The sequence below is a fragment of the Hemitrygon akajei genome, chromosome 10 (assembly GCF_048418815.1).
Source record: "Hemitrygon akajei chromosome 10, sHemAka1.3, whole genome shotgun sequence".
Classification (NCBI taxonomy): domain Eukaryota; kingdom Metazoa; phylum Chordata; class Chondrichthyes; order Myliobatiformes; family Dasyatidae; genus Hemitrygon; species Hemitrygon akajei.
In genome coordinates this window covers 139822118-140662815 of record NC_133133.1, presented here as the reverse complement: position 1 = coordinate 140662815, position 840698 = coordinate 139822118, and the positions used below count along the sequence as shown (strand labels likewise).

At 40.5% G+C, this 840698-nt stretch overlaps 3 protein-coding genes and 1 long non-coding RNA gene across 16 annotated transcripts; 2 read left to right on the top strand and 2 right to left on the bottom strand.

Moving 5' to 3' along the window:
• Positions 1-34259: 34259 nt before the first annotated feature.
• fezf1 (FEZ family zinc finger 1) lies at positions 34260-37410 on the bottom strand. The gene is made up of 4 exons (XM_073057697.1): positions 36508-37410; positions 36260-36394; positions 35337-35469; positions 34260-34965 (listed from the first exon to the last, which is right to left on the bottom strand). Exons 1-4 carry the CDS (start codon positions 37408-37410, stop codon positions 34700-34702), a joined length of 1437 nt encoding a protein of 478 aa, XP_072913798.1. The 3' UTR covers positions 34260-34699.
• Positions 37411-69710: 32300 nt separating this feature from the next.
• On the top strand, positions 69711-78608 carry LOC140734731 (uncharacterized). The gene is made up of 3 exons (XR_012100595.1): positions 69711-69793; positions 75139-75184; positions 77400-78608. It is a non-coding gene; the product is annotated as an uncharacterized lncRNA (long non-coding RNA).
• A 4175-nt stretch (positions 78609-82783) lies between these two features.
• Positions 82784-752732, bottom strand: cadps2 (Ca++-dependent secretion activator 2). 13 transcript variants are annotated; one of them, XM_073059121.1, is made up of 31 exons: positions 752111-752731; positions 593887-594000; positions 536814-537146; positions 474856-474936; positions 472509-472745; positions 466566-466687; positions 417275-417386; positions 393370-393509; positions 314443-314509; positions 313066-313174; positions 311577-311789; positions 290770-290906; positions 257934-258121; positions 244215-244316; positions 235946-236009; positions 231785-231908; positions 231405-231425; positions 225245-225349; positions 218938-219041; positions 212480-212636; positions 184803-184944; positions 182007-182126; positions 169281-169436; positions 158154-158301; positions 154746-154766; positions 150754-150828; positions 144518-144601; positions 142935-142967; positions 120574-120681; positions 85713-85817; positions 82784-83891 (listed from the first exon to the last, which is right to left on the bottom strand). In XM_073059121.1, exons 1-31 carry the CDS (start codon positions 752477-752479, stop codon positions 83712-83714), a joined length of 4071 nt encoding a protein of 1356 aa, XP_072915222.1. In that variant the 5' UTR covers positions 752480-752731; the 3' UTR covers positions 82784-83711. The 13 variants fall into 13 exon arrangements, with proteins under 13 accessions (XP_072915222.1, XP_072915224.1, XP_072915223.1 ...); XM_073059123.1 differs by having other exon boundaries at positions 150754-150825; XM_073059122.1 differs by having other exon boundaries at positions 231405-231422.
• LOC140734030 (uncharacterized) lies at positions 751256-831833 on the top strand. Its single transcript, XM_073057609.1, has 5 exons — positions 751256-751305; positions 752276-752537; positions 772818-772880; positions 784477-784568; positions 831605-831833. The coding sequence occupies exons 1-5, from the start codon at positions 751256-751258 to the stop codon at positions 831768-831770; spliced, it is 633 nt and encodes a 210-aa protein (XP_072913710.1). The 3' UTR covers positions 831771-831833.
• The last annotated feature ends 8865 nt before the right edge of the window (positions 831834-840698 follow it).

Below are 840698 nucleotides of genomic sequence, written 5' to 3'. Positions count from 1 at the left end.
AATATGTCATCTATAGAGGAAAGCTCCTACTGCTAGGACCCATCTCTCCACCAGTCAAGGGAAGCCTCAGCTACTGTCACTGTGAAAAGCCGAGGAAGCTGAGGTGCAGAGTAATAGAGAGATGTGGTGCAGAAGCAAGTCTTTCAGCCCACCCATCTTTACACTAATCCTACCCCAACCCAGTTTTCTCCATTTATTTCCATCAACTCTGCCATATTCTATGACTCACTTACACAACTTTTTATTGGCCAGTTAACACACCAACCCACATATTTTGGGATGCAGGAGGAAGCCCATTTTGCCACAGAGAATGTGCCAACTGCATGCAGGCTCTTTTGGAGGTGGGATTGAACTAGGGACATTGGAGATGTGAAGCAGCAGCTCTACTAGCTGAGCCACAGAGTTGTCATATTGTGGTCTACCTGAAACGACCGGTCTGCAATCAGGGAAAACTCAACAGGCGAAGATTGCATGTGATCTGCTCTGGTCGTGAGGTTTTTGATTCACTGCAACACCGTTGGTGACTGTTAAACAGACATAGAGCAACACGTGCTTTGTTTAACAACTTGTTGGAAAGTTGGCATTCCTACATTTACAACTCCCCTAAGAATATTACCCTCAGTGACATGCTTAGGTCTCAGAATGCAGAGGAACAGATACTTTTTAAATTCAAATATGAAGTGTGACACCAGGAAGTCAAACAAACAAACTAACCTAGTTAATAGCCAGAAAATACTGGGGCATATTGTTCCTCAGAAAGCAGATAGGAATGTAGATAAATGGGAAAGATCTAGTTCCCCTCAGGAGTCAAAAACCAGGGCAAATTGAAAGTAAATGGCAGAGCGTTGAGAAAAAATAATACTTTTTCAGCCAGATTGTGGTAGCAATATGAAATACACCGTCTGGATGAGTGATATTGGGAGAAGCCATCATCACATATTTTTTACTGTGCTCAGAACTTAAAAAAGTCTAACCACCCAGACTTATTACTGGAAGGAGAAATTGGGTTGGATTTTGTTTACCCCAAACAGTACAGATACAAAGGGCCAAATGACAACCTTTTACATTATGTGTTTTCTACAATTCAGTTGTGCCTGACTAGGTGCACTATCCCACGTCCTGCGTACCAGGATCAGATGCAGATGGCCGATCTGCAACCTGGAGTCAGGCAGTGAGAGTTCAAATGTAAGAAGTTCTCAGGTAATGTAGTCGAAGACCCAACCCAGACAAAAGGTAAAGCTGCAGATGGAGCTTTAAGTTATCAAGTATTTAAATATCTTCAAAATGCATCTGGCACTGAGACATCCAAAAATATTAAAACTGATATATGATTAAGAAATTGAAATGAATGTGTTTTCCTAACCAATGTCTGATGTAAACTGATATGGAATGGGAAAAGCAATTAGCCCACCAGCCTCTTAATGAGTCTCCAAAGTACACATTTTACAGATAGTATCTGAAGTTGTAGAAATTTCCTTTGCTTGTTCAGTAGAAATTAGCCCCAGTGTATTGCAGTCACATGGAAGAATGTCAAGGAAGGGAAGTGAGGACATGTATTTAACTCAATGACTTCTCTTGCATCACAGACAGCAAGGCTAAAACAGATACTGCGGTAACTTCAAAAGACAATTGGACACAAACTCAAAGGAAAAATCTACTGAACTAGATCACTGTACAGAAAAGATACATTTCCAGGTCAACAGGAAAAGAGCAGAGACATAGCTAAGTAGTTCGCTTTGAACACTGACATAGATCCATAAGACCGTGAGACATCGAGCAGAATTATGCTACTCAGCCCAACAAGTCTGCTCCACTATTTCATCATGGTTGAGATATTTCCTCCTTAACCCTATTCTCCTGCCTTCTCTCCGTAACCATTCAGGCCCTGACTTATCAAAAATCTATCAACCTCTGCCTTATATGCACCCGGTGACCTTGCTTCCACAGCTGCCTGTGGCAATAAATTCCGCAGATTCACCACCCTCTGCTTAAAGAAATTCTTCCTTGAAAAAGGATCTAGTGCTTTCCTGACTTATATGACGAATAAACTTGTCCTGGACTTCCAGCCAGTTACAGGTATTGAGTATAACCGACATTTCGACGACAAACTATGCCACCTTCTTCAGGGATGATGCCTGGGCAAGTCTAGTCCAGTGGTACGGGGGTATAAATGGCGGTTGTACCCGCTGGAAGCCAGAGAAGAGTTTAAATACCTCCTTAACTGTGTTCTAAAAGGACATCCCACTGTTTTGAGGAGGTTCCTCTGGTCCTAGATTGTCCCACCAGAGGAAACATCCTTTTCACATCCATTCTATCTAGGTCTTTCAACATTCGATAGGTTTCAAAGAGATTCCCCCCCCCCCCCCCCATTCTTCTAACTTCCCATGATTACAGGGCTAGACCTTTCAATAGATGCTTATATGACAACCCTTTCATTCCCGGAATCATTCTCATGAACTTCCTCTAAATCCCCTCTAATGTCAGCACATCCATTCTTAAATGAGGGACCCAAAACTGCTCATAATACTCCAAGTGAGGTCCCTCCAGTGACTTATACAGCCTCAGCATTACATCCTTGCTTCTATATTCTACTCCATTTGAAATGAATGCTAATGTTGCATTCGTCTTCCTTACCACCAATTCAGCCTGCAAATTAACCTATGGGGAATCATGCATGAGGGCTCCCAATCCCTTTGCACCCTGGATTTTTGAACTTTATTTTTGTTTAGAAAATAGCTTATGATTTCATTCGTTCAACCAAAGTGCATGACCATACACTTCCCCACAATGTGTTTCATCTGCCGCCTCTTTGCCCATTCTCCTAATCTGTCTACATCCATCTGCAGCCTCTCTGATTCCTCAATACTACACTGCCCCTCCACCTATCTTTGCATCATTTGCAAAGCCATCATCCAAATCATTGACATACAAAGTAAAAAGAAACAGACCCCTGTCGAACACCACTAGTCACTGGCAGCCAATCTGAAAAGAGAAACTTTATTCCCACTCTTTGCCTCCGTCCAGTCAGCCAATGCTGTAACCATTATAGCAATACCCTGGGCTCTTATCTTATTAAGCAGCCTTGTGTGCAGCACCTTGACAAAAATTTTCTGAAAATCCAAGTACACAAGATCCACCAATTCTCCTTTATCTATCCTGCTTGTTATTTCTTTAACGAATTCCAACAGATTGGTGAGGCAACATTTTTCCTTAAGGAAACCATGCTGACCTTGGCCTATTTTATCATGTACCTCCAACCACATCCTTAACAATTGATCTCAACATCTTCTCAACTACTGAGGTCAGGCTAACTGGTCTCTAATTTCTTTTATTCTGCATCCCTCCCTTCTTGCAGAGTGGAGTGACATTTGCAATTTTCCAGTTCTCCAGAACCATGCCAGAATCTATTGATTCTTAAAAGACCATTACTAATATCTTCACCATCTCTTCAGCTACCTTTTTTAGAACCCTGAGGTATAGTCCAACAGGTCCAGGTAACTATCTTCAGACCTTACAGTTTACCAAGCACCGCATCTCTAGTAATAACAACTGCACTCACCTCTGCCCCCTTGGCACTCTCAAACTTCCAGCTAGTGTTTTCCTGAGTGAAGACTGATGCAAAATACTTATTTAGTTTGTCTGCCATTTTCTTGTCCCCTGTTACTATCTCTCCAATATCTACTCTCTTCTCTCTTTTACTCTTTATATATCTGAAAGAAACTTTTGATATTATTTTTACTAATATTGGCTAGCTTACCTTCATATTTCATCTTTTGCCCCTTCTGTTATTTTTTAGTTGCCTTCTGACAGTTTTTTAAAAATTCTCAATCCTCTAATTTTCCACTAATTTTTGCTCTATTATATACCGTCTCTTTTGCTTTTATGTTGGCTTTGACTTCCTGTGTCAGCCACGGGTGTGTCATCCTGTCTATGGATAGTATTCAACCCAATGGGCTGAATACCTTCCTTTCTGACTTATGGTAAATTAACAAATCATAATTTGATTTATTAAATGATATCTCAGCCGTGTGATGATTTCTTTTTCTGAAGCACTGCAAACTGTGCACTGACATTTCACAAACAAGTTTTCACTTTAATTTCCAGCTAGTCACTTTCATTCTTGGGAAATTTCTTATTGCCCTCTCAGCTGGCAAAAATAAATTACATGTTATTATCCACCTTTTTAATGCTTAAGCAAATGAAGCTTCAAATAATATTTCTACAGATCTCTGTTTTATGGAAAATATTGCAATCTGTTACTTTATTATTAATGCTATTCTTTTGGGGATTTGCTTAACAATATCACTTGATTGATTAAGACAGTAAAGGATTATGAAATGGTCGTCATGGAGCCAGACAATGGTAAAGCTCAAAATATTTTGATCTGTTACAAACTTGGTTGAATGATTTAATCTTTGATGTTAGTTGACGAGGCATAATGGATTTGGACAGTTGCTATGTGCGACTGTGAAACATGAAACACCCAGAAATTGTTTACTATAAACAATTGATCTGATTGGATATTTGTTTACATTTATTTGCCACGTTTTTAATAGTTGCTGTGGGGTAGAATTCGCAGTGCACCTCTGTATCATGCAAATATGATAAAATCATTTTCTACAGTAAAACTCCAGCACCCTCAAGACTTTAATGGAGTTGGATGATCTGATTTTCCAGACTATTGAATATTATTTATCAATATCCCAACAAAGCTTCAATGCACAATTTTGATGATACACAGAAGGTATGATAATTTTCCCAGTGAAGCAACTGATTTTAAAAGGATCATGGGAATCAGTATCCTGGCAAGTTTAAAGAGATGATTAGAAACAGGGATGTCCCATAGGTTTAAAACAGGGGTTCTCAACCTGGGCTCCGCAGACACCTCGGCTAATGGTAGGGGTCCATGGCATAAAAATGGTTGGGTGTCCTTGGATTAAAAGCAGCATTGGGTGGAGAGCCCTAATAAGTAGAAAAGCAATGTGGGATATGAGATCCTAGTGAGTTTAAAGCAATGGTTCCCACCTTCTTTTATGCCATGGACCAATATGATCAAGCAAGGGGTCCATGGCCCACAGTTGGGAACCCTTGGTTTAAAGGGAGCATGGTAAATGAGACTAAATGTCAAACCATCAGAATAGCCAAACAATGAGATAGTGAGGAGTTCTGTTGTTCAAGATTCAAGCTCCCAAAATAGGTGATTATCATTCAATGACCAATATGCTAACCTAAGCTATGGAGGAATGACTCCAGAAGGAAGACACCCTAGTAAACAGTGAACTTAAAACTAAAACTTAAAACTGAAATTAAATAATTGCTCAAAAAGCCTCTGGAGACCCTTGCTTGCCGCCTGTGACACTATTTCTTACTCATGAAGCATTTCCTAATGCAGCAATTGATGGTGACTGAGATATAAAACACTTTGTTTTTAAAGGATTTGATCAGCACTGGAGTAAACAAATCAAGTAGAAAAACAAGTAACTGAAAATGTTAAAAATCTAAAATAAAACATAAAATGCTCAGGTCTTAAGGGAACATCCAAAGAGAGAGGAGAAGTGAATGTTTTAGATTACTGTAAGAGGTTAACTCCATCTGCATATTTCCAAATTTGCTTCAGCTATCCCTGCAAATTTTTAATCAGTCAAAATCTAGATTTGTGAATTTATCTAGATTGTGGTTTCTAGGCTTCCATGGGCAGGCTGCTAGGAGTAAATTCAAGGATAGTTACACTGAAGCTAGGATTACTTTTACTGGAGAATGGAACACAACTCAGAGAAACCAGTGACTGAGAGAGGACAAATATAAACTTTTGCTTATTTGTTTTCGTATCCCTTTCATATGATTTGACATTAGACAAGTATTTTTTTAAGAGCAAAAGCAACCTTATCTCCAGCTCCTTGGTTAACATGAAAGTACAGGTGAAGAACAGATGCCCGATCCTTAAAATAATAAAACAGATTTTCTCAAAAAGGTATTTTGTTTCAAAATTCAGGATTATTATGTCATTCAGTGGGTGTTTTCTTCATTACCTTTGGTACTACGTTTTACTGCCCATTTATTCGTTGTTGCGCTTAGTTCCTTCCCAGGCTATCTTTAATGAGAAGTTGTACACTGCAATTATTTAAAAGGTACTGTTTAGTATAGTACTGTGAAAATGCGCTGATGTTTAATTATTGTGATAATTCAGAATTCTGTTAGCAAATATAAGATTGGCAGCCAATTTCAAAGTGAATTATCCAGAGGGTTGGAGTACAGTGTGACAAAAGCAGGGTGGAAAAGATTGTCCTTTAGGATTTGTATTTGTGACCAGCCTAAAGAGCAAAGGATGAGGATCAATCTCTGACAGATGCTTATGGTTATTAAGTGATCATAATCCAGTAAATACACAAAGCAAAACCTTGCTGTGGAACAGCATTTGAAACAGAAGTCATTTGAAAGACAATCTTGCAACAAATTGTAATTGTACTTCAGAGGAAAGTTATTGAAAATAATACTGACGTGAAGCTATTGGAAGTGACCAAAAGCCTTGCTAGAGGGAATTATTAAGGAGTGAGGGAAAGCTGGAAGCCAAAGGGTCTGAGGGAAGGGAAACAAAGAAAGCAAGGACCAAACAGCTGATGAAGCAATGTGTAAGATAATTATCCAAAATTCTATAGTTAACAACAATGAAAGCCAAATGAATAAATCTTCAAATGTAATCCAGTTGTAAAGTTTCATTTAATTTTCTGATTAGAAATCCCAAATATCTTTAAAATATGTCATATTAATTTTGATCATCTTAGATAGTGCATGCAGGGCCAAAATCCTTGTGATTGCATGCACATCTTTAAAAAAACTAATTACAACCAATAGTCCCATTTCCATCATTAGCATATTAGTAATCACAATTTATGCAGTAAAGCGGAAATGATTTCACTGAATTATTGAGAAAAAGAGAACGTAATATTAAAGAGTATTTTAAAAAGTAATGTGAAAGGCTAGAGAAGAAATTGCAGGAGCCCTGGCTGAAATACTTGCATAATTTTTAACCACAAGTGAGGTGCCAGTAGACTGAGAGTAAACAAATATTGTGTTTTTATTTAAGAAGGGCAGAAAAAAATAAACAACCTGGGAACTTCCAATCAGCAAGTTTAAAATCTGTGGTATGTAAGCTGCTGGAAGGGTTCTGAGGGAAAGGATATACATGCATCTGGAAAGACAGGGGTTTATTTGAGGCAGCCAGCATGGCTTTGTGCATGGGAGATCAGTTCTTACAAATCTGAGTTGTTTTTAATGAGGTGACCAAGAAAGTTGATGAGGGTAGAATGGTAGAAGTGGTTTATATGCACATAAAGCCTTTGATACGGTTCTGCATGGAGGCTGCTCTGGAAGATTAGATTGCCTGGACTCTGGGGACAGCTGCCTAATTGGATACACAATTGGCTTGATGGTAGAAAGTAGATGATGGTGGAAAATTTTGTTTTCTTGGACTGGAAACCTGTGACTAGTGGTGGGAAACATTCCCTCTTTTTTTTTACAGTTTTTTAGGTGATCCCAAACATTGTAGGTTTTTCATCCATTTCTGAGGAATGGACTGCTTTAAAACTGGGGTACAGTTGCATATCAGCTCAGCTACCTCAGGGGAAATCACAGAATGAGGACTTGGTCTAATGCAAGATCATCAAAAACGATTGATGACTAGGTAATGTGTAGACTTCACAAACTTGCCACCCTTAGCTACGTTGAAGTAAACAGTCTGAGAATCTCTCTCTCTCTCTCTACACACACACACACACACACACACACACACACACACTCTCTCTCTCTCTCTCTCTCTCTCTCTCTCTCTCTCTCTCTCTCACACTCCTAACTTCTTTGTCTTCGCCAAATGACTCAAATTTTTTAGGAGGATTATTTCACTCTTACCAGATCCATTTTATCTCAGAGATGTTATTCACAGGTGCAAGTGTTTTTCAACTCTCCTTCCTATTTCCTCCTCCAAACTCACCTCCACTCTCAATTGTGATCATTAGTTTGCAGAAATCCAATCATGTGATTGGATTGAATACTATGTAAGACTGGGTATGCCAACTCACCGAGTTCAAGTTTTTTCTTACAAAGAAGATCATCTGATTTTGATTATCAGTGGGGCATTTTTGTATGAAGTCAACCAATAAACAAAGATAAGAGGATTCTTTTGGTGCCTAATCATGCTGAATATTTAAGAGCGTTCATATGAGCCAAATATGGCTGGATTATTGCAGCATCTAAAGACTGTAATCACTGCGTGATCATTAGGCTAGCAATGATTTTCAGTATCAGCATTAGCTGACAGTGTGCTACTTTGTGTTTTGAATGTGTGAAGGTGTGTTGATGTACTGAAAAAAAATCTGAATGTTACAACAAACTACACACTAAATATCACATCCATTCTCAGCTGTCAGCTAGTTCTGTACACTATATGCTGGAGAATGACAAGGAGAAAGAGCCCAAGTCGATTGAAGACTTAATTATGTGTTGCTGTGGAATAAAACTTCAAATGTTGGTTTTCCTGACAATCAGAAATGTGTACATTATGCAGCAATCACTTTGGCAAAAGCAGCACATTTCAAAAAAGATCAGTCAAATTCTCCTTTGTGCCCTAGCCAATATTTTATCCCCCAAACAAAATCATTAGAATAGATGATTTGATTGTTATTGTACTATGCACAGCATGTTCTTGCAAGCAGAGCAAATAACATATTTCCTACATCAAAACAGATTTACTTCAAAAGTACCTTATTGGCATTAGTTAAAGTGCTTTGGGACTCCCCAAGGTACTGAAAGATGAATAAAAGTTCATTTTGAAATTCATTTTAAATGCACCATAACATTAAATAAGACCATAAGACATATGAGTAGAATTGGGCCATTCGGCCCTTTGAATCTGCTCCACTATTCCATCATGGGTGACTTATTATTCATCACAACCCCATTATCCTGTCTTCTCCTTTGATGCCCTGACTAATCAAGAACATACCAACTTCCGCCTTAAATATACTCAACGACTTGGCCTCCACCGTCGGTGGCAATGAATTCCACAGATTCACTAACCTTTGACTAAATAAATTCCAACTCATCACTGGGTGTCCCTCTATTCTGAGGCTGTGTCCTCTGGTCCTGGACTCACCCACTATAGGAAACAAACTGCCTCATTCTTCTAAACACCAGTAAGTACGGGCACAGAGCCATCAAAGTTAATCCTTTCATACCCAGAATCGTTCCATGGATCCTCTCCAATGCCAGCACATCTTTTCTTACTGCCTAAAACTGCTCACAATACTCCAAGTACGTTCTGACCAATGTCTTAAAAAGCCTCAGCATTACATCCTTGCTCTCTCTTCTAATGCTCTTGAAATGAATGCTGATAATGCACTTCCCCTCCTTACTACCAACTCAACCTGCAAATTAACCCTTAGAAAATCCCGCACAGGACTCTCAAGTCCCTTTGAGCCTCAAATTTTAGAATTTTCTCCCTGTTTAGAAAACAGTCTATGCCTTTATTCCTTCCATCTAAATGCATAACCATACACTTGCTTACTTTTCTCTGCCACTTTTGCCCATTTTTCCAATGTATCTTAGTCCTCTGCAGACACCCTGCTTCATCAACACCATCCACCTCTCCTTCTACCTTCGTATTGTCTGCAAACTCTGCCACAAATCCATCATCCAAATCACTGACATAAAACAAGAAGCAGTCCCAACACCGACCCCTGCAGAACACCTCTATTCACCAGCAGCCAACTAGAAAAGGCCTCCTTTATTCCCACTCTTTGTCTCCTGCCAGTCAGCCAATCTTCTATCTATGCTAGTACCTTTCCTTTAATACCATGGGCTCTTATCTTGTTTAGCAGACTCATCTGTGGCACCTTGTAAAGGCCTTCTGAAAATCCAAGTAAACAACATCCACTGACTCTCCTTTGTCTATCCTGCCTATTACATCCTCAAAATATTCCAACAGATTTGTCAGGCAAGATTTCTCCATTAAGGAAACCATACGAACTTTGGCCTATTTCGTCATGTGCCTCCAAGTACCCTGGAACGTAATCCTTAATAATAGACTCCAACATGTTCCCAACCACAGAAGTCAGGCTAACTGGCCTATAATTTCCTTTTGTCTGCCTTCCCCACTTCTTAAAGAGTGGAGTGACATTTGAAATTTTCCAGTCCAGAATCTAGTGATTTTTAACAGAACATTATTAATGCCCCCACAATCGCTTCAGCTACCTGCAGCGTAGTCCATCTGGTCCAGAGGACTGATCTACCTTCAGAACTTTCAACTTCCCAAGCACCTTCTCCTCAGTAATAGCAACTACATTCATTTCTGACCCTTGAAATACTCAAATATATGGAATACTACTCGTGTCTTCCATAGTGTAGACTGACACAAAATACTTATTAAGTTAGTCTGCCATTTCTGAATGCCCCAATACTACCACTCCAGTCTCATTTTCCAGCGGTCTGATAATCACTTCTAAAGTTTCACACGGCATTTTTTTTTCTGTCGGCCATGGGTGATTCAATGCACATGTAAACACATATGCAGACAATCTTGCACCAGTAATTCTTCAGCAACATTTAATGCATGCATAAGGAATTTAATTGGAAAATGAATTGTGATATCGCACCTACCATGAATCACTATTGAGCCCTTCATGAATATCCGGTGCTAATACACAGTGTGTAACAACAGGAGGAGAAGGCTCCAATGGTGTGGGCTAAATATGCCAAAGGACACCTTGAAAGTGAATGTGAGACCTACTTTGCCATTATTTCAAGTGGTCTTACCTGCAGAGATCCCAGCCTGTGCATTTATCTCTTGCTGTGAGACTCTTTCTTCCTTCTTCATTAACCATGACAGTTCAGCATCACCACCAGTGCCTTCATTTCCCTCATGATATTCTGATTATTTACCCCAAACTAAAAGGCATAGCCTCAAAATTGAGGGGTTACCTTTTAGAACAGAAGTAGGGAGAAATCTTCTTAGCCAGAGAGTAGTGAGTCTGTGGAATGCTCTGCCACCAACTGTGATGGAGGCCGCGTCTGTGGGTATACTTAAGGTGGAAGTTGATCGGTCAGGGCATCAAAGGATATGGCGAGAAGGCAGGTGTATGGGGTTGAGTGGGATTTGGGATCAGCCATGATGGAATGGCAGAGCAGACTCGATGGACTATATGGCCTAATTTTGCTCCAATTCAATAATTTTGCTTCTTCCCCTCTGCCATCCGTTTCCTAAATAGACATTGAAGCATTGGACACTACCTCACTTTTTTAAAATATATACAGTATTTCTGTTTTTGCACACTTTAAAATCTATTCAATATACATAATTGATTTACTTGTTTATTTATTTTTTTTTACTCTCTGCTAGATTATGTATTGCATTGAACTGCTGCTACTAAGTTAACGAATTTCACGTCACAGGCCGGTGATAATAAACCTGATTCTGACTCTGATTCTGATGTTTCATGATTAAATGGTCTACTGCAAAGAAAGGTATCCTTGCTCAGAATCAGAATCAGGTTTAATATCACTGGCATATGTTGTGAAATTTGTTGTTTTCTGTTGTGAAATTTATAAAAAAACTATAAATTACAATAAGTATGTTTATATATAAAAAAAGAAAATTGAATTAAGTCATGAAAAAGAGAGGAAATATATTGATGTAGTGTTCATGCGTCCATTGTCCATTCAGAAATCTGATGGCAGAGGGGAAAAAACTGTTCCTAAAACATCGAGTGTATGTCTCCTGGCTCCTGTGCCTCCTCCTCGATGACAGCAATGAGAAGGGGGCAGGCCCTTGGTGATGGGTTCCATAATGATGAATGCCGCCTTTTTGAGGCATCACCTGTTGAAGGTATCTTCATTACTGAGGAGGGCTAGTGCCCATGGTGGAGCTGGCTGAGTTTGCATCTTACTGCAGCTTTTTCTGATCCTGTGTATTGGCTCCTCCATACGAGACAGTGATGCAACCAGTTAGTATGGTCTTCCCGCTACACCTGTAGAAATTTGCAAGTGTTCTTGGTGACAGACCAATTCTCCTCAAACTCCTCATGAAGATGTTGACACCCAGGAATTTGAAACTGCTCATCCTTTCCACTTCTGATCCCTCGATGAGGACTGGTGTGTGTTCCCCCAACTTCCCTTTCCTGAAGTCCACAATCAATCTCTTGGTCTTACTGACATTGAGTGCAGCTCCACTCAACCAGCTAATCTATCTTGTTCCTGTACACCTCCTTATCACCAGCTGAAATGCTGCTAACAATAGCTGTGGTGTGGACAAATTTATAGATGGCATTTATGCTGTGCCTAGCCACATAATTGTGGGTGTAGAGAGAGTAGAGCAATGGGCTAAGCACCAATCCCTGATGTGTGCCGGTGTTGACTGTCAGCGAGGAGGAGATGTTATTTCCAATCAGTACAGACTCTGCTCTCCTAGTCAGGAAGTCAAGGAAATAGTTGCAGGGGGAGTTACAGAGGCCCAGGATTTGGAGCATGTTGGTTAGAACCAAGGGTATGATTGTGTCAAATGCCTGAGCAGTAGCCAATAAACAGCAGGTTGACATAGGTATTGCTATTGTCCAGGTGATCCAAGGCTGAGTGGAGAGTCAGTGAGATCGCATCTACATTCCACAGAACTGACTGGTGGATCTATGATTTTTTTCACTCATTCGTGATGGTGAGAGGTCTTTTGAGTGGACTAGCCATAGAAGACATATTCTATTGTAAAGGGTGTCTTGAGAATAGGGCAAATTATGATACTTTCTGTCCTGTCATATACCATTCATTTTAAATGTCTTTTGAAACACTAAACAGATATGAATCTTGAATTGCATTGTATGCTATTAATGACATGATAATGTAAGGATTGGCATGTTAATATTCAAAGGGCAGAGATTCAAATTAATGGATTAAAAATGTCAAAACTAAGTAGAGCATATAAAGGATTTAAATTCACTGGGTCTTGAAGGGTACATTAAACAAATATTATACCAATATATGTAGAAACAGATATCCTTAAAGAGCTTATTAACGGGGAACTTTGTACCTGCCAAAAGAATTCTGATACCCATCCCAGGAGGTGAGATTTTTGTTCTGTTAGTGGTTATGATCTGGAATGCACTACATCAGCACCAGAAGCAAATTCAAATGCCTCCTCCAAAAGCAGATCAGATATACACTCACTGGCCACTTTATTAGGTACAGGAGCAGATCCTGGTGTGATCTTCTGCTGTTGTACGCATCCACTTCAAGGTTTGACACACTGTATGTTCAGAGATGCTCTTTTGGACACCAATATTGTAACACATGGTTGTTTAAGTTACTGTCATCTTCCTGTCAGCTTAAACCAGTCTGACCATTTTCATCTGATCTCTCTCATTAACAAGGCATTTTTGTCTACAAAACTGCCACTCACTGGATTTCTTTTGTTTTTTGCCCTACCCTCTGTAAAATCTAGAGACTGTTATGTGTGAAATTTCCAGAAGATCAGCAGCTTCTGAGATATGCCAGCTACCTTTTCTGGCATCAACATCATTCCACAGTCAAAGTCACTTAGGTCACATTTCTTCCCCATTCTGATGTTTGGTCTAAACAACAATCAAACCTCTTGAACATATCCGCAGGTTTTTATGCATTGAGTTGCTGCTACATGATTGGCTGATTAGATATTTGTGTTAATGAGCAGGTATACCTAATAAAGTGGCCTCTGACTGTAGATGTAAAGCAGAATGCATTGCAAGACAATGAGGAAAGTTTCGTGGCTTTTTTCAAAGAGCCAACACCAGCACAATGGGTTGAATGGTCTCATGTAAGATGCAATAAATAAATCTAATTTATTGGACCTTACAGCGAGGCTGTCAGAGTGGACTGCAACAGCAAAATGAAACATAGGACCTTAAGCCCCCACCCTGCCGCACTATCCTCCTGGTTAAATTAGAGTCTCTGGAAAATAATATTAAAACCTCAGAACAAGATTGCAGCACCTGAGGGACATCAAGGACTGCTGTGTAGTCTGCTTCACAGAAACATGGCTCACCCCCAACATTCTAGCTCAAGGAACCTTCCACTGCTTGAATTGGGTAGCAGTGTCAGGCAAAGGCAGAGGTGGTGGCATTTGCTTCATGATTAATTCATTACGATACACAGATGTGGCGGTCCTGTCTCAGTCCTGGTTCCCAAAGCTGAAACGTCTGCCAGTAAAGTGTCATCCATTTTATCTGTTGAGGAGTTTTCCACCATCATGCTGGTTGCAGTGGATGTTGCCCAGCTATGCACCCCGTACAGGCAGGCACTGGGGGAGCTGAGCATTGTGATCAGCAGTCATGAGACAGCACACCCCGATGCCTCCCCAATTATTGTGAGGGCTTCAACCAGGCCAGCTTGAAGATGTTTCTAACAAACTACCGCCAGCATGTCACCTGTGGAACTCGAGGAGCTAACACGCTTGATCATTGTTATACCACCATCAAAGTGCTCTGTTACACTGCACTTTGGCAAGTCCAATTGCTTGTCTACACTTCTGCTCCCAGTGTATAGGTGCAGACTGAAACTCACAGCACCAATGGAAAGGACCGCAATGGGATGGTTATGAGAGGTAAAAGAGCACTTACAGGACTGCTTTGAATCAGTGGACTGGGCCATATTCAGGTACTCATCTTTGGATCCATATGAATATGCCACAGCCATCAATACGACTTCATCAAGACCTGTGTGGATGAGTGTGTACCTTCAGCAACATACTGAATGTACCCAAACCCGAACCATGGATGAATCAGGAGATTCACATTCTGCTAAGGGCTAGATCTGTGCCATTTAAGGCCAGTGGCTCAGAGCCCTACAAGATGACTATGTATGATCTACAGAAGGCCATCATGAGAGCAGAAAAGAAATTCCATGTGAAGTTAGAGATAAAATCGGATGCATGTCCTGTATCTAATAAAGTGGCCACTGAGTGTAAGTTCGTGGCCTTCTGCTGCTGTGCTCCATCTGCTAAGTTTTGTAACTTCAAAACTAATTCAAAGGAAAACAAGAGAGCCGAGAGATCGAGTCTTAGTTTTTTCTTTTCTTTAAGCCAGGCATGCACATATCATGTAGTAACACCACAACATAGGCAATTCGTGTATCTTTACAAATAACCTGTAGTGAATTATTTAAACAAAGAATGCTTAATCAGCAACATACCTACAATATTACTCAATATCACTGAAATATTAAAGACACAACACTCCTCCCCGCTTAGCTATAAGCTCTAATTCAATGGACAATGCATCATAACTATATACACATTATACTATATTATACAACTGCTATATGCAGACATCCACAGCATAGTAAATTTTAAATTGTCCTATTCAGGCTTAGAGATTAAATCACTGTGGTGGATTTCTTACTCTTGTGGGACAAAGTCTTTCCTAACAAGGGGGATCACTCTGCTTGGCAGCTGAGACGTGGCTGTGAAACAATATCAGGTTCTGGGTCCTCCTCCATTGTGGTTGTAGGAGTTGGTTCAGAGACTGCAGGAAGTGGTTGTGACAATTCTGGACACCTTTCTTCTCCTTCCCTTTTCTTCTTTTAGTTTATGCATCTTGATCTTGGGAAGATGCATTTAGTTCACTGGAGTATACTGTTATGCCTGCAGCCCCCTCCTTTGTGAGAATCGCAAGATCACTATTGGGTTGGGTCAGGGGACCCAGGAAATGAGAGAGAGACGTGCAGAATGCCTCATTCCCCGGCGATGTAAAGCTACGGGACATGGCCATTGTCTCTTGGAGACACATTTGTGGATTGAGATGCTATGCTACGTGGACGCCCTCAGGCAAAGTGGGCTGGGTGAGAAAGAGATTGCATCACCCCAACCTGATTGACATCTACAACCCTGCGAGTCAGGATAAAAGAGGGGCTGTAGGAACGGCCCCTCAGACGCACCAGAAGAAACGCTAGTGATCCCATAAGAGCGGGAAGCCATTTGAAGGAGGCCACGTGCGTTCAGTTCCGTTGCTTGGGACTGGTGGCTGGAACCACGGAAAACGGCTTTTAGCTAGCAACGGGGAAATCAACTCCCCCGACTCAAAGGACTGGCATCATAAAAGACCTGGGCAAGTTTAAAACCGTCTCTCTTAAACCCAAAATGCTGCAGCTTGAATGAACTACAGTGACTTTTATATTTCCATCGGACAATACATTATCCCCTAGACAACGATAGAGCTGTTTCTTATTGATTATTATTATACCCGCGCTTTTAGAGTTAGTATTCACGAGGTATATTATCTGTATGTTTGCATTAATCTTATTTTTGTGCCCCTTTATCAATAAATACTTTTAAAAATAGTACCATCAGACTTCAACGGACCTCTCTATCTTTGCTGGTAAGTGACCCAGTTATGGGGTACGTAACAATACTTTTATTAACCTTCTATTGCTCCCTTTATGATCTGAGCTTTCCACTGGGTTTCTTCATCAACAACATCATCAGATGAATCCTCCAATTTCATATCTCCATTGACTCCTTTATTTTTGGTCTTTGAATCATCCAATGTACTCTGCAAATTTGGTACTTGTTTTTCATTGGATATTTCATTTGCCTTAAAATATTGCTGAATTAACTCAGTCTACACAGGCCAGTTATCTGCTGAGCAATCAAACACGTTTATCTTTCCTCTGTAGCCAGCCATTTCTGCTCTTTTTTTATTTATGATTATCACCCAGTACTCACTTTTTATGTACCTGTGAATTCTTCCATTTTATTTCCTTGTTTTAAAAACCCAGTTGTGTTTCCCTTTTGAAGAACACATGCTGCACTCCTTTTTTGTGAAAATTCAAATGTCTTGCTGCACTTCCACAGGTAGGTAGTCATCTCAGATTTGTTTTCAAAAACACCTCTTTGCCACTGTTATGCTTTGTAGCTCCAAAACAGTAAAGTGATTCAAAAGAAAACAAGACAGCTGAGAGATGCCAGTCTTTACTTTAAGCGAGATGTGCATGCATCACGTGGTAGTGTGATGACACATGCACTTCTTGTATTGTTAGGTATAACCTGTAATGAATTATTTAAACAAAGTCTGCTTAATCAACAACATATTTACAAGATTTCTTAAATATTACTAAAATATTGAATACACAATGCAATCTACTTCAACGTTCAGTAAATTGTGCATTTGAAGATGCTCTCCTGCACACTATTGTTGTAATGAGTCATTACTGCCTTCCTGTGAGGTTGAACCAGTCTGGCCATTCTCCTCTGACTTCTCTCATTGTCAAGACATTTTTACCCATAGAACTACAACTCACTGAATGTTTTATTGTTTTTCACACCATTCATTGTTATCTCTAGAGACTGTTGTGCATGAAAGTCACAGGAGCTGAGCAGTTTCTGCGATATTCAAACCACCATGTGAGGCACCAATAATCATTCCATGGTCAAAGTCACTTAGATCACATTTCTTCCCAATTCTGATGTTTGGTCTAACCAACAACTGAACCTCTTGACCATATCTGCATGCTTTTATGCATTGTGTTGCTGTTACATGTTTGGCTGATTAGATATTTGCATTAATGAGGTGTACAAGTGTAACTGATAAAGTGGTCTCTGATTTTATGAGGCAAAACCTAATAGCATAATTGGCAGTGATGCTTCACTCCCCAAAGAGCTCAACACCTTTTATGCACACTTTGAAAGGGAGTATAACAATAGACCAACGTGAGTCCCCACAGCATCTGGCAACCCTGCAATCACTGTCTCAGAGCTAATGTCAGAACATCTTTCAAGTGGATGAACCCTCACAAGGCATCGGACCCCAATTGTGTACTGGGCAGGGTACTGAAAACCTGTATTAACCTTTTAGCTGGAGTGCTCAAGGACATCTCCAACCTCTCATTGCTGCAGTCAGAGGTTCCCACCTACTTTAAAAGGGCATCAATCATATTGGTTTTCAAGAAGAGCAGCGTGAGCTGCCTTAATGTCTATAGTCTGGTAGCACTCATATCTATTGTAATGAAGTGCTTTGAGAGATGGCGATGGCAGATTAACTTCTGCCTGAGCAAGAACTTAGACCCACAACAATCTGCACACCAGGTCTACAGTAGGTGCAGTCTCACTGAGTCTCCTTTGGGCACTGCACCACTTATGTCAGACTGCTGTTTATTGATTACAGCACAGTGTTCAACACTAACATCACCTCAGATCTAATCAACAAGCTTCATATCCTGGGCCTCTGTACCTCCCCCTGCATCCTGATTCTTAACTTTCTCACTGGGAATCCATATTCAGTATAGATTGGTGTTAACACCATCTCGTTGGCAAACAACACGGGCATACCTCAAGGATGTGGGCTTAGCCCACTGCTCTGCTCCCTGTATACTCATGACTTTGTTGGCTAGGCACAGCTCAAACACCATATATCAATTCACTGATGACACCACCATAGCTGGCAGAATCTCAAATGGTGAGGAGGAGACACAGAGGAGCAAAGCAGAGTGGCAACAAATATTTGCACTCAAAGTCAGCAAGACGCAGGAATTTGATTGTGGACTTTAGGAAGGGAGATCAAAAGAATGCACATCAGTCCTCACTGACAAGTCTGTGGTGGTAAGGGTGAGAACTTTCAACTTCCTGGGCATCAACATCTCATAAGATCTATCCTGAGCCCATCGTAGGTCAAGATGGTGCCTGCATACAACAGTCCTTCAGTCAACATCTGCTGTATAAACCATAAAAACAATTATTTGACTTCTTTTACATCTGTTTTTCATCTTGAGAGTGTTTTTGGAACTGCTGGAGCCTACAATTTCCAGTTTGGAGATTGACTGTGTGATTCAGTACTTTGCTGTCTCTGAGAAGACTCTGGGAAGCAGCAAGTGCGAACCTCAAAGCAAAGAAACTACAAGACAGAGTGCAAATCAATGTTAGACTCCATTTTGCCAACCAAAACTTCCATTATTCACTGATTAAAGTGACGAGGAAGATTGAAACATCGAGGCAATTGTGAAGGGTGAGCACCAATTGGGTTCTGGTCGCTGGTGGGATCATTCTGCTGCCTGTGTGGCCTACCGCAGTGCCTAAGTCTCTCTCTTTTAACACCGCTGATGAATGTTACCGAGGTTTCTGTGCACGGATTTTGGACTACAGGCTATGGTCTTTTCTTTAGTCTTACGATTTTTATATTATGTGTTTTCGCTGTTCTTTCTCATTGTCTTTTTGTTCAGGGGAGGGGTGTTGGTGGTCAGTGTTCTTGTTGCATTTCTGTCAGTTTGTTTTTTGTGGGGTGAGGGGGGATTTTGGGGCTGATGTTCTTGTTGTGTTTTGTGAGGGGGAGGAGGGTTCACGGGATTGATGAGCATGTTGGTGGGTTTGCTGATTTTCTTTGACCTGACTTCCATGGTTTTTCTTTGTTTCGTGGTTATCTGGAGAAGAAGAATCCGAGTTGTATACTGCATACGTACTTCGGTAAAAGATGAATCTCTGAGCATTCATAACGAAGGTTAACCGGCAGCTATACTTCATTAGGATGATCCTTTGTTCTCAGTATTTGAAGGTGACACGCGGACTGCCTTCAAGAGAGTGAATCCAAGGAAAGCATCCAGTCCGGACGGAGTACCTGGCCAAGTACTGAAAACCTGTGCTGACCAACTGGCTGGTGTGTTCATGGATATGTACAATCTCTTGCTCTAGCAGTCTGATACACACCTGCTTCAATCACACCAGTGCCCTAGGAGAGCATGGTAAATTGCCTCAACTACAGTCGCACAGTGCCACTTACATCCACAGTGATGACATGTTTTGAGAGGCTGGTGAAGCATATCAGCTCCTTTCTAAGTGGTGACTTGGATCCTCTCCATTTTGCCTATCAAAGCAACAGGCCTTTAGCGGATGCCATCCCATTGGCTCCTCACACAACCCTGGAACATCTGGATGCTCTTTATTGATTGCAGACCAGCATTTAACACCACCATCTCACCAAAACTAATCAGTAAACTCCAAGACCCAGGCCTCAATACCCCCTTGTGCAATTGAATCCTGGATTTCCCCGCTTGTAGACCCCAGTCAGTTTGGATTGGCAAAAACATTGCCTTCACAATCTCCATAAGCACAGGAGCACCACAGGGATGTGTACTTAGCCCCCTGTTCTATTCGCTTTACACCTATGACCGTGTGGCTAAGTACAACTCCAATACCATACACAAGTTTGCTAATTACACCACTGTTGTGGGCTGTATCAAAGTGGTGATGAATCAATGTACAGGAGGGAAATTGAAAATTTGGCTGAGTGGTATAATAACAACAACCTCTCACTCAATGTCAATAAAACCAAGGAACAGATTGTACACATCAGGAGTAGGAAACCAGAGGTCCGTGAACCAGTACTCATCAGAGGATCAGAGGTGAGAGGGTCAATAACTTTAAATTCTTTGGTGTCACTATCTCTGAGGACCTGTCCTAAACTCATCATATAAATGTAATTGCAAAGAAAGCATGACAGTGCCTTTACTTCCTCAGGAGTCTGCAGAGATTCGGCATGTCATCGAAAACCTTGGCAAAGTTCTATAGATGTGTGGTGGAAAGTGTGCTGACTGGCTGCATTACAGCCCAGTATGGGAACAACAATGCCTTTGAGTGGAAAATCCTACAAAAGGCAGTGGATTTGGCCCAGTACATCATGGGTAAAGCCCTCCCAAACATTGAGCACATCTACATGAAATTTTACCATACAAAAGCAGCATCCATCATCAAAGATCCTCACCACCCAGGCTATGCTCTTTTCACACTGCTGCCATCAGGTAGAAGGTACAGTTGTTTCAGGATTTGCACCACCAGGTTCAAGAACAGGTACTACCTTCATCCATCAAGCTGTTGAACAAAAGGGGACACATCAGACTTCCAATATAACTCGGAGTCCTGCCATGTGCAGAAGTTCGCTGATGACACGGCCATAGTGGGGTGTGTCAGGAATGGACAGGAGGAGGAGTATAGGAAACTGATACAGGACTTTGTGATATGGTGCAACTCAAACTACCTGCGTCTCAATATCACCAAGACCAAGGAGATGGTGGTGGACTTTAGGAGATCTAGGCCTCATACGGAGCCAGTGATCATTAATGGAGAATGTGTGGAGCAGGTTAAGACCTACAAGTATCTTGGAGTACAGTTAGACGAGAAGCTAGACTGGACTGCCAACACAGATGCCTTGTGCAGGAAGGCACAGAGTCGACTGTACTTCCTAAGAAGGTTGGCGTCATTCAATGTCTGTAGTGAGATGCTGAAGATGTTCTATAGGTCAGTTGTGGAGAGCGCCCTCTTCTTTGTGGTGGCGTGTTGGGGAGGAAGCATTAAGAAGAGGGACGCCTCACGTCTTAATAAGCTGGTAAGGAAGGCGGGCTCTGTCGTGGGCAAAGTACTGGAGAGTTTAACATTGGTAGCTGAGCGAAGGGCGCTGAGTAGGCTACGGTCAATTATGGATAACTCTGAACATCCTCTACATAGCACCATCCAGAGACAGAGAAGCAGTTTCAGCGACAGGTTACTATCGATACAATGCTCCTCAGACAGGATGAAGAGGTCAATACTCCCCAATGCCATTAGGCTTTACAATTCTACCGCCAGGACTTAAGAACTTTTTTTTAAAAGCTATTATTAATGCTTTTTGAGATAGTGATTTAGATGCATATCATATTTTTTACTGAGTTAAGTATTGTATGTAATTAGTTTTGCTACAACAAGTGTATGGGACATTGGAAAAAAAGTTGAATTTCCCCATGGGGATGAATAAAGTATCTATCTATCTATCTATCTATCTATCTATCTATCTATCTATCTATCTATCTATCTATCTATCTATCTATCTATCTATCTATCTATCTATCTACTACACTCACTTTATTTCTAGAGTTTCCAGAACTGATGATCTCACTTTAAGACTCTTTATCTTGTTATTTCATACTCGTTATCTATTGTTATTTATTTATATTTGCATTTGCACAGTTTGTTGTTCATTGATCCTGTTTACAGTTACTGTTCTACAGAGTTGCTGAGTATACCCGCAGATGCACCGTGGAGAGTATTCTGACCAATTGAACCACAGTCAGTACTCACCAATGTACAGGATTATAAGACGCTTCAGCAATGTTCCCTCTAAGGTGAATGTGTATGCATGCACACACATCTTTTGCTATTAGTGCACAAAGGAACTTAAACTGCGCACAAAATGTTGCAACCTCTAACTCATTGGCATCTTAAGTGTATCTCACAATCATACACAATCACATTTCATTTTCTGTTTTCTGATCCGGACGTTGTTGACAATTTGGAGTTTGCGATGAATTGTCTGCAGATTTTCAAACTGGCTTATTTATACTGTTTTCATTGAAGAAATTATTCAGTGCGCACATGTTGTTGTCACTGAGCGGAAAAACGCACAGCATAAGATTTTTGGACACTTAGTCATTGCAAATTAGAAGGAACATTGGGCTTCAGAGGGTTTTAGATTCAGCCAGCTACATCACAGGTACAGGCCTCCCCTCTATCAAGGATATCTCCAACAGTCAGTGCCTCAAGAAGGCAGCACTCATCATTAAAGATCTTCACCATCTGGGATATGCCCACTTCTCAGCACCACCATCAGGGAGGAGACTGAGGAACCTGAAGACCCACACTTAACGTTTTTGGAATAGATTTTTTCCCCTATGACATTAGATTTCTGGAAGGCCCATCATTCCATGAAGACTATTACACCATTTTTCTTTTGTTTCATTTTATTTCTAGTGCAACTTATATGAATTTGCTATGTCTGCACTGCACTGCTGCCACAAAACGACAAATTTCATGACTTATGTCAATGACAATAAACCTGACTCACATTCTCTTGACCCTTTTCTCACTTGATTCAGTATTATATACTCTACTACACTAACTTCCACGCTTATTTTCTATTTATGTCGGGAGCATCAATCTAATGAGTTTTATTGTCCATTGACAATTACACACATGCATACTGGTGTGAACTACTTGTCCAAATTGAACTGATGATCTTAAAGCATTATACAGTTGCCATTTGTGACCCACATACAAGTCTTAAGATGTTTCTTCCCTGCAAGATAATACATTAGGATTAGATAACCACATACCTTGTATTCAATCTGTTCTCCATGACAACTTCAATACCCAATATGGAAGAGGAAACTAAAATGAAGTAATCTTTTTTTAATCACAACCAGATATCTTCTGCTACACAATATGTCTCCAAATTAAAAACAAAATTAATGGACTCCACATTGAAGATCCCGCTTAATCCTTATCTAATCTGTAAACTAACAACAAACTGAAATGAAAAAGCACATCTCAGAAAAATGAATTAGTCTGATTGCTATATAATAAAAAAATCAGTAAGTAAGTCTTTTTGAATCCAGTAATAAACAATATGGCTACAATTAATGACAAGTTCCCCATTTTGCAACAATAACTGGGATTTCCCACATCTCAGCCCTTTTCATACATGGGCTGCGGGCTTCCCTGGTGAATTACCTTCAAGAGTGATGGTGAGTTGCCACTTTGTAGTGGCACTTTGCAGTTTATGTGGGTGAAAGTGCTCGTACAGAGCTGATTAGAGGAGAATTCCACAATTTTAGCCTATTCAAAACAGAGGTGGTCATATTTTCCTAACTCAGAAGAATAAATGACTTAGAAGAAATTTTTGGGGGCATGGAGTTTCCATCTGCCTACTGCCTTTACACTTTAGAGGTCATAGGTTTAAGATGCATTGAAAAAGCTTTGGTGAGAGACAGCAATGTGTTGCAACCACAAAATGAGCTTGTTGCAGATATCCAAATTGAATAAATATCAGAAAGAATTTATAAAAATTGCATTGGCAGTAGCCAAAAAAGCTATTGCAGTTACTTGGAAATCGGATACATATTTAAGTATAGATTGTTGGAAGAAAGAAATTTATGGCTGTATTCCACTTGAAAAAATTGCTTATAATTTAAGAGAAAAATATGAAACATTTTTGAAAATTTGGCGCCCTTATTTACAAAAGACAGGATTAAATATATAGGCGCTCTGAAGATGAAATAATTGGTTACTTGGGGAAAGAAATAAATATATATACTAAAGTTATTACGAACTCCGTGGAGCATGTGGGGATCTTCTAATATCCAGGCATTCCTTTTTTTTTCTTTCTTTCTTTCTTTTTTCTTTCAATAGGGATGTTATGGGGAAGGGGTTAAGGGGAGGGGGGATGGGTAACACATATTTTCTTTTTCACACACTTTTATTCTGTAACTATTTGAAAACACAATAAAAAAAAGTTTTTTAAAAAAAATTATACTGGAATGTAACATTGCGGATATGTCATAAATAAATATAGTTCTATTTTAAAAAAAAGAATGTGTTTCAACTAGGGAATGAAATGTAGGTCAAATGAGAACTTGCAGCCGCACGGTAAATCCAACCCCCACCATCCCGTCGGTGTCCCAAATGCTTTGTGTATAAGGGCTGTCCATAAGCTGAACCTTAAGGTCATCTTAGAATAGTTGGGCTTGAACCCATGCCAGCAAATGGAGAGCATCTACTCTGTTTCCTGATTTGTGCTATGGAAAAGCTCAGGCAAGTTAGGAGCAGAGTCTGTGATCAAAAGGTACCTAGCTTCTGAGCTCATCCTAAGCGTATTCCAATCCATTTTGCTCATATCCGAAATCCTCCAAGTTCCAAAAATCACCCTTTGCTGGCTGAACTAATGCTAGCTCCTAAGCAAGCAACATCAATTTTTTTTTTAATTCTCATCTTCAGACACCTTCATGGTTTCACCTTCCCTGTACTTGTAATGTCCTCTAGCCTTATAATCTTCCCATTTCCTGATCCTCTTATAGCTTAAATTTAACTGTTCTATTGTTATTGATCACGTACATAGCAGCTAAGGTTTTGAACTCTGGAATTTCACTCACTAACCCTTGCTGATTCTTTTTCCCCTATTACTTTGCATGTATATATACCTGTATAATAACTCCATTGGGCAGAAACTAATATATTCTCAGGCATAGCTGGAGCTATTTCTGGCAAGGCTTTCGATGCTTTTAAACTCCCTGGGATAGACTGTGGTTAAAAGATTGCACATTTTACTTTGGCACAGTGGCTCAGCTATTGCAGCTACCATCTCACAGTTCCAGTGACCCAGGTTCAATCCTGACCACTGAATCTTGCATGTTCTCTATGATCTTCTGGGATTTCATCAGTATCCTCCTATATGTCAAAGATAAGCAAAGTGGGAGGTTAATGGACCAATGTAAGTTGCGCCTAGTGTGTAGTTGAGTAGAATGGGACAGAGTTGATGAGAGTATGGGGAAAATAAAATGGAACGAGTAAATGAGTGCTTGATGGTTGGCGTGGACTCAGTAAAAAGGCAATGTCTCTGATCCTGGCCATTCTATAAAATTTTGGTGTAACGCAGTTCGGTTGGTGTGACTGACTCAGTGTACCTCAAGAACATTCAGTCTTGAGTTGCTCAGTTCTATTTGAATCTCAGTTCTATGGCACGCAAATCATGAAATGATGCCCTCTGTATGAAAATGGGATCTTTTCCCAATCTTGTTTAATCTTAAAGAAAGGGTGCTTATCCCATTGTAATAATAAATTATAAATTCTTCCAGTGGAACCCTTCATCAAAGGGTTCATGCTCATAATAGTATCTAACAGGTCAGCCTCTAATATGCAAGAAAAATTTCTTAAATATTTTTGTAAGAAATGTCTAACTTGAAGGTATTGTAAGAAGTGTGAATATGAAAGAGAGTATTTATCAACTAATTGTTCAAAAGACATCAGTCTATCTTCTTTAAATAGATCCAAAAAAGAATTTATACCTTTATTTTTCCAAAATAAAAAATTGGATCACTCAAAGAAGGCTTAAAAAAATAGTTTCGATAAATTAAACTACAAAGTTTAAATTTTTTAAGATTAAAAAAATTACAGAACTGGAGCCAAATTTGTAAAGATTACTTAATCACGGGGTATAAATTTAAATTAGCAACTTTAGCTAATTGTATAGGTAGAGCATCTCCCGATAACAAGGTTAAATAAAACTGTTTCACAGCTTTTAATTCCAAATCTACCCAAACTGGCCGCTCGTTCTTATCAACCCAGTATAACCAAAAGGACATATATCGCACATTAACAGTCCAGTAATACATTCTTAAATCAGGCAAAGCAAGACCTCTGTCCTTTTTCAATTTTTGTAAGTGACATTTACCAATTCCTGGTCTTTTAACATTCCAAATAAAAGATGAGATAATAGAATCAATTCAATCAAAAAACTTCCTAGTCAAAAAAAAGGGATATTCTGAAATAAGTATGAAAATTTGGTAAAATCATCATTTTGACTATATGGATGTGGCCAGCAAGTGAAAACATAAGTGGGTTCCATCTGCAAAATAAATACTTCATAGAATCTACCAAGGGAACAAAATTAGTTTTATAAAGATCCTTACATTTTTTAGTGATTATAATGCCTAGATATCTAAAGGAATCCATAACTTTGAAAGGAGTATTATCATATATAGAAACAGATACATTTAAAGGAAACAGTTCACTTCTATTAAAATTAATTTTATGTCCTGAAAAATCTCCAAATTCATTAAATAATTTTAGCAGGGCAGGGATAGATTCCTCAGGATTAGATACATAAACCAGTAAATCATTAGCATAAAGAGAAATCTTATGAATAGTCTCATTAAACAAGATTGGGAAAAGGAACTTAATTTGACTTTTATAACGGAGGGCTGGATGCGGATCTTGAAGTTGGTTAACTCTTCCTCGATTTGTGCTAGCCATTCATTGATTCAATTTTAAATCGTACATTGTTACTGTTTGACGAAGGAGAGATTGTCTAAAATCTTTCCTAATGTTGGTAGTTATTGTGATAGATGTAAAACTGAGACAACTCCACTGACACACGTGCTTTGGTCTTGTTCTATACTGGAACAGTTTTGGAAGTCCGTTTTTTCTACAATTTCTAAAGCACTTAGAATTATTTTACAACCTAACAAGTTACCTGTGCTCTTTGGAATAATACCTCAAAATATCCCTGATATTTCTTTGTCTGACCAACATGTTATTGCGTTTGTTACATTGCTAGCTAGGAAGGCCATTTTATTGAAGTGGAAGGATATGTTGGCTCCCACTCTGTCACAATGGTTCTCTCAAGTGATGTTATGTTTTTGTTTGGAGAAAATTAGAAGTTGAATCTTTGAACCTATGTTTGATTTTGAGAAAAGATGGGGTTCATTTGCTCATTACCACCAATTGAGTAAGTTGATAGATTTCCTCCACCATCTAATTGTAAATTTTGGTATAATTTTATTTTGCTGGTGGTTTGCTGTTTATCTTTAGAAGCTTTTTGTATGACACACGGCTCTGGGGTTGGACACCTAATGGGTTCTTTTTTTTCTCACTTTTTTCTTGCTTTAGTAGGTTATTTTTCTTTTCTTCTCTCTTTTTTTGTGTCACCATATTTTTCAATCCTTAATATTATTATTTTTTCTCTTTTGAGACATTGTAAGTGTTACTTACTTCAATGTACTCTTGTTATTTTGGATAATAATAATAATAAAAAGATTTGAAAAGAAAGAAAATGGGACCTTGATTCCACAGGATCTATGGAACAGATGTCTCTACCACTTTTACAGCAGGTAGATGATGAAAATGAAACAAGTTACCTTTTCCCTAGTGCTGGTTCTCATTGGCTCCCACAAATCTAAGCTGGCTGCTGTTGCCTTCAGGATTTAATTAACTTGGTCAGCAGTACTGTTAAGTCCTCAACTTTTCAGTGTTTCTTCAAAGTAGTGGCCAACATGAAGACAAGAAACCCTACCCTATGTTTGCCTTGCCTTGCGCCCTTAACTCCTGGTGGAGTTGTTGGGGCATCATCATGACAAGCTTTGCACCAGTCTGTTCCATCTGTCGTGGTTGTGTGCCAGAGCCTGGGTCACTGCAAATGTTTTCCCTGTCCATTCTTTAATGCTGTCCGTCCATCTTTTCCTCTGTCTGCCTCTCCTTCTTTTCCCCTCCACACTTCCTTGTAGAACGGTCTTTGCAAGGCCACTGGATCTTGTTATGTGGCCGTACCATCTCAGCTTTCTTTTCTTCACCGTTGTGAGAAGGGCCTTATGGGGGCCAATGTGGTGCTGGATGGTCTTGGTGACCTCCTCGTTTGTGATGTGGTCCAAGTATGAGATGCCCAAGGTGTTGCAATAGCATCTCATTTCCAATGCCTGTATCTTCCTCTGTAGCTCTGCTGTGAGGGTCCATGTCTCGCATGCGTACAGAAAGATGGAGAATACCAATGCACGCAGGAGTTTGATCTTGTACTATACGGTGATGTTGCTGACACTCCGTATTGTCTTGAGTTTGGATAGTGCAGCCATTGTCTGTGCAGTTCTTGCCAGGACTTCTGGTCTTGATCCTTCATCACTGATGATTGCCCCCAGGTATTTGAACTGCTGCACTGACTCAAGTTTCTGACCACGAACTGAGATGTCTGTTGTGATGGCACTGTTGGCATTTGCCATGAGCTTGGTTTTCTCGAGACTTATTTCCAGTCCAAACTTTGTGGAGGCTCTATCAAGATGGCTGACCAGTTTGGCCAGTTTCTCCTCTTTTCCTGCAAGTCCATCAATGTCATCAGCAAACCTTAGGTTTGTGATGTTCTTCCCTCCGATGCTGACTGTACCCACATGAACTTCAAGGGCATCACCCATGATCCATTTCAGGAAGACGTTGAAGAGAGTGGGGGAGAGGAGGCAGCCCTGATGGACTCCTACAGGGGTATGGAACCACTCTCCGATGGTGCCCTGAGCAAGTACTGCACTGGTTGCCTTGGCGTAAAGCTGATGGATTGTATGAATCAGCTTCTGCCCCATGTTGAAATTCTTCCTGTGGCCCATAAGACATCATGCCAGACTCTGTCAAACACCTTCTTGAAGTCTATGAAGACGTGGTAGAACACTCTCTGGTGCTGAAGGTGTTTCTCACAGAGGGTGCGGAGGGTGAAAATCTGCTCAGTGGTGCTTCTGCCCGTACGGAAACCTGCTTGTCCCTCGGCAATGACGTCTTCTGCCTGAGGTCTCAGTCTGTTCAATACAACTCTGAGCATTACCTTGCTTACATGCCTGATCAAACTGATGGTACGGTAATTCTGGCAAGGTTGCAGATTGTCTTTCTTGGAAAGCACAATGATCAGTGACTGAGTCCAAGGGGTCAGCCAGATCTTATTGCAGATGGTGGTAATCATCTCTATCATGTTCTCTCCTCCATGCTTCAGCAGTTCAGCAGGGATGTTGTCAACTCCTGTTGACTTCCCGCACTTCGGTGATTGTATTGCAGCTTCAACTTCTTCACGCGTGATTGGATAGACATCCTCATTGGAAGATTCCTGTACGTTCGGCACACTTGAATCCCCATTGCTCTGGTAGTTGTACAGTTCTGAACAGTACTCTGTCCACCTTTCCATTATTTCCATTTCTTCTGTGAGACTTTTGCCATTTTTGTCTTGGACGGTGTTCACTTTGCCTTGTTTTTCTTTGGTAAGACCTTTCACCAGTTGGAATGCCTTCTTTGTGTTGTTCTTGGAGAGGCTGTCTTCAATGTCCGCACATTGTTTGGCTATCCATCTTTGCTTTGCTTCCTTCATTTCCCTCCTGATTTCCTTGTTGATGTTCCTGTATTCTGTTCTTCCCTCTGCTGTGTTTTTATCTTTCTTTAATTTCCTTCTTGTGTCACACATATCCAGTATCTTGTTTTATTAGTAACATGGAGTTCCATGTTTGATTAGTAACATGGAACTCAAGTTAATACTGAATATGCTCAATAACTTGATTGTACCTAGATCTCTGCTTGCTCTGTCCTGACAGATAAATGGGTCATGTCCAGCCATGAGAATAGGGCAGGACAGGGCATTGGCTGAAAGCCATGATTCTCTGAGCATCACCTTCTCAGGTGTTTGCTTACTTGGTTGTTGAAACCTTTCACTCAGTATTGGCACATGCATACTGTGAAATGGTGCTTGATACAACTGAGCAGCTTGCTGGGTCCTTTAAGATGGCTGTTAAGAATCAATGCCGTTGTTGAGAGTTTAGGTTGGAACAGAAAAGGCAGGGGAGAAAAAAAATCATCCCTTAAAAGGACATAAGTATTTGATGTCAATACGTAAGCTTCACAGCCATCATTACTGATACGTGGAATGGCCAGGGCTGTCTGCCCTTCTGTGCCCATATTTCTCCCCTCTCCTCCCGTTTCCCTTGCCCTGTAAGTAATCGTAAGTGGTACTTGCCGCATCCCTGTGCTACACTACAGTCACCGGGAATGAAGGCTGTCTCGGAGCTGGGAGAGAAAATGTTTCCAGAGCAGAGTCAAGGCTAAAATCTTCATTTCCCTGGGCAGTGGCAAGTTAAAGAGACGAGCGTGTCCGGGAGGAATGTTACGGGCAAAATCTTCCTTTCACTAGCCCACCGACATTCCTAAATTCTCTGCTCAAATCCAAGTAAAAAGTGACGTCATTTGGAATAAGGATTGTTATCACTGTTTCTTTTAGTTTCAGCTGAGGATTAATCGCCGATTAACGCGGAGAAGAGAAAAACTGCGACTTTGGTGAATCACTAATCCACACTGGGTGCTCAATGGCGCGCCCTGCACCAACACTTACCCCACAACGGATGTGGGAAGGGAGCTCGCAGGAATACATTGAACCGTAGCAACATAATTGAAAAAGTAGCCTAACTTCTACGTTGCCTGCTGAATCCTTCCCCGACAGTTCCAACATACTGTGGTTTAGCCCAGAACAGAGGAGGAGATCCCCGGCTCGCCCGCCCTTTGAGAGCACCATCTCCTGCAGTTCCATCCAGCTTCCGCTGGAGTGCGCTGTCGGGGCGATCCCCGCCGACACGCTAGAGCCGCAGAAAAGTTTAGTAAGACCTAGTTCAAGAGTGGGAATTTATAAAAAGGCTGAAGAATTCATAGCACAATTTAGCAGAGGAGGGGAAAATAAACTGTCATGATCTTATTGAAAGGCACATCGGATAAGAAGAGTCGAATGATCTCAACCTGTTACTTAAGATCTTATCTTCTGACAAGTTATAGATTGATTGAAAATTAACTAAATAGAAATGTTCCAGTTCCCCGAATAATCTTATAATCCAATGTAAATATATTTTTCACCTTCCCACATTCTACTATTGTCCACTCACGTTGGCTCCTGCCAACGTTGCGTGCAGCGTTATTGTGCAGACACTCCAACAGGTTACAGTCTAAACAAAATGCAGGTGAAATATAATTGCCCTGTCATTCTAGGATACTGAGTAATTGTTTCCCCACCCTCTCCCCGTCTCCCTGAATAGCTCTGGTTGTGTTTCCTGGAAACCTCTTCGCTTTCCTCTAGCATAGGTTTTAATTATTGCTGCGTTTGCCAAGCTCTCGCCTGGTTGGCATCTGATGGTATGGTAGAGAGTGTATCTTCTTTTCATCGGGCAATAGATCTTGCAAGAGTCGGTTACAGGAATAACCAGCAGGACGCTTACTCATTTCCAAAGAGGTGGATAAAAGTTCTTTTTCCCCGCATGTCATGACAACATACAATTAAAATACAATATTATTGACAACTGGGTTTTATATCTTCTTATACGGTGTGTCGGGAACAGAGCGTATGCGCAGTTCTGGCATTAAAGCGAGTTCAGTCTGATTTTAGTTCATATTACTTGACCCCAGTGCATTTCCTCAATTGAAACTGCGAAATGTTGTTTGGAACATAAAGCACCATGAAATACCTACAGTGCTGTGGCGAAGAGGGGCCTATACATCAAATCAGACACTTTCAATGGTGGTTAATTTAATAAATTGTAGCCCCTGTTGTATATATTAATCCGTGATTTTTTTTTCGCGTGCGCTTAAGAAAGAATGAAATTATTCCGTAAAGACCTGTAGAAAGTAAATAACGGGACGGATATTTCATGTTTTCCAGCTCAATAATACCACAATGAGACCTACATTCCGTGGGAAAGGTGTCCGAATTAAAGATCATTTAGCCGCAATACAATAAAGATGCATAAAGCAACCATTACTGGAACCGAAAGTTTGGCGGGAATTTCGGCGGAGAAGTTGCTGAGTGTTTTCCAACAAACTAGAAGTTATACCTCCCCCCCCCCTCACCCCCGCCACAAGGACCGACTTGCACGAAAGCCACGTTTTTTTTCTCTTCATGGATTGCAAACTGTTAACTCGAGAGGCCTTGTAAACAGAGGGCTGGCCTCCGAAGCGTTAATCTTTAGAAACCACCTTTATTCAAGTTCAGTGAACGACGACGCATTGAGCTACTCTGCGAGGAGAGCTCCATGTTAATCAGCCTCTCCTCCTCTGGAGAAAGTGGACTGTGTGACTAGCATGAATTTCATTGGATTTGGAAATGATCATTTGCTGCTGTGATAGCTCGTTGCCAGCTCTAGGCGATAATTAGCCAACAAGTACCATTTTCACCGCTGACGGCGGAATCACAGGAAGGACCCGCATATTGAAAGGAAAATAAGTAGTCACCACCCTCCTATGGACACTGTCCTTCTCATTTAGGTGGGCAGCAGTAATGCACAATTAACATCCACCAGATGAACCATTTCTCCCTGTTTTTACTCCGTAATTCATTGCTATCTTATTCATTCAGTACATTTGACACTTCCAGTTTGAAGTCGTGGACCGTTAGTTAATATTTACGCAAATTGAGCTGTCTGAGGTTAATATACATGAGACAAAGGCAGTCAGTATCGTTCGTTATTGTGAATTTTAACAAATGACATCTTTTTTTCAACAATTATGCTTAAGTACCTACGGGGCTTTCTTTTCTCGTCTAAGCAAATGTATAATTTTTACATTTCTTATAAATTATTTAAAAGTATAATTCGTTTTAATCGAGAGGTTGATTTGTGAGAATCCCTGTTTAGAAGTATAACCACCCTGTAAAGAACTTTGTACCTGCTGTCAGTTACTTGAAGTCATTGACGTAACAGCGTTCCGAACAAGAAGCCTAAAGCTTCACACCAATAGAAAGAGGCCGTTCAGCCCGCGGAGTCTGTTCCAGCTCTGGGAGTGCTATCTAATCGATCCCATGTCTCGTTTCGTTCTTCGCAAATTTAAAAATCCACCGAGCCTCTCCAGTACAATACTGTATTAGGATCGTGTAGCTTTCTGTTTAGGCCGCTGGGCATATAGAGATTTAATAGCAAACGGTGGCTTTATTAAAATTGTCAATAATAAACTCTAGGTTTGCGTCAAACCAATGAAGAAAGCTGATACCTTGACCTTAAGTGTATCTCCGTTCCACATCGAGGAACCAGTCATTTCAATTGTGTTGGTCTGTCCTTATTGATATTACAGATCACATTTTATTTACGCAAACTCTTCCGGAAAAAAGATGTGGGGACAAAATAACTTCACTTCTCTCGCCAAAAATTAAAATATATTTGAAGAATGCTCGTTAGATGTTAAGTTGTTTTCTTACTGTTTAAAACTGCCTTTTAGAATATACAACTTTTCTCCCCTCAGCACTCCATATTTGTTGGTGTTTATGCCTTCAAATGAATCGTCTCTAACCCAATTTATTCACTATTTATTTTAACTAACGTAACACAACTGAAGAGGGAAAAGGACAGTTCGTCGCATTATTTTGAAAAAAATCGAGAGTTTTATATAATGTTGGTCACGCCGTTCCACAGACAATATTTGTATATTTTTTTCTAAAGTTTCACTCTCCCACCTTTCCATTCCACTCGCAGCACCGAATCTCTACCCCGCTGTTAAAACGTGCGCTTCTACTCACGTCTTGTCAGCAGCACAAAGCAAGTTGTTTAAATTTGCTATTACCACAACCACATGAAAAAAGCTGGAGGAATTTTTCTCCCTTAAATTGCAATATATAGTGTCCAGCGTAACTAGCACTTAAAGCATATAGCATAACGATATTGAGAGGTGTCAGTCATAGAGGTTTAAACAGGCCCTTCGGCCCACCGAGTCGACTTCGTCCCACAGGCACATATGTACATTAACCCTACCCTAACCAATTTTATTCCCATTACGCCAGTTTGAACATAATTACATTTGTGTAACAGAGAAGCAAGTTATATCAAGTAAATCTCTAAATTATTTCACTCATAAATCACTTTCTCCAAACAAGCAGAAACTCACAGTAACTAAAGAATTACGAGAATTTATTTGATCACCATAAGATACATCGGAGTCCCGTCGCAATGATTTCTCTTCCTGGTATGTATGGACCATTTTGTAGCGTAAGAACGAAGGGAGCCGGTTACTTTTACATGGAGACAGCGAGCGAGCGATCAATTTAACAACCCAGACCCAATTTCTCCGTTTATGGCTATTGAGCGCGAATCTAATGAGCGATTAGATGAAAGTGGGGAAAAAATCCAAACGGACAAAATCCATGCAGCAGCAAACGAATAGAATCCAAATAAATACATTAAACGTTTTTACATCTCTCCGAAGTTGAGATGAATTTACTTTTTGTCCCGAACTTTTCAGATAAAACTCAACAATCTCCGTACATGAGTCTATATTCATTTCTGTATATAATATAATTCTGCATGCAAATTTTTTTTTTAAAAAGGAGTTACGGGATTTATATACGTCTGTGCATATCTGTAAGCCTTATTTCCTAGGCTGTTCATCCAATGGAAAGTCTGCGGTGGACGAACGAGATCCTGGGCCGTTGTCGTGTAACTTCCTGACGTGTTTTTTCAGATCAAAGTTCCGGCAGAACCCCTTGCCACAGGTGGAGCAGGTGAAGGGTTTCTTGTCGTTGTGGGTGTGCATATGGAAGGTGAGGTTGTAGATCTGGTGAAAGGCCTTGTTGCAAATGCTGCACTTGAACTGTTTCTCCCCGCTGTGAGTCAGCTTGTGGTTCTTGTAGTTACCTGCAAGATTGGGATTTAATACTGAACAAAATCCAAAGTAAGATTCTTTAACAAAACTTACTACTACTTTTAGCTGCATGAAACTGAATAACTGTTGTTAAATATATCTGTGGCTGTTTTGAAACTCACAATCTCTGGAAAAAAATGCAATGAAATGAATCTTCATATAAAATTCACGTGATTTACATGTAAGACTGGGTATACAAGTTTGTTTTAATTTATCGTGTATAAAATTCAGCATATATGCATTACATTAGTAAGTCCAATGTTGGGCTAACTAACGGAATACATGCAGTATCTATGCTGCGCTCAAGTGCCTCTTGTTCATTTATGGCGCGGATGTTTTGATATTCTCCCACCAGTGTTATTACCTTTTTGGTGAAATCCCTTCCCACAGAACTCGCAAACAAAGGGTTTGTAGCCGGCGTGGATTCTGGTGTGAGTATTGAGTGTGGAACTTCTGTTGAACGCTTTGCCGCACTGGTTGCACTTGTGAGGTTTTTCCTGCCAAGTGATGCAAACGTAACATCAGTAAATATGTTCAGGGTTTAGCTGCAGAGAACAGTAGTTCGGTTCGACACTTTGAGCGCCCGAACGATAAAAATCACTGCTCACATCTGCCCTCAAACAAATCCCGCGCATGTTGATATTTTCCAGCAGACCAACAAAACGGACTATAAAAACAATGTAGGGCATCGTCATTGAAGTTACATTGGTGTAAAATGCCCCGCCGGGTACTCCAGACATGTTAGGTGCATGGTTTCTGCTAGTTTCGCACGTTACCGAGTAAATGTCGAGACGTGTCCCGCATCGCTTCACGCCACTGACGCTGCTTTGAATGCTAGCGGCAGGCGGTCAGAGGTTACAGAGCGGGAGTAAGAAAGGGCGTTCTTGGACCGAAAGGTCGAAGATGGGTGCCTGTTTCAATTCTGCCGAAACTCAGATCATTTAATGTTTACTTTGCAGCTGTTTCATATTTTAACCACTGTAAAACTAGCTGAAATCCAGAGTTCTCCAGCAATATTATAATCAACTGATGGCCATCTCACATTATACAATGTGGACTAAATCACGTCAGTTTCATATCGTGGGCTCCTCTTGATTCGGCTTTGCCGGATCACTCCAAATGGTTAAAGTGTCCTGTAACGTTATCAAACCTGATTACAGGCTACGCGACTAAAGAACTTAGCTAAAGGACCGTGCATCTGTACAGAACCGCTCCCACATTTTAAGGCCGGCACGTGAACTGGTGAGTTTACAAAGGCGTTCAAACGGAGTAAGGGGGCCAACGTACCTGGGTGTGAATGATCTTGTGTCGGCACAGGGTGCTGGCTTGACGGAAGCCTTTGCCACAGACTTTGCAAACGAATGGTCTGGCTCCCGTATGAACCGGCATGTGACGGGTTAAGTTATAATGTGCGTTAAAAACCTTTAAAAACACAAAAGGTGCCGGGCAACAGAATTAGATTCGCTGAAATTGGTCGCTTTTGACGGCATGCGATTAAACAGGAGACGGAGAGCGGAAGAGAGCGAGCCACTTACCTTTCCACACACTTCGCAGGTGAAAACTTTGGGTCTGCTGTTTGGGGAGCTGCTGTTAAGTTTGGACGAATTCTTCAGGGCCAGTTTTTCCGACAGAAAGTGCGCGTTCTCCTTCACGCAGTGCTGGAGTTGGGAGGAAGTGAGGTCTTTGAAAGCCGTCGGATACCTCTCCATCGAGGACAGCCCCAGTTTGTTCTTATCGCCGAGCACGCCGAGGGGGGAGCCCAGCAGATAGGAAGCCATTGGGTGCACGTTGAAGATGGTGGCGGCGGCTGGAGGAGGGCATGGCCCGTCGCCGCAGTTCAGGTAACACAGAGCTCCCATTGCATGAAAGGACGATTGGTTGACCACGCGCGGCCGAATGAGTCTGTACTGCTCCAGCGGCGGCGAGAGGCTAGCCCCGTCCGCTTTGGACGACAAGCTGCAGTTGACCAAGTCGTGTCTGCAGTCGTAGGAAGTCTCCAGGTGGCTTTTGCGGTGCTCGGCGCCGGGCAGGCCACCCTTCGAGCTGTTTTCATAAGCCAAGGACAAAAGTGGGATCATGCAAGGTACCGAAGAATTCAGGTGGAACACGTGCTTTGGTTCGCCCTTGGCCACCGCTCCTTGCAGTAGGTTCGGGTAGGGGGCACACTTTGGTTCTGGAGTTCTGGCCATAATTCGCTCGATGGAGAAAGCCAGGGGTTTAGACGTGCTGATCATACCGTCTCCGGTATGTAGGCTCTCTCTGCCAGTAGAAGTTGCTCCCAGTATCTTATCAGCACGATAACGATGGGAGTAAATGTTGTCCATATTTGTTTGTATTACTAAGGATCTACTTGCTCTTTTTATGCTGTGTATGATTTCGTGGACGCCCCTTTTTCTCTTTGTGACAGATTTGGACGGGAATACAGACACGACCAGCATGCAGCAAGTTGGTGGCAGAGCCGGTGACCATTCCTACCGGTCTTTGACCATTAAAATGTGTTGTGCCAACAACCCTCCAAAGATCTTGCTCATGATCCCTTCTGGAGATGAGGAGATAAAAGTCAATAATTCACTGGTAGTAATCGGCAATGAAGTTTTTATTTGTGTTTGGTTAGTGGGCTGGCGTTCCGTTTTGATCGTCACTGGAAATCCGACTCTCGCCCGCCTACTTAAGAGATGAAGGAACACCTTATTCGCTATCTCTTTTTTCTGCTCAGCGGTTCCCGTCAAATCAGGAGAGTGCCGCAAGCTGCTGGGTGTCTGACTGACATCAGCGAAGATCATTGGAACAAGGTGGCGAACCAGTCACAGGAACAGCTCTGAGCGAAAGGGCGGCACAACTCTTAGCACGGAGCTTTCAAAGCCCGCCAGCAGTTAATGCAATCGCCTCCCCGAGAGGCTAAGTGATTTAAATCCTGGCAGTTCCTACAGGGGGAAAATATATCGGTCAATAATTCAGTTTCAGTGAGGAATTCGGAAAATTCAGTAAGGCGCTGGAAAAGGGCTAGTAGCATCATGAAGGATTCCGCAACCCTGATCATGGACTGTCCCACCGCTTCGCCCACCCCGCCACCCCCATCAGAGACGAGGCTACGTAGCACCCACGCCAGGATCACCAGACTAAAAAACAATTACTTTCCCCCAAGCAGTAAGGCTGATTAACACCTCCACCCACTAACTGCACCACTACTTTATTATTTCCCGTCAGAAATCTTATTAACACCCTAGCGTCAATTTATGGATATAAGATCAATATATAAACTTATATATACTTATATTTTATTGTATTTTTGATTATTATTGTTGAGTTATCTGTGCTGTATTGTATCCGGTGTAACAATCATTTCGTTCTCCTTACACTTGTGTACAGAAAATGATATTAAACAATCTTGAATCATCTCTCGGTTTAGAGACGCCTCAGTTGAATAAACACTTGTTCATAAAAGCCCGCAACAGACTGCATTCACCATATTTCGCACTTTTTAAAAAAAAACAGAAACCGTTGTCAGACATAAAATATACTTAAGTTTTGATATGTTACCGGTATGGAGATCTAGTTTTTACAATTTTAAATAAATTTAGAAATGACCTAGACATATTTACAAATTGTCACTTGCTGACAAGAGCGACTACACTCCAAGAATTCCGCACACTTGCCTTATTCCGTGGTCATAAAGGCACAATCCAATTGCAAGCTAAAAAAAAGTCGATATGGTGGGAAAATTCCGATGAGGCAAAGTTGGGATACTTTGGGATACCCAGATAGACTGAGAAATGAAATATTTTGATCAGAGTGTCTGGATTCCCTTTTTGTTCAAAGGTGTTCTGTGTTCTAGGCTAGGAGTTTCAGTCCATTGTCTGTTCAGTAATGTGGTATTCGTTAGCGATGCGCGAATTCATTATCGGAAACATCAATTTAAACAGTGCTACAACAGACCGTTAGCAAATCATTGTGCGCTCCACTGATGAGGTTATACACTTTTTTCAAGTGCTTTTATGTAAATAATGTGTTTTTAATTGGAGGAGTGATATAATCTATTTTATCGTTTGCTAACAATTCCAATATAGTGTTATAAATAGACGTCCATTTATGCAAATTCTCTTTCAGTTCAGAGGAGAAAAGGAATTGAATCCGAATGGAGGTAAAAGAAAACTGGCGGCTGTAAAACTGAAGCCAGAACACAACATGCAGGCACACCTGTCACACGCGAGAAAAGATAGATGAAGATACTAGGAGAGATTCTGTGGCTGAGTATGGCGTGTGATCCTCGAGCAGACTCACTGCAGTGTTGGTGAACGCGACGCGCTAAACTTCAGTATGATATTTCCCGCGGTCGATAATTTCAACAGTTAGTCACTTAAACGTCCAACTTCTCGCGGAACACGCTGTATTCCAGCGGAGCTATAAACAAGTCTCGAACTACAACCCCTATCCCCAGGCTAATCAATTGTTTATGTATTTCTCTTCATCTTTGTTTATTCTTCGATGCAAGCGAGGAACACCGTTCAAGATTCTGCAATCTACCAAACGCAACAAAGACAGCAATGAAAGGCGATGTTGGTATAGAATTGTGCTAATATACAAGGATGGAGTCGGCGGTGGTCGGTGTCAAAGTTGAGGCTGGAGTCAGTGTTAGACGTTACTTATTTAAGCAGAACTTAAAAGGAACTTTTAGATTGTACTCTGAAACCGAAAACTTAACCTAAAATGGGAATGCGTGAGATAAGCAATCAGAAGAAGTCTTTTCCCAATTCCTCACTGTCAATTGCATACTATGTAAACCCGGAACATGTTCTTTATTTGTAGTTAGAAAGCTAAAGCATTGCCAACTATAGCCTGCGTCCCAGTGTAATATGTACACCCAAACCAGTCCTGGTTTTGTTGCATTGCTGACATTTATTTGCACAACATTTAAAATCAATGGATATCATATCTAGTTTACATTTTGCTTTAAATATAGATAAATGTACGTATTAGGCCACTCTGTTCAAGGGCGCTGCTCCGCCACGTGATAAGATCATGGCTGTCTGCTGTCCAAATTCCGCGTTCCCAACTACAAATGCTGCTTTCTCTTTTTGTTTCAGAACACGGTACTCTAGCTGTGGTCTTAACAATACTCTGCACGACTGAAGCATAAGCACCCGACTTTTGGGTTCAATTCTGCTAGCAATAAATAACTTTTCTGGTGAAGGGTCTCGGCCTGAAGTTTTTTTATTTCCATAGATGCTGCCTGATCTGCAGAATTTCTGGAGCATTTTGTGTGTGTTTCTCTGGATCTCCAACATCTGCAAAATCTCTTGTGTGAGTAAATAAATCCCTGTTTGCTTTCTAACTACTGTACAGTACCTGCATACTAGCTTTCTCCAAATTATTCAAGAGAAACCAAGAGCTCCTGGAATCTCTCGTCATTTTGATATTTTACAATTTTTCCCCGCTAAAGCGGGCAACTGCACATTTCCCTACATCACTCAGCTCTTTGCTCAATCATTTATTCTATATCTTATTACAGGATCTGTGTATTTCCTTACTTTTCAACGTATATCTCTTAAGTAAATCATACTTCCTCCGTTTCTTGCTTATATAAATTCCAAAAAGTTGAGGTCACAGATCTATCCTTATGGCATGTCAGCCGCTACATCTTGCCAACCAGAAAACACCCTTTCAATGTTTCCTGTCTGTTTACTTGTTATCCAGCCATTCCTTGAGTCATACCAATATATTTCTTCTCCACAATGATGTGCGTGTGAGGAATGGAGAAAGAATGAATAGGCGCCCGACATCATTTTAAATGTTAAGGGATTCTTCTATGAATACTCTATTTTTTTTATCTTTAGATAATCAGTCTACTAATGGAGAGTAAGGGAGATTCGGGAGAGTATGACGTTCACTCATATAGGTCACTCTTTTGAGAGTTAAATTCCCTTTATGGTATAATGGCAGACAATTGGAAGATCATAAAACAAAACTGCTGGAAGAACTCCGCTAGGTAAGCAGCATCTGTGGAAGGAAATAAATGGTCAGCCTTTCGGGTCGTGACCCGAATCAGGTCACGAGACCTGAAGTTTACTCCAGCAATTTATTTTGTTTTTGCTCCAAATTTCAGCTTTTGCTGTCCCTTGTGTCTCCAGTTGCAAGGTCAAGATGGACGTTGCCTGGGCAACGAACATCGGTGTAATTCGTTTGCGAAGTCTCCCGCCGTGCACGTTATGGGACGCAGCTCGCTGATCCTGGCAGCGTTTTCAAATTCTGATATGTTTCTACACTGTGTACTTTCCTGTGGGTCGGACAGGAGGATGAGAAATCTCAGCTCCGATCATATCCGTGGGGAAAATGTAAGACCATTTTTTGAAGCCTTGTACCGCACGAACCTCACAAACATTGGTATAACCACTTTCTAGTCGAAAATATCATTCTGGAAATTCCTTGGACTCGCTGAAGATTTCAAATTTTTTTTAAAAAAAGAACATGCTGTAAATTTTTAAAAGATTAAAAACAGAACAGGCAGGTTTCGAAGAACTTTCTTCTGTGTTCTTCCCGTGTGTTCGACCTGGTCTGCAGAGTATTTCCAGTGCTTTCTGTTCTTTTTTTCTACTTTGTATTTCCACCAGCAGAATTCTTGTTTTGCTTCTGCCGAAAAAATCATTAACTTTCCTTTGATCATTCAAAAGTAATGACAGCGTCCCAACTCCACAGGATGGGCCATGTGTGGACGCAGTTCGCCCACCTGTCTGCCCTGTTGAAATATAAATTCTGAAGTTTGAATGCGAAAATCTCTCCGAATCAGTTAAAAAAGTCTTAGTCTTATCAGACTCACCACATCCTTTACCACAGTAAAGGCGCATCAAAATAGTTGATTGGCAGCAAAGCATTTTGGCGTTACCAAAAATCATGAACAAATGCGACATTTTCATTTTCTGAGATCAGAAAACTGACGCGAAAATATTTTGCTATTTTTAGAATTTCCGTAGAGGGTAAACGAATGCATTCAATACATAACACAAAATTGTGCTGTGGATCAACATTGAGACCTCCGAAGTTGTTCTTTGCTTAATGTGAAACACAAATCTCTGATGCAAAGAATTTTAGCAAATGCTGACAGAGGAAAAATTTCAGCGGGTATCTCTCAGACGTTCGCTTAATTTACTTTTGCAGGTCTGTTTGATGGAATAGGATCTGCTGATAGAATAATTGTAGATACATCGTCATAATGCACGGGGACGGCTCTTCGACCCAGCACCCAGTCAATTGCACTAATCTCATTTTATTTCCGCGCATTTTCCCGTCAACTTTCACCTACACACCATGAACATTTAGATTGGCTAATCTGAGAGGAATGCAGCGTACTTGGTGGATTGGGGGTGGTGGGGGGGGGGGGGGGGAGAACGCACGCGACCACTGGGAGAACATGAAAACTCCAGGCAGAGTCCTGTATAATTGCAGACTATTTAAACCTATTATGGTAATTTACCGCTTTTTCATTCAAATAAATGTAAGTGTAATTTTGTTAGATTATAATCAGAACAAATATGCACTTGTACGAAAATTCTCAGTGTGATGTGGGAAAATTGGTAAAATACCAATGTAACACGTCCAGATGGAAATCGCACACAGGTTAACACATGTAATTCAAATTCGACACCCTCCCCGACTGACAAATAGAAGCAAGAGCAGCAGTAAAATAACGATATGGTTCTATGTTCCAATTCGAACCCAGCAAAGGTATTGTTTAGATGGCCTGATCTGGGAGGTGAGTCTGGGATTGACAGGAACAGTGAGTATTATTTACACTTGTGATAGTGTGGATTTTCCAGAAGTTGAAGCTGAAGTCAATTGAACATGGATAAATTAAAAAAAAATACTATTTTTTTTAAACGAGGCACGTTGAACTTTGTACCTCTGAATCTAAGTTTTCACATTGCTTGCCCAACATCCAGGAGTGGATGTGTAGAAATTTTCTCCAATCGGGAAGGCCAAAGTCATTGCTCTTGGCCCCTGCCATTGGCTGCCTCCCTTGTAACTGTCTGAGGCTGAACCCGATTGTTAGATCTTTGAATCAAACTATCTGCCTGTCATAACATTACCAAGGAAGAGATATTACAACATCACTGGACTCAGCTCAACCACTGTCCATTTGCCGTCAAACATCTCTGATTAAACCATACACTTCTTTCCTATCTACATAACCTCTACACCCCTCCAGATTTTGTCTCATTTCCAAATATAATCTGTCCTCTATTGATACTTGTGCCTTAAGATAGCAAATTCCTTCCAAGACAATTTTCTTGAACACGAGAACCTCATGTTTGTGTGATTTATTTTAGGAATAGGACCGAGTATTGACTATGTCACGCCGTAAACCTAATCTCCCGTTCAGCGTTATCACGGCGGATCGTTTGACCACAACGCTTTCTCCTTTGTCTGCTATAATCCCAATACGTATCAACCTCAGCCTTGACCGTATTGAATGACTCAACCTCCTCAACGCTCTGGGCCAAGGAATCAGAATGATTCACAACGCTGGGAGGGAAGAAATTCATCTTCAACTCTGTCTTAAATGGATGGCCCCTTATTCTGAAACAATTCCCCCAAATTCTAAGTTTCAGCATGAGAAGAAATATTATTTCAATATTTATATAATTAATTCCTCTCTGATGCTTATTTTCAGTTAGATGTAAACTTTCATTTTTCCTGGCTTCAACAACTGCAGACATAACCAGTTCAACCTCTCCTCATAAGATACCCCCTGTTTTCATAAATTTACCTAGAAAACATTCCCTGAGCACCTAGGACCAAAACGTTATGCCTTACTCCAGGTGTGCTCTCACCAATTCATCAGAATCTGCATATCTGGAATGAAAGCAAATGGTCCGCTACCCAAGGGACTGCTTAAAATAAGCGTTGAGTGAGCGTGGCGATAGGACCGCGCGGAATTCCCGATGATCAAGCCGGCGAGTTGCAGCTCCACAGATCGAGGGGCGGGATATTTGTTCTGGTTTAGTGTATGCTGACAGCTCTCATTGAAAGGATCCTTCGGGTCTGCTAGCCGGGATTCCCGAGAAACCGCAGTCCCGTGCAGATCTAGTAAGGTTCCGGTCAGAGAGCGCAAGGGAGTCCGGGTAAGTAGCAACACATCTTCCTTCTCCTAACCTAATAGGAGCTTTAACAGAGAAGATCATCAGCAGTAACTTTGAGTCGAAGGGTCATGTTAACATTTCTATCTGTTCTTGTCAATTAAATCTGGTAGAAGATTATGTCCTACTTGTTTGTCAGGGGTATGGGATTGAGAGTGTGGAGCAGAGATAAATCCGCACTGTTGAGCCCTGTATGTTGTCCAGTTATGTCGGTCGTTGGCCACCAGACCGCATCTGGAAATCCAATGGTCGATAAGACGCACAACAATTGTTGTACTTGTACTGCTTCATCACTTTTATTTTAATTCATAATTGCGTCTTAAACAACACATTAATATATAATTAGATTCCCTCTTCCTCCCTCCCTTTCTCACTCAACTGGCCAACATCCACCTCCGGGCTGAGAATTCGGGACGGATCTCCCATCAATTCGGTCTCACATCTATATCCTCCAGCATAATCAGGGTTAAACTAGACAGAATAGACCAAAGCGAGGAAATCCAGAGATGCGCCGACTTATATTTTAAAACAATAACCTCTTATTTTCAGAATTTACAGGTTTGCATATTAGCCTTTCTGCATTTTCCCAGTTCAAAGCCTCTACTTCCTAGGTAAATTCGACACTGATCGAGCTTCAAACGGACTATTCCAGCGTATCTTTACGTAAAGATAGGTACAGATGTACAGCCAACCATTGCTCATCCCGCGTCATAAAATGTCCGTTAAAAACAAGCATAATTCGAAGTACACTGAGTAAATATTTATTTGTAAATTAAACATCCTAATGTACAATTTATATAATCGCTGCATTAAACACTAAAGGAAACGGAACTGCGAATAGACATGGCCTAGTTCTGAAACACGGGGTACGGATACCTTGAAATTCCTTTCTCTATGGCATCACACTGATACTAACAGCCAACCAACTATGGTTTTAAATATTTGTACGGATTAACGTTTTAAGAAAAAATATTCAAGGCTTTGAGTCACCGTGGTCAAGTTAACAGGAGTACTTTGTGGATGGTCGGTCCCAGCACTGGTGGTGCTGTGGTGCGGGAAAGACAGTCGCAGAGTGAACAGATGGGCTTCGCTTTATTGTATTTTAATTGCAGTCATTGTGACTGGGGAGGGTGTGAAACTCCATCTTCGGTTAATGTGCGCAATGTCAGTTTGCTTTAAACAACTGAAAAATGAAAGTGGGAGGAGCACGTTTCACAATACTCTAATAGAGCTACGCAGTTAACACGAGATCCTTAAACGGCTGCAAACTAAATGCATACTTCCTATTCGATTCAGCCTTTTAAAAATAACGCAAATCCAAACGTGCAGTAGCGAATTAAATTAAATCAAATTACCGACCTCGTCATGATTGCGCATTACAACTGCATCAGAGCAAACCAAAATTACATCGAAAATCACCAGATGCAGTTAAAAACGGAGAAAACGCCAATCGATTAAGATGAAATATATTTGAATGAAATTTGTTCCCCATCGATTAAAATGAAATATATTTGAATGAAGTTGTTTTTCCCATTCACACCTCATTGCCTGATGAGATATCTGTGACCCAGTGTTGCAGAAGGTGCAATCTGTGGGCGTTGAGACTCCCATCTGTCCGGTTTGAGTTTCCGATCCGGGCATTGCCTTAATCCTGCTGCCAAGGATACAATATCCATATTTGTATAGCTCAATCCCAGAGAGGAATCTGGTTCCAGAGCAGATTTATGATACTCACCTCCTGGAAGTGTGTGAGCAATACTGGGCTTCCGTGTGCTGGGAGCGAGCTTGATTGAGCACCTACCCATCTCTTTCATTCGCAGTCACGCAGAACATTTTCGGAGACAGCGTTAACATTTTAATCTCCAAGTAGTCACTTTTTTTTCTAGATCGGCGACAATTGCAAGCAACTGTGGTTGTCCTTTTAAAGGAAGAATCCTTTTTGAATATTTATTTGCATCACGATGACCGAATGGAAGTGAATGCCAACAACGAGAGTTCACATCAAGTATAGACCGTGTCATGTTATTGGCCAGGATCAAAGTTTCATGAAAATATTAACTTTAATCACTAATGCAAAGAGTGTATTTGGAACAGCAGAAATTTAGTTGTTTCCAAAGAGATCTAATTTAGATTTTTACTGTCGGATGTCATTTACTGCAGAGTCTGGAAGTGGCCAGGTGACGAAATACACCATGTGTTATATTAACAATGTATTGAAACATTCAGTATCTTGTAAATATTAACTTCAGACTCGTTAGCGGGTTAACCCTGGTCAGATTTCCCCTCAGAACTGGTCTTTTCCATGATATTGTACGCTGGTAAATATCATTCAAATTTCTGTTTAGAATGGACCTTTGGCTCTGACGTCCATCAAAAGGATAATTTCCCTTCTGTCCACCCCGATCAGTCCAATAAGAGTCACTTTCTTAAGCTTTCAAATATGAGCAAAACGATTTCCCACCCCTTTCGGGAGTTCACTATATATCTAACGTCTATAAAAGAAAACATAAGGAAGTAATACACACAAAGTGCTGGAGAAACTAAGCAGGCCAGGCAGCATCTACTGAAAAAAGTAAACAGTCGACGTTTCGGGCCAAGACCTTTCATCGGAAACCATAAGGAAATATGACTTAAGCTCATTTATATCGAAATACGTGCTTCGAACTACGCAAAAAACATGAAATTGGAGCATGTTAATTGCAAACACGTTCTACCTGTCACCGGCGCTGATCTCGATGCACCTGTCCTCCAAACACAGAGCATCTATTCTTCCCAAAGTGGCCGTAGGAATGGTGTTAATCACATTGTTCATCGACGTACTTGGTCTTTAATTAAATGTGTTATCTATTACACCAGAAAATTCACACACAGCACCACATCAATAAAACCGAGAAGTTCATTTACGTTACATATTGTACCTAGCCACTTGAAATCTTTTATTTATTCTTACATATATTAGGTTAAAACTTTAAATATGTATAAATAATCCCAATGTGAGCAGTTCTATCAGGACACCGATTCTATTGTATTTGATAAATAGCTTCAGAGATGTCTCCCGTCTAGAACAGAGTTTATAGTTTCTGAATCTCCTAAACCTACATTATACTCTTCCTTAAACTTTCACGAGGAACGCTGGCAAATATAAACTGGTTCAAACAAGTTGAAGAACTTCAAAACAATGATACTCAATTGCCAAAGTCAATCCAATTACTGTCAAGTGAAAGCATTTTTAATGAACGTCCCCGTGGCACAGCACTATCATTTAGAGTCCGTCAGTCCGGATTTTAAAAAAACAATTGCATGCTTTTATAAATTTTGGTGACAGTTCTACAATTGAAGCGTCTTGGATTCACGTTTCATTGTTCATTTCGCGTTTCCACGTTGATCGGTATAGAAGGAAAACCTCGGAAAATACAATCCTATTCTAATGTCGCTCTTCAGCTCTGTAAAGTCACTAAAGCTAAAATGACATTTTTTATGCGCAGCCTGGAAACTCATCCCATTTTAAAGTATTTAACCTAAATGACGATAATGTCTACCCAAACAGATCATCTGGTTGGATGATAATGGGGTGATAAATTCTCTTTGCGTGTATTCATTTAAATTAACATGAATGAATATTCTTTGCAAAATGCCAGGTCTCTGCGAGCCTTCAGGAGTGTGAAGGAGATGCAGCTGGCATTCACTTGATTAAGCCCTGCGCTGAGCACTCGTAGCCTTCTCGGCAGGGGCAGTATGCCCATTAGTGCTTCGTTTTGCACAATTCCTAGCACTGAGAGAAATGAATCGCAAGTCCCAGTCACAGGTCCAAACTTCGAGGTTTTAACAAAGGGCTAAATTAGCCAGTCAGCCACCAGCAGTATCCTGAAGCTCTGCAGACCTGCTGACTCAGGTATTGAATTACCAACTCTATCAAGAGAACTGATGCGATTCCATTATTCCATTGGGCGGAGTGTCCTTTGGAAAATAATTCAACTCTTAAATGACTTTGAGGCAAAGGAGGACAGCCCCTAGTTGGTCATTAGACCAACTTCAAATCCAGAAGTGAACCCCTAAAATGTTAACATTTTTTAAAAATGAAAATTCTGTACCTTTTGCCAGCATCGAAAGCTCTTATTTAAATACGACGAAAGAAGAGCATTGCTTTGTTACGGATAAAACTTTTATTTTAGTTGTTTGAAAAGAAACTAATGAAATAAACTTGAACAGAAGCAAGATATTTTTACTCAGAGTGGTGGTGTGTAGAGGTGGTGGTAGAGGCAGATACATTCACTACATTTAAGAAATTCTCAGAGAGGCACATGGATGATAGGAAAATGGAGGGCTATGTAACATAGCAACAAAGAGGAAACATGTAGGAGGAAAGGGTTATATAGATTGTAGAGGAGGTTAAAAGGCCACCACAACATCATGGGCTGAAGGACCTCTACTGTGCTGTAATTTTATGTTCTAAATTTCATATTGAGATAGAAAAGCAGAAACAAATGACCAAAGCCACAATGGCCAAGTTAACCCTTACATCCATTGAACTAACTTACATTCAAGGGGCTTCTTAAATAACTTTACATTGCTAATAAGTAATCTCCAATTGTTTCAAATAATAACTTAAAAAGCTGTTAAATTCATGACTGGCCATCTCTTTAACCTATGTGAACAAAGATCAACCAACTACTATCTGCTGTATCGGTTCCATTACCTAAGAAAGTCTTCTACTAACAATTTAACACATGAAGTTGCAGGTGGACAAAGGAAATAATTAAAGATGGCATATTAAATTTAGGGGATATTTTTGGTAGCTACACATTGTTAATTGTTTTTTGCTACTTCTTTAATAGTAGTGTTTTCAGGTTTTGATGACACTTTATACCATTGTATTTGAGAGTCCCTTTGTTTCATTTTTGTGAGAGTACCTGAAGATAGGATAAAGCCGTATCACTTTCACTTCTGGGTCTCTTGATCAATGGGGTTAGCAAATAGAGATAGGGTATATTTAAACCTCATCATAAGACCTTAAGGTATAGGATCAGAATTAGGCTATTTAGCCCACCAAGTCTTCTCCACCATTTTGTCATGACTGAGCCTCTCAGCCCCAATCTCCTAAGGCTCATATTTTACTTGCATGCACAATAATACACATTTCAATTTTATATTAGTATTAATTCTTATTTTTGTGCTGGCTGGAATTCTGCTGCATTGGTTATGAAACTGATGTGGGACAATTTTCTGCAAACACTGTCATTTCACTTGCTGACATGCAATGGGATTTGTACAATAGGTTCTGGAAAGTAAAATGAACATCACCTGACAAAAATATTGTATTGATGTTGAATGCTTGGCAGGAAAGGTAAACCAGCTCTTCCACATTATAACCAGCTCTTCCACATACTTCAATTGATGTCATCTCCAAAGACAAAGGACAAGAAAAATTATTTAAAGATTAAAGATTATCTTAATTTGTCACATGTACCTTAAAACATACAGTGAAATGCATCACAGTGTCAATGGCCAACATAGTCTGAGAATTATGCTGGGAGGAGCCTACAGGTTTTGCCATGTTCTGGTACCAAAATAGTATACCCACGATTTACTAACCCTAAAATCAAATCTTTGGAATGTTGACATCCGAAGAGAACCTAACATAGTGCCCTGTAGACTAATAAAGTTATGGTAATTTTCCAACCCATTATTGTGAACTGAGTTAACAGGCATAACTGGCATCACTCAATGGGGAGTATAAGAGACTGTAGATGCTGGAAACTGAAGCAAAAATTACAAACTGCTGGAGGATCTCAGTGGGTCAGGAAGTACTTGTGGAGCCAAAGGCATAGCTGACATTTCAGGTCCTGATGCAGGATCTAAATCCAAAATGTTGATTATCCCTTTATCTCCAAAGATGCTGCCTGACACATTGAATCTGCCAGCAGTTTGCTTTCTTAATCTCTCTGTGGGTATTTTTATGTCAAATGCATTAAAACAAGGAAAGTTAGAAACAGAACTGCTCATAGGTGCAATTAAATCATGTATATAGTATAATCTGCTCAGGAAAAACTAAATCAGAAATACAATTATAGATTTGGAGATTAACAAAATAACAAAAGGAATAGACAGGAAAGTATTTTTACTCATAGGTTTGTAAAAGATTTGGTGGAGCAGAATTAATAGACCTCTTAACACATGGAAATATAGTCATTAAAATAAATATATATATTAATGAGGTGTGGGGCAAGGACAGCAATATGAGACACAATGGGCCACTTTTTAAGAGACTCTTGGGCAAACACATTGAGCCAGGTGGTAGCATTTTATAATTCTAAACAAGTAGCTCCAGGATAAATATGAAAATGTTACAGTGGGATTTTGCTTGTTTTGTTCCTCTGAGAGGGCTAACTTCAATAGTCATGGTTATGATAACATGGATGATGGTGAAAAGTTCAAAGTAAATTTATTGTCAAAGTGCATATATGTCACCATATACAGCCTTGAGATTCATTTCTTTCAGGGATACTCCTTAAATCCAAGAAAAAATAATGATCCAGTGAAAGGCCCCACCCAACAGAGCAGTCAAACAACCAATGTGCAAAAGACAATGAACTGTGCAAATACGAAAAGTAATAATAACAATAAATAAAGAAGCAATAGATATCAGGAACATGGGGTGAAGAGTCAGCATGACATCTAAAACTTTGAAAAACTTCTATTGATTTGGGGTGGAGAGTATATTGACTGGTTGCATCTCAGCCTGTTATGAAAATACCAATGCCCTTGAACAGAAAATCATACAAAAAGTAATGGCTACAGCCCAGTCCATCATAGGTAAAGCCCTCTCCACCGCTGAGCACATCTATGCAGAGTAATATTGCAGGAAAGCAGCATCTGTCATCTGTTACGGAGTTAGGCAGGGGTTTTTATAACCAATAACACGTTTATTGAACACTGAAAAACAAACCCCCCAAAAGTAAACAAATGACTAACGTAACCGGAAATTCACTGCTGTGTGGCAGCTTAAACAGTTCTTAAAGCGATGTTGCTTAAACAGTTCTTCAAAGCAGTATTGCAAAAGTTCAAAATGCTCACAGTCCATTTAAGGGAGAGACTTTTCAAAATGATTTAAATTCTCTTTCACATCGTGTTGCTTCAGTTCCCAAATCGAACTTTTCCCATGAAGAATTTTACGAAGATGATATGTACGGCTTAAAGGCATTGACCTTTCCTTTACAACACTGTTCCCAATCCTTTCTGCTATTCACAGGGATTAACACGAGAACAGTCAACGAATTCCTTCCGAATGAGGATCAAACAAGATCGAACCTGTTTCACCGTTGAAATCGAATTCCCTCGATCTTTTAACTCCCGAACTCCGATCTTCACTCTCCACTGATTCTCAACTAGCAGTGTTATAAAGAAACTGCTGGCAATGACCTTTTAAACTTTAGGCATTAGATAAAACTTCATCTTTCAACTAAACTGCGTCATAACATTAAATCACGCAGTGGCATGAAGTCAACATGGCAAATCCAGCCACGAACTGCCCCTCCTCACAGGGAGGGGTCCTCCTTTTATACCCTGTAAAAAAAACCTGTCAGATGACCTCTACTGGCGGGAAAATGACATCACTCCACCATCACAAGACCATTACCTCAAGTCCAGTACAGCTTCAACCCCAGTCATGTGACAAGGGTACCACTGTCACGTGTCATGGGTACGTAACACCTCCCTCCAAAAAAAAAATTGGGTCTGACAAGAACAAAAATTTTAACAATTATTTACAAAAAAAACAAATGTATAAATATTATAACATACATAATATACAATATCATCATATAACATCTTACAACTCACAATACAGTAGGAGTGTTACAATTGTTAAAAAAACCACTCCATAAAAAAAATTACATTGTACATTCAACATCGAGATAGACAATCAGCAACCACATTATCTTTACCTTTAATATGAGTTATCACAATATTGTACTCTTGTAACATCAAACTCCAATTTAATAATCTTCTGTTTTTGTTTTTCATCTTACTCAGAAAAACTAACGGATTATGATCAGTGTAAACAATAAGTGGTTTTGGAGTTGTACCAACATATACCTCAAAATATTCTAAAGCTAAAACAAGAGGTAACAATTCCTTCTCTATTGTTGAATAGTTTCTTTGATGTTTATTAAATTTCTTAGAAATGTAAGCTACTGGATGATCAACCTCATCACCCTCATTCCTTTGCATTAATACTGCTCCTGCAGCCTCATCACTAGCATCTACAGCTAATGAAAAAGGTTTTTCAAAGTCAGGTGCCTTAAGCACAGGTTGTTGACATATCATTGTTTTCAATTTTTCAAATGCTTCTTGACAAGGCACTATCCACACAAACTTCACATTCTTCTTCAAGAGGTTAGTTAATGGAAGGACAACATTAGCAAAATTCTTACAAAGTTTTCGATAATATCCTACCATTCCCAAGAATCTTCTGAGAGTTTTTTTCCCTGTTGGAGTGGGAATCTCTAAAATTGCCCGAACTTTTGCCTGAACAGGAGCTACCTTACCTTGACCCATAACATAACCAAGGTAAGTCACAGTGGCATGTCCAAATTCACTCTTAGCTAAATTAATAGTTAAGTTAGCTTTTGAAAGCCTTTCAAACAATTTCTCCACCGCAATAATGTGTGCTTCCCAAGTATCATTTCCTGTCACTAAATCATCAATATAAGCATCAGTATCTTTCAATCCCTGAATCACAGAGTTAATCATCCTCTGGAAAGTACCTGGGGCATTCTTCATCCCAAATGGAAGAACATTATATTCATATAGCCCAGATGGAGTTACAAATGCAGAAATCTCTCTACCTCTGTCCGTTAATGGAACACACCAATACCCTTTCAATAAATCAATCTTTGTAAGGAACTTTGTTTTTCCAACTTTATCTACACAATCATCTACTCTAGGAACTGGATATGCATCTGTTTTCGTTACAGCATTCACCTTCCTATAATCCGTACAAAACCTAATACTACCATCTGGTTTTGGCACCATAACACAGGGTGAACTCCAATTCGAGTTAGGTCTAATAATATTATTCTCTAACATATATTCAATTTCTTTCTCAGCAAGTTCACATTTTTCTATGTTCATCCTATATGGGTGTTGTTTAATAGGTTTGGCATCTCCAACATCTACATCATGTGAAGCTATAGTAGTCCTTCTTGGAACATCTGGAAACAAATCCTTATATTTAAAAATTAATTCCTTCATCTGCTGTTTCTGCTCTAGCTGTAAATGTGCTAATTTCTCGACAATATTTTCCAGAATGGTTGAATTTGGTAACCTGACAGAAACAATGTTGGATTTAGAATGAAATTCAGATGAATCATCTATCATGTTCCTCATTAAATCAAACTCATTCTCACTAACCACAACAGTCACAGTATCAGATTGTTTCCCAAAATATGGTTTAATCATATTTATATGGCAAAGTTGTGTTGACCTTCTACAATCTGGAGTTTTTATCACGTAATCCACATCATTGATTTTAGACACAATTTCATAAGGACCATGAAATCTAGCTTGTAATGGATTTGTTTGCACTGGGAAAAGAACCAACACCTTATCTCCAGGCTTAAACATCCTCATCTTAGCTTCTTTATCATACCAAGTTTTCATTTTCCCCTGAGCCAATTTTAAATTTTCCTTGGCTAAGCTACAAGCTTTATGTAACCTGTCCTTAAATTTCAAAACATAATCCAACAAATTAGTGTGTATTTCCTTACTAATCCACTGTTCTTTTAATAAAGCTAAAGGTCCTCCAACTCTATGCCCAAATAGAAGTTCAAATGAACTGAAACCTAAAGATTCTTGTACTGATTCCCTTACTGCAAATAAAAGTAAATTTATACCCTCATCCCAATCACTTTCATTTTCCACACAATATGTCCTAATCGTATTCTTGAGGGTAGAATGAAACCTCTCCAAGGCACCTTGCGATTCTGGATGGTATGCAGATGAAGTGATTTGCATAGCTCCCAATTTATAAACTATCTGTTGAAACAATCCAGACATAAAATTACTGCCTTGATCAGTTTGTATTTCCCTAGGTAATCCAAAATAAGTAAAGAATTTTATAAGGGCCTTTGTCACAGTTTTAGCTTTTATATTCCTAAGTGGTACTGCCTCTGGAAACCTAGACAAAGTACACATGATAGTCAACAAGTACTGATAACCAGTTTTTGTCTTTGGTAATGGACCAACATAATCTGTAATAACTTTAGAAAACAGTTCACCAAATGCTGGAATAGGTTGTAATGGAGCCACTGGTGTAACTTGATTTGGTTTACCCACAATTTGACAAGTATGGCACGCTTTACAAAATATCGCCACATCTTTTCTTAAACCAGGCCAGTAAAAATGTTTTAAAATCTTGTCCACAGTTTTCCTTACCCCTTGATGTCCACCGAAAGGCACACTATGAGCTAAAGTCAAAATCTCATTTCGATAAACTTTAGGGACAACTACCTGGTAAACAATATTCCATTCCTCACTTGCAGGAATTGTAGGTGATCTCCACTTCCTCATCAGCACTCCTTTTTCCAAGTAATATCCTACTGGCACCTTCTCAATTTCACTATCTAGTAGAGCTTGTTCCCTTAATTTTATAATCTCAGGGTCCCTATTCTGCTCTGCTATCATCTCCTTCCGAGACAGAGATAAATCTTCATAGTCAGACTTACTCCCAGAATCTTGTTCAAACAACGAAGGTAAGAAAGTCTCTGACACATCCTCAAAACTCGAATCCTGAGTTGAACAGTCATGAGTAACAACCTCATTCTGCGCATCAATCTTTTTAGCCATAGCTCTAGTCACAACACAGGAAGAATCTGTGTTAGAATTCATCTCTGGTTCCTCTGACTCCATTGTCAAATGCACTTCAGGAAAAACTTGTCCACCTGCCAAGTCATTACCTAACAATAAAGAAATATCCTTCACAGGTAAGCTATGCTGTAATCCTACTTTAACAAATCCTGTAACTATTCTTGACTTTAAATTTACATTATGTAAATGTACAGGCATAAAATCACCCCCAACACCTCTTATATAATTTACCTCATCAGTATCAGACTCTTCATTAAACTTCAATACACTGTCCAACATCAGTGATTGAGAAGCTCCAGTATCCCTAAGGATTTTTATTGGCACCAGAGTAGATCCTTCTTTCAAGGATACAAACCCTTCAGTTATAAAATGATCATATCTCTTTTTAACTTGGTCAGACTCTAACAAAACCTCTTTTGTGTTTATCAAACCCTGTAATTTTACAGGTGCTTCAGTGTGTTGCACACAAGCATCTGGAACTGCTTCCTTCTCTTTCTTTTTCAATCTGAAACAGTTAGGTATTACATGGCCAGGTTTCTTACAATAGTTACAAATAAGACCAAACTGTCTTTCCTTCACAGGTTTTCCTTCCTCCTTACCTTTCTCATTAACTTCTGATTTAATTTCTGATTTACCTTGAGTCTCCGTGTTATTTTCCTCTTAAAAATTCTACCCAGAGGAAATTTATTCTTATGGATTAAAACATACTCATCAGCTAATCTAGCACAGTCCTGCAACTTATCAGTACCCCTCTCATTTAAGTAGGCCTTTACTTCACAGGATGCTTCTTTTAAATTCCTCCATTAAAATCAGCTCTTTCAATGTATCATGGTCCTCATTTACATTTTTAGAAGAAACCCATCTCTCAAAACACACAGCTTTATCATTGGCAAATTCCACATAAGTTTTTTCCACAGACTTCTTCAAACTTCTGAATCTTTCTCTATATGCTTCTGGGACTAATTCGTATGCTTTTAAAATATGCATTTTCACAATATCATAATCAAGTGCTTGCGCAGCAGTTAAAGCTGTATAAACTTGTTGTGCTTTGCCTTTAATTACACTCTGTAACAACACTGACCATTTATCTTTCAGCCACTCTGAAATCTGAGCAATCATTTCAAAATGGTGGAAATATCTTTCCGCTTCTGTTTCACTAAATGGAGGGACCAATTTAATTTCTTGACTAGCAACAAACGGTTTTCTAGAACCAGAAGATTGATTCCCAGACCTTAATTCCATCATTGCATATTCAAAATCCCTTTGTTTCTGATCAGCTTCTAACCTACAATGCTCCAACTTCATTTGTTCGATTTCCAACTGCATCTCCAGATTACTTATTGGAAACGACTCTAAAATCGATTCATCAAAATCACCCGAATCCACATAGTGTGACGCAATTTTTCTCTGTATTACAGCCTTTGATGTAGTCTTCAAAATACCTTTAAGTTGCAATCTACTAGCTATCTCAGACACCTCAGTTTTTTTCGCCTTTGCTATCAACTCCGTGCCTGGCGAAGCCAGAAACTCATCAATATTCATTTTTGCCGAATACCACTCATAAGCCAATCAAACAAAAGAAACGAGTATTCCCCTTTTCCAAAACACCGATTCAAAATTTAACAAGCATTTAAACTCAAACGATCCAATCCCGGATGAGCCCCCATATTTATGTTACGGATTCAAGCAACAATAAATATATGAGTTAGGCAGGGGTTTTTATAACCAATAACACGTTTATTAAACACTTAAATACAACCCCCCCCCCAAAAGTAAACAAATCACTAACGTAACCGGAAATTCACTGCTGTGCGGCAGCTTAAACAGTTCTTAAAGCGATGTTGCTTAAACAGTTCTTCAAAGCAGTATTGCAAAAGTTCAAAATGCTCACAGTCCATTTAAGGGAGAGACTTTTCAAAATGATTTAAATTCTCTTTCACATCGTGTTGCTTCAGTTCCCAAATCGAACTTTTCCCATGAAGAATTTTACGAAGATGATATGTACGGCTTAAAGGCATTGACCTTTCCTTTACAACACTGTTCCCAATCCTTTCTGCTATTCACAGGGATTAACACGAGAACAGTCAACGAATTCCTTCTGAATGAGGATCAAACAAGGTCGAACCTGTTTCACCGTCGAAATCGAATTCCCTCGATCTTTTAACTCCCGAACTCCGATCTTCACTCTCCACTGATTCTCAACTAGCAGTGTTATAAAGAAACTGCTGGCAATAACCTTTTAAACTTTAGGCATTAGATAAAACTTCATCTTTCAACTAAACTGCGTCATAACATTAAATCACGCAGTGGCATGAAGTCAACATGGCAAATCCAGCCACGAACTGCCCCTCCTCACAGGGAGGGGTCCTCCTTTTATACCCTGTAAAAAAAACCTGTCACATGACCTCTACTGGAGGGAAAATGACATCACTCCACCATCACAAGACCATTACCTCAAGTCCAGTACAGCTTCAACCCCAGTCACGTGTCACGGGTACGTAACACATCAAAGACCTGCACCACCCAGGTCAAGCTCTCTTCTCATTGCTGCCATCAGGAAGGTGGTACAGGAGCCTCAGGACTCACACCACCAGTTTCTGGAATAGTTATTATCCCTCAACCATCAGGCTCTTGAACCAGGGGCAATAACTCCACTGAACTCCACTTGCCCCATCACTGAACTGTTCCCACAACCTGTGGATTCACCTTCAAGGACTCTTTATCTCATGTTCTTAATATTTATTGCTTACTTATTCACTTATTATTACTTTATTTCTTTCTTTTTGTACTTGGACGATCTGTTCTCTTTTGCACACAGGTTATCTACCCTGTCATTGATTCTATTATGGTAATTGGATTTACTGAATACGCTCACAAGAAAATAAATCTTAGTGTTGTATATGGTGATATACACTTTGATAATAATGTTTACCTGGAACTTTGAAAATGGGTCATTAGGTTGTGGGTACAATTTAGTGATGGGACAAAGGAACTTGAGTGATGCTATTCCCACTGGTTTAAGAGCCTGATGGTTGAGGGGTAATAACTATTCCTGAACCAGGTGAAGGAGGCTTCTGTACCTTCTTCCTGATGGCAGCAGTGAGAAGAGAGCATGGCCTGGATGGTAGGGGTCCTTGTGACAACGCTCCATGCACAGTAGATTAATTTACTGGTGGTGAGGCCTTTTCCCATGATGGACTGGGCCATATTCACTACTTTTTATAGGATTTTGCGTACAAAGGCATTGGTATTTCCATACCAGGCTGTGACGCAACCAGTCAATATACTCTCCACCACACATCTATAGAGCTTCTCAAAGCTTGCAATGTCATGCCAAATCTTTAAAAACTTTTCAGGAAGTAGAGGTGCTGCTTTCTTTGTAATTGCAGTTACATGCTGGGCCCAGGACAGATCCCCGGAAATGATAACAGTAAGGTACATGTCCTTTGATTAATAGCTTTATTGCAATGAATTGTTGCTAGTGAAGTTTTGATGCCTTGAAAGTAGGTAGTTCAGTGCATGTCATTTAGGTAATAATGGTATAAATTTAGTCATTTTCCTGAGTAGAATATGCCAGTGAATATTTATAGATGTGGTCACCAGTCTCAAAAGTGGACCAAGCAGATGTCAAACATTCATCCAATGATGTCATTATTTAAGAATGATCATTTCTTTACACAAGAGAATCTTTTTGTTTTTGCCAGTATTGAAGGGATAGTGTGTTGATATTAGAGAAGCTACATGGGCAGCTGCAGAACTCATTGCAAACTGCACAAACAACATCTAAAGTCTACAAAGTGCTTAAACTGACAGGCAGAGTTTTCTCCAGCATTTCGCTACCAAGATGGCTCTCTCAGTCATGGCACAGCTGGCAATACCCGTTACTGGAAGCAATGTTATGGCCATGACTGGCCACAGAGTGTGGATCAGGGATTATCGACAGGAGGGAATGATACGCTCAGCTCTGAAGAGTCAGCTCCTGATCAGCATTTGAAGCTGTCACAACCTGAGCCTCTCTGAGGAACAGTGAATTTGCCAGTCCACATTTCTTAAATAATCATAACTGAAATAACTTCCACCAGTTTGCAGGAAGTCCTTTAGGCATCCATTCATGGCTAGACTGCTGCCTTCATGGAGGTCACTTTCACAGTGATTATGATCTTCTTTATCATAGAAGTCAAACTTATTTCCAAGCTATGTATATATCACCATATGTTACCTTGAGATTCATTTTTTGCTGGCATTTACAGGAAAATAAAAGAAATATAATTGAATCTATGAGCACCAAGACTGTAAATCAAGACTGACAAACAACCAATATGCAATAGAAGACAAATTGTATAACTGTGTGACTCAAAAACGTTTATAAATTTGCTGATGATGCAATTATTTTTGGCAGAATTTCAGATGGTGTGAGGAGGCATAGAGGAGTGAGGCTGATCAGCGGGTTGAATGGTGTCACAACAACAACAACTCTGCACTCAGTGACAGTAAGACCATGGAAATGATTCTGGGTATTGGTTTTGCATGCTATTCAGGACATTTTTCTTCATTTCTGGAGCTCTCACTATCAGCCACTTGCCCATTGATGGGAAATATTTTCTTTGCTAAGTTCAATTAAATAATTGCTTTAAAAACTCTTATGAACTATTTACAGTTGAGCTACTCCCATACCTTTGCTTTGGGGAGATATAAATGTCCTTACTAGTGAATAGTCAATGATATAAATAATTTTTACTATCTCAAATAACACCGCTCTTACCAAGCAAAAATATGACTGTATTTTAATACTCAAGTTCTCACATGACCCCACAAAAGCCAAATGAAAGAAAGCAGCGAACAAACATTATAATAATTGGTGCAGAATAAAATCACACAAATTTCAATCTGGTAATTTATAGGTAATTTATAACAGTGGCCTTGTTAAGTATTAGACAGACAGCAAACTTCCTTGATTAAAGTATTGAGGTCTTTTACATCTCTCTTAGGGAGGAGTCTAGACCTTCATCTAAAGGCACTGCTCCAACAGATCTTAGCCAGAGGGTTGAAGGCTGAGATCTCAGGGTCACTCCTTCCGTCTATCCGAGTGTCTCGCTACTCAGCAGAACAGATAGAGAGCCTTTCACTCCCTCTTCTTCTCTTCCTCCTTTTTTACCCCTTCCATCTTCTCTTGCCCTCTGCTTACATTAGCACCCTCCCTATCCTCCCTCTGTCCCTCACTTTTTCTTCCTTATCACTCCTCAGCCTTCTTCCACCACTCGCCCCTCTCTCTTCTTTTGTGTCTCACTCTCCTCTGTGGATGCATAACATGCAAGTTGACCTCCATTCTTTCCTTAACTTATTCCCTTCCCTTCCACCCACCCATGTTCTCTCTCGCTTCCCTACCCATTCACTCTCCCCAAGAATTCTTGTTGCTCATGGTATCTCAAGGCAGTTAAGTTATTTAGAGGCATCATTGAATTTTTTGTAAAATTTGCTGAAGGTAAATTGAGCCTCTAATTCTGCCTTCATAGTTTATTCACAGACTACTGTAGAACCCTTTTGGAGCAACAGTCATGGAGCTGTAAAGTCAGGTAGCACAGAAACAGGTCTTTTGGCCTACCACGTCCATGCTGACCAACAGGTATCATTTACCAGCTATGTTCTGTAGTCTTCTTTGCCTCAACAAATCAAAGTGCTCATTTAAGAATCTCTTAAGTATTGTGACTGTGCCTGTCTCCACCACACCCTCAGAGAGCGTGCTCCAGATAACAATCACATCTGAGTAAAAGTTTCGAAGATCCCTTAATATTTTACCCCTACAGCTTTATCCTGGTTCACCATGAAGGTAAGCTAGACAATAAAATAAAAGAGGATACCAAAAGTTGTTTTTCCAATATATAACTAAATGAGAGGCAAGAGTGGATATTGGATGCTGGAAAATAGCACTGGAGAGGCAGCAATGGGGACAAAGGAATGATGGATGAACTTCTGCACCAGTCTTCCCTGTTGACACCAGTGGTATGCCAGAAATTTGAGAGTGTTAAGGGGCAGAAGTGAATGTAGTTGCTATTACAAGAGAATGTGCTTTGGGAAGCTGAAAGGTCTGAAGGTAGAAAAGTCACCTGGACCAGATTGACTACACCCTAGGGTTTTGAAAGAGGTAGCTGAAGGGATTGGAGGCATTAGTAGTGATCTTTCAAGAATCATTAGATTCTGGAAGAGCTCCAGAGGACTAGAACATTGCAATTGCCACTCCACTCTTTAAGAAGGGAGTGAGGTGAAAGAAAGGACATTATAGGCCAATAAGCCTGTTTCCAGTGCTGAGAAGATGTTGGAGTCCATTATTAAGGATGAGATTTCAGGGTACTTGGAGGCACATGATATAACAGGCTAAAGTCAGCATGGTTTCTTGAAGAGGAAACCTTTCCAACCAAATCTATTGGGAATTCTTTGAGGGAATAACGGCAGGATAGATAAAGAAGTGATGGTGAAATGCCTTTGACAAGGTGCTACATATGAGGCTGCTAAACAAGAGTCCATTGTATTACAGGAAAGATTATCTACCATAAGCAGAAGACTGGCTGACTGGCAGGAGATAAGTGTGGGAAGATAGGGTGCCCTTTCTGATGGGCTGCCAGTGGTTTACTGCAGGGTTCAGTTTTGGGGCCAGTTCTTTTCACACTGTATGTTAATGATTTGGATGATGTAATTGATGGCTTTGTGGCCAAATTTGTGGACAATACAAAGATAGGTGGAGAGGCCGGTAGTTTTGAGGAAACATGGAGTCTGCAGTAGGAGAGACAGATTAGGAGAAGAGGCAGATGAAATATAGTGTAGGGAAGTGTATGATCACCAACTTCTGTAAAAGGAATAAGGGTGTAGAATGTTTTCTAAACAGGGAGAAAATTCAGAAATCAGAGGTGCAAAGGGTCTTGGGATTCCTCTTGCAGGATACCCTAAAGGTTAACTTGAAGGTTGAGTTGGTGGTAAAGAAGGCACATGTGCTGTTAGCATTCATTTCAAGAGGACTAGAATATAACAGCAAAAATGTAATGCTAAGGCTTTATAAGGCATTGGCAGACACACTTAGAGTATTGTAAGCAGTTTTGAGGCCCCCTTATCTATGAAAGGATGTTCTAGCATTAGAGGAAGCCAGAAGTGATACATGAGAATAATTCCAGGAATGAAAGGGTTAACATGAGGAGTGTTTGATCGCTCTCGAGCTGCACTTGTTGGAGTTCAGTAGAATGACGCACGATATCTTTGATACTGATCGAATATTGAAAGGCCTAGATAGAGTGCATCTGGAGAGGATGTTTCCTACGGGGAGGGAGTCTAGGACCAGATGGTACAGCCTCATAACAGAACAGGGGCTCCTTTCTCATGCCATGGACCAATGCCATTAAGCAGGGTCCATGGTCCCCAGTCTCAGAACCCATAGAATAGAAGGATATGCCTTTAGAACAGAGATGAGGAAGAATTTGTTAACTAGAAGGTAGTGAATCTGTGGAATTCATTGTCTCAGATGGCTATGGAGGCCAAGATATTAAGTATATTTAAAGTGGAGGTTGATTAGTAAGACCATCAATGGTTATGGTGAGAAGGCAAGAGAATCCATTTGAGGGAGATAATAAATCAGCCATAATGGAATGACAGAGCATGGAATGGCCCAATTCTGCTCCTAAATCTTATGGTTTATCCTTTAGTAATAATTTCAACTTAAGGTGTTCTCAAACTCATTGTGTTCATATTTTTCAGATTTTGAGCAGTGTTTGAAATAGACAATTAATTAGGATATTTATAAATAAAACACCATGTTTATGCATTGTAGATTAGATGGCAGAGGTGTTTCTTGTTCTGAATTACATAGACAGAAGGATGTAACTTATGAACAAGAAGATTCTTTGAGACATTTTAAATGTTCCTGAAAAATACTGACTCATTTTAATGATTACTACTACTACTTGATTCTTACAAATCTGTATGCAAATCAAATGTTTATGTCTAAGGGCGGAGATGTCCTATGTGTTTGGATGTAAACCGGGCGTACTTGTTTTGCCTGTTGAATACCTGCATACTCCTATTCAATTATAGCTTTTAAGCATCATAAGTATACTGAATCATTTTACACTACAATTATGTTGGGACCAGCATTGAATCAACCCCTAACTCTTGTAAGAGGTGTTTACTGGAAAATGTCTCTACTAGGACAAAATGAAATCCATCATTTTCCATGCATATAGAAAAAGGGCTATAGAACATTGCTTCTGTGAAATGTGTATTCACATAAAATAACAGCACAATTAAAAAGGACAATGTACAGTGATTTTTATCAATTGCTGGATATTCTATAGAACTGGTACAATTAAAAATACATATTTGCTTTTATGGCATCAATGACAACAGGCATTCATTGCCCATTCTTGATTACTCCAGAGCACTGTTGGTAGACCAAACTATGCCTTTTGATGTCACCGTAGAGAGAGAGAAAGAATCCCTGACTTTGTGAGACTACTTCCAATGCTTAGATTTACTTCCTTTGAAAATGTTAGCAATTTATTTACAACGTCTATAATAAGTATTCACCCCGCCCCTGGAAGTTTTCATGCTTTCATGTTTCATTGTTTTACAACGTTGATTCACAGTGGATTTAATTTGGCTTTTTTGGCACTGATCAACAGAAAAGACTCTTTTGCATCAAAGTGAAACAAATTTCTACAATTTGGTCTAAACTTATTACAATTATTGAACACAAAATAATTGGTTGCATAATTACTCACCACCTTCAAGTCAGTATTTAGTAGATGCACCTTTGGCAGCAATTAAGGCCTTGAGTCAGTGTGGATAGGACTCTATCAACTTTGCACATTTGGACACTACAATTTTTCCCCAATCTTCTTTATAAAACTTATCAAACACTGTCAGATTGCAAGGTGATTGTGAGTGAACAGCCAATTTCAACTCCAGCCACAAATTCTCAATTGGATTGAGGTCTGGACTCTGACTTGGCCACTCCAGGACATTAACTTTGTTGTTTTTAAGCCATTGCTCTGTAACTTTGGCTTTGTGCTTGGGCCCATTGTCTTAGTGGAAAACAAATCTTCAGGGAAGCATCCCCACAACACGATGCAGCCACCACCATGCTTCACGGTAGGGATGGTGTGTTTTTGATGATTTGCCGTGTCTGGCTTACGCCAAACATAGCATTTAGTCCAAAAAGCTCAATTTTCATTTCATCAGACCATAGAACCTTCTTCCAGCTGACTCTTGCTGGCCTTCCTCACTGGTCCCCTTCTTGCACAGTCACTCAGTTTTTGAGCACAGCCTGCTGTAGGCAAATTTACAGCTGTGCCATATTCCTTCCAGTTCATGATGATTCACTTAACTGTACTCCAAGGGATATTCAGTGACTTGGAAATGTTCTTGTATCCATCTCCTGACTTGTGCTTTTCAATAACCTTTTCGTGGAGTTTCTTGGAGTGTTCTTTTGTCTTCATGGTGAAGTTTTTGCCAGGGTGCTGACTCACCAGCAGTTAGACCTTCCAGATACAGGTGCATTTTTGCTACAATCATTTGAAACTCCTTGACTACACATGGTGACCTCAATTTAACTAATTATGTGACTTCTAATTATGTGCACCAGTGATGATTTATGTGTCATATTAAAGGGGGTGAATACTTATGCAACCGATTATTGTGTGCTTTATATTGGTAATTAACAGATATTTATAAAGATGTTTTCACTTTGACATGAAAAAGTCTTTTCTGTTGATCAGCGTCAAAAAAGCCAAATTAATTCCACTGTGATTCAATGTTGTAAAACAATAAAACATGAAAACTTCCGGGGTGGGGAGGGGGGGGGATGAATACTTTTTATAGGCACTGTATGTTTAAACACTTTATGGCCTTTTATATCACTTGCATCAATTTTTTAATTCAATAATTTGTGAAACCAATTAAAACATTTCAAAATTCTCTGATAGGATTTGAACATGCAGTCCTTGGACTTTTATCCTTTTCACTTTCCCAACCACTGCTAAAATTTATAAATGTGTTAGTCTCTGAACCAAATCCCATCCACAGCAAAGTGCTAAAGCTTTGCTTCCAATAACTGCTAGTAACAATGCGACAACAATAGAAATTTTTATTCTTGACATCCTATTGCTCAAAGTTCTTATTTTTGCAGCTTTATTGAATCATTTTGTATTCTACACCTTTGTTTGCAGTATGAGCAAGAGTTACCTTCTATTTATCCTCACTAAATTCTCAGTTAGGGCAACATGTGCAAAATTTAGCAGGAATAGCTTGACAATGCATTTAAACTGATTTGCACTCAACCCAGCTGGTTTATTTCACTGTGTTCCTAACATGAGACCTTGGGAGTAACCTAGATATCATCTTGTGATTCTACTATTTAACTGTTTCCAGACCTATTGATGCCCTAACAGTGATAAAATTATTCATTCCTATATAATTGGTTGGCATTGGCCAATTCATATTGTTCCCTATCCAACCTCTTGCACACTTCTCAATAATGCCTTTCCCTTAGCAACAAGAAAACATCATTATCATGTGCCATGTCATATGACATGGGCGATCATGGTCTCATAACTATGATGGTTCTTGGCAAATTTTCTGCAGATGTGTTTTGCCATTGCCTTCTTCTGGGCAGTGTCTTTACAAGACGGGTGATCCAGCCATTATCAATACTCTTCAAAGATTTTCTTCCTGGTGTCACCGATTGCATAATTAGGACTTTTGATATGCACCAGCTGCTCACAAGACCATAAGATATAGGAGTAGAATTAGACCATTTGGCCCATCGAGTCTGCTCCGCCATTTCATCATGGCTGATCCAATTTTCCTCTCATCCCCAATTTCCAGCCTGCTACCCATATCCCTTAGACCATCCACCACCTGCTCCCACGCGACCATGACTGGGGGCTAAGCGGGTGCAAGGGTGATCTGCAGACTACCAGAGGGAAGGAGTGACTTACACCTCCTTTGGTAGAGACACCTCTCCACCCTGCCATCCAATAAGAAAGCACCACACAAAATGTGGAACAGATGATAGTTCCAGCATCTGTGACTGTTCTCCTGTCAAATTAAATCTTTAATATTGCTGTATTGCTCGCGTTTGATGACTGCCTCTGTACACCATTGGTCTCACAAGATGTAGATTTGCCCTAGGCTGCCCCCATTTCATGGTGTCATCAACCTCTCTCCAAACCGTGAAGCTGAAAACAGGCCAGAGAGTGTTTTGCAACATTAGTACAGTGCAGGTCATAACATTTTCTAGGAGATAAACACAAGAAATTCTGCAGATGCTAGAAATCCAAAGTAATACACACAAAATGCTTGAAGATCTCAGCAGGTCAGGCAGCAACCATGGAAATGAATATTTAGTTGATGGTTTGGGCCAAGTCCCTTCTTCAGGACTGAGAATGAAGGGGGAAAGTGCCAGAATAAAAATGTGGTGGGAGGGGAAAGAGGCTAGTTAGGTGAAGCTAGGTCAAGGAAATGTCAAGGGCTGGATAAGAAGGAATCTGATAGGAAAGGAGAGTGGACCACAGGAGAAAGGAAGGAGGGGACCCAGGGGAAAGCGAGAAGCAGGTGAGAAGAGGTAAGAGGTCAGAGTGTGGAATAGAGGTGGGGGGTGGTGGAAATTTGTTGACTGGAAGGAGAAATCGAGATTCATGCTATCAGGTTGGAGGGTACCCAGACTGAAAATAAGATGCTGCTCCTCCACCCTAAGAGTAGTCTCTTTTCGGCCTTGGACCAACATGTAGGAAAGGGAACGGAAACAGGAATGGAAATGTTTGGCCAGGTAGTCCCGCTTGTGTCATATGGTGCAGAGATGCTCGATGAAGCGGTCCCCCAATTTATGATGGGTCTCACCAATGTAGAATAGGTTGTGTTGGGAGCACCAGACGCATTAGACGACCCCAGCAGATCCACAGGTAAGGCATTGCCTCACCTGTGAGGACTGTTTGGTGCCTGAATGGAGGTGAGGGAGGAGATGTATGGGCAGACGTAGCACTTTGGACAATTACAGCGATAAGTGTTGGGAGGGACGAATGGACAAGGGAATCGCGGAGGGAGTGATCCCTGCGGAAAGCAGAGGGGCGGGGGGGGAGGGGTGGGAGGAAAAGATATGCCTAGTGGTACGATCCCTTTGGAGATCAGAAGTTGTGGAGGATCATGTGTTCGATGTGGAGGCAGTACCACCTCAGGACCATCAGGCTGAAAAGCAGTTACTTCCCCCAAGCCACTAACTCACCCCACACACTCCACCAACATTGCTTTTCATTTCCTATCAGAGTCACCTTATGTACAGATACTCCTTTGCCTAGCGTTACCTCATCTACAGACAATCTATGTATATAAGCTAATCTTATGTATTTATATTTACTGTGTTTCTTAGGCTTATTGTGTTTTTATTGTGCTGCATCGAAGCGAGAATAACAGTCGTTTCTTTCTCCTTTACACGTATTTACTGATGAATGACAAACAATGGTGAATCTTGAATAAGTTACAAAATAAATAACAATAAAGATTAATAATGAGGTGGTGTTCCCAGTTCATGGTCTGTTCAGAAACTTGATGGTGGAGGAGAAGAAAGTCTTTTGAGGTCTTTCTCCTAAGATTAATTGGTGTTTGGATGACAATTTCATACATTAATTTTCCTAGTTTACTCTCTTTATTATAGGAAAAGTATCCCATGGCACCTTATGGGTGTTATTAAACAATTGTCTACTTATGCAGAACAGTTCAGAGAGTGAGGATTGGCTTTAAGAAGGAGCTGCTGTATTGACTATGAATGAAAAATGGAATTACACCTAAAATGCAACATATTTTATGTTGATTTCATAATGACGGTAAGATACAGGAGCAAAATTAGGACATTTGGCCCATTGAGTCTGCTCCACCATTTCATCATGGCTGATCCAATTTTCCTCTCAGCCCCAATCTCCTGCCTTCTCCCTGTATCCCTTCATGCCCTAACCAATCAAGAAGCTATCAACCTTGCCTTAAGTATAAATAAAGACTTGAGTTCCACAGCTGCCTGTGGCAAAGAATTCCACAGATTAATCACTCTTTGGCTAAAGAGACTCCTCCTCATCTCTGTTCTAAAAGGATACCACTATGTGTTCTCTGGCCTTAGACTCTCTCACCAAAGGAAACATCCTCTCCACATCCACTCTATCAAAGCTCCTCTCCATTCAATCAGGTCACCCCTCATTCGTCTGAATTCTAGTGAATAGCAGCCCAGAGCCATCAAACACACCATATGACAAGCCGCTCAATCCCAGAATCATTTCTGTGTACCTCCTTTGAACCCGCTCCAGTTTCAGCACATCCTTTCTAAGATAAGGAGCTCAAACCTGCTCACAATACTCAAAGTGAGGTCTCACCAGTGCTTTATCAAGTCTCAACATTACATCCTTGCTTTTATATTCTAGTTCTCTTGAAATGAATGCTAACATTGCATTTGCCTTCCACCCCACAGACTCAACCTGCAAATTAATCTTTAGGGAATCTTGCACAAGGACTCCAAAATCCCTTTGTATCTTAGTTTTTTTGTATTTTCTTTCCCTTTAGAAAATAGTCAACCTTTTCATTTCTTCAACCAAAGAGCATGACCATACACTTCCCAACACTGTATTCCATCTGCCATTTCTTTGCCTATTCTCCTAACCTGTCCAAGTCCTGCTGTCACCTCTCTACTTCCTCAAAGGTACCTGCTCCTCCACCTACGTATCTTCATATCATCTGCAAACTTTGTAACAGAGACATCAACTCCATAATCCAAATCATTGACATATAACACAAAAAAACTTGGTCCTAACACAGACCCCCTGTAGAACACCACTCATCACTGGCCGCCAGCCTGAAAAGGTTCCTTTCATTCCCACTCTTTGCCTCCTGCAAGATTACCTTTATTCAACTCTGGATGAAAGAAAAGGCTGGTGCGTTAAAGCTGCTGGATTGATTGAAGCAGAGTATCTGTGAAACTAAAGTGACTTGGTCACATGACATACGTTCTTCTCTAAGCATTTTACTACTGTTAAGGAATACAGTCTTGTTCATACAGAGACAGAGATTAATGGTTACCACGAAGCTCCAAAAAGAAAAACCTTATTAATGGCCACACTCAAGCTCACAGTAAATAAAATACTAATGTTGATTATGTGAATGAATGTCAGAAACAAGGGAATTTTAAATTTTCCATTATGTCAAAATTCATTGAGTTAATAGACATTATTATTCACTTGTATTTACAAGGCTGAATGTCACAATTGCTTCTCACCTCCTGATATTCCTTTGCCCCAGAAGTCCATTCTGCATTGAAGGTGAGAATTGCTTGTCCTTGGTGAGACCACTAAGTTCCATATTCCGCCCTTAACAGTGAAGAGCACCTTTTGTGAGGTTATTATGAAAGTGTGGTGAGTTCTAAATTCTTCAAGCAGCAGATTAACTGCTCTATTTCCCTTTTCAAATTTCCATTGAAAAGAGATTTTTCACAAATATGGATCTTTGCATCCGGTGCCTCACCCAGATTTGATATGACCAACACTCATGAAATGGTAATGAAATGCAGGCCCGATGTTTGGTTTGAGCATTGTCATTTTACCAATGGTATAACAGCTAAAGAAATCAGCTCAGCTGGTTAGTTTTACTGATTGTTAAAAGACTGTTATTTTGCAGTGACCACTGACAAGATCTCCAATTTTTACTAGTTTGCTCATGTATTTGCAGTTGCAGCTCTTGGCTACAGAGGAGAATGGTGCATTCCTACAGTATGGAAAGCTACTACATTTTAATTTTCCTGAAGACCCAGGTAATGATAGTTCCATTAAAAAAATAGAATAGTACAGTTGTATGCTTGATGTACACTCAGTGTCTACTTTATTAAATACCTTCTGCACCTTATAATGTGGCCACTAAGTGTACATTCATGGTCTTTGGATGCTGTAGCCCACCCATTTTAAGTTTCAATACGTTGCACATGCTGAGATACTTTTCTGCACACCACTGTTGTAACATGTGGTTGTTTGAGTTACTATCACCTTCCTATCAGCTTGAACCAGACTGACCTCTCCACTCACCACTCACTGCCACTGGATGTTTTTTTGTTGTTCTTTGCACCATTCTTTATAAACTCTAGAGATGGTTGTGTTTGAAAATCCCAGTAGATCAGCAGTTTCTGAAATACTCAACCCATGCTGCCTGGCACCTAGACTACATTTCTTCCCCAATCTGAAACAACAACTGAACCTCTCAACCATGTGTGGATGCTCTTATACAATGAGATGCTTCCATATGACCAAGTGAATAGATATTTACATTAATAAATTATGTACAGGTGTCACATTGTAAGACTCTGAATAAATGTGGCTGGTTAGCATTAGGACTCAAAAGTTGGTCCATTTTATAATTTTTAAAAATATTTGTGGTATGTTCCAATTCTGTATTTAGAAGCCAAATTAAAAAGAAACAGAGCAGTATCTGCAATAACATAAACTTTTGCTTATGTTTGACTTTTTTATGAACTTGGGTGCATATTTGAAAGTTAGGAAGGAACTATTAATGTGACTTTACTTTAGGCATTTGGTGAGGATGTTACTTATTACATTTATTTCCATTTTCCACCTCAGTTAGAGTCCACTTTGAAGTCCAAGCAAGTGAATTAAATGGTATGATACAACCAGTCAGAAAATCTTAGCTTGCATTTGAACAAGATGACACCTCAGCAATGAATAGCTTTTGTGGATGTACCAATGACAACCTTTTCTTCTGCAGCTGTAGCTTGATGAGTGTAAGTGCACAGAGATGATCAAATTATATTAAAATAATGTTAGTGGAACTATGAGAAGTTTACTTGTGGAACCAGAGTGGATGGAGTTTGAATATGGAGTTAACCTCGTTATCCCAAGACTACTGACCATTTATGGGCATCTCAGAAAGTATTTTAACATCTTACCTGTGGCTGGGTTGATTTACTTTCTCTAACTGTAAACTTCAATGGACTGAATTCATAAGGTATTGACTTTAGGTCCAGGGACTAGTTGAGCTAAACTTTAGAAATAGGATGGACTCTTGTGGCAAAATTGTTATTGAGCTTTTGGAATCTAAGGTTAAGAGTAACTGCTGCAATCTATGGAAGTAACCACAGTCCATAGGCAGATAAACCCCACAAACATAAAATGCCGGTGTTAAATTCAGTAGTGTTAATCTAGATGGGATATTAAAGTGAATTTAATCTGATTGCTAGGCTAATTCAACAATTTTTCCAGCCCAGATGAGGTTGAATTATAAATGAAGTATTCCATGGCTTAATTTAGTTGAATAGCATGATGAACTGGAACTGATGGTTCTTTTTTTGCACACTGATGAGTGTGTAAGTATATTCAGAATGTATTTGATCTGGAAAATTAAAAAATTCTAGGAACAGTATTAGACAAATATTGGAGTGTAACGTTCAGTGAACAAATTCAGTGGGCTGAACCGTATTGCAAATCATGAGCTGACAGTCGGTTCAACTTAAGTTTAAATTTGGTGCTGGAAAACTAATTGGAATCAATTTTAAGAAACAGTGTAAAATCTTTAAGTACAAAGCCACAAAATCTTTAAGGACAAACAAAAGTGCTTAGGGAAGATCATTTGGACCAACTTAATTGAGCTTTTTGATGTAGTAACAAGTACGGTTGATCAGGACAATGTTTAATGTGCATAGATTTTAGTAAGGTTTGCACAACTGATTAGTCACAATGTGAAAGCTCCTGCAAACCTGAGGAAGATGGCAAATTGGATTAAAAACTGGCCCAATGCAGATAACAAATAATAATGGTTGATAAATAAGAGAACATCTACAGATGCTGGAAATCTGAGCAACACACACAAAATGCTGGAGGAGCTCAGCAGGCCAGGCAGCATCTATGGAAAAAAGTACAGTCAATGTTTTGTGCCAAAACCCTTCAGCAGGACTGGAGAAAAAAACTAGGGAATAGGATAGGTATTTTTCTATCTGGCATGCTGTTACTGGTTGGATTCCATTGGGCACAGTGCTCAGTCGCTTTCTTTTGCCTTAGACATAAATGCAGGAAATATCTCCTCCAAAACCTCCATTCGCGCAGATGCAACACCATGACATGTGCTTAGCCCGCTGCTCTACTCAATTTATACTTATGACCGTGAGGCTAAGCACAGCTCCAATGCTATTTTTAAGTTTGCTGATGACACCACTGTTGTTGGCCAAACCAAAGGTGGTGAGGAATCTGCAGATAGGAGGAAGATTGAAAATCAGGCTGAGTGGTGCCACAACAGCAACTTCTCACTCAATGTCAGCAAGCTGATTATTGACTTCCAGAGGTCCATGAGCCAGTCTTCATCAGGGGATCAGAGGTAGAGAGGGTCACTACTTTAAATTCCTTGATGTCATCATTTCAGAGGATCTGTCCTGGGTCCAGCATGTAAGTGCAATTATGAAGAAAGCACATCTACTTCCTCAGAAGTTTGCAAAGCTTTGGCGTGATGTCTAAAACTTTGACAAACTTCCACAGATGTGTGGTGGACAGTATAATAAGTGGTTGCATCATGGCCTGGTATAGAAACACCAATACCCTTGAATGGAAAATTCTACAAAAAGTAGTGGATATGGCCAAGTCCATCATGTGTAAAGCTCTCCCCACCAGTGAGCACATTTACACAGAGTGCTGTCACAGGAAAACCACATCCATCATCAAAGACCCTACCACCCAGGCCATGCCCTCCTCTCACTGCTGACATCAGGAAAGTGGATCAGAAGCCTCAGGGCCCACTCCACAAGGAGTTCAAGAACAGTTATTAACCCTCATTTATCAGGCTCTTGAACCAGTAGGGATAACTTTACTAAACCCATCACTGAACTATTCCCATAACCTATGGATGCAAGGTCCATTCAAGATCTCTTCATCTCGTGTTCCAGATGTTTATTACTTATTTACTGTTATTATTTTGTTTTTGCACAGCTTGCTGTCTTTTGCACTTTGGTTGTTTACCCATCCCATTGGGTGAGGTCTTTGATTGATTCTATTATGGTTCTTGGATTTACTGAGTATGCCCGCAAGAGAACAAATCTCAGGGTTGTATATGGTTTCATACATGTACTTTGGTAATAAATTTACTTTCAACTTCTTACGATAAAGTCTGCATTAAATTGGTACCTGTTTTACAATGAGGAAAGAGATTTTATACTGCAAGAAATTAAGATGATCTGGTCAGCTGAGAAAATAGGATTCAAACCAAAGAAATATGATGTGATGAATCTGGGGTGTGGAACAAGGCAAGGGTATTTATACTCCCACCACCACAGAGCTGCTTTGGACATACGAGGAGTGATTGATAAGTTTATGGCCTAAGGTAGAAGGAGTCAATTTTAGAAAACCTAGCACATTCATTTTTCAACATAATCCCCTCCTACATTTGCACACTTAGTCCAACGGTTGTGGAGCATACGGATCTTGTACCTCCAGAAAGTGTCCACAGCGTAGGTGATTGATAAGTTTGTGGCCTAAAGTAGAAGATGAGTTACTAACTTCAAACCTTCTGCATAATCACTCAAAGTTGATCTGCATGTGCATGTAACGAGAGCTGTATAACTCATCTCCTTCTATCTTAGGCCACAAACTTGTCAGTCACCCATGCTGTGGACACTTTCTGGAGGTCCAAGATCCACATGCTCCACGACCGCTGGACTAAATGTAGGAGGGGATTATGTTGAAAAATAAATGTGCTAGGTTTTCTAAAATTGACTCCTTCTACCTTAGGCCATAAACTTATCAATCACCCCTCGCATATTGTTTACTGTTAGTTATCAGCCTTTATATGGGCTTTGTAACATCCTTCTGGTCATTTAGTGCTAATGATGTTATGTAATACTCCAGTGTTTTTTTGCAATTAGCCTTGGGAAACAGGTGACTTTTGTTAGCTACAATTTCATCTTTTCACTAAACTCAGCTTTGTGATTCTCTTAACCTGCGGGTCAGCAAACCACTTTCGTTATTTATTTAAGAAACACTTGTAGAACATCCATTTGGATGGATATTTCTCATGATGAGAAAAGGCTGTTAAGGCTTGAAACCATTCAATCTTTGCTGTTTGCTTGCAAGCCAGTCTTCGCATTTCCTTGTAATGCTAATTACAATTAGAAAGGGCAATAATTAAAGAAATAAATAGATAAATAAATAAATTAATAATCCTGCTTGTAAAAAGCTTATAGCTGTGCTATATAGCACATTTACACAAAAAATCCAAACCAAAGGTAGTTGGGAAGTCAGACGAGCTTGATTATTGTTGCATAAAGCACACATAGATTTGGATGGCCTGTGTAGCTTCCCTTCATACAAAACCCTATCTATAAATCTGGAAGCAAAAAAATGGGAAGACCTTGGAACCTATACTCACAGATTGCCAAAAGAAAGCAGCAGGACAAGTCAATCTGGTGATTAGAAGTACATATAGGTTTATTTATTTTTACCTTGTGTAGGGATGCAAAATGGTAAAAGGCCCTTTGGTCCCAATAGACCCCTGCTGGCCAATTACACCCCTTGACCAGTTAACCTACTGACTCGTTGTCTTTGGAACGTCGGAGGAAACCGAAACACCTGGAGGAAACCCACGTAGTCAAGAGAACGTACAAATTCCTTACAGACAGAAGCCAGAATTGAACCCAAGTCGGTGGCTCTATAAGCATTATGCTAACCGCTATGCTTCTGTTAGTAGGGGCTATGATTTCAGAAAGGAGGTCACACTGCAACAGAATACGGCTCTAGTTTGAGTCCACTGCACACTTCTGGTCACCACCTCTCAGGAACAGTGTGGTTTCACTGGAGAAACTGCGGGGGTGGGGGGATTTCTATTCAAAAGACTAGAATATTTTAGTTGAGGAAAGGTTGGTAGGCAGGAGTTGTTTGCTTTGGAGCACGCCAGGGGCATCTGAGTAAGGTTTATTACATTATGTGGACCTAGATAAGTTATGTTGGAAACACTCATTTCTCAGCAAAGGGGACGAAAAGTAATTGGTAGAAGGATGAGAACGAAGGTGAAAATCACACAAAGCATAGCAAGGATCTGGAACTCGCTGTCTGAAGGAGTACCAAAAGTAGAAACGCTCATCGCATTTTATTTCTTTTCTGTGTATTTTAGGAGACCTGGCCTACAAGGTTGCGGACATAGCGCTGAGGATCGAATGGTGAGCCTTTTGGAAAAGCGTAATAGCCGCCTTTCGTGCGGTACATGTTCTGATTCCACAGCCATACTGTGCCTCTGAAGAAACCATCCATATTCCCAGTCTGTCTCTTCCCTCATAGACCTGAATTTTATAACTTCTGGTATATATCAAATTCACCTACGAAGACTGAATTTTCCCTCACGATCCTTCCAGGTGGCACATAATAAATCTTTTTAACAAATCGAAATAAGAAAAGTAACACCTGGGGGTATCTGCAGGAAATTATGTGTACCATAAAGGAGTTACAAAACAAACTCTTTAATATTGGAGTCCAGTCCGAGTAGGGGAGTCCAGCTCTTGTCTAGGTGTAATCAGGCACACTAGAGATTCACGAAGCCATACAGCACACAAAGGCCCCTCAGCTCAAAGAGTCACATGTGCACATTTTCTTGTCCTGTCACTCCCCACCCCCATATTTCACCCCTCAGTCACCAATGACCAACGTGTACCTCCTGGACTCGGGGAGAGTGTGCAAACTCCAGCATAGGAGCACCAGAAGTCAGGACCGAACTCGGAACTCCGGCGACACGTGGCCCCAATTATCGACTGCTAATTTATCATACAATGTCATCGCCCAAAACGAAATGAGCGCACTAGCAAAGCAAAGACCGCAAAATGAACCACACTAGTTCAGGTTCGCGTAATATTTCCTAATCTCTCCTTTTGCGTAATGGGACTGAATGTTCTACGTTATACGGCTGCCGAATGAAAATAAATCCCCATTCCATTTCAGACTTAATAATCAACTTCCATACTGCTGGTTCAATTTGTTACATTTTTACATATTGTGTGTTACTCCTGAATAAACCACAATACACAGTGAGACTGCGGTGTGTGTGAAGAGACTACTGATTTGATGAAAGGAACGCTGGTATGTGGTTGATAAATTGGAGCGGTAATTCAGTCATCGCTCTACACTTTGAATCAAATTGCCTGTGCAGATCGATAATTAAATACACAATTAAAATGTGAGTATCCATGTTTCGTAGCATAATTTCAAGGTTAAGCTTCGAGAAGAGTCTTGTTAACATGAAATGGTAGCTATAATAACGATCATGAATCGGTAAAAGGAGTGGGTGAGGAAAAGAGGTAGCAACGTCAAAATTCCAGCCCATTAGTTATAACTGAACACATGTTCTGAGTCGATTGTGTTAGCTTGCCGCAGAATTGCATTTACGAGTATTTATCATTGAATACCATCACCATCTATTTGCGCCTGGGAAAATGGATACATCTTCGGCATTGGGCAACCCCCGCCTTCCCTTGCATCCAGTATTTACTGGTGATCTACCTCATTAATCACATTAAAAACTCCAAAGTTTAGCAGATTAGTGTGTGATGGAATAAATGTCGCTTGTAGTCCACATCTCGCCCTAGGGCAGTGTTTTCTCGGCTCATTGGCCCAGGTAACGTTTGGTGACTTCAGTCCTTGTCATTCTGATTGTGCTGGGGTGTGTTGGAATCTTCAGCACCGACCAATTTATAAAAATCAAAACTGACTCCAAAATTACAATTTGCAGGTTTGATTTGATTACTTAAGATTAAATAACGCGTCAGTGTTTTCCTCGCCATTTCCCCTTTCAGACTCCACATCGAGACACAAAACTATTTTCTTGATGCCCGATTCACCCCCTTTATTCAGTGTGATGTTACGCACACATCTGAAAACAGATGGCCGCTAAATTGAAGAAATCTGGGAATTCCACGCTGAAAAATAGATATATTTCCAACGTGATCCACCAATATCTTCATTAAAATTGGAATAGTGTGTGTTACATTGCAAACAGAGATTTTAAAACAAGACCAGGCAGCAATACTGGACCTCTTTGTCAGTTCAATTCTTTTTATACATAGCTGTACTGATCTCTAAACCTTTCACACGCGTTCCACGTCGCTGACAGCCTATCGCTTAACACCTGGCAACTTTAACAGGACTAGAAACGCTTTATTAACAAAACGAACAATCCTTAATTAAAAGCCCGTTACCATGTTTCAGCTGCAAACACAGCTTATGTGTAATTGTTTCTGTCGCGTTTTCGCAAATGTTGCATCACTGTTTTCATTTGAATTTCGTTTGTTTTGAGGGTGCAATGCATATTTAATTTAAGAAATAACTATTTTCCCTTGGTGCGTTCGAATTTCATTTGGATCTGTTAAACGTTGTTTTTTTTTAAAGGATGGGGCAAAACTGCACATATTGGTCTCCAGCATATAGCGACCTATATCTCCAATCAACTCAGAGGAACATTTTGCTCTCGTCTGAAATTGAGCTACAGAATACACAATTGAATAATGTTCACAAAAGGTTCTGCAGATGTTGGAAATCTAGAACAAAACGCACAAAATGAAATGAATGAACAGTCGACGTTTCGGAAGGGTCTTGGCCCGAAACGTTGACTGTATTTATTTTTACAGGGTGCCGCCTGGCCTGCTGAGTTTTTCCAGGATTTTGTAGGTGTTGCATCGAATTACACCGTTGTGATAAATATAATTTTGAAAAATAAACAACATCCCCTGTATTAATTCACGCCCTATATCTCTTGCTATGTACTGATGTCTTTTGGTGGAATTGAATAATGTTGGAAAGTGGAAACAATTATACATGAAAGGGTACCAATTGATATCACTTATTTTGCATTTAAAATGTTATTCCGTTTTATCCCGACTGAAGCGTCACACAGCTGTGAAAGAAAAAACTCCAACAAAGGTCTTCTGATGTCCACTTTGGAGATGCAGGGTAGTTTTGTTTGAATGTCCAATTAACGGGTGAAATAATCATTTGGGAAAGGAACAAAAATGCCTAAAATTGGTTGACTTAAGTATTGCAAATAATCTCCACCTCAAGCACGGTGCGCAAGAAAAGACAGAGTTGAATTAGCGGTGCCAAATAAATAAAAACGGTGAATTCAATCTGAAGTAAAATAAGCTTAAACGACCCTCGAGATGAGCGGCGAGCACAAAAGTAGCGAGAAAAACGGGAGAACAATTCAATTCACTAAAAAAAAATCAATATGTTTGAAAAGTTTTTAGCACTCGTTGGCTAACTAGATGCCTGATAATTTTCTAATGGGTTCATCACCGTTGATTGCGGTCATCTTAAACAACCACAGAAGGGGAAGTGGGTAGACAGGAGAGGAGCACAGTGGGACCGTGTGGTTGGAGGAGCCACGGCTACTTGTTTCTTACATTATTTGCATACTGTGCTCCTCGGCTGGCGCAGATTTTTCTTCAGTTCCTCTGTTGCTCAGCTAAACTAAGACCGCATTAAATCAATGACAGCGAATTTTCTCTAGGAACGGTTTTATTTGCATTTTCGTCAGCAGTGAACATAAAATATATCACCCCTTATAAATTCGACAACTGCACATCAAATACACAGACAGAGCTGAATTCTCTTAACATCCGCGGTGTACGGGCTGAAGAGAAAATACTGAAAATATCAGCTTGACCTGCATTTCCAGCATTCCCTATTTTCATTCTACAATTCCTTTGTGTTTGATAAAGTTAAATGACCTTAGTTTTAGTGAGATATACACGAGCCTGAAAGGATTGGTTTGCTGTGTGGGCGGATATACTGACAATCACTTATATTAATGGCATATGTCAAGACATCACGTTCTCAAATTAGCGAATTAATTATGGAAAATAAGAGAGGATTGCAAATTAAGGAGGGTAATAATGAAATAATAACAAAGAATTGTATTAAATGTGATCTTCTCATAATATTAAAATATTTTGAGCACCTTTTTCCATATACGTTTTGTCTTCGTCGATTTCAACAACGCCTCTAAAACTTCTCAAGCCTTTCCCTTCAAATGTAACGTTTCAGGAATTCATTTACGAGTAAATTGAAAACGTATTTACCCCCAGTGAAACACCATTTCTCTGGGTAACATGCTGTGAATACAACACAATCAAACTGGTGGACCGGGATCCTCTTGCATTAAAACGCTATTATGTTTGATCTTTTAATGTAGAGCTAACACGACGTTTAACTGCTGTTTCTCCTTGTTACCAATTAAACATCTGAAGAGCTATCACATGCACTCGGCACATTATCGGTTACTTCTCTCGAAGAATATAGACTAGAAAAGTGGGCTTTGATATGAAGTCTGATAGAAGGAATTGTTGACAGTGTCTCACAGTACGAGGCCACAGCAGCAGAAAACAAATAGGGCCTGAATCACTAAAATGTTATATATTATTGACGGCGGTCGAGAAACTGCGCAATTACATCCGCATCAGAAAAGTCGCCCACATCAATAATACCTTCTATCTGACAACTTTTCTGCCCCAGTTTCTGAATCTGTGGATAGCCCATTAGCGTCCCAGAGCATTTTGAAGCTGACAATGTAGTTGAACTGGAAGCACTTCAATTACAAAGCACTGACAAAAGAATGTACTTACTGATGGTTACTGCACTCGCATCATTGTGTTATACATTACCGCAGCACCATTCCAAGTTGTACTGTGTGCGCCGTTTCAAGGCTGCATCTATACAGTTTTCTACCTCGGGACATTTATACTTAACGTGACTGAAGACCTTTTGTTTATTTTTGAGAGAGGCACCGCGTTGCAACAAATAGATTCTTGCTCTTCTTCTCTGGACATCAGCTTTCATTATTGCTGTCCACAGAAAGGCAATAACTAATTGGGTCAGAGTCGCAAAATCGTTTAATAATTGTACAAATAACACGAACTTCTAGGATAAAATTCTTTACAGTGACTTATTTTTACGGAAATAGAATCTAGCTGAGAAATTTTTGCCTTTGATTTTGACAGCGACGTTGTAATCCTCATGATCTTACTCCCCAGAATTATTCCACTATAGGACAATTTAGCTGAGATACATCGATTAATCACAGTAAAATTAATACTATTGCTAAAATATTATGAACTGGTGTGATACATTTTTTTGCGTGTTTTGTAGTTTATATCAACAAAATGACGAAACACAGGCATTTACCTGAATTTAATTTAGAACGTCATAAACCTGAGGCGAGAGCCGATTTTGGACTTAGGACATATTGGAACGAGAACTGTGCAGAAATAATGACTTATTAAAAATAATTCAATCTGCTCCCTTCTCTTAATGAGGACTGACTCTGTCCCCTACTAATTTTAACCATTTTGAGCTAATCAGTCGACGATTTGGAAATCTGTCGGCGCAATATTTCTACAATTAAGCCGCTCTCCTTTGTACAGGAGCAGTTGTGATCTTTGCAAAATTTTAACTCCGGAAACCCACATCTTTTCTTTAATTTAAACTATTTATTGTATATTTACACACACATATATACTGCATTTGTGTGATATATATATTTACACAGATCAGTCTCTTAGCTATTCCAGGGCACTCTGTGACTCTGCGTGAAACCCTCCTATAGGATTGGTACAACCACATTGTTACCGTTCTTTTTTTCTCTTTCATCACACTTAAAATTTCGCAATCTGTGAACAAAACGGAAGAACCGAGCGAAGATACACAGTCATTTACATCTCCATGTATGCGTTCTGACAGGAAGGAAGAATAGTCAGGTAATGAATCACTTTTATGACAGGTGTGTCGGGAAGGACTGCTTATCCACTAGCGTCAAATTCATCTGCTCAATTTATAGGAACTCTCACCGACCAGATTAGAACAATTTCCGATATAGTCCGAATGGCGGTAACATTAAAAAATCTGCACTGCTGCTTTTACACTATTACCAGATTCAAGGACATAGACACTTAAGAGGCAATTTCATTTAGAGATCGGATCATTAGCGGTCAAAAAATTGCAGAATTCCTACTAAAACGAGCCCTGAACGCGAAGAGTTGAGCAAGTAACAGCCAAATTTAAGGGAAACCAGACCAACAGAAAAGGGACGATGGAATCTAAAGCCAGACTAATCGGGCAGGAGGAAAAGATGTGTGAAGAGGCTTGCATGGAGTATAAATGCAGTACCTGCAGAGACCCGTTAGGTCGAATCGCCTTTCTCAGTTATTGTAAGTTCAACCACGAACATTCCATTGACCCAAATGTCAATAACAACAAATAACGATTGATGATTAAAACGGGGCGGGGACCAGAAAAACATACTTCGCATTATTCAAATTGTAAACAACAATCTTCGACGTCATGACATTTTGTCCCATTTTCAGTTAGATTCTGGTTTAATATCAAAATCGATATACTGCAGGGGCAATTCATAATTACGGCATTAAGAGTAAGCATGGTATTGACACATATGGAGAGTGTTGGTGCATTTTCATTTCCATCTGTTCTCACAATTATCAGTGCAAGTTCAACAGAATCATTCAGCAAATTGAAACGAGTTTGGAAAATGGGTAAAAACAGGATAACCACGATTGGATCGGAACTCTCATTGCAATCTATATCATAAAAACCTTAGTCGCAGTTTCCCTGCGTTCAATAAAATATGCTTATACAATTGGGTCATCAATTTAAGTTAAACAGAACAACACCCAATTAACAGTTGCTCTTGATGCAACCATTCCACCCCCCCCGTATGTTATTAAAATTACACATCATATTTCCACCAAAATTTTATCAGAGCCCATCGGGATCATACATTTCTGGTGCTATTCTGCTCACTCTTTGTGTTTAAACATCAGCCAGCGGGGTTATGTTACTTTACTCCTAAAATGGACTTATAAAACATTAGAAATAACACATTATTTCATTTTAATGGTTTCTCCACAGCGATATCCAATAGGTATTGCATCGAAATGTTAGATGATATGTGGCTTTTGATGAGCATTCTAAAGTGCAATATCGGGCGACATTCACAATGTTTTAGGCAATATATTCATTTATTTTAATGGAGAATTTACGACCCCGACCAAACGTATCCTTATACATATCATGTCCTTAAAACAAGGATATGTGCGGCATGAACTAAAACCAGAGAAAACAATGTGCGGCAGCTCCATAAGTTTATGGGGTCCGAGGTGTGTTTAAAGCTCCAATCAAACTCGCCCGGAATCTTTTGCGCATTTTCGCATGTGCTGTATTTAATGTGAGATTGTCCACACTTTATTCAGTTGGAATAACCAGTCGCGGCACAGCTGCAGCTAGGGAGGTGCCAAGCATTATTTTGTTCCGCTCGCTGGTTGCTTGATCAAACGGATTTTGCGTTCAATCGGTAAATGCGAACACGGTGTGAATTCAGGTATATGGCACCAGAACGCTCAATTAGACGACTTGGAGAAGCGAATGTCGTTCTCTTTCACCAAACAAATGCTGACTAATATTTACGCTTTGGATTAGAAACAGCATATTTAGTGGCACTCCCACCAAAAGTCATCCACACACAGAAAAAAAAGAATCCCGACCTTTTAAACGCTATCGTGCCAAATAAAAAATCGTATCACTTCATCGCGCTGTTGTAAATGATAGCTTTCTCCCTCAGCCCCAACAGACATCCAACACACACACACACACTTGTTTTTTTTGGATATTTTTACAGAATACCTTCTGTGTGTGAGAAAATAATGACACCTTTACCCCAAACCTACAAACTTGCAGCAGAAGCAAGATAGCCAAATCAATACATATTGGAAATAAAGACGGGTTTATTACAATTAAAGCCTCAATATAAACGAATATTGAAGATATATTTTTGCCACCGTTCAGTGTTTGGGAATGCCGTAAACATTCGTGACTTGCTAGCACATTGGGAAACTTTCACCCACATTCGCAATGCTGATTCAGGTTAAACACTTCACCATCCCGGGCATTTCATCACCCTCCCGCGGGCGGGTGCGCCTCTATGACAACTCAGGACTATGGCGCAGTCAGGCTAGCGGAATGGAGACGGCGGAAAGAGGCATCTCGAAACACACAGATGCTCGCAAGCATTGCTGAAACGGGAATTCTACAAGCATTATTATATTTACAAAGATGCCCAGAACATTAGGCGTGAAACACATCTCAATATGACACGGCTGTATGATTCTATCAAGCCGCTTTATCTCACCAATTAAGAACACAACAGCACAGATAACAAATAGCCCCGCAACACTTCCAAAGGACAGTGACCACAGTGTTTGATGGTAGTTTCTACGCCGAGATTGGGTACACGGTTCGTATGCCACATTATCCTGACAACTGTGCTGTGGGGATAGTTTCCAACCATTAGGGACCGCTAATACGATAGTTGTTTTATTTGCCTGGAGGAGTCAGATCCCAACTTCCTTTGCTCCCCCGTCTCAGGACCAAACAGTTCCTTATGATGGCTGAGAGAAATTCACAAGGTGCTGCTGTTGCCTGGTGCGGGAACAGAGGGACATACTCGGCAAGGTTTAGCACAGAGTCCAAACACAACTGTGCCCCTCCTTTCCTCCCCACCCATCCCCCGCTCTACGGCGATGTTCTAAAGTTGGACGACTTCATTACACCTGATTGATGTTTATCATCTCTGAAGAAATGGTACTAACAATGGCTGAAAAAATAACGAAGCCAAGTGACCGGCCGCTTTCCCTTTTACTTTACATCCTCGGTCTCTTCGTCACTATCTTTCATGGTGATGCCCTGGAGCCCTCCGCTCTCTGACACCGAGGCTGTGGCTTCTTCCACTGTCAGCCGCGTGTGGACAGTTTCATACATTTTACAGTTCAACGTCCCCTCCAGGACTCCCTGCAGTCGAAAGTCTCTGTACGATTTCTAAACCAAGGGAAGGAGATATCGTTAGAAGAAAACCTGGAGTTTTATGTTTCAGAACTGACGATTGCCGGACATGCAAACATAATGAAGACAATCGACCCTAGTTTTCGACTAAACAATTCAACGCTACACTAAGCAAATATTGTCTAGATCATTTTACACATCTTCCGAGTATCACGAGTATTTTGAAAGTGAATTCGATTTTTTGCAAAACCCAGGCAGGTTGAGAAAGAGGACACGAGAAAATCTGCAAGTGCTGGAAATCCAAGCAACACACACAAAATGCTGGAGGAACGGCAGGCCGGGCAGCATCCATGGAAAAGAGTAAACCATCGACGATTCGGGCCGAGACGCTTCATCAGGACTGGACTGTTTAGTATTTTCCATGGAAGCTGCCTGGCCTGCCGAGTTCCTCCGGCATTTAGTGCACGTTGCTAAGAGAGAAATGCACAGACGGGTATGCTTGCTTTTCGTGGTTAATTAAAATTGCCCCATGAAGACAAACGTAAAAAGATCCCAGAGCACTCTATGCAACAGGAGAGTCTTCTAGGGCATCCTGATCAATAATCACCCTCCAACCAGCATCACCCTCCAGGGCTTGTCCTGCACACATTGGCTACTCCTTTACAGAACCGCACCTTCAAGGACTCTTGGGTGTTGGTCTCTATTCTTGGGGAAGCTCAAGAAATGGAGATCACAGATAACTTTACCCTGCCCAACTGACCACTCTCCATGTGCAAAACAGCAAGGTCAGGAGGATCTTACACTACTTCTGCACACACTTGCTGTGAACTCACTGTCCCACAGAGGATCCTCAAGAGCAAGTACAAGGCCTTCTTTCACAAAGCAGCTTAAAACCAACACAGAGAAATCCATTTTCGTGTCAGGTAGTAGGCAAAGGCAATGGATTGTGTGGGAAGATATCACTTAGGGAGATACAGGCCCTTCTGCCGACTGAGTTCATGCCAACCATCAACCATACAAGTATTTCATCCCAAATTGCCAGTTCCAATGGTCTCAGTACAACGGGATGGTGCCGCTGTGAACAATTAATGAGTGCTCCTGCCCTTAACTTCTGTACAGATATCCTTAGTGCAAGACAAACATGAAATGGCATTGATCCCAAGCTGAACTCTGATAGTTCATTAATGTCATAACGATACTGACATCATGGGTTGACATGGAGTCATAGTGCTAAACAGCATGGGGACAGGCCCTTTGGCTAAAATGGTCTGTGCCAAACAATATTCCCACTTAAGCAAGTACCTTTTGCCCACATTTGGCCAACATCCCTCTACACATTTCCTATCCATATACCTGTCTAAGTGGTTTTTGAATGCGACTGCATTAACATTTCCTGGCACCTGTGGCTCAGTGGGCTTTTAGGTGATATAGCGTGGTTTGATCAAGGTGAGAGCAAAATGAGAGAAGGGAGCCATTCAGTTCCTTGTGGCTGCTCATCCATCTAAATAAGATCATGACGGATTTTTATCTTACTATCACTTTTCTGTATTGACCCTTGATTCCTTTAATATCCAAAGCATCTTCTGTATTAATCGCTGCCTTGAACTGAGCCAACACAGTATATTGGGGGAGAATTCCAAAGACTCATAATCTTCTAGCAAAGGCAACTCTTTAGTTTGAGACTGTGATCTCTGTTTCTATTCACAGAAACTAGAGGAAACATTATACCTGTATCTACCCGGAAACTTCGAAAGGGTACTAACTTTTATGCTAATTACTTGGTTTTGCTTTCACCATACTACACCATTTGACAGTGCCAAGTAGCTTAATGACAGATAAATAAGAAGCTGTTTATACCTTCACTATTTTGATGAGTGTCTTCAGCTGGTAGAGATGGAGCTGTAAATCCATTCGGTCTGTGAGCCAGACACAGATGACTTTCATTGAGGTGGTATACCATCGCTGCGGAAAGAAAGAATACATTTTTACAGCAATCAAATCAAAAACATTATGAATCAGAAAGCCTACATCCTTTTTTCTGGGAAACTAATATTACCTTGTACAAGTTAGGACCTGCTAAATACCAAATAGTTGACTCTTTACGTGCTCATATTTCCTCCTTTACAGCAGATTTGTCCACAAATCTAGAATTTGTCATCAACTCAATTAGCATACCAACTCCTACTGTAAAAGTTACATGACATTCTTATTTGATGGTAAGTCGGCTAAAATAGAAAATCACTGTATACACTTCATTAAAATAGATAAACACATCCACATTTAGACTTGACATTCCCTTTTATTTTTAAAACGCTGATTAGTTAACCCTACTCATTAAATGACCAAATCCAACATGTCCATAGGGAAGAGATACCATAATTTGTTTGGACAGGTCTGTTTGACTTCAACAGATAAACTTAGTGAAACAACTAAGACTTTCTGTTATTATGAACTCTAAATAATAAAATAATTTGTATGTACAGGTAAAATAGAACTTTAAAATTAATCTGCAATTCTGAAAAATATGTTACCACAGACTTAGAAGAAATATTCCGGTGCTTTCCAAGACAACTTCAACACACCATAACACACATATGACTTTGCTACATCTGATATAAGCAGAGTATGAATCAATTTTTCTTTAAGTCTTTCACTATATATAAAATTAGAAAACAATGTAAAGCAAAGGTAATTTGGAAATTAGGAATAACATTAAAGGCAGGTACTGCACACTAAAATGCTTTTCTTTAATACAGTTCCACCATATTCTCAGCCAAAATCTAATCACTTTTTCCAAACCATAACACACAGAGATCTCACGGGTTGTCACAGGAAGTAACAGAATATTGGTGGTGGGAATTGAACCTTGAACACAGAGTGACCTTGTACTTCCCTTGAGGCGTCATCCTCTTTGACAGATGCATCAAGTATTTAACTTAAATATTTTCTCACCTCAGTTACTTTAACCATGTAAATGGAGTCATGCTTATGGTAGCAAAATCAGTTTGTATTATTGAATTGTTATTACCAAGCATTAAGGACTGATACCCCTATTTCAAGCTTTCTGTCCATTGTTAGTAATTCCTACAAAAAAATCAAAATTGAAAATGCTAAGTTTTAAATAAATGAAATACTATTTCACAACAAAATAATAAAATCTGAAGGGTGCACTCAGATATAAACCGTGATAGATTAAATCGAATGCTGTCAATTATTAAAAACCTGTTACTGTACTGATTTCTCACTCATCATTTGTAAGGGCTTGTATCATCTACTTCATTTCTTTTGAACGACATCTCTCCTGAATCACAGAAAACAAGGAAGAGTTGCTGTGTTTGACACGGCATGACCTCGGTATTTCTTCACTCCATTTGAGCATGACTCCAGGCTGGCAAGGCATATTAGCAGCCCATTTCCTCATCAAATCTCCACTCGCTTTCAGTCCAGAAAGGTTCAACAAATCAACAGGAGTGCAGAAAACAGAACATCAGTCCAATCTAACCATTTAAGATGCATTTTCAGACCTGATATGATCAAAGGTTTTTAATGGCCCCTTAGAACTGAGGCCGGAAGGATGGCTAAGAAGGTGGTTTCAACAATATCTGCTAAAATGATGCCATTTATGCATTTTTCATATAAAGGAGAATAGGAGTGCAACATCCTCTGAGTTCATGGTACTCAGTGAGTAGGAAAATTGCATTAACAGAGTCAGAAGGACTATGAGTTAATCTTTATGTTCCTCACACCCCAAACCCATCCCTGCTCTTCCCCTTCAAGGCTGCAGCCCTTTAGTCTTGAATTCATCAGCTATTTCAATGAAAAGAGGTGTGGCGTGAATGTCTAGCTCTGATCCCCAACTGTGTTCAGTATCACTAGAGGCACCAAAAGATTTTCCCCGCTATTGTCAGTGAAGAGTGACAAAGCCAGCAGACTCTACTTGCCTAAATACAACAGCTAAGCCAAGCTGGGTCCCTTGCAGCTGTGGAGGTTTCGCTTGCAGCCTGTGAGTTACACAATAGCAGAAATGAGCTCTTTGTCTGACCCAGACTCAGCCATTCCCCAACAAAGATTACAGGGGTTGTTGTGCGCAGCACCTGAAGCAGGGATTTAGCAGCATTTTTGCTACAAGCTACACTTACCCAAGAGAAATATAACTGATCCAGCACTGAAATTAAAACTTAAGTCTTAATTTGTCTTTTAGATATATTTATGCTAGTCTTTTTTTTATTTTATAAACAATAGCGTCTATTTTAATCCGGACTATCTTTGTGTCTGCCTTTTTAAGGGCCTCTCAATACACTCTTGACAACTGCCACTCAACAACAAATTAATTACAGTGAAAGTTCATTAACACCATTATAATATATTTAAATAACTCTTGTCACAAAATGTTGTGAGTACAGAAGCCCAGCAGTCTTTTTGCTTCAAACCATTGCTATTTAATGCAGTGGCTTTGGCAAGTGTGATGGACTGGTACGGGAGAGTTAAGTGGACAGTGTGCTGGAAGTTGAGATTTTTCCTGCTGCAACTAACAGGGAAAGACTGCAAAATAAACAGACTGTGCTTGGCTGAGCTGTTGGACCTGTGTCACCTACTATGCCAGTTATGTGGCCACTTTCCCACACTTGCACACGTAACACTTCCATGCTTGCTTAGGAATTTCTAGATGAAGGATAGTGAGACAGTGGAAATATGGCCATAGGACATCAAGTTCTCTGGCACCAAACTCTTAATTGGGAAGAAAGGAGGCATACTAATGTCCCGCACCTCACCGAACACAGATCCAGTCTTTATCGTCTAAAGTGTATAGTGTGTCAGGTTATGGTGTGTCTTCGTGGCCAGTTTCTTCACAGCCTGGCTGCTCTTGGCTTTATTGAGATAAAAAAGGACACGGGAAGGACATTTCGCAGGGAGCAGTGTGGAAGGACAAGGTAAGACACGAGTACAGTTGCTGGAAGCTGGTGCAACATAAAAGGTACTCAATGGAGGAACTTGGTGGGTCAGAGGTCATCTGTGAGGAGCAATGGACAGTTGACATTTTGAGTTGAGACCCTTCATTTGGACCCTAAAAATCTGATCCAGATTTTCAAAGCTGAGATGTCAGATCTGAACCTTAAGCACCAACTGCCCATTTACTTCCACAGATGCAGCCTAACTTATTGATCCTCTCCAGCATCTTACTTGTTGGAAGGAAGCGGTGTCTGCTTAAGATGCTTATACCACCTGCAGTCTGGACATGAGTCTGGATATGGGAAGGAGAATCATCTAGGCCTTCTGTTGGTTGGGATCAACCATGGATGTTGTGTCCTAGCTGTCTGCGTCAAAGCTGATATGCAAGCCAGGGCAGTCCAATATGGAGAGCAGGTTGTTGCCCATGTAGCAGGCTACCCCTCTCCAAGCAGCTGATGAACCCAAAGGAACGGTAGAGACTGATTCAGTTTGGCACCAGTGGCATTGCAGGAGTTGCTAGTCAATGTTGAACTGCCTTAGGGACACCAGCACTGGAATTTTCCCTTGAGGTTTACTCCTGAAGCTTTCCCCATGAAGGGGTATAACCGCAAGGCAGCAGAGATTAGAGATCAGAGTTTTCCTTCTCCTGGATGAGCTGCAAACCGTGGCTGAGGAGCCTCATCTGCCAGAAATGACTAGTTTTAAGGGACCAGTACCACATCTTTGCCCCTTCCCTTGTCAGTAGAAATGGTTCCACCAGGCTGAGTAACTAAGCCACATGTGAAGACCAGGAGCTGGACTTAGTTGTCAGAGGCCATTTGAGACCCATACCATTGGGAGAATTTAATAGGTAATGGGAGCTTACTTCCACTACTCCCCGTTATGACAGCCTTAGGAAACAGAGAATCATGAATGAGGATAACAAAATAATTTCAGCCTATCAGCGTATCAATAAAGCCGATCACACAATCTGCCCTGGCGGTTAGGATAACACAGACACTTTTGACCTCCCTTACAAAACCTTCTCCTCTTCCTCCAAACAGGCAACCCAAATACCATTCACCCAACACACTATGGTTAGTTTCATCTGAGTACCACCTTCCTTTGCAAGGGTATGAGAGGTATGTGAGCACATGTAGTGCACCATGTTTTGGGCAGTGCGACTGCATCGGCAGTAATGACAGGTAACATTTGTCGCTGTGAGACGTACGACTTACTGGGACACATAAATGTTAACTCCAAGTCCAGACTGATTGGTTGTAACCAAAGAGTGATGCGTGTGTATCTGAAAATATTGGTGCAGCATTCCCCCTCCCCCACCCCCCACAAATACACTCCATTTAGAGAACAGAGAGCTATACAGACAGGGTAAGGCATGAGCTTTATTCACTTTGCACTTGTATTCTTACATGCACTTACAATACCTAAACTACATCAGTATTGTTGATGCCCACAAATTGCATGGTGAAATATTTGGCCCAGCCTGTCAGTTCTTCAATAGTGGGAAGGCCCTATACTGAGGTCCTTTCCCATAAACCTTTTGGTGGCTGTACTGAGCCTCAGTATGTCCCTAAGCATGTATTTCTGTATCTCGGAACGTTCAAAGGGTAGCATCTGCCGGCAGATATCTACATCTATGGGAAAACTCACAAATTATTTTCAGACCAAAGTATGCCCTTCATTGTGTTAATAAACTCCCAGCAATCAAAGTTTACAAAGTTCACTTCAGGATGCTTGGCTGGAAACAGCTGACAAAGCAGAGTCTTGTACTGAGCAGCTGCTAGGGGCAAAGCTTGACAAAGACCCTTCTCCATCCTTGCAAACACTCAGTCTGTAAGGAGGTGGGTGATGGATTCATCCACAGCTGAGCCCACCTCCAAGGCAGGTTGCGATGGTGCTAAGACCTCACTAGTGTGGCTGGTAGGTTCAATTAACTTGACCACAGCTATTAGCTTTCTTATCAAAAGCCTGTCACCATGCCGTCCTTGGACAATGGATTCCTTGGAGAGGGAGCACGCGGCGCGGCAGGCGCACTAGGGGATTTCCGTGAGCGGTGGTCCCCCCGCGCTATAGACTGTTTTATAGATGGTAATAACCATATAGTAATCTAAGTGTAACTACTGGTTTATAAATATTGATTGTGTTGTGTCTATGTGTTGTAAGTAAACTATTATAGTTTTGATACAAAGAAGTAGAGAAGGCTTGCATTAAGGAGTGTAGGCTAGTTTTAACTGCTGTCAGCTCCTCATATCTTCTGTTCCCTGCTAATGCCTTCAGCTAATGATCAGTATGATCAGCGCTGAATGGACCTGAAAATCGTACCGTTAGTGAGCTCCCATGCTAGTGTCTTGTTTCCATTCCTCCAAATGGGTGCAACTTAATTGCACATTGGAAACCATGCCCTATTTTTTCAGGCTTTCCCGAATTTAACCCCAAATGACAAACTGGCAGGAAGTTTCCAATAACAGGACCCACGCTGATCAGCAGATAATATTTTGTGTAGTACACAGAGCAAAACACAAATTGCTCATGCAACTGTGGTGCTAAATAGAGACTTGACAAGCAGAAAGTGACAGGAAAAACATTTGTCTTCACTCGTGGAGCTTCCTCTGAGCTCTTCACAAACAAGCAGAGATGATGCAACAGCTACTCTGATATCAGAAATCTTTCGTAATGGCTGCATTGAAAGGTGATCTAGTTCTCTCCCCTATTTCAGTGCAATAAATCCAGCTACAGCCCATGTGCTCCCTCACTATTCCATGGCTCCCTGCATAGTTTTCAATAGTGGGAACATTTCTCTTAATTAGTCACAGCTAATTAGTGTTCTGGCATAGAAAAGGAGGCAGAAATGTCAGAGGTACAAGGCTACATCTCCTTAATCCTTTGATAATAATTTAGCCTCCAGGGAGGAGCTCAAGCTGTGGTAAGTAGCGACTGACAATAAGGCGAAATTAGGTGGGCAGCAGACCATTAGAAGCAGAGAATGAGAAGTGCTACCAGCTCCTGCTGAGCACCAACAGGCAACTAACTACACTGGCAGATGAGGTGCCTGTTTAAGTCTGCCATATTAATTAGCTGAATTCTACCTTCCCTGCTACATATGGCCAGCTGCAACATGTGGACTTGTGTATTTTCTTTTTATTTGGCTCATGCCAAATAATAGCTCTGATCCAGAGAGACATTCTCAGGTTTCAAGAATTTACCTCATCGTTTAATTTGTCAGCTTGATCTAAAAACCATCTCATCAGCACAAGAAATATTTCCGATGAATGCAACAGGGATCAGAATAATTTCTGGCTGCAGAACAGATTGCTCCAATGCTCAGGAAAAGGAACTGGTGAATAAACAGTCATAAAAAAGACAGAAATAATTCAAAATGTAGCCTCCATCTAATTGAATATAGAGTTGTGTAAGGCACGTCTACAGTAATCAGTGCTGCCGAAAGGTTTCTTCTCATGGCCTGACAGGAATTATTGTATTAGAGACATTAAACTAGAAGATTTCAGCAGGAGTTCAAAAATCATTAATTCTTGCAGTAGGATTTTTTGGATCTCCTCTTATTTAGCCACCCTTTTCTGAAGCTGCTTAATTTGTACCTCTTTGTCCAAGCATTAATGCCCCTGTCTTTGGCTTAAGCTGAATTTTTACCTGCTTGCTCATGACACCTCTTCAGACAAGTTGAAACTGCTGCATTAATTCAAGTTGATGTTGTTTTACAGAAAGGTGAATTGCTGAATCGGTGACGGCAGCACAATACCAGCAGAAGACCAGTTAACCGTACCCAGCATACTGAAGAGTACAATCAAAAAACCCTGCTGTTCTATTTATTGGTGCAGCAATCTTTCTGCTTTCAGCATGTGACACTTGTCTAATTATAAGATCATTATCAAGCCAAACAAACACTTCTGCCTCCACAGTATGCACATCATCCAGTGTAATAAGCTTCATACTTTTTCACAAAACTATCTTATGCTGAGAAATGCACGTTCAAGTTACAGTTGTGGCATCCCAATCACAAAGATATCATTGTGAATGGCCTCTCAAAGTTGCCAGCATGGGATAGTCTCAACTGGCACCAAAGTGTTCTACAATTGAATGTGTCCACAAAGTTGATTCTATTACTAATATATAAAAATAGCAGCTAGTAAGAAATGATTAATCAGCTTGACTCTAATCAGTCCAAAGCTCCTTCTCAGGGAGCAGGATATCCTCTGGATTACTCTTTGCATCTCTTTCGCATCCACTAAACTATATTCCTTAAAATTTCTCTGGTACTGCTGACTGCGTCAGTGTTAATTACTGAAGGATATTGACAGTCCTCTGGCACCACATGAAATCTTGCTTGTGCAAGTCTGCACAGTGACTGTTGAAAGCATGTCAAGATTTACAGCAAATTTAATCCTGCCCATTTTGGACTTCTACACACGCTCACAGTCTAGAATAAAAAATACAAAGTAACTAACAAATCTTCAAGACACCTCCAAGCATTTCACAGCTAGGACACATTTCTCACCTTGTTCTTATGGAGGCAAATACAGTAAACAATTTTCACTTATCAATTTCACACAAATAGTAAATAGATGAATGAATGAATAACTAGTAATTTGTTTTGCTGGCGTTGGCAAAGGGACAAATATTGACTAGCACACCTAGCTTTTCTTCAAATTGTGCCCCGGGGAGCTCTTGCATTTACTTACACAAAGAGACTGGGTGTTGGTTTAACACTGTATCTGGAACATCTCACCCATCCTCTTGCAACGAAGTTGAAAATAACATGGGGAACAGCATCTTGTGGAATTTTCTTTTGGTCCCCAGCTGATCATGGCAAAAAGCCAATGGCATCTATACACATCAGTATCTATCTGCTGGGAAATGAGTCTAGCATTTTAATTGCCCATTAGCCCGGTTCATGAAAGCCAATCTCTGGCTTGAAAGCATTTAAAAATTATTTTTTTGAATATAAAATATGGGTATCATTGACAATACCAATATTTTCTGTGTCCATTCCTAAATACCCTTGACACATATCATAGGAAATTTGCAACACAGAAGGAGGGAATTCCACTCGTTATATACGTGCTGGCCAGTAAAGAGTGGCCTGTTCCCACCATCCAGCACTGGGTTCATAGCCCTGCGTGTCCTGGTTCTTCCAACACACATCATGCACTTCTTAAATATAATGTGGTTTTGAGTCTCCATTATTCTTATAGGTAATGGGTGCCACGCTCTCTGTGTGAAAGCAATTTTACTCATCTTCCCACTAATTTTCCATCAATTAATTTCTTTAAACCGATAACTACCTCCCTGCCCACTTTTGACTCCTTTCCTAATGATAATAAATCTATTCTATTTACTCTATTAGACAATAGACAGTAGGTGCAGGAGTAGGCCATTCGGCCCTTCTAGCCAGCACCGCCATTCACTGTGATCATGGCTGATCATACACAATCAGTATCCCGTTCCTGCCCTCTCCCCATATCCCTTGACCCCGCTATCTATAAGAGCTCTATCTAACTCTCTCTTGAATGCATCCAGAGACTAGGCCTCCACTGCCTTCTGGGGCAGAGCATTCCACATATCCACCACTCTCTGGGTGAAAAAGTTTTTCCGCATCTCTGTTCTAAATGGCCTACCCCTTACTCTTAAACTGTGGTCTCTAGTTCTGGACTCACCTATCAGCGGGAACATGCTTCCTGCCTCCAGTGTGTCCAATCTCTTAATAATCTTATATGTTTCAATCAGATCCCCTCTCATCCTTCTAAATTCCAGTGTATACAAGCACAGTCGCTCCAATCTTTCAACATATGACAGTCCCGCCATTCCAGGAATTAACCTTGTGAACCTACGCTGCACTCCCTCAATAGCAAGTATGTCCTTCCTCAAATTTGGAGACCAAAACTGCACACAATACTCCAGGTGGGGTCTCACCAGGGCCCTGTACAGCTGCAGAAGGACCTCTTTACTCCTATACTCAATTCCTCTTGTTATAAAGGCCAGCATGCCATTAGCTTTCTTCACTGCCTGCAGTACCTGCATGCTTGCTTTCATTGACTGATGTACAAGAACACTTAGATCTTGTTGTGCTTCCCCTTTTCCTAACTTGACTCCCTTTAGATAGTAATCTGCCTTCCTGTTCTTGCCACCAAAGTGGATAACCTCACATTTATCCATATTAAACTGCATCTGCCATACATTTGCCCACTCACCCAACCTGTCCAAGTCACCCTGCATTCTCATAACATCCTCCTGACATTTCACATTGCCACCCAGATTCGTGTCATCAGCAAATTTGCAAATGTTACTTTTAATCCCTTCATCTAAATCATTAATGTATATTGCAAACAGCTGCGGTCCCAGAACTGAACCTTGCGGTACCCCACTGGTCACAGCCTGCCATTCCGAAAGGGACCCGTTAATCACTACTCTTTGTTTCCTGTCAGCCAGCCAATTTTCAATCCATATCAGTACTCTGCCCCCAATACCATGTGCCCTAATTTTGCCCACTAATCTCCTATGTGGGACTTTATCAAAAGCTTTCTGGAAGTCCAGGTACACTACATCCACTGGCTCTCCCTTGTCCATTTTCATAGTTACATCCTCAAAAAACTCCAGAAGATTAGTCAAGCATGATTTTCCCTTCATAAATCCATGCTGACTCGGACTGATCCTTCTACTGCTATCCAAATGTGTCATAATTTCCTCTTTTATAATTGACTCCAGCATCTTTCCCACCACTGACATCAGGCTAACCGGTCTATAATTTCCTGTTTTCTCTCTCCCTCCTTTCTTGAAAAGTGGTACAACATTAGCCACCCTCCAATCAGCAGGAACTGTTCCTGAATCTATAGAACATTGGAAAATGATTACCAATGCATCCACAATTTCTAGAGCCACCTCTTTAAGTACCCTGGGATGCAGACCATCAGGTCCCGGGGACTTATCAGCCTTCAGACTCAACAGTCCATCCAACACCGTTTCTTGTCTAATATAAATTTCCTTCAGTTCATCCTTTACCCTAGTTCCTTTGGCCACTATTACATCTGGGAGATTGTTTGTGTCTTCCCTAGTGAAGACAGATCCAAAGTACCTGTTCAACTCTTCTGCCATTTCCTTGTTCCCCATAATAAATTCACCCGTTTCTGTCTTCAATGGCCCAATTTTGGTCTTAACTATTTTTTTGCTATTCACATACCTGAAGAAGCTTTTACTATCCTCCTTTATATTCTTGGCTAGTTTACCATTGTACCTCATTTTTTCTTGGCGTATTGTCTTTTTTTGTTATCTTCTATTGCTCTTTAAAAGCTTCCCAGTCCACCGGTTTCCCGTTCATCTTTGCTGTGTTATACTTCTTCTCTTTCATTTTTATACTGCCCTTTACTTCCCTCGTCAGCCATGGCCACCCCTTACTCCCCTTGGGATCTTTCTTCCTCTTTGGAATGAACCGATCCTGCACCTTCTGCATTATTCCCAGAAATACCTGCCATTTTCGTTCCACTGTCTTCCCTGCTAGGGTATTATTCCATTGAACTTTGGCCAGCTCCTCCCTCATAGCTCCATAGTTCCCTTTGTTCAACTGTAATACTGACACATCTGATTTTCCAAACCTAATTTTATATACTTCCATTAAGTCTCCACTCAGCCTCCTCTATTTCTAAAAAAGCAACTTTTTTTCACTAAATTCAAAATTTCTGAATTGCTCTTCATTTCTAAATTTCAAAATTTTCACTAAATTTTCCTCATAGCTCCCGGTTTCCAGTCCTTACACTATCTTTGAAAATCTCCATTGTGCCTTCTCTAGTGCAGCGAAGATGTTGTTGGGATGTCTCCTTAAATTTGATCCTTTCTGGAGAAGATAGTCCCACAGTGCTTTTGCTCAAGCAGTTCCAGGATTTAGTTAGAGGACCTTATAATAAAAGAGCAATCATAGAACATAAACACAACTGATTCCATATTAACTCTACATGGCCACACTTGTGGACTGCTCCCAGCACAGCCTTGGGTATGTTGATCATTAATGCAAATGAAACATTTCACTGCATGCTTTGATTTATCTGCGATAAATAAATCTGAACTCTGGAACCAATATCCTGAATTTGATGTCTGGAATTTAAACTCCAGATTAATCTCTAGACAAACAAATCATGACTGCAGCTGTAGCGCGTTAAACTTAATGAAAATAACTATGAACGCACCTTTAAAGCTGGACAAAAAGCTGGAAATTTATGCTTTTGGTTATTTTTTCAATATTACTTGCTCAATAATTCATTGCACTTTCATGTTTAATACAAAGGACTGGATGAAATTGAATGTGGTACGATTAGTAAATTTTACAAAAACACAAAAATTGACAGAGATGTGCAAAGAGAGGAAGGTTATCAAAGGATACAGTTGGATAGCGATCAGCTGGAAATTTAGAAAGAGAAATGGCAAATGGAATTTTATCTGGACAAGTGTAAGGTGGTGCAACTGGGAGGTCAAATGGAAGCAGAGAGTATACAGTAAATGGCAGGTCTCTTAGACCTTAGACCCAACATCCCTATTTATATTCATAGGGATCTTAGGGTGCAAGTTTCTCTGACCATGGCAACATAAATGGATATGGTGTAGAGAAGGCATACACATTCTTAGCTTCATGAATCAGGGCACTGAGTATAAAACTTAGAAAGTAATTTTGCAGCTGTGTAAAACTTCTATTAGGGCACATTTGGAGCGCTGCGCACAATTCTGGTTGCGACATGACAGGAAGACCATGGAAAATTTGGAAAGGGTGCAGTTGGGGTTCACCCTAGGATGTTGCCTAGATTGAAGTATATATTAGTTGTATGGAGCACCTCAAAAAATTTGGATTGTTGTCTCTAGAGAGTCAGATGCTGAGGGTGACCTGACAGAAATATGTAAAATTACAAGAGGAATAAAAAGGGTAGATAGTCTTTTTGCTGGGGGGGGGGGGGGGATGTCAAATACTAGAGTTCATAGGTTTAATGTAAGGGGGGAAAGGTTTAAAGGAAACTTGTAAGGAAAGAGTTTTTGCACACAGAGAATGGTATGCATCTGGAACTTACTGCCAGGGAGGTGGCAGAAGCAAATATAATTGTGTATGAGGTATTAGATAGATACATAAAAAGGCAAGGAATGGAAGGATATGAAGGATTCAGTTAGATTGGCATAATAGCTAGGCAGAGATGGTAGGCTGAAGGGTTTGTTCCTGTACTGTACTTTTCTATGCTCTACATGGAACATAGTTTAAAGTTCAATTGCATCACGTTGAAGTTCATTTTGGTATTCACTACTTGACGTTACTAAAGTAGTAGATTGAACATGTTTTGTAGCTTTTCAGAACACATTGGTAAGGTGGGTGTGTTCTGACATTTACCTTTGGTGGCTTCACAGGTTTGAAGTTTTAATGGACATTTATGGAGGCATTCCCTGGTAAAGTACAGATATGGAAAAGTCATTTTTATTACAGAAGGTGATACCTGAGAGAGGAAAAATAGAAATGAAAAGTGAAACCATGATTAGTGAATAAAACTGGCAATGTCCTTCAGAATCTATGGCACGATTCTCTTAACGAACTGCAATAAATCCCCCTCTTGTCTCAATTGATGGTTCAAGTGATGACATTCAGATGTTTGTAAATAATTGCCACAATTCTACCACAGCTTTGCATCATGTACAGAAAAGAGCTTTAAAAATAGACAAATCCTGGATTGTTGAACAGAGACTGTGCTGTGGCTTTCGCTAACTTTATCCAGATAGCAGGATGGTTAATCTCACATAGCAGATGCACATTTTTTCTTGGTTATGCTAGATTCCAAATAGTGTTTCTTTGACTTCTGAAATTTTAAAATAAAATGGGCAGTTCACTGGCTTTCTAGGAAGGCTGTTTTGTGAATAGGAATACACTAGCCTGGATATTTTTCACCATGTGCTTTCATGTATGAAGAAGGTCTGCATTAAGTTTCAGCACCAATACTCACATTTTTGGAGAAAAATGTCAAATCTCAGTATTGCCTGTGCATTCCCCAAAACTCATGCTAACCGCACCTCAAAAATTCCCAGCATGGCAGAAGGGAAAAATTGAAGGAATGTTTTAGTTTGGGAAGTGAGCAGAAATCATTGGTGTATGGGGAATGCTGAATCTGGTTGGATCACATTGTGAATTACTGTACTTTGCTTTCACTTGCCAAAACATCAATAAAATGCAAAGATAACTCCTGGGTTTTCTCTTCACCACAAATATTTTCCCTAAACTATATTCCTCCTTCCTGCTTTATTCCCACTTCCAAAAACAGGTGTGAGTACCTCATGGGTTTTCATCTCAAAACCTGAAATTATTAGCTATCTGCTTCCACAGATTTCCTTCCTTCTCCTTGGCCATCAGGCCAAAATGCCCCAAATGATCCCTTTTGCTCCCTTTCAGATCCCTCTATGGGATGCTGCATTGATTTGGATTTGATAGATTTGACATCTAACATTATATTTGCAAATACTTTCTCAAATTCAATAGGTCATTCAATATTAATGACTAAAACCATTATTTTCTGTCCCTGCCACAAAATCAGTTCGTGCCCATAGTTTTCACAATTCTTAAGTTAAGACATGTCACTGATAACAAAAGGCTAAATTTGATCCATCTTATGATTGACATCAATAACGGCTGGGCCCGCAGAGGTAGGCACTTTCCAGTTTCCACCTAGCTAACAAGAGTCACCTGCAACTCATTTTCAACTCATCACCTGCAGCCTATTTAAACCCAGCTCTCATCCACTGTCCTTGTTCACCTATTGAATCAGCTAGCCTCAGTCAGCTGATCTTAGCCTTCAGTTACTTGGTTGCCTTGTCGTGTTAATTATCCATTCTCTCCTGCTTTGTGGCCCTCATGGCTTGTTATTTATTAAACTGATTGCACACTGCCAAATTGCCTCCACTGCTCCACATTTGCATCAAGCCTCCTCTACATTTTCTGACAACAACTAAAACTGCTAACATTTTCTCTTTAACATTATTTTCATGTTCAGACTTGCTCTTCAATCTTCTACCACATAGACATGCCCTCAACTGAAACTTCCTGTATGTTAAAATTGTAGAGGACAGAAACAATCCCTTTGGCCCACCATGTCCATGCTGATCACTAAGTACCTATCAATACTAATCCCTTTTGTGTGCACTTAGACCATTACCTTCTATGCTTTGGCAGTTTAACTTTTGTCTCGATTCTTTTTAAACACTAGGAGTGTCTACCTCCCTTGCACCTCACTCAAGGCAGATCCTGCCTTTACATATATGCTTGTCATTTAAATTGGCTCCTAATCCAACAATATCATAATTTGAAAATCATAACCCTCATGTTTTCTCTTTGTGCCTCTTTAACCTCTGGCACATTCCCCCATTTTATATCTGTAACTCACTTATTAGGTTCTTTATGAATGCAGGAGATTAGTATTGGTTGTGCTGCTGGTGGCAAGCTGATTGACTGTGGTGGTGACTGAGGAAAGAAGTGAGGTTACTGGTAGCTCTGGCATCTGGAGTAAAGCCTCTTGCTCTTTCCGGGCCATAAACTGATAAAGTAATTACCTCATGGATTCAGCCTTGCTGCCTCCTTTCCTCCTTGGGAGATCTACCTTCCTCTGGTAAATAATTGAAATCAAATGGACTTCTGTTAACATATTTAATAGGCGGATTCTTGGCAAGTTCTTTCCTATTTCAGATATTTTCCAGAGATGCAGGAGACTACAGATGATGGAATCTGAAGGCTCAAATAGTCTGCTGGAGGAACTGAGTGGACTGAGCAGCATCCATAGGGGGGCAGGAATGGCCGATGTTTTGCATTGAACCTACCCCCATCAGTCAGTAGATTGATTATTGCCTCAGATGTTTTCGATATTTCTTTATGATACAACAGTGGTCAGTTAGCTCAAGTAATTGCTGGCTCTCACACCATCCCCATGCGATCATATTGGGTTTGCTGACTGCAAAGTTCTGAACTCAAACAAAAATCTAAAGCCTTATCCGATATAGATAGCTAAAAGTACCCTCACATAAAGGGAGGTTATACTCTACCTACTCTTCAAAGACTAGTTCACTTCCCTGTTTATCCTCTATGGCTTGTTTAGCTGCCACTAGCCATTACTTGAGTGGTGAGTCCCCTCTCTCTACCAAGGAGGAGATACTTCCAGCTACAAAGTAACTTAAACACAGTTGATTTGTTTTTAGTGGTACACATTTAAATCCAGAGAAAATTCTTAACAGATTTAAAACTTAGAGGTTTTCTATCTTATAAAAGATTTCCAAATTACAAATCATTTCTAAAGCACAAAGGATTTCAAAAAAAAACAACCAGATACAATTCCTATAAGCTAAAAAGACATACCAACAAGATGCAAGTGAACAATTTGTTCATCACAGAAACTGAAGGCAGAGGAATGGGTTGTCATCACTCCGGCTTTCTGCCATTCTTCTTGCTGTTCCTTGACCATTCCTAACAAGCTTGACTATTCTTTACACTTATACTGCTTTGCCGCCATTCGGGTGACTTCACACATGGGAATATTTTTCAGATAATGTTTTACACAAGTAGTCTAAAAGCTTCTGGAGACAGAATTCCCAGGTTCCCACAATTAATGCTGTGAAATTGAGCACAGAAACCTTCCCACTATTAACAAAACAGCTATTTGATGCACTAGGTAGTAGTATTAATCTGGTCTGCAAGCTTCCTTGAACTCAACAACTCAACCAGCATTGTCTAGTTTGAAACAGGCCAATTAACATAACCTATTGTCTTACACTGCACCTCGTGAGAAGACAACCTAGGTGTTGCAGGCCACCAGTCTAAGCTCTATAGATAATCCAGTTTGTTTGCAAAACTGACTTTTTAACTTCAGATTGATCACTGACTCTCATTTACATTAAGAACTGAAGACTGGTTCTCGTTTATGACAAGAAGCCGGATAAAGAATATTGGTTAGAAGTTTAACTTACTCAAAAGCAACTCTGTGATCTTTACAACTGTCAGCTGGTATGTTAGAAAGCTGAGCTTGGCAAAAGAGAAGGCCTTGTGGCCCTGGACAGTGAATATCTATCACCACCATTGTCCTACTAGATTTCCTTGTAATTTATTTTCCTCACATGGTGCTTTGAGATTCTACTGCTACACAATAATTGTGATTAATTTATAGTGGCCAACCTGCCAGTCCTTGGACTATAAGAGGGAAAACAGAGCATTCAGGGAAAACCTATGAGATCACAGGGAGAGCATGCAAACTCCACTCAGAGAACACTCAAAGGCAGGCCTAAACCTGGGTCTCTGGACTTGTAAGGGCACCCTTTGATCTTGGGTTGGAAAACTGCTGAGGATAACGGCATAAGCAGCACAGGATGGTTTTGTATTATGATCTGATCTTAATCCATATGATTTCAGGAGTTGAGATTCAGGCCATTGTTGCCAGCAATGTCTGCAGGATCTCTCCTGAGCTTCCATTTAATTTCTGCATTACCACCTGTTCTCTGATCTTTTTCATAAGAGATAAGACAACTTCAATGCTTGCATATACACAAGCATACAAGGGGTGATTGATAAGTTTGTGGCCTAGGGTAGCAGTCAATTTTAGAAAACCTAGCACATTTATTTTTCAACATAATCCTCTCCTACATTTACACACTTAGTCCATCGGTCATGGAGCATACAGATCTCAGATCTCCAGAAAGTGTCCATGGCACGGGTGATTGGTAAGATCGTGGCCTAAGGTAGAATGTGATGAGTTGTACAGCTCTCGTTACATGCACATGAAGTTCTACTCTTTGAGTGATTATGCAGAAAGTTTGAAGTTAATAACATCTCCATCTATCTCAGGCCACGAACTTATCAATCACCACTGATGAGTTATTAACTTCAAACTTTCTGCATAATCACTCAAAGAGTTGAACTGCATGTGCATGTAAAGAGAGCTGTATAACTCATCTCCTTCTACCTTAGGCCACAAACTTATCAATCAGGTCCAAGATCCATATGCTCCATGACTGCTGGACTAGGTGTATAAATGTAGGAGGGGACTATGTTGAAAAACAAATGTGCTAGGTTTTCTAAAATTGAATCCGTCTACCTTAGGCCATGGACTTATCAATCACCTCTCGTATAACAATAGTCTCTCTCACACAACATGCCAACCAAATGGCCATGAAATAAGCTGATGTACCAATTTGAAACACAGGGAATATGTGAAACAAAACAAAGAGCTGAATATATTATAAGGTAAGAAAACAATGTGCCAAAAGGAGGTAAAATAAAAAGACAAAAATGTGGATCACGGGCTATGTACAGAACAGGTGTGCAGGATTAAAAGATTCTCACTGGTCAAGGCTAATCAAGTGTTAATAATTATAGTGTCAATAATGGGTAATTCAGAAGAAGATGAGTGTGAACAGATGAATGCATATTATCTTGTTCAGTTCATTTTATTTATGGCTGGCTTAGATGCTGTGATTATGGCTGTTAAATGAGTACGGGTCTGGATATGAATGTCGGTCCATGGACTGAAGTGGTTTGGGAATTTTTGCATTCAATCTTAATGATTATTTAATTGTATTTTTCAGCTGGAATAGAGATTGTTCATGGCATTTAATTTCTATTGCATTTTGACAAAGGAATTAACTCCATGGACAAAGAACAACAGATAATTACTTCATCTACGAACACTTGAGAAAATTTATTCTCTACTTCAGATTGTTCTCACAATCAAGTGACTAATTAAAATAACATATTGCCTTTTTCAAAACTAGCCTTGAACACTCTGGTTGGCTCCCACACTTGAAAGAAGGATGGATGAATCTATTGCCATTCTGAAAGTCCTGCAAACTATACCGGATAAGTCCTGCTGCATTCATCATGTTTCCTGACGCCTGCAACCACACTAACTCCATGCTTCTGGTACTGGTTATCTGACATATCCTTTGCTATGGCAAGCTTACTTGTCACACTAACTGGAGAGGAAATGAGCTCTCTCCCGACCAGGTCCCTGCCAGTCACCATTTGCCTTCAAAACTAATTAGTAATAAATAATAAATACAATAAATAATTTACAAAAGAATTTAAAAAAAGTCCATAAGAGTGTTCAAGATATTCAACCTGAATTCTTCAAAACTTCAGTATTGTTGTTATCCATATAGTCTATAGCACTGTCAACTATTTTGTTGACATTTTGTGGTGTGTTTTTTGGTGCCTCTGGTAACTGTTCTCCATGTAAAAGAAAGATTGACCTTGCCATTATTCACAATTTTGTCAACCCCTGTCAGACTCACAAGCTGAAGGAGTCCTGGAGCAGATCACTTTACTGGCAATAATTATAATTATTAATTATATAATGTATGATTATCCCTAGACTTCAATGAGAGGACCATTAAGAGGAAGCTCTCTCTGCATATAATTCATTATTGTTTACTCTTTCACTTTTTTTTGCAAGAAGTTCTGAAACGTAATCAAGAAATTAAGGTAATGGAAAATTAAGAGAATGGATCTTAATCAGGTTTTTCACACACTTTCAAACTTTGTGCCCAAATAAGAGTAATCTTCCTGGGAATAATGGGATGAAAATGTGTCCTTTTGGGTCTTATAAAAAGCACACACAATTATTGAGGCCTGAGTTTTAATCAGTCCCATGTTCCTACATAATTCACTATAGTTCAAAATGAAACCAATAATCATGTTCATTACTTGCCAGCCCATCTCTCCAGCATATCACCCCCCACCCCCCCCCACCACCACCACCACAAAAGCCTTTCTTGTGGATCCTTGGCATGCTGAAGAATGAGTTTAAACATCAATGTTACAGTTTTCTCTGACAAGCATATATGCATTCTTTATTACGAACTGATTAGACTCTCACACAACAGTGAATGCAGCATTGACAGAGTGAGGGCCAAGATAATTGGTTGCTAGTGTTTTCCAGAATGGGATGTTAAAGTCAATATTGGATAGAAGTTTGAGTATAATTCATGGTAATGAAGCATTCCTTAGATATAAAACCATCATCCCGTTCCTTTGCCCAACTGCTGCAGGTAGTTCAGGTGAGGACTTATTGTGATAACCTGTAGTGGCTGGAATAAATACCCTTGACCAAATGGCGAAATAATCTTTGAAGTGACAAGAATCAAATATTAGATTTAAAGCCAATGAAAAGAAAAACGTATTGAATGGTATTTATGTTCCAATTCAACTGCATGCATAAAAGACATCACAGCATACTTCTATGATAATATTTTTGATCAACAGTTTAATTTGCTCAGTCATAGTGTCAACTGAATTTCAATCTCCTTCCAAAGTATTTTCCTATCTGGTGCTTCTGTAGCTTGGCTTTTAGAACAGCAGCATTCATGTGCCAGCCACATTCTGTCATTGTCTTCTTTACTTCATTGGCACAATTGCAGATTCACAAAACATGGATCTATGATTTAACCACTTGCCATTTAACATTGTCATTTATAGCACAGGAAGAGGCCATTGGTCTATGAAGCCTATGATGATATTTTGGCAGCTGAATTCATATCTAATCTCCCTTCTCTATCCATTACCACTGTCATGTGTTTTTAAGTTTACACTACTTATTCTTCATTTGTCAATGGTTTTTAAACTCATTCTATGCTGAAACATCCCATGCTGTTCTCTGAAATTGCCCACACAAAGTTCATTGCCAAACTCATTTGGGCACAAATTTTTCTCAAGACATCTTAATTGACCCCTGTATTAATTAAAAAATCTCCATCGTTTGTTTTGGCAAAAACCCTCTAATTCCTGTATTCCAATCCAAATCACCTTTGAACAAACAGAGAACGCATTTAGGCCTGATACTGGACCAGTACGTGTATCTGTCCTATTTGGATAACTCTGCCAGCCTTGACATTTACTCCTATACTCTAGGTTGTGGGTTTGAAACATGTCAGGGATTTTAGCAGATAATCTAGGCAGGCATTTGGAGCAGTTGTGAAAAAGTACTGCTTTGTTGAGATGGTGAAAAATAGAAAGTTAATAAGAATCCTCCTCTATTCGCTCAACATAATGTGGAAGATCCCACGGCATTCCATTTTAAAAGAGGAACTGAGAATGTCTCAACCCCACCTTTATTGTGCAATGATTTATTGTAAAAATACCTTCCAATGGCATCTTGTTGAATAGCTTTTGAAAATCTATTTAATTCATTTGCATTTCCCTTATATATGCAATGCATCATTGTTCAATGAACTAATGTATTAAAAAAATCAATCAACAAATTCACAGCAGCTGTTCATGATTATTCTTGTAGTTCTAAATGACAATCATTTTACCTTGAATTATTGGTGAGCGTAATCTCCAAACCAATGTAAACCAATAAATCTATAATTATCATTTTCTTTTCCGATCTTGAACTGAGATACCATATTGACAATTTTCCTATCCTGAAATATCCAAGTACAAGCAAGAAATTATGCTTACAGCTTCTATTACCTCTTGTCTGATTTCTTCCAATGGCTCATGCTGCATGCATCAAGGGAGTAGTTTCAGTTATAAAAAGGCATTGAGTCCTCTCACATTTGTGACTCTCCCAGAATTCGAACTGAAGTACAATCAGACGATACTCGTTGTTGCTCAGAGGGCTGAGGTATGAAGTATTGCCAGCTTCTGCTTGGCACCACTCCCAAAGGCAGAGCCAAGATCAAAAACTCAACATGGCAGCTTACGCATTAATTTTTAACTAGTTTTAATTCCGAGCTTATTGTTCGCTTTTGGGTCAATTCTGAGCTTGAAGAGCTGATGTTACCAGACAAACACATCTAATCAGATCAGTTGATAAACAAGCTCTTTTCTCAGATGATAAAAATGCTGTCTAACAAAACAAGGTGTGATTAATCTTCTAAACGGATAACACTGTTAAGTGGATAAAACAACTTTGCACGGAAGTTATGTGCTTAACGGTTTTTGACAGTTACAATTAGGAAATGCCAATTCTATTCTAGTTTTCTTGATGTGTTTAGCCCGTCTGCCTCTTGAGGATTTGGCACTTAACAAATTGCAACACAGACAAAAATAAAATGCTGGGGAGATGAAGCATATGCCTGCAAGATTCAGTAAAAATACCAAACCCAAGTTTGAACTGCTAATGTGGCTTTGGTGTCTTCTGAAGAGCCAGCTGGATGGATGCTAATTATTCTACCCCTGCAGGGCATCACCACTTCCAGAAAAATCATTGTCTTCGCACATCTTAGCAACGAGTCTGCTTGAAACAGCTGACAATATTTCCGTTACAACTGCCTAGTTCTGTCTTCAAAAAAAAAATGTTGGCACGAGACATCAGTTTCACTTTGGTTGCCCATATTCCAACAGACAGAACTGTCAACAAGACTTATTTGGTACAAAACCTTGCACACAGTATAGCTAGCAAATTGAGGTGATGACTGTGAACCGCTGTTATCAAAATATTTGCAATGGTGCACATATTTAAATAAATTGCCATAATGAAACTGGTTAAACTGGAAAGTGTGGAGAGAAGATTTCAGGATGTTGCCAGGACTAGAGGAACTGAGTTATAGGGAGACGTTGGTCAGGCTAGGGTTTTATTCCTTGGAATGTAGGTGAGTGAAGGGCAACCTTGTAGAAATGTGAACTATAGATGACAACGGTTACCAGGCATTGATTTATGAGGGGAGGGACTGAAAAGAATGCTGAGGAGCAGTTGGACTAGTTGGCCTGAAGGGCCTGTACCTGTGATGTATTGTTCCATGACTCTATGACCAAAAAGGTAAAAACTTTCATGAAAGAACCTACAAATAGAACTAATAATCTAATGGATTCAGGGCTGCACTTGGGTGGTGAGGTGGAATATGTGGAATACGTGAGGTGGAAAGCATTCCTCCCCTCTTCTAGCTTGTAGGTCATCCTTGGACAAGCAGCTGCTAATCCTGCTTAGTCATGTGAAGCCATGTCACAAGTTCAATTTGTTGGTAATTGGTTGCTTTATATTATGAGCAGGTCCTTTCTGGCTAACCTTCTCTAAAAATGGAGGCACTTTGCTCCCCTACGATATGCGTACTACTTTGCTTGGACACTGGTCACTTCCAGAGTGAAAACTATTACAATTGAGTCCTTGTTTAACTGTAGATTGCATCACATCTGATTCTTATTCTGTACTCATACACACCTGTAACTTCACAGGCAGGTATAGTCCAGCTTTCATTCAATAAGTTTTAAGTTATCATGAATGGTAACAGCAAGTTGAGAAACACTTAGAAGTGAGCCTGGGATGGATATGTTCCAGGTATTAGATGTTAAGGGACAATGGGAGTAAAACAGGTTAGCCCCTGTGCAGTTAACCAGATCAAGCTGTTTTTGATATAAGCAGCATTCACAAACTGCTGGAGAAACTCAGCACATCAGGCAACATCTATGGAGAGGAATAAACAGTTGGCATTTTGGTCTCAGTCCAAAACATTGACTACTCATTGCTCTCAATAGATGCTGCCTGACCTGCTGATTTCCTCCAGCATTTTGTGTGTGTTCTTCAAAATTTCCAGCATCTGCAGAGTCTCGTGTTTATAATTTGATGTAGGCAACATGTCATTTGTGCGTTGTCCACTGATTTATTAACTTCAGCATCAACTCAATGCTCGTTGCACTACTTAGCACTAACTACCTTCGCAGACGGATGCTGTGAGTGGTTACTGTGTTCAGTTCTGGTCACTTCATTACAGGAAAGATACTACAGAGAGAGTGCAGAGGAGATTTACAAGGATATTGCCCGGACTGGAGAGCGTGCCTTATGAGTATAGGTTGAGTGAACTTGTCCTTTTCCCCTTGGAGCAATGAAGGATGAGAGGTGACCTGATAGAAGTGTATCTGATGGTGAGAGGCATAGTTTGTGTGGATTGCCAGAGGCTTTTTCCCCAGGGCTGAAATGGTTACATGAGGGGGCATAGTTTTAAGGTGCTTGGAAGTAGGTACAAGGGGGATGACAGAGGTAAGTTTTTCACACAGAGAGTGGTGGGTGTGTGGAAGGTACTGCCAGTGAAGGTGGTAGAGGCGGATACATTAGGGTCTTTTAAGAGACTCTTAGATAGGTACAAGGAGCTTAGAAAAACAGGGGGCTATGCGATAGAATAATTTGAGGCAGTTTTAGGAGTAGGTTACATGGTTGGCACAATGTTGTAGGCTGAGGGCCTGTGACATGCAGTAGTTTTTCTATGTTTCTAATGCTTAAGGCAAGCCTGCACCATTTAAAGCCAGAATACACTTCTAGAAGGAGCAGTGCATTATGGCAATGCAAGGCTCTGGCAGGCAGCCTGGGATTAAAACTGTTTGGGTGTGAATGAAGAAGTTTTTAATGAGTTGTTTTTTTCTGGAACTCTTATTGCAGGAGGAGAGAAGACATGCTTTACACATGGATAGCCAGGAGATCTTCAGAAGACAACCATGACCATCTATGCCAGGATTCAAGTCTTAATGATCTAGATGCAGTGGATCCATGCATCATCAAGGTTAGCTAATATGTCTTCTAATGTTATGACTCCAACTGTTGCACTGTGCTCCTTGCTCAATAGCAACGTGCCTCTAACAGTCATGGGTACTCTCCATCATCACACACTTACCACTATTGCAGACATCATACTTTATTGTCTGCACATGTTGCCATTTCATTCAACCGAACCAAATGACTTTCACTAGCTCATTTTACTCTCTTTTATGAGGCAAAGCAGTGTATAATCAGAGCAAGAGCCTTATCCCTGCTGAGTTTCTCCAGCATTTTGTGTGTGTTACTAAGAATTCTTATCTCCTTGGTTACCTTCATTGGAGCAGAAGATATAGCCAGCAGCACAGGAAGTATTGCTGTCCAAAAATCTAACCATACCTTTCACATCATATACCTCCCAATCCTACAATCCTGACGAAGGGTCTCGGCCCGAAACGTCGACAGTGCTTCTCCCTATAGATGCTGCCTGGCCTGCTGCGTTCCACCAGCATTTCGTGTGTGTTGAAGTTTAACTTCATGGTTGTTTCGTTTTTTAGATAGTCAAGGATTGAAATGCAGTCACACAATGGCAAATGATCAGGAAAGCAATCTGAAGTAACACTAACACTTAAATTTACATTTACAGTCCACCAGCTCAGACCCCTGCTGTGCATTGAGATAAGTGTTTGATGGTCGGTGCAGATGCCTAGGTTCAAGGGCCTGCATCTGCCCTGTATTTCTCCATGATGTATGACAGTTTCAAGGCAGGATCTGCATGTTGTGAGACACTGTTATCATGGTCCTGTAACTAATTCAGGGATTAAGGGCTGAACATTTGGAGGGAAGTCACAAGAGAGCTTGCTGCAGAGGTTTTGAATTCTTTGGTCAGTAAATGATCATGGAGTTGATTGTGGACTTCAGGAAGGGCAAGTCATTGGAGCAGAAACCACTCATTGAGGGATCAGCAGTGGAAAGGGTGAGCAGTTTTGAGTTCCTGGTAGTCAACATCTTTGAAGATCAATCCTGGGCCCAAGATATTGATGCAGTTACAAAGAAGGCACACCAGTGACTATGCTTCATTCGGATATTGAGGATCAAGAGCATCACCATCTGGTATTGAGGGATCATTGCAGAGGATTGGAAAAAGCTGCAGAAGGTTGCAAACTCAACCAGCTCTATCATGGGCATTGACCACCCCAGCATCACGGACATCTTCAAAAGACGACAGCTCTAAAAGTTGGCATCCATTTTTAAGGAGTCCCATCATTCAGGACATGCCCTCTTCTTATTACAAAAATCAAGAAAGAGGAATAGGAACTTGAAGGCACACACTCAGTGTTTTAGGAACAGCTTCTACCCCTCCATCATCAATCTCACTGTTTTTAAAAATTCCTTTTTCTCTCTTTTTGCACTACTTACTTAATTCCAATTTCAACATATATTTCCTATTAGAATTTATAGTTTTTTATGATTATGTATTGCACTGCACTTCTGCTACAAAACAAAAAAAATCCCGACATATGCCAGTGATATTAAACCGGATTTTGATTCTGATTCTGATTGAGTACTTCAACGGGAAGACTACCACAAGAAGCTGGGAATACATACACGATGAATTGATGCACCAGACTTCATACAGAGGTTGGAATCCACCCATCCTAGCACAAATGCATTTCAGTCCTCCACTCAACCAACTTACATTGAATTTATCAGCCTAATTAAGGATCTTTTATAGAAGTTAATAAACAAATTGATTGAATGGCATGTGTAATTTCAACTGGGAGCATCTGATAGACAGCTCTGAAGCGACTTGTCAGAACTGAGAAATCAAAGTACCTGGTTAGGGCCATTAGAAAAAAATAGGGAACTACCAGGGAAGTAAAAGAAACCTTTGTGAGCAAAGATAAAATCAATTAAATTATGGGAGCAAATATTAAGTAAACAGAGTGGGAACAATGTGCAGAATAAGAAAGAAAAATACCTTTATTGGGAATTATTTACAGGTATCCCTTAAGCCATGGAATATATAAACACAAAAATCAGCAAGCATTTAGCACGTGCTAAATGGGTAATTTCATTTAAAATGGATAGGGCAGGCAAACGAACTCAAGGTGGAAGGGGTGCAAATTTCTTCAGTGTGCTTCAGGATAGTTTTCTGCATACTAGACTTGGTTATGAATGAAGAGCCAGATTTTTAAGAATAATCCATTTTTGCATAAAGATTTAATGATACTTGTATATAACGTGGAATATTTCAATGTACTGGCTGTACAAAGCATCCAGGAGATTCTAGATTTCGGTTAGGCTGACAATGAAACAGATGGTATCCTTGGTGCACCACGTAAACATACTCAGGAGCAGAACAACAAAGGTGCTCAAAAAGAATGCAATTTTTGACAGAAGTGGTTTATTTCCCTAAGGAGGGCGAATTCAACTTGCCAAAAAAAATGTTATCTATGTCTATGGAGGTATGAGACAACATATCATTACAATTAAAAATAACACAAAAAGATGGAAACCAGCTCAAATTTTGGTGACTGTGAAAAATACAAAGAACAACAAAAACAACAAACAGACAGCAAGAGCTATAAAAAGGAAATGTGACAAGAAATTTGCAAGGAATATCAAAATCAACACAAAAAATGTCGATTATAAGCAGGAAAAATTAACAATACTAAAAGTGGAAAAACAGTAAGCAAAAGTGAAAAATAAGGGGAAAGTGAATATGTTGAATAATTACTTTAACATTACAACAGAGAAAAACATTAGCATGCTAGATATCTCAAGGAAACTAATTCTGACTCAGAGAAGAGGGGTGCCAAATGGAATGTAAATAAAATAAAATTATTGTGTAGAGTAATTGCTTTAGGGAGTGACAAATTCCAGGAATTGATTTTTCCATTCTAGAGGTTGAAAGGAAGTAGATGAAACATTGCAAATGCTCTGAATATAATTTTGCAGAATTCTCTCAATTCAGAATTGTGCTTTTAGATTGGAAATTATACATGTCACTCCCCCATTTATGAAAAGTGAGAAAGGGAAATTAGTAAATTATAGACCAGTTAACCTAACATTTGTTGCTGGGAAATTACTGGAGCCTATAATTAAGGACAGAATGACTGAATACCATGAAATATTTTTGTGATCGGATAGAGCAAGCATGGCTTTTAAAAGTGTTGGAACCCTTTGATGAATCTTTTACTGAATATTTTGTAAAGGCAACTAAAGCTGTTGATAGTGGAATATTGAGGGGTTTTGTTTATATGGCCTTTCAGAAGATACATCACAAAGTGAATCATGTGTGGAAGCTGGTTGACATTAAAGCTCATGGAAATCTTGGTCAGAAAAACAGCTAAGAGTTAGAAGCCACAGAGTCAACACATGGGAGATACTCAGACTGATTAGAATACAACAGGAATGAGGGCCTTATTTCTCACTGTACTTAGATAATAGGCAGAGATTCACACATCTAGAGTTGATAGACAAGATGTGGGAGCATAGAATTATAAAGGTAATTAATAGGGTAAGCAAATGGTCAAAGTTAAGGCAAATACACCACAATAGGAAAATGTGGGGTCAGTACTTCTAAATGAAAAGAATCTAACAAAGTATTTTTGAATGGTGAAAAGCTAGAGTGATGGAGGTTCAAGAGACTCAGATGCTGATGTGCATTGATCACTAAAATGTACTAGATACATGTAGAAATTTTTACAAGGTTTAAAGGAATGGCAGATTTCATATCCAGAAAATTAAAATATAAGGAAACCTCTACAAAACTTGAGTGAGATGCTGAAGATGTTCTATAGGTCAGTTGTGGAGAGCGCCCTCTTCTTTGTGGTGGCGTGTTGGGGAGGAAGCATTAAGAAGAGGGACGCCTCACGTCTTAATAAGCTGGTAAGGAAGGCGGGCTCTGTCGTGGGCAAAGTACTGGAGAGTTTAACATCGGTAGCTGAGCGAAGGGCGCTGAGTAGGCTACGGTCAATTATGGATAACTCTGAACATCCTCTACATAGCACCATCCAGAGACAGAGAAGCAGTTTCAGCGACAGGTTACTATCGATGCAATGCTCCTCAGACAGGATGAAGAGGTCAATACTCCCCAATGCCATTAGGCTTTACAATTCTACCGCCAGGACTTAAGAACTTTTTAAAAGCTATTATTAATGCTTTTTGAGATAGTGATTTAGATGCATATCATATTTTTTTTTACTGAGTTAAGTATTGTATGTAATTAGTTTTGCTACAACAAGTGTATGGGACATTGGAAAAAAGTTGAATTTCCCCATGGGGATGAATAAAGTATCTATCTATCTATCTATCTATCTATCTATCTATCTATCTATCTATCTATCTATCTATCTATCTAGAATATAATTGGAATACAGGGAGCAGTTCATATCAGAGAACTAAATTATGCAGTGAATCTACAAACACTGTGTTGTATTCCTGGAATTGAAAGGTTAAGAGGAAAGTAGTTTGAAGGTTTTCATGGTATTAGAGGAACTAGCAGATTTGAGAGAAAGAGGCTATTTCCACTGTTTAGTGAATCTAGAATTTGAGCCAAGCCTCTCAGGAATGAAATTAGACAAAACTTATACATAAAGGAAAAAGTAGCAAAAAGTTGGAACTCTTTTCTTCAAACAAGTTGCTTGGTCAACTGTCTGTCAAATCCAAGCTAGCTGGATATTTTATGCAAGTTTATTAAGGATTCACAAAGACACTTGCAAATTTCTACAGATGTACCATGGAGATCATTTTAACTGGCTGCATCACTGACTGGTACGGCAGATGGGGGTGGTGGGGGCTACTGCACAGGATCAAAATAAGCTGCAGACAGTTGTAAACTTAGTCAGCTCCATCATGAACACTAGCCTCCGTGGTATTCAGGACATCTTCAAGGAGCGATGCTTCAAAAAGGCGGTGTCCATCATTGAGGACCCCCATTACCCAGGTCATGCCTTGTTCTCATTGTTACCATCAGGAAGGAGGTACAGAAGTGTGAAGGCACACACTCAATGACTCAGGAACAGCTTCTTCCTCTCCACCATCTGTTTTCTGAATGAACATTGAAACCATGAACACTACTTCACTACCATTTTATTTCTATTTTTGCACTACTTATTTAATTATTTAATATAATATTCTCAGTTTTCCCCCTATTTATCGTGTATTGCAATGTCAAAAAATTTCACGACCTATGCCTATGATATTAAACCTGAATCTGATTTTGATTCTGAGAATGGTACAGCAGTGGAGTAAGTGCATCCATTAGTTCAATGTATGTTGGAAAATATTCAAGGAAATAAAACAGCCAACTGTTCCTTTCAGTTTATAATAATGCAGAAATTAATGATTGACATCTCAGCTTCATTTACCAGCTAATATCTAGGACTTACAGGGGAAGTCCTAGATATACTAGGACTTACAAGGAGATAGCATTGGCTTCCTGAAGTCCCCTCTAGGCACGATAGCAGCTAATCTGCCCATGCTTTAGACCATATATGTCAAACTCAAGACCCGTGGGCCAAATCCGGCCCGCGGTGGAATTATCTTTGGCCCGTGAGATAATATCTAATTACTATTAAAGCTGGCCCCAGTAATCGAAGTGCCTATGGCGTATGATATGGCTAATGCTGAGTTTATTCAGGTGCCAGGTTTTCAGGGTTTTTAGTGTTCATTCGGCAGTCTTGCTCGGCAGTCTTCTTCATAAGAAACGGAATTTGTAAAGTGAAACACTTTGTAGTTATAGCAGAGACTGAGACACATGAGAGCAGGCTGAAAAAACGGAGGCAACGAAAGCTGCGTTCGCACGCGTCCGACTGATCAGGCCCGCATGAAGCTGCATTTTGCTCAATCCGGTCCGTGACCTAAAATGAGTTTGACACCCCTGCTTTAGACCGTCAACCTATGAGCCTAGGAACAGCAGGTTTTGCACAGATGATAAAATATCTTCCTGCACAAGGGTTGCAAGATTGTGTTGGCTTTCTGAAGCTGCAATGTGGCTGTGGTCCACCAGCCACATTGCAGCTACTTGGTGTGGTACTACATAAGAACACCACAAGTAGTGATCAGTGTCATAGCAGCAGATCCTGAGACCCCACCCTCAGATTGCATTGATGGCCTTTTGATTGGTCACTACCAACAAATAACTTCCAACTGCCTATAAATATCTCAGATAGATCATAACATTAAAAATTAGTTCCAAAAGATTTAAACAATTTAAAAACAGGATCATGAAAATAAGTAAATTTACTTTAAGAAATTTTAGTCAATTAATTCAAGGCTTTAAAATTAATCAAAAATTGCATTTTTCTACACTTAGCTGTTCAATCAAGGTCATTAATTCCACTTAATTGAACGGTCCCTATTTGGCATCACATACACACCAGACACTATTTTAGAATTCATAATTTTTGGCACCTGACGAAAACAGATATCAATTCAATGAAATAAAAACAGAAAAGAGTGGGGAATGTTTAGCAGGTTAGTCTGATTCAATGTTTTGAATCTAGGATTCCTATTCAGAACTTCTTCTTTCCATTTTCCAAGAATGTCAGTTGACCTACTGAGTATTTCCAGTCATACCTGTTTTTATTTCAAATTTCTAGCCTTTGCAGATTCTTAATTTTCATTTACTACAGAAGGAATGTTGGCCACGTGTGAAATGAAAGTACTGATGTGAAGCTAGAGGATAGATCTGGCTCCTCAGTGTAGGATGCCTACGGTTTATCCTTGTACTCAACACTCTCTGTTGCCTTTGTTGACCTTCCACCTTCATTGCCCGGTGAGATTAGATCAGAATCGGGTTTAATATCACCAGCATGTGTTGGGAAATTTATTAACTTAGTGGCAGCAGTATGGTGCAATACATGATGTAGTAAAAAAGTAAATCAGTTCCAGTAAGTATATATGTATATTAAATAGTTAAATTAAAAGTAGTGCAAAATCAGAAATAAAAAAAAAAGTGAGGTAGTGTTCATGGGTTCAAAGTCCATTTAGGAATCGGATGGCAGAGGGGAAGAAGCTGTTCCTGATTCGCTGAGTGTGTGCCTTCAGGCTTCTGTACCTCCTACCTGATAGTAACAGTGAGAAGAGGCCGTGCTCTGGGTGATGGGGCTCTTAATAATGGGCAACACCTTTCTGTTCAAGATCCAGGTAAAGGATGTTTTCCTCCTGGCAGACCTGCTATCTCCATTTCTATGCATGTGCCTAGGTTGGAGGTTGCGAGAGATAAAAAGATACAGCTTGGTACCACTAGTGCAAGGAGAAGCCCTGGGTAAAATTTATGTTATATTTTTGAAAGGTATAAAAAGGGCACCTTTTTGGTGTGAATTGGAATCTTCCCTTAGGCTGGGTCAAGACTGGTGTTAAGAGACAGAGAGAAGACTACATGAAATGCTGTCAGATATCTCAGATTCCCCCCAGCATTATATAGATCAGTTCATTGATTGGTTGAAAAAGCATTATTTTGTTTCTTTCTGTAGTTTGTTAATAATCTTTCCCTTTTTCCCCCTGTATTTTCTTCTATATATCACTCTAATAAAGCAGTTCCTGTAACTTTTAACACATGTACAGTGCCCCCTTTGTATGCAGATCCCGCTTGGTACTGAATCAGGAAAGAACACTGAATCAGGAATGAATTTTAAAATGTTTTTAATGGAGAGAGTTGGTGAGAATGTAGGAAGAATGAAAAATGGGATGAATGTAAGTGGGGGTTGCTGTATGCTCAGTGGACCGAAGTGCCTATTTCCATTTTATACAACCCATTCAGGGGTCAAAATTTAATACAGCTACTGTATTCTTATCCATCTAGTAAAATGTCTTGGTGATTTAATTTTATTCCTTCCTAAGCCAGTACATGATGCTACCTTTTAATATTTTATTTCTAAAGATAAAAAATTAAGCAGTGGATATACCCTTGGTCTTTACATCACCATTTATTTCTGCAATTCACTTTTTGACATCAGTTCTGTATAGAGATCCTAGGTATCATGAAAAGAGATTATTCTGTACAGTGGCAAACTCTCTTGTCTAATGAATTAGCACATCACAGTGGTTTATGAAAATAAAGGACGTGCTCGTTCATGTAAAAAGTGAATAACAACTAAAACGGGGTAGACTTGACGAGATGATTATGCAGAGAATTCACTTCTCAATTGTCACATCACAAAATAGTCTACAATAATATAGGTTTTTATTCTATTGAAAATGGCGATAGTAGTATGATGTTTCAGTTGGAGAGAGAAGTAATTTGGTAAAAAGCAGAGAGATCATTAACTATGTGTTTCCTCAATATGCCCTCACTCAGTTCTTTGCATTTAACATAACCCCTGAAAATTAGTTATTTTCAAGATGTACCAATGATGTCAGTGTTGTGCATGGCTTCCTAAATAAGTCACCACCACTGTGGCCATTTGTACCTTGAAATTGCTGTTGAATGGTGGGTCTCCATTTCATTTGGAAAATTAAGAATTATGCTTGCTCCAATGCCCCTTATGTGAAATAGAGTTAAGTTTAATAAATACCTGGTCATTCTTCACTTACCATTTTATTGATATTCCTATAGTGAAGTGCTATATCTTTTAGTTGGTAGCACAATTGCTGGGTGTTCCTCCATAGCACCTAACAAAGTTACTGATGGGGTGAACAAGTACCAGAAGAGCACCTACTGGACTTCTGCTGAGAATGAATGCTAAAAATATTTCCTTTATCTGTCAGTTTACTTTGAAACAAATAGATTAGAACTGAGGTGCTGGCACAAAGGATTATCTCAATTTCTGGAGTTAAGCAGGAGCACTATAATGCTCTACAGCTGAGATGACAGCCTGTTAGAAAGTTGCCATTCTTTTACGGAATTTATTTAATAGAACAAGCGATAAAAGCTGCAAAGAGGAACGGTTTAAGTGAGCTAAGATAAATTACCTTCAGTATTACTGAGACGAGAAAGGATTTGTAGAAGGTATATTCTATACTTCTCCAATGAAACAGTTTCAAAGTTAAGTATAATAATCCATCACTTTTTGTGATTTAATCATTTGAATTGTTAATCATTTGTGGACCACTTGGACCACGTAGGATAACGTCCAACTGAATCAGAAAAGCATCTTATCTCCCTATTCATACCAATTTAACCAAGATTGTAAATCTAGTCAGCTCCATCTTGGGCACCAGCCTACAAAGTACCCAGGACATCTTTAGGGAGCGGTGTCTCAGAAAGGCAGCGTCCATTATTAAGGACCTCCAGCACCCAGAGTATGACCTTTTTTCACTGTTACCATCAGATAAGAGCTACAGAAGACTGAAGGCACACACTCAGTGATTCAGGAACAGCTTCTTCCCCTCTGCCATCCGATTTCTAAATGGACATTGAAGCTTTGGACACTACCTCACTTTTTAAAAAAATATACAGCTTTTCTGTTTTTGCACATTAAAAAAAATCTATTCAATATACATAATTGATTTACTGGTTTATTTATTAATATGTTTCTCTCTCTCTGCTGGATTATGAATTGCATTGAACTGCTGCTGCTAAGTAATCAAATTTCACGTCACATGCCAGTGATAATAAACCTAATTCTGATTCTGATTCTGAAAAACAGAATAAATGAGATTTCTGATTCACTAAATCCCAGTTTACACAAGTGCAAATGACCCTCTTGGATACTTTCATGTTCCTCTTTCATATTCTTAATGGGATATAATGACACATACTAATTAAAATGTACAGATGCTGATAAAGGCAGATCTAAATGAAACATTAAATCTTGAAATGACAAATCAAAAGCAGTATCTTCAATGAAATAAACAGAAACAAGAAACCAAATCATTGACACGGTGAAAGCTAAAAAGCATCCATCAGATTTAAAAAGTCACCCACTTAACAGTTTTTGTGGCAAAATCTCAATGATGAAATGCCAATGCCATGAGGGGAAAAACACTGAAGAAAAGGCATAGGAATGAGCAACCACACAGTAAGACATTTTTTTAATTTTTTTAAAATTTTATTGAGATACTGCATGGAATTGGCCTTTCTGACCCTTCGAGCCATGCTGTCCTGATTTAATCCTAGCCTAATCACGGGACAATTTACAATGACCAACTAACTTACCAACCAGTACGTCTTTGGATGATAGGAGGAAACCGGAGCACCCGGAGGAAACCCGTGGGATCACGAGGAGAACCTACAAACTCCTTACATGCAGTGCTGGGTAATGAAACTGTGTTGCCTGTTCTGCAAAGCGTTATGCTAACCACTGCGCTACATTAGGTGATGTCCAAAGGGACTACTTCAATTTTTTTTATTGCTTATTGAAGAACTATTCAGTACATGCAAAGATAAGGCAGGCAAACTGGAATATATTGCTTAAATTGGTCAAGTACTATTTACAAATGCAGGCTTGACTACTTAAAAATAATAGCATTGGATACCTGAAAGCTACAACCAGGAAATCCTGGTGGAAAATAAGACTTCTAGGTGATTAGGAGTATCAGATCAAACACTGGCTTATCAGAAGCTACATCAATCTTTCTTAAATATAGCTAAATATAAGATAAAATGTACATCTTAAAATATAGCTAAGCAGTTTCTCCTATGATTGTTAAAAAAGGCTACTGATTAAATCCTACATGTTATTGTAATAAAGCAAACACACACATTCTATTGGGTCCCGTTATGCAGGAGATGAAATGGTGAATGCACTGGATAGCTGAAGTACTGGATGCATAGCCTTATGATAAATTGCATATGATTGTCATCAAGACTAACAAATGTCAATCAAACAAAATATTTTTGCTCTCTATTAAGAGATTCAAAAAGGCTAATTTTCTTATACCAAACTCCTGAAATGCAGATCAAATCAACCTCCTCAATTCTAAAATCCATCAGAATAATATCTCAGCATGCAACTTGATCAGATTAAAGTGAAAGAAATGAGTGGCAGGAAAATAAGGAAGTAATTTACTTAACTAGACTGAGACATATTATTTTAAAACATTGTAGCCAGGCTGGACTTGCATAGAGTCATTCTTCACCATTAACACACCAGTTTGATATCCACGTCATATAAAAATAGATTTGAATTTGCTCAGTACAATGACAATTTATGAGGAAAGCATGTTTGCTTCTGATTGAAAACCAAAATGAAAAGAAGTTAGTAAAGCTGCACAATCTTTGAACAGTATGGAAATCCATGTGAACACTTAACACATTGTCAGGCACTATGTACCCAAATACTAGCAGCCCTCTTAAGAAAATATCTCTCATTTTCCCTTTTGGTACATCTTACAAGGGAAATACTTACATCAAACAAGTTTTCTATATACATTTCCTCATTGACCTTGTCACGGAGTATGTCCTGGTTTTGTCGTACAAACGTGATGTAAGTGTCTGCCAGGTCCATTCCAGGTTGCTGGGAAGAAATATGCAAACAGAAAATCAAAATTGACACAAATGAAAATTCCCTTATTAGACTTTGTTTTGGGTATCTAATTTCCCTGTCTGCATTTTGCAAATTATCTTTGCAAGAAACACCAAACCACGGTTAATCCGTAACCACCATTTTCATAATAGACACAAATACTACAAAATGAAACCAACAATGTATAATCTGCTGCCCAAGGTAATTATTTCCCCATTGAAACCAATGAATGGTTAATGGTCGCATTGGGAAAGAACAGAATATTGATTGTCAATAGCTAGCCAGTGCTAATTCAGGTTAAGTCCTTGAAGGGACTTTTTGTTGACTCTCCATTCAGACTTGAACAGTGAGACAAGGTCATGAAGGAAATGGTGTTTTGGAATTACTGGATCCTAATTTTCCATCCAAATAACAAAAAGTTGTGATAGACATTGGAAGATATTCAGGATCTTTACTGAGGAACGACTATCCTTAATACTCATCATTAAAATTAAGTTTCTCAACTATGCTTCAAATAGATTGATTTTAAGGATGTTGCGTTTTAAAAAAAATCAATAATGTCAACTTGAGGGTCAAACTTGCAATTTGAAACAAGCTATTTCACCCATTTAGCAGGTTGAGGAAAAGGTCCAAATCTGATTGAAAATGAAAAACCAGTTCACCAGTTTCCACTCATTCATGCCTTGAAGACTCCTTGCACATCACACAAAAGAGTTTAATTGCCAAAGAAAAAAAAATTGTGGAAATGAAAAATATTTATAATTATTGGAATACTTAAAATTGCATAGATTCTGTAGACTGGAAAACAGGAAAAATAATTTTTCAAGAAAGGAGAAAGATGGAAAACAGCAAACAATAGTCTTTAATGTTATTTATTTATTTATTGAGATAAAGTGTGGCATATGCCCTTCCAGCCCTTCGAACCGTGCTGCCCAGCAACTCCTGATTTAACCCTTCCAAAGTATTATGTCTAAGTATTTGTGCAACAATGATCTCCCTACCATATACAGTATCAGTTCATGCTCTAACTTATTTGAAATTGATTCCTCGGCAGATAGCAAAGTTCAAAGGCAGTTAAGTTATTAGAGATGGAAACTATTTCAATTAGATCTCTGCATAAGGCTAAAGAAGATATTTGTGAGGGATGGATGCTCATCATTGGCAATATTAGACAACATGATTCAGCCGTGGGCACCTGCAGCTTCATTGGTCATACATCAATCTTGGGTTTAAGAACAGAAGGTAAAAATGAAAACAGTACTTAGCTATTTTATAACAATAAAATACTAAATATATATTTAGAAGCAAAAGAAACTAGATGACCAACATTTCTTTGAGGAAGAGAAATCTCAAAACAGGGTTTTCCAAATTAGGTCATTGGCAATTTTTCTTCAAATAGACATCTTGCCCTTCATTTGTTCAATCTCACCCAAACTGAATGACAGACTTGCTGTTTTTGTTTTAATAAAAGCCAACAGAATCTATTTTGTTACTGCAGCTATTTTCCTCTCTTTACTGCTCATCTACCTGTCGCAGGCTAGGAGACATATGGGAGTTTCACACCTTGAGAATAGATTTTCACATCCAGTCTGCAGTCTTGAGACAGTAACTAATTATTACAAGAACACATAACTTGGATAGATTTACTGCAGCAGCTGGTGACATTTACCAATTAGAATTGCAGTTCTTTAAAACAATTTCTTCTATATCGCAACTTGCAAAGGGTAATTATTTATAATGAATAGGGAAGAGATATATTCCTTATTAGCACACATCTTGTACAACTGTCATGTTCTCTGGTTTGTCAGAAGGTGCTGAGTACCAAGAAAGGAAGCAAACAACTTTTTCATTATTAACACCATTAAACTTCATAGCTCAGTTCATCAGACTGCACGGGTCATCTTTATATTAAAGTAAAATGAAGAGGAAACAAATTTCCTTCTCATGCTGAGTTAGCACTTATTAAAAAAAACTACAAACAACTTGAACTTTAATTTAAAATATATCACCTATTTTCTATGATTTATTGTCTGATTGTCCATAGGAGTAATCAGCACAAATGTTTTTTTTATCACAGGGAATCAACATGGTGTGAGGGCTCAGATATAATATGGGATTTCAGCCTAGGGTGAAGGTTTATGTCAGATCTGATTTTTCTGTCAACCATCAACATTTCAAAGATCTCTGAGAGGATATAATGCTCTGAGTTCATGAAAGGCTTTTCATTTAATGTTGAAGATTTCTTGGTTTTCATCCACTCCTTTTCAAAAAGGAGGGTTCTGTTGTTTCTCTTTTTTATCACTTCATTTTTCAAAGTCATTCTGCCTGAACAATATATCCAGCCAATGATGTGGTAAACAGAACCTTCAATGCCACTCTCCACTGTGTTCTGTGGTATGATCATTGTATGAACAGAGCTAACTGCCTAAAATTTGGCATCCGTAAGGCACTGTACGCCATCAGAAGCAGTGGAGCTAACTTCTGCCACAATCTGTGCTCCCAGTCATGGCATGTTCTTCACTCCAATATAAATATTAAGCTCAGACCCAATCTTAATAAGAGTAATATCGAAATGCACATCAAGAAGACTGAACTACTGAGGTTGTTAGGCACATGCTAAGTGGAAAATAACATCTAAAACAATGGCACAACCAATGGATCAAATCAAAACTCCCGTAGTCCTGTCATACATGCACCAATCTTCAGACGGTAGTTGCAATAGATCTTCATTTCCTCCTGTGGCACCGGCTATCAGAGAAGCCTTCAATCCAATAATGTTCAATTGATATGAAGAAGTAAACTGGATTCAACATAACTCTACGGCTGCAGCACTGAAGATCTATAGTTTATTAATAATGGCAACTTTCGCCAAACTCTTTTAGTACAGCTACATAAAACTGGCATCCACCCAACTTCGTGAAAATTTGTCCAAACATGCCCTGTCCACAAAAGACAGGACAAATGCAACCCAGCTAATTATCATTCCATCAGCCCACACAATGGAAGATACTGTGGGCAGTCCTTACCACCAATAACCAGCTCACTGATGCTCCGTTTGGTTTTCCCAGATCAATTATGGACATAATATCTCTGCTTCAAACAGGAATGAAAGAGCTGAATTCTAGATCTGGGGCAAGGGGGACTGTCACTGACCTCAGGGAAGTATTTAACAGTGTAACACCTAAAGGCTTGGTTACCACTGAAGTTATTGGGAATCAAAGGTAAACTCCTCCAGAGGTTTGTTACTGGATGTCATACTGCCCAAATATTCTCAGCTTGTCCCAGGACAAGCAAAAGTTACAACTAGCAATAGAAAACACCTAAACAAATTGTAATTGAAACTAAAATTAAGTAAGGCATCTCTGCACAAAAAATAGGCCCTTGCACACATAATAGAAAACAAGCTATATTGCAACTTTTATGACTGATCAATAAAATGCTTCTGAAATGAAACAAAACTATGATAAGTTCCCAGATATTTTAGCACTTGGTTTAATGATAAGTATTGACCAGTACATCAGAAATAATGCCTGGAGCAACACACACAAAACATGGAGGAACAGCATTTATGAATGTTAATCTTTCAGTCGAAGACTCTTCATCAAGACTAGAAAGGAAGGGGGGAAAGAAATTAGATAAGGTGGGGGAAGGGAAGGGAGGGAAGAGAAACATAGAAAACTTGCAGCACAATACAGGCCCTTCAGTCCATAATGTTGTGCCAAACATGTACTTGCTTTAGAAATTACCTAGGGTTACCCACAGCTCTCTATTCAGAAGTCTCTTAAAAGACCCTACTGTGTCCGCCTGCATCACCGTCGCCAGCAGCCCATTCTATGCACTCACCACTCTACGTAAAAAGCTTAACTCTGACATCCCTGAAATTACCAGAAGTTTGAGAAATCGATGCTCATGTCATTAGATTGAAGGCTATGCAGATGGAATATTTCTCCTCCAAACTGAGTTTGGTCTCATTGTGGCAGTACAGGAGACCATGGACAGACATATCAAAATGGGAATGGGAAATCAAATTGAAATGGGTAGCCACCAGGAGATCCTGCCTCTTGCAGCAGACACAGCAAAGGTGCTCGACAAAGACATCCCTCAATCATCATTGGGTGTCATCAATGTACAGCAGACTGGATACAATAGATGACCCGGGACGGTTTTGCAGGAAGTGCAATGTTACCTAGAAGGACTGTTTGGTGGCGTGGGGAGGAGGTGAAGGGGCAGGTATAGTACATCACCCTTGCAGTGATAAGTGCCAGGAGGGAGATTAGCGGGGAGGGATAGGGACAAAGGAGTCGGGGGAGGGGCAGAGGAAGAAATAACTCCTAATTCTTTTCTGAAAATGCCATATAATCTGCGAAGGCAGTCAGTGCCTTGGTTTAAACTCTCATCTGAATTGGAAGACTTCCAGCTCTGCAGCACTGACTCAGAAGGGCAAGGGCTGATCGTCTAGGTGTATGCTCTGCAGCTGGATGTGTAATTGTTCCCATTGAAGCAAGACAGATATTTATTGCGCCATGGCCAACACTTACACAAACCTCAGATCAGTGAAAAGGCACACATTTAAATCCATTTAAATATCACAATCAAGCTCTCAGGGTGCATCTTACTATTTTTGTGTCCAATTGCTGCTTATTTGAGAATTTAAGAAGTTATATTATTGGACATTTTCTATAAAGCTCATCAGCTAGTCAAGTGCTCACTGTACAGAGTGCAATACAATGTTGTTGCACATTCAGTCCTGGCGAAGTATAGTCCATTTGCTGAAAACAGTATTTCTACTGATCCTTTCCTTTGTTGAATAAAGAAATACAGATGCCCTTGATTATACTGTACACCTCAAGGCCCTCTGTTGACTACCTTAATTCACAAAGCAGCAATATTTAGTGACATATCCTCCTCATTGTGCTGCTAACATTTCTATTAAGGTCTCCCACCATGCAGATTCAGGTTTGGTACGATGAAGATCCATTAACTAGGTCTCATTTTTATAATGAAGCAAAATGTTCTATATTGTTGTTGGCAATTTTCCATTGGTCTGTTCAAGCTGCGTGGTACCACTCAAGGCTTGATCTTTGGATCTGGATAAGCCCTTCTTTGAACTTCAGTTATTGGTTAACAGGACGGGCTGCAACAGAAAGAGATGCAGCACCTTTCATTTATAGTGCTCCATCCAGTGACCCAGTCGAGTAACATTAAAGCTAATCGCCCATGTAATAGTTAAGATGGAGTGACAGGCAGCAAAATAAAATCTAAATTTAAGATGCTTGATACTAAGCAGTAGAGATGACTCCAACAGAGCTTGTTTCTGCAGGCACAGTAAATGAAACCTCCAACTTCCATCTCACACACAGTGATCTGTTCACTGCAGTGTTCAGGCAGATTCTGCTTGCACAGATTTCCAATTATTCCCTTGAATATACTTTTAATTTTCAGGAGGCCTGAGCTGTGACTGAATTCCTGTGCTGTGTTTCCTTATAATCGTGCATTGAAAAGAGACACCACGGAGACCAGGGAGCTGATTATTTATTCCTGCTTAGAAAATACAATTTATGCCTCATGTTGCATTAGTTTTTTGAAATATATCTAAATACATGCCATTTGAGAAAAAAATAATCTGCTACTCTGTTAAGTCCCTGAAAACCAATGCTTTGGCATTAAGGTGTCTATGTAAACTGGAGAAGGAAAAGTACTCTGGTGATTTGAGTCACAACTCATAGAAAAGTAAGGTGGTTGTGGTTGCTGAAGTTAGATGATTCCAGCCCCAAGGAACCAATGCAGATGTTCCTCATGGCAACGTTTTATGCCGCTTTGTCGATAATCATCCCTCCATCATAGGGTGAGAAGTGTGAAATTAACCGATAATTACAGCGTGTTCATCTCCATTTGCAGCTCACAAGATTATGCAATAATCCATATCTTCATTTAGGGGGACCTGAATCATATTCACTATTTTGTTTAGATGATCTATATAGGTGTGTATTTGCATCCTAGATATAATATTCAACTGCTGTCTAATTTATGACATATATGCCGATGCAATATCAGCTCTTTTCCGCTAAATTTCCAAAATACAAGAAAAAGACAAGTAAACATGAAAAATAAACAGAAATAAACTTGAAGGGCCAGATCTATCATCATAGAGCATAAATGCTTCAGATATTATGAGAAGGAAGAAAGAAGTATATTAAACTCACTCTGGCTGGAAGTAATTGACAAATTGACACATGGAACCTTTTCATGGCATGATGAAAGTAGGCTTTCAGTCATGTGGAGAAACTACAAAAGCTTTTCCTTAGATTTGAGAAAGGATAAAGGTTAGGGGTGTTCACTGTTATGGCCAGTTTTGTTAAGGAAACGAGAAGCTTCTTTGGCAGCATATTAAAGATGAAACCAGAAAGATGACAAACTTTTGAAGAAGGGTAACATTTTCACAGTTGGTCAACAGAAAAACTGTTATTAAGCTCTCATTCTTAGTACAGGATGTAAAGGAATATTGATTGCTTACTCTGAATGCTTGAAAAGTGATTTAGCATGCTTCAGAATGAGTTAGGCACATATATTTTATCTTTTCCTGAATATTGTCTGGATAAGGAAAGCTTTCTGCAATCAGTATTAATATTCTTGCATTAGCATCAAGCCATCCATCCCCTTGAGCAACTGTGTGATGTGGAATCCCTCACACTTGTGGAGGCAACATCATGGAATTCATGAATTGTAGATCTTGAAGAAAGGGGTCCAAACTTTTAATTCACTCTAAGACAAGCATCACACTCCACTTGGATCAAACATGAGATTTTTGTGCAATATATTATTTCAGTACTTCTCACCTACACCTGTAAATCCCGGGTATTAATTAGTAATGAACTCATTCACAGATGTAGTCACTAGGAAACGGCTCTAAATAACAAGGTGGATATACTGCCAGCATGAATGAACTTTTGTTAGTCAAAAGGGAAAAGTTTTGTTTTGTTTTATTTTTCTTAAGCAGCCTTGTTATCCAGAAAGAATGGCTTTTTACAGGTAGAAAGGCTCGTATGAATCTAATTCGGGGTGTAGACTTCAGTAGCTTTGGTGAAGGTTAATCGCTCGTTAACCTGACCAGATGAACACATGGTGCAAAAGAACAAAAAATTTCCTACTTAATTATATGCTGCAAATTCTCACACTTCCTGCTGTTAAACCTAATCCCACAGGTGCAGCTTCTGTATCTCAGGCTGTTTACTGTTAGGTGGGCTGGACTCTATAGCCTTTTCACAGCAACAGATTTAGCTTGAGAACTAACGGATTAACCTTTCATTGAAGGTCATAGTACACTGTGAGATTCTACATTGTCAACGTTTTATTTTCTAGGAAATGGGATGGAATATAAAACACACCTTCCTTATTTGATTATAATGCTCTAAACTTCACTCCTCCCCATCATAATTTGATGATTTTAACAAAGAAAAGATAATTATTTACTGTCGGTTCCTGGTTTATTGATAGCTCCGGAGATTTGCCACTCAGGTCCCCTTTAATTCTAGCCATTTAGGTGCTGAAAAAGAAGTCAGAAAATTCACTTTTACCCCTTTCAATTTAAGAGATGAGATAAGCTGGCCATCCCATGAAGAAAGGTGACACAGACCTAGAAAGCTGACAGATGAAAGAGCTCATATTAATGTTTAATGTGAAAATGAATGAAAGAGAGGTGGGGCATGCAGTTTGTCATAAGTTATTCACTCTGCTGCTGCAAACCATAGCAAAGAAATTGAAATTTAGATTGAAAATGCTTTTTTAAAAAATGAATATAGAAATTTCTAGAGGGGAATTACAAAAATTGAAAAACCTGACTTTTATTATTATGGATGGAATAAAATCCCTTGCAAATTGTTGACTTTTACACTTTCCAAGAGTCCATTCAGCATGTTGGAAAATAATGATTAGAGCACTTTATACGAGCAGAATGAAACAGGTGCCATTGTCATTTAGAATGTGGCAATATATTAAAACCAGAACATTATTGAAGCCAGGCATGAGAAGATATTGGAATTAAAGAACAGCATGAGTGAAGTGCACATTATTGTTTCTTTCTCTTGTATTTATCTGAATGAATATTAAATACAAATGATCAAGAATTACTGGTCTGCTGCTTTTGAACTATGACAATCTATGCCAGGAGGCATGGATAGTAATTTCTACGCATTCATTTACAAATCCAAATACTACATTTATTTTACTTCACCAGCAATTGATTTGTTACTAGCTCTAAGTTACTAACTTTCATATCATTAAAAGTCAGTCAAAATTACTACTTCTTCTCCAGCACTTTACTTTTTCCACATATCACCTCCCCCTATCACTTACTCCATTCACTCACTACGCCACCCCCCCCCCATCTTTTTATTCTGGCATCTCCCCCTTTCCTTTCCAGTTCTGATGAAAGGCTTGGCTTGAAATTTCAACTGTTTATTCATTTCCATAGATGCTGCCTGACCTGCTGAGTTTCTCCAGCATTTTATGTGTGTTGCTTTGAATTTCCAGCATCCGCAGAATTTCTTGTGTTCAAAATTACTAGCTCTGGTGCTACAGTTTTGAAAACTTATTTTACATGTATTATACAACATATTACACACACACACACACACACACACACACACACACACACACACACACACACACACACACACAAATTAAGATAGCATATCTTGCATGTGGACTTGAATGCAAGACAAAAAGCAAATTGTAGCATAATTTTAAAAAAATGTTGCTATTGCAGAAGATAAAGACAGTCCAAAGCACACTGTATGTGATATTACATTATGCCATTATGTTTAGTTACATCAAGGACCTTAGTCTCTACACATTATTCACCCTCTGCTGCCTGATGGCAAAGGGGATAACTTCACCTGCCCCATCACTGAACTGCTCCCATAACCTATGGGCTCACTTTCAAGGACTCCAAATCTTATGTTCTCAATATTTATTGCTTATTTATTGTTACTATTTGCTTTTTTCTCTTTTTTTTTAGTATTTGCACAGTTTGTTGGTTTTCTTTTGCACATTGGCTGTTGTCCACCCTTTTGGGTGCAGTTTTTCATTTATTCAATTGTGTTTCTTGTATTAGCAGTGATTTCCCACAAGAAAATGAATCTCAGGGTCACATATATATAGTGACATATGTACTTTGAAAAGAAATTTACTTTGAACTGTAAATATCATGTACATCTGGACTTGCTATTTCATTGTGGTTGAAAGACAAGCTCATTAAAAGTGGGTCTTCAGCTGGCTCCGTGTGTTGCATTTTCACTGACATGCAGCTAAAATGATTCCTGGAGTGTTTTAACTATGCTGCCACGTCAAGATGACAGCTCGGCCACTCATCTCCTTTTGAACACATCAGATATTGGGGTGTTCTCACTCCTCACCACATGAAAACCTTGCCCGTTCCTTGGAATGTAATCCTTTAGTTTTACAAGATGTATGTTAAAAAGTGGTTCCAGAAACCAGTGAAGGAGGCTTACAACCAGGTACATTTCCATTTTGATATAAAACTGCTCAACCAGAGGCTAAGAAAACCAATTCATCATTTGTAACATAGTTAATTGGCACCTTCTTATTTTGGCACTTTGAACTGTGGACCTGTGAGGAGGCTCTCATAGCTTCAAATTTTCGGTTGCCCTTTTGCATCAGTATCTATTTGCCTCCTGTCCAGCGGATCAAATTATCATTAAATGATACAAGAATAGAGTGTGGACTGTGGACTCTGTTAGTCCATGCTTAAGCATAGCTTTTAAATAATATGTTGTGTCAGTGCCCACCAGTAGTGACTAGTTGCATCTTCACTGGAGGACTTGGTGGAAATCAAATGTCACGTATCTGGGGTGGGGTGGGGGTTGCAGATACTCTCTTCACATGCAGTTGGGAGTAGGTAAACATAACATACAATGCCAGGAGTCAATTCCCAAAGAAGTGAATGTAATACTACAGGAGTTGCAGAAATAGTGTGTTTATCTTCAAGTGCCAGATGTCCGTAACTACATCGCTGACATCAGACACTGCTTTCTACCCCATATTTCAACTGCTCCCTCATAATGGACAGCTTCCTGTAAGACTACTGAACAGTTAAAAATGGCTGTTGCTGTCTAAACAACTCTGTAAGAGCTCTAACAACATCAACAGGTTTTAGGATTTCTGGTGCAGTCTGCATACACTGCACAGACTTGTTAAATTGCTAGCGCCGACACAGCTGAAAAGAAGGCAGAGGACAGAAAGAAAGTAATGAAAGAGGAAGGATGGATGCAATACTGACGTTTCTTTTTCAGCTTGGCGAGCTCATCTGAGTGGGAATCCAACAATCACCAATTGTCTCCTTGTGCTTGCCTTCTGATATGGATCATCATTGGTCACAACACCAGGAACAAAGTCAAGATTCTAAATTATACTCATAAATCAAACCCCATGCCTTTAGCATGCTCTGGTTACCTACACTTTCAACGTCTTTGCCTGTTCCTCTGCTCTGACGCAATGGATAAGTTGGTCAAAGTTTGTGAACTCACCTTCAAGTGTCACGTTCCAGCAATTACACCACTAAACTTCAGTAAGCAGTGTGCCACATCCCAATCACTCACTCATAAAATGAATAGCTTCTTGCAACATAAGATGTAATAACGGAGACCAGTGTATGCTTAAACATTGACTCTGAGTGACTGCAGCATTGCTGCTGGAAGGTTGCTTACCGTCAATGAGGCAAGTGTGTTCTGGATAGACATGACTCTGCCACGATTTGAAACTATTGACTGCAAATAGTAGGAATCATGTAAAAATGTAGTTTTGTAATAATGTGATGCTGTAATCACTGATAAACCTCCTTTGAAAAAAGGAATAAAGATGAAATAGCTTTTCAGTTGGTTTTGTAGGACATCCATACAACCCTAACAACAGAAGGAATTTTATCTCAGTGAAGCCTCAGGGCAGAGTTGGGGGTGGCTAGCCAACAAAGTAACAGGAAACTGGCTGTAGTGAGATTTGAGATGCTACTGTCATTGCAGAACACAGCTTTTGCCCATTGACATCCTTCTGTCTTTGACCAGCCTATCTTATGCATGGACCCATAGGTGACACAGATGAATTTTATTTATTTAGAGATACAGCATGGCAACAGGTTTTTCTGACCCAACGAGCCTGCACCCCAATTGCATCCATGTGATCAATTAATCTACTAATCTGTACATCCTTGGGATGTGGGAGGAAACTGGAACACCTGGAGGAAACACACACAGTCACAGGAAATACGTACAAAATTCCTATAGACTGCAGTGCGATGAACTCGGTTCATTGGCACTTTAATACACTCAACAAATACACTCAAAAACCTCTATAGTTGTACCATGGAGAGCATTCTGACAGGCTGCATCACTGTCTGGTATGGAGGGGCTACTGCATAGGACCGAAAGAAGCTGCAGAAGGTTGTAAATCTAGTCAGCTCCATCTTGGGCACCAGCCTACAATGTACCCAGGACATCTTTAGGGAGCGGTTTCTCAGAAGGCAGCTTCCATTATTAAGGACCCCCAGCACCCAGGGCATGTCCTTTTCTCACTGTTACCATTGAGTAGGGGGTACAGAAGCCTGAAGGCACACACTCAGCGATTCAGGAACTGCTTCTTCCCCTCTACCATCCGATTCCTAAATGGACATCGAATCTTTGGACACGACCTCACTTTGTCTTGTCTTGTCCATACTGCACAAACCTCTGCCACTGAGTTATAAATGTGCAGGAGCTTTTTGTTAATATACTGTATTTCTGTATTTGCATGTTTTTAAAAATCTCTTCAATATATGTAAATGATTTACTTGTTTATTTATTATTATTATTTTTATTTTATTTATTATTTTTCTCTCTCTGCTAGATTATGTATTGAACTGCTGCTGCTAAGTTAACAAATTTCATGTCACATGCTGGTGATAATAAACCTGATTCTGATTCTGATAATAGTGCCACCTACAGTGCCGCCCTAACTTTGATTATTGAAGTGTGACGTACGAGCTACTTGATTCAGGAACAATTAGATTTGATTAGCAAATGGTGGCCTGACTGGCAAGCTCATGAAAATATCAAAAAACATCACATTGTGCTCCCTATTAATAAAAATAGAACTTCAGATTGCCCAGCAAATTCTTCAAACATACACTTATTCATCAATCTCCTCCAGTGGACTGCCAGTCAAAGTGGCCATCTGAGTCCTCCATGGCAGAACTCGAGCAAACTTACTCTGTATGGAGTTGGCACCTACGCTAAATTTTCTTCTAGAATTCATTACGGCTGGTGTCTGGAAGGGTAAAGTACCCAGTCAGAGGACAGCACATCTAAAGAACAGCATTTCTACTGGAGCATTAGCCATGGTTATATACCTGAAGTTGTGAATGGAGTTTCAATTAATGATCTGATTGAAAACTGAGAGTTTTTAGAAAGTCTTAGACTTAGTCTTAAACACCAAGTCTTAAACTTTCATCACATAGAATGATGATGAAAGTTAGAAAGTACTCTAAAAGATGATAAGAATATGACTACTTCAGACAGATACAGTATTATGCCTTTTGGAGTGGAATGGAATCACTTTTCTAAAATATAGAGTATATACTAACCTACAGTGAAAGAAGGAAAATGGGTCTGAATTGGATGCTTCCATTTGCAAAGCTCAGATTGATAGGGAGGCGATTGTCTGAACGGCCGCTGGAGCAGCAATTTCAATCATTCTATTGTTGCCAACTAGAGTAAGAATCTTACCCATCTGATGTGCTGAAGCTTTCCTATTTATCTGTTGGCTTCTGGAATTGAAACTTATATATAGCATTTAGGAACTGTCTGCCCCATTCTACAGTGTTGAAATCCTCAGTACAAAATTTCTATAACCCGACACAAATCAGCACTAAGTTAGTAATTTTATAACAGAATTGAGTACAAGAAGTGTAAAAACTCATGCTGAGTTTGGAAACCAGGCATATTGTTCATGTAATTGGAAACCTTTAGACATTGGTCTACCTGACTCAGAGGTGCTTGATGCTGACAAGGTGTTAAGATGTTCCAAAGTAATTTTAATGAAAACAAATAAAAGGAAATGATTGGAAGCTTTAAAAAGCTTTGGTCTTTCAGTTCAACTGTGTCCAATCTCAAAATGAGGGATAAGCACAACCTGAATCAAAGCAACTGAACTAGTCAAGGATTGAAATCCAAGTTTCTTTTACGGAAAAACCGCTGGTGAAATGTAATACTCACACTTAATTATTAGGCTCCAAACACCGGTTCACACTTGTACTTCATGCATCAACAAAGAAAGCAAATGGGTAGGGAGATTGGGAGAAGAAATGTTTATAATGAAAATTTACAGACAACGGATTGGCTGATTTGTATGGAAGTTTTATTTAGATTCACTGGATATGCACCTTGGCCTTGGAGGCAATCGCAAGCACTGGCCTTCCCTGTTGCCCTATCAACAACCTATCTTAAAGGAATACAAAAAAGCTGGATGAACTCAGCAGGTCGGGCAGCATCCATTGAAAGAAGCAGTCAACATTTCGGGTCGAGACGTTGACTGCTTCTTTCAACGGATGCTGCCCGACCTGCTGAGTTCATCCAGCGTTTTTGTACGTCTTGATTTGACCACAGCATCTGCAGTGTACTTTGTGTTTACTATCTTAAAGGCAGTTCATAGTCAAGTGGTTAGTTAAGTAATGGCAGGTAATGAGAGTAATCATCAGATATTGAAAGGCAAGCTATGTTGCTTGCTCAGTTAAGGAGAATGTGGAGCAAATTGGATGAACTGCTTGAATATTAGCTTGCAAATTTGAAGTAATAATAAGTTCCAGCATCCTACACTTTCATGTCCAAAATTTATCTTCCTTGAATGATAAATGCAATAATGAACCAGATAATGAAAGGGAACTACAAGCCATTCTAGTGCTTTGCCAGTGCATTTTGGACTTCTATGTCCAGGCACTGCAGAGCCTTAGTATGCAATAGGCAGGAAGATGGTGATGCATGTACTTTGCTTTTAGCAATTGCTAAACACAGGGCAAAGATCCTCCACTGACCTATCCCTGTGGCACCACACTGACCTCCGATAACTGAAGTTCATGGCTACAACCTAGAAGACATTGCTTGGAGAAGGTAGACATTGATAAAACTCACCACCCCCTTTGATGTGCTAGTATAGCCATTGGTTAATTGATGGAAAGGGTGTTTGAGAATCAAGCCCTCACAACCGGCACAAGACTGAGAGACTACCAGGGATCAGTGACTCCTGCAGTCCTTCAAGACTTGGACTGCCCTGCAGCAGGTGTCTCATATACTGGGAGAATACCATTAAAGCTGTCTCTGCAAAATTCTCCAAATTCACAGAAAAGATGTACATTGTTTTTACAGGCTAGGCTTCCCATCGTTGAAGCCCTCATTACTCGCAATTGAGCGGGGCAGAACACAACATTAGGTGCCCAACAGTAGGTTCTCAAAATAGACATTCTATTCTGAGCTGTCATGGAAAGAGACTACCAGATTGACAAACACAAAAGTTTCAGGTGCATGTTGAAAGCCCTCTTACAGAAACGCAGCATCCCCTGACTTTGGAAATCTCTAACCCTGTGTGCTTAAAGTGGAATAGGACCCTTGGTAATCTTGAGGCTATGCATAAGTGGTTGAAGTGGAGTGTTACGAAGGATGAACAACTCTGATGGGCAGAAGGGTGCATAGTGGCCCATGCCCCCCCTTTTTTGGAGAATCACAAATCGCTACTATTTCGACGCTGCTAACAAGGAAGTAAGAGAGACAAAAGGAAATCTGCCAGGGCAGTTGTTATTGATAACAGCTCATGAAAGAGAATGAGAGAGAGACACACAGCTAAAAGGTACACAAGGTGGAACGTCTCCTACTGACAAAAGAGGAGATTCACTGCTATTGTCTTTTGGAGAAGGATTGTTTACTTGGTACTGTTCTATTCATTGAAATCCCTCAGGGGACAGCCAGAGTGAGCTGGTTTGATGGGTTAAGTCATTCAAACTTGATTGACACCTGAGACCCTGTGAGTGGGGATAAAATTGAGGTCTGGGGTGACACCCCTCAGACGCACCAGGAGAAACGCACGAGACAGTGTGGGACATCGGAGACCGAACGAAGGGTCGGTAAATTTTAACTCACAGCGTTTATAGCAAGACCGGTGGGGGCTTGTGTGTGTGTCCACCCTTGCCTGGGTGACGAGTCCACCACGGAAGAACGGTCTAGCTAAAGGACGGAGGGGTCACACTTGAATGGCCACAACAACGACACATCGACGGATCGAAATCGTAAAGGAAGGTTGGCAAAGACCATAGCTGTTACTGTTTGCGCGCTCTCTTTCTCTAGTCTCTCTCTCTCTCCAACAATTGCAACACATCGACCGACAACTACCGCAGCCTGCATGAACTGAACTGAACTTTATATTTCCATCTGACAATTCATTATCCCCTAGACAACGATAGAGCTTGTTTTATTATTGATTATTATTATACCCGCACTTTTAGGTTTAGAATTGCTAACGTGTGTTATCTGTATATTTGCATTGATATTGATTTGTATATTTTTACTAATAAACACTGTTGAAAATATTACCACCAGACTCCAGCGGACACTTCTATCTTTGCTGGTAAGACACCCGGTTACGGGGTACGTAACAGGAGCATCTCTCAAACTACCAACTCTCCCATTAACTCTCTCTCCCCACACTACTGTCCCACTGTGACAGCCACCACATGCCTCATCTGCCATTTTACTACACTGGTCTTATCAGCCACCACGGAAACCTCAAAACCAGAGTCACTAAGCCAATTTGATCCCAGGGAACTGCCTACAAATATGAAGATGTGATGCATTTTTATTCATGTGAATAGGATAATTGATCTTCAATGAAACTTATTTTAATTAAAGTTAATGTTCTTAATTAATTCTTATTCATTAAGAATATTAATATTAATTAAAAAGGGAATTTTATTTTTAATACAACTCTAATTTTTAAATGTTAAGTACTTTAAATGTTTGTCAACTGTTGCTACATTTCTCTGATCATCAAAGACATCTCTGATCACCAAAGACATTTTGTGACATTGAAGAAGGTCTCCAACAGAAAGACTTGTCCTGGGGGTAGTGCTGGTAGGGCGTCCATTTTCAATGTCTGACTGAAAATGTAAATATTCTGAAAAGGCGAGGCAAGCAAAAGGCAAATACTCGGTGATGCAAGATCTAGCTATCATGTCCTTGAAAAGCTTGCTCAAGGGTTACAGTGCCATTTCCACTACTGGTGACATCCTGATAGTTCATGTGATCGATAACATCTGAGTGAAGTGTTCTGGGAGTTTGTTTTTTTTATTAAAAGCACTCTATAAATGAATGTTGTTTTGTTAATATTTTTGTTACTTATTTCAATGCACATTATATTAGAACTAGTTTGAAAGATGGGATATCTTCAAAAAGATGGGATATAGTTTGAGGGGATATCTTCCATTTGAATATTCTGTTGCAATGAGTATGCAAGGCATTCAACACATCCATTTGGGTAAAGTATCACGGCTACTGATGGCTAGCACATGGCCAAATACTGCTACAATCTAGACCAGCAACAGCCAACCTTTTATCAAGTGGAGGGGCTTTGAATTTAACCTTGATCTACTGCTTCTCAGCAGGGGTATTCAAATTTTGAAAAGGAGCTTCATTCTTTCCTTTGTTTGATGACACTGTTATCAAAATCAATGGATCCGGCACGAATCAATGATGATCTTGTAACTAGCTGTGTATGGTTTAGTGCTACGCTAGTTACCCAACTAACTTTCATATATGTCTTCCTGTAACCCACAAATGACATGAAGATTTATAAGAAAGTAAACTGATTACTGGTAATCTCGGATTATTCCCTGTGCCACATGGAAGTGAGGCTGAACCTAGAGGAAATGGGTGAAGTATTAAATGAAGAACTTTGCATTGGTATTAACCAAGGAGAAGGAGATGGAAGGTAGTGAGATAAGGGATGGATATCCTAATATTATAGGGCATATTGGTCCTTTGAATAATATGAAGGTGGTTAGGTCCCCAAGGGCTGACGGACATAGCCCAGGTTATTGAGGGAGATAAAAGAGCAGATAGTTAGGGTTCTGACAGACATCTTTGTTTCCTCTATAGCCACAGACAAGGTCCCAGTGGACTGAAGAACAGACAACAATCTTTTGTTTAAACAGGATAATAAGGACGAGCCAGGAAATTACAGGCTGGCTAGCTTTAACGGTGGCAGGGAAATTATTGGAGAAGATTCTTAAGGATAGAATTTACTCCATCGGGATTTATTAGGGATAGTCAGCACAGCTTTGTGCAGAGAAGCTCACACCTTACAAACTTGCTTAGGTTGTTTGAGTATATGAAGAGGATGACTGCCAGTGAATGTTGTCTATGTTGACTTCAGTAAAATATTCAACACGGTCTGTCATATAGAGCTCATCTAGATTAAAAGACATGGAAGCTTGGAGGATTGGAACATGTATGATACATTTAGACAGGCATGTGAATAGGCAGGAATGAAGGGATATGGAACAAGTGTAGGCAGGTGGTTTTAGTTTATGTTGGGATCATGGTTGGCAAAGTCATTGTGCGCGGAAGGGCTTATTCCTGTGCTGTACTATTCAATGCTATATGTAAGCCATCCATCACCTATGGTCACAGCCATGGAGCACACAAAATGTACAGTGTGTGTACTGGGAAACGTTAATTGTCCCATGCCTTTTCCTTCAGTTTCTCCCATGAGGTAGAACCAGTTAAGAGGGTGGACAATGTTAGTAAATACAGAGGAAGATGCCTGTGAGAGTACCTTAGATTCCAATAATATGTAGTAGTACTTCTTAATGTTAAATGAGCAGCTCAGACCATATCTGAACTAACTGGGGGAAAGCCAATTCATTCAAAGCATTCTCCTTCTACAGGAGCAGTGGGGACTGGGGGGATTTTTGCATTTTCTGTTTTTACCTTTAACTTCCAGCCTCTGCAGTTACTTTCAGGGAAGTTTACAGATCAGCACTCAGCACTGCCACCTCCTACCTGGTTAACCTAACCCTACAAAGGAAACCTTCCAGTAATTACATTCAAATCCAGCAGCAAAGTGACTGCAACTGACAATGTCACACTTCAATGCAAAGAACCATCTGCATCAAAAAAAAGGTTAAGAAAAGAACAGCACTCAATCCAGCAGTCAGAAATGGCTCTTGAAGGAATGATTCCAGGAACACCTTTGAACACTATTTAACACTCAGTGGCCACTTTATTAGGTACACCTGTGCATCTGCTTGTTAATGCAAATATCCAATCAGCCAATCATGTGGCAGCAACTCAGTGCATAAAGCATGCGGATATGGTCAAGAGATTCAGTTGTTGTTCAGACCAAACATCAAAATGGGGAAGAAATGTGATCTAAGTGACCTTGGCCTTGGAATGATTGTTGGTGCCAGCTGAGGTGGTTTGCAACAGCTGATATCCTGGCATTTTCACCCACAACAGTCTCTGGAGAAGATGTTGCCAACCTTTTTAATATCATGGGGCCTTACTGAGCGATCACTGCACCCCAGATTGGGAACCCCCGCACTAGAGTTTACAGAGAATGGTGTGAAAAACAAAAATAAATATTCATTGAGTGGCAGTTATGTGGGTGAAAATGCCTTGTTAATGAGAGAGGTCAGAGGAGAATGGCCAGACTGATTCAAGCTGAGAGGAAGGCAGCAGTAACTCAAATGAACAAGTGTTGCAGTAGTGGTGTGCAGAACAGTATCTCTGAACGCACAACACATTGAACCTTGAAGTGGACAGGCTACTGTATCGGAAGGCCACACTGGGTTCCACTTCTGTACCTAATAAAGAGGCCACTGAGTGTAAATGCAAAGTAACACTGCAGGGCAAGTGGAACTTCTCATCTGTGTTCACCAACATTGACTGAATGATGATTTGTTTCTTTAAAATACATTCTACATATCTTGTGTGAAAATGATTATGGCTTATAGTTAACCAAGTAGGAAAATCTTACTCAAAATGTTTAACCTGGAGTTGGTGATTTACATTACGTCCGTTTCCTGAATCTAGGATCCTCATTCCTCATCTAGCCATATATGTCACATTTCCAGGATGATAGAGCTCGACAGGATGCTTTGCCAATTCATAAGTCATCATAACTTTGTTGTCTTCAGTTATATGCCTCACCAATGTTGATTTCTGAAGATGTATGTGGTATTTTGCCTTTTTTTATCCAAAAAGCATTATTTCACAATGTTTGCTTAAATCCAACAAATGTAGCACCTCTCAAACCCTGAGCAATTACATCAGAGAGTGAAGCACAGATCCTTATTGTGACGTCTGCAGTTCCATAAAATAAACCAGAAATACTTCCTTCAAGTACTACAATTCATTCTGAAGAAAATTTGTTGGTGTCATCAGTCACCTGAAGAAGAAGCCAACAATTTCAGGTATTCAGCAGAAAGCATGATTTATGTTTATCAGATTATTTTCTAGTGAGTGGATCTGATGACATACCATCACACTCCAGCAGACTGACTAGCTTTGAATTTTCGTACATTCAAAGTGTAGGGGCAGAGATCCAACTGAAATGGGCAGGACCTGTGCTGGCTGGCCAACTCATCACACCCAAGAAAGAAAAAGCATAGTTTTAGGAAGCTGCACTCAATTTTTCTATTGGCACCCATGATCTAGTGATTTTTACTTCAGTACAATCTCCATCAGCCTTCTGAGGTGTTCCAGACCAAAACCCAGGCCTGAAAATACACATATATGAACCTCACTCCCATCAATCTCCAACATAGTATTCCCAAATCCTGACAGTGTATGTACTGAGTGTCAATATTTGTTTCAACAAATGATCTAGTGGGTAATAGCTGACAGTTCAGCTGCATTCTATGATATCAGAGTTCAGCCAATATAAAAATGGAAACATCCAACCTTTATCCAGCTGTTCTGTCTAAATTACGTTCCACCAGTTACTATGTTTAAATTTCTATCCCAGGGACGTGACTGAGGATGTGAAGTTAGGGTTTGCTATAACACCATGATTAAGCCAATTGAGTGAGCTACAGTTGTACACTGATCTCAAAATGGCAATCATTGAATGAATCTGTTCAAGGTTTTGCTGTTGTAATATTTGATATAATCAAAATTTGAGCCTAACATTCAGCTTTATGATACTACTTGTGGTACCCATTTTTTGCTTAACTTCCTCTATGGTAGTATACTATATAAAGGAAACATTTGCTAGTAGAAATAGTGTTACACATCAGAAAAGCTGAATCTATTAAATACACAAACATAGATAACCCTTCATTTCTCTCAACTTTGACATCGGGCTGACATTGAACTTGCTCCTCCTTGAATTGTCAAACAAATGTATAAAGTCATTTTTAAAATTAAGTAACCCTGGTTCTCTATCTGGACCAATTAAAATATGATTTACTTCCCATTACTTCCCCAACTAATGATAAATTACTAAGCATGAAATAACAACTTAAAGTACATGATCAAACTTATTAACTAGTGTGTAAAATGTTCAGCAGCAGCAAACATTTCAGATTTCTACAAATTAATGCTAGAGTGAATATACAAAAATATTCAACTTTACCTTCTGAGTCAAGTCCCCAAACCCCTCACCCAGTCTATCTCCTTCCCCGTTATGAAAACATAATTCATTCACGGATTCATATTTTCCTGAAGACTTACTGTCTTAGAGCCTGGTCAATCCAGCAGTAACCAAGGAAGGGTTACATTCCATTTTCTTTCATATTTCTTCATCAATGAAAGCTTATTGAGCCTTTCAGAGCTCTCCAACCAATCTAATTCCCCACTTATTTCCTTGTAACCTATTCTCTGTTACACCTTCCACCTAATTTCCCTATTACCCAACCACGCCAAGAACGGTATACTGTAATCAATACCCAATCAACATGCATGCCTTTGGTATGTGGGATGAAACCAAAGCACCCAGGGAAACCCCATGAGGTCACAAGGTGAGCATGCAAACTCCACGCGGATAGCACCTGGGGTCCCGGAGCTGAAGGTAGCAGCAGTGCTACCCTCTGCATCACTGGGCTGCCCTTAATGGAAGCTAAAAGACATTTTAGATAATAAAGTGAATCAGCACAAAATGTATTTTCTTTCTCTACTTTGTTTAACATACGCTTTCAAGTCAGAGGTGTTAAGGACACAGTATTAATTTCAAGCACTCCCAAATTTCAGCTCATGTATACTTAGAAGTTTAATTTGTTGGATCCAAGCATTCTACTTCATTATATTGCATGAGATCACCTTTGGACTTTTTAAGCATACTGCTTTGCTTCACATATCAGTTTAAATCACTACTATTTTTGAATGCGTTAACCAATGCCAGGTTTGTAAGTGGTACGATGTGGGTTTGCGTTCACCAGTTCAGCCACAACTGGCTGGTTCTGGCACCTCCCAGTAGGAAAGATGTGGACTTGAGGGGGTGCAGAAGAGATTTACCATGTTGATTTCAGGGATGAGGAATTTCAGTTGTGTCGATAAACAGGAAAAGCTGGGGTACTTCTCCTTGGAACAGGGGAGTTTGTATGATAATATGATTGAGAAATTTTACATTGTGAAGTGGATCATTGGAGGAAGGGTTAGGAACAAGGGGTCATAGAATGAATGTGATTGGTTAAGAAACTGAAAGGGTCCTGAAAAAAAAACTTCTATATAGTGAGTGACTAGGGTCTGGAATGTATAAGCAGGAACACATAATGTATTCAATGGTGACATTCAGAAAAGAGCCACATAAATACCTGAAATTTAGAGCTTCGGGGGTCTCAGAGGAGAGAGTGGGGAGGAGAAGAAATTGACTTAGTTGGAATATGCCTATATGGACTCAATGGATTGAATGGTCATCTTCTGTCTCATGGTTCTGTGAGCTGGAATAAAACCACCTAAGCTAAAGTTGCATGGGGCTCCCAAAGCCAGCAGACTAAAGGCACCGAACTTGGTTGAAAATGAAACACCTGTGTCTGTGTCTAACTGTAGCTGTGATCATGTTCTCATCAAGAGAGAGGTGACAATCAAATAGATCTACTATCCGTGCTCAAATATGTTGTAATGTCTTTTGGGGATGGGAATTCACATTTAGATAACAGGTCTAATCAATAATCTTGAAAATGAAACTGAAATTGCAAGAAGAGCAATACTCACAGGTACATCAACGTACTTTGCAGCAGCTTTCACCTTAGGGTAGAAAAGAACAAAAATTGGCCTCCGGCAAAATTTTCATGTGTAGGAGTGAAAAGGTTACAGTTGCTCTGTGAAAATCAGCTGATTTCTTGAACTTGTTTCTACTAAATTGAGCTCCTGTTTGGCAACTACAAGATTACATCTGCTGCAACCTTACAGCTGATCCCAGCAGCTAGACGTTAACTCAACGGTCTTGAAATACTCTTGATTGTTGTTTAAAATTAATCATTCTACAACCAGCCAAGAAATTATTCCATCATAATGTGACAGCTCCTTTAGTATGGGTCTTGTTTGCATTACAAGTCATAGTACATAAACCAATGCAGAACACACACAGCTCCTATCAAAAGGATATATTTAATGTTGTGACCTTCCCTTGTTGGGACGTAATATGACAGTAACGTACAGGAAATGAAATTCAACTTTTTTTTTCTCCTGTTTATAAAATACCTCTAGATTGATTTTCCTATATTACTCCCTTAATCCTCCCCAAACCCCGTTGCAGCTTGCTGGAAAATGGGGTGACTCTAAGTTGGAGTGAGAATCAAATAGCAGAAGTGAATTTCCAAGGCTGGCTCTTGCAAAGGGAACTTCATTAATCACATTTCAGAAATAATGGTCGATTGGATTTCCCCCTGTTGCTTGTAGGTGCAGAACAAGGGATGACTGATAATTTGATGGAAAAAAAGCAGGTATGATCTGAAAATTGGACTGTCAGAAGAAATGCCTGTTAATCACTTCACGGGAGACGTGCAACCAGGCACTGCAAGTGCTAAATCCTTTCAAATAAAAGGCAATATCTAATATGGAAATTATGGCAAATGCAATAGAGCTACTGAGTCATGGAAACAGGCCCTTTGGTCCTCTGAGTGTATGCTAACCATCAATTAATCACTAATGCCATTTTATCTTCGACACATTCCTATCGACTTTCTACAATTTCAGCCCCACGTTCCTTATATGCGGGCAAGATGGAAGGGGTGGGTCGTGAAGAGGATCTACTGGTTGGCTTGCTCCTAGGCCTGGCCAAGATGGCCATTCTTGGGTCTAGGCGGCAGAAAGTCGGGGGCTCTGCCAGGGCCTCTCTTCCGAGGATACGTTTGTGTGCGGTTGTCCTTAGAGAGGGAGCGTGCGGTCACAATGAGTACAGTGAGGGGATTTCCGGGAGCGGAGTGCACCCCCTCCCTGGGGGATTGACTGTCTTATAGACTGCAATGATCATATTTTAATTTGAATTTATTTGATATCTTGTAAATACTGCATGTTTGTACTTTGTGTATTTGTTGTGTAAAATAAACTTTTCTAGTTTTGTAAAAAAACATGCAGTTGTGAACTCTACATGCACCCAAGATCAGGACTGAACTCAGGTCCCTGTGCTGTGAGGCAGTAACTCAGCAAGCTGTGCCACTGTGCCACGTGAAGTCATTGACCACATGGATTCATGAATCTGTGTGAAGAAATTAAACAAGTATTTTCCTTCAGGCCTGCATTCAGTTAGTTCAATTATTTACAGTGAACACACATGACTTAATCAGATTACTTACAGTGAATGACAGTATCGAAGAGAAGAAGGTTCCTTCATCATATCTCGACAACTTGGATAATACACCTTCCAGTACAAACACAAACTTGGGTGGGGGTGCAGAGGGGAGAGAAGGAAAAGTAGTTCAATGCCGGATTCTTCCAACACAAAAAATACACATAACATGCATGTATGTGCCAGCAACATTGCTGGAAATGAACCATGCAGCCAAAAGTTTATCTTTTCAGCAAATTGTAAAACATTACAATTTACATTACAAACAGAATAGGCAGTGGCATATCATCCTGCACTTTAAAACAACGTTATGTTACTCCACTGAGTAGATTTTAATGCCCCACACTGTTGTGCACTGAATTCAGCAGCTATTAGTGCTGTTTGCCATAGGCTCCACTGGCCAAGGTTCTGTCGACTCTAGATGTTGCATGTGTGAAGTTTGCACCTTCTCCCTACAACTGTCTCCGTAGCTGCTGCACTTTTCTCTCACATTCCAAGGATGCAAGATTGTTAATTTCTTTTGTGTCAGTAGTGGAGAATGAGGGGGCTGACAGGAGAGCTAGAAGAGAAATGATGGGAATGTGAAAGAGCATTGGAAATAAGTGATGGACTACTTCCAGAACAGGCAGAGACACAATGAGTCAAAGTTTCCTTCTTTCTTGGGGAAGATACATGAAAAATAGACATAGCATTGGAGTCAGGGTAATGGAGGAGAAGACGCACTATTCGTTGGCTCACTGCACTCAAGCCTCTTGCTAAATTTTCTTCTCTTCAGTTATATTGGGTTAGTACGTTGTCCTGAATTTTTTCAGCCATAATGCTTTCTGCAGGTGTCCTGCCTTGGACCGAGTGGTTGGTGACTCAACACAGTCAAAGTGATATTAACCAGAAACAAACTCCCATTGCTTGAGAATCAAACTAAAGAAACAGGAAGTGAAGGTAGATAACAGACATGTTTTTGCTGACAATTGCTTCCTCTTTTGCACTCCTGATCCTTACCTCTCAGTGTGCAAAACTGTTTCTTCAGTATCCAGTCCTGGAGGAAGTCGAGTGTCCTTCAGTCAGGTGTTGTCAAGGTATCACCTTTGGCCCCCAACCTAAAATTCTCCATATAAGCATGCAGTCTGTCTCTGTCTACATCTCTGTCTCGCTCGTCAATATTTTATGTAGATTCAGTACCGAACCGATTCAATACAAACTGTCTTTGTGACTGCCTATTACTAAACCTCTCCACTCCTATCTTTATTGCACCATTTGCCTCCTCCTTACTCCATTTGCCACTCCAATCCTTATTTGTTGTTTCCAGGCGGGATGCTACCCTCTCATCTTTTACCCTCTACAACTTCCAAGTCTTCTAAATCTCTACCTTTCATTCACCAAATCCTGCTTTTCCTTTCCTGCTTTCTGCCCTATGAACTCCAAATATTACATTTTACCCTGCATTTGGCTGACTTCCTGGTTGATGTGTGATCCATTCTCTTGGATTCTCTTCCACAATGAGCTCCTCTCTCCCCATCTTTCATATATATTTTTTAAGGTCCTCCTTAAAACTCACTACTCTGCCAGAGTTACTAACCATGATTTGGCATTCATCTTATCAGTGCTTCATTTTAGGACAGACCTCCAATTTAAGGACCCAATATAAATAGAACTTTCATGATGACTTTTGTTTTAGTGTGGTGTGGTGGAATATGAATGTGTGAATGGGAGGTGGTGTAATGTCGATTGTGGTGAGGAGGAATGGTTCTGTTTGTACAAGTACTGCTTTATTTACACATTTAAATGTCCTTTTCTTCTTGTGTCAGTCTAGGCAGGGACCAATAATAAATTACATTTTTAAAGTTAACATAATGTTGATGAAAGGTTGCACCCTCCCTGGTGCAAGGGTCAAGGATGTCTCTGAGCGGCTGCAGGACATTCTGGAATGGGAGGGTGAACAACCAGTGGTCGTGGTGCACATACGTACCAACAATATAGGTAAAAAAACGGGATGAGGTCCTACAAGGTGAATTTAGGGAGTTAGGAGATAAACTAAAAAGTGGGACCACAAAGGTAATAATCTCTGGATTACTACCAGTGCCACGTGCTAGTCAGAGTAGAAATAGGAGGATATTTCAGATGAATACGTGGCTTGAAAAATGGTGCAAGGGGGAGGGATTCAAATTTCTGGGGCATTGGAACCAGTTCTGGGGGAGGTGGGACCGGTATAAACAGGATGGTCTGCACCTGGGCTGGACTGGAACCAATGTCCTAGGGGGAGCGTTTGCTACTGCTGTTCAGGAGGCTTTAAACTAATGTGGCAGGGGGATGGGAACAAGTGCAGAGAGACAGAGGGGTGTAAAATGAAGGTAGAAGCAAAAAGTAGTAAGGTGGAAAGTAAAAGTGGCAGGCAGGCAAATCCAGGGCAAAAAGCAAAAAGGGCCACTTTTCAACATAATTGTATAAGGGCTAAGAGTATTGTAAAAACAAGCCTGAAGGCTTTGTGTGTCAATGCGAGGAGCATTCGTAACAAGGTGGATGAATTGAATGTGCAGATAGTTATTAATGAATATGATATAGTTGGGATCACAGAGACATGGCTCCAGGGTGACCAAGGACGGGAGCTCAACATCCAGGGATATTCAATATTCAGGAGGGATAGACAGGAAAGAAAAGGAGGTGGGGTAGCATTGCTGGTTAGAGAGGAGATTAACGCAATAGAAAGGAAGGACATTAGCCTGGAGGATGTGGAATCGATATGGGTAGAACTGCATAACACTAAGGGGCAGAAAACACTGGTGGGAGTTGTGTACAGGCCACCTAACAGTAGTAGTGAGGTTGGGGATAGCATTAAACAGGAAATTAGAAATGCATGCAAAAAAGGAACAGTGGTTATAATGGGTGACTTCAATCTACATATAGATTGGGTGAACCAAATTGGTAAGGGTGCTGAGGAAGAGGATTTCTTGGAATGTATGCGGGATGGTTTTCTGAACCAACATGTCGAGGAACCAACTAGAGAGCAGGCCATTCTAGATTGGGTACTGAGCAATGAGGAAGGGTTAGTTAGCAATCTTGTCGTGCGAGGCCCCTTGGGTAAGAGTGACCATAATATGGTGGAATTCTTCATTAAGATGGAGAGTGACATAGTTAATTCAGAAACAAAGGTTCTGAACTTAAAGAAAGGTAACTTTGAAGATATGAGACATGAATTAGCTAAGATAGACTGGCAAATGATATTTAAAGGGTTGACGGTGGATATGCAATGGCAAGTATTTAAAGATCGCATGGATGAACTACAACAATTGTTCATCCCAGTTTGGCAAAAGAATAAACCAGGGAAGGTAGTGCACCTGTGGCTGACAAGGGAAATTAGGGATAGTATCAAGTCCAAAGAAGAAACATATAAATTAGCAAAAACAAGTGGCACACCTGAGGACTGGGAGAAATTTAGAGACCAGCAGAGGAGGACAAAGGGCTTAATTAGGAAAAGGAAAAAAGATTATGAGAGAAAGCTGGCAGGGAACATAAAAACTGACTGTAAAAGCTTTTATAGATACGTGAAAAGAAAAAGATTGGTCAAGACAAATGTAGGTCCTTTACAGTCAGAAACAGGTGAATTGATCATAGGGAACAAAGACATGGCAGACCAATTGAATATCTACTTTGGTTCTGTCTTCACTAAGGAGGACATAAATAATCTTCCGGAAATAGTAAGGGACTGAGGGTCTAGTGAGATGGAGGAACTGAGGGAAATACATGTTAGTAGGGAAGTGGTGTTAGGTAAATTGAAGGGATTAAAGGCAGATAAATCCCCAGGACCAGATGGTCTGCATCCTAGAGTGCTTAAGGAAGTAGCCCAAGAAATAGTGGATGCATTAGTGATAATTTTTCAAAACTCCTTAGATTCTGGATTAGTTCCTGAGGATTGGAGGGTGGCTAATGTAACCCCACTTTTTAAAAAAGGAGGGAGAGAGAAACCGGGGAATTATAGACCGGTTAGTCTGACATGGGTGGTGGGGAAAATGCTAGAGTCGGTTATCAAAGATGTGATAACAGCACATTTGGAAAGAGGTGAAATCATCGGACAAAGTCAGCATGGATTTGTGAAAGGAAAATCATGTCTGACAAATCTGATAGAATTTTTTGAAGATGTAACTAGTAGAGTGGATAGGGGAGAGCCAGTGGATGTGGTATATTTAGATTTTCAAAAGGCTTTTGACAAGGTCCCACACAGGAGATTAGTGTGCAAACTTAAAGCACACGGTATTGAGGGTATGGTATTGATGTGGATAGAGAATTGGTTGGCAGACAGGAAGCAAAGAGTGGGAATAAACGGGACCTTTTCAGAATGGCAGGCAGTGACTAGTGGGGTACCGCAAGGCTCAGTGCTGGGATCCCAGTTGTTTACAATATATATTAATGATTTAGACAAGGGAATTAAATGCAGCATCTCCAAGTTTGCAGATGACACGAAGCTGGGCGGCGGTGTTAGCTATGAGGAGGATGCTAAGAGGATGCAGGGTGACTTGGATAGGTTAGGTGAGTGGGCAAATTCATGGCAGATGCAATTTAATGTGGATAAATGTGAGGTTATCCACGTTGGTTGCAAGAACAGGAAAACAGATTATTATCTGAATGGTGGCCGATTAGGAAAAGGGGAGGTGCAATGACACTTGGGTGTCATTGTACACCAGTTATTGAAGGTGGGCATGCAAGTACAGCAGGCGGTGAAAAAGGCAAATGGTTTGTTGGCATTCATAGCAAAAGGATTTGAGTACAGGAGCAGGGAGGTTCTACTGCAGTTGTACAAGGCCTTGGTGAGACCGCACCTAGAGTATTGTGTGCAGTTTTGGTCCCCTAATCTGAGGAAAGACATTCTTGCCATAGAGGGAGTACAAAGGAGGTTCACCAGATTGATTCCTGGGATGGCAGGACTTTCATATGAAGAAAGACTGGATCGACTAGGCTTATACTCACTGGAATTTAGAAGACTGAGGGGGGATCTTATTGAAATGTATAAAATTCTAAATGGATTGGACAGGCTAGATGCAGGAAGATTGTTTCCAATGTTGGGGAAGTCCAGAATGAGGGGTCACAGTTTAAGGATAAAGGGGAAGCCTTTTAGGACCGAGATGAGGAAAAACTTCTTCACACAGAGAGTGGTGAATCTGTGGAATTCTCTGCCACAGGAAACAGTTGAGGCCGGTTCATTGGCTATATTTAAGAGGAAGTTAGATATGGCCCTTGTGGCTAAAGGAATCAGGGGGTATGGAGAGAAAGCAGGTACAGGGTTTTGAGTTGGATGATCAGCCATGAACATACTGAATGGTGGTGCAGGCTCAAAGGGCCGAATGGCTTACTCCTGCACCTATTTTCTATGCTTGTATGTTTCTATGAAAGTTTTGGTCCTCTAACAATGCAAACACTAAAATGTTCATGGAAAAAGTTTGCCCAATTTATCTTCTATGAAATACAAGCACTGTGAGATAGATGGAGTAGGGATGTAGTCTTTCTGTTTCTTACTGATGTTGGTCTATATTAGAATGATCAAACTCATTCCAGGTACAAAATTCACTTGGCACCAATTTGTAATGAAACTTCTTTAAACTGAAGGGGAAACAGTAGCATAACTGTTTCATAATGTCGTTCCCACTCACAGGGCATGACACCAGCATTCTAGAGAAGGACAGCACTTGTACAATTCTGATCAACTTTGTAACAATTAAAGGGACATGATGCTGCCCACAAAATGAGAGGAGATGCTGTCATTTATTTCTTTAATTGAGCTGGAAAATTTAAATCTCAATTAGCCCTTCAGATACTAAGAAAAATATTTTTGTATTACTGTTGGCCGCCTTGAGCTCTGACTGCATTGAGAATCAGCTCTGTCTGATTAATGACAAGTAAATGATCAAAAGCAGCCTCAATTGATTGCCATTTCTGCAGTTGTTGAAAAAAAGCAGCAAATGACATTATTCTTAGAATTTCCAGTTAGCCATCCCGGGATTTTTATATTATTGGGTTCTAAATGAATTAGAAAGAAAGAAAATTTTAGTTCATTGCACAAAGGGTTAGAGGTAAAAATGTGGATACTTTAGAGGCTACAAAATTCCCCAGTGAACCACAACATGGTCACATTTTAACCCAATGCCTTGCAAATAGAGACTCTCAGCACCTTCGTCCTTTTCGGGTGGTATAGAGTGAAGAAACATTTTCTAATGCTCGAGGGGATATCGGCAAATTCCTCAATTAATCTCTTACCTTTGAAACCAGAAGTGAAATCATTTCTTTGAAGGTTTCTTCAATCAAATCATCAATCTTTGAGTGATACTGCTGCTGAAATTTGAAAAAGAGAATAATTTCGTGTAACTTGACAGAGGAAAAAGGGAACGACTGTGAAAACAATGTCTTGTAACACATCAAACACAATTAAAAACTATAATTGGGGGACTTCAAATAGAAAACCTTGAACACAATCTCCACACCCAAAGCTGATTTACATTCAGTACTAAAAAGCTTCCCATGTACACTGTCGAGTTAAGCGGCTAATAGGTCTATTATTTGAATGAATTGAGTTGTAGACCTCATTCAGGCAGAGGAATGTGAAGGATACTTTTTTGTTGGCTTCATTGCAATTAGGACAACCATGTGCATTTTCTAAAGACCCATCTAGTTGGATGAGTGAAAGGCTAGAAGAAGATTCAATTAATGCAACATTTTATGTCTGACAACTCTCATTCATAAGTCATTTAAGCTGTTCTGTGAAAAAAAAGAGACCCTGATTGTTCGCTGCAAAAGGAACCATGCATTCAGATAGCAAACAGCAGTTCACTTGCGTTCACAGAATTCTTGCTGACAATAAATTTAGCTTAAGATGAAATTTTTTTTCTCTCTGACAATAAAACAGAAACAAATTAACAGGTGATAGGCAGTCAAATAAAGCATCCCCCAACAACTATAATCTTCTTCTTTGTGAACTGTTTGGCTTCTTATTGTTATATTTAATAAATAATCTAAAAAGCCTTCATTTTTTTAAATTACTGGCAGCAACGTCATTGTCTTTGTGGCCCACAGTATATTTGTGGGCAATTTTGCTTCTAAGGGCTGACCCGTCGAAACTGAGGAACATCAGAGTATCAGCCTGTAGATGGTCTTCAGGAGAGCATATTGAAAAACTTAATCTGCCATTTTAAGTACAGAAACCCAAAACATTTAAGAGTTAACATTTAACATCAGGTCCCTTTCTACAACTTGGTCTCCTGCTCAGCAGATCTCTCTGCTTAACTGTGCATTTTCTTGTCTGTCTAATCAGAGTTTGACCATTCAAATGGTATGACTCTGTCCTCTGTAATTTTCTTCCAAAACCAGTTTGCTTTCTACCCCCCCCCCCCCCCCCGCCATTCTGCACACCCTTTTCCCCCTGGCTTCAAAAGCCTCCTGAAAACCTTTCATTTACTTTGTGCCTTTGATTTCTCCCTTGCTAATTCCTCCTTTTCAGGCTCCTGTGTCCACTTTTCTGCCTTATTGGGCACTCAGAGATATTTCTTTTACACTTGGAATATAATACAAATGCATGTTGTTGCCTTTAAATTCCAACAGCACAGACCTGTGCCCGGTGTTTTAAGCACATGTTACTATGTTATGGCCACATTTCGACTGAAACATAGCCAGTTTTCCTTTCTATAAAAGGGGCTCCCTGTTCCTCCTTCTTCCTGAAGAACATTCAAGCAATGAAAATATAGTCCTGGACCATTTCTTTTGAAGCTAACTGCAGAGAGCTCAGGATCACAAGTAAATCTTTAATTTCGGACTGGTTTCAAAATAGTGTGAAATTCTGTTTATAGGATTTTTGTAAGCAGACAAGACTTTCATCAGCATAAATTGTCTCCAAAAGCAATTTTTGTTTGGGTATTACTTCATCTGTCTATGTCTATACCTATCTGCAGTACCCCTGACATTTGCTGATTTGCTGACCAACGGGATTCAGGGATAAAATTGCTGAGAATGGCACTCTTGATACATGCACCAGCTGGTATGGTATTATAGATGGCACAGAGGTGCAGCTGGTGTAGCTGCTGCCTCACATCTCCAGGGGACTTAGCTCAACCCCTACCTTCAGTTCTGATGAAGTGGAGTTTGCACTCTCTTTCTTGTGTGCACGGGGATTCCTTTGGGTGTCCAGGTTTTCTCTCACATCCCAAAGATGTGCAGGTTGGTGGGTTAATTGACCAGTTAAATTGCTTGTTGTGCATGGGTTAGTGGTAGATTCCTGAAGAAGTTAATAGGAATGTAGGTTACAGGGTAAAATACTGAGGAATTGGACTACTCTATGAGCTGGCATAGGTCTGATGGATTGAAATGGCCATCTTCTTTGTCCTGAAGAAAGAGGGGAAAAAATGCACAGGCCAGAAAGTCTTGCCTGATAAAACTTCAGAGTGAAAGTAAGGGCATTATGATATACCTCAACTGTCATGAAAAAAGGAGTGGGAAATCAGTGCCCCAAGTACCGAACCGTACTGGAAACAAATATACATGGACACTTAATTGTAATACTTAATGCTTCAAACTTGCACCGTAATCCAAACTAATGGTTCCCTGGACCAATACATTCACATTTGCATGCAAATATGTAATGGACGACACTTAATTTCCCATTAGTCCAGATCCCAGAATCAAATGTTAACCTTTACTTTCAACAGCTTTTGACCGCAGTTAACTCAGCAAGGACAAAGCAGGAATCAACAGGTGCAGAACATGAGGGAAACACTGGGAACTTCATGGTCCTTCCCTGAGTGCAGCACATACCTCTTCTTTGTGGTGGCGTGTTGGGGAGGAAGCATTAAGAAGAAGGACGCCTCACGTCTTAATAAGCTGATAAGGAAGGCGGGCTCTGTCGTGGGCAAAGTACTGGAGAGTTTAACATCGGTAGCTGAGCGAAGGGCGCTGAGTAGGCTACGGTCAATTATGGAAAACCCTGAACATCCTCTACATAGCACCATCCAGAGACAGAGAAGCAGTTTCAGCGACAGGTTACTGTCGATGCAATGCTCCTCAGACAGGATGAAGAGGTCAATACTCCCCAATGCCATTAGGCTTTACAATTCAACTGCCAGGACCTAAGAACTTTTTTTTTTTTTTAAAGCTATTATTAATGCTTTTTGAGTTAGTGATTTAGATGCATATCATATTATTACTGAGTTAAGTATTGTATGTAATGAGTTTTTGCTACAACAAGTGTATGGGACATTGGAAAAAATGTTGAATTTCCCCATGGGGATGAATAAAGTATCTATCTATCTATCTATCTACCACAAGAATTAATACCTCTTCCCTTGTTTGTTGTAAGGTTCCCAAATGATCCAGGAAAGTGATGAGAATTTAGAAAAACTCTCAACAGTCCTCAGAGATGTAATACCAACATTGACAATATTCATGTAGGTACAGCATTGGAACATGTTGAAATAAAACTAAGATATAGTACTAAATTTTATTATAGGAAGCTTCAATTTCTACTTCATGTGATACAACTGGCTGACCCCCGATGTTGGTTGAGAAAGGAATTGATCATTAGTATTTTAACAGTGTGGGCTCTGAAACATCTGAAGTCAAAATGTAACCACACTTGCTAAACTATTTTAAAATAACATATAGTTTTAAGTTCGACCATGCCAAGTTCATTAAAACAACTATCAGAGCCAAAGGCTCAATATTCACTATGAGACCTAAAACATTTTGTAGAAAGAGTAAGGAACAGGTTAGAGCAGAATGTGAACTACTGCACAACACAGATAGACATGTTATTGTGTGTGAGGTGCAAAAATGCAACAACAATAGCTATTTTCAGAATAAGCTGCATAAAGGAAGTAATTCTTTTGTGTCATGAAATATGATAATAAAGTCTAGTTGTACAATGTTGAATTTATCTTATTACTGTCTTACAAGCTGTACATAATTGTGCACAGTTTTAATTGATTACAGAATGACAGAAACCATTGTCAAACAAAAATGAGTTCCTGGGTTTGAGCACTGGCAAAGACTTGTTATTTAGGTTTTTGTGGAAGTCAGTTTTCATGAACTATCTTGATGTGAGTCATTTCCAAACTATCTCATCAGAAAAACAAACATTTGCCTTGGCCTTTCAAAACTGGAGTTCCCACCCTTGTTTAGAGTTAACACCCAACACCTGTAATTTTTAAGGAGGAAATTTACCTAGAAAATGTCATAGAAAATGAATTATAAAAGTTGACACTTACCCATTGCTTACTACACTGGAACTGGAGATGAGAAACATAAATGAAGAAAACAAGCCAGAACACGGAGAAAATAAAAAGGACAATGGTGAAAATCAAAATAAAATTCAAGTTAAACTGTAAATCAGGTGGACACATCTTGAATTAAAATACACTATGCTTAAATGATGAACTTAAGATCGCAGAAAATGAGAACGATTTAAGAAACACATTCAGGCCCACAAAATGGGGATGTGACAAAAACCAATTATGTTTCACCTTTTGTGATGTGGAAGCAAACAATTGCTTCATTTCTCCCCAACCATGATGAAGTCCCACTCCACCAGGTTCAGGAACAAAGTTCAAAGTAGATTTATTGTTAAAGTACATACAGTATATGTTACCATATACTACCTTGAGATTTGCATTCCTGCAGGTACTTACAAGGAAAAAAGAAATACAATGGGATTTACAAAAAGCTATACTTAAACAAACAAAGACTGACAAACGAACAAAGTGCAAAAGAAGACAAACTGAGCAAATAATAATTAATACTGAGAATATAAGTTGTAAAGAGTCCTGAAGGTGAGTCTTAGGTCATTGAATCAGTTCAGAGTAGTGGTGACAGGTGAAAAGTTTAAGGGGAACTTGAGGGGAAACTTCTTCACTTAGAGGGTCACAAATGTAGAGAATGAGCTGCCAGCACAAGTGGAGCATGCGAGTTTGATTTCAACATTTAAGAGAAATTTGTATAAATACATGGATGGTGGGAGTTTGGAGGGCTATGGTTCCGACGCAGTAGGCAGTTTGAATGGTTCAGCATGGACTAGATGGGCTGAAGGGCCTGTTTCTGCATTGTACTTCTCTACGACTCTAACTCAGCAGGTCACAGCATGTCAGTAGGTAGAGAACAAGAATTAACAATTAATGTGAAGGACCCTGCAACGGATTGTTTCTCGTCCCACAGATCCAGCCCAAGCCACTCAGAAGTTTCTGCATTTTTTGCTTTTATTTTAATTTTCCAGCATCTGCTGTTCTTATTGGTTTTTAGTTATTGAGAAAATACACCTGCATATATGATATTTGGCAATGGAAAAATATTCTAAGCTGTTATGTTGAGATCATACTTGGCATATTTATTTACAGACGGAGGTGGAAATGAACCCCATCACTGGCACTCTAATAGCGTTATGCTAACCGCTACAATACCATGCCACCATTAATTGGAATTTTTTGAAGAAATGCAGTACTGTGCAAAAGTCTTAAGCACATATACATAGGCAAGATTCCTAAGACTTTTGCACAGTACAGTAGTAAATTTATTGTATTGCACTGTACTGCTGTCACAAAAAAAAACAGGATTTCATAACATATGTGAGTGATGATAAACCTGATTCTGATATGGGTCTCTATTGTGGACTGAGAGTGGAAGGAAGCAGGGAGAGGGGAATCATGGTTGGGAACAGGGGAAGGGAGTGGGAAGCTTCAGAGAGACATTCTGTAATGATCAATAAACCAATTGTTTGAAATCAACTAATCTTGTCTGGTGTATCAGAGCTGGGTGTTTCTCCACTCACATCAGCCCCCCACCCCGAACTCCTGGCACCCTTTCTCTCCCACCTGTCCCACACTCCACCCTGCCATTCCCAACATCCTTTGCTGCTGCCAGATTTACAAACTCACTCTCCACTCCATGTTGATAAATACAGTACTGTGCAGTCCATATACAGGAACCAGTGGATGCATTACATTTAGGTTTCCAGAAGATACTTGGTAACCTGCTACATCAGTGATTATTATGGAAAAGAAAAGCCCCTGTTGTGGGATGTGACATATTGGTGTGGGGAGAAGATTGGTTGGTTAACAGAGAGTAGGTATTAATAGGTTTCTTCCTGATTGCAAAACGTAATCAGTACAGGTCGATATTGGTGTCTTGACTTTTTACAATTTATATAAAAGACCTGAAGTAAAGGTCCCTAAATCTGCTGATGACAAGCATGAAACCAGGAGATCAAGTTGTAGAGAGAATATCAAGAGACAAAAGGGATATATAGGAGAATTAAATGAGTGGACAGTAGACAATGAGCACAATGTGCCAAAATGTGAAATTGTATGCTTTGGCAGAAAAAGAAAAAAAGAGATACCTAAAAGATGAGAAAATGCAGACATCTGTAATGTAGAGGGGTTCTATTACAAAATACTACTACGCATGTGTAGAAAAAATCAGAAAAGTATCAGAATAAGGTTCAATATCACCTGCATATGTCGTTAAATATGTTAACTTTATGGTAGCAGTACAATGCAATACATAATAGAGAAAAAACTGTGAATTACAGAAAGCACATAAATGTATTAAATTGTTGTACTAAATAAGTGGAGCAAAAATAGAACTAACAAAGTAGTGAGGTAGTGTACGTGAGCTCAATGTCCATTTAGAAATTAGACAGTAGAGAGGAAGAAGCTGTTGCTGAATCGCTGAGTGTGTGCCTTCAGGTTTCTATACCTCCTTCCTGATGGTAACCGTGAGAAGAGGGCATGTTCTGGGTTAATGACTGATGCCGCTTTTTTGAGGCATCGCTCCTTGAAGATGTCCTGGATACTATGGAGGCTAGTGCTCATGATGGAGCTGAATAATTTTACAGCTTTCTGCAGCTTACTCCGACCCTGTGCAGTAGCCCTCCCACCATACCAGATGGTGATGCAGCCAGTTAGAATGCTCTGCACGATACATCTGTAGAAGTTTGTTAACAGAACTTAATTGTTTATTGTGAAGGAAACAGATGACAAAAGTGAGGAGATTCTGATTCAGTTACACTGTGCACACTATTGGACTCATTTAGGAATGAGTTCAGATAAAATTTCCTGGACTAAGACCTGGAATGTGCATGCCATCTTAAGTGGAAAGGTTAAACAATTTGAACTTGTTTCTAGTCACTTTCAGAAGGCTGAAAGGTGACAACCAAAAGCTGTAAGATCTTCGGAGGTCTTTATAGGATAAATGTGGAGATATTGTTTCTTCTTCTGGGAGATTCTAGAACTAGAGGTTACTGTTGAAATAAAGGATGTGTCATTTAATCTGACGTAATTGTTTTTTTCTCTCTCTCTGGGAGAGTTGTGGGTCTTTGGAATTTCCTTCTGCAAAAGGTGGAAACAGAGTACGGCAGAGGTAGCTGAATGTTGGAAGATGATCGGGGTAGGGGAGATTGTGGAGTTGAAGTTACATTCACATCAGCTATGATCTTATTGAGAGGAGGAGTAGACAAGAAGGGCCGATTACCCAAGATGTAATTGAAATTGTTTTAAGATCATAAAATTTGTGTAACATTTGTTGAATTAAGTTCCAGTGGCAACAGACATTTGGAAAAAACTCAATGCAAACAGAGTGAAAATCATAAGTTATAACTGAGGTGGCAATGAAAATGGAAGACCTACCTCTTGTGCTCCTTCCAAAATGCAGAGTTTTGTTGATTGTTTCTTTGCATCCACAAGCACATTGAACATTGTACAGACAGGAGAAGGAACACGCAGATCTGTTGACTTGTTCAGTTTTTGTAACTTGACTTCAAATGCGATCCTTGTTCTGTTTAATGTAAAGAAAGAGCTGTTATTCAGAGTGAACAAATATTCGAAACTTAAATGACCTAGATGAAGGGATAGAAGGTATGTTTGTTAAATCTGCTGATGCTAATGATAAATTTGCTTGTGACTCCTTTTGTCTTAGTTTGGAATTAGTCGTGCCAAGGCCACAGATAATCAAGGAGCAGTGAATGGTGGAAGTAATAGATCAACCAATAAGAAATATACACTAAGTCCAATGTGGAATGAAGGAATACCATCACAATCGCTTCCATTCGACCAGCTCAGCCTCTTTTCATACAGTTGTGTAAACATTAGGGGCCACGTATCAATTCCATCCCACTGCCTGTCTAGCAAGCTTCTGCGTCTTTCACAAGTAAGACCAGGAATTGAGCTTTGCTGATGCTCGGAAGAAGTGAGCACAGGAAGAATGATTTTTCAGCTACTGTCTAAAATATTCCTCAAGCAAGTAGTGTCTACAAAAGCACAATGAGTAAAGGAATAAAATTTTTAGCTCAGATTTAAGATAGAAAATCACCCAAAACCTACTAACCCCTGCTTGCTTTCAGTGTGCTCTGATGTCTATTGTGTTGTGGTCTGGTGTGAATTTAGTTGCAGTGTGGTCTGCATTGTAGAGTGGCATGTGTTGCTTTATAGTGTGAGATGTTTTGTTACAGTGCACCGTGTTCTGCTGTATTGTGGCATGTGTAACAACACCATTGCATCTTATGCATGCATTATAGCTTGACATACATTGTGGCAACGTGCACATTCAGTTATTCAGTTGTGATACGGCATGCGTTCCCTTATGATGTGCCAAGTAGCATGGTCTTGTGTGTTTAGTGTCATGGTGCATATTTTGACAATGATATGTATTGTGTAATGTCATGGTTTGCCCTTTGCTGGTGTGGTTTGCTTGGTGGTGTCATGTGAATGGTGTTGTGGCATGGATAGTGCAAGTGTTGCTTTATAATGTTGTGTTGTGGTCTGAAATGTACATGTAGCAGTATTGTGTGTTGTATTATAGTGCAGCAGGTACCGTGGCACCAATTACAGCATTATGTGTTGAGGCATGGTCTGTTAGGGTACGAAGCGGCTAGTGTTGGGGTTTGGTACGCAGATATTGCAATGTGCTGTTTGTTGTGGCATTGTGGTGAAGAACGTGTTGTAATGTTATGACACTGTATGTGCTGTTGAGTGCTGGGTGCTATTGCAGGGTATGTGACGAGCATATGTATGTGTACTTCGCTTTATGAAAGTACTAATAAAAAGATACAAAAGGTTTGACATTTAGACCTGAAGTTTTTGTTGGGATTTTCCTTTCAGAGACAAAGATCCAATACAAGTTCAAGTTCACATTTATTGTTATCTGACTGTATAGATAACATACATACACACACAACCAAATAAAACAGTGTTCCTCCCGACCAGTACACCCACAAAACATAAATCACACTCAGCACATAAAACATGAATACATTAATAAAGCATAATTCAAAATGCATGTAGTAATAGCACAGGTAAACAGTAAATAGTACATTAAACATATTTCTGTCCTAATGATGAGAGCTCGGTGATGGCAAGTTATTCATTAGTTTCAGAGGCTGAGGGAAGAAGCTGTTACTCAGTCTGGCTGCCCTAGTCCTGATGCTTGTATACCTCTTTTCTGACGGTAGTGGGTCAAAGAAATTATGGAATGGGTGGTAGGGATCCTCAATAATGTTTTGGACCCTTCATCTAAAATGTTGCCTGTAAATGGCAGCTCATTTGGGCCCTTCATCTACAACGCTGCCAATAAATGTCAAAAGTAGTGGGGAGGGAGGCCCCAAAGATCCTCTTGCCAGTTCTTACTGTCCTCTGAAGGGTCTTGCATTCCGAAACCACAGCTTCTATACCACACAATGATGCAGACAGACAGGACACGCTCGATGGCGCTGTTAGAATGAGGGTGAGGAGCACTGCATGCCTCAATCTCCTCAGAAGTGTAGACATTGCTGTACCTTCTTGACTACCAAGGAGGTGTTGTGGATCCAGGTGAGATCACTCGTTATGTGCAGAGCAAGAAACTTTGTGCTATTCACCCTTCCGACAGCAGAGTTATTGATGAGCAACAGAGAGTAGACAACCTGTGCATTCCTGAAGTCCTCAACCACCTCTTCTGTCTTGTCCACACTGACACACAGGTTGTTATTCCCACACTATCTGACAAGCCTCTCTACCTCCTCTCTGTATGCCAACTCATCATTCCTGATTGAAAAGAACAGAACCTTGGCCTCTGTACCTCCCTCTGAAATTGGATCCTCGACTCCCTAATTGTAAGACCACAGTCTGTGCGGATTGGTGATGAGATATTCTCCTCGCTGATGATCAACACTGGTGCACCTCAGGTGTGTGTGCTTAGCCCACTGCTCTACTCTCTCTATACCAATGACTGTGTGGCTAGGCATAGCTCAAATACCGTCTATAAATTTGCTGATGATATAACCATTGTTGGTAGAATCTCAGATGGAGATGAGAGGGCATACGGGAGTGAGATATACCAACTATTGGAATGGTGTCGCAGCAACAACCTGGCACTCAACATCAGTAAGATGAAAGAGCTGATTGTGGATTTCAGGAAGGGTAAGATGAAGGAATACATACCAATCCTCATAGAGGGATCAGAAGAGGAGAGAGTGAGCAGTTTCAAGTTCCTGGGTGTCAAGATCTCTGAGGATTTAACCTGGTCCCAACATACTGATGTAGTCATAAAGAAGGCAAGACAGCAGCTATACTTTTTTAGGAGTTTGAAGCGATTTGGCATGTCAACAAATACACTCAAAAGCTTCTATAGTTGTACCGTGGAGAGCATTCTGACAGGCTGCATCACTATCTGGTATGGGGAGGCTACTGCACAGGACGGAAAGAAGCTGCAGGAAGTTGTAAATCTCATCGGCTCCATCTTGGGCACTAGCCTACAAAGTACCCAGGACATCTTTGTGTCTCAGAAAGGCAGCGTCCATTATTAAAGACCTCCAGCACCCAGGGCATGCCCTTTTCTCACTGTTACCATCAGGCAGGAGGTACAGAAGCCTGAAAGTACACACTCATCGATTCAGGAACAGCTTCTCCTCATCTGCCACCCCATCCCTAAATGGACATTGAACCCTTGGACATTACCTCACTTCTTTAATATATATTATTTTTGTTTTTTGCACGAGTTTTAATCTATTCAATATACATATACTGTAATTGATTTATTTATTTATGATTATTAGTTTTTTTTCTTCTATATTATAAATTGCATTGAACTGCTGCTGCTAAGTTAACAAATTTCACGACACATGCCAGTGATAATAAACCTGATTCTGATTCTGATTCCTTGTTGCTGATGAGGCCAATGACTGTTATATTATCAGTGAATGTAATGACACGGTTTGAGCTGGATCTGGCAGTGCAGCTGCGAGTCAGCATCATGAACAGCAGTGGGCTGAGCACACCGTCCTGGGGGACACCAGTGCTCAGCGTGATGGAGCTTAAGATGTTACTGTCATCTTGTATGAGGAAAGGTTTTTGCATACCCAGATGATGCAATGTGCAAACCCTGTGCTTGATGACATCTACATATCTCCACACAATTTCCCATTTCAATTCCCCTTAACATAGAGAGTTAACAGAGCTTGGCAGCAAGGAGACATTTACAGTAGGGATCGTGCCATTTGGAATTACTAACTGAAATTTCCACCCACCCCTCTACCATTAATACCTTCATGGTTATGAAAGGACCATCACCACAGGAAACTCAAAGCACATTCTCTGAAGGACACCAGCAGTTAATTAAGCCGTAAATGAATTTTTTAGTACACAAAATATAAGTGGGACCAGTTGGTAAAATATATTTAATTTCTGGTAATTTTGCTTTAATTATTATTTTGTTTCTCTGGTTCCTTTACAGCTGTCAGAAACCACTGCCGAGGCTCCGTGGCAACAGAGGTTTCCTCAGGCTGGTGTGCTGAACAGGAGTGTGGTTGACACCACAACATCTGTTATCATCTCAGAAGGGTTCCTTCAATTACAGCCAACTGTCTTTGATCAGGTTTGATTGGGGAAAGCTGCTGCTGAACACCTCTGATGGATATGGCTCCACTGAAGCAGATGCAGAGGCACGCTACTGATTGTCGTCAAGCACACCTTCAGGAGGTAATTCCTCTGAGCCCACCTCAGAGAGAGGAAGTGCATTAGGAAACTGCTTAGTCAGAAGGTTCCAAGAAAGAAAAGGCAAACTTTGCAGCCATAACTGTAGAGTAGGGTCAGAACCTTGCAGCCAGTTGTCTCAAAGATTCAGAACCAATCAATTTACTATCTTTCCAGGCTACAGCCATGGATGCCACCAATACTTCACGTTTGCTCTGCACGGGCCTGAGAGTGGAATTTTCCTCTTTTTTTCTAGACAGAGAGAAAGATTGTGGACTTCTTTTTGTGCGCAATGCCATTGATATCACCAACAACACAATGAAGGTGCGCATTTTTATAGTGAGATGTACCATAGGCTCCTCGCCTTTCTCTCCTTGAATGCAGAGCTTGTCTGTGCAGTGTAATTGACACTGCCTTGCGTGCAGCATAGCAGTGACTGGATGTGTCCAGCATTTGCTGTACACCATCATGCAAACAACACCAGCAAAGGACACACCATGAATAAGATTATGAACAAGAAAATCATCAATTATTTTAATTATTCAATTATGAATAAGATTAAGATCATGAATAATGACATAACCATTACAGAATAAACACCATGTCAAAAGATGTATCATGACACAAAACACAGAAGACTATTAAACTTGCCATCACTGCAGAACACATTCCATATTGCAAATGAAAACACACACAATGAAATGCTCTGAGGTATGGCATGCTGTAGCACTTGCCGCAAACTGCAATGGAACTCGGGGCATACTATAATAAAGCATCACACACCATGTGCGTACATACAGTGCCTATAAAAAGTTTTCACTCCCCCCTTTGAAATTTTCATGTTTCATTGTTTCACTATACTGAATCACAGTGGATCTAATTTGGCTTTTTTTTTGACACTGATCAACAGAAAAAGACTCTATTGTGTCAAAGCGAAAAAAGATCTCTACAAAGGGACCTAAATTAATTACAAATTTAAAACACAAAATAATTGATTGCACAAGTATTTGCCTCCTTCAAGTCAGCATTTAGTAGTTGCACTTTTTCCAGCAATTACAGCCTTGAGTCTGTGTGGATAGGTCTCTATCAGCTCTGCAAATCTAGACATTGCAATTTTTCCCCATTCTTCTTTACAAGACTGCTCAAGCTCTGTCAGATTCCATGGGGATTGTGAGTGAGCAGCCCTTTTCAAGCCCAGCCACAAATTCTTAGTTTGACTGAGGTCTGGACTCTGACTTGGCCTCTTCAGGACATTAACTTTGTTGTTTTTAAGCCACTCCTTTGTTGCTTTGGTTTTATGCTTGGGGTCATTGTCTTGCCGGAAAACAAACCTTCCAAGTTGCAGTTCTCTTGCAGACTGCATCAGGATTTCCTCCAGGATTTCCCTGTATTTTGCTGCATTCATTTTACCCTCTGCCTTCACAAGCCTTCCAGGGCCTGCTGCGGAGAAGCATCCCCACAGCATGATGCAGCCACCACCATGCTTCATGGTAGGGATGGTGTGTTTTCGATGATCTGTGGTGTTTGGTGTAGCATTTATTCTGAAGGCCAATAGGTCAATTTTAGTTTCATCAGACCACCATAGAACCCTCTTCCTGTTAACTTCAGAGTCTCCCACATGCCTTCTGGTAAACTCTAGCGGAGATTTCATATGAGTTTTTTTTAAACAATGGCTTTCTCTCTGCCACTCTCCCATAAAGCTGTGACTGGTGAAGCACCCGGGCAACAGTTGTTGTATGCACAGTCTCTCCCATCTCAGTCACTGAAGCTTGTATCTCCTCCAGAGCTGTCATAGGTCTCTTGGTGATCTCCCTCACTACTCCCCTTTCTTGCACGATCACTCAGTTTTTGAGGACAGCCTGCTCTAGGCAGATTTTCAGCTCTGTCATATTCTTTCTATTTCGTGATGATTGACTTAACTGTACTCCAAGGGATATTCAGTGACTTGGAAATGTTCTTGTATCCATCTCCTGACTTGTGCTTTTCAATAACCTTTTAGCAGAGTTGCTTGGATACTGTCTTTTGTCTTCATGGTGTAGCTTTTGCCAGGATACTGACTCACCAGCAGTTGGACCTTTCAGGTACAGGTGTATTTTTACTACAATCAATTGAAACACCTTGTCTGCACACAGGTCTCCAAAAACAGATCTCTATGTAACTGATTATGTGACTTCTAAAACCAGTTGGCTGCACCATTGATGATTTGGTGTGCCATATTAAAGGGGGTGAATACTTATGCAATAAACTATTTTGTGTTATATATTTGAAATTAATTTAGATCACTTTGTAGAAATCTGTTTTCACTTTGACACAGAAGAGTTTTTTCTGTTCATCCATGTTAAAAAAGCCAAATGAAATCTACTGTGATTCAATGATGTAAAACAATAAAACATGAAATCCTCTGGGAGGTGGGGTGAACAGTTTTTATACGTACTGTATTACACGGCAACTAAATTCACACCAGGCCAAATACAACGCACAACGTAATGTAACAGGACCTTGAAAAGATAACGAGGACTGTCAGCACCTGACTTCTACACACTAATCCTCACACAAGAGGATTCTCAGAATAACGAAAGCTATGCTGCTACCTTCAACCTCTTTGAGCAAGCACAGGTATGCCTGCAGCACATTGGAAGAAGTTTGCAGTGTACAGCATGGGCTTTAGAAATCAACTGTGCTTTGTCACTGCCCAACCTGACAATCCTCCCAGCTCACCACCTCAGCCCTTGTGCCAGTAGCCATGTTGAACAGGAGGAGGAAAATGAGGAGTGGAAAGTGAAAGAAAAGGGAGGGTGGGAGAAGGAGAGGAAGGAAAGGGGAGGAAGGGTGGGTGAGGGAGAGGGAGGGTGGGAGTCAGTTAAAGACAGAGTCAGACAGAGAGAGAGAGAGAGAGAGAGAGAGAGAGAGAGAGAGAATGAGTGTGTGTGTGTGTGTGTGTGTGTGTGTGTGTGTGTGTGTGTGTGTGTGTGTGTGTGTGTATGTGTGTAGAGGGTTAGGTTTTTCCAGTTGGTCAATCAACAAATGACTGTTCAGCCATTCCTCACTCCATCCATTATAAGGCAGTAGAATCTGGAACTACAATGCACAGGTTTAAGATGAGAGGGGAGAAATTGAAAGGAGGTACGAAGGGTAAGTTTTTTTTACATAGAGGGCCATCGTTAACTGGAATGAACTGCAGAGGATGGTAGAGATAAATGCAATTACAAAGTTTAAATAGCATTTGGGGAGATACTTAGATGGTAAAAGCATATGGGCCTAATGCAGGTAAATGGAATTTGCAAATGTACAGATTAAGAGCAAGATGTATAAAATGGGTGAAAGGTCTTGTTTCTCTGCTGCACGCACTGTTTTCTCAAAGTTGCGCAACTGCACTGTAACTTAAATGTTTCCTTGTTGCCGTGCAACTGCAATTTTCTTTTATATTACATTAGGATCATTTTGAAATTGTGTTAACATATTTGTGAAATACCCTGTAATTAATTATGTGTCAATGAATATGATCCATCAATTTTCTAAATACAGATGCATCACAACCTTTGCTTTGAAACTTTTTAGAGCTTCAACATATTTACGTTGTCAGAGTTTCAAGTTACAACATTGTTACAAATTGTAACAATAAACACAGAATGGATGTTGGTAGCTCATTGTTAATAAACCATCAGCCTGCTGAATGCCAGTGTTGTCTAAATTTTCTTTGTTGCACTGTATTTCATTATACCCTTCAACTAATAGATAAAATAAAAATTGCCCTCTTTCAATTTTCATTCTAAATATTCATCATATACACATTACAAAAACAATATTTAAAATGCTGCGCATTTTTCAGGCTGTATAAAATTTTACGCTCAGAGTAATGGTTGTACTGAACAACTGTAAAAAGCAATCAGATGGAATATTGGCCGTACTATTCCATGATTTCAAGAACAATGTGTCAAAAGACCACAACACATTTGCCACATCATAGCAGCACACATGCCATACTTGCAACTGAATATACACGAGGAGCATCGGCTGCATTCCAACCATTTTTCTCAAGGTTTACCCTGAATTTGTAATGTTTTGCAAGCAATTAATAATTTATACTTGGTCCAATGCTTTTTATAGGTTTAATTAAATAATGTCTCATTGCTTTGCACAATCTACTGCTTTGAAGAAGAAGAGGATATTGCTAAAAATAATTGCTTATGAATATTGATTTATACTTACTAGGTTATTCTCATACATATAACCAAGTATTTTTAATGATCAGTTTGGTTACTTTCCTAAAACTGTAGTAAAAATATCAGGTCTGTTTGCAACTGCATCTGCAGCTTCAACTGCACCATTTGTAATCCAGGTGTGTTGTAATCCAGGTGTGTTGTAATCAGCTGTTGAACCTCAGCTGCTGCACTGTTTGAAATCAGTTTACTCTGCAGGGGTCAAACTTGCCATTTTTCCTGATCTGAATGACCCAACGACTCAGAGCGACAGAGGGATCTGGGTGCAAGGCCATAGTTCCCTAATGATAGTAGGACAGACGGGTAAGGTGATTAAGAATGCACTCAAGATGTATAGCTATGTGATGCCCTGGTTAAGATTTCTACTACTATGCTGAGAGGCATTTTATTTTAGCAGTTTTCAATAAAAGCAGAGTGTCCTGCTGGTAAGAGTGTTTTGGCTTCGGCTAAAGAAAAGGAACCATGTTGTCAAACTTCGGAATGTTAGGTCAGCCAATTGTAACTTTCTGCCCAGTGGAAAATTCGGGAGAGCTAGACTGGATCAGATGTCTGAAGGACAGTAGTCTGGTTTCAGGTCTTCAGCCGGGAGTTGCAGAGTGGGGCATAGGGGAAGATGCTGCAGAATTGTGTTTGAATGGAGAGTCCCCATTGCAAGAAGTGCTTTGTGCAGATGAATGGCTCCAAGTAGGTATGGCCTATACTCCTAAGAGAGCCAGTTTGTTCGAGATGGTCTTTGAGGAAAGCTTGGAATGTGGAGGGTGCTTCCACGCAGACCATGCGTCCAGTGTGTGAGCAAAACAATACACCTGACTACTCCAGAAATGAGCTCCAATGTTAATGTGCACATTGGAATGGTTTAATCATAATGGGCTCTTTTATTTTTCTTTTATTTTTCTGAAACTGTTTAAGTTGAAAGTTTGGTAAATATACTTTATTTAAAATCTTATGCTGGGGTACGATCTGTCACTTCTGGGCTACTGATAATAGTGTATGGACAGTATTTACACAGCATTAATGAAAAACCTATGTTCCTTAACTGGAACATCCTAACTTTCCTGTTTGGTTGAACCCCAAATCATTCCGACCCCAGATATATATTATTTATGAAAGGTGTCTTCTCACCGCTGAGTTACGTGACTGTTAGCAGAGTTAGCAAATGAGCCAAGTTTGTACAGAAGCCCCAGTGAGAGGGTTGCCCCTATATCAGCTGAGGCACAGAATAGATGAACAGAGACGGTATGATAGTATTTTATAAAACACCATGCCAGCCCACAGCTAGGCATATATTAGTTTGTCACAATATAATCTGAAGAACATGATGCTTAGGTAGATGACGGGAACCAGGATTGGAGGAATTTCATATTGGTATAACTGGGATTGTTTTCATCAAAACAAAGAAATTGATAGATAGACTTAATTGATCTATTTAGGATTAGGACAGGGCAGGAGGAAGGGCAAATTTCTCTTGGTAGAGAGATGTAACCAAAGTAGATAGATTTAAGGTGATGGGTAGAAAGATTAGCAGAGAGTTGAGGAGAATCTTCCCTCAGATAATCCAAAACTCACAGCTTAAATTGTGGGTTGTGGTAGAATGCTATCATGTTCACAAACTACTTGGATAAGCCCTTGATAAGCCATCATTTACAGGACTGCAGGTTGAGAAATGGGAAAAAGGACACCTCGAAAAAATCCTTTATCTGATAATATGGACATGATGGACCACATGACCTCCAATCAGCGCCAAAATATTCTGTGATACAATGATCATCTCATTTAGCTGTTAGAGGAGTGTACTGATCCAGCAGAACAGAAACAAACACCTTTTATACACACATAACCAAGCCTCAGAAGCTTAAAGCTTTCATTAACTTGTCAATCTAACACAACTATTCCTTATGTACATTTATGGGAACTGCAACTGAATGGATTATATTCCAAAAAGAAAACATTTCCCTTTTGTTGTCACATATGAGGGGGGAAGAAAAATTTCCAATTGACTTTATAATTACAGCTTGGTTTGCAGGAACATGCTTCCTAGTGAAGGTGGATTTGTTTCAAGTTGCACATTCAGAATCATTTCTCTTACAATATCATTCCCTCCCATAACTGTATCAATTAGAAAGGTTATAATGTATTGCTCACTGTCTGTGCTGGGGACAGTGGGGTGGTTAGATGGTTGATTAGGAAGTGGGGAATCAGGCAATGACAACATAAGAGTTTTGGAAATTAAAGGAGGCCCATACCAGGAGGAAGATGGATATCATGTTCTCCCTGACAGCTTTGCAAGCCTTTAATTAATATTGAAGAAAGTCCTACCATTATGGTGAAGACCTACTTCAGGGTTCTTAAGAGACCTGTAGGCCAGTAGAATTTCACGCAAATGATAGCAAACAAATGCTGTGTGCTATTTGATGTCACAACATGTGCTCAGATGTTTCTGGGTGCTCGTGTCTCAGGCTGATTTCAGTGTACAGTCTTCAGCGGAGTTTTGAAATTGGTTCCAAACAGAAAAGTTTGTACCCTTGGTTGCAAAGTGTGCAGCTTTTGCATTAATCTGTGATAGAACTCCTGTTTGGCCAGTCACACCTACCTTTTCACACAGGCCTCAATCATGTCACTTGCCATGAGTTTGAGTCTTTGGTCCAGATGTTGGGAGAATTCGGGCTCTGGCCAGTGTAGATCATAGACGAACATCTGTAGAGCATCCAGCTTCCAGAAGAGATCTTCCGATGTGGAAGAACCATTCCTAAAGCAAAAGAGCATTGTGGCATATGAAACGCTTTGTTCTGTAGACAATGCCCTCAAAACAGCATAGCCACAAGCACACAACAGGAAAGTAAAACCAGATACACACATAAATATTCAATACAGTTACTAGCAGTCTCATGAACAGGTTTATTGTCTGGGTCTTTGTTATTGTCATTGTGCTGGTGATATGGGATGGAATACAAGAACAGGAGAAAATCAGAGTAGGAATAGGCCTCTTGACCTCTCCAGTCTGCCCTACATACAAAATAATCTTGGCTGATCTGCCTCAGGCCCCACCTGCTTTTCTGTGCCAGTTCCCCATTGGCATCAATTCCCTGATCTCTCAAAAATTTATTAACCTCCATTTCAAACACTCCCAGGATCACAGTCTCCACAATTCTCCAGGAGAGAACATTTCGAAGGTTTACTACATTCCACAAGAAGACAGTTTGGTGCAGCTCAGTTTTAAATGACCACTTTCTTACATCTACATTAACTCATTTCCTATTAGTGAAAACACCTCAATCTCTTCTGTCATGCTCCCGCAAGATCTTATGGGTTTCAATGACATCATCCCTTATTCTGCTAACCTTCAAAGATCAGAAATCCAATATTTCTAGCCTCTTAGGACACGACTATCCCTTTATCCCCGGAATAAGCCCAGTGTATCTCTCTTACCTCCAGTGCTACTATATCCTTTTTAAAATAAGTTTAAAAATATTCCAGATGTGGTTTGAATGCACACTGGACTATTGCAACAATACTTCCCGGTTTCTAAGCTCCAACCCTTGTAATGAAGGTGAATGTGCTGTTTCCTTTCCTGACCATTTGCTGTAGAGACCTGTGCATGATGCAGAAAAACACCCGTTTCCCACTGTAATGCTCACTTGTGATCTCCCTCCATTTAGTCGACCTATTGACTCATTTTACTAAAGTGCATGAAACTCCGTCAGACAAGATTTGTCCATTCACCTATCCATAAACTGTTAAAGAATCGTGAAGCCCTCATCACAGCATGAGTTATCAATGTTATAGGAAGAATTATTTTCTGACACATTATTTATTACCTGTGGTTATCTGGTGAATGGAAGGCTGAATCTTGAGGACAAGGAGAGTTTTATAATGAGCAATTGTTATTTAAATTCTGAATGAAAATTTTCTGGAATGTTCATCTGTTTGATGATTCATCATGTCATTATCATATAATGATAGCAACACAATTTTGTAAGTGTAGTCTAGTATTTGGTAACAGTCTACAGAAATGATTAATCTAAAACTGACCTATCAAATTTTATTTTATGAATTCTTAGAAACATAAATACATAAAAACAAAAAACGAGGAAATCTGCAGATGCTGGAAATTCAAGCAACACACACAAAATGCTGGTGGAACGCAGCAGGCCAGGCAGCATCTATAGGGAGAAGCGCTGTCGACGTTATGGGTCTCGGCCCGAAACGTCAACAGTGCTTCTCCCTATAGATGCTGCCTGGCCTGATGCGTTCCACCAGCATTTTGTGTGTGTTACATAAAAACGAAAGCTACTTTAGTAAGGTGGTTGTAAAAATTCCTTCAATGGCGTTCTGAATATTAAATAAATGAATGGACAAAATTTGTTTAAGTTAGACAGAATCAATGGATGCTATAATTAATTATCCTGTTCGCGATTGGGAGGAAGTATTTGGCTAAGATTCACATTCAGTATGATCATTTTAAGGTTGCTGCCAAAGGCAATTATGGATGTCAGATGAAGACTGAATCAAGGCCAGTTATAAAAATGCACAATGAAACATTTCTCAATCTCACTGTTTAGATTTACACAGTTTGTACAAGAACTTTGTTGAAGTTAAATCCCATGAAGCATATTCAAACAGTGAACAGAATTGATCCTTTTAAGGTGAATGAAGGCAAGTTTAGGGACATGTCAAAGGAAAGTTTGTTTTTCCTCAGTATGTGGTGGGGCCTGCAATACACTGCCAGTGGTGGTGTTGGAGGCTGATAAAATAGGGGCATTTAAGAGACTTTTTGATTGACATTTGGATGTATGAAAAATGGAGGGTTTTGGGCTATATAGTAAGGAGAAAAGGTTAGACTGATCATGGAGTAGATTTATGCAGGTTGGCACAATATTTTGGGCCAAAGGGTCTAAGCTGTCTTGACTTTGTAGAGAAGGTAAATAATCTTTAACCTGTTTTGCAGAAATAATGATTATTCTCAATTCTGGATTCAAACTCTAAATCAGGGTTTGGAAACATTAGTTTCTCTGCAAATAACAACTCAAGGTTCAGAATATATTTTGAATGACCATTTATCTTCACAGATCCAACCATTCACCCTCAAGAATACGTGCACAGCAGCCTGATGGTTACCAAGTGAAATGGTTAATCCTAATGTCATATTCTGCCCTTCTTCCACTGCCTTGACTTCACCAGTTCTCAATAACGATGATCAACAAAACCATCGTTTGTCATTGTAACCCATCAGGACCAATTACTGATGATATTCAAAATCAGGAGGTAAAAAACCAAATCTGGCAAAAATGTTTAGCATCAGGTAATATACTTGTGCATTGTGCAAGGTAAAATAAAAGAAGTGACGGAGAGAAAGCTTAAGGGATGTTGAGAAGCAGGTGTTAAGGGATTAAAGGATTAAGTCAATGGTCAGGGTTATTCAAACACTCGCTTAATCATGGACACATCTACAGGGCAATTTACATCTTGGTTAAGAAAGGTGCCTTCCTTTGAATTATGATTAAAGGGTTGGTGGTTTGATATGTGAAATGCAGTGATCCCTCAACAATATCCTGATAACATGGTATTGGTTTATTTCTCTCAGCCAAAGTCACAAGTGGTCAGAGATAGTGCACACATAACTGGCCTACATCTGCTACTTATTTCGACATCCATGTCTCTGCATATAATGTGGAAAATAATCAAAGTGATTACCAGGCAATAATTTAATCAAATGGCTCAAACATTACAAGAGCAAAATTCTCAAGGCTTGCAAATCAAAACATAACACAGAAATTACTCCACGGATTTGAAATCATTGCTGTCTATTGCAATGATGCAATAATATTAATGCAGTGCAGCTAAAGGGTTATTTTGATTTTGGGTTGGTTCTTGGCCAGGCAATGGTTGTTAGTTCCAGTTATTTATTTATTATTTAGAGATACAGCATGGAACAGACCCTTTTGGCCCAATGAGCCACACTGCCCAGCAACCCACTGATTTTACCATAGACTAATCACAGGACAATTTACAATGACCAATTAACATACTAACCGATATGTCTTTGGACTGTGGGAAGAAACCGGAGTACCCGGAGGAAACCCATGGGAAGGTTGTACAAACTTCTTACAGAGGATGCCAGAATTGAACTCTGAACTCCGACACCATAAGCTGTAGTAGCATTGCATTAACTGCGAGGCTACCGTGGCGTGGCTGTTATATATTCTTGTCATATTCAACAGTGTACACATCATCATTTAGTAAATCTGCCACTAATTCACTTGCTGGGTGGGATTCTACATACCGTAAACATACATCTGAACTTACTTGGACTTTAGAAGGATGAGGGTGAATCTTATTGAAACCTTTTGTATGTTGAAAGGCCTAGACAGAGTAGATGTGGAAAGGATGTTTCCCATGGTGGGGGAATCTAGGACAAGAGGGCACAGCCTCAGGATAGAGGGATGTCTACTTAAAACACAGATGCAGAGAAATTTCTTCAGCCAGAAGGTGGAGAATTTGTGGAATTTGTTACCACAGGCAGCTGTGGAGGCCAGCTCGTTGGGTGTATTTAAAGCAGAGCTTGACAGGCTCTTGACCGGACATGGCATCAAAGGCTATGGGGAGAAGGCCAGGGGATAGAACTAAGAAGGGGGAAAAAGGATCAACCACGATTGAATGGCGTTGCAGACTCAATGGGCCAAGTGAACTAAATCTGCTCTTATGGTCTTTACCTTGGCTGAAATGCTGGAGATAAGAAGGACATCATTTGATATTTTATATTTGTGCACCAAAAAAGTGTTTCATTCCAGTTAAGCATTTGAAGAAAATCATATCTTAGAAATATACAAAAATAATTTGTTTAGAGAAGTAGGCACCTCCACAACAGACCCTATGGATCAGATTCTCACTGGATCAATCAGTGAAAACCACTTGGGAAAAGAACACGAAGCCAGAATGCTGCGCCATCTGAAGTTGTTATCAAAGGCAAAATACACCATCAGGAAAACAGAGATAGCAAGAACAGTTCATGAAAATGCCATCTAACTCCTATAGAGCTGATTGTTCTGTACTTAAGACTTGCTCAGAAAGTGAAAGGACTTCTGCCCTGATGGAAGACTGCACTGTTCCTGAGTGACTGTGTGTTTTGCTGTAGGCTGATATTTTTTAAGTGCCTTAAATTTTCACTGGTGAAAGAGTCATGTCCAAGGGATATAGCTATAGATAAGGAGCTGATTATTTAGGAATGAGGAGCAGAGAAATTTCTTCTCTCAGAGGGTAGTTGCTGTCTGGAATTCTCTGCCTTGGAAGGCAGGGGAGGATACGTTATTCAATGATCTCAAGTGGAGATAGATAAATACTTCAAGGATTGAGGAATTGTGGGTATTGCTGAGAAGGGACAGAAGAGGAAGGTGAGTTGAAGCCAGTTTTGATCAGTTACAATCACATTGAATGGTGGGGAAGGCTTGAGTGGTCTGGTGGCCTATTCCTGCTCATATTTTTATTAATGTTTGTCATATTTATATTAGCCAAATGGTGCCTGGATGATTAAAATCAGATTTACATGCACCTGCTTCACTCCTGGTCCATTCACTCCACATATCCCATTTCAGTGATGCTAAAGTGCAGTCAAGACTCCCTGCTCTCCACTAAGCTGGATTGTTGTTCATCCCCTTCAACAAAACTCCCAACTGTTATTCTCTGACAATGGCAATGAAAAAGACTTCAATGCAAATGTACACAACCTTTTGATATTCCTTGTCATAACTGCTTCACGAAAATTAAAAATAAGGCAATTTCTATTTCACTTGAGTCTTATGTGTTAGGGTAAATTCACTTTAAAAGGTAGATAGAATTATTTACTTTGTTGGGAGAGTCCAGAATAGGGGAGCTTCACCTTAAAATCGGAGCAAGGCCATTAATGTTACCGTTAGGAACACTGCTGCAGAGTTAAGTGGAAACGAGGAACCCTTCCTAAAAATCTGCTGCAGATAGGACACCTGAAAAGTTCAGTTAAGTCTGAAAGACAATTATTGTTCTATTATCAAATGTTCTTCATTAATCAATGAGCAAATCTGACACAAAAGATCTGTTGAGAAAATACAAAGAATTTTGTAACTTATTGTAAAGGGTGAGTAGTGGTGAGAAAGTGGTGTCTATTGTTGGGGAGAAAGTATTTTTAATTATCTTGAAGGGAAGTACATATGTCCTATATTTACAAACAAATTATTTTTGTAATTTTCCTAATACATTTTTCTTCAAGTGAATGGTATGAGACGCTTCATAGCCTGCAAATGTATCCAAAGTGGACATACAGTATGAAGATAGAGACCAGCTGTGGTCAAAAGGAAGAAAAGGGGCTGAGTGGTTAACTTCTGTCCCTATTTTTAAATGGCTTGCACACTGTGTTAGCACAAACTTCAATCCGTACAAATTGTCGCCTTGCAAATGAAACTGATTGACTTCAAATGAAGCAGCTATCCCTAACATGGTGTAGGAGTGATTAATTATTAATACCAAATATACTAGAAATATGGAGGAAATAAAAACCAAAATTGCTGGAGGACCACAGCAAGTCAGGCAGCATATATGGAGGGAAATGGACAATCAGTGTTTTGGGTTGATATCTTTCATCTGGACAGGGAACATGGATTGTCTAGTAAGTTTAACAACCTAAAGTCTTCACTGCGACTATCATCAGAATTAGGTTTATCCAAATATGGGAAGATCATCCCTGGTCTGCTTATTTCTTTCTTCCACCCTCTGCAGATATGTTATTGACATGGTGATAATTTTGTTGTTTGTTCGTCACAGAAAAGGGATTTGGATAGACAGTAAAATCATCCTACCATAATACAGAAATTGGTGAGCTTTCTGCAACCCTACAGCAGAGTCAAAATAAAATCACTTCAACTTGATTTTGATATTCTTTTGCTTGTAAATGACCCCAGGCAATGTTTTCATATAACCACTTGATGCACTCATATCAAGTTCCCATTTCCATTATTTTAATAGAAGCATTTATTTTCAATGCATATGTCCAAATAATAGACCAAGGAATTTGATACCACTACATTAAATGCTCAGACGATTATGTTGTTCATGGTGATTTCCAGATCATATTGTTTAAATCTGCAAGGTGGAGCAAGGCTGATGGAACCACCTTCACCCTAGATGATGAACTTTGGTTGATTGGGGTGCATCAGAATCTAATATAGTGTAACTCTTCTTCATATCAGGTGAATGGTCTTATATTGATCATTACAATCATTATTTTGAAATTACGGGCTACTTCATGGACATTTCTCTTCAAAATTACAACTACGGTGTTGATAAACATTGATGCTAATCATTTCCTAATGATGATCAGCTCACATTAAAGGGTGTTTTGTCAATGAACTTTTGCTTACAAATTCACTGATCCCAACACAACTGAGAAACAGATCAGCAACACTGGCAAGTTATGATTGTGCAGGTACTGTTTTACATTCTAAAAATGTAAAATTTTAAATGTAGCCCTCTGTAACATTTTAAAAGGTTTGAGTCAATTTACCTACACATGGGAAATGGCTACAGGCAAAGAACACACATGGGTTCTATTCTGGAACAGGGATTTGTGAACTAATTAGAGCATTAAGTTTTTACCCTCATATTTAATTAGCTCTTTGTCCCTCATGTCAGCATTCAGTCTTTGTGTTGACAAACATATTAAGAGTTTGCCCAACTTTAGTAGGCTTATACACCAATGTTCATTGTGAAAACAATGGAAACCTAAATCTCCTAAAATGCACTGAAACCTATTCAGAAGGGGATCAGCAAAATACAAATGCTAACCACACAGATCCAGATTTGCGTAAGGAAATATGAAGCAATCAATTTCCTTGCAAAGACAGCGTGCAAAGAAGACAAAAGACACATACCAAACATATGCACACACATTCAGAGTCATGTTCTTCATGGTGAAAGAAGGATACTTGATAGTCCTACCTGGCAGACACTACAGATATCGTGTGACAGCAGGTGATTGGCAGCCTCGACTATATAGATACCAAGTGAACTTTGGTAAGTTAACCCTGTCACTCAATATAACATTTGGATCTAATCATTTCAACATCTTGATTTGTGAATTAATTAAGAATTGCCCCTTTAATGTTTCCAGCCTCTGTGGTACATTGGTTTTGAATCTCTTTAATGTTGTTAGGTTTAGAGTCTGGTCTACAGAACTCAAGCCAGCAAACCAGTGAACAGGCCGTCAAGTTGTTTCAAACTATTGCATTATGCATGCTGCTGGCTGTGAGAGATAGCATCTTCTAATTGCAAGCCATCCACAGTTTTGATTAGTTATCAACTGTACAGGAAGTGTTTGCAACAACTAAATTCCTCCTTGCAATTATATCAAACATCTGTACAGAAAGGCATCGAGCCAAAATAATGATTCTTCCAGCTCACAGATTACCTACTTTATAAATACCGTGAAATTACTGATCTTTTCATTCCACCCTGTTCTCTTCACCTCAACAAAAATTCTTCACCACTCTAATGCAATATTTTCAGAGCAAATTTTGAGCATCAGCCAAATGAGTTGAAAACTTTTGGCTCAATTTTATTCAATTAAAAATAAAATGTGAACAAAAAAAACAGAATTTGTTTTCAAAACTGTTGGAAAGGTATAGTGAGAAGTAATTTGTTAGGCTGGTTGGGGCTTGTGTTTCAACTGGAAGCAACATGCAAAGTCAGCACTGCATATGTAGATCAGTCCAAAGAGGGCACACTCCTCATTTTCAGTCTTTTATGCATCAATATGTACAACTTCATAATGTACTTTTTCTTGCAGACTGTCTCAATATAGATACAGTACATGTGGTTGGCACTATTAATTGGCCATTAGCAAAACTATCATGTTTCTCTGCATCAGATATGCAGTGTGTAAAACAGTAACATCACTTATCAAATGCAATTCCCTGTGCAGTTCATCTATCTAGATACATTTTCTGTGTTCTCTTTCCATTTGTAGTCTTTAATGTCTTATTCACTTTCTCCTTTAAATATATTCTTTGCATACTCCTGGTTCACATTCTTCATCGGTCATCTTTAAATTTTCACTGTTTGTGGTTTTTGTTCGAATTACGTTCCTAATTTGATTGTCTCAAGTGACCTCTCCTGTGCTCTGAAGAGCAACCTTGGGTGATATCCAGGTAATTGGTAGCAGGCACAGGGTCAGATAGGAGCTCCTGCCACCACACTTCGGCCACTAGTTGCAAGATGTACTGTACCCTTATGACTACGGAATACAGCAGGATAAACTGGAATTAGAGGGAATACAATGACATAGATTGGGAATTAGATATCATACAGAAAGCAAAGAGTAGAAAGCACGGATTGTGCTCGGCTTGGCAGGTTGTGAAAAGCAGGGTACTGCAGGTGGGATGTATTGCTTTTTCAGAAGTCATTTGATATGCTCCCGCACACAAGGTTGGTCAACAAGGTTAGAGCACAAGGAATTTTACTGCCATGGAATGTGAACTGAAAGTCAGACCAAAAGGGAAGAGTGTGGATAAATAGAATGTTCTCAGGTTTGCAGAGGGGTTGGTGCTTGGGCCTCAGCTTTTCACAATCTAGATCAATGATCTGGCTGAGATGACAGATTATTATATTTCCAGGTTTTCTGCGTTCATTACAGTGGATTGTGAGTATATAAAGAGGCTTCTAGGAAATATGCATAAGCTGATTAACTGGGCAAGAACATCGTAGATGAACATGATTTGGATTGAGTCCTTATCCACATTGGTGTACATAAAAGAAGAGCTAAGTATTAATGAAATGGTAAGACATTGGATGGCGCTGATGTTCAGAAGGACCTAGGTGTGCTTGTGCCCAAGTGGTTGAGAGCCAACATACAGATATAGCAAGCAGGAAGGACAGTAAATGCCGGTTAACTGTCGGCTAACTATTACTTGGATTGCACTACCTGTATGTATAATCTATATTTTCATTTATATTTATCATCATTATTGTTATGAGCAGAGAGTAAATTCCAGAAGTAAATTCCTTGTATGTGCATAGGTACTTGGCGATTAAAGTCTGATTCTGATTCTGATAGGAACTCTTATTGCAATTGTATAGTGACTTGTTGAGATGACACCTGGTACATTTCATTCAGTTTTGGCCACCTACTTAAGAGCTTGCCATTGAAAGAGTGCTGCAAACATTCACTAGACTGATTTCAAGGATGGTGAGTCTGCCATATGAGGTGAGGTCTCATTAAATACTACACATAAAACGCTTAAAGGGCTTGGAAGCTAGATTGAAGATGTTTCCTCTGGCTGAGGAATCAAGTACATAGGACATGGTCTCACAATATGGGGGCAGGCTGGTTTGGACTGAGTGAAGAGTAGTTTCTTTACTTGGAAGGTTGTGGATCTTTGGTGTTTTCAAGTCCGGTGGGCTGTGAGTGCTCATTGTGTTCATGCATAACTTAGATTGATACATTTTTGCAAATTAAGGGAATCAAGGAAAGTGGGATAGTGCAGGAAAATTATGCTTAGATAGAAGATCAGATATGATCTTAATGAACAGCAGAGAAGGATCAAAGATGTAAAGCTAATGATTCATATGTTGTTTTGTACAATTTTGCTAAAAAATTCAAATAAGTTTATGAACCAGTAAAATTAACTAATGAGTTATGCTGATGACTGTTGCAGAGTTGGAAAACAGAAGGGAAATAAGACATATAGTGCTCTAACTGTTGATTTAAACTGGTCTTGGATTGAGGTCCCTGAATATTGATCTAAAACAATGCTTTGCTGCTAATCACCCATCTCCCTTGATTTGGGCTTGATATCTAAGAAAGAGTGTGCTGGCATTGAAGAGTGTCAGGGGAGCTTTATGAGAATAATCCCAAGATTGAAAGGGTTAATGTATCAGCAGTGTTTGGTGGCTCTAGTCCTGTACTTACTGGAATTTAGAAGAATGAGGATGGATCTTATTGAAATCTACCAAATATTGAAAGACACAGAGTGGACCTGGACAGGATAGTTCCAATAGTAGGTGAGGGCACAACCTCAGGATAGAAGGATATCTCTTTAGAACAGAGATGAGAAGCAATTTCTTTAGCCAGAGGGTGGTGAATCTGTTGAAATCATTGCCACAGATGGCTGTGGAGGCCAAGCCATTGGGTATATTTGGAGCAGAGCTTGACAGGTTCTTGATTAGTAAGAGTGTCACAGGTTATAGGAGTGAGGGAGGGAATGGCAGGCAAATAGGTTTGAGAGGAAAAATAAATCAGCCATGATTGAATGGCAGATCAGACTCAAAGAGCCAAATGGCCTAATTCTTTTTCAATGTCCCTGCCTTTTACCTGAACCTCATTGTTGCTTCACATAGCTTACTCAACTGGAACAGGAAAAAGCATGCTTTCATCTGCTCTGAAATTACTGTGTATCAAAGTAAGGTCAGTCATTTGTTCTTTTTTCTACTCGGCTACTTTTAAAACCAACAAAACTAATCACAATCGGAATATCCACTAGATTAAAGACATTCTAAATATAAAAAAAAACACTTGCTGCTAGCTTTTCAACTGTGAAGTCAGTGGCTACCAGAATCAACTCAAGAAGGTGGGTGAGGGAATAGGAAAATTGACCTGTGTGGATCCTGTAGTTTCCTCATTTCCAAAGGCATTCAGAGACTTTGATGGATCAACATTTTATCTGCTTATAAAGTACAGTGGATTCCAGTTAATTGGGCTGTCAGTTAATTGGGGCAGCCACTTATTTGAGACAAATCTTAGAGAACAAATAACAAATTGAGAAAATAGCTGGATTCCGTTCATTTATTTGGGACACTGTGGCACATAATTGGGACAAGAGACTGTAGGCGAACACTTTCTAGCTCATGTCACACATTGTGTGGCCATTAGACACTGCACTATGCATAGAGTGAAGTTTTTAAATAGCATCTGTTGTGTGTGTTTGTATTCAAAAAGCAGTGATTTTTGTCGCTGATAGTTACGAGTAGTTAAGTAGTAAGACAATTCAAAACTCACTGTTTTGCTCACTGTGGTTTCAAGAATTCAGGCTTGGAGATTCCAGGATTGGCTGGGAGTGAAAATGAAACAATTTCTCTGCTTCAACAAGTTAGCAACTACAGAGAATTTGAAGTAATCGACAATCATCATGAATTTTCCAAGGACAATGAAGATTTGGAGGATGTAGTTGTTGAAAGCCTTTGAAGGCAATCCATTATCTGCACCAGGTGTCTGCACTGATTTTGTTCATTTACAGTCAATCAAATGCACACGACAGTGTACACAGGATTAATTCCTCCACTGATAACTATTAGGATCTAATATACAGTTTTGTGGTTCTGGGGGAGTTTTGGTAGTGTTCTAATTTGTTCTGTATTTCATTTAAATACATAGATAAATGGTAGTTTATCTTTTTTTATATCTTTTTAATTATTTCCTTAAAACTTCGGCTAATTGGGGCAATCGCTTAATTGGGCCAAAATGTGTTGGTTCCATTATGTGGCAAATGATCGGAATCCACTGTAAATACATTTTGTAGGGCAAGGAGTTTCCCCTTGTATTCTGCAAAAGATTATAGCTTGCTGTCACCCTCTTGCACATCACTGCCCCCCAACTCCTGTATCTGTTTCCCCATAGCAGGTCTTAAATGTTGACAGGATCTTTATCCCAACAGACCAATAAGCTGCTTCTATGTCCCTGTTTGGCAGCTGCAACTTACTGACAAAATGAGCTCTGATGCTGAGAGAGCTTTGAGCTTCACGTACATCATCACAAACCAATTTTTTTTTGTCAATTTCAGAATAAGAAAAAAAGAATCCCCTTATTGGTAACACACTCTGAAAAAGATCAATATTTTATCATGGCTTATTACTTTTTGCTAAACTAAGTGTCACTGATGAAAAAAAATGGAGCATTTGAATCTAGTTTAAACCGCTCTAAGGCGTCATTTTGCGATGACACATAGGGTAGATATGTCAAGTAAATACCTGCATAGTGGAAATCAGTTTTGTCCTTCAATGTGTACTTTCCACATTAATATCAATAACTGGATAATGAAGCATTGCAATTCAGTAATAAAATGGAGAACAGTTTCATTTCCTTTGCTTCTATTCCCAGTAGCATTTACATGCACAGAATCTTCAATAAACAATAAGTAATCCTCCATTTACATGCAATGCACAGGAGCTGGAGTACTATCTAAAACATAATAGCTTGCTTCATGCCTGCAACCAACCATGCACACGAGACACAACAGCAAGAGTACACAAAATGCAAAGTTCACAAGCAAGAAGCTACCCAATTCTACAGAATACACACGTGGAATCATATAAAGAAGCCATCCAAGATGAGGGAGAGAAACTAGGCATTTGCGGAAGATTAAGAGGCAGACTTGGGACTTTTGGTAGGCTCACGCTAACAAGGTTATTGGTGAGGTTCCTGTGGGAGAAAGGACAACATCAGAGAAATCATATTGTAAGAATTAAGTAAAAATAACGTTCATTTAATGCTATTAAATGGATGTTCCCTGGCTCAAGAAACCAGCTAGCTGCTTCTTTGTGATAAAGTGACTCACAATAATTAATTTTTTTTGAATTTATATGGTGGTTAGAATATTTGGAAAAGAAAAGTCAATTATCAGAAGACATCACCATATAAGAGAGGGGAAAGCTCTTATCATAACGTTTAAGTTACTATATTACCTCCTAGTTAAGACTAATGGTGTAGTATAAATTATGAAATTGCATACTAGAGCTGACAATTAGCAATCTGAAAACTGCAAAATTGCTAGCCACGCTAATGATCACAATGATCTACAAGATTGTTTAAAGTCCAATGAGTTTACTAATGTCCCTAGGAGAGGAACGCTAATAGTCTATCTTATAAATGAGGTAACAAAATAATTATGAACTTGGTGGGTTTTGATCCCTTTTAGTAAAAACGTACACTTGCATTGAGGGATTGCAGTGAAGATTTAGCAGACTAGCTCCCAGAATGGTAGGTTTACTATTTGAGAAGAGATTAAGTAGAATGGGCTGGTATTGTCTGGTGTTTAGAAAGATAAGCGATGATGTTACTAAAACTCATTAAGCTCACTAAAATTCTCAAAGAGTCTGACAGGCTGGATGCAGGGAAGATGCATCCCTGGCTAGAACCAAGGAGATAGTTTTGAAATAAGGTGGAAGCCACGTAGAATGGAAATGGAAAGAAATGCCTGCACACAAGTGTGTGTGTGTGTGTGTGTGCGTGCGTGCGTGCGTGTGTGAGACTCCACCTTGACCTCTGAAATGTCTTAGCTTGTTTCAAAAACAGCAATATTAAAACACATAGAGGGAAAGTAGGCCAAGGCAAAATAGGGATAATCTCACCTGTGACATCCTCAACCCACAAAAGGATACTTAAAGTTGATTTTAAAAAAATAAGGCTGACAAGTGTTAATATAAGGTAGTCTATAAACAAATTAATTCAGAGTACATGCTGATGATCCCTTTTGTTTAATACATATTTTTAAATTAATTGACTGGATGGGGAAGTTACATTTAAGGCCAGCATTTATTGCCTGTTCCTAAATTTTAACTGAGGAGTCAACCATATTGCTGACTTTGGAGTCATGTACAGGCCAGACCAGGTGAGAGTGGCAAACTGCTTTCACAGAAGGACTTTGGTAATCAGACTGGATTTTAGAAAAATCTGTACATTTCATGGACACTGATTTAATTGTTATATGTTTCAGATTTATTTTGATTATTAGAATTTAAACATTTCAGCTACCATGTTATGTGCTATATGGGCCTGGTACATGGATGGTAACTCTATTTTTGACAAAGATTTAATTCTTTTCTCTCTGAGCTGTGCCCTGGAGTGTTTGGCATCAATTCGAAGACACAAGCAATGTTTAAATGCCATCCCAAAATTAGCATTTTAGTCAACACAGTATATTTTCAGTGATTAAATTATCAATTAAGATTGGAAACTTGCAAACTAGAGCTGACTTGAACTCAGAATTTTAGCAAGTGGCAAGAATTTTACCAATTGAGGCAAATTCTCACTGGATATAAAATACTTACATTTCACCCTTTGGTAATTGGTTATGCCAAACATAATTGGAAAAATCAACTCAATGGATTCAATGAGGTTTTGCTGTTGAATCTGCTTGTTGTAAGTTTCATATTAAATGTCATCCTCTGTTTCTTCCACATAGGTATCAATTTACTTTAAATGAATGTGGTAAGTACGACACATTGTACTTTCAAAGCAACATAGTTCTAATGTATATTCAGGAAAGCACAGCAACATATAGAGGTAATATATTTGCCTGCCAGCATTTCGGTATATTACATTGACCCATGAGCTATTAATTATAATCCTGGAAAAGAAGCAGTATCTAACCCTCCACCGCCCCCGTTTATTCCTGTTATAATCTATTTGCATTTCATATAATGTACAAGAAATGAAACAGTACTATGGAAATTATGAACTTTAAACTTAAAAAGGCAGCATATTCTACAAAAAAATTCTGATAGCTACCTTTTCAATAATTTGATTTAGATTGTTAAAATGAAGTTACTAGCTGCCTCACTGTGTGAACTGCTCCACTAAACAATTTGGTTTTACAAGGGGATGTTTTACATAAATATAGGACAACATTAATCTGTGGCAATATCATTGGAGAGACAATTGGGGACCTTGATATTTTATAATTAATACATAATGAAACAATATTCAAAAATTATGAAATTACACTTAACAGTCTTTAAAATGGTACTTATAAGACTACAAGGAAATGTTAGCAATTCTATATTCTGGCTTTGTTATCTTTTCTGTCTTAATATTGAAGAACAGAATTTACAACATGAAGTGATGCATTTAAGCAATAATTGCAATTCCAATCACCTGTGTTCTTATCGTTTTTGAAAACTCATCATTGGATCATTTGGGATTCCTCTAACAAAAATCCCCACATAATGCACATATCCTACCTGCAAACTCGTAATGATGATGATTACAGACCCAGCCTTTAACCTGGCACAACATACAAACTTTTAATCTTAAATCTAGTTTTGAACCCGCATTAGAGGAAGGAAAATTGAGTAGAAACACCTCCTGGGGACTTACTTCACAGGTTGCCATGTTTCTTGTTCAAAGCTTTTATGAATGGACTGAGCAATTGCTGACTCCATCAGGTCAATGTAACGAATCACCAAAGGAATAAATAATTCTTGCAAATGCTTGTGGTATTTCCCATTGCATAAATGAGCTTTGGAAAAAAAACATTTAATTAATTACATTGCCGACTTATTAAAGATACAGACACAATTATTCATTCCAGGGTGCAATGGAAAATAAAGATTTTAAATAAACACAATTGCAGAAGCAACATATTTCTACTGGCAATCATAAGGAAAATATGGCAGCCTAATTATACTTGGAATGGAAATGTGAAAACTGCTGGAGTTGAAATATTTTTGAGACAAACAAGTGCAATTGATGCCATTATTGTGCCTATAGTTAATATAAACTGAGCTCAAAATCCAATGATTTTTTGTGAGAGTTCTGCAATGGTGCTACTTCAATAGAGCAGAAAATTCACAACAGATTACTTTTGTTACAGCCTGTTTCTAAAACGGTTGCACTAGAATTGACAGTTGATTAAGAGTTCAAGGGTTCCACATCCAAGCATTTGGAGCTTCACATATGTCTCTTCAAAAAAAAAGTATTAATTCTGTGAACTGAGAAAAGGGATGACATGGCTCTAACCTGCAGAGCTATTTGAAGGCATGAGGAAGAAAGTTATCAGAAGCAATCAACTGAAAAAATGGATAAATAATAAGGTGGGGGAGGGGAGAAGCATACCCATTCTGAGGAGTGAAAAGAGACGTTACCCTGTAGTCAAGATGAAAAATGAATATGAAAACATCTGCAACAGGAGAAAAGCAGATAAGGAGTCAGACAGATGACATAAAGAAAGTGAAGTAGGTAGAGGCAGCTGTAGAACACGGAGCAAAAATCCACTGAACTCCTACATTGCAAATTCCATATAATTCAATATAAGCTAATATGCTTGCAGCAAGCTCTGCTTTTTGCTTCACTGGTAGAGAACATGTTAGTTGGCAACTTTGTGGGGATGGTTGAGAAAGAAATTTAAGATAATCATTTAAACACCTATACAAGTGCTATCAGGAATCTTCAGACTTTTACATCATTTTATTGCTCCATATTATTTCATTCTTTAACATCAAAATTGTCATTTGGTTGCCTTTACTCTGATGTTTATTACACTGTCCCGAACATAAATACTGTATTTGTGCTGACTCTAGGCATCCAACAACCATTGCAATTTCTATTTTTCTTGCAAGAAACAGGAAACAATCTTTTCATATACTCCCCTCTTTTTGTATATATATTTTAATGCTTTGTCTTTCTTTCAAGGCTAATAGATAATTTAACTCCTTTCTTGGTTAGATTGTACATTTAGGTTCACTTACTCAATGTGCTGTTTCTACAGATTTACTTCCTCCTGCCAAGCGAGTCAAACATAATGACCCAACTCATTATTAGAAATAATTGCATATAAAAATATCCCTGCGTGGTAGCTCTACAGAACAATGTCAGTATATCGTATCCACCCTATACAATTCTTTCTATTAACTTCAGTTTTGGAGATTGAGCATATTACACTCAACTCTGTCTTTAGTTCTACTAGGCAAGTACGAATTTTCACAAAAGGGTATTTTTCATCGAATTTTTGGAGGGATATATATGAAACAATGCAAAAATTAAGGCACTTTCTTGCAATTTTGTCTATTGGGCCATAGGACTGGCAGGAGTATAGGTTGATTCACGAGAATTAAAACTGAGCTAAAACTGAAAGGACAATCTGCAGACACGTGGCTTTTACTCAATTTCAGTTTAAAATGCTGAGGAATGACCTGTTTGAGTTCTTTAGTCACAAGATTTGATAGGGAGAGATGCAATTTCCTCGATGAGACAAGGATGAGAGAAAATTAAATTAATTAAACTCAGACTAAAAATAAATGAAATTAGAAAGTGATACTTTATATAGAGGATATTGGAAATAAATGCTGTCAAAACATTAGGCATGAGGTTTGTGATTAGCGCAATTGAATCAGTTCCGAAATTCATTTAAATAATTCACACTTTGCTAAGATGTGAAATATATCAAAATAAAAATCACAAAAACTCTTAGTTCATCATATATATTAAGTTATACTCATTAGTGGCTATCTGCCTTAGATTATTAAAAATAATAAGGATTGAAAGAAGCTAGATGACTTAATTTTAAATGGATTAAAAAGAAACAAATCTTTTTCTTTAAATACAGAAACTGCATTAATAAGGCTATTTTAATAATTATACTATGATAATTTTCTTTCATTATTGCTCTGTCAATTATTTCATGCCAAACAAAGTTTTCATTAACTTAAACAAGATTCTGATTCATAAATTCTAATAAACCTCACAAACAAGTGAAGAGGCTGTGAAGGTTAGAGAAATGTGGCAATACAAAAGGTAAAATACACAGTCTTTGAATTTCCTCAGGTGTTATTTTCCATTTCTAAATGCACTGGCAGCAAAAGCACACCACTTCATTGTTATAAAAACAAGGCTGCTTCTACAAAAGCACACTGTATGTGCTTTGTGTGTTTCAGCAAGCATCACTGTCATTACTGTTGCCATTGCCACCCACTGAGACATAGTGACTGCTGCACCGCCTTCACAGTTGCTCTAACTACTTATCACATCCCTTAAGACCGGGCAAAACAAGTTCTTCTGCAGAGTAGGCACACATTATTTTCCACACAGATGTTACTTCTGCTACGTGAAGGCAAGCATGGAGTCCAACTTCTAATGTGATCTGACTGAATTAAATGCTGTGGTATCAGTCACCCCCTCTGTTTCCCTGATAGCGTATTAAGGCAGGGTGTGGAGTTGAACTTCAGGCAGTTGAAAACTAACCAGCGACTTCGTGCACAACCTTAAAGGTGCATGTGCTAATCACCTCTTTGATTCAGTGATCACTTCCACTAGTACACTTGGTTAGCAGGGGACAGGCTGTCAACTGAGTTTAAGATGGAAAGCTGCAGCCAATAACTTCCCAAATTACCAAAATCATAATAGGTTTCTTCATCCTTACAGCAGATTGTATTCTTATTCAATAACATTATTGCCTGTCCTTGAGACCAGGGCTTATTGTCATGATCAAATGTTGTCGACTTGCTGCGTGCTTAGCTGTGTATCTATATATAGTCACAACACATGTATAACCTAATTGGATATCTATCCATTAAGTATTTTTGAATGACATTTGGCAAATGATTTTATACTTCATTTCTCTGCTTGTTACAGTAACTGCAATGGGCAAGTGACCAAATATGTACCATGATATACAAGTATATCATTAGTATACAAGATATTAAGAGGAATAGATGGAGTGGACAGCCAGCGCCTCTTCCCCAGGGCACCATTGCTCAGTACAAGAGGACATGGATTTAAGGTAAGGGTTGGAAGTTCAAGGGGGATATTAGAGGAAGGTTTTTCTCTCAGAGTGGTTGGTGCACGGAATGCACTGCCTAAGTCAGTGGTGGAGGCAGATACACTAGTGAAATTTAAGAGACTACTAGACAGGTATATGGAGGAATTTAAGGTGGGGGGTTATATAGGAGGCAGGATTTAAGGGTCGACACAACATTGTGGGCTGAAGGGCCTGTACTGTGCTGTACTATTCTATGTTCTATGATAGATGAAGAACTACATACTTGTTAGACAGCGCCAAGTGTTACAACAACTGAGTAGAATTTCTATGTGAGTGATGAAGATGTGATAAATTTAGATCACCAAAGAGCAACACAATAAATTCAAAATTTTTTGTCTTCACTTACAAGTCCCTCCATTGCTTCATTGGACAATTATTCGACACCCAATTCTACAACTCTACATCCAATTCCAATCTGATGTATGCACTTGTACCCTTACCATTCAGTGCTGGACTCCAGTGCCCTACCATTCCATATCACATCATGCAAGCCCAATGTTCTACTTCAGTCCTCTACACTCATTGCTACCTTTCCACATCAGGCCTGGCAAAGGTGGTGCAAATCATTCAGAACTACTTCATTCCATGTCAGTCAGACAGACAAGACTGACATGCATTCCACTGCATCTCCTGCCTTCCCTGCAGCTTGACTCTGTGCTCTGCTCATCACTCCATTCAACGCCTTTTTTAACTTTGGAACAGACAAGGTGCAGCATGGACTATCCACTTTGGATAGAATGGCAGGGCACAGAACATATTGCTCTGGTGCATGATGGAGTTACAGTACACTCCATCCTACTATGTACCTCCTCAAATCATGCCTCTCCACTTCTGCACCCAACATAGAGCCTTTCATAGTCCAAACCCATTCCTTGAATTATTTTCCTGAATATTCCACTGAGATATCCTTCTTACAAATCTACCTTTTAGACTTGTTTCTGGCTAGCTTTCAGAACTTTTCTATTCTCATCTGGTACCTCAGTGAAGCATCATTTAGAAATGCAAGTAATTTTTTCAGGTGTTAATTTGGGCCTCATTTAAATCACATTGAATCTACAGCAAATTTAGAAATTAGTAATGCAACATCTTACTGTAGTATTGACATATACAAAGTTCCTTGTTCAATGGAGTCCATGGGTCTAAATTTTGCTCACTAGAATTCACATCTGCTAAAAATGCATCTTCTATGTGGTAAGATAGTGAAAAAATGCCCCTGTATGTAACAAATGCCAGACTTTCCCCAGAAGGCGTTTGGAAATAAACAGAGGCCTTGTGGGGAAGTATTGCAATCTGGAGTCCTGAAACCACTGTGCACAGAGGGTATATTGTTCAAAAAAGCCACGAGAGTGGCATTGGTGCTTTGTAATCAGAATATACCGACTTAATAGCACAATGAATAAATTGACATTATAGTACTATGAATGTATTGGCTAGAAGAACTATGAATGTACTGGTTTGATGAACCATGAATGCAAAGAGAGCCAGGTACTATTTTGTCATTTTTTTGAATGAATAACACTCCTCATTTGCAATCAAGCCAAAAGTTAAGTCAAATAGAAACTGTACTTGCAAGATGCCTTTTCCTTCAAGATGCCCTGTGTGCCATGTCTTTCTAGTTTCCAATGATCATTTCATGGGAGGATGGATGGTGCTTTTCTCCACCTATTGCAGAAAATGAGGTCGCTGAACTGATCTTTGTGATCATCTTAAGTACCAGGTAACCTGCCCATCTGGATGAAGTGTTGAGCAGCAGTGCTCAGGGTGAAACATCAACAGAATGTGTTTTGAGTCCCAGAGTTCATTCAGAGACCCATCCCAAACATGTATAAGGAGTTGTAAAAGACGTTGGTGAGGCCTAATTAGGAGTATTGCATGCAGTGTTGATTACCTACCTATAGGAAAGATGTAAATAAAATTGAAAGAGTACAGAGAAATTATTTCAAGGATGTTGCTGGGTCTGGAGGACCTGAGTTATAAGGAAAGATTGAATAGGTTAGGACTTTACTCCTTGGAACGTAGAATATTGAGAGGAGAGAGAGGAGGTTTGATAGAGGTATATAAAATTATGAGGGGTATAGACAGGGTAAATGCAAGCAGGCTTTTTCCACTGAGGTTGGGTGGGACTACAACCAGGGTTGAGGATGAATGGTGAGAAGCTTAAGGGGAACGTGAGGGGAAACTTCTTCATTTAGAGGGTTGCGAAAGTATGGAACAAGCTGCCAAAGGAAGTGGTGCATGTGAGTTCGATTTCAAAGCTGGAACGTAGGTACATGGAAGGGAAGGGTATGATGGTCTCTGGCCCCAGTTAAGGTCAATGGCAGTAGGTAGTTTAAATGGTTTTGGCATGGACTAAATGGGCCAAAGGCCTGTTTCTGGGCTGTGCCTTTCTATTTCTCTATGAATGTATGTTGCACTGTGAGAGCATCACATCAGTGCACCTGGAAATTCTCCAATTATAGTTACAACTATTCTCCAAGAGTAACATGATGATAACTATTTGAATATAAAGGGTGGATTTGCTTCAGAATCTCAGCAATATCATATAGATAGACCAAAATCTGTTCACATTTCCAATCATCTCTGAGAATCACAGAAAGGTGAATATCAGGAATGCAAGCTGAAGCAGCTGGTCTCGTAAGCTGCATTAGATGAGCACAACATTTTCTATCAGTCAGAATGATTTAATTTTTTGTTAAATGTCAAGATTTAACACAGATAAGTATGAGGTGGTTCATTTTGGTAGGTCAAGTATGATGGCGGAACATAGCATTAATGGTAAGACACTTGGCAGTGTGGAGGATCAGAGGGATCTTGGGGTCCGAGTCCACAGGACACTCAAAGCTGCTGCACAGGTTGACGCTGTGGTTAAGAAGGCATATGATGCACTGGCCTTCATGAATCGTGGGATTGAGTTTAAGAGCCGAGAGGTAATGTTGCAGCTATATAGGACCCTGGTCAGACCACACTTGGAGTACTGTGCTCAATTCTGGTTACCTGACTACAGGAAAGACGTGGAAACCATAGAAAGGGTGCAGAGGAGATTTACAAGGATGTTGCCTGGATTGGGGAGCACGCCTTTTGAGAATAGGTTGAGTGAACTCGGCCTTTACTTCATGGAGCAATGGAGGATGAGAGGTGATCTGATAGAGATAATGAGAGGCATTGATCGTGTGGATAGTCAGAGGCTTTTCCCCAGGGCTGAAATGGCTACCACGTGAGGGCATTAAGGTGCTTGGGAGTAGGTACAGAGGAGCAGTCGGGGTAAGATTTTACACAGAGAGTGGTGAGTGCGTGGAATGGGCTGCCGGCAGCGGTGGTGGAGGCAGATACAATAGGGTCTTTTAAGAGACTCCTGGATGTCTACATGGAGTTTAGAAAAATAGAGGATTATGGGTAAAGCCTAGGTAGTTCTAAGGTAGGGACATGTTTGGTACAGCTTTGTGGGCTGAAGGGCCTGTATTGCACTGTAGGGTTCTATGTTTCTATTTACAGAAATTACAGACATGTCCATTCTACCCCAGCCACTGTGAATTGATGGGCAGAGATCACAATGGAGCATACCTGTAATTTTTGTTACATACTTGCTGTCACCATTTTACATTTGTTAGTTAAGTTTCATTATTTTCTTCTATATTATTTATAAACATATAAAGCTATAAAACTCTTCATTTTAAAAGAACCTTGTGGAATAATGTACTTTATTGTTGCTATTTGTGCCACAGAATACAATAGCTGGTGGCATATTATTGTAATCCAGGCTTTAAAATATAAGCAAATGCTCATGAAGGAAAGACTTTGAAAGGCAGCTATAACCACAAGCAGAAAGACTAGACTATTGAGATCAAGGATAGAACAGTCAAATGCAAACAGATTAGAGAAGAAAATAATCCAAGCAAGTGATAGACTGAGCTGTTCTGTATTGTTCTTCTAAACCAGACTTTTGGAATCATATGCTTGTTTTCCTTGGGTGTAAGATTACAGGATGACGAACACGGGTTTGACAGCAATTGACAGTGCATATAAGAGACAGTGCCCAGCATTGGATTCCTGTGGTGTAAATTAAAAGGACCCAGGATAAACTTATTTTCTTGGACACAAGTGGTACTGCAGATGCTGGAAATCCAGAGCTATACACATAATGTGCCGGAGGAGCTCAGCAGGTCAGGTAGCACGTATGGGTGGGAATAAACAGTCAATGTCTTGGCCTGAAACGTTGACTGGTTATTCCCAACTAAATTTCCTAGTCTTTCTTCTGTCTCAGAATTGGAAAGTACTCCTGTTTTACTTGCTGCTTTATGTACACATCAGATGAAAAGACAGGAAAAGAAAATCTGCCAATCACTTGGACCAGCACAGGCAATGACACCGCAGTCCGCTCCCACTAACAGCTGGACATGATTACAACCAAAGTCTAGGTAAATACAAGGAAAATAACCAGGAAAACTTATTTGTTTCCCATTCCCTTCCATTCCTGAACTTTAATTGAACAATTCAGGTGATCTCAGACTTGCTCTTTATACTATGAATTTGTGCAATTTAATACTTGCAGCAATGAGTTACTCATGATCAGTGTCAAAGGTCATCAGCATTTAGCCCAGTTCTATACTTCTATGGTAACCATATGCATATCCTGATCTTGCGTGACCAGTTCAATTCAAATAACTTACTGACTTAGAGAAATTTGAACACTCAATTAACTTTCCTTATGGTCTATGTTTTCTAGAATAAAAATACCACAAGTCTCTGATCTGCTGCAGTGACAAGGAGCCTTTAAAGCTCAGAATCAACCAATGGCCTTCTGAAGTTTTCCAAGACTTTTAAATCAGCAACTGTGAGAGGATCAAACTACATGAGCATCAACGCATTCCCATGCAAGTGCAGTATTCATTTTTATTGTGAGTTAGCTTGCCCTAATAATACTTCCCAAAGCTGCAAGATATTGCTTATGTCCCAGGGTTCTGTGCCACAGTGATTTTCTCCCACTCATCAGTGTTAAGAGCAAAACCCTATTTACATATGAATCAGAAGCAACGGTCAGTTTCTGAGACCCTCGAGCCTGCTCCGTCTCTTAAGCCACTTGACAAGATCATGGCTGATCCAATATTTAGTGAATATATCCTTGTCAATGATTCTACCCCTATTCTTAACACTGGATTGGTCCAAATTAAATTACAGATTCTCGATGTGACCCTATTGCGCTTTCACGCCAAGGCATTCTGATTTAACTTTCTTTTATCTTAGTATAAACTTTTATTCTATTATGAATAGAAACATAGAAACATAGAAAATAGGTGCAGGTGTAGGCCATTCGGCCCTTCGAGCCTGCACCGCCATTCAGTACGATCATGGCTGATCATCCAACTCAGAACCCTGTACCTGCTTTCTCTCCATACGCCCTGATCCCTTTAGCCACAAGGGCCATATCTAACTTCCTCTTAAATATAGCCAATGAACTGGCCTCAGCTGTTTACTGTGGCAGAGAATTCCACAGATTCACCACTCTCTGTGTGAAGAAGTTTTTCCTCATCTTAGTCCTAAAAGGCTTCCCCTTTATCCTTAAACTGTGACCCCTCATTCTGGACTTCCCCAACATCAGAAACAATCTTCCTGCATCTAGCCTGTCCAATCCCTTTAGAATTTTATACGTTTCAATAAGATCCCCCCTCAATCTTCTAAATTCCAGTGAGTATAAGGCTAGTCGATCCAGTCTTTCTTCATATGAAAGTCCTGCCATCCCAGGAATCAATCTGGTAAACCTTCTCTGTACTCCCTCTATGGCAAGAATGTCTTTCCTCAGATTAGGGGACCAAACCTGCACACAATATTCTAGGTGTGGTCTCACCAAGGCCTTGTACAACTGCAGTAGAACCTCCCTGTTCCTGTACTCAAACCCTTTTGTTATGAATGCCAACATACCAGTTACCTTTTTCACTGCCTGCTGTACCTGCATGTCCACCTTCAATGACTGGTGTACAATGACACCCAGGTCTCGTTGCATCTCCCCTTTTCCTAATCAGCCACCGTTCAGATAATAATCTGTTTTCCTGTTCTTGCAACCAAAGTGGATCACCTCACATTTATCCTCATTAAATTGCATCTGCCATGAATTTGCCCACTCACCTAACCTATCCAAGTCACCCTGCATCCTCTTAGCATCCTCCTCACAGCTAACACCGCTGCCCAGCTTCGTGTCATCCGCAAACTTGGAGATGCTGCATTTAATTCCCTCATCAAAATCATTAATAAATATTGTAAACAACTGGGGTCCCAGCACTGAGCCTTGCGGTACCCCACTAGTCACTGCTTGCCATTCTGAAAAGGTCCCGTTTATTCCCACTCTTTGCTTCCTGTCTGCCAACCAATTCTCTATCCACATCAATATCATACCCCTAATACTGTGTGCTTTAAGTTTGCACACTAATCTCCTGTGTGGGACCTTGTGAAAAGCCTTTTGAAAATCTAAATATACCACATCCACTGGCTCTCCCCTATCCACTCTACTAGTTACATCTTCAAAAAATTCTATCAGATTTGTCAGACATGATTTTCCTTTCACAAATCCATGCTGATTTTGTCCGATGATTTCACCTCTTTCCAAATGTGCTGTTATCACATCTTTGATAACCGACTCTAGCATTTTCCCCATCACCGATGTCAGACTAACCGGTCTATAATTCCCCGGTTTCTCTCTCCCTCCTTTTTTAAAAAGTGGGGTTACATTAGCCACCCTCCAATCCTCAGGAACTAATCCAGAATCTAAGGAGTTTTGAAAAATTATCACTAATGCATCCACTATTTCTTGGGCTACTTCCTTAAGCACTCTGGGATGCAGACCATCTGGCCTTGGGGATTTATCTGCCTTTAATCCCTTCGATTTACCTAACACCACTTCCCTACTAACATGTATTTCCCTCAGTTCCACCATCTCACTAGACCCTCGGTCCCTTACTATTTCTGGAAGATTATTTATGTCCTCCTTAGTGAAGACAGAACCAAAGTAGTTATTCAATTGGTCTGCCATGTCTTTGTTCCCTATGATCAATTCACCTGTTTCTGACTGTAAAGGACCGACATTTGTCTTGACCAATCTTTTTCTTTTCACTTATCTATAATAGCTTTTACAGTCAGTTTTTATGTTCCCTGCCAGCTTTCTCTCATAATCTTTTTTCCCTTTCTTAATTAAGCCCTTTGTCCTCCTCTGCTGGTCTCTGAATTTCTCCCAGTCCTCAGGTGTGCCGCTTTTTTTTGCTAATTTATATGTTTCTTCTTTGGACTTGATACTATCCCTAATTTCCCTTGTCAGCCACGGGTGCACTACCTTCCCTGGTTTATTCTCTTGCCGAACTGGGATGAACAATTGTTGGAGTTCATCCATGCGATCTTTAAATGCTTGTCGTTGTATATCCACCGTCAACCCTTTAAGTATCATTTGCCAGTCTATCTTAGCTAATTCACGTCTCAAACCTTCAAAGTTACCCTTCTTTAAGTTCAGAATCTTTGTTTCTGAATTAACTATGTCACTCTCCATCTTAATGAAGAATTCCAGCATATTATGGTCACTCTTACTCAAGGGGCCTCACACGACAAGATTGCTAACTAACCCTTCCTCATTGCTCAGTACCCAATCTAGAATGGCCTGCTCTCTAGTTGGTTCCTCGACATGTTGGTTCAGAAAACCATCCCGCATACATTCCAAGAAATCCTCTTCCTCAGCACCCTTACCAATTTGGTTCACCCAATCTATATGTAGATTGAAGTCACCCATTATAACTACTGTTCCTTTTTTGCATGCATTTCTTATTTCCTGTTTAATGCCATCCCCAACCTCACTACTACTGTTAGGTGGCCTGTACACAACTCCCACCAGCATTTTCTGCCCCTTAGTGTTATGCAGCTCTACCCATATCGATTCCACATCCTCCAGGCTAATGTCCTTCCTTTCTATTGCGTTAATCTCCTCTCTAACCAGCAATGCTACCCCACCTCCTTTTCTTTCCTGTCTATCCCTCCTGAATATTGAATATCCCTGGATGTTGAGCTCCCGTCCTTGGTCACCCTGGAGCCATGTCTCTGTGATCCCAATTATATCATATTCATTAATAACTATCTGCACATTCAATTCATCCACCTTGTTATGAATGCTCCTCGCATTGACACACAAAGCCTTCAGGCTTATTTTTACAACACTCTTAGCCTTATACAATTATGTTGAAAAGTGGCCCTTTTTGCTTTTTGCCCTGGATTTGCCTGCCTGCCACTTTTACTTTTCACCTTACTACTTTTTGCTTCTACCCTCATTTTACACCCCTCTGTCTCTCTGCACTTGTTCCCATCCCCCTGCCACATTAGTTTAAAGCCTCCTGAACAGCAGTAGCAAACGCTCCCCCTAGGACATTGGTTCCAGTCCAGCCCAGGTGCAGACCGTCCTGTTTATACTGGTCCCACCTCCCCCAGAACTGGTTCCAATGCCCCAGAAATTTGAATCCCTCCCCCATGCACCATTTTTCAAGCCACGTATTCATCTGAAATATCCTCCTATTTCTACTCTGACTAGCACGTGGCACTGGTAGTAATCCAGAGATTATTACCTTTGTGGTCCCACTTTTTAGTTTATCTCCTAACTCCCTAAATTCACCTTGTAGGACCTCATCCCGTTTTTTTTACCTATATTGTTGGTACGTATGTGCACCACGACCACTGGCTGTTCACCCTCCCATTCCAGAATGTCCTGCAGCCGCTCAGAGACATCCTTGACCCTTGCACCAGGGAGGCAACATACCATCCTGGAGTCTCGTTTGTGGCCACAGAAACACCTATCTATTCCCCTTACAATCGAATCCCCTATCACTATAGCTCTCCCACTACTTTTCCTTCCCTCCTGTGCCGCAGAGCCACCCATGGTGCAATTAACTCGGCTGCTGCTGCCTTCCCCTGAATGTTTCCTCAACAGCTGTATCACTGATATGGATAATATTGTTGTAATACATTTTGAGGTTCATAGGCATTCAATGAGGCCCCATGCATGGGGAGTTTACCACATGGGGCTTGGAGCCTAAAAGCTCGGACGACGGATTGTTAAAAAACTGAAAACCTGAACTGAAAGAATACGTGTCATTTTGGTGTTGTAACCAGCATGAATGCTGCAGAAGAGTTAGGGTTCAGGCTCTGTTACCTACCATCTCTTTCAAAGACTTCATTGAGGGGACTGGGCATATACAAAATGTTAAAGGTGAACTTTTGATCTCTCAATCTACCTGGCTGTGGCCGTTGACCTGTGGCTACCGATACTGCACTTTCTCTGTTAACTGAAATTATACATTCTGCACTCTGTTCTTGTATCAGTTCAACATATATATAGGTATGGGAGGATATGTTTGCACAAAAGGTTTTTTCTGATTCTTAGTAAATGTGACGACAATAAACCAATTATCAGTTTGCTGAGAAACAAAGGAGAATGGAGGAGTATGCAGAAATGTGGAGGCAGCCAAAAGACAGGCACAGATTAAGAGACTGGGAAAGCTGAGTACAACAATGGGAAATAGTAAAGTGGAATGTTGATCCACAAGATATATTGGTAAATGTTGGTATCTGGAAGGATTTGGATGTTTGTATAAAGAGTTAACAGAAATTTAACATTCAAGTTCAGTAAAAGTTGGAAGAAGAAAAGGTATGGAGAGTTTTACAAGGTTGTTAAATTATATGAACAACCATGCTTTGCTGATATCTTGGAGTACTGCGTTCAGTTTTGATCTCTTTGCTTAAGAAAAGATGCACTCGCCTCAGAGGCTATGCAATAGATGTTCACATTATTTCCGGGATGAGAGTGTTGTTCTTTCAGAAAGAGGATGGCTGGAATGGGCATTTATTCTGTGGAATTAAGATGACTTCTATAAACACAATAGATTCTGGGAGTGTTTGAGAAGCTGTTAAGCTGGGTGGAAAAAAGGAGAAGTTGAGATCAAAATCTCAAAATAGGTGCTTAGGCATTTGTAAATGAGATGAAGATATATTCTGGAATCTTTGACCCAATTTTAGATGCCCAGTCACTGAGTATTTTCAGGATTACCATTTGGATGGACATTCACTTTCCAGGCCTTATAGGGTTTATTGCTAATCTCAGTTTTTGAGTACACCAGCATAACCTTTCAAAAGGGTCAGAGTTGTCTGTGACAAAGTCAAACTTCCAACCGATATTCTTTGCTCAGCTTGTTAGGAAGTAGCCTTCAGCTCTTAATGTAAATTTCAAGCAATAAACAGTCTGAAGTTGAAAGGACAGCTTTGCAAACAAACCAGACTGCCTATGAAGCATAGGCTCCTGGCGGACCGGCATGGGGACTGGCTGCTCAAGAGATATGGTGTCCATAGTGAAGTGACCATAACCATTCATGTCTGCATCAGCCAAAAGTAAGACAAGAGGGTTATCATAGAGCTAAGTTAATTGCATCATTTAAGGTCCATTTCAAGATGGTCCTACCGAAGATGTGTGACAGCTTATTGGTAAATCGTAAGGCAAGAGAATTGACTAAAAACATTACTAGTAGCATCTTTCACGAAACAAGTTGTGGTGAAATATTGCCACAGACGTGAGGAGCAGGCGGAGGTGAAGCTGATTTGGGGGATGAGTTGTGCTGGGGTATTGCAAGGCACAACACGTTCAGGCCACCAGGTTCACAGACGAAGTTTGTATCGCTTCTGGACATGGAGGGAGCTTTTTGGAGAGGAATCGATGTGGAAGAGTTTCACTGCCTATCTACCTGACCCGGGTGCAAGGTTAGATTGCTCCAAGCGGTGAGCTGATTTGGTGAGATCAAAAATGGCTTCAGGTGGGGTAGCCCAGGCATATCGGGTCCTGGAATGTGGCACTACTTGGCGCTTGGGCAATTTAAACATTGGCCCAGATAAGCTGGAAACCTGAGTATCAGGTACAGAGGCAAGGGTCGAGCTGATTGCGCTCACTCTCCCACAAATGTTCATTTCTTTCTCCACAGCAACAAGGCTGTGAACTGATTCGACTGCTGTACATTTCTGCCCCACTGGTGTGAAAACTGGGACTGAGGCCTGCCTTTGGGCCTACTCTGGCTGCTCTGGGAGTGGATCTGGGACACGGTGTGACTCAGAATGCTGTTGGCTGCTTCGATTGTTTGCACAATGTTTTTTTTTCTCTTTATTTCTCTGCACAGTGATTTTTGTTTTTTTAATTGTTTAAATGGGTTATTCGAGTTTCTTGCTTTGTTGCTGTCCATAAGCAGACAAATTTGAAGGTGTATGATTTATAAATTCTTCAATAATAAATGTGTTTTGAATTTGAATCATTGTGATAAAGATCAAGGAAGGTTCCAGATCAGACTTCTTTGGTCACTTAAAACATCAAACATGGTCACAGGTAAGATTAATCGATAATTGGGATATTTGTGTACACAGAGAGTCAGACCTCACAACATTAATTTTGGGCGGCTGGGATTTCTGTCTCCAGAAGTTTTTGACCATCAGTGTGAATTACTTTGTCTGAAAAACATCACATACAGATAGTGCTAACTAGTAGCAAGACAGTGTACATACATATTATGAAGCATTGGGAATTGTTTGGAATAACAAAGAGAATGACAGAAAGACATGATGACAGAAAGAAGAATTAGAAGATGTATAAGATGATGAGAGGCATTAATCATATGGATAGTCAGAGGTTTTCTCCCAGGGCTGAAATGGCTAACGCAAGAGGGCACAGTTTTAAGGTGCTTGGAAGCAGGTACAGCGGAGATGTCAGGAATAAGTTTTTTGACGCAGAGAGTGGTGAGTGTATGGAATGGGCTGCCAGCGATGGTGGTGGAGGCGGATACAATAGGGTCTTTTAAGAGACATGGAGCTTAGAAAAATAGAGGGTTATGGGTAACCTTAGGTAATCTCTAAAGTAAGTAAATGTTTAGGAATTGGAATCACTTCTTATCTGACATCTTCCTCTCAGTCATCTCTTCAGAATTGTTAAAGAGTATTTAAAACATGAACTTTGCTCTCTTAATGTGAAGAGAGAATGAATGTTTAGGATGGAGGACTAAGAGCCACACAAACTGCCTTTGACTACTAATAAAGGCAGGCATGCCATATGCCTTCTTTACTAACATGCAGCCATTTTCAGGGAGCAATGGACTGGGACAGGCTGACTTCTGGCAAAGGTGTACTTGGTAAGTGTGAGGCCTTCAAAAGTGAAATTTTGAAAGTACAAAGCTTGTATAGTATATACCTAAAAAAAAAGGTAAAAATAACAGATTTAGGAAACCTTGGTTTTCAAGGGACATTGAGGCCCTGATTAAGAAAAAAAGTGCATAGCTGGTATGGACAAGTAGGAAGTAACGAGGTACTCATGGAGTATAAGGACTGCAGGAGAACACTTAAGAAAGAGGGCTAAAAGAAGCCATAGCAGACAAGGTGAAAGAGAATCCCAAGGGTTTCCATGGATATACTAAGAGCAAAAGAATTGCAAAGGACAAAATTGGTCCTCTGGAAGATCAGAATGATAATCCATGTATGGAGCCAAAAGAGATGGGGTAGATCTTAAATGGATTTTTTGCATCTGTGTTTAATTCAGGAGATGGACACGGAGTCCATAGAAGTGAGGCAAAGCAGCATCTAGTTCATGGACCCTACGGATTAGAGAGGAGGAGGAGAAGGTGGTTGTTGTCTCGAGGCAAATTGTGGTGGATGAATCCCCAGGACCTGACAAAGTGTTTCCTCAGACCCTGTGGGAGGCAAGTGCAGAAATTACAGGGGCCCTAGCAGAGATATTTAAATCATCCTTAGCAAAAGATGAGGTACTGGAGGATTCGAGGATAGCTAATACTATTCTGCAGTTAAAAGGAAATTATAGGCCAGTGAGCCTGACGTTTAAGGGTTCTGGGTCTGTACTCGCTGGAATTTAGAAGGATGCGGGGGGATCTCATTGAAACCTTTCGGACATTGAAAGGCATAGACAGAGTAGATGCCTCAGGATAGAGGGGCATCCATTTAAAACAGAGATGCAGAGAAATTTATTTAGCCAGAGCATGGTGAATTTATGGAATTGGTTGCCACATACAGCTGTGCAGGCCAGGTCGTTGGGTGGATTTAAGGCAGAGATTGATAGGTTCTTGACTGGACGTGGCATCAAAGGTTATGGGGTGAAAGCCAGGAAATGGGGTTGAGGAGGAGAAAAAAAAAGGATCAGCCATGATTGAATGTCAGAGCAGACATTCTGCTAATTCTGCGAATGGCCCAATTCTGCTCCTGCGTCTTATGGTGGTGGTAAAGTTAGAAAGTTAGCAGGCATTCTAAGGAACTGGGTGTATGAGTATTTGGATACACATGGACTGATCAGGGATAGCCAGCATGGCTTTGTGTATGGTAGGTCATGTCTAACTGAACTTATAGAGTTGTTGAAGGCAAGGTAGTTGATGTTGTCTACATGGACTTTAGCAAGGCTTTTGACAAGCTCCTGCATGGGCTTTGGTCAAGAAGGTTCAGTCATTCAGCATTAAAGATGGGTAGTAACGTGTGTCATCCGAGGTTATCTGCTGAACGTGGAATTGGGCTTCTGCTTGCTGGAACCATAGGTGAGGTCGCAGCGTCCAGAAGCTTGGCAGTTTCAACAAAACTGCATGAACAGATGCGGCGTCGGTCATCTTCAGCCCAAATATCGTTTGGGCCATCGGGGTCACCAATTGTAGCGGTGTGCTACACGCAGCGCTGAAATAACGACACGGAGTTGGTGAACTGCAGTTACAAAAAGATTTTATTCAAACTTCGCGGCCTCGCTTTAAAGCCTTCCTGATCCTGCCCTCCCCGGGCGCGGATGCTGTAAGGGGCACGTATTCACAGTCCTGTCCCACGCGCGGATGCTGTAGGGGGCACGTATTCACAGTCCCACGCGGGCTTTTCCCCTTGCTGGTGAAGCAGACGTGGCACCCTTTTGGGACTGGCCTTTATGCCGGCGCGCTGGCTATTTGTGAGCCGGTTCGAGTGCGCTAGGAAGTGGGTTGCCACAAGGTGATAAATTGGATTAGACATTAGGTTTGTGGGGGGAAGTTACACGTGCTGAAAGTGAATACCTCTTAGCCTTTGCATCACATGCTCTGCTACAGAGAAAAATGATACACAGATTGACAAAGGGGCCTTGAGTCTGGTTTGGGGTGGAAAATGTGTCAGCCAGTACTTCCATGGGAGAGTGTTCACCCTCACTACTGATCATCAACCACTAGCATCCTTTTCGATCAACAGTAGGGTGTTCCACTATCAGCAACAGCAAAAATGCAGTTATCGGCTCTGTTTCTTGGAGGACATAATTACAAGATCAAAATCTAGTGGACAATTAATAATGGAAATGCTGATGGATTGTCCCATTGACCCTTGGAAAAGAAAATAACTGAAAATTTAGAAAAGAGGATGCTCCTCTTTGTTGTTTATTTAATACTACAGTAATATTTGAGTAATATTGTAAATGCATTGTTTAAGTATTCTTTTGGTGCTTACATAATTCATTTCGGGTTATATGTAAAAGTACACAGATGGCATATGTCATCTTAAGACCACAAGACCATAAGACTTAGGAGTCTTACATACATACATCCCTCAAAGTCGTTGCACAGGTTGATAGGATAGTTAAGAAGGCCTATGGGATGCTCGGCTTCATTAATAGGGGGATTGAGTTCAAGAGTAGAGAGGTCATGTTGCAGCTCTACAAATCTCTGGGGAGACCACACATAGAGTATTGTGTTCAGTTCTGGTCACCTCATTATAGGAAGGATGTGGAACCTATGGAGAGGATGCAGAGGAGATTCACCAGGATGTTGCCTGGATTGGAAAACAAGTCATATCAAGCAAGGTTAACAGAGCTGGGACTTTTCTCTTTGGAGCATAGAAGGATGAGAGGAATTGATAGAGGTCTACAAGATTATGAGAGGCATAGACAGGGTTGATAGACAGTACCTGTTTCCCAGGGCACAAATAGCAAACACCAGAGGGCATATGTACAAAATTAAGGGAGGGAAGTTTAGGGAAGACATCAGGGGTAAGTTTTTTATACAGAGGGTTGTGGGTGCCTGGAATGACTTGCCAGGGATGGTGGTGGAAGCTAAAACATTAGAGGTATTTAAGAGTCTCTTGGACAGCCACATGGATGAAAGAAAAATAGAGGGTTACGGGGTAGTGTGGGTTTAGTACTTTTTTTAAGGAATATATGGGTCGGCACAACATCAAGGGCTGAAGGGCCTGTACTGTGCTGTAGTGTTCTAGTTCTAGTGTCTAGGAGCAGTATTAGGCCACTCAGCCCTTCGAGCCTGCTCCACCATTCCGTCATAGTTGATCCTGGATCCCACCCAACACCATACACCTGCTCTTGCCATATCCTTTTGATGCCCTGACTGAGGAAACAATCCTCATGTGTGACACCTTATCAAACGCCTTCAGAAAATCCAAGTAAATGACATCTGCTGCCTCTCCTTTGTCCAGCCTGCTTGTCACTTCCTCAAAGAATTCTAACAGATTTGTCAGATAAGATTTTCCATTACAGAAACCATGTTGACTTTGACTTACTTTATCATTAGTCTCCAAGTATCTGGAAATCGCATCCTGAATAATAGACTCCAACACTTTCCCCAACCCCTGAGGGCAGGCTAACTGGTCTATAATTTCCTTTCTTTGCTTTCCTCCCTTCTTAGAGAGTGGAGTGACATTTGCAATTTTCCAATCCTCTGGAGCCATGCCAGAATCAAGCGAATCCTGAAAAATTATGGCCAATGCATCCATTATTTCTTCAGCAACCTCAGGACTCTGCAGTGTAGATCATCTGTGCCAGGTGACTTATCCACCTTAAGACCTTTGAGTTTACTTTTTCCTTTGTAATAGTAATGGCACTCACTACTGCTCCTTGACACTAATGGACCTCTGGCACAATGCTAGTGTCTTCCACAGTGAAGATAGGTGCAAATTACCCATTAAGTACATCTGCCATTTCTTTCCCCCCATCACTACCTCACCTGAATCATTTTCTACTGGTCTAATATTAACTCTCACCTTGCTTTTACTCTTTATATAACTTTATACATCATGGCACCATGTCGTAAGTATGCACCTTGTTAAATTAAAGAAATGAATATTCACATTTGGCTGGTCTCTCTGTGTTTTGCTTTTGATTAGTTTTATGTTTTTGAGTTACAAAACATAACATTTGACGTATTCTTCCTAATGCAAATCAAAAGTCTCCTTATTACGGCAAAGATGATCCAAAGGGATCCCAAAGACCCTACGCTGTTTCAGGTCTACATGGCAACCCAAAATAGCTGGAACGTCCAGCAGAAATTCCAGTCCCCCCATGAACTTGCCCATGACTGGAGTTGCCTTTTGTAGGGATTGAGAGTTGTTTCACCATTGATGCTGAGAGTTAAAGTGTTGGAGGAGTGACATGGCAGTCATCCAGGTGTGGTCAAAATAAAAGAATTGGCTCAAAGTTTTCTGGTGTCCTGGGATAGATCAGCAGATTGAGCAGCTTATTATGCACTGTTCAGGAAGCCAATATGTCCAGAAGATGCCAACTATAGTGCCTCTCCACCATGCCTTGGCAGAGGATTTGTATGGACTTCACTGGGCCATACATGGGCACATATTTCTTGGTAATGGTGGATGCATCTACAAAGTGGAGAGCAGTGTTTCCAATAGCCTCCACTTATGCCTCAAACACTGTTGTGTGTTGAGAACAGCAGATACCTGGGAAAACCACCACTTGGAAATCCCCCTCCAAGTCACTCACCATCTTGACTTGGAAACATATCGCCACTCCTTCATTGTCGCTGGATCAAAATCATGGAATTCCCTCCGTAACAGCACTGTGGGTGTACCAACACCTCATAGACTGCAGCAGTTCAAGAAGGCAGCTCATCACTGCCCTCTCAAGGGCAACCAGGGATGGGCAATAAATGCTGGCTTAGCTGGCAATGCCCACATCCCTTAAATGAATAAAAAAAAGTGTGAGCAGTTTCAGGTTCCTGGATGTCAATATCTCTGAAGATCTATTCTGGGTTAAACATACTGATGCAATTACAAAGAAGGTACGACAGTGGCTATATTTCATTAGGAGTTTGAGGAGACTTGATATGTCACCAAAGACTCTGGCAAATTTCTGCTGATGTACCGTGAAGAGCATTCCAACTGGTTGCATCACCTTCTGATATGGAGGGACCACTGCACAGGATCGGAAAAAGCTGCAGTTAGTTGTAAACTCAGCCAGTTCCCATCATGGTCACTAGCCTCCCCAACATCGATGACACCTTCAAAAAGTGATTCCTCCAGAAGGCAGCATCCATCATTAGGGACCCCTATCACCCAGGACATGTCCTCTTCTCATTGCTACCATCAAGGACAAGGTACAGGGGACTGAAGACGCACAATGTTTCAGGAACAGCTTCTTCCTCTCCCCCATCAGATTTCAGAATGGACAATGTACCTAAGAATACTTACTCATTAATTGTTTTGGTTCTTTTTTTAAAAAATATTTTATTTAAGTTTTTATATATACTTCTTGTTGAAAGTGATAGTTTTAAAATTATTATGTATTGCAATGTACTGCTGCAGTAAAACAACAAATTTCACAACACACAAGATTCTACAGATGCTGGAAATCCAGAGCATATTGCTGTAGGAATATGGAAATGAATAAACAGTCAAGGCTTCAGCCTGAGACCCTTCATTGGACATTTCACGACATATGCTGGTGATATCAAGCCTGATTCTGATGTCTCTGTTCTTCCTGCGGATGGGTTGCTTTCTCTCTCCCTGTGAATGCACTCTCCAATGTTCCATTCACTCTCCCTCTATCTTTCTCTGCTGATCATTTGTCCAGACCCACCCTCCTCCTCTTTTCTCTCCTATTCCCTTTATTCTTGCTTTCTCTCTCCCTTGCTCTCCTTTCATCTTTGTTCATTGGACAGACTGTCTGTCCTTCTTGCTCACTTCCATTTGCAGTAATCCACTGTGAAGCTGCTCTTTCCTTCAATCACCTTGAATTTTTCCTCTCTATTTGTCCTCCATGTCAATTTCTCCCTTTCCCTCTCTTGAGAACACTGTACATTGTGCTCTTCTCTTTTTCTCTATATATTTCCTTGTGGCATTGAAGTATTTTGGTAGGTCCATCACATCTATATTGGTTTACACAACAATCCCATTACTCCATAAATATTCCCTGCAACATCTCCTTCTCACATTAACCGACTCATATTCATTTTCGTTCATTCTCTCCCTCTCTCTCTCTCCTCATTCTTCCTAGACTCCATCTCTCTCTCTACAGATCACGTTGTTCTTTTATCCTTCCTTTTCCTACAGTCTTCTCATTCTCTGTACACCTTCCCCTCACCTTTGATATTTTCTATCTCTGACCCCGCTTTTTCTATTAATCCCCTCTTTCTGTTACGGTCTGTATCACCACTGTTCTTTCTACGGACTCTCTAGCTCTCTCTCTCTCTCTTTCTCTGCCAGCTGCTTCGTCATCGTCTCCCTTTTGCTCTCTATTGCTGCCACTTCTACAGTTTGTCTGTGCTCTTTCTACAGTTGCCCATGCTCATTTGTGAAGGTTCCTTGTGTTTATGCAAAGCCATCTGTTTTCTACAGGTCTGCTTATTTATTCCACCAGTGTCCTTTATCTTTCAAATGACAGTTTTACTCTTCCTATTACACACTACTTTGTTTACTTGAAGTGGCAATTAGCATATGCAGAGCATAAAATAAATGAAGCGAGTTTTTAGCTAATTAAGTGAAAAATACATCAGATGATTTTTTTTCCTCAACCTTAAATAATCCACAACCTCATTAGTGGCTGTCGAAAAGATTTAGTATTTGTGAAATGGGACTGGTTTATTTCATGGAGAAAATATAATTTGTTGACATATAATTTGCATTATTCTGAAACGTGGCTGAAGAGTAATTGTCATCATAAAATCCATATCCTGAGCAATTTTTTTACTCTTACATTACTGTCCATTTTAATTTCTTTAATATGCCGTGGAAGTCAAACGGCATGTGGAATATTTCTTAAATTTTATCAGATATGCTTTTTATATTATAGAGTTGGTACAGGTGAAGAAACATGCTTTTCAACCAATTTGATTAATGCCGTGTAACTACTGAAGCAGTCTTCAGAGCACTGAGCTGAAGAAGGAAGATTGAAAATTAATGTAATTTAAAGATACATATGGTTATCAGAGATTGTTATTAACACGATGCAAATAGCCAAGGACATCATATTATTACTCAGTAAGCCTTCATGTCAAGTAGATGGACAATTTTTCTTTATTGACTATATACTCAGAATGAGTCTGAAATAATTAGTAGGTTACTTCTTTCGCAACGTCTCCAACTGTAGTATCCATTTTGCCATGAACTTCATGGTCTTAATTTCACCACTGAAAACTCGTGCTTATAACCCACAAGAGGGAGAACAGAAGCCTAAGAGGTCTGCTCTGAATGTAGATACTTTCACTTATACACTTCTCTGATTTGGAATCTTGAGCTGAATCAACTTGAAGAAGTATTATCTTTGTCATGGTTTCAACACAAAAGTAATCCACTGAGAGTATCTCTTTGTTCATTTCATAATTAGTTTCAGATAATGAGAAATGACTTTCTCAGTCACTCAGGGTTTTATTATGACTAATTTGATTCCACTTCACTTTCCCTGGTAATTATTAACATTTGCCTTTTTATTGTCATGAGACCATGTTACATCATTCACCTATTCATATTTTAAGCATTGTACTGCAATGGAGAAGTCGTTGGTTTTCAAATGCTGCATAGGTGGGGTAAATATCTGCCCAAGTATTTTTTTCCTGGGGTTGAGAGTGACTCTACCTGCTTTTCTACTTTCTTTAAAAAGTAATTTCTTAATTACAAAATGAGTCTTTGAGAAAGAAACGTGGGAGCTGACTCCCCCAAGAATGGTCATTTCATGATTGCAGACAATGTTTTTTCACAGTTGGTACAGTAGAGTAGTTAAATGCTCTTGAATATGGGGTAAACTTTCTCCACTGCTTGCAAAAAAATCAATTCGCATTTTTTTCTTAGCCTAAATACATAGTAGATTACAGGTAATTCACACAATGATTTCTGTCATATACAAATGTTACTAGGTTGTTGTTATATGGATAAGTAAAGCACATAAGGGCTTATAATAATTTGACTATTGTACAGTTTTTGTTTGTAAGCTCCACAGAATGGAGCATATTACAAACTCGTAGTAATCCAACTTGATCTTCAGCTAACTTTTCATTTCTTGAATGAGGAAGGATGGATAAATGGAAAGGTAAAGTTACCCTGTGTAACAAAAGTACACATCCCAAGACTTCGCTATGCTCCATTGTCAAAGGGTTTCCAAATCAGTTGTAATCTTTGTATGTATATCAGTTGTAATCTGTGGTGGCCAGTGCTATCATGTTTGCTGTTGTGTGCTGGGGCAGCAGGCTGAGGGTAGCAGACACCAACAGAATCAACAAACTCATTTGTAAGGCCAGTGACGTTGTTGGGGTGGAACTGCACTCTCTGACAGTGGTGTCTGAAAAGAGGATGCTGACCAAGTTGCATGCCATTTTGGACAATGACTCCCATCCACTCCATAATGTACTGGTTAGGCACAGGAGTACATTCAGCCAGAGACTCATTCCACTGAGATGTAACACTGAGCGTCATAGGAAGTCATTCCAACCTGTGGCCATCAAACTTTACAACTCCTCCCTCGGAGTGTCAGACACCCTGAGCCAATAGGCTGGTCCTGGACTTATTTCTACTTGGCATGATTAACTTATTATTATTTAATTATTTATGGTTTTATATTGCTATATTTCTACACTATTCTTGGTTGGTGCGGCTGTAACGAAACCCAATTTCCCTCGGGATCAATAAAGTATGTCTGTCTGTCTGTAAATATCTATTTGTACCCCTGCCTTGTGAGCCTAAAGAGGAAGAAACCATACAAGTAAAATATAATTGACTCAATTTATAAAATTTATACATATAATGCCAACTCTAAAGGTAATCCAGCTGTCCCATTTCTCCATTTTTCCCCCTGTAATCTGTTTTCTTTCATACCTCTATCTTCCACCCCACCCCCACAGCTTCATCTAAATTAGAGATAATTCACAGTCATCAGTTAACCTACCAGCAGCTGGGAGGAAACAAAAGGAACCAAAGGAAGCTCATGAGGGTGAACGTGCAAATTCCACAGAGAGCACTTGAGTTAACAGAGTCCTAGAATCACAGAGAAGTACAATACGGAAACATGCCTTTCTGCTCGTCTAGCCTATGCCAAGACCACTTAAACTGCCTCCTCCCACTGACCTGCACTGGGACCACAGCTCTCCATACCCTTCTATCCAAACCTCGTTTAAATGTTGAAATCGAAGTCGTATGCACCACTTGTTCTGGCAGCTCATTCTATGCTCTCACGACCCCCTGGGTGAAGAAGTTTCACCTCATGTTCCCCTTAAACTCTTCACCTTTCACCCTTAACCCATGACCTCTAGTTGCAGTCCCTGCCAATCTCAGTGGAAAAGCCTACTGGCATTTATTCTGTCTATACCCCTCATAATTTTTGTACACCTCTATCAAGTCTCCTCTCAATCTTCTATGTTCTAAGGGATAAAGTCCTAATGTATTCAATCTTTCCTTATAACTCAGGTCATTCAGCCTTGTAAATTTTCTCTATACTTTTTCAGCCTTATTTACACCTTTCCTGTAGGCAGGTATATGGAGGAAGTTAAGGTCATGGGGGGGGGGGGGCGGTTATATGCGAGGCAGGGTTTAAGAGCCGGCACAACATTGTGGGCCGAAGGGCCTATACTGCACTGTACTATTCTATGTTCTATGTTCTAAAACTGCACACAATACTCTAAATTAGGTTTCACCAATATCTTATACAACTTCAACATAACATCCCATCCTGTTCTCAATACATTGATTTATGAAGGCCAATGTGCCAAAGGCTTTCTTTATGACCCTATCTACGTGTGACACCACTTTCAACGAACCTGTATGGACCTGTAATCTCAGATCCCTTTGTTCTACCACTCTCTTCAGTGCCCTTGTTGATCATACGAAGGGTAACACCTCACACTTGTCTGCATTCAAGTTCCATCTGCCATTTCCAGTCTTTCAGCTGATGTAGATCCTTCTGTAAGCCATGATAGCCTTCCATGCTGTCCACTAAACCCCCAGTCTTGGTGTCATCTGCAGATCTGCTGATCCATTTAACCACATTATCATCCAGATCATTGATACAGATGACAACACATCACAGCACTGGAGATCAGGACTGAATCTAGGTTACTGATGTTATACGGAAGCAACATTAGCTGTTTTACCACCTTCAGTTTAAAAAAAATTACAATTTTAATTGTCATTAGTTGCAATTGGTAAAAGAAGCTGATAGAAATAAATTCAATTTAACTGGTTGAGCTGTCCAGAATGTACAACTGGATTTTCAGAAGTGATGTTATAAAAAGGTCTTCTACATTCAGAAGATAGCAACATTTCAGCACGTATCCATTAAATCCAATTAAAATAGTTAATTTTACACCCTAGGTTAATAGATCTTTGCTGGCTGTTAAAATATATTTTAATTAAAATATATGGAGGAAAAATGTAAATATAGGAGTTAGGCAACTTAATGAGATTTGGTGCTGGTGGTGTAGTTACAGTTCTAATCTTGTAACATGGCAATTGGACAAAAACTCCACAGATCTCAACTATGACATCTTTGAAATTTAAATTTTAGGAAAATAAGTCATTAGTAATATATAAGTATTGTTGTAAATATACAAATGTTTGTACATCTGGTTCACTCATGCTATTAAATGTTTCAAGCTAAAATTCCAATTGTCTGATTTGTTGTTAATGTCACAGAGTGGGTATACAATTTATGGAATATCTTCAGTTTGACCAATTACTATGTGAATTTATAGAGAACCTTAAATGCCTGAAAGTACATCACTGAAATATAATCAGAGGAAAGATAGCAAAGACCCAAACCAGGAGGAACCAAATAATGTTTAAGTGGCAATTATTAAGAACGTTCAAGGTGGCTGAAGCTAAACAACCAACAGTGGGATGAAGAAATAGGGAGAAACATACAGGCCCAGTACTGGAAAAGAACAGAGATGTCTTTTCAGACTGAAAAAGGTTAAGGAGATATGGAGTGGAAGCCAATGAATGTCAAGTGATTAAAGAGCTATAGATGATTGGGATCTGATGCAAAGTTGGCTTTATGCCACTGAACTCTAGATAAGTTGAAGTTTATAGTTATTGGAGACATAAGGCTGATTAAAAAACATCCAAATAACCAAAATTATGATGCGATGGAAGCAGATAAGCTGGCGCTGGTTACAGAAGCAAATAAAGTGATGGTATATGAAGATCAGCAGTGGCTGGAAGTGAAAAGAAGTGCCCTTCTGGCAGAGCAGTAACGATATCAGAAGTTCAGCTGCAGAAGAATGCTGAAGCTTTAAATATCTGGCATATTTTCAACCACTGCTGGATAAAATTGGCACGAACAAGCTCCGTTGATGGCAGGATCACTATGTGGATGATTTGTATATCCTGATCTTAACATCTCCATTGATATGTTTAAATAGTAGCTTTGAAGGTTCTATCTAACATGGCATACTAACTGAACTATAAATAGGGAAAAATACAACCAACATCCAGAGTCTGCTTTCCATGCCATCCTTGCTGTTACAGCTCTATTTTCACCCTGTTGCATACATCTTACAATTGATGAAACATATCATCCTATTTGTAGTTATCATATATTTTACAAAATCCAAAAAACTCTTGTTACAAGGAAATGGATTTACAGCAAATTCTCAAAGCAAATAATTTTGCAGAATTCTCCAAAAGGGAAACCTCGCTATTTTCAAACAGAGTAGGTTTATGTTCTGTATCTGTGCAAACAACTTGAATCTTCTACTTTAGAATATGAATTCCACTGATTCTAATGGGCAGAAATATTTAAAGCCAGCTATCTGCTACTCTTTTCAGCTTAAAAATTCATTGTGGTCTTTCAAGAGGCAACATCTCCTTTTACCTTTTTTTATTTGCTAGTTCCTGCTGTTCAAAATATAATCCAAGATACTTACAGAACAGCAGAATTTTTGAGGAGAAGTTACTCCATAAAAAAATTAAATTATCAAATCAGGAACAGAGTAAAGCAAGAAGAAATCCAATAGGTACTCACGTTCGTTCCTCAGATAATTGTTGAGAAGTTGAAAAAGTGGAAAAGTGTCCCAAGAGTCTGGTGGCTGTGCCTCAAGAGTTGCATCCATGTCGACAGCAAAGAGTGACCAAAAAATCTCTGCATGCTCTGCCATTAGATCAGGCCACCATGCAAAAGCCTAGGAGACAATTACTAAACATAAGTGAAGGGCACAAAGCGAAGAGTTAGCACACAATTCTTCAATAGCATCTTACTGTGGTCTCTTGCTAGGCTGTTTCTGCAAATAACTTCATTAAATGACATGAGAGAATGCATAATTTACTTGTTTAAAATATGCCAATTGTAACTTCAAGTTCAAATTTATTGCCATGCAACCGTATACATGTATGCCACCAAATGTGGACAAGGGGCACAACATATTACATATAACACACACAACACAAAGTAATATTACCACAAAAAACTTAACATATAATAAAATATATTCCAGAAGAATAATGTTCTACATTTGCACTACCAAGTGCAGAACTGTACATTAGTTTTCAAATTCAGCAGCTTTCTCAAGCTTTATAATATTTTGAGTGGTTTCCCATCTTCATCAGATTTGCAAAATTTTATTTCCATGGAAATTGTTTACTCTAATGTTGGGGCTGATTAAAAATTAATGCATTATGCACAATGGCATGCTATCTATTTAAAATATGACCAACTAGATTGAAATTTAACCAGTCACTGACTGCATCAGCAACTAAGTTGTGTCTGGTTACTGCTCCCATAGTGTGGTCTGCGGGGCATTGCAATTCTTTGGCTCGTAAAGGGAGTTTATTCTGATTGTGTTTTACTCAGATTATTATCTGACACTTTGTGCTACATGCACTGCTCTATTTTATTGAGATACAGCATGGAATAGGCCCTTCTGGCCCTTCGAAGCATGCCGCCCAGCAATCCCCCAATTTAATTTACAGTGATTAGTTAACCTACTAAGTGGTAATTCTTTGGACTGTGGGAGGAAAATGAGGAGAATATACAAACTCCTCACAGGCAGCGGTGGGAATTGAACCCGGGTCGCCTGTGTTGTAAAGCGATGTGCTAACCGCTATGCTACCATGCTACTCATATTTTAGCAAGAAGAAGAAGTGGAGTAACTTGGCTAAGAAGCAGATGAAGACAGATGAGAATTTAAATTTGACAGAAAAAGAAACCGTTGGGAAATTTTGGTGATATTGTTCTTAGAAACGATTCTTATGCTAACTCACACTGCATGCCTTGCTGTCATGTCTCAAAGGCTATCTTTAAGCACGTGGTTATGCAGCTAATCCAAACCCTTGAACCTCAGCTTGAACTGTAGAGGGCTACACTTCCTGATATCTTTAAGTGGGCCATTGCAAGGGTTCACTGGCTTTTCTGACATGTCAATTCAAGTGAAACAACTACCAGGGAAAACTGGTTTATGTTATAGCTATTGATAAATAATGCTGTCTTATAGTATATTTCCATAGAATGATTTCACTGATCCTAATAAAAAATAAGCTCCGGAAATTAATGTAGATTTTTGCAACAGAGGCTCTTTAACACAACAACTTCAAGGCAAACATCCAGATACACGAACAACCTAGCAAAAGAAATTTAATGCTCTCAGCAGTCATTATTGTTCAAGGCATCAAAACGAACTGGGTGAATAAAAGGTGGCAGAAACATTTACTGAAAGAGAAAGAAAAAAGTGGTTTTCTTTCAACTATGGGGAGATAATCAGAGCAAGCATATCAGGTTGAGACCTCATTAGATTGACAACCTGAAATGTTCTTTCAACAGATAGTATCTACCATTGAGCATTTTTATTATTTCTTCTTTTAGCTTGCATTTCCAACATCCACAACTCACTAGTTTGGTCCTCATACATATATTCTTATATGTATTGTAGTTTGGGTCCATTCAGGAAAAAAATAGAGGATAAACACTTAAAAAATGAAAGATAAGACCATAAGTTATAGGAGCAGAATTAAGCTATTCAGGCCATTCATTATGGCTGGTTTATTATCCCCCTCAGCTCCATTTTCCTGCCTTCTTCCCATAACCCTTGATGCCTATACCAATCAAGAACCCATAAACCTCTGCTTTAAATGTACCCACTGACTTGGTATCCACAGCAGCCTGTGGTAATGAATTCCACAGATTCACACTTTCTGGCTAAATAAATTCCTCCTCAACTCTGTTTTAAGATGTCCCTGTATTCTGAGGCTGTGCCCTCTGGGTCCAAGACTCCCCCACTACATGAAACATGCCCTCCACATCCATTCTATAGGCCTTACAATATTCAGTAGGTTTCAATGAGATCACCCCTCATTCTTGTACACGCCAGTGAGTGTAGGCCCAGAGCTATCAAATGATCTTCATTCATTAACCTTTTCATTCCCAGAGTCATTCTTGTGAACATCCTCTGGATCTTCTCCAATTCCAGCACATCCTTTCTTAAATGAAGGATCCAAAACTGCTCACAATACTCCAAGTGAGGTCTGATCACCTTCTGTGACTTAATTTTTTTCACAACTTAATTTAAGCTGAAGAGTCCTATATGTATTGGAACAAATAACAAGTTTTAAGGACAACTGACCCTCACAAACTACTGTCACCCTTCCATGTATGAAGTTACTAAGGCACATAATTTTTTTTGTATTTATACCAACAGTGCACAGGAATGGCCAGCAATAACTGGATGGAAACTACTCATTTCTTCTCCCTCTGCTATTTATGGCTGCCCATGAATCCTATCTTTCATAATGTTGGTGAAACACAAAAGTAGATTATAGGGGATGTTAGAAGGAAATAAGATTAATGATTTGGAGAGAAATGGCAAATCATACTGTCAGCATATATAGCTTGTAAATAGAACTAATATTGAAGAGACTCAGTATACACTTGGACTAACTTGTGATATATTACTAAAGGTATAGGCAACATAGGGAAAGTTAATTCTTCTTAATTAGTGAAGTTATTACTTATTTTAATTCAAAAATAAGCCAGCTGATATTTCAGAGAAGGGTTGTCTATTGAACACTTGCTATTGAGTACAAAATGCCAATCAGATTTCCACTGCAGTGTCTATCACCCTGATATAGTAAACTTAAGAAATTGAAGCAGATGGCAGATTATCTTCCTGTTCAGATACTGTCCTTTTAAAATCAATTGTAAATCGATTGCATGCAACATTACAAATGTGATGAAATATCCAATGGTGGATAACACTACTGGTCACGTACCTCTCTTCCCTTTTATGAATCCGCACATGTAAAAGAGGTTGTAGAATAAAATAAATCCAAACATTTATACAAATGTTAATATCTATAATTTTAGAATCACATCATACACTCCTGCAAAACATGCATCGTTATACAACTGTGTATTAGAATATTAATTATATCAAAATCAAGCTATTAATCCAAAGCTTCAGCAGCCTTATTCAATGAGATCTTCCATGTGAAGTGCTCTGTGAAGAAACACCTCACACTGTACGTCCTAATAATGCAATTAACCTCCGTATATATTTCCTTTATTGCTGAATCAGTTCTATTCTGTTGCAGGTATAAGCCAAAGATGTGTAAGCAGACATGAAAAATAATGAATATTTCTTATTAATAGCCTTGACATTTGCTGATTTTTAAAAAAGGTTTAAATTAATTTAATTATTTGTTTGACACTTTCAAAACGCAATCATTTTTTGCAGTGATTATTGCCTAATAGAATAACTGAAAGAAAGGTGGATTCATCAATCCAAATTTTTCAGTCATGGCTGATACTTCGTGTATTAATATCTGCAGACTGCATATTTTAAATATCTTTATGTATCTATCTATATCTAGCTATCTATATATATTTTTATATATATATAAAAGAGTGCAGCCTTTATATTCTGATATAAATAAGCCACTCAGTCACATTTATTTTGCATTTATGTTTCCTTTCCCTTCAAATTTTTGTGACTCACTCTACCTGTATATATCTGAAAATTTTAAAAAAAATCACATTTAATACCAACACATCTAATTGTTTTTGGAATATTAACATTATTTTGCATCAAATAAATGGCAGTGATATCCAGATTTATGATACTGACTGAAAACAAAAAACCTGTTTGGAATGTTTTAATCACCGTTATTAATTGTCTTGACACGCAGCTTTTCCGTGAGCTCCATAGTTTCATTACACTGTCATTTGCAGAATGTCAGAATTTGTAACGAAAGCACAGCAAAAATGCCTTTACTTTAAAGTTGTCATATTTCTTTCACAATGCAAATAATTCATGATTTCTGAATTTATTTACTTCAGAATATCTGCTCTTATCTCTACAGAATTATAAAGAATAATATCCAAGACCAGAACTAAGCTTAACATAAAGTATAAGTGACATGTTATCAGATTTCTCATAAAATTTCGATTAATTTTATAAACAACAAATTGTTCTCATTGAAATGGTATTTCCTTTTGAAATGGTATACGCAAGTGTCAAGGTGAATAATCTCTACGAATGCCATCTGTTGTTAAGGGAATAAAACTGGACAGTATATCTAGAGTTTAATGAGATTTTTAATGAACATCTGAACCAATGCAAAACCAAGTGTGCTGCTCTGATTATGTAGAATCTTCTTTTGCTGAAATCACATAACAGCATAGAAATGCACAGTAGTATTGAAGTCTCCTCCAACTCCCCCACTATGCCCCTATCCCAAGTTTCATGCTGCTTACCTTCATATTGACCTTTTAAACCCACCATCATGTGACCACTCTTTAAAAACATAACCATAACTTCCTCACTGTCCATTTAGAACATCTGTATCATCTCCAAAATCATCAAAGGTGACAGCCTTTTCACTACATTGTGATTTCATCTGCCCAATATTTCCACTGCTGTTAGTAAAGCAGGCTCCTTCATAAATGGACTTTCCTCCAGTAATTTACTCAATAAAATTCACCTCTGACCAAAACACTTCATTATCTCTTCTACGATCCCCAATGCCTTAGCTTCCATTTTATAAATGCCCTCTGTAAAGTTGATTGAAACTTGTAGTAAGATCACTGATCACAAGAAAGTTAGTCTTGGCTTCTAGATGGATGGCACCACTTTCTGTTGTGGAGGTGAGAATAGTGTCAACTGAACCAGCCTGACAGCTGAGTGACATCTTGGAAAACAAATTTCCATTCAAAAAAGGTCATATATCAAGCCTTCAAAAGTATCCTGTTTTGACCGACTCAAATTTTGATAAATACTACAACTCCAGCTCCAAAATCAGTGTCCAACCTTCCTCAAAGTGACAAATTCTAACTTCAACCAAATTAACAAGCTAATTTAAAGTTAGGTAAACATGAAAACTGTTTAAAGATCCTGCAGTTATAAAGGAGTCATGAGAGGAAGGTGATCATACAGGCAGAGAGAAACTTTGATAAGAACAAAATAGCTGAATTTAACTGCAAGAATAAATAATGAATCAGCAACACACATGGAGAAGGTAAGAGCAAATACATTAGTAACTGAAAACAGCACAGAATAATTTATGCCTTTAGTTACTTCCTTTTTCAGATAGGCACGTGAATGATATACACTATCTGACAAAGTAAAATTAATAATGTGTTCTAAATTAAATGAAAGTTCTTCAAACACTATTAGGATCCAAAACAAGCACGTTTTATAGCCATTATGATGCTGCCACTAGATGCTGTCAGGAATTAGTGGATCAGAAGCGTACACATCAACTACACATCATTCAATATAAAACTAATAAAATTGGTTTTCAGGATCAATCATGAAGACAATTACTTTAAATTCAGTTGCACAATTGGACATTAGTTGGAGAAATGAATATGAAGACTTTTCAGTATGCCAAAGAGTCAGCATTCGGAATGACTTTCTGATGAAGGGTAAAACCTGAAATTACTTAAGAAATATGAGATGCCAGTGCTGGAGGCAGAGGTGCTTCCGAATTGTGATTGCTACCAATGATTCATTGATTAGTTGTTGTAGAACCAAAGACATCATGACATCTCTCCCTTCACAATGCTTGGTTCAGATTCAAGCATAATACAACAATTCAGGTGTACGTTGTGGATTGTTGTTTAATGTGATGAGGATTCCTGCATCAGCCACCTTATCAGACAGTGAAGTCCAAAACTGCTCCTGCTGAAAAATACCTCACCGACTAACCTTTCTACTGTTAAATTTAAATAGAGAAAGTAGTTGTTGAGTGTAGTGAAATGGCACATTTAATGTAGGCAAAGGTGTTGGAGTTAATTTCTTGAAGATGATCTTGGCTCCTTTGGATATATTTGTAAATTTAATAGATGTACTCACAGAAATTAATAGCATTTCTGTCATTAAAATCCTGGTTTATGATTTGATTTACCTGTGATTTCCATCGCAATTTGTAGGTACTGTCCAACAGTTTAGGAGCGCTGTACAGAATTTGCACTGAGGAAAAATCAAGCCTTACCTCTGAATGATGCTCCTCATTTTGTTGAAGAACCTCAATGCATAGCTCTGCCAGTCGAATCACATCATCCAAACGCTTGGCTGGAGTTCCTTGGCTTAATGCTTCTGTTATCATTGAATGAAAAGAAATTCAACACAACTATTTTATACGTTGCGAGAGTGAACAAATTCTTCAGTGCACAGCAGCAGCTTGTGAGCGATCTTCTGCCGGAAACCAACACGTTCAAGCTAGTGGATGGATAAATGTGCTTGGGACTGTCTCATAGATGTCTTGTTACTTTCAAGGGTCAGAAACAACAAAACACAACAACCTCCTGATGGTCCAAAGGGAAACACTATGACTGGAATCCCTGTGCTGAATGCATTTCTGTGGTGCATGCTTCCTACCCTTTTCTAGCTCATGCCTACATAGTGGACTGCTGATATCAACGTTCACTCCTGCTTCATTCCCAACTGTTAACTTAAACAGTCCCATCATCCATCTCATTGGCCATCATTTGCCTGCACAATAAAGGAGGGGAAGGCTGTACATTGTACAGGAAGCTTCTCATGTGTAAGCCACCTCCTAGATCTACAGATGCTTTCCTTGAGCTTATATCTTCTGAAGGGAGGGGAATAACTGTAGGTGATCACTGTGGATACATACGCCTGTTTTCTTTGAGGCATTGCGGCTCTGCACTGGCTCCTACCCCCTATATTTTCCCTGCAGCCAGCCAATTATATATTTTCATCCCAATCCAATTCCCTTCTGAAAGCTATGGCATTACTGTTAACGGAGGAGGAGAAATCAACATAGCTACAGACAGGAAGTAGGCTGATACCTACTTACTTGGGCTGTAAAGAGAATATGTGACACTATCCCAATATTACAGGGTGTTGGTTGTAAGCTAGGATTCACAGTAAAGCAAAGCATACCAAAATCATTCTGCAAGCTATGCTAGTGATTACAGGGATTGTTGGCAGGACATTAGTTAGTGCAGCAAGTTTTCCCATCAATGCTATCTCATCTCTCCAGTATCTATTATTTGTTTTCCATTTGGCCCATCAAGGTTATACTGGTGCTATGTAAGAGAAATCTAACCAGTTCCACCCCCACCCATCACTTGGTCCTACAAATCCTTTATTACAACTGAATGGACTTCATTGTTGCACCTAGCACTGCATTCCAAACCTTCACATACACTGCATAAACATTTCCTCTTGTGTTACCTTAGGTTTTTTGCCAATCATCTTCATCCCATATCCACTGGCTCTTGACCCTTCCACTCCTGGGAACAGTTTGTGACCCAGATTACCTCACATCTTCACCTGCTCCAATTTGTCCAGCATTTTCTGTTTGTATTTCAGATTTCATCCACATTATTTAAATACTTTGATGCCAATTGTATGCTTAGAACATGGAAACGTACAGCACAGGAATACGCTGTGTCTGTTTCAAACACAATGCTAAATTAAACTATGTTCCTTCTGCCTGTACACAGTTCATTTCCCTCATTGCTTGTACGTTCATGTGCCTTTCCAACAGTTTCTTAAACACCATTACCACATCTGCTTCTGTAAGTTCCGGTTGGTATCCCTATTTCACCGTCCCTATGTTACACAAGGCGTTCTGCTATTACACACAGTTCCATCTAATGGCTTGTCTGAGGCAACAGATTCTCAGGGCCACAGCCAAGATTGAGAAAGAGTTCCAAACCATTGACCAATAGCTTTGTGATGGCTTGGTTCCACTTCACGTGATAAGGAAGAGACATAAATAACCTCTTCCTGTACCACTACAACTAGATAATCATTCAGTGGAGGCTTCCACAAACAAAACATTGCCGCCAAAATTATGAAGTTAATAACAATATTGAGCAATCAAAACTTGTGGCAGTGGTTCATTACTCAGTGACGTTAACTACAGGCCATCTGTCGGTAATAAACAGATATCTTTATGTCAATCTGTCCAAAAATATTCAAAACTAAATCATTTAATATGGCAACAATACCTGCACCAGTATTGAGATAAAATGGCATCAAAATCACATAATAGAAAGAACAATTAGAGAAGTGGGGAGAGAGAAAGGAAACTAGATCCATTGTTCAAAAGTACATACACTGGCCTTTGAAGTTATTAAAATTAAGTGAGTTTGATATTATGTAAGGGCATCCATAAGTTGTGTACTCATGACTTATGGGTTGGCACAGTAGCATATTAGTTAGCACAATGCTTTGCAGTATAGGCGACCCAGGTTTGATTCCTGCTGCTGCCTGTAAGGAGTTTGTAAATTCTCCTTGTGGCCGCATGGCTTTCCTCTGGGTGCTCCAGTTTCCTCTCACGGTTCAAAGGTGTACCCATTGGTAAGTTAATTGGACATTGTAAGTTATCCTGTGATTAGGCTCAGATTCAATCAGGGGCATTGCTGGGCACCTTGGCTCGAAGGGCCAGAAGGGTCTATGCGCACTGTATCTCGACAAATAAATAAATAAATTCAATTAACTTGGACAAACCATATATTTTTTCACCAGTGCTTTGCTGAGAAAAGTCACTCACCACCAGTTTTGTTCACAACCTGCAATAAAGGTTCAGGAGTTGGCCAATAAACTCTTTGACCTTGTAAATTATTAGTACTGTATATAGATAATATAAGCCTCAGTTTCACTTATTGACACATCTTATAAGAACCCAATATCTGAATCTTCAACAAACAAGAAATAATCTGTAGATGCTGGAAATCTGAGCAACACACGCAAAATGCTGGAGGAACTCAGCAGGCCAGGCAGCATCTATGGAAAAGAGTACAGTCGACGTTTCAGCCCGAAATGTTGACTGTACTCTTTTCCATAGATGCTGCCTGGCCTGCTGAGTTCCTCCAGCACTTTGTGTGTGTTGCTCCATCTTCAAAGTCTGAATTGCCTGTGGGGTACAAATGTTTCCCAATTTCCCCCTAAATGCTCTAGCAATAACCCCTCCATCCCACGGCATCTCAATTTTTCATTTTGTTGCCAAGAGAAATAGATTTTTAATCAAATGTCCCAAGTTCTTTTCAAATGTTTTGATTAGGTTTATCTGCTATACACAAGGGAAATGAATTTTCAAAGAAAATGCTTTGAAAGCTTTCAATACATTGCACTGCAAATGTTTCTGACAGGTGTTAATCGAAAACGATAGGCTAAACAAATATGGTCTCATTAAAATATCCAGCTTCAGTTATATACTGATCATTAACCTTTTGACAGTGTAAGGAATCCATCTCCGTTTGTGCTGAAGACTGTAATAGAATTAGTACAATGTCCAAAAGTCTCATTTCACCATTTTGTAGTAATTAGAAAACATTTCTTAACTCTTTGGAGAATATAATTCAAACATTATGAAAAGCAAAGTATTTTTCTTCTGATTTTGGTGCCTTCCATTGACAGAGATACAATATCTGGCAGCTCCTCGATTTGGGAAAGGTGAGTTCATTAGGGTGGGCCAAAACAGGTTTTGCGAGGGTTCTCTATTGCAGAATCTGTTGCCTGTGAAGTCAGAAGAATTGAGCAACAGAAACCACTAAGGGCTTACATTAACCAACTGATTTTATCAACACTTTATCATCATGACAACCCTTGCATCACCCTCTCAGGAAAATTCTCATTCTTACCCCATCTTCTCTATACCTAAAAATTCTTTTTTCCCTGGCTGAAGCGTCTTTAACTTGAGATGTTAACTCAATTTCTCTTTCCACAGATGGGGCCCCAACTGTTGGAAGTTTCTAGTATTTTCTGTTCTTTGGTCAGAAGTATTTCCACACAGCATAATAGTAATTTTTGGCCCTTATTTCCAAGCTATCTAATTGGTGCCAGAAACACTCAACAGGCCAAGGGATGCTATGTTAACTTTTTTTAATATAAAAAAATATGAAGATTACTGGTAATTTGTGAAAGCTACTAAGACTACTTCCCTGAGAAAAATATTCTCCCTGGGAGAGAAAAACACATTCCACGTCAAACTGTTGGTGTATGCAGTGGTTCCACAAAATGTTTGAATGTACCTGCATATGCCAACATCTGGAGAGACTAAACTTTGACCTGCCAAGATTGCAACCCAGTCAGTAACTGAACATTTGTCATCTGAGCCTGTGACCTGAAGGAACTCAGGATTAACTAAATTCAAATGCACCTACAGTATGTATGCTGAGGGATTTACCTCTAGTTTGGAACCTTTACTGCCTATTTAGATATTCGAGAACTGCAATTTCTAATTCATACCATGAGGACTAATTATTAAATTTTCACATTGGTGGGGTATTCAACATTTTTTTCAGTTAATAGATACCTGGTGTAATTGTCAAGACGATTCTGTGTTAATAACATAGAATTCAAGCAATAAATTACAAATTACGAAGAGAACTGTCACTCAGTAGCATGCACCAAAAAGGAAGTTCTACAACCTACAGTTGATTATGGCAAAGCTTTTCTTTAACTATTCCCAGTGTATAACATTCTACCAAAGCAATGAAAGTTCAAGTGACAAGGCTGAATTATATTTGCAAAAGTAGCAGTGAGACATCAATTTTTATTTCCATAGTAAGGAATAGCATTCTGCTGTTCAACGTTGGAAGCATTGCACAAGGCTAGCTTTAGTGGGAGGCCCAAAACTACTCAAGTAATCACATTGACCTGAGGTTCATGGCTTAAGTTTCCTGGGTCAATGAGATTGCTAGCAATGGACTGCTTGATGCAAGTTCACAATTTTAATGCTATTATCTCTCTATTCAGCTAAATAAATTTTAAAATAACCCTACGACTACAAAAGCAATATATTACATTCAAGTATTTCTTTCTCTTCTCTATTTTAATAGCTTGCTTTTTCAAAATCTACACTTCAATGTACCTAATCTGCTTTAATGTATTTAATGTTTTATTGTTCCTGCTCTACTGTTATCAATTACTTTACACCTTAATTTGCACCTTTCAAACACTTCTCTAGTGGCAATTACTATTTATCTAAGAGAATTATGCACAATTTTTGTTAAGTAGGGTGACTAAAGTGGACTTGTGTTATAAGATTCTACTCCTGACATGTTGGACTCAATCTGGGATTCAGTATGGTTTCTTTTACAACTAGAGCTTGTTGCTAACTCATACTTAAGCCTAATGCAACAACATAATCATATTGATCTGCACATCATGGCTTATATTTCCTAATGTGAAGCACAATTTGACCAAAGCCCAGAATTTCCATGACATGGTCTCTCTATGTAGCTGAAGGCTGTTTTAAAATAAAATAAGCATGTTATTGATCATCATAGATGATAGAACAGTACAGCACAAAAACAGGCCCTTTGGCCCACAATGTTGTGCCAAACCACCTAAAAATTGAATTCAAAAACTCCAAAAACTAATGGTCAATTTAATTCCTGATGCAGACAATAAATCGCTCAGATCAGCAAAGACCTGCATTTGTAATCATTTTTATGGACTGAATTTGGCTCTTGAGATGCTGACATGAGTAAAGTGTGGAAAACTGGTTTAGCTTTCACTACAACCAAGAAAAAAAATCATCTTTTGGCTCTTAATCAGTCTGATCACTACTTAATCCAATACTCTTCATTCTGTAAGATGCTTAACAATTTTATGTCCCTATCAGAGCAAGTGTTACTTTCTAATTCAGTTTTTTTTCTTATAGTTAATAGCCTTTCTACCTCTTCATAAAGGTATTTTTAGGTCACAGACTCTCAAAACAGCTATTCCAAATCACTGAGAGCCATTAATGCTTGTAGTGCATCAACCCCACTGTTAAAGAAACACATGGAAACCATTAACACGTGTTATGAAATAAGTCTGCACCTTGGTTCTGATATTACTAACGTTATGTTCCCAAATGGTACGCTCTTATGAGAGCATAATAAATCTAACACTAACCTTCATTTTATCACCATTAGCAAAAGATTTAAAACCCAATTATATTTGTCTATTGCCAGTTTGTTAACACTAACTTTTAAAACATTTAGTCCCAAATAACTGCTCTTATGTGGGAATACTGCTATAATGGAGCCCTCTTTGGTTTGAACTTCGTCGACATCAGGGAAACAAAACTACTTCTGAAACAGCAATTAAGTTTGAAGAGACTTCTTTGGGATATTGTGTTAAATAAGTTTAAGGAAAGAGAGAGGTTAGCCTTGGCACTTGCCTTACTAAAATAAATTACTTTTCTGCTACAGAACAGATTATGAGGCAAGATGAACATATTTCCAACGTGCAGAAGCCACACAAATCAACTACACTATGCATCAATTGCAATGTCAAAGGCAGCTGGAGACAAAAGGAAATGAGTACGGTACTTGTGTTTTGTTTAGAAATGCCACTTTGCCTCAGATCGGATGCGCTCGTCTGCTTTTTGGCTGGCAGAAGCTGCCATGGAGGCCGCTTAGACCTGGGTGACTGCACTGTGATATTCAGGCATGGAAGATGGGGTTTTAATATATATAAAAAAGAACAAGGGAGAGAGAACAAACCATAACCATGTAATAGAATAATGAAGAGGCTGATGCAAAGGAAAGCAATGAGGCGGAAACACACAATATCTTAAAAGAATGTACTCTTCTGAACCGCACTAAGGCCACTGGCTTCAGGCATTCACAGCAGTTCAATTAACAGCACAGGCAATATAATGGAGTGTTGGTAAAAGGGCACTTTGAACAACTATATTAATGGAAATGTGAGTCTCAACATAGCTGTTCAATTATTGTGAATACTTCAGAAACAAGCATGGACAAAATAATAAAAAAAAGCACTTATATGTGCAAATGGATGACCGGTACAGAACAACAGGCCAGCTAGACCACATAACAAGGCCACAGCACCACTCAAAAGATGCAGCTGAAATGATAAACTGGAGAGAGTGAGACTCAAGTGGTTGATGCAAATGATCAACCTTGGAGTAAGTACAAAGATAACAATACTTTTCAGTATTTCTCAATACAGTCTAAAAGACTGCAGTGTGGGTTCAATACCGCCACTGCCTGATTGACATATTTGAGGGGGCTGTCAATGGGGGAGCGTTATATAAATCATCCAATTCACAACACAAAAAGGAGTATGCACACACCTTACTGCATTTTGCATTCCACCCTCATAGATTTTATAACATCTGTGGAATATTGATTGGGCACATCACTATTGAACAATGATGTGCTTCAGAAATTCTCCCTGACAGCCCCTGGATTACAATACTTGGACTCCATAACAAGTTAGTTTTAATTGCCATTTTAAATTAGCTGTGTTATTTTGGAATAGTCTTCGAAGAATGCTTTTTAAAGTTTACTTAAAATTTTGACCCATACTGTGACAATGGGAATAGGGGAGTAAGAGGTTTTGATCTCCAGTGTATCTAATTTCACGTAAAAAAGAACAAAGGTATATTTGCCTGGAAATGTGATTGCATAAACACTACTATTTTCATCACCGTGCAATTGAAAACAGATTTTTACATTTGAGTTATTTTGCATCATTTTGAATATTTAATATCTGATGTAACTTCCCATGCAACACTCTTTTTGGATCACTGTGTGAGGATTTGTCTTGTGGGTACTCTCGGTGAAAACAGTCTTCATACCACATTTACAAATTGGGAACCTTGCAATGATCATCTAAATCACTGGCAAAGTACTCCTCTTAAGAACTTATTTCCAGCACCATATCTAACAACCATGCCACTGAAATCTCCCCAAGCACAAATGAATTTTGATGTTTAGAAGGTGGTAAAATGTCCAGGCAATTATGTCCTTCAACTTGCAGCTGGTCATGGTTTGGAAACAAAAGTGGAAAATCAGCTCAGAGGTAAATTGCTTATTCAATATGTGATGAAGAAACAATTACACTTAAAAAGTTGTAAGTGATAAGTTCTGATGAACTGGAGCTAACATATTATATTTACACTCCTAGGGCTTTCGATGTGGTGAGTTAATAATTTGGAAATTTTGAGTCTAGATTAGAAATCAGGTCCCATCACAAGTAACACAACAGGCCACTATCAATAGCACTGGGTAAAAGCCTAGAAAATGATCAAATGCCCATTTCTTGTGGGATAGCTGAAAGCTGAAAAGCAACCTGAAAGGTGGGCAGAAATAAATATTAAAGGAGGAACAAACCTTGTTAGGTTTGGATCAAAAGGATGAAATGAAATTGAAAGTAAACAGAATAAATATACACTAGAAAATTTAGCTTCACATCCAAAGGTCAGGCAATTGGGTTTTTTACTTCTTTGTTTTGTAAGAATAAATTCAAACAGTTGTTCAATAACATTGACCTGACTTGCTTCTGACTGGTAGTCTATTGGGTTACTCATATAAAGTCCTCGGAGTTACAGAGCAGAAATTGGCATTTTGGCCCATTGATTCCATGCTGACCATCACACACACATTTACATCAATCCCATTTTGTTTTACCATCTACACATTTCCACTCCACCCCCCACCCCAAAAAATCTCTCATACTCACCTACACACTAGGGTCAATTTACAGTGTCCAATTAATCCACCAATTTGCATGTATTTGAGATCTGGGAGGAAACCAGAGCACCAGGAAGAAACTGACCAATCGCAGGGAGAAAGTGCAGAGTGCTCAGGTCAGATTGAACCCTTCACTCTGGCACAGTGAGGTAGTGACATTGTGCCACCCGAGGAACTTTAAATGGACCTTTGCACTGAATTACTAGCAGCAGCAACTGAGACAGGTTCTTTCAGTTTGGGAAGTGTGGATGATGTATTAAAATTGATTATGCATTAAAGTGTAGTTCCAGAATCTTGGTCTCATGATAGGTAGCATTGTATGTAAATTCAGTGCACTTTCAACGTTTTCAATGAAACCCAAGCCCAAAAGAGAATATATTTTCTACTATAAAATACTATCTCAGCAATGTATAACTGTAAAGCCTTTGTTTTCACTCATGGCTACAATGTCATATGAAAATTATCACCAGACTTCAAACAAGAGTCATTGTTTGATGAATCTTTATAAAATCAAATTGTAGATCAACCTAATTTTACTGTATGACTTGTGTGGCGCGTGACCAAGTGGATAAGGTGTCGGTCTAGTGATCTGAAGGTTGTAGTTCTAGCCTTAGCGGAGGCAGTGTGTTATGTCCTTGAGCAAGGCATTTAACCACGCATTGCCGTGACGACACCGGTGCCAAGTTGTATGGGTCTTAATGTCCTTCCCTTGGACAACATCGGTGGTGTGGAGAGGGGAGCCTTGCAGCATGGGCAACTGCAGGTCTTTCATACAATCTTGCCCAGGCCTCAGTCATCATCGAAAATCGACGGACAGCCAAAGAAGACTGTATGACTTAACTTTGAACAGCATGTACTTTGGGAGTCATACTTCATAATAAAGAGGCCTGAATTTAGTGCCCCCAAGAAGGATCCCTCTCTAAAGCTCCTGCCCTAGTTGGCCTAGACTTCCGTAGTGTTTTACAGCTAGAAATTCCTCAGTTCCCTGTTAACAAAGTTAAAGCACATCAGCCCTGTCACTTCAGACATTGTTTTTAATGCAGTTCAAAGTTTGGCCAGTAAAGCAATGCTAAAATAATATTAGTTTTAGTGCTTCCGTGGCAAGCCCTCTCATATCACTGACATAATGTGCATTATAGGTACATGCAAATGGCAGTATGCCATAAAGCGCATCAAGCCAGTTCTGCCACTCAGTGATCATGGCCAAACTGTCACCTAACTCCTTAAAAATGATTATACCTCATAATCCTTCGTAACTTTCATAAACAGAAACCCAACAATCTCAAGTTCAAACCTAGCAATTAATATAGTGCCAATTGTTGTTTCAAGTGAGAATTTGAATTTTTTTTAACCACCTTTGGCAAGTAGAAATGTTTTGTACCTGCCCTGGTTTCAATGTTTATGCTACAGGCTTATAATCTCCAATCTGCAATACCTACTTCTGTCAATTTACTCTATCAGCCCCAATCCAAATCTTGATAATTCATTTCAAACTATCCCTTAATCCAAATTTTCAGGAGTAATATCCAGGTTTATACTGACCTTGTGCCTTGTAATTTAACATTTTTAAATTGACTTTTTGACTTGTTGCCTTCTCTCAGTTTTCCTCTCACAACGCATTACTCTAAAATCTTTTTATTTTAACTAATGCCTGTTTCTCTGTATATTTTGTACATTGTAATAAACACAGGGAAAAAAAAGGATTTCCATGTTTTAAATCCCTTTAATTGCATTGAATTCCTCTGTGGAAAATGTTAAATGAACCTTTTTAAAATAAGCTGGATAATGAGGGAGCTGAAGGAGTGAGCAAAGTAACATTGCACAAACCTGTTAAGTAGCGAGCTATTGAAAGGAAATTAAATTTATGAGTTTAATCTCACTAATGGATCAAAGTGTGAGCTAACACTCATTAATATAGTGAAGCTCTAATAATTAACATCATTTGATAACATTTTTGGCTTTAGCCAATTAGCACACCCAAGTCATTTTCGTATACCACATTATTCAACAATTTATTTTTCATGGTAGATTCACGTTTACTATATTTAGACCCAGTGTGTTTCACCCTGTACATCTCATGAGATGTTGTTAATATGCCCAACTGTTAAATCTCAGTAGATTTTGCTCAATTATACGTCTCCTCAGAACATCCTGTTTACCAATGAATTATAAAGATATGCTTTAATTTCAACACCAACCTTCATGCTAATATTAGGAACAGTATCAATCCTTCAATAAGGGCCCAGACAGACCTGCTCCTCATTGCTATGCAACTGGAAGTTTTGGTAAACACACACCTCAACATCTATTCATCACAAAATCTGCAGTTCCTTCTCAATACTATAAGCTTCCATATATTGTGAGGAAACTTGCTCTTTTGTATGTTTTTTTCATAGCCCATCAATTCAATTTTACCTTCCAGATATGCCAGTGATACTCTGGAATCCCTGAAACAAACGTTTACAATTTTATTTGGAACTACACAAGTTTACGTCTATAACTGTCAGAGGCAGCCTGGTGCTTGCAAGCTATTTTTCCTCTCTACTACAATGCTGAGTGCAATGATGGAGAACCAATTTGCTGCAGCTCCCCAATAAACCTGCACATTTGAACTTGCACTGGGTTCAACTTGGCTCATAGAACACCCAGGAACAAGCTCTTCAGCCCTTAATGTTGTGCCGATCCAATTAAAGTAGTAATCAAATGGCCAACTAAACTAACCACCTGCCTGCACAATGTCCATATCCCTCTATTTTCCTCACACTCATGCGCCTATCAAAATATCTCTTAAATGTATCTGGAAATTGAAAGTTTTGCTATGCTGAGCAAAAAAAAAAATTAAATAAAAATGTCCCTTAGTTGGTGACTTCAATCCATTCAATGAAAAGGATATTAGTGACGGATGTGGGTAAGTTTCAAATAAATTGCTGTATTTTAATTGCATAGATATCTTAAGCAAATTTATTCAGTAATTGTAAATCATATTTTCTTAAAATATGTAAGTTACTATTTACTATTAAATAAAGAATATTAAAATAAAACACTAATCCATAAAAAGTTAATTGCAAAACCAATAAAACATTTAAAGCATTTTACCACTAATTTATTACCATTATCACTATTCCGGTCTACCGATACTGCTGATGGAGAAGAACAAATTTCGCTAGGTATAACCTTGCCCAAGTTTAATGAGTGCATTGCCAAGGGCAGGTGTCAGGGAACTGCCACAGTTTTGCAATCTGTTGCCGGTTGGCCGTGGGGCATATAGAGTTGGAGAACGGTTGGGCTAATTGCAAGTGAGGTGCTGGAAAGTTCAGAACTGCAGCATCCAGGTGAGTTTGTAGGGAGATCCCAAGTGCCGGCAGCACTACAAGAGGCAGATAATACTTTCCTGAACCACCCTGCCGTCTACTTCAGGGTACACCAAGGATCAAGTATGAAGGATCAGCTTTATTTACCATATACATTTAGTGATATCAGGAATGTGCTGCAGTGTGTTGGGTCAACATGCAACAAAAACAACAGCATTCAATAATTATAAAGAATAAAGATTTATAAAATAATTAGTTACAGGTTAAAATGGAATAAAATATGCATAATCACATAAATACCAGCATGTATTTATAATGTAAACAACAACATAAAATGTGATCTATAGTGTTTACGGTGCATTGCAGTGACAAAGGAGAGGGTAGGAAGGCTAACTAGAATAATTGATCAGATTAACTGCCTGGGGGAAAAACTTTCAAAATATCAAGATGTTTTTGCTTTAATAGCCCTGCAGCACTTTCCATAAGGGAGCTTTTGGAAAAGGCACTTTGCAAGGTGGATAATGTCCACAATGATTTATGCATCAAGGTATTAATAATAATCCTAAAGAAGTTAAAAAAAGACTTGCTGAACTATAATCTGGGAGAAACATTGGCGAGATATTGATTGATTGAATTTGTTTAAGAGGAACAATCATCTATTGACGCATGCATCCATTTACCTGGTTCCTTTCCATTAGCTGCTTGAAGTGGCAAAAAGGGAATATAAAGGAGAGAATGTAAATTAGTTTATGATTAAAAGGAGACCACAAGTTAAGACCATGCAAAAATAATTAAACAATTTATTTAGCAAGGTTTCACAAGAGACTGGAAAAGTGAAAAGCCCTGGTGAAAGGTTTTCAGCACTAGAAGGAAATGCTGTGAGGCAGATTAAAGCCATGAATAGAAAAAGACACTGCAGTTCACCAGTTGAGATTTTAATGAGACATTTGCATTTGCAGAAGGTTTGCTCAATGGGAGAAAAGATCTGTCACAAAGTGTTTATTTAATGGACCCAGTTGTCTCTCTCATCTACACAGATGGTTATATTAAAAGCACCAACCTTCTATTTTGGCATATTCCGAAAGGTGAGAGTAATTGATCAAGGCAGCTTTCTCCAGACACTTCCGCACCACTTTCTTGACGTCTTCAGGTGGCACTGGGGTGGCTATATCTTTCATTAGTACCTTTGTCAAAGGAAACAATTATTCCGATAAAAATTAATAAGTTGAACTCACAAGTTTATTGACATTATATGAGGATGATTCTGGGAATGAAGGGGTTAACGTATAAGGAGCGTTTGGCAGCTTTGGGCCTGTGCTTACTGGAATTTAGAAGAATGCATGGGGATCTCATTGAAACCTACCGAATGTTGAAAGGACTAAATAGCGTGGACATGGAGAACAGGTTTCCTGTGGTGGAGGTATCTAGAACTAGAGGGCACAGATTCAAAATTGAGGGATGACCCTTTAGAACATAGGTAAGGAGAAATTCTTTTAGCCAGAGACTGTAGTAGAGGCCAAGTCTGCGTGTATACTTAAGGTGGAAGTTGATTGTTAGCTGATTGGTCAGGGCATCAAAGGATATGGCAACAAGGCAAGTGTATGGGGTTGAGTGGGATCTGGGATCAGCCATAATGGAATGGCAGAGCAGACTCGATTGGCTGAATGGCCTAATTCTGCTCCTATGTCTTATGGTCTTATGGACATAAGGTAGATTCAGTTCTTAATGTTTTTGTTTGCAGGCTTATAGGCAAGACATCTAGTCAAACCAGCTCACCATCTGCAATATTCATTTGCTACTTTTCCAATAATAGCAACTCCCATTTGTTGACTCAAATCTTCTTTATTCCTTAAAGGCATGAAGGCTTCTTGATCCCCAGTCATGCTTTCAATCTTTTCCCTAGATTTGTATTTGTAACCAAAAATTTCCAACCTACAATTCCTATTTCTGTTTACTAAGTCTTTATTTTATTCTTTGTGAATGTTTGTGAAGTAATCATTCACAAATAATGATCACTTGTCCTTGAATCTTGCACAAATCATAAACATAAATTCTTCCCTTATATTCTTTCTCACTCATAATTTGTCCACTAGTTGCTTAAATTCAGGGATTAACCAAAAAACTGAAGGCACACATTCTCATTGAAATCTGAGAATCAAAAGTAAAGTCAGTATTCCAAATAAGCTATAAACAGGACTAAACACAGTTTTAAAATTGTTGTCATTTTATTGTATTTCAAATAGGTGTCTAATCCAAATAGCACTAATCTAACATTGGAAGACAAAAACTGAGACATTGTTGCTTAAAGAAATAGTCATCATCATGAATTACTTCCTTTCAGGGGTATTAAATCCAGGGCAGTGCATTTCATTGGTGTAGTTACTTGAGAAAAAGGCAGCTAATAAATATTAGAGATCCTGGAAATCCAGAGCAATCCACGCAAAAATGCTAGAGGAACTCAGCAGGTGAGACAGCGTCAATGGAGAGGAATAAAGAGCTGGCGTTTCAGGCTGAGACTCTTAATCAGGACTGGAAAGAAAGAGGAAAGATGCTGGACTAAGCAGGTAGGGGATGAAGGGTGAGAGAGGAGTGCTAGCTGGCAGGAGATGGTTGAAAACAGGTTAAAGGAAAGATGACTGGGTGGGGGGGGGGGATGAAGTAAGAAGCTGGGAGATGTTAGGTGGAAGAGGTAAAGGGCTGAAGAAGAAGGATTCTAATAGTAGAGGACAGTCGGCCACGGGACAAAGGAAAGAAGGAGGGCTGTCCGAAGGAGGTGATGGGCAGATAAGAAGGGGAGCCAGAATAGGGAATTGAAAAAGATAAATGTGGGAGTTGAAAGAAATTACCAGGTTAGAGAAATTGATCTTGATACCATCAGGTTGGAAGGCTACCCAGTCAGAATATGAGGTGGTACTCCTCCAACCTGAACATGGTCTCACGGTGGCAGGAGGAAGAGGCCATAGCCAGACAAGCGAGAATGGAAGTGGGAAGTGGAATTGAAACGTACAGCCACAGAGAAATCCCACCTTTTGTGGCGGAAGGAGCAAAGCTGCCCAGCAAAGCGGTGGTCTCCCAACCTACGCCGGATGTCAGTGATGCACAGAAGGCCACACTGAGAGTACTGGATACAGTAGTTGACCCAGACAGACTCACAAGTGAGCCTCATCTAGAAGAAACTAGAGGTGAGAGAGGAGGTGAATGGGCAGGTGTAGCATTGGTCCCACTTGCAGGAATAAGTGCCAGGAGGAAAATCAGAGGGTAGGGATGAGTGGACAAGTAAATACAGGAAGTGGAGAGAGGTTGGGGGGTGCTGGGAAAAATGTATTTCGTGATGGGAACCTATTATAGATGGCAGAGTGATGGATGGGATATGGATTAAAACTTTGGCTTATCTCTCTGTAGAATCCATGAAGAACAGGATTTGATGATGCAGGAAAGGTGCCCCAAGTCTCAAGCCCTCATAGTCAGTGGCAGGATCAGTTTCACAAATAGAGTGATGTGTGAATTTTACATATCAGTCCACAAAAGCCTCAACTTCTATAGGAATTTTGGCTCAACCTTTTCCCTTCCAGCAAAAGTTTCAAGGGAAGAATTTTGAAAATGTTCCTCAGGAAAATAGAACTCATGGCTCTACTTTCAGGAAGATGCAAACTGCATTTTCTGGAGTTATTTATGAAGGTAAAAATCATCACCATTTGATCCAGTTTCTGTCATGATAAGCCATTTATATTGGTGACATCATCACATGCAGGAAGCACAGATGGGATATAAAACCTATGCGCTCCTTGTCTGTTTTCCAGCTGGGTGGGTTTCCAACATGAAATAGGCACAAGCATTTCAAAACTTCATTTTATGTGCAATCAACAAAAAAAAGACAAAAAAGGGGCCAATTTCCATGTGTGTTTCTCTAACACTACCAGCTGAGTTCCACCATTTGTTAATAGTGAACACTGTACTGTTGGTCTGGGTAACCCAGGTATTTAAGTGTAAGAGGGTAAGAACTCTGAAAAATGTTAATCCAATTTATTGTGCTCAAAGATACAATCATTGTACTAAAAGAAGAGACTTTTCAGATTCAGATTCGTTTATTTATGAAATGTACATTGAAATATGTTGCGAAAAGCATTGTTTGCATTATCAACGAACACAACCGCAACTGGGTGTGGCAACACTTTCAAACATTGCCACACAAACTTAGCATGAGCTAACAAAGCAAATATTAACTGGAATAAAAGTAAATTGGGAATTTTCACATTTAGCTGAAGTACAACTTGGTCTCATTTTGCACAACCAATAGACAGATTGAAGATATTCTTTAAGGTGCTCAACTCTTAGAAAGTATCTGGTCAGCCACTAAAAAAATATCTTCCACAAATGACAACCTTGAGCATTCTGGAACACCAATTATAGTTTCACAGAGTTATACAGACAGAAAAAAAAACAGGCCATCTGGCTCGCCACGTCCACATTGATCAGTAGAAATCCATTCATATTAATCCATTCTTTCTGCACTTTGCCTGCAGACTTTGATGCTAGATGATTCAGTACTGAAGCGGGGCCTTAATCAACAAATCAAGCATCCTTTTCCCTCCACAGTTCAGCTTTATCTGCTGAGTTTTCTCAGCAGTGTCGTTTTTGCTCCAGGTTCCAGTATCTGCTATCCATTGTGCCTGCACTTCTTAAATGTTGAGAGCAACTCAGCTTCCACACTCTCTCAGGACAAGCATTCCATGTACTCTGGATGTACAAAGTCTCGCTCAGATCCCTTCTTGATCTCTTACCCTTGGTAAATTTATGTCCTCCAGGACACGTGGGTCCATGTTTTCCTCAATATTTCCTCGTACTTTACTGTTCATGCATATATCCTAGCCTCATTAGTATACCCAAAACACATCACTTCACATCTATCAGGATTAAACTCCATCTTCAATTCTCAGATGTTTTCAGAAGCACATTAATATCACACTGTAGCCTAACACTACCCTGCAGGCTGTCAACTATTCCACCAAACTTTGTGTCATCTATGAACTTACTGATCTTGCCTTCTACATCCACATCCAAATCATTCATATGTATTGCAAACAATTCTGTCCTATTGCTACCAAGCTGTTTAAACTGATCTCGGTGGTACAATTATTTTTGAACTAGTTTTTGTGGAGGTAGATATGCAATAAAAAGCATGTAAAAGAAGCCAAGAATTGATGTATTTCATTGCACTTACCCTTTCAAGCAATGAGAGAGTGGCTTTGAGTGCACCTTCTGGTCTTCCAAAAGGGAAGCAGTATCTAGAAGAGCAACAGAAGATTGTGATGAATAAAGTTAAACAGCCATAATAACAAAGGTCTGGTCAGACTTAAACATGGCTTTTAACAAAACTTCCATGTAATGGGCTACACCAGCACTGAATCACCAAAGAACAGATTGTACTTGATTAAGATAAATTACATTAAATTTATATTTGTATGTGTGCAACAGAAAAGGTTTTTTACTTTGAAAAATCAAATCAATGACAATTAAAGTCTATAAGATGTACTTTAAAGCTAGTTAAGAAATTGTTAAAATAGTTAAGGATGACATCTCAGCATCCCAGGAGACAGAATGGAAACATGGATCTAAAAATAATTCACAAATTGGAAGATTAAGTTGTATAAGATCATGCAGTTCAATGATTGATTAGAGCTATGAGATCTCTTTGAAGCTCTGCTACTGAACGTTTTTTGTGTGTATTCAAATGTTCACTCACAGCCATTAGACTATATCCTTGTTTTACTGGGAACCTTCACATATCAGATTTATTTCTAAACATGAAGTGTCGACCCTGTTTGTCTTGTAGACAAAAATCAGTAGCCCTTCCAGGAAACACTGCAGTATTGTATTCCTATTTGTGACACGTGTTCTCACTCCTGGCTCCCTGTTGCAACTATATGTCAGTATTTAATGCCTTTGGATCAATCGGCCCTTAGCGCACATAATGAATAACCAAATAACTATTGTGGTTATATGTATCAGATGAATTTACAGAGGTAATTAAAAAATATATAATATATGTACATTAGGAGCATGAACACCACATGAATTTGCTAGCAATTTCAGGTTGGTCAGATAAATTGAAAACATTTGTTAAATATAACAAAAATACAATATGCAGATAAGATGGGAATTGAATGGTGAGGATTATTTCATTTAAAGTGTATTTTCAATGAATATTTGCAGATGGATATGTTTAACATTATAGCAACCCAGTCAATTACAGTGTCTAAAAGATATAGTTTCCTGCAATGTTAAGCTTCATCATTTGCACTGAAAATATTTGCATATGTAGTCAAGAAAATTGATGCTTTTCTGACATCAATAACATGGTTTTTATTCATATTACAAACCACAACTGTTGATACATCTTCATGTGATTTATACGATTATTTCTCATATTGTAATGAAGACTTCCATTGCAAGCTGCATAGAAAGAACCTGCCTATGAAGAATGCACTTTTGTACACTTCATTTGTTGCTACTTAATTGATTGATGGAAAGATATAATAGAACAGACAAAACTCAGTGCACTAGATTTTGGCTTTATAAAAATTTTGTGCACATCCATGGGTAGAAAATAATAAAAACAAATCAGTATATATTCAAAAAAATACATACATGAACCTGCAATTTACTGTATGTCAGAATCAATTAAATATATGTCAAGAAAAATTACTCTGCCAAAACTGATATTGAAGTGTCTACTTCTATAATAAGGACTCAGTAATTCAATCAAGTATATACCAATGATTACTTGTGCTTTATTAGCAACCCTTGGAGTATGAGCCCATTAGTAAAATAACCTTAATCAACATCCTCCATCCAGCTCTGGTTAATCTTTCTTCATATATCAAGCAACAAGTTTTACTGTTGGTTCCCTTCCTCCAGTTTGGTTTTGCTTTTCAGATAGACATAATCTGTGTTTTGTTTAGACCATTATTTGCTGTCTTGGGCCCGGGGGAGATACAATGTCAGACAGAAAGCCACAAATCCCAGGGAATACCTTTCCTACGGCAAATAAAGGAGATCCCAAATGTGGATGTTCTGGAAGTTGTTCAACACCTGACGATTATGCAAACAGCACAGCTTATTTTCGGAATGAGATTAATTCTTGATCACACAAATAAAGTCAGTGTTTGATATAGTTCAGATGCTTTTCATTTCATCCACTGATTTCCCAACATTTCTTCAGTTTCTCCTGACCTCAGCATTTTATCACTTTTGCAAATTGATACTGCAAATATTAAAATAATTCGGTGTATTTCACCCATAAGCAAACTATGTCCTTTCAAGACATGCATTGGTTGTGAGGGATTTGTTGAAATAAGGAAAATTCTGACAAGATGACTGGCACTATATAAAGACTGCTATTGAATAGTGACTAACTTTAAATGTATCATAGTTCTTTCTGTGGCAGCATTTTGACCTGAAGTGTTGCCAATTCCTTTCCTTCTACATATGCTGCTTGACCTACTGTGTTTCTCCAGCAGATTGTTTGTTGCACCAGGTTCCAGTAACTACACTCTCCTGCATCTCTACCATAGAGTTTCCTCTTGGTTTTCCTTGACTCCAATACCCCACCACCTTCGCTTCATCTCCTGCCCCTTCTACCTTTTAACTTGCTTATAAAATATTAAATCTCTAACAAGTTTACATGCAAGAAACATATGTTTCCTTCTCTACATATGCTTTCCAGCACTTTCTGCTTGTACTTCAGATTTCAAACATCAGCAGTATTATACTTGATAAACTATTACAGATTTTGTTTCAGCTTCTCATTTATTTGTAAAGGGCCCCTGCATTGTAATCTTTCCTTAAAGTGACAACTTCCCTGATCATTCTCTGCTAATGTGAAGGCTAATCTGCAACTTGCAGATCACGAGTGACTATGACAAAGATTCCAAAACCTATGGATGTACATTTTGCTGGACAAAATTGAATGACTTAAACTCTAACTCTTCGAGTAGAGGTTGGGAACTTCTTCTATGACTCAAGGATTATTGGCTTAAATGACAGCTCTCACTTTGACAGATCGCTTGTGTAGTGATGCAGAATCACAGTAAATATTTAGAAGAGAACTGGGCAAGTTTGTAGAGGATGCTGCTCTCAGTGTCCCTTGGAATTTAGGTTAGCAAGTTCCATTAGAATGTACCTGTGTGTCATTTATTTTAATGTGACACACCAGCTACTACAAGGACAAGATGAGGTATTGTCCTATTGGCAAGGAAGCCCAAAACCTAGAAGGCCATGGACCAAGAAAATGGTATTGATGAGTACTTTAATAGTCAGCATGGAAAGGGTAGGCCGCAGGACCTATTTCCATGTTGTATGAATGTATTAATCTCTGATAATTGGAGGCCAGCTTTTAATACACTGACTTTACACACACTTACACATTCTGAGTACACACAGATGGACTCTGGTGACCTTATGATCATTGCTGTCTCTTGGAATGGACATTGACTGTCTTTGTGGACTGTAGGGAAATATACCAGATTTTAATTTTCCATATGTTTGGCATGGATTGACTGCATTGGCCTCATTACATTGCTGGACGTGTATTGTACAACTGCAACATTCCTGAATGAGACAGGATCAATTGTCTAATTGCATTTATTCAGTTTCTCTCTCTTGGTTTAGAACAGCCAGTTAAAAATTAATCCCTCTTCAGAATATTTTTCTAAAAACTAATGAGGCAGTGAGAGTGAATTCATTTTTTAAAAACTCTTGCTAATCTACCATGCCTCCAACGGCCACAGTTAACATTCCCAGCTGCAGACAGCCTTTCTATCCCAGAATGACCTTAGATATCCCAGTACAGAGGCTCCACTCCTAACAGCTGGCAAGGCTGGGGTTTGGGGTGATGCCTTTATTGGCTATTGAAGTTGTTGTTAATTTTGCTAATTTTTAAACATGTTTCTCATTAGGAACATTTTGAATTTCGGAAAGCTGAAAAAAATAAAAATAACTAAAATTTTAAAGATCAAAATTAACCGAATATTATAAATATTATGACAAAACAAATTTATCTTTAAAAAGTAACATACTCTCCTTTGCCTTGTTAATCTTTACTCTACAATTGGCACTGAAATCAATGGGGATTCAGACTCTACTAGAGGCAGATAATCTGAGAGGCAATTCCTTCAAAGTTCAAAGTAAATTTATTAGCAAAGTATAGACGGAACCAAATACTACCTTGAGATTATTTTTTTCTTGAAGGCATTCACAGGAACAAAGAACTATGATAAAATCAATGAAAAACTACACACAAAGACTGGCAAGCAACCAATGTGCAAAAAACAAACTGCACAAGTACAAAAAAAATCAATCAAATAAATAAAGAAATAACACTGAGAAAATGTGCTGTAGAGTCCTTCAAAGAGAATCCGTAGGTTGTGAAATCAGTTCAGTGCTGAGGTGAGTGACGTTATCTACGTTGGTTCAGGATCCTGATTGGTTGAAGTGGAATAACTTCTCCTGAAATGGGTGGTGTGGGACCTAAGGTTCTTTGGCTTAAAATTGGGGAATCCCAGCAAGACTGTTGTAGCAAAAAAAGTGACAGAGAAAACTGACTGATCTGGCCTTCAGAATTTATCTGCAATTCCTGACATCTTTGTTTCCTATTAGAATGGCGGATGATAGTCAGCAAAATCTGATCCATTAATTTAAAAGTACAAAGGGTGAGTGATGCAGATAAGTTCCATTTGTGCTTGTCTCACAGCCTGCTGCCAGGTTACTGAGGAATACAGTCAGTACAACGCAAGGCATTTAGATTGAATCTGCCAGTAGCTGGTGATTTTATTGAAATAGCAAAAATCCATTCATTTGACACAAAATGTTGAATTTAAAGAGGGCCCCAAACTGAAGCTCATTTTCTAAAGATTACTGAATTGCGATCAAATGAGCAGAAATTGAGAAGCACACAACATTCAATCCTCTCCAATTCACACTAACTCTTTTACTTGTAACGATTGCAGAGACTGTCATTATTTTAAATTGGACAGAGAGTCTAGTGTTGGCTTAATTGCCAGGGTAAGTGCTGGAAGAGAGGCTTGTCAATTTAACAGTACACTATTAAGCTTATCATTCTCCCGTGCTATGTGGCTTTGTAAAAATAGTATTTACATGAAATGACTTTGGCTGTTACTTTAATATATACACTAAAAGCCTTCGTTAAAATACTTAATGAAGTAATTTGTATGAATGTATTAAATGCTTGTACACTAATATTCTGCTCTCATCTCTAGGGTTACAAGCTAATCAGAGATGAACAAAGTGACAATAGATAGATACATACTTTTTCAGTAGAAATGTAAGGAATCAGATTAATTATCACTGACATATGTCACAGCTTTTTACAATTCTGTGCATTGGAACCTCCATACTGGGCAGTGATGCAACCAGTCAGAATATCATCATTTACTTTAATGTCAGTGAAATTTTGTTTTAAAATGCAGGTGCTGGAAAACTAAAAGAGAATCAAAAAAGCTGGAAACACTCAGCAAATCAGACCATCATACAACGGCTGAAAATGTGTTAAGATGCCACGTGAAAGCAACTTTCAATTTTTCCTGAGAAAAAGTACATTATATATTTTAGGCAGCAGTAAACACAGCACGTACAATCAGCTTGCTATATCTAAAGCTGGATGCAAGTGAACACAAGATTCAGAACAAGAGAGATGACAGACGCTGGAATCTGGAGTAAAAAGCAAACTGCAAGAGGAAGTTAGCAGGGTTAAGCAGTATCCGTGGAAACAAAGAATTACTGGCATTTCATGCCAAGACCGTACATCAGGACTGTGAGAGTAGAGGGTGGGTGGCCAATATGAAGAGATGAGAGGTGGGGTAAGTTGGTGGCTGACGTGTGATAGGTGGAATTAGGTGAGATGATAGGCAGATGGGGCCAGAGGTTGAAAAGGTAAACAAGAGGCTGCAGATGTTGGAATCTGATAAATAAGGAATGTGATAAGTGGAACCAGGTAAAGAAGGAGAGATGGGGAAATCAAAGCAGTTGGGAATAAGATAGGAGAACTAGAATGCCTAGGGTGTGGGTCATAGGTAGGTGGAACCAGGTGGGGGAAGAGAATGAAACTCAGGTGGGAGGTGGTGGATGGTGGTGAAGGCGGAGTGTGGGGGAATCGGAGGGGGCCAGAAGGAGAGAGAATGGAGCACAGGGAAATGGGGGGGAGGGTTTGTGGTGCTATCACACGTCACGAGTAAGAACATGATTGGACGGAGCTATGAGCACGTGCAGAAATGACGGAATGATCTAGAAGCGTGTCAGTGTTAAAATGTGGTTGCTGTTCACTGTAAATAAAAGTTCTAGTTTTAATTCTTCCAGAATATGATTTGTTCTTAGTAGCCCACAGTACGTGTAAAGAACAAAACATGGTGTCAGAAGTCGGTCTGGAAGTATAATTCGTTTTGCTAACATGGGAGAAGCAAAGATAATCGAAAAAAAAGAGCGTGAATTTTTTCGTTATTTGCTAACAGCTTAAAGAATGGAATTTTTTTAAACCCCATCGACACTGCAGCTGACTGGAAATGTAGCTGAAAACTGGAAAAGATTTAAACAGCGTTTTGAAATTTATTTATCAGCGACCGGGGAGCAGATAATAAAATGGAGAAAACGAAAGCTGCAATTCTACTCCACGTGATTGGGGACGATGCAGTTGAGGTACATAACCATTTTACTTTTGAGAATGGAGATAATCTGAATCTAAAAGCAATAATCGACAAATTTGATGCATTTTGTATACCGAAGCGCAATGTGATGTATGAACAGTACAATTTTTTCAAATGTCAGCAGAGATCTGGTCAAACGATTGATCAATTTGTTACGGAGATGAAAAACCGCAGTAAAGCATGCGAGTTTGAAGAGCTTACAGACTCTCACATTAAAGAGAGATATGTTTGCGGCATTCGGGATAATGGTCTGAGAGGAAGATGGTTAGAACAAGATTTGAATTTGGAAAAAGCTGTGGCACTCCGCAGAGCTTTGGAGACTGTGATGTCGCAGGCTAAAGAGCTTTTTATCAAGAACGGCAGTGTAGCCGCTGTAAAGTGCAGACATATTAGAAAAAATAGTGAAGTGACAATGAAACTGACAGAGAGGAAGATGTCATCTGAAGGAAAAAAACTTTGTGATCGCTGTGGGCGGCAGCACCGACCTAAAAAGTGTCCAGTGTATCGGAAAGGGTGCAACAACTGTGGTAAGAGTAATATTTAATTTTTCACACTGTTGCAGAAGTAGAAAAAAAAACACGTAAATGCAGTGCTTGAAAATGAGTTTTATATAGATGTGCTTTGTGAAAACAAACAAAGTAAGAATGACTGGACTATTCCATTGGAAGTGAAACAAAACATTTTTTTGTTTAAGTTGGATACTGGAGCACAAGTAAATGTTCTTGCAGAATCTGAGGTTAATGCATTAAAGCCAAGACCAAAGTTACATTGGACAAATATAAAAGTGACTGGGTATTCAGGTGCAGACATTCCAGTTAAAGGAACATGTGTGGCAAAAGTATCACACAAAGATATGGTGCACACGCTTTCGTTTGTGGTTGTGCCTAAGAATGTACAGTCAATATTGGGTTTATCTGCCTGTGAGTGACTGAATTTGGTGAAAAGAGTATTAGTCCTGGATAGTGACACATAGTCAGAATACGGTGACTTGATGAGAGAGAGAGAACAGAATTTGATTCCAACACGGCAAAAGTAAAAGAAGTCATAAAGAAAAATCCCAGACCCATCCCTTTGTTACCAGCATCTGACAAAGCATTGCCACCAAAACCAAACTTGCCGGTACAGTACAATACGGATCTGAAGCCAAAGAGTGACAAGAATCAGGATCCAATTGAAGAAGTGAAAGTACAATGAAGGAATTGAGACGTTTTATTGAAATGATGAAGTCTCAGCAAAAAAAAGGGATTACACAGTTAATGAATGAATTGAGATTTCTTTGCAAAGACCTCAAGAGCCAACTTCATTAACTGATGCATTAACTGATGCAGACCAGACGAAACATGAAATTAATAACAAAACACAAGAACTGTATGAACCACTTAGAAGGTCTACTCATGTTCATAAACCCCCAGAAAGACTGATAGAGACGTGTTAAATTATGCATTTGTTTTGATTAATGTTGCTAATTGTTTTTCTTTTTAAGGAAAGGAAGATGTGATAGCCCATGTCACGTGTAAAAACATGATTGGATGGAGCTATGAGCATGCGCAGAAATGACAGAATGATCTAGAAGCGTGGCAGTGTTAAAACGCGGTTGTTGTTTGCTGTAAATAAAAGTTCTAGTTTTAATTCTTCCAGAATATGGTTTGTTCTTAGTAACCCACGGTACGTGTAAAGAACAAAACGGGGGGGGGGGGGGGGGTATCTGAAATTGCAAAATTCAATGCTCAAACCTCAAGTAAGTCAACCGTATGCAAACAGAAAACTGGTTACCTGAAGTGAGTGATTTGATTCTCAAGAAGGTGTAATAGTCTTTCTTTAATCTCATTAAATCTTTCCTTCTCTTCAACTGTTACAGTTCCAATTCCATCAGGCCTGAAATAGAGAAGATAACACTACAGAAAATTACACAGGATTATGTAGCAGGTGTAGCACAAGCCATTTGACTCCAATTGTCTATACTACAATTTATGCTTCACTGGATCTTCCTCTCATCTAGGTCTATCAGTGTAACTCGCTGTTTCCTTTTCCATCAAAAGGTTATCAAGATATTGTCACCCGATGAAGCCCATAGAGTGAAGGGTATCTATGCAAACAGCTGTTAATCCAGGACCAGCATATAGCCCTCAGTTCTGGCTATTTATCCAAAGGGACCACTACACCAGTAATAAATCGGCGGAAGATAATTTCCCTGCACATTTACGTGACCCAAGGGCATTTTGAACGTTAGCCAAAAATATTCTTCAGTGGGCACAACATACTTTTCCTGTTGAATGTGAGCTCGTGCTGTGATAGAAAGCCAAAATGAGGGAGTCATTTCTTAATTCTAGCATCTTTAAAATGTCAATGTAAATTGAAATTTGTCGATTGTATTTAGTTTAGTCTCACACTTCACGTTGAAAAATAAAAAAAAATAAAAAAGAGGAACAAGAAAGACTGCCCTTGAGAATAACCTGGAGTTTTATCTATGAATCAGACGTGATGCTATATTTAACTTGCTGCTGCTTTAAATGCTAACAGTTATACAATCAATGGCTACAGATTGCTAATAAACTGAGGAACCTTAAAACTAACTCAAGCGGCAGCTGTTTTCCACAGCGATAAGAAAGGAAGCTGAATCCTTATCCTCTGCTAAGTGGCTGCTATACACTGGCATTGTTTGTTAAGAGGTGAAATGTTCTCATCATTGCAAAGTAAATCCCTTTTTCAGGTGCCCTCAAAAGGAAAGATACGCATGCTTCATTTAGTCATCCTCCCATCCTGAAACCTGCTGAGAAACAAGCTCAGAGTCACTTTACAAAGCTCAGAAACAACAGAGGGGCAGCCGAATAAATGCAGTTCGACAACGCTCCACTTGATTTTTTTTCCCATTTACGTGGGTTATGATTTAGGATTGGAGAGCAACCTATATTTTGAATAGACAGTAAACCTTTTAAATAAAATTGATCCAATTTATGTATTTAATCCTACAGTGTAATGTGATTTTATCAGTTTTCATGGATTAGATATTGATTAGTGGTGCTTCATTGATTAGTGGCGGAGATATGGTAAATATGGTAAATAGGTAAACATTAATGTTTACCCCACTCTTATATGACTAGTGAATGTTTCACAAGTATGCTAAAATGGACTCTTGACCTTAGAATCTACCTGTTATGACTTTATACCATTTTGCCTATCTTCGCTGAACCTTCTTTCTAGCCATAACACTTCATTCTGCATATTGTTACACCTTGTACTACTTCAATGCATTCTGTAATAAACTGATCCATATAAACAATACGCAGGACAAGCTTCTCTCTGCATCTTGATACATGTGACAATAATAAGCCAATTCCAATTCCGATGCTTTGCAAAGATTTCCATTCCAATGCTAAGGCTACTGGCCAAGTCTTGGTGACAGTATCAGTGTAGTGCAGCTTGTGGTGAAGAGAGGTGAAATGGTCTGCAAGTTCTCAGTTTCCACTTCCAGCTGTGCACGTCTGTCCTTTTAAATTTGTCTGATTGTGCTGTAGCACCTGGCACGCCTTAGGGTCACTCAGCTCACTTCCGTCTGGGGGGAGCAGCCTTCGGCCCTGCCAAACTGGATAATCAGCTTGTGTGGATGCTGTGTGATGTCCCCAACACACCAAATAACAGACAGTACACCATATGCGATTAAATGGGTTCAGTTTATAGATCTTACTAGAACTAAGTGATTAATAATGATACAATACATATGAAGGAAAAGAAAATAAAGAAAAGGTGCCAAAACTTATCAAAATCCAAACCACTTCATGCACAACTGTAGGAGCTCAATTAACGAAGTCTCCTGGCCACCATTTGATCCCCTCAGACCTCCTCGACTCGTAGCTCAGGACCACCCGAAGTGATCAACCAAGTCTGTCTTCGTCTCCACTCCTCGCCAAAAATCCTGGCCTCGGACTCCCGCTCGGGGTCCATTCTGTCGCCCAGCTTACAGCATTGCGTCCTCTCTCTCTCACCCCCTCGCTCCAACTCCCTAAAAGCCCGCCAACAACAGTTTACAGACCCAGATGAGAGAATAACATTAATCCCAATTGGTTAACAAATGATGCAATCCCCTTTATCAGCAACTCTAAACCCAAACAAGCTGCGAGAGAAAGCACTTATCATAACAAGGAAGCATTCCTACTTTTAACAAAACAAAGAAGCCATTTTGATTAGCATACGCAATAACAAAGAAACAAGAAGAAACCCCCTTACAGTGCCAACATAATAAATTAATAGCCATTAAATGTCATGTGGTGCTAAAGGACATTGGGCTGATATGGCAATGAATTAAATATTATCAGTTTCATAATAATAATTATATTATATGAAAGCTCCATTGTGATTTTCACTGGAAAAACCCTGACAGTTATTGCTCCACCAAACAACATTTGAACACTTTCCTGCTATTTTCTATAAATGCACCAGATAGGAACCACTGTGAAGCAGGAAAGTTACACAACAGTTTCAGTCTCATTGCTCAAATAAATGGACACTTCAGTGTCCAGAAAGACTTCCTTCACAAGTGCAAGGCAGTATACTTTATACTTTATATACAGCTGGAGTCACAGGTTTGTACAATCACAGCGAGGCGGCTCTTCAACCCCTTATGTCCATGCTAGCCCAAAGATCAGCTCTTTAGTTAACCCCACTTCCCAGTTGTTGGCCTATAACATCTAAGGGTATTCCCTCGTCAAATGTGTTCAAACTGAGTTCTTCTCATATATGATGATAGATCCCGTCTCTATTATCCTTTCAGGAATCGAGTTCTAGAACCCTATTCTTAATCATATCCCCTGTAAACTTTCCCCAAACTTAATTAAATTTACATATCCTGGATATAATAATCTCTTCACTAAGAGAAATAGGTACATATACTTTAGTTAAATCTTCCCTCAGTTTTCTTGTAAAGAAGTTGTTGTCAGGTCTAACTTCTCACATGGGACAACAACATCACAGTCAATCATACTTTTAGGTTACCTAATGACTTAGAAGACCACCTCCCCTTACCACCTGGTTTGTTGTTTTCCTTCACATCAGCTCATCCTGATTCTCCCATCATTCACTACTCCCAGCGAAAATTAGAATAGAAAGACAATAACTACCATCCAGCATGCATTTGGGATGTCAAAGGAAAGTGCATTCAGTGGGTAAAATATTTGTCTATTGGGAGAATCAATGGGTCAGGATGGAATCCAGGGTGTAGGAGCTGTAGGGAGGCAGCACTATCTTGCTGTACCTCTATGCGGCCTCTCTGTGTCCTTCAGCACTTTGTCCCATACAATCTGTTCACTGGGTTACATGGTCACTGAGACCACACACAGTAATTCCACACATAGCTACCTAGAGTTTGATATAGTTCTAGTAGGATCTATTTGCTTTTGCATTGATAACTAATACAGGCGAGTTTCCTGCATTCCTTAGCAACACACATAAAATGCTGGAGGAACTCAGGTAGCATCTATGGAAATGAATAAACAGTTGCCGTTTCTGGCTGAGACCTTTTTTCTGGACTGGAAAGGAAGGGGGATGGCACCAGAATAAAAATGGGTGGAGGGGAAGGAGGGTAGCTATAAGGTGATAAGTGAAGACAGGTGGGTAGGAAAGGTAAAGGGCTGGAGAGGAAGGAATCTGATAGGAGAGGAGTGTGGACATTGGAGAAAGGGAAGGAGGAGGGACTGAGGGGGTGGTGATAGCAGGTGAGAAGATGTAAGAGGCCAAGAGTGCGGAATCGAAGAAGAGGGGAGTGGGAGGGAATTTTTTTTACTGGAAGGAGGAATCGATATTCATGCTATCAGGTTGGAGGCTACCAAGACGGAATTTTAGGTATTGCTCTTCCACCCTGAGGGCAGTCTCATCATGGCACGAGATGAGACTGACATGTCTGAATGCAAAGGGGAATCGTAAATAAAAAGTTTGGCCACAAGTTCCGCTTTTGGCAGATGGCACGAGGGTACTCGATGAAGCAGTACACCACTTTATGTTGGGTCTCACCAGTGCAGAGGAGGCTGCATTTGGAGCACCAGATACAATAGACATACGCATCAGATTTGCAGGAGAAGTGTTGCCTCACCTGGAAGGACTGTTTAGGGCCCTGAATGGAGGGGAGGGAGGAGGTGTATGGGCAAGTGCAGCACTCCAGCCACTTACAGCGATAAGGACGAATGGACAAGGGAAGCACAGGAAGGAACAAACCATCTCTCCACAGAGATTGCTCCCTCTGTGATTCCCTTGTCTATTCATCCCTCCCCTCTAATCTCCCTCCCAGCACTTATCCCTGTAAGTGACCAAAGTGCTATACCTACCCATTTACCTCCTCCCTCGCCTCCATTCAGGGCCCCAAACCATTTTTACCAGGTAAGACAAATCTGCTGGGGTTGTCTATAGTGTCCGGTGCTCCCAATGTGGCCTCCTCTACATTGGTGAGACCTGTTGTAAATTGGAGGACCACTTCATCGAGCATCTCTGCTTCATCTGCCAAAAGCCGAACATCCTAGTGGCCAAACTTTTTAATTCCAATTTCAATTCTCGTTCTGACATGTAGCTCCATGGTCTCCTCTTGTGCCAAGATGAGGCCACCCTCAGGGTGGAGGAGCAATAGCTTATATTCTGTCTGAGTAGCCATATGGCATGAATATTGATTTCTCCCTCGGGTAAATATTTCCCCTCCCACTGCCCTCTTCTTCTGTTCTCCATTCAGACCTCTTACCTCTCCTCACCTGCCTATCATCCCCTGGGGCCCCTCCTCCTTCCCTTTCTCCCTTTTCTCCTATCATCCACTCTCCTCTCCTATCAGATTATTTCCTCTCCAGCCCTTTACCTATCCCACCATTTGGCTTCACCTATCACCTTCTAGCTCATCCTCTTCTTCCCCCCCTTTTTTTCTGGTGTTTCCCCTCTTCCTTTCCAGTGCTGAAAAGATGTCTTGGCCTGAAACATTGCCTGTTCATTCATTTCCACAGATGCTGTCTGACCTGCTGAGTTCTTCCAGGATTGTGTGAGTGTTGCTTTGGATTTCCAGCATCCACAGAATTTCTAGTGTTCCTGTATCCCTTTGTAACTGTACTTGTCCAGAAAATGGAACAATGCTGGATATCTGAAATGAAAACAGAAAATGATGCAACCACTTGGGCAGAATCTGCGGAAAAAGAAGCATAGTTAATACTTTCACTAATATCTGCCCTACTACTTCCAGTGATCTGTAAATACGCTCTACCCTGCTCTGCACCTTTCCATTTATTATCAGATTAGATTAGCTTGATTTGTTGTATGGACTTTGAAACATCCAGTGAAATGTGTCATTTCCATCAATGACTAACCCAGTCTAAGGATTATGCTGGAAGTAGCCCATAAGTGCCAGCAGGCTTCTGGTGTTAACATAATAAGCCCACAACTCACTCACCCAAACTGTGAATCTTTGGACTGTGAGAGGAAACCGGAGCACCCAGAGGAAACCCACATGGACAGGGGGAGAACATATAAACTCCTTACAGGTATTGGCAGGATTTGAACCCTGATCAGTGATTGCTGCCACTGTTTGTGTATTCCTTTCTTTTCTGCCCTTGCACTTCTCCAGGGGTGAATCTATTTGCCACTCTAATGATCACTTTGCCAGGAATCTTGTATCTCCCTGTACTTTTAACTTCCTTCCTCATAATCAACTTTTTTGCAAATTTTATCAACATGCAAACTTCATGAAGATGGTTCTTACACTGAAATACAAATATGTGATTACATTGCAAAACAAGCAAAGGATTTAATTCTGACTCTATCAGAATCACATCCTTCCTGTCACTGATCATTACCTCTTGCTTTCTACCATTGAGCAAAACTTTTAATTCCAATTGCCACTTCATCTTAGATCCCATGGACGTTTAATGTTCTGATCAAGTGCATGGTTAATATCTGTGTATGTCATGTCAAATGTGCTGCTGTTGCCAACTCTTCTTGTTAACGTCTCAAAAATTTCAACACATTTTTCAAACAATCTTCTCAGAGCTAAACGATGTGGCTGTCCTTAAATTAAAGATTCAACTCTCCCATTCTCAATTACCATTTCTGCTCAACCTCAGGAATGTTTCCAATAATTTGCTGGCTGCTGCTAATGATCTATTTCTTTCTCTCATTTTAAAGAATGCTATGAAATTTGCTGCCTTCCAGTTCTCTGACAGCATAGCTGTAGTCAAAAAGGATAAGAAAGTTATAATCAGAACTTGCATTATTTCTTTCCTTAAAGTCAAAATCAACCTGCAGATGCTCAAAATCTGAAATAAACACAGAAAATGCTTGAAAACATGCAGACCAGGCAACATCTGTGGGTAGAAGTAGTTTTCTTGTCTTATTTATACAGGTCTAGCTTCCGGGCAAATCCTACCACTTACGATCAACAACTCATTCCATAGACCAGAAAACTTAATGTGCTGGCAGCTACTATCATTAAGCTATTTCAACTCATCCTATCACAAACATTCCCTTTATTCTGCACATCCTTCCCCCATTTTCTTTCCTATCGAAAGCTAACTTGTATTCCTTTCTTTCCCAGTTCTGATAAAAGAAGGAAGCATTTCCTTCTTCCTTCTTTCAAAAGACTGATATCTCTTTTCAGGACAGCAATTTATTCATGGAAATTATTTTGGAGCCCTTAATATTCCTCTAACTCTACATTTGTAATTCATTTTACATTTTACTGCACATTCTTTGTTCTTAGTGGCATCAGCAATATCATCGTCTGTGTAAATGTAACATGTATTTATAATACAAAATGATGATTCCTCATCCCTCAACACCCTCCACCCTGTGTACTTCCTTGCAAACACATCAATTGTGAATGAGACACTGTTGATTTAACTCTTTCAAGAGAAAACATTTCAACATCAAACTGAATGTAGAGCTTAAAGAACAAAAGCATAGGTCATACAGTATTAGAATAAAGAGTTACTTCCATTATCTACAAAAACTTCACTGCTTTTTGATTGGCAAGAATCCATCTACCAAACCCATCAAAATAACTTTTGTAAAATTAGATTATCGGAAAATATCCTTGCAGCTGAAAATAATTGGTTTCAACTGGTCACCGTACATGATATCCATCAAAACAAAGCTTCAGAACAAAAAATAATTATGAATTCTAACTATGCATTTAATCTCTGATGTTTTGTCTTGATTTTTGGTTTTCAGCAAGTGTAGAGCAACTTGTGTTGATTTAACGCTCTACAGATGACAGTCACAACAGAATTTTCAGTATATTTGAATTTCAAAGCAAATAACCAACAGTTTGGTTCAGTGAAACACTCCAATGAAGTGAAGTGAAGTTGTCCTGTCAGAATAACAGGACAAAGTACAGAGAAGGTCATGCCAAGTCAAATGGTGGCAGTGATATAAATACTCCTTTAAGCTACAGAAGGCATTACTGATGATATAGGTTGTCACCTCATAATGGCAAAATTGTTCATGAAATGTAAAGAGCTGGTATATATTCTGATTTGATTGACCTGCCCAGTCATCTGGAATGACAAGCTTCAAGTTAAGATGCAAAAGCAGAGCAGTGATGGGTACTGTATTCAAACAGCAAGATAAATATAACTTGAATTAGCCCTGTCCCTGTGCAGATAAGTTAAGAGCATGTCATCTCCCTTCAGCTCAATGACCAACATAAGATGGTAATCCTTGATTAATGTTTACTTTGTTTTTGAACTGTCAGAAAAAAATTGGAGTCAGTGCTAAGATGCTGGAGGATACTGTCACATTCAAGCTCATTCTAGTGGGTGACAGTTCCAAGCCAGGCCTGTCAAGAGCCAGCTAAATGGATGTGAACTGACAGGTGAGAAAGGTTAGCTAGGAAGATGTTACTAATGAAATCTTTGAACCAAGTATCACTTTGTGTCACATTGAAACAGGTATCAGAAAATTATTGAAAATCTGTCACTTCAGCCATGGACTTTGATTGTCCCTCAAACAAGCTATGTCATGTCATATAACAAAACCAAGCTTTCTGCAATGGAAGCTACAAAACACACCTGTGCTGTTTTCCTTTGATTGTCCAGAAAGGACTGTGACACTTTTAACTGGCAAAACCCCCCCCAAAAAACTAAACTAAAGATCTGCATTCATGAAACTTTTCATGAAGCCAGGTAACACTAAAGTCTTCACAGCCAGTTGGTCATTTTATCCCTCTTCCATTAGGCAAACAATACAAAAGCTTGAAAGCATATACCAACAGGCTCAAGAACAAATTCTATCCCATTGTTTTCAGACTCTTGAATGGACCTCTTGCCTGGTAAGACAGACTCAGGGTCTGGGAATCTACCTTGTTATGATCGTGCACTTTATCATTTACCTGCTTTGCAATTCCTCAGAGGCTTTTATGTTTTAATCTTCATTGTTATTGTTTTACCTTCATAAAGCTCAATGCATTATGTACTGATTTGATATGTATGAACAATATGCAGGACAAGCTTTTCTCTTTATCTTGGTACACGTGACAATAATAAACCAACCCAAATACAGCCAACAAGGTACTTTGAACTGCTGACTCTGCTGCAATGCAAGTGAAGTATACATGTCTGCAAGTATCTTAATTTCATTTCGGTGTTTCTGAATGCACACTGGTGACAGGAAGCTGACTTTAGCAGAATGACCCAATCCTGCCAGGAATGCAAACATGCCTGTCACACTTTTCCATCCAATAAATTAAATGGATGCAAAAGGAAAATGAATGCTCCCTCCCTTACCCAATGTCCTTTTCCATCAGCAAAGTAGACTTGGAAGGTCTCGCTCAATTTTTTCCCCACTTTCAAGTCCTTAGAAGCATAATCCATTTTGGCTGTTAGGATTGGGAGCAGGACTGTGGGGTTGGGCATTGTAGAAGGGACAGATGGAGACTGTGATATGAAGTCTTCAAAACACTCTCTTTCAGACTTCCAGCCTCAGAGTACAATGCATTTCCCATATCCCATATCCCGTTCCACAGCATTGGGCACAGCTTTGTTCCCTCATCAGCTCCATGATCCTCAGAGTGATAAATTGAAAATCTCAGCTCTACTATACAAAATGGTCAATGGTCTTGTCAAGCAATGGCTTCACTAACCCAAGCTATAACTCTCAGTGATTTGGTTCTGGTCTCCTATGCAGCTTCTTCTCCTCTGTCCCCAGTTCATTAATGGTTGCTGCTGCTCACATTCCATAAAAAGAATTTGTCAACTCTTAGGTCATGTGCATAACTTAAAAGACCATTCTGACAATACTTTTAAAAGTTAGTTTGCTTTGGTCAATTATTCCCAATATTTCGATGAAAGATCATTGACCTGAAGTACAAACTTTATTTTTCTCTTCATACATGCTGCCTGCCTGGCATTTTAAAATTTCTGATTTCCAGCCATTCAAGTGCTTTGTCTTTAGTCATAGAATAATTTAAGACAGAAGCTGCCCTTTGCCCCAATTCATCCATGCCAAACAAGGTGCTCACTGCATTTGGCTTGTATCTCTTTAAGGCTTTTCTATCTATGTACTTATCCAAATGTCTTTTAAAAGTCATTATTGTACCTGCCTCAATTACTTTATCTGTCAGCTTGTTCTCTTTTTAGTTATCATCCCCGGGAATGAGATTGAGTCTATTCTGCAAATCTATGCCTCTCATGATCTTATACACTTCTATAAAGTAATCCCTCAGTCTCCTACCTTCCAATGAATAAAATCCTTGCCTGTTCAAACCCTCCCTGTAACTCAGCAAATTTCTCATAAACCTTCACACTTTTTCCAGCACAACGACATTTTTCCTAAAGAAGGTGATCAAAACTGACATAATATGCTATGTATGTACCCTAAGTTTACCACACTGCTTGAAGTGCTTCTCTTAAATCTTTTCAATTGCAGAAGCAGTAAGTGAAGGCAAATTGTTCATGATTTGTAAGTTGCTACAATGTAGATTTAACGTCCAGAACTGTTGCTACCTTGAAGATCCTCCTGTGCTTTGTTTATTCAATTCCATTTGGACCTTGTGTGTTTCAGGGGTTCTGTCATACAGAAAATGTTTAATTCTGATTCAAACCAATACAAACTATTCAGTCAGTTATAAGCTTTCACCAAGCACAATAGGCAAAACAGCAGTATTGTGCTAAATTTGAATGGAGGAAGATTTTTACAATAAAGAATTGTTCATTTGAGTATCTTCATCCCTTTCAGTTGTAAGGGACATTTTCTTACAAAGTACTGTAAATCAATTCACAAGAATTCCACCATCTTTCACTTCAATGTATTGATCTAAAAATTAGGAATGTCACTTTTAATTGCTGGTGTCTTCATTGAGGAATAGCATTCCACAATAAGTATTGAAACATGGTTACTACATCATTAGAAATTATAATCTAATTTTTGAACAAAAATTGCCTTTGTTAATAACCATTTCTTTTACAGAATAAGGGACATGCATATAATAAATTAAGACATTCCAATGTATCACAGCTATATCTCACAGCTACAGTTGGAATGAAGGCAAGGTTTCTCCAAGTACCATAAAAGAACATCAGGAAGATTTAGGGCAGGGGTGGCAAAATTTGGAATGTGTGCACAATCTTCCACAAAGATCTCTCATGTGCCGTGTTAATTTTGATATTGAGATTATCATTGATAAATTAATTAATAACAATAGTTATGAAGTGTTTTAAGGAAAAAAGATCAGTTTTTGTTGCTTATTTAAGTGTATTGTTTTACTGTCAATAGAAGAATAACTGAAAGAATGAAATAAATGAATTATTTCAGAAAACCTGTTCAAAAGTTATGAATATTAACTTTTTAAGATGAGTGCAAAATAACATTAGTTCAAAATAGAATTGTTATTGTACCTCATATAAAACACAACAAATAGAAATATGAAGTTATAAGCTTTGGTATATATTCATGAAAGATCAAGGAAATTAAAATAAGCACAATGTACTCTCAGTGAGACTTTTTTGCTGCACTAAAGCTGACAAATATTTTATATCCAGCATATATTTGTTTGTTTTGAGAGCTAGGTAGCACTAATTTCATCAGTAAGTCTGCTCCTATAACTAATCATTGTTCATCACTGGAAACAATGACTTACATGAATATGTCAATGAAAATACAGGTAATATTTCCACTGGAAGATTTTTCAGACAATTAAAAGCTTCAGGAATGGAATCCCAGAATTTCAGAACCTCATTATTTGGTTGTTTATGGTATGACCCAGTAACTAACTGATCTCTTTCAACAGTTTCTAGTTCAGCTCTTAAATTAACATTTCTTTTGCCTCCAAATTGGCCAGCTTTGTAAATCAAATATATTTCAAAATTATCCAAATCAATCCAATATAACATTTCCAAATTCAGTTTGGCAAAAGTTACACTGTCTGCATACTTTATGAATTTTGCACTTTATTTAAATGACGTGAACTTAGAGAATCTTAAAGAATGTTCAGTAGTTGAATCAGTGATGCTGCATAGTACACTGGCAGGCCCTGAATGTCTGCTTTTTTTCAGGAATTTCAATATCTGTCATGTGTTTCTTTATATTTGGAAAATACTTAGAAGTGCCATTTTTGGCAACATGTTGAAATATTTCCAGTTTGATGTTATCAAATGTAACATCAAGCGTTTTGCCAGATCCTTGTAATTTGATGTTCATCACTTTAATATGAGGAGAAATCTACAAAAAAAATCTACAAATCCCCACAATGTTACATAATTCTTGACAAGAATCTGATTCTGTCATCAAAAACATATGAAATCCATCCAATCACTAAACAAAGGTTTAAGGATAAAACCACTACTAAGACAATGTTTGCTTCACTCAGTAAATTCTGAAATTATCGTTATTTTTCAGAACACACCCAGAAATAAAATTAATTACTTTGGTTCCTTAAGGCCAGCTTTTGCACACAATGTCTCCTTGTGTACTATACAATGAAAACCTATCAGTTGATGTCCAACATACTTTACAAAACAACTTGACAAAACTTGCCTCTTTACCAATCATTCTGGGTGTACCATTAGTAGTCATGAAAACTATTTTTGAAAAGTTAACTTGTTAACCAGACAATTCTTTTATAGCTGCCTTCCATATTTCTACCCCATGTTGTATACAGGTAATGCTACCAAGTTAACATATTTCATCACCCCTGAAAAAAAGGAGCAATAACAGCTACCCTAGCTTATGATGTAACATCAGTGCTCTCATCAAGACAAATTGAAAGAAATTTACATAAATTAATATTTTCTATTAGTTGTTCTGGTTCCTTCAGGTTATTATAGCCGGGGGTGGTAATGGGGACGTTCCCACTATTTATTAAATGCTCCCAATAGCATGTATCTCAAATAGCCTCCATTAACTAAGTCCAGCTTCTGGTCTTCACATGTGGCTTAGTTAATAAATCCAGCAGAACATTTTTAGGGGAATTAAGGGTTATGGGGAAAAGACAGGTAGGTGGAGATGAGTCCGTGGCCAGATAAGCCATGAGCTTATTGAATGGTGGGGCAGGCTCGACCAGCCAGATGGCCTACTCCTGCTCCTATTTATTATGTTCTTATAGTCTTCCGCCTTCTGTTGTTGATCTGAACAACAACTGAACCTCTTGGTCAAGACTGCAAGCTTTTTCTTTTGTATTGAGATGCTGACACATGACTAATGCAAATACAGATACTGTGTTTGCATTAATGAGCAGATGTACAGTTGTACCCAATAAAGTGACCACTGAGTGTATGTATAGTTTCGTTTTTGACTGGTCTAATGCAATGCTATTCTAATAGCCTCTTTTTGTCCAATCATCAATTAACTATATCTTATCCAATACCTGGCTGCCCATTACCTATCCTAAGCCTACCTTTGCTAATTAGTATTGACTCTCAATATGAAAGCACTAAAATTAAATTATCCTCATGCGTCATCTTTTTAAACTCACTTGTCTCACAAGTCTTGACTTTAAGTAACTCTGCTATCTTGCCTCATCATCTGTGGTTGTTTATTATTAACCTCAGTGTTTAAATATGAGTTAGTGCTGTTACCTGCACTGATGTACTGATAGTTTCCACAAGTTACTGCTAGTGTTGCACATTCTTGCTTATTTCACAATTATTATCATACATCTTATTTCCCAGGTGGTGAAATGTGGAAGGGGTTTAATGTAGAACTAGATATTACCTTTGTGAAGAGCAGAAACTCTAGGCTAGATTGGTCAGAAAGCATATAGGTCAACAGTTCATTACATTTCATCAATTTAAATAGAGACAAAAATCAGATACTGCAAGCCAATGGTTTCCTGACCAGCACTGTTCCACCCTGAGTACATTCTACTGGAGAATTGGACTTGTAGAGCACAGAGAATAAACCACAAATCCTATCTTCCAGCCAGCAGAAGAAGCAAGAGTATTAAACACTTGCACAGTTAATGCCAAAGAGGAGCCAAGACCCTCCTGCTCATGCAATTAAAAAGCCATTTCTTTGATTGTGAGCTTTGCTTTAACAGATTACCTGTTGCCATGAACATGGGAGGCACAGAAAGCAAAGCTGTAATGCAGAAGGGTCGGATCAATCATCGTGCCTCCTTCTGCACGCTCAGTCAGCTCTCTGAGATAGCAGAGATGACGATGACACCCTCGAACTCCGTAGCGGGAACAGTATTCATCCAGCACAAACACCTGTCCGGGGCTAAACCAACCCTATGGAAAACAGAAGTCCAGGTTACAAGAATGTTGCAATTTAGCATTAATCTTGTCTGCTTCAAGATGATATTTTATCAACTTTACAGTAAGATTAAAACAATGCTATAAAGAAAAAAGATATTTAATTTTTTGAATGATTCTCCAAATTACTTGTGAATTATTCCTGGATTATTAATACACTTGAACATTTAATGCAGTAACCAATGGGAACTTTGGAACATCAACACTGGCATTGGCCTTTTAAGCCAGTTCTACTGTTTCTGCACTGTTAATTCACAGATATAATGCATCTCAGCATTACAGAGGGGGTGCATTTCTAGAAAACTATCTGTATCGTGATTCTCCATAATATAAACCAAATTGGCAAGATTTGTTGTTTCTTTCACATTTTGTATTTATCTAGTTATTTTTTTTCTCTCACACAAATTCTGTGAGAGTAAATTTTTATTCCACACCATAAATTTTTGGTAGTGGTTTTTAAGTCCCATTAAGGGAAAAATTCTATTACCCCAAATGCCAAAAATGCTGTATTTAACAAAACTGATAACAAAGAAGGAAAGGACCAAGTTTCTAGAAATGTTTCATAGACTAAATGTTGCTGATATAGTACAGATATTTCATTTTGTTGTTATATTTCACCATGTGATACGACTTGGCTGTTATGTTAGATTGATGGCATGCTGCTTCAGGATAATGTCACCCAAGTGAATTCCATCGAAGATCTATCAGCTAGATAGAACAGATCTCATCGCACTGTTTTCCAGAAGTCCTGGTGAGCTCTCCCTGGTACCCAGAGCACAACTTATATGGGAGGAATATCTGATCTCCAATATTTTTTTGCCATGGAACAATATTGCTGCCACATTAACATTGTAGACAGTGCTGTAGAGCAGGGGTTCCCAACTTTTTTTATGCCATGGACCAGTACTATTAAGCAAGTGGTTTGTGGACACCCGATTGGGAACCCCTGCTCCAGAGATTATGCAATTAGAGTACATGAGAAGTGTATCGTCCCTGCTCAGGCACACTGAGTTGTGAAGGGTGACTGCTGCAGAACCTTTGATGGATAGTGTCACACTTTACCCAGACATTTAAGATACTATCTTTGTCATGGGTACAAAAGAATCCTTGTTGTTTGAAAATGGAAAGCACGATATTTCCATTGGAAAACTTCATATATCAGCATTCCAACAGATTTGAGTTAGGTGCATGAGTTATACAAGACTGGTGATCAATATAAAAACAATTCAAATATTTACCATTCTGCGGCTCACTTAGAGACTAGAAACTTCCATTTACCTGCATTCTTCACTTTAAAAAATTGTGTATGTCTAGAGTACAAGGACAGATTCCCAACTCCCATTGTGCCAGCATTTTCTGACCTTGAATATTAAAAACGACTGCGGAGAATTCTGAACAAAAGCCATTTATTGGCTGTAAATGACCCATTAGAAAATAAAACTGTGCATAAACCTTCCGGCTTTGTTCAGGAATTCTCTCTGGTTCCACACTCTCGGAGGCGACCTGTGCAAAAGCCAACAAGGCTTCTTTAGATTCCTCCAAAAATGGGTGCCGGATCATGAAGGGAACATGAAAACTGAAGCAGGAAATTTGAAAGCAGCCCCACACAATCCATATGAGCCTGTAAATCACCGACCCCAGAGAAGAATATCAGCAGACCTATCTCCTTTACCATGTACAGTCGGCCCTCCTTATCCGCGAGGGATTGGTTCCGGGACCCCTCGCGGATACCAAAAAATGCGGATGCTCAAGTCCCTTATTCAACCTGTCTCAATGCAGTGGACCTTAGGACCCAGCAAAACCCCAGACCTTATTTAACTTGTCTCAGTGCAGTGGATATTAGGACCTGGCATCAGAGCTCTGAATCCGCAGTGTTTCTGTTCACGAAAATAACCATGATCACGATTGAAAATAAAGTGGAAATAATAAAGCGATCGGAAAGAGGTGAAACGCCATCAGTCACTGGAAAAGCGTTAGGCTACGTTGGTCAACGATCAGAACAATTTTAAAGGATAAAGTGAGAAAGGCTCTGCCCCGATGAAAGCTACAATTATTACTAAGCAAAGCAGTGGTTTAATTATTGGGTTTTGGGGTTTTGAGTCTTTGATCCTCCACATCAACCCGGCACGGTGAAGAGCCCAGTCGGGAGCGATCTGTCACTGGATCGAACTCTGGAACTTCTGTTCCCGAGCCCGGCACTGAAACATACGTTCTTAAGTGTTTTATATGCATAGAAAGGTAAAATATATACTATATACTAAGACAAATGTTTGACTAACTGATGCTAAATAATACCGGATGTACCTGTTCCGACTTCTAAGACTTCTAAGAGAACTTACGATGTTTTTCGGTCCCGATCCACGATAACCCACGCGCATCCTCCCGTGTACTTTAAATCATCTCTAGATTACTTATAATACCTAATACAATGTAAATGCTATGTAAAATAGTTGTTATACTGCATTGTTTAGGGAATAGTGACAAGGAAAAAAAGTCTGTACGTGCTCAAACAACAAGTGCTGAAAGAGCATTTCCGGGTTTTCGTGATTCGCGGTTGGTTGAATTCGCACATGCGGAATTCACGGATAAGGAGGGCCAACTGTACATACAACATTCAGAAAAGAAATCTGGATTGCATCATATGATGTCTAAAGAAATTCCAGTATTGTATTGACAATTAACTTGTAATTCAAAATAGGCTCAATGATAAAATTTGAATCCCAAACCAAAGAAAAAATCTAGAACTTTTTGTGCAGCAGTTTTTCTTATCAGTAAGCACAGCCTGGTTTAATGGGTATGGCCCATAATCCTGTCTTTTGCACCTTTCTGCATTCCTTTGTTTATAGTCTCACTTTCTCGCTCCATTCAGATCAAAGCTTCTGTTTACTTTCCTTCTCTCTTTAACAGATTATTGCATGGCATGGCCTCTACAACAGAAATATTCCCTTGATCCATTCCCACATTCTCTTTCTCTTAAAGCTGACTGACTTTCACTGTTTCCCTTTTCCAGTGCTCTTTGACCCAAAATGCCAACTCTGCTTTTCCTTCCGCAAGATGCAGCCTGATTGATAGAGTTTTCCAGCACTTCCTAATTTTATTTAGATTTTCAACAATTGATTTGATTTCCCTTTACTGGGACATCATACACCAAGCCATCTAGATAAATGCTCTGGGATAAAAAACATTAGATAAAAGGCAGAAAAAGCAAATTTTCTTGATGAAAAAAAATTTAAGTTTTGAGTATTTGCATAACGTATACGTAAAGAAAGTAATGTACATTGTGTTCTTTGTGTAAAATGTTTTCAAAGTACTCTACAGCTTCAATAATCATTTATTAATTTGAAACTGACTCTATTTTATCCAATGAATTCCAGCCTTGACAAAACAATGACTAGTTCTTTGTCTGGGAAAGGAACACAATGAAAGAAATATCACAGGCATCAGAATCTTTATACCAGGTACAAAAGAGACAAATTGGCTTTCATTGATGATGCTCATGTGGGCTAAATGCCACATTTCCAATTGGACCATTAACTGTGGCATGGTAACAATTGACATTGAGTAAAAACACAATCAACACCCATATGCGACCAATAAAACTGTAATTTCTTTCTCTAAATGCCAAGGGCAGAAGGAGAGAAGGAAAGCATATGTAAGTCCTGACGAAGGGTCTCGGCCCGAAACGTTGACTGCTCATTTCAACGGATGCTGCCCGACCTGCTGAGTTCACCCAGCTTGTTTGTATGTCACATTTTTCATCAACTTTTTCAATAGTAACGTACTGAATTAAGAACTTTCAAGACTCAAGCCTTTAACAAAAGAATGAATCATTTAACCAAACGTCGTATTGCACTAGAAAATATTTTATTCAAACATGATGCAGATGTGAAATGTTTGTTACAAAGTGGAGAACAGACAGACAGACATACTTTATTGATCCTGAGGGAAATTGGGTTTTGTTACAGTAGCACCAACCAAGAATAGTGTAGAAATATAGCAATATAAAACCATAAATAATAATAAGTTAATTATGCCAAGTGGAAATAAGTCCAGGACCAGCCTATTGGCTCAGGGTGTCTGACACTCCGAGGGAGAAGTTGTAAAGTTTGATGACCACTGGCAGGAATGACTTCCTATGTCGCTCAGTGTTGCATCTCAGTGGAATGAGTCTCTGGTTGAATGTACTCCCGTGCCTAACCAGTACATTATGGAGAGGATGGGAGACATTGTCCAAGATGGCATGCAACTTGGACAGCATCCTCTTTTCAGACACCACCGTCAGAGAGTCCAGAAGTACAAGAGGTTGTAGGTATGACCACTGGAAAGCCATCTCACTTGCAAAGTGGATGTTGTGGATTAAACTTGAATCACAGAAGGATGCTCAACAGCTGCGACAGGGCTTGAATGCAATCACATCCTATAAAGCTAAACCAAGCAACATAATGATAATAATCTTTTGCTCCCAGATGAGCTCAATGACTTTTATGCTTACATTGAGCAACAGAACGTGGTGGTGCCATTATAAATCCACATACTCCTCAACAATCATGTGATTTCAGTCTCTGAGACCAACGTGAGAGCATCACTGTGGAGGATGAATCCACAGAGACATCTGGCCCAGATGTTGTACCTGGCTAAGTACTCAAGAACTGTGCTAATCAACTGGGTGGAGTGCTTATGGACAACTTCAACCTCTTGCTTCAGCAGTCTGAGGTACCTACCTGCTTCAAGCAGGCTGCAATCATATTGGTGCCCAAGAAGAACCCGGTAACCAACGTCAATGACGATCATAGAGAAGCATTTACATCAGTGTTTTGAAGTGCTTTGAGAGGTTGGTCATAAAGAATATCAGCTCCTGCCTGAACAGTGACTTGGACCCACTCCAATTTGCCAACAGGTCAACAGAAGGTGCCATTTCATTGGCTCTTATCTCAGATCTGGAACATTAGAGCAATGAAGGTACATATGACAGGATGCTCTCCATTCAATACAGCTCAGCATTTAACACTATCGCCCCCTCAAAACTAATCACTAAGCTCCAAGACCTAGGCCTTGATACCTATGGATCCTCAATTTCCTCACTTGCAGACCATAGTCATTTTGGATTGGCAACAACATCTCCTTCACAATCTCCACCATCAGAGGCATACAACAGGGCTGTGTGTTTATCCCCACACTTATGACTGTGTGGCTAAGTGCAGCTCCAATGCTGTATTTAAGTTTGCTGATGACACCACTGTTGTTAGTCAAATCAAAGGTGGTGACAAAACAACATACGAGAAGCAGAATGAAAATCATGTTGGGTGATGCCACAACATCATCGTCTCACTCAGTGTCAGCAAAATCAAAGAGCTAATTATTGACTTCAAAAGGAAGAAGCTGGAAGTCCATGAGCCAGTCTTCATTTGGGTATTGGATGTGGAGGAGTTCATTAACTTTAAATTCCTTAGCAACACATACAAAATGCTCAGCTGGTCAGGCAGCATCCATGGAAATGAATAAGCAGTCAGTGTTTCAGGCTGAGATCCTTCTTCGGGACTGGAAAGGAAGGAGGAAGACATCAAAATAAAAGGGTGGGGAGGGGAAGGTGAAGTCAGGGGGAAGGAAATATAATAGACAGGAGAGGAAGGAATCTGATTGGAGAGGAGAGTGGACCATAGGAGAAAGTGGCACCGGGGGAGGTGACTGGCAGATGGGAAATGGTAAGAGGCCAGAGATGGGAACAATAGAAGATGGAAGGGGGAGGTATATTTTTAATTGGAAGGAAAAATCAATATTTATGTCATCAGGTTGGAGGCTACCCAGATGGAATATAAGGTGTTGCTCCTCCACCCTGAGGGTGACCTCATTGTGGTACAAGAGGAGGCTGTGGACCAACATGTCGGAACAGAAACAGGAATCGGAGTTAAAATGTTTGGCCACCAGGAAGTTCTGCTTTTGGCAGATGGAGTGGATATGCTCACAAAGCGGTCCCTCAGTTTACAATGGGTCTCACCAATGTAAAGAAAGCCAGATCGGGAGCACCAGACACAACAGATTGAACCCCTTTGAGATGGTAGAAGTTACGTATAAACTTGTGTTGGATGTGGAGGTTCATGGGGTGACAGGTAAGGATAAGGAGTACTCTATTATTGTTAAGGCTGTGGGAAGATGGGGTGAGCACGGAGGTCAGGGAAATGGAGGAGATGCGGGTGAGGACAGCATCAATGGTGGAGGAAGGGAAACACCATTCTTCAAAGAAGGAGGACATCCCTGATGTCCTGGAAAGGAAAGCTGCAGCCTGGGAAGAGATGCGATGGAGATGAAGGAACTGAGGAAAGGAAACAGCATTTTTACAGGCGATAGGGTGGGACGAGGTATTGCCAAAGTAGCTGTGGGAATTGGTAGGTTCATAAAAGATTTTAGTTGACAGTTTTTCTCCGGAGAAGCAGACAGAGAGAGATCAAGAAAGGGGAAGGAGATGATACAAATATATCAAGTGAACTTAAGGACAGGGTGATAAATAAAGACAAAGCTGATGAAATTGCCAAGCTTAGCATGGGTGCATGAAGCAGCACCAGTGCTGTGGTTAATGCAGCAGATGGAAGAGTTGAGGAAATTTACCTGGGAAGGCTTGGAGCATGGACTGTTATATGCAGCCAGTGAGAAGTCAGGCATTGCTGGGGCCCTTGCAGGTGCCTATAGCTACCCCAAGTCTAGAGAAATTGGGAGGAGCTGAAGGAAAAATTGATGAGGGTGACCACCAGTTCCAGAGAAATGCCAACAGGAACAAAATACTAAAGACTCCAGATGAAGAGGTTTACAGAATAAGATGTGTTAGAAGATTAAACAAGATATCAAGAAACTTCCAATTAAAAAGGAAGTTTCATGATGTTGTTGGGGACATTTCAAAACATCTTAGAGCCAACAAAAGTACTTTATTTAAAGTGTGGTCACCAGCATCATGTGGGAAATGCTGTCAGCAATTGGTGCACCACCTAAAGCAATGTAATACTGATTAAATTATCTACTTTTCTGCCTTAGAGGTGTGAGCTAAATATCACAGGGGAGAATTCTCCTGGTCCTCTTCAAAATTTTCCATATGATCTTTGGTGCCTGTGTGCAAGCTGCAGTGAGGCAGTTGTAGTCCACCGAGGACATCTCTGCTTACTACAGATGAGAAACATAGGGTTGACTATGGCTGGGGGTACTCAAACCTCTGAAGCCTCTGTACTGAGATTTTGCTATAAAGGTCTTGCAAAATAGCTTTTGGGGTGCTGGAGACAGGTGAGATAGGAATAAATGAAGGATGCGAAACACACCCAACAACTATGGGACAATTGTTTTTCTAATTTCAAAATATCATCTGTTTAATACCATCATATTAAACTAATATGGTGGGGGGTGAGAACCAGTATGATTGAGCTGAGTTTGAGCCAGCAGGATTATAAGTAGATGATGGATGTAATATGAATGTAAGGAAGGACAAGCCAATGAATGATTAGGTACAAATGCAGACAGTGCAAAGAATTAAATTGTACCACAGAGGCAAAATTCATAAGGGTAGAGAATGCAGGACTGCTGTATTTAAATACGTGTAGTATTCGGAATAAGGTGGATGAACTCGTGGCGCAATTTAGAGATTGTTCAGTATGACATTGTGGGATTCACTGAGTTGTGGCTGGAAGAAGGTCATAGCTGGGAGCTTAGTATCAAAGGATATACTTTGTATTGAAAGGACAGGCAGGAAGGCATAGGCAATGGTGTGGCTTTGTTGGTAAGAGATAGAATTACGTCTTTAGAAGGAGGTGACATTGGGTCAGAGAATGTCGAATTTTTCTGGGTGGAGTTAAGAAACTGCAAGGGTTATAAAAACATTATGGGGATCATATATAAGCCTCCAAATAGTAGCCAAGATGTGGGATTGAGATTGCAAAGGGTGCTAGAAAAGACGTGTAATAATAATTGTAATGGGAGACTTCAATATGCAAGGGGATTGGAAAAATCAGGCTGCTGTTGGATCACAAGAGAAGGAATTTGTTGAATACCTACAAGATGGCTTTTTAGAGCAGCTTGAGCTTCAGCCTGCCTGGGGAAAGGCATTCTGAGATTGTATGTTGCATAATAACCCAGATTTTATTAGGGAGTTTAAGGTAAAGGAAACCTTAGGAGGCAGTGATCATAATATGATTGAATTCTTACTGCAATTTGAGAGATAGAAACTCATCACATGTATCGGTATCACAATGGAATAAAAGGAATTACAGATGCATGAGAGAGGATTTTGTCCAGGTGGATTGGAGGGGGATATTGCAGGGAATGATGGCAGAGCACAGGTAGCTGAAGCTTCTGGGAATAGTTCACAAGGCGCAAGACAGTTATTTTCCACAGAGGTAGCTCTCAAATGGCAGGGGTAGGCAACTGTGGCTGACAAGGGAAGTTAAGGCCTGCAAAAAAGCCAAGGAGAGGGCATACAATGTAGCAAAAGTGAGTGGGAAGTTGGATGATTGGGAAGTTTTTAAAATCCAACAAAAGGCATCTAAAAAAGTCATAAGAAGGGAAAGATGAAATATGAGGGCAAACTAGATAATAATATAAAGCAGGATACCTGAAGGTTTTTCAGTTGCATGAAGAGTAAAAAGGAGGTGAGATTTGATATTGGACCATTGGAAAATGTTGCTGGTGAGGTAGTGATGGGGGCAAGAAATGGTTAATGAAGTTAATCAGTACTTTGCGTCAGTCTTCACTGTGGATGACACTAGCAGTGTGCCAGAGGTCTGTGAGCGTAAGTAAGAAGGAGTGTGTGCCACTGCTATTACAAAGGAAAAAGTGCTAGGCAAACTGAAAGGTCTTAAGACCAGATGGACCAGAAGGACTACATACATCTTAGAGTTCTGAAATAGGTTGCTAAAGAGAGAGCAGATGCATTGGTTATGACCTTTCAAAAATCTCTTGATTCTGGCTTGGTTCTGGAGAATTGGAAAATTACAAATGTCACTCCACTCTTTAAGAAGGGAGGAAGGCAAAAGAAAGGAAATTATAGACCAGTTAGCCTGACCTCAGTGGTTGGGAAAGTGTTGGTGTCAATTATTAAGGATGAGGTTTTGGGGTACTTGGAGGCTAATGAAAAAATGTTAAAGTCAGCATGGTTTCTGTAAGGGGAAATCTTGCCTGATAAGTCTGTTAGAGTTCTTCGAGGAAGTAATAAGCAGGGTGGATAAAGGAGAGGCAGTGGATGTCACTTACTTGGATTTTCAGAAGGTATTTGATAAGGTGCCACACATGAGGCTGCTTAACAAGATAAAATTGCATGGTATTACAGGAAAGATACTGGCAGGAGGCGGTGAGTGGGAATAAAGAGGGCCTTTTCTGGTTGGCTATCAGTGACTAGTGGTGTTCCTCAGTGGTCAGTATTGGGACTGCTGCTTTTCACATTGTTTGTCAGTGATTTAGATAATGGAATTGATGGGTTTGTGACAAAATTTGCAGATAATATGATGATGGGTGGAGGGGCAGGTATTGCCGAAGAATGGGTAAAAAAGTGGCAGATGGAATATAGTGTTGGGAAATGTATGATAATACATTTTAGTAAATGGAAGAAAAGTGCAGACCATTATCTAAATGGTGAGAAAATTCAAACATCAGAGGTGGAAAGGGACTTAGGAGTCTTTGTGCAAGATTTCCAGAAGGTCAATTTACAGGCTGAGTCTATGGTAAAGAAGGCAATTGCTATGTTGGCATTCATTTCAAGGGGAATAAAATATAAAAACAAGGAGATAATGCTGAGGCTTTATAAGACACTGGTCAGGCTGCACTTGGAGTATTGACAACAGTCCTGGGTCCCATATCTCAGAAAGCATATGTTGTCATGGAAAGAGTCCAGAGGAAATTCATGAGGATTATTCCAGGGATGAAAGGGTAACACATGAGGAGCATTTGGCAGCTTTGGGTCTGTACTCACTGGAATTTAAAAGAGTGCAGGGTGGGGTGGGGGGGGGTGGTGTTGAATCTAATTGGAACCTACTGAATGTTGAAAGGACAAGATAATGTAGATGGGGAGATGTTTCCTGTGGTGGGGGTGTCCAGAACTAGAGGACACAGCCTCAAAATTGAGGTGCAACCCTTTAGAACAGTGATAAGGAGGAATTTTTTTAGCCAGAGAGTAGTGAATCTGTAGAATGCTACAGACAGCTATGGAAGACAAGAGTGTGGGCAGATTTAAACCAAAAATAGATACTTTCCTGATTCCAGACCTAACCAATTCCCCTCTACCACCACTCTCCTCCGTCTAGCGGAATTAGTTCTTACTCTCAATAATTTCTCCTTTGGCTCCTCCCACTTCCTCCAAACCAAGGGTCCATGGGCACCCGCATGGGTCCCAATTATGCCTGCCTTTTTGTTGGCTTTGTGGAACAGTCCATGTTCCAAGTCTATACGGGTATCCGTCCCCCTCTTTTCCTTCGCTACATCAATGACTGCGTTGGCGCTGCCTCCTGCACGCATGCCGAGCTCGTTAATTTCATTCACTTTGCCTCCAACTTTCACTCTGCCCTCAAATTTCCCTGGTCCATTTCTGACACCTCCCTCCCCTTTCTTGACCTTTCCGTCTCCATCTCTGGAGACGGCTTATCTACTGATATCTACTATAAGCCTACAGACTCTCACAGCTACTTGGACTATTCCTCTTCCCACCCTATCTCTTGCAAAAAGGCTATCCCTTTCTCACAATTCTTCCATCTCCGCCGCATCTGCTCTCAGGATGAGGCTTTTCTTTCCAGGACGAAGGAGATGTCTTCCTTTTTTAAACAAAGGAGCTTTCCTTCTTTCACCATCAACTCTGCTCTCAAACGCATCTCTCCTATTTCCCACACATCTGCCCTCAGCCCATCCGCCCGCTACCCCACTTGGGATAGGGTTCCCCTTGTCCTCACCTACCACCCCACCAGCCTGCAGGTCCAACGTATGATTTGCCGTAACTTCCGCCACCTCCAATGGGATCCTACTACCAAGCACACCTTTCCCACCCCCCCCGTCTCTCTGCTTTCCGCAGGGATCACTCCCTACGTGACTCCCTTGTCTACTAGTCCCCCCCATCCCTTCCCACCGATCTCCCTCCTGGCACTTATCCTTGTAAGTGGAACAAGTGCTACCCCTGCCCTTACATTTCCTCTCTCACCACCATTCAGGGCCCCAGACAGTCCTTCCAGGTGAGACAACACTTCACCTGTGAGTCGGCTGGTGTGGTATACTGTGTCCAGTGTTCCCGGTGTGGCCTTTTATACATTGGTGAGACCCAACGCAGACTGGGAGACCGTTTTGCTGAACACCTACGCTCGGTCCGCCAGAGAAAGCAGGATCTCCCAGTGGACACACATTTTAATACCACGTCCCATTCCCATTCTGATATGTCTATCCATGGCCTCCTCTACTGTCAAGATGAAGCCACACTCAGGTTGGAGGAACAACACCTTATATACCGGCTGGGTAGCCTCCAACCTGATGGCATGAACATCGACCTCTAACTTCCGTTAATACCCTTCCTCCCCTTCTTACCCCATCCCTGACAGTATTTAGTTGTTCATTTTTTTTCTCTCTCTCTGCCCATCACTCTGCCTGTTCTCCATCTCTCTCTGGTGCTTCCCCCCCCCCTTTCTTTCTCCCAAGGCCTCCCATCCCATGATCCTTTCCCTTCTCCAGCTCTGTATCACTTTCACCAATCACCTTTCCAGCTCTTAGCTTCATCCCACCCCCTCCGGTCTTCTCCTATCATTTCGCATTTCCCCCTCCCCCCACTAATTTCAAATCTCTTAGTGTCTTTCCTTTCAGTTAGTCCTGACGAAGGGTCCAGGTCCGAAACGTCGACAGTGCTTCTCCCTATAGATGCTGCCTGGCCTGCTGTGTTCCACCAGCATTTTGTGTGTGTTGTTTGAAATTCTAGCATCTGCAGATTTCCTCGTGTTTACTTTCCTGATTGGTCAGAGCATCAAGGTTATGGCAAGAAGGCAAGTGTATGGGGTTGAGTGGGATCCGGGATCAGCCATGATGGAATGGCAGAGCAGACTCAATGAGCCGTATGGCCTCATTCTGCTCCTATGTGTCATGGTCAGCCTTAAGTTTTGATTCACATTTACATCTCTATTGTGAATGGCAATTGATCTTGCAAGTAAGGAATTCAAACATGTACAATTTGTCAAGCAGTACCAGCTGATTGGCCGATTCTGCTTTAAAAAAAAAGTTTTCCGTCCTGGCTTCAGAACAGTGTGAGTGACAGGAGCTGTTCTCCCTGTGCACAAGTAAAATAGATTATATTTGAGTTGTAAGAGCGTGTGTGTTCTGGACCCAGTTATTTTAGTTATTTTATTTTTGGCAACGGCATCTGCCTGACTGAGAAAGGAAGTTAGGCTCTAATTGGAGATATTATTTAAAGAGACTGTACCTCTAAACAAATGCACAGGTAGCCACAGGCTAAACCACATGCTCAAATATCTGCTATGCACCTTGAACCCAAAACACTGACTCAAAGATGAAAATGCTGTCTTTAAGTACATCTGAGTGTTTTATTTTCTATTTGATTGTAAAAAACATATTGTTGCTATCTGTCTACTGTTAATGGAATTTTCTAATAAACATTACTGCATTCCTTTGTATGTTAAGCTTTCGAGTGAATCACTAGATGCAACAAAATTATTCATTATCGATCTCCACAGTAAACAAATGCCTCAGGAATTACTTACATTTCCAGAACACAATAAAAAACAATTGTACAATTTTATTCTGACCATTATAAAGCAATATAAATAATTCATGTCTACTCTGGGATCAATCGGCTCTGCATCATAAATCCAGATTATGGATTTATTTTCTATTCGAAACATCACCCAGCAGATTTTGAGGGACTCTGTTGTTGGCAGTGCTTTCTGTCAGTAGCATATTAGAGCAAGGTCTTCTCTGTTCTGTAAAGTGCACATAAATGTTTCCATAGGATTATTTTAAAGATAAGCAATGGTGATTGTATTGGAGGCCTGGCTAACATTCCTCCTTAATCAGTAAATGTCATTGTCATTATGATGCTGCTGCTGTAAGATACTGTTTACTAACTGTTTACAGCAGCCCCCACATTACAATAGTGTCACACTTTGATTTTTTTCTTTCTTTCTTGCCTTATTTACTATATTGTTCCCCCTTAGTTACCTTACTTGAAGTACATACTCAGTGACACCACATTTTATATATAGCAGGATATTTCAAACTCATGAAGGGATATTCTTTCAGCCTGTCAGCCCATCATACCTACTCTTGTATTCTGTAACACAGTTCAACTCCACTCACTCCTCTATCTCCCACAACTCCTCTTGAAGTATTTATCTAATTTTTCTTCAAAGGCAAAATAATGTCCAATGAGCTAGACTCCATAGCGCTTCCCATGATTTACAACTATAAGCGAGAACAAATGCTTCCTCAAATCTGTCTTAAATGTATGATCCCTTATTCTGAAACTATCATTCCTCATTCTAGATTCATTCACTAGAGGAAACTTCTCAGCATCCGTCCTGCCATATCTAATTAGAATCTTGCATGTTTCAAAAAGATTATCTAAACACTAATGATAGAGTCCAAACTTGTCAGCCTTACTTCAAAAGTCAACTCCTTCATTGCCAAAATTACGCCCAGTGATACACCCTGTATTGTTGTTACAAGAATTTCATACTTTACCTCTATACCCCTTGCAATTAAGGCCTATTTTCCATTGCGTCCTAATGTAACTACACACAAGCGAACTTGTTTCAGAATTTTCTGCAATGCAGCGCCCTATATCCTCTTTCCATTTAACTTCTATATTCTATCTACTGAGGCTAACAAGCTCCAGTTTATATTGCATCTACCAGATCTTTGCCCAGTCATTTAGTCTATCTATATCCAACAACAGATCTTGCTTTGCTGTAGATATATTGCCAGAATATTTAACTCTAATACACATAGTTCCTTCACCCAAGGCTTTTAATGTAGACTATTACCCTAGCACAATTCATAATGATAGCCCAGTGGTAGTCAATGTGGAAATTTATTATAACTGCTTTTTTGTCAGGTAGTCAATTTTCTTTTACATTATTGCAAATTCTACAAACTTTTATGTTTTTAATTGATATGCTATCAAAGACTTTTTAAAAATGTTACTCTTTAACAAGACATCTTGAGTGGCTCAGCAACAGCCCAGGTAAGGAATTCAAATGAAATTCAATCCATGGTCACACAAAATAATCCAACTCACTCTTACTCTTTTCTCTCCATTTCCCATTTCATGTAAGTGGATAGCAAACATAGTGCGTGTGCACATGAGCTCATTTGACCTTTCAAAGGCTTCTTTTCCCCTGTTACACCTGAATGCTGAATTAAATACCTTTCTATAAGTCTTCGTACCTGAAACTGTTGTATTTTTGCCAAGACATAGAATTTTAAAATAATTTCAGTAAGATTTAATAGCACTGGTAAAGAATCCTGTTTAGCTGTTCCTAAACTTAAGTGAAATCCAATCATTCCACACAGCAAACCGCAGAATGTCTGCTATGACACAATCAGAGTTTTACAGAATAGTGTCAAAGGTAACCATAAGATACAGTGCCTTGAAAAAGTATTCATCCCCCAACGTAAATGAGTATTATAACCAGAGATTTTGATCATTTTAACTAAGAATGCTTTTCTTTGTCAGTCACATGCTCTTTTTTTCTCCACCATAGTAGAGCCCAAAACTCATGGAAAATTGTAAAGCATGAAAAACTAAAAATTCAAAAATTGATATGTCAGCAGATCAAAAGTGTTCATCCCCTTTTTCTCAGTACTTAGTTGAATCACCTCTCACAGCTATTACAGCCGGTACTCCTTTTGGATAACTAAGTCTCTATTAGCTTTGCAGGAAGTGATGGAGGGCATTCCTCCTTGCAAAATTGCTCGAGTTCTGCCAGGATGTTTGGGGAGTGGTGGTGGACAGCAGTTTTGAGGTCTTGCCGGATGTTCATTAGGTTAAGATCAGGACTCTGACTGCCCACTCAAAGACATCAATTTTCTTTATTTAAAGCAACTCCATGATTGCTCTGGCAGTGGTTATTGCTCTGCTGAGGGACGAACTTCCTCCCCAGTTTAAGCTTTCTGGCAGAAGTTGCCAGGTTTTTATCCAGGATCTCTCTGTACTTAGCAACATTCATCTTGCCATCAATTCTGACTAGATTCACAGTCCCTGCTGCTGAAAAGCATCCCCACAGCATGATGCTACCTCCACCATACTTCACAGGAGGTATGGTGCTACCTGACTGATGCACAGATTTATACCACACGTACTGCTTCGTGTTGAAGCTAAGAAGTTCCACTTTAGTCTCATCCAACGATAAGACCTTCCACAGCTTTACAGTGTCTTCTAAGAGACACTTTGAAAAGTCTTTACGTGCAAGGATATTTTTTTTATAGCCAGGGCTTTTTCCTTGCCATTCTTCTATAAATACCCTTTATGTGCAAGGCCTTAGAGACTGTGGAGCCAGGAATTTCATCCCCGGTTGCAGCCACTGACTTCTGCAGCTCAATCAGAGTGTTTTTTGGTGTCAGAGTTGCGTCTCTTACAAGTGCCATACTTCTCCGACAACTAAGTTAAAATGGGTGACCTGATCTAGGCAGTATGGCTATGGTTTCATATATTTTCCACTTTTTCATGATGCACTGAAATGAGCTCTGAGGTATGTTCAATGCCATTGAGCTGGTCTTGTACTCTTCTCCAGATTTGTGCTTTTCTATTATCATTTCCCTAAATTGTCATGAATGCTCTTTTGTCTTAATTTGGGTTTGATCTGTTGAAAATCTATCATATGTATGGATCTTACAGAGAGAGGTGGTATTTACAGTAATCCTATGAAGTCATTGAAAACAGGTGATCCTCCAATTTTCTACATCAACAATTTGGGTGAGTTGGTTAGGTAATCTATTGCTGTCGAGGAAAGTTAGTGTAGTAGTAACAAAGGTCTTCACCTGCTTCCCACCTCTTGAAATGAATGATAATATTGCATTTATCTTCCTCATCATCAACTCTATCTGCAAGTTAACCTTTAGGGTTTTCTGCACAAGGACTCCCAAGTCCCTTTGTGTTTCAGATTTTTGGACTTTCTCCCCATATAGAAAATAGTCTGCACATTTATTTCTACTACCAAAGTGCATGACCATGCATTTTTCAACATTGTATTTCATTTGCCACTCTCTTGCCCATTCTCCTAATTTGTCTAAGTCCTTCTGCAGTCTACCTGTTTCCCCAACACTACCTGCCCCTCCACCAATCTTCATATCATCCGCAAACTTGGCAACAAAACCATCTATTCCATCATCTAAGTCATTGATGTACAGCATAAAACGCATCCCAACACCCCTGTGGAACACCACTAGTCACTGGCAGACAACCAAAAAAGGATCCTTTTATTCCCACTCAATGCCTCCTACAAATCAGCCAAAGCTCTAACCACGCCAGTAGCTTTCCTGCAATGCCATGATTTCTTAACTTGCTGAGTAGCCTCATGTGTGGCACCTTGTCAAAAGCCTTCTGGAAGTCCAAATATACAACATCTACAACATCCACTTTATCTATCCTATGTGTGATCTCCTCAAAGAGTTCTAACAGGATCAGGCAAGAGCTTTCCTTAAGGAAACTTTATTCTATCTTGTCCCGTGTCACCAAGTACTCCATAACCTTATTCTTAACAACTGACTCCAACATCTTCCCAAACACTAAGGTCAGGCTAACTGCTCTAAAACTTCCTTTATACTGCCTTCTCCTTTCTTTGTATATCTGTACACTTGTAATGCTATGGTGGCACTTTAGTTTCCTTGGGATCAATAAAGTATGCATTTATCTATTTAACAGAATGGACAAATAACCAATATGCAAAAGACAACAACCTGTGCAAATTGAAAAAGAAAAAGAAATAATAATAATAAATAAACAAGCAATAATTATTGAGCACATGAGATGAAGGGTCATTGAAAGTGAGTCCATAGGTGGTGGGAACAATTTAGCAATGGGGCAATTGAAGTTGAGTGCAGTTATCCCCCATGAGTTCACGAGCCGGATAGTGAGGGGTAATAACTGTTCCTGAACTTGATAGTGTGAGTCCTGAGTCTCCTGTATCTGATGGGAGCAGGGAGAAGAAGAGAGCATGTCCTGGGTGGGGGAGGTCCCTGATGATGGGTGTTGCTTTCCTGTGACAGCAATCTGTGTAGATGTGTTCAATGGTGGGAAGGTTTTATCTGCGATACACTGGACCATGTCCACTACTCTTTGCCGAATTTTTTGTTCAAGGTGTTTCCACACCAGACTTTGATGCAACCAGTCAATATACTCTCCACTACACATCTATAGAAATTTGTCAAAGTTTTAGATGTCATGCTGAATTTTCAGAAACTCCTAAGGAAGTAAAGGTGTGGCCTTGCTTTCTTCATAATTGCATTTACATGCTGGTCTCAAGACAGGTCCTCTGAAATGATAACTCCGAGGAATTTAAAGTTGCTGATTCACTCCACTTCTGATCCCCCGATGAGGACTGGTTCATGAACCTGTGGTGTTCTCCTCCTAAATCAGCACCTTGGTTTTGCTGACATTGATTAACATGCTGTTGTTTTGACACCGCTCATCCAGAATTTCAATCTGCCTCCAATACGTTGATTTTTCACCACTTTTGACCTGGCCAATGACAGTGCTGTCATCATCAAACTTAAACATGGCACTGGAGCTGTTCTTAGTCATACGTGTAAAGTAAGTAGACTGGGGGGGGGGGGGGGAAGGGTGCTAAGCACATAGCCTTATGGTGCACCTGTGCTGATGTAGATTGTGATCAAATCTATAATGACAAAATTTAGCACTGAAGGATGTCCTTGGTCCTAGCAATTAACTTACAGCACATCAGTCTTCAGTCAAATTGGGGCCCGAAGTGAGGGATGGGCCAGTTCAGATCGCTGTTCCATCAATGGGCTCAGCACTGAACTATGTATTGGACCATGGGACTCACTTTACAGATGCCAGTTCAGAAAGCTATTTGCTTGCAGTTATTGTTTGCATAGTGGTTTTTTTTCTCTACACATTGGGTGTTCGATGGTCTTTTTTTAAAGAGTTATTTTATCTTTTTATGGGTTTTTTTTTGAGCATGTTGTGCTTTTATTCTTTGCACATTGGGTGTTCGACGGTCTTCCTCTCTTTATATATGGTTTCTTTGTTTCATGGCTGCCTGTTAGGAGACGAATCTCAAGGATGTATAAGTGCTTTCTGGCCTGTTGTGTTCCTCCAGCATTTTATGTGCGTTGTTTTGGATTTCTAGCATCTGCAGATTTTCTCATGTTTGTCATTGTCTAAGGTATACATGCTTTGATAACAAATGTACTTACAATTATCCAAGGTGCCTTAGAGAGATGGCAAATCCTGCCTGGCCCAGGACTAGCAAGCGTAGCAAAGCTAATTGTGGAACAAGCTGAAAAAGGTATTGGCCTATGTATTTCAAACAGTAGTGAAAATAACTCCACTAATCTCAAAGAAACATGCCTACAGAGCCCTAACAAATCCTGATGCATGGATTTCATTTATTTTGGCATGAGTTTACCTCAGATATCATGATGAAGTGACTACGGACATCCAGCTGCTGTGACGTCATCAAATTGGCCAAACAGATAATTACTTTCAAAAATCATCACAAACAGCAACTAAGAAGCAAAGTTGTACTTAACTTTCATAATGATTTGAAGTAAAGTTTTTAAATTCATGAGATTAAAGTAGAGGATGAAATATCATAAACAACCTTTAAAAGTTAAAGAAATTACAATCCACACAAGTTTTATTTATGATCGGAAAGAGTGTTAAACTATAATTATAGCTTTGTACATTTCGTGCAATGGAATACACTATTTTCAGAGTTTAAACAATGAAAGTAGTTCCTAAAGATCTTGTCAGCTCATTGAAAAGTATACAGAACATTGCACTCTGTGGAGAGCATCAGACCATTAAAGGAAACCACTGGATTTATTTGTAAAACTACACATTTGAATGTTCAAGATGTCATTGTCATATTTCTTCCAATGTAAAAGAGAGCACTTACAACCTTACATTTAATTCTCTTTGCAGTTTATTGAAAGATAAGCTTTTTCTGTCGCATATACATTGAAACATACAATAAAATTTGTCATGTTGCATTACATCCAGTCAACGAGGATTGTGCTGATCAGCCTACAAATGTCACCACACATCTGGCACCAACACACCATACCCACATCTCACTGAGCCTAACCCATATGTCTTTGAAATATGGGAGGAAACCAGAGCACGTGGAGAAAGCGCATGCAGTCATGAAGAGGACTTACAGGCTGTGATGGGAATTGACCCCCAAACATACAGCCAGTGCTGTAAAGCGTTGCACTAATCATTACATTACTGCGCCACACCATCTTAAGCAATCCTTTGGGATTAAAGGTAATATGCTAACTTTCTGGGTTTTTTTTTGCAGGCTGTAAAGGAAAGCAAATCTCCCAGTCCTACCATCATGCAAGGCACTGAACAAATTCTCTAAAGAAAAGGTAGCTGTTTCTCCTTACGTGTACAATGACATACCTCATGTTCACTTCTTTACCTAAACTTCTGTAACCCTTTGGATGTGCTACAAAGTGCCAAGGTATAGATTTCAACTACATATACCTTCCAATATACCACTAACCATGTAGAAAGTTCAATGGATAAGCTACGCAAAGCAAACAGCTGTACAATTCTCTAGTTGAAGTCTTGCATCAGAAACTGACGTATAACAAGTTTCAATTGTCATGTAAACCGGGAACTTTACATTATCAATTCAAGGATGACAAGTATTTAAACCCCGACAGACATTTTGGAGGTGGGGAAGAAAGTGAAAAGGGTTCTTATCCTGTTCATCCATTGCTGAGAAGATCAACTTGAGAGTACAGTGTTGGGCATGTGAATGAAGGCAGGAAATTGGAGCCTTAAATTGGAAACAGATGTTCTCAGGGAAAAGTACAGAAGAAATGTGGCAAACATTCAGGGGATATTTGTGTGGAGTTCTGCATAGGTACGTTCCAATGAGACAGGGAAGTTATGGTAGGGTACAGGAACCATAGCATACAAAGGCTGTAATAAATCTAGTCAAGGAGAAAAGAAAAGCTTACAAAAGGTTCAGAGAGCCAGGTAATGTTAGAGATCTAGAAGGTTATAAGGCTAATAGAAAGGAGCTTAAGAAGGAAATTAAGAGAGTCAGAAGGGGCCATGAGAAGGCCTTGGCGGGCATGATTAAAGAAAACCCCAAGGCATTCTACAAGTATGTGAAGAGCAAGAGGATAATACATGAAAGAACAGGACCTATTTTCAAGTGTGACAGTGGGAAAGTGTGTATGGAACTGGAGGAAGTAGCAGAGGTACTTAATGAATACTTTACTTCAGTGTTCACTATGGAAAAGGATCTTGGTGATTGTAGTGATGACTTTCAGCAGACTGAAAAGCTTCAGCATGTAGATAGTAAGAAAGAAGAAGTGCTGGAGCTTTTGGAAAGCATCAAGTTGGATAAGTCACCAGAACCGGATGAGATGTACCCCAGGCTACTGTGGGAGGCGAGGGAGGAGATTACTGAGCCTCTGGCGATGATCTTTGCATCATCAATGAGGACGGGAGAGGTTCTGGAGGATTGGAGGGTTGCGGATGTTGTTCCTTTTATTCAATAAAGGGAGTAGAGATAGCCCAGGAAATTATAGACTAGTGAGTCTTACTTCAGTAGTTGGTAAGTTGATGGAGAAGATCCTGAGAGGCAGGATTTATGAACATTTGGAGAGGTATAATATGATTAGGAATAGTCAGCATGGCTTTGTCAAGGCCAGGTTGTGCCTTACAAGCCTGACTGAATTTTTTGAGGATGTGACTAAACATATTGATGAAGGTAGAGCAGTAGATGTAGTGTATATGGATTTCAGCAAGGCATTTGATAAGGTACCCCATGCAAGGCTTATTGAGAAAGTAAGGAGGCATGGGATCCAAGGGAACATTGCTATGTGGATCCAGAACTGGCTTGCTGACAGAAGGCAAAGAGTGGTTGTAGATGGGTCATATTCTGCATGGAGGTCGGTCACCAGTGGGGTGCCTCAGGGATCTGTTCTGGGACCCTTACTCTTCGTGATTTTATAAATGACCTGGATGAGGAAGTGGAGGGATGGGTTAGTAAGTTTGCTGATGACACAAAGGTTGGAGGTGTTGTGGATAGTGTGGAGGGCTGTCAGAGGTTACAGAGGGACATTGATAGGATGCAAAACTGGGCTGAGAAGTGACAGATGGAGTTCAACCCAGATAAGTGTGAAGTGGTTCATTTTGGTAGGTCAAATTAATGGTAAGATTCTTGGCAGTGTGGAGGATCAGAGGGTCTTGGGGTCCGAGTCCATAGGACACTCAAAGCAGCTACCATTAGGAGGGAAAAGATGAAATATGAAGACAAGCTGGCAAACGATATCAAGGTGAATAGCAAAGGCTTTTCCAAGTATACAAAAATAAAGGAGAGATGAGAGTGTATACAGAACTGTTAGAAAATGAGGCCGGGGAAATAATAACAGGGGACAAGGAGATGGCAGATAAACTAAAGGACTATTTAGCATCAGTCTTCACTGTGGAAGATACTAGCAGTGTGCCAGGTGTTGAAGGGTGTGAGGGAAGAGAAGAACTATTAAAAGGGACAAGGGACAAGGTACTAAAAAAGCTGAGAGACCTTAAGGTACATAAGTCACCGAGACCAGATGAACTGAACCCTAGGGTCCTGAAAGAGGTAGCGGTAGAGATTGTGGAGGCATTAATAATGATCTATCAAGAAGCTTTGGACTCTGGCAGGGTTCTGGAGGACTGAAAAATTGCAAATGTCACTCTACTCTAAGAAAGGAGAGAAGCATGAGAAAGGAAATTATGGACCAGTTACCCTGACCTCAGTGCTGGGGAAGATGTTGGGAGTTAATTGTTAAGGATGAGGTTATGGAGGACTTGGTGACATAGGACAAGATAGGACAAAGTCAGCATGGTTTCCTTGAGGGAAAATCTTGCTTAATGAACCTGTTGGAATTTTTTGAGGAGTCTACAAGTAGGATAGATAAAGGGGATGCACTGGATGTTGTATATTTGGAATTTCAGAAGGCCTTTGACCAGCTGCCACACATGAAGCTTCTTACTAAGTTAAGAGCACATGGAGTTACAGGAAAGTTATTGGCATTGTTAGAGCAATGGCTGATTTGGTAGGAGGAAAATAGTGGGAATAAAAGGATTCTTCTCTGGTTGTCTGCCAGTGACTAGTGGTGGTTCCGCAGGCATTGATTTTGGGACCACTTCTATTTATGCTGTATATCAGTGATTTAGATGATGGAATAGATGTCTTTGTTGCCAAGTTTGCAGATGATACAAAGATTGGTAGAGGGGTAGGTGGTGTTGAGAAAACAGGAAGGCTGCGGTAGGACTTGGACAGATTAAGAGAGTGGGCAAGAAAGTGGCAAATGAAATACAAAGTTGGAAATACAATGTCACGCACTTCTGTAGTTAAAAATAAGTGTGCAGACTATTTTCTAAATGGGGAGAAAATCCAAAAATCTGAAATGCAAAGGGACTCGGAAGTCCTTATGCAGAACACCCTAAAGTTTAACTTGCAGGTTGAGTTAGTGATGAGGAAGGCAAATGCAATGTTAGCATTCATTTCAAGAGGTCTAGAATAGAAGAGCAAGAATATGATGCTGAGGCTTTATAAGGCACTGGTGAGGCATCATCTTGAGTATTGTGAATAGATTTGGGCTCCTTTTCTACGAATAGATGTGCTGTAATTGGAGAGGGTTCAGAGGAGGTTCACAAGGATGATTCCGGGAATGAAAGGGTTATCATATGAGAAACGTTTGATGGCTCTGGGCCTGTACTCACTGCATTTCAGAAGGATGAGGGGAGATCTTATTGAAACCATCCGAATGTTGAAAGGCCTAGACAGAGTAGTGGTGGAAAGGATGCTTCCCAGGGTGGGGGAAGTCTAGGACAAGAGGGCACTGCTTCAGGATAGAGGGGCACCCATTTAAAACAGAGATATGGAGAAATTTCCTTAACCAGAAGGTGGTGAATTTGTGGAGGCCAGATTGTTGGGTGCATTTAAGGTAGAGATTGATAGGTTATTGATTGGTGTGGCATCAAAGCTTACAGGGAGAATGCTGGGGGGGTGGGGCTGTGAAGGAGGAGAAAAAAGGATCAGCCATGGTTAAATGGCGGAGTAGACTCGATGGGTCAAACGGCCTAATTCTGCTCCTATGTCTTATGGTCTTATGTCTGGTTTAAGATGAAGCTGGTGAATCTCAGGGACTTCTGGCTGGTGTCTAATGAAATAAAGAAAACAACTAAATATTTTGTTAATCACTTTATTTCTGGTAAGCAATCAACATGAGCAATAGCTTGTAACTTGTCTTTGGGGACTTGGAGGCAATTTGATGTGGCAGAGCTGAGGTGTGATGAGGCAGCAGCCTGTCACTGTCACTTGAGCTTCGATTGATTTTAGCACCAGGCTGAATCCAGGCCCCAGAGCGTATCGAAGTGAGAGAACCCAAAGTCTGGATGACAAGTTCGGTGCTGGGCCGAATCAGAAAGGATAGGTACAGGTCAAATTAAGTCGGCAGGGTCCAGGCCCCAGAGTATATCGAAGTGACTGAACCGAGCTTTGGATGATGATTTAGGTACCAGGCCAGATTGAGAGGTCGGGGTATTGGGGTCCAGGGTGAAGGACAGGCCAGTTCAGCTTGCTGCTCCTGAACTAAAGGTCTGTGGATGGACTGTCTTTGTGGACTTCAGTTTAGAATGCTATTAGCCTGTGATTATTGTTTGCATGCTTTTCTTTACTTTGCACATTGTGTGTTTGACAGCCTTCCTTTTTATGAGATTTTACGGGTTTCTTTGTTTCCTAGCTGCCTGTTAGAGGAAGAATCTCACAGTTATATAATTGATACATTGATAACAAATGCAGTTTGAAGTTTGATTTTGTTCTGAATTTCTAATGGAGCATTTATTTATTTAGTGATCCAGGGCAGAGTAGGTCCTTCCGGTCCTTTGAAACACACCACCCCAGCAACCCCTGACAAACACGATTAACTCTAACCTAATAACGGGGTAATTTACCAACGATCAGTTCACCTACACAGTATGTTTTTGGACTGTGGGAGGAGACCACAGCACCCAGGGCAAACAGACGCTTTCTCCTCACAGATGGCGCCAGAATTGAACTCCAAACTTCAGAACACCCTCAGCTGTAATAGCATTGCACTAGCCAATACGCTACCACAGCACCCAAATGTTACATTTTATATGTAACTGAATAAAGTTGATTAGCAAAATAAGCTACAGTTACATCAACTCAAGCCTGACCCTGTGATTTATATGAGGTCTTCCCTGTCTTCCAAAATAATACCTAATCAAAGTTTCAACTGCCAAGAGAGCTTGCAAGCTGATCAAGCAGTAATGACTCATTGCATCAGTTTACTGGTGATCAGGAGGTGGTTGATTTTTGGGCAATTCAGTTGGTCTTTAGTGTTAATACCCTTTACCGAGACCAACCCTTTCAACTACTTTTTAACAATGAGTCAACTGGGAGAGTTATTGATGGTAGCAACTGCTCAATTTGGGAATGAATTCTTCGATTGTTCAGTGATGGATCCTGAAGCAACTCTGTGACCTCTAGACCAATAGGATCTTCACAGACACTGCGGATGTCTTCCAAGTGGGAGGGGTGCTTATTGGCTGGCTTTTCTTCGTTTTCTCCACTATTTTCTCAGCATTTTGTTTTGAGAGTAAAGGAATTTGCTTTCAGTGAGGCTTGGAAAGCACTGAAATGCCATTGCTCAATCACATCTTTTAAAAATCTGTTAAGATGCTTACAACCACTTCATACTTAATGTTCCACTCATACAGACTCAATGGTCCTTCTTGTTATTAGTTCACTGTTTGCACACCATTACTTTATGCCGTAAAGTGGTGGTGCAGTGATGCTGCAGGTAATGCAGCCATCTCAGTTTCATTCTGACCTCTAGTGCTGTTAGTGTGGAATTCGTGTGTTTTTCCTGTGACTGTGTGGGTTGTGCCTAGTTGCACTGGTGTCCGTCCATATCTCAAAGACAAATTGGTTGGTAGGTGATTACCTGCCATGGGATGGCCCAAGTGCAGGTTGCTGGTGGCAGAATCTGCTGGATGGGCAGAAGGGATATTTATGAGCTTGCACATGAGAACAGGCTGTGGGGGAATGAAAATAAAAATGAAAATACTCTAGGGTCTAGCATGAAATGAAAGGCCAAATGGCATCTCCTTGTATCACACAGAAATAGATGTACTACACTGTGGAAAGAAGCTGCAGGTTAAATATTTATCAAAACACAAAAATACAACTGCAGATGCTGTGGATCAAAGAATACGTACACAACGCTGGAAGAACTCAGCAGGTCAGGCAGCATCCGTGAGAAAAAGTAGCCAACGTTTCGGGCTGAGACCCTTCATCAGGAATGGAGGGGAAGAGAGGGCCGAAGCCCAGTAATAGAGATAGGGGAGGGGGTAGGGCCTAGAGGCACCAGGTGGAAAACCAATCAGAGGAAAGATAAAGGGGGGAGGGGGAGGGGGTAAACATGAAAGAACTGTAGAGATAAAGAAGCAGAAAGTTGAAAGGGGAGAGAGGCAGAGAGGGACCTGGGATAGGGGGAGGGGGAGGGCTGAAAATTCAGCAGCATGATTTAACAAAACTATTTTTAATAGGTTAGTTAAAAAATGTTCAACTAGTAACTAACTTTCTACTCTATTTGCTATTCCTTAGCAAAGGAAGCGGTTCATGCAGCAAGACCGAAAAAATTTTTTTAGCCAGAGGGTGGTGAATCTATGGAATTTGTTGCCACAGGCGGCAGTGGAGGCCAAGTCATTGGGTGTATTTAAGGCAGAGATTGATAGGTATCTGAGTAGTCAGGGCATCAAAGGTTATGGTGAGAAGGCGGGGAAATGGGACTAAAGGGGAGATTGGATCAGCTCATGGTGAAATGGCGGAGCAGACTCGATGAGCCGAATGGCTGACTTCTTCTCCTTTGTCTTATGGTCTAAAATATTTTGGGATAAACGTGTACCTGATGGATAGCATATCCAGTACAAAATGCTAGAGAATGCCAATCTCCAGCAAAACAAAACACCAAATTTTGATACATCGTTGGGTTATAATTGACCCCATTAACATATTGAGACCGCCACATATCGGAAACTCAAATGGATCAGTGTAATGAATGCTGTGGTTACAAGAGCAGCAAGTAAGTAATTCATATCCTGACCAACGAAAGACATTTCACTATCTATTAGGCACCATTCCTGGTACTCACAGAATGCTTTCCACTTGATTGAACAAGTGCAGCTCCAACAACATTCAAGACGTTTGACATCTTCTGAGACTAAACAACCATTAGATCGATAGCCATCCATCACCTGAAACATTCTTTCCATCCATCACCATTGTGCCTTGACAGTTATTGGTACCTTTGCAAAATGCACCCCAGTTATTTGCTGAGACTACCCTGAATATTCCTCTCATTCTCACAGCCTTTCCACCAAGAACACAATTCACCTAAAAATTCTCCTTCCATTTGCACAGCACACTCATATGGAAATCGATCCAGATCCCTTCATCATTGCTTGGGCTAAATTCTTGAACTTATTTCCCCAAAACATTAGAGTCATAGAAATGTACAGCAGAGAAACAGGCCCTTTGGCCCATCTAATCTGTGTTGAGCAATTTAAACTGCCTATTTCCATTGACCTGCACTGAGACCATTTCCCTCCATACTCCTACCATCCAGGTGCCTATCCAAACTTCTCTTGAACATTCAAATCAAGCTTGCATGCGCCACTGGTGCTGGCAGCTCATTCCACACGCTCACGACCCTCTGAGTGAAGACGTTCCCCTCATGTTCCCCTTAAACTTTTCACCTTTCACACTTAACTAGTTGTAGTCCTATTCAACCTCAGTGGAAAATGCCTGCTTGCATTTATTCTAACTATACCCCTCATCATTTTACCTCTGTCAAATCTCCTCTCAATCTTGTATATTCCAAGGGATGAAGTCCTAATCTATTCAATCTTTCCATGTAACTCAGGTCCTCCAGACCAAGAAACACTGTAAATTTTCTCTGCACTCTCTCAACTTTATTTATATCTTTCCTGTAGGTAGGTAACCAGAACTGCACACAATACTCCAAATTCGACATCAAGGATATCTTTTACAACTTCAACATAACATCGCATCTCCTGTACTTAATAATTTGATTTATGAAGGCCAATGTGCCAAAAGCTTTCTTTACGATCCTATCCACCTGTGGCGCCACTTTCAATGAATTTTGGACATGTATTCCCAGATCACTTTGTTCTAGTAAATTACTCAGTGCCTACAAAACACTGTGAAAGACCTACACTGGTTGGTCCTGCCAAAGGGCAACACCTCACACTTGTCTGCATTACACTCCATCTGCCATTTTTCAGCCCATTTTCCCAGCAGATCCAGATCTCACTGCAAGTCGGGCTAGCTTCTTCACTGTCCACAATACCTCCAATCTTTGTGTCATCTGCAAATCTGCTGATCCAGTTAACCGCATTATCATCCAGATCATTGATATAGATGACAAACAACAAAGGACCCAGCACTGATCCCTGCGGTTTTCCATTAGTCACAGGCCTCCAGTCAGAGAGGCAACCATCCACTACCACTCTAAGGCTTCCCCCACAAAGCCAATGTCTAATCCATTTTACTACCTCATCTTGAAAGCTGACCAACAGAAATTTCTTGGCCAGCCTCCCGTGCTGGACCTTGTCAAATACCTTGCTAAATTCCATGAAGACACAATCCACTGCCTTGGCTTCATCAACTTTCCTGGCAACTTACTCGAAAAACTCTATAAGATTGGTAAGACATGATCTACCATGCATGAAGACATACTGACTATTCTTAATCAGTCCACATCTATCCACATACTCATATTTCCAGTCCCTTAGAATACCTTCCAATAACTTTCCCATAACTGATATCAGACTCACCGGCCTATAATTTTCTGGTCTATTTTTAGAGCCTTTCTTAAATAATGAAACAATATTGACTATCCCCCAGTCCTTCAACACCTCACCTGTTGTTAAGGATGATTTAAATATCTCTGGTAGAGCCTGGACAATTTCTGCACGTCTCCAGCAGAGTCAAGGGAACACTTTGTCAAGCCCTGGGGATTTATCCTACCCTAATTTGCCTCAGGACAGCAAACACCTCCTCCTCTGTAATCTGTATGGAGTTCGTGAAGTTGATTTCATTTTGCCTTACTTCTATAGACTCTGTGTCTGTCTACTGAGTAAATACAGATGCAAAAAATGTATTTAAGGTCTTTCCCATCTCTTTGTCTCCACACATGGATTACCATTCTGACCTTACAGAGGACCAATTTTTCTTTGCAATCCTTTTGCCCTTAACATAGTCTGTAGAATCTTTAGGATTCTCCTTTCCCTTGTCTGCTAAGGCAACCTCATGCCTTCTTTTAGCCCTCCTGATGTCTTTCTTCTGTGTTCTCTTGCATTTCTTATACACGACAAGAACCTCGTTTGTTCCTACCTACAATGCAGCTTCTATTTTTTTCCTTAACCAGGGGCTCAATATCTCTTGAAAACCAAGGTTCCCTATACCTGTTATCTTTACCTTTTATTCTGACAGGCACATACAAGATTTGTACTCACAAAATTTCACTTTTGAAGGCCTCCCACTTACTAAGTATACCTTTGCCAGAAAATAGCTTGTCCCAATCCACACATACTATCAAAATTTGCCTTTCCCCAATTTAGAATCTCAACCCATGGACCAGACCTATCTTTTTGCATATTTACTTTGAAACTAATGGCACTGGAATCACTATAAGACCATTAGATATAGGAGCAGAATTAGGCTGTGCAGCCCATTGAGTCTGCTCTGCCATTCCATCATGGCTGATCCCGGATCCCACTCAATCCCAAACACCTGCCTTCTCGCTATATCCTTTGATGCCCTGATCAATCAGGAAACTATCACCTTCCACCTTAAATATACCCATGGACTTGGCCTCCACCACAGTCTGTGGCAGGGCATTCCAACACTAGATGTAAAGTGCTTACCTACACAAACTTCTGTTACCTGCTCTGTTTCATTCCTTAATAGCTGATCAAGTATCGCTCACTCTCTCATTAGGACTTCTATCTACTGATTAAGAAAGCTTTCCCGACATGTTTGACAAACTCTATCCCATCTAGTCCTTTTACAATATAGGAGCTCCAGTGAATATGCGTAAAGTTAATATCACTTACTATAACAGCCTCATATTTCTTGCAACGGTCTGCAATCTCTCTGCAAATTTGTTCCTCTAAATAGTCCATAAGACCAGAAGATAGAGGAGCATAATTAGGCCATTTGGCCCATTGAGTCTGCTCCACCATTTCATCCTGGCTGATCCAATTTTACTCTCTGCCCTAATCTCCTGCCTTCTCCCTGTATCCCATCATGCCCTGACCATTCAGGAATCTATCAACTTCTGCCTTAAATATACATAAAGGCTTGGCCTGTACTGCTGCCCGTGGCAAAGAATTCCACAGCTTCACCACTTTCTGGCTAAAGAAATTCCCCCTCATTTCCATTCTAAAAGGACGCCCCTCTATTCTGAGGATGTGTCCTCTGGTTTTAGACTCTCCTACCTTCGGAAATATGCTCTCCACATCCACTCTATCAAGGCCTTTTGCCATTCGATAGGTTTCAATTGGGTCAACTCTCATTCTTTTGAATTGCAGTGAATACGAGCCCAGAGCCAACAAACACTCTTCATATGACAAGCTGTTCAAACCTAGAATCATTTTGTGAACCTCCTTTGAACCCTTTCCAGTTTCAGCACATCCTTTCTAAGATAACGGCCCAAACTTGCTCGCAATACTCCAGATGAGGCCTCACCAGTACTTTATAAATCCCTTGGACTGTTGGGCAGTCTGTAATATAGCCCCGTTAATGTGGTCATAATTTTTTTATTACCTAGTTCCACCCATAACACTTCACAAGGCAAATTCTTCTGTTTGTCCTGACTGAGCACTGCTGTGACATTTTCCTTGACTAGAAATGCCACCCTCCCCCTTTAATCCCTCCTGCTCTGTCATGTCTAAAACATCAGAACTGCAGAATATTGAGCTGCCAGTCCCGCTCCTTCTGCAAACAAGACTCACTAATGGCTAAAATACCATAATTCCAGGTGTTGATCCATGCCCTGAGTTCATCGGCCTTTCCCTCGATACTTCATGCATTGAAGTGTTCACAGCTCAGGACGCTAGTTGCACTGTGTTCAACCTTTACAACAGCGGTCTCCACAACCTCTCCACTTACTGTTCTGGCACTCTGGTTCTCATCCCCCTGCAACTCTAGTTTAAACCACACACACCCCCCTCCCGCACCCCCACCCCTGGCAGCACTACCAAACCTTTCTGTTGGGGTATTAGTCCATCTCCAGTTCAGGTTCAAACCGTCTCTTCTGTATAGAACTTACTTTCACTGGAAGAGAACCCAATAATGCAAAGAATCTGAAACGCTCCCTCCTACACCAACTCCTGAGCCACATGCTAATCCGTATAATCTTCTTATTTCTTGCTTCAGTAGCATGTGCCATGGGTAGCAATCCTGAGATCACAACTCTGCAGAGCCTGTCCTTTAACTTAGCACCTAACTCCCTGAACTCACTTTGCAGAACATCATCACACTTCCTGTCTATGTCATTGGTACCTGCATGGACCACTACGTCTGGCTGTTCACCATCCCACTTAAGAATGCTGAGGACTCAATCCGAGATATCCTGGACCCTGGCGCCCAGGAGGCAATATACCATCTGGGAATCTCTTGTCATCTACAGAACCTCCTTTTTGTTCTCCTTAACTAATGAATCCCCTATCATTACAGATCGGCTCTTGTCCCCCCTTTCCTTCTGAGTCACAGAGCCAGACTCAATGCCAGAGAACTGACCACTGTGACTTTCCCCTACTAGGACATCCCCACCACCAGTAGTATGCAAACTGGTTTACCTGTTGTTGAGGGTGATGGCCACAGGGGTACTCTGCCCTGGCTGCTTAATGGCTTTCCCCTTTCTGACCGTCACCCAATTCCCTGCATACTGCACCTTGGGTGTAACTACCCTTCTATGTGTCCTATTGCCTCAGCCTCCTGAATGATCTGGAGTTCATCCAGTTCCAGCTCCAGCTCCTTAACGTGGAGTGTTAGATGCTGCAGCTGGATGCACTTCTTGCAGGTGTGGTCATCAGGGACACTAGAGGTCTCCCTGTCTTTCCACATCCAGAAAGAGGAGCACTCCACTATCCTGCCTGGCATCTCCACGGTTCCTAACTGAGCAACTGGAAAGAAAGAAAATCAAAGAATGAGGGGTAGGCCATTTAGAATGGAGTTGAGGGAAAACTTTTTCACCCAGAGAGTTGTGGATCTGTGGAATGCTCTGCCTCAGAAGGCAGTGGAGGTCAATTCTCTGGATGATTTCAAGAAAAAGTTAGAAAGAGCTCTTAAAGATAGCAGAGTTGAGGGATATGGGGAGAAGGCAAGAATGGGGCACTGATTGTGGATGATCAGCCATGATCACAGTGAATGGTGGTGCTGGCTCGAAGGGCTGAATGGCCTACTCCTGCACCTATTGTCTATTGTCAAACTGTGGGGGAGATAAAAAAAAATCTCAACCTGCAGCTCGTTTTGCCTTCTCTGACTGAAGCCTCGAAGAGCTAAAGCCCTTAAATCTAACCACTCCAATAATGGCCGCTCTGCAGGCAATATACTTACTATTAATTAATAAGTCAATTTAGAATTGCAGAGGGTGGATTTGTAATATCTCACTTTTAGAAGAGCATTGTCTTACAATTTTATCGCTTCATTGCAGATAACTTGTTTTGCATATATGTGAACGAAAAATGAAGTTACACTTTAGTGCTTAAAAGCACAATGAAGATACTATCAAAATACATAAGCACATGGAGAAGGTCACCATTAGTTTAAAAATTGTTTTCAACCGACATGCCATCACCCCTTAGAAAATATCTACCGTCCCAGGACGAGGTGCAGTGACACCTTAAAAGCAACAAGAGTTCCAGCAGTTGTCAGGATTAACAGAGTGAAACTGCCAATCTCTCACTTTCACAATGCAAACAAAATGTACATTGGATTTGCAGCAGCTACTTTTTTCTCCCTTTTGAAGTTCGAACAACTAAAGGATTACAGCAGATATAAGCAACAGGCACTCACAGACTGAACACTGGACATTAATACAGGCAAGCAAGTGTTCATAAAGCCAACACCTGCATCTTATTGGTTTCCAGTCCTCATTCAACCCCTTCTCTAACTTGTACATCCCTTTGCTGAATTCTTTTCACCATTCACTGACACAGCAGTTGCCTTCAACGATGTAATTTTCAAGTCTGAAACCTATTGGTGAGAATCCTTTATCTTACTCCTAGCAGGAGGTTTTTAAACTACAAATCTGATGAGAGGAGTCATTTTGTCCCTAACACCTTCTCTCTGCAGGTTACTCACCAGACAGGAATATGAATCGTTCAGTCGGTGCTCTAATGTTTTCCTTTGAAGCATTTCGAAGAGGGCTGAATGGTCAAATTTGCAGGGATCAGCAGCAATGAACTCATCCATTCCATGCTTCTGAGTTCGGTCCGCATCTACAACGATAATGATAAAGTTACATTCAGTATGTGACTTGCTTGTTTTATATCATTTTCAAATGTTGGCAATGGCAACATTTAAATGATTAAAACTAAACACTTTTCATCAAGAGAATCCTGATTTCAAATATTAAAGGTAGTCTTCAAAAATCTTTTGCTGGTTTCTTTTCCTCTCCCTTCCTTTGTGTTACTTCTTCTGCAATGATTTAAATTTTATTTTGATTTCAATGTTTGTACTCTGTGGTCAGGTTCCTTTAAGTTTATTGGATGAAGAACCACAGATGATTTCCATGGACAATGCTATCTGTCTGAATCAGTTGTCTCTTTACTCTAAATCTCTGCTGATATTCCTGTAAAAACTCTTTGGGAAGACGAAAGGCAGGAGAGGTTCCTTCATATTCTCAAGAAAGTCTAGGTCTGTACAAATTGGACAACTAATTCAGACTACTTAATCATCTTTGGGAAAATACATAAACACATTGTAGAAACTATGTATATAACTAACTAAACCTCAAGTACATTGATTATCGAAAGAGTAAGTACTCATGGGGTTGTCTTCATTAGGCTTTCAAAGTCTATCACATCACCTATGATCTTTATAACATGGTCAAATGGCTAGCGCACGCTACAGCAACATAATTAGGAATGCAACCTCCACACATGTGGACATAGTCTTCAAATTATTTGGAGGCATAGTTTCTGTTTCTTCCATGGGGATAATGTCAGAACATAAAGGCAACTCTGAATTGCCACTGATGAATAAAATGAACAGAAGTATTCATTACCAAAATCCATGAATTTTCTGAGTCTAAGAAGGAGAATGAGGGCTGGCATTGGCTGGCACATTACAATGAACAATATGTATTTTTAAAGTTATTTTTCTTGAAAACATCACCTCTCTAGTTTCTCTGAACTATGCAACATCTGACTTCTGGCATGATTACTATTTATGGTTGATAATTACAAAATAATAAATTGCTCATGTACATTTATTTCCAAAATAACTCATTTTAGTTTGCTATGAATCCCTTGAATTGCCTTTCATTTCTACATAACAGTTCTGACCTACAATATCCTTTCAACCTGCAGCTGCCCAGAGTCGCTGTTCCTTCACACACTTCCATTGATTTTGTGCCTTTTGAAGATGTAGTTTTGGGTGCTTTCAGCCCCCGTGGGGTTATCAAGAAAAAAAGCATCACAATAATTGCTCTGATTGGTATTACCTATTTTTCCACACTTCGAATGCGCATTAGCTGTCAACCAATTTATAAAGAAGGTAAAGCATTCCACTGCTGCTTAAAAGGAGAAGCTATTTCCAAGAATCTCATCTCTTATTGGATTTATCCTAGCATAAGGCAATTTGTCATCAACTTTGAATTGATTTCACTGCTGAGTTGACTTCTTCCTTTAATTCCAAAGTAGGTCAATTTATGTTCATTATTAAAAATGTATAATCCTTAATGTGCTGTGTTGCTTTGGTGACTTTGGATTCCTGGATAATTGCTTAATGAAAGTGCACTGAACTACTTGTCACAAAAATATTTTTCAGAGAGGGAGACAAAAGCTTATAGATAAACCCAGAAACAGCAAATTTTGTGATAAAACTCATTATTGATCTGCAGATGTGATGTTAACATATTCAGTCACTTTCAGAAATTTAGCCCCAGATCATATTGATCCATGTCAAGTCTAACATTCAGCACTGAGTGAGGATGGAAGACATGTGTAATACAATCTGAAGGATCCTCGGTGCCACATGTTTGAAAGGACTGACAAAATAATCTATCCTACTCAGCTTTGCAGCATCAAAGCAAAAGTCAAATCTATGTGACAGATCTTTCAAAGGTGGATGTAGCATGTAAAAGCTCCTGACGGCATTAACAGCAGGGCTTAATGGGATTTCAGGTATGAGGATGATTCTGTGAGAACACAAGCCGTGCTTGTTTGACTCTGTGTCTTAGACTTAGCTGATTTAAACTAATAAACAAGGACACACTTGAAGCCCAGCAAACAGCCTGAAATGGTCTGCTGCACGTTCAGTCTTTCCCTCTGACACGGAGGGCTGTCTGTTCATTGCGAAGGGTCTTTCATGAAAAGCAGGGTGATCATTTTTAAAGTACTCAATTCTGGTTATCCCAGTCCTGAAAGTATTCCTAGTTGCTCCTGCTTTTCCAGACTTTAACAACTACCTACTACAAGGAAACTTTGGCTGCAAAGATTTGATTTAAAAATACGGAAACACTGTGCAGACACAGCGAACTGCTCTTGGTCCAAGTCACTGCACCACCCCACTAATCTCTCAGTGCAGAACATCTGGGAAACACAGTGGAATTAACAGAACTTCAAGGAACACTGACCAAATCTTAATTTGGAGTTAAACTGGATAATGGCTGCATGGAAATGTTTATTATGCAACAAAATTCATTGGATCTGAAAAATTGTTTTATGATGTATTAAATTCATCAAAGAATCTTGGGCTATTGGACTACGGTACTCTGACAAGAATACTCAGCATGTGGATTGTCATCAGAAGACATTTCTTTTGTACTGATCTTTGGGGGAAAGCATCTGAATGGACCAGAAGCGAGGCAATGAAATATGGGTGGGGTTGGGGGAGAAGTACTTACCATGATGGAGACTGCCCAATTTCCACCCATTCAATTACAGGAATGGAAGATAGATGACATCCAAACAGAGGCATCTACTTGCCTCAGATAGATTTTCTTACATACTGTATACTCAAGCAATTATTAAGCAATTCTTAGCAATTATCTGTGATGAATTGTTCAAAGTTCAAATGAACAGATCAATATCCTCCATTTGTAACAAAACAATATATCAAAGGAAACTCTGCCCATAGTTTTGCAGTATTACATTACCTGCAGCTTATAATGGGGATTTGAGGTAAGAGCTGCAGTTGTGGCTAATCTGTGCAAAGGCAAAACTGAGTATTGTTAAAATCAGAAGGGGTATAAACATTTGTTCACTTTGTTCATACAGCCTACAATATTGGAATGGCCTCAAACACAAAATAGAAATAAAAAGATGAACAGATTAGAAATAATGGCCAGGAATTTTCAGGTACTTGGAATAAGTGGTGTGCAACAAGCAAGTGGTTCATTGAAGGTCATTCTAATCCTGACCCAAATCATGAAATAGTTCTAACCCAAAAGCAAAGTACTTGGAAACTGAATAAAGACAGAGAAAATGGAAAATACTTAACAAACCTGGCAGCTTCTCTGAAGAGATACATAAATAAATATGTTATAAATATATAAAATAAATATTTCTGGTTGTTAACATTTCCTCAGAACTTCTGATGAAAGATCATCAGCCTGAAACATTAACCATTTTTTTCTCTTTTTCCTGACCTGTAGAGTATTCTTGGTAATCTCAGCTTTCTTTTGTTGGCTTTTGAATTTACTCAAAGGCTTTTTCTTCACATGCTTCACCATTGTGGAACAAGTGAATAGAGACAGGTGGTTCCTGGGCCACAAGGATAAGCATGGGGCAGGGAGAAGATCAAGCGTCAGATTGGTTGGGTTCGTAACTGGGTAAAAGTATTGGGGGTGCAAGTGCTCTGCTGCGTCTGTCGGCCGCGAGCGAGCTCACAAATGCTGTGGATACAGAACTCAGAAAAGATGCCTCTCTCTGCACATTTAGGGTTGCTACCTGGCATCAGTGCATCATGCACACTTGCAACTAAAAGCAAATCAGAATCAGAAAATATACATGTAGTGCCATATGTTGGGATATCTCATGTGATTCCATTGTGCAACTCACATAACTGATGTGCTGCACATCAGAGTTACAAGACAAATGACTTTACAGTGATTATCTTGAAGGTAAGGTATGAGGGGGCCAAAAGCAGCTGGGAAGAATGAGAAATGGTGTGTGATGATGGGAGCACAATGGAAGAGGAGACGATGGTGAATTAATATCAGGAGAATAAAGCAATCTTCAGACCATCATCTTAGGAATGTGGTTCGCGCTTTCTGGACTGGTCTTCTGCATGCCTATGGTCCTTTTTGTTAGCATGAATAACCAGAATGAACTTGCAGATGGATCCTCGAGTGACCCATTGGCAGCAAACCAAATCAGCACTCAACTATACTTAGTATGCAATTCAAGAAGGGCTGGAGAAAGAAAACAAGGAACAACAAACTTGTCATCCTGATGAAAGGTCTTGGGAAACACTGTAAACTTTTATTAAGGAAGTTGTGAGGATTACTTGGGCAGAGTCATGGTGGATTTATGATAGCGAATATCACAGCAGTTTGTGTTGGGGAGCCATGTTCTTGACATATATATGGCAAGTGTAATATAGACAGGTCTGTTAATAAATCAGCCCAGGTCGATGTGGGTTGATAACAAGATGCAGAGATACTTCAGGGGAATATGAACAAGATGAGTGAATAGACAAAGACATGACAAATTTCATAGAACATGGTGAAATATGACGTCATTCACCTGGGTAGGAAAAATACAAGAGCAGATTTTTTTTAGTGGTGAATGATTAAAAAGTTTCGGTGTTCAGAAAGATTTGAGCATCCATGCACATGAATCAATGAAAGTTCACATGCAGCTGTAACAGAGAAATATAAAGAATCATAGTCATTGTCCATCGAGCTTGCTCCATCCTTAGGATGATTGTGGTGGATCTCTCTCAATGTTATCTGGACTTTTCCTGCTTCGGTTTCTTAAATTTATAATTTCTTAAGTATGCACGAGTGGGCAAGTTCATTTATCTCCATCGGCATGGATGCTGCTGCACTCCATGGGGCATGTTTGTCTGGATATTATTAAGTTATTACTTTGGGCACATGCTTTTAATTTTAATCAAGTGGATTAATGGAAGTTTTTACCTGCACATCACTGTCAGGTAAGACTCGGAACTACTCTGAGCCACTTGGAATCAGTGATAATGTAATACCTTAGCGGAAGCAGTCAGGGTCAGTTTGAGCAGGATCTCCCCCAGTCTCAAATGGAGAGTGGAAGGGCCCAGCTTAAAAGAGTTCCTGCTTGAAGTGTGAGTACGTGGCAAAAATGTTTCGAATGACATCCTCCATTTCAAATTTCCAACTGAAGAAATAAATCTACTCTAAAAGAGTTTAGGAATTCTTCTTTAGAATGATTGTCTGAAAACACCGGGGCCATTTTATATTACTTTCAGATTTACTTGATGCTGGTGCATGGTAGCCAGTTGTATACTGCTCTCTGCAGATCTACTCAGTTAAATCTAACATCCTATGGCTCCAAGCCGGAACTGTGACAGTTAATTGTACATTCTTTTATTGTTTTTTCTTGTACTACCACACGTACTGTACCTTGACACATGTGGCAATAATAAACCCAACTTATTTATGTCATGGATTCGTGACAGAAGAAATTTACATTTCTTGATGATAGATTCAATGCAACATTGAGCAGTTTTTGTAATATCAGTTGATAGTAGATGCCACCCTGTCTCATCTATTCTCAATCTTTGAACATGATTGCGATTTTCAGACACAGAGGGCAACCTGAGCAGAAGGTTGGCTGTGTAATTGTAGTTTCTCCTACTTCTTGGATTTATTTTAAAGACCGAACAAAAAGGAGGCTTGCGTATAGGTTAACTTGAACCCCATGACAGATTTTCATTCAGCTGCTCAAGATTTATCTTAACATTCCTGTAGCAATTTCTGAAAAAAATACCAAGTTCAAGCTCCTACATAACAAGTGAAATTCACAAATTTTTTAATGCTTCTCTGACATCAACTATTCCAGCATTTTACAAAAGGGTGCTGTTTAGATTTCTTAATTGATAATATTTTACAGATTTAATTCCAATTGTGGCTCTATGGAGCCTCTAATTTGTTTGCTACTTATATTAGTACGAGCAGCCCTGATGTAAAAGTTCAGCCACTGAACAAAAATGAGAGATAGCAAGCAAGCGGAGCCATGTGCAGAACTTACCCAGGAGGCACCTCAGGGCTATGCCAGTGGGAGGGTTAAGCGCAAAGCCTGGTAATTCCTATGCAAAATACATAGCTAAAGCAGCAAGTTAATACCCTATATTGTCAGCTTTACACATGCTAATCGATTTACTTTTATTCAAGTCACTTTTAACTAGTCAAAGTGCATGCTTGTAATAGTTTGACAGGACTGCACACTTGGAGATATGATGTCATTTGGAGATTTAATGAAAATTAGAGGAAAGTCAAACAGAAGAATCTTCATATTTTCACCTGTTTGATTGTTGCTAATTGAATAGGTGGTTGATAGGTGGTTTTTAAAATAGATGTAACAGTTGATCAAGTGAAAGAATGTTGGCGATGTTATTTGACTGAATCTCGACCACAACTATTAAAGATACAAAAAGAGGTCATTGGGTCCATCAGGACAGCATTAGTTTTGAAGATGCTGTCTGACAACCTTGCACCATTTTGGACACCTCTACTTTAATTTCATTTAACTGCACAATGAGGCATTTTGCAGTAATCAGGATCCAAAGAACTTTCAAGATTGTTGTAAACAGTAAGAAAGCCCCCTATTATTTCAGAGCTATTCTATTCTCATTGATCCACCTGTTTTATGTCAAACTTTCATGATTCAGAAGTTTTCAGTGTACTTCAGGCAGGATTCTATTACACAGTTATTACAAATTAAAAATGTGGAGTCTTTCTCCCAAGTCAGTTTAGATCCTCTTATCTGGTGAACTGAATTAATATAACATGAGCTGAGAATTCGATTTCAAGTTTGTCCATGAGTAAGACCAAATATTAATTTTATTTTAAAAATCAACAAACGGAATACTTGAGTAAACCTCTATTAATATTGCTGGAACCATAATATAGTTAACCTAAAATTGGCTACATCCACAAGATGATAATTGGACAATTTCCTCCAGAAATTGCATGGCAATGAAAACTGACACATAAATATTGGTGTCTTTGAGTAAAACACACTATCAGGGGGATTAAGTTGCTAACTAGTTGCTGCATGAGCGAGTTAAAAGCACAAATGTGACAAGACAGAGAGCCACAGCATGAAGACATGTAAAGGAGCATGCAGTGCTTAATAGACAGTGGTAAAGCAAGATGTTAACATAAGCCTGCAATGTTAACTCACAGAGCCCATCAGAGAGACAGAGAGAGAGCGAGAGAGAGAGAGAGAAAAACAGTTGGCAGCTCACACCTAGCACTTACCCTTGGCTCCAGCTACATGTTAGCAAAGCAAGAAGAATAAAGCATATTGAGGTGAAACAAATCAACAGTAGATTAATACAGGGCTGTGCCGATCAGACGTGACTCAACTAATTAAAAGCTTTTGGTGCCAGTTCGAAGTAATTGGCAGAACACTTTGGCAAGTCCTTGGACAGGGGTTGCCACAATGAGCAGCATGAAACAATGATGTCCAGCTGCTGATTGTGACTGGTATCACAAAAGTAATTTCATTTTATTGCTCTGAGGAAAATCTAAGATTAAACCCCACACTCTATTAATGCAATATCAAAATTGATAACAAGGCAACGATGTGGCAGAGTTGTTTGACGTGGGCTTTTGCTGAACTCATCTGGAAGTTAAGAAACCCAAGGCTCCCTGTTGAGTGGCATAGCCCCTTTGAACATTACAGACAGAAAGAGAAACACCTAAACAATTATTGAGTTAGTCAATGAGTTACTGATAATGGCTGCATGAAATACTGTGCACACACACACGCACACACACTTAAAAGTTCTTACACAGGAATATACTACAATTATAACAACAATTCAAATGACTTCAAATGCAATTTGGAATTTGAATGATTTAGTGTGACATCATTATACAGGCATTAAAAAATGATTAATACCGTAAAGACCAATAATTTAATTATTTTAAGTGAGCTTAAACTATGAAAGAGTACAATTAAATAGTTCATAAACTGATCCAGTATACAGTTCTGCAGTAATCGTGGATTAATATGAAAATTCTAATGCACAGACGTACCAGCAGTAGATATAATGTCCTGAAAAAGGAGGTGAAATGCGGATAAAATAAAAATACACAGCATTTTTACCAAGTCACAGCACTAGACATAGAGGTAAATATTTTTTCACAAAGATGTAATTTATCACATTTGACATAAGATATTCTGGTCCCATATCAGTAGAATATACTTTGAATATCTCAGGTTAATACTTACCACCCTATCATGCTATTGATTAGTCATTACCGTTCTGCCAAGGTCTCTGCTATCAGAGACCCAGGAGACAGTCTGAAGCAAATGGGTGGCTAATTTTAATGTTTAAATCAGTGCCCCACAGTGCCCCAGTCCATACTGAGACTCGACTGAACAGCACATGCTCATTGATCAATTTGTCCAAGGTCTGCAGTGGTCCAGCCAAAGGACAGCTCAAAGCAAAGACCGCACCTGTGGGGCCAGGAGGTGCATTATGCTTCCTTATACTGCGGCAGGCAGGAGTCAGTAGACAGACCTGTTTGCATCAGCATAAACCTTTGCAAGATACACAGAATATGCAAAAATTCAGGAACAGAAAGCATTGATTTCTCTAACTTCCGTTAATGCCCCTCCTCCCCTTCTTACCCCATCCCTGACATATTTAGTTGTTTGCCTGTTCTCCATCTCCCTCTGGTGCTTCCCCCCCCCCCCCCCTTTCTTTCTCCTGAGGCCTCCCGTCCCATGATCCTTTCTCTTCTCCAGCTCTGTATCACTTTCGCCAATCACCTTTCCAGCTCTTAGCTTCATCCCACCCCCTCCGGTCTTCTCCTATTATTTCGCATTTCCCCTTCCCCCCTCTACTTTCAAATCTCTTACTATCTTTCCTTTCAGTTAGCCCTGACGAAGGGTCTCGGCCCGAAATGTCGACATCGCTTCTCCCTATAGATGCTGCCTGGCCTGCTGTGTTCCACCAGCATTTTGTGTGTGTTGTTAGAAAGCAACACAACTATCTTTGATAGGTCAACAAAAGTCTTCAAACTTCTTTATGTTTTTAGGTGATATCAGATGTGGGTTAATGGAACTTTAATTTTTATTTGGCCACCATCTGTATAAAAAAAAGGCATGGTACAAGATCAGACTGCAGTACATCCAGAGATTCCTCTACATCTGCAAACACAGGCAAAGTCTCATGTGATTTCCAGCAAAATTATAAATTATTTCATGATTCTGCAAACTGCTCCCTTGAAATACTGCAAAAGTTTCCATTTCTCACAACACTACTCTTGTACAACACTCTTAGTGAATTTAGCTTATTTTAAGATGATAAAGTTCAGCTGGCTCTACTTATGAATGTTCATGTATGAATGATAATTAAACTTCAACTTGAACTCTTCCCACCACTTTCACTCACCATTTCTAGCTTTCAGACACTGAACTCAAATAAATATCATTTCCTTTGTATGTGGTTTATTTATGAAAGCTGGATTTGATATTCATCTAAGGAAAAGGCAATTTCCTCTTAATAATTGAGAAGTACATTTGCTTTTTTAAAAGGGATGTTTACACTTGCAAACAGATTTTTTGACACTGTAGCATACAATGGATAATACTATGGAATAAGTAATTGGTACTTAGTCCGGTTTACAATAGTGTTGGTGAACCACAGTGATGACTTACGGCAGCAAACAAAACTACAGACTACTTTATCAATCACACATTTTCTCGGAAATGATGACTGCAATCAATAGCTTGTAATATTCCTTTCTGAGCTGAGATTTTGAACCACTTGTACAACCTCATATGTTTGCGGTGTGACGTCTGAAAGGTGCAGGATGGTTGTGGCATGGTTTATTTAGGCCGAATCAAGCCCGTAGGGCATGAAAGTAGGGAATAAGCCAATGTTTGGCATTGCTGGAGTGGACTTGGAGGCAATTTGAAGCAGCAGAACCAAGGCCAGGTGAGCCAGCCCTGAAAGGGAGGAACGACCAACTGATTAGCCGATTTAAGCACTGGGCCAGATTGGAAAGGTTGAATTGAAGTGGCGGAGTTCAAACCCAAGAACAAAGCAGCGGGGAACAGGTCGGAGAGTGAGGAACGACCCAAAGATTGACCGATTTAGGCAATAAGGGGGATGGGCTGATGTTCCGCTCACTGCTTTGTGAGATATACCCATTTCTGCACTGACCTGAGGATAAGGCGTGCAACTGATGGACTGCTGGATCAGCTGAACTTTGTGGCTGTGGACTGTTTTGTGAACTTCATTTCTGAATATTATTTTCTTACTTTTATTGCTTGCATGATTTTGTTTTCTTTCTACACATGGGGTGTTTGACAGTCTTCTATTTTATTTGGATTCTTTCTTTTGTAGCTGCCTGTAACGAGATGAATCTCAAGGTTGTAAATAGCATATGTATTAATAAATAAATGCACTATTGACTGTGGTATATGGATTTTCCATTACAAAGCAGAAGAGCTTAAAATGGGGAAAAAATGGAACCACGCCTTTGGCAGGATTGTGAAAAACACTTAACACTGGTGCTGTGACCAAGACTAGTTACTCCAATCTTTTTTTATAAATTTGTTGTAACTATGGTTTGAGTGACCTGGGATTGTGTCATCTGACAGTGTGCAGCAGAGTGACAACAGATCGCAGCAGGTAAAAAAGCTTGAACCTTTTCCTTTTTAGAACATGAATGAAAAAGACGATGAGGCATCTTTAGGAAACAAGTTAAGACTGTATGGCAATACCATTGCACTACATAAATGGACCAAGTTTGCTTGGTTCAAAAGGTTACATGCCAGCCCATGGCTATCTACTACGTAAACTCTTTTCACATTCTGCTTCAATGGTGAATGAAGTTCTGCAAGGCTTGGTGCTGGGCCTGCAAATGTTTACGATATATCTTAATGATTTGGAAGAGTGGGCGGTGTATCACGTTCTTAAATTTGCTGATGATGCTAAGTTGAGTGGAAAAGCAAATTATGCAGAGGATTTGAAGTTGCTGCAGAGAGATATACTCGGGGCCAATCTTTTTAACATTTTTTCTATAGCTAATAAAGTGGCAACTGAGTGTATACTCGTGGTTTTCTGCTGCTCTAGCCCATGCACTTAAAGCTTGACGTGTTGTGCGTTCTGCACATCATTGTTTTACTGAGTCGTTATTTGAGTTACTGCCGCCTTCCTGTCAGCTTGAACCAGTCTGAACATTCTCGTTTGGCCTTGCTCACTAAAAAGGCATTTCTGATCACTGGATGTGTTTTTGCCTTTCCCCACATTCTCTGTAAACTCTAGAGACTGTGCTGTGTGAAGATCCCAGGAGATCAGCAGTTTCTGAGATTCTCAAACCAACAATCATTCCTTGGTCAAAGTCACTTAGATCACATTTCTTCCCCATTCTGATGTTTGGTCCACGCAACAAATGAACTTCTTGACTACGTTTGCATGCTTTTATGCGTTGAGCTGCTGCCATATGCATGACTGAATAGATATTTGCATTACTGAGCAAGTGTACCTAATAAAGTGGCCACTGAGTGTATATTTAATGAGGTAACAATTACTACTTCCCTCGGTGGAGGTTTCCAAAGATTCATTACACTTTGGGAAAAGCAGTTCTTCATCTCCCGCCTATATCTGCTCCCTTGATTCGTGATACTATGTCCCTTAGTTCTAATCCCACCTGCCAGTGGAAACAATATTCCTTCCTTTATCTTATCTATTGCTTCCATAATTTTATAGACTGCTGTATGATTTTTCTGGAGTCCACCCTATATACTGCAGGACACACAAAATGCTGGAGGAACTCAGCAGGCCAGCAGCATCTATGGAAAAGAATAGAGCCGACCCTGATGAAGAGTCATGGCCCGAGATGTCGACTGTAGTTCCAAAACACCATCTCTCCTCGTAGGCTAGCTCCCTCATCTTTAAAATCAATCTGATGAACTTCCTCCGCACCACTTCCAAAGACTATTAAGGAGACCAGATGTCACACAGTAGCCCTGATACAGCCTCACCAATACCCTGTACATTTTCAGCATATCCTATCGGCTCTTAAATTCAATCCTTCTGGAAATTCATTGCATTTGCCTTTTTAGATAGCTTGTTGCACCTGCAAACTAACCTTTTGCACTTCATGCACAAGCACTCCCCAAGCTCCCCTGCTTAACCACATGCTGTCATCTTTCACCATTTAAATAATAACCTCATCTTCTTCTATTTCCTTCCCATGCAGATGACCTCATATTTACCAAAGTCAAACTCCATCTGCCAGACCTTTGCTCACTCGCTTATCTGCATACTCAGTGGCCACTTCTTTAGGTACACCTGCTCGTTAATGGAAATATCAAATCAACAAATTACGTTGCAGCAAGTCAAAACATAAAAGCCATTGTGTGAACGGCCATTGTGTGACTGGGCCAGTGTTAGACTGGGGAGTTCAGGTTTTGGCTTACAAAAGCTTTGGCGAGGAGAGAAGGAAGCAGTAGGCAGATTTTATTGTTTAATTTTTCTTTCTTTTTTCTTTCTTATTGCACAAGTAGAGCAGCGAGGGTGCCATACAGGATAGTGGAATTCTGCTCTTGCTCCCTAACATCTACACCCAGCTGTAGCTTTCTTTCAGACCATGTTAAGGAACTAGAGCAGGAGTTGCATGAACTCCAGATCATTCAGGAGGCTGTGGGGTAGATCAACAAGCCACACAGGGAACAGGTAATTGAGGAACTGTCAGGAGGGGCAAAGGGTATAAACAGCTAGTGCATAGTATCTCTTTGGCCATTCTTCTTAACATCAGGTATACCACTTTGGATACTGTTGGGGGTGGGGGTAATGACTTAGCAGAGGCAAGTCACAGCTCTCAAGTTTCTGGCACAGAGTCTGGCTTTGCGGCTCAGAAGGGAAATGGGGAGAAGAGGTGAGCTGTTGTGATAGGGAATTCATTGGCCAGAAGAACAGACAGGAGGTTCTGTGAATGAGAACGTGATTGCTGGATGGAATGTTGCCTCTGGAGTGCCAGAATCAGGGACATCTCAGATCAAATCCATGGCGTTCTTAAGTGGGAGGGTGAGCAGCTAGAGGTCATGGTCCACGTCAGCACTAATGACATGGGTGGGAAGGGTGACGAGGTCCTGCAAAGTGAGTTCAGGGAGTTAGGTGCTAAGTAGAAGGACAGTATTGTATATTTAATAGCTCAGTAATATTTGAATACTATTTTTGATTAAGCATTCTTTGTTTAAATAATTCATTATGGGTTATATTTAAAAATACATGAGTTGTCTATGTCATAATGCTACCACGCAATATATGCACACATTGTTTAACGTAAAAACAAAACTAAGACCAATTCTACTGGGTTCCTGTCTTTTTCTTGCAATTAAATTTACATTTTAGCATTATAAAAGATATCAGACAGGACTTCTAGGGTTGTGACACCAGGATTACTATCCATGCCACGTGCTAGTGAGGGCAGAGAAAGGAAGATCATACAGTTTAACACTTGTCTGAGGAGATAATCCAGGTGGGAGGGCTTTAGATTTTTGGATCATTGAGCTCTCTTCCACGGAAGCTGGGACACGGGAAGGAATGGTTTGCACCTGAACTGGAGGGTGTGGGGAAAGATGTTGTTAAGCCTACATAGAAAGTCAGGAATCAGAAGTTTGAGCATAGTATGACTAATGTTCAGAGTTATGCATTTTTCCATTCAAGGAGTATTGTAGGAAAGGCAAATGAGCTTAGGACATGGACCAGCACGTGGAATTATGACATTGTAGCCATTAGTGAAACTTGGCTGCAGGAGGGGCAAGTTTGGCAGCTCAATATTCCAGGGTTCTTTTGTTTTATACATGATAGAGTAGGAGCGATTAAAGGGGATTAGGGTTGGGTGCATTGCTAGTAAGGGAGTTAGGGAAAATATCATGGCAGCACTCCATCAGGACACACTGGAGTGTTCATCTAGTGGGGCTTTGTGGGTAGAACGAAGGAATAGGAAAGGGATGACCACCTTAATAGGATTATGTTATAGACCATAGGAGTTAGAGGAGCATATTTGTAGGGAGATCGCAGACTGTTGCAAGAAACATTAGCTTATGATAGTACGCAATTTTAACTTTCCACATATTTACTGGGACACCAATACTGGAAAAAGGGCTGGATGGAAAAAAAGCCTGTCAAATATGTTCAGGAAAGTTTCGGCAATCAGTACACAGAGATCCCAGCAAGAAAGTGTGATACCAGATATCCTATTAGTGAATGAGGTAGGGCAGGTGACAGAAATTTTAGTAGGGGAACACTTTGTATCTGATGATCATAATGTCATTAGTTTCAAAATTATTATGAACAAGAATTTGTTTGCTCATCGGGCTGAGATTCTAAATTGGGAAAGGGCCAATTTTGATGGTATCAGGAAGGATCTGGCAAGTGTGGATTGGGGTCAGCTGTTTTATGGAAAAGGTGTACTTGGTAAGTGGGAGGCCTTAAAAAGTAAAATTTTGAGAGTAGAGTAAAGAGTGTTCCTGTCAGAATAAAAAGCTAGGGTGACAGGTTTAGGGAAGCTTGTTTTTTTGAGAGGCCCTGGTTAAGAAAAAGGAGGAGGAACATAGCAGGTACAGACAGAAGAAGCAATTGGGTATTTGAGGAGTGTGAGGAGTGCATGAAATGCAAGAAAAGGAAATTAGGAGGGTCCAAAAGAAGGCACAAGGCTGCTCTAGCAGACAAGTAGACAAAGAATTCCGAAGGTTTCCACAGATAAAATTGGTCCTCTGGAAGATCATAGCGGGAATCTGGCATGGAGCTGACAGAGACAGGGGAGATCTTAAATGGATTTTTTTTGCATCTGTATTTACTTGCAAAAGGACACAGTCTATAGAACGGAGGCTAAACAGCAGTGAGGTCAGGGTCTGTATACACATTACTGAGGAGGAAGTGTTTGCTGTCCAGTGGCACCAAATCTGTAAGTATTTGGATAGACAAGGACTGATTAAGGATAGTCATCATGGCTCTGTGCATGGTAGGTCATGTCTAACCAATCTTATCGAGTTTTTCAAGGAAGCTATTTAGAATGTAAAGGAAAGGTAGTGGATGTTTACATGGATGTTAGCAAAGCATTTGAGAAGGTTCCATCTGGAAGGTTGGTCAAGAAGGTTGACACACAAGATGAACTGGCATAGACATTGACTTTGTGGAAGAAGACAGTGAGTAGTAGTAGAGGGTTGTCTCTCTAACTGGAGGCCTGTGACTAGTGGTGTTGTGTTGGATTTGGTGCTGGGTCCACTGTTGTTTGTCAACTATATCAACAATCTGAATACCATAATTCCTACAATCCTGACTGAGAAGGTGCAGAACCTGGGCTTCTGTACCTCCCTCTGCAATTGGATCCTTGACTTCCTAACCAGAAGACCACAGTCTGTGCAGATTGGTGATGACATATCCTCCTCGCAAACGATCAACACTGGTGCACCACAGGGGTGTGTGCTTAGCCCACTGCTCTACTCTCTGTATACACATAACAGTGTGGCGAGGCATAGCTCAAATGCCATCTACAAATTTGCTGACGATACAGCCATTGCTGATAGAATCTCAGGTAGTGATGAGAGGGCGTACAGGAGTAAGATATGCCAACTAGTGGAATCGTGCAACAGCAACAACCTGGCACTCAACGTCAGTAAGACACAAAAGCTGACTGTGGGCTTCAGGAAGGGTAAGACGAAGGAGCACATACCAATAAAGGGATCAGAAGTGGAAAGAGTGAGCAGCTACAAGTTCCTTGGTGTCAAAATCTATGAGGATCTAACCTGGTCCCAACATATTGATGTAGTCATAAGAAGGCAAGGCAGCCACTATACTTTATTAGGAGTTTGAAGAGATTTGGATGTCAACAAATACACTCAAAAACTTTTATAGTTGTACCATGGAGAGCATTCTGACAGGCTGCAGCACTGGTATGGAGGGGCTACTGCACAGGACCAAAAGAAGCTGCAGAAGGTTGTAAATCTAGCCAGCCCCACCTTGGGCACTAGCCTATGAAGTACCTAGCCCATCTTTAGGGAGTGATGTCTCAGAAAGGCAGCATCCATTATTAAGGACCACCAGCACCCAGGGCATGCCCTTTTCTCACTGTTACCATCAGGTAGGAGATACAGAAGCCTGAAGGCACACACTCAGTGATTCAGGAACAGCTTCTTCCCCTCTGCCATCCCATTCCTAAATGGATATTGAAGCTTTGGACACTACCTCACTTTTTTTTAATATACAGTATTTCTGTTTTTGCACAATTTTTAACATCTATTCAATATACGTAATTGGTTTACTTGTTTATTTATTATGTTTTATTTTATTTTTTATTTTTTTCTCTCTCTGCAAGATTATGTATTGCATTGAACTGCTGCTGCTAAGTTACTAAATTTCACGTCACATGCCGATGATAATAAACCTGATTCTGATTCTGATAATGTGGTAACCTGGATGAGCAAATTTGCAGATAAAACCAAGATTGAGAGTGTATTGGAGAGAGAGAACGATGATCAAAGCTTGCAGTAGAATCTGGACCAGCTGGAATGAATGGGCTGAGAAATGGCAGATGAAATTTAATGTAGAAAAATGTGAAGTGCTGCACTTTGGGAGGACAAACTAGGGTAGGACTGTCACATGAGTGGCAGAGCACTGAGAAATGCTGTAGAACAGAGGTATCTGGGAATACAGGTCCATGATTCATTGAAAGTTGTGTCATAGGTAGAGAGAGAGTCTTAAAGAGAGCTTTTGGTCTTCATAAATCAAAACATTGAGTAAAGAGTTGGGATGTTCTATTGAAGTTGTACGAGATGTAGGTGAGGCCTAATTTGGACTACTGTGTGCATTTCTGGTCACCTACCTACAGGAAAGGTATCAATAAGATTGAAAGAGTACAGAGAAAAGGATGTTACTAGGACTTGAGTACCTGAGTTATAGGGAAATGCTGAATAGGTTAGAACTTAATTCCCTAGAGTGAAGAAGAATGAAGGGAGATTTGATAGACCTGTACAAAATGATGTGTGATACAGATGGGATAAACACAAGCAGGCTTTTCCCACTGAGGTTTGGTGAGACTGGAACTAGAGGTCATGGGTTAAGCTTGAAAGATGAAATATTTAAGGGGAACATGGGGGGGAATTGCTTTACTCAGAGGGTAGTGAGGGTATGGAACAAGATGCCGACGCAAGTGCTGGATGCAGGTTCAATTTCAATATTTAAGAAAAACTTGAATTGGTACATGGATGGAATGGGTTTAGAGGGCTATGGTCTAGGTAAAGGTCAATGGGATTAGGCAGATTAAGAGTTGGGCCAAAGGGCCCATTACTATGCTGTGTTGCTCTATGGCTTTCTGACTCAGAAAAATTATTCAGACATGGTCAAGAGTTTCAGTTGTTCAGAACAAACATCAGAATGGGAAAGAAATGTAATCTGAGTGACTTCGACCATAGAGTTATTGCTGCTGCCACACAGGATACTTGGAGTACCTCAGAAAGTGCTGATTTCCTGTGATTTTCATGCACAACGGTCTCTGGAGTTTATGGAGAATGGTGCGATAAACAAAAGCATCTGGTGAGTGGCAGTTCTGTGAATGAAAACTCCTTGTTAATGAGAGAGGTCAGTGGAGAATGGCCACCGGTTCAAGCTGGCAAGAAGACCAAGTAGCTCAATTAACTCAATTATTTATTTATTGAGATACGCTGCGGAATAAGGCCCTCTGGCCCTTTGAGCAGTGCAGCCCAGCAATTCTCCACTTAACGCTAGCCTAATCATCTAATGACCAATTAACCTACCAATTGGTAGGTGTGAGGAAACTGGAGCACCCGGTGGTAACCCTTGTGGTTACGATGAGAATATACAAACATCTTACAGACAGTCGCGGGAATTGAACCCAGGTCACAGGCACTGTAAAGTGTTGTGCTAACCACTACACTACCATGCCACAGACACAGTTAAATAGATGTTTTGCATAGTGGGGATATTAAACCTTATGGATAACGATTAACTAACAGCAGATGTGAGGAGTTGAGTCCACAGCCAGATCAGCCATGATCTCATTGAATGGTGGAGCAAACTTGATGGGTCAAGTGGCCTACTCTCTCTCCTATTTCTTACATTTGTTCTGAATGGTCACAGAACGATAAGGAACTAATACAGATTACAGAATACAACCAAAACTATGAGCACACTTGAACTTTCGGTAGGTTTTCATGTAAAATTCCAGTATACAACCTTGTTACTTCATCAATGACTAACATACAGTGTGTGTGGGGCAAATGGCAACATGTCTTTTAATTTAGTGTTTAACCCATTCATTTGACTGAAATATATGGATTGCAGAGTGTTTTCAGAGGTAAAAGTCAACATGCATGTAAATCACACATTCTTGGCATTTTTTTGTACAATCCTGTACCCATTATGTGACAAGTGGATCCAACGATACGTTAATAATCACATTTGCAACTTTATTAAAAGTAAGTAGAAAAGGAAATCTTACAGTTTTGCATATTATATCACAACACAGTGAAATTATAAAGGTGGTTTAGCTAGGTATTTGAATACAGAGGGAGAGGTTATGCATAGAAGGGACGTGCTGTAAGAATTGTGCTGCAGGGTGTTCTTTGAGAAAGACTAAACCTTCGGACCAAGGAAACACTTGGAGTGCTGTGGTGTGGTGGATATTATTGCCACTATTAGTAGTTCCCTTGGGTGTTACTGACTTGAGGAACAGGCCACTCAGATGGCTATAAAGAGGGAATTGGGCAGATTAGGACCAAGGATTCAGAGTATTGACGGACTGAAACGTCAGGATGACTGAAGTTTGGGGAGCTGGGCTTGGTAGGATTTGATGCTGGCAGGATTCTGGTGTCGAGGTGAAGATCAAAGGACTTCTTACAGAAGGAGACCACTCTGCCCAACAGTGTACGTCAGTTCTCAACGGAGAAATCCCATCAGCCCCATTCTCCTGAAGACATGTAACACGTGTTCCTTACCCTGTTTGTCAAACTGAAACAAGGTCATGATTCTCACAAGCCTATGAGACTGCTTTTTGATTCATAATCTATATTTGGAAGAATTTACAGCAGCCCATTAACTCACCAAATCATACTTTGTAGGTGGGAGGAAAGCAGAGCACCAATACATTCATGAGAAGTTTCAAACTCCACACAGAGAGCATCAACAGCCAAGACCGAACTTGACACCGTGTAGCAGAGCTAACTGGTGCATCACCCGGTCATTCACTGAGGTGTACATGGGTGAATTACTCTGAGTAACACCTGACACTCTCGGGTAACATGGAAAAATCCAGAACTAATTTTTAATTGTAACTCAAGCAAGTGAAGTCAAATTTCAATTGCCTACTCGGGACAGAATTGCAGTATTATGCAATTGAGACCAGAGGACAGCAACCAACTTCTTTCCTCCATGAAAGCCAGCAGTGTTTGTCACCAGCAGTTCTGATACCAGCAGCATTTATCCTCGAGGGAGGAAACAGACCAACTAATCTTCCCCTCCTAAGCCAGAATCAAGACAGATGAACATAGCCTGTGACGGGAAAATGCTGGTGGATGTCAAAAAACAACTCACCTTTCCTCCGGAAATTGCTACCACCAACCTTAGGACAGACTTGGGCGTCTGGTCCAAATCCTTACAGATCATCCACATCGTGGAACTCACAGTCCCATGGGAGGACATGAGCTCAAGAAACACAGGAGCGCAACAGAAGACGCTATGCAGTTCTAGCAGCTGAGGCTCAGCGACGGGGTAGAAAACCAAAGTTTGCCCTGTGGAAGGGGGATGTAGGGGACTTATAGCCACATTGCCATCAAATTGCTGAAGAGGCTAGGGATCCACAGTCATCACAGCCACATCAGCGTCGGTGGAAAGAAGCAGTCAATGGCTTTGGATCAAGTGAAAAGATCTCTCTTGGGCTCCAAGATAGCATCAAGAGAGTGGGAGGACACAATGGGGTGGTGGGGGGTGGTGGGGGGCTCTGGGACGTCAGAAGTCGTCGTCGAGCCCTCCGGAGAGGTACTGGGCTAATCAATGAAAGATTGAAGAAGGAGGGTGCCCATTTGAAAACCCCTGTGTGTCAACCCTGTACCACTCCCAACATCAACACGGTCTCATGCAAATTCTCATGACCTATTGGCACGAGGGATATTAACATTTTATCCTGTGTTTTTTGAGATTTTTCAAATTTTATTTACTGAATTACTATTCTCCTCTGAGCATCACCTCAGGAAACCTGAATTATCTACATTTGATAATCAAGTGAAGTCTACCGACATATGGTGAGGTGTAGGAAACTGATTTGCAGCAGCACCGCAAGCACGTCGATTCAGAATGCTAAACACACATAGCTTGAAATGTGCAGTGAACCATCAAACAGTACAAAAACATTGTTTCAATAACAATTGTGGCTAAAAGAGAAGACTGAGGGTAAAGTATGTTTCTCCAAAAAGGTTTCTGATCTTTTAAATCGTCATTCAAGATCTGTTCAGACCTCTTTCACTGCCTCCCCATTCAAATAGGCACAGTTGCTGCTAAACTTGCTAAAATTATATATACAATGAATAAAAAATAGATACTTTTTACATTGTCAGCACATTGCAGTAGTTGAAAAGGATAATAAGAGTCTCACTATCTGTTGCCTTCAGATGCTAAGTATTGTTTGATTGGAAAACTGTGTGAACGAAGCTGATTCAAAATTAGAATTGAAATTAAATGGTTTCTGGCATACTCACAGAACTGAGAGATAGGCACATCTGGTAACTGTGCACTTCCTCCCTTTGCATTCAGTTTCTGGACCTGTGATGGAGGGATGGGTTTGTAGGACTGGCCTGTAGCTCTATACATAGCTTGAACCCATAACACTCGGTCCTGTTCGTCATCGCTTGCAAACACAACAGTGTCACCTTCTTTCACTGCATTAAAGAATGCTCGACCGCCATTAAGGCCTGTAAGTAAAATGCAATAATGAGGCAATGCATTAATTTTGTACATACAGCGCTCGTCTAAAACGTTAACTCTTCAAATTCTTCTGGACTTGGGATTTGTTTAACTTCCATTTCCTGCATGCTTTTTAATTCAAGGCAACATAGTAATTTAAGGATAATTTGTCCAGGGCATTGCACACCTTCAGCGCATTCACTGCAAATAAGCTTTCCACTGCTTAATCTTTCATTCACAGAATGAAGCACACTCTCTCTGTTCAGTTAGAAGATTATGCAATTAACTCCCAATATGGGAATTTTTACATGAAAATCCAGGGGGATGCTTCTGTACGGTGCTGGGGAAGAACTGCACTCCCAGAGGTGCTGTCCTTCTGAGGTGGTGTCCAATCCTCACTCTTAGAGATCCAACACATCTACTCTGAAAAGGATCAGGAGGTCTTTTCTCTTCAGCCAACATCACTGTTCACAACCACTTTGCTATTTGTAGAAGCCTGTGGTGCACAAATAGGCTGCCCTGTATTCCATATCATAATACTGGGGCTATACATACAAGTTGTTCTCCATCACAATAAGTTGGCTGAAATTTCTTGAGTAGTTTTTACCTGTTTTGTCAATTTGTTAAGAATTTGATTGTGAGCAGTTTTAAGTTTATTTAAGCTTATTATAATTGTTTCAATGAACTATGATTTTTTTTTCTCGCTTAGTAGGTAAAGTGACTGATTTTATTCCCTTATTCACCCTACATTTAACACCAGGGACCTGCTAAAACTTGGCAATGTAGTCAGATAAAAAACTGATTTAACACTCAGTAGTCCAGAGAACGTTTTATTAACAGAAGGATTTAATCTCACTTTAGAAACATTTATTACTACTATGACATTTTTATACTTTTTGACAGTGCTGTCCAACTAATGGTAACTCAGCAACTGCCCACCTCCCCCTCACACTCCCCAGCTACTTTAGCAATTGAAAACAATATGTAGCTTTGATGAGAAACATCACAAAATGTACCACTTATATTTCTTTGTTGTACAGAACGCGATTGAACAGATCCAAAAACAGCAGCAGCAAACAAAACGTGTGAAGCTGCTGAAGGTAGCAAATTTGCACTTTGCCACAGAAAATGCACAGACCAACTGTGATCCACATGCCTCTTACACCAAGAAAAACACTTCAGAAAGCAGAATCTCCAGTGGATTCCACCCCCTTCTATTGCAATGAAACATTCTTATTCACAAGCACAAATTAGTCAATTGTTTTTCCCCTCTGACAGCGATACCTGGCTGTGGTTCTGTGTAGTCCACTGTGTATCCTTCCAGCTGCATTAACTCCTGGGGCTCAGACTTCTTCTCTCTGTAGCTGCACATGGCAAATGTGTATTGGCTAACCTGAAACAATAAGCAAAACAAATTTAGCCTCAAGGACACCAGCTCCCTAAAGAACAGAAAACAGCACAAAAATAATACAAGAACATTTTCTCATTTGCAGTATTATACTGAATAATTACAATGTGCATGTTTATCTCCTTTGGTTAAATGCTTTGATTGACAGAGTTTATGTGCAAAGGGATTCATTGATGCTATGGGAAAGACCTCCAACACAGTAGGTATTACATGTTCTTTCATTCACACAAAAGTTTTAGGAATTTCTGCATCCAGATCATCCTTTACACAAACAATTCCCTCTCCCTCCTGATGGCATATTGCATTCCTCTTACTTCATTGTGAGACAGTGAATTATTATTCACGGGTACCTGCGTTAATTCATGCTGATCCTCATTTCTAGCATGAAGCAGAATGGCAAGATAGATTCCAAAGGTCAAAGTAAGTTTGTTATCAAAGTACATAAATGTCATCATATAAACCCTGGGATTCATTTTCTTGCTGGCATACTCAATAAATTCATAATAGAATAATAGCCATAATAGAATCGATAGGCAAACAAGAGAAACCCTGCAGATGCTGGACATCAGAGTAATACACACAAAATGCTGGAGGAACTCAGCAGGCCAGGCAGCATCCATGGCAAAGAGTAAACAGTCGGCATTTTGGGCAAGACCCTTCATCAGGACTGGCCTGATGAAGGGTCTGAACCCAAAACACCGACTATTTATTCTTTTCCATAAATGCTGCCTAGTCCGCTGAGTTCCTCCAGCATTTTGTGTGTATTATATAGAATCAATGGGAGAAGTATAGGAAACTGACACTGAAGTAAAAGATCTCTCATGATTCAATGATGGATGAAATATGAAGTCTGACTAATACTCCTGATTCTACATGTTTACATTCTTATAAGATGCAGTACAGAGTATTTCTCCTTCAACTCATTCTTCCCCTTGGTGTGGGGTCATCAGTGAATTGAAACAAAAAGCACTGGAACAGTCAACAGGACGGGAAGAATCTGACATGCTCATGGCTGTGTTGAAATTACTTTGTTGCTCATGAATCAAATAGAATAGAAAAAAAAACACTTAATGTGTTCATCTTTTCCAAAAATTCCAAGATAACTGCAAAATCATAAGACAACTTTGGGAGAAAAGAAGCATTTAGCTGAACAGCAGCTTACCATAATCTCTTCCAGGGTTGTTAGCGATAAGCAGTAAATATCAGCTTTGCCACCAATGCCCACATCCCAAGAACTGAATAAGAAAGCTAACCTGAACGAGGACAAAATATCTCTTCTTCCACCTCTTCCAAACCTTCTGCCCAAATGCATAAAGGTATCTGCAAATTGAGAAACATGATTTACTCCATATAGACAACAACCCTTTTCGATGAGGTAAATAATAAACATTTTTTCTCCAGGTACTTGTTCATGTCAAGGAGATGGTCAGATGGAGTTTTCAGAAGATTCAAGGGATTACTCAATGACATGAGCTACAATGGTACCAGGCCTAGCAATCAATCTGGAAAAACCTGATTAATCTGAATCAGGTATTGACTGAGTGCCCTGGTCATTAGGAGGCAAAGCTAATTTGCATAGTGTTCTTACTCTGTCAAAACAATAGCAGGAAGGTCATACAATTTTCAATGAGATTGTCATTCATTTTTTTTTACTTTGATGGCTACTTTGTGCAAAACATGATTTTTTCAAAGATGGTGTTAATTTGTAAATAGCGATAGTGTTTTGCATAGAACACACAAAATAATGGGAACTAACATCTTAAGGAAAGGATGGCAGAGGAGCAAATTATGAGCCAAGAAAAACTGGGATGGAAATATCACACTATCATTACATACATTGCAAAATCTTACAAAAATAGAAAAACAGAGACAAAATAATTTTAGTCAGCCCTTCACACTTCCACTACCATTGCAGTACATGTTGTATTTCAAACCTATTACTGAAATGCTTGAAAAATACAGAGCATTAATTATTGCTCCATCTCTCATTCTGGTAGCTTCCATTGTCTTGGCTCAAGTCAACCCGCAATGGGTAAGACACTGTAAGCTGTAATTGGCAATTGACTGGTTCTTACAACGGGCTGGACAGTGCTTGTGCTCAGACTCCACACTAGTCCCATAACCACATGGCCCTTTTAGTGGTCCCGCGGGTCATATCAAGCTGCCACAGCTATCCTGCAAAGTAGCCTGATATGACGTTTCAGGTGAATCTTGATGACCTGGCTTGAACCTCTTCACTAACCTTTGACAGCCTGCTGATAAAGGCCCCTTTAACTGTTTTTAGTATGTATGATGATCAGTGATACTGCTTTAAACTTGTTTGTTAGGGAAATTAAAGAATAAAGCGTTAATATTCAATAAAATATGGAAACAATTTTTTTCCAATCCAGGTTGAATGGGGTTACGCTGCACAAGCCACCCGTGGCTCATTTAAAGATGGCGAGGCAGATACAAAATGTATCAAGTTCTCCAGATCAGTATGATTGAGCTCTGCCCTTGCGCCAAGTCAAGGGTAGTGGATGTCTCATCTCAGCCTTTTCTTGAGATTTTCACCGTAACAGAAGTTATTGCAATTCTCCCCATGTAGAATGTGAATCACTGCTATTTGGTGCTCAGTTTGGAGTTTGCAAAGACTATTTTCTTACAAGCCTCATTATGATCTCAGTATAAACATGGACAAAGAAATTGGATCCTTGGCATGGTACCCGAGTTTCATACCTTCTTGGACAAGTTTCACATCTAGGCAAACTTTTAAAATTGAGTCAACGGAAAGCACAAGGAATACTGAGAACTGATGCAACAGAAGTATTTGTGTTTGGGGGGGGGATCACTTCAGTACTAGGGCAATGAAAAAGGAGGGTATTAGGTAGTGTCCTATAACAAACCATTTTCAGTTGCCTAATATTTTCTCTCAATCACTCAGTCAGGAGTGGGATTGTTTAATCAGAACTGCAGGACATCCGGACTGTATCTCACATAATGAAGCAATCCATGTTAGGCAACAAAAGATGGAAAATATTCAACCTTGCATGACCTGGGAACACTGAGATTACCTTTACAATCAACGTCACGGAACTGGATATGGGTTGACTGCTATTTGGCAAAAACTCAAATGTCCCAGCTTTATAAAAATTACTAAAGCACACTGGAGGATGAGTATCCTGTATGAGGAATTCATATCAAGCCTTTCCCACCAGGAAAGAGTGTGATGAACTACCTTCTGTATGCTCTGGATGAGCATGGCTCCAACAGCACTCGAGAAGCTCAACATCACCTAGTAAAGGGAAAATGCCCGCTTGATTAACACCCCATCTACCACCCTACCGCCACTGTTCCCACTACTGCTGCATCATGCAAGTGATGTGTCCCACTTACAAATCATTTTGCAGCCATGTGTTGACTCTTCTTCAACTTAGCTTTGACGCCTTGGATTGTAGAAGCACAACACTGGCTTTACAGAAGTCACAAAATGTCCAGATTTGATGCATGTAAAAGGTTCAAACTGCTGATACTCCAGACCTACCAGAAACTCCAAAGTACCATCTCCACTCAGAGATGCAACCATTCAGGAATTTGCATCATGACCACCTTCTGCAGTACAATTACAGGTGAGCAGTATCCGTTAGCATTGCCAGCAATGCCCACATGCAGGGTGCGAATTAAAAATATATTGTCAAATGAACTGACTGACAAGTGTGTACATTAAGTTGCAAAACTACACTGGAAGTGGTTTGATTGGATTTCTGAATCACCTATGGAAATTGTGTATTTCTACTGAAATTTTAAGCTGAAAATTCACCTCAAGATTCACAACAATTTCATCAGAAATGACAGCCTCTTACTATTTTCCGGCTATCATTTAATCAGGATGAACATTAGGTATGAAACTGCTTGCATACAATAGGTGTTCTGGGTTCCTGTGGTTTTGCTGTAGAAGGAAGCGTAGAGAGAGAGAGAGAGAGAGAGAGAGAGAGAGAGCATTACATTAAAATTGTTTCAAGACGTTTCATGTTATGAAAACTCATAAAGATATTTCTGGTGTCTTCTCTTACATGTTTTCCCCTGTTGTCATTTAGAATTTGCATGAGTAACTACAGAAATAAGTCTATGTCTGCTTTTAAAAAATCTTCATTTAAAATATTAATTCATCAACACAAGAGTTCTGTAGATGTTGGAAATCTTGAGCAACACGCACAAAATGCTGAAAGAACACAGCAGATCAGGCAGCATCTGTGTACTGTAAAGTGTAACAGTAGAAGACTACAGGATGGCTAACATTGTGCCTTTATTTAAGAAGGGCTGTAAGGACAATCCAACAAACTACAGCTTGCTGAGGGTTAGGAATTATTTGCATCTGGGAAGGAAGAACCAATCAGGGATAGTCAGCATGACATTGTTTGTGGGAAATCATGTTTCACAAATTCGATAAAAATTTTTGAAGCAATGACAAAGAGGGCTGACGAGGGCAAGGGCAATGGACACTGCCTATGTTCACTTTAACAAGATAATTGATAAGCTCCTACATGACAGGCTGGCCCAGAAGTTTAGAATACACATAATCCAGGGTTAAGTATTAAAGTGGATACAAAATTTGCCCGACGGTTGGAGGCAGAGGGTGGCAGCGGAGGGTTGCTTTTCAGATTAGAGGTCTGTTGACTGTTGGAATTGGTGCTGGATCTGTTAACTTTCATCATACAAATTGTGGTGAACATTTGGTCCATAATGACAGACGAGGAAGCTTGCTAACCGCTTTATTGTGATAAACACAAAACAGACCGGGCACCTTGACCCGGAGAGTGAACCCAACCAGTCTCACACCGACGGGAGAGGTGACCATCACACACCCCGGCTACTGTTAGGGTGACCCACAAATACACAAGCAAATAACTGTATAACCCAAGCTAAAATGTAGCAATAAATGAACTGGAACTTCCCACCATAATCCCACAAAAGCATTTTAACATACGAACAATAAACTGTACTGGTCATTAGAAATGCAAGGGCGGGCTGTTGACCACACCCCCCCACTGAGCATCACATATTAATGATTTGGAAGAGAATGATTTGTAAATTTGCAAGTGACACCATTGTAGATAGTTTAGTGGACAATGCATAAGGTTATCTAAGGTTAAAAAAGGATCAAGATAACAGGGAAAGTGGGTAAGGGAATGGAATTTAATTCAGACAAGTGCAAAATAATGCATTTTAGGAAGTTAAAGCAGGCCAGGTGAATGACAGGGCCTTGGGAAGTGTTACTGAACAGTGAGACATTGGCATACAAATACATAGTTCCCTGACACAGGTTGACAGAGTGATGAACAAGTCATTTGATATTGTTGGGGCATTGGGTATAGGAGATGAGACAATTTCTTACATTTGTACAAATTATTAGTGAAGAGACAAATGGAATACTGCGTGCATTTCTAATGACCATGCTCTTGAACAGATGTGATTGAGTTAGAGAAGTTGCAGAAAAGAGTCACAGGAATGTTGCTTAGACTGGAGCGATTGAGGTAACAGGAGAGACTGCGAAGGCTGGCACTGCTTCTGCAGGAGAAAAGGGGGCTGAGGGGTGACCTCACAGAGCTTTACAAAGTCATGAGGGGCATAGGTAGAGTACAGCCCCTGATGACATTGTGATCTCAGTCACTGAGGCTGACTTAATAGCATCCTTCGGGAGAATCTATGGAAAGCATCTGGCCCAGTGACATACCTGGCTGAGGACTAAAGACCTGTACTAATCAAATGGCTGGAGTGTTTACAGATATCTTCAACCTCTTGTTCAGGCAATCTCAGGTACCCATCTGCTTCAAAGATGGTAACCTGCCTCAATGACCATCATCCAGTAGCACTTACATCTTCTATGATGAAGTGTTTTGAGAGGCTGGTGATGAAGCATATAACTCCTGCCCTAGGAGTAATCTGGATTCACTCCAATTTGCCCGCTGTAACAACAAGTCAATGGTGGATGCCGCTTCACTGCTCTTCACTCCGCTCTGGAAAACCTGGACAAGGAAGTTGCATATCTCTAAATGTTCTTCATTGACTACAGATCAGCATTCAACACCATCTTCCCCTCAAAACTCATCACAAAGCACCAAGACTGGGCCTCAATATTCCCTGGTGCAACTGGATCCCTGATTTCCTAATTGGTCGACACCAGTTGTTATGCATCTGTAACACTCGCGTTATACTAATTATCGTGAGGCTAAGCACAGCTCCAATGCCATATTCAAGTTTGCTGACAACACCACTGTTGAGGGACGAACCTAAGGTGGCGATGAATCGGCGTATAGGAAATATTGAAAATGTGGCAGAGTGGTGCCACAACAATAAACATCAGCAAGACCAAGAAGTTGATTATTGACTTCAGGAGAAGGAAACCGGAAGTCCAAGAGCCAGTGCTCATTGGTGGAGAGGGTCAGCAACTTTGAATTCCTTGGTGTTATTATTCCAGAGGACCTGTCCTAGCATGTAAGTGCAATTACAAAGAAAGCTTGGCAGCGCCTCTACTCCTTAGGAGTTTGTGAAGATTTGGCATGACATCTAAAACTTTGACAAACTTCTATAGATGTGTACTGGAGAGTGTATTTTCTGGCTGCATCACGGCCTGGTATGGAAACACCATTGCCCTCGAACGGAAAATCCTACGAAGTGTACTGGATACAGTGCAGTCCATCATGGCTAAAGCCTTCCCCACCACTGAGCAGATCTACACAGAGCATTGTCGCAGGAAAGCAGCATCATCTCCTGCTTATTTCACTTTACACTTATGATTGTGTGGCTAATTTGGGAGGCTGAGGGGTTGATTGACAGAACGTACAAGGAGGCTGTAACACCCAATCACAAATAAATGGATGACTGTCAGGAGGGGGAAAGGGGATAAATAGCCAGTGCATAGTACCTTTGTTGCCATTCTCCTCTACAACAGGTATAATGCTTTGGGGGGGCGGGGTTATTGACTGAGCAGAGGAAAGCCACAGCAGTCAGGTCTGTGGCATTGAGTCGGGCTCTGTGGCTCAGAAGGAAAAGGGAGGGAAGAGGTGAGCTGTGGTAATAGGGGATTCATTGGTTAGGGGAAGAGAAAGGAGGTTCTGTGGATGAGAACCAGATTCCTGGATGGTTTGTGCCTCCCAGGTGCCAGGGTCAGGGACATCTCAGACCGAGTCCACAGCATTCTTAAGTGGGAGTGTGAGCAGCCAGAGGCTATGTTCCACGTTGTTTACAATAACATGAGTAGGATGGATGACAAGGTCCTGTAAATGGAGTTCAGAAAATTAGATGCTAAGTTAAAGGACAGGAACTCCAGGGGTATGATCTTATGATTGCTACATGTGCCGCATGCTAGTGAAGCCAGAAATAGGTAGATCATACAGTTTAACATGTGGCTAAGGCAATGGTGAAGAGGGCGAGGGAGGGCTTCAGACTTTTGAATCAGGGAAGGTGGGACCTGAATAGAAGGGACAGTTAGCACTTGAACAGAAGGGGAACTAGTAACCTTGCAGTAAGTGCCAGTGCTGCACAGGGGAGTTTAAACTAGATTTTCAGGGGAATGGGAACTAGACTGGCAGAACAGATAGTGGAGTGGTTGTGGGGAAAATGTTGTTAAGCCTACACAGAAAGCTGTGAATCAAAAGGTTGAGCATGGTGGGACTAATGTTCGGAGGAGTTGTGTATATTTCAATGCAAGGAGTATTGTAGAAAAGGCAGATAGGGCCTAAGTCAGCACACAGAGTTATGACATTGTAGCCATTAGTGAAACTTGGTTTCAGGAGGGGCAGGAGTGTAAGCTCAGTGTTCCAGAGTTCCATTGTGCTAGACGCGATGGAGCAGGGGGATTAAAGGGGGAGCAGTGGCATTACTAGTGAAGGAAAATGTCACGGCAGTGCTCAGTCAGAACAGACTGGACAGTTTATCTACTGAAGCTATACGGGTTGAATTGAGGAATAAGAAAGGGCCGACTGCATTAATGGGATTGTATTGTATTAACAGTGCATGGGATTTAGAGGAGCAAATTTATGTAAAAATTGTAGACTGTTGCAAGAAACATTAGGTTAAGATAGCAGGTAATTTTAACATACCACATACTGATTGGGACTCCCATATTGTAAAAGGGCTGGATGGGATAGAGTTTGTCAGGTGTGTTCAGGAAGTTTTCCTTAATCAGTACGTAGAGCTCCAAGCTGGAGTGTGTGATGCTAGATCTCCAACTAGGGAAGTGAGACAGGGCAGGTGACAGAAGTTTGTGTAGGGGAATGCTTTACATCTAGTGATCATAATACCATTAGTTTGAAGATACTTGTAGAGGAGAGGTCTGGTCATCGGGTTGAGATGCAAAATGGAGAAAGGCCAATTATGATAGTATCAGAAAGGATCTGGATTGGTCGATTGGGACCGGCTGCTTTCTGGCAAAGGTGTACTTGGTATGTGGGCGGTCATCAATGTGAAATTTTGAGAGTACAGAGCTTGTATGTCCCTGTCAGAATAAAAGGCAAGGATAACACATTTAGGGAACTTTGGTTTACGAGAGACATTGTGGCCCTGGTTAAGAAAATAAAGGAAGTGCTGGGAGGTATAGGCAAGAAGGAGCAAATGAGGTACAGTACCTGAGGAGTATAAGAAATGCAAGAAAACACTTAATAAGGAGATCAATCGGGCTAAAAGAAGGTGTGAGTTTGCTCCAGCAGACACTAAAGGAGAATCTCAAGGGCACCTAGAATTAGAATTAGAATTTTATTTCTTACATCCATCTCACAACATGAGAGAGTAAAAATCTTTATGTTGCATCTCCGTCGCTACGTACAAGCAGTAAGAAAGGAGAAATGTGGGATATTGCCAAACATTAAAATTGTATACATAATTGTTGTGTGTACATGTATGTACAGTCAAATATGAAATCAGATCAATGTGTATTGAAAAATCTGATGGCCTGGTGAAAGAAGCTGTCCTGTCTGATGGTCTGTTGGTCCTGGCCGACATGCTGCGGTACCGCTTGCCAGACGGAAACAGTTGAAACTGTTTGTGCAACACAGACAAAATGCTGGTGGAATGCAGCAGGCCAGGCAGCATCTATAGGAAGAAGTACAGTTGACGTTTTGGGCCGAAACCCTTCGTCAGGACTAACTGAAAGAAGAGGTAGTAAAAGATTTGAATGTAGGAGGGGGAGGGGGAGATCCGAAATGATAGGAGAAGACAGGAGGGGGAGGGATGAAGCTAAGAGCTGGAAAGTTGATTGGCAAAAGGGATACACAGCCGGAGAAGGGAGAGGATCATGGGACGGGAGGCCTAGAAGGGAGAAAGGGGGAGCGGAGCATCAGAGGGAGATGGAAAGTAGGCAAGGAGTGATTGTGAGAGGGACTGAGAGAGAAAAAAGAGAGGAAAATAAAAGAGAGAGGGAAAAAAATTGGGGGGGGGAAATAATAAATAAATAGACAAATAAATAAATAAATAAATAGATAAATAAGGGATGGGGTAAGAAGGGGAGGAGGGGCATTAATGGAAGTTAGAGAAACCGATGTTCATGCCATCAGGTTGGAGGCTACCCAGACGGAATATAAGGTGTTGTTCCTCCAACCTGAGTGTGGCTTCATCTTGACAGTAGAGGAGGCCATGGATAGACATATCAGAATGGGAATGGGACGTGGAATTAAAATGTGTGGCCACTGGGAAATCCTGCTTTCTCTGGCGGACAGAGTGTAGGTGTTCAGTGAAACGGTCTCCCAGTCTGCGTTGGGTCTCACCAATATATAAAAGGCCACACCGGGAGCACTGGACGCAGTATACCACACCAGCCGACCCACAGGTGAAGTGCGCCTCACCCGGAAGGACTGTCTGGGGCCCTGAATGGTGGTGAGGGAGGAAGTGTAAGGGCAGGTGTAGCACTTGTTCTGCTTACAAGGATAAGTGCCAGGAGGGAGATTGGTGGGAAGGGATGGGGGGGGGGGGCGTCGAGTGGACAAGGGAGTCGCGTAGGGAGCAATCCCTGCAGAAAGCAGAAAGGGGGGAAGGGAAAGATGTGCTTGGTGGTGGGATCCTGTTGGAGGAGGCAGAAGGTACGGCAAATTATATGTTGGACCCAGTCTGTTGTTGGGTGGCTGAAGTCCCTGATGTCTTCCGGGTCCTTTGTACACACTTGAGGGCGGAGTTTAGGATGCTGGCACCTAATGGCGAATCCTTTGCCTACATTTTCGGGCACGGTTCTATTTCTCTCTTTAATATCTCTTTTTTTTTTCCTTTTCAGAGTTCTTTTGAAGACCCTGACCCGGAGTTACACGCTGACTTCAGTTCCTTGCGGAAATGGGACCTGCTGTCAGGGCCTCGTGACCGGCCACTTTTCGATATGCCAAGGACACGGCCTGGAAGACCAGCGCACCTTCAGGGTGCCGGATCTTCATGGCTCTGGAGGCGGGCAGATTCAAAGTCAGTGCCATGGCCCAGTGTGTCATGGGAGTACATGGAAGATTGAAAGCAGCGAGCTGGCTGCTGGCTGTGTGCCCAGAGACCCGAGTTCTTTGGGCACAGAGCTGGGAAAAAGCTAGGCAACAGACTTTTAACAGCATAAATCGGTGAGTTCTTTTTGTTATGTCTCCCCTCTCGCTGCGAAATGGAACATCTCTTTTTCCCTGATTAGGGAGAGACCAGCCTCGGTATGTTGAATTACTGGGTGAACAAGTAGTCTTTGGGGTCCTTCACGTCTGTGTCTATTTTGATGCTTTGCTGCTTGCTTGAGTGCTCGGTAGCGGGTGCAGATTGTTTTTGCTAGTGGGGGTGTTGTTGCTTTGCTGCTGCTTATGTGTGGGAGGGGGGAGCTTGGGGGGCTTTGGGGTTCTAATGTTTAACTGTCATTCATTCTTTGGGGCACTCCTCTGTTTTTTTGAACGTGAAGAAAAAGAATTTCAGGATGTATATCGTACACATTGCTCTGACATTAAATGTACCTATTGAAACCTGCTGCTGTGAATGTCCTGAATAGAGGAAAGTTCACACCCACAGATGCACTGGGCTGTCTGCACCACATCAGTGTCCTGCAATAGAGGGTAGTACAGTTCCCACACCAGCCTGTGACGCAGACAGTCAGGATGCTTCAGATATATTCAATGCAAAATTGGTCCTCTGGAAGAGCAGAGCAATCATCTATGCATGGAGCTAAAAGAGATGGGGGTGCTCTTAAATAGATTTTTTGCAGCTTGATCTGTGCCAGCTGGAAAAAATGGGCTGAGAAATGGCAGGTGGAATTTAATGCAGACAAGTGTGAGGTTTTGCACTTCGGAAGGACAAACCGGGGTAGGACTTACAGGGTGAACAGCAGGGCGTTGACAAGTTCAGTAGAACAGAGGGATCTGGGAATAAAGTGACATCACAGGCAGAGAGCGTCTTAAAGAAAGCTTTTGGTACATTCACCTTCATAAATCAAAGTATTGAATACAGAAGATGGGAGATTATGTTGAAGTTGTATAAGACAATGTTGAGGCCTGATATGGAGTATTGTGTGCAGGTCTAGTCACCTACCTACAGGTAAGATATCAATAAGATTGAAAAAGTGCAGAAAGAATTTACAAGAGTGCTGCTGGGTCTTGAGGACCTGAGTTATAAAGAAATGTTGAATAGGTTTGAACTTTATTCCCTGGAGTGTATGAGATTTGATAGAGGTATATAAAATTAAGAGGGGTGTGAATAGGAGTAATGCAAATAGGCTTTTTCCACTGAGGTTGGGTAAGACTAGAACTAGAGGTCATGGATTAGGGAGTGAAAGGTGAATGTTTAAAGGGGAATGTGATGGATGGAAAAGTTTAAAGGGCTATAGTTGGGTGCAGATTAATAGTTTGGCACAGACTAGATGGGCTGAAGGGTCTGTGCTGTGCTGTAGTGTTCTACGCCTCTATGGCTCTAAGTGCGGCTTCAATGTCATATTTAAGTTTGTTGACAACACCACTGTTTTTGGCTGAATCTAAAGTGGTGATGAATCGGCATATAGGAGGGAGACAGATCAAGTCAAATCTATTGACTTAACTACATACATTAATTAACATATATAACCATGTAATGTATATACAAATGAAGCAACATTTTTCCTAACCAGATGGCCTAAGTGTCATCACCTCTATTAGTGAGCTGTTGAGGCATCAGCTGTATAACTTAATATTAATAGCATCAATAAAATGTAGAAGACTCTGAGTGGGCTTTGCTGGATAGATGTTGAAACAATGTTCTCTCTGGTGGACATGCCTAAAACTAGGAAACTTTGCCTCAGGATAAGAAGTTAGCCAGAAGCTCGAGTTAAGGAGGAACTTCTCTCAAAGGGAATGCGAGTCTTTGGAATTGTCCATCCCACAGAAGGTTACATATGTTAAGCTCAAGGACAGGATGATGGGAACATTGTGGGGAAGTTGGTTGAGGCCACCGATTAGTTTAGCTTTAACCTTATTGAAAGGCAGAGCAGATCTGAGAGGCTTGTTTTCTAAAGGAGGTGAGATTTAAACTATTAAGGTTAGATAAGGTTAGACAGCAAAGAATGCCTCTATTTTCTTAGAAGTTTGGGCAGATTTGGCATGTCATCTAAAATTTTTACAGACTTCCATAGATGCACAATGCAGAATATGGTAACCGGCAGCAGCAAGGCCTGGTATGGAAACGCCAATGCTCAGAGGAGAAAGGAGGTGGTGGATGCAGCCTACTCCATCGCAGGCAAAGCCCTTCCTGTCACTAAGCACATTTATAAGGAGTCTGCCACAAGAAAGCATCGTTAAAGACCCCCACCGTCCAGGCAATGCTCTTTTCTTGCTACTACCATCAGACGGGAGGTACAGCAGCCTCAGGACCCACACCGCTAGGTTCAGGAACAGTTGTTGCTCTACAACCATGTGGCTCCTGAACTGCTGTGGATAACTTCACTCACCACAACTCTATACCGATTCAACAACCTACAGACTCACTTTCAAGGATTCCTTACAATTAATATTCTCAGTATTTTTTTATTTGCACAGTTAGATTTCTTTTGCACATTTATTATCAGTTTATGTATGTTTTTCATATATTCTATTTTTTTTTATTTTTCCTGTAAATGCCATCAAGGAAATGAGTCTCAAGATATTCTATAGTAACATTGTGCTCTGATAATAAATTTTCTTTAAACTTTGAGATAGTCAGTCATTTCCCCAAGTTAAGGGAGATGAAAACTTCAGTGCCAAGGGGTTAGTGTAACACTATAGCCACAGCAGAGACTGAGGGTCAATTGCACCGCTGTCTGTTGAGAGTTCGTACTTCCTCCCTGTAACTCCGGTTTCCTCCCACTTGCCAAAGACGTGTAGGTTGATAAGTCAATTGGACACATTGGGCAGTTCAGGCTCATTGGGGAGGAAAGGCTCACAGATGGCTGCATCTTTCAATAAATGAAATAAAATACAACTAGAGGGAATAGGTTTAAGGTGGGGTGTGAAAGGAATAAAGGGTTTGGAGTGGCACCTTTGTCCACACACAGTGCGGTAGATCTATGGAACAAGTTGCCAGAAGAGGTAGTAGAGGCAGGTATAACACCAATAATTTAATGATATTTGGACAGGTACACGGGTAGGAAAGTTGTAGAGGGATTTGGTCCAAACACAAGCAAATGGGATACCTTGGTTGGTATGGACAACTGGGCTGAAGAACTGTTTCCATGCTGTATAACTCTTGTGAGTCTACAGTGGTATATGTTTATAACCATCAACCACATCCTAACTGCACATATCAACCAAAGTGCCATACAGATATCATTGCATCCATCCAAGCAGTCACTATCATTTCAGGCCATCAGATGTCACACTATTCCATTTGCTATGGGATGAGATTCAGTTAGCCTCACCGTATTCCGGGCAAAGTACGTGATAATAATCACCAAATGTGGCCTCAAAAGCCCGCCATCATCTTGCAGGCATGCTGCATTGTTGACTTATGAGTCTATACAAAAGCAACCAAGACTGTCCTTCACATAACCATTCATGCAAAATCAGGCCCTTGGCTCTCTAATACTTGCAGGCATCCCATTCTTCTTACTGTCTCCTTGTATTTTTGTTGAGCCTCAGTTCCTTCTCACTTCAGCTTTATGAAAGCTTAACAAAGTTAAAAACCTGCTTTGCCCTTTTGAAAGAGAGCATGATTTATTTTCCTATAGTACTTTCTCCCAATACTTAAGCCACACAACTTTTTTTACTCCTGTAACCCTCTCACCGGGCTCGTATGCAAACTTGGCTCAATAGCTAACTATTAAACAGCCATGTGACTCTGTGGTGAGCTGGCCACCTTTCAGAAATAATATACATCTAGGGTTGGTATGATTTGGAGTTCAACCAAACAGGAACATTGTGATATTCTGATTAACAGAACCTCGATTTGAGCAAATACTGTGTAAATACTCCCCATACACACTGTCAGTTGGCAGAAATAACAGATCGTACACCACATAAAAGTTATAAAGAAAGTATATTCTTTTTCAAACAGTTGATAGGAAAAAAGAAAAGGGTCCACTACAGTTGAACTAGTCCAATGTGCACATAACCATTGGATCTCATGGGTTTTCAGGGGTGTTTCTCTTACTCAGGCGCTGGACCCACTGCGTGAAAACACCCGCCACATTTTCCAACTCCCCTCGAAGACCATCTCAAGCAAACTGGTTCTCTCTCTCAGGAGTATTGTCCTTCCTCCTTGGAATCATCATCTGCTCAAACCACTTCTTGCAACAGGACTCTCCTTCCAACAGCATTCTGCAGCATCTACCCTTTTGTCCTGCTCCACGGCTCCCACCAAAAAACCCCAAACCAGACTACTGTCCAGGAAATACTTTGCCACAGCTCTCCAGAACCTTCTTTCACATCCCACAGTCCTGATTGGCTGACTTACATTCCTAAGCTGGACAACGTGGGTCCTTATCTTAGCCGAAGCCAAAACACACTTTCCAGCGTGGCACACTGCTTTTACAGAAAACTGCTAATATATACTATCTCACAGCTTAGCAGCAGAAATTTTAACCAGGGCATTACACTCCCATTACTCTTCCCTTCACCTTTACACTCCATCTCCCAGCCACTCCCACTATCACCACCAAACAAATCCAGACATAACAATCAGAATAGAGCAAAATTATGACGCTGGAACTTAGGGGTGAATGGAGAGATCAAAGTTGCTGAGTGATGGAAGTTGGTTTACTTCTGGTTAGGATGGTGCTACCGAGACAGTGATGGGGGCGAGCGATGGCGAGGCGAATTTGGGGGAAGGGCTGAGGTGGTGTGTTGCAGAATCGATGTAGATGGAGTGAGCCATTCGGAGAGGAGAAGTTGGGGCAGAAGACATTTGATATCCGTACAACTGACCTAGGTGCGAGATTGGATCACTCTGGGCGCTGAGCAGATTTGAAGACCTTGAGAGTGGTTTCAGGCTGTTTGGAGAAAACTAGGCCCAGACAAGTCACTAGGCGGCATGGTCATAGGTCATAGGCCCCAAAAACTACATAGTAGCCGGGTCCTAGTGTGAGGTGCAATCCGCTGTTTAGACAAGTTAAATGCCGCCAGGAGTGAGCGTCGATTTCGCTTGCTCTTCATGATATTCACTCCTCTCTCCAGGGCGCCAGAGCCTTTCGCTGTTCCGTGTTTGGTCAATTTCAATGCTGGCTCAGATAGACTGAAAAGACAGGGTGTCAGGATCTGCCGATTTCACTTGTTCTCCGCGATGCTCACTCCTCTCTCTGAGGCTATAAAGTCTGCACCGGCTGCTGTACTCCATGCCCTCTAATATGATGAACTGATAAGTGAGGCTTTGGGCCTCCTTCAGGTTGTTCTGGGGTTTGGATCTGGGGACTCAATTTGGTTCAGAATGCTGTTGTTCGTTTCAATTGTTTGCATGATTTTGTGTTTTTTTCCATTTCTCTTGCGCATTGGGTGTTGGTCTTTCTATTTTGTTTTCTTTAATTGGGTTCTTTTGGGTTTCTTGCTTCATGGCTACTTGTAAGCAAACAAATCTCAAGGTTGTATAATTTATACATTATTTGATAATAAATGTACTTTGAATCTTTGATGGGAAGTTGTGAATGTAATGCTTGTATTTTTTGAACTGTTTTCTATTGGGAGAGTGTGACAAATCAGCTTTTGCTTGTCAAAATGGTTAACTGATAGAACCAGATGGAACATTGCAATGATGAGACATCACTGGTAGTAATATGCCTTTGACTAAGTCATATTGCTTCTCTTGCTTAATCTTCCCTGACAGTGTCCAGTTGCCTTCCTTTTTCTTCTTTCTGAAGGTGCAGATATTGTTGTTGTGGAATTCTGAAGATTCTGATGGTGTGTACAGAAGAGACCCTCAATATTACTCCGGCAGCTGCAACATTTCCTCAGCATGCCTGTGCCATTTCAGATGAACATTGTACTCCTGTGCCTCATTGACAAGGTTTCATGGAGCTGTAATCAACCACATTTAATGAGGCACTAAATGTTGCGTTTAGTTTCATAAAGCAATACAGCGTGGATATAGATTTTTCAGCCCAATGAATACAGTGCTCATGCAACTAATCCCAATTTCCTGCTTTTAGCCCATATCCCCTGAAGCCCCACTCCTCCACGCACCTATCTGAATGCTAAAACTCCCCCTCAAACACAGGAGATACTCATAATAGTTACCTGGGAATCATGTGTTCACCTGCTGAAAGATCTTATGCCACCTCCATATCAATGACATACATATAGTCAATGACTCTTTGGTCAAATAGGGAGATTGCCAGAGAAATTCAGCAGTGGGCTTTCTCTCTCTAACTGGTAAAGAGAAGCACCAGGTCCAGTTGTCACCAAGAATTTAGGCTGCAAAGGTCTGTCTTCAGCTAATATGAAACCCAGAGCAGCTCGAGAAACTGGCATCCAAAGATTATCCTCTACCTGTGTATACTTTCAGTTCCCCTCATCTACTCTCTCCCGTGGAAACGCAGCCCTCTGAGGAGTAGGCTGATAATAACCATCTGGCTCCCGCTCAGACTGGTGCTGATGCTGTTAATCTTGTGGTTGACGTGCCTGCAAGCAAACCCTTGTTCCTTTACTGCTGCTTCTATCAGATATCATCCAAAGCAAATTAACACAGTGCCAGTGGCACTGTGCTGATCTTACAGGTCAGAGGTCCAAAATGGAAATCAGTTTTATGATACACCCCCCGCCCCCACCCCACCTCAAAGTTATCAAAGCAACCTCTCACATTGACACAGTATCCGACCCCTTCCAACCAGTTGACTAGAAGCAACTAAGAACTCTCTGGCTATTTTACTTACTTATTTACTACAGTCAAATGTCGTATCCCTTCAATACGTTGACGTTTCTACTGAGTTCCAGACAGACCCAGAAAACTGTCGAGACTTTAACATTTAAGTCTAACAGTCTCCAAATGTTGGTGTGCAATAGTTTTTTGCTGATGCAGTTAATTTCACTAATTTTAGCCATCCATCCTATGTGCCTCCCCCAGCTTCCAATCTCTAACCAAATTCACGCTTTTATTGATATTGAGCTTCTTCTCATTGTGACTGCCACTATTCTGGATAGATATGGTCCATTTCACAGCACAGGAACCTGAAAACCCCTGCGAAATGCTTTAGGAAAATTTTTTTACCCTCCATCATCAGATTTCAAAAGCTCCATGAACACTACCTGGTTGTTACTCTTTTGCACTATTTATTCATTTTTATGGCTTGTCATGTTTTTTTAATGTTTTGCTCTGTACTGCTGCAATAAAATAACAAACTTCAATACATATGTTCGTATATGATGTGGTAGTATGGCAGCATAGGGGTTAGTGTAATGTTATTACAATGCCAGCAACCCAGGCTCAACACCTTCTGTTTATAAGGAGTTTGTACATTCTCCCCATGACTGCGTGGGCTTCCTTTGGCTGTCCCTGTGTCTTCCTACATTCAAAGACATGAGGGGTTAGTAGATTTATTGGTCACATGGGTGTAATTGGGCGGTGCGGGTTCGTTAGCTGGATGGACCTGGTACCATGCTGTATCTCTAAATAAAATAAAGTAATAAAGTGATTCTGATTCAGTCACAGTGACCGAATCTAGCACAATAAATGCTATCTCAGATACCTGGAATGGCCTATGGCGTTGTGGGATTTCACCAGAGTATAGCTGGCAATGCAAATAGGACAGAGGAGTGTAATAATTTTCTTCCTGTCGCAGAGACTTTCAATTTCATGGAAGGCAATATGAACTGAAAGATCTGCTTTTAAAAAGTAAACATTGATTAGTGAGCTGTGTAAATAAGGTAACAGCCAGATGGAGAGATACATAGAAATAAATTAAATCAGATCACCATTATTACAACATGAGTAGCCTGGGTCCGGGTAAGCAAATGTGCACTGACCATTTTTTATTTGTATCAAATAGCATTCATTGGGTTACACGTTCACTATAAGGACCAATTGCCATGTTAAATTTGCTCCTGGAATACTGTTACTCACCCAGACAGCTTCTGTATAAACTGGTCTTGACACCCTGTCAGAAAATGTGACTATTTCAATATCTAAACTGGATATATTACAAGTGTACACAGTGACAAGACAGACTGGGTGCCAAGCCTCAAGCTTACCTTGAACACAATTGTTATTAGCCCATTTGAGGGCAGATCATCTTAGTCTCTGGAAGAACTAAATGTGTCTCATACTTTTGCTAAAACTTAAATTCAATGAACCTATACTTTGAGCGTCTCTTCGCAACTACATTTTACCTCCAAGTTTCTACTTCCAGAATTTATTCAGTATGTAGAGCTCAGAAGCTGTTTCTTATACCTGCCACAAGTAAAACAGACAAAGCTCACAATTCCAACCAGTCCTTTGTTTGCCAGTAGGATTAAGATAACTGGTCTCAAGTGCCCATTTATTCCTAATGGCAGTCTGCCTAAAGCCTGCAATCTGCTTACTTTACACAGGATTAGCTAACAAAGAAATTAGCACCATCGACACAAAGCTGGGATTTAACATGGCTCACAGCTTTACAGCTCAAGGATTTTCAAATTTAGTATCAATATAGCAAGATAATCCCAGGGCTCAAATCCTTTCTCACACTCTTTCACAATTTACATGGGGTGGACAAAGTTTCCCTGACAGTGCAGAGTCTTCTAAAATTATATATACAGTGTTTTTCTTGATGTTCTAGGAAAGAGAAGCTCAGATGGAGTGACCTAGTTTACTTAGATAACTGTGCAAAAATTCGTATTCCTATACCAAATTATTTAGTTATCTCAGCAACTATTTAAAACAAAGACTTCACTTAACTATATTTTTGTTCAGTTGTTGGGTATGTTATGTTTTATAGAACTTTGCTTGTGAAGCTAATAATTGTGACTAATCCATTACAGTTGAGAAGAACATAATTTCTCATATAAAGTATATATGGAAAGTTGCATCACATGTCTGGGTTTGCTTGTGTATTGCTGTGAGCATTTCTTGCCAGTGGAGTATCAACTTTAGGGAGGGCATAGTCTTAGAAAGAACTATAACCTCAAACAGACTTTTGTAGGTTCAGACATTATGTTGAGGTTCTACTTGAAGAAATAGATATATTATCTCCATAGAGTAATCTTAAATTTAAAAAAAACTATTAAAATTTGGGATATGTGAAACCACACAAATTGAAGACAATCAGGTGAACTATTTTCTCCCCCATATTTTCTATTACATAAAGTCCATGCCTGGCTTTTCTCCCAGTAGTTGGATAGAACATTAATTCCTTTTATAACCAAATGATATCCCCAAATACTTCAAAGTAAAAAAAATGTACTCTATAATTGTACAGACAATTGTTTTTTGCCAAAATCACAATAATTTCTTTTTTGCAGTGCAGGGTAAAACACAAAATAAGGTAATAACACGCAGGTAATGAAAATTTTACACTTAATGTTAAGATATGAATTTTGGTCAGATCTTTGCTTTGATATAGTATTATGAATTTTTGACATAGCCACTAAAATATCCACTTAGCATTGACTTACTGGTTCACCCAGAATACATTGCCCCCAGTTGTCCACCTAGAGAGCTTTCATGAACGTGCCTTGGGTTTTGAATCCACATCTAACAGAATGATAACAGTACTAAATGGTGCATCAGTCACTCTGCAGTGTAGGAAAAGGATCTCACCCCAAGTCATTTACTGTTTATTCCACTCCACAGATGCTGAGATCCTCCAGCACTTTATGTGCACGATTCAAGATTTCCAGCATTGGTGGAATCTATTGTGTTTATGGTGCATCAATCATTCCCTCCAGACCACTCACTCTCCTAATCACTATCTGTTATCCTTCATTTCAAGACGTGATTGAACAGCATTTCCTGCAGGATAGGGATTATTGAACACACCGAACTTGCCACCTAATTGCAATGTCTATTTCAAAATTCTTGCCTTTGTTTTAAAAATAACCATATAAATGAACTTCTTGCTATGATTTTAGACCATAAGACATAAGAGCAGAATTAGGCCATTCAGCCCATCAAGTCTGCTCTGCCATTTGATCATGGGTGATTTATTATCCCTCTCAAACCCATTCTTCTGCCATCTCCTAGTAACTTTTGGCACCCTGACTAATCAAAAACTTTCAACCTCCGCTTGAAATATACCAATGACTTGGCCTCCACAGTTGTCCATGGCAATGAACTCCACAGGTGCACTATCCTCTGGCTAAAGAAATTGCACTTCATCTTTGTTTGAAGTGGACATCCCTCTACTCTAAGGCTATGTGCTGTGGTCCTGGACTCCCCACTACAGTATAGGAAACATCTTCACCACATCCACTCTACCAAGATTCGATAGGTTTCAATGGGATTCTCCTTCAGTCTTCTAACCTCCAGTAAGTACAGGCCAGAGCCATCAAGCACCTCTCATACATTAACCCTTTCATTCCCCGAATTGTCCTCATGAACCTCCTCTGGACCCTCTCCAATGCCAGTCAATATCTCTTCTTAGATAAAGGGCTGAAAACTGCTCACATTGCTCCAGGTATGGTCTAGCAATGCCCTACAAAGCTTCAGTATCATATATTTGCTTTTATATTCTAGCCCTCTTGAAATTAATGCTAACATTGCATTTGCCTTCTTACCATTGGCCTATCCTGCAAGTTGACCTTTAGGGGATCAAGCAAAAGGACTCCCAAGACCCTTTGCACCTGATTTTTGAATTTCCTTCCCATTTAGAAAATAGTCTATGCTTTTATTCTTTCTACCAAAGTGCATGACCATACACTTCCTTACAATGTATTCCACCTGCCACTTCTTTGCCTAGTTTCCCAATCAGCCTAATCCTTCTGCAGACTGCTTACTTCCTAAATAGTATCTGCCCCTCCACCCATCACCATATTGTTCACAAAGCCATCAATTCTGTCATACAAATCATTGACGGTGGTCCCAAACCAAACCCAGCAGCCAATCAGAAACGGTCTGTTTTTTCCCATTTTTTGGCCTCCTGTCAGTTAGCTAACCTTTTATTCATGCTTGTATCTTCCATGTAATACCACGGGCTCTTACCTTGTTAAGCAGCCTCATGTGCGGTACCTTGTCAAGGCTTTCTGAAATTCTAAGTAAACAACATATACTGACTCTCCTTTGTCTATCCTGCTTGCATTTCCTCATCTGAAAGAAACCATGCTGACATTGGTCTAATTTATCATGTGCCTCCAAGTATCCTGAAACCTCATCCTTAATAATAGACTCAAGCATCTTCCCAACCACTGAATTCAGGATAACTGGCTTCTAAATTTTTTTCCTGTCTCTCCCCCTTCTTAAAGAGTGCAGTGACATTTTCAATTTTCAATTTTCAATTCTTTGGAACAATTCTAGAATTAGAGATTCTTGAAAGATCATTACTATCGACTCCACAATCTTTTCAGCTACCTCTTTCAGAACTCTGGGGTGTAGACAATTAGATCCAGGTCCAGACCTTTCAGCTTCCCAATCACCTTCTCCTTAGTAATAGCAACTACACTCACTTCTTCTCCTGACTTTCTTGAATTTCTGGCATGTTGCTAATATCTTACACAGTGAAGGCTGATGCAATATACCAACTAAGTTCATCTGCCAATTCTTTGTCCTCCATTACTATCTCTCCAGTGTCATTTTCCAGTGGTCCGATATCTACTTTCGCCTCTCCTTTACTCCTTATAAATCTGAAAAAACTTTTGATATCCACTTTTATGTTATTATTCATTTCCTTCCATATGGCTTTCTTAGTTGCCCTCTGTTTCTTTTTAAAACTTCCTAATCCTCTAGCTTTTCACTAATTTTTGTTCTAGTATATGCCTCTTCTTTTGACTTTATGCTCTCTTTGACTTCCCTTGCCAGCCACAGTCACATCATCTTCCCTTTAAAATGCTTCTTCATCTTTGTGTTCTTTCTATCCTACACCTTCCATATTACTTCCATTGCTGTTCTACTGTCATCCTGCTAGTATACCTTTCCAATCAATTTTAGCCAGCTCCTCTCTTATGCCTTTACAATTTCCTTTACTCTCCTCTCCAACTGCAGGGTGAGGTTTATTTTATTACAGTCACTGTTTCATAAGGGTTCCTTTACCTTAAGCTCTCTAATCAAATCTGGTTCATTACCAAACACCCAATGCATAAAAGCCTTTCCCCTAGGGGGTTCAACCATAAGTTGTTCTAAAAAGTCATCATGTAGACACTCTACAGATTCTCTCCCTTGGGATCCGGCATCATCCTGATTTTCCCAAACTACCCGCATATTGAAATCCCTCATGACTATTGTAACATTGCCTTTTTGAAACTGCCTTTTCTGTTCCCATTGTGATTTGTATCCCACATTGTGGCTTTAGTTCAAAGGCCTGATATAACTCCCATCAGGGTCTTTTTACCCTTGCAGTTTCTACCCACAAGGATTCTACACCTACTGACCCTATGTCATCTTTTTCTTAGGATTTTATTTTATTTTTTTACTAACAGGGTCACCCCACCCACTTTGCCTACCTGTCTGTCCTTTTTGATACAAAGTGTATCCTTGGATGTTAAGCTCCCAACTATGATCTTCTTTCAGCCATGATTCAGTGATGCCCACAATGTCATATCTGCTAATCTCTAACTGTGCACGAGATCACCTACCTTATTCCTTATACTGTGTAAATTCAAATACAGGACCTTCTTACTACACACTGCATCTACTTGTATACCAATTACCCCATCCTCCACCTTATCATTCTTGTTCCCAAAGATCCTATTCTTATCCTCACTGGTGCTTAGCACAGGCAGCAATCCAGAGGTCCTGCTTTTCAGTTTTTTTGTACCTAATTCTCTATATTATCTCTTCAGGACCTCCCCCTTTTCCTACCTACGTCGTTGAGATCAACATGTAACTCAACGTTCAGCTGCTCACTCTCCCCCTTTAGAAAGCTGTGGACCCGATCTGAGACATCCCTGACCTTGGCAACTGGGAGGCAACAAACCACCTAGGTGTCTGTTTCCCATCCTGTCTGCTCCTCCGACTTTGGAATCTTCTATCACCGCTGCACTCTTCTTCTCCCCCTCATCCCCTTCCCTTCTGAGCCACAGAGTCAGAGACCCAGTCACTGCAGCTTCCCCCTTGTAGGTTGTTCCCTGCACCCCCCACCCCCACCACCGGTATCCAAAATGGTGTACTTATTATTGAGGGGAATGTTCACAGGGGTATTCTGCACTGGTTTCCTATTCCCTTATGCTCTCGTGACAATCACCTCCTCCTGCAAATTAGGGTGACAAGCTCCCAGAAACTCTTATCTATCACCTCCTCATTCTCCCATATGAGCTGAGGGTCATCCAGCTGCCACCTCAGTTCCTTACTCCGAGGAGCTGCTACTGATGCATTTCATGCAAACATTGTTTTCAAGGACAGTGGAGGGAGACTCTGGAGGTCTCCCAGTATTCCCACATCTCATGTGAAAAACATACCTGATGCATTCTCACTACACTGGATATGTACTAGTAGACAAAAAAAAGGAAAAAAAATAACTAGAAAGTTACTTATAACTTCCACCTGTTCTTGTCCAAGCCTCTTGAGCCAAAGCCTGACCATTACAATACTACCTAATATGGCCGCATTGCTTATACCTCGCTTCTTTTTATTGACCTTTGCCAAATGCCTAATAGTTCATTGATTGCTGCCCGCCAAAAAGTCCCAAAAGGCCCAGATGCAAGAACATACAACATAACAGCGTAGTGCAGGATTTTCATCCAATGATGTTGTGCCGAGCTTTTAACTACTCTACGATCAATCTAACCCTTCCCCTCCCATAGCTCTCCATTTTTCCTTCATCCATATGTCTATATTTAGAGTCTCTAAAAAGTCCCTAATATATCTGCCTCCACTACCACTTCAGTTCCTCTCACAGTCCAAAGAAGTACTGGTTAGTAGGGGAATTGGTCATTGCAAATTAAACTGTGATTAGGCTGTAGTTAAATTGGAGGGTTGCTGGGTGGTGTGAGTAGCTGGACCGGTAGGGCCTGTTACACGCTGTCTCTCTAAATAAATAAATAGTCCAGGCAACATCCTTGTAAATCTCCTCTATACATTCTCTAAAGCTTCCTCATCCTTTCTACAATAAGGCGACACAATACTCTAAGTATGGTCTAGCCAGAATTTTATAGAGTTGCAACATTACCTCAAGGCTCTTACACTGTGTTCCAAACCCTGACTAATAATGGTCAACTCTCCATATGCCTTTTTAAAAATCCCATCAACTTGGGTGACAATTTTGAGGGATCTATGGACGTGCATCCCAAGATCTGTCTCTTTTTCCACTCTAAGAATCTGGCCATTAACCCTGTATTGTGCCTTCAAGTTCAGCCTTCCAAGGTATATCACTTCACACTTCTCCTTATTACACTCTGTTTACCTCTTCTCAGCACAGCTCTGCATCCTATCAATATGCTGATGTAAACCAACACAACCTCCTACACCATCTAAAAACACCAACCATCTTCATGTCATCAGCAAACTTGCTAACTCACTCTTCCACTTCCTCACCCAAGTCACCTATATATAAAACAAATCACTGAGTAGAGGTCTCAGAACAGATCCCTACAGAACATCCCTGGTCACTAATCTCCAGGCAGAAAATACTCCATCTACTACCATCCTCTGCCTTCTGGGGCAAGCCAATTCCGAATCCACAATGACAAGTTTCTGTGGATCCTATGCTTCTCGACTTTCTGAATAAACCTACTGTGGAAAACCTTGACACCACTTCCTCTGCTCTGCCTTCATCAATTTGGGTTTTTTTGCACTTCCTCAAAGAATTCAATCAGGCTCTTGCCCCTGCCCCTCACAAAGCCATGCTGACATCCTAATAAGACTATGCTTCTTCAAATGCTTGTAAATCCTACCTCTAAGAATCCTCTCCAATAGTTTGCCCATCACTGACTGAAGACTCACTGGTCTATAAATCCCTGGTATCCTCATTAATTTTCTTGAATAAAAGAATAACGTTTGCCAACCTCCAATCTTCTGTTACTAATCCTGTGGCCAGTGAGAACACAAAGATCATCATAAAAGATGCAACAATCTTTTTCATCATTTCCTGTAGTAACCTGGGGCACATACTGTCCAGACTGGATCTCAGTCTGAAGCATGGACTGCTTATTTCGTTGCATAGGTGCTGCTTGACCTGCTGAGCTCCTCCAACAATTTTGTATATTGGTTCACACCATAATGGAGCAAGGCTACATTCACTAAGAGAAAATAAAAGTGTTGGAATTGCAAAATATATTTTCACATTAGCATTAAAAAAAGGCTTTTTACATTTATTTATATCTGAGCTTTTTTTACTGAGGAATGCAGAATCTAATTTGAATTACTGGCTCATTGTTTACACAACACTTCATAAACTCAAATGATGAAAGAAAGAAATGTATTGAAAAATCAATGCATGTAGAAATCAATACAGATAACTATTTCACTTTGGTCAGAGTGCCCACCCTCATAGAAAATTTCTCAGTCAAGGTCCAAAGAGCAATTAATGCAGTCTAAGAAATCTAGGACATTCTGATCGAGTTCAGTTAACAGCTGGCAAAAGTAATCATCCACTTGTGAAAATGATTTTCAGTTCATTCTCAAACACCTTTCAGTCTCTCATGATTCCATTTAGTTGATAACAATGCAGGATATCTCTGGGTATTGCAGCATTCAGTGTTCGAACCAATGGGGACTGAATGCCTGGAGGCACTTTCAGTCTCACTGCACATTCTATACTCGGTGCATGAAAGGACCCGTCCGAATACTGCATTGCTTCTATTATTTTGCTGCCGCAAAAGTAAGCATAACAGAGCTTGAAATAGACTCACAGAATAAACAAAGCCAAGTCACTGAATAATCAATGCTCAAGTAATTTCACCATGTTTAAAAATTCAAAATGCTGTTTGAAATAAGGTTGAGACAAACTTTCAGGTACAATATACTTTGTTCTGGTATCAGCCATCTGAACTGATACTCAGAGGTCAGGGTAACTAGTTATCACAATTCTACTGGGATTGAGAGGAAAAAAAAGTTTTAAAAATGTATCCCTTAGTGTTGAGCCTCCTTTGATGAACTGTTCTTCCACTGTTTCCTAGCAACCAATGACAAAATGACAGAAGGGACATAATAGGCCATTGCACACTCATGTCCTTGCTTAAATTGGATAAGCCAATTGTCATACTTTATAACAAATTTAAATACATGTATTTAATTTGCTAATACTGAAACTCTTGCTATAAATCAAGATACAGTGCTTTAGAGCCCTAAGGCTAAGGATGTTGGTTGTCTAGAGCAGCAAAATCATGCCTTTCACTTGCATTTCAACAAACCTTTCCTTTCTATGTCTCCTTCCTATATGTTCCACATTGGAGCTGTTATTGCTGAACATAAAGTAAGCAGGACAGGTCTCTTAACCAGTTAGGGGTGAAGGATGTCAAATTTAGATAGTGAAAACAGTGGTTTTGGAAGAGACGCTATGCTTGATTTATTGCAAATGAGTCAGCCTCTGTCTCTGATAAAGATTCAGACAAACAGAAGCTACCAACCTTCCAATGCGGCACAAAATAACGACAGTAGCCCAGCTACAGAGTGTACATTTCTGCTACACATCTATATTTAATCTTAAAAAACATCCAAAGTACGCACAACGTGAAAACTCCAAGAGCATTTAAATGAATGCAGAGAAAGCTTCCATTTAAATAAAGAAAAGCAATTCAATTATATATATTATGAATTAAAATATAGTATATTTATTATAAATATAAAATTATATTTTAACTGTTTAGTTTAATGATCAATTTGATTGGATCAATGTTAAGAATGATCTATTAATACTTGAAAATGCCTCCCATTCCAAAGTAAAATTGCATTTATGTAGTACCTCCAATGTGGAAAATATCCCAAAGATGTGAGAAGAAAAATGCCATTGTACATATGGAAAGGTTAGGAAGCAGGTCAACTACCCTAACCTTTCTCACTTCTGAGCCTGCAGTTTTCAGCAGTAGCTTCACCTTTTCCTAGTCCTTTAACACTTGAATGTTGAATATATTGGAAAAGCACAAAAATCTCATCTCATGTTAACAAAAGTGATGTAAGACTGAAAAATTCCACACTCACATTTGCTGATCGATACTATGATACTTTAAATCAAAGACGGGCTGAAGAGTTATCCCGTCAATGCAGTAAATTAATCTGTCATTTCCTTTTAAATCAATAAACATCAAATAACATAATCAGTAGATAGCAGCAATGTAACTATTTTCTGTTCTGTTCCAAAGATATAATTTCGTAATTTATTCTATTTGAATCAAATATTTTAAAATAATTTATTATCTTTTAATTTTACTGATAATCCAGTTTTGTGAAAACAAGGAATCTTTGGACTTTACTCTGGCCTTTCCTAATTTTTCTTGTGAAAAACTTGATTGTTTGGTTTACATGCCAAATACGCTGCCAAATCTACCATTCTAAACCAAAATAGTCTTTTGTGTATTGTTACACTGGAGGTGGATCCTCTCTAAATCCTTTGTCAACAAAGTAGTTTTATTCCATTCATTATTGGAATGTGAGAGATAAAGCACTTGTCACAATTTCATCGTTTCTATCAGAATGGAATTTAGTTTCCATCACCAACTTTTATAAACTCAAATTTGCATGAACATTTATTCTGCATTCACATCAACAGATTTGTTAATTTTGTAAAACAAACTCTCTGAACTTACTCACTGGAGTAATTGTTTAAAATATCGAAGTAGTGTCATGGAGTCTGAACACATCAGCTTAGGCAGGCTAGATTTGTAACACTGTAGGATTTTAAGAGTGAGATGCAACTTGACTGGAACTTTAAAAATCTTAAGTGGTTTTTACTGGGTAGAAGTACACTATTTCTTCTGAGGGAATCTGGAATCATTGTTACACAGGAGGGTTACCCATTTAGGACAGAGATGAGGCACATTTTTTCCTCTCTGAGGGTCATGAGTCTTCAGAGTTCACTTCCCTAAAAGGCAACTATAGCATAGTCTTTAAAATATTTCAGGCAGAGCTGGATAGAGTCTTGATAAGCAAGGGGGTAAAAAGTTTGTCATATGTCACAGAAAATATCAGTGTACCACAGTCAGAGTTGATTTCCTGAGACAAGTTCTGAGATTATTTGAGAGAACTTACTAAATCTTTTTTTTTACTCCTGGTAGCACTGCACTGTATTTGAACATGTTAATATTTTTTCTTGTTTGCTTCCACCTGCCTCTAGCCCTCGTTTTGATAAATGCAAAAAAGTTGAATTTTAATGGCGCCTTTCATAACCTCCAAACTTGAATATTTTTTCAATGCGGAAAACAGGATACCCAAATTTTAAAAATTAATGCATGACGAACTATAATGAAATAGTGTTTGATTGTTGGTGGTTTAGTGTTGAAAGCCAGCCAGGCAATGTACAGAGAGAGCTCTTCAGAGTGTAGTTGAGCCCCCATCCTTTTGATGAAGATCACTTCAAGCAAATTTTCAAATACACAGATTATGCAGAAATAATGAAAAATTAATTTGAAGGAGTAATAGTGTTGTAGCTGATTCAACAGTTGGACATAGATTCAGGAGCTTAGCAGGGAATAGGTTAGTCAGACAAGTAAGAAGTGTGTCCCTGGCTAAATAGGTACTGAGAGCTGATCCAATTCACCACTAGAGCCTGTTAAAAGACCTCATGATGTGGCCCAAGAAGTGCCAATGCAATAACATACAAAACTTTGCATTCAGTTCTTGGTATAGCGCAGATGCCAATTACTTTTGCCGCAAACATGAAAAGCCAGCAGCAATTATTAAACAATTCCTGCATTCACTGGAAAGCAAAATTCTTGTTCTGAAACCAATATTCCCTTTGGATTTGGATGCAGCAGGAAGATACTTCTACTGAAGAAACACAGGTACAGGGGAGGCTTTGTTCATGGAATGCTAACTTTCCAACTTTAAACATTAGTCCCCCTAGATCATAACAATATATAAAAAAACAGATTTTATAACTTTGTCCCAGGACATAAAGTAATTAGATTCCTTCTCTTGTGAGTTCAATTTATTCATTAATTTGGGCAAAGAAACCAGCTGCTGGATCTTGGTATAAATGATGAATGTGTCTGCTATGCACAAAAGAGCTTCCCAAAAGAGTATCAGAAACAAGATCGGGTTTATGGTGAAAAGAAGGATTTTAAAGGCTATTTGAGACACAGAACTTGGCCAAAATCTAGAACACACTGCCAAAGGAGGTGGTGGAATCAGATATAATTGATGCATTATTAGGCAATTAGACTGGTACTTAAATAGATGAAGCATAGGAGAATACGTTCCTAATGTAGGCAAATAGGATTACTGCAGATGTGTATAAAGGTCAGCATACATGTGATGGGCCAAAAGGCCTGTTTCTGTACTGCATGCTCCTATACTTTATGATTTTAGTTTAATGATAATATCCTGCTCATGATCTGCTGACAATCCACTTGCGATCTGAAGAATAAATGATAAAGAGCCATCTATTGGCCTACTTTAATTACTACAAGGAAATATCCACAGCATTGATGTGACTGAGCTAAACAGGTGGTCAGCAATGCAAAGGCTAAACTGAAAAATGAAGCTGAACTAACGATGCAAGTTACTTTCCCTGTTAACTTAGATGCTCAAGGTTCATTCTTCAGGCCTTCAATAGGCTGATTCATTTTATGGTCACTGTGGACCTTTTTCACATCCTGTTGACGTTTCATTTTTGCTTGTAAAGGTTACGGAGATAGATGAAGCTGCAAAACAACTCTGACCTGCATTGCCAAGTTCTACTTTCAGGTTTCTTCTGCAGGACTACCTGAACATTTACACACCTGAAGCAAACTGAAAGGGAGGCCCAGCAAAAATAAAATGCTATTCCACAACAGTGCCATTGAGAACACTGACAAATATTAAACTCAACACCTGAAAACAACTGTGACATTTTGATGTGTAATGAAGAATAGAAATATGAATGTTTTTGATAAGTATTATTATAATTTAGTGTTAGGTTGTATTCGGGAACATTAAAATTAACTTTGAAACATGTGACAGTGCAGAACGAAGTGCTCAAAACAATAATTCACCACAATTTCTAACCTAAACTGTTTAAATAGCAAGCAATTTGGCACAGTATATGCAGCAAGCGAAAAGGACACTAATGATTCTATTTCTATATCTAATCTAGCATTTTGTGGCAGCAGTTTGGCTGCCAGGCTGCAGCCCGTTCTCACTGATCTGCATCAATGCTCTAATGAAGCACAAAATGAGGTTATTAATCTCTCTTGTGGACCAACGCTACAGACATTTGCATCTGTCCTCATATTTTCACCATCACTTTTGTCAGTTTGCATTCTTGCAGTTTCAATACAAAGCTGCAAAGTATTTTACTATTCAGCAACCCACAACCACATTTTATTTGTTTTCTTTATGGGGTACCTTTCATGTGTAAATTGATTATGTTATTTCCTTTCCACCCGCCCACTCTGGGTAATTGTTTCTTGCATGGGTACGTGATTTGGCCAGGAAACCAGAGAGAAATAGTGGACACGATCCAGACTGTTACCAATGATACAAGCCTACACAGAGATGGTTCCTTGACCTTGGACACATCCTTCGGTGGGAAAGGCAAGAGCCTTCATAGCAACACACACAAAATGCTGCAAGAACTCAGCAGGTCAGGCAGCATCTGTGGAAATGAATAAACATTTCAGGCTGAGACCCTTCATCAGGGATGGAAAGGAAGGGGGAAATCGCCAGAATAAAATGGTGGGTGAAGGGGTAGGTGGCCAGTTGAGGGTATTAGGTGAAGCCAGGTGGGTGGGAAAGGTCAAGGGCCAGAGAAGAAAGAATGTGATAGGAGAGGAGGGTGGGCCACAGGAGAAAAGGAAGCAGGAAGGGACCCAGGGAGAAGTGATAGGCAGGTGAGAAGAGATAAAAGGCCAGAATGGGGAATAGAGGAAGAGGGGAGTGGGGGGAGATTTTATTTAATGGGAAGGAGAAATCAGTATTCAGGTTAGAGGTCACCCAGATGGAATATGAGGTGTTGCTCCTCCACCCTGAGCCTTCATATCCTGTTATGACTGAAGTAAAGGTCAATCAGTTAACAAGGATGAATACAAAAAAGGAAAACGTGGAGTGTTTAGGTTTGTCAAATTTGTAGCCTTATTTTTTTTCTGAAAGCTACTGAAAATTTATTACTTTATTGAAAAACATGAGTGGGAATAAAAAAAATACATGCATAGAGTTTTCTTCCTGAAATGCAGTAGTTTATCACCAAGGGGGTTATCTGCGTATGATCGGCAGGGATTTATGTGCACAGGGAGCTCCAGTGTCTCAATCCAGTTGTTTGGCACCTTGTTGCATGCTCACTCTTCTTCTCTTCCAGACACAGAGTGCATGACCTTGACATAGAGTAGAGAGGCTGGAATGCCAGGCATCAACCATTACTCCAGCTCCTCAGTGAAGGCCTTGCAATGTTTTAGACCTTAAGCAGTGGCACATTTCCCCCCCGCACGTATTTGTCTCTTGATGACCATAAGCAGAAAGCAAAAAAGTGGATCATGCAAAGGGAGGTTGAAACATGAGGTGCACCTGCTCATCAACACCCTTTTGGAATAAATACCCCCTATCTTATGTCTCTCCAACGTGCTCATTTATTGGGACTTTATTTCAGCTCTAGGCACCTCTTTAGCATGGTTGAGGGTGATTTGGAGAACGTATGCGAAGAAATGGAGCTCAGCAGTTCAGGCCATGGGCATTTGTGTCCACTTATGAGCATATCTTCCATGGGAATGATGGCATATTGGTTAAGGTACTGGACAAATCCACAAATAATAATCCTGTTTGGATCTCTCTATAATGCTGGAAAGTTAAACTGAAAATTTAGTCATCTCAACTTTCAGAAAATCTTGCCTCAGAAGTATTAATTCCACTGTGTGTCATTTCTACATTCGGTGTTGTATGACACACAGGAGCAACTTGGAGAACCACAGTCACAAAGCAGTTAGCATGATGCTATTACATCTCGGCATGTCTGAGTTCAGAGTTCAAAGTTCAATCCCGGCACCCATTGTAAATTGTCCTGTGTTTAGGTTGGGGGTTCTTGGGGTTTGCTGGGCCAAGTGGCTTAAAGGAAGTGGTTGGAAGGGCCTATTCTACACTGTCTCTCTAAATAAAATAATTAAATTATATATCTGTGCTGTTGGTTCACTGATGTCCTATACGAAAGGAAAACTGCTGCCCTTATCCTGTCTGGCCAATATATGACTCCTCTCTTTTCACCGTTTACGGAGACATCCTAACACACTTTTCAGCTGTATTAAAATGGATATGCTGAAACATAATGAGTATCAAACTAGACAGACAATATAGCACCTGCCAGACATTGCCTTTGAACAAGGCAGTGTTACTTTCAGCAGAGTTCACATCATAAAATTTTCCTCACAAAAATCTGGAGACTAGCTTATCAATTTGGACAGCTGTCGCAAAGACAAGACAGTGTAATCTGATTCAGCAAGACGAGCATTTTTTAAACTTGACATCTTTCCCACCAATATTAACATGCAACTGAAACAGGATTCCCTCCAACTCTGGAGAAGAGGTTCACCAGGTTGATTCCAGAGATGAAGGGGTTAACCGATGAGGACAGATTGAGTCACCAGGGACTATACTCTATGGAATTCAGAAGAATGAGAGGGGATCTTATAGAAACATACAAAATTTTGTAAGGGATAGGAAGGATAGAAGTAGGAAAGTTGTTTCCATTGGTAGGTGAGACTAGGACTAAGGGACTTTGCCTCAAGATTAAGGGGAAAAGATTTAGGACGGAGATGAGGAGAAACTGTTTTTCCCAAAGAGTGGTGAATCTGTGGAATTTTCTGCCCAGGAAAGCAGTTGAGGCTTCTTCACTAAATATATTTAAGATACAGTTAGATAGTTTTTTACATAGTGATGGAATTAAGGGTTATGGGGAAAAGGCAGGTTGATGGAGCTGAGTTTATGGAAAGATCAGCCATGATCTTATTGAATGGTGGGGCAGGCTCGATGGGCCGGATGGCCTACTCCTGCTCCTATTTCTTATGTTCTTATATATCAGTCCCACATTATGGGATGCTGAGGCTTTATGAGACACTGGTGAGGTCACTCCTTGAGTATTGTGAACAGAGCTTTGGGCTCCTCATCTAAGGAAAGATGTGCTGGCATTGGATAGAGTTCAGAGGAAGTTCACAAGGATGATTCCAGAAATGAAAGGGCTATCACATGAGAAAGGTTTGAAAGCTCTGGGCCTGTACTCACTGGAATTTGGAAGGATAAGGGGAGATCTCATTGAAACTTTTCTTATGTGAAAGGCCAAGACAGAGCAGACATGGAAAGGATGGTTCCCATGGTGGGGAAGTCCAGGACAAGAGAGCATAGCCTCAGGATAGAGGGATGTCCATTTAAAACAGAGATGCGGAGAAATTTCTTTCACCAGAGGTTGGTGAATTTGTGGAATTTGTCAGCACAGGCAGCTGTGTGGGCCAGGTCGTTGGATGTATTTAAGGCAGAGCTTGATAGGTTCTTGATTGGACACGGCATCAAAGATTATGAGGAGAAGGCCAGAGAGTGGGGCCGAAGAGGGGAAAAAACGATCAGCCATGATTGAATGGCAGAGAAGACTTGATGGGCCCAATGAGCTAATTCTGCTCCTATGTCTTATGGTCTTATGGTCTTGAGTCTCACAATGACAGTATTTCCAACCCAACAGTATTTTAGTGAAGAATGCAACTGTTGAAGGGATCAACTCACCACAACTGTCACAAGAGCTTTCAATCTCATTCGCGTGTAACACATAATGCTTTGAGGCTTTCCTCTAGTATTACCGGTTACCACCCATATACATTCATTTCTTTCGAAGCTTACACTGGAACTGAAATTTGTTGTGTATTTGTTGGCTCTTTAGGAATTTAAATGCATCATAGAAATTTTTGATTAGCCATCCTAGAACAGAGTACCTTCAAGGCAAAATTTACATTAGCAGACATACGAGAGAGGGTTGATAGAGAGTGACAGACTGAGTGAATTGCCACATTGTGGGGCTCCATCCATGAAAAGCAGAATTTTCCAGTCGCCAACCATTTTAATTCCTATTCCTCATTTCTGTTTTGACATGTTGGCCCATTGCCTCCTCTCCTGCCACAATGTCACTCTCAGGGTGAAAGAGCAATACCCTCATTTTCCATCTGGGTAGCCTTCAACCTGATGGCATAAACATTGATTTCTCCTTCTGGTAATTCTTTTTTCTTCATATTTAAAAAATTTCCTGTCCCCCTCCCCTCTTCTTCTATTCCCCACTCTGGTCTCTTACCTCTTCTCCTTACAGCCTATCACACCCTGATGTCCCTCCTTCTTCCCTTTCTCCTATGGTCCACTCTCCTCTCCTCTCAGGTTCCTTCTTCTCAAGCCCTTTACCTCTCCCACCCTTTACCTCTCCAACTGGCTTCACTGATTACCTTCTAGTTAGTCCTCCTCCCCCTCCCTCTACCTTTACTATTTTGGCACCTTCCCTCTCCCTTTCCAGTCCCGATGACGTGTCTCGGCCAGAAACATCAACAGTTTATTCATTTTCATAGATGCTGCCTGACCTGCTGAGTTCCTCCAGCATTTTGTGTATGTTGCTCTGGGTGAATTGCATTAGGTTCACTTCTGGGACCACTGCAGTTTATAATCTGTTAATAATCCCAGCCTGGGGTCCATGGCATAAAAATGTTTGGGAACACCTTGGCACAAGATTTATCAGATGAAAGATAACCACAATGTTTCTTACGCAATCTTCCACAATCTCAGGTAATTTTAATGAACAGCAATGTCTTCTAAAATAATCTAAGTACTGAACTGGAAGAGGAACAGCACAAAATCAGGCCTTTCAGCCCATGAGTCCATGCCCACCATCAATCATCCATAAACATTAATCCTACATTTATCCTGGTTTCATTGATTCTTCTCCCATTTCATTCAACCTCGCCCCAGATTGTACCATTGCTTACCACAAGTAAGGCAGATGAACTTAGGGTATGGTTCTGGGGACTTGAACATCATAGCAGTAACAAGACTGGCAGCTCAATGTTCCAGGAGACAGATGTTTCAGTATGCTACAGCTGCAGGTAAGTGGGGGTGTTTTCCTGATGAAAGAGGGCATAGCAATGGTCCTTAGAGAGGATATTCTTGGGGGATCAGCCAGTGAGGGAATATGAATAGAACTTAGAAGGACAAAAGTGATGATCATTCACTTCTGTCTTATAGTGCCACTCCCTCCCAATAGACAATGGGAATTGGAAGAGTAGATAGGTAGAGAGATTGCAGCTTGATGTAAACACACCAGGGATGTATTAGTGGGAGATTTCAACTTCCCTAATATTGAATGGGCCAACCATAGTATGAAAGAGTTGAACAGAGTGGACTTTGTGAAATGTGTCCAGGAAAGCTTTCTTGCTGTATATATAGAGGGACCTACTAGAGAGGGTGTAACACCGGGCTTCCTTCTGGTGGGTCAAATGGCAGAAGTGCTTTTTGACGAGTACTTTGAATTCAGTGACCATAATTCTACTAATTTAAAATGGTCATGGAGAAGGATATTTTCAGTTCATAGGTAAGATCCAGAACTGGGCAGAGCAAGTTTTGGAGGCATTAGATGAGGTTTTGCAGTGGTTGATTGGGCGACCTTGCAGTGAAAGGAATATCTGTCAAGCAGGAAGCCTTTAAAAGTTACACTATGTGATGCCAAGAGTTCGGGCATGTTCTGTTAAAGTGATGGGCAAGGCTGGCAGGTTGAGGGAACCCAGGCTGATGAAAAATTTTGATGATCCAATTAAGAAAGAGGAAGGCACACACTGTGCAAAAGCAACTTGGAACTTGGGAATCTCATTATAACTACAAGAAGCGTAGGAATGCACTAAAGAGAGAAGTTGGGTGGGCAAAAAAAGAGCTTATGAGAAGGATCAGCCTGCCAAGTTGAAGCAAAATCCCAGGAGATTCTACAGGTATAGGCATATCAAGAGCCCCTTAAAGGGTGGCTAGGGAGAGAACAGAGAGAGAATAGAATAAAGATCATCATGGCCATCTCCGCGTAGAACCAAGGTTTTAATGAACCAAGGTTTTCAGTTTTTCCAGTGGAGAAAACAAGGGAAGTTATGGAAATTCGGAAATGAGTGGTGATGTCTTACATCACACATGAATTAGCAGGGAGGAGGTATTAGAGGCTTTAAAGTGCATTAACGTGGGTAAATCCCCAGGTTGTGACCTGGTACAATCTCAGAAACTGCAGAAGGAAGTGTGGAGACTTTTGCAGAGAATTTTGCTTCACTTCTGGCCACAGTTGAGATTCTGGCAGGCAGGATAGATCCTCAGAGATGTTGGCACCCAGAACTTGAATCTGCTCACCCTTTCCACTTCTGATCCCTCGAGGAGGGCTGGTGTGTGTGTCCCTTCGATTTCCCTTTCCTGAAATCCACAATCAGTACCTTGGTCTGACTGACATTTAGTGGAAGGTTGTTGCTGTGACACCACTCAAACAGCTCATCTATCTCACTTCTGTACTCCTCCTTGTCACCATCTGAAATTCTGCCAACAATAGTTGTGTCATCAGCAAATTTATGGATGGTGTTTAAGTTGTGCCAAGCCACACAATCGTGGGTGTGGAGCAGTAGAGCAGTGGGCCAAGGACACACCCTTGAGGTGTGTCAGTGTTTACTGTCAGTGAAGAGGAGATGTTATTTCCACACAGACTGAGGTCTCCTGGTGAGGATGTCAAGGATCCAATTGCAGATGGAGATACCAAGGCCCAGGTTTCGGAACTTGTCTATTATAACTAAGGGTATGATTGTGTTCAACACTGAGCTCCAGTCAATGAACAGCAACCCATCATAGGTATTACTATTTTTTACCTGGTTTAAGATGGGGCTGCTGAAGGCAAGTGAGTACTTAAAACAAGGAATATAACTAAAAATTTTATTAATAACACTTTATCTGTAAAAAAAATTACGGTAATCGATCACTGCAAACAATGAAGAGGTGAGTGAAGGCAAGCCTGAGTTGAGGGTTGAAGTGTGTGGGTTGAAGGCAAAGTTGGGGCATGGTCAAGGCATGTTCGAGGCAAGGTCAAAGCATATTCAAGGCGAGCAGAGTGCAGCAATGTCAGTGTGGAGGAGTGGCAGATTTGAGGCCTGTCCACCTCAACCGAGAGCGAGGTTTGATTGATCAAAGCACTGGGCCAATTTGGAAAGGTTGGAAATGGGCTAAAATGTGGCAGTGGGATCCAGGCCCAGAGCGAGTTGATGCGACAGGGCCCGGGTTTTAGAGCAAGGAACAACCCAATGTTTGGACAAGTTAAACGCTGGGACAGATGGATTGAAAAGGCAGGCTGTCAGGACTGAAGGCAAGAGTTGGGCCAGTTCTGCTCATTGTTCCTCGATGCTTGCTCTGCACTGTACTGTGGCCTACTTAGGGCTTCGTGTCTGTGGGCTCTGCAACATATACTCCATTATGCACCAAACTGAGGCTGAGGCTGAGGCCTGCTTTGGCTGCTCTGGACTTCATATCTGAGAACTCACTTTTGTTCTAAATGCTGTTTGATTGCTTTTATAGTTTGCAAGATTTGTTTGTTTCACTCTGTACATTGGGTGCTAGTCGGTCTTCTTATTTTCTGCGGGTTCTTTTGGGTTTCTTTGTTTTGTGGCTTGCTGTAAGAAGTTGAATCTCAAGGTTGTATAATGCATACCTATTCTGACAATGAGTGTACTTTGAATTTTAAACTATTGTACAGATAACAACACCTACCAACATTTGGAGAGGCAGGGTCTGATTCAGGATAGTCAGTATGGCTTTGTGGGTAAGAAATCATATTTGGCAAATCTCCTGCAATTCTTTCTAGGAGGTAACTGTTGTAATGTGAGTATTATTAAAAGTAAGTTAATGCTAATCGGGAAGCTGTTGGTAGCAAGAGGCGGGATCTGGGTTTGGCGGGGTCTTTACTTCCGCTCATTCTACTCCCAGTATGCATTGTATATAGTTCCTCCACCCATGCCGCACGAGGTACCTGGAAGCCTCTGTATTGTAAATATCGTTTGCCGTCCCAGATAAAGATGCTCTTTTGGCCATCAAGTTGTCGAGTGGTCTTTTTGTAAAGTAGAAGTTACCACAGTAACCAAGAAGGTAGATGAAGGTAGGGTAATGGATGTGATCTATCTGGACTTTAGCAAGGCCTTTGACAAGGTTTCTCATGGCAGGCTAGTCTAGAAGGTTAGATAGAACACAATCCAGATGAGATAGCAGATTTGATTCATAGTTGGCTCAGTGGTAAGAAGCAGAGTATGATGGTCATGGGTTGTTTCTTAGACAGGAGGCCTGCTGCCAGTGCTGTGTCACAGGGGTTGACACTGGGGCCTTTGTTTACAATTTATACAAAGGATTTGTATGTGAATATATAAGACATGGTTAATAAGTTTGCAGACAATATTAAAATGGTTGAGGTGTTGCAGATAATGTAGAAGGTAATGAAAAATTACATGGGGATCTAGATCAGCTAGGTATATGGGTGCAGGATGGCAAGTGGCATTTGTCCAATTTAATGTGAGGCACTGCATTTTGGGAGATCAAATCAGGGTCAGATTTATACAACGAATGGTAGGGCCCTGACCAATGTTATGCAAAGGAGGGGGGAGGTTACTAGCAGTGCAAGTGCATAGTTTGCTGAAAGTGGCATCATGAGATGGTTGGGTAGTGAGAAAAGCATCTGGCACACTGGCCTTTATCAATTAGGGCACTGAGTGCAGGAGTTGGGAAGTTACGATGCAGCTATATCAGACATTGCTGAGGCTGCACTTGGAGTACTGTGTACAGTTTTGGTCATCTTATTATAGAGAAGCGTTTATTCACGTAGAAAGACAGCAGAAAAGGTTCACCAGGATGCTGCCTCGACTCAAGGACATGAGTTACAAAGAGAGGTTGCACAGACTCAGATTTTATTGCCTGGAATGTTGATTGAGGGTTGACCTATTAGAAGTATACAAAATCACAAAGAGCATAGACAGGGTGAAAATGCATAATCTTATCCTCGGAGAGGGGATACTAAAAACAAGAGGGCATAGATTAAATAGAAGAGGCAAGAGATTTAAAAGGGACATCGGGGGAGCTTCTTCACACAAAAGATGGTATATTTGGAATAAACTGCTAGAATTAGTGGTTGAGGCAGGCACAGTAGCAACATTTAAAAGCCATCATGGTTAGGAATAGCTTAGAAAAGTTTGGGTCAAATGCAGTAGACTTGGGACTAGCTTTTTAGGTAACGCAGACAATATAGGTGAGTTAGGTCGAAGGACGTTTTTCTATTCTGTATGACTCTCATTTACACATTGGAGGCAATTTACAGTGGTTGATTAACCTACACGTCAATGGGATATGGGGAAAATCTGGAACACAGGAGGAAAGCCATACAGTTGCAGGGAGAATGTGCTAGTTCCATGCAAACAGCACACAAGGTCAGAGTTGAACCTGGATCTCTGTCACTGTAAGGCACTGGCTCTATTCACGATGGGGTGGCCTGGTAGCGTAGTGGTTTGCACAATACTTTACAGTATCAGCGACCTGGATTTATTTCTATCCGCTCTATGTTCCCCTGTGACTGCATAGGCCTCCTCTGTGTGTCCCGGTTTGCTCCCACAGTCCAAACATGTACCAGTTGGTAGGCTAGTTGGTCATGGTAAACTGTCCCATGATTGGGCTAGGGGTATATCAGTGGTTGCTGGGCGGCACAGCTTGAAGGGTTGGGAGGGCCTATTCCGCACTGTACAGTCAGCCCTCCTTATCCGCGAGTTCCACATTCGCAAATTCAACCAACCACGAGTCGAGAAAACTCGGAAGTGCTCTTCCAGCACTTGTTGTTCAAGCATGTACAGACTTTTTTTTCTTGTCATTATTCCCTAAACAATGCAGTACAACAACTAGTTAACATAGCATTTACATTGTATAAGGTATTATAAGTAATCTAGAGATGATTTAAAGTACACGGGAGGATGTGCGTGGGTTATTGTGGATTGGGTTTGAAAAAATCGTAAGTTTTCTTACTAAGTAAGTCGGAACAGGTACATCCGGTATTATTTAGCGTCAGTTAGTCAAATGTTTGTCTTAGTATATAGTATATATTTTACCTTTCTAAGCATATAAAACACTTAAGAACGTATGTTTCAGCGCCAGGCTTGGGAACGGAAGTTCCGGAGTTTGATCCAGTGACAGACTGCTATCGAGTGCGCTCTCCATCCGTGGTGGGTTGATGTGGAGGATCAAAAACTCAAAACCCCAAAACCCAATAATTAAACCACTGCGTTGCTTAGTAATAATTGTAGCTTTTGACGGGGCCGGGCCTTTCTCATTTTATCCTTTAAAATTGTTCTGATCGTTGACCAACGTAGCCTAAAGCTTTTACAATGTCTGATGGCATTTCACCTCTATCCGATCGCTTTATTATTTCCGCTTGAATTGTGATCGTGATTATTTTCTTGAACAGAAACACTGCGGATTCAGAGCTCCGCCGCCAGGTCCTAATGTCCACCGCATGTAGACAAGTTAAATAAGGTCTGGGGTTCTGCTGGGTCCTAAGGTCCACTGCATTGAGACAGGTTGAATAAGGGACTTGAGCATCCGCGTTTTTTGGTATCTGCGAGGGGTCCTGGAACCAATCCCCCTCGGATAGGGAGGGCCAGCTGTATCTCAAAAAATAAATAAAAAATAAATCTTCAGTACGTCTTTTTTGCAATGGTGGCTGCAGTGATTTGACATCTTAAGGAATTAGGGACGGGTGCTAAATGTTGGTTTTGTTGTCAGTGTCTTTATCTGTGTATAAAATAATGATACTACCTAGTATTAAAATTTTGTTACTGTAGGTAGCAGATATATGCTGGAAATGCCAGTATTAGATTGCATTACAAAACATACTTTTCTGGATTGTGCCTACCTTCTGCCAGCCGAATCAATCATCATTAGTTGCAGTCTGACTACACCTGCCCTTAGCTGGACCTAATGTGGATGGCTGAACTCTTTGGGTCTTTCCTCCTTGGACTGGAGTGACAAATTCCTCACAATGACAAGGCCATGGGCATTACAGTGCTAAAGCTCATTACAGCAAATCACAGGGTGACCCTTTGCCAGCTGTGAAAATTATTACCACATACATGCCTCTGATGAAGACATTTACAAGCTATTAAAATTGAAATAATTAACTAAGAATGTAATAAAGTGAATTACAAGGACATAAGCATACTTATACACAGTTCCCTTTGAATCAGTTTGGTCTTGAATCTTGTGTCAGGTCTGGTAAGCATGGACATACTGTACTACTATAAGAAGCATCATGCCAGATGCAGCCCTCTGAGTCAGCCAGAATGTGCTGGCCTGTTGGATTTTACAGCACAGACACAGAAAACAAGGACTTCAGTGTCACTGCTGCGATCTGCTGGCAAAAGTCAGCATGATTCAGTAATCCATCTGTATCGGGTGCTCCTCTCACTACTTCAAAATTAGGGTTGTCTGGCATGCTGAAATATTCTACATTACCTATGCAGACGAGAGTACGATAGCAGGTTACTTCATTTTGACATATTATGACTTAGAAAGTAATTTCTTGCTGTGAGTTATTAATACAAACTGCTTTAGCACCGGAATGCAGTTTGATTTTATTGATGGCAATGTGTAGGTGCACATCAAAACTTTCTCATCATATCCCACTACCCCCAACCTGGCAACATAATGAGACAGAATGATAGCTAATTAGTATCAAGCAGTTTCCTGAGCATTTGTCAAGGTCCTGGTGTTACCTTATTTGCAATTAGCAGAAGATGAAAGAACTGTCTTTGGTTCTATTATAGTGTTGCTTTCTTTGCACAATTTGGATTAATGAGTCTCTTCAGACTATTAGTTATTTCAAACACAGGCCTGAGACTGAACCCTCATTTACAAGGTCCTTCATATTGTCTGAATTACTTTATGCAATTCATAACTCCAATCCTTGCACTTAATAACTATGTAATCAAAATTCTCAAAATCAAAACTTCTGATAAAATGATTTAAGCATAGTTGTAAGTATTGTTTAGCTGGGAATCTTTGTATAGTTCTATCTTCACTATAAAGCATAGGAGTGTTGAGAAAAAGGGCTGCTTTGTTCTCACTTTTTTCTGCAGTTTCGTTGCATTTTCCTTTCAGAGTTCTCTCTCCCCATGGATGCATATACTTGTCATAGGGTATGGTATAAAAGCTCAATAAATCGATTCCTGAAAGGAAACATTGATTGGGACAACTTGTATTTTCTGAATTTTGGAAGAACGTAAGATAATCTCTGCTAAATAAATATCATTTCTTGCAGTGGGTTTGGAGGGGGCAGTCAGTTGGTAAATGCTGCAAGGATGTTTCCTGTTGAGAGAGATCAGAAATGTTGGCCAGCATTGAAATATAAATATTCATTTAGGACTGAGAATACCTCCGTGGAATAAAAGATTGCTGATACTGCATCAGAGAGTTTGATGGATTCGGTGGCATTAATATCTCTAAGTATGGAAGGACAGGGTTGGTGCACGAGATCTGCCAGAATCATACTAAAGGGTAGAATGGGTTCAAGAAGACTCCCCTGCTCATCGATCTGATGTTTTATGAAGATTCCTTTGTGGGTTGTGGGTTAAAGTACAGAGCAAAGCACAAGAATCAGGAATTCCTTTGGTTAAGGAGGAATTTCTTTAGCTAGTGGCTGGAGAATCTGTGGAGTTCTTTGCCATGGATGGCTGTGGAGGCCAAGTCATTGGGTTTATTTAAAACTGAGGTTGATAGTTTCTTGATTAGCAAGGGTGTGAAAGATTACGGGGAGAAGGCAAGAAGATGGGGTTGAGAGGTATAATCAACCAGTCATGATGCAATAGTGGAGTAGGCCCAATGGACTGAATGGCATAATTCAGCTCCTATGTCCTATGGACAATCCTGCATGGTCGCAAGGGAGTATTACACTCATAAGGTGAGATAACATTGAAAACTTAAATTTGAGGCCTTACCTGCTTCCCCAAATGCGACATTACCTGAACAAAGGAACATCAATGTCTCATTTAGCATTCTAAACGTCTGATCATTGTGACTTTGTTGCAAACTGCAACAGTTGCTGCACATCAGCAACATTTCGCTGGCTGCCAGCAGTTTTGTAACTTCTGAAGGACGCTGTATTAATGTAAGACTCGTCTCAAAATTGAAAATGCCTTTGCAGGTACTCAATTTACCCATTTTTTTTTAGTGCATACCTATAAATGGTATGGAAAAAAAATCACACATTTCAGCCCATGATAAGAATTGGCAGCAATGGTTCCAATGTAAACAGATAAGATTTCTTTTCATTGCTGCAGTGCACCTGTGTTGGCTGAACACTGCCTCTGAGAAAAGAAGCAACTTTAACAGAAATTAAAGAAGTAAAACTGTAGAACAAACTTATGTTTCAGAATGTATTTTTTATTGAGTCAAACTGCCAAGGAAGGTAACAGGTTTGATTTCCATTCTGTCTTGAGTTAGCTGCTGAGCCATAGTTGGCACTGATGTAGGTTCACCACAGTTCGCACACATCCTGGGAAAGGGTTAATATATGAGGAGTGTATGATGGCTCTCGGCCTGTACTTGCTGCAGTTAAGAAGAATGAGGGGCAATATCATTGAAACCTATCAAACATTGAAAGGCTTAGACAGAGTAAACGTGGAGAAGATTTTGCCATTCCATCATGGCATTTGTTTTCCCCTCTCAAGCCCATTATCCTGCCTTTTTCATAATCTTTGACACCATTACTGATCAAGAACTCATCAGGTTTGCTTTAAATACAGCAATGATTTGGCCTCCACAGCCCCCTGCGGCAATTAATTCCATAGATTCATCATTCTCTAGATAAACAAATTCCTCCTCATCTTGGTTCTAAGAGGACATTCTTCTATTCTGACGCAGTACCATTGAGTGCTAAACTCTCCGCTTTTGAAAACAATGTTCCTGTCAACTCTATACAGACCTCTGCAAGATAAATCCCATCAAATTATGATCACTTATATTTTATTCAAATCACTCGTCCCTACCATTAGGAAGTGACAGGGCCACGATGAGCTGCTGTGAGATCTCTGTTGGACCTACACCAGTGCCACCTGTGGCTCAGCAGCTAACTCACAAAGAGGGGAAATTAAACCTGTTGCCTTGCTGGGTAGTTGGGCTCATTAGAAAAATATTTGAATAAATCACTTCCCACTGATTATGTGGAGTTTTGGTGTCAGTACTGAGAAAGGATACACTGTGGATTTGATTTAATTGGGGCACATCGGGACCAATACATTTCGGCCCAATTAAGCAGTTACCACAAATAGTGGAAGTTTCATGGAAATAGTTAAAAAGGCATAAAAAAAGGACAAAGTGATTCACAAATTATGTGTTTAAATAGAATAAATAGCAAATTAGAACACTACCAATACTACTATAGTATTATAAAACTGTGTATTAGTTCCTAATGGTTATCGACAGAGGAATTCATCCAGTGTACACAATGAACAAAATCAGCACAGACATCTAGCGCAGATAATTCACACAATGCTATCGACGATTACATCCTCCAATCTTCATTTTCATTATAAAATTCAAGGTGATTGTCGATACCTTCAAATTCTTCGTAGCTTCTAACTTATTGAAATTGTGAAATCATTCCATTTTCACTTCTGGCTGATTCTGGCATCTGGCCTGAATGCTTGAGCCCACAGTTAGCAAAACAGTTCAGAATTGTCTTACTGCTTACTTCTCACCAACTGTCAGTGACAAAAATTACAGCTTTTAGAAGACAAGCAATCACAACTGATGCTATTTAAAAACTGTTCGCTCTAAGCACGACTGACTCTGGTTAGAAACTGTTCAGCAACAGTTTCCTGCCCAAACTAAGCAGCATAGTGTCCCAAATAGCCAGAGGACATCCAGGCACTTTTCTGCATTAGTTAGAATTGTCCCAAATAAGTGGCTGCCCTGATTAACTGATGGCTCAATTAACTGTAATCAGCTGTATTTGACAACAAATAATTACAGTGAAGATTTACCATGAATGTTAAGTTTGCCATATGTGAAGACAGTAAGTAGATCCTGATAATATTATCTAGAGCAGTGACTCTCAATGGGAGTGGGTCCGACCTCCCAAGGAGGCGGTTATGTGGTCTAAGGGGGCTTTAGGGGAAATAGAAGTCGTCGGGGGCTGTTCCAGATTCTTGAGGGGGAGGTGGTAAGTGGCACCCTAACATGAAGCATGAACCTGACTGACTGTGCCAACTCTCTGCTGTAATCAACATCTGATAGAAGTTCCCAGCTTGTGTTAAATTTTTATTTTAATTTAGCCCTGTTAATGATGGATAAATACGTACGGAATGATCTCTGAGTCGGAAGGTGGCGAAGCCTTGAATTCTAATCCTGCTAAGAAACAGAAAATACAGAAGGTGTGTCAACACAGTGCTACCTAGCAGGAGTATGGTTTTATTCCATTTCCATCAGATCAGTGATGCCCCATGTGTCTTATTTGTAATACTGTACTGTATAATAAAACCATGAAACCCATAAAAGACACCTTGAAAAGACTACTTATGGTATTACTGTTCCAGAAGAAGAAAGAAGCATTCAAAAAGTGTTGTACACTCGAGTCATTTGCCAAGAAAGCTCAAAAGTAACCTTGATAGTGGTCTCATTGCTTCCTATGACATTTCCAAAGTAACAGCAAAGTGTGGAAATCTCATACAGTTGGTGAAAGGTTAATAATGCCAGCTGTATCAGAAGTGCTCAGCACTGTTCTCAAAATGGATCCCAGTATTTTAAAATTAATTCCTCTGAGTAATAACTCTGTAGCTTGTCACATTGATGAAATGAGTGACGACATTGTGTATCAACTATGCACAGAGCTACAAAAAAACAGAATCTGGGATACAACTGAATGAGTCAACTGTGCAAGACAACAAGGCATTGCTAATGGCATATATATAATTTATCAAAAATGGAAAAGTTTATGAAGTGATACTCTTCTGCATAAAGTTAAAAACAAATATCAAAAGAGAATCAAGCTACAACAAGCTCATAATGTATATTAAGGATAAAAATATTCTGATTAAGAATATGATCTCTTGTGTAACAGATGGTGCACCAGATATGATAGGTCATCACACTGGTTTAGCGGCATTTATGAAAAAATGAAATTCCAAGTCTGTTTGCAATCCATTATGTAATTCATTGTCAACATCTTGCAGCCAAAAACCTCAGCCAGTGACTTTTGTAAAGCGTGACTGTTGTAATATCTGCTATCAACAAAATTAAAGCTCTTCCATTAAATAGCAGGATACTTCGCCAGTTAAGCCAAGACAATGATGAAGAGTTTGAATGCTTGCTTCTTCACACTGAAGTGCGTTGACTGTCAAAAGGCTCCTGCTTAAAGCGCCTCTTTGATCTTTCTGACACTGTGGTTGAATTTTTGCTCAAAGTCAACAAGAGCTTGGGAAACAAGATTGAATTTCTGCGTGGAGCTGTGGCATACCTCGCCAATCTGTATGACAAAACAAACATTCTAAATATGAAACTGAAGGGCAAGAATTTCAATTTAATCCAGGTAAAAAATACAGTGTCCACTTTTATTGGAAAATTGGAAATATATAAGCAAAACATTGGGAGAAGAATGTTCTCACAGTTTCTCTGCATAGAAAGTACCCCTTTTCACAGAGGGTAATTTGCAAGAGTATTGCTTACACCTGACGAAGGATTTTCAGAATCGATTCAAGGATTTGAACAATCTGGAAATTCTGAACTGGGTGATTAACCCATTTCTTTGCAAGGTGGAAGAACAGAAAGAGAGCTTGCAAGAAAAAAGTATTGAAATTCAGAATGATAAAGAAGCAAAAATGCTTTTCAAAAACATTGGCTTTTGTAGTATGTGGCTACACTGTCAATGTTTCCTGGGCTTTGGACAAGAGCCAAACTGCTCTTCTTTGCATTTCCAGTTTCCTACCTTGTTGAAAGAGAGTTTAGTGCAGTGATCCACATACTGAAAAAAACCAGAAACCACTAGGACATTGTTACACATGGGGACTTAAGGCTTTTGCTGTCACAATTTGAATCAGATATTTCAACTCTTGCTAAAAACCATCAAGCTCAAGGATCACATTGATCTTGAAACCATTGTACATGCACAGGCACTGTGTAAGCTAGGTTTAAAGACAAATAAAAATTTAAAGCAGAATCGTTTTTCTCATGTTGGCATATAGTAGACATGGTTTTACACTGTGGGGCTGCCTGAAAGTATATTGTGCCTAAGAGGCATGTTGGCAAATATGAAGGTGCCTTCGGGGGCATTGACAAGTATGAAAGTGATTTGGGGGGCATTGGGTTAAAAAAGGTTGGGAAACACTGATCTAGAGTTTAGAAGAATAAGAGGAGATTTAATCAAACTTTAAAAATGTCTTAAGGTGTTAGTAACTAAAAGAGTGTTTTGTTAACAGAGGAGTCTAGTGTGGAAGGTGGGGATGGCACAATTTAAGAATAATGCACAAGTCTGAGATAATGAAACATTTCTTCACTCTGAGGGTAACAAACCCGTGAAGGAGAATCAAAATAAAACATTATCTGTGTGTTGTTGATGGACTGAGAATGTCTGGGCAGAAGTATTCTCCTTAGTTCTGTTATCTGCTATTCTACAAATGTTGTATTATAAATTTCTCTTTTTGTAATAAAATATAATTTTTACACACTTTTACAAGCATTCCATTGTTAAGAATTATTTCTAAATCATTCATAATGATCTGTTAATTCTATACGTGATGACTTCCAAATTCACCAAATTTCTTGGTGTCCACCTGACGGAGAATCTCACCTGGTCCTTCAACACCAGCTTCATAGCAAAGAAAGCCCAGCAGTGTCTCTACTTTTTGCGAAGGCTGAGGAAAGTCCATCTCCCACCCCCCATCCTCATCACATTCTACAGGGGTTGTATTGAGAGCGTCTTGAGCAACTGCATCACTGCCTGGTTCGGAAATTGTACCATCTCGGATCGCAAGACCCTACAGCGGATAGTGAGGTCAGCTGAGAAGATCATCGGGGTCTCTCTTCCCGCCATCACGGACATTTACACTACACGCTGTATCCGCAAAGGAAACAGCATTATTAAGGACCCCATGCACCCCTCATACAATCTCTTCTCCCTCCTGCCGTCTGGGAAAAGGCTCCGAAGCATTCGGGCTCTTACGACCAGACTATATAACAGTTTCTTCCCCCAAGCTATCAGACTCCTCAATACCCGAAGCCTGGACTGGCACCTTGCCCTACTGTCCTGTTTATTATTTATTGTAATGCCGGTACTGTTTTTGTGCACTTTATGCAGTCCAGTGTAGGTCTGTAGTCTAGTATAGCTTTCTCTGTGTTTTTTTTTTATTACGTAGTCCAGTCTAGTTTTTGAACTGTGTCATGTAAACCATGGTCCTGAAAAACATTGTCTCATTTTTACTAAGCACTGTACCAGCAGTTATGGTCGAAATGACAATAAAAGTTGACTTGACTCGACTTGACTTCCAAAGACTGGTGAGGAAGGCAAATACTATGTTCGCATTCATTTCAAGAGGTCTGGAATACAAGAGCAGGGATGTGATGCTGAGGCTTTATAAGGCACTGGTGAGGGCTCACCTCGAGTATTGTGAACAGCTTTGGGCCCCTCATTTTAGAAAAGATGTGCTGGCATTGGAGAGGGTCCAGAGGAGGTTCACAAAGATGATTCCAGGAATGAAAGGGTTATCATAGGAGGAACATTTGATGGCTCTGGGTCTGTACTCACTGGAATTCAGAAGGATGGGAGGGTGGGGGAGAGGAATCTCATTGAAACATTTCAAATGTTGAAAGGCCTAGACAGAGTAGATGTGGAAAGGATGTTTCCCATGGTGGGAGAGTCTAGGACAAGATGGCACAGCCTCAGGATAGGGGGGTGCCCTTTCAAAACAGATATGCAGAGAAATTTCTTTAGCCAAAGGGTGGTGAACTTGTGGAGGCCAGGTCACTGGGTGTACTTACGGCAGAGATTGATGGGTTCTTGATTGGACATGGCATCAAAGGTTACAGGGAAAAGGCTGGGATCTGGGGTTCAGGAGCAGATAGAAAAAGGATCAGCCATGATTAAGTGGCAGAGCAGTATTGATGGGCCAGATGGCCTAATTCTACTCCTATGTCTTATGGACTTAAAAAATTCGTCGTCTTTCCAAACATCCAGATCAGAGAAGATGGGCCGAACGACTTTCCCCAAAGCCTCACATAATGATACAGTATAATTTCATATTGCTCTAAAGTAAGGAAGATAATAAACTCTGCAATTCCCTGAAGAGTGGAGACACAGTACTGATGTTAAGGTTGATCTAGATCTGGGAAATGTGTGAGTGCCTGCATCTACAGGGGGAGGTGAGGCAGAATTCCATACAAGAATCCAGAGGGATGAATCTTTAATGGGGAATACAGGAAGTCCAAGTCAGATAAGAAGTGGGAACTACTTGTTTCCTACTTTCCTGAGTCACCAATTCTTGCTTTGATGGGGGAATGTAATGCCCCAGTCGGGATGTCTACCTGCTTGTATCAGTGCTAGGTCTTCTGGAAGAAATTCAGGATGACTGAAGGTCTTTCTGAGGTTTTCAACATTGCAAATGCACTAAAGCTAACTTTCTAGATCATCAAAACTGACATTAATGTCATAAACTTCTAACAACTTCTGGCTGACAGTTTAACATTGTGGTGGCTGTAAGCAGGTTCCTTAAAGCTGTCATAGCTGGCGGGAGGCGGGGGGGGGGGTGTGGTTAGTGGGGATAAGCTCCCCCTATCTAATAAATCCTCTCAATGGTGGGTGTCTCAAATAACCTCCGACAACCAAGTTCAGCTCCTGGCCTTCACGTGTGGTTTAGGTGCTAAGCTCAGCAGAGCCATTTCTACTGACAGAAGGGGCAAAGGTAGATTACTGGCGCCTTAAAGACAGTCACTTCGGGCAGATGGGGTCAACAGCCTTTGTTTGCAGCTCATCCAGAAGGAAAATTCTGATCTCAAACCTCCTCTGCCTTGCGTCTATACCCACTCACGGGAAAGGCCTCAAGAGTAAACCAGGAAAAATCTATTGCTGGAGTCCCTAAGGCAGTCCTACGTTGAGTTCAGCACTCACTGGCAAATCCTGCGATGCCGCTGGTGCTGGCCTCTGTTGGTCGGTGCTGTTCCGTTGTATTCCTCAGCTGCATGGAATAGAGGGAGCCTGCTGCATGGGCAGCAGCTTGCTCTCCATATTGTACTGCCCTGGCTTGCGTATGGACACATAAGGCGATTAGGACGCAACATCCATGGTCAACCCTGACCAATGGAGGGCCTTGGAAACTGTAAATACCAGTTAAAAATGTTTTGCCAGAGTGTAAACCATATCATTGGAAAAAGAGGCATTTGTTCTGAGAAGGCAGCAGATACACCCTAGATGGTGCTGTTGTTCCAGCATTAAACACTTAGCTGAATGTTCCTCATTAAAATCACAATGAAGGATTCAGACTTGACATGGGAATTGAAACTCTAGGCTTCTGTTTTTGTCAGTGACTATGCCAGAATCCTCTGCTTACTGCAAATCGTCTTCATTTCTCTTAACCAGATCCAGATGTCTTCAAAGAGTAATCCCCCAGGAAGGTGGCAAACATTATTAGGGACACCCCCCTCCATCACCCAGGCTATGCCCTCTTCTCATTGTAACCATCATGCAAAAGGTACACACACTCAGGGTTTCAGGAATAGCTTCTTCCCCTCTGCCATCCGATTCCTAAATCGACATTGAACCCATGAACACTACCTCACCTTTTTATATTATTTCTGTTGTTGCACTATTTTTAATTAAACTGTTTAATATACATATACTCACTGTAATTGATTTACTCATTTTTTTCTATATTATCATGTATTGCATTGTATTGCTACCACTACATTAACAAATTTCATGACATACGCCGGTGATATTAAATCTGATTCTGATTATATGTAGAAACGTAGAAAACCTACAGCACAGTACAGGCCCTTTGGCCCACAAAGTTGTGCCGATCATGTCCCCCCTACCTTAGAAATTACTAGGGTTACCCATAGCCTTCTATTTTTCTAAGCTCCATGTACCTATCCAAAAGTCACTTAAAACACCCTATCATATCCACCTCCACCACCGTTGCCAGCAACCTATTCCACGCACTCACCACTCTCTGTGTAAAAAATTTACCCCTGATATCTGCTCTGTACCTACTCCCCAGCACCTTAAACCTGTGCCCTCTTGTGGCAGCCATTTCAGCCCTGGGAAAAAGCCTCTGACTATCCATATGATCAATGCCTCTCATCATCTTATACACCTCTATCAGGTCACCTCTCATCCTCCGTCGCTCCAAGGAGAGTATTTTAATGATTGTTCAGTACTGATGTTTTCCACTTGTTTAACTTGTATTTGACAACTTTTCCATAAGTTATATCATAAATTATTCAATCCTTCTGATCCTGCCATATAAAAAATGTGACTGACATTTAGGTTATCTGTACATAGTCATCCCTAATTGTTTCTTTGATTTTTCTTCCAACAGTCTGCTATCTACAACAAAGGGAATGCCAGAGGCGTACACTACAAACTGATGGGTATTAAATACATACCTTGTTTCTCATAAAAGTTCCATTCACACCTCTCCACTGACTCTGAACCACTTCTAATTAGATTGCTTAATGTGGCATATATGTAATCTTCAATCTATCCCTCCTGAATTTTTCATTGAGTTATATTGACTAGAGAGTATCACTGGCTCAGCTTCACTTTCTATCTATGTCCTTCCTATAACAATGAAAGGGTGCCTCCAAAGGGTTAATAACTGTCCTCACATTTGTCTGACAATTATTCACCCCAATTATCAAGACCTCATAACCAAGTATTTCCTTTTTTTTGCTCTGCAGAAGGCCTATTTCTTCATGGATGTTTCTATTCCTCTTTTCATCATTCATCTTCTGATTTCTCCTCTTCCAGAACTTTCTGAAGAAATCTGAGCAGATGTAATATTTATCTGTTTTCCAGTTTCCACTCACTACCATGCAAACAATCCCAGTGCTGAATACAGCAACTGATATGAACTTCCCCCAGTTCAGACGTCGCTACAAAGGAGGATGCAGATTTCTCTCTAATGCAGAGACTATAGGAGAGTCAAGTGTCCATTTGTTAGTCATCTCTATTCTGATCAGAAGTTTGATCTTCATTTTTGATGGCCATTTCCCATTTGTCATCACACCCCATCTAACCTTTTCAACTCTGACCATTTATTTTGTTGGAAATAAGCCACAAAGTAAGTACAATATAAGCTGTAGAAGCAACCAAAGGACTTATGCAGATTACACGTGTGTAAAGCACTACAGCTCTTTTCAACTACTGCACTTTACTCCATTGCTTCACAGATGTTTATTAGGTATCATGTTCTAATGCAGAGACTTAGCAAGCCCCTAGCTGCTGTCCGTTGAACCAGGTAACCTGTTTAATTTGATAACACGCAGCAATTGTGACTGGACATTTCCTTGCTGTTCCCTTGGTCTTCTTTCAACCAATTCTTTGAAGAAATTAATTCTGTCTTTCAAATTTCATAATCTGCATTTGCTGCTTTCATTTGCATTTGCACACAGTTTATATCAGTCTGTAACATTTGCAAATCATCTCTTCTACCAGACATAAATCTGACAATTGCTTGCTAGTTTGGCACTAGTTACCCTAAATATCCTTTTTTAAAAAGGAATTTAATACATACAGTATTCTTGAAAAATTCTGTTTTTGCAACATGATCACAAAAATGTCTTTACAATATCTAATCATTAGATGGTGTCAACACTTCATTAAAATTTCCTTTCAATTTGCTTATCAAAACATTGGTGCAACTCAGATTATACCCACACTTACATCATTTTCCCTGAATTTGTTGAATGAAAAGCAATTAATAATTATTTTTCACCATGAGCGAAACACTCACTATTTACCTGACCGGCATTACAGACATTCCCGAAAGAACGGTCTTACCAGTAACTGACTTTGAAGGTGAGAGTGAGGAGAAGAGAGAGTGAAAGGGAGCACACAAGATAGTTAAAAAAGAGAGCAGCGGAGTGCCAAGCTGAGGGACAGAATGAGAATGACTGATTAAAGACAGTTAAAATTTTAAAGTCAGATCAGTTGGACCCTGGCAAATATGAATGTCAATGATACAGTTGATATAATGGATTCTAAGCTACAGGGATAGTAATTAGGTTATCTGGATACTTTGTTTCAGGAGGTAATAAGAGCATTTAGATTATAAAGCTTCCAACTACATTGGACTCTTTCCAGTTCACCTATTGCTCAAATCGGTTCACTCATGATATCATAGCTTCAGCCCTCCACTCCGTCCTGTCCCACCTAGAAAAGGGTTCCTCATATGCCACGATGTTGTTCACTGACTTCAGTTCAGCATTTAACCTGATCATCCTGCAGAGTCTGAGCACTAAACGGTCCTATTGGAACTCATTACCCCTCTCTGTAACTGAATCTTAGACTCCTAGACAGAAAGACCCCCGTCAGTCCGAGTTGGCAGTAACATCACACTGAGCACCGGTGCCCCACCGGGCTGTGTGCTTAGCCTGCTGTTGTTCACACTGCTGACTCATGACTGCACCGCCAGTTCACTGATGATACTCCTGTGTTTGACCTCATCAGCGATGATGATGAGTCGGCGTAGAGAGGCTTGTCAAATGGAGTGAGAACAACAACCCGAGTCGCAACGTGATCAAGACAACTGAGATGATAGTGGACTTCAGGAAGGCACATGCCAACCACTCTCCATTGTACATCAATGTCTCTTCTGTGGAGGGAGTACAGAGCAACCACTGAGAGCATCCTGTCTGCATGGCATCAGACCACAAGACCCTACAGAGGATAGTAAAAACCAAAGAAAGGATCACCGGTGTCTCCCTCCCCCCCTCTTTGTGACATTTACCAGGAGTGTTGTACAAGAAGGGCTTGAAGCGTTGTTGAGGATCCCTAAGGCTACGAGGCTAAAGAATACTCTGCCACCATCAAGGTTTTGTCACTTTGACAGTGAGCCGCTTACTCTACTGTTTACCTGTGCAGCACACTATAAGCACTTTGAATTATATTTCATTAGCTTATTTATGGTAATATTTTGGTTTGTGTGTGATATATACATTATATATTATACTGTTCAGTTATAGTCCCATACATGACTTTCTGTGTAGAGGTATGGGGAAACACATACAAAAGAAATACAGATTTAATTTTTCTACTCCAAATGAAAGTTATACAAATTGTAAATAAGACAAGTTATTATGAGCCAACCAATCCACTATTTACTCAACTAAATACTTTAAAATCCAGAGATTTCGTAGATTTTAAAATAATGCAAATTATGTATAAAGTAAAAAGTGGACAGCTACCACAAAGTATCCAAAGGTTGTTTAAAATGAGGGAAAGTCAATATGATTTGAGAAGAACATGTATATTTCAAAGACAAAGGATAAGAACAAATGTAAAAAATCGTTGTATTTCAGTCAGAGGGGTGAATCTATGGAACAGTTGTAGTAAGAATTTAAAAACATGCACCACTCTTAACAAGTTTAAAAACTTATTTAAAAATTATTTAATGAATAAATATAAAATACATGATTTAAAATGAATAGGAGTAATGTAAATTAATGATACTTGGAATTGGATTTTGTGTTAAAAGATTATGAATTTTTTCATTTTGGTTGCGATGATTGACGCGAAATATGTTATTGCGTAAGTAAGAGGGGTAGGCATAATAAGCTGTAGCTCCAGCCTTACACCCTTTCGGTCTGTTTTAAAGAATACCTACCTCTTTTGCTGTAATTTTGTATTATGAAATCATCATTGTAAATGATGCTTTTTGTTATGTTTGTATGGGCCGAAATAAATTAATTTCATTCATTCATTCATATATGTTTTGTGGATCCTGAGGACATTGATTTGTTTGGTTGTACATGTGTATAGTCAGATGTCAATAAACTTGTTAATAGCACTTGGATTAGAATTTATCAGTGATCGAAGCCAGAAGGACATGTATTGATATACTGTAAGAATCTCAGCCTTTGCATTTATCAAGCAGGTAGAAGGGACTTTCAGCCTGCTTGGATGAGCATGGTCTGGAGGATAAATGAAGAAGCTGTCCTTTATGCCACAATAGAAGGGGGTTATTTAGTTGTGTGATGTTAAAAGTAGTGTAGTAGATGTTGGGAATTGTATTTTCAGGAAGACAATTGTAGGCACGTGTGAATCCCAAGGTGGGCATTGCCTGTCTGCTTCCTGGGTCAAGGTCAATAGTCCCAGGGTGGAGGGGAACGTGTACTGGGAAGGGAATCTTCATATTAAAAATCATGATCAAAGTAGTATTAAGAAAGAGATTCAACCAAGAATGATGAGGAACTAGGGCCAGCATTAAGATGCTGAAAAACAGATCTCTGAAATTAAACTGAGCTACCAGAAACTTAACATCAGATCAAAGAAATTAGAGAGTCAGACATAGCAAATAAGGAGTTTCAATTCAGAGAGCACTGAACCAGCAGGGAGGAACATGAAAGCCTTTCTCCAGAGAAGGAATTCATTTGAGTTCAGCTAGGGCTAGTGGTCTGGCAAATCAGACAACCAGGACAGTAGAAGGAGCTCTATAGTAATGAGGGTGATTGGAGGAGGCAGCAGCGGGTAGCAGGGGTAAGAAAATTTAAGAGAAAATACAAGGTTATAGCAGACTGTTGCAATATGGTGATGAATGGAGACATGGACAAATAATGGAACAAACTTGAAATCAAACAAAAAAATCATAACTAATAAGTGCAAACACGAGGAAATCTGCAGATGCTGGAAATTCAAACAACGCACACAAAATGCCAGTGGAACACAGCTGGCCAGGCAGGATCTATAGGAAGAAACACTGTCGACGTTTCAAAGTCCTGACTGCCCTGATGAAGGGTTTCAGCCCGAAACGTCGACAGTGCTTCTTCCTATAGATGCTGCCTGGCCTGCTGTGTTCCACCAGCATTTTGTATAAATAATAAGTGATTTCTTTATACATCTTACAAATGACAGGACACAAATGGATTTGATAAAAAAAGTCATGAATGGAGAAGTGGCTATGAGGTGACCAAGGCTTGGAAGTGAATGAAGGATTGTGAAAGGATAGGTGTGGGGACTGGATACCAAATAAGTAATAAGGATGACAGTGAGGAAGAGCCTTGGCTGGGAAGATCAGGGTGCAGGCCATACTGGATCTGGATATGTGTGCTAAAATATGATTCATATGTAATTGCACTGTAAAAGTCTCCATGAGGAAGAATGAATGTAGTGTAGTAAAATTTTACATTTAATTTGAGGATCGGTAATACTGAACTCAAAGTTTTCGACTTCAATAAACATCATCATAAACCAGTGGCGTATCTAAGGTATGGCAGGTATGGCACGTGCCTGGGTGCGACTTGAAGGGGGGGGGGGGCGCCACTGAGCAGTTTCTATAAAAGTCAGACAAGCCATCCTCAGATAGTGAAAAAATAACTTTCTTCAGATGTATGATCTGTCTTTGATTATCGTGGGTGAGAAGCACTAGGATGGCCTTATTTCAGAGCATTATGTAAGAAGACCATGAAACATTTCTTTACGAAGAAGAATTAAAGTGGAGCTGAAGGGCGGAAGAGACGATAGTTGAAGGCGGAGGAAGCCAAGAAGACAAGCAAGTTCTTCATGCCCTTCTTTGAAAAGCAGGGAACAAGTAGTTCGACACGTTCCATGGAGTCGCCTGCCCCTGATACAAGTTTGTTAGAATACAAAGGTGGATCAAGTACAAATGTGTCACAAGCTGAGAAGGAAGTCAAGTCAAATAAATCCAAGTATAACGAGATTGTGGTGAACTACATATACTTGTCTGGACACGCCCCCTGCTGACTGCTGCTGTGGCTCCTCCCACAGACCCCGGTATAAAGGTGATGGAGGCCTGAGCCTGGCCTCATTCTCCAGGATGTAGTATAGTGGTCAACCACTGCTTGTTCTTTCTTCCAGTCAATAAAAGCCGATATCTCTCCTTCACGTCTCAAAGAGAGTTATTGATGATGCATCAGAGATTAAGAGTGAGGCTGCCACAGAGAATGTGGATGTGACAGGAGAGGAAGACTATGGTGGTGGTGGTGATGTTGAGTTTATTGTCGAGATTTTACCTGATGAGATTGAACCTGATGACACTGAACCTAGTGAACTGGATGGTGTCAAAGTGCCTCAAACTGTCATACCAGAAATGATTGAACAGCATGACATTGAACTTCTGAAGTTCGACAGGGATACTGGAAAAGCAATTCTTCCTGATGCATTGAGAACAGAAATAATAAAGCTGAGTTTGAAGTATTTCCAGAATAGTGAGGGGCCTTTCCTACCAACAAATAACCGCTCAATGAACAAAACTTAGTTCAAGAGGAAATTGGGAAATGGTCGTGGTGAGGAAGTGACTCGCTCGTGGCTGGTCTATTCCCTTTCTAAAAAGTCTGCATTTTGTATCTGTTGTCTTCTCTATTCACAGTCAGACCATCAATCCTCACTGGAACAGGAAAGTGGATTCAACCAGTGGAAAGCACCTGAAAGGATTATTGTTCTTAAAAATGCCAAGAATCATCAGGAATGCTTCACACAGTGGAAAGAAATGGAAAGAAATTTAGCTGGAAACAGAGGAGTTATTGATGCAGTATTTCAGTCACAGATTGAAAAGGAAAAGCAGAAGTGGCGTGATATCTTGATGACTCCAATGGGGAAATTTCCTTGGCTTACTAAAACTACTGGCCATCTTTGACCCTGTCATAAAAGAACATCTCACTCATTTGGAAAGTCATCCTGGATCCATGTCTTATCTTTCACCGGATGTCCAGAATGAATTCATCCACAAGATGGCATTCACTGTTTACCAGAGTTTACTGAGAAGCATTCGTAAAGCCAAGTACTATGGTCTCATGTTCAACTCCACTCCTGATCAGACACACTGTGAGAAGACGTCAGAAACAGTGAGGTATGCGGAAGTTGATTTTGAGAGGAAAACAGTCCATGTTAGAGAGTCCTTGCTTGGTTTTATCCAGATAAGCCAGAAGGATGCTGTGAGTTTGGTTGAAGACATCTTGAAACAGCTAGAGAAGGACAAAATGGAGCTACAGGATTGTCGGTCACAGTGCTATGACAACACTGCTGTGATGGCTGGACACAGAAGTGGTGTTCATCAAAGAATAAGTGAGATAAACAACCTGGCAGTGTTTGTGAATTGCGACTATCATTCACTCAACTTGGTGGGTGTACATGCAGCCAAGCAGGATACAATGATGGTCACATTTTCTGGAACCATCGAAGCTCTCTACGTGTTTTTCCCTTGTTCAACGCAGCACTGGGAAAAACTCAAAAACGCTGTGTCTGTGGTTGTTAAGTTGGAGTCCAAAACCAGGTGGAGTGCAAGGACAGAAGCAGTGAAGCCTGTCGACAAGTACCTTGAGGAGATACTTCAAGTTCTCCAGAACATGATAGACAATGAAAATGAGAACAGTGAAACAATAAGTGACACAAGCCAGCTGTATAACTGCATGTTGAGTTATGATTTTCTGATTTTGCTAGGATTTTGGAACAAAGTACTCATTCACATTGACCGTATTCAAAAGAGGCTGCAGGATCCTAGCATGAACTTCCACGATGCTGCCCTGAATTTGAAAGCCCTCCGAGATAATTTTTATGATGAAAGAGAAGTGTTGGTCAGTGAGTCGAAGAAGGAGTCGGTCTCTGTCAAGAATGGAATATTGAAGTTGAAAGACGTCAGAGATGAAAGAAACGAATGGCTGATGAGAACTCGAGAGATGCTGGGTTAACAGCTAAGGAGGAAATGGAAAGAGTCATGAAGGGAACACTCGATCATCTTCACAGAGAAATGGATGAAAGGTTTACTCGTTTGCATGACACCGACGCCAAGTTTGGGTCCCCTCTCAATGTCGAGTGACTGTGTTACGGTGCCAACAGTAACGACCTAAAGAAGGAGTGCAAGAATTTGGGCGAATTGTACAGCTCTGATGTTGATGGATAGCAGCTACATGAAGAAATTTTGGATTGCAGAATGTTGCTATCAAGGCAGGTTAACATGAAAATATCAAGACCTGAAGAGCTTCTTGACTTTATTGTTCGGTATGGAGATGAGAGCGTCTTCCCCAATCTTCGCATTGCTATTCAGATAATGCTAACCATCGCAATTTCCATCGCCAGCTGTGAGAGATCATTCAGCAAGTTAAAACTAATACTTCCATATTTGAGAGCCTCCATGGGTCAAGGCAGACTCTGTGAACTTACTCTGCTGAGTGTAAAAAGAGAAGAAACTGAAAAAGCTGACTTTGATCACATCATAGACCAATTTGCATCAGTGAAAGCAAGGAAGGTGCAGTTATAATTTTCATGTAGTGCCATAATTTGTTAATTAAAAGATTAACAAGCCTGACCTGTATTTTTGACCTGATATTATGGTAAAGTTATCTAAAAGATGGGTGTCAGATGTTTGGACAGGGGCGCAATTTCAGTGCTTGCCATAGGCGCTATTTTCCGTCGTTACGCCCCTGTCATAAACACAAGAGATTCTGCAGATGCTGGAAACCCTGAGTAATACATGTCAAATGCTGAAGGAACTCAACAATCAGACTTCATCTATGGAAAGGAATAAATAGTCAATGTTGAATTGAGGCACATCATCAGGACTGGAAAGGAATCGTCCCCAGCCATGCCTGACTTTTTGTTGACTACGTGGAACAGTCTATGTGCAACATACATGTAAATTTTTTCTGCACTCTTTCAATCTTAGAGACACCTTTCCTGTAGGTTGGTCAGCACAATACTCCAAGTTAGGCTTCATCAAAGTCTTATGCAATTTCAACATAACATCCTAACAACTGTAGTCAATACCTTGATTTATGAAGGCCAATGTGCCAAAAGCTGTCTTTATCACACTATCTACCTGTGATGCCATTTTCAATGAATTATGGATCTGTATTCCCAGATCCTCTGTTGTATTGGACTTCTCTGTGCTTTACCACTCACTGTGCAAGACCTATCCTAGTTGGTCCTCCGAAAGTGCAATACCTCACGCTTGTTTGCATTGAAATCCAGCTGCCATTTTTCAGCTTATATTACTATCTACTCCAGATCCTGCTGCAAGCTTTGATAATTCTCTTCACTATACCCCCAATCTTGGCATAAACTGCAAATTTGCTGATCCAGTTTGCCACATTATCAGCCAGATTGTTGATATAGATGAGAAACAACAACAGACCCAGCCCCACTAGTCACAGGCCTCCATTCAGATATGCTACCATCTACAACCACTCTCTGGCCTCTTCCCCAAAGCCCAATTCTAATTCAATTAACGACCTCATCTTGAATGTTAAACATATGCATCTTCTTGACCAACCTCCCATACTGGGCCTTGTGAAAAGTCTTGCTGAAGTCCATGCAGACAACATCCACAACCTTGGCTTCATCACCCTTCTTTAAAAATGGAACAACATTAGTCATCCTCCAATCCTCCAGCACCTCTCCCATGGCTAAAGATATTTTAAATATCTCTGCTAAGGCCCCTGCAATTTCTGCAGTACTCTCTCACAAGGTCCAAGGAAACACAATGTCAGGTGCTGGGGATTTATCCACCCTAATTTGCCTCAAGACAGCAAACACCTTCTCCTCTGTATTGTGTATAGGGGTCCATGACCTCACTGCTGCATTGCCTCACATCTATTGACTCTGCATCCATTTCCTGAGTAAAATCCACTTAAGATCTACCCCAACTCTTCTGGCTCTGTGCATACATTACCACTCTGATCTTCTAGAAGACCAATTTTGTCCCTTGCTATCCTTTTCCTTTCAATATTTCTGTTGAAGCCCTTCAGATTCTCCATCATCTTATCTGCTGGAGTAATCTGATGTCTTCTTTTAAACCCTTGTTATTTCCTTCTTTAATATTCTCTTGCATTTCTTATACTCAACTGCCTCATTTGTTCCTGCATGTCTATGCCTGTTATACACACCCTTCTTTTTCTTTACCAGGGCCACAACGGTTCCTGAAAACCAAAGTTCACTAAACTTTCTATCCTTGCCTTTTATTCAGACAGGCACGTACAAAATTTGTACTCTCAAAATTTCACTTTTGATGGCCTCCCACTTACCCAGTAAACATTTGCCAGAAAACAAGCTATCCAATCCACATTTGCCAGATCCTTTCTGATACCACCAAAATTGGCTTTAAATATTCTTCTGTTGTGTGCCCTCATTCCTTAATAGGAGATCTAGTATCTTACTTTCTCTAGGTGGGTCTTCTATCTACTGATTAAGAAAGCTTTCCTGAACACATTTGACAAACTCTTTCCCATTCAGCCCTTTTACAACATGGGAGATCCAGTCAATACATGGAAAGTTAAAATCACCTGCTATCAAAGCCTTATGTTTCATGCAACAGTCTGTGATCCCTCGAAAGTTTACTCCTCTAAATCTTGTGGATTGTCAGGTGGTCTATAATATAACCCATTGATGTGACCGCACCTTTCTTATTCCTCAATTCTACCCATAAAATCTTACTAAATGAACCCACCAGTCTATCCTGATTGAGCACCGTTGTGACGTTTTCTCTGAGTAGTAATTACACCCCTCTCCTTTTAATCACTCCCACACTATCACAATTAAAACAACAGAACCCGGAACACTGAGCTGCCCGCCCTGCTCCTCCTGCAAACAAGTCTCACTGATGGCTACAATTTTATAATTCCATGTGCTGATCCATGTCCTAAGCTTGTCCACTTTTTCTACAACACTCCTTGCATTGAAATTTATGCAGCTCAGAACATTAGTCCCTCCATGCTCAACATTTTGATTTCTTGACCCTGTGTGTAGCTTAACAACATCTTTCTTCACAACCGCTCCACTACCTGTTCTGGCGCTCCGGTTCCCATCCCCTGCAACTCTACTTTAAACTCTGCTCTGTAGCACTACCAAACCTTCCTGTTAGGATATTAGTCCCACTCCTGTACAGGTGCAAACAGTCCCTTCTGTACAGATCCCATCTTCCCTGGAAGAAAGACTAATGCTCCAAAAATGTGAAGCCCTCCCTTGTGCACCACTTCCTTAGCCATGCATTAAACCATGGAATCTCCCTATTTCTGGTCTCATCAGCATGTGGCATGGGTAGCAATCTTGAGATCACAAGCCTGGAGGTCCTGTCCTTTAACATAGTACCTAAGTCCCTGAACTCACTTTGCTGAACCTCGTTACACTACCTTTCTATGTTATTGGTACCTGCATGGACCACAGCCTCTGGCTGCTCACCCTCCCACTTAAGAATGCTGAGGACTTGATCCGAGATGTTCCTAGCCCTGGCACCCAGGAATCTTGTTCTTGTCCACAGAACCTCCCTTCTGTCCCCTTAACCAATGAATACTCAATCACTACAGCTCACCTCTTCTTCCACCCCACCCCCACCTTCCTTTCTGAGTGTCAGAGTCAGACTTAGTACCAGAGCCCTGACTACTGTTGCTTTCCCTTGTGAGGTCATTCTCCCCAACAGTAAACAAAGTGGTATGCCTATTTGGGAACTGCCACAGGGGTACTCTGAACTGGCTGCCTATCCCCATTCACCCTCCTGACAGTCACCCAGTTACCTATGTGTGTCCTGCACCTTGGGTGTAACTACAACCCTCTATGTTCTGTCTATCAACCCCTCAGCTTCCCGGATGCTCCTTAACACGGTCTGTTAGAAGCTGTAGCTGGATTCACTTCTTGCTTGTAGTCATCAGGGACACTAGAGGTCTCCCTAACTTCCCACATACCACAAGAGGAGCATTCCAGTATCTTGTCTGACATCCCACTGCTCTACATGTGCAAAAAGAAATAAAGAAGGAATAAAAAAAAATAAAAACGTCTTTGAACAGTGCTTAATTATGCACAATCCAATGTCTCGTTAGGACTGTAGCACGCAAAATATGCTGACTGCCCCGCTCGCTTCTTTTAAACTCTCTCTCCCTCCAAAAATCCAGTTTCTCCTCAGGACTGTGGTGTGCAAAAATGGGATAGAATTCCTCTTGTCCTACCTACCACCCGATGAGCCTCTGCATCTAAAGTTCAAATGTTCAAGGTAAAATTTATTATCAGAGCAGATACATGACACCACATACAGCCTGAGATTCTTCTTCTTGTGGGCTTACTCAGCTAATCAATAGAACAGTAACTGTAAACAGGATCAATAAACAACAAACTACAAATACAAATATAAATAAATAGCAATAAATAACATGCATGAAATAACAAGATAAAGAGCCCTCAGAGTAAGATCATCGGTTGTGGGAACACCAGATGAATGAGTGTAGCTATCCTCTTTTGTTCAAAAGCCTGATGGTTGAGGGGTAGTAACTGTTCTTGGACCTGGTGGTGTGAATCCGGAGGCACTTGTACCTTCTACCTGATGGCAGCAGGGAGAAAAAAGCATGGCCTGGGTAGTGAGGATCTTTTTAATGATGGATGCTGATTTTCTATGACAACATTTCATATAGATGTGCTGAATGGTTGGGAGGGCTTTATCTGTGATGTACTGGGCCCATTGATGTTCCTATACCAGGCCAAACTGCATCCAGTCAATGCATTTTCCACCACAAACCTACAGAAGTTTGTCAAGGTTTTTGATAACATGCCAGATCTCCACAGCCACCTACCGAAGTAAATACATTGTTGTGCTTTCTTTGCAATTACATTTATATGATGAGTCCAGGACATGTCCTCTGAGATACTGATACCTAGTAGTTAAAATTACTGACCCTCTCCACTTCTGCTTCTCCAATGAGTTTTGGCTCATGGATCTCAGTTTCCCTCTCCTGAAGTCTGCAGTCAGTTCCTTGGTTTTGCTGAGATTAAGTGAGAGGTTGTTGTTATGACACCCCTCAGCCAAATTTTCTAATTCCCTCCTGTATCCTGATTCATTACCAACTTTGGCATGGTCCATAACAGTGGTGCCATCAGCAAACATGAGGATGGTATTGGAGCTGTACTTAGCCACACAGTTATAGGTGTAAAGTGAGTAGAGCAAGGGGTAAGCACACATCCTTGTGGTGCACCTGTGCTGGTGGAGTGTGTGGACGAGATGTTTTTGCCAAGCCGAACTGACTGGGGACTGTAAATGAGGTAATCTCGGATCCAGTTGAACAAGGGCGTGTTGAAGCCCAGGTCTTGGAGTTTACTAATTAGTTTTGAGGTGATGAAGGTATGAAACGTTGAGCTGTAATCGCTAAAGACCATACTGATGTATGCATCTTTGGTGTCCAGGTGTTCAGGGTTGTGTGAAGAGCCAATGAGATAGCATCTGCTGTAGAGCTGTTGCTTCAGTGGGCAAATTGGTATTGATCCAAGTCACCACTCAGACAGGAGCTGATTTATCACAACACCAGCATTTCAAACACCTCATCACTGTGGATGTAAGTGCCACTGGGCAATAGTTATTGAGGCTGGTTACCACGTTCATCTTGGGCACTTGGATGACTGAAGCCTGCTTGAAGCACATGGGTACCACACACTACCGAAGTAAGAGGCTGAAGATAGCAGTGAACATCTAGCCCATATTTTCCGCAACTTTCACCATCTTCAATGGGATCTTACTGCCAAACACATCTTTACCTACCCCAAACTCTTCACTTACTGCGGGGTTGCTCTCTCCATGATTCCCTTGTCCATTCATCCCTCCCTACTAAACTCCAACCTGGCACCTAACCCTGCAAGTGGAAGAAGTCCTACACCTGCTCATCCTCCTCCTCCCTCACTTTCATTTAGGGCCCCAACAGTACTTCTAGGTGAGGCAACACTTCACCTGCAAATCTGTTGGGGTTGTATACAGTATCTGGTGCTCATGATATGGTCTCCTCTACATTGGTGAGACCCAATGTAATTTGGAGGACTGCTCTGGCAAGTATGTTTGCTCTTCCCATAACAAGCAGCATTTCCTGCTGGGCAACCCTTTTAATTCGTATCCCCATTTCCTTTCTGAAATGTTGGCCTCTTCTGTCACTATAAGGTCACTCTGAGGTTGGAGGAGCAAAACCTCATATTCCATCTGGGTAGCCTTTTTACCTGATGGCATGAACGTCAATTTCTCTAAATTCCTGTAATTTTTCCCCGCCCCTTCCCCCTTTTTCCACCCCCATCTTTGGCTTCCCTCTTACCTCTCCTCTTCTCCTCATCTGCCTTTCACCTCACCCTGGTGCCCCTCCTCCTTCCCTTTCTCCCATGGTCGCCTCGCCTCTTCTATCAGATTCCTTCATCTTCAGTCCTTTACATTTTCCATCTATCACTTTCCTGCTTCTCATTTCATTCCTTCTTCCTCACCCACTTGGCTTCACCTATCTCCTTCTAGCTTGTATGCCATTTTCACCCCTCCTTCTTCTTATAAATGTTAACTGTTTATTTCTTTCCATAGATGCCGTCTGACATGATAATTTCCAATAAACACCATCATGTAGTTAAGAAAGGCCAGTTCACTAAAATGGATTGAAAATTACTCGAGGGGTAGTAATGAAAAATATTTAAAAATATATTTCATAAACCACAGCAATTATGTATTCCACTGACAAGCTTAAACTCCATGGGGTGAATTGTACATCTGTGATTAGCTTAGCAAATGAACAATTGCATTAGATCAAAAGAAAATATTGTAAAGGTTTTTCTATGCTCTTCATATTTCAGAATCTGGGGATGACTGGGAAGAGCAGCATTTATTATTTGTGTCTAACTGTCCTCAAGATGGTGGTGGCAAGTTGCTGCAGCCACCCTGGTGAAGATATTCCCATAATGCTTTGGATAAGGAGTTCCAGGATTCAGACTTGGTGACCATGTAATATCCCGTTTTCCTGCATCAATTCCATATTCTTCTTTGCCATGCTCATTTAAGTATCTGTCTTAAATGTTGTTACTGGTTCTGTCTTCACTTTTTCTTCTGGCATCTCATTCCAGATACGAAATACTCTGTGAAGATTTTACCTTTCAGATCTCCTATAAACCTTATCTCTCTCACCTTAAGCCTATGCCCTCTAGTTTTAAATGCCTCTACCATTGGAAAAGTGATTAGCTATCTAACCTATCATTATCTAATCTATAATGTCGCCTAACCTCACCTAATTGTATGTACCGCCTTCTCGTTGGGTAAAAAAAAAACTCTGAGCCTATTCAATCGTTCTTGATGACACAAGCTCTCATACTTCCTCTGTGGATCTACTAGAATGAAACCAAACTGATGGCCTGCATCTGGAATTCCACAAAGGCAGCTGTTGACAGTGTTCTTTGTAGCTTTCCAAAATTCACTAGATTTTCAAGGGATCTCAGAGGACTGGAAAGCAGCAAAATTAACACCACTCTTTTAAAGAAAGTGAGAAAGCTGGGATCTACAAGCCAGTTAGCAGGTGCAACAAAATATTCCCTTCTATTGGTGCTGACTGACCTGCCGAGTTCCTTCAGTATTTTGTGTTGCTCTATATAAACTTCAATCTATTTTCAATGCTCTGTCTAACATTGTTGGTCTCTCAATGACCTAGAAAGTTTTATCATAAAAAATAATCCTTCAATTTTCATAAATTCAACACGATAATGTTAACCTTTACTGAAGAAACTACTTAATTTTGAATTATCATGGTCTATCTGAATAGATTTAAGTTTTGTTATTCATGCTGTCAATAAACCCTGCTAAGTAATTTGCACACTTAATATTTCAGTTTTTGCAAGAGCCTGAAATAAATAAATGGAAGATACTTCCCAACTTTAAAGTGCGGCTCTCATTTCAGTGACTTTATGAAAAGAATGAACTAATTTATTCAATAACTCATGTGTATGTTGATACAAAGTTAAGACAAGATATTTCACTGAATATTTTTACCATCAACTTAGTCAATACTTTTGCCATACTTAGTCAATTCCTTGGTGAGGAGTTTAGGTGAAAGGTTGAGGATTTGTCTATTATTCTTTGGTATATACATTAATTGGCCACTTTATTAGGTACACCTATACATCTGCTCATTAATACAAATATTTAATCAGCCAATGAAATGGCAGCAACTCAATGCATGAAAGGTGCTGACATTCTCAAGAGGTTCATTTGTTGTTCAGGGCAAACATTAGAATGAGAAAGACATGTGATCTAAGTGACTTTGACAATGGAACGATTGTTAGTGCCAGATGGGGTGGTTTGAGCATCTCAGAAACTGTTGATTTCCTGGGATTTTCACATACAACGATCTCTAGAGTTTACAGAGAATTGTTGAAAAACAAAAGAAAAACATTCAGTAAGTGGCAGGTCTGTGGACAAAAATGTCTTGTTCATGGGAAAGGTTGAGGAGGATGGCTAGACTGGTTCAAGCTGACAAGAAGGTGACAGTAACTCGAGTAACCACACGCTACAACAGTGGTGTGCAGAAGAACATCTCTGAATGAACAACACATGGAACATTGAAGTGGATGAGTACAGCAGCAGAAGATCATGAACATACACTCAGTGACCACTTTATTAGTTACAGGGGGTACTTAATAAAGTGGCTACTGTTATATCTTTCTCACAGTACTGATTCCAGTGTTTAAAAAAAACAGTAAGATCAACCCCATTGTAGCCCTGAGAGTTTATCTGTAACCTGATCCCATAATTGCCACTCAATCTTTGCCATTGTGAACACTAATGAAACGATTCATGACTTTAATGTTTGATGGACACAGAAACGGGAAGTGTTCTTACAGTATAGATTTGGTTTGGCTCCAGATATCTCATTAAATCCCTAGTGAGCACTCATTCTTATGAATTACAGCCTTCAAGAACAAAGTAGAGACCTTTTTGCAATCCTTAAGAGATTACATTATGATGTTTGTCATTCTGCATCATCTAGTATTTAATGTAATATGCTGCATGGCTCAAATCAGGACAATGAGGGGAAATCTCATAGAAATATTATGAATGTTAAAAGGCCTGATTAGATATGGCAAAGTTATTTTCCATGGTAGGGGAGTCTAGGACAAAAGGGCATGACTTCAGGATTGAAGGGCATCCATATAGAACAGAGATGCAAAGAAATTACTTTAGTTGAAAGGTGGTAAATCTGTGGAATTTGTTGCCATGAGCGTCTGTGGAGGCCAAGACATTGGGTGTATTTAACACAGAGATAGATAAGTTGTTGATTATCCAGGGCATCAAAGGGTATGAGGAGAAGGCAGGGGAATGGGGATGACTGAAAGAATTGGATCAGCCCATGATTGAATAGAAGAGCAGACTCAATGGGCCAAATGGTCTACTTCTGCTCCTATATCTTATGGCCTTAATCTCAAGAGCTTGTCTCTTACTTTCATTAATAGCAATCATATAAGGAAGAAAAGTGACCCAACTCACTCACTGCAATATTCCAGGGATTGTTGTCAATTTATCAATTTTTGTATAGCTACATTTTATTTAAGCTCTTGAGAGGATAGCTGAATTGTACTGAATTGGAGGTCAGCTACTAATTCCAGTGTTAAGAACACCCTGAACCATCTTTAAATGTCCACATTAATCTACTAAATATCCTAGAAGTGTTACTGATAAAATTCAAGACTGATTATTTTCAAAATTGGTATCAAAAGTTCCATCAACAATAAGCAAAGATCAATGGTTGTCAGGAAGCCATGTGGATGGGTTTGGAGAAAATGATGAATTGAACAATGATGGAGAATGTCTAACCATCACAAAACCGTGATCAAAAACTTCTTCCAAATGACCTTCCAAGTCGTAGTTCTGTTTTGGCAAAAAATCTCAACCCATGTTCTGGACTAACATATAGGTCCCATCCATAACCATCAAAGTTCCTATCTTCCAATAACAGCTCCCTTTATTAATTTCTTTTATTTAGCGATACCGCACAGAATAGGATCTTCCGGCCCAATGAGCCGCATAGCCCAGCAACCCACTGACTTAATCGTAGCTTAATCACAGGAAAATTTACATTGACCATTTAGCCTATTAATCGGTATGTCTTTGGAGTGTAGGATGAAACTGGAGCACCCAGAAGAAACCCATGCACTCACAGGAAGGAATGTGCAAACTTCTTACAGAGTACACTGCAGCTACAATAGCATTTGCACTAACTGCTACTCTATGATGATGCCCCAAGCACTTAAAAAATTCTTACACCAGCACATTTGTCAAATTTGTTGCATTTAACAAAAAGTATTGTAAGAGTCAATTTGGCAGTGATTCTGAAGGTATAATAAATTTTGACTGTTTCAATTTCTTTGTATTCAGTGTACAATTTCATAATGGCTTTTTAAGATGCAGATGGCAGCAGTGAAATCTGGCTAGCTGTTGGGCAATTGCTTGTGTGAAGATGATTGTGGCTCTGCATAGCTCAAATACCATCTATAAATTTGCTGACGATACAACCATTGTTGGTAGAATCTCAGTTGGTGAAGAGAGGGCATACAGCAGCAAGATATGCCAGCAAGTGGAGTGGTGTCGCAGCAACAACCTGGCACTCAACGTCAGTAAGTCGAAAGAGCTGATTGTAGACCTCAGGAAGGGTAAGACGAAGGAGCACATACCAATCCTCATAGAGGGGTCAGAAGTGGAGAGAGTGAGCAGCTTCAAGTTCCTGGGTGTCAAGATCTCTGAGGATCTAACCTATTCCCAACATATCAATGCAGTTATAAAGAAGGCAAGACAGTGGCTGTAATTCAATACCAATTTAAAAAGATTTGGTATGTCAATAAAAACATTCATAAAGTTCTATCGATGTACTGTGGAGAGCATTCTAACAGGCTGCATTACTGTCTGTTATGGGGGGGGGGGGGTGCAATTGCACAGGACCAGAAGAAGTGGCAGATGGTTGTAAATTTAGTCTGCTTCATCTTGGGTAGTAGCCTACAATGTACCCAGTACATCTTCAAGGAGCGGTGTCTCAGAAAGGCAGTGTCCATTATTAAGGATCTCCAACACCCAGGACATGCCTTTTTCTCACTGTTACCATCAGGTAGGTAACTTTGATAGTGGAAATTTTGGTACATTCTTAGGGCCTTATTTATATTATATTTCTCACTCTTAACAGAGTAGATGGAAAGATTGTAGAAGTGTTCTGGGAACATTGTGCATTACAGAGCTTGCATGACTTTCTACCTATTCACATTAATGGATCACAAGTGGGTCGATGCTCTGCCTCATTTTCCTCTCAACACTCCAACCAGATGATTTACACCCAAGTAAACTCAACCATGCAATAACAAGCAGTGTACTGGTGCACAATGAGTAGTGAAGTTTATAGTTCCACTTCTCAATACGCATTAGACTTGTGTCTGCGATTTCCGAGTCTGTTTGTGTCCATGGGTCCCCAGTAGATTTGCACTTAAGAATACTGAAGCTATCCCAAAAATTTCAAATATTCTCAGTTGCCTATTAACCAAATATTTCTACCTGCATAATATCCAAATGGTTTCACACCATTGTGGTTATATCAGAATCATACACATGATGACCAAATTGATCCACGCCCCGATAACCCAACAAATTTAAGTCTATGATACTTCTACTTGCTGTGCTCTCATTCCTGCATAATTTGTATCTAGGAAAGAGACAAATTAAAGTAATTCATTACAGACTGGTACAGCTTCCAACATCAACCATTTGCTGCATGTTGTCAGAGTATTCTGAAAATAGATCACAAGTGACGAAAGTCAGTGGCACTGAAAAAAATGGTGATAGTAAAATGTGATGATGCAAAATTATCAAGAGCAATGTAGGCTATCATTTAAGAGGATTTAATATGAACTAGTACGGTTTCTTCTTTCTGCAGTGCTTAATCTTTCTTTGAGTCAGATTTCCAAGTCATTTTCAGTTTAAAAATCACTCACGTCATAACAGAGTTAATGGTTGTGGGAGGAAGAAGGGAAAACACATGCTTACTTATTGTATTTGGAATATTCTCAAAGTGGTGCACACAATCACCATCATTATTTTCCTTTTCATACAAATACAGTATAATCTAAGACAACAATTTGTATTTATACACTTAACATAGCATGTGGCAGCATAGACTATCAGTAAACTAAATTGAACTCAAAGCAGGTAGGAGATATTAGCGAAGAGTGTGTGGAGAATTAAGTGATTAGGATTAGTGTACATGTGTGGTTATCATTCAGTGAGGATTCAGTGGCTTGAAAGGTCTGTTTCTGCGCTGTATCTCTCTAAATGTAAATATGTGTAGATGAACACCCAGAATTTAAATCCTTGGCAACTGAATATGTGGCTGCCATTGGTGGAAGGATTGAAATCAAAAGGCTAACCTCAGAGCACCACAGCTGTTGTGGAGAATTATAAAATGAGAAAACATGGCACAGAAGAGCATGGAAAGATGGGAGGGGTGTGGAGATGACAGGATCGTAAAACTAAGAATTCAGTTTTGAAATTAAGGCATTGACTGACTGTGAGTCAAAGTAGACCAATAGACATAACAAGGTTTTCTGAATGGGGACCATATTTTCTGAGTTTGGTTTGTGTCCATGAGTTAAATGATGGCAAGTTCCTTTTCCTGCTGTTCAATATATTTCAATGGGAGCTGGATGCTACTGATTTCCTTTAAGGCCTTGACAAAATGAAAATTAATCAAGTTGTTGAGAAGGTCACTAATTTGACCTTATTCAATGCTTCATATCTAAGGAAGTAGATTGTGGTTCTATTTCTGAACAAAATACTTCATGATTTTATTGAAATTCACATCTGGGGGAACTTCAACGAACTTCTACAGATGTGTGTTGGAGAGTATACTGACATGATTGCATCACGGCCTGGTCGGAAAGCAGCAATGCCCTTGAACAGAAAAGCCTATAAAAAGTAACAGATACAGCCCAGTCTACATTGGTAAAATCCTCCCCAACATTGAGCACATCTGCAAGGAGTGCTGTCGCAGGAAAGCAGCATCCATCATCAGGTATCTCACCACCCAGGCCATGCTCTCTTCTCACAGTAAGAGATACAGGAGCCTCAGGACCCATACCACTAGGTTCAGGAATAGTTACTACCCCTCAACCATCAGGCTCTTGAACCAGAGGGGATAACTTCATTCAACATCACTCATGCCATCACTGAATTGTTCCACAATGTATGGACTTACTTTCAAGGACTGTCGTGTTCTTGATATTTAGAGCTTATTGATTTTTTGTTACTATTTTGTTTTTTGTTTAATTTTTGTATGACACTGTTACAAACCTTTTATTTTTTTGTTTACACAATTTGTCTTCTTTTGCACATTGGTTGTTTGTCTGTCTTATTGTGTGTGATTCTTCATTGATCCTATTGTGTTACTTTGTATTTCCTGAGAATGCCCACAAGAACAAGAATCTCAGAGTAGTACATGGTAACATATATGTACTTTGATAATAAATTTACATTCAACTTTGCATAGCAACTGTAGATAGATAGATAGATAGATAGATACTTTATTCATCCCCATGGGGAAATTCAACTTTTTTTCCAATGTCCCATACACTTGTTGTAGCAAAACTAATTACACATCAAGCGACCAAGTGTGTCACCTATGTTTATAACTCTAAAAGGAAGGACATCTCCAACGACCTTCTGACGTTCCCAAAGAGCAATGTTGAGAAGTGAAGCTTTACTGCTCTTTTGCTGTCTGAGACTCTGCACCTTAGCTTCCACTAGACCCAGAGCTCTATCGAGAAGAGGACAGAAAGTGCTACTGTACGGCAAAACCCCTCTAAACTTTACTCTATGTACCTCACTAAAATATTCAATCATGAATAATCTGTCCAAGTGTTCCATTAGTAACTACATAATAATCAAGAAACTCCAACTGCAGTGTTGCACCTAATATGGCTCATAATAAGTATTATTAGAATAGATACAAAGCTGTGTTTAACTTGGTGTCTAGGAAACTCAATATTATGATATAGGAGAAATCTAGTAAAGCAAGAAACACAGGGCATTGCACAGTTCCTTAACAAAGGCTTTTAAAATTGCTGTATGCCATAGTATTTTAGAGATACAGCATCAGTTCCTTTTAGTTCATAGTCAAATAAGCACTAGGTTGTTTATATTAGTTATATTGTGACAATCTTTTGATAAACTTATCTCCCTATAATATAGCCCTGAGTATTACTACAGTTTCAAGATGCCCTTTCAACATGCAACGATTCCAATTTTGATATCAAAATTGCTCAAACTTAATTCATTTGATAAAGCATTTAAAAGCATGATCTTCCCCAGACCACAGCACAGAATAAGTTAATATTCTTGCCTGATGTACCGTCTTAAATTATTTGCTCAGTTCAAATACTGTGCTCAAAACTAAAGATATTAGAGATCGTTATCAAATATCTTTGTAATCTAATATATGTTATCACTAAATAACAAAAGAGAGAAAAAAAACACAAATAGCTTTAGAATTACAATGTGCTAGGAACATTAAGTAGCACAAGATTGACAAATTAGGAAAAATAAGTAGCACAGAACTGACAAATGAAGCCATCATGCTGATGCTTGATGCACGAATCAACGTTTTGCTCAACTCATCAGTTAATTCCATGCAGTCCTTTCTGTCTCAGTGGAAACAAGATCCGTAGCTGGACTAAAAGACTAATCAGTTTACTGACTGTGCTTCCACCGAGCATCTGGCAATATTAAGCTGTTAATCAACACACAAAAGGATAGCCTAATAGACATTTCCCACAGCACAAAAGGGGCTGCATTATTTCAATAATTATAACATAGATATCACTTATATTAATAATTAACTAAAACTAAGTTAATTTTACTATTTAGAAACATATAAAGAAATAATTTTTGTTAAACCATTTTAAAACTCAATTACAATAAGTTTAATAACTTAAAACATTTGCTCTACTCCATTCCTTCTGTCACACATATCAACATTAAACTTTGCAGTGTTGATGTTTTTGAGTGCTTTGGTTTGCACTACCGGTAGTTAATCCTCTATCAGGGGAGATCTGATACAGGTTTATAAGATTATGAGAGGCAGAGATAGATTAGACAGACAGTACCCTTTTCCCAGGATTGAAGTGTTTTACACCAGAGGGCATACATTTAAGGTGAGGGAGGGTAATTTCAAAGGAGATGCGAAGATCAAGTTTTTTTTTACTCAGAGGGGTGGGTGGCAGGAATGCACTGCCTGAGGTGGTGGTAGAGGTAGAAACATTGCTGTCTTTTAAGAGACAATTCGAATGTGAGGAAAATGGAAGGATATGGACATTGTGAACGCAGGAGAGATTAGTTTAGTCAATTTAATTAGTTCAGCACAGCATTGTGGGCCAAAGGGCCTGTTCCTTTACTATACTGTTCTATGTTATATCATGTTATCATGGTTCCTTGCAAACCAGGCATGACTTGCTGGCATTCTAGCTGCGTGGGTTCTGAGGTTAATGAGGGAAGATTTAACTCTGCTACAGACCCACCCAGGACATGAAGCATTTGAGAGGGAGAATGCTGAATAGCTAGTGTGCTCCTCCGTCCATTTAGACAAAACTTTTGCATGTCCTTTAAGTACATCAGACTCCTCAATACCCAGAGACTGGACTGACACCAACTTACTGCCCTCTACTGTGCCTATTGTCTTGTTTATTATTTATTGTAATACCTGCACTTTGTGCACTTTATGTAGTCCTGGGTAGGTCTGTAGTCTAGTGTAGTTTTTTTCTGTGTTGTTTTTACATAGTTCAGTGTAGTTTTTGTACTGTTTCATGTAGCACCATGGTCCTGAAAAACGTCTCGTTTTTAATGTGTACTGTATCAGCAGTTATGGTCGAAATGACAATAAAAAGTGACTCGACTCATTGTCATCCTGAATGATCTGCCTACACTCTGAGTGGACAAGGACCATGCTTTCCTCGAGGTCAGTGAGAACGCTGCAGTTTCACGGAGGCTTTGATGATGTGTTTAAATCCTTTTGGACTGGAGTGTCTGTTTTGTGAATCTAGTGTTGGGCAAGTGCACAATATGGTCCAACCAATGATTGACTGAGTGTAAATAGGGCTCAGCATTAGGAATGTTGGGAATGAATCTACGTCCTGAGCTTACCTGACTTTCCTATGATGCTTCTGCATTGAAATATATGCAGCTGAGGACACTAGTCACACCGTGCTCAACCTTTTGATTCCTAACTTTGTCTGAGGTCTTAACTACATCTGTTTCCACAACCCCTTCACTAACTCTTCTGTCTCTCTGGTCTCCATCTCCCTGCAACTCTTGTTTAAACCATACCATACAGCAGTAACAAATCTGCCCACTACGACATTAACTGACATTAACTGACATATCTGAACATCCTCTACATAGCACCATCCAGAGACAGAGAAGCAGTTTCAGCGACAGGTTACTATCGATGCAATGCTCCTCAGACAGGATGAAGAGGTCAATACTCCCCAATGCCATTAGGCTTTACAATTCTACCGCCAGGACTTAAGAACTTTTTAAAAGCTATTATTAATGCTTTTTGAGATAGTGATTTAGATGCATATCATATTTTTTACTGAGTTAAGTATTGTATGTAATTAGTTTTGCTATAACAAGTGTATGGGACATTGGAAAAAAAGTTGAATTTCCCCATGGGGATGAATAAAGTATCTATCTATCTATCTATCTATCATTAGTTCCCCTCCAGTTTAGGTGCAAACAGCCTCTTCCGTACAGGTCCCACCTTCCCTGGAAGAGAGTCCAATGATCCAAAAATCTGAAGTCCTTCCTCTTACAGCAACTCCTTAGCCAAGTGTTGAACTGTACAATCTTCCTGTTTCTGTCCTCATTAGCACGAGGCACAGGCAGTGATCCTGAGGTCACAGCCCTGGAGTTCCTGCCTTTCAACTTACCACTTAACTCCCTGAAATCACTTTGCAAAATCTTGTCAATCTTCCTCCCTATGTCTTGGGTACCTGCATGGACCATGAACACTGGCTGTTCACCCTCTCACTTAAGAATGCCAAGGACTGAATCCAAAATGTCCCAGATCCTGGCACCAAGGAGACAACGTACCATCTGGCAATCTCATTCACAGAGCCTCCTTTCTGTTTCACCACAGATCAGCTCTTGCCCACTTCCCTACTGAGTTGGCAGAGTCAGACTCAGTACCAGAGACCGAATGCTGTGACGTTCCTCTGTTATACCTGCTGTTGAGGGGGATGGCCACCGTGGTACTCTGCACTGGCTGCTTAAACCCTTTTCCTTTCTTAACTGTCACCCAGTTTCCTGTTTTCTGCACCTTGGGTGTAACTACCACTCACTATGTCCTACCTGTCACCCCCTCAGCCTCTCGAATGTTTCAGAGTTCATCCAGTTCCAGATCCAGTTCCTTTACGCAGATTGCTAGAAGCTGCAACTGGGTGCACTTTCTGCAGGTGTAGTCGTCAGGGTTGCTGGAGGTCTCCCTGCCTTCCCACAGCCCGCAAGAGGAGCATTTCACTATCCTGCCTTGCACCTTTACTGTTCTAACTGAGCGACTGTAAACTGTACAAGTAAAAAAAAATCTACCTATAGCTTTTATTACCTTCTCTGATTGAAGCCTTTTCTTGATGGAGCCTCGAAGAGTTGAATCCTAAAGAATCTCCAATTTAACTCTGACCACCCCAATGATGGCCGATCTGTTTGCTCTTGCCTTACTTTAATTTGTTCTTGCCAATCAATCTTGAATGCTGATTGGCTTCTGCTCAATCACAAGGTGCTGCCCTTTACTCAATCAGCGAACCTGACTGAGCTACATCTTCGCAGGCTTCCATTCTCCGATTGGGTGCTGCTCAAGGGCCCAAACTGCTGTGAGGCACTGACTTTTCTATTCAACCCGTGAACCTGACTGAGCTACACCTTCATAGGCTTACGATCAGGCAATGATCAAATTTAGAGAAATTTCCATCCTCTCCAGCAGGGGATACTGAACATGGTGTCAGAGAAGTTGGAAACAATGAAGGGTGTAAGGGAGCTGGTGAGACATATGTCAACTGTGTCCACATGAAAACTGACAGCACATTTTCTAATATTGTTGCCCAAAAGGGTCAAGAATAGATCACCTGAGGACATTATATTTAATGGGAGCAGGAGCTGTAAAATAATTAATACCATTGATACTTAAGGATAGAATCACAGAGAGAGAAGGTCAACTGAGTGTAAAATTTATCCTTGCTCTTGAGTAGTTTATTAAAATGGCTCATGAATCTTTGCCTTTGATTATAAGGCTGAAATTCAAATTCCTGCATATTCAGTGAAATCAAAATTGTGAAGGGAATATGAACCACAAACTGCAATGCGTTCCTTTTTTAGAAAATCTTCAGCTGGTAGAGCACAAACCCAGGGCTGATCAAACTAAATGATTTACACACAGGTTCTGCTGTAAATAAGAAAGCAACAGTCATATCCTTCACCCCACCCACCCCCCTGTAATGTGTCAATTGACTCATTTTATGGATTGGACAAATGACTTTTGAATTCACAACCATATACAGAAAAATAAAGGAACTGCAACACCTTCCTACAACATTTACAAGCATTAGTTCTAAACAACTAAAATATTGTTACATTAAAGATAATCTATTGATTATAATATTTGAGATTCAAAGTATATTTATTATCAAAGAGTGTATAAATTATAAAACCTTGAGATTTGTTTGCTTATAAGTAGCCACAAAGCAAGAAACCCGAAAGAACCCAATGAAAGAAAAAAGACCAACATCTGATGTGCAAGAGAAAGGTGGAAAAACACAAATTATGTAAACAATTGAAGCAACAACAACATTCCAAACAAAATTGGATCCTCAGGTCCGTACCATGGAGTAGGCCCGAAGCCTCGCTTGTCAGTTCATCATATTAGTGGTACAGAGGACAGCATTCTTCTTAGACTCAGCACCATATTCACAGATATATTTAAGACTATCTTTGAAGCTTTCATCCCACCTTTACTAATTTCAATTACCATATTCTAATCATACATCTCTGCACATTGTTGCTTATTGTTAGACACTTATGTGCTTTACATTTCTAGTGATGCCTCCTACAGTTTATATGTATTCATTAGCCCAGATAAAATCTGAACCACAATATACTACAAATTGTACCATACAGAGACTTAGAAATTACCACCTTTTAATAGTGTTAAAACAGCATTATCAGTCATCATAATTATGCCTGGGGGATGATTGGTAGGGAAGGGTGAGTGGATAAGGGAGTTGCAGAGAGACTATTTCCTGTGGAAAGTGAAGAGCGGAACAGAGGGGGCAGGTGTGCCTGGTGGCTCAATTTACAGAGAATTATGCGTTGTATGCGAAAGCTCAAAGAGCGGTAGATGACGACAAGGACTGCTATGTTGGTAATGGGGATGGGGTGGAGATAAAATGTAGAGAGATGTGCAGGAAAGGAAGGAGATATGTGTGAAGGCAGCATAGGCAGTGGTGCAGGAGAAACCCCATTTTCTGAAAAAAGGGAACATCTGACATATCCTTGAATCAAAGCCACATCATGAGAAGAGACAGAGTGGAGATGAAGTAACTGAGAAAAGAGAATAGCATCTTTGCAAGTGACAAGGTGGGAAGAGGCATAGTCAAGGTAACAGTGGGAGTCAGTACATTTGTAAAAGATATTGGTAGATAACTGGAGACAAAGAGTTCAGGGAAAGAGAAGGAAGTGCTGGAGATACACCAAGTAAATTTGAGAATGGGGTGTAAGTTGATGGTGAAATTGATAAAATTGACTAGCTCTGCCGGGCGCTGGAAGCAGCACCAAAAGTGTTTTCCAATGTAGTGGAGAAAGAGTTGTGATGTGTTACTGGTGTGGGTTTGCAACACACACTGTTCCATGGAGCCAACAAAAAGGGAGGCATAGCTAGGCCCATGCGAGGGCCCATGGCAATACCTCTGTGCTCTACAGAAAGTAGGAGGAGCTGTAAGAGATGGTGTTAAGTGGGGGGGGGGGGGTACCAGTTCTGCCAGATGGAGGAAAGGCCTGATGAAGGATCTTGGGACAAAATGTCGCCTGTTTGTTTCCCTCCACAGATGCAGCCTATGTTTCTTCACCATTTTCTCGGGCGATATAAAGTCATTAAGTGAGCAAGAGTCTTTCTTCAAATAGCAAACAAAGGAAATGCTAGTGATGTATATTTTAACTAATTTAACACAATATATCAGTGTTAAATTAATTAGAGCATGTTGGCCTTTCATTTGTTGAGTCAATACAGAGAGGTCAGGATCAAGCAGGCTCAATAGAGGATATTCCATCATTTCTAACGTTAACAGTGAGGCAGTATTTATGAAAAGAATCTTCAATGTCTCCCACTAGGTACATTGGATAATCATGTTCTGCACAACTTAAATGATTTCAAAAAAAACCCTGACTTCCTAAATCCAGTGCAACTGAATGTGATACTGTAAACTCCTGCAAATGGCAAGAACCATTTCCCTCTAATGTCCCCAGATTTCATGTGTACCAGAAACCCGCTGTCATGCTTTCCATCTGTAAAAAGTTTCATTACTACCGCAGACTTACCCACAATGCTTCATGTTAGGAGGTTTATCCATTCTTACTGCTAGCCGAATTTTCAGATCTGAATCTTGGCTATTTTTTGGAGTAACCATCTTGTGCAATTCGGGTGCCTTTGGACTATTGGAAGTCGGGTAAAGAATTACCTGAAAAACAGTGACAAGCTTCATATCAGCAGAATGATAACAGACACTCATGTCTTCAAGAAGTAAGAAGTTGAGTGCAGAACTGGAGAGTCCCCCTGCCATTCTATTCTGATCAGCCCAGCTTCTCTCAGCTGCTGTTGATAACCCCCACAGCAGATCTGACTTCAAACTACATGTTAATATTGCAGCAGCTTCCTATGATGCCCTCAGGTGTAAAAACCCGTCTCAGAAGTGAAAGGAATGTCAACTCCATGGAAGAAGATTCAAAAACATTAGCTTTATTTGTCACATGTACGTCGAATTGAAACATACAGTGAAATGTGTCATTTTGCATCAACGACTAACACGGTATGAGCATTATGTCTGCAAGTGTCACCATGTGTCCAGCACCAACACAATCACAAACTCCATACAGACAGTGGTGGCTATTGAACCCAAACTGGTGATTGCTGGCACTGTAAAGTGATTGCACTTATCACTATGCTGTCCTAGGGTCTGTGGAAGGTTATTGAAAACTGTGATAAGGCAATGTTGCTGTGTTGTTACCGAAAACCAATTGATCCATAGAAATTTGCCACTATCAAAATAAGATTTGGTGTAAAGTCAAATCAGATCAAGTTTAATTATCATTCAAACCATACATAGATACAGCTGAACGAGACAGCATTCCTCTGGGATCAAGGTGTAAAACATTCAAAATAGCAAGCAGCCATTCAAAAATGGCAAGTAACATAATTCAAAATAGCAACCAAAGAAGCATATTCACTCAAAAGGAAAACATAAATATGGTCCAAGACCCTGAGTGACAATATCCAGCAATCGATGCTATAGTCTCTTAGCAGTGTACAGATGCACACAATCCAGCCTGTCGTTTCACCCCGTCAAACATGGGAGAGGCCAGGTCCCAGCCAAGCTTGGACACCATGCTGTAAACACTTCTGTGTCTCTCACCTGGCCTGCAGCAGCAGGCAAGCCTGAGGCTTGAGGCCTATAAACGAGGCTACACAGCTCCCATGTCATCTGTCCCCCCACCAGACAAAGGTAACAGGCCTGCAGCAGCTTACATTATCACTGTCTAACAGAATCTTGCAATTGCAAGTGAAATGTCTGAGATATTTTCCCACATATACGGCACCAAATTCAATACTTCTGAGTAGCGGTCAACAACACAGCCTGCAGCCAGGTCAGCTCTTCTGAATCCAAACCGGCTCCTCCGACATACCGGCAGAATCCTCCGATTTTCCAAAGGGCTCCTCGACACCTCAGCCAACTCTCTTTCAACATCCTGGCCCTCTCTCTCTCTCTCCAAGATCCGACACCAGTCCAGCTACTCTGATCAATGAGCAGCTCACTGATGGAGTTGCACTGCGATACCTGATATTCTTGGAGTAGAATTGTCTTTGGATTGTAAAAACTAATTTTACAAAGAATAAAAGCACCTTTGGTTGGCTCCAGAGAGGAGCTGCATTTGCACACTCTGCCGTCTTACCAGAAGAGAGAGATACAGAACCAGAGGTCATGTACGTAGCCTTGGAAGGATTAAATCTGTTCTCTGGAGAAGAAACTAGTTCAGATCAACAAGATTGGAAATGAAGTAAGTACTGAATTTAGTGGAGATTACATTATCGCATAAGCATATCTGAATGATATCAAGTGATTACTTGTGTCCTAGAGAACATTATGATTGTGACCAAAGGGGTCACTATTGGCTGTCAGGTATGTGCAATCGATGAAAAGACAGAACACAAACAATGCAATTTTGTTGATTATATAAAGCTGTCTGGCAAAGTGAACTACAAAGAGATGATGTCTGCAAAGGTGGACAGATAGAGCAACAAGAAGACAACTGGTGTACAATGTGAGAAAATGGGGAGAAGAACAGGCAAGCAGTATACTTCACAATGGTAAGAAGCTTGTAAATGTTGGTATAAAGGGGATTTTCGCATGGCTAGTTCATGAGATCTGAAAGTAAATAGGTAGGAACAGCAAGCAATTAGGAAGGCAAATGGTATGTTCACCTTTACTGTAAATGCCTTGCTGTGATTTTACATAGCTTGGGTGAGACCTCATTTTAAGAAATGGATGGTCTCTTTATGAAAAGAAAGAGCTACTTAGCTTGGGTCTTAAAAAACATAGTGGCAAAGCGTGGAATGTAGAATGAAAGCAGACAATGCTGAAAATCCTCAGTAGGTCAGGTTAATTATGTGGAGAGAATTAATGCTCAGGTTGGAGACCTTCATCATAATTAGGAAAGAGAGATTTGCAGTTTGCCAAACTGTAAGGAATCAAGGGGATTAGAGACTTCTCTGGGCTGAAAATGGGATAAATTTCTAAGAATAAGGTTTCTGATTAATGAGTGAATGGGAGCTGTTTGTTTATTTATTTATTGGGTGCAGATTAGACTCTTCTAGTCCTCGAGCCACCCCACCCAGCAATTCCCCCAGTTTAAACTTAGCCTAATCATGGGACATTTTACAATGACCAATTAACCTACCAACAGGTATGTAGGTCTTTGGACTGTGGGAGGAAACCAGAGCACCCGGAAGAAACATTTGCAGTCATGGGGAGAAGGTACAAACTCATTGTCATTGGAGGGAATTGAACCCTGGTCACTAGTACCGTAAAGAGACATCTCATTTAGATTCCATTCCATTTAGATGTGGTAATCTATAGACCATATTCTGGGTGCATAAAACAAAAATTGAAAATGCTGAAAATATTCAGGTCAAGCCAGATCTGTGGGAAGAGAAAGAGTCAATAATTTGAGTTGGAGGGTCTCCTGACCTGATGAGTGTTTTCTTTTTTTTACTATAGCCAGAGTTAGACAAATTCACAAGACTGATTACTGCAATGAGGGAGTAGTCCATTAGAGAAAGTACGAGAAAGTGTTAGAATAGAAGGTGATTGCATTGAAAAATAAAAGATTAATCAAAGGTTGCAGAGAGATTATTTCCTCTGGTTAGGTCTAGGAATGAGTGATGGCAAGTTCAGTGGGAGATATGGCAATAAGGATAGTCTGAAATTGTCTTGAGTTTCTAAAGTGGCTTTTGATTAGCACTGGATAATGAATAACAAAATTATCCATTATGACTTTACATTTTCAAGCATACATAAGGACAGGTGAACTGGCTGTTAAAGTGGCTAGTCAGAGAGTGATTTAACATAGAAACAGGCCCTTTTAGTCTATTTGGTCTCTGCTGACCATTAATCACACATATTACACTAATCCCCTTTTTTATTCTCCCCACATTCCCATCATCATCCCCCTCTCCAACAGATTGTGTTCCATAACTGCACCCTAGAGGCAATTTGCAGTGGATAGTTAACCTCAAACAAGAGAAAATCTGCAGATGCTGGAAATCCAATCAACAGACACAGAATGCTGGAGGAACTCAGCAGGCAAGGCAGCATCTATGGAAAAAAGTACAGTCGGCCCGAAACATTGTCTGGCATGGCCTGCTGGGTTCCTCCAGCATTTTGTGTGTGTTGCTTGGATAATTAACCTATAGTTCACACATCTTTGAAATGTGGGAGGAAACGAGGATGGCCAGAAGAAACTCATACAGTCACACAGAGAACATGCCAACTCCACACAAACAGCATCTGAGATAAGGGTTGAAGCCAGGTCTTTGGCATTGTGAACCAGCAACTCTATTATTCTGTCATGAGAGGAGATTGCTAGATGGACAGAGAGAAAGTTTCATGGATATATTCAAATCTTTCTTGAAGAAGTGTAACATTTCTGTTGTCTTGTGGGAACCTCTGGCCCTCAGTCACTCAAATTTGAGAAGATTTGAGATGGAATTGAGAACATCGAGTTTATTCACTGGATGTTCACAAAAGCTTATGTAAGTCATAGAAACAGCAGTTCAACCTTTCAAGTAGCTCCCAACTTATCTGTTGAAGTGTCTCCTGTCCCCAAACCGACTCTTCATACAACATCAGAATCTACAGAAGTGCACTGGAAGCAAGTAACCTTCAATTCTGTGGACTGCCTAAGACCACCCATGCCAGAGCCTGCAAAAGTCTTCCAGGCAGAGGAGTGCATTAGGAAGACTGCTAGGTCTGAGTGCATATTAATATACCAAGATAGTGAAAGAGAACATTTGTTCTGTGCATCAGTGATGAGGGATTACAATTACCTGGATAGAATGTCAGAGCTGAGATCAATGGTCTTCAATATGGTTAAAAGGAAATCGTGGTGCTAAAAAACTTGTTTCACGCAGAGTGAATAATGGGGAACTGATGCTAATGGCACAAAGCTAAGGTAAACTAGAGACAAAACAGCCAAAGATGACATGAGAAGCTCTCTTACACAGTAAGTAGTTAGGACGTGGGATGTACTGTCTGATAGGACAATGGTTATTAATAGGAACCTTTGAAAGTGAAATTGGCCGAAAACACAGAGGTGAGAAAAGAATGCAACAATGTCAAGAAAAGGTAGGGGCATTGTTGGCGAGAAAGAACAACAGACTACAAATCAGTGAATTTGAATGAGTCGAAGACAGTGGAAACAGTTCTTGCTGTATGCTTGGGGATGGAGACTGCCATTTTTCAAGACACTCTGTTCTCCATTTTGTGAGCTTGAAGTGCTTGACTTGATCAATGTTTTAAAGAAGACACAATGATGCCCCAGATAATCTGCTGGACTGGAGATAATTTCCAAATAAGAAGTTATTTGTGAGATGTTCTTTGGTTGGATATAACATGCAGGTTTGTGAATCTTGGGATTGGTGCCTGCCTGGACTGATTTAAGCTGGTTGCTGATTTAGAGCAAGGAGACATAAATTATTGACTTCATGATGGGAAGAGGGGAATAAATGGATGCTATCTTGGAGCATAGCCAATAACATGGTGTAAAGGTCAGACACATGACCTGTGGGCAATGACACAGCTATGTGATATTTGAATTGGTAAAAACGGATATAAAAGTGGATACTTCATGTGCGCTGGTGGCAGTAACTTCTAAGAATAACCATCACAGATACAAGTGTGAGCGACCCTATGTGGAATATGTGGCGAGTGAATCGGGACTATGAGGAATGCCTGGCCAGTGTAGACTCCTTTGCCCAGGTAATACCTTTGCTATTCTTTGACTGTTCAGGAGAGTCAAGGATACTTAGCAGGTGTGCACACAAGGCATTTAGTATATGAATTCACATACTTGTTAGCTTAGACAATAAAGGTACTTGTCGGTAAATACAGATCTTTCTGTGCCTCACTAATCATTGTTATAAGGGGTGATTCTTATAACAGGCACAGAGTTGGGATTAATTTCATCACTCCTCAAATAAGACAGATGGACTTCAAGGGTCACCTCTGCATTATAGATAAAAATCATGACCTTAGGAATATCCAGGACAGAACTTGTGATTATGTCATCTGCGAATGGAGAAGTTCTTGAACTGTGCACCATTTTAAAAATCTTCTAAATAATCTTTACTTATAAACATTCTCAACAATCATGCAGTTAAGAAGTCCTCTAAACTCCTGAACTAATATCCAGATATACAGTATATAATTGCAAAGATTTTAAGAATACCCAGTAATTCTCTTAGAAATAGTACATTTCCAGTCAGTGGCCACTTTATTAGGTACCTTTGCTCATTAATGCTAATATATAACCAGCCAATCATGAGACAGCAACTCAATGCAAAAGGCATACGGACATGGTCAAAGGTTCAGTTGTTCAGCCCAAACATGAGAATATGGAGAATAAATGTGGCCTAAGTGATTTTCACTGTGGAATGATCCGCCAACAGAAGGGCTTTGAATATCTCAGAAACCCCTAATTTCCTGGGATTTTCACGCACAACAGTCTCTAGTTTACAGAGAATGGTGTGAAAAATAAAGAAAAGGATATCTGGTGAGTTGCAGTTCCATGGACAAAAATGCCTTGTTAATGACGGAGGTCTTAGGAGAATGGCCAGACTGGTTCAAGTTGACAGAAAAGCAACAAATAACTCAATTAGCCATGCATTACAACTGTGGTACAGAAGAAAATCTTTGAATGGGCAACATGTTGAACCTTGCAGAGGATGGGCAACAGCAGCAGAAGACCATAAACATACACTCAGTAGCCACTTTATTAGGTACCTCCTGTGCAGGAGATAGCTAATAAAATGGATACTGAGAGTATATTTGGACACTGCTCATTCCAAACGAAGTACAAATGGTGAACCTCTGTAAATTGTAGATTAAAGTTTACATTTGCAGATCAATCATTCATAAAGAAATAATGAATACTTTTACTTTGATATTCAGTGAATTAAATTAAATTCAGAATCTACCTGGCAATAAATCCCTTACACTTTGGATTTACGCAAAAGTGATCTCTTCCATTGCTGATAAGATGTAAATACAGTAAACAAGGGATTAAGGTAGCAAAAATGTATTTACTCAGTTTGTGTTTGTGCATTCAAGAATGTGTTTACTAAAGTGTTTTTATGATAGTTCAAAGAACTTCTTATGCCTGAGGATAGGGTCTCGGCCCGAAACGTTGTCTGCTCAGTTCCACAGATGCTCCCCGACCTGCTGAGTTCTTCCAGCATGTTGTACTGTTTGTTAAGTTTGTTTGATAAACTTCCTTTGCAAATCTTTGTACAGGGACTCCATTAGCCATCGTTAATGTACTGGAAGGTATACTCATTATTTAATGTAATTGTTAAAGTCAGAAAAGGTTTATCGATGTAAGCTTACCCTGAAACTACTCAAACATGCAATATGCAACACCAAATCTAAAGAACCTTATATCATTGATTTCTATAACATAAATATTCATTAAATCAGATGATCTTCTGAGGACAATGCACACATCATTTCTTCTTTGTCATCGAACTTTGCAACATACAAGAAAGGCAGTTGATACATGCCAGTGATAATAAATCTGATTCTGATATGCTATGTGGCTGAAATAAGCTCCCCAAATAAATCTCACTTCCCATTACAGTGGATCCCAGTTAATTGGGACACATCATATGTTTGGATTACCCATACCGTGACCACCTGGATACATTAGTGTCTTACTTCATCTATATCATGCCTGTAAATGTGATGAGCAAACTGCAAGGTGACAATAAACTCCATCTTCACCAATGGGTAGCAGATGTGTTCTTAATGTGAGCTCATTTATTTTCTGAAAAATGGGTGTTTGGCTGTTTACACTAACAAGACCTCTTTTGACACCTCATACTGAATTAATAGCATGGCAGGGATCAACATATTTGATAGCTGCAAAACGTATGATGGAACAAGTACGTTGAATCTCAGTAGATCTCTTCAGTCCATAGAGAACAAGACTGTAAGACCCAGCTATTAGTAGGAATGGCAATTCTACCAACAAATTTATCACAGCTTGCAATAATTACCTCAGGTGACTTATTGCATAATTATATTTCATTACCCTGATGCAAATTGAAAAAGGCAACTTCCTAAACTCATAAAATTTAAATGCACTTTTAGAGATTAAATATGCTACTCCTCTCCAAAAAAAAATATTTTCCAAAATGGCAAGCATAAGTTGATTTTTGTTCATTCTTAATCATAACATATGTTAGACTGCAGGAAGTATTATTTTTAAAGACATCCTTGACAGTTGACAAGTTGCTGGAGTTAGAAAGCATGCAAAAGAGTGAACAAATTGTTCTAAATATGCTTGGTAATTGGATAAATTGTTGAACATCCCAGAAGCAGTAAGTTATTTCAATCTATTGTATTCTGACTTCATTATGTGCAGCATACCAACTGGTTTGTTGATGCAAGGAAGGATTATGTCTGGGCAGGTATCCAGCTTTTTAAGATGTGAATAATTGTGAAAAGGCATGCTAAATAAGTTGATGAAGCAATCTACGCAAGGTAACTTTATTTCAAATATACTATATTGTTAATGTGCTGAGAATAGTGTGAGGTGAAAAACAATTTCCCATTACATTATCGTACATGGACCAGAACTTAATGAAAAATAAAGATGGAGCTAATGTTTTTTGCCCTATCTATGTAAGAAAACTGCAAATCCAGGAGCAGATGTGCAGTTAAATGTAGATATCTAACAGCATCTGTCCAAGTTCTGCTCCTCTACTGTTAGATTCACAGAGGATGGCAGCTTTTGTACAATTGACCCACAAATGATATGCAATGAATGGTATTGTGCTTTGCATGGAAGGTCAAGACTAAATTTGGAATACAGAGCTGACATTTCGGGTCAAGACTCTTCACCAGGACCATGCAGAGTTTGTGGTTGAGTGATCCATTGCTGAAAATTCTTTACAATTACGTATTTTGTTTATTTTCTCCCCCTTCTGACTTCATCCCATTAATACAATTTCAAGTTTCTTTTCATAGTCTGTTGGTAATATAATTCAGCATGGAAATTAATCACACATATTTGTATCCTTCTTTATACTTTCATATTATATTCTGAGGTTCATTTCATAATCTTTCAATTGGATTACCTGGACTGTGGGTACAGTTACTCTATTTTGCTTCTTATTATATTAGCTTACATTTTCAGCAATTTCCTTAGTAAAAGCCTAAATATTTTTGAATTGGAGCCTTTATAAACCCTTGAATACCCAATTACCCAAATGAAATTTTGCAAGGAGGACATTGCACTGTGGCAAGTGTGGAAAATGGAAATTACCCCGATTCTTTCAGAGTCCACATACTCGGAAGAGCGTAACCCGACTGTTCAACTGACCTCATTACCGCAAGGTTCTCTGACAGAGTCACGAAGAGATGAGGTTCTGCCAATTGATATGTACTGGCAGAACGTGCCCTTTAAAATTTCCAGGACTCTGAGCTCAGTTGTGCTCATTTAACTAAGGATCCCTGGGGCTGTACATCGAGAAATGTCCCACGGCCACAGAATATTAACTGCCTTTATCTCTCTGCTTTATACCACCAGCCTCTCACCTTCCATCATCATTATACGCTTTTTGGAGATTGCTCTTATTCCTTCACTTTTTGCATTCCTCCCTTGCCTTTTTGCTTTCATTTTTTCTGTTTTCTTACGAGTATCTTACCTCTCTTTACAGCAGCAGAACTTTTGGGCACCGTATGACCATAAGACACCAGATCAGAATTTATGCAATCAGCCAGAGACTGTTCCGCCATTCTATCCTGCCTGATTTATAATTCCTCTCAACCCCAATCTCCTACCTCCTTCCTGTTAGCTTTGACACCCTTACTAATCAAGAAACAATCAATCTCCGCCTTAAATATACCCAAGACTTGGCTGCCATTGCCATCTGAGGCAATGAATTCCACAGATTCACCACCCTCAAGCCAAATAAATTCCTTCTCATCTCTGTTCTAAATGGATGTCCCTCTATTCTAAGGCTGAGCCTTCTGGTCCTAAACTCCCGCACTATAGGAAACATCCTCTCCATGTCCATTTTATTTAGTATTTTCAATATTCAGTAGGTTTCAGTGAGATCCCCCTCATTCTTCTATAGGCCCAGAGCTAGCAAATGCTTCTCATAAGTTAACCATTTCATGCCCAGAATCATTCTCATGAACTGCCTCGGGACCCACTTCTTTCTTAGATGAGGAGCTCCCAAATCTCCAGACGCACTCTGACCAATGCCATATATAGACAATAGACAATAGGTGCAGAAGTAGACCATTCAGCCCTTCGAGCCTGCACCGCCATTCTGAGATCATGGCTGATCATCTACTATCAATACCCGGTTCCTGCCTTGTCCCTATATCCCTTGATTCCCCTATCCATAAGATACCTATCTAGCTCCTTCTTGAAAGCATCCAGAGAATTGGCCTCCACTGCCTTCTGAGGCAGTGCATTCCACACCCCCACAACTCTCTGGGAGAAGTTTTTCCTTAACTCTGTCCTAAATGACCTACCCCTTATTCTTAAACCATGCCCTCTGGTACTGGACTCTCCCAGCATCTGGAACATATTTCCAGCCTCTATCTTGTCCAATCCCTTAATAATCTTATATGTTACAATCAGATCCCCTCTCAATCTCCTTAATTCCAGCGTGTACAAGCCCAGTCTCTCTAACCTCTCAGCGTAAGACAGTCCTCAGCATTACAGCCTTGCTTTTATATTCTAGTCCTCTTGAAATGAATGCTAACGTTGCATTTTTCTTCCTTACCACCAACTCAACCTGCAAGTTAACCTTTCAGGAGTCCTGCACAAGGACTCCCAAGTCCCTTTGCACCACTGAATTATTTATTTATTCATTGAGATACACTGCGAAATAGGCCTCTCCGGCCCTTTGAACCACACTGATCAGAAAACCCCAATTAAGCCCTAGCCTAATCATGGGATAAGTTACAATGATGAATTAACCTAACCAGTATGCCTTTGGACTGTGTGAAGAAACAGGAGAGCCAAGAGGAACCCCACGTGGTCACAGGGAGAACACCCAAACTCCTTATAGACAGCAGTGGGAATTGAACCTGGGTCGCAGGTACTGTAAAGTGTTATGCTAATCACAATGCTACTATGCTGCCCCATTTAGAATCGGAATATGCTCCTCATTTAGAAAATTGCTTATGCCTTTATTACTTCTACCAATGTGCATGACCATACACTTCAATACACTGAATTTCATCTGCCATTTGTTTGCCCATTCTCCTAATCTGTCTAAGTCCTTCAACAGACTCCCTGCTTCCTCAACACTATGTGTCCCTTCATCTACCTTTGTACCATCTGCAAACAAAGTCATCAAATCCATCATCCAAATCATTAGCAGTTGCAGTAATATACACAAAATGCTGGAGGAACACAGCAGGCCAGGCCTCCAGAACCACTCCAGAATCTAGGGATTCTTGAAAGATCTTTACTAATGCATCTACAATCTTTTCAGCTATCTTGTTCAGAACCCTGGGATGTAGTTGATGCACCATCAATAACTCACGCTGAGACTTAGGAAGTGAGATATCGGCTTTTATTGACTGAAGAACAACACTACATCCTGGGAAAATGAGGGAGAGCAGCAGACCACAGTCGCCTTTATACAGGGGTCTGTGGGAGGAGCCACAGGAGCAGTCAGACAGGTATATCTAGTTCACCACATTCACCCCCCCTTTGTTTAAAAAAAAAAATCCCCAAGTATATTTACAGGTTAAGTCTATCAGGTGGTCGAATCGTTCGCTGCGATCTACGTAGCACCGGCTGTGATTGCACAGGAGCCGGAGGTGGTGATGGCACAGGTGCCGGAGGTGGTGTTAGCACCGGAGGCGGAGAGTGGGTTGGTTCTGTCCCAACAGGAGGTGTCAGGGATCCCTCGCGTGTGAGCGAGGTCCCTGGAATAGACGCGTACGCGATGCCCGGTACATGAGCGTCGTGAGGAGTCTGGGTGTGGCACAGTGCGTGCGGTGTCACCTCGGGTACAGGGTGCATAGTTACCGTGGAATGCTCGGGGTAGTGGTCTGCTGCTCCTGCGGGCGCCAGGTCGCGGACAGAGACCGTGTCCTCCCGCCCATCAGGCAAGACCACGTAGGCATACTGGGGATTAGCATGCAGGAGGTGAACCCTCTCGACCAGCGGGGAGTACTTATTACTCCTCGCATGTTTACGTAGCAGCACTGGCCCCGGGGACGTCAGCCAAACTGGTAGGGTGGTCCCAGTGACAGACTTCCTGGGAAAAGAGAATAGGCGTTCGTGAGGGGTGGCATTAGTGGACGTACACAACAGGGAGCGGATAGAGTGGAGTGCCTCAGGGAGGACCTCCTGCCATCGGGAGTCCGGCAACCCTTTTGACTTAAGGGCTAAAAGTGTGGCCTTCCACACTGTGGCATTCTCCCTCTCCACCTGGCCATTCCCCCGGGGATTATAACTCGTGGTGCGACTAGTAGCAATGCCCCTAGCTAGCAGGAACCGGCGCAGCTCGTCACTCATAAACGAGGACCCTCTATCACTGTGGACATAGCAGGGATATCCGAACAGAGTGAAGAGCTGGCGCAGGGCTTTTATGACCGACGTGGTAGTAGTATCGGGGCAGGGAACGGCAAAGGGGAATCGCGAGTACTCGTCAATAATACTGAGAAAATAGACATTGCGGTCGGTGGAGGGAAGGGGGCCCTTAAAGTCAACACTCAGTCGCTCAAAAGGGCGGGTGGCCTTGACAAGCTGCACAGTGTCAGGACGGTAGAAGTGCGGTTTGCACTCAGCGCAGATCTGGCAGTCCCTGGTCATCGTCCTGATGTCCTCCAGGGAGTACGGCAGGTTCCGGGCTTTAATGAAATGGTAGAATCGGGTGACCCCCGGGTGGCAAAGTTGGGCATGAAGGGCATACAGCTGGTCGAGCAGGGCACTAGCACACGTACCCCGGGATAGGGCATCAGAGGGTTCATTGAGCCTGCCAGGCCGGTACAGGATATCATAATTGTAGGTGGAGAGTTCTATTCTCCATCGCAAAATTTTATCATTTTTGATTTTGCCCCGCTGTTGGTTGCTGAACATGAACGCAACCGAGCGCTGGTCGGTCAGCAAGGTGAACCTTTTGCCGGCGAGATAGTGCCTCCAGTGCCTAATAGCTTCCACTATGGCCTGGGCTTCTTTCTCCACCGCGGAGTGCCGAAGTTCAGAGCCTTGAAGGGTACGAGAAAAAAACGCCACTGGTCTGCCTTCCTGATTGAGGGTAGCAGCCAGCGCGACGTCAGAGGCGTCACTCTCTACTTGGAAGGGAATGGTCTCGTCTACCGCATGCATCGTTGCTTTGGCAATGTCCCCTTTAATGCAGCTGAAGGCCGCGCAGGCCTCAGCAGAGAGGGGAAAAGTGGTAGACTTGACCAGGGGGCGGGCCTTGTCTGCGTAATGGGGAACCCATTGGGCGTAATAGGAAAAAAAACCCAGGCACCGCCGGAGGGCCTTGAGAGTGGTGGGAAGAGGGAGTTCTAACAGGGGGCGCATACGGTCGGGGTCAGGGCCAATGACCCCGTTCTCCACGACATACCCAAGGATAGCGAGTCGTGTGGTTCTGAACACACACTTGTCCTTGTTATAAGTGAGGTTCAAAGCATCGGCCACTTGGAAAAATCGTTGGAGGTTGGCGTCATGATCCGACCAGTCGCGACCACAGATGGTGATGTTATCTAGATAGGGAAATGTGGCCTTCAGTTTGTACTGGTCCACCATCCGGTCCATCTCCCTCTGGAAGACTGAGACTCCATTTGTGACACCAAATGGGACGCGCAGAAAGTGATAGAGCCTGCCACCCGCCTCGAAGGCGGTGTAGGGGCGGTCCTCTGGGCGGATGGGGAGCTGGTGATAAGCGGATTTCAGATCAATTGTCGAGTACACCTTGTACTGAGCTATCTGGTTGACCATATCCGCGATGCGGGGTAGGGGGTACGCGTCAAGCTGCGTGAATCTATTGATGGTCTGGCTGTAGTCCACAACCATCCTATTTTTCTGCCCAGTCCGAACAACGACCACCTGGGACCACCATGGGCTTGTGCTCGGCTCAATGATCCCCTCCCCGAGCAGCCGCTGCACCTCTGAATGAATAAAGGCCCTGTCCCCCGCACTGTACCTCCTACTTTTAGTTGCCACCGGTTTACAGTCGGGGGTCAGGTTGGTGAACAGCGATGGGGGAGGGATCTTGAGGGTGGAGAGGCTGCAAGTAGTGTCAGCAGCACAAGGTGTGGGTCGGTGTGTATGTGCGTGTGGTAACGGAGTATATGGCGAAGTCCCACCAAACTGAGGATTCCTGACAGTGAGTGGTGGGAGGGGCCCGTCATATGCCTAGTCACACTTTTGAGATGGCTCTGGAAGTCCAGCCCCAACAGCACAGGTGCGCACAGTCGAGGCATGACCAGGAACGCAAAGTTCCGATATTCTGTGCCCTGCACCACCAATGTTGCTACACAACCCACCCGGATGTCTGTGGAATGCGACCCAGAAGCCAAGGTGATCCTGTGACGTACCGGCCGTGTCACGAGTCCACAGCGTTTCACTGTGGCCAGGTCAATAAAACTCTCAGTGCTGCCCGTGTCAAACAGGCAGCTAGTCCTGTGCCCCTCCACCAGGATATCCATCATCGACCTTGCGAGCTGGTGCGGAGCGCTTTGGTCGAGGGTCACGGAAGCCAGCGTTGAACGGGACGAGTCGGGGGCGGGGCCTGGTGACGCCAGCAAAGATGGCCGCTCACATCCGGGCATGCAAGATGGCGAGTCGGGGGCGGGGCCTGGTGACGCCAGCAAAGATGGCCGCTCACATCCGGGCATGCAAGATGGCGGCTTCCAGGTCGCACACGGGTAGGTAGGGGCGGGGCCTGGTGACGCCGGCAAAGATGGTTGTCCACATCCGGTCATGCAAAATGGTGGCCCTCAGGTCTCAGACGCAGCGCTGCTCGACCCCGGGCGCGGTTTAGATTTACAGACCTTGGCGAAATGGCCCTTCTTCCCACAGCTGGAACAAGTTGCTTCGCGAGCTGGACAGCTGTTTCTGGCATGTTTCTGAAGCCCACAAAAGTAACAGTGTTTTATACTCGGCGAATTCGAGGAGTTCGTGATACCGCGACTGGCAGCGGCGTTGGCGAATTCGCTCGGAACCGGGGAATCGCGCGGCTGGACCGCTTCGGCGTACAGCTGCGCAGCCTCTAATGTATCAGCCGTCTCTACCGCGGAGCGTAAGGTAAGATCAGCTTTTTCCAGCAGCCGCTGGCGTAAATACACTGACCGGACTCCAGTCACAAAAGCGTCTCGGACCAAGAGTTCCGTATGCTGTTCCGCTGTGAGCGCTTGGCAGTCACAAGTCCGCACGAGTGCCTGTAGAGCTCGGAGAAATTCAGCAGTCGACTCCGTAGGCCGCTGTTTTCGTGTTGCCAAGCGGTGCCGTGCATAAACAGCGTTTACCGGCCGCAGGTACTGTCTTTTGAGGGCGGCAAGCGCCCCCTCGTAGCTGGAGAGGTCCCTGATGAATGAATAAACTTTTGGGGCGACCCTCGAGAGGAGAAGTCTGTGCCGAACAGCCGAGTCGGTGGCACGAACCTCCTGCAAGTACGATTGGAAGCACACAAGCCAGTGTTCAAAGGCAAGAGCTGCTTCAGGGTCTCGGGGGTCCAAATCTAGGCGTTCTGGGCGTAAAGCGGTTTCCATGTTGAAATTTCAGTCAATAAAATTGATGCACCATCAATAACTCACGCTGAGACTTAGGAAGTGAGATATCGGCTTTTATTGACTGAAGAACAACACTACATCCTGGGAAAATGAGGGAGAGCAGCAGACCACAGTCGCCTTTATACAGGGGTCTGTGGGAGGAGCCACAGGAGCAGTCAGACAGGTATATCTAGTTCACCACAGTAGTCCATCTGATTGAGGTGAGTTATTTAACTTCAGAACTTTCAGTTTCCCAAATACCTTTTCCTGAGTAATAGCAACTACACTCATTTCTGTCCCCTGATGGTCTTAAATATCTGGCATACTGCTGGTGTCTTCCACAGTGAAGACTGACAAAATACATCCACCATTTCCTTGCCCCTAAAACTGACTTGCCAGCATAGCTTTCCAGCAGTCCGATATTCACTCTCACCTCTCTTTTACTCTTTATATATCTGTAAATACTTTTGGTGTTCATTTTATATTATGGAATAGCTTACCTTCATATTTCATCTTTACTCTCCTTGTTGCTTTTTAAGTAGCCTTCTGTTGGTTTTTAAAAGCTTCCCAATCCTCTAGCTTCCCACTAATTTTTGTTACATTTTATGCCCTCCTTTTAGCTTTTAAGCAATCTTTGACTTCCCTTGTCAGCCATGGTTGTCTCATGCTCCCTTTAGAAAACTTCTTTGGGATGAATCTATCTTGTGCCTTCCAAAATTGTTCGCCTTTTTGCTGGCATCCTTGCTATTGTCCCCTTCTAACCAACTTTCGCCAGCTCCTTTCTCATAACTCTAGTTCCTTTACTCACCTGTAATTCTGATACATCTGAATTTAGCTTCTCCCTCTCAGATTGTAGGGTGAATTCTATCATATTATGATCACTGCTTCTTAAAGGTTCCTTTATCATAAGCTGCTAATCAAATCTGGTTTATTACACAACACCCAATCCAAAATTGCCCTTTCCCTAGTGGGCTCAAGCTCTTCTAAACTATTTGGCCCTGTTACCTAAAATTCATTCTCACATCACATCTTCACTCTCTTTAAAAGACACACTATGGCTAAGTGTTTGCCATGCTTTTAACCACCTCAACTAATCTGCCTTGTAGGTTGCCATTCTTTCCTCTCTATGCAGTGTATTTGATTATATCCTCCTTTGAAGATGCTTATCTTTTCTTCAATACCTTATGTTCTTCAGAATTTTTCTCTCGGATTCCTCTTATTTCATGTTCCAATTAATGCCCAATTTGAATTCATATGGTAAAATGTCAAGAAGCCTTCAGACCATAAGCCCTTAGATACAGGAGCAGATTAAGGCTCTTTGAAACACTGAGTCTGCTCTGTCATTTCATCATGGCTAATCCATTTCCCTCTCCATCCCAACCTCTTGCTTTCTCCCTGTATCCCTTCATGCTCTGACTAATCAAAAGTCTATCAACATCTGCCTTAAATATACCCAATGACTTGGACTCTACAGCTGCCTGTGGCAACAAATTCCACAGAATCACCACTCCCTAACTAAAGAAATTCCTCCTCAGTTCCATTCTAAATAGATGTCCCTGTACTCTGAGGCTCTGTCCTCTAGTCTTAGACTCCCCCACCATAGGAAACATCTCTCCACATCTACTCTATTGAGGCCTTTCAACATACGACACATTTCATTGAGATTCACCCCCCTGCCTTCTGAATTCCAATTTGATGGCCCAAGCCATTAAACACTTCTGATATGATAAGCTTTTCAATCCAGAATCATTTTCGTGAATCTGATTTGAACTGTCTCCAATGTCAGCACATCCTTTCTCAGAAAAGGGGCCCAAAACTGCTCACAATACCCCAAGTGAGGCCTTTCTAGTGCCTTATAAAGCCTCAACATTACATCCTTGTTTTTATATTCTAGTCCACATTAAATGTGTATTAACATTGCATTTGCCTTCCACACCTGATGCACCATCAATAACTCTCGGAGATGTGAGGTGATATATAGGCTTTTATTGGCAGGAACAAAGAACAAGCAGCAAGTGACCACCACACTACATCCTGGAGACTGAGGCCGGGGCTGTGTCTCCAATCGCCTTTATACCGGGGTCCATGGGAGGAGCCACGGTCAGAGGGAGGAGCCACAGGAGCAGTCAGCCGGGGGGGGGCGTGTCCAGACAGGTATATGTAGTTCACCACAACACCACTGACTCAGCTTGCAAATTAACCTTTAGGAAATCCTGCAAGAGGATTCCCAATTCCTTTTGCTTCTCAGATTTTTGAATTTCTTCTCCATTTAGACAACAGTCTATCCTTTTACTTCTATCAAAGTGCATGACCATACACTTCCCATCATGGTATTCCATCTGCCATTTCTTTCCCCATTCTCATAATCTGTCCAAGTCTTTCTGTAGCCCTTCTGCTTCCTCAACACGACTTACCCCTTCACCTATCTGTGTATCATCTAGAAACCTTAGCCAGAAAGCCATCAATTCCATCATCCAAATCAGTGACATATAACATTAAAAGAAGTGGCCCCAACACAGACCCCAGAGAAACACCACTAGTCACCGGCAGCAAACCAGAAAAGGCTCCCTTTATTCCCACTCTTTGCCTCTTGCCAACCAGCCAATTCTCTATGTTGTGTACCTTTAGTGTAATACCATGGGCTTTTAACTTGTTAAGCAGCTTCATGTGTGGCACCTTGTCAAAAACCTTCCAAAAGACTGAAGTAAACAACATTCACCAATTTTCCTTTGTCTATCCTGCTTGTTATTTCTTCAAGGAATTCCAACAAATCTGTCAGGCAAGATTTTTCTTTAAGGAAACCATGCTGACTTTGGCCTATTTTATCATGTGTTTCCAAGTACCCTAAAACCCCATCCTTAAAAATCGACTCCAACATCTTCCCAACCACTGAGGTCAGACTAACTGGCCTATAATTTCCTTTCTTCTGTCTCTCTCCCACCTTGAAGAGTGGAGTGACATTTGAAATTTTCCAGACCTCCAGAACCATGCCAGAATCCATTGATTCTTGAAAGTTTTATGCTCATGCCTCCACAATCTCTTCAGCTACCTCCTCCAAATCCTGGTGTGTAGACCTTCTGGTCAAAGTCACTTATCTACCCTCAGACCTTTCGGTACCTCAGCACCTTCTCCCTGGTAATGGCAACTTCACTCAGTTCTGGCCCTGACACTCTGGAACCTTCAGCATACTGCTCCTCTCTTCCACAGTAAAGACTGGTGCAAAATACTTGTTCAATTTGTCTGCCATTTCCTTGTCCCCAATTACTATCTCTCCAGCATCACCTTCCAACATTCTGACATCAACTCTCACTTCCCTTTTACACTTTATATATCTGAATATATTTTGATACCCTCTTTAATATAATTGACTCACTTATCTTGGTATTCTATTTCCCTTTATAACCTTTTTTAGTCGCCTTCTGTTGGTTTTTAAAAGCTTCCCAATTCTCTAACTTCCCACTAGTTTTTGCTCTCTCTTTGGCTTTTATGTCAGCTTTGAATTCTTTTGTCAGCCATGGTTGTATCATCTTGCCTTTAGAATACTTTTTTTCCTTTGGGATCCAGAGTGGCATGCAAAAGTTTGGGCACCCCTGGTCAAAATTTCTGTTACTGTGAATAGTCAAGTGAGTAGAAGATGAACAGATCTCCAAAAGTCATAAAGTTAAAGATGAAACATTCTTTTCAACATTTTAAGCAAGATTAATGTATTATTTTTGTTTTGTACAATTTTAGAGTGGAAAAAAAAGGAAAGGAGCACCAAGCAAAAGTTTGGGCACCCCAAGAGATTTGAGCTCTCAGATAACTTTTACCAAGGTCTCAGACCTTAATTAGCTTGTTAGGGCTATGGCTTGTTCACAGTCATCGTCAGGAAAGGCTAGGTGCTGCAAATTTCAAAGCTTTGTAAATACCCTGACTCCACAAACCTGTCCCAATAATCAGCAGCCATGGGCTCTTCTAAGCAGCTGTCTAGCACTCTGAAAATTAAAATAAATGATGCACACAAAGCAAAAGAAGGCTATAAGAAGATAGCAAAGCGTTTTCAAGTAGCCATTTCCTCAGTTTGTAATGTAATTAAGAAATGGCAGTTAACAGGAACAGTGGAGATCAAATTGAGGTCTGGTGGACCAAGAAAACTTTCTGAGAGAACTGCTGGTAGGATTGCTAGAAAAGCAAATCAAAACCCCCGTTTGACTGCAGAAGACCTTCAGGAAGATTTAGCAGACTCTGGAGTGGTAGTGTACTGTTCTATTGTGCAGCGACACCTGCACAAATATGACCTTCATGGAAGAGTCATCAGAAGAAAACCTTTCCTGTGTCCTCACCACAAAATTCAGCATCAGCAAAGGAACATCTAAACAAGCCTGATGCATTTTGGAAAGAAGTCCTGTGGACTGATGAAGTTAAAATAGAACATTTTGGCTGCAATGAGTAAAGGTATGTTTGGAGAAAAAAGGGTGCAGAATTTTATGAAAAGAACACCTCCCCAACTGTTAAGCATGGGGGTGGATCGATCATGCTTTGGGCTTGTGTTGCAGCCAGTGGCATGGGGACCATTTCACTGGTAGAGGGAAGAATGAATTCAATTAAATACCAGCAAATTCTGGAAGCAAACATCACACCATCTGTAAAAAAGCTGAAGATGAAAAGAGGATGGCTTCTACAACAGAATAATGATCCTAAACACACCTCAAAAATCCACAATGGACTACCTCAAGAGGCGCAAGCTGAAGGTTTTGCCATGGCCCTCACAGTCCCCTGACCTAAACATCATCGAAAATCTGTGGATAGACCTCAAAAGAGCAGTGCATGCAAGACGGCCCAAGTATCTCATAGAACTAGAAGCCTTTTGCAAGGAAGAATGGGTGAAAATCCCCCAAACAAGAATTGAAAGACTCTTAGCTGGCTACAGAAAGCGCTTACAAGCTGTGATTCTTGCCAAAGAGGGTATTACTAAGTACTGAACATGCAGGGTGCCCAAACTTTTGCTTCAGGCTCTTTTCATATTTTGTTATTTGAAACTGTAAAAGATGGAAATAAAAAAAATAATTTTGTTTAAAATATTAAAGAAATGTGTTATCTTTAACTTTATGCCTTTTGGAAATCAGGTAATCTTTTACTCGCTTAGCTATTCAAAGTAACAGAAATTTTGACCAGGGGTGCTCAAACTTTTGTATGCCATGGTATCTGTCCTGCGCCTTCTGAATTGCTCCTGTTACGCCTGAGCCCCCTCCTTTTTGAGAATTGCAAGATCACTATTAATTCAGGTCAGGAGGCCCAGGAAATGAGAGAGAGACGTTTGGAATGTTTGGCCCTTCGGTGATACAAAGCCACGGAACAGGTCATTGTCTTTTGGAGACGTAATTGTGTATTGAGTACTGTACGATTCATCGAAGCCCCCCCAGGCAATGAACCGAGTGGGGTTAGTGGAGGGATTGCATCATCTCAACCTGATTGACATCTGAGACCCTGTGAGTCAGGATAAAAGAGCGTTTGTGGGAACAGCCCCTCAGACGCACCAGAAGAAACGCTAGAACTCCTGTAACAGCGTAATAGCGAAAGCCGGTGAAAACAGCCCACGTGCGTCCTTTTCCATTTGCCTCGGAATTGGTGTGTCTTGCCACGGAAGAACGGTTTTAGCTAACAACAAAGGAAAATTCAGCCCCCACCGACTCTCGAAGGATTGACCTCATAAAAGGAATGGGCAAGTTTAACTCTCTCTCTTGACTCCAACCAAAGGCTGCAGTCTACAGCTTGAATGAACTAAAGTGACTTTTATATTTCCATCGGACAATACATTATCCCCTTGACAACGATAGAGCTATTTCTTATTGATTATTATTATACCCGCACTTTTAGATTTAGTATTGATGACATATATTATATGTATGTTTGCATTGATGTTATTTTTGTGTATTTTTATCAATAAATACCGTTAAAAATAGTATCATCAGACTTCAACGGACCTCTCTATCTTTGCTGGTAAGTGACCCAGTTACGGGGTACGTAACACTCCCAGAAACTCCAGCCATTACTGCTCTTCCACCATCCCTGCTGGTGTTCCCTTCCAATCAATTTTAACCAACTCATCTATCATGCCTCTGTCATTTTCTTTACTCCTCTGTAACACTGATACATCTGAAGTTAAGCTGCTCCCTCTCAAATTGCAGGGTGAATTCTAAGCACCTAAGGGTTCCTTTACCTTAAGCTCTCTAATCAATGGTGTGTGGCACAGGCAGCAATCCTAGTATTACTACCATGCAGCTCCTGCATTTCAGCATTCTGCCTAGTTCCTGAAAATCTCTCTTCAGGACCTCCTCACCTTTCCTAGGTCACTGGTGCCAATATGTCCCAAGTTTTCCAGCTGCTCATCCTCCCTGTTTACAATGCCATGGACCTAATCTGAGACATCCTTGATCATGGCACCTGGGAGGCAACATACCAACTGGGTGTGTCTATCGCGTCCACAGAATCTCATCTCTAATCCTCTAATGATAGCATCTCCTATCAAGAGAAAATCTGCAGATGCTGGAAATCCAAGCAGCATACACAAAATGCTGGAGGTCTTAATGATGGGTCTCGGCCCCAAACATCGACTGCACTCTTTTCCAGAGATGCTGCCTGATCTGCTGAGTTCCTTCAGCATTTTGTGTGTGTTGAGGCGGAAATAGTTAATGTGGTATGAAGGTTGAGAAGAACTGATTTTCAAAATGTTACTTCAATTCTAATGTTGGCCATTCAGGGCAAGTTATATACACCTGGGGGCAACATTATTAGGTACAGGAGTCACTTATTAAAGTGGCCACTGAGTGTATTTCTGTATGTTCATGGTCTTCAGCTGCTGTAGCCCATCCACTTCCAGGTTCAACATGTTATTGGTTCAGAGATGTTCTTATGTACACCACTATTGTAACATGTAGTGATTTGAGTTATTGTTGCCTTCCTGTCAGCTTGAACCAATCTGGCTATTTCCCTCTGATCTCTCTCAGTAACATCCGCTCTATAAATTCTAACGACTGTTGTGTGAGAAAATCCCAAGAGATCAGCAGCTTCTGAGATGGTCAAGTGACTGCATCTGGCACCAACCATTATTCCACAGACAAAGTCACTTAGATCACATTTCTCCCCCATTCTGATGTTTGGTCGAACATCAACTGAACCTCTGGGCCAAGCAACACACACAAAATGCTGCAGGAACCTAGCAGGCCAGGCAACATCTATGGAAAAGGATACAGTTGATGTTTTGGGCATGACTGGAGAAAAAAAATCTGAGAGTAGATTTAAAAGGTGGGGGTGGGGAGAGAGAAACACAAGGTGATTGATGATACCTGAAGGGGAAGGGATAAAGTAAAATGCTGGGAAATTGATTGGTGAAAGAGATACAGGACTGGAGAAGGGGGAGTCTAATAGAAGAGGACAGAAATACATGGACATATCCGAATGGGAATGGGAAATAGAATTAAAATGGGTGGCCACTGGGAGATCCCGCTTTTTCTGGTGGATAGAGTGTAAGTGTTCGGCAAAGTGGTCTTCCAATCTACGTTGTGTCTCACCGATATAGAAGAGGCCACACTGGGCAGCCACCCATTTTAATTCCACTTCCCATTCCCATTCCGATATGTTTATTCATGGCCTCCGCCACTGTCATGATGGGGCCACACTTAGGCTGGAGAAACAACACCTTATATTCCATCTGGGTAGCCCCCAACCTGATGGTTTGGAGATCAATTTCTCGAAATTCTGGTAATGCCCCCCCCTCACCATTCCCCATCCCCCTTTCCCTCTCTCACCTTATCTCCTTTCCTGCCTATCGTCTCCCTCTGGTACTCGTCCCCCCTTTTCTTTCTTCCATGATATTTTATCCTCTTGTATCAGACTCTGCATTCTCCAGCCCTGTATCTCTTTCACCAATCAACTTCCCAGCTCTTTACTTCATCCCTCCCTCTTCAGGTTTCACCTGTCACCTGGTGTTTCTCTCTCCCGTCCCTCCACATTTTAAATCTACTCCTCAGCCTTTTTACCTGGTCCTATTGAAGGGTCTCAGCCCGAAACATTGACTATACTCTTTTCTATAGATGCTGCCTGGCCTGCTGAGTTCCTCCAGCATTTTGTGTGTGTCGCTTAGATTTCCAGCATCTGCAGATTTTCTTTTACTTGTGAACCTCTTGCCCAAGTCTGCATGCTTTCATGCACTGAATTGCTGCTGCATGATTGGCTGATTTGATATTTGCATTATAGAGCAGATGTAGAGGCGTACTAGTTAAAATAGAAGCGGGGAGAAAAAGCCAGAAAATGTTAGCCAGTTAGTTACAACTACAGCTTTTGACAAGTCTCCAATGACAAACTGATTTTCCATTAAGCTGTCTCTATTCCATTGGGCATGTGATGTATTTATCAAAAGAAACTGTTGTTGGATCAGGGTTCAATTTGTCATATTTTTCAGGTCTGTCAAGAGAAATGTACATTCACACATCCCAACTTGTTGACACGGTAGTTACCACAGGATCCTCAGATGCCTTCCATTCCAGTATGAGTTCTGATTAAAAGACACGTGTAATGCCAAAGGGATTTTGTGTCCTTCATTTCATAAACAGAAATGAAGCATGCACTGTGCACTCAAGTTAATTATTGATGAAGAGAATAACCGGACCATGAAGACTCCAGGCAGGATTCAGAATCCTAAAGACAAAAGTTGGCCTTACCTTCCCCAGCTCTTTATCTTCCAAGGCAAGGACTCCCGTGCTCTCTGTGAAGAATTTAATCTTGACAACTGGGCGAGGATGAGTGGTAGTAAAATCTCCCTGTGTTCCCCATCTGAAACAGAGTGGGTGGAATGATCTCCATCATTTTGTTGGTAGAAGGTGAATGTGGGTAGAATTTTATATTATAAATTAATCACCCAGACACGAAGAATACCTCAACATATGCATCGAGAATCAAATACACAGACAATTAACTCTGCTGAGCAAAGATATCTATTAACCAATTTTTCTCATTTGGCATCCAGCAAACCCCACCCACAAGTTTGCCAGCTGTCAAAGCTGCAACTGATTTTTAATAGTTTGTAAAGGTCTCTGACATTAAGGTACATAAAAAACTGCTACAATTGAAAGAAACATCTTAATAAAATATTTTTAACATGGATTGTTATGGATTATTAAAAAAATTAAATATAAGCAAAATAATTTAAAAATCATTGCATTTGCCTTTAATCCATGGTCCTGCATTTCCAAATTAAAATCAATGACATTATTGATTATGTTCCACATGCCCCACACGATTATGCATCCTGTCAAAGACTTCCAGGAGTGTTTTTGGGATGGGATTCTCCACATGATGCTACCTGACATCCAGATGCCATTCAGTTCTTGCAACATCAGGTTCTCTTCTTCTGAACAAAATAAGTTGGTAATATGTGTAGCTGGCCTGGCCCTTTACTTCCAACCAATATTAAAGTTAATGTTTCAATATAAATAATTCAAAGTAACCGGAACTTCAGTAATAGAGTATCAATGCTGAACATCCAGCCACTAGTCTTAGTTTGTTCATCATAACTACACATTCATCTAAAAGATACTGCATTTGCTTCATTAAAGAGACTGAGATATTTCTTCAAAACTGTCCTCATATTCTCATGACAAATAAAATGAAGCTAAATTCTTCGCATCAGTTAAAGGAAATTTAAAGAGATACACAAACAGAATCAGAATCAGATATGGCATATATTGTGAAATGTGTTGTTTTGTGGCAGCAGTACATTGCAATATATAATAATAAATTACAAATTAAAATAAGCATATATTTCAAAAATAAATTAAATAAATAGTCCGAAAAGACAGAGTACTGAGATCGTGTTCATGGGGTCATTGCCCATTCAGAAATCTGATGGTTGAGAGGAAGAAGCTGTTCCTGAAACATTGAGTGGGTCTCTTCAGGCTCCTGTACCTCCTCCTTGATAGTATCAAAGACAAAATGGTGTTACTAGGAGGAAGACTTTGATTTTATTATTTGTTGCCCAAATCAGTATTATCACCCTTGCCATTTGGAGCCAATTGAGCTAAGTAACCAAGTATGCAGTGGTTCTGATATATGTCTTGAATGGAGGGGAAGAGAGGCACCCCCCACCCCATTGATGTGTGACATATGGAGTACCTGGATGTGATACCCCGATTACACTATCAGGGTATGTACCAGCACTGGCAAATGTCAAGCTGCCACTGGAGGAGCTGAGCACTGTGATCAACAGCAACAAGACAGCATTTCTTGATGCCTTTCTGAGCATAAAGACCTGCCTAAAGAGACGTCTGACAAACTACCACCAATAAGTCACCCGTGGAACCAGAGATGCCAGCACACTCAAATACTGTTACACATCTATCAAGAATGTTCACTGTGCTACCCTGTGCCTGTACATTGGCAAGTCCAATGAAATGGCAGTACTTCCACTCCTGCCACATAGGGAGAGACCAATGCAACACCAATGGTAGGGACCATGAAGGAATGCTTGGAGAACATGTTTGAATGGGTGGACTGGATCGTATTCTGGGATTAATCTTTGGACGTGAATCAATATGCCACAGCTATCAGCGACTTCAGCAAGATCCACGTGAGTGAGTATATGTACGCCTTTGAGAGTTCTCCCAAACCAGAAGCCCTGAATGAACCAAGAGATTCACAGTCTGCTGAGGACCAGATCTGTAACATTCAAGACTGCTGATCTAGAATCCTACAGGAGGTCCAGTTATGACCTCCTGAAGGTCAGCATGAGAGCTAAAAGGCAGTTCCATGTGGAATTAGAGACACTTTTGGACGCATGACAGCTGTGGTGGAGCTTGCAGGCCACTACTTCCTATAAGGTGAAAGCTAACAGCACAATTAGCAGTGATGCTTCACTTCCGAATAAGCTCCACATCTTTTATGCAAGCTTTGAAAGGGAGAGTAACACTACACCTATACGAATCCCCAGCACCCTGTGATCTTGGTCTCGGAGGCATATGTGAGAACATCTTTCAAGGCAGTGAACTCTTGCAAGGTTTCAGGCCCCTAAGGAAAATCTGGTTGGGTATAGTTGCCTCAATGTCTATTTCCCAAAATTACTCACATCTATTGTAATGGAGTGCTTTGGGAGATTGGTTATGGCTAGAATTAACTCATGCCTAAGCATGGCTGTGGGCCTGCTGCAATTCACCTACCACAAGAGATCCACAGGGACATAACCTCATGGCTCTCCACTCTGCTTTGGAGCATCTAGGCAACAGAAAAATATACATCAAGCTACTGTTTATCAATAACATCTTGACATTCAACACCGTCATCCCCTCAGTACTAATCAACATATTTCAAAATCTGAGTGTCTCTACCTTCCTTTACAGCTGGATTCCCAGTTTCCCTTTCGGAAGACCACAGATAGTGCAGATCAGTAATAAAACGTCCGCCTTGATGATAATCAGACAGGCACATCATTAGCCAACTGCTCTGCTCTCTCTACAATCACGTCTGTATGGCTCAAATGCTAACTATACATTTGCTAATGACACCGCTGTGTTTGTAATTTCTCACATGGCAGCCAGGAGACTCACAGCTCAAAGTAAATTTATTATCAGAGTACATAGATGTCACCATATACAACCCTGAGATTTATTTTCTTGTGGGCATGCTCAATAAATCCATTATAGAATAATAACGATAAAAGAATCAATGAAGGACCGCACCAACTGGGTGTAGAGACACAGAGGAGTGAGATAGATCAGCTGATTGAGTGGTGTTCCTGGGAGTCAATATCTCTGAGGATCTGTCCAGGGCCTAACATATTGATGCAATCATGATGAAGGCATGCCAGTGGCTATACTTTATTAGAAGTTTGAGATTTGGTATGTTACCAAAGACTCTTGCAGATTTCTCTCAACGTATGGTATGGAGCATTTTGACTGATTTCACTACCACCTGGTATGAAGCCACCCAGGCTCAGGGTGACAAGAGGCTGCAAGGGATGTAGCCTCAGCCAGCTTCATCACGGGCACAACCATCCCCACTATCGATGACATGTTCAAAAGGTGGTGCCTCAGAAAATCAGCATCCATCATTAAGGACCTGCAGCATCTGGACATGTCCTCGTCTCATTACTACCAACAGGGAGAAGATGCAGAGGTCTGAAGACACACGCTCAATGATTCAGGAGCAGCCTCTTCATCTCCATCAGATTTCTTAATGGTCCACAAACCCTTTGGAGTTCATCAACTGTGGGATTGAGCTCAAGAGCAGTGAGATAATGTTACAGCTATATAAGACCTTGGTCAGACCCCACTTGTTCATTTCTGGTCATCTCCCTACAGGAAGGAAGTTGATACTACAGAGAGAGTGCAGAGGAGATTTACAAGGATGTTGCCTGGTTTGGAGGGCATACCTTATGAGAATAGTTTGAATGAACTTGGCCTTTTCTCCTTGGAGCGACGGAGGAGGAGATGTGAACTAACAGAGTTGTTTAAGATGATGAGGGGAATTGATCATATAGATAACCAGAGTTTTTTTTTCCAGGGATGAAATGGCTAACACAAGAGGGCACAGTTTTACGGTGCTTGGAAATTGGTACCAAGGGGATGTCAAGGTAAGTTTTTCACACAGAGAGTGGTGGGTGTGTGGAATGCACTGCTGGCGGCAGTGGTGGAAGCGGATACAATAGGGTCCTTTAAGAGCCTCTTAGATAGGTACATGGAGCTTAGAAAAATAGAGGGCTATGCACTAGGGGAATTCTAGGCAGTTTCTCGAGTAGGTTACATGGTCGGCACAACATTGTGGGCCGAAGGGCCTGTAATACACTGTAGGTTTCTATGTTCTATGTTCCCCAAGAGTATTCCTTTTAATTTACATTTATTTGTTTTGTAATTGATAGAAATCTTATGTCTTTTAACAATACTGCTGCCACCAGCTAACAAATTTCATGTCATATAAGTATAATGAAACCTGATTCAGATTCTGACATGCATCATAAATGAATACCAACTTCAATTAAACCCATACTAACCCAAGGCAGGAAGCAAACTCATTAGTTTACAAATATATACATATATGGTGCAAAAGTGTAAAGCTGTTGTGACAGAAAGAAGCTATCTTCAAAATTTTTGCATGCCAGAGGGAGTATTTTACCAGTCTAGGAAATGCTGAGAAGATTTCTTATGACATCCAAACAACAGAATGGTGAGCTGTACCATTAAATCCACAGATGTCGTAGTTATGTTGGTAGCCCTCCCAGGTCATAGGTACCAGTTCCATTGTGTTATAATACAAACTGATGCTTTAGAAGCAATATCACTTCTCCAGATTATAATTAACATTACTGTGCGCAGACCTGTTGTAGCTACTGTATGTAAGATCCGCATTGGCTGTAAGACACATTAGGATGATATGAAGTCAAATAAGATTAATATAAATGGAATAATTTTGTTTAAGTTACAGGCCTGACACTTACACGTCAAACCAAGTCAAGAAAAAGGCACGAGGGAAATAACTACAACCTGGAAACAGAACTAAACTTGGTAAATAAAAAAAAAAATTGCTCTGCATTTCCAGCATTTGCAGCATCTCTTGTGTTTATGATACAATCAGGAGAATGTTGACAGAAGTTTTGGCCAATTCAGGTTCTTCAGTCATGAAAGAAAAGAAGCATGGAGAAAGAAGCAAAATATTAAGTATAAAAGGGTGATCTTGGCACTGTTTTATGCTTCTTTGTATCAAACAGTAATTTGTGCATAATCTGCCACAAGACAATGAATTTCATGACATATGTGATAATAAACCTGATTCTGACCTAGGAAGGAGCCACACTTTCATACAAGTGTACAGTTATTTTACTCACTAGGTCTTCTACACAGGATTCCAATGAAAAAAAGGTCTGGGATAATCAAAGTGTAAGTGGATACTATGATGAAGAGCATTAGGATTCTATGGAAGGATGAAACACTGGGTTGCCTCTGCAAAATTAATTTACTGAGAAACATTGAGTATCGTGGCAATCATAACTGGCAGCTAATCTTCCTTCCTGCTCCAGATTTTATGACATTACCCCATCTCACTCAAGAGAGAATGTGGAAAATGCATGATTATGCTCCACAAGACTGTGGAGAAAACCATGGGGACCGATCGCTGTGGAGGACCTGTGGCTACTGGTAGCCATGGAGGACCCATGGCTATCAGTAGCCATGGGTCCTCCAAAATAAACAATACCCATGGTTTTCTTCACAGTCATATGGAGAAAAGCCATGTATTTTCCACATTGTTATGGGTAACTGTGGAGGACCTATGGGTCACTGTCAGGTCAAGGCCTTGCCTTGCTACTGGTACCATGTAGCCCAGTATTACCTGTCTCAGGTCAGGTTGTCGGCGACTCAACTGGCACATGCCCTGGTGCACTTCGGTTAACCAGGGAGGAGGGTGTATAGGCACCCAGCAGGACTAAATGCAAAACCTGTCAAAGAGCGGATGAACTCCTTGTGAGTCAACGGCCACCTACTGTCTGTGTGAGGAGTGGCGTGACACACAGTCTTTCGTTTCGTGCCTTGGAAGGCAACCCAGCAAACCCTATACTTCCAGAGCCGGGAGTGCTCAGGAACTCTGCAGAGTGCCCAGACCCTGGCCTAGACAGGCAACCTCAAACCCCACGGGGAGGGTTCTGTCCGACAAGGGGACCGAGCGAATTGCACCTCTTTTGTGCTGTAAGGTAAAAACGATTATGTCAACCTTCAACACAAACACCATCTGCCTCTTGCCTCGATGCACGGAGTTGAAAGCACAGGCAAGTAGATACGAGATCTCCATCCTGGGGATCCAAGAACACCATCGTGTACACCCAGATGAAAAGATAAGGTTCACAGAGGTAGAGGGGATGCACCTCATCAGTTTGTCTGCATGGAGAGAGCTGATGACGATACCAGCACGAGGCGGAGAAGGCACTGAGGGGCGTAGTCTCAGTCAGTGACAGAATCCTTACTGCGGAATTCGACGGAAACCCGGTGACCTCTGTCATCATCTATTACTCCCCACACAACTGCAGCGAAGAGAAGGAGGTGGAGACCTTCTATAGTAAACTTCACGAAGCTGTCACTTCAATACTGGCACATAACTTCCTGGCTGTGCTCGGCGATTTTACTGCCCAGGTCGAACTGGAAGATGTTCCATACTCATACCGCGACTTTACCAACAGAAGTGGACAATACCTAGTTGATTTCATCCAGGAACACAGTCTCATTGCCGCCAACACACAATTCAAGAAGTGAGCTGGTAAACTGTGGACATCTGAAAACAGCCTCAGGAAATATCAGGAAATATCTCGACTACATCCTCGTAAGAACAAAATGGCGTAATTGTGTGATCAACACAGAAGCCTACAGCACCTCCACCTCTGTCAGTTCTGACCAGAGTAGTGTCAATGCAAGTGAGACTGAGCCTGCTGCAACCCAAAGCCACAGGTCCCAAGGAGAAGATAGACTGGAAGGCATTCTCCTCACAACCTATACTTCAAGCCCAGTACACTGTGGAAGTGAGAAATCGCTTCGGCCCACTGGAGAGGGAGGAGGAAGAGACTGCCACCGACCGCTATCAAAGGCTCATAGATGCACACAGAGTCGCAACAAAGAGTCTGCCTACTGTGAAGCGAATGAAAAAGAGCCAGATCTCGAAACATCCTGACGTCGTTGAAGCAAGAAGTGTGGTCAATGCTTGTCATGCCGAACTTAGAAGGAGTGAAACAGAAGAGCTAAGAGACAAGTTCAAGACAGCAAAGAAGAATCTCTTTGCCACCTACGACCGACTGAAGGAAGAGGAACAAACTGAGAGGATGAGAGGGGTAGAGGCTGCTAATGAAGACAAGCAGCATGGAGAAGCATGGCGCCTAGTCAACGAGATCAGCAGATGGAAGAAGTCCCCATCAGGTCAAATAAGTGGTAAAACAGCAGAGGACCGTGTCCAGACATGGTTTACTCACTTCAAGAACCTGCTGGGAAGCCCTCCAACAATCACGGAAGAAGAAGAGGACATACCCATGATAGTGATGCAAGTCGACATCGATGACGGCCCATTCACCATTGAGGAACTGAAGAAGGCCAAATATGCATTCAAACAGGGCAGGAGCGCTGGACTAGATGGGATACCACCAGATGTCCTGAAGAACTGCGATCTGGACGACATCTTGCTGGACATATGTAATACAGCACTGATGAAAGGTGACAAACCAGAACGGTGGTCACTCTCAAACATCAATCCTGCCCCCAAGTCTGGATCCCTCACGAAGACAGACTACCATGGTATCAGCTTGACCGACATCTTAGCAAAGCTATACAATCAGCTGATCTTGAACAGGATTCACACCGCCATTGACCCTGAATGGTTTTCGGCAGAAGCCCACAACAGTAATGCAAATACTTGCTCTCTGTAGAATCATCAAGAAAGTCAAGAAGAACAACCTACCAGCCATGCTTACTTTCATCGATTTTCGCAAAGCTTTTGACTCCATTCACCAAGGTAAAATGCTGAAGATCCTGAAAGCTTACGCAGTGCCAGACCGTCTACTGAGAGCAACAGAGTCCAGCTATACCGAGACCATGGCGAAAGTTGTATCACCAGACGGAGAAACAGCAGTGTTTGAGCTCCTAGCTGATGTGCTGCAAGGAGACACTCTGGCACCTTTCATCTTTATAATTGTCCTTGATTACGCTCTACGTCAAGCTACCAAAGTTCATGACAAGCTTGGTTTTACCATAAAACCAGCACGAACTGAAAGGATCAGACCAGTTATGCTCACAGATCTCAATTTTGCAGAAAACATAGTCCTGCTCTCTGACCAGATGGAGGAAGCACAGCAGCTACTGACAAAAGTGGAAATTGAGTGCAATAAAGTTGGACTTCACCTAAATGCTAAAAAGACAGAGTACATGGCATTCAACTGCGATGAAGGTACTCTCAAGACTGTAAAGAATGATACCATTAAGAAAGTCTTAGACTTCAAGTACCTCGGGTCAAGAATGATGAGTTCGAAGAAGGACATACAGATACGGAAGGCGCTGGCATGCAGGGCTATGAACGACATGAAGGAAATCTGGAGGTCGAACCTGACCAGAGGGCTCAAAAAGAGGATCTTCATAGCAGTCATAGAGTCCATTCTCACGTACGGATGCGAGACGTGGACACTCACCAAGACCATGCGAAAGTCACTAGATGGTTGCTATACACGAATGCTCCGAATGGCTCTTGACGTGAGTTGGCAACAGCACATGATGAACGTCGAGCTTTATGGCAAGAAGACTGCAACTAGTGGGGCACTGTCTACGCCACCCTGAGCTACTTGCCAGCCTAATCATCACATGGGAGCCCAAGCATGGGAGGATGATCCCTGGGCACCCTCCCAAGACTTTGGTCAACACAGTCCTAGAAGATAGCGGCGCGGCTAATGTAGATGAACTGAACACACTGATGAGGGAGAGGGAGGAGTGCAGAGTCCGTCATCGTGCCCGATGCCAACCCCTTAGGCCTGAGTCTACATAGTAGTAGTAGTACCCATGGGTATAGGACATTGTGCGAGACTCGTGGGTACAGGTATTTTAAAGGAGCTGTGGGTACTTACAGTTATTGAGAATCCTTAACTATTTTTCAGTTGGGAGACCCATAGAATGCTTCTCAGAGCTTAGCCCAGGAGTGCAAATCCCCGGCAATTCTGCACTCCAATCAACTGTGCCAACTTTGATCTAGTACAGGGACATCTTCCCAAATTCAACAAGAGAGGATGGCAGAAGGGCAAAGGCAAGTGTTGGCACTTTGGTACTTATTTTAAAATATTTGAACTGTACCCTTAAGTATGATGGCATTTTTTACCATTTAGTTTTTCTAAATGTTGATACTTATGCAATAATTTAATTAATAACTTTGAATATCTGTATGTTTTTCAAATTCTGCTTCAGCTGTTTAGTCACCAAAGTTCATTCCAGCTGCCCAAGCAAAATGGTATTTACATGCCAGAAGATGCTGTTGACTCAGAGGGCCTTGCCCTCACAAGTTGGGACCAACTTCCCAACAAAGGATCCATGTAAATAGCTTCATCTTTTCCTTTGAAGGTCTGCAGTGAACATGAGTTTTCCAGGCCAAGGTTACCGGGCAACACAACTTGCATTTTTGTCTGGTTTACAGTGGGATAGTGAATCAATGTGCACCTTCTCTCATTTAGGCTACTGACTCAATTGGCCAATTGGAGTGCCTTTCTCACTGCTTGGCTGGAATCAGACTGGGGCCCAACTAAAGAACTAATCTTGATTCTGAGCAATGCAATTATTATCAGTCTCCGAGACACTTAAAATATTGTCAATTGAGTACACAACAGACTTCCAACCACACTGGACATTTCTCTTGATTCTTTAACAGTTTTTTTATGAGGAATAAACTCTTTTCAGGCTTCTTGCTGGGCACAGGTATTGATTATAATCAACGTTTCGATGACAAACTCTGCAATCATCTTCATGGATTAAGTCTGGGGATGTCTAGTCTGGTGGTATTTATACCCCTGTAGTCCATTCCTCCTGATTGGTTAGTCCTCATCCAATCAGGTTTCCACTCTCCCACCTTGTTTACAATTGAATTCTAGTTCTTACTTAGAGCGAGACCGCCGAAATCTGTCAGGCCTTTTAAGGGCTCGTCTGACTTCCTTCACTGAAGGACTGACAGAAAAGCCAGAAAACCTATTAATGAGGAGGAACCCATTGCTACCACCTGCCTTCCCTATATTTCCTTGCTTTTTGGAAAGATCACCAAGATCCTGAAGAAATACCGGATTAATACCATCCATGGTAAGAAAGTTCAAATCACAGCTTATGCATGTCAAATATGCCAAAGAATGATGTTATGGACGAAATGGAGGTGAGGAACTCGATAAAATCACTGTCACTAGAGATAGTGATGAGAAAACTAGAGGGCCTGAAGGTAGATAAGTCCCCTGGTCCTGATGGGATGCATCCCAAGGTGCTGAGGGAATTGGCAGAGATTAAAGTAAACACGTTGGTTATGGAGGAGGTTCACCAGGTTGATTCCAGAGATGAAGGGGTTAACTTATGAGGAGAGATTGAGTCGCCTGGGACTATACTCTCTGGAGTTCAGAAGAATGAGAGGGGATCTTACAGAAACATACCAAATTTTGAAAGGGATAGGTAAGATAGAAGTAGAAAAGTTGTCCCTATTGGTAGGTGAGACTAGAACTAGGGGACAATGCCTCAAGATTCAGGGGAGAAGATTCAGGACTGGAAAACTGTTTTTCCCAGAGAGTGGTGAATTTGTGGAATTTTCTGCCCAGGGAAGAATCTGAGGCTTCTTCATTAAATATATTTAAGATACAGTTAGACAGATTTTTACATAGTAGGGGAATTATTGGTTATGAGGAAAAGGCAGGTAGATGGAGTTGAGTTTACGGACAAATCAGTCATGATCTTGTTGAATGGTGGGGCAGGCTCGATGGGCTGGATGGCCTACTCCTGCTCCTATTTCTTATGTTCTGCGTTCTTATGTAAAGTTGACCTGGGACTCAGGTTGGCTGGAGTTTACAGGATTCCCCGTATTGGCTAACGAGACACATGGTGGAAACCTTTATCAAGGAGCGCAGGAGGTGTATCTGTTTGGCTTACTCAGAGTCTTTGGTGGTAATTTGCAATGGCCATAGGTTTGACTTCAACAGCACAAAACTACTGTGCTGCGCCAATGGCTTTTGGGACCACCTGGTAAGGGAAGCAATTGAAATAAAACTGGAGGAAAATAATTTTAACAAAGACGAAGGTCTCGCTTTAAGTAAGAACTGGAATTCGTCTGTAAACAAGGTGAGAGAACGGACAACTAGTTGGATGAGAACTAACCAATCAGGAGGGACGGACCACTGGGGTAGACATGCCCAGGCATCACCCGTGAACAGAATGCAGAGTTTGTCATCAAAACATCAGTTATAATTGATACCTGTACCCAGGTGGAAGCCTGAGAAGAGTGTATTCACCAAGTATGCAGGGAAAGCACTAGATCCAGTTTCTCATCAGGTTTATAAGGAGTGTTCTTTAACTGGGGATTTATATGACTTGCAATATACAATTACAATGACATATCAAAGAGAGAGAAAGCTAAATGTAGATTATCCCAGCACCCTATTGAGAGAAGCGGATTTTGTTGGTAATGAGTGCAATTAGATCAGGATCCAATTGTAGTTCAAAGCCTGATGGGTGTTCTGATTGTACTGTGATGTCACTGCACAAGCTGGTAAATAAGTTGTTGGTACTGATAAGTTCCAGGCACGTTTAGGCTTCAAAGAGCATTGATGTAGCTTATTGTACTGATTTAGCATTTTAAGAGCCATTAAATGTGCAGGTTTTCCTGCTGCTATGAGTCACCTTGTATGTTTCCCGTATCATAACCGTCAAAAAGTAATCAATCCCAGCAAATTTTCTAAACGCTCAACCATGTTGGAGACAAAAAGCCTGAAAGACCCAAACAGTTGCTCCACCATAGAGCTCTGTTTTTAATTCTGTGATCATGCTGATAACTGCCGGAATAGGGAAACTATTCTCTTCAAGTTTGTCGAGGAACCACTGATAACAGCTGCTCATGAACCTGCTACATTGTGTGCAGCTCAAAAAAACCGAACAGACCAATGCTTTCATTTTCAAACAACACATGATGTAGGCCTTGATATACAGATGCAAACAATTCTCTGGTGGCTTAGCTTAGTGGCTATTCCTTTTCTGCATGAACAGTAGTGCACTATTCAACTGCATTTGTAACTTGCTTTTCTTAAAACCTTCTTTTCAAGTGGCCTTGGAATTCAAGGTGCAAACTTATTAATCTGCCTTCTACTTCCTCTTCTAAGTTATTTATAAAATTACAAAGAGCAGAGGCCCCAGAGCAGACCCCTGCAGATCACCACGAATCTCAATAGAAAATGCCTTGTCTCCTACCACCTTCTGCCTCCGGAGAGTGAGCCAATTCGGAATCCACATTGCAAGGTTATCCCGGATTCCATGCCTCCTGATGTTCTGAATGAGCCCACCATGGAGAAACTTTTCAAATGTCTTACTGAAATCCACAGACATCACATCTGCTCTTGTTTTGTCACTTCCTGGAAGAAGTAAATGGAGCTTGTGAGGCATGAACTGCCCTCACAAAACCATGCTGACTACTCCTAATCAGACTATGCTTCTCCAAATGCTCGTAAATACTATCTCTAAGAATCCTCTCCAATTGTACGCTCACCAGTGATGTAGGACTCACCAGTCGATAATTCCCAGGATTATCTCTATTACCTTTCTTGAACAAAATACCAAGAATCTTCTGACACTCAGCCTGTGGCCAGTAGGGATGCAAAGGTCATTGCTAAAGGCACAGCAATCTCTTCCCTTTCTTCCTGTGGAAACTGGGGTATAACCCATCTGACACCCAGGACTTAACTATCTTAATGTTTTCCAAAAGTTCCAGCACACCTTCTTTCTTGGCACGTTACACCATATTAGCCTATTCTGCAATGACCCCACATTTGTCAAGGTCCCTCCCATTGGTGAATGCTGATGCAATGCATTCAATAAGGACTTCCTTTACCTCCTCCAACTCCAGGCACATTTTCTCTTTTATTCCTGATCAGTGCTACCCTCACTCTAGCCATCCTCCTGTTCGTCACATACCTGTAGAAAACTTTGGGTGTTTTCTTAATCCTACTTGCCAAGGCCTTTGCATGTCCCCTTCTAGCTCTTCCAAGTCCCTTCTAACTCCATCAAGTCCCTTCTTAAACTCCTTCCTGACTATCTTCTCTCAAGAGCCCTGTCTGATCCTATGGCTTCCCAAATCTTAAATAGGCTTCCTTTTCCCTCTTGATTAGAGGTTCCCTTTCTCTTGTCAACCACAGTTCCTTCACTCAACCATTCCTTCCCTTCCTTAGTGGGATAATCCTATCCAGAAATCCCACACAGGTGCTCCCAAAACCTGCATGGTGCTCACCACATGTATATTGTACACTTCCCTGAGTACGTCTGTTGCCAATTTACGCTTTGAAGTTCCTGTCTAACAGCATCATAACTCACCTTTCTCGGAGGGTTCATAGAATACTCCCAATAGAGTGATAGCTCCTCTCTTGTTTCTGACTTCACCCCACACTAACTCAGTAGACAATCCATGCACGATGTCCTCACTTTTTTTCAGCTGCGGTACTATCCCTGATTAGAAATGCCAATCTCCCAAACTTTTTACTTCCTTCCCTGTCTCTTTTGAAACATCTAAACACCAGAACATCCAGCAGCCATTCTTGCAGCTGGGACAGTCAAGTTTCTATAATGGTCACAACATCATAATTCCATGTACTGTTCCATGCTCCAACTTCAGCACCTTTGATCCTGATACTTCTCACATTCACGTTGATACATTTCCACCCACTCAACTAACTGCATTTGTGCCCTGTTCACTGCCTATCCTTCCTCACAGATTCTAAGAAGCATCTTTTTGCCCCTTTCCCAGTTCTGATGATGGTTGTTGACTTGAAATATTAACTCAGCTTCTCTTCCCACAGATGCTACCTGATCTTGAGTAATTCCAGCATCTGTAGTTTTTTGATTTACACAAATGGGGGGGGGGGGGGGAAACTGGAGAACTCCTCTGTTCAGATAAGAAGGGGGACCTTGAATGTTCAGCTGCCCGTCAGTTCAATTCTCCAACCCATATTTATTCTGGTCTCTCTGCCTCTAGTCTCCAACACTGGAATAAGAAAGCAATACAGAACAGATAAAGACCTTTTGGTTCAACAAATCGCAGCCAGCTAATCCCAATTTCCTGCGTTCAGCTCAGTGAAATATCAAGATTGGCTCAAATATTAAACTTGATTAATTGAAGTTATTAAGTCAATTTTGCCTTCAAATGCAATTTTCTTTCACTCACAGATGCTCAACACAGGATTGCTGAACGGATGGTGCTCCATTAGTCAGTGAAACGTTCTCCCTGGAGCTCGTTTCCTCTCCATCTCAACAGCTAGAGCACCTGTACAAGCTTTTGACGTAACTGTGAAAATGTATGATATTGAAATATCTATTAATTGCATGGCTTCCTGTAGGCAACAGCTCTGACTGTCCATCAGAGAATACTTTGATGCCAAGAAATAACTGTGATTGGATCTGCAGATGCACATTTTGGCGGAGGTCATCAGCTATAATTAAATTAAAGGGAGGATTTTGGTTGTGTACACATCGAATTCAATGCCTTAATACACTCATTAGCTCACAGCTCTACATTGTCTAGCCCTGATACTACTGATTCTTATCTTTTAAATTATCTCAAGGCCAGTGCATTCATTTGTTTTTATGTTTTGTTAACTCCAACGGATTTGTTTTGCAATGCCAAGTAGCAATTGAAAAAAAAAGGATGGTTGGATTAAAGCCAACCGTTTCAGAAATTGAGAGCTCAAGGAAAGAAATACTTTTGGACAATAGACAGTAGGTGCAGGAGTAGGCCATTTGGCCCTTCTAGCCAGCACTGCCATTCACTGTGATCATGGCTGATCATACACAATCAGTACCCCGCTCCTGCCCTCTCCCCATATCCCTTGACCCCGCTATCTATAAGAGCTATATCTAACTCTCTCTTGAATGCATCCAGAGACTTGGCCTCCACTGCCTTCTGGGGCAGAGCATTCCACATATCCACCACTCCCTGGGTGAAAAAGTTTTTCTGCATCTCTGTTCTAAATGGCCTACCCCTTATTCTTAAACTGTGGTCTCTAGTTCTGGACTCACCCATCAGCGGGAACATGCTTCCTACCTCCAGTGTGTCCAATCCCTTAATAATCTTATATGTTTCAATCAGATCCCCTCTCATCCTTCTAAATTCCAGTGTATACAAGCCCAGTCGCTCCAATCTTTCAACATATGACAGTCCCGCCATTCCGGGAATTAACTTTGTGAACCTACGCTGCAGTCCCTCAATAGCAAGAATGTTCTTCCTCAAATTTGGAGACCAAAACTGCACACAATACTCCAGGTGGGGTCTCACCAGGGCCCTGTACAGCTGCAGAAGGACCTCTTTACTCCTATACTCAATTCCTCTTGTTATAAAAGCCAGCATGCCATTAGCTTTCTTCACTGCTTGCTGTACCTGCATGCTTGCTTTCATTGACTGATGTACAAGAACACCTAGATCTCGTTGTATTTCCCCTTTTCCTAACTTGACTCCCTTTAGATAGTAATCTGCCTTCCTGTTCTTGCCACCAAAGTGGATAACCTCACAAACTGCATCTGCCATACAATTGACCACTCACCCAACCTGTCCTATGACCTATGCAAGCCTTCTTATAGAATACAGAGAGTGAGACATAGAAATATGACTGTGTTAATCCTCCTTAATGTCATTCTAAAAAGCACTTCACAATTCTGAAAAGCACTACAAAAGTAGGAAAATTTGTGAGAACCCTGGTCACTAAAAAAACAATGTAAATTCTTATACCAAAGTGATCATCCTTTTTGCTGTTAACTCAGCATGTGTGCACCAAAGTGATTAATGCATTATTTGTCTTGCAATAATAGCTTTTGCCTGTTACATGAATGTCCAGACCATGGTCTGTGTGGTGTTGGCCAGTTTTCTAATATTGCTTGACATTAGCATCTCAGAAAAACCTGATAAGAAGGGTAAGCCCAACAATTACAGGCTAATTAGTTTAACCTTGGCAGTGAAGACAGTCTTAGAAATGACAAATGGGGACAGAATTAGCAGGAGCTTGAGCAAATGTGAATTGATTAGAGAAAGCTAGCATTGATTGGTTAAAGGAAAATCATAATTAACTCAATTTATAGTAACAGTATACTAATGAGACAAATGGTATTAATGGACTTTCTAAAGGAATTTGATGAAGGGCCACATCATACGCCTGTCATGAAAATTGAAGCCCATGAAATAAAAGAGGCAGCAGCAGCTTGGATCGAAAATTGGTTAAATGATAGGAAATGCAGTAACAACATTTCAGAAAGGAGGGGAATATGGAGTGAAATTCCTCAAAAGTATTACCGTCATGGCTTCTCTTAGGAATCACCAGTCTCAGAAGGCATAATTTCCAATTTGCAAACATAGCAAAATTTTGAAGTGTACTGACTGATGTGGAAGATAATAGTCCAAGAAAATATGAGGAGGCTGATAAAATATGCAGACAAAAGGCAGTTAAAATACAAAATGTAAAAGTTTTTCAAGCATTCTGTGTTTTTTTGATTTTGGTTTACTGTTGAGTGTACTACTTTGCTTGCAAGAATTCCAAACTCGAAGCGGTTCTTCTCCATTCTCCTGTAGGATTTCCACGGCTCATTTGCCTTGTGCATCCTGTGTGATTTTAATTTTTCTTCTTGTCTTTAACCATGTTTTCTAATCCACACCTCTTTTCTTAGCAAATATCTGCAACTTCAACTTAGTCCCATTGGAATCTGGAGGAAATTGATAGGAATGTGGGAAGACTTCAATGTTATTAGTGTAAATGGGTATTTAATGTCAGTATGAAGTCGGTGGGTGAAAGGACCCGAGACTATGCCGTAAACTACTCCTGTTGTGACTGAACCAAGTTTTATTAAGCTTCATTATAATTTTTATGTCTTTTACATTTTTTTTGTCTTGAATGTGATTTTGGAACTGTTGGAGCCTGTGATTTGCAGTTTGGTAATTGTTTGAGTGTTTCAGTGCTCTGCAGTCTCTGAGAAAATTATGGGAGTCAAAGGCAGCCTGCGCAAACCTCGTGGCGAGATGACTGTGGGACGGGTGTGGGCCAATGTTCAACTCCATTTCATTGATTAAAGCTTCCATCGTCCGCCGATTAAAGTGATGAGGGAGATTGCAACATCGAGGCGAATGTGGAAGGGGCGCTCACCTGCCTTTAGATCACTGGTGGGATCGCTCTGCTGCCGGAAAGTAAAGAGCTTGCTACTATGCCTGGAGAACGTTATCCAGGTTTTTCTGTGTTTTGGATATGGACTATTTTTTTTCAGTGATATAGTTGTTTATAGCCTGTGTTTTTCACCTGATCTTTCTCAGTTTTTTGTGTGTGCTGGGGAGGGTGTTTTGGGGGGGGGGGGGGAGCTGTGCCCATTCCATTTTTGTTCATTTTTCTTGTGTGGGGAGGGGGGGATTTGGGAGTTGATGATCATGCTGCTGTTCTTTTCTTTCTTGGGTTTGTTACTATCTGGCAAAGAAGAATTTCAGAGTTGTACACTTCAATAATAAATGAACCCTTGAACTTCCTTGCTCTTCTGATCAGTGCCACTATTTATTGTCCTGTATCTAACAAACTTGATTTTCCTATGTTCCACATCTAACAAAGCATTTTCAAGCTTCTGCTTCTCCTTCCACTGCCACATTCTGTTTATAATGCAAAATGTTGTATTTGTGTTTTTTATATTCTACAGCATCAGAGAGATCGGAAAAAACAAGTGTGTTTTAAGCTGCAGTGGAGGTTGGAGCAAAGAGAGGGAATGATTGTAATAGGGTGCAGGCCAAAATTGTCAAAACAATTTACTTAAAAACTGACTTAAGAAAGAGACAATAACTTCTTGTTTTTTGTTCTGTAGCCAACACATATTTCTGCTCCTTGATTTAAGGTCCAATTTTGCTGATCCCTCCATGGCCTCATCCATTCCTTTTCAATATCCGCTTCTGGCCCTCCAGTCAGCAAGTTGTTTTCAACTTTGCCTATAGTTTTTTCTCCATTCCTGATTGGCACTGGAATCCAATCTACAAATGTCCAAGCACTCCAACCCCCTCTAAGACACGCAAAAATAAACATTATTTTTGAACAAGTGTTTAACCAGCTGTAATGACACATAACTATAGAGGTCGGTGTCCCGGTTTGCTTGTTGGTTGTCCTGAACCATTGCACCATGCTCAAGAAGCATTGTAAATGCTTGTTGTTACTGGGCATGGCAGCACACTTAATCTAGCTGATGCTGTCAGCTGTGGATTGGAATACGTTGTCAGATGAAAGATGTTGTAGACCATAACTTCCATTAAGTAGCAGAGTTTGGCTTGTAGTTAGTTGCCAATGAAGGCCACATTCCAAAAATTTACGGTTAGAGTTGGTGAATTGTGGGCATTCTATGTTGGCACAGGAAGTGCGGCGACACTTGCAGCCTGCCTAGAACAATTCTCGCTGATTTGACACAAATGGTGCATTTCACTCTACATTTCAATATACATGTGACAAATGAAGCTAATCTAATCTAAACATACACTAGACATTTCATGTCCAGCAATTAAAAATAAAAGTTCAAAGTACATCTATTATCAAGGTATGAATACATCATACAACCTTGACATTCGTTTCTGTACAGGCAGCCATAAATCCCCAGAAGATCCCAGCAATACACCGATTGGTAGGATAACTAGACACTGTAAATTGCCTTTAATGTAAAAGCTATTATAGGTGTCCCCCCACTGGCTTACAAAGGTAGAGCGTTCCTATGAAACCTTTCTTAAACCAAAATGGCATAAAGCGAAGAACTGTTAATTTATATGGGAAAAACATTTGTAAAAGCGAAAATCCTCTGTTTTTTAAAAAAATTTAAATTCAGTTTTTAAGATAGTTACATAGAATGAATGGAATGAAAATCCTCTTTATAATGTGAAAACAGGTTACTAATGTAGGTCTTTTGTAAAAGCGAAGTGGCGTAAAGCGAGCATTCGTAAAGCCGGGGACACCTGTACTGGGAATGACAGGAGAAAAAATGGGAGTAACACACAAAATGCTGGAGGAACTCAATGGGCTAGGGAGTATTTGTGAAGGGAAATGGACGGTGCTACTTCAGGTCGAGCTCTTGATCAGAACTGCCCATTTCCCTCCATAGATGCTGCCTGACCTGCTGAGTTCCTCCTGCATTTTGTATGTTACTCCAGACTTCTAGCATCTGCAGAAACTCTTGTGTTCAGAACCAGCATAGATGGGTCAGTGCAGCCTCAGTGGGCTGGTGAGCCTGCTTCTCACACAACTTAACTTTTCTAGTGTCAGACTGACAGTCTGAATTTCATTCTAAGGGATACTTGAACAAAGGCAGGTCAAACCTGTTGAGAGGTGCTTGTGGTTGTCATTCTGTCTGCATCCAGCATTGAACAGGAGTCAGCAGCAGAGCCTGATCTTCCTGACATTCCCCAGCAATTACACTGGGAAATCCTCCTTTTCTCTGTGCAGCTCTGACAATACCAATAGATTCATAAGACAAGGACAGCTCCAATGTAGGTAAGTTACAGGCAATTTACTTCTGCTAAACTAATTAATTTGTTTACTTAATTGTTAACTATACCTATGTAATTGTTTTAAGGGCTTGCTAGTTATTTTAAGTGTTCTTGAGTATTTTAAACAAATTTGTGATGTGATTAAAAAAAATTGGACATGATTAGTTCCAATTATAATATTTTTGAATGGTCCAAAGCAGAAAGCTACGTTTTTGAGAAGATGGGAGAGTGAAGATTGGGGCGGTATTGAGAGATAGAGAAAAAAAAGAATTAGTGAGCGATACAGTAATATGGGGCATTTGTGAGAGAAGGGTGACCCTGAAGAGGGGAAAGAAAAGTAGAGAACAGAGAGACATGGGGAGACTGAGAGAAGTGGAAGATAAGAAGAAATAATTTTGAGAGGATAAACGAGTATCTTGCCCCAAGTTAGACGTTGGAGAATCCCCGATTTTCAGTCAAAGATTCCCTTTCACTGTTTTCCCTTTCCCTCTGTACATAATTCAGCACAGGAACAGGCCCTTCAGCCCACTATGGGAATGCTGACCATGATGCCAACTTAAACTGAACTCTCTGCCTGCATATGGCCTATACTCCTCTTTTTTTTAACCTGTTTACATGTTGTCTACAAACTGCCTAAACATTGCCACTTTTTCTGCATCCACCACCTCCCTGATGCGTGCATTCACTGTCAGAGTAAAAATACTTGCCTCATAAATCTCCTTTAAACTTTCTCCTCTCACCTTAAATCTATACCATTTGGTATTTGAAATCCCACTCTAGAAAAAAGACTTGACTATCTAGCACTTTCATGAAGTTTAGATACTTCTGTCAGATCACCTCTCAGACCCCTGTGCTCCAGGGAAAACAATCCAAGTTTGTCAAACCTTTCCTTATAATGAATACCTTCTTATCCAGTTATCATCCTCAACATCCTGGTGAACCTTTTTGTTACCCCTCCAAAGTCTTCACATCCTTCTGGTAGTGTGGCAAAGAGAACTACACACAGTACTACAAAGGAGGTAGAAGAGTGCAGATATTAGCATCTGCAGCCCGCACCAGTTGGCTGGTGGAACTCAGTGGGCTGAGCAGAATCTGTGGGAGGAAAGGAATTGTTGACATCAGGACTGAAGCAGGGTTTTGACCTCAAAAGCTGACAGTGCCATTCCTCTCACAAAAGCTGCTCGACCCGCTGAGTTCCTTCAGCAGACTGAATGTTGGGCAATGCTCCAAATGGGGCCCAACCAACATTTTATACAATTGAAACATGCCTTCCCTGCTTTTATACTGACCTGTGAAGGTAAGCTTGTGTTTTTAATATATGCATAAAATGCCTTGGGATTTTCATTAACCCTACTTGCCAAGGACATTTCATGGCCCCTTTTAGCTCTCCTGGTTTTTTATTTGTTTGTTCCTGCTTCTTTTCTATTCCTCAATGACCCTGTCTGATTTATGCTTTGCAACCCTTACCTACGTTTCCTACTTCTTTCTGACAATTACAAAATCTCTGCATGTCGAAGGTTCCCGAACCTTGCCATCTTTGACTTTCTTCTTCACAGGAACAAGTTAGTCCATAATGCTTACCTGCTGGTCTTTAAATGACTCTCATATGTAGAGTTGCTCACTAAGAGCCTCTCTCAATCAACCCTCCCAAGTTCCTGCTAAACACTGTTGTAATTAGTCTTCCCCCAACTGAGCACTCTCTCCTGTGAGCCATACCTCCCCTTAACTATATTTAAAGATATGGAGCTATGAAAATTGGTCCCAAAATGCTCTCCCATTGAAACTGATTATCTGGCTGGCTCATTTCTCAATTCAAGAATAGTATGGTCCCTTCCCTAGTTGGACTACTCACACACAGCTCCAAGAAATCCTCCTGGATGCACCTAACAAATTCTACCCCATCTAATCCTTTGGCCCTGAGGAAGTTCCAGTCCATACTGGAGAACTTAAAGTCACCTCCAACATCAACCCTGTTAGTTTTTGCATGTTTCCAAAATTTGCCTACATATTCGGAGCAAGAAGGCTGCGAGTGAACAGCTGATTTCCGGAGTGAAGGCGGTTTTTTACTACTTGGGGTAAAAGAGAGGCAAGACTGCGCAGACACGTGATGTCAGCCAGTAGAGCGGGAAAGCTTTAAAAAGAAGACCGCCATATCCAGTGGGCAACGTTTGGAGCAGTCAGCAGAATGAGTGGGCTTTGGCTCAACGGGCTTAGGCAGTAATGGGATGAGGTGAGGTAGGTTTAACTGTGATATTTGGGGAAAGGAGGAAGAATGTGTGTGAGGCCAGTTTTCTGTGCTCGGTGTCAGATGTGGGAGGTCCTGGAATCTCCCAGCCTCCCAGACGGCCATATCTGCACCCAGTGTGTCAAGCAGCAGCTCCTAAGGGACCGAGTTAAGGAAATGGAGTTGCAGCTCGATGATCTATGCCTGGTCAGGGAGAGTGATGAGGTGATAGAAAGGAGTTATAGGCAGGTGGTCACACCAGGGCCACGGGAGTAAAAAAGTGGGTCACAGTCAGGAGGGGGAAGGGGAAGAGTCAGGTACTAGAGAGTACCCCTGTGGCTGTATCCCTTGATAATAAGTACTCCTGTTTGAGTACTGTTGGGGTGGGGGGGTTAGCCTACCTGGGGGAAGCAACAGTGGCCATGCCTCTAGAACAGAGTCTGGCCCTGTGGCTCAGAAGGGTAGGGAAAGGAAGAGGATGGCAGCAGTGATAGGGGACTCTATAGTTAGGCAGTCAGATGGGCGATTCTGTGGACGCAGAAAAGAAACCCAGATGGTAGTTTGCCTCCCAGGTGTCAGGGTCTGGGATGTTTCAGATTGTGTCCAAGATATCCTGCAGTGGGAGGGAGATCAGCCAGAGGTCGTGGTACATATTGGTACCAATGACATAGGTAGGAAAAGGGAAGAGGTCCTGAAAAAAGACTACAAGGAGTTAGGAAGGAAGTTGAGAAGCAGGACCACAAAGGTAGTAATCTCGGGATTACTGCCTGTGCTACGTGACAGTGAGAATAGGTATATAATGAGGTGGGGGATAAATGCGTGGCTGAGGAATTGGAGCAGGGGGCAGGGATTCAGATTTCTGGATCATTGAGACCACTTTTGGGGCAGGTGTGACCTGTACAAAAAGGATGGGTTGCACTTGAATCTAAGGGGGTCCAATATCCTGGCAGGGAGGTTTGCTAAGGCTACTGCGGAGAGTTTAAACTAAAATCATTGGGGGGTGGCAACCGAACTGAAGACACTGGGGAAGAGGAGGTTGGCTCACAAATAGAGAAAGCCTGGAGACAGTGTGTGAGGGAGGATAGGCAGGTGATAGAGAAGGGATGCACTCAGACCGAAGGTTTGAGATGCGTCTATTTTAATGCAAGGAGTATTGTGAACAAAGTGGCTGAGCTTAGAGTGTGGATCAGTACTTGAAGATATGATGTGGTGGCCATTACAGAGACTTGGATGGCTCAGGGACAGGAATGGTTACTTCAAGTGCCGGGTTTTAGATGTTTCAGAAAGGACAGGGAGGGAGGCAAAGGAGGTGAGGGTGTGGCACTGTTGATCACAGATAGTGTCACGGCTGCAGAAAAGGTGGACGCCATGGAGGGATTATCTACAGAGTCTCTGTGGGTGGAGGTTAGGAACAGGAAAGGATCAATAACTTTACTAGTAACAGGGATGTTGAGGAGCAGATAGGGAAACAGATCCTGGAAAAGTGTAATAATAACAGGGTTGTCGCTTTGGGAGATTTTAATTTCCCAAATATCAATTGGCATTTCCTAGAGCAAGGAGTATAGATGGGGTGGAGTTTGTTAGGTGTGTTTAGGAAGGTTCCTTGACACAGTATGTAGATAAGCTTACAAGAGGAGAGGCTGTACTTGATTTGGTACAGTCGGCCCTCCTTATCTGCGGATTCCGCATGCGCGGATTCAACCAACTGCGGATCGGGAAAACCCAGAAGTTCTCACTCCAGACTTGTTGTTTGAGCATGTACAGACGTTTTTTTCTTGTCATTACTCCCTAAACAGTACAGTATTACAACTATTTACATAGCATTTACATTGTATTAGGTATTATAAGTAATCTAGAAATGACTTAAAAGTACAGGCAGTCCCCGGGTTATGAATGAGTTCCATTCCTTAGTCTGTCTTTAAGTTGTATTTGAAGTCGGAACAGGTACATTTGGTATTATTTAGCATCAGTCAAATGTTTTTCTTAGCATATAGTACATATTTTACCTTTCTATGCATATAAGACACATACGAAACATATGAATTTCAATAATTAAACCACTGCGTTGCTTAGTAATAATTGTAGCTTTCATCAGGACAGGGCCTTTCACATGCTCCATTAAAATTGTTCGGATCACTGACTGACTGTAGCCTAACGCTTTTCCAATGACCGATGGCGTTTCACTTCTTTCCGATCGCTTTATTACTTCCACCTTATTTTCAATCGTAATCGTGATTATTTTCGTGAACAGAAACACCGCGGATTCAGAGCTGCACCGTCTGGTCCTAATGTCCACCACACTGAACATGTTAAATAAAGTCCAGGGTTCCGCTGGGTCCTAAAGACCACCGCACTGAGACAGGTTAAATAAGGGACTTGAGCATCCGCGTTTTTTGGTATCTGTGGGGGACTCGGAACCAATCCCCTGCGGATAAGGAGGGCCAACTGTATTGGGAAATGAACCTGTTCAGGTATCAGACCACTCATTTTGGAGATAGTGATCATAATTCTATCTATAGCATTGGAGATAGGAACAGACAAGTTAGAAAAGCATTTAATTGGAGTAAGGGGAATTATGAGGCTATCATGCCGGAAATTGGAAGCTTAAGTTGGAAACAGATGTTCTTAGGGAAACGTGTGGAAGAAATGTGTCAAATGCTCAGGGGATATTTGTGTGGAGTTCTGCATAGGTACGTTCCAATGAGACAGGGAAGTTATGGTAGGGTACAGGAACCGTGGTGTACAAAGGCGGTAATAAATCTTGTCAAGAAGAAAAGAAAAGCTTACAAAAGGTTCCCGAGAGCTACGTAATGTTAGAGATCTAGAAGATTAAAAGGCTAATAGGAAGGAACTTAAGAAGGAAATTAGGAGAGCCAGAAGGGGCCATGAGAAGGCGTTAGCGGGCAGGATTAAGGAAAACCCCAAGGCCTTCTACAAGTATGTGAAGAGCAAGAGAATAAGACGTGAAAGAATAGGGCCTATCAAGTGTGACAGTGTGAAAGTGTATATGAAACCGGAGGAAATAGCAGAGGTAATTAATGAATACTTCAGTATTCACTTTGGAAAAAGATCTTGGTGATTGTAGTGCTGACTTGCAGCAGACTGAAAAGCTTGAGCATGTAGATAGTAAGAGGATGTGCTGGAGCTTTTGGAAAGCATCAAGTTGGATAAGTTACCAGGACCGGATGAGATGTACCCCAGCTACTGTGGGAGGCAAGGGAGGAGATTGCTGAGCCTCTAGTGATGCATCAGCAATGGGGACGGGAGAGGTTCTGGAGGGTTGCGGATGTTGTTCCTTTATTCAAGAAAGGGAATAGTGATAGCCCAGGAAATTATAGACCAGTGAATCTTACCTCAGTGGTTGGTAAGCTGATGGAGAAGATCCTGAGAGGCAGGATTTATGAACATTTGGAGAGGTATAATATGATTAGTAATAGTCAGCATGGCTTTGACAAGGGCAGATCGTGCTTTACAAGCTTGATTGAATTTTTTGAGGATGTGACTAAACACATTGATGAAGGAAGAGCAGTAGATGTAGAGTATATGGATTTCAGCAAGGCATTTGATAAGGTACCCCATGCAAGGCTTATTGAGAAAGTAAGGAGGCATGGGATCCAAGGGGACATTTCTTTGTGGATCCAGAACTGGATTGCCCACAGAAGGCAAAGAGTGGTTGTAGATGGATCATATTCTGCATGGAGGTCGGTTACCAGTGGAGTGCCTCAGGGATCTATTCTGGGACCTTTACTCTTTGTGATTTTTGTAAATGACCCGGATGAGGAAGTGAAGGGATGGGTTAGTAAGTTTGCTGATGATACAAAGGTTGGAAGTGTTGTGGATAGTGTGGAGGGCTGTCAGAGGTTACAGAGGGACATTGATAGGATGCAAAACTGGGCTGAGAAGTGGCAGATGGAGTTCAACCCAGATAAGTGTGAAGTGGTTCATTTTGGTAGGTCAAATATGATGGCAGAATATAGTATTAATGGTAAGACTCTTGGCATTGTGGAGAATCAGAGGGATCTTGGGATCCGAGTCCATAGGATGCTCAAAGCAGCTGCGCAGGTTGACTCTGTGATTAAGGTGGCGTATTGGTCATCATCAATCGTTGAATTGAATTTAGGAGCCGAGAGGTAATGCTGCAGCTATTACTTGGAGTAATAGCTTGGAGTATTACTTGGAGTAACTCCAAGTCAGACCCCACTTGGAGTACTGTGCTCAGTTCTGGTTGCCTCACTACAGGAAGGATGTGGAAGCCATAAAAAGGGTGCAGAGGAGATTTACAAGGATGTTGCTTGGATTGGGGAACATGCCCTATGAAAATAGGTTGAGTGAACTCGGCCTTTTCTCCTTGGAGTGACAGAGGTTGAAAGGTGACGTGATAGAGGTGTATAAGATGATGAGAGGCATTGATCATGTGGATAGTCAGAGGCTTTTTCCCAGGGCTGAAATGGTTGCCACAAGAGGACACAGGTTTAGGGTGCTGGAGAGTAGGTACGGAAGAGATATCAGGGGTAAGTTTTTCACTCAGAGAGTGGTGAGAGCGTGGAATGGGCTGCCTTGCGTGGTGGAGGCAGGTACGATAGGGTGTTTTAAGGGACTTTCGGATAGGTACATGGAGCTTAGAAAAATAGAGGGTAATAGGTAAACCTGGTAATTTCTAAGATAGGAACATGTTCAGGACAACTTTGTGGGCTGAAGAGCCTGTATTGTGCTGTAGGTTTTCTATGTTCTATCTGTACTTCTACCTCCCCCTGGCTGTTGTGAAGCTATAGTCCTCATCACAATGAGTGCACCTTTCCTATTTCTAAGCTCCATTCAAATTTCTTCACTGGATGAACTCTCCTGTCTGTCAGCTCTAGATGCAGCTATACACTTCTCCTGATCTGTATTGCATCTTTGTTACCTCCTTCATATCTCTCTCCATCACAGCTGTCATATCACTCGATCTTTCCTTCCTCCCTCCCAACACTTTCCATTATATTCTCCCTCACCCTCTTCCTCCCACCACTCTCCCTCATTGCCTGGAAGCGGGAAACTTGTTTCCTGCTCAGGCAGGTTTTGCCATCACTCCCATACCCAAGACCAACACGGGCAGTTGAAGCACAGAAGTCAGGGCAAACAGTTCTGGAAGCAGGAGTCAGGGGTCCAGTTGTAGGTATTGTAGGGAATAATGGAGGAGGGATGTCAGATGCCATTAGGTGGAAGTTTGCCTATTTTCTGGATATTCAAGAGTAATTACTTTTCCTGTCAGTATATGCGGTTAATTTTCCATTGTGTTAACCACCCACAGTAATACAGATTAATTGACTGTCCTAGCTTTAATTAATTTCAACTCTTCCTAAATGCTGTTAATGACGGAAGAGTGAGATTAAGTTTTAAAGCTTTTGAATATGTCTTGATATTTATAAATGATAGGAACATTAGACATCTTTTAATTAGAAAGCAGAAGAATTGCAATTGCCAAAACTCTGAGTAAGAAATAAAAGATGCTGCAAATGCCAATCCAATTCTGATGAAAAGGTGATCATGATGCAGTATTATCTCTGTCCCTCTCTCCAGTGCTGCTGCCTGACCTGCAAAGAATTTCTAAACTCTTCTGTTTCATTTTATGGTCTGAACAATCAGTAGCTCCTTCAACATATACTGCTGATGATGTCAGCATTTATTGTTTTTCCCTAATTCCTGAAATTCTTGAAATGAGGAGACTGATAAGAACCATTCACATTGATGGGCCTGGGGTCATATATGGACCAGATTAGTAAGGATGGCAGATTCCTATCCCTGAAAAACATCAGTGAACGAGAAAGATATTTACAATGATTTAGCTTTATTTTGAAACAGTGCAGATTGATTTAATTTTTTTTAACTTAAATTACATAGCCATGGGTGGGCATTTAAACTCATATCAATGAATCAACCCTTCTTCAGATCTTTGGTAGCAAGTTAATTAAGTTACCCAGTACTAGACCATTCCATATCTTTCTAATAAAGAAGGTTTGAACTCGTTAATCAGGAGTAAGATTTATGGTCTAACTTGAGTTTGTAAATAAGTGTGCAGAAGGAGTAATGTCCAGGAAAAGTTCAAAGTTTCCAAAGGCAGGCCAGATTAACCTGTCCTCCTGGCCATGTTGTATAACATGCTGACTTATATTTGTACTGGATTTCTTCTCCTTTGCCAACCACATCATTGGCTCAACCATCAAAGAAATGGAAAATTTACTCTCGGGTGTCTCAAACACATAAGTGTAGCATTGAGAGCACTTTTCTCTACCATCTTGATGAGCAAATATACATTTAATGTGATGAAAATAACTTCTAGTTAATTACTTTTACATTACAAGCAATTTTTTTCTTATCTAGATGACCCATTCCTTAATGTATTTACAATTGGCAGAATCAGGTGTAATAATTACAAAATCCTTCTCCCTTATATTATGCAGAAACCCACACATGATTAATTTGGATTCTGCAGTGAAGCAATGATATTAAAAGCTAATTTGCACAAGAAATTACCAAACATGTTTATTTGCAATTGAGCTGCAGACTGAAGTTGTATTCTAAATTTAGCTTGTAAAATTAAGCCATGCCTTTTTGCTTTATCATAATGACTTATCCTCTATATTAACCTCTTTATTTCTAAAGTGATTTTTTTTTTGTATATTCCTTGGGATTGACAATGATTTACCACCAATCTAGTTTTCTGAGTTCTGAGGTGACCAACAAGGTCAATGTGGGAGCCTTGGACTTTTCCACAGATGAGGCAGGTTGGGAGGTGGCTAGCTTGCAAAAAGATGCAGACCTTCTGCCCCTTTGGTAGGGCTTCTGTGTGTTCCCAATGCTTGAACTCAATACATTCCTGAATACCCCTTCACCATTTGAGTGGTTATGGCCCAGAGATTCCCCAGAATCAGTGAGGATGCACCTTTCTTCAAGAAGGTCTTGATAAACAAATACATTCTGCATGGGGGGGGGGGGGAATTAGTTTTGTCAACTTTAGCATCTTTATTTTCCAGTTAAAGATTTCTGCAATCCTGAGAAGAAATGGGCAATTCCTCACAACAACAAGAGTTTAGAAATTAGCTGCAAGATGTTAGAGCAAATCATAATTGTGGTTTAATATTGCTGGGGAAGGCTATCCACGAGGAGATAAGAAAGGAGACTGGGTGATAACCATTATCAGGATGGGGAATATTGTGGAGCTCTGACTGATTATGTAATGGAGGAGCATTTATTCAGGAGCTGGGCTGGTGATGATTGGGTATAATCCACAAATGAGCTTTGCTTGGTGTGCTGAGGGGCTTTTTGTCACAAGGTGCTACAATTTTGAGTCAGTAAAGCCTCTGCAGCATTTCCATATACCAGTTCAGTTCAGTTTCAGTTTATTGTCATTTAGAAACCACAATTGCAATGCAGTTAAAAAATGAGACAACGTTCCTCCAGGATGATATCACAAAAGCACACGACAAAACAGATTACACCAGAAAATCCACATAACGTTTGGCAGTCCCCAAATCCAGAGTCCGGAGAGGCTACTGCATATTAATATCATGCTACAATCTTAGCGCATTCCCCGGAAAGGAGCTCCAAACCCACCAGACAAAACAAGACTACCCAGCCATACGTCCCAGAGAATTAAAGCCTCCTTTAAATTTTAGTTATAAAAGAAATGAAAAAAGATAAGGAAATGCATCACTTAAGCTATCTTTCAATGCAGCAAAGGGTTAAATGTAGCATATTAAAATATGACATAGAATTGTCAGACCTTCTGAATAAGTTGTCCCTCATATTATTTTTCAATCCAGTGCATTTTTCCCTTTCGTATTTTTCACATCTGTTTTTGGAGACTTATAAAGTAAGGGGAGAAAAGCAGGGCATATTTCATAGCTCTGATATTGTTTTGTTAGGAGACTGAAATGACCCCTTTGAGCTCTTGCATCTCTGAAACCTGCAGTTTGCACAGCCAGCCACGAATGCCTCCTGAAGAGTGCAGGTTATTAGGCACCTCTTACTGGGAAGCAACCTTTAGAATAAAAGCCAACTTCAATGGTGTTACCCTATAGACTCTGTGCTCATGGGACCTTAGTAGAAAAATTATCAGTACATTCCCTGATTAGTTGTGGAAGGATGTTTTATTAATGTTGGAGCAGATTGATACTGTGGTCCTGTTTTCAGAACCACTGGCTGAAATAAATGACACTTCATTTCATTTGTTTCTGTGATGTTGTCATTTCAGAAACCAGTGAGCTATTTTGGGCCACTATTAGGTTAATCTAAAAGGAACTGCATTAATTTTTTAGCTGGGTATTTTTACTTGTAGCACTTCATGTTTCCACAGCAACTCTTGACTCTACCGGCAGCTGCCTCAATGTTTAACTTACTTCATACCGGGTAAAGCTTTATAGCTGGGGTTTGAGTTAATCCATGTCCATTGACAAATTTAATTTACAAAGTCAAACTAATCTTCTGAGAGAAGGGACACACACACTCTTATGTGAAACAAAGAGAACTAGCACAATTTATGTTACTACAATGAATATCGCGAATCACCTCTTCTCAGGCTTCCAGCCAAATACAGGTATTTAACCATTTCAATGACAAACTCTGCCATCTTCATCAGCGATGACGCCTGAACATGTCTAGTCCAGTGGTATTTATATCCCTGCCATCTGTCCCTCTTGATCAGTTAGTCCTCATCCAATCATGTTTCTGCTCTCCAACCTTGTTTACAATCGAATTCCAGTTCTTACTAAGAGTGAGACCCTCAACTCTGTTAAAATTTTTTCCTTTAGTGCATTTCAATGGCTTCCTTTACCAGGCAGTCCCACAGCCTTTGGTGCGGCACAGTATTTTTGTGATGTCAAAGTCAATCATATGGCTATTGCGAATACAAGGTTCTGCTATCACCAAATTGTCTAAAATTAGCTGGGGGCCTTTGCCCGTCTCAAGCAAGAAATAGGAGCAACTTTCTGCAGAACATCAGATACAAATGCATTACATGCCCAGTGATTCCTAGGGTTTGTTGTCACCTTTGTAAGGCATGATACAATTTGATTAATTGGTTTATTATGTCACGTGTACTGATGAACAATGAAAAACTAAAGTTTTGCGTGCCTTCCATACACATCATTTTATTATATCAGTACATCAAAGCAGTACAATGGAAAACAATAACAGAAAACAAAATAAGGTGTTACATTTATAGAGAAAGTATGGTGTAGACAGATTATAAGTTGCAATTTCTACAGGTGTACAGTGGAGAGCACTCTGACTGGCTGCATCACCTCCTAGAACGGAGGGGCCACTGCACATGATCAGAAAAAACTGTAGAAAGTTGTAAAGTCAGCCAGCTCCATCGTAGCCTCCCCAGCATACAAGGACACTTTCAAAAGTCGATGCCTAAAAAGCATCCACCATTAAGGATCCCCATCACCAAGGACATGCCCTCTTCCCATTGCTACTATTAAGGAGGTGGTACAGGAACCTGAAGATGTACACTCAACGATTCAGGAGCAGCTTCTTCTGCCCCTCTCCCACCAGATTTCTGGATGGACAGTGAACCCATGAAAACTCCTTTTGCACTACTCAATGGAATTTTTTACAGATATCTCTTACTGTAATTTAGTTTTTATTATTACGTATTGCAATGTAGTGCTGCCACAAAACAACCAATTTCATAATACATATTAAACCTGATTCTGAAGGTCATAACTGAGGCAGCAAGTAGTATGGACAGTCTATGGAGGAAGGCTAGCTTTTGTGATATGCTGAGCTGTGTCGGCAACTCTGCATTTACATCGCCTACCTAGAAATATTAGTGGAACGCAAGAACAATGCATCAAAGGATGGCAAATCAGTGGGGTGCTGCTCATTTTGATTTTCAGTCTGACCTCAATCCTGGCACAAGAGTTCCTGGCCCGATAAAGCTGAGAGCATCACAAGAAAACAGCAGGAGCAGAAGTAGCCCACCAGGCCCTCAGGCCTGTCCCATCATTCGCTTTGAACATGGCTGATTGTTATTGGCCTCAACTCCTCTTCTGTGCCAGTTCATCACAACTCTCAATTCCCCAGTCCTTTCAATAGTTTATTTACCTCCCCTTTAAATGTTTTAAATGATCTGGTCTCCGCAGCCCTTTGGAATGGAGAATTCCAGCGATCTACTAGCATCCATGAAAAGCATCTGCTGGGAAGAGGAGTTAGAGGGTCGGATGCTGCATGGAGCAGAACTCTCAATGACAAGCTTTACCAATTCATTCAAATGTGGGCAAAGGTGAAAAAAGGTATAGGACCCATACTAATCTCGAACTGAGATATCCTTGTAAGAGCTGTTTTTTTAAAATTCCCCAGATTCATTCAAAATACAGTTGAAACTTTGTACATGTAAAAGGATCTATGTGGGCTCCACTGGGAAGGACAGCGATGTAAACCAGGATAACAGCCCCTGTCCTTGAACAACAGAAGCTTTCAATTACTTTGAAATTTCATGACCAGCCCCGTTACTTGGGGAGAACTACATGATTTTATCAACGCCATTCTTTAATGTCTCACACCTTATCACTGTCTGAGCTGCAGAAGCCTCAGAGATACTTGTCACCCCAGCCTCCTGCAAATGATGTGCCTTCCCTCTAACCCTGCAATCTTAGTCCAGCAGTGCCAAACACTAAATCTCCCTGAAATGATGGCCTGTGCAATTTCAAGGTCTGCATTTGAATGGTCTCTTGTTGTGCAAACATGCCCTACGCAGGGTAGAACTCACGCAGCATTATACTGCTCTAGGTATAACATTTGTTTCTTCCTCATTAACCAAAAAATCAAGACTTATTAAATCACGAACTAACAGGCTTTATTTCCCCTCTTTCATGAATGGTAACAATCAAAGATGTTCCTTGTGAAGACATCACTATGTAGATGACTCTCATTTGCACTCTAAAATGGCCTGGTAGATGAGTCAGCTAATGCAGGCCAGTGATAGCCACATTGTCTGAATGACATTTTATAATTTCACATGCCACCTCCATCACCAAATTTACATTATTTTACATTTGTTTTAACACACACTCAGGAGGGGCAGGGTTAAGAAAAATAGCAAACCACAGACTTTCTTGTACTTGGAAGCTCTTAAACAGTCTTCGCATCATGGAAGATGTCATATCAATTTCAAATAATAATCCACAATATATGAAACTTCCTTACACAGTCATTTCTGCATAATGAATAGATCACACTAAATCCACGTGTTGTGTATCTGCAATGAAACTAACTCCTGTAGTTTAGAAAAGCTTAATATCCTCAAACAGTTTACCATACTTAGCACTTAAACTACCTTTGGCTGTTGTGTCTGACTATGCATTGCACTAGCAGCCACCTAACTAACAAAGTGGGGCAGAAAAGGTCAAAAGAACAAAGAAATTAAATGAGAAGCAAGGTGCAGTAATTACATTATGTCTTTGCAGCTGTAATAAGCCCACATTTTACATTTGATGGTGTTTAATTCCTCTCATCCATCACTCTAACGACACAACTTCCAATTCTAATCAGCAGAACAAGTGCTTATTGAAAAAAGATCTTTTAAAAGATTGTAGTTTCCATGAGATTCATGAATTTTCTTCCACTAACTACAAATAACTACAACAATTGCGCCTAATACCAACTAATTACAAGGGGGATTCTGAGGGGCAGGATCTACCTGCATTTGGAAAGGTGAGGACTGTTTATGGATAGTCAAGATGGCTTTGTGTGTGGGAAACCATGCCTCTCAAGTTGTTTAAGGTAAAAAAATACACAAATATATGCACACTTGCTCCACTTACAAGTGAGGCATTGTTAGTGAAAAAGAACTTAAATAGACCTGATGTAATGGGGAAAATTTGTAGCAGTAACTGCTATTGATAGAGGCAAAGTGTTTATGCTATGCTATGAATCAATATTATAGTTAGTTCTTAATGAAAGTAGCTGACATTTAACTCAATATTCTATTTCTTATTAAACATTAAGCACAACTGAAATACATTTGAAGCATTTAGGGAGTACTCAGTTATTGTTTAAGAATCTTATGTACTGTTTTAATGGGAAAAAGTTTATAATGTTAGAAACAATAAATATAAACCACAAATGACTCATGGGGGTCTCATCTTAACCAAAGGAAGATTGCTGTTTTGTATTGATGTCCCGCTTATAATATTATTAAGATGAATTGAGCTGATGAGGCTAATCACTCTAATTGGAAACACAACCTCCAGGCTGTGACCCTTCTTCACAACCTGAAAAGAAGGGGGAAGATGCCAGAATAAAAAGGTGGGTGGTGGGGAAAAGGAAAGAGGGATATGTAGGTGATAGGTGAAGTTAGGAGGGTGGGAAAGGTAAAGGGCTGGAGTTGAAAGTATCTGATATGAGAGGATAGTGCATCACAGGAGTAAGGGAAGGAGGAGGGGACACAGGGGGAGGTGATTGGCAGTTGAGAATTAGTATGAAGCCAGAGTGGGGAATAGAAGAAGAGGGGAGGGGAGGGGAGGGGAGGGGAAGGATTTTTTTTACTGGAAGGAGAAAACGATATTTACGCCATCAGGTTGGAGGCTTCCTAGACTGAATACAAGGTATTGCTCCTCCGCCCTGAGGGCAATCTCAGTGTGGCACAAGAGGAGTTCCTTACACTCAGCCATTGAAATTCCACTTATCCATAGACATGGATCTTTACAGGCATGCAATGAAATGCATGACAGCAGGATTTATAGATAAGTTCTTCACAGAAAGTAACATTTTTGGAAATTATGCACTGAAATTTTACCTTGAACCCAATTGCTAAATATTGTACGCGGCCCACGCAACTTGTCAATCTTGCTGCTGCTCCTCACCCCTGTACGATGTGCATAAGCACAGACGAAGTGCAGTGGCATCAAACATGGTTTTCATTTTGACATACTCAAAATTTATTTGAGCATCCATGGCCACAATCATGGGGAGCTATTCAACAAAAGTTTTTACACACCCTTTTCTGCACTAGTCAAAGTCGACCAGTCTCGACAATGTGATTCTCCTCAAAAGTTTCTTAAACAGATTGATGAGGTCAATGCTGTAAACATTATGCACATCATATTTTGAAAAGTTCAAAATAAACACACACAATATGCTCATTAACAAATACACATAAGACTAAAAGGATGTTTGAAGAGAGATTATGAACTCCAACTGCAATTAAGTTGGAGTTTAGAATCAGCTTTGTTACTATGTACAAAACCCTTGTGAGGTCACACCTGGACTACTGTTCACAGTTTTGCTCCCCTTATTTAAAGGATATTGTGGCATTAGAGATTGTCCTAAAGAGATTCATAATGCTAGGCTCTGTAATGAGGGTATTCTTCTATCATGAGTATTACATAAATTATATCTACATTCTTCAGGCATACAAGAACGTAGGATGGCATAATTTAAAGGTACAAAATTCTAAATAAGCATAATTGCACTGATGTGAAGATGTTTCCACTCACGAGAAAATCTCCAAAGAACAGGCACAGTTTCAAGGTTAAGGGGCAGTCATTTAAAATTGAGGTGTATTGAAACTTCTTTTCCCAGAGGGAGGTGAATCTCTACTCTGGAGTGGAATTTTCTAGTCTTGAGTGCTGTGGAGACAGCTCATTGGCAGTATTTAATGAAGCATTACATTTTTTTAAAGACTGGGAAACTGAAGGCTGCAACATTGATATTTGATGTCTGAAGATCAGCCATAATAGTATTGAATAGAACCAAGTAGCGTATTCCTGTTTCAGTGTTATGTTCTTATAATTTTGGCAATGTGAGTACAAAATTGGCTCAGGGACAGAAAGGAGAGATGAGGTGAATGATTGCTATACAGACTGAAGGTAAGAATACAGCAATGTCTCACAAGGCCAGTATTAGGACCCCTGCTCTCTTTGATAATCATTAATGATTTGGATATTTGGATTTGAGACTCTCTTTGGTCTCAAAAAAAAACAAAGCCTGCAAATATAATAAATATCGTGGAGGATAGCAACAGACCTTGGAAGGGCATTAAGAAACTGAAAAATTGTTCAGACACATAGCTAGTGAATTTCAATGCAGAGAGATATGAAATGATTCATTTTTGTAAGATCAGTGAGGGGAGACAATATGAACCTAGTACCTAAGGCATCAGCCAGCTTATTCATCAGTATATTCTCTAAAGAGTCAACCAGAAAGAATAATGATTTTCCTCACTTATGTCAGTCTACAAATACAAGGGGTGATTGATAAATTCATGGCCTAAGGCAGAAGGAGTCAATTTTAGAAAACCTAGCATATTTATTTTTCAACATAGTCCCCTCCTACATTTACACACTTAGTCCAGCGGTTGTGGAGCATACGGATTCCTTCTTTGTAGAAGTCGATGTCTTGGACCTTCAGAAGTGGTCGACCGCAGGGGTGATCAATAAGTTCGTAGCCTAAGGTAGAAGGAGATGAAGTATACAGCTCTTGTTGCATGCAAGTGCCGGGCAACTCTTTGAGTAATTATGCAGAAAGTTTGAAGTTAATAACTCATCTCCTTCCACCTTAGGCCACAAACTTATCAATCACCCCAGCTTTTGACCACTTCTGGAGGTCCAAGACGCCGACTTCTACAAAGAAGGGATCCGTATGCTCCACGACCGCTGGACTAAGTGTGTTAATGTCAGAGGGGACTATGTTGAAAAATAAATGTACTAGGTTTTTAAAAATTGATTCCTTCTACCTTAGGCCACAAACTTATCAATCATCCCTCGTACATATAAGTCACCACCTCCAGAAATTAAAACCAAATCTAATGTCTGATGGATTGCTGTTTAAGTTGATAAACCTAATACTAGACCTCAAATTCAATTATCCCTGCAACAAAGCTTTCAAAAATGGGCTGGCATGTTAAATACATATTAAAAGTATGTATTCAGCAACCTCCCTACTCTTACAAATATCTGAGACACATTTTTCACCCTGGCAGTGCCCTCAGGTTAGCAGACAATTATGTGTATGGAATAAGCAAATGCTTTCTTTGCTACTAAAGTGCCGAATTGCTACCTTAATAGCTAGTTAAAAGGACCATCTTTGAACAGTGGGCACTTTGTTTAACATTAATCTAAAGTCAGTGGCTCACTGATATTTCCATTTCTGTGTCTGGTGTGAAGAACACTCATTCCAAGCACAGCTTGAAAGTTGCCAGGCAGCAATACAACTCAAATGTTTCAAAATATGTATTATTTCCTTAATTTTTATTTTTGCCACTTGTGTCAAATTTAGTTTAATTTTAGCACCATAAGCTGCATAAGACACTGTCTACAAAAGGAATCAATGGGTGGATACCAGATAAGTTAGGTACCATAAAGGATGCTTTGCTGCCTACCAGGTGATAGATGTGCACATGCTAAAAGAGACTAAATGCAAAAATGTTTGGGAGACCTGATGCATTACAGGGACAGACTGTCCAAAGTGCATTGCATTCACAGGGCTTGATATAAGATATGTGTTTGTCTGGTTGGCCATAATAAAGTCAGAGTTATACAGCACAGTACACGTCTGTGCTGAAGTACTCAACTACCCTAATCCCATTTCCCAACACCTGGACCATAGCCTTTTCTACCTATGCAATTCAAATGCCCATCCAGATGCTAATTTGGTTTTGTGAGAGCATTTGCTTCCCATCTTCTCAAGCAGTCAATCCAAACTGCAACCACCCTCAGGGTGAATAAATTCTTCCTCCAATCCCCTCTAAACTTCTTACTCATCAGAATCAGGTTTATTATCACTGACTTACAGAACTTGAAATTCATTGTGTGGTATTTGCAGTTCAGCGCAAAGACATGATTTTTTAAATAAATTAATATACAAATAAATTGTTCCCATTACTTTGCACCATCACTCGAACACAACGGCCCCTATGGGGCCAACCAGAGGAGTTGTTTTTTATCAAACATATATTTACAATCGCAAGACCCTGCTGGACATTAAGAACTTAAAGCGCTGCAGATCCATCACATCAGCGAGTCGCTCATCAGTGGAGGAAGGAGCTGGACTTGGTGCAGACTGTGATGCTGCCTCTGACAGAGAGGCTTAAGAGTGGGTGTCTGAAGGAGCTGTGGAGTCTAATGCCAAGAGATAATCTTAGTCACTTTTCTTGTGATCGCAAGACCCTGTTGGACATTGTTAATATGGAATGCCGCAAGCTTGATTCACTGGTTTACTGGCGGACAGTAGGAGAGCTACGTGGTTGTAGTGAGGACCTAGAAGGGGACATCAGAGTTGTATGTCCATGCTGGAGTCGGTGCTGCCCCCAGTGTTCACTCAGCAGAAGACAAGCTGTATTGTGTTCAACTGCAGACTGTTGCAACATTCATGGATTCAGCAACTTGGATTATATTTTTTTTTGTGTAACTGTATTTTACTGCTATCTTATATGTGTTATATGTGCCTCGTGCAGTGTATGACGGTTGATATAATTGATATGACTGCATTTTGCTCCTTGATCCTGGAGTAACACTGTTTCTTTTGGCTGTATTCATGTATGGTTGAATGACAATTAAACTTGAACTTGGACAGTGAAGTACTGTTCATGGATCAGTCATATATCTGATGTTGTAGAAGAAGAAGCTGTTCCTAAAACATTGAGTGTAATCCTTCAGACTCCAGGATCTCCCTCATGACAGTAATGAGGAGAGGGCATTTACTGGATGGTAAGCGTCTTTAATAAAAGATATTGCCTTCTTCCGGTGCTGTCTCTTGAGTATGCCCTTAAACCTATGCCCTCTGGTCCTGGACAGCTTTGCCTCATAAACAAAACATTTCAGCCTTGACAAGATCTCAGTGAATCTGCACTGCATCCTCTCAGACAAGATGGTTCCTTAAAAATTGCCCAATAACAACATGTTATGCTTTCAAAGACTCTCTATGAAATCAGGCATGTCAGGATGATTGATATCCAGTGTTGTTTAATTGCCAAACATATTCCTACTGTTTCTGGTATTTGTAACTATTTTTCAAGGTTATGCATCTGGAAAGGTGTACATGCAGTATTGTGATAGGTGCTGTTATGACCCCCAGTAAAATCAAAAGCCAGGGCTGCCTCACCAACCAAATCATCTTGCAATCAGAGGACACAATTTTATTGTCCCATCAGGAGCTACCCATTAAGTGACTGGCTGAATCTGCACAAATGTTTTGATGTTTTCCTGAGGTGTCATCTGCTTCATTCTCTCAAAACTGACAAATTCCAATTTTCACTTTCATCATCAATTTTCTTATTTTTTCCCCAGACCTGCACTTGCCATGCTAATTATGTCTTAGAGATATTGGCTCGCCACTGTTTTTGCCGTAAGTAGCCAAAATCTGGACAATTATGGCAGAAGATCAATGTTTCAACATTAATTTTGCTCCAGTCTACTATCCTCCACTGGCCACTGGAAAGAAGGAGTTTTATTGACCTCCATTACAAGTGTCAGTTGAAGAGTCTACCCAGATTTCTTTTTTTGTCTGTGATTCTCATACAGCATAAAACTACTACCTACTTTTGCCTAAAGCTAAAGGCAGGGCAAGAAATAAGAATTCAGTTGAAGTCTGAGGAACATCCAGCAGAGGTAAAGTGAGTAAATATTTTTAAGACACAACAGAGTGCAACTGAAGGAATCTAGGGCAAAAAGCAAGCTGCTGGAAGATCTCAGCACATCTGTGGAAACAAAGTGTTAGTTGATGCTTCGGGTCATGATCCTGCACTGGGATTAGGATTTTAGAGGTGAGGTGGAGGAGTGAGAAAGGAGCTGGCAAGTGATAGGGGTTGAGGGGGACGGAAGGGTGGAACAGTGACAGAAACTGCATGGTTTTCTTGTGTGTAATTTTCAGTCTTAGGGCAATCTCCGTGACTTCTGAGCCCAAGTCCAAATACATCCCATCACAACCCTATGGGCTGATTTCATCAAATGCTCAGTTATAAGGGCATGGCATTGCCAATCAAATACAAAAGCAAAGCCAGATTTGTGAAAAGCCTTAATGATTTTAAATGTTCAAAAAAATCATGGAAATCCACCTCTAGCCTCTTGTTTGTCATTGACAATGAACTATTGGTGGCATGTATTCAATTGCTAAGGCCTTACACTGTGAAGTTTCCTTCACAAACCTCTCTGATGCTTTATCTCCAAGATACATGCTAAAACCTACATTTCCTAACATCTTTACAGTCCACTATCAAATTTTGTTTGACAATAATCTTGGTAAGCACCTTAAGATGCTTTACTATTTAATGGTGCTTTATAAAAGTGAATTGTTAAGTCCCCTTCTGGAGTACACTTATCCAAATCCAATTTTTCATTCATGCACCATGTGTATCTAAATCCCAGGAGGGAAGAATATTACGTAAAGTGAAACAGAATGAAAATTCAATATTGATTAATTTCTTCATCTTTCCCTGCATTGTACAGACCTGCAGACTTTCAAAGACAGAACTGATGTCACAAAATTACTGTTTGTTGAGCTTCTTCATCTTATGTCTTTAAGACTTTGAAGAAAAACTGCCTTAGTCTTTCGCCTGGGCTTCTCACTTAAATAAAACACATCACTTTTTTTTTTACACAGAAAATGAATGCAACTCAGGTTGTGTTTAAAGGAACTTCAAAACAACGAGCCTCTTCATAATGACTTCTTATCTTTCCATCAAATCTAGAGTTAATTTAAGATTTCACATCAAAAATTCTAAATGCACTCAGGTTTTCCCCTCATGATTATACTCCATTTAGTCTATGTATAGCAGTGGACAATGACATTGTAATTAAAAGAAATAAACTAATGTCAGGTGCAGAAATGAAAACAAATTTAGGTTGTGACCATATTGTGTACGACAAAGGAAAATCTCAGCCAAGTTAAAAGAAGAATTCTCTGCCTCCGTGTCTTCTGTTAGACCCCACAAACAGGAACATAGAAGTTGTCTCTAGTTACTATGATGTATTGTTAATTTGACTGTGATTTGACTGTCAAATTATTGTTAATTTGACTGCACACTAGAAACAATTTCACTATCTCTTCATCCAATAGTGCCTGTTATTGGTGCAATAAATGCATCCTGTTTTAATTCTACAACGGCACTAAGAAAATGAAGCCAGTGCACTGATTTCACAGAATTGCTTCCAAAGAGCTCAATTCTAGATTTGCTGAGATAAAAAAGGGAAAATAACAAGAACTTTAAATAATAATCAGTGTCACATTTCCTGACACAGGATCAGAATGTAGGTAAAAAATATTGGAACAGGAAAGGGTCTTTCAGTCAGCAAAACTCTTCCTACCATTCAGTAGATAAATGTTGGTTCTCAACTTCAGTCCAACTGAAACTGGAGGATGGTCGCAACATCTCTGATTGAGCTTGTCTCTTATGTTGCCAGCCATCATCGTTTGAAATTGCTACAGCAACTCTCCAACTTTCATACGTGAGTAATGCGTAGAAAGAGCAGATGCATTAGCTGGGCTCAGCTGATTCACAGTGGAATCTATAAAGAATTGCCTCATTTCATTTGTAATCATATAAGCCATTGAAGTTTCAGGCAAATTGAGACAATTTGTGACTGTCTTGCCATCATGTTAGGATTCACCTATCTGGTGGTTGGTAGAACCACATTTTGGTTTAGAAACCATTTGAAAAGAGAGTTCCTGAGAGATTACCAAGGAGGACATTAGAGCTTTCAAGGAAGTCCCATTTTTTCTTGGAGATATTTCCTGAAGGCTTAGAAACGATTGGCTCGCAAGTCTCAGGACTGGGTTGTGGGTTGGCTGAACCTGGCATCAGACACTAATGTAGTAGATGTCGAGTTGAAGCTATTACGTAAAAGCATGGTTGGGTGATACAAGGAAAACTGGACTTTACATCATTGTCTGTCAAACACATTATGAAGCATAAACAAAACTGCAAATCTGCCTGGCCTGCTGAGTTCCTCCAGCATTTTGTGAGTGTTGCTCCAAATCTTGCTGGAATCGGATTGCTTGGTACCTAGCTAATACTGGGGGGCTATAAATTTTTAAAGAATCTTCTGATTATAAAGCATATGAAGATATTGAAAGTGCACTATGAATGAATTCTATTTCTCCTTCTTTCCACATGCTCCTGAGACATAGAACATAGAATAGTACAGCACAGTACAGGCCCTTTGGCCCATAATGTTGTGCCGACCCTTAAACCCTGCTTCCCATATAACCCCCCCCATATACCTCCATATACCTTTCTAGTAGTCTCTTAAATAGAGAGTGCTCTAAATTAGGCAATGCTTTAAAGCTATCATCATGCTCTATTTATGCACGGCGTGGCTCCAAACAGTTTGTAAGCTTCACAAAGAAACAGACAAAATCACAGGGACAAAAAAAAAACAGCAGTCCCCCAGATCTACCATGTTGTGGCAAAAGAGATAGTGTTCATCTCAAGCAACACTGTCCATTAAGACACAAGAGACTGCAGATGCTGGAATCTGAAGCAACGTACAATCTGCTGGAAGAACTCAGAATGTCAAGCAGCATTGGTAGGAGGAATAAAAATGCCAAGGTTTCTGGTTGAAACCCTGCACTGGGGCTGAGAGTGGGGATGTAAGTGGCCAATATAGAAAGGGGAAGAGGTGTGCTAAGAAAGGATTTCAGGGCAATTGGTGGACTGAGGAAGGGTGTAAGGGGACAGGCCGTAAGTGTCAGGTAGGGCAGGTGAGCAGGTATGGAGCTGAAAGACTGACTGGTGTTAGACGGAGGCAAAGAAAGAGAGGGGTAGACAAAAACCAACAGGTGGAACAAAATGCGGGAGAAGATTGGAGCCAGCTACTAAGATAAGCAGGAATTCCAGTGCTGAATTCTGAAACCATTAGAAGGAAATGGAAAGTGAACGATAATTGGATAAGTGGTGGTGGGGGGATGGGAGCCTGTGCATGGAATGAATGAATGGAGGGAGGGAGGGAAGGGATCAGAGGTGGTGGAAGGGAACAAAAAGATGGCAGAATCAGCAGAACAAGAGGAGGAAGAAAGGGAGGGGTGGAAAGAGGAAGAAAGAAGAAAAAAAAAGAGTGGAGGGTTACCCAAAATTGGAATAATCAGTATTCATGTCATTGAGTTGCAGACTACCCAGGTGGTAAGTAAGATATAGTTCCTCCAGTTTGCATTTCTCCATTAAAGGACAGGGGTGGACAGGCCAGTATGAGATTGAGGAGGGGAGTTGAAATGTTTTGCAGCTGTCAGCTCAGGATGGCCGCTGTGGGCTGAGTGTAGGTGTTCTGTGAAATAGTCACCGAGTCTGCACTTGGTCTTGCTGAAATAGAAGAGGCCACATTGGGAGAAGGGAATGCAGCAGACAAGGTCGGAGGAGGTGCCTGTGAACCTTTCCCTCACCTGGACAGACAGTTGAGGTCCCCGGATGGCAGTGAGGGAAGAGGTGTAAGGACAAGTGGTATAGCTAATGCGAAAGCAGAGGAAAGCGCCAGGTAAGAGAGGGAATGGTGTGGAGGAATGAGTGAACATGGGCATCACTGACAAAGTGGTCCCTGTGGAAGGTGGAAAGGGGTGGAATGAAGATTAAATTGCTGGTGCGATCACATTGCAGCTGACAGAAATGCCAAAGGATAATATGCTGAATATGGAGAGTGAAAATGTAAGGACATGGGGATCTCTCTTACCATTCTGTCTGGGAGAAGGTGGGATCAGAGTGGAAGTACAAAGAAGATAGGAGATCGGACTGAAGCTTATAAAATGTCAGACCATATAGAGGAGCAAAGCATCACCAACAGCTGCCTCTGACTTTGGAGTCATATAACATGGAAACATGCCTTTCATCCTTTTCATGTCATGACAACCATTATGCACCCACTTACGCTACACTTGTACAATTTTATTCTCCAACATTCATACCAACACCACCAGACACTGAACTACTCACCTACACATTAGGCGCCATTTATAGTGGCATTTAACCACTGTTCCCTCTAAGTTGCATGACCACACAGTAACTGAAATGCTCCTGTGCACATGGCCTTTGTTACCATACAGCTGGAATTTTCTTTTGTATAATGTCAATGTAATTTTAAAATTATGCTAACATAATGTTGAATTTATGCTAACTGTGAAATACCCTGTAATTAATGTGTTGATGAATATAATTTATAAATTTTCTAAATAATAAACGTACCACACCTTTACTTTGAGACATTTTAGAGCTTCAACGTATTTATACTGTTAATGTTTCAAGTTATAACACTGTTACAAATTGCAACAATAAACACAGAATGGAAGTCGGTAGCTCATTGTTAATAAACCATCAGCCTGCTGAACGCCAACACTGCAATATGCATATTACAAAAAAAAATTACATTGCCATGCATTTCTCAGGCCGTGTAAAAATTTCCTGCTCAGAGCAATGGCCGGTCCGCACAGCTGTGCAAAATAACTTAGAGGAAATATTCCAGTTCACCTCCAATGTGGATGGAAACTGGAGCAGCTGGACACCCAGTGTCACAGGAAAATCATGTACTCACCTCAGCCATTCTCCCTACTCTCCTCTTCCAACAGGCTGAAAATACAAAAGCCTGAAAGTCCAAGCACCAGACTCAAGGACAGCTTCTACCCTGCTGTTACAAAACTATTAAATAATTCCCTAGTACAATAAGATTGATTCTTGACCCACAAACTACACTACATCTTCATTCTGGATTGTTATTGCTTTAATATTTTTGGCCTCAATGTACAGTGTAATGATTTGATTTGTATGAACAGTATGCAAGACAAGCTTTTCATTTTATCTTGGTAGATGTGTCCATAGTAAACCAATTCCTAAGTCCACGCACATAGCACCATAAGTCAGGAACGTGCCGGGTTGTTGGAACTGTGAGGCAGCAGTTCATCTAGCTGTATCATTGTGTGACTCCTGTGTTTAACTGCATACTTGCATATTCCAAAAGATGAATTTGTTTTCCCCCAGTGAGTACTGACAATATCACTGTAATTTTTCTTTGTAAATTCTGGGTCATCAAACTAAAATCCTTCAGGATATTATGATAAAATATTACTAAACAAAACTTTCATGAAGCAAGATTAAATCAGTCAGTCTCCAAAGAAATTGAACTAGATTTCACAAGCATCCAATGATCATGGAGAAGGTAAAGGAACTGCAGTAGAGATGGATCATTAAAGCCTTTTATAAATGAAAATAATTTCCTAAAAGTTTTTAACCCTGTTCCAAAGAGAAGTCAGTTGATCTGAAGGAGTAGAAATATTAGAATAAATTATAATTATTAACCAAGAGTTTCTGCAGCAGTCCTCTGCTTATGGCTGTAGCACTTAACACAAATCATCCATGATATGTTCTCTTTTCGCTGTTCAGGAACAGTTACTACCCCTCAACCATCAGGCTCTTGAACTAAAGGATATAACTTCACTCAACTTCTCTTGCCCCATCATTGAAATTTTCCCACAATCAATGGACTCACTTTCAAGGACTCTTCATCTTATGTTCTCAATATTTATTACATATTTATAATTATTATTATTATTATTTATTCTTTTTGTATTTGAAATTTGTTGTCTTCTGTAATTTGGCTGCATACCCTAGTTGGTCAGTCTTTCATTGATTCTATTATGGTTATTATTCTACAGATTTATTGATTATGGCCAGAAAACAGTGAATCTCAGGGTTGTATATGGTGACATATATGTACTTTGATAATAAATTTATTTTGAATTTTCAAGTCCTTAGCCTCAGACACAATAAGCATTCTGGAGTTGTGTGTCTTGTGAAGAACTGAATAACAAAAAAGGAGGGCCTTTACCCTGATAACTAATTGTTAATAAAATAACGATTAAATAAATGAATATTGATGGAGCACAGCAGACTTCCTGGTGGCCAACCATTTTAATTTCAACTCCCATTCCTGTTCTGACATGTTGGACCATGGACTTCTCTTGTGCCAAGGTGAGACCAACCTCAGGGTGGAAGAGCAACACCTTTTATTCCATTTGGGGAGCCAACCTGATTTCTTCTTACTGTTAAATTTTTTCCCCTCCTCCTCCCCTGTCCTTCTATTGCCCACCCTGGCTTCTTACCTCTACTCACCTGCCTATCACTACCTCCTGAGTCACCTCCTCCTTCCCTTTTTCCCTATGGTCCACTCTCCTCTCCTATCAAATACCTTCTTCTCCAGCCATTTATCTTTCCAACCCACCTGGCTTCACCTATCACCTTCAAGCTATCCTCCTTCCCCTCCCCCCACCTTTATATCCTGGTGTCCCCCTTCTTTCCAGTCCTAAGGAAGGGTCTTGGCCCAAAATGTCGACTGGTTATTCATTTCCATAGATGCTGCCTGACCTGCTAAGTTCCTCCAGCAAATTGAGTGTGTTGCATTGGATTTCCAGCATTTGCAGTCTTTCTCATGTTATAAATATTTATTGATGTTTTCCTTTTGCAATCGCCGGAACTGGTTTGTGCAATCAAATAAAGAATGGGGCATATATAATGCATCATTCTGAAAAGCCACTGTTATATAAATCATTGACACAAAAAAGAAAATTTACATTTAATACTGAACTTCAACATGATCCAGCTGACCTCTTTGCTCTAGTTTCTGTTTCTATTCAACACAGACATTAAAAGTGCAATACTTTGTTTAATTAGTGAGCAATGTAAACTAATTCAATGTGCATTGAGAGACCTGCATGCTCTTCCATCCAGATGATATAATTAAAAATTCTAAATTAAACAGTTTGAATGCTATGTTTAACAAAGGGTAACTGCTCTTTACAACTGCCTTGACTATGCCATCATTATACTCCAGGGCTTATTGACACTTTGCTTTCTAAGAATTTGGGGATCATTTGATACGAGAGTTCACAAATACCTCTTTCTCACACACACACACGTACATGATGGTTCAGCAAGTTTATGCAGTGAATAGTGATGTTAATTCGATTAGTCTAGACCCAGAAGAAATTTTTACTGAGGTACCTTATCTCGGTTGGTGCCACAGATATGCTGCTACCATTAGGCTAAGGGTACTTGGAATTTCCACGGCAGGGGGAGGGAGAAAAAGTGGAAAACAAGAGTAAGAGGGGATAAAAGAAAAGGGGAAGAGGGAGGTTGAGGAGAGAGTGAGGGTGGGAGTTTGGATGTGGGATGGGGGAGGCAGGGAGGGGGGGAGTCTGCGGGGAGAGTGTGCAGGGAGGGAACAAAATAGAGAAAGAGCGAGAGAGGGTGAGGGAGAAAACAAGCAAAATGCTTGTTCAATTAGCCTAATCTGAAAAGAACCACCATCAAGTTACCAGAGGACATTCATAAAATTATGCTAAGACAAAGAAGTTACAGTTTGAATACAAATAAAGGCTGAACCGAAATCTGCAAAGCAGATGGGGAAATCCAAGATAAAAATGGAACTAAAGGTAAGGACCAGTGACAGGCACCACGTGGTTTCAAGTTCCAGCCTATTTGTTGAAGGAGGAGATTTCAAGTTTAACTTGTTGTCATAGACAAGCATTCACAAAGTACAAGTGCTATTAAAGTTAGTTTTTTTGCAGCAGCATCATTTCAGTACAGAATAAAATGAGGGAAAAAATGAATTGGCATTAATATAGATTATAGATGTTTTGTACATGACAACTGCAAGAATATTACAACTTGTGGAGTAAGTCATGCCCCACTTGACTGTAAAATGTATTAATACTGATGAAACATTTATAAACATCATGTTGGGCTTTATGCAATGAGAGCTAATGGACAATGATGGTGATGTAAGAGTAGATGCAGATGCTTGTAGTCTGGAGCAACTCACAAGATGCTGGCTGAACTTGATGGTTTAGAAACATCAAAGGACAATAATGATCAATCTGCATTTCATGTTGATACCCTCCATCCGGATTGGAAAGTGGGGAGATAAAAATGTGTGCGGGATGGATGGAGCAAGAGCTGACTTGACAAAGCATTCCCTGCCGTCGGTGTTAGGCTTCACCGATGTAGAAGAGGCTGCATCGGATGCCAAAAATGACACCTGTGGATTCACATGTTAAGTACTGCCTCACCTGGAAGGGCTGTTTAAGGCCCTCAGTAGTGGTGAGAGAGGAGATGGAGGGGCAAGTGCAGCACTTAGCACAGTGCTGGAGATAAATAAGTGCCTGGAGAAGATCAGCGGTGAGGGATGAGTAGACAAAGGAGTCACAGAGAGACTTGTCTGGGGGGAGGATTCTATTGGACATGGCAGAATGATGTGTTGCATGCGGAGGCTTGTGGGGTGGGACAAGCAGGGAAGGGAGTCCCTGGGGAAAGTGGAGAGGCGAAGGGAGAGGAAGATGTACTTGACGGTAGGATCCTGTTGGAGATGGTGTAGGTTATGGAGATGAAATGTTGGATGTGGAGACCTGTGAGGTGAGACGAGCAGACAAGGAAGGCAGTCGTGGCTCCGCACCTCCCAACCAATTTGAAGTCTTCATGCACATCTGTTCCATTTCCCACAAATTGGTACTCATGTAATTCAACAATCCCCACTCTCTCCAGACAGAACAAGGGTTTCCGTTGTCCTTGCTTACCACCTCACGAGCCTCTCCATCCAACGTATCATTCTCAATAACTTCCGCAAATTCCAACAGGCTCCTGGCATCGTGCACATCTTCCCTTCTCTGCTTTCTTCAAGTATCGCTTTCTCCATGATCCCCTGCCTGCTCAGCTCGTCCCACCGATCCAACTTAAGGTACTTATCACTGCAACCACATTAAGCACCATACTCGTGTCTGCACCTCCTCCCTCACCACCTTAGAAAGGGCTGCAAATCCATCAGTTCACTCATTGCATCCGGCGCGGCCTCCTCTGTGTCAGTGAGGCCCGACTGAGATTGAGGAAAATCACTTTGTCACCCAGCACTGCTGTCCACCAAAACAGCCAGGAATTCCTGATGGCCATCCACATCCCATTCCCACACTGTCATGTCTGTCTTTGGCCTCCTCTACTGCCAAGTTGAGGCTATATACAGATTTAGAGGAAAAGCACCTCATATTCCATCTTGGTAGTCTCCAACGACAGCATGAACATCACTTTCTACAATATTCAGCAACCACCTTTCTCTGCCATGCCCTTTGCTTTTTCTTATCTTCCTGGCCCCATTACCTGTTCTCTTTCCCCTCTCCTACTCTCTCAATTTGCCAACAACCCACACGTTCCTCCCTCTGGTTCCCCATCCCACCTCCTTCGCTTTATTCCATGGTCCACTGTCCTATCAGAGTCCATCTTCTTCAGCTCTTTGTCATTTTCACCTATCAGCTTCTAGCTTCTTGTATCATTCCCATTCACCCCTTCTTCACCAGCCTGTCATCCCTCTACTCAGCTGATTCCACCTATCACATGCCAGCATTTCTTCACTCCTTCTCCCACCTTTTTTTATTGTAGCTTCTCTCCCCTTTCTTTCCAGTCCTGATGAAAGATCTGACTGCCCCTTTCCTCTCTATGGATGCAGTCTGGCCCGTTCAGCTCCTCTGGCATTGTGAGTGTTGGGTGGGTAAAAATGAGTGTGCAAGACCAAAACCGCATGACTTACTGTGGCCTTGAAGCTTCTGCCTGGTCAGTCTGAAGCTTTTCTCCACCTTCCACTTCCATAGTGCAATACACAATGCGATTCGGGGCCACTGATTTCAGCCCTTGTACTTCCATTATAACAATCTGAAAATGCAAGGAGGAAACTTCAGGCTTGGTAAGAATTTTCAAAATGCAGACACTTCCTCATTCTTTAAGACAATTTGCCTGGACATAATGGAACTGATGCTTTCACCAGTGATGTTTCCCTGTACTTGATTGGAAGAGCTGCTGAGAGTGGAGGCCAGAGGATGCTAAGAGAGGAGGTTAGAGGGTTGCTAACTCTAATTTCTCTGGACTAAACATCCCCTGGGGAACCACAGCAAGCAGGCGCAGAAACAACGAGGGAGCAGCCAGTGGGCACAGATACCAAGTTTATAGACTGATCTTCAGAGAAATATTTCAACTAAACTTTGCATTCTACCTCAGATATCCTAAACCATTTTCCTTCATTGGAAATATAATGCATGAGGATTTGTACTTAACTATGATACTCCTCAGACCAATTCAGAAGAAATTGCTGGTTGTGTTTGCAAACATATAGGTAGGAGCAACAACAGACTAAATCAGTTCTGCATCAGCTTCAGGTGAAAACTACTCTACAGAAGGAAAAGGTAAAGTTAATTACTCTGCTTCTCAATAATTTCACTCCTCGAGGCATATATTGATTCTTAATTTGTAAAAGCGACCATGGATGGAAAGCCATCCTTCCTGACACAGGGACTGATTCTACTCGAGCATCAAATATTGGTTTCTTCTGCAAAGGTATTTATTACATATACATAGATTGAAGCATTATACAGTATACAATATACAGTAAAATTATGCTAGCAACTCCACTGCAGTGCTATGTTATGATATATTATGAATTGGAACACACAATATTCCCAATCTTCAGAAATGGACCTAGGTTATTCAACAGAACGCAAGTGGACTTGGAAGGGTGATGGTCTTGCAAAACATATAGGAACAATGATGGATAGTGTGAAGGGATAAACGGGAGTAATTGCATGCAGCATGATCAAAGTGTGAATCATGAACTGCTAAAGAAAGCAAGATGACGCACGATCGAACCACTTGGGGCACAGACGCAGCAGACAGCGTAGGGTGAACCAGGATTATATAGGGACAGGGTGAAGGGCAACTAATCTGAGAATTTACAAAAAGACTTGGCCACAGGGTGATAATAAATGGACTATAAAGTCTGGAGAGGTGCAGGGTGAAGGAGTTAGCACCACAGGGAGGATGAAGTATTAACAGTCTGCGGACCCAGCAGCATGGAGCTCAAGCGGACCAGAAAGGGTGAAGGACCAGTGGTGCATGTTGGGATGGATTCAACATTCATGATTGCTTAATGTCATTTCCAGTACACAAGTGTAAAGGAGAATGAAATAATTGTTACTCTGGATCTGAGGCAGCACAAAAAGAACATAAAGAACACAATAGTAATAAAACACAATAAATATAAATACATAAGACAGCTTGTATACATGGATAGATTGTGTATCCCAAAAGTGATACTAGGCACAGGAATGTCTGTACGTAAGGTGACTGACGGGACATGATGAAGTAGTGGACGACACTAAGGGGTAAATTACCAAAGCATTCTTACAGCAATTGGCCACAGGGGGAAGAAGGACATTTTGTAGAGAGGGTGTGGACGTGGAAGTAAACAGTATTAATGTGGATAGGTAAAAGGGTGGCATGAAAAGGAGCCGGCAAACTGGAACACAAGCTGTCCTGAAAGAGTGTAGTCCCAGTGGATTATGTAGGGTGCACCAGGAATAGATGGACAGGGTGAAGGGGATCATATCAGAGAATGCATGGCATCAAAGGGCCACAAGGGGCTTGGAAGTAGAATGCAAAATATGAAGAGTTGACGAGCCGTCTCACTAGGGAAAGTGAAGCCAGATCAGGCAGAGCAAGTGAAGCAAGATAGAAAGAGCCACGTGGGAGTGGGCAGCAGGGAGAAGTGCAGGGGCAGAAGGATGGTCTGGAATGGATCTGGCAAGATATAAAACCCAATGCCTCACACTATTTTTCCAGGCTGTGGAAACGCACCCAGGTTGTTTGAGTTGGTCTATGCACAATTAGACAATCCAGTAGAAGACAGTAAATGAAAAGGTTAAAATTCAATGCGAGATGGACAGCAAACACACTGGCTACTCACCATCTGGAGATCGGGCACACAGATATGCTCCATTCTAAAGACCAGGCCACTCTTAGTGACTATGTAAACCTGTACATAGAGTCTATTGGCCCTCCAAGATATCCAAATTGTGTGACACTTTCACATGAACTTGTACAGCTCTCTGGCAGAACAAAAAAATTTAAAGGGCACCATCCTGAAATTTCTACCCTCTACCCTGTCACTGTACCTAACATCACCAACAAACTCCACGTGTCCGTAACTGCCTCTGCCAGAAATTACTTCAGCATTAGCACCTCGGGTTCTGTCAATAGTAAATTGATCTTTGAAATTTTTGTTCTGGGGCACATTTGCTCTGTCGGCTTTGCAATCAAGGATGATTTGGTCTCAAAGCTTCGAGTGAGGGAAGCTGTTGAGAAAGCAGCTACTGGTAAAAGTGTGCAAATATAGCAGTAATGACAATTATACACATATTTCTATTTCAGCTGATTGAACAAAGGCTCAAATCAGCCCAGAAATACAAACAGTTATGCTGGGTACTTTTATTTATCTATAGCTTAACAAATCTTGATTTTAATGCTGCAATTCATGGGAATACTGTTAAGTGTTAATCAGGATTTAGCAGCACTTCAGTTACTATGGTAATATCCCCCTTGCTGTTCAATCCATGTAATTACATATCTCTGCTCTTCACTCTGGCCTCAAACATTTCCTTTTCTGTCAAGGAAAGCAAATTGACAGAGCTGAGCAGCCTACTGCTCCACAGCATCATCTGTGTGATAGGCCAGCTGTCTAAAGGTATGAAAATGCAGTTCATCTATAAGAAAATCATGGACCTGATACCGTACCTAATTTTAATTTTTGAACAATTCCTTCTCATTTCTAGGTTTCAAGAAATTGTTATTCACCGCAGTTAGTTCCTTGAAGGAGCAAATATCTCAGACAAAACTTGCCCCTCTTCGTTCAGCATACTCTCCTTGCTACAATTAGCTCTTGGGCCAATGAATTGACTGAAAAGACTGAAATGGTTACATATGACAGAAAGGCAGATATTGCTGCCAACATGGCATGAGTTTTGCTGAATGGAGAGCAGGCTCATCCAGCAGTGGGCATGTTAGATACGGCATTCATTCTTATGATCTTTTGAGGAGAATAAAGTGGTGCAGCATGCCTCAAAGAAGGACTGGAACCACATATTCAGATCCTCCTGGTATTTGACTAATTATGGAAAGCAACACACACAAAATGCCGGAGGAACTCAGCCAGTCAGGTAGCATCGATGGAAATGAATAAAAAGTCAATCTTTCAGGCTGAGACCCTTCGTCAAGCAACTTGATGTCTGCCTAAAGACAAAGAGACACTTGGCAGACTGAAGAACTCCTTTTATCACCACCAATTCCATGAAGAACTGCAAAGAGGGCATGGCATTCTCTTGAGTCAATGCTATGAACAGTTCGATGTACTTTCGGTAACAATACAGGAAAAGTCTAAGTGACATTTCTAGGCCAGCCCAATTGTGTTAAAAAAAAAGTTGCCTTCAAAAGGCTTAAAGCGAATCTCCAAGTGTGATGACCTAAGCAGACTGTGTGGGGGAACCAGGAGCAGGGATGGACAGAGCAAAAAGGCGAGGAACAACTGCGAAATGTACAACAGCAGTCAGCTCCTGGTGAGGTATGGCGCTTGGAAGATGATTGCAAACTGTGAAGAGGATGTGGTCACAAGAGCAAAGAGGATTAATACAGATAGACGTAATGGGTGGCCTGGACATGATAGGCTGAAGGGATTGTTTCAATTCTGACTGATACCATGACTATATAATTTACCTTTCAGTGCAAAAACGTAATTCACACCTAACAGTCTTAAAATAAATAATCTTTGCCTGTCCAAAGGAATAGGAACGACCATGAAAACGTGATGATGAAATGATAATAAAGAGAACCCATTCTGCTGAGCTGCTCTATTACAATGGAAAATATTCTGCTCACACTTATTAATGAATTAAAACCCTGTTGTTTCAGGAAAAGCCCGGTTATGACTGAATTTCAAAATATAGTAGTTTCTGATTCCTTGCACTCTGGATTCTATAGAAGAGTGAACAGGACTAAAGGCAATAGACAATAGACAACAGACAATAGCCAATAGGTGCAGGAGTAGGCCATTCGGCCCTTCAAGCCAGCACTGCCATTCAATGTGATCATGGCTGATCATCCACAATCAGTACCCCGTTCCTGCCTTCTCTCCATATCCCTTGACTCTGCTATCTTTAAGAGCTCTATCTAACTCTTTCTTGAAAGCATCCAGAGACTTGGCCTCCACTGCCTTCTGAGGCAGAGCATTCCATAGATCCACAACTCTCTGGGTGAAAAAGTTTTTCCTGAACTCTGTTCTAAATGGCCTACCCCTTATTCTTAAACTGTGGCCTCTGGTTCTGGACTCCCCCAACTTCGGGAACATGTTTCCTGCCTCCAGCGTGTCCAATCCCTTAATAATCTTATATGTTTCAATCAGATCCCCTCTCATCCTTCTAAATTCCAGTGTATACAAGCCCAGTCGCTCCAATCTTTCAACGTATGACAGTCCCACCATCCCGGGAATTAACCTCGTGAACCTACGCTGCACTCCCTCAATAGCAAGAATGTCCTTCCTCAAATTTGGAGACCAAAACTGAACACATTACTCCAGGTGTGATCTCACCAGAGCCCTGTACAACTGCAGAAGGAACTCTTTGCTCCTATACCCAACTCCCCTTGTTATGAAGGCCAACATGCCATTAGCTTTCTTCACTGCCTGCTGTACCTGCATCAACAATGAACTTCCCCACCAATCCATGTGATGATCCACACAGATGACTTTATTGAAATTCTTCTTGGGCTTTATGAGTCACTACCCCAATAATCGTCACTGAGGAATCCCAAAATTTACGGGGTTTGACCAATTGCTATTGTTCTTGAAGAAACCTTTCCATTGGAGAAGTGCAAAGTTAATAGAGGTACCATGTCCCTCCCCCACCCCCAGAGTGATTTAGATTCTATTTGCAGCTTTTTATATGTTGCAATTACACAAAACTGAGAGTGACAGTGAGCATGTCCAGTTTTATCTACCTCATTATATGTCTTTAAGCTAATGAAGACAATGCATACTGTTACTACACAATTAACTTATGAGATAAAAGTTGAAGTCCCTTTCTTATCTTTACTGAACTTCATCCCAGCTAAATTTGGAGGTCAACGATGAAGGCCTGGATATCTTAAGCTATGTACATCTTTCTTACTGTGTTCCTCTCTCCAACAACTTACTGGAATTCTGCTTCATGAACATTGGGAAAGAGTAATCCTGCAATTAAACAGCAACTGACTTGTGTTTGTCTTTTTCTCTCCCGGTAATTTACCACAATTCAACGCATTTCCAATGGCCAGACAAAAAAACGACACTTCCATTCTTCACACTCTCAATTCCAATAGTTCAACTATCAAATTAGCACTAGAAATGTCAAATCTGTCACTCTGCACCAAAAGAAATGGACTGTGACTAATCGCTTGCTTCATTTGCACCCACTGAACCAAATCAAGATCCACGTTGGTTTCAATTCCATTCAGTCACAGCTGTCAGCAGCTCGTGGCAAAAACTCCAAAGCAAATACATTCATTCTTGTCTTTGATGCAAATGTCAACAAGATAACAAATCATTTAACAATTTGGCAGCACCTAATTAAAAATTATAACAGTATATGGATTCCCAATGGCTCCATAATTTTCTCACCTCTAACGTGAATGACAGCACGACATCCGACTTAGAGAGCTGAATTTCATTTTCGTCTCCAATATCCAGAAAGGAGGAGTTCTGGGACCGCTTCAACTTCTGCAGTTTAAACTCTGGGCCTCCCTTTGCCACTGGAAGGCTCTCTAGGTTAGCCATGAGCAGGTTGACCGAAGATTTTAGTTCTTCTATGTACATGCTTTCCATGTCCTTTTGTACGAACTTTAGGAATTTTCGTTCCTTGAAAAAGATTGAGTTGTTACGGTAAATGAACAGCTAACGTTAGAAGAGTTACCAGTTTAAAAGAAGGTTAAAGGGCTTGGCATGATTGGATATTTCTCAGAGTTAACTCAAAGTGAGCTTGGAAGTAGCTGGTTGGAATTTTGCCCTAATTTGTGACTTTAATTGATTGTCCAAAATCCAACTCCAAACAGATGCAGGCACAGAACTGGAAACGGGGCATAGAAACAGTACAAAGATAAACAAAGACCCAAGACTTGTAGCAGAACTTACGGACATTAACTTTGGAATAATCTTTGCTAACCTTCTCACATTTATCAAATCCTCCGGATCTCAAAATAAATCTTCATGACGCAGCAACCCAGGAGAAAGTTCAGGAGCATCCATAAAATATTTATTTACTTCATTTCTTTGAATGGTTTTACAAATTAATTTTTAAAAAACTATTGATGCCAGAGGTGGTGTAAAAAAACGGCCATTGACTGACCATCAAAAAACAGCTGATGAGGTCACTCAGGATCTGCTGAGTTCACCTCTGATGAGGGTATTGGTGGGCAAGTCAACCAGCCAATGCTGGAGCTTGGGCTAAAGAGACTGTTAAGGTAGTGCTCATCCACAGCTTGAGAAAGAAAAAGAAATTTGTGTTATTTCAATCCCTGACTACCTTTCCTCACATTCATCACTCAGAGACCTGCCCCTGATAGATTCCTTCTCCCTCTGGGTGACTCCAGAAATAGCATCTTTCCAGGACAACTCGAATCTCCCACCTGTTTAGACTTCTAAGCATACGCTGCAATTTTTGTTTATTTCAAACTTAAATTTTATTCATAATAAAAATACTTACAAAAGAGTAAACAGTATAAGACCTTTTACATTTCTTGTTCAATACATTCAGTAGTGTTAACTTTGGTTAAACTATAGCACCATTGCCACTCATGTGGCCCCAGAGGTTACCATTTCGATATTTGAGAGGCTCTACATGGCTCAGTCCCCTTGTGTGTGTTAGCATTAGCAGCTAGACTGTAGACCTTCCCCTCAGAGCCTTTGCACTGGTTGCACCGAGCTTCAATGCATCTCTCAGCTCATCCTCCTGCAGCCCAGAACACGCCAACTGCAGCAATCCTTTACAGCCATCTTGCTCTGCTGGAAGTTTCAGGCAGATCAAGGGATGTCCTTCACTGAGCTGAAAATCCGATGCCTGTCTCGGTGTGTTCCCCTGGGAACAGCCCGCAGATCAGAGATTGTTGTAAACAGTTTCTAACAATTTACAAACTGTGCATTGCAAGTATAAAAGAAAGCTCACTAGATTTTTCCTAACTGGCTCTGTTTCTGATTTTAGTCAACAGTGCAAAATATTTTGAAGGATACGATGGTTGTGGACTGAGGATTGTGTCCTGTGCAAGACCTTAAGTAACATTTAGAAATATCCTGTCACTTCAGTGAAAGTGCCCAAAATTACTCTACCTATTTTATCTCATATCTCAAGCACTCCAGCGAGAATGCAGGTAGAATAAGCAATTAGGAAAGCAGACAGAATTTTATTGTCTATCTGTAGATAATAGTAGGGCATCTTGTATATGATATTAGACTCCTTACTTGTGAAGGACGTAAACACACGGAGAAGTTTTACTCATTTAATACCTATAAAGTTTAGGATGCTGAATGAGGAAAGATTGGATCAGCGAGGCTTGTATCTGCCTGCATTTAGAAGAGGGATATTTTTGCAGAAATGTATAATATCCCAAGTGATCTCAACCAGGTGAGGATATTTTCTTTCGTGGGTGAATCTGAAATGTAGGGTCTGCAGTTAAAAATGAGGTGCAATTTGAGACAAAGATAAAGCATTATTTTTTCTTTATGGCATGAGTCTTTGGAAATCTCCTTAAGAGGTTGAGGAGTCTTTGAGTATTTTTAAGGTGGAGATAACACAGTATTTGATAAGTGAGAGGGTTAAGCATTATTGTGTGTAGACGGGATTGCGGAGCAATGGATCTGGCTTAAGAGGCTGAATTACCTGCTGTGTCTAATTTGTATGTTTGTGGTTATTTTAAAGTAAGCCCAATGTTTCAACAGCCCTAAATGTAAGCATAACTCGACAGAGAACACTTACCTTTGCGAGCTGCTCAGCCATTTGCAACCTCCCGTCCAGTTCTCGCCGAATCTGAGCCGCTTGTTCATCAGCATTGTCCAGCTAAAGTCAGAACACATGACAGAAATTAGTGTAGAGTAGGGCAAAACAACCTCGCTACTGGAAATTGGAGCTAAAGAGGGATAATGCTGAAAATATCCAGATGGCCGGTCATCATCTGTGGAGACTTATGTGACACAATTTTCTGTTTCACCTGTGATGCTCCTAGCATCTCTCACCAAGGTCGCACACAGTGCTTCTCAGGTGCTTAGTCCAGAATTCCTGGAAAATCTAGGATCAATGCAAGGGCTGCTAGAGGTAGTGGTTTGACAACTGAAGGTACCATTTCATGAAGTACCTTCTAAGTATTGTCAGGTAAAGATAAGATAGCTGTATATTCACAAACACATGGAAATATTTTAAATTTCACATTCTTATTCTTAAAGCACGCATATTTGAGCAAAGTAATAGCGTTGGATAGCACCAAACCAAGCCTTTCAGCCCATCGTGACGTGCTGACCACTGGACTTATTTATACTAATTCCATTTATCCATATTTGGTCCATATGGATTCTACGTTTGTACGTGCTGATGATGCGAGTGCTTGCCTTCGATGCTTAAATGTTGAGAATGCCTGCCTCTACCGCCTCCTAAAGTAGAATGCCCCAGATTCCAAGCACTTTCACCCTCAAGACACCTGAAACCCTCTTAATCCTCACGTTAAACCTATGCCCTCTTGTTTTCGACACTCTCACTCAAATTCTCATTATCTAATCCAATCTGTTTTCTATTATTTTTCTATTATTATGCATTGCACTGTACTGCTGCCACAGAGTCAGCAAATTTCATGATAATTGCCAGTGATATTAAACCTGATTCTGATTCTATTTCCATCATAATTCTGTAGTCAGGCATTTTTTTCTGTGAACACAGTTCTTCTGCATTCAATGTACAAAGCACAAGTCTGCAAAGTTCTCACTCAGAAACACAACTGCAGTAATATTTTACACATTTAAATCAAAAGCAGGAATGTTTTTTTAAGCATGCCTTTTATTCATATTCATTAATGTAACACAGAGGAAGTGATAAATACTATGCATTTTTTAAAAAATACATCATTCATTTCAAACCAAAGTGAACCAAGTGAAGATGATGATTTGACTACTGAGAAGAAACATTTAGGAAGTAATGTGTAATAAGAAATTGATTTAAAGGACACTGAGAAAAAGCATGGGCATAGATTAGAATTAAGATATCAGTTGGGAACACCAGTAGTCATGTAGAATCGATGGATGAAATCATTTCCATCTGAGCTGAAAATTTCACAATTCTGCTTTCGTTATCCCAACATAAATAAAACTGAAGCTGTGTTTAACAACATTCGTCATGAATGAAAAATCAATGAAAAGACAAATATTATTTTATATTTCACATTCTTTCACTAAAGCAATGTGGATTTTTTCTTCTTTTTCCTGATCTAACTTGGGAAAACATAGTTTTTGCATAAATACCTAACCTGCCTGAAATAAAGTTGTACTAATTACTTAGCAACTTTTATGATTCCAATGATCACAAATTTTTCAGCTAAGTGTAACCACTGTGGCAATCTGGGAAGTTTGTGGATCTTATGTCCTGACAGCAGAGTCCCACAAATAGCACAATGCTGTCCAATACTGCTGTGGGATTGCTTGAGGAATAAATTGTGGATTGCCTGCCCCTCCTCAGATCATGCTGTGGGATCTCAACTTTCCGGACAATGGTACAGACAGAGCCTAGAAATTCATTCACACAGCAAGAAAAAAATTGCCGCTGTTACATTAAAAACTACCTTAACCAAGAGTAGAGCAAATTTATTCAATTTAAGTTTAATTGTCTTTCAACCATGCATGAATACAACCAAATGAAACAGTGTTAGTCCTGGGCAATACACATCTTTTGCTACCAGTGCACAAAGGAATTTGAACTGCGCACAAAAGGTTGTCACCCTCTACCTTGTTGGCCTGTGAAGTACGTTTGACGATTGTACATTTCCTTTTCCGGTTTCTGATGTGGACAGTTTGCAATGATTTGCCTGCAGATTTTAGAACTGGCTTGTTTATACTGCTTTTATTGAAGAAATTATTGATTCACTATGCCGAATTCCAAAGGAGTAAAAGGCACGAAGCATGAAAGAACTGCTAGTTCATTTAAAGTGGAATTACTTAATGAACCAGTAGAAACAGCTACACCGAGAGCTCATGAGGTCAGGAACATGCAGCTATGAGCAATATCAATGTACTGTACCGAAACTGGTGTTACCTGCGTGTACGGTTGCGATGCAAAAGTTGCTGGAGAATTTGAAATTTGAAGTGGAGTGATATTTGGAAACTTGACTTTTTAAAAGTGTCATTTAAGCAAGTAAATCACATATAGATGGTGTGCAAAACTTGACGAGACTCATTGATGCGTATCATTTTATTTCTTTTAAACACTGAACAGCAAGCTAGATGGTAGTTTATTATCATTAGAATAGCTTCAGGTTTACCTCCACCTAAAAATTCAGTGTGCACGTTGTTTTCACTGGGCAAGAGATTGCACAGCACATGATTTTTGTGCACGTTACAAACGAGAGGGAACATTGCTTTGGGGCCAAGGTGCAAAACACAGTACCAACAATCACACACAGCACAAAGCACACATGGACATGTAAGATAGAAAGACTCAATAAAAGGGTCCAAACTCAAGCCATCCAACGTTGCAAAGATCTGGAGATGACCACAACAAAGCTTGTCTTCTGCTGAGCAAACACTGGGTTGGGTGGGGGGGAGGGGGCGCAACACCAACTCCAGCCTGGACCATCCCTGGCGGAGTGCACTGGCTCTGACGCCTCTCTCCTGGCATCTGTAAACAGGTGACACTGTGGCCTGAGGCCTAATCCTCACACATAGAAGATAGCAAGCACATCACGCATATTTCTGGGCATCTTTGTGTCATTTAGAGAATCTGACTCCTGATTTCGCAGCAGAGTTTAATTTATTCTGGGATTCTTTATCCCCTCCCACCCCCCTCCCAATAAAACTTCTTGCAACTGCTATCAACAGCAATACAACATGCAAATTTTATCTCCAATGGGATTTCAATCTTATGGCTCAAAAAAATGACTTCTTATTTATTTGATGAGCAGCTAAACTTCAGAGAATCAATTTTCCTCAAGGATGTGTTATCTTCAGGAAAACACGCAAACGGTATATCCTCATAAGAGTTGATGTTTAGCCTCAAAGGTTTAATTGCATTACACTTGGAGAAAGCAAGTCACCTATGAACTCTAATCTACATCATTGCACACTGGAAAAAGTCATGGCACCTTCAGGTCTCTTGACTTTGGGTCACTCCAGGTTCCTGGCTCACAGTCTGCTGTTCATTGCTGCTTTGGGCAGGTTATCCCAACTCCCTATTCGAGGAGAGACAACTACTTTAGCGTGTAGAAGCAGGCAGACTGGATACGGGTTTAATCGGCACTTCAGACTTGCTCAATGTGCCCATGTTCATTTGCGTTTTGACAGAGAACTCCCTGGCAACCTGTACCTCCAGATGGTCTCCATAATCTGTGTGCACAAGGAACATGCCTGCCGAAGGCACTGTTTTTCACCACCGTGTTTATGCCCGTCTAACCACCTGGATTCATTCTCCTATTACAGCTTTCATTCTTGCAGTTGCAACAGTCCCGGGTGTGGTAGAGCAGGTCTACCATAAGTAATTTCTTCCTCTCCCCCCCCCACCACCCCGTAGATCTGTAATTCTGATTATTGCTGTCTGGCAGTGCTGACGTTATGCTTATTGGATACAAAGCCCCAGGCTAATGTACAGCATGGACACTTTTGTTTGTACTTGCACTCTAAATATTCTTCCACTTTTGCACTGAATGTGCTATTGCGGCCTGCCATCCGATTTTTTAAATGCACACTTTCATAAGAGTACGTGACCCTCCCCAAAGCCACAGTGTGACACCCTGTAACTGGAAGTGCTACAACGTTGTGAGATGCCCTTTTAAGAGCTGCAGCGGGGATAACACCTATTGCAGCTGCCAGAACTTGGAACAGATCAACAGAGAAAACTGACATTGACCTGGGGTGGTGGTAACCCAACAACTTTGACCTGTCAACCTCACAATTGGAGATCTCAGTTCTGACAAGGTCTTCCCCAAACAGTGTCAAAGTGACCCATTATGGTATTTCAACATTGTTAAAGCAACTGTCAGGCAAAACTTTGGTTTAATGTCTCAGCTTAATGAATTTCAAGTACTCCTTCAATACTGCACTGGAAAGTTAGCCTCAATTATGGGAAGCATCCTGAATCATCAACTCCCGCTGACTTCCATAAGAATATCACCATCGTACCAAATAGGACAAAGTGCAGCCCCACTCTTAAACCGAAGCACGTCAGATATATATTGGCAGAATGTCCTGACTCCTACACAAGAATTTGGATTGTTAAATCTGTACAGTTCTCTGATTGGCAAATTATTATGAATTAGCTGTTTATAACATTAAGCTATATGAATATTTCTGAAGTAGAGTTGTAAATTCAAATACTAATCATTCTTAATGATAACGATCACAAAGCAAGCATAAATATATTATTCCATCAATAAGTAGGCCTGGAACTTTCTGATCTTTCCAAAGCCTGTGGATTGACGAGTTAAGAATCTATTTGTACATAATGCCTAACATCTGGCTAAGAATGGCAAAACATGGATTGACAGCATTGGTGCCTCAGATAATTAACTACATGTCTACCTAAAGTACAATTACCCTTTACTTACAGGCCCACTGAATCCACTTACACTGTGGGAATGTTTCAAGTAAACCATTACATGTAGCAAGTGATAGCCCCTGTTACAAGTAGTGGCACGTTAGCAGACAAAGGAACTCCTAAGCATTGAAAAGTGAAAGCTTTCTGTCACCCTACCCCTCAAGAACAAATGCCTGTATGAGTATTGGACATCTGGCAGCTGCTTCAACTTAAATTCACTCTGGACACGTTGGGTCGGCATACTTGACAGCAATGACAGCATAAACAAGTCTGCTCTACTGTCATCGGAAAGCAGACTCTGTCACTCCACAGGACACAAAGGTACCACATTAGTTAAAGAAAATTGCTGGAATGTGCAGCAAAGACAAACAAAGTCAAAAGAACAATATGTCCCAGTTTCTCCTAAAGGCAGTCCTGCACAAGTTGTTGGATTGTAATGCTGCTGTTTCCTTTTACTGCGTAAATTTTAGCAGTAAAAGCAGGTTTGGTGGCTGAAATGAAGTCATGGCGTTGCTCATCCTCCCTCATAAATCAAAGAAGAATGTTGCTTTCTTTTTATTGCTATTTAAACCCCTGTGTCATTTAAAAATGCAGATTCAAGTTGAATGGAAGTCTGGAGAAAGTACACAACATTGAAAGCGGTACATTTTTAGTCTTAATCACCAATTACATTGTTATTGTTTAAGAAAAACATGTTCAGCAAATGTTAGCTGGTAACAGATGTGCCATTACAATTAAAGGGACACTGAGTTACAAAACTATCAAATTTCCATAGACCAGTGTAAAACGTAATTGTGCTCCATAAAACAAATATGCAGTAACTGTCCATAATCAATTTCTAATCATCTTCTTTGGGATATACTGGAGTAATTTAAAATCCTCATTCTCATTTTCAAATTCTTCTATAGCTTCATCTACTGGCAAATGGCATACCATCCCCAACCTCTGAGGTATCTCCACCTCTGACTCAGTATCTACCAAAGTTCAACAATTTTATCACTTGGAATTATTGATGCACATATTATGGTGACATCTCGAAAGGACATTTCCTGGAATAACTGACTACAATGTTGTGTGTCATCCACCTGTAACATCTCTCTCTCGTCACAGACGCTGTCTGTTAGCACTGAAGTCACTGTCCGCTAATTACAGTAAAGATGCTGACTGCACTCTGACATAGTCATTGCACAGATCTCACTATGACAGAGGCAGCAAACCTATGTAAGCCAGTTTGCATCTTTTTACTTTGCTCTCATCAGTGGCTGACTGAAAACTCTAGCTCATTTAATACCTTAACACCATGCTTATTAACTATGTGCATACAGAATTACTGCAAACCAAACATTAACACAAGTCAAGAGAAATCATCCATACTATGTTTGAAACAATGTAACAGCTTCTCAGCTCCCAAATGTGTACATCATCAGAAGTTCTGTTCCATATGGCTTAGTAGTATCAGGGCTGAGTACTGGTAGAATCTGCCAAATGTGTATCTGTTATCATTCTCAAATGCTTTACCATATAAAAAAAGATAATTTCTTGAAAGATAACCGGGTGAGCAAGTATTCCCTGATGTACTGCCATCAAAGATTCCTTCCCTTGAACCAAGTACATTCAATAGTTCAAAGGTTCAGAGAATGCATACAATATACAACCTGAAATTCGTACTCTCTGCAGACATCCTCAAAATAGAAAAGTCCCAGAGAATGAATGACAGAAAAAACTAGGAACCTCGAAGTCCCTATCCCCTACCATGCACAACCAGCATCAACCCTCCTCCTTCCCCCACTTAACCCAGCAAAAATCATCAGCACTCCCTCCACCTAGCATACAAGCAACAGCAAAGCCCCAATGAGAGACTATGTTCTACAGTCCATCAAAAACCAACTGCTCATCCCAACAGTTCGACATCTCCACCTATGTGAAATTCTGCTAATGTTTAGTAGAGATCAGGGGCACCTCAATTTAATCTGATACATGTTGTAAAAGCCAACATTGGAACATTGCCTTGAATATTGACAGCAACCACTCATGCACAACCCAAAATAATCAGAGAAAAAAATGGAGACTAAGTTGGAAAAGGTAACTAAGTGATTGGAATGCGGGAGGGGGGGGAGAGGGGTGTTGAGAAGGGCTCTGAAGGAAAAAGGAAGAGGGGAAGTGTTTTGCATCTTGAGGTCTGTGTGTGCGTGCTGTTAGAAAGATGAAGGGCCATGTCCTGATTTTCCCTATCCTTAAGCTCACAGACAGCATGTCAGAGAGCACCTGCAGAGAGTGAAAGAGAACAAATTTAACTTTGCATCATTGACCTGAAAGATTATATACATTTCTCTCCCCACTTGCCTCTCCTACTAAGCAGTCCCAATATTTTCTGTTTCTACTTGAACTACATCATGCTTTTCAGATAGGATCACTTCTAGCTGATCCTTGTTCCCTAACTTGGACTCCCCTTGATCTGCTCATTATCAAGGTCATCATACCCTCAGATCCCTTCCCTCATCATAAAGTGTTGCCGAGGTTTGCAGTGAATTGTCCACGTGGTCCTGCCACTGCTTTATCTGCCAGTGTGTCTCAACACTTCAGTGCAATGACTGAGACAAAGATTTCAGCAAAGACGTTTACTTTCTCATGCATATTTCCTAAGGTCAGAATTGTTATCCACAAACTCCATGTAATGCAGTCCAATTTCATCTCGTCTCTGCTGTAACTTAATCCAAGTCACTTCTATTTACTTACTGATCTGTTGCAAGATATCCTTCTTTACTGGTTGACTTATTCTAGAGGCTAAAACACCAAATATCTTTTTTTAAACTATCAAATGTTATAAATTTACAGAAACTATACAGATATTGGATGCAAAGAACTGTATCTCTTGCCAGTTTACATCTAACCCCCCATCACCAACCACTTGGCTTATGCCTTAAGGGAAAAATATTTCAAAGAAGCTTTGAAATTCGACTAAAAGTTGAAATTCCAGTTAAAACTTATCGTTTATACAATTTCACTTCTCCTGAGATATTTCTTTTGAAGATTTCCACAATGCCGCAGCCAGATTCTTTTTTCACTGAACTGTTTGAGAGATCAAAGTTAATACCAGTTGTTATAAAAGTGCAGAGGGATCTGTGAATACATTTCAGAATAAACAGACAATTATTTATGTGGGTGAGGAAGCTATAAGCAAAGTTTGTTAAAATGAATAAGATATGACAGCAGATCACTTGGGCTGTTGCAAGGGAGATTTCTGGATCAACATTAGCACTGCATTTTCTGATTAGCTGTTTCCAACTAAACCTTTCCATAATTGTACTGGACGTGCTAAAAACATTGTATTAATGGCTTGTCAATCTCATTCTCTATTCCTTTTCATCACAACCAAAGGCATGGTGAGTTACTATTGCATATTTGAATAAAATATTGACATAAAATGTCATTGTTTAACTGCACTGACTGAATGAGATTTGGCTGTACCTTTGTAGTAAAGTGATGCCCAAAGCTGTAAGGGTACTTTTCATATAACAGTGCACTTAAAACTTACATAAATCTGTCCCAGAATATTCTACATTGAAAATCAACACAAGCACATCCAAAACTGGAGGGAGCTCAGGTATGCTGCTGTCAGTTGCTTTGCTAAAACTTGCAGGTTAGAGTACAAGAACAAGACCATACAAAATAGAAGTAAAAATGGGCTATTTACCCTTGTGTCTGCTCTATCATTCACTAAGGGTATGGCCAAATCTTTTGCTAAAGTGCTACTTTCCTGGACTAACTTTATATCCTTTAATTTTCCTCAATATCTGAAAGCTATTGATCACTGTCTTGAAGATATTCAGCAACAGTCTTTACAGGCCTATGGGGTAGAGAATCCTAAACAAATCACTATTCTTCAGGTGAAGTAATTCCTCTGCCTGTCTAACTTGAATGACTAAACCCTTACTTTGAGAGTTTGATTCCTGGTTCTTGGCACAACAGCTAAGGGGACTATCCCTGCATCTATTCTGTCAAGCCCTTGGGGTATTTTGCACTTTTCATTAAGATCACCTCTCTTTCTTCTAAACTCTTGACTGCACAGGGCCACTCCTCTTAACCTCTCCTCATTGGACAAAGTTCAAATCAAAGAATCCATCTGTTGAATGAACACAAGAAAATCTGCTGATGCTGGAAATCCGGGCAACACATATAAAATTCGGGAGGAACTCAGCAGGCCAGGCAGCATCTATAGAAAAGAGTAAAACGTCGGCATTTTTGGTCGAGACCCTTCATCAGCATTGTGCTATGTTGCATCTATCTGGAGAATCTCTCTTATGCTTCCTACATCTCCAGTATATTCTTCCTTATACAACAGTTATAATGCACACCATGCACCAGATGCAGTATCAGCAGAGCCTTGACTTATTGCAGTAAGGTGTCTATACTCTTGTACTTAAATGTTTTTGTGATAAAAGCAAAATAATTCTTGTTGCCTTCTGAGTTATTTGCTGTGTCCCTGTATTGATTCTCAGTAATTTGTGAAAAAGAGACTTCTGAACAATGGCACTTTTCAATCTTTCACTACTTTAAAAATACTTGGCTCTTTTATATTTTTCTACTGAAGTGAATGACCTTACACTCTTCCACATTATATTCCAACTGCCTTGTCCTTGCCCGTTCTCTAGGCCTGTTTCTGTCCTATTAAATTTCTCTGCATCCCTGTTAATCCTCACATTGTTACCTTCACATGGTGCACATTATTCTCCAATTGTCATTATTGTACATGCATTTCTTTGGGCAAAAACTTTAGTTTGGAGTTGGTATATCCATGTGACTTTTGAAATTAGATGTACAAAAGTTCAAATGTCGTAGCAAATTACCGAAGTAGTACATATATGTCACCACATACTACTGTGAGATTCACTTTCTTGGAGACGTTCACAGTAGAACAAAGAAACACAACACAATGAAAAATTACCCACAAACAATGACTGATAAACAATCAATGTGCAAAATAAGACAAACGGTGCAATACAAAAAAAATCAAACAAATAAATAAGTAGTATGAGAACATGCATTATAGTCTCCTTGAAAGTAATTTCATAGGTTGTGGAATCAGTAAATTGTTGAATGAAGTTATTCACGTTGTTTCAGGAGCATGATGGTTGAAGGGCACTAACTATTCTTGAACATAATTGTGTAAGACCTGTTCTTCTGTACATTCTTCCTGTTGGCAGTAGCAAGAAGAAAGCTTGGCCTGGATGGTGGGGGCCCTTGATGATGGATGTCGCTTTCTTGTGGTACTGCTTCTTGTAGATGTGCTCAATGGAAGGTTTTTTTCTATAATGGACTGGGCTGTATCCACTACTTTTTGTGGGCTTTTTCATTCTTGGGAATTGATGCTTGCATACTAGACTGTGACGCAACCAGTCAGGATATTCTCAACTGTGCATCTACAGAGCTTTGTCTGGGTTTGAGAAGACATGCCAAGTCTGCGTAAACCTCTGAGTAAGTAGAGGCACTGCTGTGCTTTCTTCATAATGGGTCTTACATGCTGGATCAAGGACAGGTCCTCTGAAATGATAATGATAATAATAAAGTTGCTGACCCTCTCCACCTCTGATGCCCTAGTGAGAACTGGCTCATGGACCTTTGGTTTTGCCAACATTGAGAAAGTGGTTGTTATTGTGGCACCATTCGACCAGATTTTCAATCTCTTTCCACCCCTCCACACCCTTTTCAGATTTACAAACATTCCTGTGCCTAGCGTCACTTTACGGACATATAATTAATCTATGCATACACTACTACTACTACTACTATGTCAACTCAGGCCTAGGAGGCTGGCATCGGGCAAAATGTATGTCATGCATATAAATGACATGATATATTTATATTTATTGTGTTTTTTTATTATTTTGTTCTTTATCTTGTGTTTTCTTGTGCTGTGTTGGATCTGGAGTAACGATTATTTCATACTGCTTTACGTTTGCCCTTGCGAAATGACATGAAACAACCTCGAACCCTGAATATGCTGATTCATCACCACCTTTGGTTCAGCCAAGAAAAGAGACATCATCAGCAACTTGAAATCTGTCATTGGAACTGTACTTAGCTTCACAGTCTTAAGTATAATGCAAGTAGACAGGGGACTAAGCACACAAGCTTGTGGTGCTCCTGTGTTGACAGTGATCATGGAGGAGGTGCTGTTGCCAATCCAAACTGACTTGGGGCTGCAAGTGAGGAAATCAAGTTTGCACAAGGAAGTATCGAGGCCCAGGTCTTGGAGTTTATTGACTAGTTTCACGAGGATGATAGTGTTGAATACTGTGCTATAGCCAATGAAGAGCATCCTGATGAATGCATCTTCACTGTCCAGATGTTCCAAAAGAATAGATGGTGTCTTTCCATTTTACAATTTCATCCAGCTCCTTTCTTTTCCTTTGTGCTTCTGGAATGATAATCCATTATTAGTCTACTGACCATCTTCCCACTAAAAGGGTATGTTGGATACCTTGACAAGTCTGACTAAAAAGCCACGTAATTCTTTCTGTCGGTTTTTTGTTATGAGCAGAGAGACAACATCTGCCGGAAGTAAATTCCTTGTATGTGCATAGGTACTTGGCGATTAAAGTCTGATTCTGATTCTGATTTATTATTGATGGCAAAGCAAACAACCATCACTGCTCTGAGCAAAATCTCTCTCCCAAGCTGCTGCATCTTGCCACATTTTGCACTAACTTTAAAAATATTACTGACCTTGTCCACTCTTATTCTTCATTTGGTCCCAAGTCACCCAGTATTGCTTCACTCATCCAGGAACCTGTGGCTATTTTAATAATGGTGCTTGTATGCAAAATCTTGCAGAAGTAAACAACAGTAGGTTAACAACAGATGCAAACCAGCAGGTTAATGAGCCTCAAAGATCCGCTGTGGCCTGACGATCATCGCATTCCCATTCCCTTGCAGCAATTAAGGTTTAAAAAAGATGCTCACTTCCTGGGCATTAAATGCACATCAAAGGAATTAGAATCAGGTTTATTATCACCATCTTCTATGACATGAAATTTGTTCTTTTGTGCCAGTGGTACAGTGCAAAGACACAAAATTACCATGTTCCAACATTAAGCTAACAGTGCAGCAAAGATAAATAATGAAGCAGTGTTCATGGACCATTCAGGAATCCGATGGCAGAGGGAAAGACGCTATTTATGAAATATTGAGGGTAGGTCTTCAGGCTCCTGTACCTCTTCCCTGATGGTAGAAATGAGAAGACGGCATGTCATGGGATGGAGGAGGTCCTAAGTGATGGAAGCCACCTTTTCAAGGCACTGCCACTTGTAGATGTCCTCAATGGTGAGGAGGGCTGTGCCTGTGATGGCACTGGCCAATTCTACAACCCCTCAGTCCTCTTTTGATCATGTTAATGGATTCTGATGTTTTTAATCCAAGGTTTTTTCAAAAAGCAGGAAAGAGGCACAAAACTTGCTGCTTCACAATCATTTTACTAAGCTTTAATAGAACAAAGGAAGTTGAACATCTGGCATTGATAAAGGTCTAGTAAGTGAAGAGAGGGAGAGGCAAAGTCAAAAGGAAAAGGAGATAGCGCAGCTTCATGGTCAGCCTTTTTTATACATATAGATAAGAAACATTCCTTTCAGATTTGCTGGTAAGAGTCAGCCGATGGCATATACACTATCAAATAATGCAATACCACGAGAAGCTTCCAGAGGGTTCCAGTACCATTCAAATGTAACCACTATGGGACATACTAAATGAGATAGATAGATTAGATACTTTATTGATCCCAAAGGAAATTACAGTGTCATCGCAGCATTATAAGTGCACAGATAAACAAATATACAAATATTAGAAGAGAGGCAAAAAAGAATAAAAACATAAGTTACCTCAAACAGTCTACACGGGAGGGACACCATTTCCCCGGCTATAGGTTGACTCATTAGAGTGCTTAATGGTTGTGGGTAAGAATGACCTCATGTAGTGCTCTTTGGAGCAGTGCAGTTACCTTAGTCTAATACTAAAAGTGCTTCTCTGTTCAGCCAAGGAGGCATGCAGAGGGGGAGAAACATTGTCCAGAATTGCCAGGATTTTCCATAGGGTTCTTTGTTCTACCACAACCTGAAGTGTGTCCAGTTCGACTCCTATAACAGAGGCAACCTTTCTAAACAGTTTATTGAGCCTGTTGGTATCATCCGTGTTGATGCCATTGCTGTGATATTCATACTGTGACCACTAGGAAATATACTAAATAGAAGACAATTAATTATAAAACTGCAAAAAAAAGTTAAATTGCTGGATCCAGCACTGTCCATTGGAACATCTATACAAGCGGTGATGCAACCAGTCAGAATGTTCTCCACCATACACCTGTACAAAAATGCAAGTCTTTGGTGACATACCAAATCCCCTCAAACTCCAAATAACGTAGATTCCTCATGATTGCATCAATGTGTTGGGTCCAGGATCGATCCCCTGAGATATTTACACCTAGGAACCTAAAGCTCCTTACCCTTTCCTCCACGAATGATTCAATGTGGACTGCCATGTGTTCTGCCAACTTCCCATCCTGAAATCTACAATCAGTTTTCTTGGGCTTCCCGATACTGAATGCAAGGTTGTTGCTGCAGTACCACTCAACCAGCCAATCTATCTCACTCCTCTACACCTCCTCATCACTACCTGAGATTTTCTCAATAACAGTGGTGTCATCTGCGATTTATAGATGCCATTTGAGCTGTGCTTTGCCGCACAGCCATGAGCGTAGAGAGATAGAGCAGTGAGCCAGGCATGCATCCTTGAGGTCTGCCTGTGCTGACCATCAGCGTGGAGATGTTTTCACCAATCTGTAGTAACTACTTCCATCCGTCATAGAAATTAATTGGAAAGACTTGAACTCCATTTCTCTTCTCAAATTCCATACACTTTCTGTCAGTATTACCTTTCTTCCTCAATTTCTTTTATTATGCTTTTGTTGGTTATTCTAGGGTTTAGAGATACCCTTGACAACATTCTTTGTCATTTGTGAACTATATTTAACTTCACTTACTAAACACTACAACATTGTGAAATACTTAATTATTTTTAAAGTCTGCACTTTGTACAGAATCTAGTGTCATCTGTTTGCTCAAAGATAAACCTACATATATGTGGGTGAAGGTATTAAATATTTAGTGCCATATCAATCAACCACTAGACTTAAGTGACAAACAATTTGTTTTAGAATAAGGTTGTTATTCAGGTATATGAAATGATAATTTTGGTTTCGCTCTGATACATACAGAATGCAGCTGTCATCTAAATGTCTCCCAAGTGACTAGTTCAATTTATCAATGAATTTAAAACCTGTACAAATTTTTGAAACATTCCGTACGTGGTAGGAAAACTGTCAACAATATATCAGAGATGGAGAATAGCATCTCACATATGTTTGAAATGTAGCCAAAATAAATCTAGTTTATGTTGCACTGCTTCAGTTATGAGGACAGATTCACAATTTTATCAGCATAAATCAGAATATTAATTGTTTTCAAGCACACACATCTTTGATCTATTAAAATAATAGCAAAACAGTAACATCCATACTTTACAATTTCAAGGTCTTTCATTTTCTGTGTACTTGTCTAACTCTATACTGCACAGTCCTTTCACATATACTTGTGTGATTACATAGTTGAGTGCAACCAAAGGCCACAAAAGGGATTTTTAAAGTTTTTTATTCTTTGAAGCTGACATTTTGCAGATTCATGTGACAACATGTGGTGTAAAAAGCAATTCAACCTATCACGTCTACTTCAACACATTGAACTAATAAAATTTACTCCCTGTTGATCCTCCCCTGCTCTGCAAAATTTCCCTTTCAAATAGTCATATGCACTTTCACACCCCAACAATCTTTACCCCTAGGAATACGAACCAACACCATCTGCAAGAAAATTCATCTGGTAGAGGAAACACAAAGTGAATCTGTGCCATTTATAATTCTGATATGAAAACCTGGGGTTTGTCACCGGTGTCTTTTAGAAACCTCATTAGGAAATGGAAGCATAGCAACAATCATTACTATGGTAGCATCCCCTGCATTTTGTGTCTGCATTTTCACCTGTACAGCCTCTGTGGTTTATTTTGTATTTCCATTCTCTGCCAACCTTCTCCCTTTGAGAGCAGCAGGTTAAATTTAGGGCCATAGGGCCTTCTAGATTCACATTCATATAAATTTGATGATTCTCCAGGTCAGAAATAATACTGAATTATATTAATGGACACATGCTCTGGACCTCACATCCACAATCAATAGAATTGTAATCCAATGATTTACATAGAGAATTTACAGCATAGAAACATACCGTTCAGTCCCAAAAGGTGACTGTCGGTTTTTATGTTTTATGTGGGAGGTACCTTTCTGAGAACATTGGGAGAGTAGGTTTTCTTGGTGCTTTCTGATCTCTTGGTAGAATGATAAATTCCACTGAAAAGCAGTTCATGACTAAAGTGGCAAATGTCTCTTTCAAGTGCTTGATACATTTCCATGAAGGGAATAAAACACAGTTGAATGGCTAGTTAATATCACAAGCATCATCTATGTATGGACTACATATAATTTGTGCCTTAAGTTGCCAATGAGTAAAAAGTCCATTGAAACAAACAGCTGGTGGCTTGTGTTTGAAAAGCAAAAAAAAAAGGCTTCTAAAAATCTATGTACAATAGTGTCACAAATGGTGACATTTCAACAGGTTTTTGTTAGCATCACCACGGTGTGAACATGCTGTGTGTTGGCAAGGATCACTGGAAGCGTGGCCCAATATCAAGAAGAGTCAGTGTGTTGATCTAGTCAGTTTAAATCCAAGCTTGGAAACCTTTGATTTTGTTAAAAACAGTAAATTCTAAAATGTCTTATCATTTATATTTAACCATATATTTTTCTGAATCTTTTCAACAAAGTACAGAATGCAATTCAAAAAATCTTTGCAGATGAATATTACAAGTATCAGATCATGCATTGATACTTGCTTTTCTTCATTATTTGAGAGGACACGATTGGTATATTGTACTTAAAAAGCAAACATGAGGAAATCTGCAGATGCTGGAAATTCAAGCAACACACACAAAATGCTGGTGGAACACAGCAGGCCAGGCAGCATCTATAGGAAGACAGTAAATTGTACTGATTGCTTTTCCTTCCCGAGTAATAACTGACATTTAAGTACTATATTGCAGTTCCATCTATATAATCAAACAAGGGGAAGAAAAGGAACAACAAATTTGGTCTCAAACTTTACCCTCGCCTTTAACCACAATTTGTAATTGATTAATCTGGATAGATTTTGTAAATAATTAAGTTTCTTAAAATAAAGATACTGTTTTTGGAAAAGGTGCAGGAGCATAATAGGAAAGCTCCATAAATAAAACTTGATCATAAATTTTGGCTCATATATTTCCCTTTTTCACTTCACTGACATGGGTCTTTGGACTTACTGGCCTATAAACTCAGTTTACTATTTAATTACTTAGAGCTATCTCATGGAATAAACTCCTCCGGTCAAATCACACCAACCTGAAAACAATCTGCTTAATCGCAGCCTAATCACTGTTCAATTTATAATGATCAATTAACCTACTTACAGATGGTGTCAGAAATGAACTCCAAAATACAGTGCCCCGAAGTGTAATAGTGTTGAGCCAACTGTTACACGTTAGGAATCTGATTACATCATATCCTTTTTCAGTAACGGGATGAAATCAGCTCAGTTTTATCACAAGTTAAAAATAGAGCAAATCCATGACAACACAACCACACTCTCAATTCTAGTCAACAAGCATCAGATCCTGGGTCTCTGTACCTCCCTCTGCAACTGGATCCTTGACTTCCTCAGCAGAGGCCACAGCAGTGGAAAGAGTGAGCAGTTTCAAGTTCCTGTGTGTCAACATCTCTGGAGATCGATCCTGGGCCCAGGATATTGATGCAATTACAAAGAAAGCACAATAGCAGCTATATTTCATTTAGGATTTGACGAAACTTGGTATGTTACCAAAGACTTGCACAAATCTCTACAGATGTGCTGTGGAGAACATTCAAACCTGGTTGCATCACCATCCGGTATGGAGGCGGCACTGCACCCGCTCAAGAAAACAGCTGCAGAAAGTTGTAAACTCAGCCCGCACCATTACGGGCGCTAGCCTCCCAGCATCGAGGACACCTTCAAAATGTGATGCCTCAGAAAGGTGGCATCCATCATTAAGGATCCCCCATCACCCAAGACAGGCCATCTTCTGTTTGCTACAATCAATGAGAAGATAGAGGGGTCTGAAAACACACATTCAAAGTTTCAGGGACAGCTGCATCAGATCCACCATTGGATTACTGAATGGACAATGAACTCATGAACACTAACTCACTATTTTAAAAAATCTTTTTTTTTGCTCACTTTATGCAATACGAGGGGTGATTGATAAGTTTGTGGCTGAAGGTAGAATGAGTCAATTTTAGAAAACCTAGCACATTTTTTTTTCAACATAGTTCCCTCCACGTTTACACACTTAGTCCAGCGGTCATGGAGCATATGGATCTCGGACCTCCAGAAAGTGTCCACAGCAGGGGTGATTGATATGTTCATGGTCTAAGGTAGAAGGAGATGAATTATTAACTTCAAACTTTCTGCATAATCACTCAAAGAGTTGACCTGCATGTGCATGTAACGAGAGCTGTATAACTCATCTCCTTCTACCTTAGGCCACAAACTTATCAATCACCCATTTGTGGACACTTTCTGGAGGTCCAAGATCCGTATGCTCCATGACCGCTGGACTAAGTGTGTAAATGTAGGAGGGGTCTATGTTGAAAAATAAATGTGCTAGGTTTTCTAAAATTGACTCCTTCTATCTTAGGCCACAAACTTAACAATCACCCCTCGTACTTATTTAATTTTCAATATTCTTCTCTTCTCTTCCAAGATGGCGGCGCGACGCAGCTTGCAGCGGCCACTCCGGAGCTGATTATCTGTTATTTGTGAAGTGGGGTGCCGTGCGCAATCATAATCGATTGAAAACGGACGTGGGAGCACGGAGGAATATCAGGAAATCTCCAGGAAGACCTTCTTCATTGCTACTGCTGCTGTGAGGTCCAGGACTCTGCTGGGAAGAACAGGTCCCCAGTCCTCGGGGTCACGTTGTCGATGGCTGTTGGCGGGGCTGTCTTAATACGCTCTGCAGAGGATGATGCTTGAAGAAGCTGTGCCGGAGGGGATGGTCGTCGGCTCGGAGGTTCAACAGACTCGGAGTCCGCTGCAGTCAGGTCGCTTTCGTTGTGTGCTGCATCTGCGAGGCTGAGTCGGGCGGCGCCATGGAAGTCCATAGCAGGGGTATTCCCTTCTGCCGCCGGCGTGGGATGGCGAGTCTGTCGGGACCCTGGGGACTTGTGGAAACTGTGTGGTGATTTCTTTTGAACTTATAGTCCTTTAACAACTTTGGACTATTTTACTGTGCCCATGGTCTGGTTTTTTTTATCAATTATACTATTGTTTGCACTGTTGTAACTATACGTTGTAACTATGTGGTTTTGTGCAGGTCTTGTAGCTTTAGTTTTTGGTCTTGTTTTGTCTGGTGGATTTGGAGCTCTTTTCCGGGGAACGCGCTAAGACGGTAGCAGGATATTAATCCGCAGCAGCCTCTCCGGAATCTGGACTGGGGATTGCCAAACGTTATGTGGATATTCTGGTGTAGTCTGTTTTGTCATATGCTTTTGTGATATCATTCTGGAGCAACGTTGTCTCATTTTTTAACTGCATTGCATTTGTGGTTTCTAAATGACAATAAACTGAATCCGAATCTGAATATACATTTCTTCTTGCAATTTATAATTTGTTTATTAAATGTTGAGTACCCTTTATCCAAAATGCTTGGGGCCAGAAGTGTTTTGGAGTTTCTTAGATTTTGTAATGTAATGCGATCGCCATCATTCCCAACTCTGAATGTATCTGCTATCGGCAAGCAGTCTTTGTCTACACTCGCTCATCACACATGTACTGATGCAAGCATTCAGCATGTTAGATTTTCATCAGCGACAATCTTGGTAAACTCATCAATGATTTCCTCTGCTGTTTTGTTATCAGCAGGCGGGTTATCACCACATAGCTTTAAAAATGTAGTGTTGTACCTTTTCCTAAATTTCTGCAACCAGCTTGCTGAATATTCAGTTTTCAGTTTGTCATGATCTATCCAATGATGACATCTCTTTCAATACACCAGTGATTCCCAACGAGGGGCGGTTATTTGTCCTAAGGGGGTGGTTAGGGAAAATAGAAGTTATCGAGAGTGTTCGAGATTCTTAGTGGGGGCTCATGGTAAGTGGCACCCTAACTTGTGGCATGAGACCTGACCAACCGTGTCAACAAACACACTTGCAAATTTCTACAGATATAGTATGGACATCATTCTAACTGGTCGCATTGCTGTTTGGCATGGAGGGGCCATTGCACAGGATTGGAAACAGTTGTAAAATCAGCCAGCTTCATCATGGGCACTAGCCTTCCCAGCATCGAGGACACCTTCAAAAGGCAATTCCTCAAAAGAGCAGTATCCATCACCCAGGACGTGCCCTCTTCTCATTGCCACCTTCAAAGAGGAGGCATAGGACCCTAAAGACACACAATCAACGTTTCAGGAATAGCTTCTTCCACTCCGCCATCATCCAGATTTCTGAATGGACAATGAACCCATCAATAATACCTCACTATTTGTTTCCTCTCTGTTTGCACTACATATTATTTTATTTTATTATATATATATATATATATATATATATATATATATATATATATATATATATATATATATATATGTAGTGCAATCAGAGAGGAATAAAATATTCTAATTCTATATATTCAAATTCTAATTCAAATTATATATATACAAATATAAAAATATGGATTTATATAGATCTTGCATCCATCGCACAATGTAAGGGAGTAAAAATCTTTGCGTTATGACTCCATCACAATGTACAGACATGTCAATTAATAAATCTAATGACTTGTAGAAAGAAGCTGTCCCATAGCCTATTGGTCATAGCTTTAATGATGTGGTACCTGTGGAACACCACTAGTCACAGTCCTCCAGCAAGAAAACTACTCTTTGATCACCACTCTGTCATCAATGGGAAAGCCAAGCAGCCAAGTCACTGTGAATCCCATGCATCTTAATCTTCTGGGTGAGCCTTCAGGAGGAACCTTGCCAAATACCTTACCAAAATCCACACAGACGTCAACAGCTCACCCTTCATCAATCACCTTCGTGAGCTCGTCAAAAAAATTCAATCGAGACTTATGACCTGCCCACCACAAAGCCATGCTGACTGGCCCTAATAAAGGCATGCTTTTCCAAGCACTCATAAATCCTATCCAGAATCAGAATCAGGTTTATTATCATTGACATATGTCATGAAATTTATTGTTTTGCAGCAGCAATTAAGTGCAAGAATATCAAAAAAATTCCAAAAGTAAATAAATAGTGAAATAGAAAGCCGAAGAAATTTGGCCTGTCCCCTAAAACCCTCAGTAATTTTTATAGGTGCACCGTAGAAAGCATTCTTCTAGGGTGCATCACAACCTGGTATGGAAGTTGTCCTGTCCAAGACCAGAAGAAGCTGCAGAAGATCATGAACCCAGCACATCACACAAAATAATCTTCCATCCTTGGACTCACTTTACACCACATGCTATCGGAGCAGTGTTGCCAGGATAATCAAGGACAAGACCCACCCAGCCAACACACTTTTTGTCCCTCTTCCCTCTGGGAGAAGGTTCAGGAGCATGAAGATTCGTACGGCCAGATTTGGGAACAGCTTCTTTCCAACTGTGATAAGACTGCTGAACAGATCTTGACCTGGATCTGGGCCGTACCTTCCAAATATCCGGAACTGACTTGCACTACCTTACTTTCCCTTTTCTATTTTCTAATTATGATTTATAATTTAAATCTTTATTATATTTACTTCGATTTGTACTTCAGGGAGCGCAAAACGCAGAATCAAATATCACTGTGATGATTGTACACTCTAGTATCAATTGTTTGGTGACAATAAAGTAAAGTATTAAAGTATTATTAGTGCAAAAGATGAATAATGAGGTAGTTAATGTTCATAAATTTGATGGTGGAGAAGAAGGAGCTATTCTTAAAGCTTTTTGTGTTACCAAGAATCCCCTCTGAAAGTATCCCTGCCACTGATGCAAGAGTTGTCAGTCTATGATTTCTAGTATTGTCGGTAATCCCCTTTTTGAATAAAGAAGCAACATTAACTGCTTGGGTCCCAAGAGCCGTAAGGCACCAAGCACTGATTGATACACTAGTACAATGTTTACAGCCACCTTTAAGCTAAATCTAACTGCAATAATTGCAGAGGGATCTATCTCCTTGCTACCTGCCACAGGGAACACCGTTGAAAAGATCTCCTTCAACAGTGGCAGTAGGGCTCCTCCTGGTGCTGCAGTGAAACCTGCCTATCCAGAGGTTCCATGAATATAACCTTCACGGTGACACAAACAGGAAAAACAGAGGGTTCTGCATCAACCTCAATTCCAACAAACTTCCTGCTGGAGCGGCGTTGATCTACAGGAGAAATATAACACCTTCTAGACTTTACCTTCTTACCAGCACTGATCACCCAACTTCAGTCTGTGATTTGACAGTGGTTGATCTGGGTTCATTCGAAAAGTGAACTCCACCGCATCATTGACTCTGACACTGAAGAGCATGGGATTTGTACTAAACACCGAGAAAACAAAATTCCTCTGCTGGTCTGTTGCTCTTGCTCAAAACCATCCACCCTGAGCCAACAATCTAAGATCCTGAAAACCTCAAAGATCACTGAACCAGTCAATGCAGACGTTGACAAAACTCACCTCCACTTCAATGTGCTAGCTGCAGTAAACATTGCTCAAAGCCAAGACTTCAGGCTGTGCAAAAAAACCCTCAAAACTTGATAATCAGCATTTGTTTTAGATCCTTTCCCTCTGTGTGCTTCAGAAATATGGTCCATCTACAGGAAGCACCACGAAGCACTAGAAATTTATTAGTGCTTTAAACACACCTCTCTATTATCAGGTGCTGCTGCAAAGTTAACAAATTTCATGACGTATTCTGGTGATATTAAACCCATCTCTGATTTTGATCTTCCTGGCAAGAATTTCCAGGTGAACAAAACAACCCATCGAGGATGTTCTCAATATGTTCTTGATAAAGAGTGTCACCCCAATTGCCTCACTGAAAATCCTGGCCAGTCACCTTTCAAAAAGAAGAAGGGGTGTCCTGGAAAGCCTTGAGCACCTTAGTCTCTATAGTAGACATGAGTAAGCCAAATACAAATGAGGTGTGAATGACATCCCTGTCCATCTACACGCTCATCTGGTTATACATTACATTTCCACAATCACCATAGACTCCATCAACCCCGTGGCAATGTATGGACATTCTGAAGCATCTTCAACTGCCTTCAAATCCACAGACCTGGACTGGAAACTCAGAGGATAGTGAATCTGTGGAATTCATTGCCCCAGACAGCTGTGGAGGTCAAGTTATTGGGCCTATTTAAAGAGGAGATTGATAAATTCTTGCTCAGCCAGTGCATCAAAGGTCACAGGGAGCAGGCAGGAGAATGGGATTGAGAGGAATAATGAATTAGCCATGATGGAATGATGAAGCAGACTCAATGGGCCGAATGGCGTAAATTTGCTCCTTTGACTTATGGAAGCCTATATCTCAGCACTCACAATTATGGATCCATTGAGATCAACAAAGGGCAATATTTAGATATTGAGATACAGTGTAGAATAGACCCTTCCAGTCGTGCTGCCCAGCTATCCCCTGATTTAATCCTAGCCTATTCAATTTGCAATGACCAATCAACCTAGAAAATGGTACATTTTTGGATCGTGGGAGGAAGCTGGAGCACCCAGAGAAAACCCAAGCAATCACAGGGAGAAAATACAAATGCCTTACAAGCAGTGGCAGGACTTGAACCCGGGTTGCTGGTACCACTGAGCATAGTGCTAATCACTTTGCTACTGTGCCACCCCACAGCACATACAACATCACAGCTCATAAAATGAAAGCCCCATTGTAATACAACTCTGTTACAAGAGAAAACAAAGAAAACAATGGCATAAAGCTATATTCTCTATGGAAGCGCTAATCTACATATAAAAGTTGCACTGGATTAAAATTATTCTGTTCATCCTATCTAAAAGTGATTTATACAGGCAAGATGTGATAAAACAGAATATAGAAATCATTCAGCCATTTCCTGAAGGCTGTGGCTAATAAGAAATAGGAGGAATAATTGGATTTGCAGCTTTCAGCCATGCTACCTGCAAAGAAATGCACAATTTAGAAGAAGGATTGTGTTGCCTCTCGATGTCAGATTCATTGTTTGTACTTTGCACCCACAAAACCTTAAGCCCAGGCAATAAATTACACATTTCTTAAATCAACACAGGAATCCACAGAAATCATGAACCAAGATACAGGAATCATATTTTTGAACATGTTAAACTAATGCTCAGAATTCAAAACTAACAAGGATCTTGCACAAATCAGGCAAACCCCACTGAGGAACTTATTAGACTGAGACATTGGCATCAAATCATACCTCATGGAAATCAAATCTACAAATATTAAACAAAGATATGGAAATCAAATGCATAAAACTTAAGCATTAATAACCTGCACACATCATAGTTACTTCTGTATTTTTCACTAAACTTATTTGATCTTGGACTTCTGCAGATAAATTTACATGTCATTTGCAACAAAGAGATGCCCTGCTGGATACAGTCCTTCATTTATCCTATTATGGTTCAATGAATACTCAGTAAATCCAAGAAAGAAAACAAATCTCAGTGTTGCATATGGTGAGATAGATGTACTTGGATAATAAATTTATTTTAAACTTAGAACACTAAAATATCCATTGTTAGGTAGGATAGGTTTGCTAAGATTTGCAATTCTTTTAGGAAGTGTCCCATTTCTGCATCTTCCCATTATTAGGATGGCAGTGAAAGACTTACTAAGATTGCGACTACATTTGAAAATGTGATCGATTTTATTTAAGAAGGTATACTGAGGATGTTCTTCAGCTTCTCCAGAATCTGTCTTTTTTTTTGCAAGGACATCATGGCCTGATACACAGGCTATAAGCCTCAGTAAGGCTTGGACAATACCATGCCATTCTGTGGTTAACTTGCTGTGCAATGTGTGCTTGTACACTTGAAGCACACTATCATGGTGGCTAACCTATTGGGAAGAGGGCAGGTGTGTGCAGCACACTTGGCTGCCAAGTGGATACAGGGTAGGCAGATTATGACACCAAAGAGTGAGCACCACCGACATAACAGCAGCACTGTTAAACTGGCCCATAGTAGTGTTGATAATGCCATCTGTACAATAAACACAGAGAATCAAACACTTGGCAGCAGGGAGATCTCCACCTCTTCCATTACCATCTCTGCAATAATGCTACTTAAAAATATCCTGAATTAAGTTCAATTGACTTGCTGATTTTGAGTTGCTGATTGGAGTCTTTGAGAGTAGTGTTTCAGCAGCTTACAGAGTCTGTGTTAACTTCAAACTCTCTGTAATACCAAAATGTTGGCAGGTGTGGATACACTTTGCCTATGATGGCAGGATTTGTTAAGTGAAAGAAAAGAACAGCTGAAATGAGAAGGGGAAAAAAAGAGAACAAAGAGACTTAAGAAGCAATGTCCACTTTAGGGAGAAAAACTGCATGAGTTTCCTACAATACAGCAAGGATATTTCATTGAAAGTCAATACGATCCAGTTACAACTACGCAGTTAAGTGAGGACCACTTTGTAAGAGGCTATCAACGTCACAGCTACATAATACTCTCAATAGAACCATAAAACCATTACTAAATCAGACTGCAGCATCACCCATTTTTAGTTTGAACTTATAGGGAATGTAACCTGGACTTGGAAGCTTGCATTAATTGGACAGCTTTCCAAAAACTGACCAAAAACCTGAAAGTTGAAAGACTAAGGGGAATGTGACTGACGTGTGTAAATTTACTTACCAGTCAGAGAGTCTGGTGGTAGGGGTAGAGTTTAAAACTTTGAACCTGTTATTCAAGGGGTGAAGTTAGAAAATACTTCTCCACCCAAAGAGGTAGAGGGGTAGATGAAGACTGTAGTTATGCTCACAAGAAGGCAGACAATAATTTGTCTGGTTTCTGCACCAGGAACAAATAGTGTGAATTAACTGCCAAATACAAATTCAATACCCATTTTTCAGAAGCATCCAATTTATTCCCTGGGATTGATGGGACATTTCAAAATGCAAAGACATGTTCAAACTTGGCAATGTTTGAGGGGGCCAGTTTTGTCACAGACAGTATTAATTCTCGACATCAGGGTGAACAGGTAGTCCAAGGGCCTGGTTCCTGTAGCTGCCAATCCAATTTCTGATTTAACAGTGCTTTCAGCTTCGAAGGAACTAAAATTTGTCTGTTAAGCACATTTCTCTCAAAGAATCAGATGGCTTCTAAAGATATGATGATGAACTTTGCAGCATTTGGCTAAATTTTATGTCCCTTGTTATGCTTCTGTGTGAGCTGTCCTGAGATCAATGACAAAAAAGCATATCTAGACTCACACACAGAGCCACTAGTCTAATTTTCTGCATGAGACCTACTGTAAATGAGCTTCATCCTGTGCTAGTAGGTACTGGAGAACTAAACCAACATTAGATACCCTCCAGCTTTCAATTCAGCAGCAAGTCGGAATGGGACATGCTTTGCAATACCACCTCTTTTGCATTAATGCACACCCAAGAATCTGATGCATCAATACATAATTAGAACTAAAAGACCACTGTCTGAAATAAAATCCAGGCAATACTGGCAACAAATAATTCTTCAACATGGAAAAAATTGCTCTCATCTGGCTTAAGAAAATTATGCTACATATGTAACTTAATTCTGGTAATAATTTGTTAGTAATTTCATAAAATTGCATCGAACTTTCTTCAGTGTGCCAGACTGCTTGACTTTGATGGGAATCACAAGTGCACTAATAGTATCATATAAAAAGAGGGAAGCCTCCATCCATCCCGGATTCTGAATATTATTCCCTCTAGGGGTGATCTTACACAGTCCACATTATTAGATCACAAGACTGCACATAACTTACCAGAACACACACAAAATGCTGGTGGAACACAGCAGGCCAGGCAGCATCTATAGGGAGAAGCACTGTCGACGTTTCGGGCTGAGACCCTTCGTCCCGGTCTCGGCCCAAAACGTCAACAGTGCTTCTCCTATAGATGCTGCCTGGCCTGCTGTGTTCCACCAGCATTTTGTGTGTGTTGTTGTTTGAATTTCCAGCATCTGCAGATTTCCTCGTGTTTGCTACATAACTTACCACACTACTTCTACTAAAATAAAAACAATCACTTGCTAAGATTTTTACATCAACAAAAGAATGTCTTGAACCTGTCTCCACAGAAGAACTGATTGCATTGCTTTTGACTGTAGGGTTGAAAAAATATTATTTGAAATAATAACTTGGACAAAGAGGAGAAATAGAAAAGGTAGGATAAAATGCTGGATAAAATATAGATGAGGTTCTAAAAAGAAGCAAGAGGGGAAATAGCAAAGGTTCTAAGCAGTATCATCTAATCATCTTTGGCCTCAAGCGTGGTGGGAGAGGACTGGAAGATGGCTAATCTGCTGGTATTGTTTAGAAAATGAGAAAGAGATAGATTGAGTCAATCGGAAGAAAAACATTGCTGGTAGATAAATTACTGAAACAAATTTGGAGGGAAAACGTAAATCAGCATTGAAAGCTGCAGAGGTTAGTCAAGGGCAGACAGCAAGTCATGTCTGACTAATGACTGGGTTTTTTCAGGAGATAGCAAGAAGAGATGATGGAAGTAGCATATTGCATGTGAAATTACAGCAAGACATTTGACAAAATGCCCGTGGCAAACTGATCAGGAGAGTAAAAGGCCAGGGATTAAAAGTACAGTGGCAAAATGGAAATGGATTTGTCTCAGTGGAAGAGAGCAAATGGAATGTTCCATGGGAGCTTTAGTGACAAGGGTGGGGGGGATATTCAAGCAGTGCAATTTTCTCAGAGTCCCTTGTTTATCCAGATTTTGCATGAATGATTTAGACAAGCACAAGAGCTATAATTAAGCATTTTCCCAATGACACCAAATTTGATAGTGTTGTTAATTGGGAAGATGCAAGTTCTAGGGAGCAGGAGAACATCAATGGACTGGTTGAGCTCCGCACAAGTGGCAAATGGAACTCATTCTGAAGAAACAGGAGGTAATACATTTAGGGAGAATAAATAATGCAAGAAATTATGCACGTTCTATATGCACATTGAATGGCAGAATACTAAAATACAAAATGGAACAAAGGGATCATGGACTGCATGCCCACAGATCCCAGAAGGCAGTGGAGCAGGTGGATCAATTAAATTAGGGCGATAGCTAAGGTACAAAACAAGAGTAGAGAGATTATGCTCAAGCTGTGCAAAATCTAATTAGGTTATAACCAGAATATTATGTACAGTTTTGGACACCTAGGTACAGCAAAGAAGTGATAGCACATGGATGAATCAGGCTGAAGGGCCTCTTTCAATGGGGTATAACTCTGAGTCTATGACATACAGAAGATTTATGAATAGAGGTGGAGAATCATGGTAAAACAGAAGAATGATTGGATACAAAAGAAAATGACCTGAAGAAAGGTTAATGATATGAAAGGCAGAGATCAGCAATGACCCAATAACAAGAACACAGTGTTGTAAACTCCAAGCAGTCATCGGACCACCACTACCAGCTAAGAACAATTCAAATTTTGTGAAGTATACAGAGGTAGTATCTGCTAAAAAGAGCTATTTGAAAATCTCCTTAACTGATGCTTTGCTTTTAATTCAATGCCTATGGACCCCCTTCTATGACATAATATCCACCAGAAAGTTTCCACATGGGTTCCACACCGCAGGTTCCACACGGTAGGCTTATTCAGAAAGTCAGAAGGCATGGGATCCAGGGAAGTTTGGCCAGGTGGATTCAGAATTGGCTTGCCTGCAGAAAGCAGAGGGTTGTGGTGGAGGGAGTACATTCAGATTGGAGGGTTGTGACTAGTGGTGTCCCACAAGGATCTGTTCTGGGACCTCTACTCTTCGTGATTTTTATTAATGACCTGGATGTGGGTGTAGAAGGGTGGGTTGGCAAGTTTGCAGATGACACAAAGGCTGGTAGTGTTGTGGATAGGGTAGAGGATTATCAAAGATTGCAGGAAGACATTGATAGGATGCAGAAGTGGGCTGAGAAGTGGCAGATGGAGTTCAACCAGGAAAAGTGTGAGGTGGTACTCTTTGTAAGGACAAACTCCAAGGCAAAGTACAAAGTAAATGGCAGGATACTTGGTAGTGTGGAGGAACAGAGGGATCTGGGGGTACTTGTCCACAGATCCCTGAAAGTTGCCTCACAGGTAGATAGGGTATTTAAGAAAGCTTATGGGGTGTTAGCTTTCATACATTGAGGGGAAGAGTTTAAGAGTCACGAGGTAATGATGCAACTCTATAAAACTCTGCTTAGACCACACTTGGAGTACTGTGTCTCGTTCTGGTCACCTCACTATAGGAAGGATGTGGAAGCATTGGAAAGGGTACAGAGGAGATTTACTAGAATGCTGCCTGGTTTAGAGAGTATGGATTATGATAAGAGATTAAGGGAGCTAGGGCTCTACTCTTTGGAGTGAAGGAGGATGAGAGAAGACATGATAGAGGTATACAAGATTTAAGGTAAGGGGTGGGAAGTTCAAGGGGGATATTAGAGGAAAGTTTTTTACTCAGAGAGTGGTTGGTGCGTGGAATGCACTGCCTGAGTCAGTGGTGGAGGCAGATACACTAGTGAAGTTTAAGAGACTACTAGACAGGTATATGGAGGAATTTAAGGTGGGGGGTTATATGGGAGGTAGGGTTTAAGGGTCGGCACAACATTGTGGGCCGAAGGGCCTGTACTGTGCTGTACTATTCTATGTTCTATAAAGTTAGCCCTAACCCTAAGAAGCTAAAGCTGAAAAGCAGCCAGACTTCTAGAATGGAGATCTCAGCAAAGCTACTAATCTTTGCCAGGCAATTGTATCTGGTACATATTCATGAGTTTATCTGCAACAAAGAGGAAGATGAGAACATGCCAGTGGACCTCAATGACACTATGCTCCCGACCACTCCCAAGAAGGCAGATGCCCAATTGCAACAATTAAAATCTCCGGCTAAGCCACAGGAAATGTCTTTGTAAAAATCCCCAACTGTCAGTATAATTTCCGAGGACACCATTTACAGAATGAGTGCTTTGATTATGCCCAGGGCAACAACTGAGCCCTTTCTCCCATGTGCCCAACCTGGAAACCTGAGACAAGCATTTTACTCTGAGTACTAAATCAACTGCTGATATTCCCTCCCATCCTGAAGCACCACCTGCCCCCCATATGGCAATGACTGTGCATCCCATAAAGGACTCTAATGCAAAAGAAGAAAATAATCCTCAACTCTTGCTTTTGCCTTATTAAAAGGAGCATTTTAGGAATGCATTCTTATCCTCGATGATGTTTTATTTTTACCCTCTCCATTTTGCTTTATTGCAGCTGCCCATGTTCTTTGCTTCATGTTCCATGGTGATCCAATCTGTACCAGCACATAAATTCATCACTTTGATTGCACAATCTTTTGTCTTGTTTCATTCGTGCCCAAAGACTTTTCCTCTTAAAGAATAGGCCTTCTAAACTGATTAGATTGTTGCAGATCACAGAAATGTAGAACATTACAACTCTTTGTTGGATTTCCCTGCAGTTTCTCTTTCATCCAATTTCCTTTAAGTTACTATTAAATTTGTGCCCACCTCCTGATCAGACAGTCAGTTCCAAATCTCATCCATTCTACACTCAGAAATGTTTCTCTGCCTGTCACTTTTCATTCCTTTGCCAATAAATCTGTGGTTATTGGCACTTCAGCTATCACAGCTTTTTCTTATTTATTCGACCTAAACCCTTCCTTCATGATTTGGAGCAGCCCTATCCTCTTAAGCCCTCTCCACTCCAAGTGAAGCAAACCTAGCTTCTGCAGTCTATTCCACATTCCAGTAATTTGCTTATTTTGTTAGTAACTTTCCACCCTTCATACACTCGGCGGCCACTTTATTAGTTACACCTGTACAACTGCTCGTTAACACAAATATCCAATCAGTCAGTCACGAGGCAGCAACTCAGTACACAAAAGCATGCACACAGAACAAGAGGTCCAGTTGTTGTTCAGGCCAAACATCAGAAATGGGAAGAAATGTGATCTAAGTGACTTTGACCATGGAATGATTGTTAGTGCCAGATGGGGTGGTTTGCGTATCTCAGAAACTGCTGATCTCCTGGGATTTTTATGCACAACAGTCTCTGGAGTTTACAGCGGATGGTGCGATAAACAAAAATAAATCCACTTCACCCACTTGTGGGGAAGAAATAGCAGTTCAGATGCATCCTCAAGTCTTAAGAATGTGGATGCTACAGGGACCAGTAAGGGTGTTCATATAATGACGGGGCACGTGGTTTGGGGGGTTGGGCTAACAAATTAATGTTATAAGGGGAGAACAGTCAGCAGATGGTTACCCATGAGTTGTGAGCTGGGAGGTTTGGCGTTTGACGAATGCATGAAACAATTTCAAAGGGTTTCCTCTGGCACTCCCAGACAAGAACACAAGAAAATTAGAGCAAGCAACCCTCAAGCCTTCTCTGCCATTCAATATGATCATAGCTGATCATAGCATATACTGGCCTCAATACCTCTTCTGTGCCAATTTCCCCAAGCCAGAAATTCCACCTTAAATACACCTAATGATCTGGTCTCCACAAACTTCTAATCTATGCACTCATTTTAATTTCCCATTTGAACTACCTGCAAGAAAAAGAATCTCGGGGACGTATATGGTGACATGTAAGTATGTATTGTGATAATAAATTCACTTTGAACTTTGAACTAAATACCTCAGTAGCTACCAGTCAAGCCCATTTAGGATCTTAAATGTTTGATTAGGTCACCATTATTTTAACCTCTATAGACCAAAAATGCCTTGCCTACTTGTACAACTTATAAAGTTGTATTTCTCAGCTGCTGTTCTCTCTTTTCAATTATCACACCTATATATATATATATATACATTAATTTAAGCTTAAAACGCCAGTGGTTTGAGTCTACTGGTATAGACATCCAAATGATGATAGCCATCAGCCATCTACCCAAGATCAGTAGGTTGTACTATTTTATTGATTCGGTGCTGGAATTTATTTTAGTTGTATCCTCAACATGTCTAAAGTATTGAACTTCATTTTTAGAGTGTCCATTGAGGACGGAGGGCAGGGGTTCTATAAATGATCGCCTTCAGTCTCAACGACGTAGTAGAGCCCATAACGAGAGCTCTAAACATAGTGGATACGAATGAAGGAGGTGCACATGAATCCTTGCATCACCTGGAAGGTGACCAGCAAGAGAACTGAGGAATCACTCTCATGCTTTAACTATTTAAATTTACTTCCTGTCAGAAGACAATGCAGAACTTTTTCATTCAGGTGAAAGGATTAGCAAGAAGCAATTGTTACTTGCCAATGTCTCATTTTGTAAATTATTTCACCCCTGAAGGGACTGAGTAGATAAACATAGAATGATTTCTACTTGAACAGTGTATACTGTTCCTAAAATCACATCAGTAAAATTACGGGTCAGATTTAGCTAAGAATATAATGGGAAATAAGCAACATGTGCCCCTCTTAATGCACAGATCTTGTGGTGAGGAAGTTATATCCCATGGTTTGTGAATTGCTACAAATTCCTGATGGATTTAGATCACCTGCTGTTAGATTCACAAATATGGTCTGGGCACATAACCTCACCATGATTATCTCTACGACTTAACTTTAAATTAAGCAAAATTTTTTTATAATTGACAGTACAAGTACCTTTCTAGCAATGTACCAACCACACAACTGACATTCATCAGGGCTCCTGGGATCCATACACATTTCTGTGGTATTCAGGAATGGTAACTTTTCCCACTTTGTCTGTGTGCAGGCCCATTCACAATTTTCAGGAAAAACTTCAGATAGTTCTTAAGAAACCAACCTCCCTTAGCCAAGGTGGAGTCTCATTCCTTCAGACTGTAAATTATTACAAGCGATTGCACAATTGAAAACCAATTCCTTCTTTTTCCTTTCCCTCTCTCACTCAAAACTTGCTTTCCGTTTTCTTTCTGTAATTGATTCGACCGTGAATTAACTCGAGTTATTGTACACACAGGAGATTCCGCAGGTGCTAGAAAACCAGAGCAACACACACAAAATGAAGAAATAAGATGAAAACAGCAAGCCAGTTAGCACCTATTGAGAAAAATACAGAACTATTTTAAACCAAGACCCTTAGTCAGGACTGAAGGAATCCTAATGAAGGGTCTCAGCTTGCAACATTGATTCTTTCTTCCTCTTCATATGTATTGAATGTGCTGCTCAGTCCCCCAGCAGTTTGTGGAAGTTATTGTTCACTCCACTTTAGACCCTCCACTGTTTGCACATTACTGAAGTCTCATGGTGTAAGAAATACTTTGTTCTGTTGTTCATTGTGGTCCCAAGAGCCCCAAGGACATTATTGACATCTCACACTCGTGGCAAATTTGTTAGCAAGGATTTTCAAAACCCAGATGTGCATGAACAAATCTGTTGGTGAAAGCCCGATTTGGTGGGGGGGGGGGGGGCGGTATTCCGAGTAAATTGGGAGAACTAAACACTCTCATAGGTTTATGTAGGTTTGAAACATTTGGCATGACAGAGACATGGCTATATGATGACCAAGGATGGGAAGAGAAGTATCAGGGCTGTACAGTGTTTTGGAAAGACAGGCAAAGAGGTGAAGTAGTGCTGGTTCTTAAAGAGGCTAACATAATGGTGAGGAAGGATATTAGTCTGGACTATGGACTCTGAACAGGTAAAGTTAAGAAATGCCTTTTTTCAGAAAAGGCCCATTGAGCAGAAATGACTATAATGTAGTAGAATTCTTCATTAAGGTTGAGGTTGAGACAAGAGTCTTTATTCTAAATGCAGGAAACAATGATGATGGTGTGAGGCACCCATTGACAAGATAGATTGGGGAACATTACCTTTGGGATAAATGGCATTTGAGTAGCATTCACTACAGTGCAGAAGAATGAAGAGACCTCACCACATGGTCTGGTACAGCAGCCTAGTGGTTAGCACAATCGCTTTAAAGTGCCAGCTGCAATATAAGATCGGAGTTTGATTACTGCCACTGTCTGTAAGGAGTTTGTATGTTCTCCCCATGAGATTGTGGGTGCTTCAGTTTCCACCCACATTCCCAAGACGTATGGTTCGGGTTAGTACATTGGCACTGAAAGCATGGCGAATTATTGTTGACAACCTCTACCACCCATCCCACAATCTCTTTGACCCACCACCGTCAGGAAGGAGGTACAGGAACATCAGGACTAGGACAGCCAGACTGGGTAACAGCTTCTTCCCTTAGGCTGTGAGACTAATACCCTGCCACCACCAAGGTCTCATCGCTCGGACAGTAAGCTGTTTACTGCTTATTTGTTTACCTGTGCTGCGCACTACATGCATTTTTAAATTATATTTCAATACCTTATTTATGATTACATTTTATTTGGTGTGCTGTATGTGACATACGTTTTGTGGGAGCTCATGGTCCGGAGGATCAGTTACATTCGGTTGTAAATATGCACAATCTGATGACAATAAGCTTGAACTTGAACTTGACAGTTGTGGGCTGCGCAGCACAACCTTCACTGATCTGATCTGAAGCAAAATGACACATCTCACTGTATGATTTGACGTGTGCAAAGGTCTTAGGCTCATGTAAAAAAAAATCTGTAAAGTGAAGATGCTTTCAAAATTTAAGAAATGGAAAGTTACTAAATATCAAAGAAATTACTGTAAAGAACAGTAACCTTGAAAACAGCATCAATTCTCTTAGATACACTGTCACACAGTTTTATAAGAAAATCAGCTGGTAGGTTGTTCCAAGCATCTTGAAGAACTTGCCACGGTTCCTCTGCAGACTTTGGCTACCTTGTTTGTTTCTGTCTCTCCACGTAATCCCAGACAGTCTCGATGGTATTGAGATCAGGGCTCTGTGGAGGCCCTAGCATCTGAAACTATATAAATAACCTAGGATGCCTAAGATTTTTGTACAGTATGTGTGACAAATAAAACTAATCTTATCTGTATAAATTAACATCTGATAGGACTGAACAGTTTACTTGCAGGAATGATGGGTAAGTCCAGATCCATGGGTCACAACCTAAGGAAATTGGTTAAGTCAGTTAGGACTGATGTGAGGAGAAATTTCTACATCCAAATGCTGTAGAATGCTGCTGTAACCAAGTCATTAAATGCTGTGAAGGAGTAAAGGGATTATGGGATATGGGGAGAGAGCAGGAAGAGAGTAAGAATTTGGATGATCATATTTGAAAAGCAGAGTGAATAACGTAATCCTGTGTTCTTTGTTTTCATTGAGATGTTACACACCAGCTAAATGATAACTTCATGATGAATTTGTTCGATAGATTTCACATTCTGCACAAACAGTACATGTGAAGTCCTGAATGATCAAAACCAGTGCCTTTGTAGAACTACGTTAAGGCATGTATTTTTCTATTAAATATCAGATGCTGCAAATCAGAAATAAAAATAGAAAACATGGGAAATACTTAGCAGGTCTGTCAGCACCCCTGGAGAGAGCTACAGAATGAACTTTTTAGAATGGGGTTCTGACATATTTCATTGCAAGTTCTGGTGAAATATTATCAAAAAACTTAAAACGTTACTAATGACTAATTCTGTTTCTTTTTCCTGAGATGCTGCCTGGTTTGCTGAGCAGTTTTTGTTTACAGTCCTCATTGAAAACAGGCAGATGTTTTCCCACAGAGATCATGTATCCATAAGTTTATAACTTTCGTACATTCACACTCCCGTTAAAGCCCAAGAAAAGTCATGCTCAGAACATTTTTCTAGTGCATTCTATTTGAATCGATAGTCTGGTAATCTTCTGCTCTCATCCTATTCTGCAATGTCAGGTGCTAACCAACAACTTGCTTCAGGAAACAATATCCTTTAAGAGAAATTCTTTCTCCACAGAAGGAACCAATATACTAAAGGTTACATTTTCATTTATTTTTGGAAGTTGCAATTGAGTAAGAGCTGCCTCCTCTTTCATCCACTTTTCATTGCAAACATAACCCATGCCCTTTATCCATAGAGCTGAAATCCAATTTAGTCGGTGAATTCATAAAATTATCCTGCACCCCTGAGACAAACCTAACAGATGTGTTTCACTCTTTGCACCTTCAAAATAAAAATATTTCTAATTGTACCGACTTCCCATACATTACCCCTAGTTATCTGATGCTTATGACCTCTTTTAATACCAGAAGTCCACATACACAAGGTCCAGTTATCAATATAGACACGTTTAACAACTATTAAAACATCACTGAAAGCTGACAAAAAGGAATTGGTTTTAAAGGCATTGTTCTGCAAAACTTCTAAGAGGCCACCACAGTCGACTGTGGTTCCCTGCACATAATATGGCCTAGACAACTCGACACTGCCACCAGCACTTGCATCCTCACCTTACTGTTACAATCTTAGCAGGTACAATTAACAGTCAGTGGATTGATATGAATTTCACTTCTTTTTTGTGTCAGGTTCTTCCTGCACAACCCTAATTCAAGAGATTAGACCTGAAAGAGTGATGTACTGGTGGCCTGACAATTAATTTTAAATGCTTGGATTGCTTTTCAGGATAATAGCTGAAAATATTATGATCTGTAGAACTAAAATCTATGCATCAATGACTATTGTGACATTTTATCCAGAACATTGATTCCTAATATGCCTGACATAATCTCAGTCCATGTTTATAAGGTTATTTAAATAATGCTCTTTATTTTGTGTGTGTTGCTTGGATTTTCTCTTGTCACTGCTCTTTATTTCCTGGTTTATAGTGGGTATTGATTAACCAGACTGACGACACCACATTTAGAAAAGAAATGGAAGCAGGAGTGGATCATCCATTAACAGGATAGCTAGTCATCTCAGTGCCTTTTCTTTTTACATTAACTCCATATTCCCCGATTGTCTTAATATCCTGGTCTATTGCACATAATCTTGAATACAATCAGTGACCAGGTCTCAGCAGCCTTTGTGGATAGAAAATTACAATGATTTAATACTCTGGGTGAAGCCCATAAAAATGTTCTGATGAGAGCACTATTCATTCTTCTAATTTGAGAGGAAAGATAAATTTTCTTAATTTCACCTCAAAGATTAATGGGCCATTTCAATAATCAAGCTGATAATCCTTCATTGCATTCCCTCAATCAAAAACATAGGCTTGCTTAAGTTGGGAAACTAGACCAGTATATAGCCAGCTGAAGTCTTTCCAGTGTCTAAAAGCCAGCAGTAAAAAGTACTTGGGGCATCTTTTAATACATTGTCTCCCTAATTACTTGCTGTAATTGCACATTAACTTCTATAGATAGAAGGTACGGAGGTACATGTTGGGGAGCACTTCAGATCCAGTGATCACAATGCCATTAGTTTCAATATAATTATGGAGAAGGATAGGACTGGACCCAGGGTTGAGATTTTTGATTGGAGAAAGGCTAACTTTGAGGAGATGTGAAAGGATTTAGAAGGAGTGGATTGGGACAATTTGTTTTTTGGGAAGGATGTAATAGAGAAATGGAGGTCATTTAAAGGTGAAATTTTGAGGGTACAGAATCTTTATGTTCCTGTTAGGTTGAAAGGAAAGGTTAAAAGTTTGAGAGAGCCGTGGTTTTCAAGGGATATTGGAAACTTGGTTCGGAAAAAGAGAGAGATTTACAATAAATATAGGCAGCATGGAGTAAGTGAGGTGGTCAAGGAATATAAAGAATGTAAGAAGAATCTTAAGAAAGAAATTAGAAAAGCTAAAAGAAGATATGAGGTTGCTTTGGCAAGTAAGCTGAAAATAAATCCAAAGGAGTTCTACAGTTATATTAATAGCAAAAGGATAGTGAGGGATAAAATTGGTCCCTTAAAGAATCAGAGTAGACAGTTATGTGTGGAGCCAAAAGAGATGGGGGAGATTGTGAACAATTTCTTTTCCTCAGTATTCACTAAGGAGAAGGATATTGAATTGTGTAAGGTAAGGGAAACAAGTAGGGTAGTTATGGAAACTATAATGATTAAAGAAGAGGAAATACTGGCACTTTTAAAGAATATAAAAGTGGATAATTCTCCAGATCCTGACAAGATTTTCCCTAGGACCTTGAGGGAAGTTAGTGTAGAAATAGCAGGGGCTCTGACAGAAATATTTCAAATGTCATTAGAAACAGGGATGGTGCCAGAGGATTGGCGTATTGCTCATGTGGTTCCTTTGTTTAAAAAGGGTTCTAAGAATAAACCTAGCAATTCTAGGCCAGTCAGTTTAACGTCATTGGTAAGTAAATTAATGGAAAGTATTCTTAGAGATGGTATATATAATTATCTGGATAGACAGGGTCTGATTATGAACAGTTAACATGGATTTGTGCGTGGAAGGTCATGTTTGACAAATCTTATTGAATTTTTTGAAGAGGTTACTAGGAAAGTTGACAAGGGTAAAGCAGTGGATGTTGTCTATATGGACTTCAGTAAGGCCTTTGACAAGGTTCCACATGGAAGGTTAGTTAGGAAGGTTCAATCATTAGCTATTAATATTGAAGTAGTAAAATGGATTCAACAGTGGCTGGATGGGAGATGCCAAAGAGTAGTGGTGGATAACTGTTTGTCAGGTTGGAGGCCGGTGACTATTGGTGTGCCTCAGGGATCTGTACTGGGTCCAATGTTGTTTGTCATATACATTAATGATCTGGATGATGTGGTGGTAAATTGGATTAGAAAGTATGCAGATGATACTAAGATAGGTGGCGTTGTGAATAATGAAGTAGGTTTTCAAAGCTTGCAGAGAGATTTAGGCCAGTTAGAAGAGTGGGCTGAAAGATGGCAGATGGAGTTTAATGCTGATAAGTGTGAGGTGCTACATTTTGGTAGGAATAATCAAAATAGGACATACATGGTAAATGGTAGGGCATTGAGGAATGTGGTGGAACAGAGTGATCTATGAATAATGGTGCATAGTTCCCTGAAGCTGGAATCTCATGTGGGTAGGGTGGTGAAGAAAGCTTTTGGTATGCTGGCCTTTATAAATCAGAGCATTGAGTATAGGAGTTGGGATGTAATGTTAAAATTATACAAGGCATTGGTAAGGCCCAATTTGGAGTATCGTGTACAGTTGTGGTCCCCGAATTATAGGAAAGATGTCAACAAAATAGAGAGAGTATGGAGAAGATTTACTAGAAAGTTACCTGGGTTTCAGCATCTAAGTTACAGAGAAAGGTTGAACAAGTTAGGTCTTTATTCTTCGGAAAATAGAAGGTAGAAGGGGGACTTGACAGAGGTATTTAAAATTATGAGGGGGATAGATCGAGTTGACGTGGATAGGCTTTTTCCTTTGAGAGTAGGGGAGATTCAAACAAGTGGACATGAGTTGAGAGTTAGGGGGCAAAAGTTTAAGGGTAACACAAGGGGGAATTTCTTCACTCAGAGAGTGGTAGCTGTGTGGAACGAGCTTCCAGTAGAAGTGGTAGAGGCAGGTTCGGTATTGTCATTTAAAGTAAAATTGGATAGGTATATGGACAGGAAAGGAATGGAGGGTTATGGGCTGAGTGCGGGTCAGTGGGACTAGGTGAGAGTAAGCGTTCGGCACGGACTAGAAGGGCTGAGATGGCCTGTTTCCATGCTGTAATTGTTATATGGGTATACGGTTACTACTCATTTGTTTTGTCAGGTCTCTTGTCTTAATCCATCTAATGGCCCACTGTTTCATTCTTTTTCCCTCCCTGTTTGTACTGAGAACCTTCCTTCTGCACTCACTCCTGATTCAGGGTTTTGACTGGAAATGTAGACAATTCATTCCCCCTACTCACACAGACCTTCCTTGGCTCTGCTTTACAACGTGAACATCAGCTACACATTCTCTTTCAGAGAAACCTTTTTCAAAGTTCAAAGAAAATTTATTATCAAAGTAATATGTCACCATGTACAACTCCAAGATTCATTTTCTTGTAGGCATTCACAGTAAACACAAAGAAACACTGATAGAATCAATGAAGAACTGCACACAACAGAGTTGAACAGACAACCAACACACAAAAGACAACAAATTGTGCAAATGCAAAAAAAACCACACGGAAAATAAATTAATAAATATTATCGAGAATGTGAGTTGTAGAGTCCTTGAAAGTGTATTCATAGATTGTGAAATCAATTCAGTGTTGTGGTGAGTGAAGTTACCCACTCTGAGTTCAAGAGCCTGATGGTTGTAGGGTGATGCTCCTGAACCTGGTGAGGTGGGTCCTTTACCTCCTTCCTGATGGCAACAACGCGAAGGGAGAATGGCCTGGAATGTGGGGTTCCTTGAACACGGATGCTGCTTTCCTGTGATAGTGCTCCTTGTAGATGCTTTACCTGTGATGGACCAGACTGTATCCTATCTGCAATGTGGATTCCCAAATGAACCACAAATACCGGACTGTTCCGCTCCCACTCCAGTTTTCTCTCCAGAAATGATGCAATGTCCCTGCTCCTGCACTGAACAAGGAACATAGACTTCTCTTTTCATTTTCACTCCTGCTGATTGAATGTCCCCCGCCCCTACACCACTGTGCTGCGGTCAGATTGTTTACCCTGCAGGTCAGCTTTTGTCTACATGGATAATTTTGTTCCTTTTGAACAAATTCAAGACCCAAGACCCTCCAGTATTATCTTTGGGATCTTCATCTCTCCTCAATTTTTTTCCCTGTCCCTGAGTGTTGTGTTCTATGATATTTAACCTGATGTATGTTTCCAGAGGCACTGACAAAATGTCCAGACAGCCTTACACCTTCCTGATGCATCTCAGTATTTCAAACGTTGGGCTTCAACTCATCGACTTTTCAGGGAAATCAAAATCAAAGTCAAGTTTATTATCTTATGCATAAGTATATGTACACAGAGGGGCATTGAAAAACTAATGGAATAGCGTCAGAGGCATGTAGCAGTTGACATTGTTTTTTAAGTTGTAGCCCTGGAGCATCTGACAACAAAGTGATCTGCATTAGACTATTGTTCATTAACATCTCTGCTTTCAGTACAAGCAAACTCATCTTCAAGCTTTTCCCGGGATTCAACAGTTCCCTTTGCAACAAGATCCTTGACTTCCTGGCCAACAGATCAAAATGAATAAGGATAGGCAGCAATACCTCAGCCATAATTATTTTCATCACTGGTGCACCACAAGGCTGCACCCTCAGACCCCAGCTTACACCATCCACAAGTTTGCAGTGGGCTGCATCTGAAATAACGACGCGTCAGAGAACTGGACGGAGATCCAGAGTCAGGTGCCATGATGTCATGACAACAACCTTTCCCTCAATGTTAGCAAAACACAGAAGCTGATCATTGACTTCAGGAAGGGATACTGTGCACGTGATCCTTTTTTACATCAAAGGTGCTGAGGTCGAGATGGTGAATGCTGCTGGCTCTGAGGAGTAAACATCACTGATTGCACATCCCAGTCCAACTATGAAGTCACCACATCTAAAAAAGCACAGCAATACCTCTACCTTTCAGGATGATTCACCAAGATGTACCAGGGAATGCATCGTACCCAGATGCATCATGGTTTGATTCGGCAACTGCTCTGCTCTAGTACACTAAGACAAAATCTTGATCTTGTTATGGCCTTCACTTTAATGGTTATCTGCACTTTCACTGCAATGGTAACATTTTACTCTATTATTCTGCCACCTCAATGCACTGATGTAATTAAATGATATATATGAATGGAAAGTAAAGCAAAGTTTTTCCACTGTACCTTCATACAAGTGACAATAATAAACCAATTTACACCTACTGCAAACACGAGGAAATCTGCAGATGCTGGGAATTCAAGCAACACACACAAAAAGCTGGTGGAACACAGCAGGATACAGCAGCATCTATAGGAAGAAGCAGTGCTGATGTTTCGGGCCAAGACCCTTCATCAGGACTAACTGAAATAAAAGTTCTTCCTATAGATGCTGCCTGGCCTGCTGTGTCCCACCAGTATTTTGTGTGTGTTACACCTACTGCTGATGTGATCAGAATGGCTCACTTTGGTCTCTATCAGTTCCCACTTACTACAAATGGAACACATCATGTACCCTACCACACTACATCTGAATAAATTTAATTAACGTGTAATTCCATGAACTTAATTCTTTAAATATAAAGCTGCATCTTTTCTCTTGTTACACTGAACCCTTACTCTAAGCACTCTCCCCATGTCTAATATCAGAAGGCGTGAAAAGGGATAAGTTCAAAGGAGCTATGAGGGGCAAGGTTTTTTAAAAAACAGAGAGTGGTGGGTGCCTGAAATACACAGTAGGGGTAGAGGCAGATACACTGAGGATTTTTAAGAGATGTTTAAATAGGCATGTGAATGTGAGTGAAGTGGAAGAACATGGATATCGTGTAGGCAGAAGAGATTAGCTTAGCTGGCCATTTGTTTACTAATTTAAATGGTTCAGCACAACATTGTGGGCTGAAGGGCCTGTAGCTACTATTCTACATACAATATTCCATTGACACTGCATGCTTGGGTTCAAGAGGACCTCCAGACGTAAATGGAACTCACTGTGAAGAATCAATGCTGAAGCTCCAAGACTACTAAATTTTAGCACGGAGCTTTTTTAAAGTAGTAAGGTATTAACTCAGCACTGCCCACAGCATTTGGATCAGAATCAGGTTTATTATTGTGGACTTGTATTGTGAAATCTGTTGTTTTGCAGCAGCAGTATAGTTGCAGTAGAGAAAAAAGATATTATAAATTACAAAAATAAATATAAAGAGTAAGTAGTGCAAAGAGAGAGGAAAAATAGTGAGGTAGTATTCATAGACTGCTCAGAACCCTTACGACGAGGGGGAAGAAGCTGTTCTTAAAACATTTGAGTATGTGTCTTCAGGCTCCTGTACCTCCTCCGTAATGGTAGTAATGAGAAAAGGCCATGCCCTGGGTGGTGGGAGTCCTCAATGATGAATACCACCTTTTTAAGGCATTGCCTTTTGAAGATGTCCTCAATGTTGTGGAGGCTACTGTCCATGATGGAGCTGGTGGAGTTAACTACCCTCTGTAGCTTTTTTCAATCCTGTGCAGTGGCACTGAGTGGCAGGTTGAGGTGCGTACAGATAATGCTATCATTACCGCAGCTACACTAACACATTACCCCGATCAAGGAGAATGAGTTGCACATTTTATTTCAGTCCTTAGGGGAAATAGAGATTGGTGAACCATCACAATGCATGGAAATGAGTGATGTCATTTTCAGTGCTCAAAATGTCAGCTATTTGAAGATAGTTGTGATTGTGATGACTATTAAAGATTTATACTGTTGCTTCAAATGATCCCTTCTAGGAATCATTCAACAACACCCTCATTATTCTGCCCGTAATAATGATCTTAAACATGGATTATTGAAAACCTGCTTAAATGATCTGTGAGAATCAGTAATGGCAGGCTTGAATCTAATTAGAAATTGTCATCATTATTTCACTACAACAGCATTACTTAAATTTTGATGCACAAAATGTTGATCATTCATCCTTATGATTGCTATTTGTAGTCACTCAACTAAATTTCCATCTCCCACACCGTACCAACTCACCCCCTCACTCTAAGAAATGGCATTCAGCCCAAAGCCTGTTGATAAATTTTCCCAGTGTCAAATTGCCTTGATTTTAACTCAGTTAATGATGAAAACTGAACAGCGCAAAGCTGACTGATTTGGCAAATATTAGTGTTCCTGCAACAGTTAATTCAGTGTCACAAGCAGTCACCACTGATCATTGCATTTTATACTTTCAGTTCTAATACAGAATATAGTGGCTTCATGTTTCACTCCAAATAACTGACAAGTGAACAGTAAATCCAAGATGACACATTGGTGTAGTACTGAAGGCAAAGTACATCTCCACAGCTGAAAATCACAGTGAATAATCCATGTTCTATCACCTTCTCTGTAACTGTAACAACATCCTGTTTCCTTTTTACTATCTTGATGTATTTATTTTTGGTTGTACACAAAAACTTCTTACTGTATTTCACTACCCACAGTACTAATAAACCAATTTCATTCCCAGTCCCTTTAAGACATTGAAGTTGTTGACAAGTGCAGTTGTATATTCACCACTACCTTTGAGATATTTTCACCAAGTTATTTTCTGGGCATTGACTATAGGAACTGGGAAGTTGCATAGATGTTGGTGAGGCTGCACTTGTGTACAGTTTTGGTAACCATGTTATGGGAAAGATGATCCTAAAACAGAAAGTGCACAGAAAAAAAATGACTGGGATTTCAGGGCTTGAGTTACATGGACAGTTAGCGTAGACTAGGACTTTATTCCCTGGAACATAGGTCACTGAGGGGTGATCAGAGAGAGACATACAAAATCATGAGGGGCATAAATAGGGGTCACTAAAAATAGGAGACTTAAAAGAAGAAAGGATATTGTGCAGCTTCTTCATGCAAAAGGTGGTGCAAATTTGGAATGAGCTGCCGGAAATGGTGGTTTGAGGCAGGCACATGAACAATATTGAAAACCCATCTAGATAAGTACATTGTTTAAAGGGTAACGGGCCAAACACAGGCAGATGTGACAAGTCCGCTGAACAAGTATGGTTCAACTTGAAATTTGATAAGGAGAAAGTAAAGTCTGATGTAGCAGTATTTCAGTGGATTAAAGGAAATTACAGTGGCATGAGAGAGGAGTTGGCCAAAGTAAACTGGAAGGAGATGCTGCCAGTGATGACAGCAGAGCAGCAATGGCTTGAGTTTCTGGGAAAAATGAGGAAGGAGCAGAATAGATGTATTCCAAATACAAATACTCAAATGGCAAAATAGTACAACTGTGGCTGACAAGGGAAGGTAAAAGCAAAAGAGAGGGCAACCAACTAAACAAAAATGTAGCAGGAAGATAGAGGATTGGAAAGCTTTCAAAGACCTACAGAGAACAATTAAGAATCTTAGGAGGGAAAAGACGAAATATGAAAACAAGCTAGCAAACAATATCAAGATGGACAGTAAAATCTTTTTCAAGTACGTAAAAAAATAAAGAGAGATGAGAGTGGATATAGGACCGCTAAAAAATGAAGCCGGTTAGATAATAACAGGGAACAAGGAGATGGCAGGTGAACTAAATGAGTATCTTGCATCAGTCTTCACTGTGGAAGACACTAGAAATGTGTCAGTTTTGAAGGGTGTAAGAGAAGAGAAGAGAAGAGAATGCAGTTACTATTACAAGGGAGAAGGTGCTCAAAAAGTTAAAAGACCTAAGGGAAAATCTTGCCTGACGAACCTGGTGGAATTCTTTGAGGCAATTACAAGTAGGATAGATAAAGGGGATGCAGTGGGTGTTACATATTTGGACTTTCAGAATGCCTTTGACAAGTTGCCATGCGTGACGCTGCTTACAAAGTTAAGAGCCCATGGTATTACAGAAATATTATTGGCATGGTTAGAGTGTTGGAAAATTGGAAGGAGGTAGTGAGTAGGAATAAAAGGATCCTTTTCTGGTTGGCTGCCAGTGACTAGTGGTGTTCCGCAGGGTTCAGGGTTGGGACTACTTCCGTAGGTGGCAGAAGGACTTAGACAGATTAGGAGAACGGGCAGGAAAATGGCAAATGAAATACAATGTTTAAAAATGCACGGTCATGTACTTTGATGGAAGAAATAAATGTGCGGACTATTTTCTAAACAGGGAGAAAATCCAAACATCTGAGATGCAAAGGGATTTGGTAGTCCTTGTGCAGGACACCCTAAAGGTTAACTTGCAGGTTGAGCGGTGGTGAGGGAGGCAAATGCAATGTTAGCATACATTTCAAGAGGTCTAGAATACAAGAGCAGGGATGTGAGGCCTAGCCTTTATAAGGCACTGGTGAGCCCTTACCTTAAGTATTGTGAACGGTTTTGGGCTCCTCATCTAAGAAGAAATGCGCTGACATTGGAGACGGTTCAGAGGAAGTTCACAAGGATTATTTCAGAAATGAAAGGGTTAACATATGAGGAACCATTGATGGCTCTGGGTCTGTATTCGCTGGAATTTAGAAGGGCAAGGGGGGGATCTCATTGAAACCTTTTGAGTATTGAAAGGCCTAGACAGAGTAGATTTGGAAAGGATGTTTCTCATGGTGGGGGAGTCTGGACAAGAGGGCACAGTCTCAGGATGGAGGGGCATCCATTTAAAATGAAAATGCAGAGAGATTTCTTTAGCCAGAGGTTGGTGAGTTTGTGGAATTTGTTACCACAGGCAGCTATGAAGGCCAGGGCGTTGGGTGTATTTAAGGCAGAGATTGATAGGTTCTTGATTGGAAATGGCATCAAAGGTAATAGGGAGAATACTGGGGAGTGGGGCTGAGGAGGGGATAAAAGGGTCAGCCATGATTGAATGGTGGAGCAAACTCAATGGGCCAATGTCTTATGGTCTTAAACAAATTAAAAGGTGAAAGAGTGATTTTGTCAGTACCACGGCTTCCTCCATGTTGCGCAGGTGCACGGCCACACAGCAACTGTATTTCTCCCATGCACATAGCCTTTGTTGCATGCAGCTGGAATTTTCTTTTATATAATATCTTATTAGAGTGCCGCACAGTTTTCAGGTCATGTAAAAATTTTCTGCTCAGAACAATGGTTGGTCTGCACAACTGTTAAAAAAAAGTAGAGGGAATTCTGGTCAACATTGACAATTAACGGCACAAAATTGACTTTTAAACCTTCAGAGCATGTACCCAATTATCAGCCAGCCTGGTAGCATCCATGGGAAATAGAAACAGGGTTACCAAGTCAAGTTGATGCCCTTTCATCTGAACTGTTTTGGACCTAAAATATTAACCCCGCTGCTTTCTCCATAAAAGCGACCTGCTCCGCCAAGTGTTTCCAGTATTTTGTTGGAATTTTCGATTACTAGCATTTGCAGCATTTTGCTTTTGAATTAAAGCCTAAATAAGTCAGTCTCAGTAAAATGGTTCCGTTTATATATTGAATCATCATCTTAAATGCAAGACAAATCTGACAGCAAGCCAGAGAGTTCTGTAATATTATTTAAATAGTTTAAGACAATTTAAAACCTTCTCAATTATTCTAGCAATCTCCACACTTTATGCAATTTATTTGATTGCAACATACAGCTATATGTGCTTGTTCTAGTCTGTGATATCCATTTAAAACAGCTTCAATTACACTGTCATACAAAGAAAATCATATTATTTAGAGACGTCTTTGAGACAGTGTGTCTGGATGTCCTCGGCAGGGTTTGGAAGCTTTATACTTCACTAACTCACATAACTGCAAATTCTTTGTTGTGCACCAGAGATATTCAACGTTAATTTAAAAATATGTGGAGTTCTGCATTGAATTTATCTATAACATTCTGAAAGTTACTGAAATAGGTGTTGGCAAGAAAAAAAGATGTGCATCTTACAGAGTGAGCAAGGAAGAAACAATGGCATGCTGTCAGAATTACCAGCTGATGAAATGATCAGAGTCAGGCTTGTGTCTGAACCAAATATCAGATGCGGGAGTGACCATTACCAGCTGAAATAACACACGGACAGGCACTCGGAGATGATAAGTTTTCAGAACTGATGGAGAAGATACAGGAAGGAACAGAGTTGTAGAGATACCAGACTTCTAGGCAAGGAGCCTGGTTTAAGAAGGGTTAAATAAGGATGATAGAATACTGAGATATCCAATTGAAAAAGATTGTGTTTTGCAATTGCCCTACTTTGAACATCAAGTCAATGCTAGTTGAAATTGTGTGCAAAAGTCAGTAATCTAGACCTTTGACAATGATCACTGACTATTTATACAAACAACATCTTTAATAGTTCAATGACTAAATAGTTTTAACTACATGACTTAGAACTATACTATTAATAATAATCACAAGCTAAGCCGCAGGACTTTTTGAAGTTAGTCCATTTGAGCCAATCTGGCCATGCTGTCAGTATATGTGGAATCCAGGAAAGCAGAGAGGAGAAAAGTCATGCCCCTTCAGGAAGAACTACAGGTACAGCTACCCTAAGACTGAAGTATTTGAGGTAATTAAGCAATGAACTCACACACCTTTGGGACCTGAGAGGCAAGAGGAGTAGCCATGGGAAATCAATGTAGTCGCAGGAAGAACAAGAAAGAGAGAGAGAGAGAGAGGGAGAGGGAGAGGAAGAGAGTGTGTGTGTGTGTGTGTGTGTTTGCGACAGTTCTGCAAGGTGCGCCACTTGCTACCCTTGAAGATGTTGACTGGGCTAGAAATGCAACGACTCCATTTCCTGGAACAAGAGAAAATAATCTCGGTGATGGACTCTATTCCTAGACCGCACCCAGAGGCCTCTGTTACAAGTAGCACTTGATTCTGTTAAGGCATCTACAACTATTAAATACCCTTTGATAACGGGCACTTGGGCAAACAACAAATGCCTATTATCAAAGGATACTTAACAGTTGTTAGAGGGTGATAAACAAACATTTGAAAATGTTGATGTCAGTACTCGAAGAATTAATGTGTTTGGCAGGGTGAAATTATTCATCTGAATCAATGGGTAGATACGATGACTGTAATAGGATATGCGTTAAGAGCAATCAACCAGCATGGCAATGCATGCTGGATATCTCTGTGATGGAGGAATTTCTTTAAATTATATGAGTCAGTTGTTCTCCAGAAGATTATAGCTTTCTGTCTCAGTGCAGGGAGCTGAGATACAGTGCCTCCTTCCAGAAAATATTTTTGAGAAAAGGAAGACTAGATTAACAGGTGTTGTAACTGAAAACGTGATAAAAACCATAACAAAATAAATGAACAGTGAATAGGGAGAACATAAAAAAGCTGACAGATATGATCCAATAACTGATAAACAGGCATCTCTGCACGATTAGCAAGGTTCACAGTTAAATATTTTTGGGTACTTAACATCTAAACCGATCAGGTGATATAGAGGTAGAGGTTGGGTTAGGGCACTTAATAATAAAGGATGATTTAAGGAAGTACTGAGAATTAGTTTTGGCTAAGGAGAAAGCAGATTCAGGATGAGTAGTGATAAGAGATAACGAGTGATAGAATAGTTTACGGGTCCCTTAAACAATGCTGATGTCAGGAAAATTAATCATCAAATAAGAAAAACTTTATCTTCATGTTGTCTGAATAAATCAAACAGGAAAAAGCCTTTTGGAAGATAAATTCACACAAGGCATTTGGGGCAGTATTCTGCAGAAACATGTCACAGATCCAAGTAAAGAACAGATCATTTCAGATTTTATCTTGTGTAATGTGATAAGGTTAACAAACAATCTCATGCTAAGGAATCCTCTGGGAAAAGTGAGCATAGTATGATAGAAGTTTGTATGCAGTTTAAGGGAGACCATAATGAGTCAGGATCCAAAACACTGAATTGAAATACATGTAGTTCTAAAGGAACGAAAGCTGTACTAACTAAAATACCTTGGAAAATTAGATTTGTGGATGTTATGGTGGATGAACAATGGCAAACGTTTAAAGACTGGCAAATTTTTCTTCACAAATTTCAATGGGAAATAAAAGCACTTCTGGAAAAATTATCCATTCATAGCTTATTATGGAGGATAATATAATGTTTGATTAAGCGTCTGGTAGAGCTTTAGAAAGCTGAATGACAAAAAAATGAATTTAAAGGAAAAGACAGATTACAAGAAAAAAATTAGCAGGAAATAAAAAGAAAGTCACAATAGTAAAAAGAAAGTGGATCCCAGTAAAACAAATGAAAGGGCTGACAAGACTGAGAGTAATATATTAACATGGAAAGAGAATTAGCTAAAAAATAGTTAAAATCAGAGATTAGAAATGAATGGCATATGATATCTATCACAAGAATCAGCACTGGGGTTCTAACACTTTAAGACATATTATAATGTAACTAAATCCGGTCCTGATATAAAGCTAGTTGGGGGAGTGAGCCATGAGGAAGAGGTGAAAAGTCTGTGAAGGAACACAAACAAGCTAACCAGCTGGGCAGACAGGAGGCAGATGGAGTATGATGTGGGAAATTGTGAGTCTGTACTTTGGAGAGAAGAATAGTAAAACAGTGTATTTTTAAACTGTGAGGAGCTAGCAAATGTTGCTGTGCTGGTTCATGAGATTCAGAAAGTTAATGCACAAAAGCAGCCATGACTTAGAAAGGCATGTTAGTCTTTGTGGTAGGGTGGTCGGTGTACCAAAGAAGATCTTGCTGAAATTTAAAGACCTTGTGGGATTCCATTCGGAATGCAGTATGCACCTTCAGGAAAATTTCCTTAAAATAAAGTTGGACTTGCATTAAAATCAGTCGGTTTTAGGTTCACTTCTTGAGTACTGTTTGAAGAATTTGTCCATCTGGATAGATTGAGGAAGATCAGTCTGAATGAAATTTAGGACCATAAGAGAAAATCTCATTCAGACACTAAAAGCTAATTAATGGTCAATGCCAAATAACAGTTTGCTCTAGATGAGGGTCAAAAATTAGAGGATAATTCTCTAATGGACATTTAAGACTGAGCTGAGGAACAATGTCTGCATACAGCGAATTAGAAATCCTATGGAATCCTCTTCCTTGGAAAATTGTGAATGCTCAAACAAGTTAAGAATGTGATTGGTATTTGGAAATTCTGTGAACTCTGATTTAAAGGGACCAATTGAGGCTCTGCATTAGTCATGACTACAATAAATTGCAGGAAAGTCTCCAGGAGCTACTTAGTCTTCTCCTGGGATGATCCACTTAAACCATGCTCCAATTTGTTTACTTAGGTATTAATAACCGTTCAATCAGTATTCTGCCAAACAGAGAACTATTCTCGATCTCCTAGTCAATACTTAGCTCTTGAGAAATACCTGAAAACATATCCTATAATTATGTTTTTTCTCTGCTTTCCTGTGAAACCATCCTGTAAGTAGACTGAGATGGCTGCAGAGCATCCTGCATGAGAAGGGTGAACAACAAAGAACTGTGGTCCACATTGGCACCAACTTCAGTGGCTAGAAACAAAAATGGATTAAGGTCCTGGAGTTCAGAGATACATAAGCAAAACCTCAGAAGTCTCACATGAATACTCCCATGATAACATTTCAAGTACAGTTTAAAACAAATGGAATATATGAAAATATACTTGTTGAAACGATGCAGGGGGAAAGGCTTTAGTTTTCTGGGTCCTTGGGACTATTTCTGAGGCAAATGGTATCTATCATATCAGATTAATTTCAGCTCTGCAGAAACCAGGATCAATTTCAAAGAGGCATAGGGAGGTAGAGCAAAGAAACAAACTCACCGAGTCTGTGCTGCCCATCAGCCAGCCATCTACTTCAATCACACTGATTCCCATTGAAAAAACATGTTTGCAGGGAATCTCACTGGGATGTTAGGAAGGGAGCCTAATAACATGATATGGGAATCGGAACTCCAAAGGGAATCAGGAAGGAAAGAAGCAAAGCAAGAAGGAAAAGCTGAAAAAGCAGTAAGCAAAATATATAGACAAAGGGGAGCAGCAAATGGGTCAGAAAGTGAAAAAAATATTGAATATTCAAAATTAAAGGTACTACATCTGAGGGTATGCAGCAAAAGGTAGATGGAGTACTGGCACAAGTAGAAGCAAGTAGCAATGATTTAATTGCCATGAGAGGGAAGTAGTTGCAGGAAACTGAACGTGTAAGGAATTTGACCTTTTAGTGCCTGAAGTTAGAATAAGTAAAGGGAATGTGATAGTTCTTCTAATTAGAAATGAGATTAGTACAGAGGTGAAAAGCCTTCTTGTCTCAGCAGGTCGCTTTATAGAAGTAGAACCAATTTGGGTCACCTTTAGAAAGGGCAACAAGCACTAAACATTGGTGGGGAAAAAAGTACTATGAAATAGTAACTGAAATATCGAGCATGACATAAGCAGAATATTAGAGATTCGTGTAAAAAGGTATCATGAGAGATACAATTGAGGTGGAGCTTGGACAAATTAAATTAGTGATAGTAAAGCTGACAATGAATTTGTGGAATGTTGACAGACCATCTGGGGAAAAGCTCTACTTTAGAGCTATGCAATGCAATGAAAAGGGGTTAACTAATATCCCAGCAAATTAATACTGGATTTCCAGAATCTGCAGAATCTCTTGTGGTTATAGTTAATGCTCTCTTGCAAAGCAAATTTTTAGGAAAAAGTGACTTTTACCTGACCACATCTTGAGCTTAAAAATTACGTATATATAGTAGTTCAATGTAGTTGAGATCTTAGGTTTAAACAAAAGAAATATTGAATGAATGCTTAAGGGCAGAATGGGTAGAGTTAACTGGGAACATTGAGAGGTATGACAGTATACAGGCAATGGTCAATACCAACAGAATTAATATATGAATTGCAAAAAAAAAACTTTTCAACACAGAAACCTACCAGGAAAAGTGTTTGTCTGTGAGCTATGCGAGGAATTTGGAGTAGTATTAAAGGAAAAGAAGAAGCTTATAAAGTTGTCAGAAATAGCAGGAAGCCCAAGGACTAAAAGAATTTTTGAACTCAACAGATGAGATCTTGAAAATGAATAAAGAAAGAGACAACAGACTAAGGAGGTAAATTGCTGAGAAACATGAAACACACCAAGAGTCACAGATCATATGTAAAAAAGAAAAAAGGAGCAAGGGCAAATGTTGGTGGCTTTCAGAGACAGGAGAATGTATTAATAGGTTTAAGAATTGACAGTGAAACTCATTAAATATTTTCTATCTATCATCATACTACAGAACATAAAAACAGCTAGAACTAGTAGAGAACCATGGGTTTAATGGGAATGTGGAATTAAAGGGAATTAATATTGGTAAAAACAATGCTCTACTCTAGAGAAATTTGTGAAATTGAGAGCTGATAAATCTCAAGACTCAATAATTGATATTCGATAACTTTTAAAAAGATCCCTATTGAGTTACAGAATGCATTGCTTATTATCTTTCAAAATATATTAGGCACCAAAGTGCCATTTGATTATTAATTTAATTGGCTTGGCTCAACATTGTGGGCCAAAGGGCATGTTCCTATGTTATACTGTTCTATGTTCTAAGTGGTTCTTGCAAATGTGACCCCACTATTTAAGAAAGGAGGAAGAGAGGAATCACAGAGCTACTGATTTGTTAGCCCACATCAGTGTCGGAAAAGAATTGGAATCTATGATGAAAGGTATAATTCCAGAATACCTGTAATGGAGCTGTAGGACTGAGCAGCGTTACTGTGGGTTTATAAAGGAGAAAGCCATGTTTTATTAACCAATTGCAATTCTTTGAGCAAGCTGATCAGAGAGAGTCAGTGAATGTGGTACACTTCAATTTTCAGAAGGCTTTTGAAAAAGTTCCAAGCAAGATAAGTCAATGTGGCTAGAGGACAAAGAATTGAAGATAAATTACAAGCATAATTGAAGACTGATTTAACAGACAGAAATCAAACAGTGAGAATAAACATATTTTAATAAGGAGAAGAGTGAGATGGTTCTGTGGCAGGAAAGATGAGACTTTGTAGAGCTGGTACTGTACAGATATAGATGTTACCAGTTCAAATCAACCTGATTTGATCGATTGGACTGGCGGTCACTCTTTACTGAAGGACTGAACTTGTGTGGCTGCTCTCCTCCCATGCAGTGAAAAGTCATTCCCATAGTCTGAGACTTATAAGATTATTGGACTGTACTTTATATTGTTTTCCTTCAGTTTTTCAGTGTTTTCTTTCTTGTGGTTGATTTGCGGGTGGGTGATACGTTAATTTTTTATGTGGGGGGGGTTGTGGATTTGGTGCTACTGTCGCTGTTCTTTTCTGCGAGTTGGGGGGGGGGGTGTGGGTTGGGGATTTTTATGTGTAGGGGATCTGTGATCGTTTTTGTGGCTGTGTTTTGCTCCGGGCAAGGGGGAGGGGATGTATTTTGGGATCTGCGAGTTTTGTTTCTTTTCTTATTCATGCAGATGGGGGGGGTGGGGTTCAGTTGATGTCTTTTCTTTCATCAGCACTCATGGCCTTTCTATATTTATCAAAGGTGTATTATATATGCATACTTTGACAATAAAATTAACCTTTGAACCTTTCTTTCGAACCACAAGTTGCAAGCTACGAAGAACTATAGCAAACCTATACCTAGTTACCAGCATAGCAACCATCCCATAAACTACTGAGCAGAAGTTTACCATTACACATATAAGACAAAACCACATACAGCTCATATAATCAAAGGTTAACACTGCAAAAGGCTTACCTCACTATGTATACACAGGCCACCGGGTTCGAGATAAGGGAGAAAAAGGTAGATAAGAAATAATAGGAACAATGGAAACTTTCGATCGGAGAGCAGGGGAACATTCTTCCCTGGATGACTAACTCCCCTGTTGCGCCAGCTTATTGTGAAGTTTGTTCTGAAGTTAAATCTTGGACTCTGGGCGAATTCTTTCCATCTACAACATTTTTCTCAGGTTGACAGGTTTTGATTAGTCGGGCAATGCAGGAATCGGAATTTGGGCCCTATCAATGGCTTAAAACTGAAGGAACCAAATATCATTTTCCAAGTTTTCTGATGATAGAAAACTAGGTGAAATTGGGAGTAGGGAGGAAGATGAAGAGGTTACAGGAGGATACATGCAAGCTAAGAGAGTGCATGAGAATATGGCTGATGAAACATAAAGTGGGAAATTGTGAGGTCAGTGTAAAAACCTGAGAAGCCAAGTATATTTTAAGTGGTGACAGAATTGGAAATGATGAAAAATATTGAAATGTAGATGTCTTTGTCAGCAAGTCACTGAAAACTAATCTGCATTTGCAGAAAACAATTAGAAAGGCAAATACAAAGTTAGCCTTCATAATGAGAGGATTTAGTGTAGTTGAAGAGCCCTTACCTTAATTATGTAGGGCCTTGGCAAGACAGCGCCTGGAATGTTGCATACAGTTTTGGTCTCCTCACTCAGAAAAGTGCATAGTTGCTTGCCACAGAGAGAATGCAACAAAAAATTATGAGAATGATTCAATCGATGGCAGGTTTGCCATAGAAGGAGACACTACACCTGTACTCTGTTTCTAGACTTCTCAACCAACAAAGGCATTCTCCCTGAATCCAGCCTTTTTATCCATTTCCCCACAAAGATTATAGTCTCAAAATAATGAGTCAGCCACTTAGGGCTAAGACGATAATTTCCTTCACTCAGGGAGTCGCGAACCTTTGGAATTCTATACCCCAGAGGGCTACAAAAGCTCAGTCATTGAGATCATTCCAAATGGAGTTTGATAGATTTCTGAATAATATATTGAGATAGTGCCAGAAAATTGTACTAGGGTGAAAGGTCAGCAATGAACTTCATTAGCAGAATGGGCTTGAAGGGCCAGGCGGTCTGTGGCAGCTTTTCATTCCTATTTAACATAGCATTAACGAGGATGCTGCCAGTTATTGGGCGTGAGGCAGAAAAGTTAGAGGATCAATGCACTCAAGTAATTGCTGCCTTCTCAAGGGAACAAAGAGCATTTTCACTCATCTGATGAGACCCAGCAGTAGTTATAGAGCCTAGTGTGTGTGACATTTTGTGGCCTTTGAGAAAGTCTTTTAGAAAGATAATCAGTGCCATTTTGGACAGCTATTCATTTATTAAAGATGATCAGCATCAATAGTCTCACATGGCAACATTGCTCGTTAGTAGTGATAATTAAATTGGTACCCCCGGCAACATAACTGATATCACTGCCCATTTTAACCCAAGGCAAAGCTATAATCACCAGTCTACTTCAACTGTTTCAGCATGTTTAGTCTTGGAAGTTTTGTATCTAAGAGAGATCAAACAAAATATAGTAGCAAAGGAAGGAATTGATATCTAGCATTTATAAACCACATTCAAAGCCCATGAATGTTTGAAAACACTGCACAGCTAGCAACTTACTATGAAGCACAGTCAATATGGTGATATAGAGACATGTCTGCATGGATACTCCTTCAGTGCCCCCAGATATTTTAATCCTCCTTACCACAAAGTTGTATCTAACCTCAAACAAGCTATTTGCTGATATAGAGGCAATCTGCAGAATGGGTTTTACATCTAATGTCTATGGAACAAAGGTTCTGTGCCAACCTGTCAGTACTGCTCTCTGAGAGTAAACATCCATGACAGGATCTTGGATAACACTAACCAATTCCCATTATGTCAGGAGAAATTTCTAAGTGAAGACAGATGTCAATGATGAAATTTAACAGAGTCTTCAATGTGCCAGCAGAGTTTCTGGGCATCTGAGGAAAAAAATATTTGAAGATTAAGATATCCAATTGAACACAGAGCTCCAAATATTTCTGCCTTTCTGATGCATAGTCTAGCACAACAACCACCTCCAACAATGATAAGTACCAGCAATTCTGTCTCCACAAAATCTCTAGCAGGATAAACAAACCAACCTCAGCATCCTCTCCCAGGCCAATCCAAGCTATGAAGGCCTAATTATACTCTGTAGATCAGGTCACATTGCTTGCATGCCCACCAGTTGCCTCTCAGCTCTGAACTCACAAAAAAAATCACTAAATGGACAGAGGTAATGATTCTTGAATGTCCTTTAAGCTTCCAAGAAAACAAGCAACATTCTTTTTGGCTCATGGAAATCCCTAACATGTCATGGCTCAGAATATGAGAGCCCATTTGGTAGTTCAAATCCATGTGTTGGGAGTATGAAGAAGACCAGCGTCCTGCTGCATGGAGTGCATCACACTCCCAAACTACCAGCTGTGTGCCCCATCATCCACTTCCGGTCCCACCTGGAGCCAAGTCTGAAGATCCCTGTTTGGTATCATTAACCCCAGGACATACACAGCTCAGGAAAAAGCCCTGTGGCCTATGATATCTGTGCCACAATGACGCCAAATGAAACCAACCCCATCTGCATGCACATGGTCTATATTCTTCCCACTCCCCCGAACCCGCATCCCTCAATCCCTGCTTGTTCATGTGCTTATCGAAATAACTTTTTCATATCTATTTACTACACCCCTACCCTCATTATATGCGTCTTCAGACAATGCGGATTCACAGTTATGCGTCGAACCTATTTTTAACAACTTCTCCTTATATGCATCCAAAACTCACAATTATGCGAGGCTGTTGGGACGAGAAGCACCGCTTTCCCACCAATACAAGTCACGTGCGCACGCCTCACAGTCTTACTCCCGCCAGTCTCGCATTGGTTTTGGCAGCGTCTGGATGTGCGATCTTGCGCTCTTAAACTTTTGTTGTTGTTATCTACGGTACATTGATTTTGTGCTTGAAATATTTAACTATGCCTCCTAAGCGTCCTACATGAAGTCTTGGGCCATCAGTCAAGCGGCAGAGAACTGCTTTAACACTTGAAAAAAGGTTGGAAATCATAAACAGGGCCGCATTAGGCGAAGGTAACACAGCTCTGGGACGCTACTTTGACCTGGGTGAGTCCATGATCAGAAACATAAAGAAATAAAAAGTGCAGTGATTGATTCATCACAAATGTCTTCAAAGATTGTTACCAAAGTGCGTAACGAAGCTGCCGAACGCTACCCTTTGCAGTTGCGCGCTACGAAGGCTGAGTTAGGCATCACCAAAAGAGGTGTTTAATGCAGATGAGACCAGGCTTTTTTGGAAGCGTATGTCGAAATGCACTTACATAAGTAAGGATGAAAAGACTGCGTCAGGTTTCAAGGCAGTAAAGGGTAGGTTGACTCTGCTTATGTGTTCCAATGTCATCTCCTGCTGCTGGCAGTTCTGAGAGTTCTGTGAGTCTTCCTTCACCCCTTGCTGTCCTTGATGATCCTGACGACCCACAACTGTCCACCTCATCCATGTAAAGCTGCCTGACACCACTCATCTCCCGGAGCCAATACACCCGTCACTGTTGGTGAGTACTGTACACTCTAGTACGTTAACTTTCTATGATTTATTGCATTGAATATTACCTTAGATTGATGAAATATAATATGAATGTTGCCTTATGGCACTGCTTTTGTGTCGTATTGGTATGGAAATGTGAATAAATTACAGATAAAACACATTTAGGAAGCCCTCCAGAACGCATCCCTATTTTCTCCATTTAAGTAATTATCCACATTGTGCGTTTTCCATAATATGCGTCGACTGCAAGGAACGTGTCCCCCATACATAACGAGGATAGGGTGTACTTATCTAAACAAATCATGTTTGTATATCTTCTTTAAACTTCCTCCCTTTTACTTTTGAATTATGCCCTCACTTATTTGACATCCCATCCTTGGAAAAAGACTGTGACTATCTATCCTATCCTTGCAACTCATGGTTTTAAATACTTCCATCAGATCACTCCTCACTCTGATGTTCCAGAGAAAACAATCCAAGTTCCTCTACTTCCTTATAGCTAATATCCTCTAATCCAGGGCTTCCTGACCTTTTTTATACCATGGACTAATATCATTAAGCGCGAGGTCTAGGGACCCCAGGACCCCTATGCAGCTTCTAAGTAAACCTCTTCAGAAACCTCTCTAAAGCCTCCACAACCTTCCTGTAATTTGTTCACCAGAGCTGCACACAATTCTCCAAATATGGCTTAACCAAACTTTTATACAGCTGCACCATGATGTCCCATCATCTATGCTCGATGTCCCAATCGATGAAGTCTAGTATGCTGTACACCTACTTTACCAACCCTATATGGAGTGGAGACCAGTCAAACCCAAGGGACCTCTAAAAGGAGTATGAGGGAGACATCTCAGTTGATGTATGCACGATTCCAAAATGAAACGGTGATAAAAGGAATAAATTATGATGGAACTCTTAGACATTTTTTTCCAACAGGAGCAAGGGATCTCTAAATTTATCTGAAAGTATGTGAAAGGATTCAATTTAATATTTAATTCAAAATACAGCAGTCCCAAAAGTTTAGCTCTCTCTTCAGTTTTAAGGATATATCTAGACAATGTATCCAAGTCCCTGGATCTGAATGACATCAGCAAGTTCAAGAAGGACATGCAAACTAAATAATCTAATAGGAAGCAATTCCAGCTTCCCACTTGATAGCATCAACAGGAAAAACAGACTTTCAATAAGCATAAATGGAAATGTCTCTTCAGCATCAATTAAAGAACAGAAACAAGTTAGGGCTTTGAAGAGATTATTCATTTCTGCTGTAGGCCATTTATAATCCAATGTATCATCTACATCTTCCCTTCTGTTGCTAATTCTTCCTGCAAGGACCAAACCAGGTAAACCTTATTTTTAATTCATTTGTTCCATCACTTCCTTTTAACCTTTCTTGACTCACAGGCCCCAGATGGAGAGAGAACATCCAGGACACGTCATCAATCCAATCTTTTTTATCCCAATCTCAAATTCTGATGAGGTTCTGTGGAACAGTCAAAAACCTGAAGGATTAGTGGTGTTTCTCTCTGTCTTCACAGATTACTGCTGGCACAGTCTGCTCCCTTAATCTAATTGCATTTTAGCACAGAGACTTGGGAGACTCCCAGACCTGAATTTGAGTCTCAAAGATGGGTGATTACAAACAAATGAAAATATGAAATTACAAATTTCTATCAGGAGTAGGTCAATCATTGTTTGTTTCTTAGCTTGTCATTTCTTGTCTGAGGTAATCACTGTCTGACACTGGCAGGGAACAAATATGGCAAGAATGCCCCAGAGTCTCTGCCCCCTGGGAAAAGCAGTTTCTCCTCATCTCCATCCTAATTCAGTTACCTTAAGACCAGTGGAAACAACTTTCCTGCCACAACCTCAGTCATTGTGTTCATTCAAGGCAGAGGATGATACTCTGAACAGTAAGTGAAAAAAAGGGCTTTGAGATTCATGTTGGAAAGTGGAGCTGAGGGAGAAGATCAGACAAGACTTTGATAATTGGCAGAACAAGATGACCTACTCCTGCTCTTAAGTATAACTCCAGTCCATGAAATGTTTTTGTCATGACATCTGTGGTTTCAATTTTACTAAGGGCCTTGGTATCACACTCAGTCAAATGATACTTCAATGTTTAAGGCAGTCAGCTCTCCCTACCTTCGGAAAATCTACTCTTTGCTCCATGTTTGGACCCAGGTTGTGAGGAGGGCTAGAACCAAGTGGTCCTGAAGCAGTTCAAAATGAACATTAATGAGCAAGGCATTGGTGAGTGTGCTCTTTGGAGGCACTGCTTTCCGTACTGCAGATTGCAGGAAATGACAGCACTTCAAAGAAGTGCTTTGAAGTTCCAACCTTTGAAACCAATGGATATGGAAGGTAACAAGGTGCAGAAGGCAACAATGCATACAAGAAGATTTGTAGTAAGAGATTCAATTGTTAGGGAGTAGGCAGGCTTTTTTTTCCCCATCACTACTCTGAGACTTGCTTGGCGCTGATTCCCTGACACGGGGCAAACAACACTTAGAAGACACAAAAAATTCTGTAGCGGAAAGGGAATAGCCTAGAATTTGTCAGTAATGATGACATAGACAGAGCATATATTTACATCCTGTAATCTGATAGGAAGTCAGAAAAATAGATGAAATCCAAAAATAAATTTAGATGTTTGAAATATGAAATAAAAACAGAAAATGCTGGGAAATTAAGCAGATGAAGGTTCTTAGTCCCAAAATGTTGACCATTTCTCTTCTCACAGTTGCTGAGCTTTTCCTACAATTTCTGTTTTATTCCTCGACGCTCATGCAGAGTGTACTGTTATAAAAGCAGTTCCATTACTCCAATGGTGGGTTAATTGGCTAAGCAATTCATTTTCCATTTTGGATATTAATACTGTCTTAATGGATGCTCCCCACTTAGATGCAAAATTTGCAAAATGAAAACTTAATTGAGATAAATGAACTGGGTAGCCTGCAAATGAAGAAATCGGAAAATATTTTAATCAGTCAGAAATTAAACTGGAATCAATAAATTCGTGCAGAAAGGCAAGAAAGCTGAGGTGGGTGCCACTTTACCATTAAGAGACCCTTATGTAGCTAACAATGACTTAATGCTAAATGAATTACGTTCTGAGAGTGTGAAGGAGAGAGGAGGAAACAAAAATAGATAAGTATGTGATATTCAGTCTTATTCTATCTCTCAAGAATTTAAAAGTTTTCAAAGATATGCTCCCCGGGTAATATTAAGTGTGAGAGCTCAGAAGGAAGGCATTTACCCCTTGAAATCTGTGGGCTGCTAGCTCTTCAAATAGATATTTAGGTTAAGACTATTCTCACTGCATTTTCTGTTCATAATCTTGTTGTAGTTTTTTTTAGTTCCTTGTATGTGACATCCCTGCCTCAGTAACTTTGCAGGTTCCAATGAATGATCCCCTGCAAGGACGATGAGCAGTTATCAGTTTACCAACTGTCATAATCAAACTTATGCTACCCACACCAGGGAAACTACAACAGCCCTAGTGAATTATATTTCATTGCTTCTAAACTTTACTGCTTCACCTGGGGGGGGGGGGGGGGATGAAGAATGCCCATGTGACTGTAAAACTACCTGCGATTCAGCGCTATAGTTAGCGACCCCAGTCTAGCAGACTGCAGCAGCGTCAAGGGTGGAATTAGCTTGCAATGACACGTTTAGAGATGCTCACATGATACTGAAGCAGGGCGCTTCAAATTCAACCACCAGCACCCTGTGATGAATTGCGTTAACTTCCACTGTTAGCAAAAAAGAGGTTGTAAGACAAAAGAACACTGACGTCCGAGCTCCATGACCTGACCCAAGAGGCCAGCCTGGAGTTCTGGGTCTCAGCAGCAACGTCTTTGCGAGCTTACTTTGAACTGGGGCCAAGGAAGGCAGCAAGTCGATATAGGGCTTAGGCATCTGTGAAAGGCTGGAAACAGAAACTCTGCAAGAAAGCTACCGCCCTGAACGAGCTGTGCTTTTGCTGCAGCCGCTGTCTCAAAGAATATTACCAAATGCTGGAGTCCTTCTTCTGCCAGCCTACCTACAAGATGGAAAGCAGCAACCCCCAACACACAAAGTTAAAAGAACCAAGTTGGGTTGGTCTAAACAGTGCAGCTGCTATGTCAGTACATTTGCAATATCCTTCACAAGTTACCAACATGACTACTCTCCTGATCTAGGTCTTGGCTATCCGGTCTCATCTTTACAGCTGACACAGAAGACATAAATTGCTGTGCAGTTATGTAACCCCTTTGAATATAGGATAGGAAACCCGGTTCATACCTGCCCTCTTCAGTGATCCCTCAAGCATAGCCTTGATGCCGAGCTGAGAATTTCATTAGCTTCCCTGACCTATGCTTTTCCTTCATCCAGCAGAGTGATAATAAATTACTTCACCATTGATAATATCTGATGCTTGCAAGCTCTTGCTCTGCAGACTCTTCTCTTCTCTGCAGACCCTAAGGTCAAGAATGTTCTGAGCAGTGGAAAAGACTGGCCCATGATCTTCTTTTTTTAAATGGACTTTACCATAGAGATTTTGACAGAGGTCCTCTTTGCCCAATGGCAAAGAGCTTCAAGGCTATTAGAGACCAAGCACTACAGACTTCGCATTTACATGGATGTGGGCATTCAAAAATCACAAAGACTATTTAATATATAAACCATCAGACCTCTTGATTAGATTCCAGCCCATGTCAGCTATCAGTTATTTTTTAAAAACTCCTAAACCCCTTAACTGAATTGCAGTCTGTAATTCCACCCTGGGTATCTATTATTTGACATACAAAGCCCTCCTTGTACTTACTCCCAGCTGGTGTAACCTCTCCTGCCATATGTAGTGGTTTCACACTGACCTAGGGCTCTGCAGCCAAAGATCTGACCAAGCAACACTTCAAAGTCATTTAACTGGTTATGAATCATTTGTGCTCGGTTGGGCCCTATATGCATGCATAGTTATAAATCCTTCCTTTACTTACACCTTAAAGAATTTCACAATAAACAATCTGACTGATAAATGTTAAAAACTGTGTATTTTACAATCAGTATAAAAACCTGATATATCTGCTTACCTGGCATGCATTATAAAGCAACTGGTGTTCAATTTTCTTAATCCCAAGGATCTGCTGGAACATTTCATACAATTGTTCTTTGCTAAGAATGAGCTCAGACACTGCACTTAAGGGCATCCGGGCAGGCTTACTACGCAGATCCTCTTCACCTCTGTAAATCGCATCAAACTTGGCCATCCAGGAACTGAGCACGGTTTCCTTGCTAAGCCCATCAATTTCTGGCAAACTTCGAACCCGCTTCTCAATATTCTTCTTGAAGACATCTCGAAAATCGTTTGCCGAGCACCCTCCACTGTTAACCATCCTGGACACACGATCACTTCTGAGAAAAATCTGGTGCATGAAAACAAAAGGAAAATGTCAGCAAATTGGAATCTAGTAATTTGTAGCTTTTGCAACCCAATTCAGTCTCTTCCCATTCACCATCCAATCCTCTAGCAGAGCAAGGCAAATAAAATCGTAAATACTGAAATCTGAAACATGAATAGGAGTACTAGAATAACTCAGCCAGTCACACAGCACCTGTGGAGAAAGAAATGGCAGTTATCATTTCAGGAATTCTTCCTCCCAAATGAGGAGGGAGCAGAGTGTACAGTTTTCAAAGTAGAGTTGGTGGAAGAAGTCAACTTCATAAACAGAAGACTTTACCATATTTTATGTATCAAGATCAAATTCTCTTCATGTGGCTTAAAACTAAAATAAGGTATGAACATGATATTCTATCATGTCAAATTTGGTATATTCTACAACAAAATAAGTCTTTCTCTTCATAATTCTGAACACATTACTGAAAGCTTGCCCAATCATTTAAAGATTGTGTTCATTCTTATATCAAAGTTAGCGTTCGCTCTAAGAATATATTTTGACTGCAAAATCAGTAGCATAGGAGAATGAAAGTATGTAACTTTGGACATAAAACAAAAAGCTTTAAAATACTTTAAAAAAAATCAACTTTCACCTTGATAGATTTCTTCTCTTTCGATTGATAAATGACATGTGCTTCTTATGATATATAAGCTTGCTTTTATTCTTATCCTGTAACTATTGCTGAAATGCTTGCTAACCATTTACAGGTTTCCAACATTTGAAGCTTCTTTTCCTTGTCCTGTTAAAAGACTGAGGGACCAAGGTAAGGTAAGATCAAAGGTTCTGGGATAATTTTAACAAAGAAAGCCATTGATGAAGAAGCTGAAGATGGTTGGGGCCAGGACACCGGCCTGAGGAATTATTGCACTGATATCATATATCTGGAATGGTTGTCTACAACGATGTTTCTCTCTGTGAGGTAAACCTACTTTTGAGTTTTTTCCCCTTGATGCCATTGGATTTCAGTTTTATCAGACTATCTTGACACCACATTCAGTCAAATGCAACTTTGATATCAAGAAATGTTTCCCTCAGTTCAACTCTTTAGTCCAAGGTTGTGATAACAGCTTGACAGCAAGTAATACTAGGTAGCACTTGTTGATAACTACCTTCAGTCATGTGCTCATGAGTGAGTTTGTAATTATCCAAATTGGATTTGTCTTTCTTTTTGTGAACAGGATAAAATGAACAATTTTGAACACTGCCAGGTGCCTGTGTTGGAATATGACAGCTTAGCTGCAACAGTATCAGCTGTGAAGCAAGACCTTCAGTACTACAGCTGCGATGTTGTCTGGTCCCATAGCCTCTGCTGAATTCAGTGCTCTCAGCTGTTTCTTGATACCAGGTGGAGTGAATCAATTTGGTAAAGACTGGCTCCCACCACAGCGGGGATCTCAGGAAGAAAGAGATTGATCACCTGCTTGGCACTTCGGGCTGGATCAGCGACAAGTGCTTCAGCTTTGCTTTTGCACACAACCCTTGGGCCCCACCAGTGTATGCTCCCTTTTACTGTTTACTATTATGAATTCCCGTGTTGCAGCTTTAAGACAATAGATAAAGTTTTGGTCTGCGAATTACAGGAAGGATATTAATGGGGTTGAAAGAGTGCAGAGAAGGTTTACAAGGATGTTGCCGGGACTTGAGAATCTGAGTTACAGAGAAAGGTTGAATAGGTTAGGACTTTATTCCCTGGAGCATGGAAGAATGAGGGGAGACTTGATAGAGGTATATAAAATTATGATGGGTATAGACAGAGTGAATGCAAGCAGGATTTTTCCACTGAGGTTAGGGGAGAAAAAAACCAGAGGACATGGGTAAGGGTGAAGGGGGAGAAGTTTAAAGTGAACATTGGGGGGGGGAGACTTCTTCACACAGAGAGTGGTGGGAGTGTGGAATGAGCTGCCAGATGAAGTGGTAAATGTGGGCTCACTTTTAACATTTAAGAAAAATGGACAGGTACATGGATGAGAAGTGTACGGAGGGATATGGTCCAGGTGCAGGTCAGTGGGACTAGGCAGAAAAATGGTTTGGCACAGCCAAGAAGGGCCAAAAGGCCCATTTCTGTGCTGTAATGTTCTATGGTTCTGAAGTACTACTGCTCCCAGCATGCCATTCAGTTTATTTTGGACCATGAATCCTGCTAAAGATGATGGTCCATAGCACCTCATGGATGCCCGGTTCAGCAGATCTGTTCTGAGTCCATACTGCTTAGAAATGGATGGCCCCGGTGTGAAGGCAAGACCCTGTTCCCCGGGAGATCTTTCCTACCAATCCTACTGTGAACAAATGCATCTGCTGCAGGTTCATCAAGGAGAATGGGGTCATATAGGTTCATCTCTCATTTTAGTTCGCAGCCTGGCAGCTCTGCCCATTATGAACCACTAAGTGGTGTTACCAAGCCCCTGCTGGTCATAGACCCTGAAGCTCCCCACCTACTTTCAATACTTTTCCAAAGAGTTGTCGAACATGGAGGAGCATTGGTTCACTGGTTGAGGAGAGCAGTAAATTGAGGGAGGAGAAGATTAACATATCAATGTCTGACCTGGTACCATTAGTTGTCATAGATCTGAATCAATATTGAGGGTTTCCAGAATCATGCCCTCTCATTTATATACATACTAATGTGTTAGCACATTAGGTGAGCCCATTCTGCCAAAGGGACAGAATGCATCCAGGATTGTAACAGAGGAAATTAGGAGGTTGTTTCCTTTGAATGATTCTGCCAGTACAATAACATAAGCCTGTTACTTGACCAATCTGTGATATACCATGCTTGGGGAATTGAGTATAAGAGGAAGGCTATGTAAAACTTGTGTACAATTCTGGTTTCCCGTTACAGGAAAGGTGAGCAGATTTTGAAAAGGGCGGGAGAGGTTTACCAGGATGCTTCCTGGATTAGAGAGTATGAGCCATAAGAAACTGAAGAAACTTATTTTGTTTTCTCTGGAGCCTCAGAGACTGACGGAAGACCTGATGGAAGAATATAAAATTCAGAGAGGCATAGATAAGGTTTTCAGACCCTCACTCGTATAGTAAAAATGTGAAATACTAGAGGATGTGCATTTGAGGTGAGAGGAGAAGAGTTGAAAGGAGGTGTACAAGGCAAGTTTTTCTTTACATAGAGAGTGGTAGATCCCTGGGACGAGATTCTGGGCATGATAGTGGCACAGGAAACAATAATGGTACTTGTGGCTTTTTGATAAAAGCATAAAAATGCAGAGAAAAGCTGGTTATGGATCATGTGCAGGAAGAAGAAATTTTGTTTAATTTTGCATCGTGTTTGGCACAGACACCATGAGCTAAAGAGGAATTTCTTGCGTTGTACGGTTCTATGTCCCATGACAGCTCACCCAATTTTGACCCCAGTCCCCAGCTGTTTGCAAGGAAGTCCTTGCCTTGGTTGACTGCAAGTGATCCATTCATTTGCTTCCGTTCCCCGTTTCAATGTCAGGTCATGTATTACGGAGTGGCTTGTCGTACAGTCAAACACATTGGTGACTCTGTAATTATGTATAGGCTATATTGGTTGAGAACAGCAGATTTCCTCTGCGAAGGGCACAAATTAAACAGGTTGGGTTTTACAGCATTCTGGTAGTTTTATGGTCATTACTAATGCCTAACTTCTGTTTTAAATTCCACAGATGTCATGGTGGGATTTGAGCTTGGGTCTCTGGGTAAGTAGCCTGATAAATTAGCTGCAGTGTAATGCTTCACAAATGAGTGTAGGAACATCCAATGCAGAAAGCTGGATGAAAAATATGAAAAACTGTAAGGTTCTGTAAACAGGTTTTTTAAAATATGTTTTTGTTGTACATTACCGTATATAAGTGTAATGACAGTTAAACTCCTTATTGGACAGCCAATTGGATGGTGATAATTATTTGATTCAATAGCTTAATTATAACAACCCAGACTGAGTAGTGAATTAGCATAGCCATTATATCACCATCAGACTGTTGTATGAAAAATAGTCTGCATAATAAGTTGCCTTACTTTAAAAGCAGTTCACTGTGTGACATGTTTGAATTATTTTAAATTATGGCTGTTCAAATATTATTAAAATAGTGATAGCTAACTTTTAGAAAGGGAAAGATACTTCCATGGGCATTGCATTATGAATGAAAAGTCTGAACGAGCACATACCATTCAGAATACTTCCTCAAGGCTTTCTGTATTAAATGCTGTATATATTCATCCAGTTCAATGCCTGCAGACATATTGAGTTGATAAGGGGCAAAAACATTTCTCCAGTCTGAGCTCACTTGTTATCAAAAAATTGAACATTTTCTGCCTATTAAGAGGAAAATCTATTCTCCCCAGACACTAATGTGTATTTACTGCACAGTTATTTAAGAAGTATTTTCTCCCCACCAATCTGAGTGCCAGCATTAAATTTCCTTTTCAGTGGGGTCCTGCCTGGATCATCCTTGGTCCCACTATGATATCTCAAAGGATGCCATGCCCGGCTGCTTGGCACATTGTGTTTCCATAGCAACACTTCAGTAGCAAACACAAGACAGCCAGTGAAATAGCTGTGCCTGAAGTGCAGAAGATTGCGTAGTCTGTAGGGTGGACCACACAGTAAACAGAAGAATATTCTCAAGATGAGGGCTCCCACAATAATTCTGCATTTACCACCCAATACAACAATTTCCATTCAAACGCACACCAAATTACTTTCTTAAGGGTAATTTCAGTGTGTACTGGTATATTGAAAATAAAATACACTTGTTGCCTTTCCCATTAATAAATATAACTTATCTATTTAAATTAGAGCAACTATCTGTCCTACTGTGATGCCACAGGATAAAATAATTCCAACAAGTTCAGATTTTATAACAACTACCTAACTAAGATTCAATTTGTTTTTGGAGGCAAGTTTTTTTTAAAATTAATGCTTGTAGCTTCATAATGTCTAAATAAATAAAATATCCGAATCTGGTTTAATATCACCCGTGTACGTGTAAACTTTGTGGCAGCAGTACGATGCAATATGTAATAATAGAAAAAAACTGGATTACTGCAATTATGTATATGTATTTTAAATAGTTCAGTAAAAATAAGTAGTGCCAAAACAGAAATTATTGCGGTAGTGTTCATGGGTTCAATGTCCATTTAGAAATCAGATGGTAGAGGGGGAAAAGCTATTCCTGAATCATTGAGTGTGTGTCTTCAGGCTCCTGTACCTCCTTCCTGATGGAAATAATCAGAAGAGAGCATAGTCTGGGTGGTGGGGGTCCTTAATGATGGAAGACTCTTTCTGAGGCACCGCTCCTTGAAGATGTCTTGGATACTACGGAAGCTAGTGCTCATGATTGAGCTGACTATTTTAGAATTTTCTGCAACTTACTTCAAACCTGTGCATTGCCACCCCCCCCCCCCCATACCAGACAGTGATGCAGCCTGTCAGAATGCACTCCACTGTACATCTGTAGAAATTTGAGTATTTTAGGTGACAAACCAGATCTCCTCAAACTCCTAATGAAGTATAACAACTGTCTTGCCTTCTTTATAGCTGCATCAATATGTTGTGACCCGGTTAGGTCCTCAGAGATATTAACACCCAAAAAAATTGAAATACATACGGTATTTTGAAAAAAGAATTCCATAGGACACTCAAAGCAGCTACGTAGGTTGACTCTGTGGTTAAGAAGGCATATGGTGCATTGGCCTTCATCCACGGTGGGATTGAGTTCAAGAGCTGAGAGGTAATGTTGCAGCTATATAGGACCCTGGTCAGACCCCACTTGGAGTACTGTGCTCAGTTCTGGTCACCTCACTACAGGAAGGATGTGAAAACTATAGAAAGGGTGCAGAGGAGATTTACAAGGCTGTTGCCTGTTGCCATACGAGAATAGGTTGAATGAACTTGGCCTTTTCTCCTTGGAGTGACGGAGGATGAGAGGTGACCTAATAGAGGTGTATAAGATGATGCGAGGCATTGATTGTGTGGTTAGTCAGAGGCTTTTTCCCAGGGCTGAAATGGCTAACGTGAGAGGGCACAGTTTTAAGGTACTTGGAAGTAGGTACAGAGGGGATGTCAGGGGTAAGTTCTGTTATGTAGAGAGTGGTGAGTGTGTGGAATGGGCTGCTGGCGACTATGATGAAGGTGGAAACAATAGGGTCTTTTATGAGACTCCTGGATAGGTACCTGGAGCTTAGAAAAATAGAGGGCTATAGGTAACCGTAGGTAATTTCTAAAGTACATGTTCAGCACAGCATTGTGGGCCAAAGGGCCCGTATTGTGCTGTAGTTTTCTATGTTTCTACTTGCATTACTGTGACTAATTTATATGGGTATAATTTCTATTGCAAGCTTGCTTCTAATAACTCCATTAATTCTTGTGGGTTTGTTGCCAAATGTAAACTGTGCAATTAAAGCTTGTAAACTTATGGGGATAGCTTTTTATGCATAGTTGGGGCAAGCAGCATCAATGGAGGACAATGGACAGTAAATATTTTGGGTAGATACTCTTCATCGGGATTGAAAGAGATAGTCCGTATGAAGAGATGAGGAGATGGAATAGTGCAAGAGCTGGCAAGCAGCAAGTGGATCCAGGTGTGGAGGGATGATAGGTAGGTGGAGAAGGAAAGTATGGAAATAGCAACAGGGGCTGGGAGGTGACTGGTGGATATAAAAAGAGGACTGCAGATGATGGAATCTGATAGGAAAGTAAGGTAGAGCATGGAAACAAATCAGGAAGGTGGGCAGATGGGAATAGGAGGTGGAGAAGTGTGTGGGTGATGAGCAGATAGAGTGGGTGGACAAGGAGAAAGATAAAGATGCTTGATGATGGGAGGGGAGTTTTGTAGAAACTGGGCTGGGTACAAGAGGAATTGGGTTGAGCAGAAGGAACCGAGAGGGAAAAGAGACACAGGAGCAGCAGATTACCTGAAGTAGGACAACTCAATATTTATCCCATCGGGTTGCAGAATCGCTAAAAGGAATATGACGTGCTGCTCCTCCGGTTAGCAATTAGCTTCATGCTGGCAGCACAGGAAGGCAAGAACTATTGTTGCCCAACCTGCCCACTGCCAACCACAAAACAATTTGATAACCTTATCTAGCTCTGAAAGTCAAAAATTGTATTGAGATATACTTGATGCTCGCCGATGAAAACCCACTTAAAAAAAACCATAAAGACCCTAAATGTGAGGACCGGGTAGAAACGTGATCACTGATGACTGTATTATTTATCAAAAAGAACCTTACTGAATCATTTTAACCATATTTAACCCTATTTAATTTCAATTTTAAATTTGGATGCATGTGGTAGGAGTAACAGTAATCCACCAAGCCAACAATAAGGGTTTAATTTAGAATCCATTTGCAGAGGTATCTATTCAGGGTATAGTTTTATATTTTCTCTGATATAAAATGAGGTACTTGGCCCAATTAATCAATACTGGCTCTTGGGGTATTCCCATCAGACCTACTCTTGTAATATATTGTTTCTAATCTGTCCTTCCAATATTCTATGATTCTCCTGTCAGCCACCCACTTGGGACGAGGGGGTGTAATTTATAACAGCTAGTTAAGATTTTAGCTTTGATAGAGGATGACAATCCTCAACTCAAGCACAGGTGGTGGATGAAAAACTGCTGGTTGAAAAATGGCCTGAAGACTGAGTTATGCTCTGTAGTTCTAACATGGACCAATGCTAATAAACTGAGTGCAAGAAGTCTAATTGAAGAAACACACAATTCAATTTTCTTTCAAATATGGCAGACTACATCATTCTGTTGGAGTGTAAAAATAGAATAACTAATCTTATTTTCTTTTAAACCAAGCAAATAATAAACCAGAAAATAGACATAAACTGTAATGAAGTTTGAGTGGTAAATTAGATTAAGAAAATTCCAGCAGGAATTTATTGCTCGATCAAATATGCAATACACTTGGCCTCTAATTGCTTGTTAGAAAACAGTGATTTTGCACTATATCTATTTGCAATTTTTATGAATAAACTGCATTCGGGGTCCAAAAAAAAAGTAGGCACCTGTTTTATAACTCCTTTCAACTGAAGGAAAAATATTACAGCTCCACAAAGGAAAGAACAAGCCAACGGCATGAACATACATCTCTGTCAACCAGCCAGTACTAGCGTTAGATGTTGACTAAACTCTTTGTGTTCTGTATCATTCAAATATCATCAAAAGTACAGCTTAAAAACTGTAGATGAATAGTGACAGGGAAATCATAAAACCTTGTTTTGATGAAATATCCAGCAAATGGGAAGTGTTTTCTGAAGACAAAGAGAGCTCACTAGTTTTAAGCCAAAATAGACTGCAGATGTTGGAATTGCTCCTGAAGAAGGGTCTTGACCTGAAGTGTTAACTTACACCTTTTGCCTCCACAGATGCTGCTTGACCCACTGAGTTTTTCCGGGGTTCTATCCTTCATTCCAGAGCTCATTAGTTCATTATATTTAATTCAATTTTCTCTCTAACAAGGACATCAACGCACTGGATCCATCAGCTGAAGTACTATTTGCGGCCTAACACTCCCGTAAAGTATTCCGAAAGTGATCCCTTTGATGTGAGAACTTTACAATATATTAGCCATATTTAAAGTTGCCTTGCAACTTTCCACATTGTGTGTACAATTCTAAAGACCACAGACAACAAAAGTGGTTGCTCTCAAAGGGAGGATATCAGCCTGAAACGTCAACTGTTTATTCATTGCCATAGATGCTACCTGGCCTGCTGAGTTCTTCCAGCATTTTATGTGTGTTGCTTTGGATTTCCAGCATCTGTAGAATCTCTTGTGTTTATAAAAACATAAGGTAGAGGAGCAGAATTAGGCCATTTGGCCCATTGAGTCTGCTCTGCCATTTCATCATGGCTGATTCATTTTTTTCTCTCAGCCCCAATCACCTGCCTTCTTCATATCCTTGCTAATCAGGGATCTATCAACCCCTGCCTTAAATATACCCAATGGCTTGCCTTCCACAGCTACCTGTGGCAATGAATTCTATAGAATCACCACTCTCTGGCTAAAGAAATTCCCCCTCTTCTCCATTTCAAAAGGACACCCCTGTATTCTAAGGCTGTGTCCTCTGGTCTTAGACTCCCCTACCATAGGAAACATCCTCTCCACATCCATTCTATTGAGGCCTTTCAACATTTGATATGTTTCAATGAGGGCACTCCTTATTGTTCCAAATTCCAGTGTGCAGAGGCCCAGAGGCATCAAACATCCTCATATGCCAAGCCTTTTAATCCTGGAATCATTTTTGTGAACCTTCTTTGAAACCTCTTCAATGTCAGCACATCCTTGCTAAAATAATGGGCCCAAAACTGCTCACAATACCCCAAGTGAGACCACACTGTTGCTTCATAAGGCCCCAATATTACATCCTTGCTTTTATATTCTAGCCCTCTCAAATGAATGCCAACATGGCATTTGCCTTCCTCACCACAAACTCAACCTGTAAATTAACCTTTAGGGAATCCTACACAAGGACTCCCTAGCCCCTTTACATCTCAGATTTTTGAATTTTCTCTCCATTTTGAAAATAGTCCACACTTTTATTTTTTCTCCCTAAGTTCATGACTATACACTTCCCAACACTATATTCCATCTGCCACTTTTTTGCCCATTCTCCTAATTAGTCTACATGCTTCTGTAGGCTCTCTGCTTCATCAAAACTACCTGCCCCTCCACCTATCTTTGTATTGTCTGCAAACTTAATCACAAAGCCATGGGAGTATGACAGTATTCCCATGTATGTTTCTATTTCATTCACTGTACTAACATTCAAGTCAGCACAAATGCACGTGAGCAGGCTACCAAGCAAACTTTGCAAGCTCTGGATTTCTCATTTCCCAGGAAATATTACGTTCCTGCCTACCAAATGTAATTTTCTGTTAGCATTCTGCTTTGACTCAGTAAATCCACCTGCTCCCAGCAAAAACAGGATTTAGGAACTAAGCAACCTGTCGGCTGATCACTGTAGACCTTGAAAGCTATGGAAGTAAATTACAAATGACAAAAACCACAATTGGATTTGGGGAAGGTGGAAAATAGATGTTCAACAAACAAATTTACCCCGTTACGCTCTTTTTAATTTTAATAGATGTCAGTTGGCTTTTTATGGCCCGGGAAACACTGCAGGTGAAAACAAGTAAGAATGAGTCAGCTCATAAGCTAATTAAGATTACAGCAGGAGTTATAGGCCACGAGTGTTTTCTTCAGGGAAACTCTTCTCATATACAGAGAATTAAGAATTAATAGCTTTGCAGATTCTTGCAGTATTGCCATTGCATCCAACAATCTAACCCCATACACCCTACCTGTTCCCATCTATTCCCCCTCTGAACACCAATCATCACACTGATATCGCTACTTTCCCTTCTCTGCTCCAGCTACAATTTCCTATGGCTTTCCAGACAAAGAGCAGGCTCGTCCTTCTGGCAGACAGTAAGAATGGAGAAGTAAATTATCATTTAAATGGAAAGAGGCTATTAAACTTCATGCTCAGAGAAACCTGGGTACAAGAAAGTTAACGGACAGGTAGAATAAGTAATTAATACGTGAATGGAATGCGACAACAGTATGGAATTTTGATGAGATTACACCTGCAGGAACGCATGTAGCAGTATTTGTGAAAGGATATACTTGTTCAGAGGTAATAAGGGAAGATACATAAGGTCAGTCCTGTGGAGCTGAGGAAAGATTGAGTAAGGTGGGTTGGTCTGTGCTCACTGGAGTTCAGATGAAAGGCAGAAAGGTTGTGGAAACATGGAATTCTGAGCTGACAGATGTAGTGAGCATGTCTTCCCAGGAGGAGAAATCTAAAACTAGGGGTAATATCTAGAACCAGGGTGGCACAGAAACATAATGGTCAGCACAGTGCTTTACAGTATAGGTGACCCAGGTTCAATTCCTGCTGCTGGCTGTAAGCAATTTGTATGTTCTCACATGACCACGTGGGACTCCTCCAAGTGTGCCAGCTTCCGCCGACAGTCCAAAGACATACTGGTTGGAAGTTATTGAAAATTATCCTGTGATTAGGCTAGGATTAAATCAGGGGATTGCTGGGTGGCATGGCTTGAAGGGCCAAAATGGTCTATTCTGCACTGTTTTTCAATAAATAAATTAAAATAAAATAATGTGCTGACCATTTTAAACCTGAGACCTGGAGGATGTAGAATCTTTAGAATTCTCTATGTAGGAATTGAGAATTGAATACACTCAAAGCTGGCATGAATTATTGAACTGGAAGAAAATACAGTCTTGAGACTGAGCAGGAAGATACCGAGCTCAAAGCTCTGGTCAAACGTGATGAATGATGGAAGAGCAGATAGGATACGGCATATGACCTGTGCCTCTCCCTATTTCTAACACATTAAGGTGTAATATTTGTTTTAATACAAAAAAGGCTCCCTTTGCTTTATAACTGATTCATGCATTACTTAGCTTTCTTAGTTCTCTGTGGCAATCCTTCCTGCTTCACAGCTTTACATTACCCAGTCTCCACAGCAAATGCTAAAATCAACACGCAAGGAAGCAAAATGCATTGCACTATAATGATCCACAATAATTAAGACATTCTCAAATCACTCAGATTGTTGAATGCCAAATACTTGATTTGGGAATTGCAGCAGTTTGTGAATGGTATTTCTGTATGCTTTGGCAGGAGAGAAGCTAACTGGGATCTTAAAGGTAAAGTTCTTATCTATTCTTTCAGTTTCTTTCACTTGAAATTCGTGTTACTGTAATTAGAAAGGGGATCAATACTAATTATTCATTACAGTTGTCATTACCAGCAGAATGAAGATTTCATGCCAGATACTACAACTAAATGAATGCGTCTATCATTCTGCACATGCATTAAAATCTGTTGAGAAAGTATTTCTCAGGAAGTTTGAAAATCAAGTTTCCTCTGGAATACTTAGCTGTCATATTCAGAGCAACAGACACAAACAAGGCAGCATTTCAAATGACAAAAGTCATACCATATAAAGTTGTCACTAAAAAGACTCATATGAAGGGAGAGATTATTCCCACTGTGTAGCCCAGTAGGAAGCCCTTATCCAAGCATTGATTTCAGTTATAGTTTTCCGGAAAACTGCTGGGAGTGTTATGGTCCCTTTGGCCGTACTCTGTCTGGCATAGACAGAAGTGAAGGTAATCAACTCTTCAATCATGATGATATTTTCCTAGTTGAAGAAGTAGTCAACACAAGACATATTTTCCATAAATCCAAAATGAAAAGTATAAGTGTTTGTTTGTGGTCACAATTTACAGCCCATTAATAAAATTGCTTCACCGCACTACTCTCAGTTAGCTAGCAGCCTATCACAACACATCAGCAATAATATTCCTCTTAACACTTCTCAAACAGCTAATGAGCCAATTGCTCAGTTTGTGTCAGAAAATTCATTAACAGAGCAGCAGCAGAGATAAATGAGGATAATGGCTCAACGGTTGAGAAAACCCAATGGTTGCAGCAGACCTTGCCTGCCCTCTGCATCTCAACAGTACGTTATTACTTTGTGAGACATGGAACACTTGATGGATGAACAGGTCCTGAATCAACAAGTAATTCATGATACACCAGCTTGTTAGTGTAATATAAAATTCACCCGTTGATTGAAACAGCTGTACTTTAAAAGCCATTTAACAAAAAATGTTCTTACCATGATTTAAGAACAGCAAGCTCAATAGTATGAGGTCAAGGTACAAAAGTATAACCATTTGACAATTATTGCTGCAGAAAGAGTCCAGAATAAAAAGGAGGGAGCAAGTAGAACCATAGGAATGCTTGAACAATGCTGATAAATTCATAAACACAAGAGATTCCGCAGATTCTGGAAATCCAGAGCAACACACGCAAAATGCTGAAGGAACTCAGCAGGCCAGGCAGCATCTATGGAGGACAATAAACAATCAGCATTTCATTCGGAGACCCTTCATCATGACTGGAAAGGAAACCAGCAGAAACCAGAATAACAAGTTGCGGGGAGGGGAAGGAGTACAGGCTTGCAGGTGATAGGTCAATCCAGGTGAGGGGGAAGGTGGCTGGGTGAGGGAGGGAGGATACAGTAAAATGCTGGGAGGTGATAGGTGGAACAGGTAAAGGGCTGAAGAAGGATTCTGAAGGAGAGGAGAGTGCACCACAGGAGAGAGGAGAAGGGTTAAGAGGGGATCCAGAATTTGAAATGGAAAAAGAGAGAAGGGAGAGGGTGAAGAATTTCCTGGAAGTTAGAGAATTCAATATTCTTACTGTCAGGATGCAGGCTACCCAGATGGAATAGGAGTTGTTGCTCCTCCAGTCTGAGAGTTACCCCATACATCACTCCTCTCACCTTACTATTCTGCCTTCTTCCCTCTTCCTTTCCAGTCTTGATGAAGGATCTTGGCATGAAACGTTGACTGTCACTCTATCACCTCTTATAGAGTTAAATCCAGCAACGTAAGCAAGAACAGAGGAGCCATCACAAACTCCAGCAGCCCCTTGCGATTCTGTGATTTCAGTCTCTGAGTCTGACATGCAAGCGGCCTGCAGGAGGGTGAACTCATTGAGCTCAGTCAGAGCTGGCCAGGTACTAAAGGCCTGTGTTGATCAACTGGCTGCAGTGTTCACTGACATCCTTAACCTCTTGCTTGGGCAGTCTGAGGTACCCACCTACTTCATGCTGGCTTCAATTATGCTGCTGCCTAAGAAGAATGTGGTAACCTGTCTCAATGACAAATATCCAGTGGCACTGACATTCAGAGTGATGAAGTGTTTTGAGAGTTTGGTGATGAAACATGTCAACTTCTGCCTGAAGTGACTTGCGTTCACTCCAGTTTGTCTACTGGAGCAACAGGTCCACAGTAAATGCCATTTCATTGTCTCTTCACTGAACCCTGGAACACATGGACAGCAAAGATGCATATATCAGGATGCTCTTTATCAACTACAACCATAAGTTTCATGATCTTAGCCTCAATACCTCCTTGTGCAATTGGATCCTGGATTTCCTCACTTGCAGACTTTTCAGATTAGCAACAACATCACCTCCGCAATCTCCATCAGTACAGTTGCACCACAAGGCTGTGTGCTTAACCTAATCCCCCCCCACCCCACTGCTGTAGGCCAAATCAAAGGTGGTGATGAATTAACATATAGGATGGAGATTGAAAATCTGGCTGAGTGGTGCCATAAGAACAACCTCTTACTCAATGTCAGCAAGACCAGGGAGCTGATTGTTGAATTTTGGAGGAGGATACCAGAGGTCCATGAGCCAATCCTCATCAGAAGATCAGAGGTGGAGAGGGTCAGCAACTTTAAATTCCTCGGGGTTATTATTTCAGAGGTCCTGTCATGGTCCAGCACATGTGCAATTATGAAGGAAGCACAGCAGCTCCTTTACTTCGTTAGGCATGAAGTTCCTTCGGAATGATATTTAAAACTTTGACAAACTTCTGTAGATGTGTAGTGGAGGCTAAATTGACTGGTTGCATCACAGCCTGGTACAGAAATACCAATGCCTTTGAACAGAAAATCCTGCAAAAACTAGTGGATACAACCCAGTCATTCACGGCCAAAGTCCTTCCCACCCTTGAGCACATCTACCTGGAGTATTGTCACAGGTAAGCAGCATCAATCATCAGGGACACCCAGCACCCAGGACATGTTCTCTTCTCACTGCTGCCACCAGGAAATAAGGTACAAGAGCCTTAGGAACAGTTATTACCCCTCAACCATTACCTCTCAATGATGGGGTCTTACCCCATCATTGAAATGTTCCCACAACCTATGGACTCACTTTCAAGACCACTATCTCATGCTCTTTATACTTATTGCTTATTCATTTATTATTATTACATATTTTGTTCTACTTGCACAATCTGTTGTCTTTTGCACACTAGTTGAACACCCAAGTTGGCATGATCCTTCATTGATTCTATCACAGTTATTATGCTATTATGGATTTGTTGAGTGTGCCCACAAGAAATTGAATCTTAGTATTGATTATAGAGACAGATAGGTATTTTGATAATAAATTTACTTTGGAATTTGTTTATTCTTCTCCATAGATGCTGCCTGAAATGCTGATTAATTGCTGGTGATCCAAAATAAAGATGGTGGCTAAGACTCAGTGGTTGGAAACAACATGAAGTCACAGGCATAAGGACGCCTTTCCCCCCTGTTTTACATTGATACAACTAGGTTCAAAAAGCATAATGACAATGCTACAAGCACAAACCATCAACTGCCTCTTTACCGCATCAGTTCCAATTCAAATACCGGCTTGATGCTAAGTGTCACAGACAAGCCGATTTGCAATGGCTTCTTCCTCTATTTCCTTCAACATTCTGCAGCTGTCTTTGGTTCTTGGAGGAAAGTCTGTGTTGGGAACACTACTACCCACAGCCACAAGAAAAGAACTAACGACAAGCATTGTCCTCTTAAAAGCTTCACTGAGTGCCCATTTCAGAAAGCCTCTTCCCTGATTTGAAGAAAGCTGTCAGCTATCGTCAGAGCTAATGGAACAGGCAAATAATGTTGTATGCTTAGGTGCCAATGGTCACAAAGCAGTGGGCATTCAGAATATTACACAATCTTTTCCCTGAGGTGGTAAAACTTCAGCAAACTCTCAAAACGTGGCCAAGGATGTATGGACTGACGTCGAGCTGACAGACTAACTGGAGAACACTTAGCTAAAACTCTTTACTGACAGCTGGATGGTAAAGTGGAAACAAACAGGAAACAATATGACTGGGGCAGGAAAGGGTGTTTTGTAATAGCAGAATCTGTGTAAGATACAGCTACTACTTGAAAACCTAACAGTCAGTCCACTAATTACCCCTAAAACTGGTTCACAATCTTTTGGGTAGCTAGGAAATAATAATTAGCTTGCCTCCTTAATGTTCAAAGTGATTAGGCTTTTCTTCGGGAGTGTCACTATTAGCTATATCTGGCTCATCATTGCCAGCTGCAAGATCTGGATAATGCACAGTTCACAGCACATTGTGTTGTATGGGAAATGCACACAAATATAAGTAGCTTTTACATAAGAAGATAATTTAGATCATAGATATATTTTTTATGTCAAATTCAAAAATATGTAAATAAAACCACAGTTTGTCGCAGATACTCATGGGTTATCTCACACTGAAGTAGGCTGGCTCTCCTCCTTGGCAAATCCAAGCAAGTAATGTGTAAAAGGGGATGGTGGCTGCTGAGTAGGAACTCAATGTTTAGTTCAGTTAGTGGTTGTAGCAAGACCAGCTAATGCTGTTTCATTTCAATGGTGTAATATCATGTCCAGCTTACAACATTTACAGTTGGGAGATCTCTTCAGGAGTCCAAATCTGGTCCTGATGAGACCTGATGTAAAGTCTGTAAATCTGTTATTATAATGAGGATTGCATGTTGCATGGAAGAAAACCAAGTTGTGCTGTTTTCAATTATTTGCATTTCGTATTGGATGTAATTGCTTCAAGTATCTTCAATTGTTTTTAGTTAACTTTTTAATTTTAAAGCAGTGCACAGCAACATTGATGACAAAAAAAAACACATATTTGGACTTCGCTGACTATCAAGGAATTACAAAGAGATTTTGTAGGCAAGGATTGTTCTGTCTTTCTATATTTTTTTTGCGTGTCGCACCAGACAGTCAGCCATTCTTGTCTGGCGCATGGTGTCAGGATTGGTCTCCATTCGGATTAACCAGGTCACGATATGAATGTTCCTGACTCAACCCTTTTTTTAAAATGAGGCCGAGTGGCTAGCTCGACACTCCACACGGCACAGATGGAAAGCGTGCTTGGGGGGGTGGCCCGACTTGGATTCGAACTCGGGAGCCTTCGCTCCAGAGTCTGGCGTGCTTTCTAAATTTCAGAATCAATGTCTGATGTCTTCCTGAAGCTCTGAGCTTGTTGCTTGGATCTGTGACCATCTGAGACTAGGCGATTGGCAGTCCAGATTCAGGAATCTAGGGGAAAGAGGAGCTAAGCAAGGAGAAAGTCAAAAGAAAGGAAATTATAGGCCAGTTAGCCTAGCCTCAATGGTTGGGAAAGTGTTGGAGTCTATTATTAATGATGAGGTTTCGGGGTACTTGGAGACCATTGATAAAATAAGTCTGTCAGCATGGTTTCTGCAAAGGGAAATCCTGCCTGACAAATCTGTTAGAGTTCTTCGAGGAATTAACAAGGAGGGTGGACAAAGGAGACGTAGCGGATGTCATTTACTTGGATTTTCAGAAGGCATTTCATAAAGTACCACACATGAGGCTGCTTAACAAGATAAAATCCTTTGGCATTACAGGAAAGATACTGGCAGGGATAGAGGAATGGCTGACAGGCAGGAAGCAGTGAGTAGGAATGAAAGGGGCCTTTTCTGGTTGGGTGCCAGTAACTAATGGTGCTCCTCAGGAGTCAGTATTGGGACCGCTACTTTTCACATTGTTTGTCAATAATTTAGATAATGGAATTGATGGCTTTATGGCAAAGTTTGCAGATGATATGAAGATAGGAGGAGGGGTAGGTAGTGCTAAGGAAGCAATGCGATTGCAGCAGGACTTAGACAAATTGGAAGAATGGGCAAAAAAGTGGCAGATGGAATACAGTGTTTCGAAATGAATGATAATATATTTTGATAAAAGGAACAATAGTACAGACTATTATCTAAATGGGGAGAAAATTCAAACATCAGAGGTGCAAAGGGACTTAGGAGTTCCTGTGCAAGACTCCCAGAAGATTAATTCACAGGTTGAGTCTATGGTAAAGAAGGCAAATGCAATGTTGGTATTTAATTAAAGTGGAATAGAATATAAAAGCAAGGAGATAATACTGAGGCTTTATAAGACACTAGTCAGGCTACACTTGGAGCATTGTCAACAGTTTTGAGCCCCATATCTCAGAAAGGATGTATTGTCATTGGAGAGAGTCCAGAGGAGGTTCATGAGGATGATTCCAGGAATGAAGGGATTAACATATGAGGAGCATTTGGCAGCTTTGGACCTGTACTCACTGGAAATTAGAAGAATGCTGAGGGATCTCATTGAAACCTACCGAATGTTGACAGGACTAGATAGGGTGGATGTGGAGAGGATGTTTCCCACGGTGGGGGTATCCAGAACTAAACAGCACAGACTCAAAATTGAGGGGAGACCTTTTAGAACAGAGGTAAGGTGTAATTTATATAGCCAGAGAGTAGTGAATCTGTAGAATGCCCTGCCACAGACTGCGGCGGAGGCCAAGTCCATGGGTATATTTAAAGATGAAGTTGACAGTTCCTGATTGGTCAGGGCATCAAAGGATATGGCGAGAAGGCAGGTGTGTGGGGTTGCGTGGGATCCGGGCATCAGCCATGATGGAATGGCAGAGCAAACTTGATGGGCTGAATGGCCTAATTCTGCTCCTATGTCCTATGGTCTAAGTAGCAAGCGAAAGCATTGAACATTAACTTCAACAATGAAAGAGTATTCCCAAACGCTTGCATGTATTGTTTGTCCCTGTATATAAAACTGCAATTCGATTTGGTGCTATTAATTTACATATATGGTGGGTGCAAATTCTATTCTCTGCTATTCTACTAGATGCAGTAACACAGATTAATACATACAAGCTAGAATCAATTAAATAATGTGAGCATCTGTACTATCCTCTTCAAATGCCTTCTAAAGCCACAATATTCAAGACTTCTTTTAATCCTTCAAAGGACATGTCAGTTAAATCTAAAAGTTACAAAGTTATGGAGCAGAAGTCAACCTTTTCCAGTTAATATGGGAGTAATTCCATTAGAAGTAATTACAGTTCTATGATGACAATTTAATTTAATCAGTTAGCAGAAAAGCTAACTTTGTCTTGTTTAAATCATAGTCAGTCATGATCAGAGGGAGACCAAGCAGAGATTCAGGTCCGCTAAATCCCTACTGACTGTTAACAACCTATTTCTACACTCATTTTATTCTCTTCCCAGTCCTATCAACTCTGCCCCAGATTCTGTATTCACCTACACAATCATTTACAGCAGCCAATTAATGCCAATCTACACGGGGATTTCCTAAATGATTTAGCTTTCAGCAGTTCAGACAAAAATATAAAAATGTTAATAGATCTTTCTTAGTTATTGGAACATAGGGTCACAGTATCAAGGTGTGTAGATGGACTGAACTACGGTCAGACATGAACTAACAGAATGGTGGAACAGGAAGTGGAGGTTGATAGTTGCACCTGGTAGGAATATGGAACAAGCTATTTCATCCAGAAGTGTGATGGGTAATCTACTACAGTTGCTAAACTAAGGAAAAGTAGGGCAGATATGAAGAAGATATTTCCACTTGTGAACATGACCAGAATCTAGAAACGTATACTGGATCAGAGGCCATCAAAATAGTTACATTAATATAGTGGTCGCCAACCCGTCGATCGCGATCGACTGGTCGATTTTTGAGACTTTCCCAGTAGATCCAGAAAAGAAATAAAAATTAAATACACAAATACTGTTGAGAGATTGTTTCCAGGTTGCGGGGGTTTTAGTTCCATTGTTTCTGCCCAGTGCACATGCGTGTAGCTGCCCTGCCACGTGCTGGTCCCCAACCACCGGGCCGCAAGGAAACAATACGAGTCAGCTGCACCTTTCCTCATTCCGTCTTGCCCACTGTTGAACTTGAACACACGCGAAGTCATTACCCACGTGAGGTCATTGCCCAGATCACTGGTTGGCCTCAGGTAACCGGCCACTTCGTGCGGCCGGCGAGAAGTGCCGTTGCTACCGGCCTGGAGTGCAGACAGATAGGCACCACCTCTAAATCTGTTTACCACACCGAATGTTCATGGGGAACCCAGTGTTAAAATATTTGCAGACGACCTAATTCGGGCTCAGGGTTTCGCAAGTATCAGAGCAGCTACCTCACTGTGATCTACTGAAACAAACTTTTTTTGACTGATAGATCCTACATTGGGGGCGGGCAAGTGCCCTGCTGCACTCCTCGCTCGGTCGGGTACTCGCTCTCTCCAGACTGTGACCACCGTGGCCCGGTACGGGAACAGATGCACCTGGCCAAGGCGGCGGGTGGGCTGGAGTTCGGGCCCAGAGACTGTCTAATGAGGCAATGAAGCTCTCAAAACTGCTTGATACCGAGTCCAAGCACTCCGCACTTAAATACAAACCCGCTGAGTTGCTTTCGAGCATTAAAAAAGTGAGCAAGCGGGACAGCAGTTAAGTGCTGAGAGCCACGTGAAGTAAATTGCGGAATAGACTGGACATAAGGAACCTGCTTCGAGCATCACTGCATTCCGGTCGTGTTTGACGACACCCCCCACCCACCCATGCCCCCCCCACCCCCCCGTCGGCCGGTCCGCAAGAAAGGCTAACTTTGAGGAGATGCACAGGGATTTAGAGAGAGTGGATTGGGTCAAATTGTTTTATGGGAAGGATGTAATAGAGAAATGGAGGTCATTTAAGGGTGAAATTATGAGGGTACAGAATCTTTATGTTCCTGTTCGGTTGAAAGGAAAGGTTAAAGGTTTGAAAGTGCCATGGTTTTCAAGGGATATTAGAAACTTGGTTTGGAAAAAGAGGGATGTCTACAATAGATATAGGCAGCATGGAGTAAAGGAATTGCTCGAGGAATATAAAGAATGTAAAAGGAAACTTAAGAAAGAGATTAGAAAAGCTAAAAGAAGTTACGAGTTTGGTTTGGCAAATAAGGTGGAAGTAAATCCGAAAGGCTTCTACAGTTATATTAAAAGCAAGAGGATAGCGAGGGATAAAATTGGTCCCTTAGAGAATCAGGGTGGTCAGCTATGTGTGGAGCCGAGGGAGATGGGAGAGATTTTGAACGATTTCTTCTCTTCGGTATTCACTAAGGAGAAGGATATTGAATGGTGTAAGGTGTGGGAAACAAGTAAGGAAGTTATGGAACCTATGACAATTAAAGAGGTGGAAGTACTGGCGCTTTTAAGAAATTTAAAAGTGGATAAATCTCCGGGTCCTGACAGGATATTCCCCAGGACCTTGAGGGAAGTTTGTGTAGAGATAGCAGGAGCACTGACGGAGATCTTTCAGATGCCATTAGAAACGGGGATTGTGCCGGAGGATTGGCGTATTGCTCATGTGGTTCCATTGTTTAAAAAGGGTTCTAGAAGTATGCCTGGCAATTATAGACCTGTCAGTTTGACATCAGTGGTGGGTAAATTAATGGAAAGTATTCTTAGAGATAGTATTTATAATTATCTGGATAGACAGGATCTGATTAGGAGTAGCCAGCATGGATTTGTGCGTGGAAGGTCATGTTTGACAAACCTTATTGAATTTTTTGAAGTAGTTACGAGGAATGTTGACGAAAGTAAGGCAGTGGATGTAGTCTATATGGACTTCAGCAAGGCCTTTGACAAAGTTCCACATGGAAGGTTAGTTAAGAAGGTTCAGTCGTTAGGTATTAATGCTGGAGTAATAAAATGGATTCAACAGTGGCTAGATGGGAGATGCCAGAGAGTAGTGGTGGATAATTGTTTATCAGGATGGAGGCCAGTGACTAGCGGGGTGCCTCAGGGATCTGTTTTGGGCCCAATGTTGTTTGTAATATACATAAATGATCTGGATGATGGGGTGGTAAATTGGATTAGTAAGTATGCTGATGATACTAAGGTAGGAGGTGTTGTGGATAATGAGGTGGGTTTTCAAAGCTTGCAGGGAGATTTATGCCGGTTAGAAGAATGGGCTGAACGTTGGCAGATGGAGTTTAATGCTGAGAAGTGTGAGGTTCTACATTTTGGCAGGAATAATCCAAATAGAACATACAGGGTAAATGGTAGGGCATTGAGGAATGCAGTGGAACAGAGAGATCTAGGAATAACAGTGCATAGTTCCCTGAAGGTGGAGTCTCATGTAGATAGGGTGGTGAAGAAGGCTTTTGGAACGCTGGCCTTTATAAATCAGAACATTGAGTACAGAAGTTGGGATGTAATGTTAAAATTGTACAAGGCATTGGTAAGGCCAAATTTGGAATATTGTGTACAGTTCTGGTCACTGAATTATAGGAAAGATATCAATAAATTAGAGAGAGTGCAGAGACGATTTACTAGGATGTTACCTGGGTTTCAGCACTTAAGTTACAGAGAAAGGTTGAACAAGTTAGGTCTCTATTCATTGGAGCGTAGAAGGTTGAGGGGGGATTTGATCGAGGTATTTAAAATGTTGAGAGGGATAGATAGAGTTGACGTGAATAGGCTGTTTCCATTGAGAGTAGGGGAGATTCAAACGAGAGGACATGATTTGAGAGTTAGGGGGCAAAAGTTTAAGGGAAACACGAGGGGGTATTTCTTTACTCAGAGAGTGATAGCTGTGTGGAATGAGCTTCCTGTAGAAGTAGTAGAGGCCAGTTCAGTTGTGTCATTTAAGGTAAAATTGGATAGGTATATGGACAGGAAAGGAGTGGAGGGTTATGGGCTGAGTGCGGGTAGGTGGGACTAGGTGAGATTAAGAGTTCGGCATGGACTAGGAGGGCCGGAATGGCCTGTTTCCGTGCTGTGATTGTTATATGGTTAATATTGTCAATATTAAACCGGTCCGCGGTGCAAAAAAAGAATGGTGACTCCTGGTGTTCATACATTATTTCTACTTCCAGGTTGCGGGGTTTTACTTCCAATCTTTTCTGCCCCGGTGCGCATGCGTGTAACTAATCGATTTGGAGTCAATCTTGCCTTTCACTAAGGCCGAGGTAGGGGATCTTGGGCTTCAAAATGTTGGTGACTACTACACTAATACATCCCAAGAGACTTCAGGATCAATGTACTTAATCTAGACTGGAGGGAGAAGGGAATGAAAGATTTTAGTGAAGCAAGGTGGCAGAAGAATGTTGTGTGGGATTAGCATCAGTATGGACTTGACACATGCCCAGTACCTTGTCCTGAGTTACAAACACGTTTTGTGGGTGAACCATTCCCTAAGCAACCTTCACTTCAAGATCTGCAGACTGCATCTACACCAGGAACACTACAAAGCTAACCAGCATGAAGGCACTTTCCCCTTATGTGTTTAAAATTGCTGTAAATGGAACAAATAGCTGGCAGGATGCTGGGCACCACTAAAGGTTAAGGTATTTGAACTTTGAAGCAATTTTGAAAGTGCAGAGGGATGGGAGATACGAGAGGTTAGCGGAATCATTTCAGAGGTTTGTGATGAGAAATTAAGCAATGGTAAGTGATGTGTAACTGGCCCTGCTAACATTTGCCTTGGGTGGCTATTTTTCACCAGAGGTGGTTTTAATTAATCAGCTACCCACAACTGTGATAATCAGCCTTCTGTTGCCATGGTGCTGCATAAAATGTTTAACTGTTTACTTGGATCCTACTCTTCCTTCACTTGTGTTGGTCAATTTTAGCTCCAGCAATTAATTCCCATAAATTTACTGAATTCAGTGCAAAATATTCCAAATTAATTTCAATGTATAGCTAATACGCTTAAAAGACTATTCCTTCAGTGAAAGGGCCCAATGATTTTTTAATCAAAGCATAACAATTTCCCTTCTCTAATCAACAGAGACATAAGAGCAGAGACAGGCCATTTGGCCCATTGAGTCTAGTCCATCATTCTATCATGGCTGATCTGTTTTCCCTCTGAACCTCACTCTCTTGCCTTCTGTCTGTAACCTTTAACACCCTTACTTATCAAGAACCTATCAAACTCCACTTTAAATATACCCAATGACTTACTCGGTCACCAGACTGAATAATAAATGTGAACTGCATCCATATCCAATCTTAGGAATCCAAGATGTATTCAGTTTGGATCAGGAAGTAGTACTTTTCTTTTAAAAATTATTACCTTCATGTAAAAAATGCCTGATATTTTTGATAAGTGGGAAACTTAAGGAGTTATTCCCATTATAAAACACACAATGTCAACATGATGCATTTAATTTTCTGTATATGAATATTATTGGTATTGCCTGCATTTACTGTATAGCTCAAGTTGTCCTCCTGAAGAGACAGTTAAGAATCAGACATATTGATGAATCTGAAGTTGTGCTCAGGTCTGCCCAACTAAAGGCTGCAGATGATCTTTCCAAAAGCCCATTAGTGAGCCAGATATTTTTGTTTCTATGACAATCCAGTGGTTCCATAGTTACCATTTCTGGGGCTAGCTTTTATTTTAAAAACCAGATTTATTTAACTAGTTGAATAAAAACCAGTTGATTTGCACCCAGGTATCTGGATTGACACCCAGTAGCCATGCCTGCTATGACCTTACTTTGTAATGCTAGCTTCACTTAAGTAAATGATAAATCCCGGAAATTGCTTATGTTTTAAGTAGTCCTCATTTCATTTATTCATTCCCTTCTACATTTTTGTTAAGTTCTTCCCCTTCAAGAATTTCGCTATGAAAGTAATACACATTAATAGATCTTCTTAGGTTCTGAATAGCCGGGGAAGAAAATCTCTTCAGAAGCACAAACAAAGCAATATTTATTCCTCTTCATAAACATAACTTAGGAATAATGGTGACTTTTTAAAAAAAAAATAGAACATATTATGATCTGGAAAGCACAATCTGTAAGTGTGGTGGAAGGATGAACATTATAAAAAGAGAATCACAATGAGACCAGTGAATGGCTTATTCAAACAGCCGGTGCAGACATGATGGGCAGAATGGCCCTCTCCTTTATTGATAAAATTATTTTAACACTAAAAATTGGGTGATCCAGAAATTTTGTTTATAGCCTCAAAGAGACTTCTGTATAATATAACTAAATTTTAATCACTTTCAGGGCATTGAAACTTGGCGGAATTTACCTGGAGTCTCTGGTTACTTATGCTAAGTGCTGTGACTCTGGGTACTTCCTGTGAAATTGAAGACCCAGGGTTCTTGCCTATACTTGTTTTTCTTCCTTGCAGTAAACCCCAGTGTTTGTTTTTTGTCTACTTTTCGACAGGCAGTACAATAGTCACCTCTCACGGATGACCTGCAACTGGTTGCGAGTGGTCCTCTGAGTGTTCAGTAATAAAAAGAAAAATAATTGTTTCACACATGAGGAAATCTGCAGATGCTGGAAATTCAAACAACACACACAAAATGCTGGTGGAACACAGCAGGCCAGGCAGCATCTATAGGAGAAGCGCTGTCGATGTTTCGGGCCCAGACCCTTCATCAGGACTAGCTGAAAGGAAAGATACTAAGAGATTTGAAAGTAGTGGGGGGAGGGGGAAATGCGAAATGATAGGAAAAAACCGGAGGGGGTGGGTTGAAGCTAAGAGCTGGAAAGGTGATTGGCAAAAGGGATACAGAGCTAGAGAAGGGAAAGGATCATGGGATGGGAGGCCTAGGGAGAAAGAAAGGGGGAGGGGAGCACCAGAGGGAGATGGAGAACAGGCAGAGTGATGAGCAGAGAGAAAAAAACAAACACTAAATATGTTAGGGATGGGGTAAAAAGGGGAGGAAGGGCATTAACGGAAGTTAGAGAAGTCAATGTTCATGCCATCAGGTTGGAGGCTACCCATCCGGTATATAAGGTGCTGTTCCTCCAACCTGAGTCAAGCTTCATCTTGACAGTAGAGGAGGCCATGGATAGACGTATCAGAATGGGAATGGGATGTGGAATTAAAATGTGTGGCCACTGGGAGATCCTGCTTTTTCTGGCGGACCGAGTGTAGGTGTTCAGTGAAACAGTCTCCCAGTCTGTGTCGGGTCTCACCAAAATATAAAAGGCCACACCGGGAGCACCGGACGCAGTATACCACACCAGCCGACTCACAGGTGAAGTGCGCCTCACCCGGAAGGACTGTCTGGGGCCCTGAATGGTGGTGAGGGAGGAAGTGTAAGGGCAGGTTGTAGCACTTGTTCTGCTTACAAGGGTAAGTGCCAGGAGGGAGATCGGTGGGAAGGGATGGGGGGTACAAGTGGACAAGGGAGTCGCGCAGGGAGCAATCCCTGCAGAAAGCAGAAAGGGGGGGGAGGAGGGAAAAATGTGCTTGGTAGTGGGATCCCGTTGGAGGTGGCAGAAGTTACGGAGAATTATATGTTGGACCTGGAGGCTGGTGAGGTGGTAGGTGAGGACAAGGGGAACCCTATCCCGAGTGGGGTGGCAGGCGGATGGGGTGAGGGCAGATGTGCGAGAAATGGGAGAGATGCGTTTGAGAGCAGAGTTGATGGTGGGCGAAGGGAAGCCCCTTTGTTTAACAAAGGAAGACATCTCCTTCGTCCTGGAATGAAAAGCCTCATCCTGAGAGCAGTTGTTTCAGATGTCTTTGTTTTGTACTGCATGCATTTTTATTAAAGAAGGATCCATTAAGAATAGGCTAAACTGGCTAAAATCAAGCTGCAATATGGCTTAATAAGACAATTTAGCACACAGGTCCTGGAATATTTACTTTGGAGCATGAACATGGTGACAGGTCAGGTCAAAGAACACTTTTGAGGAAGAAATTTCCTAATCAAAAGGGTGGACACATTCATTAATATTTTTTACTGGTTTGCATTCACCTCCGCACATTAACTCCCTTAAGACCAAAAGTGCAGAGGTTATTATAACTGGCTACCATCATTCTTGCAAAAGTTTAATGCTGGCAGCTGAAGGTATATTTCTCTCAATATCCATTGTACATGATTCCTGAGAAACCTTTTGCTTTTGTCCAACTTGTTATGATCCCTCTGTAAATGATAGCTGCTGTTATTGTCACCGAGCTTATGACCTGGAGGATCTGAGGATCAGCTAAATGCAAAATATGAAAATAGGTGCTTGGGAAAATTTAAAGAGAAAAAAAATCCCCGGGCTAATGGGAATCTGCAGTTATTATACTTGAGCCCTACTTTGACCAAAGAAATTTCACCACATCAAGTCCACATGGATGAGTAGCTTATATTATTTATGCCCAGAAAAGGAGCAATAAGATTATATTCAAATATAATTTGAGACAGAGACACAACAGAAACTTTAGAATGTGTGACCAAAAGCTTAATCAGTGAGAAACACTTTAAAGGACAGTCTTGAAAGAAAGAGAGAGTTGAAGAGCTAGCAACCCACACAAGACTGAAATTGGAAGAGAACAGGTGCTGTAGGCCTGGAAATCAATGGAAAGTGCAACAGCCAAATCATAGTGGGACTTCTAAACTAGGATCATGGTGGCCCTCAGCTATTAGCAGATGTTGGTCTTTCTGCAGAGAGATGGCGATGAAAAGCAATCTGCCTGGACAAAAATTTTTAATGAGCTTGTTTAGGGAGGGTGCTATAGATTGCATTAATGGGAAGTAAAATGGGGTAAGGCATAATACAATTGGTTGAACCAATATTGTTACTTTCCTAAGTAGAGGAGGACAAAATTTTCCCTTGAGGTTAGCTGCTCACTCTCTGTCCTTGTTGTAGGAGTCATTTTTCTTATGATTCTTCCTGTGTGCAGACCTGTCTTGTTTCCCTGATAAATTTCATTTTTTCCCTGCAGGGAAATTACCGCAGGGATTGTGAGACGTGTGCAACAAGTTCCCGTAGCAAATCACTGCCTGCAATTCTAACAGATGCATTCAACCATTTTAACGAGAAAATCTGCTATTGCATTACACACAGAAAAAAGGTTTCTTTCTCCCTTTCTGCCTTCATTATCATTGTATCTTTATTGTTCCCATCTCATCTTCCACAGTCTCTCTTCTGTTTTCCTACCCTCTCCTCCTCTGTGTTGTTCTACTTTGTATTCAAACCTTTCCAATTTTTCACCCCCAGTGGAAGATGTGCATTCTGTTGTGGAGTTCAAAGTCAGCAATTACCCTTTTGTTCTCGTTGTAAAGTTATCAAATTTGGATGAAAAATAGGCAGTTTTCACTTGGCTAACAAATACGCTTTCCAAAATTTGTACATACGACTACTAGGGCAGCTTTGCCCAGTACAGGTGGTTAACAAATACTTCAGTTTGGATTTTGTGTGGTATATTTTGACTGGGGCTTTTGTGCGAGGCTTGCACAGTTTCCAAAACTTTATTCTGAGTTGTCTGTGCACATGCTGAGTCCACGCACCAGGCACAAGCAGTAGTCAAACAAGAATGTAATGCACACTTTGACATCAGTTTCACAATTATGTGAAGCTTCAATAGCATTTAACTCATTCCCATGCATTTAAGTGGAAAATAATCCACTGCACCCTTGGTGTCTTGCAACGAACGAAAAGGTTTGAGGACTCCAACGACAAATCATTCACCCCAGACTATCCAACTTCCAGAGCTTCTGACCAGATTCTGATGCCACATGGTTTATCTAAATGGCTTTGGCAGTCTTAATCCCACCATTCTGCCCCTCCAAATTGGGGACATGTCATGGGAAGATGGCCATTGCCTTACACTTCTGTGGTATGAACATGACTTGCCACTTAACAGACCAAGCCCAAACATTCTCAGATCTAGTTACAAGTAATTTCTATGGCTGATTACAACATATGTAAAGAAAATAGGATGCCTATCCTCTGAAGACAACCCTGGCTAAATATAATACATGTTGCAAATCATATTTGCTCATTTTGCAACTTAATAGAATTATTTTGAGAACTTTTCAGGATCATCTGTCCAATCATCTATACAGGAACTCACAGCTTAATCAGCTAATCAAAGGTGATGCACAGTGTCTGCATTCCTCAAGACTTTCCATTCCCCATTGATGCAGTTAATTTTGTGAATGTTCTAAATCTACTTGAAGTAAAATTATTTCAGAGATGCAATAGCCAAGAAAGCTCACCACTGCCTCTACTTCCTCAGGAAGCAAAAGAAATTTGGCATGTTCACATCAAACCTTCCTAAATTTTATTGAGGCAGCATAGAAACCATTCCATCTGGATGCGCGATGGCTTGGTATGGCAATTGCTCTGCCCATGACCACAAGAAACTACAAATAGTAGCGGTCAATGAAACCAGCTTCCCCTCCATGGACTTTGTCTATACTTCTCGCTGCCTTAGTAAAGCATCCAGTTTAGTCAAAGACCACACCTATCACGGGCATTTTATGTTATCTCCATCCCATCAGGAAGAAGATACAAAAGCCTGAAAGTATGTTCCATCAAGCTGAAGGACAACTTCTATCCCACTGTTTTAATACTACTGAATGGTTCTCTAATAAGATGGACTCCACCTCTCAATCTACCTTATAAAACATAGAACATAGAATAGTACAGCACATTACAGGCCCTTCGGCCCACAATGTTGTGCCGACCCTCAAACCCTGCCTCCCATATACCCCCACCTTAAATTCCTCCATAAACCTGTCTAGTAGTCTCTTAAACTTCACTAATGTATCTGCCTCCACCACTGACACAGGCAGTGCATTCCACGCACCAACCATTCTCTGAGTGAAAAACCTTCCTCTAATATCCCCCTTGAACTTCCCACCCCTTACCTTAAAGCCGTTTCCTCTTGTACTGAGCAGTGGTGCCCCAGGGAAGGACATACCTTGATATGTCTTGCACCTTATTATCAAATTAATGCACTTCCTCTGTAACATTAACACTTTAATTTTCACTCTGTTATTGTGTTAGCTTGTACTATCTCAATGCTCTGTTGTTCTGAACTGATCTGTGTGAATGGCATGCCAAATAAGTTTTCACTATACCTAAATACGTGACAATAATAAACCAATGGAGAAATGCCTCTTTTAGCTTTTGATATACGAAGTATTCAGTTATTGGGCATTCTGTCAGCACATTAACCCCATAACACCCCATAAGGGCTGAATTTTTAGAAAAGCTATCCAATACTTTTTTGGGTACATTCTGTGAAATAGATACCCCTGCCATCTTTAAACTCCTCCAAACATCTTTTCAATCACATCTGTAGAAGCAGATTGGTGGTTGGGATGGAGAGGGCAGAAGAAGGAAAGGTGGGGCAAGTAAAACCTTCAACCTACAGAACATTCGTTGGCTGCTACATTTCTGTCTGCAAAAGTAATTGAAGTGCAACATGTAGTGAAGCGAAAATGACATGTATGTGCCCCAGCCTGCCAACACACACACACACACACTCACCACCACCACCACCCCCCCCCACCCCCGCCACCCCAGGACAGAACACCTCTTGGCCTTCAGCCTGGTAATGTTATCCCTGTCCCTGTGTCATGTGTGACCGTGGCATACCTTCCACTAAAGTATCACTAAAGGTTTGACCACACGCATGATATCTGCATTAAAGAATAACATGCAGTGTTACTTGTGAGGTTACAGTTGGGCCCACAGCAAAAATAAAACGTTTCCATGGAACATCCAAGATGTGGCACACATGAATAGAAGTTAGATTGGGATAGTTTCAGATATTCCAAAAGGTTTCAGATGATAAATGTACTTCCGGTCCAGAACAAGGCATGTTATATCAGTGTTAAAGTGCACATGCTGTCTTATACAGAATAACCAATCTACACTGAGCTTGATGCTGCTTTGCTACTAAAGAGCTCTAGAGCTCACTCATTGTGTTTACTTGCTCTGCCACCTCTCTCCACATGGTTTGGTCAGTTTACTATTCCAAGCCTCCAGCACACGGCTGTGGCATTCCTTTCATCATTACTGTGATGAGAAACTCAATCTGACAAGGAAGCAATCCTTTGTCTTCAAGCCCCAAGCAAACTGCACACCAACTTTCCAAGTGCAGAGAAACAAATTACACTCCGAATCCCTCAGAAGGAATTGTACAGGTACACTAAAACCTAAGCAGTATAATGGAAACTCCATTCCCTCTTCTGACATCAACTGGAACATTGGGTGGAACTTTGAGTGTAAGATGGTGCATTTTAAGAAGTCATTTAGGGGTAGGAAATATCCAGAAAGTGGTAGAGGACTAAGAAACGTTGTTGAGTAGTGATGCCTTGGGGTTCACGGCTATGGGTCTGTGCAAGTGGCAACACAGATTAATAGGGTAGTAAAGAATGAATATGGCATCTTTGCCTTCATAAATCAGAGCTTAGAATGTCATAATTGGGATGGTTACAAATAACCAGTTAAGTCACACTGGAGGTAGAATGTGCTGTTCTAGTTGCCACTAAGTAGGAAGGATGTAGTTGCACAGAAGAATGCAGAGGAGATTTGAATAGATACTGTATGCACAATGATGGTGCTTGTGGAACAGAGCTATGCTTTGCGGGCAGCTTGCATCGTTTCAAAATAGACTTCTTCTGAACAACTCTCTCTGCAATCTGCAACCTCTAATCTTCCTTTAAGTAACATACTTTTGAACCACTTTAATGAATTAACAATTTTAGGACCTTCTGAAGGACAGCAAACTTAAGGCATGTAGGAATGGTACCTTTAAACCGATGAAGGTACATCGCCATGACCAGAAGAGGGGGAAAAAGGGAGATCGCCAAGCCAAACTTAAATGCCAGGGTGTAAAACTTACCCCCGTCCAATATCTTGTTAGAAAATGTATAGCCACTAGAGAACAAGACTGAGGACGTAAGGGCAAGATTGTTTCATTGGAAGGAAATGAGGGATTGCTGTGCTCTGTGTTCATGGAGACATGGCTCACTCAGAGCATGCTGGATACAATGATAAGACACAAAGGCTTCTTGATACAGTGGATGGACCGGACTGCTGATTCAAAGAAGGCAAAACTTGAGGGTCTGTGTTTCATGATAAACACTTTATGGTGCTTAGAAGTAGCAGTCTTGTCACACTCTTGTTCCCCTGACCTGGAACATCTAATGATTAAGCGCTGACCATTCCACTTACCTGGAATGTTCTCCTCCTGTGATGCCGACCACAGTTTACGCACTGCCAAAGGCCGATGTTAGTCAGACACTTGAGGTACTGAGTGCAGCCTACCCTGACACCTTTGTAATCGCTGTCAATCAGGATGGTTTGAAAAAATCTCTGCTCAACATATCAATATATTACCTGCAGCACAAGGGGTCCCAAAACACTTGCCCACCTTTATACTACAATAAGGAACACCTGGCAATCCATTCCTGGCCCACATTGCAGCAAATCTGACCATCTGGCTGCCCTCCTTCTACCTGCATACAGGTAGAGGCTAAAGAACAAGAGGCCAGAGATAAAGACAACAAAGACATGGTTGTGGGAAGCAGAAGAACAGCTACTGGATTGCTTTGAGTTGCTGGACTGGGTGATGATCAATGACTCAGAAGAGCTGAACAAATATGTTGTGGATTTGATAAAAGTAGTCATAGATGAGTGTGTCCCCACAAAATCATTCAGTCTTCGCAACCAGAAGCTCTGGATGAATCAAGAGAACCACAGTCTGCTGAGTGTGGCAATCAAGTAACACACAAGATGTCCAAGTACAATCTTCAACAAGCCATCCTACATGTGAAAAGATATTCTGGAGCAAACTTCAATCACTCGATGCTCAACAGCTGTGGCAGGGTTTGAATGCCATCACCTCCTACAAAGTGAAACCAAGTGACATAGGTGACAACAAGGTTCCAGTCTCGGATGGGCTCAATGCTTTCTATGCTCAGATTGACCATCAAAACATTGAGGTACATCCGAGACCTCCCACAGCCCTCCATGACTCTGTGATTTCAGTCACTGAGGTTGACATGAGGAGGGTGAATCCACAGAAAACATAAAGCCCAGACGGGATACCTGGCTGCATACCGAAGACCTGCACTGACCAACTGGCTGGAGTGTTTACTGATATCATTAACCTCTGGCTTTGGATCTGAGGTACCCACCTGCTTCAAGCAGGCTTCAATTATACCAGCACCTACGTAGTAACCTGCTTCAATGACTATTGTCCAGTAGCATTTACAACCACTGTGATGAAGTGCTTTGAAACTTATCAACTCCTGCCTAAGGAGTGACTTGAATTTATTCTAATTTGCCTACTGTCACAACAGGTCAACATCAGATGCCATTTCATTGGCTCTCCGTTCAACACCAGACATCTGGACAGTGAAGGTGCATACATCAGAACACTCCTCATTGGCTCGGGATTCAATACTATCACCCCCTCATAACTAATCAATAAGCTCTATGACCTAGGCCTCAATACTTCCTTGTGCCTTATGGATCCATGATTTCCTCAATTGCAAATCACAGTCAGTTCAGATTGGCAATAACATCTCCTCTACAATCACCATCAGCACAGGTACACCATAAGGCTGTGTTCTTAGCCCCCTGCTCTACTCACTTTATACTTCTGAGCCCCAAAGCCATATTTAAGTCTGTCATTGGCCAAATCAAAGGCAGTGATACATCAGTATATAGGAGGAAAACAGACAATCTGGCTGAGTGGCGCCACAGCAACAAGCTCTCACTCAATGTCAGCAAGATGAAGGAGCAGATTATTGATTTCAGGAGGAGGAAACCAAAGATCCATGAGTCACTTCTCACTGAGGAATCAGAGGTGGAGAGGATAAGCAACTTTAAATTCCTCAGTGTTATCATTTCAGAGGACCTGTCCAGGGCCCAGCACGCAAGTTTAATTACAAAGAAAGTACGACAGTGCCTCAACTTCATTATGAGCTTGCAGCATGACATCTAAAACTTTGACTACCTTCTATAGATGTGTGGTGGAGAATATATTGACTGGCTACATCACAGCCTGGCATGGAAACACTAATGCCCTTGAACAAAAGATCCTACAAAGATGACTGGATATGGCCCAGTCCATTATGGGTAAAGCCCTCCCTACCACTGAGCACATTTACATGGAGCACTGTTGGAGGAAAGCAACATCCATCATTAGAGACCTTTACAATCCAGACCATGCTCTCTTCTCACTGCAGCCATTAGGAACAAGGTTTAAGGGGCCCAGGACCCACTCCTGCTGGTCAAGGTTCAAGATCGTTTAATATCATTTCTAGTACACAAGTGTAAAGTAGAAAGAAATAATTGTTACTCCAGATCAGATGCAACACAAAAAAAACACAACAAGAAACAGTAATAATTAAATGAACAAAACAAATACAAATACATGAGAGCCTATCGACATTGATTTTATGTCCATAAAGTGACACTAGGTCACGAGTGTCCTCACGAAGGGTCTCAGCCCAAATTGTCGACTGCTTACTCTTTTCCATAGTTGCTGCCTGGCCTGCTGAGTCCCTCCAGCCTTTTGTGTGTGTTGCTTGGATTTCAGCATCTGCAGATTTTCTTAGGTCTGTACATAAGGTGACTGACAGGATATGATGAATCAGTGGTGGTTAGGGATGTGGAATGGTGGGTTAGTGAGTGGAGGTTTTGATCAGGCTTACTGCTTGGAGAAAGTAACTGTTTTTGAGTTTGGTAGTCCTGGCCTGTATGTTATGTAGCCTCCTCCCTGATGGGAGTGGGGCCAAGAGTCGATGAGTGGGGTGGGTGGGATCCTTCATGAAGTTACTAACCCTTTTTTTGGCATATTTCTGTATACATATTCTTGATGACAGGTAGACAGGTGCCTCTGCTATGTAGGGCAATTTTTTGACTATCTGTTGTAGATAGTCAGTTTCCGTACCATACAGTGATGCAGCTTGTCAGAATGATCTGCACATCTGTGAGTATGGCTGTTGTAGACCTGCTCTCTTCAGCCTCCTCAGAAAATAGAGGTGTTGGTGAGCTTTCCTGATTGTGTATGAAGTGTTCTGGGACCATAAGAATTTGTACTAGATGTACACCTCCAGAAGTTTTAAATTGTGTACTCACATTCAATGACTCTTCATATCAAGTTCTTGATATTTGTTGCTTATTTATTTATTCTTATTATTTTGCTTTTTTGTTGTTTATTTGTATTTACTCAGAATGCCCAAAAGAAAATGAAGTTCAGGACTGTACATGATGATATATATGTATTTTGATAATAAATCTACCTTTAATTTTGAGATGTTGTCTCTACCATGGGTGAGTAGAGGTGAGGGGCAGATTGTTTAGGCTGAACTTGGTTTCCAACGAGCAGGGAAGGCTAATGGATGACTTGATAGAAGTATACTGTAAGATTATGAGAAGCATAGATAACATAGATGGTCAAAAATTTTTTCCAGGGTAGAGGCATTAAAAAAATGGGCATAAGTATAATCTTCCAAATTGGAGCCATAAAACAGAGAAGGGAAGCATTTATTTTTTATTTACAGAGATTGGGTGATATTTTAAACACACGTCTAGAGGAGGTTCTGAAATCAGATATAATTATGACATTTAGGAGGCATTTAGACAAGCACAAGGCATAGATGGATATGGTCCTAATATGGACAAATGGGATGAGTACAGATGGGCAAAATGATCAGTGTTTCTTTGCTATACCACTCAATAAGAAGCAAAAATTAATTGGCTAAATGAGGACAGAGTACAGAAAAAAAGACCATTCTATCATCTCTCTACACTTGCAGCAGTTGTAAGGCTCCTATCCAGCAAAAGGCCAGTTACAAAACGTAAAGACTGAACAAACATTCTAGAACGAGAAACTGTACAACACAGAAATGTCTATTTACAGCTGCTACAGAAACTGCTTGTTATGTTCTTCAGATGACATAATTACTGCAAATAAAAAAATTGTAATAGACTTCAGAAGATCTATGCTGTAGAAAGCTCTGAATTTATCTTAAGTGTTACCCACGATCATTTTACTTCAGATCAATGAAAAGCATTGTTTACTTCTGTCATGAAACAGCACCATTCCAGAAATATGCGCGGAATATTTTAATGAATGGATAATTACTTTGTGACACACTCCATCAGCTTACAACCATAAAGAGCATCACATCATTATTTCAAAATAAGTGCCTTCTGCACACAGGAGCAGCTGCTTTTTCTCAAACACTCTCTGCTTCCAAACAATCACAGATATTCAGAAAATCCAGAGTTTTAAGAAAAGTTTGTTTATAAGCACTTTACACAAACTCAACAAGTGAATCAGAATCAGATTTAGATTTATTATCGCTGACGCATGTCGTGCAATTTATTGTTTTGCAGTTTTGTTGTTTATATGTAAAATTAAATAAGTAGTACAAAGAGAGAGCAAAAAAAACGAGGTAACATTTATGGGATCATTGTTCATAAAACTGATGATAGAGGAGAAGAAATTGTTCCTTAAAATGTTGATTGTGTGTCTTCATGCACCTGTTCCTCCATTAGTGATGTGGAAAGCTATTTGCACATATCATTGAGGAATGAGTTTTAGCCAGGACACCAATTTTAAAATAGGGCATCATGTATTTTTTCCTTTTCCTTGGAGGAAAGATTAATTTAATGAGGAAGATCTGCCAATAACCAGGTTATTCCAAGATGTTGCCCAGTTGCTTCGTTCTGCTGGGCACAGCACCAGCACTGGGGCAGCTGCATACTGACAGTGAGCTTCACCAACAACCCAGTATCAACCAGCTGATAGCTCAAGTCTCAAGCTGTGACAATCACCCTCTAGACCGCCACCAGATAGAGTCCTGCTGAAGTGCAGCAGCCAATTACAATGAATGAACCGGCTGTTGAGAGAGAGGGAAGCACTGTTGCTATTTGATAGGTGCATGCAGATGGGATTAGTTAGACTGGTGTCAGGGTCAGCACAGACAAGGCCTGTTCTACATTCTATGGCAAATTCATGACATCATTTTCTTCATCTTGCCCCCGTATCAAGGAAAGTAACTGTTGGAATCCTTTACAACTGTCTCATTCCTGTAGCCAAAGAATTCCTTCCATAATTGCAATAAGGGTTCTGTCCTATGGGCGCTTATTATAGAGAATGCAGAGGAGATTTACAAGGATGTTGCCTTGATTGGAGAGCATGCCTTATGAGAATAGATTGAGTGAACTTGGCTTTTTCTCCTTGGAGGATGAGAGGCATTGATCGTGTGGATAGCCAGAGACTTGTTCCCAGAGTTGAAATGACTAACACATGCGGGCATAGTTTTAAGGTGCTTGGAATTGGGTACAAGGAGAATGTCAGAGGTAAGTTTTTCACACAAGTAGTGAAGGGTGTGTGGAAAGCACTTCAAGTGACGGTGGCAGAGACGGATAAAATAGGGCCTTTCAAGAGGCTCTTAGATAGGTACTTGGAGCCTAGAAAAATAGAGGCCATGTGGTAAGGATATTCAAGGCAGTTTCTAGAGAAGGTTACATGGTCGGCACAACATTGTGGGCTGAAGGGCCTGTAATGTGCTGTAGATTTCTACATTCTATACCACAAAGATTAGAAATAAACATACCTTAGAAAAATAATTCCACACCATCATACAGGATGGGTTATGAAGAGTGGCTCCAAAAGTTAGCTGTCTGAAGTAATTCACCTCCATTCTTCATCAACTGAAGAATGAAGTACAAATTACGATCCCCATAACAGAGCTAGTCCCAGTATAAACTGGAGTAAAACTGTATTGCTACACTGATCATGTTTATCTTTTTGTTGCACTTTCCCTCCAATAAGATTCCCACAGAACAAAGGAGAAACCATACAACCATCAGTGTCTCACTCATCAATTTGCAACATTTGCTGATATGTACACTTGGAGGCTTTGATCCATCAATATCTGCTGCTTTACCTTCTGTTACGTACCCCGTAACTAGGTCACTTACCAGCAAAGATAGAGAGGTCCGTTGAAATCTGATGGTACTATTTTTAACAGTATTTATTGATAGAAATACACAAAAATAATATCAATGCAAACACACAGATAATATACGTCGTCAATACTAAATATAAAACCGCGGGTATAATAATAATCAATAAGAAATAAGCTGTATCGTTGTCTAGGGGATAATGAATTGTCCGATGGAAATATATTGTTCGTTCAGTTCATACAGGCTGCCGCCGTTGGGGACCCTGTGTGGCAATTGTTGGAGAGAGAGAGAGACGGGTTAAAACTTGCCCATTCTGTTTATGATGTCAATCCTTCGAGAGTCGTTGAGAGTTGAGTTCCCCGTTGTTAGCTAAAAACCGTTTTTCCGTGGCAAAGGTCACCGATTCCGGGCAAATGGAAGCGGATGCACGTGGCCTTCCACCGGCTTTCGCTATTACGGGATCGCTAGCGTTTCTTCTGGTGCATCTGAGGGGCTGTTCCCACAGACCCTCTTTTTATCCTGACTCACAGGGTCTCAGGTGTCAATCAGGTTGGGGATGATGCAATCCCTCCACCAACCTCCTCCTTGGTTCATTGCCTGGGGCTTTGATGGCATCGTACAGGATGCAATACACAAGTCCGTCTCCAAGAGACAATAGCCGGTATCAATGGGTCCGCCTTTCGGAGGCCAGGACACATTCTAACCCTTTTGTGGATTCTGCATGTCTTTCTCTCATTTCCTGTGTCTCCTAAATTGACTCAATAGTGATCTTGCGATTCTCACAAAGGAGGGGGCTACCCCCGCACCCTTCGGCCCCTCAGAGCTGTGGTACATTCATAACACTTCACTTACAAGATTGTGGAACTTACACAAAGGATACATGCCCACCCTTATGAGCCACATAACCCAGTCCTGCCCAAAAACAAAGATGTCAATCAAAGCTCTTGGAATCCATAACTTCAGGAGCCATATTTCAGCTAAGACAGACTTTAATAACCAAATTCACCACTGACTCTAATGTGCCAATGCAGTCTTCAGCCAAATGAAGAGTGAAGACCAAGGTCTCACACCACCTTATTTGTAGTCTGATGGGCAGCAGTGATCCACAACCTCCTCCACATTCACAGGCACTGACAATACCTTGTAAGCATCTCAAAGAAATAGAGCAGTACTACCAACAACATCCTTCAAACGCATTGTCAGAATAGGGAAATAAACATTATCTAGTTGACCTCCCAAGCCCTGAAGGTGTGATCATGCTCAGCTAGTTCTGGTGAACAGATTATATTGTCTTCAAGATTGCCAACTGAGTCTTGAAACAAGCAATTTGCTCCAAGCTCTATCTGGACAAAGATTTCCAGTGAGACAGAGAAAGCAATTCAACAAAGTCTTCCTGAGAAAATTTAACTTTCTCTCCTGCTTGTGGGAACCCCTGGTCAACGAACACTCAAAATGCAGACAAAGAATGTGAGAGTCCCTCCAAGAAGAGCATATGGAGGTCATGTGTGTTACATTTTGTAATTCCAATACATAAATCTAATTGAAAGAAAAACAAGGGGAGACCTGGAGAATGTGTACACTTTGTTTCTTACTTTTTAAAGTGAGGCATGCACTTATGATGAGATGGTGTGATGATGTACTCTATGCCATTCATGTGCTTTTACATTTAACCCTTAATGAATTATTTAATGATTTATTAATCAAATTATGTATTTACAATATTACTCAAATATTACTGAAATATTAAATATGCACAACACTCCTCTCTGCTTAGCTATAAATTCTAACTTAATCAAGAATGCACACAGTATACCTTACAATACAACTACGACAGACATTCACAACCTAGTAAAGACAATCACAAATAAGAGAAAATCTGCAGATGCTGGAAATCCAGCCAGAAACGTTGACTGTACTCTTTTCCATAGATGCTGCCTGGCCTTCTGAGTTCCTCTAGCATTTAGTGTGTGTTGCTAAAGATTTAATCGCTGTGGAGGATTTCTTAATCTTGTGGCATAACATGTTTCCTGACAAAAGGGGGGGGGGGGGTCACTTTCCTTGGCAGTGAGAGACTAATGGCTGTGAGACAATCTCAGTTCCTGGGGCCGCCTTAGCTGTGGTTGTAGGGTTTACTCAGGGACTGCAGGAAGTGGTCCTGTCAGCTCTAGACACCTTTCTTCTGAGTGTGCTAGCATGCTGAACAGTGCATGGCACTTGATCTGCTGATCTATCCAAAGCCACCAAAGCTTTGAACCAAGGCTTTCATTATGACCACAACTTGATTACCAGCATGTCATTTCTCCAACACTTTAGCTCTCAGCTTGGAAGGTACACCAACAGAAGGCCACTACCATCAAGGGCAAGTTCACCCTGGCGCTGGTAAAAATTGTGGTACTGAGATTTCTGCTGCAGATTCCAGCCATTTTGGGTCATCATGTAGACCTGATAAAGAGCAGGGTCTTCTAGTTTCTCTTTGGATCATTTCTGCCTTAATGGGGAGACTTTTGCATTAAGGAGAAAACGTCAAGAGGAATGCTCACTTCTGTAAATTTTTTAGATATTTCCATTTCCAAGGGTAAATAGGACAATCCACCAGTATTTCCATGATTAGTTGTTCTCTTAAACTTGAGTTAAAGTCCATTGCAGCATTCATGCTTCTGCTGTTAGTGGAACGCCCTTCTGTGGATTGAGAATGAACACTAGTAGTTGAAGATCAGTTATGAGGGTAAAGCCTATCTGTCAATTTGTGTGTAATTTTTCATGTAGCAGTAAGGGGCTGTCATGCAAAGGCTATAGGGTGTTCACTTCCATCACTCATAACAAGTGGCATGATTGCACCTGTACCATAAGGCGAGGTTTCACAGGCAAGCTTCACTGGATGATGCATGAGTAGTGTCTGACATCACCAGTTCCTTTACGCTTTGGAAAGCCACCTCACATTGCTTTGTCCATTGTCATGTCTTTCTGATTTGTAGTAGTGAGTTCAAGGAGTGGTCAGTAGCCAGGTTTGGCAGGAATCTCTTATAGTAGTTGACAAATCCTTAAAAAGGACCACAACTGTGACATGTACTTTTGGCTTTGGGGCACCCACAACTGCTTGAATTGGCTCATCATACTTGTGTAAATCTTGTGCATCAATGGTGTGACCACAGTAAGTGATGCTCATTTCAAAGAATTCACACTTGTTGCATTGTGCTTGGACCCCATAATCTTCAAATCTTTTTAACACCGCCTTAAGATTTTGAATATGATTCCCACAGAAGTTATCTTTTCGGCATTACAAGTTCTTAATTTGATATCAGCAGGATTCAGTTCTTTGATCTTTGAAATGCTGTTCAAACTAATTTTGTGGAATGACTGAAACAGCCAAGCCAGCATCCAATTCCATTTTAATTAATTTGCTGCTAACGTTTGGTGTAAACTATATTGCTTGTCTCTTGGTAGGTTTCACATAAATATCAGGGCCACACAGTCTTGTGTCAATCTCATCACTATCAGAGTTTTCATCAATAGCATGCAGATTAGTGCTTTTTGAAACTGCAGCTTGACTTTATCTTGTCCTCTTCCCTGTGCTGTCCTTTTGTTTTGACTGCCTGACATGCTCTTTGTATGTATCCTACTTTGTTGCATTTTCTACAAATTTCACCTTTCACCCTGTATCGGCCTGGTGTATGTGAGCCCCTGTCACAACGGTAGCACAATTTGTTCATTTAGGCAGGCTTTTGTCTAGACGTTACCGTTTTGTTCACGCTCACTTTCATTCCTGACGGCAACTTAATTGCATCTCTGTTTGATGCTTTCGTTGATACAGAAATACCTACTGCTCTTTCAAATTTGAGTTATGCTTCAGTTAGGAGCCATTTTTGATTGTTTCCGTGTAAGTTTCCACAAACTAAATGATGTCTCAGTGCATCATTATGCCCATCACTGAATGTCTATTCTCAGACAATTTCCTTAGTTCAGCTACTTGACTCTGCAATCAACAATATAGTTACAAAGTTACTGAAATATTAAATACATAACAACGTGAAAGGAGAAGGAGTGCACAATGCCCCAAAATCCCAGATAGGATTCTTCAGAACCCACAGCAATGGAGTGGAATAATTCTCCTCAGCCATAAAAGGCTGCCCAAGAAGGATGAGTAGTTGTCCTGAGCAAGGCCCTGCATTGCACTTTGCCTCACTGGGCCACACCATTGTGCTGTGAGCTGGCCTCTTAAACAGGACACTGCCCCCCAAGTAATACTGACTGAAAACGGTATGGTCTGGGACAGGAGGTCAGTGATCTCAGATTCCTCCCACTGTGGTTCTAACACTTCTATTAGCATTACACTGAAATGTCAACATGCTTAAATCTTTGCTGTGGGATTTGAATCCATAGCCTTAGATTAAGGCAAGAGTGTTACAAATTAATCAATATATCAGACTAGCATTAAATAAAAAATAATAAACTTAGCAAGGAATCCCTTAATATCTCAACCACTTAACAGCATACAGAATTCCAGGTGATGCAGTGGGTACAGTTTTACTTTCCACAGAATGTGATGAATATCCATTTTTAAATTCATGATTCCTTTTATAGCGCTTTCATAAATTAAGTAGGCTTTATATTCTGGAGTTAATTCATAACAAAAAATAACCATAGCTAAGGGTATTCAATCTTAAACTCTAACTCTGTTTCTTTTTCCACAGATGCCACTTGCTGATTTTCCCAACATTACCCATTTATATTTCAGTCTGATTTTCTTTCATGGTCGGTATTTCTTTGAGTTAAGACACATCAAATGTGCAACACATTTAACAGGTCAGTTGTAGAACTGGTGCATGCTACTAAATTAATTTCATCAACATTTTCTTCTGTTCTTTGCTGCTCTGAGGAAAAGAGTAAACAGTGGACTTTTCATGCCAAGAGCCCTCATCAGGAGAGTGAAAGGTCTCGGCCAGAATGTCGACCGTTTACTCGTTTCATTAGATGCTGCCTGGCCTGCTGAGTTCCTCCAGCATTTTGTGTTATTTTGATTTCCAGCATCTGCAGACTTTCTCTTCTTTGTTGCTCTATGTTTCTTTAGCCTTCACTTTTACACACCTGGGCAAGTCCTCTGTTTTTTGCATTATTAGTTTTGATCTTATGTCTGATGCTCTTGTCTTAATCAGCCTCACAAGTCGAAATGTTTCCCCAGTTATTGCGGTCTTCTTAAAACCTATATACATATATTGATACTGTCACTTGGGACAAGGACGTATTTGTGTCCAGCAGTTAAACATTCCCTTGTGCAAGTGTGAGCTGAGTAATCTTTCAGATGCTGTAGAAAACAAGAAAACTTACATAAGTTGTGCCTGCAAGCCCCGTTTGCCCTCACAATCTATGCATCATAGCACACTGAAGTGAAGCTACGCTGATACATACAAATGAGCTCTATTTAGACCCCGTCGCAGAAAATTGACTGTAACACAGGCTCTATCCCCGAACAGCCTTCCTGCTTGCACCTGAATTAAGTCTCTAGACAATTGAAGATTTAACCCCAATGCTCTTCTCCTAAAGATTAATATTTCTGGTATTACATAGAACCAAGAGTGGCACAAATACAAAACGAGTACATGTAGTATTTAGCAGGTGTCCCCTTCCAATTAACTTTGGCCAGCTCCTCTCTCAAGCCTCTGCAATTCCCTTTACTCCACTGTAATACAGACATATCTTCTGCCTCTCAATCTGCAAGAGGAATTATGATCACTGCCTCAGAAAGGTTCTTTTACCTTTTAGCTCCCTAATCAAATCTGGTTCATCATACAACACCCAAACCAGAATTGCCTTTCCCCCAGTAGGCTCAATTGCTCCAGAAAGCCATCTCGTAAGCATTCTGCAAATTCCCTCTCTTGGGATCTAGCACCAACCTGATTCTCCCAATCTACCTACATATTCAAATCCCCCGTGACTATCGCAACATTGTCCTTTTGATATGCCTTTTCTATCTCCCATCGTAATTTGCATCCCACATCCTGGCTAATATTTGGAGGACTGTATATAACTCCCATTAGTGACTTTTTGCCCTTGCTGAATCTTAAGTCTACTGACAAGAATTCTACATTTTCAAATCTAATGTCACCTCTTTCTAAGGATTTGATTTCAATTTTTACAAGCAGAGTCCCCACCACCTCTGCCCTTTTGATACAATGTGCATCCCAGGATGTTAAGCTCCCACTATGATCTTCTTTTATCCATGACTCAGTGATGCCCCACAATGTTTTACCCACCAATCTCAAACTGTGCTACAGGATCACATATTTTTTAACCTTTTATATCCTTGTACCTGTCCAAGAGCTTTTTAGATATCACTAATGGACATTACCTGTCTCAACCACTTTCTCTGGCAGCTCGTTCCACATACAAATAAATATCTAGTAAGCCACACATTACCCAAGAACCATTAAGTTAAATGATGGTGTAAACTTATAACCAATGATTAAGCTTTCTAAAGGACATCAAAGTTCTGTATCTGTGAGCAATAAACCTTTCTTTAATGAAGCCTATTAATGCCAATAGATTTCCATTTTAAAATCTGGAAAAAAATTTCTAAAGAAACTAATTTTTAATGTGTTCTGTCCAACATTACACTCCTGGGGTGGATAAATCACATTTTCCCTGCTGGCTTAAGTTCACCGAGTACAGGGTATGACTTAGAACCCTAAGTTTCAATGAAATGGCTGACAGAAATAGGAAAACAATAATGCACCAGGGAATTCTCTTTTATAGAAATTACAAGAAGTATTTTTGAACTGTAGTCACTATTTTAAATAGAGGATGCATGGGAGCAAATTTAGAAACAACAACAAACAGAGAACAAATAATTTGCTTTTATGTGTTGTTTGGAGATAAATATTGTCCAGGACAGAAAATAATTCTCCAATTATTCTGAAAGACAGCTCAGATCACTGAACTCTCAATGTCTGATACAAGTGTTTTTTTTTTCTTTTTTTGTTCTTCTCAGCTATTGTCAATCTCATTAAATAATCCACCCTTGACAATGGAGGGATACCAATATATTTCCAAATCAGGGTGATGTGCAACTTGGAGGACAGCCTCTTAGTGGTGGTGCCTCATGTTCTTGCTGTTCTGGTAGGAGCAGAAGACATGGATTGGTAGATGTTGGTAGAATATCCTAGGTTAGTAGCTGCAATGGCAAGACTCCTGAAAGTTCCAATCGGCCAGGTCATGCTGGTGGCTAGTTAGTGAATCTGCTCAAAAGCCCCAGCTAAATGCAATGTACATTGCCAAAGGACTCTGGGTCTCCATTTCCAAATGCTGCAAGATGGAAGCTGGGAAAAAGGGGGAGGTCTAAAGCACAAACACCGGACCTCATGCTCTGCCCTGTTCACTGTTGAGGAACTCTATAGATCAGTAAATCGAAGACCCATCACACTTTGTACTTGAATGCCATCATTCATTTAAAAGCTGGGTTTTATTTGTTTATACAAAAGATTCTGCAGATGCTGGAAATCTTCAGCAACACAATGTGATGGAGAAACTCAGCAGGTCAGGCAGCATCTATGGAGGGAAACGAATAGTGAACAGTTGGTATTTCAGGCCCAGAGCCTTTGTGAATACATTTTTATTTATGCTCCTTTAATTGAATATATATATTCATGTTTTTAATTGTTTAATGTTTGTTTACTTTTAAATAAGCCTCTTAAACATTTTTTTTAAATCAGCTGTTTTCAAATACCTCTGATCACAAAAATAGTGAAAAGCCTTCAGACAGTACAAGCTGTCTGGTCCAACAGATTGGTCTGTGGGTGGGATCCCGTTCTCCATCATTTGATATCCAATTTAAAAGCTGCATTTTATTTGTTTACACAAAAGATTCTGTAGATGCTGGAAATCTTGAGCAACACAATATGATGGAGAAACTCAGCAGGTCAGGCAGCATCTATGGAGGGAAATGAATAGTGAACAGGCACATTCCACCTGTACCAGTAGGATCTTGGGCCTCAAATGATTTGTTAGGTCACGGAGCTGGCAGGGGTGACAATAATAAGATATAGGCCAGGATCTGCCCTATATGGGTCAATAAGCCACAAAAGGTCAAGACTCAGTCAATGCATTGCATCATTTATTCCAACCACTCTGGAAATAGAACTGTAATTTTTCCAATGTCTTGGGTTATTAATGAGAAACATTCACCAAATTTTCTGTTGTCTCCTGCCATGGCATCTATAGATATTGTTATCTGGGGTGGTTGAGATGTCCTTTTCCATAATTCTTACCATTGAGACGGATGTATGTATTGCATTGAACAGAAAGGAACATTTCACATACTTAATCACATTTCTCAGCAAGAAATCAACACTCTCAGAGGGAAGGGAAAGAAGAAACTGGTATCTATGTCATCAGCTCAGTGAGACCACTATAGTGTCATGATTCACAGCAGGAAGGCAGCACAAGGGAATTTGTCTTCTGATCTATAGCAGGATTACTTAAAACACAATTGTATTACAATGTTGCTAAAGGACACACTTAGTAAAAATTGAGTATTTATCTGCCTCTCAAAAGGGTCACATCATTCCAAAATGGCTTCTTTCAATATCTCTGTCAGTTTTTGCCTCTTACATTTCCTGTATATTTACCATGGAAACTATGTCATACTAACCCTTATACTCTGAATTTACCATCTGAATCAAACCATTCCTAACTTTCACTCCAAAAAATTTCTTGTTCACAGATGTTTGTAAAACATGACTAATCTCAAAGCAACCAAGGCTGACTTCAACAATAACTATGGACACAACCTTGAATGACAGCTGTCACAACGTACAAAAAGATGCACCAAAATCATGAGTGACCACATGTTATACACTCTGAATCCTACCTATTGGATTCCTGACAAAACCAGAAGCATCGCACAGCTGAAAAATGTAGAGGGAGTGGGAGGACAACTGTGTTTGCAGTTGATATCTTTTTCAAAGAGAAACAAGGAATCTATGAATAAAACATGCATACATGGATACATTAAATTGAGGATGAAATTCATGTTCTTTATACAAGTAGAGGGAAAATGTTTCTGAACTGTAGATGCAAACTGTTTTTGCAGCTTTTTGCTCTAGTTATTTGAACTAGCTTTTTGATCAGACGTTGCCATGTTCTTGCACTTGTAAATCACAATCCAGGTTGAAATGTGTGGGTAATCTTTGTGCACTTTATGATGATCCACATATTACCGATGAAGAGATTTAAAATGGGTATTAATACAAATTGGCTCTTGTTTCTAAACAAGAAAGATAAATAAACTGTAGTCAATTGATGTTCTTGGCAATAAAGCTCTTGAAAAGAGATTTGTACGTGAGACTGAGCAAGCCTGAAGTGTACATAATTTTCACTGCTCCAATACACACAAAATCCAACGACAGCATCCAAACAAGTCTCCCAACCACAATGTTGCACAAGGGATGTAGGAACGTTCATTGGAAGTTTTTGATATCCACTGGTCTTTGTAGGTTTTTTCATAGACTATGTATTCTTGCTGAATGTAATTTAATTCCTCCAAAATTTCTTGAAGTGTGCAAAAGGTCCTTCAACACACCAAAGCAGTAAAGAATACAAATAATATCCCAAAGAGTAAATATATTCAAAAGTATTACTGTTATGTTGCCTCAGTGAATGTTTTGTTTTATTCATCCATAGTATTTGGGTCTTAGAGGATTTCAAGCCTTGCTGGCAAAGCCTGCTTTTTCCTCGTCCATCCTTACCGCATTTAGCACAGTAGTGCTCAGCCACCTTGCTGAACTGTTAACGTGAATCAATTCCTAAATGTTCATGGCTTCCAAGACCATCTAATTTTAATGTAGTAACTGCAAGACGTTTTCCAAGTGAGAGTGGCGTTGGATTTGGGTGCAAATTTGCTTGTCGTGGTGTTCCCATGTGAGACCAGGCCTTCTCTATCTAGATCAGGGGCCCACATACCCCTTACTTACACTTCCTTAATGGTATTGGCCCATGGCACAAAAACAGGTTGGGAACCCCTGACTTAGATGGTGAATGTCATGGATTTGAGAGATGCTGTAATAGAAACATTGACTCATTACAACAAAATTTTGTTAGGAGTTTGAAGAGATTTGTTTTGCCAACTAAATCACTCAAAAACTTCTACAAATGTACCATGGAGATCATTCTGACAGGCTGCATCACTGTCTGGTATGGGGGGGGGGGGGGGATGGCTACTGCACAAGGTTGAAGTAAGTTGCATAAACTTGTAGAATTATTCAGCTCCATCACGGGTACTAGCCTCTGAAGTGTCCAAGACATCTTCAAGGTGCAGCGGCTTTGGAAGGCGGCATCCATCATTAAGGATCCCCAACACCCAGGACATGCTCTCTTCTTATTGCTACCATCGGGAAGGAGGTACAGAAGCCTGAAGTCACCAACTCAGAGACTCAGGAACTGCTTCTTCCCCTCTGCCATCTGATTTCGCAAAAAACATTGAACCCATGAACACTACCTCACTATTTTTTTTTTGCACAACTTATTTTAACTTCAGACCACAAGACATAAGAGCAGAAGTAGGCCATTCGGCCCATCGAGTCTGCTCCGCCATTCAATCATGGGCTGATCCAATTCTTCCAGTCATCTCCACTCCCCGGCCTTCTCCCCATACCCTTTAATGCCCTGGCTAATCAAGAACCTATCTATCTCTACCTATAATACACTCTGTGGCTTGGCCTCCACAGCCACACATGGCAACAAATTCCACAGATTTACCACCCTCTGACTAAAGTAATTTCTCCACATCTCCGTTCTAAATGGATGTCCTTCAATCATGAAGTCGTGCCCTCTTGACCTAGACTCCCCTACCATGGGAAATAACTTTGCCATGTGTAATGTATCCGTTCAGGCCTTTTAACATTTGGAATGTTTCTGGTAGCCATTTATGCAACCAGGTGATGATTGATTTTTTTTTATTGTTAAAGTGCACTTGGTAATGCTAAAATAGCTGCCTGTGCCTTTAAGAGAAAACAGTGATGTCATTTTGCATTGGTGGAGTAGAACGAAGAGTTGCCATCTTCTAGAAAGGATGACTTTCAAATGCTTTTCCTAGGTTTGGTGAGGAAAGGTGAACAATATTTGATAATATCCATGTAAATTCAATAATTTTTGTTTGAAAATCTAGAATATCAGTTATTTGATCTGTTTTATATGTGGATGCTTTAGATTTCCGCGAGTAAATTGATCAGCGCTAAATAGTGTGATTGGGAATTTCCATAATCAGCCTACTAGGTTAGTCTTTTTAGTAATTCTACTACAAGGCAATATATTGTAAAGGTTGATTTGTCTTTCTTTATTGTCTCATGACTGAATGTGAATGTAACTTAATCTCTGTTCACGTAGCATGGGTGAGGAAAACTGATTTCAAGGTCTAGCCTGTATGTGTTTGGAAGTTAAGCACACGTGTGTCAAATGTGAGTATATCTCCTGGTTAAGAAACATAGAAAACCTGCAGCACAATACAGCCCTTTGGCCCTCAAAGCTGTGCTGAACATGTCCCTACCTTAGAAATTACCAAGGGTTACCCATAACCCTCTATTTTTCTAAGCTCCATGTACCTGTCCAGGAATCTCTTAAAAGACGCTATCGTATCTGCCTCCACCACTGTCACCATGCACTCACCACTCTCTGCGTAAAAAAACTTACCCCTGACATCTCCTCTATACCTATATCCAAGCACCTTAAAACTATGCCCTCTCATACTAGCCATTTCAGCCCTGTAAAAATATCCACATGATCAATACCTTTCATCATCTTATACACCGCTATCAGGTCACCTCTCATCCTCTGTTGCTCCAAGGAAAAAAGGCCAAGTTCACTCAATCTATTCTCATAAAGCATGCTCCCCAATCCAGACAACATCCTTGTAAATCTCCTCTGCACCCTTTCTAAGGCTTCCACATCTTTCCTGTAGTGAGACGACCAGAATTGAGCTCAGTACTCCAAGTGGAGTCTGACCAGGGTCCTATATAGCTGCAACATTACCTCTCGGCTCCTAAACTCAATCCCATGAATAATGAAGGCCAATGCACTGTATGCCTTCTTAACCACAGAGTCAACCTGCGCAGCAGTTTGAGTGTCCTATGGACTCAGACCCCAAGATCCCTCTGATACTCCACACTGCCAAGAGTCTTACCATTAATACTATATTCTGCCATCATATTTGACCTACCAAAATGAACGACCTCACACTTATCTGACTTGATCTCCGTCTGCCACTTCTCAGCCTAGTTTTGTATCCTATCAATGTCCCGTTGTAACGTCTGACAGCCCTCCACACTATCCACAATACCCCCAACCTTTGTGTCATCTGCAAATTTACTAACCCATCCCTCCACCTCCTCATCCAGGTTATTTCTAAAAATCATGAAGAGTAGGGATCCCAGAACAGATCCCTGAGGCATATCACTGGTCACCAACCTCCTTGCAGAATATGACCCATCTACAACCACTCTTTGCCTTCTGTTGGCAAGCCATTTCTGGATCCACAAAGCAATGTCCCCTTGGATCCCATGCCTCCTTATTTTCTCAATAAGTCTTGCATGGAGCACCTTATCAAATGCCTTGCTGAAATCCATATACACTACATTTACTGCTCTTCCTTCATCAGTGTGCTTAGTCACATCCTCAAAAAATTCAATCAGGCTCGTAAGGCACGACCTACCTTTGACAAAGCCATGCTGACTATTCCTAATCATATTATGCCTCTCCAAATGTTCATAAATCCTGCCTCTCAGGATCTTCTCCATCAACTTACCAACCACTTAAGTAAGACTCACTGGTCTATAATTTCTTGGGCTCTCTACACTCCCTTTTTTGAATAATGGAACAACATCCGCAACCTCTCCCATCCTCATCAATAATGCAAAGATCATTGTGAGAGGCTCAATGATCTCCTCCCATGCCTCCCACAGTAGCCTGGGGTACATCTCGTCCGGTCCAGGTGACTTATCCAATTTGATTCTTTCCAAAAGCTCCAGCCCATCCTCTTTTCTTAATATCTACATGCTCAAGCTTTTCAGTATGCTGTAAGTCATCCCTACAATCGCCAAGATCCTTCTCTGTAGTGAATACTGAAGCAAAGTACTCGTTAAGTACCTCTGCTATCTCCTCCAGTTCCATACACACTTCTCCACTGTCACACTTGATTGGTCCTATTCTCTCATGTCTTATCCTTTTGCTCTTCATATATTTGTAGAATGCCTTGGAGTTTTCCTTAATCCTGTCTGCCAAGGCCTTCTCATGGCCACTTTGAGCTCTCTGATTTCTTTCTTAAGCTCCTTCCTGCTAGTCTTATAATCTTCTAGATCTCTATCATTACCTAGCTTTTTGAACCTGTCATAAGCTCTTTTCTTCTTGACTAGATTTACAACAGCTTTTGTACACCACGGTTCCTGTACCCTACTATACTTTCCCTGTCTCTTTGGAATGTATCTATGCAGAACTCCATGCAAATATCCCCTGAACATTTGCCACATTTCTTCTGTACATTTCCCTGAGAACATCTGTTCCCAATTTATGCTTCCAAGTTCCTGCCTGATAGCCTCATATTTCCCCTTACTCTAATTAAACTCTTTCCTAACTTCTCTGTTCCTATCTTCTCCAATGCTATGGTAAAGGAGATAGTGTGAGAGCATTACTCCTTGAGTCAACCAGAAAAGGCCCCTTTTCTTCCCACTCTTTACCTTCTGCCCATCAATAAATCTTCTGTCATTGTTAGTATCTTTCCTGTAATACCATGGGCTCTTATTTTGTTTAGCAAGTACATATGCAGCACCTTGTCAAAGGTGTTCTGAAAATCCAAGCAAACAATATCCACTGCTGTCCTTCATCTATCCTTGTCTATTAGTCAGGCATGGACACAATTAGATTCTATTGATTAACTTGGATTTATTTAATGGAATTTAAGTTACCCGACTCTTCTGGTGTGTCCAGGTTATAAGTGCAAACCATGGGAATTACTGTAAAATTCTCATAAGCTCCCATTCCCAATAAATTTTACTTTAAAAATGCAGAAAGCAAAACTGCCTGGCTGTCTGACTGCTCACTATTTTGTGAAGAATTGATCCTGAAATTCTGAACAAGACACACATGTTTTGGTCTTGTTCAATACTGGAAAAGTTTTGGAAGTCAGTTTTTTCTACAATTTCTAAAGCACTTAAAATTAATTTACAACCTAACAAATTAACTGTGCTCTTTGGAATAATTCCTTAAAATATCCACAGTATTTCTTTGTCTGACCAACATGTTATTGTGTTTGTTACATTGACAGCTAGGAGGGCCATTCTGTTGAAGTGGAAGGATATGTCGACTCCTACTCTGTCACAATGGTTTTCTCAAGTAATGTTATGTCTTAGTTTGGAGAAAATTAGAAGTTGAACCTTCGAACCTATGTTTGATTTTGAGAAAAGGTGGGGTTCATTTGCTCATTACTACCATTTGAGTTAATTGATAGATTTCCTCAACGATCTAATTGTAAATTTTGGTATAGTTTTTTTTGCTGGCGGTTTGATGTTTATCTTTAGAAGCTTTCTTGTATGACGCACGGCTCTGGGGTTGAACACCTAATGGGTTCTTTTATTTTCCTCACCTTTCTTTGCTTTAGTAGGGTTTTTTTTTTCTTTTCTTTTTGTGTCACCATATTTTTCAATCCTTAATATTTTTTCCCCCTTTGAGACATTGTAAGTGTTAACTACTTCAATGTACTCTTGTTATTTTGGATAATAATAGTAATAAAAAGATTTGAAAAGAAAGAAAGATATTTTCATTTTTACTAACTGTACAGTCAGTGGCACAATTTGAAATACAACCAGCAGTGCAAGCCATTGACAACTGATGTTTGATAAATAGTACACAATAAAAGAGCCAATCAGATCAACTGTAAAATACTTTTCCAACAAAGGAAAAGTGAAGCCATTAGTTTAATTACCTTCCCTTAGCAAGATACTTCAAGTACAAGAACAACGCAGCATGTCTGAACTCACAAAGGATCCAAGTCTAAACTGACAGACATTTCACATTACAATCCTTGGCACATCAGTTGCTTTTCCCTCTAGTGGCCATTCCTCCTGCACAAGCACTGAAACTCCAGAAGACTCCTCACAGGAGCTTCATTTGATATTTGACTGACACTATGCACTATCTGGCTATTGAAAAAGAGATTATTTCCTCTGAAGATAACAGATTCACTTCCATTTTTAATGTCCCAGCAATCTCAAGTAAACATTCCCTCTCATACTAATTATTCCATTAATCACAATCTTCACCTTCACTCACTTAAGCTCAAAGGATGCAGTCTCGGAATATGGAGGTATTCACCAGCTGACATACCTAGACTGCATAAGCACCATGAAGCCTTGTCCCTGTCTGCAAAAAGCACTGTCTACTCCAGTACTGAGTTTTGTATTCAGCCTGACTAAATTTCTCTGCTGTGACTATTTTACTCTATGCAGTTTAGGTGGAGGCTCTAGTCCATACAGCAGCTGCAGAGCACACAGCACGGTATCCTGCACATGAGCTTCTGCGCACCACACTACAGAGCCGAGGATCGGAGCGTGCTGAAGGATGGATGCAGATGCTTCTGACCAATTGTACCGCCTCGGCCTCATCACTCGATTTTATTAGTTACTGAGCCAACTGACAGAGCAGAGATTGTACCTGGAACTCAGGTATTTTTTTGCCAGCACAGGAGATGCATCCGTCACATGAAAGGGGGGGGGGGGGGGGGTCACAAATATGTATTTATAATCAAAGGTTTTGCAAGTTAGGCTGTCTATTATTGTTTAATTCAATGCATATTGAAAATATATAAACATGGTTTCATGTGTTTTTAAACAGGAGTTTCATTTTATAATTACTTTATTCTTATGCCATTTTTAATTTATTTCATCTCTGCCACCCAGGGTTCACTCACTACTCTAGACCCACAGAAAGGGTCACACAAACCATGCAGTGCACCCACAGGAGAGACTTTCGTGGTGACTGTGAGACACAGCCAGGATTTGCACAATCCAGTTCACCAAATTACATTGGGTTACTTTCAGATTGTTAATGGGCAAACTATGGCAATGGAGTTCCAAAACAGACAAATGTTAAGTCCTAAACACAAGAGATTCCACAGATTCTGGAAATCCAGAACAACAGACACAAAATCTGGGCAGAAAGGGACTAGGGCAGCCTTGTGCAGGATTCCCAAAAGGCTAATTTGCAGGTTGAGTTGGTGGTGAGGAAGGCAAATGCAATGTTAACATTCATTTCAAGAGGACTAGAATATAAAAGCAAGGCTGTAATGTTGAATCTTCATAAGGCAATGGTGAAGCCTCACTTGGAGTACTGTGAGCAATTCTGGGCCCCTTATTTAAGAAAGGATGTGCTGGCATTGGAGAAGGTTCAGAGGAGGTTCACGAAAATGATTCCCGGAGTGAAAGGGTTATTAAATGAACAACAATTGAAGGCTTTGGGCCTGTACTCAATGGAGTTCAGAAGAATGAAGGGGGATCTCATTGAAACATATCGAATGTTGATAGAGTGGATGTGGGAGGATGTTTCCTGCTGTGAGGGAGTCGAGGACCAGAGGGTACAGCTTCAGAAAGAGGAACATCCATTTAGAATGGAGATGAGGAAATTCTTTAGCCAGAGGGTGGTGAATTCTGTGGAACTCATTGCTATAGACAGCTGTGGAAGCCAGGTCATTGGTTGTATTTAAAGTGGAGGTTGATAGGTTCTGGATTAATCAGGGCATGAAGGAATATAGGGAGAAGGTAGGAGAATGGGCGGAAAATAAATCAGCCACGATGAAATGGTGAAGCAGTCTCAAAGGGCTGAATGGCCTAATTCTGCTCCTATGTCTTTATGGTCTTAAAATTCTGGAGGAACTCAGCAGGTCAGACAGCATTAGTCAACATTTCAGGGCAAGACCCTTCGTCGGGCCTGGAAAGGATGGGGAAGAAGCCCAATGTTAAGTCCTATATTTTAGCTCTAAAAATGGTAGAATAAATCACCTCCTAAATAGTGAAGTTTTTTTTAAAATTAGTGGTTGTTCACACAGATGTAAAGACCCAAATACAGCATTTATTAAACCATTACAGACAGAAACAGAAAATAATCAAATATGCTGGTTAAACATGTGGCAGAGCAAACTACATTCACTGAGCTCCATTAACTTCAATGAAACCCAATTTCAGAATAGGATTCAGTATGCATATGTTGCTGCAGTGCACTCTTAGCCAATATAAGGACCTATTTCTACCCTCTGCAGTTCTGTTTTATGCTTGATAAGTACCAGTTCTGTTAATTATATCCACCTTCATGTATTCATTAACCAGTCATTTTCTAATCCACTTTAATAAGATTCACTACCTATAATCTTGCGCTGAAATCCATCTGATGATACTTACAAATTTCCCCGAAGCAACACTAACTGACTTTAAATTGCATTTACAATTTTTGGAAGAAATCAGTCATGTAATTGTCCAAACTTTTTAAGTGTTGAGTTGCCCACATTTTCCCTTCTCTCCAGTAAAAACACTGAAGGCCCTGTCATTGTGAAAACCATTGGAGAAACCAGCCCCAAAATGTTCAACGAGGCTTGACACAGTACAGGGTATTCCAAATGCAAATCCCCTTTGAAGCAGCATCTGCCAGCAGAATTAGCTGTCAAAACACTTGATATTTCATGAATATCTCTAACATTCCCAAATATTAAAGACCTATTAATAATGCTAATTTAAAAAATAAATATTTTAAAACCTTTAAAATAGGAAGACAGAATTAAATTCATTTCATTAAATCAAAAAAGATAAATTAGCTAAGGCTCTTCCCTCTTGCAGTCATTTTCCAATCAGGTGAATTCCTTCACTTCACTGTGCTTGTACCCGATCAAATCCATAGCAGGTCCAGGTAGCAGATCCCTCAGTTTAATTCTGGGTTCCATTGAAAGCACAATCAGAAAATAAGTGTTCAGTTCTGTAGAAATTCAAATTTTGCATCCGCATACTCAAATCCCAAACTTCCATCCAATCACGGATGCAAATAGTTGCATTTCCAAGGAGGACATTCCTTGGATAATATTTCTGTGGAAGATCTGGGCCAACTTGCTATTAAAGTGAATTTACAGAAGCAAAGTAGGACTTTGCAATTAATACTGTGATTACTGTCGTTCCATTTTAATATTGTGATATTGTCATTCAATCAACAGTAAATTCACACAGTCAGGAATGAGTTTGGTCAATATTATTTCTAGGTCATAGTGGAAATGCGACACTACCTTGGGTTATGTGGTTTAGCTAGGGTAAATGGGTCATAATTTCCATCACAGATTTGTGTAAGGAAACCACAATATGAAATGTATAATTTTTTTAAAAAAGCAAACTTTTAAGAAAGTACTAAAACTTAATATTTATGTTGAAATGCACAGATGAATTGCTTGAAAATTATAACAAATCAAATATGAAATCAAAAACAATAAGGATGAATACAAAAGATTCTGCAGATGCTGAAGGAACACAGCAGGTCAGGTAGCATCTATGGAAAACAGCCAGCGCTTGACATTTTAGGCTGAGAACCTTCGTCAGGAATGGAAAGGAAGGAGAAAGATGCCAGAATAAAGTGGGGAAAGGGGAAAGAGGACAAGCTAGGTGGTAATGTAGGGCCAGATGGGTGGGGGAAGGGGGATAAAGTATAAAGCTGGGAGGTTATAATTGGAAAAAGCAAAAGGCTATAGAAGGAATCAGATAGGAGAGAAGAGAGGACCATAGGAGAAAGGAAAGCAGGAGGGGCACCAGCGGGAGGAGATATGCAGGTGAGGAGAAGAGATAATAGGCCAGCTTGGGGAAAAGAATAAGAGGAAAGGGGAAGGGTGAAAAAATTACCAGAAGGAGAAATCGATGTTCATGCCATCGGGTTGGAGGCTACCCAGACAGGATGTGAGGTGTTGCTCATCCAACTTGAGAGTGGCTTTATCGTGGCAGAAGAGGAAGTCATGGATTGACATGTCAGAACAGAAAAGAGGATAGGATTTAAAACAGTTAGTCGCTGGGAAATTCCAGATGGAATTTTGCCTTTTTACAGATGGAACAGAAGTGCTTGACAAAGCAGTCGCCCCCTTTACTTCAGGTTTCTCCAGTGTAGAGGGGACTGCAATCAGGAGCGCCGGATACAGTAGATGACCCCAACAGATTCATAGGTGAAGTGTTACCTCATCTGTAAGAACTCTTCTGAGGACCTGAATGGCTTCATGAGAGAGGAGAGAAAGTGACCAAAGAGTCAATTTGAGAGGTTTTTCCACATACCTCATAATAGCTTTGAATTGCATTCCAAAATGCTTCATCTGCAATAATCTGTGTTTCTCCATTCAGGAAAGCCTGAAATCGTTCCTTAACTGTCTGGAGCTGTTGCTTGTTCATCTGCAAAAGAGAAGTGAAAGTTCTTGATTCCATCAAGGAAAAATATTTTTGATCTGAAATAATGTCAAATTAATTATTAGGAATCTTATATATAAAATTACATTATGTAATGGAGATCTGAGTGAATGTAAAAATGACTCTCGTATGCCCAGTAACACAGAAATTTTAAAAAGTGTTGGACTTGAAATATAATCACCCAACTCGAAAGGTTCTGTGTATTTGAAAATTGGGTTAAGCTTGAATACAACATTTTTTCAAATACATGCCACAGCAGTCATCAGGGGATTTATCTCTCATTTTGTTGGTTATAAGGCCACAAGGCCATAAGATATAGGAGCAGAATTAGGCCATTTGGCCCATTTCATCGTGGCTGATCTATTTTTCCTCTCAGCCCTAATCTCCTGCCTTCTCCCCATATCCCTTCATGCCCTAAGCAATCAAGAAGCTATTGCAGTGACTTGGAAATCGGATCATATCTAAGTATAGATCGTTGGAAGAACGAAATTTATGGCTGTATTCCACTTGAAAAAATCACTTACAATTTAAGAGATAAATATGAAACATTTTTGAAAATTTGGCGCCCTTATTTACAAAAGACAGGATTAAATATATAGGTGCTCCGAAGATGAAATAATTGGTTACTTGGGGAAAGAAATAAATGCATACACTAAAGTTATTACGAACTCCGTGGAGCGTGTGGGGACCCTCCAATATCCAGGCATTCCTTTTTTTTTCTCTTTCTTTTTTTTAATAGGGATGTTAGGGGGGAGGGGTTAAGGGGAGGGGGGGCTGGGTAACATTTTTTTTCTCTCATACACATTTATTCTGTAACTATTTGAAAACAATAAAAAAAGTTAAAAAAAAAGAATCTATCACCCTTTTGCCTTAAATACATAAAGACTTGGCCTCCACAGCTGCCTGAAGCAATGAATTCCAGAGATTCGCCACTCTCTGGCTAAAGAAATTCCTCCTCATCTCCATTCTAAAAGGACGCCCCTCTATCCTGAGGACGTGTCCTCTTGTCTTAGACTTTCCCACCATAGGAAACATCCTTTTCACATCCACTCTATCAAAGCCTTTCAACATTCAATAGGTTTCAATTATATCACCCCCTCATTCTTCTGAAGGCTAGTGAATACAGGCCTAGAGCCATAAAGCACTCTTCATATGACAAGCCGTTCAATCCTGGAATCATTTTCGTGAACCTTTTTTGAACCTTCTGCAATGTCAGCACATCCTTTCTGAAATAGGGGACCTGAAACTGCTTCGCCAGTGCTTCACAAGGCCTCAAAATTCCATCATTGCTTTTATATTCTAGTCTTCTTGAAATGAATGCTAACATCAGATTTGCCTTTCTCACCACCAACTCAACCTGTAAAAAAAAACACATTAGGGAATCCTGCACAAGGACTCCCAAGTCCCTTTGTATCTCAGACTTACGGATTTTTTTCTCCATTTCAAAAGTACTCCATCCTTTTGTTTCTTCTACCAAAGTGCACGACCATCCAGTTCTTAACACTGTAATTCCCTTTACTGTAATGTAATACTGATCTACCCAACTTTAGAACTCCTCAGATTTCAGGGTGAACTCAACCATATTATGCTCACTTACCCCTAAGGGTGCTTTTATCTTAAGCTCTCATCAATTCCAGTTCATTGCAGAACACCCAATCCAGAATAGCTAATCTCATGGCTCAACCATGAGCTACTCCAAAATGCCATCTCATAGGCATTCTAGAAGATCCCCCTCTTGATATCCAGCACCCACCTGATTTTCTCCAATCTACCTGCATATTGAAATACCCCAAGACTATTGTTAGAATAGTAACAAAGGTTATGTTTTTCTTCCACGCTCAATCGCCCGAGCTTAAAACAGCAATCTGTACAGAGGTTTACACCTTCACTGATCTAAAGAACTGAATGTTCTTGGCCATTCACTGAGCAACCATGTTTTACTAATCTCTGTCACATTTGATACCCTTTGACTTAAAAGAACCAGCATTCAAGCTGCCCATCCTGAAATAGGTGACCTCAAATCATTTCAAATGCATCCTCATATTCATGAGTTAATTTCCACATGGAGGTTAGGGTCATGATTACTCTTATGTGGAGTCTGCACATTCTGCACATAGTTATATGTTCCTAGTGACTGCTTCAGTTTTCTGGAAGCCTAAAATATATGTGGGTTGGTAGATTCATTTGACACTGTACACTAACCTCAGTATGTGGAGTTGGTAATATCTGGAGGTCAAGTTGATGGGATCAGGGGGAGAATACATTTGGATTAACATAAATAGATGCTTGACAGTTGGCATAGACTCAGTGGACTGAGAGCTATTTTCCTGTTCTGTAGAACTCTATGACTCAAGGAGAGAAAACATTGCCTAATTTTCCAAAAGCCCACAACGTGGATATGGACTTTTGTCCAGACTTCAGGCTTGCAACACCAGCAAGGTGTGCCTGGCTTTAGCCCTAGAGGAGCTTCATGGTCCCCAAGCACTAAGAACAATTCCTCTGTGGGCACAATCCTTCACCGGTCTGTTCAAGAGTGCTGAGCAGCTTCTGCGAACTCTCAAGTACTGCCTGCACCAATTGTATCCACTGAGCTTCTTGCTAAGTGCAAGAGCGAGCAACACATCAAAAGGAACCATGTCAGTTTTAGCATGGCATCGCGCAAGGAAAATTAGCTATGTAATTCAGCGAATTCATAACAGCAGGTAGATCTGGTCCAAGGAGATCATGCAGTTTTATGGTGAACTACAATGCTATCTTAATTCCAAAAAAAAATCAGCATGGAACAGTAGCCACACCTTGGTCTTTCTTTCCTAAAAGTCATCCCTTCTGTTCATCACTCATGACAAGTATTTTGCAAGCACGCCATCTCAGTTACGTCTTCACATTCTTCACACTTGATCAGCTATGACTAACTACATGAACTTCCTCTCTGAATTTCCATTACATCACTATCTTGCTAATTTCAAAAGGCTCAACGTATCACCCTTTAACCCATGAACCTTAACTTTTTGACCCTGAAATTTATCTTTTTCATTAATTCCACATTGTTTACTCTCTCCAATCTTTGAAATGCTTTGAAATATCACTCTCTATTAAAAGCCCAGAAAGAACCAGGAAGATGGGGGCGGGGTGGGGGAGGGGGGGATGTGGAAGAAGGGAAAGTTGTAGCAAAGGAACAAATTTATTTCTTCACATATACATTTTGTTGGTCAACAAACAAAAGACCTACGGTCAACAATTTAGGAATTACTTCTTCCTGTTCACTCTCAGATTTCTGAACGGTACATGAATTCATGAACACCATCTCATTATTCCTGTTGATGCACTATTTGCTTTATAAGTTATAGTTATTTTTATGATTCTGCATTGTTTTATAAATAAATTTTATTAGGAACTTAACTCTGATACTAATGATTGTGTTTTCAGTATCATTGATTATGTTAAAATATCATTAGAACCAGAGTATCAGACTAACTAAAATATTTTGAAAGGCCTAAAATAGTTAGAGATAGTTAAACAAATCAGTAGGAGAATTAGAGATGCCCAAGAGATGTAGTCATAATAGAGTGACATGCATGGACATACAGTATGTGCCCCCACGTTAATACAGTCTTCCCAATCAGGAGCCCTAGCTGAATCAAAAAATCACAATCTGCTGAAGGCTAGATTGCTGGTGCTTAAGTACAAAGAGGATCACGTCTTGCATCCAGATGACAATTTCATGTGCAAAATGGCAATTCCAGACTAAACTTGAATCCCACAGGGATGCTTGACAACTGTTAAATGCTTAAATGCCATCAACTCCTCTAGCAACATAAAGGGCAATGAGGTGTCACTCTCAGATGAGCTCAATACCTTTAACAATCACTTTGACTGACAGAACATGGAGATGCCTTCACAAACTCATGCACCCCCAATGACCCTTTAATCTCAGTCTCTGAGGCCAAAGTGAGAGCATCCTTCAGGAGGGTAAATCTACAAAAAGCATCTGGTCTAGACAAAGTAACTGCCTATGTATTGAAGACCTGTGCTAATAAACTGGCTGGTGTGTTTAATGTCATCTTCAATCTCTCACTTTGGCAGTTTCAGCTACCCACCTACTTCATGCAAGTTTCAATCATACCAGTACCCAAGAAGAACATGGTAACCTACCTCAGTGATTATCATCCAGTTGCACCTACACCCACTGTGATGAAGTGCTTCAAAACGATGGTCTTAAAGAATAGTAACACCTGGCTGAAGAGTGGTTTGGATCTGCTCCAATTTGACTACCATCACAACAGATCAACAGTAAATTCCATTTCATTGCTGTTTCTGGATTTCAGTTTGGTATTCAAAACTTTGTTCCACAGACCTTGGCGAACAAAGTCCTACTCCTCAGTCTGTTATGAGGATTTAACACTCAATAACAATAATCCTTTAGGCATAGATAGAATCTGTATTTACTGACAAGTACTTCTATCGGCTCATTTCACAGGCATGTGAACTTACATAACTGAGTATCTGTGTGCACACCCACTCTGTTTCCCTGATCCTTCATGGACAGTTAAAGAAGAAAAAAAAGGTAATACCCATGAACAGTAGCCTTTGCCGGCCAGGCATTCTTTTTGAACCCAATGTACCCTTCATGTTTCTGAAATGGGGGTCATCCAATTCCGCAATGTTTGGTCACCACAGAGTTGTTGCTGCCTGTACTCCCAAAATCCTCCAGACTTATTCTTTTCCCTATCAGATCAATTTATGATGTTTCAATTTCATTGGTTCAAGGTCATCTGACTGACTAATGTCAGTTTTTCATTGGATGTGCCCCAAGGCTGCAAGCAGTATTGCTTCATGGCTCTTCCTTCAGCCTTGTGATCTAGGTAATGATTTTAGTTCTCTCCAACCCTGACTGGTTTAAACCAGACTAATCAGGATAGCCAAACACTAGGTCCAGATGACCAAATACAGGATGTCCCTTCTGCACACCTGCCATTTTACATAATAGATAGCTTCTTATCAGAGAGTGGTCTCAGGTTTAGCAGAACATTAGCAGAGATTTCTTGTGTCCCTGTTCAACTGCTCTGATTAAGTTATCTCAGAGCAAGAACAGGTTCACCAAACAGTTCACAAAATGGTGGCTGCAAGGACAGTCTCACAAAATGGCCACATCCTTTACTGCAATGACATGGCAAGAACAAAGACTTTCGTTTTGACAGTTTCCACTGCCCTTGCCTCACCCCTGATCACTGACTTATAGACGTTTTTGTCCAGCTGGTCTAAATACACTCCTGTGCAAACGGGTGTAAAGACTTCCCAAACAACAGACCTCAGATAGTGAGAATGCACCACTGCTCCTCCTTACACATCATCCTCAGAATAGGACCCTCCACTGGCTGTATTGCTCACAAATGACTGCACAGCCAAACACCTGAGCAATCACATTGTCAACTTTGACGATGATACAACAGTGGTGGGGCTCACCACCAACAATAATAAGATAGCCTACAGAGAGGAGTAGGAAGAGCTCGAGTTCTGGTGCCAGGCAAATAACCTCTTCCTCAATGTCCACAGAGCAAAGGCAATTATCAGCATCAAGAGAAATGCACCACTCACACCTGTTTAGAATGGTGGCAGAACAGTAGAAGCTGCAAAATCCTGGGAGTGCACATCTCTAACAAGCTCTCATGGTCCCAGAATGATTCCAGTAAGATGGCAATGCGCTCAGATGCAGCGGCCTTTTTTAAACATCTACTTTAATATAATCGCAGGACACTGCTGAACATCAAGGGCTGCAGATTTACCCCATCAGTTCATCGGTGGAGGAGCTGGACTTTGTACGGATTGTGGTGCTAACTTTTACAGAGAGGTGGAGTCAGTGTATGAAGGCAGTATGCAGTCTAACAGCAAGGAATTCTCTTAATTGTTTTTCTTGTGATCATAGGACCCTGTTAGACATTGACAATGTGGAAGGCAGCAAGTCCACCCGCCAATGACACACAGTTTATACAGAAAGGAGCCAGTAACACCATGAAGGATCCCACCCATTCTGCTCATTTGACTGTTTGTCCCACTCCTACCAGGGTGAAGGCCATGTACCATTCACACGAAGACCACCAGACTCAAAAGCAGTTTCTTTCCCAAGCAGCAAGGGTAATCAACACCTCCACCCATTAACCCACCCTTCGACAACCCCAAACATCATCATGTTATCACTTCCTGTCACACACCTTATATACTAATACTCCTATGCCTAACATCATTTTAGGGACAAAAAAATGTATATAGGTTATCTTATGTATTTATATTTAGTGTTTCTTCTATTAAGAATCAGGATCAGAATCAAGTTTATTATCACCAGCATGTGACATGAAATTTGTTAACTTAGCAGCAGCAGTTCAATGCAATACATAATATAGAAGAGAAAAAATAAATAAAATAAAAATCATAATAAGTAAATCAATTACAGGATACATATATTGAATAGATTTTTAAAAGTGCAAAAAACAGAAATACTGTATATTAAAAAAGTGAGCTAATGTCCAAGGGTTCAATGTCCAATTAGGAATCGGATGGCAGAGGGGAAGAAGCTGTTCCTAAATCACTGAGTGTGTGCCTTCAGGCTTCTGTACCTCCTACCTGATGGTAACAATGAGAAAAGGACATGCCCTGGGTGCTGGGGGTCCTTAATAATGGATGCTGTCTTTCTGAGACACTGCTCGCTGAAGATATCCTCGGTACTTTGCAGGCTAGTACCTGACTAGATTTACAACCATCTGCAGCTTCTTTCGGTACTATTATATAGCCCTCCCCCCACCCCCAACACAGTGATGCAGCCTGTCAGAACGCTCTCCACGGCACATCTATAGAAGTTTTTGAGTGTATTTGTTCACATGCCAAATCTCTCTTAAAACTCCTAATAAAGTATAGCTGCTGTCTTACTTTCTTTATAACTACATCGATATGTTGGGACCAGGTTAGATCCTCAGAGATCTTGACACCCAGAAACTTGAAACTGCTCACCCTCTCCACTTCTGATATCTCTATGAGGATTGGTATGTGTTCCTTCGTCTTACCCTTCCTGAAGTTCACAATCAGCTCTTTCATCTTACTGACATTGACTGCCAGGTTGTTGCTGTGACACCACTCCACTAGTTGGCATATCTCACTCCTGTATGCCCTCTCATCACCACCTGAGATCCTACCAACAATGGTTGTAACGTCAGCAAATTTATAGATGGTATTTGAGCTATGCCTAGCCATACAGTCATGGGTATAGAGAGAGTAGAGCAGTGGGCTAAGCACACACCTCTGAGGTTTTAGCAGTTTTGATCATCGGCGAGGAGGAGATGTTATCACCAATCCGCACAGATTGTGGTCTTCCGGTTAGGAAGTTGAGGATCCAATTGCAGAGGGAGGTACAGAGGACCAGGTTCTACAACTTCTCAATCAGGATTGTGGGAATGATAGTGTTAAATGCTGAGCTGTAGTCAATGAACAGCATCCTGATGTAGGTGTTTGTGTCGTCCGGGTGGTCTAAAACCGTGTGGAGAACAATTGAGATTGCATCTATCATTGACTTATTGTGACGAAAGGCAAATTGCAATGGGTAAAGGCCCTTGCTGAGGCAGGAGTTCAGACTAGTTAGTCATGACTAACCTCTTAAAGCATTTCATCGTTGTCGAGGTGAGTGCTACCAGGCCATAGTCATTAAGCAGCTCACATTATTATGATTGTGCTTTTTTATGTTTTTATATGCTGCATGGGAGCCAGAGTAACAATCATTTTATTTTCCTTTACAATTGTGCACTGTAAAATACATTGAACAATCTGGAATCTCTTCACTTAGCTTTGGAACACCTTGGCAATGAAGATGCATACATTAGGGTGTTCGTCATTGACAATACCTCAGCATTCAACACTATCATCCCCTCAAAACTCAGTGAGCTTCAAGACCTGGGCCTCAATACTACCCTGTGCAAATGAATTATCTTATTTCCTCACCTGCAGAGCCCAGTTAGTATGGATTGGCAACAATATTTCATTCTTACTCACCACCATTTATACCATCATCTGAATCGATAAATAAAAGCAGTCCCAACACTGACCCCTGTGGGAAAACAACTAGCTACTGTCAGCCAATCAGACAAGGATCCTTTTATTTCCACTCACTGCCTCCTACCAATCAGCCAATGCTCGAACCATGTTAGTAACTTTCCTGTAATACCTTGAGATCTTAACTTGGTAAGCAGCCTCATGAGGGGTACCTTGTCAAAGGCCTTCTGAAAGTCTACATATGCAACATCCACTGCATCCACTTTATCTATCCTACTTGCAATCTCCTCAAAGAATTCCAACAGGTTCATCAGGCTAGAATTTCCCTTAAGGGAAACTATGCTGACTTTATCCTATCTTGTCCTGTGTCACCAAGTACTCTATAACCTCACCCTTACCAATGGACTCCAACACCTTCCCAACCACTGACTGCTGGTCTATAATTTAATTTCTGCTGCCTTCCTCCTTTCTTAAAGATAGGAGTGACATTTGAAATTTTCTTTTGAAAGATCATTGCTAATGCCTCTACAATCTCTAATGCTACCTCTTTCAGAACCCTAAGGTACATTTCCTCTGGTCCGGGTGACTTATGTACCTTTAGGTCTTTCAGCTTTTTGAGCACCTTCTCCCTTGTAATAGTAACTATATTCATTTCTCTCCCTTCAACACCCAGCACACTGCCAGTGTCTTCCACAGTGAGGACTGATGCCAAATACTCATTTCATTCATCTGCCATCTCCTTGTCCCCCTTATTATTTCTCTGGCCTCATTTTGTAGCAGTTCTACATGCATGCTCATCACATGTTTAAGTGCCATCACAAAGACAGCATGACAGCATCTCTACTTACTTACAAATCTGTGTGGATTTGCCATGTCTCCAAAATCTTTTACAAACTTCTATAGATGCACAGTGGAGAACACTCTAATTGGTTGCATCACAGACTGCTTTGGACCCAACAATGCCCAAGAATGGAAAAGGATGTAGAAAGTGATGGATTGAGCCCAGTCCATCACCGGCAAAACCTCCCCTGCCATTAAGTACATTTACATGAAAATGTACCACAAGAAAACAGTATCTATCATTAAGGACACCCACTATCCAGGCCATGCCCTCGTCTTGCTTCTAATATCAGGAAGAGAAATAGGAGCCACAGGTCCAACAAAAGATTCAGGTACAGTTACTACATTACAACTATCAGGATCCTGAACTGATGTGGATTCTTTCAATCATCACTATTTTGAACTGATTTTACAATCTACAGACTTAATTTTGACAGCTCTTTACACCTCACATTCTAGATCTTATTTTTATTTGCACCATTTGTCTTCTTTTTGAACCTTGGTTGTTTGTCAGTCTTCCTTTATGTATGAAACACCACTACTTATGTGTTCCTCTCCAGATCATATTCCATCATAACTTGAAAAAAATACCAGTATTTCCTTATTATTGTTGATATAAATTATGATTTCCTACTCAACAGTATAATTGGAGTACCTTCACCAGAAAGACCGAAGCAGCTTTGAGTAGAGGCTCACTGGCTACCTTCCAAAGGGCAGTCAGGGATGGACAATAAATGTTAGGCTTGCCAAGAAAGTAGCAGCTGCAGAAGTGAGTGTGGAAGCAATTTTATTCACCACAAAGCCAGCTGGTTATCTAGTTCACAATTTTAACTGCAGTTCAATCTGCAATTTGGCAGCCATATCCATAGGATGACAGAAGAAAAAAATCTAGCTCTTAAATTTATTGAAGGATATGTCATAAATTTAGTGGCATTTAGCTTTTCTCATGCTTTTAGTACCTACGCAATGGAACAAGACCAGAATAAATAATGTGATAGTTCACTAGCTATGAATCTAATCTCACATATAGAACCAATGCAATTTTGTCATTTAAGAAACAGTACTCCAAAATAAATGGTGATGTCAGGAAGTTAATCTGTACCCAGCTACAAAAGGTTTCTGAATCTTGGATTAACATTTCAACTGTAAGACCCTAAGTTATAGGAGCATAATTCGGCCATTTCATCATGATTGGCCCATTTCCCTCTCAGCCCCAAACTCCCACCTTCTCCCCATATCTCTATGTGCCCTGATTATTCAACAATCTATCAAACTCTGCCTCAAATATACCCAATGGCTTGGCCTCCACAGTCACCTCTCACATTTTCGACCTCTCACTGCTATGGGTGGAAGTTCCCACTTGCTTCAAAAAGGTAACAATTATACCAGTGCTTAAGAAGAATACCGCCTTAATGACTATCACCCGGTAGCACTCACATCTACAGTGATGGAAATGCTTTGAGAGGTTGGTTATGACTAGAATGAGCTCCTGCCTCAGCAAGGACCTGGACCCATTGCAATTTGCCTATCGCCACAATAGGTCAACAGCAGATGCAATCTCAATGGCTCTCCACACGGCTTTAGATCACCGGGACAACACAAACACCTACGTCAGGATGCTGTTCATCGACTATGGCTCAGCATTTAACACCATCATTCCCACAATCCTGACTGAGAAGTTGCAAACCTGGGCCTCTGTACCTCCCTCTGCAATTGGATACTCTACCTCCTAACTGGAAGACCACAATCTGTGCAGATTGGTGATAGCATCTCCTCCTCACTGACAATCAACACTGGCGCTCCTCAGAGGTGTGTGCTTAGCCCACTGCTCTACTCTCTCTATACCCACGACTGTGTGGCTAGGCATAGCTCAAATACCATCTATAAATTTGCTGACGATACAACCATTGTTGGTAGAATCTCAGGTGGTGATGAGAGGGTGCACAGGAGTGAGATATGCCAACTAGTGGAGCGGTGCCACAGCAACAACCTGGCACTGAACATCAGTAAAATGGAAGAGCTGATTAGACAATAGACAGTAGGTGCAGGAGCAGGCCATTCAGCCCTTCTAGCCAGCACCGCCATTCACTGTGATCATGGCTGATCATACACAATCAGTACCCTGTTCCTGCCCTCTCCCCATATCCCTTGACCCCGCTATCTATAAGAGCTCTATCTAGCTCTTTCTTGAAAGCATCCAGAGACTTGGCCTCCACTGCCTTCTAGGGCAGACCATTCAACACATCCACCATTCTCTGGGTGAAAAAGTTTTTCCGCATCTCTGTTCTAAATGGCCTACCCCTTATTCCTAAACTGTGGCCTCTAGTTCTGGACTCACCCATCAGCGGGAACATGCTTCCTGCCTCCAGCGTGTCCAATCCCTTAATAATCTTATATGTTTCAATCAGATCCCCTCTCATCCTTCTAAATTCCAGTGTATACAAGCCCAGTCGCTCCAATCTTTCAACATATGACAGTCCCGCCATTCCGGGAATTAACCTTGTGAACCTACACTGCACTCCCTCAATAGCAAGAATGTCCTTCCTCAAATTTGGAGACCAAAACTGCACACAATACTCCAGGTGGAGTCTCACCAGGGCCCTGTACAGCTGCAGAAGGAAACTGTACAGAAGCTGTAGACTTCAGGAAGGGTAAGACGAAGGACCACATACCAATCCTTATAGAGGGATCAGAAGTGGAGAGAGTGAGCAGCTTCAAGTTCCTGGGTGTCAAGATCTCTGAGGATTTAACCTGGTCCCAACATATTGATGCAGTTATATAGAAGGCAAGACAGCAGCTATACTTTATTAGGGGTTTGAAGAGATTTGGTATGTCAACAAATACACTCAAAAACTTCTATAGATGTACCGTGCATCACTGTCTGGTATGGGGGGGGGGGGGCACTAGACTATAAGGACTGCACAGGACCATAAGAAACTGCAGAGGATTGTAAGTTTAGTCAGCTCCAACTTGGGTACTAGCCTACGATATACACAGGATATCTTCAAGGAGTGGTGTCTCAGAAAGGCAGCATCCATTATTAAGGACCTGCAGCACCCACAGCATGCCTTTTTCTCGCTGTTGCCATCAGGTAGAAGGTACAGAAGCCTGAAGGCACACAGACAGCGATTCAGGAACATCTTCCCCTCTGCCATCTAATTCCTAAATGGACACTACCTCACCTTTTTGAAAAAAATAAATTATTTTTGCTTTTTTGCACAATTATTAATCTATTTAATATACTGTAATTGATTTATTTATTAATTATTATTTTATTTTGTGTTTCTTTTCTTCTATATTATGTATTGCTTCGTACTGCTGCTGCTAATTTAACAAATTCCACATCACACGCCGGTAATAATAAGCCTGATTCTGATTCCGATTATGGCATCGAATTCCACAGACTCTCCACTCTCTAGCTATATGGTTTGCAAATAAAGTTAAATACAGAATTATTTGATATTGATATGTAGAACCTATTCCCATTGCTAAAATGCCAAATGAGTGAAGAAGTTTTTAATTTAAAATTATTCTCTTTGTTGAAGTTTATCAGTGACTGCATCTTAAAAAATCTTTAAATGCAACATTCACTGAAATATTGATCTTGTATTGCATTAAGTTATCTTAAGATTCAGTTATGATTAAAATCAAACTCTACTTCAAGCTACAGAAAAAGTGCATTACTGGATCAACCTCTGGGTAGGCAATGACGAACTTTTTCCTGAATCACCAGTCACACTTCATTGCCACATAAACCATGAAGAGCAGCACAAGTTCTTCATTTTGCTGATTCCATTATGTGTTAATTGAATTGAATTTCAGTTTATTGTCATTTAGAAACCACAAATGCAATGCAGTTAAAAAATGAGACAATGTTCCTCCAGAATGATATCACAAAAGCACATGACAAAACAGACTACACTGAATTAAGGTAATTAAGTCAGAAAAAAATGAAATTTTCATCTTAATATCTCTCAGGTAGTAGGATTTATTAAAGAATAAAACCTGAGACATTTTGTAGATGAATAGCTTACTTCTAAATTTTTACCCAAGAGCAATTTTTATTGTATCATAGTTGCTCATTATTCAAAGTGGTGCAGCATTTCAGTATCATTGCTAGCACTGGAGCTCCCGGAAAGTACGTCAAACTGAAAGTGGTCTGGAATGAAGCAATGGGTACTTTTCTGTTTGTAGTGGTAACAGGATGCAAACCAACACCAACAAATAAAAACACGCATTATAGTTTAAAGAAAGAAGGTTGGTCCCATCTCCATCCTCCAGACCAACAAATTAGGTATTCTGAGGAGTTTCAGATAATTTCAGAATACTAGATGTGACAATGCAGCAAGAGGGGAAACACTTAAGTGCTGCTAATGCCATAGCCCACAGGAAGCAACAGATTTGAGGTCACAAGGCTGGGCAAGGACAAGTGGCTCAAGAGTTGAAGCATCAGGAGATATCAGGGCAAGTGGGCTAAAGGACTTCACAAGTCGGGATTTCAAACTAAATAGGGAAGAGTTGAGATGCTGGTCTAGAAGTTTGCAAAATCTAATTAGTGAGAAAGGAAAGCTGTGATTCCTGACAGTGAAGTAGGAACCAGAGTGGGAGAACTATCTGGATCCTTGCTCATATTGCTCTAATGTGCATTGTATTATGATACCCTTCCCAATTCCTGGCGCAGACAAGATTTTTAAGATTTTAGACAAGAATTAATATTATCTTCAATACAAAGGCTATAAATGAGTAATAAGAATAAGAAAATTATCAAAGAATGGAAATCAAAAATCCACATCGATAAAACTTAGAATTTCACACAATGAGGCTTTGAAAAAAATGAGTGTGTGATTCAAGCTTCAAACCAGCTACAAGTAGCATGATTGAGAAACTGAAGTTTGGCTTAAACAATAAGGATAATGTTATATATGCTGGAATAAAGGATAATGTTATATATGCTGGAATAAACACCTAGCTGGGAGGATCTTAATACTTTCCCACTGATTGACAAATGATTTTTGTAAACTCTATAATTTTTAAGTTAACCATTTTTTTAAAAAGCAGAATGATACAAGTTTCCACAACTGTAAAGACAACTTTTCTTTATATTCAGTCAATTAGCTGAAAAAAGGCAAAATGTCATTGATTTTTTTTCATAATTCTGTGTATTTTATTCAGCTTTGTGTTACACTAGATGCTGCTAATCGACTAAGCAGTGACACTACACTACCCCACAGTGCACCTAATAAAGGAACAAATGTTTAGGTCAGTTGTGGGTGCCAGCCTTGTAGGTTGCTTTGTCTGTATGACGACAGAGAAAAATATGGAAGCATTTTGTAGGCTGGGTGGCATCTGTGAAAGGAGAAACAGCTATTGTTAGACAAAAGGTCCAGACTTAAAAGTGTAACCTTAGGACCCAGCGGAATCCTAGACTTTATTTAACCTGTCTTAGTGCGGTGGACCTTAGGACCCAGCAGCAGAGATCTGAATCCGCAGTGTTTCTGTTCAGGAAGATAATCACAATCACGATTGAAAATAAAGTGGAAATAATAAAGCGATCAGAAAGAGGTGAAATGCCATCGGTCATTGGAAAAGTGTTAGGCTACAGTCGGTCAACAATCGGAACAATTTTAAAGGATAAAGTGAGAAAGGCTCTGCCCCGATGAAAGCTACAATTATTACTAAGCAACTCAGTGGTTTAATTATTGGGTTTTGGGTTTTTATCCTCCACATCAACCAGGCACAATGGAGAGCATACTCGGGAGCAATCTGTCACTGGATCGAACTCGGAAAATTCCGTTCCCGAGCCTGGTGCTGAATCATACGTTCTTAAGTGTTTTATATGCATAGAAAGGTAAAATATATACTATATACGAAGACAAACGTTTGACTGACGTTAAATAATACTGGATATATCTGTTTCGACTTACTTAGTAAGAACTTCCGATTTTTTTCGATCCCGATCCACGAGAACCAACACACATCCTCCTGTATACTTTAAATCATCTCTAGATTACTTATAATACCTCAAACAATGTAAATGTTATGTAAAATATTTGTTATACTGCATTGTTTAGGGAATAATGACAAGAAAAAAAAGTCTGCACATGTTCAAACAACAAGTGCTGGAAGAGCACTTCTGGGTTTTTGCGATTTGCGCATGCAGAATTCGTGAATAAGGAGGGCCGACTGTACAACAACCAAAAAGCCACATTGGGCTTGTAGGTGGTAAAAATAGGACAGTCAGCATTGAAGTCTGTGATTGGCTGAGACAACTACAATTTTATTGGAGATTTTTCCACTATTTGCACACCACAACCCTACAATAGTCAACTGAAAATGAATTAAGAAACATTGTGTATGATGCCACAGTAGTGCTCAAGAATAGTCTTGGAAAACTTAAACATATCAAGGGAAGAATGAGAATACCACACTGAAATTTTACAAAGACCACTCAGTTCTTTATACTATCTGGGGTAAAGTAACCAGTGAAGTAAATTACATGGAGACTGAAGGAATTTCTTCCAAGGTTGAGTGAAGGCCATGGGCAATTCCAATAGGCCCAATATCCAAGAAATATGGGGTCTGTCAGGATCTGTCCTGAGTTTAAGGTCACCATCAATCTAGTACTAAAACAGATCAATATCCCTGCCAAGGATAGAGGATATTTTTGCAAACCTTTGAGAAAAACACTTTAGTAAAGTGGACTAAGCTGAGTCCTACCTACAGATGAAGATAAAAGAGTCCAAAGTGTTTCTCATCATAAACACACACAAAGGGCTTAATCACCATCATAGGCTTATATTTTTTTAGTAGCATCTCCACCTGCAGTCTGACTGAAAGCCATGGACCAGGTGCTGCAAAGCTAACCAGCCACTCTGTTACCTGGATGACATCATTTATTGTTCCCGGTTAGGATGACAAGAAATAGCTCCAAAATCTCAAAACAGTGTTAAAAAGACTAGAAGATTATTTGCTCAGAGCAAAATGCAACACATGTGAATTCTTTACACCAAGCATCACTTATTGTTGCCACACTATTGACACACAATGATTAAAAGTGTGCTGAGAAATTTCAAGGAGTGGTGGATACCCCAAGGGCAAAGGGCATGTCACAGTTGATGTCCTTTTCAGGATTTATCAATTACTATAACAGGTTTCTGCCAAACCTAGATGCCGTGCTCCACCCTTTGAACTCACTACTACAGATTGAGAAGAAATGGCAATTGTCAGGAAAGATATCATCACAGAAGAACAAGAAACCCTCCACAGTGATTAAATCTTCAGGCCTGAATGGGACAATTTAAGGTTTACTATGCTGTGGATGTCTAAATAGTAGTTGTATTATATAGTCGACTATGTATAGAGTTGAGATGCATTCTATATTGAGTTGGAGTTTAAGCGGGGAGTGGTGTTGAGTATTTAATGTTTCAGTATTAGTTGAGTGAGGTTGTAAATATATTGTTTGATTAAGCGTTTGTTTAAATAATTAATTACGAGTCATATCTAAAAGCACAGGTGATTATGTCACTACGCCACAAGTGCACACCTCACTAAAGTAAAAGCAAAGCTAAGACACACATTCACGGCTCTGTTTCCTTTCAATTTGTTTTCTGTTTTGAAGTGACAAAGCACAACACTGCTCAGTTAGCCCAGTGTTTTCACCTTTTTCTGTTTCAGTTCCAGAGTTCAGCACCTGCAGTTATATTTTTCATTTCAGTATCTGAATGCTGTATATTACATAAGCTGCTCCCATACAAGGCAAATGGAGCATTTTCCACCATACCATATTCCATCAACTTGTAGACAGTGGAAAAGGTATGATAGATTAAATGGAGTGAAATTCATTCGAAGTTGCGAGGGGATGTGTCAGTACCTCCTGTTAACTCTGTCTTTTTGTGTGTTTCCCCCGGCTGTCAGTCTGTGGTTTTGTATTGCCATGTGCTCCTGTCCCCGTTCCTGTTCTACTCTGGCCCCTGTATTACTGAGTACTCAGCCTCTCATTATTACGTGTATTGCTGCCACCCGTGTCTCATTGTGCTCCACCTATCCTCTGCCTCTCTGTTTATTGCTCAGTGTATTTCAGTCCTGTGTTTTCACCTGCTTGCTGCCAGATCGTGCCAGTGAATTTTCTTGAACCTTTCCAGCATTCGTATCTGAACTCTGTCCATCCGAATATTGACTCTGCCTGTTTCCCGCTTCTGGTTTTTGGATTTCTCTGGATGTTTTGATCTCTGCCTGAACTTTGACACCAACTTTGTTTGTGCCTTGGGATTTGTTACCCAATTAATATCACTGTGTGCACAGCACTGGGTCTGTGATTGGATCCCTGCTCCAGCACCCTGACGGGATGATTAGACGCTCACTTATTTATAAATGGCTACTGCCTGGCACACATTGCACTTGCCGCATATCAGACTATGTTATCTCAGTCATGCTTCAAGGAAGCATAAACTGCTTTTTATTTCTGGGGGGGGGTAGGGAGGTTGCAGATAAAACTAAATATTGCACAGTGAACATTCCACTTCTGCTCTGAGATGGAAGATTGGGTAACAAGGAAGCAATTGAAGATGTGTTGAAGACACAGTCCTAAGGAACTCATGGAACATTGCCCTGGGTCTAAGGTTATTGAAATCCATCAACCATAACAATGATCTTTTCGGTGAAGTATGGCTCTAACCATGGGATTTTCTTTTTGATGCTCAACTTCAGTTTTACTCGAGTTTCTGATGCCACACGTAGTTGAATCCCAGAGTGGGCATTGGTGGGCAAATTATTGGCAAGTGCTGATGAATGACAATAAGTTACAGGATAATGAATCGACTGGATTTGACTGTTTCTGAATAGTTCTGATACGTTGGTAAATTTTCCATACTATTAGTTTTTTTTGTGTGTTTGTAACTTCATTGGATCAGCATGATGACACACATGGTGGGTTCTTTAGGACGTATCTTCAGGACTTGTGTTGCATATAGTGTTCTCAGCAATGTTCTTCTTTAAACAAAGAACTGCATCATCTGGACCTGTTGAAGGGTCTTGGCCCAAAATGGCAACTATACTCTCTTCCGTAGATGCTGCTGGCCTGCTGAGTTCCTCCAGCATTTTGTGTGTGCTGCTTGGATTTCTAGCATCTGCAGATTTTCTTTTTTTATCATCTGGACCACGTGATTTCTGACGATGGCAGCCTCCAGATGAAGATGAAATGTACTATCTCTTTAGCCCTTTCACCTACAGATAGCCATGACTCTTTCTGCCGTGTTTATTTCACCCTTGACCTGAACGTCCCATTGTTAATGTTGGGAATTTTCCTGAAAGCTCCTCTTCCCATTGGTGAGGTTGAGAGCACAACAGTTATATTGGCTTTCTCCTCATCTATCACAAGCAGAGTCTTGCAAATTCCTTCTGGATTAGACCAGTTTGGTAATTAATGCTACTGTGCCATTCCCAGTAATACATAGAAATTTTGCCCAGTTGATCATTGCTGTGCTGTAGAAAGTGTGCATGCATGATCTGTGATATTGCTACAGTTCAGTGATTTTTCTAACTATTATCATTAAGTGCCATAGTGTGATTGGTGGCAGTTGCATTTATGCTATTGATTTCATCCCCAAGGACTTTCAAGGGATTTGTCTCCTATATAATATGTTCATTTAATTTGTGCATTTGGTGCTTTAGTGTACTAACAACTCAGCTGCTGTCAATGTCTTACATTATTTTAATACGGGCAGTTTGTCCACAAATTAAATATTTGTCCAATATGAGACATACATTTCTGTTAAAAATCAACTTCACCAATACACTCTGGATCTCATGTCTCAAAGCAACTCAAGTCATTAAAATGGGGCAAGCAGCCTCCAGCACTAATGCATTCTAGATTTCAAAACAACCTACAATAGCATCAACGAGTTCTGCAGAGCCAAGAACATGGAGTCACAGAACAAATCCTATCTATTAAATATGCCTCAAAGCCGTCAATGAGACCTTCAAGATTACAACTATGAAATTAGGAAGATAAAATGTGCCACAAGTATGTTTCAAGTAACTTTATCATCAGAGTGCCAGGCCCCTAGGTTCTTATTCCAGCCCACTCAAAAATCACTTAAGGTGGTCAGAAACCTGTCTGGAGCGTCTGGTGTGGTTTGAACTGGCTGTGTTAGATTACATTTGAATCAGGCTTAACTTTGTACACAAGATGAATAGACATTTGAAGCACTGGGACATTTTGCATTTGCATCAAGATTAGCAATACTCATAATGCATTCCCATTTCAGGCACCTCTATCTCAGCATCCAAGTATACAAAATACTGATGAAAAGGAGATCTATTTCAGACTTAAAAAAAAAAAAATAGTGTGTCTTCTTAACTTCACTGCAAAATCTTCCAGGAATATCAGAGAAGAGGATTGAAAATGACATTATATTATAGAAGGAACTATTCCAGATTCAGGAATGATTTTGCACTGGTCTGATGCCCATAAGGAGTACAGTTTAAACCATTTTTTGAACAACTCCCACAATTAGTGGACACAGAAGACTTCCATCCCTTCATTCCAGGTGGATATGACAACATACTATAAGACTATAAGACATAGGAGCAGAATTAGGCCATCTAGCCCATCAAGTCATCTCCGCCATTCAATCATGGCTGATCCTTTTTTCTATCTCCTCCTCAACCCCAGATCCTGGCCTTCTTCCCGTAACATAGAAATAAAGAAAACATAGAAAATAGGTGCATGAGTAGGCTATTCGGCCCTTTGATGCCATGTCCAATCAAGAACCTATCAATCTCTGCCATAAATACAACCAATGACCTGGCCTCCACAGCTGCATGTGGCAAAAAATTCCACACATCCACCACCTTTTAGCTAAAGAAATTTATCCGCATCTGTTTTGAAAGGGTGCCCCTCTATCCTGAGGCTGTGCCCACTTGTTCTAGACTCTCCCACCATGGGAAACACCCTTTCCACATCCACTCTATCTAGGCCTTTCAACATTTGAAAGGTTTCATACCGTGAATGTCAACCTTCAAACTGGTGGTCCAAGAAAAATTTAGAGATACTGTTCTTCTTTCCTAATGAGGGTTGGATGCCAGAAGACAGGGCATGATGGTAGGCAGATCTAATTTCCACTCGCCACTCCCATTTCAGGATAAACATGAGGCAATGATTTCCCAGAAAAGGAATTCCATTGCAACCTGGCACAGCGACTATGAAGTCCACACCTGCAGAGCTAGCAAATGCTTTCAAATTAGGTTAAGAATAAATGCACAGCTGAAGTCCTCAGTACAAGGGCCAACATACAATGATTACAAGTCCATGCTTGCAAACTGAGTCACTGCATTTTAGAGTGAACTGTTCTCCACTCTGATCCCTCTTGGTTCCACTACTTATAATTACCAACTATTACTGTAAGAATATACAATCACAGGCCCAGCAGGAAATAACTTCGGAGAGCATAACCATGCCTTTTCTTAATTGCCATAATTATGATCTCGATCTTCCCCTACTATAGCAAGAAGATGATTTTTACCAAGCTCTACAGTAAGTTCAGAACAGTTATGCCACACACTTTCAAAGCACCTTGATATGTATTTGCCCTTAATTAGACAAAGGCAATAGAGCAGTGGTTCCTAACATTTATTTATGCAATGGACCCCTACCATTAACTGAGAAATCCATGGACCGCAGGTTGGGAGCTCTCGCTCTGAAGGCATTGAACAGACTATGAGAGAGAGAACAATATAGATTTCCTTTACATGGCTGATATGCAGCTCACTGGGTAGAATGAATGGCACCAACTGAAGAGTACAGGCACTCAAACAGTTACAGAATCCAGATGAAAACAAAATACATAATGAAGGCCTCTGGGGCGTAAAATATGTGGATTGAAGATGGTCACTGATTCTCAATGCTAATTCTATATAACAAAATAAATCAGCAAAAGCCAATTGAAATAAGAGCTAATGACAAGGTCTGGCAGTATATTGAATTTGACTGCAGGATAGTGGATAAATGTAATATCTATGCATGTCCTTATCTATTAAACAGTTATGCTGTTTTTCTTCTTTTGGGAGATGCTGTAGGAGAACGGAGAGAAAATTAAATCAACATATGCTGTGTTCAGTTCTGAGCAAGGTTTCACAAGATGGCAAATGGAGACAAATCAGTATTAATACGTAAACATACTCTGATAGCAGCAGGTGTCAATGTAAAAGAGAATTGAATTGATAACGTGACTAATTCACGGCATGGCAACATACTGATAATCAACACAGATAATTCTGGAGAAAACATTTGGCATTATGTGCCATGTCATATGACATGGGTGATCATAGTCTTTTGACCATGATTGTTCTTGGCAATTTTTCTACAGAAGGGGCTTGCCATTGGCTTCTTCTGTGCAGTGTCTTTACAAGACAGGTGACCCCAGCCATTATCAATACTTTTCAGAGGTTGTCTGTCTGGCGTCAGTGGGTGCATAACCAGGACTTGTGATTTGCAGCAGCTGTTCATATGGCCGTCCACCATTTGCTTTCATGGCTTCACGTGATGTTGATCACGAGACTAGACAGGTACCACACCCAGCTCAAGGGTGACCTGCAAGTTAGCAGAGGGAAATAGTGCCTTACACCTCCTTTGGTAGAAATGTATTCCCACCCGGCTACCTGAAAAAAGACATTGCACCTTTGGAAGCATGCATGTAGTAAAGGACATATAATAATAAGGGGATTTGAATCCTCTTGGGCAACTGGGCAAACCAAATCAGCAGCAATAGAGTAGAGAAAGAATTCACAGAAGAGATGGTTTTCTAAATCAGCACATTGGTAACCAAAGAGATAACAAACTCTTCTAGCTAAGACCCTGTGGAGTGGGAAAAGGTTAAATAATCTGAAAACATAAAATACTGAAAACACTCAGCAGATCATGCAACCTCTGTAGACAGAGAAACAGAACATTTCAGATTGTTAACCTTGTCCGACCCTTTGTTTCAGAATGTCAGCATCTGCAGCTCTTTTTATAATTGAGGATTTTTAAAAATAATTAACTTGGTTAAGAAGTCTGAGTGGAAGAATGATCATAAATACAAAGATTGAAAGTGAATGGGTACAATATGAAACCTGGACATTCATTTAAACAACAAATTCCAAATAAGGTTATGATAGATAGGAAAACTGCCTTATAAAATGGTATAGCATAATAAAATAATTAATGGATGGTTTACAACAAAGTGGAAAAGCTATTCTGCCATGGGTAAAAGGGAAGTTGAAAATAGTATTAGATTAAAAGCCTTCCAATGTTGTTACAAACAATTAAACCAGAGGAATAATACTTTCAACTTCAGCAAAGAACCAAGAAATTAGTAAAGAAAGGGAAAGTAAGAGGATCATCTAGCAAGCACAAAACCAGACTGTAAAAGCTTCTATAGATATGCAAAAGAGGTGAAAAACAAAACAAACATTAAGAGGGTTCCTTACAGAATGAGACAGTAGGAATTATACTGGGAAATAAGCAAATGACAGTTTTGTCAGTCTTCATGAAAGGAAACAAGAAACTTTTCAGATCAGCTGAACAAAAAGCCTAAGGTGAATGAGCTGAAAGGAATTATATTTGATTTTAAAAAGTAATGGAGAAATTAATAAAGCGGAAAACTGATAAAAACTCCAAGAGCTGAGAACACGCAAAGAGATGGTTATAGAGGCTGTGGGTGTGCTGGTCATTATCATCATCGTTACCACAGACTCTAATATGATTCCCACAGGTTGGAAGAAAACAATTTTAAGGCTAATATTAAAAATAAAAAGGAGAGAAAGAAAGCAGGAACTCTAGGCAGCCTGGCCTTAGTAGTAGGGGAAAAAAATCTTAGAATCTATCATTAAAGTGACAACAGGATACGTAGTAAATAATAATTGCATTGAACAAATCTTAAATTTCTTTTGAGTTTGTAATGAACAAAAAGAGATAAAATTGAAACAAAAATATTAAGTAAAGAAAAGCTAAAAGTAAAATAGGCCTCCTGAGGACAGAAGCAGTTGATCCAGAAATTGGAAATCAGAAAATGGAGTTTTACCCAACAGGCCTTTTGTCTCAACTGTTGCAGTTAAGCAAGAAACAAAAATTTTTTTTTTTTTTTAAAAAAGGGGAAAAAATGAGTAGATACAGTATAGATAAATGTTAGAGAAGATGATGTTGGTAAAAATGTAAAAATCTCTTAGGCTGAATTATCTCACCTCAAGATATTAAAACAAGAGAACTGTGTTTGTCATGTTCTTCCAAATGTCACATGATCTAAGAATTGCTACCTTAGACTGGAAAAGTTCAAATGGCTCCGATTACTTGAGAATGTATAAAGAAACAACACTATTAGCTAATTAGTTTAATGCCGAAGATAACTAATTTTTGCTTGTAGATTCAGTTGCAGGTAAACAAAAAGGAAATGTCAACTCAAACTGAGGGATTTTTTATTAGATAATGATATTAAGGGTTATGCGGGTGGCAGGTTGGAGATACTGCTCTACCAAAGGAGGTGTAAGGCTCTCCTTCCTTCTGCTGGCCTGAAGATCACCCTTCGGCATGATGTAGCACCTAGTTAGCTCCACCACCACACCACCCTCTCCCGAACCATCAACCATGATGCCATGGGAGCAGGTGGTGGATGGTCATATGAGCAGCTGGTGCCCATTACAAGTTCTGGTAGTGCAACCACTGTCACCAAGCAGTCAATCTCTGAAGAGTATTGATAACAGCTGGGGTCACTTGTATTGTAAAGACGCTGCCCAGAAGATGACAATGGCAAACCACTTCTAAAGAAAAAAAACATTGCTAAAAAAAATCATGGTCATGGATAGAGCATGACTGCCGACATCATACAACATGGCACATGATGATGATGATTCAAAATGGAGGCTAATGGATGAAGGTAGGCTTGTCAGCTTCCAATTTCTTTTTAATTGGAAACATCAATTAACATGAAAAGTAGCAACAGAATGCTACTTGACCCTTCAAGTTTGCTTTCCCTTTCAAGATGGTCAAGGCTAACCATCCTTTTTCAATACTGTATTCCCCTCCCCCTACCTTCATCGCTGGCTTCTTCCTGCTTCCTTTCCATCCCTGATGAAGGATCTTGGCCTAATAAGTCAACTATTTATTCCTCTACATAGATGCTACCTTGCCTGCTGAGTTACTCCAGCATGTTGTGTGTGTTGCTCTTGATTTCCAGCGTCTCAGAATTGGAATCTTGTTGATTATTGCCAGCATGTGCTGTGAAATTTGTCCACTTAGCAGCAGCAGTACAATGCAATACATGATAACAGAAAGAAAAAAAAGTAAATCGATTACAATAAGAAAAAATAAATAAGTAAATCAATTACATCTGCTGAGAATCTTGCATTTAAAATAGGCTGCTCCACTGCAAAGTCTCTCTGAGGTATGCCTACCCTGAAGAGGAGAAGACAAACTTAGAGCAGAGTTCAGTGAGACCCTCTGTAGTCTGTACTGCTCTGACTCTTCAACCAGGTGCTCACCCAGACTCACCATCACAGCCAGGTGTCCTTCCTGGAAACTCATCTCAGCTGCCATCTTGTTCCACTGGCTTTCCCTCCCTCCTGCCTTCTTGTTCTGGCTTCTGCCTCTTTCTTTTCCAATCACGATGAAGGGTTTCAGTCTGAAACGTCAACTGGTTATTCCTCTTCATGGATGCTGTCTGACCTGCTGAGTTCTTCCAACGTTTTGTGTTGCACCACATTCCCATTCTGTTCCCATACCCTTACTTACCAAATATATTCAAAGACTTGGCGTCTGTAATGCTCTACACCAATGCATTACACAGCATCATCCCTCTCAGGGTGAAAAGTTGCTCATCTCACTCCTGAATTTCTTGCCCACTTGAGCTGAGACTGTAACCCCTCGTTCCCTTTCTGGATCCAGTTTCTGTATCCCTGTCAGAGGTTTTCAATAAATCCCCTCTCATTCTTCTGAATTGTAGTGAATATAGAACTCATCATTTTGATCTCTCTTCATAAACAGTCCCACCTTACAAACAAGTATATCGTTTCTTAGACAAGGAGATCAAAACTGAAATATCAGCTTCACAGAATGACAAAAATATATTTCCATTGTCCATGATCAGAATCATGTTTAATGTACTTACTCTTACAAAAGACAGAAGATTTTATTTTGAATATTGCTTTCATCAACAAATACCTCATGTACACATGGTTACTTTATGCAAGGACAGGTGATATATACTTTTTAAAGAAAAGCATTGTATTTTGTCATTGCTAATTAGCAGTTTCCCCCCACTCCTTTAATTCTGTGCAATCCATTCAATGCAAATAATGAAAACTAAAACAAAATTTCTAAAACAAAAATCAAAATACAAATTCTCTATTTACTTGTGGATAGAGTAACTGAATAGCAGAAGTTCAGAGTAGCTGACTGACCTTTGTCTCTTTATGTCCCTATATTTTCTAAGGTTTGTGGCTACAGGCACAGTACAGCAAATAATTGAGCTGGTTTTGTAACAATCACCAATGCAGACAGCAGACATCTAGCTCACTATAATCTTTTACATATCAAGGATTTGATTAAGTGCTAGAATGCAGAGCACTATGCTAGCAATATATACTGTCATTACAGTAACCTGTCCAAGGATCTGGAAAATCTCCTACACTTTTAGGCTTGATGAGAGGGCATACACACTCGAAAATGTAATGCTGATTAAAATTTTAATTGCACGGAAAAGCACTCCTGTATGCACAATGTATGATCTGACATTACCAGAAGCCACATTAAATTCACTAATGTGTAAAAGATTTATTCCCCAAAATATAATATTTATGATATTACCAAATGATTTTCTTTTAATAGATAATGGTGTCTGGTTCAGGTCAATGATAGCCCAGGTTAATAGGAACTTTTAAAACCATAAGACATAGGAGCAGAATTAGGCCATCTGGCCCATCGAGCCTGCTCCACCACTCAATCATGGCTGATCCTTTTTTTCTATCTCCTCTTCAACCCCAGTTCCCAGCCTTCTCTCTGTAACCTTTGATGCCATGTCCAGTCAAGAACCTATCAATCTCTGCCTCAAATACACCCAACAACCTGGCCTCCACAGCTGCATGTGGCAACAAATAACACAAATTCAACACTCTTTGGCTAAAGAAATTTCTCTGCATCTGTTTTGAAAGGGCACCCCTCTATCCTGAGGCTGTGTGCTCTTGTCCTAGACTCTCCCACCATGGGAAACGTCCTTTCCACATCTACTCTGTGTAGGCCTTTCAACATTCAAAAGGTTTCAATGAGATCCCCCCCCCCCCATCCTTCTGAATTCCAGTGAGTACAGACCCAGAGCCATCAAACATTCCTTGCATGATACTCCTTCCATTCCTGGAATCATCCTTGTGAACCTCTTCTAGAGCATTGGCTGATTGAACCTCCTCTCCAATGCCAGAACATATTTTCTAAGATGAGGGGCCCAAAACTGTTTACAATACTCAAGGTAAGGCCTCACCAGTGCCTTATAAAGCTTCAGCATCACATTCTTGCTCTTATATTCTAGACCTCTTGAAATGAATGCCGACAAGGCATTTGCCTTCCTCATCACCGACTGCAAGTTAACCATTAGGGTGTTCTGCATAAGGACTCCCAAGTCTCTCTGCATCTCAGATTCCTAGATTTTCTCCCCGTTTAGAAAGTAGTCTGCACGTTTATTTCTACTACCAAAGTGCATGACCATACATTTTCTAACATTATATTTCATTTGCCACTTACTTGCCCATTCTCCTAATCTGTCCAAGTCCTTTTGCAACCTACCCGTTTCCTCAACACTACCTGCCCCTCCACCAATATTCATATCATCTCTGCAAACTTGGCAACAAAGCCATCTATTCCATCATCTGAATCATTTATATACAGCGTAATAAGAAGTGGTGCCAACATGGGCCCCTGCGGAACACCACTAGTCACTGGCAGCCAACCAAAAAAGGATCTTTTTCCCCCCACTTGCTGCCTCCTATCAATCAGCCAATGCTCTAACCGTGTTAGTAACTTTCCTGTAATACCATGGGCTCTTAATCGGTAAGCAGCCTCAAGTGTGGCGCCTTGTCAAAGGTCTTCTGAAAGTCCAAATATACAACATCCACTGTTTCTCCTTTATCTATCCTACTTGCAATCTCTTCAAAGAATTCCAACAGGTTCATCAGGCAGGATTTTCCCTGAAGAAAACTATGCTGACTTTGGACCATCTTGTCCTGTACTCCATCACCTCATCCTTAAAAAATGACTCTAACTTCTAAGTACTTAGCTTTACTGTATAAAATATAATTAGTATACAATAAATAGGCATTGATGGCCTGCATGGATTTGGTGGTTCAAACCACCTGTTTTTCTGTGCTGTGTGACTCAAGAGCATTATCTTGAGAACTTATCCAGGAATCATCCTGTAACTCAATTTTAGTTAATCCCCTCATTCAACAATAACATTGACTGTGGATATAGTAGATAAACATTGGCAATATTAGCACGTTAGTCAGATTACTGGACTAGTATCCATATAGCCTGGGCAGCTGATAATGTTCAAATCCCATCACAGAATTTGGGAAACATGAATTCCAATCATTGAACAACACTCCGAATGAAAAGCCAGCAAGACTAACAAAGGCCACAAAACTATGGAATTGTCAGATCTCAATGTCTTGGATCTACCAGTCTTAAGTTCTACCAGAACTTAACTCCTGTCAAAAATCTGCGAAATAAGTTTAAAGACAAAGGGAAGAGAGGACATAAAGGGAGGACTGTGGTACCATAGACACCAGGAGAATTTGAGTGACACCAATAGTCATAGTGCTGGTTGAAATGAGCGTAGCAAAAGAGATCATTGATGTCTAATATAACAAAAAGAGGGAGAAGTAAAATAACGTATGTAAATGCAAGTCTGGACCAACAGAGGATTTAAAACTGATGAACAGTGTAGTCTGGAGGGCTCTAATAAGCTCAAAAGTCAAAAGATGATATGCTGTTCCTTAAGCTTTGCTAAAACTGTGTAGTTAAAGGCAGGTCAGGTTCAAAGTGCTCTACATTCAGAAATTATATAATGGGAATCAGCTCAATTCATAATGCAACAAGTGTATTACACACACTCTCTCTCTCTCTCTCTCTCTCTCTTTTCAAATACCATAGCAAGTACAATACAATCTCATGATCACTTTAAATAGGCAGCGTTCACTTGGAAGTGTTATGTGTTTGCATTTGCAACAGCCCAGTACTGGTGAGGGAAACATAACTTCATTATATTTTCATATCATGTGCTTCTGAGAAATAGGGATACAAGATTCCAGTATTTTTATGGCAGGAATGTCCTAAAGCAACAGGATGCGTTTAAGCATTTTTTTCCTGATAATTACTTTTTGCTGCTATTTGAAGTCACAAAACAAACTGAAAACACTTCAATGAGATACACAACAAAGATTTTGCAGCCACTTCAGTCTCAATCTTATCATTTCAGCGACAGCACTCCTAGCTGCCAAAACAAAGGTCTAAATAAGATGGAAGCACGAGAGAAAATCTTCACATTGTTCCAGAAGGCTCGCTTTCATTCGAGGATTTCATGACAACCTCAGTGCAGCGTTACTTGCATTGAAGCACAAACACAAGTATCAATTTAGATTCAGTCATCACTCCTGTGTTAAGACATTATGGAATCTTCAGCACATAATCTTGTTTCTCTCTCCAGTGCTGCATTGTTGCAATCCTTCCGAGTTTGTTAAACCTTATGCTGGAAGTGTAAAGAGCAAACACAAGGAAATCTGCAGATGCTGGACATTCAAACAACAACACACACAAAATGCTGGTGGAACACAGCAGGCCAGACAGCATCTATAAGGAGAAACACTGTCGACGTTTCGGGCCGAGACCCTTTGTCAGAAAGGGTCTTCTTCTGACGAAGGGTCTCGGCCCGAAACGTCGACAGCGCTTCTCCTTATAGATGCTGTCTGGCCTGCTGTGTTCCACCAGCATTTTGTGTGCTGCTGGAAGTGTAAAACACTGGCAAGCATTCAGCATGGATGCAGGCTGAAACCGCAGCTCTATTAGCAGTAAATATGAAGAATTAATGCGCTAAATGGTGAGCATTTTCCTCAGAGACCCCCCCCCCCCCCCATGCCCACTTTCTACCAGGTACAAAATAACACACACAACCCTTTCAATATCAGAAATTAATAGCACAAATCAATAGCCAGATAGTTTGAAATATACAATCTTTTGATAGTATTAAGAGGAATTGATAAGCAAAAACAATCACAGCAGTTTGTATACAGTCTGTGGATAGCATTTATGACACCTTCAGCTGGTCATTTCCCATCGTAACTGTGCACAAAAAGTGCTGCCATGTTACTTTCTAACTTGATCAGCATCATTTGACCCAAGTTAGCACATTCCATCGTCAACAAAACAATCAAGCCCAGCATTTTCATCTCCATTGTGCCTATCCTTCTAACCATCTGGCTCTAGATTAACCTGCAAATTCTGATTTTTTTTAAAATGCCTGCGTAGCACAGATGGGTAGTGATAAAATGTGTCAAACATTGCCAAGCAATCACAACCCAGTATAAGCCTGTTGATGCAAAAAAAAAGGGTAAATAAAAACCAGAAAATCTACTGTGAGTTTTCGCGTAATATGATTCTTTTCTCCTAAAGGGGATAAGCAAGGAATTTGATGAACAGATGCCAAATTATTGAATGATTTGCAATTGTCAGATTCTCTGCATACTGTATTTGCTGAATAACTATCAATCAGAGTAATAAAATCAGAGAAGAACAGATCAGAAACAGGCACTTCAACCCATCTAGAGAGTGGCAAACTATCATTCTGTCTACTCCCATTGATCTGCACCCATATTCAAGCCATTCATACCCATCCCATCCATCTGTCTGTGAACCTGCATCCCCTACTTCTGCTGGCAGATTGTTCCACACTCTCACTAACCTCTGAGTGAAGTTCTCCCTCTTGTTCCCTTTAAACATTTCATCATCACCCTTAACCCATGACCTATAGTTCTAGTTTCACCCAACTTCAGTGGAAAAATCCTGCTTACATTTACACTATCCATACCCCTATCATTTTGTATCTTCTTTTGCCTTTCAACTCACGAGTGAGCATAGGCCATCACCAACATCTTTCCAGATCAGCCTGTCTTGTGCATGTCTCTCCAGCTGTGACCATGTCATTCCCACTCTCCTGGCATCAGTTAACACTCCCGTCCTCCATTGTGGATTTGATCCTACCTCAATTTCGCTTGACTTGAGGATTCCATGTGAGAGCTTGTCTGGTGATACTGTTTGGGGGCTTCCTCAAACTATGTCCAATCCAGCACCACTTCCTTCTCTTAATCTCTACTTCAATTGGTGTCTGGTTGGTCCTTTGCCATAATTCTGTATTGTTCACATAGTCTGTCCACGTTAGGCCCAGAATCTGATGTAGGCATTTGTTGATGAAGGTCTGAATTTTTCTGAATACTTCTGATGTCAGTCTCCAAGTTTCAGAGCCAGATAGGAGGACAGATTTGACATTCAAGTTAAAGATTCTCATTTTGGTGCTTAACCTTAGTTCTTTTGCCGTCCAAACTAGACGTAGTATTATAAAGGCTCCTCTGGCTTTTTGGATCCTGGTCTTTACATCCTCATCAACATCTAGGGGATAAAGTCCTAACCTATTCAACTTTTCCCTACAACCCAGGTTCTCAAATCTTGGTGACATGCTTGTAAATTTTCTCTGCACTCTTTCAATCTTATTGACATCTTTCCTATAGGTAGGTGACCAAAACTGCACACAATACTCTAAATTAGGCCTCACCACCATTTTATACAAGTTCAACTCCTGTACTGTACTAAATACTTTGATTTACGAAGGCCAATGTGCAGTCATCCCACCTCTCCTGGAAGTTCCCAGACAGCGAGAGCAAGAGGGAGTATCCTGATTGGTCTCTCTTCGTGCTAAATAGACCTATCAGTTTTCTCTGTGGGCGGGCTTTAGAATTGACCTAAAAAATAATGACAGTGTCGCCCGCTGCACTGTTTGCAACAGTGACTTTTCTGTTGCTGGTGGTGGGTTAAAATGTAAAAAACATGTTGAGGTGAGTTTAACAGGGGTCATTTGTTCATTAAGTGGCCAGTGAGTGAGTGGGCCAGTGAAGGAGTGGAGATTTGAGGCTTTGACTCGAAAGGCTGCGACAAGAAGAGGCGGAGGACGAGCTTGTTCCCAGTTAGTCTTTACAATGCCTCCTGAGACGGTGATGTGCCTCTCCTGTGAGATGTGGTAGTCTTGGGGGAACTCCCCTCTCCCGCAGAGTCACATCTGCCAGAAGTGCTTGCGGCTGGGCGATCTGGAAGACCGTGTGAGGAATCTGGAGCAGCAACTGGATGACCTTCGACTCATAAGGGAGAATGAGGCAGTCATAGATGAGAGCTACAGGGAGGTAGTCACACCTAGGCTGCCGGAAGCAGGTCGTTGGGTAACAGTCTGAGAGGGGAAAGTGAGGGAGAGTAGACAGGTAGTGCAGAGCACCCCTGTAGCCATTCCCCTGAGTAATAAGTTTACTGTCCTGGATGCTGTTGGCAGGGACGACCGACCAGGTGTGAGCCACGGTGGTAGGGCCTCTGGCACTGAGTCTGACCCTGTGGTGCAGAAGGATGGGATGGAGAAGAGGAGAGCTGTCGTCATTGGAGACTCTATAGTCAGGGGAGCAGACAGGAGATTCTGTGGACGTGAGAAGGAAACCTGCATGGTTTGTTGCCTCCCGGGTGCCAGGGTCCGGGATGTCTCTGACCGGGTGCATGACATCCTGGAACGAGAGGGAAAGCAACCAGAAGTTGTGATACATGTTGGGACCAACGACGTAGGTGGGAAGAGGGATGAGGTCCTGAAGTGTGAGTTTCGGGAACTAGGCAGAAGGCTGAAGAACAGGACCTCAAGGGTGGTGTTCTCAGGATTGCTGCCAGTGCTATGTGATAGTGATGGTAAGAATTGGAGGAGATGGCAGTTGAATGCGTGGCTGAGGAGTTGGTGCAGAGGGCAGGGTTTTAGATTTTTGGACCATTGGGATCTCTTCTGGGAAAGGTGGGACCTGTACAGATTGGATGGGTTGCACCTGAAATCAAGGGGGAGCAATATCCTTGCTGGTAGGTTTGCTAGCATGGTTCGGGAGGGTTTAAACTAATTTGCAAGGAGGATGGGACCCAGAGTGATAGAGCAGTGAAAGAAGTGCAAGGAGTAAAGCCAGATCTAACATATAGAGAGGCTTTGAGGAAAGAGAAGCAGAAGAAAGGGTATAAAGGTAGTAAGGTAGAAGGGCTAAAGTGTGTGTACTTCAATGCAAGAAGCATCAGGAACAAAGGTGATGAACTGAGAGCTTGGATACATACATGGAATTATGATGTAGTGGCCATTATGGAGACTTGGCTGGCACCAGGACAGGAATGGATTCTCAATATTCCTGGATTTCAGTGCTTTAAAAGGGATAGAGAGGGGGGAAAAGGGGAGGAGGGGTGACATTACTGGTCAGGGATACTATTACAGCTGCAGAAAGGGTGGGTAATGTAGCAGGATACTCTTTTGAGTCAGTATGGGTGGAAGTCAGGAACAGGAAGGGAGCAGTTACTCTACTGGGAGTATTCTATAGGCCCCCTGGTAGCAGCAGAGATACCGAGGAGCAGATTGGGAGGCAGATTTTGGAAAGGTGCAAAAATAACAGGGTTCTTATCATGGGTGACTTTAACTTCCCTAATATCGATTGGCACTTGATTAGTTTCAAGGGTTTAAATGGGGCAGAGTTTGTTAAGTGTGTCCAGGATGGATTCCCGTCACAGTATGTTGATAGGCCAACTAGGGGGAATGCCATACTAGATCTAGTATTAGGTAACGAACTGGGTCAGGTCACAGATCTGTCAGTGGGTGAGCATCTGGGAGACAGTGATCACCGCTCCCTGACCTTTAGCATTATCATGGAAAAGGATAATCAGAGAGGACAGGAAAATTTTTAATTGGGGAAGGGCAAATTATGAGGCTATAAGGCTAGAACTTGCGGGTGTGAATTGGGATGATGTTTTTGCAGGGAAATGTACTATGGACATGTGGTCGATGTTTAGGGATATCTTGCAGGATGTTAGGGTTAAATTTGTCCCGGTGAAGAAGATAAAGAATGGTAGGGTGAAGGAACCATGGGTGACAAGTGAAGTGGAAAATCTAGTCAGGTGGAAGAAGGCAGCATACATGAGGTTTAGGAAGCAAGGATCAAATGGGTCTATTGAGGAATATAGGGTAGCAAGAAAGAAGCTTAAGAAGGGGCTGAGAAGAGCAAGAAGGGGCAATGAGAAGGCCTTGGCGAATAGGCTAAAGGAAAACCCCAAGGCATTCTTCAATTATGTGAAGAACAAAAGGATGACAGGAGCGAAGGTAGGACCGATTAGAGATAAAAGTGGGAAGATGTGCCTGGAGGCTGTGGAAGTGAGCGAGGTCCTCAATGAATACTTCTCTTCGGTATTCACCACTGAGAGGGAACTTGATGACGGTGAGGACAATATGAGTGAGGTTGATGGTCTGGAGCATGTTAATATTAAGGGAGAGGAGGTGTTGGAGTTGTTAAAATACATTAGGACAAATAAGTCCCTGGGGCCTGATGGAATATTCCCACGAGGCAAGGGAAGAGATTGCTGAACCTCTGGCTAGGATCTTCATGTCCTCATTGTCCACGGGAATGGTACTGGAGGATTGGAGGGAGGCAAATGTTGTCCCCCTGTTCAAAAAAGGTATTGGGGATGGTCCAGGTAATTATAGACCAGTGAGCCTTACGTCTGTGGTGGGAAAGCTGTTGGAAAAGATTCTTAGAGATAGGATATATTGGCATTTAGAGAATCATGGTCTGATCAGGGACAGTCAGCATGACTTTGTGAAAGGCAGATCGTGCCTAACAAGCCTGATAGAGTTCTTTGAGGAGGTGACCAGGCATATAGATGAGGGTAGTGCAGTGGATGTGATCTACATGGATTTTAGTAAGGCATTTGACAAGGTTCCACATGGTAGGCTTATTCAGAAAGTCAGAAGGCATGGGATCTAGGGAAGTTTGGCCAGGTGGATTCAGAATTGGCTTGCCTGCAGAAGGCAGAGGGTCATGGTGAGGGAGTACATTCAGATTGGAGGGTTGTGACTAGTGGTGTCCCACAAGGATCTGTTCTGGGACCTCTACTTTTTGTGATTTTTATTAACGACCTGGATGTGGGGGTAGAAGGGTGGGTTGGCAAGTTTGCAGACGACACAAAGGTTGGTGGTGTTGTAGATAGTGTAGAGGATTGTTGAAGATTGCAGACAGACATTGATAGGATGCAGAAGTGGGCTGAGAAGTGACAGATGGAGTTCAACCCAGAGAAGTGTGAGGTGGTACACTTTGGAAGGACAAACTCCAAGGCAGAGTACAAAGTAAATTGCAGGATACTTGGTAGTGTGGAGGAGCAGAGGGATCTGGGGGTACATGTCCACAGATCCCTGAAAGTTGCCTCACAGGTAGATAGGGTAGTTAAGAAAGCTTATGGGGTGTTAGCTTTCATAAGTCGAGGGATAGAATTTAAGAGACGCAATGTAATGATGCAGCTGTATAAAATTCTAGTTAGGCCACACTTAGAGTACTGTGTCCAGTTCTGGTCGCCTCAGTATAGGAAGGATGTGGAAGCATTGGAAAGGGTACAGAGGAGATTTACCGGGATGCTGCCTGGTTTAGAGAGTATGGATTATGATCAGAGATTAAGGGAGCTAGGGCTTTACTCTTTGGAGAGAAGGAGGATGAGAGGAGACATGATAGAGGTGTACAAGATATTAAGAGGAATAGACAGAGTGGACAGCCAGAGCCTCTTCCCCAGGGCACCACTGCTCAGTACAAGAGGATATGGCTTTAAGGTAAGGGGAGGGAAGTTCAAAGGGGATATTAGAGGAAGGTTTTTCACTCAGAGAGTGGTTGGTGCATGGAATGCATTGCCTGAGTCAGTGGTGGAGGCAGATACACTAGTGAAGTTTAAGAGACTACTAGACAGGTATATGGAGGAATTTAAGGTGGGGGGTTATATGGGAGGCAGGGTTTCAAAGTTGCCACAACATTGTGGGCCAAAGGGCCTGTAATGTGCTGTACTATTCTATGTTCTATTAGCAGAGCTAATGTTATTTAAACTAGCTGGCTAGCTGCTAAGGAGCTACTCGAATGAATGAATGATCTTTATCGTCATTATACATAGATACAATGAAACTCTGTTTGGCTTCCTCTCAGGTAATTAAATAAAGCGGAAGATAAAAACAAGACAGTAATAGCAAAACTCTGTTGATATCCTACGTGATGAAGCCAAACTCCCTGTAGACTTGCTTAAAGTTGTAATAGAATAAAAAAAAACTCCATGATAATATAAGTACATATTTTACTGTCACATTTTCTGCGTATACCCAACTTGGTTTACAGATTAAACAAAAATCACTAAACAAAGTATTACATACACCCTTGGAGGTCGACGGGGTGGGGGGTATATGGGGTTGCGGGGGTGCTACCTCCCTGAAATGAGTTTTTGCAGGGTGGAATGTCTGAATGTGCCAAAAGCATTCTTTATGACTATCTACCTGTGACACCACTTTCAAGGAACTATACATCTCTATCCCCAAATCCCTGTTCTACTACACTCCTCAGTGGCCCACTGCTCACTGTGCAAGTCCTACCATGTTTGTCCTCAAAGTTCCACACCTCACACTTGTTTGCATTAAATTCCATCTGCTATTTTTCAGCCTCATTTTCCTCCTGGTTTAGATCCTGCCACAAGCTTTGATAACCATACTCTGTCCACTACACCCTCAGTCTTGGTGTCGTCTGCAAATTTTTAAATCCCATTTATCACATCATTCAGATCATTGATATAGACTGCAAGAAACAATGGGCCCATCACTAATGGTTTGTTACAAAATAAAGATACTGATAGTTTAAGGATTACCTGCAGTAAGAGGTGCAGGAACCTGCAAAACTTGCAGTTGTCGAGTCTCTTTGGGACGAGACCTCTCCACTAGGAGCAGGAGGGGAAAATGTACAATAGCAGTTGTAAGAGATTCAGTCCTTAGAGGACAAGTAGAAACCCATGTCATTTTGCCAGGCAGAGGACACCGTTGAATCCGGGTGGAAGGGATGTGGATGAAATCTGCCACCATGGTTTATGCTGGTCACATTATCGAGTAGAGTAGCTAAGAGATCTTTTCAGACACTACCTGGATCTGGAAGACCAAACACTGGAAACCAATGGATGCAATCACTATCTCTGCCAACCATAAAATATGGATATGCAATTTAGGAACAGGAGTATTTGACAGAAAGACTAAAGGGAGGGGGTTATATTAATATATATTCCGGTTGTTGGGATCTGAACATCATTAGAAGGCCAGTATTTATTGCCCTTGTGAAGGCAGTAAAGAGTAATCTTGAACCACTGAAGTCTTTCTGATGAGAGGACTCAAACTGCTGTAGGGTAGGATATTCCAGGAATTCACAAACACAAAAAAATAATCTGTAGACGCTGGAAATCCAAAGCAACACACACACACTAAGTGCTGGAGGAACTCAGGAGGTCAGGTCGCATCTATAGAAATGAATAAATAGTCACTGTTTCAGGCAGAGACCCTTCTTCAGTACTAGAATGGAAGGGGGAAGATGCCTGAATAATAAGGTGGGGGAGGGAAAGGAGGATACTGGAAGGTGATAAGTGAAGCCAGGTAGGTAGGAAAAGGAAATGGCTGAAGAGGAAGGAATCTCCCACTTCCTTTTCTCCCATGGTCCACTCTCCTCTCCTATCAGACTCCTTCCTGTGATGCATTCCAAAATCAGGATCCAGTTGGGGCTGCTCCCATGCGCCATCTGGTGCTTCAACCTTCCTGCTGGAAGAGCTTTGGTCTTCAGAGGGTGCTGCTGGAGTAGTCTGGGTGAGCACCAGTGTGGAGTTTTGTGAATGGTACATACCAATGCCACTGTCTGCAGGAGACGAAGGGACTGAGTGGTTAGGGTGGCGAGTGGTTGCCAAACAAATGAGCTGCTTTTTCCTGGATGGCATCAAGTTACTTGAATATTGTTGGAACTTCACTGATCACGATAAATTGTGGAGTATTTAACCACTCTCCTGACTAGGATGGAACACCGCTCCAAACAGAAAGAAAGTTGTGTTAGAATCAGATAATCAGATGGGGTAAGATGAAGCCAGGTCAGTGGCAGTTCAGTCACATGCACCCCTGGAAGGAACTGCCACTATAAAATCTGCACGTACACAAGGCCCGAGGCATTATGTGCTACTTTACACAAGGAAACCTACGAGGACAGCCTATTTGTCTGAATTGTTTATGCATAAAGGAAATAATTGACAGTTCTGAGGTGAAAGAACAGGATGTGGAAGGCAAATTGGGACATTAGAAGTGTAAGCTGTGATTCCAGTGTATGCCTGTGGGCACAATCAGGTGACTGTCGCAGCTTCATAGCAGGGTATGGGCCACACCCTTTGTACAGCAACACACCAAGGTCACTCCATACCTGCTAAACACGTTATTCCATGCACATTTTCTGTTTCACCTCAGCCATGCACTCCACCCAACTCCTAGTGCATGCCCCAGCTTGTCTGAACCACATTCACAGCACATCAGTGGGAACAAAGGATCAGTCAGTTGACGTGAAGTTGTCCTATCCCCTGATTGGGTGCCTACACCAGATGTCTCAGCAAAATAGTTGAGGCCATTCAGGATAATCACGAGAAGATATTTCTTTCGAGGGTGAGAAATCATTGGAATTCAGTGATCAAGGGTGTTTGGGAGCTCAGGACGCAGAACACTCAAAACAAATTGATGGATTTTGCTTAGACAGCAAGGATTATGTTGGAAGGTAGAACGGGGTAAAAGTTCAGCCACCATCTTATTTAATAGCAGTAGCAGAGCAGCACAAGGGGCACAAGATGACCTACAGAGAGAAGGTGGAAGAGCTGGGGGCCTGGTGCCAGACAAATAATCCCTTCCTCAACGTCAACAAGACAAAGATGGTTATTGACTTCAGGAGAGTTCACACCTGTTTACATTGGAGAGACAGCCATGGAAATTGCGAGTAGTTCCTATCTCCTGGGAGCACACATCTCACACAAACACTCATGGCCCCAGAACACATTCTAGACAATCAAGCTCAGCAACTCCTCTCCTTCTGAGGAGGCTGAAGTGAGCTGGACTATACACATCAATACTCGCAACCTTTTACAGATGCGCAGTGGAGCGCATCCTAACACGCTGTATCACTGCACGGTATAGAAACGGCAACGCAGCGGATCGGAAGGCTCAACAAAAGGTAGCCAAGACTGCCCAACTCATCACCAGCACCAGCTTACCTGCCATCAAGGACATAGTGTATTTACAGAAAGTTGCCAGTAAAAGGCCAGCAACATCATTCAGGATACCACCCACCATGTTCATGGACTGTTTGTCCCACTCCCTTCAGGGAGGAGGTTACCTAGCATCCACCAGACTCAAAAACAGTTACTTTCCATAAGCAGCAATGCTGAGCAACACCTCCACCATGCCCACTTTATTGTTGATTGTAAGAATCTGACAGGAAATGTATTTATATTTATTGTGTTTTTATTATTGTGTTCTTTATCGGTTTTTTTGTGCTACATCAGATCCAAAGCAACAATTATTTCATTCTCCTTACCCTTGTTGAAATGTTGAAGGAAGAAGTAGTAATATTTATGACCAAACTCAGTTGACTAGGGCTCTGTGATAGAATGTTTACTCCAATGTCTTTGCTTAGTTTTCAAAATATTAAAAGCCACATAGCAATATGGGTATTATAGCTACTGAATTTCAATCCAGAGACCTGGGTACCAAAAATTACATTAAGCAATCTTGAATTTAAACAGCTGCCTTCAAGTATTGAGAGTTCCTCAGCAACTTACTGTTGCATTGCTGTGCACTCCTGCATCAAATCATGCCTCCTACAGGCAAGTGCTTCTCTGTCAATCTGTGACCTGGGAGAACTTTTCCCACCCATTTCTATCAAGTTAGCATCCATTCATTCAGCAGCAGTAGTTTCCTGCACCTAGAAGTGTGCCATGTACATTATTGACCTTTCAAAAAGGTCAAGTCATCAGGTTGCATCTGCAAGGTTTAGCAGTGGTAGCTGTGAGATCTTGCAACACAGAAATGGACAGCACTGACCTGAAGATGATACAACATGGCAGTACACAGGGAAGTTTGATACTATCCTGAGAACTCTGGAATTTAAAACTGCCACACATACAGGATGAAAAACACTGTTTAAAATGCGTAATACAAAATACTTTAGGTTTCTGGGCATCATTTAATTCATGGAGTACTGTACGTTTTTTTTTTCCATTTTGAATTACTACACAGAGTGCAATTACCAATACCTCAACCTCAACAATGAAAACTGAGTGAAAAGGGTGAACATTGAACAGTCATCTGCACACATGCCAACTAAAGGATGCAAATTATCAATGGCTAGAAGGAACAGATACAATATTGGTGGGAACCTCAACGATTTGCACGAGACCAACAGAACAATAACTGAAAATAGTTTAGTATGGAACGTGACAGAGAGTTACTCTAAGTCTACGGAAGGTCACACAGCAAGAAGTATACAGTTTTCTCACAGTATGTTTCCAATGGCTTAAACATTGAGAGAGGAGAAAGGAGCAAAGATGCAAAATTCCACACAGAGAACCTACAGACTCCTGTGAATTGCCCTCTGACGAGGTCAAGTTTAAATTGTGACTGCTGGGGGTTGCTGGGACAGGCCACTCAGCTCAAAGGGTTGGAGGGGTCTATTCCTCACTGTATCGCTAAAGAAATCAATATGCTGATATCCTCTGCTCAGATGGAAGAAGGGCTGTTCACCATCCTCAGAGTGACAATTGCTTCAGCATCTTTTCTTGACAATGCAAAACTCTCTCTCCCAAACCCAAATAGCCTCCTTAAACCCCACTTATTCAAACGCATTTTTGGTCACCTCCTCTAACTTTTCCTCACTTAACTTAGACTCGGACAATGAAGCTCCTTGGACATGTGCTGCTCTACTAAGAGATGCTGCAGAATTTGAAATAGAAGTCCAAGAGCCTTCTCTCCTGTAATTGTCCCAGTCCTTCTCTTGTCCAAGCTTCAGTAAAAACTCTAACTGAAGGATAAAAAGTAAAATTTCAAAAATAAACATCCAATGTCACATCTTCATTTAATCTCCACCCTCCTGTAAATCCAACAATATTCTTCATCCTTCACAAACATTTTCAAGTAAAATTTGCATCTGCAAAGAAACACTGCCCCTTTTGTAGTAATTAATCACTTCAGTGACGCAAATGTTTATAATTCCCGTCATATCACACATGTAATTTTATGCACAGCATGGGCTCAATTATCCCATTTGTAGCATCACCTAACACCAGCTCAACAAATTAATTGACAGTCAAATGAGCACTAATGTTTTCTGACATCTCCATGCAAATTAGTCTGGACATGTGAATGCATGCCTGCAGTATTCTAAAATCAATTCTTCAACATACTGAAAACAATGCAAGAAATCCATCCTTTCACAACAAAACATCATCTCCATTCATTATGGCAGCTTTAACTTCCTCTGTGACAAGATCTCTGAGGATCTATCCTGGTCCCAACATATCGATGTAGTTATAAAGAAGGCAAGACTGTGGTTATACTTAATTAGGAGTTTGAAGAGATTTGGCACGTCAACAAATACAGTACATTCAAAAACCTCTATAGTTGTACTGTGGAGAGCATTCTGACAGGCTGCATCACTGTCTGATATGGAGGGGCTTCTGCACAGGGCTGAAAGAAGCTGCAGAAGGTTGTAAATCTAGACATCTCCATCTTGGATACTAGCCTACAAAGTACCCAGGACATCTTTAGGGAGTGATGTTTCAGAATGGCAGCGTCCATTATTAAGGACATCCAGCACCCAGGGCATGGTCTTTTCTCACTGTTAGGAGGTACAGAAGCCTGAAGGCACACACTCAGCGATTCAGGAACAGCTCCTTCCTCTCCGCCATCCAATTCCTAAATGGACATTGAATCTTTCGAGACTACCTCACTTAAAAAAAAAGTATTTCTGTTTTTGCACTGTTTTAATAATCTATTCGAAATACATAATTGATTTACTTATTTATTATTTTTTAATCTTTTTTTTAATTATTTTTTCTCTCTGCTAGATTATGTATTGCATTGACTTGCTGCTGCTAAGTTAACAAACTTCATGTCACATGCTGGTGATAATAAGCTTGTTTCCGATTCTGATGGTGATATTGGTAAATGAACAAACCCTTAGATTAAGGGACATTACAGCAAAGCGGATGCTATTTCCAGCCACTGCATCAGCGTTGCTAGATTTGGGGCAGAGCAGGAAGGAAGCTTTAAAGTAACTTTAAGCATACCCCAGGCCCTGCCATCAGTTTTGCTTTAAACAAGAAACTTGTAGCTAAATGCAAACTATGAAATAAACTGATTTTGTAACATCTTTTCGTCTCTCAGGATGAACTCCAATGAAATCAAGCCCACAGTTTGTCAGAGGATCCAAGGTTTTCATAAAGAACACCTAGCTATTTTATTTTTGCAAGTTTGAGATATTCTATATTCTAAAAATTAAGGTTTTTGATTCTGTGGTATTCATTCCTGGGCATTTCCTGGCTCACAGTAGCATCATAGGATAGCCCAATTATTGGTTGCCCTTCAGATCTATTCATCACCAACTGGAAAATGAACAGTCTTCACTAACCAACAGAATGAGCCTTGAGCCAGGTTCAATCCCGACTTCCAGTCCTGCTTTTGTGGAGTGTGCATGCTCTGCCAAAGACCTTGTGGTTCTCCAATTTCCACCCATATCCTAAAGATATCAGTTGGTCAGTTAATTGGTACCTGAAAATTAACTCTAATGTGTAAACTAATGCCAGAATTTGGGTGCAAATGTTATAGGGGAAAACTGAGGAGGTTGGGAATGAGATTGGTGAGAACTGGCATGGATTCAATGGGCTTAATGGCCCCCATCTGGAATGTGGCATTTCCTTCACAGCCAATCTTTTTCCAAGCATGTGGTGCAGATCTTCTGTTACCCTTGTACTGACCATCTGCTGTATGTGTCCCACCTTAGTGTCAAGCATAGTCTTTAGCGGGGAGCCTTACTCCCAGAACTTCAGCACAGACTTGCTGGAATGGCAGACGATGAGACTCCAATCCTACTCCACTTGCTGACAGAGCTGTCAGTTTGGTGAAATCAGACAAGTTTAACGTCTGACGCACAAAAGCACTCACCAACACTCCAAATACGCAAGGAAGATAAAAAGCAAGTCAGCTTACGCTTAAATCTCTCTTGGGAGCCGATATTGTCCACTTATTTGAAGAGAAAGGATTGCTTCTGATGGCTTAACCCAGCACAGGTTCAGGGGCAACTTCTCCAACCTATGAACTGCAAAGACTTGGGAGATGGTGTTTTCACTGGTGAGCACCATGAAAATGCCAGCTGAGCATGGTTGGAGTGCTTTCCATTTTACTTATACAAAGAGTAACCGGCAGCTGGAAGGAACTGCCAGAAGCAGTGGAGGAGGCAGGAAGGGTAACAACATTTGACAGGTGTCTGGACAGATACTTGAATGAGCAAGTTCTAGAGAGATATTAGAATCAGTTTTATTTTCACTGACATATGCTGTGAAGTGTGCTGCTTTGTGACAGCAGTACAGTACAAGACAGGAATTATAAGTTACAAAATAAATTGTGCAAAAAAAGAGTGAAGGGGTGTTTGTGTACTGTTCAGAAACTAGATGGCGGTGGAGAAGAAGCTGTTTTAACAACGCTGCAAGCGCAACTTCATACTGCCGTACTTCCTCTCTGATGGTCGGATCAAGAAAGTATGTCCCAGGAGGTGAGGTTCCTTATTGATGGATGCCATCTTCTTTAGGCACCAATTTATGAAGATGTTCTTGTTGATGTAGACTAAACCTTGTACAATTTTCTATCAGGAGAAATCATGCTTATTATGGCTTCAGAGAAGACACCAGATTGCTTTCCATTCTCTCTTGCAATAAATGGATACTATTACTATATTCTAATTGTTGCATAAATACTTTATCCTTCAAATTCTGAGACAGGAAATTGTGTGTATTCTTTAATTCGTCACTCTGAAAACAATAAATATTTTAGTTTTCCTGTCAAACTTTACCTTAAAAGGATGATAAAATTCATGGCTTAGCTTGTTCCGAGATCAAATGAAACATGAACTCATAATTACAGCTCAATTTGTTGTACAGATCGAATATTAACTGTACGAAGTATCAGATTCACCATAGTGCACACACATTAGGATCCACAGCTGATTAAATAGTTCAAAAAAGAATATACTTTTTAGAGAGGATGTAAAGCCTAATTAAATACAGTAAAGATGGTACACAAAGATAAATTCAACTTTACACTGGATATGGCTCTGCTATACAATACAAATACATAAAGACACAGAGACATACAAGCACGTCCGCACATACACACTAGGTTCAGTTTTTAAGAAAACACAGGACAACACAATTACTGCATCAGTCTACTTTCCAATCAGAAGCAGAAGAAAGGCCTAAAGTATGATTATGCTGTGCTTGAGCACCGCGAAACTGCTAATTCTTGCAAACTGCTCCAAGAAAATAAATCATTTGGTACCGAGCCAGAAAAATATTGGAACATATGACGTGGAAACTGAGGAGAACACAATTACAGCAGACAGGAAGACAGCTTTAATGAGGGAACTCCCAGCCTCGAGACATGGAAACAGAAGGTACAGCTGCCAATAGTGGAGTGTCAACATTTGGGAATGTGCAGAGATTGGACTTGGAGCACTGAAATGCGAAAAGGAATTAGATCACGTGCAGTGGCTTCAGTTCTTACAGCCCCTCTACTATCTCTCATTCACAAAATCACCCTCAATAACAGCTCACTGAAACATAGCATCAATTGAAGGCTGCAGATAGTTCTCAGCTTCATCTCACTCCCATGTCTCCTGACTCCACCATCAGGTAAGATTATCAGACTGCTTTACCAAAGAATACCATTAGTTGAGCAATAATGTCTTTAGTATCTGCAAGATTTTACCCCTAATCCAGTCCTTGTCACAAACTCCATTCTCATCAACTCCACCCCTCACTTGTCGTAACTCTAAAGTGAACCAGACCACTCACAGCCTTGGGTCATATTTTAACCCAAGATAAATCCCAGCCTGCCTAACGACACCACCACTGAGACCATCCATACCCAATCCTGTAGATACCCCAAATCCATTCCTTTGCACATCTGCTGAAGCCGTCCTCTACGTTATCTGAGACTGACTACTTCAAGACATCTAGTTAATTTTTCTCCTCAGGGACGTCAAACTCAGTTGCCTCTATTTGATAACACCAACTTCAGACTTTGTCAGCCCTTCCTATGAAGGGAAATCAGAACTATAAAATACTATCTTTCACCTCACCTGGTCCTCACATATAATCTGCCAGCTTGCAATCCTTCCCCTCCCTCCTGCACCTTCTCATTCCGTTTTTTGCCCCGTCTTTTCAGTGCTGATGAAGGGTCTCGACCCAAAATGTCAGCAGTTTATTCCCCTCCATAGATGCTGTCTGACTTGCTGAATCCCTCTAGCATTTTTGGGTGTTGCTCAAGATGTCCAGCATCTGCAGAATCTCTTGTATTTAACAGTGGGAGTTAAGCCTCTACCTCTGTCTTTCCCCTTCTACATGGAATTCTACCTAAAAAAAAAATCTGGTTTAGTTTAGGTCACCTCTACTTCAATGGAACAACATATAATTTTGTATGACAATGCACACATACTGTAAGAAGGCTAGATAGATGCCAATTTTTTTGTTGCATAAATGCTCATGCACCTTATGCTTCCACACAAGAGTGTTCTAGGTTGGTGGCCAACAGAGATTTTCATTTTGCAAAATGAGATAAAACAATTGATCAACTGTCATTATTTTGACAGTACTCTTTCAAAAAGGAAAAGGAATGCAAGTAGCAATAAGCACGTACTCTCATGAATAACGTGACAATTATTAGGTGGCCTCTCAGTTGATTAAGCTATTATCTCACACACTTGCTGTCAATTAAACTACAAACCAACATGAAGCAATCTACATTACAAGCAATTTACATAAATTACTTTCTGCATTTATATTTTCAGGTAAAAAGAAACCATAAATAAACTCACAAGAGGTATGTTGCGTGTAAAATAAAGTTAAAATTAGGAGTGGGTGGTCACGATATGCGATGGAGTTCAATTTTGATCTGTCTCTTGTGGAAATGCAGAATGGAAAGCAAAGTGCAGCACAGCAATCACAAAGCACTTCAGCACACAGAGAGCAGTAACTGCATGGTGAGTAAATGCAGCAGCCTCTCTCACATGCAAGAGCATCTGTTTCAGTCAACTGAAGCCACGTTTCTCCCTGACTGTCAAAAAAAAAGCTTTGGCAAGTGAAAAGGAACTGTATGTGACAGAAATGTGAAACAGCAGAAAATACTGGTAACATTCGGCATCAGTGGAAAGATGAACAGTTAAACATTTCAGGCCCTTTATCAGAACCTGAAGATTTTGCATTTGCAAGTGTTTTGAGCAACTGTTTATCTGTGTCATGCCTGACCTGCAAGCAGTGTGTTCAGGAATGACTTCTAGTCATCATGATTACCAGTTTTGTAAATATCTACATGTCAGTATTTGGTGTCAGCTAATTATTGATCGTGATCTGGTCCACGGTTTCTCATACGTAGCGTTAGGAAAAGCAGGCACCCTTACCTCTGTATGCATTTTCATTATAGGGAATGTGGCCAACGTTTCAAAGAACAACACAAATAATTTAATATTTTTGTATATACAACAGCCAGTGCCAAGCAGAGGCAGCAAATATTAAGCAGACTGATGAACCAGTCACACTAACCTACTCATTCAAGAAGCTTGTTCAAGATTTGAATTGTAAAAATATTCAAGTTTCCAATCTGTCCTCATGCCTTTAACATGCCAGAGTCTCATGCAGTAGGAAAAAGGCAACAGCATAGTCTGAAAGAAAGATATCTACACTCAACAAGCATATCAAGCAAGCAGCAGTGCCATAAGGAACAGGAAGATCACAGAGGTCTTATTGAAATAATTGGTGTCAACCAGACCCATTTTAATTGGTGTTGTTCTGTCTCAACTTCAAAACATTAAACTATTTCAAAGAAAAACATGGGAGTCTGAAACTTGAGTCATTGAGAGGCATGCACGTGGTAACATACTGCTGCATGCAATTCATGCATTTATACATTAACCCATAATGAGCCATTCCAATACTGCTGTTGCTGGGAGTAATCCAGAAAGCACAATATCAGTTCATCCCAATGCAGCAGCAGCATCATTGCAAAAGGGAGAATGAGGCAATCGTGGTTGACTAGAGAAGTCAAAGAAAGCATAAAAGCAAAAGAGAGGGCATACAATATAGCACAAACTAATGGGAAGCTATAGGATTGGGCTGCTTTTAAAAACCAACACAAGGAACAGGAGCTGTAGGAGGCCATCTGGCCCATTGAGCCTGCTCCACCATTCATTAAGATCATGGCTGATCTGACCATGGACTCCACTCCACCTACCTGCCTTTTCCCCAGACCCTCAATTCCCCTACTGTGCAAAAATCGATCCCAACTTGTCTTAAATGTATTTACTGAGGACAACTAAAAGACAAGAAGACAACAAAAAAAAGTAATGGGAAAAAGGGTGAAATTTGAAGTTAAGCTTGCAAATAATGAGAGAGGTTAGCAAAAGTTTTTCTTTCTCAAATAGAAAGAGCAAAAGATGCAAGAATGGATATCTGACCACTGGAAAATGATGCTGGAGAGGTAATAATGGGGGCCAAAAAAAAAATTGGTGCACAAACCCAATAAGTGATTGTCTTTACTGTGGAAGACACAAGAATTCTGCCAGAAATTCGACAGTTTGGGGGCAGAAGAGAATGTAGTTGCTATTACTAAGGTTAAAGTGCTTGGGAAGCTGGATGGTCTGAAGGTAGGCCAGTCACATGCACCAGATGGATTACACTCCAAGGTTCTGAAAGAAGGAGCTGCAGAGATTGTGGAGGTATTACCAGTGATCTTTCAAGAATCACTAGAAAACTGCAAGGGGTCACTTCACACTTTAGGGGAGGGAAGCAGAAGAAAGGAAATAATAGGCCTGTTAGCCTGATAACAGTGATTGGCGAGGTGTTGGAATCCACTATTAAGGATGAATTTTCAGGGTACTTGGATGATTGCTAAAATAGACTGAAGACAACATGGCTTCCGAAAGAGAAATCTTGCTTGACAAATATGCTGGAGGAAATAACAGGCAGGATAGAAAAGGAGAGAGTCAGTGGATGTTGTTTATTTGAATTTTCTAAAGACCTTTGACAAGATGCCATACACGAGGCTGTTTAACAAGAGCCCATATGGTATTACAGAGGCCCCATGTGCCGCCTAGGCACCAAGGGTTCAGACGGCGATGATATGGTATTACAGGAAATATAATAGCATGGATAGAAGACTGGGTGAATGAAAAAAGGTGGAGTGGGAATAAAGGGGATCTTCTCTGTTTTTTCTGCCAGGTGTTCTGCAGGAGGCAGCATTGGGACTGCTCCTTTTCATGTCACATGTCAATGACTTGGACAACAGAATTGATAGCTTTGTGGCCAAGCTTGTGGATAGTACAAAGATAGGTGGAGCAGGTAGTGTTAAGGAAGCGGGGAGTCTGCAAAAGGACATGGACAGATTAGGAGAGTGGGTAAAGAAGTGGTAGATGATACAGTGTAGGCAAGTACTTTGGTAGAAGGAACAAAGCTGTGGGCTATTTTCTAAGTGGCAGCAAATTACAAAATCAGGTACAAAGAGACTTAGGAGCCCCTGTGTGGGATCTCATCAAGATTAGTTTGCAGGTTTTGTCAGTGGTGAGGAAGGCAAATGAAATGTTAACATTCGAGAAGACTAGAATAAGAAAGGTAGTAATATTTGAGTTTTATATGGCATTGGTCAGACCACATTTGGAGTATTGTGAGCAGTATTAGGCCCCTTATCTGAGAGAGAGTGTGTTGGCATCTGAGAGGAGGTTCACAAGAATGATACCAGAAATGAAAGGGATAACATGACAACCGATTGATAGCTCTAGGCTTGTACTAGCCGGAGTTTAGGAGAATGGGGGGGGGGGGGGGAGCAAAGAATATCATTGAAACCCATCGAACATTGAAAAGCCTAGATAGAGAGGACTTGGAGTGGATTTTCCAATAATTTGGGAGTCTAGGACAAGAGGGAACAGCTTCAGAATAGAAGGATGTCTCTCTTGGAATAGCGATGAGGAGCAAGTTCTTAGCCAGAGTGTAGTGAATTCGTGAATTCCATTATCACAGACAGCTGTGGAGGCCAGGTCATGGGGAATATTTAAAACAGAGGTTGATATGTTCTTGATTAGTAGGGGTATCAAAGGTTATGGAGAGAAGGCAAGAGAACGAGGTTTAGAGGGAAAATAAATAAGCAATGGTTGAATGGTCAAGCAGACTCAATGGGCTGAATGGCTTATTTCCATTTCTATGTCTTAAGCTCACACCTTTAATGCCACAAATAACATAGCAAGCATTGAATGAGTTAGTACAGGCAATTGCCACCAGCAAAATGGTACCTCTTTACCTTCAGTTACAAAAAGTATAAGGCAATACAACTAACTTTTTAAAACATGCTTTTTCTTTATTCTCGATCAGCAGACAATATTTTGCTCTCAGATAAAAATAATAATCAAAAAAATCTTCTCTCCTATTAGAGGAGATTCTGGCTCCATGAAATTAAAAAAAAAAATCTAATACTCATTTTTTCTTTATTGGCATCACTGCACCTCATTTCCTGTTAATATCATCTGTCCTTCACTCTAGAAGTTGCATCCTCTGTGTCTAACAGAGCCAGGCAGAGTTTTCATTCCATCTCAACAATTCTATGTTGCACATACATTACTGTTCCTTCTTCATGCCTGGATCAAAATTCTGGATGCTCCTCACCATATCGATGGCATCAATTCAAAATAATAACTCACCAGCAACTTCAGGGACAAAACAATAAGTGAACCACCACCACATCCTGTGAATGAAGAAATAAAATCTCCTCAGGCCAAATTGAACAGTGCAAGTAGAGACGAGAATCTGTTAGAGGAGCTTAGCAGGATGAGGTGATGAATTTGCAGAGCACCTGTACTTTGCCCCCAGTAGTCATGCAAAGTTCTACTTGCCTGCCATTCAGAGCCCCCTTCCTATTCCTACCCTTACCCGTCTGTCCTCAACCTTCTCCTCTACAAGGGCGAGTCCAAGACAAACTAGAAAAAACATCGCATATTCAGCCTGGGTAGTCCATAACCTAATGATAAAAATATTATTTTTCCCCAACTTACTGCAACTCTCAACTCCTTTCCTTTCTTCTTCCAATACACTTCCAGTATAATATTCCAGCATCGTATAGCCTATCCCTAAGAATATGGTATAAATATCATTTATGGTAGGATTTGAGCACTTGCAAAACCATATCCTAATTAGGGAGATCCAGCAAGTATTTGTATGGGTTAAGTCATGACCTACTGACTTGATTGAGTTTTTTGACGACGGTACAAGGGTGACTGATGAAGGTGGAGCTGCAGATTTTGTCCACATGGATTTTAGTAAGGTGCTTACCCAATGGAGGCTCATTGAGAAGATTTGTTAAGATGCAGGGGATCAGTGATGAACAGGTCATTTGCACTCAGAACTGGCTTGTCTGTAAAAGACAGAGAGTTATGGTCAAAGGGACTGATTCTAACTGGAGGTCTGTGATTAGTGGTGTTCTGCAGAGATCTGTACTGGGGCCTCTGCAGTTTGAGATGTACACAAACGACCTGGATGAAAATGTGTAGGGCAGGAGGGTATTAATAAGTCTGCAGATTGTACAAAGGTTGGTGGTGCAGTGGATAGCATAGAAGAGTGGCAAAGAATACCGAGGGATTTAGATAGATTGAAGATATGGGCAGAAAAATGGCAGATGAAGTTTAACCCAGACAAATATATAGTGTTGGCCTAGGTAGGTCAAATGTAAAGAGACAGTACACTAAAGGCAATCCCTTTTCTGTGAGGATGAGTAAAGGGATACTGGGGTCTGAGTCCATAGCTCCCTGAAAGTGGCTACACAGGTTGAGAGGGTGGTTAAGAAGATGTATGACATGCTTGAGAGGGTGCAAGTTTAAAAGAGATGTGGCAGGCAAGTTTTCTTTTAAACACAGGGGTTTGTGCCTAGAATGCACTGGCTGGGGTGGTGGTAGAGGCAACTACATTAAGGACTTTGAAAGGGATGCTTAGGTAGGTACATGAAGGACATGGACATTGTGCAGGCACAAGGGATTAGCTTACTTGGCCATTTGATTACTAATTTATTTGATGTGGCGCACTGTTGTGGGCTAAAAGGCCTGTTCCTGTGCTGTACTGCACTGTTTCAGTTCTCCACCTACCTATATTTGTTCCTGTTGCTATGCCCCCTCTCCAGTCCCCTGACTACCAATTCTTGTCTCTTTTCCCTCTACTGGTTCTATACACCAACAGATTTCATCCTCCGAATCCCCCATCTTCATCTAGCTCCCTTCATCTCCCCTGATGGTTCTATTACCATCTTCCTTACCAGATTCTACAACTAACAGCCTTAGTTTTCCTGTTGATCAGCCTCCAACAGCTTCTCCGTCTACAAACACTACTTCCCTCCATCACACTCCACCTGCTCTTTCTAAAAAAAACAGAAATATCTTTTTTGCTTCCACCTGTCACCCATGCCTCCTGAACATGGTCCAATCTGCTCTTCATCCTTCACTCCTCAGTTCACCTATGGCCTACAACCCCTACCTCACCCCTCCCTTTTCCTCTTTATAATAGGCATTTTCCCTTTCCACTCTCAATCCTGATACAGGTCTCAACCAGAATTGTCAATAACTCCTTCCCCTACCCCGCAGTTGGTTCCTCTGGCTCTGTCATTTTCAAAGAGGCACAAGTACCCAATGCTTTTCCACCATAATGATATCCATCTCAAGTTAATTAAGGGGAGACATCACACTGGTTAAACCAGCTGCTATTATGAGCACTACACAAAATGAATAGAAACAGATTTGCCTGATTGCCACAGCTCAGCCCTCTGACTAAAATGATTTGCACGTATCCAGTAGTCTGAAGAAATATTGTCAATAACATTTCCCTTGGCAAGGTAATTGGAAATGTATTATTTAACAATTTTCCAGGCTGAGGTGATAACGTAGATGATAGGATACCTATGTGACTTCTTGATGCAGAAACAGACAGTTACAGCTTTTGTAAACAAGTGTTACTCTGGAAAGAAAGAGCTACAATTAGTGGCTCCTGAATGTGTTGTATTTGGAATAGAGCAGTATAGTAGCACAGTCAGCAACACCCATTAAGATACTGCAGCTAATGAAAACACTCAGCATAACTACATTTTGATAACAGAAATTAGAAAATTCAATGAAGTGGTTCAGGGGAGTAATTGTTTCACCCAAGTCTGAGCTGCCTATGGGACACATTCAATACAGCTGGAGATTATTTTTTTCAAACTCCAATGACAAGTGCTCCTGGAACAATTCTGCAACAAAACAATTAAGACAAATACATTTCAGCTTTTGTCATTTTGAAGCTGATACACCTGGCCTTTATTCATAAATCAAATAATATGGTATGAGATGATATGCCTTCAGCTTGTTTATATTCAGCCCATTCTAAACTGATTGCAGGATATAGTGCAAGAGGAATTAGCTACTTGGCATATTATTAGTTTGGCAGCTCTAATTAAAGTGTCAAGCCAAACCCCCTAAATGAACTTCCTCATGTTCTGGAGTGTCACCTTGAATGAACTGACAGCCAAACATCTTACATCTGACACATGAAATTACACACCTCCACACACAAAATTAAATATAGCTTGTATTTTGAAATTACAGATGGAGATTATGAATTAGTTATTACTTATCCAAGAAGCTGTCAGTCTAATCAATTCAATTCCTATTAGTAAACATTTCACAGGAGGTGGCAATAGCTTGTTTAATTTCTCCAAACTATACATCAGTCCCCCATATTCAGAAGATTCTCTAAGAGTTCATGCACCAGATATTTCCCCATTAAGCAAATGTTTTTGTGTATCTAAAACCAATCATATAAAGCAACAGAAAAGATTCTCCTCATCTTTGTTAACTCCCATATCAGACCGAGTGCAAAAAAACAGATTTCTTCAGCAGTAGAATGAAAATGTTTTTGAATCAACTTTACTTGTATTGCTCCAAGAGGACCAAATTTTGTCATGGTTTAGAGGCTTGCATATTCCAACAACCCAGAGAGCTATGTTGGCTGGAGTCAGGACTTTATGCTTTGGCTTTTGGTAGGGTCACCCATGCCAAACAGGTCAAAGGGTAGAGGCCAGGCTAAGAGTGGTCCATTGGTCCTCCAGATTCAGGGGTTTAACTCAGGGCTAACGACATTGACTGGTCAAAAAAGATTGTTACGGAAACAGCAATGGAGAATCCTTCTAAATCTGTGCACTATTGTCTGGACAGACAGATGGAGGACCTCTATTGCTGCCCTAAATAATCGAGTAGCAAGTTTATTTGTGAAAAAACAAACACCATAGCTGGCAATAAGTTAATTGCACAATGATGTGCACATTCTGTTATATTTTGGTTGAAAAACATTTTGCCGTTCTAGTCTCATCTCTGTTACTCAAAGAGAGAATGTCTGATTAGTCTTCTGGACTCCCCTATTCTCTGGGAAATATTTGTACAGCTGGACCAGAACCGGACAATTGGTAATAATGGATAAAAGGAACCACTACTTGTTACAGTGGTGCAGGTTTAAGGAAATCTTGCTTAATGTTTGATATTCTCTTTCTACAAGTCACAAAATGTCACTTTAACCATCATGAATTCCTGCCAATTAAATACTATTCAATAGACTTCAGCACAGAAACAGACCTTGGGTGTACCATGCCCATGCCAATCTTTTTGGCCATTGATGCTAATTCCATTTGATCTGTTACCAAGTTTTAAACAAGATAATTCCAGGCTTCATTTTGAGAACCTAAAAGAGCAAGAAACAATTTTCTGTACAGTATTTTCATTTGAAATGTATTGCTCAAGTAAAGTTGAGAAGTCAGGATAAAAACTAAAGCACTTTCCACAGAAGCTCCTGATCAGCAATCAGACTCAGTGTTCTTGGTTTTTATTTACAATTTCCTTCACTTGTAGATTTATGACTTTTATTTGTCATTGTTCAAGTGTTGCAGAGACAAACAACTCCCAGATCCAAAAAAATAAAGTGGGATCACAAGGTTCCAACTTCACAATCAAACAACAGATCTTGAACAGTCAAATGGTATAACCTGTTCTTGTCAGAGTTCAAAAATAACCCAGGAAAAATATTTCAGAAAGCTTGAGTCATATATGGAACAGGCATCCAACAAGACCATGGAGTATTTAGTGTTGATTTAATGGAATATGAACTGAATAAACTTTTTATAAGATAACACTTTGATTGCGATATAATTAGCTTGACACATGACAAATGTAAACTGCTAGCAGCTCAAGAGGGAAAACACAGCTATAAATCTCAGCACCCATTACCCTGCCCCACCCCCCCACCAAAAACACATTAGTGCTTTTGATCATGTCCTTTCTGGATCTGTTCAGGTTAATTGGTAACCACAAGTCAGTAATAACATTATTATTGTGTCATGTTTCCAGAGAAGCAGACATGAACTAAACGGATCATCATCAAATAGGCATTGCTGCATTCCTGTTCTCATATCACGTCCAATAAATGCAGGTCAAAAATCAATAATATAAATATGCTGCTTCTATCCAATAGAAAATTAAGACATCCAAGAGTCAGGGGGAGCATCCTCCATTTTTATTAAGCTGACAAAGACTATCAAATGGGTACCAGCCTCCATAGTATCCAAAACATCAAGGAGCGGTACCTAAGGAAGGCAGCGTCCATCACTAAGGACCCCCATCATCCAAGATATGCCTTCCATTGGAAAGGAGGTACAGAAGCCTGAAGGCTCACACTTAGCAATTCAGGAACAGCTTCTTCCCCCCAGCCGTTTGAATCCTAAATGGATATTGAACCCATGAACACTGCCCAAATTGTTTACTTGTTATGTTGTACTACTTACTATAATGGATACACATACATTAATACAACTCAATTTGTTTTCTCTGTGTCTACTGTATTTATCACACACTTCATGGAACTGCTGCTGTAAAGTTAACAAATTTAACAATACTGTATATGCCGGGGATATTAAACCCGATTCTGAAATAAAGTGTTGTTTATATTTAAAAGCTGAGAAAGGTGAGGTACTGTGATCAAATTCATTTATTATCTTACAATTCCATGAAAAACCTTGTGATGTTGCCCAGCTTCAATAAACAAAATTTCAAATTAATTTCACACTCTCCATTCTGCTTATCAGCACTTAATATAAATGCAGCTAAATGACTCAGTCTTGATTCACACATTAATACTTCAATACTAGAGTCGTCCCATCTTAATTTCTTCTATATGCGCAATAGATGTGATAAGAAATATTACAAGAATCAACAGCTGGCATGTAGAAATGTGGAAGGTCAATATTCGACAGACAAATCTTTGATTCAAATCTTGAACTAGAATACAATATTAAATCTATTCAGTTAATATGCTATAGTGAAGGAGTGAAGTTTTGTAAGAAGGTCTACTCATGTGAAATGACTCCAACTGGTTCAGCCATTCTTAAGTTACAAGATATGATTGTTGGAAAAGAGCTGAGAATCTTTCTGACAGCTTGATCAACAATATTCTCAAAGATTGCATCCAAACACAAACTGGTCACAGCTACCTAGACTATACCTTTTCACACCCCGTCACTTGTACCTCTTCCCAACCTGCCACTTATAAAAATGCCATCTCCTTTTCTCAGATCCTCTGTCTCTGCCACGTCTGTCCTCAGGATGAGGATTTTTATTCCAGAACTAATGAGATGTCCTTGTTCTTCAAAGAAAGGAGCTTTCCTTCCTCCGTCGTCAATGCTGCCCTCACTTGCATCTTTTCTATTTCACACACGTCTACCCTGACCCCATCCTCCTGCCACCCCACCAGGAATAGGGTTTCTCTTGACCACACTGCCACCCCATCAGCCTCTGAATCCAGCACATAGTTCTCCTAACTTCCACCATCTCCAATTGGATCCCAATACCAAGCACATCTTTCCCTCCACATCCCCCACACTTCTCACATGGATTGCTCCCCACACAACCCCTTTGTCCACTTGTCCCTTCCCAATGAACTCCCTCCTGGTACTTATCCTTGTAAGTGGAATAAGTGTCACACCTGCCCCTACACCTCCTCCCCTCATTACCATTCAGTGCTCTTAAGCAGTCTTTCCAAGTGAGGCAATACTTCATCTGTGAGTCCGTTGGCATGGATGCTCCAGCTGCACCAATGTGCCCTTCTCTCATCTTCAATCCTCCTCTTCCTGGACACCTTCACCTTGTACAGGTCTTCTGCCTGCTCTGCATCTTTCCATCGATAACAACTGATGGGACATCTACCGTTTCAACTGTACCACTCCTCTCTCCAATTCTAACCTCACTCCAATTCTAACCTCACTCCTTCTGAACGCTCTGCTCTCCACACTAATCCTAACCGCACCCATGAAACCTACAGATAAGGGTGGGTGCTGTAGTAGTCTGGCAGACTGATCTTAATCTTGCTGAGGACCAGCACCAACTCTCAGACACCTCCTCTTACTTGCCACTCAAACAGTATTCCACTACTGAGCACCAGGCCATCATTGACCTTATTAACGCTGGGGATCTTCCAGCAATTGCCACCAACCGTATAGCTGCTTTACCCCAACACTTTCCCTTTCTACCTCCCACCCAAGATCCACAAACTCATCTGTCCAGGTAGCCCCAATTTTTCTGCTTGTTCCTGCCCCACCAAACTTATATATGCATATCCCAAGTTTCTAGAATTAAATATGGTGTCAGGGAAATTAAATTCTAAAATTATTTCCTTAATGCACCTGTTGAATGGGTCTTCAGCCTTATCACAAGAGCCAAATTCAAAGACTTCTCTTTACTATCATAGAGGGATGAGTAACCAGTGTTCACTGACAAAGGTCACGGTGCATCAGACTTCAGCCCAGATGGGCCTTCGAAATCTACTCTTAAGCTTTGCACCAAGTGGATGCATACTCTGGATTTTGTGGATTTCCTTCACGTCCACCAATAACTGTGAGCTTTTTACCCTTTCTACCTCCCACCCAAGATCCACAAACTCACCTATCCAGGTAGCCCCACTGTTTCTGCTTGTTCCTGCCCCACCAAACTTATATATACTTTATATGTTTTTGAAAATAAAACCACATGAGTTTTATGTTTAAGAAAAACTGTACCAGCCTCTTAAAGTGAACCCCAACTCAATGTTGGTGGCTGTGAATGATGTACATTTCCACCAATTACATTACCCTACAGTACCAATAAAAAGAGGTGGAATTAAATAAGAAAAAAGAAAATGTGGGACAACCATGCATTTGATTAATTTCTAGGAGCTGTTAAAAAAAGTTGAACCATATTTTGTCATGCATTTTAAGAGCTGCACTCATTTAAAATACATGTCAAAATATATAATCAAAACAAGAGAAGCCATTCAAGCCCTCAAGATATTAAATTGACTTGTGCTCAATCTATACCATAGATTCCAATTGCCTGCAGTTCAGAATCACTTCATGTTCTCTCAATTACAATAGGCTGCAATCCTGGAATTCAGGAAGTGGTCTTGAGCTGGTCTTGCACCACTGGCCAACTCCTGCCTTGTTCAGTAAACACAACTGAAAACATGCACACAACAAGACACCACAAATATCAAATTTTTAAGCTGATGAGAGTTTGTTCCTAAAACCTTCTGAAATGTGGATTATGGGATTAGGATGGAAGATGGGATGATATGTAGAGTTTTGAATACTGAGGTCTGGCTGCATGCTTTTTATTTGTGGATCAAAGTGGATTTGTGGATGAAGGGTTACGGTTAACTTCATATCATTTTGCCACCCAATACATTTTGTTCTGTGGGCTACCCGTTAGGGACCTTAGTATTTAGTATGAGCATTGTTACAGAAAACTTAAATTATGCCAAATCGTTTTGCACCATTTAAGCTTTTAAAAATCCAAAAGATCATATAGTTTGTTCACTATATCTTTGCAATTAATAAAATTTAACTGATTATCAGAATAAAGTACAGGCTAACACATACACACTCTAAAAGGTGATGGCCATTAGACTTGAGAGAGTGTTAAAGCAGCTGTCAAGGTAACAAGGTGTCTGGGGGGCATCTTGAAATTTCTCAAATGGAAAGCAGAAGGATGATAAAAATAGCCCTTTTTAATTTAACCTTTGCATGCCACGATTTTTTCTGACTGACCTGGATGACATTTGTCCAAATTTAAGTGACTCCAATTATTTTTTTTAAAACCTATTTTTGTAATAGACAAGTTCAGTTTAATAACATCTACTTCTATTGTAACTATCCAATAATTCATTAATAGTTATTGAATTGTCTTCATATGAACAAATTATGGGCAGTGAGGTAGCACAGCAGTGAGCGTGACACTTTACAGCACCAGCTTCAGCAATCAGGGTTCAAATCCCGCTTCGCTCTGTAAGGAGTTTGCACAGTCTCCCCATGACCATATCTTTCCTTTGGGTGCTCCAGTTTCCTCTCACATTCCAAAGACGTATGGGTTAGGGATGGTAAATTGTGAACATCCTACATTGGTACCGGAAGCATTGTGACACCTGCAGGCTCATCTTCTGACTCAAATGACGCATTTCACTGTATGTTTCACCTTCTGTTTGACAAATAAAGCTAACCTTTATCTTACAGATATTATATATCACTCAATGAAAAGGAAACTGACCAAACGATGCAGAGAATTGTTATAACTTTTTATACTAGATTGCCTCTGAAGCTAAAGATCTCGAGACACAGATGCAAAAAAAACAACCATCTCATCAAAAAGGCTTATAAAACCAAAGGTTTTAAATTTCTCCCATGAAGCAGATGGGGAAAGACTGATGCTCAGCAGATGAGCCTGTATCTCTGGAGAACTGGTCAAGAGGTCCCTGGGCTTCCCCACCCAAACTACTGCTTTGCAGATTGTGGCATTTCAAGTATTCAGAGGACAAGTACTTTCAAGTACTTTTAAATACCATATAACCATATAACAATCACAGCACCGAAACAGGCCATCTCGGCCCTCCTAGTCCATGCCGAACTCTTAATCTCACCTAGTCCCACCTACCCGCACTCAGCCCATAACCCTCCACTCCTTTCCTGTCCATATACCTATCCAATTTTACCTTAAATGACACAACTGAACTGGCCTCTACTACTTCTACAGGAAGCTCATTCCACACAGCTATCACTCTCTGAGTAAAGAAATACCCCCTCGTGTTTCCCTTAAACTTTTGCCCCCTAACTCTCAAATCATGTCCTCTCGTTTGAATCTCCCCTACTCTCAATGGAAACAGCCTATTCACGTCAACTCTATCTATCCCTCTCAAAATTTTAAATACCTCGATCAAATCCCCCCTCAACCTTCTACGCTCCAATGAATAGAGACCTAACTTGTTCAACCTTTCTCTGTAACTTAAGTGCTGAAACCCAGGTAACATCCCAGTAAATCATCTCTGCACTCTCACTAATTTATTGATATCTTTCCTATAATTCGGTGACCAGAACTGTACACAATATTCCAAATTTGGCCTTACCAATGCCTTGTACAATTTTAACATTACATCCCAACTTCTGTACTCAATGCTCTGATTTATAAAGGCCAGCGTTCCAAAAGCCTTCTTCACCACCCTAGCTACATGAGACTCCACCTTCAGGGAACTATGCACTGTTATTCCTAGATCTCGCTGTTCCACTGCATTCCTCAATGCCCAACCATTTACCCTGTATGTTCTATTTGGATTATTCCTGCCAAAATGTAGAACCTCACACTTCTCAGCATTAAACTCCATCTGCCAACGTTCAGCCCATTCTTCTAACCGGCATAAATCTCCCTGCAAGCTTTGAAAACCCACCTCATTATCCACAACACCTCCTACCTTAGTATCATCGGCATACTTACTAATCCAATTTACCACCCCATCATCCAGATCATTTATGTATATTACAAACAACATTGGGCCCAAAACAGATCCCTGAGGCACCCCGCTAGTCACTGGCCTCCATCCCGATAAACAATTATCCACCACTACTCTCTGGCATCTCCCATCTAGCCACTGTTGAATCCATTTTATTACTCCAGCATTAATACCTAATGACTGAACCTTCTTAACTAACCTTCCATGTGGAACTTTGTCAAAGGCCTTGCTGAAGTCCATATAGACTACATCCACTGCCTCACCCTCGCCAACATTCCTCGTAATACGAGGAGGATTTCACAAAAGAATTCTGTTTGAATAAAAATTCTTCTGTGACTTCGCTTGGCCTTAATTTTATGCCCCGTGTAAGTGTCCAGCAGGTGAAATGGGTCCTTTGCATTCACCTCATCCAGCCAGCTCGGCATTTTATACAAGTCCCGTCCTAATTTCCATGAATCAGTTTCTCTGCAATCAAACAACTGTGCAAGAACAATCTCGATATGCACACATCATTATTTCCCTTAAGCCAAGTTTGAGGATTATTCAACAAGTTGAGCATGCCAAGTGCTCAGTTTTAGCTTTGGTGAAAAATAAATTCTTTTTCAATATTTCAGTGCAAAGCTCAACAAACCTGAGTAGATTCTAGTTTATGGGATATGGTAAAATGGGCCACTGTCTGTTCTGGCTTCACTCAGCACAAAGAGAGCATAAATTTTCCTCAAACAACCTTGGGAATAAAGTCAGTCTACAAATTTCATCTTATGTACAAGGCAGGATATTGGAATACAAGTTTGTCTCTGAACTGCAGACAGCCAGTCAACAAACTAATTGAAACAGAAGTGTGCCTGGAATTCGTTTCTCACAGCGACACAGCATAACAAGAAAAATTACATTCCTGACTGTTTGTTGGAAAGCTGAATGTGTAATTAAATTCTATTTGCTAATGTAAATACAATCAAAAATTGCAGGTATCCAGCAAGCTAATTTCAGCCTAGTGTTAGGACTGGCGGTGACTCGATTTCAGCTTGCATATAACACAATCGGAAGTTTGAAAAAAGACCATTTCTTCCTCCCCGCATCACACCAGCGACAAGAAGCTAATAAAGGGGAATGATAAAGCAGGTGATATTTCTGGGTGATAGTGAGCATCAAGTAACAACAATAGTAGTAGACTGAGGCCAGGGAACAGTTGGTGCTAGGGGTCAATCTCTGGGCCAACTTAAACAAGCTTGAAACCAAGAACATGTTTCAAAAAAATATTAATTAGCTGCAACTCCTATTGCTGTTCTCCAAGTTAACTCCCAAAAGTAGTTTATTTTTCCCCCTATTTTTATCCTAATTTCCACCACCCCTTCTCCTCACCTGAAGACGTTACCTTGCTCCTTTAAAAAGCTGCCATGCTCCCCAATATCTTGTTTGAAATGTATACCACTTGGTCTTCACAGTCACCATCACTAGGGTGCTTTGACGCCATACCATAAATACCATTAGTCAGGCTGACTGGCCCTGGCTTTAAATAACTTCCAGTCAAACAATTGTGAGTGACAGGCAATGAGCAACACATTCAATGCTTCCCTCACCAGTCAAGGGCAGATAAATTAAGCTGGACAATAATGGCTGCCTTCAGATTACTGTGCACAGGCAAGTAATCAAACCTGAAGCCAGATCAGACTTGGTCTTCTGAGGGGAAATTTGGAAACTTTCCTTTTGGGTGCCAGGTACAATGTTCTCCTTTGTCCTGGAATCCACCTCTATAAATCACTGACATCTTTCCACATTTACCTCGGGGAGAACAGAATACTTCCAGGTTGCCTGACTTCCTATTGCTTCCAACTGTCTGTTTTGAGCAAGACGCCAAGTCCTTCTGCTAACCCTACCAGTTTCTCATTAGTAGTCAGGAGTTAAAATTCTCCATTTTTGTCCTTTCTGAAAACAGCAATAACAGTACAATGAAAATAACACTAATTCTTATGATGTCTTGTAAAGGTACACAATTGTCAGCTTAAACATACTTTTCTCATTTTTCTATACAATCAACTGAAGATGTACAATCACCTAAAAGAGCTTTCAAATGCTTAAATCAGATAATGCCTATTCTTTCCTGTAGATTAGCTCAATTCTTTTTCCATCAAAATTTTTTAAAAAGGATCCATAGAATTTTTCACAGCTCAAAAACAGTCCAGTATTATGTCCCATTTCTGGCGCAGCAAGAAAATCATAGCCTCCTCACGATGAAGTATTTCTCCTTCATTGCAGCTTCAAGAGTACCAGCACTTAAATTGCCAGTTGTTAATGAACAAAGAGGTTAAACATAATAAATTCAATTGGCATCAGGTACGAGCTCCACTGGAAACTGGAGCGGATTTCTTGGCAACACTCACATTGCTATATTTGCCCCTATAACAGGTGTGGGCCCTGTAAGTAACAGCAGGCATCAACGAACTGTTCTGATCCTCAAATTAATCTATGATTCAGTATTGAATAGTTTATGATCAAGACACACTATATTAATTTGATATAATTGAAATCAAAGGAACACATATGGGAAAGATTTGGATTACTATTAATCTACAGTAATAAAACAAGATGACATCAGAACTGTTCTATTAGTTCACTTTCAGCAGGCAGACCAGGCTGTGAGTATTTTTTTTCCTTAGGACAAGCCTTCTGCAGAATTGATTACGTCACAAGTTAACCATGTGTAATTTGCATTTAAAAAGGCAAAGCAATTTATGTTAAAAGGCACCAGACTTTTGATAAAACATTCCAAAAAAAATGAACAGTCCCCAACTCAGTAACTACCAAGTCAAGGTGAGGCACAAGTGCAACTTCAGAGAGATCGTCGATATAACCTGTGCTGATAAGACAGGAGGTCGAGCTACAAATACCAAGCACAAGCTATCAGCACCAACAACCACATTTTGACGTTGTCAACACTTTCTAACACGTGAGGACCTATTTTGCCCTTCCAAACAGACTGCTTGCCTTGTTTGATGACAAACCCTTTCATGCCTGATTATGAGGCAATGGACATCATTCTCCCATTCCACCAAATTCCAGTGCCAAATTCCAACTCTATCCACTAGACACAGGAAGCCTTGGCAACAGACAGCAAACTGGTGGAAATTAGTACCAGCTAGCTCACTTCATGTGAACCACCCAGTGAATGTACCAACTTAGGAAGTATACCAACAGGAATTGAAATGGACAAGAGTTGAGATGAAAAATAATGGACAGCTATAACAAGCAAGGCAAATAGATTGCATAGATGCCGGAAATATTGAACAAAACACACAAAATGTTAGAGGAACTCAGCTGATCAGGCAGCATCTATGGAGGGAAATGATTTTCCCTTCAACTGGTAACCACCAATCACCTCCTAGCTTCTCACATCAACCTCACCCCCCCACACCTACCCCATCTATAATTTGCCAATTTATACTCTTCCCCTGAACCCCATCTTCCTACTACGACTTCCTTTCCAGCGCTGATAAAGGGTCTCAGCCCAAAACATTGACATTTCCCTCCACAGATGCTGCCTAACCTACTGAGACCCTCCAGCATTTTGTGTGCTTTGCCAAGCAGATGAACACATCACCCTCTATTCCATTCAGCAGTTTCACCACCGAGTCAGAAGATGATGGGCTCAAGTCCCACTTCAGAAGCAGAGCACATGAACTAAGAGCAACGCTTTTGAGTTTATTTTGTTGGATGAAAAAAATCCTGTCTTTATTGCAATAAGGGAATGATAAAAGGAGTTCTCCCAATGCTCTGCCCAATGTTTATTACTCAACTCACATAATAAGAGAGATTACATCACAACCTCTCCCACTGATGCTGTTCTGCAAATTTATTGCTATGTTCGTTCATTATGTGCCGTGTTGAATGACTTAGATCGAGGTCTTTCCATGACCACAATTGATCTGGGAAAATTTTTCTTCAGAAGTGGTTTGCCATTGCCTTCTTCTGGACAGTGACTTTACAATACAAGTGACCCCAGCCATTATCAATACTCTTCAGAAATTATTGCCTGGCATCAGTGGTCACAGAACCAGGACTTGTGATATACACCACCTGTTCTCGTGGTTTCACATAATCCTGAATTGGGCTGGGGGTGGGGATTGGGCTACACCTTGCCCAAGGGTTCCATTGCCTCATGGCTATATGAAAATAGACCAAACTTAAAAATGAACCATTGACCATAAAACACTTTAATAATGTGCAAGGTGGCAAAAGAACTGTTTCTCATTGTGATAAAACATTCCAATCATTCAAGAGCTAGTACACTATCACTTTGCTCTAATTTTTTTTCAGATTAACATGCACAATTCAGTAAACTCTCTTACGAAACAATTGGAAGCAATGTCTACTCATCATAAATGATCAACTTAACATATTCAGAGCACACTGGTTTTGCATTAAAATATATTGGTGTCGGTAGGGTAACCAATCAATCTGCAAGAAATTACCTACACCAAAGCCTGTCCAAGAAGGTCACCGTCAACACCAAAGAACAAGACAGTTGTCGATAATCCAGAGTTCAAAAAATAAATACGCCATAGGAAAATGTGTTAAAAAGTTTTTAAATTGCATCTACAATCTGATGAGAAATAGATGAAAACAGTTTAGTTTGTCACATGCAGTGATCATCTCCTCAAATGAATAGTGCTGGAGTTTCCAAATGCAGTTCAAAAGAGCAGGAAATTGGCTTTTGCATAACCAAATTAAAGCAATAGCCTCGAAATCAGAACACATCTAAATGCTTATAGGCCCTTCACTGAAAGCACTATTTGGCACCTCACAACCAGGTGAGGTTAGTAATGAAGGACAATGCACTTCTTAAACACACAGTTATCCTGCTCAACAGCTTTATGTATCCTATGAACTTGGACCCCCAGATCCCTCTGATCCTCCACACTGCCAAGAGTCTTACCATTAATACTATATCCTGCCATCATATTTGACCTACCAAAATGAACCATCAGAGGGATCTGGGGGTCCAAGTTCATAGGATACACAAAGCTGCTGCGCAGGATAACTGTGTGTTTAAGAAGTGCATTGTCCTTCATTAACCGTGGGATTGAGTTTAGGAGCCAAGAGGTAATGTTACAGCTATATAGGACCCTGGTCAGACCCCACTTGGAGTACTGTGCTCAGTTCTGGTCACCTCACTACAGGAAGGATGTGGAAACTGTACAAAGGATGCAGAGGAGATTTACAAGGATGTTGCCTTGATTGGGGAGCATGCCTTTTGAGAATAGGTTGAGTGAACTTGGCCTTTTCTCCTTGGAGTGATGGAATATGAGAGGTGACCTGATAGAGGTGTATAAGATGATGAGAGGCATTGATCATTTGTGTGGTCCTGACAAAGGGTCTCGGCCCTAAACGTCGACATCGCTTCTCCCTATAGATGCTGCCTAGCCTGCTGTGTTCTACCAACATTTTGTGTGTGTTGTTGTTTGAATTTCCAGCATCTGCAGATTTCCTCACCTTACACTTATCTGGGTTGAACCCCATTTGCCACTTCTCAGCCCAGTTTTGTATCCTATCGATGTCACGCTGTATCCTCTGACAGCCCTCCACACTATCCACAACACCCCCAACCTTTGTGTCATCAACAAATTTACTAACCCAACCTTCCACTTCCTCATCCAGGTCATTTATAAAAATCACAAAGAGACGGGGTCCCAGAACAGATCCTTGAGCCACACCACTGATCACCAACCTCCTTGCAGAATATGACCCATCTATAACCACTCTCTGCCTTCTGTGGGCAAGCCAATTCTGTTTCCACAAAGCAATGTCCCCTTGGATCCCAAGGCTCCTTACTTTCTCAATAAGCCTTGCATGGGTACCTTATCAAATGCCTTGCTGAAATCCATATACACTACATCTACTGCTCTTCCTTCATCAGTGTGCTTAGTCACATCCTCAAAAAATTAAATCAGGCTCGTAAGGCACAACCTACCTTTGACAAACCCATGCTGACTATTCATATTATACCTCTCCAAATGTTCATAAATCCTGCCTCTGAGGATCTTCTCCATCAACTTACCAACCACTGAGGTAAGACTTACTGGTCTATAATTTCCTGGGCTCTCTATACTCCCTTTCTTGAATACTGGAACAACATCTGCAACGCTCCAATGCTCCGGAACCCCTCCCGTCCCCATTGATGGCGCAAAGATCATTGCCAGAGGCTCATCAATCTCCTCTCTCATCTCCCACAATAGCCTGGGGTACATCCTGTCCGGTCCTGGGCTATATTAACACCAGCTATATTATCACCTTTTATCAGTACTTTGACAATTGCTGCACTTGCTTAGGCAATTCCAATGCTCATCCAAATACTTAGGAGTTAGATGGAAGTGGACCAAAGCATTTGTTTCCAAGTCTACACTAACCAATAAGCACCTGTGCCATGATGATCAGAGGGATAAGAGATCATGCCCAAATTGAGACACATTTGGAGAGCATTGTAGTTTGAAGACTTGTCAGGTACATCAGCTAATTGAGAGGTCAGGAACAAGAGATTAGGGCCTCAGAACTGAGACCAGAAGGGAAAAGAACATCAGATTCAAATGCATCAATCACTGGTCATCTACTGCAAGATCTTGCAGCGTCCATCCCTACCTTGCATTCCCAACTGCAGGAGCCAGCCTTTAAACAGGGACACATCACAATGCAGCCTGACCTATTGGGTTACATTAGCATTTAATGAATGGATGTTACAATGGTGGCAGTGAATGGGACAGAGCTTCCAGAAGCCATATTTGGGTTGGTGAAAAGTAGCTCGTTTGTTTTTTATGTTAGGGGAAACTGTCAGGCCCTGTTGACCCGAGGGTTCTGGAGTATCTCAGCATAAATGTACAAGGCAATAAGCCATCGACTCTGAATTTCAACACAATTATCGTTGATTATTTACCTGAACACAATTACATAACAACCCTCAAATCCCAATTTTTTTCTTTAAATATCTACAAATCTATCAACCGCTATATTGAACATATTCCACATTTCCACCTCCAGAGATCTCTTGGAGAGTAAATTTCAAAGAGTCACCACTCTCTGCCCTGAATAACCAAGCCTTCCCTGTCCAAGATTACAAGACTCAGAGTGGGGAGCACATATGAAAATATTTCAATACGCCAATGTTCCCATAGCTTAGGAACAATTTCTACTGCAGGCAATCAGAAACTTCTCTTTAATAGGTGCAAGATGGAATCTTACAAAATACAGTGCCTTTAAAAGGTATTCACCCCCTTTGGAAGTTTTCACATTTTAGTGTTTTACAGCATTGATTCTCAGTGGATCTAATTTAACTATTTCTGACACTGATCAACAGAAAAAGACTCTTCCATGGTAAAGTGAAAACAGATCTCTACAAAGTGATCTAAATTAATTACAAATACAAGACAAAATCATTGATTCCACCTCCTCTGCTTCAAGTCAGTATTTAGTAGATGTACCTTTGGCAGCAATTACAGCCTTGAGTCTGTGTGGCTAGGTCTCCATCAGCTTCTTTACTAATCTGCTCAAACCGTCAGATTGCATGGGGGTCATGAGTGAACAGCCCTTTTCAAGTTCAGCCACAAATTCTCAGTTGGACTGAGGCCTGGACTCTGATTTAGTCACTCCAGGACATCAGCTTTGTTGTTTTTAAGCCATTCCTGTTTTGCTTTGGCTTTATGCTTGGGGTTATTGTCTTGCTGGAAAACAAACCTCCCAAGTTGCAGTTCTCTTGCAGACTGCATCAGGATTTCCTCCAGGATTTCCCTGTATTTTGCTGCATTCATTTTACCCTCTACCTTCACAAGCCTTCCAGGTCCTGTTGCAGTGAAGCATCCCCACAGCCTGATACAGCCACACTATGTTTCACAGCAGGAATAGTGTGTTTTTGGTTATGTGAGGAGTCTGGCTTACATGAAACATAGTGTTTAGTCTGATGGCCAAAAAGCTCGATTTTGATTTCATTAGACCACAGAAGTTTCTTCTAGCTGACTTCAGTCTCCCACATGCCTTTGAGCAAACTAGCTGAGAATTCATGTGCATTTCACCACCACCCCCCGCCCCATGAAGCACCCGGGCAACAGTTGTTGTATGCACAATCTCTTCCATCTCAGCCACTGAAGCTTGTAACTCCTCCAGAGATGTCATAGGTCTCGTGGTGGCCTCCCTCACTAGTCCCCTTCTTGCACAGTACTCAGATTTTGAGGATGGCCTGCTCTAGGCAGATTTACAACTGTGCCATATTCTTTATTTCTTGATGATTGACTTAACTGTACTCCAAGGGTTATTCAGTGACTTGGAAATTATCTTGTATCTATCTCCTGACTTGAGGTTTTCAATATTCTTCTTGCGGAGTTGCTTAGAGTGTTCTTTTGTTTTCATGGTGTAGTTTTTGCCAGGATACTGATGCACCGGCAGTCGGACCTTCCAAATACAGGTGTTTTTTTTACTACAATCAATTGAAATGCCTTGACAGCACACAGGTCAACAAAAATAGACAAACACGAGGAAATCTGCAGATGCTGGAAATTCAAGCAACACACACAAAATGCTGCTGGAACACAGCAGGCCAGGCAGCATCTATAGGGAGAAGCGCTGATGAAGAACACCCTTCGTCAGGAGGGTCTCGGCCCGAAACATCAACAGTGCTTCTCCCTATAGATGCTGCCTGGCCTGCTGTGTTCCACCAGCATTTTGTGTGTGTCAACAAAAACAGATCTCCTTTTAACTAATAATGTGACTTCTAAAATCATTGGTGCACCAATGATTTGGTGTGACATATTAAAGGGGGTGAATGCTTGTTCAATCAATTATTTTGTGTTTTATATTTGTAATTAATGTAGATCACTTTATTGAGATCTGTATTCACTTTGACACAAAAGAGTCTTTTTCTGTTGATCAGTGTGGAAAAAGCCCAATTAAATCCACGGTGATTGAATGATTGAAAACAATAATACATGAAAACTTCCGGGGGGGGGGGGGGTGATACTTTTTTTTTTACATATAGGCACTGTAACTACAAACCATGCAAGGCAATTAAAGCTGAATAGCAAGTCAATGGGCAAATATACATTTTTTAATTTTTATTGTCATACACCATGGACTAGGTCCTCCCAGCCCTTCGAGCCACGCTGCCCAACAATCACCCATTTTAACCCTAGCCTAATCTCAGGACAATATACAATGACCAATTAACCTACCAACCTGCTGAAGGAGTTTCGACCCAAAACGTCAACTGTTTACTCTTTACCGTAGGTGCTGCCTGGCCTGCTGAGCTCCCCCAGCATTTTGTGTGTATTACTTTGATTTCAAGCTTCTACAGATTTTCCGTCGTTTGTACCTACCAACCGATAAATCTTTGCAATGTGGGGGTGGGGGGGAAAACGGGAGCACTCGGAAGAAACACACACTGTCATGGGGAGAACGTACAAACTCCTTACAGGCAATGGCGGGAATTGAACCTGTGTCACCTGTACTGTAAAGCATTGCCCTACAGTGCCACCAAGGCTAGATATAACTACTCAGCAATTAATGAAATACTCACTTCTTGGACATGACAGTATTCAATCATGGTCGCTGGAAACTTGGCTGGATGATAATCATTTCCCCCCCCCCACCATAAATATCATTCTCAAGATAAAGTTAACACAGATTCAAGGCCTTCAGTCCACTAAGTTAACACAGACTACCTTTCTAAAAGCTGTAAAATAAAAAAAGCGTGAGACAAATACAAACTTTGCCTTAAAACCACCTCATAGAAATTGTTTTCTTAGATGTCATCAGCTGAACCTGTCTTAAACCTTTCCACTGTCCCCTCCCACAGATGGTCATTAACTACAAATTGGCCAAGTTGACAAGGAATGCCTGCAAATGTTCTCTTTGCTTCAGCCCAAAATGAAAATTCTGGGGTGAAATGGATGGGTTAAAAGGGACACGTGGTAAACCTTGTTTAATTTCTTGTTTTAGTTCCACATTTTCTGGCTCAGTTTCTTCCATCTCGACATCACACAGCAGGTAACTGAAAGACCCAGTTCAGAAATGGCCTGAAATGAATGCAAGCAATAGCAGTCAGAATGTTGAATCTAAATAAGATATCAATAGGACACCTGAGAAAAGGCACAAGAAATGAAGTCGCAGGAAAGGTAATGTATTAGATGAGTAGCAGCTGCCAGTTTTATGAGGCAATCTCAACCTAATGCCACAGCAAGCCTGAAGACACAAGTTGGCAGCCATATGAAAAAAGGCCCAACTGGGACAAGGCTCAAGATTTACACCATTCAATTGACAAGCGACTTGAAGGGGAGAAGCAGGATCACACAAGCTGAAAATGACTGGGTCATTACCTCACTTAAGAGATGCTAAGAGCCAAATCTAGAGTCCTTAAATCATATGTTTCAATGAAGTAATTTCCATTATGGAAAAAAATCAATAAATTGTGATTTAAAGTGAGAGCAGAATACAAAGCAAATGACAGTCAATAGCCTATGGCAGTGTCTGTGTCTCAGAGTCTGTGCATTCATCACATGCATACAAAATATACACAATGTGCACTTTCATTAATAAAAGCCCTATTAGCTTGAAATGTTTTACACATGGAATGCAAATTGTTTTGAAGGTAGTTTACGCCAGGGATGGAGGCAAAATAGATGATCCAGGCTGTCAAGAAGCAGAAAGAGCTGTTTGTTTGATTGGGGATTATGAAATAGTGTTGAATGCCATAAAAAAGACTGCACATCTTAACTATGCCATAGTAAATTTTTTGGAAAACAAGTATGATAATGAAACACCTTTTTCTAATAACTTTACGATGGTGACATTATAAACACTGCACAGAGATGCTCTGCTTTTATTTAAAAGTTTATAGTGCAGAAGGTGGCAATTGATCCCTCAAGGTGTAGAAACTAATCCCTCTGTTCATCGTTCTCCAGAGATTTTTTTTTTATATGACGCCACTTCAAATATTACTTATTCCACTCCCCTTTAGAATTCTGCCTCAACTACTCCTTACGGAATATCCTTCATCTTGCACTGTAATCCTCATTTGGTTTATTACGGTGACTACCAGGAGGAAATCATTCCCTGCTAGGTGTCATTGGAACGAAGCAAGATCTATTAACTTTATTTGGCGATATGGCACAGTAACAGGCCTTTCAAGACCAACAAACCTACACAGCCCAAATACAGACCAATTAGCCCACTAACCCGTACATCTTTGGAATGAGAAAGGAAACCGGTGCACCCGGAGCAAACCTGCACAGTCACAGGGAGAACGTGCAAACTCCTTACAGGTGGCAGCGGGAACTGAACCCAGGTTGCTGGCGCTAAGATAGCATTGCACTAACCACTATGTTACCATGCTGCCCCAAGGTGTAGTAGCTTGCAATACCAGTGCACATGAAGTAGAAATTGATCCTAAACTTTCAGTGCAGATATTCATTGCTCAATTATTAATAATGAAGAGCATTCAAACCTCACCTCGAGATTCAGTGTCTTCCTGCTCCTGGGAAGTCATTCCTGCTGTTAATTGCACACAATAGTGCATTAGCTTTAAAAGACAAACCTCAGAACTACACACAAGGTGAGGACAAGCATAAGACATAGGAGCAGAATTAGGCTATTCAGCCCATCAAGTCTGCTCTAGAATTTCTTCACAACTGATCCATTTCCCTCTCAATCCCATTCTCATGCCTTCTTCCCATAACCTTTCACACCCTGACTAATCAACTTCAGTCTTAAATGCACCTTATGACCTAGCATACACACCCACCTGTGGCAATGAATTCCACAGGTGCATCTCCCACTGGCTAAAGAAGTTCCTCTTCATCTATTCTAAATGGACATCCCTCCATGTTGAGGCTGTGCCCTCTGGTCCTCGACACCCCCACCAAAGGAAACATCCTTTTCACATCCACTTGGTCTAGGCCTTTCAATATGCAATAGGCTTCAATGAAAGGCAGGATGATGGTGCCTAATGGCAACTCCTTTGCTTGCATCTTTGGAAACAGCTCCAATTTCTATCTTTAATAGCTCTTGTTCCCTTTTTCAGGGACCCCTACCTGGACTTACATGCCAACTTTGATTCTTTGTGGAAACAGGACCCACTCTCAGGGCCTCACGACTGGCCGCTTTTCGATATGCCAAGGATGCGGCCTGGAAGACTAGCACACCTTCAGGGTGTTGGATTTTCGTGGCTCTGGAGTTGGATGCTGTCACCTGATGTGTCGTGGGAGTACACAGAAGATCAAAGGCATCGAGCTGGCTGTTTGCCCAGATGCCGGAGTTCTTTGGGCACAGAGCTCAGAAAAAGTAACACAACAGACTTTTAACACCATAAGTCAGCGAATTGTTTTGTTATGTCTCCCCACGCGCTGTGAAACGATGACATGAGGGGTGGGGGGGGGAGGGGGAGGGGGAAGCCTGTGGTATGTCGAATTACTGGGTGAACAATTAACCTGTGGGGTACTGCAAGTCTGTATTTTTATTGATGCTTTGCTGCATGTTTCATTCTTGGTCGAGGATGCAGATGCTTTTTTGCTGATGGGGAGAGGGGCCATCGCTTTGCTACTGCTTATGTGAGGAAGGAGGAGTAGGCGGTCTTTGGGGTTCTAACATTTAACTGTCATTCATTCTTTGGGGCACGTTTCTGTTTTTGTGGATGTTTGCAAAGAAAAAGAATTTCAGGATGTATATTGTATACATTTCTGACATTAAATGTACTTATTGAAACCTATTGAAACCCTCCCCTCATTCTTCTAAATTCCAGCGAGTATAGACCAAGAACCATTAAATCGCTGCCCATATGACAGTCCTTTCATTCTCAGAATCATTCGTGTGAAGCTCCTCTGAACCTTCTCCAATGTCAGCACATCCTTTCATACAAAAAAACTCCCAAACTGTTCACAATACTCAATACTCCAAGCGAGGCCTCACCAGTGCTTTATACAGCCTCAGCATTACATCCGTGCTTTTATATTCTAGTCGTCTTGAAAGGAATGCTGACATTGCATTTGCCTTCCACACCACTGAATCAACCTGCAAATTAATCTCTTGAGAATCCTACACGAAGACTCCAAAATTCCTTTGCGGCTCAGATTTTTTAAATTTTCTCCCCATTTATGAAATAGTCTGCACTTTTATATCTTCTTCCAAACTGTATGACCATACACTTCCCCACACTATATTCCATCAGCCTCCTCTTTGCCCATTCTTCTAATCTGATTACGTCCTTCTGTAGTCTCTCTGCTTCCTCACTAACTGCCCTTCCACCCATCTTCATATCGTCCACAAACTTGGTCGCAAAGCCATCAATCTCATCATCCAAATCATTCAGAAACAACGTAGAAAGTAGTCCCAACGCAAACCTTTGTGGAACTCCACTGGTCACTGGTAGCCAATTCGAAAAGGATCCCTTTATTCTCAATCTCTACCTCCTGCTAATCAGGCAATGCTCAATTCATGCTAGTATTTTTCATGTAATACCCTGAGCTATTCTCTTGTTTAGCAGCCTCACGTGCAGCACCTTGCCAAAGGCCCTCTGAATATCTAAGTACACAGCTTCCACTAATTCTCCTTTGTCCATCTGGGCTGTTGTTTTTTCAAAGATTTCCAAGAGATTTGTCAAACAAGATTTTCCCTCAAGGAACCCATGCTGACTACAGCCTATTTTGTCATATACCTCCAAGTACCCCAAAACCACATCCTTAACAACCAACTCCAAAATCTTCCCAGTCACTGTGGTCTGGCTAACTGACCTATAATTTTCTTTCTACTGCTCCCTCCCATCTTGGAGAGTGGAATGACATTTACAATTTTCCAGTCCTCCAGAACTATGCCAGAATCTACTGATTCTTGAAAGATCATTACTAATGCCTTCACAATCTCTCCAGCTACCATTTTTAGAACCCTGGGGTATAGGCCATCAGGTCCTGGTGATTTATCTACCTTCAAACCTTTTGGTTTCTCAAGCACCATGTCCCTAGTAATAACTACACTCACTTCTGCCCCTTAACACTCTTGAACCTCCAGAATATTACTCGTACATAAGAACATAAGAAATAGGAACAGGAGTCGGCCATCCAGCCCATTGAGTCTGCCCGACCATTCAATAAGATCATGGCTGATCTGTCCGTAAACTCAGCTCCATCTACCTGCCTTTCCCCCATAACCCTTAATTCCATCACTATGTATAAAACTATCTAATCGTTTCTTAAATATATTTAGTGAGGAAGCCTCAACTCCTTCCCTCGGGAGAGAATTCCACAGATTCACCACTCTCTGTGAAAAAGTTTAATCTTTGTCCTAAATCTTCTCCCTTGAATCTTGAGACAATGTCCCCTAGTTCTAGTTTCACCTACCAATGGAAGCAACTTTCCTACTTCTGTCTTATCTATCCCTTTCAAAATTTTGTATGTTTCTATAAGATCCCCTCTCATTCTTCTGAACTCCAGAGAGTATAGTCCCAGGTGACTCAATCTCATCTCATAGGTTAACCCCTTCATTTCTGGAATCAACCTGGTGAACCTCCTCTCCACTGCCTCCAAAGCCAGTATATCCTTCCTTAAGTATGTAGACCAGAACTGCACACAGTACTCCAGGTGCAGCCTCACCAGTACCCTGTATAGTTGCAGCATGACCTCCCTGCTCTTGAATTCAATCCCTCTAACAAGGAAGACCAACATTTCATTTGCCTTAATAACCTGTTGTACCTGCAAGCCAACTTTTTGTAATTCATGCACAATCACTCCCAAGTCCCTCTGCACAACAGCATGCCGCAATCTTTCACCATTGAAATAATAGTCTGATCTTCTATTATTCCTTCCAAAGTAGATGATCTCACATTTACCAATGTTGTATTCCATCTGCCAGACCTTGGCCCACTCACTAAACCTATCTATATCCCTCTGCAGACTCTCCACATCCTCTGTACAATTTGCTTTTCCACTCAGTTTAGAGTTATCAGCAAATTTTGCTATGCCACACTCAGTCCCCTTCTATTGTTGAAGGGGCAAAGAAAAGTTGCCCCTTTCTTTCTAAAGTTGGCAAAGAAAGAGGCCCGAGCATTATGACGAAACCTCGTACTCAAGTTGGATCTCTTCCCGGCAAAGTACATGTCACCTCCAACGATGCAGAACAGGAAACTGTGGCAGCATCAACGGTCTCTACGAAGTAACAGCAGGAACTGCACATGTGTGAAGAAATGGGTGTATGCAAACAGGTGCAAACAAAACTACAAGTTCCAGCTGCGACTGAAAGTGAAAGTGAACCAGAAGTAGAATCAGACTCTCTGGAAAACACAGATGAGGAAACAGATGAAGGAGAAGAAGAACAGGAAGAAATTAAAGGCGGAAGACTTTCTGGAGACATAAGAAAAGCCCTGATACAAATAATGCATGAATTAAAAGCATTAAAAGTAATAAAAACAGATATTAAAAATATGAAGATTACGCTTGATGAGGTGGTGGAAAAACAAAAGAAAACGGATAAGAAAGTTAAAAAGTTGGAAGAAAAAAAACGGGAGACACCACTGAAAGAGTGGACAAGATGGAAGATAATATCCTTGCCTGGACATCAGAAAGAAAACTGTTGTTGGAAATGTAGATGTGCTTGAAAATTTTAGCAGACGAAACAATATTAAGATTGTTGGTCTTAAAGAAGGTATAGAGGGAGAAGATCCAATAAAATTCTTTCAAAAATGAATCCCGGAAATCTTGGAAATGGAAGAGGGAAGTCGGTTCATTGAAATCGAAAGGGCTCATAGAGCTTTAAGAGCAAACCCCCAACAAGATCAAAATCCATGATCAATCTTGATAAAATGTTTAAGATATCAAGATAAAGAAAAGATCTTGAAGGCAGCTGCTCAAGGTGCCAGAAAGAGAAATAGGCCATTGATGATAGAAGGGAAAAGAGTTCTTTTCTATCCTGATATAAGTTACGACCTTTTGAAGGAGGAAGAAGGAATTTAACCCAGTGAAAAAAATCTTATGGGAAAAGGGTTATAAATTTATACTGAGCTACCCAGCAACACTGATAATCTTTTTGGATGACAAAGAAAGAAGATTTTTTACTGATCATCGGAAAGCAGAAGAGTTTGTACAAGAATTTCCTAATATTCGTAAGACGCGGTAAAGAATTATGGAAGTGAAATGGATTAAAGATGAAGACTGAGCTAGGGATCGGATTTGATGTATATTTAAGAGTAGAAGAATATACAAATATACTTTAAGTATATGATAGAAGGGGAGAAAGATAAAAAAATTGAATATTAATTGGGAGTAGAGATATTAATTTTTTTTCTTTACATATATATCTTTTTTTTGTTGCGGGGGAGCTGGAGGAGCTTCTGATCGATTGCTGTGGGATTCACGTGTGTAATCATGACGATTGCCATGACCCGTAAAACGGAGGGGGGTAATGTTGTGTTTCTATTCATTCACTACATTAGTAGGGGGGTATTTTGTTATCTTTTTCTTTACTATCTATCGTTCTTCTATTTTTCTTTTTTTGCCTGGATGATGGGGGGGGGGGGGAGACACATAGCAACATGAAGAATTTTAAAGAGATTCCCCAAGGTATTATGAAATGACTAATTTACTCAATTTTTAAAGTTTTAATGTTAATGGGCTTAATGGACTGGTGAAAAGAAAAAGAGTTTTAACATATATTAAGAAAATGAAAGTAGATATAGCTTTTTTACAGGGAACACATTTAACAGAGATAGAACATCAGAAATTAAAGAGAGATTGGTTTGGAAGTGTTATTGCAGCTTCATTTAATTCAAAGGTGAGGGGAGTTGCAATTTTGGTTAATAAAACCTTACCAATTAAAATACAAAATGTACTAATTGATTCTGCTGGGAGATACGTGATTATACTTTGTCAAATCTTTTCGGAATTATGGACTCTTATGAATATTTATGCACCAAATGAAAATGATGCAAAATTCATACAAGAAGCTTTTTTGAATTTGGCCGATGCACACGATAAAATATTAATAGGTGGAGACTTTAACTTTTGTCTAGACCCAGTTCTAGATAGGTCAATCAAAAGTAATAAAACTAACTTTATCATTGATGAAAGACTTAAATTTGATTGATATATGGAGAAGAATTAATCCAAGAGAAAGAGATTATTCATTTTATTCAAATAGACATAAAACTTATTCAAGGATTGATTTTTTCCTATTATCAATGAATATTCAGGATAGAGTGAAAAGTGTGGAATATAAAGCGAGAATACTGCCAGATCATTCCCCCTTGATAATGATAATGATGGATAAGGAGGAATTGATTTACAGATGGAGATTTAATTCAATTTTATTAAAACATCAAGATTTTTGTGACTTTATGGAAAAAGATATTTTTGGATACAAACTCACATTCAGTTGAAGATAAATTTATATTATGGGAAGCGATGAAAGCATATTTGAGAGGCCAGATAATAAGTTATACTTCTAAAATTAAGAAGGAATACATGGTAGAAATAGATCAATTAGAAAAAGAGATTACAAAATTAGAAAAAAATCTCAAAGATATATGACAGAAAAAAAACCAAGACAACTTGTCAATAACTAGTTACAATATAATATGCTCCAGACATACCAAACAGAAAAAGCAATTATGAGAACTAAACAGAGATATTATGAATTAGGTGAAAGATCACACAAGATTCTTGTTTGGCAATTGAAAACAGAACAGGCTTCCAAAACAATAAATGCAATTAGAACAAGTGCAAATAAAATTACTTAAAAACCTTTAGAAATTAATGAAACCTTTAAAAATTTTTATTCCGAATTATATCAATCGGAATCACAAAATGAGGTTGCTGAGATAGAAAATTTTCAATCACAAATAACTCTTCCAAAATTGAATTCGGAAGAACAGAAAGGATTAGATATGCCCTTTACATTAAAAGAGGGTGAAGAAGATTAGGATCACTCCAGAGTAATAAATCTCCAGGAGAAGACGGTTATCCACCTGAATTTTATAAAAAATGTAAAGATTTATTAATCCCTCCCTTTATGGAGTTAATATATCAAGCAGAAAGAACACATAAACATCCACAATCTTTTTTGACAGCGATCTTAATAGTATTGCCAAAAAAAGATACAGATCCTATAAAACCAACATCATATAGGCCTATCACTTTGTTGAATACGGATTATAAAATAATAGCAAAAATTTTATCTAATAGATTATCTAAATATTTACCAAAATTAATATATATGGATCAAACAGGCTTTATTAAAAATAGACAATCGGCGGATAATGTAACTCAGTTACTTAGCATAATTCATTTGGCACAAAAGGAGGAAATGAGTGTGGCAGTTGCTTTGGATGCAGAAAAAGCATTTGATAGATTGGAATGGGACTTTTTATTTAAGGTATTGGAAAAATATGGTTAGGAAAATCTTTTATAAACTGGATTAAAACCTTAAATACTAGCCCCAAAGCTAAAGTAGTGACAAATGGTCAAATTTCAACATCATTCCAGTTAACAAGATCAACTAGACAAGGTTGTCCATTATCACCTGCCCTATTTGTATTGGCAATAGAACCATTAGCTGAATTAATTAGAACCGATTCAGATATTATGGGCTTCAGAGTTAACCAGGAGGAATATAAGATTAATTTATTTGCTGATGATGTTCTGATTTATCTAACAAACCCATTGCATTCGTTGCATAAACTATCTTTTAGATTGGAAGAATATGGGAAAATATCAGGGTATAAAGTAAACTGGGATAAAAGTGAAATTTTACCCCTTACTAAAGGAGATTATAGTCAATGTCGATTAGTAACTCAATTTAGATGGCCGATAAATGGTATAAAATATTTAGGTATAAGAGTCGATAACAATATATAAAAATTTATATAAATTAAATTACTTGCCATTATTGAAAAAAATTCAAGAGGATCTTGATAAATGGATGATGTTACCAATAACATTAGTAGGTAGAGTTAATGCTGTAAAAATGAATCTATTTCCTAGATTACAATATTTATTCCAAACATTACCAATACAACTGCCGCAGAAGTTTTTTCAAGAGTTGAATAAATGTGTCAGGAAGTTTCTTTGGAAAGGTAAGATGTCAAGAATATTGTTGGAAAAACTGACATGTAAATTTGACCTAGGAGGGTTACAACTCCCAAATTTTAAGAATTATTATAAAGCAAATCAACTTAGATTTATTGCATTTTTTTTGATGAAGATAAACTGGCATGGATTAGAATAGAGTTAGATAAGATAGGAGAAAATATACCAGAAGATTTTATATATAAATGGGAATCCAAATGGATACGGGAAAAGAAAGAATCTCTTATATTAAAACATTTTATTGATTTATGGAATAAGATAAATGTTGATGATGAGATAAAGAAATCTTTATTAGCAAAGAGAACCCTAATTCAAAATAGACTCATTCCTTTTACAATGGATAACCAACTTTTATATAACTGGTTTCAAAAAGGGATTAGATATACAGGTGACTGTTTTGAAGGAGGTATATTGATGTCATTTGATCAACTAAAGAATAAATATAAAATATCAAACAACATTCTTTTCTTTATTTTCAATTAAGGGCTTATTTAAGAGATAAACTGGATCAAACAATGTTAATGCCGAAGCCTAATGAAATAGAAATTTTAATTCAAAAAGGAAAAATTAAAAAATTTACTTCTTGTATGTATAATTTGATTCAAAAACAGACAATTAAACAAGGAATTCATAAGTCAAGATAAAAATGGGGAACTGATTTGAATATTAAAATTGATGAAACAAGTTGGTCAAGACTATGCCTTGACAGTATGACAAATACAATAAATGTCTGACTTAGATTAGTACAATACAATTTTTTACATCAATTATATATTACACCACAAAAAATAAATAGATTAAACCCAAATTTATCTGACCAATGTTTTCGATGTAATCAAGAAATTGGTATTTTTTTACACTCTACTTGGTCTTGTTTTAAAATTCAACCTTTTTGGATAAATTTAAGACTTTTACTGGAACAAATTATTGGAATACAACTTCCACATAACCCAATATTATTTTTATTAGGCGATATTGAAGGGATAATACCGAAACCTAAATTGAATAAATATCAGAAAAAATTTATAAAAATTGCATTGGCAGTAGACAAAAAAGCTATTGCAGTTACTTGGAAATCAGATTCATGCTTAACTATGGACCGTTGGAATAATGAAATATTTAGCTGCATTCCACTTGAAAAAATTACTTATAATTTAAGAAATTAATATGATATATTTTTGAAAATTTGGCACCCTTATTTACAAAAGATAGGATTAAATATATAGGTCCTTTGAAGATAAAATTATTAGCTATTTGGGGAAAAAATAAATAAAGATATATACTAAAGCTATTTTGAACTCCATGGAGCATGTGGGGATCTTCCGATATCCAGGCAATCTTTCTTTCTTTCTCTTTTTTTTCCTTTTTTCTTTCTTTTTTTAGATAGGGATGTTAAGGGGGAATGGTTAAGGGGAGGGAGAGGGCTGATATTAACTTTCATTACTCTATTCTATTCATTTTATGTAATTCTCTTAAAAATTTAATTAAAAAAATATTTTTTTAAGAAGTGTTCTCTTTTGCTTTTCTGTTGGGTCTGACTTCCCTTGTCAGCCATGGTTGTGTCATCCTGCCTTTAGAGTATTTCCTTTTCCTGCATCTTTCGAATTGCTCCCAGAAATTCCAACCATTGCTGGTCTGTAGTCATCCCTGTCAATGTCCCCTTCCAATCAACATTGGCCAGCTCCTCTCTCATGCCTCTGCAATTTCCCTTTACTCCACTGTAATACAGATACATCTGACTTTAGCTTCTACCTCTTAAATTACAGGGTGAATTCTATCATATAATGAGCACCATTTCCTTAGGGTTCCTTTATCTTAAGCTCCCTGATCATGTCTGGTTCATTACACAATCCCCTAGTGTACTCAACCACCAGCTGCTCTAAAAAGCCATCTCAGAAGCATTCCACACATTCTCTATTGAATCTAGCATCAATTTGATTTTCCCCACTCTGCATTTTGAAATCCCCTCATGACTAATGTAACATGGCCTTTTTGACTTTTTTTTTGAAGTATGAGGGTGATATATAGTTAAGAGCTGTGGCACAAGATGGTTATACTTAAAGGTCTAAAGAAATATTTACAGATACATTGTTCCATACATGGAGCATCTAGTTAATTAAACAAAAGAATGATTAGTACAGAAGCCTACATGTCATTTACAAATCTGGCACAGGTTAATTAGCAGCTTCAAACAAACAAAACTCAGCAACTGAGGGGAAACCCTGAAATGCAAAAATAACTTATGAACCAAATACTTTGAATCGATTGTAGATACATTCACGATTTTATTCCATACCTTTTCCAGAGCAAATCTTTTCTGAATGTCTGAGGAAAAAAGTCATTATTTTACTAAGTAATAACCAAGTACTAAAAATAACACCATAGCTCCTTGCATTAGTCCTTGAAGTTATGATTCCTGCAAGGTTACCATGGAACTTCTCACATAAGCTCAAAGAATTTCTCTGCATTGTGAAAGAGATAATTTGCTTACACCTATTGTACGGGAATCAAATAGACAGTGTCGACTCTTGATTCTTGTATTTAAGAGATATATTAACAATGAAAGCACAATGTTGACACAAGAGAATGCAGATGCTGGCATCTGGATTAACATTCGAAGCAGTCCAGCAGTAATCCATTAGTTTAATCTTTAAAATCAGTGGGCCAAATAAGTTAGATAAATTTTTTTTTGGAGTTTAAATTAATGTGGGGTGATCTTATTGAAACATTGAAGATCCTGAAGGTGCACAACAATGTTGATATGTTTCTATTAGAGTCTCCAAGAAGGGGACATGGTTTTAATGTTAGCTCTCTTGTCGTGTAACTAAAGTGCATAGAAATTTCTTCATAGAGGATGGGGAATGCCTTCAGTGGGGAATGGGGAAAGCTGAGATTCACAGGTTCTTGAGTTGTAAGGGTCACAAAGATTACATGCAGAAGGCAGGAGAATGGGATGGAGAGATCTAGTCTACAGGGTTGTGTGGACTAGATCACTGGAAGGTATTTGAAAAAGACGGCAGATGAATTGTTGAAAGATCCATGAATTGGCATTTAAGGGGAACTGGCACAGAAGAGGAATTTACCCCTGGAGCAAATCGGTATTGGTCCTGTTAAATGACTGGGCGTAGTGGCTGACTAATACTCCCAATTTCTTGTGACTTGAACAGAAGCTTCAGAAATCCTTTTTTTTGACTGAACCCTTATGAATCAGAAGGGCAAATGCTTCCCTTTCAGGAAAATTAAGAAGTTTTGAGATACTGATTAAACAGAGATCACAAATTTAGTTGGATCTTATAGTTGTGGAACTTGTAAAACTCAGAAACCAATACCGAAGAGCTTAAGTACTTATCATATCATTTTCATTTGGTTCCTTCTTTACTGCTATTCTTCAGCTTTTGCTCATGAGAGTTCCAAAATCCTTGGGCACGATATGAAGGCCAGCTGGCCATATTCTGTGCTATTACATTGTGAAAAATTGCACCACTTGAAGTCCCAAATGGACAAGATTATTTGTGACATTTTAAATCCCTCAAGAAAGCAATAAATTGAATATCAACTGCAATCAGCCTAAACCACCTATCCTCATCTTATCTATGTCACTGTGGAATACCAAGCATAAGGAAACAAAGAAGCAGCTGTACATTGGATATTCTGATGCTACCGCTCACTGCAGAGCTGTAACTGACTATGCCCCTGGCCATGGACCACATCCGGCAGTGAGACTGGTGACCAATGGGTGAAGAGCAGTGAGATCAGTCAGTGCTACCGTTTAGTAAATTGAGGCCAAACTTCCATATCAAGTTCACTTTACCACCTAACCCCTATATTCCTTAATTTTTATGGTCCATAAATCTGCCAATCTTCAAATGAGCATCTGCAACCTTCCTGTCAGAGAATTCCAGATATTTACAGTTGTTTCTTCTCAGGTCAGTGCCTGTTGGGCGACACCTTGGCCCATGATTAAGGAAGTTAAATTTGATTGCCCAGGAAAAGAAAAAAAAACGGAAAGGGTATTTGATAAGAGCCAGGCACATGGCATTGTTCTGCTGGCTGCATGGTGTCATGCTTTCTATGTACAGCTAGACATTAGCCACTCTAACTGACTAGATATATATACTGGTAGGAGTATGACAACTAATACTTGCTAGTTCTAGCAAAGCTGGCATGCACTTTCTGAAGCATGCAGTTCTTAAAATAAACAATGCATATAGTTGAAAGGCTCTGAAAGAATGGAGCTGAACTTGACTTTGGAGAGAGAATGAATAGATATCAAGGGATTTAACCAGACCTAGACATTTGGACTTTGTTATCAAGGTCTTAGCGTCAGAGGACAAAATAACCAAGAAAGACATTCAGACAGCAGCATGAATAACACTGCTCCCTGAAAACGTGAACCCAATGCCATCAGAATTCCAACAACCTCAAAAAAACAACAACACAGGTTGGTGAATGCATCTTCAAATGCCATATTCCACCATCTGTCCAGAATCTACTACTCAGCTTGTCACACCCCCAACATTTTACTGGCATTAATATTTCACCAATCTGGGCCATATATTCAAACATGAGGCACTGTGACAACTAGATTGCTCTTTGAACTAATCGGTACACAGGATGATTACATCAAGAGCATCTCACATCCAGTCCCTTTAACTTTCATCCACCTATCCAATCTAGTCTCACCTGCTATCTTGTTCAATTCCCTGTACATTGAACAGAGAATTGGATGGATTCCTGACAAGAGAGATCTCACCACAATTTTACATCCTTCTCTTGTGTCCATCAAATGTGAAATTGCACAGGAATTTTCCATCAACTGTCCTCCCAAGCTGTAGAGGTCTTTGAATGACTTTTACAACTCTCTACCATGCAGGAGTCTCTTAACAACTATAACCAATTGTATAAGAGAGAAAAAAGTACAAGAAACTACTGAACTCAGCATGAATCTTCAGGAATGAAAAATGCTACTGTTACGCCTGTGCCCAACTCTGAAGGACCGAAGGGCCCCAAAGTAGTCCCCTCCATTTTGAGAATTGCAAGATCGCTATTAATTCAGGTCAGGAGACCCAGGAAATGAGAGAGAGACGTTTGGAATGTCCTGGCCCTCAGCGATACAAAGCTACGGGAAACGGCCATTGTCTCTTGGAGACGGAATTGTGTATTGAGTACTGTGCTATTTATTTGAAGCCCTCAGGGAATGACCAAAAGTGGGCTGGTTGAGGGGAGGCATCCCTCCACCCTGATTGACATCTGAGACCCTGTGAGTCAGGATAAAAGAGGGTCTGGGGAACAGCCCCTTTAGACTCACCAGGAGAAACGCTAGAAACCCCGTGACAGCGTTTAATAGCGACAGCCAGTGGAGGGCCCACGTGTGTCTTTTCCCGTTGCCTGGGATTGGGGCCTTACCACGGAAGATGGCTTAGCTAAAGAAGAGATCACCACCGACGACATTTCAAAGGATTGACATCATAAAAAGGAAAACGGGCAAGTTCTAAAAAAATCGTCTCTCTCTCCAACCAAAAGCTGCAGCCTGAATGAACTTGAGTGACTTTTATATTTCCATCGGACAATAGGCTTATTGATTATTATTATACCCGCGCTTTTAGATTTAGTATTGACGACGTATGTTATCTGTATGTTTGCATTGATATTATTTTTGTGTATTTTTATCAATAAATACTGTTAAAAATAGTACCATCAGACTTCAACAGACCTCTCTATCTTTGCTGGTAAGTGACCCAGTTACGGGGTACGTAACACTACAAACTATAATAAAAGAGCTGACTGGAAATCTGTCAAAAATTGATACTCGGACATTTATTGCTGCTGTCCAGAAAATTAAGGCACAAGCAATCTAAGGTGGCAAAATGAATACACACTTGGCTTGGTGTTTGAAAGCAGAGGGTGGTGGTGGTACACCCCTTTCATCTATACTGCAGCAATGACGGAGGGTACTACAATGTAGTAGTGGTGCAGAACCATGGGGACACAAGGTCAGAGGCCTTTTATTCAAGGAAACACATACCCATAGGAAATGCAAAGGCAGAAGGAACCAAGACCGTAACAGAAACTCATGAATAGCATGCTTAGGTTTGATGGTGATGGTACTCTGTCATGAAGACTGGATGTTGAAGGTAGAAAATTAATTGAATAGCACAGAATAGAAAAGATACTGAGGGGAAAAACACTGGGAGGGATTTTAAGTTAAAACAGAGACAGCAGGTTTCACAACTTCAATATTATGGTGGACCAAGAAAGAGTCCCTCAATTACAACTAAACTCCACAGAGTACTGGCCCAGTCATCCCAATTTCTTCTCAAACAACTATTCCAGCAATCCATCTGGTCAGTCTTCACTGTACTCTTTCCATGGCAATTTCATCTTTTCTCAGGGTGGGAGATAAAAAGAGACCAAAATCTGCACTTATTATCCCAGAGTGCACAGTAGTAAATGCCAAAACCTTTATTTGATGAAGTGGACGTTGTTTATTGAGACTTTTTTTCAGAGCTGGCTTACCTCTAAAGCATTATTTGGTGCCAGCTGCACTGAGGGGAGTTAGGCCTATACGCAACCTCCAATGAAAGCCTGTGTACTAAATTACCGGTACTGCATTTTCAGGTATTTAAAAGAGCACAACTGTTCACCCTAATATTGGTGTGGCTGTCCCATAAGGATTAAGAACTTTAATCGCAGGGTATAACAATTGTGCCTAAGTGACCTACTAATGGCTTAAACAAAATAGTAAATGAAAAGGCCAGTGGGAGGGAAGAAAAAACACCACACTCAGCTAATTTTTACCTTGAAATAAAACTTCATCCACAAAGTCCCAAATGGCCACTCTGTACAGCAAGAGCCACTGAATCACTACTTTGGCAAATGCTGGAAAGAAAGCCAGCTTTTAAAGAACTCTCCCCTGGGTATCACACACACACAATTTCACTACAGTTAATACTAGACCCAGAAATAATCATGAGCACAATCTACAGTAATGTCTGCAAAGTGGCTCTTAAAACAAAAATTTCAGCCATCTTAAAAATTTCTTCCCTAGGCAGTTAATCTGATCATCCATTCTAATTGGCCCATAACTGCACTGTAGACACTTTAAACCACTTTTTATAATGCTGGTTATATTGTAAATACATGCTGGTTTTAAAAGCCCATTTTACTCCCCAGCTGCCCTTTAGCTTCTAACTTTATATTTTATAAAGTCCTTTATAATTGTTGAATGTTGTTTTTTTTTGTTGCATGTTGCACCCTGATCAACACAACAGAGCAAATGTTTAATTCACATAAATGTGTATGGCGATTACAGCTGAACCATGATTCTTGTCAACAAATCATGTAGTGTATCAATTGCTATATCATTTTCCTACAGTATCACCATACCCCAACATCCTCCCCTGTGCCCAGAGAGCTATTGATCACCATACTGAATAGCCATATTGAGTTTTCATAATCATCTGGGGTACAGACTTCCAAAGTTCACCATCTCCTGAAGAAATACCTCAAGTTGGTCTTTAACTGCCTTCCCCTTAATCTAAGAGACTATGGCCCCATAGCTCTGGACTCCTTGATCAGGGGTGGGGGGGGGGGGGTGTTGGAATATCTTTCCTGCATTCAGACTTTCGAGTACTTTCACAGTTTGGTAAATGTCAACAAGATCTTCTCTCAATTCTCCAGAGTTTCGAAGAATAAGTCCAGTCCTTTGAACCCGTCAAGGCACATTACACAAAGGACTGGGCTCTGTGACAGGAATGCTAAACAGCATTAATACAGGAAATCTGAAATGTAAACAGCAAATAAAACAAGCTGGAAAGACGCAGCAGGTCAGCCAACATTTCCTTCACTTTTATGCCAAATTGTTTTCACCATCTCATCCAGAACAGATGGTGTTCAGCTGGAAATCTAGCTAGGCTACGTAAACTTCTCCGAAAGAAAAGCTGAAAAGGCAAAGTTAGTCAGCAGGTTAAGTGGCATCAATGAAGAGAACAGAATTGTTAACATTTTTCCAGGGACTTATTTTCCAAGACTAGGTGTGTTGGACAGAGTCTAAAAGACGGAGAAGCACAAAAGAAATGGATCAGGACCAGTGTTCCTATGGATGCTACTACCAGCCCATCCAATCCATACTCCAAACCTCATTTTTTTTTCAGCCTTCCCCATTCCCAGAAACTCTTGGCACATTTACTTGATACAACCGACAATTTCTGTCGAAAAGTGCTGAAGGTTGATAGCTTGAAGGCAGTGTTAACGCCCAATTGTGGTGCAGTTTCAAGAGCTGTAGTTAACATTACTATGTAGAGGATGCACAAGGTAAAAGACTTGCATTGACACCATGCCCTTTGGGCTCTTTGCAAATTGGCTTGAGCAAGTTTACAAATCAACAGACACTTGTTAAAATTCAGAAAACAGTGGCTAATTTGCACACAATGTCAAAAGCAACATGGTAATTGTTGGTGATCGACATCATTCAGAAATGATTTTCTTTAAATATAGTTTCTTCTGATTGCACCTGAGAGAATAAGGCGGAGACTCAGCTCAATGCGTTCTCTGGCAGATAGCACCTCCCACAATCCAGCACTCTTTCCACAATCATTCATTGAAGTATGAGACAAGAAGACTCACATTCAATATCCACAAGGTCCTCCTCTAATCTGCAGCACACTGCCCACTGATAGATTGAACCACTACCATAACTGAGGATCAAACTTTTGATGAAGACAGGCATCAGAGACACACACAAGATGCTGGGCGAACTCAGCAGGTCAGGCAGCATCTATGGAAAAGAGTAGAGTTGATGCTTTGGACAGAGATTCATCAGGACTGGAGAAAAAAAAGAGTCAGAGTTAGAAGGTGGGTTGGGGGAAGGGAGGAAGAAACACAAGATGATAGGTGAAACCTGGAGGGGGATGGGTGGGACAAGGGATGAAGTAAAGAGCTGGGAAGTTGATTGGTAAAAGAGATAAAGGAGACACAGGACTGACAAAGGGGGAATCTGATAAAGGACAGAAGCATGGTGAGGGAAGCACCAGAGGAAGGTGATGGGCAAGTAAGGAGATAAGGTGAGAGGGGCAAATGGGAATGGGGAATGGAGGGGGGTGGGGCATCACTAGTAATTTAAGGAATCAATGTTCATGCCATCAGGTTGCAGGCTACGCACACAGAATACAAAGTGTTGTTCCTCAAACCTGCGTGTGGGCTCATCATGACAGTAGAGGAGACGATGGAATGGAAATGGGAAGTGGAATTAAAATGGACGGCCACTACGAGATCCCACTTTCTCTGGCAGATGGAGCACAGGTGCTCAGCAAAGCTGTCTCCTAATCTATGTTGCGTCTCACCAATACACAGGAGGGTACACTGGGAGCACCAGATATGGTAGATGACCCCAGACTCACAGGTGAAGTGTCACCTCGCCTGGAAGGACTGCCTGGGGCCCTGAATGGTAGTGAGGGAGGTGGCGTAGGGGCAGGTGTAGCACTTGTTCCACTTGCAAGGATAAGTGCCGGGAAGGAGATTAGTGGTGAGGGACGAATGGACAAGGGAGTCGAGTAGGGAGCAATCCTTGCGGGTGTTCAGGGATGGTGGGTGAGAGGAAGGTGGCATCTCAAAGGACCCGAGATGTACCGATGGGACCTGAGAGACATGGGATTGCAGAGTGGCATCGGTGATGAAGGCAACAGTGGATTTTAATGTGACCATATCAACTTTGGTCATGTTTGAAGATCAAGTAAGACCTGGTAGAAAACCCACAACCAGCTCTCCTACAGTTTAAAAAGAAACCACCAATGCAAAAACAAATTCACAGGAAGCTTAAACAAAGCAACATCAATGGCCTGTATTAGGTCAGCATAAGGAAAGCCAAGTTGCCAGTTATTCTCAGTCAGTTACAGTGGGCAGGTCATACTGCTCCTGTATTCAACATCAGGTTATCAAAACAGGCCCTGTTCCAGGATCTGTGAGGAAAGTTTACCTGGCAGAGAAAAGACACGAATGTGCACGAGGATTCCTTGAAGTACACATTCCCACTGGCTTCTGGAAACTATTCAACAATACTCTCTGACTCTTTTAGTTTTATGTTTTCATAGTCTGTGCTTTTGCCTCTTCTTCCTTGTTGCTGTTTGCGTTATTTGTTTGTTCTTTTGCACGAAGGGCAGATTGGGCTTTGATGTTCTTGTTGTCATTTGCTCGATGTTTTTCATGCACGGTGGGGGGGGGGGGTGATGTTCTTGTTGTGTACCTCTTTGAACCGCTTCCATGTTTATGCTTCATGGCTGTCTGGAGAAGATGAATCTCAGAGTTGTATACTGCATACATACCTCGATAATAAATGTACTATGACATGTAGCTTGGAGTATTCAGGATGGTGTGGAAAAACTCACAGGCATACATCAGGTAGAAGAAGCAATTCACTTAAATAAATACTCCCTTGCTCACATCAGCTCACTTCCTATCCCACCTATATTTCCTACATTAGCCACTTCACAAAGCAAAGAATTGGAATGGAAGCAAGTCAACCTCAATCCAAATGACATTGTACTGGGCTGCAGTAGTTAAATACAATAGATTCCAGTTAGTTGGGCCATGGGTTAATTGAGGCAGCCACTTATTTAGGACAACTCTTAGAAAACAAAGCTAATTGAGAAAATAGTCAGGATTGCCTTTGTTTATTTGGGACACCGTGTCGCTTATTTGGGGCAGAACATGTTGCCAAGCATCAGCTGCGTGCACCTGTGAAGCTGTTGGACACTATACCATCCTTGGAGAAAACAGTTTTTAAAACAGCCTTAGCTGTGTATGCTTGTGTTGTGTTATGTTATGTTATGTTAGGGCCAATGGACACAGATTCAAAAAGCAGTGATTTTTCCACAATTTTGCTTTTTATTTTGACCACAAATCATTTCTTACCATTGCCAAGATACCATGAAAAGATCTGACACTAGTTGAAAAAAATTAACCTACTGGACAAATTAAGAGCCATCCGCCTAACACCACTCATCATCAGCTGGTAGAGATAACTAGAGGTGATGATGAATCAGCACACAGGAGGGAGATTGAAATCTGGCTGATTGGTATCATAACATCAACCTCTAACTCAATGTCAGCAAGACCAAAGAATTGATTGTAGAATTCAGGAGAGAAAAACCAGGGGTCCATGAACCAGTTCTCATCAGAGGATCAGAGGTGAAGAGGGTAGCAACTTTAATTGACTAGCATGCAAGTGTAATTGTGAAGAAGGCACAGCAGCACCTCCTACTTCTTTAGGGGTCTGTGGAGATTCAGCATGACATCTAAAACTTTGACGAATTTCTATCTCCGTGTAGTAGACAGTGTACTGACTGGCTAAATCACAGCCTGGTATGGAAACACCTACGGGCTTGAACCAAAAATCTTAGAAAAGGTAAATTCTGCCCAGTGAGATGTTAAAAGATTAATTTATCATGTTGACTTGCAGGAAATTAGATGCTTTTAGGTGATTAAGTGGTCTTTGTCAGGTACTATTGAGAAGTTAACAGATCAATTTGTCCTGATGACATTCAAGAATTTAGATACTAATCACACACATTATTCCTGGGTGGATGACCTCTGTTGCTGCTTTAGGTGCTTTAAGTATTCTTTGTCTCGTACCATCACTGTTGCCAGGCATGTGACTGAGGGTAGCTAAAAACTGTATCTTGCATACATGACTGACTGTGGTGTAAAGCCCTAAAAAAGGATTGTTCCCTTGTTCAGAGAGCATCATTTGACAGGGCTCCGCAAGCACTGCGAAGTTTGTTAAGCGAACCTCCAGAAAGCTTGTACTTGCTTAAAGAATCGTGGCTATCCACAGAAGCTAGCATATTGCATTTATATCAAGTGTGGAAGAATCTCAAGAAAAACGAATCGACGTGACACCAGTACGTCACGGGTAGAGCACCGCCCCCCCCAACAACCACTGAGCACATCAACAAAAAACATTGTTGTAGGAAAGCAGATCCACAATCTAAGATCCCCATCACCAGGCCATGCTCCTTCCACACTTCTGCCATCAGGTCGAAGGTAGAAGAGCCTCAAGACTTGCACCACCAGGTTCAAGAACAGTAAACCATCAGGCTTGAGAATAAAAAAGGGCTAACTACACTTATTTACTCATCAACTGAGATGTTCCCACAACCAATTTTCTCAGTTTAAGGACCATCTTGTTTTCTCATTATTTGTTGCTATTTATTTACATATGCGTTTGCAGTTTGTTGTCTTCTGCACTCTGGTTGATCTTTCATTGATCCTGTTATAGTTACTATTCTATAGAGTTACATGTACTAAGTATGCCCCCAGGAAAATGAATCTCAGGGTTGTACATGATGACCTATGGGTAACTTGATAATGAAATTTACTTTGAACTTTTGAGTGCTGAAATCAACAATTGCACACTTGATAAATCTACACGATAAGCGGAGAAAAATGGACATTATGCAGGGGAGAACATAGGACATCCCAAATATAAAAGCGTAAAGGTAATAAGGATCCAGATGTTGAAGATGACTTCAATGGCTTTCTATTGTAACTAATCTACGTTTGCGTGTCAGTGGACCAATGTTTAAAAAAAATAAGTCAGAGGAGCTAGCCAAGAAGCTGGTCATGAAGATTTTAAAGCATCAGATGCTGGTTGGTCATCTTGATGAAAATGTTCGCACCATATCAAATTGAAGAAAGCACATGACAATAAAGATAGTGCTGATGCAGTGAGTGTAGCAACATGGAAATCTACAAAACTCCCCAACTTGTTTCAAAAATTTTGTGCAGATGGTATCTACAATGCTGATGAAACAGCTTTTTAAAAAAAGAAAGATATGGAGAGATGGCAAACAGTTCCCTTGGCTACAAACACGCAACACTATCAGGTTCAAAGGCAATGGATCATCTTCATTTAGTTAATCAAAAGAAACTGCATTATCTGAATGAATTGCTTCATCTTTATGAACTACAGTTTCATAGAACTATGGTAGCATTGTTGGTCTTCCAATTTTCCATCATTTCATTTAAATGCATAATTTGTTACTTAGTTAAATGGCAATTACTCTTCTTTTTAAATACCTTTTCAAACTATTTCCATGAAACTTCAACTAATTGAGGCAGATGTTCAATTGGACCAAAATGTATTGGTCCCAATGTATCCTGATTAATGGAATCCACTGTATTTTATAATTACCATAAGTATATAAATAGCATCAATATTTTATGTTAGGTAATATCAAATCAGTGATCATTTGAAGATGCTCAGTGGTAAGTTACACATAACCATTTACAAAAAGGACCTTCTCAAGCATTGTACAATTATCCCTTAATATTCAACAGCATTTTGCAGTCACATACCAGAATCTTTATCCAAAAGACCACTTTGGTGTTTCCTTTCAATCTTTTTTCAAGACAGCGATGGGAAATTAAAATACCAGAGATGGAGTGCAAATTCTGTCACAAGGAGCATGGACTGCCACCAAGTACAACTGCCTTCAGTCAGTAGATTAACATCAACAAGACGACAAAAGACGAAGACATTGGTGGGAGAGAGCGGTATATTCTAATGGATGGCTAAATAGATATGAAGATGTACAAGGTAGGTACAATAAATAGCTGAACTAATCATAGACCACTACAACACAGAAACAGGCCCTTCGGCCTATCTTATCCATGCCGAACTACTATTTTGCCTTGTCCAATTGACCCGCACCATATTCTTCTCTACCCACTCTATCCACATACTTAGCTGAATTCCTCTTAAATGTTGAAATCAAACCCACGTCCTGTTCTTCTGCTAGCAGCACATTCCACACTCACCACCCTTTGAGTGAAGATCCTCCTCATGTCCCTCTTGAATATTTGTTTTCACTCTTAACCTATGACCTCTTGTTCTAGTGTCACTCAACCCCAGTGGAAAAAGCCTGCCTGCATTTACCCAATCTACATACCTCAATTTTGACAGGACATAAACATACATTCCTCTGATAACTTTGCATTAAGCATAGAAGTTTGATTCCTTATACTTTAGGTGATGAAGTCCCATACCAACTACTTTAAACTTCACTCCATTGTCTACAGTGATCACCAATACCTTATCCCTGGCAGCATTTAATATACTGTAGCTATGCTATGCCTTATAAACAAGAGTAATAGTATGTGGTGAGCACAATGTTCAGACAACCTAACCATACAGTTTATCACAGATGGCATTTGCTGAGTGTTCACATCTCCTGCATCATTTGTCCACATTCATTGCATCTTATGCATTCTGTTCCCAGTGACAAATACAATCTTAAGTCACAAGATCCTGCTTTATAAACATCACAGCTTCTGCTAAACAACCAATGGAAACCCACACTTAGGCACCAAGACTGCACCTAGATTCTGGCAATTTCTGTCTTTACCACTGGCAGCAACTTAATACAATGCAAGTTCTATATATTGAGACCTTCTCTGAAACTCCTTCTCCCAAACAAAAATAGTACTTGGAGGCACATGATAAAATAGGCCAAAGTAAGCATGGTTTCCTTAAGGGGAGATCTTGCCTGAGAAGATATGTTGGAATTTTTTGCATCTATTCTGCCTGTTATTTCCTCAGAGTCAATGGATGTTGTTTACTTGGATTTTCAGAAGGCCTTTGACAAGGTGCCACACAAGGCTGCTTAACAAGGTAAAAGCACATGGTATTACAGTAAAGATACTAGCATGGATATTGGCTGACTGCCAGTAGGCAAAGTGTGGGAATAAAGGGAGCCTTTTCTGGTTGGCTGCCAGTGACTAATGATGTTCCGCCAGAGTTGGTGTTGGTACCACTTCTTTTCATGTTATATGTCAATGATTTGGATGACTGTTTCAAGATTCCCTAAAGGTTAACTTGCAGAGTGAATCAGTGGTAAGGAAGGCAAATGCAATGTTAGCATTCATTTTGAGAGGTCTAGAACACAAGAACAAGGATGCAATACTGATAAGGCATTGGACTATGGGAGAAATGGGGAATTTTTTCCCCTTCCCATTTCTTCTCCTGTTCCCTAATCTGGCCTCTTACCTCTTCTCCTCATTTGCCCATCACCTCTCCCTGGTGTCCCTCCTCCTTCCCTTTCTCCAATGGTCCACTCTCCTCTGATATGAAGTTCCTTTTTCTCCAGCCCTTTACCTTTCCCCACTAAACTGACTTCACCAAATCGCCTTCTAAGCTAATCCTCCTTCCCATCTTCCCACCTTTTTATTCTGGCATCTTCCTTCTTCCTTTTCAAACCTGTTGACTGTTTATTCATTTCTATAGATGCTGTCTGACCCGCTGAGTTCCTCCAGCATTTTGTGTATATTGCTCTGAATTTTCAGCATCTGCAGAATCCCGTGTATTCATTGAGGGGTCTACCATGAACTGTACATTTTCTCCTTCCATTTGACCACGAAGTTCTTTGTAGTCCTTTACACTCTCCACAACATCACATATCTTACTGTCATCCACAAGCTTCCTATCTATATATTCACACAATTCATTGAAATATATATCAGAAGCAGAATTGCCAGCACCAATCCTTAAGGAACACCACTGGTCAGGAGCCTTCAGTCAGAATAACAGCCTTCTACCCTTACTGTCTTTATGGGCAAGTCAGATCTGAACCTAAACTTGCAATTTACCCTGGGTCCTATCCATCTTTATTTTCTGGATCTATCTACCATGACAACCCTTTTCAATTCCTTTAAAGTCTGCACTGATAACATCCACTGCCTCACACTCATCAAGCTCCATTTTGCCTAAAAAAAAACTCAAATAAGTTTGTAAAGGTGCGATATGCCATATTGGCAGCCATTAAGCAAGTCATGCCTTTTCAATAGTTTCCCTGCCACTGATGAGAGTCTCACTTGCCTATAATCATCTGAATTATCCCTAGTCCTCTGAGTAAAGGCACAGTCCAATATGTCCTCTCGTCTGTTGCCAGTAAGGTACAAAGTTCTTTTTAAGGACGCCACACTTGCTTCTTTTAATAATCTGGGATATACGCCTTCAGATACCATGCATTTATCTTGAAGCTTTTCAGAACACTCAGCACCATCTCCTCCTCAGTTGTCTTCCGTCCCATTTGGGAAACAGACTCCTTGCTGAGGAGGCATAACTAAGTGCAGTAACAGCTCTTGCTAATCCATTTTCACATACAGGGGCTGGAATGCAAAGATTAGCACACTACTGTTGCATTAATTCAACCACAAATCAAGCCTACAGTCCTACCCACTGACATTAAGATCACTTAAAAATCCAACTGCTTTCATCTCCATCTTCATATCACCATGCTAACACTGCTCAATTTGACACCACAATCAGACTTCCAATTGTGTATGGCAGAGCTGTTGTACTATCTGCATTCAGTTCCCTCAAATCTAATAATTCCATAGTTTTGAGTACTGAGTTCATTAAAAATATCCAGACACAGAATTCACATCTCCAAATCCAATATTCAATTGTTTTCAAGTGAACGCTAGAAATTTTCTTAATACTGAGAGCTCTCCAGCATTTACTACCACACCCCCTCCATTTTTCAATACCTAGGTGGCCTTCGTGAATTTTATCAAGCACGTCTTTACAGAGACTTTTAGGTATAACAATTCTACCTTTGTACAATATCCCATCCACAACAGAGAGTTCTGATCTGTGGTTCCAATAATCTTGTACTACTGAAGTACAAGTCATGCCTGTTAACTGGCCATCCATCCAACACCACTTGTATTACCTGATTGAGAATTTTGTCCTTCTGTCTCAAGACACAGCAGTTCCAACTTTTTAGGAGCAACAAGTACTGTTTCTATGACCATATCAATGAATACCTGAACATCAATAACCTTCCTGTGACTGTCTTTTTGTTGTTGGATCCACAGCTCTGGGAAGTGTGTCAGCCGTGTACATGAATTGTCCAGGTGTGTAAGACACCTTGAGCACATATCTTTGCAATTTGATCATCATTCGCTGAATTCACAAAGGACAGTCGCTTAAATGTTTGTTAAACAAGGCAATCAACGGCTTATGATCGGTTTCAACATCAATAGATTGCCCTGACACAAACTGATGAAATCTCTCAGAAGCAGACATAATGCTGAGCAATTTTTTTTCCAATTTGGGCATACCCTGTTTCTGTATCAGATAATGAACGAGATGCATATGCTACTGGTAGCCATTCCTGATCATGTTTTTGGAGTAATACTGTCCCTCAGCCCCCTTGAGATGCATCACATGAGATTTTGACGGGTCTCTCAGCATCATAAAATTTCAACACAGGTTGTTTTGTGAATACTTTCCTGAGATTTTGCTATGCCTTCTCCTGTTCATGGTTCCAGCTCCATCCATTTTTCTTTTCTGTTAGCTGTCTCAATGGAGCAAGCTGTTCCGAGAGATTGGGTATAAATTTTCCCATGTAGTTAACCATTCCCATAAACCTCTGAACATCCTTTTTACATTGCGGTCTTAGCATATTCTCAATAGCGGAAATCTTCAATGGACCAGGATGCAGACCCTCTTTGCTGATGATATCACCCACAAATGTAAGTTCAGTCACTCCTAGCTGGCATTTTTCTTTATTCAATTTCAGGTTAGCTTGCATGTTACCTCAAAGACTTGTCTGGGCCTGGCGCCATGCTCTTGTTTAGTCGATCCCCAAATAATAATATCATCCATGCATGTATCTACGCCCTCAATGTGCTCATATAACATGTGAATGGCTTTTGGTACACTTCAGGAGCTGAAGCAATTCTAAAAGGAAGCCTAAAGAAAACAGCATCTGGCAAAAGGAGTGATAAAGGTACACAATTTTGAACTCGGTTCATCTAATTTGAGTTGCCAGAATCCGGAGGATGCATCTAATTTAGTAAAATACTTTGCATTAGTAAACTGTGACATAATTTCTTCACGAGTAGGCAATTTGAAATGCTCTCTTTTAATGGCCCAATTCAAGTCTTTTGGATCTAAACAAATCCTCAGTTTTCCATTTTTATCAACAATGACAAGTGAATTGACCCATTCAGCTGGTTCATCAATTTTTTTTTATGACTCCTAGCCTTTCCATTCTGTCTAGCTCTGTTTTCAGTTGTTGACGTAATGCAAAAGCTACTTTTGTGGTCCATTTTAATCGAGTGCTCTCCTGGAAGACAACCAAGCCCTTTAAACAAGTCTTCATACTCTTTCATCAAGTCACTGTATTCTGACTCTGTGACACTATCCAGAACTAAAATTCTTTTCACTAAATTAAGTCTTTCACAGGCAGATCTAGGAGATCTAGGCCTCATATGGAGCCAGTGATCATTAATGGAGAATGTGTGGAGCAGGTTAAGACCTACAAGTATCTGGGAGTACAGTTAGATGAGAAGCTAGACTGGACTGCCAACACAGATGCCTTGTGCAGGAAGGCACAGAGTCGAATGTACTTCCTAAGAAGGTTGGCGTCATTCAATGTCTGTAGTGAGATGCTGAAGATGTTCTATAGGTCAGTTGTGGAGAGCGCCCTCTTCTTTGTGGTGGCGTGTTGGGGAGGAAGCATTAAGAAGAGGGACGCCTCACATCTTAATAAGCTGGTAAGGAAGGCGGGCTCTGTCGTGGGCAAAGTACTGGAGAGTTTAACATCGGTAGCTGAGCGAAGGGCGCTGAGTAGGCTACGGTCAATTATGGATAACTCTGAACATCCTCTACATAGCACCATCCAGAGATAGAGAAGCAGTTTCAGCGACAGGTTACTATTGATGCAATGCTCCTCAGACAGGATGAAGAGGTCAATACTCCCCAATGCCATTAGGCTTTACAATTCTACCGCCAGGACTTAAGAACTTTTTAAAGCTATTATTAATGCTTTTTGAGATGGTGATTTAGATGCATATCATATTTTTTTTTACTGAGTTAAGTATTGTATGTAATTAGTTTTGCTACAACAAGTGTATGGGACATTGGAAAAAAGTTGAATTTCCCCATGGGGATGAATAAAGTATCTATCTATCTATCTATCTAGATAAACCCAGAATTGACTGTACGTTTTTTGGCACAACCACAAATGAAAATGTGTGCACAATATTTTTGTGTGATACTTTTGCCACACATGTTCCTTTAACTGGAATGTCTGCACCTGAATACCCAGTCACTTTTATATTTGTCTGATGTAACTTTGGTTTTGGTTTTAAAGTATTAAACTCAGATTCTGCAAGAACATTTACTTGCGCCCCAATATCAAGTTCAAACAGAATATTGTTCCGATTCACTTGCAATGGAATGATCCAGTCATTCTTACTTTGTTTATTTTCACAAAGCACATCTATATCACAGCATTTACTTGTAAAAGTAGAAAGGAAAATAAAATGAAACAACAGCGTGAAAAATGATTAATCTTACCGCAGCCATTGCAAATTTTGCCATATCCAGGACACTGATTTGGACGATGTTCCCGCGCACAGCACTCACATGACTTTTTTCTTTCAAATGCCGTCTTGCTCTCTGTCGGTCTTGTCGACGTATTATTATATTCCTTGATATATTCACACATTTTTACAGCGTCAACATTGCAGTTTTCAACAAAAAACTCTTCAGCCTGCAACGTCATGGTCTCAGAAGCTTTGTAAAGTGACAAAACTTTTTCAAAATTTAATTCTTGCTCTCTCAACAGCCTTTCTCTCAGAGCATTATCTCAAATGCCACAAACAAGTCAACCTTTAATGAGACAGTCCATGAGCAATCCAAACTCACATATTCTACTACGCTTTCTTAACTCAGTAACATACTGATCAATTGTTTCAGCAGCTCTCTGCACACATGAAGAATTTATATCGCTCATACATTAAATTACACTTAGGTATACAAAATACTTCAAATCTGCCCATTACTGACTTTAAATTGAAATTATCTCCATCATCAAAGACAAAATTATTATATACCTCTACTGCGTCATTCCGGATTACATGGAGCAGAAGCGCAGCTTTGGTTTTTTTCCGATTTTTCTTCATAATCGATCGCCGATAAGTACAGTTCAAACTGTTGCTTGAATATCTTCCAATTCTCAGCTACACTGCCAGTCAGCTGAAGTTTTGGTGGAGGTTGTAAACCTTCCATTTTACATTTTACAGTTCGAACTTTTTTCTTCTCCTTTCTTCGATTATCTTCAATTCTCAATCCTCCTGTATTATTCTTCCAGAACTACTTCTGACACCATGTTATGTTACTTCTGTTTTAAGATACCGTGGGTTAACAGTAAAGAATCATAGTCTGGAAATATTAGAGAACTTTTATTTATGGTAATAAACAAACACATCTTAACCCAGCCACGTGCTGGAACATTCTAGCAATCCTGCGCATGCTCAGTGCTCTGTCCAATCATGTACTGGCGCATCATTGCACATGATATCACCACAACGAGTTCAAGGGGTGGAGCACAGTAGCCTGGTTTGGCATGATCCTGTTAGGATAATTGACAAATTCTAAAAAGGACTGCAACTATGACATGTCTTTTGGCCCTGGGACATTCCCCACTGTTTGAATTTTCTCAGCACACTTGAAAATCCTTATATAGTGACGGTGCAACCACCATACATGAAAATTGGTTTAAAGAATTCACACTTCTTGTGTCATGCTCTGAGCCCATAATCTTTTAATACTGTCTTGAGATTTTGGATGATGTTCCTGGTCATCCTTACCAGTAACAATAATGACACTGAGTGCCAGGCCAACCCTGCAGCACCTGGTCCAGAGCTTACTACCGAGTGCAGAGGCAGATGCTGCTCCAAAGGTAGGCCGAATATAGTGATAAAGCCCTTTGTGAGCATTTATGGTGTGAAATACCATAAATGGACTATTATTAATCACTGTTTATAATGGAGTTCATCTGTAGGTAGGCCTCAGTCAAGTTCACTTTTCTGAAGTGCTTCCCTCCAGATTGGTTTGCAAGATATTCCCCCATCCTGGGCAGAGGGTATTGACCTACCGTACTTTTGGTATTGGGTTGATGGTGACCTTAAAAATCACCACAGATCCATTCTTCTTGGCTACTGGGAGCCACTGGCATTACTGATTGACTCCACTCAGTCTTGGAAAGAATGCCTCCAGCCTCCATGCGATCTAGCTCACTGGCTATTTAATCATGGACGGTATAAGGAACAGGAGAAGGTTATCAAAACTTGGGTGAAGCATTTTCATTTAACAGTATTTTACCCTTGATGCATTTGAGTTTTCCACGGCCATCCTATTCTATTGCCGAGGATATGGTAAGAAAATAGTGGGTGGATCTCCAATCAAATTGTAGTTGTCTCAATCACTCATAATCCCACAATGCTGGCTCTCCTGTTTTTAAACCACATATGACCCCAATGTGGCATTATTGTATTTCACTATTACAAATGCTATTCCCACAGGAGTAATTTTTCCTCCAATACACGTTGTTAGCTGCACATCCTCAGGCTTCAGTTTAGCATCTTTGAAATGGCTTACAAACTCATTTTGTAAAATACGGAAACAGCATAGCCAAAGTCCAGTTCCATTTTAATTAATTTGCAATTCACTTCTAGTGTAAGCTATATTGCTCATCTTCTGTGGTTTTCACTTTATAAATCTCAAGGCTACCCAGTCCTGTTGTCACACTCATCATCAGATTTTTCATCCAACAGCATACAGAAGTGTTCTTTTTGAAACTGCAATTTGACATTGTTTATTTTTAAATCTTAGCTTTCTCTGCCCGACATGCTCTTAATAGAGTACGTTTCCTACTTTGTTGCACTTCCTACAAGTTTCACTTTTAAACATGCAGTTGTCTAGTGTATGAGAGCCCCTGCCACAACAGCAACAGCTTGTCTGGCCAGGTCTGTTTCTAATTAGTCACTGCAATTTTGTTCATGCTCATTTTCATTCCTGACTGGAACTCAATTCAATCTGTCTGCTGTTTCCATTGATACAGCTATTTCAACTGCTCTTTTAAATAGGAGTTGCACTTCAGATAGGAGCCAATTTTGAATGCTTCCTTGTTTGAGTTGTGAAATGTTACAATCTCTCAGTGCCTCATTAAGCCCATTACCGAACTGAAAATGCTCAGACGACTTCAATTCAGCCATGACACTGAAATGGACTCCTTTCTCCTTTCAATTCTACCTATGAAATTTTTAAGCTTTCTGCAATCAACAATTGCTTTGGTTCTATACATTCCTGCATTAATCACAACACCTACAAAGCACATTCCTGATGATTTGGCTGCAGCAGTGTAGTTGCAAAGCAAACAGTTTGCCATTAAACCCACTGCACCCAGCAAAGCAGCCACTTGCTTCTCAACAGCTAATTCATTTGCTTCAACATACTGCTCAATTCACCTGGTAAAATTATTCAGTGTGCAATCAAATGAGTATCTTTCCAATGTAGCCAGCCATCACTGCTTTTTCTAAAATTTGCTATTTTAATCACCAAGTAATTACGTGAATTTGTCCATATCCTGCATTTTATTTTAAACTCAATCATCCTCTCTTGCAAAGAAAACATGCTGTGCTTTTGGAAAAAACTCAAATGCTTCGGTGCACTATTTTTCCTTTAAACTCAAATGTGTCACAGCACTTCAATAGTTAGGTAATTGACTTGGGTTCGTTTACAACTTCTTCAACACCACCGTTCACATTTGGTAACTCCAAAACACAAAATTAACCATAAGACAGACACAAGAGCCAAGAGATGTACATCTTAGTTCACTTTTTAAAAAAAAAACTTTAATCAGGGCATACATGTATGACCTAGTGACACGATGACGCATGCCATTCACATACTATTAAATATAACCCATAATGAATTTGTTAAACAATGAATGCTTAGTCAATATGCTAAAATATTTCTCAAATATTACTGAAATATTAAACACACAACTTTAAATGGTATTTGTATTCTTGAGTAACGGTACAAATGTATGTTTTTTTGTAATTCACCAGCAAAGCCAGAAATACTTGCCCATCCTGAAATGCATTTAAACTGAATACCCTTTTGTGAGCATTTAAAAGTCAGATTTGGTCTTCACCTTGCCTGATCTTGGATATCCCACCCTATCTTATATAATTGAATGAAAAAGGTTTTTAAAATCTGTAGCTTTGTGGCTACCACTGATGACTTTCAGTGTTCTGATAAACAGATTATGAATCCAGATTTAACTTCCATGCTGTCACGGAGTCTGTGCACAGATCACTACATTGTGAGTTTAGAAACTTAATCGCATTGCCACCATATTAGGTTAGAGGGCAGATAGACCAAACCCCATGTCCTTGCTCTTTACACTGCCTGGGCTCTTGTCTTCAAAAAGAGTACATGACCTCATTCTTCATAGCAATATCCACAACTTTAGATTTAACTACATTGAAATTAATTTGCCAGTTATTCACCTCCTAGAACTGATTTTATGCCTTTGTGTACTCTGTCACAAGCTAATTCATTAAATGTAACTCTCAATTTACTGCTGCTAACATTTTGGATATTATATTTTTTGATTCAACAGTCAAAACCATTACTATTAGTGGCTCAATACAGTAATTCAGACTTGTATTGGTGGAATGTAACAATAGTACATTAATACCAGTGTCACCCTTCAAATTCAGACTCGTCAGCTAATTACAGTGGATTCATTAATGGAGGCACAGTAAACCTAACCTGCTATCGAAATTCAGCAACATTGAACTAAACAGGAAGTAATTCTTCAATCAAAAGTTTGCCAATAAAAATCTGAAGTCAAAACTTTAAAATTCAATTAACTTTATTGTACTGAAAAACTTTCCTAGAGGTTTCTTTTCAGACTGTTAACAATCTGTTTAAACTTGCTGATTGCCACAAGGACTCTTTTGAAATGGCTTCTTCAACCGGTGTTGCTTTTCAATGATTTGTGTATTTGTATCTCAAAATCTCTTTGCTTCTCTACCCGGTTTGAACTTAATTTCTAGAGAATCAGTATCCTCTTTATTCTCAAGCAATACACAAAGCAGAAACTCAGCAGGTCAGCTACCATCTACCGAGTGAAATGGGACCTCATTATTTCTCTTTGCACAATTTATTTTTGTAATTTATACTAATTTCATATCTTTATATTGCACTTCTGCTGCAAAACAACAAATTCCATGTCGACTAAGATATTGATAAGAACCCCGATTCTGATTCCAAGGAGAAAACGACAAACAGAAACAGAAAGGTTCCCAAACAGAAAGGCAGTTCAGCCTCTTTACACAGAGAGCAAATTGGCCACTTCTGACTCTGCTCAGCAACAGGTTAATTATTTGGAGCCATTTGGATCTTTTTGGAATATTATCAAGACACTGCTGCAATGGAATCAACAGGGGATTGGAAGTGCCATGTTTCTACTGCTTATTACCGCCTTTAATACAAACAGTCTATGATTTCAAATCATGTTCTGTTTGAGAATAATCATACAAGTGACTGGTTTCTAGCCAATTTCTTTTGTCAACTCCATGGTAAATATTTCCTGCTAGAGTAGTTTTTTTTTAAAAAAAGAAATCTGCATTTCTAAGCCACTTTAGATCAGTGGGTAGCTATAGGAAGGTGCTGATTGCTTTTACTCATGTTCGCTGGATAAAATGGACTCCTCATTCTGACTGTGCACTGAACCACCAACATCACAGATTCCACCCTCTACCCACTTCATTGTGATTGATTAGCTTGATCTCAACTGGGGCCTCAAGAAAACATGATGCCGTTGGCCTTAGGAACACAAGTATGAAGGTAAAAAATGCATCAATCGGATTGACAATTCCATCAGTAATGTCCAAGCAGTCAATGACAAACGCAACATGACAGGTCACAAAAGCAGACCACAAGAGCAGAATGTCATGCGATGACTCACTCTCCTCCTGATATGACCACCACTGACGGCAAATTAGGAGAGTGATAGAACTTTACTTTCCTGCACAAGCATAGCTGTAACACCACATGAGATGCTCAAACCCATCCAGGACATAACAGTCCACTGGATTGGCAACTCGTAATATGTCAGACATTCACTCTTTTTTCCCCCACAGGGATGCCACAGTTGCAGGATGCATAAATACCTCAGGCAACATAGTAGTACAACAAGTGGTACTGCTCCAGCAACCAAGGTTCAATATTGAACTAAGATTTGGTCTGTGTAGACTTCAACTCTTCTCCATGTGATCATATGGGATCTGCCCCCCCACCCCCCCCCAGTGCTTTAGTTTCCTCTCACATACAAGAAAATGTTGCACGGTTGACAAAATGGTTAACTGGGAGATGGAGCAAGTTGACACATATTTGTGAGACTAGATGACAGGGAAATAAGCAGAATAACAGAAATAATGGAATGATCTAGGAGCTACCATCAACTTGATGGACCAAATGACCTTTTACATCATGAGAAACATCTGGCAAATTCCCATGGCTTCTTTGACATAGCAATAAAATCTATTTGATTAACTGTAATGTTATATGGTGCAGCTGAAGAACCTTGGTGTATCCAGCAAAGAATACGTTGTACTGTAGGAAGCAAAGCCATGATCTAGATGATGGCTTTGCAACCAACTTTCTGAATGATACAAAATAGCTGGACAGGTAGGGTCATCACACCCTAAAGAACAAAGCACTTAGAATAGTTCTGGCACCAGGAATAGTGCTTTATGTTGTCAGTGCTTAGCAAATCAAAGAAACACTTCTTCAGAGACATTACTGCTACAAATTCTTCAGTGCACAAATCACAAAACCTTAGACCATTTGCACAAAGTTATTTCTTCCAAGCTCACTGACCTTGCTGGCATTCCATGGGTCCAACTTGCAAGTCAAAGAAGGGATGGGGAGAGAAGAGGTTCAGGAAAAGAATTAAAATTTCAGAATCTGGACTTCAAAGGATCATGTCATTGGCAGGTGGGAAGGATGAGGTGTGCTTGCAAATGACCTGTCAGGAATGGTAAGGGGATATAAAGAAGTCTTGGGGGTCAGGTTGCAATGATGAGAAATCCTAAGGGAGAACTACTCCAGAAAGACATAGGAGCAGAATTACATCATTTGGCCCATTGATTTTATTCAGCTATTCCTTGAAAATTAGTCAGTAGGTTGTCGAATCAGTTCAGTGTTGAGGTGAGTGAAGTTATGCAAACTGGTTCAGTAGCCCACCACCATCTAGAAAAAGCCACCTTTATTCTCACTCTTTGCCTTCTGCCAGTCAGCCAATCTTCTATCCATGCTAGTATCTTTCCTGTAATAACATGGGTTCCTGTCCTCCTCCTATCCTGTCCAATCCAAGCTCACAACATCCACGGACTTGTCCTTTCTGTCTGTTATTTCCTCAGGAATCCTCTTAAGGAAACCACGCCAACTTCACCCTATTTTATCTTGTGCTTCCAAGCACCCTGAAACCTCATCCTTAATAATGGACTTTCCTAGCTGACAATTAACATTGGCACACCTCAGAGATGTGTGCTGAGCCTACTGCTCTACTCTCGCTACACCCATAACTGCAGCTAGGCACAGCTCATATGCCATCTATACATTTCCTGATGACAACCATTGTTGGCAGATTTATAAATGGTGATGAGAAGATGTACAGGACCGAGACAGATCACCTGTTTGAGTGCTGTTGCCACAACGCCAGTAAGACTAAAGAATTGATTGTAGACTTCAAAAAGTATAACACAAGGGGACATACACACACACACACTCACACAAGTTCCTGGGTGTCAGCATCTATGAGGATCTATCCTGGGCCCAACATATCAATGCCTTTACAAAGAATGCATGATAGCAGCTAAATTTCATTAGGAGTTTGAGGAGATTTCATATGCCACCAAGACACAATACATCTGCAGAAATTTATGTGGATAGCATTTTGACTGGCTACATCACCATCTGATACAGGGTGGGGGGCGGAGAGCACTGCACAGGATCAAAACAAGCACACAAAATTGTGAACTCAGTCAGCTGCATCATGGGCACTAGCCTCCCCAGCATATCTTCAAGGAGTGATGCATCAAAAATATGGCATCCATCATTAAGGACACCCATCACCCAGGGCATGCCTCTTCTCATTGCTATCATCAGGAAGGAGGTACAGGAGCCTGAAGGCACACACTGATTCAGGCACAGCTTCTTCTCCTCTGCCATCTGAATTCAAAATGGACTTTGAACGGATGAACACTGCCTCACTATTTTTCCCCTTCATTTTACACAATGTATTTAATTGTCTAATACTAGAAGGCATGATTTAAGGCAAGTGGGGGTAAACTGAAAAGGAGATCTCCAGGGCACGTTTTAAAAAAAAAAGTGTTTGGTATGTCAATAACAAATACAAATTTCTTCATATGTACCAGAGAGAGCATTCTAACTGGCTGCATCACCTTCTGGTATAAGGGGACTACAGCGCAGGTTTTGCATTATTTAACTTTTTCAATATACTATACAAAGTATATATATACACATACACACACACACACTTACTGCAAGTTACACTTTATTATATATTGCAATGTACTGCTGTCACATTGACAACAAATTTCAAGACATACGCCAGTGATGTTAATCATGATCTGGAACTTTTAACATCTGGACCACCACTGATGTCAGTCTAACTGGTCTAATTTCCTATCTTCTGCCTCCCTCGCTTTTTAAAGAGTGGATTGACATTTGCAATTTTCCGTCCTCCAGAATCAAATGATTCTTGAAATATTACTAATAATGTGTCCACAATCTCTTCAGCCACCCCTTTTCAGAACCCCGGGTGTAGTCCATCTGGTCCAAGAGACACATCTACTTTCAGCTTCCTAAGCACCTTCTTCTTAGTAATAGCAGGTATACTCACTTCTGCCCCCCCGACTCTCAAATTTCTGGCATATTGTTTGTGTCTTTCTCAGTGAACACCGATGCAAAATACTTCAATTCATCTGCCATTTCATTGTTCCCCATTACTACATCTCCAATGTCACTTTCCAGTGGTTTGATATCCACTCTAGCCCCTTTCTACTCTTTAAACATCAGAAAAATACTTTTGGTATCCTCTTATGTTAATGACTAACTCATCTTCATATTTTTCATCTCATCTCTCTATGGCTGTTTGTTGTCTTTGTTTCTAAACGAATACCAATCCTCAAACTTCCCACTAATTTTTTCCCTATTATATACAAACTCTTTTGCTTTTATGCTGTCTTAGATTTCCCCTGTCAGTCACAGTTGCCCTATCCTCCTTTTAGAATGTTTCATGTTTGGGATGAACCAATCCTGTGTTTTCCAGGTTATTCCCAGAAACTCCAGTCCTTGCTGTTCTGCCATCATCCTTGCTAGCATGCCTCTTCAATCAACTTCAGCTAGCACCCCTCTCATACCCCTGGAGTTCCTTTTCTGCACTGTAATAACAATACATTTGATTTTAACTTCTCCCTCTCAAACTGCAGGGTGAAATCTATCATATTATGATCACTCCTTTACCTTAAGCTCCTATTCAAATCTGGCTCATTGCACAATACCAAATGCAGAATTGAATTTTCCCCAATAGGCTTAACCACAAGCTGTAATAAAAAGCCATCTTGTAGGCATTCTACGTGTTCCTTCTCTTGGGATCCAGCACCAAAATGATTTTCCCAAACTTCCTATAAACCAAAATCCCCATGTCCATTGTAACATTCAAGAGAAGATCTGCAGACACTGGAAATCAAAATGCTGGAGGAACACAGCAGGCCAGGCAGCATCTATGGAGAAAAGTACAGTCAACATTTTAGGCAGAGACCCTTGGGTCTCGGCCTGAAATGTCGACTGTACTTTGTACCATTGTAACATTGCCCATTTTGCATGCCTTTTCTATATCCCATTGAAATTTGAATCCCACTTCCTGTCTACTGTTCGAAGGTCTGTATGCAACTGCCACCAGGGCCTTTCTGCCATCACAGTTTCTAAACTCTACCCACAAGGATTTGATTTCACTTTATTTAAAAAAAACATCAAAGCCACCCCAGTTCCACCAAGAGATATGTTTCATGATGAGCAAGTGCTTCAGACAGCAAGGCCTGAGCATTCTGAGTTAAGACCCCTTTAAACAATTGATGTCTTGCTGTATTCAACAGCTGGCACATCAGTTAGAAAACCTGAAAGGGCAAATTATCCCACCTAACTTTTATACACTTCAAACAGGTATTTAGATGATATAATGCACATAAATGCTGTCCAGCGGGAGAGTGGAATCCACATCAGACTTTGAGGAGGGTGGTCGCAGGTTCAAGCCCTGCCAGTTCCTTCCACGTTTCCCCATCACTGCTGGATCGAGCATCTAGCTAGCATCTTGGCCTCAAAAAAAAAAGGAAACAGACAAATGCTAAAGAAACGGCAAGATTGCCATCCGACATGCTACAAGGCATGGAAAGGAACAACCACACACATAAATATCGTGCTATGCAATTGAACACGTGGGCCCCATCACCTCCTCACCCAACGATATAATCCATCACTAACCCCCAGCTGACACCATGAAGCAAAGTCCCTGCATGAGCCTGGAGTAACACTATACTACAATGATCCAATGCGATTTGGATTTCTTCATTGTTGCCAAGAATGTGATATCCATTTCCTAATAAACAACTACAGGAGAACAATAATGAAATGCCTGGGCACGAGTAAGCCACCAATGAATAGAAGAACCAACAGGACAGAATTTGTTGAGATCTCCTGTGCTTGGAGGAGCCAAAGGGGAGTTTTATAATTAAAAGCAGAAATAATTTCAGAAGTTAAATATGTAATGGTGTGTTCAAATCAAGGGTTATAACAGTTATAAATATGAAAGTGTATTACAAGGAAAATTTCTGAAATAACAGGAAGTCAAAGCTTCCATCTAAAATTTAGATAACAATGCTGTTTCCTGAAGTTTGCACAGATTGTAACTAGACCATTATGATCAGAGAAGGCAATCATTTATGATTCATTTCCATATAAAGGGCAATGGCCCAATAACCAGCTTCTAGCGAGTATGAACAATTATGCATTCAATGGCAAAAAGCTTATATTGCTTGTCGGTAATGCTTAAACTCTAATAAATCTTAAAAACTGAAACAAAACATTCCAGATTGACAATTGTCATTGTTTCATGCTCATCTCCAGGAGGGACCTGGTTTCATGATCGATTGAGTAAGTATGTGACCAGTGCCCAATCACTTATGTGAAGTCATCCTTTAGTGAGGGACCACCCAAGAGGAAGAAACGTTACCACTATCTGTGAACCAAAAACACAAACAAATGCAAGGCTGAATATTCAAAGGATTCAAAGTACATTTATTAAAGTATGTGTGCAACATACAGCCTTGAGATTTGTTTTCCCTACAGACAGCCACAAAACCATGGAACCTGTCCAAAGGAAAAAAAGGCGAACCCCACACTCCTTTCCCCCCCCCCCCCCCATTGCGCAAGAAAAAAATACGCAAACACCATGGAAGTTACATGGAAGTTCTAGTCTCTAAACCATCATGGTTATTTTAATAAAAAGCCCCCAGATGACACAAGGATAGATTTTGCATATTGCAAGTTGGTACAGTGGCCATCTGCTTCTAGGTCTCGGAGTTGCAGGAGGGGGAGAAATTGGCGTTCCACAACTTTAGTTGTGCTTGCAAATGAGTTAATTGGAAGTAGCCAAAGCAGGTAAAAAAGTTTGCATCATAGTTTCTGTCAAAGTGGCCCATGGAGATTTAGTGATAATCCTAAACCACATTATTCTGTACTAGTCAGAAAAGTTAATAGGTAAACATTTAAGCAGTGTGACTACCTAGGAATTTAACATGAACGATTTGACTCCATGCTCATGTGAAACTGCTTGCCTAGGTGTTTCTATTTTTAAATTGCTTAGCCAAACTACAATGAATTCTTGTAGGTGCTGCTGAAGTTTCAGTGCAGCTTCCCAATTCATGAAAAGAAAGGTGAAACAAAATACTCACAGCACATTGAAGGAAAACTGGTAACCAGGAAACCACAGTGACTACACTTTTAACTGTAGAAACTTCACAAGTTGGATCACACTGTGTTTTTAAAGACTATTTAAATGTTAATAACTAGGGAGAGGAATAAAAGGCATGATACCAAAATAGTCTGTTAGAAATTTCTCTTAATTATCAAAGTGAAGAAGCTCACCCATTAGTCCACAGGTTGGCAGAATGTTAGGAAGCTAGTTGGGCTCAGCTGGCAACAAACATGGCCTGAGCCAAAGCTTCTGCGCTCAGGCATCACAGAAATATTTGAGAATTCAGCCTGGAATCAGAACAGCCAGCGAGGAGTTTGCATTGCTGCTTGTTTATGTGGCAAGGGCAAACCAATCAATTCCATTCATTCCCCCTCCCCACTTTTCCTATAAACACAATTTATCTCCAGTTATTTATCCGTCAAGATGCCAAATGACAATTGACACAACCCAAGTTTATCTTCATCTCAGTCTCCATCCAAATTCACTTTCCATCTCACACTCTTCCCAAAACACTCACTCAAAAATCTCTCAACTTCTGCCCCTCCATTTGCTACAACATTTCTGTAAATGTTAACCTCAGCAACACCTCCAAAAGCAACAGGGCAATCAGAATTATTATATCCTGCTCACTTGACTGCTCTCCAAGCACAAGCAACATGGATTTGTAATATCATGGTCTGGACATTCACTAAAGAGGTGAAGGTATGCATGACTGTTGCCCTATTCTTCAGCTAGGAAACCAGCTCATTATTCTAGGGAGATCACAGTGAACTACAAGGAATAAATAACTCCTGTTTCTTTACTCTTTGGGAAACAACTCCATCTTCATTTGCAACAACATGTAAGGATTTCCTTTGCTGTGACCATGCAAACAGTGAACCGTGCTACTGATCACTTTTCCTCTGGGTTAATCATAACTGATCGCCATCCTACCACCATAATTATGACCTTTAAGTGCCCAGTCTGCATTGTGCCTTCTCAATGCTCACTTCGTACACGATACCTATCATTTTTCATCTTCAGCTCTTATAACTGCAAAACGTTGACAATCCAACATCCTGGATAGGTCCGTACATTAGTAAATATGAACTTCTCAGGTACCTCAACCCTCTTCTCAAAATCATCCTCTACACCCCTCCCCCTCAACAAATAACACTTCTCCCTCCTCAAAAAGAGAGGGAATTGTAGTGTCTCGAATATTTTTAAAAAGGGCTCAACTGCCTTATTCTGTGGGCAAGGAGTTTTCATTGTATCCTGACTGATGACACCAAACAGCCAATGAATCTTTCTGTTGTTAACTGATCTGGGGGAAAAAAAACTGAAAACAAAAGACACCACCTCAGAAATTCTGGGGTAAGGGGGGGATACAAGATTTAATCTCCAAGTTACTGAAGGCAAGTGCTTAATTGCAAAGCACCAAGAACCAAGATGAACCTGAAGAAATTTAATTAAAAACCCATAAAAATCAGCAAGAGGCCATGCAAGTCCTCACACGGTTTCTTTTCACCCAGAAGCATCTTATCATTCTCATCACTCTCACACTTTAATTACTTCTCAGCACAAAATGAAGCAAGAGACAGAGGATTCTATTGAAACTTCACTACCACTTTAAATCACTTTCAAACTTCAACTGTATATTAACAGAGGAAACAATAAATCATTAAAAATATCCAAAACCCCCAAGTATGTCCTGAGTACAATGTCCTGGTCTGTATCCAGACTATGACACTGAAGGGGAAATCCAGGACTGCAACCATTTCCTTCAATTGTTTCAAAGAAAGTCTGAAATGCAGATCTATGCAATAATTTAAGTGGGCCAGATCACACAACAGCTCGCCAATGATTCAGCGGAGAACTAACATCCAGCTGGAATAAGCATCAACGCGTTTGGGCTTCCACACCCAAGCTCTGTAGAGAAACACAGATAGGGCTGAAGATCAGGTGTAGGTGTATGCAAGACTTGCGTGATTACTTCGCCTCATGAAGAGCCTCAAGAAGCAAGGCCATTCGGAGTGCCAGATGGCTGCAAAGCATTACCTCATCCGCAAGTGAACCAAAGGCACAGACCTCTCCGTCGTGCACAGTATCAGCAAGAACCTGCCAAGAAACTGGAGCCATCTTCATATGTACTGCACTCAGACAAGAAACTGGCCCAAACTCCATATCATCTTTGTCCAACTCTTACTCTAAGCAATCATTTACCAACTAGCATCGACAATAACCACTACCGGTTAAGTAGACACATTATGGAAAACAAACACTTGCTGCTTGTTGCTGTAACCACACTTCCTTTGATGAAGGCTGGCCAAAAGCAATGGGCACGATGAGCTGTCACACACAAAGAGACAACAAATAAAGCAAAACCTGACCAGCAGCAACCTTCCCTGCAATCGCAGGCATAGAGGGAAGGAGGACACCCATGTAATTGATGAATGCTCCCTTTACAGGATGAAATCAGCAGCCAGTCTGCGGCCAGACTATGAATTTCAATTTATTTCACAAGTGAAACACCACGGGAGAAATCTTCAATTTCCAGCAATATATGGGCTGTGATACTGACGTTAACTAATTTCAAGCACATTAGACTTTATATACTTTTAGAAATGTAGAAAGAAACATAGAAAACCTACAGCATAATACAGGCCCTACAGCCCACAAGGTTGTGCCAAACATGTCCTTACCTTAGAAATTACCTCGGGTTACCCATAGCCCTCTATTTTTCTGAACTCCATGTACCTATCCAGAAGTCTCTTAAAAGACCCTATTGTATTCACCTCCACCACCATCACCAGCAGCCCATTCCATGCACTCACCACTGTGTTAAAAAAAAACTTACCCCTGACATCTCCTCTGTACCTACTTCCAAGCACCTTAAAACGGTGCCCTCTCGTGCTAGCCCTTTCAGCCCTGGGAAAAAGCCTCTGACTATCCACGCGATCAATGCATCTCATCATCTTATACACCTCTTCTGTGAAACTTTGCCTTACACAATGTAGAAAAATCATCTTTTTCTGGATGATACACAGTAGATTCTGGTGAACAGTTTCTATTGCTTTGCTGCTACATTATTGCAGTGTGACAGCACATGTGCCAACATTAAAAAACACACCAGTTTACAATACTATTGCACTCTTACAGATTTGCAGAAAAAGTATCAAAATGAGGTTGTGAAACAAATAAAAATCTTAGTTAATTTAAAAACAAAGTTGCAGGATTTTGTATCTTGCTGCGAAAAATTCTGATTAACAAGGAATTCCAGGACAATTCATTTTCAGAAACTCCAGATGAAAGGTGGATTTGTTTCTGCTACTAGGATGAAAAGTAAATCTCATCTCAGGTTTCAGATAAACATTACAAATGAATTGAAATGGTCTATGACTTAATTCAAATCCCTTGATAAGATTACATGCAACTAATCACCGCAGGAAGTCCATTGGGCTTCTTATTTTTAAAAAAAGGTACAAGTAGACTTGTGAGACTAATTACTTCAGTTTTCCATTCAAACACTCTTTAATCCGACCTGAATTATAAGGACCTGCATGAAGCTGTGGTGATGACATTGTAACTGAGGGATTTGATATTGTCAAAACAAAAACAATTATGATATTAACAAATGTATTCAGTTTATCATAAACAAGAGAAAATTTGCAGATGTTGGAACACACACCTACCTACCTGGCAGAACTCAGCAGGCCAGGCAGCATCTATGGAAAAGACTACAGTCGACATTTCAGAGACCCTTCAGCTGTCTACGTGGAATTTCTGTTGCAGATTTGCATCCTGTAATTCCACATCACTGTTTAAATATAAATGAAGCATTTACAAATTTGACATAACACGATTAGGTTCATAAACTGTGCACTTTGCTCATAAAAGATAGTGTGCGTAATTTCACTGAATGCACTTGTCCAGCATGCTACTTTGGCCCAGGTTCCTCTCCTTCATCCCCAGTGAGGGTGGGGAGTCAGGGGTGCTGGCCCACACCAAGTTTTCTTTCACAGGTGCTCATGACCATCTGGCAGATTACACAAACATAATCCTTCTTCATACAACCAGCTAGGTAGGGCATGGTACTGACAATTCAATACCATGTCTGAAAATCATAGAACGCCAAATGCATCACCAAAATCACATTTAGTTCACCTCAGTCAGAGAACAGCTTCATAAAATAATTTCCCCCAGTTAGACAGGTCATACATCTTCATGGGATGGAAAAATACTGCATTAATGATTTGGCAAATTGAATTAATACAACTAAATACAATACTTATTGTACCCCAATCTGGCCACAGTGAGATTAGAAAAAACATTTTTAAGGACTAAACAGGTAATCTAATAGAAAACTTCTTGAGCACAAAATCACCTTCGGCTGTCCAGATGGTGACTGAGGACTGGGCAGGGTTGTATGGAAGACCTGCAGTTGCCATTGCTGCAAGTCTCCCCTCTCCACGCCACCGATGTTATCCAAGGAAAGGGCATTAGGACCCGTACAGTTTAGCACCGGAGTTGACACAGAGCAATGTGTGGTTAAGTGCCTTGCTCAAGGACACAACACGCTGCCTCAGCTAAGGCTTGAACTAGCGACCTTCAGATCACTAGACCGACACCTTAACCACTTGGCCATGTGTCACTCAAGAAGTACATGTTCCATGAGCACATTGACAGGAATGACATAACTTCATATAGTTCCCATTTTAACTCTCAGCTTAACACTAATTTCATATCATGAACACTGCAACTGTTTCTATTCTGTAATCACAGTGCAAGCTTCCATATTGCTGCCTGGTTCACACACAGACAGCTGGAATGTTGTCTATATACCAGTACAAATACTGGTCAAGGTCTTGGATTTTTTTTTTGGAGAAAGGCTTGGCGCAAGTTGAGTACAGCCTTGTGCCTAATTTGTACAGATCAGACACGCAATAGACTACAGAAAGTTGCTCACCACCTGACACTAAGTTCCTTTTATCATCTGCAAGGCACAAGTGCTAGAATACATTCGGCCCTCCTTATCTGTGGGTTCCGCATGCGCGGATTCAACCAACCACAGATCGGGAAAGTCGGGAAGTTGAGCATTGTTCGCCTTGCGTCTCGTTCGTTCGCTGCTTGTGTTGCGAGCAAGAGGAAGGAGTTTAAGGCTAGTAAGGGATGGCTGGCTAGCTATGTAAAGCACCACAGCCTCAAGAACTTAAAGGTCATGAGAGAATCGAGATCGGCTGATGCCGAGGCGGCATCAGCGTTTCCAGAAGAGCTACAATGATTACACTTGGACTGAACATGTACAGACATTTTTTCCTTGTCACTATTCCCTAAACAATACAGTATAACAACTAGTCGGCCCTCCTTATCCACGGGTTCCACATGCGCGGATTCAACCAAACACGGATCGGGAAAACCCGGAAGTTCTCTCTCCAGCACTTGTTGTTTGAGCATGTACAGTTTTTTTTCTTGTCATTATTCCCTAAACAATACAGTATAACAACTATTTACATAGCATTTACATTGTATTAGGTATTATAAGTAATCTAGAGATGATTTAAAGTATACGGGAGGATGTGCGTAGGTTACCGCGGATCGGGAATAAAAAAAACAGAAGTTCTCTAAGTCAAAACAGGTAAATCCGTTATTTATTTAGAGTCAGTTAGTCAAACGTTTGTCTTAGTATATGGTATATATTTTACCTTTCTGTGCATATAACACACTTAAGAAATGTATGTATTTCAATAACTAAACCACTGCGTTGTTTAGTAATAATTGTAGCTTTCATTGGAGCAGGGCCTTCACATGCCCCATTATTCTCATTTTATCCCAACTGTAGCCTAACGCTTTTCCAATGGCCAATGATATTTCACCTCTTTCCGATCGCTTTATTATTTCTACTTTATTTTCAATCATGATTGTTTTCCGGAACAGAAACACTGCGGGCGGCGGGTCCCAAGCTCCACCGGGTCCTAAAGTCCACCAACTTGAGCATTTTAGTATCTGCGGGGTGGGGGGGGGGGTCCCCGGCACCAATCCCCCGTGGATAGGGAGGGCCGACTGTATTTACATAGCATTTATATTGTATTAGGTATTATAAGTAATCTTGAGATGATTCAAAGTATACGGGAGGATGTGTGTAGGTTATATGCAAATACCACACCATTTTAATACAAGGGACTTGAGCATCCGCATTTTTTGATATCTGCAGGGGGTCCCGGAACCAATCTCCCGCGGATAAGGAGGGCTGACTGTAGTCTCTCCATGTCTGGCAGTTAATTCTATTTTTATGCAATATGGAGAAAAGCTACAGCATTTGGACTAATTAACTCCTGTTGAAGTATAATCCAGCCCAGTGCCTTTTGAGATAAGATTCCCAAAACGGGAAACAGCAGACGCTGCCCATGAAACAAATTCTGCCCCTTTGTGCGAGGGCACCGATAAAAATACAAAAGAATTCCAGCATTCTTTTAACTTGTAGTGCATTAAGCAATCTAAAAGGTTTATGTTCACACACATGCAGATCATTTTGACCCTTAAAGGTTCACAGCTCATCGCCATTAAGAAAACATCAGTTTGCCTTTGCTGGGAAGGAAGTGGATGATGATCTCATCACCTCTCCCTCTGAACCGCTCCAATTAGTTGTATCCAGTCCCCCAGTCTGCCCTTGTCTCTCAATTTGTCTCATTATTTCCATTCCCTCAAATAAACATTCAAGGGAAGACTAGTAACAATGGTTGGATAAATCTTAATCCCATAGATAAAGGCTATCCCTGAATGAATTGTTTACAGTTCCGATTGTCACACCCATCAGGAAAAATTATTCTCTTTTCTAAAGGAGGAGGAAGAACCTTTGTTACTAAGTATTTGCTTTGGAGTTGCTTTTCAACAGGTTGGCTTTAAGGGGAAAAAAATCATCAATTATTTGCAATAAATGGAGCCATGAATACAACCTCACTTTACTATTTCTATTTTGGCACTACAATTTTTAATTGAACTATTTAAGATACACATTTACTTACTGTAATTCATTTCTTTTTTGATATTTATCATGTATTGTATTGTACTGCTGCTAAGTTAACAAAGTTCACAACATATACTGGTGATATTAGACCAGACTCTGAATTACCAACTAGTCCAGAAGCGGTTACACGATAAACATCAAAATTCTTAGCAAAGATAGTACAAACAAAAGGTTTTATTTATACAAGATACCAGCACCAATTGTACATTCAGCTAAATGGACACACAACTTTAAAATAAGATTGATAATTAACAATGCTTTCAAACTAGTAGGGGAAAATATCAGTAATATCTATGTTTATCTACTATGTAAATAAATTTAATATCCAATTATTTTAACCTCTAGAAATAACCAACCAACTATAGACAAACAAATCAGACATCATGATTAGTATTCATGGTCCAATTTCAGGAACTATTATTTTAATACCAGCTCAAAAATCATAAAAAGCACCGGACTGGTAGAACAAAAGTAAAATGTGGGAGGATCGCTATAGGTTAACCTTTATCTGTGGAGGCCAAAGGTGTACATCAACGTTTTGGGTCGAGGTCCTGTATCAGGGTTGAGAGGGAAGGGGGAAGATTGCCAGCGACAGCATTACAAGGGAGGAGAGATAGAGACTGGTAGCAATAAGTGGAAGCAGATAAGGAGGGGTGTTAGGCAAATGGAACAAGTGGGAGGAGAAGACATGTGAAAGGTGAACAAAGGAAGAAAGTTAGGTGGACACACAAGTAGAAAGAGAACAATGGGAGTGCGGGTTTGTTGAAATTAGTCTCTCAGCACAAGCTGATAACGTGGTAGAGCTGCTTCAGTGAACAAAAAGCAGCTGCAACCTCAACACACAATAACACAGCAATGATGTTGAGGAATTGAGGCAATGCATTAGGTGCATGGCTGGTGGTCCTCGCATTGCAGGCTTATCGTCAGTGCTTGATCAAAACAACCGGCAATCTCTACACAGCAAAACCGAAGATCAAATTGTAATCCTGCTGAAGGGTCTCTGCCAGAAACTTCGACTGTACTCTTTTCCATAGCTGCTGCCTGACCTGCTGAGTTTAGAACTAAATTTACCCTTCAAACACAAGTTCAAATGGATAACTGTAAGAATGTCATTGAAGATGTTTCTAGATTGCAGGAAACAAACAATGACTGAATTTGAATACACACCTTGCCCAGATAAAATAACTTCACTACACTCAATTTAACCCTTCCACTTCTACACAGATGTCCATTTTTCTATCATCCATGTGCCTATCCAAGAACTTCGTAAGTGTCCCTAATGTATCTCCTTCTCCAGGTGTGGAGATACCAAGCCTTTCCCGCCCTGTCTCTGATGGCATCAACTTCACGTGATCTTGGCACTTTTACATTCACACCCTTTGTTCTTTTCACCACTAACCCCCCCCCCCCCCCCCCACAAATTAAGACACACACTTTTCACACTTGGTAAGCCAAAACAGCAACATTCCTCGACCTACTGAGTGTTTCCTGCATTTCTTGCTCTTAGTTTATCAAGCATCCCATCCGGTCAACTCTTTTTAAATTAACGTTGCTTTCCCCAGCACTTCAGGCAATACCATCAAGTTATGACAGCAGGCACCCAGTCTAATGGAAAACAAAAGGAAAATATATTCCTGATTTTAAATACTGTAAAACTATGTATTACTGATCCAGACCAGAAGAGTCACAGAATCATTTAACAAACATGCTATTCACATCAAACATCAAGCACTGATTTACACTAATCTTGATAATCTCCCCACATTTCTATTAATTGCACCTAATTCTACCCCTATCATTTTATCCCTTTGGGTAATTTAGTTGCCAATTTACATTTACCAACTCACATTTTGGAATGTGGAAGGAAATCCAGTCATAGAGAAAACATACAAACAAAACTGGATGTCAGGATTGAACCTGCATCACTAGACAAGTGTACAGGCAGTGCCATAGAAGTAGCTCAATCTCCATCAATGCAGTAAAGAGCTCTTCGATGTTAGACTCCAGATCTTTCCCACATCATGTGCACCATACCTCAGAGGACCTCAGAAGAATAGTAGAGATGCATGAAGCTGAAAAAGGCCACAAAAGCATTTCTAAAAACCTGAGTGTTCGTCAGTCCACAGTAAGAGAAATTGTCTACAAATGGAGGACATTCAGTACTGTTGCTACTCTCTCTAGGAGTGGGCATCTTGTAAAGATCACACCAGAGCATAACATGCATTGATGAAGGAGGTGAAAAAGAACTCAAGAGCAACAGCAACAGATCTGCAGACATCTCTAGAACCTCAGGTCTCTGTTCATTTGTCCACTACAAGAAAAACACTGAACATGAATGGCATTTATGGAAGGACACCAAGAAGAAACCACTGCTCTCCAAAAGAAAAATAAAATTGCTGCACATCTCAAGTTTGCAGAAAACCACCTGAATGTTCTACCATCCTTCTGTGACAATGTTCTGTGGACAGATGAGACAAAAGTTAGATAGATAGGATACTTTATTGATCCCAAAGGAAATTACAGCATCACAGGAGCATTACAAGTGCACAGATATAAATATTAAAAAAGTAGAAAGGATAAAAAATTAAGTTACCTCAAACAGTCTCACAGGAGGGGGACATCACTTCCTCAGCTATAGGTTTGCTCATTATAGAACCTAATGGCCAAGGGCAAGAATGACCTCCTCACTCTGAAGCAGTCTCTTAGTCTATTACTAAAAGTGTTCCTCTGTTCAGCCAAGGTGGCATGCAGAAGGTGAGAAACATTGTCCAGAATTGCAAGGATTTTCCTTGCAACTGGTTTTCCAGACAACTGTCTTAGTTTACAGCAAACACAAGCATCTAATGTATGTAACATTTAGTGATAATATGCAAATTGTAGAGATATTAAGTTATTATGTTGTGAACACTTTTGGGAAGGGGGGTTGTAAAGAGAAGATTGTTATTCAAAGAGCTGTGAACCCTGTTCAGTATTCACATCACATAGCAAAGGGAAGTTGGAACCACACAGGCAGTTTGCACATCTGCTTCAATAGTCAACAAGAGCAAGATATGGGGCCCAAAATTACACACAATACTCCAAATGTAATCTGACCGACTCCTTATAAAACCTTAGCATTACATCCTTGCTTTTATATTACAGACCTCAAAATGAATGCCAACATTGCATTTACCTTCCTTTCTACTGAATCAACCTACAAGTTAACCTTTAGGGAATCCTGCACTAGGGCTCCCAAATCCCTTTGCACATTGATATCCGAATTCTCTTCCCAATTTAAGAAAACAGTCTATGCCTTCATTCCTTCTATTAAAGTGTGCGAACAAACACTTTCTTAACCTGCACTCCTCTGTCCATTCTCCTAATCTGTCCAAGCCCTGTTGACTCTGCTTCCTTAACACTGCCTGGCCCTCCATATATTTTGTAAGACCTGCAAACTCGGCCACAAAGCCATTAATTCCATCATCCAAATCATTAACATATACAGTGGCCCAACACTGACCCATGTGGAACACCACTAGTCACAGACAACCAGAAAAGGCTCCCTTTATTCCCACTCTGCCAGTCAGCCCATCTTCTGTCCATGCTTGTGTGTTTCCTGTATTACCATGGTCTCCCATCTTTTTTAGCAGTCTCAAGTTCAGCACTATGTCAATGGCCTTTTAAAAATCCAAATAAACAACATCTACTAAACTCTGTCTATCCTGCCTGTTACTTCCTCAAAGAATTCCAACAGATTTGCCCCACAAGGAAACCATATCCACTTCAGCTTATTTTATCACGTGACTCCATTTACCTCAAAATCTCATCCTTAATAACCTAATGTTTCTGCCAAGCACTGAAGTCAGACTAACTGGCCTATAATTTCCTGTCTTTTGCCTTTTTCTCTTCTTAAAGAGTGGAGTGACATTTGCAATTTTCCAGTCCTCCAGAACTATTCCAGTATCTAGTGATTCTTAAAAGATCACTACTAATGCCTCAATAATCTCTTCAGCCAACTTTTTCGAAATCCTGGGCTGCAGTCCATCTGGTCCAATTTATCTACGTTCAGACTTTTCAGCTTCCCAAGCACCTTCTCCTTAGGAGTAGCGACTAAACTTACTTCTCCAATACGCCTCTTTAGGAGGAGTTTTATTGATATGAGCTAATTTCCCAATCAATGGACATGGACCAGCTTCCCTCCCAGTGTACGTGGGTGTACAGTTACCTAGCGACTGCCATAAATAAGGAGCAGGCTCTGTTGCCATGGAATTGCTCCCACTTAAGTTCACAGGTCCACTGTAACCAGCATCCACAGATGAGGGAAGTGGGGATATCATTTAGCTACAGCTCAAAATTCTCTCATGGTTGGTGGCAAGTTCATTTTTGTCTGGTTTGCAAGTGAGAAGAACTATAGGAATGTACACAGCCAACATTACCTGCAGGGTGTTCCTTGATCACTCTGATTAGCAGGGTGAGAGCCATCAGATACTCCTGCACAGCACACTAAATGGGTAACATAGCACAGGGTGCAAAAGTTACACCAGACTGTGCTCAACTTTCACCAAACCTTGCTCCATTTCTTGCATTCAAAATCTTGACCTAGCTCTGGGTTTTGTATTAGAGAAAAGAGATCTTTCCATCCAATAACTTAAACAGGAAACAAGAGGCAGTGGTTTAAAACTCAACTCTGCAAGAGATCACTGCACTGAACTTCAATATTAAAATGCTTGTTCTAGCTTTCTTTTTAAAAAAAAAGAAAATCCATTCCAATCCTACAATTGACCAAGATATTTTACCTCAGCTATTTTTGGCTGTTGTGGGTGAGTAATATTTAAACAGAAGGTGCTTAATCAAACAATTTATTAGGGGTTCTATACAAGAGTGCGTGAATGGTACATGTTATTATGTCACTAAGTCACCACTAAAGTAAAAACAAAATACGCACGCATTATCTCCTGGCTCCATGTTTTTTTAATCAATTAGCTTTATGTTTTAAGAGTTACAAAAAAAATTGTTCCTTCCAGACTCAAAGTTTGATCAGACAAAAGAGTTCCAACCTGAAAGACTTTCTCTTGATGTTGATGTCATGCACACTTCCTGAACTGCTGAAAGTTTCCAGATTCTTTGGGATTTTAATGTCACCATGCCTTCAGTAAGTAAGACCCATAACTTCTCTATCGCTTTGTGATACTTCTGGCAATCTACTTGCATTCTTGGGATAGGAGACTATCTCAGAATTAATTTTTCCACAAATTGCCAACATGCTCTTAGGGAAACCAATACAATAAGTAGTGTACTTTTGTAAATAATCCATACTTCTAAACTTGAGGCTTTGCAACTCAGGCTCAATTAGCATGGCAGTGGGGCTTTGCGCAAGTTCATCTTTGTCTGGTTTGTAAGTGAGAAGAACCATAAGACAAAAAGTTAAAATGCTGATTTAGCGTAAACTATTTAAAAACTACTGCTTTTCCCCACAAGGACAATTCTCCCATTCTTATTCCTAGATAAATACAATCCAAATTCAACCAGCTGTCGCTGGCTTTGCATGGGTAGAACCACACAGATGGCAGATTGGAATGTGGCAGACAGAGGAAGGGAAACAACTTGCAACCTTTTAGCATTTCTGACCTGACACAGTTACTCTTTCCACGGATGTTTGGCCTGCTGAGTGTTTCCTTCATTTTCTGCTTTTCTTTTAGCTTTGAGTTAGAACACTACACAAGCAGTTAAAGATTGGAATCAGAACCAGTCTGCTGTCTCCTAATCAGAGAACTACTAGGGAATTCTTTGACCTTAGATTCCAGAGAATCACAAGGGTTGATTGATAAGTTCGTGGCCTAAGGTAGACGGAGATGAGTTGTACAGCTCTCGTTACTTGCACATGCAGTTTGATCACTCAGAGTTACGTGCACTCTAAGTGATTATGCAGAAAGTTTGAAGTTAATAACTCATCTCCTTCTACCTTAGGCCACAAACTTATCAATCACCCATCTGTGGACACTTTCTGGGGGTCCAAGATCCGCATGCTCCACGACCGCTGGACTAAGTGTGTAAATGTAGGAGGGGACTATGTTGAAAAATAAATGTGCTAGGTTTTCTAAATTTGACTCCTTCTACCTTGGGCCACAAACTTATCAATCACCCCTCGTAGATCATTATGTCACAGTTATGCAACAATCTTAATTCAGAAAGTGGTATTCAATGTTTGTAATCTACTGTATGGCCAAGGGGCATTCTTGGAATAAGTGCATCACACCTATTTGGAAAACTTGGGTAGAAAGCTGATGGTGAAGAGTTGTATGGGATGTGTTCTTCGCAAAGGAATTAGGTGTCAAGAGAAGCAGCAAACATGTTAATTCAGAAAACGATCACCTGGATTAACACAGTTGCAGGCAGTTTGAAAGACATACAGGGTGCAAGTCCATAAATATTTAGGCTAAAAGGGCTGAATTGTGGAGGAATATTTTCAGAAACTACACTCAACTTCTCTTGAATATAGGAACAAAATGAAGTGATTAAAAATTACAGTTTCAGTCTGGCCAATTCATCCACATAAAGATGTAACTACTAACATTTAGTCAAGTAGTAATTCCAGAAACAGAAATACATACATCTTCCATCTCTTCCATCACAGCTTACTTTACTGAAAAAGCACATCAAAAATAGGGCCACAAAAATCATAAATTGCAAATTTATGTGTGAATCAGAAATAGAGACACTTCATGCTTTTTAATTAAATTTAGCAGCTTTGGAATCCAGATCATCTGTGCTACCTCAACCCCCAATGGCCTCACACCAGAGCCATTTTCAGTCTCTTACTTGGAAGCTCAAGGCAAAAAAAAACTTCAGCACTTATAATGAACAGTTAAAAAATGCAAGTGCAGTTGGTGTGGAATTAAAGTATTAATGAAAGGAAAAAATTGAATAGCAATTTAGCAAATTGAATGGCCACTTTGAAATCCCACCCCTCCAGCTTTTCAAATTCCCTGTAGCATAGTGGTGAGCAAATATTCCCCCAGCAATACGTGGCTAATTTTCATCTTCACCCAAGTCAGTGCAAAGATGAACTAAATGATGCGAAAGCAACAAACCCCATGATAAAAACATTATCGAACACCGTTACAATAAAGCACATTCTGAATGAGACACCAAGCCACAGAAAGAAAGAGGATGACAGGTGACTGAAACCTTGGACACAGGAATGCCTTTCAAGAAATACCCACTACCCTGGATCCCCATCAATTTGCCTTTCGCACCAACAGGTCAACAGAGGACGTAATTTCCACGGCACTCTGCCCTGACCCACCTGGACAGCCCCAGCTCTTACGTCAGAATGCTGTTCATTGACTTTAGTTCGGCATTCAATACCGTGACCCCCTCCCAGCTGATCACCAGACTTCACCAGCTTGGTATCAGCTCATCCCTCTGCAATTGGACCTTGGACTTTCTGACTAGCAGACCCCAATCTGTTAAGTTAGACAACCTCTCCTCCTCTACCCTCACCCTGAACACCGGCGTGCCTCAAGGCTGTGTGCTGAGCCCTCTTCTGTACTCCCTTTTCACCTATGACTGTGTTCCTGTACATGGTTTTAACTCCATAATCAAGTTCACAGACGACACCACGATGATTGGCCTGATCAGAGGGGATGACGAGATGGCCTAAGGGATGAGGTCCAGCACCTGGCTGCGTAGTGTGCCAACAACATCCTGGCCCTCAACACCCAGAAGACCAAGGAGATCATTGTGGACTTCAGACATGCTAGGAGCCACACTCATGTCCCCATCTACTTCAATGGAGCTGTAGTGGAGAGTGTATCAAGCTTCAAATTCCTTGGTGTCCACATTTCCGATGATCTCACCTGGTCCCTGAACTCCTCCATCCTGATCAAAAAGGTGCAACAGTGCCTTTATTTCCTGTGGAGCATCAAGAAAACTCACCTCTGTCCCAGGATACTGACGGTCTTTTACCGCAGTACCACTGAGAGCATACTCACCAATTGCATCTCAGTGTGGAATGGCAATTGTCCTGTATCAGACTGCAAAGCACTCCAGCATGTGGTGAAAACTGCCCAACGGATTATCGGCACCCAATTGCCCACCATTGAGAACATCTACCATAAACGCTGCCTGGGCAGAGCAAAAAGCATTATCAAGGATGCATCTCACCCAACCATGGACTTTTTACTCTCCTCCCATCCGGTAGGTGCTACAGGAGCCTCCGCTCCCGCACCAGCAGGCACAGGAAGAGCTTCTTCCCGGAGGCTGTGACCCTGATGAACCTCACATCACAGCGCTAAGTAGTATTGCACCCATATTGTACTGTCTCAGTACTTCTATATTTGTGTGCTGTAGCACTTACTTTTTATTCGCAGTTATTTTGTAAATACCATATACTTTGCATTTCTGTTTAGATGCTAACTGTATTTCATTTGGTTTTGTATCTGTACTCGGCACAATGACAATAAAGTTGAATCCAATCTAATGTAAAATCTGAAAAAGGTAAACTTGGTTTCAGGAGGAAACTCGAGAGCCAAGAATTTTGTCATGGCCACCACTATTGCAATGCTGAAGATCAGGACCACAGATCTGGAGCAAAGCAATCTAGGGCATTCTAGGGTGGAGTGTTTACAAAGGTGAGAACAAAGTTATTTAAAAACAAAGGGGAAAAAAAGACATTTGGAGAGCACTTTTTCACTACAGTAGCTGAAATATTGTAGGTCAAGGAACAGCAGTGATGACTACCAAGATTTGGAATGAAAGCTACCAGAGTTTTGGATAACCAAGTTATTTACTGATACAGCACAGTAACAACCCTGGCATTCAGGGTTACAGAGAACAATACTGATGATTAAGCATGTAGGGTCAAAAATTTGGCTTAAAAGTTGAATGAACAGGAATCCAGAAATTATTTATCATTTCAACAACATATGACCTCTACACAATTGGTGAAATCCAATTCTGTTTACAGGAAGCTGCTAATAAGCAGGATTTAATTCATAGCCTAATGTGGCCTTTGGCTATACATTGGTCAGATGGAGGACAGTGTGACGGTGCAGCAACTAGTGCTGCTGCCTCAGCTCCAGTAATGCAGACCGAGTCCTAGTCTCTCACAGTGCCTGCGTCTTACACTCTCTCAGAAAATGTTTTCCTCCAACATCCCAAGAATGGCTGATAGATTATTGGAAATCATCCTTTTCCACACATTAAAAGAATGGAAGGGAAGTTGATGGACATCCCCCAGAGAGCATATCACAGGAGCACAGAGAAATGAGGGGTTTGGAATAAATGGGATTAAATGGACTGAAGGGATTTACTCTGTGCTGATTTTCTGTTTTTCCTTGATGTGGAGATGATACAACACAAAGTGCCCAATTCATTAATTTTCCCATAGAGGCCAAAAATTAAACTGCATGAAACATGAAGTTTCTCTTTTCCAGAATTAGAATCAGATTTAATGTCATTGCTTGTTTTGCAGCAGCAGTAAATTGCAATGCATATTAATAAAACTATAAAAACTGAATTACAATGAGTACATATTAAAAAATTAAATCAATTAAGTAGTGCAAAGAGAGGGGGAAAAAAGTGACAGTCTTCATGGATTCATTGTCAATTCAGAAATCGGATGGCAGAGGAGATTTGGTGGTTACAGTGCAATTTCTGTACTAAGCTCCTGGTTCATCCATAGCTTTTAGTTTGAGTATGTCAGTTGTGTTCTCTAAGGCACACACTCATCCACAGGCCTTGATGTACTCGGAGAACTGTAGTGTATATATTCAGATACAAAGATGAGTTCCCGAATAACATCCAGTTGCACAACTTAGAGCAGTCCTGAAAGCACTCTTCCGCTTCCCTTGACCTTCTTGGTCCTCACCATTTGTGCTGCGGCCTTTGGTCTTTGCAAAGGTGATCAAATCGTTTTTGATGGTGGTATAACAGTGGTTAAGTGTGTTGGCTCCTCTGGTTCCTCAATTGATATGTTGGTGGTAGTCGTTCAGGGACTTGAAGTTGGCCTGATTGAAATCCATCGCAATGATAGGGAAGGCATCAGGATCCTCTATTCCATGCCTGATGATTACAGTGCCTGTCTGAGATTGACATGAGGTGAAATGTACACTGCCACCAGGATGATGGCAGAAAACTCAATGGGCAAATTAACAGGATGACAATTGTCTGCTAGGTGTTCCAAGTTGGGTGACAGGGCTGAGACAGAACCCCCACGACTGTGCACCATGATTCCTCAAATCATAAAGCACACTCTTCTTACTCTTCCTTTAAAAGACAGAGCTGTCCTGTCTTTGCAGAGAATGGAGAAGCCATCAGGCTGCAGTGCTGCATCTGAAATTGCCATGCTTCTGTCAAGCAAAAGGCACAGCAGTCTCTGATGTCCCTCCGCTACAGCGATCTTGCTCTGAGGTCGTCAATTTTATTTTCCCCAGAAACTACATTCCCCAGCAGGATAGTCAAGAATGGGGGCCTAATGTCTTGGCATTTCAATCGTACATGTAAACCAGTGCACTGTCCCTGTTTCCATTTTCTTAAAGGGATAACTGCACTTACAAACCAAGTCTGCAGTCTGGGATCAGATTTTGAATATCAATAGATTTTTTAAACGTCTTAAAAGAACGCTGCTTACTGAAGTAAGCATGGCTGTGACTTGATTTCAGCTGCAGTAATCTGAAACACGAAAATTTAATAATTCCCATTGGATACACATGCAAAGAGTTGCTACTTATCAACATCACCTTTACCATTGTTTTAAATCTTATTTTATTTTGTAAAAAAAATACTTGATTTACACACACCCAATCCCAATATTAGAATAGCTGTTCGCAATTACAACATTTAGGATTTTCATTGCTCAATTACACAAGAGGCAAGGTGGAATTTACGCCTGGTTTACATAGCTCTGTGCTATATAGATTTCCCTTCAGCTCCCCACAACAACATTAAACTCCATTTATTGTTTCTCTGCCCATATCGAAAACTGATCAATATCTGCTGCAGTCTTTAGCAACCTAATTTGCCATCCACAACTCTGCCAATTTTTATGTCACCTGCAAACTTTCTAATATAGACTGATCCTTGCAGAACACCACCACTGCTGCCTTCTATGACCAATCCAATTCTGAACCCATTTTAGAAAGCAAATGGTGATGAGCTCGACTCCCAGGAACTAGGCAATGGATCGGGAAACGTCCAAGTTCAGGTTTTTATTTCAAGTCAAGGTAAAAAAAGGTTCAATTCAGCCCACACAGTGTTAACTACTTTGGGCATTTGTGAATAGAGCCAACTTAGATGCCAATTCATAAACAATAGGGAGTTACCACTTCAATCCAATCCCATATGGACTCTAATGACATTATCTTTCCAGGTACAACATCAAATAGGTTAACTATGAGGGACAGGTAGCCTGTGTTCACACCACATTAACTTATGACAGTTGGAGCCATTTGCAAAGAGATCTTGAATTTTTCTTACCACCAAAAAATACACATTTTGTATATTGTGGTTGAGGACTCGGCCATGAGCAACAAACAGTTGGCTGGAATGGTTCACCCAAGGAAGAAGATTTTTACGCCACAAGAAATAGGAATGAGCAGATGGAACAGAACAAGGAGTGGCCCATATGGAACCCAGGGACTGCAGCAGTGACATTAATTTACAGATAAATTTGTCCAATCTCATTTCCAGAATTAAGTCAAATCATCTCTCACCAAATCAAGTACATTAAGTTTCATACAAGGTGCTAGCAAAGCATGTAACATGGTTTAATTGTGAATACACAGCTGCTTCCATGTGTCATTCATTGAAACTTTATGTAGATTAGCAGCTAAACAAAACAAATTCTTAGGAGTTTTTTTATATTGGTTTTAATGTTGACAATCATTACAGCAAAGCCTCTTCAATATTCACATTAAAACAAACTTTTGTTCTGTCAACACGTGGCAGAGCAAAGCTTATTGGTTAATACCATTCATTTAGATAGGCAAATCCAACATGTCCTGTTCTCTTGTAATTAGTTCCTTGCAATCACCTGTGTCTCAGGTGTGCAACATTAAAGCTTTCAAGGAGTGGATCTTCCAAAGTGATAAACACAAGAGACACAGTTGCGTGCAAACTGCTGTTGCAAAGGAAAATGGGCTGGGATTTGTTTGACAGCAAGGAGGACATTTCACTTGGGACTGGCATAACAGCCACTGCTGCAGTGAGAAAACACATCCTCCATTTGGCAGCACCTTGCAGCAGGATTCATCTAGCCTGACTGCATCTGTATCACCTCATTCGCTGAGAAAGGACCACATCAGGTAGTTATTTTAACTGGTTAGGTTTAAGCTTAAGCAGTAAAAAAATTATTTTTCAGAAACATCATGAAAAAGGGTTTGATGAAAACAAGCTGTGCCGTTTAAAAAAAAAACACTTCCGTCGATGTGGGGAAGAATTATTCCTGTAACCAACTTCTTTCTCAGGCGTCACGTTTGAAAATACAAAAGCAAATTTCAGTGACTGCTGGAAGCCTGAAAAATACAATGGTGGGGAAAAAAAAGCTCCACCAGCCCAGACAGTATTTTTGTAGTGAAAAATATAATGCTCAAGGTGAATGACTGTCACTTGTTCTACATCCAGGAAATCTCACCAGAAAGTCAAAATTAGATTCAAATACCAAGAGAGAGAAAAAAATAAAAACATTGTTCCATCCAATCCAAGGGTTCCACCTGGAAGAAAAACAAACCTGGGATTCCAAGCAAAGCATACACTTCCTGAGTAGCAGATCCAAACAGGCTGCAATTAAACACTGAGCACAATGTTGCCCCTGAAGTTTTAATTTGTTAACTCCAGAATATGAAACTCAATGACTTCATTAAATCTGACAAAAATTTAGTGACTGAAGAGGTAGTCAATCCTGGTGAAGAACCCTCCCCAGCAAACAACATTACCAACAGCGACGTCCTGCTAACAGTTCACAAGCTACTATTATCTTTTACAACATTTTAGATACGATTCTACTAAGCTGAACTGGATTGGAAGTTGTGATTTCCATTTTGAGCTATCTGGCACATTGCTGTCTCCGAGGAAGTTAGATGAGGTTTGGAGCCGAGTGTGTGGCCTGGAGATGGGGTGCAAGCCCATGGCAGAATCCATTGCTTCTCTCCAATTGAAGCTTCAAGGGCCCTGAGCCTGTGATCGACTCCATTGCTTCTCTCCGATTGAGGCGTTGAGCAAGTCTGAAGTCAACAAGGACAAGAGCAGAGGATGGATGGATGATCAGTTCTATCTTCCTGGTCTTTCTCTCTTGCTAGCTGTTGTCAGAGGATACCTAGTGGTCATGGGATCCACATTGCTGGGATTGATCGGCGAGTCTGTGGACATGTTTTGGGGGAATTTGAAGTTCACGTTGCATGTGTTCCTAGATTCTGGTTACTCTTTTGGGCTGTTTTTGAGCAGTTTGATTGGGGTGCTCAATATGGACTGGGGCACTTTGGCAAAGAATGACCCTGTGGCCTGCATTGGCTCACAGCATGGCACTGAACTGAACAAAACTGAACATGACTGGACATCTGGTTTGATACTACGTGCTGTTCACTTGCTTCTTGCCATTTGCACAATGTTTCATTTTGCAGATTGGGTGTTTGATATTTTCCCCGAATGGGTCCCATGGTGTTTCTTTGTTTCTGGCTGCTTGTGGGAACGTACATACATAGCTGCTGCTTATAAAGCAAGTATCATTCTCACATCTTACCAAAAGAAAACAGGCTCAAAGTAAGAATACACCGTTACTGTGTAATTAAATCACATATTTCCGTTTTCCTTCATTTACTGTATTATTACATGGGCAGCAGAGCAAGCTGCAAATGAAGGCTTTAAGAAATCCAGTCAGCATCAGAATCAGGTTGATTATCTTTGCTATGTGTCATAAAATTTGATGTTTTGTTGTAGCATTACAGTGCAATACATCGCCATGATCACCAGACAATAAGCAGACATTCTGTTGCACATCACACTGATGAATCACCATGAGACTTCAAACTAGAAATTGTAAGGGGTTTGTGCCAGTTGAAACAATTATTCTACTCATGTTCAGTTTGAAGTTAGTCCAGAACTTACCACTTACAGGATGCTATCCATACTTCCCATCTACTTACCTGTACAAGGTACTGGTGAGGCCACATTTGGAACATTGTGGCACAGTTTTGAGCTCCATGCTATGTGCCATTATGCTAAAAGAGTAGAGGACGTTATTTATGAGGATGTTGCCGGAACTCAAGAGACTGAGTAGTGGAGAGAGGCTGAGCAGACCGGAACTTCCTTCCAGTCATAGGAGGAGGAGCGATTTAAGAGGTATCTAAAATCATGAGGAGCATAGATAGGGTAAATGCACAGTTTCCCAGGGTTGGGGTAAATCAAGAACTAGAGGACATAGGTTGAGGATGAGAGGGGAGAATTTAATAGGAATCTGAGGGGTAGTTTTTTTTCCCCCATCTGGGTTGGTCTGTATATGGAATGAGCCGCTATAGGAAATGGTTGAGACAGCTACATTAACTTTTAAAAGGCACTTGGACAGGACAAGGTTTAGAGTTCAGATCATTACATGTACATGGGCCAAATGGGACCAACTCTGAATGGCATCTTAGTTGCACAGAGGAATTAGGCTGAAGGGCCCATTTCGAAGCTGTACGACTCAATGAATCACCCATTTAGTTTGTGAGAAATTTACTTTGGAGGATACCATCCATTCTAACAAAAGCTACTCCAATTCTCATCACCGAGGCTCTGCACAGCACCCCGTCTTGTGCCACAATATCAAACTCTGCCCAGAGAACAGGTAGCGGAGCTTGTTACTGACTTAGCCAGCCACCACCTGGTCCAAAGAATTTGAAATGCTTCCAAATGTCTCTAGTACTCCAATTTATATTTTAAAAAAACAACAAATTAGAAGAAAATAACAAACTAACAAGGATGACATGGAGAGGACATTTCCTCCTTGGGAAGAATAAAAAGGTAATCTCACCTCTTGCCTCTCCCAATAACCTGGGTATATCCTAGGAGCCTCTGGGGTCTATCCACTTTAATGTTTTTCAAGAGACCCAACACCATCATTTATTTTTTTAAACTCAAAATGCCTTAGCATACTCACACTGATCTCCCACTTCCTTCTCCTTGGTGAATGTCAATGACAAGTACTCTTTTAAGACCTGTCCACATCCCTCACCTCAAAGCACACAATTGCCCTCCTCGATCCTTGAGTGGAACTACCCTCTCCCTATTTATCCTCTTCCTCTTGATGCAAATATAGAATGCCTGGAGATTATTTTTAATCCTGCTAGCCAAAGACTTTCATGGCCCTCCTGGTTCTTCCCACACCCTTCTTGATTTCTTTCATAGTTTATATTCTTCAAGGGCCCCATTCAATTTCAGCTCCTTAACCTTTGCATACACTTACCTTCTCTCCTTGACTAAATTCACCATCATTCTCCTCAAAGATTCCCTTCCCTTAGCATCCTTGTCTTTCCTTTTCACTGGAACACACTACTCCTGTACTCCTGCAGCTGGTCTCCGTATATCAGATGATGACTTGCCCAAAAACAACTGCTCATATTTAACTCTTCCTAATACTCTCATAATTTGTCTATCCAAAATGTAATACTTTCTCCACAAAGTCCATATTTAACTTGTGCTTAAAACTGAAGGGCAGGACTCTAGGGTTGTGATCTCAGGATTGCTACCTGTGCCCTATGCTAGTAAGGCCAGAAATAGGAAAATTGTACAGTTTAACACATGGCTAAGAGATTGGTGTAGGAGAGAGGACACAAGATTTCTGGATCATTGGGCTCTCTTTCCAGGAAAGGTGGGACCTGTGCAGAAGAGAGATTGCATCTGAACTGGAAGGGGACTAATATCCTAGCAACAAGGTTTGCTAGTGCAGCACAGGGTGGGGAGGGGGTTTAACTAGAGCTGCGGGGGATGGGAATCAAAGTGCCAGAGTAGATATTGGAGGGGATGTGGAGATGGATGTTGTTTAGACCTCAAAGTCTAAAATCAAAAGGTTAATCATGGTGCAACTAATGTCCTATGCTGCATATACTTCAATGCAAGAAATATCGTAGGAAAGGCAGAGGAGCTCAGGGATTGGATCAAAACCTAGAATTAAGATGTTGTAGCCATTAGTGAGACTTGGTTGCAGGAGGGACAGTATTGGCAGCTCAATACTCAGGGGTTCTGTTTTAGACGCAACAGAGCAGAGGGGTTTAAAGGAGGAAGGGTGGTGTTACTTGTCAGGGAAAAATGTCACAGCAGTGCTCAGTCATTATGGGTAGAACTGCGGAATAAGAAAGGTATTACCACATCGATGAGGCTATATTACAGACTAGCTAGCAATCCATGTGATTTAAAGGAACAAATTTGCACAGAGATCACAGACTGTTGCAAGAAACACAAGGTTGTTATAGGTGATTTTAAACTTTCCACATATTGACTGGGACTCCCATACCTTAAAGGGAGTAGATGGTATACAGTTTGTCAAATGTGTTCAGGAAAATTTTTTAAATCTGTACATAGAAGTCCCAATGAGAGAGTATGTGATACTGGATCTGCTATTAGGAAATGAGACAGGGCAGGTGATAGACGTTGGTGTAGGGGAACACTTTGTATTTAGTGTAAGGCTCTGAAAAAAAACAGGAAATTATGGGCCAGTGAGCCTGACATCAGTAGTGGGAAAGTTATTTGATGGTATTATAAGAAACTGGTACATGGCTTCTTGCCTAGTAGGTTGTTTCTAACCAGACTTAGAGTTTTTAAAAGAGGAGGTTACCAGGAAAGTTGAAGATATGGCAGTTGATGTTGTTTACATGGACTTTAGCAAGGTATTTGACAAGATCCCGCAAGAGAGGTTGGTCAAGAAGGTTCAGTTGCTTGGCATTCAAGAGGAGGTAGGAAATTGGATTAGGCATAGGTTTGTGGGAAAAGACAGAGGGTGGTGCTAGATGGTTGCCTCTCTCACTGGAGTGCCACAGGGATTGGTGCTGGATCCATTGTCGTTAGTCATCTATATATACAATCTGGATGATAGTATGGTTAACAGGATCAACAAATTTGTGGATGACACCAAGATTGGGGGTGTAGTGGACAATAAGGAAGACTATCATGGCTTGCTGTGAGATTTGAATCAGCTGGAAAAATGGGCTGAAAACTGACAGATGGAATTTAATGCAGACAAGTACAAGGTGGTGTAGTTCAGTAGGAAAACCAGGATAGGTCTTATACAGTGAACAGTAGGGCAGTGAAGAGTGTGACAGAACAAAAGGGATCTGGGCATACAGGTCCATAATTCCTTGAAAGCGGCATCTCAGGTAGATAGGGAGGTAAAGAGAGCTTTTGGCACATTAGCTTTCATAAATCACTTAGTAGAGGAGATGGGATGGTATGTTGTACAAGGCATTGGAGTCTTGTACAACTAATTTGGAGTATTCTGTGCAGTTTTGGTCACCTACCTACAGAAAGATATAACCAAGTTTGAAAGTGTATAGAGAAAATTTACAAGGATGTCACTGGGATTGAAGGACCCAAGTTACAAGGAAAGATTGACTAGGTTAGGACTTTATTCCTTGGAACATAGAAAATGGAGAGCAGATTTGATAGAAGTATACAAAATTATAGGGGTATACAGTAGATAGGGTAAATGCAAGCAGGCTTGTTCCATGGAGGATGGGTGGGACTATAACTAGAGGTCATGGGTTAAGGGTAAAAGGTGAAAAGTTTAAAGGGGACATAAGGGGAATCTTCATCACTCAGAGTCACACAAGTGTGTACATGTGAGCTTGCTTTCAAAGTTTGAGAGGTTTAGATTGGTACATGGATGGTAGGGGTATAGAAGGCAATGGTCTCTGTTCAGGTTGATGGGAGTAGGCAAATTAAATGGTTCAGCATGGACTAGATGGGCCGAAGGGGCAGTTTCCTGTGCTGTACTTTTGTATGACTAAAGGAGTTGTGATCACTGTTCCCTCAATGCTCCCGCCTCTTAAAGTCTAAAGCACAGTGTAACCACTCCTAGATTTGAACTATCCTCATCCTGTTTCAAGAAGTGCTCTTGGATGCCCCTCCTTAAGATACATTATTTAGTGTAAACCCCTTGCACAATGTTGTCCTAGTCTACATGAGGGCAGTTGAAGTTACCCACTACTTTCACCAATAAGCCTGCGTACTTATTGCACATTTGTAAACTGATTCAATTCTTTTTTTGCCTCCAGTCCTGGTGAAGGACCTCCGCTCAAAACCTCAACTGTACTCTTTTCTATAGATGCTACTTGGCCTGTTGAATTTCTCTAGGATTGTGCGTTGCTTGGATTTCCAGCATCTGTGGATTTCCTCTTATTTGTAATTCAATTGATTGTTGTCTTAATTTTTTAAAACAGCAAATAATCTTACACTTGACTTTGTCTTCTATACCCATTAGCCGACACTGAAGTGTTTGAATTGGTTGTTCTTTTATCAGATCCAAACTGGCACTTTGCCTATCGAGTGGCTTTCCCAGATGGAAAATTAACAAGTTTTTCCTCATAACACAGAGTGTAAAATTCTGGCAAAGTGCAGCCTGCAATTTCAGAACACCCACTTCACACAGGATTCCAGGCTGCTGTGTACAGTCTGCGGGAGTCAAAGTTACCATTTGCTGACAACTGGTAACTTGGATTTGAGAACCAAATCCACTGAAGTTTCACTTTCTTGGACTGCACAAGTACATTGCAAAGCTTAAGCTTCAAAATCTTCTTCCATGTTGTTTCTGTCAAAAGTTATTACACTAAAACATCTAGAATTTGACAACTGTTGATGAGCACCACCCTTGAAAGAGGCAAGGTATGCAGAGCCACAAGAGAAGAAGCCAGGGTCCAGTCACTGTTGTGAGGTGACAGGTAACACATTCAAAAGGCATTTATATTGGTAGTCATGGATATACAAAAGGATAAAGTAAACTAAACTGCCCAGTACTATATGTTTAATGTGTGCATATCACTTGCGCAGCCTTAAAACCATAACGAACATTGAACAGTATATAGCAAAGCCCATGATGTCAATACCAATCACAATACCAATTTGAACCTACCTACCTGGAAGGGTATGGAAGTATGGAAGTGATCCATACTCTCTCTATTCCCTGTTTGTCCATGTTCTTGTCTAAATGCCCATTAAACATTTGCCATTTTATGTCCTTCCTCCACTTCCCCTAGTAACACATTCCAGGCTTTTCTTCATCTCACCTTGAAGCTACGCCATCTGGTACTTGGCATTTCCATCCCAAACATCTAGTGTGATTCTCAGAATTGCACAAGCCTGTCCGGTATCCATTCAGCCTCCAATGCTCAATCCAATTTTGTCCAATCCTTCCTTGTAGTTTATCCTTTCTAGTACAGGCAGCGTTCTGCAAATCTGTTCTGGACCTTCTGCAAAGCCTCCACATCTTTCCTGTAATGGTGCAACAAGACTGCCTTGAACATGTCCTAACCAAAGTTTTATCCAGCTGCAATGTGACATCCTAACATACCGAGCTCCCCAAACAATGAATGCAAACATGCAACACAACTTCTTACCACCGAAGGCAATTTGTTACTATTTCCAAGGAACTATGGACTTGGACCCAAGATCCCTTTGTATATCAATGTTCCTAAAATGGAGCAACAATTTGATGTAAATATTCCCCTCATATTTGGACCAAATTGCAAAGATTGGCCTTGGCAAGCACATTATCGCATGCATTCTGGCTTAAATTGACAACATATGTGAATATTGTATATCGATAACAGATCAACTTTTTTTTTTAAACTTATTGACAGACAGCTCTGAATAGCCCCTTCCTGCCGCGCTGTCCAAACACAAGAAAATCTGCAGATGGTGGAAATCCTCTAATTTAATCTTAGCCTAATCACAAGACAACTGTACAATGACCAAATTAACTTAACTGGCAGGTCTTTGCCTGGAGGAAACCCATGCAGTCACAAGGAGATCATACAACCTCCTTTCAGGCAGCAGCAGGAATTGAGCACAGATCGCTGGTACTGTAGAGTGTTGTGCTAACCACTATATTACCAAGAGCTTGGGTGACAGTTACAAGCAATACCACAATTGGAAATGGTGGAGAACATTTAAAAAATATATAAAGCACACAATATTGCTCAGATTACCAAAAGCTTTGCGATAATTATTTCATGGTCCTGGTGATTCCTTCTTTAGACTGAGAATAAGTTGAAACCCCTGTCACTACAGTTCAGTGCTGTCCCAAAAAGGCACTTTCCTGGTAGCAAATGAAATTTTGGAAATTGTGATACAGTTGAAATACATGATAATAGCTGTCATAAAGAGCTGTCATAACTTCCATTTGCATTCATTACAAACATCAGTCCTTCCCTTCACCGTTAGGGCATCTGCCTGAACTGTTGAATGATTTGAAATGTGAGGTTACTATTGCAATCTCCACCCAAATGTTGCAATTAGACCAACTGTTCAAGTATGAATTAAGCTCACCATCACAAATTCTATTTAAGCTCCAGCAGAAAGAAAATTACAATGTTCAAATAAAAATTGAAATATTAAATGCCACTGTCTTACATCTGCAAACAGAGCTTTGAATTGAATGCAGAGAACTGTAAAAGAGCAATTGTCGACCTAATGGTCAGTGAATGATCATCCACTGAAAAGGATGGAGATTGATGTGCAAAGCGCCTTCTCCTGATTTCCCCAAAGAAAGCCAAGGACAGACCAGTGAAAACACATTCGTGGCCTTGACCTGTACTCAGTTTTCAGCTCAACTCCCGGTGGAATTGCTAAATTCACCTTCTCTACCATTGTAAAAACAAGTTTCAAAAGGAAAATGAAAACACCATAAACTTACTCGTCTAGAAATTCACCTCCCCAAGAATCATTTTGCAACGCTTTGAAGGTTGACTTTGCCATTATTAGTGACCTGATGCAGTCTCTCCTTTGGGGTGATGTCACTCCCCACACAACAATCCCTTTAGACAACGAGAAATTTACACAGCACAGCCTGAGGGAAGCCTATTGTAAACCTTCCCAAACAAACATGGATTCCAAACCAATGCAAACTGGGTAGCTTTCACCCAGTGGTAAGCCCACCCCGCATTTAAACATATATGCCCCCACTTCCAACGACTACACCCAGCCGCCACTGAACTCTAACATCCTGCACCAAGCTTTCCCAAAACTTTGCAGATCCTACCCCTGCAAGCAACAACCACGCTATGTATCTCACTTAGTCCTTGCCCCCTCTCAAACACTGCCGAGTTTCACTGTAGCCAACAGGCTTCCAAATCCAACCTCAAGAAAGGCATCCAAACGGTGTATTTTCAGCCCCTAGAATGCACAGATACCCCAAGGTCTGAAGCATCAGGAGCAACTGAAGTGGTTTCAGGAAATTGGCTAATGAACAAAACAGGTACTAATACCAAATTATCTATCCTGGCTCATTCAGTAAGCTTCAGACTTTCTAGACAATTGTGTTGCACATTATCACATGAACTTTTAATGTGTTTATGTAATGCACTTGTGACAAGTTTAATGATGACTATTATATGTGGGGTTATACTTTAAATATAATAGTGGATTATGATCTACTCAGCACCCTTCAACCCCCATGCTCTGCCATTTTACACACATTCCATACCTCATACCTACCTTGACAGTCATTGTCATGCCATTTTCATATACCTTGCTGCTACCTCAAATAGCTTCTCTTGCTAGGAGTCCCTGTTACTTTATTATTTCCTCTCCGAGTTACCTTAGGTTCAGATACTCTTGCACCTATCATCACTGCATAAGCATACAAATTATGTAGACAAGTTAATCATATGCACTGTGTACAAGATCACATTCAGCACATTGTTTTGTATTTATTGTTCCTCTGATGCAATCATTTTGTTCTCCTTTACGTTCATTTACTGAAAAGTGACAAATACTCTTGAACCTTGAATTTTGATGACAAAAGGGAAAGCATGCATTAGTATCCTGTATTATGTATAGTTATTCTATTTTTCAAAACTGGATTTAACTCTCAGAATCACCTTTTACAGGAGCCATGGTAAATGCTACACATCAAAAGTAGTCACTGATAAGCAAGATTCAGTAAGAGTCATCAGCCCGTATGCAAAAGTTTGAGGAAATTTGTCCTGCAGTGATTAAAGTTAATAAATTTATCTCAGATAATTGTGCTGCTATTAAATGAATTACTTTAATTTAAATACTTCATTTGTCCAAAATGCTTTTTAAAAGACATACGAGCAAAATTAGGCCACTCAGCCCAGCAGGTCTGCTCTGCCATTCCATCACAGTCAATTTATTATCCCCCTCAACCTCATTCTCCTCCCTTCTCCCCATACCTTCAAATCCCCAATTAATCAAGAAACCATCAACCTCTGCCTTAAATATACCCAATGACATGAAATGACATGCAAAGCCAACTATGGCAATACGATGCAGCACCCTCTTGCTAAAGAGATGCTTTTTTCTCCCCCATCTCTTTTCTAAGTGGACATACTGTGGTGAACTACATATACCTGTCTGGACACGCCCCCCCTGCTGACTGCTCCTGTGGCTCCTCCCACAGACCCCGGTATAAAGGCGACTGAGGTCTGAGCCCGGCCTCTCTGTCTCCAGGATGTAGTATGGTGGTCAACCACTGCTTGTTCCTTCTTCCAGTCAATAAAATTGATGCACCTTCAATATCTCTCTCTGAGACGGAAAGGCGGCTTTTATTGACTGGAAGAAGGAACAAGCAGTGGTTGACTACCATACTACATCCTGGAGACAGAGAGGCCGGGCTCAGACCTCAATCGCTTTTATACAGGGGTCTGTGGGAGGAGCCACAGGAGCAGTCAGCAGGGGAGATGTACTCGACAATAGATCTGAAATCCGCTTATCACCAGCTCCCCATCCGCCCAGAGGACCGCCCCTACACCGCCTTCGAGGCGGGCGGCAGTCTCTATCACTTCCTGCGCGTCCCATTTGGTTTCACAAATGGTTGTCTCGGTCTTCCAGAGGGAAATGGACCGGATTGTGGACCAGTGCCAACTGAAGGCCACATTTCCCTATCTGGATAACATCACCATCTGTGGTCGCGACTGGTTGGATCACGACGCCAACCTCCAACAATTTTTCCAAGTGGCCGAAGCCCTGAACCTTACTTATAATAGGGACAAGTGTGTGTTTGAAACCACCCGACTCGCTATCCTTGGGTATGTCGTGGAAAACGGGGCCATTGGCCCTAATCCCGACTGTATGCGCCCCCTGTTAGAACTCCCTCTTCCCACCACCCTCAAAGCCCTCAGACGGTGCCTGGGCTTCTTTTCCTATTACGCCCAATGGGTCCCCCATTACGCAGACAAGGCCTGCCCCCGGTCAAGTCTACCACTTTTCCCCTCTTGGCTGAGGCCTGCACAGCCTTCAGCTGCATTAAAAGGGACATTTCCAAAGCAACGATGCATGTGGTGGACGAGACCATTCCCTTCCAAGAAGAGAGTGACGCCTCCGATTTTGTGCTTGCTGCTACCCTCAATTAGGCAGGCAGGCCAGTAGCATTCTTTTCTCGTACCCTTCAAGGCTCTGAAATTCGGCACTCAGCGGTGGAGAAAGAAGCCCAAGCCACAGTGGAAGCTATTAGGCACTGGAGGCACTATCTCGCCGGCAAAAGGTTCACCTTGCTGACCGACCAGCGCTCGGTTGCGTTCATGTTCAGCAACCAACAGCGGGGCAAAATCAAAAATGATAAAATTTTGCGGTGGAGAATGGAACTCTCCACCTACAACTATGATATCCTGTACCGGCCTGGCAGACTCAATGAGCCCCCTGATGCCCTATCCCGGGGACCGTGTGCCAGCGCGCAGCTCGACCAGCTATACGCCCTTCATGCACATCTTTGCCATCCGGGGGTCACCCGATTTTACCATTTTGTGAAAGCCCGGAACCTGCCCTACTCCCTGGAAGACATCAGGACGATGATCAGGGACTGCCAAATCTGCGCTGAGTGCAAACCGCACTTCTACCGTCCTGAAACGGTGCAACTTGTCAAGGCCACCCGCTCTTTTGAGAGACTGAGTGTTGACTTTAAGGGCCCCATTCCCTCCACCGACCACAATGTCTATTTTCTCAATATTATCGATGAGTACTTGCGGTTCCCCTTTGCCATTCCCTGCCCCGACACCACTACCACGTCCGTCATAAAAGCCCTGTGCCAGCTCTTCACTCTGTTCAGATATCCCTGCTATATCCACAGTGATAGAGAGTCCTCCTTTGAGTGACAAGCTGCGCCGGTACCTGCTAGCTAGGGGCATTGCTACTAGTTGGACCACGAGTTATAATCCCCGGGGAAATGGACAGGTGGAGAGGGAGAATGCCACAGTGTGGAAGGCCACACTTTTAGCCCTTAAGTCAAAAGGGTTGCCGGTCTCTCGATGGCAGGAGATCCTCCCTGAGGCACTCCACTCTATCCGCTCCCTGTTATGCACGTCCACCAATGCCACCCCTCATGAGCGCCTATTCTCTTTTCCCAGGAAGTCTGTCACTGGGACCACCCTACCAGTTTGGCTGACGTCCCCAGGGCCAGTGCTGCTCCGGAAACATGTGAGGAGCAATAAATACTCTCCGCTGGTCGAGAGGGTTCACCTTCTACATGTGAAACCCCAGTATGCCTACGTGGTCTTACCTGATGGGCGGGACGACACGGTCTCCGTCCGCGACCTGGCGCCTGCAGGAGCAGCAGACCACTACCCCGAACACTCCACGGTAACTATGAACCCTGTACCCGAGGTGACACCACGCACACCAAGCCCTACACAGACTCCTCACGACACTCATACACCGGGCGTCTCGTACGCGTATATACCAGGCGCCTCGCACACGCGTGAGGGATCACTGACGTCTAGTGGGCTGACACCTCCAGTTAGGCTGGAACCAGCACAACCTCCATCTCTGGTGCAATCACCACCGGCACCTGTGCAATCACCACCACCGGCATCTGTGCAATCACAGCCGGTGCTACGTAGATCGCAGCGATGGATTCGACCACCTGATAGACTTAACCTGTAAATATACTTGTAAGAAACTTCGCCACATGGGGACTCTTTTTAAAACAAAGGGGGAGGGGGTGAATGTGGTGAACTACATATACCTGTCTGGATACGCCCCTGCTGACTGCTCCTGTGGCTCCTCCCTCAGACCCCTGTATAAAGGTGAGGGAGGTCTGAGCCTGGCCTCTCTGTCTCCAGGATGTAGTATAGTGGACACTCACTGCTTGTTCCTTCTTCCAGTCAATAAAAGCCAATATCTTGCCTTTACGTCTCAGAGAGAGTTATTGAAGGTGCATCACATACCTCGATTTGGAGGCAGTGCCCTCTGGTCTTAAACTCCACCACAAGAGACATCCTCTCCACATCCACTTTATCCAGACCTTCCAATATTCAATAGGTTACAATGTGATTTCCCCCTCATTCTTTTAAACTCCAGCGAGTACAGGCCCAGAGCTATCAAACCCTTCTTATATTAACCCTTTCATTCCCAAGATCATTCTTGTGAACCTCCTCTGTACTCTCTCCAATGCCAGCACATCCTTTCTTAGGCAAGGGGCCCAAAACTGGTCACAATATTCCAAATGTGGTCTGACCAATGCCTGATAAAGTTTAAGCATTACATCCATGCTTTTGCATTGTAGTCATCGAAATGAATGCTAACATTACATTTGCCTTCCTTACCACCAATTCAACCTGCAAGTTAACTTTTAGGGAATCCTACACAAGGACTTCCAAGTCCCTTTATATATTTGATTAGAATTTTTTGCCCCATTAAGAAAATAGTCCACACCTTTATTTCTTGTGCCAAAGTGCACGACCATGCACTTCTGTGCACTATATTCCATCTGCCACTTTCTTGCCTATTTTCCTAATCGGTCCAAGTTCTTCTGCAGCCTCCCTGCTTCCTCAACACTACTTGTCCCTCCACCTATCATTATATTTTCTGCAAACTTGGTCACAAAGCCATTAATTCCTTCATCCAAATCATTGACGTGCAATGCAAGAAGAAGCGGTCCCCACACTATGGCATGGCACCAGCCACAGGCAGCCAAGCAGAAAATGCTCCCTTTATTCCCACTCTTTGCCTGCTGCCAATCTTCTATTCATGATAACATCTTTCCTGTAATACTCGTTAAGCAGCCTCATGTGCATCACCTTTTGAAAATCCAAGTAAATAACATCCAGCGATGGTCGTGGGACAACATAGCAGCGCAGTCTAAAACTCAGTTGGACTTGCCGGGCAGCCAAAGATTCGTGTAGTTGTGGGAGCCAAACAAGAATTGCAGCCCACCCAGTACTGGAGCACAAGATTTACTATTGCACGAAATCACATTTCTGGAGAGAGTTATTCTGAAGGTTCTAAGTTCAGTTGTTAGAAAACTCCCACATTTAGTGATGCCATGGTGTGCACCACTTGCATTTTAAAATGGCTTGCATCATTTGTTAAGACAAGAGGAAGCAACCACTGCACGTTAATTAGAAGCTAATAAGTAGTTGCCTCAGATTTAAATATAGTTTAAGTGTTTTTTTAAAATATCTTCAAAGCTGAAGTGCTCTATTTATTTTTGCAGGACTTGTTTAATTCTATGAATAATAGAGGTATTTTCCCATTAATTATCTGGTATACAAACACCGTTCTCAACATGGATAAGTACCAACCAGCTAATGGATCTTCTATTTAACTGCTGTAAACATCACATTCTAAACTCTGAAAATAGCCTCGAATTGGAAAATATTTTTGTGATACTCAACATAATGAGTTCAGTTAAGAGTATCCTCCCAATAAAGTGCACACTAATAATAACTTATCAGTTGAACACTTGACAGGAGCAGACAATACCACAAGGTGCATATATTGCACTTCGATTTGTGCATCAAGGTGAATTTGATTCAGCTCAGGTGTAACTAATCTTACGTAAACACCACTGAAGCACGAACTCCAGATTCACTGCTGAGCAGATCTGTGTGGCTGGAATGACATTATCTCCAAATTCCATACTATGCAAACAGACTTCAACAACATTCAAACCAAAACTGCAGTACACTGGGGAGCAGCAGGCCACCGATACTGTGTGATACTTCTTTGTCTTAATACTGCGTCCTTCAACTTGGGAGCCACCAGGACAGACAATTCAATATGCAGGCAAACGGAGTTTTAATTTACAAAATAGAAAAGAAATATTCCTGGCACTTTTCCCCCCATCTGGCCAAAACCACATTTTATTGAGACACACAGACACAGAGAAGGGACAAAAGTTCACTTTTCCAACCCCTCTCCCTATTCTGGAAGCCACAAAAGGAGGAAGAAATTTTTCTATGGAAGATCTAAAATTGCAGAAAATAATAGAATGTTTACAAAAATCAAAACAGGCCATTAATTCTCCATCTACTCCAATCTTATTTACTACTTTCTATAATATTTATTTTAGTGAGAATAAAATTGGAAGAACTTATAGATTCTGTTACAAAGATGGCTCCTCACTGCATCCTTGCCCCTCGATATAGCATCTCGCCCTTCCAATCCCCTCCCCCCAAAAGCATCTTCATCGGTTTGATTTAATCAGCCACTGTTAGTAGTCTATGACCACTTGCTCAACAGCTTACCCACAAATGTCTCATCTCAGTGGGATATGAAATTTTTTTTCGTTCTGAAGATCAAGTTACATTTCATCTCAGGAGGAGAGTTTAATATCTGTGTTACAAGATAATTGCATTGTTATTTCAAGCAAAGATATTTCAGATGAGATTTAAGAGCTCTGTCTAAGATAACAATTCCTTACACAAAGATGAATGAGCTGTGAACCCATCAGACTCAGTATGGGCTCCTTGTACTTACAAATGAGAACACTTCCTTACCGGCTGAAACATACATCATTCGTCCAACTTAAATTATCAAGTTTTCCAAGATTATGTCATTTAAAAAACACGAAAGAATGAACAAAGTTAAAGTAAAATTTTATATCAAGTATATATCACTAGATACAACCCCTGACATACATTTCACTCTGGATATGGAAGTTACATGGCTGATATGAGATTTGACCCTCATTTGGTAATAAATTTGCTTCAGCGCATCTATGCTAACCATCAAATACTTATCTTTGTGAATCACATTTACTAGCATTTGGTCAGTAACTTTTCATGCTTGGGACTTCAACTGCTTGTCTAGATACTTAGAGGAAATATTGTGGGAGCACGTCTTAAGGCAGTGTGATCTGGATTTCAAAGGTACATTTAATGTCAGAGAAATGTATACAACGTACATCCTGAAATTCTTTTTCTTCACAAACATCCACAATAATAGGAATGTCCCAAAGAATGAATGACAGTTAAATGTTAGAACCCCAAAGCCCCCCCCACCCATGCACAAGCAGCAGCAAAGCAATGATCCCCCCTCCCCAGCCAGCAAAAAGAAACATCAGCACCCCCCCACTAAGCACTCAAACATGCAGCAAAGCATCAATAAAGACACAGACTTTCAGTACCCCAAAGACTACTCACTCACCCAGTAATTCAACATACCCCAGACTCTCTCCCTAATTGATGTGTTTGCAAAATACTTCTTTAAAAAAATCTCCTTTGAACATTTTTGCCCCCAATCGATGCCCTCCAGTGCTGCATACTTCTGCAATGGGGAGGTGGATTTTCCAAGTATCACCTTATAATTTTATACAACTTTTATCAGGATTGCCCCCACCCCCTCATCTTCTCCAGTCTTTCCTCACGACTGAAATGCTCCGCCCCACACAATATCCTGGTGAACCTCCTCCGCACTTTCTCAGGAACAATATCACCTTTCCTATGAAGTGGCAGCCTCAACAACATACTGTATTCTAGCTGTGGACCCAACATAACTATAGCCAAGGATCATAAAGTCATCCGGTTATTTTTTTTCCTTTCCATTAAACTTCACTAAAGGCATGTTTGAGTGAACACCCATTATTTGCCAACTGAACTACTGCCATTAAAGCTTGCACAGGAGCAGAAGGAACACTTGAAATGTAAAAGGCAGAGCTGGCCATCAAATCAGACCAGAATAAAATCCAAAGACAGGAAGGGGATAAGCACTTACTTTATGACTCTGAGAGGTGGTTTATTAATGGTGAAGCCATAGCAGCAGCATACACGTCATGGTGCTACACAATCACATCCTCAGTTCTAATCGACAAACTTCAAAACCTGGGACTCTGTACCTCCCTCTGCAACTGGATCCTTGACCTTCTCACCAGGAGACCACAGTGTGTGGATTAGAAAAAGACATCTTCTCCTCACTGCCTGTCAATATGTTGCACCGAAAGGATGCGTGCTTAGCCCACTGCTCTAGTCTCTCTACGCCCATGACTGTGTGGCTAGGCACGTCTCAAACGCCATTTATAAATTTGCCTAATACAGAACTATTGTTGGCAGAATTTCAGAGGGTGACAAAGAGGCGTACAGGAGTGAGATAGATCAGCTGCTCAAGTAGAGTCACAGCAAAAGCTTCAGCAAGACCCAAGGGCTTCAGGAAGGGGACGCTGAGGGAACACACACTAGTCACCATCGAGGGATCAAAAGTGGAAAGGGTGAGCAGCTTCAAATTCCTGAAGAGACACATTGTTTCAGGAACAGCTTCTTGCCCTCCATTAGACTACTGAATGGTCAATGAACCCATGAACACTACCTCAGATTTCCCCTCCCCCTTATTATGCACTACTTAATATACTGTACATACACTTACTGTAATTTATATATTACAATATACTGCTGCAAAACACAAATTTCACAACATACGCCAGTGATATATTAAACCTGATTCTAGAGTCAATCTCCAAAACCACTAATCACCACTCTAGTTTAGGAACACCATGACTATTTTAATGACTTTGGACTAAAAATAGGCTCCCCCCCCCCATACGGTCATACAAATTATTTTCAATTTGCATTATTCCTTGAATGCTGCTTTTGTGATGCTCTGCCTGTGAAGCTGCTGTGAGTAAGGTTTTCACTGCACCTATACACATGTGCATTTGACAGTAATCTTGACTTTTACCCAGTCCCTTTGTGTCAGCAAGCGAAAGAATATGACTTCTGTGAATGGACTCAGGAAAGAAATATCGACAAATAAAACCTTTGTGAGGTAATGGCACCATATGAAGTAATGGTCCAATTGATCTCATTGCTCCAGGATTGGCAGAGAAACCAGCAGAGTTATTCAAAGAATTTCAGTTGTGCACCTTTCAACAGAGGAAAATATAAGCTGCTTAGTGGAGGATACAACATAGTAACAGGCCCTTCTGGCCCAATGAGCCCATGCTGGCCAATTACAGCCATGTGACCAATTAACCTACTAAATCATAGATCTTTAGAATGTGGACAGAAACTGGAGCACCCAAAGGAAGCCCACGTGTTCACAGGAGAATGTACAAGCTCCTTTCATACAGCACAGGAATTGAACTATATTACAGCTAGCACTGTAAGGACATTACACTAACTGCTGTGTTACCCTGCTACCCTGATTCTGATCAGATAGAATTCTCACTGTCAAAACACTACACCCCCAAATTTTAAACAAAAAATGATGTTCATGATAGGAGACAAAATTACACTTAATAAAATTGAGCACTGATGGATTGCTGCTTGAGATGAAAGCAAACAACTCACTTCTGACCTTTAGGTGAATTGAAACCATTGCATTTTGGCATCAAAACAGAACCAGATCAGCATGGAGTTCCACATCTGGAGAAGGAAGTAGAATCTGTCCATTTGATGGCCATTCTGAGGCAGTTTCTGCTGACTGCTTGGAAGGCTTGCAGTAAATGATTAAATGTTAGTAAAGTAATCAGAGGGGATGTAGGTACAGAATGCAAACAGACTGTGGATGCAATCGGCATTAAGCAGGTGTTAACACATCCAAGCAGCAGACCGCTTTGCCAGTCTTGCCGACTGAACGCCAGTTGAACAAACAGCAATTCCACCTAGACAGCACAATTATAATATTACAACCTCAATTTGCAACTTTAATCTAAATCTTAAAAATGCACAATACGTCAACCTACATCAACCAACCATCACACTCTACTTATTTACATTAAGCAATCAGTGGGTATTAAGCCAGAGACTTGGACAAATAATTTGGAATCAAATTCAACTGCAACAGATGGTTGACTTAAATAATGTGAGATTAGCATTATTCACAGTGCCCAAACTATAACTAGCTTACCAATTCCTTCAAGGATGAAAATCCCTTTATCTTTACCTAATGGGGTCTAAATATTGGAAATACTGAAGCCAATCACCAAATTTGACTTTTGTCCACCCACATCATCATTCTCTTAAACATTTGTTTCAGACTGAACCAGACACTTCAAAATCATGGTGATATGCACTGACCAAAAATAAGCTCCTTGTTCACACTCTGGCCTCTGTTAGGGCAACAGATTTCCACCCATGCTGTTGTGAAAAAGTTTGATTTTATTTATAGCTAATCCCTCAGGATTAAAGAAGACTTGGTTGCACTCCAGTCCCCCCCCCCCCCCCACCCCTACTATGAATGACGAGGCCAATATTGGAATTACAGATTCATCCACAGATGGAGGAGGTGGTGTCTAATGGGGCAGGCAGGTGGTTAAATTAAGGGGCAGTGCTCCTGTTGTTCACACAGAGTGTCTGCAAATGCCACATGCATCCCCTTCCATTTCCCCATTTGTACATTAATCATCTTTTTTAATTTTGAGTGATCATTGGCCAGAGTTGCCATGAGTAGAATGTTATTTTTCTTTGGAATGAGGCTTTGAGAACATGCTTTAATTGTTTCTTCTGAAAGCCCAATAATTCCTTCTCACAATAGATCTCAGAATAGTGACTCTATACTGGGAATTTGGTGTCAGACGTTGTGGTCCAGGGTCACAGGGCCTTAGGTTTTTGCCAAATTCAGTTGTTTGTTTTTTTTTTAAATAACTGCTGACATTTCTGGAGATCAAAGAATTGTTTTTTGATCAAGATAAATTTCCAACTGATATTCTTGTTTAGCCTCTTGTTGTAAACAGGAGCCAATCTTGAGTTCTTAATGCAAATTGCAAGCGATAGTCTGAAGTTAAAGGACAACTTTACAAACCAACAGCATTGACAATATAGCACAGAATACCAGCCAATAGCATGGAGCTTACTGCTTGAGATGCAGTGTATGACAAAGGGGTATGTTAATCCCATGATCTGGCAAACAGACTGGGTAGCACTTGCTTAAAGTTTTCTGGGAAAACAAATGTCAGGAAGATGTATCAATGATTCTCAGGTAGGCCTAATCATTAACAATTATACCAAGTGTCTGGAATCACCAAAAATGGAAAGAAACTTGTGCAGATGGTGTGGTTGGTATTACAATGCCAAGCTATAGTATACCAATGGGAATTCACTCCCATGGCAGGGACATGACCAACTCCTATGTTCTGCCACCTTTGTTGGTCACCCAGAATTTAAGTGCAGATGGAATCTTCCAGCTGGAGAGCAGTACTTTTCCTTACGTCACTACATAAATATAAGTAGTTTATCTCTATAAAAAGGTTTCACTGTGTATGTTATTATATTGTGAAATCATGTAACTGATGAATACAATTTTCTATAACTGAAATGCAAGGTTACCAATCCTTAGGCAAAAGACACAGTAATGTGATTACTAGACTCATTTTCAGAAAACCTGAAAAGTTCATGCACTATAATCAAAAACAATGTGAACACCCATGAAAGAAATGAGCCATCTTCAATTCAGTGAAAGACATTACCAACTGACCTGATGAACGAACAGAGGCAAAGATAGTGATCCAAACTTGCATGAAAGAAAAGGCAAGAACTTTGTGATCAAGGAAATCTTAAAGATGGCTTAAGATTGACTGTAATATGTACATTATACTTCATTGCCAAGTGTTTATGGAAAAATTATCATTGTAATTACCCTTTGAAGTTTCAGAAACATACACCTAAGATAAAGGAAGTGAATACTCTACAGAGAAAAAACAAACTCCTACAAGGGGAAGTGTTCTTTAAGCATTTGATCAAGAATTCTACTGACACTGGTAACTTACTGGGACAGTTGGTGGAGTTATAGACTGTCCCCAAGAGGAGTCTTGGCTAGTGTCTGATCTCAAAACTGATTTCCATGTAGTTGCAAACAAACAGCACTGCCTATATAGCACAAGATGCAGACCCATAGCACAGGGCTTACTGTTCAAGAGGCAGGGTAAAACAGTGCGGTATGTTAATTAGGCTTGTACCAAACCAGACAATGCTAGCCAAGTTATTTGGTTCAATGAAGCTTACAGACCAGATTGATACAATCACTTAGCACATCAAATAGTTGATGTATTAATAGTTGGAAGGTTTGAATGCTCAAAAAGTCAGTACCACAGCAATAATTAAGGGTGTTTGGGTTCTCTGTCTTAGAAGCTTTTAGACCACCTGTGTAAAAATGTATCTGAAAGATCATCATGTGTGTGAAGTCACCCAACTGGCAGAAAACAGTAAAAGTGTAGAGAGCAGTCAAGCTTCTAAGGAATGGTTAAGGAACATCAAGAAATTGGAAATAAGGGCAGAACTAGAATTCATTCCTCAGACAATTTGTTCGCTGCAACTCATTGGTAAATATTTATAGCTTATAAGAATTATACCTTGTTTTGGAACTCCTTTGTGTTTTAGAAATAATTTGTAATTTGGAAACATTTTATAAGATAGAAAACCCAAGTTTTAAATTTAAATGTGCAGCTCTAAAGACAAGTGAACTGTGGTGAAACTACTTCGCTAGTTGTTAGTATCTCCTGTTGATCGGGGGGGGGGGGGGGTCCCACCACTCAAGTAGTGAGTGTTGGCCGCTTCCAGTTATTTATCACTTTAATTCGCTATCCCATATTGCCTTGCATCTTTAACCCCCTGCACTGCTCAAGCATCTTTGGCATATTCCATCCCTAAAGACCTAGATGATTATCTTTTCTCCCTTCTCCACAGATTTTGTTTGTACATTTGTTTCAATCTTCTACTTTAAAACTAGCAGTTACAGGAGTGCCATCATCTTGACAACCTTGATCTACATCCTGTGATTAGCATTCTCATTGTTCCCCCTTCACCTTCTTTGCAACTAAAACTCACTTTCTCACTGAGTTCTGATGAAGGGTCCTTGACATGGAGGCAGCTTAACCTCGAGTGTTTTCAGCAACTCCCTTGTCATTCATTTGAAAATATTATTAGCTCAGGATTGCTTAAATCCAGTCCTCATTAGAGCTTTGGTGCATACGTGGAACAAAGAACTAGATTCCAGAGGGGAATTTAGTGAGTGCCCTCTCAAGGCAATATTTAACCAACTAAGGCATCAAGAAGCCTTGTAAAACTCAAGTTAGCTGTAAACAAGGAGAAAAAGCTCCGCAGATTGACTTCTCTTGAAGAGTTAGGCTGTTAACAATCAGTGATCAGAATCCCGAGTCAAAATAACATGAGATGCTCTGGAAAGTGTCCAAGCATCTGCACCCGTCCCCTCCATGCACAGCTCTGGTGTGGGAACGTTTTACAGTGATCACATGTTCAGTTCTACTTGCCGCACATTACATAATGGAGCTGTTCATGCCACAATAAATGAGCAACACCGGGATGTCCTCAGAAGTGGCATGCACCAGTCATTCATCACAAGTGTCAAGACAATAACCATTACAGCCCCATGAGGAAGTCTCACTACAAAATATTTACATCAAGTAGAGTCAGAGTGTCCTATCATTAACATTGAGGTTACAATTAAACCAACCTCGGAAATGTCAAATTACCGAGGTTGCTGGAAATTTTCAGGGTTTACATCACCACCAGTGCAAGTTTTTACATTGCAGAGAAACATTACAATTGGGCAGGTAAAAGTAGTTAAGGGGAATAACAATGCAAGGCATAAATGGCATTGAAGTGACAAGAAACACAAGGTGGTCATACAAATGGGAAGAGCGGAACTGTCACCCGAAATCTCTCTGAACTCCACTTTGTCCAAAAAGCTGAAAGGCATCCCATGGAATGTGGGAATAGATTGGATCATTAATGTAGCAGGAAATCAAATGGTCAGAGTTCACTTGTCAATCACTATTTTTTTTCTCCATTGCAGGGGAGGCAGGATTTCAAAAAGCAAATGCAGTCCGCTAAACTGAACCTAATGCAGGTCACTGCTTCATGTGAAAACTCAGTCAGGGTCTTGGTTAGGAGGACAGGTGGAGAACAGGAGCAACAATCTTCACACTTGCATAATGAGCTCCACATTTGCAAAGCAAGCACTCTGGGAAAGGGCGAGGGGAGACAGTGGAGTGATCTCTGAAATGCTAGTCAAGGATACCGAAATAAAATAATCATGCAAGATACATTGTTTGTGGAATTGCGTCATAACTGAGGATCTTTGAATGTAGATACAGCAGGATGGAAATGAAGATAAGGGGAACTGACTTGTGGCTCTCTGGGGAGACAGTGTAGTCACAGTGTACACTACTGTCAACTATGGACAAGGGGATCCATCAGTTAAGTGAAAAAGGCAACATGTCAGAACAGCAGCAGTTCATGACTAGAAACGCAGCAGTACAAACAAGTGGCTTACCATCAGCATTTTTAAGGCAATAAGAAGACATTAAATGCTAAACTCAAGAGATTCTGCCGATACTGGACATCAAGTGGAACACATTAAAATGCCAGAGGAATTCAGCAGGTCAGACAAAAATCAATGGAAAGGAATAAAGATTTAATGTTTTGGGCCGAGACTCCTCATCAAGACTGGAAAGGAAATGGAAATAAGGCAGAGAAGAAGATGGGGGCAGGGCAAGACTACAACACTTGGTGTCGACTGAAAGTATTGTGCATTCTCTGTGTGTGATTTTATGGGAAAGGCAGAATAAATCTAATCCAACTAATTATTTCTTGTTATTGGCCAAGTGATGGAAGGTTTCAGAGACAGGTTATCAAAAAACATTTACTAATGCTCATTCTGTGTTGCCCAGATAATTCAATTCCAGCAATGAACCAAAATGTGACTGCCTTTTTGAAAACAATGTGACTAAACCTGCCAAAAACATCCGGAAGGAAACTTTCTATTGACTAGCAGTAAGTACACTCTGCACTAAGGACGATGACGATTTGAGCAAAGAGGCAAAACATTGCAGACCAAGCACATTATGGCAAAGTTCCTTCGGGCAAAGCACGGGATTCAGTCAACTTCAACTATTCAATGAATTTCCTTTCAACATACTATCAAAACATTGCACATAATTTCAATGTCCAACTCCACTCAGGAATTCTCAGCTCATGAAAGCAATATCCTCACAAATCCATAGCTATAGAATTATTGTTATGTTAAAATTATAGCTAGGCTAGGATGATTCTCTTTGGGGAAAAAACAATACATTTAACCGAGATATGAAGCCTAAACTGGTCAAATATAAATAGCCCTTTTCCATGGCAGAGAAGATCAAAACTGGTGATCTAAATTAGTTAGAAATATAGACCACAAAATAATTTTTTGCACAAGTATTCATCCCCTTTAATATGACACACCAGATCATCACTGGTGCAGCCAGCTGGCTTTAGCTGTCACATAACTAGTCAAACGGAGATCTGTTTTTGGAGACCTGTGTGCAGTCAATGTGTTTCAATTGATTGCGGTAAAAATACACCTGGATCTGAATAGTCCAACTGCTGGCGAGTCAATATCCTGGCAAAAACTACACCATGAAGACAAAAGTACACGCTAAGCAACTCCACAAAAAAGTTATTGAAAACCACAGTTCAGGATATGGATACAAGGAAATTTCCAAATTACTAAGTATCCGTTGGAGTACAGTTAAGTCAATCATCAAGAAATGGAAAGAGTAAGGCACAGCTGTAAATCTGTTCAGGTGTCCTCAAAAACCGAGTGACTGTGCAAGAAGTGGACTAGTGAGAGAGGCCACCAAGATACAGGTGTATTCTTATGGCAATCAATTGAAACATCTTAACTGCCCACAGGTCTCCAAAAAAACAGATTTCCATTTAACTTGTTAAGTGACTTCTAAAACTCCGGAGGAGTTACAAGCTTCAGTCACTGAGATGGAAGAGAATGTGCATACAACAACTGTTGCCCGGGTGCTTCAAGAGTTGCAGCTTTATGAAGAGTGGCAAAAAGAAAGCCACTGTTGAAAAAGAAAATTCATGAAATCTTGGCTAGTGTTTGCCAGAAGCCTTGTGGGAGACTTTGAAGTCAGCTGGAAGAAGGTTCTATGGTCTGATGAAACCAAAATTGAATGTTTTTGGCCATCAGACTAAATGCCATGTTTGGCATAAGCCAAACAAAAATCGCACATCATCAACAACACATTATCCCTACTGTGAAGCTTGGTGGTGGCTGCATCTTGCTGTGGGGATGATTCACTGCAGCAGGCCCCAGGCTTGTGAAGGTAGAGGGCAAAATTAATGCAGCAAAATACAGGGAAATCCTGGAGGAAATACTGATGCAGTCTGCAAGAGAACTGTGACTTGGGAGATGATCCGTTTTCCTGCAAGATAACAACCCCAAGCATAAAGCCAAAGCTACACAGGAATGACTAATGTCCTGGAGTGGCCAAGTCAGAGTCCAGACCTCAATCCAACTGAGAATTTGTGACTGGATTTGAAAAGGGCTGTTCACTCATAATCCCCATGCAATCTAACAGAGTTTAAGCAGTTTTATAAAGAAGAATGGGGAAAAGCTGCAGTGCCCAGATGTGCAAAGCCAATAGAGACCTATCCATACAGACTCAAGGCTGTAATTGCAGCCAAAGGTGCATCTACTAAATACTGACTTGAAGGGGGAGAATACTTATGGAATAATTAATTTGTCTTTTATATTTGTAATTAATTTAAATAACTTTGTACAAATCTTTTTCACTTTGACATGAAAGGGTCTTTTTCTGTTGATCAGTGTCAAAAAGCCAATTTAAAATCCACTGTGACTCAAATGTTGTAAAACAAAATAGGAAAATGTCCAAGTGGGTGAATACTTTTTTTTCAGGCATTGTATGTAATGACTGCCTCCACAGCAACCTGTGGCAATGAATTCCATAGATTCAACACTCTGACTAAAGAGATTCCTCCTTACCTCCATAGAGGACAACCCTCTATTCTGATGCTGTGTCCTCTGGTCCTAGACCCTCGCATCATAGGAAACAGCCTCTGCACATCCACTCTATCGAAGTCTTTCAACATTCGATAGGTTTCAATTAGGTCACCCCTCATTTTTCTGAATTCTAGTGACTACAGGCCGAGAGCTATCAAATGCTTTTCATATGACAAGCCATTACATCCTGGAATCAAATTAGTGCTGGTCAACTAGAAGTTGTCTCTCTCCTTTGAATAAATGTTAAAATGCAAACAGCTGAAAAAAGTATTTGCTCTTAGTGGAGAGGTATAAAGTCAATACACGTGACTTGCAATGGTTCCTTCTGTGAAGACAGCTGGGAATCACGCAGGCAAACCTCGCTGAGCAAATATCTCAGTGGCAATAAACTGGTGCAGATAGACACAGAACTGGCACGTTTGAGTAACCAAAGATACACAATTACACTTCATTTACAGTTTTCATAAATTGAGCTGAATATTAATCACAAGTATATGAATTGCATCCAATGCATACATAACCCCCCCCCCCCACAATAGATACCCAAGTACAAGGCTGTTAATTTAAAGTTATCCTAAACTTAAACTTACTAAAATAGGCTGATGCAACATATTAATAAGAATCTGGTCATTGCAATCAGTAAGCGGGTACAATATTAATATAACCATACGGGTGAGAAAATTAACAGAAGCAGTTACTCAGTGATAGAGTTCCCTCTCCAACAAAACAACATCACCAGGGCTCTGCTTACTTAATTTTGGCAGGCCTGCAGTTACAGGTCTCATATCAGCTAAATAAATACACTGTACTTTAACTGATATGGTGCTTCAATTCTTATAAAGCTTTGTTGCAACAAGCATATAGCAACTGATAAAAAGCATTCAAACGACATTGATATTAAGAGGGTAAACTTGTCATTTCAACATCAAAACTTCACCAAAAGAAAAATATACTGATATCATCATGACAACTGTGTGTGGGCTAAAATTACAGCTTCACTTAACCAGACTGTATTTTCCAGACATCATTCAGTGTCATGTCAAATGTGACTGTGAGCACATTGCGTCTCATTAATTCAGGTCATTTACAGGAGGGCAAATTGGTGAATAGTGGGAGCCCTTCATCACAAATTTAATAGACGACAACAAACACCACATCTGGAGCTGCTTTATGGAGAAGTGACACTGCTCAACAAGGAACAGAGGATTAAAAGTGATATGACAGGCAGCCTTTCTCCACCTCTTCACTTTGATGTTAATGAGTTTAAAATATTGCTGCGTTTAAAGATAATCCTTGGAGTGGAGTTTTCTTTCTGAAAGTGGTGTTAACATGGAGTGCAGAAGTTACACTGAAAACAACTGAGAGCAAACATTTTACTATGGATTGAGTGTTTTTTAAAAGAAAATAGCAACTTGAATAGAAACTAAATACCATGATAATTTGGGGGGGGGGGGGGGTGCAATATTTTCCGAGCTACAATAAGGAACAATTTCATGCACACAGAATTAGTGCACACCAGACTGTAACATCTAAAAAGGTTGTAGGACACACTTAACTGTCAATTTCACAGAATGCCAATTACAATAATGCAGGGCAAAGAAGAATGGAAGAATTTAACTATCTAGATTGTTCTTTCAAGTACTGGCATTGGACCAAATGATCCCCTTTCATGCTCCAAAGCTCAGTGGAAGACTTGGTGGCACTCTGGTTTGCAATCACAAGGGTTTTCTTAGTCCTGTGGATCTGCCTGGTTTAATTGGTTCACAGCAATGCAATACAATGAGTAGCTACCCAAACGCTGGCCCGTTGGATCGAGATAAACTGGGAAAGTGAGCAAACAGAAGCAATGGCAGATGGAATTTAATTCACAGAAGTGTGAAGAGCTTCACTTTAGGAAGTTAAATCAAGCCAAGACATACACGATGTATGGCAGAGCCCTGGGAAGTGTTGTTGAAGAAAAGGACCTGGGAATACAAGCACAGATCCCGGAAAGCAGCAACACAGATAGATAGGGCGATGAAGGCAGCAGATGGCAAGCTTGCCTTCATCCGTCAGGACACCGAGTACAGGAGTGGGATGTCAGGTTATAGCTGTTTTGGGGTGTGCCATGATAGTGTAGCCGTTAACATGATGCTGTTACAGCTCGGGGCTTCGGAGATCAGAGTTCAATTCCAGCACCATCTGTAAGGAGCTTTATGTTCTCCCTGTGACTGCTTTGTTTTCCTCCAGGTGCTCCGGTTTCCTACCACAGTCCAAAGACGTACCAGTTAGCATGTTAATTGGTATGTTCGCCCTGTGATCAGCCTAGCATTAAATAAGTGGGTTGCTGGGCAGCACAGCACATTGGGACAATTTTAAAGGGATATCAGGCAAATAGGACTAGTTCAGGAAGGCATTTGAATCAGCATGGTTGAGTTGGAGCAAAGGGCCTGTTCTCTTGCTATACAACTGTTTCTGTGAGGCAGCATTATCACTAGAGGGATGAAAACAAATAAAGTTATACCAAACCATGAAATAGCCTCAAGAATAGTGTTAAATTCTTCATACTATACTTTAAACATAAAGGGCCATAGAGATGTACAAAAGAGTTACTATTGTAAAACAAAACTATATATGCTACAAGTCTGAATGAAAATAGAAAGTACCATAAATATCAGGCTGATCAAACAGCACCAGGTAGGAGGGTAAAATAGGGTTAATGCTAATAAAACAAGATTTTGTTTTCAGAATAGAATTACTACTTTGATACCGAGGGAGCAGGACTCGAGTTACGTGAAGAGATTGGACAGGAGGTTTCTGTCTTTCCAAGAGAAGATCTCATTAGTATATTTGATAAAGCTATAAGGGATTTTCAATAGAACAAATCATGTTTCCAGGAGGAGTGTCGGCAGAGACACGACAGGCTGAAGACAATTGGTAAGTGAATCAGAGGCAAAGAGAGGAAAAATTATAGGGCAACTTATGATAAACCAAAGTGTACTGCCTGACAAGATTTAGAAAGGATTTCAGAAGCAGATTCAATTGTACTTCCAAAACGAAGAGGAACTGATAAATATTTCAGAGGATTAATAATACAAGACTGAAAAGGAAAGATTGTACGGTTTGTTGAATAGCTTTTCTAAACAGCTGTCAGGGACAGGATGCAGAGCTTCTCTCTATGCTGTGCCATGCTATAGTTCTCAGTTGACAGGAAACAGTGCAGTTCAAGTTGGAAAGTGATGTTTATCACAAGATCTCAAAAGCAGGTAAGTCCTGTCAGCCGAAGCCACGTTCTGCTGAAACCTCATTCAGCAAGTGACTGAGAAAGAAACAGGGCTCACGTTTGGAGTCAATGACCTTTACTCCGAATAGATCACTGATAAGCCTTGTTTCTCTTGTCAATGACTAGTTCCGACGATATTGCTAACCTGAAGCATTAACCCGGCTTCTCTCCACAGCCTGCCACTTCACACGTCCTTCCCAGTATTTGTTCAGCGTCGGTCTTTGATTAGATTAACCCTGCAGAAATCCTACAGCACAGGGGACAGTACTCAGACGACAAGCGCAGCCAACTTTATTTTTGAAATTTTAATTGTTCCATTGTTGATGCCTGCAAGTATTTTGGAGACTTTGTATTGATCAGCTGCAGCACCTGTTACCCCGGATCCAACAGGAGGCAGCTCGCTGGGCTGGAGGGGAAGTGGAGCGGAGGGGAGGGGGAGAGGGAGCCCGGCACACTCACCTTCTGCTGCCTCCTGGCCATGTCGGTGGGCTGCTTGGCATTGAAAGGGTACGCGATACATCTCAGCAGAAAAACATAGAGCTGCAGCGCCTTCCTCTTCTTGGCGTCTTCCTCCTTCTCCCGCTGGAGCCTCTCCTGCTCCTCCTTCTCTTTCTCGCTGGCCAGCGACGGGCTGGGACTGACCGAGCGGGCGCTGCCGGAGCGGCCCGAGTCACTGCCCCGGCTCGGGGGCAACGAGAGTCCGCTGGCATTGCTACTGCCACCGCCGCCGCCGCCTCCACCGCTCCCTCCGGCCAGCGACGGCTCCTTGGAGAGATCTCCCGCCACCAAGTCATCCGACTCCTCTTCGCTAGAGGACGGGTCCAACATCGCGCCCCCGACCCAGACCCTGAGGGAAAACTGTGACAGCTGTAGCAAAAGACACCAGGTGAGCCAAGCCCTTAAAGGGCACCTCACACCAGTCTGTCAGGGTACAGCACACTAACAATCAACACACACTGCCTTTCCCCTTCTATCCTCTTGCCGGTTTGCGCCTCCTTAATAAAGTGGAGCCCGAGATAGGGCGGAGTTGGTGCTCCGAGAGTCCCTTGCACAGACCTATCAGAGCTGGAGCTCCACCAGGAAGCAGCACAAACTCACAGGTAGCCAACCTGTAGCTTTAGTAAGCACGCAACACGTGGGGGCTCGGTGCTCGCTCACTCTCCGCTGGCCTTAAACTTCCCAGTACCAGCCTCTCGCTCTCTGCTCGTCTCCCTCGCTCTGGGAATAAAATCAAAACAAACCAAATAAAACAATCGCTTTTGTCTTTCCCATATAGTCTCTGATAATAAAATCATGCCACTGAAACACTAAAAGCAGAACACCAGACTCAGTGAGCACTCTCCAGGCTAAAATTAATCCACCTTTACAGTACCCGCCTTCTACCTCCCCCAAATACAAAGCATTGGAAAACGCATATTAACCCTTTGAGTCTCGATGATCGTAGACACTGAATACCTTTAAAAATCTCACCAAAACCCACGTGGGTCATTTCTCTTTTCTTTTTTATTATTTAAAAGTGTAAATTAATTAAGCGGGATGCAATATGTAAATAAAACTGTGTTCACAATCGAAGAAGGAAAAGAAATCGGGGCGGGCGGGGAGGGGGCGGAAACGCTTTGTTTATATTCAATGTATTTCGATGCTGGAAGCGGTGAAAAAGACCAACGCTGGCCGTCACCGCCAAAATTTAGGGACCCTGTAATGGACAGACAGACCAACAGAGAGCCCGTTCAGCTTGCGATGACAGACGGAAATGGCAGGCATCTGCTCATCGGAAATGTTCTTGCTATGTATTATCCCCTCCAGTTCGGGGGTGAGCCAAAACCAGCAAAATGCCTGAAAATAAATACTGAAAAGTGTGCAGAGGGCTCTGGAATATCTAAGACTTTAGGGTAGAAAACCATACACTCATTCACAACACAGGTCACAGCCCACTGTGCTGATAGTAACTCTTTCAAGGAAATTTGGATGTCACGTTTCCCTGTTTGTTGCGCTCAGCACACAGGGATGATCCAGTATGTAGACAAGGCTGTCATTTCCTTTTGTTATCTGGTGCATGTTGGACAGCATCCACTGGGGTGGGAGGAAACTCACTTCCACACACACTCTGAAATACTGACTACTCAGGTAGATTGTCTGCAAACACCAATGTTCTAGTAACTCCAGAAACTAGTTGAAAGGAAAAGAAAGGCCTGGATGCAGGTGTACTTAGTTTCTCTTTTAGTGAGGTGCGGCACACATAATGTGCTGGCATAATAACGTATGCCATTCGTGTACTTCTTACATAATGAATTATGTATACAAACAGAGAATACTTAATCAAACAATATATTTACAATATTACTCAGATATTACTGAAGTATTAAATACAGTACACTCCTTCCTGCTTAGCTATAAACTCCAGTATAGAATGCAACTCAACTCAAATATATAATACATCTCTCTCTCTCTCTCTCTCTCTCTCTCTCTCTCTCTCTCTCTCTCTCTCTCTCTCTCTCTCTCTCTCTCGATATATATACATACACACACATATATATAGACATCCACAACATAGTCAATTTTAAATTGTCCCATTTAGGCCTAAGGATTTAATCATTGTGGAGGATTTTCTAATCTTGTGGGCTAATGTGTTTCCTGACAGGAGGAGTTATTCTGCTGGGCAGGTGAGACTTACGGTTGTAAAACAATCTCAGGTTCCAGGGCCTCCTTCATGGTGGATGTAGGAGTTAACTCTGGGACTGCAGGAAGTGGTTCTGACAGCTCTGGCCAACTTTCTTCTCTGACAATTCAGTCTGCTCTCCTCAACTGATCGACATGTCGTCTCCAAATGACATCAGACACAAACTCCATTGTATAAAAGAGTGGTGCCATTCCATACTTAATCTTTCCAAGTACCCACTTTTGATTATCTCTGTAGTCCCGCGCCAAGACTGCTTGTCCAGGAGTGAAACATTGAACTTCCTTCTTTGAGAGCCCTCAGTGTGTCTCGGCTGTTTGTCCTGCGTACTCCTCCGGAGACTGGGTTTGAGGAGATCCAAGTGTGAGTGCAAGGGACAACCCAGGAACAGCACAGCTGGGGAGTTGTGGGTTGTGGAGTGTGCTGCACTGCGACATGCCAGGAGGAGATTGGTGTGCTTCTGATTCAGTGTCAGTGTAGTCTCTTCGCTGACATTGCGTGCAGTGCGTTCTTTAGACTCTGGGCAAACCTTTCCACCAAGCCATTTGTAGCTGGTTGATATGTAGCAGATATAATATGTCTTATTCCATTTACTTCCAGGAATGATTGAAAACTGTTCCGCAACAAACTGTTACAGCGCACACTTGACCACATCAGCCTCTCGGATTTAGACGTTCCGATTCTCTGCAGTATGGATAGCTGGTGCGGTATTTTGGCCTGCTCCAATTGGTGGCCGTGATTTGGTGCCAAGATTGGGATATTTAAAGAGCACCTGGATTCAGGTTCGGTGCTCAATCATCAGCTCATCTGCGATGAGTCTGCAGTTGTGTTTAGGATTACTGTCTCATTTGGATTCTCATCTAGTCTCGTCAGGCTCTCATCTCGCATCTAGTCAAGAACCCTATACTCGTCTCATTCTCAAAATCTTGTCTCAATTCTAGCCTCAGATATTCCAGCACTTGGATCTTCACCATCCTCACCTCTCATCACAATACAGTTGCACCAACATTGACCCAGTGGGGTATTGGAGTCTCTTGTCAGCTGTGGCCAGCCACAGCAAGAAGATCTCCAGACAGGGCTTGGAGATGCATGACTTCCAGATTGCTGTGTGCCAACTGTTGCGAGGAGGAAGCCAGAATCGCTCGCGTGAGGTTGTCAGTCATGCTGCGAAGTCTGTCCATCTTCCAACCCCGGAGAGGTTCAACAGTGACCCGGATTCTTGGCACGGCTTCCTCACACAGCGCTCATTAGTTTTTAAACTCCAGTTTGCTATACAACATTGGAAGCAGAGGTCAGAGATCTGCTCTGATTTAGAAAAATTTATGAACACCATGAAGGGGTGTCCCATCATCCCTCCAGAGCTAACAGATACTTTGCCCACCTGATGAAGGTTTGTCAAGGTAGTTGGTGAGCTGCTGACTATGCAATTGAGGTTTGGTCCCTGGCCAAGGAGTGTGGCTGGAATGGGGAGGCCTTGGGCACTCTACCGCCAGGGATTCTGAGGAAATTAAAGGGTGCCTTTGCCAGTATACAGTATGACTTAGAGGCTCTGATTGATCAGTCCATCTGCCTTGATAATCACCTGGCAGAGTGGAAGTGGGACTACCTCAAGACGTCAAAGCAGGCTAGCCCAATCCTGGCCTCATCATACCATAGTTCCACTTCCTGACCTCAGACAATGACCAGCCCAAGACCCGGTTGAGCCGATGCAAATCAGCTGTAATCAGCACAAGATTATCCGCCAATGAGAGATCCTGGCATTGGAGTCAAGGTTGCTACTACCACTGCAGGAAGCAGGTCACCGAGAATGTCCAAAGCTGCAGCCACTGGGAAACTGCCACAACCATGCAGTATTGGGAGGACTGAGACAATAGCAGCCATTACACTCAACGTTACAGGTTCCGGACCTGAAGACACAGGTCTCCTGGTAAAAGCACTGGTGAAGGTGAATACTTTTGTGGTCTCTGGGGCAGCTAATAATTTTCCATACTTGGGAGCAGCCCATCGAGCTAACATACCTCTACAGGAGTTGAGCCAGCACATAACCACAACTACCCTGGACAGAAGTCCTCTTGGGTCCGAAAGATCCTGCAGGAGACGTTGGTTTTGTGAGTGAGGACGCAGAGGACATTTGCTTTCATATCATAGTTTCCCCTTATGTATTTCTGATCCTTGGGTAGTTATGGCTGTCCAAGCATAACCCTTCTGTGAACTGGGAGGAGGGGAGAATCAGTGCATGGTCATGTTTTGGCGAGAAGAAATGTGTTTGGTTTGATGATCCAACTCCCAGACTTTCCCGAGACCAGCGGCTATTGAGGAGGCAGACCTTTGCTTGGAATAACCTGAAGCCTTCAGGAGACCCAGTCATGCCTTCTAAGGTGGATGAGCCAGCTCCAGTCAACAGGACCGTGCAAGTCCCGACCCTGACTAGTCAGAGGCATGCTGGAACTGGAGAGAAAGGGTCTGTGGTTCAGGAATAAGCTGAAAAGCCCACCAAGGAGGTGCCCAAGAATTTTGAAGCCCTATCAGCCAAGCCTGAGGGAACCAGTCACCTGGTCCCATCTAAGGGAAAGGCTCTTAAATGTAGATCTTCAGAACCTAGTCCCAGGAGGACAAAAACTATTTGTAATGCCTTGTTGCTGTTATCCAAGGATACGGATGATGACTTGGGCTCTGATTACATCAAGTCTCTGGAGGTGGTTAAGGACTCCAATTTGGACTCTATTTTGACAAAGGATTATAGTGAACCTATGGAGGAGACTCTGAGGTCTGCCAAATGACTGCTGGCACCTAAGGAGCCTTAGGAGTTGTTCTCAGGGGTTAGTTACAACACCCAACCCAGTCAAAATTCCCTCTGTCTACAAGGATTTGAAAGAAGTTCTCAGCAAAGGAAAGGCCTCGACTCTTCCACTGGACCAACCCTACAACTGTGCAACAGAACTACTGCCCTGGTACTTGTCCTCTAAGTGGTCAGTTGTACGCGTTCTTTGGCCTGGAGAGACATGCTATGGAGGAGTACATAGAAGAGGCACTTGCAATGGGATTCATTCAGCTCTTCACCTCAGCAGCCGGCACAGGCTTCTTCTTCCTACAAAAAATGAATGGAAGCCTGTGGCCATTCATTGATTATAGAGGACCGAATCACATAACAGTGAAGAATCATTACCCCTTTCCATTCATGAACAATGCCTTTGAGATACTCTAAGGGGCAAGATTATTCTCGAAGCAAGACTTGCAGGTGCATACAATCTGGTCTACATAAAGGAGGGTGATAAATGGACGAATGCATTCAATACACCATCAGGGCACTATGAGTGCATGGTCATGCCCTTTGGCCTTGCTAACATGCCAGTGGTTTTCCAGGCCTTCATAAACAATGTGCTTCAGGATACTCTCCATAAGTATGTCTTTGTCTATTTGGACGACATGGTAATTTTCTCAAAGTCCATGGAGGAGCATGTCACTCATGTCAGAGATATCTTAAAGAGGCTTCCAGATCCTGGATTTTATGTCAAGTTTGAAAATTCCCAATTGCATGTGACCACAGTTTCATTTTTGGGTTTTATCATCTCTAATGATAATCTCAATATGAACCCTACAAGAAACAGGCAATCAGATTGGCAATCACAACCATCCAGTGTGAAACAAGTCCAATGATATCTGGGATTTGCCAGCTTTTACAGAAAATTCAGCAGGAACTTCAGCTCAGTGGTGGCTCTGCGGATGGTATTAAAAGAGGTCTATGGCTTTCCATGAAGAGGAGGCTACTTTTGTAGAACTCAGACAGTGGTTCACGGCAGCTCCCATTTTGGTCTTGCCTAACCCAGACCTTCCATTCATCATGGAAGGGGATGCCTCGGATGTTGGAGTGGGTGCAGTATTCTCAACAGATACCCTCAGACAATCAGCTGTGTGTTCTTCTCCAGGCATCTATCCCTAGCAGAGGTGAACTATGAACTTAGAAATAGGGAGGTGCTCGCAGTCAAGTAGGCTCAGGAGGAGTGGTGTCACTGGCTTAAGGGTGCCAAGAACCCTTTTATTGTGTGGACAGATCACAAAAACATGGCTTATATTCTGGAGGCCAAAAAACTGAATTCCAGGCAGGGCAAGTGGTTTCTTTTCTTTAACTGTTCAATTTTGTTTTGACCTATTGACAAGAGTCAAAGAATCGAAAACCAGATGACTTGACTCATCAGTTCGACAAACTCGAAAAAGAGTAGCCTAGCACTATTTTGCCCCAAACTAAGGTGACAGCGCCCATGTTTTGGGGAAATGATGTGGTTGTTCACAAGGCTCAGGCACAACTGGAGATTCCCAAGAATAATCCTCCAAATGTCTATTTGTTCCAAGTTCCACCAGGTCTAAGGTTCTTCAATGGGGACACACATCTAGAATGACCACTCACACAAGGGTTGCCAGAACCCTTGAGTTCATTAAGAGGAGATACCGGTGGCCTGGGATGGTTAAGAATTCCAGCAATATGTACAAGAATGCAAAGTGTGCATCCAGAACAAGGAGCCCCACACACAACCTCAGGGGCTCATCAACCTGTTCCAGACAGACCATAGGTACACATCTCTAAGGGGAAGACCATCTGGATTTCACCAGCAGTTCAACAGTCAGACAGAGCACATGGACTCTGAGATGCCTGGCCTCAGAAAGACCAAATGAGTGGTGCGATCATTTGAAGTGGGCAGAGATTACCCACAACACACATCTGCGCACATGATGTCCCCATTTGAGTGTCAATTTGGGTATTCTCCACCACTGTTCCCCAAGCAGGAGGCCAAGGCTGGGATTCCTGTTGCCGAGGATCTTGTAAAGCACTGTAAGGAGAAATGGACTATGGCCTCTACCCGTGAAGCCGAAATGAAGCCCAACTGTAAGAGAAGACAGGTACTAGCTTTGCAGCTTGAGCAGAAAGTTTGGTTGTCAACTGAAGATTTCCCTCTCCATGTGGAGCCAAGAAAATTGGCGCCCAAATTCATTGTGACATTTAAGTTCCTTAAGAAAGTGAACCTGGTAGTTTGTATTTTGCAGCACCCCAAGACCCTTAAGCTTACACCCACCTTCCGTGTAACCAAGTTGAAACCTGTGGATACCCAGTCCTTTAGCCCTACCACCATCAACCTTGCCACCACTCAGATTTGTTAATGGGCAACAGGTCTTCACTGTAAAGAAACTTCTGGATTCATGAACTGTTCAAGGTGCTCAGCAGTCCATCCCCGTTGACTGGGCAGTGTTTGGACCCGAAGAACATTGATGGGTTCCAGAAAGGGACATCCTGGATCCAGCAATGATCCATAATTACCATCAACATCACCCAAGTAATCAGGTTCTGGCCTGCTTTGCTAAGTGGTGGTCATGTTTTGGTGCCAAGATTTGGATATTTAAAGAGCACCTGAACTGGTGCTCAATCATCAGCTCAATGTCAGTTTAGTCTGCGAATGTGTTTAGGATTTATGGCTTATTTCGATTTTTATCTAGTCTCATCATGTTCTCATCTAGCATCTAGACAAGAATCCTGTTCTCATCTCAGTCCCAATTATCATGTTTTGATATCAGTCTCAGATACTCCAGAACTTGAGTCCTCACAATTATCGCCTTGGCCTGTCATCACAGTTCCATTGTCACTGGCTAAATGTTCTGGAGCATTGCTTCTTGAGAAGACACTTCTCAACACATCAGTGGTGTGTGAGGCTGTAGTGGAGGCTATTGGAAACATGTCTGGCCACTTTGTAGCTGCTCCTACTACTACCAAGAAATATGTGCCCATGGGTGATTCAGCAAAATCCACATGAATCCTCTGCCCGGGCAATGCAGGCCATTCCCAGGGATGGAGAAATGCTGCTCTCAGTATTTTCTGAATGCGTTGGCATCGTGAACAGTGCAAGCTGCTCGATCTGCTGATCTATCCCAGGCCAGCAGACAGAGCTTTAATCACCTGTTCATTTTCACCACATCTAGAATGCTGGCATGTAGCTCCTCCATCACTTTATCTCTCAGCTTGGATGGTACAACTCTTAGTTCCCACATAAGGCAACCCACATCAAGGGCAAGTTCATCCCAGCACTGGTAAAAATGGGGGAATTGAAATTTCTGCTGCATTTCCCAGTCATTTTGTGTTCCTATGTAGACCTGAGACAGTACAGGGCCTTTGCTCACTTCCCTTTGGATCACATCCGCCATAATCAGGAGAGTTCCCATTTGCATTAGGGAGAATCATCAGGGGGAATGTCTTCTTTTGTAAATTTTGCAGTTATTTCATTTTCCAAGGACAAACAGGACAATCCATTAGTATTTCCATCATTAGTTGTCCTCTTGAATTTGATCTTGTGATGGTGTCCTCCAAGAATCAGAACACCCTTCCGTGGATTAATGCTAGTGGTTGAAGATCAGAATGTTAGGGTAAAAATGCAAATACTTATTGAAATGTTTTACACCCCAAACCAGACTCAAGATCCGTCTGCCAATCTGTGTGTAATTTTACTTCTCGGCAGCAGTAAGGAAACATGCTGCAAAGGTTATGGGCCATTCAGTTCCATGCCTCATAACATATAACATGCACCTGTACCATAAGGGGAGGCATTATGGTCAAGCTTCACTTGACAATGTGGATCATAACAAGCGGTAACAGTGTCTGGCATCACCATTTCTTTTGACTTTTTGAAAGCCACCTCACACTGTTTTGTCTATTGCCATTTCTTTATGATCTGCAGTAATGAGTTCAAGGGGCTAGATTTGGCAGGAACCTATTATAGTAATTGACAAATCCTAAAAAGAACCATAGCTGTGTCACATCTTGAGCATCCACTACTGCTTGAACTTACTCAGCACACCTATGTAATCCTTGTGCATTAATTATGTGAGAACAGTGATACTTGGTTAAAGAATTCACATTTGCCACATAGTGCTCTGAGCCCATAATCTAATTTTTTTAACATTGCCTTGAGGTTTTGGAGATGGTCCATGTCATCATCACTGGTAACAATGATGTCATCTGGGTAACACTGAGTACCTGGGCAGCCTTGTAGTACTTGGTCCATAGCTTTCTGCCAGAGTGCAGGTGCAGATGCTACTTCAGAAGTATACCTGTTATAGTGATAAACCCCTTTGTGTCTGTTCATGGTGAGACACACTTTGGAGCCTTCTTTCATTTCTACCTGTAGGTAGGCCTCACCTAAGTTCACGTTACTGAAGTATTTTTCTCCAGTAAGGTTTGCAAAAGTATCCTCTATCCTGTGCAGAGGGTATTGACCTATTTACAGTACAAGATTGATAGTGACCCTAAAATCACCACAGATCCTGACAGATCCACTCTTCTTGGCTGCTGGGACCACTGTTTTGTAACTCCAAAACTTGGAAGTAGGTACAGAGGAGATGTCAGGGGTGAGTTTTTTTTTATGCAGAGAGTGGTGAGTGTGTGGGATGGGCTCCCGGCGATGGTGGTGGAGGCGGATATGATAGGGTCTTTTAAGAGACTCCTGGATAGGTACATGGAGCTTAGAAAAATAGGGTATATTTGAGTAACCGTAGGTAGTTTCTGAGGTAAGGACATGTTCAGCACAGCTTTGTGGGCTGAAGGGCCTGTATTGTGTTGTAGGTTTTCCATGTTTCTATGTTTCTAAAACATTGAACTAACTCAAAGGAAAACAAGAGAGCTGAGAAAGTGAGTCTTCTTTCGTGTTTACTTTAAATGAGCTGCACAAATATCACATGGTAGCTTCCTGAGGTATCCAATTCGGTACTCAAATTTATCAGCCCAAAACATCGACTGCTTATTCATTGCCACAGACACAGCCTGACCTGCTAGGTTCCTCCAGCTTTTTGAGTGTGTTACCGTATGCATGGTAGTTAATGGGTTAATCCTATACCACTCAGCAAGCTACTCTTACATGGGAGGAGTTCACATACTGTACAAGCAGTGTCGTTCAGTTTTACAGCCTGCATGCCACCGTCCAGGTGTCTCACTCTTTCTGAACTCTCCCTCAATTCAAGCACAGCATGGTGTCAGAAGAGGTTGACTTCTCACCATCACACCTCCCAAGTAGAGCAGTTCTTTCTACTATGATTAAATATGTGAAAGCTATTTCTGACCGGAAGAGTTTCCCTGAGGAAGTAAGACCATTATGTACGATGTTCCTACAGAATGGCTACAAGGTGAAGGAAATCAATCGGGCCTTTAAACAGGCTGACAGTAAACTAACATTGAGGAAGAACCTGTCACTACTGCCTGCCTTCCTTATATTTCCACAATTTCTGGAAGGATGGCCAGGATCCTGAAGACATACCAGATTAATACCATCCACAAACCCATAAGCAAGCTTAAATCAGGTGGGTCAAAGTTGACCTGGGACTAAGTTCAACTAGCATTGACAGGATTCCCTGTGAATGCGGGGAGGCGTATATTGGCCACCTTGTAGCCATTCTGTAGGACGCACAGTGGAAACCCGCATCAAGGAGCTCAGGAGGTGTATCCATTTGGGTTACCCGGAGAAATAGGCGGTAGCAGAACATTACATTCACAATGGCCTTCGTCAGCACAAAACTACCAACAGACACAGACAGACATAATTTATTGATCCCGAGGGAAATTGGGTTTCATTACAGTCGCACCAACCGAGAATAGTGTAGAAACATAGCAATACAAAACCATAAATAATTAAATAATAATAAGTAAATTATTTCAAGTGGAAATAAGTCCAGGATCAGCCTATTGGCTCAGGGTGTCTGACACTCCGAGGGAGGAGTTGTAAAGTTTGATGGCCACAGGCAGGAATGACTTCCTATGACGCTCAGTGTTGCAATGACTTCCTATGACGCTCAGTGCTGCACCAATGACTTTTGGGGCCACCTGGTAAAGGAAGCCTTTGAAATAAAACTAGAGAAAAAGAATTTTAACAAAGATGAAGGCCTTGCTCTAAGTAAGAACTGGAGTTTGATTGTAAACAACATGGGAGAACTGAAACCTGATTGGATGAAGAGAATCAGGAGGGATAGACTACAGGGGTATAATTACCACCGGATTAGACATGACCAGTCATCATCCCTGATGAAGATAGCAGAGTATGTCATTGAAGTGTCAGTTATAATTGATACGTGCACTTGGCTGAAAACCCAAGTAGAGACCATTCGTCATATAAGCCAGGAAAGCACTAGATCCCTTTTCAAGTCTGTTCTTGTTTGCATATATCTGTGGGAGGTGTCCAAGGACTTATCAGTCTGGACTGACTATGCTAATTGCTAAATGTACATACGTGAGACCTGGTCAGCTTTGCTGGGCATTATCTAAGAGCTGCACCAAAAAGTGTAATAATTGTAATAATCTGTGGGTCACTAGCCTGGGGAAGTGCACAGAGACACTGACACAGCAGAGCAGTCAGTCAAACTCTCAAGAAGACAGAGCAAAAGACTTTTATAATCCAAGTAAATAAAATACTAAACAAACAAACAGGAAAATGGAGCAAATACCTTCAGTGCCTACAGCTACTTACCTAATAAAATCCCCAAGACATTTGATTTCTCTAAACCAGGGGACATTGAGAGATGCCTCAGAGACTTTGAGAGATTTAGGGTTGCAAGCAATCTCACTCAGGTTTCAGAAGAGCATCAAGTAAGCACACTGATATACTGCAGGGATTACAAAGCAGATGACATCATGGGTGGATTAGGACTGACATGTGTGGCCTCCGTCAGTCGTGGTCGACCATGGGTACTGCACCTCTGGTAGTCACCAGGAGTGGCTTCTCCAGGGCGCAAGCCAGGGCTGAGTTGATATGGAGATCCATCTGTTGCCCGTGCAGTGGGACCCCCCTCTCCATGCTGACGACAGGTCCAAAGGAACGACGAAAGTCGATACAGTTTGGTGCCAGCAGCATCGCAGGGGTTGCTGTGCCGGTGCTGGGTACAGCAGTCAGCCGCCTTCTGGACTCCGATTCCGGATTTTTCCTCAGGGTTTACTCCCAAAGCCTTTCCCGTGAGTGGGTATAGCCGCAAGGCAGCGGAGGTTTGAAATCGGAGTTTTCCCTCTCCTAGATGAGCTACCATCTGCAGTTAACGAGCCCCATCTGCCCGGAGCAACTGGTTTTAAGGCACCAGTGGTCCACCTTTGCCCCTTCTCCTGTCAGTGAGAACAGCTCCTCCGGGCATAAGAACTATGCCACACGTGAAGGCCAGAAGTTGGACTTGGTTGTCAGAGGCTGTTTGAGATGCACGCCATGAAAAGCATTTGTTCAGCAGTGGGAGCTCGTCCCCACTACCACCCTTTGGCTATGAATACCTTTGGAGCCAAAGACTAACAGATGCTCAGGAAAAGTAGTACAAAACAGTGCAGGACAAATCCAAAGAATATTTCCCAGGAAAGCGAAATGCGATATATGAGAGCGAACAAGGTGCAGTCATAAAGATCACAGAAAGAGGTGACAGCAGAACACAGCTTAAACAAAACGGACAAGTGAAACAAAGCAGATAAAATGCCCAACAGCAGGAGATGCAGCAAGTCTCCATTCCATATCAAAGAGCTCTGTTCGGCAAAAGAAGTGAAATGTCACCAATGCAATGGAGTTGACCACTATAAACGCATTTGACACTCAAAAACTGTTCTTCAGGAGGTCAAAGATGACCATAATACAGACAAAGAGAGAGCTTTCTTTGGGGCTCTAGATTCAAATAGACAAGGCTGGTCTACTGCAGTTCAGTGGTAAAATAAGGCAGTGATGTTCAAAATGAACACTGGGGAAGATGCCACAGCCATCCCAAATGTCTATTCACAAAACTGGTGAAGAAAAATAAGATTACACTAAATCCATCATGCATCCAGGGAAACCTAATCTCAGTGTGAAAGGAATGTTTACTGCTTCCATTCATGAAAATGAGCTACAGTTAAACCAGGATGTTGTTCAGAATCTCTTCTCACCACTACTGGGACAGCTATTGAGAAGCTGAACCTCACTGCAAAGTTAGATTCTCAGTCAATTTTCAGTGGCGAGAGAAGTACACAGACCCGGAGGTATTGAAAGAAGAGGTTGATGCACCATCAACAACTCTAGGAGACTGGAAGTGAATGATAGGCTTTTATTAACAGCAAAAAGGGAGCATGACACCTCGAAGACTGAGGGAGGAGCAGTGCCCCAATCGCCTTTATACAGGGGTCTGTGGGAGGAGCCACAGGAGCAGTCAGCAGCAGTCAGCAGAGGGGCGTGTCCAGACAGGTATACATAGTTTACCACATTCACCCCTCCTTTGTTTTAAAAGAGAGTCCCCACGGGGTGAAGTTTCTGACAAGTATATTTACAGGTTCAGTCTATCAGGCGGTCGAGTCTGTCGCTGTGATCTACGTAGCACCGGTGACGGTGGTTGTGCTGGCTCCGGCCTGACTTGAGGTGCCAGCCCGTTAGGCATCAGTAACCCCTCATGTGTGTGCGTAGCACCCGGTATGGGAGTGTCGGGAGGAGTCTGTGTAGGACTTGGAGTGTACGGTGTCTCGTGGATATATACATCAGTGGGTACGGGGTTCATAGTCACCGTTGAGCATTCAGGGTAGGGGTCTGGTGCTCCTGCGGGTGCCAGGTCGCGGACGGAGACCGTGTCCTCCCGCCCATCAGGTAAGACCACGTAGGCGTACTGGGGATTTGCATGAAGTAGGTGAACCCTCTCGACTATTTATTACTCCTCGCATGTTTCTGGAGCAGCACTGGCCCTAGGGACGTCAGCCAAGCTGGTAGGGTGGTCCCAGTGGCAGACTTCCTGGGAAAAGAAAAGAGTCGCTCATGAGGGGTGGCATTGGTGGACGTGCATAACAGGGAGCGGATGGAGTGGAGTGCCTCGGGGAGGATTTCCTGCCAGTGAGAGACCGGCAGTCCCTTTGACCCAAGGGCTAAGAGTGTGGCCTTCCACACTGTGGCATTCTCCCTCTCCACCTGTCCATTCCCCCGGGGATTATAGCTCGTGGTCCTACTAGTAGCAATGCCCCTAGCCAGCAGGTACTGGCGCAGCTCGTCACTCATAAAGGAGGACCCTCTGTCACTGTGGATATAGCAGGGATATCCGAACAGAGTGAAGAGCTGGCGCAGGGCCTTTATGACGGACATGGCCGTGGTACCGGGGCAGGGGATGGCAAAGGGGAACTGCGAGTACTCATCGATTATGTTGAGAAAGTACACATTGCAGTCGGTGGAGGGAAGGAGGCCCTTAAAGTCGACACTCAGTCGTTCAAAGGGGCGGGTGGCCTTGATAAGTTGTCCCTTTTCAGGACGGTAGAAGTGCGGTTTGCACTCAGCGCAGACTTGGCAGTCCCTGGTCATCATCCTGATCTCCTCAAGGGAGTAAGGCAGGTTCTGGGCTTTCACGAAGTGGAGAAGCCGGGTGACCCCCAGGTGGCAAAGATCTGCATGGAGGGCATATAGCCGGTCGAGCTGCCGGCTGGCTCATGTTCCCCAGGATAGGGCATCAGGGAGCTCATTGAGCCTGCCAGGCCGGTATAGGATGTTATAGTTGTAGGTGGAGAGTTCAATTCTCCACCTCAAAATTTTATCAATTTTCATTTTGCCCCGCTGTTGGTTGCTGAACATGAACGCAAGTGAGCACTGGTCAGTCAGCAAGGTGAACATTTTGCCGGCGAGATAGTGCCTCCAGTGCCTAATAGCTTCCACTATGGCCTAGGCTTCTTTCTCCACCACGGAGTGCCGAATTTCAGGGCCTTGAAGGGTACGAGAGAAGAATGCTACTGGCCTGCCTGCCTGATTGAGGGTAGCAGCCAGCGTGAAGTCGGAGGCGTCACTCTCTACTTGGAAGAGAATGGTCTCGTCCACCACATGCATCGTTGCTTTGGCAATGTCCCCTTTAATGTGGCTGAAGGCCGCGCGGGCCTCGGCTGAGAGGGGAAATGTGGTGGACTTGACCGGGGGCGGGCCTTGTCTGCGTAGTGAGGGACCCATTGGGCGTAATGGGAAAAGAAGCCCAGGCACCGTTTGAGGGCTCTGAGGGTGTTGGGAAGAGGGAGTTCTAACAGGGGGCGCATACAGTCGAGGTCAGGGCCAATGACTCTGTTCTCCACGACATACCCAAGGATAGCAAGTTGGGTGGTTCTGAACACGTACTTGTCCCCGTTGTAGGTAAGGTTAAAAGCTTTGGCCCTTGTAAAAATTGTTGGAGGTTGGTGTCGTGATCCTGCCAGTTGTGACCGCAGATGGTGATGTTATCCAGATATGGGAACATGGCCTTCAGTTGGCACTGGTCCACCATCCGGCCCATTTCCCTCTGGAAGACAGAGACACCATTCGTGACACCGAAGGGGATGCGCAGAAAGTGATAGAGCCTGCCGCCTACCTCGAAGACTGTGTAGGGGCGGTCATCCGGGCGGATGGGGAGCTGATGGTAAGCAAATTTTAGGTCTATGGTCAAGTACACCTTGTATTGAGCTATCTGATTGACCATATCCGTGATGCGGGGTAGGGGGTACGCATCAAGCTGCGTGAACCTATTGATGGTCTGGCTATAGTCCACGACCATCCTATTTTTCTGCCGGTTCCAAACAACGGCCACCTGGGCCCTCCAAGGACTTCTGCTTGGCTCAGTGATCCCCTCCCTGAGCAGCCGCTGCACCTCTGACTTAATGAAGGCCCTCTCCCCCACGCTGTACCTCCTGCTTTTAGTTGCCACAGGTTTACAGTCGGGGGTCAGGTTGGTGAACAGCGGTGGGGGAGGGATCTTGAGGGTGGAGAGGCCGCAAGTGGTGTCCGTAGTGCGGCTGTTGGCATGGTGCTGGGTGGGATGTGCGGGTCGGTGTGTGTGTGTGTGTGGTCAGTAGCAGGGTATGTGACGAATTCCTACAGAACTGAGGATTTCTGACAGTGATTGGTGGGAGGGGCCCGTCATACTCCATTGTCACACTTCTCAGGTGGTTCTGGAAGTCGCACCCCAATAGCACAGAGGCACACAGTTGAGGCAGATTTCCCATGGCAAATTGCAGGCACAGATATTTTTGAGCTGAAAAGGGACAAATATCCTCTCTCTGTGGATTACTACTCATGGAATACTGTGGTGTTCAAACTGACCTCTACATCCTCAGCAGCAGCTATACAGCAGCTGAAAGCTGTATTCACTCATTGTGGAATACCAGAGACACTTGTGTCAGACAATGGTCCAGAATCTTCCTGCTCAGAATTCAAAGCCTTTGCTAGGGACTATGAGTTCAAACACCAGACAAGCAGTCCACAGTACCCACAGGCAAATGGCAAAGCAGAAAGAGAAATACTAACTGTTAAGAATCTCCTACTGAAGGCAAAAGCAACGAAGCGCTGCTAGCTTATTGCTCCACACCTCTTGCAAATGGCTACAGTCCATCCGAGCTGTCAATGGGCCAGAGACTGGGAAGAAGCCTGTCCATTCTTCCTTCCCTTCACCAACCTCACTTACCGGACTGAGACAAAGTGAGAGGTTTTGAGACAACACAGTGTGAGAAAACAAAGAACATGCATGATCTCAGACTCAGAGCAAATCTTGGTCACCGCTCAGGAGTAGTGATGCCATTTGGGTTCCAGACCAATCCAGCAAAGGAACAATAGTCCAGCAGCATGTACCATGTTCATTTGTGATCAGAACATCACCAGGTGACATCTGGCGGAAGAAGCATGTGCTCATACACCTTCAAAGTCCACAAAAGGGCGAGGAAGAAATAGAGTGGCTGGATCCTTATGATGAGGCCCATTTAGCTGAGGTGGATGCACTGGTTCAGGAATCTCCATCCGCTCCAACTCTTCCAGGAACCTACACCAAATATGGTCATATATCTGTCCCACTACAGAGAGATATACTCCATAGCCTAATAGCTTAGGGCAAGTGACTTAAGAGGCAGAATAATCCTCTAACTTTGTCGGAGTGTTAAGGTAGTCTACCCTGACCCCCATTAGATTTAATGGTTTTTAGAAAGTGTTCTAATGAGACTGTTCTTCATAAAACAAGGAAAAAATGAGGGAAAACCAAGAGAGCGAGAGACAATTAAAACAAAGAGAAAGACCATTATTATGTTGGTAATTGTTTTAATATACAAAGAGAGTGAGGGATCATTAAGAACAAAGAGAACGACTGTTATAATGGTGGCAATATTTTTTGTTTATGTAAGGAGTTTAAGTTACATGCTATGTGTAAGGTGAACTGAATCGCTTAAGTTCAATATAGATCTATCGACAAGAAATACATATCAAGATTTTCCATTTTTTTTTAAGAAGGGGAGATGTTGTGATGTTTAATGGGTTAATCTTATGCCACTCAGGGAGCCACTCCCACATGGGGGGAGTTCACATATTGTACAAGCAGTGCTGTCAATGAAGTTCAGTTGTCCAGGTGTCTCTCTCTACACTCTCTCTCATATCGAACAAAACACTATATAGACATGTACAGCATAGTAAATTTTAAATTGTCCCATTCATGCCTATAGATCTAAATCGCTGTGCAAGACTTCTTCCTCTTAACAAGCAGGGTGGGTGGGTACCCTGCTTGGCAGGAAAGGCGTACAGCTGTGAACAATCTCAGGTTCTTTGGTGTCCTCCGTGGTAGTTGCAGGAGCTGACTCTGAGACTGCAGGAAGTGGTTCTGACAGCCCTGGACACTTTCTTCTCGCTTTCTCAGCTTTTCCCTCTGGATCCACTTCAATCCTTTCATCTCTGCTTTTCAACTTCATCTTTCTTTTTCTTGCCTTACTTTCTATTCCAGTTTCTTACAAGTTTCTCTGAATTTGCTAACTTCTCTAGAAATTAGGTCTCATCTATCCTCTTCCATTTCCATAGCATTGTCATCATCCTTACCTTTCTTTACCTTTTTCTAGTTTGTGCATTTTGACCTTGGGAAGGTGCTTTTAGTTCACTGGAGTTTGCTCTTCTATTCATCCCGTGACGATTTGATCTCTCCTTTTGGCTTCCTCATCCACAACATCATCTGATGAATCTTTTATTTCTGTATCTCCATTGACTCTTTTATGTTTGGTCTTCCATTCATCCAGCTGGGCTTTGGTCCTGGCATCTACTTTTACAAGGAGCTTTTTGTCTCCCACTTGAAGTTCATGCAATAACCCTAATGCATGCAGAGAAGATTCAGGTTTCATTTATTCACAGAAGCCGAATGTTTGCAACTTCCCTGAAGCTCCTTGAACTCTCTTCCAGCTTCAAACCAAGCCATATTTCACAAGTAACTGACTGACTAACATATCAGGGAGGCTTTCTCAGATATGCTGCCTACAAAAACTGTTTGTAGTTGGACCACTGCTTACATCACTTTCATGCTGCCTCTGAGCAGCATCGTACTTCCTTGGTCCAATATGCTTTCAAACCAGAAGCACAGAGGTTGGCATCAACACATGTTTGCCCTCTGTTGGGCAAAAGTTCATGGAATACAGCATGGAGACTGTTGTGGCATCATCCAGTACCTTTCTTAATTCACTCTCAGCTGACTTTATTACAGGGGATGTGGCATGTAATGGATCTCCAGTCAAGTTGTAGTTGTCTCAGCCAGTCATGCCCCCACAATGATTGCAACTTGTTTTGACCACCTACAAGCCCCATGTGGTTTGTTGGCTGTTGTATCTCTCTGTTACAAATGCCATTCCCATAGGAGTTACTCTTTCTCTAGTATAAGTTCTTACCTGGATATCTGCAAGCTTCAGTTCAGTTCATTTTAAAATGTCATTCAAACTCATTTTGTGGAATGACTGAGGCTACGTCCACATTAGACCAGATAAATCCATAACCGAAGCCTTTTCTCTTCGCTTTGACCCTCCATCCACACTGAAATGGCATTTTCCTCCCCCGAAAATGGAGCTTTTGTAAAACGCCCTCCAGAGTGTGTAAATTTGAAAATGTCTCTTGGGCAGGAGTAGTGTGGACGGGGTAAACAGAGATTTCTAGAAATACTGTCATGACGTATTAGATGGCGGCATTTCACTGTTTTCCTGAACGCAACCCCCACACAACCTAACAATTTCAGAACAGACAGCAATGAGACTGAAGCCAGAAGAGTTAGAAATGTACTCACCAAATACTTTGACCCATAACTTACTGAATAAATAAGTATACTCACTTTGCCCTGTTTTCTGTCCTCACTTGTATGAAGGTGGTTTACCTATTTATGCAAGTACTTCGCTGACAATAGATGTGTTACAACCTAATGTAACATTGTGTGGAAATACACGATAACACTGATACTGAAAAACTAGGTCAAACAATGTTATTGCCGAAATCTAATGAAATAGAAATTTTAATTCAAAAAGGAAATATTAAAAAATTTATATCTTGTATGTATAATTTGATTCAAAAACAGGCAATTAAACAAGGAGTCCATAAGTCAAGACAAAAATGGGAAAGTGATTTGAATATTAAAATTGAAGAAACAAATTGGTCAAGACTATGTCTTGATAGTATGACAAATACAATAAATGTTCGGTTAAGATTAGTGCAATATAACTTTCTACATCAATTATATATTACACCACAAAAAATAAATAAATTAAATCCAAGTTTATCTGATCAGTGTTTCCGATGTAACCAAGAAACTGGTACATTTTTACATTCTACATGGTCTTGTTCTAAAATTCAACCTTTTTGGACAAATTTAAGACTTTTACTGGAACAAATTATGGGAATACAACTTCCTCATAATCCAATATTACTTTTACTAGGTGATATTGAAGGGATAAAACCGAAACTCAAACTAAATAAATATCAGAAAGAATTCATAAAAATTGCACTGGCAGTAGCCAAAAAGGCTATTGCAGTTACTTGGAAATCGGATACATATTTAAGTATAGATTGTTGGAAGAAAGAAATCTATGGCTGTATTCCATTAGAGATAATTACTTATAATTTAAGAGATAAATATGAAACATTTTTGAAAATTTGGTGCCCTTATTTACAAAAGACAGGACTAAATATATAGGTGCTCTGAAGATGAAACAATTGGTTACTTGAGGAAAGAAATAAATATATATACTAAAGTTATTAAGAACTCCATGGAGCATGTGGGGATCTTCCAATATCCAGGCACTCTTTCTTTTTTTTTCTTTCTTACTTTCTCTTTTTTTTTATATAGGGAAGTTAGGGGGGAGGGGTTAAGGGGAGGGGGGAAGGGATATATACATTTTTTTTCCACACTTGTAATTACTTAAAAACGCAATTAAATAAAATTTTAAAAATAAAAAAAAAATAAAAACACTGATACTGACATGTTTTATACATTTAACAAGGTGCTTTATTATTACAACAGACTTAGTCAGTTTTTCAATGTTCGTCATCAGCCAGGTCATACTGTCCGTGAACTCCCTGTCGGATGCCTCCATACGCTCCAGTATTTGTTTTTTTTAAGTTTTAAGTCCTCCTGCGTGAGAGCCAACAGCTATCCATCGTTTGGCAATTTCCTTTCAAGTTTTTCTAGTCTGTAACTGCACAAACATGCACTTTCACTGCAAGATTTGACACCAGACATTTTGCTTGTTTTCTGTAGATGTCTCCTGCGCATGTCCAGAAGGAGGAGATCACCCAAATACCCATTTTAATGTGGACAGAGGTATTTTCAAAAATGATTAGTGTAGACGCCTAGCATTTTTACGTGAAACCGGCGTTTTCAAAATTATCTAGTCTAGTGTGGACATAGCCTAAAACAGCTGAGCTAGTGTTCAATGCTTGTATATATAAAATGCTTATATATAAAAATGTACAGTCGACATTTCGCGCCAAAACTCCTGAGAATCTTTTCTCTATTGTTCTAACACTGAAATTTATTTAAAGAAGGCAAAACATACAGCGTCATCCATATTGATTCAGAATCCACATTGGACCAGAATTGATTAGAGAACTTAAGGTAAAAGAACCATTAGGGGAAAGTGGTCATAATATGATCAAATTCACCATGAAATTTGAGAAGAAGCTAAAGTCAGATGTATCAGTATTACAGTAGAGTAAAGGGAATTACAGAGATATGAGAGAAGAGGTGGTCAGAATTCACTGGAAAAGAACACTGGCAGGGATGGTGACAGTGTGGTAATGTCTGGAATTTCTGGAAACAATTCGGAAGGCACAGGATATATACATCCCAAAGTGGAAGAGGCATTCTAAAGTAAAGGTGACACAGCAGTTGCTAACAAGTCAAAACCATCATTAAAGCAAAAGAGAGGTCACATAATAGAGCAAAAATTAGTGGGAATTTAGAGATTTGGGCAGCTTTTAAAAGCAAGCAGAAGGCAACTAAAAAGTCATTAAGATGGAATATGAAAGTAAGCTAGCCAGTAATATAAAAGAGGCAGGAGTATCTTCAGATACATAAAGTGTAAAAGAGAGTGTATAGAGAGTGGATATCAGGCTGCTGGAAAACAATGCTGATGAGGTAGTTCGGGGGGGGGGGGGGCAACAAAATGACAGATGAACTGAATAAGTATTTTGCATCAGCCTTCACTGTGAAAGACACCAGCGGTACAGTGGAATTTCCAGGTGTCAGGGGTCATGAAGTGTGTGAAGTTACATAACTAAAGAGAGGTTCTTGGGATATTGAAAGGTCTGAAGGTAGATAAGTCACCTGGACCAGATGGTGTACACCCTCTGAAAGAGGTGGCTGAAGAGATTGTGGAGGCATTAGTAAAGATCATTCAAGAATCACTAGATTCCAGAATGGTTCTGGGTGACTGGAAAATTCTAAATGTCACACCACTCTTCAAGAAGGGAGAGAGGTTGAAGAAAGGAAACTGTAAGCCAGTTAGTCTGACCTCCGTGGTTAGGAAGATGTTGGAGTTGATTATTAAGGATAAGGTCTTAAAGTACCTGGAAGCACATGATAAAATAGGATGAGGACAGCATGGTTTCCTCAAGGGAAAATCTTGCCTGACAAATCTGTTGGGATTCTTTGAAGAAACAGCAAGCAGGAGAGACAAAGGAGAATCGGTTGATGTTGTGTACTTAAATTTTCAAAAGGCCTTTGATAAGGTGCCACACGAAGCTGCTTATCGAGCTACAAGCCCATGGTATTGCAAGAAAGATTCTACCATGGATGTAGCAGTGGCGGATCAGCAAGAGGCAAAGAGTGGGAATAAAGGGGGCCTTTTCAGGATGGCTGCAGGTGACCAGTGGTGTTCCACAGGGGGTCTGTGTTGGATCCGATTCTTTGTACGTTATATGTCAATAATTGGAATGATGGAACTGATGGCTTTGTTGCAAATTTGCAGACAATATGAAGATAGGTGAAGGGGCAGGTAGCTTTGAGTAAGTAGAGAGGCTACTGAAGGACTTGGACAGATTAGGAGAATGGGCAAATAAATGATAAAAGGAATACAGTGTCAGGAAGTTGTTGGAAAAAAAAGAGATACCGCTTCTACCTCTTCCAACAATTCTGAGTGAGGCACAGAGAGATCTGTATTTACTGACATTTACCTTTATTGTTCAAACTAACGTACATGAATTCATACACTAAATACCTTGTGCGCACACCTGCTAAGTATCCCTGATTCTCCTGGATAGTCAAAGAATAGCAAAGGTATTACCCAGGCGGAGGAGTTTACGCTGGCCAGGCGTTCTTTGTTCCTCGTGGTCCCAATTCACTCTCCACGTGCTTCATACAGGGTTCTTCTCACTTGTATCTGCGATGGTTATTCTTCGATGTTACAGCCACCAGCACTCACAAAGAATCCACTTTTATATCCATTTCTTATCAATTCAAATGTCGCATTCCCATGTCATTGGCCGCAGGTCATGTGTCTGGCCTTTAACACCTGGTCATTGGCTCTGGTCCAAGCCAGCATTCATCTATTGTCCTCTTCCCATCAAGGGACAGTTGCTGACTCATGGCTGTTTGTTCTCAGTCAGCAATGAGCTCAAATCACCTCAGGCATTCACAATCCGGCATGTTATAGCCAACCAAAGAACACCTCACAAATAACTCCTTATTTGGAAATGACCTCCAGTTCAGCAGATTACCTGAAGAGTCTTTGTGCCTTCTTTAAAACTCTCATCAAGCCCAGCATGTCAAGCTCACAAAATGAAGAATAGAGTGTCTTCACAAAATGGCAGCCTCCACACGGCCAAGCACACGGCAAGAACAAAGACCACTTCCACTGTCCCTGATTCATTTGAATTCACTGATTTGAAGTTTGTCATTCTTTCTGGCCAACAAAGTGAATGGTCTTGCACTTCGGTAGAAGAAATGAAAAGGTTGACTATTTTCTAAATGGAGAGAAAATACAAAAAAACTGAAGCGCAAAAGGACTTGGGAGTCCTTGTGCAGGGTTCCCTAAAGGTTAAGTTGCAGGTGGAGGTTGCGGTGAGAAAGGTAAATGCAATGTTAGCATTCATTTCAAGAGGACTAGAATATAAAAGCAAAGATGTAATGCTGAGACTTTATAAAGCACTGGTAAGGCCTCTGTGCAGTTTTGTGCCCCTTATCTTAGAAAGGATATACTGAAACTGGAGAAGGTTCAAAGGAGTTTCATGAAAATTATTCCAGGATTGAATGGCTTGTCATACGATGTGTTTGATGGCTCAGGGCCTGTATTCACTAGAATTCAGAAGAATGGACGGTGACCTCATTGAAACCTATCAAACAGTGAAAGGCCTTGATAGATTGGATGTGGAGAGGATGTTTCCTATGGTGGGAGAGGCTAACACCAGAGGACACAGCCTCAGAATAGAGGGGCATCCTTTTAGAATGGAGATGAAGAGGAATTTCTTTAGACAGAGGATGGTGAATCTGTGGAATTCTTTATCACAGGCAGCTGTTGAGGCCAAGTCTGTATGTATATTTAAGGCAATGGTTGGTAGATTCTTGATTGGTCGGGGCATGAAGAAATACGGGGAGAAGGCAGGAGATCGGGGCAGATAGGAAAATTGGATCAGCCATGATGAAATTGCAAAGCAGACTCGACGGGCTAAATAGCCTGATTCTGCTCCTATATCTTATGGTCATATTACTAATTCATTGGTATTCACTAGTCAGTGTATCAATGACTGACAATGATAATGTAAAGTAGGATTGCCTAGACTTTAGATTTCCATTCCAAAAATGAAATATTTCTGTGAGAGTTCAGTCTATGGTCTGCTGCCCAGTCTAGGAGAAAGTATCAGTCACAAGTAATCCTGTTGAAGCTTTTTTATTGTCAATGTCTTCTAAAAGAATGTATTTCAAATGTTCAAACTTTTCTACAGTTGTTTGTCCTTCCATGTGTGAACTCCAGATATGGATTACTAAACAGTTACTGTTGCTTTAGTGATTACGATGTCACAGAAAATGAAATCTAAATTACCTCATAGAAAGCTAGAGACATTACTGCAACTGCCCAGCCAATGAAAAATAGACATACTCCCAGCAAAATAATTTTTGAATACAGTAAAATAATCAAAGTTTCTAACAGAAATAATTGTACGGTGTCCTTGATGTGACTTCTAAACTCCATTCGATTGCAAATTATTTGGTTCAGCTTCCAGCCAACTCCCTGTTCGATCATACATCTGAATGCCAGCTGAGAAACAATGGGACTTCCATAGCAGATGGTCATTATAAATTGTGATAGAGAGGAATTTAAGTAAAAAAAATTCAGAGCACTGAGGAACAGAAGATATACTTGATGCACCATCAATAACTCACTCTGAGACGTAAGAAGCGAGATATCAGCTTTTATTGACTGGAAGAATGAACAACACTACATCCTGGAGAATGAGGCCGGGCTCAGGCCTCAATCGCCTTTATACAGGGGTCTGTGGGAGGAGCCACAGGAGCAGTCAGCAGGGGTCTGTGGGAGGAGCCACAGGAGCAGTCAGCAGGGGGTCTGTGGGAGGAGCCACAGGAGCAGTCAGCAGGGGTCAGTGGGAGGAGCCACAGGAGCAGTCAGCAGGGGTCTGTGGGAGGAGCCACAGGAGCAGTCAGCAGGGGTCTGTGGGAGGAGCCACAGGAGCAGTCAGCAGGGGTCAGTGGGAGGAGCCACAGGAGCAGTCAGCAGGGTCTGTGGGAGGAGCCACAGGAGCAGTCCAGACAGGTATATGTAGTTCATCACAATACTAAAGGACCACCAAGGTGCCATAATCACGGAGATCTTCAAGGAAGGCGACATTCAATACTGATAACTAGAAAGGGTCTCCATGCTGCCTGCCAACATAAATGTCATCAGAAAAGTTCTCTCCTCAAAGAGGTTGAAAAACAGATCAATGAACTGAAGTGTGCATTCCATCCATGAAGAGGCACGAAGAACATGATCATATTGCATGGTCATGCCAGGAGCATTTCAGGATGTGGCATCAACAGCTATACAGGCATCCTGTTTCAACCTCATAAAAATCTTGAACTGCATCAGTCAATAGAGACTTAAAGAATTCTTCTTTAAGTTCATCATCCTATAGAAATTTGACTGCTTATTATGGTTGCTATTTGATAGCATGCAAGCTGTGATCTTAACCAGATTCCACAATATTCCCAATCTCGACATAGGCTGGTGTTAAGTAAAACACCATTCATCTCATCCAGTGCTTTTCTTTGCATCATAGTGCACTGTGCCTCAGCTCATCAAAATCCCCAATGGAACTGAATGATTTGATAGGATATATGAGAAAATCTCAAACTTGCATTGCCTCCACTCCAGAAAAAAGGCCACCACAGCTTCAGACAATAAGAATATGCAGACAATGCTTATATAAGTGCACGTTTAGAAACCAAATTCCAAGTCAGCACTAACTTATCGATTTAGAAGAGTTAAAGGAATAGGCAAAGCAAAAAATCTGCCCCTGCTGTATAACACCGTCCTTCAGCAATAAAGATCCAATATGTGATTCAGGGAATGTGGGCCACTTCCCAGATCTGTGGAATATAATCAGAACTCATCAATATTCACTTGAGGAACTCAGTATTCTAATTCTAAATTTAATTTTATTTCAAACTTTTAACGTAATGTGTATCATATAATTCATTTATCTTTCCAACATCCAATTTTTGAATGTCAGATTTATTAGATGGTGTTAACATATGCACTCTGTCATCTTGCTTAAAATACTTCCCTCTACAGACTGACTAATAATTAGCTTTCTGCCTCAATGTTTCTCTTCCACTTGCCCCCAGGAGGTTTGACTGAACTCATCTATTGTGTTCCAAGTCTTTGTTGCATTAGTAACTTAGCAGTAGCATCACATGTTGCAGATTGTATCATCATTCTATACTTTAGGAAAATGTTAGCTAACTGTTGCTTCACTGTTGAGCTTGTGCATTCCCGTTTCTTCAACTTGTATTTAAACAAATTTACTTTTTAAAATGCTAAAATAGAAATCAACAAAATTGAAGATATTTATTCTAAGCCTGGTATGCCAGGACCTGAGAAAATGAGTTTTGGTTCTTTGAAAGAACATTGTTATTCTAGGGGATCCAACATTGTATCTATCTGTAAGTATTGAGAAGTTATCCATCCTCTTGTCATGTCAATGCTTATCTTTTGGAAATATCTCACTTAGAGCGCAGTCAAATACTTCTTTGCTGTCTTGCCTCTACGGTCTTAACAGACAATACATTTATCTACCATGCTTCAAGATCATTACCTAATACAGTAAACATAATTTCTGGTAACTTTATTCAGTCATAAGTGTGAAGTTCTTTAAAAATCTGTTTTCTCAGCAGTAGAGCCTTTTTCTGGGCTGGCTGACTTACAGCATTTACAGTTTTGACATAGAAAAAATATTATAAAATATTTCACTGGAATGTTATTACCTGCCATCACCACCTACTCACAATGCATTCCAGGATGCAATCACCCGCCGGTTGATTCTGTTTTTCCCTTGTTCTATCACTCTTGCTGCTCACCTTAAATCTATGCCCTTTGGCCTTGAGATATATCTGAAAAGCTTCTCTCTATCTATCCTATTGACATAATTTGTGCAATAAGAAAATCATGGGAGCAGGAAGAGAAACAAATCATATACAGGTGGAAGAAGTTCATAAGGTAAGGCTATGGCTCAGCAGAACCTTGTTCCACCTATTACTCATCTCAGTTGTACTTCCCTATTCCTTATTTGGAAACTTGTCTGATTATCCATCCTTCTAAAATGTCTTGCCATTCCCATTTGTGAACAATGTCTTTTCTCAGCTGTCTCCAGAGCTGTAACTACAATTTCATCATTTGCTTTTTTTTTGTATGAAGATCATACTTTTATACAATGTCTGAAGCTTCATAGGGTCTCATTGAAAATATATCTACAACGATATTTATTGAGAATTGCTCATCTTTCCATTCTTGGTACTGAATGTCATTGTTGGTACTGCCAATGTGTAATCAAAAAATGCCAAGAAAGATAGGTTTTTCCAAAATAGCTAATGAGACTTTTTTTTAAAACTCCAAAGATAATTCCTCATGCATACTGTATATTCCAATCTAAGCACAGCATTTTAATCATCCTCACTGTGTATGATGCAAAAATATTTTTCTTTGCCCTCATTCGAATGTATTTGCATGTGTGAGGCCAGCTGTTTGGTTCGAATTGTCAAAGATTTTCTTGCTTAGTGCTTCTGACTATTCATACATCATTTTGAACTAAATGGTATAATGTCTATGGTCCATTATTTTTTTCAGTGACAAGCTCACACCATATACCAACAGTAAAACACCTTGTTGAATGTTCTTGTTGATTATCTTTAACCACATTGAACTGAGAATATACATGTGACAGATCCAGTTTTTGCTAACTTTGCATATAAATCCCATAATCCCATAAAGGGTATTCTTCATCATAATTTGTCTGTTCAATATCACCCTGTAATCACCAGTCACCTTTGCCCACTTTAAGACTTATTGCTGTTGATCGTTGCCCAGTCACACATCTTTGCTTAATTTTGTCCTACTTTATGCAATAAGTCGATTGTTACTATAGGTTAGTTTTGCACCTGACATATGTATATAAGCAGCATAATAGCCCTGTAAGTATCTTCAAAGATCTCTGCATACTTCCTTCCAAGTCCATCTTAGACTTTCTAAACCAATCTTTGTTTATCAATGATGGTCAATTAAGCCTAATCAGTTTCCTTTGCTGACGGTTACAACACACCAACTATTTCCTCTGATCTAAAATCTTAAGTACATCATCTGAATGTGCTTTCAAGCTCATTTACTATGCACTGACCACTTGACCATTACTGTCAGTGGCACCCATGACACACAAGCACAAGTCTTCATTGTTCTCACTTTGTGTAGACTTGCTTCCAATGCCATTTTATTGTGCCATTATTCTCCATTCTTTGAGAAGAAATTATACCACAGAAGCTGTTTTAGTTAACTACTTCACTTCAGAATTGGATGCTGAGAAGGATATGTGCATTTTTTCTTGATAGACTTTTCTTGGAAGGTGGATGTTTTCTATTGCATTAATTCTAGCATTTCTTTCTGGTCTAAAAGAAGTTGCATATGATTTGTGAAACAGAGGCATTGATTTCCACACCTGATGATGAACACCAGCGCTTCCTACAGATCCAACTTGAGTTTAAATGCAAGCAACACACACAAAATGCTGGAGGAAGTCAGCAGGACAGGCAGCATCTATGGAAAAGTGCAGTCAACATTTTGGGCCGAGACCGAAGGGCCCTGCTGAAGGGTCCCGGCCTGAAACATCGACTAAACTCTTTTCCACAGATGCTTCCTGGCCTTCTGATTTCCTCCAGCATTTTGTGTGTGTTGCTTCGATTTCCAGCATCTGCAGATTTTCTCTTGTTTGTGATTGGTTTAAATAGATATTTTCCTCTTCTCTGATAATGCACCCATCAAAAATCATGGCTGATGCAGAACACCCAAGTTGCTTGCCATTTCAGTGCCCATTTAGTTTAATTGCTGCATCCTCTGACTCATTAATGACAGTACATTTCCTGTTGACACTCCCATATTGTTAGACTCATTGGTAACTAGCATATTCCGGTGCACACAAACTCAGTTTCCCCTCTGGCCACATTATATCTGTATAACTTAACTCTTTTGTGCAGGATTTGTTCCAGTCCTTATCCAGAAAGCTCCCAAGTCATACTGTTCCCTCGTCTTCTGCAGAGTATGGCCAGAACTCTCTTTCATGACCTACCCTGCCAATATTCATTTAGAATTAATCCCTGAGGCAGTACCGCAAACTGCTGCTGTTGTTACAAATGTTGCTGGCTCACAAGTATGTTTGTAACTTGTTTCAATATTCTCTTCTTATTAGCAGTTTTGCTGTTTTAATTCTAACTATGTAGTGTCAGAAATATAAAGAGAAATAGAGAACTGTTAAAATAATTATTCCACCAATTACACTGAGCCTGCATGCATACTTCATATATAATGCAATATGGGAAGTGTTGAGATTATCTGGCTTGCTAGAAATTATGCATTTTCAAATCTCCTTTGCAAGTGAAAGCCTCATAAATGTACAGTGATTTGGTGCTCATTAGACAGGAAGTACAGAATAACATACAAGTACAGCAAGTAATTAATGTATTAGTGTTTAATACAAAGGAGTGTTAGAGTGAGGAAGTTTTACTGCACTTACATAGCGCTTTTGTGAGATCGCAGTACACCATGATTTGGTGAAATATGTATTGTGGTCATCTGATTGCCCAGAAAATATTTCTACATTTATCTTTGGTATTGTTAGCTATATCTGACTCATCAGGAGCACTTTGAATCAGAAAGGTGTTTGCTCAAGTCCCAGTTCCGAGTAATTATGATAAAGCACTATACTGTTGTTTTTGTGTGTGTGTTAAATGATGATATGTTAAATCAAGCTTGCAGAGCTCCTGAAGGCAATGTGATAGATCATGTGTCATTATTCTGTAGAAGAGTATGGGAATTGTCCTTGTGCCATGGCCAATATTTGGCTCTTAATTAACATCAATAAAACATGATGACTTTGATGTTTGTGGAGTCATGCTGAGTATGGATTGGCTGCCTGCATAACTATACTGATCACGCCTCAAAAGTCATGCATAGGCTGCAGCTTGTTTTCGGATACTCTGCAATCACAAAAAAGATTAAGTACATGAGACTTCTTTGCCTCTTCGCATTAATAACAAAATAACTCCAGAGGTATCAGCAGTCTGACTCATCTCATTACATAGAGAAATGTTCTGCCATCACTTTATCAGGTATTTAATAATATTATGCACTTATCTATTACGGAATAGATTTTAATAATTAGGATGCAGTATTTGTCCCAGCCTCTTTCTAGTATTTCTCATGCACTAAAATACACAATAGAGTATGTTAAAAAGATCAAACATGTTTTCAAGATGACTTGTAAAAAAATAATTGCATTATTATTCTAAAATGGATAGTAGCAACAAACTCCTTAAGCTAGATGGTTTCAATGTGAAAGAGGCATTTCAATGATATTAATTTCTTGTGCTACTTTGATCTTCAGACCATTCAAAAAAGTTGTGATATTGGTCAAATTTAATATCTAGGTATTATGGGACCATTTCTATGCTGAATATTCAACCTTTGTTGGAAAAACCCGATTAAGAATACATTTAAAGAAAATAAATCCCTTAACTAATATAACATGCCCAGAGTATCAAACATAAGTTTTGGCATGAAATAACACCCAAAAAAAATCCCAAAAGACACAGAATATGCAAAGGATATCTAAATTAGCCAGGTGTCATTCAGAATTTTCTTGGGCAGTATATTCAGTGTTAGAAAATACTTGGAGGATTGCAGCAGGCATACAGACATCAAACACACAGCTCCCTCAATACTGAAGCTTCCCTTATTATTCAGCCATATGTACAGTATGGGCAGCTTAATCTACTGTGCAGCTGGATCTTGTTCAATATAAAACCAGTCAGAATCATTATATGTCCCAATATTCTTAATTAGATATTCCTAACCAGCCTTCTGAACTGCAGGCTGCAAGTTCATCCTTACAATCTGTCCACCTATTTCCTGGCATTTCCCCATCCTTTGCCTTCTGTGGCAAAAAAAATAACACTGCGGTTCAATATCAGAATGTAGAACCAGCTTTTATTGACCATTATTCCAGACAGATAAGAGAGTATTAATTATTAAGTAGTTATGAAATTTGCAATATCCTTTGATGAACTTCTCTAGAACTCCTCGGAGGTTAGGATACCTAAGGCAATGTTCACCTACACCCAAGTGTTCGTCTTTTACACATGAGTCACACATGGAGAAGAAGCCTGTTTGATCACAGAGCATTGCAGCTTGTGCTTCATTTGATTCTCATCCACAGCTTCTTGCAAGGCAAAGTGAGAGCTCAGAAACACAACAGACAATACATCATATTTCCCTCTGACAAAGATGTCCTAATTCTGTATCTGTTGCTTTAATAATAAATGCATCATACCTGCTCTTAGGTTTGTATGTGACATGATCAAAAAGATCAGTCATACTGCATAAAAATGTCTTCAAGCCAACTTGTTCATGCTGAACATGGTGCCTGCATGAGTTCGTCCCATTGGTTTGTGTTTGATCAATATTTGATCTAAGCCTTTCCTAAACATGAACCTGTCCAAGAGGCTATGCCTTAAGTGACATTACGTTGGACCAGACAAATGATTTGTTGGGTTACCCAGTCCAGCTCCAGTCACTTATTCGTAGAATGCCTGTGTTCAATTTACCCATCATTTAAGTTAATTAAAACAACTTTGATTTGTTGATGCATTGAGACCAAAAATGCTGTGAATTCCCAGCAAGTCAAGCAGCATTCTGGGACGAGCAATGGAGTTAACAATAAGCCAACGGCCCTTCATCAGAGCTAGTAAAATGAAAAAACAAGTAGGTTTTAATTTGCAAAGAGGAGGAGAGATGGAAAAAGCAAAACAAAAGTGTCTTTGCTTGGGTGGAAACCAAAGCTGACACTATTACTTTTGGTGGCATTTATATAAGGGAAATGAACGCTCGGTAATCAAAGATGATATGTCTGGTGTTGTAAAAACAAAACATGTTACACATGGAGTCAAATAGCACATTGACAGGCCCTTTTGGATCCATGCTGATCAGAGTGTCCACCTAAGCTAGGTGTAGTCACCTGATACATTTTTCACTGAACCTGTATTGTTTATAAAGGGAGCTGGAAACAGAACCCAGTGAGCTGTATCCTGCAAGTTTCAGCAAGTACGTCTCAGACTGATCCTCAGTGTTCCTGATTCAACTACGCACCCTTTCCCATTTCAGATCCTTGGTCCACACTTTCGACTAATGAGTGAACCAGATGCCACGCTATCAGGATTTCTGAATGGCTGGATGCTGTATTGTTGGACGTTACTGTAAGTGCTGCCTCTCGTAAGAAGCCTGATATGGTATGAAGCATTCCTGTCCTCTGTGTAATCAGAATCAGGGTTACTATCACTGGCATATGTCAAGAAATTTGTCATTTTATGACAGCAGTACAGTACTACAGGCAGCGAGGCGGCAGATGGAATATAGTGCAGAGAAGGGATTGCACTTTGGTAGAAGAAACAAAAGTACAGATGATCTTCTAAACAGGGAGAAAATTAAAAGATCAGAGATGCAAAGGGAATTGGAAGTCCTTGTTCAGGATTCCCTGAAGATTAACTTGCAGATTGAGTTAGTGGCAAGGAAGGCAAATGCAATATTTTAGCATTCATTTTGAGAGAACTAGAATATAAGAGCAAGGATGTAATGCTGAGGCTTTATAAGGCATTGGTCAGACCACATTTGGTGTATTGTGTGCAGTTTTGGTGCTTTATCTAAGAAAAAATGTACTGGCATTGGAAACGGTCTAGAGGAGGTTCATGAGAATGCTTCTGGGAATGAAAGGGTTAACTTTTGAGGATCATTTGATGTCTCTGGTCTTGTACCCACTGCAGTTTAGAAGAATGAGAAGGTCTCATGCAAACTTGTTGGATATTAAAAGGCCCAGATAGAGTGGGCACGGAGAGGATGTTTCCAGTAGCGGGTGACTCTAGGACCAAAGGGCACAGCCTCAGAATAGAGGGTTGTCCATTTAGAACGGAAATGAGAGAGAATTTCCTTAGCCAGAGGATGGTGAATCTCTGGAATACATTGACATGGATGGATGTGGAGGCCAAGTCACTGAGTATATTTTAATCAGAGATTGATAGGTTCTTGGTTAGTTTGGGCATCAAGGATTATGAGAAGGGAAGAGCATGGGGTTGAGAGGGATAATAAATCAGCCATGATAGAATGGTGGATCCAACTCGATGGGCTGAGTGGCCTAATTCTGCTCCTATGTCTTATGGTCTTATTAAGGACCCTCACCATCTAGGACATACTCTTTTCTCATTACTACTGTTAGGGAAAAGCTACAGCAGCCTGAAGGTCTACACAACATTTTAGAAAGAACTACTTCCACTCCACTATTAGATTTCTCAATGGTCCGATCAATGACTGTCAATGAAGACTACCCCACTATTCATCATTTGTACTTCTTTGTGATTTTTTAAATATTGTAACCTATAATGATCTGTTGTGGCTGCACTGTACTGACACAAAACAACAAATTTCATGACTTGACAGTCATCGATAAAACTATTCTGATTTTGCAACTTTATCTTATATCCATAATGGGGGTTGATGAGAGTATCAGCAGCCTCTGAGTTCACCATGGCCTGGAAATGTGTGCATGATGCAGCCAGCTTTCACACAATCACTGCAGAGCCAAATTTAGCATTCACATATTCATCTAGTATGAAACTCCAGCTATTGCATTGTTGCTTCCAAATAATTATTACTCAGATCTGTAGGCCATATTATGTTTATTTTGTTTTACATTTGCTGTGAAGCGTAATATATGTTTTCCGGACAGAATATAATGGTCAGTACAGGTCGGCACAGGCTTAAAGAGCGTAATGGCATGTTTCTGTGTGGTTCAACCCTTTGCTTCCTTGATGCATTATTAATCCTATACAATGGTATAAAATACCATTTGTGGCAATACTGATTGCTATTTATTCTTGTAACATTATGGTAGTCTTCACCTACAGCACCTCTTCCTTGGTCTCCTACCTCCACCACTTCTCTTTCATTATTATGTTGAATGTTGACTACTCTCTTAGACTCTTGTGCTTGAAGGTACGGGTTCAGTTATTAGCTTATCTTAGTAGAAGAGAGTTTCTAAACCAAGCTGGATAACAGCAGGGTTCCCCAGCAAGGCAACATGTGACTAGAGTGCCATGGATTTTGAGTGCGAGTGGCTAAAGTATAATCTTAGTGGTGCTATAGTGAGTAGTGACAAAGATCAGTTGATTGCAAGATAGAAAGGATGTTAGAGGATATGCTTTTTATTTAAAGCATTCAAGGCATTGTATAAAGGAAACTAAGTATCCAACTACAGCAGTTTGTACAAAATGTTTGATACAAAGATCTCAAGAATAAAGCATGTGATCGTTAGTACAAGGCAAGCATATGACATAATAGCAAGTTGGAGAGGCCAAGTAGGTGTCACAACCACGGACTCAGCAGCGCAACAGATTTGGCAATTGCACTCGTGAATATGCACGTGTCAGATAATTATTATTTCATTATGGCAGTATCTTATTCCCTTCTTTTCGTTGTAGCACTTGAGACTTGAGCAAAGCACAGCAACATTATGCTGCCTGCTTGCATTCAGCCTTGCTTGAGAAAGTGGACTATCAAGTCGACTGACACTGAAGACTAGCGGTATTTGTTTTATATTTGGATATTCCTTTCAGCTGCGGTGTTGGCATCTAGTTTTCCATTTGAGAATTTTAGGTAATGACCCTATTTGGCCTAGCACTTACTGTTTTTCCCTTAAAATACAGTTCACATTAAAGTCTGTGAACTGTTGATCCCCTGTAGTATCTCTCCCTCCGTACCTGGGCCATAATCAAATGCACTGACAATAGATACAGAAATCATACAGACCTTGGACCTGAAAACTTAATTTTCCACAGGTTGTGAAAAAATGCTGGTTCCATCATTTTTTGTTTTTATTTCCAATTTCTTACAGCAACATTTCTTTTTAAGGTTTACGAGAACTGGTTGTTCTCCACATAGGCATATCACCTGCACAATGGAAGACTAAAATCTGTTCCACTTTCTTCAATGTCAATAGTCCTTCCTGATGCAATGACATAAGTATTTAATGTTTTTTTTTTGGCATGGATTGGAGTTATGCAAGTAAATGGACTTGATGCAGAAGTTATCACTGAAATTCTATATTAATACCTTCAGTTAAAACTGAGGTGCATCAGTTACATACAACTTTATTTGGGAAAACATACGAAAATACTGCTAACAGGTAGTTATGATGAAAAATCCAACCTATGGTCATTAACTCATAAAATAACATTGAAGCATATTTACAGCCTCAATTTGATTTTACACAATCACATTCAGAACAACAAAATATCCCAGAACACTTCTAAGGATGTCAATGAAACAAATCTATGGAGGAAGTTATAAGGAGAATAACAAAGGATTTGGACAAAGAAAGGTTTATAAATTTCAAAAGTATATATGACCATTTATCTCAGTGTTATATGTTTGATCTAATGTGCTGAAATTGGCTGCTAAGTTTCTCTTGCTTACAAAATGGCTGATCATCAGAGGCTTAGAGTGTGAGCTTTGTATGACTGTGCGTCATGAAAGATGCTGTTTAATTGTGAGTGTATTATCAAAAAGAAGACATTTACTTTAAAAAGAGGAAATGAAATGTATGCAAGGGAAAACAGAACACATGGATATATATTAGGCACCATGACATTAAATAAGGCGGACAGTGACACAAACCATTATCACTGGAATGGACCCATTTCTGTGCTGGAAATCTTTACAATTTTTCTTCTTCATGATAGAAGCAACAGAACACTGAACAGAACAGATCACTTTTAGCCAACTACCTGAATTTGTTCCATTTGCAGGCTGTCAAGTAATTCAGCACTAACATTCTTTGTTGTGTAGATAAATGTTTTCCTTCCAAGAAATACAGAGAACACTGGAAATTAGGACATGGCAAAATAAAGCAGGTATAAATGCTCTAAATATTTGAGTGTACTTGATAAGCAACAGAGATGTTTATTGTAGGAAACGTATACCTGTTAATGGTATCTTTTACTGCTCTGCATGGCTGAAAGCTTGGATAAGGCACTGCACTGTGAGACAACTTCTATTAACCAGAGGAGACTCAACGGGAAAATACTACACAGTCAATACAAATCCACAGTGGATCCATTATACTGAAAATGGCAATCAGAATATTATGAGAGTTTGAACCGAAGGAAAGAGAAATAGCTAAACAAAAGCATATAACAAATAAGAACAAATATAGCAAATATGAAAGAAACAATGATTTAGATAGCTGGTAGGTATAATTGCACTTTGGAAACATCTCCCATTGGCAACGCATGGATAGTTTACAAATAAATAGTTCCCTTTTCACCCACACTTACCAAATCAATTTTTTGGAAACTACTGCTTATTTGGGACATCCTTAAGGAACAAAAACTAATCAAGAAAGTAGCTGAGATTACCTTTGCTTATTTTGGACACTATTCTGCTTAATTTTGACAGGAAACTGTTGATGAACGGTTTCTAACTAGCATCAGTCTTGTTCACTTGTGTGGCTGTTAGACACCATACGGTGTTTAGAGTGAACAGGTTTTAAATAGTGTCATTGCATGTGTTTGTGTTCAGAAAGCAGTGACTTTTTCCATTGATAGTTGTTGAGAAATAAGTAGAAAAACAATTTAGAACTGTTTTGCTCACTGTGGTTTCAAGCATTCTAACTTCATAGTTAGGAACTATGAAAAATTTGAAGGTGTCAGCATTCAACTTGATTGTTACAATGAAAATGAAAATTTGGAGGATGCAATCCTTGAACGCATTGTAGGAAGGCAGTTTATGATTTACACAAGATGCTTGTGTTGATTTTGTTCATTTACTGTCAATCTGGACAGTAAATTAACACTGGATGAATTCCGCTGATAACAACTTGGAACTAATACACAGTTTATAGCACTGTTGTATTATTGGAAGTGTTCTAATTTGTTCTGTATTTAAGTATATAATTTGTTTCTCAGTTAAATGGCAGTTTGCCTTCTTTATACCTTTTATCCGTTTTAGTAAACTTTGACTATTTGGAGCAGCCACTTAATTGGGCCAAATTGTATTGGTCCTATGCGTCCTAATTAACTGGAATTCACTGTATTTCAAATTATACATAAGGATTGATTTTAAACAAACTGCACAGGCCACTGTAAATCCTTCATGCCACATCTCTGTAACAGCAAAAGACCTAAACTGAATATCAGTGCAAGGATAAAAAAATGTAAGTGTACACCCTGTGTGCCCTTATATTGATGAAAAAAATCCCCAAATCATAGTTTAGTTTGCCCTACTTTTGGCATTACACAAGGCGAGTACAAGGAATTATAGAAATGGTATGATACACTAATTCACTATACAATCCATTCAGCACTGATTGGGGATATTTCATTTTTAGGCAGCTGCCTCTGGGTAATAAAACAGATTAGCCTCACTGTTGTTATCCACTGGTCAGAATTCAGGCTTCTTCTGTTTCTGATGAAAATGGGTTGGTCTATTTTTCATGCAATTGGTATAAAGCAAAAATGGATTGAGTTGCCACTATTGAAATGAGTTATAAATTTCATCTATACAGTACTTTTTAAAAGTTCAGGGTATCTCAAATAGCATAACTATTGTTGTAGTATCAGCATATGGTTACAGTTGCAGTACAGGGAGCACGATAACTAATTTGTGCGTAGCTAGGTAACACGTAGGATCAGTGAAACAAATCAGTGGTCTATTTTTGGTGCTGGTTGAGGAATGTGTGGGGAAAATAGTAGAAGAAACTTCTGTTTCTATTCAAATATTGTCATGCAAAAGCAAACAAAGTAAAACCAAACAAAGCAAAATCAAATATAATCAATATCTCACATTCTCTTCATTTATGGTCACAAGCGGGAATTCCGCAATGTGCACAACTCTGGCAGGATAATGAAAGAGAGAGGAAATGCCAGCTCTCTACTCTAGCTCAAAGCTTGTGATTTGAATACACTTTCTATTTTAGGTATGTTACTTCCTGTGCATTGCAATTCAAACCTCCTAAAGAAGAATTTCAAATTCTTTCTTTTATAGTTAAAAAGAATTACATCAAAGCTAACAAAGGGGAGACTTTGTAGGTGGGGTAACTTGAAACTACAGACAAATGCTTGGCATTTACACCCAGTGGCCACTTTATGAGGTACACCTGTACATCTGCTCTTTAATGCAAATATCTAATCAGCCAATTGTGTGGCAGCAACTCAATGCATATAAATTTGCCAATGTGGTCAGGGGATTCAATTATTCTTCAGGCCAAACATCAGAATGGGGAAAATATGAGGCTTATGTTACTTTAACTATGGAACGATTGTTAGTGCGTAACATCATTTTTGAGTATCTCAGAACTACTGTTCTCCTGGGATTTTCATGCACAGTCTCTAGAGTTTACAGAGAATGATGTGAAATAAAAACAAAACATCCAGTGAGTGACAGTTCTGTGGACAAAAATGCCTTGTTAATGAGAGGGCTAGGAGGAGAATGATCAGACTGATTTAAGCTGACAGGAAGATGACAGTAACTCAAATAACCAAGAATGGTGTACAGAAGAGCATCTCTGAATGCACAACATGTCGAACATTGAAGTGGATGGGCTGCAGCAGCAGAAGTCCACATTGGGTTCCACTCCTATCCCAATAAATTGGCCACTGAGTATATATCCTAGAACCAACCATCTTCCACTACTTAAAACGGCAAATCCTTTGAAAACAAAGTAGCTGTGTAATGCATATATGAAATGATATTGGTCATGCACAAGGGTCTTTAACTTATTACCAGAAATTTCATGGCCTCTGCTAATTGGAAGAGATTACTGAAGAAATAGAAATTGATGTTAGATGTCTTCCTCACGTACCTTTGCAAGACATGCTCTCTGAGCAACGAACCAGTCCAATCTGGCAAGTATTTGTGCTTTCAACTCATTTAAAAATATATTTTAAATATTTTAATACCACAGTTCATTCAGCATTCCTTCAAAGTGGAATTAGAATCAGGTTTATTATCACTGGCATGTGACATGAAATTTGTTAACTTAGCAGCAACAGTTCAATGCAAAACATAATCTAGCAGAGAGAGAAAAATAAAAATAATAAAAATAAGTAAATCAATTACGTATATTGAATAGATTAAAATGTGCAAAAGCAGAAATACTGTATATTAAATAAAAGTGAGGTACTCTCCGAAGATTCAATGTTCATTTAGGAATCGGATGGCAGAGAGGAAGAAGCTGTTCCTGAATCGCTGAGTGTGTGCCTTTAGGCTTCTGTACCTCCTTCCTGATGGTAACCATGAGAAAAGGGCATGCCCTGGGTGCTGGAGGTCTTTAATAATGGACGCTGCCTTTCTGAGCCACCGCTCCCTGAAGATGTCTGGGGTTCTTTGTAGGCTAGTACCCAAGATGCAACTGACTATATCTACAACCTTCTGCAGCTTCTTTCGGACCTGTGCTGTAGCTCCTCCATTCCAGACAGAGATGCAGCATGTCAGAATGCTCTCCACGGTACATCTATAGAAGTTTTTGAGTGTATTTGTTGACATGCCAAATCTCCTCAAACTCCTAATAAAGTATAGCCACTGTCCTGCCTTCTTTATAACTACATCGATATGTTGGGACTAGGTTAGATCCTCAGAGATCCTGATACCCAGGAACTTGAAGCTGCTCACTCTCTCCTCTTCTGATCCCTCTATGAGGATTGGTATGTGTTCCTTCGTCTTACCCTTCCCGAAGTCCACAATCAGCTCTTACTAACGTTGAGTGCCAGGTTGTTGCTGCGGCACCACTCCACTAGTTAGCATATCTCATTCCTGTGCGCCATCTCATCACTCCTGAGAGCCTACCAACAATTCCAACAATCTCATCAATATTTACAAACAAAACTCAAAACTGCAGATGCTGAAAATCTGAAAGAAAAATATAAAATGCTGAAAACACACAGCAGTTTGGACAACATCCATAGATAGAGAACATTGAAACCTTCACTACTTAAGACCCCTTTGTCAGAAACCTACTCAATATTGATAAGTCTACAAACATAAATATTAGTATTGTTTCTTTTTCCAAAGGTACTTGCCAAACTGCTGAGTATTTCCAAAATTTTCAATTGTTTCAGTACTTAGTTAAAAATGAAATAATTGTTGTTATCCATTTAACAATAATTTATGTGACACCTTTTGAAGTATGGTGTAAACATTTCACAATACGTCACATGCAACAGGTTTCTCTAAAGTGCAAGTGGATTTGCAGTGAATGCAAGAGACCATAAGAGACTTAAGACCATAAGATCATAAGAAATAGGAGCAGAATTAGGCCATTCAGCCCATCAAGTCTGCCCTGCCATTTCATCATGGCTGATCACAGATCCCATTCAACATCATCCACCTTCCCTCCTACCATATCCCTTGATGCCTTGACCAATCAGAAATCTATCAAATTCTGCTTTGAATATACCCATGGACTTGGACCCCATCAGTCTGTGGTAGAGCATTCTACAGATTCACCATTCTTCGGCTAAAAAAAAAACTCCTCCTTATTTCTGTTCCAAAAGATTGCCCCTCAATTTTGAGGCATTGCTCTCTAGTTTTGGATATCCCCACCAGAAGAAACATCCTCTCCACATCCAGCTTGTGTAGTCCTTTCAGCATTTGGTAGGTTTCAATGAGATCCTCATGCATTCTTCTAAATTCCAGTGAGTACAGGCCCAAAGCTGCAAACGCTTCTCATATGTTAACCCCCTTCATTCCCAGAATCATCCTTGTGAACCTCTTCTGGACTCTCTCCAATAACAAAACATCCTTTGAGATATGGAGCCCAAAACTGTTGACAATATTCCAAATGCAGCCTGAATAGTGTCTTATAAAGCTTCAGCATTATCTCCTTGTTTTTTTATTCCATTCCCCTTGAAATAAATGCCAACATTGCATTTGCCTTCTTTATCACTGTCTCAACCTGTGAATTAAACCTGGGAGTCTTGGACAAGGACTCTTAAATCCCTCGTACCTCTGATGTTGGAATTTTCTCCCCATTTATATAATAGTCTGCACCATTATTCCTTTCATCAAAATGCATAATCATACATTTCCCAACATTGTATTCCATTTTATCCATTCTTCTAATTTGTCTGTTCTGCTACAATCACATTGCTTCCTCACCACTACCTATCCCTCCACCTATCTTCATATCATCCGCAAACTTTGCCACAAAGCCATCAATCCCATTATCTAAATCATTGACAAACAATATGTAAAGTAGCTGTCCCAGTACTGACCCCTGATGAGCACCACTAGTTTCTGGCAGCCAACCAGAAAAAGCCCCCTTTATTCCCACTCGCTGTCTCCTGCCTGCCTGCTATTCCTCTATCCATGCCAGAATATTTTGTGTTACACCACACAATTTTATCATGTTAAGCAGCTTCATGTGAGGCATCTTATCCAATGCCTTCTGTAAATCCAAGTAAATCAGATTCATGGCCTCTTCTTTGTCCACCCTGCTTGTTACTTACTTGAAGAATTCTAACAGATTTGTCAGGCAAGATTTCCCTTCACAGAAACAATGCTAAATTTGACCAAGTACCCCGAAACATTGTTCCTAATAATGGACTCCAACACTTTCCCAACTGAGGTTAGTCTAAATGGCCTATAATTTCCTCTTTTGTCTTCCTCCCTTCTTAAAGAGTGGAGTGACATTTTCAATTTTCCAGTCCTCGGGAACCATGCCAGAATCAAGTAACTCTTGAACAATCATGAACAATGCATCTGTTATTTCTTCAGCAACCTCTTTCAAAACTCTGGGATGTAGTCCATCTGGTCCAGGTGACTTATTCACCTTAAGACTTTGCCTTTTGCAGGAATTTCCAGTGATACAATCAGATGCCATACTCAGGGTCTGTTTACTCTGTGCAGTTTCAATATGCACTCACCATTTAGAATTGACTTGCATATATAGAGCCCCAATCATTGTTATTAAAACATTGGCGATACGAAAGGGCAATTACCCTTAAAGTCTTTCCCTGGGGGATGTCACATGATGACATAGGATCGAGATGTGGAAATCCAGCTCTCTCGTAAAAAACCAGTAAAATAATGTTTAAGTGAAGAAAAGTTAGTAAATACTTTTTAAAAATTACTTATAAACTACTCAGGATTGTCTTAAGATATGTCTCCTAAACAGAAGCAGAAGAAAACTACTACTTTGAAGACAACACAAGTTGGAAAAGAATCAAGGCCGGCAGCCATAAAAGAGCCTTGGGCTCAAGAGCATTTTACCTCCGGCGATACAGAACAGGAAACTACGGCAACATCAACCTTTTCCAAAAAATAGAGCAACAGGAATTGCGCATGCGTGAAGGAAGGGGCATGCGCAAACACGAGCAATCCAAACTACAAATCCCAGCTATGATCGGAACTGAAAGTGAAAATGAATATGCGGTGGAATCAGATTCTCTGGCTAAATCAGACGAAGATGAAGAGACAAACAAAGAAGAGCAACAGGAAGAGGTTGGAGGTGATATTGGAGACATTAAAAAATCTTTGGTGCAAATAACGCATGAATTAAAAGCATTAAAAGTAATAAAAAGATATTAAAAATATGAAGATTATGTTTGATAAAATGATGAAAAGTCAGGACAAAATGGACAAGAAAATTAAAAACTTGGAAGAAACAACAGGAGACACCATTGATAGAGTGAATAAAATGGAAGATAATATTTCTGCCTGGACATCAGAAAGAAAACAGTTGTTGGAAAAAGTGGATGTACTTGAAAATTTTAAACAGACAAAATAATATTAAGATTGTTGGACTTAAAGAAGGTATAGAGGGAGAGGATTCAATAAATTTTTTTCAAAAATGGATTCCGGAAATTTTGGAAATGGAAGAAGGATCCCAGTTAATTGAAATTGAAAGGGCTCACAGAGCCTTAAGATCAAGACCTCAAGTTGATCAAAACCCATGACCAATCTTGATAAAATGCTTAAGGTAAAAAGATAAAGATCCTGAAGGTGGCTGTCCAACGTGCCAGAAAGAGAAACGGGCCATTGATGATAGAAGGGAAAACAGATCTTTTCTATCCTGATATAAGTTATGACCTTTTGAAGAGAAAGAAGGAATTTAACCCAGCGAAAAAATTTATATGGGAAAAGGGTTATAAATTTATATTGCGCCACCCGGCAACCCTGATAATTTTTTTGGATGACGGAAAAAGAAGATCTTTTACTGATTATTGGGATGCAGAAGAATTTGCACAAGAACTCCCAAATATTCGTTAACCACAGCCAAAGATTTAAAAGTGAAATGGATTAAAGATGAAGACAGGGACAGTGAATGGAGTTGATGGATGTTTAAGGACAGAAGAATATTTAAATATATTCTTAATTATATGATACAGGGGAGAAAGGTAAAAATTTGAGAAATATTAATCGAGAGTAGTGATATTATTTTTTCTTCTCTTATATATACTTTTTTATGTTACGGGGAAGCTGGGGGGAACTTCAGATCAATTGCTACGGGATTCACATGTGTAATCATGGCGATTGCCATGACCCGCACAATGGAGGGGGGTAATGTTGTGTTTTTTCTTTATTCACAACGTTAGTAGGGGGGTATTTTGTTATCTTTTTTCTTTATAATCTATTTTTCTTTAATCTTTCTTTCTTTGTCTGGACAATCGGGGGGGGGGGGGGGGGGAGACTCATAGCAACACGGAGAATTTTAAAAAGATTCCCCAAGGTACTATGAAAGTTGAAAAGTTAGGTATTACTATAGACTGGAGTAACCCTGTTAAAAATAATGACTAATTTACTGAATTTTTAAAGTTTTAATGTTAATGGGCTTAATGGACTGGTGAAAAAGAATTTTAACATACATTAAGAAAATGAAAATAGATATAGCTTTTAGCTGCATTCCATTTGAAAAAATTACTTATAATTTAAGAGATAAATATGAAATTCTTCTGAAAATTTGGCGCCCTTATTTACAAAAGATAGGATTAAATATATAGGTGCTCTGAAGATAAAATTATTGGTTATTTGGGGAAATAAATAAATATATATACTAAAGCTATTATGAACTCCATGGAGCATGTGGGGATCTTCCGATATCCAGGCAATCTTTCTTTCTTTCTTTTTCTTTTTTTTCCCCCTCTTTCTACAGGGATTTGTTAGGGGGGAGGAGTTAAGGGGGGGAAGGGTCGATAAATTTTTTTTCCCTTCTGTAACCATTTGAAAATTCAATTAAAACATTTTTATTAAAAAAAGTCTTTCCCTGAGCTTGCTCTGCCATTCAATAAATCATCTAGCCTTGGTTTCTTCTCCAATTTCCTGCTCATCGCTAAAAACAAATGCTATTAGTTTGAAGCATTGGGTAGGAAATAACAATTAAAGCTAATGCTATTTTCACAGCTCTCCATGTTAAAACCATTGTGGTGAGCAAAACCTAAAATGTATATATCATGTGTCAGGACTATATTGGAGCATTGTTTTAAAATACAATCTGAACTGCACTCCTTGGATAACTGATACCAAAATGGACAAGGCATAGTTTCTTTGTCAATTGCCTTGTGGGAATGCATTTGTAAGTTGACTGTGGTCAGGACACGAGTGAATTATATGCCTCCAGTAGTTGCATCTTGTCACTGATGCGACATTCATTCTAATTTAGGCATTTAATCAGCACATAACATTAAATGACTTATCAGGGCTGTAACTAGACTTACAAATTGCTAATGGCAACAAATGTCAAATCACAGCTGTGCAGAGTTAGGATATTCCAGACGTGACATTTGTCAGGCTGATGTTTTCACTGGCAGTCCCTGATAACAACTTTCCTACATCACCCATAAGCGTTTAAATGAATGAGCATGTTAATAGAATATCTAAAGTGTTCGCATTCCCTACTAATACGCATGAAGTTGCTCTGATGGAATATCTCACAGGAGTCCACACTAGTGCCGTGAATGCTATTTCTTCAAAGCAAGATAAAAGCTAATGTGTTGCTGGCCAAGCCCAGTCATAAAAAAAGTTTTCAGGCTGACATGGCAAGACAGGGCAAGTTGATGTTAGCTGCTGTTCTCCTGTAGTGTCAGGACAGCTGCTGCTGGCTTTGCCTCTAAAGGAGCTCAGCAATCTCACTGACAATTTCACAAAAGGACTAATGTCACCCTGTCAACCAAAACTGTCACTGGCACCACGTATGCCAATGGTAGTCATGAAATTAGCTGCAAACATGAAGGTTGTGAGGAATTTTCTCACATTTCTTTCACCTAAATATTTCATTTAACATTATTCAATAAAATCCTTTTACATGACTCCACAAAGTAATTGATTCACATGTAATCTGTGCCTTCACATTTCTTACAGATAACAATAAAATGCTCATTACAGAACAAAATTTTAACAGTAAAGTGCTGTCTCTCAATTCAAAAAACAATTCTAATTTTGTAACTATATATATTTTTACTGCATAATACAAGTATATTAAGAATTTCACATGGCTAAATTTTAGTATACAATAAAATAGTACTTTGCAAATAAGAACAGAAAATTCCAGAAACTCATTAGGCAGCAAACATGGAGAGATAGAATTAATGTTTCAGGTTGAAAACCATTCATCAAAACAGGGTAAACAAGTTTAAGTTGCAGAAAGAATTGGAGAAGGAAGGGATAGCGCAAAGGGGATACATTTTTGGGTGAGGTCAGAACTGATGAAGTGATCCCACTGTATACAGAGCTGTCTCCTGGTAACTTAAATAAGTATCCTCATTAATCCGATAAACTGATAAAAGGTCTTCCACCTGAATTCTTAATTCTGATTCTCTTTCTACAGATTCTGCCTGACCAGTTGAGTGTATACAGTATTTTGTGATTTTATTTCAGATACCAGCATCTTCATTTTTTTTTCTTTTTGATTTTACACCTCTTTTTGAATGAGAATGTCCGAAATGCTCAGGCACACATACCAAAGACAAAATGTGACTTCAGCCAATTCACTGAACATTTATAGCTCCCCAGCAGTTAGCAACGTATTCAAATGACAAGCAACTAGAATCAGAGTACACAAGATAGCAGACTGCAAGGTAAAAGTTTCTAAGCGGACGATGTCACGCAGTAGGCCACACCGCCTAAAACATTATTAAAATTATTAACGTTGCACTTCAGTAAGCACTGGCACAATAACTAACTCAGACTCTAATATATTAAATTTAGTTTGGGCTCCTCATAGCTACTTTTCATATGGTTTTTGATAACGTCTAGGTGCCCAAGGCTGATATTACAATATGCAGCTTCTTGCCGCAAATCTCACTGAGTGCTCACTAGTCTTCCACTAAAAATGATAACACCTGCTACTGCAGCTTCATATCTTTGCTACCCCAGAGAGATACTTTCCTAAATTTGTTTATTTTGAAAAACATAATATAACTGCAATTTATTTTCAGTTTTTAATTAAAAAAAACACTGCACTGTTCATGGATCCAAGAAGCATTTGACATGAGGAAAGATGACTATATACTTCAAATCCAGTTGAATTCTGAATGGAAATATTAGAATGCAAATAATGATTTCAGCTTGCAGATAGACAGCATCACTTAAAAAGTAATGAAACATGTCTCTTTACCAAAAGAAACAGAGGGTTTAAATAGTTCCAAAATATCCATGTTCTTTCTATTCACTTTCTTGTTTTGATCTCTTCTTGGCACCTGCCCTTCTCTTTGACATGCATTCATTCTGCCTTACACGAGCTTTCATCTTTATGCAATGAAAATAATAGCTCACATGGCCCTGTCTAAATTTAATCAAGATCTTTCACCCTTACAGCAGATTTGTGAATGAGCCTACAGACATTAGCATTGGTAATGCACTTTCTGCTGCAGTAAAATGATTAAGAAAAATAAACTGATCAATTTCTACATTGCCATAATTAATCCTTTTAGCCCTATAAACTATAATGTCTTTAACTGAAGGCAATGCCACATAACTCATCATCTTACACAGAACATTCCAGCACAGTACAGGCCTTCAGTCCAGAACGTCGTGCCAAACTTTTAATCTACTCTATGATCAATCTAACTCTTCCCACCTACATAACCTTACATATTTTTCTATCATTCATGTGCCTATTAAATGCCCCTTATATGCCTTTCCCTTCACCTATTCCATGCACTCTCCACACTTGGTGTAAAAAGAATCGTACCTCTGACATCTGCCCTATACTTTCCTCCAATCACCTTAATAATGCCCCCTCGTATTAGCCATTTCTGGCCTGGGGAAAAGTCTCTGTCTATCCACTCAGTCTATGTCTCTAATCCTCTTGTATACGCTATCAAGTCGTCTCTCGCCCTCCATTGCTACAGAGAGAAAAACCTGAGCTTGCTCAACTAACTCAACTTGACTACCTTAGCCAAATCATGGAAGTTTTCCCCCAGATCCCAGACTATGTTTGATAAATGTGAAATAACCTACTTTGCTTCTTTATTTTGTACATTATCCCAAGGCAGTTGCTTATGAAACAAAATATGATACCCACTAAAGGATACATAATCAGTTGTCACTTTATTGAGTACACCTGTAGACCTGTTTGCTAATGCAAATCTCTAATCAGCCAATCATGTGACAGCAACTCAATTCCAAAAAGAATGCAGATATGCTCAAGAGGTTGAGTTGCTGTTCAGAAAAAAAAACATCAGAATGGGGATGAAATGTGATCTAAGTGACTGACTGTGGAATGATTGTTGGGGGCTACCAGGGTGCTTTGAGTATCTCCTAACTGAAGTGGTCACTGAGTGCATGTTCGTGGTCTTCTGCTGCTGCTGTTGAGGTTCAGTTGATGTTCAGACCAAACATCAGAATGGGGGTGCAATGTGATCTAAGTGACTATCTGTGGAATTACTAACATGGTTAGAGCATTGGCTGAATGGTAGGAGGCAGTGAGTGGGAATAAAAGGATCCTTTTCTGGTTGGCTGCCGGTGACTAGTGATGTTCCGCAGGGGTTGGTGTTTTTTTATGCTGTATATAAATGACTTAGATGATGGAATAGATGGCTTTGGTGCCAAGTTTGCAGATGATATGAAGATTGGTGGAGGGGCAGGTAGTGTTGAGGAAACAGGTAGGATGCAGAAGGACTTGGACAGATTAGGAGAAAGGGCAAGAAAGTGGCAAATGAAATACAATGTTGGAAAATGCATTGTCTTGCACTTTGGTAGTAGAAATAAATGTGCGGACTATTTTCCAAATGGGGAGAAAATCCAGGAATCTGAGATGCAGAGAGACCTTGTGCAGAACACCCTAAAGGTTAACTTGCAGGTTGAGTCGGTGGTGAGGAAGGCAAATGCCATGATAGCATTCATTTCAAGAGGTCTAGAATATAAGAGCAAGGATGTGATGCTGAGGCTTTAAAAGGCACTGGTGAGGCGTCACCTTAAGTACTGTGAACTCTTTTGGCCCCTCATCTTAGAAAAGATGTACTGTCATTGGAGGGGGTCCAGAGGAGGTTCACAAGCATGATTCCAGGAATGAAAGAGTTATCATATGAGGAACGTTTGATGACTCTGGGTCTGTACTTACTGGAATTCAGAAGGATGAGGTGGCATCTCATTGAAACCTTTCGAATGTTGAAAGGCCTACACAGAGTAGATGTGGAAAGGATGTTTCCCATGGTGGGAGAGCCTAGGACAAGAGGGCACAGCCTCAGGATAGAGGAGCACTCTTTCAAAACAGAGATCCAAAGAAATTTCTTTAGACAAAAGGTGGTGAATTTGTGGAATTTGTTGCCAAATGCAGCTGTGGAGACCAGGTTGTTGGATGTATTTAAGGCAGAGATTAATAGGTTCTTGATTGGACATGGCATCAAAGGTTACAGGAAGAAGGCTGGGTACTAGGGTTGAGGAAGAGATTAAAAAAAACAGGATCAGCCATGATTGAATGGTGGAGCAGACTTGATGGACCAGATGACCTAATTCTGCTCCTATGGCTTATGGCCTTATGGCTATTGGTGCTACACACAGTGGTTTGAAACTGCTGATCTCCTGAGATTTTCAGACAAAAGTCTCTAGATTTTACGGGGAACAGTGTGAAAGACAAAAGCATCCAGCAAGCGGCAGTTCCGTGGGCAAAAACACTTTGTTAATTACGGAGCTCAAAGGAGATTGGCCAGACTGGTTCAAACTGACAGGAAAGCTACAGTAACTCAAATCACCAGTGACGTGCAGGAGAGCGTCTCTGAACACAAAACACGTTGAAGCTTAAAGTGGATGTGCTACAGCAGCAGAAGACCATGTACATACACTCAGTGACCACTTTATTAGGAATACCTAGTAAAGTGGCCTCTGAGTGTATAAATATGGATGATTAAAACCTTGGTTAAAAGAGCTAGGATTTAAAGATAAACTCTGAAGCTGGAGAGATAGGCAAAGTTGCGTAGTACAGGATTCTAGAACTGAAGACATCCACAGCCGACAACAATAAATATCATTGATGCCAAAAAGGCTTCATGAAACAAAGATTATAGAGTATTATGGAACTAATGCATTGTCATATTTGTGTAAATCAACAAGCAGCAGGCCCTGATTCCAAATGATGTGCGGTTTCCAGTGAAGTGATCTCACGTTGCATGGCTTAACTTCTCCATCTACTTGGGGCAATCTTCAAAATCCATACAATTACCAACAGAGTGTCTTTGGGATGTGGGAGGAACCAAAGCTTTAGGAGAGGAATGCAGACAGATTATGGAAATTCTACAAAGACAGCAGCCCAAGTCGGGAGCGAATGTAGGTCCCTGAAGCTATAGGGCAACAGCGTCAGTTGCTTGTTGCATTCTCTACCTGTTGCACAGAAGCAATTCAGCAAGGCAATTTCATTGTAAATGATCCTGTAAACTATACCAAGTACCATGATGGGCAACTGTAGCATTATAATGAAAGCATTTCCTCTGTGGTCACCTCTTTATCAGGCATCAAACTAAATTGGATACTTATCAAATCTCCATCAAAGTTCACAGTACATTTATTATCGAAGTATGTATTCTCTACACAGACCTTGAGATTTGTCTCCTTACAGGCAGCCACGGAACAGAGAACCCATTACAAAAAAAGGAAGTTGAGCACCCATCACCTGGTCAAAAAGTGGCCTACGGCCCCCCCCCCCCACCCAAGCCTCACCCAATGATAATGCAAAAAACAAGTGCAAAGTAATGAGAGACAAAATACAGAGTAAATTATTGGTTTCTTGAGAGTTCAAAGCACATGGATAATGGGAGGTCAACAAATGTAATATTGAAATAGGTACTGGGAGATGCTATTAATATTGTTCTTGAGCCGCAGGTCAGTCAAAAATGGAAACGAGCTAGGGAAAAATACATTTGTGGAGGTGATGGAGGAGTGATGGGATTAGGATATCAAATATGATCTCAAAGTTGTTTTGTTTCATTTGTATTGTGAAATCTTTTCAGCCTCTGGGGCACCTGAGGCATTGAAATAGAATCCACATGTTTGTGATGAAATTCAGTGTTTTCATCTGTAATAACAAATAGCTTTTAAAAATGAGAGGGGAAAATATAAACTGCACTAAATGGGCTTGCAATGATGCTTTGACAGTGGGCTGCATTGGGAATCAGAACATCTTTGAGATGGATGTACAAACATGTCATTTACTGAGTATTTACTAAACATAATGTGACAGAGCAAGGTCAGAAACACTGCACAGCATGCTCGAGTAATCTGCTGTATGACAACATGAATTTATATTCCTGCAGCACTTTTAACATGGTGGAAGTCCCAGTCACAGAAGTTGTCTTTTAGCTAGAGAAGATGGTTGCAGGACAAATTGAGTTAGGTGAGTGAGGTAGACAAGCAAGCTACTAAGCACATCTATGAAAGTCAATTCCACATTTGCATGGAATATTTGGTTTTCTGCCTGATTTTGATAATAAAGAGACCGGGGTAGGCATTGAGACTATAACAACAGTGAAGGAAATTACTCACTCTCTCAAAAAGTATAAAACAGTGATACAACGTTGGTACTTTTCCTGTTCTACAGCACCTGACCCTGCCTAAACCCCAAATAAAAAGAGGAAATGCTGGAAGTATTCGGATTTGGGTGCATCTGTGGAAGTGGAAACAGAGTCAATACTTCAAGTCAAAGAATCTGTCAGATCCGACAAAAGGTCTTTGAACCAAAGCATCAGCTGTTTCTCTTCTCACCTGTTTAGTATTCCTAGCATTTTCAGATTTTAATATTTTTTACCTGCCAACATCCTGCATCATTTCTCTAAATGGAAGGTCATGTTGCTAAAACAACATCCTGACAGGATTTTCATTCTTTGTTGTTTTCTATACCATCATCCACCCGTATTCTGACCAAACCAACCCAACCCAGACATTGCAAAAATATTGAAAACTATTTTTCAATCTTTGTAATCCGGTGAAGTAAAAGTTGAAGCTGTACTGGGCTCATCATGAATGTATAATTCAATTATATTTTCCCCTGCAGTGACTGGAGTACTGATTTCAATCTTTCCAGAATTAACCATGAATGAAATAAACTTCCCTACAGCTTTTGTTAGGTTAATTACGAACTGTAAATAATTCATCCCCCTTTCAATAATGAAAGAGTGTAATATTTATAAATCAACAGAGCAAATTTTTGATGGTCACTGCTGAGTAATTCTTCAAATTCAGTTTCTGCTTACTGCTAAGTTCTCTCAGATTTGACAGTGCATAAAATAAAAATTCTTTCATATTTAGTAATAACATATTCTATGATAAAGTGACCAATTTATTACCCTGTTCTTGTCAAGAGTCTAGTTGTGTGGGGCCATCCATAAATTAAAAACTCATGGCTGTAAATATTGGACTATCAAGATACTGCTACTAATAGCACTGTTGATAATCAATATCTTGTTCCACCAGTCAAAGGTCCATGCAAAGATAAGTTTGAAAGAATTTTTTTTGCTCCCATTTTAACATTATAAACCAAGTTCTGTTTCAACACCTCAAAAAAGTCCTTTACAAACTACTCAGAGCAATACTTAAAGATGCTCTTGACATTCTACTGTGTGGGAAGTTTATACATTATTGCAGGATATGGCAATCTAATTTCAATTGATTGCCTAGATTCACATTATTTACAGTGAAAGCTGATATAAATGAAACTTCTCAAAGGATTTCAAAAAATCAGCTCCTAAATTATTTCATCAATATGAATAAAAGAGCAGCCGAACAGATTAATATCTTGAAAAGTTAGTTAAGCAGTATCAACTACTATACATGAAATTTCAAACTTTGTTTGAAAAGAGGTGACTTGAGCTGTACAATGTGCAGAGTTTATAGAAAATTATTAGGTTAGGGTTAAATGGGAGGGTTGCTGGACCGTGTGGCTTGAAGGGTCAAATGAGCTTATTCCACATTGTATTTCAATAAATAAATAAATAAAAGGAATGCACTCGATAATTCAAATTTTAAAAGCAAATGCTTCATAAAGACTTCACATTATTCAATATTATTAGTAGATTCCTCTTTGTATTGTTCACTGCATGATAAATTATGCTCTTTTGGGACGATAGCATCACTAAACAAAAATAGAAAAGCACAGAAATGTTTCAATGTTATTTCTCCACAGTGCACTCCCACATGTTATGGGGATTAGTTGGGCAACCCACCTGCTCAACATTCAGCCAACTGCTTAATATTTTAAAATTGCTTGTTTCAAATTTCAGCCAGATTTAAATGTTTAAGATCTGGAGAGTCAGATTTTCTAGACCTTGGAGCTCACCTGGGCTTCAGAGGAAGCAAGAGTGTTTCATGTCGCAGTCTCACACAGTAAGCAATTCCATCCAGCCCATCTGAACTGCAGTTGGCAATCCCTTTGCCTGGATGACTTCTCCCTCCTCCAACGTTGTATTCCAGGCCTCTCCTGCTGACAGTCAACTACTTCATAATCTGACCAGTTGCTGGCTAATGGAAAAGAATAAAATATTTGAACTGAGTTTTGCCATCAAAATCTGCAGGAGTCTCACATTGCCAAATAAAAGATTAACATGCAGGTTGAGTCAGTGATAAGAAAGGCAAATGCAATATTAGCCTTCATTTCAAGTGGACTAGAACATAGAAGCTAGACTGTGATGCTCAGATGGCACTGATGAATGGTCAGTATTGTGAGCAATTTGGGGTCCCTTATCTACAAAATGATGTCTGGGCAATAGAGAGGATTCAGAGGAGGTTCATGAGAATAATCCCAGGAATAAAAGGGTTAATGTATGAGGAGCATTAATGGCTTTGAGCCTGGACTCACTGGAGTTTAGAAAAATGAGGGAGGATCCCATTGAACTCTATCAAATATTGAAAGGCCTAGATAGAGTGGACATGGAGAGATGTGGGGGAGTCTAGGACCAGAAAGCACAGACTCACAATAGAAATATGTCCCTTTAGAACAGAGATGAGGAGGAATTTCTTTAGCCAGAAGGTAGTGAATCTGTGGAATTCATTGCCACAGATGGTTGTGGAGGACAAGTTAATTGGTATATTTAAAGTGGGGTTAGTTAGATTCTTGATTACTAAGGCACCAAAGGTGATGGGGAGAAGGCAGAAGAATGGAATTGAGATGGATAATATATCAGCCATGATAGAATGGTGGAGCAGACTCGATAGGCTGAATGGCTTAATTCAGCTCCTATGTCTTATGGTCGTATGGTCATAAGACAACAGTCACCCAATCTTCACAAATATTTGACTCCAGGAGTCCAATTCTGACTATAGCAGTTTGACAATTTGAATGCAGTTATTTAGAAATAAATAATTATCATACACTGCCAAAAATTAAAAAAAATATATACCTAATTTCTTCTGTTTGTTACCTCAGCCTCCACTTGATTGACTATGTGCCATCGAATACGACACAAGATATAAATTACATCATGGATGGACACAAATACGGAGTTTGGCATCAATATCCACAAAGAAAGAAAAATATCTTTCAAAATTAGGTGTTGTCAATTATCAATGATGGTTTCTTATCCTCTGACACCTTTACAAAAACATCATTAAATCAGTTAGAGAAATTTATAGAAACAGAAAAGACAAGCCTACTGTATATACGGGCAGTGCAAAAAATTAAAGCAAGAGAAGTAAAGCACAGAGATTTTGTGAACAGTTTTCAAACCTACTCACATTCAGCAGATACAGGCATCACATACTTGGTCAAAAATGAATGTTATAGTAATAACTCTCATTTATCTCAAATTTTTTTAAATCTGTTGTTTAAAATTCAAGCACAAGGCACTCTCAAACAGACTTATTTTTCACTACAGCGAATGCAATTTTGAATTGGTATTTGGTTTTTAACTGTTACTTTTCTTACTTCTGCACCTAACAAACTTCATTGATTTTTGGCTACTTCAAGTACAACAAAGCAATGGATGTCACAGAAAATTGATTCATACTCTATTACACAGGCAAAGTATTTAGTGAGTGAGGTGCTCCATTTACAATACTTATGTGTGCCTTGCCTCAATTGTGCAAAGCTTTAGAATCCAAACTGGATATAAATAATTACCATATCTGTTCAGATATTCATGTTTTGTCAGCAAATAATTGAAAGGAAGCACTGCTACATTTAATTTGTATTCTTCTGATAAGGCTGCTACAAATATCTCTGTTATTTGGTTTTAATGATCAGCCTCGTCTTAAATTGTTGACCATGAATATATACAATAAAGTCAGTGACACTTTATTTGGTACCTCCTCTGTCTAATAAAGTGGCCACAGAGTGTATGTCCATAGTCTTCTGTTGCTGTAGCCTATCCACTTTAAGGTTCAATGTTTTGTGCGATCAGAGATACTGTTCTGCACTGTTATAATGTGTGGTTATAACCATATAACCATATAACAATCACAGCACGGAAACAGGCCATTCCGGCCCTCCTAGTCCGTGCCGAACTCTTAATCTCACCTAGTCCCACCTACCCGCACTCAGCCCATAACCCTCCACTCCTTTCCTATCCATATACCTATCCAATTTTACCTTAAATGACACAACTGAACTGGCCTCTACTACTTCTGCAGGAAGTTACTGTCACCTTCCTGTCTGGCCATTCTCCTCTAACCTTTCTCATTAACAAGGCATTTTCACGCACAGGACTGCCACTCACTGGATGTTTTTTCTCCCCTCACTAATCTCTATGAACTCTAGAGACTGTTGTGCGTGAAAATCACAGGAGATCAGCTGTTTCTGAGATACTCAAACCATCTCGTCTGGCCCAGCAATCATTCCACAGTCAAAAGTCACTTAGATCACGTTTCTTCCCCATTGTAATGTTTGGTCTGAAGAACAACTGAACCTTCATGCAATGAGTTGCTGCCCCATGATTGGCTGATTAGATATTTGTATGAATAAGCGGGTGTACAGGTGCACTGAATAAAGTGAACACTAAGTATAAATCAGCCAGGATTCCTACTCCTGATCACTATTGAACGATGAGTGCAGAAGCTGCATTGTTGAGAGAGCATGGTGGTATGTTAACATTTAATCCTTCACTCCGGTAATTCCAATTGCGTAGCCTACTAAATTAAAACCAAGCCTTAAGCACATACCTCAATATGTATTAAGGTTCTCAATAAATCTTACCATTTGGAAGGAGTTGTATAAATCACTCAGTGGCAAAGTGCCAGAGGCAAACTATAGTCTAGAGCCAACATTTTCAGGAAGGAAAGAACTGATGAGAAAAAAAAATCCGTAATATTCCATTCAGCATTAGCTAATGCTTCAAACATTTACTTAATGAAAGAATGATATCACACAAGAGAACCTGATGGAGTCAAACTGGTAATCACAGAGGAATTGAGAAGTTTGGGGATAATAGACAAAATCTGCAGAGAAATTTGATGAGTCAGCTGGAAGTGTTCCAACTGGACAAGGTAAGATTGTGCACCTCTCAGCACATGACAAACTTGTCTGGTTTTAGCAACTTGATTGAAGGATTGACTTAGAAACGTTTCCGCAGTAGCTAATAACACCAAGGTACTATTTTGACAATGGACAGAGGGCAAAATATTCACCACACTTAGTAGATATCTCCAGTCTTTATTTTATGCACTTTCGATTGCAAATTCTTAGTTCATTTCCCTTAATTATGCATTAAAGTTAACTTTTTATACTTATTTGAGGTGAATCCTCATGTCAATAAACTCTACCCACTCAGGGATCGATACCTACCCCGATACATCTCACTCAGTCCTCGATCCTGGAAGCTCAGCATCAGTAAGACCAAGGAATTTATTGTGGGTCGCAGGAACACACACTGCTCCTTATTGAGCAACCGAGGGTGGAAAGGGTGAGCAGTTTCAATTTCCTGGGTGTCACCATCATTGAGGATCTATCCTGGGCCCAACATATTGATGCAATTACAAAGAAGGATTGACAGTGGCTATATTTCATTAGGAGTTTGAGGAGAATTAGTATGTCACTAAAGACACTTGCAAATGTCTACAGATGTAGTATGTAGAACATTGTAACTGGTTGCATCATCGAGGAGCCACTGCACAAGATCAGGCTGCAGGAAGTTATAATTTCAGCCAGTTCCATCATGGACACTAGCCTCCCAAGCACCCAGGACTCCTTCAAAATGTGATGCCTCAAAAAGGCAGCGCCATCATTAATGACACCCATCACCCAGGATATGCCCTCTTCCCATTGCTACTATCAAAGAGATACAGGAGTGGAAGAGACACATTCAACATTTCAGAAACAGTTTCTTCCCCTCTGCATCAGGTTTCTGAATGGTCAATGAACCTATAAAGGCCTCAGTATTTTCTTCCTCTCTTTTTGCATAACCCATTAAATTAAATTCACTCACACATAAATGCACACACACACACAGCCCTCACTCTCTCTCTAAATATATATATATATATATATATACACACCTAAGACTTTTGCACAGTACTCTAGCAATTTTGTGTATTGCACTGTACTGCCACTGCAAAAAAATACAAATTTTTTGACACGCGAGTGATCTTAAACATAATTCTGAAATGGGTCTCTATTGTTGACTGAGAGTGGGAAGGGGGTAGGGAGAGGGGAATCATGGCTGAGAAAAGGAGAAGGGAGAGGAGAGGGTGCAAGAAGCATCAGAGGGACATTCTGTAAACCAATTGTTTGGAATCAAATGTCTGCCCCTGGTTTTTCAGGGCTGGATATTTCTGCACTCGCGCCACGTCCCGCACCTTGCACTCCTCTGCCACCTGTCCCACACTCCTTCCTCGGCACTCCACCATCATTCACAAATCGTTTGCTCCTGCCAGATTTACAAACTTTTTCTCTGCACCATGTTTACAAATACAATTCTGTGCCAAAGTCTTAGGCACCCTCGTTTATATACGTGCCTGAGACATTTGCATAGTACTGTCTAAATAAATCTCCATATATATGCTTTTTGCAATTTATTGTTTTTATTATTATCTATTGTAATGAGCTGCTGCACAAAACAACAAACTTCATGACATATGCCAGAGATATTAAATCTGATTGTATTTCTGATTCTGAGGCTCAGCCTTTTCTTTATCTCCTGCATTCACGTAACTCTTTCCCTATGTAATTATTCCAGGTCTAGTTTTCAAGTGGCTTTGTAGGTTTCAAGTCTGGAATGACCAGGGTTAATAATGCCGGAGACCTCAACTGTGGCTTTCAAGTTAGTGCAGGATAAGTACCTGGAAGGAATCATCTCACAGGGCCAATGGGAAAGAGCGTGGGTGTGGGACTAGTTGGATCCCTCTTACACTGGAGCTGCTGCTGACTCAAAGGGCCAAATGGTGCACCTATTCTGTGATTCTGTTTTAGCATAGCTCAGCCAAACAGGCTTCCTGCAGTCTGCCTGTGACAGCAGATGTCAGTTCAGTTTCACAACCTTCCAAGGATATGACGACAGAACGCTAGATGACACATCGAGTACTAGCCAGATCAATGTTTGTTGTTAGGTGATTTTAACCCAGATTTATGCACATTTAGTAATATTTAACTCTTTCCCTCACCCAAGGTTAGAGAGCATAACACCACATAATAGTAAATATGTTCTGATCAAATCCATGAGGTTATAATTCTATGTAAGGGATAAAAGGCTCACTATAACCTCATTAAGACATCACTAACCTGTCTACAGTCACTGAAAACTGTATTCTGTCAAAGGATAGTGAATCTCTGGAATTGCCTGCCCCTGAGAATGTTAGAGGCCAGATCATTAGAAGTATTGAAAGTGGAGGTAGATACTGTAAATATTTGAAAGACTGAGGAAGAGAGGATTAGGTGAAAGTGGCAGAGAAGAAGAGTTGAGGGCAGCATAGGTCAGCATGGTCATAATGAATGGCAGTTCTGGCATGAGGGACTGAGTACCCTACACCAGCTCCTATTTTCCTACATTCTTGTGTGACTAGGCACGTAACAGAAGGGCTATTTAGATTGTGTATCTTTTGACTTGGAGACTTGCTGGCTATGGTAATTAAGACCACTCATCCAGATAAATTTTTACTTAAAAAGCCAATGAGAGTTTCAATTTGCACAGTCCTTGCAGTAAGTTTTCAAACTCTCCTTTGCCACGTGACTATGAAACATTTTCCTCAACCTCCTTTTCTTGCTACTTCCAATTACTCACAATACTATACACTCTGCTATTACCCTTGCTGCCAAGGGAAATTCGCCCTGTCTGGGTTAATTGTGTGGCCTATCACAGCTCCAATGCTATATTCACATTTGCTGACAACTCCAGTGTTGTAGGCTGAATCAATGGTAGTGGGAAATTGGTATATAGGAGAAAGTTTGAAAATCTGGCTGAGTGGTGCCACAACAACAGCTTCTTACTCAATGTCAGTAAGAGCAAGGAGCTGATTTTTGATTTCAGGAGGTGGAAACCAGAGGTCCATGAACCAGTCTTTATTCGAGGATCAGAGATGGGGAGGGTCAGCAACTTTAAATTCCTCAGTGTTATTATTTCAAGGACCTGTCCTGGGCCCAGCACGTAAGTGCAATTACACAGAAAGCACAGCAGTGCCTCTACTTCCTTAAGAGTTTGTGAAGATTCGGCATGACATCTAAAACTTTGACTAACTTCTACAGATGTGTAGTGTAGAGTATATTGACAGGCCACATCACATTCTAGTATGGAAACACCAATACCATTGAACACAAAATCCTATAATAAGCAGTGTATATGGCCCAGACCATCACAAATAAAGCCCTCCCCATTACCGAGGACATCTACATGAAGTGTTGTCACTGGAAAGCAGCATCCTGGAAATCATCAGGAACTCCCACCACTCAGGTCATGCTCTCTTCTCACTGCTGCCATCAAGAAGGTGGTGCAGGAGCCTCAGAGGACACACCATCAGGTTCAGCAACAGTTATTACTCCTCAGTCATCAGGGTCTTGAACCAACTGAGCTTCCCTTGCCCCGTCATTCAAATATTCCCACAACCTATGGACTCACTGTTCATCTCATGTTCTCAATATTTATTACTTATTTATTCATTGTGATATTTCTTTCTTTTTCTATTTGCACATTGTTGTCTTTTTCACACTGGTTAAACATCCAAGTTGGCATGGTCTTTCATTGATTGCATTATGGTTATTGTTCTATTAGGGATTTATTTATTATGCCTGCAAGAAAATAATTTTCAGGGTTGTATATGGTGACATACATGCACTTTAATAATAAATTTACTTCGAAGTTTGAACTTTCTCCTTTTTTTTAAAAAAAAACACTTTGATTAAATTTGCACTCCGCCTCCATTATCTTAAGGAAACTACCACAGCCCAAACCAATTTTTCCTAAGCTATTATTCTTCAGTGTGACAACATTGTTATTAATCTCCTGTCAGTCTGTCTAGTGCTCTCATTCCTACCTGTACTGCATCGACCTGAAGTGTACACAATGCTCTCTCTATAGCCTGACAATACATCAGGAGGTACAGGAAGGAGCCTTATGTATCACCAGTTACAGAAGCAGTTCATCTCCTTAAAGTATCAGGCCCCCAAACCAGCATAGATAACTTCAAGGACTCACTTTCAAGGGTGTTACAACTCATTTTCTTTGTACATATCTATCGATTTGTTTGTTTGTTTGTTTGCTTGTCAGTTTGTTTGTTAATTTATTCATTGTTTCTTTATCTACCCACCTGTTTGTTTGTCTATTTATTTATTCTATATTACTTCCTCAACTCAAGCTGGTAAAACCCGAGGTACAAGTATAGCCGACAATACTCGTTTCTCAATTGCTAGGAACTTTCATACATTTCTAATGATGTTTAGAATTGTGGCTTTCTAGAGATGTATATAAATATTGCAGTGCAGGCCTAATTGTTTAATGCTATCTCAGAGGACCCATCCTGGACCCAATGAAAACACGGCAGCGCATCTGCTTCCTCATGTGGAGATTCGGCACGTCGTCAGAAACCTTGGCAAACTTCTATAGATGTGTGGTGGAGTGTGCTGACTGGCTACATGACGGCCTGGTATGGGAACACCAATACCTTTGAGAGGAAAATTCTTCGAAAGGTAGTGGATTTGGCCCAGTAAAACCCTCCCAACCATTGAGCACATCTACATGAAATGTTGCCAAAGAAAAACAGCATCCATCAAAGATTCTCACCTCCCAGACCATGCCCTTTTCTCACTGCTGCCATCAGGTAGAAGGTACAACCGCTTCAGGATCACACCACCAGGTTCAAGAACAGTTACTACACCTCAACCATCAGGCTCTTGAACAAAAGGGGATCACTACACTCATTTAAGGACCCTTTTGTCTTATTTCATGCTCGTTATTTATTGCTATTTATTTATTATCTGAATTTGAACAGTTTGTTTATAGCTTATGATGCTTATGGTTTACAGATTGCTATTCTATAGATTTGCTAAGTATGCCTGCAAGAAAAAGAATCTCAGGCTTGCATTCGGTGACCTGTACGTACTCTGATAATAAATTTGTCATTGTGTCGTAACTTTGGGATAAATCTATCAAGCAAGTTGGTCTTGATTGGTTATCCTGGAATATTACACCGTATACAGACACATCATGGATTGGTCATAATATAATTTGTAGAACTCTGACTCGAAAACTGGATCAGGTATGGTGTCTTTCATGAGTTTGTATTTTAAAACAAGATTTTGGTGAATGATGTTTACCACTTGATTGTTCCCGTGTAAGTAATCAGATCGAGTTGAACTGCAGCAGGATCCTGTAATGTGTTCTCTTGGCATTTTCTGCATTTATCATCTTGAATTAGTTAGTCTTTTATCTTGCTTTTTACATTTTTTTGTGTTAACTACCTGGTCCTTTACTGCCACAAGGATCCCCTGTGTTTCTGGGAAGAAGTCTCCAATTCTGCACTAGGCATTCAGCCCTTCCTTGTCAACATCTAGTCTGCTCAGACTGTGGGGTTGTCTTCCACGGAGGGGGTTGCTCTTCCGTTGGTTGACTTTTTCTTCTCTGGTGATAATTTCTTTGTTTTTCTGGGTTGTGCTTTCATTTAAATGCTTTTTATTATTTTTATATTTGCACAGTTACTTCTTTTTATTTTTCATATTTGCACAGTTAGCCTTCTTTTGCACATTGGCTTCTTGTCAGTGTTGGGCCTCAGTGTAACAGCGTGGGTGTACACAGCCAAAGGTCATTGAGAGACTGGGCTGGAAAATGGTTTTCTCTCTTCCTCAGTTCTGATAAAGGTCTTGGACCTCAGACATTAACTCTTTCTCTTTCTACAGATGCTACCTGTCCTGCTGAGTTCATCCAGCATTTTCTGCATTTGCAGCTTTGATTTTCATTTATAAAATACTTATAATTTTTAATAATTACTATTTATAAAACTGTGCCGTTTGCTGAGACAGTTGTCCAATTATTTCTACATGCCCACTCTTTCTCAACTGTATTATGAACATTTCTCTCTTTCACTCCCTTTGGAAAGCTGCTATTGATTCAACATGATTTTAGACAGCACTCCCCAGATTACAAAAACCCACTGCTTAAGACATCTTACTATGGGGCACCTTTGGTTCTTTTGCCAACATTATCAAGGTCAGTATGCCCCTGCCACTGAAACCAGCTTTTCCAGATTTATTTCATCAAAACCATAAAGCTTTAACATCAAAAATCAACTGCAATCCTTTGCCCAGCACTTTCCAAGGAATCATACTTCTTCAAAATGTTTAGTAAGGGCAGTTGTTCTTAAGTATAATTTTACAATTGTATGTAAGAAGACGCAAATGTTAATTCCTTAGCCACTCATCAATTGACTTCTAGTGGATAGAAATAAAATCAACGATCCTCAGCTGTTTCTACATGAAGCCACCAGTTTGCCAAATCTATTAGTACTTGTCCACTAATCTCACAGAATCTCACAACCTGGATTACAAGTATAGAAAGTAACAGGAACTATTTTGGCACTTCAGTGTGTAGACTTTTGGAATGACTGCAAGCCTAGTTACATGACACCATCTATTGGTAAAATGAGAAAGTGCAAATTAAACCCTGCCTTCTGCTCCTAAAAGACTTTTGCTCTGCATTAACTATTAATTAATGTGTCTTCACTCAACCTGATAATTGACCTTCAAGTGCATGCACATGCCCTGTTATGTTCATGCTTATGTCATCTCATCTTAGAGAATCTCTCAAATTCCCAGTGACAACAGTCTCCAAACAAAAAGTCAGATGATCCTAGAGGCAATTCCTAGCATTAGAATTACTAAAACTAGAATTACTAGACATAAATCTTTGTGCCAGCAGTGGATGGAATAAAACTGTCCTGACTATTGATTTCTGATCACACCATCTATGCTTCAGTGACCTTGGTGGAGGAAATAACTTACACACTCCTCATGCAATGGCCAAAATTAATGTTGAAAGCCACAGTTGGCAAGAGGAAGGGGGAAAGTTTTACAGCTGTGAAAAAGAGGTGAATGTTTGTCAACAGCTTCATGGCTGGAAATATATTTTAACAGACTGAAAAACCAAGTTATTGAGCCATGTCGATATAGCCAATGTCTTCTGCTGACATTCCTAATTCTAGTTTGGGAGAGCCACAGAAGTACATTTATCTCACTGCTCAGACCCTTAAAAATGATAGAGAAAGCTGTTGTGGCAAATTCCAATTGTTTGCTATATTTGATCAAAGACTAAATAAATATGTACTGTTCCACAAATTCTCAGAAGCTGTGTAAGGTTGAAGTTGATGGCCCTTGGCGTTACACAAGCCAAAAGCTCAGTGGTCTCAATTTCGATTTTATCAAGTAAAGGAACAAGGGATGGCTTTTATCTGTAACCTACAGACCAGAACACTATTGCAATGCCTTTGCAGTCTCTCCTGAAGATGCTGACAAGAAGTGCTTCAGTTACTCTATGTAATATTGGGGCAGCTTTTCTCAGTGAGCCTCACTGCTTAAACAAGGTTTCAACCTTTACTGAACTGAATAGGCAACACTTCTGACCTTGGGGTGAATAGGAAATGTTTGTTCGAAAAGCCATTAACTAACACAGAACACAGTGATGTCTACAGCTGATGATACAGTGTTGGCCCTTTTTGCTCCTTCAAATTATTCTGTTACCAGCAAAAGAATTTAGCTTTGAGGAGCCTAATAATCAGTAAATGTGTAGAGGAAAGAGATTAGGAGCCACTGTACTTCGACAACACAGCACACTAAAAGCTTCTTGTAATCAATTGCAATTGTGGATGGCATCTGAATATCATATTCAATTTATAATTTCAGATAACTTGATTCCTCCTGTCTCCATCAGTTACCCATTTGCGATATTAGCTCAGCTTCTTTTTACGAAAGATGCAGGGAAGCTTTTGAGTTGTGGACAGGCTAGGTGTTTGGGCAAGGACAGAAGAGATGTAATACAACATGGAAAAATGTGAGATTTGTCACTTGTGAGAGAGAAAAGGCTGAGTACTGAGTGGTTGAATATCGCATAGGACCTGGAAGTCATCGAACATGAAGCACTGAAAATTAAATACAGGTTCATCTATGAGTTAAGAAGTCAAAGGATATGTTGGTCTTTCTTGTAAAAGGATTTGAGTTGAAGTGTAAAGGTGACTTGCTTTAATTATGTAGAACATTGCTGAGAATAAACCTGGAGTAAATCTCACTAGGGCAGGTCACATAGAGTGTACAGGTCCCATCCACAGTGTATACAGTATAAGGGTATAAAGCATGTTACAGTGCAGCACAGGAACAGGCCCATTGGCCCACAAAATCTGTGCCAAACATGATACCAATTTAAAGTTATCCCACCTGCCTCCAATAGGTCTTTATCCATTCATTCCCTGCTGGTTCAGTAACTGTCTAAATGCCTGTTAAACTTTGCTTCCACTTCCTCCCCAGTTTATCTATTCCAGGTTCTCTCTGTGTAAAAACACTACCTCATAAGTTTCCTTTAAACTTCCTCCCTCTCACATTAAAGCTACACCCTCTCATATTAGACATTTCCACCCTGGGGAGAAAGACAATCTCTGCCTCTCATCCTTCGATGTATTTCAATTGGGTCGCCTCTCAGCTCCTGGCACTTCAGAAAAAAAAAATCCAAATTCGTCCAATCTCTCCTTGCAACTAATACTCTCCAATCCAGGCAGCATCCTGGTTGCAACACCTCCACAGTTTTTCTATAATGTGGGGACCAGAACTGCTCACAATTCCCTAAATTGGCCTAAACAAAGTCTTATACAGCTACAATGTGACTTGCTATGCTCAGTATATACTTATGAGAGAGGAGGCATGCTAGAGAGCTTTATTAGACTGATGCACCATACACAAAATACTGGAGGAACTCAGCAGACCAGGCAGCATCTATTGAAAAGAGTAAACGGTTGATGTTTCAGGCCGAGAGCCTTCGTCAGGACTGGAAAGGAAGGGGGAAGAAGCCAGCATAAGGTGGAGGAAGGGCAGGAAGAAGTACAAGGTGGCAGGTGATAGGTGAAACCGGCAGAGGGGGAGGGGGTGAAGTAAACCGCTAGGAAGCATCCTCCCCACTGATCTCCTTCCTGACACTTACCCTTCCAAGCAGAATAAATGCCACACTTGCAGCCACACCTCCTCCCTCACTACCATTCAGGGCCGCAAACAATCCTTCCAAGTGAGGCGACACTCCACCTGTGAGTCTGCTGGGGTCATCTACTCTATCCGGTGCTCACAGTGTGTCCTGTATGTCAGTGAGACCTGACAGTTTGGGAGACCGCTTCGTTGAGCACCTTCACTCCATCCGCCACAAAAAGCAGGATTTCCTAGTGACCACCCATTTCAATTCTGCTTCCCATTCCGACATGTCAGTCCATGGCCTCCTCGACTGCCACGATAAGACCTTACTCAGGTTGGAGGAGCAACACTTTATATTCCATCCGGGTAGTCTCTAACCTGATTGTATGAACGTCGATTTCTGGTAATTATCCCCCTCCTCTCCTTCACCATTCCACAATCTTGTGACCTTCTCTTCTCACCTACCCATCCTCTCCCTTTGATTCTTCGCACCTTTCCTTTTCTCCCATGGTCTTCTATCCTCTCCTTTCTGATTCCCTCTTCTCCAGCCCGCTATCCCTTTCACCTGTCAACTTCCCAGATCTTTACTTCACCTCCTCCCCCTCTCCTGGTTTTTCCAATCACCTGCCACATTGTACTTCTTCCTCCCTTCCCACACCTTATTCTGACTTTACCCTTCCTTTCCAACCCAGATAAAGGATCTCAGCCCAAAACTGTTCACCATCTTCCATAGATGCTGCCTGGCATGCTGAGTTCCTCCAGCATTTTGTCTGTGTTGCTTTGGACTTCCAGCATCAGGAGATTTTCCCGTGTTTGTGATTTATTAGGCTGATTGCCGTGATGACAGGTTTGTCGTGTAAGGTGAGATTTTGCACTCTTGGACCATGCTCCTGAGTTTAGAAAATTTAAAAGTTCCACCTGGCTGGAAATCTAATCAGCAATTGTTCTGAATTCTAATCTTCCAACTTGCTTTAATCACTGCATCCAAAAATATGCATTTGAATGATGATCAATCAGAAAGATTCTTCTGTCCTCTAGAATACAAGGGCAATTGCAGTTTCCTTGAGGATTGTATGTCTACATACAGAAGGACTAATGTGGCAAGTCTGTTTATGTGAAGATTGTGAACACTAATAACATTACAGTTAGTAAATTATATCAAGTAGCATTGCTCATGGTTCCATTAACATTTAATTTTCATTGCCACAATTGGTTTGATGTTATTTGGTAAACTTAGGGACACAAAGCAATCTCAGTTTGCTTGTATTCATTAACAACAAACACATTTTATTAGTACATTAAGTCAATGAAGGAAATCATTCTTCTGTTTCATCTCTGTGCTCAACAACCAGTCTCATCTTCTGGACTACTGTGTGGAAGTTTTATCTTATATCAGAGTTTCTCAACCTTTTTTTAATGCCATGGACCAATACCATCAATCAAGGGGTCCGTGGATCCCAGGTTGAAAACTTCTGTCTTACATGGACCAAGTTTAACCATCCAAGCACCTCCTAATCCATGCAAGTAATTTGCTGGCCCTGACCCGATTCATAATACTAATTCCATCTCACATTTAAAATCAAGGTCATTTGACATAAGACAAACATGTGCTATGATATCCAGAGTTCTGGCTCAGGCTAGACGCCACATTGTCACACATGCTCCAGCTGAGACCTCCATCCTCATGAAGCATCTCATTCCAAATTTAACTGAGCAGCCAGTACTTGTGGAAGCCGCCTTTGTGCAAATACGCGACTGCATTTCACAATGGAATTCACAAAAATTCTTCATTAGCTTCAAAGGGCTTTGGGGTATCCTGAGAAATTATTAGCGGATCTTAGGATGTTTCTGAGAATGTAATCTGACCCCTGGTGGTACAGATACCACAACATTATTCAGGGAGCTTTTTTCTTAAAAAAATGCTTCCCATGTACGACCTCAAAGTGCGTAAATTATGGTAAGGCCAAACTGTATAAATATGATCAAGCCAAATAGCCTTATGTTTATAAGACTATTCTGAAGAAATTAGTCCATAGCTCTCCTGCACATCACGCTGGAGGAGCTCAGCAAGTCGGGCAGCATTCGTGGAAACGAGCAGTCAACGTTTCAGGCTGAAACCCTTCATCAGGACTGAAGAGGGAGGGAGCAGGGGCCCTATAAAGAAGGTGGGGGGAGGGTGGAAGGTGACAGGTGAAACACCAGAGGAAAGATCATGGGGTGGGGGAAGGAAAGCAGGGAGGGGATAGGCAGGAAAGGTGAAGAAGGAATGCAAGGGGAAAGCACAATGGGTAGTAGAAGGCGGAATCATGAGAGAGGTGATAGGCAGCTGGAGGAGGAGGCAGAGTGAAACTGGGATGGGGAAGGGAGGGGGAGGGAATTACCGGAAGTTGGAGAATTCAATGTTCAAAGTCCATAGCTCTTTTGCTTTTGGAAATTGAATTTTGCTAAACTTTTTATAATGACATTATGGGAAATAGTTAAATATTACAGCTCTCATAAAAACTGATTTATTTTCATGAGAAATATATTTTAAAAAACATGGAATATAAATCTAAAGAGCAAATTAATTATACACTGACATGAGAAGTAGGAAGAAAGTGAAAAATGAGGAACTTGAAATCTTCTCTCTTCATTTCCAGTCCTGATGAAGGGTCTCGGCCCAAAATGTTGACGGTTAATTCCTTTCCATCGATGCTACCAACTTTCTAAATTCCTCCAGCATTTTGTGTGTTGCTCCAGATTTCCAGCATCTGCAGAATCTTTTGTGTATAAGAAAATTCATCTTTCTCCTCTAGAATTATCTTTTGGCACTTTAATGGTGTCTATCATGATCTCAAGGCACCCTAAAGTAATTAATTACCAAATAAAAAATGTACATTTTGAAGTCTAGTAAATATTATAGTATCATAATCTAAAGGTGAAAAATGCAATGAATATTTGAAGTGTTTGAGATTGTTTTACCTCAAGTAGTGGAGCATAATGAAAAGGAAACAGGCACACTTTTAATCTGTTTAGAACCAGGTACAGAGTCACAAAACTTGTTTGGTTTGCTTAAGAAAGGGAAGTAAATCACGAGCCTGGGAGACAATTTTGTGGTTAGGGCAGGCTTTTTTCTTGTGCTGATGATTGGAAGACTTTAGTTTGATCAATGTCTTGCACATGCAGTTCATTTGCAATGAGCCTCATTCTCCTGCACGAAGAAGAGAAGGCCTAAAAAGATGAGATCTCCCATTCCAGCTTCAATCACATGAATGAGTGCTTTGCATATAAAATGTATTACACGGGTCTACAAGTTAATTAGTTTATAATGACTTGCTCTAATGACTTAATTTCAAATAAATCAATCAGCCATGACTTGTGGTATTATCTACTGAGCATCTGTTATCAAAACCTGTAGAGTTTAATATGTTTACCTTCCATGTTCTGACAATAAACATCATGTTATTTTCTATGTAAAAAGGCAACACGAAACTAACATGCAAATGCAAGATTTTGCATTTATTTCTTTAAAATACACACAACAGCGCATAGCTAACACCCCAGGTATCTTTCTTCCACTGAGATATACAGCTGTCAAAGAAAATGCTTCATGTTGCATCAATAATACTTCTCAGAGGAGATAGTATTCAGAGTATGTTCTCCGAGTTGATTTTCATCTCACTCTCAGAATGCCCCTGATGGAAGTCCCCATGGTACAACCTGTTGAGATACAAGCCTAGAAATTCCTCTCATATTGGCCTTGAAACAGTGTTGTACAAGATGTTGAAGTCTACAAAGATTGCTGTCTTCCATTGCAAAGTTCCCAGAGCACCGTTGTCAGCTTTCTCCATGAAACATGGCACTGCATTGGTTTACAACGTTGTATTATTTTGATCATTTACTAGATCTTACAGCTGCTAATACATAAACTCACAGCTGCAGCCTCAGCTGCTCTGAGCTGCTGTTGATGGTTAAAAAAGGGTATTAAACCAACACTGTGCAGATCAATGTGGCCCAGAGTTGTGATGTCCGTCAATATCGTGGCTTATACTTGTTTTTTTTTTAGGCTTGTTGGTATGGTTTTGGGGACAGTGTGGGGAGTTAGGGGTCAGGTTATAGCTCAGGGACAGGGATAAGGGAGAGTTAGAGCTCAGGGCAGGAGACCGTTCAGGTGAAGATGGTGCTGACCTGTAATGACTGATCTTGTCATGGCTCAGACTGGATTGTGTTTTCTTTTTAGGTTCATGAGGATGGTTTTGGGCACAGTATGGGGAGTTAGGGGTCAGACTAGGGTTTCAGGACAGAGGTGAAGGAGTTTGAACTGAGAGGGGTAGGACATGGCGTTTGGTGTCCAAGTCAGAACGCTCCACAGTCGAAGACCAGCAATCCCAGAAATCAGGTTGGTAGTCGCCGAGGAGACGAGCAGCCTCTGGGCCTCCAGTCCTTGGCCGTGACTTCTCAGACTTGACATTCAGGATCTATCTCCTGACTTGCCAAGGTTCATGCCCACTCTACCTGCTTCTGTGGAATGTAGGAAAGTAGTTGAAATCTTCCCTTCCAGACTGTGGAGCCAGAAAGCACTAATCTGTGGGATATGTCATGGCACAGAAACAGCAGCCTGGAATGATGCTGGAATGGGAAGCTGAGAGTAATTACAACCATTACATGCAAGGGAAAAGCAATTCAGCCAGATGGATTTGGCTGTATTTGAGATCAAAGAAGTTCAAAGATCAAAGTAAATTTATTGCCAAATACATATATGTCACCATATACAATCCTGAGATCCATTTCCTTACATGCAATCACAAGGAACACAATAGAATCAATAAAATAACACACCCAACAGGATGGACAACAACCAATGAGCAAAAAGACAAACTGCAAATACAAAAAGAAATTTGAAGAAAATAATAACAATAAATATGCAATGATATTGAGAACATGGGATGAAGAGTCCTTGAATGTGAGCCCAGAGATTATAGGAACAGTTCAGTGATGGGGAGAGTATAGTTGAGTGAAGTTATCCCTTCAGGATTATAAACCTGATGGTTGAGGGATAATAATTGTTCCTGAACCTGGTGGTGCACGTCAGTGAGAAGAGACCATGGCCTTGATGATTTATGCTGCTTTCCTGTGTCAGTGCTCCATGTAAATGTGCTCAGTGGTGGGTTTGGCTTAACACGCAATGGACACCCGATGAGAACTGCTTCATGGATCTCCAGTTTCCTCCTTCTGAAGTCAATAATCATCTCCTTGGTCTTGCTGACATTGAGTGAGAGGTTGTTGTTGTGGCATAGTAAGATGTTCAATCTCCCTCCTATATGCGGATTCATCATCACCTTTGATTTGGCCAATGCCTGTGGTGTCATCAGCAAATTTAAGTATGGCGTTGTAGCTATACCTAGCCTCATAAGTAAAAAAGTCAAGTAGGGGGTTAAGCGCAAAGCCTTGTGCTGAATCTATGCTGAGGGAGATTGTGGACATGTTGGTGCCAATCTGAACTGACTGGGGTCTCTGCAAGTGAGAAAATTGAGGATCCAGTTGCATGAGGAAGTATTGAGGCCTAGGACAAAGCTTATTGATTAGTTTTGAGGGTGTGTTAACATTGAATGCCAAGCTGCAATCAATTAAGTGCAACCTGATTGAGAAAAGAGCTAATGAAATGGCATCTGCTGTCAACATTAGACAGCAGGCAAATTGGAGTGGATCCAAGTCACTTCTCAGGCAGGAGTTGATATGTTTCATCACCAACCTCTCAAAGAACTTCGTCACTGTGGATGTAGGTGCTACTCGATGATAGTCATTGAGGTAGTACTGGACAATAGTCAAGGAGCTCAATGATACCACCTTGGTGAAACGCAATATTTTTGATCTTGGAAAAGTCTAGATTTTAACATGATTCCTGTAATCCTTGACTAGAAGAGATCTTGGGTCCTTTCTAAGACTCCTGCTACCTGGTGCCCTAAGTGATGTCACGGACACCGACGTTGCAATTGATAGATGTAGACAATTCTCTACAAGAAGTTAGACTGAAGTGGGGAAAAGTAATTGAAGGTGCATATGCTTCTGCATATAGAGTATGAGGCTGCACTGCAGAATGGCGAGAGACCCTCACCAGCATTAATGTAGATAATTTATTGTTCGAGAAAATTGGCTGTTCTGAGTAAACAAGAAATGGCATTTTTACAAGACTAACAAGAGACAGAAAATTAAACCAAATTTAGTTTGGACCAAGTTTAGTCCCAATGCAAGGTTTTGACCCAAAACATTAGCAATTTCTTATTCCTCCTCCACAAATTTTGCCTGACCTTTCTGAGTTCCTCAAAGTGATTATTTTATTGCTCTGTCAAATTTTTGGACCAGAGGGACTGAAAGAAAGGCACCAATATTGATGTTATTTGGTTAGTTTTACACTGAAACAATGTTTCCAATAGAAAATCTGGGGCCAAATTTCCCAGCAGTTTCTAAAGACTGCAAAATAGGGGTAGTCTTGCTCATCTTGGGATTGAGTCTATTTTCAACTGCACTATATTGTTATGGTATCTTATTCCATGTTTGCTGTACCCATCCCATTTTTATTTCTTTACAGATTCTTTTTGACCGATTCACTGGCTATGCATATTTATATGCCATTTGACACTCATTAAACAAGAGTAAACCAATTCCCACCATCTTCAACCCTACATTGAACTCTCTACATTTGCCAATGACTTTCTCACTGCACATAAATGGCTCCTCCATGGAGAGAGCTAGGAGTACCAAGTTTCTGGGAGTGCATAATAATGGACGATCTCACCTGATCCCTCAACTCCACGTTTTTAGCCAAGACCACACACCAAAGTCTCCACTTCCTGAGGAAATTGAGTAGAGTGAGACACCACCCCCCACCACCTCCCCATTCTAAGCAATTCTTACAGGAGCACCACCAAGAGTATCCTGACCGGCTGCATTACTGTCTGGTGTGGGAACTGCAATAGCTGTTGTGACACATCTAGTGTGGTAGCATAGCGGATAGTGCTTGTCACTCTCACTTTCAGCTTTCACTGTTGGCTAGCAGTCCTGTGAAAAGGAGAGCCTCTACAACAGCAAGCCTCATGTAGTGCCTCCTTGCTGGTGACACACAGAAACCCATCCCCTTTCAGACTCAGGCTGAACGACAGAGGACAAGGAGGAGGTCTGTCCCCTGCCCACGTAGCATGCAGGCCCACAGGTGTGTGTGGACACATCCTGGTGCTCGTGAACCAGATCCCCAACTATGAGTAAATAGCCCTACTGCCTGTGGGCAGCCTCGAGAGAGACGAAGGTTATGGGAGTAAACCCAGACAGAAAATCCAGAGTGGAGCCCCTAGGGTGACTGGACATCACTGAACGTCCTTCTGGCAGATCTTGCAACTGAGCTGGTGCCAGACATGTTGCTTCATAAGCTTTCCTTTGTACCACACTGGTGAGGCTAAGGGGGGCATCTCAGGATGACCATACCTTCCACCCAGGCTTGTGATGATCATCATCATCACCCATTGTCCTTCAAGACAGACAGATGCCAACAAGAGTGTCCTGAGCAGCTGCATCACTGTCTGGTATGGGAATTGCATACATGTGACCGCAAGACCCTACAAGCAATTGCAAGGACTGCTGAGAGGATCATTGGGGTCTCTCTTCCACCCATCTGAGAGGTTTATCAGGAGTGCTGCATATGCAGGGATCCTTAGCATTGTCCATGACCCCTCCCATCCACCCAACAATCTCTTTGACCCCTATCATCAGGCAGGAGGTACCTTAGCATTATGACAAGGACTGATAGAATGGGAAAAAGCTTCTTCCCCCAGGCCATGAAACCACCACCACCCAGGTCTCAGCACATATGCTGCAGGCTCTTCATTATACTGTTCACTTTTTGACTTGTGTCATAAATGCACCTTCTTTTTGTTAATTTATTTGTGGTGATATTAACCTTGTGTTGCTTGTGATTTATATGTTCTGTGTTGTGCACTGTAGTCTGGAGGAACACTGTTCCATTTGGTGTATACAGCTGAATGACAATAACTTGAACTTGAATGTACACTCCAGATTTATCTCCAAGTCAAACTGAACTAAATTATTCACAACCTTGTCATCCTTTTCAATCCCTTTATTTAAAGCATTTTGTAGTTTTATTCCTCCCCATATCTGCATCTACTCCAGTCTCACCATCTTCTGAGAAATTGTCTTCTTGTGCATCCCTCATTTTCTGTTATGTCCAGTTTGGCAGCTGCACCTGTAGTTACACTTTGCATTTTCCAAAATTCTTACACATCGTGGATTTCATCTCTCTTCTAAAACCTATCCCTTTGATGCTGTTGAATCTAACCACGTCCTCTGATCCAATTCACATTTCTGCATGTACCTCTCACTAGGGATGCCAACCCCACAGAGGGTGGAGATTCCTCTGAAAGTTTGTCTGGTAAGCTGGATATGACTCATTTTGTTCTCATTACCATCCCATTTCTAAGCACCCAATCAGTGTGAAGATGACAGAAAATTCACTCTTATGAGCATTATTCTTACAGGATGAAAGGGAATGCCAACTAAGTAGAGACCAAAGTCGACACAATTCACCTTCTGCCAGGCATATGCTCTTTAGTACAATAATAATTGAGATATTGACTAATTTCAACAAAACACCACTCAGTGGCTTGAAGAAAAGGAGGAGGAGCATTCCTCAGATTTGGGTTCAATTATTTATCACATTACATCAAAACATTCAGTGAAATGTGTTGTTTTCATTAACAACCAACACAACTGATGTTCTAGGGTCAGCTCACAAGTGCCACCACACATAGCATATGTTTACCATGTATTACATCACAAATTGCCCATTTATTAAATTCCACATACTATGGGGAATCAGTCTGGACATATTTGAATAAAACAATATGGATTGCCTTCACTGGAATCTGCCAAATGGATTGGCCCCTCTTTGGTTTCTGCTGATTAGCTTTGAACTTAAACACCCAGCAAGAAATCATGTTCAGCCAATCAAAGATTTCTAAATATCAGAAGAATATTTCAGTATCAAATTAAATGGGGAACAACTACCCAGAGGAGCCAGAAGGAAAATGCCTACTGAGGACTTTTACTAAGTTGAAATCAATATATCAATTTTAAAGGTTTCATGTGCTGCATAATACCCCTCCCAATATTACAGAATGAACTTCAAAGATTTGCAGACACACACGAGATTCTGTAGATGCTGGAGGCAGTATTTGCTGTTATCTCCAAAAAGTGCTCCTACAAATGTTTAATGGGTCTTTGATTTTAGACTTTTTATTATGTACACAAGAGATTCTGCAGATGCTGGAGACTTTGAGCAACAGTCACAAAATGCTGGGGGAACTTGGCACTTCAGACAGCATCTATGGAGGGAACTGAACAGTCAACAATTGAGGCGGAGGCACTTCACCAAGACTGGAAAGGAAGAGGGCAGAAGCCAGAATAAGAAGGTGGGAAGATAAGGAGGAGTAGGCTGAAAGGAGATGGGCGAGGCCAGATGAGGTGGAATGTGAGTGGATAGGGGAGGGGTATGGATGTGAGAAGCTGGGAGAGGATAGGTGGAAGAGGTAAAAGAATGAGGAAGAAAGAATTTTATAGGAGAGGGCAGAGGACCAAAACTTTGCAGCTAAGTTGTAGGTAAGACAGACAAAATTGCAATAAAATGAAAATTAGCATTTTATTAACAGGATTCTTTGCAAAAGTCAGTAAGCATAGATTTTGGGATTAGGAATGGGGGTGTAAAGGAAAGTCAGTTTAAATTATACAAATAAGTTTTTTGCTCGTTTAAAAATTTGTATGCCTGCTGGGTCTCTGTACCTCCCTCTGCAAATGGATCCTCGACTTCCTAACCAGAAGACCACAATCTGTGCGGATTGGTGATAACATCTCCTCCTCGCTGACAATCAAGACTGGTGCACCTCGGGGTGTGTGCTTAACCCACTGCTCTACTCTCTCCATACCCATGACTGTGTGGCTAGACATGGCTCAAATACCATCTATAAATTTGCTGATGATACAACCATTGTTAGTAGAATCATCATCAGATAGGAGGTACAGAAGCCTGCAGGTATAAAGAAGGCAAGACAGTGACTATACTTCATTAGGAGTTTGAAGAAATTCGGTATGTCAACAAAAAACATTCAAAAACTTCTATAGTTGTACTATGGGGAACATTCTGACAGGCTGCATCACTGTCTGGTATGGTGGTGGTGGGCTACTGCACAGGACCAAAAGAAGCTGCAGAGGGTCATAAATTTAGTCGGCTCCATTTTGGGTACTAGCCTGCAAAGTACACAGGACATCTTCAAGAGCAGTGTCTCAAAGGCAGCGTCCCATTAGTAAAGAACCCCGGTACCAAAGGCATGCCCTTTTCTCACTTACCATCAGGTAGGAGATACAGAAACCTGAAGACACACACTCAGTGATTCAGGAACAGCTTCTTTCCCTCTGCCATCCGATTCCTAAGCAGACATTGAACCCGTGAACACTACCTCACTTTTTGATATATGTTATCTGTATTTGCACTATATTTAATCTGATATATATATATATAAATTGATCTATTTATTTACTTATTTGTGCATTCCTTCCATATTATGTATTGCATTGAACAGCTGCTGCTAAGTTAGCAAATTTCACAACACATGCCTGTGATGATAAACCCGATTCTGATTTTATTGATCTTTTGTGGCTATTGAGAACTACTTTTTGTCTTTCCTCAGCTGCTGAAATGGTGAGGCAACATAGAATGCAGAACAGTACAGCACAATACAGGCCTTGCAGCCCATTTAAGGTTGTACCGATCTGATAATTTACTCCAAGATCAGCCCAACTCTTCCCTCCCACATGGACATCCATTGTTCCTTCATCCACATGCCTGTCTAAGAATAACCTAAATGCTCCCAATGTATCTGCCTGTACCACCAGCCCTGGCAGTGCACTCCATGCACCCACCAATCTCTGTGCAAAATTCTTACCTCTGACACCCCCCCCCCCCATGCTTTCCTACAATCACTTTAAAATAATTTCCTCTCATATTAGCCATTTCTGCCCTGGGGAAAAAGGCACTGGAAGTCCACTCTGTCTATACCTGCCATCACCATAAACACCTATATCAAGTCATCTCTCATCCTTCTTTGGTCTAAAGAGAAAAGCCCTAGCTAGCTCAACCTTTTCTCATGAGACATGCTCTCTAATCCAGGCCACATGCTGATAAATCTGCTCTGCACTCTCTCTAAAGCTTCCTCACCCTTTCTGTAATGAAAATACCAAAACTGAAATCAATACTGCACTTGAGCAGAGATTGAGGGGTGCTTAGCCCCCCCCCCCCTCACAATGCTAGAGAAGGCACATCTCTGGTATTTGGCAAGGTCTGGTGCCAGCTTACTGACCTCAGGAGACAATACATCACTCCACCATACAAACCCTCTGATGGCTGCTGCAAACATATTGATTCTCCTGCAATCCAGTCCTTCACCAATACCATTCAGATCGGACAAAGCAAGGTAGCGTGTGAGGGGGGTGGGGTGGGGAGGAAAGACGTGCTCAGCTCTTGTGGTTGGGCACAAAGAATTGTGGTGGAGAACTGGTATCACAAAATCTCCAACTTCACCTAATCATAATTTAGCTGGGTCCTTATATAATATATTTTTTCTGTTCTGTGTCTTCAGACAAATCATGCTAAACTGTGGTCACACCGACTGTTGATCACTTGTCTTGTGCATATTTACTTCTGAAAATCCAGCTATTAACCTACATCTCCAAGAAAAAGGTAGACTCTTTCATGGTGCTTTCATCCCTTTGCTTTCCATAGACAGAAAGGAGAAGTATCAGGAAAGAATAAACAGACATTGATGAAAAGTAGATATGAAAAATAGGATGAACACTCATGAAGTCACTGTGTCAGCCACAGACACAAGCCCTTTAGCCCAACTTGTCCTACCAACCAACATGACATACTGAGCCCATATCCTTCCAAACCATGAACCTGTCCAAGTATCTTTTAAAAATTGTATTTATACCTGCCTCTATTACTATCTCTGGCATGATTGGAGTGAAAAACTTGCCCTTTAATTTTTTCCACCTCTTTCCCTAAACCTATGCCCTCTAGTTTTAGACTCTGGAATAAGGGAGTGGCTGGCAAGGTGATAAGGTGGAGATACGTCTCTATCAAGGAGACACAAGGCACTCCTTCCCTCTGCTAGCCCGTTTAGGGTCACATGAACCCATGGGAACAAGTGGTGGATGGTCGCATGAGCAGCTGGTGCATATCGTAAGTTCTGGTTTTGCGGCCAGTGATGCTAGGCAGACAACCTCCGTAGAGTATTGACAATGGTTGGGGTCGCCCGTCTTGTAAAGAGACGGCTCAGAAGTCAATGACAAACCACTTCTGTGGTAAAATTTGCCAAGAACAATCATGGTCATAAAGACCATGGCTGCCCATGTCATGTGACAAGGCACATAATGACGACGAGGACTCTGGAATAAAGTCTGTAGCCATCTCCTTATCTCTGTCCCTCATGATGTTATAAATAGCCATAACCCTCAGGCTCCTTCACCCCAGTGAAAACAGTGCAGTCCATCCAGTCTTCTCTTGTGTCAAGCCCAGTAACAACTTTGTGTACTTCCTTCTGCAAGCACTCTGGCTTATCACATCCTTCCTGTATCAGAACTGCAGACAATACTCCAGGTGTGGCAGTCTCACCAATTTTGCAAATGAAAAGTAAGGAAAAGAACAGCGGAGGAGAGAGGAACAATGCCAAAGAGATGAATAGGAAACCAGGTTATGAGAGATGACTTTTAGTGAGCAATGTCAGCTGAGATATATTTACCTCAAAATCTCACCTGCACTCATCCTACTCATTCAGCAGGTTCACTGCTTATCATTCACTGCTCACTTGACATTCCCCATTTTAAGTAAACATCATTATACAATTCCTTCCACAAGCATCATAAAAATAGATTAACAGGAACAGTTTTTCTGAGCAATCTGTTGAAAGCAATAGTTATTAATTTGTTTCCACTAATGAAACTCAAAGTGCCCTTTAAAGAATTTTATTGAATAACAAGTAGATTACTACATCTTTGAGAGACATGATAATATGGCAGGAAGCCAATTAAAAATGGTATTCTATAATTCTAACTCTGCTGACATCCAGCCATAATTTCTTGATTTGTTCTGTCTCCCTCTCTCTCTGATTCATTTCAACTTTTGATGGCTGGCACATTGTCAGCTTGCATTAATTTTCTCAGTTAAATATAAAATTGTAACCCCATGTCATCATAACTGTCATATCTGCAATGCTCTTTATAGCATCGTTATCAGCCTTTAAACCTTTTAGTGCAAGTAGACGGCTTTTGATCAGACTTTGATATTAAATTATTAGGTTTAAAAGGTGGAATATTCAACCTGACACTGTTATTTTTGCATTTGAATGTGCTTGAGCCTGATATCTAATGAAAAAAAAAGCTTGTTTCAGAAGGGGCACCTCCCTGGAGTTCCAATTTCTACAACATGCTCTCAGACATTTTTTCCTTCTACATTTTGAATGTTTCTCTCTGCTTTTGTTTTTAAAGGTTCCTACCAGAATGTTGCTTTGTTCTGTTTTAATGCTTACCTTGTGTTTTGCTGGATGTCGGTCTTCTGTTGAGACCCGACAAGCCACTAATAGCATTGTGATTTGTGAAACCGACAAGATTGTTTCAGGAAAGATGTTTGTTATTTGATTGTGTTAATTGGCCTATAATTGTGAGAGAATGTTGTAAACCTAGAGTGACTGGCCTCATTTGACTTCTTTTCTGTGAAGTAAGTGCCATTTTCAGATATTTTCAATGGTTCCATTTATTTATCAGAGAATGTGTATTATACACATCCTGAAATTCCTACTCTTCGCAGACATCCATGAAAAACAGAAGCCTAAAAGAATTGATGACAGGACCTTAAAGCCCCTGTCCCACTCCCCCATGCAAGTAGCAGCAAAGCATTAACCTCACCCCTCCCTCCCCACTCATTTCAGCAGAAAGCATTAACACCCACCACCCACCAAGCAACAGCAAAGCTCCCAAAGAGAAACCATGACCTACCTACTGTCAACAAAAACTATTGTTCCCTGACAGTTCAACCTCACTCTCTCACTCACACGGCACAGACAGATATCACCCATTTCACAGTGAAAGGGGAGACCAACAAATAGTCACTGTTACGATGTTACAGACTGCCGCTTTGATTTTTATTCCAAGATTCTTCGACTCGAGAATCAGCCACAAACTCACCCCAGCGTTGAGAGAAAGAGGGCAAGAAAGCAATTTCTCCACTACAGAGATGGCCATCTGCCATCCGGCGCTGCAAAATCCTGATGTTCATTCTCTCATGACACCTCAGTTGACAGCACCAACCTGGAACTGATCATCCACAGGGCTGCACGCTGGTGTCTTCCATGCTGCGTTTGGAGAATTTCAGAAAACAGCCAATCGGGGGTGGGGGGGGGTGAGATCCAACAGTTATTGCCATGAAAAAAATGCAGTTTAAGTACTGTTGCAAATCAGCATCCTTGATAAAACCCCAACAACCTTTTAAAGGAAAAAAAGAGACATTAAAGAGCGGAATTTCAGCTGTTTCCACAGATGAGCTCAAACAGGCAGCCAATTGGAGCCATTGTAATTTGATTAATTGTAATAGAAAAGGAGTGACTATTAAAGTGCCTAATTGATTTATAAGGGTATGCTAAACACTGTGTTGAAGAGCACATATATTGTTTGAATGAACAGCTGAGTTCATGGCATGAGAACAAAAGATCAAATAGTTTGTATGTCTCTGTGTCTCTCTACACATGTGGAACACATATTTATTGGGGTATTGGTTCTTTGGACTTCACCTGGACTGGAGAATTGCTATCAGTGCCTAGGGCCCAAGGTGGTTTTGGGAGTGAGTCGGAATTCAGAATTCCTCCGACAACAACGACGATCAATTGGTGACTATAAATCGTGAGCCATGACATCTTTGTGACTTTGTGACTACACAGTATCTTGTGTGCTTTCTATTTTTATGGAAATAGATTAGATTTAAGTTACTTTGTTATTCTTGTACACTTATTGCCACATCTCCTGGACGTTTGAGTTATTTGGGTCTGATCAAACCAGCCCATTACACCATTGCCTGTCTCAGGAGGAGTACTTACAGGGAAGTTCCAATTACTACAACATACTCTAAGCCATTTTCCCTTTGAATGTTTTCTCAAGCCCTCCAGATTACCCTAATAATTGAGTTTATGTTTTATATGCTTTCTTTATTTCAAGCACTTTGATAGGGATAATTGATGGTTCGTTTTTTTTTCTCAAAACATCTCTGCCTCTTTTCAATTTCATGTCCTAACAGCATGTACTTGATTAAAGTGGTGCTCTTTTTTTAACCAGCATCAGGAATGAGAACAGTAAACAGTCATAGAGTCAAACAGCACAAAACAGACTCTTCAGTCCTGATGAAGGGTCTTGTTCCAAAACGTTGACCGTTTATTTCTCTCCATAGACACTACCTGACCTGCTGATTTCCTCCAGCATTAGTGTGTACTTTCTTCAGCCCATTTTGTCCATGCCAGTCACAACCTACCCATCTATGCCAAACCTATTTTTCAACATTATGCCTATCAGCTTTCCAGGCCAAGAATTTTCAGAATATGTATAAAATGTGAGAATACCTGCCTCAGTGAAATTCAAGTTTGTGGGAAGTTGCTACTTGTTTTGGAGTGCCAACATGACCAAATATTTTCCTGTTTTAACTCGAAGCTGGTTAACAGGTCACCTATTCTACAATGAAGAAGTAGATAGCCTCAAACTCTATCATCACCACTCAAGGTGCAATGAAATCTGTCTGAAACCCTTGGCCAATTGGCAATAATAAAATGTATGGGCAGTGATTAATCAATGCTTGCACGATTGCACATGGGTGGATTTTCCAACATAACTGCGAGGTTCATGACCAAATTATTTGCAACTGGTGGGACAAATTGGGACCTTGTGTATGTAGGGTGTGAAAAACTGGAAGTAGCCATCTGAGTGGTACAATTCCTGATTCATTATCACTTACCGTACATTGTTCTATGAATATGTTCTGCATTAAAATCATTTTCTTAAAAGAAAGGGGTAATTATTTTCATTTCTTCTTTTGGAATAAATATGCAGCATATGAATCCTGCTGTGATTTACGCAATGTGTCACACCCTCACAGCTACCTCATGTTGTTTTTATCATTTGATGATTGCGTGATCTAAAACACAATGAATAATAAAACCTTTATTCTAAAATCATCTGTTTTGTTTGAAGTGGTGAATGTGTGCTTCTAAATTGTCAGTAGGCCTAAATGCTTACTCACTTACTGATCTAGCTGTTTAATTACTCTCTCACAAGCACTCACTCAGATGAAACAAAAACAAATGTATCTCATTTCATTTTGTATTTCTGTTAACTCTAAGCAACACACACATAAAATGCTGGAGGAACTCAGCAGGCCAGGCAGCATCTATGGAAAAAAAAGTACAGTCAACGTATCGGGCCAAAACCCTTCAGCAGGTCTGAAGGAAAAATGCTAAGGAGCAGATTTGAAAAGGTGGGGGGAGGGGAGAGAGAAACGCTGGGCGATAGGTGAAATTTGGAGGGACAGGGATGAAGCAAAGAGCTAGGAAGTTGATTGGTGAAAGAGACAGAAGGCCATGGGAGAAAGTAAAAAGGTGGGGGGGGGGGGGAAGAGCGGGCAAGAAGATAACATGAGAGAGGGACAAGGGGGATGGGAAATGGTGATGGGGGGAGACGTTACTGGAAGTTTGAGAAATCAATGTTCATGCCATCAAGTTGGAGTCTACTCATTAGGAATATAAGGTGTGGTTCCTCTTTGAGTAAAATCTTGTTGACATATTGTTTGCTATCCTGAAGTGACTAATCACAGCAGATGCACAGAACCAGGCCAAGAAAATGGAGCATATGTTGTCTCTGATAAATAAATGTTTGAGTTAAGATTCATATACCTGTTAGGTAGTTTCTCACACACTAGGGGCCCAAAAAGCTTCACTCTTTTAGATCCTTCAAATTGCATATCTTACATCAATATAGATAATAGACAATAGGTGTAGGAGTAGGCCATTCGGTCCTTTGAGCCAGCACAACCATTCACTGTGATCATGGCTGATCATCCACAATCAGTACCCCGTTCCTACCTTCTCCCCATATCCCTTGACCCCACTATCTTTAACAGCTCTATCTAACTCTCTCTAGAAAGCATCCAGAGAATTGATCTCCACTGCCTTCTGAGGCAGAGCATTCCACAGATCCACAACACTCTGGGTGAAGAAGTTTTTCCTCAACTCTGTTCTAAATGGCCTATCTCTTATTCTTAAACTGTGGCCTTTGGTTCTGGACTCCCCCAACATCGGGAACATGTTTCCTGCCTCTGGAGTGTCTAATCCCTTAATAATCTTATAAGTTTCAATCAGATCCCCTCTCATCCTTCTAAATTCCAGTGTATACAAGCCCAGTTGCTCCAATCTTTCAACGTATGACATTCCCACCAACCCAGGAATTAATCTCGTGAACCTACGCTGCACTCCCACAATAGCAAGAATGTCCCTCCTCAAAATTTGGAGACCAAAACTTCACACAATACTCCAGTTGTGGTCTCACCAGGGCCCTGTACAACTGCAGAAGGATCTCTTTGCTCCTATACTCAACTCAATATACAAAAAGGATGAGTGGAAGACCCTACCCACCCTAAAATACATCTCCTTCTCCAATTAAAAACATGTCTATTTCCCCTGTTTTGCTCATTGACACAAAATCTAGGGACATTTAGATTGACCAATGGCTATTGTTACTTTGTCAGCTTTCATCTTTGGATTTTACACTCTGTTGTAATACAATTTAACAAAGTGTTGAATTTTTATACTGTGTATATTTTCTATTGTGTATAATGCAACTTAATAGAACAACATGTTTCCAAAAAAGAATGAACTGATATAAATCAGAGGAGAAATGTTACAACTAACTTTCGCAAAGAGTTCTTGCAAGGGAAGTAAGTTAATTAGTTTCTCACAGGTTTCCCCGTTCCATTTCTTGAGGACACGTTAATTGTACCAAGCTTCCTGCCTACCTGCTCCTGGTGACAACGCTGCGGTTAGAAATTCAATTTAGCGGAAAACTCATGCCCTGTCATTACAGAGTGCAGCACCACTGTACAGACTTACAATCAAACTTATGATTAAACTTTCAGCACCTGCCACCTCCAGTGAGAAATTGCACCACATCTCAGGGTTAGCTTGCATATTAGGTGCCAGGGAGGACTGTAGCACAGCTCGTGGAGATCCTGGCTCACAGCTCCAATGATCCAGGTTCAATCCTGACATCTGGTACGCTTTGTGTGAAGTTTGAATGTTCTCCACATCAATCGTTTTTCTATGTGTCTTTCTCCTGCTACCCTGGTTTCCAACTGTAACACAGGGATATGTGGGTTTGTAGTATTCCCTGTAAATGCCCCTTGGTATGAAATAAGTAGCTGAATCTGGGGGAGTTAATGGGAATGTGGCTTTCAGAGACTATGAGTGGGAGCATGGGTTGGATCTTTCAGCTGGCCTTCTTATCTCCTAATGAAATATCCAGGGGAACCTGTGCCAGTCTAGTGCGAAGTTCAAGTTTTTATACAATACCAACATCCAACAGGTTACAAATGGCATTCTACCCCTAACCCTGTATATGCATTCAGCTACCCATTGCACACAGGAATGGACACTTGAATATGGGGAGGTTGGGGGCATAGGAGGAGAGAACATTGTGGGAAAAGATCTTGAGTGAATGATTGTGGCAGGAGAGCTAGGCAGGGAAAAAAATCAGAATGGAATATGACTGGTAAAGAGGAAGATTGGCACAGGGAGAAGGCAGTTGATGAAGTAGATTGTAAGAGGAGAATAAAGTTGATGCAGGAATGATATTGTGGTGACAGGAAAGATCAGAATGAGTTAAGGGGAAGCCGGAGTGAAAATGAGAAAAAGATTAGGAGCTGTGGGGAAAACTAGGCATTCCAGATGAAAGATTCCTGAGGGGAGGATTGAAATAAGTGGGATGATTGGAAACACAAGGGATGGCAGAAGCTGGAACCTGGAACCACACACAATCTGCGGGAAGAACTCAACAGGTCAAGCAAGATCTATGGGAGGAGATAAACTGTCGCCATTTCGGAACAAAACCCCATATTCAGACTGAGAGTGGAGGGATGAAATGGTCAGCATAGAGAGGAGAAAGGGAGTGGTGAGAAAGGATTCCAAGGTGATTGATAGACTGGGGAGGGGTGTAACGTGACAGTCAAGTAGTGCCAGATGGATGAAGTGAGTGTGGATGGAGTTGGAAGTCCGTGGCAGGTGAATGATAGATGGAGGCAGACAGAGAAGAATGAGAAGATAGGAGACAGCTGCTGGATGGTAATGAGCAGGAACACAAAGAGCTACCATACAAATGAAGGTAGACTGGGAGGAGGGTGGGGAAGGGCACAAAAGTGAACCAGAAGCTCAGAATGAAAGGAGTGATGGGCCCATCCAATTTCCCATCACTTGTCCATTCCATTCCCACTTTGATGATTGTTTGACCTCTTACACTGTTTCAACAAAACCACACGGTAAATTCACGGAACAGCATCTCATCATACCATAAGCCCTTGGGACTCAACACAACATTCAACCATTCCAGATAAATGGATCCTGAATTTGTCATCAAATTGTAATGTTAACTCCAGTTTTCATTTGCCACAGATTCTGCCTGACATGCTGAGGATTTCCGATATTGTCTGATTGATTTCAGCCTTCCAGTATTTGGAATGCTTTATCTTAGTTCCAGCATTATTTCCTTCTCTCCTCTGTTTCCATTTATCTCCTTCTAATTGCATCTCCATGAGAATTAAAAAGCCTAAACTACATCTCCCTGCTAGCACCACCACCAGTTGTGTTACTCAATCTGTCCTGCACCCCACCCTATAATGGACATTCTCTTGATCCCTACCCCATCTCTGCAATGTAAAACATGTTTCCGTTCTAAGTTTTCCTAATTCTGAAACTTTATCTCCATTTCTGTCTCTGCAGTTGCTCCCAGAATATCTGTTTCTCATAGCCATGTGGTACCCAGAGTGTAACACTCACCCCAAGCTGAATGAATTCATACAGAATCTTTCCAGTCTGTGGAGGAAAGTCAGACTCAAACTCAAAGAAATACCCATCGAGGTGAAGTGGCACGAACCAGCAGCTGCCATCTCAAATGGACTGAAGATCTTTGAATGTGACCTTAGTTCTAATTCTATTGATGCTGTCTGACTTGTTGAGTTTTCCAGCATTTTGTGCGTGTTATCCAAGAAAAAATACCCACATTGCCAAGAAATTACTTAATAGCTGTAAAAATCCAACATCCTACCAGGAAGGAAAGTTACTTATTTAGAGATATAGCATAAAACAGGCCCATCCGCCCCAGCAAGCTGCATTGCCAAGTAACCCACCTATTTAACCCCAGCATATTCATGGGACAATTTACAAAGACCAATTAACCTATTAACTGGAAGGTGTTTGCACTATGGGAGGAAATCGGAGCCCCCCACAGGAAATGCAGAAGGTCATGGGAAGCATGTACAATCCTCCTTAAAATGGACACAGTAATAGAACTCCAAAATCTAACACACCAAACTGTAACAACATCATGCTAACTGCTACACTACACAGTGTCACAATCTGTTACCCTTCTCTAATATGGGAAATTTCTGACTTCAAACCCTCTTAAGAAGTGACCTTGCAAACCATTAAAGACAAGGGGTAATTAGGAATAGATAATAAATGCAGGTTTCAGCAGTGAATGATACTTCTCCCTCAGAAAGACTGGAAGCAGATCCTCATAATCTTGAAAACACCTTCAGACTATTATCCTATGAGAGCACATTCCTGTTCCATTTCTGGTTTCATGTATGTTGCTGATGTCCATCACTCCATCATGGTATTTTTTTCATTGAAAAGCTACAGCAGAATACAGGCCCTTCGGCCCACAATGTTGTGCCAAATACGTCCCTACCCTAGAAATTACTATGTTTACCTATAGCCCTCTAATTTACTAAGCTCCATGTGCCTATCTGAAAGTCTCTTAAAAGAACCTATCTTAACCACCTCCTCCACCATTGCCGACAGCCCATTCCACACACTCACCACTCTCTGAGTAAAAAACTTACCCCCGACATCTCCTCTGTACCTACTTCCCAGCACCTTAAACATGTGCCCTCTTGTGGCAACCATTTCAGCCCTGAGAAAAAGCCCCTGACTATCCACAAGATCGATGCCTCTCATCATCTTGTACACCTCTATCAGGTCACGTTTCATCCTCCATCGCTCCAAGGAGAAAAGGCCGAGTTCACTCAACCTATTTTCATAGGGTATGCTCCCCAATCCAGGCAACATCCTTGTAAATCTCCTCTGCACCCTTTTTATGGGTCCACATCCTTCCTGTAGTGAGGCGACCAGAACTGAGCACAGTACTCCAAGTGGGGTCTGACCAGGGTCCTATATAGCTGCAACATTACCTCTTGGCTCCTAAATTCAATTCCACGATTGATGAAGGCCAATACACCATACGCCTTCTTAACCATGGAGTCAACCTGCGCAGCTGCTTTGAGCGTCCTATCGACTCAGACCCCAAGATCCTTCTGATCCTCCACACTGCCAAGAGTCTTACCATTAATACTATGTTCTGTCATCATATTTGACCTACCAAAATCAATCACTTCACACCTATCTGCGTTGAACTCCATCTGCCACTTCTCAGCCCAGTTTTGCATCCTACCAATGTCCTGCTGTAACCTCTGACAGCCCTCCACACTATCCACAACACCTCCAACCTTTGTCATCAGCAAACTTACTAACCCATCCCTCCACTTCCTCATCAGGGTCATTTATAAAAATTACAAAGAGTAAGGGTTCCAGAACAGATCCCTGAGGCACTCCACTGGTGACCAACCACCATGTAGAATATGACCCGTCTACAACCACTCTTTGCCTTCTGTGGGTAAGCCAGTTCTGGATCCACAAAGTAATGTCCCCTTGAATCCCATGCCTCCTTACTTTCTCAATAAGCCTTGCATGGGGTACCTTATCAAATGCCTTGCTGAAATCCATATACACTACATCTACTACTCTTCCTTCATCAATGAGTTTAGTCACATCCTCAAAAAATTCAATCAGGCTCGTAAGGCACGATCTGCCCTTTACAAAGCCATGCTGACTACCCCTAATCATATTATACCTCTCCAAATGTTCATAAATCCTGCCTCTCAGGATCTTCTCCATCAACTTACCAACCACTGAGGTAAGACACACTGGTCTATAATTTCCTGGGCTATCTCTACTCCCTTTCTTGAATAAAGGAACAACATCTGCAACCTTCCAATCCTCCGGAACGTCTCCCATCCCCATTGATGATGCAAAGATCATCACCAGAGGCTCAGCAATCTCCCACCTTGCTTCCCACTGTAGCCTGGGGTACATCTCATCCGGTCCCAGCGACTTAGCCAACTTGATGCTTTCCAAAAGCTCCAGCACATCCTCTTTCTTAATATCTACATGCTCAAGCTTTTCAGTCTGCAGTAAGTCATTACTACAATCACTAAAAACACAAAATGCTGGCAGAACTCAGCAGGCCAGACAGCATCTATGGAAGGAGGTAGTGACGACGTTTCAGGCCGAAACCCTTCATCAGATGTGAAGTAACATGGGATGGTCGAGGGGGGATAAGAAGTGGGGGGAGGGATGAAGTAGAGAGCTGGGAAGTGATAGGCTGAAGGGAAATGGGCTTGGGGGAAGGTGGAGAATTATGGGAAATAAAAGAGAAAGAAAGGTAGGGCTGGGGGGAGATTATAGTGAGAGAGGAAAAAGAGAAAGAAGGAGAACCAGACTAAAATTATAGATAGGGATGGGGGTAAGGAGGGGGGTGCAGGGTTATCAACGGATGTCTGAGAGTTGAATGTTCATGCCGGCAAGTAGGAGGCTACCTAGGCGGGAGATAAGGTATTGCTCCATCGACCTGCGTGTGGCCTCATCTTGACGGTAGAGGAGGCCATGGACAGACATGTCGGAGTGGGAGTGGTCTGTGGAATTGAAGTGTGTGGCCACAGGGAGATCCCGCCACTGCTGGAGGACTGAGCACCAGTGTTCGGCGAAACGGTCTCCCAGTCTGCGGCGGGTCTCCCTAATGTATAAGTGGCCACATTGGGAGCACTGGATACAGTATATCACCCCAGTTGACTCGCAGGTGAAGTGGTGCCTCACCTGAAAGGACT

Coding starts and splice junctions, on each gene's coding strand:
- fezf1 (XM_073057697.1), bottom strand. CDS start 37,410: ATGCTGGTCGTGTCTGTATTCCCGTCCAAATCTGTCACAAAGAGAAAA. Junction 36,395..36,507: donor CCTGCGAAGTGTGTGGAAAG/GTAAGTGGCTCG, acceptor GTGTTTTTAAAG/GTTTTTAACGCACATTATAA. Junction 34,966..35,336: donor GAAGGGATTTCACCAAAAAG/GTAATAACACTG, acceptor CCAATCTTGCAG/GTAACTACAAGAACCACAAG.
- LOC140734030 (XM_073057609.1), top strand. CDS start 751,256: ATGTTTCCAGGAGGAGTGTCGGCAGAGACACGACAGGCTGAAGACAAT. Junction 772,881..784,476: donor CCATTTTAATGTGGACAGAG/GTATTTTCAAAA, acceptor TTCCCATTTCAG/ATCCTTGGTCCACACTTTCG. Junction 784,569..831,604: donor CTGTATTGTTGGACGTTACT/GTAAGTGCTGCC, acceptor TTTTATTCCAAG/ATTCTTCGACTCGAGAATCA.
- cadps2 (XM_073059121.1), bottom strand. CDS start 752,479: ATGTTGGACCCGTCCTCTAGCGAAGAGGAGTCGGATGACTTGGTGGCG. Junction 244,317..257,933: donor TCCCATGTTCATGGCAACAG/GTAATCTGTTAA, acceptor TCTCTATTTCAG/GCCTGATGGAATTGGAACTG. Junction 142,968..144,517: donor CTTCGATACTGTCATTCACT/GTAAGTAATCTG, acceptor TTCTACCCTAAG/GTGAAAGCTGCTGCAAAGTA.